Genomic DNA, 1,153,433 nt, shown 5'->3' with positions numbered 1-1,153,433 from the left:
TTGCATTAGAGCTCAGAAATTTAATTGTGGGAAAATGATGAGTCACTCCAGTTAAGGTAAACCGATGTCTTTGTCAGAGGACGTTCTTTTGATGTGCAAAGCAATGAAATGACATTACAACCATGGGCCAAATTCACTGATGTTGACACAGAGAGGTGCAATTTACATTTCCCTGGGCCAGTGAGGCTTTTTGTTTCAAGAAGAAAATTGACACAGGGGTCAAATTAGAAAAAAAACAGACAAAATAATAGACGTAGTCTCCCAGGCTTTGTTTGTATACCAGGTCCCACTTATATGAGGTACTAAGTGAGAAGGTATAAGAGGAAGTCATTCACACTCTGATTTTTACCACAAGATCAGCCCATCCTTTTTTCTACATGTTTCGACCAACGTTGAAGTGGTCTAAATGAAAAATAATGTTGACATTCATATGGCAATCGTTAGGCTTCCGAATTGGTAAGAAGCGTAGGACAGTAGAGACAGTTCATAGCTCCAAGAGAGTTTGCGGCCCCTGTATTCAGCTCATCTTTGGAAGGTTACCTTTTCATTCCCCCATTGATACAAAACGTATCTGTGCAAGATTATTATACGGTAGTGACTTCTCTGGGGCGAGGTCATCCTCTATTCCCAGGAATGTAAATGCTCAATTCACGTTTGTCAAATGCAGCTTTATCCCGAAGGTGGCATACATTAAGAGCAGCAAAGTTAGATTCCAAGGCATCAGGGGTTCCAGAAAAAGATTTTCTGACCTAACTTCTCCAAGCAGCTTCTCTGTTGCAATGACTTCACAAGGGTTATATCAGTGCAACTAGGAAGTGAATGATACCTCAGGGACCATTTCCATCTCCTTCACACAGATCTGGCAGTACAAAGCACAATCTGGTGGTTCTACCTAACTGAGGATTCACCTGGCAATGTAGAGCTGGGTGTACCTGGCTTTGTTCAGTTCCCTCCTTCCCAGCTTCAATTACAGGGAGCTTTCTAGAGATCTAGCCTGAGTACCGTTCTCCTCCTGCAGTGAAAACTCAACTGAGGCTCCAGAAAGCTTGGAAGCTTGTCTAATTGAAGCTGAATGTCAAGTCTAGAATGAGGGTGCTGGAAAAGACCTATCCACACTTGCTCTGTTGCCCTGAATTGAATCATGTGCCACTCAGGATCTATTCAGTTATCTCCATCCTACTGTTAGTGGAACGTTGGCAGTCAACCTAATGATAAGAACTGAGGTTTCAAATCAGTCACATAGCAAAGGGGCAAGCTAGGAGTGAAAAGTAGTATGAACCAGAGGAAGGCGGCTAGCATACTCAAGCTGAGCAGGCTGCAGATCACTGTCTCAGGTGGACTTAAGCAGGGCATTCTGCTGCCTCTCCTAACTGATCAGGAAGTGTACTTGTGCGGCTGGTCAATCAGTCTTGGCAAAGCTACTTGTTACATCTCTTGAGTCAGTTTTTATTATGATCTATTTTATTATGATTTATTATGATCAAAATATAGTCTCTTGTGCAGAACTGTGCTCCTCACTCATTGTCTGCAACAAGTATTTTTATAATTGCCAACCCAATTGTGGTATTTCTGGTGTTGACACCACTAGAGCCCTGTGCTTGTGTGCACTGTCTGCTATTGGTGAGTACCAATACTGTCTTGCAAAAGTGGTAGAAATGGGTCCGGGGGTCAGTAGAATTGAGGTCTTGAAACGTATCCCTATTTGTTACATTGTAAAGTAGGTTCCCTTTATGCGAATTTGAGTTCCACTCTAAGCTCTGTCATGCGCTGGCTGTGTTACTTCCATAGAAAAGTCAGTACTTCAGTTCCACCCCTGTAAAACAGATTTGCAAGTATTTAAATTCCTGGTATCTCAGAAGGTTTAGGCAAGGTCAGTCCTGTGCAGGCCAAGTAAACCTCACACAGAATATCAGAGATGGTTTCCAACAGAAGTTGATCACCTGCACGGTGTTTGTTGATCTATCTGCTACATACAGTGCTGTTCAACACCTCATCACAATCCACAAATTGTACCCTGATGACTTAGATATAAGCCATACCATTCATAGCCTTTTGGAGCCTTTTCTACGTGGAACTAAATGAGCAGAAGTAGATGGAACTCCCAGAAGAACAGCTAACCACAAGGCAGTGTGCTCGCCCCACTTTTATTTAACAACTACATTAATGATCAGCCACTGTCTGCTGAATGTCAGAGTTTCATCTATACTGACGATCTCTGCATTACCACACAGCAGAAAAATGTTGAAGACACGGAGGAAATCCTGGAAAGGGCATTGAACGTGATGTCAGATTATTACCTAAATAATTATCTCAAACTCAGCCCTAGTAAAACCCAAATCTGTGCTTTCCATCTAAGAAATCAGGATTCAGAATAACATGTGAATGTTACCTGGGGTGACCACAGTCTTGAACATCAGAAACGCCTAGTCTACTTAAGGGTGACACTAGACCATACACCGAATTACAAAAAATACATATTAAATACCAAAGCCAAGGTCAACACATGAAACAACATTCTGTATAAGCTCCAAGTGGGGAGAACATTCATCCACCCTACACACTACTACCTTAACACTTTGTTTCTCTGTGGCTGAATATGCCTGCACCACTTGGGGACACTCAAGCCACAATAAACATATTGACACCACCCTAAATAATACATGTGGAATTATAACAGGTAGCCTAAAACACACCCTTATTCCTTGCCTATACGCGCTATCTGGCATAGTGCTCCTTTATGTCAGGAGGAAAGCATCAGGCAAAATGGACCAACAGGTACAAGAGGCCGAAAACCGCCACCTGCTATATGGACATCAACCAGCGCACCATTGTCTCTCATCGAGAAATAGCTTTTTGTTCTCTTCCAAACTGTTGACCACATCACCAGAATCAGCCAGAGCTACCCTCTGGCAAAAAGAATGGGATAAACTAGGCAACAAAGCTGTTGAATGGAGTCGGCGAGGAATTACGCCCAGTGAGGAATTAGCATTCAGCTCCAGCTACAAATAGTACGTGTAGTGGAGCCTGAACAGATTGAGAGTGGGTCTTGGCAGATACAACTTCCTCATGAAATCATGGGGCCCCTACACAACTGGCCAATGTGTCTGTCAAGAGAAACAAACCATGAATCATCTCCTGTAGCACCACAATACACCCCACAAGATCTGGCAACACCAACACCAGAAGCAGTGGCCTGTGCAGAATATTGGGAGCAGACCATACAGAAAAGTTGGATTAGAGACACAACAAAGAAGAAGATCTTGGAATTGTGCACACTTTTAAGACCTTTAAGGTAGTTTGGATCTCCTGAGGTTTTTTATTCTTCTGTTTGGAAGAGTTTCTTGAGCCTTTGTCTCTGTGATGTAGGGGTACATGAAAGTATAGGTAAAACATACTAATTCTCAATAGGAAATGAACTTGTGAGGTTTCTACATATATGATAGTTCTAAAGAAGCATTTTCAGCAGTGTCTAATTGACTTGGGAGCCTATTATTTGTTTAAAGAGATTTGACTACTCTGGGACTTAAGTCTCCTTGCAAGTCAGTGGAACTCCGATGGGTTAAATAGACAATGGTACTTAGGTGCCTAAAACATGCAAAAAAAGGGTCCACAAGGTTTTACAAAGGTGTGTAAGATAGGATATAACTCCCACTGAATGTCAGTAAGAATTAGACACTTTAACCTGCTCAGGCACTTTTCTAAATCCCACAAGGCTCCTATCTCCACCTGAAGAAACATGTTTCTCTTTGGTAATGTTGAAATGATGTCATTGTGATGGTCCAGGAGAGATGCGAGAGACAAGAAGTCACAACAGAGGCCTGAGGAAGGGTACTGTGATAAAAGATATCAGCCTCAAGAACTCTTGCCTCTTGCGTATTTCCCTTGGAAGTCTGGCAATAAGAACCTGAGGATATGTTTACACTACATCTGGGTGCCGCCCACTTTTGAGCATGTGTATATACCAAACCCCAAAATGCAAAGGAGAATTTATTCGAGGGATACCACCCATGCTCTGAAACACAACAAAGGCTAATCTCATGAGTAGCCATGGAAGATGCTCCCTGACTGACTTTTCCACCATATCTGTGGGTCTGACTTGCATGAAAGGAAGTGGATGGATGAGCACACTAAGGGTGCCATGTTGATATGCCCTAAGTCACTTCTGACAATGGGGCTCAGTCTTATAAACTACCTAAGCATTTTTTAAAATGTTGCCCACAATCCTGGCCTTGTTAAGGATATCTCTAGACTGACTACCGTCACATGACTGCTGTAAAAGTAGCAAGAATCCTTTCTAGCCCTTTGGAAATGTTGGCCTTCACATCCATTCATGGAGTTTTCGTCTTATCTGTATCCACTGAAACAAGTAAAACAGTAGATATTTATGACTAGTCTGTCTGAACTCTTTCACTAAAGACATCTGAGCTTTGTGCACGTGTAACAGGGTGCTCTGTTACTATCAGGGGCCTGAGCGGTGGCCAGGCAGCCCACAACTGCCTGTTATTATTATCAAGCAGAGTTGCCTGATTGAGGAACAGGGCTCAACTGTTGTATATAAGAGCTGGGCCCTGAATAACAGGGGCAGCAGCTTGCTGCTAGCAGCTGAGGAGGCAACATCTGGCTGAGCTGCTGCCTGAAACACCGTGGCAGTAAGGGCTGAGGCTATGGGAAAGGAGGAGGCCCCATGGTCCTCGGCATGACCTGAAACTTCACCAGGGAAGGTGGCCTGGTGGAGCTACCTGTGGTGGGATAGCTCCCTAGAAATGCCAGGCCAGTTACCTCCCCGGTGAAAGGTGAATGGGGGTGCCTGAAAACCCCATCCCCCACACCCTGGTGGGTTATGACCTGAGACAGGGAAAGCCCAGGCTCACTGCGAGCAGTGAGGCAGGGCCCAGGTTGGTGGAGGGACTTGTGGTAGCACCCAGTCTCACAGGAGAGCCTGGGCACATTAGGTATCTGGAAATTAGGCTTCAGGAGGGTGGGGCCCTGAGACTAGGGGAGCAACTGGGGAAGCCCCCAGGTGAAGGGATAGGGGGTAACTTAGAGCAATGGGATGGGGCTTGAAGCCCTGGTTCTGATGTGAGGGGCTTGGAGTCTGATGTGAGGGGCCAGAGGGTGGTTTGATGCCCAGGGACAGGGCTTGGAGTCCAAGGATGGGGCTTAGAGCTTGTGACCTAGAGATGGGGCTTGGAGCCCCAGCACAGGGCCTAGGAAAGGGACAAGTAGACCCAGAGATGGGGATAGGAGCCCAGTTGATGTAGAGATTATGATAAGCCTGGATGTTAGGCCAGGAGTCATCTGCGAGGCATGGGACACGTTAAGGGAAGGTTGCAGCATGTACAGAGGCTCTTATCATCAGGGCAGGTAAAGGGCAGCCTCCTGCCTTGTGAACATCTTACAATCAGGATATCACGGTGTGACAGATGAGACGGGCAGGTGGTTTGCCCGGAAACAAGTAGACCTATATTGAGTTCAGGCCCAGGACGCCCACTTGTTACAGCATGTAACTATATTCCAATAAGCTGGATAGTTCTCTGTTTGACAAGATCCCAGTTCTGTATTTAAAAAATATTATACTGGTAAGACAACGTTAAGTGCCTTTATGATTTTCAACGCAAAAGAATAAGAGCTGGCCTTAGGAGTGGGCAATGTGGGTGACTGCCCAGGGCATCATGGTAAGGGGGATGCCAGGGGTGCCACACATACTACTGAACAATGCTCTATCCCCACCCCACCCCACCTCAGCCAGTCCCTGCCTTCACCCCTGCTTAGGAGGAGTAATGCCAGGCAGTGCAGGCAGCTCCAGGAGTACATTCCTCAGCCACCATGAGGAAGGAGGCCCAGGAGACACCCATAGTGCTGGGGACTAAGCCAGGGATGGAGCCTTTTGCCCAGGCAGCCACACTGCCCCTGTCCCTGCCCCTTCCCCCCTATGTCACCTGTCCAGGGCTGGCAGTGCAGCTGCTCTGGAGGTGTCATGATCACTCCCGGCCTCTGTGGCAGCTCCACATGGGCGGTGGCAGGTCCGGCTAACAGCTGCTGGGTGGCTGCAGTGTAGTAGCCAGGGACAGGGACAAGCTGGAGTTAAGGCGACCCGGACAGCTGTACTCCCCTCACCCTTTCCTGCCCCCTTCCCCCCTCCCCCCAGCTCCACATCCCCATCTGCCTAGCAGCACTGCTAACTTAGGGGGGGAGTTCCGGGGGGGAGGAGGGGAGCACCAAAATACAAGTTCACAAGCATGACACTTTCCCTAAGGCCAGCTCTGAGAATAGTATTGCCTCAAGTTTTCTCGGGACTGTAGAAAATGCAAGAAATTGAGCAGAAATGCATGGGGGGGAATCTGAATGAGGGACTGAAATGAAAAGGTAAAAGCTTTGGTTTTGGCATACCTTAGATAAATGTTAGAAGCAATAATGGTATTGCATAAATAGTAAAACAGCACCTTGATGAATTCGTATTTCCTGCTGCGTCTGTAGGGGGAAATTCATTCTTGAACAAATAGTACCCAGAAGGACCTCTGCAACACTTACGCTCCACTTGTACTTCTTCTTAAAAGTGGAATTCACGCCAGTGCAGGGAAGAAACTCAAGATCTATGAATCAGCTTAATCCCACTGATTCCTATTCTGAATTTACAAGGGCATAAGTGGTGTAGCAGTATGCCCTAGCCTTCCTTGCAGAAGTGAATTTGATCCCTTGTAAGGTAGATTGGTCTGATGTATGCTCTTAAGGAAGCAGAGCTTTGTTTGAAAATAATGTCTTTCATATGGAACCCATGAGAGGCTTGTCCTGGGGAGAGGAGAGAAAAAAAAAAACCCTGATGCTGCTTGACCTATTACTTAAAACAGAATTTTTCAATTCTTTTAAAACTGCTTTGAGCCTCACGCCTGGTATATTTCAATGATTTACCATTTGATCAAACAACAGAGTTGAATTAATGGAGCTCATTAATCATAGAATGTAATAAAGTTTGCAGCTTTTTGCATGCTTTTTGTGGATGGAATTTTTTTAAACTTTTGGGAAAAATCAACAAAAGAGGCTTATGTAATTCAGTGATACTACCTAAGCAGGTGATATGCATATCACTTTCTAAAGACTATAAAGTAAGAGGAGTATAGTAGCTATCTGGGCATGTGTAATATTTGGACCAAGATGCAAATTGATAAAGTATTTTGCATTTTGTTCCGAAGTCAAAGGCAGGGCCAATTTTATGGAACATTTCTCTGAGATACCTTGAATTTGTTAACAAAAGTGGATTCATTTACAAGTTAAATTGATTCCATTTTCTAAGCAAAAGTGGCACTGGAGTTTTGCATATTTGTGGTACAAAGGTAGTTATTCTACTGGAAATGCAAATAGAGTGAAAATTGAGGACCAAAACAAAATGGACAGAATGTATAATTCCACTAAATAGCTATTGCAAGCTGCACATAGTTCCAGGTGACTTAAGATGTGTAGGACATCTGGTCAGGTAGTAGGATACCCAGCCAAAAAACTTGCAAGCAATCATCATATTGTGAAACAGTTCATACACTTATGGACCACTGAAAAATCTGTTTGTACAGCTCAGGCTATGTCTGGCAAATTTTAGGCCTATGTGCGCAAAGTGGCATACCATCCCATTTCTTTTTTGTCACTGACAACCTAGACTGTTGCAACATGGGGCCAGACATGCGGTAGGTAATGCAGCTGAAAATGAATCCTGGTGTGTAATTTCCAAATGGATTTCAATAGGCAGGGTAAGCACGCTGGATGGCTGATGTTAGCATGCTTTGGGGTGGACCCCATTAACAATGAATTATGAGCTTTATACAGCTTCTCAGTTCCCAGTGAGACTGCAAATGAGGGTGGGATGACAGAATGCAAAAGGTGACTCTAAAAGAAATAGATTTTATGGTTCATAATGAAGGGTGGTAAAGAGAGAACATTGATAGCAATTGTATGTAGCATCATTTCTCTTGTAAAAGCTGCTAAAGCTAAATGTGATACGTTCAGCCAAAGTCCAAATAATGAGGATCCTTTTGGGAACAAACATTCAGTGAGAGGGGTTGGCATTGGTTTTGGGAGCTGTAGAGTCCCATCTCCATGAAAGAGAACCTGTATCCCAGAAGTATGCACTAGACTGCAAGAAAAAGTCAGTGCTGCAGTTTATTCAGTCCAAAGGAAACTTAAAAGCATGCAGGTCCATTGTAGTGCAGCACTGTGTGTGTCCAGCTCAGGAGTGTGTGAAAGGTTTAGCTCTAAAATTCTGCACTGCAATGTGCAAGCGCATTTGTTTGCACATATAGCCACAAGCACATGTTCATGAAATTAGCTAATTTTGTATGCCATTAAGGAGCTCATTAAGAAGCTTAATTAAAAAGTAGAAGATGGTAGTGGTCTCTTGTACATGGAGATTTTGTGCCTATTCTTCTGTGGAAAAGTTCACTTGTGTACATACACTTGTGTACACAGTTGCATGTGCACATGCAGAAGTCATGTGCATGTACAAGTACATGTGCGCACATACATGTGCATTCACACACACACACACACACACATGCATGGATAGGGTTCTCTAGCTCCTGATTTTATAGTTGGGTATATGCTGACTTGGGTGTATAAAATACTTAGCCACATTCTCAAACATCAGGTTCTTACTCACAGAAATGTGCGTACCACTAAATATTTTAGTCATAGATAATGAAGCCATTAAGTAATTTATGAGGACCGTTTCTTATTGCATATTTGTACCAGATTTAAACCAATGAAACTCAATTAACTTGTTGAGGTGCTTCCAATGTTACATGACTGTAAAAAGATGGTGATCAGGCCTATCAAGTGCTTTGACGTAGGTGACTTCATACTATCAAGCTCTAAAACACCTTTCATGTTTCCTATTGGTGTCAAGAGACCTCTTCCTTCACCCACCTTTGATCCTTTGAAAATTGGACATATGTACTGGGTTTTGAGCTCATTACTTCAGCTCCCTACAGTCAGCCTGACCATGAGATTTCTGATCTCCTGGTTTTGTAATTCCTGAAATCTATTTTGTAAAAACCTATGTCTCTTTCTAGCAAACCCATTCTGGAATGATCAAAAATATGCATTTGTCTTCTCCTGTTCCTATTCTGCATCGACAGTCCTTACTACTTTTTCTCTGGCAGCTCAGCTTTACTCAGGTGTAAATATGGAGTTATTCTATTGAGGTCAGTGGACTCACGCTATTACAGGACATGTAAGAGAGGAGAATCAGTTATTATGGCAGTCATCCTGTAGCACTCATTCATGTTTGATCTAGTCTTGTTGTTCTCTGTTGATCATCTTGCACTTTGTCTGGCCTGCAATAAGCTCACTTTGTAAATTCTGAATCTAGAGTCCAGTGAGTTTTATGCCAAGGAGACCTTGCCCTCATAGCATGGAGTAAGTGAAAAGCCTTGCCACTATTTTGTTAAACCTGTAATGTGTTTTGATATTGTCATATTATAGTGAAGTATTTTCAGTCATCCTATGAACACTGTAAATTTACAGCATTTATGTCTGTAACTGAGGGCAAGTACCAACCAGACTGGATATGCTTATAGGGAAATTCAAGGTATCTCTTCTTGTGAGAAACCTACTTAACAGGTATTTTTGTCAGTCCTAAATGCATGCAAAACTGTGGAGGAAGTGCCAGAAAGTGTCACAGGGATCCTAATGAGACATGTGATGCTGCCTGAAAGCATGAATCTAAGCTGACATACTCCAGTTAACACTGGAATAATGCCACTGACTTTGATGGGAGTCATTCATGATTTACCACTGTGTAAATGAGATCAAGATATAGCCCAGAGTGCATAGAATGACATAGCTATTTTCTGATTGAAAAGGGAAAATGAGAATTAAGAACGGAAAAATAAAATATTAAGAAAATAAATTGGGACCATATAAAGGGTCTGAAAAAAAATGAAAAGGGGATTGAAAACAACTACAAGGGAAAAACTCTCTAAACAGCCCAGAACCAATTATCCAATTCTGTGAGGCTTCGCCAAAAGTCAGATGGTTCTCTCAGAAACTTGAGCTGAACACTGAATTGCTCAGCTATGTAACAGGAGGCATACCCTGTTTTGTTTTCCCAAGGACTACACAAGATTGATCCAAGATCTGCCCCTTGGGGAGCAAGACTTCCAGGATTTCTCAACAACCCAAAGCCAAGAGGCTGCCAGGAAAATTCTCTCGGTGATCTCCAAGGGTGAGAGTAAATCAGAATGGGCAGAACAGGACTAGAGCAATGGCCATCGTATAAACTATATCAAATATGAATTGCTGTGTTCAGATAGCTCCATCCATGCCCTCAGCTGAATAAGTGAGCTGAGGCTCAACTGGTGAAATGCTGAATAGCATAAAATGCCACCCCTGTAGCAGCCTGGATATAGAATCATAGAAAATAGGGTTGGAAGGGACCTCAGGAGGTCATCTAGTCCAACCTCCTGCTCGGAGCAGGATCATTCCCAGCTAGATGATCCCAGCCAAGCCTTTGTCTAGCCGGGTTTTAAAAACCTCCAAGGATGGAGATCCCACCACCTCTCTGGGTAGTAACCTGTTCCAGTGTTACTACCCTCCTCATAAGGAAGTTTTTCCTAATAACTAACCTAAACTTCCCTCGCTCCAACTTGAGCTTGTTGCTCCTTGTTCTGTCATCTGCCACCACTGTGATCTCTAACCTGTTGTTTCTCCACCTTTGGATGCTCACCTCCTCCCCAAACTGTGCAGTAGTCTGGGAGCTGAGCTTGCCTGTGAAGACTGAGATGAAAAAGGCATTGAGTACTTCAGCCTTTTCCGCATCATCTGTCACTAAGCTGCCTCCCCCATTCAGTAAGGGACCCACACTTTCCCTGATCTTCCTCTTGTTGCCAACATACTTGTAGAAACCCTTCTTGTTACCCTTTATGTCCCTTGCTAGCAGCAAGTCCAGCTGCACTTTAGCCTTTCTGATTTCATCCCTACATGCCCAAGCAATTCTGTTATACTCCTCCCTAGTCATTTGTCCAAGTTTTCCACTTCTTGTAAGCTTCCTTTTTGTGTTTCAGCTCACTGCAGGGCTCACTGCTAAGCCAAGGTGGTCTTCTGCCATACCTGCTAGTCTTCCTGCACACTGAGATGGTTTGTTCCTGTGTTGTCAGTAAGGTGGGGTTTTTAATACAACCAACTATTCTCTTTTTTCCCCTCAGACTGACTTCCCAGGAGATTGTGCCCATCAGTTTCCTTTGCTTCTAATAGGCCCCATTCAACAAATTATTATTCTTTGACATTTCTTACATCAGTGCTCAGAGGCCTAATGGATCATGGCCCTATTTGCTAGCGTCTATATAAAAACTTGCCTTGAAAAGCAAAAAGAACCCAGATGCCATGATTCATACAACAGCATCTTCTGGGTATTGAGTGTAGGTCCAGTCCTGAGTGATGCTTGAACACTTTCAATTCTCAGCAGCTTTAAAAGACCTTCAGGCCACAAGAGCATACATGTTTAAATGAGTACTGACATGACATGCTTCAGTTTTGTGTGTCACACTTGAGAGACTACCTCCTACTTTTCAGAGTTGCTCCACTCCCACAATTGCATCTAGCACTCAGGGGAGGTACCATTCCTCAGTCCCTCTGCAAATCAGGCCATGGATATTTCAGGTTGGGCTACCTTAAAAAGGCACCCAAGAGTTAATAGATACCTTTAAAAAGTTAAACTGCATAACAGGGCTTTAGAAATACCTTGTTTGTGGTACTTATTAGAGGTGTGTGAAATGGGCCATACTCGATTTGGATTTGGATTCGGCCCGAATCAGGGACAGTGATTTGATTCATTGATTCGGATCACTGTCTCTGATTCAATTTGGCCAAATCCAAATCTGAATATTTGATGCTGATTTGGAGAATCAGCAATTCGGCCATAGACACAGCTTTAAATATTTTTTTCTACAGACCTCTAGGTACCAGGCACAGCTCAGGAATGCTGCAATGCTGGGGTGTATGGAGCATCCCACAGGAGTGTGCAGGGGGATGGGGGGCGCCCTGCTTGCTCGGAGGCAAACCTGGAAGTGTTCCAGGTTCCAACAGGGAGCACTTGCAGATCTGCCGGGGAGTGCACTGGCATGCCTCCCCAGCTCAGCAGTTGGTCACAGGGGATCCCAGGTGCCACCCCCAGACCCAGGAGGCACCAGTCACCAAGCCGGGGTGCAGGTGCTCCCCAGTGGAGCCAGAAGTGGATCGGAAGTGCTTCTGGTCCACTTCTGGGTCTGCTGCCGAGTATGCTGGGGACCCCCCCCCCCCCACGCTCCCCTGAGATGCTCCATGCACCCCAGCATCACAGCACTCATGAGCCACCTGGTACCCTGAGGTACGTAAAAAAACCATCTAAAGCTGTGTATATGTCCAAATCTCCAAATTGTTCACAATCTCTCCTAATTGATTTGGAGAGATTAAAGGGTCCTCTTATTCAATTCAGATTCAGAGATTCAGCCACCAAATCAGGCCAAATCTCCGCCAAATCAAATCGGGGACCAAAAGCTTCGGACAGCCTTAAAACCTGTAGAATAACAAGAACTGCATAAGTGCTAATATTGCTGTTGGCATTTTCCTGCAAGTTCTGTGGAGTGGAAATCTGGTTCACTAACTGATGTTGCTACCTCCAGGATTAATCCCAAATTGCTGAACTGAAATAAGAGTTGAACCCAGGTGTCTGGGGTGAACCCACTTGACTGGCCTCCAACCGGAGGTGTTACAGGTTCAGAGGCAACATTTATCTTCCTAAATCTCTCTCCATTTTTTATGCTTATTAAAATTAAACACATGACCTGCCACATTACATCAAAACATGATGTAACTTCTTAATTTCAAGCAAAAAGATGTTTTAATTTATGAAGTTGCATTATGTCACAAAAAGCTTTTGTCTTCCCCTGAGTGTCCATAAATTTTTAGAGAGACTGTTTATGCCGAATCTTTGGCAGGCTGAAATAGAGTAAGCACTGGCAAAAAGCAGATATTTAATAGCTACTGATGAACGGCTTATGAATCACCAGCTTGAGTTCTGGCACACATCTCCCTGCAGGTACCTTACTGAAATCACCCATCGTTCCTTCATCTCATGCTAATGGCACTAAATTTCAGCAGCTGACTGATACTGAATTACTAAAAACTTGGTCCACTTTCCCCTTTTAAGCCATTTGCTGTTCTTGGACAGGACTCTGTATGCGTGTGATTACTTAACATTTTAAGAGTAAAACATCCAGTAGAGGCCTGCTTCTGAGATTCAGCACCATCCAGAACAAAGCTTTGTGTGGCAATAATAGTCAGCATTTGTATGGCTCTTTCATCTCAAAATGCTTTACAAAGAAAGTGAATGATCACTAGCTTTACTTGAACAGATGGGGAAACTGAAGGAAAGAGAGTTGAAGTGATTAGCCCATGGCTATGGAACCAGTCAGTAGCAGAGCTAGAAATAGACCCCCCCCACACACACCCTACATCCTGATCCCACACGTAAGGTTTATTCATGTGAGTACTCCTTCTAAAGTCAAAAGAACTACTTATGAGCACAGGCTGTTTGTCCAAATAAAGATTGTGCAGGCCTTTGTTTTTTTAAATAATTGCTTTATAGGGAGTCCTATGTACCATAAATTCATAGCTTAGGAGTGTGGTCCTATTGGGTTAGCTGTCTTACTAAGATTGGACTTATTTCTCACACAACTGATAAAAGTCATAACACTTTCACTCCTTGGTATGCCAGCTGTGCTCAGCTTTTACTGCTTTTTAGTTCTGTGATCCATAGTGCACACATGGGGTATAAAGCCTTCCTAAAATCACAGCCCCTTAGCTAAAAGCTTTCTGTGAGAGAGAAGCTGTTTTGAATTATATTGTGGACCACAAATAGCAATTGTTTTTGGGCCACTGCCTCCAAACTAGGTCTATTTTAGTTGGATATTCTTCTTTTGAAAGGGTACTTCCAAGTCACTCGTATTTATGGTCCTTACCAATTATCCAAATAGCCTAAAAAAAGGGGAACTGAAAGCTATGTAAACTCCCCACAACATTTTTCATCACCTATGAGGAACTGTCACAGCTGGATGGCTCTCTCTCTCTGTCTTTTTTTCTTTCTTTTTTACCTTTATTACCTTTATGAGCTGAATGGAGCTCATCCAGAATTTCTTGACAAAACCATCTTCTTGTTGCTGAAATACGTTGTTGCAAGAACCTCCCAAAGCAAGTGTCTCAACACACAAGAACATCCCACTTATAATCAAACATTTATTGTAAAAACATTTCTCAGGTTCAGGATGGTGTTCTGGTCAGAACCAGAGAAAAGAATTGCAGCTAAATCTACAGCCTGATGATGAGTTAGATCACGCACCAAAGATGTTGAAGACTCAGGTTAAAGTTTCAGCTCTGCTTTTTCCTGCGTCCCAGGTGAGCATGTTGTTAATTAATAAACTATTGAAGCAGTCTCTATCTCTCTCAGTCTCTCCCAATGGTACTTGTTCCACTTTGTGTAAATAAGTAAACGTTCACTGGGTTTGGGACTTTACCTGAACTCTCCAAGATACCAGATGAGTGCTGTAACCACCTGGCTATTGATTATCTGGGGCAAAGGAAGAGGCCTCTCTCTTTCTTTCTCTCTTGGGTTTTTTCATGAAACATTTAAAAAGGGCTCAGTTTTATCCTGCTGTTGCATAGCAATGTTTTTAAAATATCGGAGTGTTATGGGACAGAAAAAAATGTTACGTTGTGAAAGGACAGTACACAGGAGTGGAAGTAGCAGAGGTTGCAGCTGAAAATGCCATTGGAGTAGGTGAAAATGTGTTGGGAAAATATGAGAATACTTCAAATTCTATCTTGTAAATGTAATTCTTTATCTGATCTGATTGCTTACATGTATTTTACGGTCAAGCAATGTGACACTTTTTTAAGGCCCAGGACATATTTGTGTTAGGTGCCAAGACTCCCAAAGAGCAAGTACACAGATTTGAGGTTAAATATTATTATTCAATAATGGAACTATTATTTAAATAGATTCTGAACAGCATTAGATCCCTAAATTTAGTATTCCTTAAAAAAATCTTACATTAACATCTAACTCACTCCTCTGTTACCAATAACATTTTACATTTGAGCAGTTAAAAAAAAAAATGTGTACTGGCAATTATTAAAAATATCACACTGCCCCAGACAGACATGTTTGAGCACATTACTCCCAGACTCATTGCCAGGGAGGTCTTGCAATGACAGAGGAGAGGGTTCCAGTAGCCAGAATGACTTAGTAGGTCATGGATCCTATTTTATCTCCATTCTCCAGACTTTCACACCCATTTCTGTCAGCCATTTTGCACAGGCAGTGGTGGCAGTTGGGTATTAAGCCCTTTGGCTAGGGACAGAAGTTACACATAAATTGGTTTAAGTGATAGGAAACTGTTTCAAACCTATAATAGAACAGAAGCCCAGTGCACATAGACTGTTTTCAAAATGGCCAAAACCTGTTTAAGATAAACCTGGCTGGATGTAGTATCAGACTTAACTGATTTAGGTCAAACTGGTTTATGGAACTTCTGTCCCAGATCCCTTCCTGGTACAAGTTAACTCACAGTCTCCCAGTATCCCAGAATGCTTTGCAGCCCTGGGCTATGCTGTCTGCTCCAGTGGAGCAGAAGCTACCTTGCCCCTCTGTTCATTAGCCTGCTTCCTGCTGCATCCATCAGCCCATAAAGATGGGGGGGGCAGGGGAACAGACCCCCTAAACCCCTGTAGCCAGGGTCTACACAGCACGTGGGGGGAGGGGAAGCCCTTGTGGTGGGAGTTTTTTGACCCTTGGCAGCCCTTCCCCCTCCCCATTCCCAGCTGCTAATTGCTTCAGCAGGTGTCACAGGAGGAGTATATTATCATAAAAAAAAAAAAAAAAAGGTGTCACAGGAGGAAAGAAGAAGTCCTCCCAGCCAGGTGCCTGCCTGTGCGGCCCAGCATAGGGAAACCAGGGAGGCCTCACCTTGGGGGGCTTCCCCCCACCCCAGCCCAGGGTCCCCCAGCCCCAGGGAGCTAAGGGGAATTCTTCCCATCCCAAACCTCAGAGCTGCTTGCCTCAGCCCCTGCAAGTCTCAGGCAGCCTCAGGGAGCAGAGGGAAATTCTCCTGCTCCTCCACAGCTGGTTTTGCCTTAGCTGCTGCAAGTCTGAGGCAAAGCTGGTTGCAGAGGAGCAGGAAAAATCTCACTCCACTCCCTGAGGTTGCCCTGGGCTATCCCTGAGACTCACAGCAGCTAAGGCAAGCAGCTGTGGGGTTCAGGCCGGGAAGAATTCCCCGCACTTCCCTGGGGCTGCCCTGGGCTAGGGGACGATGGGCTGGGTTGGGGTAACACCCCCAGGGCAGTGGCTCCCCAGCTGTCAGGCACGCCGGTGGAAGCACTCCTTCTCCCTCCTCCTGCGGCAGCTGCTGAAGCAATAGGCAGCTGGGAAGGAGGACGGGGGGGATTCCCACTGGCTCCCCAGGCCTGCCTGGGCTGGGGGACCTAGGCTGGGAGAAACCCCCTGAGAGGGAGGCTCCCTCAGGGTTGACCAGCATGTGGACAGGAGGTTCCTCAACCCCCTAAAGGGAGACAGCAGGGAGAGAAGGACACTTGGATGGACTAGCAATGGCCAGCAGGTTGGGCAACATGCTCTAGCATGCCACCCCCCCCGCCCCCAGTCTGCCTGGGTCAGTGCAGACCTCCCCCTATCTTTCCCAATTGAAAACTGAACATCAGTTCAGTTGGTTATTGGTTCAACCTACACAGCTTAGGTGCAGGTACCTAGACTGGATCAATTCTGCCTCTGGCTTTTTAACTGTCTGTACTTAGCCTTTGAGGTTCAAGTACAGAAGTTGCTTGTATAAATTGGATGCATTCAAGATATGCATACAGAAGTGGTTGCAGCAATAGAAAACTAGCTTGAAAGACTGAAAATATGGCTCCAATCAAAGATACCCAGTCCTTTTCTATTTGAAGTCAGTGCCAAATTCCCATTTCAGCAGCATAGTAACAGGCCCTAATTTATATTTATATTTATCTACCTGTTGTGGGGATGGCACAAAGATTTGTACTGTAACTGTACTGTAACTTCTCAAAGAGTCAAAAGTTGTCCGGGTTAAAATAGCCCTTGAGGCATCATGTGGCACATCCTACCTGCTGACATTTCCAGCTTCATAGGGCATTCTTTCCAAAGAAGATATTCCAGTGCCAGCATATCAGTATTTCTGGAACTGAACTGCAATTTTAGAAACACTGCCTTTTGCCATCCCTTCTAAGAATAAATATCATTTCACTGAAGGAAGGGACATTGCATCAATGTCCTTTTAGGAACAGCATTCTTGCATTCATGCAGGGGGGTGGGCCAAATGATCCTTGAGGTCCCATCCAGTGCTATGATCCTCAGATCAAGGCATGCACTAGCAGTGTCCTTGTCTCACCTGCTCTTTTACCAGTGTCCTATGGTAAGGCATTTTTATAACATATTTTTTCTGGCTGTGATGTATGAAAAGGGTCAGAGAAGAAGTTCTTGAGGACACTTTTGAAATGTTGGTCATCCACGAACACAAGTGGTCCCAGTTGTATTTCAACTGATGTATGTTTGACATCTGGCGGCTGCTCCAGTGGTTCAGACAGTCCAGTGAGTTGTATATTTTAGATGATGAGGGGCATATACACTCACGACAGCCTCCACTGAAAGCCCTGCCACCCACAGCAGAACACAGATGCTCCTTTCTGAAAGCCCTTAATCAACCAGCATGCATGCAGCTTCGGTAAACTATAGAATTTCACCAAATACATTCACCAAAGCTGCCCTATGTCCAAATCTCAGTGGAGCCATTCTGCCACGCCTTGAAAATATACACATAGGGACCACTTCCACTCCATCCAAAGTGAGTATTACCGCACTCTTCAGATAGTAATAGAGAGTGGGATAATGACCTTATTTGTAAAGCACTTGGAAATTTGCTGATGAAAAATGCCATGCAAGAGCAAGGTATTGTTTGATTATTGCAAAGGAGGTTGCTACTTATTGTGAATAAGGCTGGCAGAATTTGATCCACAGGATACACTATCATCTGCTACGTTACTGGAACCTTGAAAACTAAGATTTATGTGGCAAGTTGAAGAGAACAATACTACGATCTCTTAGAAACAGCAGTTTTGTGGAACTTGTTAGACATTGTTTTCCTGTGTGATATATTAGATTAATAAGGGGGGGGAAAGGTTTAAAAGGGGCCTTATCTCATTCTCACATTTTGTACTTACACATTTTGGAGATTCAGTCAATCACCCACTGTATATACCAATCAGGAAGCTAAATCTTGCAGTTTGGGCTCATAAAATTGGAGGCCTTTTTAACAAAATATGTCCCACTACCTTTTCTGAAGCTGATTTTGTCTCAGGGGGTTTCTGAAGCAGAAGCACTAAGCAAGTCCTCCCTAATGGTACAGCAATCAACTGATATCCAATTTGGGGTGTCTAATACTATATGATCGAAAACATTAGTCTTTCATTGGCCCAATCAAAAGATATAGTCAGAGTTAGATCCCTGATTCGGTCAGATCTCTTGGGTAAAGAGAAGAAAGAGCCTTTCTCCACCATCCCAACATCATCACAAGTGTCTCCAAGATGGCAGCCAGATTTTCTTATCTTGTCTATTCAGCCCTCATTAGACTTTTCCCGCTGCTGGTCATTCTAGCCATAGGAGGACCAATCTTCACTGATTCTGCCAGCAGCTCTTTCTAATGACCTCTCTGGGAACCCTTGGGCTAAGTGCAGACAGTCAAAAAGCCCAAGGCTGAATAGATTCAGTCATTGCAGGTTAGTCTAAGATGCACAGATTCAGTTGAAACAGAAGTGAACAGACATTTACCTTTGATTCACGAAATGCAGCCAGATGCCTGCAGTGGGTCAGACCAGAAGTGGGGGGTGGAACTAAAGCATTGTTCTCTGGCACTTCCTCTTCCTGCTGACCCCAGAGTCTCTGGGATTTGCAGTCCAGCATCAGAACAGCAGGACTCTGCAGGGTTGCTCATCACTTCTTCTTGCTTTCAGGTGCCTCACTTGCAGCCAGCAATAACTTTCAGTAAGTTTAGCAGGGCAAGGCAGCTCTGTACTTGGGGAAAGAGGAGCTTAACCCCCCTCCCTGGCCCCAGACTCCAGACAGGGTTTGTCGGGGGGGGGGGGGCTCAGTCCCTGCCTCTGTCCGTCTCTGTCTACCTCCCCCTCCCCCAACACTTCTCTGCTGGAGCAGATAGCCCAGCCCAGGGCTGGAAAGCTTGCTGGGGAACTCTGATTTAACTTGAACCAGGAAGGGGGCTGGGACAGAAGTTTCATAAACCAGTTTGACCCAAATCAGTTAAATCTGATACTACATTCAACCAGGTTTCTCAAAATGGCAGAAGCTGGCTTAAGAAACTGGTTTATGTGCACTGAACTTCTGTTCTGATGACATAAACCGGTTTATGTGTAACTTCTATCCCTAGCCTTGATGATCTCTACTCCAAGACGTCTTTAGGTGGCATAGTGTGGCCTTTCCCAAGGGACTTCTCACCGGTCTTGTTGTGACTCTCTACCTGACTAGATAAATCCTACGAACTCCTATCCTACTGCCTATGTTTTGCTTTTTTTTCCTGAAAAGTATGCCCACATTTTTGGATTCATTTTGTATCCAGCAATGGAAAAAGCTACTAAATTTGGGTCCAGATATAGATTTTGAATTCCTATTGTTCAGAAGCTTTGGTTCACATAGCAGAGATATATGGCTCTTTGCTGAAGTTCAGACCTCAGTCTCTGCTCTGTTTTTAAATATTTCCAAGGTTCAAGTGGGATCAGGGATTTGGTTTGGGATCCTAATCTCTAATTTTAATTCTTGATGTAACATAATTTTCCCAAGCAATTTGTTCAACTAAATTACTGGATCTCCAGTAAGAGAAAGGCTCTTTCTTGCCACTGCCTACATTCACGTGGTTAACCACTGTACCTTCAGATCAAGATTAAAAGCAAAGTGCTTGAAGTAATTTAGAATACAAATGTGCAATGAAATATCAGACTGGGCAATGTTAGGAGGAGGAAGAGTGTACAGGATGCTTTATGTGCTTTTAGCTGTTCCACCCTACACTGCAACATGTGCGCCCACTCTTGTAACCTTTACTGCTGCGCAAAGATGATCTGTCATTTCTAAAAAAAAATAATATTGAAGCAGCTTTGAATCCTTACTGCCCTCTAGAGAAATTCTGGTAGAAAAGCTCAAACTAACAGAGTCAGCAAAAAAGAACTGCAGCACCAAACTGAATTACACTGCTGTATACCACATACCTGCAATGTCTGTAGCAAAATCTCTAAAAACATGAAACACATCTAGAGCCTTTCTTTTGAGCCTCTTTCAGCATCACTTAGAACAGTAGTCACACTTGTGTAGACTCCAAATATCTTGAAGCACACCGGCATCAGATAGGAAGTTGTGCAAAGCCACCAGTTTCCACGCTGCAAGTGTTTAAGGCTGAGAAACGAAAATAAATCTAGTTATTTTGTAGCAAAAAATCAAATGCAAGAGCTGCCTTTTGTTTCAGCCACAAACATGAAGGCCCAGAATTTTCAGGAATACTTACATGGAGCTGCATTTGCTTTTGCATGCTTAATTTTGCACTTGCAATGACCATGTTGTGCATGAGGTCATGATAACTATGCCCAAAATTCTGTGCAGAAGCTTAAAGCTTTATTTACACTTATGTGCTGCATAGGCCTGAGCAGGCCTCTGTCCAAGGCTGAATTTCATCCATTGTATATAAGCAATCTTCAAGACATCTCACCCACAATTTACATGCACAATTACTACAACTACAAATGTAATTAGGTGGTTAAATTTATCAGCTCCAGTGTCCGTACAGTTGTATTTGTGTTAATTCTAAAAAAGCTGAGCCCAAGAATCTGAGACAAAAGTGAGTAATGAATATTGTACATTATGGTTAAATGGAAATATTATTTCGTGTAATATCCTGATTGGACCACACAGACAATATTTTGATTACCACTAAATGACGGTTCGGCAGACATGGGTATTTCTAGTAAAATATATTTTGCACAACTCTATTTTTACCCTCATACTATCAAAAAGAGCAGAAATACTTTGAAGCTATGTAGTATAAAATAATGTACAACCCTATTCCCATCTTGTAGAATCTCTTATATTTAACAAGCCAAGAGAGGCTGTTCTATAGCCCCATCATCTTTACAATGTCAACACAAGTTCCTTTACATAGCTCTGCCTTTTCATGCCTAATAGGGTTTGCCCTGTACCAGACAAATCCTATTAAACATGGCAGAGGAAGAGATGATATTGCAGGATCCTGGGAGCAGTGTTGACTGCCCTCTAATGGCATGTGTCAGAAGCAAACACCTGAATTCCCCAGGGAGTCCAGAGCAGGTGACAGGAGTGGGTTATAACTGTTTAGTGTAAGACTCCATCACACTGCGCAATGTATTCATTTTAAGAGAAATGTCCTTATGCAGAGGAGAATTGAATGTAGTGTTTTCAGTGTTTCTGGACCAGTCAGGGCAGAGGAACAAAATGCAGCCAACAAGTAGCATCGGCACAAAACTGGAGGTGTATAGTCCATCAATCTAACCCAGCAAAGGGATTGCTTACTTGGAAACAAAAAGTAATTCAAGGTGCTATGCCTTGCAGCTGATCTGTCAGAAGATAAATATAAATATTGAATGGGAGAAGGGAGAATTCTATGATTTCTTTTGATTCTTGGGGAAAAACTCAAAAGGATTTGAATCTGAATTTGATTAAAACCTCAAAATCCTGAAGGCGTCTCTTACTAGAAAAAGCCAGGCTATTGTAGGCATGAATGTATCTCTGACTCTCGTTTGTGCACGTTTGAAGTTTTCATAATAGCACAGGTAAATAACCAGTTAATCATCTAACTTCATTGTGTATCAACCCCATTTGCACGGGCAATTGAATACTTGTAAAGGCAACTGCATGCACAGAATTAAGAAAATCTGAGGCTGCAGAACCAGGCTGGAGCTATGAAAAATGTAGCTTCTATTTTTTTTTTCTTGTTTTAATTTATCTGTGTGGTACTAGTGGGGGGCCCCAGTTTGGGAGATTCTGTATGAACACACGAAGATAGTTTCTGCCCCAAATGCCTTACAATCTAGACGGACGAAAGAGGCAAAGGTGGGATAGGAAATGGCCATACAGGAATGAAGTATCTTGCCCAAGGCTTCACAGCAAGTCAGTAGCAAACTGCCAGTTGAACCTAGATCTCCTGAATCCCAGGCTATTGCCTCATGCCCTGGAGTACCCTGGCTCTCACTTTCTTCTCCATTTGCAGCATGTTGTTGATTACTTCTGTTTTCGGTTTGAGCCATGAAGTGTGGTTTTGCTCTGTTTTGGTGTGAGATGAAGGAAAAGCTATTCAAACTTTTCTGCACCTTAAAACAGCTCTAGCTCAGCTTTGGGCAAAGTTTCACATAGAATATTATTTTACCCACATCAGCTCTCCCATAACTAATACTAGCTATTATCACTTCTTTTAATTTTCCATCTCTCTCTGCCTATCTATCCCTCCCTCCTGGAGGCCAACCTGTCACTGATATAATAGTGAGTTCTACTTCAGTGTGGACTGTACGATCAGAATTTGAATGCAATTTTTACTATCACTTGTATTTATTTATCTAGCAAATCTGCTCTTTGTAAATGGAGGTCTGTCAGTTCTCTGAATAGTCAATGTCATTCCCACTTACAGCATTTATGGTGCTTAAAAATTGTTTCTGAAAATCCTGTAAATGAGAAAATATTTGTCCATGGCATAGTAATGATCCACAGGGAAGTATGGCATGCTAATTAATTCCTAGAATTAAAAAATGAAATTTCTGTGTCACAATTATTATTTCATCTATTGTATTCATTCTGATTGGAATGAAAAACCAATTCTTTTTTTTATTTTGAAACGGCAAAAAACGTTTATTTAAAAGATCCTCCTTTTTATCAAGTCTAAATATTTCAAAACATTGTTAGAAGAAAACAGTTCAAATTTAATATGTCAAAGCACTAATTGCATAGGCAATTTTGGACTTAGGGAAGCCAATAGACCAGTGACCACTTTAATTTCCCTGCATCCTTGCAGAAAAGAGAGGGTAGAAAAAGGCAGAAGTATGGCTTTGTCTTTCTTCTAGAGAAAAATAAACTCCCTGTGGGGAGGGAAATAAGAAGGTCTAGGTAGGAGTCAGGGAGCTGTGCAGCTGTTGGGCAGGGGACCCACCACTTCCAAGCAGTCCCCCCCACACCCCTCCCAAGCCCCCGCACAAGCCCCATACCCCCTACAGACCTCACCCCCACAAACCCTACAACTACACCAGACAGGTCACCTAGTCCAACCCCCTGTTCAAAGCAGGACCATCCCCAACTAAATCATCCCAGCCAGGGCTCTGATAAGCCCAGCCTTAAAAATCTCCAAGGATGGAGATTCCACACACTCTCCGGGTAATCCATTCCAGTGCTTCACCACCCTCCTAGTGGAAGAGTTTTTCCTAATATCCAGCCTAAGCCTCCCTTTCTTCAGCTTGAGACCATCGCTCCTTGTTCTGTCATCTGCCCCCACTGAGAACAGTTCAGCTCCATCCTCTTTGCGACCCCTCTTCAGGTAGTTGAAGGCTGCTATCAAATCCCCTCTCGGTCTTCTCTTCTCTAGACTAAATAAGTCCAGTTCCCTCAGCCTGTACTCATAAGTCAGGTGCCCCAGCCCCTGAACCATTTTCATTTCTCTCTGCTGGACTCCCTCCAACTTGTTCACATCCTTTCTATAGTGGGGGGGTCCAAAACTGAAAACAGTACTCCAGATGTGGCCTCAGCAGTGCAGAATAGAGGAGTATAATGACTTCCCTCAATCTGTTGGCATTGCTCCTACCAGTGCAGCCCAGTATGCCGTTAGCTTTCTTGGCAACAGAGGCACACTGCTGACTTATATACAGCATATTGTCCACTGTAACCCCCAGGTCCTTTTCTGCAGACTAAATGCTTAACCAGTTGGTCCCAAGCCTCTACCAGTGCATGGGATTCTTCCATTCTCAGGGCAGGATTTTGCACTTGTCCTTGCTGAACCTCATGAGATTTATTTTCGCCCAATCCTCCAATTTGTCTAGGTCTCTCTGAATCCTAACCATACCCTCCAGGGTATCTACTACACTCCCCCGCTTGGTATCATAACGGCTCACCTTAACTGAGAGAAGGACTGAATCAGCAGTCAGGCAACTGATCCCTAGCTACTAGGGCTGTGCGAAGCTTTGGTTGCTGATTCAATGTGGAGTTTTGGCCCAATTCGGTGGCCGAATCTCCAAATCCAAATTTAATCGGGAGACCAATAAAAAGGTCTGAATTGATTCAAAGCCTCTGAATCAATTCAGAAAAGCTTCAGAGAAAATTCAGAGGCTTGGCAATTAGGGAAATCCCCACTCACCACCTCAGGGAGTTGGGCCCGGACGCCATGCCAATAAGTAGGGGGTGCGGGAGGGGGCTGGAGGAGTGGGGAGGGGACCATGGGAGGACCCCCACCAGGCCCCATCTCCTGCCTGCTCCTCCAGCCCCCCTGAGTGCCCCCCAACCACTCTCCCAGCCCCATCAATGACTGCCCCACCTGGCCCCAGCATTCCAGCACTTTAAAAAAAAAGCCCTGCACTCACTGGTTGCTGCAGCAGCCATCGAGGCCTCTGGTGGCTCTTGGCAGAGCCTCCGCCCCCACGCAGCACAGGGCAGTGGGGGACAGCAGGGATCATGTCCCCCCACCCTTGCACCCCCAGGCTGGCAGGAGCCAGTGAGCGCAGGACTTTTTTGTTTGTTTGTTTGTTTTAAAGTGACAAGATGCTGGGGTCAGGCGGGGCAGCCATTGACGGGGCTGGGAGAGCGAGCAGGGGATGGGACCAATTCATTGATGGCCAAATCTCCAAATCAGATTTAGCCAAATCGATCCAGGACAGTGATTCAAATCACCGAATCAAATCACTGTCCCCCAAATCAGCCGAATCCAAATCCAAAGCTAATACTAACCACTTCGCACAGGCCTACTAGCTACTCCTATTTTAAATTCTGCCTCACACAGCACTAAACTATTAGTCAGCAAAAATATGGGGTTCAGAAAAAAAGGACCTGATTCCTGCTATGCTGAGAGAATCGTCTCCTGAAGCTGCTGCCATCTGTTTCTTTCAGCAAAGGTACTGCCTGTTCTGTGGCAGGCACCGCTTCAAATTAACAAACCCTCAATCACAAGAAATAGCTCACTAGACACAGGAGATTTGACCCTGGGTGTCTCGCATCTCACATAAGTGCACTAACCAACAGGATATTGGATCCTCTGAACTCTCTGACTCTTTAGTTTTGAGCAAAAGTTCCATGCTGGACCTGAGACTCCTTCTTGACAAAAGTTTTATCAAAACTGATACATTTTCCCAAAAAGTTTCAGTTTCAACAAATCAGCATCTTCTGTCAAAAAGTCATTTCTGTTGGAAATTCCCAACCTACTCTATAATTGACCTAATTCTGCTCTCCTGGAGGGATAATCTTCATTGTATATTAGATAAGCCCAAACTGCTATGTTCAGGGCACTTGTTTAGCCCATTAGAAAAGTAAGCCAGCCACAGAGGAGTGTTGGTTCATGACAGTCAGCAACCTACTCTATCCACTTTTCACTATGTCAATCAATATTCCCTTGTGTGTAAATGGTTCAATGTTTGGTTTCTTTAATGCAAACTTCTTTATCACAAGTTTCTCGTATTTTCCTAGCAACTTTATAGCGTGAGCAATTTTCCTCTGTAACCTAGTTAATAGCAGAAGCAGCAGTTCTCATTTCTATGACGGCAGATTCCAACTTGCTGGCAAATCAAATAACCTTTCTGTGGTGATTTTCACTGTTCTAACAGCAGCCACCTATTCTTCTGCTTGTTTCTCAGCATAACAGATATTACTGGTGAAACCCATCCTCAGCACATTTTATATGAATGCCTGCATTTCTCTCAGAGATGTGTTGGACTAAACTGGAGATCATTTTGGGGTAGATCCAACAAGAACAGCTTTTCTTCACAAGTGTCAATCACATTACTTAAAACAACTTAATACGAGCTGACTTCATGTTCCTGCGCAAAAATTTAACATGCTGTTAATATCCAACCCTTTCATTTCATACCTTTGTCTCTAGCCATTATTCTAATTCTGTCCTCTAGCTCTTTTTTTTCCTGTGCTAAGCTACCAACAACCCCTTCCTAATCGACATTATACCCTTTAGGATAAGGGATGACACAAAAGCGAATATGAAGGTACACTGTAATTCACACCAGGGGCCCTTCCTAAACCTTAGGATGCTCTTGTGAACAAAGGCACAACCTAGATAGCAAGTGCCACTTACTCACTCTGGGAAAAACTTGTTTAAATTTTAAATATAAATTTATTTATATGTATGTGCATATGTTTGTATGTATAAAATATTAATTTATTTTATTCTAATTTTCTTTCATTTGCATCTGTCCTGCTGCCTGATCATTCTAAGATTAATTATGGCTTTGCACAAGCCTTGCTTATGGGATGGCACAGAGCTATACTGCAGCCAAAGGAAGGAATTCTGCACAGCACCGTTCAGTTCCTGTTTCCCCCGTTGCTGTAAGGCAACCACTGTGCACTGGTATAGACCTCTCGTCCCTCTCCTGTCAGCTACTTACACACCAGGGAATTACACAATTATGCGCCCGCGTAATTTTGCGCATAAAATGTATGACTGCGCATAATCACATAATATTGCATAACTCCCTGGGGTGCCTCTGGTCAGTGGGAGGGGGAGCTCCTGCCTACAGGAGAGGGGGGTGGGTGTGAGGTTTGTGCATGAGTGTGGGACACCCTACCACACACACCCCACCCGATGCTGCACAGCTGCTGCCACTGGTAACAACAGCCAGTGGCAAACCTTCAGAGCACCCTGGTGGTATGCAGCTGCAGCTCAGTGTCTGGGGCTGCATGTGGCTCACGCCTGCAGTCCCATGAGCCCCATGTGTTGGCACAGAGCCAGCCCCGTCTGGCCTGAAGGTACCCACCAGCAGGCCAAACTGGGCCAGCTCCATGCCACCATGTGCAGCCCCCAGGATTCACCAGAGCTGCACACCATTAAGGATTCTGGCTTCTATGCCAGGAGCACCCGGAGGGCCTGCTGGCGGCAGGGAGGGGCTATGCCCAGGGGGAGGGTGCTGGTGGGGCCTGTACTGGGGAGGGTTGTGAATGGGGGAGCATGTGGCAGTAGAGGCTGTACTGTGGAGGATGTGCATGGGGGGAGGCGTGTGGTAGGGGAGCTCACACCCACCCACAAACCCCACACACTTCCATACCCACACCAACCCACAAGTCCCACACACACCCCTTCACAACCCCTCCACAAATCCCACATGTACCCACACCCCCCTACCCATCACAAGCACCCCCATACACATCTGACACCCACCCCCCAACCACACCACACCTACCTCCTACCCCACACAAGTACCTGTATATATTTTTAAGGAAGGTTCAAATAGTGTTATATTTGGTTTAATTTGCATACGTTTGCATACATTTGATTTTCTGTGCATAATTTTGAATTTTTCTGTGCATAATTCTCTGGGGTGTTGGTAGTTCACTGTGGAGGAAGCGCAGGCCCTGATATTGTTACCTATCTTCTTTGGGACAGAAGTAATAAGCACTCAGTGTTTCTGTATACCAGGACCCAACCTCTGGGTAGGTTGTATAAGAGCATTAAGGGAAGGAGGAGTTCACTACCAGAAATGCTATGAAAGAACATTTACAGTTCAGAGCATTAAGAAATGTCCAGGTACACTGAACAGATCTACCCTTATACTCCTGCATAGGCATGTAGTTAAAAGCACCTTTTAGCACATGCAGTGATTCTGTTGCCTTCAGTGACAGTTACATGTCTGATAATATGATCAGATTCCTGAGCTTTAGACAGACTGGAAAAGAATTAAAACTTGAAACTCACAAATGAAATGCATTAAGCATTAAAAATAAAATTAGATCCCCCGGTGAATCTCTCACGCTAGAAAGATATATTATGCAATCTACCTTCTCTCTCCAGGCCCTGAAGTCACCTCTGTTCCCCTGACAAAGCTTGGGACAACACTTATATCTAAACAACAAACTATGTTTCTAATTAACTGCACCTGCAACATTGCTAAAAAGGAGAAGTCTGGGCTGAAAATCAGATCTTAGACATTAAAGTGTAGGTGTATTGGAGGCGGTAGAGTTTAGCTAAGGTTGTCAAACATTTTCCATTATAAAATCCTGCTTTCTGCTGCTTATGATTTTGCCAAAAATAATGTTCAAGCTAAAACTGTCCATGCTGACGATTTCCCAGAGGCTGAAATATTTGGAAAGTTTCAGCTAAAATGATACAGCTGTTTCAACGTGGATTTCAATGAGTTTACTTGCAGGGTGAGGTACTACTTAGTGCACCAGAACCTGGCTCAGCATGTATACAAAAGGTACATAAAAAGAGATCCCTCTACAGATAGGTAGGCATTGTGTATGTGGCTTTTCCTTTTCTGGATTTCTAAGTATCTGGTTGCTCCTGAAATTCAGGTACGTAGAAGGTTAAATGACAGAATTTCTAGAGGGAGAAAACATTTTTCTGTGATTAAGTATCCCCATTCATTTCCCATAGGGTGATACATCCTTAAAAATGTATGACAGACAAAAATGATAACTTGAAATTAAGGGCCTGATTCTGCCACAGCCTCACACGCTGGCAAGCCTTTAATAGTGCAAATGAAATCAGTGGGTCTGTATGCAGAAGGCTATTGACAACCATTACTTGGTCATTCATGCAAATATGGGAAATTAAGGACTCAATAGAGGACTTATGTCATGGGACCCGAGCCAAAGGGACCCGGGTGGGGCGCGGGTGCTGCACTCTCAACAGGTGTTTCACCCGCTTATACGCCTGCCATGACTTGATGTTAATGAAAAGGATATCAGGAGGTGGGACCTGACTGTAGTGGGGCACACTGAGATAGGCACAGCTCTCAGCATTCAGGCATCTTCTGTGGGGCTGTGCCTTCCCTATACCCCATGCCTCATCACTTGGGTGTTCCTGTGATGACTGGGGTAGGTGCCTGGTCCCCTCCAGGTACCTGTCTTCATGTGACAGGAAAAGAACCAACATGAGAAGGGAAACAAAGCAGGCTGGGAGTGATGTGAGTTGGCTGAGCCCCGTGACTCAGCGACATCTGTACCACATAGAAGTGAAATAGTAATTTCCATCATTTACTCATGGGCCTTGTAGTGTGTGGCTGCCTTCCCCTTAGACAGCTGAGGGTCTTTGGGTTCACCCCAGTTGCAAGCCTAATTTACAGGGTGGGCTTGTATCAAGCCAACCCCGTGGGTAGTTTGGACCCATGGGTACTATGAACCCCGTGAGGCCCTTGCAGGTACCTGGCATCCAGAATCCAGGATTCTGGCAGGTCATCAGGTTCCTGCCATGGGATCTGTGGTTCGGCTGATCTCTGATCTGACATCCTCAGCTCTGGCGGAGGGAAGCAGTATGGCCCAGCCCCTGTACCAGTGCGTCCCCCTCTCCGGGACCAGTGCTGCCCTATAAGCCCTGCAGCTGCTGCCGTGTGCTGAGAGCCTGTGTGGGGCTCCTCATTGCCTGCAGCTGTGGCTTGCAGGCTGTCGGCTGTGCCAGACATGCCACCTGCTTTCATTCTTGTCCAGGCTTCGGACCCAGATGAAACCCAGCTTCTGGCTCTTGGCCTTGCCTGGAGAGCAGGCACATGGGGAGTGCATCACCCTGCCACTTTCCTGCCCTACCCAGTGGCAAGCATGGGGGGAGGGGCATGCTGTCTGCCCATGGGCCTGCCCTCCACCATTGGGATGGCCTGGGATCCCACAGACTGAGGGGCACCCCGCGGTCATCACCCCAGTAAGCCTACTAAAACTTAATTTTTCAGAAGCATTCATCATTGACCTAACTCTTCCCCTGGAACTCTGAGAGATTGCTCAGTTCTTTGTCCAAGTCTCAATAGGAAATCGATCTTTAGCAATAAGAGCAGGCAAAATGGGGAATACTTTTCAAAAAATGACCCTTGCATGCTTGTTGGACTTGCTGGATTCCATAAAATAGGGTTTTTACACTGAAACCTTGAGAAAACATGCAATTTTTAATTTTTTTACTGGAAACATTGCCCATTTTGGTAAAGCTTTGCCTGATTCATCTGCGAGGTAGGTACATTTTTATGGGCATAGGCTGGAAATAAAAAAACGTGCTTTGAAAAAAGGAGATTTTTATTTTTCAATGAAATGTAACAACCCTCTCATATTTTTAAGTGTGGTTTGCATTGTACAAAGTGTGTACAGATCTGCTTATCAAACAGCTGTGGGTTTTACTACTGCAACATCCAGTGGGAAGTTTGCCTACCAAAAGCACAATATGTAAAGCTACTTTAACCTGCACTGTGGAGGCTCCTAGATGTCCCCAGCAACAGGTAACAGAATAAAATTGCTGTAAATCCCACACACACACATACTCTCTCTCTCTCCCTCTCCCCTATCTCATTGAGTTATCTACTGAGTAGGATTTGACCAGACTCAAGGACCAAACCCTTTGTATGAAACATTTTCAGAAGCATGACGTCTAAAAATAATCTGAGAGCCAGACTGTGGCTGCATGGAGGTAAAAGTGCCATTTTAGGAGTAGTCCCTCTACAAGAGACACAGTATAGCCACCTTAGGCTGAAAGGTCACTTGCGCTGACAGTATATTGACAGCTTTTGAACAGTTTGTGTGCATCAAAGGCAACTAGGAATTGTAATTTCAAATCTAGTTTAGCTCTGCTGTAGGATGCAGTCCTGCAAGTTGGTGATCATGGCCAGTGATATGCTGTGGACTTTCCTCTCCTGCTGAGTTATTTGAAATTGGACACTTAATTCTCAAGTGTGCCTATGAAATCTTGTGTAATGTACAATGAAGCTATATTGTGCTAGATCCTAAAAATGTGTAAGCATTCATAACACATCTATGTATTTCAGGGGAGAAACACACATAAATTAGGTAATAACAAATTAAGAGTTGACTAATAATATGATATATATTACCTGTTTTATGTAGTGTACCCAGGCTAGGATTTATCTATAAAGAGCAGGTAAAAGGCGGCCATTTAAACACAGATCCGCTTCTGACATGTGATGGAATATATTTTTAAGGGAATTAACCGGGACAGTATCTGTAATGGGGATCATAAATGATGACAATAGAAAATTCTTCAGGGAAGATAGTCTGAATCTGCAAAAATTTACTGACATATGTAGGGCAGCTGCAGCAGCCCAAGAGCAAACACAAATCCTGTCTGAAGATCATGTGGCGAAATGTTTCAGAAAGAAATTACAGGAGATTAAAATGCATAGGTGAAGTGTGACACAGAAAAAAATGGATGCATCCTGCTGCAGAGAAAAATAACACCACAGTCTTCTCTGAAAGAAGCCATCATTATTTCTAGGAGTGATATCAGAATTATAGAAGGGCCAAAATACTTCAAAATCAAACCCCTTTGAATTTAGGAGGAAATTTAAACTTGAAGAAAGACTGAATCAGAACCTATCCCTAAGGATATGACTTTATGATGGCTTCAGATATGGGAAGAGCTTAATTTCTGCTTCAGGTAGGGATGGGGCTGAAATCTGAAAAGAGTTGATCTCTCGAGGTTTCTACCATTTGAGGCTGAAATATGTGAGAATGCTCATGAGACTTTTGTGCCTCTGAATACTGTCTGTCATGTCTAAATGCGTACCCAAAAGTGGACTGTTGGCATCCTAATAAATACTCCAGGGTTGAAAATTAATTAGAATTGAAAAGAATCTGGTAACTACTGTACTTTTCTGAATTTCCAGGTCTCTTATTCAGGACACCCTATGTAGACTCTCTTTCTTGTCCAGTAAAGGACAGTTCCTAAGTCCTTAGACTGTTCCTAAGTCCTTAGGGAAGGGTAGGAGTTCAGTCCGAAAGCTAAGTTTTCTTTAGTTACTTCATATCTGGCTGTCGTTATGAGAAGTTGCTAAAGGTTAATTCTTGAGTGGTTTTATGTGTTCTTGAACCTTAAGAGAAATTGGCTGCAGACAGACTGTCCTGGGCTCTAAGACCAGAAACATTAGTTATAAGGAAAATGAAGTGCATCTTTGATGTGCAGCCTAAATCATGGTCATTTGACCAGCCGCACTTACAGCCTAGGGAAGGAATCAAACTTTCCAGTACCACAAACTGAAGCATGCTGTCTGTAATTTCTGGGCTTATTTATTCTACTTTACCCAAGGCACTAACCAATTACACCTGTAGTTCTACTTTTTTATGAAGTTTGGAAGGGGGGGGTCTAGCATGAAGGGAAGGTAAGGTGGGGTGAGGTGAGGTGAGGTGAGGTGAGGTGGGGTGGAGTGTCCACGACATGATGCCCCAGGGCATTAGAAAGTGGCAAAAGGTTTTGTGTTTTCCTGAGCTCCCTGGGGGTGCTACAGTTCTGCACTTCCAAAATGCAGGGCCATTTACAAAATACACAATTTGAGTCTATGGGCAAAGGATAAATTTCCCATTATGCTTTGAGATGCAGCCTCAGTAAAGAGTGCCCAATTGGTATATATAGTCACAGGGTCTTATTCAGATACCAGTCTCCTGGCCTTTTGCTTCTCAGATAGTTCCACTGACTTGAGCAGAACAGGGTGCATCTACATGAGACACTGTAATGCTTAGTAGCCTACTCTACTGCGCATTAGCATGTCATGGGCAAAAACTGTGCTAATGCACAGTAGAATTAGTCTACTCTGCATTAGGCATCACAAAAAAACTGACTTTGCTATGTGAGTTAATGTGCCTTTCTGTAGTACCTTATATTAGACGTAACGCCTAGTATCAAAGGTGTGTTGATGAACGCATAGATGTTTCCACTGTTCCTGACTTCAGGTACTTGTCACCATGCCAAGGCTATCAGAATCAGACTTATTGCCTCTGTGCATGCAAATTGGGTAGATACACATGCAGTGATTGTCACAACCATAGTATGTGTAACTGCAGTTGCTACAAACTCTAGTTAGGTTTATGATATTTATATGTACAAAGCCATTTAGCTAAAAATCAGGCTTTTTTCCTCTTGGGAGTGGTTTCTCCATACAGGGAATGATTACAAAATACATTATATGTTAACCCTGGGAAAGGATACTGCTGAGGTCAAGAGTAAGTAAATATTCATCAGAATGCTAAAAATAAACTGTTGAAGGGTTCTGAGATAAAACTGGAAATTAAACTATTGGCCAGTATTCCAAAATTAAGACCTGGAGCAGTTATAGAAAATAACTCATCGGTATCTTGTACATCAACAAGTCTCCTGATGCACAGATAAAGGAAAGGAAAATGACAATCCATATAAATGGAAGCTAAAGATTTCAATAGTCATTCTATGGTGTGACAAGAAAGGCAGAGAATAACAATAGTGACTAGAGGCAATGTTAAAAATAGCATGCTTGAAGTCCTTTTTCTTACAAGAGTTTGCACACTATGGACTTTACCCTGCTTTACTAGCTGGATTTCATAAATAACCCAGGCTGATGTGCTTTCTGTGCTGTATTTAAATAAACATCCTCAATGGCACAAGTTGAGAACGAAAATTCAGTCTACTTCTAGGCCAACAGAAATCATGAAAAAGTCATGATCAGGAAAAGAAAAGAATAAAAAGTAATGAGGGATCAGATAATGGTTACATTTGTCTTTTCTATTTGAAAATGAAGATCCCCAAAGAAATGTTATGGGTTTTAGGGTGGGTAAACTGATAACACTAAACCAATAGACACTTCTTGCGATTGAAGGTAATTTCATCAGTTACCTTAGAAATATGTATTTAAGGGATATCAGACTTCATAAATACTAATAGGTGCAAAGTACATGTGCAAACTTTTAAAACAGCTCAGAGCAAGGTTTCAAGTATTCTACATTCACAACTTGCTCCACATTTTCAACGGCAATTATTTCCCATTTGGTTACTAAAATAAGTGCTAAACTTTTCAAGGGACTTACATCTGCATCTGTCCTTGTGACACTGCTGTTAGGATCTGATATTGAAAGCTGAATGCTTGGAAAATCTGGCTCATTTTGACCTGGAAAACTAATTTTTCAGGAACCTTTGGAGATGCACGTGAAACATGTGTAATGACCACTATTTTTGACTGATTGTACAGATGCAGCAACAAATTTTGCACATGCCTTTTGAAAAGCTCTTTGAAAATCTGGTCCAGAAGACAAATCTATAATTTGTTATTGGATTTTTGCAATTTGTTATTTTAAAGAATTCCTCTTCGCTGCCTGCTTTGATGAACTTGGCCTTTTATCCTTCAACAGAGGACTAGCAGTGGCAGGATATAATTTTGTAAGCTACCAGTACTCCCACTGGCCTGGTCACATGTGTCCTTGAAGCTTGCTCAAAAGCCTACACACATGCAGACTCAAGCCCATCAATCTAACTCCACTTATTCACATTCATTTTCAGACAAGCACATTTCACCCCAGCATTACACTTACGCATTTACTTTACATTTTTCCTGTTACATTTCTGTTCTGTGACATTGTTATTGTTTAATCCGGTGAATATTGTGCAGCCAAAATAAATGTAAAGGTGCCTTGCATTTGCTGAGCAAAATTATTGCAAGAAGGCACCCTTAGAAGGACCTTTTCTCTCTCGCTCATTCTATTTCTCAGAATACAGGCTTTACAAATATGACATTTTAAAATTAAAATGTTTGTTCTGAAAGTAATAGCCAGGATCATGGAATATTTATGTGATCATTAATATTTGAATATTGAATAATGTATACTTATAGCTTTCCAAAAAGAATATGATGCTTGTTTTAAACCAAAGTCATATTTTTTCCCAGTAACAAGTACAGAAACAGCTTTATTTGCATTACCCACTTGCAGGTATGTAATATTAGATTACACCACTAATTCTCTTTGTTTCCTGCAAATATGTGTCAGACATTTTTGCTCTATATGGGGAGGAGAACTGTATTAATAAAAGGCGATTATATATGCAGCAAAGTTATGCGCAATTACCTGTTAACCAAAATGGGGTGCTTTCCACTTGTTTATTTGAAATTCATACAATTGTCTGTATTGTTAATTGTACCTGGTCCTTACCAAAAGTTTTGTCACTAGAAAATCTAAGGCACAGCCTACCACTTTATCAGTAATGGCATATCTGTGTGCAAGGACACACAGCTGCATATCAAATAGCACTTGCATGCTCTGCCATTCACCATCACTCTTCAGGATGCTGATGAATGTGCTGACAGACAAAGGCTAATTGGCAGACTGTACGAAGTCAGTTTTTGATGACACAGTAGAAATAAAAGGAGACAGAGGAGGTAACAAAGAAAGTTTAGAGGGAATAATAAAGGAAATACAGACAGAGAACATTTCACATGAGGAAAGAGGGTGATCTGAAATGCAGGGGAATGCATTTCTGAAATGCAGAATACAAGGAATATACAAAGGAATGAAAGGGGAAGTGAAAAGAGAAGCTAGCTCTGCACTAAATGCTGGTGTGTCAGGCAGGCAGGCAGACAGACTGGGGTGAAGGTAAAACCGTGTGAAACCAGGTGCTGGATCTGCTTACAAATTCAAAACTTAGATTTGGTTTATCAAAAGGGTCCCCTAAGTTTCACAAACACAGCAAGCAAACTTAAAGCCATTTTCAGGAGAATCTGGATCGGGTTGGTAGTTCTGCATTAAAGTGGGTGGGTTTGATGCAAAAACCAATAGAAACGTAGCAATTTCACCTGACTTTCACCTCGAGATTGGGTGTAGTTGAAGTAATGATGTATGCAGATGTTCACTAAGACAACCAACTGGCCATTGGCAAGCAGAATTACTGTACATGATTTATGAGTGCAAATATTTTCAGGGGTTTTGAGGGCATCATTGTGAATGAACAATTGTGGAAATGTGGGACTGTAGATGCCACTTGAATGTAATCCAGATTTTGAGCTCTTCCAGATGGGTCTGTACAGCACCTGGCATCGTGGCCACAGAGATAAAACAGGACCTATGGGCACCATCACTAGACAAATAATACAACTCAGAGCAAGCTCGAGAGAAGGGCTCTCACATGGCTGCCATCTGAGGAAAAGGTTTACATGGATCTCTGTAAAACAAAACCTCTGAATTGTGCACAGCCATGTCTCCCTTAATCATAGCCAGTTTGTAAAGGATTCTCTATCATTAATGCTCTAATTAGAAGGAGATTGATGACATATGATTTGTGAATGCACTTCTATTGGGACTTTTACGGGACCAAGGCCAGGCTTAAAAATAAGGGGCCAGAGCCTCAGCTGGTGTAAGTCTGTAATCCTCCCCTGATCTCAACCGCTGAGGATCTGGCCCAGTATAAAGTGTCTCATTTTAAAACAAACATTGTGCTGATATATATGAGAGGATGTTTCCCACTGCAGACCACCTCCAGCCATGGACAGGCATTACATTTGTTCCACTGAATCCACCTTGTGGTGTTACAAAAAATGAGCATATGGCTATTCAGATTTTTTGTAGCCCTACAAAGACACTGGAAGTGCTGGGAGCACTCCCCTCCCTCCCTCGCTAATCTGCAAAGCAGGCAGGGGGTGAGGAGGAAATTAGTCTTAGGGTGAAGGACTGCCCATCCAAGGGCCCTGGTCAGAGCTGGGGCTCCAGCGGTGGCACTATTGGGTTGGCAGAGGCAAAGAGAGCAGTTCTCCTGCAGGGTGGGGAGACACTGTTGGCAGCTATGGCTTTTCAGAAGCTGCCAGCTGATCATAGACAGCCTGCCCAGTTTCCTGGCATGACAGATGGCAAGCTGTCAGTGATCAGGCTCCCTTGGGGTGGGGGGCACACCTCCCTTTTACTTCCATAGAAGGCCGGGGCTGACGGGGCGTAGCCCCCTCCAAACTGGGCCAGCAACAGTGGCTCCAGTGCCACTACTGCCACAGCACCATGCCAGCACCCCTGCCCCGCACTCCTCCGCCGCTGTGCACACAGAACCAGTGCACCCGGCCCCCAGACGGCCCTGCAGGAGGGAGAGGTGGGGCCAGGCAGGCGTGCTCTGCATTGCCCAGCTCCCCCAAATCATATTTTCTAGTGCCACTTACACTTCCAGGCTGGACAGCTTGCCTTCGAAGCAACTTTGTACCTCTCCTGTGAATGCCTGAGAGCTCCCATAGCACTACATTTTTGCTACAAAGGGCTGCGACACTTGTCCATACCTGGTGCGCACCTTTACAAACCATGTCCCATTGTCAGCTTTGGGATGTGCCTTTCAGTTCCCGGGCTCAATTCCTGTGCATGCCAATAACTGCGGGACAACTGGTGCACTTGAAATTATTTGGAGCAACAAATAAGGCCACTCTGATATTTCAAACATGTAAAAGGGTCCAGCACGTTTGAAATCTTCTTCTCTGACATAGTGCCCTGGGTCTCTTCAGGATCAGGGCCTGTTTTGCTGATTGCTAGCTGTAATCAAGGATTTTGACATCTCAGTGATCTAAAATGGAGATGTAAATAGCTGCAGGTGAAATTCTGCATCCATAATTATGCACTCCTCAAAACACTGAGGCTTCTTCAAGGCGTTGTTGACATTCAAGCTTTTTTCCTTTTACTTTTCTATCAAAAATACAGACATGAAAATGCCATGATCACACATTGCGTTGCATACCAAGGTGTTTTACCCTTTAAGTCTCAAAGCAACTCATAGCCCAAGTAAATGACCTAATTACTGTACCTGCATTTGATGGGTCCCAGGTCAATGTGCAGATGTATGCAAAAAGCCAATAGGAGCATTGGGAAATAACATTTTTGATTATAGGAGAGCCATATACATGTTCTGTCATGTGTAAATGTGTGCCACTCACCAAAATGTAATCATGTAATATTGCTGAATAGCTAACACAATGGACCAGGAACATATTTCTAAGGGCCAGATGTTTAAAAGTATGTAGGCATCAAACACGTTGTAAAAGGGAATGTGAATAATATCAATCAATGGATGTTAGGCACCTAAATGCCTTTAAGAGTCTGGTCATAATATCATATGTAACAGCTGACTGGTAACTTAACACCATATTATCATTTAGATCATTTAAATTTCACACAAAAATTTACATATAGAATATCCTATGCATCTTTTTTCCTCTATTTATGTAGCTTGGAGTGGTTATAGCTACCAAGATGATTATTAAAAAGTGAACATTTACCACTGCTACATAGTGGTAACTGAGATATCATGGTTCTTTCCCTTTCTCTTGGCAGATGAATCAGTTTTCTAAAATTCACTATAGTAATCACAAAATCCTGCTGCAAAGAATTACTTGGTAAAACCTATTGAGATTTCAGCCTACCTCGTCCCTTTGTTTCATAACTAGGAGGTGTATAATGAATGCAAAACTCAGTGAATAGAGCTCAGCAGGGCCTACTTTTTTCTCCTGACTCCTGTGATTATAATAATTTGATTTTATAGGTGTCTATCCTAAGACCCCAGCTAGGGAGTAATCTTTACTGAGTCATGAACTTTCACATCATTAAATCTCTCTACATTTATTTTAAACATATCAGAAGTGTCAAATAACTTTAGATGTACTAAATTTTATTTGCATTGGGTAAAGTGAAGTTTAGCCACTTGGGAAAATAAATGAAATAGTTTCCTTAACATTCAGGCAAGCAGTTAGGCTCTGGAGTCGGTGATTCCCCCCAGATTGCTATATAGCACATCTCCTGTACACTGCAGGACACGTGTTTACAAGGACAGGAATCTGAGTAATTTCCTACTAGTCTGAAGGGAATATTAAACTCTTCTGTCATTTGGGTAGTATATTATTTATGTTCCTTTTTTATTGTTGTTGTTGTTGATTTTTAAAAATATTTCTTTGTTGGTTCAACGCTGACTCCTGATAGAAAGTGATAAAATGCCCAATATGTTAAAAAACCTTATCACTAAATCAGGAGCAAAACTATAAATTTGGGCTTTTGAAACCAAACTGACTGTTGTGGATCATTTTGCTCCTGAAATATTACAGCAGTGATCAATTTGCTGTAAAATTAAGCAGTTTAGCTTGGCAATCTATAGATGGAAAACATGTTGTTCTTGAGCAAAGTTTATGCCCTGCCCAAGGGATAAATTAAATTTTATGGGGAAGACATGCATTATTATATGCTTATCTGTTTAACATATCATTCTTTTCCACATCTGTATTATAAATATTTTTAATCGTACATTTGATCTTGTGTGTATATAGTGATATGGTAATGTTTTCCCCTATATAGGGCCAAACACAGTTTATTCATCATAAAACAGGGAGAATATTCTACTCTTCACAAGAAATACAATGAAGGCTTCAGAAGCAGGTAAAAGTGGGGCTAGTATGCAGCTCCCTAGTGAAATGAATTAAAGTAAAATAGGGTAGAGAGGAGTCAAATTGCCTGTAATAGTTATTGTTATTATTGAATTATATTTATATTACAGGTGCAGTGAAGGTCCCCAGTCAAGATTAGGGTGCTCTTGTGTTCAACACTTCACCTCCTCACTGTGTTTACCCCCTAAGGCATGTGACTCATGGAGGCCAGAGGAGACAATGCAATGTATGCTTTTTATATAGCTGGTGTTGATTTTATTATTTTGCCATTGATTTTTTTATTGACATAAAGATATAAAGCAGAATCAACATTGTCTGGTTTCCCTTCAGCCTAACCTTCGTATGCTGAATGATTTATTTCTAGAGGATGCCACAGAAATGGGTCTTGAGAAAGGGCTTGGAGGAGGAGAGAGGGCTTACGGTCTATTTAAGTAGGGCCTTCATTGCATAAAGGGTGGTATGGAAGATGGTTATAGGAAGGGTGGGAAAGGCTGGCCTTATGGGTGGGGAGAGGGCTGATATAATAAGAGACAAGAGTGAATAAGTAGGTGCAGGCAGAAACCATTAGGCCTCCCACCTCTTAATGTCCTGTTAAACAAAAAAATTGAGTTCTCTGTGGGTAGTATACCTGGTCAGCCTCAAAAGAAAAAGCAGAAAACAGACACCTACATTTAGAAGCACCTCTTATCCGTAGTCTTTAGTCTCTGTCGTCTCAGACCTATGTTGTCCACTTTGTATACTGAGCATGGTCTAGTATTGGTCAAATATGGAGATCTGAGTTGAAACTGTCAAAGATCAGTGACTTAAAACATGCAAATTTTGTTAATTTACATAAGGGTTATTTGCTTGTAGTCATTTAGAAAGTCTAAAATAAGTGTTACCTTCGTGTTTGAAGCCATTTTCTATCCTAAATGTCTACTAGTTTTCTTTTTGTCATAAAGGTCATACATCTGGGGGGGCAGGGGTTTAGTGACATGGGTACTCTTAACACACAGCTTGTAGTCATTGTAATCTGTGCTTGCTTCTCCCTGTCAGTTTTTTGCCTTATCTGATGAAAGTGCCTAAAATAGCTAAGTTCCTGGGCTAATGATGGGATATATTTCTGTGTGAGTCATTCTTCCTATTCTTAGGGAAAGAAAACTTTAAGATGAATATCAGGGGGAAAAAATCCCTCAAGGTAAGAGCTATTTGACTAAGAAGAAAGCACTAGATGATATACTGTTGGGGCAATCCTGTATTGTCAAGAGCATGAACATGATAGAGGTAACTTAACTTACTCACTGGGGTACAAAGAGGATTAATCAGTTAATATTTTAGGGCCCTTAGAAACTGTAAAATGATATGTGAGTGCTAAATATTATTATTTTATTATATCCTTTGCACTCTACGTGCAAGAGTGAGCCATTTGAGGAGACAGTAAAAATGTGTCTCGTATTATCCATCTTCTCAGTCACTGTAAGTTCTGCAACTAATATATACATCTCAAGAGTATGCCACTGAAATGTAATTACTGGAGGTGTATAAATGGGCTGCCTTCTCAAACCTTTTTGTAATCTCTAACCTATCCATATAAACTTCCCTGTAAAATAGAGCTCTTTGGGCGCGTCCAGACGAGCGCACGTGTGCCTCCTGCCCCATCTCAAACCCCTCTGAGACCGGGCAAGAGGCACGTGTGAGAACAAAAAAATGTTCCTGCGCTGCAAACTTGCAGTGTGGGGAGAAAGTTAGACCTCTGGATACCCAGGGATCTAAAAAAAACGGAGTTTAAAAAAGCAGGGCAGGGCACAGACCTGAGGTAACTGGAGGCTGGGTCCTCCACAGAGATGCTCTGGCTGCCAGAGCATCTCGATGGTTGGCCCTCGCCCTGGTGCTGAAGCACACGGCCTGCCCATGCAGAGCAGGCAGCTGCTTCAGCACCAGGGCTCCAGTGCCGGTGAGTCAGGGGTCAAGGTGGCTGGAGGATGGGGGAGGGGACTATGGGGAGGAACCTCACTGGTCCCGCCTATTCCCCGACCTCCCTGATCACTTTTTTACCTGGTCCCACCCCCGGCCTGCCCCTCCAACCCCCGATCACTTTCCTGCCCAGCCCCATCCCCCCAGACCTCCCCAGTTCCTGCCCTGCCCAGCCCCAGCCCCCTAACCCTCTGAGGTCCCCAATCCCAGCCCTCCCACCCCAGCATCCCAACAGTTTAAAACAAAACAAAAAAAGCCCCGGCACTTGCCAGCAGTCTAGTTGCCGTCTGGCCCCGTCCGCACAACACGGGACAGAGGGACAGCCCAGCAACCCTAGCCCAGGCCCTCCTGCCCCCTGCTGCCCTGTGCTGCCTGGAGGGGCTCTTCCAGGAAGCCCCGGAGCCCCTCCCAGCCCCTGCTCCTGGGGTAAGTATAGGGTTTTTTTCATGTTCTTTCTTCCTTTTTTTTTTTCTTTTTAAAGTGACAGTGCCTGGGGTTGGGGGGGCAGCCATGGGGTCCTAGGGGTGCAAGTGGGGGATGGAATCAGGTGGGGTAGCCATTGGGGGGGTCTGGAGGAGCGGGGGGGGGGTTGACCCAGCTGACTCTGGCTGACCTCCTGGCCAAATGGGGCCAGGAGGACATGCTTTGACAGTTCAAAGCAGGCCACCACACCTGGAACTTCTGCTGGGCGATAGATAGCTGCCCAGATGGCCAGGCAGGGGTACACATGGCAGTAATGCCACACAGAGGCCAACCCTGCAACCACAGCTCGCTGGCAGCTGGCCCAGAGGGGCAGATGCCTCTACTGGCTGTGCAGTCCCTATCCGGGTCTGGCAGGTGCACAGCAGGTCACAGCCAGCCAGCAGCCCCCACTGCCAGACCGCTGCAGTGGGTACAGGGTGCAGGGAATTCTCAGGGCTGCTTCAGCAGTCCAGCTGGCATAAGGGGTGGTGTCCCCAGGTACCAGTTGGCTGGGCCCCAGAAGCTCCTGAGAGTGAGTAGCCCTGAGCTACTTGCCTGGGCAACTTTTTGTACTGCTGGTGCCAGGACAGGGCAGCTTTTTATACTGCTAGGGACAGCACAGGTGCTGGCCCTGGGCTCTAGCTCCCCCGGCTTCAGGTCCAGGAGGAGCCAGGCAGGATTATTTTGCCCCAAGTGGCGTAATTTGCTCCACAACAAAGTGAAGTCCGAGCACGTGCACTGAGGCAAAAAGCCCCAGCTCAAATTTGCACCGCTTCTATTTAAGCTGCTGCAAGCACATGTGCTTGCATGTTTGGATGTGCCCTTTGGGCAGGGGCTTTCTGTTTCTTTTTTTTGTACAGTCCACTGGGTTCCTAATCTATAAATAAAACTCCAGTACATTATAAATAAATAATATCTAAGCAGGGGGAATGATGTCATAGAAAAGACACAAAATATACTTTATCAGGAAAACTGGAAAGATAATGCAAACAATTACATTTTCCCAAGAAATCTCAATGGTTTTGTGACAGAAGCTGATATGTAATAATGCTATGAATCTAAATATGTAAGCATTTTATGAGCCTGGCACAGAACCCTATGAGTGGTAGAAGTTATTGTATATTATATATTGTATAAGACTTTCATGCATGAATCCCATGATCAAGCTTAATCAGGGGGTTTGGAAAGAATAAATAAAAAAGCAATACAATGGTCCCCAGATGGCAACACAATGGTCCCCAGATAACCAACTTCCCAGCAAACCTTCTGCAACTAATATATTTGTTGGTGGGTATAAGCAATAATGCTTAACAGTTCTAAGATAAAGTAACATAACTGTTTTTTCCACACTGGATGGCTAGAGAACAAAAGAACACTAAACAGGTAAAAAGCTTTCTGAGGAAAACAAATGAGCTCTCTTAGGGTACATACAGGCATTACATTTAAAATGATCTAACCAGGGTTAAGTTGGTCTAAATACCCAATTATGCAAGCGGCCAGAGGGTTTAATTCAGCCAAAAATGGCACACCTGATCTAAGTTAGTTCATCTCTGAGGTAATGTGATCTAGGAAGGAGTTTGTCTCATCTTGTGAATGCTTGCACACATTCTCACCACAGCCCTGAGGCTGGGAAAACCCAGAAGCTTGCTATTGGGGCTGTGCTGTTCCCCACTTTAGGTGCCTAGACCTAGATTAGGTACAGAAAATGCTTATTTGCACCCATGGGAAGACAGGGTGAGACATACAGGGTTTCCATTTGGAAGATGGCTGAACACACGGTATGCTAGATATTAGTATGGTTTATTGTTTTCCTGATACATTTTCTCTGAAATACAAAATAGATATTTGCCTATTTGGTAGATATACCTCACCCCTTGCACAGATCCCGGGGGCACATGCCTCACCATCACCACCACTACCATTCTTGCCTGGGACTGCACACAGAGGCAGGAGCCCACTTCCCCCCATCCCTGCACCCCCTCAAATGAGCCACTCACAGTGCCATCCCACCCCATCCTGGCTGGGCAGTGCCTGTTGGCGCCCCTTAGCTTCGGCACCCGGGGCAGTCACCCCCTCCCCCCCTGGCTTGCTATAGCACTGTCTGAAAAAAGTAGATATGAAGACAGTAAGGGTCAGGGGTTCAGTTAGACCAGTAATTGTTGCAGTGATTTTATGTCCTCCCACATAAAAGTTCCATTACAGGATTACAACGATAAATATGTATCATTTCTCATTTATAAAACCCTTCCTACTTGAACTACTTCACCTTGGGTTACATTAGGCCCATGCCTTATCCACTGTAGGCAAGCATGCATTATTGTAATGAGATACTACCATAATAACTAAGGCCTCAGTGGTTTCACCATTGTCTTCAGTGGAAACCAGACTGGAGACACAGGAGGGACAAGATTATATGTATTATTGTTTCTTGTCTTTTGGAGTGGAATGATACAATATAGGCAATTCCATGAACCATAGTATCTCACACATCTCAACTATACTTGATTATTATTTGCTTCTTGAATCCTGAGCAGAAACCTACTACCAAATTCATCTGTCTCAGTCCTGCTGAAGCTGAATACTTTCATACATATGTATGTATATCTTAAGTTTTTATGAGCATAATTTGGGCTTTTCAAAATAGTGACACAATAACAAAGCAAAATTGAGACATGCATGTAATTTGAATACTGATTTGGTTTTATCTCTTCCTACTACTGGCACTTCTGACGGTGTTCTTTTGCCTTCCATTTTCCCTCCACCGCTCCTTCGAAATGAATGGATATCACAGTGAGCATAAGGTGTGTTGCTGTTTCCAAAAACCAAATATCAAAGTGAATATCGTTCTGTCCCACTTAAAGAACGTGGACAGATGTGCATCTGGTGCTGCAACTGAGCATGCTGGAAGCTACTAAAGAAGTGCTCCTAAGGTTTAATCAAGGAAAATAAGCTAACTCTCAGATGGCAGCTGCCATATACCTCTGGACACCATTTTTACTGGCATAAACCAAGGTCTTTAGTTGCAGCTGAGCTGCACATAGTGTGTTTCACAGAAAAAAGCTGCAAAGGTGGCCTTCAGATTTCATTTCAGATCAAATACACTCAGTGACCTGTTGACATCAATTTGCCGATGTAGAGGAGCATGATTCTTTCCTGCACCAGTGCTCCTCTTGAGGCAAAAGAAAGAAGCATCACAACAGGACCACAGTCCTCAAGGCCACATCTGGACCTGAAAAAGCTTAGAGCTGCTGCTGGGTTGCACTATTAGTAAAAAGTCTTTCATGAACCCAAAGGCCATGGAGAATAGTAGAATGGAGCACTGCCATTTCATCCTCCCATTCCCAAGATGTCCACCATGGCAGGGTGTAGAGAGATGGAGACTACCTCTGATGGGCATGTGCAGTCAGATGTGAGCAGTAGTCAGATGTGAGCAGTGCTAAGAGGCCTATGCTCTGTGGTAACTCTGACCCTAAGAATTACTCACAGAAAATACTCGGTGAATAATTTCAAAGAAAAAATTAAAAATTGCTCGGGGCAATCTGCGAACAAAAAAGATGGTTAGCTTCACCTAATAAATTATTTGCAAAGTGAATAATTCATTGAAAATATTGGCTACATTTAGAAAAGCATGATTCAGAGTCAATGAGAAACTATTGTAGGAAATTAAGTTGAATCAGAAACTTAATATTCTCTAAGGTAGAAATTAACATGTTCCAGTACAGGAATCTCCCCTGGATCAGAAGAGTGACCAATACATGGTCTTTCAGAGAAAGCTATAAGAAATCCAAAAGTGAATACTTATAGAATAAACTGTCCATATGGAGCTGTTTCTTCTCAACTATAGCTCATGTACTACCAAGAATTCCATATTTTAACTTCCAGCATGTGCATAGTGTCACAGGAGCACCAAGGTGTCCTGTGCCTTGGAAGCAAAAGGAACTGAGCTGCCAATCAACCGGGCAGCTTAGGTGCCGGTTGCCAGGGCAACCAGGCAGGTCAGGTGGCCAGAAGGGGGCAGGGCCGGGCCTTTATAAACAGCCCAGGCTGGAGCCTTATGAGCAGTTTCCTTCTGGCAGGAGCAGGAGCAGGAGCAGGAGCAGGAGCAGGAGCAGGAGCAGGAGCAGGAGCAGGAGCAGGAGCAGGAGCAGGAGCAGGAGCAGGAGCAGGAGCAGGAGCAGGAGCAGGAGCAGGAGCAGGAGCAGGAGCAGGAGCTCTATGGCAGAGCTGAGCAGCCTGGGTGGGTGGTTGCAGCCTCACCACGCTGACCGGCTGTGATGATGCTGGGAACAAGAACACCCTGAAGGGAGGTAGGATTGAGAGCCCTGGTGGGGGCTTGGTGTTTATGTGTTATGAGCAGGAGGCTCTGTTGTTTATGTTGTGGTCAGGTGGCTTAAGTTTGGTTACAGTTTACACCGGAGGACTGGATGAGGCTGTAGGGGAGTGAGGAGGCCTCACGGGAGCTCCCCAGCAGCTTGGGGGTTCCCAGTGCCCATTAGGGGCACAGTGCCACAGCGGGCACAGGATAAGGCGTGCCAGGAGGGCGCTCGCTGAGTGGGGGTTGTAGCCCGAGGCGTGGCACAGGCCCTAGAGTGGGGCGGCGGGCGCGAGAGGCGTGGCACAGGCCCCAGAGTGGGGCAGGCTCTGATTGATAAAGACCCAGTAGGGTCGGGGAGGCCAGGTAAGGCTCCGGCCGCCTGAGCCCAACCCGGTAGTCTTGGCAAAGACCCAGTAGGGTCGGGGAGGCCAGGTAAGGCTCCGGCCGCCTGAGCCCAACCCGGTAGTCTTGGCAAAGACCCAAGAAAGGGTCAATGGGGCCAGGCACGGCTACAGCCACCTGAGCCCCAAGAGCGGGAAACGCGTAGTGCGAGAGCCGCAGTATAGGCCCCAGAGTGGGCGAAGTGCGAGAGGCGCAGTATAGGCCCCCAGAGGGGGCGGCAGGCGCAGCGGTGACGAGCCAGGCCCAAGGGGCACCGGTAACGGGGCGGCGGTGACGAGCCAGGCCCAGGGGTGCCAGTAGGAGCCAGACAGCAGAGAGATGGGCCTGGGGCGCCAGTGACAGGCCGGTGGGTAGAAGCCCGGCCCAGGGGGCGCCAGGTGGGAGACGAGCCCAGGGTGCCAGAGGGAGAGCACCTGAGGGGCAGAGGATTGTACAACGTCCCACGGAACAGCTGCGAGGCTTGGGGCATGCTAAAGGGGAGGTTTGGAGGCACGCACACTCCTTAAGGGAGGGGCGCACAGAGGCGCCCCATTTGGAGTAAGGGCAAGAACACACTTACCATTCACTAGGGGAACAAAGGCAGCCTCCCATTTAACCTATTAAACAGCAAAGTTGTGGCGGGCGAGATTCCAAGGGTGCTTGGACCACCTGAAGTGACGGTAGAGGGGCGCTAGGGAGTTCACGGTCGCTCCTAGGCCCCACTCCCTCACACATAGTCCCATTGATTTTTCTCAATAAAAATGTCATAGGTGTACAAGTATTGCAAAATTGGTGCCCATGCCATGTAGGGTGTCTATACACATGCTCTGGGAAAGAGAGGGAGAGCATTTTAATTAATGCAGCTCTTGGGAGCTGCTTTAATTAAAACACTCACAGAGTCTTGTGTATTTGGTGTCCCGTGCTTCAAAATGGCAGTGAGGGTGCCTTTTAACTAAAGCTCATTTGATGAGTTTTAGTTAAAGTGCCCCTGCCGTCATTTTGAAATGTGGGAATGCTGAATACACGATACCAAGGCTGCTGAAACATTCTAGCTAGAATGCCCCAGCAGACTCAGTAAATCCAGACTCAGTCTGCTGCAATGTGTTCTAATTAAAACAAGTCAGAGCAGGTATCCCACACATGTACCAGTGAGACTGGCTTGCTGTCTGAAGACTGCAGTTGTCCTTCAGTGAAACAAATGTTCTCTAATTATCAGCATTACACATGCAAATGAATAACTAATTCTTTTTTTAAATGTACTAAACACTTGGCCTCAGTTTTATATTGAACTAAATTCAGTGAAAACACTTAATTAAGACATTGAGAGCCTCCAAGTGACAGCCCACCAAGCTGAAGGTATAAGCCCAGCATTTCAGTATGAAAAATGGGTAGCTGTTGAGTAGGCCTGTGCGAAGCGGCTAGTATTTGCTTCGGATTCAGCCAATTCAGGGGACAGTGATTCGGTTCGGTGATTCAACTCGCTGTCCTGATTCAACTCGGCCAAATCACCGAATCTCCAAATTATCCAAGCCAGGCCCATCCCCTGCCCCTCTCCTAGCCTGGCAATGGCTGCCCTGCCTGCCCCAGCTCCCCGCACTTGGGGAGGAAAAAAGCCCTGGCTCAGCAGGTGCTGCTGGGCAGGGGGCAATCCCCGCTGCCCCCACTGCATCGGGGGGCTCTGCACAAGCCCCTGAACACCCTCCTTGCTCTCCCAGCTTCCTCATAGGTGCCCCACACAGGCCAGCTCCAGCCCTTTAAGAAAAAAATACCTGAAGAAACCCCAGGACTCACCACTTCTGCCAGCATGGGGCAATCCCCACTACCCACCACTGCCCGCTCCAAGTGGGGGCTCTGCATGAGCCCCCAAAGACCCAAGGCTGCACCAGGAGTGGTGACTCCCTGGACTTCCCTCAGCTTTTTTTTTTTTAAAGGGCCAGAGTCCTGGCAGGTGGAGCAGCTGGTGGGAGGACCGGGGGAGCAGGGAGGGGTTGAGGGGGATCATACAGAGCCCCCCATGCAGTGTGGGGCAGTGAGGATCGCCCCCTGCCCAGCAACACTGGGTGAGGACTGGGGCTTTTTTTAAAAGTACCAGGAGTTGGGGCACGTGGGGGCAGCCATGAGGGGGCTGGGGGAGCAGGCAGGGGTTGGGGGGGCTGGGGGAGCAGAGGGGGTTGGGGGGGCTGGCAGGGGTCCCCCCATGGTCCTCTCCCCCTTCCCCCAGCCCCCTCTCCCCCACCCTTAGTACTTACCAGCTCAGAGTGGCTGCAGCCACCAGGGATTGCCCAAATCATCAAAGCTCTCCAAATCTTTGCTGAAGATTTGGACCTTTAAATTGGTCCCTTGATTCGATTTGGATTCAGAGACTCAGCGACCGAATTGAGCCCAATCTCCTCTGAATCAAATCACGACCCGAAGCTTCACACCGCCTTACTGTTGAGTCAGAGGGGACAGGACAGACTACAACTACCAGTGCTGTAATTTCACCAGGGCACATAGTGTTGTCCAAGACACATGATCCCTATTCGTGAAGTTATATGGAATCTTTTAAAGACAGTCGTGGTAGGGACTTAGTTTTTTTGCTTCGTCCCAAAAATACAATGTTTTTAGGGAGAAAAAGGAAAAGTATCATTCTAAGGCACTGGTTCAGTACCAACTCAGTAGGAAGACTTGCCAGCACACAGCATTTGTGTTTTCCATTGACAAGTCTGTCCTGCTATAAGAAGAGAAGAAAGATAGCTAAGATACCTGCTGGGATTCAGGAGACCAAAGTTCAGTCTCCTGCTGTGTGGCAGACTTTGTGTGAGCTTAAGTTAGTTACTTAACTTTTAGTACATCATTTCCCCATCTTTAAAACAGGGATAATCATCCTTCCCAAGAGGTACACTGAGAATAAACCCATTAAAGCTTGTGAAGTGCTCTGATAAGGTGGAGATGGGGGAGGGGAGGATTGAAATAAGTAGTTATGATAGATAAAGATTTGTGCTTAGTTTATGAGCTCTGCTGAGACCATAACCCAAAGTGCTACAGATGGTGTTATAATCTGATGGGCATTGTCACTATGATTCTAAATAGCTATTTAAAAGAAAATTCATGACTCCAATCTGTGGCCGAGGAATTAAACAAGCCCGAGAGCCCTTTGTTATGTAAGATGCAGTATAAGTCAAACTCTACTGCTGTAGCACCACCAGGACTTACAAGCAAGAAAGGTGACATCAGGGCATGAGAAGAAGAAAATGCAAGCGATCTATGTTTGGTTTGATTTGGCTCCATAAGCAATGTTTCAGAATTGAAGAAATGAAGCTCCAAGACATTCTCCCTAGAGAGGAGGAAATGTTTTGCATGCGAGAGAGTTCTGGCAATGTTTCATTAATATGTGTTGATTTTGCCAATTTTTTATTTATTTTAATTTTCATGAAAAAACCCTGAAATGGCCAATTTCTACATTTTCAGAACAATAACGATTTTGTTAATTGAATGGCTACCCACTTCAACTTTTTATTTCTAAAATTCTGAATCATTCTGAAATCAGAATGAAGCATTTCAATCTACCTAAACAACTTTTAAAAAAAAAAAACCACCTTGATTTGAGGGATTTTTAAACAGTTGCATCTGCTCTGAATCAGAACATTTTTCTCTGAAAATTCCATTTTTTTCACCCAGATCTTGTTGTCTCCCCTGTGCTGACCATTTTGTTCTAACCCTCTCCTGCACTGTCACTTCACATCAATATCTTACACATTAGCTTCCATCCTTCTCTTATTTCTTCCCAAACTCGTTTTCATTCCATTTTTTTCCTCCCCTTTTCACTTTACCTTCCACCTCAATGTATCTCCTGTCCTTCCTTTTTTGCTTTTGCCTTTTTTAAAGTTATGCCCTTTGTTACAAAATCCAATCCAGATGAAAGAAAACAACCATCATGGAGCCTCCGTGACATTAGCAAACCATTACATTGATCATTCTGCTTATATCTATTTAGACTTTAAGCCCTTTGGAAAGGGACCATTTCTTCCTAAATCTTTGTACAGTCCACAGCACGATGGGGCTGCAGTCTGGCTGAAGCCTGCAGGCATGATTACAGTGCAAATAATAATTATTACTAATTTGGAAAGAAAGCTTCAAAAATTGTATGTGAGCAGCATTACAACGAGGCCCCCTATCCATGCTAATAAATAATGCAAATATGCCTGCAAATGGAGTAATTCAATTAAAAAATGTGCACCAAAAGCAGCCCACTGTAATGCAAAAACACTATGGATACACTATGGACACAAATAATGGACTTGTGTCCATTATTGTGAATGCAAATTGGGCATTCAGGAGTACATGTATATTGCACATACATCTGAGTCTTCTGTTTCAGAAGAAGTGGTACAAACCATATAGTGAGTAAAATAAATAAATAAAGGCTCTTGTATGCTATTTGCAGATACCACTACATCCAACAAAAAGGGAAAAAACCTTGCTGCCCTATCCTATCTCTGTTTTATGTTTTGCTTAGCTTTTCCTTCTTCAGCACATTTGTCACTTTATATAATTTATGCACATATTTATATTTATGATCTGTATATATGCTCACCCCAAACTGTGAGAATTCTTCCTTAACCACTTTTTTCCTTTATTTTTGTTGGTTTAAGATACAAACTTTATGTTATCTTAACATGGGGCTTTTTAAAGTAATGATATTTAATTTGCATTAGCACAAGTGACATACAATAGATCATGCCATTATCATGATTTATATCAGATGAACTGGCATAAATTCAACATTATAAATTGAGCCTATAAATGAAACTATTATTTTACAGGAATTACTGTAGTAGAAAAGCTAAGGACCCTCAAGTCAACCTGAGTCAAACCCACTCTTCAGAGTTTTATATTTTATGCCTGCAATAAATGCTTTTGTGAAAGCCCATAACCCACAAAAAAAGTCATTCGAAGTCTATTAATTATAATAATACTATCCAAAAAGCTGTGAGGGCTTATTTTTGTGACATCACTCTTTGATTTCTTACTGCCTTAAATTATCTCTTTGTTGGCTTGGTGAGATTAACAGTCATACTTTTGTCATTAAATATAAGGAGTTTTAAAGCCTGATCCACCTTAGCTCTAATTGATATTGCTTTCATTTGGCAGATAGTGACCTGATTTATAATTTAAATATGCATCATTATATGCATCTCTTCTGTATAATGAAAAAGCAAAGTTACTCTCATCTTTTTCTGCAATGTTAACATCAAGGAAAAGTATCTTTCTTTCTTGCCTTTTATACTCTGAGCCTAATTGAAAACTGTTCATTGAATTTCAACATGATAGAAAAGTCTTTTTATCTCTCAATTTGTCCATTAGCTATTATAATTGAAGTATCTGCTACACAGCTGAATTGATATTGTTCTTGTTTAAATTCTGGATTTCTCTAAATCTTCCATGAGGCATCAACTAAAAAAAATATGGGTTAGGAGACATTAGCTAACAGTATTGCCTAAATGGGACATTAGACTAGCACTCCACATGTGTAAAGCTACAGAAAGTAGGAAGTCATCTAATTTTACTGGAGAACGTGTTGCATAATAATCTTAACAGCATGACCATAAGGTTTGCTAATTGCCACATCTGTTTAACAGCTGTCAGATGTTTGCCATATGCTGCCATCAATATTACAACAGAGTACATTACAGGGAGTTTTATTGTGTTCGACTGTTATTTATTTGCCACAGACATTACTACAGCCAGTGACGTCTATTTATATTAGATCACTAATTATATTTTAAAAGCTGCTTGTGGTGTCCAGTTTTTCAACTTCCCTCGACCCCACTTTTGACAATGTAACTATTAGCTTTGCTTCTTCGCAGCTCTCTGAGCTGACATTAAAACTTTTGTCTCTACTACAGCAAATAAAAAAAAAACAAAAAACAACTTGTTATTTGAGAAACAATTCTAAACCCATTTTATGCTTTAACGGTGAAGTTTGTAAGATCTGCTAAATAAATCACTCATTTACAGAACCCTCTTAATCCCTTGCTGTTTTATTAGCTATGATGTACACAGTTCAAGGATGGGAGATAGTTTAGTTGTTACAGCAAAGGCTTTTACATAGCTGGGAGGATGCCCTACCACATTCTGTTCCCAGCCCTACAAGACACTCTCTGTATGACCTTGAATTCATCACGTAACTTTGATATTCTCATCCATGAAATAGACAAAATACCTATTTCATAAATGTGATGTCAGAACTAATTCATTAATATTTCTAAAGGTCCTTAAATAAAAAGGAATAGAGTGCAAAGTAAAATAATTACATATTACTACGTCTTACACACAAATACAGCACCATATATCTAGTCTTTATTGGTGTTTTAAATGTCCTTTCACAGACATTTCAAAATGGCTTGCTTTTTCATTGGCCAGTGCATTACTTTTTCATTAAATATAGCTACTACAACGATTAACTAGAAAGCAGAGATTGACAAAGTGCAGACAAGGCAAAATATGCATGATCTGATTTAATATGAGTTGATAGGTGTCACTGATCTCTATTATAAATAGAGTGTGTGAATTCCATATGATGTATTATTTATCCATAGTAGATGCCTTTTTGTTTCATTAATAAACCTGGAAATCAGAGATACACATTTCTGGTGATGAGTTTTTGGCAATACAATGCATTGTGGTATTTGTCTGCAATCGCTCAATTATTTTGCTGCTTTTTTTTCCTTCTTTCTACATAAATAATTAAAACCAGGAATGTTTGTTCAAGACTATTCTGATTTTAGCTCATTTGTCCAGCTGAATTTTTTTTCTTCTCTAATGAAGGAAGATTAGTGCCATGTAAGGATTTCCACTTTGACCTGAACCACAGCTTGTCTGTAATATAATACACACGGTAGGCCATGTTACATTGGTTTGCATGAGGCTGTGAAAGGTTATTTTGAAATATGATGATCCTGATAACTTTAATGGAAGCTCACGGTAATGATGAATTGTCAGTTTAAAGTAAATCCACTCTGGGTCAGAAGTTCTTGGGTGCTGTTATGCTACACATAGATAAAACAAGTGTATCTCACTAAGCCAACATTGAACCACATACATATTTTATCCTACATATGGATAATAAAGGTTAAGTACAAACAATCCAAAAGCCCAAGGCAGAAGGGACACCCATACATGTGCACAACACCTGCTCCGAAGCATGCCAAGTAGCATACTAATTAGCGCTCTCCAGAAGCCTCAGAGTCATGTTTTCAGTGTCCCTGTGTTTCAAAATGGTGATGGGGTGCTTTAACTAAAGCTCAACAAAGCACAGGAGACTGAGTACACAAGACACTGGGAGTTTTAATTACAGCAGCTCCCAAGAGCTGCTCTAACTAAGTGTGCCCCCCCCCCACCACTCCAGAGCATGTGTAAAGATGCCCAAGAGCTCTAAGTATCACACTTTACTTAAAACACCCTAGATTAGTGCAGAAGCAAACAGAAGTGACGTTTGCCCTTGGTGGTGGGGGAGATGCGGAAGTGGTCTGCATAGGCCAAGGCCAGCAGACTGGGGCACTCCCACACACCTCTCAGGAGGCTGCTGGAGTGACTCCTGTCACCAGCCCCAGCCTTCCACCGGCTGGTGGCTGGGGGAAGAGGGGGCAGGAATGGAGCCCCCTGCTGCATGTGCTCCACCCAGCTTGCTAGCTCGGGTCTTGAGGGGTCAGCCAGGCAGTGTCCATGTGGTGGGGGGGGTCTTCTTTTCTTCCCCACCCCATTCCCAGTATGGCAAAAAGCTGGGCTGGGACGCCCCATGCTGCAGCTCCTGGCTGCAGACGTCAGGAGGCTCAGGAAGGAGCAGGGAGCGGAGACCCTCTGCTGCATGAGCCTGGCCCAGCCTCCCCCCAAGACCTGAGCCAACAAGCTGCAGGGGACCCTGCAGGGCAGAGGAACTCAATTCCCATCCCCCGGCCCCAGTTCTCAGTGTGGCAAAAACTGGGCTTGGCAGCCCTGATCTGTAGCTTTTGAGTGCAGTAATCAGAGGCTCAGGCAGTGGGGGCAGGGGAACAGATTCCCTTGCCGCATAGGCCCCCACCCAGCTTGATGGCTCAGATCTCAGGGAGGGGGCTGGGCCATGTCTGTGTGGCAGGGAGATTCTGTTTTCCCATCCCCTCACCTGACTGTGAAGGGAGGACATGGAGTTTTTTCTGCCTCCCCTCTGTGACAGCCCAGGGATAGGGCTGGACCAGTGCTTGCTTGGGGCCCTGGGATGCCAGGGGATTGCAGCGTACCTTGACTTATGATGGGGTCTGGTACTGATGTTCTGGTACAGATGTTCAATAAAGCACTCGCACCTAAAACGCTTTATGTGCTATGAACATCTGTTCAGTTACAACCCTTAGAGCACTTTCGACATACTTATTGCATGCTAAGTATAACATCTGTACCTCGCCAAAGATACAAATTCCAAACTATGGAAAGTATCAGTAGCAACAGTAGGAAATATCTGCCCACCACACCAGAAGTTAAGGAAGTTAATAGGTTTCCTTGGTGTATTACAAAAAGGATACAAGAAATAAAAACTGTATGTAATGTCATTCTATTAAAAAAGAGTAGGTCTTCTTCAGTCGTATTCATTGTATGGTTGTGTCAGCCTATGAAGCAGACAGTACACAGTGAAAAGATCCAAGGAAAAGTAATGAAGGTTCTTCAGGCTACACTAAGTTTTCTTATAGTAAGATATTTAAAATGCTAGGGCCAGCATTTTCAAACAATTCCCATGGAAGTTAAGGAGAGCTGTGGGTGTTCACAGCCTCTGGAAAATCTGCTCATTCAAGTTATGTCTATACTGGAAACTTGCTGTGGCAGGTAGCAGTGGCCTCAAACCCACAGATTACTTTCAAAATGGGATGCAGCATTCATATGGTACACTGGTGAGCTAATTAGCACTGCCCCTAACAGCGTTAATTAGTTACTAGTTAGGCTTCAGCATCATGTGAATACAGATACCTTGCTTCTTGTCCAGTGGATAGTCCACATTGTGCCCTGTGGCCTGTTTGAGAGTGTCAGACCATAAGTTTGTAGCTTAGATATGCCCTTTAATTTGCTTCCAAAGGGTGTCTGTACACATGTAGGGGGGAGGATTTTAATTAGACTGTGGGGGGCGGGGGTGGATTTTAATTAGAGCAGCTCTCAGAAGCTGCTGTAATTAAATTGCCTGTAGCGTCTCATGTATTCAGCATCCCACCTTTCAAAATGGCAGCAGGGGTGCTTTAACTAAAGCTTATTGTCTAGTCAAGTTTTAGTTAAAGCGCCCCCACTGCCAATCTGAAACGTGGGAATGCTCAATACATGAGACGCTGCAGTGTGCTGAGGCATTCTGATTAAATTAATTGAATCTGCTCCAATACGTTGAAGCACAAGTAAAAGTGCCCAAAGACCCTAGTTTTCACTGGTAGTAAGGGGGAGTGGCTGCCGTTCAAATAAACAGTAGTTGTGCGCTCTGAGTGCATTTGGAGCACCTCACGTCCTGACTGTTCTGAACTCTAAGCATCCAGGTGTGCAAATTTTGACCTACATTTATTTACGCAGGAAAGAGGACTGGACTGAAGGTTTTAAAATTAAGAAGAGTCCATAAGAACTGATCGGTGCATCCCATTTACTCTCTTCTATGGTGGGCAAACAAACATAAGCTTAAAGAAATGAAAGGACAAAGCATGTCAAATAAGCAAGTGTTGGGGTGGTTTTAGGAGCCATGTCATTGAGCTAGCGTGGGTGAGGTAGAAGAGGTCACTGTGACAGGGTGATGAAAACCTTTCTTGCACCAGTAAGTTGAGGCAGACCTTCAGAGGGAGATTTTCAAAGACAGAGGTGTAAGAGGTACCCAGTTCCCATGGGAAATCAAACTCTACTCACTGCCTTTCAAACTCCCCCTCCCCATTAGTAATCTGAAATTTCTCTGCATTCTCCAGTTGATCTCCTTTTTTCTTTTTATGTGCTGTTTTAATGCTGTTTCTAGCCATTTCAATTATGTGATTTTCTTATCTGTATACCATGGAGAATACTATACAAGACTTTATAAACAGCCACTAAGTTTATCTGCCTGTCATTTGGTTTTCATTATGCCAGATAACAATCTTTCTCATATCTTATGAGAAGATATAATGTGATTGTTTTTAAACAGGAGGAAAAAATGTCTAGTTGGCATTATCCTTAGCTTTATAGTATTTGTAACCTCAGTAATGGCACCATCACCATCTCCATCATTTTCCTCACTGTGGTCCAAAAAAAATCTCTTTAGTTTTTGTGCTTGCTGCTGTCTATTCTTTTTCTTTACTGAAGACAGTGGTGAACTTCTTATCTGGAGCATGGGGATATGGCCATGCTTTGCCCTATATTCAATTTGATCATTCCTAACCATTCCATGGCGCGTGTACGCTGAAGAAAAAGTTGAGAGGCAACTGTCAACTGCTCACTGTTTTAAATTTAAATTATACTCCTCATGTAATTTGACAGTTCTTGACTCTCAGCTGTTTAATGACTGAAATGGCAGGAATTTCAGCAGCCTAACTTCTGTCTTACTTCAAGATAAGCTTATCAACTGTAGCCTGAATCCATGCAACTCATAAACAGATCAAAACTCATGGCATGCTGAACTGCTCTACTGACTCTTACTTTTTACTGTTGCTTTCTGTGTCCATATGGTCCTAGATGTATCACTCTTTATCATCTCACAGTTACGCTGCAACCTTCTTGAGGAAGGGCCTGTCCCTTTTTTTGTGCTGTACAACCCCTTATATAGGGAAGCCAGGATCCTAATTAAAGCTTATGAGTGTTACTGAAATACAAATGGTTTGTAATGAAAATGATGATAGGTCATGCTTATGTGCATAACAGGTATGCAGTTGTGTTTAAACTATATACAAATTGTTGCTTTATATGGTTTAAGCACCTACACTGAATGCCTTCATGAGAAATTTGGATGCTTATCTTCCTGGGATCCTATCACCCCAGCTGACTTCCTGCCCCTGGGGCAAGGGACTGGACTCGATGATCCTCTGGGGTCCCTTCCAGCTTTAATGTCTATGAAATCTATGAAATATGTCAAATTCAGTATAAATATGAATAATTACAGGTTTTATCAATTTAAAACACATACCTAACCTTGTGTCATAGTGTGTATAATTTTAATTTGATAACTGTATTTGCAGATTTAAATAAATACAACTAGGGGCAGATTCTCTTGATCAGCTGATCTATAATTAGCTCAAGACCAAATAAGGTAAGGTACAAATTTGCTGTAAGTCACATTTAACCCCACAATTATGGAGTTAATGTAGGACTGTGTGGATCCCAACATAAGTTTAGATTCTCAACCAGGGTGCCATGAGATCCTTTTAAGGGTGCCACACAATACTAGCACTTGAAAACACCTACACATAATACACTAGATAAAGACAGAGATTTGAAATAAAAGCCTATAGTGTCAAAAATATTCTATCCAAGATTTTTACCAAACAAAGAGACCTAGTAATTGCTTTATGCTCCAATGCAGGTATTTCTGAGTTCTGCTTTCTGTCATACACTGTTGCTAGGTACAATTAATAGAATAATCCAAAAGGTTACAGAAACAAATTCAGTAATAGCTAATTAGAAACACAAGTCTGGAGACCAGGCTGTCTGAGTAAAATAATATTCCTTGTAGGGTGGACAATGGGAGTTGACTATATGGCCTTGGACAGACATTTAGTTTCTCCTGGAAGAGTTACTCCTCTCCCAGGAGAAACCACAAGTGTATATATTTTCAGGCTGTTTCTCCCACAGTAAGAATGGCCACTTCAGGAAGAATATAACCAGGGAGCAATCAGGGTTAAATCACTCTCAGGGGAGTTTCTCCTGGTACAGCAAATGTCTGTACATACCATGGCTTCTCTCAGAAGTGAACATAGTCCTCCAGCTTCTCCCCCTAAGAGAGGCAGTGCATCACTTGCTGGACTCTGCTGCTCCAGAACACTCCCTCTTTGCAATCCCAACAATGTGCTGCAGGGAAACACAGGCTGACCATGCACAGTCTGGGTCAGCCAACTGGAGCTGCCTTATGCACTGCTGCAATTTGTCACAAAAAGTCTAAGGAAGCCTGAAGAGCACACTGAGATGTGTGCAGATGTTTCCCTCTTCCTCAAGCCCCTTCCCTTCCCCAAGCTGCACAGTGTCAATATGGCAGGTTCTCTACTCTTCAGGGCCTTGTCATGCAAATATCATGGCTCTGGGTAAATTTCTCTGACTAGAGAGCAAACCTGGAAAAATTCTCCCCGGCTGTAGGTGTCTAATGCTTACTGAATTTCAGCAGCACTTGATACTCTTAGGTTCCTTACTCTTAATTGTTTGAAGAGATTTTTTGTTCGTGTTAATTATAAAGTTTTGACTAACTGTATTATTACTATTAAAAAATACCTTATTCTTGATATCGCTTCAGGTACCATAGAAATACCTTGCATTTCACTATCACTTTTCATCTCATGAACCAGAATTTCTTTGTAAATATTTCATTAAGCCCCAGTCCATCCTGGTGTTGTAGAATGCAGTATAACCTCCTTTCTACAAGTAGGAAAACTGAGACCTGGAAAAGGTGGTAGTAAAATCTTTATCTCCCACTCCCATTTATAAGTCAAAAAAACAATTCCACCTGCTCGTTTTGCAAATGCTCATCAATGCTTACCTAAGGAAGAATTTCTTTACTGTCCAAGCCCCCAAGGTCTGGAACAGTCTGCCATCAGAGGTGGTTCAAGCACCTACATTGAACACCTTCAAGAGTAAATTGGATGCTTATCTTGCTGGGATCCTATGACCCCAGCTGACTTCCTGCCCTTTGGGCAGGGGGCTGGACTCGATGATCTCCCGAGGTCCCTTCCAGCCCTGATGTCTATGAAATCTATGAAATCAATCTGTTGGACACTGAACCATATATTTCCAATGTGGTGCATGTAGTCTTTGATCTCTTATTTTTATCAATGAGAGGCAAGATGCAAACTCAAGGTACAAATCATCTGTGGATAAAAAGGCCAGCGCAAAAAGTGATGCTTAGGCCTTATGCTGGCCCACTGCATAGAGTGAATTTTACCCTCAGTTCATGCCCTTTTGAAAATGTAAGGGATTGTCTAAATCATTTTGGGTGTGTTTGATGTGTCAGCAGGAACAAATGATAGATTAAGACGCTCTACAGAAATGAAATGCATGTGTCAGGGAAAAAGTGTGTACAATGGTAAATCTGTGCGGGACCCTAATCTGTTCAATCTTTTGAGGCTCAGAACACTTTTTAAAATTATTTTTAAGTAATTAATACAGGAAACACATGGTTTTAGTGTCAGGAGCAAAGGAATGGAAAATCCTTCCTTGCTACTCTTTCCCTTCTAGCCTGTGACAGATACTTTCACTGTGCTCATGAGTAAAGCCCCCACCCCATTTGCCCTCATTGGTGAAATAGGGATAAAAATACTCATTTCCCAGCGATGTTGTAAGTATTAATTAGTTAATGTTTGTTCACTTATTTTAAGAACAAACCCGTCTGTAACATATTTTTATTTCTTTGTTTGAATGCTTGCAGGTGTGCATGCATTCACAGAAATGGCCTTCTGAGATATATATCTCATTTTCATGAGAATTTCATGAAAGCCCAGGGGGACAGCAGTTGTATTACCCAAAGTTACCTTTATATTATACAATATAGGTGGCAACTAATCAAAAGACACAAAGAATCTTTGGAATTTAAACTTGTTAGGTGTTTTGCTTAATACAGCTGAGCAGGAATTTGTGCTGGCATTGAAGATTTTTGGAGTCAGGCTATGCTATTTAAAATTGAATTTCACACTAATGAGCCTAAAATAAAATCAAGTGTGAAAGGAGATTTCAAAGTACTCTCAGCTGTATCAGCCATTCCATATAAACGGAGAAAAGCTCATCTACAACCAAACAGCATCCTCTACTGGACAATAACATTACTTCAAAATGTTTTTACAGAAATCTTGAAGTCCTTTTTAGAGAGTGTTTAGGGCCCTTTATTCCTAAAGAGGAAGAAGAGAAGAAAGGATGCTGCTGATGATGGGTATGTTTGATTAGTCTAATAAAAAGGATAAAATACTGCTGTCTTCATTGCGGAGCCTTTTCCTTTTTTCTTTTCCTTTTTTTTCTTTTTTTTTTTTTTGTGCATGAGCTTTGTTACATTTGGACAGGAAGTGAAATCCCATTTCCTTCAAGACTAAATCTGCACTATGAATCAGGTATTTCTAACACATGCTGCATCTTTACTGTTTTATTTTATGATTTCTATCATTGCTTTCAGGTTACATATTCAACAGACCTGAGTTAATCATTTGCAATGCATCATATATTCATTAAATATTATGTCCCTCTGCTTGCAAATCGAATGTAAACAAAACCCAATTTTGCCACAGCATTTGCTATCGTGTGCTGTTCAGAAAGTATTCAGTGCTCGGTGGTTGCACCTACACGAGACGCTGACCATGCAGTCCTTACTGTGCACTCATTTAGCACTTGTATAAACAAGAGTAACTTGTATAAACAAGAGTCACTGAGCAGTTGCATCACCAAATGGCTGTTTCGTGATGCGGACTGTGCAGTAGCCCAACGTTATTGCTCAGTAGCGTCATCTCATGTTTTCTGCCACGTGACAGTACTGCACAGTAGTTACAGGCGACTGCGCAGTCAGAGCCTCGTGTAGACATGGCCAGTATGTGTTGAGCCATTACTCTTGGTACTGCTCTGTTCCTTCATTGGCTAAACTTAACTCTCAAAATCAAATTACCAGTGCAAATTTGAAAGTTGCTCTTATGGACAATACTGCAATATTCCCATAAAATCTGCAGTCCTTGCCAATGAACTGATTTGCCACAGTATTTGTCCAGTTGCAATCTTTAACCACAGAAAGGATTGCAAAGGAATATGAGGCAGTATCCTACCATATCTGCAATCCTTTAGGAATTTCATGCTCCTTTCAGCACCCAGACAAATAGATGACCAACAGCTTATTCTGACATGATGTAAACAGTGATAAACACTAAAGTAAAACCTCCTTCAGGACGGATTATTACTCTGGAGTGCCATGAGTGATGGAGAGTTCAAGAACTTCACTGGTAACTGGTGGTACAAAAGCAAAAGAGGCCTTAGGTCAGGACTGAGTAAACCAGACACTGCAGTAATTTAGAGGTTTGCAGACAGATTTGCTCAGCTGGAATGTCATCTGGTGCTTTGTAAAATAATAATATTTATAAACAATTAAAACGTATTATCAACAGCTCTCTTTACAAACCATACCCAGCAAAGAAGATTAATAAGATCTGAGGCCAGAAGTGTTCTTCAAACCATCTTTTCAGACCTCCTCCATCAATGCTGGCCACAAGCCAGATCCTTATGGCTGGCCAAAGACAACTAGGAAGTGACCAGACTGAGGAACAAATAAATGAGCGTTTTGTTAGTAGCATCACATCTAACCAGCTCTCCTATCAGCCTATAATACTGTGCTTTGCTTCAACTGGAGAATGAAGCAGAGACTTAGTGATTATTTCTACTATTCTCTTACCTAAAGTATTTTTTGTCAAGTAGGGCTGATTTTATACAGAGATTATCCCTCAAGAATATATAGGGCTCTAAAATATTGTCCTGAGGATGGGGCAGGGTATAGGCATGCTGTTTCTGGAAGTGACGGCATCAGACACAATTCTTTCCCTGATCCAAGGGTAATATGTTTTACCCCATCGTTGGAAAGAGGTTGCAATTTATGTCATCCCTTACCTCACCTTTGCATTGGGAGAATGGGAAAAACAGAGACTGGGTCCATTTTCTCCTGGGAGCTAGGGAGAACTGTAGTGCTGGAGCTGTGAATCAAAGGTAACTGAGAACTGTGACCTAAATAACCCTAATTCAGGGAGAAGGAGGGCCTTATTTTCCACAAGTCCCCTGCATGGCTGGGTTAGGGTTGCCTAAAACTTACACTAGAAATGACTCATTATTCCACATTATTCCATCTTGTCATAGTTTAATAAATAAATATCAAAGGTGCTAAGAACCTACATAAGAACCCAGTTGTAAAAGCCCTTGCACACTTGAGATCAATGGGGCTATTCTTTTGAACAACAACAAATTGTATGTGCTAAAATTTGCAGATCTGAAAACTCCCCATCCATTTCATAAATGCTTTAACACAATACAATGCAAAATGCATTTTTCCCAGTCTTATCCATCAGCAGCATGTCAAGCTGAAGAAATCTTTTAATTAAAAAGGTGGGAAGGCTTGATCTCCTATAGCTAATATATAAGCAGTGGTCGTTTTTACAGTCATCTGACACAGTAAAGCACTCTAAGTTCCTTTTATAGCTATCTGTACAAATTGTGGTTTAGGGGGGAGAAAACCGGTAGAGTTTATCTGTGGCTAGATCAATAGGCGTTGCCAGCACTGAGATTATGCCATCTTATCTGTATGCTTGCACTTCATGAAAGATGGTAAGGTTTGTAAAGGAAAACCTGAAAGAAGAATATTATTCTTGATAAGGTTTGGTGCATGTGAGTTAATAAATTATTGTTGTCCTGGCCCTTAGGATTTTTGTTCTGTCTAAATTTCAGTTTTGTTTTCCACTTTCCCTCCCTGGTGGGTTGAACCTGGGAATAGCATCACTCACTGGCTCGTTAGTTTGATAAACTGGCATAAGTGACTATAGCTACAATGGGTACCTCTAGCACAGAAGCATTTATAGGGCTCGGGGGAATTCTGAAAAACACCAGAAAGTCTTTAGGTACTGAATCACAGCCAAGTATTTGGAATCTTTATTTTTTTTTTTCTGTGAGAATGTCATCACTAAAATATGGAATATGCTTTTCCCACTTGGTTTCTATTACTTGTAAAGCATTCAAAAGCTTCTAGAATAGAATTACCTGCTAGAGAGCAAACAAAACTCTACTGAGTATTAAAGGAGCCCCTTCGCTGGTGTTTCTTTCCATTTTCAAACCAACTATATAATAAAAATGACTAAACATTAGACTTGAGCTGTGGGATTTTTGAATCCATCATATATTTGTTTGTTATCAGATTTATCCCACTAGTGTTTTACCATGCTGCTTTATCTTTTGCAAATAAATTTCATAAGACAACTAGGGTTTTTTTTCAGAGGTGACATACCCATCATCAAAATAACCTGTTAATTATATGACTTACCCTGCTTTCACAGTAAGTTGCTTGTTTTAAGAGTTATTCGGGTTATGATAGCAGCCAACTGGTGCTTAGACTAAAAAAAGAATTAAAGAGAAACACAAAGAGGTAAGAAGACGGGAAGGGATGACAAGTGCAGCACAGAGATGGCTCACAGAGAAGCAACCTGAAAAAAAATCCCAAAACTTGAGAATCCTTTGGTGAGACATCCGTGCAGCAAGATACTGAAGCACGTGCTTAACTTGAAGCATGACTGAGATTCAGATTTGTGGATTTCTCTGACCAGGGATGGGTTTAAGCACAGGCCTACACTCAAGATGCACCTCACTTTGTTGAACCAGGGCCTACCTGGTATTCATTCCACTCCCAGGACGGGCCTGTGGTGTCACCTTGTTCATGCCCACTGAGATTTCACCCAGAGTAATATGTGGAAAATCTTGGCTAAAAAAATCTACTGAAGAAAATACGATGACAATCTATTAATGTGCAATTTTAGGGCCCAAAGTAACACTTATTGAGGTCACTGCCCACCAGATGCTGTCTTAGCAGTGCTTTTGAAAAAAGGCCACTCCGGCTCACTCTGCACGTGCAGGTAAAGGCAAGATGAGATCTAATGCACAATCCACAAAATTGCAATGCCACATGTCTCAGCTGACAGGGCTCCCAGCTGCAGCGGAGACCTTGCTATATGTGCAAACTAAGGCTTGATAGCAACCACCTATAAAGTTAGGACACATTTTCAATGTCTAAATTCATAGCTGGTTGGAGCTTTTTATGATATGATAGCTACTGTGGTAGCTGGTCATTGTGTGGTTAACCAGCTAGTTGCACAATAACTATAGCGTGTTGAGGGGGCCTTAGACACTTAGAAATGAAGATTAGGATTTTGTTGACAACTATCCATGTATAAGCTACATCTAGAGAATATTTTCCATGCAGAGACTAAGAGAAGGGATAGAAATAATTTGCTATTAGGCCTAAAATCAAGCTGGTGTATTTGCACACTTAAAACCTGTGCAGTTACTACAGCTGTGCAGGGCGCTGAGGCAGGTGCTAAGGCAAGCAAACAGCATATGTACGCAGAACTGATGCAAGCAGTCATCTGTGTGCACTTATGCGTCACGTACAATTCTTATAAATGAATACAGAGAGTCCAAAAATCAAGTCTGATGTGAATTAGCAGCAAACCACTGATGTGGGGAAGTAAATACCCATAATCAGAAGTTCCCTGGGCAACGGAGTTTGATTCAAAAGCACATTGCTAAATTTTCTAAGGACGGCTTTGTATTTTCTGTTCTGTGATTGACATCAAAGCATAGTTATATAGTGAAATCCCACAAAACCCTGCAACTTTACCCCTAGGTGGTTCTTAAGTATACTTTATGACAAGGAACAATTAGACATATCAACATAGGAATAAACTGTTATTTTGTTATATGATTCATTTGAGGTTTATTCACTGTTGTCAACGTGTTATGTGTTATTTTGGTGAATAATATGTTCACACTGAGTTATTTTAATGTTCATATGGCAATAAGAAACATCTTAAGGTGGACTGATTATTTAGGCTTTATTTAGCGTGGAGAAGAGCAATTACATTGAAAATATTTTATAAATAGGAAATGTATTAAATGTCAAAATACCTTCCCTGCATTATGAATTGAAATGGCATTATTTTAAAACATTTGAAAAAAAAATCATCATAATTATGCGTTATCAACATGGAGACAGATTACCTATTATTTTAACATAATTAATTTGATGTACAATGCATTTATGTTGCTGAGGATGCCATTATCCATCAATATAATTATAAATGACTAAAAAAATTTTAGAATCTTTAAGTTATTTTAATTGCCTTGTTTGTTTTACTCTAAATCCATCATTCATTTCTTTCTCCTGTGAAATTTTTAATTACCATTTCCATTTCTTTCCCTCTTCTTCCATCCATTAAACCTGATTCTCATCTCACTTACGCCCGTTTCACACCAGTGTAAACATGCTGATTTCAGTGTAGTTAACCTTGATTTATAGCCTGCTGGCCCAGAATTGGGCCTTTTGTTTTTATTTCATAAGTTTTACATTTGTCTCTCTCATTGGTATTTTCTTGCTCCTACAGTCATATTCCTTTTTTAACCTGGTTTCTGGGGGGTTTTCCTCTCTTTCCTTCCCACTCCATTTATTTTACAAGGTAAACACAACAAGAAAGGGTAGGATATTTAATGGGTCTGTTTCTTCTTTAAGGCTTGATCCGATACTAGTCAAAACTAATCAATATCTCCTATTTTCTTCAGTTGATTTCTGTTCTCTTGGTTTCTCTGAGCTTGCAACCTAGGATAACACTGCTCCTGCATGATCTCAGGTGACATGGAGAAGATTGGAGTCTTTGTACAAAGATAATAATCTATGATATTTTTGTTCTCTAACTTTAGGCTATGGCTGTCCAATGCAGTGGCCAGAATTGCCTATCTAAGAGTCAGTGATGAGGCTTGACTTTTTATGCCTCTGTCTGATTTTTTTTCTTTTTCTGCCATGATTGACATTTGTCTTTTCTGAGTCTTGTTTGCTCACACTGTATTTGTAGAGAGCCTGAAGCAGTGCAATACTTTCATTACAGACAGGTTAAGGGTGAAAAGGATTACACATACATACTGATTTATGCCTTAAAGGCTAGAAATGGTGTCAAGTGCAATCTTGGCCAACCTCTGCTCAGTAGTTCAGGTTATCAGTGCAATATTATACTGTCAAACATCCAGTGGCATGCAGCAAGAGGTTGTAATTGTATTTATTATAATTACTATTGCTGTGTTGGAAAGCTAGGCCTCAAAAGACACATATAAAAACCATACCTCCGCCCAAAATAGCTTACAATTTAAATAAATCACTAAGTTTGTATCAGTTATTAATTCCTAAAAATAAATATATATAATAATGGTAGTACCTAAGCATCATCTAAATATGGGGCCCCATTGTTCTAGGCATTTTATAAAGAGCATTGAAGAGTACCTGATAAATGTTACTACTTTAAGTTATGCATGTTCGTAAATGTTTGCAGGAATAACTAGGAGATCCCATTGAAAATGAAATATTAATTAGTGTTTAACTATATGAGTTTCACAGAATCATAGGGTGGAAGGGACCCTGAAGGATCATCGGGTCCAGCCCCCTGCATGAGCAGGAAAGACATCTGGGGTCACACAACCCCAGCCAGGTGACTGTCCAGTCTTCTCTTGAAGACCTCTAGGGTAGATGATTGCACCACCTCTGCAGGGAGCTTGTTCCATAGTCTGGACACCCTAGTTGTAAAGAAGTTTTTCCTAATGTTCAGCCTGAAACTATCTTCCAGCAGTTTGTGGTCGTTGTTTCTAGTTTTCCCCAGGGCACCCAGGCGAACAGTTGCTCACCAAGCCCCTGATGTATGCCTCTGATACAGCAGTAAGCTATAGCAGGAGGAATCATGCTCAACTGAACAAGCATATAGTTTACTGAAATGATCTTTAGAAGCATTGTGACTAGAGGAGTCTTGTAACTGTAGATCAGTACAGGAAACTGTTTTCCTGTCCTAAAAACCCTAGAGCTGAAAAATTCTTCTAGTTCTATATCAGGACAAAAACCCAATCACTTTTTAAGTTCTTCACATTAAAAAAAAAAAGGTTTTGTTCTGTGTTTGTCAATAGCCTGACAGTCAGAGTACTGAATATGGATATAGCCACCCTAGGTTCAAGCCCCTTCCAAACCAGAGATTTAAACCCGGGATGCTCTGCTTTCCAGCTTATTACTGTCCTAGCCACTAGGCCATTGCTTACTCAGAATACCTCTCTGATTTTGAACAGAAATTCTTGTCTGGGCCTGAGAAGCCTTTCTCAACACAGACTTCAAAAAACCTGGTTTATCTTTATAAAAAGTGTTGGCTTAGATGAAGCACCATTTTGTCTGACTGTCTGGCCAGCACTACTTGTACCAGTCTAAGATGTTCCTCCTCCATTTGAGAAGTGGTGCTGGTGTGGCTAGGGCCTTTCCTGCAAGTGCCTGCAGTCCTTGCCAGCATAGGGAGCTCTGAGCAGTTAAGGCTGCTACTGACATTTTGGACTGGCTCAAATGCTTTTTTAGTAGAGAGCTGGGGAGGAATCAGGGAAAAAGAGTTCCTTTATGGGATGCCAGCTGAGACAGTGTTAGGCAGCATCTGAAAATCATCCTATGAGTTCATATATGTTTTCTCTTTCAGTTATGCTCAACTGAACAAGCATCAAGTATCTTGGAACAGGCTGTTCCTGAAGATTTGTTATGCACCAGCCACCGAGTCTTGCACCTCTCTCTTATTGGTTCAACTCCAGCTCTCCCTGTTATCAATTAAAAATTGCTACCCATGTTATTCCTGACACTCAGTCCAAAAGAGCAAGTACGCTAGTGAGTAAAGGCACTATGTTATCATGCTTTACCTGTTTTGTGAATACAAGGATGCCTTCCTTCTGGAAGGCTGTACTTCTAGTCCTTGGAACAAATAATAAATTCACTCTAAACAAACAGAAAATAATAATCTAAAATATCATATTTGAATTGGCCCAAGCAGATAAAAGTTTTGATGGAAGGGTAATTATAAAGTAAAACTGCTTAAAACAACTCATTATACACTCCAAAGCCCAACTGCAGTTAAAATCGTGCAGAAATATTGTAAAAAAACAATATAATTGGGTTATATCTGCCTGGAGTAAAAATAAATAAGTAACAGAATGTGCTGGGGGGAAAAACCCTGTAAAGAGGGTAAGAGATTGTGTTTTAATGAGGTAGCCTTCTTTATGCTGTGGAAAAAATAGATTGAAATAGTTAAAGCAATCAGCTTTAATAGATGTGATTTAAGTTAAAGCAATCACCTTTAATAGATATGATCTATTGAGGATACACCCAAAGAAGATCTCATCAGTGCTAACCATATCTTTTGTTGCCAGAACATGATTTTACAAACCCATTTTAGAGGCAATGACTACATCTTCATCCTGATACACTATCAACAGTATTTTCTGCTGTCTTCATGTTAAATTCTGTAAGTACACTATGATTTGGTAATCCCAAATACATTTCTATAACCATATTATTGTTCAGGATTCAACAAACAGTGTTTTCATTCAAATTTTGTGGATTGCTACAAAGTTCATTATATCCTAATATTAAGATATGGATGTTGATATGTTGAATTGGGATGAAAATTTACCTAAAGTCTTAAAGGACAATAATGTTGGTGATTACAACCCTCTTATATGATTACCCTGTGTTATTTAACATATCTAGCAGAGTGTACTCTTAAAGCTAGAACTGTCCTCTGTTCGTTTCTCATCCCCTGAAAGCACTAGGTCTGTGGCATATTGTTTTGGCAAAACAGAAATGCCCTACAGATGTTACTTTCATAGGAGAGTAGTAAGAACTGTCATTTAGGATTGTTTAGCAAATACCCAAACCACCAGCATGTCATGCCTTAAAGGTTAAACAAATGTTCCAGCTGCAAAGTCAATCACTCGAGTTAGAAAATGCCAAAATTAAAGTTGCCCATTCAGACTTTCTCCCCCACCCCTTGTGCATCTGCATTCTGATAAAGTCTTTAATTACACAGTCATATGCTCCTGGGTTTTTTTTCCAATCTGCTACTTCTGTAGCTGCCCCATCTTGATCCCATCAAATACAGCTGTTGTCTCTCTGACAAAGTCCACTCCCTCTCCCCATCTCCTCCTCCACCCCATCTTACCAACTGTGGAAAAGCTGAAAGCACAAGACAGAATTTTCCCTGCAATCTTAGCATTGGACGCCCAGTATAATTGCAGCCTGGGCGCAGGAAAGAGCATTTGCCTGCTTAGTCTCTGCAGGCATGGATTGAGGCATACCCGGTACAAACAGAACCTTTGGAGAGTTTACCTGCCAAATTTTGAGTCTCTACAGATAATGTGGTTTTTCTGTTCCTTGTGTCTTGGCCAAATGGTGATTTTTTTTTTTTTTCACGGGAACAAGTTCCTGCCAAATTTCCATCTATGATCCAAAGCACGGAGTTGCTTGATCTTGTTTAATTATTTTTATATGGGCAAAACAGTGTGTGTTTGTTTGTTTTCTTCATCGTGTTTTCTGACCCATTTACTGAGCCTTTCAAAAAAAAAAATCAGTCTAAAGCAGACTGGTGAAAACTTCAGCCTGAATGGTTAAAGTTTGGCAACGCTTCAAAAAACCCCTAAAAACAGGATCTCACAGTAGGGAATGTCAGGCATCCTAAATTATAAGCAGTGAGTTCATCTGACTAGGGGCACAGACAGATAAGCAGCTTCCCATTGCAATTCATAGCAGTTTGCAGGAAACGGTATGAGTTGCAACAACCCCCAGACTGAACAGAAGTTTGCCCCTTGGGTCTGCCAGCCTGCAGCCCAGTCTGTGTAGCAATGTCACTCCCCCCTTCCATCCCAGGTGCTGTTTTCAGAATAGGAGGGAGGAAAGGGAGCAGGGGGAGCTCATTTTGGGGTTCGCCAGCCAACACTGGAGGCTGGGGTGGATGGATTGGGGTCCTCCTGCCATCTCGGGGGGGTCCAAGCCACCCATCCAACTCTTCAGCGCTGGCTGAAAAAACCTCAGATCAAACTCCCGTCCTTTCCCCTTTCCCATTCTGAAAACAGTGGGAGGCTGGGAGCTCCACAGACACACGTTACAGAACTCTTTCCATTTTGGAGTGTGTTTGTCTGAATCTTCAGGGTTCAGGTTTTCATGGGATCAGGTCATTTTAAAGAGGTCTGCAACCATGTACGTGTGTTTGGTTACGGCTGTAGACTGCTTTCTGGGACCAGGTCAGGAGAAACTTGTCATTTCTGTTTACACCCTTAAGGGCCACATTTAATCCACTAGAAGGGAAAGCCCCTTCCACTGAGGAGTTCTTCTGGAACCATAAAGACAATGGTGTATTACTATTGCAAAACAAAATCCCCAAAACAAAAACGAATAGCAAAAGTGTCACGTGCAAATCATGGGAAGTGATTCTACCACCCAGTTCAGTACTGGGGAGGCCTTCCCTGGAATAGTCTCTCCAGTTTGGGGCATTGCACTTCAAGAACAGCAGGGAGAAATAGGAAAGAGTCCAGAGGAAAGCAATAAAAATTATTAGAGGTCTAGAAAGCACAACATGCCAGGAAAGAGTGGAAGTACTGGGATTATTCAGTTTGGGGTAGAGAAAACTGAGGAGAATTTGAAAGCAGTCTTCAAATATGAGAGTTGTGATAAAAGAGATGATGTTGTGGCCACTGAGGGCAGGACAACATATACTGGGTGAACCATTTCCCATATTCAACAGGAAATTTAGGTTGGACATAAGAAAACCTTTCTAAATATAAGGGCATTAAGCATCTGAACAGGTTAACTAGAGCCGAGGTGTCAAACTCATCCGAGCCCCAGAGGCCAATCTATCAGCTGGACCAGACTAATAGACCAGCCCTGGATGACAGATCCAGCATGTGTCCTAGAGCAGCCAGGGTGGGTGCCAGAGGCAGCGCAGTCCTGCTTCAGCCACTCCAGGGCTGTGCTGCACATGGCAGCTGCTCCACCACTCTGGGGATGACCCAGGCCATCATGTCCTGTATGTTGCCTGTGGGTCAGCTCTGAGACCTACAAGCAACACTGGGACTAGATGGTAGGCCTCTGCCTCTGTCTTTGACGCTCATTATCTAGGGAGGTTGTAGACTCTCCATTGGTGGCAGCTTGTGACTACAGCTTATACCAGTGGTTCTCAGCTGGGGTGCTGTGGGGAGAGGAGTCCAGGAGAGCCGGCTATACTTTAAAGAAGCCTGACTGAGAGTGCAGGAACAAACCATCCCAATGCACAGGAAGACTAGCAAATATGGCAGAAGACCAGCATGGCTTAGCAGGGAACTCTTCAGTAAACTAAATCACATAAAGGAAGCTTATAAGAAATGGAAACTTAGACAAATAACTAAGGATGACTATAAAAGCATTGCTCAGGCGTGCAGGGATGAAGTCAGGAAGGCCAAAGTGCAACTGGAGTTGCAGCTAGCAAGGGATGTGAAAGGTAACCCGAAGAGTTTCTACAAGTATGCCAAAATGGCAAACATAGTGCCCATATTTAAGAAAGGGGAAAAGGAGGATCTAGGGAACTACAGACCCATCAGTCTCACCTCAATCCCTGGAAAAATCATGGAGCAGATCCTCAAGGAATCCTTTTCTAAGCACTTGAACTTAGGAACGGTCAGCATGGATTCACCAGGGGCAAGTCATGCCAGACCAGCCTGATTGCCTTCTATGATGAGATGACTGGCTCTGTGGGTGCAGGAAGACTGGTAGATGTCGTATACCTTGATTTTAACATGGATTTTACCTTCTAATACAGTCTCCCACAACATTCTTGTAAGCAAGCTAAGGAAGTATGGGCTGAATGAGTGGACTATAAGGTGGATTGAAAGCTGGCTGGAGCATCAGGCTTAGAGAGTAGTAATCAATGGCTCGATGTCTAGTTGGCAGCCAGTATCAAGTGGAGTGCTCCAGGGGTAGGTCCTGGAGCCAATTTTGTTCAGTGTCTTCATCAACGACCTGGAAGATGGCATAAAGTGCACCCTCAGCAAGTCTGCAGATGACACAAGGCTGGGGGGAGTAGTAGATACGCTGGAGGGTAGGGCTAGGATTCAGAGACCTAGACAAATTGGAGGATTGGGCCAAAAGAAATCTCATGAGGTTCAACAAGGACAAGTGCAAAGTCCTGCACATAGGATGGAACAATCCCATGCACTGGTACAGGCTGGGGGCTGACTGGCTGGGGCTCATAGTGGACAGTAAGCTGAACATGAGCCTGCAGAGTGCCGTGTTGCCAAGAAGGTTAAGAGCATCCGGCTGCATTGGTAGGTGTGTTGCCAGCAGGTCAAGGGAGGTGATTATTCCCCCTCTATTTAGCACTGGTGAGGCCAGTACTGTTCAGTTCTGGACTCCCCACTACAGAAAGGATGCAGACAAGTTGGAGAGAGTCCAGCAGAGAGCAGTGAAAATGGTTCAGGGGCTAGGGCACATGGCTTATGAGTACAGGCTGAGGGAACTGGACATATTTAGTCTAGAGAAGAGAAGACTGAGGGGGGATTTAATAGCAGCCTTCATCTACCTGAAGGGTTCAAAAGAGGGTGGAGCTGGACTGTTCTCAGTGGTGGCGGATGGTAGAACAAGGAGCAATGGTCTCAAGTTGCAGCATGGGAAGTTTAGGTTAAATACTAGGAAGAATTTGCTCACTACAAGGGTAGTAAAACACTGGAACAGGTTACCCAGAGAAGTGGTGCAATCTTCATCCTTGGAAGTTTTCAAGACATGGCTAGACACAGCTTTGGCTGGGATGATCTAATTGGGGCTGGTCCTGCTTGAGCAGGGGGTTGGACTAGACAACCTCCTAAGCTCCCTTCCAGGCCTAATTTTCTATGATTCTGTGATCCCGGGGTGACACGAAACCCCCTCAGGAGTGCTAATGTTCGGCTTCCTGCCCTGTCTGCTGCTGTGCTGCCTGTCCTTTCACTGGTGTGCTCCATGCCACATACACAAGCTGCCCATGCCACTTCCAGCATGAGTGCCACAGGTTGGCTCCCTCATTGGAACAGAACAGTAAAAGAAACGCAAGGAACTGAAAGCAGATGGCCAGGATAGCGCGAATCATTGTGCAGGTAGCCCACCTCTGATTGCAATACGCTGAAATGTTTCTTAGGGAAGGGGAGTCATAGAGACAGGCTCTCCACTGCAGACTTCTTTCTTGCCTACGTTGTAATTATTTTGCACTTGCTAAGTGCTATAGGTGGCCATGTTCGCATGTGTTTAGTGTTTATGTAACAAGGGCTGGGTGGATGGGAGGCTCTGGGGCTGCAGCGTGGAAGCACCATGCAGCTGGAATTTTCCGCACAGGCTCTCTCAAGGGGAAGTCCAGGGCCTGTCAATAATGTGACAGTCGCCGCTTCGGGCCAGTGAGAAAGCGCCACATATAATTAGACCGCCCTGCATCACAGAGAGTATAAAAAACATCGCGCTGTGAACTTTGGGGTCTTTGCGCGCCCGACACAACGTACGGACTGAATCGACTCGGAGCGACCTTCAGCCTGGCCAGCTGGAGGGGAGGACGCCAGACCCGCCTAATCCCGGCGACCGTTCCCGGAGATACAACACCAGTGTGAGTGGGTGCTCACTGGTGCACCCAGCATAGTTGATTTTGTTTTGTTTAACCCTTATTAATAAAATTAAGCCTGACCTTTAAAGCGAGCGTGATCTGCGTAAGCCCGACTATCAAAAGATGCTGTCCACAGCCTATAGTGACTGATCTCTCATTGCAGGGTTGCACTTGAATATCGGGGAAATGACCCTAAAGAAAAGGGTCACCTTTTTGGCTCATCTCCACTGCAGCACTAGCTCACACGTTCCCTAATCAAACTCCTATTTACATGCAGAGTTTCTCCGTGGACCAGTACTTTACACTTGAGATATCTAGCTGGCCCATCAGAGTGGCAGGGGGCATGAGTGGCAAGACACTTGAGCTGGCGAGGCAGAACTCAGCTCCTCCGAGCTGCTAATCCAGCATCCTGTGAAGCTCAGTTCTTACGTTGCACCGGGTCTGCTCTCCCGAACTAAACTAATGGAAGAGGAATTCACCAGTGTGGCTAACTCAACTTGCAATTAAACATTTTTTCTTTTCCTTTGCAAAAATCTTGTTGGTCTAATAAAAATGTCACCTCTGTCCACGAGCCCTGATTGCTCCACTAAGATGACACTTCAGGTCAGCCAGGCTGGGACAGGTCTGCAAGGCTGTGTCATTCAGTCCATGCACAGTCTGGAAATTTGGCACCAGCAAGCAGCAAGAGTGTGACTTTCGGTGCTTCACAGAGCTGAAGAAACTGTGTGGTTTGGGGTGACCCAAAAAACATTTTTCCCCATAATCCCAGCCTCATCTCAGCTCCTTATTTCGGGCTATGTCCTTGATCCATGATACCATTTTACATACAGGTTCCCCTCGCTTTATGCGGGTTCTGTATGTGTGGATTTCCTCTTACACGATGACCCTTTTTATACCAAAAATTAGTTGTGTGCAAGGTAAATACACTCTTAGGCGATCACTGTGACGGAAGCCCAAAGTTGGTGGCTTTGTGCAGCGCGTCATGGGAGTCATGCACACCAAAATATAGTCTACTGTGGTCCTGGCTCACTGTTTGCGACACGCGTTTCTGTAGTGGTCATCCCCATTACGATCGTGCCCTGTGCGCTGTCTGCTGTTGGCGAGTACCAAAATTGTCTTGTAAAAGTGGTAGAAGTGGTTAGTACAGTCAAGATCTTCACAGATTTCTAGGGTGGGAAGGGACCTGGTAGCTCATCAGGTCTGACCCCCTGCTCCAGGCAGGAAATGGGGATGGTGGCACGTATCCCTATTTGTTGCATGGTAAAGTGGGTTCCCTTTCTGCAAATACAAGTTATGCGCCGTTTCCCAGGAACGCACGTACGGGAAACCCGTGTTTATTGGTGAATATACATTCTGGATGCCGCTCTAACTCTTTCAGGGATGCACGTGGCAGCCGTGTCGGCCTGAGACAAAAAAGAAACGCAAAAGTGGTTGCAAAACGACCCCTTCTATCGTGACCGGCCGTGCCCCCAGAGGCTGGGGGGCACGGCGCCTGCCCGAGCAGCGGTGGCGGTGATGGCAGGGGTGCCGCGGCGGTGTCGGCGCGCCGACTCGGGGCCGGTCGGCGACCACCCGCACGCGCTGCCGGCGGCCAGCAGCGACTGGGGACCGCCCGCAAGCCTGACAGTTTAAGCTCCTGATAGCGTACCTCTAAGTGCGCACGTGTAATCGGTTAATGAAAATGAATCAAAAGGAAAGTCTTAATCAGCGCCTCTCCCGCTTCATGAAAAGGAATCAGATGGGAATTCAGTTTATTTGTAACAAAGTGCCCGTCCCCCCGTCGGCGGCCGGGCTCGAGGGGCGCACACGCGCCCCTGCGCATCGCCAATGCCTCTTATTCAACCGCCCGAGCCGCTGCAACAACAAAAATCGACACAGCGCTCGCTGTAACGTCTCAGTGGACTAACCGGTATCCCTCCTGAACCGAAAGCCGCAGGGGTCCGCAGCTCCGCCCCTGCTTCCCCTCTCGCCGCCTCGCCCGGCGTCCCGATGAGCTTCCAGCGAGGGCTGGCGAGCGGCTCAGGCGCCGCGGCCGCAGCGCGGAGCAACCCCGCCTCCCCGCCCCGCACTGAGCATGCTCGGCGCTCCCACATCCGTCCCTCCCTCCCGGCCCGGGGGCGGGGGCCGGGGTCCCGCTGCCAATGAGCCCCGCGCGGCCCGGCGCAGCCATGAACGCGGGCGGCTGCGCGGCCTTCCCCGGCGCCGTCCAGTGTAAGTGCCGCGCTGCGGCCATGCGCGCTCCGGGGCCCGGCCGGGGCAGGCGGCGCCCAGCCCCGGCCCGCGCGGGCCCCGGAACCTGAGTGCGGCAAGCGGCCGAGCGCCCGCCGGGCCCGGGAGCCAGCCCGCGGCGCGGGGCGGGGCGGGGCGGGGCGGGGCGGGCCGGCCCTGCGTTGTGGGGGCCGCGCTTGGGTTGCCACCCCCGGGGGAAATAGCCCCGTGCGTGATTAAAATACATGAATTCTTTATTAAACGCTGCATCCTTTTTCAAACGTGCTTGACTGCGCCCCCGTGTGCGAGACGGGGTGTCCCCCCGGGGTGCAGATCTTCCCTGCGTCCGGCCTGTCGGGGTGCTTGTGGCGTGGGGGCGGTTTGCGAGGCAGTGGTGTCGCCAACGTTCCCGTTTTTCCAGTTCCAGGAGGTACCACCGTCTTGGTGGAGCTCACCCCGGATATTCACATCTGCGGGATCTGCAAGCAGCAGTTCAACAACCTCGATGCCTTTGTCGCTCACAAGCAAAGCGGCTGCCAGCTGACCGGCGCGGGGGCTGGCGCCACGAGCACCGTCCAGTTTGTGTCCGAAGAAACGGTGCCGGCGACGCAGACGCAAACCACGACCCGGACGATCACCTCGGAGACCCAGACCATCACAGGTATTGCTGGGCGTTTTGGAAACGCCCCTCCCCGGGAGGGGCAGGAGAGTACTCAGACCCCTCCGTGCTAAAACACCGCTTCGTACCCGAGCGTTCGTGTGGGTTTTGATGAAGAAACAAACTTAGCTTTGGTAGGACGCCAGCCACGTAATTTCAGGGTAAAAATGTGAGCCTGCTTCTGATGGCTTAAGTCTGAGGGCGTGCGTCATCAGTTCATGAAAATGAATGAAAAGGAAAGTCGTTATTGGTGTCTTTATTGGTAATTGGACTGGAATTCAGTTTATTTTTAACAAAGGCCATGATGAGAAATGCAGGGTGTGTCTACATGTGCAGCAGTAAACTGGTGCACATTGTGTTTATTACTCCTGAGTGTCACGTTTAAACATGTGCCGGGGACTGCAGTAGGTTGAGCTGGGTCGGAGCAGCCCCAGCTGGCAGGGGGCCCAGGAGGTCAGCTTGCCAGCCCGGGGCTGCTCCAGCCCAGCCCAGTGTGCTGCAGAGGGGCTGGCTGCGGTACGAGGACGCTTCAGCGTGGGGCTAGCCGGCAGGAGCCCCTGTACTGAAACGCCCTTGTGGCCCAGCCAGCCCCGTTGGCATCTACACGTGCGTTGCTGTGGAGTAAAAAACTCCGCTATAGGAAAGTACTTGTATTTACAAGAACTAACCTACGGCAGAGTGAATTAATTTACTTCATTCTAATAACTGCATGTGTAGACACAGAGACGTTAACTGTGACGCTGGCTGGGCAACTCTGCAGTAAATGTCTCGTGTAGACAGGCCCAGATTTGCTGTAGTTCTCAGTCCAGGATATCCTTACATGAGGAGACCAGTCTGCAAAAACTGCTCTCATAATTGCCTGGAAATGCTACCTGGTACTTAAGTCTTTGCAGGCAGTCAAGGCAGGTGTCTATCTGGCAAGCTTTTTAAGAAGGTGTGGAGTTTTATTTGCTAGTCACATAACATGTAATAGTAATGTGTATTCATGTTTTCAGGTGTGGGGCCTTATTTGGTTTGAACTAATTAGTCCACCTGTAATTTGGGCAGAGAGTTGGGAGGAGGAGAAAAGAATAGGATTTGTGAAAGACTGGGTAATCACATGAACCACAGTCAGGTATTACCTAATTTTAATAGTTTTCTGTGACTTAACGAGTTTCAAATGAGTGCTTAACTTTTCTGCTTCTTACTAACTTTTTCCACCTGTCAGGTGAGGGGGCTTGTGTCTACCCATTTTAGGAGAGCGGTCAAGTTTTAATCCATTCAAAAGTCAGTGTTTTGCCTACAGATGTTTTATCTGTCATTTTTACGAATAACTTCTAAAATCTTAAAGAGATTGGATTTGAAAAAAGGTAACATTTTTTCAGTTTGTTTTTGACAGTAGATTGTATGCAGCCAGCTTAACTATTCTTTCCCAGACTAGTCCCTTACAGCCCTTATCCTGCTAACATATAGGAACAAATATAACTTTTTTTTTCACAAAAATAAAGCCTGCGCAGACAACAAAGAAAACAGACTAAACCACGAATCAGAGCCGTACAGGCCTTGAGCCTTTGCAAAGTCCTGCTGACTTCAGTATGACTGTGCACAGATGCAAGGAACTACCCAGGCGGAATATGCACCTTAGTCAAATTCTTTTTCCCTTTGTAGAGGACTTTTATGGGATAAGAGAGGAGAGAAAACAATTTTTAAAATAATAGGAATATATGGTTGTAAAACCAGGACTAAATGTGGAAGTGCTTAGTGTAATTAATTAAGGATTAGAGACGCACTGTATTACTGAGCAAATTCACACTGTATGAAAGTGAATGTTGTATGCATGTAGTTTCAGCTCCGGAGTTTGTTTTTGAGCATGGCTACCAGACGTATCTGCCCAGTGAGAGCAGTGAGCCTCAGACTGCTGCTATTGTCTCCCCACCACCAAAATCTCGTTCTAGAAAACCCGCTGCTTCACTTGCCCAAAAGAAACTGAACTGTTGCTACTCAGGTAAAGTCTTTTTTTTTTTTTGTTCATTTCAATGTAGTCATAAATGTGTTAGGTCTGCTTGTTTCCATAAATCTAAGATAAAGAGAGTATAGATGATGACATGATAACAAGTTTACTTAGGCCTAGAATTTGCACCATCAGTCAGTAGGATTTTTGCCATTGATTTCAGAGTCAAGTCCTTAGGCTCTGTATGTCTCTGTATGTCAAGGCTCTGTATGTCTCAACAGGCCTGTCATATGGGCAGAGGGATACCTGCACTCATCAAAATGTAAGGCCTTATTTGTCTTCTGCCTTATTTGTTTTAATTATATTGATCATCAAAGTAACCATACAGGATTGAGAAAATTCATGCAAATGCTGAATTTACTTGCATACGACTTACCATGGGAGTTAGACCTGTTTGCTTGGGTAGTCCTCCCACTAATTTAAGTAGAGTTTACTATTTTGTTGTTCCAAATTCTTTCCGTCTCATTGAATGAATCTCATTTCAAAGCTTGTTGTACATTTGCATGCTGTTTAATCTGTATTTTCCTACCCAGCCCTCTGGACTCAGACAAAACTCTGAAGGAGTCATTTGTTAGCCTGGGCCTCAGTAGCATGAACCTGAGACCACACTTGAAATTAATGAGTCTCACCTTTATCCCCTCTGTACTGTAGCGTGGGGGTTGGGGTGCATCCCAAACCCCAGGCACATATTCCAAACTCTTTGTTTTAGAGCTTAGCACAAAAAAGACAAGGTGAGTTAATGCAAAGAATGATTAGTCTAGGAAGGTGTTAGAAAACTAAGAGTACTGTTGAAGGTAAATGTAAGGAAGCAAGATATAGACCTCATTTTCCAGGAATATTGAAGTCATCCCTTTTCAAAGTAAAAAAAGAAAAACTTGATGTTTTTTGATGCAAAAAACGTTAGAGTCCATTCAGAATCGTGAAGGCTCCTGAATTTGCCAAAGCATATGCTCTTGTTTTGTGAGTTGTCTTTGCCTTTAAATATCTAACTTTGTGTTGTCTGATATGACTTTTTGTTTTCAGGTTGCCAGTTTAAGACATCATATGGCATGAAAGATATGGAACGCCATTTAAGAACGCACACAGGTTAACCTCTAAAATGATTGGTTTCTGCTTCTCTTTTTTGTATGTTATCAACAGGTGTTTTCCCACAAAGGGTATTTACATAGTATAGCACTCATGGTCCACAAGCACAATTCCATTCCCTACCTTCCACTGCTCTTTGAATGAGCCAGGCCCCATTGGATGGTGCACACCACTCCTTTGTCAGCCCGATTGCAGTTTATACTGTCTCTAGCCATAAAGTTGAAAAACATCAGAACACTTTTCGTGCTTGTTTAAGGCTGTGATCACATCACTTGATACTAATATGTGGGCATATCTGAAGTGCGAATGGGCAGCTGTTTGTTAGTACCCTCAGCACTTATTCGTTGTTTCAGAAGTTGTTTCTTTTTTTAAAGAAACGTACAGAAGATGTTATAGGGCAGTGGTGCTCAACCTTTTTCCCCAGCAGGCCACATGGGCAGTGCCTGGTCTGACTGCAGGCCAGGTGGTGGTTCTGGTCCAGCTCCCAGGGCCAGCATGGCATCTGGTCATGTAGAGTGGGGCAGGGGGCAGCACAGCCTGAGCTCAGCCCAGCAGGGGAAGAAGGGGGCTTCACCTAGCCCAGCGGGTGGGAAAGGGATGTGATAAGAGGCATGAGGTAGCCTGGCCCTACCGGGAGGGGGAGAAAAAGGTATGGAATGGGGGCCATCCCCAAACCAGCGCTGCAGGGGGAAGGGGATGTGGCCTGGCTCCAACCTGGCACTTGGGCCTTGGGTTATGGGAATTTAGCAGAGGGGAGTATGGCCATATTAATGGCCACTGCTTCCCTGCCACCAAATTTCCTAACCCGTGGGAGCCCTGTTGTCAGATGCAAGGGCTCCATGGGCCGGAGGTTGAGCACCGCTGCTATAGAGCAGTGGGTTTTCAAAGTGTCTGCTGAATTGTGCTCGATCTGTTTGCCTCTGCACATTGGGAAGAAAGTGGCTAGTGTACAGGTAGTGGAAAGCATAAATACTGCTGGTATAGGAGGCTTTTCAAAAATTAAGACTATACCTCTTTAAAAATTAGTCATTACAAAAATTCTTGTACCCTTAATACTGTTTTGTTTGCATTCAGGAGACAAGCCTCATAAATGTGAAGTTTGCAGCAAGTGCTTCAGTCGCAAAGATAAGCTGAAGATGCACATGCGTTCCCATACTGGGGTGAAACCTTACAAGTGTAAGCACTGTGACTATGCAGCTGCTGACAGCAGCAGTCTCAACAAGCACCAGCGCATCCACTCAAATGAGCGTCCATTTAAATGCCAGATCTGCCCTTATGCAAGCCGCAACTCTAGCCAGCTTACTGTACATCTCCGGTCCCATACTGGTAAGTAGATCTATAAGGATGGCCTTGGACATTATATTTGAAGGTGTTCAGGGCACATCTACATGTGCATTCATGTGCTTTAGTTATTGCACATTAAATCTAATACCTTCATTGTAAGGAAAATGCACATTAGCCTGTTTTAATGCGCATAAACTAAAGAGCACAGGTTTTTTAGTGATACTTTAAGGCCTATTAAAATAAGCTAATGCACATTAAAACACACATGTAGATGCACCCTTAGGCTCTAAGTATATTCCCAGGATATGCCTAAGTGCTTCTGAGTATCCCATAAGGCTTTTATCTGCATCTTTAAAAACCCATTGTCTATAATAGAGAAGCTGAAATATTTTATGTCATTAGAACATAAAATCAAGCTAGTTAAACCAGTTTAACTCTGTAATGTAGATGCTCTTAACTTGTTTGGATTTCATAATTCAATTTATCCTTGCATTAGTAGATTACCAATTACATTAACAAGATATGGGCAGCAGCAATACAAGTTTCCTCATGCTGAATATATTTTCTATATATAGATCCTTCAGTCTCTGTTACGGTAAATCCCGCATGTTTTCCTGGTACTAAATTCATAATTCTTAAAGTCAAATTATTTTTGTAGATTCCTTTGTATTGGATTCTCTCATGCAGTTTGTTCCTATAAACAACTTGTCAAACTTCTCTGATACTGTTTGTCTCTGGGGTGTGTTGCTCATCACTTTCCCTAAGGTATTAGGTTGGTTTACAGATTGTTCTTTCTGTATTTGATTAGTTCTGTGAATTTTAGTTGCATGTTGTTATGATTCAGAGTTCATTAAATTAGCATTGACTAGCAGATTTTGATCCTGACATGAAGTTGTATACAGCAAGGGATTTATTTCCAGTGGATGAATAAATTCCTTGTGAAATGTAGAGGAGGGAAAAATAAAACCAATCTCTTACTCATGTAAGAGAGTGTTTCAGATTTGGGCCCAAGATTTTTAAATTTTCTCTGTCAACATCAAATGGTCTGAGGCCAGTTGTGTAATATAAAGCAGATCAATCTGCAAATTAGCAAATAAATGTATTACTCTCATTTGTCTTTCCTGGATTCTGCAATACGGTCAGCACAGTCACTATATGAAAATTGAGCCATTGAAATATGTACTATGTCTTCATCAGTAAAGTGGGTTAAAATTCAATTGCTGAGTCTTGCAATTCAGCTGAAAGAGTATATAGCTGGGGCTGTAAAATAAACTAGCCCAGCAAGCAGTGTATCTTCATTAATAAAATCTGTATAATAACCACAATACACCATGTATCTCAATTATTAAACAGATACATAGATTAGCACAGTAGGTCCCAACTTATTAAAAATATGTGCAACTAATTAATTGGCCTATGTAGTTGGATAAAAAAAGTATGCAAAATTATACAGCTATCACAAAGATCTATAAAATATTAACTTATAAATTAGCCATATGCTCTCATGATTATTAAAGAACAAAAACATTTATTGAACTTTCTGCATTTTATTTCTGTCTTTAATGGCACCCTTTATTGCTTTTTCCGTCATGGAGTGATATATCCAAATGATACCTCACTTTTCAAGTGGTTCAGAGGAAAAATTGCCTGATAGATAACGGAAAAAAGTGAACCCTGTGGTTTTATGCATATTATTTAAGCAGCTGTTCGGGGGGTTGTTAATGACCATTCTTAAACATTTATTAGCCTGTACACTAGATTTGATTCAATGATTATGGAACAAACAGATGTAAAGCTTAATTTGGTTGTATATAGTTGTGGCATGAGCCTACTAAGCCAAGGTTTAGTCCTTATGGTACAAATGTAAAATGAATGTTAAGTCTCTTCACTGAAGTAACAGACCACTCGTGAGCTACAAGTTGAACATGCACATTTGCAAGATCTGGCAGCCAAACACTTTGAGCCAAGTTTTCATCTGTGTCTGTTTTCTTGCCTTCATGCATATTCCCACAAAAATTGTGCACATGCACGTACTTTGCCAACACGTGTCTGCACGGATGGAAATTTCAAAAGAAAGGCCTCATACAGCCATTCAGTTTCTCCTGGGAGTGTCACTGCTCTCCCAAAAGAAAGCACAAGTATATAAATGTTAAGGCTTTTTATCCTAGAATAAAAATAGCCACTCCAGGAGAAAAGTAATCTGGGAACAACCAGGGTTAAATCACCCCCAGGAGAGCAAATGCTGGTAAGTTTTTCTACAAGGAATATAAACCTGGGAGAATTCTCCCAGGTTATTTAAATGTGTGTAGACAGCCAGAGAGTCTCAAACTGATCCGTAGGAAGATGGTCTGTCACATAACGCAAAATCCTCTCACACTGCCAAGTTGCATTAAAAGACCAAAGGATACATGAAATCCTTCCCTAACATTACTGTGCAGGCATATGAAACATGCATCCACCTAGTATTTTTTTATCATTTGTATTCATGATTTGTTTCATATTTCTCTCTTCCAGTTGTTATGATGCTGCCATAATACAATTAAAATTCCTCCTAATATAAAATGTAGTAAGTAACACTCTCTAAACTTGGAGTGCTCTTTGTGTATCTGTTTAGAAAATCGTATCTTGAAATGTACCAACAGAGTTAGGATTCCATGTTTGATTTAAATTGGTTAAAACCATTAGTTTGAAATGATAGCCTTACTAATGAGAGATGAATGAGAAAATGCAGTAGCATGTCTTGGAGCAAGTGTTCTCATAAAATTAACTAGAATAGAGAACATTTGGGATGCAGATACCAAGAACTGCTGGTGCCTGCCAGCATGTTCTACTTTTTCTACATACAGAGTTCTCCATGTCGGGGTGTCCACTGTGTTGAATAAGGTGCATATGCCAGTTTAAACTTTTGCAGTTTTTTTAGCTTTAAGCCTCCCCAAGATGAACTGTGAATCTTGGCTTGACTCTTCTAATTTAAATGCATAATTTGTTGACAGGAGATGCCCCCTTTCAGTGTCAGATGTGTCCTGCTAAATTTAAAATCAACTCAGACTTGAAGAGGCACATGCGTGTACACTCTGGGGAGAAGCCTTACAAGTGTGAGTTCTGTGACGTCCGCTGTGCCATGAAAGGGAACTTGAAATCGCATATCCGCATCAAGCATAGCATGGAGAATACCCTCAAGTGTCCAGAGTGTGAATTCCAGTGCGGAAACAAAACAAGCCTTCGGCACCACATCCGAACCCATCAACCTGAGCAACCAGTGAAGTGTTCAGAGTGCAACTACTCTTGTTCCAGCAAAGCAGCTCTCAAGGTACATCAGAGAATTCATTGCAAGGACCGCCCTTTCAAATGTGACTTCTGCAGCTTTGATACAAAACAGCGGAGCAATCTGACAACACATGTGAAGAAAGCTCATGGGGACAAAGTCAAGGCCAAGAAGCAAATCTCAGAGAAGAAGGAGGGAGATAAGACAAAGCAGAGCACCTCCAGGCAAGTAGCCAGGTTAGATGCCAAGAAGGCATTTAAATGTGACCTGTGTGAAGCTTCCTTTGTCCGAGAAGATTCTCTCAGGAGCCATAAGAAACAGCACAGCATGTATAATGGGACTAAAAATAATGAACTGGCTGTTTTGCAGCTCCAGATGGATCCCAGTAGGCAAACCAGTGCCCCTATTACTGTCAGTCACCTACAGGTTCCACTTCAGGCTGCCCAGGTCTCTCCATACAGTGAGGGAAGGGTCAAGATTATTGTGGGCCATCAGATGCCTCAGGCGAATAGTATTATTCAGTCTGCATCGGTAAATGTGGTGCCTCCCGCACTGGTTAGCCAGAATCAGGAAGACCTCTCTGCCAATAGCCGGTTGCAGCTGCTGGGCCAAGTCAGTTTGCTGGCACCTCCTCCCCCACCAGTGTCTCAGGGTGAAACTGGGTCAGTGGCACAGCCAGCAGTTCTTCTCACAGCCCATGACCAAAGTGATGGCAGTGCTCTACACCAGACACTGATTCCTGCTGCTCCAGTCAGTGGTCATGAGGCTTCAGCAAACCAGGCTTTCATCACCAGTTCTGGCATCAGCTGTTCTGACCTGGAAGGTCTCAATGCTCTGATTCAGGAAGGAGCAACAGAAGTGACTGTGGTTAGTGATGGGGGTCAAAGTATCACTGTATCTACTTCAGCTCCTCCACCTCCCATCTTTTCCTCATCCTCTCACACAGACACACCAAAGCAAACCTACTCCATCATTCAAAACGGAGCCCATACAGCTTTACTGTGTCCTGCAGACTCCATACCAGATTAGATTAAAAAAAAAATTCCTTCCAGATATTCTTGCCAGATCAAATTCAGCCCTAAGAACTGTGACCCATGAAGTCTCATTGAAGCCGTTGGACCAGTTTGCACATGAAGTCATACAAGTACAGTAGCCTTGCACATGCCAAAAAAGTTTGTGCATAATTATGTGCAGAGGAAATTAGAGGCTGTAATCTCTGAAAAATTGTCCCTGATTATTGATAGACCTATTTAAAGTTTAATTAATTTTCCAGAGCAGATTTTTTCTTGTGCAACGTTTAGCTTTATTTAAATAGAACAATAAATGTTTTCCATCAAATGCAAAGAGCACCTTACCTTATGATATAATTTACCTTCATGATTAAGTTACTCATTCTTTTCATGTGAAAAGAAAGGCAGAAGGAACCAACACCATTTGGGACATAGTTTTCAAATGGAACCAGTTTGAAGTCACTACACTCATTGTGGGTGTTTTGTTGCATAGCTCACTGACCTCACATAGAACGAGCTAGCTTCAGTCTGTGCATCACTAGGTATAGAATACAATCAAGCAAAGCATTTAAGTACACGCTAGTCCCGTTGATTTCAGTGGAAGTAATCATACATGTAACTTGAATGTATGTTGACTTTTGCTGGATTAGGGGAGTAAAGAATACTACCATTGTGGTTTACCTCGCTGGTATTTTCCATCTCTCACACAGCAAAAAACAGTGGTTATTCTGCTTTTTGTTAGGTACCACAATAAACAGCCATTCACAATTTTTTATTAATTCTCACACAATACAAATTGCTAGGCATAAGTCATATTGGATCTGATCTACTGTTGACATGCTGCTGGTTGCATAAAACATAATCATTCAACATCAAAAATAATTTTGGCTCCAGTCCCATTGAACCTTATGCATGTGTTTAACTTGACTCTTGAATTGCTTGCAAGACTTGGGCCTCAATTTGTAACTGTGAATTTATTTATTTCAAATGTGACTTCAGAACAGAGATAAAAAAAAACAGGATGAATTGTTAAAAAAGCTGGAGCTTAATTATCAGTCATCCAGTACCCTGTGGCTTTCATTGTCCTATATCCAGATTTTTCTAAACTGCTCATGCATACTGAGCTTGTTTAAAAAATTCTGGCCATTTATTTGGAAACCTGCGTACCTTTAAATGCCTGGCATGTGGGTGCAAAATGGAATATTAAAAAAAAAATTGGGATTGATCTAGAACCCATTGAACTTGAAAGGATCACCATTGACTTCTGTGAGCTCTGGATTGGGCTCTGGGCCCACTTCTGAGCCCAACTTTCTGAACAATAAATCTCTGAAGTGTCAGACGTGGTCATATCATAATGGCATCTCTTTGTATGTGTACAAAAAGGTGACACACCTAAAAAACTTAAATGTATTTTCCAAGTTCCTGCTGTTATGATAATTTGGCACAGGGCCACTAGCCGGTTCTGACTGATATAGCATTTTCTGGGAATTAATAAAGTGGCTTTAAGATTTTGTTTAGTGGTGCATTCAGAGTAATCACTACTGGACCAATTGATTGAAGTCAGAGTTGTCGGTGCTTAGCACCTTACCGGAGTAAGTTGCACAGGAATGTATTATGAGGTACTTCTTTAAAAGAATAATAATACAGTAAAATCGTTGTTATCCAGCATCCCCGGGGCAAGGGGATTGCCAGTTATGTAAAAATTCCAGTTATCTGAAATAACCCAGCAGGGTGGCAGCCGCACGTGGAGTAGCGGCAGTGGTGGGGGGCAACAGCGGGCACCGTGTGAGCTTTCCCCCACCCCCTCTCCGCAGCTGGCTAGCCGGCCGGAAATCCCAGTTAATAGAATTTCCGGTTACTTAAATGCCGGATAACAAAGATTTTACTGTAATATTAAGTCTACATCAGCAATGACTTACCGTTGTGTCATAACAGAACTTTTATTCAAATCATGTATGCAACACAGTGATCTGTATCAGAATGCTCCTTGTTTAAAAAAATACAAATATATTTTTCCAAATATAGCCCTGCAGTTTGCTGTTGCTGTTTCTGTTTATTTTGGTGCACAAGTAACCTTTGCTTTTTAGATGTGTGCTGGAAAAAATACACGTGCTTTGTAAGCACGAGCGCAGGTAAGTGTTGTATGTATTTATTTGTGGTTACTGGTCTCCAGTTTGCAAACTATCATTCTAGTGACATAGATCAAATGTTGTAATCTTTAGATCAAAATGCACTAGATTTGTATGCAGTCCACTCCTGTGTTCCCTCTGATAAAGCTGTATACAACTGTTCCCATATAAATGGTAAGTCTGAACTTTCTAAATTGTCAGATAACTGAGATGGGGGGAAATGGTGTCGTTCAAATACAGTTGTACTGGGCCAGATGATCTTACTGCAAAGAGCAAGCACTTGAAATCATTTAATAGCAAACATAATTTTCTCCTTTTTCAAGACAACTCATTGACCTTCTAAAGCACTAATGCAATAGAGGAGGCTGTAAGCTTGATTCTACATCAATGGAAATGCATGGAACCGCTCCTATTGTCTTCAGGGGGAAGAGCAGGCCCCATTGTCATATTTGAGGACATGCAGCCAGAGAGGAACAATGAAAGCAAACTTGACAAGTCGAGCCCTAGTAACTAATGCCCGGTTTAAGCAAATATCATCTGCCTTGATTGAGTGTCTGATCATCAGCATGATGCAGTCAGCCTGTTTGGATTTTTGTGTAACAACATTTAACATCCTTATAACGTCATAACTTTTAATGTGAGGTCAAAATGTTTGTCTTAATGCACAGGTATAGTGATTTTTCTTACTGTAGCTCAAAGAAATGCCTTGCTACATTTTTTTTGCCTAATACAAATGCACTGAAATTGGAATTTGAAAATTCAGGTCAGTTTTCATGTCCCTGTTTATATGCAGAAAGTTAATGTACGTAGCATTCCACAATTTGAACTCCAAAGTGATAATGAAGTAGTTTTATATCATCTATAGGTGGCACTAGAGATCAGGATAAAATTTAAGGTTGGCCAGTTCTACTTTAAGTCCATACACTTTTATGAAAGAAACTTCATAGTTCTCTGCTTTCAGTTGTTCTGCAGGTAGAACTGTAAAAGCACTTGTAAAACAAATGGCAAGAAGTTGCAGGAAGCTTGGAAATGCAAACACTGTTACAATTATCAATATTTTAAGAACAACAAAAACAGCAAAGACAAAAATGAGCAAAAATGTGTTGTCACTTAATACAGAGCAAATTTGTAGCCAGAAATTAGACAATTTAATGCAAAAGTACAGAAAAGTAACTTTAAAAACTCTCTTCGGTATTGGGAGGGTGATTGTGTAATTAGAAATTCAGCAATAGGCAGTTTAGGTCAAAATTGTCTGCATTTACATTTATGCATTCTTGCACCAATGACCCCAAGACCCTAATGCTAAATGTAATGTCCAAGTTGTGTTGCACAGTTCTGTTACACGCCTTTGCAGTTTCTCAGAACAGGTTTGTTTACCTTTTCAAGTAGGAAACCAGTAGATTTATGTCATATTATGAATGCTAACCCTTCATGTTGGTCTTACCTATCATTGTAAGATAAACAGGAAAGATAACAAAACGGTGAGAATGAATAGACAAAGGCATACTACTCCTTTCTTCAACACTGTTTAGCATTACACTTACAGAAACGATCTGTAAAACTGAGTTGGGGGGGTCCCTTCTACATTAGAAAAAATATCCCATAGCCAAGCCTTAAATAGGGTCAGTATGTTTTGTTTTTTTTTAATCCCTTTGGCTTCTCAGACAAGAGATGCAAAAATGCCATCGTGACCATTATGCAAGAAGGCTGGCAGAAGCATATTGCTTTAATGGCTTGCATTTGTTTAATATGTTCGTGCTGCTATCAACTGAACTCTCTTTCCCTTGAGAGAACATGTTAATTCATAACAAGTGTATATTCTGGAGCTTGCGTGTTTTTCTTGAGTACCATGGATTCATACATCCTCCTGGAGCTCCGCCGCAATCATCGGGATCTCAAACAATTTGTCTTTCTTTCCATGTGAAAATAATATTTGTTTGCACACAGCAGCTTTCACATGAGACTCTCTGTTTATGTATGCCTCATAACTATGCATGGTTGTTTTACTGTTGGCTAAACTAAAGAACAGAGTTTCTGATTTACTGAGCAACACATGGTGTGCTAGTGTCAGTCTAGTATAAAACCATTCTGGCTACTGAGCGAGACCTTCCGCTGTCTGTTAAATGGATTGTACTTGCATTGCACGGCAATAAAATCTGTTTATCTTTCAGAGGAACGTAATAAGATGTTCAAAAGAAGTGAATTGAGAGCCTAATGTCCACTGACCTTCAGCAGGACTTATGCTACAAAATCACTTGGCTATGCCTTACCCGTAGTGCCCTAAAGATGCATGTTACAAGTTACAAGCCTCACTTTTTCTTTTATGTTGGTCTTTTCATTGGGCAGTTTTGAAAGCAGCACGCTAACTATATTAGGAATAATATGAATAAATTAGTAATGCATTGTGTATGTATTTCAAGCAACACACTTCCACCTCACCCCAAATTTAGATGCTTAGGACCCTATGTACTTTTAAAAATAAGCCTGAGAGCCGGGGTTAAAATTCTGTTCCATACAATATCTCTTACAAAGTTAAGCCATTGCTTGTACATAATTGTCCATTTTGTTTGGTTTTACATGAGACACAAAATTAAGGGAATCCACAAGTCAGGGGAACCTTGGTTTTAGCTTGTCAGCATTGCAGTTATCTGTGGGATCTCTGGTGTTACATATGCTCCCACGTTCAATGATTATGGACTGAGTTTAAACAAGAAAGCTTTTTTATTATTATTAAAGAAAACTAAGGCTCCTATTTTACCCTGCTTCAGTCACTGATAACTGTCGTCTTAGTAAAAGTTTGATGATATCAAAAACTTCAGCTGGGATTTCCACTAACAAAGCTTTCCTCTGCTGAATCCAGGGTCAACTCCAAAGCATATTGCAGTTTGCCGCATGTACTTACCTAGTTTGGTGGTGGTGCAGTTCTGCTAATGGTTGCTCATAGGTGACTGAAACGGGAGCAAATCCCCAGCGTACATGACACCTAAAGCTGAGCACGGTTTGGGTTTGTGTGAAGCTACGATTAGTCTTAGGGTCATTAATTAGGAAGAGAAATGTTGAGAGTAAAACAGTTGCATAAAGTGTTCCAACGTTGCCTGCAGTGATTACTTGTCTACACTTGAAAATTAAATAAAATCCTGGCCCTTTTATGAGTCAATGGAGTTTTGACCTCTGGGCTTCTTAGGGACAAAATGTGTACTTTAACTTAATTTGGGCGTGTCTACATGTGACACTATAGCGATGTAGCAATGCACTATGGCAACATAGCATCTACAGGCATCTACATGTAACCAGCGGCTACTTTGCTGTAGTGATATGCTCCCCTGGTATATATAGCACACTGCTACACCAAAGTAGCTGCTAAAAATTAATCATGGGCTGCAAGTACAGTGCAGTACAGGCTGTTAACTGTGCCATGATTTAGTGCTTCCAAAAGGAAGCACTAAATCATAGAGCAGTAACAACATCACCATATAGACATGACATGTAGATGTGCCCATTGAGTAATAACAATCTCCATATATAGTCCCATTAACTTTACCAGGACTGTTTGCAGCGTAACAACTAGCCCATAATATCCTTGCATGGCTTGGTACCCTCATATTTTTTCTCATAAAGGTTAATAAAAAATTAACATTTTAGAATCGCAATACATGTAATACATTTCTTCCTGTCGCATGGAAAGAGAAGACTTTTGGGGGGTTTGTTTTGTTTTTTTAAAGAAAGGGTAACTATTGTGGGTTTCTATCTTAATTCCTTCATGTTTCATGTTCTTTGCCAACCTAAATATTATGTGTATCCTGTTTCCAGTGTGATGTCCTGCCATCGATACAATATTTGATATGTCCCTGATGGGGAGGACTACATCCTATAATTTCAAGGGTATTGACTTGGTGATTTAATAGCCTTTTATATTTCTAGTTAGAAAATCTTTAACATTCTTTTATTTAAATTTTAAGAAGAGAAACCAATATTGTTAAGAGAGACTAATGTTCTGTTGTCAGTTATCCAGCTGACCTTTCATAAGATGATAATGGTTTCTATAGTGACCTCTAGGAAATAATGTCTCAGATATCATTGTGAATTCCAAGTCTGTTATAGGGAAAGCTTTCTTTTCTCTTGCAGGTATCTAGTTCTGCTTCTGCTATTATTCTAGTCACTAGACATTGAGGAGGACTCAAAAAAACGCACAGTATTTGGTTACATAGTTACCTTTCATCTCTTAGAAATTTCATACATGTAAAATGTTGTAAGGAGGTGAAAAAGTACATAGAAAGCTAAGATTTTTCTACTGATCTATTTTAGAATAATAAATGGCATTATATATATTTAAATACTTACGGTAAAATTCTCTGCTGATATAATTCCATTGCCTACCATGAGATATTACATCAGAGACATCTGCTGGACTACATTTTATGCTTGAAAGATCACTTTCTATTTGTGATAAACAGGGATTATGGTCTAGCTTTTTTTTTTTTAACTCTTGATGTAAACAGTTTTCAACAAGTAAAAGTGAAGAAATAGGTTGGGGGGGGTATTTGCAAGTGCAATTCTACTGCAGTAAGTGTAAGTTGCTGTATTTCTAATGAGGTATTAATATACGCCAAGAGGTCAGGAGGAACATTTTGCTGCCCAAGTAAAGCTAGGCAACTGGATCACACGTAGAATCACTTATAACTGATTATGAGAGAGTTTTTCAGCATTTTGAAAATTGAGCCATATTTTTAGGTGTTTAATTATAAATTTAGACGCCTAATATTATGTTCTGCTTTTTAAAATATCAGTCATAACACTGATATTTCCTGTGCACTTAAGTGCCGCTGGGTGCCCATTAAGAGAATAATATATTTACTGTGAGGTGGGAATAACTCAGATACCATGGTGATGAGTAAGATGGAAATACCTAGATGGACACCATAGATAGTAACATTTCAGAATGGCCTGAAGGAGAATTTTAAATAACAGGAATGCATAAGTTTAAACTGTTTAATAAACAAGATGAAGGATCTTTAGAAAGTGCCCTTTAAAAAAAATAAGGGTGTGAACACTATTGGTATAGATTTAGCAAAATAATAGAATGAGATGCAGAATTGTGACACGAATTAAAAGCACATTGGCTTTAAAAATTTTTTGTTTTGTTTTGTTTTTTTTGACTGGCTCAAAGCCCAATATTGCCAGTAAAGAAAACTTTCCACTGGATCCATCTATACCTGTAGCCCTCCATTGGAAAATGAAAAAAATGCAGATTTTTGCCACCTCTTAAAATGTTCAGAAGTTAAGCTACAGATCAATTTGTTTAAACAATATTAAATGTTGCCTGCATTGTAAATCCATAGAGATCGGCAAACGATATTACTTTTAATTGGATAGTGATATTCATGATCTCGAGGAGGAAAAAAAAACCCTACCAGCAAAATTGCGTTTTGGTGATGACTCTGCTGGAGAAGTGCTCTGCAGGGGCTCATTCCCCATTGATTATCTTTCACTGCTAATAGCTTCAAAGGCTATTTGGTGGACGGTCCACTTTCACATTTAAATGTAAATCTCGATGGCCTTGACAGACTGATGATCAGAAAAAGGGAGAAAAAAACAGTTAAATAAATGTGCAGCTGGTATAACTTTCACCAGCTCCTCCAGGGGCAATTGTAGTAAAATTAAAATGGTTACAGTGTGATAAAACTCTTTGTAATGGATAGTGAGTGAAACCTTTTTTTCCCAAAAGATCTAGAATTAAGTCTCTAAATGGTGCGTCAGCATTAAAAGTTCAGTGCAGCGTCAGTGATTCCCATTCACGCTTCACTGGAATTTCTGTGATCCAGCTGTGAATAAAGTATATGAGCAGATCTCCAGGAATCAGATTAGCATTATTTGTAGGGGTTTTACTCTGTAGTAAATTGGGTTGCATAAATCCAAAAGTATCTGTGACCGCACAACACAATTCCTTAGGTCATGGGCACATGAATGGTTTAAATCATTCAAGGATGGTTATGACAGTTCCTAAAAGCCATTTAACCCTTTCCTGATGGTCATATTTGGCCCTGGGTGTTTTTTGCCACTCTGAACTTCTTCAGGGACCACTGGTTATCCTAGGTCTGCAGCAGCCTCCTGTCCACCACTTGACAAGACCAGACAAGTCACTGCAGAGTGACACAATTGCAAAAAAAGGCCTTTCCAGAAGCAGCAGCTCCAGTCCAACCTCTTAATCTTCATTCTCATTCTCGTTCTCCCATTAGACCAGCTGCAGGCAGGAAAGGGAAAGCTGTTATCATAGCTGTGGCTGGTACCAAAACTGCAGCCAAAGTTGCTCAGTAGGGCAGCAGAGGGTTTGCAAAGCTTCTCTTCTCATCTGGTAGTGAGATGCAAGCACACCTACTCAAGCCTGTGAGTATCCCTGACTCAGCCAGCAGCACTGTTTTGTCTACATTGGCTTGTTCATGGTTTGAAAATGGTACCAGGTACCCAAAAAGACAGAGGTCGTTGGCTGATAGGAAGGGAGTTGTATTTAGTGGAGGCATCCAACTACTACTATTACATGACCCATTATATGCCAATCCCAAAATGTGTAAGATCCTGAGCCAATGAAAAGCAGTATAGAATACCACCTGAGACAGTGCCTCTGCCACCTCCACTTTTTTGGAGAAGGTCCCACCTCTATATGGAATTGGTGATCATAGTTGCATAAAAGCCATAGTTAGCTCCCACTAATTAGTCCAAAAGGGTCATAATGAAGTTTCTTTCATCAAAGTAACCCTCTCCTTGTCTAGGCAAGTCTTTTAATAATTCACCCTGCCAATGTCTTCTATATCAGGAGACAACATCTATAAAAACCCCTATTTAGAAAGATACAGCTGTATTCATTAGTAGGGACCTACTGAAATCACGATTTCATGGATTTTTCAGAAAATATAAAATCCAGCATTGCCCACAAAAGTGGGCAATGTCTGCGAATCTTCAGGAAAAAAAACAAAACTGAAAATTAAATATTAGCTTGCCAGAGGGAGCCAGCAGTCCTCACGGTGCTGTGGCCCAGCTGCACAGCCTGCCAGAGGGAGGGGGAACTGCCTGCACATGGGAGCCCAAGATAGCTACTGCCCCACCTCTCACCACTGATTGGCTGAGAGGGCAGCCTGTCATGCAGCCCACGCCTCCCCATCAATCGCTGTCAAGGGGCAGAGCCATATGACAGACATGATGGATAGCCCTTAACCACTCAGCAGCAAGGGGCGGAGCCATATGACAGACAAGCAATCAGTGGTGCGGGGTGGGGCTACCAGAGCCCCTCAGCCAATCAAAGGCCACTCACCTTCATCCGGCGTAGAAGAAAGCAAAATACGAATATAAAATATTAATTTTCATTTCCACCTAGGAGAACTTTCACAATCTCTGCTCCCTCCTACGCGGGATGAAGGGTGAGCTTGCCCAAAAGCTTGCAGATAAACAGTTGGTCTAATAAAAGACATCACCTCTTCCAGGAGTCTCGACGCCTTCGTGCAAAGAGTCATTTGTAATCCCATTCTGTAGCTTGAATTTAACAAAGTGGAGTCAATGAGGTTCTGTTACTTGCCCTTTATCTTCCTGATATGTCATTTTATTTATATTCTGGGCTGGATTTTCAATTACTTAAGTTGCATAGTTCATGGACAATTGCAAAGCTAAATTGCTTGCAAAATTGCTACATTTACACATGTAAATCCAATAATGGTATACTCAATTTTCCATAATTAGCCATTTATCTGCACAATTGCTTGAGTTCTGAGTAAAATCAAAGTAGCTGCACGTGCAAAGTACACGTGTTTATTTCGTAGTTATTTGTTTGCTCATTTGTTCATGTGTTTGTTCATTTTGTAGTTTGATTTCTGTCGCCCTTCCACCAAAAGCTTCAGGGTATGCATTTGCTATGCACCATATTCTAAAATCTGACATATTATTTATAGGAAACCATAAGTACAAGACCTTCTAGTGATTTTTAGGGAAAATGAACTAGGAAACACTAAAAATCTAAAGAAAAAAGAAAACACCAAGCAGAAATAATAAACCAGGAGGGTAGTATCACTTAATGTTTCCTGTAAAAATCAAGTTTTCCAGATGTGCTGTCGTTCTGTACTTATTAAGTTTATGCTTAAAGAAAGAGGAAAAATAAGTTTGTCTACATAACTCAGTATTTTGTCATCATTTATTTGAGAAAAAAAATTTTAATTGCTTCTTTTTTTTTTTAGAGTCGTTTGTAGCCCAACCCTCTCCTAATTTAGAGTTGCGGTATTTAAAAACTGTTATTAGTAACCGAAGAAATATTCTGAGGAACAGGTATTCCTCATGAAAAATAGGACATTCACAATGGAAAATTTTCAGTGAAACCTGTCCTGCGTACTCTTTTTAAGCTGACTTGTCTGAAGTTGGCAGGCTTCACTATAGTAATTCAAAACAGTTTGGGAACAAGGGGGTAGTTAGCATGGCGGATGAGCAGTGCTATCAATAGCAAACTGATTTCAAAGATAAATGCAACCCTGAGGCATAACAAAGCACAAGTTGTAGCTGGATGTCTGTGTATGTGATCATCTTATAGTAACAGTACCCCTAGAGGTTTATTTTTTGGGGGGGGGTTGTTTTTTTGGGGGGGGGGGGTATTTTGTTTGTTTTTTCTGCCAGCCTCATAAAGCATTTATTGTAGCTTAAGAAAGGAGATGAAGTTAGAAATGCAAAACAGTGCTATCAGCTAAACTCTGTAGTTCAGTTACTGTAGTAATCTATTTTTTAAAATAGCTGGTTAATCAGAATGTATTAAGTCCACGAAATTGGTGCAGTTAAAGAAGCCGAATTCAAAGTTATATTCAGTGTGAACTTACTAGCTGTTGATAGCATTATCAATGGAAAGTTGCCTCAATGTTGCATTTAAAAAGAAGTGTCCTTGATGCTGGCTTGTACTCTATTGCAAATTACTATAAATACCCACTTTGTAACATTGGCCCAATATATGAATAACTTGGTTCAAACAAAAGTGCCCCCCTGCTTTTTATTTGGGAGAGTGTGGGTGGATGGAACAGAGTAACCATAGAGCAGTGGTTCTCGACTGGTGCTGTGAGAACCAACCCCAGCATTGTGACATCGGCACAGAGAAACTGTCCCGCGTGCCTCTCTTTCAGGAGGCATGCTGGAGCTGAGCCATGAAGAGCTGCAAGAGAAATATTGCAGCTGCCTGCATAATGTAATGCAAATCTTCTGTGCCTTGTGTGTCCTTTCATCCACCCACACGCATCCCCCTCAGCGCTCCCCACATCGTGTGAGTGAAGCCTCACACATCATACCTGCTGGCTGGGCATCCCTAGACTGTCCACTGGGGGCCCAGGGCTAGATTTCAGGGGATCACCCTGGGAGACTAAGGGAAAACCTTGCTCCAGTGGTTCCTGATCCCCACCAGTGTCCTGAAGCCATGTGTGGACAGTCCACTGCTGAGCTGGAAGCAAACCTGAGCTCAGTGAGGTGGAGCTAGGGGACTACTACTCACCAGGAGTTTGAAAGGATTCATATAAAATAATTCTAGAAAGAATAACATAGTAATGATAGACTCATACTATGTATATTATAATACGTTTATATAGGGTTTTTTTAAAGTTTTTTTAATCTAAAAGCTTTGAGTCTAAAACCTTGAGTTTAAAAGGCTGAGAACAACGTGTTGTAAAAGATAGTGATTTGATTGACACTTTTAAGTACCCTTTTATGCTGAACTCTACCAGCTCTGCATATATACAACAATAGTTATGTATTAAAAAGGTGTGCCAATAATTCCACTAACACTGTGAGTTGCTATTTGGTTGTCAGAAAGCTCAGTAAGCTTGGCTGGATTTTGATGGGTAATTCAGAAAAATGCTGGGAAATCATACACATTGCTTACAGAGAAAGGGAAAGACTTAATAGATCAACTGCAAAAAGCACTTGGCCATACCTCGTACAGCCTTTTGGCATCAGCATTCCCCCTAAGCTGCGTGGCGTGCGTGGCGACGCAGCATGGGCGTGCCTGGTGGCGCGGTATGAGCGCATCTGCACAGCTTAGAGGGAATGCTGTTTGGCATGCTCATGTGAATATCGGTGCAGAAACCTGGGCTACACCAGATCCAAGCCTTGATCAGTCTAGATGGGAATCCTGTCTTTGACAGCAGTAGGTTCAGTACAAAGTCCAGAAAACTCTCACTGTAATGGGCAATTATGGACCGTGCTACCTATTGAATAGGTTTCTTCCTAGCCTTTGTCAAATAGTGGATGGCACAGGGTATACATTGATTAATCGGCCAAAGACCAAAAGGAAGAAAAAACCGTGTATGATCAGGCAGCTCTTTTCAGACTACAGCTTGAGAAGACCTGTAGCTTAGTGGTCAACAGATATTTTAGGTGTCTTTGAAAAATAGCTTCCTGGAGTCGCATCTTCAAGGCCCAGCAGGGTTAACTCATCTAGTTTAGAAAGATAAAGACAAATACCATGTAGGTTACTATGTGCAAGGTAACGCATAATTAGAAACTAATGTCCGGTTGTCTGTTTGGGAGTGTTAAAGGTGACTGCCACGGATGAAGCTGCCTTACATGAGTCAGGAATTACTCGATTGACTACAGGATTATGCCTGTGCAAGCTGATTGGCTCTTTTATTTGTTTGTGAAGCACCTAGCAGGCTTCTGGTGTCATATCAGCAAGCAATAAGAGAGAAGATGATTTCAAAATCTTTTGTTTTAAAACCGCATTTATTTGTAACATTTAAGCTTCCTCTGTCTAATCTGGTAATGGTTTAAGAGCATCGCCAGAGTGTCCCCTCTTTTGTCCATTTTAATTATTTTAAAAGCTTTTGTGTTCATTTTACAAGGAAAACCATTTTAGAAGGAAAAGCATAAATTTAAATTTACTTTAAACAAACCGAATCCTCCTTTTCCAAGACGCGTACAAGAAAAAAATCCTCTCTGTGCAGCCCACGCATTATTGTCGTGATGCACAGATGCTTTGGATTAGAAATACTTTCTTGGAGACTGTTAATAGATTTGGTAGTACTGGTGTGTACAAAATGTGTCAAACAAGTTACACAGCCAGTTCTGTTACTAGCCTTAAGATGTCACTAACGGACTTGGCCTTGGCTTTCTGAGGAGCTGTGTAGCTTGCATAGCTTGAAGGTTGGGATGTGAAAAAGCAGAAAAAGGACTGTTATTTTTAACACATCTCCTACTTCCTACAGTGGCTGACAGACAAGGCGCTGATGTTAGTGGTCTGGTGTTGGAGACATGCATTCCACCTACGTATTTCTCTGTGTTTTTTAGTTTGCTTCCTAGGGGGGCTAAAACTAAACTACACAAATGAGAGATTTGGAAAAGAAAATTGGGTTCTAAAATGATCAGCATTTCAGCATAGCAGAAGGGCTGAAGTTGGGCTTTTTGCTGCCAGCAGAAACATCAGTTAATTTGTTCTTACCAAATGAGCTACAATGTAAAGTATTCATACAAGCCCTCCTATAAAAAGTGAGGCAGAAGGCAGAGTAGATTTACACCTTATGAACTAAATCAGAGATGTACAGCATAAACTTTTGTGAACCCAAGCTTGCAAGTCATGGTGTCTGATGGCTTGAGCTTAGGCTCACAAAAACTGATGTTATACCTCTCTGACTTAGTCTATAAGGTGTTTCTTTCTGCCTAACTTCATACTAACATGGCTAATTACTAATCTCTGTAATAAGGGAGTCTCCTTTTAACACTTCTTTTAATTTTAACTCATTTTATTTTTACATTGTTTTAAACACACCATATGTATCCCTTAAACTGAGTGGCTTTGCTGTTTCCTGACTACCGGGATCCTGATCTTGGCTTATTTGAATTCACCTTATGTACTGTTTAAGCTGAGTCTTGACCTACAGATAATTTTTGGTTTTGGGGACTGATTTCATTACTGAAATAGTTATACTGGTACAACCCCTAATGTAGGTGTAATCATATCAATATAAGTGTACCGTATACATATAGCATTACAACAATTCTATATTCTTATAATTTAATACTGTAGATACTTACCTAGCCAGGCTGTCTTAGAGCCTTTACACCGGGTTGTGTGGCAGAACAGTCAAATCAGTCACAACTGCTGCCTTTGTGTCAGTTTAGCTAGAAGGATAAATTTTATATTAATATAACTGTGTCCATAAAAGCTAAGTTTGTTCTAGTATAATTAAAGTGTTACAACTTTTGTAGCTAGGCAAGACTGTTGTCTTAAACCTTAAATTTAGCTTGCCATTGAAACTGAGCTTGTCAGTCATTGAAGATGGCATAGGTTCATACACGGACGCATGGGTCTACAAGGGAAAAGTTATATATTGTATATTGATGGTGTTTAGAAAAAATCAGTGTCATGCAAATAGTGGATTACTTTATAATATACTCAATAAGAGAATTATTATGTACAACAGGATTCATTCAGTGATAACATGAAGTTATAGTTTAAAACATGAATGTTAAATGTTTAGTAACTTAAAGGGAGAATGTACTTGCAATTTATATGCTTCATTTAGAGGGGGAAAAAAATGAATAAATTGTAAATATTACACAACCTTGGGGTCCACAGTAACCAGATCTGGCTAGAGCATAAGTGTGTGATTCAAGGCTCAAAGCTTTACCGTACTTCTGTTCTTCCTTTATGACTGAAAACAAATTGCTCCATCTCCCTGTTCTTCCATTTCCTCTTTCTTCAAAATGAAAATAATAAGACCTAACCAGCTGTGCAGGAGTATTGTGTTAGTTTAATGTTTGCAAATCTCTTATTAAAAGTCACAGCTGGAAGATACAAGATATTTAAAAAAATAATTAAATAGCAAAATTCTTCCACCTGTTACCCTACTGCTGAAGCGGGAAGGATAGTTTCTTAATCACTGATTTCTTTAACTGGAGATCCCAAAGAGAATCCATACAAAACCATTACTGTGGCCAACATAAAGAGCTTCACAATGGGATCCAAAGTTTGCTAAGCAGTGCAGCTATCTGGAGTTAGCCCTTAGAAAAATTGCAATGGCAGGGGCAAGTCTTACACTATAACAGACTGAAGTAATGTGAGCAGTAGTTTAATTAGGGGTGGGTGACCCAGGGACCATCCCCAGGCACCAGCTTGGAGGGAGTGTAGGAATGGCATCTACTGCTGGCCCAGCTGCCGCTGCCGCTGCCCAAGCCATACTACCTACTTGTCCCACTTTTGCATCTTAAATTCAGAGCCCTGAATCCTCTCCCGAAGAGCCACACTTGCTCCCTTTCTTACACAGAACTGAGCAGTGTTTAGTCTTTTCTTTTGAAGAGTGGCTGCCAGAACTGGTGGTGCATCCCAGAAGAGGAAGATAAAGTTCAATTCCTTCCTCTGCCCCACAAACCTGCATCTCTCAGGAAAGGGTCCTAACCACCAGGGTTTAGCCTAGGCTGGGGGTGGCGTATTCTCCATGTGTTATACTGAAATGAAGCAACTATGTAGAAAGTACAATGTCCATGCAGATGGAGAGTGCAAGGGACAGGATATCTCCATAGTCTAATGATGAGGGCTCTCAGCTGGGAGGGAGTACAACTTGGCATTCAGCTGTCTGTGTTCAGGAGCCTGGAGCTGTGCCCAGACCTGTCCCCTGATAAGCGAATGCCTTAACCTGGGGTGTAGGCAGGCAAGTTTTTTTGGGTAGATGACCTTTGATCCATACAGCTACAACGGAAAACCCAGTTAAGCTGGGGTGTCAAATCTATGGCAGGCATTGTTTCGCATGACCAACAGAGCTGACAGAGGTTCTGAGGATTTGGGAGCCGGGCAAGTGGAGGTTTGGCCCATAACCAAAATCTGAGGGATGGTGACAGGTGGGCAGCCGAGGGCAAGGGACAGCTGCCTGAATCGCCACAACCGCTGCCTCCATGTCCAACCCAGGAGAAGCATCAGGCAGAAGAGAAATTAAACCTGGGTACCCAACTTGAATGACTTTGCTTCCCTCCAGGCTACTGTATGATAAGACAAGTTGCTTCTTATACAGGAAAGTGGTGAATATTTTGTGAATAACCTGAACGTGCTAAAATGTGTTAGCCATGCTTTTGGAAAGCCTGCTGAATTGGGTCCCTTGAGGGATTAAAGCAGAACCAGGCCTAGTTTCTGGATCCCAGTTAGGCCCAGGCTGTGAGCTGACCATGAACATGCTTGCTCACCTCAATCAAGACAGGGGAACGTTTGCGCATGTACAGAGGCACAATTCCCGGCACCTAGAGAGTTTATAAGTTAAGGCATGTAAGGGTTTAAGCACTTCCCAGGGTAAGCAGCAACTGAGCGGAGATTTTAAGGTCAAAGTTTTAGACTTGAGCAGAATTTAGGTTTCCAGGTCCCACTTTCCACACTGAGAGTTCACTATTGGATATGTTCCTTTGGTCTGAACAGTTGGCACGGCATCCCAAAACCCCTCAGGGAGAAATCCCTGATACCGTCTTTCCTGCTGATTGGTACATTTCAAAATCTGAGAACTGTCAACCTTGCCAAATCTCTAAGATGAAATTTTGCTCTGTTTTTCAACCTTTAGCTGTCAGTTTCCACAGGATGACTGCTGCCAGCAAAAACATTAGGAGAATGATCAGCCTTTATACTGCACCATTATTCTGGACAAAAGGAAATGAATGTGTCAAATAAAAAATAATTAAAAAAAGAGAGGTCTTTTTTCTAATGCTGCATTTAGATTAAACTAACAGGGACTCCCTTTCGAAAAATTAAGCATGGAAGTATGTGTAGACTGTGAACCTAATTCGCAAGAAGAATTGATAGGTCTGTGTAGCAAACTGCAATTTTGTGTGCAAACTGAGCAACTGCACTAGCAGATGTCAGTGACTGGTAAGTAGCATTAATTTATGCACCATGGCCTCAATCCAGCAAAATGCACAAAGTCAATGCAGACAAGTTTCTTTGGGTAGATATGATATCTTTGATTATACCAACTAAAATAGTTGGAAAAATTGTCCTTTGCAAACTTTTGGGTACAAGCACCCGAAAGCTTGCAAAGAACAATTTTTCCAACTATTTAAATTGGTCTAAAGGTATCACGTTTACCCAAAGAATCTCATCTGCCTATGTCCTTAGACCAACCCGGCTACAACCTACACCCCTGAAACAAAGTCAATGCATGTACTTAAATGATGTGCTGAATTGGAATGGCAGTTACCAGCACTGGGTGCTTAGCCACATTACGGGTCCCCAAAGTTGACTATTAATTCCTGTTTTAAAATTGCTGTTATACTTCCTTAGGCAAAAAGTAGTTATTTTTGTTCATTACAGTAAATACTGCGGTTAATGGCATACGTCCCTTTGAACTAAAGCTTAGGAGAAATAGCAAAAAATTCCATGGTATATTACAGCCTGCCCCAAACCTAAGCACCTTACACGTTTTCATTCTTTGCTCCTATTCACCCTGACTGCCAGGTATTAAAACACCACAAATCTGCAAACGTAAATATTGGCCATTTTCAGACTTGCATATAATGCTTTTCCTAATATAAGACTGGCATGTGAATTGTTGCAAGGAAATCTTTATGACCAGATCTTGTTGCCCTGCAATTTGCATCACAGTTGACTAATAGCTGACTCCATCTCTGAGTATAATACGTACGTAGGCAATGAGTCAGATTTAATAGTCTTTATTAGATTCTGATATTTATTGCAAAGTTGAACTAAGTGCGTTGACTAAGCAGTTTTTACAAGCACTGGTATGGACTGAAACTAGCAGTTATATGGATTTAATCTCCATTCTTTGGATATAATGAAAAGCTTGGCAAGAATTTAGACAGTAGCCAAGGCAAGTGTTACAGAATACTATTGTGGTTAAGAGATTATATAGCTACTGCTGGTGACTCTAGACAAAGGACATGATGTTTTAACAGTTAGCTGATGAGAAACCACAATGTTTCCATTATTATACAAAGGGGGCTTAAAGTCCTTGCCTTTCTTCCTGATGTGTTAAAAGCAATTACATTGTTTAATAAAATTCAGTGACAAATTCTATTACTCACAAAGTGTAATAGCCGGCGTGTTTTTAGAAGGCTGAATATTATCTTGCCATTATCAACTTTCCATATGTTAAAGTTAAATAAGTTACATTCATCCCTCTGCGTCAAAAAAGACAAATCAACGTACAGATAATAAAAATGGACTGTAAAATTAAGGAAAGGATTTAAAAGGGGGCGGGGGCACTGAGAGGATTTTGCTATGGGAACAATAGCTTTTATTTAGAACGTACGAAAAGCCAAGAGGCAAATCTTTCACTTTTTCCCACTTACTTTGATCCTGTCACTTCACATTTACTCCCAAACCCATTCTGCTTCTCATGTTCATGATATCTACTGCAGAAGAAATAGATCATCGGTGGGAGACAGTGTGATGACACAGGAGTGATGTTGAAAGTGGTGGGATTTATGGGTGGTCAGCCCAAGCAGATATATTGCGCACATTGAGGAGGTCTGCAGTTTTTGTACCAATAAAAGGCTGGGCACATGCTCGACTACAGTTCTACAACAAATGGAGAGACTCCCACAATTGTTTTCTCTTACTTCTCTGATATTTTAAATTCTAGACACTGGTGAAATTGTCCTCCTTGCCAAGTGAGTGTGGGTGTGTGTATAAGAGAAAGAGAGAGAACAGACCTGGCATGCTTCATAAAGACTTTATTTTAGAGATGTGTAGAATATTTACAAGGAAAAACTGATTTGTGCCAAAATTTCTCTATTCTGGATTCTGAACTAGATGCTAAAACAGTTCATTGGGAAGTTTGCTGAAGCTCACAAGCTTCTGGTTGAACCTCAATCTAGTTTCAAATGAACTTAGTCTCCCCTGTTTCTGCATTAATCCTATAAGTAACCAGTTTCTTTGTTTAGCGCTGCAGCTTCTGGGTACTTTCTGAATTCTTCTTTCAGAGTTTGGATTTATTCTTTTGTGAAACTCAAGTTGCTCTTAACCCACACATGTCAAATAATGAAAATAGTCACATGCAGCCTATGAACAAAAATTGAGAAGCTTCATATAGTTCTCATTTTGTCATAACTGTAACTGTTTCATCTTGTTTAAAATCTCAGACTAGCCTGAGTTCTGGATGCATGCAAAAAATTCAAATGGATCTGATCCGTTCCTTACATCGTTAAAAAAATCAGTAGAATTCGCCAGTAATTTCTGACAAGACTGTTGGTTTTAACTTTTGCGTGCTCATGTATGGATAGCAGAATTTGTATTCCCCCTTTTACTCCCTGCTTTCTTGAGTGCTGAAATCTTTCAGCAACATTAGATTGTGCCTGTGCAAATGGATGTCAATGGAGTGAAAAATCAGGTTCCTGAGATTTCCTTTCACTCCCACTTGCAAAGACACAAGTTAATGACAGTTAATTTTAGTATAATCATAAGAAGAGTTGTTCAAAACTATTAAAAATGAAGTTATATTCTATTAGCAGTATGTCAAAGGTACTTCGAATGGTCATGCCTTTAAAAATCTGAGGCTACACTTGTTAAACATGGAGCTCTGTGCAGAAAGGTCTTTTGGGGCACATTCATGTATGTACTTCCAGTATATTTTTTTAGGGTCAGTTGAAAAGGAGGATTATTTCTGATTTTCATCTCATGACAGTTCAATGTGTAACAGATAAATAGTATTGGAGAAAAAGGATGGGAACCCAGGTGGTTCTTCCCAAATGACTGCCTTAACCATTAGGCTACACTCCTTGCTCTCTCTTCCTGGCCCCATCTATTTTAATTCCTTCATGCACAGTGGCCCAGCTTTAGCAGGAAATGTTATGAGCAGGGATCCTGTTTTTCTCTGATCAAAAAAAAAATCCCCAATTTTCAGATTAAAAAAGTAACCCCAAATCCACATTTTTCTGTGATTTAAATGAAACACCACTAATAGATAGATAGTGATGTTTTCATTTTAATCACAGAAAAATGTGGATCTGGCGTTACTTTTTTAACCAAAAATGGGAGATTTTTTTTAAATCAGAGAGAACCACAATCCCTGGTTATGACCTCCCAGCCCAATCTAGCCTGGTGGATAGGAAGCTATTCTATGGTGAGGAGTAAAAGACAAGAGTTTGAACCATCTCTGGCTGAAGAAGCTATTGAACGCAGGTGTTTCATTACCTGAGGAAATGCTCTGAGCCCCAGACTATTATATCAAAGGTGGGCAGTGGCTGCAGAAACGCCCTCCAGCTGCACTTTAACAGGACAGCAGCAAAATGTTTTGTTCTTCCCAAAATGTAAGAGAGGATTCTGCGTACTAGAGCCTCCCTGACGTGTTGACTTGGACACCTCAGCCCTAAAAAAGGGTGGGATTTCAAAGACACACCTGTACACAGGGTGCTCTGCTGGCTATGGCTCCGCAGGTCTGCTCAGTGCTTTTGGCTAAGTCTTTGCATATCCATGTGTGCTGCTCCTGGAACTTGTATACCAACTTCGGCTTTTAGCTTCAGTTTTAGGGGCCAAAAAATGAGGCAGCCTCTTATTGGATCTAGCCCTTGGTTCTTCGTGTGTGCCTTTCTTGTATGCAGCCCTCAAGGTTACTTCTTGGTTAATTGGAGCATTGGGCTCTTAGCTTGGGTGATGAAAAGAACAGCTGCGTGGAATTCAGACTCTGCTCGCACACCTGATGCACCCAGGTCTTGACATGACAGCTTTGCTGTTTGGTTTACATCCAGTAATTTAACAAATGAAACTCCTACAAATGCACTAGAGGAACTTTGAGTAGACTGGGACTCAGCTAGCTGAATTTGACACAGTTTTTAAAATCCTGTTTATAGTAAAAAGAAACACACCCCCATATGGATGCTTGCAAAGTAGTAGTGATGGAGTACGTAGATTGTATGAAATGAGGAGGCAGCTCTCATTTTAGGGGCTGACTTCACATTTGGATATGGGGAAGAACTGTTCCCGCTTGCACTCTTCAGTCAAGGTAAGCGTGTTTGTCTAAAGTATTACTGGAGCTGCAAACACTTCAGGGTTGCTTACCATTTTTCCATATATAGACTGGCTTGTGGAAAGCCTTTATCAAAGCTTTGGAGAATCTTTAACAGAATTTAAGAATCTTGCCTAATTTATGCAATTGTCTATTTTCGTTCCATTGGCTCCCTCTGTGCTACATGTTTACCTGATGTGTCTGTGAAGGCCTAGATTATAGCTGAAGGATTTGTGTTTTATGCAAATAATCGCTGGGAAAAAAATAGAGGCAGTTTGTCTAATGTAAAAGCAATCTGTTTAGCAAGCTTAAAAAAAAAAGTCTCAATTTGTCAAATAGAGATTCTTGAAGGGTAGATGATTAATTAACACTTGTTTTGCTGCATATTTTTTATAAGCTCCTTGCACTCCCACTTACTGGACTGAAACAATTCCATCAGAACCAGCCCCCATCTGGGTTATGGGAGGAGATGCCACATTGGGTACACTGTCTTCACTTCAAAACCAGACTGAAGAGATCAACCACTGATAATTTAAATCTTCACTACTTTATCTCTTTGTTTGCTGCTTGGAATGCTATTGATACCTTCTTTGTCTTTGTAATTGTTTTAATTAGCCACCCAGCATGGGCCCCTGACAGTGCTTGTGATAGAGTATTATGGTCAACACAGCAGGATAGTGAGCCTGTTAACATGAAACACAGACATTATGGCAGGCTTAATTTCTTTTATTTGTGTTGTTTTTTTTCTGCTTTCTTCTTTGTGCATGTGTGTGCATGCATTTATTCCTTGAGGAATGAAAATATCTTCCCAAGTAGCTTTGTTTTTAAAGAGAAGAAGAAGTGGGAGAACTTTGTATCACAGATATTTATCAGGGAACCTCCAATTAAAAGCTGTGATTATCATGCCAGCTCTCAAGAAGCAAATAACAATGATGTATGTTGGCTACGTGAACTAATGTTATTCGCATATGAAAAGTGACCGTGCCTTCAACAATTAGGCTGATATTTATGTCAGTTGCTATATTCTCTTTGGTCATGCTGAATACTGCCTTTTTGGCTCTGCTGTGTTATTTGTTCTTATTGAGCACATCCTTGTTTTGTGAATGGAAATCTGGATGTTCAATTATGATGGAGATCTGCAACTCATTAGTAGTAAGTGTTGGTGCTGTTGCCATTTGCAGACAATCCTGTCACTTAACAATGTGGGAGCTTTTGACAATGTCTCTAGTTTGTGCTTTTTTTGCTTTAAGAAAGTGTTCTTGCCACTGCCAAAAATAATCCTTCTGATAGTGAATACTGTATTTCAAAATCGCCCTATATCTGGCAGCAAGGGGGGGTGGGGAATGCGGAGAGGTGCTTCATAAAAAGCAAGGCTTTGCTTTGAATCTGGATTGTTCAAATTAGCCCAAGGTCAGTCCCTGCCAATTATTGCCTCACTTCAGCTGTTCTCTGGACATTAATAAAAGCATCTGCTTTATTAACCTGGGGTCCAGTGAACTGTTTTACACTTTCAAAGCAAAGTATGCCGTTTCTCTCTGTGTCTTAGTTTCAACTCATTTGCTTCATTCTGTTCACTCTGGAGAAAGATGGCTTCTGATGCAGTTAGTCTACATTTTGATACAGTAAACTGAACTCATTTTTTGTTTCTTACTGAGTTGAGTGCGAATTAGAAAATCTGGTGTCTTACATTTCAAGTCCAGCAGTCAAGTATTTAAGAATTAATTATTTTCAGGGTTGCCAACTTTTGTGACTTTTTTTTTTTTTTTTTGGTACCTATGTCAATACTGGCTGTGTTTTTACCAACATATAACTGTTTGCAGAGTCCTGTGATCACAGAAGAATTGCATTTTGCTTTCATTTTTAATGTAACATTTTCAGCTGTGTGCCTCTCTGGGAAAACCTCAGATTTTAACTATTGTGTACTCTAAATGCTCACCAGTAAATAAATAAAAAAACTTAATTTGTACGTTTTAAAAAATCTGGTTTTAAGAGAGTAAACTAAAAATACTGTTTTTGTTTGTTTTTTTTTAGCATAGAATTTGTGGAAGCATTGCCGGAAAAAACACTATTAAAATGGGTGGGAAGAGAAGGAGAGATGAATTTCACTAATCATTAGAAAGGAAAATGCAACACACTTTTATAATTTACTAAGTCTAAAAAATGATTTAATCTTTCTGTTCAAAGAATGGCCTACGCCCAACTAAGCAAGAACAGAAAATATCAGTTGTGGGGAACTGAATGTCTAGTGTTTCTAGACAAACTTTTACCATTTAAGGTGTCGTTGGCAAATTGAACGGGGACCACGTCTAATTCATTTTACACATGTAAGACCAGGGATTCCCAACCTCTGGGCCACAGCCCAGAAGGGTTCACTGCCAGTCCACAGGATAGTGGCTGCTGGACTGGAAATCCAGAAGTGAGCAGCATACTGTGGACATACTGAGTATAAAAAAGGGTTGACTGCCTACTCATAGTATGCTGGCCACTTCCAGTCCACAGTTTGCCAATCTGCAGTAACTTCTGGTCTGTAGCATGCCAGTCCACAGCATAAAAAGGTTGGGAACCCCTGTGTAAGACCATGGCTTCATCTTTGCGCATAGACAGCCCTATTTCCAATGTGAGCCTAATTGTATAACTGGATTTCTTCTGTTATGTTCACAACTCTACTTCTAAGGGCCGGTAACCCACTTGGGATTGTGACCCCTAGTTTGGGAGCCACTGTTGTGTGATGTAATTGCATCTAAAATGTAATTATTTGATTTTATATATATTTGTGTAGTGCCCATATTTCATTTGTATACAGAGATGAAAAAAGACATGCATCAAGATTTTTGTCTTGAAAACTGAATGATGCAGACTGTAAGAGTGGAAATTGGCCTCATCTGTCTGCAGCATCTGATGAAGTGAACTCCAGCCTGTGAAAGCTTGTGCTAATATATATATGAAGCCAACAAGCTAAACCATTCCATTTTCTCTGGCGAATATAGTGTGTAAGATCAATCTACTTCAATTAGTCTGTAACAGGGGCTCAACCCCCACAACCCATGGGCCACAGAGCCATGCCATCTGGCCTGCAGGGATCCCTAGGAGTCTGTAAACTTGGTGGTGGGGAAGCAATAGCAGTAATTGCTGTTCCCCAGCTGCCAAACTTCTGAACCCACCATAGGGAGTGCTGCTGGCCAGATAGCATATTGGATCCACATGCTGGGGCCACATTTGGGAACACAGGGCCTGGCCCCGGGAGGCGATATACAGAGCTCTAGGGCTAGGTACAGACAGTCAAAAAGCTGAAGGTTAAATCAATTCAGTCTTTGCAGGTTAGTCTAAGATGCTCAGATTAAATTGAAACAGAAGTGAACAGACATTTATCTTTAATTCAAGAAATGCAGCCACATGCCTGCAGTAGCTCAGGCCAACAGCTGGGGGGCACTAGAGCATGGCTCTCTGGCTGCCTGTTCTCTTCCTCTTCCTGCTGCCCCCAAGGTCTCTGGGATTTGCAGTCCAGAGTCACAACAGGAGGACTCCGCAGGGTTGTGCATCACTTCCTTTTCCTGCTTCCAAGGGCCTCTGGGATTTGTAGTGCACAGTTGCAGCTAGTAGTAAGTTTGAGCAGGGGGAAGTGTGTTTAACCCCCTCACTGGCCCCAGCCCCCAGCAAATCTACCCTGCCTTCCACTAGACTTCAGACTAATGCAGCTAACTACATGCATCTCATCTTTCCTCTGATTCCAGACTCCCCAAGCAAGCCAAGAGCTCTAGTGCCACTTACCTCCCATGCTCTGGGTAAGGAGCATACTTATGGCAGAAAGAAACATGGCAGAAAAGCAATTCCTAGCTGGGGGAGAGCCCAGGGGCCCCAGAAGGTAATGTTCACAACAACCAACAAGTGGATTGCTTTAAATTCTACCAGGACCTGTGCAAAGCCAGCTGCAGAATTAGATCATTATAGCAAGAAAACCAAAGGACTCCTGCTGCTGCTCAAAGTGAGTCATGGCTCTTACAGAGAATCTAACCCCATAATTCCTATTCCAGAGGTCTGAATGTAAGTGCATTGAATTCAGTGGTGCAAGTTGTGTTTTGTTCAATGCAAAGTGTCCTTTGCCTCTAGGTGATGGGAAAAGGCAGCAAGGAATCAAAGTGTAATTGGAGAAGAGTGATACACCCCTTAGAGTTTCACTATGCTTTATTTCAAATTTTATAACCAAATTTAAATATTTTTCTGGTTATATGAACCCCATCTAAGTATAAAGTACCACTATATGTTATATACTTATGGTAGCAGCCAGTATTTATTGCAAAATCCTACTTATTAGATAACTACAGATTTGGACATGGCGCATATTTGGTCTCATGGGGTGCCTATAGACATGCAGGGAGGCAGCTTCTATGCTCTGTAATTATAGTGCATTGGAGCAGACCTGATTAATCGAGTCTGCTGGAGCGTGCTAATCAGTGTGCCTCCAGCAGCTTCTGCATCTCTTGTATCAGCATCCCTGTGCTTCAAAGTGGATGTAGGGGCTCTTTAACTAAAGCTTGTCAAACAAGCTTTCTCGTGAGTATTTTGAAGATATGTTTTAGCAATTTCTTGATCTCTAAAGCAGTTTGGGAACCTTTTATTTAAAAAAAAAATTAGTTCAGCAAATGAGTTTCAGTTAAAGTGCTCTCGCCACCATTTTAAATTGCAGCGACACTGATGTACAAGACTGTACAGGTGCTTTAGGCAGTAGCTCTCTGAACATGTATAAATGCACCCATGGAGATTTTTGCAGCTTCTGAATACGGATGCTTGAGACTCAGGTTACTGGCTCTTATTGGCAGGTTGTATAAGTTTGGGCAGTCAGTTAATCTATCCAGTGCCTTACCACCCCAATTGTAAAATGAGAGACAGTACCATATTCGGAGGCTGTGAGGATAATAATCCATTAATGATTGTGACGGACACAGATATTATATTGAGAGGTCCATACAGTATACAACTGAGTAAGTAATCTTTTTTCTAGAAATGTATTTAATTGTTACTTAATATCTACTCATTTGGAAGATCAAGCTCTGCATAAAAACACACTTTTTATTTTTTTTATTTATTATTTTCTGGACCACCAGTGTGATCATAGTAACTATCTAGAGCTTGAGATACCCTTTGAAAGATAAGGCCATATCCATCAAATTGATATTTACTGCACACATTTTATATTGTGTCTTGGTTTAACCCTCAAAAATTAAGTATGCAAGTTTTCATGTTCTGCTTCATTGTGGAGGCTATGCACCTGAAAATATAGTTTAAATTCTGGGAACCTTTAACTCAATGGAAATCTTCACTTCAGTTGTTATTTTTAGACTTGGATGTATGCTTTCCCATTGACAGCTGCAGCTACAGTACCAACTGGGCAATTATATACAAGGAATCACATGTATGCACGTACATGTGTAACCACGGAAAATGTGTGTGCAAACTAAGCTATAATTTTGCACCTGTTATGCGCAAACAATTATTTTTATAACTCTTTTTGAAAAATGGGGTGTCAATTCAACCACATGGGACACTTTACTTCTGGGCAATGCATTTATATATCTTGTGGTACAAACTTTAATTTTGCTTCTAAGCAAGATAAACAGTATCACGGACATGAATGTAGCCATACATATAGTATTCTATATGAATTCTTTGGGAAATAAATCTGAGGGTGTGAAGAGTTCAGATTACTTTCCTATTACATTCAGGTTATCTGAGAAGTGGTGTCATCTCTACTCAGACCCATTATACAGAATATAAGGTCTAAATAAATGTTAGCATTTGCAGTCCTCAGCAAAATATAGTTGGAAGAGGCCTATAATCTAGGGTTATGATTGCAGCTGGGGTCTTCTAAATGGCCACTGTTTATCTCTTTTGCACCTCGTGCAATTCACACTTGGAGTTTCATCTCTGAGTATGAACAAGATTTTTTTAATATAGTTCAAGTGCTAAACAGTTAAACTCTTATTGGCAGGCAAGATTTTTTGAGTAGATGTAATATCTCTTATTAGACCAACTGAGTAGATGGGGAGTGGGAGGGAGTCTAGCAAGCAATAGGGAGTCTCTGCTTTTCTGAGACTCCAAGAAATGGGAGCTCATTCCTTGGAGTCTCAGACCAGCACAGACTCCCTATGCCTGAAGAAGGGTGATTACACCCAAAAGCTTGCTAAAAACGTTTTTTCCAGCTACTCAAGTTGTTCTAATAAAAGATATCACATCTACTCAAAGAACCTTGCCTGCCTATGTCCTTAGACCAACACGGCTGCAACCAACAGCCCAGCAAACTCTCATTGGGAAACTTTTTCATTATTTGTTTCAGACTCTCCTGCTCTCTGGCTCATGCTGTTATTTAAGATTTATTTGTATGATGCTTATGCCCAGAAGTCAGCCAAGAATTAAATATAGTATTAGATTCTGTGCCTAGTATAGTTTAATCAGCTTTTACTCAGTATTTGAAAATGATGCACACGTATCAAAGACCCAGTTCAGTGCATTTGGATTCTCTAGGAATTGTCATCAGATGTTCCATAAGGTCTCAGACCCTGTTTTCTTTTGGACTAAGATAACTTTGCATGTCAGAAAACATGACCAGGAAATCTTTTGAATCCTGAAACACTAGACTTCAGTACAGGAACAGCATGAGCTGAATCACTTTTACCTTTTCTCTCTCCTAGAAAAAAGCAATTCTTATACCACTTGAAAAGTGAAATGCTGTATTTGTCACTTATTAGTCTCTGTGAGTCTGTTAAGATTCCTACTGGAATGTCTGTTGTGACCATGCATTTGCATTTTCACAGACCTGCACCTTGCATATTGGCTTCTACTCAGGACAGAACACAATTTACCAGCCGACTCTATGCCTGAAGAAGGGTGTTTGTGCCAGAAAGCTTGCAAAGAACAATTTTTCCAACTATTTAGTGGGTCTAATAAAAGATATCACATCTACTCAAAGAACATAGTCTGCCTATGTCCTTAGACCAACATGGCTACAGCCACCAACCCTGAACCATGGGAAAAAGTACTAGCCTTTTAACTATCTTCACTGATCAGCTCTGTACTTTTTAATGCTTAAAGTCTATTAATCATAATATCCGACAGGCTACTCCAAGTTCTGGTAAGGGAAATGGCCCAGTATAAATCTGGGCAATCTGGCCTCAGATTGCATATGCATGTGTGTACACACCAACCTGGACTGTGTACTCCTGCACCAGAGCTGGTGCTGTGGGCTAGTATAAATGTACCTCATTCACCCTATCTATTAAAAGGATTTATCAACTTCCATTATCACAGTGCGTATATAGGCATATCACAAGCTACAAACAAGAATGTAGCCCATTGGACAAAAAAGTCTTGTAATTTCAGCTAGCAACTTAAGTATTGTGATTTTGATGGTAAAAACAGGTTAGTTCCTAAAATGAAAGGATACCTAACATGGCTTAAAAATATTAATTTGTTGCACAAGAACTCTTGTAGTAATGCATTTACCAAAGCCGGGTTGAATGTAAACAACTAATTGTAAAGGTTGGGTGATTATTTTCTAGTTTTCATTTTGAACTAGATGGTGAAATGTTTACATTTCCTATAGATATGATTGATGTGGAGAGCAAACAAGAAAAAATCTTTTACTGGGTCAATAGGTTATTCACAAATGTGTAGAAAGGTTAATCCCAAAGCTTCTGTCCTTCTTAAGTGACCATTGTTATTTATGTATTCATAACCCTGGAAAAATCATAAAGACCTTTCCCCCCACTCCAGGAAGTTAAACACATGCATTTACCTGTTACAAATGACTAACTAAAGTAATCCTCAATTTTTATGACCTCTCACTGCACTTCCGAATGAGTTTTTTTTCCTCTGACAGGACAGTGGAAAGTATTACTTTCTGTTCAGGTGTAACTGAAATCCTGGGTCATCTATTCAAGAATGTTGTTGCCTACAAGATATTAATTGCTTCTCAAGCCTTAGAACTATTCCAACTTCCAGAGTTTAATGGAGCAGACAGATTTAGGACATGTTCCTAATCACACTAGTTTTCCTCCCCTCCAGAAATATGACACTCTTTGAGATGGATCATTCATTCTTACTGTTTTAAGATGCAATGTAGCATGGCATTTATAATCTGCTGTTTGGGAGCTTCTTGCTTCGGAAAAATGGAGGAAATGATGTGTATATAGATTGCACATCCAGGCCCCATCTTTATTTTTTTCCCCCGGATATTGACTGCAAGACGCATACATTTTAGTGAGACAAGACTACCTGCCTACCATTACATTACAACCCAAATGTACCCATATCTGGCTCAGAGTCACCTGTATATGCCAACCAACCACTTCTAAAGGGAGCACATAGACCTAATCAAGCCAGCTAGGTTGCAAAGCTTGCATTATGCAGAGAACCCAAAAAGTAATGAAGCAACTGAGCACACAAGCTGGAAGTTCTCTCTTGAAAGGTGATTGCACTGGCCTGACAGCTATGGAAGAGGAAGGGCTACCTCCTCTAATGATAAGGTTTCAGTGATTCCCTACTTCTTTGCAATTACTCTGGTTGAATTTTACACTAGTTTTGGCTGCGCTTTGGTTAGAAGGAAAAAACGCTCGCTTTCTTTTGTTGTAAGTACTCCTGTCCATAGCATGGCGTGAAACCTTGGTTTCTTTAAATATTAGTAGGCCAAGACCCTTGAACTCTGGGCCAGAGTAGACTCTCCACAGTAACAACTCTAATTCCTCATGTGAACTTCATTAGCAGCCCCTAATTTCAAGAAGTTATCTAAATTCTATCTACAGTAAGCCCTAGGCAAAACAAATGCTTGGTTTTGATATATTCTTGTTAAGCCTCAGGATTTACTAAGAAGATTCATGAGGGTATGTGTTCGTTCCCCCATTCCAAGCTCTGGAATTCTTAAAATATTCTTATTGGCTATGACTTAATGGAGGATCTGGGCATGAAGCTGTAGTGTCTAATGCAGACATGCATGACCTTGTTCTTAGTTCTACCTTGTTCTTAGCTCCTAGAAACTTAAAATACTTCAGTTTGCTAATTTAGCTATTTAGAACTGGATTGGAAGGGTCTAAAACGGTGTTATGACTTTTAGAGGCATGCATTTTTGTGGGTGATATCTTTTATTGGACCAGTAGTTGCATTTATTACAACTGAGTTGATGGCTAATCAATATGAACCTTTTTCTTGCCTTAAATCTCATGCGTGTCAATAATACACTTTACTTTATTTTGATGGACTTTGGTGTATCAATATAATGAAGCTTTCTGAAAATACTATTTCAAGGCCAGAAAGAAAGAAAATCATGTCAGAGAAGCCTCACAGATACTTAGAACCACAGATCTACCCAGATAATATTCTTTGCAGCATCAGTGATTACATTAAATCCAGATAACTTCTGATTTTTCTACAATAGCTACTCTAGTCTTTTTCTCCACATATGCACACTCTTAGTAGGGCTAAGTACAGAGAGTCAAAAAAAACTGAAGGGTGAATTAATTCAAACTTTTCAAGTTAATCTAAGATGCATAGATTGAACTGATAAGCAAGTGAACAGACATTCATTTTGATTCTGGAAATGCAGCCACATGCCTGCAGTGGCCCAGGCCAGAAGCTGGGGTGGGGGGCACATTAGACCACACCTCTGTAGTTGGCTGGAGCAGCCACCTTGGGCCAAGGCTAGCCTGCCCACCCTGTGAGGTGGACTTCTGGGGGAGCAAAGCATGCTGGGGGACTGTGAGTTAACTTGAATCTGGAGGGGATCTAGGACAGAAATTAAATATACCAGTTTAACCTAAATCAGTTAAACCTGCTACTACATCCATGCAGATTTATCTTAAACTAGTTTCAGCCATTCTGAAAGCAATTTATGTGCACTGAGCTTCTGTCATGTTACAAATCTGAACCAGTTTCCAATCACTTATGCCAGTTTATGCGTAACTTCTGTCCTTAGCCCTGGTGTGCATTTTGGCAGCTATGGCAATGGGACTCAAGTCTGAGGCACTACATCTTTTTAAATAAATGACATTCAATCTATGAACTCTTGTGATGAAGTAGGGAACACATTTAAAAACCTAAGAGGAAATGGTAAAATGTCAAAATATCTTGCAGAGTTGGGAGAGACTGAGGATGGGAGCAAGAACAGCGATTCCCCTGGCTCACCATTCGTTCATGAGACACCAGACAGATGAAGTCTTCTTTCTGTTGGGACACAAACCATGCACAGCAGTGTGCCTGCCTCGTGCCACCCCTTGGGCATTTTCCCAACAGCAGGATAGCTCCTTCCTCAGAGGCCGTGTGGGGGCCCTGTACAGTGGGGGAGCCCAAGATGTGCCTCACCTATACTATAAGCAACTACTGTGGGAGGATTTTGGCTTTAAATGAGGCCTCTGGATATATTCTGTCCATCATGTCTATACAGAGACTTTTACTGCCCATCTCAACATTAAGCTTCAGCAATAATGGGTTATAGCTGATTAGTTTCTAACTGGTAAAGGTCATTTTTTTGAAATGCTGCTCAGCATATTAAAATGTCACCACCATATTAAGGCAAAGTCTCTGTCTGCCTAAAACAGGCTAACTTTTGTCCATAGTCTCATCATTTTAGCCGCAAGTGTGATGTACCATGGTAACCTAAAGGTCAGTAGACATGTATTCTGTTAGATATGTAGGGAAAGGGCCTTCTGTTGAAAATATCCAGCCACTATTAGTAATCAGCAGGGATCCTGGTTTTCTCTGATTAAAAAATCACAAATTCTCTGACAACCCAAAATCCATTATTAAAACTAAAAAACCCCTGCAGCACCCCACAGCCCTGCTGGTGCTCCTCACTGCCCCAACAACAGGCCCCCACCGTACTTATGCCTCTTGCCCCCCACCTACAGCCCTTGACCCCCAGCTGCCAGGGCTATGGGGCCTGGGACCCAAGTCTGCCGATCCCTGCCCCCAACAGCAGGCAGCTGCAGCAGAAGCAAAAGGGAGCCAGTTCCCCCACTGCTCTGCCTGCTTGGGCATGGCTGAGACTCCTGGATCCCCCCAGTCACCTGCAAGCCCCACTTATCACACAGGCTCCAGGAGAAGAGTGAGGCTGAGCTGAGCCCAGTGGAGCTGTGGCTGGCTGAGAGTCTTAGGCCCCGCCTCCCCCTCCCTCTCTCCTGCCGAGCAGGGCTGGGGTTTCACGCCCTGTTTGCATACAGCTTTTGCAGGCTTGAGCTCATCCAGCACCCTGTTTGCAAAAGCAAGGAATCCACAGGTTTCTCTGCTAAAAGGAGAAATCCGCATGTTCTCCAATAAAGGGGAATTCCATGGAAAACAGAAAACCCGGATCCCTGGCAATCAGCACCACCGCTGATCTCGGGTGTCTAGAGAATGAGGCAGTCCCTAGAAAACTTTACAAAGCACTGACAACACTAAACCATGCACTGCTCTTCATGTTCTTCTGTTTTAGAGAGTAACTTCATATGAGGAATGCAAAATAAATGTTGTGATATGAAAAATTGAACTTACAAGAGACCTTTTAAACAAAAAGCCTTCTCTGCACAATGATATTTAGGATTGAGCATTTTCAAAATCTGGGACAAGTGTTGTCTAGAAGGTCAATAGGTGAAAAGATCAAGAATGGCCAAAAGGCCAGCACATTGTATTGTAAAGCCAGGAATGTAGGGGCTGGAAGAAGAATAAGAGGTTCTCTAAGCCCTGGTACAGTAGGGACTGCATTTACAGCTGCTTAAAATATGTTCACATCATCCTAATGTAGACCTGACAAGAAGCCAATGTGTGGGCTGGGTCAATGTGTTGAGAACAGTTGGTCTGAGAGAGAATACTCACCGTTGCATGTTGGATTAATTGACTCCTATGCAATGCCTTATCAGGAAGAGCTGTCAGCAAAGAATTCAAATAATCCAATCGGGAGGTCATAAGTGCAAGATTAAGCACCTACAAATCGGATTGAAAGAGCAAAAGCTGAAGCATAGCAATATTCCGGAGATGACAGAATGGACTACTTCACTACACTGATGAAACTAATGGAGACTGATACATTCACCATGACATCCACCTTTTGTGTTTCTACACTAGAAAGGTGGCCATCTAAAAATCTGGAAGTGCAGCCAAATAAGAAGAGAAATGCAAATTCATAACAATAAGATGGGTAGTTAATCAGTAATATTTTTGTCATGCTAGAGTTTAATTCTGGAGTACTGTGACTCTTGTAACTTTAGGCATGAAGAATGGGAGATTTAAATCCAGTTGCTCTCTGGAGAATGTTGACATCCAAGATATAGCAACACTACATCCCAGTACTAGAACAGAGATTGTAAAAAAACCAAATACTTGAAAACTAAAAATGTCGTACAACTTAAGGGGACTGACTAAACTGGTAAATATTGACTAAATCAAATGTATCCTCTAGAAATAAAATACTAGACAGAAGAAGAATCAGAAGCTTCTAAACTACAGTACAGTTCTCTGTACGTTAGCTCAAGGTATGTGGTTTTTCAGGTCTGTTTATGTTCCTTGTTGTGTCATTGTACCTAATAAACAGGTGACTATACCCAGGCTATTTTGAAAAAGTGCAGTTTGTAGAGGCTTATGAAAAATAGAAGGATAGACTGCCAAGCCAGGATTAATCCGTTAGTGGGCTTCAGGCAAAAAAAACTCATGGGCCCCTACTTTTTTCACTCAATATTTATCATATGTAAAAAAAAAAAGCACAACTGAACCCCTTCTGCACATAGGCCCCCTAGGCATGTGTGCCTAGTTTGACTATGCATTAATCCAGCTCTGTACACTGCTTTGCTTTGCTTGGCTTATCCCCTTTCAAAGTGCTGTTGTGGTTTTGTAGTTGGTAGGAGATTTGATCCTGAAACAAATTGAAGCTTTCTGTACTCGGGACTACAACTCAAGAAGGCATCCCTGTTTAGGACAGTATATTGGACTGAACATATATGTTTAAGTGGTTTCTTGAGACTAAAATGTCCAGAATTAAGGATAACCTTTTAAGATATAAGAGTCTCATTCGGAGCAACTAATATTCTAGGTAATGGGGGTGGGGAGGGGAATGCTATGATAATGCATCTATTTACATCTTCACTGACTGTCTTTCTTGCATGCATACCTGCCTCTGGCCTCTTTACTATTTCATAGACATTTGGGCTGGAAGGGACCCTGGAGGACTTATTCCATCCAGGAAGAGCACACACCAACTGCAGATGCTTCCTCAGCCTGACGAAGAGTATTTGTACCTGAAAGCTTTGCAAAGAAGAATTTTCCAACTATTTGAGGTGGTCTAATAAAAGATATCAGATTTACCCCCACAAAACAGTCTGCCTATGATACATGCATACAATAAATGTCTCTCAGCACTCTTAAAGGAACTTGTTGAGAGATTTTTCACCTTTTAAAAACCAAACAGTAAAAAACTACCACTGTGCACAGGCTGTTGACTACTTTCTTTATTGCAGCTACTTTAGTGCAAGAGAGAGGTAGAAAAGACTGTGAACAGGAATGACTATAAAATCAGAGCAGGTACAGTCGGCCAGATTTGCCCTCGGGGCACCTCTCAGCTTTCAGGTAAAGGCATGATAGGATCTGATATATGATTCACACAATCTCACCACACATGCTTGGCAGGAGGTGTGATTGTGGGATCCAGCATCAGATCCAATCACACCTTATTGCCAGTGCAGGGGAAGCCCAGGATCACCATACTCACCAGGCACAGGGATAACTACTGTTCTGGCATGGATTAGTACCTGGGTGGAGATAATGTATAGTCACCCTGCCACTTTCATTTCCAGCGGGAAGATCAGATCTTGGCTTTACGCCCACTTTATGGAACTGGAAGACTCCTCCCTAGCTTGCTCCTGTGGCCATATGGATTTGGGCAAGGAAAATCTGGGGGTATGGGGTTGGGCTTGGGCCTGCACTTAGGATGCCTGCCAAATGATTTGGAAACAGTGGGGTGGAGGATGTTTGCCAATAGTAGGACCATATACGGTTCTTGAATGACTTGTGGATTTGAAATTGATTGGGCTGATTTGGCTTGGAACACAAAAAACATTCCTTTTAAAAAAAAAATTAAATAAAAGTCTCCCTCTGTACCAAAAAGTAGCCAGCTCCTGCAGCTGAGAGTCCTGCTGGACACTGCCAGCTGACAGTGCCCTCCACAATGGGACTTCCAGCTGTGGCAGCATGTGGTACACTCGGGTGGCTGGGAGGTCTATCAGCTGACAGGGCCCCCAGCCCCGGGGTTGTGGTTATCTTGCTACACACGCAAATGTAAAGCTGGATAGAAACCAGCTACGACGTGATTACATGTTTTCCAACTTTAACTTTATAGCTGGAGGGACCTTGTATGGTGTGATAGTTACTTTACACATGAACCAGTTAATTGCGTAATACAAGTAGCATGTAGAGGAGGTTGAGTTACTCTAACAAATGTGCGTTCATATCTTGACATACCTCTATATAACTGAAAGCAGATTTGGTCCCACAGTATCGTTGCCTCCATAGATGTTTTTTTTTGTGGTCTGAGATGCCTCTGTACTGTCAAACCTTGTACTTCCCGCCATTTACATCTTATCATCAGGGATACTGTTCATTGTTTTCAATTTGTTGCCCGGTTTAGAGCCCTCTTAGATAAGTTTGTTCTTCCTTAATCTTTAAACTGTTCTTCGTGCTACCTTCATACTTAATCATTCTCCTTCATTGCATCTCTTGGGGATCATTCCAATGATAAATTTCAGCTTCATCAGCTACTGACCCACATACACTCAATGCAGTCAGAAAGCAACTACCAGTCTCCATAAGTTCTGGGAGAGCCGTGTTGTTAAAGGGCAGCTGCTGGTGTATTTAAACTCCATGAACACTGTCATCAAAGGCCAAATAATGGCCCACATTAGTTAAATGGATCTCCAGGGAACCTCGGTGATACACACTAGCTTTCTTCCTTCGGAGGCAATTCAAGCATCTCCACCTTGTTACAACCATGGGACTGCATACTTGACATGCCAAGTGTACCTCATACAATACTGTAATTATATCAGTAACTTTGGCAGTCAGGTTTGGACAAATATATCAGGAGGTTTTCACCTTGCCTGCTTCTAAATGCCCTTGGATTTTATAGAGATGCTTAGGTGTATACCAGTGTTGTAAGATCAGTTGCACTTGTTTATCCATTTGATGGTTACAGATCAAGGGCCACTTAAATAGATTAAGAGGCAGCAAAATTAAATGGATAATACAAAAATAATCTCCTGCTCAGTATATGATTAACCTGTGGAATTTACTGCAGCAGGATATTACTGGGACAAATAGTTTGGTAGGATTTAAGGATTAGACACGTGAAGAATAATAATAGTATTTGTGTTATACTTACTAGGTTTAATAGGGGTTGCACAAGAATTGATATGCCTTCCCCCAACTCATCCATAATTTCACAAAGTGATGGAGTAGGAAGACAGTCCCTCTGCATTGCCTGAATCCATGGTATAGTGGTGATCCAGACACATTAGCATATGGTTTCTCTTCCTCTGAGGTATTGGCCACTTTGGTAGGCAAGACACAATGTTAGATGAATGACTGCTCTTTTCTGCTGTGGCAGTATCAGTGCTCCTGTGCATCAAGCCTGCATTATTTGTCTCTTCCAGTCACAGCAATAATTTTGGGGTTTTTTTATAATTTTAAGAAACAAATCTGGCAACGTGGCCAGATCCCTCCAGACTGTGATTTTTTTTTTAAATAGTGGAGGAAGTCTCTTAACTCAAATTGAGTACAGATTTTTTTTTAACTTTTGTTGTCACCTCCTTGGAGGCAGAATTGCACCCTCTTGCATATTTTTTTTTTTTTTTAAGTAGCAACAAATGATTATTAAAGGACAGAGAACTCACAAGTCCGATCCTCAGCTGGTGTCAATCAGCATAGCTCTATTTGCTTAAACTGAGCTGTCAGTTTATACCAGTTGATGATCTGGCACTGTCTCTGTAAAATAAGTTCAAAAGAGCATTGCTGGGTTAGAGATTGATGTACTGTATGTGTATGGAAACCAGATAAATCAGTATGCTTCTAGGACACAAACAATGTTGAAGGGTCAAAAGTATGCAGAGAAATCTTGGTTTCTTTAAAAAAAAAAAAAAAAAAAAAGAAAAAAAAAAGCCTTATTAAACCAGATTTATGATTCTTTGAAAACAAACACCCAGGTGACAACTGACAGATGCATATCACTATTTGTCTTGGTGTAATCCAGCATTTTTGTTTTGGACTAGGAGATATAAGGCTTCACTGTTCTAAGGTCAGAGTCTACTTTCAGGTGTCACGTGCATTGCTATGTACTAAAAAGCACATTGCTGTACTGGTATTTAAGTCTGCACAGGAGCAGATATTTTGCAATAGGCTTCTTTCCTCCGAGATCAGAGAGGCTATAAACCATCATGTCCACTTGAAGAGAAATGAAAATCATGATGTTGCAAGATGCTTTATAAACCACAAAGTTGCCCAGACAAACTTTGACCCCCGCTTCCAATATTTGCTACTAATTTTTGCTCTTGTTACTGACTCTGTTTGTAAAAAACCTAGTTTTTGTGCAGGTGAAATGGATTTACATCCTATTTTTGGATGGCTCAATCTTTGGCATATGTGCAGTTGGAATTCACTTTAGACCTAAATTGCTAGATTTGTATTAAGGAATATAAATGCAAAAACATTCCTTAATTGACTGATCGTCCTCTAAAAAGAAGGGTAAAAAAAAATGACAAATTCTGGCATGTCTTTTTTTTTACCCCTCGTGCCGTGCTCTTTCTATAAAAAAAAAAAATAGTGCTTCTGCCTCCAGACACTACTACTGTATTATGATTGACAATAACGCTGTGCCATCAAACACCTCATAAAAATAAAGCCATTTCCTTTGCTTTCTTCTGCACCTTCAAGGAAAATTGCTTTTAATCTCCTTAAAGGCTCTTACGCTCACAACGGTCACTCACAAATAGAACAGAAAAATACAGTTTGTTAGGTTGACATAAACACAACAGGATAGAAGTTATAAGTGAATTTCTTTATTTTTTCCCGATCAATAATCAACCAGAGGGGGGAAATGGGTTGTTGTATAATTCAGGACCTTTTAAAGAATAAATGACCTGAATCAAAGGTCAAATCCTTTGTGTTTTCTGCACGAGGGCAATTTTTCTTTTTTTCCCCCTGAATCATTTGAAATTGAAAAAATAGAGTTGAAAGTAGAACAAAGTAAAATGCCTATTCTGTGCACAGTAAGGCAAGGGACAATACTAAAATGATTTAATTTTTTTTTTTCATTTAAATGTCTATCCTTTTTTTTTTGTCTCTCCTTCATCTTCCATTGCAAGTATCAACAACATTCCTGCACACTGTAATCAAATACTTTCCCCAAAAGCCATGGAATGTACCATAATTTGTCAAAGATCCTTACTGACAAGTTTTTAGTAAAGTCCACTACAGCAAACCTTCTTAGGCCTCCTTGACCCACGTAGCAAATGACCTTTGACCTTATTTGGGCCTCTTTTATGAGCTTCTTTCACTCTGACCAGATGGCTAAACTATCAAAAGTTTTTATGAGTAAAAACTGCTTTTCAAACTTGCAAGTTGTATATTTCTCTCCATGTTAATGTGAACTATCAACCCAAAGGCTTTAAATTGAGAGCACAAAAGGTGCTGTGCAGCTGCTGTAGTTTCAGATGGAGCACTTTGCATTGTGTTGGAGGGGTGGGGATGTTTGCAAAGTAAATAGCTGATGTCCAGATGAAGACAATTTAAGGCCAAATATTTAAAAAGCCTATCAACAAATGAATGAATGATTCCCCACCCCCCACACATACAATCTTTCATGAAACCATATAAAACACCGTTGTATATTCATTCAAAATTACATCCCTCTCCATCTCCTCTTTTTTCGTCTAGTTAGAGCCCATGCTGTGGAGTGGCAAATTAGAACTAATTAGATCAAATTGTGACTTAAATAGAAAGAATATAGACTTTTTGCTCAGGTTAAATTTCAAGCCAAACTTCTCAACACCCAGGCATCGCTGAGTTGTCTTGCTCCTCCAAATAAAGCCTGCCTTCAGATTGCCAGAGAGTATGTTAGGTTATAATTTGTAATGGTTGATGTTAATGTATGATTACAGCTCTGTTATAAATGCCTATGAAGTTTTACATTGAGTGAAAAATTAAATAGACACATCAGTTTCTAATGTTACTCTCCCTGCATACATTTTATACCATTTGACTTTCCTGTATATGTAACAGTAACACACAATAAAAGAAAATCCAAATACAAGCAATAAAGACTAAAAGATTCCAAATTATTATTTGGATGATGATAATAAAATTAATTATTCCTTCCAAATTCAGTGAAAAAATTCCTGTGGGCATTCCTGAGAGATCTTGGGAAGATATAACCTGCTTTTCCTCCTTTTCTCTCAGGCTTCCTACAGGTTTGCCGCCAAACTGTTGTTTTTAACCCTTTAGCTTCTAGCACAAAACCTCTTCTGTGTCTTTCTGTTTTGGTTTCCGGGGAAGATCAAACGTTGTCAGTAAGCAGTAATATATGGTGCAGAATTGTATATGAAACATGTCCTGGAATCTATTTTCTGTCTCATATATTTAGTCATCGGATTATATAAAATCAGAGAAATGACACAATTAATTTCTGAAATGCAGCCTCTGTATGGCCATGTATTTCAATGCCAAATGTCTACAGTCCTTTTCCAAATTTAATTCGCATAAGAGTTGGTCCCTCAGGATACCCTCCCATTCCCCCAAATAAGGTAAGAAACAACATTTTTGGCAAGACTAAGAGAGAGCCTCTCTTAGTCCAGTCAGCAGGTTTACTAGCATTGCAAAATATCAATCAATGAGTCACGTTTGCATTCCAGAAGCGCACAGGATACATAGGATTAGTCTTTCTCTTCCAGTAAATCAGAATTACTGTATTTCATAGCTGTTGACTGGGCAAACCAAAATCCAATTGAGATGATGATATACAGAGAAATGCACAAAAAATAGATCAAATCTCCCCCCCACCCCAAGTTTTTTTCAGCTTATCCTTTCCTCCTGTCTAAAGCTTTTCACTTTCTCAAATTTCTTTACATGTGACTTGTTAATCCATCAGTCTTGTTTATCCAACCAGGTTTATTAATGACAAATGTTGCTGCCCTTGTTGAGTTATGACTGTAAACTGAAAGAATATGAGGGCCAAGGTGAAAAGGTGATTTCTTTATAACAGCTGTAATTTATCCTGGGCTTTGGCCAGGCCTTTGATTTTGGACTGGCTCTGGATATAGTATTCCTACTGATTGCATTAGAATAGCCCTTAGGGGTCATGCTGAATTCCAAGGCCCTGGAACCAGTTAGAAGAATGGAAGATGACCATATGTGCAAGGTTAGAGAATGATAATAAGGTGCAGCACAATAAAGCTCAATACCAGCCTGGGTGTTTTGGAAACCCTCTGCCGTGCCTTGTGTATGCTGTCATTCATATAAGCATTACACAAGAAATGCAGCTCAGGTTATTCAGGGAGGGGGAGAAAAGAAATTAAGTCTCTTGGTTAGAAACTGGGTTCAGTAAACTTCTGCTGTAATGAGAAGTATAAGTGTATTGTCTTACTACTGTTTAGATTTCAATAGGACATAAGAGACCCAATGAGATTTAAGACTTGGTATTCCCAGTGTAATAACCGTGTAAAAGATAACCATTCTTTTAAACCTCACTGGGCACATCCACACGTGCATTTTAATGTGCAGTAGCCTATTTTACTGCACATTAAAGCGTCACATAAAAAACATGCAATTACACTAATGTGCAGTAAAATAAGCTACTGCGAATTAAGCGTTGCTTAAAAACCATGCACATTTGTTACTGCAAATTAAGGCAGACTAAGACACATTTGTTTATTACCTCGCATTGGAGGTACTAAATTTAACACGCATTAGGCAAAGCACCTTAATGAATGTGTGGAAACACCCACTAGGTAGTAGGAGATGGAGAACATCTCAGACTGATTCGCATATATTTTTATGGTCCTAAAATCAGATGTTTAAGAAAAGCAGATAGCTGACCATATATTGTTTCCTAGTATGAAATGTCTTGGGTAACTTAAATAGTTTTGTGGCGACTTTCTTTCTTTAAACCAAAGTGATAAAGACAACTAAAATAGCACCAGATTTAATGATGCATGCAATGCACATTGTATAGGGGACTGAGGCGTCTACCAGGAGCAACTTGGATTTATCTTCACCCCAAAATGTAGTTAATATTGACCATATTTAAGTACATGTATGTTTGCCCCTATGTCACATTGACTTGACACTGATTCATTCGTACTTGATTCACCAGAGTATCACTAAACAGTAGTGAGTACAAGATATGGAGCACTACTTAGTGGGGGGAAGGGGTTCCCCCAAGAGCAGTGAAAAATAGCAGTGAGATTTTTTTTAGCCTGTAGAAAGTATATCTTAATCACCAGAACTGTCAGGAATAATGTCAGCTTCTTCTTATATTCTTAAAATTTGATCTGAATAGACAACTAAAGACAAGTACTAAGTTCAGCCTCAATCTCCCTGTCCTCTGCTGACACAGATAAGGGAGGAGCTGCTGGCACATGTAGTCACCTAGGCCTAATCTACTAAAGGACTTAGGTGCCTAAGCCACACCTAACTCCAACTTTAAATGCCCAAGGCCAAAATTGTGATGCTCGCCATCAGCACCCCATCACCTAACCTAGAGGCAGTTAAAATCCGTAGGTACCTAAGTTTTCTCCAGTGAAGTTCCGTAGAGACCTAAAGGTCTACTGCTTCTGAGCATGCCAAAAGCACCTTGGTCTTGAGCAATTCAGCACCTAAACCCGGTCAGGGTTTGCAAACAGGCCTTCTTCCACCTATCTGTTTTGCAGGGTCTGCTCAAGCAGAACATGTAGTCCATTCTCAGGAAACATGTAACAGATCCCCATCTTCTGCATTATTTGAGACCACACCTCTTGTCTCCTAGAAGAGAGTTATAGCCACCAAGCTACAGTGCAAGGTAAAGAGGTTGGGACTTCAAATCTCTCTTTTTGAGCCCAATTTGTGTAGCATAATTAAGAGAGAAGATTCACTGGGCCACTGAGAGAGAAAGCAAAAGCATGACTAGTACAGCGCTCACCTAAAACAGTTAGGACGTCCATGGTCTAATCTCTGTCCAATGAGCATTAATACATTTAAAATAAAACAATAATTATTGGATTAAATACTTAATTTTGTTTCATGGGAAGTGTATACTGTCTTATTTTGGTAGGGTCTGAGTGATTTTTTTGGAGGGGAGGGGGTTTATTTTGTTTTTAATGTACATCTATTTCATCTAGAAGAAAACAGTGTTTCTGGTATCTAGCCTCTGTGTCTCTCTTTCTTTTCTTTTTTATCAGTCTGAGTACAACTGTGAACACATGAGAAAACAATAGGTTTGATGCCCCACTACACTAGCACAAGAGAGAATCGCCTCACTTAGGAATTGTGCTTTCAAAATCAGGAGAGCAGTAATAATAATATTTTGAACCCACCCAGAACTAAGATGTGTGGAGTCTACAGAGGCTGCCGCTTGTCTTGCTAATGATCACCCTATCCTTTGCATTCAAGAGCAATGAATTTAAACGCACATGTTTTTACAAAAGAATGCCAAAAATATTTCCTCCCTTTCAGTTCCTAAGGGCTAGGGCACATCTGAATGAATGATACTGGCATCTTCTTGCAGGTAACTGCACCGTAGGTTTTTATAATGGAAAGATATTGTTTTATCTTCACATCTGACACAAGGTCAACTTCTTGCAAATAAGGCAGGTGGCATGTCAAACAAGATGATCTGATTGGCTTTTTCTATTTCTGGAAATGATTAATCTGTTTATAAGAAGTTCAGCTAAGAGAAGACTTGAAGTTTCCTTCTGTATTTTCATTCATATCTTAAAGGCTGAATTACATTTTCCATTTTAGAATATTCAGAAAATTTATTCTGCCTCCCTTCATTTTCAGAATACTTATTCCGTAATAAAACACAAAGTAAATCTGACTAGAATGATGTAAGCAAACCAGTAGCAATGCATAGGAGACGAGCACTGGTGCACCCCCTAACAGGCCACGCTCCCCACTTAGGCGATGGGCAGGTGGGAGCACTGGTGCCCCCCGTGAGCACCAGCCAGGGGATGGGAGCACCAGATGAAACATTGTGGCTACTTCTGGGAGTGCTGCGGCCTCTTCCTAAGTCAGCATGATCAGCCGCAGGGAGCCCTCCCACCCTCGCCTCAGTCAGTAAGATTGGCCGTGGTGGGGGGCACCCCGATTGTTGACTGGTTGCTGACTGCTCACTGGTGGGGGGGAGCATGTGCCCCCCCCCCCCGACTAAGGTGGCATCAGTTGCCCATGACTGGTAAACTAAAGCAACTGGGCTACCGATTTCCCAAAGCACTCAGTACCTAATGTTAGCAGAGGATTTTAATAAAATCAGCCCTTATTTAATCATTTACATTAACTAGCCCATATAGCAGCATGTAGCCTTCTTGGCAATCAACAGTGGCTAGTGAGGACTGAGCACTTTTGAAAATTATGACTAATAGGCTAGTTCTGTAACCTTTACTCTTGGGAGTAATCCATACCCACTTGTACAGGCCTATTTTCCTATTATGGGACTACTTGCATATCTAAGACTTGCAGGCTTGAGCACTCGTTTTGGACGTGGATTTCTGTCTCTGACAGACTTATTCTTGAATGTGAAGTCCCGAGATTGAGCTATGTAGTTCTGGGCAATTGTATCTGAATTTTTAACATCTGTGAACTAGACAATGGAAGTGTCTTCTTGAAAAGCCCCTGCCATACCTCGTTCACATGCCAGTAGAATAGAAACCAGAGTTCTTTCCTGATGTTGATGATGATGGTGATTATTATTTGTGATTAGTCTTTTCTGTGCATTTATTATTCATTAGGCTTCTTGCAAACACATTCATGTTTCCCATTTTTGGCATTCAGGTTAGTGACTGATCTTCTTATCAGATCAGTTTGAAACATGTCGGTAAAGAAGGGCAATGTTGTACCTTAATATTTGTCATCGTTACCCAACACACCCGTGCAAAACAAACTGCAAGGAATGCAGTTTTTCATGCTTTATCAGCTGTAACTAAACATCTGGTTACAAAAAATGAATCACTCAAAGTTAATGAAGCTTTAGTTATGATTTCTTATAATCCTTTTTAAACAAAACAAATTCCATTGAAAGAATATAACAGATTAACTGTGGGGCTGAATCAATTGAGGTTTTAACTTCAATGTTATTTACAACCCATCCATTTTCTCAGTCTCAAACTCTGTTTTTTCATTGCCAGGAGGGCTTTTAAATTTCTTTTTTAAAGTAATTTAAACTACCTTCATTTGTAGTTTTTGAGAAACAGAATGTCACCTTAGCAATGAGTCCAAATGGATTAAATTAGTTTGTATTATAGAAGTCCTGATTTAACAGCAGGAAAAAAAGTTCTCCCCCCTTGCACCACTTATATCCATACTTAAGCTCCCATAATATGATAATGCTCTGATCTTTCATAGTGGTCTTTTAATGTTGTATAAACGTTAAGAAAATATTAACATCACAGAATCATCAGACAAAAAAACTGTTATCTACATAATATGGAATGGGGAAACTGAGGCAGAAGCTACAAAGTGGTGTGTTTCACAATATAAATCAGTGCTAGTACCAGAAATATTTTGTCTGCCAGTCCCAAGGTCTAGCTCATGTGAAGATTCAGAAAAATCCTCAGTTGTTTTAAAGATGGTATTCTTCTGGGATAAGTAATGTAATCATTTATTATGTCAACATTTTCGGTTCACATTTTTTTCATTTCAGAATGATGTTTTGAAACCAAAGTTTGCTAAGTTTAACCTGAACATGTTTAAATTTTAAAAAGAACATAAATACACCAAACTATTTCAGTTGCCACCAGCTGGCTTTATTTTTTTCCCTAGTTGGTCCTGTGACCTTAAAAATTAATTCTTCTTGTAGCTCTGCTGGGGGAAGAAGGGTTGCAGTGCTTCTGGGTCTCCAACGTGTCTGCCTCTCAGGGTTAAGGAGTTGTTGAGCTCCTAGAATTTGCAATCAGTCTCCACTGGATTACAATCCTGTTCAGCCACTATATGGCTGTTCTCATTTTTGCCCACAGCCAGACAGTGTCCTTGTCTGTATTGGCATCTCGGCCAAAAATACGGTTCACCTCATCATAGTAACGCCAGACTATGTGATCTCCTCAAGGTTTACAGTGTCAAGTACAAAACTTAGGACCCTGCTGAACCTCCTTGCTTCTGTTATAGCATTGGATCATGGCTTGGGAGCTCGCTTACGCCCTCTCTCACTTCTTTTGATCGTTGTTTGTAGAATAAATAGAGGTGACTACAGCTCAGATGGGCCCGAGTACACCCTTCCCCCAGAACGCAATGAAGTCTAGAACCTCATCGCAGAATCATGCCTTAAGAATGAAGCACAGCTGATATATGTAATCTATATTTGACTCGTGTTACATGAACCCATCACAGACTGAAATCTCACACCTGACTGTGTGCCAACATTTAATCAGGGAGAGAATATCCTATTGAGGTGACCCCCGTAGCAGCAGGTAAGCAGACCGCTGACTACTTGGGTTGACCTGTGCCAATTGCTTGGGAAGGACAAAGTCTCTGTCGCTACGTTGGAAGGAGACTTAAGATTCAAGATGAGGTTTTCAGTAGCAAAATAAGTTTGTCGTTACAAGTTGAGATGTCAGATGATTCAAAAGAAACTTTTGCATGTGTACCAAAGTCACTTTTAAAATTAATTTTGAGGGTTTGGGAGGGTTAGGCTTTTTGGTTTTGTTCAGATGAACAACTTATAAATGTGGGTAAGCTCTTGCAGCTCACTTTGGCCCTCTGATAGATCAGTTTAAATCTAGAATAACTTCCTTGTGTGGTGGAGTCGGGTCCTAGGTAGTTACGAATAAGGATCATTGGGTACCACATTTGAATTACTAGCAAATGGTTGGGAGAAATACAAAAATTAAACTTTCTGGAACCTTTTGGAGGAAGTCATTCAAAATCAATGGCTGTCAAGAGCATAAACATTTTCATATGCCTCCAAATTAAATTAAAACTGGAAATGACACAGTTTGTTCTGACTGTGTAGCAAAGGTGCTTTACTGTGGTTAAAAAAATCCACAGCGTAGCTGTTTTGTCTTCACAGATGTCCTTGTAAAATCTGTTATCTTTAATGTATTACTCTGAAAAACAACACACCTTTGACAAGGCCAGTGGACTGTGACATAATTAGATGCAAAATGCACATCTAAAAGCTGTTTACTTCCTGTAACACTAGGATAACTACTAATGAATCACTGACTCTTGGGATTCTCAGTTTGTAACTGGATACTCTGCAAACTTCTTATCAGATCAACAATGATTTCTGTCAAAAAGGGGGGATGTGTTTCTTTTTTTAAAAAAGGAAGAAAAAACAGAGTTTAGTTCCATATGCACCAATTCTAAAGCATTTTTTAGCATGTCAGGGAGAGTAGTCATGGTGAGTCTGAAGGGATAAGGGAAGATAAAGTGTATCAAAGCAGGATCTGACATTTGTGATGCTATGCAGACCTTTCTTTCTGAGAGCATCTTGCAGACTGGACTGACAGCAGGGATTAATCCATGCAATGGCAATAAACAATAGTTGAAGTGGGGTTGAGGCCTAACACCTGGATGTTATGTTACCATCAGTAAAGAGCCCTGTTTCATGCTGTTATTGAATATATATGATTCTAACACTGTTTCTGTCTTCCTCAGTAACAGGTACGAATTCTCAGTCCTCTTTTGTAAAGGGATTTTTTTTTTTCCAAATAAAAAAGCAGCTGGACCTTTGATTCGTATAAAAAGGTTTAGCATCTATGATGCCTGACTTAAACCACCCATACCTGTTGTTTTAAATCTAAAGACTGGTGTTTTGTCATTTTGTACGCATTTTAAGGCAGACTCTCTCTCATCTGCTTGATGCTAACTCCTAATGGCTAAAGTCATTCCAGGACCTGGACCTGTTACCCACTGAGTTTTGCTATGTGGAACAGACCTTATTCTTCCCCCCGAAAATGCTGTTCTAGAAGAAAGGACATGCAACCTCAGTGCGGTGACAGGAGCTGTGATGGTCATCAGGTTCCATTATACTCAACGGAACTGAGTTTGTCACATGCACTCAAACGTAGCAATACTTCAGAGGAGGCAAATGAAGGAGAAGATGAAGGGTATAGAAGGCTATTTCCTCATCTGGATTTATCAGTCATAGGGGGGAAAAAGCCTGAAAGCGTAGCTTGTGGCAGACTCCAAAAAATCCTCAAAGGACATAGTTTTAATTGTATCCATGCCTTGCTCTGCCTACAGACTAACCATCTCAGGCAAGCGCTTCTATGAAATTTCTTATATAAGGGTTCTTTCCTCCGTTGTTGACTTGTTAAAATCTCATGTATTATCTATGAATCCTTCAGGGTCAGTTTATGTAGGTGGGGGATTCATCAACATAGATGATCTTTTTTTTTTTTTTTGTCCTCTAGTCAAACAAGGAAAAAGACAGTAGATTGAGGAGAATGACAGCAGGCTCCAACAACCATGTCCAGAAAAAAAAGATCCTTTGAAGTGGCCGAGGGCATGGAATATGAAGGGGAAGGCCGGGCAATGAAAGGAAGAATGATCCTTGAAGATGAGTAGTGGAAAAATGCATACATAGAGGATGAGTTTTGGAGCCAAGGGTTCTAGTTTTTTGTATGTCTACATAGAGGATGTTGCACTTGATTTTGAAAGTGTTCTCTACATGGCTTTTGCAGGTTAAGACATAGCCTTATGGTTTATGGCGTTATGATTTCTTTTGCCTTCAAAGCTGGAAACACAAAACAGGAGACTTTGGTGGAGGATGACCTCCTCATATATGTATTCTCAATAACAGTAAAAATATTAACCTTACATTGTATATACAATACAAATAATCACAATCAAATAGATACAAATAGTTACTTAATCAAATAGATGGAATTGCTATCCCCACATCCAATAAAGCAGGTTAGCCTTGTTCTTTCCTTTTCTTCCTTTTAAAAAAAAATTATACTTAAAATGAGTCGACTTATTTTGTTGCTGGAAACTTCCATATAAACAAAGGAGTGAGGGATATATGGGGGGGGGGCGTTATCACTGAACAACACTTCTTCTTGAACCCTGATCTGTAAGCAAAATTGGAGAAACAAAATTTTCACCAATTTTGATGGGGGGTTTTGTTGGTTTTTTTTTTTTTTTTCCCTTTTTTTCTTCTTTTGGCCAGCTCCAGTTTAATGACATTACAAAACTTCTCCCATTGCCAGGTACTTGTCATCTTTACAACAGGCATAGAAAAACTACATTAGAAGGATTTGTAATTTAATGGTGTGTTTTCCAAATTGTGATAGTACTGGTCCATGTAGCACTTGCACCAGAATATTTTCCTTTAACCCTGAAGTGGGTGGAGCAGGAGAGCCTTGTTGTTTCCCATCTCCTTTTGTTTCAGACCCATCTTGTAGGTACCACAGCAGCCAGAAGCCCGCAGGTCCTTCTAATGCCAAATCACTTGTCTGAGAACCAGTAGGAATTATTTAACAGGATGGGAACTGAATCCAGGTTTCCCAAATTCCAGGCTAGCACCATCCTTCCTGTTCTGGAGCCATCCACCCAGGATGTAAATTAATCACTAAACAGGAGACAAGAAAAGCAATTTCAACCACGCTGTCATCAACAGAGATGAATGGCTATCCCCTTCATGCCCCTCAACAGTCTCATGACCCATCCCTCCAAAATAGGCCTGGGATACATCACATGGAAATCTTTAACAAGCTGACTGTTCTCCCAATAAGAGTCCTAGTTACTGCAGTACCACCGACATGGATAGACACTGAAGTCTTTTTCACCTACCTTTCTCTCTGACTGGATAGATATATTTACTGGTAGCTTAAGAAAGGTCCTGACTTTGCTAGTTGGTTTACTCACTTTGCTAACTATCTGATACCTTTAGGTCTCCTAGAAGGAGAAAAAGGTTCATATGCTTTTTAATGTTTTATTAGACCCAGTTGGGCTAATAAAAGGTATTATTCTGGAACCAAGAGCTCTAGTTTTTTGTGTGTCTTCTTGTCTCAGACCAACATGACTACCAAGTATACCCCTGACATATGTTTTTATGCTCTTGAGCTATAAAAGCTGGGGCCAGTGACCTATGAAGTAGCTCAGTGTGTTAATTACTGTGTTTGGGCCCTGATCCAAAGCCTAGTCAAGTCTTTGGGAGTCTTTCTGACAAACGCAGTTGTGTGCTTTGTTGCCTATATAAGGGTTTTCAGTAGCCATTTGTATGGGGAAATGTGCAATTCCGTGGGGGATGATGGTTTTCACACATGGTAGTAGACTACTGATGCAAAGAAAGTTTGGAAAACTAGAGATGTACTGATGTGACACAGCATGCAGACTATCTGATGGTCAGATATTTTTTGCAGCAAACTGCTACTGTCATTGGCTGTCGGAGCGGCAGTCAGCTGTTGAATATGAGTCCACGCCTCTTATACTCTCATTGACTAGTACAGCTGTATTGCCATAGTTGGTATCTCTTAAATGGTAAATCTTTTTGCAGCGTTCTAGCAGTGGTTCCTGTTTAAAAGGTGATTTGTAGAAACCAGATATTGGCTTTGATAGGAAATCTACATTTAAATAGTTATAAATAGTGAATTCCTGCTGAACAGAAGTAAAATGTATATTAAGAAAGCATACGTTTTAACCATATTAAGTTTTGTGAAGGCTAAGGAAAGGGTGGTCCTTGCAGGCCAGATGCAGAGTTAGGACTTTGGAGACCTGGGTTTTCTTTCTGTTTTGATCCTTCACCTACTCCATAACTTTCAACTTTGTCTTTCTGCTGTCTTCCCTCCCATCCGTTGTCCATCTAGTCCATTTAGATGTCAGTCCTTTGAGGCAAGAAATGTTGTGGGGGGTTTTTTGTTTATGTGTTGGTACAGTGCCTCAGGCAGTGGAGTTATGATCTTGGTTGAAGACTTTAAAAGCTATTGTAATATAAAAATGTATTATCAAAATAATATTGGCTCAGTCTCCACGTTAGATAATGCAAGCCTTTGGGCCAAAAAGGCTTGAGCATCTGAAGTATGGAATGTTTGATTCCAAAACCTTGCATATGATTTATTTGGTGATCCAATATTATTATTACTTCACATTGCTATAATACCTTTTATGTAAGTATTTCAAAGTGCTTTCAAAACCTTAATTAATTAAAGCCTCACAGCAATGCTCTGAGGTAGATCTTGCATTATCTACCTTGTCCACTTATGTTAATTGAACCTCTATATATTTTTTTTTTAAAAACTGCATTTGGTTTTAATCAATTATACAACATGGTTGTCATTGCAACTGTAATTAACCTTTTGTCAATAGCTGTTAATAGTAGGATTGCAAAGACCCTGACACTCTAAACTGTGGAAGTAGCTAGGAAGCAGCAATACTTTGACATCTGAATTTTAATACATGGGCTCCCTAGGCAGTTTATCAGAGGGGGGGAAAGTATTTGTGCAAAAAGTTCATGTTTTTCTTTTGAAAGTTTTCTCCCCCATTCAGTATGAGTAGTTGCCCTAACAATAGCATGAATCTAGTGTATCAGTGAGCTGTATCCCTTGAACTCCAACTTAGAGAACAAAAGGCTTCTAAGAAGCATCCATGCAGCAGATGTTTAGTTATCTGAAGTGTCAGAATGCCAATTAGATATTGAACATGGCAGGAGGAGGGTGGAGTTTCCAAAACAAATGAATGATGAATAGGAACAGTTCCCGAGTTTAGTCTAAAGTCCTGCTGTTCTTTTGTAAAATGATTTGTGGCAAATTTGTTTTGCTGCTGAGGCATAGTTCTCCCTCAGCTTTAAGCGATTTTTAAAATGCCCAAAGGAAACTTTTTAAATTAATGTAGAAATAAAATATCTTTTTGTTGTTCAGAGTGTGCTATCAAAATGGACTTCAAACTAGGACCAAAAATCCCTTGTCTTCATTTGGGGGCCCATAGTGGTGTCACTCCCCCAAAATGAAATCTATGTTGTATGTTGAAAACGGAGGAGAGAGGTTTTTTGGGAGGACAGACATAGAAACATGATGGTATTGAATATGAGTTGTCTGTTCCAGAGAGAAACAGTCATGTCGAAAGCAAACAAAGCCACAGCATTAAATTACATCTGCATTCAGTGTTTGTGTGTGTGTGTCATTTTGCAAGCTTGTTTGCTGCAGCATGAACAGGGTTAAAAAAAATTATCCAACCTCCAAAATGCTTCCCTGGCAGACTTACATTTTATTGTCACTGACCTCAGTAAATCACTGTTAAAAATTAATATAATGTGAATGGTCTAGTTCAGCGTTTTAGGTGGTGGTGCACTCAAAAGAGTTTCTTTGACTTGTTCAACGCTTTAAATTGGCCTTGCCTAATAATTGCACATATCTTGTCAATGTACTTAGGACAACCAGCTCTGTGTGTCTTTCTGTCAAATAAGAGTAATACAGGACAGTATAAAATACCAGGCAAAACAGCAGAGAGGAAATTGGGCTTGCATTGACTTAAATAAGCGAGGGCTGTGACAAAATTGTTTAGTTCTCTTTTGACCTTTTGAGGTCACGTTTGACTATTTATGCTATCTCCTAATGCTCTGCTTCTCCCTGCCTGGTAACAATTATGTGTTTATGCTGCTCTTTGCCTTCCTAGTTAGTATATTAAACAATCACTAATTACTCCATAAAAGTATACATTCCTATTTTGGATTTCCTGGCAAATGCCAATCTAGTTCCAAATACTATATTAATATAGTTGTATGAATAAGTAATAATGAAAAAACATATTTTTGTAATGTTTTGTTGGACGTGTTTCTTTTTAAAAGAAAAAAGACATAAATTGGCTTCAAAGGGCAGGAAGCATTTATTAAAGTATTGACTATACAGGGAATATAGAATACTATCTAGGTAGCTAGAAAAACATGAATTTAAATACTCCTGGATTTTAAATAGGGATGTTTCCACTGAACACAATTTTAATAACAGTTTAGCTATCATCTTCAATAGGAATACAATCCAGTCCTTTGTAACAGTATAGTGGTTGTTGTCTATATCTGTATTCCAGTATGCAAATAAAACCAGCTTGATAATTATGGTAAGCTCTCACTTTCTCAATTTCTAAGAGGCAAGTGCCTAACTTTACCTTGGATTCTTATCATGAGTTATAAAATCTATGTTTGTATTTTATCTGTATTTCCTGTAGATCCATGTTTTCAGCATTAGCACTTAAAAGGATTTAAGCGAGTTGTTGTTGGTGTTCTGAGAGCTAGAAATGATTCAATGCAACACGGATTTTATAATGCACTGCTGAAAAGAAAAACTACCTTTTATTGGTAAACTACAAAATCAAATGGGCCATGCAGTTTGCTCACCTGGTTCTTTGTTGTAGTGTTGAAAAGCCCAGAATGTAGGTGGAAAATTGTTTGCAAAATGCAAATTATTTTTTCCTGCAGCCTGATAGAATTACCTTCCTAGCCAAGCTGAATATTTCCTCGCAGAGAATTTCGCTTGTAAAAGTGCTGAGTGAGGTCTGCCTTTTCAATAGACTTGATTTCTCTCCACATTTACTTTTCATGACAAATGAACCAGATTCACCATTGGCTTAATTGTATGGAACTAGCCCAAACATGTCTGGTTTTGCACAGTCAGGTGGCTAAATAATTCGATCTGAGAGCAGAGCATAAGAATTTTTACTATTGTCGATTAAAATCAAATTCCAATATATCCTTTAAGCGAGATCGCCTTAGTTTCTTTCTCTTAGGGGCTGTTAAGAAATAGCAGGGCATGCACGTCACAAAATAGGTATGTCACCACAGATTGACAGAACCACTGCGCTGGATGACGTTACAGTACGTAAAGCAGTGAAACAGGACAGGAAAGCCATTTCCCATGCTATTTCCTGATTTCCTGCTCTCTGCATTCCTGCACATAAACCTTTTAATTCATTTCAGAATGCAAAGGTCGTGACAAAAAGTCAGAGGATAAATATACCCTTTTGTCAAACAGAGGGATAACAGCAATCTTTACCAAAATGTTTCAGAAGCTAGGTGTTTCCCATATACTGTATTCAAATACACATCTTTGAATGCTTTGGTAACATAAGGCACACTGAGAAATTAAAACTCTTAATTCTTATGGACAGAAATAATGTCTTGGTGTAACGAGGTAGTGAAATATGCACATCTGTATTCGTGTGAAGCCACAAATCTGTTTTAGCAAAGAAATTTAAAATGCAACTGACCCATGTAATGCATGATCCGGGGCAAAGTTTATTCAGGGATCATGTTTGTCCTATTGAGAGAATCAGATGTTGCATCTAATTTGAAAATGATTTGTTTATTAATCTTTAATGATTGATCATTGCAAGTATTTCCCTTTGAAACAGGCCACCTAAATCTCAGTTCAAAAGTCAAGAGGGGAGAAAATAGTGATGTAAAGGAAAAGCCATCTCAGATAATCCTGCTGCTTGTTAAACATAGGAGTGAGCTCCCCCAAAGCTTCAGAGAGGTCAGTACAACTGTCTTTGGGCCCTCTCAAGGAGACAAATGCAAGCTGTAGGAGAATATTCTTCACAGCTTGATGTCTACATAGTTCCTGCAGAGAATCGGCCATGGTCAGCCTTTAAACCAAGTTTCTGTCTTTCTCTGGCTGGAGGAACATGGTAGGGGGGAAAGAGTAGTTTTATATTCATTGTTTAAGGGTTTGAAAGTTGGGAAGGGATTCATGAAAGTATGAACCCCTCAGGTATATTGCTCCTGGAGATTAGTTAGCAACAACCGTTCAGATGGTTTATATGTTACTGTTTACCTAAATGCTTTTTTGGAAGCATTTCATCGAAGATGGGAAGAATCAGCCAACACATGCATACCAAAATTGAGATGTATTTGGTCAACTTGAAATGCATCGTTCTCCAGTTTGACTTTTCTAAACTGTGTTGTGATATTTCTGTGGGTTGCTAGGCTGTTACTGCATTTCACCATAGATTTGTTTGGCTTTTATTGAGTGACCTCAGGACAGTTTGAAATAGTATCACTGTAAGCACATGCAGAAGGCAGGACAGGCTGAGTGACTTCTAAAAGACGGGGAGGGGGAGGAACTGGCTGTTGTGCTGTAACTGTTAATGCGCATGAACACAAGTGCAACAAAATCACTTCAGCTTTAACCCTGCTTTATCCAGGGTCTAGGTCGGGGTGATTTTTTTGCTCTAGATCTTGAAAAAGAGAATGCACATACCAGGTATTTGTTACTTTGGGTTTGGGCAAGGTTAAGGAAGTGGGGATTTACCATGCATCGCCTGCATTGCGGTACCTAATTTTGTGCACTCTTAACTGCGGTAGATGAAAGCTAAGCCCTGAAAGACCTAAGTTACCATGGTTTAGCTTTCATATACACACTTGGGCAGTTGCTACAAAGCAGCTGAGTAACAATAAATTCTCACTCCCTTTTATCTCACAGGAACTAGCCTGGCTGTACACACACTCTCTCTTTCTTGGAGTCTGGCTTCGTCTGCTCTGTGGGTCTCTCCACATCTGTTTGTGTGTGTGGCTCTTCCCAATGGGAGTGAAGGCACACTTGCTATCATGACAAATAACATTACATTTCCTGAAGGCAATAGTAGATTCCCCATCACTGGACATTTTAGAATCGAGAATGGAAATGTCTGGTTTCTCCTAGAATATGTGCTGCACTTCAGACATTCGGGGAAGATGTGCAGCCTATGTTAAGTAGAAGGTCAAGCTAAATGGTCACAAACTTCCTTTCTGGTTTTAAAACCTGTGAATATAATTTATGATGCTGATGATGATTTATACCCATGCTATCCAAAAGGCTCAGAGAGACTTACAATAACAGACAAACAAGCCATGGATAGGAAACAACAATAGACTCCCAGAACGACACCCCAAAACTTAAACGCCAAACACCACTCCCCCTCTCTGGCCAACTTCCTTCCCTGCCGAACACCCCTCAAAGCAAACCCTGCAGCAGATCACAGCCATGCTTCCCAACTGCCATTTAGAAACCACGTCCCTCTCCCCTTCTCCCAATATCCCATAGTGTCTTGCACTACACTTCTATAGAGGACTTTCCAGAGTATGAAGAATGACATTTGTAAGAACAGGCAACTTGGTTGGTCTAGGTATGTTGATTTAATCTACCCATATAAACAAGCCTTCAGAAACAAGTCAAAATGTTGGGATTAAATTGTGTCTGACCAAAATAAATCCACAGGTCAGCACATCTCAATCCTGGCCCCATTGAGACTAATGGCAAAACTGCCAGTGGCTTCAATGAAGCTTTCTACTCTTCTCTATGCTCACTCACCTCTGTGTAAGTGCCAGATGTAATAACATTCCCTGAAACAGAGGGGCAATAAGGTCATATCTCTGATAACCCTCCCTAGCCTACGGAGCCGGCCTAGTGCACTGGGTTGAGCTCACTGTGCAGAGTGCACACACCCCACTGTAAAGCCAGAAGTTTGTGGTGGGGTTATCTCCTCCAAGTTATTAAAGTTATGACCCCTCCTTGTGTCCATCCAGTGCAGAGTAGGGTCAGCACCACCACCCCCAAACCAGTGCTTACATGCCACAATTTGGCACTAAACAAGTCAATAAAGTGCACTCATTTTGTTTATCAAGAAACCTTCTGATTAAATGGGTGACTGAATGATCCACAGATAAGTGGAAATGAAATGCAGACCACCTATTTACTATTATTATGTCAAGAGGAGTCTAAAAAGCCAAAGCACTTAGAACAAATGACAGGGTGCAGCTGCGGATCTGGTAGTATTAGAAACCAGCCATATAACTAATAGTTAGTCCAAAGTGCATACCTGCTGTGCCACAGCAGATAAAATGATATCTCCACTACAATGCATAGCTAACTGCAGATGGACAATTTTTGTCCTTGAGGCCAAAGCAAAGTGAAAAGAGAATTTTAAATTAGCCGGGAAATGCGGGGATGCTTTTTCCCAGAAGAGCAGCAATCCTTTTTCAGGTGTGAGTTGCACCTAGGTAGTTTCGCCTGCATTTTTTTGCCTCAGCAATTGACTTGCAATCAGAAATATGCATGCTTATGGCTCAGGGCTCAATAAAGACAGTCAAAAAGCCCAAGGCTGAATTGATTCAATCTTCACAGGTTAGTCTAAGCTGCATAGATTGAACCAATAAGCAAGTAAACAGACATTCACTTTTGATTCCAGAAATGCAGCCACACGCCTGCAGTGACCCAGACCAAAAGTTGATGGGTGCTAGAGCATGCCTCCCTACTCATCTGGAGCAGACAGCTGGGGCAAGGCTAGCCTGCCCACCCTGCAAAGGTGGAGTTCTGTTGGGGAGGTGCAAAGCATCCTGGGATGCTGAGAGACTGAGCTGACTTGAAACCACAGGGGATCTGGGACAGAAGTTCAATAAATCTACTTAACCTAGATCAATAAAATCTGATACTACATCCATCCAGGCTTACCTTAAACTGGTTTTGGCCACTTCCAAAGCAGTTTGTGTGCTGAACTTCCGTTGTATTATAAATTTGAACTGATTTCTAATTACTTACACTGCTTTGTGTGTAATTGTTGTCCCTAGCCTAGGTAGGAAATGTCAAATGAGAAGCTGGAGACAGGAGTACATATTTCTATTTGGATATGTCACTACAGTTCACTCTTGTATCCTGCCAGAATTGACACTGGGCACTGTACAGGTGAATACATATGCACTTAGAGTACTTTAAAGCCCTCTTTAGGCTCAGAAAGTATCATTTCAGACTACTAGTTTCTAATGAAGCTGCCTATGTGTTCTGAAACATTTTTACTATGGTATAAAGTTGTTAGTTTCCCCTGATTTGGTTTTTTGTACCATCTTAAATGTAGAACTTACGTGAATGAATCGCAACCTGTATGATTCAGTTGTTCATGCTACTTTCAGGTAAATTATTCACTGAGGTATGCTAACGAGCCTTCATTGGTGTTCCTTCTGCTGTGGCTGTGCACCAGAGAGAGACAAAGAGGGAAGCAAATGATAGCACTGAATGTCGTGTTGCTATGAGGTGCTTTCACCATAATCCAAATCTCAGCAAGTTTTCAGAATGAAATTGGAAACTGCTGTTTTCTTGCTTCCAGATGTGTTATGCCGTGTTGCTTGAAAAATTAGCATGTAAATTCCTGTCTGGCCTTTATGCACCTCTCTGTCATAGGAATCTGATTCTTGCAGCCCAAAGACTATATAGCCAGCCAGATCGCTCGACATCAGGCCTGTGTTTGACACCTTTGGAAAAAACAGCACTGTGCAAAAATATCCAACACTGGTACTAGCTCCAAAGCCAGAATCTGTATAGCTTAGTGGTTATCAACCTCCTGAGACTTGAGGGCTTCATTAAAGTCAAAGCACCCCTCAGAAAATGCCAGCTCTTAGGGCATTCATACCCATACCTCTGTCTGCTCTGATGCGCCCAAAATGCAGCATGTTGGAGCAGACTCGATTAATCGAGTCTGCAGAGCATGCAAGCTGATGTGCCCGGTGCTGTGTTGGATGCATTTGTATAAACAGCAAAATGTGCATCAGCACGCAGAAAATGGCAGCTGTGTTTTACTTCAAAACTTCAATGTGTTTAGTTCAGAAACGTGCTGCTGCCATTTTCTCAGCACTGACTCGCATTCTTCTGTTTATGCTAATGCATGCACCGCAGGACCACACCAGACGCACTTAAAAGCGCCCAGCACTGCAGTGCATGCATGTGTACAAATGCCCTTGGTTCTCACTGTTGGTTTGTTTGTTCTGACTACAGAATAAGCATAGCTCCAAACAGTCACAAACATCCTTTCGGGTTTTGTAATCCATGAACAGAAGTCTTTGGTTGCAAAGAACTCGAAGACCACATTAGGTCAGAATGTTTTTAACCCCATGAATTCCTATTTGAAATCTCTGGGTTTATCCTGTGAATCATGTCTGCACGCCTAACAGTGCTAACATTGTATGGCATCCCGTGGCACTCTTGATAGGATCTCATGGCACCTTGGTGCTGTGTAACCCTGGTTGAGAATCACTGGTATAGCTGGACCTGCCATATAACAGCAGGTATCTCCACACAGCACAGTCTTGAGTCACATAGTCTCCAATTCGGTGCATCTCTGTACATTATGTACTCTGCTAGACATACCATAGGGTTCTGAATAATGCACAAAATATTTATTGGATGTAGTTATTAGGTGACTTTCAGAGATAGGGGCAATGTTATTTTTAAAACACTGGGGAAATCGAAGATGAAAAAGTAAAAAGCAAATTAACATGCAGAAAATTAAAAAAAAACAAAAAAAAAACCCTCCAGTGGGAGTGGCAGGGACCAGGGAAAATCACTAAATCAACAGAAGTTTTGCCATTGACTTCAGCGGGGCTATCATCTCACCCTCAAAGAGGAAGGAAAAGAAATAAGAGAGAAGAATGAGCTCCCCAGGGAGACAAGGGGTGGAAGGACATGCCCAGGAAACTTTTTGTGTGTGGTTTCTCTGTGCCAAATATACAGGTAGACACGGTCTCTACCTTACGGCTTTATAATCTAACTGGAGACGAGATATAACAATAGAGAGAGTCAAAAAAAAAAAAAAGAAGAGGAGTAAAGTGTATGTGTCATTACTATTGTCTAAATTGATGCCCAGCCACCCCATCTCTCTCAGGGTTGTTACACTTGCCGTGTCTGTATTTTCATAAGCAAGCTCTCCGATCAAAACACATTGAGAAATTAAAGGGACTTGTATCTATTCAGCCTCGTATGTCAAGGGTATTATGGGACATTTGTAGAATTATTATGCCTTGAAGTGACAAAAGTGGTTACAGCATCCTACAAAAATGGATGCTGAAGGGTGGTAAAATCAGATGCATAACTGAGACATGCTTATCAAAGAAGCATGCCTCAAGAAAACTACTTGATAAAACCTGGGAAATGCCACTGAAAAATAAAACCAATCTCCATTGCACATAACAAATGTTATTTGCTTTAGAAATCAACTTGGTACTATTAGCACTGAAGTTTGAAAGCAAGCTTCAAAGAAAAAAATTTTGCAAATAAAATGTGGAGGAGATAAATAGATTAGGATGCTGTTTGCATATTGATAAGAAAAAGTACATTTACATCAATGTAACCAAATATCTTATCACAGTTGTTAGGGACTTCAAGGTCTCTATTAATAAAGAGGGTTGGGAAAACCTTCAGCAGGGAAGTTTCTTAATTCCACAATTTTCTTTTTTTTTAATTACATTGCATGATGTGAATAACAAGGAGTCATGGATGAAATGAAGGAAGGGAAAATTTTAAGCCAAGTGCTGGGAAATAATCCCAGTAGTTGAATCAAAGAGGATTATGGAACAACATAAAAAAGGTTGAAACTTTGTTCCTAGTATCTTTTTTTTTTTTTTTTTTAAAGCAAGTAGTTAAAGCACTAAAAATCACCCAGAAAAAATATAAGGAAACTAATAGGTCTTCTCAGTCTATTTTTTATGATCCATATATGTTCCTGTTGACAAAACACTCTCAACTGTATTTCAGGGCAGTTATTGCTGGGACTTAGAGCAGGGAATGATGGACTGATGGCCTCTGGGGTCCTATCAGATCTAGCTGCTTCTGGCATGAGGGCAGTTCTGAAACTATGAAGATGGGAGAGGAAGATGGCAATACCAATTGGCCGTGATGGATCAAATCCCACACTTTCCTCTGAAGCCACAAAGCCCGTCCTTCTACCTATAAGGTGACATAGCTTCTTGCAGGATCCGCCCCAGGGGTCGTCTTGCCCTCCTCCAGCAAAGCATGTGAGCAAATCCAGTGACTTCAATTCCCTTGCAAATTTTCTCAAAACAGATTGTTCAACTGACTACAAGTCACAAGAATTCTTCAAATGATTTAAGTGCTGTTTCTGCACTGGAGTCATAATACATCGTTTGTAAAAAATTGGTAGGATGAGAAGTAATGTTCCATCTGCATCCAATTCTGAAATGTTAATAAGACTTTAGGTAACTAGATAGTGACCACAAATATACAGAGGAAATGGATTTAATAGACCCTATAATAAAATAATAAATTACCCTGAGAAAATAGTTTTCCAACTTTTTTTTTTTTATATTCGGTATCTGTAACAAGCTTTAAAAGTCTGCCCAAGCCTGGATGGCCCATGAGCTAGCTTAGTTTAGGTATGCCAGATCTGGTAGGCTATAGAATGAGATAGTAATGTAGGTAGTATCATATTTGGCCTCCACAATCAACTAGCTGACCAATTTCCAGATGGGCTATAGGGTTACCATATTTCCAGGACTAAAAAAGAGGACACCTGTCCAGGGGAGGGGAACAGGAGGAATATGATTTGGGGGGAGAAGGCGTAGTGACATGCCGGTGCCCTGCCCCTGCCCATTCTGTTGCCCCTCACTTGCAAGCAAAACCCCCGCTAGCCCTGCTGCTGCCCCTCACTCCAGACCCACTGACCCCAGCCCTGCCAGTGCTCCTCACTCCCAAACAGCAGTACCCTGCTCCCTATCCCATGCTGGTGCCCCTCACTCCCAACCTGCAGCCCTCTGGCACTGCCAGTGCCCTGCACAACCAATCCGCGGTCACTCGTCCCGTCCCATGCCCCTCATTCCTGATCCACAGCCCCCTCCCAGCCATGCCAGTGCCCCTTACTCCCAACCTGCAGCCCCCTGTCCCCCAGCCCCGCTGGTGCCCCTCACTCCCAACCTACAGACCCCTCCTCCCCCAGACCCACTGCCCAAGCAGCTTCCACATTGCGCATGGACCCACGCACTCTCTCCCTCTTTACCTGGCTTGCTGGAGCCCACATAGGGAGCACGTGACCCCCGACAGCCAATCACCTTGCCCACTGCTCCCAGCCCCAAGCTGCCAGCCCAGGAGAGTAAAAAACCCAGACATTTGCTCTTATCTTAAAAACCCATCCATACGCAACACAGGGGTCCAAAAAAAGAGGGCAGGTCTGGGAAAACCCATATGTATGGTAACCCTGGCTGACTACCTTTGGTGTGAATTCAGCATGAGACTTGACTCCATAGATGCCTTGCATACTCTGCAGCAGTCACTCAAAGAGTCATGCTTGGAATCATGTTATATTAACTCTAGTGTGTTTTATCAGTAGAAACATGTATAAATCATAAAACTCAGGGATTGGAGAGGGCCTATTAAGTTCTCTGACTTGCTTCTCTCCAACATAATTGCCAGCACTTAGGCTGAGTACAGTTTTAACTGATACAAGCTTATACCCTCTATTTTGTGGTGCTCCACAGTTCCCTTAATTCAATCAGGGCCTCATTAGAAATTACACTTAGCACGTGCTAATTTTAATTTGTGTTAGAAGTAGCACATGCTTTAAAAGCAGTCACACATTAAGGGTTAATACCCCCTGTAACCTGCACTGCTCTGACCTGCTGTTAGAGGGCTGGTGAGCAAGGGTGTAACAAGGATCCAAGCTGGCTTTGTGCCTGCCCAGGTCATCTGCTCTCAGGGCAGGGTAGGGTCCAGGGTCTCATCAAGCCTGCTAGTCCCCACTGTCCCCTGTTCCTGGGGTAACTGCCCTGCTTCCCTTGTGGCTCACCCCTATCCCCCACATTCCCCATGCCACCTGCAGCTCCCAGTACTGTCCTGGCAGATCAAGCAAGGAAAAGGAATCCTGCCTACCACCACTGCCACAGCAGGGCTGCTACTGCTCTCTGGGCTGAGCCCAAGCACAGACAGCAGCGGTGGCAGTGACAGCAGCAAGTTCTTTCTCTCTGCTTGCTCTGCTGGGACAGCACCAGGAGCTGCAGGTAAGGTAGAAACTGCCAGGGAGACATTGAGCTGGAATCTGGGGTACAAGAGAGGGTGGGCCTGATTTGGGGATGCAGGGGAGGAGGGGCAAGTGGCAAAGCAGGTGGGGGGCATGGTGGGCCCAATGAGAGTACCCATCCCCCCACCCTGCACTCCTGGTTTTGGGCCTGTGGAGCAGTCACACACGACTTGCAGCATGAGCTATCCAAAACCAGTTAGAGATAATCCTCGATGGAAGAGGGCTATCTCTGAGCCACTCCAAAGGCCCATAGCACATGTTTCCGGGCACGAATGTGCAGACACTCTTGTTTTAAGAGTTCTTAACATGTATTTAAGTTAACGTGTAAAAATACTCTTACATTGTTATGAAATATTTCCTAGAACTCAGCATAAAATTTTCCTTTACTTCATTTCATCCATATATTCTAGATCTTTAGGCCTAAATCCACAAAGCGGATTGCCTCATGCTGCAACAGTCAGTATTACATTTTGTAACTTTTTAAATACCTGTTCCTGGGGGTAGAGCCTGCAGCCTTAACTTACCCATCTATACAATGGTTAGAAAGTGCTAGGTACCCCAGGGATCTACAGAAGCCAGCTTATAGAGAGAGCTACTTTAGCCAACCAATAGGGCATTTTCTTGATAGGAATGTGTCTTGAATCCTGCCCCTCAACGCACCTTAAGTGCCTTATTGAGTGAGGACTCAGAGTTGTGCTTAGTACTGCTTTCAGGATTCATAGTCTTGAGTCCTCTCCTAAAGGAAAATATTTAAAATCTTTCTCTTAAGAGAAAAAAATTAAGCAAAGGTCCCTCCTTTTTTAAAAAGAAATACACAACCATGATGGTACCCTACCTTTTATCCACTCGCTCAGGAATCACAGCATTCACCTATGATGAGGGGATGATGGTTCAAATCCTTGAGAGGAAATCCATCTGCCATCTCCTGATTTCTAGAAGCATGCCTTTACACCAAGCAGTAGGCTATTCTGGAACCAAAAGTACTTTGCTTCTTGTTTGAAGCTCTTTCACTTAAGCATATATTTTAAAGTTAAGCATATATTTAATGGTTTCCTAAATAGGAGCCTTCTATATATTTTTGTAAATCAGATGAGGAGATAAAAAGAAGAACTTGCATATCAGCAAATGAACAATAATCTTTGCTGGGCTGAAATACTCAGTGCAGTTTCTTTATTACGACCTGAGCAATAGGCCAGTTTAGCAAGAGGCCTCTATTAAGAGAGGAAATGTAAAGTTTGCTTTCATGTTGGCAGTCTTAATGAAGATATCAGAAGAATGCAACAGCCTTTCAATGTTAGCCAATGTCTTTCCAGGGAAGGACTGATATGCAATGGCAAGTATTAAGGGACTGCCAGTGCTACTAGCTGTACTGGTAGTCCCTGCTGCATCTTCAAAGCTGCCAGTTGACCACCTTTTGCCATAAGATCTTCGCTTGCTGTTTAAAAAAAAGTCCATAATACACAATGTGGTTGTCATCTGGCCCCACCCTCCTTTAAGTAATATATAATTAAAAGATGAGTTACAGTTGGAGGTTGGGGAACAGGTCTGCTAGTACTCACTGGAATAAGAATAAATGACATTGGAAAAGCAAGTCCCATGCCTGTTTATGTCCTACCTGAAAAACTGGCATGACAAGTTGGCTTTTTTGTCATGACTGGAATCTTAAACTTACCAGTACCTTAAACTTACCACCACTGACCTGAAACATATGTTGGAGGTCTGTTGGGTCTGTTTATGGTAGGTTTGGGGGGCTGTTTGGTTGTTTTTAACCAGGAAGTGCATCACCTACACAACCAGGTGTTTTCTGCAAGCAATCACAGGTGCTTGCAGCAAACCGAACACAGAAATGGATGACCCTGTTATATAGTCCATCAAGCCCAAAGTACTACAAATTTATTGACGCATGCTTTTGAATCAATAGCCTCAAACATCATAAAACTCCTCTTAAGTGCAGCTTTACCCAAGAAGCAACGCTTTAAAACGGCACTGAGAGTTTCCAGACTTATTTACTTCCTATTATCTTATTGCTCCGTAACTTCTATATCAACTTTTAGGTACAATGTGTTTTACAATCAGCTAATGCTTCATGTATGACATGGGGTGCGAAAGTCAAGCTGTAGTCTTCTTTCTTCCCCTGTCATCACTAGCAGTAATAAAGATTTTGTGGGCCGAAGTTTACTTGTGCAGTCTTATTGCCATCAAAGGGCTTGCACTGCTCAGGTGACTGGAACTTGGCAAACAAATGTGCTGCTCATATAAATTGGCTTTGTAAGTGCTACAGAAGTAAAGAAATATTTTAGCCACTAAATTACCCAGGTATGACTCTAAATACATACTAGAGGGTAGATTCTTATCTTGCACCAAAATACATCAGAAGTAGGCCTATTGAAGTCAGTGGAAAAAATATAACAGTGCGTTTAAAAAAAATGCAGGGAAGATGAGAAGCAGGCCCATAAAGCACATAGATTTGCGAAGTGAAGAAATGCTGCTGTATGTAGTTTTTCAAGGAGGAACGCTTTGAAACAGGCTCTTCTGTTAACTTGGTTATCACTTTCTGCAACATCAAATTATCAATTTACTCATCTTCAGCCACGCTTGTGTTTTGTGCAGTAAAAATAATAATAATCTTGCTTCTTGGCACGCTGCCAAGCTGTGTTTGCAGTGCTGGAGAAGTTTCCAATGCCATAATTTAATTTCAATGTGAACTTAATTTATTTCTCTGAAGAAAAACAAATAAATATGCCCAAATGCTGCTCTCTTACTGTCAACAGGACTCACTGCAACAAATTATATCCCCAAGAAATGAAGTCAAGCATCCTCTAAATTCTAAAATAATTGTTTCAAAATCTTGATTTATTCCTGCAAATTCATTTAATCGCGCACCTTGTGTTGCATCTGATGGCTCGGAGTAGACTATTTAGATACCATACCCTTAACCAACTCCATAAAGGAAACATTGTGTAATTTTAAAGAAAATGACTATCACCTGGTAATAGGTAGGTGTCTACAGGTTTGGAGTTTGTGTTCACTTCAGATAAGTTTGTTTAGCCTAAATATCCAAATCTTCTGAGTCTGCAAATCTGAGATGGAAACCCTCCTTAGAACCTAGGGCTGTTTTGTGTTTCAGCTTCGTTGTTTTCTCATAAAGTTTAATAAGCATTGGTAGCATTTCAGAGTCCCGACCTGGTTCTTAATGCCATGTAAGCAGCTTCTCATAATATTTCAGGATATGCATTTAAGATCCAATCTAGCAGCAGATATTGCAAATCTGAACTATATGCAAACCCCTATTGAAATTATGGGAAAGGCTGCCATTAACTTCAAGAGGCTTTGGAAAACTGCTCCTCTGCAGGGGCAGAATTACCAGGCTCTGTCGCCTCTGTGGTCGCAGTGGGGGTAGGGGCTAGGCTGGCTACAGCAGCAGCTGCCATTCTTGCATCCCCTGTAAGTGGCTGCCCACAGCTGATGCCCAGCTCCGGCCCTTTAAGAAAGGATAAAACCCTCCAAAACCCCAGACTCACCACTCCTGCCAGCAGGAGGTGATCCCCACGGCCCCATGCCACGTGGGGGGCTCTGCAGGACCCCTGAAGCCCCAAGGCCTCCACAGGAGCAGTGAGTCCGGGGGCTTTTCTCGGGTTTTTTTCTTAAAGGGTCACAGCTTGCCCAGGCAGAGCACCCGTGGGGGGCCGGGGAGAAGCGGGGTCAGAGCCCCCCATGCATCATGGGGCTGTGGGGGGCAACAGGGATTGCTCCCCCACCTGGCAGCACCTAGAGAGCACCGGGGCTTTTTTAAAAGTATCGAGCTAGGGCAGGCAGGGGCAGCCATGGGGGGGCTGGGGGAGCAGCTGGTGGTCAGGGGGGTTGGAGGGGCTGATAGGGGTCCCCTCCGCCCTCCCCTAGCACGTACCAGCTCCAAGTCGGCTGCAGCTCCCTACTGCAGCCACCAGGGACTGCCCGAATCATCAAAGTTCTCCGAATCTTCTGAAGATTCAGAGAGATTTGAATCAATTCGGACCTTTAAATTGGTCCCCTGATTCGATCTGAATTCCTAGATTTGGCCACTGAATCGGGCCAAATCTCCTCTGAGTCAAATCAACACCCGAAGCTTCACACAGCCTTACTTTCCATTATGTAAGGTGGTTTCCATTTTTGTTTTCCATTATGTAAAGTGATCTAGCTGACACTGCAGAAAGATCCCCTAAAACCTAGTCTCTGTTTGGATGATACCTACAATGGACTGCTAAGTCCATCATGGTATGACCTTTTGTTTAAATATCACCCTGATCAAGCAGTTCCTAACTAATTATCTTGCAGGATTTAGAAATGATTTTATTTTGCAATAAGCTTGACATATGTTTGCCCCAAAACAAATTAAGCATAATATGCATATACTCTGGAATTTTTACAATTATTCCATATTGTTACAATTGATATGTTGCCATAGGGGAAGGCTGTTAATGAAAGAAAATGAAATTAGATCATCTCCGTGTGCATTTCTTTCCACACGGCACAACTGCAATATTAAGAAGAAAGTTTTTGTGGCAGAGTAATTTATATCCACAGGTTCACGGAAAAGCAAAATGCATCTTGTGTAGATCTTTGGAAGACACAGGTGACAGACATATCTTGCTGCTCTGCATCCTAATTATTTCAAACACTTCCAAAGTGATAAAGCACAATATTTTTTTAAATGTCAAAAATAGTGTTGAAGTGATGTAGCTGTGATGGTCCAGGAAATATGTGAAAGGCAAAGATTTTTGTGGGTGGTATCTTTTATTGGAACAACTGCTTGAGACCTGAAGCAGGAATCATTGCACTTGAAAGCTCATCTAAATCTTTCTCAACCATGCACCTGGGTTTAATAAAAGATATCACCCACAAAAATCCTTACCTCTTGTAAAAAAAATAGGGCTTGCATCATGTTTCTAGAGTTATCCTGAAAATATAGAAGGATCAAATGTAGTTTTATTGTTTGCTTGTTTTGTTTGTTCTCTTATTTAGGGATTCATTACAGTGCTTCTAATGCATCAATTTTTTATGTCCATGTCCAGAGGTCATGCTTCGGTGGCATGAAAAAGGGGCATTTCCAGTGCTGCAAACTCCTTAGTGGTGTTGTAGTGAAAAGTAGACAGAATTAGTTGAATAACTGTATTCTGTTCAGGAGGGACAAAAGTTTTTCTTATAACATGCTAAAATGGAGACAAGAATCTGGAGCATGAAGAGCCTGAATGAATCTGCCAGTACAATTTACCCCAAACTGAGAAATTTGGCAGTGTCTAATAAATTAAGTCAATGATTCATTCATAAAGGCCCTTTCCTGACACCTCCTCAGTATCATCATAATCCCATGATTAGTGAATGTACAGCACAGAGTAAGGCAGCAATCCTAAAAACATATGGACAAGCATAGTAGCGGCCCCTTGTTGCAGAGAAGAGCATGTCTTCCAAGTGGAGGCATAATGACTTTGGAGACCAGGAGCAGTAGGTTTAATTCCTGTGGGGCATACTGAAGGAACAACTTTACCAGCTGTCATTTCTACAGGGTCCCAATCTTTTGGGGGCATGTAGGCACTACTACAACAATAATGACCATACACCTATAAAGCAGATGCGGCAATAGTGGCCTAACCTAGAGGAACATTTCAGACTGCATGTTGTTAATGAGAAGTCACTCTTAGTAAATTGCCCCTATGAACTAGCCACGTCTTTACTGAGCAGTATTTTTAATATAAGTTGGTGCTATTTATTAGAGACAGAATGATGAGACATCAAGGTTAATAGAAACGCAGTCCCTAAACAACGATGTATGTTAGAACAGAAGTTTTGTTTCAAGTTTGCATGGAAATGCCTTGGCAAATAGTGCCTTGTTCCAGCTACTTAGGAGCTTTAAGGGAAGGCTGAAAATACCATACATTAAGATTTTTCTTAATGTCGGTTTTTTTTTTTCCCCATGGAAGCAATTGCAGTAGTTGCCACAAGGCCACAGTGAAATCGTTGAACAAGAAGGGGTTTGGCCTATGTATACATGAGAATAGAGTTGCTCTATTAGGCAACCTTGTAAATGTAAGTATGATTCCATACTAAGAAAAAGAGCATTAAGCCTGGCGCAGAGAAGAATAACATACCCTGAAGATGTGGAGAATTTTTAAATGGGATATTAACTGAATATGCCTCATTGGGTGTGTCTACACATGCACATGTACTGCACATTAGTCCAATTTAAGGTGAATTAAGGACATGTGTCTACATGTACATGCCCTTAAGGTGCCTTACAAATGGTGATTTAAGGCTATTTGAGCATAAAGCAGGTATTAGATGTGTGCACAAATACTTAAATCACATTAATGAACATGTAGACTTGCTAATGCGCATTAACACATTGTGTGTCCATTGATTTGGAATTAACTTTAGTCTCAAATCAGTCCACGTACCTATATTAATGTGTATTAGCATATGCACATGTGAACACACACCTAAGTTGCCTTGATGAGCATTAGGCCAATGCGCATTAAGTATAGGTACATGTAAAGCATGTGTAGACATGCCTACTGAGTCTCAATTTAAATTTTCTCACCAGTAGACCATATGCGCTAATTAACAAGGCAAAAATTCTTCCCTCTGAATATTGTTTGGTTATTTTGTATATTCATTATTTAAGTACCCCGTAAAGTGTGTTGCAGATGCACATAAGGAGAGAAAGTCCTTCTGTGTAGAAGCTAACATCCAAATTTCCAGTGAGCAGGTGAAGTGATAAAAATGAACAGCAGTAAAGTCTTCTGTGTCTCAGTTCTTCGGTTTGTTTTAGAATTGTCACTTGAATGGATTTTCTTGCCTCTGATTTTTGCAAACACTTCAAGTAGGAAAGACTGAGTTTTACTAGCCCTTTGACCAATTATTTTTTACTGTATTGTAATACTTTGTGTTTCATATTCCCTGTCCTCTGATTAAAATGAAAACATTTCACAAATGTAGGTAATTATCCTCATTCAGACACAAGGAAAGTGATGGTTACACAGAATCAACTGGGGAGTCAGAAGCAGCACTTAGTCCACTTTTCCCATCATTATTTTATGCTGCTTTCTACAATAGTGGTCTGTGACATGGATTGTTACTATATATATATATATATATATATATATATATATATATATATATAAAAATATTGAGTACATTATGAAAGTAGGTGATACCAACCATTGAGCTGGCAATGCTGCCTTAAAAGAAGCAGTGAATAGATAAATACATAGAGAATTAGGGATACAGTTTTTAAAAGCATCTGATGGAGACAGAAACTTAACTCTTCTTGAAAGTGAATGGGAATTAGGCTCCCAACTTTTAAAACTGGGATTTAGGAAACTGCAACTTTTAAAAATTCCATCCATGTGCTCCAATTAACTTGTAAAATATACAGTGTATTTTTTCCAAGGCTTTGGTACAAAAGAGAGCTGATTTAAAGAAACTTTCTCTTTCTTCTTTAGCTATAAGCCAAACAAAATCTTTGCAATAAATTTTGCTCCTGGGCTGAAATCTTGTATGACAAGTTGCAGCCTAGAGTGAAATTTCAGGGATGAGCCACGTTGGCCCTGAAAACAGGAGTTTATAATGATAACAATCAGAGACAAACCTTCAACTATAGCTGTGCCAGTGTGCGTCACTATAATACAATTTTGTATGTTAAACAACAGATGTCAAACAGAAGAAAGGAAAGAGGCCTTTGCTTTTCTTCTGCTGTAGACCTTGTTCTTCCAAAGCAGCCATTTTTTCAGTTGCCATGACAGTGTTAATAGGAGTTTATCATTTTCCCATGCCTGCTGCATACTAATGAGGGATCAATTCATGAATGTTATCTGTAAGGCTAAGAAAGGTCCAGCACTACAATCTCTGATTGTATTCAGAACATGGAATGCTGCCATTCTCTCCCTTCCTATCCTCCAGGGCAGAGGTTCTCAAACTTTTTCTCATTGCGTACCCCCTTCCAGATTTACCAAGTGCTGATGTACCCCTGCCAGCATACGTTTTATATTTTAACTCCTTGCCAACTATCATTGTAAGGACAATTAAATCCGCCATTACACAATTTCTCCTGTGTCCCCCCCAGAGATGTCTTGCGTACCCGCAGGGGTACACATACCACCATTCAGGAACCCCTGCTCTTGGACAATAGTCCATAATTTTATATGAAACAGAAGTTTTTGGTATTCACCTTTAATTCATTAGCGATATCTAGATGTTTGACAATCAGTGGTGACCAGATGCTTAAGTGTGATGCTATTGAATGTATTGGCTCCCAAAAAAGTTTGACTTGCTATTTCCTGATTTGTCATGGGAAAATCAGCCATGAAATATGCACAAAGATAAGGGAACCTCTTCATTACATGTTAAGGGGAAATTTCCATGGATTGGACTAATATCAGCAGCTTGATGTCATTTTCATGTATGAACCACAAATTGGCTTGCATGTTCATCAAACCTAAGGTTGTACCTTATGCTTAGATAAGGCCTGCTGGCACTGCATTGCGCAGCATGGGCCCAATCCTGCTCCATCAGAGCATTCTGCTAGACTCCTGTTGCTTCAGGTTGCTGCAGATTGATGTCAGGAATGTCAATAGCTGAGCATGGGGATGGAAAGTAGTGATTCTCCTCTAAAAGTTTTGCTTCGATTGCCTGGCTCAGAAAATAATGAAATGTAGCATCAGGTGCGAGAAAAAAGATCTCGGACAAAACATGGCCCGGTCTGGTCTTGTTTCGTTTTGTTTTACTCAGTTTCTCAGCTGCACTGAAAAAGCTGTTTACTTACTCGTTCAATATTCAGATATTACTTTCCGATTGTTACAGATTTGCCCAGAGGTCCAGTTGGGTCGCATTGTTTTAGGTGCTACACAAATCTTCCAGGTTTCCTATAATCTCATTTCAAAAGATATCCTGTAGTAATATAGATGGTAAAATGGTTGCTTTCTCTCTCTAGATCATATGCTTGCTATTTGTTAGTCTGTTATTCTACAAGGCCAGAACAATGAAGCAAGAATAATAATCTTATTTTTTCCAGTATTTTTTTTAAAGAAATCTGAGGGGCATTTTGTGCTTTTTTGTTATTTGCAGTTGTTCTTTTATCATTATCTTCAGGAAACAGCATTAACATGCTGTAGATAAGAGGCACATCCAGATGTGCATATCAAAGGATGAACAACTACTTATTAAGAAAAACTTCTTTTATGCTGAGCAGGGTTCAAAGGAATAGTAAAATCTGTGGCATAAATGACAAAACTGTCTGGCAATCCTGTGCATTGTCAACATAATGCACTCAAACTGAGGATGGGAGGGGAGGGGGTACACTTTTCATGAAGAAATAGTGGTAAATGCATATAAAAAGACTAGATCTTAAAGTTACATATGTCCTATGCATTAGCAATGTCAGGCATAATCTGAACTCTTTCAGGGTAAAAATAAATCATTAATAAAATCTAAATAATACAACAGTGGTAGCTTTGAAATATATATTTTTAACATTTTGTTATGTTTTTTCCCCAAAAGTTTTGCTCCCACAATGCCTCAGATTTGGTTAGGTGACTTGAAAAAGTCATATCATCCACCCAAATAAATTAGACACCAGTAATATCCATCTGGTATGGAATGAAAACAAAGCAGAATATAAGTGGCATACTGCTGAGATATGTACAGATTAGGAAAGAACTGCATTTTATCGCAAGAAGACATGGAAGACCATCAGAAAGACATGTTCTACTCTCACTTCCACCTTCCATCAACTTTATATACACACATTAAATGCAGTGGCAATTCAGGGTACTCATACCCCAGAAAAATCAGGATACTTAATATACCTTAGACCCGGTTTATCTTATCATATAAGCATATAGTTAACTTTAAGGGTTAGGACAGAAGTTAGACATAAACCGGTTTAAATGATCAGAAACTGGTTTAAACCTCTAACAGAACAGAAGCTCAGTGCACATAAACCAGTTTCAAAATGGCTGAAACTGGTTGAATGTAATAGCGGACTTAACTGATTTGGGTCAAACTTTCCTGCCATGGCAGGGGGTTGAACTCGATGATCTACTCAGGTCCCTTTTGACCCTGCAAACTATGAAACTATAAACCAGTTTATGAAACTTCTGCCCCAGATCTCTTCCTGGTTCAAGTTAAATCCCAGTCCCCCAGCATCCCAGCATGCTTTCCAGCCCTGTGCCAGGCTGTGCTATCTGCTCCAGAGAGCAGGGCTGGCCCCACCCCTCTGTTCCCTAACTGGAGCAGTGAGGGGTTACCAAGAGGCTAAGGGGGGGCAAGCCTGGCTGGAGATGCAGCTTAGTCTGCAGGGGGGAGAACTGCTGCCCTCCCAGGCAAACCCCAGCTAAGGTCTGGGGCCAGGGCAGGGAGTTAAACACCCCCTCCCCTGCTTAAACTTACTGCTGGCTGTGACTGTAGACTACAACTCCCAGAGGCACCTGAAAGCAGGAAAAGGAAGTGATAAGCAAGCCTGCAGAGTCCTGCTACTGTAAGTCTGGACTGCAAATCCCAGAGGCCTCAGGGGCAGCAGGAAGAAGAAATGAACACACAGCCCATGCTGGCTAGGTGTCAGAGAGCCATGCTCTACTGCCTCCCAGCTTCTGGCCTGAGCCACTGCAGGCATGTGGCTGCATTTCCCAAATCAAAAGTAAATGCCTGTTCATTTATTTTTTCAATTGAATCTCTGCAGTTTAGACTAACTTGCAAAGACTGAATCAATTCAGCCTCTGGCTTTTTGATTGTCTGTACTTTGCCCAAAGGTCTAACTACATACATATTAGAGAAGAATATGGGTCTGAATGCATGACAGGAGTCCTCTTCTTAGGCTGGGCTAACTTCTGTACCTACTATGGACTTATGAGGTGAACTGAGATGACTGACTCTGGCTGTTTTTGATTACTAGGATAGACATAGAGACTAGCGGGTCTTAAATGAGCTTCCTTTATCAGAAGGGCACTTTCTTCAGCAGAGACCTGATGAAGGGCACTCAAGACTCAAAAGCTTGCCTTCTCTTTCTTCCAGTTATGTAGGTTAGTAGAATCTCATCTCACAAAGCTTGCTTCTCCCAAACCCCTGGAACATCATGGTTACAACAACACTACTTTCTTCATGGATCAGACTTCGTATTGTGAAATACTCAGCTCCTGGTAGAGCGAAGATGTTATAGACTAGCTGACACTTCAGTATTTCAGGATTTCATCACTAGTGATAGTCTTTTTTAGGATGCTTAATATTATTCTGAAGTCAGGGGACCACATTTACAACTTTTGTAAACATGAACAGATTTCCACTAGAATTAATGGTCATAATTTGGACTTTATAAAGATCAAGTTTTTCTGTTACTGTAGTGAAACAACCCCAGAAGTCATGAATATCACCAACAGTGGGGTGCTTAACAAAGAGATAATTTCCTCTTCATGTATTCTAATTTTATGTAGAATCATGAATTTTTTTTATTAAATACCAGATTAATAGCACAGCTGTGAACATTTCAAATGATATGACGCATTCATAATGTGAAAGTGAAGAATCCAAGTGCTGCTTCAGTCCAGTGACATAATGTTTGCTTTTTGGTAGAAAAAAAGAGGTGTCTCTATTTATATTGGTGTTAGCAGGATTTTACTTAGGGGTCACAGAGCAATGCAAATTTAACCAGTATCTTTTCTAAAATTCTTTTGGTGATTTGTCCATAAACAATCTTTCATTGCACATAAAATGACACATCAGTGTCCTAATCTGGCAACAAAGTAAAATATTACATTAATTCTTCAGGTACTAACATAATGTTTCAGAGGTTAAGTTTTCTTTAAACTACATTGAAAATATGGGATTGCATAATGCATTATGGTTTATAGAACAACCTCACATACTTTTATGCTGTAATTTCAAATCAGTTCTACCTCAGAGTTTCTAACAGGTCAAGTAACCTTATGATTTCATTTAAAGTTTCCATTATTCTCTTCTGAAAAGGAAAATCTAGCTCTTGTTTGGACAGCTTTGGTAACTCCAAAGGAAAAATTGGGCATTATAGTGAATACAAAAGATTCACTTTCCATGCATTAGGCTTTTCAATTGCTTTCTTAATGCAAAGTTGGACAGGAGAGTATAGGCAAGAAAAAAGATCATTTTGTGTCCATGGTTAGATGTCAATATTGACAAAAATAAATGGAATTTAACAATAGAACCTTGTAAAGATGAAGGTCATATGACTAAAACATCTAAGTAGACCTTGCACTATAGCTGTGCTTTACAATAACTATCCCTGTTTGTGATAAATTGTTGTTGTGTCCCCCCCGCCCCCAGTTTAAGACATACAGAAAGTGAATGAGACTAGAATTTTTTAAAAACTGGACTGGTTTAGGCAATAATGTTGTAGGAGACAGATCAGAATTAAGGCACGTAGGTGTTTTTGAAAACCTTTCTTTAAGGGAGCCAGATTAAGTTATCTTGACTTTTAGTCAGATTTGTGCTCCTAACTCCCTTAGGCACTTATTGAAATTTTCCCTTGAAGGACATTTAGCTATATCTACCTAGAAAAGTAGTGAGAATTCAGAGTAGTTACAACCTCTGTTATTGTGAGGGTATAGCAACAATACAGGTAAGGTGTCTTGCTCTGACTCCAGGTATATGAACTGGAGTCCAATACTACATTTGTGTTGAAGGCTCTTTCCGGATGAACCAGCTGTAAATGGTCATTTGGGTTGGGGGGTTAAAGGTGGATGGACACGATAGTTACAACTTCACTTGCTTGTGTGCTCTTGGTTATAGAAACTACTGTGCTTTAGCCACACTAGTCCAATGGGCCATCTAGGTTTAGGTAGACTATTAATTTTTGCCCAATTTTTGTTAATCAATGATAGCCAAAAAAGTATGAAGTTGTCAAAAGACAGCTTTCTTCACTTCCTTAGGCAAAACAACCTTTGTCTTTGAAATCTGAGCCTTTGAGTTTCTTCCTGTCTAATGTTAACATTACAATATGCAAAGAAGTAACTTGGAGCATCCTATGGATTTTATGGAAGAGACGGCTATGGGACGCCCCAACTCTGTTGCCAAGGAATGCTTTTTCAACAGATGACCACTTTAGCACTTATCAACTGGTCCTTGAGGGTAATATGGCTCCTGGTATATTTTACCTCTGGTCATTTCAGTAGTAGTATTTTGAGGTACAAGGAGGAAAGCCTAAACCTAAATCGAAAGCAGCCTCCTTTGACCAAAGACGTATTGCAAGATTCAGCTTGTTGAGAATTTTGCATCAGTGGCTTGAAAGAAGTCTAAAGTGATGCTGTTAAGCTTGTTTCAATGTAGACTCTCAATCTTGCATTGCTTTACATTTCAGGTAGGTCAGATGATCCAGAATCCAACCAACTATTTGTTTATTATCTCAAAGGCTTTTATAAGGCTAGGTACTTAACCATGTCATCCGAATGACCAGACATGACAAATGATTATGATACTGAAAGATATCCTTTGTTCCCTCTTCAGAAGTGTACACATTGGATACTTGTATACATTTTCTTTGAAATCCAAATTGAACCCAAACTTTTCAGCAAAATGCTGGGGGAGGGGGGGTTGTGTTGTTTTTTTTAATTTTGTGCATGATGTATCTATAAGTTTAATGAAAGCTATTTCCTGGATATGAAATAACTTCTATTAAGCAAGTGGCAATAAAAAGAGGCATCGTTATAGTCTGAAAAGTTCTTTGTGTCTTGTCTCATACGTGGAAAATCACCTATTAACTGAACTCCAGAAAGCAAAGCAGTGGACAGTAGTTTCATAATCATGGTATCATTTTTTCCAAAGTTCGAAGACGGGCTCTCCAAGTTCATCTCGGTTAGGTTGCCTTTTCTCAGCTGAATCAGAACATTCCTTTCAAGGCCGGCTATTACAGAATCATGGTTTCAGGTGAAAGGTCAGGGAGTAATTTGCTGAGTCATTCAATTCTTACGCAAATAAACTTTCATAAATCTTAAGGCAACGGGAGCAATTAGAACAATGGAGGGGTCAAAACTGCTCATGCAATAAAAAAGCACTTAATGAAGAAATGAAATAAAATTCTCAGACTGTTTAGCTATAGCTGTCCTTTGTACCTAGTTTTCCTAAATGTTAACTTACTTTTCTGAGGATGAAGGAGTTACGTGTCATCAAAGTGTCATCAAAGGGAGCTCTATTTGAGTGAGGAATTCAGAACTGCCTGCTGTACATGGAACACGGGTCACAAAATTGTGTTTGCTTGTAAGAGGTAGTGTGTATTAGTAGTTAGCCCAATAAATAGTGCATTGGGATTTGTGAGTCATGTTACCAGAATTGCCACTAAATCCCTGATTAGTGTCTATGCTAGAAATTTTTGAGTTATTTTTTCAACACCTATGCTACTAAGAATTCCTGGTATAGATGGACATATCTGTATGTCTCACGTGTAGACGTGCCTGTTTACTGCATAATAACCAAAATTCCTGCATGGTACAGGCGCACGTCTACACGTGCATGCCCATACTGCGTAGTAAATATGGTAACTTACACTGACCCAATTAAGTACTGCGCAGTAACACACGTTTAGATGCCTTACTGTGCAGTAACACTGTGTATGGACTGACTTGGGACTAACTTTAGTGCTTTAACGCCTGCGCAAGTAGACACCGGCCTATTCCCACTTATTGCATAGTAACTTACCCATGCCTACTGGATACAAGTCTAGCAACACTATGTGGAAATGCTTTCTGCTTATGTTTATAGGTTGGGTGTGTGGATTGACCCCTATGTGATACCATGATGTCAGCAATATTGTTTCCCTTTCTTAATAAAAGAGAACTGAGGTTTTAAAAAATTATAATAATTTATGCTGTTGATTCCTTCAGTGACTCCAGAATCCTTAGTTCTTCAACACACAAAGAGTGTGGACATGTTGGAGAGAGTCCAGCACAGGGCAATGAAAATGGATAAAGGGCTAGGGCACATGACATGTTGAGGGAACTGGTTTTATTTAGTCCTCAGAAGAGAAGAGTTGGGGAGAGGTGGGGATTTAATAGCAGCCTTCAACTATCTGAAGAGTGGTTCCAAAGAAGATGGAGCTAGACCAGCAGTTCCCAATCTGTGGTACAGTTAGCACCAGTGGTATGCAGACAACCTGCCAGTGGTACACATTAACAGATTTATTATAATTAATTTGTATGACAAAATTTTACTGGTGGTACTTAAGGTTGAGCTGAAAAATTTGCTGGTGCCACTTAAGGTTGTATCATTTTAAATTGGTGGTGGTCAGAGTTTGGGAACTGCTGAGTAGGGCTGTGCGGAGCTTCAGTAGCTGATTCGATTCAGAGGAGATTTGGCCCAATTCGGCGGTCAAATCTCCAAATCTGAATTGAATCGGGAGACCCATTAAAAGCTCTGAATATAATCGGAAGCCTCTGAATCAATTCGCAAAAGATTTGGCCATAGGCTAAACAGGCAGCAGTCCTTGAGGATGCTGGACACAGCTGCCTCCAGCTGGTAAGTCTGTTGTGGAAGAGGGGGGAACATCAACCCCCCCCACAGGGAGGGAGGGATTGGGGCTGGGGCTGGGACAAGCTGCCCGGCTGGGGGGTGGGGCATGGGACTCGGGGAGGGAGGTTATGGGAGTGGATGTGTGCCCCCGGGCCTCGGTGGGGTGGGCTGGGCCAGGCTGCACTCCAGGAGGCTACCCAGCCTTCCGCCACTGGGCTGCACTCCGCAGGGTGGGTGGCACCAGGGCTGTGCTCTGGGCAGCTAGTCCCAGCTGCAGCCCGGACCACAGCCCTGGCTGCACCCTCCCCACACAGTGCAGTGGAGTGGGGGCTATAGGGGTTGCAGCCACCCTAAAATTCCCCACAGCCCTTGCCACCAGCCCCGCTCCGATGCAGATGCACGTGCCCGCCCTGTGCAGATCCGGGGGCACACGCCCACTCCCATCCCCTCCTGGACCAGTGGCGCGCAGTGGCAGGAACTGGTGTGCCAGGTTTATAATGCACAGAAAAAGTTTTGCATGGTGTTCCCATACTTACTCTCAAGTTACCAAGTACACCTTAGTTTATTATTTTCTGTTCGCTGTATTGTTATCCTTTGTGGAGAAATAAGAAAAGCAACAGCATTATTATACATTTCAGCAAAGCAGCAGCAGAAAGCTGACAAACCCATACATTTTTGTGTGATACAATATCGCCTGTTTTCATTCACTGTGCTATGTTGAAAAATGACCATAGGTCAGTGTTTCTACTCAGCCATGGCTTATATGTTGATAACTTATGCAGATGATCTCACTCCTATTTACTTACTGTGCTTAGATAAAGGTGGGAGTTGGCTGGTCTACCTTCCATAGTAGCTATCTGCCTCATATGACAGCAAGAATTGCTTTCCTGTTGAATATCTCATGCACTTTTTTCCTCAACCACACTGTACATCACACACTGTACTGAACTTAATCTTAGCAGGGATGGGGGAGAAGCGTGGGTTAGTGGAGTGCCATACCAAAGTAAATCATGTGCATGAAGATTTATTAAAAGTCGGTTTGTTATTTGGATATATATTTCTATTCAGCAAGAAGAAAACTTAAGTTTGATGTGATTGGTATCTTGTTCAGCATATTGATCTCATTAACCTTGACCATCTCCAACTATTATATTATCAAAGTCAAACAACAGGAACAAGGGGAACATTTGAGTCACATTACAATGCTTCCAGAAATATAATCTGTAGTTATGGGGGGTAAAAACTCACACCATATACAGTTTTTTTTAAAGAAGGCTGATACAAGGAAAGGGTATCAGAGACAAAACCAGAAGAGAAAGTGATTCTAGACCCACATAGTAATGAAGTCCATTCAATTGTTGTTTTTGATAAAAGAGTGAATTCTTCAGGTAAAAGCTTTTGCTCTAGTTCTAAAACCAAGTTGCAAGATGTGTGAGGGTATGCTCTTCTCACAGGATAACAAGCATGCATTATTTGTTCCACTGGAAAAATATAGTGGGAACAAGACACTCGAGTTTTACCGTGCAGTAAACTAGGTGAGATCAGCCAGTGGCAGTGGGGAGGGGAGGTGTAATGCTGACCTCACCTCCCCACAGTAAACACTAGAAGTGCCTTGTCTCCACTGAGTTATCTTGCTGTAAAATCCTATCGCATGTTAGTCATCTTGCTGTAAAAAAACACTTGTGTGTCAGTGAAGACAAAGCCTTGGAGGCCATGATTCAGAAAAGCACATGCATATGCATAGGGTCCATAGTATCTAGGACCCAGTACAAATACTCAGATTTATAAGTTCCAAAGTTGCTTTCCAAGTTGTTAGTCTATTAAAGTTCACTGCTGCTGCTATTATTGCCAGCAAACGGATTCATTAATATATGGGGAAAACAAGCACAAAAGAGGGTTGGCACTTGTAAATCAATCTTTATATTTTTATATTTTTTTTAGTTTGCAGCAAAGATTTGGATGTACTGATCCAGCTCTTCATCTAATAAGAACAGAACAGTCCTTTTCATCTCGGGCCATCTTCACAATTAAAACAAAATGAGAAGAGGTCTAGACTACTCTACAGCCAATATATCATTAACTTATCACGTCCCAATGAAAATGTTGCTACAGTTTCCTCTTCTCTGACTTTGTGAAAACAAACCACGTTCTGATGGTTCATAATGCTCGGATACATTAAGCTGAGGACAATTATAGCAATAATTTGCAAAATTCCTGCTTTGATGTCATGGGAACCCTGCAAATCTTTTGTACTTTGCAAAGGGAAAATAATTTTTCTGACTTGTTTAGTATTAGCTGGTTTGTTCTTTTTGTTTTACTAGTGTGTTTGTGCATTCATATGGGTATGCTCACCTATGTGTGTTGCAGGGAGAGATGTTACCTACTAGATCAAGGAAAAGAGAACATACATCTCGGCCTGCTAGTTTGAGCTGCCTGCTTGTACATTTACAACATTTGTACTGCAGTAAAGGAGCTGTTGCTTTTAGCCTATAGGTGTAGGAGTGTGCATGAAAAATGTCTCTCTGATCTCTTGCATCCACAGGGGCTTTTCATTTTATAGTGGCGGTGGCACTCAGTGAAAGAAAACATAGCATGTGAATATAGCTTTTCATGAAACCGTTTAGGATAAATAAAAAATCTGGGAAGGCCAAATCCCCAGCTGGGATAAACTGACCAGTGAAGTCAATGAGCTATGCTGCTTCACGTCAGCTGAGAAGCTGACCTCAATAGGGTGTTAGGAGAAGCTTTGTGAGAATGTCCAAGTCTCAAAACCCTTACCCCAGGAATTAATTTGGCGTCTTTTGTCTTCAAAATGGGTTTGAAAAATGTCACTTGTACAAGTATGTTTAATGAGTTTTCTGATACTTCCTGATAATGATTGGATTGGATGGCTTATGAAAACTCATTTTCATGGCACATCAGCGCTACTAGTCCCAGGAAGTGCAGTGGTGAAAAATAAGGATGAAGAAATGATCAACAAGAATGAAAATAATGAAAGGCAGGTTGTTTTAGGACTTGTGCTTCCTTTACTGTTTGCACTATTTCTACCTAGGTGGGATGTACCTGCTTCGTTATTGCCTTCTACGGTGGTTAATAAATTAAGCTGTGCACCAGCTCCAGTGAGCACACTGGCAAATTGTGTACCCACAGTAAACTCGATGCCTTGAAATCCTAGGAAAGTGTGTCCAGTTGATGTGCCTTTCTTTGTGGAGCCTTTTTCACTGTCCATGATGGAGGGCAATGGCATTGCACTTCCAATACACTGGTGAAAGTTAAGTGAACCCTTCTAGCAGCCTCTACCCAGTCTAATACAACCCCGTAGTGCAGCGCACAATCAGAACTTGAATGTAGGGTCATTCTGAGCTGTAAGGGATGGATCTGGCTCAGAACTTTTCCAAAACTGCCAATCCCTAGTTTTAGGGTCTTATAGTTAGTAATTCCCTGTTTCTCTTCTGATCCTTGTTCCTATGCATCAAAATACAAACCCAATTTATTTCAAGTGGATTATTAAGGAAAAAAATCGCTTTTTTGTCTAAGGCACTGAAAAATGAATGTCTTTTGAAACTGCTCTGAAAAGCATTTCCTAAAAGAAATTCGGAATGGTTACTGATAATAAACTAGTTCCCATAATAAGAAGTAAAACTGTGGTCAACTGCATGTGTAATTCCATAATGTACCTGTTTCAGTCAAAATAAACAATGGCCTGTGCTTGCCTGCTTGCTAACATGATTTACATCTAGGTCAATAAGCCCTTTACAAAATACTGTACATCTCATTTGATTATTTTTCAGTGCAGGAACACCAGCATTTTCCCCCTGTAAAATACAGAAATGCCCTTGCCATGAGCCCACAGCTTGTCCCAGCACCCCAGCAGGGTGCAAAAAGAGGGAACGTCCAGAGTGACTTCCTTCATGACACAGGGGAGGGGGTGCATGGGCTTCTCCTGACTCACCTTGGGGGGAACAGCCTCTTTGGCATTTGCCTGCTTGCAGGCACACCTGCTCAAGGCCACTAAACAGTTTTATGAGAAATTCACATTAACAACTTCCAGTAAAATCATTGCAGCAGTTTCCCCCCACCCACGCCTCCTCCCTCCCGGTTCCGTGCTCCAAAACTAATTCCTGCCCTAATGCAAACAATCCCATCGCTGGTTTTATGCATTTGGTGTAGACATTTCCTGAAGCTCATAAACACCTTTACCATTTATCAGTGCACTCAGAGATGTTTATTGCCTAAATATGAAAACTATGATGGGATTATTACTTAAATAAGCAGGCTACTTAGTCCCTTGCAGTGATATTTTCTGCAGGAAGCCAAAATGAGAAACCATTTTAATTTCAAATGTAACTGAAGGACTCTGGCATTTTTGACTCTGCGTGGTGATAATATTAATATTGCAGCATCAGATGGGTCAGCTGTCCAAACGAAGTCTATTTTACTGCCTCTCCTGTGTTACCAGATTGAAGGAGGTAAAAGAAAATAGAAAGGGGGAAGAACAGATCTGTAACTAGCATGTTAATAAAACTCCAGTTTGTCACTTCAGCAGCACACCCTGAGTGTAATAACTATGCTTCCTTTCTATACCCCCTAAGAGTTCCTTTGTATTGACAGATGCCATTTGTTCATTTACGATGTGATAATAAAAACCTTCAGTTTTACTGAATGTTGTTCTTTTCCTTCCCTGACACTGGGGCACCAAATGGTTTGTTCTGCACTCAGCAGGCACTTTTCATTAAAGATCGTGGCATGAAAATGAGTCAGATTTGAAAATTATTTGGTAGGGGAAGTGCTGATATTAAATAATTAACCCAGCTATAACATTGCTCTACATGGGATTGCTTTCATGGTACCTGTTTAACAGACATTTCCATGCAGTAAAGACACATTTACAAATGCACGTTAAAATAATTTATTGTTTAGATCTTATGTGCTGAGCCTTGTTCACAGAGGTCTTTTAATGTTTAAGAGTAAAATAAGATACAACGATTCAAAGTGATGACAATCTTTCTTAGGTGTCACTTCTCCTTTTAGTTTAGTTATTTCTCTCTCAATTCTGGACTCTCAAATATTTCCCTAAACATCAAAATTCACAAAAATTGGAGTGCCTGAAGTAAGCACTTAAATTCATAATTAAGTTCTACTTCAGGAAAACATGCAAGCTATTAATTACACACTTAGGCTAAGTCCAGACAGTCAAAAAGCCTGAAGCGAATCAATTCAGTCTTTGCAGGTTAGTCTAACTGCAGAGATTAAGGTAAGAAACAACTGGACAGATGTTCACTTTTGATTCAGGAAATGCAGCCACATGCCTGCAGTGGCTCAGGCCAGAAGCTGGAGGGTGGTAGAGCACGGCTCTCTGGCACATAGCCAGCATGGCCTGTGTGTTCACTTCCTCTTCCTGCAGTTCCCAAGGTCTCTGGGATTTGCAGTCCAGAATCACATAAACAGGACTCTGCAATGTTGCTCATCACTTCCTCTTCCTTCTTCAGCTGCTTCTGGGATTGGTAGTCCACAGTCACAGCCAGCAGTACATTTTTTTGGCAGGACAGGGCCGGGCAGCTCTGTACTGAGGGGAAGGGAAGTTTAACCCCCTTCCCTGGCCCCAGTTCCCAGCTGGGGTTTGCCTGGGCAGTCCCTGCCCTGCCCCCTCCCCCAACCCTTCTCTGCTGGAACAGATAGCACAGCCCAACCCAGGGCTGGAAAGCATACTGGGGGCTGTGATTTAACTTGAGCTAGGAAAGGGTCTGGGGCAGAAGTTTCATAAATGCTTTGGCCCAAATCAGTGAAGTCTGATACTACATTCAGCCAGGTTTATCTTAAACCAGTTTCAGTCATTTTGAAACTAGTTTATGTGCACTGAACGTCTGTTCTGTTACAGATTTAAACGAGTTTTTGATGACTTAAGCCAATTTATGTATAACTCCTGTCCCTAGCCTTAAAGTTAACTGTATGCTTATGTGATAAGATGAATTAGGTCTAAGGTATATTATGTAGCCTGATTGTCAGGGGTATGAGTACTCTGAATTGCCATTGAATTTAATGTGCGTATAACTTTGGGAATGGGAACCCACATTTGAAACTAATGGCCATGAAAGCAGGAGTTTACACTGTTCTGACCAACTACTGACTTGCGAGAGATATATGACAGACTCATTTTAAGGTGAGCATCTGTTAGATCTCAGAAACTCAATTTATATTAGCAAAATAGTGCTTCCCCCTTCTCCACATAGGATGATATGAATATACAGGATCTGACACTACATTAAAGTTCATAGGAGTTATTCAGAATTTAGCAAAAACCGATAATAAATATTTATAATTAAACCAAAACATGAATAAACCACCAGTGGGTAACCAGTTACCAACCTAAAAGTACTTTAACCAAACCAGAACAGAGCCATGGACCATACACCTAAATGCTAATACATCACTCACTGCGTTCTTTCCAAAGTACGCTCTACAAACGTATCACAAGCTTCTGCAGTCCTTCAAGTATGAATGTTACTGTTGTTTTTAATCCACCATATTTCACTGCATGTGACAGAATATTTTCTCTGAGAGGAATGTTTACTGACCACAAAAAGGTCATAATAATTGCTATCATCCTACCAAGAACATCCAAGGGAATGGTTTATGGCTAGTATTATCACTTGTTTCCAAACAAGTACTGAGATGTTAGCCCAGAGAATGAAATAGTTGAATCATGGGGAAACAATTTGCAGTGCACAGATCTCAACTGGTTCCCCTTTCATCTGCTCTCAGTTACCAAGCGACTTCTGAAAATCTGTTTTGTAGCTGTAATAAAATTCATTCTATAGTTGCTCTCACACACACACACCAAATGGTTTGCCGAATTCAGAAGTGTTACGATCACCTGGAACAAAGAGAGAATTCATAAGCTTTACAAAAAAGAAATCGCATAAAACTAGTACTTGCCTCCCAAAAAGAAAAACAACAAATGAACAGTGATTCCCCATTTCTGTTTCACCTCTGAGGAATACAGCAAGGGCAAATAACTTTTGTTTTAAAAAAAATAAATCGGCCTCCAATTAAAAGCATCCTGAGGATCTCGAGGTTTGGTAACTATGAAATCTGACAGCACAGAATCGTGGTCAGTGCCTCTATCTGTACATGTTCAGGCCTTAGGGTCAATAGACATGACTGTACTGATGGATTTTTAATGGCTTTAAACTATGAACACATGTGGATATTAACTGTTTCTGTAGATTCCCGTGGAGACGTAGCAGGTTGCAGCATGTATCTGATGCAGGAAAAACTATGCCCATTTAGCACATGAGTACGGTAGGCTTCGAGACCTTCAGTGACTTACCCATGTCAGATAACAGCTCAGTCAAGTCGCTGCAATGACAGCACTGACAGAATTAGCTGTGCGAGTTTCTAGATTTCTTGCCTATCCAGTATTCTCTTTCACTTGCATTTATAAAGGCAGTTATAAGGTATCTTATTTAATACAGTGAATACCTGTTCGGTGTTGTGCAGAGCTTATCCACAAATAAAGACCTTAAGAGGAAACTGCTAAAAAAAAAAATTTTTAAGTAGATAAATGCATTCACTGCCCTGGTCACGTTCACTTTCCATGGCTGAACAGTTTTACCAGGCTGTTAACAAAGGAACAAAATTAAAAGCTGAATTTATGAGTACTTTCAAAACCTGAATGTTAAATTTCTCACACATGCTTGTGCTGTTATCCAGTGAGAGGGGCAAAAACACTACCATGGAATCCAAATAAGCAATCAAAATTAAGCAAGGGGGATTGAATTATGAATCTGAAGTCTTTGTCAGAGCAAATCATTGTCAAACAATCAATCAAGGTTTAAAACAAGGAAAAATAATTCAGTCCATTGGAATTTGTTTTGTTTTGTTTTTTGCTTTGTTTTCTAACACTTATGTATTCTGGTGGCCTTCAATATAATAGTAATCTGTTTTTAGGAGTGTTATGGTAGAAACAGAAGTCTGTCTCGCATCAAATAGCACCTTAGGGCCTTGTTGCATATTAATTTTAGGTGGCTCCTGGAGCTCTTAACCCTTGGATTGTCCATTCATTAACACCCGAAACTAGTTTTAAGCACTTGTTAGGTGACTTAAACTTAAATGCCACTCCAGGGCAGATTTATCCCTGAGCCATATTGCCCAGCTCCTGTTCCATGAATGTTTGGCCACTCCCTATAGTTGAGCTGCCCAAGTCACAGTCATCCAGCATCCCAGGATGCAGTGTCCCCCTCCACCACCCTCCTATTCTAAGTGGACAAACTTTCCACCCCCTGAACTCTATTGCCCAGGGGACAGTTCTGGTACCAAGGCAACTTCCCACTCTTAGGGCTGTGCCCTTCCTACCCTCAGGGGTGCAACCCCATGCAAACAGGCTGAAGAGCACCCTAGCCAGGTCACAATGCATGAATGGATCCAGGAGTGGGGTCTCGGGGGAGCTGGGGGGGGGCGGGTGGAGAGCACAACAGGGAGCTGGATTGGGTCCATATATGTTGGGGCTTCCTTCCCAGAGCAGGGGCAGTAGCTCCCCTAGAAGCACCTTCCCTCACTTCTCCCAACTCCCAGGAAGGCAACCAGCACCCCCACACCCAAATTCCAAATCCCTCTTTATTAAAACATGAGACCTTTAATTTACCAGTCCTTTATTTCTTTTTAATTTTGTTTTACTTTTTTATTTTATCCTTCAGTGGCTGACTTCCTTCATTTCACCACCCTTCCCCCACCCCCATGTCATTTGTATCTGCCATCCCATTCACTCGCCACCTCCCAACTTCATGTCCCCTTCCTCCCCAACCTATTTCTCATCCATCCCCACCTAAAACAAGGGTAGAAGCCTGTCCTGGTTCATCCATCCTCTAGTGGCAACCTGCAGCTGTAGCTCCTAGTCAGGCCATTGCTCACCAGCCCTCTCACGGCAAGTCACAGCTGTGCAGGTGGGGGACAGTCAGAGAAGGTTTTTAGCCTTAAGGTGTGACTGCTCCAAACTCGAGCTAGCACTAACACTGATCGACACTTGAGCGGCTCAGACTGCAATGTGTAACAAGGCCCTTGCTTTCAGAAGTGCTCCCTCTGACTTTGAAGAAGCTAGCTCTTTGTGAACTGCTAACCTTACGTAAATCCATAGCAGCCCTAGGAGTTTATCTCTCATTATTCCTCCAAAAGCTCAGCAATATGGTATTATCAGAGATGGGTCTCAGCTCTCTAGTTCCAGTCCAAACTTCCCCAGAGTTCAGGTAGCTTCAGAAGTGAGATTCAAGTCCATGTCTATGTTTAGCAAAAGGTGCTAGGTTAGTTGTGACATCTATAATTTGAGTTCCTAAGTAGATAGTTATGGATTTCTTGTTAACTGTTAGAAGGTAATGGTTGTATTTTATGTTCTACAATCCCTACTATTCCTAAAATACATTAAAGTGGCTATAAATCTATAAACATGTCAGAAGGTATTAATGATCTTACTGTGGGTAACTTCCACTGAAACAAACATATACTTTTTGTGTATATTTGGTAGCCTATAACTTATTTTAACTCAATTAGAAAAGGTCATTAACATGTTTGCCTTCAATATGCCTATTCTTTCAATAATACACAACTATTTTTGTGTCTATAATGCATCTCTAAAAGCTTTTTAGACAACAATATGCCTATATACCAGCAATGGATGGGTTACTGAAATAAATGTTTAATGCTTTTCATATTGCCTTATCACTTCCTTTTGCACAGAAATGATTATGGCTGAAAAGCAGATAACATCTTCCTTTAAGTGCAAAACGTTGGGGTGAGGTTGGTTCTCTCCCTCACTCTTCTCAGGCTCAATTGCTTGCCAGAGTACTTTGGGCCGTTATTGTGGTCATGCAATAACCAAAAAGAGCTGCTGGTAGGTTAACCCAGAAAAAGGAACTGGTGGCAACCTTATATCTGCATCAAATCACAGATATGTCAGTGCAGGTAGGCCTATTGTATTAAGAAAGGCAAAGAGAAACATCTGAATCGTAGCAGCAAAAGCAAGAAAATTCAGTTAGGTCAGGATGTCTCCCCAACATAAGCATGTGTGGTTGTGCCAATAGGTTACATCAGTTTTTGAAGAGTGAATTATTCTTACAATGTGTTACTGTGTGGTATTTAGAGACACCAGACTGCCATCACTCAGAGTGCATTTGTATGCAACATGCATATGCTTAACTTTGAGCATACAAAGAGTGCAATGGAAGTTGAGCCCAGCTCCTGCTCCCCATGACCGGGATAGTTTTGAAGTTAGAAGAGATGCAAGAGACTGCTGTCAATAGTATTTCATGGGTTTCAAAGAAAGCAGAATTTAGGTACTGGCAATTGTTAAACTGTTGGGATTCCTGAGTCCACTTTACCTACTGACTCACACAGATGCGGCTATGCCAGTACTCTCAAGCCCCGGCTGCCTCTCTAGTTGCCTAGTCAGCCTTCGTGTATTTTCAAATTACTTAATCTCTATTTGTCTCAGTTTCCTGTATATAATGTGGGGATGGCAACCTTTCCCTACTTCACAGGGGGATCATGAGTAATTTTAGATACTAAGGAAAAGGGGAATCATATAAGTTCCGTAATTCAATTACCTGGTTCCTTATAATAACAGTAGTCGGGGGAAAGTTGCTACTGTTTCTATAGTTTTAACTTACTCCGTGTGAAATGAGTAGGGAGTATGTCAGGCTGTTTCTTGATGTGCAAGTGCCTCCATTTCTGCTGACATGAAAATCAAGGCAATTCTTCATTCCCCAGTCTTCCCAAGCTCTGGCCCAGGGGCAGAGTGATGCTGCTTGAGGGGGGTTCTCGGCAAGTTTACATTGTCCCTGGTCCCTGAATAAATAGATAACTTCAGACTTTGCCAGGCTGCAGATTAGTGTCTTTCTCCAGTGCTCAGTTGGCAAAATAAATTCTAACTATTTTATCGTTTGGTTTTAGTTCATTAAAAACTTCCATTCACATACTGGTTTTGTGGTCATTTGAGAGAGTGCATTAGCAGAAAGTATCCATCTGGATTACATTTTTAAAATTTAAACTTTTTACATGGAGGGGGAAAATGAAAGGCCCTGATTTTGGCACCTCAAACATGAAAACGTAATCAATCAAGTTTATCTGTTTTGTAGAAAACAGTTTCCATGCCAAGCTTCAGCTTGAAGCAATGGATCTATAATCCCCTGAAAAGCTTTGTTCATAATGAAATGACAGCTGATCCTTAACTGCAATGCTATGTTAGATCTTGTAGTACCAGTATGTCCAGAAGAACTTTGGAACGCACATGCCACTTCATTGATATGCCAAGAGTATCGTTCCAAGATATAAATGAGCAGGAGTAGTGAATTAAGCAACCACACCAAATACCAACATGAAGGGACATTCAGTTTCCCACATATAATGCAGCACCTTTAATATTGTCTGTGGGCCTGAGCTTATAACCAGATCATAGCAGAGTTTCGTGAACAAGTTGATTTCTGTCTTTACCAGTCCCCTGGTTACCGAATACCCTTGATGGAGCCTCTCCTGTTTCTGGCACAGTCGCACTGGGGCATTCAAAATCCTGCAGCCAGCACCGAGAACCATATGCCCAGGTTTTCCGAATGCTGCATATACGCACCAAATCTGCACGTGCCGTTAATGCAAGAGAAAGCTGTGGCAATCTCATTGCATTCAGTAGATGTTTTACCTTGAGCAAGAGCCCAGTAGAATAAGAGCAGATTTCCAGTTTTTTTCAGCTTTAGAGGCTTAAAAATTTCTGTTAACCAACCTGAAGATGTTCTTGAAAATGGGACTTCATAGGCATTCTTGAAAAATTTTCCCAATAATTATTTCTTGCGTTTTTTGATTTTGTGATATAACTAAGGCCCCATTCAGAGCCTGGTGTCTTGCCGTGCTAAAAGTTGCATATATTTGCTCATAGTTCGGTTGAAAAATGTTAAATATATATAATGTTGACATTTTCAAAGCACTGAGCAGCCGTAGATTTTAGCAGATTGGTGCAAGATATGTGAAACCATTCGTATTTTAGGAGTAAAAGGCAAAACTATTATCACCCCAGGTTTCATCATCATATGCCCACTCCTAAAACATGAATGTCCATAATATATTTAATATATATTTATCCCAACAACTCATGACAAACATGGCTGGTCTATTTCTGTTTATAGAGCATGTAATCATTTGAATAAAATAACCACAGAAATCAGAACAACTAACTCACCAGCTATATTTAAATCTGACCTCAAATCTTTCCTGTAACAGAAATACCAGTGTGATTACTTCTAAAGCATTAGGGACCTAAACCTACAGTATTTTCCATTTTTAACACTCTGCGCTGTTATTTTATGTCATGATATTTTTTCCTTATGTACATTTATTTATATCTTGTTGCTAAGATAGACTCTTCTGTTTTTGAAAGACGGGTATATCATCAGCTGGCTGAAATTGGATCAACTGAGCTGTATCTGATATAAAAATGTGAAATAAATCAATACAATCTTCACCTCCTAAAATGCACATTTTTCCCTATGTGTTTTCTACCCCTAAGATGCAGCAGGTATTGAAATCTGCAGCTGAACTTCACCCCCTCCCCCCCATGTATGTACTTCCAACTTTCGCCTCAGGGCATCTATGGGAGGTCTGCAGAAATCTTGAGACCTTTTAAAGAATTTTAGTGTGTTTTCTATTGTATTTTTATTTTTAAATAAAACTTTGAAAGCTTTTTCTTTTTTTGCAAAATAAGTAAAACACCTAGTTAAGACTAAGGTGTCTGAACATCCCCCTTTTAAATAATAAAAAGCTTAACACTGCTTAGGGATATTTCATACCATTCAACACCTTGTAAAATGTTTTGGGAAACACTGAACTTCGATTCTTTTGAGATTCTTTGTTAGCAAGGAGTTGCTAATTGATGACTCAATCCCCCCTCACTACTCAGTCTTTGGGACTTTTGCTTGACTAAGAGCAGGATCAGGCTTTAGGCAGGCCAGGTTCATCGAGTAGATTGATATCTTTTATTAGACCAACTGAGTAGTTGGAAAAAAAGTTCTTGGCAAAGTATGATAACCCTTCTTCAGGCATAGGGAGTCTCTGCTGATCAGGGATATGTTGCTTGATCTTGCCAGCTCTTCCTATTGGGCCTATATTTTCTATGGGAAGCAAAGCCATTGTAGTCTACACAAACACTTACTGCTAGGCACAGGGCTTTCTACCATGTGTAATCCTACTGATTGCAAGTATAAGCATTTGTAAAATCAAGCCATCGGTCTCAAAGTCACAAACTAGTGTTTTTCAATGTATGACATTCTGTTCATGGGAGATCTTCATGCATGAAGTTATTGGTTATGGTTTCGCTTCCTCCTTTCACCTGCACTTGAAAAGTTAGCTCTTCTGATAAATACAGTGAAATATGATCACTAGAACTAACATATAGTTTAGTTGGCTAATCTGCCTTGCCATCAGCTCACCATTCCCTCCACCCAGCTTTCCTCAGATTTGGGAAACAACAGCAGACTTGCAGAAACATTTGTGCTGAGTTACAGTAAATGATTCTCTGAGACTATGTGGCCAAGTGACCAGAGGGTGATCTGATTACAGGAACCATAGGAGGAAAATTGATATTTGGGCGGTGTCAGCCTTAGTTTCTATCAAGTGAATTTGAGTGTCTCGCTGTTATTGATTATATCAAAGTGATACTGTTTCAATATCTCAAAATACATTCTTAATTTTAGTACTTTTTAATGCCAACCAACCCAAGTTCTTACATGTAATTGTGTCACTTGCGTTAACATCTTTAATGCTCCAGCTGGCAGAACTGAAAGCTCTGTTTATCTAATTGATGTAAAATCCATTATTATAGTATTTAGTTGGAGTAAAAAGTGTTTAAACAGGCCTTTCACTTGTCTCCTGCAATGATCTCTGTACACCCTGCTAGTCACTCAGGCTATACTTTCAAACCCACTCAACTCAAAGGCGAACTAGGACAATTGGGAGACCCACCTGTTACTTCTCTGCAGCTGACTCTGATCAAACATGTTGCTTCCACGTTCAAGAGCCAGATCCTCCACCTGTCAGTAGCAGTGGGGTTGGATGAGTACTTGGGGCTGCAATTCCATGGGAATTCATAGGTATTGCCATCATCACAGATATTGCCAGTTCTTAACACTTCTTCTTGAGTCTACCAGCCTTGAAGCAAGAACAGCAAGATTATAATTTATTCTGTGGTACTTCCTTCTCTGCAGCACTGCTCATTTGCCTGGACATAGCAGACAGCCCACGCATCTGTGAAATCTTTACACTTAAAAGCCTTGACTTTCAAAAGGGCCTTGCTTTTCACAGAGACCATCAGGTTGCAGGTGCAATTAGTGCTGCCAGATCTCTGGACATACAGTAGCAAGCTGAGACATAAATAATGTGAATAGCTTTTTGTGTACTACCTTCTGTATAGGTCTGCAAAGGGGTGAGATCGGTTCTCAGCTCCATGGTCCTGCATAGATCCAGGAACACCCATTCATCTTCCCACTGAAGGCAACACTGTTGACCCTGGGTCTGGGGAGATTTTTACACAAGTATAAGTCAAATTGGTATCTGATCCACGCTAGTATGTTTTTGTACTGTAGCAGCCTGGAAGGTCTCACTGCTGCTGGAGGCAGGATCCCAAACTTGAGGGACCAGTAGTCTGATTCAGAATGGCAAATCTATGTTCCTGTACAATAAATACCACAGATAATTAGAAAGCTGCTGTACACACACAACAACCAAGACACCTCTGGTTCAAAACTGTTTGCAGACTAAGACGAGAGGCAACGAAGAATACAAGAAAAAGATAAGGAGAGTGGAAAAGTACCAATGAGATGCATCGATTTCAACGTACAATTACCCTGAACCTGCAGCCCTTATATGTAGGCTTCTCATATAAGGTCAGTCATGGGCAGTTGATCATTTGATTTTAATTAGGTGCCAATTAAAATCATACTTTTCTCAATATGTATTGGACAAGATGATAAGGGGTCCTATCCTGCATCCCTGATAACCTGAGTATTTCCATTGAAGACAATAAGTATAGGCTACAATACTGGGTTGTGTGGTGTAAACTAATTTCTAATTATCTGTGGTATTGTACAGGAACATAATTTGCCGTTCTGAATCAGACTACTAATCTCCATAAGGATTTTAGCCAAGGTAAATATATGTTGCTGTAGTCATCCTGTGTATGATACTTCCATTATTTAATCTATTTTCAAAGTGCATCTTCCTTGTCCAGAGAGAAAGAAGTATTCCCCCCCACACCCTGGCCTCCAGACCAGTACATATTTAAAACTTAAGGGCAAATGTTCCATAAAACTCTGCCCAACCCTTTGTGAATTCCCTGCATAACTCACACATGCATCCTCTAACTTTAGCTCATCCTCCGAAGTTGTAATTTGCCCTCCAGTCCTGTTTTTCTTTTTACAATCTTTGAGATGGCAATTAGCTGAAGCCATGCACTTAGAACTTTGCCTTCAATTACAGATCCCTCCGTCTGGAGTTATGTGCTCCGCTCTCTTATGCTAATGTGCATCTCCTTTTGCATGAAACATCCCTCTGAATTCTTCAATTGTTCCCTCATTATCTGAGTTTGTCTTGTGCTTTCCACCCTTGGGTGTGGTTATCGAAATCCCACAGAAACCTGGAGGCTCACTCTTGCCAATATTTGAATGGAAGAGCCTCTAGGCAAAAGCACTGGGGACAAAATAATAGGACTATTATTGACTCTTTGCATAGCAATCTGCTAGCTTAAATAGCTTTACAAAGATGAGTAGCCATTGTTACTCTGTATCCCTGTTTTACAGGTATCCCTGTTTTACAGGTGGATAAACCGAGTCACATTATGGAGTTCAACAGGAAGGAAAGAGCTAGTGTGGAGGTGCAAAGGTCTTGGGATTGAACAAGGGTGGGGGAAGGCCCTGTCCACGTTTCCGCAAGGGGGCAAGTCTCACTCTTTATCTAAAGGATGATGTATGTGAGACCACTCTGAGGAGTTTAGTATGAAGCTTTTGTTCCTCCTTATGTGGTAATTATGCTGTTTTTCCTCCCTAAATAGATACTTGTGGGTTTCTCAAAATAAGTTTTCTTTAGACGATGTGCACCACTGCTTTCAGAATGAAATGTAAAGCTGATTTCTTCAACGTAGCTCGAACAGTTCTTCCCACACCCACGAGCCCTGCAGTACACCCACTCCCTCGCACATGCGAACAAGCTCAAACACACTTTAAATATTGGGAAGGCACTCAGATGTGATCACAGTGTGCAGAATATAAGTAGTTAGCAAGTGAGACTGGCAGATACGGGGAAATTGTTGCCATGAGGCACAATTTAGACTATTATGTTTCTGAAGTACTCAATAGAAGGAACAACAGAAGATATTTTTGAGTATTTGAAGAGCTTAAAAATATGTCTGTCCTAGCCATTTTGATCAAAATATGTCACTCAGCAGATTGACTAGAGGCACAAAACTGTATATATTACATTTTCATTTTTGCCTTCACCCCTCACCTCCAAAGTCAATTTTGTTGAATAGTAAATATCCCACTTGTAAAGTTAAAGTAGACCATAAAAATGGTAAGTGAAAAGTCAAAACTTACATGAGAACTGTTACATTTTCTTTGTGTGGCCATAATGAAGTTATTTATGGTAGATGGAGGCAACGTTGTAGGAAAGATTAAAGGTTTTCATAATAAAGGAAAGCAAGAGCTCAGGAATTGGGTGCCTCCTAACAGCAATGACTCTCAAGACAGGATAAATCACCCAAGCAACCATTAAAACTTCAAGAAGATTGCTTGTAAACTTTCAAGCAATGCCAATAAAGCATATTCTTTGCCATATAGCAGTCCATATGGTGGAGCTCAGCAGTTTTTCAAAACTAAGGGCTTTTCACAATTTAACCCTACTGTCTTTTCTTTACAGGGCATGGTGCCAAGGAACCACTATCAAATCAATGCAATCTTTAAATCCGGGAGTGGGGTAACATGGGAAGCAGATTGCAGCCTTATGTAAAAAGTTAACTTCTTGGGAGATGATGCTCTGAAGAGAGAGGAAATGTTTTAGGTTTCCCGTATTGGAGGTATCCACATGATTTCCCATTAGGGCTGCTGTTGCAGATCTCCCACCACGAAGGATGCTGGAAGACACATTTTTATTGACCCTCTGGAAGTTAGGAAAATATGCAGGGACACCTCTAGGCTCTAGTTCATTTGCATTTTAAAAAGTCAAGTCTGATTGGGTATGACTTCCTGTCTCTTTCACTCTGAAAGGCCAAGGCAGTGAAACCTCCAGTAAATCACAATTTAAACTTAAATGTGGCATAACCTGCTATAAAACAATTGGATGGGACAAAGCCGGAAATCCTGCTTCAGATTTTACTCCGGGAAAAATCCTAGAGCCAAAGTCTGTGCTTTTTATTCCATTTTTTATGCCGTCCTTACTCAAGCAAACTTTAAATACGGTTTTAACTATAGGGGGTTGGCTTGACTAAGAATTTAGAGAAATGGAGGAAAAAATAGAACAGATACATGTCAATTTATTCCAGTGGTCTGCAGTTCTCTTTAGCAGATGATGGGCCTGAAGTGGGGGGGGGGGGGGGCGTTGTTTGTTTTCAGTCCCTATTTGTGTGAAACTACCAAGCTCAAAACCTTATCCATTAATTTTATAAAATAATTTAACAAGCTAGATAAAGACTGTAAAGAATCCTAATGCTAAAGGCATTGAAAACTTTGAGATAAGGACTGCCTTTTTCTTCCTTTTTTTTTTTTTTTGGTCATGTTTGTACAATGCCCAGATCCAGGCGGGCTTGATCCCTGTTTGAAGTGCTGCAATTCTGAACAATGAGGAGGATAATAAATATATATAAATAAATATGAGTAAAAAGGTACAGAGGTCCCAAGAACTCAAGGGCAAAGTAAATGTTCAGCTTGTGGACATGCACACACGGAGGTTGGACTAAATCACCTCTGAGGTCCCTTCTAGCTCTACTTTCCTATGGTTCTGTGAAGACACTTCCTTAATTGGCCTGATTCTCCTGTTGTACTAGTTTTACTCACTCCTATTAGTACCTAGGGCTAGAACGGGAGCTGGTGTAAACTTTCTAGTTCTATTAACTTGGACTGTCATTCCTGAGCTGAGTTGAAGTCAGGGGCATCTGTTTCAATTGACTTTGGTGCTTATAGGACTGGCCCTGAGTGCGAGGAAAATCAGAAACAAGATGCTGGTGCCTATGATAAGTTTTAATACACTATGCTCTCCAATATCTCTTTTAGATACAACAGGGAGGGGAGGGTGCTACTTACCCTAAAGGCTTCATTTTATGCACCCGCAATTCCTCAGTCGTCTAGCACTTCTGAAAATCAGGACCTCAGATGGGAGGTGATAGGCGGATCTAGATAGGAGCCTGCCTCTCTCCAGGTGAACCTTGCTGAGCAAAGGGAGGAAGTATCAGTGCCTGGAGGCATTTTGCCTCAGCAAGACTTCCCCCACCTGCAGAGATCCCAGTTCAGAAATGTCCTCTTGGTACCAGTCCCCCTGGCAGTTAGATTAGCCGGGTCCTATCCACTGAACACTGGCAGGCTAGACAAAAATCGTACTATCACCATGGAGCTGTGTCTGCAGTGGTTTCCTCTCCACTAGTGTTATCGTCAATGAGAGTACTGATGTAGATTGATGACCAGGATCCCTCTGTGTTGCCTAACTTGCAGCTGATTGATAATGGTGCATTTGCTGTTGCTTCTACTGGGACAGTAAGAGATTTTAACCCGAGGCCTAGGACAGACCAGGACTCTGTGTGAGTACTGGGCTTAAATGTCCTTTCTCTACATGCATTCTGCTCAATGGGAAGTAATGTGTTCCTATGCACAATGATATCACACAAGTCATCAAATGATATATAAGCAGAGAAAATTAATGGGCAAGTTTTCTGTTATGAAATTAAGAGAGACCCTGTCATTATTTAAATGCACTAGTATCTCTCTTCTGCTTTCCAGCCCCCCCCTCCCCCCCAATCTCTTGGCACAATATTTGATTTTTAAATAAAGTTCACTTCTGAGGTACCCAGCTTGTTAGCAGAGCAGTATCATCCAACAAACCATGCAGGAATGCTCTCGAGATTTCAAGTTAGCATGAAAATCTTAACAAGGGCACTGAAGATAACTGCAGTGGGCCTTCTATTGTATTTCCATTTTATGACATCTTTTTATATTCTGTAGTAGGCTTTTCTGAATAAAAATGAGACAGCCTTTTAAGAGGCCTTTTTATTATTTGCATTTGGCAAAAACAACCTTAATGAGCTGTTAAGAGTCATCCCCTCAGTCCTATTGTTGGAGATGCATGGGAGCCTGTAAAGTGTTGAAAAGCCAAAAGACAATTTATGATCCTTGATGCTATCCCTTCCTGAGACAATTCTTCAGAAAGGAAGATATTTGGGGGCTAGGAAGTCCCACTATTTAAATGCCTGAGTAACTTTTACTGGAGTTATAACTGTGGAGTCTGTTATTTTCACTTCAGAACTGTTTGCACCGCCTGTATTTAAGTAAACCCATTACACAGCCATTCATTCAAAGGTGTGGACAAGAAAGATGATTCAAATTAAATTCAGCATTCATTTCCAGAAACAAGTAACATGCTGCAAGAAGGAATGAATCTGCCAATAAAAGATTGAATTTAGGTACAAAAAAAATTTACTTGGCCATGGTAGCCTGAAGTTGGGCAGGAGGCAGGGCAGGGTGGCGCCTTAAAGAGAAAGATAACATTTGATATCCAAGGGATGTGGTCCCTTTGTTACAGCAGTCATATTTGCTTGGTGCAGATATTGCACCGTGAAGCATAATAAATTAAAAATTCCCTGGCTTCTGGGCCAGCAGGGAATTTCCACACAGGAGGGAAAATTTTAAACAGAAGGGAGGCTAATGCAGCAGACAGATGTGTGGCTCTTTGCATTCTTTTCTCTTTGAAAATGGATTGCAGTCGTTAAGATGTCAGAGGTGTTTGCTATTGACCAGAGGTGCTGAAAAGACAATCAAATATTTGTGACAAAGGCAAAGACTTTGGATGTTATCATTGACACTCAGGCATCTCAAGGAAAAAAAACAAATACTGTATTAATTTTGTTGTCTCTTACTGGAAATGACAAAATGACATATCTCGCCAGTCTCTTGTGTATTGATCTCCAGCAGCCCTCAGTAGATTAATACTGTAAATGAATAAGGGATACGCTTGTCTATTTGAAAGTAATTAAGTGATACTATCACTGTCTCAAGAAAGATTTGACCCAATGAGGCCCTGAGCTGCTTCGTTTTGTTCCGTTTAGATTCAGTTGTATTAACATTCATAATCGAGCAATTAGAGCATGTGGGAGAAAGATGAAGCTTCAACACAAACTACTGAATCACATGGAGTCAGCTGTTGTCTTCTAGTGTTCTCTATGGATATTTTGTTTAAAATTTATAGTATGCTATCTATAACTATTTCTATCATGTGGATGACCGTGTTACCGGAACATGACTTGGGTATGCTGTTCCCTTTTTATATTTGGTCACAATAGATAGAGAAAAAGATAAAGCTGGAAAAAGACAGGCTGCTTACAGATATTAAAAAAAACCAAAACGGTGCTTTGCTTTACAGTGCATTTCCAGAAGAGGCAGTGCATTAGGCGGACCCAGCTCACCCAACATCTATATGGATCAGGCGCTTTAGTGGGGCTTTTTTTGCTGCTTTTATCTAATAGCTGATTGAATCAGCTATTAGATAAAAACACCAAAAAGCTCTGCTGAAGCGCCTGATCTAGACAGACGCTGTGGAGCCAAGTCAAACTAACACGCTGCCTCTTTGGGTAAAGCGTGATTTGGTTTGGTTTTTTAATGTCTGTAAGCAGCCTTTAACGTTATTTAAGTAGTTCTGCACAGGAAAGCTTGGTATACTAACTGGCAAGAAAACACAAAATGATTCTAGATGTGTGAGGCACAATAATAATTAAAAAATCCCTGCTCTGAATATACACCGATTTCTATACATTTGCCTGTTATTCTGCAAACATTGATTGGTTCCTGTACTTTTAAAGAGAATTCAGCTTGAAGCTGGTAGTAGAGAGTTCAGGGCCTGCTCCAAAACCCACTGAGCTCCATGGAAAGACTCTCATTGACTTCAGTGGGCTTTGGATTAGATCCACGGCTGTGCTCTTATAGGCATAGTCTCGCGGTGAAGGTGATGAGGAGCTGTTTTGCCTGAGAAGGAGCACTGGGGTACAGTCCACCATCCCTCTGAGCGGCTGTCCAACTGTACTAGTGAACACATGTGGTAGGTAGAGCCATGGCCTCAGCTCCACCCTGCTCTTGAAAGCATTGTAAGTCCATGAGGGAGGAAGGAAGGAGGAATTCCTGAACGCTTGAGAGCCTAGGGCACTTTTACATGTGCTGGGTGGGGGGGAGCTTTAATTAAAGAAGCTCTGAGAGTTGCTCTAATTAAAGTGCTGCCACATCTCCTGTATCGGTATCCCACTTATCGGTATCGCACTTAAAAATGGTGGCAGGGCACTTGAACTAAAGCTCATTCAGTGATCTTTAGTTCAAGCGCCCCGTCCCCATTTTTAAGTGCAGGGAAACACACACACGAGACATAGGAAGCAAGTGCCATGCTCCAGCAGACTCGATGAATCAAGTCTGCTCTGACATGCAGGAATTCCAGTGCATTGGAGCAGTCTCGGCACTCGTGTGCAGGTGCCCCTAGAGCAGTGGTCACCAACCGGTGGATCTCGATCCACCTGTAGCTCTCACAGCCTCTTGGAGTTGATCCCAGGCTGGGTGGGAAGCCGAGTGCCCCCGTTCATGCATTCACACTCCCTGGCCCAGGAGGTCAATCTGTGGGGGAGGGAGGGGCAGAGACTAGGTCGAGGCCCCCACAGCGAGGGATAGTGCCACAGAGGCAGGAGCAGGGGTAAGTTGAGTGGGGCCCCGGCCAGGTGGGACGTGCCTGCTGGGGAGGTGCGCCCCCAAATAATTTTTTCTCCCTCTGCCTCAATCTGCCTCTCTCTTCCTTCCCCAAAGACTTACCTGCTGGGTGAGGGAAGAGGGGGTGGCGGTGGTACACGGTAGATCTGGAGTTATTTTTAAATGCCAGAGGTGATCTCCTGTTTAAAAAAGCTGGAGACCACTGCCCTAGAGACTGGAAGAGTACCTGGCCTACATACTTACCTGGAAAAGGGCTCACAGTTCATTACATTTGTATTTTAAAAAATGAACAATAGTCATTTTTAGTGTGATTTGATTGCATCTCTCTTGTTGATACACATATGTAAGAACTTAGAGAACTAGTCATGAAAGCATTATGAAGGATGCTGCATTATTAAATGGGAACTACATATTGATTGTGTCTAAGAGAAGTGGGGCAAAGGCCCTGATTCTGCAGTGATATGTCAGACCAAATTCATACTGATGCAAGCTTGCCAGATCTTGAACTTTCATATACAATTTTACTTTTCAAGGTGCTGGCTGTGAGGCCTTGGGCATGTTTTATTGTTGTTTTATCTTGTTTGTGATATTTGGAAATACCATAAAACTTCTGGGCCTGGTCTCATTTGACATAAATCACTGAAGTGGAAATGGATTTTTTTTTTGTTTGGTTGGGGTTTTTTAGGAATTTTTTTGCATCTCAAATTACATCAGCCAAATAATTTCCAAATCTGTGAGTCATTCAAGAACTATATGTGGCCCTGCTACCAGCAAACATCCTCCACTCATGCCTGGGGCTTCAGATGCTTCCAGATCCTTTGGTGGGCATCCTACATGCAGACCTAAACCCCAAAGCTTGGGGTTCAGATGCCCCCAAGTTTCACTTGCCCTCAGCTGTATGGCTGCAGGAGCAAACTAGGATGGAGTCTCCCATTTCCATAAAGTGGAAATGGATTGATACTCCTGCCACTCCACTGAATAAGAATGCCAAAATGCAAGCCCATATTCTGATATGTTTATAGTTTTAGGCCAAAAAAACCCACATGTTAAGAGCAATTGTATGGCAATGGGAAAAATCCCATGACTTAAGCTGGGTAACATCAGGCAAACTTTTGTCCTTTTGTTTTGCAAATGCCTGAATTCATTGATTGAATTGTATGTGCAGACTACTGTTTATCAGATACAACATTTTGTCACAATTACTCACTGCTCAGAAGAGAGCTATACATAATAGATAGAAATCATTGGGCCAGAACTAGTGTAAACCAGTTACGCTAAAAGAACAATGCTGTTTCTACCAACAGAAGACCTGACACCTTGCTCTGATAACTTTTGACTACTAAAGCACATTTTATTGTGGCATCTCTGCTTTAGTGATGTTTGTATGAATGTGGACAAGTCTTTGAATACGCAGTTCCGGGTGCATATAAAAATGAGATGGCTCCTTGGTGAATTTTGCAGTCAATGAGATATTTTTTTTAACTTCACACATTTCTGCATTTCATTAGGATTCTGAACTATGCTAACGGTGATAAATCAAAGCAACCTCCCATGCCTCTGGGATGTGAAGTAAAATGTGCAGTTTGGAAAAGTTAAAAGGAGAGAATCATTCTTCTGTTAACTTGTGGAACAAAACCTTCCAATAAATGCTGTATTATGCCATGCACTGAGTGGTTTTTCTCCACTTTACAGCACAAATCATACTGTTCCTGAGCGCTCATCCACAGCAGTATCCTTTAATGCTTAACTTGGTGACCTCACAAAAATAATTGGTGTGAAGCAAATTTACTTAGCCTTCTGCCTTTATTTGCTGATGGAATGGCTCAGAGAGTTGTGCATATTGTTTATGGAAATGAAGAAGGAGAAAAGAAAACAGAATGCTAGTCTCCAGATAAAAATGGTCCTGTGGATAGAAGAAACAAAGTACCATTGTGGTTTGGTTTCACATCTTTCTTTACATTTATGGAAAAATGAATGGAACAAAATTCTTTAGTTCTAGACTCACTAATACAGTTTATTGATTGCCAATTAGAGATCTTAAAAATGTGTTTTCACTACATCAATTCAAAACAATTAATCCTCATTTTACAAGGGCATTTTTAAGTAAAAACTTTGCTTAAACAAAGAGCTTTTCAAAACCAGACCATTCCCCCCAAAAGTACCTCCAGTATAAATATATTTGTTTATCAGAAAATATATACATATATTAGGCCAGATTCTGCTTACATTTACAGCTGTGTAAATTCTATACTACCTTCAACATGATCGTGTTTGAATCTATTGAGGTTTCTGCTAGTGACACAGGGATCCGAATCTTGTTTCTTATTTTCAGTGTTTTTTCTCTGCTGCTGGAAAGGATAGATTTGCCAATATTGTGCACCCGGTCTGGATTCATCCATTTATTATAAGATGCTTTAGAAGGGAAACTAAAGGGTAAAACAAACCAAAACAAAATGGGAGTAAGCCCGATTTTAAACAAATTGTTCTCTAGAAAACAACAGGGGAAAAATAGTATTTCATACTGTAATGGATGCACCAATATGCATGGGATACAGTGTATAATAGAACAGAAGTTTACAAAACAGCTTCCAGAGATTAGTTAATAGGACTAAGCTATGCTTTTCAGAAGGTGTTATTAGCATATTTTTCATCAATGCTATACTTAACAGCTACTACATAGCAGGAAGTGGAATTTAACCTCTTGTTTCAATGTAACGAGATTACTTTGTGTGCTTATGTTACATTCCATTCATAAAAGGCCCACCTGTGTCCAATTAATTAGATTCAGTGTTTGGCTGTTTCAGCTTAAAGTTTAACAAAATGAATTTGCAGCGTTTGCATTTGTTAAGATTTTTTTTTCTTAATTAACAGTCATATTTAGAACTGTGTAAAAATTAGTGATTTGGGGGTCGGAGGGGTTCATGAGAACACTTTGCCTGGATTTGACCCATGTGCGTTTTTAATACAGAGATAAATATGAATTTAAAATTTCAAAGAGAAGGTCAGCTGAAACAAAAGAACCCTACCTGGTTTTGAATTAAAAACATGTAACACTGTATTTTCCCTTGATTTTGCTGCAGGGCTCTGAGTCTGCTTGGTTTCTCTTGCAAAGATGGCCTCTGTTTTCTCAAATCTCAGCTCAGATTTAATCAAAAGGGCCATGAACTTTGACAGATTACTTTCTGAAGAGCCTGGTCTGAATTTGGAATTTGGAATAAAGCTAGAAATCAGGTGAGTAATGTGTGATGCAGTGGTTTTGTTTTCATGTCTCTAGTAATATTGTATTGTAAATATGCTGGTATTATTTTCCCCCTCCTGCTCAACTTGAAGTGAGGTTTTTTTCCCAAAAATGTGACTGCAAGTTCTAGATCATATTTATATTTCTCTATGATACATTCAACAGGCTAGAGATAGCATACATTAAAAATAGCTGGAATGAAAACTGGTACGTAAAAACATGAACTTCAGAAGAGTTGCATGCTGTAGGGAAAGCAAAGAGCAGTGGAATCAGCAGTCTGATGTGCTTCTGCAAAAAAAAAAAGTTACACATGTATTTATTTTTCACTTTGTGTGTTTTTAAAAATGGCTTTCTTTTGTGTTCTAAACCAAGAGTGTTGGGTTTATATTATTGGTTCTCCTATGTGGCTTTTATTCCAAAGCGAAACAACAAATAAAGTTGTTCGCCACTCTGCTAATAAATGTTCAATATAGTAATCAATTTTTAACAATGATGCAATTTTACTGCTCCACAATGGGTGCTGCATACCCACTGCAATATCACACAGCAGCACAAAAGACAAGCCAAATCCCAATTGCTCTCTTTGCTACTCCCCCACCTTCATTTAGCCTCCCTCAGATAAACTTTAACCTCTGTTTCTATTTTACCAAGAAAAAAAATCCATCTTGTTACAAGAAGAAGAAGGTGTGAAGAAGTGGTTTTACAAACCAATGTTACGGTTAAAAAATAAATGAAGGCAAATATAAAACTGAGAAATCCTTTCTTTTATCACAGCTAAATTACTGGATATAAACTGCATTAGACTTTTTTTTTTTTTTTAAGTATTCTTCCTATTCCATAGGTAATCATAGAACTCAGATAACATAGTTAATTCCCTGTTAGTTGTCCCTAAGTATGAATAAAGTGGCCAAAAATACTATTAGATGGTTATAACACAAATATATAACATACTTGGGTGTGTCGTATCTACCAAGAGTTACAGTTTATAGTTATTGTTAACTACAGGTACATCTTGGGGGTCCAGGTGACAATGTGAGGTCTATTGACTGTTCTCACATGTGTGAAAAGAATCGAAGGGGAGGACTAAATGTATTTTGGGAAGATACCCTCCAAGTCTATGGACAAGGATTCTTGGGGAAATGGAAAGGGGGGGTTGACAGTTTGTTTATGCAGCTTATTCCATTTGGGGAGCTGTTTTAAAGAGCACAATCCAAATATCCTTTTTGTCAGTATGAAATACATTCCAATCAGGAAAGGTTGTCAGTGTAGCTCTACCAGCAAACATTTAAGGGTAGCTAACTCCATAGAAGAACTAAATCCTAAAACCATAATTAGTACATTTCCTAAACTGACCCCAAACTTCATGATCTAAGTTGGGAGCACTTGGTTTATTGTAGTGGTTCTCTTCTGTGACATAATCAGCACAGCACAACTGACAGTTTCAATTAGACTGAGCTACAGAGGAGCAAAGTAATTAAATGTTTAATCTGTGTTGGCACTGACTTTAAAGTCTGTGTGAATGAACACATATCTGATTATTTAATAAACTTTTTAATTATAGGCATAGCAAACGTTACAGCTACCCTCTGCAGTTGAATACTAGCAAGTTAGAACTCCACAGACTTCGGAAGCAGCTATTAGAAAATACACACGAGCCATCAAATCAAATTCTGGGCCTCATAACCGTAATCTTCAAATCCACAGGTATAAAAGATCTCTGAGCTAACTGCACTGATCCTTGTACTTAATCCCTTCTCATGCGGCCCAACAGAATGATTTTAAAAAGACTAATCACAAGTGTACTAATCATGGATGTACTAAAAAGACTAATCACAGATGTTCTCCAGGTCAGGTTCTTCACAGAAGTACAAGATAGGCACTGTGCATGAGAAGCAGTCACCATGATGCTTTATACTTATCAAATAAAAGGAGACTGATACAAGTAGAGCTACGATTTTGCATTTCCACCCAGACCTTCCCAGCCATTAAGGGTAGGGACAGGAGTTGCACATAAACCAGAAACTGGTTTAAACCTGTAACAGAACAGAAGCGCAGTGCACATAAACCAGTTTAAAAATGGCTGAAACTGATTAAGATGAACCTGGTTGAATGTAGTGTCAGACTTAACTGATTTGGGTCAAACCAGTTTATTAGACTTCTGTCCCAAACCTAATGGTCTAACACAATCATCCAGCAGCCCAGCAAATTAAAAGTTTGCCCCTTATTCTTTTAGGATAAATAAAACTAAAATTATTTTTTAATGTGTGTAGATATACCCAAACTGCCAAGTTAACTTAAAGGGAAACCACCAAGGTTAGGAGGCCCAGAATTTGATTTGATGGCTCATGTGTATTTTCTAATAGCTGCTTCCAAAGTCTGTGTAGCCCTCTCTGTGTAATTCTTGTTTGTTCTGAGTATTTTTCTTTCAAAACAATCATTCTTGCCTTGGAAAATAAATCAATGCAATTCACAGGTGAGGTTTTGTCAGTCCTGCAAAAAGTTCATGATATTCACACACAGGGAAAGAAAATTAAAAAGAAAACAGACCTTTTTTTTTTCTCTCAAGCTTCCAAAAGGGAGATATTTAATTAAAGACATTAAACAGGATGATTTTTAACTATATTAAAGCACTGTGGCCTGTGAAATGACCAAACATTAATAGAACATTTTTGTCTGAAGATCATGAAGTTCTGAGAGATGCCTACTAGGGCTGTGCAAAGCTTTGGTCCCTGTATTGATTTGACAGAGCTTTGGCCCGATTTGTGGCCAAATCTTCAAATTTGAATCAAATTAGGGGACCCTATAAACTCTCCGAATCGATTTGGACAGATTCGGAGATTCGGACACATCCATGGCTTTAAATGTTTTTACTGCATACCTCTAGATAGCAGGGGGCTTGTGAGTGCTGCGGTGCTGGGGTGCATGGAGTGTCCCACAGGAGCACAGGGGGTCCCCAGCGCGCCCAGCAGTAGGCCCAGAAGTGGGCCAAAAGCACTTCCAGTCCACTTCCAGGTCTGCCAGGGAGCATGCAGGGGGGCCCCCCTGCACTCTCCCGGCTCAGCAACTGGTGCCTCCTGAGTCCTGGGAGGCACCCAGAGCCCCCCTGTGGCCGATTGCTGACCCAGGAGGGCACGGGGGGGAGGCAGCGCACGCCCCACTGGACCCGGAGGTGGACCAGATGTATTCCAGTCCACTTTGGGTTTGCTGCCAAGCATGTGGAGGGCCCCCACATGCTCCTTTTCCATTCACCCCAGCATCGCAGCCTTCATGAGCCACACCTGGTACCTCAAGGTACGTAGAAAAAACATTTAAAGCTGTGTCTATGGCCGAATTGCCAATTCTCTGAATCAGCATTGAATCTTCAGTTTCAGATTCAGCCAGATTGAACTGGGGACAGTGATCCGAATCAACAAATCGAATCACTGTCCCCAGTTCAACGGATGGAATACGGCCCATTTCGCACACCCCTAATGCCTACAAAGGTTCCCATACTCTCCCATACTCTAATCCTCTTCCCATACTTTTATTTGTATCTGCTGTATCTGTTTCACCATATCTCTATGTAACAGGGAAATGCCAGCATCTAAATGTACCCATTGTAATTAACAGAGTGAAAGTTACTCCATCGGTGACATGCATAACATCTGGATAGATTTCTTTCCCCTTCCTAGATAGCTCTAGCCTTGGCTATGGGCCGTGCAGAAATTAACTGATATGATACAATAAAAATTAAACATGATGCCTCATTCAGCCAGGCATATCAGTAAGTTGAAATACCTCACCTTACATGTATCATTTCTGGTTTAGAATATGACTAAAATTGGTGTTGCGAGAAAGCGCGAGAAATCTATATGATCTAAATATTTTATAAAGGGCTAGATTCCATCATAGTTAAGCTGAGTATCAGCTTACCATAGAGGTGTCTCTGCTGAAATCATTATGCTTAAGTAAGTCACTGTTGTTCATTGTGAGCAATAGAGGCTGTACGGAAAAAAAAGTATCTGTGCTTAGAGTGGGAAATATTATGAAATGAACTAAAAATGTAACTACTCTAATAGCAAATTCTCATTTCTTGTGTAGACTAGATCTTAACGATAAAAATAAGGGAAGTAATTAAAATAACTGCAGATAGAAAGAAAACAGATTTTACAAGACATATGGTGCCTTCAGTGAGATGCAACTTTCTGTTAATGCATTTCAAATGTACCCATTAGTACTATGGATTGATAAGCTGGTTGTCAAAACTGTTTTCCTAGGGACCTCTGTCAAATATTATTGAAAAATGTAAAATGTTTTCAAATATTTTTATTCTTTTATTCTTGAGGGGTTTTGTTAACCAAATAGTCAATTGTAATGTATCTATTTAAGGCAGGGGAACTGCTCAGCAATAGTTTGAAATTTTGAGAAAACAGCAAAATGTTAACTTTTTTCATAATGTTTTTTAAAGTATATTTTTTAGTTAGCTCTGGTATTTAGGTGTCAATAGCAACATTGGAAATCATATAGGATTTGTGTTTTAGTGCTGGTTTTTTCACATGCAACTGTTCATGCATATTGCTTTTATTTCCAAATGTAGGTCAATCAGCTATTTACATGTAATAGCATCTGACAAAGTAGGCTCTTGCTTATGAAAGTTTATGCCTTCCTGAATGAGTCTGAATTGGTCTCTACAGTGTCACCCTGCCCAGCCTCTGTCTTAAAAAACGATTAAATGGAACGATGAGCTGAAATTCTACTCTGTGAGAAGCGCTGTTGAATTCAGTGAACTATTCCCAGCATAACAGATACCTCCATAAGTCTTTATCAGATTGGGGCCATTATGAACTCAAACATATAACTGCATGCTCGGTTAGCTACATACGCTGACATCAGGCCCTTCCAGTCTAAGTGCAGGTAAATTAATTATTCTGTGGATGATGTTTTTGTATCGTTTTTAAAAGAAAGATGCTATTGCCTTTGAATTTAACCATTAATAAGTCAAATGTCACAGTTAGGTACATAATCAAGCCAGATATCCTAAAGATACATGTTCAGAGTATCATTATAACTTCACAGCTATAGGTATAAGATGATTTCTCCCAAAATACATACCAAAAACCTCCAAAGGAGGTCAGATGCTAAAAGGTGCTAAGCATCTTGCACTCCTCATCAAGAAATCTGTCTTTATCTTATACAGAGATGAACATTTTTATAGCTTTGGCTTAAAGTTCATGTCTAGACATTGTGGGCTAAAAGAGGTCAACCTCTTTTTTCATTTAAGGTTTTTTAATTTTTAAAAAATCTTTTTTAAAATAAAATTGCCAAAAAATCCTCCCCTGCCAGGAGGCAGGCTGATCAGTTGTTTTCTTACTTCATAAAATATACAAAACTAGTTATTTTCAGAAACTTCAGAATGAAAAACTTCTCTTTTTTTTTTTTAATGACTTTTGTTTTATTCTGTTTTACAACCAGGCCTTGTGAGAAGATTTCCTGTGAATTGAAGAAGAGTGTCACCCCAATAGAGCAGTTCCTTTATCTACATATCTCAGCTTTTATACAGCAACAGTTATTGCAAAGCTCCCACTGACTTCAATGGAAGCAGAATTGACCCTTCAGTAAGGCTTTTATTTCATTGCACCCAAACTTCCTCCTCCCTTTTTTATTTATGAATTTCAATGCGTGTCATGCTTACCAGCCCAAAGCAATAAACTGATCAGCTGCAATTTTCAGTCTGTTTCATACAAGAAGCAAAAAAAAAAGAGAAACTGGGGAGCTGTCCAGCAAGAAGACAAAACAAAATATAGGAGCAGGTTTTCAAGCCTTCTAGATTTGTATACTTGGGATAAAAGCCAGCTGCGCTGAGAGCAAAATGGATCTGTGCTGCTGTATATCAGGTGAGTATATGGACCTGTTTGTTTTCAGGCCCAGTAAATATTATAGAAAGATGCCAAGTGCCTGGAACAAGAAACTATGCAATAAAAACACTTCCTTTTTCAGGATAAGACACTTTATTCCTTCCACTATAGACACTCCTCTCCCCCCCCACACCCTTTTTCTCATGCACGACTTTAGTATTTACTGTATATAAATACATTATATAAATTCACCCAAAAAACCTTGTCTGCTTATATAAATGCACTATGTTATATGAGACAGGCCTAAGATGGTACCAGTGACATCAGAAATGATCCTAGCACTTTGTGCACCAGGCTTTGGATAGCTTGACTGAGCACCAAAACAGAGGCACTCAATTTTGAGCCACATTTGGAAATTTGGGCTTTTACTGCTCTGTGTCTCAGCTTCCCTGTCTGTAAAATAAGGATAAAATCAGTCGTAAAGTTTTTGTGAGGATTCATTGTGTCATATGTTCAAATTGAAGTTATTTGGAATACCTGTTTTAATCCTTTGTATTGTGTTTCCACATGCACCGGTTTCTTTCCCTAGAATAACAGACTCTAGGAACTGTTTTGTTTCCCTTCTGTTGAGATGTAGCAATCTGTAAGAGTAAGAGGATAATATGGTGGTGCCAAAAACTGTAAACTCTTTAGGATAAGGACTGTCTTTTACAGAGTTGCCATGGAAAAGATGAACTAAGAGTTAGACAGAATTGACTTTCCAGTACTCTTTGGTATATACAGCTAGTTAGATATAGTCCCACCTCAGTAAGGTAGTTTATCACATGCTGGACATTAAATATGCAAATTATCCTAAAGTTCCTCACATACTTTAAGGGTAGGCATATGATCATGCACTTTTTGGGGGGGGTCCAAGCCCAAATCTTTGAATCAGAGGCTCCCAAAGGGCAGCCCACAGGCCACAGATTATCCACAAAGCCATGGCAAGTGTGTCCTAAATTATACCGGCCTCCCCTACCTTTCAACTTTTCAGTGAAAAGTTAGGTCATAAGAATGTATAATTGTCTGTGATAAATTCGGAGGATTGACAAGATTGGTCCCCAAAAGTTGGAGAACTACTGCTTTATGTGAATTACTAGCATGTACTATAAAGTGCTTTCTAAAATATAGCTGTAAAATATATTATAATTGTTTGTACTAACTACTGGGTTATCAGTATTTTTCCTATAGCAATCTTATAGAGACAGAATGGACAATTATAGAGAATGGCTAGCTGGGCGCCCCACTCAACCTGATAATTAATAGGAATAGAAGAGAAAGCCCTGTATTTCTGAGTGCCGATCAGGCAGCAATGGCACTCCAAACATCTGAAGGAAAAACAGTTTGTTAATTGCTGTCTAGACAGTTTATTGCTGCAATAAGATCAAAACACAGAATACTGAGGTTTGTGGTATGAATCATGCAGACTAAACAATTGTTTTATTGCATTTACAGAGTACTTGATTTATAACACAGTCAGCTTAGTAATAAAATTCCTCCATCGTTTATCCTGCATAATTTCACCCCTTTTTGCATCTCTCTGTTATAATTCCATTTCAACATCCTTTAAAATGTGTTCTTTTTGTCATATATAAACAGTTTGTTATCTGGTATCTCTTTTATACTGCCACTTAACATACAATGCTCAAACTGGCCTTAATCAGCTGATGGAAACATATACTATATGCCAGAGAACAGGCTTATTGGAATCTACTCTGGAAGGAGTATGAGGAATGAAAAGGTGGGATAGTGCCCCATGGGAATATAGTCTTATCCATTTCAAGCCAAAATTGATGGGGATTTTCACAACTGAGTGATTTTTTTTTTTTTTGCTTGACTCTATTACTGTGCAGATCTTTTACTTAAAAAGTGTGACCAGTCCTTTCATCTTCTTTGAGTGTCTCCAGAAAGCAGAGGGAGAAGGAAAATTTCTCTGTCCAGTCTGATTTCTAGGACGTGGATAGCTCTGAATTGTGAGCTCACTTGGCAGGAATGGCACTAACCCAAACCTCTGCCCAAACTATCAGTTTTCTCTGAGGCTTTTCTAAACCTCCTTAGTTCCTGATTTCAGCCAATACTGGAAACTCCTAAATACATGGAGGGAAAGCAAATGGGTCAGAACAAAATGCTGAATCATAATCCCTTCATCTAGAGAATTTTAACTTTTTTAGCCAACTGTCCTTTCTACTACCAGCCAAACCAAAACCCTACAACTAAAGAATTTCATATTTGGATCTGAGCATCTAAACTTGAAATGTGAAGTCCTGGTCTAGTTGAAATCAATGGGAATTTTGCCATTAACTTGAGTGGAGTCAGAATTCACCCAGGAAATTTGGTAAAATGTTTCTGTAGTAAATTTGACCAAGATCGAATAAAAATTGCTTGTGTTAAAGAAGCCTCTTCTCATAAGACTTCCAAATAGAATTGCAGCCAAAATAAAACTGGGTAAGCTCAGCTGAGAGTCCAAGCTGAATTGCTGCACATATTTCAGGTCACTTATCACAACCCTTAGTGTCAGGGAACTTAATCTTTACATGTGCTAATATCCTGATGCAAAGAAGCATTTAATCATTTAAACTTTGCATGTAGATCCCATTGTAATGGGGAGGCCATTCATGTTATATGTTACAGGTATTCATAAGAGCTAATCCACACTACAAAAATTGTACTGATAAAAATTGCTTTAGATCATCATAGCCTCACAAGTATCCACATTCAATATTTAACCCTATAAATACAATCCTGAGTGTATGTTGGTAAAGTTAACCAACGTCTCCAAATGCCATGAAACCAAAACCAACACTGTCCGACTTGTACGATGCCCGTGCGGATGGCCCTTCCGTTACAACATACTGAGCCAGTGACCACTATGGTAATAACTTGAACTCTGCTGCCCCAGAGTCAGTGACTGGAAGCCAGTCCTCCTTTTAAAAGCCAGTATGTTTTAAAAATGCCTGTCTTCCATCTAGCCCATGTTTACAAGCACAGAGATCCATTTCCACATAAAGCTACAACTGAACTTCATGCTGCTGCCTACCTGGGAGCGGATGATAAAAGCACAGCTAGAGAATTCCCACAGGAATAAAGGCACTTGTTTGGACGCTGCAAAGAAGATGCAAAAAGCTGAATATGAGAGACAACCAGCGACAATGCTAAGTGAAGGAGAAGAAACTGCAGCACTACCAGAAGGCAGGGGCGGCCAAGAGAAAATGTGGGACTGCTCCCCAGACTTGCCACTGCTCTGTGGATCTGGATGCCAAAAACCTCCTGACTATCCTGCAAATGACAGTGGACATCTAGGAAGGGAAAAACCCAGCATACATATCATGAGCTGGAGGTGGAGGACTGAAATGATACAGATCCCATAGAGTGACAGAAGGTATCTGAGACTCAGCTAAGCAGGCTGAGAAAGATGGGGCTATTAATGCACAGGGTTTTCTTTATTTTTCACTGGGCCCCTAAACTTCCTCTTCTTTGCACTCCCCCTTCTCTCCTTTCTTAAAATGGTGGCCAAATTCAGGTGGTGGGCAACACAGGAGGTACCTTTTGGAAGACCTGGTTTATTTTACCATGCACAGTGGCATTCAGGGGCAGAAGTGAGAACGATTCCACAAGCAACCTGAAAACCATTGTTCAATAGCACATTATTACAGGGCAGGCTGATAAAATTTCTAGCAACGGACATCAGTGCATCGCAAATGGAAAAGGAAATACACTAAAACAAGTATTTAAGCTTTGAAATAATTCACACACATACATACATATATCAAGTCAAATAACACTTGCAATCAACCCAGTAAGTCATCAGACTTTCAGATTTGTATGAACAAAATGGTAAAATATATATGTAATGTAGATTTAAAAAATGAAGTTCTTTGGTCTTCTCATTTGAATGTTTAAGCTAATTACTTGCAGGCTTTGCTTGAAGTCAAGATTAGAAAGAGGTTGAGATGGCTGGTTTTCATCCAAGTGGCTTGGCTTTGAATTGCCTTTCAGAACTAGGCAGCAGAAGAGATCCAAGTTGACCTTGGCCTAGGTATCCTTTGTGTCCTTTGGCATAACCTCAATAAAATGTTCAAGAAGGTATTCATTAAAACTGACAGTGTTTATTTCTATAGCTAGCTGCCTTGTTCTTCCCCTGCATTAAGACACCTCTCTGGGCTGGTGCTGTCAGGCTCTTTGCAATGAAGAGGCCTGTAGCCTACAGGCCTCAAGCTGTCTCATGATTTGGCCACAAGACATCTATCAGAATCGACTCCTCCCGTAACAAGTGAAACAACATTCACAGCACTGTCCAGACACTTATTGCCTGCGACACCCATCCCAGGACTTCAGCCTTGGAAAAATGCCACCCAAAGGCTACTCAACCCCAGTGGAAAATAAGGAAAACTGCTAGAAGTCCATGCACCCTGACCTGCAATTCATGCAGGAGCCATCAGCATCTTGTGCTTTGCTTTTTATGTGGCTTTAAATGGTTTTAGAAGTATTTCTGCTGTTTATTACCGCTCAATAAAGTTTTATCTTGTGGAAGTCGTGATTTATTTACTTTGCCTTACAAAACAGATGCAACCCCCCTCCTAAATTGGCACCCCTTTACCAGATTCATAAAATGTGTTAACAATTCCTTTAAAATTAATATACAGGCAAATACAGTCTGTTCATGAAGTTGCACTGAGTAACGTCAAGCAGCATGCTGCCTGACAAGGCACGCTGTCAGTGTGCTCTCTGACGGCCACTCTCAGCGGTACCTCTCCTCGGTGTGCTCTGGTCGATGCCCTTGTGTCTGGCTTTTCAAAATCAGCAGAGTCTTTCAACTCCTCTCTGCCCCTTTAACTGTTGATATAACATTTCCTCTTTTCCTTCCTAGATACTATGGGAAACACAATGTGAAGCAATCGGAGTAGGAGTATCTGGCTCACTGAGATCCAGCCTGATTATGAAGCATCCCTAGTCTCCTTTCAGTCTAGAGTCACCCTGCATTGGCTCAGAGGAGAGCAACCTTTCCTCACTGCTGTTCAGTTGTCCAGTGTGCAGCTTCGTGAGTTTGGAAAGCAAAAAGGTAAGCTGGCTCCCTGAGTCCCAACTAGTATTTCCAGCCCACTGTGAATAGGCCAGTCTAGAACAAATGTCCCTTCTTGCAGCTTTTTAAAAATGAACTTCCTAAAGGTGTGAGCATTATGCATCTTCCCTGGTCCCTGAGGTAATGCCAGTGAACCATCCACAGTGATCTACCAATGCTTGCATAAGTATGCCAAAAATCCCTATTTCTATTTACCAGTTTGGACTCAGAAAGAAACTGGAGGGCAGAGGACAGAATGTGCATCTGTGTCTTTGTCTCCACCCCAGTCCAGGAAGCCCACATCTTTGAATCTTGCTGGATATTGCCTAGAGTCATAATTGTTTGCAGCAAAGCGTGCTTAATGGATTTGCACATGGGATGATAATGGCTCAACCACTAAACTAGTTGCCTGTTGGCTAACAGCTGTGGGGGGATTGTGAGCTTCCACAACTGGTTGGCTACCTATTTCTTCATTTCTGATGTTCTCCTGTACTGAATACCAGTAGCTCTGTCCCACAGCGTGCAGCTTGTCACCAAAAGCCTGTAGCACTCGGCACTCTTCGTTCGCTGCTCTCATCATCCACTTGGCCACCTATTTTTCACATTCACTGCTACACTACTAGTGCTTGCAGTTCCATGAGTGCAGAAGGATCATACACATTGTCTCTAAAAGAGACTCTGTTTCAGCACTGATGTTTCTGCCAATGGGGCATCGCAGAGAATGAAAACAGGTGTAAAAGCAGAGGGAACATTGCAGCATGCCTTGGTACAGCTATTCACTATGAGGCTGCCTTGCATTGGTAAAGTATGCACGCTCTCTAGTGAAACTGCAGCTCTACGCTGGCACGAGTGCTACTGTAAAATGAAGTAGACATGACCTACATGTGTGCATCGGAGTCTGACTCCTCACAATGTTGCTACCGGCATTGGTGCACTATTTGATTTATTTGTGTGAAATCATAGATAAAAAATGTCCCACTGGCACCAGTGTCTATACTGACCCTAAAACAGATGGGAATTTGATTGGATATGTAACCTTTGAAGCCTTGAAAAGCTTTTAAGATAAGAAAATATTTACAGGGATTTATTAAACCAAGATCTGCTACATAATAAATTAGTTGTGTTTATAAACGTGCCTGTTTTGTTGGGATCCAGCTTTCAACATTCATGCTTTAGAAATAAAAATTATGAGGCATATTTCCATAGCACCTTTACATTCCCAAAACGCTTCATTACCTCCAGACATTGCTACAAAAATGCAGCCACCTCTGGCAGAGATAGCAGAAGAGAGCCATGCTTCAGGTTGACCTGTATCCTTGTGTAGTCCTCAAATTCGTAATACTAAAAGATAGACAAACACTACACGGGGCATCAAATCCTAATAATATGTAAGAGTTCATTTGTTTTACCAGGCTCTTGTCACCTAAATCTATAATGGCAGAGAAAGCTGGTATAGATGCCAAGATCTAGGTGAGCAGCTCTTCAGGAAGGTACCCCTTGGGAGGACGAGGCCCAAGGGGCACAAGCTACTAGAGGGAAAATTTAGGCTGGACATAAGGAAAAAAAATCTTTTCCCGTAAGGATAACTAGAATGTGGAACACACTCCCAACAGAGGTGGTGCAGTCGCCATCCTTGGAGGTGTGCAAGGAGAGGCCAAATAAGCACCTCGTTGAGCTCGTTTGAGCCCAATAACCTCCTACCTATGGCAGGGGACTGGACTCCATAATCTTGCAGGTCCTTTCCAGTCCCTTGGTTCTATAATTCACTGGCAGATAGTTTTCTGCTGCCTGAGTTGGAGATGAAGGCAGGGTAGATTTGCACCTTATAGACTAACCAAAGTGCATGTGTGTGTGTGTGCGCGTTCACATGCACACATGCATCACAAGAAGATGAGCCAACAGAAGCTTTCTAGTACTGTCACAGCTATACGCACCCTGAGGATTTCACCAGCATAGCTATGCAAGCCAGGAGGAGTGATCTTTCCACACCACATAGCAACGTGACTATGCTGACAGAGCTCTGTAATATGTCCTAAGCCTGAAAAACAGGGATTATACATGATTTCTGTGGCTCTATGTTGTTAGCATGCTTCAGGCAGTCAGTGGTCTGTGATACTGCAACCATTTTCAAGGAGTCAAGTCAGGTGCTTGGAAGTTCAGGTCAGCAGAGCTACGCTAATAAGCATCAGTAGAGCGTTGTCCCCAGGGGCGCTGACAGAGGTGCCCCTGTGCTAATGGAGACACTGACAGAGACACTTCACAGAAAGTGTCGTGAGTTAGACTGACCCTCCCAATCCAGCAGACGTTTGCTGTTGGATCAGGAGGGTGTGTGATCCAGCTCCCCTTCGGAGCTGATGTGGGGAGAGAGGCTGCCTGTCTTCAGTCTCTGTCCCCTAGCCCTGCCCCCTCCAAGCTCCTGTGCTCTCAGGATGGGAGGGGAGGAAGGCAGGGGAGCGGGTTCAGTTTGGGGTTTCCCCAGCTGCCCCGGTATGGGGGCGGGGGATTGGAGCCTCCCACCTCAGGGATCCGGCTGAGAAATCAGAAATGACTCCTACAGCTTTAAACCACCAATTTCAGCGAAGCCAGCTGTCAGAAAGCCATAGTGGTCGGAGTGATATCTGAATAGTCGCTGGATGTACTCGCTGTTAATTATTATTTCCGTTGATCAATGTAAATGAAAACGCTCTTGTTCACTTCAATGGGAGCTGGATCAGGCCATGAAAAATCCATCCTGCAAGATGCTGAACTCGTCGGCATCCTGTATGCATGTGCTTAAGTTGGTAAGCAGTCCCATACGAGTAACCCCCTGACTTCAGTGCAGCTACTCAAGCGCTTAAAATTAACCTACAGATAAGTGTTTTGAAGGCTCAAGGCAAGTGCACACGGTATGCTCGTTGCTGCATAAGGCAAAGACACTGAACCTGTTCTTTAGAGCCTAAATTTAGAGCCGTGTGTCATCCGGAGGAGGACAGCTTCCAGCAACACGGTGCGTAGGGCTGGTGCAGCTTTTCCCTGAGTGCGTAAGTTAAATTATGACAACAAAAAATATGTTCTTCGATTTAGCCGTACAAAGCTGTTCTTCTCTAATAAACCTCACGGGGTGTAAGACTGTGCAAGTATTTCATTTATTCTTGATTTAAGGGAAATTGAGCCATATCTGATTTTTAGTGATTATTGACAGATTATTCCATTTAGACAGCACTGCTAAATGCTCAAGGACAAGTGCCAGGCCTGATTGGGATCTCATCTGAATGAATGCAAGTTAGAAGGAACTTAAGTGAAATGTAGGGTGTAACACCAGTGCCTGTGAGACTGGAATCAGACCCCCTGTCCTAGTTTCTGTCACACAAACACCAGCCTGTTATAAATCATTAATTTCCAGACTGTTTATTATCCAGGGGAAGTAACAAAACAGTATCACATAACACATCCCAAGAACTGCTTGTTCGTTTTAAGAGCAAATAAAACTAAGTGGCACTGACTTGTTAGTGATGGTGTGGCTTAGGAGGAAAGAAGAACCAAGAAAAAACCAAAAAAAGGGGAAAACTTGATTGGGCTGCAGATACAAAATAAACAGGGGGAAGGGTGGAAAAAAAAGACTAGATGGGACTAAATCTACCATATCTCTCACAGATATCCTTGCTTGCGATTAACATGGAAATGGTCTCTGCTCTGGCTTCTTAGGTGGCTTTGCTTTCATTGGAGATGCTACCACCCTGTTGTGAGATTGAGAATGGTTTCCACAGCTGTTGCTGGACCCACCATTGGTCAACATTCTCACAGTAATAATTTAACACCTCTCGACAGGCAGAAAACACAGCCTAGCTGCAATGAAAAAGAAAAGAAAAATAGCAGCAACAAAAAATGAAGTTAGCTACTGCATTGAGGAAGTAAGTTCTTTAAAAAAAAAAAGTCATATTTTATATGTTTATATGAAACATTGCCCGAAAGACTTTACTACTGTGGTGAAGACATATCTGAAGATGATACTGAGCAGCGTCAGTGTGCTGGAAGCATAAGGGCTATATACGTTCATTGAAATGAATAGCTCATACTTCAACCGTCATTCATTTTTGGATGTACATCCTAAGCTTAAGATGACTTAGCGGCATGCTTTTCAGAAAGTTCTTGGCATTTCTGAACATGTTTTAAACTGATCACGTAAAAAATGAAGGCATGCAGAAATCCATAGTCATTTTTGAAAATTTGGAACAGAGAAGTTACAAGTAGGAATAGGAGCCTTAGGCTTTAAACATATTTTACATAATTTCTACATGATAGTACTTCAGTGGGAGGTCCTGATTGTTTAACTATTAGCCATGGTTTCCATTTAAAGGCTTGTTAGTAGAGCCATCCTAGAAACCCCCTGGTGCAGACAGTTTATACTGAAAAAAAATTCCTTTTGCCAGCACATCTTGTATGAATTCCCATAGGCCTTATCCACATGTGAAACAGTACACTGGTATAGAAATATTAGTAGATTGACAATGGTTAAAAAAAAAAAACCCTATTGGAGACAGCTCTTATGCTGGCAAAAGAACTATGTTACCAGCCTACTTTAAACCATTTCTCAGAATGAAATGAACTGTACTGACAAAAAACTTGCTTGGCCGCTATATCCACATTGACCCTAAGGTGTTTGCTGTTGATAAAACACCACGCTCTTGACCAACGTGACTGTTCTGGCAAACGTGTAAACATAGAGCCAACCTTGCTAGTCTTTTTTTGTTCAGATATTATTCCTTTTTGGGTTCCAACATGCTAGATACCTGCTCACATTTTTTAAAGTTATTGTTTGCCCCCTGCATTGTTAGAAATGAATGTTAGCTTCATCATACTTGTTTTAGATGACTGACTCTGGAAACGTATTAGCCTGATGGATACTATGGATCTCTCTTTAGCACGTTATACAATAAACCAAACAACTTCCATCGTCGCAATATCCATATAGATCTCAAATCAATTACTACGCTTAATCTGGGCAAAAGCATTTGAAACCAATTGTTCAGCATAGTTCTATGCCTTATATATGAAAAGATTTATGAAAAACGGTAATAGATTTAAGTTACGATTTTTCAAAACAAGGTGTCCAAAGCTGGGCCTTTTAATCCACATTGAGGTATCTAAATAGCTCAGATTGAATTCATCAGGAGATTTGTCTGGGTAAAGGCACAGGAAACACTGTCAGCCGCCACCTGCAAGAACGCACTCTGGGCCAGATTTTCAAAAGGCCTAGGTACGGACATCCAAAAAGCCTGAGACAGAATTGATCTAAGTTACACACTTTTCTGTAAGCGGTGTAGTTTAGACTGGTAGTGAACAGAACACACATTTGGTCTTTGCACAGGGAAGGGCGCAAATCTTAGACTGGTTTTCTGCCATTTTTAAACCGGTCTGTGTGCTGAACTTTTGTTCTGTTATGGGTATAGACCAGTTTCTGATCACTTGGACTCATACAAGCATAATGTCTGTACCTGGCCAAGGTGTTAAGCTGCTTAAATGGGCAGATGAGTGCTTATGAGGATGTTTGAAAGTGCATACACAGGTTAGATTCCTGTTTTCTGATTTCAGAGAGAGTTTGGTTCCTAACTAACGTAAGTGCTTTTGGATATCCCGATAGGCTCCTTTCTGCATCTTTAGGTGTCTGAATCCTTCTGAAAAGCTCATCCCTTGTTCCTGATTCAGCAAAACATTTAACTATATGCTCCGTTTAATTGCACAAATATTCCCATTGCAACAGCTGTACTCATTGCTCTTTTCAATTTGTTCATCTCAGCGACTGTTTAATATTTCAGTATTTCAGGTGCTGAAGACAGTATTTTAGGAGGGAAGTGTGATGATAGAAAAATACCCACTTTATTTTTAGCAGAAACTAGTCCAGTCAAAGGAAGGATCCCTTGTGGCTTGGTGGTGTGTTTCGTTAAAGACCAGCAAGCCAGCATTGCTGTGCTTCCACAAAATGCACAATCCGAACAGTGGCTTCTGGAGAGCTGAGCCATTTATTCTCCTATTACAGGCCATCCCTATGTTTATACCATCTTGTTTAGTTTACTCCTAATGCACATCCTAAGATGTACCCCTAATACACATCCTAAGACATGTTTATGAAAATTCTTTATAAGCAAAATATTTTACTTCCATCGAGTAAGTTCAGATCCAGAGCAGTCTCCCTCCATAGCCTAGTGTAAATGTACACTTCCTAGGCTCCACCATGCATCTTTTATTTACAAATTCAGCCCACCCACATTACCACAGTATGACCAATAATTATAACATTTGGATTCTCAGCCAATCTTGTTTTGTTATTGCTGACATGTTTGCAAGCAATAATCACCCAACAAAAAAATTAAATGCTTATTAGGACTGTAGAAAGCAAGTTGTTATCCCCAGATTTTTGTTTTTGTTCTTAATTTCCTGAATGCTTCTCAGACCCAAATTACTATATCCCTTCCTCAGACACACAGAGTCCCCAGGGGTCTAAACCTCCCTGGCCAACCAGTTGTGTCCTCACCTGTATAAAGTGGGTACAAAGTGCTGTAGGATGGTAGCTTTTAACTCTCACTCAACATCCATTTTGCACTGATGCAATTACTGCAGAAGACCCTGAGCAGTGGGGAAAGAGCCTTTAATGGAAGTGCTCAAGTGTGTAACAGATAGAAAACTAGTGATTTGTTCTTAAGAGGTGCTGAGCTTTTGAAACTCCTGTTGAATTCAGTAGAACTTGTGGATGTTTGAAACATCTAAAAATCAGTCCATTTTGCACAGGGATGGGTTTCTTTATTCTTTAATCTGACTTTGGTGAGAATTGGCATTGTTTACATTTGTAAGGACATGTATAAGAGGGGACTTCATAACGGTATAGAAAATGATGAACAGTTCAACAAAAGGAGATTGGGTGCTTCTGTTCTCACTGGGTGCACCTACAAGCTTGCTGCAGTTGCCTAATTAGCTCCGCAGTAAAGCATCACCATCTACACAAGTGGTGCTATTACCCTAGAATAAACTAACTCTGCAGTAGGATAGTACTGCCCAACACAAGTACTATTCTACGGTGGCAGGGCCGTCCCTGGTGGGGGCGAATCGGGGCAACCACTCCCGGCCCCGTGTTTTGGGGGACCTTGCAGAGCCGGACAAAGCAGCTGCGGTGACTCTGCCCTGCCGCCCGCTTCATGTCCAGCTGCTTCCTCTCCCCAGCCCCACCAATCCACTGCATCCAGCTGCTCAGCACACCTCCCCCACCACTTGCTACCGAATCCACATCTGGCTCTTTTACATCGGTTCACACACAGGCTGATTTGCCCCAGGCCCCACACCCTGCTTGGGTTGTCTCTGTATGACCGAGTTACTTACTCCGCTGCGGCAGGTGTGTCAGCGGTGACCGGGGCTGGCTGGGGCACAAAGGTGTTACAGTGCAAGGCTGCCTGCCAGCAAGGCCCATGCTGTAGCACACTCATGCCCCAGCCAGCCCCTCTGCAGCACACTGAGTCAAGCAGGAGCAGCCCCGGGCTGGCAAGCTGACCTCCTGGACCCCCTGCCAGCCGGGCCTGCGCCACCCCAGTTCAACATGTTGTGGTTCCAGGCACACATGTAAATGCTGCACCCAGGAGCAATAAACTATGGCACAAACTGTGCTGGAGTTTATTGTGTCAAATTAATTTCACACGTAGACAATCCCACTGTGTCATAATGAGGGCCCACTTGGTGAAATGCATATATAGCAAGCTCAAAATTCATAAAGGGAAATATTTTTTCCTACACAAAAAATAAGGATGTGGAAGTCATAGTCTCATAAAGTCGTTTAGGCTGCTTAAAGACATGGGGGGAAAAAAACAAAACAGCACTTTGCTTTCGGCTCAGCATGCCCCTATGCTGAGCACAGCGCATGCCCGGAAGAGGAATCACATCAGTTTGAAATGACTTCCTCAGCATGTGTACAGCTCACATGCTTCAGCGGGGCTTTTTGGCGCTTTTATCCAATGGCTGATTGAATCAGCCATTAGATAAAAGTGCCAAAAAAACCCGGTGACGCTCATAAGCCATACAGACACCATGAAGCCGGATCAAAATGACACAGTTCCTCTTCCGGTAAAGTGCTGTTTGTTTTTTGTTTTGTGTTTTTTCACATCTGTCAGTGCCCTTAGTGCCAGAACTTGGCAAGTTTCAGAAAGAGATTTGCCATTTATTTATAAGCACATATTATAGGAATATCTAGTTAGACTTGGCATTCCTGAGAAAAGTGTTGGAAAGGATAGTAAACCTCATGCTTCAAGGTTTAAGCCAATCTCTATTAGAGATCAGGATGAAACTTCATGTAGCAGGCCAATGATCACACATCACTTATTTTCTCCTTAAGGATCTGGTGTTGGTCACCATGCAAAGCAAGATACTGGACCAGGTGGATCATATTTAATCCTTTAAAACAATTTCAGTGGTTCTAGGATTAAAGAGGTGATACAGTTGGGTGGTGACATACCACATATTACCATGCCTTTCTGTTTTGTGTTTGCGCAGAATGCAGCACAGTGGGGTTCTGGCCAACGCCTAGGACTTCTGTACACCTGGGCAGGATCCAGACGTGCAGGCACATGTGGTTTGTGGCACTGCAAACGTCTTTGCAGCACCACAAACCACACAAGTTGCACATTAATCAGTGGTTGGAGCTGCTAACTTGCAAAAAACAAACAAACATAGAAACAAGTGGTGCAAACCACACCGCACTGGGACAAATGCAGAGACGGGGCAGCAGGCAGCCCAGGGATGCCTGCTCCTCCATCTCCACACACTGAGGAGCCCCCACGCTGAGACACACTGTGCCCCAGCCAGCCACAGAGCAGGCTGCCAGCTCCCACATCTCGCGGCACGCTGCGTCCCGGCTAGCTGCTCCGTGGCAGTGGGGCACATGGGCAGGGGCTGCTACTATTTGTGCTGCTGTAAAGGCATGCCTCGACTCATGTGGACCCCACTGAGGAGTGCAAATAAACAGTAATCTCTTTCTTTGGTATGGCTGCCTTGGTAGTTTCACTTTACAGCTACTCACAGGAGGCACCATGAGAAGGGAGTAATAAATACCCAAAGAAGAGAAAAGACCAATTAGATCACCCTGTCTAATTGTTCTGTGTACCTAAGCGTCCCTACTATATAGGGTATGGATAAAGTCCTTAGTGTCCTATTAATCAGAATTCCAGTGGATTTAACTAGGGCCACGGTGCAGGTGTTGTGAAGCTGAATGAACCTGCCTCTTGCATTATTTATGTTTACTCTGATCTGCAAAAACTGCGTAAAAATATTTTACACGGTTTTTAAACTCATAAATATAATGAATCTGAGGCAATTTGGCAAATCAGTTTTATGGCTGGAGGCCCAACTTGGATATCTGCACACTTAGTTAAACTCAATCTTGCTGAGGCATCTTTCTGCTAGCAACGAGTCTGTCACTTTGAGCCAATAGATCATGGTGACACACCACTCTCTTGGGGTGTTAGAATGCATGTTTCTTTTTAGTCGGCCATTACTTCACTTCCTGCCATCCATCTCCCTCGAGATTTTCTTTGTCCATTTTTTAATTCCTCCTGCAAAGCTGTACCTGTGCAAAATGACACGTGTCAGTATGCTGTGTACTTTATTTACCAGCTGTGAGTGTCACACTTAAATCAGGACTTGCAGCGGCTTTGAGGCAGACTGAAATTGAACTCTGATTCCCTGGGTCTTTGTTCATCATGCAGCACTGACTGTGCCTACAAAACTGGATGTGCATTTTGGGGGTGCACAGCCCTCCTTAGGGTGAGCCAACAGCAGTATCGTCAGCCCTGAACATTTAAAGAGCCAGCCAGGTTCCTAAAAAAAAAAAAATCACAACAGGGCCTCAAGAATCATGAGGATTTATAGAAATGAATCATTTGTATTTTACTTATTGATGGGAAAATATTTTTTCCCTGGGCTTGAGGTCTTTTGGATTCACTCAAAAGCCCCTTTTTCTGTTTTTCCTTTGCAACCAGAAAGGATTAAAACTTACCGAAAAACAAAAGTTCAGATTCTCCTATAATCACAAAAGGTAGGACTTTACCTAAAGTATCATGAGCCTTGCAAGGCTGCACAGTGCAAGCTGGCCGGCGTACACATGCAAGTAGTGGCTGTGCGCGCCAAATAGGAACATAGCCACTTCTACAGACTAGTTCAGCTGTCCATACCACAGTAGGCTCCCCAAATCCAGAGCCAGAAGTGCATCTCTGGTCCAAGTATTGCTAATGAATTAGGATGAATAATTTCTTGTGTTCTCCTAAATATGCCTCTATAGAATTTCCATAAAATTTAGTAAATGCCTCATGTAATTAAAAGCATTGTTCATTTTAGAAAATTAAATTAGTGGTTCTTGAAGGAGGGTTCCAAGCATGTGGAGTGGAAAAAGCTAATGAAGCATTCATCCTGAAGCCAGTTACTGAGCCAGATCCACAACAAGGATATGTTGCGTCTGCTTAAAAACAAAGGCTAGGGACAGATATTCGAAAGCCTGAGCCAGCATCAACCCAAGTTATGTGGTTTTCTATAAGCAACATAGCTTAGATCAGCAGCAAACAAAACACAAATTAACCATTTGCGTGGGGGGTGCAAATCTTAGACCAGGTCCTGCCATTTTTAAACCAGTCTATGTGTGCCGAACTTCTGTTCTGTTACAGATATAGCCCAGCTTTCAATCACTTATGCCAGTAAAAGTGTAATGACTATACCTGGCCATAGGCTCCAACTCAGGGTGCCTCAGGGAAAAAATGAAGGATGGAAATATTTAGCCTGGAACAAATTCCACTATTCTAAAACTATGGACTAAATTCACAGGGTGAGAGATGGAAGCCCCATTGCTCAAGACATGTATAAATGGACAGATGGGCAAAATTGGCATTCTCCAGAAATAACAGGCATTCACAAACTTTGGTGTTATTCTCACATAATCAGCAGCATAATAGGTAATAATAATGAACCAGTTTAAGTTATGCTGGTAAACATCTAGTCTGGAACCACGTTAAAATAGGAAATCAGTGGTCACATACATCTCTAACAGTACCAGTACCCCTACCAATCTGCACTGAGGAATTTTCCAGTGCTTCAAGTACCATCTGTACCTCTTTAGCTATTTCTGATTTATGCCCTGTGATGCTTTTATTCCAGATTTGCTCATTAAGCTAATTTGGAATAAAGTATCCTTTCCCCAGAATTAGAGCATTTCACAAGGAATTAAAACAATAGCAATGTTAATATAGGTTCATACCTAGCTTAATCTGAATGAACTCCCCTGTTACATAATAATGGAGAAAAAGTTTTCCTCACTGCAGCTCCAAGGAACAATTCCCTAAATATATTTTTACTTCACATTTAACAGTTCTTCCTCTCTTCTACAAGGGCCACTTCATACATTATTTTGATTTCTGAATCTGAAGTGGCAAGTAATTAAATAAACTATGTATTAGAAACCAATTTCCTCTTCCTCTCAGATAAGAAATGCTGTTGATGGTAACAGGAACTGCACAGGAAAGACCCCTAAATACTGAGGGCCTGATCCTCCCCTTGCTTATACAGTACAGGTCTGAGCCCTATGTACCTAAGGGGTTACCTTCTCCCTTATGCCCAAGGAGATCCCTAAGGTCAACCGAAAGCAGCTTCCTGCAAGTACTATCAGTGACCCAAGTTTGCTTTGTGAAAACACATTTCCTCAGCTCTGAAACCTCTTTACCCATAACCTGAGCCTGGACATCTTCTGGAAGGGCCCTGAGACCTTCTTATTGGGCAGGTATTACAGAAGTTAGGTAAGTGGGATATTGGGGGCAGGGGGTATTTTCTATTTTATTTTAATACTCTACTTGCATTTATGAATTATATTTTCTCTTACTGAAAGCCACTCTGACCCTTTGTGGGGAAAGGCAGAACAATATGCAGCGCAGAATCCTCCTTGCTGGTTGTAGCTTTATTATACTGCACTTTAGGGGCAGTTCTGAGTGGCCTAGAGAGGAAGGAGATATTATCCACTTGCTGTGGGTTGATGGGTCTCAATGTGCTCTGGCCAAAGCCCTTCTTTCATTGTGAAGGGGCTGAATTGAAGAAACCCAGGAAAGGTTCCACATTCAGAGCAAGTGCGAGGGGGAATACTGATCTGATTGTAAGCAACTAGAGGCAGGGACTGTGTCTCTGTCTGTGTTCATATAGTACTGACTATATTGACTACCTGAAAAAATAGCAACATGTAATAAGGCGGACAGCCAGCAAGCATCTTATGCACGGCTGACACTATGAGTACTGAAAGCTGCATTAGCATTCAAAGTCCAAGATACTCAACCCTCATTTCATTATTACTCACATTTAGTTCACACAAATGCTCTCTTGTACAGCCAGTCTCAGAGAATCAGAGTTCAGGATTCTGTATACAGTGAGTAGGTGGATGTGCCACTTCTGCATCAGGTTTTTCTTTCATTATGTCACTTTGGGATAATGTCCTGTAAAATGGTGACACATGACTAAGTCTTACAACCCTCAGGCAATGACTTTACTTCCTCTGTAACATGGCTGTAGGGCTTGGTTCTTTTTTTAAACAAAAATTTAACTTTAGGAAGTATCCAAAGGCCAGGTTCTTTTTAATCTCATACCTTGCTCAAAATCAGAAATGATTTCTCAGCCATTTAAAATCTGCAAGAAGACCTATGGCTCAGACTCAAATTGTAACTTGGAAAGGTTTGCTTGGAACAAAGTCTTCAAATGTATTTAGTATATGAAAAATGATTTTCTAAAAACACATACAAGTTGTTGTATTTCACCTAATTCTCAGTATTGATCTCTGTAGCATCATCCTCTTCTCCTCTTTTTCTTCTTTTAATGAATTTCTATTTTTTCCACATGCCCACAAAAAGCTGTTTCTTTTACAAAATAGACACAAAGAAGTTTTCTTTCCCAATCAGTAATTTAGTTTTCTTTTGTAATTGTAAAAAGAAACCCCTCAAAAATCAATATATCATTGCCAAGTCATACACAAACAGGGAATGGAGCAACCTTAGTAAATAAAGGAAATTGCAATTTTTTTTTCCCTTCTTTGGTCAGTCTTTAGTATACTCAAGGTGACTACCAATCTCGTCTGCACTTCTGGTTTTTCAAGCAAAATAAAAGTTTTGAACTGAGGCATGAAAAGAAAAGTTAGAAAAGTTAGTTTTTGAAGTCAAAATTCCTCCTGTCCTAAATTACAACCTAAACAACCCCCACCCCCAAAGTGATTGGCTCTTCAAGGTAATTTGACCTCTCTTAATTAACTGCTGGAGAGATAACGATTGCTCCTGCTAAAGTTGTCACAGCACACCAGGGTTAGGAGCTAAAAAACTCTTGAGAAAAAGAAAGTTAACTTTTCAGCTAGGGACTAAGCCTTAGCTATGTTTTGCTCTCAGAATGTGGAAGTTGGAATGAAGTTATGCTTCTAAATATAACACGATGGAGCCTTTTTGTAGCATCTGGGGTCCAGTGAATAATCACTTTAATTAAAATGAATAAGAGGTCATGGAAGGGGTGAGCTTTCAAAAGGCCTGGGGCACAAGTGTCATTTGCAAACTTTACATGGAGATTTTTGATCCTGCAAAAATGAACTGGGCGTACAAATCTAAACAGAGGGAGGTTGTCTCTACCTGGTTTTTAGCCACACATAGGAAGAGGTTCGGCCACTGCGATTTGAACCAGAAATTTTATTGCAGGCATAAATCTTGTGTATACAAATGGCACTTAAAAAAAAAAAGCCAACATGTAGTCATAAATAGCTGGTCTTTTATTACATTCTGTACCCAAGAGGGTTAAAGCACATGTCCCTTTCATGGGTAAGGTCTCTGCCTGATGATTTTGGTCATTGAGAAATGAGCATAGACAATGACTTAATGGGGTTCCATGAGCCTATCTCGGTGCTCTGAAGTGGTTCTAACTCTCTGGATATAAATGGGATGGGCAGGACAAATGTTTGGGAGAAGATAAATTCAACCAAACCCCAAACCCTCGGATCCAGAGCTGTGACTCTGAAACAAGGTGCCATGGCACCCTGAGGTGCCTTTAGAGCCTTTCAGACTGCTGTGGGGTGCCGTACAATGTTAGCACTGTCAGGTGTGCAAATATGATTCACAGGATAAACCCAGAGATTTCCAATAAGAATCCGTAGTTGCGGTCTGTCTGAGCTCTTTGCAAAAGAAGAATAGCCCTATTTTTTTTTTTCTGTAATCAAAAAGAATGAAAACTAAGAGCTGACATTTTCCAAGCGGTACCTTGAGTCTATCCAAGAGTGCGCAGAATCGAAAAAGTTTGAGAACCACTGGCATAAAGTAACTCTTGAGAAGTCTTTTGATATCATTTGGGAGATTTCCTGGTAATTGACTCTGGTAGAGCTCTCCTGTCTCAGGTTTAATGGAGCAGAGCACTAATGCAGAGACAAAAGGTCAGCGTGTGAGGAGCTCCTGCCTCCAGAATATTTCCTGACAACCACAGGTTCACTGGTGCCACCTTTGACTTCTTCCTTCCCTGGGCAATCAGCCCCCCCACCCCTACCTTACCAGCAGAAATCACCATTTTTCTTGTAATGTTTTACAGTTGGGCAGTACCCAGACAATCCCGTGCATAGACTGTATGTTCTCGGATTCCCCCTCCCAATGACTGGGCCAGTGGGTCGCTGATATACAAGGGGAAGGGTGGGAATGAAGTCCCCCCCCTACTCTGGTTTTGCCCCCCAAGCTGGCAGTCTTCCCAGCTTTGGAGCCCGGGCCCTGGGCAGGTGGGGGTGGGGGGGTCCTCTGTCCCCACTCAGCCAGGCTGGCAACATAGAAAGAAGGATTGCGCCCCATTGCCTGGCACAAGGCCCTGAGGCTACCCTGTGCATCCTGCTGCTGCTGCCACTGGGCTCTGGACAGATGCCATGGGCAGCCCAGGAGGCTCGGGATGGGCAGCAAGGACAGGAGTGCTCCATGCAAGGAAGGATCAGGCTCCATTGCCCAATGCAATGCAACTTTTGCCAGCTGTCGCTGGTGCTGGCCTCTGAAGGGATATGCTGGGCAGCCCAGGAGGCTTGCATCAGGCAGCAGAGCCCAGTCCTTCCCAGTATGGAATGTGCCTGTCCCCGCCACTGCCCAGCACAAGCCCCCCAAGGCCACACAACCCTCTGGAGCCGGGCACCAGGAGTAGCCCGCAAGACACACCATGTAATCCAGAGGTGTGTACTGGGCAGCCGGGATAGGAGTGCTCTGTAAAAGGACAGGGAGGAAGCCCCCTGCCGTGCAAACCAGTACTGGCTTGGAGCTGGGGCCATGTGACAGGGGGCTTCATTCCCCCCTCCCCTCTGCAGGTCCAAAGCAGAGACTTGCAGGGGGCAGGATTATGCAGCCAGACCAGCCTGCAGGGTCAGGGGGAAGACCCTCGTGGCCTGACCCCCTATCCTCCGCAGCTGGGCAGACCCCAGCTTGTGGGAGGGGGGAGCCCAGGGCAGACAGGGAGCTCCTTTCCCCTGCCTCCCCCACCCTGCTGTGCTCTGTGACAGCCCGAGGCAGGGCCAGCCCTGCTGGCTGGAACAGAGGAGCACTGGCAGTGGCTAGCCAGGCAGCTCACAGAGGCTCCTGGGATACCGGGGGATTGTAACCTAAATTGAGTTGAGAGGGGACCTGGGACAGAAGTCCCATAGACTGGTTTATCATGAATCAGTTCATCTGATACCACATCCATCCAGGTTTATCTTAAACCAGATTTGGCCATTTTGAAAACGGTTTATGTGTGCTGAACTTCTGTTCCATTACAGGTTTAAACCAGCTATACCAGTTTATGTGCAACTTCTGTCCCAAGCCCCCCAGGCAATATAATAATGGTTGGCCTAATCCTAATTTTCTCACAAAATGTTTACCCCCACAAATATAGTGACCATTCGTCTGGATAAGAAAAGTAAGATTTGGCCCATTATTAATAATAAATTAATTGCTACTACCAGTTATTAGTTGTAGGTGGTATTTTTTAGCTATTGATTGCAAGATTAGAACATAGGAAAATCCAGTAGCTAGCAACAAAATGAATTTCTAATGCTATTTAACTGATTGTCACACACTGTTATGGTAAACACATGCTTGATTGTTTAATTTCTTTTGCACTTGTTCTCTGGCATCATGGGTTGATTTATCCATGGATTTTTCATTCCTGAAAATTATATAAACATTATGACTCAGAAAAAAATAAATAAATCAGGAGCTAGTTATTTCTGGAGGGTCAGGTTACCTTTAAATGCAGGTGACATTAAGTGCTAAATGATCAGTGAAGGGGTGTGGGGAATTATAAGCATGAAGTTCCTGGTGTTATCTTCTAATAATTGGAATTCCAGCTAGGTGGGACCTCCTGCTTTCGCTAAGTTAGTGTTTCTTTGGGGTCTCTCCCTCTCTGTTGCTGCAGGTAATCAAGCGTTTACAAGTCCAGACAGACTGGCTTAAGAGGCAGTAGACTCGCTGTGTCCACTTTATTTGGCTTCTTATGATTTTTTTTCCTTTAAAAACCACATCTCTTTCTTGTTACAGCTGCCCCTGAGCTGGAATATTCAGCTTTGAATCTATGGGTCCTTCATTTTGGTTTGGCCCATTACAAGTCAGTCTCCAGATGCAGATTCACACTTCTGCAGTGCACCAGTATCTGTGTCACCTCTGCTTTATAGGAAATTGAGAAGAGAGATTAGTTTTGAAATTCCAGACCTACGTGTAAATGTTAGTCACGGATCACTAAAAGTAACTTGGAGAAAAGCTAGCTTTAGTGGGGGAAGGGGCAGGAAGCAAGATATAAGGTCAGCCTCAACCTTATCCTAAAGGCTAGGGACAAAAATTACACATAAACCTGTATAAGTGACTGGAAACTGGTTCAAATCTGTAACACAACAGAAGTTCAGTGCGCATAAACCACTTTCAAAATGGCTGAAACTGATTTAAGATAAACCTGGATGGAAGAAATATCAGTAGACTTTACTGATTTAAGTTAAATCAGTGCATTGAATTTCTGTCCCAGATCCCCTCCAGATTCAGGTTAAACTCTCAGTCCCCTGGCACCCCAGGATGCTTTGCACCTTTCCCGCAAACCCCCATCCCCCCTGTTCCCCCGTTCTCCCCTTGCGGGGTGGGTAGGCTAGCCTTGGCCCAAGCTGTTTGCTCCAGCTGAGTAGGGAGGCATCCTCTAGCACCCCAGCTCCTGGCCTGGGCCACTGCAGGCATGTGGCTGCTGCATTTCCAAAATCAAAAGTGAATGTCTGTTCACTTGCTCGTCGGTTCAGCCTATACAGAACAACCCAGCTCCAGTTTAGCATGGACTGGGTGGCTTCATCAGCATGTCAGCAGGAAGCGGGTTTTGCCTGAAGACATGCTGCTGTTGTGGCTGCTGCTGCTTCTCCCCAGCCCCCCATTCCCTAGCCGCAGCACAGGAGCAGCTGCAAGCTGCCCAGCCCCAGCTTAGTTTCCCATTGGTTGGAAGCTGCACCTGTACTGTAGCCGGGGTCCAGGGCATGGGAAAAAGAGGCAGTGATGTAGATACAGCTTCCAGCTGCCTGGCCTCAGCAGAGCTCCTTGCTGCTCAGCCCAGCACAGGCAAGGGCACAGGCAAAGCCTTCTGACTCCACAGCCAGCTCCACTGGGTCTGCACGCTGGATCCAACCCACAAACCATATGTTGGCACTAAGTGGTTAAAGTTTTGTCACTGGCTGTGCTCAGGCTTCCTATGTGACCTTAAGAAAATTACTTCTTAAGCCCCCAGTTTATCTGTCCCTTCCACATGCCTATATTGAAACTTAAACCATCCTTTAGTGTTCATGCAGCACATAGAAATCCTTGAGTCAGAGGGGTGGCAGAACTGGAGCTGCATTCCTCTCACAGGCCATTTCACAAGAGTTGCTTGCCTGCAAAAGGACATTGCTGAGCCCAGTTCAGTCCATTTTCTTCTTCCCTGGGAGCCTTTAATCCAGGCAGAACAGCTCCCTTCTCTTAATGAGGGGACTTTGAGGTTTCACATGCACTGGAATGGGTTAGGACCAAGGTACAGAAGGCATAGAAGTGGCTTGACATCACTTTTGAACCCCATGCTTGCCCACACCAGGCAGAAGGGCAAAGCATTTGAGTTAAAATGTTGATGTTATCATTTGAAATAGCATTATTGGGGATAAACATTACTGAACGCTATGTACTCTCTGTCAGATGCTTGGTCCGAGATTTGTTTTTCAAACCACTCTATATTTTTTTCCTCCTTTTTACACATGCGATTATTCTGATAAGCCTATTTATGGTGTGACCTACTTAGGCAGATCTCTGGTGCTCTGGCCTCACAGCATTGCAAAGACTAAATGCCACAAACAGGAAAAAGATATAATATGAAAAAAATGTTTTTCAATCTTTTGTCCTTTACATGTTGAAAGGTGTCAAGCACTGAACTTTATGCCACCCAGTACTGGGTGTATTGTTCCACCAACTGCCCTTTTCAGATGCAAATGGCTACCAAAGCTATGTCAGGGAAAGGAATTCTTGGCTTAAACTGTGGCTCTTTGCTTATGTCCTACAATAAAACATGAGACCTATTAGTCCGTAGTAGGACTTGTAATTGCATTGAAAACTCTTTTCAAACACACTTACAGCCTAATATGGCTGTATCATGGTTTCAGTTCACACCCAGCCTGGTTAAAATCATATTACAATGGTGTTAAGAAGCCATGCTATTCATTTGCAAAGGGATAGTGCAGTTTCTGGTGGTGCAATTGTCTAAAAAAAATCCCTCTCTGCAAGAGGCATTGAAACTATGCTAAAACACTGCTGGCTACAGCCATGTTAGGAAGCTTGATCAACAAAGGACTAGTGATTTGTGCCATTCACTCTCTGAAATACAGCTTCTCCAGAGGGTTCAAAGTTGGGTTCCCACATATAACTATACCCTTTCTACACTGTAAATGTGACCCAGTCAGGGAACAGGTCACAAATGGATTGCCCCTTAATCTTTTTAAGTGTGTAGTTACAATGTGTGGTGTTAACTGGAACTTTACCTACCTGGGCTAATGTTCAAAGTGTTTGCAATCAGAGGGTAATCGTTACAACTAAAGCCAGCTGAAATGTGCGTTTTGTATGTGTGTAAAAACGTGATCCTGTTTTCACCGAATCCTAAAAAAAAATAAAATGGTTAGCTCTTGTTGCTCATAACTTCTCTGACAGGGGTCTATGAGTTTGGAAGATATATTTGTTTTCAGAATCATACTAGGCAATGGATTTGGAAAATAGCTGTAACTAACACGCCTCTCAATCCACTTGCCTTAACTAACTAGTTTTCCCCAAGCCCTCCCCTGCCCCCTATTTTTTCCCTAAAATGTTGTATTCGTCCCGCAATCCTGAAAGCGTTCCTATGAACAAAAAACCATTTGCCACCAAGCTTTTTACAGGTATGTCATCTATATCTGCTTTGACTAGGCGGGTTCCTGCCCCAAAGAGCTTACAGTCTAAGTTTATAATAAGACAACAGATGGATACAACAGAAAGCCAAGGGACTGCATGGTAACAGGGATACCATTATGATTAGTGCAATAAATGGCAGTCACATAACATACCAGCTGCCGCACCATTGTTAAGTGTTTTGCGGGCATAATGGCAGAGGCAGATTCTGAGAGAGGCTCAAAGGAAGATAATATGGCAGCTTTGTGAAAAAGGGCTCCCACTGTTCCTACTACGAATGGAGCTTCGCCACTGGGAGTTTAGGAAAGAGACTGCTGAAGACATCATTAATGTGGCCCAAACGGAAAGACCTTAACCCCTTTCTGTCCCTAGCTGACCAGCCTGCTTGAAAACTGAATTCTGGCCCCGGCAAAGCATAGTTTGATCATCCAACATGAAGGGCATGAGATCTGGGTAACCAGGCTTTCAAGGCGGTTAGGGAGGGCCATTGACTGGGCTAACGGCATGGAGTCAGAAGGAGGTTTATTGGCCAAAATTGTGTATAAACTATGGCTGACACAATTTTTAAATCAACTTGTTAGGTCTTTGAGATTAGGCTGATATCCAAATCTCCTTTAAATCTGGTAATGCTCACTTCCAATGAATTAGTCCATCAATTCCTGCTTCAGTTTTGTAGTGTTTGCACCACCAACCCCTTAAGAGTTATGCTGACTAGATATCAATTAGCACTGACTTGTGTTTCAGCCCTGCGAGATACAACTGTGTTTTCACAGGGCCAAAAAACACAGTGATCTTTAGGTAGCCTGGTGCCAAGTAGTTTGAAAAGTCTATTATTTCCCGCTGAAGGCACATTAATGTCAGCAGAAATGCCTTTCAGAGCATCTGTTTTGCTAGCAGTCTGAAAAAAGATAAATCTTCTAAGGATAAAATCTATGAAATCTATGATAAAAACTTTGGTGCTAACCAGCAACAATTCTTATATTGCATGTTAGATTCCTCTCTTACAGCATAACTTTTTAGTCAAATTACACATAATAAATCAGCAGAAATGCTGGTCGGTCCCAAAGAGCATTCATTCTTCCTGGCTAATAACGGTTATCCGGACCTAAATGACATAGCCTTTTAGAGTTCTGTCAGGACACGTTATACCTTACTCAATGAGCCTTATCTACATTGGCAAAAATAGGCTTATATTTTACCACTGTTTCAACACCATTCTGGTAGGTTCAAGGCTTCCCAACCACAGTGGTAAAATATCTGATCTAGGACTTTTCTGGAGGAGAGATTTACAGCAATTATGATACCAGTACAATTAAACTGCTATACTGCTATACTGCGTCCAAATCTCCCTGCTCCACTTGGGTGGCATAGTAATGAAACAGTTAATGTGTCTTACTGTAGCTCCAGAGGTATGAATTTGAGCTTTGCTCTGAATTCATGCCAAAAACTGTCCCAGTCAGAGCCAACTGCGCTTGGTCATTACTGCTGGGGAGTCCAAGCCAGAGAAAAGTAGTTAACCATGTTAGTCTGACGTCCAGTAGAAGGCACCTTATCCATCTACTTTGGTTAGTCTATAAATAGAGAGACAGACAGACAGGCCACATCTGGACGAGATGTTGACTGTGTAATAGCTCATTACTACTGCACAGTAGTGTCACATGCATGAAGTGTGATGCAATGCTACTGTGCAGTAGTAGCGACCTACAGCAGCCAGCGTCACCAAAAAGCCATGCGGGGACGCTACTGTGCAGTGACTGATAGAGACAGCTGCCCCCAGTGTGGGTCTATATTGTGCATCTCATGTAGATGCAGCCACAGAGCACAAGCTTTCATGAGCTAAATCTCACTTCATCACATACTGTGGAAGAAGTCCAAGGCAGCCAGGTGTGGTGCTAGCCGCTAGCCCTGTGCAAAGCGACTACTATTCCCTTCGGATATGGATTCAGCCAATTCAGGGGACAGTGATTCGATTCAGTGATTTGAATCACTGTCCCAAATCGATTCGGTCAAATCTGATCTGGAGATTTGGCTGCTGCCCGAATCACCCAGGCCCATCTCGGGCCTGCTCTCCCAGCCTGGCAGTGGCTGCCCTGCCCGCCCCAGCTCCTGGCAGTTGGAAAAAAAAAAATGCCCAACTCACTGGATGCTGCCAGGCAGGGGAGTGATCCCTGCTGCCCCCCACTGCCCCACGCTATATGGGGGGCTCTGCATCAGCCCTCTGACCCCCCTTGCTCCCTCAGCCCCTCGACGGGTGCCCCCTGCTGCCCCATGCCATGTGGGGGGCTCTTGCACAAGCCCCCCAAAGCCCTGAGTCTGCTGCAGGAGTGGTGGGTTTTTCTAGGTTTTTTTTTTTTTTCTTAAAGGGCCAGAGCTGGGGCAGACAGGGCAGCCGTGGGGGGACTGGGGAGCAAGGAGGGTGTTGGGGGGCTTGTGGAAGAGCCCCCCATGCAGCATGGGGCAGTGGGAGGCAGCAGGCATCACCCCCCTGCCCGGCAGGACCCAGTGAGTAGAGGGTTTTTTTTTAAAGGACTGGGACCTGGGGCGGGCAGGGAGCCATGGGGGGACTGTGGGAGCGGCTGGGGGTCAGGGGAAGCTGGGGAAGCAGGCAGGGGCTGGGGGCAGGTAGGGGTCCCCCCCATGGTCCCTTCCTCCTCTCCAGCCCCCGCTCCCCCTACTTACCAGCGCCAAATCTGCCTACTTACCAGCTTCCTGCTGCAGCCACCGCACACTGTCCATATCAGCGAAGCTCTTTTCTGAAGATTCAGAGAGCTTCAAATCGATTCAGACCTTTTAAATGGTCCCCTGATTTGATTCGGATTCAGAGATTCAGCCACTGAATCAGGGCAAATCTCCTCTGAATCGAACTGCCACCCAAACCTTCGCCCAGCCCTACTAGCCACACTTCTTTTGCATAATGCAGAAACTGATATGCTTTAACCACAATAGCTCAACAGGCTGCTATGCTCAGGCTGACCTCAGACTCAGGGTGGGGTGCATCTACACAAGATATTTACTGTGTAGTTGACTAATTAGCTGCACAGTAGACATCCTGGCATCTACACATGTGCCCCTATTAGGCCAGAGTAAACTAATTTACTCCACAGCAGGATAATACTTGTAAACACAAGTACTAACTTGCTGCAAAGTAAAAAACTCCACAGCAGCACATGTGTTGCCCCAGCTGGGTGGGGCGGGAGGGTGCTTCAGTATGGGGGCTGCCTGCACTGAAGCACCCCTGTGTCCCACCCAGCCCCTCCACAGCACGTTGAACCAAGGGGAGCAGCCCCAGGCTGGCAGGCTAACCTCTCGATCCCCCTGCCAGTCAGGGCTGCTTCAGCTTGGCTCAGTGTGTTGCACATGAATAAACTCCAGAGCGTATTGCTGCCAGGCATGCATTCAAATGGTGCACCCAAGAGCAATAAACTCCAGAGCAATAAGCTCCAGAGTTTATTCATGTACATTAATTGCATATGTAGACGTGCCCAGGGAGTTATACTGGTAACTTCTGCTGGTAAATTTCCCTGTGTAAACAAGCTCCAATGATCACTTAATTTTGGCTGAGAGATTGTATATTATCAGATAGGGAGTCTGGCTAATGCTATTCACCCATACTGGGCTCAGCTGTCTCCACCTTCAGTCACTGATAGCTCACAGTCCACATGACAAGCCAGTCTTTCCAGACCTGCCAAATCACTATGGGCCAAATCCTGTTCTACCTAATATATGCCTACATGAATGTAGCTATCTAAATGCAATCCCATACCCCATTCTCAGGTCCTTGAAACAAAAATTATCTGATCTGTGTTTGTAAGGTGTTGTCATCTTAAGTCAAGTCCACACAAATGCACCAGGGAGGAGGAGGACATAACAGGTAGAGTAAGCTCTGGCCCTGGCCTTTTTAAATTTTGCATTTAAAAGAGAACATTGAAAATTAGAGCAAAATAACAGGGGAAGGGGAAAGTATTTTAGGTTTTTATTAAATCATTTAAAATCCAGTGTCAGGGCAGATGGGGCATATTCATTTCTCATTTTGGAAGTGTGCCTATCAGAAATGGCTCTTCCTGGTAAAGAATGAAAAAAAATGAATGTTGAACCAAAGAAGAAAGCCTGTTCATTTTCAAATACAGGTATCATAACCATGCTAAATGAGTGCATATCTGTGCATGATAGACTTGTATGCAAAGCCAAGACTAATTTGGTAATATGGGTACCAGCACCTCTGAATCTGCTATCATATTCTCCACGTGTTCAACTTTTATTAAAAGGTAAAACAACTCCCCAAAAACCCCCTCCCAAAAAGTCCAAACAAGTATGACCTCATAAAAGTGAACTGAGTGTAAGTAGTACAGAGATGTCTAATGAGGCAGCAGAAAGCCTGGACAGTAGACTAGATAGGTGAAGTGTGAACTGCACCATTCATTTCAATGGAACAGTAACTTGTCTCCAGAGCAGTAATTTAAATAATTAAATGTAATAATCTCCTTGGTGTTGTATGTGGTAGTGAGCCATTCATAAGCTGACATGCAGGCAAAGGCTGAATTGTGGGAGAAAAGAGATGGTTATATTCTTCGAAGCTTTGCCCACAAAACAAGCTCTAATTGGGTAAAATAAGACACTACTTACAGTAAATTGGGCAGATATTCAAAAAAGGATCATACAGCTCTGAGCTCCACTGAGGTCCTGAAGTTTGGCTTGCCCTCTCTGCAGTTTGAATTTGCTTTACTCGGCTGGATTTACCTTTTTGATGCGAGAAAAATAATACGAAAGTATACACCCTAACTGTCACCACTTCAAACACCCAAGGACATTATTAAATTTAATTATTTACATTATCGATCTGTAGCCAAGTTAGTGTTCCACTGAAATGAATGGTGCAGTTCACACCTCACCTATCCATTGTCCAGGCTTTCCACTGACTCATTAAACATCTCTGTACTACTTACACTCAATTTACTTTTTTAAGGTTGTAGTTGTGTGTAATTTTTGGCAGCAGGTGTTGGGGGAATTGTTTGGAACATGTGGAGAATATGGTAGCAAATTCAGAGGTGCTGGTACCTTGTACCTCTGTTACTGAATTAGTCTTGGCCTTGTCTACAGGTCTATAAATGCACTCACTTAGGAACTAGAGTAAACACAGAATTAAGACACAAGCAGTGAGATCCAGTGGACAAACTACTGAGGCTACAGCAGTAATAATTAGAATCACAAAGCAGAAAATGTTCTGTGCACCAGGCAGATTGGACTCAGAAAATCAGCAAATAAAGAACTAATCTCACGAGCTGAAACAAAAGACTACAGCCAAATTACCAGGGGTCAGATCTGGCATTAGATTGGCAGTTGTCTTCTACTTCAAACTCAAGGTCCCCCACATTTCCAAGTCACGTGGATGCTTCTGCTAACGTGATCAGCCAATATCTAATTAACAAGTTTAACACTTGAATTTTCTCCATTAATTTCAGGGTTAGCAAGTGGGAAAAGTTCATAGTTCAGCCTGAGCGCAGTTGCTTGAATTTTCTAGAAGTAGATTTGAACAGGCTCTAGTGCCTATTCAGCTGATTTTCTTTGCATCATAAGGGACAAGGGACAGGAAGGGACCTCCTGGGTTCTCAAGTCAAGCCCCCTCTTCACAGGCAACTGTGTCACATAATCCCTTTCATAATGGATTTGGGAGTTTCAGAAGCCCCAGGCTGAAGAGTCTGGGAGGTATGACACTTGCCTGTGGTAGCACTACATAGACTTGAACGACTGAGCTCTGATCAGTCGATAGAATTCAGTCCTGATTTGTCTGATCTGGCCCAAGACACAAAATCTAAAACAAAAGGCTGGAAACCATTTTAAGAAGAGTTATTGGCACAATTCATTAATAAATTAAGGCTGAACACATGGTAGCCATTGTGATGGGCAAGCCAGTTTGTCTGCATTGACCATTAATTAGATTTCAGGTTCATGTCATCTAATTAAATATTTCACAGACATATTGAAACATGGCATAGTCATGTAATGGTGAAGAGGCCTTACAATGAAAGCCCTTCTGTTTTATTACCAGTTTGGTAGAAAATTTGCCCTGGGAATCAGTGAGTCGTGTAGCTTCTACTCCTTACCTTTCCCAGCCTTTCTGATGAAGTAAGTCTGTGAGGTTATAATTAAGAAAGACCCAGTCCTGCAAAGTGTCATGTTCATTATCAATGTCATGAAATAATGAAAGCAACCTTGTTTATGGCACGTTATCATTTTGCCTCCAATCTCACCATCAACTCAGATGTGAAGAGGTTCTTGAGAATGAAATATAAAGAAAGATATTTAAAAAAAAAAAAAAAAGATGTTGGTGATTGTTAAAAAAAAAATGGGAAAAAAAGTAGGTGGTTTGAATTTTGGGTAAAACTAAGCCTTACTTTCTCCAAATCACATTCTCTGCCTAATGCAAGATATGGCAAGCGGTGACTCTTCACGTTGTGGTCACATATCTTCTTGCCTACATGAAATGCTTGGGCATTTTAACAAACATCCCCAGATTTGTTTGTTTACCTGCCCAGCCCACATGCCTCTCATTCCTCCGGACTGTGGAACCAGTTGGAGTGACTTTCAAAATATTACAATTCCTATGCTACTCTTAAGCTTACTTAAATGGAAACCTTAGACCTCCGAAGTTACTCTTTCCTGCTTTCAGCATCACGAGTAAAATTCATCCCTGGTGAAATTGCATAGACATTACCAGGAATGAGCATAGCTTGATAGAACTGAGTATTTCCACATTAGAAGAAAAATAATGCTTTTTATGAAATGATGAGCTGCATATTTGAATACAGGGGACAATGGAAAGAAAAGAACCAAAGGATAATTAAGACTTTTTAGGCAACAATGGAACATGCATGTTTATCATCCTCTGTCTCCCCTGTTTCCCTCCCAGCTCCAAAGGGAGATCTGATTTCCAATCCCCTCCTTGCCCGTCAAGTGGCTGAGTGACATGATCACCACCATTCTGGCCAAGAAAGGTGGGATAACACCATTCCTAAATCACAGCCCCAGAGTGCCTCTGCATGTAGACATACATATTCTGCAGCTTTCATATAATAGAGCAGAGTCCTAACTACAAAGCAGCTAAGACATCTCCTATCAAAAAGCATTAACTAATCTGAACAGCTGCTCACGTTTAACAACTAGTTATTAATTGATAGCATTTGGGTGATTGTGTTACATTTATTAGGTGATGTGGAAAGAATATGGAGATTTGTTACCAGTAAATACTTGTCAGGTCTTTGATCATTATTGCCTTACTTGTTAAATATTTTACCTCCTAAATATTTGAGGTTTTCAGAAGTGCCTTGCAGAATCAGCTACCCAAATTTGATTGATATCGCCTCTTTGGAAAATTCCAGCCTGAATATTTTAAAGCCAGAGCACAGAAACTTGATCAGCCAAATTCACAGGGATACCTATGCTGAAATTTAGGCCTTACACACCAAAGTTGTCCCTCTTTAATTACATTAACCTAGTGAAAGTGGAAACATCCCCGCAGCCCAGAAGGGTAATTAGTTATATGGTTATAAAAGTACTTTAAACTGGCATGGCCAGTCCCATAAGGAAGGGTAGAATTTACACTGGTGTAACCAGACCTGTCTACCTGAGACATTTACTATGGAGCTGACTAATTAGTAAAATGTCACTGTCTACACATCTGGTGCTATTAGGCTGGAGTAAACTAATTAACCCTGCCATAACTAATTAACTCTGCTGTAGGAGAGTACTTGTAAGTACTCTTCTACAAGTACACTCCTATTCCAGAGTTATTTACTCTGCAGCAATACACGTGTAGATGCTGACAGAGCCAACTGGGGCACAAGGTTGCTTCAATGTGGGGGCTGCCTGCGAGCTAGCCCTGCAGTAGGCTGACCCCCTGAGTTCCCTGCCAGCCAGGGCTGCTCTGACCCAGCTCAACATGCTGGGCACATGTGCAAATGGTGTGCCCAGGAGTAATAAATTTGGGCATAAAATTGCACCCATTATTCATGTACATTAATTTCACATGCCCACTGTTTCTACCCAAAGGCAGTAAAACTTTAAATATATTGGATTTTAAAAAAGCCACCTCACCTACGTGTAGTGAAGATGTTATGCTGTCTTCTAGTGCCTCCCTTACATAAGAGCTATCTAGTTCGATTTCCATGTACTTCCTAATACTTACATAGGAAAATTATATAGACACAAGCTAAAGGGTGAATTTAAACCACTATGGTTGTGCCAGGATAACTAGAAACCCTTTGGTAATCACTTGTGTTCTGGTATGCATGTCTTTTCCACTATAGCTAGTGTCACTAGGCAAGTGGGTTAATAAAACATGGAAAAAACCCCCACTTTTATACTGAATAGGAGTGACCACACAAGGGTTTATCTCATAGCTACACTAACAGAGTAGCAATGGGACAGGGAACCTTCAGACAAAGTTTGTGCCTCAGAGCAGCTGTGCACAAATGAACAACTGTCCTGGAATGAAGCTGCCCTTGTCCTGGAAAGCACCAAGCCTGGACTGCAACCAGGGCAGGGTTTCTAAGTTACAGTAGATTTACTTTGAATCGGAGGTTGCATCCTGTGGTTACAACATTATTTTCACTAGGATGTCCTATTCATGCACCTATGGCCTATATCAGCTTCAATATAATCATATAATTATACTGGCATAACTGGTAAAGCTTTCATGCACTGAGCGGTTCTTCTGGTCCTGTATGCATGAACAGGATATCCTGAGAAAACCCCAGCTGCTCTAAGAAACGCTGCTCCATGATCCGACCCCCTGAGTCCTAACTCAGGAAAGTTTGACCTAATTCCAGCCCAGAATAACTTCTTCCCAAGGCAGTTTCTTTCTGTGAAAGCTGCTTGTTTGCATGTAGTTGCCCAGAAGCAGATACATCCAAGCTTCTGTCTTCAGGGTTCCCTGTCTAGAGGCAACTGTTAGCGCAGCAGTGACCTAAAGCTCAGGTCTTGAGTCTTCTCTTGATCAACTGGTACAATATTCAATACCATTTACACTGAATGCAAAGTTGTGCTCAGCATCATGTCAGCTAACTTCAGTGTCCCCAGGCAGGTTCAAACAAGACAAAGTTTTGTAGCAAAGAGCGTCTAACCAGTAACACCACCTCTCCTGAGTTCTGCTTCCTAATATTTGTAACACTCCTTCTCCCATTTGCCCTCTCCCACTGAATGCCAATTGCCAATAAACAATGAGCCCTGCCTCTCCTTTTCCTTTTGATATTTCAGAATAAACTAATATTTCCCCATAACTCCAGAGGGATTTGGGTAAAGTCCTGGACTCATAAAATCAGTATCAAAACTCACATAGATTTCAACATGCTAAACGTTTCGTGCAGCCTCTTTAAAATGCAATAAAAGCCCCAAACACGTCCTTCTGCATAAGCTGACATGTGGCTATAAAACTGCTTTCCTGGCATGTACACTGTTTTTCATAAAGAAATTCCATGACTTAGTAGTGTTGTGCAATGTCAGTTCTGTGCCATAAGCCCAAATATAAGGTTATACGGAATATATTAGATGTGGAAGCATAAGAAAATTCACTATTCTAAATATCTTTATATACACCAATTGATATGAATCATATTTAGCAGTCTGTTTCCTCAGGACACTTTGCAAAGAGAAAACATTCCTTTAAATTGATTTAACAGCTTGTTAAACAAATAAATATACAGAACTGTTGGGGGGGCAAAGTTTCAGGATTGCAATAAATGGTCCAGAAGATGTTCTTCAAAGTAAATTTAAATCCAAGGTAGCCTCTTTTGATTTGATACATGATCATTTATCTGGTTACTACAGTGACTACACCGATAATGTGAAAGCAATTGTTTGCATCAGGCTCAGGACCAAATGCACCACTTCCTTTTTTTTAAGGGATACACTCCTCACCTTAAGAATCAAAATCTGTTCCCTGGGAGATGTTCTACATTCTATAACCCTTAAGCAATTGAATATATAGTTCTGCATAGTTTTTTCCCCTGGTTTATAATTATCTTTTACAAAATGCTAAATAACTTGCCTGTAAAAGGCACTGTAAGGAAAAACCAAGAGGGCAGATCAATAATTAAATCGTGCTGCATTGTTTCCCTTGGTGTATAGAACTGAGATTTTTGCATAGCCCTTTCACACTCATATGCAAATGTTGCAGAGTATTGTTGTAAAAATACTTAATACTTTTTGGGGATGCTTTGAATGATTAAACTTTGAATCTGAAAAATGATGCACCACATAACAAAAAGGTCATTTGAAATTTTTTTGTAATGGCTGGAATTATTGTAAAATGCCAGGTAAAGTAAAGCAAATGTTCTTGCAATACTCTATAATAACCGGGTGAAATAGTGCAGTTCCTCTGGTATCTTTCATTTCCTATCTATGATGTGGGCATATCTTATCCTAGTATCTGATTCTCTCACTATCATTTATAGCGTTGACACCCTTGCAAAAGTAACACCACCATTTTACAAACATAAAACTGAGGTACAAAAGGGTGAGCTATTTGGCCAAGCTCACACTTGAGAGTCTGTAGCCAAATTGGGAACTGCACCTAGACCGTCTAAGTCCACAGCCACTGTCCTACCCACCAAGCTACTCTTCCCACTTCCGAATGCTTCTTCCCATTTTGAACTCTCCTGCCCACCGAACACTTTGGGAATCCAAGGTTCATTCGGGCACTCTCCTGTGATTCGACCCAGGCACCAGCGGGAATCCAAACAGTCCTGGCACCTCCCCATGTGCCTCTCCTTAAACATGATGTGGTAAGTGGTGGGGGGAAAGAGCAGAAGACAGTGAGGGCAAAGTAATGATGACATCAGTTTAAGTTGATGCAATGACTTAAAATGGGCAAGCAACTGACTTTCCGAGGGGAAGGGGGGTTACGGTTGTTTGTAGCTTCCTGTTGCCTGTGGAAAGCAAGTATCCAGATTTCCAGTGTTGGGATAGGTTTTACTTTTTGTCCTGTTCATTTATTCCGTGACCCTTATTGCTGACCCCCATGTGCAGCCTCACAGAGGTGCTTCTGGGAGGTGGCGCTGGAAAGCAACAGAAACTTAACCAGTCTGTGGGGAGGGCTGGTGCGTGTTTGTTTGCTTGGTCGGCTGGTTTTCACTCCATGTTCCTGTCCTTCAGCCTTGCTTTTCATCGCAAGTCCCCCCCGACTTAGCATGACACCAGCATCCAATCAAGTGCAATTTGTCCATGCGGTAATGCCCTACTTTGCATCTTATCTAGTGACAAATGGAAGAATGAGCCCCCTGGTCTATTGTTGCAAGCTGCTGCTGTCTTAAAAAAAAAAAGGGGGAAAAAGCCACGGCGCAGACAATGAGGGAGTGCAGGTGAGATCACAAGGGTATTGATAGCACGGGGCAGCGTGTCGCTTTACTCCCAGAGACGGATCCGTGCCTCTCTCGCCCCCCTCCCCGCGGGGCAGGGCAGGGCGGGGCAGGGCAGCGCTGGTGCGGGGCGCACGCTTTTGTCACATGCGTGGGAGCCGCCGGGGGAAGACTACAAGGCCCAGCGTGCCCCTCTGCTCCCTGATCAATGGACCTTATTTGAATAATCTGTGAGCCCTTGGACTCAGGCCAATCAGCTGTCAGGGCCCCATGATAAATCGCAATGCATTATTGATAATCATAATTACTCTGACATGCGCATTCCGCCCAAGGGGGGTAATTTCCCAACTCCAGGAATTTGTTGTGAAGAAGAAAATAATTGCTACTATTTTGCTCCCGATGCTTGCGCACCATGTCGCGGCGCAAGCAGGCGAAGCCCCAGCACATCCACTCCGAGGAGCAGCCCCCAGATGCTGCAAGTGGTGAGGCGCGAAGGGAGGGACGGCTGGGGCTGGTGGGCGCCCGGATCCGGCGGGGACCGCCGCGGGGTTTGTGCCCCCCGGCCCGGGCGCGCTGCAGGGCCCCGGCAGGGATGGACCCGCTCCGCGGGGCTGCGTCCCGGCGCCCGAGGGCGGGCGGGAGCGAGCCCCGAGCCCGGGTGGGTGAGTGGAGGGGGCTCAGGCGGGACTCGTGGGCACTTGGGGGGGTTTAAACACTTCGGCGGAGATGGCAATCGCCCGGGACCCTTTGTAGCCTGACCTCCAGCCATCTTTGATTTCCGACTTCCTAAAATAACTGCGGTGAGCTAATGGGGGGGGGGATTTGGGGGGGGGGGGAGGGAGTGGGTGCTCTCGGTTGCGCTGCTTCTAGCAGCTCCGGGCTGGCGGGGCAGGGGACCCTGTGTTTGCCGGGCAGGTCGCTTTGATCTGGGGGGGGCTCATGGGGGGCGGCTGAGGAGGTGGCGGCGGGGGCCGCGGCAGCGGGACGAGGGGCCCGGGCGGGAGCTGCTTCCGTCCGGCCCGGAGCATCTTCCCGCGGCCGGGCGCGGGCAGGGCAGGGGCTCCTCGGGTCCCGCCTGCCGGCCCGGTGCAGCTCCCGCTCGGATGGTGCCGACCCCCCGGGACCCGACCGGCACCAGATCCCTTCCCCCGCGCGGGATCGAGGGATCCCCTTCGCCACCCGGTGGCTGGCACTCGCGAGGTGCGATCCCGGCTTTTCCCTTACCCCCCCCCCAACTCCGCCACCATCAAACTCTCTCAACTTTCTCCCCCACCTTCCGCGGTCGGTAGGAGCGATCAGTAACCATGTCGGGTACAGGAGCCGCCTATTCCCAAGCCGCAGGGGGGCTGGGGGAGTCGCCCCCCTTCTCCAGCCCTCCCCCCCCCTTTCTTTCTTTTGAGCCGAAATGTGCAATTGTTGGGTCCGGTTAATGGTGACTTAAGAAGCAGCAAGCTGGCCAGAAGGCAATAAATCCCATGTTTAATGCATGACTGTTTTCCTTTGTGCATATGGTTGGGACGGGGGGGGGGGAGGTGATGTTTCCACATGTAAATCTACCCGCTGCTGGAGAGCCACCTCCGGGGGCTGCGCTGAAACAAAGGGTTAATAACGCCCCTGAAGCTGCGCGCTCCCGCGGGGGGGCGCGGGGTTGCAGGAGGAGGCAGCGCTTCTTTAAACAGGGGGGGAGCTAATCCTTTTGCAAGTGCTCGCAGTGCGGCGGCTCCGCCGGGGGTGCGGGTGCGGGTCCGCCTCCAGCATCCGACCTGGCGCCCGCTGCCGGCGTGCGCCCCCCATCGGTCACTCCCGGCCCGCGCTTCAACCGGGGCACCCCGCGGGGCTGTGCTGGCTCCCCGCTTGCCCCGGTGGAGATCACACGGAGCCAGCAGCCCCCTCCACCAACACGCGGCACGACCACGCTTGCTCCCCCCCCCCCCGTGTGAATGGCCGTCGCAGCCCAGAGCTTTGTCCCTTATCGCTCTCCGAAAGAATCCGCCTAATCCCGGGGTAGGTGTGTCCGCGAGCGCCGGGCCCGGAGCCTGCATGCCGCCGCGGGATTGCAGCACGAGTGCCCGAGAAACTGCCGACTAGATGCATCGGCGCAATAATAAAATCAAGCCCTTATCTCTTGCTCTTGGTGTTTTTCCTCCCCCCACCCGTGCCTTCTGCTTCTCGTTTCTGGGAGCCGCACCTCGGAGACCAGCGCGGCGAGTTGGGGAGCGGGTTGGCTACCTCCGTGCTCAATTAACAGGTCAGAAAACCAGCAGGTGGTCGCTGGGGACGGCTGCGGCGCCGCGCGGGGGAGTCGGCACGTCCACCGCGCGGGCTGGAGATGCCCGTTTGGCGGGATTACCGCTGGAGGCTGGGCTCAAAATGCCGCGGGCATCCGTGCTGGGCACGGGACGGCCGGGCTTGGCCGATCACCGGGGCTGCACCGTGCCAGCAAGCCCCCCCCCCCCCCCCCCCATCTCGCTCACGCGGCCCCAGGCGCTGCCGAGGGAAGGGCTCGGGGTGCTCGACGGCCCCGACGGCTCGCGCAGACGGAGGGGCTTGCATCCAGCCCTCGCCCGCCTGCTGCCTGCATCGCTGCAAATGCAAGCCATGAAAGCCGAGCAATGCAGGCAAGGCGGGCCCGAGGGCGGGGGGCAAAGATGGGCTGCTTGTTTTTCCTTTGACGTAGGTGAAACATTATATTGGTTGTAGTGATCAAGTCCCTTTGCTAAACTCCGCAGCATGTGACGTTTTGACAGAGCTGCTGCTCTAACCTTTGCCTCCTCCTGCCTGCTGTGGGTGGTAAGTTGATGTCAAGCTTACAATTAGGACTCTCATGCAATTGACCTTGGCAGCGGGGTTTGTGCCGTTTAGCTGGGTCTTAAACACTGTACTAGTGTTAAGTGTGGTCTAGGGCCGCCTTGTTTTGCTGGTGGAAGTAATTGAGTGTGGAGGAAGAACCGGTCATGGACTCAGGTAGAGCCTTCGAGGGCTGAGATGCTGGAGGGAGGCAGGCTTCGCTGGCGCTTGGGCTTGGCTGGGGGGATGACTGGCTCCATGATGACTTCTCTGCCTTCAGCAGGGCGCTCTCCTTCTTTTCGCTTTTGCAACTTTTCTGGTATTGTCAGAATCGCTGTCCCGCCAAAGCGGAGGAAGCTCTCTGCAGTAGCCACACTGCTAAGCTTGAATTTCTCAAAGATTGTTTTATATGGGAGTACTTTGGGCAGATAAAGATTAGTTTGTCAGTGATAGGGGAGGAATGGTGAAACCCAAGGTGTCCAAAGCAGCATGTTTGTCACTGTGGCCTCTCTCTTTTTTTAAAAAAAAAAAAAAATATGGCAGCCTCTTGTATTGCTTCAGGGGAGGAAGAAGTAAGATTAGTAAGAGCCAAAACAGGGCTCTAAAATTTGGATGGAGCTAAACTGCCTCGGCTTCCCCAGAAATGGATCTTGTTTTCAGTGTAATACATGAGTGCCCTCCACTGTTCGGCCTTTTAAGCTCAGTTGTTAATAGCAGCATCAGAACATGTGTTTGCTAAAGCTTTTGGTTTTTGAGCCTCAGCAGGTAACAGCAGACATCTTAAAGGGGTTTGTCATGGCATTCAGTAACTTTGTTTTTTAAAGCCCTTTGAAACTACATCAAAAGGTTAATCATGTAAGGAGGTGGAATTTAGAGGCCTACTCTTAAGTTTCTAAATGGGGTTTCTGTGCCTACAATGTTACCAAAAAACCCCCCTCCCTGCATTTCTGTGAGGATAACAAGTTGTACGAGTGTGTCGCTTCCCCTCAAAGTAATGTAAATCAAATTGAATTAATTCTGGGTTAACTTAATTACTTTAATTCTTGGAATACAGTTCGCCCAACTAATATAATTATTTTGAAGTGCAAGAAACCTTTTTAACTTGCTTTCTTCTGTGGGAAGGACATCCAGGGTTTTGCTAACGAAAAATGTCTTAATCATTTGCTATTGAAACATTTTGAACACTTTCAATTCAGAATTAAGTACGTGCATTTTTATTTTTTTATTTTTTTTTACAGTTGTGTAAAAACAAACTTCATGCAAGAAAATGTTTCTAGACAGTTGGCCAATCTTAACATATTTTGTTCAATCTTCTCCTCAGTTTGGATCCCTTTTTTTTTTTCCCTCCTCCTCCCTTCCCGCTCCAGAGTGTTTAAAATGGCACTATTGTTCTGAAATCTGACAATAGCTATAACGAAGAAAGTAGCATAAGGATTTATCTTGGGGGAGGTTTCAGATTTTAAAACTCAGAAATGGATTAATTAAAATAAATCTTTATGGATTTGCTTATTTTGATAGTGGGATTAAAAGGGCATGTGATTTCTTTTCTTTTGTTTGTTTAATTTTTTTTTTTTTTTTTTTTTTTTTTTTTAATAGTGAAATGCTTCAATGCTAACATGATCAAACTTCAGTGCTAAAAAACAACTTTAACTAGTAAAGCTAGTCACCTGTAGAGTAGACTTCTTTTTGGGGGGGGTTGGGGGAGTTGTTTTTTAAACATAAGTAGTTGTGCTTTGAGTGGTACTCCCATTATTTCAAACCTATTTAACTTTTTTGAATGAATTAATCTGTTCCCTTGTAAAACAAAGCACCTTACTAAATCAAATACCCCAGGTAATGGGGAAAGGGTGTTGTGGCTTTAATGACTCGCATCAACAAAACTCTTTTCAAATATTTAGAGGGTGGGGATTGCACCAGATCTTATTGTATATGACTACCTCATCCTACACAATAGTAGATCCTTTTTTTTTTTTTTTTTTGTTTCTTTTTTTGTCCTCTTTCCATCCATTTGGCAGTGATTGAATCTAAGACCCCTGCTGGGTTTACTGCATTCTTCTAACTTATTGGATAACTAGATGCTGAGAGATAACATTCCTGACATTTGGGGGTGGGGAGATGGAAAACAGTAGAAGTTCAATCCTTGTGAAGCATTTTGAGAGGGCCGACTTAAGTGCACGAGCTATTGTCCTCACAGGACTCTCTAGCTACTGGGTAAATACTGTAACAGCATTTCGACAGAGCTGCCCAAAGATGTAGACGTGCATAGGGGGCTTCCTTTGCACAAAAGTAAACTCTTTTTGAAGGTGTTAAGTCCTTGTCGCTGACAACTGCCCCAAGGTAGGGGAAGTCGGTATGGCAAGCCATATTGTATGGTAATATTGAGGTAGCCTGATTGTAATCGCCTGGGTGTTCCTTCAAGATTTCTCCGGAGGAAAGAGGATGTAGTTAGAAAACAAGATGTAGATCTTCAGTGAGATTTTTTCTCTTTAAACAAACTGAACTATTTTCTCATTGGCTAGCAATATTGATGCACTTACTTGCAGCGCCCTTCACAGGGCAGCAAAATATTATCCTCATTTCGCGGGGGTTGAAGCAAGGCACACCCTCTCTGAACTGGCTCAAAGCCACCCAGGGAGTCTTCACTGAGCTGGGAATTGAATCCATCTGTTCAGAGTCCTTGTCCAATACTTCAGTTGCAAGATTGGCACGAAAAAAATCACAATTTTCAATTCCCCTTTTTTTGATAATGGCATCATAAGTGGCACCTGGCTGCAGGAAGGCTGCTAACCTGCCATGGGGTCCCTAAAACGGTGTTCTTTTTCTCTGGCTCTGAGGCAGTGCTGCTGCATCTAGGCAGAAAAGACCCTTCAACCCAGTTGAAATCCGGTAAGATGTAGGTTGTCTGTATGAGTCCTGTAGTGCAGGGTGTCTTTTTTTTGGATAATTACTATTCCACTTTTAACCCCTGATGTAGATGGTTTTGCTCAACGTACCACACACCTCTGTTGTCCTTGGGGGTTTTGTTTGTTTTTGTTTTGTTTTGTTTTTTAATCCAGTTAGCAAGTGGAAGAAGATAAATATGGTGAGGCACGCTTGGTAGACAGTAAATATGTCCAGCCTTGGAGTTAATATGGAATAACATAGTATACTCTGAATTCAGAGCCTGGCTTACCTTGTGATGCCTTTCCCCAAGGTGAGCCGCAGGAAGCCCCTCCCCCCCCCCCCAAAAAAAAACCCCACAAAAACCCCAAAAACTGGAACAAAGGCAGTGATATCTCAGCCTCCATCTTTGTGGATTATATATTAGATTGTAGCAAGGTCATCCGTGTGAACTTCTCATGAAACTGCTTGCTTCTCTATTTTAAAAAGGTAGGAAAGGTAGAAAAAAAAAAAATTTTCCACTTGTCAGATATTTCCAGTGGTGGTATAACTAAACTCCCACTGCACAGAGACCTAAAATTTCCAACCTTGACCCTATCAGACCTTCCTCTTGGCCAAGTCCTGAATCGTGTTGGGTATCTCCTGTAGCATACACTAATAGCTACCACTGCATCTAATTTTAGCGAACTTTTTACTTCCTGCTCCACTTAATTGTGTGAAAGATGAACTTTTAGCTGCAGTTACTTCATTCTGATGTAGGGGTGGTGATTGCACGGGGTGGAGGGGGATGAAGGGACTTGTCTCTTCTCTTAACTCCTTTATTAATGTAGGCGCACTAAAGAACAACCCAAATTGAGATGCTCATAATAGCTATTCATGGTCCGTTGATTTGCTTCTGACTCTTCCTGTGTACGCGTATAGCTTTAAAGTTTCTAGTGTTGAGTGCTGATTGTTCATGGGCCAAAAGACATGGAGCAGGGGTCAGCAACATAGGGAGCCACAGGACCCAGGCCATGGAGCTGGCGAGCTTTGCGTGCTCTCCAGCTGGGGTCAGGCAGCTAGCTGCACCCCTTCCCCTGCTGTTCCCACTAGCCTCCAGCCTGTGAGGAGCTGCACCTGAGGCCAGGCAGTACTTGTGCTGCAACTTGGAGGGAAGGGAAGGGTAGAGCGGGAGCAGCGCAGGGACACAGCTGGCAGCTGCCTAGAGATGCACCTGCTGGCAGCTGCGCTTGCTCTCTGGCTGCGGGCGAAGGGAAGTAGTGGGGATGCTGGCACAGCTCCCAGCTGCCTGACCCCAGTGTGGGTACAGGGAAACCCCCCTGCGTCTAGCCGGATGGCTTTAGAGGTACGTCAGTTTTGGACCAGAGCCAGGTTGTTCTGGTCCACGACTTGTTAAAAAGATTGCTGGCTGCTGACCTAGAGTATGACAGATCTTGCTTTTGGGACAGTGTTGCTGTTTGTGCGAACTGTGTATAGCTTCCCCCCCAGCTCTTTGTAAAGGGAGCTTTCTTGTATGCTTCAGTGCAGCTCCGTTAAGCTGGTATGGCTTCAGACCTGCTTTTAGCCCTCAACGTGGTTGCGTGTGTGTTTTGTTGTAAGCCTGATCTAGCCTAACAAACCTTTTAAATGCACTTTCTATGACTCTGGCAGCTTTATTGTCCATGCTAAACCCTTCATAATTTTGACTGAGGAAATAGTGTGCATGTAAATGCATCAAGGTTACACTAGCAAATGTCAAGGGTTGGCCTGCCTTCCCACACACAGTCATTGTGGCCCAAACTAAACTAACACACCTGAGCTGTGAAAGTGTGCACTCGATGGGGGAAGTGTCTGCCCATGCAAATATGAACTTATGCATGCATTTCCTGTATCGGTTAAATGACTGAGCTGTATTGCATATTTATAAAAGGGGGGTGGGGCATAATTTCTGTAGATGTCAAGTGTTTCAGTCTGTCTTCAAAATTTGTGTGAACTATCGAACTGAAAATTTAGTGAGAAATTCTAATAAAACAGCTGCTGCTGGATTATTTAAAATGTGGCACCTAATCTGATGAGGTACTGGGCAGCCTCCAGTCACTGTAGCCATAGAGCCTCTGGCTTCTTTGTCCCTTCATCATATATACACAGGCTTGAAAACTTTGCTTGTATAACATCAGGGCCATGCACTGCCTTTGTGTGTAGTTGGTAACTGCTGAGTAGAGCAGCAGCAGAAGGGGAACTATTTTGATTTTTGGGAGTGAGGGGTGGAAAAAGGGCAACTTTTTGAAGTGGGAACGTAACTGGTAGAAATGAATTGTGGTGGATTAAGTAACATTTCTGATTCTGCACTCGCTAGGATTGTTCCCAAGTCCTGTAAATCCGAGTCCCAACTAGAGGGGCTGTACAGCAACCCTTTTCTTTCCTGATTGACTTTAATCACTGTCAAATTTTGCTTTGTTGGAAGATGCCTTTCTCTTTTTTTCTTTTTTCCCCCTTCCTAGTAGGGAAGGGGGGATTTTGAAATGAATAGGGAAATTTGAACAAAAATTTAAATTGTAGCTACTTACCCTTCTTATTTCTACCCCTACTGTGTCCTATTGCACAAACTCTGCTGCTGCTTGAGAGGGGCTGTTTCTATACATTCCAAGGGAGGTATCGTTCACAGTACAATACTCGTCTTCCAGCCCATGTTTGAGTGACTTTTTTTTGTTTTTGACCAGGACACTCAAGTGTTCATTTATTGTTCATATTCAGATACTGCATGGGTTAATCTGTTTGGATTGGTGAGAGGAAACAGAACTAGCTTATGGATTTCCTCTCTCTGAAGTACAGAATGACTGACTGCAAAGACTGCTGAAACGTACATTTTTAAAGAACAGAATGGTTCTGCGGATAAGAGGGTTTAAATTTAAAACCCTTTATTTCTCTTCGTAGTAGTCTACATGTAAATGTTGGCATCAAACAAAATACATATCGGGGGGTGCTCATTTGACTAGACTCTTCTTTAAACATCTCTGTATAGGTGAAAAGTATAACTTAAGCCTGAGACTAAGTGCTAGTCTGCCAATGTTTTCTATAATCAATCTAGTGTGGGGAATGGTAGCTCCACTGCTCCTCTTGGTTGTGGCCATTTGTTATAATGTGGAAAATGACTATAATGCAGGTTAACTTCTGTGATTTTATTTTTTTTTTTTTTCATATCTTTGTGGCTTGGTTAGAATTGGAAGTACTGACTACAATAACCTTGGAATAAATTTCTGTTCTAATTCTTTACATAAGAAGCTTTGCCTTTTGAGTATGTCAAGCCTGACTTGGTTAGAATATCCCATCCCCTTCCTACATTTCTAAAGAGATTTCTCTAGGAAATGTAGTCCTTTGATTTATAGGTAATTCATAAGGCCTTGGGTTTTATCAATTTTTACATCAAATGATGCTGTTAAATGCACATGTGATGCACAAGGTCATCAGCACAGCTAAGAGCAGGACTTGAACTGTCTCATGGTTGTGTTTAGTTCACTTGTCTGGGCTTTTACCACTGTTTCAGGATGGAAAAATGGTTATGGTGGGGAGAGATTTGATTCTCTCCTTTTTTTCCTCTCTCTCTTTCTCAAGGGAGTCCACAAGACGTCCCAGGTGATGGAGAGGGTGAAATGAGTTCCAAGAGGTGTCGAACAGAAGAAACCAACATTTGTGAGAAATGCTGTGCAGAATTCTTCAATCTCGCTGAATTCCTTGAGCATAAGAAAAATTGCACTAAAAATCCACCTGTCCTAATCATGAATGACAGTGAGGGAGCCATACCCCCCGAAGGCTTCCCTGAAGCTTCTGAGAACTTTCCAAACGATCGCTCAGATGGTCGAACAGCCAAGGACAGTCAGGCAAAGAGTTGCACTGGTTCTGTGGAAAAGAGAGAAGGAAAAGTTGATGCTGAACCTGTTGCAGGAATGTACCTAAAAACGGAACCCCCTGTGACTTCAGCAACTCCTGGCCTCGGCTATTTATCAAAACCCAAGGTACCAAACACTAATGTGACTTTGCAGACAATACGTGGCACCAAAGTGGCTGTGAACCAGCGTACCTCTGATGCCATCTCTCCTTCCGCAGCTAGTTTTAATGCTATCCCAATGATCCTGGAGCAGCTCGTCTGCTTGCAGCAGCAGCAGCTTCAGCAAATTCAGCTTACAGAACAAATCCGCATTCAGATTGCCATGATGGCTCCTCATGCCCTACATCCTTCAATAGCAGCTGCTGCCGATCCCCTAAAAGCGTTGGGTGCTCACATGTCTCAGCAGCTGTCAGCTACTGTTGCATTAATTGGACAAAAAGCTGGAAGCCAAAGCCTATCACTGGAATCCTTGAAGCAAGGAAAACTACCTCATCCTACCCTTGGCATTCCAGCTGCTGGCTCTGTAGCCGGCGGGCTTTCTTCCTCTCTTTCCTTGAAGCCTGAAGCAACCAGGGGCCTCCCAAGTTCTATTGCTCGGTTTCCAAACCCTTTGCTACCTCAGTCATCCAATTCTGTCATCTTCCAAAACCCACTTTCTGCAGTCTCGTCGGTGCTCGATCCCTCCAAGAAAGGGAAAGGGAAGCCCCCTAATATCAGCGTGTCTGATAGCAAACCAACTGCAGAAGAACCTTTCTTTAAACATAAGTGCAAGTTCTGTGGCAAGGTCTTTGGCAATGACAGTGCTTTACAGATCCACCTCCGCTCCCACACTGGTGAAAGGCCCTACAAGTGTAACATTTGCGGCAACCGGTTTACAACCAAAGGGAACCTGAAAGTGCATTTTCAGCGCCACAAAGATAAATACCCTCACATTAAAATGAATCCTTATCCAGTCCCTGAACACCTGGACAACATCCCCACCAGCAGTGGAATCCCGTACGGCATGTCTGTGCCGCTGGATGAGTCCAACCTAATTGTGGATAGCAAACCAGTTCTGACAACACTGCCGACCTCTGTGGGTGCCGGCTTGCCGCAGAGTATCTCCAGCCTAGCAGGCATCAAAGATTCTCTCCCCAGCACCCTGTCGAGTGACATGCAGCCGAGACCCTCTCCGGAAAGCGAAGGTGGCTCTTCCTCCTCGGGTGCTGTCAGTCACGAGTCGGGAACCGAGCAGAGCTTGAGCTCGCCGCAAGCTAGCTGCAGCGCGAGTGTCTTCCGTGGAAGTGGGGCAAGTGAGCAAGGTTCAGAAACGTCCAAGCTCCAGCAGCTGGTTGAGAACATTGACAAGTCTGCTGCTGACCCCAACGAGTGCCTGATTTGTCACAGGGTGCTGAGCTGTCAGAGCTCGCTCAAAATGCATTACCGTACCCACACTGGCGAGCGCCCGTTTAAGTGCAAGATCTGTGGCCGTGCCTTTTCAACAAAAGGTAACCTTAAGACTCACTATGGTGTCCACCGAGCAAACACCCCATTGAAGATGCAGCATTCTTGTCCTATCTGCCAGAAGAAGTTTACAAATGCTGTTGTACTGCAGCAGCACATTCGCATGCATATGGGGGGACAAATCCCCAATACGCCCATGCCAGAAAATGCTTGTGATAATACTGATGTGGATCCTACGCAGGTTGAAAAGAATGGAGATGTCAGTCGTCCAGATGAGAGTATGGAAAGCATAGAAATAGAAGAAGACCTAGACTCCCAGGATGGCCCCAGCAGCTCTTCAAAGCCCCCTACTCCTTACGATACGCAGTCAGAATCTCCAGCCGCAGTGTTTTCTGGTATTGCTGCATTGGAGAATCAGATGAAAATCGTAAACTCTGCTTTGACCCTACAACGGCAAAGCAGCCAGAAGTCCAGCGACAATGGCTCGGCAGAAAGTGATGGCATGACGAATGATTCTTCTTCTGTGACGGGAGATCCGGATTATCCAAATGGCAGGAGTCCTGCTGCCTCAGAATCGGCTTCGTTCCAGGCGCTGTCTCCAGCCAATAGCCAAGCTGAAAGCGTTCGGTCAAAGTCACCAGGCTTCAGCGCTCAAGAAGATGCTGCCGTGGGAAATAAAGCTGAAGGTCCCGAAAGCAACGTTCCTGAAGTAGAAGGGGCTGGTGCTTTGGACCTAACTTATGGCAATATTGGTCGAAAAGTCATCAAAGAAGAACCTGGATTACACTTTGCAAATGGAGAGTATGGTGAGTTGTTCCTGGTAGCTGCACTGCCCCATACCCAGTAGACCAGTGGGAACATGGAGCTTTATTTCTGATTCCTGGAAGAAGTAGGGTGTTTTTTATTGCTCCGGGTATCATAACAAATACCCCTCTTGCTTTCTGGGCCCGATCTTGAAATTGCCGCATGCATGGGGCTGCCTTCTGCTGTGCATGGAGTGTGCTAGCCTTCCACTTACTTCAGTGGGAGCTGCATGCTTAGTACATGCCCGACTCCAGTGAATGAACTCTTTGCATATTGCTCTCCTAAAATGATCATTACAGCGCTGATAAGACACGGAACAAAGTTGGGTCAGTTTAGCCCTAGTATACTATATTAAAACTAAGAGAGAGAGTGCTCCATGGGGTGGGAACTTCAGTTCTGTACTGTGTATTGCAAGTCTAGATTTGTCCAAATCATTAAATGTCAAGCTCTTAGTTCCTAAATTCTTGCTGGCCAATGAGACGAGGCTTCTCTTCAATACGCCAGTAAACACTGATGGGAGTTTGAGTCCTAATTTCTGTGTGTTGGGTGTTGCACGAGCAAGATAAAAAATCCAGGCTGGCATCTTTTCTTCCAAAACCCCAACTGCCATGATGATAACCTAGGATGTATTGTCTCTTTCAGGTCGTAGCAGCATTCCCGCTGCCTTTGTCCGAGCACCACCAGCACTCATAAAAGTGGAAATGCTAGGTGAACGTCCCATTAGCACAGGCCATTTCATTGGCCCACCAGCTTTATCACCTGGTGTTGCCCCTCTGCTGGTGCCACGGCCTAAATTTTGCCGTCCAGCTAAACAGCACATCTGCACTACATGTGGTAAGAACTTCTCCTCCGCCAGCGCTCTTCAGATTCATGAACGGACCCATACTGGTGAAAAACCATTCGCGTGCACAATCTGTGGAAGAGCATTTACAACAAAAGGAAACTTGAAGGTAAGCTCTGACTGCTAAGGGAACAAAGTCTGATACCTACACCTGGAGTCGCCTTCATGTAGAAACTCTTAACCATTCACTAAAACGTACCCATTTTTGATACAGTTGTCTAGGTCTTGGAGATCATAGCCAACTACTTCTGTCCTTTGGATTGTCCATGTAAATTGCTCATTTAGTTGGGGCCCTGAGAACAAAAATCTACTTGGAAAGTTTTTGGTTTTGTTTTTTTTTTTTTTTACTTCATGTCCCAGTGAACAGGGGCAAGAGGAGGAAGGGGAGAGAAGCCAGGCACCAGATCCTGCCCAGGGAAGGTAAATGATCCAGCTGCCTGCGCCTTTGGTTTGCTGAGTGTTTGGTGTACGTGCTTGGAGAAGCTGGAAGTGATTGCTGCCTGGGCCTGATGGAAGCCCTAACGAGGGGGCAGGGCCCGTGCAGGCCCAGGGACGTCGGTCTGAGGTGTAGAGTCCAGGAGAGCTGGCTGTACTTTAAAGACGCCTTACCAAGAGTGCAAGAACAAACCATCCCTTTGCACAGGAAGAAGACCAGCTTGGCTTAGCAGGGAACTCTTCAGGAAACTAAATCACAAAAAGGAAGCTTATAAGAAGTGGAAACTTGGCCAAACAACTAGGGAACAACATAAGTGCATTGCTCAGTAGGGGTGTACAAAGTGGGCCATATTCAGATTCAGATTTGGCCCGATTTCAGGGGATAGTGATTAGATTTGTTGATTTTTTTTTTTTTTTGATTCGGCCGAATCTGATGCAGATTCAAAGAATCAGTAATTTTTGCCATAACACAGCTTTTTAAATGGTTTTTTTTCCTACATACTTTGAGGTACTAGGTGGCTCACGAGCACTGTGATGGTGGGACAGATGGCGCATCCCACAGGAGCTTGGGAGGGCCTGCCAACTGCCCTAGGGACGCCCCCCCCTCGGGCGCTCCAGTGAGACGCTCCATCCACCCCAGCATCACAGTGATCACAAGTCGCCTGATACCTCAAGGAATGTAGAAAAAACACTTGTCTGTATCCAGATCGTCCAATCTTTCTGAATCAAATCGGAGGCTTCTGATTCGATTTGGAGAGACTAATGGGTCTCTGGATTTTGAGTCAAAGATCTGGCTGCTGAATTGGGCCCTATCTCCTTCAAATCAAATCGGCGACCAAGGCTTTGCACAGCCCTATTGCTGGGGCATGCAAGGATGAAGTCGGGAAGGTCAGAGTACAAGTGGATTTGCAGCTAGCAAGGGATGTGAAGGGTTTCTACAAGTATGTCAGTAGCAAGAGGATGATCAATCAGGGAAGTGTGGATCTCTTACTGAATAGGGGAGGCAACCTTGTGACAAAGGATGCAGAAAAGGCTGAAGTGCACAATGCCTTCTTTGCCTCAGTCTTCACAGGAGAGGTCAGCCCCCAGACTACAGCACCAGGCAGCACAGTTTGGGGAGGAGGTGAACAGTCCTCAGTGGTGGAAGAACAGGTTGGGGACTGCTTAGAAAAGTTGGATGTGTACAAGTCCATGGGGCTAGATCGGATGCACCCGAGGGTGCTGAGGAAGTTGGTTGATGGGATTGCAAAGCCATTGGCCATTGTCTTTGAAAACTCATAGTGATCAGGAGAGGTCCTGGATGATTGGAAAAGGGCAAATGTAGTGCCCGTATTTGAGAGAGGTGGGGGGAAAAGGAGGATCCAGAGAACTACAGACCAGTCAGCCTCACCTCCAGTCCCTGGAAAAATCATGGAGCAGATCCTCAAGGAATCCATTTCTGAGAACTAGGAGAAGACGAGCAGGTGATTAGGAACACTAAGCATGGATTCACCAGGAGTAAGTCATGCCTGATGCTTTCTGTGATGAGATGACTGGCTTGGTGGATGCTGGGAGACTGGATGTGGTGTACCCTGATTTTTAGCAAGGCTTTTGATATGGTCTCCCACAACATTCTTGCAAGCAAGCTAAGAAAGAATGGGCTGGGTGAATGGACTGTAAGGTGGATAGAAAACTGTCTGAAGCATTGGGCTCAGAGACTAGTGATCAAGGCTCAATGTCTAGTTGGCAGCTAGTATCAAATGGAGTGCCCCAGGGGTCAGTCCTGGGGCCAGTTTTGTTCAGTGTCTTCATCAGCGACCTGGAAGATGGCATAGTGCACCCTCAGCAAGTTTGCAGATAATACCAGGCTGGAGGGTAGGATATGCTGGAGGGTAGGGCTGGAATTTGGAGTGACCTAGACAAATTGGAGGATTGGGCCAAAAGAAATCTGATGTTAAACAAGAACAAGTGCAAAGTCCTGAATTTAGGACAGAACCAAGCCATGTGCAGCTCGGCAGAAAAAGACCTGGGGGTTAGAGTGGACAATAAGCTGAGTATGAGCCTGTAGTGTGCCTCTGTTGCCAAGAAGGTTAACAGCACCCTGGGCTGCAATGGTAGGTGTGGTTGCCAGTAGGTATGGGGAAGTAATTATTCCCCTCTATTTGGCACTGGTGAGGCCACATCTGGAGTACTGTGTTCAGTTTTGGGCCCCCCACTACAGAAAGGATGTGGACAAATTGGAGAGAGTCCAACAGAGAGCAACAAAAATGGTGAGGGGGCTGGGGGACGTGACTTATGGGGGAACTGGGCCTACTTAGTCTGCAGAAGAGGAGACCAAGAGGGGACTTAATAGCAACTTTCAACTACTCGAAGGGGAGTTCAAAAGAGGATAGAGCTAGACACATTTCAGTGGTGACAGATGATGGAACAAGGAGCAATTGTCTCAAGTTGCAGCAAAGGAAGTTTAGTTTAGACGTTAGGAAGAATTTTCTCACTAAGAGGATAATAAAATACTAGAACGGGTTACCCGGAGAGGTGGTACAATCTCCATCTTTGGAGCTTTTTAAGACCTGGTTAAACAAAGCTTTGACCGGGATGGTCCTGCATTGAGCAGGGGGTTGAACTAGATGACCTCCTGAAGTCCCTTCCAACCCTCGTTTTCTACGAGTCTATAAGAGCTAGAATTCTGTAACTGCCTGTTTTAAGCAGTCTTGCTTCTGACACTTTTGGGGCGGGGGGCAAGGGAGGGGGATACATTTGAGACTTGGATTCACTAGCCAAAGTTTATTATGAGTTTGTAATTTGGGTGGATCATTTGGAGAAATAGCTTAATAGAAAACTCTGGCTCAAATAAGGTTACATTCAATGGTTTTGAAGTGATCATTTGCAAACAGTATGGAACAGACACCACTGCTTCTGGGAGCACCTTCAGAAACTCCCATGTTAAAATGGGAATTTTTTTGAAACATAGTACTAAACCAAAAAATTGCTGTAGTATATTAGCCAGAATAGAAGTGTTGTATAAAATAAAGGCATCCAAAACTTTCTTTTCGTGAGGAAGAGGCAATTATCTTTATTAGACCTAGTTGGCCTAATAAGTAGGGGTTCACTGATAGATTTTTGGGGCCAATACCGACAGCCCTTTTTTTTGTTTAAGGAGGCATGTCGGCCGATACCGAGCCAATTTCCGATACCAGCCCGGCAGCTTGGAGAGCTGTGTGCAGCTGGTAAGTCTGGTGTGGTGGAAGGGGGCAGGGGGGAGGGAGGGGGCATGGGGGGTCAGATCAAGGCACCGTGGTGAGGGAGGAGTAGGGCTGGGGCAAGTGCTGCACAGGTGGGGCCGGTATGGGATGGAGCCACAGCTTGTCTGGGGGCACAGTTACGGAGGGCAGCTCCCACTGCACGTCTGGGAGCTGCTAGTCTGGTGCTGGTCCAGCGGCCCCTGCCACTTATCCAGGAGGATATGGGTGGGGGCATGTGCCCCCAGATCAGGGCAGGCTGGGGCCAGGGCTGTGTGGGTCTCTTCTTGGCCCACTGTGCCATCCAGGGGGATGCACCCCCCCTCAACCCCCATGCCCTCCCGGATGAGTGGCGGGAGCCTCACTTGCCTCGCTGTGCCCCCCCGGACAAGCCACAGCTCCTTCCTGCACCTGCCCCACACCACCCCAGTTAGGCAGCGCTTGCCCCATCCCCACTCTTCCCTTACCATAGGGTGCCTTGATTTTTTTTTTTTTTTTTTCACCCCCGCCATGCCCCCTCCCTCCCCTTCCACCACACCAGACTTACCAGCTGAACACATCTCTCCAACCTGCTGTGCTGTGCTTCTTGCTGCCCATGTGCTATGCTGCAGCTGCATGCACATATGGGCATTTATCAGCCACATCGGGACAGTTTTTCCTAGCCGATCAATTTTCTTTGTATCGGTGCCAATCTGATATGGGACCCATGTATCAGTGCATTTCTAAATAGAAGATATCACCTCTTCCTCGAGGTGTTTTTTGGATGCTTTTGCCTCTAGACCAATATGGCTGCAGCCTAGATCCCTTTATCAGATGAATTCACTTTCCTTTTAATGGACATACACAACACAGACAACTTAAGCACAAAGAATCTTTGAAGCATTATGTAATTTAATTTTTTCAAAAATACTCTGAGAAACCTGGAGAAAGATAACGGACTTCCCAAGTTTGGAAGACGCATGAACTGCTTGTGATGCACTTGTTCGGGGAGCAGCTTGTGGTGGTTCTGTGTCTGACAACACAGTAGACTTTTATTCTGGGGGGGGGGTTTTCTTTTCCCTCTGTTTAAAATATGGGACCATTCTTTGCTTTCAAATACCATTCATGGAGAGGGTTTGCAGAATGTACCAAAGTCCCTGTGTTTCTTGAATTCAGCAATATTTGCCAATAAGTCACATTACCAGCTTGCTGCTTTAGAAGAACTGCCACATTCAAGCCACAGTGGTTCTTGAAAATACACCATGTCGCATACTGGCAATTGCCACTACTGCTTGTTCACCTAGATTAGAACAATAATGGGAAAATAAAACAAGAAATGTGCAGGACACAAGCCATTCTCCAGCACTGTGTAGCCTTTTCTTTTTCCTGCAGTGGGATGGCTTCTATGACTAAGTATTATAAAAGTATACAGGTCTGTCTGAAAGTGTTGGTTTTTTACTACTTTGGGGACTAAAGGATTGTTGTGCTGGGTAAGATATAGGACCAGAACTAAATGACATTTAATCTGAAAGCCCCCCCCATCCTTCCTTCTGCAGGTCCATGTTGGAACTCACATGTGGAATAACTCTGCCAGGCGTGGAAGAAGACTCTCCATTGATAATCCCATGGCCCTGTTGGGAAATGATCCAAAGAAGGTATCTGACATGTTTCCAAAGGATATAGTGCCTCCTTCAGTGAACATTGATCCTACAGTATGGAATCAGTATGCAGCGGTACTCAGCAATGGCATAACAATGAAGACTAATGAAATTTCGGTAATTCAGAGTGGTGGTTTACCTACCCTTCCAGTCACTGTTGCGGGTGGTTCGGCAATAAATACTGCTACAGTCTCCAAGATAGATGGGACCCCGTCTGGGATTAGCTCCGATATTGAGAAGGCTGATGGTGGTGCTGCTGCAGACAATGTGCCAAAACACCAATTTCCTCACTTCCTGGAGGAGAACAAAATAGCTGTTAGCTAAAAAAAAAAAAAGAAAGAAAGAAAAAAAACCCCACAAAAACAAACAAAAAAAAACCAAACTCTTAAGTGAAGGTGAAATGCAAATATATATTTTTAAGAGATTCCACCTCAACCTCCTATTTTCCTATTGACGTGCAAATGATTTTATGGTTGTCTTTGTAAGAGTTGCCCAGAGTACAATCATGACGTTGCTTTGCAAAATAATAATGAATAGGAATTCCTTCTATTTGGAAAGATGCGGGTCTTGCAAAGTAGTTCTTGTTTTTTGTTACTTTAATTTGTACAGCCTTACATAAGTTCGTACAACTTGAAATTCCAAAGGTTATAACATTTACCTCTTTGTTTAAACTGATCTTTGGGGGTTTTGAACAGAGTGGCAACAGCCAACCTACTGACTGGAAAGGAAACTTCGTATTTACTGATGAGACGTGAAAAGTGATTATGCGGGTAAATGTTCTAGAATGTCTGCCACCCTTTTAGAAGTAGAGACTTTGTTTGGGGGTTTTTGTGTGGGTGTTCTTGTTTTGGTTTTGGTTTTTTTTTCCAAATGTACTTTTTACTCTAATGGCTATAAAATGACAATTTTTTTTTTTTCGTTTTTAAAAAAAAAAAAAAAAATCTCTTGCTTTGGGAGCTCTGTACAAACTCTTCTTTAATCAATGCTCCTAAGAATTTAATACTCTGTATTGTTAACTGCTGCTTATTTAATGCTCCTACTTTGGACAGCCCTTCAAGTACAGTGCCAAAATGCCTATTCCCAAAGATGTGCAGTTTTCTCCTAAAATATTTTATTTTGATACCAAGAGTCCCAAACAAGCATGGGTGGGTATGTATATACTTTTTTTTCCCTTGGAAAAAGGAATACTTGCTGGAAAGTTGGTTGGGGGTTTTTTTTGGTTTTTGTTTTTTTTGGTTTTTTAAGTCTGTGAGCTCTGCAAGAAATTTCAGGTAACTGTTGCATCTGGGCATTGGAACTGGTTTCCTTAGCAAGAGAAACTTTTCTTCCCCTTGGTAATTTAGAGGATTGGTCTATGTAAACCTGTATATTTAAATACAAAGTATTCACTCTTAGGTCTAATGTTTTGTGGGTTTTTGGATGGAATTCCCACTTTTGGTCATTGTGTTTCTTGGTTGTCCATGCACTTGCATTTACACCAAAACATTAATGATCCATGTGTTTGGTATGAAGGTTATTGGGATAGCCCTCTGGATTCTAAGTTATCTACCTCATTTTTTTTTCTTTGTAGATGTAGTGTCTATTTTTCTATAATGACCACTGTAATGAACTGAGATTCAAGCAGATGCTTCCATGCACTATCTCAAACCAAAACCTGATGTATTAGTGGGAGCATCTGAAGACTTAGTGGACTAACTTTTCACTATTCCTCTGACATCTGCTGGATCTGTATATGTAATAATCCAAAGCTAGATTGAAAACTGAGCATTTGGTATTAAAGGACTGCATGATGGAAAGGAGTCTAATTTCTGACTGCAGGAAATCTTCAAGTCCAGTTGCAGTTGTGAAAGGCCCAAAAATGCAAATTACCAAAAAGTTTGTGTAATGTTGCACCTGACTTTTTTGTTCCTTTGTTTTATTTTTTGTTTATGATCTCCCTTTGCCAAGTCGTGCCTTTCCTGCTGGACTTGTAAGTAAGAACACACCAGTACCTGTTTACACTGTAAAATGGATATTGTTACATAGAACATGCCAAAGGCATCCCAATTGTCAAGTTTCTTCATTGAATGTATGACTTTTAAGAACTCTGTAGTTTTGAGTACCTACTGATGCATTTCTGTTGACATTTTTGAGAATAAATTTGGGATGACTTTTTTTCACATTTTGTGCCTAATTTTGTTTTGGTAAAGCACTTGTGTCCCCTTCGTAACTTCAGTAGTTAAAGCAGTAAATAACTTCCATAAAAATATCTTCAGAGAGAATTTTTAGTGTACTAACTAGGTATTTAGTAGAAAAACTAGTTTATGCCAAGAATACTGACTCCAAACTTATCCAGCTGTATTGCTCTCCCTCTCCCAGCATTTTTTTGCCGTGATCTAATTGCGAGGGACAAGAGTACTAAATCATCAACTTAACATACCAGTTGATAGTTCAGCGGATGCCAGTTACATAGATGGAGCTTCCAGGATCTTTTAAATATTCTTCTTATTTAGAAAAATACATGGCTGGATTCTCTTATTCTGGAGTTCTACATAGTATAGAGTAGGTGGCTGAGTTGTTCTGACTCATGGGTTTTGAGGATCATCCCAGATGCAGCAACAATTGCCCAGCAGCAGTTTGAAATTGCCACTAACCATAGAAGTCTTATTACCACCTGTAGTAGTGGAGAATGGGTGATGCTCTGCAAATTGGGTACCCTGTATATGCCTGAGAGAAACTCCATGGTAGGCACTAGAAGCCGGACCCTGATCCTTGGACCAGCTGTGTGCTGCCAAAAGGACAAATGTAGTTGGAGCAACTTCCTTGGTAAAGGCTGCACCACAAAATCCAGTCATCCCATGTGTCCTGTTCTGTGTGAGGTTGTAGTTCAACTTCAGGACTTGTAGTCCTAGCTCTGCCGCATATTTTACTAAAATCCAAACTTACTCTTGAAGTGCTGAACCAGTACAGTGGACTCGGTGGTAAGCACACGTAAAGTCTCTCTCTCTCTCTCTCTCTCTCTCTCTGGGTGGTAGTTCTGATGACCACTTAGAGTAAGTGGTGCTAGCTGTGCTTTAAATTCTGGGATTTAAAAGGTGTCCCCATCATTACTACAAACCACAAGGATAGTTGGGTGAGAGAAGAGTGTGTAGTATGTAGCTGTATCGCCATATTTCAGAGGGAACATAAATTTGTTACAGGTTCTTGAACTGACTGTACTACCTACTACAGTATATCTTAGGAGCAGACATGAAATCCAGCTTCACGTCTGAGGCTGGTCATAGAATCAAAGTTAAGGTTGGAAGGGACCTCAGGAGGTCATCTGGTCCAACCCCCTGCTCAAAGCAGGGACATCCTCAACATGGGCAACTGCTTCCTGATCCTGGCGGGGGGGGTCCCCCCGACTGCTGATTGACTGGTGGGCGGAGGAAGTTGCTGGCTTCTCTCCGTGCCCCCACATCCTCAGAGGCGAGGACCAATCTCTGGGGGAGGGGTACAAGTGCCTCCCCTATTAATCGCCTATGATCCTTAACTAGATCACCCCAGCCAAAGCTTCATCTAACTGGGTCTTGAAAACCTCCAAGGATGGGAGATTGCACCACCTTTCTAGGTAATCTGTCCAGTGTTTTACTACCCTCCTAGTGAAAAAATTCTTCCTAATACCTAACTTCAGCTTCTCTTGCTGTAACTTAAGACCATTGCTCCTTGTTCTGTCATCAGTCACCACTGAAATGAGTCTAGTTCCATCCTTTTTTGAACCCCTCTTCAGGTAGTTGAAGGCTACTATTGAGTCCCCTCTTGGTCTCCTCTTCTTCAGACTAAATATGCCCAGTTCCCCCATAAGTCATGTCCCCCAGACCCCTCACTATTTCTGTTGCTCTCTGCTGGATTCTCTCCAATATGTCTACATCCTTTCTGTAGTGGGGGGCTCAAAACTGCACACAGTACTCCAGATGTGGCCTCACCAGTGCTGAATAGAGGGGAATAATCACTTTCCTTGATCTACTGGCAACCGTACCTCCCAATGCAGCCCACTATGGCATTAGCCTTCGTGGCAACATGGGTACACTGTTGACTTGTACTCAGCTTATTGTCCACTGTAACCCCCAGGTCCTTTTCTGCAGAGCAGCTGCCCAGCCAGGCAGGCCCCATTCTGTTCCAGTGCATGGGCTGGTTCTGTCCTAAATGCAGTTTGCACTTGTCCTTTTTGAACCTCATGAGACTTCTTTTGGCCCAATCCTCCAATTTGTCTAGGTCACACTGAGTCCTAGCCCTACCCTCCAGTGTATCTACTACTCCCTCCAGCTTGGTGTCATCTGCAAACTTTCCAAGGTTGTGCTCTATGCCATCTTCCAGGTCGTTGATGAAGACACTGAACAAAACTGACCCCAGGTTCCTATTGCAACAGTGAGTTTCTTATCCTTCTGGTGAAGTATCTGTGATAGCGGGGTCATATCAAGTTGCTTTCTCTGTTTTAAAACCTGCTAGAATTGGTAGCTGCTGGAAAAGAGGAAGCTCTAGTTAGATGGCAGGGGCTGAGGTAGTCCAAACTTTATACCATTTTTTCTAACCTGAAGTTTTACTTCCTACAATATAGTCATGTCCACTTTCATGAATGGTGTGACATAGAAGCGTGAATGCAAAGGAACAGCTTTCCCACGTAATGGGTGTGCCCTCCGGGTTCAGCAGTGAGAGGACTGGACGTCTTTTCCTCGAGAAGTTAGTCTAATGGCAATAGGGGAGATGACAAAACAAGAGGAAGAGAACATTGCCTGTGCAGAGAGCAAGGGTTACAACTGGATTTCTAAAGATATTGATGCCCCTAATTCCCATTGATTCCATGTAGGAGAAATCAATAGGCATTAAGTGCCTCTCAAAACCGAGATCCAAGTCTCCAACTTTTTATGCTTTTGCAATAAATTGTCTTCCTGGAGATGTTCAGAAGTAAGATAGGATAAAAGATGCTTGAGGAATAAGGGAAAAGGTATAAATGAAGTACAACTATTTTGGATTTGCCTTTACAAAATCTTATGCGTCAGTGATCCACTCCTAACATAGCAGTCTGTGATTTAGTTAAAACACTATTCTAGCATGTAGCCTTCTGCAATGGTACTAAAAGTGACAGAACAATAGGTCTTCACTGGGCACATCTACATGTCCATATTAATACGATGGAAGAAACTCTGGTGATTATTGCACCAGAGCATGCGCAGAGTGCCATTTACACATGTGCCTGGGTCCACAGCACATTGAGCCAGGTTGGATCAGCCCCAGCTGGCAGGGGCCCAAGGGGTTTGCCTGATAGCCTAGGGCTGCTCCAACCCAGCTCAAAGTGCTGCAAAGGGGCTGGCTGGAGCACGGGGCTGCTTCTGCACAGGGCTAGCTCACAGACAGCCCCCACACCAAAGCACCTTCATGCCCCAGCCAGCTGGAGCAGTGTCTACATGTGTGCTGCTGTGAAGCAAGAACTGCTGAAGCAGTAAATACAAGTACTACCTTGCTGCAGAGTTAATTAGCTTACTCCAGCCTAATAGGAGCACACATGTTGATAGATGACATTCACTGTGGACCTAATTAGTTTACTTTGCAGTAAATGTCTTGTGTAGACTCATTCACTGAGACATAACACTGGATTCTGTATCTACTGAGAGTTGAGCTATAAGATTGTACTTACCTGGCACCTTACAAATCCAAAGATTATACTAGGGAGATACTGGGCGACAAGATGGTAGCCTTTGCAGTCAGTGCAGGTGGGACCAGAAATTTAAGCAAATTTCTGTAGTGACAGAAAACAGTAGGCACCCTGAGCAAATGATTCTCACTTATTGTAGCAGAGCTTTTTGAACAGGGTTTTTGGTTTAGTTTTAAAATAACATTTCCTCTTTTTAAGAGAAAGAAAGAAAGAACGAAAACTAAGTCTGCCCCTAACCGTTATTTATTTCTGTAATTGACCCGATGCAAAGCAGGAGTAGTACTTTCACTGGAGCAAATGGAGTCAATTGGTGTAAGAGAGAAAAGAATAGATGCTGAGACTGGCACCACCTCTACTATTTAGGCTTTCTTGCCTAAAGCACCATGCAATGCTTATCTGTTATTGGTTACCTCCTTTCCACTGCGTCTGCTTGGTGGATTTGCCTAGGTTGTCACTACCAAGATATAGCATGCTCGCTAGTAGGAATCGGTGCAAGGATTGATGGAGTTCCTTAGAAGCTGGTCAGGTTGGGCCTAGCACAAAAGTTCTTAGAGGTTAGTTTTTTCACGAGTATTTAGATGTCTAGGGATGCATGCCCTAGCAGCATTTTTCAAACCTACAGTTTTTCATGTCTAAATACTTCTGAAATTAGGCCTTATGTACAAAGTGACATAGTTTGTTGCATAAAAAGACATAAAAAATGGACTTAAACCATTGATTCTTAAATGTACCCAACTGTCATGGTGACTAACAAAACAGCCAAAATACTGTGAAAAATTTTATTTTTCCCCCTCTGATTTCATAGTGGAGATCTAATTTCCTAGGTTTAAAATTGACATCAACATGTTACATTCTGATAACCAGTTTGATAGGTTTACAAGCCTTACAGCTTTCCAAAAAAAAACCTGTTTTCAAAAATTTAATTTCTAACTTTGGGGCAGAGGGAGGATATTTTTTTTAAATAGATATACTTCTGTAAAAATACACCGATCAGCTCCCCCCAGAAGAGCTGGAGAGTCCCATTAGACCTAATTTTTAGGAGCCCTGGGGTTCAACTTAATTCCAGCATGACCTGTGGATTTGCAAGTACAGTATTTTAAAAAATCATCCCAATAGTACTGAGTCCACCTTGTGCTTATCAAGCCTGATGGGCCTTTTAAAAGCAAGGAGCAACAAAGCAGGTGGAGCCAGCCTGGGCCTGCTGATATGCGAGACATAAGAAACCTGGGACTTCCTTTGTGTACCAGAACTACTTCTGAAGTTGGAGCCACAGCTGGGAGAAGAGCTAAGAGTTTCTTCACAGGTACATCAGGAAGGGCAGAAGAGAAAGGAAGCAAATTCAAGGTGGGGAGCAGATGAAATGAATAAATAAAAGCAAGCACTGAGCTTTATCCTTTCAGTAATGGCAAGCTTTTTTTGTATTGAAGATGCATCAATTCTGAGCTAATGCTTTCCCTTGTCATACTTCTGTGCTTGGAATGGAAGGCGGTGTCCAGGATGATCTGTGTACAACTTTAACCCAGATCATAAAGTATGAGAGCTAATAGCTTAAAGCAGCCTTTCAGCTACAGTGGGTCACAGATATCGTCATTGGGCTGGCGCTCTCAGAGTCTGTAGTCCTGCACCTTCAAATCAGAAAGCTTCTGTCTGCTGCGTTACACATACCTTTCCCACTCATGCTCACTCTCATGGTGATGAATGATTTACATATAGCAGCATGTGGGTGGGCATTGGACTCCAGCATGTGTGCTTCCATCCTACATTCATTACTGACCTAGAAAAGTCTCTCGCTGCACAGCAGGAAGGGAAATGCAGACTGGTAGACAGAAGAGCACTAAGGATCACAGACCCCTGCTTATTCAACTTTCTATTCTTACAACTTAGGATAACTTTTGCTATGTTTCAGAGTTTAAGGAGGACTTTGTGCTACAAATCCTGTTCAGGGTATTACTTTTCCCCCGGGAGAATCATGTTTAATATAGCTACCGTGACTGTCAATTATGTGTGTGGTGGGTGCTGTGGCATATCGAATGTAGCTACCTGTCATGTTTTGCACTGTCATGATCATCTCCTCTGATGTATTCCCCCAAAAACCTTTATGGGAAACCCATCATGTGAGAAATCCTCATTTTGACTTCTGTGTAGCAGCTTATGGTTCAAGCAAACCCTAAATGTGCCCAAACATTTGTGCACTAATAGGTCCAAAATGCAAGCTAAATAAAAAGTGTGATTTTACAGCCAAATGGGTCACTGAGCTGGTCTTAGAGTGAAGCAGGTGGTAGATGCTGAAGCTGTTCCCTTACGTAATAAGAAACAAAAATCCAGCTATATTTCTTTAAGAAAATACATCTTGAAGCTTATTGTGGGTGTTCGTGATTAACTTAGAACCTGCTTTTTCATTGCTGTAGCCTTACTAGTCGCTACCACCGCACGCATAGTAAGGGGGACTCAAGTCACAGCCGTTTCCAAAATTTCCCAAGCTGGTCAGGTAAGTTTGCAAGAAAGTGGCACTGAAAGTATCCCCGTTCTGCTTTGATAACTTGATGAGACTAGAGTGGGATATGAATGGTTTTATTTTTCCAGGCTTTCAAGAGCTGATTTATAGTGAGAGAAAATTATGTATACTCCGTAGTAAATAATGCCAATTTTACTTCATGCCTTTTTTTTAAATCAGTTGCTTATAACTTCATCCTTTTCTTTCCTTTGAGACTGTAACTATTTGTTTGGTCTTGAGCCAAAGTTGAAGTTACAAAAAACCCACAACCGTTCCTTATTCAGCTACGTAGTATATTGTTTTATGTCTCCATTTAGTGTATGAAATATACATTATAACTCAGTCAACATTTGTTTTGTTTTATCACTTGTATCGTAGTCCTAGGAATGAGCTAAGTTTGAGCAAGATTGGTTCAATAGGTTGAAAATTATGACTGTTGAAAATGTATGGGAGATTTATGCCAATGCACAGTACATTTGTTACTAGGTTTTTATTATTAATTACAGTTTTAATTCTCTAAAGTGACTTAGAATGTTGGATACATTGCTTTTTGGCTTCTTAAAACATCTGAACTTCCAACAATTAATTCAATTTAAATCTTCCAATGTATACTTTTGCCTTCATCACATTTGCTTATTCTAAAGTGACTTCGTTTAATTTTTTTAAATCCAAATGTAAAGAAAGCTATCAATATGGTTTCTTCATGTATTGACACAGCCTGGCTTCCAAAGCCACTTTTGAGACAAGAAGGTCCTGCACTAAAGACTCTGAAGGGATCCCAAGCAGGCAGGTGGACTCTGCCGTTGGCAGATTTCAGTCCAGGAAGGCACAGACTTCAGATGCGTTACAGTTCAGAAAGCTGAGGTGAGAAAGGGAAGAAAAGTTTGCAGATGTAGTTTCTATTTTCTTAAGCCATTCTAATAAATCAGCAACAGAACCAACAGAAAGTCAAAGGTGAGACTTGACAATACAATTGATTCCACAGTCGTTTGCATTAGTTGTGTGGGAGAAACCGCACACCGGTTTTCAGTGCCACCAGCCCTCCCCTACAGTGAACTAGATTATAGTTGGGTGGGGCTGAGGGCTGAGCAAGCTTACAGCTCATAAAATAACTTTCATGCTTTGGACCAGGCTATTAATTATGCTAAATCTAAAATGTGAGAATTACGTTATTTTCCATCCTTAATTAAAGCCTTCATCCTTGCTATTCCCTCCCTTCCCTTGTGTGCCAAGCACTGTTTTCTTCCTTTAAATTCAGTTCATTATATCCCTCTACGTAGAGAACATTGCTGCATAGCTATGACTATGGTTAAACACGGACTAGTAGTATATGCACCTACATACCAATACTGCAACACTACCAGATGTAATCCTGAAGCCACAGATTCACCAAGAGGGTCCAGAATCAGAACTTAGTTAAGGTAGGAAGCATGTCTTATATGCCTATATATGCCTATATGGTGCTGAGCACACAGCACTTATTAAATAATAATTAATTATATATGTTAATACCTGGAATCTAAATGAAAGGTGAGTCAGAGAGGCTCCTTTAACATCATTGAAATATACACTGAACTTGAGCGATATGAAACAAGTAAAAAAAAAAAAAAGTAAAAGATGCTGAAAAACACCATCCCTTCTAAATGGACAAAGTTGGAGTCAATGAAGTATATAAATCCATGGTGACACTCTGCTAGGATGTCTAACAGCAGAGCACAGCCCCTATCATTTCCTCTCTGGATGTCACTTCTTCCATGCACTTGGCAGCATGAAGCACATCTTTGTCAGGCAGGTGCTGTCATACTGCTCAGATGTTGCTGGAGTAGAAAGGAGATCCAGAGGGATCTGGTCCTGGCTGTCTTGGAGGAGGCACTCCTGTTCTATTTGCCAAAACTTGGTTTCAGAGGGAGTGGCACACAAATATGCAAACAAAATAAACCATCCTGTTTTGGGCCCTTATTCACTTGCCATGGAGTAGTTTCTCCTTGAGCTACTTAAATACTATACATGGGGAATCCAGTAAATACCTGTAAGTCTTGACTGCTCAGTTTGCATATTTAATTGTATTAACTACAGCCATCATGTGCAGCAGCAGGGAAACTGCACAGCCTTATTTTAGCTCAAGAGACTGAAATGCTAGTACCAGAAACTAAGAGCATCTTCAGATATAATGTTCTGTTTAAGCTGTTCTGTTTCTGTTAATTCCAGGACAGGTAAAGTGAAGGAAAGAGAAGGGAAGGCCACAGGATTTGTGACACCTATGAAACAAATAGAAGTTCCACTTTGGGAAATAAAAGAGGAAGTGATACATGCCTAGATGCCAAAAAAAAGGGCTATAACCTAACCAGCTCAGAACTATAAATCTGTCAGACTGCATGGTTGTAATTGTAGGGGCTTAAGTTAATTCAGCTAGCTTTGTTCTCCCTTTGCAGATAGTTACAGTTACAGAGACCAACGGAAATATGGGAAGGCAGTATACCAGGAGATAGTTTTAAGACTATTACAGTCTCCCTGTACTAACACATCTTCCCTAGATAGTGTTCCTCTAACCATACATTCCTTCCATTCAGTGCAGCACTTGTATTTTTATAGCTGTGACCCCTGAGTTTTCAAGGTTCCAGAAATCAGATCCTTAAACTTTTAATAGGCTTTGCATAACTTTTCCAAAATTGGAACAAATGACACAAAGCAAAGGAGAATGGCTGGGCTGTGCATATTACTAGATGGGATTTTAACGCTGCTGTTGCCCATGCTTACCCCTTAATTAACCCATGTGAGAAATCAAAGGAGCTTCCCTAAGATAGAGTTCTCAGAATGGTTTTAAAATGGATTTGCCTACAAACACCAATGCCACTTGTACAGTCGCGTTATCTGCAAGCACAACTCAGACCTTCTTGGTTGTGTTAAGGTTTGAAAACTGAAGATTTTAAGGTGTGAAAATCTCAGGGTTTGGGGTTTCAATCTTGCAAAAGTCTTCAACGTGTGCTTAACTGTAAGCCTTTTGGTTGCCTTACTGAAGCTAATATAACTACCTGTGCTTAAAATTAAGCACATACCCAGTAGTTGAGTGAGTTACTGAATCGAGACATACTTTTTCTATGCGTGGCCAGCTGGGGTTCCTCCTTCCTTTTGACATGCCAGCAGTGGTCCACTTCCTACATTTCAGCCTCCCTGTACTGTTTTTCCATTTATTTTGCCATCTTTTTAATTTTATTTGCACTTTCACCATTTTATGTTTAGAAAAAATACAAGACATGCAAAATTACAAATCGTGTCATACCTATTGATTTATTCCTATTTTTAAAAAATCTCCTTTTGTCCTTCCCTATTTGTGCCTGTGATATATGTTGCACATGCAGAAAACCCGTGTGTTAAAGCTTGTTGAAATAGCTAATAGGAAAAATCACTGTAAGTCATGTTCTAAAAATACTACTGCACTTTTCTCTTTACCAGTCTTTTGAATTTGCTTGCCATTCTGGATGAATGACAGAGTGACAGTCCTGATATTTTGTAAATTAAGCATATAAAGGACTTCCCTTGAACTCAATATATCTTTGTATAAGAAATGCTGTTTTCCCAAATCAACATAAAGTGTACGCGCTTTGAAACTGCATTAAAAGAGCACCAAATGTTCTTTCAGTAACACAGTCAACAGCAGTGTGAGCTTTATTGTAGTTACCCTTAGTAAGTGTTGATGGATTTATGAAGGGCTTCATTAAATATAGGCTTAAAGGATATCCGCTATCACCCACTTGTCAAAAGAAAAAATAATATCAAAGCCATCCCTGCAGATCAGAGATGCAGGTGTTAACAGTGCATTATAGTCTGGTAGTGTTTAACTTGCCAATTAATTGCACTAGTCTTGTCTGAGCTCAGACATTTGAAAGATAAATTTAAAAGACAAATGCATCCAGTGTAGACGTAAGGCACATGTATGTTGTTGCCATAATGCTACTGATTCTTGTCTTGGCATCACAAAACAAGTTTGCATTTCTGTTATAAAAATGCTTCCTCTTTCTATGCATTATGCACAGAATGTAGTGGCTGCGTGTGCCCATTAAACCATGGGAACAGATTGCTCTTGCAAGTGTTCATTCTTTCAGTTCTTTGTTTTGTTTTCTGGAAGACAGCATAATAGGTGGAGTATGTTTCCGTACTGCTCTGCCTCACCAAATCTGCCTTTTCCCTTGTCATTCCACTCAGTGAATCGGTAGCAAGAGGAAATGCAACACAAACGTGAAACTATCCACCGTAGAGTTTAACCCATGACTGCAACTCTTCTGTGCTATAGCCAGAAAATTGATATGCTTGCAATCTCAGATGAGGCTGGATTGGACGGATGGAACTGCAAGTACAGTCCCCCTATGCTGAAAATATAATATGCATTGCATTGGGTATACCTTACTGGTATGAACAAACAATAAATGTGGATCAATTTTGTATGCCTACTCAAAAAAAAAACAAACCACAAATTAAAAAACCAAAAACAAACCTTCCAAATTAAAATTGCCCACTCTATTTTTATTGTTATTGTTTAGCATTTCTGTACTACTCAAAAGGCATATAAAAGACACATCCCTACTACTCAGAGATGCTATCATTAGCTCAAATACATAACAGAAAATGGCATGTAAGAACCCCACATTGGATCAGAACTACAATCCATTTAATCTAATATCCATCTGCAGTCCACCTTGATCCCACAAACCACAGAGGATCCCAGCTGGTGGCTCCTGCAGAGAGCCGTCCCCATGGGTGTGTATCTGGCATGCTTCACAGATGCCCCCAACACCCATCCCTTCTGTAAGCAGAGGAAGACCCTGGCATGCCTATCTAGAGTGTGCCAGGCTGCAGCCCCCTTTCCTGCCTCCTCCCCTCACCTGTTTATTCCTTGCATGATTCCCCTCACCTGTTTATTCATGCACTCCCTATCTGCAGCCCCACCAAGTCCTAGGACCTCCTGGTCAACCTCCTCTTGGCCCTAGCCAAGCCAGCCATCTATCTCACCAGGTAGGAAGCACTGGCCAGGAGGACTCCTGGGGATGGTGGGGCTGCTTTCCTGTCCCTGGTCTGATCTTGTAGTCGGGTAGTTTCACTGGGCAGTGTCCACTGGCTCCTTGGACTTGTTCAAGAGCCAGTGGGCACTCTTCCCCCCCACCCCTTGGTGCATTCATTTTAAACCTATGACCTCACTCCTGTCCCTGTTATATTTTGATAGGTCCCAAGGAATCAGTTGTTGCTTACTCAGCTGCCTTCCTTCTAAGTGAGAGCATTGTCTAGCATTTCTTAGTGGGCATTGGCCCACGATCCTTTAAGCAACAAGTAGTTTCATAGTTTCATAGTTTGTAGGGTCGGAAGGGACCTGAGCAGATCATCTAGTCCGACCCCCTGCCATGGCAGGAAAGAATACTGGGGTCAACTGACCCCAGCAAGATGTTCATCTAACCTCCTCTTAAACACCCCCAGGGTAGAAGCCTGCACCACTTCTCTTGGAAGCTGGTTCCAGACCCTAGCCGCCCTGACAGTGAAGTCGCGCCTCCTGATATCTAACCTAAATCTACCCTCTGCCAGCTTGTGACCGTTATTCCTGGTCACTCCTGGCGGTGCTCAGGGAAACAGTGACTTCCCCAATGCCTGCTGATCCCCCCTGACTAGTTTATAACAGGCCACAAGATCCCCCCTCAGCCTTCTCTTTTGGAGGCTGAACAGGTTCAGGTCCCGCAGCCTGTCCTCATAGGGCCTGCCCTGCTGCCCCCCGATCATACGAGTGGCCTCCTCTGGACCCTCTCCATGTTGTCGACATCCCTCTTGAAGCGCGGCGCCCAGAATTGGATGTAGTACTCCAGCTGCGGCCTGACCAGTGCCGCATAGAGGGGGAGGATCACCTCCTTGGACCTGCTCGAGATGCATCTGTGGATGCATGCCAAGGTGCGGTTGGCCTTCCTGACTGCCTCTCCACACTGCCGGCCCATGTTCATCTTGGAGTCAATGATGACCCCCAGATCCCTTTCCGCCTCCGTGCTGACAAGAGGGGAGTTCCCTAACCTGTAGGTATGGTGCCGGTTGTTCCTCCTGAGGTGCATCACCTTGCACTTGTCTGTGTTGAAACCCATCCTATTCTCGTCCGCCCACCCTTGTAACCTGTCAAGGTCTGATTGTAGCCTGTTGCATCTTTCCAATGTACCCACGTCCCCCCACATCTTAGTGTCATCAACAAATTTGAACAGGGTGCTTTTTACCCCCTCATCCAAATCGCTGATGAAGATGTTGAAAAGCGTGGGCCCGAGGACCGAGCCCTGGGGGACCCCACTGCCCACATCCCTCCAGGTTGAGAAGGACCCATCCACTACCACCCTCTGGGTGCGGCCCTCCAGCCAGTTGGCAACCCATTTGACTGTGTGGGTGTCTACACCACAGCCCCCCAGTTTCTTAATGAGAACGGGGTGAGAGACAGTGTCAAAAGCCTTCCGGAAGTCCAGGAAGATTATATCCACTGCTACCCCTGCGTCTAACAATCTGGTGATCTGATCGTAAAAGGCCACCAGGTTGGTCTGACAGGACCTGCCACTGATGAACCCGCATTGGTTGCCCCTAAGCATCCAGTCTCCTGCTGGCCCCTCCTGGATGTGTGTCAGCATAATTGTCTCGAACAGCTTGCCTAGGATCGAGGTGAGACTAATTGGCCTATAGTTTCCCGGGTCCTCCTTCCTGCCTTTTTTGAAGATGGGGACCACGTTGGCCCTCTTCCAGTCCTCCGGCACCTCACCAGAGCACCACGAGTGCTCATAAAGCCGTGCCAGGGGACTTGCAATGACCTCGGCCAGTTCCTTTAGAACTCTAGGGTGGAGATCATCCGGGCCGGCTGACTTGAATACGTCCAACCCCTCCAGAAGCTGCCTAACTAAATCCTCGCTAACCCATGGCCCATGTGTGCCTCCCCTGGGGCCCGAGGGGGGCCCAGCAGGGAGGTGGCTGTTCTGGTCCCTACTTAGGAAGACGGAGGCAAAGAAATCGTTAAACATGTTAGCTTTGCCGTCTGGTGTGACGACCAAGTTACCCATGTTGTCCTGCAAGGGCCCCACATTACCCGGGACCTTCTTTTTACCTCCTATGTATTTAAAAAAGGACTTCTTATTGTCCTTAATCTGGGAAGCTAGTCCCAGTTCCATCTCTGCCTTGGCCTTCCTAACTGCCCCTCTACATCCCCGAGCAACTACAGAATAGTCCTCCCTGGTGATGACCTCTTCTTTCCACTGGGTATAAGCCTCCTTTTTAGCAAGGAGACATTCCCGGATGCTTTTGGTGAGCCACAGAGGCTTGTGTGCTCTCCTGCTCCCTTTGATCCTCGTTGGGATTACCTTCCTTTGGGCTTGGAGGGTCATCTCTTTAAGGAGCGACCACTCTCCTTGGACACCTCGCTCCCCTCCCCCCCGGTAGGGCTGACAGCAGCCAGCACCAGATGCTTCAGAGGAAGATGTAAGAAACCCATAGTAGGCAGGTGTGAACTAATCTGCTCTCCACACAAGTCTTACAGCAACAGATCCAAAAGTGGGGTGGGAGGAAGTCAGCAGGACAGAAATGTAGAACGTAACTTTCTCATAGCAGAGAACAGTTTATAGCTATTATTTTTCATATTATATATTAGTTCCATCTGAACAGAAAAAGCATATTTTCTGTGGATAGGCTTTACTACATATTAAATTCAGATCTCAACAATATTATTATTGTGCTCCCTCCTGGAAGTGCAGCCACAAAAGTGTGAGCATATTCTGGAATTAATACCTAACACAATTTTAAGGAGTATAGCTACAGGTACTCGGTGTTGCCTGATAAATCACACAATACTTTATTTACTTACATATTCATTCATTTATTTAGAGTAAATTTCCAGCCCCTAAATTCAAGGGGTTGTTATGCTATTATTCTTTTTTTAACAAGCTTTTAGTTCTGATGACTGGAAAAAAGTTGGCAAATGGAAGAACCCTAGTGTGATCTAACTGCATCTATAACCAGAAAAAACCTAACATTTACGTTTTAAAAAAATAAAATCTAATTATTTTAAATCCATCTTATACTTTTGGGGGGTGTTGTAGGCCCTGATTTCTGAATCTTGAGTGGTATTCCTGGTTTGTTTGTTTTTTTATAGTATCAGAGAAATGTGTGGCACTAAGCAAATAAAAGCTAGTAAAATAAAAATTGTGACAATTTCAGAATTTTTCATGTGAAGTTTTGACCATGTAGGGCTGCAAAGAATACCATATGTATTCTGAAAAGAATTCTCTCTCTATCTACAGATATAGATAGATAGAGAGATTTACAGATATAGCTACAGATATATCTATTGTGTGTATGCATAATGTATGTACGTGTGTGGGTGTATTCACTTTTTTTATTAAAAAAAAAGTTTTATTTCACTTGACTTTACAAAGCCAGCTCCACAGCCTGAAGCCAGAGGCTTTTCTATGGGAAGAAAAGAATATACATATATGTGTGTGTGCACGTATGTATGCATGTATGTATTCTTTTCTTCCTATAGAAAAGCCTCTGGGTTCATATATCTGTGTGTATGTGTTTGTATTCTTTTCAGAATATATATAGTATTCTTTTATAAGTTGACCAGCTTCAGGATTGGTCCTAAATTAAAGAAAACACAGAATAAAGTGCAAGTAAAGAGATGAAACTTAAAAATGATGCTTCTTGCTTTTCTCCCAATCATTGTGATGTAATACTAATAGTATCACAAACAAAAAAATGGCTTCTGAGCATGAGTGAGTGAATGAAAGATTTTAATGAGTAGGTGGCTAGTGTACCAGAGGTCTTAATAACTACATTATCCAAAAATATGAAGGGTATAATATAATATCTTGCTCATGTACTTTGACTGGCATTTGGGGCAGCTTGGAAAGAGATATGAAGTTGAGTGGGAGAAGGAAATAATAAAAGGGGTACTGAGCAATGTGGAAGGAAGCAGAGAAGGTGTAGGAAAAAACGAGCTGAGAAACAGGCAATGGTAAATGCCAAACAAGGGACTTTAAAAGTCCCTTTAGTCCTCAATGCCTGGTTTCAGATACTATTGGTGATCTGTAAAATAAGTATCTAATACAAGAATGGATAGGAAGCCATTTGCTGCACCTCTGGCAACAAAATTACATTGTATCTGTCCTTATCTGTGTGTACCTTGTTTTGCAGCTCACAAGAGAAGGATGAGACTGTTCAGTGTATACTGTCTACCCTTAACTACAGAAAAATTATTAAACTACTAGTATAAGCACAAGTATTTTAAATCACCTGGTTCAACATCTGGTATTTTTGTACAGATGATTCGATAAAATTGTGACCCTGCCTTTTAACCTTTAAAAACAATTCTGTTCTTTGACAAGTTTTACATTTGTATAGTGACAAGTACACCGCTGGCACTCAATAAATAACACACTTTTTCAGTAGTTATGATAGTAACTAGAGAAGTGGATCAGAATTGTTACTAGGCTAAATCACCGAGAGGAGAAAAGTCAAGGTCTACTTACTGTTAAATGTAGTAAGATTTTTTTGATTGTGTCCATTTTTTTTCTCCCTTCTCAGTCCCCATGTAAATAAAAGCAATGGATTAAAATAATGACAAATAATTAGCTCCTGATTAGACATTGTGCAGTGGGAACTTTGTGGCACAAAGATCTTTTTAGGGCTTGCTTGTGAGTCTTCACCTCTGTGCTGGCAAAAACTGAACATCAGTGGTGCCTGTACACGTGATGAAAATTGCCTGGTTTTGAGGTTTAATTGCATCACACGTTACACATTTCGGGGGTTTTTTGTGATTTAAGTGAAATGGTTACATTGCAAATTAACCACATCCCCATGTAGTTTAGTTTGCACTGTAGCTACTTGTAATGTTGCAGGCTTTAATCTGACAACTCACCCCCTGGTCACGGAAGAGGTGGGCTGAAGGCAGAAGCGGCGAGAGGGGTCCAATCCTTTTTTTGATTTCTCCCCCACAGAGTCTTCCCACCTCTTTCATGGCCAGGAAGCAAGCTGCCAGTGGGCTGAGTGCCCCCTGAGCTACTGGGGCCCCCGGTCCTTACCTCTGTGGTGGTGGCACCCCCCAGGGCTGCCCAGGCAGGCTGCCAGCAGGTCAGGGGCTGCCCCAGCTCAGCGGCAGCACCCACTGGATCCTACTCTTCCGCAAGCCCGCTGGGGCTTCCAGTGCACTGTGCACCATCCCCACCACCTTCCTGCCACCTGGGACCACCCAGGAATGGGCTGGCTTGCCAACAGGTCACGTGAGCAGGCTCTGCTGGGAGGGGGGAAAAAAGTGGTGAGGGGCCCAATCCATTTTTTTCACAGAGCCTGCCTGCAGCCAGAGGGCGTAGGATGAAGCTACCAGGGGTCCTGAGCTGTGGGGGGCCCCAGTCCTTCCCTCCATGGCGGTGGCACCTCCCAGGGCTGCAGGTGGACTGCTACCAGACCAGGGGCTGCCGCAGCTCAGAGGCAGCACCCAGCCTCATCCCTGAGCCTGCTGGCAGCCTGCCCAGGCAGCCCCAGGGGTGCCACTGCCATGAAGGAAAGGACCCAGCCCCCCCCACAGTGCAGGAGCCACTTGGCCCACCAGCAGCTTGCTCCCCAGCTGCAAGAGAGGCAGGCAGGCTTTGCAGAAAAAGAAAAAAAGGATCAGGCCCCTCACCATAACAATCACAGAAACTCTTAAATTGAAACAGTGGTGGCTTTTCCAATTTAGAGGACTAAACCCCTGTCACTTGTACAAGTAGCCCAGAAGTATAAGCTTGTGGCAGAGAAACCAAAGTGGGTTTTATTTCACTTGACTTAACAAAGCCAGCTCTACAGCCTGAAGCCAGAGGCTTTTCTATAGGAACTCTCTCTCATATTCTTTTGGGGAAGAAAAATAAAATATGCTCCATCTTCCTGCCCCACTACTTCCCCCACTTCTAAATCATGGGTTTGTGGACAAAGAAGTTGCGTGGTTGCTTTTCCCAGGGAAGTTAAACCCACATCTTTGACAAAACAAAGGCTATTCTCTTAGTATTAGAGTGGCTGCACCCTTCTGGCTACACTCCAGGCTATACCACTTTGGAAGATGACTCAGATTCTCCAAATAAAATCTGAAAAAGAGTTTGTAAAAAAAATAAAAATCTGAATTCACTTAAGTCAGTGGATTGTGTATAATAGTATCACTGCTCCCATAAATAATGAGCATGTAACAATTTTGCTATTTCAGTCATTGCAGAACTGTCTGTGCAAAGATTGAAATAACTCAGATCCAAATTGTAAACCATACATATCGCATTACGTGAGTGGCAGGGTAAGAGCTTCGTGTCTCACAGCATGAGAATGAGTTATTTCTCCTTCTGTGCATATGTGGGAATCAATCTGGCAGGGGTGTGAGGAGTTAGTAGAGATGGAAGTTCTCCACATTAGGAAGAGTCATGGTGCAACTTTCTTTTACCCTGGAGCAAAAAGGAACTCAGGACCAAATCTTGATGCACAGTTGACTTCTGGCTCTTGTAAATTTTTCTATTATTTTTGTCAATGCAGACTCCAAGCAAACAAAACTGAAACTTCAGCTTTTATTTCAATTACAAGTTCCCTCTTCTGAGACTAAGACTATAGTTTAAGCTACCTAAAATGCATTAAGCTAGCGGTTCTGTTGCAACGATGTTACCTCTCAAGATATTTCTTTGGCTTTAATATACTGTTAATCTACATAGGTTGTTCATCTCAGTAAATGATCACTGAGCAAATGCCATCATCCATCTTCTATGTCTCATAATGAAATATCTCATTCATTAAATTCCTGTGGATAAAGGAGATGAGGAAAAATGAACTTTAGATGTCTCCTGTGCGTTGTCCGTGTCTCAGCTCTGTAAAGCAAGGCAGAGATCATGACTGCTATATAAACCATGATCTTGGTTTTGATTCTGATGTCATGATCTTCAAGCACCCATTTCTTCAGGCATCCAAAGGCTGCACTTGCACATTTAAAGCTATGTTGGATTTCTTTGTTGATGTCAGCTTTCTGTGAGAGCCGGCTTCTAACGTATGGGAAGTGCTCGGTGTTCTCCAGAGACTCACTGTGGAGATGGATTACCAGAGCTCATTAGGAGCTTGTTGGTGGAGGATGTTAGTCTTCTGAATGTTAAGCATCAGTACCATTTTCTTGTACGCCTCAGTAAAGATGATGATTGCTTGAAGGTCTGCTTCCAAGTAAGCACATGCTACAGCATTGTCAGCATACTGGAGCTCAATAATTGTGGTTGGAGTGGTCTTGGTTTTGGCTTGGAGTCAGCTGAGGTTACACAGCTTACTATCGATTCAGTAGTTGAGCTCCACTCCAGCTGGAAGCTTGTTGGTGGTCAGATGTAGCATCATGGCAAGGAATATTGAGAAGAGTGTTGGAGCAATGATGCAGCCTCACTTAACTCCCATTTTAACCTCAAAGGGATCTGTAATGGATCCATTACTGAGAACCACTGCTCACATACCATCATGCAGGCAGAGAATGGTGGCAAATTTTGGTGGGCACCCATACTTCAGAAGAATCTTCCACAACACTTCTTGGCTGATAGTCAAAAGCTTTTGTGAGGTCAAAGAAGGCCATGTGGAAAGGCTTACGTTGTTCCTGACACATCTCCTGCAGCTGGCAAGCTATGCTTCTTGATGGCTAAACCCACACTGAGATTCCAGGAGGAGGTCTTCAGCAAGTGTAAGGAGGTGGTTCAGAAAGGTTTGCAAAATGATAATGATATAACTGCAGCTATACCAGACATTGTATCAATTAAACTACCTATTTTATCAAAGCAGTATGAAAGGAAAAGAAAAATGAGGATGGGGGAAAGAATAATAGAAGTTTATTCCTTTTTGCCTTTTTCCTCCTGTCTCTATTGCCTCTCCTATACACCAAATTCATTCTCTCAGTTTTCTTCTCTTTGTTTTGTCTGTGCTTTAATTATTTTCAAAAGTGCTGAGTGAACAGAATTCCAGTCAAAGTCAATAGCATTCATAGGTGTTCAGCATGGTGAAAATCAATCAGTCCCTTTAATTCGCCAATTAGCGGTGTAACATACTTGCCCTTTAAAATCAATATATTGCACTGAGTTGATGGGAGACAGGATTCCAGCCCTAGAAATTAGCTGTTTGGTCACCCAGTAAACCTCTGCTGAATCTTTTGAGGATTGTTTTCTCCATTATCTTTGCTGTCACTGACAATCAGTTAAATTCATCATTGGAGAGAACGTAATCAGTTATTTTGCACAGGATCTTCTCTCTGCTATAGATATGATATATATATCAACCAATTTGGTTAATAAAATATCTTAATTGCAAAATGTGAGGATGACTTCTGCTTCAACTGTGGTGAATTGTTTTTAAATTGTTGTTGCTGTTGTGGCCCTGCATCATGTGCTGATAAACCAGACAACCCAGATGAGCCATCCGGAAAAGGCTAGCAGGACTAGCAGAGCTGTTCCTTATTTTCCATTCGTGAGATAGCAAATGCTATTTAAATTAATTGGAGTTCATTTGAAAATATGTGCAAACATCCTTCATCATCCTTTTAAAAATCTTCAATCAATTTTGGTGTAGAAAGTGATGGGAAACTACTGTTTAAAATGAATCCCATTGTGCCAGTGGAACACTCAGTGAAGATTTGAAGGGCTTATTTCAGTGCTTTTTAGTCTTTTTAGATTCAAGGCACTACATGTTAGACTCTGGACACCTCTTGTCAGACTCAAAGCACCACTCAGAAAATGCCAGCTCTTATTTTTCAGTCTCTTTTTTTTTTTTTGACTACGGGAAAATAACAGAGCAGTTTTTTGTTACAAAGAACACCGGAAGACTGCAACAGGTCAGACTGTATTAATACTAGGGATTCTTATTTGATGTCTCTGGTCACATCCAGACAATGCGCAGTATGTGGTGCTGCAGACCCGTCTGTGGTGCCACACACTGCATATGCAGGCATTCCCCACTCTGTTACCATGAGATCCCAGGGTCAAAAAAACACATGCCAAAAAAAAGTGAGGTGGTGCATATGGTGGCAGCATGTGCCACCCAAAGCCAGAGCTTGGCCAGCTGGAATCATGCTTCAGTCGCTAGCCAGGCTCCCAGCTGCAGGAGCACCGTGGCTGCAGCTCCCCGAGGACCCCAGGTAAGGCTGCTGGGGCCAGGGCCAGCATGGATGCTGGGACCAGCAGTTGCTGGTCCCAGCCTCCCTTACTCCACCTGGGGTAACCTGCCGCATGCCAGAGAGCATGTGGCACAGGCATCCCTGGGGAAACAAACATCTGCACTCCATCTGGACGTGGGCTCTGGGTTTATCTTGTGACTCCTTCTTGGACCCCAACCATTGTATGGCACCCTTAAAAGGAACTCAAGGCACCCTAGGGCCTAGTAATTAGTAGTTGTGATGTCACTCCCCTTCTTTTCAGTGCAATATATTACAGTTCATCTACAATAGCTGTGAAACAGACCCATGCTTGTGTTTCTCCAATCTGTATGTACAGGCAGTCCTCAACTTCCAACATTTCGAGTTACAATGTTTCGCACTTACAGCTTTTATAAATTGACACCCTGTTTCAACTTTCTGACATCAGTTTCAACTTTACAACGCTTGATTCGATGCCGTGCTACACTGGTGAACAAGTTTACTGCGTTATCCATCTCCCTGGACAATATCTGTCCAAACTTCTTTGGGCACCTTCTTTAAGTAACCAGACAAGACTCCTGAGAAGACTCCAGCCATGAACCCTTCAAAAAGTCCAACCAGGAGCCCTTCAAAAAGTCCAGCAAAGTCACTTCAAAGAAGACCTTCCAAATCAATATGATTGCTATTTACAATATAAATACATTAATGTAGCTACATTATCCATCTATAATTGATTATAAAATTCTGCGGGGGTTTTGGTGAAAATAGGGTATCAGGCCTTGGTTCAGGAACCAATCCCCCATTTATAACATTGTTTCCTATGAGAAAATTGGCTCTGAGTTACAATGTTTTGACTTGAGATACAGTTTTCAGGACTCAATTGTCTTGTAAATCTGAGGACTGCCTGTAGTGGCAAAACAATTGTATCCCTTCAGCAGAACAATAATCTGCTCCTTCTGGAATGCAGTAAATATACAGCCAGGGCTAGCAATTACTGTTTAAGTTTCTTTTGAACAAAAGTTGCTTGTGATCAAGGTGTCCTGAAAATCATTAGACTCCTTCAGTGCTGCGGAGATCTTTTTTCTTAGACTCCTAACTTTGAAATCAACAAGATAATTCACAAGCTGATACGTTAAAGGGATCCGTGAGTCTCTGCAGGATCAGGGCCTTAAGTGGTAACTTCCTGGGAAAGGAAATGTTTTCTGGAGAACTAAATATATACTTATCTGCCTCCACTGGGGTTTTAAAACATGTTAGTTAAAATGTAACACCTTTTATAGGGGTGTAGGTTGTAACACCAGTTATACAAGTGTGAACAGCACAACACATGCTCAAACTGTTGTTCTTTACCTAATAATGAGCTTAATCATGCAACTTTCTCGCCCCAAACCCCTAGGCAAACGAAGCACCCACCAAGACAGTAAACTTTACATTGCTAAAACAGGAATACTTTTCACTTGAGAATATTTTTAAATTTACATCTAAAATAAAAGTGGAGGATACAAAATTAATTCAGAGTAGTATGATCCTTTTAGCAATGTAAATGATTATGTACTAGAAGGCACAGTGAGGCTTGCCTAAAACTGAGTCCTTTTAGGGTGAGTACTCTTATTGGAAGTTTTGCCAATGAGAATTTTCAGGTTTGGAGTATACTGGTGGTGTCTGTATGGCAGGATGGATCATTATAGGATGCTTCCATACCATGGTGATTACTGACTGTAATATAAGATGACAAAATAGATGGATGTGACCATTTATATAGGACTTGTTTGCATTGGGGATTTCAGCCATTAATTTAGCTATTATAAACCACAACTTCCCTGGGTGCAGAATAAGCAAGAGCAAGCTGCACTGATGCAAATTATAGTGTATAGCAAATTTGGCTGCCCCACCAGCATCAGGCTGCCAATACCTGTAACTGGGACAAATCCCCAGTGCTGAGTTTCCCATGGTTAGTGAAAATGAGTTCTTACCCATTTTGCAGAGAGAGCCAAGTATGCAGCTAGTACTTGCATAACTACCAACATACGCAGGTGGCAAAGGCCAGTGCACTTTGCTATCCCTTGGTACGGCCATGTTTTAATTGCTTTGTACTTCTCCACTGACTTTAATTAAACTTTCACTAGGTTATTTTTACTATTTCTGGTCACTGAACAGATACTAGTAGCCATCTGAGACTCCCTTAATATTGCTTGATGCTTTTGCAGGTGCTTTAGCATCATCCATGTAACCTCAAGTTCCCTATTTGAAAAGACACTTAGTGTGCATTTTTGTGAAAGTGCAGTGCTGGATTTTTCATTTTCATATCAATGGGAAAGTATACTGAGTAACTTCTTGTAACCAAATAACACAGAGTTATTAAGAACCCTTCCGTATTCTTGTCTGCAGAATATAAATCTGGACTGTAAATCTTTTGTGAGAAAAATATATTGGATTGGGAGAGGAAAGGAGACTTCAGTGCCAGTGACACCAAGACCACATGGACATGATATTTAGTGAGTCTGAACCAGGGTCCTTGTGATACTTTCAAGGGTGCCACACAATGTTAAGTTTGCAAACATGATTTACAGGATAAATCCAGAGATTTCAAAAAGAAATCCAACACTATGGTCTTTCTGGTTGTGTCCCCACAAACACGCATGTGCGGTTTGCAGCACGGCAGACCCATCTGCAATGCAGGAAACCGCATGCACCATACATGCAGGCATTCACTGCACTGCTCATTTGCAGTGCAGTGGGATTTTTTGACGCCAGGAGGGGTGGCGCATGTGACGTCAGTGCGTGCCATCTGAAAATGGAGCCTGGCCAGCCAGAGCCATGGTTTGGCTGCCAGCCAGGCTCTGCACGCCTGGATTGCCACCACTGGAGCCCCAGGGGGGCCCCCAGGACCCCAGGTGAAGTTGCTGGGGCCAGTCTAAGTGCCGGCCCCAGCCTCCCACTTGGGGCAACTTGCCACGCGCTACAGTGCATGTGCGGGGACCTTCCCTGGGACAACTAGCAGTGGCACAAATACGTACCACTGCTGTTTGTCCCCAGGGAACGCACGTTCCTGCTCGTGGGGACGTGCCTCCTGAGTTCTTTGCAACAGGAAAACTGCCCTATTCTTTTAGTCCAGAAAAGAGTGAAAACTAAGAGCTGGCATTTTCTGAGGGGTGCCTCAAGTCTTTCCAGTAGTGTTTAAGAGTCTGAAAAGGTTGAGCACCATGGGTCAAGTGAGGTGTTTGTTTTCACTGGGGGGCAGGTTGGAGTGGAACGTGCCAAGTACAGAAGCGTGAGGGGACCAGAGGAGAATGCAGGGTGGGCGGAAAAGAGGTAGCTAGTCACGTTGGTCTGAAGTCAGGCAAAAGACAGGGTAGATATGCACCTTTATAGAGTAATCAAATAAGATAGCTAGACAGATAGCATAAGCTTTTGTGAACTTGAGTGCACTTCATCAGATTCAGACTCAGCATCTGATGAAGTAAGTTTGAGTTCCTGAAAGCTTATGTTCTCTATAGAGCTTATTTTAGAAGTTTTCAAACTTTTTCTTATTGTGTACCCCTTCCAGACTTACCAGCTGCATGTGTACCCCTAGCAGCATGTTTAATATTTTAATCCCTTCAATATTTTAACCCCCTAATTATTATTATAACGAAAATTAAATCCACCATTGCACAATGTCTCCTGTATACTCCCCAGAGATGTCTTGTATACCCCCAGGGCTACACATGCCACCATTTGGGAGCCCCTGGCTTATTTAGCTACTCTATAAGGTGCATCTCTACCTTGCCTTGTGCCTGACTTCAGACTAACACAACTAACTACCTCTCTACTTTTCTCTCACCCTGCCTTCTGGAAGGAAAAGAGAAAGTGGGCTTGACTGGGGGACCAAATTATGGGGCACTGGGCAGGGATGAACATTGCAGTGGGACCCGGCTCCATTTGAAACATAGGAAATACTGTCAGGTGCAGAAGGAAGCAAAGCCAAATTAAGGCACAGGCACTTACGCCCCAATAAAAAAGCCTCAAGTCCTGGAGTCAAGCATGTACATCAGTACCTGAGCTTACCCCTTCTTACAATGCAGTTTTCGGCCTTTGTGTTTGCAAAGAAGCTGAGGAGCATGAGCAGCCCCTCAGTGGTTTCTGCTCACTTTCTGCAGAAAACGTGATGCACTTTTTCTGTCGAAGGGCCGTGCCCACGATGCTCTACGGAGGCGCATTCTCCCCAACATGAAGTTAAAAAGTATATACACGAATAAAAGCAGCCAACACATTGTTAGTGTCTGCATAAGGATTTCATAGACGCCAGGGCAGGAAGGGGAGCCTCGTGAGATCATCGGGAGACGGCGGGTTGCATGAGCCCGCTTCCTGGGCCAATATGCGGTTGTCCCCGACTTCTGGGGGGCAGGAAACCACATGGCCGTGGCGTGCCCCGCGAGGCTGGGGTGGCGCGCGAGCTGCCGCAGGCGCCGGGAGCATGGCGGCGGTAAGCAGCGGGCTCCCGCAGGCCGCCGTGGCACTGTGGGCAGTGGCGGGGGGGCTAGCGCAGCCACACGCAGATGCCACCAGCGGCGACCACAGCCTGCCGGTGGCGTGGGTGGCGAGCGGCGCCCGCTGGCAGACCGCCGCCGCCACGCTTACTGCCAGTATTAAAACAGCACAGCTAACCTCCAGAAAGCCGCCTGCGGGGCTGGGGTGAAGCCTGAGGTTTCAGCGCCAGGAACATCTGCCAGGCGGCAGGGCGGGAGCCGGCGCGGGGCGGCGCGGGGCGGGCGCTGCGGAGGCGCGGCGCGGGCGGCGCGGGGCGGGCGCTACCTGCGCGCGGCGAGCCCGGCCCGGCCCAGCCCGGCCGGCAGGGGCGGGCGAGGCGCTGCCGGGAAGCCGCTCCCGCTCCGCCGCGGCCATGACCGACAACATCCCGCTCCAGCCCGTGCGGCAGAAGAAGCGCATGGACAGCAAGCACCGCAGCGGGTGGGTGAGCCCCGGCCCCGCGCCACGCGGCCGCCTTTGTCCCCGGGGGGCTGACAGGTCGCCCTGCCGCCATGGCGAGCGGCACGCCCAGCCCGGCTGCCCGGCAGCCCCGCTTCTCGCCCGGCCGGCGCGGGGCAGGTCTCGCGGAGAGTCAGGCCGCGCAGGCGGGTCCCCGGATGGGCTGGGAGTTACCGGAGCCCTCATCCTTTGTATCTCCTGATGGGCTGGGGGGGGCTGGGCGCTGTCGCTCGGAGCAGGCTTTGGTGCCTGATGCACCATCTTCTTGCTCCGACGCATGTCGTTGTGTCGCCAAGGGCTTTCTCCAAATGCCAGCCGCGGGGCCTGGGGGCTGTGCTGCTTGCTAAGGCCCAGGATGGCTCCTACGCTGCTGCCCCAAGGAGTGGGGACTTTGCCGGCTTCAGAAGGTGGGCAGGGGCCTGGCTGGGTTAGCTCGGGGATGCCCGTGGAGAAAGGGAAAGAAGCCATGGTGATGCAAGCACCTTTATCCCCGTATCATTGGGAATTGTAATATTCAAGTAAAAAAAATATATATATATTGCTAACCAGACTAGCCGGACGTACCAGCCCTGTGTGTGGATGTACAGTCCTGGGTTGCTGCCTAGGAAGTCATGTTGTTACTGGAGCCTGTTCTGTTTTTATACCAGGTGAATGACTCTTAAGCCACCATGTCCAAAGAAATAATGATTTCTTTAACAAGGAAGGCTGTCTTGTTGAATGTGGCGTGTCATCTTTTTGTTTTGATCTGGATTCCTTGAGCTGAAGCTGTTGAGCAACATGATGCTGTCTTTTAATTAGTACCTTTTCTGTTGTATAGTGAATTAGCATATGGATATAATAATGTCCATGACAGCTCACCACTGAGGACGAGGCTTGAGATGAGACCTACTGCAGCCAGGCTTATCGTCTGCTAGGACGGTTAGGCTGGTGTTTCACAGGGTAAAATCGCTGCTGCTTAACATTCAGTTATCTCTCTCTGATCTTTTTTATGCCATGAAGCCATGAGGTCATCCTTGATGCTGCTTAGCTGATGTACTGTCTTATAGGGCTTTACAGTCTCTATAGGTCCCTCTCTGTTTTTCTGCTGTAGTTTGCTTTGTTAGCAGTGGCTGACAGCAATCACCCTGGTGTAACCTAAGCTCTCGTTCACTGGCTCTGGAGCTCTAACTGGTTATCCGTCACAGAGGTGGTGCTTGTGCTAGCAGGAACTGTTGACAGGGAGCTGTACTGCAGCATTGATTGTAATGATTTGAGACTTATTTTTCTTTGTACTGGAGCAGATCAATTTTTAAGGCAGTGGTATTCCCAGAAAAATGACTTATTTCCCAGGATTATCAGATCTCTCTTTAATGTGTTAACGGGTGTGTAGGTAAAGCATGCAAGGAAAGCAAAACTAAACCCGAGTGTTATAAATCTAGAGAGAAAACAACCTGCCAGACAGTCCTTGCTCGAGCATCTATCTCACGCACCCTGGCACTAAAGGATCTGTTCCAAACTAGTGGGATGAAAAGGGAGGAAATGTTAGCAGATGCAGACTGGAGTCCACATCCATTATTTGGCTTCCTAGACAGATCTGCAAGAATAATAATAGGGAGTGCCTCTGCCCACCCCTACTCACCCAACCCCTCCAATTCCAATGATAGCTAGAATAATTTCTGGATGACCCTGTTTTAGTATGGTCATAACCCCTACTTAGTTTACAAGACTTTTTAAAGAAGGGATTGCCTGTTCACAGTGTCTAACCCAGTGGGGCCCAGGTCCTTCATGATATTGCAGTATAAATCAATGATAATGATTAAACATAGCTAAACACTAGTAGGCATTCAAGCAGAGTGTTACTCTTGGGCAAGGACATGGGGTGAAAGGTGATTGTTCGTGCATTCAGAGACCTGAACGAAAAGTTTGATGTGCAAATATTCAGATCTAGAATTGTTTGAAATACATGCAGCTAAAGTAGGCGGCGGGAGGCAGGTCTGTTACCGACCTTTTCCATTGGAGTCAGGCAGTAGCCACATCCCATAGCAGTGAAGATAGCCACTGCTTCATCCATGTCAAGTGAGAAAGGGACGTGGTGTTGATTGACATCAAAATGCTGATGGTGTCTAGCTTGTATCTGAATTCCCAAGGGTGTCATCCTGAGTCAAAACAAGCTGTGACATGCAGTCATATTAATGACCATATGGAAAAACATGCCAAAGACGTCACAGAACACATGCAAAGGCATGATCTTTGCCTTGAATAGTTCATACTCCCAAAGCTATGTGTATAATACAGGAAGCTTTCTGTGCCCATTAGCTTCCATTGGCCTTGCAGAAGTGATGTAGCAAGTGACAAGAGAAAAAAGCTTTAGTGGGAAATGAGATCAGGAGAGTTGCAGTATTAAGTCACATGGTCACTTCATTTTGGTGTTCAGACACATCTTAATGGTTCCCTTGAAATGCAAAACTGGCATCTTGTCTCCACTCCTTCCTTGTTGACAATAGATAAATGAATCACTGTATCACCAATTCTGCATCTGGACTATGTGGTTGGACCTCTGCATCTGGATACTGCAGGCATGGGAGTTCTCTTGCACCAACCTTGATAAAGGTCTTATTTGTAAAGTGCTTTCCTTCTCATTGCTGGGGCACTTTCATTTAGAAACAATATGGCTTGAAACAAAACATCCTGCCCAGTGTAGCTCTGTTTACAGAGGGAAGGACGACCATATACAATTTGACAATAACACTGGGAAAATACTCTCTTCAAATGCTTTTTCAAAAACTGAATGAAATGAGGAAGATCTCTGTGCATCAGCGACACCAAGGACTGTTGCTTGTCAGCAAAGTCCCTGAGAAGCATACTAAAAATGGAATTCGTAATTTGTGAAATACCTCTTAAAGGTTTCTAAGCCTAGGTAGGACATTTGATGAAAAAATATATTCTACTAATTGACAAATAAAGCAAATCTATACAAGCTTAACACCGCACTCTGAAAAGTGCCTGTCAAAAATCAACTCAGTCTGATACCTGAAAATCAAGATATTGTTCTGTTTCCTTGTATCACCACAGTTAATCAAGATTGAGTTTAGGTCCCAATCAGATACCGCTAAGGAGGCCTTTGTGATAGAGGGATGCCTTATAAGCACATGTTTTGTGTATGTAAAAGAGTCTGGCACTCTGTAACTGCAGCATCAGGGCTGGAATTTTCTTCGGGACACTTTTGCACAGTTGTCATTTTAATCAGAGCTGGTCTGTAAAATATGAATGTTGTGAAAGCATATGACTTGAATTAATGTTGTTGAAACTTTCCCATCCCAAATGGTAATTGTTCTAATAAAGAATTATTTTTTTCGTAATCTGTGAAAGGTGTTTTTGTTTTGTTTTTTAAAGAAGGTACAGAAATATAGAAAAGTAGTAGTCTAATATGGTATAATATGGTATAAAGAAATTGTATGTAAGGGAATGTGGCTTAGATAAAGTAATATATTTCAGTGACTGACATTGCAGATGTCTGTCACTATTAGGAGTGCAAGAACATATTTAGACTCTCCAGATATTGTTGCCTTTATTATGCCTGTGTCTTCTTCATTGTGCCTCCAAGCCAGCCTTTCTATATATGATCTGTTCCTAATATTCTGCACAGGCTACTGCTTCTCGTGTTGGTGTTGCCAGGTCTTGTGAGGTGCACTGTGGTGCATCTCAGGAGATGCTCCATGGTTTGCTTCTCTTGACAAACTCATTGGTCAGTTGTATAGAGGCCCCAGTGATTTCTACAGGTGCACTGATACATCGGTCCGATATCGGATCAGCACCAATATCAAGAAAATTGACTGTATCGGAAATTGGCCTGATGTGGCTGATAACATAGCCGACAAATGCATTCTGCATGTACACAGCTGCAGCGCAGCACTTAGGCAGCAAGGAGCACAGCCGGGCAGCATGGAGAGCCGTGTGCATCTGGTAAGTCCGCTGTGGTGGGAGCGAAGGGGTGTGTGGGACAGGGGGTAGATTAAGGCGCCTGGTGAGGGAGGGAGTGGGGCTGAGTTTGGGGCAGGTGCTGTCCAGCCAGGGCGGGGCCCTGGCTGGAGCTGTGGCTTGTCCAAGAGGTGGGGGGGCAGCTCCTGTTGCTGCATATGCCCCAAGAGGGCTGGGGGGCATATTCCCTCCAGATCTGTGCACAGAGCAGGGCGGGCTGCTGCTGCAGGCTGTGCAGGGCTCTTCCCAGCAGGACTGGGCCGGGCTGCACTCGGGGCAGAGATGCTGGGAGGGAGGGTTGGGGGGCTACGGTGAATTTTGGGTTGGCTGTAGCCCCCACCCCAAAGTGCCCTCCCAGCACCACCGCCATCTGCCCTAAGTGCAGCCCGGCACAGCCCCAGCCTGCAGAGGCACCCTGCCCTGCCCTGCCCTGCCTCGCGCAGATCTGGGGCACACCCCCCATGCCCTTCTGGGGTACATGTAGTGACAGTCGTGTCCCCCCCTTCCACCTCCCCCCCCACACTCCCTGGATGAACCGTGGCTCCATCCCACACCCTGCCCTGCCCCAGCCCCACTCCCTTCCTCACTGAAGGGGCCTCAATCTGCTCCCTCCCCTCCATGCGCCTTCCCTTTTGGAAATCGGATTGGTATTGGCCAATATGCCTCCATAAAAATTGGTATTGGTCCCAAAAATCTCTATCGGTACATCCCAATGATTTCACGAGAGAGTTGCATTTTCCAAGCCCCACTTCAGTCTGTTCAGGCTCCTCCATGTATGCCATTTGTAATTGGAGTTGAATGCTAACTCCTCACTGGGAGTAATTCCTCGCCAGCTGTATTCAACAGCTTAGTCACCTAGTTTCTTCCGTTCTTTTTGCCAGAGGGTAGTTCTGGCTCATTCTGGTGATATGGTCAGTGGTGTGGCAGAGGACAAAAAGCTATTTCTCGATGTGAGGCTATAGTTCACTGGTTGATGTCCATATAGTGGGTGGCAGTTGTCTGACTCTTGTACCTGCTGGTTAATGTTGCCTGCTACTGTCCTTGTGATGTAAAGGGGCGCTTTGCCAGATAGTGTGTATAGGCAGAGAACAGGGATGGCTTTTAGGCAGCCTGTTATAATTCTGTGTGTATCATTTAGGGCGGTGTCAATATGTTTACTGTGACCTGAGCATCCCCACGTGGTGCAGGCATATTCAGCCACAGAGAAATAAAGTGGTATGGCAGTAGTGAGTCGGGTGGATGGATGTGCTCCCCAACTGGAATTTGCAAGCTTAAGCAGAATGTTGTTTTGTGTGTTGACCTGGGCTTTGGTATTTAATATGTGCTTTCTGTAACGAAGTGTATGATCCAGTGTTACCCCTAAGTGGACTGGATGTTTCTGATGTTCGAGGCTCTGGTCACCCCAGGGCTAGGGACAAATGTTACACACAAACTGGTTTAAGTGACCAGAAACCAGTTTAAACCAGTAACTGAACTTCTGTTTTGTGTACATAAACTGCTTTCAAAATGGCCAAAAGTGACTTAAGATGAACCTGGTTGAATGAACCTGGTTGAATTGCTTCTCGGCCTCTTGAAGGCTCAGATCAAGTTTAGACTTAACTGATTTAGGTCAAACCGGTTTATGGAACTCCTTTCCTAGATCCCTTCATGGTCCAAGTTAACTCACAGTCCCCCAGTATCCCAGAATGCTTTGCAGCCCTGTGCTGGGCTGTGCTGTCTGCTCCACAGAAGTGGGGCTGGCCTCGCCCTAGCCAGAGCACTATTACTGCTCTGACTGGCTGAGAAGGGGGGGGTGGGAAACCTGGCTCCAGACCCTAGCTGAGGTCTGCCTGGCGGGGGCGGAGTAGCCCCTCACAGGCTTTTCCCCTACTTGCTGTTGGGGTGTGGGGTGGCCAGACCCTGGGCCAGGCTGACAGAGTGAGGCAAAGTGGGCCTTAAACCCCCTGTCCCGTCCTCACGGGACCTCAGCTGGGGTCTGTCTGGCAAGGGCAGAGCAGCCCCTGACAACCTTTTCCACGCTTGCCACCAGAGTGGAGGACCGTGGCCAGACACCAGCTGGGGCTGGCATGCTAAGGTGGAGGGGAGGGAGGTTTTAAAGCCAGGCAGGGGCTGCTGTACCCCTGCCAAGCAGGCCACATTAGGGGTCCCATGCAGGTGGGAAAAGGGGTTTAAATCCATTTGCATCTCCTCTGATTCAGGGCCTGGGGCTGATGTCTGGCCATGGCCCCTGCTCCCTCTGCCTGAGCAGCAAGTGGGGAGAAGCCGGGCAAGGGCGGCTGCTGGCTGGAGTCCCATGTGGGTGGGAGAAGAGGTCTTAACCCCTCTGCCTCAACATGCTGGTCGAGGCCTGGGTCTGGCCATGCCCCACCTCCCTCCTCTCCAGCAGGGAGCAGGGGAAAAGCTTGGCTGGGGCTGCTTTACCCCTCCCAATGCCCCCCACCCGGCACACTGCAGCTGTGGTCCAGGCAGGCCAGGGTGGAAGTTTAACCCCTCTCCCCCTCCCAAATCATACTCAGTGGGCCTGCTGGGGCCTGGCCATGCCTCCCCCCCTCACCTTGGAGTGCTTCTCTCCCAGCTTCCCTCCAGCCTTCCAGCCACCGCTGAAGGGAAGGGAAGGGAAGGCTTGCTGTAGCACCCCCCAGCTTCGAGTCTAGGGGTGACCAGAGTTACTCACTCTGGGAGCCACATCTGATCCTCCACTGAAGTTCAAGAGCCAGAGAGTGGGGGTGCGGTAGTGCTGAGCAACCTGGTGTGGAGGTGATGACATCCCCCCTTCCTCCCCCCCCCCCCCGACCCTGCTCCACCAAGCCACTCCCTGCAGGGAAACCCGAGCAGCGGGAGGTGCCAGGCTGCACTGTCTGCCTCAGCTGCCTCAGGGAGAAATAGGCAGGGCTTTGGCCAATTTCCAGAGAGCCATGCGGCTCGCAAGCTGCAGTTTGGCCCCCGTGGTTCTAGCCTGGGCCACTGCAGGCACGTGGCTGCGTTTCCAGAATCAAAAGCGCATGTCTGTTCACTTGCTTATCAAGTTCAAGCTACACAGTTTAGACTAACCTGCAAAGATTGAATCGATTCAGCCTCAGGCTTTTTGACTGTCTGTACTTAGCCCAGGTGACATTCAGGTGTTGTTCCACATCCTGGTTTCTCAGACGTAAAGCGCAGATCTGGGATTGCTGGGGTTGGGTTGGAGAAAATTAGGTAATAATCTGCCATTTTGTTCAGTGCCCATGTAGAATAATAATACTTAGCATTACTGGGCTTTACAAAGTGATAGTTGATCAACAAGGAGAAATGCAAAGTGCTGCATCTAGGGAGGAAAAATGTCCAGCACACCTACAGCCTAGGAAATGACCTGCTGGGTGGCACGGAAGTGGAAAGGGATCTTGGAGTCCTAGTGGACTCCAAGATGAACATGAGTCGGCACTGTGACGAAACCATCAGAAAAGCCAATGGCACTTTATCGTGCATCAGCAGATGCATGACAAATAGGTCCAAGGAGGTGATACTTCCCCTCTATCGGGCGCTGGTCAGACCGCAGCTGGAGTACTGCGTGCAATTCTGGGCGCCGCACTTCAAGAAGGATGCGGATAACCTGGAGAGGGTCCAGAGAAGGGCCACTCGTATGGTTAAGGGCCTGCAGGCCAAGCCCTACGAGGAGAGACTAGAGAAACTGGACCTTTTCAGCCTCCGCAAGAGAAGGTTGAGAGGCGACCTGGTGGCTGCCTATAAGTTCGTCAGGGGGGCACAGAAGAGAATTGGTGAGTATTTATTCACCAAGGCGCCCCTGGGGGTTACAAGAAATAATGGCCACAAGCTAGAAGAGAGCAGATTTAGATTGGATATTAGGAGGAACTTCTTCACAGTTCGAGTGGCCAAGGTCTGGAACGGGCTCCCAAGGGAGGTGGTGCTCTCCCCTACCCTGGGGGTATTCAAGAGAAGGTTGGATGTGTATCTAGCTGGGGTAATGTAGGCCCAGCACTCTTTCCTGCTTATGCAGGGGGTCGGACTCGATGATCTATTGAGGTCCCTTCCGACCCTAGCATCTATGAATCTATGAATCCATCTCCAAATGGTAGTAAAGCAATTTGCTTTTTTAGAAACGTGGTAAAAATAATAGAAACTTTTTTTTTAATGCATAGCAGTGATGGTATCAGTGATTTTCATGAGGAATAGAATATTTGCCAAGTCCCCTCTTGCAGTACTATCTCCTTCAAGATACAAAACACAAACCAAACAAAATGCAGCCCCAAGGAAAAAGAAAAAAGTGCCTTCTAGTTCAACATGGTAGCAGCTGAGCATCATCTTTCTTCAAAAAACATTTATTAAATCTTTTTTTTTTTTTTAAATCAGCGCTCGCATCGTAGGAAATAAGAAGTCCTGGTTGATTGAGTTATGTGAGATTTGCCATTTAGAATGTTTAAAATTCTTTGAGAAGTGACATACCCCAGAAGTTGATGCTGTCAGACTTCAGGGACTTAAGTGGCTTCTTGATAAAGACATTCTTGGCCCCTTCCCCCTGCCGGCTGTCTTGTCCCGCCACAGCCGCCGTCGCCAAGCCCCTCCACAATTATGTAGCTTCTTGATAACATACAGGCTAAATCAGCGGTAACTTTTTTTTCCTGAATCTGACTGCCCAGAATAATCAAATAAATGTTTAAGGGAGGTTTAGGATAATTCAGTATGCAAAGAGAAAACCATAGAAATCTTTCCTGTGTTGAACTCCTTGTCAGCAGTCTTGCTGCACCTCCTCCTACTTTAGGGTGGCCAACCTGTGGCATGTGTGCCACAAGTGCTTGGGCACTGCAGCCTCTGTGCATGGCATGTAGCAGACCAGGGAGGCGAGAGGGAGCGCGGAGCAGGGAGCAGAAAGTGAAGCAGCAGTTTGGATAGGGGGAAGGGGACAGGAGTGGCACTTGAGAAGGGTGTGGGGCTAATTTGTGGTACACGGGTCAAGTGTTGGGCCCCACTGTTCTGGTTGCTGTAGTCCTGTGAGGTGTATTAGTCCAACGCCTTGTATACACCACAGTTTTGTTGGCAGAAGTTGCATCTTGTTACCATATCTTTCTGTATGTAGTCACGCCCACATTTGACATAAGCTGGCAGAAACCAGCCTTTCTGTATCCTGCATGAAGCCACCTCCCCAATGACAAAAGACTGCAGTTGACATACAGCTTCCAGCAAAATGCTGGTGTGGGTGCTCTCTGCTGACAGCAATATTAGTTGCAGTAAACCTTCATGTCCTACGCAGAGTGCACAAATTCTTGAGTTAACAAAACCTCTTGTAGTTGTAAAAGCTGCCAAGTGGAGTACATGTATTCCAGTGACGTAGCAATGTTGGCAGCTGTAAGCCAATAAAAAGTTGTTGGTTAAAACTTAATAGTGTGAATAATATATATTATACTATTATATTCTTAACTCCTGAGGATGAAAACTGAGCTTTGATCTGGTAGAAACAACAGAAGCTGTTAGTACAATTTATCATTGTGCCCACCACTTCATGAGAACCATATATACCTGGGAGTGCAGGACTTCAAGCTATAATACCAATCAGGCAAGGTTCTTCGAGTAGATGTGAAAGCTTGCCAAGAACTTTTTTCCAACTACCTGGTCTAATAAAAGATATCACATCAACTCAAAGAGCCTTGCCTGCTGCATCCTTAGACCAGCACAGCTACAACCAAAAACCCAGTAATACCAGTCATGAGTTTTAGATTTCTATTTTCAATGAACAAAAGGATGAAATGTCAGCGAGCATTTTATAAAAAATGAAACGGTGAATATCTTCCTGAGAAAATAAATATGTACTTGCCTCTAGGACTGGCAACATGGCTCTGTGCCACAAAAATATCTGCTTTTCAGCTGTTATCTCCATTACTAATGCATTGAAATGGGTGGCTGTATTGCACTTACACAAATGATACGTGGAGCTTAACTGTTGCCACTCAGCATTCCTGCATATGTTTATTTGGTCTGTAGGTTTCTCCTTGCCTTCCCCATCAGCAAAATATAGACAGACCACTTAGTGTTTTGTGGAGCAACAGGAAAAAACAAGGTCGGGCAAATGGGCAGGAGTTAAGTTTCAGCTCTGATGGCTTGACTATAAGCTTTCATAACAAAAAACCTCTTTGGGGATCTTTTTAACTATACAAGCGATAAAAGGTCAGAGTTTGTATACCAAATATGTTTAGCCAAATTTTTAAACCTATCTGTGGAAATCCACTGACGCATGCTGCCTTTTCTTAGCTTTACATTTTCTGGAAAAGGAGGGAAGATGGTGATGTAATGTGATTCCTGAGCTTCCTGACCGACTGTTCTGGTTAGTCAATCGGTCGCTACCCATGGATTAGTATTATTCCTGGGAGTAGTCTTTTATGTCTTTCTTTTTGCTTGCTTAAAATTAAAAGGAAGCTCGGGGTTACAGAACTGTATAAAGAAGATTCTGCCATATTAACATTAGACATTGAATGTGTGCTGATGATTCTTTACTTAGACCTTTGAGAAGCCAGTTAAGCAGGAAGCTTTTTTTTCTCTCTGTTATAATTAAGTGTTCCTTTGCTGTAGCTAATGAGGTTGTGTAATCTGTGGTTGACTGGGAGTTGCAGACTGCGGTGAAGAGGAGACTTTGAAAAAACTACCTCAATTTTGCAAAGTTATGATGTTATAGGACAGATTCTCCCTCCTCCTACTGCATACCCTATGAACTGGGTGTTAACTGTTTCTTTTTTGTTCACCACATTAGAACGATCACAGTTGTCTGTTGGACATTTATGCATGGTCGGTAAATCAGTATTTTAAAATCAGCGATCATATTTGTGGTCCAGATATCATGTGAAACAATAGCTCTTGATTGCATGTTATGAATCATGGTCTACCGCCCTCTTCTCCTCTGTCCGTATTGTCAGCGGTAGGGGCTACTGCTTAACTTTTAGTCAGAATTTAAACCTGTAAAGCATGTCAGCATGTTCCTAACTGGTCGCTCTGTTGAAATCAATGAGATGACTAGTACAGTGCATGCTTAAGTGATTAGCAAGCTCAGGGCCTTTGCCTTTAACTCTGGTTGAATCTGCCCTGTTTACCTAACATCTTGTGTTTGTTTATAACTATGGAACAATATGTAAGTGCATAGTAATTTAAGGAGAGAGAGGAGGAGGAGAGACTGTTTAAAATATATGTGTGTATATATAATATATATTTCAAAGCAGGGCATTCCCTTTAATAAGAGCATCTGAACCACTCTGTTTATATTGGTGTCAGTCATGTTTCATTTGCTGAGAAAACATGTCAGTGAGCCATTTATACTCTTAAAGTTTCCAGAAGTTTGTTTTGGACATTTTCAAATTCTCATTGGAACTTGGTTTTCCAGGTTATAATTTATTACCAAGAACACTTTAAAAGGTCTGTATTAAATGACTCTTGTCCTTTTTTTAGTCCTGACTCTTTATTTTGTAACTATAAAGAGAAAGGTATGTAGCTTCCCCCCCCTCCCAATCCCTTAAAGAGGCCCATCCTGAAAGGTAAACAAAGGTAACTTTGGTTTCAAATATCTGAACAGACAGTGAGTAACTCTTGCAGTGTAATTGGGAAGCAGATTGTGATGAAACTAAGCATTATAAATATAAGACTTGCTCCCTTGAGTAAAGCCTTGGTTTTAGAGCGTCACACTGGAGGTCATCCTAAATGCTCAGTAGTTGAAATAAGTCTGGCTAATTTGTGTCTTCTAGCCCTCTTCATTGTGATTGAGAAAACAATCCTCCCAAATACGTTCATACACACACTTCCTGTTAAACTCCTGTCTGAGCACCAGCCTTTCCATTAACCTTTTTCTTAAATAGAGCTGGTAAAATTAAAAGGAAAATCATTGGCTTTAAATGCCCTTTTTTACTTTTTCTGTCTATAAGTAACACCTAAACTAACAATGACTGAAAGGTAGTGGATTAAAAAGAGATCTGTCTTTTTAGAGCATGGTTTGCAAATTTGACTGCTTGGTAGGGTCAATTCAACTGCTTTGTCTTGTGTAATCAATTTCCCATAAGTGTGTGTGTGTGTGTGTGTGTTGCACACAACAGCGTGGGTAAAGAAACATTCAGGAGCTGTGTTACTGGAACCTGCATTTTACACTAGATTTTCTGTTGTGGTTTTAATTTGTATTTATCATGGTCCCACCCAGGGAGAAGAGAGAAATGGTACCTCATTGTGCCAGGCACTACACAAACTAAACAGTGCCCCTTTAGAAATGTAATAAGAGACCTTAGTTACAGTAGTAGAAACCTTCATTAAAAAAATCAAGTACTTGCATTGCAGGATAAAGGTTTCCACTAAAGGATAAAGATATTCTGATTGTTTTACTCCAACAGCTTGACCTAGCTGTTCATTGCTATTAATTACTGGGGTTACTTATGTTACCAGCTGTGTTTATTTTTGTTGGGTTCTCCTTCATTCTCCTAATTTTCCTCCTTTTGGTAAATGAACAGTTCACAGGTGAACAGCAGATTCCAACTGCAGAGGTTGTGCAACAGCTGACCTCTGCTGTTATCAGCTAAATGTGATGATGAGCCAACACATGTTGAGGCAAACTTGCTCTTACAGAAATGTGACCAGTCTAGAGGGAACCACTACTGGGATGCAGGATAGTCGTTGACAACATTGGACCCTTCTGCTCTAATCAAACTGCTACTCTAATCACCAGGGATCCTGGTTTTCCCTGATAAATAGCAAATTCTCTGATTTAAAAAAATTGCAAAACCCATGATTAAAATGAAAGGCCCTTCCCAGAGCCCTGCTGGTGTCCCTCAATTCTCTCCCCACCCCACCCCCCGACAACCCCCTGCATTGGTGACACGGAGGGGGTGCACATAGGTGCATGTGCATCCCCTGAGATCTGTCATGCACCCCCTGGAAGCACCAGCTGTGAAACTAGAAGTGCCAGCAGAAGTGCACTCCGGTTTCGCCAGTGGCTCAGTGATCGGCTGCTGGGGGATACCCTCCCCCTTCCCAGTCAGCGATCTGGTGCGCCCCCCAGACTCAGGAGGCACCAGTCGCCCATTGCCCCCTGGCCCTGCTGGTGCCCCTCACTCCTTCCCACAGCCCTCCCTCGTGGCCCTATTGGTGCCCCTTCCCCCCGACCCATAGCCCCTGCTTCCCCAGCCCTGCTGGAGGGGGCCCCCAGCTGCCAGGGCTACGGGGCCAGGGACCCAGGTCTGCAGCCCCCTGCCCCCAGCAGAAGGCAGTGGCTGCTACAACTCAGCTTCCCCCCCACGGCCCCCCCCCAATGCCTGCCTGCTAGGCGCACTGCCTGCCTGAGGGCAGCTCACTGCTGCTGCGTGCACCTCCAGGGGGCAGGGGGGACTCATGCCCCCCCCAGGTCTGTGCACAGGGTGGGTGCACACTAAATGCACCCGGGGCCTCTATAGCTTGGCAGGTGTGACCTGGTGCTGCAGGGCAGAGTGGGACCATGCAGGAAAGCTGCTCGCTGTTACAAGTACTGCCCTGCCCTGGCGTGGTGTCCCCTGCACACGTGGCATCAGTGAGGGGCACAACCCCATGCTGCCTCTCCCACTGGTGCTGCATGCGCAGGAGACGTGTTGCCAGGGCAGAGTAGAGTTTGCAGCAGGAAGCAGCGTTCCTGCGTGGGCCTGCTGTGCCCTGCAGCGTGGAGTTGCACCCACTGGGCCGCAGAGGCCCCAGGAGAGGACAGCAGGGCAGGAGCCCACAGCAGGCAGCCTGCACCCGCCCTTGTCCTATGCACAGATATGGGGGGGCACAGGTCCCCCTGCCCCTTGGGAGTGCACGCAGCAGCAGGGAACTGGGCCCACCTCCCGCTTCTTGGACAAGCTGCCCATCACCCTGTCCTGCTCCCCACCAGGGCCCTGCAGCCACACATTACGGCCCTGGGCCCCAAGTCCCCCACCCCACTGGGCATTAGTCCCAGCCCTGCCCAACTCCTTCCCTCCCTATGGGGGGCCTCATTCCCCCCGCATTTACCTGTGGGAGCTGCTCTCCAGGCTGTCTGGGACCCCCTGCCTGAGCACCCTCCTCCTGCTCCCCCCTGCCCCCTTCCGGCTGGAACGCTGCCAGTCTCCAGGGAGCTCTTTGGAAAAATGGAAAATCTGCAGGGATTTCTGCTAAAATGATAAACCCACAATTCCCCCCTTTACTGGAGAAAAAGTCATGTTTTATGCCATTTTTCTGTAGGAAACAGAAAACCCAGATCCCTTGTAATCACCCTCTTGAGGGAGAAACCATAGCACCTACAGCTTCAAGAGCAACTTCTGGAGTAGTGCGTACAATTTCTGTTTTAAGTCCATCCCAGACATCTGTGCATACACTAATATTTAAATCTGTTTAGACTGTAAACACTTTGGCTCAGGAAGTTTCCCATTCTTTATGTTGGCACAGCAACTAGCACGCAACAGGTCCTGACCTCGCCATTACCATAATAAAAATAATAATTTATCTATCTTAGGATTCATTTGTGGGTTGTTTAGTGAAATGCAGCATTGTCAGAATAGGGATCTAATTATGTGGAAAATCATCTTAAATGCATGCAAGAAAATGCCTGATTTAGGGTTGGCCTGTCATAAAATTAAATTTGGTGAAATGGTCAAGAAATATTTTCACTTAAACAAGACTGTGTTGTTCTTTATTCATTTCCTGAAACCAACTGGATTTCCAAGCCTTTTGCATTCTGTAGGAATTTCCTTGGTAGATAAGATTTCTTTTTGTTTGTTTGCAGACAGCGGGTGGAAAGCATGAAAGATGATACTTCACTTTTTGATAAAACCACCTTTTGTAACTGTGAATGGTGAATGCCATTCACCCTAATATTTCCTGTTTTGCAGCTTGTAGATAAAGTGGCTTTACCTGCTGAAAGCATTGAGTAATTCCTTAAATGGTAACTCATTTGATTTATTTCTGATCATTTACATATATGCTTACCAAAGCTGGAGTTCTGTGATTCAAGGCACACATTTTGGCATTATCTCATGTGGTGAGTCTGCTGTACATTTCTGTCAGATCTCTGAAACTTTGCATTGTAAACTTGCATCTAACACAGAGCTGCAAAAGTGCCTGAAATCCAATGTAACTCCTTTTTCTATATCAAAAGGGGAAAAGAAAAGAAAGGATTAGTTTTAAAGGAGAAGCAGCAACAAAAGGAAAAACAGGGGAAAATAACCTTTTCTGCTTTGGAAAGTTAAAATGTTGCGTATCTATTTTTCAGGTTTTCCTTTTAAGAGCAAAGTAGGGTGGTTAGTGGGGAATCTTTCAGTAGAACAATGTATGCATGTTTATTCACCTGCTGATTCATTACTTGGGTGTTTGTTCTTCTCCAGTGTATTAGGGAACCTGGTTCATCCCTGTGACCAATCCAGAGATAGATTTTTACTTCTTAAAATACCTGGAACCAAAGCAGTACAATGCATGTCAAGTTAATAGGAAAAGAAATGCCAAGTGCTCCTAAATATCCTGGGGGTAATAGCATAGTGTTTCCAATACTGTACTGGATGTTTTAACAATCCTGATGTCTCAAAGTAAAGCTGAAATAAAGTACTGCCTGCCTGGAATGAATGGGACATGTCATGTATCATTTTAAAAGATGTATAATAGCTGTTGAGTGTAAAAGATAGCATATTCTTAAGGTTCACTGCGAAATTCTGGCCAACCACAATAGAATTTCTGCATTAGCGCTGGAACTAGAGATGATGAACTGTATAAGTTATCAAAATAATAGAAAAGGGATCTCCAGAGGTCATCTAGTCCAGCTCCCTGTCTGAGGCAGGATCATTCCAAGTTGAGAGCCTCGTCGAGATTTAGGGCTGTCAGTTAATTTGTGATTATGTGATTAACACAAAGAAAACAAATTGATGTGTTAATTTTTTTTTTTTTAATGGCACACATCATTTTGACCACTGGAGCAGACCAGCTCTGGACCAGCTGAAACCGTTGTACCAGTTCCGGCCCCAGCCTGCCCCGTGCCTGCTCCGGACTCGCCTGCCCACCCTGAGCAGCGGCAGTGGCTGGACAGAAGCTGCTACTTGGCACAGGGGGGAAAAGTGTCCCCTCCTGCTCACCTTTCTTGCTGCTATCACCCAGAGCCCATGCCTGGGGTGCCCCATAGCTCCTCTTTGCTGCCATCACCACCATCTCCAGGCTGCCCAGTCAGGCGGCAGTGGCAATGCAGATGAGCCGCAGGGCAGTCCAGGCACAGGCTCCAGGCTGCTGCGGCAAGTAGGGCCCTGCAGCGGTAAGGGGAGGGAGGCTGCTTTTCCTCTGTGCTGAGCAGCAGTTTCTGCTGCTCAGCATGAGCAGATGAGTCTGGAGCAAGTGTGCGGTGGGCCAGGGGCAGGGCTGTTCTCACAGCTTCTGGCTGGTCTGCTCTGGCCAGGGCAAGTCTGGAGCGTGCACGGCACGTGCCGGGGTCTGGGCTGGGGCTGTGCGTTGTTGGTGGCAGCAGGCAGAAGCCACAGGGCATTTGGCTGTTGGGAGGGTGGGGTGCTGCCAATTGTTTAACTGTGCTTAAAATTGTGATTAATTGTGACTGTTTTTTAAATCTCACAATTTTTTTAAAATAATTTGTCAGCCCTATCAAGAATCATGCAAAAGGCGCATAGATGTGTTTAAACATGAATGCAGATTGCTCAAGTATTTAATTCATTGCTCTTTCTGCATGGCCTATGTGTTACCTGGCATTATGAATGAATTGCATATTTGCTGAATTACCAGAGTAAAATTCTAGCACATGCCAGCATGATTTTCAGTCACGTTCCCCTCACTGATTACAACAAAAGGGCAGAGTGGTGCTCAGATTGCTTTGAAGGAAGGTTGGTTCATGTGGACTTCTGCTGCCTACAACCATTTCAAGACAATAGCAAGTGAAATCTTTTTACAGACATTGGAGTGATTACGGTAGACATTGACCTATGCTGCTTTAAGAGCACCTGCACAGGTGCTTATGTGAGGATTGTAAATGGGACAGAAACTGAATTCCGCCCCTTAAGTAAGCTCTAGGGGTGTGGTAGTTCAGAATAATGTAAATGCTCTACAGATAGCTTTAGCTTTCTCTATTTTGCAGCTATCCATCTGGGAGGAAAATAATTCAATATTGCTATTTTCCAAGTGTGGAGAAATCATGAGAAGTAGGGCTGGATTAAAATTATGAGAGTTGTGACAAAGATTTTAATGTTCTTTTTTATTTGCCGTCTGATTCTTGAGTCTTCGGGGGACACAGTTCACATTTTCAAGTTTTATTCTGCATTCAATTGGGCTAAAAACTTACTGCTCCTTAAAGGAAGATTAAGGCTTTCATGTAGTTTTGTCTTTTAGCCTTCTATCACTGAGAAAAATGCCAAATATTGGCAGTGTTGGCAACACTAATAACTTCCAAATGCCTGGAATCTGTAATTTTCTGAGACACAATGTCCTAAGAGCACTGGAAGAAATTTAACAAGCAATAGTGAGAACAACACACACATTAAAGTGAATATCCAGGGCTATAGGCTGTACAGGAGGGACAGGAGAGGGAGGAAAGGCAGGGGTGTGGCTCTCTACGTTAAGGAAGAATACACATCCTCATCAAGTAGCACAGAGTCAGAGGAAGGGCACACGTAAGTGCTCTGGGTTAGAATACAAGGCAGTCGAGGGGAAAGGGACTTAACAGTGGGGGTCTACTACAGACCTCCCAACCAAGGGGAAGAGCTAGACCAGGAATTCTTAAGTCAGCTCACGGAGGCAGTTAAGTCAAAGGACGTGGTCATCATGGGTGACCTGAACTTTCCAGACATCTGCTGGGAAGAACAGTCAGCCAGGCCTGACCACTCACGTAGGTTCCTAGCCCAAATGGAGGACCTCCATCTAACCCAGGAGGTGCATAGCCCTACCAGGGGAGGCGCCTTATTGGACCTGGTGCTGGCCACGGGTGATGACCTGGTGAGGGGGCTGCGGGTGCTCGACCACCTGGGCGACAGTGATCATCGCCTGCTGGAATTCACATCCAGCACAAGGTGGCAAAGGCATGCAGCAAGGCAGCAGCCCTAGATTTCAGGAGGGCAGACTTCAATGAGCTAAGGAGAATAGTCGGGGAAGCGCTGAGGTCCTGGAGGGGAGGGGAGCCAGGTGTCCAAGAAGAATGGTTGCTCCTTAAGGAGACGATCCTCCAAGCCCAAAGGGTGGTAATCCCACATGGATCAAAGGGAGCAGGAGGGCACAAAAGCCCCCTTGGTTCACCAAAAGCATCCGGGAATGTCTTCTAGCTAAAAGGGAGGTGTACACCCAATGGCAGGGAGGGGCCAGCACCAGGGAGGACTATACTGCGGTTGCTCTTGGCAGTCAGGAAGGCCAAGGCGGAGATGGAACTGGGACTAGCTTCCCGGATCAAGGACAACAAGTCCTTTTTTAAATACACAGGGGGCAAAAAGAAGGTACCAGGTAACATGGGGCCCCTGCAAGGCACGCTAGGAAATTTGGTCATCACACCAGACGGCAAAGCTAACCTATTTAATAACTTCTTTGCCTCCATTTTCCTGAGCAGGGACCAGATCAGCCCCCCCACCAGGTCCCCTTAGGCCCCAGGGGAGGCATACCTAAGCCAAGGGTCAGTGAGGATCTAGTCAGGGAACTTCTGGAGAGACTGGATGTATTTAAATCAGCTGGTCCGGATGATCTCCACCCCTGAGTGCTGAGGGAATTAGCTGAGGTCATTGCGGGACCCCTGGCATGGCTTTACAAGCACTCGTGGTGCTCTGGTGTGGTGCCAGAGGACTGGAAGATGGCCAACGTGGCTCCCATCTTCAAAAAGGAAGGAAGGAGGACCCAGGGAACTATAGGCCAGTTAGTCTTACCTCGATCCTGGGTAAGCTTTTTGAGAGAATTATTCTGGCACATGTCCACAAGGGGCCAGCAGGGGAGATTATGCTTAGGGGCAACCAACACAGGTTCATTAGAGGCAGGTCCTGTCAGACCAACCTGGTGGCCTTCTACGACCAGGTCATCAGATCCTTAGACGCAGAGGTAGCAGTGGACATAGTCTTCCTGGACTTTCAGAAGGCCTTCGACACTGTCTCTCACCCCGTTCTCATTAAGAAACTGGGGGACTGGTGTTGACACCTACACAGTCAAATGGGCTGCCAGCTGGCTGGAGGGCTGCCCAGAGAGTGGTGGTGGATGGGTCATTTTCAGCCTGGAGGGACGTGGGCAGTGGGGTTCCCCAGGGCTCGGTCCTCAGGCCCGCACTGTTCAACATCTTCATCAGTGACTTGGACAAGGATAAAAAGCGCCCTGTTCAAATTTGCTGATGACATTAAGATGTGGGGGGATGTGGGCACACTAGAAGGGAGGAATAGGCTACAATCGGACCTAGACAGGTTACAGGGGTGGGCAGATGAGAATAGGATGGGATTCAACACTGACAAGTGCAAAGTGATGCACCGGGGGAGGAAGAACCAGCACCATACCTACAGGCTGGGGAACTCCCTTCTCGTCAGTGCAGAGGCAGAAAAGGATCTTGGAGTCGTCACTGATGCCAAGATGAACATGGGCCGGCAGCGTGGGGATGCAGTCAGGAAGGCCAACCGCACCTTGTCATGCATCCACAGATGCATCTCGAGCAGGGCCAGGGAGGTGATCCTCCCCCTCTATGCGGCACTGGTCAGGCCGCAGCTGGAGTACTGCGTCCAGTTCTGGGCGCCGCACTTCAGGAGGGATGTGGACAACATGGAGAGGGTCCAGAGGAGGCCACTCGCATGATCAGGGGGCAGCAGGGCAGGCCCTATGAGGAGAGGCTACGGGACCTGAACCTGTTCAGTCTCCATAAGAGAAGGCTGAGAGGGGATCTAGTGGCCAGTTATAAATGAGTCGGGGGGATCAGCAGGCATTGGGGGAGTCCCTGTTCCCCTGAGCACTACCAGGAGTGACCAGGAATAACAGTCACAAGCTGGCAGAGGGTAGGTTTAGGTTAGATATCAGGAGGCGCGACTTCTCAGTCAGGACGGCTAGGGTCTGGAACCAACTTCCAAGGGAAGTGGTGCAGGCTCCTACCCTGGGGGTCTTTAAGACCAGGCTAGATGAACACCTTGCTGGGGGTCATTTGATCCCAGTACTCTTTCCTGCCATGGCAGGGGGTCGGACTAGATGATCTACCCAGGTCCCTTCCGGCCCTACTAACTAGGAAACTATTACAGTACAGCTGCTTGACTATAGCAAGTGCACGTCTTCAAGTCTTCATTTAGAGCAGAGGTTGTCAACCGGGTGTACACATACCCCTGGGGGTACTTGGGAAGGTCCTAGGTACACACAGGTGGGCACGGACCGAGTACCACTGTCTCCCAGGAGCAGGGCAAGGGGTGGGTGAGGGCAGCAGTGCCCCTCTGCGGGCCACTCAGGCACCGCCTGGCTGGCCAGACGTGGGGGTGAGGGGAAGCTTCTTCTGTGCCGCCGCTTTGCAACAGCCTGTGCTGCTAAAAAATCCACTAATTTTTTAGTAAGTGTACCCCCTCCCCCCAGCTCCACGTCTGGCTGTGCACCCCCCTCCCGCTCCCCAGCTCTGGGTCTGGGTGCATGCCACATCCCCCTGCCCCAGGCACCAAGGGTACACTTACTAAACCACTAATCTAGAGCTAGACCAGAAAGCAGTCTTTATTATTTGTGGCACTGCTGAAAAGGCAGATGCTGATGTTTCATAAACGGGTGATGTAGAAACATCCCCTTATACACTGCAATATAGTATATTATAATGCAATCGTATATTCCGTATGTTAAATGCTTTCTCGATACAGAAATAGGTGTCCTGTGGTCACAGTGTCAGTTTTACCATGCTGAAATTTGTGGGTTTGGGGATTTCCCATTCAGCTTTTAGCAAAGGTCAGGGAAGTTGTTAAATAGCCTCAGTACAAGCCCTAGAAATGTGGAAAGAATAGAAAATTAACAGACTACAGCTGGAAATCTTTATTTTCTGTTTACCTTAGATAATTTTAAAGACTGGTAGGAGGAGAGTGGTTAACAGGAAGTAAAGAGTGCTTTCTAAGTAAAAAAAAAAAAAAAAAAGTCAAAGCTTGATGGGCTGCCAACTTCAATGGTTTTCTGGGAGGAAAATCTTGTGTCTGAGATGGACACGTTCTCTCCACAAAGTAATTTTAAATTGCTAAACGTTTCCTTTCATAAACCTCTCCCAGACTTCTATAATTCAAACGCACCTAAACTTAAAAACTTAAAATATTATGCATATTTGAAAACTACCTCCTTTGTCAAGGGGTAGTCAAGCTGGGCATTTGACAACTGGGAAGAAAATCTCCAGAGCTAACAGATGAGCTGCTACAGCCTGAACAAAAGAGCCCAACTTGTGCAGCTGGGGCTATCCCATTCATCCTCAGTGGGGTGGCACAGAAGGCTCCCATAACTTTGACTCAGCAGCAAGTAATTCACAATTTTACTGTAAGTGCAAATAAAGCTAATAGTTGGTAATAGTGTGCACTGAAAGTCCTAAAGGCTGTGAACTTAATATATATTTTCATCTTAAAACTTTCAGAGAACTGCAACATAAAAATTTTGTCATGAAAGGGGATTTTTCACAGAATAACCGCAAAATATTAATGCTCCAGGCAAACACTGTACTGAGCATCCATTGTAGAAGGACACTATCAAGTGACATTCACATTTGTTTGATTATTTTTTATGTTCTTAAATTTTCAGCTACAATTCTTATAAGGGAGAGCGGTATTTTTGGAAGGAAGTCTGTATCCTTCTTTCAGTTTGTTTACTTTGGACATTTGTTCAGAGACTTCCATTTATAGTAAATTCACTTCCTCCTTTGTTGACATGTCTTGGCATAGCAGCCAGAAAGTGAGACAATCAATAAAATGCAGCAGCCCTTCTAGCCAGATGCAAATGCTTTATATTGCTGAGGCCCAGATCCTGGATCAGTGCAGAGGTGGGGAGAATTTTTTAATTCTAGAAATTTGTTTATGGCAAGAGATTCCTGGTTGTAGCCACTTGTGATCACCTCAGGGTAATACGTGAGACTAGCCAGGAATGGAAAGAATCCATGCTTCCCTCGCTGGACCAGAAAAATGTAGGAGAAGTTCTACCTCTTGGGTGTGGTTGGGCTAACTCACTGTGTGGTTTCGTGCTTGTTTTCCCCACATGTAAAATGAAAATGATATACACTCGGTAACCATGCCAGAGTATTAATGGAGATTAACCAATATCCATATAACACTTTGGACAAAGATGTAATATTTATATTAGAGGTGCACTGATACATTGGTCCAATATCAGATCAGCACTGATATAAAGAAAATTGATTGTTTCAGAAGTTGGCCCAATGTGACTGATAATTTGGCCGAGAAATGCCTGTGCATGCGTACAGCCGTAACACAGCATGTAGGTGGTGAGGAGCAGTTTGGAGAGCTGTGTGCACCTGGTAAATCTGTTGTGGTGGATGGGGAGAGGAGAGGAAGGGTCATGGGGATGCAGATCAAGGCTCCTACAGGGAGGGAGGGAGTGGGGCCTGAATGGGGTGGGCACAGGATGGAACCGCAGCTTTTCCGGGGTGGGGTGGGGATGGTGGGGGTGCTTCTGCCACTGTGTGCACCCTGGGAGACCACAGGGGGACATGTGCCTCCAGATCTGTGTGGGGTGTAGGCAGGGTGGGTTGCCACTGGGGCCAGGGCTGCGCCGGGCTCTTCCCAGCATGTGGGAAAGGCGACTGGGCTGGGGCTGTGCTCAGAGCAGGTGGTGGTGGCACTAGGAGGGGCCTACAGTGAATTTTGGGGTTGCTGCAGTTCCCTGCTATAGCCCCCTCCAAGCGCTGCTGTAGCCCAGCCCAGGCCAGCCCACCCCTGCGGGGAAGATCCCAGCACAGCTGCAGCCCACCCTACCCTACCCCTCACAGATCCAGGGGAACATGCTCCCCCCCAGTGTCCTCCTACGGTGCGCACAGTGGCAGGAGCCATCCCCCCCCTCCCCGCGCCCCACAAACAGGCCACTGCTCCATCCTGCACATTGCCCCGCCACAGCTAGGCAGTGCTTGCCTCAGCCCCACTCCTTTCTCACCTCAGGGGCCTTGATATGCCCCCTGCATTTCCCTTCCCTCCCTCCTCCCCTTCCACCACAACAGGCTTACCAGCTGGGTGCAGCTCTTCAAGCTGCCAGGCTGCGTGTTTGAAATCAGATCGGTATCGGCTGATATGCCTCCTTAAAACTGGCTATTGGTATTGGCCCCAAAAATCTCTTTTGGTGCACCCCTAATTTATATTAATACTTTGGTAGCAGTAATGGCTATGTAAGTTCTGACCCCAAACTTCTCCGTGTATACTCTTTCCTGGACTTTGGCAGACTTTGGGTCAGGCCAGTAATACTTCAAGTATGCTAGGTGTTTTACTAGAGTAATAAAAAAAATCAGGGTCTCAACTCCAAAAGGCTTGCAGTCTAAATAGGCTATCACTGGGTAGCTGTCAAAGAATTAAACAGTCTTACCTTTTGTTTGCTCTGTAGCTTTTACGTGGGTTTATTTAGCACTTTTCTACAGGCAGTGTTCTGCATTTGCAGTTTTTACTGAGTTTCACTGATAAATTCCTTGATTTTTTTTTTTTTTTAAAGTCATTCAGATTTTACTGATTTACACACGTTTTTTCAGTTCAAATCCCTATTAACCGGCACAAGTGAGGAATGTCCCATTCCCCACTCATGCTAGTTAACAGGGATTTAAAGTGAGAAGGGTGGTGCTGGTAAGCTAAAAGTGCTGCTGTACTGGTTACCTGTGATCCAGGTTTCTGACTGGACATTGGTGAGGTGTGGCGGGGGCCACATGTGGAGTGGGTGGTTGTGGGGTGGCGGTGGCCATGCGGGAGCCTGGGGGGGGGTGACTGGAGCCACTGCCTGGGGACACAGGCTCTAGGCTCTGACCCTGGGTGGGGCAAGGTGGGCTGTGGGAATCACTCCCAGGGCAGGCGTGTCTGAGCTGCACCCCAGTGGCTCTGGCTTTGGCCCTGCCTCGGGTGCTGGGAGCTGCAAGCCTTGCTGGGAGGGGAGGCAGGTGGAAGAGCCTGGCCCTGCTCCCTGCAGTGGGCATGCACCCAGCTGCTCCTCACAGGCCTGCAGGGCTGGAGCTGATGCCTGGGGCACGGGGCTCCTGGCTGTGACCGGGGGTAGGGCGGAAGGTGCCGGTGCCAGAGTCGGGCTTGGATCCCCCCCACATCACATCCGGCTGCACGCCACCCTCCCCCCGCTCTCCCCCACAAACGCCAAGGCAGCCTGGCAGCAGACTGCTACAGCAAGAGGGAGGGGTGGAAACACAGCCAGGGAAATAAGGCAGGGCATGGTGCCATGTGCTTTCTGCCACTGCTCCAGGGGCACGTGCCCCCCCAGGAAGAGCTTGGCACAGGCCCCACAGCCCTCCCAGGGGGCGCATAGCAGCAAGAGCTGCCCCCCCCCACCCCGTGCCCCCCTGCATCCACTGACAGGTCCCCCTGCTTTGCTCCCTTCTGCAGCCCCACGAGCAGTGGACAGGCTCCACCCACCCCTCCCCCCGCCCATTCCCTAGTCCCAACCTTATTCCCTTCCTCTCTCATTGCCGATTTTTTTTCCCCCCAATTTAAACTGATTTTTATCCTAATTTCATCCTGGTTTTTATGTTTCGATGATAAACTGCAAAAAATTCCCAGATTATTTTTTATTTAAAAAACCCCCTCAGAATGCAGAACACTATCTACAGGGATACTTAGAGGTTTGGGACTTCAGAGACTTTGAGAAAAACAAGACAATCTACATGCCTAAGGAAGGCAAGGGGTGTGTAGCAGGTGGAGTCATGGACAGGGATAAAATGAAAAGGCTTCTGGAAAAGTAAATCTGTTTTTCCAATAGGTGTTGTGAGTGCCTAAGATGTTGTGGAAGAAGAGACCCAAGGCCTCGTACAGTTTGGCTCGGCCATCCAGAAAAAAGAGACCAGCGGTACCCCCGCAATGTGATCAACAATCAAAAATACAACTTCTTTACATTTCTCCCTGGGGTAGGTATTCCCAAGGGGACTCCTGGTCTCCACATCCTGCCTCATTTTTGGTAGGTTTATAAAGTATTGATGCAGAACCTGAATTCACAGTAAAGAATTTTGCTTCTGCTCCTGTTTTTTTAGTTAAAATGTGCTTTTTGGTCACCATTTAAACATCTATTTTAAGTATAAAACTAATTTGCAATCTGTATGGTGGTATAATAAGTAGCCATGCAAATGGCATCCTGCTGTCTTTGTGGGTAGAATTTACTCCAAGTCCCAGAGTTGATTATTTCATTCATCCTCTCCCTTAACTTCTACCCGTGGTCTGTAGATCAGCTGCACTGCAGCATGTCTGCTGATGCTTTTAAATATACAGGCTGGTTTTTGTGACCTTAGGTTCTCCCAAACGAGGCACGTGGTTGTCTGGATCATAGAGACCCATATAAATAGGCAGTGCAGTGATAGCTGTTCTCTTGCATGGGTATTTTGTCTATGATGACCTCATAAACTACTGCCCAGTATTTAATATCTCTCTAACTAGTCTAATAATCAGTGATACTGGATCACCATTGATCATGTAGATGCTGCCCTATGGGTTATTTGGCAGTTTGGTTTCCTCTGAACTATGAATAAGGTATATCAAGGGAGTTCCTGACTTGCTAAACTCAGGAATCATAATTTGACCACCCCCATATTATCTGTGAGCCAAACATAATTTTACCCAAGTATTTATACACAGACTTCTAATGAATGCCTTTGAATGTGAAGCCAATATCATCCCTTCTTCCAACATAAACTTATAGGAAATAAACTTTCAAATCACACTTGGAATACAGTCTGTGCAACTAAGCACCCCAGTCACGTGGTACAGTTTTTGTTCCCTGACTTAGATGATCTAATCTTTATAAATGAGAACAGTACCTGAAGAAATCATTCAGACTGAATATTATAGGGAGAAAGCACTTAATGAAGTGATAAGCGATAAGCAATTTTTGGACCTCACCTGCCAGCCATCAGTTTGCTGTGCTCCTCTCTTCCTTTCTTGCTAGTGGACTGTATAGGCTCCCATTTCTCCCTTGCAAGGGCAGAAGGACTGGTGGCCCTGCTCCATAACAGCAACTTCTGTGTTACATTTCTGAGCTTCTCTCTGCACACCATGCATGGCCTGCTCTTAGAGGCCAGTTTGTAATTCATATAGTCTTTTCATTAGGGACAGTTTGCTTTTAAACAGAGGAAGTAGATGGGTTGCTGTTGGAGTGAAAGTGCCAGGGAAGCAAATGCATGTTTCTGCACATTTTTGCAAGAGAAATGATAGGCAGTAAACTGCTATTTAGAGAACCATCACTTCTCAAAGTAGAGTTTGTCATAAGTTTAAAATGGTGAAATCATGGACCCACCTTAAAGATGAATTATGGAAGAGTCTAGTATGGCATACGCACAGTTGTGTATACTCTAGGCACATAAAATAACCTTTTAAAAATAATTTCCAAAGCAATTTAGGATTTAGACACTCCAATAGCTAGCACAAATATGTCTCATCTCGTTAGTTAAATATGCCTAACTTTGGAGCTCTCCATTAATATCTCCCTCCTCTCTTTTTGTAGGTGCTGTTTAACCAGTTCAAGTATTTCTTCAATCTTTACTTTTTGCTTCTGGACTGCTCTCAATTTGTTCCTGAAATGAGGCTTGCTGCACTTTACACGTATTGGGTTCCCCTGGTAGGTCATCTAAGGTTTATTTATTCAAGGAAGTTTCAGTGTTTGGCTACAAAATGTCCTTTGTTGCCTTATCTCTAGGATTCTAATAATTCCACATTTTAAATGGATTATGTTAGCTTGTTTTTATGAAGTCTGTTCTCTAACCATTCTGGGATGTAGATCCTTGTTCGGTCTTTTTGAATTCAGTTTGTAAAGGTTTAACATTACAATATCAGAGGACGCCGTAACCAACACTGTTCATTTGAATCGTTAACATTATACAGAAGTCTTTACTTATGCAACTTCTTCTGGAGTTACTGACATTGCAGCCAGCCGGCCCTGCCCTCAGTTAAACGAGGGGAAAAACAAAGACCAAAATAAATATATCTTTTTGGCAATATCTAGTCTTCAAAGCTGCAGTTACCAAAATGTGGAACATGCAGACAGAGGATCTGTGTGGGGACATGAGAGAATTTCATGAGAAAAATTGGTAGGGGTCTCGCAGAAGTCTGGCAACCAATGTGAAGGCCTAACAGTATTTTTTTTCAGAATGACCTCGGTGAATGACTGTACACATGCAATAAGTGCAAATTCAGCTGTTCAGCTAGTTGCAGCTGTATCAGCCACCTAAATCTACGTGCCACCATTTCTCTCTACTTTTAAGTCAAGGTGGATATAATGATTTAGGCTGATGTCCCTCTGCTGCAACCAGCTTCCTCCAGCTGGTGATTCCACTTTGATTTTAAAAAATGGTAGACAATATTTGTATCAAGCCCATATAGCCATCTCTTTTCCTTCAAAAGGAGCTGCAAATAAATTGTTGTTTTCTGTCCCTTACAACAAGTTTTAGAAATCCTTGGATAAATGCAGTGCCCATCTAAAGAAAATCCTTATAGTAACTTTGTGCATAGGAAGCAAAAGCCACATTTTTAAGCTATAAGCAGACCTACGAGGTGTGTAAAGACTGCCCTTGGCTTTTGTTTGAGAATCACTGGTGTTAAAAGCTCTGGGAGAATTGATTTGGGGGGTGGGGGCGGGGAATGGGGACTAGGGAGAATCATTCTTTCTATCTCCAGCTGAATGGGGGAAAGTTGCTTTCCATTAAACTCTAAGTTAACAGATATCCCTATTAGTAAAAGCAAACTGATATCACAGAATTGAAGAGTGACATATGGCAGTCTACTGCTAAAACTCTGCTAGCATTCAAACCTGTATAAAGTTGAATTCAGTCTCAGGCATTTACCCATGACAGTTATTGTGTTTGTCCCGTTTAAGAAAACATGTGTGTCACAAGCTAGTTTAATAAGACCCTGTCAACAATTTCTCTCCTTTTTTCCAATTATATAGGCAATTGTGATTTGTCTAAGCCAGATGAGCAATTAGGATTTAGCATATGAGCTGCCAGTGACTAGTATAAGAAAGGTCTTTGTTCATTACTGACTGCTGATACAAGTGTTTGGTATAGAATGACATACGTGATGGCATAGTGAGGCAGCACATGTGGGAATATTTTGAGATGATTATTTGAAATTCAGATACCCAAACTCTTTAAAGTACTGATCCACAAAATAAGCTCAAAATAATTGGCACAGACTCTATTCCTTTCTTTTCTTTTAATTTTTTTCTTTCTTTTTTTTCTTTTTTAAAGCAGCTAGAAGTTTGAAGCTGAACACAAGAAATACAAATTTTAATTCTTGGAGAAGTTGTTAGGGGTTTTTTGTTTCTCAGTTACACAATTGATGTCTTTCTCAGTGGCCCAAATTACGAAGTAGTGAACATACCCTTTAGGAATGAAATGGCTCTCTAAAAGATTATGTATATTAATGACTCTTTAGCTTCTCCATTATGAATTTTATTCTGACATATTTGTATATCTAAAGGAGCTTGAAGTCTTTAGGGTATAGTCTTCCTAGATGGAAGTCCTGTTTAGTGGTACTTTTTGGATGTATGGAAGGCAAAATGAGAAAATACCCTAGGTCATTTGTATTTTTGACCATCCCCCTTCTCCCCAGGGCAAATTTTGGTAGGATTTTTTTGTTAAAACACTTTTTTCTTCTTGCAAAAAATTACTTTCTGTTGTTGTTTTCCAAAAATTTTTTGGACTCATTCTACCTCATGGTCAAAAAAAAAGGGGGAGAAAAAAGGAAAAAATCCTAGAAGTTAAGAACAGTTTATCTTAGGCCAGTAATCTTCTCAGTATTTTACTGTCAGAAAAATTAGCTTGTGTGCAGGAAAAAAAAAATGACCATTTTTACAGGGTGTAGGATTTCATTAACATTAACAAATTCTGTGTTAGCTTACTAACTTTGATGTCTCTTCTGCTTTTAATCTCTGCCAAATACACACATTCTTGAAAAGGAAAAAGTGCAAGGGTGAAAATGCCAGCTCTTAGCTTTCACTCGTTTCTTGACTATAAAATAATAGAGAGATAGTTTGCAATTCTGTTGCAAACAGCTCAGAAGGACTGCAACAGGTCAGAATGGGTTTGATGCTATTTCTTACCTGGAATCTCTTCATTTATCTTGTGAATTCTGTCAGTGTTTACACACCTGACAGTGCTGATATTGCGTGGCATCCTGAGTTGAAATTCATTGCTCTAAACACTGCATAATTTGTTAGTGTTGTATGTTTTCAGGTGGGGCTGTGCACAAGAAGCAAATCTGGAGTCTGTTGATCAGTAGTTTCAGAAAATGTTCTCCTTAAGTTCTAATAACCCCAGAGTTATCCTAGGTTTACACAGAATCATTTGACAGTTAACCTGACAGTATTAAGTAATATTATTGGACTCTACAGTCAACAATTTTCAAAATGATTACCCACTATTATGAGCCTCGGGTTTTGCATACCCAGCTCAAGATGACATAAAGCAATGGTGTTGAACTCAACTAGCTCCACAGGTCAGATGAATAATACATGGTTGACTCTGCAGGCCAGATCGGGCCCTGGACTACTTCCACTTTTCCCATGCCCAGGCACGTGCACAGGCGCGCGCACACATGCACACATGCCCACGCTGGGTCCAGTGCACAGGGCATTCACTCTGGTCATTCTGGGAATGCACTGCATGGAGCACCCATATGGGTACCAGTCTGGGATGCATGTTGCACACGGGCCCTGGATTGGCTGGGGCAGGCCCCCTGCTGCCCAGAGCACCTGCTTCTAGGGGGGGGCATACTTCCCAGCAAGGATTGCTTGCAGCATGCCTCCTGGGCTGGCTGGAGCAGGACTGTGTGACATGCATCCTGGACTGTCTCTGCATGGACACCACATGTGGCGCAGGTGCCATGTGCAGCATGGCTGTGGCTCGACTCCAGGCCCTGAGGCAGCACTGGGTGCTGGGTAACAAGGCTCTGCAAGCCTGATCCAGCTCATGGGCCCATCTTTGACATGCCTGCCTTAAATCGTTATGATTTCCAGGGAGCAGGTGATCAACATTTTCTAAAAATCGGATCCCAATGAGGTTGAGAACCACGGGCCTAGAGTGAGTTGGGCATTCCAGTTACGTTAGTGAGTTTGAAAAAAAACCCACTTTACTTCATTTCCTGCATTCTTTTTCATACATCTATCTTTGGTTTCATTTGTTTATATTCACTGGGGGTTTCTTTTGTTTGTTTGCACTCTAAATTTGCCTGAAAAACTAATAAATGCATTGGTGGACAAGAGTCACCTTAACTGGTTACAGATTTTTCTCATAAAAATTTCTGTACATGAAGTAAAATGTACATAGCTCGGTTTAGTTGGTGTTTAAGGTTCAGCCATCCAGTCGATAGGAGGTGAATATCTTGTGTAAAATGACTTTGGAATATTGGCTCCACAGAGAACTGCCTTGTTTGAGCTCTACCTATTTTTAGAGACATAATGCTAAGAGTATGATGGAAACTGAAAATTTTAATGAAGTATATAGAAGAGCAGGGTTGAAGTCCCAATCCTAGAAATACCTATGAACTTACTGAAGCTTGCTGCTGAAACAGTCCTACTGGCTTCAAAAGATAACTCATGGGAGCAAAGTTAGTCATATATGTGGATTTGTAGGATTAAGGCCCAAACTAGGTAGTCACCTTTGGTTTTGTGCCCTAGTTTGGGAGGCACTCCTGTGTATTTGTCTTCCTGTGTGATTGAATCACTTCTTCAACTCTTTACCTCAGTTACTCATCCATCAAATGGAAATACTACTATGCCACCTCACAGGAGCACTGCAAGGATAAATCATGGTATTTGTGAGGGGTTTGGCAAGCATCAGAGACAAGTGTTGTAACTAAAAGATGCATTTTCAAAATGCCAGGATGTTAGGTTGCTATTTGGATTCTAGATGCCACCCGGCATCCTAGTAATTAACCAATAAAGGGTCAGGTAAGCAAGATTAAAATGCAGAACATAGGCATGGCTATTGCTAGTTATCATGTGTTGTTTTGATCCGAGACAGATGATATTTTCTGGCTTTTTTTCTCCATTCGGCATTTTTAGGGGTTTGTTCTTGCGGTTACCATCATCCGAGAAGCAGTGGAGGAGATCAGATGTTACATGCGCGACAAGGAAGTAAACTCCCAGATCTACAGCAAGCTCACAGCAAGAGGTCAGCTCTTTGGCTCCAGCTCTCTACCTCGCCCGCTGCATCCTGTAGCTGACGGCTGGAGCAGCAGGGGTTGCAATTCAATCAAATGTTACTGATAATCGGAGAAGCAGAGTTCAAAGAGTGGTGGGGTTTACAGGCACAGAGGCTCGTGGCTTAACAGCCACTTTGTTGCTTCTGGCACCGGCAAGGCATCTGCGGGTCTTGGTGAACTTGCAGATAGCTTCTTGCATAACTGCAATTGAAGCTGCTTCTACTCGAGTGAAGTAAATTGAGAGCAAAGGTGCATGGGCTAATTATCTTGAAATACTCGAGAGCACAGTACATGCAGCCGGGGTGGTCAGAATCTCCCTACTGTTGAGATTAGCCTGTGTGACAGTGTTCTTGGTGCTGTACAAGCCGAATGATAATTAAAGTTCCTTCTCATGGTTTAAAATTTATATTTATGCACCAACAGGTGTCTCAAGATAAATACTTGGCGAAGAGCAAACAGCGGTATAACATTTTAGGCTTAAGTCAGGGGTTGGCAACCTAAAGCCAATGGGCTGGATCCACCTGTGATGAAGCTACATCTAGCCCCTGGTCGCTCAGGGAATTGGCATCATATTCCAGCCCAAGCAGCAGAGGAGGCATTTCCATAGTCCTGGGGTATTTATACACATACACTTGTCTGCTCTAACGTGCTGGAGCAGAGTCTGCTCCACATGTGAGCTGATGTGCCCAGTGCTGCATTGCATGCATTTGTGTAAAGGCAAAATGCTCATCAGTGCTGAGAAAATGGCACACCTTTGATGTGTTTTAGTTCAAAAGCGCACTGCTGCCATTTTCTCAGCACGGGTGCACATTTCACCATTTATACAAATGCTTGCGCCCATGCTGGAAGTGCCTGGTGCTGCGGCGCAAGCATGTATACAGAATAAATGCCCCTATTGCCTGCCAGGTTCAGTTCACTCTCACTGCTGCAACAAAGGAAGCACCCCTGGGTCCTAGTGCCTGCATCTACGAATTCTCTTCATAGCACCTGCCGATCACCAGTGGGGGCTGCCTGGGTGCAACCTGTGGCAGGGGCTGGTTGCAGGCGGTGGCCTGCACTGGCAGAAGGTTGCCAACCCCCAGCCTAAATCATAGCTCATACCAGGGCCGTCTGCTCCATGTTCTCGTCTCTTTCCAGTGCACTGATGTGTTGGCAGAAATGGAATTAGGGTCTGAATCTGAATTAGCCTGGAGTTGGGTTTTGTTTAAAAAAACAAAAAGCCCAGAATCCTTTGCCTTTGCTCACGTACATCCATTACTTGGAGAATTAGCAGTGAATGGCCTTGTGGGGGAAGAGTTATCGAAGGGGAAATGGATTTCCGTCTTCCCCTCTATCCCCAGTCTCTCTGAAGTGCAAGAAGTCATGTAGTAGGAACACAGGTGAGACTAGAGATGTGGCAGATATGATTTTGTGGTTTAAAACTGTGTGTGTGGTTTCTCCTAAGTAGCCATGCACCAGTATTTCAATAATACTTTTTTTTTCCAGGTATGTGACATTACTTTCCCATCTATGTAAAAAAAACACATGTTACATTGTCACGTTTCCTATATGCAATATTTAATTTTGACTTAAGGTTGCTGAAGTAAACAATCCTCATGCAAAATACACTGCCATTAATATGTACAACTGTAGCATACAAAATACCGTGCTATTAATAAGCTCTTCTGAAAAACAAAAACCCTACTGCAGAGTGGCAATGAACATGATTTACATAAATAATCATTAACCCTTTATAGCTTGGTTTAAAAATTTACTGGGCACCACATGGCCGAAAATAGCTAAAACATTAAAAGATATAGATTTCCATTGCTACAACTGAGAATACATAAATAGTTGATGACTGTACTGATATAAAAAATGTAAATTCTGGGTTACCACAGCCGTCTGAACCAAACCACTCTAAATACCAAGGATGTAGGCCTGGATGACTTCTGGTGAAAAGTTTATTTGCAGAGATGTATAGGATTGGGTAGATTAAAATTAATGAGAGAATGTTCCAAAAAATCAAACATCTCATTTTTGACACACCAAAAAAAAATGTTAACCTTCCACTTTGAACCAGTGTTTAATTTAGGATTTTATTTCATATTTATTTTTCAGAATCATTGTTTAGGTAAAAAAAAAAAAATCTTTTGGCCACCAAGCCAAAAAACATCCATTTTTGTGTGTTCTTTCATACAACACAGCCCTGAATATAACAAACACCTGGTGTTTGAAAAGCAGAATGAAACAGCCGCTGAGTTCTGTTAGGCCAGCTTCTCTTCCAAGGTATTTATCAGCATCACTGCTGCCCAACCTTGTTTGCCAAAATTGCTCACGTATGAAAATATTACACAACAGTACTTTGTCACAAAAAGTACACATTAGCATTCAGTTGCTATTTCCTCAGCTGGTTTTCCTGACAACAGTAGAAACATTTACTGGGTTTGTTGCTTATAACTTTCAATATTTTAATGCAGTATACCTGGTTTAGCTAGCCTTCCCTCCAACTTTGAAGTAATGAGGTTTATGTCATAAGGACATACATCTTTTATAAGGAAAGGTGTTTTTTTTTAAGTAGACATTTTCAGATTCTTAAGAAACAAGAGTTTCATGTAAAACTTTCAGAAAAAATTGACCCATACTTTAGGCATCAGTGGTGGTGGTGTTTTTTTAATATGATCATTGTTTAATATTATGCTTAACAAACGCACTTTAAATGCTACTTTAAGTAAAGAGCTCCATCCTTAAACATGGTGTTTCTGTTAATGCCTTGATAATATCAGTGAGGCCAGGGGATTTTTTTTTCATAGAAATTGAAATTTAACTGGCTTCTCTTCTTACTGAGCATCAGTCTTCAATGTAAAGACCTATAGCACTTCAATTTGAAAACGTAGTGAGAAGGATAATATTAAAAAGAAAGCAAAAAAGGTCCGCCAGTTGGTTCAGGCTTTAAACACTTCGCTAGTTTGAGTGCAAGTTTTCTTTTCATTGGAATTGCTTAAGGTTGTGTATATATTACATGCCAGGAATTATGAGGCTTCTCTGGACTAGGGAATTGGAGTTGCTGAATATTAAATCCCCTTTTAATAACATGTTCTTACTACAACATTTAAAGTGCTTGGCAACCAACAAAAGCCCCATCAGAGAGGGGTGTGCTACATCTATTTAAAGGTATAAAGGAGTTGCCTTCTGGATTCTATTCATTGATCTATAAGGGGTCCGACCTTTCCTTAGTTCTTTTCATATTGCAATTACATTTCCCATGAATGATTCTTCCCCCCACCCCCTTTAACTTCACTAGCTTCTTGAAGAAACTGAGTAGGGTTGGCAGCTGCGCACTAGCATAAAACCTAAGCCTTTTCATTCTTCTTTTTTAATGCATTTGCTGAGGTAACAATAATGAGATGCTACAGTGGTCTAGCAAGAGCAGACTGTAGGGAAAAGAACCAGGAAATGATTTATTAGAAGTTTTAACAGTAAGACAAGTGCATTAGGGGTGATTATCTAAACTTTTTAAAAAGCATTTGCATAGCAATTTTGACATAGAGTTAATTTAACCATCTTGCTCTGCATGCGAAAGCTGGCAACTTTTTGAGGGCTTGGCTGTCAGAGGTGCTGGAGTGTCCTCACTCCTGTTGACTAAAGGCTTAGCACTTCAAAAAAATAGTTCATAGGTATATAGATGTCACCAGTGAAAGTCTCTTTTTTGCCATTCGCTAAATGCAATTTTAACCACCAGAATCACAGCTCTGCAGGTTGTAAGCTATATTTAGAGAAGGAATGGGTATAGGTGGTACTTTGCACCCAGGGTCCTGGACCATGACTGGCATTAGGTATTATCACAATCCAAATAAAGGTAGAAACTTATTTAAAAGGACAGTGCAGGAGAGTGTGCCCGTTTTCTAAAAAGTCATTATAAAAATTTGTAGTTCAGGGAAATTTTCCCTGATAGATGGCAGTCAGGAAGGGTAAAGTAGAAGAAGAGGTAAAATTGCTCTGTTGTTCTTGAAGAACAGCTGTGGCAGATCTAATAGCTGACTGCAACCCTTTGCTGACTCATCTTACTTCTGCTGTAGAATATTTTTTTTAAATCATCACAAAAATCTCTAGATAACTTTATTATTTTTCTTTTTCCAAACAGCAGCCCCTCTGTACAGTTCCAGGGAATTAAGTGCATACTCATTTCCAATTCAAGTGGAGATTTCAGCACATACTTATGTGCTTTTCTGAGAAGGGATGGATTTAAACAAGCTTAAATGACTTCATGGGAGTCAGGATCTCCCTGTCTTTGCTGTGCATCTTTCTCCTGCTTTGCTTCCTTGCCAGTTGCATCACTACAGAGATGCAGATTTACTGATCAGTTAAATAATCTCTTGTTAATGCGCTTCCATAACATACGTTCTTTCACCAAGCTAAGCACGCGGCACTCCAGTTTGTTCAAATACAAACTCTCTGGTGTTTCGTAATTTGGGCTTTCAAGCTTTCCTCTTGTTTTACCAGTTGTCTAGTGCTGTTTTGGTGAAGGTCTTTAGACTGTTCCCTTTAAAGTGAATAAAAGGGAATCCTTTTTAGATCGCTTTATTTATCTATTTAACGTAAATAGCCAAAGTCATGTTAGAGATTCCTGAAGAAAGGCGAGATAAAATAGTGACTGTTTTACCAAATGAACCTATTATTTGGCATAATCAACAAGTTTGGAGCCTGATTTGCCCTTTTTTTAATGGATTGCTAATGTTAACTTTTTGATATACTCTGCAAATTGGAGTTTGAAGTTAACAAATTGCTAGGAAGTGTTTTTACAGGGTGCTCTTTATTTGGAGGCAGTTGTTTGGATTGTAATTAAAAATAATCAAATTTCAGTCCTCTATTCATAAATGTACAAGACCCCTTGTGTTACGAAGTCTGCAGGCTGGGTTTCTGCTTGATAGAGAGCTAGGACTTCGCTTGCAAATTCCAGGGTTGTTTTTTCTTCTCTTTTTCTTTCCCCCTGGGTAACAGAGCATAATAGAGGGAAACTACACAAAAAGTAAGAAATGTGAAGAGATCTCCTACTGAGGGGGTGCTCCTTCAGATACAGATCATCAGCATTTACCAGCCATACAAAAACAATATTTTCCCAAACCCTCTGTGCCCTGCTCCACTGCTTACACAGTATAAACTAGGAGCACAGCAAAATGGATCAAAACAACCTATTTCTGATTTTCGGATGGGTTTGACTTGTTTTTGTAAACATTCAGCTTCACCTTTTAATTCTGACTGAATTGTGTTTTGATCCCTGCCATGATAAAGACTGTGCAAATCCCACATGAAATCTCCGTTTAGGCCCTTATATGGTAGGAGGCATTTCCCCTTGCTCATGTATTTGACACTTTAAATTGTCTGCATAATGGCATGTTCATCATGCTGGGGATCTGGTGGAAATTCAAAAGCCCATGATTGCATGTCAGTGTGAACCATTTCCATGCTAGCGTGCACATTTTTTTTTTGTCTCTATATGACCCAAACAGGCACATTCAGAGCACATGAATAGCTGAAACTAAGAACTCTAGGCAGAGATTTTTGTTTGCACGTCCAAAAAAAGGCATAGAAATTTCTTTCTTTCCTTTAGAAAACTTGAAGAAATCCCATTGTACAAATTAAGAATGAAACCTATATTGTGTAAAAAATAAATCCTCAACATTTTAAACTTGGAGAATCTGACTAAATGGAACAGGATTTTTGAGGTCTGAACTCTGCATTCAGTGTTAATTATTGAAGTATATTCTAATAAACTTCTGAAAAAGTAGATTTAACAACTGACATTTTAAAACATTGTTATCCTTGTTAAAACTGGACCAGTTGGAAAAAGTCCCTGGCACATGTACTATATATACAAAATATCTTACTAATTTTTATAATCATATTGATAATTGTTATTGAGTATTTGCTTAAATGTACATGAAAATTCCAGTATTTTGTTAGCCAATTCCTTTAAAAAGCCTTGAGAATTCCCAAGATTAAACTAAAACTAATTTTAATAAATGGCTTTATGCAAGTCTTGAGTCAAAGGAAACATCTGGTCTTGCCTTCTTCATGAGACATATGGTGCATACTACAAAGATGTCATCCATGAAGGGCCATGAATTTGGTTGGCACTGCAAAATTAGATTTACTTGTTAAAAGGGGTGTGGCTGTCCCTTGGACAACAGGCATCCTTGGAAAGAGCATATTGGTTAGAAAAATAATGTGACCTGTCCTTTTGTTACATTGCAAGTGCCAATACTAAGATGCTTATTGGGCCTCTTGTGTGCATGTCTCATTATTTCTGATTTGAAATGGCTTGTAGTGGAGAATGGTCTTTCCCAGATGCTGGCACAGAAAGATCCATACAGATTTTTTCTGCACATGGTAAAGATGAATGGGACAAGATGATGGTCTGCTGTGGAGTTCAATCTTTTTCCTAAGGTCTATTTATTTTTAAATAGCCTGTCTCACTGACACTTTCTCATTAGTAATCCTGTAGGTCATAAATCCTCCTACCAGTGGTCACCTAATATCCCTGGGGCTCACATCAAAAGCATACTAGAGAAATAATGTAAACCAATTTTGAATGGCCTTAAGTGAAATTCATATCTCCAACCAAGTGCTTTTTGTACCAGGGTTTAGGAACTTTTGTGACCATAGGGGAGGAAGGTCTCGGTGCTTCCTTCCTTCTATGGTAGAGTATTCACGGGTGTTTGCTGTTATACCATGAATGACAATATAAGGAAGGAAGCAAGAGATCTTTTTAATGTCCTAATATTATAGACTCTACAGATGGTACACAGTGAGTGATGTTGTTCAGGAGTGCAGTTTTCTCTGCAAATCTCTCAGTGGCATGTCAGAGAGTCTAATCCCCAGTACGCTGCTTGTGCCCCTGGCTGTGAATTCAAAGGCTTCTTTTGCCCAGCATATGCTTTATTTCCTCTACTTAACTAACATTTCACAAGCCCAAAACCCAGGCCTGAGAAGACCTATGAGATATTTTTGAAATGGGCCATGACTGCTTATAATTTGTAACAATAATTACAGCATGTGAGGAAGTCTGCATTTATTAGCAGCAGTGATGAGGCATGTTGTTAAGCACACTGTGTGTCACCAGAGCAGCAGGCTGCCTGGGAGCTTAGAATGGCTTTCATTGTTAATTTGGAGCAGAAACACTGAAGCATATCCTGAGAGGGATGCTAATGAAGGGACTGCCAGTAGTAAAATCCCTGTGACCTTTGGGCTTTTTGCTAATTTCCTTTCCCTCCTCTCCAACGCCCCCCCCCCCCAACACACCCCTTTCTCCTTTCCCCCTAAGCTTGCAACAAGCCCATTAGCCAATGAATTTCAAGGTACAGTAGGAGCGTTGTCAGTCCCGGGGTCCTGCCTGGCATGAACTCCCACAAGACTTTGCCACTTCCATCCAAACCGCGACTAACCAAAGACGCTTTTGTTGAGGTATAGCAGGCAGGCATGTAAAGGCAGAGTTTAAATTAACAGATAATAAATCACTAGTCACCATAAGAAACCAAATCTAGAGCTGGCTAATGCTTTTAAGTTACTAGCCAATTGTTCAATTAATGCTCTATTTAAAAAGAAACTGGTAAAGTGCTTGGCCACTGCGAGAGAATAAATGTTAGCATGCTCCTATTAGAGGCTACCTATGAAATTATTTTTATTGTCAGCACAATATAGCAGTTTAGTGACCTGAAACCCCAGGAGAGAGAACCTAGCACCTCGATTTGTAAAACACAGGCATCTCCTCCTAGGTAGCAGTAGTATGGATCTGCTACTGTGTAGGGACATGACCCATTGTCCTTTTGCATTAGAGTTGTTCTTGACTGCCTCCAAAATGATCTGTTTAAAGTAACTTGTATATAGCTCCCAGCATAGCTTTGTGGACTTCCAGTGTGGGCCAAAGACCCTACTTTTCTGTATGTTTAATTGTAATTTTGCTGGAATATTTACAACTGACATGGTATGTATTGTATCTCTGCAGGAACCGTGAAGGTGAAGAGTTCTAATATCCAAGTAGGGGACCTTGTCATTGTTGAAAAGGTTCGTAGGGATGTGTGTGGGTGTGTCTATGCACATATAGATAATATAAAAGGTTTTGTTTGTGAAGTACTCCTTCACACTCAGTGAAATATGATTCTGAAATACCATGCCACTTGTGTTTTACAGTAGGCTAAATAGTACTGAGCGCTGGATATTAATGATCTTGAATCACCTTTCCTAGTAATATGCTCTTTTCTATAATTTTCTATTGCATTAAATAGTCATGGTAAAGTCTTAACAATGAATCGCTGTATTAGAAGCCTGTGACCTGAATTTCCCACATACCTCTGCATGCCAAGATAAAAGGGCCAAATGGCCCTGCCTCTGTGCATCCAAACAAGTAGGTCAAATTCTTTGCATTTACAAATGCATTTTTTATACTCATAATTGTATTTTTGGACACATGAGGACACAGCTGCCGATACACAGGCTTGCATGTGCCAATATAATATGTTCCTTACTATGTAAGGCACCTCTGAATTTACGAATCATCCAAAATTCTGGCTTTCAATCAGAAAAAAATACAACATCAAATAATGACACAGTCTACAGGGATACAGCTTCTGTATGTTGCATATAATAGCTTTCAATTAATTTTAATTGAATTTGAGTAAATTAATGGATGGGGACCACATTTAGAATAAATGCTTATTTTAAAAAAGTTCTTTTTTCTGAAGGGATACAGTATTATTCCTATATGAAATCTCTCTCCTATAATATTATAGGTATCTGGATTTGAAAGGATGCAGTATGTATTTTGGTCTGTTTTCAAATGACCCTCTTCTGCATTCAGCAACTGCTTCTTTGTTCTGAAGACGGTTTTCACAGACTTGCTTTCTGTCTCTGTGCAATGTCTGTCACTATTTTAATATAGAGAAATCTGCTACAGAGAAACAGCTATCAGAATTTGTGCAACAGAAAGCACATGCATCTGCCTTTCTGCAGTAAAGTTAGTTTTTTAGGCTTTGAAACAAAATCAATCCTGATCACCAGATTGTCGAAGAGCAAAACCTTTTTTTTCTTTCTTTCTTTTTTTTTGAAAGCTGTTATTTTTCTGCCACATCACTACTGAGGATTGTGGGGGTTGCCTGTGTATGCATCGGTGTACACACAATAATGGCCTTTCTTTTCGTAACAGAATCAGCGAGTCCCTGCTGACATGATCTTCCTGAGGACGTCAGAAAAGAATGGTAAACATCTGGAACCAATTGTGAAAATAGCCATTAACCTTTCGCTGGTTATTTAGAAAAAATAATCAGCTGAAAATGCAACCGAAATAGATAAAACTTTTGTGTTAGGAAGACGGACAAATCCAAACACTTTGAGTTGTCTTTTTTTGTGGTGTTCTGATAACTTTTGATGATTAAAGGATATAGGTAGTTGAACCCAAGTTGAGGTGCAGTTAAGGAAACTCACACAATTGCCTGTTTTACATGCAGAGAGGAGAGAAATGGTCAGAACAGCATTCAGTTTTGTCCTAGTGGATCTTAGGATGCTTTGCAAGAGTATAGGTAAATGTTTAACAGAGTTTTTAGAAATCTATATTATGAAGATTCAGAAAATAGTCTGAGTATGTCTTAAGGACATAATGTAGAAGTTTACTGTGTTCTGTAGTACCAAAGAGGTAGACATGCATAGCTTCCATGTTTCAGGAACCATTGCGCCTGTAGTGGGTTATCAAGTGAGCAGCTGCCTACAGCACTATTGTCTTAATTCCTTTTAATTTGTATCCATTGAAATTGTGAAGAAACTTTATGTTGTTAGGGTTGTTATTTCTCACCTGTTATCCAGCACTATCCAAATGTCTGACCTACAGTCATGTATTCTAGTATCTGAAAATGATCTATTTAACTTTTTTCATATTCATGGATTCCTCAACCACTGAAGTATAATATAAAGTCATTTTCCTTCTATTTGATATGAAATAAAATGGAGTCAACAGGAGAGGTTGAAAGATGCCAGCCCCAAAATATACATTGCCAGAGCATTTCTAGGGGAACTAGTAGATGTGGTTCAAACCTCCTCAGAAAGAGAAGAGAATCTAGTTCTTAGTGGGTGCATCTACACAAGACATTTGCTGCACAGTAGACTAATTAACTGTGTAGTAAATATCTTGGTGTCTACACATGTACCCCTGTTAGGCTGGAGTAAACTAATTTACTCATCAGCAGGATAGTAATGGAACAGTAAAAAAAACTCTGCAATACTGCATGTGCAGATGCTGCCCCAGCTGGCTGAGGCATAGGGTGCTTCAGTGTGGAGGCCGCCTGCTGGCTAGCCCTGCACTGGAACCACCCTCATGCCCCTGCCAGCCTCTGCACAGCACATTGAACTGGGGGGAGCAGCCCCGGGCTGGCAGGCCGACCCCCACAACCTCCTGCCAGCTGAAGCTACTCCGCCTTGGCTCAGTGTGCTGCAGTCCCAGGAGCACATCCAAATGGTAGTAAACTCCAGAGTGCACATGTTCAAACAGCACACCCAGGAGCTATAAACTATGGAGCAATAAACTCTGGAGTTTATTGCTTCGCATTAATTGTACATGTAAATGTGCCCAGTGAGTGCCATAGCCAGTGGTGATTGGGCAAAAGGGTTATTCTGAACCAAAAAATCAATTATTTACAGAGTCTAGGAGTGATAAAAACTAGGGGATATCAGTTGCCAAAAACAAACATAGGAGGAATCTCAAGAACCTTTTCTTCCTATGGGAATAGCTATTTAATTACATTTACAGAGAAATTTGGATGAAATGTGCTATACCTAAAAGAACTACCATGGGCACATTTACATAAGACACAAACTATGCAGTAGCCTAATAACACTGTGCAGAAGCACATCACAGGCCGGCCAGTGCTAATACGCTATTGCACAGTATTATTAGGCTACTGCACAACAGCGTCACTAAAAAGGCATTCACTGGTGTTAATACTCGCATTCACATATATTTAGTACTTACTTATACAGTTACTGTGCATATATTTAGTACTTGTATAGCTAAGTACTAAATATATGCGTGGTAACCACTGCACATTAATGAACGTGTAGATGGCACACCCTATGTACCTGAAGTGGAAGTGGGAAGATGATTAACTCATATTGAAAATCCACAGGATCCTGCTTCCTTCGCACTGATCAGCTGGACGGTGAGACAGACTGGAAATTACGTTTGCCAGTTACCTGCACACAGAGATTACCGACAGCTTCTGTAAGCAGCTTTCTAGCAAAATATTTTTTTTATTGACTTGCAAGTTTGAAAGAATAGCTAATCTGCCAAAAGAGGGGGAAATGGTTTTTACAGAAGATGGAATAATAACTAGTTTGGCAGGTTAGGTTGCCAATAATAACGTGCTGCTCCAGACCTGAAAGGTTGCCTGTGAAGCTTCTCTGGGCTTGTCCCTGATACCCACTCTCAAGCCCTTGTTCCTTAGAAGGCCCAAGAAGAGGTGGTGGGGATGAGGCTGGAGCTACCTTATAGACTAACTTCCATTTCTGAATCAGGTCAGTGGCTGAATGGGTTGTTCAGTGCCACCAACATATAGACAGACTCAAAGATGAAGACTTTGAAAAATTATATGTACACTTCATCATCCAAATGGGACTAAAATAATCCACTATCCTCAAAAACACATTGAGATGTTTTGGGTGTATGTTATTTTTATTACCTGGTTCTCGTTTGAAACTAGTTATTGCTTGAGATTTTTGAAAAACCTGAGAAACTAGGTTATAAGGAACAAAAAACAAGCAGTGTTTTTGTTGTGAAGACTACGAAATGGTACTGTATAAAGATGGAGTTGATATGAACTGTATGCCAATTCCTTATCTGAAATATATTTCGTTTGGCTCTCCCATCTATACTTTAAATGCATCCCATGAGACATAATTAAATCTTATAGGTGCACTAACCTCTTGTGCTGTATAAGGTGTTCTCAACATGCTTTGGGAAGTGTTAAAGCTAGTTAGGTTGCTAAAGGGGAATGGCATTTGATTTAAAAAAAATTCTTCAATCACAATTACAGCTTCCCTTCCTCAAGGAGGGGAGACAAGCAGACAGCTTCCTGAAGTTCATTAGGGACTATACCAAACAGATGCAGTTTACTTGACAAATGTTTAGGTGTTGCAATGACAGAAAGCTCTGACAGACTTTGGGAGATGTCGACACTAAGCTTACAGCCTAGCTGTGGCAGCATGGCGCTCAGGGTGGGCTAACTGAACCTCGTTGGCCCACATTGTTGTAATTAGATCTAAGCTATCTTACCTATCTCTCTAATACAACACAGTCACTGCTATGCAGACATGCCTTTGCTGCTGCTTAGCTAATGTCCAAAGTAACACCTTGAAATGGGAGGTGACTAATGGACTTTTCATGGTATAAATGGGGGATATCTACCAATATTTTACCACACAAAGGTCCATTCCCTTGATGATTTTACTTTCTGCTTTTTCATATGCCTTTCTCTACATTAATTGAACTCCATTATATTCCAAGAACACAACTTGGGTATTTCCTTGAAATAGAATATTAGCTTCCACAGCAATCATTGCTTGCCTTCAAGAAAGGAAAGCTTTAATCAGTTGTGCCTCTTCATCATCTGAAGTAAACATATTGCCTCGGTCAACCGCTGTGGCTCTCCCAGTTTCCTAAACTGTAGCTATCGTACGGTTTGTGTTTAAAAAAGAAAGACTCTGAGAACATCTGTTTTACAGCATTCTGCATACAATAAATATGTTTAAATTTAACGTTTAAATATACAAAAACCCTGCATAGAAGTATGAAAGTTCTTTAGCAGTGATGTGAAGATTTTATATCATTCTAGACATTAGCAGGGAAAATGGCTTGCAACATTAGCATGTCTGCCTTCTTGCTTCTGCAGAATTGTTCCCTATTGCACACACTGATGTCTTGACCTGAACATCCAAAGTGATGGGCCTTTCATTGTTTCCAATGGCAGATCATTCCACAGTCTATTAGAAGTATTATACGTTGTCCTAATTATTCAGCCTGATACTTCCCTCCTGATGCACCAACCATCAAGTAACTTCCAACAGTTTCTTTGCTGACACTGCTGTTCTTGAAAAGCTTTTCTAATGATTTTGTTCTTTCTACATCAGAGATTTTTATCATATCATTACTTCAGCTCTTCCATATTAATTTGTTTAAAGAAATGGCTGTCAATTGTAAAGGCTTTAAAAGTATGTATTGAGTTGAACTATCCATCTTTTAACCCTCTGCTACAACATTTCCATTTTGTATAGGACCTTCTTCAAATTCGATCCTACATTTATGCAGAAGAACCTAATATTGACATACACAATTTTGCGGGGACCTTTACCAGAGTAAGTATTGACCAGTCCTTCTTAAGCAGTGTATAGAAGTGTATGCCATACACAGACCTTTTAAATAATTTCTGCCAACTTTCATATTTCTTCTGGAGAAGCACTGACGTGTTGCTATCTCCCATACAAATATGCTAAAGTTAAAAAGTATAATTCATCTATAAAATTTAACAATCCTCCCTTCCTTCTCCTCCCCCCAGCTCTAGAAAAAGAAAATTAAAACTTTATAGCTTGTAGTAGGTTTGGCATAAAAAGACGCAAGCTGTGCAGAGCAGAGGCCCTTATTCAGATGATATTAGCTGTGCTCATTGGTGTCAAGCATGGTGGCTGAATACCAAATTCTCCTAGTAAGAAGAACTTGCTCACTGCACAAGCTGTAAAAGATGAAACAGCTATCCGTTCAAAGCTGCATGAAGGCAGAAAATGTGCTCTCAAATGTCCAAGCTCTGCGTTGGTGGCTCTTCTCCTTCCAGAGTCATGCAACTGGAAATTGTATACATATGCAGCTTGCTGGAGAGTGGTATCTGAGGGATATATATTATACAGAGGGAAAAGTCAGAGCTGCAAAGTTGAGGAAATTTGTAGAACTCTTTGTAGGTGTTCATTTACCCAGCAGTCTAAAGGCAAAGTACTTTAGACTTCATCTCTCAATGCATGAAAAAAACTACACCAAATCTTGCTTACTCATTGATTGACATATCATATTATTTATGACGCTTTCCAAGCATTTTTGAGGGATTTAAATCGGAGGTGAAATTATCCTGATACTTTACTATGAGACACACAGCAAATCATCAAGAATTTTCATGAGTAGATGCTATTGATGGAAAGCATATTCACCGATGGTGTGGTCCTGGGAGCTGTTAATCAACATGGTGCAATAGAAGATGTCATATCATTGTCAAACATTTATAAAAGAAGCCCCTCATTCCATGCCTAACTTGCAGGGGGCTTGAGGTCAGAGGAGGTAAAAGTATAGACTTTTCCATCCTTCCAGCTTGTAGAAATGAGATCCCTGTGTTTATTGTCTAACAAGGCTGATCACACTGCAGGATTTCTCTCTGATTCACATACAGATCTAATAAATTGGTTGAATTATTTTTATTCGTGTGTGTCTGTTGTAGGAGGACAGCGATCCTCCAGTGAATGAAAGCTTAAGCATAGAAAACACCCTCTGGGCCAGCACAGTGATTGCTTCAGGTAAGATGGAAGCTCTTGTAATTTTTTTAGGGAGTATGTTAGCAATTTTTTAAAATCCTTTTGTAATTGGAATAATCATCTCTGTCAGTTGGAGAAATTTGCAGTTGGAATGAAGTTTTCCACTTGTCCGAACACCTCCAGGGAGTTGAGTTGACATCTAATTACCTGTTGGACATTTATAGATGAGAAGGAATCGGAATTCGAGTGGCCTTTGGGCACTTCTCGAGCATCCACTACCAGAATAGCACTTAATTGCTTTCAACATTGACGTTGTAATCTGTAACAGAAATTGTGTCAGATTCTAGTAATAGAAGCTAACATAAAAATGGCCAGGTAAATGCTTCTGCTGACATGTGGTTTTGTAGGGGTTAAAATGGATATATTCTGTGATTAAATGTTGGGATGTCGAGAGCCATGAATGCTTATCAGGAGAAAAGACTTGTCCATTGGATGCTTCAAGAATTTACTAAAAGGTTTCCACAGGAAAGTGGCAGAAGAGATGTGAAATTCAGAGTTTGAAGTGTCTGAGTTTGCAGCTCTTTCATGGTGGTTAGCTATCTGCTAAGAGACATCAAAGACTGCAAAGAAATACAAACTTCAAAAAGTTCTACTTTATAATGGAACTGAGATTGTTTAATTAGCAGAAAAAGATAACTGCTTTTCACTTCTTTAGTGTTTCCATCTAATGCTTCTGCTGATCCTTTTTAAAAATACACTAAAATGTTGTCATAGTGATGCATCCTTTGACATGAAATGTAGATGTCCACACACAATTTGGCAGAGTGCTTTTTTTTTTTTTTTAATAGATCAGTAATTATTAGCTGGTGACTGGCTTCCCACTTTGCAAAGAGCAAATACACATGAGTTTGTGCAGGATAACTGCTATGCCATGCGGCTATACAGTTAGTAATGTGAGTTCCAGTTCAGCCCCTCTTCAAAACATAGATGAGGAAAAATAGGCAGGAAAGCCATTGTTCTAGATCGGTGGTTCTCAACTAAGCTCAAGGCTCCCTGTCATAATTTTTCAGAATTTAGGGACACCCCAGCCGAGAGCCACTGAGGTAGAATCTGGGTTGTGTCGGGTAAATGGGGGGGCAGGGGGCAGATCTGCACCCTACGGGACCCTGCTTTTTCTACCACCTCCCCCTCCCAGCCCCATGGTCTTTACCTGCGGGGCAGTGCTGCTTCACCAGGGACTTGAAAGCTGGTGGCTGACTGAAGCCACATGCACCTGTAGCCCCAGGAGCATGGAAGAAGGGAGGGAAGCATGGAGGATGAGCTGAGCTAAAACATGCAGCACTGTGACCCCATGACTGCCTGTCCACTTGCACGCGTGCATCTGCACACGGCATTCTGCTGGGAGCATGGGGCTGGTACGGGAGCTGCTGTTGGGACAGGGAGCAGCCAGGGGCACTGCTTATCTGGATGCTGGGGTGCCTGGTGCTCGGGGAGAGGAGGAGCAAGCCACAGAGGCTGGGCATCACAGCAGTTTAGAAGGATCTCACGGCACCCGGTTGAGAATTCCTGCTCCAGACACTGTGCCCTCCAGCTTTTTGTTCTGTGAATTCTTTCCTTGTGTACTAGTTGATCCAGCGGGTGGATTCATGCAAACAATACGATACTGTATGTGAAACAGTGCCATATAACTGGGTGCAGCTCCCCCTCATGCATTAAAGCAGTCGTCCAGCATGCCCCATCTTCTGCTGTAGTAGGAGTGAGTGTGCCTCCTCTTGCTGTTTGCTGTCTGATTTGGAGTAGCCTGCCATCTGCTGATCTGAAATGGGTTGATCTTGCCACCTTCTGCCATCTGGCTCAGAGCCTTATTTTGAAAGGAACGCTTCCCAGGCTGTATTTGGAAGCCACCTCTTTTCAACTTGCACTTTAAGTTATTTAGGAATTAATTTGCAGCCTGCTGAAAGCCTAATTAATAACAGGAGTGGGGAAATAAAGCAAATTATTTTAAATTAGTCTAGGTTGGAATAAGACTAAGATTCTCTTTCCAAGAGATGCCCATGCTCGCTCTCAGCCTTTTATCAAGTGATTCACTAGAGTACTGTTGTAGCATAAAAATGTACTAGTAGCCTCCCAGCAGCTCCATCTGTTGCTAAATAAGAGTTAGCCTGATTCGGAACTGGGAATACCTGTTCAGAATCAGTTTTTCTTTTGCTCCGTTTATGATCCAAATACCTGAATGTTATTGCTCTTTGGTTATTATCTACAATTAATAAACTTAATTTGTTAAATGTGTATCTGAACATTAAGCCCATGAATCAGATCCTTTAGGAATGTTCATCTTTCTGGCCGCTTTAAATGAGAGGGGCATTTTCCTTGTCTGTTTGTTTGGGGGCTTGGTTTGTTCTTGTATTGGTTTTTTTTTTGTTTTTTTTTTTTTTACTGTTTTCTCAATGTTGTATATTTTGCCTTTTTCCACTTAGGTACTGTTGTGGGAGTTGTTCTTTACACAGGGAGGGAGCTGCGCAGTGTTATGAATACTTCAAATCCACGAAGTAAGGTACAGTTTAGAAAAAAAAGCAAGAAAAACAACACCCAGTTACCTTGAAAAATAAATATTGAGCTTCTGCCTATTACACAGCAAATGTCTGAGCACTGGCTATGCTGCAGTGGCAGCATCAGCTACATTTTAATTGAAGTTCAGCTTTCAATGTAGGATCATCCTCAAAGCCAGCTCTTTTTCCTTTATTTTCTCAAGACTGCTATACACACCCTTTTTATATCATTATGATTCTGTCTCTCTCTTTTTTTTTTAAATGATAGAATTATCCTCGTATAATCCTTTGCATCCTCAGAGCTATTAAAGGAAAGTTAATTGTACAGGCATTGTATTGGATGTGCTGAATGAAAAACAAGATGCAAGGGAAGTGTGTAATTAGGTCATAAGTGTATTAATTCCACTGCCTGTGGATCACTGGCAAGAACTCGTATAGTGCAGACTGTGACTTTGTTTCTACCTGCTCAAGGGCTTCAGCCAGTCCCCCTAGCTGGTGCCCAGCCAATTGCTTGTCTGAGGGTGTAGGGGCTGAGGGAATGGAGTTGCCCATTAACGGTATATGACATTATGAGCTCTAGCCTTGCTCCTCAGCTTTTTAGAAGAGTTGCTTTCCTCCAAATCCATTTCCAGTTTTGTTTTATCAAGGCGGTGGGCTCCCTAAGGCGTGCAGAGACTTTGCACTGGGCACCAGCTCATGTTGAGTTGCAACAATTAGAACCTGCCTTTTTTTGTCTACCTACCTGGGCCCCTCATATTTTTTAGGGCAGGCAAAAAAAACCCACCCCACCCTGGCCAATCCAAAAGGGAGTAAAAAATTCCTTTCCAATCACAAAAATGTCAGCTAATACAGTGGCACATAGTTAGCCATGTTAGTCTGAGGTCAGGCAGAAGGCAGTGTAGATAATCACCTTATAGACTAACTACAAGTGATAAGGAGCATAAGGTTTTGTGAACTTGAGCTCACTTCATCAAAGCTTATGTTCCCTATATATCTTATTTAGTTAGCTAATACAGGGCATCTATACACATACGGTGAGGCTGCTCTGTCGCACTGTAATTACGGTATGTCAGAGCAGACTCAATTCATTATATCATTATGATTCTGTCTCTCTCTTTTTTTTTTTAATGATAGAATTATCCTAGTATAATCCTTTCCATCCTCAGAGCTATTAAAGGAAAGTTAATTGTACATTGAGTCTGCTGGAACATGGTAATTCCCACACTCCAGCAGACTCCAGTATCATGTGTATCAGCGCCCCATGGTGAAAAGTGATGGCAGGGTGCTTTAACTAATGAGCTTTAGTGAGGTTTAGTTAAAGTGTCCCCACTGCCATTTATCAGTGCAGATACTCCGATACATGTGATGCTCCAGGTGCTTTAAAGCACCACCCACCCACGCCCAGAGCATGTGTATAAATGCCCACAGCAGACCTAAGAAACTAGGTTCAGATTAGAGTGGAGTGGGATCCACTAATTCAGTCTCTTCTCCATGTACACAAGGAGCCAGTGACTTAGCTGAGCCTGACCAGCCTCCCTGCCTGGGAGGGGAGAGACCCTTAAATGACCCCTACATTACCTGCCAGTCCAATGAAAGCACTCCTACTTTAAATTTGCAATAGTTACATAAATATACTTATACAAGCATAGTTCATACCAGTGGAACTACGTTTCCACTGGTGAGTTATGATTTTTCAACTGTATCAGTAGAGTTAAAATAATATAACTGTTTGTGTCTGGACAAGGCTTCATTGTCCCCTAAGTTCTTTGGACGTTAGCAAACCATTCCTGACTACTCAGGTCATTTCACTTCTTGTCAACTGATTGGGTCTGTCGGTACTCTTTTTTTGTTTTGTTTTTTGAAAAATGAGTTTACAGTAGAAAGTGGCAGCAGCAAATGGGTAGTCCTCCTGCAGCTGTAAAATTTTTGCTGCTAAGGATGCAGGATCCTGAATGTTGAGTTAGGGGGAGAATTGCTTTGAAATGCAGAACAGACATTTTTAATTAACAGAAGAAAGTGTCTGGTGATTAACATTTTGAACTACCCGTGGCTTTGAAATGAGCATGCCATCTCACTGTTTTTGGTTTAGGTCTGTGCAGCTTGCTCTGCTGATACCCAAGAACTTTAGAGCTTTCATTTATGGGTTTGGTTGGTTGGGGGTTGTTTTGGTGGGGGGGTTGGCGGGGCGGGGAGTAGTTGTAATAGAGATGCTATCAATATGGGTGTACATGCACTTCAGGCATAGTGACAGCTCCATCCATGAGATCATGGCACTGATAACACCTCTGCCTGTGTTCTAGGAAATGCTGTGTTTTGTCTCGTTTTATTTGCTTAGATTGGGCTATTTGACTTGGAAGTGAACTGCCTGACCAAGATCCTGTTTGGAGCTTTAGTGGTGGTCTCGCTTGTAATGGTGGCTCTCCAGCATTTTGCAGGCCGCTGGTATCTTCAGATCATCCGATTCCTCCTCTTGTTTTCAAACATCATTCCTATTAGGTAAGGAGGTCACTTAACCCTCCCCAGCAAAAGGTTACCTTCGATGCACTTTGCACACTCCTTTAACAAGCACAGGCAGGTAAAATCCTATCCTATGAGGTAACTAAATGGCCTAGCAAGAGTAGAAGCCAAAGGACTGCTCAGACATCAGATACAGACCGGGTTCTGCCATTTTTAGATCTGTCTATGCGCACTAAACTTTTCCACAATTACAGGTTTAAATTTATTTCTGATCACTTGGACTGGTTTATGCGCATACCTGGCCTGGATGTTTATGCTCTGTCGTACTGACTGAATTTTGGCAGCTCACTTGCAACCAAGCAAGAACCTGTTTAGTTTCCCTCGCTTCAGCAGTGTTTAAATGGAACTAGTCACAGACAAGCCTTTCTTACGGCAGGCATTTTTAATATAGGAGGACTGCCCTTTTACTACAGCCACTTCATATGGCAGCTCATGGTGGTGATGTCATTCAAAAGTTTAGAGAAAAGTCTGCATTTCTCTCAGAGCCATTTATCAAAATAAGCTGGGTTTTTTTCCCTTCTCTGCACAGTTTACGTGTAAACCTGGACATGGGGAAAATAGTCTATAGCTGGGTGATCCGTAGAGATTCCAAAATTCCTGGGACCGTGGTTCGATCCAGCACTATTCCAGAGCAACTCGGAAGGATCTCCTATTTACTTACAGACAAAACAGGTATGCAGGTAGATGAATTAGCAGGAATGAATGTTTTTTCTCTCTTACTGATCTGTTGTGGTTTTCCTTACCCTCTATTAATCTTTAGCCTCTGTTCTCTGTCTGATGAGTAGATGATGGAATAATTTTGGTTCTTTAAAAAGTGCTTGTTTAAATGGTCATCAGCAGCATAATAGTGAATATGCTTAAAAGTAAGACCTTGTGAACAGAAACCAGCCATCATTCCAACAGCTACTATCTCAAACTGTGCAGCTCTGGCTGAGGAACACAAAATTTCAGTGTGAAATCCTGGCCTCACTGGAGTCAAAAGCAAAGCTCCTATTGGCTTTGACAGGGCCAAGATTTCACTTTGCTTGTGTGGAGCTGAATGGCACTTGGTGAGTAATCTCATTCATTTTAATCGAGTGCTTGCCAGGTACCCTTCTTCTCCTTGTGGGAATCTAGTTGCAAGTATTGTCTTTTTCTCTAGCTCCAGACTGCACTAAGAGTCTATTATAGCACCCAGGTCAGCTTTTGTGCTCAATAGAAATTGGTCACTCTATTGCGTCCTTTCTCCTTTTAGTTGGGAAGGCTTTCAGAGAGAAAAGATCAGCCAATGCTCAGACATGGCCTATAGTGTTGTTTCTGTTACAGGAACTCTCACGCAGAATGAGATGGTTTTCAAACGACTTCACCTTGGAACAGTAGCTTATGGTCTGGACTCTATGGATGAAGTACAGAGCCATATATTTAGCATATATACACAGGTAAATTCAAGTCAGATTACTGAATTATTTGTTCACAAAACAGTGAATAGAGTTGTTTATCAACTAGTGTGAAGGGGATTCTGGGAATGTGACCCTAATTTTCTGAAAAACTTGCAAGTAATTAATGGCCTAATACATTTTTAAAAAAAATTGGGAATTTGGATGTCCATACTATCTTATGTACATTTGATCCATACCAAGTATCTTTTCTAAACACTGTTTACAGGTCTGAAATGCCTTCCACAGCATTTTTGTATTATTATTTAGAACTGTTTAATCATAGCTAAAGATACTGTGACATGATCAGTATGTAAAACTACATTGTCTTACAATATGCCACACAGCTTTTCTTTTCTTCCTCCTCATAAATTTGCTAAATGAATTCAAGGACTATAGGATTTATTCCTTAGCTTCCTGTCATGTGAAGGTGATCATGTCTTATGCCCATGTGTATTCTGAAGAGAGCGTCCAAAAATTATAAACACCAATCTGTGAAATACAACTATATATATTCCACTTCCCTAGATCTGAGATGCTGTACAAAGCTTTGAAAGTGAAAAAAGCCAAAAAAAACCCCCCCAACTGCACCCCAAAAAAAACAACCCCCCCAATAATTTCGAAAATCAAAAAAACAAATAGTCAGGGGGTGGGGGGAGAGAGAGAAATCCCCTTTGCAGTATAATATTATGATCTTTAAATTGCTACATGAAATTGGTTTGCATTTTGAGCTCTTTTACCTATCAGAAGATGTTCTTTCTACTAAAATGGAAACTTTCCAGTAAAATTGGGCTTAAGTAAGGTAGTTCTCATGACAAGAAACTTGAAAATGAAAGTGTTTTTTTCAGATGAGAAAATGGTAGTGAGGGGCAGGGAAAGAAGGGCTCTTTTCTAAACTTGGTGAAAATGCAAAAAGACCATTTGTTCCACTAGGGAGTGTTTTCAAATTCAGTAAAAATGTATTTTACCAAAGTTTAAATAACTGAAGTCACTTTTAATGGTGATGAGAGTTTGATATTTCTCTTGGCTTCCAATGGATTTTTCAGATGTTCATACCAAATATTTAAGTTCTCCTTTCTAATAAAATGCAGAATGGGTTTCTCTTCCTCTAGCCCAATACACTGCTAAGTTTGGTGGGGAAATAGTTTGGTCATTAGGAAGCTGTCAGTAGCTAATGAACTAGGTTGCTTTTATATTAATGCTGTTTTAAAGATTTAAAGAAGAATAGTAAAGTGATCATCAATAAAGCATTACTCTTTTTTTTAATTGCTATTAATAAGATTTCTTTCCAGCCATCAGAATGTCCTGCAATTAGAAATACCTTTGCAGTGAGTTATTAATTAAGAACAGAAGTCTCTGTCTTTACTGACTGCTGGCTATTCCCATTTGTAAAATGCAACCCTGCAGACATATTCTGTGGAGTCTGGCAACAGATTAGTGGGCCTGTGTACATCAAGGTCTTAATGTCAACCACCTCTATTTCTTATTGGTTATGGAATTACTTTGCATGTGGCAGAAGTATTTTCCATATGGCTTGTATTTCTCCTGCCTCCTTCCCCCCCGCAGCCAAATACCCACTGCAGCCAACTGATACCTTCCTTGCACATTGTATTTGCTTTCATTTTGCCTTGAAACAGGGGTCAGCACCCTACAGCCTGTAGGATGGATCTGGCTCAGGGAACCACTGGATCCAGCCCACAGACATGGGGCTTCGGCTGCAGACACTCTCCCCATGCTGTTGCAGGGAAGAGATCTGACCAGAGGCTCTCCTAGCGTTACCCTGGAGGCAAGCAGCAGCAGTGACTGCGTCCTAATGCCCACATGCCCCCATCTGCCTCTGACCTGGGGTGGGGAAAAAGGTTGCCTAGCTGGAAAAGCAGGAAAAGTTGTCTTCCACTGCCTTCAAATGTAGAATCAAGGGGCTCTTTAACCTCTCCCTCCTGAAAAGTTAAAACATTAAATATAGTCCTTTTGTCCCTCCTCCCCAAACACTTTGGGGACCCCCCCCCAAAAACCGAACCAAAAATGCTCTAAACTGAACAATTTGGAGCGTGCGCACAGCGTGTTCAGTCATTTCCTTTGAACCTGAGAATCTCTTTTCAGTAGTCGCTTTCCCCTGTGCAGTTGTCAGGCCATTTCCCTGTCCTCTCACCAGGCAAGTGAGAGCCAATGGCCATTTGGTGTTTCAGGCTGCTGTCTTCATGTTACATCCATGGGCGTGCATCTCACATCTGCTTTCCTGCCTCTTGGTTACTCTTGCCCGTTGAATGCTTCACAATCAGTGTGTGGACGTTTGTAGATGCAACTTTCAGTTGCCACAGCTATCTCAGTTTTTTGCTCTTTGGTTTTCAGAACCTTTATAAGATGTGACCTTTTCTGTGTTTTGGCTATACGGTTGGGGTAGCATCTCTGTCTGAATAGGGAGGAAATGGTGGTTACTTATTTCCTAAAATAGCATTATTCAAGACAGAACACCACATTTAATGGACAACTGGTTGGGTCCAGTATGTGAATCGTGCTGTATCTGAGTCTAAATGTACTTTAAGGACTTCTCCATTGCTACTGAATTTTGATGAAAGGCACTCTGATCTTACAGTGATAAGTGGTATACATTTTTAGATTAGGCACTAGAATTTTGAAGATAGTATTTAATTGTACAAAACTGTGCAATAAAAATAACTTCCCATAAATCTTGTGTGCTTATAATTAAGAGGCTAGATTCTTCATAATCAGAAGCATTTGCTAGTAATGATTCCCTTTAAACTGTAGTTCTTAGTCATTACTCTTATTTTTACCATGCCATGCCCTTTGACCTGGAAGTGAAACTTTTGTCCTCTTGACATTAAAGGTTAACAGAGCAGGAAACTGGATCACCGTGTGTCCCTTCTTTGACCAGCATAATTTAGTAATTGTGTAATTATCTGAGGACTCTGATACTAAAAATAGTATTAAAAATTAAATTAATGAAATTTAAATTTCTGGTCCCATGTAAGCCCATCTGCTTTCAGCAAATGTGTTCATTCATATGAAATCCAATTCGTGTTAAAGCATCAGAGCCACTGATATTTTCCTGAGTAAAATATGGTTTCAGTGGAACCCATGATCTCGTGGCTATTAGTGTCTGGTGGATCTGCAACAGATGGTCCTTGTCATTGATGCTGGGCTGAAAGCTCCTGGCTAAATATTTGAGTGCTATTTTTTTTCCCCACCAAAGCTATGGTTAAGTAAATTGATATTCATTTAGTTTCCTGTGAATAGAAGATTGTCCCCTGGTCAGTATGCATAAAAAAGGATCCCCCTGTCAAGAAAATATCCCAAGATACTGGAGGACTACATCTGTACTAATACCATGTGTGTGGTTTTAATTGAAGTAAGATCCTTAATTGGAATCTGCTTTCCTTCCCGTTAAGAGCTTTTTTGTGACGTTCTTTTTCTTTAGCAGCCACAAGACCCCCCTGCTCTGAAGGGGCCCGCTCTAGCCACCAAAGTACGGAAAACCATGAGCAGCCGGGTTCACGAGGCCGTGAAAGCGATTGCCCTCTGCCACAACGTGACACCAGTGTACGAGTCTAATGACGTGACGGATCAGGCTGAAGCTGAGAGACACTATGAAGACTCATGCAGGGTGTACCAGGCTTCCAGTCCAGATGAGGTAAAACCTGCTAGAAAAGCTGTTGTTTTTTGTTCTCCTCTGGGTAAAAACAGACATAGGGTTTATCTGGGTATATAAAAGAATTAAAGGCCAGCGTTTTGACTGCATCAGAATAGGTATGAGCAAATCATTTACACACGTGGCTTGAGTTGGCAATTAACTCACATTAGTCATGATTGTTTTGGAAAAAAGTGGTCTCTCGAATATCTCACAGGTACTTAAAGTGGGACAATGGACTTGTCTATCTGTACGATTCTGGGATAAAAAGGCTTTGTCCTGAGAGAAATCCAAAGTCTGTTTTTATACGCTTTTAGCTCAAGGCGGGCTTACTGCACTCAATTCAAGCAGCCCCCGAAACCCTCCGTCAGAGTGGAGCTCTCTGCTGGTGTATCGGTGCCAAATCTTGTTCCTTGCCTTCATCCTCCCACCTCTGTGAATTAAGTCCTCTTCATTGCAGAACTACTGCAGGGCACTGACACCTCAGTAAGCCTAATTTCTCCACTGCAAAGCCCTACTTGTGTTTTAGGTAGATCTGGGGACATATACCATCTTTTTTTGTTTTGTTTTGTTTTTTGTACTGAAATGCTCTGATTGTTTCCTTACCAGTTTTGGGAGAACTTGTTCATGGGGAGGTGAAGTTAGTGGTTATGGGAAGGCAGTTGAGTACTGTCAGACTTCAGCGACTTAGCCTGCATTCACGCTGCTGAGCGGGCAGTAACCCATACCCCTGACCACAGGACATAGCCCAGGCTTAAAGGGATCTGGCTTAAATCTGCAGTGAAGAAATAACCTGTGGGTGCATATGGGCCTGCGCTGCACCTGGTCTACATTCACATGGCTTGAATGTAGATCAGAAGTAGCAAATACAGCCGTTGGCTGCTCTTGGGAGCTGCGTGGCAAAATTAGCGCAAGTAACTCAGTGGGGAACAGGGAAGGAGTGGGACTTGTGGTCTATGGGAGGGTGGGGGGGTGGTCTGCAGGACAGGATGGGGGGTAGAGGAAGAAGGGCTAAAAAAAGCCCAACTGGGGTTAGGGGGGCAGGGAAGGGGTGGGGAATAGCACAGCTTCTGCATGGGGCAAGTAGCCGAGCTTTTCCAGCCATGGACCTTCACTGGGAATGGTGTTTAGAGGTGTTCACGAGATCAGGTTAACCCCTACATAGATTGATCTAACCTGATCTTGATCTAAGTTATCGGTGCACCTGCTCAGGTGAACTAATTTAGAGTGGGCATGCCATTTTTGGATGATTTAAGCCCTCCGTGTGCCTGTAAAAGTGGACCTTTAGACTGACCGAACTCTGGTTAAATAGTCTAAATGTAACGCCTATATGTACCATCATCAAAAGACTGGTAACAAAAGCAGGGTACCTCATTAAAACATTTTAAATGTTTCCTATTCATTCAAAAAAGCAGTGAAGTTATTACAGGGAAGTAAGGATTACAGGGTCCATGCTGTATTATCTACAAGCTACTTCTTACCACACAAAACAGATTCTTTTTTTCTCCAATAAAATTCTTTGTCCCCTCTGACAAAGGGTACTTGTGCTACCAAAGCAGCAGGGGTGAATGTGCATTATAAAAATGGCTGCTTCTGAACTGTGACCTTGGTCTGTGCTCTACTTGCTCCCCTTTCTCTCATTTAAAGCGTTACTTTTTGTGATTCTGCTCTACAGGAGCGGGGAAGTGCTTTCGGGCTGAAACGGATCTGAATAGTTTCTTACATTTTGTGATCAGAACCTGAAGGTTTTCCTAGTGTGTGCATACGTTTTCCTTGTTTTTTTTACCTACATTGTCAGTGAAATCTGAACTTTTTTTCTTTTTACAAAGACTCCTGCTTTAGAATTTTACCAGTGTGGCTGCAGCCCATGCTGTTTTTATTGTAACTTTTATAAATCATCTCGCTGTAATCATGTTTTAGCCTACACTTGCTTGTTTTTTTTTTTATCTTGTGATGATTTGAATGGTGACTCACACACAGTCTCAGAAATCAGATATGTTTTACCACACTGAAGAAATCTTGTCTGTGGGTTTCAAAGGTACAAATATCAGTCAAACATCTATTCTGTGTCTCACAATAGGAGGTACTGAATATGAGAACAGCACTAGTTAAGTCCTTCAGAAAAGTGTGATGCTGTTAAATAACCTTCCCTCTAGGAATCCAAGAAAGTCTTTAACAGGCGTCTAAATCCTACCTTTGAAATCCTATACCAATAAAATATTACCGTGGCAGGAAAGGTCAGTTTATTATATGAGCACAAAAACTTGTATTCTTTTTACTTTCGAATGGTGAGGGTAATTTCTACCAGTTGGCATAGGATTCATTTCCTGTAACAGAAAGCAGGATTTCCTAAATTTGTTTCCTGTGCACATTCCCAGTTAGAACTCTTGAAGTATCTGTATTCAGATATCGGTTACAGCCTTGGGGCTCTGTGATTGTGTCAGTTATAGCCATACAGTAACTAACAGGGGAAATGAAATAGATATAATCTGATCAGAGATAAGTGTGCCTGAGATTCTTGGGCAAACAGTCTTTAACCCTGACAGCGCTCCGGAGCTGCCAGGACATGAAAGGGTGTACTGGCCAATTGACTCCTGTTGTTTCCTATGTGCCTGGGCAATCTGGATGGGGCATTTGAAGAGCAACTTATAATAAGCGAGGATCAATTTGTCTCTCTTTAAAATGAAACTTGTTAATCAATATTTGTTTCGGTCATGGCTTGGGCCATGTAATTATTGGAGAAAGTAAAGTTAAAGGAGATGAAATATAGAGTTGCACTAGCAGTGATGGCTTTTATGCATAGCAATATCTCTAACTTTACATAGATGCAGAGAGCCAATATCCAGGGAGATTGCTTGAGTGCAGTAATGAAGGCTTCTTAGATGTATTGGTTGCTGTTCAGTACTAAGCATGTATTTGCCTTTCTTGGGAGAGCTCTGAAATAGCTGTGTCTTGTTCTTCTTTTATATCTAGAAATAATTTTCCATGGAATTTTCCACCTCGGATACTTCTCTCAGATAGCATGGCTGTTACTTAAAGCACTTCTAGAGAACATTGATTACCCATCTCTTATACCCAGAAAATATACTACTGTTCTCTGAGGGAGATTCCCGTACAACAGGGTATTCAAAATCCGCCTGGCTGAAGGGCTATATATCATTATTGTCACTATTATTTATCAGCATTAATACACAGCCTAGAGGCTAGGTCCCTCCCTGCCATGTTAGGTGTTATACAAACATGGTTATTTTAGTATAGTTAGTAAAGCTAATAGAAAAACTTCAACGTTGAAGAGCTGTGTCCATCCGCACCCCCATCCCCATCCCAACAATTTTTTTGCTATAAATTTTTGTAAGCTGGAAACTATCAGTCACTTCCCTGTCCTGGAGCTGAATGCTTTCCATCTGGGATGAGATTAAAGGTTGGAAAAAGGAGTTGATCTAGGATTAGAAAGTTGGCATACCACAGCAGGGGAGAAGATTTGATGTGTTCTTCCCTTGCCCAGGTTTCTGTTAGGTATTCACCCCCATGAGTTTGTGTTATGCTTTCTACTGGTTTATGATCAATATAAAAATGACGTGCACCGAGGTAACTCTCGTCGGAACTATTCTATCCAGAAGGAAGGGGGCTTTTAAAAATATATTCTTGCCTGCCTTCATGGGCTGAGACTGGAAAAAAGGTGATTCATGTGTCTTCAGAAAACTGAAGCTTTTAAGCAGCATGAAGATGCAAGAGAGTTACAGTAGTGGAATATCACTCGGTGATGAAGCGCTGGGACAGAGTGAGATCAGGTCAGAGAACAGAGGCAGAAAAAACTTTAAAATGCTCCAACCCATGTTACTTATTAACCAAATCTACAGAAGCCAGAGCTCAGACCCTGATCTGGAGGTTTGTTAAGACAGGGGACAAGGCAAACGGCAACGTCTAACTGACCTCCTTTATGCTCTGGGGATGTTTTGGAGAAAGTTTGGAAAGAGATAAGCTTGAAACAGCTTTGGCTTTGTTCTCATCTTTGAAAACAGGCCTACAAAAGTTGCTGTGAATAACAGGCAGATTAAGAGGTTTTAACAGTGAAGCCAATTTACCTGAAATTTCTTTTCACGTTTGATGGCTTTTTTTTAATTAGAAAAATGTTGTTTTTCACTTTTTGCATAGCTGCGTGTGAGTGAAAAAATATACATAGTTCATTGCCATTAGACTAGATTCCATTCATAACTTACTAATGTTTTCATGTCTGATGCACTTTTTAAGAAATTATATTTAATGTATTATGATAATTATGAACATAGAGCTCACAAAGCAGATTTTGAAAGGCACAAAATAAGGCTAGGTGCCTAGTTTGCCTTTGAGCCAATGGCAGTTGGATGCATAGCCCTTAATTGTGCCTTTGAAAATCTCCCTGTAAATACTTTCCCTGGTGTTGTGCAGATGTTCTGAGGCAAACTAGTTTTCAGTCATTTCTGGAGACACGTTTTTTATAGGGCTGTGTCATACTGTGGTATTCTTACCTCTCACCTCCAAGACCTTCATTAGAAAGAAAAGCAAAATAGCTCAGCAAAAGCAATTTCAGCTGCCTATGAGAGGGAGATTGTATGGGGAGCTGACAGAAAAGAAAATCAAGTATTGGTTTCTTCTGTGTCTCAAGTTCCATTGCAGTCTGAAAAGGGCTCTTCTCATATATTCAAGGCATCCTAAATTACACTCAGAATAATACCTATATAAATTCAATTAAATTATCCTCTTACATGCTTTAAAGAACCCTGAAGACATAGGTTTTATACTCTTTTTTTTTTTTTTTTATTTCCTCTCCCAACACAAAGTGCTTTTGAGCTACTGGTCCACTCATTGTTTGGAAGTTGATTAGTATAGAGATTCTGCAGATCATATCATTTTGGTAGGTTTTGATGAACCATGTTAACACCAAACTGGGCATATCTACACAAGACACTTAATGCGCAGTAACCTAATAACACTGTGCAGTAGCGTGCTGCGCAAAAGCCGTGCTAATACACTACTGTGCAATAGTATTAGGCTACGTGCAGTAAGTGTCACTAAAACAAAGTGTGCCAGTGCTATTGTGTAGTAACTTAGTTACTGCACATTTAGTTAGTACTTCATTGAGCAAGTACTAAACTAAATGCATAGTAACTACTGCGCATTAATGAACACGTAGACATGCCCACTGATGAGGAATAATCCAGGTTACGTAGGTTGCCTGCTTTATTGTGAATGTCCTTGCGGTCTGCTAAGTAGTGCTTTAGAGAAGACTGATAAGAGCAAGGGAAGTGACTGGACTTGGTCACATCTTAAGGGTTGAGTCTTCCTATTATAAGATTTGACGCGTTTCCAAGAGGAAAAAAAATGAATCTCTAGTTGTTCCCATAAAGCTGTTCTGATTTAGCCTAATCCAACTAATTTTATGAATGGAGATCTGTAGGGAAAGTTCTGTTCTTAACATTTTGTAGTTCTTAGAGAGATGGTATGGAGGCTTACAAGTGCTGGCAGTAATAGTGCTCAAGATCTTTTTAGCCTTTAGCAAGGAGTTTTCAAAGAAGTGTTATAGTAGAATAGTTTGACCATAAAACATTGGAAGTCCTATTAGGTTCAATATTTTCAAAGGTGAATTAAATGTTGACAATTCATTTTTAAAAGAATAAAATTAATTTGCTTTTCCAAATATTACATTGCACTCCTAATTCCATTGAAGGAAGTCTGGCCAGTAGGAAACTTTCTAATGGTCTATGGCTTCACCCTGCCACATTTTTCCAGGCTATGTTTCATAGTCCAGGCTAAGTTTCATAGTCCATGAACAGTCCCCTGTGAAATACTTGTGCCAGGTATTTTGTATGACATGTAAATGTGGCCTTTTACAAAGTTACTTCAGTTGCAGAGATGATGAGTTTTAATCTCAAGTTTTCTCAACCAGTGTTTGCACTTACTTTAAACGTGGTAGAAAATACTGTTTCTCAGTGTTGCTGGTGGAGGTGACCACACGTGGGGCCTTGAGGATATGGGGCAGCATGTACCCAAATGACCCCTGCTGTGGGGCAACGCGAAGGGCTGCTGACAAAGGGGACTTACCTCTAGGTCCTGGAGCGGTGAAGCCCCAGTGTCTTTATGAATGACATTGTAAAGACGTGCCTGGAGACGGAACGAGTTGAGGTATTTAAACCAGCAGGAGACTGCCAAGCAGGGGAGCAGCACGGAAGCTGCTTTGAAAACCCCTGCATGTTGGCTCTGACCCAAGCCCGGGCTGCTGAGCCAGGCAGGGGCTGCAGGAAGGGTCCTGAGCCTCACAGAGCCAGAAGATCAAGACTCCAGGGTTTTATCCCAGGCAGCCTTGTCAGAGGAGGACTCGGAGGAGTCCTCAGCTACACAGCAGGCATCCAGTGAAAGGAATGCCGACAACTGGGGATTCACAGACAGCTGGACAATCATCAAGATGGGATACGTGAGTTTGAATCTCACAAAGTGCCAGATATCTGGCAACATGAGACAACAAATTTAATTGCCGTAGTTTAATTTTCTTTTTTTTTTCTTCTTGAGTGTGCTGAAAGGCCTGATGTTGGGGTCAGGCATGGATATAATTTGATTTCATTGATTTTGAGCCAGTACTGACCCTGGAATAAGAAGGTGAACGCCTAGTCATTATTATTTAATTAGTTGGACTGACATGCCTGCCTTTGCCCTAATACAGAAGATGGCAAGCCACATTGCTAAATACTGTTTGGGTGAATACCACTTGGATTACAACCAAGTGTGGAAGAGGTATAGGGGAGGTAGAGTCTCAGAAACACACCAAAAGGGAGATCCCCATATTTAAGGGGACTTACCCATTTTTGGAGCCTCCCTTTTTGTATAATTTCTTTTTGTATATCATCAAGTCGTGGCAGGAAAACAGAGGGGGACTTCATTTCCTCCATTTGGTAAGACCCAGTGAGGGTCACAGTCAGAAAAAATATACATTGGTGGCACAGAGTAAAGGAATGAGGTAGAGCAAAAGGTACAACTGGGAGGTCACTGGATACTAATTTTCTGCATAGATAAAATCTGAACTGGCCTGTCAAGAATTCAGCCTTTAGGGGTAGGGAGACCAGAAAATCTGTACACAGAAATATGTGAAATATTGGACGAAGAAGCAACTTTTTAAATGTCTTCCACCTCCTGTCCGCCTAGATTCCCAGGTGTGGGATTACAATCATTTTGGAAAAAATAAATGCTGAGATTCCCCCCTCTAAATCATTAAGTGCATTCAGTGTTTTCTACAGCACATTGTAATTACCTGATGAAGGCGAGTAAGCCACAAATCTGGTACAGGCATGGACAGATGCATGTATGTCCTGGTGTAATTTGCCCTGGCTGTGTATACCATTGTAAATTCCACTGGGATTAGGAATGGATAGATGCTATCCTGGAGTAGCTCTCACAATAGGCCTAGGGACAGAAGTTGCACATAAACTTGTATAAGTGATCAGAAACTAGTTCAAATGTGTAACACAACAGAAGTTCAGTGCACATAAACTGCTTTCAAAGTGGCCACAACTGGTTTAAGATACACCCGGATGGATGTAGTATCAAACTTAACTGATTTAGGTTAAATCAGTTTATTGAACTTCTGTCCTAACCTCCAGATTCAAGTTAACTTGCAGTCTTCCAGCATCCCAGGATGATTTACACCTCCCCAGCAAACACCCCTCACAGGGTGGGCAGGCTAGCCTTAACCCAACCTGTCTGCTCCAGCAGAGCAGGGAGGCACGCTCCTGCATTCCCTGGTTTCTGGCCTGGGCTACTGCAAGCATGTGGCTGCATTTCCGGAATCAGAAGTGAATGTCTGTCTGTTCACTTATTGGTTCAGTCTACACAGCTTAGACTAACCTGCAAAGATTGAATCAATTCAGCCTCGGGCTTTTTTCTGTTTTTAGCCCAGGCAACTACAACTGTGTCTCACCACTGGGCACTAGGGGAGCAGGTTTGTCTTCAGCAAGTAGCTACCAAGGATGGATAAAAACAAAAACTTCTTATTCAGTGTAATTTACACTTGGAGAGACTTACTCCTTACTCTTTCAAAGATAATTCAGCACTGGATTGGGCCAGGTTACCTCAGTTTACAGGGTTTTGTCTTTTGTTTGCTACTTTTTTGCACTAGTGTACTGGTCTATATCCCTAGGAAACTTTTCAGCAACACAGAACTGGCACCAGAGGCTGCAGCCAAGTGTCTAACTCCTGAAAACCGATTTATTTAAAAAAAGAAACAAAAAACCCCCTTCCCCTTTCAACTTTATGAGAACCTGCACCTGCTATGGAGAGCCACGCCAATAGATCAGGGGTGGACAAAATACAGCCCACGAGCCAGATCTGGCCTGTGGAGAGGCTTTGTGTAGCCTGCAGCAGGTCTCTTGGTCCCATCCAGCCCAGACACTGCCCTCCCATGGTGCATCCTCCCATCTCTGGGCATGCAGCGGGGCTGGGGCAGCTCCGTGATGGGACTGCCTTTCTAAGAAGCCCTGGTGGTGACAGCTCTTTCTAGCTGCTGCCACCGCTGGCCCCAGCCCCGCGATCCTGGTGCACCACAACCCTGACCTGGTGCACCCTGCACCTGCTCTGGATTTGCCTGTCCAGGCTGAGCAGCAGCAGGCAGACAGGCAGAAACTGTTGCTCAGCATGGGGAAAAAGTGACCCCTCCCCCTCGCCACTCCCAGCACTTCCTGGTGCCGCTGGCGCAGCCCAAGCCCTGCTGGGCCGCCCTGCATCTCCAGCATCATCACCACCTCCTCTGGGCTGCCTAGTGGCTGCTCTGTACTCACCACTGCTCTGCTGGGTGGTCTGGAGGGGGAGGTGACAGCACCAGAGCTGCAGGGCAGCTCAGCAGGACATGGGCTCTGCCAGCTGAACTAGAAATTACCAGCAATGGTGAGGGGGAAGGGCTGCTTTTCCCCTGCGCCAAGCAAGTTTCTGGCTGGCCACCACTGCCGCTGCACAAATTGGGCGAGCAAGTCTGGAGCAGGCGCAGGGTGCACCGGATTGGGGCTGTGGTGTGGGTCCCTGCTGGTTCCGTGGGGCTGGGGCCAGCGGTGGCAGCAGCGGGAAGGAGTTGCCACTGCCTGGGCTGCCTAGAAAGGCAGTGCTGGCACAGCCCCACCCCAGCCCCACCGCGTAGCCTGGGGGTGGCAGGACGTGCCACAGCCAGGCAGTGTGGAGCAGGTGTGTTGCATGCTGGGACTGCGTGCTGCTGGCAGTGGTGGGAAGGTGCCGCAGGGTGTGCTGGCTCTGGGCTGTTGCAGGGCTGGGGTGGGTGCTGACCAGCAAACCCACACAAATCAAGACAATTTTTTTTTTTTTTAATACAATCAAAATACTTTATTATTTGATTTTTTTAGTATATAATTTGGGGGTTTTTTTCTGGTTCCAAGATGGCAAATCCCCTTCCCCAAAGGAGGACTTCTGGGGGCAAGGAGGGGGACTTCTGGTGGCAAAGGTCAGAGGTTAGGGAGGAGGGATTCTGGTCCCAAGATGGTGACCAGGGGGTGGGGTACCTGTCAAGAGGCGGGGCTACCCTTGTGGCCCTGGGCAGCTCACCAAAATTTGTTAAGCGGCTCTCCAGCTTTAATAATTACCCACCCCTGCAATAGATCTAGATATGAAATATCTTATTAGATGGAAATCCAGTGATCTAATCCTGGGCCCGTTCATTTTGATTTTGATGGAGACCGTGGATCAGACCTTGTGCTGTAGCTGTAACTATGTTAGCAGTATCAGGTTTAAATGAGGGTTTCTCTTGTCTTTTCAGTATGCATACACAGTTCTCGCTGATGTTAAAGCACATATTTCACAATGAGACTATCGACTCATGGCTTAATTATTTCAAGTGGTGTTTCATTCTTTCGTGGACTTCCTTGGAAGACAGGAATAAAAGAGTTCAACCCTTTTTGGAGTAAATTAAATACTTTGTCCTGGGCACTTGGATTCAGCAAATACACTTGCTGTGCAAGAGATGAAATGTCAGGAATAATCATGGTTATAGAAGTGGTTACTCTAGAAGGAAGAAAAACATCGTTAGTAACCCAGTCTCTGCCAAACTCTTAACTCTAATCAGCCTGTCAATAGGAGGTTTATGGCTGCAGAATCAAGATAGGTAAAAGCTTTTCATGTACAGTTCTAGACACCTTTGGTTTTAATGGATGTGTATAAAAATTAGGTGAGAAATTCACTGACACCAAGGCTTTGTTTTTATGTATTTATTGAGTAGAGTGGCTAGATATTGCAGTTTTTCTTCTCAGATATTTTACATGTGCTTTGGATTCTAAATCTTTCCATGCCGGGTGAATAAAGAGTTTCAGATTGCATCCACTAAAATAACCTGGTTATATATTCCCTGATATTATAACTACACTGTAGTAAATGAGGTTACACTAGTAGAAGACTTGGCCTGAAATGTCTATCAGAGATTGAACTGAATTAAATAATCTGACGCAGGTTTAGGCCCAAGGTGGTGGTTGTTGTTTTGGGGTTTTTGTTGCCAGGTTTGGATTTTTTTTAATTTTTTTTTTTTTCTTTTTATGGAGGGGAGGGTTGCTTGGGTCATGAAGGTATTAAATAGAGATGGGGACAGGAAGGGATCAATTACTAAATGTGCACTATAGACTTCATACACATCTGAAACCGTCCTGGTCACATGGAAGTAGCCTGTTGTTACTGTGCTGACTCAGTACAGTCATTTCAAGGGGAGGTCCTGCTGCAAAAGGCTGCAGCTGACTTGGGAGCTTTCTTCTGCTCAGCTCTGTTTACAACAGTTGTTGCATCCCTTCACATTTTAGCCTAATGCCTAGTGCACAATAATTAGGCCTGACTTCACTAATGAACTTTCACTGAATCCCCTTTCATTTCACATTTTAAATACCAGTCGTTGTAGACCTAATGCTGCCCCCACTGGCTTCAGCGTTGCAGATCCTGCTTCATCATGTTCTCTTTGATTCTGTGCACTAATATCCACTGTGTGTGTGTGGGTTGCAATTCAGTCAGGGGGCAAATGAATGCCGTATATTTCTACTACAGAGAGAGGTATTTCAACATTGTTGACTGGTTGGGAACACTGTTATACCTGCTGTGCATTGCTAGATTTTTAGCAGGGTCTACCAAAGCTAGACAATATTGTCACTTGATGGAACTGGCCTCAGAAAATAATATTCAAGGGCCATTTATTTATATTACACGGGCAAAGTAGATAAACTGATCCATTTTACAGTGACATTAATGACTGAGCAACTTTTTTCTTCAGTTAACCCACTCTCCCTTCCCTTCTGGTGTTCATTTACATGACCTTTGAACTGCAAAGCTCAGCAGGCTATCTGACCTACGACCCTTCTTGTGTTTAGGTGGCCCTGGTACAGTGGACGGAAAGCGTAGGCTTAACGTTGGTTGGCAGAGATCAGTCCTCCATGCAACTGAGGACCCCTGGTGGGCAGATACTAAACTTCACCATCCTCCAAATCTTTCCATTCACTTACGAGAGTAAACGTATGGGAATCATTGTTAGGGTAAGTTGCACGTGTGCCTTTTCATCCTTCATGGAACTGAATTGAATAAGCAAATTCATGTTAAGTCTCGACAGTGATGTACGGCATAAGGAATTTTGTATTATCTCTTATCCAGTCATATCATGGTCTAAAACATGGTGTACATTGAAGTACTGTGATCACTGCTTTTTGAACCTGATTAATATATTTTCTTCAGCCAGATGTTGCCAACTGCATAAACCCTGAAGGACTAGGGCAGTCTTCAGTTTGCGATCAACATGATCTGTTCCGATAAAATATCCAGCAAAGATGGGTCGCTTCAGTTTTACCATGAAATAAATTGGGTAAAATCAACTCCAGATGGGTGGCTAGTGCTGACCTTGCTTCATTTACTTCACAATAAAGGTCTTTGCTTTGTGATCAGTGTTTTCTCTTTGCTGGGTATTTTACCTTGTGGTGGCTTGAGTGGGGGAGGAGTTAACTAGTGGGTAGAGTGTGTGAAGCAGTCAAAGACGATCAATAGTTTTCTCAATGTATGCGTTTAATATGCTTGCACAAACAGATTGTACCTTTGTTCCAGTAAGCATCTGATATTGCATCTAATTGAGATGACAAATTCAATGCATGTTCATAAACATGGCTGGTATTGTATTCCTTTTCATCAGCTGACTTATTTTGATAGTGGGAAATTATACAGACGGTGAAAAGATGAGTTGAATTCTCTTGATACCATTTAAGTGGTCTTTTTGAGACGCCTATCAAAAAATGTGGCAAATTTTATTTTTTTTAAAGTAGAAAATATTTTCAACAGCATCTTCTGCTCATTTTTTACTAGGTCTTGTCTATTGTAGTGGTGGGCAGCAGTCATCAACCTGAATTTCATCAAGGTTTGGTGACCTACTCCAAATAAAATGGGTCTGGCTTATCTCAATGACACCTTTCTTTTTCCTTTTCCTCTGAAAAAATTACCGTAAGTTACATTGTTCTAAGATAGACCAGGATTTTGAAATTTCACTTTTTTTCTTTTCCTTTTTTTAAATCATCTATCAGCTAAACTCCTCCCTTTCATTTAGGGGACGGGGAAGCATTTCAAATGTAGAGTATAGATTAGGTGTAATTTAACTGAAAATAATAACAAAACTCCCGTTGATCTTACTGGGAACATCTTTCCCCTGATATTGAGTAGCTAAGTAATTTAAGCCTTACCTCCTCTCTCGTTGTCTTGTTAACATATCATACTTTTATTTTGCAGCACAGAGCACTGTAGATGAGCAACCAAACAAACTCTATTTTCTGTTTTGTATTGAAGCAGACTTTTAATGAATAGATGCTTGCTGGGTCAGTGTCACTGTACCAGATTTCTATATCCTCAAGCATCTGTTTAAAAAAAGATACCTAGGAGTTGTTGCTTGTATTTCACTGTAGCTTTACAGCATGGAGAAATGTCAGCCAGGCCCTAGCACTGGCCCACCTTGGACCCCAGCTGGGTCCTTCTGGGCTGCATCCAGAAAATGTTGCTGACCACTTAGCTAGACAGTCTTCTGCATAACACAGAGCCTAGGATTTCAACCAAAGAGTCCTACATCACCAGTAATATTATTTTCAAACTTCTTTGCAGAGATGTCCATCTCTTATACTCGTCCTATCTGATTTGTCTATTGTAAACTGTTTAGCGAATAAGATCTAAGCAATCAGTTCATATCCAGAACAAGTAGCAGATGTTTCTTGAGTTGAGACAATTTGACAATATTGACTCATTGCGCACGATCAGCTGTCGTTGTTTAGTCGCTTACTATTCCAGTTGTTAGCAGTCTAGTTTTAACAAAACAGCCATGCTTTTTTCCACCCCCGATACTATTTTACTGGCTTATCCTTCTCTGAAGGGGGTGGGGGTTGAGTTAGTTATTTGTTTATTGACTACAAATTTTTCCACTCTTCCCCCGCCCGCTTCCCCCACACATGTGGAATGGTGTTTGCTTTTGCAACAAAGATAGTGCTATTGTCATATCTATTTGAAAGAGGCTTTTGAACTATAGCCAGAATCAGACGATGATGGAAAAAGATGCAGCTTCAAAACAATACAACTGGCAAATCTCCGTGTAGATTTATAGTGTGATCTTACCATGATATGAGAACGCGCTAACCTCTTATTGAACTCGGTGGGAGGAAATGACTAATACAAGGAGATAGTTGATACAGTATTTATATTGGACAAAAATTCCAAACTATCTTAAGCCAGTTCTATAGTACAGGAAGTGCAGTCTTTATTCTGTTTCCTATGGAGATGCTTTTGGACACTGTTTTTAACCTAAATAATATATAAGCCTCTACCTTTGGCCAGTGCCAGAAAACTTTTTAATTAAGAATACTATGGGTTTTCTTTGGTAAAGCTGTAATTCGGACTCTGAAATGCATTGCCTGTGAATATTAACATGGAGACGCTAAGCAGTGCTCAATGGAAATAGATTGCCAAGCACCTGTAAGAACAGTCATGTCTCCCGTCTTCCCAGTAAAATTCTCTCTAAAAGGTCTAAGCAAAAATCTTCAAGCACAAGAACCTGAAGAAGTTGAATCAGAGGGGCTAGATGCTGTCTTCATGCTGACTTGCCTCAGGAAAAAAAAGAGACTATTTGTTCTCATTCTGGCCCCACTGTAACTGTTACTTCTGTGCTGCCTCAGTGGTTTAGAAATAAATACCTTCTCCACCGTCCAAGCCCTCACTTGCTTATTCAGGTCCCTCTCCTGAGACCTGCCATCGCTGGCTTCTGTAGTGCTAGAATTCAAGGCAATTTGCTTCATTTACTGTACATTGGAGAGAGTGAATTACATTTTTCCTCATTTCTTATTGGGAGTAGTTAGTCGTCTTAGCTTGAAGTCGGGCAGGAGGCAGGGCATGGTGGTGACATAGCGACTAACTCATTCACAAAGGCATAAGCTTTTGTAGGCAACAGCTTATTTCATCAAAGCTGTAAGGTATCATCTATGGAAGGCAGCAGCCCATCTTCTCTGGCAGGCATGAGTTTTAATTTTGCTTATTCTTGATAATATTATGCTAGGAAAGGTAGTATGCATTTGAATTTACTCTATGAAATTGTGTAGTTATTTACTTAATTTTCCCAGTTAAATGTAAATGACCGTGTTGATTTCCGTGCTGAAAGCAAACGTACTGATTTAACAGCTATGTTAAAGCCACAACCGGTTAGGAAGAGGGAGACAGTCTTCCATGTAGTATGGTGTAAAGTCAACCCCACCCTCCTTTTGAGTCAAGATCACTTGCTAACCAGAAAGCAGATAATTCTTCTATGAAGTATTTGCTCTCTGCTTATTGACAATGGGACTATAATCGACTGGTTTGAAGAACAACTTGTAAGCAAGAGTCCTGGAGCCATGGAAACATTACAAATGCAAGGTCTCTGCCTGTTTTGTTTTGTTTTGTTTTGTTTTTTTCAGGATGAGTCAACAGGAGAAATCACTTTCTATATGAAGGGAGCAGATGTAGTTATGGCAGGCATCGTGCAATACAACGACTGGCTGGAGGAAGAGGTACGAAGTACTGTCTTACTTGGATATAAAGGACTTTGCATGCGAAATGACACGTGGTGATGCCTCTTACATTATTCTAATGTAGCATACTCTGGCAGCTCTTAAAGTAATGTTCTTTTTCCTGTGTCCATTTTGTCACATTGTTTGAATTACCCTTCAGCCAGAGATGGCAGACACAACAATAATTACATCTAAATAGAAGCCAAGTAGTGAATTCTGCCTCTTTTAACCCAGGATAAGTCTCATAAACAGAATGGATGTTTGTTTAAATTGGTCCAGGTTTCTTTCTTTAGTAATTCCTGATTCTTGTAGGCTTTATTCTTGGTCTGATTCCGTACTTGGCTTTATTTTAAGCTATTGAGTCTGTAATATTTTTTAGAAAAATCACATTTTGATCTTCAGTCTGTCTCTACCTGGCTTAGATGCGTCTTTCTCATTTTGATGGTGACACAAACTCAGCTATAGAATTCAAACTATTCTTGGGGGTGGGGTGTTCTTTGTTTGCTGCATATAAGAATAAAGCAGTATCTCTTGTGGAATCACTGGGCTTGCTTTTCATTTAACTGGCTAGGGACAGAAATTACACATAAACCAAAATGTGTGATTGGAAACAGGTTGAAATCTGTAGTACAACTGAAGTTCAGTGCACATAAACAACTTTCAAAATAGCCCAAACTAGTTTAAGATAAACCTGAATGGATGTAGTATCAGGCTTAACTGATTTAGGTTAAATCAATTTATTGAACTTCTGTCACAGATCCCCTCCAGCTTCAAGTTAACTCAGTCTCCCAGCATCCCAGGATGCTTTGTACCTCTCCCACAAACCTCCCCCCGCCCCATAGGGTAGGCGGGCTAGCCTTTTGGCCCAGCTGTCTGCTCCAGTGGAGCAGGGAGGCATGCTCTAGCACCCCCTGGCTCCTGATCTGGGCCCCTGCAGGCATGTGGCTGCATTTCTAGAATCAAAAGTGAATGTCTGTTCACTTGCTTATCGGTTCAATCTATACAGCTTAGACAAACCTGGAAAGATTGAACCAGTTCAGCTGCAGGCTTTTTAACTGTCTGTACTTAGCCTTTGGGAAATGTGAGATCAATGGAGTTGCTTATGTTACCTGGATACCTCTGTAAGAGGATCATCATACCAGATTGCTTGTACAGATTACAGACAAAATTTATGATGCACTCGATCCAATGTTATTGATTCAGCTGGATCATACAACTGAGAAGATTATGCTCTAATAATAAAATATCTTATTTCAGTTTCTGCAACCTAATGCAATTATGGTACAGTTGATTGTTTACAATGTGAAACTTCTTTCCAGTGTGGTAACATGGCAAGGGAAGGCCTGAGGGTTCTTGTTGTAGCCAAGAAGTCCCTGACTGAGGAGCAGTACCAAGATTTTGAAGTAAGTTTTTCTTAAAACATCACTCAGTCATGTCCAGAGTTCTCATTTTAATGTGTTCTCATCTCCACCTTCCTTATGTCACAGTCACCATCCTATCTATCTTGCAGTCTTAATCAGCTGATCCTATTTATTGAGTATCAACAATCCACATAAAATTTCCCTTCTAGGCATTGATCTCACAGGAGCTAAAGCCCAGAATTTCTTCCCTATAGATTGTTGTCATTGACATTTAACACAACAAATGATTGATGCTGCTGAGTGAAGCTCATATTTGTTGAAAAAACTTGTATTGACATTTCTACATTTTTAATTTTGTATTCTGACATTGATAAACCTATGGGTATTTGAAGTGTCCAGCATGGGACCTTGAGGTTCTTCTTTGTGGATTTGTTAGCTAGGACCCTAGATGAATTAGCTGACTGACCAATCTGCCCCAACCAAGCAAAATCCTAAAGCAGGTTGAATTGTTTGGGACCCTTTTACATCTGTTCATAACTCGGTAAAGTGACAGTTTAGACCTGTAGTCTGTATGAAGTTTCCACCTGAATTGACACTTGCAAATTTTGTGAAGGTAGGGAAAGCTGTTTGTGTGCATATATATGTCTGGTAACTGCATCATAGTGCCAAATGCATGCAATAAATTTACAACCGTGCAAAGTTTTATGGGAGCTCCTAGGAAAGACCTATTTTAGCATTACATGTCTACAAAGGGTACCTTTGAGAGGCCTCCCAAGATGATAGATAATTATGAGTTTATAGCCCATTAAATTCTGTGTTCCTCAAACATGTAAACGCTCTTGCTTTGAGTTACAGTGGCCATTTTTATCTTGTGTTGTCCTCAGGCACGCTATGTCCAGGCAAAACTAAGTGTGCATGATCGCTCACTGAAGGTGGCCACAGTGATTGAGAGCCTGGAAATGGAGATGGAGCTTCTGTGTCTGACTGGAGTGGAGGATCAGCTTCAGACAGATGTCAGACCCACCCTGGAAACCCTAAGAAATGCTGGCATTAAGGTTTGGCTAACCTAGAGGTGGAGTACAGAACTTTTGCTTGACTGGCAGTGCAAGTGGTGATAAAGGCAGGCACCTTTGGAGTAAATGAGACTATCCTGTAAATAATAACCCATACATGATTTCTGAGCTTCAGTGAAGCTTGACGTCAGCACCTTTTGTGAGTGGTGGCAGTGCTTGAAATCCAAGCTGGTGTTTGATTTCTCTCCCTGCCACAATGTCTACAGACAAAAGCAAGCAACTCTTTGTATAACATTCAGTCCAGAAAAATCCTTATAATCTAATATTGCTGTGTAGTGACTATTCAACAGGACTTCAGAATGTGAGTCATCTGTGTTGCATAATGTAAGTTTGTGCAGCAAACATGTAAAGCCCCGTAGGTGTCAAGCAATGACTGATTACAAGAAATTGAAAAACAACTTATTTAATATACAAAAAAGCCAAGTACAGAGGTCAAATATAATTTATGTGAGAAACATTTAGGGAGTTGCTAGACTTTAAGATCACTACATGAAGCAAGAAACCTGTTAAAGTTAATTCTGCAATATTCTCTTTGTTTTCTGGCATCCAGATTCTCATTAACGGGAATCTGGGTTTTCCATTTCCCATGGAAAAATGGAGTAAAATGTGCATTTCCCCCTTTACCGGAGGAAAACACGGATTTCTTATTTTAGTAGACAAACCCGTGGATTTTGCAGTTTTGCAAAGAGCTCCCGGCAGGCTGGCAGAGTTTCAACCTGCAGGGGGCTGGGAGGGAGCCGGAGGAGGGTGTTCAGGCGGAGAGCACCATGTGCATGTGCATGTATGTGCACATGGCTGCCAGGCAGCCTGGAGAGCAGCTCCGGCAGGTAAGTGAGCAGGGAGGGATTGAGGCCCCCATAAGAAGGGAGGGAGGGAATTGGGTGGGGGTGGGGCTGGGGCTGCTGCCCAGCCAGGCGGTGCATGGGGCTCGGTGCCCAGAGCTACAGTGCACGGCTGCAGGGCCCTGGCAAGGGGTGGGATGGGGCTGTAGGCAGCTTGTCTGGGGGGTGGATCGGGTAGGGCTGCCTCCCCATTGGTGCGCACACTCCTGGGGGGGCAGGGGGGACCCATGCCCCCCAGATCTGTGCATGGGATGGGGGTGGGGTGGGCTCCCCACTGCAGGATCAGGCTCCCTCTCTGTTGCCCTCCCCCAGCCCAGCGAGCATGACCCAGCACTGCAGGGGACAGCAGAGCCACACAGGGATCTCGTTGCCGCTGCCAGTTCTGTGCTGCCCTTATAATGCATCCCCTGCTCACGCAGAAGCAGCAGGGTTCACAGTGCGGGGTTGTGCCCCTCATTGCTGCCACATGCACACGGGACGTGTCGCCAGGGCAGTGTGGGGCTTACAGTGGGAAGCAGCTTTCCTGCGCAACCCTGCTGTACCCTGCAGCACCAGGTCACACCTGTTGGGCTGCAGAGGCCCTGCAGGAAGGCGGCAGGACAGGAGCCCAAGTCATCAGCCCACAGCATGTACCTACCCCATGCACAGACCTGCAGGGCATGGGTCGCCCCTGCCCCCATGTGAATGCGCACAGTGGCAGGAAGCTGACTCCCCCTAGCCAAGCCTGCAGCACGGGGGTTGCCAGGCTCCGCTCCACTGCAGCAGCCACCACCTCCTAGCCCTGGCAGCTGAGGGGGGCAGGGGCTGTAGCTAGCGCGGCGGGGGGCACCAGCAGGGCTGGGGGGTGCTATAGGAGGAAGAGTGAGGGGAACTAGCAGGGCCAAGCAGTCTGTGGGGAGCCTTTCATTTTAACCATAGATTTTGGGGGTTTTATCAGAGAATTTGCAATTTTTTATCAAGGAAAACTAAGATCCCTGCTCATTAGTAAGTTTTTATGCAGCGAGATTTAAGCATGCAAGCATAAATCCTTAAAGTCTATAAATAACCACCAGAGGGAGTCTGAACCAAAAGAATAATGGCACAAAATACCTATTTTCTGCTTTCTGGTTCTGTCCCTTGCCTTAATCTGGTATCTTGTACTAGATAGACAAAAAAAGGAGACATTTTGGGTTTGCTCCAGAACCTTGTCCTTAGGTTTGGGAGTACAACATGGAAATTGAGGATAATTAGGACCTTATCACCTAGACTTCTACAAGGAGGGACTTGAATAAAAGTTTCCAGTTCTAGCTGCTTTGTTTTAAAAAGAAAACGGGATTAAATCTTAATCTGCACAGAAGCAGGGCTATTTCAAGTTCCTTTCACTTGGACCCCCAAAACTTGGAGAGGTCTCAGTAAATTCAGTAAATGCTTTTAATTTGGCACTGTCTCTATTAATAACATGATTTTGTGCATGTTAGTGAATAGGTCACACAAACAGAATTCAGTTCCAGTAGTTTCCATGGCAATACTTTGATTTTTTTTTTTTAACTAAATTTAGTCTTGGCTATTTACTCCAAAAGTTTGTTTTTTACTTTTAACTAGGTTAGATAGATGCTGAATAGATAGCCCTGTTAGTGAATGCATACACAGTGCTGCAATTCACAGTAGTCATTTTACTGGAAATGTTTATTGAGATACGACATGTCGGCAGAGAACCAGTATTAAAGGCAGTTTTGTAATTCATCCTGGAGCCACTTCATTATCTTACTAATTATAGTAGGGTCACTTTAAACTCATTTTAGGATCAACACAAACAAGTGAATTTTTTTTTTTTTATTTTAAGAAGTTTGATCCCATATTTGAAGTCCAAAATATAAAGTCTAATTGAGGAAAGCCTCACGTAAATAAAATAAATGGTTAATACTCTAGACAGATACATTAGCAAAGAAATTCCCTGTCAATGTACAGCAAATATAGGTCACTACTGTTGGTGACACTGCCTTCTAATGTCCTCTGTAAGTGGCTGAATTGTTTTCCTACATGCCGTTCATTTCGTTTTGTGTTTCGTTTGTTCCAGACACATACATCAGCAATGAGCTCACCCTGTTGCATCATCCACATTTCAGGCAGGGCCTTGCAGCCTCTATTTGCAGCAAGGGCTGGAGCTTTCTGCACAAAAATGTGTCAGGGTGAGGGCATTTTTGCAGAGTCCACCTCATCAATTTGTTTTCCAGGTTGTAGCAACAGAGTTTTGGAAAACTATTGTGCAGATCCTGTAACCTGCTGCATATTGAAGCTCTCCCCCCCCTCCAAAAAAAAAAAAATCAAACAAAAAAATGCCTTCATTCCCTTGTGAGATGAGGATTTTCCTGTCCTTTGTAAACAGGCCTTCCTTATGAAAAGATATCTACCATATATGGGTTACACTGGTGTCTGGTCTTTTTGTACATGCATGCAGCAAGCACCACTTTTCCTAAAAGATCCCTACAAAGATGAGTTTTCTTTTCTTAAAGTATAATAAAAATATTTGCATTTCAGGTGTGGATGCTGACAGGGGATAAGCTAGAAACAGCTACATGTACAGCAAAGAATGCACATTTGGTAACCAGGACCCAGGATATTCACATATTCAGACTGGTAGGTAACACATACCTGTTTACTATGATTGATATTAACCCCTCTCACTAGTCTTGTTCAGGGGGTTCAGAAGGAATAGAATGATGAAATCCAACCTGCAGGCAGATAATAATGGGGCATCTTCATAGGCCTATTTTAACTTCCAGCTGGGAATCACATCCATTGCTTCTGTGTCCTATTCAAGGAATTCCTGGCCAATGATTTAGTATAATCAGGCTACAGAACTGCCCCAGTGCTTCCAGTGAGTCTAATCCTGCACCCACTGAAGTTGGTGGGAGAGCTTCCTCTGTTGATTTATATGGAGCTGGCAGGGATCCTGCATCTGCCGTATGAAATAGTGAAGTCTCTTCCTCCCCGTCACATTACCTTCTGGGTTTGGCATCACAAAGAGCCTTGAATAGGCAACATGCTAGGAAGTAAATACGCTCATTGAAGAGAAGAGTGATAGTGGGCAGGTCACTGGTGATGCCTGAGATAATGCTTTGCTGCTTTCCTAAGGTTTTAGGCCTTAAGTTTACTCTGCTAATTTTTTTTGGTTTGGTTGATAACTTAATTGATATGCCAATAATTCTGTATAAGTGTTGAAGGTTTTTTAAATTTAATTATGTTCTTGCCAGCCACGTGTTCACTCAGCTGCTGTGCTCATTTGCAGGTGACCAACCGTGGAGAAGCCCACTTAGAGCTGAACGCGTTCCGTCGGAAACACGACTGCGCGCTTGTGATTTCTGGTGACTCCTTAGAGGTAAACTCCGGACTGCTGTATAAAGGTCCAAGGATACTATGCGTTTGACACAATGTGGAGAACTACATGAAGCATAATCTTCTCTGAAACTTTTTTTTCTCCTGTTCAGGTGTGTCTGAAATACTACGAGTACGAGTTTATGGAGTTGGCTTGTCAGTGTCCAGCTGTGGTCTGCTGCCGATGCGCCCCAACGCAGAAGGCCCAGATTGTGCGCTTGCTCCAAGAAAGAACGGGCAAACTGACCTGTGCAGTAGGTAGGGAACCTGAGAAACTCTGAAACCAATGGCAGCTTCACCACAGCCTCAGAGACACGGTCTTGTTCTTAGCTTCGTTTTCCCCAGAAATAATTTTGATAAATTGAGTACTTAAAACCATAGTTCTCCATAGGAGATTTCTTTCTAGTACTGCCCATGAGGCCAGTGCTGTACACATAACAAGGAAAAGATCAGCTATATTTTTTTTGTGAACTGTTCAGCAGAATAAATGCCCAATGTCAGATATCCATTTACAAGCCCACTATCCCTTCAGTTTTTGAGGATTTGTGCAAATGAACATATATGCGTAGAAAGATTCAGAAGCACAATACAAACCTGAAATATTTTTGCACAGTGCGTAATTAATTTGTGGAGTTCATTTCAGTATGTGTTGAAACCAAGAGCCTAATAGGATTCAGAAAAGGATACAAGATGAATATGGGTAAGAACGTTCATGGCTACATAGATACAGGTTGTTTGTTTAGCATGATCTTAGGTTTTAGGTTACAATTTAAGTGCTTAAGTGCTAAGGTTAGGGAAGAAGTTCACTTTTTATCACGCAGTTGTTCACTGCATTCTTGCACTTTCTGTGAAATCAAATATTGGCCTGGAGCTGAGACCAGATGCTGAATTACATCTAGTGTAACATGGCAAGGCAGTTCCTCTACTTTATGACTTAACAACCATTTCATTTATAACAAGTGGGAATGTTGCACAGCATCCAGTGACACTTTCTAAGTTACTGTAGTAATAAGAAGTAGCAGATGAAAACCAAGTATGTGCAGAATAATGAGCAAGCTGAAACTTTTCATACTAAAATTTCAGGACAGAAAAAGGTACAGAAATTAAACTTCACAAACATTGGAGTATGACCTTCCAAAATGAAACATTCAGATTGTAACTGGGGGAAAACCAGCATCATGAAGCTCTACTTCTGTGCCAGGCTACTAATGTTGGTTCAGTACTTTGGAGGAAACACTGTGTCCTGCATTGTACAGGAGGTGAATTTGATCTGATGGTCACTTCTAGCCTTAAACTCCTGGAAATCTATGACATCTATCTATGGTATTTGGGTACTCAGTTTCCCATAACACTGGGCAGTAGCATAACTAGGGTGAGGCAGCCAGGGCAGTCACCCTCAACCCCGACTTGGGGAGTGGGAGGGAAAGAGGATGAAGGATGACAACAGCCAGAAATTGTCACCTGCCACCATGTCAGAGCTGCCCTGGAGCACCCAACTGTGTTGTTACACCTTTGACGCTGAGGGAGCCCTGCTGACTTTTCTTTTCCACGTGGTTGATGTCCATTCTGGCCCTTACATCTATGAATTCAGCTGTGCTCAATACCAGTTGCAGGTGACTCTTTCTAAACTTTGCCCTTGTTTCCATGATTTAACCTACAGGTGATGGAGGAAATGATGTCAGTATGATTCAGGAGGCTGACTGTGGTGTTGGGGTTGAAGGAAAGGTGAGTATGAAACATCCCTCAGAGCTAATACAGCTTGTGTTGAAGCCTTTCACTGAAGCAGTCTTTTGATCCAGAACATTTAAAATTCAGTATTTGGGCTAACAATGACGGAGACACATCACAGTATCTCTCATGGCTAGTTTGGTACCCTTTTCATCTACATCCTCTCATTTGAATGGTTGTTGTCCTGGCAGCAGATATGTTAGCGATATAGAATTTTATAATGCACGTGATATGATAAACTCAGAGAAAGTTTAATTTGCAGTCTGGGAACCCTAATTCACAATTTGGTTTCTGGGTTTAATAACAGAGATGAATACCTTCTTAAAATACCTTCATATTTTAATTCTTTGCTTAATGATCATGAGAGAAAGTTGGGGACTGAAAGAAGAATTGTAGATACTAAGATAATGCCTTTTTCTTACCTAACGCTTAAATGACCTCTGAGTTTTACAGCTGTGCCTGGGTTTTTGCTTTTAATCATCCATATGAGATGTATTAACACACATGGCATGTCTTAATCTTCTGTAATTTTGTGATCTCATGTTCTTTGACTTATCTTGTACAAAGGAAGGAAAACAAGCATCCCTGGCAGCAGATTTCTCTATCACTCAGTTTAAACACTTGGGCCGGTTACTCATGGTGCATGGAAGAAACAGTTACAAAAGATCTGCAGCTCTCAGTCAATTTGTGATCCACAGGAGCTTGTGTATCAGTACAATGCAGGTACATGGACTTTTCATCTTGGCTTGTACTTTGTATATTCTTAACACTCCCTACCCCCTATCACACACAAAGTTAAAAAAATGAAGGTTTTCACGTTTTGGCCCCAGCTCCCTTGAGAATGTTAGTGAAAACAGGATTGCTCTTCTACATGAAAGCAAGATACTTCTTGTAAATGTGTTTCTGATTTTGGACAAAAGGCAGCAGGATTTTCAAGATACTACCATTTTTTCTTGAATCCAAGACAAAAATTTTTTCCCTCATTGAACATGGTGAAGAAAGTCCCCTGTCTTGGATTTAAGTATAGCGAGGGTGGGAAGTGGGGTGGAGGGGATAGATGGCTGCCGGGCCTCTGGCTTTATATCTGGCCCCTACCTGGGCTCAGAGTCAGAGCTACAGCCACTGCCCTGCATCTACCCTCTGCCAATCTGCCCCCTACTCCCTCCCCATCCCCTCCTACAGCTACTGCTTACCCCAAGTTGTGGCTTCAGGTCTGGCTCCAGCCTGAAGCATGGAGCACATACTGGTTCTGACCCCTGGCTGGCCCAGAAGCAGTGGTGATGACTCTCCTGTTGCATTCCCCCCCACCACCCTCGCTACTGCTTTCCCCATTGTAGCAATGGTGGGGACAAATTTAAGATGACCTTCAAAAATATATATTCTATATGTGGAAAATCATTTTTAAAAATTGTAAATTTTCCATGTATAGAATATAATTATTGGGGAGGCATTTGTCTTAAATTTAACATAATCTAGGATTGCAGTTAGTTTAATTACCTTTGGGCATGAAAGTTTGCATCAAAAATAGCCAAGCCGTTCACAGAAATACTGCAGAATATTGAATTTATGAAACTGACCCTGTTCGGTAACTGACTTGGAGTGTGTATGTAACAAAAAGCACAAGTAGCAGAGCTGAACTAAATACGATTGCTCACAAGTCTCAAACGAGACAAGTTGCTGAATGAGGTGCTCAGTCTGTCCTGAAGTGGGACAAGAATAAGCTCAGCCCCTGGAGCTGACTCAGAAGCTGAAGCATCCATAAACCTCACTGGTCAGCCACTTCCTAGAGTCCCGAGATTTGATTTGCATGGATTTCATTGGAACCAGAATTGGGTTGTTGGTGATCAAATTGTTTTCACCAGTTTTCAGGCACTAAATATGTCTGCAGAGCTGTAATATTCAGCTAGCCAGATTACCATTGCCAGTTGATTAAAAACAATAGGTTAGCTCTGAGTGAGAGAATTTAAAGAAACTTAAGAGTGCATGAGCCAAATTCTGTCCTCAACTATGTATTTGCAGCTGTTGTGGACTTGAGGTAAAAGATACTTGGATACATTTGAGAGATGAGGTTGCTCTTTGGAAGTTTTTTCCAAGCCATAATATGGTTGATAAATGCATCTCTTTTAAACGTACAAGATTTTTCAGAAACATGCAAGCATCCTCCCTTGTCTAGAGAGTTTAAAGCAGAGGTGGGCAATTATTTTGGGCGGAGGGCCGCTTACTGAGTTTTGGCAAGCCATCAAGGGCTGCATGACAGGCAGCCGGGGCAGATAAATACTAATTTTCTAAATTTTTTAGGGTTCCCACAGGCCAGATAGAATGGCCTGGTGGGCCACATCTGGCCCATGGGCCGCATTTTACCCACCCCTGGTTTACAGCCGAGACCCATGTATGGGTTAGCTCAGTGCTGAAGACTTAATCCGTTTCATGAAAATGGAAACAAATCCCATGTGGTAGTTTTGTCATTGACCAGAAATTAATCTGAATGGCATTGCAAATTGGAGTGTCCATCAGTAAGTTCTGTGAAACTTTCTTCAGTGTTGTACATACCTGCCTAAGCACCTCTCCCCCAAGACAGTTGGATGATTTTAGCAAAACCAACAGCTTTGTATGAAATTCCAACCTCATATTTGTGGCATCGTATTACAAAAGATTCACCACATTCAGTTCTCTGCTTTTGCCATTCAACCTGTTTCACGTGAGATTTGTGGAGGAGCAAAGATGACTAAAGAAAAGTTTCAGGGCTATGCAACTTCTCAGTGGCTGGGGGCTGCACCGCACACAATTGGGGCCACAATAATGCAAACCTAGGAATCGTGGACCAGTGCCAGGTGTACAACTCACCATAGCCTAGAAATCATCCACCTACTATGCCATGTAAAGCCAAGCCTGTAGATTGTACCAAACAAGAAATCAGGGTGCATTATGTCAACATCCACTGTGGGCAGGGCTGAGGGATCCTCCATCTAATAATTGCCAAAGGCTGGAGAAGATGTTTACTAGGAGGAGAATGGTTTGAACCATTGAGATTAAAATAAAAGGAGTTCACAGCTTCATGATGTCTTAAGGGATTTCAGCAAAGTCTTTGAATAGCTCGGTGCGTATAAGGGTCAGCCTGTGTCATTTACGTTGGCTCCAGTTTGTATAAAGCCTCAGCATGTTGCCTTCACCCTTTGTCCAAAAATTGATGCAGAGATTGATCGATTTATGGAACAAAGTGTCCTAGAAGCAACTTTTAAATCCAGTGTGGACCGCTTCCATTGCACTTATCATGAAGCCAAACAATTATTAGATTATGTGCTGACTACAAGTTTACCATTAATAAAGTACTACAGAACCACCCATACCAGATTCCAGCAGTAAAGCAGATGCAGATCTTAAAAGAGTAGTGCCATATTTTGATGATGTCTTCATGGGAGTAGTGTCTGTGCCAGAATTAGTTGTCTGACTGAGAAGTAATTATGTCATATCTCCAGTGCTGGATGGGGCCTTGTTGCGACCACCTTGTGTTGGATCAGGACCATCAGCTGGATCCAGCCCATGAACGGCCTGGGCCCCGCCCATCTGGCCTGCCAGACAAAAAGGTTGAGCACCACTGGTCTATTGGATAAAGATGCCACCTGCAAATTGGACTAAACTGCACAACAAGGCTTTCATTGACATGAAGCAGTTGCTGTCTGACAGCACACTAGTCCATTATGACATGGAGAAGCCACTTTTGCTTACTTGCAAGTGCTTCATCATATGGAGTGGGGGCTGTCCTTAGTCACCTTCAGAGTGATGGATGCGAAACTCCTATTGCCTACCATTCATGTACTGTATATAACAGAACTATAACTAAAACTGAGATGAATTATGTTCACATTGATAGGGAAGCTGTTGCAGCCACTGCTGAGGTTTGGAAATTCCAGGATTGCATATACGGCTGCAAATTCACAGTTGTAACAGATCATAAACAATTGCTAGGGTTATTCAACAAGACTGGACCAGCACCACAGATCGTTGGTCCTTATTTTTAAATGCATATGACCGCAAATTTCACTACCACTCTGGGAAGTTGACAGCAAATGCTGATGCACTGAGTCGTTTGCCGTTGGCCTGTCCTGAATTCATTGTTCCTCTCACTGAAGTTCTGATGCTAGAATCCTCATCCGAAACACCTCTCCAGGCAGGTGACATTGTTCATGTGACTGCTAAAGATCCACTCTTACCCCAGGTACTAAACCTGGTGTAGAGGGGGTGGTCTTCAGCAAAGGTTGCAGACGAATTCAAGCCATTCATTACATGTCAACATGAACTTTCTGCCCTTATGGGATGCCTCCTATGGGGAAACTGAGTAGTCATTCTCTGTGCAGGTCGAACATAAGGTCTCTGCTCTTCACACGAGATGTCCAGGGATTGTTACAGGAAAGCAGTTGCCAGAAGTTATGTTTGTTGGCCAAAGTTAGATGCTGGCATTGAGCAAGCAGAAAAGAGGTGTGAACCATGCTAAGCTACATGCCATGCACCAACCTTAGCTAATGCAGATGAGAACCCTATGGTCTCATCTGCACATAGGTTTTGCTGGCCCTTTTCAAGGCCACATATTCATTATTGTTGTTGATTCTTTCTCAAAGTGGTTGGAAGTTATTTCTGTTGCATTAGTGATGTCACACACTGTAATACTAGTTTTACAGCAGCTGTTTGCAGCTCATGAGCTGCTAGATACCACTGCCTGACAATACTGCATAGTTCACTTCTGAAGAACTCTAAGAAGTATATGGAGGGGAATCTTCTCCGTCACTATATCTGGACCATTCGTGCATCATCAAATAGTCAAGCTGAGTGGATGGTCCAAAGTACTAAAGATGCATTGAAGCAAATTGTTGATGGTGCACAGAACCAACTATTAGCTAATTTCTTACTACCACAGCATGTAGCTCTGTGTACTGCTACAGGTCATAGTCCTGCAGAACTACTAATGGGCCACCAGCCAAAACTTATCTGGAGTGGCTCCATCCAGAAATGGTAGCCAAATACCAGACAAGGCGAGAAATCTAGTGCTTCAAGAAACAGAATATTTCACCTTTAAGAACATTTGAACCAGATGAACCTGTGAGCATCCAGAACTACATGACTGGGCCTTGGTGTGTGTCTGCATCTGTCCTTGGAGCTACAGAGTCAGAATCATACAAGATCCAGGCTCCAGATGGAAAGACACTTCACGGGCACGTTGACCAGAGAGCGCGACCTCTGCAACACCGGGTGTTGCACCGTTAGTTAGTAGGAACAGTTCTGACGAGTCCATCAGCTGCTGGTTTGGACCCATCACCGCTTCCAGTTGCTGAAGCTACTCTAGAACAACTAAAGGAGCCTACTGCTGTGGCCAGTGAAGTGTCTGCTACCCCTGGAGTGGGCCACACAAGAACAGGTTGTTGTCTGGCCCAAATACTTACAGGACTACATTCTTGGGGAAGGGGTGTTGTGTATTGAGTGCATCTGTATACACTGCCCAAACTGCATTGTTTGCTGCTTGTTTAATGTTAAGGGTAGTTAGTTATTGTTAATTAAGATGGTTTCCCTGTCTTCCTGTGTGATCTCTTCAGAACAGGAACCTCACAGATGCACAGTACAGCCTCTACCTCCCTCCCAGTCAGGAGCTGCAGGCTCCCCAACCGCACCATGTCATGTGTGCCACTCTGCTCCCTGGGGCAGACGGAGGGAGGAACACCCTTGTGGGGAGGATGGTAGCTCGGTGGACGCCTGGAGCCACAAATGAACCCCTTGTGAGCCACATGCAGGCCACCAGTTGGACAGCCCTGTTATAAGCCATGCATGTCTGGACTGCAACCTTAATCTGCCTGGCAGCAACCAACCAGCCATGCTGCTCTGCGTGCACTACATCCCTTACCCAAAACAGTTTAGGTCTTTCCATGTGGAGGCAGGAATGGCTGATTGGTACAGTTACTCAGCCGTGCCGTATGTTTGAGAGCACACGTGCAGGGCACAGTAAGAATATGTGGCCACAGTTGTGCCTTCATTTTGTGAATGGTGAATATCTATTGCAAGTGTTTTCCCATTTGGATAGAGTCTAACTTGTAATGCAGTTTCTAGAGGCTGAGCATCTTTTCTTGTCTTCCCTAGGCTGTTTTCTCCTCAGTGTTTTACTTCGCTTCAGTCCCTCTCTACCAGGGCTTTCTCATTATCGGGTAAGAACAAATCTGTTCAGGAAGTGATGTGAGAAAGTTAAACAAGGTGTAGACGCATGTGAGAGTTCTTCCTGACGTATATGTGTGTCTGTTTGAAGTGTAGCTTCCTAGTGCAGATGCCACTTCTCATATGTAAGGTCACATTTTCAGAAAATCATGTAAAATTCTCATCCTGTTTTAGCCCATTTTACACAGAGTGAAAGGGCCTGACAATGTAAAGGGCGGGGGGGGGAACAGATCTCAAATCCCTGGACCTGGGAGGAAAATTCACCACTTGGCTCAGGATTTAAGGAAATCATCTGCAGTCTCTCTTCCAGCAACCTCCTAGAGATCCCCAACGCACAAGGCATGACTGGGAAGGGTCTATAGCACCCAGTGCTTTAGAGATTCGGAGTGGTACTAACGCCCAGAGGGGAGGTTAGCCCAAGGGTTGCTTCATCCTCCTTAACAGACCGAAGTGAAGAGGACATAAAGTTGGCTTGAAGTCACCTTAATCCACCCCTAGCTATGAATTCTGTGCTGTTCTCCTTAGAGGTGCAGTCTAGAATCACTGTAATGCCTAAATTGCTTGTATAAAATATGCCACTGTTGTACTTACAAAGTACATTTGTACAGGCTCTTGGATAAATGTAAAAATATATGACACAGCTTTCCAAGCTGAATTGCATGATTGAATCTAATATTGAAATAGTTCCATCTCTAAAGGGAGTTGGGCCTCTACTGGTAAACGTATAACATCAGTTACAGTTCCTGCAGCTTCCATCCATCTCGCTAGGAATAGTACTTGAGCTGGTAAAGAAGTAAATGTTACAGTTCTTTTGCTGTACAGAGGAGACTAGAATGTACCGTGTGCAAGTTTATACCGTGCATATTTATTTGAGTTATAGAGCACCAGGTATTTCCATTTTGTAGCTCAAATCTCCTGTCTCTTCCTCAGGTACTCCACAATCTATACGATGTTTCCAGTGTTCTCCCTAGTTCTGGACAAGGATGTTAAATCTGAAGTTGCCATGTTGTACCCAGAACTCTATAAAGATCTTCTTAAGGTTTGACAGATGCCTGTTTCTCTTCAGTCTGTCTTACGCATGATCCTTGCCTTGATTTGGAACAGGCTTTCCAAGAGACAAACCAAAAGTATTATCTATAGATGCAGTATTTTACCAGATGCCTTTTTAAAGCACAATTGTTAAGAAGCAAAATTCAGTTTACAACCCTAATTTTATTTCCTCACAGCTTGTTGTGTTTTATTTAACATTCAGCAGCTTATTAGAACTGGCTGGAAAACAGAATTTCCATCCTGTGGGAGATTTTGAATGTTTGATATTTTCTTTTGTTCCAAAATAGAGGAGGAGGAGAAGCTGGCAGGGACTTGGCACGTGGAAGCCAGGAGGCGGTGGTGGGGAAGGGCAGGGAGAAATGGACAGGGACACAAAATTGGCAGGAAATTACTATTGCCTCCTTTCCGCTGAGAATTTTTGCTGAATTCCACATTTTTGTGAACTGTTTCAATTTTGTAGTTCCTTCCTTTTTACAACTGAAAACGGTTCTGTCAGACTTTTGGGTCAGTTGTATTGCTTATGATCTGTATACTGGGAGATGGGGGAAAAGTGGTCAGGGAGTTTTGCTTTAAAGATGGCATAGCCTAAGAGGGGGCAAAGATACTTTTCTGGTGGTCAATATGTACAGAAGGCCCAGGAGAGTTTGGGTTTTTTTCTTGACTTAATCCTTGGTCATCTTTTCTGCCCTCCCTCTGCTCCACCTCACCCCCCAAAATTCTTGGAATAATTTAGGTATGTGAACTGGGAACATGTTTCTCAGTAGAAAGGCAGGGCCAACTCTTTAAAGAGACAACCTTTTCCCTAAGTATTTCTGTTTCAGAGGCAAACACATTTTCCATCGGTCCAAATACGTTGCCATCTGGTTTCACTTGCATGTTTTCTCTGATGTTATAAAACCACTAATTCTCTAACCATCCTTAGGCCTGGGTTACACAGTCTTTGTAATGAGACTGTTGTGCAGATTTAGCTATATCTATTACTCATAGTGGGATGAAGCTATACTGGTATAACCAAACTTACCTTATCCTGATACAGGTTATTCCCATTCCCCCAAGGAAACGGGTAGGACAGCTTTGTAGACACTGTTATTTCAGCACACTGAAGGGTGGATTGTGCTGTTTTCACTGCACTTATGTCTTTCTGATATACTTATGACTTTAAGTCTTCTTTATGCACCTTTAAAAAAAAGTCTCTTTTTCAGGTTATTCTTCCCTATTCAGTCATTCAGTAGACTACCTATTTTAGACTGTAGTCTGATGCTTGCTTTATAAATTTGTTTTTCATAGCGTTTATTTGCCTTTTTTTTTTTCTTTATAGGGACGACCTTTATCCTATAAAACATTTTTAATATGGGTCTTGATAAGTATCTATCAAGGTAAGAAACCAGAACTTCCCTTCTGGCTTCTCTATGTCTATTAGAAATTGCAAAGCGGTCCTGTGGAAAATCAGGAACATCATTTACTTGAATAACTGATACCTAGAATATGAAGTAGACAGCTACTCCTTGCACTGAAACAGTGACAGTGAATAGGATATTAAAGGAAGGAATTGCCTAAAATTTAAGTTTGCAACAAGCAGGCAATATTTTGAGTGTGTTTTGTTATGAGAGGAAAGAGCATGGGCATCGAGAAAGACAGCCTTTCCTTTTTAGCTATTTATTGCTTTGTAGCTATGGGCAAGTCTGTTCTATGCTTCAGTTCTCATCCGTAAAATGGAGGTAAATTTCCTTTGAAAAAAGCTTTTAAAACTACAGAAGAAACTCCCTAATATGCAAATAATAATAGTTTCATAGTTTCTAGGGTCGGAAGGGACCCTATATGTTTACTATAAACATATAGTATACAAGAGGATGAAATGCTGTCGATTGGCCTTAATGATCATAGTTCTAGTTACAGCATGCATAATATGATGGGCTTACCCACAATCTTGGCTATGTCAGGGTTTTGGCTAATTCGACACTGTCTTCACATTATGAGAAACTATTAATTAAACCACCTCTTGTCCCCTGGGTTAGTTCCAAATATGGGATTATACTGGATTATACGCCTAAAAATTCAGCACTTTTAAAAGAAAACAAATAAACAGAAATGAAATCAGTGCAGATGCAAGTCATTTATCCTGTTTTTAATCACAGACTCATGGAACGTGCATGTAGTGCTGATTGAGAATGAGAATGAGATCCTGTGACAAAATTTGATATTTTCCATAACTCCTTTATCACAAGAATGGGAAGAAATGGTTCAAAATTCCTTTTGATTTAAATGATGTTACCATCCTTAAATAAGGAGTGGAGCCAGGAATATAAAACCTCCTATTAGCATTATCCTCTGGAATCTAATGCAGTAGAATGCTATGGCAGGAATAATGGTCTTCTGTTGCTATATAAATATAATGGCAAAGCCAAGGCATTCACAGAAAATTCACAAGTGGTGGAAAGTCAAAGCCAGAGGGTGATGCATTGAGGGAAAGTTTTTTCTAAGCTGAGCCCGCTATCCGGTTACAATATTTGGTTAAAGTGACTTCACTTTTGATGTGTTAAATGACTAAAAAACAGCAGGCCAAACACTTGGACTAGTTGCTAGCAGTGATGGGCCTGACCCAAACCTTCAACGGCCCCACACTTTGGAAAGTTCACAGCTGGATCTGAACTTTGTGGCTCAGGCTCTATTCACTTGCAGGTTTTCCCCTCGAACAAGAATAATATGATGGATGTTGGTGCAAATTACTCATGCTGCTAACATGAGTTATTTGTGCAGGTGGCTGTTCAGGGAATTATGTAAACCAGCCAGATTAGGGGCACAAAACAATGCATCGTTAACAATGCTTTAATTTGTACTAGTTTAGGAGGGAATTTACAAAAGAAAAACTCAATCCAAGGAGTGCAGAAAGTCTAACGGCATCTTTTGTTTTCATCTGGACATTGGGGCAGTGCAGTAGGAGTTCGAAGTGTTTAATGTGTATTATTTTTCCTTTTGAGAAGCGATTGTGCTGTTTTTCTGGAAGGAAGGGAAGACAGAGCTCCACAATCATAGTCCAGTCGACAGTAGCAAAGTAGCCAGAATAATAACTGTAATACATGCCATTCCCTACCTCCCATGTCTGTAACTATGACAGACTTCTGTAAAAATTGAGCACTATATCTTTTCCTTGTTGTAGAGCCGTTCTTTCAGTGCTGTGTCATAAATGATTGATTTGTTGTCTGAGTATTCAACAGTATTTGTGAAAAGCAATTTCAAGCATTCTTAAGTGACCTGAAGGGTTTCTGTTCTTTCAGGACTTAAATTGGTGTTTGGTCTTATAATTTAGAAAAAACAATCTGTCTAGCCTCTCTTCTCTCTCTCACAGGTAGTATCATTATGTATGGAGCACTTCTGCTGTTTGAATCTGAATTTGTTCACATCGTTGCTATTTCCTTTACGTCTTTGATCCTCACCGAGTTGCTGATGGTAGCACTAACAATCCAGACATGGCATTGGCTTATGATAGTGGCAGAGTTGCTCAGCCTCTCCTGCTATATAGCCTCGCTGGTCTTCTTACATGAGTTTATTGGTAAGCTTAAATACAATGTCTATTTTTTAAACCTATGCAGACACATGTTTAACAAGTTAACAGTAACAGGAGCAATAAGGACATGGATTGGACTCAAGAGTTTTTGACCTAAACCTAGTTCAATGATGATACTGGATGAGAATCTGCTAATGGAACATGTTCCCAAATTTTTATATGTGGATTAAACTCTGAGGGGAGACAGAGACATACGGGGCTATTAGGTTACATACAGCCCAGGAAATCTCATCCTGAATCTGAGCCCTACAGTAATTCAAATCCCTATACGAGTCACCATGTATAGCAGTAGCTACGGTTGGGTTACCTATGAGGGTTGAACATGGCATGGCTGAACCTGAAATCATGAGCTTCTGCTGCTGGAGTGAAAGGTCACATTTGGCAGTGAATGTAGTAACAGGCTCATTAAAACATAACTCATTTGGTCTGTGTCATCTGAGCTTATATTTTCATTCACCTTATTAAGTCAGTCCCTTAAGTCTACCACACTAAAGGAAAATGAGTGAGGAATTCTTATTCGATCTGCTGCAAATATGAGATCCCTACAACTTGTTTCATTATACTGTCAGGAACCAGAAGATGTCACTACTTGCCTGGTAACCTTTCAGAATGATATATTGCTACAGAATAAAACAGCCCTCTCGTTTCCTTGGTTCGAAGCCCCCATGCAATATAGGGCTCTCTCTCAAGCAAGAGTATGCTAGCTGAACTTTGAACTGTTACGGATATATGTGCAGTTATGTCATATAGCATACATGGGGAAATGAGACATACTTCTGAAAGAACTGACACAATTTAAACTATCGAGTTAGGGGAAGAGAACTCCCAAAACTAAAAAACATGTAAAGGAAGTGAGCGTACTTGGTTTGGTTATAGAAGAAGGATTGCACTGTTTCATACAGAGTGCACACCCATACTTGCACACACCAGAAAAATCCCTAGTGCAATTCAGTAAGCAGAGTTTTGTGGAGAAAGCTATCTATCCTTCATGAAAGAGAGAGAAGAGCCAGTGCAGCGTAGTGAGTAAAAACGCTGGTTTGTGTGCAGGGAAAATGAAGCTGTACAGGACCGTATTTATTTTCACTTGGGCTTCTCTTTGCAATTCCCACCACAAAGCCCTTCTGACTCAGTTTGCTACCCATCTCCATTGCCTCTGTGCTTTGTCCTTGCAGATGTTTACTTCATTGCTACCTTGTCGTTCTTGTGGAAGGTCACAGCCATCACGCTGGTGAGCTGCCTTCCCCTCTACGTCCTGAAGTACCTGAGACGGAGATTCTCGCCCCCAAGCTACTCAAAGCTCACTTCATAGGGCTCCTCTGCTTAGGGAGCAGGCGTTTTGCACATTCCTGAGAGACAAAAAAAAAAAAAAATCACGTATTTGTTATAACAACAACTACAACTGATAATTGCATTAGGATCATGCAGCAACTGGCATTATGTGCTGCTTTGATGAAAAAGACTTAACTGCAGTAAGTAAAACCTAACAGAAAATGGAGTATTTGGGTGAAGGTGAAGGCACTTGATAGTTTCTTCAGTTTTTGTAACTTTTTGTTTCGTTTAGTTGGGGTCAGATGCATGTAACTGCAATGATTAGTTGTTCATGCGTAAGATCAAAGTATCTGAAAGCTGCTAAATAACTGTTTATATGTGGTGAACTCCTTTTTTAGTTTGGTTTTTTTTAAGTGTCTGTGAGGTTTCTTGCATTGTACTATGTTTTATATTGTTATTTATCCGCTCGGTTCAGGTAAGAAATTCATGGGGTTTCCCTTCGTATAGATGATTATGCTGTTTTCTGACAGCTGACTACTGGTTGGGGTCAGACTGTTCTGGGTGTAGGGCTCCAAAGTTGAGGGTATTTATCCATAAGTGAAAAATTGAACCTAGCCAAGCATGTGTGGGGTTTTTTGTTTCGTTTTTTAATTCAGTGAAAATGAGAGCTGAATGCAGTGAATGCAGTGTGTTTTGATGGTGTCTAACCAGTCATATGCGCAGAGAAGGATTATTAAAAAAAAAGGAAAATTCCATTTTGTTTTGCCTTTGTGCTTCCTGTTAAAAGGAACTGGTGACATACAAATAGCTATACTGTATACTTATACTATAAAGGCAAATTACTAAAATTAAAGCAAAGCCTTTTGGAAGGAAATTTGCAGCTGATCAGCTTTTAAATGTGCCGACAGTATGATAAGAGACGCATAATATTCTGCAGGCAATGTGGCAGACATGTCTTGAATCCTTGGAGACCAAAAGGAAAGGTCACAGAGCTGCTACTCCTCACAGTTGCATAAAAATCTGTTTCCTGTTAGGATTAATTAATAAAGATGAGCTGCAAATAAGCCTAGGCATGTGTGTATTTGCACGTGCGTGAGCATACACACACACTCACAGTGTGCATGACACACACAGAGAAAGGCAATTGCAAGTTCCACTGCTACTGGAATGGTTTAAAACTGGAACTTATCTAAGAGGAGGCAAGTCTTGAGAGCTTGCAGAAGTTGAGCCAATGCAACCTATATTTGCTCTACACGTCAGTCTAGCATGATTTTTTTTTTAACTTGGGGTGGTTTTTAACCCATGTTTTATTTACAAAAAAGCCTTCATTGCAGCTGGAGACAAGAGCGTGTGCTTGGAAGTCTCAGGAAGATGGCAGGGAGCTAATGGAGCCTTCAGCCACTGGGTCCTTGGGTCATTCATGGCTCAGCTTTAGTAACAGTCATTCTCATCTAATACTGTTTAGTCTGTAATAAGTGAGTTGTTTGATCTCTGTCTGTCCCATTCCTAGTGGAACAGTCTCTCCACTTCATAAAAACCACCATAGTAAGCTGGCACTAAATGGCACCCTTGTTGGTAAGCGAAGCAGACAGGCCAGGAATGAATGAGCCAAGTAGTCTGAACATCCCACCTCCCCCACCCCCCTTGTCTCTAGAGGCAGCCTCCCTAGGTCTGGGTGACTATTAACTTTGGGACCAGCAGGCACGCACTCTCTGCTATACTGTACCTTTTTGAAGGATTGCCAAGCTCTGTTTTCATTGCTGCAAATCTGGCACTTGGACAGGCACTAAAATGATAAATAAAATTCTCTGGTGTACAAACCTGAATGCAGAATTGGAGCAGTGTTTAAAATGAGAGCTACAGTCTGCAGTGACCCACACCTCCGTCTTTGATTTTCAGCTATAGAAAGCTGTAGTATTACTATATGTAAATGGCTCACTTTGCTATGAAGTCCACAATCTCTCTGCAGAAAGTGCTGCACAACCTGGCAAACCGCCCCAGAGGTAGGGTGGGTAAATGCAGGTCCAGCGAAGGACCACATGAAGCAAGCCTGGAAACCACAAGGAGAGGGGATAGCATGTATACCACTCACTTCACAGCATAAATGACTGAAAAGTGTGCATAGGCAGACAAGGTTCTTTGGGTGAAAAGTGTGCACACACTTTGCAAAAACTCATAAAGCCCTGCCTGTGGAAAATCACTCTGGAGGGAGCCAGCTTCCCTGGGGAGATGTGTGTAAGTCGAAGCAGTGTCTGGGACATTCCCAAGGGGGTGCGAGTCAGGAGCTGCCACCTTTCCGTTCCGTGGAGCCAAAGGCTCTGTAGACCCTTGTTGCCTTTCTACCTTGCAGAATCTGGCGTGCTTTCAGGATCCCCCAACTTTCTAATAGCCTGCTTCTCTTATTAGCAAGGTACTAGCATGGCTCCTCTGTAAAGGCCCTGCCATCTTCTCTGAGGCTCAAAGAATATGAAGCAAACGCTGGTTCTTCGATGAGAAACATACTGGGTTTGTAAGACAGCAGTTCAGCATTACCCTCTCCGGATCAGTAGTGCTGCCACCCCACTGAGCTAAGCTGTAGGAACTACAATGGGCTTTAGAGAAAAAAGTGTGGAGCGTGCACTGTTGGCTCTGTTTCCCTTCGCATGTGTTTTACGGCCCTTCTGCACCTTCATCTCTACTCTGTTGCTCCACTTCATGCTGTGGAGGGAAATATAAGGTTGTATGTGTTTGGTAGGTTCTGTGTATGCCCATTTTGCTAGGGTATAAATGAAGGATTTAGGTGGCAGTATGAGATGGGAAATGCAGTCTCCAGCACTGCTGGTTACAATAGACTACTTTCTGCATGCTTGGTTTGGAGTGTTATGTTTCAAGGTCCACAAGGAATAAGAATGGCAAATGCTTTTTAATGGAAAACAGTGGCTTTTTTGTGTTACGTTGTTTTGATTTGTCTTTGCTCTGGTACTGCATAAAGCAGAATACTGAGAAGCCTATCAGCTAGCTGCCAGAATGATTTCATGCTCTGTTTTAAAAATTCACCTTAGAGCCTCCTTACAAACTTTTTCCAAAAAAAAGAAAAAAAGAAATTCTACTCTAAATTTAGATATTGATCGTGGGTTTTGGAGGGCAGTTTTAATATCATAAACCTCAGAGAGAAAATGCAATGTCTAAAAAGTCCTCTTGTGGAAGAATTGGGTTATTGGCTTTTTGTAAATTATACCTGTTCACCCAAAAAATTCTTAATGTTGTCCTAATTGTGACTTGTTGCGGTAACTGGATAATGTCAGTCTTGCAAATGCTGTAGTATTCCCAGACCAACAGTACTTATTTAGTAGATTTAAATGTAATAATCAAGAAATTATTTTTAGGAGTTCATTGTGACTGACAATTCAAGTCTCTTGTCTGTTGAAAACACATGACAGTATATATCTCTGTAATAATCTTATCCCCAGTAGGTGTATATCAGTAGTTAAATGTCCTGCAAGACTAACAGTGCCATGCTACTGTATGTGAATTATTTGAAGCATATATATGGTAGAATTCACTGTCTCCTGGAGTCAAAGCAGTTTACACTAAATGGACCATATTAGCAAAATTGGAGCTTATGCCAGCAAATAGTGATTTGCTATTTTTATAATGTTTATTGGCACTATAACCTTAAAAACAAAATTCACATTTAGCAATACTGACAAATAATTAAGAGCAAAACCTATTCTCACAGAAAGCTAATATTGTTTAATAGCTTGTTTCTTGTGCAGACTTATCAAGCTGGGAAGTATTCCTCATCCAGCATAAGTTGTATTTTTAAAGCAATCGGGAAAAGTAAAACTGCCACTTTCAAACAGCAGAGGCTGGGAGGAGTGATGATGATTATTTTTTTTTCAAGCTTAGCATTTTGTCTGTAAACAATTTCCCTTAAGTTATTTTAAACTGTTTTTTAAAAACAAAGTTTAATACAGATGTTAATATTTACTGCATATTTGAATAAACTAATTCTTTACTGGAAATTTAAAGTGCATCTTTTCCTCTCTTATGCTTTGTATTTTGAATGTGGTGGGAGTAAAATACCCTTTTCTTATGTCTACAGTTTTTACGTTTGTAAAGTACAGTAGCAATTTATGTAACTTTTGTGATACAGGGCTATTCTACAAAGAGTATTACAGTATGTGTTGCATCACAAGCTCTTGCTTTGCATGGTTACGTTGGAAAGGTCTCTGATCAGTGCTCGGTTCCCTTTATAGCTGGTAACCACAGTAGCCTATGTTATATAAACAGTCTATGCCTCTTCTTGATGAGGTAATTAAAGTTGTGCAGCAATCGTCTAGTTTTTTTCTCTCTTTTTTAATTGATGTACATTTTGTATGCGTCTTCCACTCCATTGCTTATACCCTTTTAGACATATATACGATGGAGCTGCCCTATTTCTCCCGGCAAACATCTGTGCTCCTTTTGTTTAGAAACAGGGCTGGACTTAGCATGCTGCGTGCTCAACAGTAACAGTGTAAACCTATCTCTTCCTCATCTTATCTCATCAAAATTATATTGGCGAATAAGCAGTGATATCATCAATGTCCTTCCAGTTCTGGAAACAGTATGTTAAGTGCTACAGCTGTTGCAGAGGTAAACTGAGCGGTACCAAACACTGCTTTTCTATGTTCTGCCAAACTGCTATAATCATAGAATCTCACTGCGAGCTGTCTAAACCTCCTTGTGACTCCTGTGGGAGATTCTTGCTGCATTAGTAGTTTCGGCTGGGATTTTCAAAGGAGCCTTATAAAATTGGGTGCATGAATCCCTGTGGTTCCTATGAGATCTGAGCCGTAAGACCTGAGAGAGGTTTTTCTTTTTTCAAAAGGGCTGCCACACAGCTGGATGCAGCAAACGTCCTGAGCCCACACAGGGCTAAGACAAACTGGGTCATTGCACACAAATTACCATCACGATCTATTTGCACATATAGTTAGTCTAACTGCCAGTACACAGCATATCTAGTGGCCCAGTTTTCTCTGTTGACTTCAGCGTGTGTTGGACCAGACCTTTTAACTGTTGCGATGAAATCAGGCCTTGAATTTGCATGAAATCCTGGGTTCTACAACTTTGCCAATATGGTCCATTATTATTGCCTAATAAAACTTATGTACTTTTATGCCTTCAAAAACATTTTTACTTGTACGGAGAAATGAATTCTGATGTCAAAATATTTATTGTGATGCTGATGTTTGTACCTGTCATCCAGCTAAATACAATGCAAATACCTTTGATTCAAGAGAAATATGAATGCAAAATGTATTTATTGTTCTGTGAGTTCTATGTTGCAGAAATGTAAGAACCTAAAAGGGAATGATGTAAAACAGGTGAAAAAAATAAATTTTATGCAACATCATGCTTTTATTTATATACATCTTTGTATGGTGCACTTGAGTTGATCCTGTCTTGATCAGTCCAAGATGTTGTTATTGGTAGTACATAGACTAGATGGTGTATGTTAGGCTTTGAAATGTAATTCCATCGGGAATATAAACCTGAGAAATTATAGAATATTGTTACTGACTGTAGAAACAGTTACTTAATTATAATATCTTTCTGTTATATACATTTGGTTTTCTAGCTGACTTGCTCATCTCCTAAAGTAGAAAAATATTCTGACTTGAGAGATGTTACTTTTCCACCCACTTCAGCATTTGCAAGAAACAGTCTAGTAAAGAATTTAGCCGTTGGTAATCTTATCTCCTAATTTAATTCCTCCAGAATGGTGCTGAATAGCGCTATAAAGGGCATGAACTGAGATTCAGAAATATTTTTTAATGTACCACTGTTTACTAGGTGCCATTTCCCCCACTATTTGTGCTGGTGTATCTCCAAACTGCTGTAAAATTTGTCACAAATTGAGAGCCTCACAGTTTTGGCCACGAGGTGGAGCCTTGGTATTGAAGTAGCCTGCTACAGTTGTGTTTTCTAGAACCAGTTAGTCCCAGAGTACCCAACTGTCCCAAAGACTTTATACGTTCAGTCTTATTTGGAAATTCAGTTTCATAAGTCCTAGCTTTAGGCAGGTCCTTGGTCCAGTCCTGCTCTCGCTCAGAACCAGCGTAATTCCCTGAAAGATGGCCCCGCTTAACCCGGACACATGCTGGAGAAACTGCTGCATAAAGGGCTGCTTTTGGATGAATGATGTGTTGATCGTTAAGGACAAACCTTTTCTTCAGAAGTTTTCATATGTTGAATTGTTGACTGTAAATAGCTGCTGTATCACAGCCCCTGCAATGGTTTTCAGATTGACAGCCCATTACAGCTCTTCTATGCAAGAAGAAGAGAAAGTGGAGTTTATATTTGGATTCTCCCCAGGGGAAATGCCTATAAAATTGAATATGAATGAAATCAATAGGGTTGTCTCAATTTTATAGAACAATTAACGTTCTCAAGAAAATAATAACGCTGGAAATAGAGAATATAATCTATAACTTTGAAAACTTGAGTTTTACAGGGATAAAATTCTCTATAGGACAGTTAAAAAACCTTTACAGAAAAGTTTATAGTTTTCTATTAGACTCCATTCCAAAGTTGTAACCTCTTTCAAGATTAAAAATATTTTGGTGACACAAAGTTAAGGCAAATGTTGAATAAACAGGTTGAGTGATGTTTGCACACATCAGATGAAAGCTGCAGGCTCCAGAAATTACAGTAACAAGACTTCACACTGAAGTGTTACCAATTTCCCGTTATAAATGGGTTACATAAGCCCCATTTAGTGGTTCTTTAATTTATGGACAGCTTTTTTTTTCTCTTCAATAGTGAAATGGATAATTTAAAAAAAGCTAGAAATAGTTTTGCTAAACTCATTTTGGAAAGGGAATGAGAATTTCTGCAATATTTTTTTTCACCCAAGCATTGCATAATACTAGAAATGTCAAAGATTTCCATGGGGTTTAATTTCATTCTTCATGTGGCTGTGGTCATACAAGAAGTTTGAACACTGCAGGGGCTGGCAGATTTTTGGAAGATCACACATCCTGGGATAAGTTTTCAGACTAAATTTTACCAAAGAATGCCAATGCCCTTTTTATTTTTTAAAGTTGTGGTTATATTATACACTGTAGCTTCTTTTGCAGAAAAAAATGGGAGAACTGTTGGCTAGTGATTTGGGATTTTACTAGGCCTGAGCCATTTTATGCGATGCATAAAAATATGCAATAGTCTCTGTTGTAAAGTACCAGGGAAGGAGATGACCTTGTTGGGAGGTGCTTCAGTTTTTGCTTCTTATTTAAAATTAGGCACTTACTTATATAGTCCCATCACCCTAATATCCAAGCTTCTCAGTCTTTTAATGAAGCACCATCCAGCTGTGGCCCACATGTGCAAGGGGTTAAATTGCTGCACTTTACTCTCATTGCTCTGACTGCAGCCCGGACTCCGCCCTGACTCCAGCTTCCCTTCCTGCCCCTGCTGCAGGGTGCAGAGAGGTGCAGCGCCCGGAAGCCCACAACTCTGTGTCCACGTGGTTGTGGGGCAGCTCATAGCTGGACAGCTAAGAGTGAGTCAGGGCACTTAGGCACATGGTGTGGCAGGGGGTGCAGGGTATAGTGGGGGGGCATTGGGATGCATAGTGCAATGGGGGTTGCAGGGTCCAGAGGGGCATGCAGTCGCTGCTAGTGTGGTTCAAGAAGCATGTGGTCCCCTGCCACTTAGAGCTCGGACAGCCCTGTTCTAATGTATTCTTCCTCCCGATGTCCATGGACGCTAAGGAAATGGCATTTTCAGAAGGAAAACTGGGGGACAGAAAAATTGATTAGGAGGGGATGAAACCATTCCAGGCTAACACTTAGCTACTGGGCCAGTCTGCCAGCAGCTAAATACCAGAGCAACAGTATTTATTTGACAAACTAGTTGCATGCTCCCCACCCCCAGTCTTTGCATGGGGTCTCAGGCCTCCAGAATCTGCCCATTTCTGGATGCAGTGTTTCTGTAAACCCCAAATGAAAAATCTTGCTTCCCTGTCCCAGAGGACATCCAAGAGCTATGGCCGGGCAAAAATAAGTTGGTAATGAAAGTTTTGTGATTCAGTGCTGAAGACAGGAGTGTCAGAACAAGGTGGGCAGCGACAACAGCAGTAGCTGCATCGCAAACATACTCACCTATGCCAATCTAAAGCAAACGCAAAATCTGCTGAGCATGCTAATGCTGCTTGGTAACGCCACGTCCCAGGGTTCCCCTGCGGAAGTCACCAGCAAAACATGGATCATGCTTTTAGAGGCTGTTGTATGTGAGGACCCTGAGCCAGGGTACGAATTAAGGGGGAACTCGAGAGGGGGGTGGTTGAGCCACCCCCGACCCATAAGAGATGAGAGGCCCCCTGTAAAATTTGAAAATCATAACCTGCAGGCATCTCTGGTTGGATTGCTGCTTCACTTAGGTGGACTTGTTAATCAATGAACCAGTTTAAACTTTTTGCAGACCTCCCCCCGCCACCAAGAGTCAAAGTGTATTTCAAACCCTGCTCTGAGTAATAACCTTGTATGGAAACTCCTCTTTCATTTCAACTCTTCAAGTACCTGGTGACTCCTCTCAAGTCTCTGCACTCCCTTTGCTACTACTGCTGAATGTAAGTGACTCTAATCAAGGTCCTTTTGCAAGATCTCCATATGATTGTCCGTCTTTTCTTTCCTTCAACCTTTTCCCCCCACCTACCCACCTACTAGCAAGTGTATTTTTGAAAAAGTGAACCTAACAATATATTTTTAAGTATCCTTAACTTGGCTCGTTGCAATCGTGCACGTAAAAGGGAATATTGTGTGCTGTTCAGATTCTCTCAAATAAAGGAGGAGTAACAAGAACAATCTGTGCAAAAGAATTTAGCGCATTAAAGATGGGGGTAATAGTCAGTCTCATTTGTCCCTTTATGTGAAACAGATTTTATTTTAAATGCACACTCTGAGTAGCTTAACTACATCCAGAAACTTGTTTACCAGGGGAAAAGTAGAATTACCCACAATATAAATTAGAGCATGAACAGAGGTGAGCTGATTACACCACAACATTCTGCTCAATCATTTCAGAAATGCTCATATAATTAGACTCTGCTTCTATGAACACACCCTGAAAGAAATTTACTATGCTCATGATTTCATCATGCAAGATATCTACTCGAGCATTGCGTGCCTGCTCCAGAAGACCATATTGGAAGAACACGATTGACTCTAATCATCTCTGTTTTATCAACATTACTACCTCATGCTAGAATTCAAACTCTCGCATGCTTATAGCTTGTTGCCCTGATAACATTTTGTAAAGGGACAAACTTTGGCCACACTCTACATGTTGTGAATCATTATTTCCTCAGGTTGCCTAGTGAATGTGGCCAACCCATTCTTCATTATTAAGGTCTTTACTACAGCTAGTGCCACGTGAAAGAGTGCGTGAAGCAGATCACCTATCTCAGAGTGAATGATGTCATCGCTCTGAAAACAAATGCTATCCAGTGCTGAGTCGATCGTGAAAGCAAAGCACATTTTCCACAGCAGTAGAATGCCTTTGAACCCTTTTGTAAATTTGAAGTTAAGTTTTTGAATAAAAGGCACATTTATAAGGGTGGCTGTTCTTTCTGTCAAACAACGCCTCCTTTCTGATGCAGTGGTTTCTAATGAATCACTGTATTCTGCGTCTGCTGTTGCTATGGTTGCATTCTTTAACTCATTTCTAAGAGGGCCATCTTCATCTCTGGAGATCTTGACGGCATGGCTGGCTTCGAATGCTAGTGAGCTTCACGTTGGGTAGATCAAGGGGGCTGAAAACTCTTGTGGCCCCACAACCAGGCTGCAACACCTTTGGCTGGATCTTGACTCGTCTCAGAATAGGACCAGGGCTGGACTCCTACATGCGAGACCTCCAGGATGCTGCAGAAAGGGAGCCATGTGCAGAGACCATGTCCCCTTCAGTGAAGGACCACCCCACCTTGGTGTGAGGAACACGAGATGGCTAGGGAGGGATATTTTGTTCATTACTACATAGGGTCATGAAAGATGAAAGAAGTCACCCTCATTTCCCCATCAAATTTTGAAGCTTGAATTTCTCCTTTCCTGAATTCTAACTGGGCAAGATTCTCTTTTTCTTCAACTGGACTAGACTATTTTTTCCTTAATATTTCCCAAGATGATTACTATGGCTCTAGCTCCATGGGTGGTACAAAGCTGGGAGCCCCAAAACAAAACTGGCCACCACCTCTAACTGTTTTTTTGCCCAAGCTCATTAAGAGTTGATCTAGATAAGCATACCAATTACAAAGCCAATGAATATGCCCGCTACTGGAGCTGCCCTGGCATTTAGCCACCCAGGTAAATCTTGAGGAAAAGTCTAGTGTAGACCATAAGACTTGCCTACTGTGCAGTGTTCAGGATGTCAGCTTTCTCAGTGGTTGTGTTTGATTTCCATGGGTACTTGCACAGATATTGTCTACATGTGCCCAGGCCTTTGCAAATTAGTTGATTCATACACAAGTTCTGCTCCTTAACTGCATTTTAAAAGTGGCTGGAGTGGATACATCTTGATTTTATTAATTTAGTTTTAAATACTAAATATACCATCTTGTTTTCATTCTGGCAAGAAGCAAATTATTTGGAGACTTGCAATAAAGGGAGGGGGAGGCTGAACAGTCCTTTTCCAAGAATTTGGAAGTGAAGAAATTCTGCCGCTGCCCCCTCCAATAATGCCCACTAGAAACTGCCCTTCCCCCCTACCTGTATCTGGTGCCTCCAAGACCAGGGAAGGTATTTATATGAGAAGGTAACCATCTAAAAAAGGGGAGTCACATAATAAATATTGGGTCTGAGCCTATGCTATTCACATGTCTGACTTCAGTGGTGGAGCAATTTTTACTGTTCCAATGTGTAGGAACTTGGACCTTCTCCACACTGCCAGTTGGCCTATACAATGAAGGGGAGGGCACGGAGACTGAGATTATATGTTACCAACCCCTCATCTACTTGCCTACCCCAAATACAAACCTCCTGCAAGCTTCAGCATCCTGCTATTTATTTATCAGGATGTGTTGCTGCCTTTTAGCTAAGGCCAGATAAATTCCCTACAGTAACAGTTTACATTTCAGATCAAGACGAGTGCCAAAATGTTCCAGCCAACTTACTTAGGCTATAGAGTGTACTTTCAATTGGTGCTGCTGAGTTTTTTCATCCAGGACATCTCAGACATCAAGTTTGGTGCTTTAATTGTGCTGGAAGGTCTGATGTTTCCCTTATGTGGTAGGGGAGGTATATTTGCCCAGGTCCCAAGAAACAAAGTAGTCTTTTACACCAGCAGTCCCCTCTGATCAGGACCAGGGAGAAAAGTCCCCTGCATAGATTTTGAGGCCTGTGTCTCCAGCTGGTGGAAACTGGCACCCATTTACATCCATTGACTACCTGGCCGTTATTTGCTCATGTCAAACTTTGAGTCCCACAAGATGCTGCGATTGAAGCGAGAAGCTAATTTGTACAGGTGTAGCATTCACCATAAATATCCTCCCACAGAGAGAAACCTCTCGTATTTCACATCTGAGTGACAGCTCTTGCCCTTAGCAGCCCATGTTTCTTTTTATCGTTGCGTTATTAGGATACCATGCAGTGATGTGATTTATAGCTGCCTTCGCTCGTCTCTCTTACAGGCCAGCTCGTTTTGCCATTCCAGCTTTGGAGAAACATAATGCAGCAAAGCCTTCAGTAAAACCAGAGCCTGAAGGAAATATCAGGTGTTAACATCCAATAAAAATCTAACATGCCTGAATAAAATTGGATTGCAATGTACGCCTTATATGGTCCAGACAAGAACTGACCTAATTCAGAGTTTTTATTATGGTGGCAGGTAAGTACTAATTATAGAATCTGGACTTCATCATGAACTGACTTGTCAAGTTAACTTACTGTCTGAAGTGCCTACAATTACATTGTGAAGGATTTCTATATCCTTATATAACCGAGCACGTTTGCTCTCGAAAGAAACCTAGCAACTAAATTTTCAGGTGATGAAAGAAATACTGCAGTAGAAATAATACTTTGGGGACTGCTTTATATGTTTGGGGGTAAATTAATGACTGGTTGTTTTTTTTAAACGGTGCACAAATACATACTTTTAAACATTTTTCCTTTCAAACACCAACTATTTTAACAGCAGTGTAAATCAGATTTTACAGACCGCATATTTCAAGTATGAAGTTCATTAAATGTGTGAAATTTTAGGTTAGCTGCAGGGTGTGGCCAGTGTCTACAGTAATGAATTGTAAATTGTGCTTAGAATTTAAGGTCAAATGCCCTAGTCAGGGCTGTGATTTTTAAAGTGATAGCATCATTTTTTTAAATCCCTTTTATCATCATCATTATGGTTTCATCTACATATCAGCTGCTAATTCTTATACCTTTAGTCTCCTATTCACCCTCAGCCTGTTATGCAGCTGTTTAATCAGCCTGCTGCATTGCAGTTTATGATTAACAAGGAAAATTCAATTGGTGTTCGTGCAACTGATGCCATCTGCTGTGCTAGGACTTACATCGTTTTATGAGCCAAATTCTGCCGTTCAGTGAGAGAACTCTGCTCCCCATCACAGGATTAAATCTATTGGACATGAGAAAATCATTTCACAGCTACAGTGGAACATAACCTTCATTTAACATTACCCACTGATGCTACACAACAGTTCTCGGTCCAAGGAAGTACAATTTTTAATTGATATTACAGAAGAAATGCAATGATTGGAGTTATCAGAGAACTAGTACCCTCGGAGTACTATAGTCTTTTCACTGTTCCAACTTTAAGCCACCCATTTCTAAATAAAGGGATATTATGTACTGCCACACATCTACTTTGCCTGGGTTGATTTGATTTCACGAGGTATTTGCCCTTTTCAAACAACATTCATCTGCTGGAGTTGCTATGTCTTTGTTGCATTCTCGGTAGTTTTCGGCCCTTCTTGAGGAAACGCCAGCAAAGAGCCAGGGGAAAGGTGCATGCAGCCAGTGATGAAACCTTCAGTTTCAGCTTCATTTGCACTCTAAGTCAAACGTTGAACCCAGAGGTTGTTCACTTTCCATAATATAAGACTACAGGGAACATCTAAGACAGCGCTCTTAACCTTTTTAGACTCAAGGGACCTCTTGTAAAATGGTCAGCTCTTAGTTTTCACTCTATTTTGTTACTATAGAAAAATAATAGAGCAATTTTTCTGTTACAAAGAATCCGGAAAGACCACAATAGGACAGAAAGTTTTTAACGCTATGGATTCCTGCTTCCTATCCCTGGGTTTGTCATGTGAACAATGTTTGCACAGATCTCCCTCACCCAGACCTCCCTGTCCTGTAGCGGGCATGGGCGTCCCATGGGACTGATGAAAGACTGCCGCAAAGTACCCAATTAATAAGTTGGCTTTTTCCTGGGCATCAGTTGCCCCAACTGGTTCAGCAGGGGTCCAATGTTGCCCTTGCTTTTCCTCCAGCTCCCCACATATCTGAAAAAGGACTTTTTATTGTCCTTGATGCTCGAAGTTGTTGGAGTTCAATTGCAGCCTTGGCTTTCCTGGTTTGCTCCCTGCAGGACCAGACCAGTGCAGAATAATCCTCCTTGGAGGTGAATCCCATCCTCCATCCTATGCAGGCCTCAGGAGGTCTGCTAGGTCCCTGGAGAGCCAGGAGGGCTGCTGTATCCTTTTGCCTTTCCTCTGAGATGGAATAGACTTAGCTTGTGCATTGAGGATCATTCCCTCGAGGAGCAACCACTCGTCTTGAACTCCCCTCCCCCTGGGGTCATGGTCCCTTAGGGCCTCACTGACAAGCCTCCTGAGCTTGTTAAAGTTGGCTTTCCTGAAGTCAAGGACTTCTGTGTTGCTGACTGATTTGCCAGCTTTATGGCGGATGGTGAAGGTGATCAGCTCGTGGTCACTGTCACCCAGCTTCCCATCGATCACTAGGTCACTGATTAGGTCATCCCCTGTAGCCAGTACCAGGTCGAGCAGCGCTTTGCCTCTCATTGGCCCATAGACTTCTTGAGTCAGATAGATAGAGGTCATCCATGCACAAGAGGAAGCTTTGCGACCATTCAGATTTTGCTGAGTGATCCTCCCACAAGATGTTTGGGTCATTGAAGTCACCCGTGACAACCATGGTCCTGGAGCATGCGGCCTCAGCTAGTTCCTGGGCAAACTCCTGGTCAAGCTCAGGACTTTGGCCAATTGCATGTGTAAACATAACCAGCAATCTCCATGTATGATCCCAGTAAGTGCAGTCACAAAAATGGTCAGATCCTCTGCTACATCCAGTTTCCACTGAATACAGCAGGAGAATAGGGATTGTTAAGGTACTGATTATGGTTCCCTGGTCCTCTGTTTGGCCATGGCCATTGACTTAAGCTGACTGCTCTAAATTAAACCAGATGACCATGTTTACTTTGGGACTAATCACTAGCTGGGGATAGCCAGAGTACCTAGTTTCTTCTTTCCTGTTTCTTTCTGTCCCTTGTGCTTGGGCTTCAGGGAAAGAGGTATATGAATCAGCTCTGTTTCTGCCACTCCTCCAAACCCAAGGAATCCCCAGCTGGGACTTGAGGAGGCAGACAGGGGCCAAAAATCTGGCCTTATGAATGCAATTGTTCATGCATTTTTCATACACTGTTGTACACCTACTCATGCTCTGGCCAGTGGCTACCATTAAAATGATTTAAACACTAAAAAAAAACAGTAGTTTACCAAGCAGTAAAGCATGGTTTATTTGGGTTTTGCCTCTCCAAATGTGATTAATGTCCATCCTAATTATTCCAACAGGGCAATTCCTCTAGTTGGCTGCCTCAGTTCTGAGCCATGGCTTACAGCAACATTTAAAACCACAGTTTTATAGTCTTTGAGACAAAATACCTTTGGCCAGAACCCAGCATCTTAATTCATAGTCTCATTCATGGCTCTTATTTTATTTAATTAGTTTTGCTTTTAAAAGAGATATTAGTTCAATTTTATACTACATACATGTCTGCAAAGTGAGCTGGAGCTGCTACAACAATCATCGATAGCAGTTTGCAACACACTGTCCATCTGAAGAGCTTAAGTGTCCCCTGAAAACAAGGTTTGATGTTTAGATTAAAAAAAACAGAAATCATTCAATGTAAACATCCTCTTTTAAGCAAGTTGACTGAATCGTACTGTACAAAACAAAGTTCAGATTTCAGCTCAATTTCATACAGATCCTATGCTGCAATCTTCAAGTACTTCCTTAGGCAAAACTCTTATGGACTTCAAATATATATACAAGGATGTAATGAAGCATTAATTTCTAACTAATTGTACTTTACAAAATTAACTTATCCCAGTGGAAATTTCATATACTCTCTGATCGCAATTTTTACTCCATATTCCCCTGCCTTTTGTCCACATGGTCAGTTATATTCAGTCGAATGCTTAACACTAGTCCTAGTCTACTGTGTTTTAAATCTGTAAACTAATCTTCTACTTGGATCTTTCAGAAATGTTGCCTTCTTTATCATGATTTTCATCAGTAGCACTGCTTCAGTCTAGTCTGAGCCGACAGCCTCAGCAGTATGCCTATGTTCTTCCTGCTGCTGTGCCTGACACACTTTGGCAAGTCTTGTGAAGGTGACAGTTCCTCTTTATGTATATTGTTCTTCTCCCTTGCAGCATCTGCTTTGGTCTGGTCCATCTCTAATTTCTCAATCTGGTTGAGTAATCTAATTCCGCTAGTGAAACATTGTTCCCTATGCCATCATTTCTAGAGGTTGGCACATCCTAGTTTTAAATGTCTCATATGAGTGAGGCTTAAGGAAGAATTTCATTCTTTCAAGAGATCCTATCCCAGCATCCTAGCAGGACTCCCATCAGATGTGCAAGGTGGTGATGTTGCTTGAGATTTGTCATTGTAAGATACAAATTCTGGTGTAATCAATGGCAGCAAGCAGCAAGAATGCTTGTCCAAATACCTGCTATGTGTGTGTGCATACTTCATTATAACAGGGGTGTAGGTTGTAACAGCGTTGGTCTAAGGACATAGGCAGACAAGGTGCTTTGGGTGAATCTGATATCTTTAAGCTTAAATATTTAAGGTGGTCTAATAAAAGATATCAGATTCACCCAAAGAACCGTGTCAGCCTACTTCATTATAACTATCAGGAATCTTGTGGGCGTTTTCAAAACATCTCCTTTCACAGATGAAGATTCTTAACCAGTGTATTAGCATAGTCTGATGTTTGGTATCATTCAAGACCCCGAGTTTCAGGTTGCACAATTTATTTTGGCCTTTGCTTGAAAACATGGTGCCAGATTTCCCAAAATCTGAAGTACAATTGTGCGATTAGTTTTCATCCATTGCTGACCCCTTGCTTTCAAATCTGGCAATAGTATGCACCAGTTAGCAGAGATTAAGTAGTCAAGATAACTATTGTATGTGCAGGCATGAGTCTGTTGTTAAAAATCCACTCTGCCGTGGTATTTTTCCCCATATTAAGAACCTTAAAGACTTCTAGGATAATGATGCTGCAATAAATAACTTGACACACTGTAGATGGCATGTGTCATAGCTACTGAAACCGCTGTCGTCTCCAATGCTTCGGCAAGGTTGGTCTGAGTAAAGGCTGCAAGAATAGGCTCTATGGTTCTGATAAGAGTTCGTGCAAAAGTGTCATGTTTGTTCCAAAGGCCGTTTAAAAAAAATCTCCTAACTTTCCTTACTAATCTTATTTTATTTGTGGTTTTGTTTTTTTGAAAACTGTGCATGGTAAAAAAGAAAAAAACCCAGTTTTAATTAATTTTTTTTTAAAGTTTTCTGAACCCTTTAACTGAAAGCCATATTTTTATCAGCACCTACTATTCAAACTGAAAGCAAATAGCTCCCAGTAACAGAAAATTTCAAACAAATGAGAATTTTCAAATTAGAGGAAAACCATTTTTTCATTTGGAAAAAATGTTCTAAGGGAAAACTTCAACCAGCACTAGCTCGAATCCTTCCATAAGCTCCATGTGGGTGGACTCCCTGAGCCAGGTGGAGCTTATTATAAGATCAGACACTTGGTTACAACTTAACTAAACTACTGAGTATATTTTTCAGGCAAGAGCCATGTCAGAAATAGAAAAAGTTGGTGCTATACTTTCTTGGAGTCCAAATGCTGTAGGAATGTTACAAAATGGAGAGAGATGAAAATTTGTATTACCTAAGCAGGCCAAATTGCAGAGGTTGGAGTGTTTGATCCTAACTGAATTTATTTGGGCCTGAAAGAGCTCAAAAGGGTAACTTAGCAAGGTTAATGCCTTAGCAACTTTCACTATCTGGCCTACATTGCATGTGAGGGCTGATTCAGTGAAAACTTTATTTATTTTGGAAGGATGGTGATCTTTTGTCAAAAAGACTCATTGTTGCTATGAGCCTGAAATACTTTTACAAATGGAAAATAGAAATGTCTCCATGAAGACTATTATGATAAACCCAGGGCAGCTGCCACAGTGGCCTGAGAACATATCCTCAGGAAGCCTTGATGCCTTGATCTTCTAGGGAGCATGAGAAAAAATTGGCATTTCATTTTTACTGTGAATGTAACGCTACAGATCTTTCTGGTTGCTACTGTGGACAGTTTCCTAATCAGCAGTTATGTAAATTTAACCCTGTTTACTCAACACTTTCCTTGTGGGGAGGTGGGAAGAACAGGATGGTATAAAATTCCTTCCCCAGCAAATAACTGCAGGCCACACAACGATGACGCACCTGACTTCTCAGGGAACACCAGTGTGTCACACAACAGAATATACAGTAGACCCCTCTGTTTACTCCAGACCCTGGAGATATTCCAGTGAAAACCCACATCGATGGCCTCTGGATCTACTTGAATACAGACCTAGTGGTCAAATCTAGCCTTCTGCCATGCCTTCTCATGTCCATTCCTACAGTCTTCCTTTGTGATGGGTTCTGCAGTCCCTGTGTGAAGTCCAGCTCTACAGGATGCACAGTCCCCTTGCCCGTCTCCAGGACCAGCAACCTCCTGTCCTGAGAGAGCTCATTAGCCCCTCGGCTAGATATTCAGCTCAGAGAGGTGAGCATCACTCAGAGCCAGAATTGCATCACTGAAACTAAGTGTCTCTTCTATTGTACTCAAGTCTTTACTCAAGGTTTATCACTGTATCACCATAACCATGCTGTTCTGTAACTGTGCATGAAAAGAGCTGCAAAAAGTATAAAATGATACTCTTGATGCAAGAGCCCAATCCTCTGCAGCTCATCAGCTCTGAAGTACCTTCGTTACATCCCTCTGCCTCTTTCCCATCTCATTTCGAACCTTACCTGAAAACTTCTGCTGTCATGCGGTGAACTTTTCCTGGCCTCTGCCTTTACATTTCTCTCTCCCTCTACTTGTGCAAGCACTCCAACAGGGTTTGAAGGTGCCATCTATTGTGCAAATGCATGCAACAGTGTTATGTGATCATGATTTGAGCCTATTCATTGAATTGCAGGGTGCCTTTCGACTGGCCTTTATCCCCTGAGACTGGTTAAAGGTTGTTATTAGGCGCAAGAGAAATCACCGAGGTCTTTCAGATATACGGTCTATTTGGTAAATGTCATTCTTTCAAACTCTCAACCCCAATGTTAATTAAGGAGCAAATTTTGCTGGAGATAATGAATCAGAATAATTAATGTGGCCTAGGCATAGACAGATCAGAGATTTTCAACACTATGTCCCATGAGTCAGTGCTTCAGGTCCCTGCAAGGACCCCCTGGGTATCAGCTGTCACCTGAAATCACTTTCTGACACCTTGGCTTGGGTTTGCCACTCACAGGAAAGGAGAGGTGCCATGTTCTGCTGGGGAAACTGGCATGGCAGTGAAGGGAAAGTATTTCGACTTGGAGGTGGCCCTCACCGGAAGAGGGAATGTCCTCATGAAGGAGGAATAAATAGCTCTCTCCCTTCTAAAAATAAAACCCCTTAGTGATACCAAAGTAAGAAAGGAAAGGAAAGAGGGAGGTATTTGGCCTTCCTTTTGAAAAGGAAGCTAAAAATAACTCCCTCTCTATAAAAATATCTCGTTTCTAAGGAAAGTCTCTACCCCCACCTTGAGCTCCGTACAGTTATATAATATGTGAACTATCCCCCTTCCCTCCATGGTCACTCACAAATCTCTGGTAGCAGAAGCCAGATGGAGAAAGGTTCCATCAGGAAAGTTTAACTCAGCTGCGGAGCTGGAGCCAATGGAGGACACAATTCTCTCGCTGAACTCTCCAAAAGCCTTGGAAATCTTACAGTTGTGTCATATGTTGGTTTGGGGAATGCTAGCATTACAGAGGCAGCCGCCAGGCCTGGTTTTTTTTTTTTTTTTCTTCTTCTTCTTCTTTTTTTTACTTTTTGCACTGAGTTTAATTTGGGTAGCAGGATTCAGCATTTTTAAGTTGGAAAAACCTGGTGCAAGGAGATATTTTAGGAAAACTCTGTCATGTGAACTAGCCAGAGCGGATCAAACTGAGCTATTAAAAGAAACAAAGTGTATTTTTAACCGGTCCAGACTGGGGAAGCCAACCTGTGTGCCATAACCACTGAGCTGTGACTGCTCCCCCGATTATAGCGCAGCGTGGGATGAGGCGAAGCTTTCCACCGGGGTAGCCCATTCTCCACTCACTCTGGGATACCCTTTGGCAGATCATTCCCTTCTGCCCTCATACACCCCAGCTGTTCCTTCCTCTCATCACATGCACTTGACTGCTCTCCTCTGATCACTGTCACCTCACTACCACCCAGCCCCTTCCATCACCCCCAACCTTGAGCCCCACTTCGATGAGCCTTCACACACTTTCCCCAACTCCTCAAGGTTCGATGAACATCTCAGAGAAACCCTACTACAAGCAAGGCTGTAATCAATCCTGCAGCACCAGGACCAGGGCTGAGGGATCAGCTGAAGGCTGCTGGGTCTTTGGAGACAGAACATGGTTAATTGCTGTGTCACAGCAGTTAATGACCACAGAGCAAAAATCAAGGAGCCAGCACACCAATGTTCAATTCAGAGAGGCAACTGCTTTCTAGCCCTGAAATCACTTGCTGGAGAAGGAAGATAAATGGTCCTACAGATTTTCATAAGAGTTGTAAGAAAAGTAGACTATAACCTAAGCTGAACAGATAAATAAACTGTTATATGGGGGCAAATACTGGTTGCTAGAGGTATTTCCATGACCCCACGTCCAACTGTGGAAGAAAGAGCAGATGCTAATGTTGCTGGAAGGCCCTGTGTCTGTATAATACAGTATTTTGACATTGTCTTGCATTGTGGGGGTCAGAGAGGAGAGGGGCCCACAAGGAGTGCGGGCACTGAGTCCCTTCCCCTTCAATCAGCTCTCAAAAGCAAGATGGATTCAGTGGCTCCTGCTACAGCCACATTCAAGCTAACATGACCACTTGCCCTGCACTGATGGTGAAACAAAATGAAAGAATTGGCCAGAACAAGAAGTTGAAGGTCTGCATTGGGGGATCAGGAGACTCAACAGGAAATGGTTTTTAGGTCAAGATAAAGGTTGTAATCACCACCAACACCCACAGCCGCAATATCCGCCCATCTGGACCCCACCTGTAGACCAGGGTGCTCCCGAGCCCCTCATTTGGCAAGAATGCCATGCACCTTCATTTAAGGGAGGCAACGTGGATCCCTAGCTGCTGGACAGCCCTGCTGACACTCATGCTCCCTGCTATGTGCTTCCAGGGTTCAATGGAAGTACGTTACATAACAGACTCTTGGAGCTGAGGAAGGGACAGGGTATTTCCGCCTCCTCGCGTCCAAAAATGACAGAGCCTAGGAAAGTGAGTTTCCCTGGCCGGCCTGCAGTTGCTAGCCTGCAAGACAACAAACTAGAGAAGCAGAAAGTTTGATTGGGATACCTCCTTCGAGCTGATTTGGGGACTCAGAGAGTGAAAAATGGAAATGTCCTGCCGGTGCCAGCCAGCTAGCTCTCCGTGCAGGAGAAGTCCAAGTCCATCTGCAAAGTGACTCACTCGCTGTTGCTACCCAAGATCCTGTCTGAGCTCGACAACAATTTCAGCTGAAAATGTAAATTTCAAGGCTTGACTGGCTTGTAGGAGAGCGGTGGGGGGAGCCAGCAGGGTCCGCTTCATACCGCTGACCTCTTGATCTCTCCTGCAAACATGCCCCTGAGCCCTGGAAGACCCTAGAGAGGCTTCTTAACCCAGCAGTGAAAACTGTACATTGTAAAACACTGTGGGGGTCACGACATCCTTGCCTTTATTTTCCTGTTGTCTTTGCCTTTATTTTCCTGTTTATCCCTCGCACGTGTAAACACAGGCGTTGTCTTGGTTTCAGAAGCTTCCTTGGCTATTTCACCCTTGCCGAGCTCCACGTGGATCAATGGAAATCCAGGGGGCTGCTTTTTTTTATTTCGCTCGCTCGCTCTCTTCTTCTAAATGGGTCTAAAAATAGAGACAGAGGCAGGCTTGTGAAATGACACTCGACAAATTTATGGACTGCTTTTTTTCTTCTTGCTGCCTAAAGAATCAAGCGAGTGGTAAGAAGGAGCTGTCTCCTCTTGCCAGCAATGAGAAGGGTACGACTAGGGCACTGGCCAAGTTCAGGGCTATAAATAAAAAAGATGGGGGGACTTGAGTTTTGCGAATGATTTATCCAAAGGGAAAAAAAGCAGGAGCAGCTCGCAGCGGTCCCCGCCAAGCGGAGGGGAAACGTGCACACAGGAGCCCTGCTGCCTCGCAGGGTTTTGCAGCGCCTGCAAGTTTTGTTTTAAAAACACACACTGGGATTTTTAACATCATCCATATTTCTTTCTCTCCCGCTCTCTAACTTTCTGCTCAACAATTAAGTGCTTGTGCTGCAGACTGAGAAAAGCCACAGAGCTGCCTTGGCCCGGAGCTGGGAGACGTCATGGATTCCTGAGTGTGAAGTTTGCAGGAAAGCCCTCAGTTTGGGAGATGGAGGCGATCCAGGGGTTTCCATGGCACTGGGATAAACAGGAGGAAACAGTGAGGGAATCCCGTTATTTTACAGCATTCAAAGACTATAAACACTCGGAGCAGGGAAGGAAGTGGCCTTTCCCTCTCTAGTAACCCACATCTCAGCGCCGAGAACTGCCTTCACTTCAGGAACACGCTCAGCCCCGGCCGGAGCCCTCTCTGCCCCTCCAGCCCCACGCGAGGCGGCAGCGGAAGGGGCTCCCTCTCCTCCAGCCCCAGCGCCTGAATATGGTTTAAAGGAGATTTTTTCCTTTTTTTTTTTTCCCCCTTTTTTTTTTTCCCTTCCCCCCCGGCCACCGCTTTATTTATTTATTTTTATTTTTTTGTAATTATTTTTAAATCCTCATGCAGAGAGAAACTGCCTGCAGGCTGGTTCATTACCACCACATCATGAGGTCTGTGGATCCAGGTAAGAGGCTTCTGCATCCTGCGCGTGCGCGTGCCCGTCGGTGCGTGGCTGTAGGTGGGCAGACGCCGCGCTCGGCGCCCGGCCGGGCCGGGCCGGGGGTCCCGGAGGGGCCTGGCCGCCCCGCGGGCGCCGGGAAGGGTTAAGGAGGAGGAGCCGGCGCTGCCCGCTGTCACACGCCGCCGAGCCGGTGCCGGGGCTCCGGCCCCTGCAGCCGCGCCGCGAGCGGAGGCAGGTGAGCGGCTCGCGGCAGGGGCCGCCCGGTCCCTCTCGCGGCTCCCGCCCGCGCCCAGCCCCGCCGCGATGCCGGGGAGGCGGCCCCAGCCCGGGCTCTGTCAAAGGCCTTTATGTGCAGGGAGATTGGTGGTGACGATGTGTTTTCTTTTGCCTCAGCAGCTCTGATGGCCCAGAGGACACCTGCCAAAACACACTCATTAACACTCCCGCCCTCAGGGGCTGATCCAGAGCTCATGAAAGTCCTGTTGACTTGACTGGCCTTTTGGATCAGGTCCCTGCTGCTCTTTTCCCCCCTCCCAGGCTCAGACGCACAGGCCTGGCTTTCTCTGGCCATCAGTAGCTCCCCTGTCCTGCCGGTGCTGTTCCTTCACCCCCAGAAGTATTTGCATCCCCCTCCCTCTTTCCTCTGGCTCATCCCAAAGCATTAACAGGCTGCAGCGCAAACAGGGGGAGCTCATTTCACCCCTCTCTACGGCCACCTGCTCTGTGAAATCAGCTCCTGGGCCAACGTACCGAAAAACAGACGGTACACAGACCTTGGATAAGAGCTAGCGAGGTTTCTTGCACCTCTGTCCTGGTTCTCCAGGGCAATTCTCCTCCCTCTGCCCATCGGCTTTGATGCGAGTGGTGGCCATGGACAACCATTGGCCTGGCTGGGGAATTTGGATTGAAAACTGTGGCGATAGCTCTTGCTCCTAAAGCTGCCTGAAAGATTTCTCAGGGTTGGGAAGTTGGCCCAGGGCAGCCACAGAGGTGAAATCTTTCAGATGGCTTTAGGAGCAAGAGATTCCAAATTCCCCAATCAGACCAATGCCCTGGTGGAAGGCGAGAGGTGAAATGAAGAGCTGGGACTTTTCAGGTGCAGCTTTTGGAACCTGACTACACAAATTGCCAGTGCAGTAAATTACACAACACTTGAGCTTCTCATTTAGACACCTTACCCCTAGGCCCAGGTCCTGCCCTCTGCCCACAGACAAAGCTCCCACTGAAGCCACTCCCACCCCGGGGAGGTGGGAGGAGAGGCTACTGCTTGGGTTGATTCACTCTAATCCCTCTAATCCTGCTACCTACAATTTTCCAGAGTAGCCTAAAAAACGAAGAGCTATGCTATGCTGAGTCATCCCTAGGCCTGTTATTCTGTAATACTGCAAAAAGCTCACGGTACTTCTGGTGTCTGTGTTTTCCTTTGGGAGGGTTTCTGTATATTAGACATCAAGAGCACAGGATGCAGTAATGCCATGAATGGAGAGCTTATAAAAGGTACGGCATTCATAGCCCTGGGCAAGGTCTTCTATGTATAGGGTAGGCTCAGCAGGAACAATGATACTTTGCTTTTTGCCTAGTGGCCGTGTCTCGGTCTAGAGCCCTCTCTCCAGGTGAGAGAGTGCTTTTGTGTATCCTTGCCTCCTTGACCCAACACGGGTGCAAATGCCAACAAGAGCAGTGCTGTCCTCAAGGTGGCTATCAGGCCACTAGGATGGGTCTTTTTTCCTGTTAGTTGCCAAAGAGCCATCAGATGTGAATGACTTCAACCAAGTGACCCATTTCAGGTTCTTGGAGCCACCCAGTGTTGCCTGGTGGCACTATGGGTTTGAAAAGGGCTTCACCTTTCTATCTGTGATAATGCCCTAAGGCAGTGGTTTTCAACCTTTTTGCATTTGCAGACCCCTAAACAATTTCAAATGGAGGTGCAGACCCCTCTGAATTGTAAGTGTGGGTATTTATTCACATACTTCTAATTGATCACAGCCATCTTTCGTGGATGCCTTAGACACCCCAAGGGGTCTGCAGACCACAGGTTGAAAACCACTGCCCTAAAGAGAAAGACTGCTGGATGGCTGAGTGTGAGCTGTGTGCCCTCTAGCAACTACCAATTCATTTTCCAAGTCTTTCCTACAGCAAAGAAATTGCATGCACAGATGTGGATGTGGCACTGTCATAACTAGGGCACTCTTTTATAACATTCAAATAGATATTTTGACTAACTGAAGAAATGTTTCATCATTCCCCTTTGGATGGGTCAGGGATAATAATATCTTAGAAGTTCTTTTCCACTATTGGCTTAATTTTCTTTCTCTCTCTTTTTTTTTTTAACTCTGATATGTACATTCCATGGGTTTGCAGAACAGACTTGAGAACTTAATGGGAACATGGAGATTATGAGCAATTTTTCCACTGGCTTTTCTTGCCAAACCACTTTGAGACTGAAATTGGGGGTGATCTCTCTGACTCAAGCTGACCCCAAAATTGGATGCTTGTGTTTGTTTTCTTAAAGAATGCAACAGATATAAGATTCCCCTTCCCCCTTTTCTTTTATAAGCCCCTTTCTCCCTCCCCCCAAAGAGTCATTTGTAGTCTGAACCCAACGGGCTCACTTTTAAGAGCTTAGAAAAACTCTGCTTAAACTCTGAAGTTTAAGGCTCCTATTGAATTTTTAGTGTCTGACACATATCCCATTAGAAATATCTGTTTTGTTTTGTTTTGTTTTGTTTTTTAATCATTAAAAAGTCTTTCTCTGTTTCTAAGCATTATATGTAGGTGCAGTACTTTTTATGTGATCCTTTTCAGTTTTGTTTAGGCATATTGCAGGCCTTGTATTGTTTTCCATATAACTGAGTATAAACTAAGGTTAACTTAGCCCGCCTACCATAACCTTGCCATATTCAACACAAGAAAATTGTCTAAAATTTGCTCCTATTGCATTTTTCAGGCTAATGATATATAGGCAGAAATTGAACATGATGCTGTAGTGAGTGATTGGTTTAGAGTAGACCACTACCAGAATTTAAATTTGATAAGTTCTTTGAACATCACTGTAACAGCAATTGATACGACATTAGAAAACACTTTTTTCCCCTTTCTTTTTGGAATCCTACCCACCCAGTGCATAGGTATTATAATACTTGCACACTTTTAAAATTTGTAAAGCAAAGCAAATCCTGCCAAAGTCAAATGCTGATCCAAGTACATGGAAAATGCCTCCTTCCATTCTCCAGTTCCCTGAAATGGTAATATGCACACGGTGTATTCCTAGTCATGCATTATGTTGAATTAGCTGCAAGGGGAGGTAGCTGCGATTTCTATTAAGGTTGACAAGGAGAGATTTTTGCTTCAGCTCTTTAAACACATTTTTAGCTTATGAAAATGGCATTATTAAGAAAATATGAGGTCACTGTAAGTCATGGGACCTCAACCTGAATATTGTGAACCTGTGTAGAGTGGTGACAACCATGGCCTTCCCATGCTGGTCAGTGAGAATGAGTCCCAACTAAATTAGTGAAGGGCCCCTGTAGTTGAAAAGGTAACTATTATGATGTTCTACAATGTGTAGAACCTAATAGTTGGGCTGGAGCTAGTTCTGTATTGTGTGGATTGGGCCATTTCTAAGGAAAAAAGAAAAACACACTGGTGATGTTGGAATTGTTTCAGTGGCGCTTAGAGCTCTGTGAAGGTGAAACACCTGGTTCTAAGAGGCATCGTTATTCTGTAGGATCTATATTCACCATATTTCTGCATTATAGGTAATATTTATGTATTATAGGTGTGAGCAGTAAGAATAAGCCCCATTTTATTCCTGTTGAGTGTAGCTGGTAAGTTAACAACATGGCTTAAAACAGGGTAAAAGTTTTGGTGTCCCTGATCTGAGCTAATCCCTATATTTCTCTGTCGATGTTAGTACACACCCCTCCCTGCTCTCTCCCCTCAATGTATGGTAATGATTTACGAGTCTGAAATATTGGTGGAACAAGTTTAAAATGATATGGCTTTCTTGGAGCACAAATAGTTCTCATAGAAGTTAAGCCTAAGCTGGCACTTATCTCTTAACGTGTTCCCAAACGTGTTAGAAAATGAAGGGTTAAGATAAAGCAGCAAGGTTAGAACATCTTCTTTACTGCTTTCCTGCCAACCCCTCCAGATCTTCATTGCAATGCTCACCATTTCAGTGGAGAGGAGATTATGCAATCTTTATGCTGGTGCAGACTATTCCCTTTCTCTTTTGACTCATCCTGATGATGCTGTAATATTCTATGCCTCGTTAGCCCACGTAGTGCTAATTCAAGAGTATCGCACACATTTCAGTTTGATTGTTTTGTTAACGACATTTCAATAAGGGGCACAAGGCTAGAAGGGCATCACAACATCAAACAAACCTCCAGACTGCATTTTTCCATTTTAATTTTTTTTCCGTCATTCAAATTTTTCAGGATGACACAGGTCTGGTTTGACTTTCAGAGGAGGGCAAAGGAAGAAGGCAGGGAGGCAAAAAGAAAATGCCTTTATGTGAAATGTTTATTCTTTACCAAAAATATTTGATCTTTGTTAAAATTGCAATGTTGAGAACTTGTTGGACAACAGCAGGCAGTGCTCTCTGTTTGGGTGAGCCAGTTTGTATATGGTTATTTAGATGGTCCTGCGTTAGCTTGTAATTGTGTACACATGTAGTTGGCAAGCCCTCTTCAATGATAGTATAAACTGTAATGCCCAAAGTTAAAAGGGATTATGACAAAATATTTAACAAAACCAGAAGCGATTTTCTGGAGCGTCTCATGAAGGGAATGCTGAAAAAGAAGCCAACAATGCAAAACAAAGGCAAGCACTTTTAAGATTTTTTAAAATCAAGGCCTTTTTCAAATAATGCATCAGAATCTACTAGTCGCAGAAGTTCATCCAAACAAAATATTAGGGAAAGGATTCAAACCCACACCCCAGAAGAGTGGCCTAACTACCACACCATGGGTTTAACTGATCATGATTTTTAAATGTATAATAAATTGGCTATAAAAAGAAACATCCTACACCCTGGGGTTCAGAAAGTAGGATCTCCACACCTCCTCAAGGTGAAGGCCCAACCTGATGAGTCTATGTCTCTGTTGTACCCCCTTTTCCTAGCCCCAGGTATATTGCATTCGGTCTGTATACGAGTGTCTCTTCAAAAGGACTGGTGGCCAAGGCATTCTTTCAGACGGAGGACATCCCTGAACCCAGACCCACTCCTATCCCTGTGCTATTATCCCCATTACCATAAAGAAATTCAGAGCCCTGATCCTCAGTGGTGTTTAACTACCTTTGAAAAAACATCTTGCTGTGATTTGCTCAAGGTCACACCGAAACTCTGCTGAATAACAGGGCATTGGATCTAGATCTCTCGTGTCCCAAAGAAGCCTCACCGCCAGGGAAAAGCAGGACCGATTCCATTTTATATTTAACAAAATGGAAATAGCCCCAGTGTGCAGGGACTGGAATTTCCTAGGGAAATGCTCAAACTGTGGGGGCTACTAAGTCAAGCTCTAGTATTGCAACCTGGGAGGAGGCTGAGGCACCAGCCCCCAGGGCACCAATGCAGCAAGATGTCAGACTGGCAGCCCCCAAGGAGTCTGTGCTGCTGCTGCCACTGCAAGAAGCAGCCTGTGTTCGAGAGGTGGTGCTGGGGTGGCAGCAGCTTGAGCTGTCGCCACCACTGTCATTGCAGCTGTGGAAGTAAGCCCTCACTCTCTCCTTAAACCTCATTTTAAGTCAGGCTTCTTCTTGTCCTCTCTTTATTTTTTTTACATTTCTAAATGCATGGTGGCACAATAACAAGATTTCTCCCGCATGCACCCCTCTCCAACCAAACCGAGCCTGATGGTTAGACCACTCTCCTGTGAGTGGGCACACCTGTGTCCTGGGAGAACAGAGCTGAAGGCTTGAATCTGCTCTGAACACCTCTCTAGAAAGCAGGAGGCTGAGGTTTAATGACCTCCTCACACACGCTGAGGGCTACAAAGTTAAACTTCTGTAGTGGAGCTTTGTGGGGACAAGGAGGGCACCTCGCAGGAGAGGGCCCTAAACACCGGGCTAGAGTTGGACTGATAATGCATTTTACATTAATCAGTCTTGGGCTTCAATAAACCAGAAATAACCCTGGGATGCAGAAATCAGAAACTAGGAATCCTTTACCCACAGCCCTAATGTGGATGCTCAAACAATTAAGACTTCCTGTTGTGTTCATGCTTCCTGATCCTTTGGATCTTGCAATCCTCCGTAGGCGGGTGTGCAGATCCAAGAGGGGTGGACAGTGCCCTTCACCTGGCATAGCCGACAGCCCACTATTTAGGCATTTCCTCACAAGGTGAAAGTTGTTGTTTTGAATCTCCCCAGAGCCTTGATACGGGAACCCATGGACCTGGGCTTCCAATTCCCTCAGGCTGAGGAAACCTTTTTGCCTAGGTCGCTGCCTCCTGGGTGAGTGATCTAAGCCCCTTCAGAGCGCAGATGGGAAAACACCTAGGTTCAACTCGGAGGAGAGTGACTGTGTGGCTCTTCAGGGGAGACCTCACTCTCTCCCTCTTAGAGTTGCGTGCTTTGCATGGAAAATACTTAGGTTAGAGAGAAAGGGGTTTTCCGCTTGCCATTACGTTACTGGTGAGACAACTCAACCAGGATGTGGGGGGACCAGATTGAATTCCTTTTTCTGCTTAAAAGGACTCCAACCCACAGCCCCTACTTTCCAGGAGCCTGCAACGGTGTCTCAGGAAGGAACCTTCATTATACTCCTCTTAAAGCTGTTGCATTTTGATTTAAGGAAAGCAGGGTAGATATGCACCTTTACAGACAGTCTATATCAGATATATCTATAGAGAGCGAGAGCACAAGCTTTCATGAACCCAAGTTCACTTCATCAGATGCTGTGAAATTAGTTAACCCTCGCTAGTTTACAAGGGTGCATTGCTGTCCTGCCTTCTAACCAATTTCAAACATGGTCTTTGATTTAAAGGGTCATAAGATCCAAGAGAGAAGGAGCCCCACCTTTTCCCAATAGCTTAGCAGTGAGTTAATTCACCCAGAACATAGACTACCCCCCTTGAATTCTCTTTTTCTATCTGAGGGGATTTAAATCTTATCTCCTCCCATCTTCTAAGAGATTGCCCTAACTACCAGGCTAAGCTGGGGTGTGGGTACACTTTGGACCTGAGTGATCTAGGATGCAACTGGTGAGGCACTTTGCTTACTAAAGCAGCACATTTCCATGCTGCCTCCTGTACCAAGATGTGGCCCAAGCTGCAACAAAGACCCGGTGACCCGGAGGCAAAAAGCTTCACAAGCATTCTCCTAGATCCTGTTTTAAACTCTATCTAATTCCTTAGATATTATGATGATATATTTTTAGGTCCTCAAATACAGCAGCGGCAATTATTTGGGACCACATCAGGTGATAGTGACAGACACAAGATCTTCAGTGTGCCTTCAGATGTTTTCCAAGGCGGTCTCATTTTCTAACCCCACTAACCAAGACCACTAACCACAGAAATGATATCGATCCACAAGGCTTCAGACCCCTTTTTTCAAGGGGCGGGGGCTGACTTGAGCACCAGCATATATTCTAAGAAATCAGACCCCAAAACAAAGGAGACAGAGACTGTCTTGTGTAGTGTTAGAGGCTACATCCCCTGCCATGGAGATTTTTAAATGTAGTTCCAAGCTTGACTAGAAAAAAAAGCATTGGATCCTCCTCAAGGTAGCCCAGCACCAACAACAAAGACACGTCTAGAAAGAAAGAAGCATCACACTTGACTGAAAGATGAAAACACAGGACCAAATAGCCTTGCTCTGTTTTTCACGCACGCATAAAGCTGTGCGCTGACAAAGTGGAAACCCAGTAAATTGCCTTTCCTGGTTGTTTTGGCAGTATGTGCAAAAGAAAGTTCAAGTAGCTTTGTCCAAGGAAGCTATTGTATTACTATGTATACTTTGCGCTAATGAAATATAATATTGCCCTTTTAGTCTCTGTTGGATAAAATTCAGTACCAACTGCAGTGAAGTTGGTCATGAAATTGAGGACAATAACTCTAGACTAGTTTTCCCTTCTCTTTTTAATTGCATCAGGTAGTGGATCTCTGTGTTGCATGATGCTCCTAACTACTCATCTGTTTATGTAAATATTGGATTTGTGTGTGTATTCACAGTAATAGGGCATGCAAACTCAATGCATAAAATCACCTGCCTTTTTGAAACCTTGCATTGAAATATCCCGTGGCATTTTCTGGAGAGTAGGGATGTTAACGGATTCCTAGGCCACGTTCCTAGTGGAGAAGTCTGCTACTGCATTCCTTATCTTTTTCATATATTCAAAGCTTTAGGGTTTTGTACTAAAGATTTAGAGGGGTGGGGGGAAGGGGAAATTGTGGCCCGAGGAGCAGATATTTTTGTAGACCTTACTGGACAATTGTCACATGGTTCCCTGTGATTATAGGGGACTGGACTTGCCCCATGTTGTTTCTTCCAGTCTTATTCTTGTTTCATGTCAGGCAGTATGGTAGAGACAGCTGGTTTCCTGAGAAACACCTCCCATGTTCAAACCTAGTAACTGCTGTACCTCGGCAGCAGAGAAAGGTGCTAGATAAAAGTAATACATTCAGCTTTCAAGCTGTTATTATTTGTGGTTGATGGAGGCTACCAGGTGTGAGCTGATTTCCGAACACAGAAGGTGACATGGCCTCTGCTCCAGGGGTCTAAAGTCTAAAAGTAATAACAAATCAAAGTGGAAGGACAGAGCACAAATGAATGACATGCCACAGGGTGGCAGGCTACATGTCATTATCATAACAGGAAGGAGGACAATCCAGTGGTTAGAGCAGGGGTGGGCAAAATGTGGCCCGTGGGCCAGACGTGGCCTGCCAGGCCATTGCATTCGGCCCATGAGGCCCCTAAAAAAATTTAGAAAATTAATATTTATCGGCCCCCGCCTGCCTGTCACGCAGCCCTCGATGGCTCGCCAAAACTCAGTAAGTGGCCATCTGCCTGAAATAATTGCCTGCCCCTGGGTTAGAGCATCAGGTTAACATTTGGGAGATCTGGATCCAATGCCCCGCTATCCTGCAGAGTTTCCATGTAATCCTGAGCAAATCACAGCAAGATTGTTTTTCAAAGGTAGTTAAGCACCTTTGAGGATCAGGGCTCTGAATTTCTTTGTGTTGATGGGGATTAATAGCACATCCCAACATATCGCAGGGGCAGTGAGAGGATAAGTGCTCTAACAATGGTGAGCCCGCAGCTCTTCTGATAATGAGGACCCTGTAAGCAGCGCAGCTAGGTAATGTGAAGTTACAATATAAATAGTAGAGGCGTAGCCCTGTTATCACAGCTATAAGAAGGCACTGCGGTAGAGGTGGGTCTTCAGGAAAGATCTGAAGCAGCAGTGGGCACGGCGGTAACCTCGTGGACTTGCTCTAAAAGACGGCTGCATGAAGGGAGGCAATGTGGAGCTGGTTCCTGGGGAAGCAGGCCAGTGGCATCTGGACACTGACATCACCGCCAGTGTGGCTGGCTAGCAGGAAGTGCAGAAAGACTTGGGTGATCTGTTTTGGAGCTATCTTTCATGGGCAGAGGATGGGGAGAATAGCGGCCTTGTACAGGAAGGGCTTCAAATTCCTCTGTTCTAAAAGGCTCCCAGGGAAGATAGGCCTGTCCTTGTTTTCGGCCTGATCCAGAAGCCTTGCACGGGTGGCGCATCCGGGTGGGAGGAAAACGTCCCGCTGATGGAAGTTAAAAGGAGAGCGCAGATGGTGAGAACTGCAGAAACAGGGCCAGGACAGGGGGGCAAAGCGCAGGGGAGCCTCCAGGCCGCCCCAGAAACCGTGCCATCGCAGGCGCGGCCTGGGGCTCCCGGGGGCGAGTTTTGCTGGACGCAGGAAAAGCTTCTAGCAGAAGGAAAGAGGCAGCTCCTGGCACCAGCCTGCGGCTCCCCGGAGATTTCGGGCCACCCCTCGGCACCTGCCGCCGCCTCCGAGCACCAGCTGGTCGCATCCCTTGCAGGTCTTCCCCTTTCCCGCCCCTCAACTTGCCCCCTCTTCAGGTCTCCCACCGCAGGCGCCCCTCCCCCTCCCCGCGCTTGGCCGGTGCTTCCCTGGCACGGCCCGCGCACGCGCCCCGGCCCCGGCGGCCTGCGGGGCATCGCCCCCCGGCTGCGGGCGAGCACGCCCGCTCCTCCTCCGCGCGGCAGGGCAGGGCAGGGCAGGGCTGGGCCCGCCTCCCGGCTGCAGGTGGCTGCTGCGAGCAGGAAGTCGCCCTGTTCCTCTCGCTCCTCTCGCGCCCCGGCCGTCGAGCTCGCGTGCGCGCGGGGCGCGGAGCGGCCGCCGCCGCCGCCGCCTCCGCCGCCGCCTCCATCCCGCGGCCCGCAGCGGACTCGCCCTTCCCAGCGCGGCAGCGGGCCCCGGGGCAGCTTTCTTGCCACCTGCTTTTCTCGCGGTTCCGCTGCTTGCCCCGCCGCCCTCTGGCAGCGAGCGGGAGCGGAGCGCCGGGCTCGCCGCCTGCCCCGGGCCCGCTCGCCACCCGGGCGCAAATGAGTTGCAGGCAGCCGGAGCCGGCGGCCCCGCCGGGGGGCGAGGAGCCCGAGCCCCAGCCCGGGGCCAGCTCCGAGGAAGAGTTCGACTTCTCCACCTTGTTCGAATACGATTATTTGAAGTCCATAGAAGGTTTGTGGCCCGTGTCCCTTCACCAAGCACCCAGCAGCTCGGCTCGGGGCCCGGCCGGCGCCTCAGGACGCGGCGCTGCGGTGGGCAGCAGGGCCCCGGGGGGCTGCGATTGCTCCCTCCGCTTGTTGGCTGCCCTGCGCCCTAGGAGGGCGGCAGGGAAATGCTCCTGCCAGGACCAGGTTCCCACAGCTGGAGTTTGCTTTCTTTGTCCGGCACCTGCTGCTTGGCACCCGCCCCTTGGCTCCCTTCCTGGCGTGGGTACCTGGGACTCCCCGCTCTGAGTCGCCTGACGGTTTTCTGGTGCATTGTTTTCGCTTCTGGCCCGTGCAGGAGGAGGGAGATCAGCCTGGGGTTGAAACGCTGGTGTGGTGTTGAATGGCTTCAGCGGTCGAGTTTCCCTCTCGGTGGCCCCGATCCTGCAGGCCTGGCCATGTGCTTGGCTTGGGTAGCCACGCGGCAAAGTTAGCACGTGCTAACTGAATGGGACCTATCGGTCATGCTGCACTGGCTTGAGCAACCGCGCGTGCACATCTGCTGAAGGGTCGTAGGTCTGGTGTGTTTTGGTTGGAAAAGTTTGAACCCTGGTTCTTTTCCCTTTTTTTTTTTTTTTTTTGAACCTGTATTGCTAATTAGCCCTGTGATTGACTGTATCTGGTGTCTTGAGGGACTGAGGGCAAGGTGGGATTCTCCTCCAGTTGACAAGACGCTTGGCCTGTGAGCATCCCACTCTTGTGCAAGAGCCTGTGCAGAGCTGGCGCGTCCTGCTCTGCTCCTTGCCGCTGCCACCCTCGTGGCCTAGGCTGTTTTGCAAGGTGGACAAAAGCAACCCCCCCAAACAGCGGTCAGCAGGACTGCCTGACCGAACAAATTACTGCATCAAATGAATATGTAGGGTTAAACTTGGATGGAGCTCCCCCCAAACCTGTGATCAGCCCTGAGTACTGAGCAGTTGCGTCTTTTTCAGTTCTAAGCTTTACAATTTGGGTCCATTCAGTTGAGACTCCTCTCTTTCTTCCAGCCAGGGTGTATAGACCTGAGCTGCTGGAAAGATTTAGTGACAAGCCTGACTAAAGTGCCCTTTATTTAAGCTGCCTGTTGACCAGCCTTGGCCTCGGGAGGAATATGCTGGTTCTGTAGTCCATCAGTGAAATGCTATCAATGTTTCTGCCTCCTGACATACTAAATAATCCTAAAACACAGATGAGGCATGGAAGATGGAGGGAGGAATTACTTAGATCTTGTTTCCAAGATGCTTGGTTTTTGTGGGGGCTGTCAAGAAATTTACTTTTATTCAAGGGATTTGAAGAGAAAGGAGGTACTGGCATGGCTGGCTGGACGGGAACAGCATCCCAAGCAGTGCCTTTAGAGAAGAAGGTGGCACAATAGGTATGAGGTCTGGCATTAGCACAGGCAGAAGGAAAGCCAGACGGGATGGTTAATATAGCCTGGTGTTGCATAAAAGCATTCACTTCTTAATCTCCACACAAATGAAAACTTGCTAGAGAAGATTGGAGAATGCAAAAAGCAGTCGGTTTAATGAAAAACACTATATTTCAGTGAAGCCTTCAGTTCTGTTTTCATTCATTTCTTTACAAGAGAGGCTACTGCTGCAGAGTCTTTAGTGGGAAGTTCCACAGGATATTGTAGTATGTAGGTGGGGACAGCAAGCTCCATCTTCTCAACCGCATTAATGCTGAGCAGTGTATGCTTGTAAAGAGATGCAACTTCCTTTTAGAGCCTGCTTTCCCCACATTTGAATGACTGGAAACCATAATTACTATTAATTTTGCTTGTTCCAAAGATGGAAATAATTAGCGCAAGAAAGATCACAACAAAATACTAGCATTGTAATCTGGAGAACATTCCCAGTCTTTGAAAAGACACCATTAAGACTCTGTAAGCAATCCAGTATACATCAGTGACCTTTAATGTACAAAAGATTAAAGCGTGTTTACAAGAGAACAGAAAACTGTAAATTTAAAGGGAGAGAAAATGCTTTAATCCATATGCTGGTGGTAAATGAACATGGTGGTTCTTGTGAGACTTTGGCCACATCTGAACTGGAACCAGGAGAGCAAGTTCCTTTCAGTGTGGGATTCGCAACAGAACCCAAACCGGAGAGGTGTCTTTGGGCCCTAGGGTTTGAATCTAGTTCCTTTATTTAAAGAAATCTTGGATATGAAGCACTGGTTTCCTCCCAGACTAGAGAGTTCCTCCCACCATTGAGGACCAATCCTATAATGAGAAAGCTCTGGAAACGCACTAAACGGGCTATATCTCCCTCCTCTTCCCCATAAGGAAATAAATGACAATTTCAGATTTCAGGACTGGAGTGTGTAGGAAGTTTGTTTTAGATAAATGAAAAAAAAATACTTTGACTAGATGGTGTCCTTGTTAAGCCCGTGTTTTAAATGTAATATCTATATCACAATTTGTTGCCATGGAAAAGGAAGGAATAGCCTTATTGAAAGCAGTTGGCAGTCGCCAGTACTTACGTGTGCCTGAGACAACAGGAACATGGACTGCTATAAAAGCAAAAGGGGGAAAAAAAGGGTAAATAAAAATCCCACAGTCAATATTATTAATATTCAATTTTCAACTCTCAGCCAACCATTGACATAGGCAGGAGGGTTGTAAAATGGTGCCACTCTCCACTTGCCTTTTACATTTAGCTTTGTCCAGGTTTTCACTAGCAATCTTCTGAGGATTTTAAATCTATAAAAATGTCAGCTCTTAATGGGCAGAACGTAAAGGTCTGCTCAAATAGGCTGGGACTTTTGAAAAGTAGAAGTATTGTGCTTTCATTTACCATGAAAGATCTTAAGACATCATCTTGTTTTTATTCCCTTATGAGATGCACCCCAGCAATGCTGTGAGGGCTGCTTAGTGCTGTTCTGATTTTTACCTAATTGCAAACCTGAACGAGAGACCTCCTCTTCTGTCGCTCAAAGGAAATGATGCTGTCTTGTAAATGTATGTACCAAATCTCATCCTATCCAAGACCACCACTGTCTTCTGAGGGATTGCAAGCCCTCATTCCGCAGAGCATAAACTGGCTCCTAAGCAGTTGGAATCGGAAAAGACCTCCCCCTACAAACACGTTGTACTATGCTGGAAGGGCCCTTGCAGCTTATTGTACAAAATCTTTTTTTTCTGGCCCGTACAAACTGCTAAACCAGATGAACTAACTTTTATGATGGAGAATGTCTTCTAAATATAGTTGGGGGGTCTGATGTCCCTTATCTGCCTCCTTGATGTCAGGAGAGTGCTGAAAAAGGGAGTTGAGTGCTTTAAATGTTAAATTTACTTTGCCAGTTTTTATGTGTAGCTTTTCTCAAAGTCTTCTTTGAATTAAATACTGGTGGTGCTATTTTAAGCGAGCCAGGATCTAGGGAGTTTGTCCAGCTGCCAGAGGCTTCTTTGCAGTTTTGGATATATGAAACATATTCCCATCTTCTTGACTATGGTAGCTCAGAAAGAGGATCAGGACCCTATTGTGGTGTGGGTGATGTTCAAACTAGCTACAGAGAAAGCAGTCCTTGTTCAGGAGCTTGCAGCTTTCCTTTTAGGATGCAAAGCAGGAGTGTAAAGCAGATAAAAGCCCTGGAGGTATGGGGTTTGGATATGCAGGAAAAACTAAGTTTGGATTCTTAGTTGGACCTTTGAGGCTTATACATACAACTTTGCAATCAACCTCATCGCTCAAAAACAGCCTTCAACAGGTTCATTAGCTGCATAGTTATGTCCCTGCAAGATAAGAGAGATTTGAGAGATTTAGGTTGTTTTTAGTTTAAAGAAGGGAGATAAAGGAAGATAAAGTAGGCTTCAAAAGTGTAAAAGTTTACTGCAAAGGGTAAAGTTAGTTGAACTCTTCTTCAAGTCCACCAGGAACAGGATTTGGCTAATGTGCTTAAATTGCTAGACTTGATCTAACCTAAATCTGTGGTGTGCTAAACATTGCACCAGATCACACTGAAGGCTGTGGAATTTGTATTGCCGAAGGTTTCCTAGAGCAGGCTAACTACCCCGGACACATATTTGTCTACGGAGAGTTAATCCTGCCTTGGGTCAAGAGGATGGACTAGGTGATCTCAAGGTGCCTTCCAGCTCTGCAATCTGTGATTTTTAAAAGGAGGCACAGTGAGCTTTCATACCCTCTTGCTGTTTTCAGGAAGAGAGTGGTAGGGCTGTCGCAGTATAGGGCTACTGCTCTAACTCTTTCTTTCTCTCTCAAAATCCTGCCACTTGTCATCCCTGTACCATTTTGGCTTCTTTTTTCTCTTTCATCCAATAACAGCGATATACCTTTGTCACAGCACAATGTACAGTACCCCATTTGCTGTAGCTCAAACCCATATCACGCAGTACAGATGTAAGCAGGGGAGGGATCAGTCATAGGGAGAAATGATGACTAGCTTGTGCTGAGCTGCGCTAGCATTTGATGCGAGCCCTTCATCCCCTTGGGCGGTGGGGCAGAGTAATGTTGCCACTTCTTACACCATCTGTTGGAGATGCTCTGCAGTCTTGCTAGCCTCTGTGAATGAAAGGGAAAAGCAGATGACCTGCCCAGCCCATTGAGGAACAACCTCTCCTCTGTCCTGTTCCCACTTCCCCTCTCGTCAGGAGGCAGACAGGATTTGCAAAAACAAGCTTCTGTGATACTCAAGCAGGGGACTGGGGTATTGTCTGGGCTTCTCTCTTCCTGGAGCAGATTACAAAAAACCAGACGCAGTCCTAGGGAAATTGGCAACACTACTTAAAAAAAAAAAAAAAAAAAAAAGGGAGGGGGCATTTCCAGTCCAGTTCTAGCTGAAATTTCAAGGCAAAACTCCCCTTCATTTCACTGACAGCTAAACTGAGTCTGAACCAAGAGTGCTTTAAATTCTTAGAGGGAGAGCTGCTGCTTTGCACCAACCTTCACCTCTTTCATCAGACAGTAAAGACACAATGCTGCGTTTGTAACATCACAATCATTTCTATAGCAACAGACTGTGATGTCACAAACATGAAGCCTGGGACAGTGATTTCATTACATCTTTGAAGCTAAGCAGGGCTGGGATCTGGACGGGAGACCTCCAAGAATAACCAAAGTACTGAAGGAAGTCATGCTGATGATTCAGTGAATGGCAGCCTTCCCTCTGAGTCACAAGTCAGCCAATGCACCAGCTTGGTGCTAGGGAGTTCACTGTACTGCTGGAGATGCCACTTCTTACGTGAGCCATAATACTGAGACTGTGGCCATTTTTGGTCATTGAGCATCTCCTGGCACTCTTTACAAGAGCTGAGGTTTTCTGACTAGTCCCTCAGCCACATTCCAATGACACTGCCTCCTCTACTGATAATTTGCTATGTAGGTTAAACTAAAGATATTTTCCATATTTTGCTCCAAAAAGTGGTATGCATAGAGTTGTTGGCCTGCTCTGTTCCACCCATGTTAGTGGTGGGTGAGCAATCCTCATAGATGCATGCTGCCAAGGGATTTGGAACATGTGCTAAGGAGTGTTCTTCATCTAAGTTCATTTTGGTGTCTGTTCTTCAGTATGAATATTTCTGCTTGATCTTTTAGTGAATGTGAATGGCAGGGATGAAAGTGCTGGTTAATATACAAAAACTTCAGGGCACAAAGAGAATATGTAAACTAGTGTCCATGTATTAATATTGCTTTCTTTAATATTCAATTAGACATGAATGCTCATGTTTAAAAAGCAATCTAAGCTAATCTGAAAAACCTGAGAAAGGAGGAGAGATCTGCTTCTTGTTAGCTGCACTTTAAAAATTACTCATCTATTAAGGTTTATTTCCTTTCCCCCAGACACTCAAAATATACCTGGATTCTTTCAAAGCTACCATTTGACAAACAGAGCTGAAAATTTGGGACTGGCAGTTGTCACCACTCGCATCATGCTATCATCTGTCCATCAATGGCATTATTAATGCCTTGGTATTTATGGTATAGGCCATATATGTCTTCAGTGAGGAACTGAATGAAACATGTAGTTACTACAGTGTGCACTGATGTGAGAGAGTTCATCTCAGAGAGCCCTTCCAGGATTACTGAGACATTGTAGAAGTCTTTGTTTCTGGAGTCACAGTGTTGGGGCTGATTGTCTATTTCCCCTCTTTGCATCAGTGTAGATTGGGAGTAATTCTTTTGAAATCAATGGAAGGCATGTTCTGCAAAAATGTAAAGGGAGGGGTATGAGTTCTTGTATGATGTGATGCTGGGATCAGTCTCTAGGACTGATGCCACACAGCTTGGGTTATCAGCCCGACTGTTTCTGTGGATGCCAAAGCTCTAATGTCTGAGATCAAGAATGTGCATGTTTATCCAGCTCAAGGTTCAGTTAGTTCCCATTTGTTATCCCTATGAAAAGCCATGTGCTGTGTGGAAATACATTAATTGCTAACAGGAGCCTAAAGAAATCTGCAAGCTGGACTTCATGATTTGTCTATGGTCCTGTCCCATAGTAATTCTGGGTAGGGGCAGAAAGTTTCCCTTAATTTCTGGGATTCAAAAGTGCCTGCCAAACTATTGTTTAAATGCAGCATCCTATAAGTTGTGCAAAATGTTCAGAACAAAAAAGCAGAACTAGTAAAAACTAGTTCCCCTCCTCCCCACCCCCCATGCACAAGGTTTCACAATCTTAAAAATGAGCCCATTTTGCCAAACACTCAATTCATTTTACGATTTTTTTTTTCTTTTTCTTTTTTACTGGGAGAATGCTGCTACTTCCAAATGGGAAAATAATCAACATTGCTGGTTTAGAGATGGCTTGTGCAGAACTGCCCCGGCATTAACTCTCTCGAACATCAGGGCAGTTTTAAAAGTAAAACAGGTGTGAAATGAAATGAAATGACCACGTTCCTCCCTCCACACAGCTTTTGCAGAAGAGAAACTTTCACTTTTTTTAGCAACTGCCAAGTTTCATATGAAATACTAGTCTATTGTGGGGAGTGCTGTCCATGACTGAGTAGGCAAATGAGGAGGAACAACCATTAAATATTTTAATGAAGAGATATCTGCTGACAGTACCAGCTGCTTTCTGCCCTTGGGGTGAATTAAGAGGGCAAATTAACCTGTAATTACAAAATAATATCAACTACTGGCTGCCAAGCACATCATCACCACCGCAAATGTTCCATGCCACTCTCACTGGAAGACAAATTTGAAAATATTTGTATTTTTTTCAGTTGTGTTTAATGAGCAAGTATTGCTCAGCTTTTAAGGGTCATTTGTAGTGAATCTGTAACAGCACTGGGGCTTATATGTGTGAGTGCATGTGTACAAGATATGGGGGCTTGCTTTCACTAGCAGGGGTGCTTATCAGGAACTGTTTCACAGATGCTGGCAGGGGGAGACTGGTTGATGAGGTGCCTGTGGGATTGGAATTGTGTCTCTTGACATTAGAGCTCAGTATTGGCCCAGAACTGAATAGAAGTAGGGCTGTGCTTTGCAATCCAATGCTTACCCTCCTTCAGTTGAATCAAATGGCAATTATTTAAGCATCTAGATTTTTCAAGGGAGTAAAAATTGGGTGATTGAACCTTTATCTCTCTTGTCAGCGCGTTATAATCCCTATTTGGCCAAAATACTCTTTGACTTGAAGCAAAACACCTGACCAAGTATTGGTTTGGATCTCTTTACTGCTTTAATTTTTAAATATTAACTGTGCAGTTATTTTCTCATTGCTGATGCTGCCTTCTTTGCATTTTGCATGCAAAGTTGGTTGAGGTGGTGTGAAACCAAGCAAACTGCTACACCTAAGAATCAATGTGGTGTGTAAGTTGTATTACACTTTGGTTTCATGAAGCACATTTGATCTGGATTTTTGTCATGTAAGAAAATTACATCTCCACAGGCCTCCATCTGTGGGATTTTATTTGGGCCCATTTGAATCTGTTTTTTGTGAAGTGGGGTTCTGTGAATTTTGTGAAAAGGTCTTGGTCCACCACCATCACTGGAACGAATTGAGGTTCTTCTGTTAGCATCAGTAGAGTGGCCAAACATTTACATGGGCATGGAGACTGAACTACTTTCTCAGCCTCGTAGGTTGTCATTACAGGTCAGGCTCAGGTAGCAGGTGATTGTCAGGGAAGTGTGGAGAAAGTTATGCTGTTGCTACCTGTGCTGTTTTGAGATTTTAAGCTTCCCTTGGTATTAATCCAGTGCCTGTTTACAAGCGCTAATTTCCATAAAGAAATTTTAAAAATCTAGTATTTGCCTAATACCAGATGACGTCCGTTTGATAAATATGCATTTTTCTAATCCATGATTGCTCAGCTTCTGTAGTAACATAGTCTTAAAGAGACCCTTCTTTTTCCAGAAGAACCGACTCCACATAAAACCAACAGCCCACCCACTGGAGTTTCATACGCTTATGATGTCTCGGACTATGGCCTCAAGCCATGCCCCCTGGCTTATCCTAATCTTTCTGCAGATCCCATGGGCAGATATGGACAGCCAGATAGCATAGGGACAGCACCTACATACCCTGCAAACACTGCAGGGGCCTCTGCTCTGAGCCCTAGGATTGAGATCACTCCATCTCATGAACTGATTCATGCAGGGGGTCCCTTCCGCAGCAAAGACACAGATCTTTTGGTAGAGCATCAGTCCAACTCAGCTACCACTAGCCCAAGGTTTACCTTGCCTGTCCCTGGCTTTGAGGGCTACAGAGAACCGCTGTGTTTGAGCCCCGCTAGTAGTGGCTCATCTGCAAGTTTCATTTCAGAGACAAATTTCTCTCCTTACACATCACCATGTGTTTCACCAAATAATGGTCCTAGTGATGACCTTTGTCCACAGTTTCAAAACATCCATACTCATTATTCTCCTAGAACCTCTCCAATAATGTCACCACGAACAAGCATCACGGAGGAAACCTGCTTGGGACCACATTCACCATCACCCCGTCCCAACTCAAGGTCTTCGTCACCAGGTGCAAAACGGAGACACTCTTTCACTGAGCCCTACAGCACTCAGCCGCTTTCCACATCTCCACGACAGTCAAGGACCCCCTCTCCCCAACCCTCTCCTCGCATCACCTTGAGAGAAGACAGCTCTACGCTCACTTACACCCAGCTGCCCAGCTCGTCGAGTCTCATGGATGCTATGAACAGCCTCAGCACAGACCCTTCTTGTGGTATTCCTACAAAAATTTGGAAAACCAGCTCTGATCCCTCATCAGTGCCTTCTCACAAAAACAGCCTTCCATGTCACATCTTTCAGACGGTTGACTATCCTGGGCCTTGCGATCAGGAGGAGAGGAGAAACTCAGCCCCTGAATCCATTTTGTTAGTACCTCCATCTTGGCCAAAGCAACTGGTGCCTGCCATACCCATCTGCAGGTATGTTGGACGTTTCCTGCTTGTCCGTTTTTGCCCATTACCTTCATTGGCTGTTTTCAAATCTTAACAGATTTGCAGTGTGGCTCTAAGGTGTGCTACAGGGAGCTTAGCTTTACTAGTGAAAGTGCTGCGTGGAATTTGCACCATGCATGATCTCTCACACATGTAAGTTCGCTGGCTCAGCCTGACAGTTTAAAGCCCCACAATGAAATGTGCAGTGTGGTTCATTGGTGCTGATCCCCGTGTGAAAGATCATGCTGCAGGACGGAGCTTAGTTATTGGTAATTATGGGTTTATGGTGCTGAATAACTATAATCCTAGGGCTGGCTTAAGGGAGGGGGGGTGTTTTGTTTTGTTTTTTTTACCTTAAACTTTTTTCTCTGGCAAAAATCATGGTGTGGCTGAACCTGCATCTTGTGGCAAACTCATCTCCTCATCTCGGTTTGCTAAACTAATTATGCTGCAGGACCAATTTGTTTTTTAAATCATTTTAAAAGCTGACTCAAAGGTTCTTCGGGTTTGTTTGTTTTTTAATTGAAAATTACTTTCCATTTTAAAAAAGTCTTCAATTTTATTTTAAAAAAAAAATCCCCCGAGTACTTTAATTCAAAAAGAATCATGTTATTTTAGGTCAAATTTAGATATTCCATTTGACCCCAAACTACTAAAACTTCTCTTTCATCACCATTAATAAAACACAGCTTTGGGGGGCGGGGGGGACATTGTTTGTTTAATAACCTTTTAAGGAGATATATGTGATTTGTTATATAAGTAATCCTAACTTACTTCTTCAGTGGTGATGAAGGTCTAAGATAAATGTGGAGGATATATGGCTGTAAACGCCTGAAATAATACACACTCTTCCACATATTATTTATTAGGGAGCTACTTTGTTTTTTGCTCGGAGCGTGACTCAGAAGGATTTGCCTACCCTGAATTTTGCAAAGCAAAGTTCTAATCCGGCAATTTCCGGTGACTTCAGCAGGGCCAAGAGTTCAACCGTGTGCTCTATGCATACTGAAAGCCTGTAGCCCTTTTCTGAGTACCCTCCATTTCAGAGATTTAAACTGCTTAATTTCTTCCTGTCTAGTGTACCTGTTGCATCCCTCCCACCTCTGGAGTGGCCGCTTTCCAGTCAGTCTGGCTCTTATGACCTGCGGATTGAAGTTCAGCCAAAGCCCCATCATCGTGCGCACTATGAGACCGAGGGGAGTCGAGGAGCAGTCAAAGCACCAACAGGGGGCCATCCCGTGGTCCAGGTAAGAGATCTGAGCATCAGTGAAACGTTGAAGCAGGGGTTAATTCATTTTTTTTTTTTTAAATCTTATTTGGAAAGAAGCCTGCATGAGGGGAATGTGTGTGAATACTGAGACCCTTGTAATCATGTGTGAAGTCTCTGAAGGTGAGTGGAGGTGAATGTCAAAAGGTTTGAAGATTCAGTCTGGAGAAATGTGTGAAAGATAAGAGGTACAGCCAAAGTTTATGCCAAATTTTCTTGATTACAAATCACATTAAGGTTCCCTGGAGATCAGATTCTGTCTTGAAATGGCCAACCATTCTGTGTTCCTGTTGGATCCCTGTGAGCTTATAATAGTCTCTTTTGTGTCATTTTATTTCTTTTGTGTCTTTTTTTTAAATATGTAGTTTTGAACCTCAGAAGCCAATTAAGTGTCTGGTGTAGCGTGAATGATCTTTCTGGATCTGGATTATTTTGCCTTTTTACTGGCAACCAGCAAAGCTTTCAAATCCGCAGTTCCTCTGGCATATGTGGACTTTGTAGAACAAACTTGTGCTAAACATACTTCTGAATGTACCTGACCCTTAGAGCCCTTTTATTTCTGACAATGAAATATGAGGCTCGTTCAGTTCCCTCTAAAGTCAAATAAAAGGCTGAAACAATAACCAGTTCTGGGCGCCGCACTTCAGGAGGGATGCGGACAACATGAGAGGGTCCAGAGGAGGCCACTCGCATGATCAGGGGGCAGCAGGGCAGGCCCTATGAGGAGAGGCTACGGGACCTGAACCTGTTCAGCCTCCACAAGAGAAGGCTGAGGGGGGACCTAGTGGCCTGTTACAAACTAGTCAGAGGGGACCAGCAGGCATTGGGGGAGTCCCTGTTCCCTCGAGCACTACCAGGAGTGACCAGGAATAATGAGCTGGCAGAGGGGAGATTTAGGCTAGATATCAGGAGGCGCTCCTTCACTGTCAGGGCTGCTAGGATCTGGAACCAATGTCCAAGGGAAGTGGTGCTGGCTCCTACCCTGGGGGGCTTTAAGAGGAGGCTGGATGTACACCTTGCTGGGGTCGTTTGACCCCAGTACTCTTTCCTGCCATGGCAGGGGGTCGGACTTGATGATCTGCTCAGGTCCCTTCCAACCCTACTAACTATGAAATTATGAAACTTCCCTTAGCTTTAACAGGAGTTGGATTTAGGGTCGTGCATATGTTCAACTGCAGTTCTCAAGGATTAACAGTGAACTGTTCAAAACTCACTTGAATTCATTTCAGGTAGAATTGGGAAATTGTGGGTGCAGTTAAGGTTTTGAAAACTTGAAAATGATTTCTTCTGTTATTTCCCAAAGCAGTTGGGTTTCACCTTCTAATGTCAACTCTTTCCTTTCCCCTGCTTAAATCTTACTCTCTTCTCACCTTGTCATTACACCTTACCTTCGTTGTGGTTACTCTTGGTTCTCATCTGAGTAGGGCAGAGGAGAATCTGTCCCCATACCTTTTCTTATGTAGTTGGAAGGCTATGACCTAATTTACAAAAAGCTCAATGATTACAAATGGATACCCTGTAGAAGGCAGTCCACTAACTAGGCTATTTTTTTCCTCTTTGAATTTCTCTTTCTCATGAGTAGTTCATTGTCCTGAATCATTTTTTCCCCTTGACTTTCTTTCTATCTGTCCCTCTTCTTTCAGTCCCTAAGTGGGTAGCCAACCCTAATACTACCTAAGCAGGCAGGTATTGATTCTAGGGACAGAGGAATCTCAGTACACGCATCAGTACATCTCTTGCCTTGTGTGTATATGTACAACTGGCTGAGCATAAACCAAATCATGTCATTTATGTAATTCCATTTGTCTTTAGTTGTAACAATTTCTTTTTTTTTATCTTGGATGTATGATGCCAAAAGGAAATCTGTATTCATTGGCAATAACTGGAATGAGATAAGGGGCGAGGACGATAACTTAAATATATAGTGATGAGGTTGGTTTCGAGGAGAAGTTCGGTCTGTATGGCTGCTTGTATGCCATGGGGGTTTACTTCGGTTTAATGCTCCCTCATTTGAAGCGGTGGGCTTTTAAAAACACCGCTTCGATGCAGGGAGAATTAAACCGAAGTAAACCTCCGTGGTGTGTACACAAGGGTTAAGCCTGATCCTTACCTACCTCTCCAGTGTCAGGGGAGGCAGGGCAAGTTGCCAGCGAGCTGAGCAGTCCCTGGGCTGCAGGGGGACTGGTGCTTCCCAAATGGTGGCGGTACCCCCCAGGCATCAGCCACCCCCGGGCACCTGGCACGGGAAGTCCCCGGGGGCACCGCAGACACGGAGGGTAGCACCAGCCCCCCAACAGCCGTGGAGGGAAGCACTGGGCCCCCACATAGCTCAGGCAGGCTCCGGGGAGGGAAGAAAAAAAAAAAAAGATCAGGCTCACAGTTTTTTGGGTTTTTTTAAATTTTTCCTTCAGTGGAGCTTGCCTGCACGGGCTGCCTGCACAGCCCCTGAGCTCCACAGGGCCCAGTGCTTCCCTCCGCAGCTGTTGCACTTTGTTAGGGAGCAAACTAAAACGCCTTGGAGTTGTTTTATTTTGCTACGTCCCGAAGTCATTTAACGTGCAATATGCTGCCGACAGTGTAAACAGCTTCACCATTAAAGTGCAATACACTGCCGACCAGTGTAAACTGCAGTGCCATTAAAGTGGTGCAAAAAGGGCATGTAAGCCACTTTAAAGGCTAATTTTGTGGCATGCACAAAGGCCCTATAAAGTTGTAAATGGACTGAAAACTGGTTACTGGTGTGTTGTTTCATGGAGAAAAGGTGAATGGTTTTAAGGCAGGAACTGACTTGAAATTTGGGATGATGTCATCATAGAAAATCTATTGGTTTTACCTAGTATATAAAGACCCAATTCCAATCTCCTTTACACTGGTGGAAAGGGACATTAGTCTACTGAAATCCATGGATAAATGCAAAATTTGCCCCATCAATTCACTAGAATTTGGTCTAGCACAAAGGTAGCAGATGAGCTATAACATCCTACTGTAAATAATATCCTTGTACAGTGGACCATCATCATCTGCACAATTCAAAACTTTGCATAAAATGATGGCTGAGCATGTTATCAGTGATGACTTGCATTTTTTTTAGTTATCTAATTTATTTTCTCGTGGTTTCAATTAATCTTTTTCATAAGGCAAGGACACACATTTGTCTGGGGTTTGAAGGCGCTACTGTACATAATAGTACTATGTGGAAATGATACAAATATAGCAAAGTTAGAGCTAGATTTTACAGACCTGTCCTTAATACTTAGCATCCTGTAGACTCCAGCTGTAAATTGTTTTTATTTTGTTTTGTTTTTTTCCCCCTTGGGTTGATCCAGCAAAACGTTTATGCTTTTGTTCAACTCAAAGCCTGGAAACAAGCCCACTTTCTTCACTGATCTACCGAGGTGCCCATGCTTAATTATTTTACTGGATTGGAACTTGAAGGCTCAAGCCCTTTGCTACGTGAATAAATTTACTTATTTCAACTGGCTGTAATGACATGCATAAGAGGTACAGGGCGAAGAATAGCAATCTTGTGTTTGGTGTAGTTTCCATATTTACAGTTTCCAAATGGACATATGACAGGGGCGGGCAATTATTTTGGGTGGAGAGCCACTTACTGAGTTTTGGCAAGCCATCGAGGGCCGCGTGACAGGCAGCCCTGGGCAGATAAATATTAATTTTCAAAATTTTTTAGGGACCCTGTGGGCTGGATAGAATGGCCTGGTGGGCCGCATTTTGCCCACGGGCTGCATTTTGCCTTCCCCTGACATATGAGATACATGACCAATCACTGGGGCTGTGCAAAACTTTTGTCCCTGATTCAGTTTGATGGAGATTCAGCCCAATTCAGTGGCCAAGAGTCAGAATCCAAATCAAATCAGGATTTTTAGCGGGCGTGACTACATGTGCAGTACAATGCATTAATGCAATGCAATAAACTCTCATGTTTATCTCACCACAGCTTATTGCTCCCGGGCATGCATTTACACATGTGCCCAGGACTGCAGCCAGGTCAGAACAGCCCTGACTGGCAGGGGATGCTGGGGGTCAGCCTGCTAGCCTGGGGCTGCTCCCCCCCGGCTCAGTGTGCTGCAGAGGGGCAGGCTGGGGCATGAAGGTGCTTCAGCATGGGGCTAGCTAGCAGGCAGCCCCTGCACTGAAAAATCCTCATGCCCCAGCCAGCCAGGACAGTATCTACACATTTGCTGCTTTGGAGTGTTTTACTCTGTTGGAGAATAGTAGGTGTGCGCGAAGCAGGTCCTATTCGATTTGGGTTCAGATTCGGCCCGAATCAGGGACAGTGATTTGATTCGGCTCACTGTCCCTGATTCGATTCAGCCGAATCCGAATCTGAAGATTTGATGCTGATTCAGAGAATCAGCTATTTGGACATAGACACAGTTTTAAATGTTTTGCTGCATACCTCAAGGTACCTGGTGTGGCTTGTGAAGGCTGCAGTGCTGGGGCACGTGGCATGCAGGAGGCCCTCCACATACTTGGTGGTAAACCCAGAAGTACTTCCGGTCCACTTCCAGGTCTGCTGGGGAGCACGCTGGGGGGCCTGTCCTGCGCTCCTCCAGCTCGGCGATCGGCCGCAGAGGGCACCAGGAGGCACTAGTTACTAAGCCGGGTTGTGTGAGAGGGGCCCTACAGCGTGTTCCCCAGCAGACCCCAAAGTGGACCGGGAGTGCCTCTGGTCCACTTTTAGGTCTGCTGCCGAGCGCACTGGGGAGCCCCCCGTGCGTCTGTGGGATGCTCCATCCACTCCACCATCACAGCATTCATGAGCCACCTGCTACCTAGAGGTACGTAGAAAACACATGTTTATGCGCGTCTATGTCCGAATCGCCAAATCTCTCTGAATCGATTCAGAGGCTTCCAGTTCGATTCGGAGAAGTTAAAGGGTCTTGTGATTCAATTCGGATTCAGAGATTCAGCCACTGAATTGGGCCGAATTTCCGCCGAATCGAATTGGGGACTGAAACTTTGCGCAGCCCTAGAAGATAGTACTTGTATTTACAAGTAGTATCCTGCTGTGGAGTAAATTCATTTACTCAAGTTTAATAGAGGCACATGGATGGACATGCCACATTTCTGTGCAGCTACTTAGTCTACTGTGCAGTAAATGTCTTGTGTAGACACTTCAGTAATGGTTAATAAAACCCAGCATTTGACAAGGACCCTCTCAAGACACATCACAGAGTTGGTGCTGTTTGCCTGGTTGTCAGTGGGGCTGCTGTTGTCCGTCAGACTTGCAAACTCCCTTGTCCTGATAGATAAAAGAAAAGCCTATATTGGGTTTCCTTAGAGGGCTTAGCACCTCTGAGTCTGGTCCTACACAATAATCTTTCCAGCTGTCTGGATTAAGCTGAAATGCAACATGCCAAGCTTCTTCCTCCTATGAGAAGCTGAAGTCAGCAAAGTTACAGCAGGGATGGATTTGTCTCCTTTATATGAAGGTATTAAATTTTTAACCCTGTGTGGATCTGCCTTATCCTCCAAATGTTCCTGTAAGGAGAGACACTTACGTAAAATGGTGTCTGTTGGGCTTTTGCAGCGCTCAAAAGATGTTGACTTGCCCTTTTATTCATTTATTTTGGAAATCTCTTTTTGCATACAAGTTGCTTTTTTGGGTACTCTGAAGCTACAAAGCAGCAGATCTCATATCCTCTGGCCTTATCTTGTGGTTTATCACTCTGATGCTGCTTCCTCTTCTTCACGTGTTTAGCCCTGATGTTTGGTGCACTTTGCAGAGGAGCCTCTGGCCAGAGGAGACTGCACCAGTTTTGCACTCCCAGCGTGGCAGAACAATAGTCTGTTTGATAAAGCCAGAGCCCTGAGAGCACTGAACTGGGACGTTTATACGTATGGCATTAGGTCTCTGAAAGAGGAAGAAAAAGCCTGTGTGAAGCCAAAGGTTAAAGCTTGCATAAAGTGATATCCTTACCCATTGGCACACTTGCACGTGCATGAAAGGAGGTGGCAGACAACTTGGTCTGCTTCTTCCAAGCTCCTCTCAGGACCGATTAAGACTGAACAGCTGAGAAACAGGGACAAAATATTGCTGTATATAATATCCCCAGCACAGAGACCACCCTCTTTCGCCATGTGCTACTGTCCACATTCAAAATAAGAGACTGTCCCTGCCATAATTTAATTAGACAAAGCGGATGAAAAAGAGGGAGTTAAAGAAACAGAATTATTCCTGCCTTACAGATGGGGAGCTGAAGCTAAGGGAAGTTTCAGTGCTTGTCTGGGGTCATTCAGGGATCAAAAATAGTCTGTTTAAGAACTGCTACACCCATGAGAGCAGTATTGCTACTTCAACATTAAAGTTATCTGAGGAAGCTGACTGTGCAGCGTAGAGAGGTCATGAATAGGGCAAGCTGGGTTTTTCCTTTTCTTTCTCCTTTTCTCTTGGTGCCCACAGGAAACTTTTCTAATAGACCCCGTGTTGCTCATTTTTGAGACAGGAGGGGAAAATAGGGGAGAAACTGGGAAAGCGATCTTCATTCATTATAGCAAAAACAACAACGTTTGTGAATGTTTTGGTTCAGAGTTTTCCAGGAGGAAAGACCTGTTCGTTTCCAAAACTGGAACCTTGATTTAGAATTAAATTCACCATGGGAAAAACAACAAAAGCTTATGGACGTTACAGATCATTTAAGCTCTATTAAAAGGACTTGAGGATTTAAATGAGCCTATAGCTTTGTGTTAATTCTCTTGAATCAGAATACAGTATTTTTGCAACAAAATGACAAGTCTCAGGAAAAATTATTTTGTTCAACACAATTCTGAGAAGTAACTGCAAACCGCTTCTGCTACTTTAAATTTCTCTACTTGTGAACTTGCTCTGCCCCTTGTCCATATGCAAAATCCCCTGAAAGGAGTTAACATTTTCTCATACCTTTAATCTTTATTCGTTCTCATGACTCCTTACATCCTTTATGCTGTCATCTCAGTAAATCTGTCCCCCAGCATATTTGATTACTTTTAAGAACTGGGATGTTTTTTGGATGACAAGCATAATGCAAGTGGTTGATATCATTTTTTTTCTCCCTCTCTTGCTTGTCCCCTCACTTACACTGTAAAATGAGCTTAGTTTTTCTTCCATTCCTAATCAACAGTGTTGTTTCGGAGTGGGATTTTCAAGAGTGTTTAAGTTACTGAACCACCTGTTGAAGCTTCTAAATCATGTAAACCTTGCAGCATAACTTTAAAATAAGCTGTTTTAAAGGGCCTCAGGTGTTTATAGCAAATTATTGGGAGGAGATGGACAGATGGCCTGCATTTTCCTTTCTGGATCTGCACATGTCCAGGGCAAACCATTGCACATGATCCCCACCTGTAAAGTGGCTTTAATAATACAAGCCTTGGTCGGGTGCTGTGAGGTTGAGGCCTCATCTGTCCTACCTTACCACCCTAACTAAAACAGAGAAGCAGATCGTTACAGAACCATATAGAGGTGCTTTGTTGAGATAAAGCTTTTTCTATAAGGGAAAGCAAGCAGGTAAACTATTAAAACATATTTTCAGACCAGTATAATCTTAGCTGCATGAGAGACTATACTGCTTTAACTGTATTGGTTTAAAAATAACTATTATAACTCCCAGACAAAGCCCCAAATCCTAAAAAGATAGGTATTAGTGAAGTACAGTCTGTTATTTTTCCTGCCAGAGCCTGTAGTATAATGTATGCTTATGTACAGCAACGATTCTATATTAAAAAAGCTGAAGGAAGAAAGTGAAAATGTTTGAGAAGGACTCATTCGAGTCAATATAGCTCACCCAACCACCACTTTCTCTCTCCTCATTTTTAACTTTTTAAATTATAGATGTGATTACTGCTGCTGTTGCTTTTTAATTTTTTTTTTTAATTAAAAGAAGCTACAACCCCCCACTTAGAAGTTAGCTTTATATTAACAAACTTACTTTTCACTTTCTTTTTATAAGCAAGAATCCTTCCATGGGTGTTCTTTTGTGGTTTCAGAGTCAAAGACTACATTGTTTTCTAGCTTTGACTTCCCCGTAGGGCCCTGACTTTTGCATGTAAGTAACTTCTAACGTTTAGCTAATTCTTTTAGGGCTATTAGTAAGACCAGAAACTCAGTTACAAGGCCAAAAATGGACTGTGAGCTTGATACAATTCAAACTCACTCTGCATAGGACTTGCTTATAGACCTAATTCCGCTGAATTCAAAAGTAGGCAGCCACAAGTAGGTGTCTTGCATATGACAAGCACAGTTGCATTAGGTTTTTCCCATTAGGATTCTCTGCTTTTACCCCCACTCCCTGTCTTCTACTTTTATATCACTTTTTAATGGCAGGTACCATTCGGTAAGAGCAAGGCTTCTGGCATCAAGTTGTCTACTTAATATTTCCTTAGCATTTGAGAGTACATACTCTCCTGAAGCCAGTGAAGCACACTCATGCTGTTGGCTCTCCTCGCAAAGTTCTGATTTTTGCCTGCTTTGCCTTTCTAACAAGCAGTAGCCCTAGTTATGCCCTCTAAGCCTTTTTTGAAATTTTCTTGGAAAAAAATACAGCCAGATGCTCAGAACTACATGTCCAGTGGGCCCCTGGCCTAATTTACATGGAGAATTACTGAGAGAGTTTTTGCAATTAAAACTGCATACAGCTGATGCCTAAGGCCCTGAACTGATCGTTTGTAGGCAGGGTCCAGCCAGTGCTGGGGGTGACAGCAGTCATAGTTATGCAGTTCTGAAAATATGGATTCTATTTTTGGTTCATTTGAAAGACTCTGTTAAAAAAAATTCTTGAAAGGGTATATTAGTCCATTTGTTATTACAGTTAGTTTCACGGAGTATTATTTATTGCTAGTGAGTGTCCCATACAGTTTCCCCATCCAGCAGAATGAATGAAATGAGGGGATGTTGGAGTCAAAGGAGAAATAGAATTAAAGACAAATCAGGGTCAGTGCAGGAAAACCTACTTGAAGCCTGAAAATGGCTTTTATCAAGGGCATGTTAGTATAAGAATCACAATCAAACAACACTGAAGAAGAGAAGTGCAGGCTCATCCAGTAGTACATATGCTTTCTTCAGTAGTAGTCGGGGGAAGGAATCTATTGGATGACAGTGAGGGAAGAACCACTGGGAGAAATTATATATGGATGTGATGGATCCATCATCTCTTAAATTCTTCGAGTTGAGTCCAGGTAAATATTTGTAAAACACACTCTGGCTCAAACAGAAGTTATGGGCTTGATGCAGAAATTGCTGGATGAATTTATTTGTCCTTAGTTATCCTGGAGGTCAGGCTAGGTGATCAATGTGACCCCTTCTGCCCTGCAAATCTAGGAATCGATGGGCAAGTCTACACATGCAGGTAATTTCCCTGAACAAATTCCAGCACAGTTTGTGCTGGAGCTTATTGCTCCTGGGTGCTGTGCTTGAATGTGCACCCAGGACCGCAGCATGTTGAGCCAGGTCAGAGCAGCCCCAGCTGGCGGGAGGCCTGGGGGGTCAGCCTGCCAGCCCAGGGCTGCTCTGCCCCAGCTGAACGTGCTGTGGAGGGACTGGCTGGGGCACAAGGATGCTACAGTGCAGAGCTAGCCAGAAGGTAGCTCCTGCACTGAAGCACCCTCATGCCCCTGCCAGCTCCATCAGCATCTACATGTGCATTGCAGCGTAGTAAATAATGCCGCCATAGGATTGTACTTGTATTGACTATCCTACGGCGGTGTTTATTAGCTTATTGTGGCCTAATAAGGATGCACATGTAGATGCTGAGACTTTACCGTGTAGCTGATTGGTCAAGTCTGTAGTAAATGTCTCATGTAGACGTGCCCTATCTGCCTTGGAGTCTTTCTGCAGATTCTGAGAGCTTTACCGACAATACAGGAAGTATTACCACACCCCTGCGAGGAAGGCGAATACCATTATCCCATCTTACAGGTGAGGAACCAGAGACTAAAGGTCAGAGGACTGTATTTAGTCTTTGAAGACCTAAAGCTGAAGAAGGGTACATAGTAGGATTTTCACAAGTTCCCAGGTATCTAACCCTAGAGATGAGAAGGTGAGTCAAAAGTTTGTCAAGTCATTTAAGCCAAAAATAAGTATCACCACTAACTGGGACCTTAATTTTAGTGGGAAGCTGAGAGGAAGGCAGTGGGAAGAGACCCACCTTGAATAACCTCCTTGATAGGGCATTTGCCTGGTGCATGTAAGAGCCAGGTTCAAGTTTCTGCTCTGAATTAGGAGTTGTCCAGTGGGTATAATAGGGCTAGTCTACATGGGGAAACTAGTGTTTAGTAAGTTAGAACATGAATTTATACGGCTGTAGCACACCACACAAACTCTCCGTGTGCATGCTAACAGACCCCTTCGGTAACAAAGCTCAGTCCACTTTGAAAGCGGAGTAAACCACCTCCCATTTACCAAGCACTGAATGCCCTGTGGAGTCTGGGAAGCATGCTGTACATTTACACCCTTCGCACAAACTTCCCTGCATAGCCAAGCTCCCAGTCTTTTAATACAATTAGTGATCACGATAATTGAGTTAAGTATAATACAATTAAGTCAGATCTGCCGGATTCAGAGAAAGAGCTTGAACCTGGGTCTCCCATGTCCCACCTTGGTAGCCAGACTGCCTTTGGTTCTTCTGAAGTGGACCTTAAGGGAGAAGATCTCACATGCCTTTTGGTTGTCAGTTCTGAAAGGACCTTGGCTTTTCTTTGAAAACAATATTGAAATACAGATCTCCCCCCCCATAAACCCCAAATGTGTTGGTTTCCCACCTGCATGACTCAGATTCGATATGAAAATGAAACTGTTGGGAGTTGGATATTCAGTGGGAATTGAAAGCTTGACATCCTTAGATACAACCAGATTTTTAAAGGTATTTCAGCAAGTGACTCGCCCAAGTACACACAAATACTGCTGGAATAAAGGGTTGAATCACTGGAGTCCTAGGCAAGAGCACTAACCAGTGCTGGGCTCCTGAAAAGGAGCATAGATATACAGTGAGAAGTCCTGTAGAACAGGATTTATAAAAATGACTCAAAGTTGCTAAATGGAATCAAATCAGCCTTCACCTTTTGTTTTCATATCTTGATGTGATCAAAAACACCAGTAGACGGTAATGGAGGTAAAGATCCTGTTCAGCTCCCCCTATTATTAATCAGCTTAGCAAAACATTTCACTGCACTTTTTTCCCCAAGAAGCCTTTTTTTTTTAAATAACTGCTCCTAAAATCCTTTGTCACCCCCAGTACATGAATTAATCTGAATTCTTTCAAAGAATTAAACTGAACTGATGTGCATACAACAAAACTGAGTGGCTCCGAGAGAACATTTGCAACCTACATCCTTCCTCACCTCATTTCAGCCCTTGTTTTCGCTCGTTCTTTGTTCCACATCTGAATTGCTGGGCAGAGGATCTAGGTACTGCGAAAACAATTAGTAAACCAAATCATGCCCATTGGATGTGGGATATTTGAAGCCTCATTGCAGCTCTGCCTGTGAGGATGACTGAAATGAAGAATGCAAAGGAAGTTGGTAGTGAGGTGTTAATGAGAAACTGAAAATTTGCTCATTCTTTCTGTACTCAAGAGAGACAGTTCCCATGCTCTGCTCTTATTGCTGGGAAGCTAATAACTGATGCATAGTGATATCATGACAAGCCAGGTATGTCCCTGAAATCAATGATATTGCAACAGATCTTTTAGGCTCGATCCTATTCCAAGGATTGAGCACCTAAGTGAGATCCTGTATCATGTTGTTCAAGTACAAGACAAGCTATTAACCTCTTTTACTTGTACAGTACAGTGTTCAGTCTAGCTTTGAGTCTAAATCACGGAAATACAGTGAGGAGACGAGGACCCACTGAGTCTTTTGTTTTCATTAACAGGTTTTCTAAGATTTGAGCAGAGTAGAATAAGATTGCATTGGGGCATCTAAGTCTACGTAGGAGCCTAATAAGTGGAGTAGGATTTAGCCCATTGTGTTTTACTGGAGACTAATAGGGCTGTGCGAAGCTTTTTCGGAGCTCAGATACTGGAAAGAAGTACTGATCCTGAGCAGTACATAGCACTCCATGGCATCTCCTATACCTTCATATAACAAATAGTAATACCACATATACTGTATTTTAATAGGACCTTTTCACAGATGTGTTTAATGTATCCTGAAAATGTTAATTATAGGACTCAATATTTTCTCAGTTTTATAGAAACAGGGAAACTGAGGCACAGAGAGATGAAAGGACTTGGCCTCAGGATTACAAGTAAATTTATTATTGCCAAGGAGCCAGCCAAAGAACCCTAGATCTGGCTCTCAATTGCTTTTTTACGTTGCCTCCTCTTCAGATCTCCTGCCGAATCAGATACTGTTTTTAGAAAACAGAAATCCCATTTAAACACTGGGACCTGATTTCCATTTACACTATGAAGCATGAGAGTAAATGAGATTCAGGCCCTTGGAATTTTTACAGAAATGTCCCCAAAATAAGAAACTTTCAAAACTGAACATCATAAAAAATTACCATTTAGCAGAATCAGATGTTCAGAAGATCATCTTTTGAGGCCTACTGGGGCGGCTTCAGTAAGTAGTAAAAAGAACAGGGGAAATATTTCTGGCTTGTGTTCTCTTGCAGCGTCTCAGCTACATTGCATTGAACAAAAACATGTGACAAGTTTCCTTTTTATTGCTTGATGTCAAGTTTAACTAAAACAGGCAGGCCGGCTGCTATATGATACGGTGTCTGGAAGAGGCCTCTTGTGTTTATTGACAGCTATTGATATCCCAGTCCCGCTGGGACAATAGAACGAGGTTTTCAGTTTTCTTTGGAGCATTTTTGGAGAACGCCTTGCGGAAATCCTGGTAATCACCGCAGCGTAAGAGAACCAGTGGTGAGCAGGTGATTTAACAGCAAGTGTGAAGTTCCTCCACCCAGGTGAAAAATTAAATGTTAGTGGCAAGCAGGATGTACTGAAGTAAGCACATCTTCATGTGGTCTCCTCTGTCCTGCCTTAGAGTGTGAAGCTATGTGAAAAGTAGTTTTCTGGACAATAAAGACTCTAAATGGGAAACGAGCTCAGTGTCAAAAACTTTGAGAGCCTGTCGGTGGTTCTCAACCTTTTAGACTCAAGGCATCTCTCATCAGACTCAAGGCATCCCCTCCATAGCTTTTCTTTTTTTGTTTTAATTAAGGGGCACCCCTGCTAATTTATTTTGGTGCTTCCCTTCTTGAAGAGGTGTTGGGCACTAGGGACAGGAGAGTGGCGGGGCAGGAAGAACCAGAGCCAGGGCTTACCTCCTCCCACCTGCTTATCTCCTCACACTTCATCACCCTTCAGAGGATCTCCTTGCAGCCTGGTTGAGAATCAGGGGCTTAACTCAACAATCCCTCGAGGTTTCTGAAGCGATGAGAGGATTTTAGCAGGCATGCAGGCCCTGCTTGAATGGGTGGGAGCTGCAAGCTGCAATCCTTTGCCACTCCTTGCAAGCCTAGGAGAGAACTTTTAAGTGTTTTCTTATCTTCTTGAATACAGCAGGAAAAGGGAAGCAGTAGGAGGAAATGATTTCTCACACAGCTTTGTATTTGCTTCTAATTAAATGTTGCCAACAGAGTCCTGTTTTCCCATTTTTTGCTAAAGGCTGATAAACGTCTATCTGAATCACCACTGTATTATTCTCAAAGCTGACCACACACACACACATGCATAAACATCCCATTCAGAGGAAAGCTAAAATGACTTCCACAGGGAGATGGCAAGTAATATGCAGCAGTTAATAGACTAAATCTTGCGTTGTGAACCGACTGAAACGAGCAAGACGGCTCATGAGTTTCATGCAAATAACATCTCTAGGACCAGTGAATTCATTCCCTTGTTTTATATTTTCCTCCTGGCAGTGGCTTGTGTTGTCTAGACAGGAAAATGTGTGTGATCAACTTTAAAGATGCAGTTTTACACCCCCCCTTCTCTCACAGGGGACAAAGACCTGCAAGTCCTGAGCAGCAAAAGCTTTAATAGGATGAATGGGAAACAAATTATTCCCTTCCATTCTCTAATGCGACCTGCATTTGTCTTGTAGGGCTCTAAATCCAGTCATAAGATTGGCAGGTGTATTCATTTTCTTCAAGTAATGACCATCACATTACATGCACATGCATATGGCACCTACATGTGAACCTTTCTGCTGTGCAAGTGCCCAAAACAGAAGCCTACTGAAAATTTGGCCCTGAAAACCTACAAATTAAAAAGAAAAAAAAAGCCATAATATCTTCATTCATAAGTTGTACTGGCCAAGATGTGATATCACTCAAATTTATCCTTGGAATACTAGATCCATTTAGAACTCTTCCAGTATTGGACTGTCTATAGGACTGGGAGCCAGGAAGTCTGGATTTTCTCTTTCCACCTCTGTTACTAAATCACCATGTGATCATAGGCAAATCTCTTAACCCGTCTGGCATGTTTACCTTAAAAAAAGAGGGAGATTACTTATCATCCTACTTCGGATTGTCTGAAGAAGCTAGGCTGTCATACAGATATGTGGTAGTATTTAATCCTGTTACACAGTGGGCATGTCTATAAATGCACTTAAATTTGCAGTAGCCGATTTAACTGCACTTTAAAGCATCATGTGCTATAATGCTAACATGCAGTAAAATAGGCTACTGTACATTAAGTATCACTTAAAAACTGTGTGCATTTGTTTCTGCATATTAAGGGAGGCTAGTGTGCATTTGTTTAGTATCTCAGTGGAAGGCACTTTTACATGTGCTCTGGGGCAGGGGAGGGGGCGCTTTAATTAGAGCAGGTCTCCAAATCTCATGTATCAGCATTCCCATGCTTAAAAATGGTAGTGGGGCACTTGAACTAAAGTTTATTCAACGAGCGTTAGTTCAAGTGCCCTGCTGCCATTTTTAAGCACGGGGATGCTGATGCACAAGATGCAGGAGGCTCTAACAGAGTCAGTTAGTTGAGTGTGCTCCAGCAGACTAAAATTCCAGCCCATCAGAGCAGCCTCCGTGCTCATATATAGGTGCCTGGAGGTACTAAATTTAATGTGCATTAGGAAAAGCACTTTAATGCAACATGTAGGTATACCCGCTGAATGTTATAAGTGCACCTTACATTTTAAAAATCAAGCTACACTTCCTATCTACATAGAATCATAGAAAATTAGGGTTGGAAGGAAGCTCAGGAGGTCATGTAGTCCAGCTCCCTGCTCAAAGCAGGACCAGCCCCAGTTAGATCATCCCAGTCAAGGATTTCTCTAGCTTGATCTTAAAAATGTCCAAGGATGGAGATTCCACCACCCCTCTGGGTAACCTGTTCCAGGACTTCACTATCCTCATAGTGAGAAAGTTCTTCCTAATATCTAACCTAACCTTCCCCTGCTGAAACTTGAGACTGTTGTTCTTTGTTCTGTGATCTGCCACCACTGAGAACAGTCCAGCTCCATCCTCTTTGGAACCGTGGTTCAGGTTGAAGGCTGCTTTTAAATCCCCTCTCTGTCTTGTCTTCTCTAGACTAAATAAACCCAATTCCCTCAGCCTGTCCTCATAAGTCATGTACCCCAGGCCCCTAACCATATCTGTTGCCCTCTGCTGGACTTTCTCCAATTTGTCCAGATCCTTTTGGTAGTGGGAGGCTCAAAAGTGGACACAGTACTCCAAATGTGGCCTCACCAGTGTTGAATAGAGGGGAATAATGACTTCCCTCTATCTGCTGGCAACACACTTACCAAGACAGCCCCGTATGCTGTTAGCCTTCTTGGCAACAAGGGCACACTGCTGACTTCTATAGAGCTTATTGTCCGCTGTAACCCCCAGGTCCTTTTCTGCAGAGCTGCTTCCCAGCAAGTCAGCCTCAAGCCTGTATCCAGTGCATGGGGGTTGTACCATCCTAAGTGCAAGACTTTGCACTTGTCCTCACCAAACCTCATGAGATTTCTTTTGGGCGAATCCTCTGATTTGTCTAGGTCTCTCTGAATCCTGACCCTACTCTCCAGCATATCTGTTATTCCCCACAACTTGATGTGATCTGTAGACTTGCTGAGGGTGCACTCTATGCCATCTTCCAAGTCATTGATGAAGATATTTAATAAAACCGACCACAGGACTGACCCTTGGGGCACTCCATTTAATACCAGCTGCCAACTAGACATTGAGCCTGATGATCCAACCAGTTTTCTATCCACCTTATAGTCCATTTATCCAACCTATATTTCCTTAGCTTCACTGCAAGAAAGCTGTGAGAGACGATCAAAAGCCTTGCTAAAGTCAAGGTATGCCACATCCACAGAGCCAGTCATCTCATCACAGAAGGCAATCATGTTGGTCAGGCATAACTTGCCCTTGGGGAATTCATGCTGACTGTTCCTAATCACCTTCGTCTCCAAGTGCTTAGAAATGGATTCCTTGAGGATCTCCTCCATGGTTGTTCCAGCAACTGAGATGAGGCTGACTGATCTGTAGTTCCCTCCTTTTTTTCTTTCGTAAATATGGGCACTATATTTGCCCTTTTCTAATTGTCTGGGACCTTTCCCAATCACTATGAGTTTTCAAAGATGATGGCCAATAGCTCTGCAATCACATCAACCAACAATCTCAGCACCCTCGGGTGCATCCTGTCTGGCCCCATGGACTTGTATATGTCCAACTTTTCTAAGTAGTCCCTAACCTGTTCTTTTGCCATGGTTACATGTCTGTGTGTATAAGCACACATGAAGGTCTTTCTTGATTTTTTTTGATGATTAGTTAAGCATGCAATTTTCAGATACCGTAACTAAGTGATGTTAAACTGTTCGCTCTTTGCAATCTGAATGATACCTAGCACTTGGGCTCACACTGTAATAAATTAAAGGTGACCAAGGCATTTCAACCCCTATGCAGCTGGAGCATATTGGGGTGTAGGATTTTGGTTCAGCCAATTATTGGGATGGAAGGCGGGGGGGGCAGTTCAGATCTGGAAGTATATTTGAATTTCAAATTCCCTCCAAAAAGTTTTGGGTATTTGGGTCTGAGGCCTTGGCTTGCAACCATTTTAAAGATATACTGGTGCACATTTTTGGAACCCCGTAGACAACATTTATGCATACTTGCATGCCTAAGTTGTAGTCACCGTTACTTCAGTTGTCCTTGAAGTCATGCTGACTGCGCAGCCAAATAACAAATTGGACTTTTATCATACTTCTGCACAACAGTAGTGTTTGCACATGCAGATGCATCTAGGTTTCTTGTATGTAAAATTGTACAAGAGCCATTCTGAACATCTAACACTTGTGTGTGCACATACCATTTAAAGCCAGTATCGATAAACAGATGTGATGCTGAATGAATGAATGATCCTCGTTTATGGAGAGGTAAGTCAATGATGTTAATCGCACCACAAATTTCCATCTTGTTTATAAAACCCAATTGCTTCAGTAAACCAAACAAGAAAAGTCTCCTTGTTTGCTGAATGATGTTATTTGTTTATCTGCCAAAGTGCCTTGCATTTCTCCAGGTCACAGACCAGCCCATGTCTGGCTGTGTTAATATTATAAGAATCATGCAAAAGTAAAGCTCTTTTTTTCTTTCTTTTTTTCACCTTTCAACTGAAAGAAGTAGGATCTTAAGCTCCCAAAATAGAGTATGGAAAGGTACACATCATGTCTGGCTTCTCTTTCCCCTTGTGGCAAATGTGACTCAAAGGAGTTGGTTTTTCTCCAGCCCAATCTGTATATAGTTTGGTAGAGTTTTATTGTGAATAGCTCACCTTTATAATACACAAAAATAGTCCCTGCCAGACCTTTCTATTCATAAATCATTCCCTGTTTTGAAAGTCATTCTACAAAAATCCAGATAATTTTTACATTTTGTGTTTCTTTGAAAGAAGAGTGGAAAAGAAGCTGGGGCAATTGCTTGGCCTTGGGAAATGAACTGGTGGCCTCTTTCAGATGAAACTCCAATTTAGCCTGAATGATGAGTGCAGCATTTTGCCCTGTTTTTGGACAGCTGAAGCATAGTGTACAGTTAACCATAAAGGAGACTCTGTGGTCTTCCTCCGAGCTAAATGAGCAACATGGACTTGCTAGTAAGGTTGATGATTTGTGCCTTAGGCAATTTGATTGCTCCTAGGGAGGGGAAAACTGTTCCCACTAAACTTTTTGGTGAAATGGTCTGAGGTCATCATGTTTTACATGTTTCTTTCAGTGATTCCCTTTCCCATTCTTTGTGTTACCATGAGAGCAGAAGAGATCCTATTCCTTCATTGTACACAAACACCAACTAGCTGGCTGCACAGTGCAGCTTGATATGCATTTTATAACACTGCTTTGATTTTACAGTGGGATAATCAAATGCCCATAAAGTACCAAGTAGTCTTCTGACTTTCTTGATCTAACCAGTTAGATTACTAATGTAAACTACGTTCTGTGTAGTAGCTGTCCTTTACACGTGTGTGTAATATGTTACTACCCAACATTATTGGTGCATTACCTAATATACATCTACACTGCAAATGTTAAGTCGTCATTAAATAAATATTCACTGGATACCTTTTCTGATTATTTTCACTAGGAAACTCCAGCCACAGCTCAGGTTGCATCTTATCTTGGAAATGTATTCTGTATGTGATTATAACTTGTATTTTAAATTATTTTAAGAACATCCTACATTAAATACACCGTGCACATAGCTGATTCAACCATTTATGCTATGTCTGTCTTTTATTTCTCTTTCTGTTTAATTGCATTTGCTAGTTAGGGCCCCTTCTTATGCAGTAGTCATGGATTTGCTCAGTAGAACTTCATTTGCTGCAAATCTTATAATATGATTTACTGGCTGTTTTGCTGCTTCCTGGTCTTCTCTCTATATTCTAGGATTTATTCTGACCAGATAGAAAGGAGAAACTTGAATGCTGCTTTGTTGTCACTACAGTAACTGTTTCATTCCCTAGTATCTCCTAGAGATCTTATTTGGCCTTCTGTCCTGTTTGGCCCTAATGAACCATGGAGTCTACATGGAAATTTCAGTGTATCATTCTTAATAATAAATATACTGAGAGTGCGTAAGAAGTTCTTCATCTTCTTCTGTCCTTCTTTACAATATGGTGCTTTTTCCTATAATAGATTTGCTTAACAGGACAAAAACCCCTCAGACTTTGAATGTAAAACATTTAAGATGAGGTTCAGTATGACCCTCTAAGGAATTAGTTGGCTGAATATGTGCAGACAGATGGGGAGTGATCCATAAACTCGCGTCTGTTCCATGTAGATCTGTAGCACAGTCAGTTTAATCTGTCCTTTCCATCCTCTCTCTCCCTCCATACATTCCTAAAGCTCTTAAGTACAGCCATCATATTTTTCAGTTTCCTGGCAAAGCACCTTCTTTAATGCCATCCTCCTGACTTGAAGCATTATTGTGTTCCTTCACATCACTCTCCAGACCTACTATTTATAAAAACATCCCTTTGCTGATATCCCTGTTAACCATGTTTCCAAGCCACCCTCCATCTGAACTGGTGTCGTATGTATTGCACTGACATTGTCAGGGCTTGATTCAATAATGTCCTTAAGTCCTTACTCCCTGGGACTTTAGTCCCATTGGAGGTAATGAAACCTTTCAGAGAGCAAAGGCTTCTTTATTGGACCCTTGGGTTATAAAGTTTTTGGGGCACAGACACTGTATTTATATGCTCTGCAAATGTATGCTATGTGAAGAATAATGGATCAGAGGACCGTGAGTGTTGCTTTACATTTACCATCTTGAAGGAAAATTGCCAACAATGCATAGATGCTGCATGTGGTCTCTTTCCAGGGTGGGGGGAATTAATCCTTCTATGCAAAGATACCTCCTGCTGACTGGTGAAAAGAAGAAAAAAGATTTTGGCCATGAATACTACTAGCTTAATATTTCTTTTCTCTGATCTTCCAGTACTGTTTGCTTTGTATGGCTTCATCAAGGTTTTGTACGCGGACAGAGTAATTGAAAACAAATTTAGCATGTCTCAGACCATAAAGTTCCCTTTCAGCTAGATCACTGGCTATGCGGTAGATAGATGTCTGTTTTTAATTTTCAGTTATGTGAGAAATTTAGAATGGTTTGCTCCGTAATTTTGAATGTTAATAGAGAAAGAGATATTTCCTGGTCCCTGGCCTAAAGAGAAATTCTATCTCTATTTTGCTTCTCCCTTAGTAAATACTCTTCAGAAACCTGTCGTCATTTATTATTATATTATTTAATTTGTCTTACCATAGTGCCTAGGAGTCCCACTCCTGAAAAGGGTTCCCTTTGTGCTTGGAGCTGTACAAACACCAAACAAAAAGCGTCATCTAGCTCTCAGAGCTTGCAGTCTAAGTCTAAGAAAAGGTGCAGTAGATTGATGCAGTTGGGAGAATAAGAGGATGCCATGAGACCATATAATTTAGTCAGCATGATAGATGATGGTCTGAGCATACCTGCAGCCTATCAGTTGTCAGGATAATCATTTGTGAGCCAGAAAAGAAGCTTTTTAAGGGGCGTAACATGTTTTGCAAATGGTAATGGGGAGGTCCTCCCAGCTGTGAGAATCAGCATGGAAGAAGGCAGGAAGATGTACAGCTGACAATATAACAAGTGGATGAGTACAAGTCAGTACCTCTGTAGTGAATGAGAGATGACATCTGGCTAGAGAAAGGCTGCATGGGGCCTTGAACATGAAGATAAATAGCTTCTATCTGATGTGGTAGAGAAAGGGAAGCCAGTGGAGAAATCATAATGTGAGTGAAGAAGTCAAAGTGACAGTGACGGATAATAATGGTAGGTTTGCAGTAGTATTCTGGATAGATGAGAGCAGGGCAAGACTGTATTTGTCGAGGTTGGAAAAAGGATGTTGTAGTAATCGCTAATTCCTGATGTGTTTACTATTAGTGTGACTTAGAAAACTAAGGGCATGCTTCTTCTCTCAAAAACACATGTGCATTTACGAGGTGCTTCCTGTTTGGAAAATAAATCTTCATTTTTTTACTATAGTTGCACTAGGAGTCGTAAGCCGAGTCACAGCAGAAGCATTGTAATGGATGTTAGATATGAGTTTACAAGCTGATATGGCAGCTTAGAGGGCCAATGTATAAGCCTATGTAAATCAATGGGCGTTTTCTATTCATTTCAATAAACTGTAGAATGGACCAACACACAGGCATGGGGCCAAAGGTTATAAAAGCATCTCCTCTTTCTGGCTGGGGTGCAACCAGAAGAAAGTATATACACATATATATTTTTTTCTATTCTTTTGGTATTTCCGGCCTAATTTAAAGCAGGAAGTAGCGTCAGAGACTACAGGTGCAGAAGTCAGAGTTTGACAAGGTTTTGGAACTGTTTTTTGATTAATGACATTAAACCTTTGAACCTTATTTTGAAGTTCCTGACTGCAAATGAAGTGAATAAGCTTCTGCTTATCCTGGCTTGGTGGATTTATTAATCCATTTGGGGAACAAAAATCATTTAAGACAACAGAAGTCTATATTTGGCACTTTGCCTTTCTGGATGAACTAAAGCATTTAGCCTTTTTTTCAGGAATAGGTTAGCATAAGGAGGCTTTAGGAATTTAGGGTGGTGTACAAATATTATTAGTACATTTTTGTTAGTTATGTTCCATGTATTGTAAGGACTCCAGATGGCACTGCTAGGGAGTGTATAGCCTTTCGAAGATTTGGAATATGACTGCTTTTAGTATTATGCATTTATGTTATCTTTTTATTGCTTGTATTCTGATGATATTGCAAACACAGTTTGTAATAATAGATTTGATTTCTTGCTAGCTTCATGGTTACATGGAGAACAAGCCCCTGGGTCTCCAGATCTTCATTGGGACAGCAGATGAACGGATACTTAAACCTCATGCTTTCTATCAAGTCCATCGCATTACCGGGAAAACGGTCACCACTACCAGCTATGAGAAAATCATTGGCAACACCAAAGTTCTTGAGATCCCTTTGGAGCCCAAAAACAACATGAAAGCAACGTAAGTATTCTTAGCAGTGTTAAGGCAGGTTGCATGGAAAATTCCCCCTTTTGGAAAAAATGTATCTATTTCCTGTTCTGGGAAGAGTTTTTAGATTTTCAGGTATCAAATGTAATTGATGCCATTTTAAGTCTTCTTTTACAACGTCAGGGAGGCATAAATGCATTTGTGTATATGCAACTTGAGTCCTGAGTCATTGCTGTAGAGCAGTGATTCTGAACCAGGATGTCACAGCACCCTGAGGTGTGGAAGGATCCTTTAAGGGTGTTGTGGTGTGCCACACAGTATTAGCACCAGCAAGTGTTCAGATACCTACACATGATTCACAATATAAACTTAGAGATAGCAAATAGAAATCTATATTTTCAAAAAAATATTCCGACCTATTGTGGTCTTTCTGAGTTTCAGAAGGGTTGCTCTATTATTTTTCTGTAGTCAAACTCCACCCCACCCCACCCCACCCCACCCTAATCCCCCCGAATATAAGCTTAGAGCTGGCATTTTCATAGGTGCACCTTGAGTCTAATAAGGGTTGTATTGAGTCTAAAAAGGTTGAGAACCACTGCACTAGAGAGAAGGGACCATGGAAACCCTATAGGAATTAACCGTGGTATGAAATGGAAAAGATATACATCATCTTGGCCAGTTGGGGAGGGTCATGCACTATGTTGAACAGGTTAGAAGCCACAAACTTTAACATTTCATCTTGACATGTGGTGATAACTTGGCTCAAGCAAGCCAAAATCTCTTTCTTTCAAGGGTAGCTTTTAGAATCCAGAGTCTTGTTAACATTTCTTAAGGAGGTAGTGCTAATACTAACCACCTCTAGCTTCCATAAAGCACCGTTCAAGAGTAGATAGTAAACCTCTTTGCAAATGGGTTTGATATCGCCATACCCAGATCCAGAAGATGATGTAGGTAAATAAAAGTGACTTACCAAGCTCCCTCTGCAGGCCAGTGGCAGAGGACCCAAACATCCCAAATCTCCCAAATCCCAGTCCACTGCTCTACCTGCTGGGTCATTAGATGTCTCATATGTGCGACATGCAAATGAAGGAAGAGAAGAATATGCCTGGTTACATCTTCTCAATAGTTTTCAGTTGTTTCCTCCAGTTTGATCAAGTCAGATGGATTAAAAGTGCACAGATCTTAAATTTCATTTTGAATATTATCCAAACAGCAGTGGGATGGTTTTTATTTACAGGAAAGAAGTGCCCACTTTTTAAGCAGATACTGGTAAAGTTTGCAGTGGCTCTTTTTTAAAAAACAAGAAAACTCTGAACCTCATCAAAGTCCACACAATTCTTTGCATGTTGTTTTCCAAAGCAGATGCTTCATGGCTCCTATCTTTTTCCAAGTAAATAAATACTGGTCTACATCCCCAGCTTGAAGCAACCTGGAATGAAAAAACACATGAATGATACATGACTCAAGAATAATAAACCACTCTGCAAGTACAGCAGCAAAACAGAGGTTTTGTAGGAAACATTTCAGGGGAATGTTAACTCCAATAGTACCTGTATTTACAACTGGGATTAAAATACCATGTAAGGGCTTTTTAATAATGGTGCTTACTGCAGTATTTCTTGAGGGTCACAAGTACTTTGTAAATGTTAACTGGCCAGTCATCACAGCAGCTGTAAAGTAAGTGTAATCACTTGGTTACCTGGGGCTGCATTTGTCTTGTTCACACAGTGAGCCATTGTCAAAGCTGGAATTAGAGTCCTGATGCTCAGCCCTAGATTTGGAAAATGAAAGCAGGAGTATATTTGCTCCCCTAGTTTGGAGTTTGTTTTATGCTTGTACACATTTTTAGGAAACGTTCATACCTTTGTGGGCCTAATTGATAGGCTCCATGTACATTAAACCTATGTAATGACAGTGACCATGCTTTATACACGAGTGTTACAGTTGCAGGCACAACTGACTAATTAGGCGTGTAATGAGTTTTATGGAAATACAGTAACTGACATTCTCCTTGCAGTTCCGGTCACAGATCAAGTGCAGGACTGACTACCCATGTCGCCATTTCAACTGACACCCCAATCCAAAATGAAAATTAAATATTCAGGGTTCCTCTTAATTGGACCTAATTGCTGATGCAGAATGACTTACCCCTCTCGCCCTTCATCCATTTCCAACCCCTATGAAAGCAAGAAACATTAAAACAAGCATGCACAACAAGGCTTCCCTTTCTTTGCCAGCATTGACTGTGCGGGGATTTTGAAGTTGAGGAACGCCGACATCGAGTTGCGGAAGGGAGAGACGGACATCGGCAGGAAGAACACCCGGGTGCGTCTCGTCTTCCGTGTGCACATCCCCGAAGCCAGCGGAAGAATTGTGTCCTTGCAAGCGGCGTCTAATCCCATTGAATGCTGTAAGTCTCTCGCTTGATTCTCTTGTGCTTCTGCCCCACATTTATGTTCCCATCCTCGCGATCTAAATGAAAGCAGAGCAGTGGTTCTCAACCAAGGTGCCATGGCAGTGACTACCAGAGTACTTCACAAAAATGAATTAAGCCCCACTGTGCCATTTTGAGGTAGGTGCTGGTAGGGGTGTTATGGTTCGGGTGAAACCATTATCCTTCATCTAAGACAGTTGTAGGAAGCTGTTCAGCTTCTTCAGGAGACCAGCCAGAATAACGGCCTCTGCCCCAAACATAGGGACATGTCACTGCTTAAAGCAGAGGCACAATTGGGTTAGAGGAGTTTTGCTGGCCATTGTTTTGTGGAAGTTTGTGTGTCTGTGAAAAGGAGGCAAAAGGAGCAAACAAGGTGCCAGAGGGAACCCAGGGCACATCTTGAAAAGCACTGGACTCATGCCCCAGAGATAAGCTTGGAGAAAGCTTTTGGGACTGAGAACTGACTGAGAGGGGCTTGAAGTTATGAGCAAAAATAGTCTCCTGCTTGATACCTACTTTGTTCGGGGAAACAGGATTTTTTGTACGTTCTGTAGAAACAAGATTGCATTTGGGAAGGACCCGACTCCCTCAATTTCTCCTTCTAAAAAAACAACCCATAACAGCTAGAATTTGGCTAATTCCTGGGGTCAGAAAGCGGTTACAGTATTATATTCACTTTATCCGGGGGTAAAAGGAGCACTGAGGAGTTCAGTGACTTGCCCCAGGGTCACACAGTGAGTCAGTGGCCGAGCGTGGAACTGAACATAATTACTTGGTCTCCATGTGTTCTTCTTGAAGAGCAAATGCTTACTTTGGAAAAGAGACCGGCCTGAATTTTCTAAAAGTCATTGCACACTATCAACATGACTGCAGGACTAAATCGTGTGACTGGCTATTTGTGTGCACTATTGTTTAGCTTGCTCGTCTAATTTGTCCGTGCAATTAGAGTTGTCACAATTGATGCACATATGGTGCTTTGAAAACGTTGGCCTGTTTAACTTGGCTAACTGTTTATTCTGGTGATGTGATAATGTTTTGCAAGTATTGGATACATGCAAGCATGAGGCAGAAAGAGGTTGATTTTAGGTGACTTATGGTTAGGCATACTGGAATTAAATCCAACAAATGAAACATTTAAAATTGAAGAGCAGAAAATTAGGTTCTATTGGAGAAGTGTGTTGTGTAAAAAGGGGAGAGGAAGTTGGGATACTGGATGAGGTACTGGAGCATTTGATGGAGCTATCCTGTCTTCACTGGCTTTGTGCCACTTTCGAGGCTCCTGCCAGAAACATAAGCTTCACCCTTCTACACCCATTTTTAGGCTTCGTGTATACAGTGAGAGCAGGTGGACTGGGCTGCTTTTTCTGCGACAGCCATGAGAATGGCATGGAGCCAATGTAGCACATCCTACAGGGGTGGACCTGCCAATCTGGAGTAACAAGTCTTTTCTGTTTCTAATGCATTTTATTTTTAATGAGCAGCATTTACAAATTTTAGTGCCAACTGCTAATCACAGCCTAGTTCTGGGAAACCCAGCAGCAGCAACATAGGTTAAATTACGCCTCCTATGATAAGCCTACCTTGTTGTCTCATGGACGCCAGAAATGTCATTTTTTTTTTCCCCTCTAACCGTGACTGATAAATTCACGTTGCACAGCCAGCCTCGCCAGATCATCATTCCTGCTGTTGCAGGAAAGGGCAGTTGGGGGTCACAGCCGCATCCCATCCCTCTTCCATCTCCTGCATGCATATGTTTTCACAGGTCTGCTGTTTATTTTTCCTTTACCCCTTGGGCATCCTTGTCCATGACACAGCCTCCTGTAAGATCTGTCCTATCCAGCAGCAGTTTATATTGTCCCTTAGGGGAAGCATCACTAAGTAGCTGCTGTAAGTCAACTGGTCAGCGGTCACTGGTGCTGCCAAATGTGGCTCCCCAGAGATTGTTGTTGCTACAAACACAACACTACACTTTGCCTTAGCAGAAGCTTCCCCTGGTTAGGAACTCCCCTTGGTGTCAGCAGATCATTAGCTGCAGTGAAGAGAGAACTGCAAAGTATCCACTTTTCATGGGACAGTCTGATTCTGCCTCATTGTTGTCAGAGTTGGCCTTCTGTGCTTTTAGGGGTGGTTTCTGGAGCTCAGAAAAATCATCTGGAACAAGTTCATCCCAAGACAGGTATGCAGGATGAAGGAAAGGGGGGCTGCTGTGCTCTGTATGAAATGGTCAAGTCTGTCTCCCAAAGGAGCTTTTATCCTGCTATGTCTGCACGTTCAGCAGCTAGAGGTTCTTTTGGCTGCTAATTTGGTTCCCAAGTTGATGATGAAGTAAAGGCAAGGTTCATTGGGTTAACGTGATATCTTTTGTTAGACCAACTAAATAGACTGACTGTTTGGTTGGTCTAATAAAAGTATCACATTTACCCAATGAACTGTGTCTGCCTGATGAAGGTAAGGCACTTTAAACCACTCCTGTAACTGTAGCAACAGGTTAATATTTGCTCAGGGTGCAAGCCCATTCCCTTGTGGGCTTGGCATTGGTGGGCATTTTAGACAGGCTAGAAAAAGTCCTCCCCTTGCATTGGGGGAAACATCCAACAAAGGCCAGCAGACCCCACAGTACTGCCTTCAGCTGGTCTTGTCCCTAAATGGCCTACCTCATGCTGTTACCTGCAGTCATGTGCGCACGATCCTGAGAGTCAAAGACGCCGCAGGTTAGCTTGACGTCCTACTGGTTATCTCTGTATTGCATGTGTAGTTATGAAAGGACCGTGCACAAATTAGTCTCATGTTTAAAATTACCCACATCCGTATGTGCCTTGTTGAATCAGGCCTTCGCTGTACAGTATGTCCCAAATGTTGCATGCGCACAGGGGTCTCTTACTCCAGACAGGCACAGCTCTGCGCTGGGACGACACAAAGCCAGTTACTCCAGTGGTAATGTGCCAGCTATCTCAGAGGGTTTCTAGAGATGTCTCGGACAAGTAAATGCAATTGTTGTCTTTCTTGACACAGTCACTCTGGACCTTGTTGCTATTAAGGGTTACAGCTTGGGACAGTGGTTTTACCCTTCCTGCTCCACTCATTCGTAAAAAGTGATCTGGCCTTCGGTTCTGAAAATCTGAACCCTAATTTCTTTGAAGCCAAAATGCAGTGGGCTATCAGGACATCTCTGGATGCAGAGCTACTGTCAGACGTGGCTAAACTGCTGCATTGACAATGGCTTATTCCTCTAATCTTACTTGTCTCCACTTTTTGGCTCCTTCTAAATGACCCGTGAGTAGATTTTGATCTTTCTGGATTTGTCTAGTATTGAAGAATTGATCAAATGATTCTACGAAGCTACTTCGGCCTGTTCACTCCCACTGCCCCTTTCACTGTCTGCTGAGGCTTTATTTTTGGCCTTATGCTTGGCATGTGTTTGGATATCAGAGTCACGTTGTAGTGTTTCTGCTCCTTGCTTGAAACTTGTGCAAAGGAGGACAGGGAAGGCTATTGGAGAGCTTTCAAAGCAGCCACTTTGTGCACTTATGGTGCTGACACATTTGCATTTTGCTTTCCTCCAAGATTCTTGCAAACAAAAAGAAAAACCTTCTCAGATGAGCATTCATGGGAAATGAATGCGAGCGTTGTGAATGCTGTTCGGGCTGTCACAGTTTTTATTCTAATGCCTTCTTGTTAATCCTTGTTTGAAGCATCTCACAGATCTTGCTGTTATTATAAACTCTTTACATTGTAAAAGGTTGCAGTTGGCCAAAGAGAAGAAAGAGAGATTCTGAAACCTGGTTTTATGAAAGATATTCCAAGGTGGTTTAAAAAAAAAAAATCTTTCAGTAAAGTACAAACTGTCCATCTGAGGAATTTAGATGGTTTCTATTATTGACGGAGTATTTTGTTCCACTAAATTGGGTCAAATATCTTGTTTCCTTTTAATCAATTTCCCTGGAAGTTTCCTTTATATTTCTCTTCTTCTAGTAGATTTTTCCCATAAAATTAGACGTTTTGAGTTGATGATATGTGACATATTAATCTCTGTGAAGGAAAGAGCTAGTCATTTTAAAGAATGTTGTCGTCTTGGCATATCACTTATTGCTTTTCCTCAGCTGTGAATCTGAACTGATCAGACTACAATGGAAGGCTAAAGAGGAGTTAGCTTGTCGCGATTTAAAAGCAGTTACGAATGATCTGGTGACAGCTGGAAGATTACCCAGCTTGCCCTTTAAGCAGTATGAGTACAAAGAAGACTGCCAATTTTGTCACTAAAATTTGAGGAAAAAGCTTAACATTTTGTGCATTTTGCTTTGATTCTAAGAATGTTTTTTCTAACCCAAATTTTAAAGGTGATGGGGGTTTGTAGGGTTTTTGCTCAGAAAATACTAGGATATTTTTTAAAAGGGAAATTTTGAAATTTCATTCCAATGAAGATCAATGTTTGCCTCTCACTGGGCATGTCGACAGTGCTGTAATTACTGCTCATGAAGTTTAGTACCTGTAATAACAGGAACAGGTACTAACTTAATGCGTGATAATCAGCAGCACTGGCACATATCTTTTAAGTGACGCTAATGCGCAGTAAACTAATTCTACTGCGCATTAGGGCATTTGCATGGCTTTCACTCTAGCACTCAGTAGAATTACTCTGTTGTGCTTTTAGCATCTCATGTAGGCGCACCCACTGTGAAACCACCATTTTCTGTAAATGTAGGCAATGATTGTTCTAGAGTGACACCAGAATGGCTGATGTCAGTTGAATTTGGGTTTGAAAAACACAGGATAATGTAGATTGGCCGTTTGCAGGCTAGAAGTGGTGTTGTGAAAGTAAAATTCAATTTGCTCTTTGCCATCACAATGCTGCATTACACATGCCATGAGCTTCTGCCCAAAGTTTACTCCCAGGAGATCTCTTCCATGAAGGATTAAAGGGAAATGCTGTGCCTACCCACAGAGGCGGTCTGCAGAGAAGTGAACTGAGGCCATGGTTTTCCTGTCATTAATCACGTGCTAGGTTGGTGAGCTGGCTGCTCTTGGTAGAAAGTATCACACTCCTCTGACTTCATGGCCATTAATGCTTGTTACCCTGCCTTCCCAAGGGTATCCTTTAAGAAAATAATGTATGAAGGAGAGGGCTTGAGCAAACCCTCTATTTTTTTTGTGCATTATTTCTGTTCAAAAGGGTGTGCTGTACAAAGTATTGCCTGAATTTCACTGGCAACAGTTGTCTTCAAAACCCACTGCACTCTCAAATGTGTAGCTGACTAGCCCTTCCCAGGTGGTTCTAACACGTGATTTAACCTGGCTGTTGTCTAGCAGTGTGGGACTCCATGCATACTCAGTTTTGCCAACCACAAGACTTGATGGGAGGATGCGAAGCCTCCAAGAATGTGGGCTTTTTGTTTTTCTTTGTTTGTTTGGTTGGTTGGGGTTTTTTGGCTCGTGTTTCAGTCAGTACAGTGCATGTAAATCACATTTGCAAGCCTTTCTGTGTAACCCCGAGAGGTGGAAGCTTACGTCTTTAATTTTTTTCGATGAAGTGTGATCTTGCACAATTCCTCCGCTTCTCAGGTATCCCATCCTTCCTACTGAAATTGTCTCCCAACCCTCGTTTCTTCCTGCATCTGGGTCTTACAATACAGAGCTGTTTGCAGACGTTAAAAAAAAAAAAAATTAAAAAATAGAGCTTTACATTAAACTTAGTGTACTCCCATACCAAGCCCAGTGAATGCCCAGAAGACACATCGCGTAGTTGGACCCAGCTCACTCAGCATCTGTATAGATTAGGAGCTTTCGTGGAGGGTTTTTTTGGTACTTTTATCTAACAGCTGATTGAATCAGATTGAGATTAAAAGTGCCAAAAAGCCCCACTGAAGCACCAGATCTATATAGATGCTGAGGACCTGGGTCTAAGTAACAAACTGCTGTTTCTGCTAAAGCACGATTTTTGGTTTGGTCTCATTTTCTTTTAACGTCTGCAAGCAGCCCCAATCTTTGTATGCCTTTTCCTGCAGCCTTTTTAGTGCTGCTGTGATTGGGATTGGTCTCCTAAGAGATGTCTGTGTGTTGAATAAGTATTGGCTTCAGGAGCTCTGCTACTATCAGCCTTGCCTGAGGCAAGCAGCTTGTGATAAATAAATCTCTCTCTTTTTTCCTGTGGTTTATTTTGGCTCATCCACACTTCACTCTGTTCTGCCACCCCCAGCCTGCATCTCCGTTGAGACTCCTATTGCTCCTAGTTTTTACTTTGGCTCTGATTTTTATGGGATGAAATCCTCAGTTAGCTAGTCCCGCTTGCTTTCTTCACATCTGACACCGTTAGATGGAATGAACCAAGGAAACTTGGGAACACGGCCACTTGAATGGAGCATCGAATCAGGGCCTACTTGGAAGGGGGAGACAGAGCTGGTGGTAGGTGCTGGAGAAGGATGATGTAGTTTAGGGGACCCCTGAAGTGTAGCTGAGTGCAGGGCTGTAATGTGAATGCAAGCTCTGAGTCACCTAACTTTTTTTTTTTTTTTTTAAGTGTCTAGGTTTCTTCTCTGAGCTTGACAGGAATGAGTAACATTAAAGAAGCTGCTCCCAGTGCTCCCTAGTTGCTTTAGCCTGCCAGGGGACTCTCCTCTGCCTTCTTCCCAGAAGACTGACCACAGAGAGGCCAGATTTTGTCTCCTGTGCTGAGCTTCTGTTCAAACCAGGTAGCTTCCTTTCATTATCCTCCCTCCAGCTCTGCCATTGGTTGCAGATGTAGAGCTTTTCATTTGAGCAAGCACTCTTAACTCCTTTACTACGAACCACCCTGCCCTACCATGGTATCTCTCAGTGGATTGAATTCAAGCTTAACGAGCAGGTCTGAAGCCCCCCAGTGTTGTTTTTGGTACTTGCACACAGTTTGGAATTTAGGTCTAGAGATGCAAGCCCACGATTGTCGTGTGGTTGAACTCCATCCAGGCAGCTGTGCAATGTTTTATACGACTGCCCAGGTGAATGCAGCAGGGTGGGTAAGACCTGAAAATGTAGTTATAGAAAAACCATGACAAGTAGAAGCCATCTCACCTTTCAGGTCAGTGATTTCTTAGATTTCATAGACATCAGGGCTGGAAGGGACCTCAGAAGATCATCGAGTCCAGCCCCCCTCCCAAAGGGCAGGAAGTCAGCTGGGGTCATGGGATCCCAGCAAGGTAAGCATCCAATTTACTCCTGAAGGTGGTTAATGTAGGTGCTTGAAGCCTCTGATGGCAGGCTGTTCCAGACCTTGGGGGCTCGGACAGTAAAGAAATTCTTCCTTATGTCCAGCCTGAAACAGTCTTGCAGTAGTTTATGACCGTTCGACTTCATCATCCCTTGGGGCGCTCTGGTGAAGAAACGTTCCCCCGGATACTGGTGGTCACCCCTGATAAACTTACAGGAGGCCATCAGATCACCCCGAGCCTGTGCTTTTCCAGGCTAAAGAGCCCTGTGGCTCTCAGCCTGTCATCGTAAGGTCTGCTTTCCTGACCTCTGATCATGTGCATGGCTCTTCTCTGGACTCTCTCAAGCTTCTCCACATCCTTTTTGAATTGTGAAGCCCAAAACTGGACGCAGTACTCCAGCTGCGGCCTCACCAAGGCTGAGTACAGGGGGAGAATGACATCCTGGGATTTGCTTGAGAAGCATCTATGGATGCAAGCCAGCATTTTGGTCGCTTTACTAGCCGCAGCATCACATTGATTAAGGTACATGTCTAAAGAGTGGCTGACTGGGGCTTTAGCCCCAAATCTACTCAGAAGGGGTTTGAACCTGCTTATCACCTGCTGCATCCCACCAGGACGTGAGCTAGGTATTGCACAGAGTTCTCTCGTGCCCTTCTCTTGAAGCTGATCCAGTGCACCTTGCACACAAAAATTTCAGCCCCATTAGGAGGAGGGGTCCAGGCTAGAACCCAGGCCCTTCTCGCTTCCAGTTCGGTATTAGGAGTGTGTCAGAAGTTTTTTTCCGCCATTTAAAGCACATTATTGCCATGACTTAACAGAAGTGCATGGGTTTACAGCACTTTAAATTTGAGTAAAGTGCTTTAAAATAACCGTTGTTAAATGAGGTATTAAATTTGAAGTGCTGTATTTTATAGCACTTTAGCAACCTACCGGCCGTATCTACATAAGATGCGGTGACTGCACAGTCATCTAGTACTTGTATAAACAAGGACTAAAAGGCTGCACAGTAACCTGCACTACTGCGCAGTAGCACTGACAAATGGCTTTTTTGTGAAGCTGACTGAGCAGTAGCCCAAGACTACTGTACAGTAGCATTGTGTCTCACTTTCTGCCATGTGACTACTGCACAGTAGTCTTGGGCTACCGTGCAGTAGCATCTTGTGTAGATGTAGCCACAGTGCTTTAAATAACTTCTGTACTCTGAAAAGTGCAGGGAGGCTCAGAGGACCCCCCCCCCCCCCCAAACACTGCACTTCTGTCATATTTAAGAGCGCTGTAACTTTTATTGTGCTATAAAAAGTGCTCTAAATTACAGCACTGTAAAACGTGCATGAAGCACTTCTGTATGCACCCCAACTCACTGAACCACATGCCCTCTAGAGTGTACAATTTACTCCTATCTATGCATCTTCTGCTCTTGGTTGCTCAGTAAGCAAGCTTTAAGAGAAATGCTGTAGAGGGGTATATATCATGCCCAGCCTGTAGCCTGGGCCAAATCATTTTGCTGGGAAGCAGAAAGTGCACAGGTTTGAATCTGGGTAAAAAAGACATAGACCTCCAGATTTCCTGCTTCTCTGACCACAGGGCTAAAAGGAGGGAAGTGGCTTCAGCTTTGCCATCTTACTTCCAGTAGGTTCATGGGCAAAGCAAAAGAGAATCCCCAGACTCTGCAAAAGTGCCAAAAACTGTAGTTATTTTGCATAAAACAAAATTGGACTTATCCCACTAACTCTGTCCCTGGCCACTGTGCAGGTGTGCAAACTTTATGCACCTTGCTCCCTCCTTATGCTTTCAGGTAAAGAGGGGAAAAAACAACACTTCTGATCTGAAAGAATCTCACCTTTGTTGGGCAATCAAAATGCAATCTAGAATCAGGTTGGAACATACTACTTGCTTCATGTGATTCATGATAGCAGGCCAACCAAAGCCATCATGGTCTTTGCAGGAGTTACATTACAGCCATATAAATGAGCCCAACTCAGCGCTCTGGGAGCTGTTCTTTGGACTCTTTATCCAGACATGTTTTATGGGTGAACCACTTGGGAATCATCAGCTGGACTAAAACAAGCCCCACAGATTCAGGCACTGAGATACTATGGTGAGAAGGGAGCTACAAAAAACAATATAGATCAGAATTAAGGTTCCCTAAATCTATAGCCTTGGGGTCAATTTGCAGGGAACTTGGGCCCAAATGCTAGCATGCTTATCATTGTGAGCAGTTCCAAAGGATGCAAGAACATCTGACTGAAGCAATGAAGCTATATTTATTTATCTGTAGTATTTATATAAGTAGAATAGGAAGGGCGCATGTTTATGCACACTGCATAGCATTGCTGTTCCTCAGGTGTTGGTTGGATCGGTGCTATTCCATGGCAAGTCCACAAGCCTGTTTCTCCCCAGCAGGCAGATCAGGTTTAGTGCCTTTCTTTAGCTTACCTCTCTCCTGTCCACCTCACATCTTCTTGCTCGCCCCCTTTGCATGCACAGCGAGAGAATACCCAGGCCGTTACTCTCAACGAAATTTACTCACAGGCCAGACAGAGCAATGGTTGGAAGTCTTCCAAGCCGATGGAAAGAAACATGACAGCTCAGCAAGACTAGAGCTGCTTATCCAAAGGAGAAAAGTTGAAGGAAAGAGGTGAAAGACTTTGGGGTGGGTGACAACAGAGGAATCAGTGATGATCTAAATGAATGGCTTACAGGGAGTAATTTGAGGTTCATCTACTTAGAATCTCACCCTGCTTTCCAGGCAGCCAACAACACTGTTCCCTTGGGGCATGATCAATGCAAGGTCAGTTCTCTTAAATACTGACCCACTCCTTAGTTCATGCTTCTTCATACAGAGAACCACCAGCTTTTCTACTGGTAGTTCACAAGGACTAAACAAGGTGTGACTGGCTCTGATTTGCAAGTGGGGGTGGCAAGAGAGGAGGCAAGGTGCCTGGAGTTTGTACACGTGCACAGTGGCCAGCCCCACCCCTAATACCTACATACTACAAGTGCAGCCTTAATCCTCTTAGCACTGCTAGACACCCCCGCAAAACCTTCACCAGGTACCCTCCCACAGAACACATGCCAGCTGCTGAAGCTGGCATGTGTGTGAGATGCTATAAAGCTGTTATTTAGTTAGTCTATGAAGCTAAGTCCAAACAGTCAAGAAGCCTAAGGCTGAATCAATTCAGTCTTCTCAGGTTAGTCTAAGCTGAGTAGATTGAACTGAAAAGCAAGTGAACAGACATTAACTTTTGTTACTGGAAATGCAGCCACATACCTGCAGTGGCCAAGGCCAGAAGCTGGGGTGGGGGGTGGGCTAGAGCATGCCTTTCTGCTGGGCTGGAGCAAACAGGTTGGGCCAAGGCTAGCCCGCTTACCCTGTAAGGGGGGGTTGTAGGATAGGTGCAAAGCATCCTGGGATGCTGGGGGACTAATTAACTTGAATCTGGAGGGGATCTGAGACAGTAGTTCAATAAACTGATTTAACCTAAATAAGTTAGGTCTGTTACTATATCCATCCAGGTTTATCTTAAACTGGTTTCAGCCATCTTGAAACTAGTTTGTGTGTACTGAACTTCTGTTCTGTTACAAATTTGAACTGGTTTCCGATCACTAGTATCGGTTTATGTGTAATTTCTGTCCCTATCCTAAAAGGGGGAAAATCTGCCCTGCCTTCTGTGTGTGCAAGGAGAACAGAAAGGTGCGGGACAGACCACTGAAGGCAATCCTTCCGCAGTGGTACCTGTTTAGTAGACCTGTGCGAAGCGGCTAGTATTCACTTTGGAGTCAAGTGAATACTATTCGGAGGACAGTGATTCGGTTTGGTGATTCGAATCAATTCGGCTGAATCAATTTTGGAGATTTGGTCACCACCAAATCGGCCGGATCTCCAAATTAAACAGGCCTCATCCCCTGTCCACTCTTCCAGCCACCAACGGCTGCCCCACATTGCATGGGAGGGCTCTGCCACGAGCCCCCAGAAGCCCTGATGGCTGCTGCAGCATCCAGTGAGTGCGGGGCTTTTTGTTTGTTTGTTTTTTAAAGAAACGGGAGCTGGGGCTGGGCGGGGCAGCTATTGACAGGACTGGGAGAGTAGATGGGGGATGGGAACTCATGGAAGCAGCGTGGGGCAGTAGGGGGCAGCAGGGATTGCCCTCCCACCCTGGCCTGGCATGAGCCAGTGAGTGAAAGGCTTTTTTTTAAAGAGCCAGGACACTGGGGCCAGACCAGGCAGTCATTGATGGGGCTGGGAGAGCGGGCAGGGGTCAGGAGGGTGCTCAGGGGGGCTGGGGGAGCATGCAGGGGATGGGGCCTGGTGGGATCCCCCCCATAGTCCCTGCTTCCCTCCTCCAGCACCCCCCTCCCCCTACTTACCAGCACGGAGTCTGGGTCCAGCTCCCTGCTGTGGTGAGTGGGACTGCCCAAATCTCCAAAGCTCTCCAAATCAATTCATAGGGCTTCAGTCAATTCAGACCTTTTTATTAGTCACCCGATTCGATTTGGATTTGGAGATTCAGGCCACCGAATTGGGCCAAATCTCCTCCGAACTGAATCAGCACCCGAAGCTTCACACAGCCCTACTATTTAGTCTGTCCGTGTGCTGTGCGAGTTGAGGGCCTCTGAAGCCCTTGCTGGGAGCACTTTGCTTCTTTTCCTGTCCCTCTACCCCTCTTGCAAAGCAGAGCTTGGCTTGGAGACGGCAGCTCCCTTCTTTCATGTCCCTGTGTGTATTGTGTTTTTTGGCACTGAGGCTCCATGACATCTTGATTTGCAGACAGTCAAATAAAAGAGAAAAATGATGCCCCCTGTTAATAGGTTGTCACACCGCTTCAGGCCAAGTGCAAGTATTTCTTTAACATTTGCCTTGCTGCCTTATGTCCGTAACTGTTGCTATTGAAAGTAAACACCCCAACTGGTTAAACCAACAGAGTCTTGTTTATTCAAAGCTCATAAACTACAGTAGCTGTAGGTCACTTTATGAAGTGCCAACCCCTGGGGGAAGAGAAGGAAAAGCGTGAAATTATTGCATACGTCCACCCATCGTGAGTTGGAGAGGAAGGGGGTGTACTGGAAATTAATATTTCTTGCAAAAGAAACAAATTAATCCTGCTGAGGCAGCTCACCACTGCATTGTGCATCTTCTTAACAGCGAGATTACACGTGTTACAGCTTCTGGCAGCATCTGGGGAAGAAAATGGTACTGTTATCCAGTCAGATTTGCCAATGGCTGAATGACACACGAGCCAGATGTCATCTAATAAATCTTGTGACAGCAAGCGGTTCAGCATGGACTAAGCAATGGAGAATTTACCCAGCTTTTTGGGCAGGTTTTGCATCCTGTGCTGTGCTCTTTGGTACTATGGCTACTCTGCTAGAGGCCTCTTAAGTAGATGTTGATACAAGCCGTAGTGACTGTACATTAGACACAGCCTATTACTTGGGATGCATGCCTCTGTTACCCTCAGGTCCCTTTCAAAGGAGGAGCTATAGTTTTAGAACACAGTGGATATGTCTACATGTTCATTAGTGCACCTTAGATACTGCTCATTTAGTTTAGTACTTGCTTAATAAAGTACTAACTAAATTTGCAGTAACTAGAGTTACTGTACAGTAGCATCAGCTCGTGGTTCTTTTGTGTTACCTACTGCGCATTAGCCTAGTAACACCGCACAGTAGGCTATTAGCACGGTTTTTAACCACCCTGCTACAGCGCAGTGTTGTTAAGCTCACACGCAGTAAGCATCTCATATAGACGCACTCAGTAAATAGGAATAAACACTGGCGAGGTAGAAGGCTCCCTGCTGACAAACTCATGACAGTCAATGGAAGTGCACCCTGGAAAATGACACCCACAGTGACTATCCAGGAAACATCAGTCTGAAATCTCTTTGGATTTATTAGGAGGAAATATTGTCCAGGACAAAGTTTAAATGTACTCTCCTTTGAATGCTCTATATTAATATTGTTTATAACTCTGTCTTTGTGGTAAATCCAATTATGAACTCATCAAAAACTTGAGTATTTAGAAAGAAGGATAAATTATACAGCCATGTGGAAGAAATTAGCAGCTTCTGTGAAAGCGGTCTTTATATATAGTCTTAATCGGCTGCCTCTCAGCTGAGCCGGTATAATAGACTTGAGAGGAACAATAAACTGCAGGATTGCTTTAAAAATAAATCACACTTACAATGACACAAATGTGACTGATAAATATTGAGCTGAATTTTTGGAGACAAGTATGATGTCTGTACCAGGACTGGAGGGGAAGATTTTATGCTGAGTTCATACCTAGGCTCCTTGTTTTCCCTTGCAGAACTGCACACATACACATGTGTTTGCCAGCAAACACCTGTTAAAAGTTCAGTTTTTCACTTCTCCCATTGACTAGCTTAGCCCTTCGGTTTGTGCATGCAGGGGGTAGTATTTGTGCTTCTACAGGTTTTAGGCCAGATGAGGGGTGCACCATAATTATCCATGTATATACAGGAAATTCTCAATGCAGTTTTTTTTATGTTGCAAGTAGAAGCCAAGACCTGAATGTATAAAATAGCATTTCCTTGCTTTTTGCCCAGCCCTGAATGGTGTTCAGGGAAAGAAAGTCACGAGTACTCAGTGCCTCTTGGGATCAAGGTCTTTGTCAGAGAAAAGTTCAAATCTAGCTAAGCCAGCTGTTAAGTAGATGAACAGCATCCTCTTGAGACCCTTCTAGTAGGGCTGGATGGATTTGGAGACATCTGAGTATAGGTCATGAATTTGCGGGTCACCAAACCCAAGTTGCTGCTCACCTGGGTTGGTCACAGAAATGTTTCATCCTTTCCAGCTGTCTCTTTCTGGGGAAGAACTTCTGCATCATTGCTTCTTCAGATCCTGCTGCTTGTAAGCAAACTTCCAGAAATGGGCTCATGACTTGTTCTACATTCCTTTAATACATGTTGGTGATATGGATGTGTTACATAGCACTTTTCCATAAAAGATCCCTTTTATAGGTGTTCTTTATTCTGTCTTTATTTGCACTGGCCTGCAGGGGCAAAAAACCTGCGACATCATGAATGCAGTCGAGGCATTTGGTGGCCACTACTGCAGCTTCGTCACTGCAGGGAGAGCTGAGGTTCATGCGCGTGAATAGCACTTTGTGCACACAGGGCTCTCTCATGGATTTCTAAATAGCCACTCAAGGGTGCAGGTGCAAGTGGAAGGGCCTGGGCGGACACGGCATTTTTGTCATTTCTAATGCCATAACACTTTGTCTGTTCTGCAGCAAGGGAGTAAGACTTTCTGGGTTTTTTTAAAGGCATTCGATGTTATTCAGTGGAATCCTCTCTGCAGGTGGAATTTTTAAGGCTCCAGGGCTGTAGTGTGCCTGCACTTGAACATTTGGCCATCTATTTGGAAACAGACATGGGCAAGCTCCAGCTCATTCATCCAAGCTGTCCTTTGTCAAGGACAAGGAGTAAGGCCAGCACAGCTGAAACACTGGAGCCAGCTCCTGAATGTTTCCAAATAAAATGCCTTGAGTAAGTTTATTTTTCCTGCTTCAGCCTAAATTTAGCATCTTGGAGAAGCTCCTTTGGCAGCAAGTGGATGGTAACGATGACAAGATTGATCTGTGGATAGTTCTGGGAAGATTTGGAAAGTCCTGGTAAAACAGAGTTGATTTCATTCATGTCTGTATTTTGTCCACAGCCCAAAGGTCTGCTCACGAACTTCCAATGGTTGAAAGACAAGATATCGATAGCTGCCTGGTTTATGGTGGGCAGCAGATGATCCTGACTGGTCAGAACTTCACAACAGAGTCGAAGGTTATATTCACAGAGAAGACCCCAGGTAAAGTTCCTTTTAACGCATAGCCGAATGTATGGAATTGAGCCCAGTCCTGAAAGTACTTACACACACGAGTAATTCTACTCAAGTGAGTAGTGCTATAGAGTCCATATACTTAAGGCTACCTAATTGAATGGGCTAATTATATAAGTAAAGTTACTTAATGAAGTATATGTCTCCCTTACCTTTTCATGCTTCAGTGAAACATGTATTAAGGAATTGCTGCTATAGGTGGATCACAGAAGTACAAAGAAACCATGATGCAGCAAAAATAAGATACTTTTTTCAAGAACTGGTGGATGATATTTCAGAATAGTATTTCAAGTCTGCAACGTTGTTTTAATTGTCTTTTTTAGCAAAATACTGCATAGAAATCATGCATGAAACAAACCTTTTCTATTGCAAATGATTTGCAAAATCAGTTGTTTGTTTCAGACATGTCCAGTTTTTTCCATAGAGTGGGCATGTTTTGTACAAATTATTGACAATTACACAACTGATTTTATTTAATACAAATGATTTTTACACAAATCCAAAGACCGATTTAGTTCTTTCACACTGTTACAGATATTACACGTATCTATCATTTCCTCCTTGAAAGAACAGTTTTAAAAGAGAAAAAAATCCTATTTTCTGCATTCTTAATGAGAAAATGGTTCTTCTGAAGACGACGACATTTCAAGATGGTGAAACACCCTGAAATGAAATGGAAAATAGTTTAAAGTAAAAATTACTCCCTGATTTTTGTGTCACTCTAATTAGCACCCTGCCAAGCCGATCCTACACTTCTATCAAATCATTCTGTATGATATGTACTAAGAGACTGATTCTATAGGATATTGTCTCTAGGGAGATCCTGAGCACCCTTAACTCTCAGCAGCTGCTCAGCACATGAAGGATTTGCCCTAATTTTACCACACCTCCCTAAAAATGTCAGTGAAATTTCCAGGTATATTTTGTACTCCTAAAATGCACATCTGCATGCATAGGATATGCACTGCACATACACCCATATGCGCACATGCGCATGTTTGCATATGCATGCTCAGAATGGATTATTTCACAAATGTTGCCATCACAAGTAAAGTGCACCTCGTTTTACTGTGCAGTTCTGAGTTGGGGATTGTGTGTATAAATGCATTCTTCTACAGTTACCAGATTCCTGTGTATGAGCATGATGCATGCAGATGAAAAACAGACTTGCAAGGGAACGTCTAAAATATTCCAGAATCTGTACCCAAGTGAGGAATTAGCAGAGGAACGGATGGACTCTTAAATGGCTGTAGCAAGAAGAAAATAAAGTACCATCCCCCCCCGTCCCTCCAGTGGCAACACATGTAAATAGTATTTGTTCAAATAGAGACAGCTCTTGGACAAACTCCTAGAAGAACGCACAATTGGCTGTTTGTCCTCCTGTTCATCTGACCTTCAGTCTGTCCACATAGGTACTTCCTGCTTCAAAGCCCTTTGACTTTCTTTACATGCATAGACAGTCACTAGCACAAGACAGCCCTGTCCCCAGATTTGGAAATTTTTAAGGGTAGAATGAACAGGACCTTCCACACACAGGCCAAGTACAAACTTTTCACTTTTAATGTTATAAGTGATCAGAAACGGGTTTACACCTGTAACAGAACAGAAGTTCAGCACACATAGACTGGTTTAAAAATGGCAGAACCTGGTCCAAGATTTGCCCTCCTCACCAAAGGACAAATGCATGTATTGTTCGCTACCAATCTAAACTGTCACATACAGAAAACCATGTAATTTAGGTCAATTTTTGCCTCAGGGGTTTTTTGAATGTCTATACCTAGTCAAACTCTAAAATGTAAGCGAAGGACTCTTCTTCATTTTTAGAAGAGGTGGGCTTTTCTCCTGAGAGTAAATGTCATTCATGAGCTAAAAAACACAGGCTAAATGGGAGCAGGACAGGAACCTTGATCTTCCATGTCCCTGATATGTACCCAAACCACCAGACTGTCAGCCACTGAGGGGGTAATCCTTCTCAACCTTGAACGATGTAGCTGTTGCACTTCATTAAATAACCAACAGGCTAGACACAAGGGAAAAAGTGTGACTACATCTTGCTAGTTGAGGCACTCAGCTGGAATATTGTTGGAGACTAAGGTTCAATCCTCTAGGCTAAAACCTAAGTTTTAAATTCAAATTTAAATTGTAAATCATCATTTTTTTTTTTTATCTTTTTTCATGAAGAATGGCTGAGTTCCCCTACAGAACAACTAACGTGCCTTACCCTCCCTGTGCTTCTAGTTACCATACACTAAAACAAACACTGCTTTCTTAGCAATGCAGGGAAGCTCCTGCAATCGGACCAAAACCTGGAATGCCGTCCAACACTATTTGAATAGTAGTGCATGGACTTGTATTAGAGGGGAAATATGCTAATATGAGACTTCTAGAGCATTGCCTACATTGCTCTAGTGTTCCACATGGACACAGGGGCTAAGTATGGACAGTAAAAAAGCCCAGGGCTGAATTGATTCAATATTTGCAGATTTAGTGTAACCTTGACTCGATAAGCAAGTGAACAGGCATCACTTTTGATTCCAGAAATGCAGCCACATGCCTGCGGTGCCCCAGGCCAGGTGCTGGGGGGTACTAGAGCATGCCTCCCTGCTGGGTTGGAGCAGACAGCTTGGGCCAATGCTAGCCTACCCACCCTGTGAGGGGGGAGTTTGTGGGGGACATGCAAAGCATCCTGGGATGCTGGGGGACTGCAAGTTTAACTTGAATCTGGAGGGGATCTGGGACAGAAGTTCAATAAACTGATTTAACCTAAATCAGTTAAGTCTGGTACGTAGGGTTACCAACTCTGTTTGAATCTATTCTGGGAGGTTTCTGGAATGCCAACGTGCCCGTGACGCACGTGAACGTGCCCGTGTGCTTGAGTATATCAGTTACAGCGCGTAGATTTTACATCAGGAAGGCAAAGGGGCTGGACTCGATTATTTTTCGAGCTCCCTTCCATCCCTAATGTCTATGAAATCTATGAAATACACGTTACTATTACACTTTAAAAACCCAGTGGGCTACCGTATAAATCAGATCCAAAATGTAATATTTATTTTAATGAATACCCCATCACTTATCTCCCAGGTGACTCTCAGTAGTCTCCTGGAGATTCATATCTAATTCCTGGAGGCTCCTGGGCAATGAGGGTTGGCAACCCTACTGATACTACATTCATCCAGGTTTATCTTAAACAGGTTTCAGCCATTTTGAAGGTGATTTACGTGCACTGAACTTCTGCTGTGTTACAGGTTTGAACCAGTTTCTGATCACTTATACTGGTTTATGTGTAATTTCTGTTCCTAGCCCAAGAAGTAGTGCAAACTAGCCAGCATGTTGTGAACTCACATCTTAGATTACTGGTGTAATTTTATTAGTGTTTCTGAAGGTCTTGGAGCCCATTGGCCGCAAGCATGTTTGGAATACTTTTTAAAGAGAGCGTGGCTTGCTCGCTGCAGTCCTAATCTACATGCTGCTTTATAAGAACACAGAGAAGCTGTGCAGAAGCCAGCTGAGCCACTGTCGGGACAGATGGATTATGCATCTTTCTAGTGGCTATCTCATTGTTGCTTCCTCCTGAAGATAAACTAAGCTGTTTCAGCAAGTCTCGAAAAGGATTACACTTTCATGAAGGATGTAGTAGTCAGGGAAAGCCTGCTTTTCATTTGGGTTGCACTTGAGTGAAGAAAATCCCAGTTTTGCTTCAGCAGGTTAAGTGCCATTGGTAGCAGCCATATAGTTGTAAGCATGGTGTAAATAGGACTGTAGTAGCAATGGGACTTTTAAGCTCTGTTCTGTGTACATGTTTAGGTGACATACTGCTTCTGTCTGCCGGAGGTGTCTATCCGTTGCTCTCACTACAGTAACGGATGGTGCAGATGGTAAAAAAGAACGTTCTGCAGAGCCTAATGCAGATGCTTTTATTGGAGTGTAAGATTTCATTGTTGTGCCACTTTTGCTTTGAATCTAAGCTTTGTTTCGACTGGAATGGTATATCAAGTATTCCCAGATTCTGGGTGGGTTTAGATCCGGAGTCAAGGTCAATCTTGCCATTGAACTGGAAACTGAGGATAACTCAGGAACTGGAGCCAATGGGCTACTCTAGTCTTTAAAGGCAAACTTGCCATTTCTCAAGGTGAACTTTTCTGTTTGCTCTTTAGATTCTGTAGCTGCTTCAACATTCAGGAAGTGAGAAGTGGAACCATTTATATTTGTTACTAACATATAGCATGTCACTAGGAACAATGGTGAATGCTATTTATATCTATGTTATGCATATGAACTATTTCTTTTTTACTATGTAAGAGACAGCACTGTAGGTTTTTGTTTCCCTGAGCAACTCATTAGATGCTAATCTAAAGCAAGCCGAGCTGACTTTGTGAAAGTGTCTGATGTTTGCTATATTGCTCTGACCTCGATGCAAATTAATGAACTCAATAACCAGCAAGCTATAAAAAGACTGTCATTTAAAGACGGGCACAGGAAGTGGTAGCAGGAAGTGAACTTAAGGAGCCAGGAGCTTAAGTATGTATGTTAGTTTGTACGTTAGCAAATGGCTAAAGCACTTGTGTTTGAGAAGCATGCATAAACAAAGAACAATTTATTAACACTGTCTGTTGATAAGGTATACTACTGGGTAAGCATTTTAGTCTTGAGCTCCAGCTGAGTGCTGTGCTACATTCTTGCGTTAAGATAAGCAAAGGGTCATATCCTTTACTGATGCAGATCAGTTGAGCTCTATGTACTTAATGGAGCCATACCAATTTACATCTGCTGAAGATCTGGCCCATTATGTGTTAAATTTTGCCCTTCGTTTCACTCAAATAGATATGATAATTGGATTGGGGAGGAAATAACTGATTCTTATTCTACAAATGACAATATTTTTAGACAAATATATCGATTTTATTATGATCTTAGTAGAGATCAAATCATAAAGAAATATTTCAAACATCCTGAGATCCAGGGCTGTTCAGGTTTTGAATGATGCCTAGATCCTGTAGTGATTCATTGGGTTCAATAAACACAGGCATATGTAGATGAGAAGAGCGAAACAAAATGAACATTATTGTGGAGCAGTAAGCAACCTCTGCAGATCCTGGACTCTGTAACTAATCAGCTGCTACTACCTGACTGAGGGAACATCTTCTGATTCCCAACTCCCTCAGTCTCCTGTTAGGGAACATCTGTAAATTATAACTTCTATAAATACAGATTTGACTAGTACAATTTATGGGGGGGAAAAAAAACTAGTTTCCATCTTTGATTAATTTCAGTTAACATGTGGTAATTAGCAAGTTACAACCTTCCATTGCATTTTGTTGATTCCTGTTTGTGTACTAGTTACTGCTGCTTTGCTGCAGTTGTTAGAAAAGCTTCACGCTCTTTGGAAGAGAGAGTGCAATAGAACAGTGTTTTCTTCTGCCAAACTCTTCTGGTGGCCACATGGACATCATGAATCATCTGTAGGACAATGTGGGAGGTGGAAGAACAACCCAAATAGAAAGCGTACATCTTTGGAGTAGATCCATCATAAATCATCAAACTGTGTTATACAGTATAAGGAGAGGAGGTGGCTCTTCTCTGTGGCCTTTGAACCAGTGCAGCTGTTATGGTCTCTGAAGCATGGATATTAAAAGTCCATTTAAAAAATAATCCTTCCAGACCTGCTGATTCATCTATCAGAAATATAATATTCTTTCTCCTGGACTTCTCCTTCCCTGTATCTATCTGTTGTCGTGTTGAGGTGTCCATGACAGTGGTATCTAAGGGGTAGTTGTAGGTGGTTCTGTGTACCAAAATGGATGCCCACTGATTTCAGAGGAGCTCTCTGCAGGTGTAGAGCCCTGACTAGGAAAAAAACTTTTTCAGCAAGCTCAGGGCTGCAGAATTAGATGCATATTAAATTTGTATGGCCAAAGCCTTGCACAGATATTTGTACCCTGGCTGTGAGGCCTATAACATTCTTATTTCTGTTTTATTGCTGGAGGAGAAATTAGAGCTCTGAACTCTCAAATCTCTCCTTGTTCCACCGTCACACTCTGCTCACTTCTGTTTTTGTACACCTGAGACCTATGATTATACTTGGTGTTATACAGAGTTGACTGCTTTATTCACAAAGGCATTTCAGTAACATTCACCTCATGTATGATACGGCATAGCTGTGGTATAACACATGACATCATGTATGACAACTCACCATAATGGTGTAGCATTATGCCTTCTCCAGAATTTGGCCCAGTGCATTAGCTTTTAGGGAAGCAGTCTTCTCTCTGCATCAGTCTAGCACCTTCATCACAATCCGTTCTGGGCAAAATGTGAACTCAGTGGCTAGGGACAGACATTCAGAAAGCCGAGCCTGAATTGATTCAATCTTTGCAGGTTGGTCTAATCTGGCTAGGCTAAATCACTTTGTAACTGCAAAGACATCCCAGACATGCAGGCACATACCTACAGTGGCTCAGACTAGAAGCTGGGGAGTGCTAGAGTAGCCCTCCCTTCCCTTGTACAGTACTAAGTTGCGGAGCGGGCATGGCCAGGCCTGGCAGGATGTTCTAATTAGCCCAGCAGGGAATTGATAACGGTATTTATCACCCCTGAGTGTTTATCACCCCATTAAGAAAACAGCAGAGGGACATTATTAGCTGCCTGTTGATTCTGCCTGTTGATTTTACCCATTGACTCAGCACCGACTAACGAGAGGCCTGCTAGTTAATACACAGACACCTCTCATCAAGACACAGGGGAGCAGGAAATTCCTGCTTAGCAGGGAGTAGTGAAGGAAGGGGTGGAGGGAAGCAGCCTGCAGTCTCTGCTGGAGCTCCAGCCAGGGAGCACAGGGGAGGGGCCAGCCCTGCTGTGTAGCAGAGAGTCCTGCACAGCCCAGAGTGCATGCTGGGGGAGTCTGGTTTATCTTAAACCAGCAAGGGATCTGGGACAGACATTGCATAAAATGGTTTGACCTAAATCAGTTAAGTCTGATGATGCTACATTCAACAGAGTTTATCTTTAAACCAGTTTCAGCCTTTTTCAAACTCATTTATGTGCACTGAACAGCTGTTCTGTTACAGGTTTAAACCAGTTTCTGATCACTTAAACCAATTTATATGTAATGTCTGTCTCTAGTCAAAGTTAAGGTTTGAGATGAATTTCGTACGTTTCAAATTAGACCAAAGAGTTTGTAATTCCCCAACATCAACGTAAGCAAATGCATTTCCTATCCTGTTTTAAAACTAGCCCCATACTCAGTGACCTAGCACTATCCCTGCAGTGAATGGTAGCAACAGCATATCTGTTCCCGGCCTTAGATTTTGTGTACAGCTGTTAAAGAAGCTACCCTGGGTGCTTATGTGCATGCACAGCTATTCTTTTTTTGTATGAGCAGGTTCTGTGTTTGCATGTTCAAACCTACCTAATGGCTCAGGTAGGTCACGTTCACCTGATTTGCACAAAATAATTATGTCTGCACACATACTTTGGCCCGTCTAGCCTTCTTGAATATCTGTTCATTACTGATCTTCTGTTTATAACCAGTTGAGCTCCTTCTCACTTGTTCTCTGCCTGATTTCTGTCTTGCCTGTTCATCTCTCATTACACACATGAATTATACATTGACTGGGCAAATAATTCCAGTTCTTAGAAACCCCTCACTTCAGCTCTGAAAATAACAGGCTTTCCAGAAACTTTTCCATCAAAGGCCTTGCTTCTAAATATTCCTGCTGAGCATCATTCACAGCAGATGAGCATGCCGGCACTTTGTGTTGCTTGGCCACTTTCTATTGCTTGGCGTTTCTCTTCTACAGAACAATTATTGTTTCTAAAGCAAGATAAATTGAACTTGATGATGGCGTCAGTTCAAGTGAAATGCACCATGTGTGACGGCCTGAAGGAGTCCCTGGCAAGAACCTGATATTCAGAAGCACTGAGCAGCCTCAGTAAGGAACATCAGAACTGCCACGGTGGGGCAGACTGATGGCATGTCTAGCCCACTGGCAGTGGGAAGTAGTGGATATTTTAGAGGAAGAATAGAAGCAGTGCATGTATAGCATGACCCATCCTCCTGCTAGACTGACTCTGGCACCCAGTCCTGAGACTGTGTGCTGGGAGAAGAGGGGAAGATCTTCATGTTTTGAAGGGAATTCAAGAACTCTTGCAGGCCCAGAGTCTGTGATCTTTTAGCTTTATCACAAAGGTGAAGAGGATGCGGGAGGAAAGGTGGGGTGAAAACAGGGTGGTAAAAACTTTGGGAAGACAGGAGCTAAGCCAAGTGTCAGCCCTAGGGCTCTGCCTTAAGTTGAGCCTGACATGGATGGTGGTGGCTAAATCCTGTGGAGCGCCTCCTCTCCCATGCAGTCCAAACGGGAACTGCAAGCGTCGCTCTCAGAGTTTCGCCTTAAGACATTTTGAAAAGTGCCCTTCAGGACTCTGCTGGGGCTGCTGGCTTTTCGTTCAGTAAAATGCAGTTCAGTGGCAGCAGCAGCCCTTACTTGCCAACATCCCCAATATGGAGGTTTCATTGTAACAAGCCCCAGTGTAGTGAATAATGGTACTGTGGGCATCATAACAGATATTGGCACTTCCATGCCAGCATTCAAGTGTACCTTCATTATTACTTATATGGTGGCAGCACCTGGGAATCCCAGTTGGGCATAAAAGGGCCAGACAAGTAAAGTGACAGACAGTTGCTGCCCCAGAGAAGTGTTCTTCTTTCCAAGTTTCACGGTGCCAAATCCAAAGCAGGTGAGTGGACACTTGTCAGTAATCCCTCCAATGTATTAATGCTGCCTTGGTTAACCTCAGAAACAGCCAGTCAAAATGCCAAAAGAGCAAGCCATTCCCAGTACCCATTCCCTTGGATTTAATGACACCAGAAGAACACATGTGGAATATCTAGGGCCCAGCAAATCCCATTCGCTTTCTACTCCCTACCACGCATACATTTGCTCTTGGATCACAGTGAACAAACTGAAAGATTTTCCAGGAAGCTCCGAGAAATTCTCACAGTAAATTTTCCAATGCTAATGAGTCAAAATGGGAAATTTAGACTGTAAGAGAATTCAGAGCAAAAGAAGATGATTTAGTGCCAGCATTAGAGTTTAACCACGCAGACATTCCACCTTCTGATACGCTAAGACTCGTTTTGGTGCACGCGTGTGTACATGCACACACGTCACTCTCGTTTCAGAGGGTTCCTCAAGCTGCAGCCCAACTTGGCATCAGGAAAAAAAGGCAAAGAATTTCAATCTGTCAATAGAAAATGCCAAAAAAAGGAGTGACAGATTCTGAGGAAATCACCAGACTGCACAGATCTGATTAATTACTTCTGTAGACGAGATTATTCAGCTTGGTTTTAACCTGCAAGATTTTATCAGGGGCATATGAAAAAAATGTGCTGGGCTGCTGGAATCAACATGTCCTTGGTAGTTGAGAACCAGAACCCATGATGGTTTGTGCTTTTGTTTTTCTGCTCTCATTTTATGGCTGGGATCCAGCTTTTAATGTGGGATGCTTCTGAGGGGATGTGCATCCTCTCCTACCATCATCCTGCAGACCACCAGGATGGTTCGGGAGAATAAATTATGCAGCTCTGTGTGGGGAGCTCCACCGGGTTTTTACATTAGCTAAAGGTGACTGCCTGGCAAGTTAATCACCTTGCCTTGTGGCTCTCAATCACTGAAGAGCAAAAGTCTGCAAATGAGAAGAGGAACACGGGGAGCAGCCGGCAATGTTCACTCCAGAAAGATGTCAGATTTCAGCCTTGTGAAACAGACCTGGAGAGTGCAACATCTTTGCTAAAGAAAAATGAAGGTACCTCAATACATCCCACTACTTTGTTCATTTTGGTGAACAGTATCATCAGCCACCAGTGTCCTGAATGCTCGTTGCAACATGCTTTGTGCCCACTTAAAGCTTGTCCTTTAAGTGATAGATGGGAGACGTTCTGCTTTCATCTCGCTAAGAGTTGCTAAAAGGCTCGCAACTTTACAGTGTGCAAGCTTACCACTAAGGGGAGATGGCTAACTCTATAGGTTTGCTCAGACCCTCGCGGGCAATTATCAGCTCTCCAAAAAAACAAAAAAAACACACTGCAAAACAGGAAAAAATCTAAGGATACACACATACAAAAATGTAAAAAAAAATGTGGCTGCAGTAACAGAGTTGCTATAGCTGTGAGAGACTCGCTGAGACGGGGTGGAATCCAGTGTTTTGGAAGGTTTCCCCGTATGACACAAGGTTTTGGAATTTTACAGCTGGTAAATCCTTATTAACATAGGCAGCCACTACTGGCCTGAATTCACTGGCTCACTGTTTACTATGGGGGCGCCTAGTGGAACCTCGCCTGTTCCTGATTATTCATTTTTGAATCTTAATTGTTTAAAGGGAGTATATTTTTTTTGAAGAAATAACTGTCTTGGAATAAACAAAAGGCAGCAAGTGAAGCTCCCATCACCTGTTGACAGCAAATTGATCATGTACAAAACTGGCGTGGGTAGTGGAATTCCCTTATTCTCCCACTTAGTCATCGCATCCTGGTGTGAGTCATTTTATTACATGGAGCTTCCCAGTGGTTTTGTTTTGAGTGGAGCTTTTGTTTAATTATATGTATATAATATTTGTGACTTTAAAAAGAAATTACATTTCTGTAAAGCAGCATAAGGAATTATTTGAGCCAGCTTTGGGAGGATGATCCACCCCTGCCGTTTCATAACTCCACTACTGTATTGATATTTCATTTCAACTTGAGTTGAATTCTTTAAACAATAGACTGAGGGACAGCTCCTCTCAACTCGGCTCACTGTGCAAAATGTCAGATTAGGGGCTGGGCTGAATGGCGGATGACTAATGCACTGGCCCTTTACCTCCCAGACCTTGACATGTATCTTTGGCCTTGGTGACTCAAACTCAGTCCTCAGTGAAATGAAAGCACTGGCCTCAGCTCACCATAAACAGAGTGTAATTAACTGCAGTGGGCAGTCTTATTCCAGAGAGAGAGAGAAAGAAAGAAACCACAGAATTCAAGCCTAATGAAAAATTAAATAGCCCTTATTTTGCGAGTTTTAAATTCATTCAAGCTGCAGTCATTCTAACCTTTCCGAATTAGCCTTAAATGAAAGCTGAAGGGAAGAATATGGATTATAGCAGGAGTCTGACTACTTTTCCACCGTTGTGAGTCAGGGTCATTCTGTCAGCTTGGAGCAGAATTTGTCCCAGGAAAATGCAAGAGACTCTGTCTCACTTGGTCTGCTTCCCAGAGGTCCTGAGCAATCCATAAAGGAAGTTTGTACCTTTGAAACAGTCGGCTTCGGTTCATTTTGTTACCAGCGCAGCTTGAAAACTTTTCCGTGTCCTTTTCGGTGGGTGCCTGTCACCTACTGAGAAATGTTCCCAGAAGATAGATACGTGCCTTCTGGAAGATCTTCCGAGAAGTAGAATGATTTGGGATAGTCCACGGTCGAGCCCAGAGGGAACTCTGCAAGAAGTTTAATGATGAAGCAACGTACGTCATCCAACAGACAGCAATGTATATTTTTGATTAGACTCCTGGGCTGGATAATATAGACTCCACAGGGTAATACAGTTAGTCTTCAGTTTATGAGAAATGTGAAGAGAATTTCCTGAACTTTTCAGTCCATCAGTCATGCCAGCTCCACTAAGGCTAAAAGCTTACTTTCCTGCTAGCTAGCAATCCCAAAGTAATGAACAAGGGACCATGAATAATGTGCAAAAGCTGTAACTGGTTCAAGAAAACCTTTAATTGGCTAATTAGGAAAAACAACCACAAGGGGACTGCAGAAGATCAACCAACGTTTTCCTAATGCAGGCTGACACTTTGATTTTCCCCAAAATTTGAAGCAAGACTTGGTATGATCTTAGTTTGGGCTAGAAAGGGTAGAATTATGTTCTTGTAACAACTCATTCATTCCTACAAAGACTGCTGACACAATCAGATCTCTCATCGGGGCTTAGTGCTAAATCTTATAGCCCATAAGCAGCACAAAAATCAGCTATTTCCTGAACCTTTCACTGGGCTGTAGTGTTAAAAATTTGCCAGCTATGAGAGACAGTTAAATGAACCAAGGAACCACAATGGTTAAAAAGAGAGCAATAGGCCATCGTGGCTGGTATGACCTAGGGGGTCCATATCCAAATACATTTAGCACCTTTAATTGATCTGCTGGCCTTTGTGGCTATGTAGTTTGAATTGCATACTGCAGAACCCACACATATAATTTGTGACTCATCATTTGTGGGCCTGGTGAAGAGCTGACTTGCAGTTACAATCACCTACCACATACTTGGGCAACCATCTTGGTAGTATATTTTCAAGTGGGTATTCTAGTAGCCACGTTTGCCAGCTAAAAGAGTGCATGGCGTCCTCATTTCCACTGTTGTGCTCTTAAGGTTGAGACAGCAAAAGGTAATGATGAAAGGATGAAAAATCCTTAGCACTCTTCAAATTACACTGCCTTATCTCCCTCTTCATTCAAAATAGGGTTCGTGGTTCAGCAATGAATTCCTACAGAAACAGCCACAGTGTAGAACTGAGTGGCTGCCAAAGGCTCTGAAATGATCAAAGATATTATATTGTTTATCCCTCTGCATCTTGTTTCCTTTGATAGCTGTGCACTGAAATGTTATGGCAGGCTACCTGCTTTACTCCAGGCACCTATCTTTAAATAATGATAAGATACTGTGCTATGGGAAGTGTGCTAGCCCTCTGTGGCTGTGGGGACATTCAGTGAAGGGCAGGAATAACTCTGAAACCAGGCTGATGTTCTTCTGTAGCCTTCCTATTTCAGTATGCTGTTGGGACAGCTTTGAGGGCACCATTATACAATTAGGCTTTGAGAGATGCTATCACCAGGATAAAGCTTAGACTTCGCTGTTTGCGGACAGACACCAAACATTTATTTCCACATAGGCAGAACATCTCTAAACCATCTAGACATGGCCCATCCATCACAATATAGACATATATGGGGTGCATCTATGAATGCACCTTAGATACTGTGCATTTAGTTTGGTACTTCCTTAATAAAATACTAACTAAATGCACAGTACTTAAAGTTACTGCACAGTAGTGCTGGCGCATGGTTATTTAGTGATGCTTATTCTGATTTATGCACAGTTCAGGCTCAATATATGTGTTGAACTGGCATCTCTGAGGAAGAGGTGTCCCTCTATAGAGCTTCCTCACAAATGGGCCTTCATACAGAATTACCTTTGTCTACTATTGTTTTCCCTAGTTTCAGTTAACTCTCTGAGTACATTCATTTTTCTGCATGGCCTCATCTCTGGCAGAAGCTCACTCAAAGGTTAATATATCCAGAAGGGCTATGAGAAAAGCAAATATTGACTCTCTAAAATTAAGGCTTATATTTTATAGTTCACGACTATAAAAGTAAAGCAGCAAGACAGATGGAACACACATCATGATATGTAAGCATAAAGGTCAGTGCTTGATCTGCAAAATGCTAATAGTCAATGGGATTTTGGTGCTTAAAAAAACAGGATTTGTCACTGGTGACAGATTTGTTAGGAAAATGTTCAACTGGTATGGGCACAAATACACGCAAGTAGAAGCATCTGTCATCTTTAGAATAACTCTTATATACATACATCCCTTGTTTACTTGGGGTTATTCTCATTCCCACTTTTAATCCCCAGGGATTTTGGACTGAGTTTAAACATCATCTGACTTGTATGCTTGGCGTCGTTAGGCTTTAGTGCAATTTCAGTGGTGCAGTCACTAAATCAAATCAAATGTTACTATGGTTGCATATACTTCTCAGGCCTCTTGAGGACTGATTATTATGTCTGTGAAGCCTCTGTCGCCTTTATTTTATGCATTTTGGACTGATAAAACTCTTCACATTCATTCTATGCCCAGGCAGCACAACCTGGAACCACAGGGCGTATCCCGTTTGACAATGAGGAAAAATAGTGTCATATACTGAAATTAATTCAGATATATGCACATGCTCAATGGATTTTAGGTTTACAAAGAAACTGTAGACCTTGAAGTTTTGAGGGTGAGAACCCCCAGGCCATGGCTACATATATAACAATCAGGCAATACTGTTACAATGGGAATTTTCTTGGCTAGTTTGACATTCAGTTGTATCCCAATTTTGTGATCCCCATATATGAAGGCACAAAAGGAATAAAAAAAAAAGAGATATTGAATTTAATCAGTAGTTAATTTCCCGTTTTCCCAGTAAAGTGTTAGCCTGGAGATTCCTAAAGCTGGACTAACAGGTGCTAGTGCTCTTGAAGAATGCGATGGATAATGTAGTATGGAGGACCAGGAGTTGAATAAAGGAGGTTTTGCTGGTCCAAGCTCAGATATGTTAGCAGAACTCGGGACTCCATCAGTAGGATATTGAGGTGCATTTGCAGACCTGTGTCTGGCTGTTCAAAAGTGAAACGTGCCACCAGGGTGGTTTGAACAACATCACAGAGCCCCAGGTTGAGACTATGCCTCATTTCATTGTGCAGGCAATTCTTTCCCCAGACAATTTGCAATGAATTTATTTACAAAGCCTTTTGTTTTATTAGGTTTAGGTGTTGATGTCCTGCTCTGCTTTAGATTCATAGCAATCTCTTTAGTATTTTAAGGTCTCCTTAATAGCAAGGATAATGGCTTCTGCCATCATTATTAGCTACAAAGGGAACCCCTCGGTAAGTGCTGCCTTTCCATCGTAAGATGTCCTTGCTTTTGCTGGATTAAAACCAGGGCTGCCAGAAAGCAGCGCTTTCCATTTTAACCAGCTATTTAGAAGTTCCAGCAGTCAGTGTGTTAATTAGAGTACAGCTTTAATCTGCAACTGCCTACAGCAGCAGCCAAAATAAATGCTTATTATTAAACATGTGAATCCTGTCCATTAATTTACACCATGGTCCTCTCTGATTTTAGAGCTAAACAGCAAATCTGGTGAGAGACTTACAGACTCTAATTACAGCTGCTTAGACCGTCTCCACCCCAGCAATCCTCTTCTGCATGTTATGGTAACAAAAAAAAAAAAGGCAATTGACTCACTTTGGAGGGATATGAACACTCTAAACCAAGAGGGAATTGTTCAGCGATTTCTTCCTGCACCATAATAGCAGAAAAATTACCTTCAGGGGTGCTGAAGATGACCAGCAGGAAGAAAATGTAAACACCTGGGCATGGATTTTTAGACCCTAGGCACATGTGCATGGTTAATTTGGATGCAGCCATGAGTTAACATACATTACGGCATGGCTTGCCCGCTCCGTTCGTGCTGCCCTTCAAAAGGATGTCATGTCACCACCCCCTGTGTTTCCTGGAAACGGCTCCATGACATCCATTTTGGGGTTTAGGGAGGGCATGCTGTGCTGCTTGATTGGCACACCCTCCCTGGTCCAGTAAAGGTGCTGAAGTGCCCCACGGCACTGTCCGGGTAACCAACAGGGCTTGTGCATGCCATTGTTGTGATTGTTCAGAGCACCCTGGTGTCGGGCATGCATATTTTTCCCTAGATTTTAGACAAAGGGCTAGATTGTGTCTTTAGGCACTGCTCCAAGCAGGGGGTAGTGTCTAAACTGTACAACCCTGAGAGCAGCCCCAGGAGGCACCGTGAGTCAGAGACACGCTGAGTCACAGCTTCACCCCTGCCACCTCCTTGCTGCCTGTGGGGGAGGAGAGGATATTGGCTTACGGCTGGGTTGTAACCGAATCAGGCTGCACGCACTCTGCTCTGGCTCAGCTACTTGGAGCCGACCCTCCGGCCGTTGTCTGCTCCCCTCTGCCTTCTCGCTGCAGCGAGGGAGAAAGGACTGAGTTATGCTTACACATCCTAGACCAAGACCCAGGTAGTTTAAGACTGGGTGTAAATAGGAGCTCCTTCTGCATCTTACTACCCCGTCTGAGCATGCAGTTTGAGTCACAGCCTTGCCCTGTTAAGAATTCAGTGCTAGCCATAGTAATAGCACTTGAGTAATTCCAGTTGTGGTAATTCCCTTCTGCCGGTATCAATCTCCTTGCACGTCCAAATGGCCAAGTATTCTGCAGTCTCCGCCTTCTTGTGTGTATTGATGCCGTGCACTGTTAGACGGCAAACTCATTTCATCCTAGGGATCTCCTCCTCCTCTCTCTATCTGTCCCTTGCCTTCACAACATATTGTTTAATAAAGGCTTGGAAGCCACTGGATAAAAAGTATAGACGATAAACACAGCAAGCTAAATTCATCCCTGATGCAACTCCATAGAAGCCCATGGATTTGCACTGCGACAGATGCAGCTTATTGTTATTAGTCAAAAGGCAAATATACCTTATACCTGATAAATATACCTTATACTCTTATACCTGAGCAGGACCCTATTACATGCAGGACCCCGTTATCTGGCATAGTATAGGGAACCGGCATCACTTGTTACTGCTCCTTGCTGAAAGGGAACGTGCACAGGCCAGGTAGTATTTGCAGTGCAGCAACCCGAAGTTTCCCATCTTCATCAGCAGTAAGAATGGTAAGCAGGGGTGAATTGACCTGTCCTGTGGGTTTCAGGGAAGGTGACAAGTGAAGTAAAGTGCTGAGGGAAAAAAAAATCCTTTTATTTTCCTTCATTCTTTGCTTCTGTTTTGGCCAGAAGCAGAAGTACCTAAATAACACAAGACAGAGGCTGCACTTGCAAAATTTCCAGACAGCAGGAAAAATAAGAAGTCTTGTGAGAAGTTCTGGTTTAATGAGCTTGCCACCCTCATTTTGCAGACCTTAGGCATACAAACTCTAAAAAAAATCCTATAACCAAACTGTACCCAGAGATCTCCCCCATCTCCAGCACTCTGAGCTGATGGAAGACTTTGGCAGCAATTTTCCAAGTCACCTGTGATCTGGATACCCAGTTCATTTTGAAACCAAATTTTCAGAAATGAATTAGAAGAGTTTAATATCCTTTGATGTTTTTAAAGTAAATCGTGAGACTAAAGTCTATTGAGTGCAATATATTGAACGTTTAAGAGCTAGAATTCAAAAACTGGAAAACACAGGAATCTTCTGAATTGAGTACACCCAATTTGTATTCTGCTATTATGACTGCACATGCAAAACTCCTGAATGGACTGCATTTACACGGGCAATAATTTGAATTGCTTGCGCATACATTAAATCTGGATGCACAGTTGGATGTAAACGCTGTGCAGCCTGTACAGTATAGAATATTACACAATAAAATCACCTCTAAATAGAATTACTACACTGCTGTTGTAGGAAGATTATTTTGTCTGTGTGGTCATTTGAGAGGTGATCCAGAAGCAAGAATGCACTGCATCTAGTAAAGATATAATGGCAGGCAGATTGCTTTAAGCATTTTACACTTCTTGTGGTCTAGTCTTGAAGGTTACAATATTTGTTTCAATTTCTGACCTCAAGCAAAGATAAATTTTAGTTTATTATCTTATATTTCACATACAGGGTGTTTATCAGCATGCTCTGGAAGGGTAGAAGGCTCTGAGAGCCATGCTAATTAAAAATGCCAGGAGCAACATGTGCATCAGTGTCCATGCACTGAAAAATGGAGCTAGGGCACGTTGAACTAAAGCTTATTAAATGAGCTTTAAAGTACCCCCCTGCCATTTTTCAGTGGAGGGACACTAATGCACACAATGCTGGGCTACTCAGATGATGATTCTAGGGAGGGAAATTTCTCAAAGTTGAGTTGCACAAGTATAATTAACAGCAGAAAGAGTGCCTGTGGCTCAGTGGCACAGACTGTTGCATTTGTGATGGATTTATTGGCAACTAGAGCATAGACAGTATGTTCCCAGTCCTTTACAACTGCATAATGCAGACAGCAAATGCCTATGGGCAGTTGCTGGAAGTCTGGAGTGCTAGCATAGAAAAGGTGTGTTTCCATCTGTAGGTCTGTTTTTATTTCTGTGTAGAGTTGACAGGTGGATAGCAAGGTTTTATTCTCCACCTACCAGAAACTACCATAAATCAGTGAGAGGATAAAAACAGCACAATGAAATAAAATATCTAATAACCACTTGTCCGGTTATATTAAGAGTTTGCCTCTATGACCCACAATGACTACTGCTAAAAAAAAAACCTGTTCAGAGCTGAGATGTACTCGTACTCATAATGCCCCTCAAAATGGGTTTCAAATGAGACCTGTGGGTGCTCAGTACTTGTCAATGTAAAACCCCAATTTTCTCAGTTTGCCCCCCTAAAAACTAGGGTATCCAAATCAAGTGATATATATATATATATATAAGCAGACTTTTATTATAAACAGAAGGATTGCATGGTAAAACAATCCTGTCTGGCATCTTCTGTGTGGTAAAACTATCCTATCTATAATATAAGTGTGCTAATATGTGTGTGTGTGCATTTTATATAGGAGGAGGAGTGTGTGTGTGTAGGAGGATATATACAGGATTGTTTTATTTATATATTATTGACAGGAAGATTGTTTCTCTCTCTCTCTCGCACACACACACACACATGCGCACACACACACCCCAATGCTCCTGTCAATAATATAAGGATGTTAATACAAAATATGAAGATCATGTGGTCTTGTGGTTAGAACTAAGAATGAAGATTTAGCAGGGTTGCGGTGCTGAGCCACTGACTCACAGTTGACCCTGGACAAGTCATTTGACCTCCTTATATCCTCAACCAATCCAGCTGGCTGAAATCAGGGTCTTGCTGAAAAGCAGATGTTTTATTGGTGCTGAACATTCCAGTTACTCGCATATGAAATATCAGCCTAGGCCTCAGTTTAGCAAAGTGCTTAACTTTAAGCATGTGTAGGTGTGCATTCCTATGCAGCAAAGTGTACAAGCATGAACTTATTGTCAGTTAGAAGTCGGCTTTGCTCCATAGGGGCCTTCATGCATCAGTTGTCTTCTTTAAAGTCAGGTTTCTGGTCATGTTTTCCTGTAGATTAATCCTGTAACTTTACTTTCAGATGGGCAGCAGATCTGGGAGATGGAGGCCACCGTGGATAAAGACAAGAGCCAGCCTGTAAGTATGCTGAACAACACATGTCTTCCACTCCCAGCTTTTCAGATGTAAGATTGCATTCAATGGCTAGTGGGAAAAGCTTCCAGAAAGGGGAATATCCTCCCCATTGTTGTGATGGAACGCTTCAAGTGCTGCCATGAGAACTGTATTGCAAATGGAACCTATTCCCATTTCCATTTTACAGTAACCCTTAGTATATAGAAACACCAGTAGCCATTGTGAGATTGCTCCAGGCTGTACTTTACCTGTTCAGTCCTGAGAGACGCTGAGCATTTTCTGTATGGTACTGAGTACTTCCAACTTCCTTTCCCTTCAGTGGCAATCAAGAGTGCTGACTGTTTTGCAGGATGGCATTCTTTGAGGTGCTTTATTCATATTTTAGGCCTGATCTCACAACGTGATAGGACCCTTGACTCCCATGCGGTGTTCAATGAGTGCCTCTAAGAATTAGCCCTTAATGTGCAGTGTTCCTTACCTGCTCCAATGGATGTGAATGCAATCGTTGCCATTGACTTCTGTGCATGTGGGATCAGGATGTAAAACTCATGTTTATCCAGTGCATAGCAGTGTAGCATTAATCACTATTGTGTGTGTTCTATATTTAGTTGAGCCTTCTGTCTTCATGTGCAGGACAACATCAACAGGTACCAAAGAGGATGTGACATTTAACAACCAGCTTCCTAACATCAAAAATGTTTCTCTCCTAGCCTATCCGTCCCTCCTTCCTCCCATATCCCTCTTTATTGGTGAACAGGGAAAATCCTTTTCCTTCCTCTATGGCTATGTATCCCCTGGAGTAGTTGCCTGTGGACCTCACTTTCTAATATCATCTCCTCACCCTTCATTATTCCAGAGCATGCTTTTTGTAGAGATACCAGAGTATCGTAACAAGCACATCCGTACGCCTGTGAAGGTGAATTTCTATGTCATCAATGGGAAAAGAAAAAGAAGCCAGCCACAACATTTTACGTTTCACCCAGGTAATTCTCAGGAGAGGACCAACTGGAATGAATTTCTTCCAAGAAGATTTTTGCATTTTGTTACTTCATGTTTCATTAACTAAAGATCTTACCTTTACTAATATAATGAATAGTTCATCCTCAATAAGCAGCTACTATTTGGTTTAAAGAGTGCATGTGATTTGGAATAGGAATTTCCTATATGTGTAAGGAGACTTGCCATCAGATCTCTAGACAGTGGATTCAGTAGGAGTTGCCAGCAGAATCTTTCTGTGACAGCAGCAGCAGAATCTTAGTGCCCTGCGGAAACCATGACAGTAGTTTTCCTCATCTACACTGTATATTAACTGTATATATCAGAGCTGGGAAAGTAACATGTAACTGCAGTATCGAGGGAAAGAGAAGACAGTTATATTCTTCAGTGTATGGCCAGTTCAGCTATTGCAGAAAAGTCTGAAAGGTTCTCTGAAGCTCTTTCTTCTGGGAATTTGATGAGCAATTCTTATAATAAATACAACAGAGTCATGTATGTGCTTCCCAGCATTCCTTAGATTTGGCTGGGACTGAATGCTGTGAGAAAATCAGTATTTCATTTTGGAAAACAGGAAGCACAAAATGTTACCATCCAAACTGTTTCAAGCATCTCTTCTACTAGCTACTAGTTTCTAAGTGTGGGTGAAGTTCCAGACAGTTCTTGATGCAACTCATTTCATTCTTTTTTAACTTAAGTTGTATCAATACCCTATGTTATAGGAAGGATATTGTCAACCTGCAGCAGAGTCCTTGCTACCGTGTGTCTGAATTTATATTTTAAATATGCCATTATCTCAAAAAGAGTCTCCAAAATCTAACTTTTTAAAAGTAAGATTTCATTTCTTATTTTTGTATATAGTGCTGTTCTTAGCAGAAAGTCCCTCTGCACTAAGATTCAGCGTCCTGAGAGCTGAGCACTTTCTAGCAGATGGGTCTCAAAGAAAGCTCTTTGGTTCAAAAGTAGGATCTTCCTTCAGGGCAGAAATTAGCCACTTGACTAAAGAAACGGGGCTAGAACATCTGGCAAAATTGGTATGTTTTCTTAAATTTCCATTAATCCTTCCTTTCACTAGGGCTGGAAATACTGTGAGGAAGATGTCATATAGGTTCATTTTTCTTTTGCTTGTGGTGCTACCTGGAATTGAAAGTTGCAGAACTGAACCAAAAAGTAAATCTAAGTGACAAAATTAAAAATAAGCCAAGCTGAATTTCTTAGCCTTGAGAAACTTAGCCTTAAGTTTTCAGCAAATAGGCTTTTTTTTTTCCATCTTAATACTATGTGCTTTGCAGAGAGACTCCCCACTGACTGTAGTTTAGTTTGCTCTGTGTGAATATGACCATTCACCCCCGCACACTCTATTAATGCTAAAAGTCTCCTGTTAGTTCAAGGAAAACTTTGTTCTCAGCAGTTTGTTAAGAATAATGTCCTTTGCATGCTTTATTTTAGTGCCATCAATCAAAACAGAGCCCATTGATGACTATGATCCAGCCTTAATCTGCAATACAGTACACAGTGGTCTGGGAACTGTAACACAGCCTTACTATTCACAGCACACAATGGTCACCGAATCCCCTTCCTGTCTTGTGGCCACTATGGCTTCCTGCCAGCAGTTGCGTTCAGGCCTGTCTTCTCCTGATTCTCGATACCACCAGCAAAACCCAGCAGCTGTAATATACCAAAGAAGCAAGAGCCTCAGTCCAAGCCAGTTGGGCTACCAACAATCCAGTGTGATGGCCACACAGGTTTCTATTTCAGATGCACACAGATCGGTGCTGGTGCATGCTGGTTCCCCAGGCCAAACCTCGGCAGTGCTCCATCACTCTCCAGCCAATCAACAGTCTTCTCCTGTGATTCACTATTCTCCAACCAATCAGCAGTTGAGGTGTGGAAGCCATCAAGAGTTCCAGCATATCACATGCTGTGAAAATTTTACGTCCAACGTAGCAAGACCCAGCCAGCCTCAGGTCAGTCAAGCACAAAGGATAAGTCCAAGTTCATATCCAACCGTGATTCAGCAACAGACAGCCCCAAGCCAGAGAGCAGCAAAAAATGGACAACCAGTTAGCGATCAGAAAGAAGTATTACCAGCTGGAGTCACCATTAAACAGGAACAGAATCTGGACCAGGCATATCTGGATGATGGTAAGCAGCACTCTTTATTTTGCTTTTACTGCACATACATTTCATATGCAGTTCTCTGTACAAAAATAATGTGGCCTCATTTTGACAGGGTGTGGACCCATTGCTCATAAAGTTTTATATGTTCTTAATGTAAGAGCCTTTGATCAGCTGCATTTTTGGTAGATGGCAACACAGTTTGGCAACTTGAAAAACCCGAGTGCTTCCGTGTTCTGTAGCAAACCTCTGTGTTTCTTCGTGACAAGGGGTGAGCGTCAAGACTTTTGCCATTTTGCCTCCATTTGCCAAACGTTTGTTGAAAATGGAGAAACTGAAACACAATGTACTTTTTAAATCTTTTTTATTATTCATATCAGTGCAAATTCCTCTGTGTAAAACTCTTTTGTACAGTCTGTACCAAAAAAAGCCTATTGAACAGTCTATCAAGAAGTATAATGAATGGGGTAGTGCTGCAGGCAAAACTATTGCAGATGTTCTAGATGAACAGTAGTACATTGATTAGTGAAACAATGTCGTTTCTTTGTTGTGAGCCCAGTAGATTTAGCTATTAGGACTGAATAAAAGTTTGAGAAAAGCTTTGTTTGAACACGTCCTGAGTATTCGTAGGTGGACAGAGTTTGTTGGCAAACTGGCTGATTGGTTATTTGGTTAAAGCAGCAGTGCCATTTCTTGGCAGGGGAAAATAACACAAAGCTAAAGCTTGGACCTCACTCCCTGCTCTCCATTAATGTCAGTGGTAAAATCACACCGACTTTGCTGGGAGCAGAATGAGACCCTTGATTAGAAAGTTGAATACAAATAGAGTAGGTTGGATCCTGCCATTGTGTGTGTAAAATTTGCATCTAATTTTCATATATCGTTACTGCTACTGCACCCAGTCTAAGTAACTGTACATGTGAATTGCTAGTTTTGATTATGTGAGCTGCATGCACAATTTTAATAATTGGCATATAAATTAGGCAAGATGTTGTTTGTGACTTTGCCTACCTCATTACCTGCTTACAGTGTTTGAAATTGTGCCCCACCAGTTTTCCTTTAAATCTTAGCTTCTGAGTGTCTTAGCTCTATCAGGTACAAATTTCATTGCTGCTTTGTGTGAGCAGACTAGGATTTGGGTTATTATTTTAATTTAGTCTGTGTTTGAGATGTTTGAACTGCTCCATTCAGCCACGGTGGTTGCTGTAACCTTGTTAGCATCACATTCTGGAAGACGTCTTACAGCCAAGCACTATCTTGTCTGAAGAGGGATGTTCTTATTGTTGGATCAGAGCTTGACTGCAGTTTCACGTTAGAGATTTTCCTGTAGATGAAACAAAATAAATAAAAACCAGGACCCAGGATGCTCCTGAGGGACTAGAGCAAGATCACAATTCTTAGGTAATCTTTCTCAGTAATAAAATGGAATGCTGCATCTTAAAGTTATCTTCATATGAACGTATCAGGGGCTCTTCCACATTTCTAAAAAGACAGTACAAAAAAAATGCCTAACATTGCAACACAAATGCATTAAAGACAGAATGCAAAGTTAACATGGACTAGTTTTCATCCAAGAAAGTCAAGAGAAACACTGAATTCAGCGGGCTTTGGATCAGTGTAGGAATTCCTGAGTATAGCGTGACAATGGTATACATCATAATGGCATATGCTGTCCCTCAAAACATGTGTTAGGAAATAGGGAGCATCGGTGACAGGCTTGTAGTGAGTTAGAAACAAAATTCCAGGCTTCTGTCTGAAAGCCTAAATCATCATGGTATTGAGGATTATAGGACAAATGAGAGATCAGCTGAACTCTCTGCGAATGCTAGTATTAATTATAAAGTATTACACACAATTTGGGCTACGAGAGTCTGTTCACATAAGTATTCCCACTGTATCTCCACTGTATGTTTTCTTTACTAAGAAGTAGCACTTGGAGTAGCTGCAATCTCCTTTAGGACCTTAGCGAAACACATGATTCCAAAATGTTCAGGATTCAAGCTGAAAAACCACTTTGTTTGTGCTTGGGGAAAAGTGACTCAGAATATAACAAAAGCCATATTTTGCTAACTAGAAAGTTTATTTTTGTACTTTATAGTATTAAAAGAAACCAAACCCACAGGCTTATGGAGGCTTTACCCACAAATCCATTTATCTGATTGGCTCTCCTGAGACTATGAAAGATTATGGATCTTGCTGTGATTTTTAGCAGGTAGTTAGGCGATCACTCCCAGAGTTGCAGGCTGGATGGCTGTATTGTGCTAAAGCCAACTGGTTTTTACATACTAGCTGCTACAACAGCTGATGTTCTGGTGTCTCTTGCTTTCTTTTCCTTTTTCCTCCCCCCTCACTAGTTTCCTCCTTCTAGTACTTTATGCTCTTCATCATGCTCCAGATTTCTGCTGACAAGCCAATTTCCTCCTCCCCCACTGTCCCCTGTTCTGTAACTGGGTCCTTTCCTTCCTTTTCTGGGTTTAGGTCCTTTGCTCATGTGATTAATTCAGAGGCTTGCGATTTAGGGGACTGAGAGTCTATTTTCAGCTCTCCCATGAACTTCCTGAGTGATCTTGGGTAAGATCAGCCCTTCTCTCTTCCATGGGAGGTGACAACCACTGCTTCACAGGGGCTGTGATGTCCCCTAGTGTCTGAATACCCTTGGAAGAGATCAGAGAACAGTTATTTTTATGATGATTTTCTTTTATTTTCCCAAGCCCGTTTGCCGTCTTCCTGCTAAAAGGTTCTCTACATTGTCTCACCATAGCTGTTCTAATCCCCAGTTTGCTGTTTAAAACCAGGCCTTTCTGAGATAAATATATTTGTATCTGCAAAATCCTACCACTGACACACAACATTAGAGACCTATTCTATCTCATCCCTCTTTTCCTCCTTTTAAAGGACAATTGCTTCCCCCATCACTACCCCCTTAACACCTTGAAACAGTGGGTAATGCCTACACTGCAGTGAAAAGTGAGAAGGCAGGTTATGCTGACATGCTCAAATTAGCTTTGAATTATCTGTCTTGGGCATAACCAGCTGTAGAGTTGGGGTAGCCTGGAGCTGAGTGCAGCCAAGCTGTGTGAGCACTTGCCAGCTTCTCAGACTTCTTTTGAAGTCTGCACTGAGCCTTAGACAGACTCAGCGAGAGCAAAGGTGGGAGAAACTTGGGAGAGCACCTACATGTTAGATAATCTGTTTAGGCCAAGTGGTACTGATATCCCAGTCTGAGAACAGGGAGGTTTTCCTCAAGGATTAGCCACGTCACATATTTTTAAGTCATGAGACAACTATGTCATCGTATTTCAAAAAACTCTCTCTCACATGGTACATCTGAATGGGTTTTAGTGCATCTAGTGCATGGGGTTGAGGAAAGAGGTAGGTAGTTCATTCATCCATAGATAAGTGGAAATGTTTGAGAGCAAAGTAATTTATTTTACAAAAGGCTTTCATTTGCATCTGACGTTTCACTAGAAGTGGAGTCATAATCCATGCATTACAGTGAAATTTCCATTAAAAAAATCTAGGATTTTAATTTCAGCAGGTCTTCCTGCACACTGCAGTAAGTATTGCCTGGTAAGGCAGTGCTGGGGTATGTCTTCCACAACACTGATTTTTTTGTAAGAAAACTGAAGTGCTCTGTATTATCTCACTGCAGAATGAAACTAGAGACTGAAACCGCCATAGGTTTTTTCAAAAATGGAATTCATTTTTCTGGCTTTTTGTCTCTTACTGATGAGCCAGATTGTACCTATCCGGCATAGGCCTGCCCTGGGAACTAGGGTGAGCAACGTATCTCAGAAGGACCCAGAGCCAGCAGACAGGACAGAGCAGTGTCTGCGATGCCCATGAGCTGGGACTGTAACTGTTGCGGTGAATGACCCGTACCATTGTTCCACTTTTATTGGAGTGAGCTACATACAGCAAGTGCAGGGACTCACTTGCAGCCTACGCTGCTGTAGTGCAGGCCAGGATCTGCTCTGCCACTCTGAAAGCCCCTGTGGGTGTAGGGGGGTTACACTGGTTTTTTGGGGGGGGAGTGGGAGTAGAGCTAAATTAAACGTATGTGAAGCAAAGAAACCAGGGGGTATCCACAGGTATTGGCAGGACACGCGGTTCCTCTAACTCAGTGGTTCTCAACCTCTTTAGACTCGAGGCATCCCTCAAAAAATGCCAGCTCTTTGTTTTCACTCATTTTATGACCTCAGAAAATATTAGAGTGGTTCTTCTGTTGCCAAGAACTGAGAGAGACCACAACAGGGCAGAATGGTGTTAAGAGTTTCTTATTTGAAAACTTGTGAATCACACGTGCACACACTGCTAACATTGTACAGTAATCTGTGGCACCCTTGAAAGGAAATAAAGGCTCCTGGTTTGAGAATCACTGCTCTAACTTATTCCAGTTGGTGCAGCCTTTGTGGAACTGGATGTGTGTACATGAAATGGGGGCCCTAAATTGAAGCGGTGGGTTTTAAAAAACACTGCTTCAGTTTAGAGCTGATTAAACCCCCGTGTCGTGCACACACCTTACCTGCCTCTCTGGCGGGGATGGGAGGGCGAGCTGCTGGCAAACGGAGAAGACCCTTGGCTGCGTGGGGGCTGGTGCTTTCTTCCACTGCAGAGGCGCCCCCGCACAGGTGGCACCTGCCTGCAGGCACCAGGCTCGGCGGGCCCTGGGGGGGCGCCGCAGCCGTGGAGGGAAGCACTAGCTCCCCGTGCAGCTCAGGCAGGCAGGCAGGTTCGGGGGTGGGGGGAAGGAAGATCAGGCTCGCTGCTTTTCTTGGGCAGAACCTGCTTTCCCAGGCTGCTGCCAGGCTGCCTGCAGGGCTTTCTGCAGAGCCATGGAGCTGCATGGAGCCCGGTGCTCTGCTCCATGGGGGTAGGGGCCCAGCAATCTAAAACTCCTTTTGCTCCTCGAAGGAGTTTTAGTTTGCTGGGACCCAAATCATTTAAGCTGCATTACGCTGCCGAATTTCCTACAGCGGCTGGAATTAACGTGCAGTATACCACCAAGGTGTGCAAACACTGACGCCATTGAAGTGGTGCAACAGCATTTAGCCCGTTTTAAAGTGTCATGCACGCATGTCTCCCGTTTCGTTTACACACAGCCTTTTTCATTAAGCCTTGATTGTCAGAGTAAGTTGAGTCTTAGCTCTGCTTTCTCCAGCCCCTTGTGCTGAGAGTGAAGTAGTAGGTGGTATAAAACAACCACCTATATCAGCTTTACATCAGTGGGGGATTCCCCTGTGCTGGGGAGAAAGCTGAGCTCTATTGTGAGGGTGGCTTTATGTCCTCTTTATGTTGCTGGACAAACACAAAGGACTCATCTGAGCCAAAAATCTTGCCCTCCAACAGGCTATAGAGCAGGCATCAGTCTTTGTTTGTGCTGCATTTCTGTTGTCTTTAGGTTGCACTGAAAAAGGTTGCTTTTTCTCAAGTTTCAGTTTGGGTTATGCTCTCTCTTCTACATGTGAAAGTTCAGTAAAACTGTGAAGGAACATTGTTGTCTAGGGAAGAAAAAAAATGGAATTTTCTCTTTCCATTTCCTTGCACTTTAGAAAGGAGTGAATTTGTATGTTGCAGGGCTGTGGCTTGATTAGAGGAACAATTTGCATCAAAAAAGCCATTTTCTGTTTTTAATTAGAGCTCCTTTTCATAGAAGGTGTGGTCACTTCTGTGCAAGCAGCAGTAAACTTAAGTGTAGAGAATATGCATTTTCCAAACAGTTTTGCTCAAAACCTAAACCAAACTATGCATTCATCACCCTGGTTCCTCAGTCTATAACTCTCATTACTCAGCATTTCTTTACTTGATCATTCTTGTGATCTCTGCTCCACATTTTCAGTAGGGGCCACATATTTAATTATATTATTGCTTATTTACATTGCAGTAGTTCCCAAGCACTCCAAGTATGGACCAGAGAATAATCACAGTGAGCATTGTAAAGGTGGTCCCTTCTTCCAAAACACTCGGAAGTCTATTGTAAGGAAGTGGAAACAATATAATATGGGAGAGAAGTGTCCTGTATTCTGCTTTCAGCTCTGCCAGGTTTCAGGCTCTGTACCTCAGTTTATTCTGATGCAAAAAAAAGTTCATTCTAATAGTTATCCTGGCTCACTAGGGGTGCTGGAAGGTTTAGTTAATTGATGTTAACAAAACACACATGTTAAAAAAAGTGCTGCATGCCTGTTAAGTGCCAGGTGGTGGTGTTATCATGGATGACGTACACTAGAGTTTTGAGCTCACTTCTAGAAATCGATCTCTAGTCAAAAATAAAATCAAAACAAGCCCCAAAGCAGCCTCTTTTGAAAGCTGTTTCCCCAACAGCATTTCTGAGTGCTGTCCTATCACAAAAAAAAGTGCCACCAAAAGAAAACTGTAATAAATAAAAAAAAAAAAAATAAAGTAAAAGCCAGCCATCCAAAATCATCAGTGGAGGAAGGAAGAAAATGAATCAAGTGATTAAAAACATAGTTCCACTGGCACCTCTTTGTTCTCCAGTTCAGGAATCTTTAATTGGTGCAGTACAATGCCCACAGGCAAGTTTGTTACAAAGCATTTCCTGTTCAAAAGAACATGCAGACTCCATTAAGAGAGCAAGAGCACACTGAGAACTGACAGTGCAGTAGGGGTATAGATGCGTTCTCTGTGTTTGTGGCCTCCGTGGGCAGGGTCTGAGAACTGGTGTACCAAGAAAAAAAGAAAAATCAGTTATGCGCTACTGGAAGATGACATTGTCATTTGGAGACTAAACCAGTGGGCTGTTATCAACACTGAAGAGTTAGTTTCCAGATGGCATCAAACAATTTTCAGTGATAATTTTGAAATGCTGTCAAAGAGTTGAAAAAAAGAATGTGTTCATGCAGTTGGGAATTGAAAGCTTCAAAACCACAATAAAGCCCATTTCCAGACTTGCTGTCCACTTACTCCACACTCATCACATTCCATAGACAGTCTGAATCACAGAGAGCAGACGGCTCCTATAAAGAAGACCGTAGACATCCATGTGTTGGAAGACTTCTGCCAAACTAGACCTTACATTTACTTTTACTCATTCAATCCACATATAACTCCCACTTTCCAATTAAAGGGATACCATCAAGAACCTCTCGTATTTGCATTCTGGTGTCACTTTTCATCCAAGTCAGAGAAGCACTAAGGAAGCAAGCCTACCCCTCCTCCTGCCATGTAAAGATACAGGCAAGGATAATTTCTCCCATGATGCAGATTGATCAGCTGAGGCACAGAGCTGTCAAGTGTTACATCCATGGCCATACAAGAAGTCACTGGCAAAGGTGAAAGTAGAAAGAGTCTTAATCCCAACCCACAGTGCTACCCACTACCCTAGAGGTCAGCCACCTAGAGCCCACAGGACAGATCGGATTTGGAGCCACTAGATCCCGTCTGTGGAGCTAGGGGGCTTCCATGGTGCTCTGGCAGTGAACACCATGGAGGGGCTTCACTCGGGGCAGTGGAGAAAAGTGGGAGCAGCACCAAAGTCAAGCGCCAGGTCCAAAGTGCCAACCCACCTCGGACTTGAGCTGGGTTGTTCCAGCCCACTGCTCAAAAATGTTGCCAACCACTACACTAGCCACATTACATCCTAGCAGTTAGAGATGTGTATGTGTAATATTGTAAAAAAAAAAAAAAAAAAGGAAAGATTTCCTCCCGCCTAGAGAGGTTGCTGGGCTGTTTGTTCAAGAAAAGTTTTTAATTAAACCAAAGCTGTCACCATTTTGGAATTGAAATGTTTCACTAAGGGCCAAATTTGTATATAGAAGGAACCAGAGATTCATACCCAAGAAATGCATGCCGGACAGCCTTGCAGCTACTCTAATTGCTTGGGCATCAAATGCATCACTTTGGATGTGCCCACATCATGTTCTCTGCACCATTTATATACCACATAAACCCTTATTAAGGAACCTGAAGGCATGGATTACACTTAGTACTACTTGTTCCAAGTATGACTTTTTTTTTTTTTTATCATAGCTCTTACAGGAAAAGCCCTTCTGGAGATGCTTGAATTGATATAATCAGTTTGAGTAACAGCATAAGCTAGCTCAGTATAAGCACTTCTATACAAATATAGTTGTGTCTACACTATCAAGGTGTTACCAGTTTAAACTGATTAAACTGACAAAGCTGTTCAGTATTGGCAAGACCTGAACGATGCACAGGATTTTAACATTGGCAAAGATTACCTGAACTTTCCCCACAATTCTGCCCTATAGATTTAAGCCTCTGTCTCTTAAAAAAAAATGATCCTAATGGCCACTAACTTACTACAAGGTTTGCAGTCCCCTATATACCATTTTATGGAAAAAAATTTCATCTTCCTTATGAACTCCTGTACATGCTGCTTGTATGTATGTAATTGTTCCTCCAATTTATCCAGTTCTTTCTACATTGAAATCCATGCTTTGTATTTTTAATGTGGGTATCACTCATTCAACAGTTGCTAGCCTGTGTTTTACTGATAGCTCAGCACTGTTGCTAATGTGTGATGTTATTGGCAGTGCTGTGATATTTGAGATGTTTTTAAAGCCCCAACACCTGCAGTCAGGTGAATACAGGAGAATACCAGTTTCCATTTACAAAAAATTAAATTTCAGGTGTGATCTGCTTTTTAAGGGGCAACATTTTAACATGCAAATCCCAGCATTTCAAAAACCAGGAGGGAAGTAAAAAAAATAACCCAGTTTTTATTTTTCTTAAAATTGAGTAAATTTTAATTGCCAGTCTGGGATCTGACTCATGAATTTTGTATGCTTGGATTGGCAATGCTGCTCCTCACTGTTTCATTCTTTATGAATTGTTAATGCTGAAACTGTGCAAAAAGGGGAAAGGGTAAGTTTTTTATTTCTCCCCTTAAATTGCTATTGGAGAATACGTCTGAGGATTCCACTCCTATCACAAAACCCAGTGAAAAGGCAGCATGAGTTATTTCCTAAACACAGCACTGAAAGCTTGAGAGCAGCTGTAGAGAGTTCTGCTGCTTTCAGAAATTTAGACAGCATCTGCAGATTTCTTTAACTATTGTGAAATAAAATGTCTGGCAAGAACAACCAACTTCAAGATATACAACCTGTTTATGGCCAAACCAATGGCTAGTTATAAAATTTTCTACTATACAAAACTTTCTTGAGCAAAAATTCTGAACATTATTCACACAGATTAAAATTATTCCGTTAACATCAAGTAGTGCCAGTGACCCACAGATGGTCAGTAAGACTTTCTCATTGTTAATTTTATAATTTTGGGGTACATGGGTTTTTTCTTATATTAATAAAGCCCTGAACATACCAAATTTAACAAATAGTTTGCTTTTTTACCTTACATTCTTACTGTTTCATATAAAAATTTATGTTAAGTTTGTCCCTGACCATTCTGTAAAGGAAGGGGAGGGGGGGCAGAAACCGATGATTTATCATTTGAATTTTCCATCCATTCGTAAGTTAACCTTCTTGGCTAGGGACAGGCATTACAAATAAACTGGTATAAGTGATCAGAAACTGGTTTACACCTGTAGCAGAACAGCTGTTCAGTGTACATAAACTAGTTTGAAAACAGCTGAAACCTGTTTGTGATAAACCTAGTTGAATGTAGTATCAGACTTAACTGATTTGGCTCAAACTGTTTTATGTAATGTCTGTCCTGGACCCCTTGCTGGTTTAAGTTAAATCAGACTCCCCCAGCATCCCGGCATGCTCTCTGGGCTGGGCGGGGCTCTCTGCTTCACAGCACGGCTATCCCCTCCCCTTCACTCCCTGGCTGGAGCTCAGCACAGACTTGCAGGCACAGCAGGCTGGCTGTAGTGCTGGCTCCCCCCACTCACTACATAAGCAAAGATCCCTTCCTCCTCTCTGCCACAGCGGGGACCGTAGCCAGCATGTAGTATGCCAGCTAATGCCGAAAGGTGTTTATGTGTGTGTCTCTCTCCAATTTCACTGGAAAAGGCAGACAGAACAATGACCACTTAGGACTTTTGGAGCTAATCAACAGGCCAGCCAGTATCCTGTTTAAGAAGTTTGAAGAAATGTGGACAGAAGCTATTGTTTTGCTGATCAGGTGATAAAGACTGTTATCAGCACCCTGGCTGGCTTGCTTGCCTGTCAGTTTGCTGCCGACAGTATGACGAAGCAGGGAGGGAGATTGAAAAGTTCAGTGTCATCAACAGATGCATGCACTGCACACCCCATCCCTCAGAGTGCTAGCCTGCAGCTGGGGGCTGGCAACACTCCTGCCCCTTGAGTAGCCAGAAGGTAAAAGCCTGGGACTGTGCAGGCAGACATCCCTAGTGAGACAGTCCTGCAGGCCTGGCCATGCTCCCCTCAGCTCAGCTGCCTTTAGAAGGGAAGGGAGGGTTGCTCTAGCGCCCCCCGGCTTCTAGCCTGAGCTACTGCAAGCACATGCCTGAATGTCCTCAGTCTACAGAGAATGTCTGTCCAGTTTTTAACGAGTTCAGCCTAGGCAGATTAGACTAACCTGCAGAGATTGAATCAATTCAGGCTCAGTCTTTTTTAATGTCTGTCTCTAGCCCTTAAGAGAATAGTGAGAACCATTTTTCTGCCCATAGAAGCTGGTATGGACTAACACTCCCATTTTATAGAGAAGCTTACTCACCAGTTCCAAGACACTTTTATGCTCTAATTTGGATACTGCTTGTTCCTAGAGGGGCTTTAAAACAAGACTGAACAAGCATACAAAAAGAAATGCCATAGGGAACAAGTCTGCATTGGCTGGGGGAAGGCACTGGATGACTTAATAGACCTTTTCCAGCCCTGACTTCTGTGATTTAAATTATAAGCAGCACATCTCAAGCCATTGCTGATGGGGGACAGAAGAGAATTACTGAGCATAACTGAAGTGCCTTCCCTGCACATTTGCTTCTCAGGAATCAGTAGCAGGCACTTGACTTTCATGCTCTCTCTTTCTCTCATTTTAATGTGTTAATTATGGGCTAACAAAAAACAGACAGGAGGATGTAAAAGATAACCTAAAATTCATGAATAGTGGGGGCAAGTGTGAATGAAACACTCCAAATCCCCTATGTCAGTTTTACAAGTGCTGAAATCTAGGCAGGCATCCCACTGAGAATGGCACTAATATATCCTATCTCTAGAAGGGGTCTGAACAAGAGCCCTAGACCCAAACACTTCTAGCTTTGAGGATATTCTAAACCAAACCAAATTCTTCAGCATGGGCTCACCTCTAATGCATCTTCTTGTCTCTGTGTCTCATTAAATCACTGCCCCTCTGGAATGAAACGTCCAGTGATCAGATAACAATGACTTTGAAGCCCCAGGCGCTGGGCTAGGTTTTAACCAATGGGTGGGTTACATTAGCTGGAAAAGGACCAGATTTCCAGCTGGTGCAGATCACCATAGATCTGTTCAAGTCTATGTCATAAAGACGTCATTATCTACACAGATTCATAGTCTCCTTCTCCCAGTAAAAGCCCCTTGCTCCATCCAGCTACATCTTCTTAAGCCGGCCTTGAAAGCATAGGCCAAATTCTGCCTTCAGCTACTTGCAAAAAAACTCCATAGGGTGAAGCCCAGCCCTAAAAAAGCGCAAGACTTGTGTAACTGACTTCCATCAGGATTTCAGGTGTGGACTGTAAAGTGAGTTATACGTTGTCGATCAGCGCAGGATTTTCCCCTAGAAATAACGTATTGGGATAGCATGTTCTTTCTGAAGCTGGCATGTATTATTTGCAAGAGTGCAGGCCTGTCTGTGTATGTTGGTGCAAAAAAACCAGTGGTTTGCATAGGCAATAGCATTTTTCATGTTGAAACTATAGGAGCAAATGAGGAAGTGTTGTGCATTTAAAGTTGTGTATTTAATGGACCTGGGAAGCTGGGTGAAATCCCAGTGGAAGACTCAAGTGGCATAAACGTTAATGCTATACCTATGACAACCTAAATCCACTTACAACACTTCACTTTTGATTACTTATGCATTAGCATAATCTTTACCAGAGGGTGAGAAAAATTAGGAGGAGTGTGAGATTGTATTTATTCTTTCTGATAATTTCTGCCAGGGGAATCTAGTCAAAGATTCCCCAAATGTGGCATGATTTGGTTTGGCTTCTTTTTTTATTTTTTAATGATAAAATGACTTCATCATCTATGAATGAATCAAGTCAAATGTAGGACAAACAGTGAGGCACATGAATGACTCTTACAACATTTGCAATGTCTCGCTTGGTGCTGGTTTATTTAGGTGGTTTCTAAGCTGCTTTGGGAAGAGAGAGAATGACTAACTGAAGGGGGAGACACTGTAGAAATATGGGAGCCAGTGGCAGAAAAGCTGCCGTATTCAAACCTCCCTGGGTTAAAAATCTGGCCATTATGAGCAATATAAGGTTAGGTATTTTGCAAAAAAACCCACTTTAGCAGACTCACTAGCCACAGTGTTACAGGCAGTTGGATACCACTCCATATGTCTCAGACTAATGATAGATTTGTGCCTCTGATGACATTTGGATACCTCTCCTTTGGTGAAGTCCTGTAGGAAGACAGGAAGAAGAGAGTCTATGTTAATTAAATCTCACACCAAGCTAAACCTTTCAAATCTAGATGGCCTAAATTACACGCAAAATGTTTACATACATACTCGCTCAGCCCGCTGCTGCATTTTTACTAGGGGTGCTCAATACCCTAGCGCATGGGCCAGATCCAGCCCTCAGTGCTGTGTCGTTTGGCCCACAGGGCTCTGTAAGGGTCCTGATTTGTCAGGCTATGGGGGAGCAGTGGCAGCATTAATTGCCGATCCTCTGCTGCCAAATTCCTGGGCCAGTGGGAGCCCTGCAGACCAAAAACGGCCCTGTGCATCAGATCAGGCCAGCACGTGGCCGGAACCAGGCATACAGGCCTGGGCTTGATTCAGGGAACAGAACTGCATCCACAGAACAACCACCCACGTTTGGAAAATTTGGCCCCAGCATTTATGTAAGTAGATCATCCTTAGACTTGAACTCACATCCTTGTGACACTAGGAACATTCTCCAGGCAGTTCTTGGGTAAAGAAAGAGTTTTATAAAAATATTGTTATGTAAGCTACAGTGTGCAAAAGTTTAGGTCTTGTCTTGAAATAATATCCAGACATTGGCACTATATCCCTTTAAGCATAAGTGAGACCAGTAAGTGAGGAATGAGCGAACTGATGTGTATGTGGCCTGAACTTTCACATACATACAAGCTAAATGGGAAAGAAAGTCTTAGGTGCTATTTGTCTCCTGTATTTATTTTTTCCATTCATTTTCTCTGCACTTTCCGTGTCATGTATCTGCAGTTTCTGAGGGTGGTGATGCCATGTTCTCATTAGAAAGACTTTCCCATGACCAGCTAAGCATATCAGAGGATCCTTTAACAACTGCCTGTTAGGGGATGTCCATCTTAGCATTTGATGTATTAATGCAGTCAAATATGATATTTGCAAAGCAGGAATAGGACAGATCCTGCCCTAAGCAGGCGTGGGGGGTTACATGATAACCTCCAGCCCTACTTTTCTATGAGCCTATGAATGCAGCCCCATTATGAAGAATGGTCCTTTACCAGGTTTCAAAGAAAGACTGCTTACAGCATTTGGGCAGGGGATTTTTAGGGGGTTAGGGAGTGGAAGATGTTGGGGCTTGCCTGGATCCAGTTCTCTAAGCCCTGTTTGTCATTAAAGAAAACATCATCGCTATTTAAAAACCACTGGTGAGCATGACTCTGAGCTGAAAGGCCCAAGGAGGGTTCCCCTGTGTGTTGCATTCCATTACGGTTCCTATTCTTGCTGCATTCAGAGAAAGTGCCCTGGCCGTGCGAATAATCAGGCCTTTAATCACAGCTAGACCATAATATTTACTAGTATTTCAACAATATTGTGGTGAATAAAATGAGACACTCATTTCCTCTTATGCATGCAACGAGAGATACATGCAGTAGATGCCTGGTTTATTACAGGAAGCTCATGTTGCCGCGCACAGACACTTTGCACACAGACTTGCTCAGTTTAATGGGGAGGATCTGAAGCCAGGGAGCAGGAATGGTTGCCCAAAACAAACCTCTCCTCTCAGTCCCTGCCCTGTGCACCGTATGCAGACCGAAACATTTCAAGAGGTTTTTCTTAAAGATGAAGGCTGCTTTCTGCTGAAAGGCCAATGCAGCAGTTATCCGGGGAGTCCCTGTCTGTGGCACCCAGACAAAAATGTTTTGGCAGGCCAGCGAGTGAGGAACTTAATTTGCTTGTCTTCAGAAAACAGTATGCGCCGTAGTGCCTGGATAGATCGAATTTGTTATGATAGCAAAACCAGTTCTATGGAAACCATTGTGAAGCCCTGGAGTGCGACTGCCCAGGAGAGTTGGGGAAAGCCGGTTTTGTTTGTTGTGTTTGGCATCGCTTTGCTCTGGATGAAGATGGTCTAATTTTGTGGGGGGGGGACCCAAGAGAGCATTCCTTTTTTTCCATAAAAGAGAGCCTGCCAAGCTGGCATGACTGTCCTCTTCTTTCCAGCTGCTCCTTTCCAAACACACTGTGCCTCCTAAAGATAGTCTTTACAGTGGCCGGGGCTGGTGGAAAACATGAAGCTTGCACGGATTAGCACAGGAATTCATTTGGGCTGACAAACTGGGTTTCCCTCTATAAACAGCAGTAGTGTTTTCATCCTCTGGACTGCAACAGCAAACTTCACATCCCCTTTCTCCTCCTCCTCCCCTGATAGGCTTGCCTTGAGATTAGCTATGCTACAAGGTCCTCCTTCTGAGAGATGGAAAACAACATGAAATCAATGAGGCATTTTTTAACTGTCCCTGTTCTCAGAGGGGTTTACCAACCCCTTCCCCCCTCCCCCCCCCCCCCCCCCAGTCCATTAAATAAAGCTTGGAGGCGGGTTAGTTTATTTTTATTTCCAGGTAAAAGAGAAATTAAAATAATCCTTTCATCACTGAGTTAGGGCTCTTCTAAGCAGCCTGCACCCTAGATTTCTGTAATGACTTGATTTGTCTTCAGTCAGGATGTGCTATGTAGCAGGAAGCAATCATTACAAGTCCTGTGAAAATATTTTGGGGGGAAGCATTTTACCTTGTTTCTTCCTATGGGTGGCCGAGGTGAGGTACAGGATGCTTGGCCATTCTTTCCTCTGCCACTCATGGCCAAAACATATTCATGATAGCAGGGACTGAAAGCAAGTCCTTAAAAATGCAAGCAGCCCTGTGTATTGCTTTTATAGAATAGGGGTTGGTTTCTGTAACCCTTTGCAGACCTGGCCCTGAACAGACAGTAGGATGTTAGCTAATTAGATGGGGTTTTGGTTGTAGCCATGTTGGTCTAAGGACATAGGCAGGAAAGGTTCTTTGCGTAGATGTATCTTTTATTAAACCAAGTGAGAGTTTCCCTATGCCTGAAGAAGGGTACTTGTTCAGGCAAAAGCTTGCAAAGAACTGTGTCCCAACTACTCAGCTGGTCTAATAAAAGATAGCACATCTAACCGAAGACCTTGCCTGGCTAAGTAGATGTACATCTGAACAATTTTATCCAACCTTCCTTATATGTTTCCTTTTCCCCTGCACCACAAAGCCTAGATGAGTCCACTATAAAACCCCCTTTTCCCTGTGAACATCTCCCTTACCTTCCACAACTCTGCCTCCCATCTGCCACAGTTGATATTTTGATTAAATTTTCCTGGCTTTTGAGGAATATAATCCTTAAGGCTTGCTTCACTGCTGTATACATGGCACGCATACATGTGCCAATAATACAATCAAACCACCTGCCATCACTGTTTGCATTAATATTTCAATTCAGGAAAAGGTTACTTGTGAATGCAATCACATTCATTAACTGTGCAAGAAAGAGACAAAATGCACTGCCAAAATTTGGCCTTGTGAGTTCAGCCATTAGATGGGGGAATCATATAAGGAATGAAATCTTTTATTTCTTGTCCCTTAATTTGCTTAACTACCCGGAGGCAAGGATTTCTTAGGGTGATGATATATTTCATTGGACCAATAAGGTAGCTGGGATAAGGTTAGGAAAAATGTCATGCGTTCAAAAGCTTGTCTAGCCTTACCACAGCTATATAGTTGGTCCAGTAAAAGATATCACCCTGAGAAATCCTTTCCTTTCACATAATTTCTGGACCATCATGGCTACAACCTCACTCTTATGCTATCCTGATTACCCAAAATATATTTTCCGTGGCCTGGGCCCTGGATGTCATTTGTCTCTGCAAGCACTTGTCTCTGCTGCGCCACAGTGCCTTTCCCTTTCGCAAGCGTTCTGGTAGTGCTTGCAATGTCCATGCATGCAATGAAGCACGGGCCTTGCCAATAAAAGAAGCTAATGTTTGGGGTTGCACTGTACCCTTCACCAAATCATTCAGTTTGTGTATCCCATCTAAGTTTTATGATCAGGGGAGTGAGTGAACACATTCTAGCTTGAGTTTCCTTTACCTAATTTTTTATCTTTTCTGAAAATTATACTTGAAAGTAGAGTGTCATCTCCCCAGCTGTTGATGGTCACCTATATCACTTAGAAATGGATGTCTGTCCATCCTGTAGGCTCCAGTGTTTGGTTTTGTTCCTATCAGAGAGTACATTTTATTATCTGGTGCTGTTTATAAAGTCCAAAGCAAAGAGATTTATATCACTTGTCTTGGGAGATAATCCTTTGGCATAATGGATGTCATGGAGTTCTTTCCTGGTACCCTCTACTTCTGACTTTGCACAGTTAACAAAGCTGGCCATAGTATTTGATTAAGAAATTATATTTAAAAATGAAACGCAGAGTAGCTTTCCCTTTACTGCCTACTCAGGAAAGGCAAGGATGCTTTTAGTCACTATAATTTCTGCTTCTCTGTTCACATATACATTGTCTGAGTTTATTTGCTATGAAAATCAAGCCCCATCTCTATTTAAATTCTGTGGAGGGAGTCTGTGAGACAATGGAGCTAGCCAGGATACAGGTTTTCACATGCTATTGCTTTAAGTGGGCCATTCCCTTGCCTAGGAATTTGCAGCTGGAGCATCAGTCATGCTGAACCCTTGAAGGAAAACAAAGCCCAGCAGATTTCCAAAATATCAACAGCTGGATGCAGATGACATTTTAAAACATTAAAAAAAAAATCACGATTTTCTCAAATTACTCCCTGGCCCCTTTCTGGTGCACCCCCACACAGCGACAAACCAGATTGCAGCGCTAAGGACAGTGGGTGGCACTACAAAAACAGCCTGGAGTGCGCCACAATCTACCACTTACAGGTGGAGCAACACATCCAGCAAGAAAAGCTTATACTGGCACTCTGGATAGGAAAATAGTCGTCTTATTTAAAAGGAAACGGACAGAGACCGATAGCTTCAAAAACTGGTGTTGATGCCACGTGGAGCCTTCCATGCGCAGGTGATCAGTTCAGAACTGACTGCCCCTTCAGATGAGCATACAGTTAGGGGGAAAAAATGTGATTCACATCATAGATTCCCAGGAAACTGTTACCATATTTACGCATATCTAAGACAACTCTGAATTTAAGATGATCCCCCAATAATTCGATTCTGTACATGGGAGATGTATATATTTGTTATAATTTTCCATGTATAGCATTTAATTATTGAAGGGTCATCTTAAATTTGTCCCCGTCTCTCTGCTTCCTCCCCCCTGCCCTCACGGCAGTGCAGTGGGGAAAGCAGTGGCAGGGGGGGCAGACAGCACCCTAGTACACTTGTGAATACATGGTAGTTAGGAGGCCCTACCTCTACCAGTGGAAATAAAGCATCTGGTAAGCTCTGGCTTTCTTACTGACATTGTGGAGACAGCCCGAACGTGGCCACAGACTGAACTGTTGTCTCACTCTCGCAGCGCAGTAAATTGAAATTCCTGCCAGGTTACTGATGAGGCGGAAGAGCTGCACAATGTGAGAAAAGCTTCCATTGCTTCTATCTCCTTTTTACACACTTAACCTCCATTTCAGCAATGCATTTAAGCACCTGCTTAAATTATTCTTTATTCAAGCATGAGCTTAAGGGCCTGCTTATCCTGCAGTCAGTGGGAGTTAAATGCGAGATGCATATAAGTGCTGAATGAGGAGAAAGTTTCAGGGCCTGGCAGTTTGGCATCTTTCCCAGCAGCAAATACCCTTTGTTTTTATGTTTTTTAAATTTACCTTGCTGTCCTTCTTGAACACTCTGTCAAATACTGGGCATCTTCCTTCTCTCTTGCTGCCGGACTTAACTAGTGCATGACAAGGCAGGTGATTCCAGCCCAGAGCCTAGTTATTCCTGGGTACAAGTAGATCCGAGGAATGCATGCAGTACTCTACCGTTTCAGCCTGGTGACAGATACCTTGAGTGTGTGGTACAGTCCACAGCCACGCCACTGTAATCTCATGAATATTCAGGGTGGGGTAGTGAGAATGTGCAGCTGTCCCATTTTTAACGTGGGTTTCCTCCCCATCGTAGCTGGCTCGGGGTGCTTTCCTTCTGCAGTTACCCCTGGGCAAAGCACACTGACCATTGTAGCTCAGTCCTAAACATCACAGTTGGTTCAGATCTTCTATTGTGAACAACAGCTTGCCACAGTGACAACTGTGCCGTCACGTTCCAGTGCTGAGATCCTTCATTGCAACGATGTCACACTGAGAACAGAAGGCAACGTTGCCTCACAACCGGTTAGTCAGGTCTGTGCACCTGTACTTGGAAGTATCACTCAACCCTTCACACTTCTACTTGTTGTCTCATGGCTCAAGAATTTTTGGAGTAGCATTTCCACTGTTTTTTATTGAAATGTGTTTCTTTGAAACACAACAATGGATATAGTATTGGTCAAGTTATAAAAATTCATGAAGAACTTGAACCAGACAAGTGGTGAACCCTCTCATCTCTCCCTAACCCACATTGTGAAAGGTATTTAGGTGCCTAGTGCCACTGATTTCACAGGTCCCTTAAGTAACCTTAAAAAAAAAGGTCCTCAATGCTTTGCAGAAGGCACTCAACTGTTTGCAGCATCACGCAAGTTACTACAGGTGCCTGTGCAAACAGAAATATTGCAAATCATTATATTTGTTGATGTAGTCTCTTGATTATGTGATACTGTTGCATACTATATGGGCCAATTAGCTAATGGCCAATTTTTTTTTTTTGCAAAAAGGTGTCCTTCTCTGTGCATTGGAAGTATGTTTATAGAAGTCAAGAGTACACGTAATCCCAAAGGGTCAGTCTTGTGGATTATACAAAAAGGCATGAATTTCTGTTACTTCAGAGTATCAGTTTGTAAGACCAGAAAGATTTCTTTACCAATGCAAAACCATTATTTATGGTGACTTATTCATTATATCAGTGGAAAAGAGTAAAGAGATTCAACGTTATTAATATTTTGATGAAGTGAGTGTGTTTGTCCCTCTGGAATTGATCAAAAAGAAATTCAGGCTTGTGGGTCTGGAAAGAAGTCTGGCTGTCCTTTGAGGGCATGGTGCAAAGGTCTGTCCTGTCCAGACTTGGGTGGTGGGGCTGGACCCAATGATCTCACGAAGTCCCTTCCAGCCCTAAACATCTGTGAATCTGTGTAAAGGTGACCTTGGCGTGATCCCAGGTTTTGCTATGAACATGTTCTGACAGCTCTGTCTTCAGCTAGTTCCCCAAATTTAAGAGTCAAACAGTATTCCCTAGCTGAACCACACTCTGGCTAAGCAGTCTGCCAGTTGGCTTTGCACACATTCTCTTGTCCAGTGAGATCATACTAGACATAAGCAAGTTTTAGCTTTACTTCAGAGAAGAGGGTGTTTTATCACTGCGTGGTTCCAGCCCTGCAGTTGTTTAGCTGGCACTCACTCAGAAGGCATAGCAATGGACAAGCAACAACAGAAAACACCAAGGATACATCCACATGGCACAAGGCAGTGTCGACAAGCCATACTCTTAATAGATTTAATATGAGTTACAAAATGAAAGCTCATGAGCTGCCATGTATGTAAGTGGCCAGAGCTGTACGCTGTCATACAGCAGACCAGGACTTGGGAACAATTAAAGATGTCCTGCCAGTTACTTGCAGCTTTGTAACTTGTGCTCTTGAGGTTCTATAATGAGAACAGCTTTACTAGACCTGTCTCGCTATACACATAGCACAGAGACTTTTTAGCTGAAAATCTGGACTGCCTCATTAAAATCTGGGATGGATTCTCTGGAATAGTCTTCTTTTTAGTGGTTCCAAAAATCTTGGCATGCAATGTTGAGGAGATGTCTCCAGAGCATCAGAGCCCAGTTTTTACATAGTTGGGGGCCAATTTGTTTTAAGTTACTGCTACTATTATTAGGTTGGGAATTGCCCAACCTCATTAACTTTGGGCCGGCTTGCCCACTTGTTAGCAGAAAATGAAATGATCTAACATTGACTGCACACTAAAAAGCCTGGTGCGGTTTCTGGTAATTGGCATCCTTCCCCTCCCGCTTAGAACAAAAGTGTTATCACTGTCATAGATTCATACTGAAAGTTTTGGCTCTTTGGGCAACAGATTTGAGTTTTTCTTATAATCTCAGACTAATTGCTGGTAAGAGGTTTCTGCCCTTATTTAGACAAGATGCAAATACAGTTATGGAGTTGGTTTCCTGTAGTCTTTGTTTTTTCCTTCACAGTAACAGTGTCACTTTATGGGTTTACACTTAGCACATCCTTTGGACATCCTCCTTTCATCCCTGCATTTGGCATACATTATCATTTGTATCCCTGAGGCTTCTAGATACAATGATCATGGACCAGGACCCCATTATGTTTGGCTCTGCATAGACATTGCAGGAAAAAAAAAAAAGGCAGACAGTCCCTGACCCGAAGACCTTATAACCCAAAGCAAAAGGCAAGCCAAACGACGGAGACATTGTACATGGTAACATCATGACAATGTTCCATTATGTCACTGCTTCCTAATGGAACTGCTTCCTAATGTTAATGGCACTCAAACCCTGCAGCTTCTGGAGGTGTTGAGGTTCAAACAGGAGCATTACATATATGTAAGGGTTGAGATTCCCAAAGGGTCCCAAGGTTTCCAATGCTCACAAATTGTCAGTAGGAACTGGACACTCAGTCCCACAGACTCCTTTGAAAACTCCAGCCTTGCTGTGCACCTGCACAGGCAGAACATATATATATGCCTTATTTGCACATGCTGCTACTGAGACTGCGTGTGAAAACCGAGAGCTTGCTAGCAGAAGGCTCATTGCATATCTTCTGGATACAAACTGACAGAAACGTTTATATGTGACTGCACATCTTCTCTCACCATGGGACAGCTCCTTGTACCGTACTACCCTAAAGCCAGCATGACACTATTTCAAAGGTGCTGGAGAATTTTAATTTGCCAGAGGACCAATGAGAAACTCCACAGGCCTCCATGGGCTTATTTATGACATACAGGATGAATAGGTTGCAAGCAGTCCTCTGATGCCTACATCAAAAAAGGGACTCTCTCCAGTCATTTCTGCCTTTCAAATTAAAACACCTTATATGCGTGACTCACATTGTTTCCTAGCAAATAGGTGAAGTCCAGGACTGCAGTAAAACTGCAGAATGACAGGAGAAAAATAGTGGTTGTATTTGTCGTCTTTTCCTGCCTATTGGTGCTATTTTAGAGGCATTGTGGTAACTACTGTGACTTGTCTTAGCATTTAATACAGGAGGTGTGAATTATCATAGGAACAAGTCATAGCTAAACTTCTTGTTTTTAATATATTGCATCTAAAACAGCTTTGTTCATACTGAACCAGACAGCTTATCTCAGCAAGTATTTAGCAAGTTTGAAGGGCTCTAAACATCCACTCGAAGACAAGCATGAACATGAGACAGTACACCATTACTCCAGTGATAGGTTGCATAAGTTTAAAAATAGGAGTAACATCTGTTATAGAAGTGACAAAGTGGAGACTCCTGCCTTGTACTTGCATCCCTTCTTCAGCCTCAGTCTGGTTGATGAAACATTTCCATATTGGTTGAGCCAACCAATCTGGCTTAAGGAATATTCAGTATACAAGCTTTGACTTCACTCGGTCTCATCACATGTTAACTAAAACTAAACACCAACTTAATCTCTTCTTAATAACTTACTAACTCTCATCCGGAGAGAGCCAGCTGCATGACTCAAGCACATGTCCTCCCCTTACAATTTCAGCCAAAACTATCTGGCATCAAACTACTGCAGAAAGAAAGACATATCTAAATATACGCAAGCAGAAATAAAATAAGTTAAAAAAAGACTTTGTTACGGAAAACTAGTGCAGATCAAATCCACAATGTGCTGGAAGTCTACACCATGCCTTACTCCAACTAGTTGTCCATTTTCAAGGTATGCTTCTGGAGGTAACAGTTTAAACTTTCAATTCATTTTTCAGTGCCCTCATTCGTACTTGTATTGAGACTAATCACACAAGCACCTAACCAGTAGATAAACAGGATATCTAAGCTCTTCATTCTTTGCATGATGTCTAATTTATGAGGTCAATATAATCAATAACCTTTGCCCCTATTTTGTGAGGTCTGACAGTTTTGCCATTACTCACTGAGTTAGTTCCTTTACGCCACTGGCACACGAAATGGAAAACCGGTGATAATCCTAGGTACCATAATAAGATTCTTTGATCTATTCAAGCTTAAGTACATGAAAAGTTGCGGACCACTCAGAAGAAGGGTGCTAGGAAAGACATTCAGAGTAACGTTCCTGGCGGGGTCAGCTTCCCCATCACGCACTGGCCGGAAGCCAGTTTCACTCCCCAAACCAGTCTTCTGGATATCAGCGCGGTAGAGCCTCCAGATGAGTTCCAGAGGCCTCCAGCATTGCTCTGTTAATGCCTAACAGTGTGCAGGAAAGAAGGGAAAGTACATGAAGCCTTTGCCTGGCACACTTTCCTGATTACCAAGTGACGTAAATTCTTCCTCCAGTTCAACATGTAGGCAGAACCTGTGCCTATCTTAGAATCTCCTGACAAAAAACCAGTGATAAAATACTGCAATCCATCAAGCAAACAGGAAATCACACTTCTGAAACAAAAATGGCCGTGCTGTTACAAATCAACCTTCTCTTGCCATTCCATACAAAATGACCTAAGATGAGAAAGACAAGTGTGTGTGTTTTCTATAAATACTGCAGCACCTGCAGTATGGTTTGTGGAGAAGTATCCTAGCATCCTCAAAGCATTGATCTCAGTGGACTCAACTTACAACAGGAAAAACTTTTAAATAACTAAAACCATCATAAATAACCCTTTACGATCTTTAGAAATGTTATATCTGCCTCATCTTCACGTGACACTGATACATTTCCCCCATCGAAGCCTTCACGGTTATATATAAGACTCCCTCCCCCCACCTTTGCTGTTTGTACTCTGGAGATCAGTTCTCTTATTGTGGGACCTCGGTAAACTGACTTCGGGAACTAAGCAATCAGTTAACACCCAGTACTCTTCTTAACTGATTAACTGTGTGAACCTCCTCCGGCCACAGAGATGTAATGACTTTTTAACTAATCCCTTACAGATTTAGGTGCGACTCATTACTGATTTACAAGGCTGTAACTATTAGTGGAATAGTGGAACAGGCTGAAGCGAAGCATGGCGATGGGGAAAGGGAATCCAGGAACTCTACCAACAGTGGTAGGAATGGAGTTGGGGGCAGACAGGGCTGGGGAGAAGGAGCGACACGGGTTTCAAATTGGCTACACTCTGCAAAAGTTCTCTGTTTTCCTTTCTTTGTAAGCGTTCCATTTTCTTTGGGCCTTTAAGAAGAAAATACCTTCAGGAAATGTGTTTCTGCCCAGATGGCTTGTTGCTTATGGCACTATTCTGTGCTTCTGAGTAACACATTTTGTCTGAGGGATTGAGTAAACAGAGGCACACAGGTTTTCAGGGTAAGTTTTCAAAAGCATTCTCTGACCTGCATCCTCAATTTTTGGGTGCTCGGGTATACATATGTAGCACTGAAGTACCAAGAGCTCACAATTTAGCTGAAGGCTATGGGAGTTGCTTGACATGTTTTAGGTGGACATATGCAGTGTTGTAATAACCTATATCTAACCTACTTAGATACCAAAGGCCCAGACAGAAGTGACAATTTTCACCTGATCTGGCTCCTGAATGTGCTCTACAGCTGTGACCAAACACAAGTGCACAGCTGCAGAGCTCATTAAAAGGGCCTCATCCTGTGACAATCTGAACCATCACTGCACAAGGGTTCAGATGAAAACAGACCATATTCATTAATGTCTGTCTGTGTGTGCTGAGGACAGGGCTGGGTGACGCAGCTCAGGTTGCACCTCAAGGTGGGGGGCTGCAATCCACACACCCCACCCTCCAGAACTCGCTGAAAAACCCAGGCCAGACTGCCTCCGTTCCCTTCCCCTACTCCCATCCTGAAGACAGAGCCGGGGCTGGGCAGGGGTAGCAAATGTCTGTTGGGTCCAGAGGATCACTGTAATTCATAGCACTTCCTGCAAAGCGCTGTGAGTTACAATGGGGAGCTCACCTCCATTCGCACCTCAAGTGCCTATTTGCATCATCACTGTGCCTCAGCGACCACTTTGGAAAATGAAGTCTTGGTGACATGGGCCAACTCATAAAACTTAGGAGGAAAGATAAGCTCCTTTTTAATTCTTGTATTTTAAAAGTAGCCTTAGATAATTAAGGCTACTTTTAAAATAAAAGAATAAGGCCTAGTCTCTTTTTTGGATGCAGACTAATAGTTCTAGGGTCATGCTTGGATTAGCAGGGTAATAACAGTCTGCGGCATAAGTAGATTCCTGATCCATCTTGAATTTTCTCTTGATGCTGGTGTCACGTTGTGCATATAAGATATTTTGGTTTAGAAGAGAGCAGAGATATGCTTGACTTCCCCCCTTCCCCATTTTGTTACACTCACACCCAGCTTCCTGTTAAAGATTCTAAGTAAAGTAGTATAATCCTCAATTATTTCTGTCTCTCTCTCTCTCTCTCTCTCTTTTCTTGGTCTGTGAGTTGCATCATTGAATGACAATAACTAGAAGGTATTCAGAGGCTAAATGGAGTTCTGATATTGATTTTGGGCTTCAGTCAGAAGTGTAAATCTGACTGAATTTAAATTCTCTTTTCCACTAGATCTAGATGACGGCATTAGATTCTTGGAATGATGTTGATGAATGGATGGGGATTTGAGTGCATATAAGCTGTCAGACAGTGTATGAAATACCATTTATTTGGCTTAATTAAATGTGATTACTATTTGTTTGCCTTAATTAAATGTAATTAATAGGCTGGCTTGCCATGGGAGATATCATATGACAGTAAGGAAATACACAAGTGTTAGCAAGGTCCTAAGATGCATCCAAGCCCATTCGTTCTAGTAAAGTGTTGAATTTTGTGACAGATTCATACATTAGGAGCACGTCTACACATGATGCTATGTCACCGTAGTGGTGTGCTACAGCAATGTAGCGTCCACAGCTATCTAGATGTGACCAGAAGCTACTTCGCCATAGTGACGCTGCTCTGTAGTGTGCCACTATGGCATGATAGCTGCTAAAAATAACCGTGTGACGTGTGTATGGCACGGTATGGGTGTTTACTGTGCTGTGCTTTAGTACTCCAAAAGGAAGTACTGAAGCACAGCACAACAACAAGGTTTCCATAGGGCAACGTGTAGACGTGCCCTAGGGTTATTAAATGAAGCATAAGCAGGAGTCTGGGGATTTCTTAGCATCTGGAGTATATCTTTCAGGCTTTTAATTACAATACTAAAAGAAAAAAAACAAGTTACAGTTTGCTGGGACTTGTCTTCCTGTGTGTGATACTTTTAAGCCTGCACCTTAGGGATGGAGTTGTTCTGCTTGCTTATGGAAAGGCTCGTTTTCCAGGAGATAGGGCATAAAGTATGTCATGGATAGCAGGTCCAAGTGCATAATACGTGGCTATGCTATGTTAGGGAGCCAAATAAAATATTTCCTTTCTATATATAGTCAGCAGAAGTCCAACAGCAAAGACATTTCTGAATTTTGGTTTCAAAATTATATTAGCCTGCAAGGGACATTTTTTATTCTTTAAATATTGTCAAGATTTTTCAAAGCTCCATACTGTGTTTAGACAGGAGCCAAGTGCTTTTGTGATGAATCTAAAGGAAATGTGGAGAGTGGTGATAGAAAAAAGTAAAGAAACGGAATTTAAAGTACTGCCATTTTACAAGAAAAAAATGTTACCCCTTTTGCAGTTCAAGCTGAGACTAACTTCTAGAATTTATTTTCCGATTTCTTTCCTGTTCTTCAGAAGTAATGCAAAAGCTAATTTACATAGCCACTGTGGCTAGTTCTGTGGGGAAAAGAGACTGACTTCTGATCTGGCATAAATGTATCATGTCTTACTGGGCCATTAGGATGATAATTACATGGAATTCTGTAAAAGGCAGTGACTAGTCTTTGACCTGATTTGCAAGACACATGAAACTCCTGTGCCTCTGAAACCTCAGATCAAATTATCAGCACTTCTGCACAGTTTGTGATAAAAGATTATGCTGGTTAAGAAGTTTGAATATTACTTTTTAGATCATATCAGTTAGGAAAAGCGGAAAAAAGTAAAATAAAGTGCTGGATCTGAGCAAATAAAAAGGTCAGCGGTTAAGTTCTGCCTTATGTACTGTATATGCTGAAATGTCCATTGAATAAACTAAGACACAAAATACAAGAGTAGCCAATGACTGTAACATTTGCCTTTGTAGTAGAGGTCGAATGTTACTTTTTTTTTCTCAAAAATGGTTTTGCAAATCTTTTTCAGAGCTGATAGATACACACCTTAGCTGGATACAAAACATTATATGAAACAGAATGACTGTGATCTTTGATCCAAGCAATCAAAATAAAAGGTAATTAGTATTTTTCTGCCTTTTCTCCAGCTGTGTGTTTTCTTAACCTTTATTTTTTTAATTAAAACGATTTTTTTGAAAGATCATACCACTTTTTATTTGGCTTAAAGGCTTTTAAATCTTTTTTTATTATCATTATTCCTTTTACTTCCATTTTATATATCTATATCTTGTAGATATGTCTGAAATATCTGGGGCTCGGTGGGCAGGGAAGCAGCTTTGGTTGTGCATGCTGTGTTAAAGAATATTGACATGTGCATTTGGTAGTTGTCTTACGTCGTTAGAGCCTGGAGTTTGCCTGTTTATTCAAGCATGTTTTCTCAGCAGATGCATTGCTTCATGGATGCAGAGTAAAATTTACTTTCCCACTCCTTGCTGCAGGGCCCTTGTATGCACTCATTTCCCTGATGCATATGTCACATCTTCAGATGCGAAACTCCTTTTCGCATCCATGGAACAACATTGGCTATGCAGGATTTCTAATTGGCAGAACAGTACAGATGGGAGAATTTACTCGTACTACAGATTTAGCGTCTCTAACAAGACTTATAAGTGAGATCCTGCAGCCTTTAAGTCTGGCAGCACTCCCGTTGGACCAGAAATTAGTAGTGTGTGCACACTGACTTCACTAGACTTACTCCTTATTTACAAGCACCTGACTCAATGCCAGCTAAAGCTAAAAGGAATCTTTCCCTTGATTTCACTAGACAAAGCCCTAAATGAGGAGAGTCGCATCACGTCCAAATTTGGCCTCTTTATGAGCATGGTTTGAGCAAAAGCTGCAAAATTAGACCCATTTGTGTAATTCTCAGAGTTTTCATTTAAATTTGTTTATCAAGGAGGACACAGTGTAGAGACTTAATTTATATTCACTTAGAAATTATGACTTTGTCATGTGCATAGACTCAAGATTTTGCATCCTCGGCCTCAAAGTGAGCCAAAGTAATATTTTTACTTTTGTCAGTTACCATATTCCTAGTAAAAATGCTATCAAATATCCTTTAAAAACAGCAATTGGCATCCGCTATTTTTAACTGGCTAGGCTAAACTATATACACAAGAACTGCAGTTCCCGCTGACTTCCCTATTGCTATGGGTTAGGCAATGTGTCTTCCATCATTAAACCCTTATTTTTCCCTGGGATTTATGTACTTATCTATAGAGAGCTGTTTTTAGTATAGAAGCTGGGCTGATGAGAGTTTTGCAAGTCAGAGGTGTTGCAAATGTCCAGGAGCATTGTTCTGACTGGTCTTGCAGATAGTTGCTTTGCCAGAAACTCTCACACAAGCTTTTAGTACCGATTTAAAAAGAGAACATTCAAACAGGAGAACATTCAGTTCTGGAGACTTTCTCTCACGTGGCAGCAGATCTTCTTGCTGGCGTAATTTGTCTTAGCTCCAATGATTTCTGTAGAGCTACAACAATTTGAACCAGCTGAGTCTCTGATCCCTCCTGTATAAAATAGACTTGGGTGTTCTTAAAGCACCATACACACCTCAAAGAAGATTTTCAAAAAAATCATTGCTAATGACCCTGAATTGTGTCCCATACAGATTTGGGCTCTGTTAAGGTCAAACAAATAGTGAATTCATCTTCCTCAGCACCCCTGCAAGAAAGGTCAAAATGGTCAACCCCACTGGGCAGATGAGTAACTGAATAAGAAGAGGTTATGCAGCCTGCCCAAGGTCACACAGAAAGTCCCCGTGATAGACTCCAGATACCAGAGATTTGGGCAAATACGCTAAATACCAGCCCTTCCAATGAGTTATGGATCCATGATTTCCAGATCTGCACAATGACATTGTGATGGATAGAAATAAATGAGCTTTTATAGGGATGCAGGAAACATTCCATCCCTCGAAAAAGCCCAGCCCCCACTATGGCTAGTATTCAGTCCTCTAATATTAGGTGCTTGGGACCACTGGACCAATCCAGTAAATATGAAAGTTCCCATCCCCTTTCCAGATGGGGGCTGTGCAAGTGATGTGACATTGCAATAAGTGCCACCTTGCTTCCCACCCAGCCATGCCGAAGTGGCTCCACTGGGTTAGTGATTGTGGTGGGGAGGGAGAAGAGATCCTCATTAAACAAGGAACATTTCATGCACTATCCATTAATACTTCCCATTGCTCACACTGATCACACGCACAGCTCTACATTTGGCTTAGTATATTTATGAAGTTCAAGTATATAAGATCTAAAGTAAACCAATAGCACTTTAATGACCTTTATAGTTTCTTTATACATTACCATAAAAACAAGAAGTAAACAATATGCAACAATATCCAAAACACAATCAAGACAAAATTTTAAAAAGACCATGAAAAAGTATAGAAAACCGCCTTTTTTTAAAAATTTCTGTTACCTGTGATGCATCTTATGCATGTGCAAGTCAAAGAATTTGGACTATTAACAATCTATGTTGTAAGTCAAGTCACAGGTATACCACTCTCAATTGTGCTTGCTGCCCCAGTCAGGCACACCATTCTTGGTGCAAACTGCACTTGCAAAATGGAAGCCATCCTGGAAAATGTTGTTCACTGTTCATACACGAAACAGCCTCATTTGCATGTGCTGACTAGATATCTAATTGCAAAGCGCCAGTCTCCCTTTGTGGGCTCAGATGTTTCTCCACACATGCAAATGTGGATTTTTTTCTGTTGCGGGCCTGATTTTGAAGGCATTTAGATGCCTGTCTAAATCTCCATTTATGATTCAGAGTAACGAGATAGGCTGATATTTTGTCTCCACTGCAAATATTATGACTCTAGCTGGACGATACAGGAGAGATTGGACAATCTGGTAAAGGTACTGCTGATACCTAAGCTTTACGACAGTGTCCATTCTCTTCTGCACCTTTCAGCCATGCAGTCATACATATTTGCACTGGAGACAAGGTACCAGCATGTCTCTTTTCATGATGGGATTAACACGTGTAACTAAACACACTGTCTAAATGTAGTGCAAATGAATAAAGTCAATTTTTCAACCCCAAAAGTAGGTGCTTAAATATTGTGGAAGAGTTGGGCCTGATTCTAAGTTGCAAAACTTAAAAAATACAGGCATCCCCTACCTCCCACCCTCCCATGGTGTTGTAGCCATTCTGGTATAGTTAACTAATCCAGGGATCTCCAAATCCTAGGGCTCCTATATTCCATACACGGAGGCATCACAGAAACTGTGGTAGGAACTCTAGTCTAAGTAGGCACTTCCTTGGTTGGCTGATGTCAGACATTATTTAAATGCACATTTACATTATTTAATTTTCATACTGTTTGCATGTGCCCTTGTGAGTTGCTTGGTCCTGTTTTCACAATCATTTTTTATTAAAATGCACAGTGCAAACATACTCCAAAGCAGGCACATGTCCAGTGCCTGAACATGATTATTATATTTTATTAGTCACAGAATTTGTTTCTTTTCCACTGAGAATAGCAAGACTGGGATTCACTGCTGGAGAGACATTGTTATTGTGCTCCCAAGAAAAGAGGGATAGATGAGCTTAGAATGTATATTTAAGATCAGGATGCATGAACCCTTCCTCCAGAATCTGGAAGAGTCCCAATATGTTGTTCCCCATGTAGCTTGCTGCAGTGATGTAAGGCACTGCTATCAGATCCAGGCTTTCCCAAAGCATGGAGGAAGGTGCACTAAAGGGAGTAACTTCATTTGGCTTAAAATGGAGATACCAACAAGCATGGAAGACTGGAGCCACGCTTGTCACTGTTCTTTGCTTATTTATGTTGAGGTGCCTAGGAGCCCCATTCACAGACCAGACTCTCATTGCGCTAGGTGCTGTATGAAAAATGGCCTCCCAAATCCTTCTCACATCTCCGCTGTATAGCAAGAAGGAAGCAGCCTCATCAACCAAGTCAGACAGTTATAAGATTTAGATCATTACAGCAAAGAGAGTCTGGTCTATGCATCTCCGGAAACTCCTACCCCACCTGCCACAGCAGAAACAGTAAGCCAAGCTCTGCAGTAGTTAGTCAGAGCGTGAAAGAAGCTGGAGTCAGTGGGGTCATAAGGGTGTCTGCTTCATTCTCTCTCTCTGCCATTTCCATTGTTCTTTAATGTCAACTGACCATCTATTTTTATTATCTTAGCCCACAAAACCCACTATCAAACTGCAGCAATACTGACTGCATCAGGCAGGAGAAAAAGTAAAGCTGACTAACCCAGTATTTCAACTACTTTACCACAGTCTTCAGACCAGTTTTGCATCCATCAGCTACAACCATTCATATTTCCAACAGGCAAGATCCCAGCCCGTCTCCTGTCTCTGTAACATTAGCTTGCAAGCTCCACATTACAGATGTTTTACTTTCAGGTTTCAAAAGTAAATAAAAAAATTCCCCTGAAGAATTTGCTCCGGTACGTTTAATGAGCTGGCTTTAATTACATTTTCTAAACGGGGTAGGATTTTACCTTCTCATTTTCATCTAGAATGGTAGACTAGAGATCAAAATGAGCTCTGGCAATCATGTTTCCATACAAGGCGATCACATTAAATAAAAGGAAATGCATATGCAATATGTTTTTGATACACTGGCTGAATGAACAAATGTGTTGATAAATAAATCAGCCTGCCTTCTCAGCCCACTTCTTTTTATAAAGGAAATGACCCTGCTAGAGTTGATGCCCACTTCTTTTACCTCACTGCTATTTTTAGCAGAGGCTGTGAAAAATTTCCATTGAAGATCTGCTCCTCTCATTTCCTGGGTAGAGAAAACAGGAAGCCCTTTAAGCCGAGTCTAAGTAGGTTTTGCATGAAAGTAGACCGACCTCACCTCCCACTGGCTGCCTGCTGACACTGCAGAACATCAGAACAGCAGATGTGCAGTGATAAACTCACAGAAGCTAACATCAGAGGGGCAGAGAGGAGGTTAGGGATGAGGAGATGGCGACAATCCCTTTTCACGGTATAATAGCCAGCACCAACTTCTTGCTGGCACACGCCCTTTTTAAGCAGGCACCTCCACTAGTCAAATTGAGGTCATGAAGCCATATCCTACTGGGAATTAGAAAGAAAGGCTCAATTCTGAGCCAGGTCACCAGCAGGATTTCTCTACCCCAGTGGTTTTCAACCTGTGGCCCATGGACCCCCAGACTTCTCCAGACTATGTCTAAGGGGATTGCAAAAGATGACCATGATTAAGCAAAAGTGTGTCAAAACCCACACCTATAATTCAAAGGGGGCTGCAACTCCATTTGAAATTTCCAAAGGGGTCTGCACCTCTATTCAACATTTTTTAGGAGTCCACAAATGAGAAAAGGTTGAAAAGCAGTGCTCTACACATACAAGCTGAGCCCATCTCCTTACGCAGGGAACATGTAGGAGCCCAGAATGCACTGAAAACGGCATGGTTCTGCCATCTTACAGTGCAGGTAAATGTTCGGGGCCCACACAAAGGAGTCCACTTCTGTGCAGTATTAAGTTGGAGCTCTATGGGTATGTCTACATGTGCAATTAAGGCGCAGCAATAAACTCTGGCATTTATCTCACAAGCATTTATTGCTCCCAAGCACACCATTTGAACATGCTCCCAGGACTGCAGCATGTTGAACTGTGTCAGAGCAGCCCCAGCTGGCAGGGGTCCCCAGGGCTCAGCCTGCCAGCCCAGGGCTGCTCCTGCCTAGCTCATTGTGCTGCAGAGGGGCTGGCTGGGGCATGAGGGTGCTTCAGGATGGGGCTAGCAGGCAGCATGCATTGGAGCACCCTTGTGCCCCAGTCAGCCAGGTCAGTGTCTACACGTCCAGTACTGCACCGTAAAAAACTCTGCAGAAGTGTTGAATTTGTATTTATAAGTACTACCTTGCTATGGAGTTTATTAGTTTACTGCAAACACATAGGGCCATGTGTAAATGCCAGGACTTTTACTGTGAAGCTAATTAGGCAGCTTTGCAGTAGATGTCTTATGTAGATGCATCCAGTAGATCCTAATGGACTGGAGCATTTGGGAAGCAAGATCCAGTAGAGCTACTAGCTATTTTTTCCCCTTGGTAGGGTTTGGTGCAACATTTGTGGGACATATTTGCAGCCTTAACTATGCTAAGGAGATACCTTTTTCTTCTGGTTCCTACAGAGAACATCTTTGCCCCCTTCCCCCTCCTCTGAGACTTAGTACGAGCTATAGATTTTGGCTCTGAGCAAGTAGAATATATATCATAGACAGGGTGCCTTGCAAATGGAGTATGGCACAGTCTGTATTTGCTCTTGACTGAGTTGTATTGCATATAAGGGAGAGGAATTTCAGCCACATACTGGTAACCATTAAAATCTACATTTACTTGCTTTCCCCAAGTAAACTGGGGATAAGACAGCCATTTTTTAAGCTATAGAGAAATGCTGTCAGACAAAGGAAAAGCCTATACGTATTAGTTTACATGTATTATATGTTTGAAATCGAACTAAGTGATGTGGATTCTTCCTGCTTAAAGAACCATGTTAATTATCTTTGAGTAGATTATTTTCTGATTTGAATCTGACCTTTTCAGTCTTCTTTCAGACATCAGAGGAGAAAGTGTTTTTGGTTCTGTTAGCACAGTGGTCCCCAACTACTAGTTTGTACATAGCATATTTCCCACAAGACACCTCCCACGTTGCTAATACCACAGGACATTTAAAAGCTCACCATATTAACAACCTCCATTTTGGCATGATGTTGCCTGCAGGTTTCTCAGTATTGTTGCCCACAGGCCAGCCAAATTTACTGCTTCCCTTTCATGTGAGCCTGCTCTTGGCCTGACAGTCATCAACACAATCATTGCCCACAAAAGTCAATGAGAGTAGTCTTGTCCTCCCTTATCAGAGGGCAGAAACATACTTTTTCTAAGAAGTATAGGACCATTAGTAAGTGAGACATTACTTCACGTAGAGCATACACTGGGGACATCAGAAACCACCACCCTTCTGGAACTGCAGAAGCACATTCCTCTAATTGTTAAATTTCCCTAACCATCAAAAATTTAGATCCTTTCAACAGGACACTACAGTTCTGTGAAACACAGGCGAGCTTGTTCCGTTGAAGGCAAAGGTGCTTTGTTCTTTGAAATAGCCTTTGCTCTTAACAAGTTCATTTCTTGTTGAATCTTATCTGGGGTGCACAGAATTTTTATGCTATAAGGTTCTTTCTTTGCTTAATCAAAAAGTCTTCACTTTATTTCCCTCTCTCTTTTTTGCCCTGATTCAGGAAAGTGCCTCCTTTTTAAGACAGGACATGTTAGCGAGTGCATGTGAGCATGCTTTCTCCCTCTCTCTGGTTTTGAGTCAGAGGAGGCATGGTGTTAACACTGTTAATAATTTAAGTGGAAGTCCAAAGTTAGCATGACAGAAAAGATGGTCATGATTGCAACTGTGAGTAGAGATTGGTTTGTTTGGATTTGGAAGCAGAGCCAAATTAAATGTTCTCCACCGCTTTCGGGATGAGGAGAAAACTTAGATATTGTGTCCTCAACTGGTCCAACTATCACGTTCTTTTGCTAGCTGCACACACCAATTAGTCAAGTATTTATTATTATATTTATTTAATTTGTAGAAGCACGTGAAGCAATTTTACTCAAAACTTGGGCTTTCACACTGAAGAAAAAAGTCTTTCATGTGTTTGAACAGGCCCAGTTATCTTTGTTATTCTTCACACTGTTTCCAAGAGCAATCACCATAATTGTGTGTGCAGACAGAGGCCCCGGATAGCTAATCTTGGCAATAACACACACAAACAATTATTGTAATTGTAGATACAAATTAGATATAGCCAAAGGAGAGAACTGCCCACTTGGAAGTGCAAGCCCAAAATACTGACCAGACAGTGTTTTACATATTAAAGATCTGAAATGGCTTTTGGACTTGCCTGTCTTGTACAAGAGTTAAGTGAAGTTAGAGAACGCCTGTTGTGTAGAGTAGCACGTGCTGTGTGGGATTTTACATTGAAAGAAAGGAAGGGAGTACTCAACAGCATTTTGTTCATCTTCAGTATTAATCGTTAGAACATAGGTTCAGGAAGTGAGAGCAAAAAAACATACACAATGGAACAAACATACAAGAATTAAAACGCTTGCACACAACTGCCCCTCCTGGCACATTTAAGGCAAGCATGTGTCAGGTTCAGCACGTGGAAAGATACAGTTCTCATTACGTAGCGTTTCTCTTCTCTGCCTCTCCTGTCTTCACCCTAATTTGAATGTCAACATGCTCATATAGGATGGGACTTTTCCTCTTAATGTAAAAGAACATCTATGACATGAAGAGGAAATATGTATTTATGAGGCATCAGGTGTGTTTTCAGGACACAAAAATATCATGACTTTTCCAAAATACCTGAAGCATGCCGGACACAAAAAAAGGGGAAAGCAGAGAGGCATAGCCCATAACCCTTATCCCAAAAAGCATTACCCCTCCAGTCAGTCAAGGCTCAATTTGGTGACTTTTTTTATGGGACATAGTCCTAGGGTCACAAGCATAACATCCGCTGCCTAGAATTTAGTAAGTGTTTGTTGGGCTTTAATTGTAAATGTGACACTGAAAGGCTTGGAGGGGAATTACTAGTGCGGGGCAGGAGTGAAGAACAGAAATGAGAGGAAACAAGATCAGTCGCTCCCTTTAAGCGGGAACACCTGAAAGATCCATTCAAAGTTTTATTTTTAATTATATTAATGTTATGACAAAAGCCGGGGGGGGGTGTTTTGGACTCTATATAACAAAATGTGCATGGACTGCTTTGGATGCTTAACACTTGCAGAATGCTCTAACATCTTTTTCCTCTCTCTCTCTCTTATTTCACAGTTAACGAAATTATCAGGAAGGAGTTTTCTGGACTCCCTGCCAGAAATCAAACGTAGAAGAAGAAATTTGTGAGACAACTTTTACTGAATCCTTCCATAACTGACCTCTTAGATCCTTCCACTGCCCCTACAACCTCCTGCTTCCTTAACGGTTCATCTCAAGGCACCGATTCAATGCAAGGAACAATGTACTGGCATCAAGCTGACAGCCTTGACTAAGCAACTCACCACCTCTCTCTGTAAACATCAAAAAGGACACCCTTCCTTTAATCCAAAGATCATTGTTCTCATATACCAAAGCATGTGTCTAAGGAAACTCTTCGTGCCTGCTGCAGAAAAACACACACACACACACACACACACACACGCGCACGCACGTGCTTGCGTGTGTGTGTGTGTGTGTTTCCTAATAATAAGGGAGTAGAAAGTTGTCACTCCAGAGCTCTGTAAAGCCATTGGGTTTGTATATTTGTGCTTATTTAGATAATATGGAAAATGTGGGAAGAGAGCTCCCATGCATTTTATATAAGAATAACACCACTTGCCTTAAAGTAACAGTACATTTTCTCCCAGATCATAAGCCTGTTAAAAAGGTGGATTAGCCATTCTTAGTCCAAATTTTATTGCTGGGGGGGAAACCAAGTCATAGGGAGGCTAAGTTACTTGCCAAAGATTGCACAGGTCACTGACTAACGTGAGAACAGAACCAGTTTTTTCTGACTGAGCCCTGTGCTCAGAACACCAAACAGTAGGTGCCCAGTGAATCCAGGGCCTTTCATTTTTCTCATCCGAGCTGTTATGCCTTTGTAGAAGAGGGATGCTTGAAAAGAACTAACAAAGAGGTCAACTTAATATTTCCAAGCAACAACCCAAGTTAAATGAAGCCTAGAAAATGAAGATGCATCTGGTTGAGTTAAGAGAAATCTATTCTAAACAGAATGATGCCCATCCCAAGAATTTGTGGTTGGCCCAATGTTCAGCTAATGCATATACAGCTCCTTAGATTTTTTGATAATGAAATCTGCTGTTTATTTTAAGATAGAGCTTACCTTCAATTCCTAACTGTTCTCATTTAGCAGCCAGAATATTTAACCACACAAGCTTCAGGGGAAAGTAGTTACATCCAAAAGAAACCACAGTTTTTCAAAGCTGGTGGCAATTTCTAGAGGCGTTATTTCATTGTCAGCTTACTAAGGCAGCTATACATTGCTTGTGATGCCAACACATAGCTTTAAATGTGCTGTACTGATGAATACTTATCACTATAAAGAGACTATCTAACATCACTGACATCAACAATTAGTCACCTAGTAAGCTTTCTGAGTTTTATGCTGTCTTTTTTTAACATTTCATTGTTATGTTGGCCTGACAACATACATGGCATACGCTGATCATAAATATATAGTGAAGGCTAAGCATGATAGATAGTCCATCAACTAATAATCTTTTGTACAGAAATCAATAGTCTTTAGAAGCTCCTAGGAAATATGCAGAGACCCCCCCAACCTGGAGTGAAAGACACCATGGTCTCAAAATAAAGACAGCCTGAGCACCTATGTGTCTACATCGCCACAGCATGAATTAATTTATTATGAACAAATTAGATCAACTAAACCTAATGTGGAATGTTCTCCCGATGGCGCAAGAAAGAAAACAGCATAAGCTCCCTGGAGGAAAAGCTGAGTTTGGCTCAAGCATTCTTCATAATTACAGTAAAAATGTATCTGTATCTTTTACAACTCAAGTTTGCCACCTAAGCTATGCAAGGGCTTATGTTTGGAGAGAGAGGGGGAGGCTGTACTGTTCAGGATGTCTTGTCCAAAAAATGGCCTCACTTAGTGCCTTGGCTCTTAAACAACCCTGGATGTTAGGAGTATTTGAAATCTGAATTCTGCAAGTGGGCCAACTAAAAACCCAGGCTTTAACCATTCTCAGGGCATTCAAAACCCAGGTCTGTATTTGGAGCAGAATTTTGTGGCTTGAGTGTCTCTCTATTCTTAACCCAAAACTGGCACTTAGACAGCTGGACTGATTGTGAAGTTTGCTTTTCTTTGCTTCCTTCACAAAGGGGTCTAACATATGCTGCTTGTATATTTTAGACAATGCTAGCATAACAGAGACATTGCTTCCATTAGACAGTAATATTCTGCTTTGTATGATTCAGATCTTTTCAGAAAATCATTCCCTATGTAATTTTAGCAACACTAAAAACTAAATATTACACCGTACTCTTTCTTCCTGCTGTTCACTTTGCCAGATATACATGATCCCTAAGTAAATAATACCAAAGAAGTATATTTTACCCAGTGAGGTTAATAGGCTGCTTTTTTTGCCATTGGCTTCCATAGGAACAAGCCTGGGGCTTTGAGTCCGATTCATTAAAATGACCTATATATAAAATAAAAGCACTGCATATTAAACACCACCTCTAGTGGTCTAGTATTGGAACACATTCATTTCCCCCAGAAAATCTATTTGAATTTATAGCTTAAAGAATATTCCCTGCCATAAAATATTCAGGAACTCTGGTTCTTTTTAATGCAGCCTGAAATTCCAGACAAAACATCCTTCTCTTGTCAACTGTTTGGATTCTCAAGGAGACAAAAAGTCCACCTTTCAGGAGCAGTTTTATCTAATTTGACATTAAATGAACAAATGTGCAGTCTAAAGGTGTTTCCCCTGTTTTATGCAAAGAACTACCAAAAATCCCCATCAAAAAAGACGTTATTTGGCAGATCATCTCCCCAGGTACATATTTTCCTTTTTCTTGTGGGATATTTAATAAGCAGCACAAAGAACTAGGGAGACTTATTTTCACAATTAAGTGGCGAGATGGCATGTTTGACCACACTGTAATTTATTAGGTGGCAATCTAAAATTAAAAAAAGAAAGAAAGAAAGGAACAAAAAGGGATAGCGTTCTGTTTAGAAATGCCTGCCTGATTTGCACATGCAAATCCGCTAGAAACCTTGCTGGGTTGGGCATACAATTACCATACTGGAATGTGCAGTAATAGTAGTACCTTTCCATTGTGTGCGCTTAACAATCCTGGTACAGCCCTCCGATTACTGCTTTGAGCATCCTGCTTTGTTGCCCCCTTAATGGTTATGCTCTTCTTGCTGTGAGGCATGGCTGCAGAAACCAGAAAGAAAAGTATAAACAGAGAAACTAAGGGCTTTGATCCTGCATTGTGACTCATACAGCTGGTGTAGTGCTCCACACTGAAGTCAGACTGTGGGATCCACCCTGAACCATGCTCTCTCTTCTGTTTCTGTGGAAGACTTAAAAGTCCACTGTTCTTATACTGCCCTTCAAGAACAGGGCGGTGTAGGGTGGGACAGTAATTTCCATGTGCTGCAAATTATATTAAGTTGGTTGCATTTCTTCCTTATGTTTAAAACATAAAATATGGTAATTCACCTGTATGTGTGTTGGTGTGTGTGCAGATACATGCACCAACCAGTTACAGACTTGGGTCGTGATCCTGTCTCTGGCTCCATTCAGGTAATGCTGTGTACCCGCATGAGGCCAACCTCAGGATTGAGCCCCCATAGATGTATATAATATAGACTACATTTTAGTGGTTTTATTTACAACTACATGAAGCAGGCTATGCTACTGTATCTGCTTGTCATCATTTTACATGCAGCCATTAGATAACATAGTCTTAGCCAACTTCATATTTATTTCTGGAGGAAGGGAGGATCCTAAGACAGAGTTATGCATTTTCATCTCTTTCTTTTAATAAAAAAGCCCAAAACAACAGATATGTTAAAATAATATAGTTATGCTGAAGAGCTTCAAAATATACAGTACTAAATTATTTCCTGTTTTTGCTGAGCAGTGTTTTTCCAGTATTAATATTGTTACATAAATAAGAATTGCTCGCGCTCTCTCTCTCTCTCTCTCTCTCTTTCTCTTTCTGTAGAAACATTAGGTTCACCTTGGAAGAGTTAATAGCTTTTAGTGAGTAATTTGTTCTCACTTTATCTGGAAGATAGCCATATTTGCACATGAGGAAATTCTGTCTTTCCTCAGTTATCTGAATGTTTCACCGCAGTGCCTTCCTGCCATTGTACCAAAGGCCTTCCAAATATATTGTCTGAAGGGTGAACAGCTCTAATGCATTTTCCATCAATGTTATACCATGCTAAGTACATGGGGTTCATTGTAACTCAAAGTTCATCTCTATCTTTTTTATTATTATTTCCATTTTTTCCGTTAGAGCTTTGGCTGCAAATTACAGGATGAGCTTCTATAAATTGTTGCCTTAAATATATGAATGCATAAAATAAAATCATAATTTTTGATATGTAAACAGGCTGAGAGTGTAATAAGAGTGCACAGATACCGGGAAGATTTTTTTTTTGTCAGATACGAATGTTGGAAGTAAAGTTTGCCAGGGGAGTAATTGCTCATGAAGGTATTTGCAATGAAATATAAAGTCCTTTTTTGTTTTTCTCCATGAGAATGAGCAAAATGTAAGACCTGAACAATAGAAAAGGAATGAAAGTGTCTATTGTATGTGTTTTTATTGGTAGAAAGAATGTAGAAAAGCCATGGTTTTTTGCACTTGCTTTATTTGTATCCATGTAAATATGTATCACTTCCATTCTTCTTGTAGGAATACACCGTTTTCTAAATGTAGAATATTTCCAAAGACAGCACTATGTTATTCTCCATTGTATAAAAACGCTGCTGCTTGGTAATATATCTAAAAGAGTTCTCAAAATTAGCTAGCATGTTTTTTAAAATATATTTTGTAATCCATATCTTTAAAAAAGGAAAGTGTCTATGCTTTTTATCTTCCCCAGTATACAACATCTTTTGAATTAGGGATGGTATTTATAAATGGTCAGTTTGCATTTTTCCAAGTATCTTAACTTTTCTATGCATTTGTCATTGAACTATTTTTCCCCAAAAAACAATATTTTGATAAATATTCCAAAGACTCCACACACAGTTTTGAACAATCTACTTTTCTAATCTGACTTCAAGCTCCCTCAAATCATTACTAAACAGAGAATAAATATTTCCCCCTTGGGAGTCAAGAAAACATCTCCATACAATTTTTTAAATGGGTAAAAGAGATGCACAAATTTTGCACCACTGTGCTCAACTTTCATTCTCTGGATTGAATGTTTTATTTTTTTTAGGCCTGTGCAATTGGAAGGGATGCCTATTAACCGCAAGTTCCCAAAACACTCAATTACATATTGTTTTCTAGTCTTTTGCCTTATGTGTTTTGTACTGCCTATGATTTCACATTTGTATTTTAAGGTATCTAGTTTGCTATCAAATGCAAAAGTGTATAGTTCTTAATACACTGGGGACTGTCCATCACTTTGAATGTTTTGTGTGAAATTAAGAGTTCCCTCCTATCTATGTTACTTTATAACTCCAGTGGATGACAGCTGATAACAATTTTCTTAACCATCAGTCATTAATCTCCTCCATTATAGTCTATGTAAGATTTGTTTATCCATGGTTTAATTGTTTCCAGTGTAGAGTCCAAAGAAACAAACTAGTACCTGACCACTGATGCAATAAAGTTTCAAATGAAGGTGCTGGTAGCTGTAAAGAGACATATATCAAACTGACTGGCAACTGGAGAAAAGGTTATATTCTGAGTTCTCTCTCTATAAAAACAGAAATATCAGCTAATTCCAGCATTTACAGTTGTTTAGAATGGCTGAGACAAGAAAACTAATAGGATCTACACAAATGCTAAAAGGCTATGCTTTCCGTTCCCAATCAATCCATATATTTGTATTAGCATCATACTAAGACCTAGATTCCAACATACTTATTTATGCTGGGCATGTCTACCCGTGCATATAAATGTAGTACACAGTAAGTGGGAATAGGCCAGCGTCTACACGTACAGGCATTAAAGCATATTAACACTGTGTGTGGCCTGACTTAGGACTAAAGTTAGTCCACATACAGAGTGTTGCTGCACAGTAAGGTATCTACATGTGCATTACTAATCGGGGGTAAATTTGATACCTCCATGAAGTAGGTATCAAATTTACACTCAAGTCAATGTAAGTTACCATATTTACGATGTAGTACGGGTGTACATGTATAGATACACGCCCATACTGCAGAGTAATTTTGGTTACTGCGCAGTAAATATGCACATGTAGATGCACTTGTTGAACACAGATTTACTACGCAGGTAGTTCAATGTGACTCTGAATATAGTCAGGTGCTATTCAGTGAGTAAGGGTAGCAGTAACTGGGACATAAGTAACTTAAAATGTTTTGGTATTTTTTCATTCCCAGCCTCACTGCTAAAGTCTTGGCCTATGTTTCGTTAACACCTGAAATGAGCAAATAACTTTCCAATTATTCTAACAGATTTTTTTCTAATCAAATTGCTTGTTCAAAAGTCTAACTTTAAAAAGGGAAATGGAGTTTATATCATTTACATTCCTATGCAAAACATTGTTAACCTCCAATTTAATGATTTTTACTATCTGTAAAATATTTTTATATAGCCTGTACTATGGTAGTTTAGCAATAAATCAAAGGACATTGGCTGCATGTGTGTTTGTGTATTATTAAAATACCTGGATCACTTTGTCTACTGTAATTGGGCCCAATCTTAAACCTTTACACTTCTGAATCATGACATTTGAGCTACTCCAGCAGACATTTGCAGACCTCTGTATAAGACAGGATTTACCCCTATTGGCAAATGGACTCCCCGCTGTCTCTTGAATAAAGATCTCACATAGTTTCTATAGATCATATTAATTTTACAGTGAGAACAAATGATAAGGTCCATCCTTCACTCTCAGCCATTTTTTTGCTTTCCCAGTAAAAGAACCAAATAATTAACAGGTGTTCTGTAGCATCCAGTACTATACACATTTAATTGCTGTCTGGATACACGTGTCTTATGTACAGCTTATAAACAGTGGGGATACGGTCCATTTAATTTTTCTTCATCTAAATCTTAACTCTGCAGTTTCCTGCAGAAGACACTAAAAGATACATTTTCAGACTGCTGTGCTGGAAATGTGCCCAGAAAGTCCATTATTCTTGAGAAGAGCTGAGTTTATATAGCATACAATTAAAGACATTTACCTTAACCAAATCAATATTATCCTTTGCATTTAAGAACAGAGAATGTGAACCATATTTGATGCATTTGTTGAACACAGAAGCAAATGCTTTGCTTTGCTTATTCACAAAAGCCATGTGGAAGTCCTTAACTGCACTACACTTTACAAAGACTGGAAAGCCCATAAACCAGGCAAGCTTAGCCAACAAAGAAGCTGTGACTGGGCTGGGAGGGAGGGCATTTTATGATGAGCAAATATATGGCATACAGAATTTTTGTTTTATTCAGCAACAGGAAAATTTAAGTAACTGAACTGGGAAATTCCACGGTAAAGGCTGAAAACTTGAATACCTGAGCTGACACACCAGCTTTAATTTACACCTTGAGCCTGAAATAAAGTCATACAACAGCACCCCAGATTCTTAGTTTTAACTATGAACTTCTTGGATATTGTTGATTTAACTGGGATCCTTTAAGCCCCTTGAACATATGAAAAAAAAAGTCTGCTAAGAATCTATTTTACTTTTCATGGAAGGCTTTGTGTTTCTAAAGAACATCTGGGTTTGGTCCAGTGAATTGTGAGCGCTCATGCTCCATCATGTAACTGCGCGATTTACAAGATTTTGAAAACAAATGTAATTTACTGGCTTTTAAGAAGCTGCCTTTCAGTCTCAGACCAGATTCTTTTAAAAGTTTGTCTTAAATGTTTAATTCAGGTGGGCACACTTGATAAAGACCCTTTTGGATCCACTGCAGTCACCACTCCAAGTCCCAATTTCTCAGTCAGGCCCTCAAGGCCCTTGAAAAACCTGCCCCCAGCTTCCCTCTTCCTATTCCTTATCCAAGTCCTTTCACCATGCCAGCTTTGACACACCTATTCGTTCCTGTCTTCATACAGTTGTGAGGATCTCAAGGTATGGATGAGAAGATGTACAACGTGTGGGGAGTTATATTTATTTAGGCACAGGAGAACTTTTTAAGGAATGCAAAACCATAGTTTGGAGGGACTCCTTAATCTAAGGTTAACAGCAAATTCTAGAGGTGTAGACTGGGGAGACAAATTAATTAAATGAGAAGCCGGGGGATGGGGAGGAGACAGGAAAGGTGGCTGGAGCTGAGCTGCACTTAGAGCCACAGGGGGTAGTAGTAATGACAACACAAAGACAACTGTTCAGTAAAGGTTAAGAAACAAAGGCTCATCAAGATCACAGAGTGACGGCACACGGTAAAAAAAAATAAATATTATAAACACTAGCTTCTCAGCCAGGAAAAATCCCTTTTTGGGAGCAAGGCTGTTTTGCACCTGCTACAAATGCCCACTTTCATAACAAACATAGTTAAAAGTGAAAAGTAGAAATGTCTGGCACTGGAAAAGAGTCTTGACACAAAAGTCTCTACTGAAATGTGGCGCAAAAACAAATATCAGTATTTTAGCTATGGAGGAACAGCAGCTGGTTGTGAAGAGGGACTAACCTTGCATCTGAAAGATTTCACAGAACCTAAAGGAATACAAATGATGGGTGGGTCCCCTAGGGACGTGTCGTTTGTGGCACCACAAACTGCACACGGGGAATGTGAAAACAGATGCCAAACTGCAAATTTGCCGCACTCACCAGCTGCTGCCAGGTGGGGGGAGGATGATCCCTGCTGCCCCCTGCTGCCTAGGGGTCTCTGCCACGAGCCCCCAGAAGCCCCGACAGCTGCTGCAGCATCTGGTGAGTGCAGGGCTACTTTTTTTCTCTCTCTTTTTTTTTTTTTTTAAAAGCCGGGAGCCTGGGACTGGGAGAGTGGAAAAGGGATGGTGGCTAATGGCAGAGCCCCGGCATGCAGCGAGGGGCAGTGAGGGGGGCAGCGGGGATTGCCCCTTCCCCCCCCCGGCCTGGCAGCAGCTGGTGAGTGCAAGGCTTCTTCTTCTTTTTTTTTTTAAAGAGCCAGGATTCAGGGGCCAGCCATTGATGGGGAAAGGAGAGCAGGCAGGGGTTGGGAGTGCTAAGGAGGCCTGGGGGACCAGGCAGGGGATGGGGCCTGCCAAGGGTCCCCCCACAGTCCCCTTCCCCTGTCCTCCAGCTCCTCCCCCGCCCCACCCCCTTCTTACTGGCATGGAGTTTGGGTCCAACTCCCTGTGGTGGTGAGTAAGAAACTGCCCAAATCTCCAAAGTTCTTCAAATCTTTTCCAAATCAATTTGGAGAGCTCCAAATCAATTCAAACCTTTTTATTGGTTCCCCCACTCAATTTGGATTCAGAGATTCGGCTGCCGAATTGGGCCAAATCTCCTCTGAATCAAATCATGCGTGTGTGAATGGTTTCAAAGAGCAACAGGGAACAATAATACAGTTACAATCCTTGTAATATAAACAAAACCTTTAAGAACAACACTAGCATCAGCAAAAAATGGCTATAAGGTCTAGAGCTAGGATATAAATATAGCTATATGAGTGATATATAAATATCCATATCGATTGACTGACTGATAGATAGTGTCATATACACACACACACACACACTCAAAGTATCTAATATGCTCAGAAAAAAAAGTTAGTTAAAGCCCAGTACACCAGTGGAACTGGATCACGTGTATATAAAGGAATATTCAGAAGGAATGTAAGAATAAGTCCGCATGAGAAAGTCAAACAAATTTAGTTTAACTGGGATAGACTACTAATTTCAGGTTGCAGTAGGCTTACTGCAGTTTAGCAGAAGTCAATTTGGAAGGCAAAAATGAAATAACCCACTCAAGCTGAAATAAGAAAGTCCACACAGAGTTTGCACTGGTTACAGAATCTGAGCATTAGAACAGACCTCAAGGGTCGGCCAATACAACCCCTTGTACGGATGCAGGATGTGCTGTTCCCTGGACAGATAATAATTCAGTCTCTTGTTGAAAGCATCCAGACTTCCCATAATTTTCACAATAAGTTTTAACTAAATGATTTAACTGTTGTAACTTTCTTGTAGAGGCAAGACTTAGCAGCCCCCTCATTACCCCAGAGAATGCAAGAAAGTCCTTTATTTGTTGTTGAGAAAGAGGTGATCCTGGGTATTACAGATCAATAAGCTTCACTTCAGTAGCAAGAAGAATAGGCTGAGATTGTGCTCACTTGCAGTAGCTTATAAAACAACCAAAATGGTGTGGGGGTGGGAGGGGTGGAAGAAGGAAGACAGCTTCTTCAAGTCACCTTGCTAGTAATAACTGCATCTGAGGTTAGGGGCAAAAGCCCAGCCCCTCAAAGGTGTATAGGTGTCTATCTCCCATTTATTTCAGCAGCAATTAAACATCCAAATTGGGTTGAGGATCTGGGCCAAAATTCCTCAGCAACCCCCAGCTGTCTTCTATTATATTAATATAACACTGCTAAGAGAGATTGCATTTTGGCTGAGTGCAGAGATGAGGGCTTGGTTCCATCTGGTCTCTTCTCTAAGCACCCACCTTCAGTTGTGTCTATTTCAATTAATCCTAAGTCAAGTTTCGTTGCCATCTGATGAAAACAAGTCAATCTACCTTCTCCTTATGTGCCCGTCAGAAATGGGAACACTCATTCTGACATCTGACAAACACAAATAGATATTTTTATAAAGTAAAAACCTGAGCAGTTTTGGTTTTACTTTCTACATTTGTACTGTCAAAGTCGGCCAAGCCTGCAAAGGTTGGCATCATTTAGCACTGCAGCTTAGGAGAAATGGAATGGGCACATGGATTTAGTCTAATGTGCATTAATGTCACTAAAAAAGCATTCATCCGCACTAATGCACAGCATTGCCAATTCCGGCGCATTTAGTACCTGTCATTACAGGTACTAAATTTAACGAGCCATAATTATGGTGCATTAATGAACATGTAGATGTACCCACTGAGATCATAACGCCTCTAAGGTAGTTTACTCAAATTCACTGATGAGCAGGGATCCTGGTTTTATCTGCTAAAAAAAAAAAAATCCCCAATTTTTGGTTTAAAAAAGTAACCCCAAATCCACATTTTTCTGTGATTAAAATGAAACATCACTAATACACACACGCGAGCACATATACACACACTATACACACACACACTATACATATATCTATACACACACTACACACACACGCACACACATATATATATATAGTGATGTTTCATTTTAATCATGGGAAAATGTGGATTCTGGGTTACCTTTTTTAACCCCAAAATTGGGGATTTTTTGAAAAATCAGAGAAAACCAGGATCTCTGCTGATGAATAGAACATCAGCTACTCCAGCAATCTGGATTATCTGAGAGCACTATGCCTACTAAACTGGAGACAGAGAAAGACTAAGCTGGCTCTTTTTTCACGTGGGGCTCTATAGGTATTAACTAACAGCTGAAGCTACTTTTTAAATTTAACACCAAATTCTCCTTTCATAAGCACAACCCACACCAAAAGCATCCACTGTATAATATTTAAGGATGATCCCATCCCTGTTGCCACTAAAGACCTTTTGTTGTTCTCGTCTTAAGACACCACTGTCACACAACTCCCTTCCTGCCTGATTCTTGTTGAAGCCTCTTGTAGACTGGTCATATGGGTGTGCTCTTCAGTTAAAGTTGCTCCAAAATTATAGAAAAAGACAAAAGTGAGAAAAAATCTCTACAAATTACCGGTAATTGAGATCAGGGCATTAGAGACAAATTCAAGCTTCACTTCATTCATGAAGGTTCCACTTCATTCTGCAGATGAAATTGTAACTTGGACTATACATGTCTGCTAGAAGGTAAAAAGGAATTAAAAATTCCCTATAAACGCTGCCTTGTCTAGTCAGCTCTTCAGCCTGGGATAGGGCCTGCACACCTGCCTATTTGCTTCTGGGGCAAGTGAGCCAAGCTTGGTCTCCACAACCCCCATCTAGGCCAGTGAGACTTTCTGAAGGAACACTTTAATTTACTTTTCCCACACTCAAGCAGCAGGTTACTATCAATCCCATTCCCTTGAGGAAAGGGAGGAGAAAATATAACTCAGATGTGCCACGGCAAGTAGCCTAGACCCCACCCCTTGCTCAGGGCGAAACCGTCTGGAGAAACCGCCTACTCCTCAATAATGCTGAAGGCCGTAAGAACTTCTTGGGAGTTTCCATCTGACCCCTAGCGACTCTCTACAATGTCTGCCTCTCTAAATGGCTTAGGGTGTACACGTGACGGGGGTTTAGCCTTCTATGCCCCCTAAACTGAAATGGTGGGTTTTAACTGAAACCCACCATTTCAATTTAGGGCATTTATTTTTCCATCATGTTACAGCGAGGGACCTAATCCTTTTTTTTCCCCTGGAGGAGCCTGCCCACAGCTGGGGGGGCGAGCTGCCGGTGGGCCAAGCAGCCCCTGAGCTGTGGGAGGCCCTGGTCCTTCCTTTCATGGCAGTGGTACCACCAAGGGAAGAGTTGGATGGGGTTGGGTGCTGCCTCCGAGCTGACCAGCCTGCCCAGGTGGCCCTGAAGGGCACCACGACTATGGAAGGACCAGGGCTCCCTGCAGCTCAGGGGCCACTTGGCTCACCAGTAGCTCACCCCCTGGCCATGGGCAGACTAGGAAGAAAAAAAGGGATCAGCAGGCACCTGCTGAAGGCAGAAGTGGCAAGGAGCCCAATCGTTTTTCTCTGTGGAACCTGCCCACCTCCCCTGTAGACAGAGGATCAGCTGACTAATACCTGCAATGCATCATTGCACATTACACTATATCAGGATGTAGTTTAGTTTGCAACAATGCAAACTCATCTAAAACCCCCCCAAACTGGTGCACATGTAATGTGTGATGCCATTAAGCCACACAAAGTGCCATTTTAATCATGTGCACAAGTGCCCTTAATTCTCAAAGTGCTAGGCACCCACAACACCCCTTTGGAATCGTGCAGGTGACAGGCACATAGTACTACTGGCGTGGGGGGGTTGAGAGGGGGAAATACTGCAGCATGTTATTGCAGAGCAGAGTGTGGACGAAAGCTGTGATTTTGTAGCAAACCTTAGTGACCTCTTATGAATAATCTTGGAAGGAGTCAAGTTTAAGTTTGTATTAATGCTGACAGATTAGGTCAATGATTACAGACTGGTTTACATAGACATTTTCCATTACTATTTACCTATATAAACAAAACTTCACACACCTCGTGCTCAAAAGGGGAGGACCACAGTAATCAAAATTAATAATAAATATAAATAGTTCATTAAAACCATATTTTGTGTTAGCCTATCATTTGCAGGACAGAAAAGAGTTTACTGACGTAACCCATATCAAAGCGCAACAGACGCTTGAACTGAAGTACTAGCTTGAAATCCTTTCAGACTCTCAAGAAATGTTGCTCTTGCATCCAATCTCATGACTTAAAATTCCAGCACAGGAGGAACAGTATTAAGCATATAAAAGTGATTTAGCTAGAGGAAGCTGGATACAGAAAACCTTGTGGTTCTCACAGATTCTCCAGCACCCAGAGTGATTTAATATGCAGTATCCTGGCTTGTCACTGAAGCTCCAGGCTGGGTTAAACAGTCTGTGAAGAAACTGCTGATTACATTACAAGAGTTTAAGCCCATCTCTAATCAGTGGGTTCTCACTTTCTCTCTCTGTAACTTTGGTTTTGTGTGTGCAAATCACTTTTGGAAGGAGAACTTGATTATGCTATTAAAAGCAAATCCTTCCAAACCTACTTACCTGGCTTATTTGCAACTATATTACATGCCATCCTCACTTCCCAGTGCAAGAGTCTACTCAGTGTCCATCTGGGTACATTAATAATAGAACCTGCTGACTGAATTACAGGGGAGCTGAAAAAGATACTGCCCATTTATTTTCAATAACCTGCATGTATTGCTTTATTAGATAAGGTTATAAGTATCACATTTGTGTGAAGTTTTTCTGGAGGCTTCAATATGCCCACCAAAAAATATAGTCACAATGCTTCTTAATATCAATTCCCCTTAGATTTCCAGTGTGGCCTCAAATCTGACTTACAGCCTGTCAAGTCAAGTCAGTCCCAAAGCCACTGAGACTGCTGGGGCACCTTGGATGCTGTTACAACCCTCTTCTACTCTGCCCTGTGTTTGGCTAGCTTTGTGCACTCTGTCAGTTGAAGCCCTGTCCAGTCCTTGATGTTCGTTCCCCAGCTCTTCTTGGGTCTACCCCCTTTTCTCTTTCCCGCCGCAGTGCCCTGCATTATGGTGTTGGCAAGAGTATCCGGCCTTCTTGTAATGCGTCCCAACCACTGCAGCTTCCTTCATCGCACAACCTCCAACAATGGTTCATAGGTTCCAATTTCTTGACTGATTTGCTGTTTGACAGACTCATTTGTCTGGTGCTCAGTGTAAAAGATATGCAGCAGTCTCCTAAAATGCCTCAATCCTGTTCTCTAACTTCTTATTAAGCGTCCATGCCTCACACCCATAAAGCATCACAGAGATGACCACAGAATGCAGCAGATGTAACTTTACCATCAGTGTAATAGTGCTGCTTGTCCAGATTTTCTTTAGCTTTGTTAGCTGGCTGGTGGCAATGACTCTCCTGGTCTTAACTTCCTTTTCAGGTGTTAAGTCTTTTGTGGTGGTGGCTCCCAGATACTTAAAACTTGTTACTTTTTCTAGGTTTTCATTGCTGATCTTCACATCAACATTGCTGTCAATGACCTTGGAAGCTCTTACAACCTATGGATACAATTAATACCCTCAGTTTTGTGGCTGTATGCTTCTATTCAAGGTAAGGTTAATTCTAGAGCGAGCCAAACCATTTTAATACAGAGCGTCAGCTGAGATACATTTTTATGACTGTGGTATGTAAACTTTAGAAAGTAGGGCAGCATCTTGGAAACTTTCAGCCTCCTGGCCTGTATCAGCACTAGCAAGCATAAACACCTCATACTCTAGGAGATACTGGACTCTCAACCTAGACTGAACACATGACCAATTTACACACTTTTCCAACATCAGCATTGAGAGAGAAGGTTGGGAAGGGGAGGGAGAAAGGAAAAGGAGAGGGGGGCTCTTGTTCTTTGAGTTGAGGTCCCTCATGACTAGTACACTTCACTGCCAGGACTGAAATGTCTTTCTTTCTTTTAATTCAAAGACTTCTATAAATCAGGGTTTCTTCTGGCTATGAACAAAGATTTTGCAAGATACTGTTTTGGCTTCGTTTCCCTTGAAAAGAGCCATATAACATAAGCACTAAATGGAAGGAATAAATGTAATTGAACCAAGCCCACATTTCTTACATTTTCAAGACTTTTATGTGTGAGTGGGATATGTAATACACTCCCTCACAAAGACACTGCTCCCTCTAGTCTGTGCTGCTGCCAAAGCAAAGTTTATAAAAAAAATTGTTCTTTAGGCTGCGCACACAAGTTTTTTTGTGTTTTTTTTGAGTAAAGAGAATGTTTTCCCCCTGTAAAAAAAAAAATACACACACACACACACACACACACACACACACACACAGAGTCACTGTAGAATTAGTGCTAAAGAACCCGCTCTATACAGAATATCACTGCCATCTGGAGGAAAGCAGTGATCACAGCTGCCTTAGCAATCCCCTGAATGGAGTCACGTTGGACAGCTTACCTTGATGTTCTCACCGCCCTCCTGAAAGAAGGCCCAAGGACAGGATGAAAATGCAGCTGAATACTAGCATTTTCATCCATTCATTACTTAAAAAGTGACCGCATTTCCTCCAGTTCCTTTGAGATAACCTAACTGTGGTGTTAATAGAGACAGCACAAACCAACGGCTCTCCATGCAAGCACCGGGTAGTTGGGAGCTTTGAGAATGGTTTGCTGGCTCTCAAAAACATGGAGCTGGAAAGCAGCCTCTGTACTCTGGAGTCATGTGTACAGCATTTCTAAGCAAAGATGCTAATGACTAAATCCAATGCAGACATGAAATGGTTCCAAAGCAAGCCTTTATGACCTTGGGGAAGGGGAGGAGAAAAACAGGCAAGATGCTTGGCTTTCACCTGACTTTGCAGAATTTGCTTGTGTGGATCTTCCGAGGGTACAGGTTTTGGGAACTGCACCCCTTGCTTTCTCAATTTAGCCACAAACTTCTTCCTTTTAAAAGGAGAATGCAGCAAAAATCCTTTCAGTCAAAGCTCAAGAGGACCCTCTTGCCTCTCATCAACTTTTAAAAGAGAGAAAAAAAATCATAGGATCATAGGAAAAGTAGGGCTGGAAGGGACCTCACAAAGTCATCTAATGCACCCCCTGCTCATGGCAGGATCATTTCAGATAAACCATCCCAACCAAGTGTCAACTTAACCTCCTGCAGAATACTTCCAAAGATCAAGATGCCACAATTTATCTAGGTAGCTCCTTACAATGTTTGACTATGCTCATATGCTTTATCCCTTAAGGGAAACACCCATCCCATTGGGTGCACAGGTGAGATAGCCTACACCATCTAGGGCAAGACTTGGCAAAGGTCAAAGCAACTTTCATGCTCATCCAAGATGTGTTTGGAAATCCTGATTTCCCAGGGACCCTTTTCCCTGTTTGTTCTGGCTGTTTGTAAGCGCTGCTCCATTTCCTTTGCAGTCACACTCTCATCCTTGCCATAAATTTTGCCAGACCAGTGGTTCTCAGTCTTGTTAGACACTCCTCCTTACACTCAAGGCAGCCCTCAGAAAATGCCAGCTCTTAGCTTTTACTTATTTTTTTGACCTCAGAAAAAAAATTGAGCTGTTGTGCTGCAAAGGACTCAAAAACCACAACAAGTCAGAATGTTTTTAATACTATGGATCCTATTTGAAATCCTTGGGTTTATCTTCTGAACCATGTGTGGGCCCAAAGGGTGGGCCTCATACTGTGAGGCACCCCCCAACACCTTTAAAGTGTCTCATGATACTTCAGCATGCTGGAGCATCCTGACTGAGAAGCACTGTGCTGGACTGACTCCTGCCCCTGTTTCAGATTCTGCAGGGAGGGTAACAGTACTAATAGACTCCACTGCAATTAAGCTAAACTGGCTCTTTAGTAAATCAACTGTTTATAGGGACACGCATCTGCAAATGAGTATTCTAGCCATGTGCACACAGACTCACTTCTTAGGCACATCTCCAAACTCTCTCTCCTGCAGCCGATGTTCTGACTCCAAGTAGCAGTGCTCTTATTTTACAGATGAAGAAGCTGAAACACACGGTCCAAGCAAACTTAACACAACACCAGTAATATAAGCAGGAGCAGAACCCAAGTGAATAGTCCTCCAGGACTGATGCTGTCCAAGGCAGCTCAAGGCAGAACACTGCACTTAAGTAGCAATTCTCTTTCCTTATACAAAACAAGCAGAAAAGAACATTCAATTATTTCAGGCTAATTTTTTTTTGCTTTGAAAGAGGGAACTGTATTATTTCAGACCATATTTTTTTGCTCTGAAAGAGGGTTAAGGGGGAACTGTATTGCACTAGAGAACGGATTTGGCAACAATTAGTATACCACTGAATGAATTATTCTTGCATTCCTTAGCAGTAGATTAAGATAAACATATATATGTTTTCTATAAGAGACCACATCTAAATGAAATCCATTTTGTCTTCATTACTGTCCAGCATTAGTCACCTTCCCTAAAGTTGTATCAGATAAAGCCAGATTTTGGAGTCCAACATGGGACCCTCTGAAATAAGGAGATTAATTTTGAAACGTTCTCTAATTTATACTTTACTTGGCTGAGAACAGACACCATCCGAAAGCAGTTAGGAGAGGTAACAGAGAATTGGGCTTGAGAAGAAAAATTAAATACTGGCTTAATTTCTGAAAAGCAGAATATCCAAGAAATGACAGAGTTCCCAAGGTAAAACTATATGATAAAAGAGATGCATAACTAGCAAAACCCAGTTCCAAATGCCACCAGAATTGCAGTGGTTCAAAATGCTGACTGGGATTTCAGTTTGAACGGGAAGTTTTTAAGATGACCTCTCCCCTTATAATGTGCTAAACCAAGGCAGATGTAAGAATTGGTCAAAGTTGGAGCAATTTAGCTAACTCATTGCTATGATGTCATAGTTACAGCATAACAGCTGATATACACTAGGCACATCTACATGAGACACTTTACTGTACATTAGATTAATCTAATGCACAGCAAAGCACCACCACCTACACATGCACAGCACCTACACATGCACAGAATTACTGTTCAGTAGATTAATTTAAAGTGCCATTTGCTAGTACCCACAGATACAGGTACTAGAAAATGGTGCTTTAAACTCCTGCCTAGAAGCACATGTTTAGACACTGATGGGGGGCCAAATTGCTGCCAGTCAGTCCATGCAGCAAGGGGCTACAACAGCTGCCTGGGTAAGGCCCAAGCTCCAGGGGGCAGCGAGGAGCTGTCCCAGTCTCTGGGGGCAGCTCCCAGCCTCATGGAGTTTGGGGTCACAGCCCAAATTGGCAGCACTGGTTTGGCGTGATGTTGCCACATGGTGGCAGCACTCTGATCTTTCCCCTAGCTTTGCTTTCAGGTGGTGGAGGAGCCCAGGATGGACTTGGTGGATCTGTCTGCTGTCATCAAGAAAGGTAAAGAGATGTCTGCCCACTTGCCAGCCTCAGACCCTGCTCCAGTCTCTTGGGCCGGCTCTTAGTGAGTACCATCCTCTGTGCATAGGTGGCAGAAGGTGGGGGCTAATCAGGTACAGCCCCCACCAAATAAAGGGCAGCAGGTAGGGCTGTAGGGCAGCCCAGCCACAGGCTGCTGCAGCAGGGGGGGAGGGACGCACACATTCGAATATCTTGTGTGATCTCCCCACAGTGCAGGAGAGAGTGGGGTAGGGGTAGAGTGAATCATTCATGCCTGCCCCACTCACTCCTGGACTGTGGGGATTATCACATGACCCAGCCTGGCCGGGGCCCCATTCACAGTAAATGGGGCCCCAGCCAATGGAGCCTTGGCCAGGCCAGTTTGTGTGACAATTGGAGCCTGGCAGCTTGTCCAGAGCTGGCGCAGTGCCAGGGAACCAAGAGTGGTGGCACATGCCCCCTTTGATCTTTGCATGGGGCAAGGGCAGCCCGCAGCTATGATCTGGGCCATACCTGCTCCCTGCCTCTGTGTGTCACTGCTGCTGCTGCTTTGAAAACAGTGTGGTGTGGTGCCATGTGCTAGATGCACATGGCACCACACCACACCACTTTCAAAGCAATGGCAGCAGCAAGACACAGAGGCAGGGAGCAGAGGTTGAGCCCACCTCACAGCTGCAGCCTGTCCTTGCCCTGTGCAAAGATCAGGGGGGCATGTGCCCTCCCTTTGGCTCCCAGGTGCCACACCAGCTCTGAATGAACTGCTGGGCTCTGACTGTCCCACCACGAACGGGGCCCCAGCAGGGCTGGGTTGTGGACAATCAGAGCCCAGCAGCTTGCCCAGGGGCATGGGTGAATGGCTCCCCCAAGCCGCACCTCAGGAGCTGCTGGGTGTGGAAGTTCTGGGGGCTCTTGTCTGGCAGTGCAGCCAAGGCTAGCCATGTTCCAGCCCCCAACTCTGGGCCTCCCCGGGGAGGTGCGGGGCTGGGGCTGGTGTGGGGCTGGAAGGCAGTGGTTCATGGGGCCTGCTGGCACTGGACAATGAACCTGGGCATGGGTGAAGTGATGGACGCATGGGCACAACAGGCTCTGGCCCTGATATGGGCTCTGCTCCTATCCCTGCCTGATCCCAGCCCCACTTCCCCCCTGCCAGGCTCTTTCCACACTCCCACAGACTTTCCCATAGGGGGGACCATGCAAGCATATGTGCATGTGCTCAGCCCCCCCAATTTTTTTTTTCCTCCCAACTCCTATGCCTCTATGCCTTGGAGTTGCTCTGCCTCCCAAGGCACTTAGCCAGAGTGATGGATACATCTCCTCTGAGCCTGGAACCAGCAGTGATGCATAGGGATTGCACAGGGGGGGAGGGGACATGCATTCCTTGAGAGCACTGGTGCATCCCATGACAGCCAGCATTACCCACTTACGTGATGGGTGACAGGGCAGGCGAGAGCACTGGTGCCCCCCCAAAAGCGCTGGCAAGGGAGCGGGGGCACCAGGAGAAGTGATCCCTGCTGTCCTACTGAGGCCCCCAGAGCTGATCACAGCAACCTGGAAGTGCCACCATTGTGTCTGGAAGCCGGTGCAATCAGCTGCAAGGGAACCCCCTCCTCCCAGTCAGCTGCAGGGGACCCCCCCCCTGCAGTTGGTATGATCAGCTGTAGGGGACCCCCTCCCCCCAGTTTGCACAATTGGCTGGGAGGGACTCCCCCAGTTGGCACTATCAGCCATGGGGGAACCCCCCCCCAGTCGCTGACTGGCCACTGGGAGGCAAATGCCCCCCCAACAACTCAGGAGGCATCAGTTGCCCATGTCCGGAAGTGCTCAGCTCTGCCCCACCTCCAGCACTGGGCAGGAGCCAGGGTGTGGGCTGTGAGATCCCAAACTCTATGCAGCTGGGAGCTGCCCCCGGAGCCAGGGGCAGCTCCTTCCCCCCCGCTCCCCGAGCTTGGTGCTGGCACCTGGCGTAGCATGAAACTCCCCCCTAGCTGCTGCAGAGGGGCAGAGTAGGGTAGGAGCAGCCCTTAACTAGGCTACTCATGTGGGGCTCAGTTCGCTCCTGACCCAGGTGCACATGTAGACATGCACCTGAGAGCAGTTTAATGCACCAGAATTTACTGCACAGTAAATTCAGGTGTATTAATTGCATGTGTAGATGTGGCCACTGAGGATAGGGACAGAAGTTACACATAAACTGGTTTAAATTATCAGAAACTGGTTTAAACCCATAACAGAACAGGAGCTCAGTGTACATAAACCAGTTTCAAAATGGCTGAAACTGGTTTAAGATAAGCCTGGTTGAATGTAGTATCAGACTTCACTGATCTGGGTCAAACTGGAAGTTATGAACTTCTGTCCCAGACCCCTTTCTGGTTCAAGTTAAATCACAGTCCCCCAGCATCCCACCATGCTTTCCAGCCCTGGGCTGTGCTGTGCTGTCTGCTCCAGAGAGCAGGACTGCCCCTGCCCCTCTGCTCCCCAGCTGAAGCAGAGGGGGCTGGATGACAAGTGGGGAGGAGGGGAGGAAAGCCCTGCTGGGGATGCAGCCCAGTCTACAGTGGGGACTGCCCCCCCAGACAAACCCCAGCTGGGGTCTGGGGCCAGGGAGAGGGGTTACACACCCCTTCCCCTGCTCAAACTTACTGCTGGCTGTGACTGTGAACTACAAATCCTGGAGGTTCCTGGAAGCAAGAAGAGGAAGTGATGAGCAACCCTGCGGAGTCCTGATGCTGTAAATCTGGACTGGAAATTCCAGAGACCTCAGGGGCAGCAGGAAAAGGAAGTGAATTTATAGCCAGAGATCCATACTCTAGTGCCCCCAGGCTTCTGGCCTAAGCCAGTGTAGGCATGTGGCTGCATTTCCTGCATCAAAGGCAAATGCCTGTTCACTTCTGTTTCAGTTGAATCTGTGCAGCTTAGACTAACCTGCAAAGACTGAACTGATTCAGCCTCAGGCTTCTTGACTGTCTGTACTTAGCCTGAGTGACAACTCCCCCTCCTCCTTTAAAGAGGTTTCAGGTATGTTTGTCCATACATTAAAACACCAAATCTAAATACGCCTCAACTCAGCAGTGTTTAAAACCCAGATGTTGAAGCAGGGCCTCATGTTTCATTGTAATGCAAGTTCATTCAAAGGAGATGGGCCAGGTCTGGAAATTTTTCATACAAGAGCTGAACCAGATGACCTGTGAGGTCCCTTCCAACCCTATGGTCCTCTGATTAGTACTATGCTGTGTCTCTTCTCCAGCCTTTTAAAACAAGAAGTCAAGAGAATTTTGAGGTGGTATTAAAACAGAGCACAACTTTAGGCTGAGAGCTGATCATTTGGAAATGGTGATTCTCAACAAGTATTCATTAACTATGTCTCCTATGAATGATCCTTCTGTGGGAGGCATTTGGCAGGTGATTCCATTATAGATGAATTTCCCTTCACCTAAACATCATGAGTAATCAGTCTTGGAAGCCAAAGAGTTTGGTGGTCTGGGAATTAAGCTCAGCCCCTTCAACTTGGCCACCATTCCAGCCTGCACCATTTTCAGGGACACAGGTTCCAAGAGCAATAGAAGTAAAAATATCACACACTGTGATGTGATTTACAGGCACAGACCAAGACCAGGACTCCAGATGCTAACCACTAGGTTAAGTTGCCTTCCTGTAGAAGTCATTAAGGACCAGATTTCCAGGTGGGCATATGCATGTTTTCAAGTGTATTTAACAAAGCAGTCCATCCAACTCTGGATTTGAATGGCAATGTGAACTTTTGTCTGATAATTTTTTAATCATGGTTCACACAAAATGTATGAGTCAGGTCCATTTTTGCACACACTGATCCACAGCAGAAGGCACAAAGTACTCAACACTCAAATATAAAAGGTCCAAACATTTCAAAGGGTTATTTATTTTTTTAATGATGAAATAATAACTCCTAGCTCTTACTTGGTGCTTATCAGCCATAGATTTCAAAGTATGTATCATCATCTCTACGTTAGAGTGCATTGAACTAAGACACAGAGAGTGTGTGTATGAAACACTTAATGTGCCATAGCGTAATAACACTGCGCTAGGCAAAAACTATGCTGATATGCAACTGCACAGTAGTATTAGGCTACTGCACATTAAGCATCACAAAAAAACATGTACTGGTGCTACTGCACAGTAATTGTAGTTACTGTGCATTTAGTTACTACTTCATTATGAGCAAGTACTAAACTAAATATATGGTAACTACTGTGCCTTAATGAATGTATAGACACTCCCAGAGAAAAGGGATACTTACCCAACATCCAGTCCCTGATCACTAGCTGAGCAAATAAAAGAGCCAGGTTTCCTGACTCCCAATCCACTGCAGTATCAGTGAATCATAGACGAGTAGGGCTGGAAGGGACCTCTGGACATTATCTAGTCCAGTGGTTCTCAACCTTTTTATACCAGGATCCATTTGTAAACATTAATGGCCAGTCCTGACCCAGTGAATAGTTTAAATAGAAAACAGCCCCTGGGCCTGCTGATAACCCTCACTCCTGCCCCCTGGGCATGTGTCTGGGGCATGGGGGGCCCCCAAAGAGCCCCTTGCAGGCTGGAACTCTGCCAGCCTGCAAGGGAAAACCCACAGTTTCCCATGATTTTCTCATTTAAAGGAAAATTCATTTTTAAAGTTTATTCATGACCCTTTTATATATTCTTGTGACCCACTTTTGGTCACAGCCCATGGGTTGAGAAACATTGGTCTAGTCCAGCCCCTGCCTTCCCCCCCCACAGTCTGAGGCAAGATCATTTCTAACAACACCATCCCATAACAACCCTAAACTGCCACAGGTTTACAGGGAGACATAAAGGCTTAACACCCTAAACTGCCATAAGCTGGCACAGGGACAACAGCAGTCAGTACCCTGCTGCTGCAAAGGCTGTTAAACTGAACTCAAGAGATCCAGTAGCCTCTCTAAAAATCTGCCTAGTCTGCATCCCTCTCTTCCTGAGCTATGGCATCTGTGTGCCATCATTTGAAGGCTGGATGTTATTTTTATAACTGAAAGGTAAGCAAGCACTAAAGCACAGTCACATATAATAGTCTGGCATACAAACTAAAGTTTAAGTTGTCATTGTTGCTGTTGGCACTGGATAGATGTCAAGTATGTTACTGCTAGTAACACCCTGTTATTCTGCTGTCCCCCATTTCTGATTTATGGATCCCTCTAGAGCACAAGTGAAAAGTATTCACTTCACTCACCCTATCTGTGGTGAAAGCAGGATTTCAGGAGTGGCTGAATTTCATTCTGAATGCACAGCCAGTAAATTCCATCTCTCATCTTCTGCTCAGAAGACATACAGTTTTTATATACAAGGGACAAAAGGGTTTTGTTATGAACAAGGATCCAAGGCTTTATTTCGTCTCCCCTGTAACAGCACTTGTTTCTAATCAGTATCCATTACAATAAAGGTTGTAATTAGACTCCACTGTGCAACATTCACAACTAGCAAAACTGAACTACTTCTACTGCCCTCCAGTGGTTTCTTGATGACTTTAGTTTTTCCCATCACATTTCTCTTGCTGAAACTTGGAGCCCATCATTGACAGACTCAGGAATCAAAGTTGTGAATATCTACCTTGGGTTCAATGTCATTTTAATTCCAACTCCAGTGCAGATTTCCAGTGAAAAATGGAACTGCACCCTGCTGAAACATCTAAAAAAAATCAGGACAGAACAAAGCAGGAGGAAACCCATGTTGGGGAAGAGTGGCAAACCGGGTTGGACTAGATGCGTCTTAAAAGGGCTAATCTTTTTCCAGAGTTTTGTGATCCACTGCATTTTTTCTAGCTGAGGTTGTTAAATATTTGATTTTATGCCTCCTAACAATATTGGGCAATTCTCATATATGCTTTTTCTTTTGCAGTACTACACGCCAAAAAAAAATGTGTGATCCACAATCTGCCAGATGATTTGATGCAAATACCTAATTTTAGCACTTTTTCTTAACATGAACCCAGGATTCTAACTGCCTGGAGTTTTATGCCTTCAGACACACTTGCCGTACACCAAATTTACTCAAATCTAAGATGACCCTGAATTTAAGAACTCCCCCCCACCCCAATAATTAGATTCTATATATGGAAAAATTATGATTTTCCAGGTATAGACTCTCATTATTGGAGGGTTGTTTTAAAGTCATTCCCTTGCCCCACACTGCTACAACATGGCAAGCAGTGGCTGGGGTGGGAGGGGAGGGATCAAGTGCCCCTCCCCACTCCTTCCCACCTCTTTCCTCTCCAGCACATTACCTGCATTTTGGTAGTTTTGCATCAGCTACAGTGTTTCTCCTCATCCAAATATGCCCCACATAAAATGGTGACTGAAAGCTTCTTTTCTCTGGTGGTTCAACCTGCAGCCAATCAATTGGTGACATTAATCCAGGGCTTAATGGAGAATATCTGCACAACAAACACCATCATGAATGGCATCATGAATTACCACCACTAAGAAGTCTTAACACTGGAGGACTACCAAGCATACGAGAGCAGAGACTAGCCATGAAGCTCTGCATTCAACAGGACAGCAGTGTGTCTGTACCCAATTCTGCCATCGATGCATGAAAAATATTGGCAAGGAGAAGTAGGGAAAGCTGGCACTCTCTGTGACCACATTCTGCCTGTTTTGCAAAATTAAAGAGCATCTGTCCTGGCAGTTAGTCCATGACCTTTCACCAGCACTCAGAATTTTGTTTAAAGCCCAGTTCATTAACACTTCTTCTTTCTTCCAGCTGTTTTGTGCAGTGCTAAATGCCTTGCTCCAACATGTCAACTTTGACCCTCCATAAGGCCTACAAATCCTTACTGAATATTCAACAAGCCATCTATCTTTAGTCTTTGCACTGTGTCTAACTGCACAAGTCAGGAGAATGAGACCACTGAAAGTTTTTAAAAAAAAGAAATGTCTTCAGCTGTTTTTTTTCCTCTTGCTTCAGAGAAAGAAGAAAGCAAGACAGAGGAACAAGCCATAGCTCTTAACACATATTTCTTGGTTGCTCAGAGACATCTGCCTTTAAATCTTACTAATGAGCAAATTCAGTGCATTTCATTTTGTTTATGAAAACAGATTCATTGTGATGGCAAAAAGCATGAGTCAGTACCCTTGCTGAAGGGGTGTGCAGCAGCTGCAGAGGCTCCCGAACAGAAATGCCTAGGAAACCAAAAGAACTCGCACATTTACCAAAGCCAAGAGATGCAGTTGCTCATCTGACTAAAAACACTGGGACATGCAGGGTGTGGCAATGCTTCCTCACTGCCTAACAATTGACTGTTGAGCAACCATCACCATGGTAAAGCAGAGAATTTGTGAATGAGCTCTGCAATGAATTTATTGAGCTGACATCACAGTAGTCCACATGCTAATGGCGTTCCTAACGAAGCCTGCCGGATCGTGGGACTGCAGATCAGGGTCTCGGAGCAACCTCAAACTGGAAATCGTGATGGCCTCTCTGTAAACCATGGCAAATAGGACAAGAAATGAGTATATTTGTTTCAATTTTTTTAAATGGGTAATGTTTTTAACTCCCTAGAGCTCCTTTACAATTCTGCCTATGACTGATTTGTTTGGGCAAAATGGGCAATCGCAAGCCCAAAAGAAACAGGAGGGACAGCGTGACCTTAAGGTATCACCGCAGCTTCCCAATCACATTGCCTGAGTAACCCCTGCTAAGCAGAAGCATGAAATGAGAAGAAGCCACAGGGATCCTTTAGTTCTTTTAATAAAGTTGCCATGTCTAGTAGCTCACAAGCCTCTGATCCTTGTGGCCTCATCTTTTGAGGGGTAACCCTAAATGGCCACATGCCTTTTAAGACACTGTCTCCTCCCTGACTGACACGGTGCTCTCCCAGCATGCTGAAGACTGAGAAAAACTTTGACATGGAATCAGGATGTTTAGGTTTTCATTTAGTCTCTAGCACATTATTGATGCTTCATAAGTAACAACAGCCCAGCTTCAGACCAGGGGCCCTTTGTATTTATTCCTCAGCTTTACCAGTGCAAGTTTTCTGCACATGTGTGAGTTTGTGCCATGGTGAGGAGTGACTCCAAGTAAGGCTCTGCCTAGACTGGTTTCACTGTGTGCAATTCTATTGTGGAAAGATGGGTTATCACATAGGACTCTTCTCAAGCACATCTGAGGTACACAAAAGGTCAGCATTCTTCCTTAAAAAATGTTGAAATGGAAAAAGGCCAAGCGCAAAAAGAGCAGTCACAAGTTACACATTTGCAAAGCGGTGCCTGAATCAGATGGAGGGGAAAACACACATAAAAACCCAATAAACGGAGGCACATTTAACCACTGGAGAGAAGGCATCAAAATATATTTCAATATATGAACTGCAGAACATATATAATATTATGTAAACTCATTTTAAAAAGTCCGGGATTGAATTGGATGTGTTATTACCCTCTTAGAAACACTGTCTGCTTTACCTCTAGCTCCAAGTGGAAGAAACCAAGCTGTCAATCTGTGTGATGGTTTAACAGGCATGTGTTAGCACTGATAACTGTTGGCAGCATCAGACAATTTATCCAGTCTTCCATCAGTTAGTTATTTAATATCCTAAATAAAGAGGGCTGCCAACTTTTATCATTTAGCTTGCTAGATAGAAACATTGTCCGATTGCCTACTCAGCATCCAACTATTGTGCTATTTCATATTTTCAAACGTTTAGTCAGGAAGGACAGACTAAAGATTACCGGTGACTGATAAATGAGTGGCTCTCCACACACAGGAAATAGAGCTCAGCTCTTCACCTGCTAACAGGTGAGCAGTCCAACACAGGGGGGTGGATTTCAGTACCTGGCATGCCTATTATTCAAACATTCCCCTTTTGTCACATAATTAATGGAAGTGTTTGTCCTGGTGATGGACTTATCATCAATTGATAATCACTCCAACATGTAAATGAGTAGCTTCATTCCTATGAGCAGACGCTAACACAGCAAAGAGTACAACACATCTATTTGCACAATAACAAAGTTAAGCATGCACAGAAAGGCTGTAGAACTGGAGTCATCCCTGGAAAACAAGGTTGTAGGAAACTTGTCCAAAAGCATTAAATACATCCAAATACTGTGTAAAAACCTCATTACAGTAAAGGTAACATTCATCATAATATTTTAAAAGTACCACTAGAGGGGGTGTAGGTTGTAGCCATGGTGGTCTAAGGACATAGGCAGACAAAGTTCTTTGGATAAATCTGATATATTTTATTAGACCAACTAAATAGTTGGAAAAATTTTTCTTAGCAAGTTTTCAGGTTTAAAAGCACACACCAATGGCAGATGCTTCCTCAGCTTAATGAAGGGTTTTTAAACACAAAAGCTTGCTAAGAAAATTTTTTCCAACTATTTAGTTGGTCTAATAAAAGATGTCAGGTTTACCCAAAGAACCTTGTCTACCTCTAGAGGGAGAATAAGTACAATAAGAATCACTGGTGCAGACAGAAGTGCAGCTCCCAGCTATAACTCAGAATGATTTTTGCAAAGCGTTCCGAGTTATAACACTACCCCGACCAAACAGAAGATCACTGTTGGTTCCAGGGGGACGGGAATCTATCTGCGGGCTGGGAGCCTGCAGCCAGATTCCCATAGCAAGAGCCAGGGCTCTCTGCCACTGCTTGCCGTTTTGAGAATGGGAGGGGGGAAACGCAATGGAGGGGGCTCATTCTTGGGCCTTCCTAGCTGCTGCTGAAGCACAGGGTGGGTGAACTGGAGTCATTCCCCCACTACCACAGGGGGTCTCCAATATACCTGCCTCACCCTCCAGGGGGCTAAAAAAACCCCAAACTGAACTCCCTCCACTTCCTTTCCCCCCTCCCATTCTGAAAACAGTGACAGCCTGGGAGCTCCCAGACACAAGTTACAAAAGATGCTACATCTTTATCTGATACCGCATGTAATGAGGGGTCAGATTTTTACCCAGTCGTCCATTTTTTAAGCTGTTTGCAGCCAAGCCCTTGTGTTTGGTCACAGCTATATACTACTGTCTGTGACCAGATTGGGCAAAAACAGGGTTTTAATCACAGGGATGTTGGGGGGGGGGGGGCTGAACCCCTCCCCCCATAAGAGACAAGAGCCCCCCTGTAAGATTTGAAAATCATAACCTGGCAGTCTCTGTTTTTATTAGGACATCATGATGGGCAGCTCAATTTTTTTTGCAGACTTCCCCCACAAGAGTCAAAATGTAATTCAAACCCTGGCCAAAAATTGTCATTTCTGGCTGCACCTGTACAGGCTGGTGAGCCTATGCTAAAGAGGGTGTGTGCACCAGTTCCAACATGGGCTTGGTTACTGAATCAGATGAAGTTGGCAAGTATGAAGCATGCAAGGTGTTTTGTTGTCAGATGAGAATGCATAGTCCATGTTTTGAACAGCACGACACGACATCACACACTCACTGTGAGAAGCAAACTCATACATGTAACTTAAATCTATTTAATACCACCATACTGCTAGACTGACATTAAAATTTATTCATGGAGTCTAAAGTCCTTGTGGGAATACTTATTCTGATCCTCTTCTAAACAAGCCCCTTTTGATATGACTTGTATAAAGCCAGAGCAACTGTGAGTATAAAGCACAAATATATTATGCAGAGATTGCAAAATGAGTCTAAGATGCTATGATAATGCAAAGTGCAGGGCACTGGAGATTCATCTCTTAAGTTTGCTCTCTAAGGAAAGCCACATGGACAGGGAGTTAGGAGGTAGGAAATTCCAGGGTCTCATTTCTTTGGCTACCAATGCAAAGCCTTGCTCAAATTAATTATTTGCAACTGAAAGGCTGTCCAGGGGCTGGTATGAAATTAATAGGAAGAGCTCTCAGCTTAGTTCCTGGCAGGCAGGTATTCATTTCACAGAAGTCACTACTACCACACTTGGCATGTTCAGCAGACAGACTAATGATTAATCCATCAAGGATCTAAAACACCCTCTGTCATCTATCTAGCCTTTCTAGATCAGTGCTCAGGGTTTTTAGCGGGTTGGTAGGCAGAATTATTTGCAATATAAGTACACTACTAATGGTCCACCACACAATAACAGCATTGTTACTACATTATTGTGGTTACTTTATTCTTCTTTTTAAATGTAAGCTAGGCTGTCTTTTATCCCTCCTATCCCTTTATTTGCCAGTGATGGAAGCCCAGCATCTTTCAATTGCACCAGGGCCCCTTTCTGATTTAAAGCTGTTTTCATTTTAAAGTGCTGGATATAAGTGGAAGCTGTCCCTTGGACAAATAAATAACAGGTCAGGCAGCGTTACAAAAATCCTTTCATATGTTGTGTTAGATCCCATTAAATGCTTTACATTACTGTATTCCATGGGATAACTGCTACCAAAGAGGAAACGTGTGACAGTAGAATGGTTCTTCATTTTGCTACCAGCTGAAAAAAGGGTCCTTCCCAAATTTACTATAATTTGTGGTGAAAGAAGGCAAAGGTGGATTGAAAATTGGACAGCTTTGAGTAACAATGAAAATTATAATCTCAAGTGTGCCTCTTCAGTGCACAATCCTGCCATTTTATGAAAATTTTACAGAAAAACTAAATCTGAAGGAATATGATGCTGTCCCAAGCAAAATACTGAAAAGGACATGCAAAAATAGTGTATGGAAACTTGTTCACAGTTTTCACGCAGCTCAAGTTATATCAGCTCCTTGGCATCAGAGAATACAGCTAACAAAGTCAGCTGAGAAGGCTGTATCTACCCGAAGATTTCTGACTGGAAGATTTTTAGGTAGAGACTATTTTTAGTGTGTTTTTACAGCACCCAGCACCTTGACTTGGACTTGCAACCAGTACTACAGTACAAACCAATAGTAACAATAATTTTTTCCCAGATGATCCATTCTAAATATTCTGTGTCCAACAGTACTCAGAATTTAAGAAAAAGCATACGAAAAACTCGTCCTGTGGTCCTAAACTTGGATCAAACTATCCCTTTGAAAAAAAAAAAGCTAAGCACTGTAGATTAGTTGGCTGTTCACCAACCAAGTCTTGATTGAAAATGAAAAACAGATGTGAGCAAAAAAAAAAAAAAAACCAAAAAAAAAAAAAAAAACCTGAAGCAATTTCTGCTCTCACAGCAGCCGCTCGCTGTTGGCATGCTCCAGAAAAATATCAGCACAAACTGGTACCATCTGGAACACTTAGCAGTCTTCGTGGCAATGATGTGACCAGACCATTCTTGCTGTCCCTGTTAAGATAAACTGTGTGTTTCACTAACTGATTCCCAACAGAGAAAGAAAGGAGGGACTTAGACAAGAAAAAATGAAGAAAAGGAAAAAAAAAAGACTTGGATGTGAAAGCTGAATTGCTACCACTAAAGGGTATGTAGGCAGCTCAGTGCCAGGAGTGAAAGCGCCAGCCAAGGGGATCATCCTCCAATTGTTTCTAGTCAATGAAGCCTGCATGGAATGCACATCCTTCACAATGCAATTCTCTGATGCTGGGAGGGTGGGAGCTTCTGTTCTCTGGTGAGCTAATAATCAGTACGAGAAACAGGCTGGAAAATGGGAAATATTAGGGAGACTCAGCCACTGTTTTTTAGTTCAAATTCCAGCACTGTTGATGGCAACACTGCACATAGGGCCATGGCCTTGTGAAAGAAAGGGGAATAGGAAGGAAAAGTGATTAGAGTCTAGATGTCCCGAGTAGTACTGTAACCTGTAGAAGAGGCCATGCAAAGGAATGGATTTGATGATAGGTCAGGTCAGTCTAGTGTGTATCTACAGCACTAGAAATACATCTTCCAAAAATCAGAGATACTGCTTTTAAAACAAGAAAGTAACTTTGGCTTTATCTGTTCTCTCTGGAGCTGGGTTCCAATGTTAGGAGAGGGCACCTAGCGCGATCAGGTTATTCTTTGGGGCATAGTCGATATTAAGATAAGTAAATGCAAAGAAAGAACTTAAAATCATGAACAACAGGTGGCATGGATTCTAATTTCCCAGTTTTTCTTTTCTGTTACGTCACCCGTTAGTTCATTTGCCCACAAAATATTCAGCGGCTGTTGTGCAGGTTACTCATTGCCTGCTCACAGAAAGATGCAAAAATGGAGCATACAGAGTCATCCATCATCAACAGCACAAAATCTTGTTTGAAGGGTCTCACAGCAAAGGACAGCCAGAGTACCTCTCTGTTTTAATGAATACTCTCCAGGGGGTAGAAACTTGGAACTTATCTATGCTACTGAAGAGCAATGTATTCCCCTTAGATTTAATGGGTGGACCCAGAAGCTACACATTTCATGCTACACTTGGCTTTACTCACTTACAAAAATAATCTGCTCATTATAATCACATTAACCTTTTTAGTACAGAAATGCCTGTGGCAAAGGAGTTGTCTTGCACTAAAAAAACCTTGCACCAGCAAAATATCAGAGCTGGTTTTTCATCCATCCCTGGCTCTATAACACAACTTCAGTAGAAAAGGTCTTTGGCTCTTATGTAACAGACATTGAACACCTCCCAAACTTGAGGGCTGCCCCTCACCTCCTGGTCCTGGGGACTTGAGGCCAGTTTAGCTCCTGGTGCAGGTTGAGCCTTAAGGTGCATCAGGTTTCCTCTGATTCCTACAGGCTTTGCTACAGTTGGACAAAGGACTACCTTAAGCCTTCTCTTTCCCTCAAAGAATCTCCCCACCTTCTATCTGGAACAAACTTGGGGCATGTCTACACATGCACTTTAATGTGCATTAGCCTATTTCAACGCGCATTAAAGTATCACTAAAAATACCATGCTGTTTAGTTAATGTGCATTAAAATAGGCTAATGTGCATCAAGCACCACTTTACAAACATGGGCGCTTTTACATGAGAGCAACTCTAATTAACGCACCGCAGCATCTCATGTATCAGCATCTCCACACTTCAAAATGGGGACAGGCTTTAGTTCAACCACTCCTGCCACCATTTTGAAGTGCAGGGATGGTGATGCATGAGATGTGGAGGCTGGCCAGAGCACAGTAATTACCATGCTCTAGAAGACTCAATTAATTAAATCTGCTCCCATGCACTGCAATAACAGTGCATCGGAGCTGCCTCATGTCTACAAGTACCCCAGGCTCTTTAGTTAACGTGCATTAAGGCAGACTAACATGCATTTTCCTAGTACCTCACAATGGAAGTACTAGATTTAACGCACATTAACTAAAGCGCTTTAATGCACATGGAGACGCGCCCTTAGAGAATTGCTTGTGGGTGGACAGACAGGTAGCAGAGTTCTCTCTGTGCATGGGAAAGGACTTTTTCAGGCAGAGATTTCAGAGGTGAGGTGGGAGGGGGCTGCAAGTTGCTTCGTTGTGCTGGTAAAGCATTAGGAAACTCTAACCAGCTCTCCTGAGTCTCCAGACTCTCACACAGGGATGGAGAGACTAAAATCTAAACCAGGGGATGAGAAAAGAAATGTGCACTTTAATAAAAAGTGACTATATTAGTGTTGTGCACTAAGAGCAAAATACTGCAGAGAACAGTTGCTGAACTAACTTCACAACTTCAAAGCCTGCAACTTTCAAAAGAGAAAAATCCCCTTTGGTACTGGGAGAGCAATGAATACCAAGTTTTATTTCTTTTGCTGAGACCTGCAGTACAAAGTGCTCATGAGAGAACTGCTCAGAGTGCAGCAAGGCGGTATTGTTGCAGCCAAGGAGGTGGCAGTTCATTGTGGCAAGCAATCAAAGTGCAGGGAGAGTGTGTCATAATAAAAACAGAAAAAAACTTGCCAAATTCCTTTTCTCTTGTTAACTGTTCAAATGCTGAGTCATTTTCCAGGCTCACTGCTTTCAAGGGCACACTATACAAACATACACATTCACACACACTTCTAATACGAATCAACAAGGACTCTTTGGATCCATAAGGGATCATATAATTTAGTGGCCCTCACACCTTTCATCTGAGAATTTGCGAGTCTTTTGCACCTATTAATGCTTTAACTCGCTCTAAGCTGCATTAATTATTTCACTTTGATGAGGTATGGAGGTATCATCTTCAGTTTCCAGCCGGGCAAGCTCAGGAATAAGAATACAAAGCAACTATTTCAGATCATATGGGAAGATAGAAATTGAAACTAGGAATCCCGGTTCCCACAATCCTCTTTCTAACTCCAAGAAATACAGTCCTGCTCAGACACGAGTTCCCTCCCCAGATTTTGGAGTACCAGAGACTCCATCCAACCCTTAAAATTAGTCATTAGCACTTAATGCTGCATTTCTGAGCCGATCCCTTCCTTTCTAATATTTGCTTTGTTTGGCTGAAAATTGCAGATGACCATTACAGCCAACACTCTGGAGAGAAATTATGATTAACTGATTTAACAGGAACCCTTTCCAGCCTTGCTCTATTCATTGCAGCCTTCTCTCCGAAATGTTCACTGCCTCTTCTTTCTTGATGCCAGATGCTGGATTAAGTGCCAGCCCGCCTCTGATGGCCCCTTCAATTTTTGCAAAATTTAAGCATTCATTACAAAGAAACTTAACTTTCTAGGCCTCCCAGTTATTAGAAGAAATTACCATAAAACGTGACCAGAGAAATGCTGATCTCAAAGTCTGCACATGAAGAAAACAAACAAGCACTCTCTGGGTGGTAAGAACTAGGCCTGTGCGAAGCGGCTAGTATTTGCTTTGGATTCGGCCAATTTGGGGGGCTGTGATTTAATTCAGTCATTCAAATCACTGTCCTGAATCGATTCGGCCAAATCTGATTCAGAAATTTGGCTGCTGCCAAATCAGTCGAATCTCTGAATCACACAGGCCCTGTTCCCTGCCCACTCTCAGTAGCTGTCCTGCCCCAGCTCCTGGCACAATTTTTTTTTTCCAAAGCTCTGACTACTGCCGGGTGATCTCTGCTGCACCCCATTGCCCCACTCCACATGGGGGACACTGCCATGAGTCCCTGACTGCCACCTGCTCTCCCAGCTCCCCCCCCCCAGCTCCTTTAAGAAAAACAAAAACAAAAAAAATGTCCAAACTCACTGGCTCTTGCCTGGCAGGGGTCAATACCTGCTGCCTTCCAGTGCTCCACGCCACGTAGGGGGCTCTGCACAAGCCCCCATTAGCCCCGATACCACTGCAGGAGCTGGTACTCTCACCCTTCACCAGATAAATCCTCTTTCTGCAATTATTTGCCAGTTCCCATCTGCTCTTTTTGTGGGAGCAGAAGACATATTAACCTTTACAGCACCACCATTTATCTCCCATGTGCTAGACTGTCCCTCAAGTTAGGAAACAAACTGGATACTTTTAAAGTTCCAGTTTTAATGGACTTGCAGAGTTCTGTGCCATCACTGAGTCCTATAAATTCTGATGTACTCATGATGTTTATGTGGTTCCTAGAGATGGAGTCAAAGTGTACACTACTAACTCTGTCAATCTACTGGCTCTTCTGCCATTTGCAGTGAACTACAGACTGTGACAAGAAATTCTGTCTCCATCAGTGGTCTCCAACCTTTTTAAATAGGAGATCACCTTTGGCATTTAAAAGTAACCCAAGATCTACCATCTGTTGCCACCCCCATCTAGCAGGTAAGTCTGTGGGGAAGAAAGGAAGGGCAGATCAAGGCAGAGGGAGAAAAATTTATTTGGGGGCGCACCACCCCAGCAGGCAAGTCCCACTCGGCCAGGGCCCCACTCAACTTACCCCTGCTCCTGCCTCTGCAGCACTGCCCCTCGCCATGGGGGCTTCAATCTAGCCCCTGCCACTTCCCTCTCCCATGGACTGACCTACTGGGCTGGGGCGCATGCATGCATGCACGTGGGCACTCCACCCCCCGCCCCCAGCCTTGGATCAACTCCAAGAAGCTCTGGGATCTACCGGTGGATTGAGATTCTTTGGCATTTCCTTCAAAATGCTTGGGATCTTCGGATCCAGAAACTATATAATCCACTTATGCATTGGCTGGTTCGACTTCTCTAGGCCAGTAAGTAGAAAGGGTAGACTCATAGCTCCTTCACTTGTTCACAACAATACTGCTGGTCTCCAGTGAATAACCCAGTGCCTGCTCAGTGCTACTCACCCAGAATCAAAGTCCAGGCAGTCCACGCAAGGAGGCAAAGAGAATTCTTGCCCCCTTTATGTAGGCACAGAGCCCAAATCACAAACCAGCCCTAATGAATTTAAAGCCCAAAAATCTCTAGTATCACGTAATGGAATCTACATTTCCAGTAATTGTATCTGCTCCTTGAAGAAGCTGGGAGATTCAAATGTTCATGCTGGCCACAGGCAGTGCTCCTGGGAAGAAGAACTAAGGCCTCAAATGTGAGCTTCTTGCCAAAATTAACAGCAAGCAGAGAGACATCTTAAAAACAGGCAACAGCAAAGCCATTATGTTAGAACCATCAGAATGGCCAGTTCAGCTGTTTATCTCCCAGCTCCCATTCTGGCATCCAAAGGTTTAACCAACCACAGGCCAGCCTGCAAATTCCCAGCCTGTGACTATACCCAAGAACTGGACACTTAATACCTCTCTGGTAGGTACAAACCCCCACATATGTGCACTCAAGCTGCTGAACAGGCCTCCAACTCTCCCTTTCCTGCACTTTAGCAGATGGAACCAACTGCATGTACAAAAGCGGGTATATACATCTAGAGTCCAAGGCTGTAAGTTTGGTAGCTAATAATATTCTTACATGTGGTGAATGCACTGTAACACTATCAGACCAAATCCCTTGCAGTCTTATGGCAAAAGGAGAAAACTGAAGCCGTGTATACTCCCCCTTGGCTGTGTATGTCTACATCCCATTAAAGGTAATGGGAGTTTTGTGGTGAATATACCCATATAATTTTTAATCATGGCTTCTATATTTTATGTACAATGCTTCAGTGATTTTCTTCAGTACTGTACTGTCAGTTTTTAAAAATATTCATTGCTGCTAGTGACACAGCTAATCTGATATATTATTCCCATTTAATTCTGTTAGCAAATTTCCTGGGAGTATCAGACCCTATTAACATAACCATATAATCCAATTACCACTTGAGGCACTATGTGATGCAATTCATGGACAAACAGGCACATTGTTATTCTTCTGATTGGAGATTCATGAACAAAATTCAAATGATAATATTAGTAGGGGAGAAACACACACAACTCTGACACATCACGTTTCTAGAAATCCAAAATAAATTTCCTTGAATGCTAAGACTGCCACCAACTCCCCCATAAATGGAATGGAATCCATCGCAAAAAAACCCCCTGCCTTTTGAAGTTCAGATCTCATCCATAAGCACACAGTGAATAGGCTGTCCATTTTGCCCTCTCAAAAATCTGCATTTGCAAAGTGCATCTTTCCATATGATGCTTTCATTCCATGTACACCAGTACCGACCTGCATGTGCATACGTAGACTTTCCTGTGGAAACTGTTAACATCTAACACTTGTGAGCATAATTTTGGAGGTCTTTTGAAAATGTATCCCCTTACTGTTTAGTGAGGTAGTGCTCCTAATTTTGTAGGAGCACTGTGTTGCACTCAGTGCTTTACAGTGGTAGCAGACATAAGCTGAAGCCTAACAATGAAGTGGCAGAATTAGGGGACAATTCTTGTGTCTCACGTGCATGTGTAATTTGGTGACACTCTGATCCTGTGAATTGCAAAGTCCACTCCAGCCGCTATTTAGAAAAAGTGTTGTAGGTAACGACATTAAAAATTGTGCGTGCTAATGATGATAACTTTCTGATGAGTAAGTAAATTCAATGTTTAAGCCTACATTTGCACGAGGCTGAGTGCAATATGCCTTTATATGTAAAATTTCCATGAGTATGAGTGCACTCACAACACAAGGACTTGTAAATGGCAAGTGAGACATTTTACTGACCATCTGCTGTCAGCTGAATCTGCAAGCAGAATAAATGAAAGTGCAAGTTATCCATACAAGTTCACATGCAATTTGCACATACAATATTGAAAGTACTGAACCATAAAGTCTAGGCTGCTTTTGAAGACGTCAATAGCAAATCTATGGACTTAAAAAGATGCAGGATTAAAAGTTTCAACATCTGTGGCTGGTTGTTTTCAACAGTAACCTAGCACCAGTGGCCACAAGGGATCTGGGTGTTGGGGAGAAGTGCTGCACAGGGAAGTTGCGTCTGGAGGGAACAAGCAGGAAGAAAAGAAATATAAGGGAACTCATGGGGATCCACGGTATAGGAATATATGGAGTTGGAGCGTGACAAGGCATGAAGAGAGACATCTTAAGTCATGATTCAATTGGCTTTCCCTCTCCTGGAAGACAGCTTGGTGGCACCCATTACTTCATGTGTATCTTGTTTATTGTTGGCCTGGATTGCTTCCTTTGGAGTCAGCCCAACTCCTTTATGAACATAGGAGAAATCTGGATTCATTCTGAAATTCTCCGTTCAAATGGTAACATGTTAAATCCAGAATGCTCCAGTTAATTTAATGGAACTTACCTTTGGTTTAATCAGAAAGGCTCTATAAATTTCAATCCTTGTCTACGCTGAAAGCAGGCAACACTTGGACAGACAGATTTTTTTCACCTCAGAGCTTTTGGGCTCTTCTTTAATAATATATTTCTCTGTAAACTAGTGGCCCCTTGACAAAACTACCCCATAAAAGACATGTATCAACCAGGCACTTCCCATCTCTCCTACTGCAGCATTCTTTTAAAATATGAAATCTCTACACCCTTAATAATTTGTCAAAGTAGTGGAAAAATGGAAAATTACCTAGGAAAGGATAACAACAAAGAATAAGCAGTATCAATAGTATACAGCAAAAAACTGCATGCTTTTTGGAAGGTGGGACACAAATTAAGCCCTGTCTTCTCCCTGAAGGCTATCCCAATGCCCCTCTGTGCCAGGACTGGGGTCCCAGAGCCCTGCATTGGCCCCACATAAGGGAATCTGACCCCACACTGCCCTGTGCACCCAATCTAGCTTGCAGAGCCCAAGGGCCCCGGCATCAAGTTATCCAACTGGTTCTAGCATTCTGTGCAGGGAGGATATTTAACTGTGCTACATTTCATAAATTAATTCAAGTTATTTTTGATTCCTCACTTGACTTTTGAGAAGGAAGACAATCATGTGTTTAAGGCAGTAGCTTAGGACATCTGGGTTTAAATTCTAGCTCTGCCACAAATCCCCTGCATGACCTTCAGTGGTCCTTTTCACCCATCTCTGCTTTATTTTCAAGCCTGTACGTAGAATAAGGATGGTTCTTCCTTCACCATATGAAGGCCCGTTTTCTACTATATGCTTATTTAGCACCTCCTACTTGGTTTCAGCTGAGGCCGTCATCATTTTGATGGAGGATTGAGGGGCTTCACTGTTGTATGGCTGTGGTAATTCACTGCCAACACAATACACTTTCCAGTGATTGTTCAACATTTTTCAAAGGTTATATTCTCCCACCTCACCCACCTAGTTTTGAGACCCCCATAAACCAAGCTTTGTCTTGGGGAAGAATCGCTGCGGTAGTTACAATACTCTGAAAAGGTGAAATTTTGAATGGAAACTCTGATGCATCTTTACCAGTCACAAATACACTGCCGTAATGCTAGGAAATTACTGTTATGAAAGGCAGTGGTTCACATGACAGACAACGCCAGTAAAATACTATAAAATATTCTTAAATTTTTCCAGAACTTCAGCCATGGGTATAATAAGCAAAGAAAACATCAGGGTGAAGGCAAGAGTTTTTTTTCTTTTTATAATAAGAGTGCCACTCATAGGATTGACTGCTCCACACATCTCTTCCCTCAAATAACCTTCACTCTCACCAAGGGCTGATGGATATCAGTTGCCTTACACCAACTTTCCTGAGGAACACTTTCATACAAAAAAATGAATAGGAAGATTAAGGTGCAATGAACTTTCTGGGTTTAGATCCTCAAGGGTAGTTCAAATGTAGAATGTACAGGATAAAAGTGGCTTGTAGTTCCCTGTTGCACTCTCCTTATTCCGCTCTTTGTGTGGCTTCTTTCTTCCTATGAGCTGCTCTGAGGCCAAAAGGGGCAAAAATATAACCCCATATCGTTTTAGCATAAATACAGAAAGACATGTTATATTTTTCAAACTCTCAGTATATCTACTATACAGCTGAAAGTGAATGCAGCATGCACAGTAGCTTTAAAACTAACCGACACAGCTAACAGTAGTAATGAGAGGGCAGAGGCATGGGCTTCAATGGGACCTAGCAAAACCCAAGATCCTCAGTGGCCTGTACTGACAGCATGCGGTCACGCCTTCCAAGGTCTCGGTACCCAGCATAGCTAGTTTAGACCTAACACAGGTATGCTTGCAAACCAAATGACTTATTTGCAGTACGGACACGTGTATCCTGTAAGAGCCTAGAGTGGGTAAAACGGATGAGCTGATTTGGGACTAGTCCCCAAGGATCTCTGCTTTCTTGAGCCATGCTGGCCACACCTCTATTTACTCTAACTTTCAGCCTTTCCCACTTCTCAGGAGGCAGCAGACCTGTAGCCCAAGAAAGACATGGAAAGGATGGAGGGAGGGAAACAGTCATTCATGTTTTTCCGCTCATTTTAACACATGAAAGAGAAATGCACAGCCCTGGATAAAACTGATTGAAACTACTGAACTTAGCTGCCAAGTTTCTGTCCCTAAAAAAAAATCCCTCTGGTCCATCCCTCCTTCCCACTCCGACAGAACAAATAAATAGTAACAAGCAAAATTGTTACCATACTCTCTGTTCCCAGTGCTGTTCTCAGTTAAAAATCCTCAGGCCCTTCTTCTTTCAAGCAAGGCATTTGTAAGTTATAAATACTAAGCTCTAAATTGCCTAGGTTCATTTACATTCAGATGCTGAACTCTAGGTTCCCAGGGTGCTGATTCTCCACTGGAGGTTCCAGTGGATGCATGGCAAGGCATAAATGTTTGTTTTTCATTTGTACAAGCATAAGCAATTATTGGAAACCAAACCCTTAGCCAGAGAAACTCAACTGCATACTGACATAGACACTTTTAGACCTTGGCTGACCACAGATCCAGTGGTCGGTAATTTAGAGTGATAGGATACGGTGACATCAGCATGACTTTGGTCCCCAATATTGTACCAACAGCAGAAAAGATTAATCCTTGTGGAATCATGAAAGGTTTTTCTATCTCTGCTCAGTTTTGCAGGCCTGGCACTTATATTAATATCAACAAGAAAGAAAAACAGATACATTTCAAAACAGCTTCAGTTATAATGGCGGAACAATAAACAGCAGTCTGATGTCCAGATTATGGGACTGGTTAATCCCCGACTGGCAATGTGGATGATCATTGTACATTTGTATTAAATTTATATTGTTCCTATAGATCATGGGTCCAGTTATGAATTTACTCCACTATAATTACAGTGTTACTGCACAGACCTAGTTACTCCAAATTTAAACCAGAAATAGCAATATCAGAATCAGGCTCAAATGGGCCCTGACCCAGTTCCCCTCTCAAATGAATGGCAAAAAACATTAATTCTAATTGCAGACTTCAGTGCTATGATAAATGAATGTTGGTAGTACAAATAAGTAAATATGCCCAGCTTTAACCAAGGGGTCAGCCTTCCAGGTGTAAATAGGCAAAGGATCACTAAAGTCAACAGAACTGTGTCCATTTCTGTAGGCTGAAGATCAGGCCACTGGGGCTTTGCATTTTAAAAGTAACGGCGTCAGTTCAGCAGGCAAATCTACACGTGCATTAAGGCACTTTTTCTGATGCACATTACATTTAGTACCTCCAATGTGAGGTACTAAAAATGCATATTAGGCTGCCTTAATACACAGTAATGAATGGGCACAGTTTTTAAGTGATGCTTAATGCACAGCATATTTTTGTAGCCTATTTTACTGTGCATTACCATAATTGCATGGGTTTTTTATGTATCGCTTTAATGCACAGTATAATAGGAAACTGCATATTAAAATGCACATATAGACGTGCCCAACATAGCCCCAAAAAGATTTTATAAAGCCTAATGCCAGTAACATTTCTACAAGCCTTCTCATTTCCTGTAAAATTAGGCTTTGATTTGCATGCAAAGAGCTCCTTGTGGTATTGGCATGTCAGAGGCTGCAACTGCAAGGGAAAAGTGAACAGAAGCTGAAGTGAACAGCAAAGAAGGAGAACACTTTCTTTTCTCTCTTGCTCTTTGGTGAGATAGTTAGCCTCCCTTTGAGGGGACACTTCAGCCATATGCAGAAATTACACTTTTCCCAGTATAAGTGGCAAAAACCTACAACCATAACAGAACAGAACAAAAGATCGCCACACACAGACTGGTTTAAAAATGGCAGAACCCAGTCTAAGATTTGCACCCCCAAACTGGGTGAATAGGTGTTCTGCTCACTACCCAACTAAACTAAGCTGCTTACAGAAAACCACACAACTTAGATCAATTCTGCCTCGGGTTTTTTGAATGTCTGTATCACGTCGTAATCATTAGCAGCAGTATAAAATAACAAGAGCAATATCACTATATTATCCAAGCTGAAACTAGTGCAAATAGTATACAATAAATGCTTGAATTTGTTAGAGAATGAGAACTTGCCCTTTTGAAGGGATATTAGATACATCTGCATCTGTATCACCACTGTGGGCTCCATGATCTTTTCAAAGCTCATATGCTAAACAGCTTTGCATCAGCACAAAATGTGGATAGACCTCCAAGAATGCCTCGCTCCTCAGAGGCTCTGAGAAGTGACTTGGTGGTTTGTTTGATAGCTGACATGGTCCCGAATTAATCAAAGCAACAAATCAAAAAGTAATGCAGGCCAAATGATCCTACATGTGGATTTAATTATAATTATTTATGATTTTATTCAGAAAACACTGGAAACAAATTTTTAAAAAGCCATACAAAACATGTTTTTACTCGATTATTCCTTTTAAAGAAGCAAATACTTTTTAAAATGTACACTTTAAAATGCTTGGTGACAGCTTATTACTGTGATACTAATGTCAGCCATAAAGACAAGGAGACACCGACAGTGATTCTAAACCACTCAATATACCAACGTATCAGAGCTCCTGATTTTTGGTTGGGGAAGACCATTACATATACGATGATTTTTTTGCAGGTCATCTTTACAAGTTTTCATCAACAAATTTGGCAGTGCATGCAAAGTTACATATGGCCATATTTTCATCTCCCAGCAGCAGTGAATTCAACAGGGACAGGATTTCACCTGTAATCTTTAGTGCTGGTAAAAATAAGCCATAACACATTGGGCATATTTACTTGTGCTGCTGACTGTGCAGTTGGTACTGTGCAGTCATTTAATACTTGCACAGTCCCAGCAGTGCATGGGTCGTTTTTACCCATGAATAATACTTACCATGAATAGTCCCATTGAAGTCACAGGAGTTACTTGCTTACATGAGATGTATGAACACATATAAATAAGGTTTAAAGAATCAGGCTGCATATACTTATGGGGATTTCTTTTTCTAGGTTATGCATGCCAACCAAGGCCAGCATAGCACAAAGCACACTTATATGAAGGTCAGCACAGAGATAGGCCAATGCCTATATGAAGGTTGAATCTCTCACATGTGGGATTGTTTGTCCTGCATTATTATATGATTTGTTCTTTTGATTCACTGGGAACCATGTCAGCTATCAAACATACCACCGAGTCACTTCTCTGAGAAGCAAGGGGTTCTTGGAGATCTATCCACATTTTGTTCTCATGCGAGGCTGCTCAGCATGTGAGCTTTTAGAAGATCATGGAGCTCAACTGGTAATACAGGTGCTTGAAAAGGGCCAGTTCTTATTCTGTGACAAAGTCAATTAAAAGGAATTGATCCTTAAGGAAACACTTTCAAGAGTATACACCCAGTCACTACATCTTAAACCCACAGTTTCATGTGCAAAATAATTTGCAGGCACTAATGAGAAATTTTTCAATAGCTTTCTTATCCTAATTTGCAGTCAAAATGTGGTTTATTCAAGCAGTTAGATATCAAAATCTGTACCCACAAATGATGTGGGTGTAAGTACTTGTCGGCACATATTTAGAGGCAGTTTTTAAAATGTTCTCCCTCTTGAGTGTAAAATATCAGCAGGGGGGTTTGGTATCAAATGCTTGGAAACCAACTTTTTGCCAAAGCAGATTTGCTTACTGCATCTGTGCCATTCAAAAGCCAATGATTCTAAAGCAAAATGTTACCACCTCTCAAGTACATAAAGCAGAACTCAGGTCCAGTTTAACAAAATAATATTAACTGATTAATTAAATAAAGGAAAACTTGCATAAGCAACAGTCAAATAATTTGACCTGAGCCACTCTGAACCCCAAACCTGTGACTTTTCAGCAAACTGAAAATCTGGTCCCAAATCCAAATGCAATCTGCTTCTTCTGATAATGGGCCACATTCAAATTCAAGGTCTAGATAGCCAAAAATCAAGATCTGCATACAAACTTAAAGTAGAACTATCAGTTTCTAGTCATGTGCCCACTCCATGCACAGAAAGTCCATATTGCTTTCTTCAACTTTCCTAGTTATTTCAGAACCAGTTCTCTCCAAAAACAAGGTTATGTCATCTGTTTCCATCAGAGTACTTTGTCCACTATAGGAGCCATTGAAATGATTCCATCAAAAGTGTTTTACCACCCACAACGAAGGGTGTTTTATAGGTGACTATTGAGTCACATGGTACTAGAGCATGAGTTTTTTGATGAAAAATGGAAGAACAAGAGGCCAGGGAGCCATTCTTTAAAGGAAGCCTTAAATGTATGAACTCCTTCCTCATAGATAATAAGGAGAACAGTCTTCATTTTTCAGTACCCTGTTAGCTTTCAAATTTGCCTTAATGCCACAATGAGCTATTTTTAATTGTGACTAGATGTTGTGCAATGATACCATTAATAACTATGTATGTCCCACAGGTCTATCCACAATGGCTCTAACAAACTATAGTATCTGGATGACACAGCATTGACAAGGGGACTCTGGACCTTCTTTTATGTGCACAGTATAACAGTTTTTAACTGGCCAGACAGAGCCCTCGAGCATCCTTTATTCAAGGTGGACTATTTGTAGAAATGGTGAAATGAGTCTGAAATTGCCTCCTCTTATACAGATATATGTGTTTACCAGGTGAAAAAATGGTTACATTGTGGCTGTATCAGACTCTCACGAGAAGCCCATAATGTTGGTATGCATAATGCATGCAAACAAGATAAACATAACATAACTTTGGAGATATTTCCAAATAACAACCTTGAGATCTTTTCTGTGTTGTAAAAGAAAAGCAACAATCTGGCCATGGCTACCCAAGACCCTGACTGTGCAGTTGTTACTGCGTAGTCATTTTGTACTTGCAGTAATGCCTGTGCAGTAACCAGTTACTGTGCAGTAGCATCCCCAAATGGCTTTTGGTGATGCTGATTGTGCAGTAGCATCACATCACACTTCATGCCATGCAAAGCTACTGCGCAGTAGTAACAAGCTACTGTGCAGTCAGCATCTTGTGTAGACGTGGCAGCTGTCACCTTTGCTACTTCTGTTCTGTACATGCTAGATTACCAGTGCCAAGGAGAGTCATCCATAATAAACAAAATGGGAGATACCTTGGATTATAGAAGAGTTGATCTGATGTGATCATTAATCACAACTGTATCTATGCAAGCAAAATACTAAAATAGAGCTTTAAAATCCTCATGCTTTAAGAGCCATGTAATTATGCTTGTGTGTGTATTTCACCATTCCTATTCAGCATTGCACAAACTGTAAGTTTTCTTTCCATTTTTCTTTCTGTTGTTTTTCTTATTAGCATCTGAAAAGGCACACTGGCAAAGGCAAGATGCTAAAAAAGATGGACCTATATTCTGATCTGACAACCTGCAAGCTCACAATGAGTTTTAAGAATGGCATAAAATCAGCTATAAGAACATACATATGGCATAAGATTACAGTTTGAAGAATGGCATAAAAACATACTTCTCCATTCTTCCCGTATTCTAGTGAGGCATTCAATTTCTGTGCTGTTCTCAGAGCTTTAGATCAGAAGTACCTGCCAGGTACACAAGAAAATTGTCCAGACTTAATACCCTAGTATATTAAAGTTGCAATGAAAGACTATTTTATTAACCATGCCAAACTACTAACCTAGATATTTCTGCTTCAAAAATAATGAATGGTGACAACAAATTGCAATAGTCATAAAGTAAAAGCTTCTTACCTAGAAAAAAAACCCTTTTGGAAATATGGAGCAAAACCAGATTTTAGTGCTCAGACCTTCAGCTTTCCTGCTTTGGCTTTATTGGACATAATAAAACCAGATTTTTTTTTTAGTTAAAATCATTAGCTATTTCTTATTGTTATATTAAGGACAACTATCAATCACCCCAAGTCCACTTGCTTCTATTATTTCCAGAGGATGGCCAAAGACAGAACCTTGAATCCAAATCTTTTAATTGGTTTGGCTGTTCAGCTGTGAAACTTTTGAAACGCTTCAAAAGTTTTGCCTGAGCAGACAGGAAGACACTTTTGTAATGTAATGGTGCCTTATGATCTAACCTGCTGTTTGGCATTTTTCTTTTTAAAAACAAACCAATCGCAAGCTAAACACCCAAGAACTAGAGTTTGCCAATGCTCTAAACCAGCTTTGTGAACAACAACCAGCCTCTTCTTTAAAAGCTGACCTTTTCCCAGTTCAGTTTATTCAACTAATTCTGCTCAATGAGTAATTTGTTCAGTATTGAAAAAACAATTGGGAATTAAGAAATCAAGAACACGTACTGTTTTTTTGAATTTTTAATAAAATTTACAATTTCTAGCCAAATACATCTTGACACAAATTACAAATAAGAAAAATGATTAATCCTCTAGAGAAAAAGAAAAGTATTAGTTACCATTTTAAGCACAATATTATAAACCTGAATAAATATGTTAAACAAGCTTAAAAATATGCAAAGATATCCAGTTTACAACAGAATGAGTAAAATTAAAACCAACCAATATAAATTGGCCCTTTTTTATAAGGAAACTAACTGAAAGGCACAGATGCAAATGTCAACTATATAAATCAATGTTTTCTGGCCCTTCTTGTCTCCCCGTGGACTTGACAGTCAATGTGGTGACTGCTATGCAACAAAAGTGTGCAGTAGGGTATAAAAAATATTTTAGGGCAACTGAAAGAGGGATGGGAATTGTACATCTTTCTTGACTGCTCTCCTTATGCTAATCATTACCTACAAGGAATTGGTCATTATGTCATTCTGTAACTAGAGCTGTGTGGAGTGCAATACAGATAGATGCCAGTTATTTTACTTTGCAGCCACAAGAGGGGAGCCTTCTCCTTCCGTAACCACAGGGAAATTATGCAAATAAATTAAGTCATGTGGAAGTGATAGACCTTTAGCTGACAAGTCACATTCAAGTCTGGAGTTATCATTAAAGAGGATCTAGAAAGGTAAGATTTTAGAAACAAGCTACCCTCAGTTAAACAAATGCTCATTATTCTTTACTAGCATCACTGATGTCTCTTTTTGCACGGATTTTTTCATGAAAATGTGTATATTTGTATAATTTTCCTCTACTGTCCGAGGATCACAGTGTAATATCCAAACTAACTGGTTTTTGGAGCATTACAGTCACTGAAGGAAATTTACAAATGTTGGCTGAAAAGCTAAAATCATTTGTTTTGAAGTTGAAGGTTTGAAAACAGAAGAGTGTGTTGTGGTAGACTGCTGCTCATTAAGGTCAACTCAAATGTCATGTTTGCTATTAAAACCGTTTAAGTGGTTTATTTCGCATGTTACTCTTGTATTCTATGAACAAGTTAATAATTTGGAAAGTGAGGCTCTCTCTGATTGTTGAAATCATGACAGTAGTAACAAATAAATAGTTTTCACTAAGAGAATTTTAACTAATAAGGACCAGAGCCAAGACCTGCTGAAGTCAATGAGGGTCTCTGAGGCTAGGAACAGAAATTCCTCATATACTGGTTTAAGTGACCAGAAACTGGTTTAAACATGTAACAGAACAGAAGCTCACTGCACATAAACCAGATTCAAAATGGCTGACGCTGGTTTAAGATAAGCCTGGTTGAATGTAGTATCAGACATAACTGATTTGAGTCAAACTGGTTTATGAAACTTCTGTCCCAAACCCCATCCTGATTCAAGTTAAATCGCAGTCCCCCAGCATCCCAGCATGCTTTGCAGCTCTGGGCTGGGCTGGGCTTTCTGCTCCAGCAGAGCAGGGCTGGCCCCACCACTCTGCTCCCTAGCTGAAGTAGTGAGGACTGGCTGACAAGGGGGTAGGGAGGTCAAGCTCAGCTGGAGATGCACCCCAGTCTGGGGAGGGGAGGACTGCCCCTTCCCAAGCCAATGCTGGCTGGGGTCTGGGGCCATGAAGAGGGATTAAACACCCCTTCCCCTGCTCAAACTTACTACTGGCTTCAACTGTGGACTACAAATCCCAGAGGCACCTGGAAGCAGAAAGAGGAAATGATGAGCAACCCTGCAAAGTCCTGCTACTGTGATTCTGGACTGCAACTCCAAGAGATCTTGGGGGCAGCAGGAAGAGGAAGTGAACACAGAGCCCATGCTGGCTATGTGCCAGACAGCCATGCTCTATGCTGCCTGGCTTATGGCCTGAGCCACTGCAGGCATATGGCTGCATTTCCTGAATCAAAGGTAAATGTCTGCCCAGTTGTTTCTCAGTTTAATCTCTTCAGCTTAGACTAACCTGCAAAGACTGAATCAATTCAACCTCAGGCTTTTTCACTGTCTGTACCTAGCCTCAATGAGTTCCTGATCAAGTCCTGCAGGATATTTAGAAGAAGAAAAGTCCATTCTAGCTGCTGAATAGATATGGCGGGATGCTCTCAGAACAATTCCTTGTTGGTAATTGTTAACATGAGGAAAACAATCATGATTACTGGCAACATTACAGACAGTCTAGACAAAGATGACAAAGAGAAAGGGGAGATGAGATTACATAGTGAATAATGGCTGCACAGAACAACAGTCCTTAAGACAACTGCACAGACTTGAAACAAAGAAATTTCCATTGACATACAGGTTTGTAAAGGAAAAGGTGGGTAGAGCTTCCTCCTTACCACTTCCTGTGACTTGGCCTTGAGACTGAGATAGACAACAGCAGACATGTTAAAGGGGTTTCAGGACTTTAGTAAGGTGGAATACAATTGCACTTAGACACCTAGATGCCCAAGTGCTGCTTAGACATCTAATAGACAAAACAGGAATAGGCTCCTTTCTTAGAGTGGTTTTCATTTCTGCTGTTTTAATTGAGAAAGGTATGGTCTTTTTCATGCATTTTCCCTAAACTTAAAATAATTTAATTCAAAGATTTCTGAAGGATCTATAGGCTCAAGTCTAACTGTCCTCAAATTCTATACCAGCTTTTTCACACTGCCCTACCCACTCTCTTCAATGAACTAGAAGGACTATGTTTTATGAGACGGTAGATCATTGTTAGGTATCTCCTTGTCCCATGGTTCGCAACACTTAGCTCCTTTGCAGAGACAAAGCAAGGTCCAATTCTCATTCAGTTTGGTAGGACCATCCGCAAGTGCAAACTCCTCACCTATTTGACCTAGGACAAAAATATTTGTTCTTACTCCAAACTAATTGCTAGAGCAAAGAACACATTTTCAGTCTTCAACAGACTATAGGCTTCACCTATACCAGGCATATGTAACTACCTAAAGTTCACTGACAATTTAGTAATGGTGGTAATTACAGTAAGTCCAGTCAATATAAACCCCCACATCTACAACCTCAAAGTCTTCTTGGTATGGAGATAGCTTTGAGGACCCGAGCCCAATGTTTAAAGGAACAAAGCAAGACTGTGACTGGACAATCATACACATTTGTTCAGAGTGTTACAAAGTACTGTCATGCTTTAAAGTTCTGCAAAAGATGGCAAATTAGGAAACATCAATTTTTATTTGCAAGTCAACAGAACCCTCTTGAAATACAATTCAGCAAGCACTGAGGTGAGAAACAAATTTACAACCTGCTTGAGACTTTCAGAGATCAGCAAAGGTGACAATGGGGGTAAATTTCTTATCTGAAAGAACGGAATGTACGTTTATGACTGAGAGGGAAAATACACTGGCGCCTGCCTATTCATGTACTTTCCCTTATAAACATTTTATACTTTCATTGTAAATTCATTTTTACTGCTGTGCAAAGAAAGTAGCACATGGCTTGCTTATTTACAGAACTGGTAGTGCCTAGGCAATGACTCTCTGAATCTTTCACAGCACCATACATATTATTAACACTTATTAGGTCATTTTAATTACAACTCCACAGCTAGGGAGGCCCAGCCATGAGCTATGTGCTTGAGTATGGCTCACAGTTTAGCTATACTCCTTACAATTTGAGACTGAAGCTCCCCTCCAAGGCTAGGGACAGAAATTACTCATAAACTGGTAAAAGTGATTGGACACCAGTTCAAATTTTGTAACACAACAGAAGTCCAGTGCACATAAACCACTTTCAAAATGGCCAAAACCAGTTTAAGGTAAACCTGAATGGATGTGGTATCAGACTTAACTGATTTAGGCTAAATCAGTTTATTGAACTTCTGTCCCAGATCCCCTCCAGATTCAAGTTAATTCACAGTCCCCCAGCATCCCAGGATGCTTGGCAGCTCCCCCACAACCCTCCCAGCCCTCGCAGTGTGGGTGGGCTAGCTTTGGCCCAAGCTGTCTGCTCTAGCCCAGCAGGAAGGCATGCTCTAGTGACCCCAGTTTCTGCCCTGTGCCAGTGCAGGCATGTGGTTGAATTTCCAGAATCAATAGTGAATGTCTGTTCACTTGCTTATCGGTTCAATCTACGCAGCTTAGACTAGGCCGAGTAGATTGAATCAATTCAGCCTTGGGCTTTTTGGCTGTCTGTACTTAGCTGAAAGGTCTTTGCCATTTACAGTGAGACTATCTCCCTCTCAGCTAGTTGGAATTTAGCCTTGCATTGAAAAACAGATGGAGGGCAGGGTGGTTGTGACCTGTTGAAAATCTGAATTCTGAATTAAGAACTCATGCCGTAATGACACCTGTGACATTGCTATGGTTATATCAAGGCTGAAGTTGGCTCCACTACTGCTTTGCCCTTCATAAGGAAGAAGATACATAGTGTTCTGTATCAGTTGGTCACAAGCACATATCTGGTTATTTTCCCCCTTCATTATACTTACCATTCCACTTCTTTGGGTAGTTTTGCTCTGTTTCCCCATGCTGGCTGCTGTAGATTCAGAAACTAGCTACATTATAATACTTATGAAATTAAAGAATGGTTAGGACCAGAAGGGACTCAAAAGGTCTCTCATCTATCTCTCTGCTTTTGTGGAAGGCTATTAGTTATAAACCACAGGGCAATGATCTAGCACTAATAGACTTCTTCACAATAGCTTGAGTCAAGCTGTGACTTAAAGGTTTCAAGTCATTTTGATGCCACAGCAACCGTCTTGTATAAAGCCATTAACTTCTAATATGAATGTCTAGTGGAGGAAAAGCCTAAGAATTTTCTTAAAGGCCCTCAAGGCTGTCTGTCATTAATGAAAACTTTCCTTCTTCCCTGAAATAACTGAGACCTAAATATTTCACTTACTGATATTTCATGAGAATAAATTAACCAAATTAGTTTTAAGCATTCTCTATACAGAGAGCCCTTAGGAAAAGAAACCCCAGAGTCTATTTTGATGGATTTCCAGCTTCTTATTGGGAAATGTAAACATAAACTATCAGAATGCAATTTTATGGCGAGTTCTCCCTAGCAAATTACAGTGAAGCATAGTAATCATTGTTCACTGAACATGTACCGCCTTGCATACAGTATAAATCAAATGTCTATCATGGAAGTTCCTCTATTATTAGCTGGCTCAGACTGACCGGAGCTCTTTTTTTTTTTTTATTGGCATATTTAGTTTTTGGAGTAGAAATAACATAAAAAGAAACCTTATTTAAAATGGACTCACTAAAAGAAAGAATTGATCATTTTCTTGCAAAAAAAAGCCTTAGAATTTTAAGCTGTTTTATTCTACTTGCTTCTCTGTCTCTCTTATGAAGAATGTTAATTCTGGTCCTCGCCTAATCTCTTTAGGGTTTCTATATAGAAACTGTAATTTCTTACTATGTACCTGAAGGTAATTAATTTTGTCAGGTATCTTTATTCTTAACTGTTTCTTAGATATCCAGGTTGAGGAGTAATAAGAAAAAACACAAGCAAAACAACAAAAAGCTTTACATAGTCTAAATAAAAGTCACCTCCTCTCTCAGTGAATAATGTTTCACTTGCAAAACATCCCTAATATCATCATCCTATCAGCTGTCCAGTCATCCAAGAAAATCTGGAAAGGAAGAACCTGAACATCTCATACAAAAAGAAAAAGATATTAAAAATTCAAAAAAAGCCCCTAGGCCTAGTTTAAACAAACACCAGAAAGCGGCAAAGAAATAAAAACCGAAGATATTCACACCAGGTTTTTTGACCCTTTGGAGGTCATCACAATAAAGGGAAAGTCTCGACTATGAACAGTGGTGTCTGTTTTGCCCACTATTTCTGTGCACAATTTTCTCTTTTCACTGTAGTGCCTGCCACTTATTAGGGCTGAGATTTTCAAAACTAGGTGCCTCATGTTAGATTCCCCCACTTAGGCCATCAAGGTCTGATGCAGCTTCCAGGAAATTCAATAGACAAAGTCCCTGCAATTCCAAAGAGAGGCCCTGTTTTTCAAAAGTGCTGACCACACACTGATTCTACCTCTGAAAAAAAACCAATCACATCATTTAGGTGCCAGCCAATGCTTTATCACATTGCTAAGCACTGGGGTGGGGAGGTGTTCTTTGCCTTCAAAATCTCTTTTCCCGTGGCAATGCTACAACACACATTCCCTTAATGAGGAACTTGGGGGAAAATCAGTTCAAGTGGTTGCCTAGTGAGATGAGGTTAATCTGCTGTGGCTGTTGGATAGCAGTCCTTGTGTGTAATTAGTGATTCTCTTTCGGTGGTATAAATAGTATTACTAATGACACTGATATATTAATATCATCACTAATGTTACGAGGCTTCATTATGGATACAAATTAGGTTTCTTCAGAATCAGAAAATCATCAACAAAGGAGATCTGTAAGGGACTTTTGCTGGTGCCCCAACCACATACAGACCAAAAAATTAAAGCGGCTTTTTAAAATTCAGTCCACATGCTTGCTTTTTTAAGTCTCTCCTTATTAACTCTTTCTTTTCTGGGCTCATGTCATCCTCAAATCTATTGTAAAAACTCCCACTCACCTCAGTAAGAGCTGAACTAAACTTCAGGGTAGGAAAAGATTTGTATCTTGGTATCAAGAAAAAACAAAAGTACTTCAGATTTGCCTTTGTTACAACTAGTAGACAGAGCCTGAGTTTATCCAATAGGATCTACAGCAAGGACCACTGGGAAGAAGGGAAGAGTGATCTATCCATCTCTAAGTGTACTTGGTCACTTGAGATTTAAATTTCATTTACTCTGGAGGGCATTTCTACAGGAGACACCTGTTGTTACTGCACAGCCATTTTGTACTTGCATAACCACATACTAAATAACTATGCAGTAACCAGCATTACTGCATCATAGCATCGCGGCACAGTTGCCTGATGATGCTTACTGTGCAGTAGGTCAGTAGTTCGTTACTACTGCACAGTACTGTTGTGTCATGGTCCAAGCGCAGTAAGCAACGAGCTACTGTGCAGTAAGCATCTTGTTTAGATGCACCCTCTGTGCACTAAATTATTGATCAGATATATTTGATTAAGGGAAAAACAAGATTATTGGCATAGGAAGCTATCACCATTTCTCTTCCCAGCACCTATCCAGACACATACTCATGCTCCTCGTATGTGAAAATATGGGTGCTTCTCTCTGCTCCTAAGCTTTCTCCTAAGACTTCTGGGAATTTGCTTTTCAAGTTATGCCAGAAATAATTTGCTTTTGCAATATTTCATTATATTTATCACTGCCTGTTTTTGTCCCCAGACAGAATCATGGAATGCAGAAGCAACCACAGAAAGGATCATCAATAAAAAGGGCACCTGTAAAATCTGTGCTCAGATTTTGGATGAGGGAGTATGCTGCTGCTTGCTTTGTCACAACAATTTGCTTGCCAAGTCATACCGTATTCTCCTCCCAAAAGTTTGTCCAAAACAGAGTCTGATATTGCAAGGGAACAGTATTTCCTGCAAGACTGGAGACAACCTAAATTTCTACAACCTGGCTTCAATAAGAACAAGAGCTTTCTCAGCAGCTTGAAAGATTAACTGAGAAACAAAGAACTTCCCAAGCCATATGAACACCATTCCATCAAATCACAGCACAATAAAGAAATTATTAAGAATTGGCAGATGCTGGAGGGGTGAGGTTGCAGGGGTGGGAAACTACACACATTCAAAATGTTATGAACAAATCCAGTTGTGATGCATAGGCGGTGCACGTGCACCCTGAGAGCTCTGGTGCAACCCGACAGCCGTGCTCACCGCTTAAGCGATCGGCAAGGGAAGCAGGAGGGAGTGCTAGTGCTGCCCCTGTAAGCTCCGGCCAGGAGCAGGGCCACCAGGTGAAGCGGCTATGCTCCCAGGTGGTGCACAAGTGCCATCCAGGGAGTGGGGGCCACCAGCAGAAATGGCCGCAGCCACTTGCAGAAGTCAAATCAGTCACAGGACCCCCCTCCCCACCCCGCTTAGTGAGATTGGCTGTGGGGGACTTCCCCCCCCCCAGTAGCTGACTGGTCACTGGGGGGGGCACGTGCCCCACCTAACTCAAGAGGCACCAGTTGCCCATGAACAAATCTCATTAATCTACTCATCTGTAGGAATGCTAGGCCTATTCATAGTTTCATAGTTAGTAGGGTCGGAAAGGGCCTGAGCAGATCATCAAGTCCAACCCCCTGCCATGGCAGGAAAGAGTACTGGGGTCAAACGACCCCAGCAAGGTGTTCATCCAGCCTCCTTTTAAAGACCCCCAGGGTAGGAGCCAGCACCATTTTTCTTGGAAGTTCGTTCCAGATCGTAGCCGCCCTGACCATGAAGTAGCGCCTCCTGATATCTAGCCTGAATCTACCCTCTGCCAGCTTGTGACCGTTATTTCTTGTCACTCCTGGTAGTGCTCAGAGGAACAGGGACTCTCACAATGCCTGCTGGTCCCCCCTGACTTGTGGAGGCTGAACAGGTTCAGGTCCCTTAGCCTCTCCTTGTAGGGCCTGCCCTGCCAACCCCTGATCATGCGGGTGGCCCTCCTCTGGATCCTCTCCACATTGTCCATATCCCTCCTGAAGTGTGGCACCCAGAAATGGACACAGTACTCCAACTGCAGCCTGACCAGTGTAACATAGAGGAGGAGTATCACCTCCTTGGACCTGCTTGAGATGCATCTGTGGATGCATGACAAGGTACAGTTGGCCTTCCTGACCGCGTCCCCACATTGCCGGCCCATGTTCTTTTTGGCTCAATAATGACTCCAAGATCCTTTTCTGCCTCTGCACTGTCGAGAAGGGAGTTCCCCAGCCTGTAGGTATGCTGCTGGTTCTTCCCCCCGAGGCGCAGTACCTTGCACTTGTCAGTTTTGAAACCCATCCTGTTCTTATCTGCCCACCCCTGTAACCTGTCTAGGTCTGATTGCAGCTTATTCCTCCCTTCTAGCGTGTCTACTTCTCCCCACATCTTAGTGTCATCTGCGAATTTGAACAGGGCACTTTTTACATCCCCGTCAAAGTCGCTGATGAAGATGTTGAACAGTGTGGGCCCAAGGACCGAGCTGTGCGGGACCCCACTGCCCACATCCCTCCAGGTCAAATAAGACCCATCCACCACCACTCTCTGGGTGCGGCCCTCCAGCCAACTAGTGACCCATTTGACTGTGTAGGTGTTGACGCCACAGTCGCCTAGTTTTTTAATGAGAATGGGGTGAGAGACAGCGTCGAAGGCCTTCCTAAAGTCCAGAATGACTACATCCACTGCTACCCCTGCATCTAAGGGTTTCGTGACCTGGTCATAGAAGTCCACCAGGTTGGTCTGACAGGACCTGCCTCTAATGAACCTGTGTTGGCCCCTCGCGGACATGCGCCAGGATAATTCTCTCAAAAATCTTACCCAGGATTGAGGTAAGACTAACTGGCCTATAGTTCCCCGGGTCCTCCTTCATCCCTTTTTTGAAAATGGGAACGACATTGGCCCTTTTCCAGTCCTCTGACACCACACCAGAGCACCCTGAATGCTCATAAAGCCATGTCAGGGGTCCCGCAATGACCTCTGCTAATTCCTTCTGCACTCTGGGGTGGAGATTGTCAGGACCCGCTGATTTAAATACATCCAGTCCCTCCAGAAGTTCCCTGACTAGGTCCTCACTGACCCTAGGCCTGGTGCACCTCCTTTGGGGTCTATGGGGGTCCCAGTGGGGGGATGGGGTGACCCAGTCCGTGCTCAGAAAAATGGAGGCAAAGAAGTTGTTAAATAGGTTAGCTTTGCTGTCTGGTGTGACAAGCAGGTTTCCTACCGTGTCCTGCAGAGGCCCCATGTTACCCGGTACCTTCTTTTTACCCCCTATGTATTTAAAAAAGGACTTCTTGTTGTCCTTGATCCAGGTAGCTAGTCCCAGTTCCATCTCTGCCTTGGCCATCCTGACTGCCCCCCTGCATCCCTGAGCAACTGAGGTATAGTTCTCCCTGGTGATGTCTCCTCCCTTCTAATGGGTGTACGCCTCCTTTAATATTCCTTTAATATTAATCACTAATCTGACGTTATTAGTTTCATTAATGTTATCAGCTCTCTTTGCTACTTTATACTTTACTTAATTCATGCTAAACATTAAAACAAATGGGGAATATGGGTTATGACTTGGATTCTAGGGAAAGCATACCACATTTAGTCAAATACAAGCTGAGGTTTTTTCCACCTCCATCAGTATGGGCGAGGGAAGCACCTTGTTTTATATTTGTATGAAAAGAAACAGGCTGAGAAGAAGGGGATCTCCCTTACCAGGTAAATAAATCCACCTGAGCTTAAAGCATCATCATGGTGTCTCCCTTGCCATGCATGCTGGTAGGAACCTACCACAAGGATAGGTTAATGCAACTAATCTGAATCAAATATATAGTAGTGCACATTGCATGCAGTCCCCCTTAGTGCCAACTCATGGCTTACAAGTCATGGTGAGCTACTACATTGCATACATTCAACTTCCTCTCCACTCCCACAGCTGAGCTGTGCCTTTCTTTCCCACTTCCAATGATTCCTGTTTCTTCATCTAGCCTTAAATGTCTGGCAAATGGCACCAAATTGGGCCCCATACAGTTCAACAAGAATTCTTCTGTCACCCCCTCTCAGCCTGTCACATATAATTAGTGTGGCCCTGCCTCCCTGAGATGAAGCCAGACCAGTTGTCCTGCACCTCATCTACACATACATGTTGTAAGATCCCAGGACTCATGCATGACAAGAACACCCAGTTCCAGTCATGATCGGGGGGGACTAATTAGCATACAGATCTTTCATGGGGGTGGTATGTGGAGCACACACACATGCACGCGCACATGCACATACTGAGCAATGCTGGGCTATGGGGTCATCGTTGACTCAGCTAGGGCCCAGTCCAATGAACTATATGGTAAAGCTAAGTCTTTTGGCTTTGGACTAATATCGTGCATAGTTTGTACACTATATAACTAGGTGCAAAATGCTGGTTAAAAGTATGTTTATGGACAACCTGTGGTAAAATTTCCAGCAGTTTCAGAAATCAAGTCTGAATTAACTAAGTCTGTGAGTACCTGTAATAATTTGCCTATATGCAAGTTAGTAAAAGGATGGTTTATTTTAAGGTCATCATTTTCAAATTTGCCTCTCACTTCCATTTTCTCAGAGGAAGCAGGGTCTGACAGTAAGGAGGACCAGAAGGGGCTAGATGGGGAAGAAGTTTGGGGTGGCAGAGGTTAAGGGGGCACCTGACCCCTCCAGACTTCTTTTCCCACTGTAGCAGTAGGAAGGGAATGAATTCAAGGCAAACCTCCAATAATTAGATTCTACACCTGGAAAATTATAACAAATTTATAAATGTTCCATATATAGAATCAAATTATTGGGGGTTGTCTTATATTCAGGGTCAGCTTGTATTTCAGTAAATACAGTAATATAGGAAGCAAACTTTTTATGAAACCAGCAGCTCTGTATTCTCTGATCTAGAGTTAGATATTAGAAATGATCCAGACTTCAGAAGGAGCTTGTCTCTTCTGAAGGCAGATCAGAGAATGGAAAAAATAAGTGCAATAGTGGCTCAGCTCTCCCAATTAAAAGTGTGCATGGCTATTATTTAATTTAGGAGGAACTAAGAAAAAAGGCACATCAGAATAGTGCATCATCAAATAGACTATTTTGCATACTGCAAAAAATATTAATCCTAAAACACCAAATCAGAAGGGAACTAAACAGTTCAGGAAGCTGGAAAGTCTTCCACCTTTAGGCTGCTAGCTCAAATTTAGCCCTAACCACGCATCCAAAAACTTGCCATCTCTTAGCTTTTCAGTGACTCAGGAGTTCCTGCAGACACATACATCTGAATCATTCTATTCAACATTTACAATCATGTACTTTATTTCCATTTGCAAAGACATATTTTGCAGAACAGCAGAGGCTACCTGAAAATTGTCAAGTTCAGAATATTAACAACCCACTCTGCAGTTGGAAATTTGGGGAAAAATGGCTGATGATAATGCCTTGCACCACAAGCACCTCACAGAGACTAAGAATGGCCAGATGGATTCATAAAAAAGAAGACAACTATTATCTTGCATCTCACAACTGAGTTGCCCTTCAAGAAAAATGCCACTGCCAATCATAGCTATTTGTTAACTAACACCTGTGAGTTAGGACTGTGAGAAGTGTCGTTCCCTGATTCGATTCGGCCTGATTTGGTGGCCGAATCTCCGAACCCAAATCAAATCGGGAGACCCATTATTCTCTCCAAATCAAATTGGAACCCTCCAAATCGATTCAGAGAGATTGAATGATTTGAACGTAGACACAGCTTTAAATGTTTTTTCTACATACCTCAAGGTACCAGGCAGCTCATGAGTGCTGCAATGGTGGGGCTGATGGAAATCCCACAGATGCACAGGGTGCTCCCTAGCATGCTCGACAGCAGACCCAGAAGTATTTCCAGTCCATATCCGGGTTTGCCAGCAAGCATGCAGGCCCTAACCGTGCTCCTATGGGATGCTTCATCCACCCCACCATCACAGCATTCACGAGCCGCACCTGCTACCTTGAGGTATGTAAAAAAAAGCATTTAAAGCTGTGTCTATGACCAAATCACTGATTCTCTGAATCAGTATCAAACCTTCAGATTCAGCCAAATTGAATCAGGACAGTGATCCAAATCAACTAATTGAATCACTGTCCCTGATTCGGGCCAAATCTGAATCAGAATCAAATGCAGCCCGTTTTGCACACCCCTACTGTCAGTACCACAAGAAAAGTGAAAGAGGCCTGTTTTTCAAATGTGTAAACCAGCTTTTCTTATACCTGTTACTTTCCTTTTTACATGGCTGGGTAAACTTAGCATTCATAAAAGAAAATGCCCAGCTCTGACATAACTATATCCATGTAAAAGACTTCAAGCTGTGGCAAATTGCAGGAACTCATGGTATGAATGGTGGGGGTGGGGTTGTCCCACAGACAGCCTTGTTAGAACACCTTCTTCCCAACTCCCACCATTTCAATCTCAGAGCTCTCCCTGGAGAAGAAAAGTGTTACATAGATGTACATTATCATCATCTTTTCCATATGTAGGCTACTGCTACACAGCCCGCCAGTCTGCCACACTGAGTCATTTGGAAAACATGATCCACAGAAATTAACTGCTGCCTCATTTCTTGCTGCCTTTTCAGAGTTCACACAGCAGCAACCAATCTGATGATAAAGGAGAAAGGGCTTTTGTCTTGGACCTGACCTGGAGCAAACTAAGAAGCTGTGATATAGCAAAGGCTCTTGCAGCACACTGCAGGTGCTCCAGTCCTACATACAGCAAGATCAATGGTAGATACAGGGCAGTGACTGGATTAAAGGATACCTTCATACAAATAAGGCATTGGTGGCTGACAGCAATGTGGTGACAGGGAGAGAAACAAGAAATGAAAACAATAGGCATACCCATTACTGTCACCTACTTGGACGTGGCCAATTACAGCATCTCATGTTAGTTTGCTAAAAATTACTCTGGTGTTCCAAAACATGTGAACCAAATCCAGGTGCAGCTTCTACTACAGCTGATGTGCATTTGAATACAGTCCCATAATTTTAATTCATTTTCTATAAATACTTGCACCATCTCATACAATGTATTGAAATGGGTCATAATCATTCATTGATAACATATGTTTAAAGAACAAACTCAAACATCATTAATATTGCAAATTCAAGCATTCCAGAGCTAGCAAATGCCTGACTGCCCCATGTAACTTTAACGCAGCCTCTTTGCATACATGATTTCTGACATTTGTGTCCAAAATCAAATGGGAGGCCTCTGAGAGACCCAGGAATAAAATCCCGCTAGATATCCTTCCAGTGTCTTCAACATGAGAGAACGTAATTCCCATTTTAAAAAACATTGCACAGAATAGACAGTGAATGAGACAGTGAACAACAACGGGTCCTGCAGAACAAATACCATATAACCTTGTAATTAAAGGCACAAGCGTGCATAATTAGGATTCCACGGTCTCCACTTCTGGCATTCTGACTTTTGCAAGGTTACCTCTTTAAAAACTGAGTTATCTGATTTAAAAAAATTAAATAGATTTTTTTTAAAGGCAACCAACAAAAATGCCATCTGGTGGAATCTGGCTGAACAGCCAGTACACATGTATACTTGTACATACACCCCCGCCCCTAGCAGTACTGGAGACCCAAAGACCTGATCACTCGCTTCTACCTTTATTCCATGATAGAGTTACTGGTGAGCTGTTGCTGTTTATGGCTGCATCTTCCCTAGTTAAGCTACTCCAAAAGATAATTTTGATGAAAATAAGGTAGGTTGTACATTCATGCAAAGAAGCAAGAGGTTTTTTTTTAAGACAAAGCTTTAACTCAACCCATACCTTGTGTAAACACTCCAAACACCCTAGGCTTCACTATTAAACCTGAGTGAATAAGTTGACTTCAGTAAGGTAGCTCATGAACACCATTTTCCCCATAATGAGGGCAAGGATTCCATGAACAGTACACTTTGCTAATAACTGACAATCATGTATCTACAAAGGACTGTTTAAAATCCAGAACCCTGATCTTTATTCCCTGTCTTTGGGTATGATGTAGTGGTTAGGCAACGCAGGCAAGCCCGCAGATTTGACCTAGAGTTCCTGTGAAAGTCACAGTGGCTAAGAAGACAATACTCACCCAATCCAAGGTGAGTCAAGAATGATGCCCGTTAAATGCAGGAAATCAATCAGGTTTTGTAAATACCAGAATAGATGATTGATACATTAACAGACTAAACATAAGGTAAAATAAATCTTTTAGAGGAAAAAGGGACGGTAGGACATTGTTATGAAAACCAACATTGGACTGAAATTAAAAAAAAGGAATTGTACATACTCATTGGCTAAGATAAGCATAAAAGAAGGAAGTTCCTTTCCTTTCCATTCTCTGCCCCCTCCTCACTCAAAATTTGTCTTCATTTTTGTGGATTCATTTTTATAGGATTTGTTGTTTTGTTCTTTGTCTCAGTATCCAAAAGCCCCAGCTGTAATATTTCTACAAGGTTGCTGTCAAGTGAAATTAAACCTGCAAGGATTGGTGTGAGAACTCTCCAAAAATATAGTGTTTTCTCTCCAGATGGGGTTCACGATCTTGAGTTGTGCTCAGGATTTCAAGTTCAAGCAAAACCAGAGCACTAAAAATCAAAGCTTATTCCAAGCACTTTAATATTAGGATACCGACCAAGTTGCTTTTAACCTTATAATTGAAGACAAATGTTAGCCCTAGCGTGTTCTTTTTCTTAAGACCACCACCACTACTATCACTACCACCTCCTTATAATAATGTAACCACCACCATCACACAGTTCTTAATAGTAAATTCTTCACTATGGAGGCCAGAGTCATCATCATTTTATTAGAAGGGGAAGCTGAAGCACAGACTGGTGAAGTGATTTGCCTTCACTTACCGAGCAAACCAGATGCAAAACCAGGAATAGGGTCCATGTATTCTGTGTGCTCTACCCTCAAAACCGCACCTTTTGGGTATATGTCTATGCTGAAGTTAGTGATGTAAGAGCTAGAGCTAAACTACCTAATTTGGCTACTAGTAGTATTCCAGTCAAGGCAGCACAAAGGTCATCTTAAACTAACCACAGGGGTATTTACCCAGCGTCTCAAGTGTGTTTTGAAGCTTATACTGCTACCAGTATACAAGCCAGCTGTTGTAAGGCTAGCTCCGGGATGCTCAACAGAACAGTTTATTGACTGCAGTGTGAAGATATCCATCTTTGCACGCAGGCACATACTAGATTAGTGGCTTAGATTTTAAAATTTCTGTTCCCAACATTTTACAAATTTTTGAGCAATGAGAAAGTTAACACATGATGCATTTTAAAAGGGCATTGCAAACTGAAGCCCAAACTGGTAAGGCCTCTGCTTTGCTTGCTTTGAGTCAGAGATGAGAGCAGTCTATAGCTAGTAGGAGATATTCAGGTCCTTTAACTGGGTTCTTAAAGTTCCCATCTTTGTTGCCAAATCAGCATTCATAAGTCCTACTTATAGAAGTATTGTTCAGTGACCTTTAATTTTGCCTCCTAATTTGTTTTTCAGTAAAATTTTAGTATCTTTATTTCACTGATTAACCTCAGAAAGTATTCAGTTTTTCTGCACTTTTCTTTCAACAGCTCTACTGATTCATCTAGATACAATAAATCCTTCTGAAAAGAATATGGCTCATGTTGGAGATCAAATCAGAATATCCAGCCAATTCAATTACCTTTAAAACCCACAGAAGAATTATCGGGCAGGACTCTGTTTGAGAGGTCAAATTGAGCTTAAAAATTTAATGAGGGTTGCATGGGTTGTAACATACCTGAATTTGGCCTTTTAATTTTAAAATGTATCTACAAACCTTGGCCATCTGGCAATATAATAGCAGCAAAATAACATACATTCCAGCACAAGCACATATGGCATTTCATCTTTCAACACCAGGAATTATCTCCTCAAAGAATAATACTTTGTCTTATTATAAAAGGTCTTAAAGAAGTCAAACAACAACAACAACAACAATAATAATAATAATAATAACAACAACAACAACATGTTCTTTTGAAGATGAAAACCAACAAAAAATTCATTTATAAATTATTTTTTATTCATAACAGCTCTACTTTCCAGGTCCTCATTAGTATGGGTCAAAGCCAAATGGATTGGCCAGTGAGTTCTTCACCCCCACATCCAAATTATTGATAAAGGTGTTGAAAAGCATGGACCCCTGAGGGACACCACTGACCACTTCTTGCCAGGATGACACAGAATTCATTAGAACTCTCTGGGTCCTACCCCCCAGCCAACTTCCTATCCACCTGACTGTTGACCAGTTAGGCCTGCAATCCTCCAATTTTCCCGTGAGAACATCATGGGATACCAAATCAAAGGACCTTTGGAAGCCTACGTATATAACTGTTGACCTCCTGTCTCTTATCCAGGTGGTAAGTTTCCTGGTCATAGAAGGAGAAGAAATTGGAGAGACAAGACCTACCTGCAATGAAGCCATGCTCGCTGCGATTCAGAATCCTACTTTCTGCAAGGGTATCACACATAGACACCTTGAATAATTTTTCCAGGATTTTCCCTGGGATAGAAGTTAAGCTAACTGACCTATAGTTGTCCAGGTCCTCTCTCCTCCCCTTCTTGAAAATGGGCACAATACTGGCCCTTTTCCAGTCTTCAGAGACCTCCCCCAAGTGCCACCAATTTTGGAAGAGTTTCGCCAGAGATCCCGCAATGACTTCAGCCGGCTCCTTCAGCACTCTCGGATGAAGTTCATCTGGTCCTGCTGACTTATATCTAACTTTCCTAACTTACCATGCACCAGCTCAACATTAACAGTAGGAAAGTGAGTATTCCCACCATGCCCATTCTGAACCTTATCTAGTATGACTTTCCCCTTAGTCGGAAATACCGAAGCAAAATAGTCATTCAGGAGTTCAGTCTTCTCCTGCGTGTCAGCAGTGGTGACCCCCCGACTCAGAAGACACCAGTGACCACGTATAAGTGCCCCCCAACTCAGGAGGCACCAGTCGCCCATGCATGTTGGTAACCAGTTGTTAAGCAATGGCCCTACACTTCCATTTGTTTTCCTCCTGTTGCCTACATATCTAAAGAGCTTCTTATTGTCCCTGATTTCTGTTGCTAGTTTAAATTCAGTCTTCACCTTAGCCTTTCTAATCTTCTCCCTACAAGTGCGGGCCATTGTTGTATAGTCCTCCTTGGAGACTGTCCCAAGCTTCCATTGTTTGTATGCCTGTTTCTTCTTTTTCAAAAGGACCAGGATATCCCTATTAATCCAAGAGCACTTACCAGCCCTTCCACTACCTTTCCTCCACATGGCAATGGACTTCTTTTGGACTTCAAGGATCGTGTCCTTGAGGAACAACCATTCTTCATGCACTCCTTTCACCTTTGGTCCCTGGTCCTGCAGCGCTTCCACTATTACACTAAGACTCTTGAAATTTGCTTTTTTGAAGTCCAAAAGTTCAACCCTGCTACCTGATTTGCCTGCCTTCCAATGGATAGTAAGCATGATGGTTTCATGGATAGTAAGCATGATGGTTTCATGGTCACTGTCACCCAGGCTACCCTCTATATTCAAGTCATTCACCAGATCATCTCCTTTGGCCAAGGTCAAGTCTAGGACAGCATTACCTCTGGTTGGCCCATGCACTCCCGAGTCAGGTAGAGCTCTTCATTACAGGTCATGAAGCAACACGACCAATCCAACTTAGCCAAGTGTTCATCCCAAGAGATGTCTGGGTAATTGAAGTCACCCATGACAACCATGTCCTGTGCATGCACAGCCTCTGCCAGTTCTCAAGAGAACTTCAGATTGAGCTCCTCTCACTGGTTTGGTGGTCTACAGTATACATCTACAGTTAGGTCTCTCCCCTCCTCCCACCTTCCACCCCGTAGTTTGACCCAGAAGGTCAAACTACCAAAGCTGAGTACATTGCAGCAAATAATCTGACTGAATTTATTATTTTTACAGTTTGTTGAAAACTATATCAGTATCTATCACACTGGAAGGAGAGAGTGTTACCTGGAATATATGGTAAATGGAAGGAGACTAATATGGGAAAGTTTGATAATTCACTAAACATACTACTGAATAAGGAAAAAATTCCTGGATTCTCTTCAGAGACTGAATACTGATTTTCTGGGTGACTCTGGGAAAGCCTCTTTGTCACTAACAATAACATCTGTCATACAGCAATAAACACTAGCAACCTCACTCATAGAGAAATATTGGTGCATTTCAATAATTCATGTGTGCACAGCTTCCTTTGCTGTAAAAAGGAAAGCTCAGATGGAAAGCATTACAGAAAAGCAATGCTAGATTTAAAAAGGTCAGATGCCAATAGGCAATGCCCAGCTGAGGCAGGGCGTGGAACAGAGCCATGAGTGGTTCATTTGGTGGGGGCACAGGGATGGGGGAAGGGTGACTCCCACCACTGCATGCACTCCCAGGCAAGCATGGGGGGGGGAAGTATGCCCCCTGAATCTGTGTGGGGTGAGGGCAGGCTGCCACTGAGGGCTTTGCCCTGGGTGCCAAACTTCGTTGCTATAGCACTGCTTCTCTAAATACTGCTTGGATCATGAAATAACTCAGAAACACTCTCCTCTGATTTCACATTGCTTTCACACAACTGTAACAGCATACTTCATTGGGACAATGCCTGATCTACATCAGTATGAGTTTAGATTTGTTCTGTTGTTCAAAGATTAATCTACATACAATACTTTATCCAGGCTATACCAAAAACATAAGCATGTGAGTTATATGATAATAAAGGTAACAGTAGATTGTCTGCCTGATATTCCAGGAAAATGGCAATGCATTTCTTTATTCCTTCATGTATGCACAGCTTTAAGTAAGAAAACAAGTTTTAAGTTACAAAAACAAAGGTGCTCACATGACACGTTCATCTACTTACTAGTTTAAAATTTATTTCCCCACTTTTATGTATACAGTAGGTAAACATGACTTATCTTGCTGTACAGAGTGACTCAATGCAGATTTGGGGTTTAAGGCCCATCTCTAATTAAAAAAACAGAATGTGATCTTTAAAGAGACTAAATTAAGCCTCTATTTTTTTTAAACAGTAGGGATAAATTAATGAAGACACCATTAGAAATGTTCTTCTTTTTTAAATAACCCATCTGTATTTCCCCTCAATTAAATCTGATCATACTTTCTTGCATAATATGGTCACACAGCTCATTTTGCGTTTTCTGTCAGTTAGACCATTTTAAGAACATTTCCTGATGCATCAGTTACTGGAAGCACCCAAGTCATATCAGTTCACGCTAAACTCTGTAACAGATCATTTAGAATCTGTATACAGGAAGGATGTGCTCCTTTTCACTGGGTTGAGTATATTTGACTACACTGGGTGCATCTACACATTCAATTAATTCAAAACAATAAACACTAGAGCAATATGAGCCAAAGTAAACTGCACCCAGGTGCAACATCTACATGTGCCCAGGACAGCAGCAATTTGAGCTGGGGCAGAGAAGTTTGTGCCAAGGCCACTCCTGCCCTGCTGGAAGGTGCGTCAGGCCCAGGCTCCAGATGATGGCGGTGGGGCTGGCTGGGGCATGAGGGTGCTGAAAGTGTGGAGCTGTATGGGTAGGAAGCAGGCAGGAGTCTGGCTGGGTTGACTGGGTGCAATTTACACCCATGGTTGGGTGTATTAAACCCACATGCATTTAATCGCAGTTAATTACCCTGGTGTTAGTTTACTGCAGCCTAATACTGTTGCATGCATAGATGGTGACATTTTACTGAAGAGAATGAAACCTTAAGTCCATTACCAATATATTAAGTGCAAAGTGCTAGCATTAAAAAAGGCCACGTCTACGAGATTTCTGAATGTAAGAACATGGGCGCTATGAGGTCATAATTTCATAGCTGCTCCACTGTGACCGTCCATGTGCACATTCTTACCCCACATTAAACAAATTTAATGCATGCTAGCTTGGGCATTGAAGTAACCCATTGTGGCTTCCGTCTTTCATCACTCTCCCTGCAGGATAAGGAAGTGTGTTAGGCAGTTACTGCAGTTCAGCAGAGGCCCAGTCTATCCATCTCTATTATTCCACACCCCATTAATTTTTAGCATAAACATACATGCTATGAGCAAAGGGAATCTCTGTACATAGCACTTGTCAATCTCACCAAAGCTTTTGCTCTTGTCAGCAGAGATGGTTTGTTCTGAATCCTGAAGAAGACTGGCTGCTGTCCTAAGCTCCTGAATATCATCAAGTCTTTCCATGTCAGTATATGTGGAATGGTACAGTTCAATGGGTCACTTCCATATGAATTTGAAATCAAGAGTGATGTCAAACAGGGCTCTGTCCTAGCTCCAACAGTTTTGCGGATTTTCTTGACTGTCCTATTCACATATGTATTCATTGGCTATTCAGAAAGAGTATACCTTTGGACCAGATCCAATGGGAAACTCTTTAACCTTGCTTATCTCAAACCAAAAACGAAAACCTGAAAAGTTTTTGTCCATGAAATGCTGTTTACCAATGATGCAACAATTGTTAGTCAATCAGAAGCAGAACTGCAAAGCATCATGAATAGCCTTTCTCATGCTTGTCGTGATTTTGATCTTACCATTAACCTAAAGAAGATAGTAGTAACGGGTCAACAAGTTGGAATAAATCATGACAGCCTAGAAGTGGTTGAGAAATTCACTTACTTGGGATCAACCATCTCACAAAATGTTGGCTTGGACGCCAAAATTAATGCTTGCATTGGAAACACAAGCAACGCCATGGCTAAACTTCAAAAGGGTTTGGAAAAACAGTGATCGCTCCTGTCAACCAAGATGTCTGCCTACAGCACTTGTGTACTTAGCTCTCTATTGTACAGCAGTGAAACATGGACTTCTTATTCTAAGGAAGAAAGAAAAATGGACAGTTTCCATCTTTGATGTCTCCACCGTATTCCAGGCATAACATGGTGTGACAAAATCTCCAACTTTGCTGTTCTGGAATGGGCCAAGATACCCAGTATGTTCATGCTCCTGAGACAGAGATGACGCCATCGGTTAGAACATGTCAATCATATGAGTAATGGCTGAATCCCCAAGGACATACTGTATGGTGAGATGGCCACTGGCAAACATTAACTTGAACAGCCCAAGATCCATTGTGTTGATGTCTGCAAGAAAAACCTTTGCACGTCAATGACCAACGCTGGGAATCAATCACTGAATTGCTGCAAAAAGAAAGCCACCATGAAGCTGGGCCTATATTGTTTCGAGGTGGAGAGGGTCAACGATGACCTAGAGAAGAGGTGTCAGAGGCAGGCAAGACAAAATGGTACTCGGCATGCTAGGTGCAGGCTAAACAGAGTCTGTATGTGCAACTTGCCAGAGGGTCTGCTTGTCATGCACTGGATTCCTCAGACACTCAAGAAGCTGTGGTGGTACCCAGTAACCCAAAGATGCAATCTCCATGGTCTCCCAAGACCAATAGTGCCAATGAATGAAACATCCAAAGGGGCCACTGTGCTGGATGTTGCAGACCCACATAGCAGGAGATTCCTATTTTCCCAAAGAACTTAAAATCCAAATAGACAAGAAAGAGTAGGTGAAAGGAAAAGCAAATAGCCATCCTCATTTTACAGACTGATAACAAAGGCATTGTAATCAAAGGCCTCTCTTCAGTGAGTACTTACACACTTGTCTAATTTTAAGGAAATGCCGACAGTGATACCTGTGGGGCTACTGGCATGTTTAAAGGTAGGTACATGATAAGCACCTTACTCTTTCAGGGCTTTAGTGATTTGGCTCAAGATCAGATATTCAGTTTGTGGCAGGGGAGTGATCCCGTGTACCATGTTCGTGCCTTAACCTCATGGCTCCCCTTCTCTTCTATTTTGACTTATGTTATAAGACCTTGCCTTCCTATGTGAAAGGTTCTGAAAGAACAACCAGTAGTGACTTAGTCTCACAGCACTCTTGGAAAACACACAAGGGTTATTCATGGATTTTAAATAGTAATGCAGTCTGTTCACTTGCTGTCCATAATACACAACAGTTTTTGTTACCATCTACTTCAGAGATCAGGATGAGGAGACAGACAGAGGCATTAAATGACTTGCTAACACTTCACACACACAGTGTAATAACAGCCCTTTTAAAAAGTAGCTGTGACTTTTTTTTTTTAAAGAGTGAAAAAGGCTGTTACAATTTGCTGTCCTTCCTCCATGTCCTACAAATGAAGTGTTGTTTGGCTCCAAGTTGATCACAATACCCACTGATCTCCTCAGATGTTCTTGTTCCATAATGTTGGCATTTACAAGCAGTTGGACACATAAGCAATGGGCAACAGAATATAGCTAAGAAAAAGTCTCTCTTTTACAGATACTTGGTACTAAAGCTAGACCCCAAGAGAGAGTGTGGTTCAGTGATGACATTCATTCCTTTCCATCGGCATTCTCTTCATTGAGTGCATCTTTTTCACTCTCTTTCTCCCACCAAAAAAATTGCTATTTGCACATAAAGTTTAATGCTTCAAAGCCATAAATGCAGAGTTAAATAACTGAAAAGAAGAAAAGACTTACTTGGGAAGAGAAATGTGAAAGTCAATACTTATAGCTGCAAAAATGAATCCAAAAAAATGTACCCTGAAGTTTGGTATCCCACCCTGCTGAGTGTAATTATGCCTAATTTCTATTTTATGCTCTCATATTGCATTCATCTGAAAATTATGCAAATCATATCCCCCTCAAGCAATCAGACCAGAGAATTTTATGGGTCACAAAATGTACAGCATCTGTGTGCTCTCACTGGCCACAGCAATTCCATGATTTACTGTAATATCCATTAACAATTTCTTTTGCGGCTGAGCAGGAGAAAGGAGTCAGGGATCATGGCTTCTACGTGCTGTTCTGATCCTGGTTAACAGCATTCAAACATTTTTGTTGAGTTTGATCAGCTGTCTATTTTAAGGGGGTAAAGGGCAAAATCAAGTATCTTATTTCTGCAAACCATGGATTTCTGCATAAAAGAAAGGTGCATTTTGATAAGGTTAGAACAATTGTCATGACTTGTATGGGTCAAAAACCCCCGTATAACCTGAAGAGCATAAAGATCTTGTCACTCTCCCTACTTATGCCTTTGAGGCAAAAATCAATTTAGTTTACTGACAAAATGAAGTTTTTTACTCCACTTAGAATGGAGAAATCTATAATAGAAGAAGAAAAATGACCTAATTCTTTTCTGCATAATACTGTAGCAACACCATAGCCTGCGACATTCGGCATCCAGGTTCATTGCTGGCAGGGAGGTTACATGAAACAGAATGAATGCATGTTGAATTCCAGGCAACAAGCTAAGCCAAAAGGCAAAGGAAATACGGGGCAAAAATTTTGTTTTGACTTGTTAATTGAGCAAATGTGATATCAAAGTGATGCCTAGAGAATATGAAGCACAACCCCAGGGTGTCTCATTGTAGACTGTGTTCTAACTATGGTTAGTTTTTTAAAGGGTGTGTATATATAATTGCAGTTTTTTAAAACAGTTACAGCAATTTTATGTACAATTAGAACTTTGAGAGAGAAAAAACAGGTCTTGAAAGAAAATCATCTGGAATAAAGGAAATCCTCATAGCCTTAGATTTCTGTTCTGTGATTAGAAACCAGAGATGGGAAACAGGTCTCATTTCTAAAACATCAGGGACAGTTTTCAAAACTGTCTGATATTGTGGGGTTGCACTTGAAAACACTTACAAAGGGCCTAATTTTCAAAAATGGATACTAAAAAAACAAGGCTTCTTCAGGACGGATATCCCAAATCATTAATGGTTTTGAAAATCGTGCCTACATGTGCAACACCATAAGCTACTTGTATTAATAACCCTAATTTTATATTCTAGCTATGCTGATTTACATTCACAACTACCTGAACTGTACACATAAATTAAACTGTGTGCACAAACTGGGCTCAGAGTTGCTCATCCAACAAATTTAAAAATCTGGTGCAGACAGTCAAGGTTACTAGTAGTGATGACATGGGAGGAAAACCCTGAAACTTTCTTCAAAATGATGCTCAGCAAACCGCCTCTCTGGGTTTTGCTCAACAGAATGTAATGAGAAAAAAATGGATTGATATCTTGGGTTTATTCACCCTAAAGAACCTCCAACACTGAACACTAGTAGGAGGGGTTAAGCCAAAATACATGGGTCCACAGAAGATTTTCCCAAACCTCCAAGTTGTTTATAGATATTAAGGCTATTTTATCATCTTTTATGACTTCCATTAAAGCAGAGACCAAAGAACCTATTCAGTAATATCTACCTCAGGTCTGTAACTCCTTTCAGCACTGTACATCTTTTATAAAGAAATCTATCCTTAAGCTTAAAATAAAGACTTGAAGTGCTAAAAAAAATCTATCATCTCAGTGGTTAATCACCTTCACTGTTAAAAGTCACATCCTGATTCTCCCTTTGCCAACCTCTCACACACCTAATCTCTATAAGCTTATTAGCCTGTTGCTAACATTCAAATGAAACTAGGTACTTTTGTTCAATCTGTGGTAGCAAACACCAAATGTGGTTGATCTTGTCATGAAGACCCCACAATGGAACTCAAGGATTTAAGGAGCAATATTTTTATTCCTTGAAAGAAACCTGTTTAAACTGATACTTTTACCTGGTGTCAATCTAAGGTAGCAGGCAGGTAGCACATCAGTTTAGGAGATCCCAGGGTATTTTCCCCTCCATTAGCATTTCAGGTCCTTGACAGTCAGAAGGCATTTAAGAGGAAGGATCTTTTTGTAGGATCTGATTCTTTCCCCTACCTCCTCAGTGTCTCCCCAGGTATTAAAACTTCTGCTTGTTGTAAATTCCACAAGCATGCTTTCTGCTATGTCTGTGTCAGTCTCTGTAGCAGGTAGGAACATTTTAATGCTTTAAATGTCAGTGTAATGGAAAACAGATGAGTCTTTTATAACAGTAATTTTTCACTCACTCTTCCTCCTTAAGCTTTTAACAGGAATAAGCACATAGAGTACACAGTTTAAATCAGACACTGCACCACTATTCATCGCATTTGCCATGTGAGGCATGTAAACTCTACTAAGGTATCAACTTCCTTTCAGATTGCTCCAATATAAGCAGAAGTTGTGGAACTGCCTAGCAGCTGCTCATTAGCACTGCATAACCTTTTCTGCTAGTCATGGCTTATTTGTATGCTTAATTGTTTGGGGCCATTACATGCTAGAATGCTCTTTGTTCATTGCTCAGGCATGTGACATAAGCAACACTATATAAGCATGTTCTAACACAGCACAGGTGCAAAGCAGTTTGATAGGTAAGCACATTTTACCCTCTTCTTCCCACCCAGATCCCTAGAATCTAGCCTATGATTTTGTACACGACTTGCAGAAAAATTCAACATCTCTGCAATGTAAGCATCTGCAAATGAAACAAAGAAATTGCAGACATAGACAGTCATAGATTCCGAATCACATATTTGCACTGAATAGACCAGGAGGCTTTCCTATATTCAGACAAACCCTCAACACTAACCTCTGATCCAAAAATTTCCTCCCAAAATCTTTATGTATCTATACGTCTCCAAAGACGGGAAGTCCAAGGTCTCCAAGAACCCACCCTCCAAGGATCCAGTATTATTACATGTACAACTGAATGGAGTATCGGCAAATTTTGAGACGTTTATGCAACCTCCTCCAAAATAGTTACCGGCAGCATGAGACAAAAGGAACTAAAATAAAAAAACAAAATAAAATAAAATAAAAATCAGATTGTTCCATACATATTAGGCAGGAACATAAATTCCGCAAAATGAAACCTGATGATCTCAGTGAATAAACAAAGCAAAACAACTATTAAAAATACTGTAACACAAACCTTTATCTGTATATCATCAAGTTTCCCTGTTGATCCCTCCAGGTAGAAATCAAGGCCTTCGTTCTCCACTGTTGGCGTGTCTACATGTTCATTAACATGCCTTTCCTAATGCGCATTAAATATAGGACCTCTAATGTGAGGTACTAAATAAATGCACACTAGGCTGCCCCAATGTGCAGTAGCAAAAGTGCATGTTTTTAGTGATGATTAATGTACAATAGCCTATTTTTACTGTGCATTACTGTATTAGCACAATTTTTTTACACAATGCTTTAATGCGCAGTAAAATAGGCTACTGCATATAAAAGCATATGTGTAGACAGGCCCAGTAAAATTATGCATGCCCTTTGCTTGACACATGAGCAAAAAAACCCCCAAGAAACCCCCCAAAATAAAGGTTTATTCATGAAGATCTTTGTATGTACATTAGGTGTTCAGGTGTATATCAGTCATACATAAATTTGCACTCACTAAGGCATAGTCCTTGCACTCAGATTTCTAGTTACTACTGACATTCAAAATGTGAGGTTTTCCAATACAGCTACACATATGCTTTACTGTGGTTGCATGAGCAAATAAGAAAAAGAAATGATTTTTTTAAACCACCTTCTGAAAGTACTTTTCAAAAGGTATTCACCAAAGTGTGACACTGCGATAAAAATCACAGGCGGGTGAAGAGTTCCAGTGCCTCTTCTAGGGACAGGGTGGAAGATTTTTAACAACATAGTACCCCCCCTCCCAGCTCCCCAAACAGCTTAGCAGCTGAATTCAAAGTATAAAGCTCTACAACATGGTGTCAGTGACCTTCTTCTGGTCAGAAGTTCATGAAACAAACAGCTGCCTCCTTGATGAAACAGAAGCAGCTGCAATGCTTTGTTCTCTCTTCTGGATGGACTAAAGTTCACTCTCTTGACAGCCTGGAGAACTATTGACTGCTGGCAAGTGCCCCAAGGGAAAGCAACAGACCCTCTTTCCCTTTCATGTCAGAAGGCAGTTCACATTTTTCATTAGAAGTGAGACACAGAATTAGAGCTGTCAGTATTTTTTGCACCACAAACCTATAAGCCTATTTCATTACCTTACAAATGAAGCCCTGGATATTTCAATTCATTTTCAGTAAAAGTGGGAACTGGCTTCTTTTTTACTTCATCCTTTAAAGGAAATGCCTATAATCATAATTTCTAGATGCCCAACACATCTACACTGGTACTAAGCCAGTGCATGCACTTTGGTTGATTTTGGCAAAGGCGGGTCAGAAGGCCCAGTTTAAAAAAAAATGTGTTGAATTTAAAACAAATCTGAGTCAATGAAAATTGTCTGCTTCTTACTACAGATGCCTGGCATGAGCTGTGATTCTCTAAGTTGCTGAGCATCTTCTGCTTCTACTGGATGAATCTGAAGGGGCTCAGTACCTCCAGAAGCTGTTGAACTACAGTGGCCATCACAGAGGATATTCCAGTTTTCTGGTACTCTGCCCTCTGTCCTCTATTGATATGAAACCTGATGCCTTTATGTCCTCTATTTTTCTCATGAAGAGAAAAATAGAGGACATAAAGGTGTTGGGTTTTGTATCAATAGAGGACAGAGGACAACTGGACTGTCCTCTATGATGGCCACCCTATTATATCAGCACCTTTCAGAATTGGAACCAAACTGGTCTTAGGCAGTTTTGTGCTAGCCATGTGGGTTTGATCTGAAGAGACCAATGTGTTTAAACTGTTTTAGACAATATCTAGATTACAATGCGCAATGCAGAGTCTTATTATATGGGAAGAGGACCGCTTGTGTCAATCCAGCTCTCACTTTGAAGATACCCCCAGGGGAGTTCCATTATGAATCCCATCAGCTCTTCGGGGCAGGGATTATATATGTATAACACGTAACTCTGCACTTCGGTCAGGCCTCCTAGTTTTTAACACAAAGTTACAAAAAGGGTCCAGTAGGTTCACACCAGCACTCCAGCTCCAATCCACCCAGAATTTCTGGATCTATAAAGCTGGAGGAGTAATCATGTGAGCTTATATACTCCCATGAGGCGAGTACCTCATACCTAAGAATACTGTAAGGAGTTATAAGGACTTAGATGGCTATTTTAAATAGATGGACACAGATACATCATGTGGTTCTCTCCAGACTCCCTAACTAACCTAATTAAAATAGTAACACTTGAAACTACTAGGGCCTTCCTCAGCCCTGCCTAAGTGGGACTAAAACAATCATGCCATTGTGGATGGAGGTGACTGCTAACACTGCGCTCCTGTCCTCTGTGACCTGCCCTCTATAAAATGTTTAATCAGTTACCAAACAATGCATATTTTTCTTTGCTCTGCTTATTACAAGCTAACAAGAACATTTTGTGATGCAATTTAATCCCTTAGCTAATCACCCAGTTTAAATGTAATGCAGATCCTCATGTTAACTGAATGAAACAGCAACAGGATTTCTTGTTTGTTTCTGGGGAAACAGAAATCCCTCGATAGTGCTATGGTTTATGTTGGCCAACAAACGAACGCCAGAAAGTCGAACAGATGAGCTATCAGGCTAGCAAAGTTTTAATTTACCCTGCCTTGTTTATGTATAAATTCTTTACAGTGACAGGCCTCCAAAGGAGATTCATTATTTCATTGCACAATTGGAACAAAAACGGCAAATGGAGCTCAAATTAATTCGGTATAAAACCAGAACAAATTGTGTTGTTTGCAATGCAAATGTGATTTCAAGCTTCATTAGCATTTTCTTTGAAGTCTAGTTCCTCAGTAGTAGGATAAAATGATGCTTCCCCAAATACCTAGAAATGTTTGCCAAGCACCTGGGTCCATTTCTTAGTAACAAAGGGCCAGTGAATAGATTATAAATTGACTCAGAAAGCATTCAGCATGCTGTGCAGTAATGTAAGTTCTTCTTTATTTCAATTTATTCCACTCTCACTCTGGCAAATTCTACTTGAGCCAAACCCTGGTCTTTATTTGGTCCTTCCTCAAACAGACCTTCCTTTGAAGTGAATGGGATTTTGTCTAAATCTACTCAAAAGCCAAAGACTGGATTCTCCTATCAGTGGTGAGACTCAAAACAGGTCCTAAGTAAAAGCAAGTAAACCATGAAACAAATAGAGTAAAGGCTTCAGGTTTTGGGTCCTTTTTTGGAACACACGGTCAAATGCATTCGCTCCTATCTATACTACGACCATGCCACAAAGACCGAAGCCTGCTCTCTATTATAATACTCCATTGTTTCTTTGTTTCTCAACCAGCAGGGTCAAAGAAAGCAGCCAGGAGAGTGACAAGGCATTCAAAATGTTATTACAATGTAAAGCAAAAGAAATGTGTTGCCCCGCATCCTGCAAAATGCATCCTTCAAGGCCAAATAATCCTTTGCTAACCTCTCATACACCTCGTCTTTATAAGCTTATTACTATAATTGGCATTTGTTTAGTAAATATAAATATAAATGGGGTATCAACATTTTTAGTTGCAATATCAGTGCTCAACCTGAAACACTTGACAGTCAGAGGTAAAATTATCAGTGCAAGTCCACACTAAACACAGCTAACTCAATGTATATCTATTTATATGTCCTCTAAATGAGCCAAAAGCAGTCTAGCTTCAGTAGAACAGAGTTCCTCAGCAAGGTAAATCAGCCCATGCAGAGCTTCAGATTATTTCTGGTGCCTGCTTTAGCTTGTTGAAAGTTAGCTTTGGTTTCTCTATACTGCACATGGAGTGTGCTGCGTAGGCATACACCAACAGTGTGACTTCAGAGTTATGCCAGTAACGTATTTCTCAGCTTTTTTACAGACTATTGAAAAAAAAAGTGTGTATACATCTGTATGGATGTATCCTTAGAATCATGTACGACTCCTAATTTATCCTGATGCAACTGATATGCTGGTAATTAGATCAAATAAAGGTGCAAGCTCAGCTCAGGTTTAAACAGGGAACTTAGTTTTAATTTGTGTTGGCATTTCCATTTTTTTCTCAACCAGTGGGGAAACATGGGATTGAATTCAGGCTCCTCACCAAAGTTAAAACCTAACAGTGAAGACAAAGCAGCTTTTATTTTAAGGCAAGTTAACTACCATATTGTTCTGATTATAAGGAAACCATGCATATAAACTGACCCCAAATTTTCAGGTTCAATTTTAGGAAAAACAGCTCCCTCCCACCCCGCCAGTATATGCTGAAAATTCCAGATCAAGACCGTAAACTCATCTTGTCTTTACAAAAACTGACACGAGGATCAAATAACCAAAGGGTTTATGCACTAAAAATACTAAAATAAAAACTGCACAGAAAAAGATACCTGAGTTGTTTTTACCCCATGCGCAACAATACTTAGCAAATACTGCAGAAATCAAGAATGCAGGATTCTGATTCACCCTGCATATAAGCTGAGTGCAACTTTTATGGTTCTTTGAGAGGGCAGAAAAGAAAGCAACCTTACAATCAGTATACTACAATAAGCAGCTAACTTAAGCAGCCTGCATTAAGAAACCACTTCTCATCCCTTTTTGCAGCATAAACACACACACAAAGAACATAATTTAACTCAAATAATGTTAAAAATATTCTCTTTCCACAGAGCCTAGATTGGTTGTTTTATGCTCTAAACCTTCAGCATTTCTAGGCTTACAGAAGAATGATATATTTTCAACATTGTGATGACACATCATCTAGCTACAGCTTACTGTATATCCAGGCCTTCTAGTTGTTCTGAAACTCTGATGCCTGCTAATTTTCTCATCAGTCTAGTGTCTTTTTGATGGTTTGAAAACACGATGCTATATTTTGCTATCTGGCATTAAAAACACAAAACCCTGAGTACAAGCTGCAAAAGTAGGTAGAGCAAGCAGTTTAATAGACAAGAATGGCTGCTGTACCAATCAGCAAAGCAACACTGCATACTAATGATCTTTTTTGTTAGAAATAATGCTGTATCTGAATACTGTAAGAACAAGTGAAAATATACGTGCTTTTTAATTCACAAATAAAAATGATGAGCTGAAGAGGGCTCTCATGGGGATTTGGAAAGCAATGAACTGAGTACATTTACCTACAAAGGATCGATCTAGCTGAGATAAAAAGATTGCATGGAGACATGATAACTATCAAAGAGTCTTTTCAAAGAGAATGGACACCAAAATAAGTTCATGCTAATTAAGACAGAAAATAAAATGGATGCAAGATTAAACAGAGAAAGAAAAGTTTCATTATTACTAAATAAAGGTTTCAATGTTACTTGTTTTTAAAAAAGCTAGGGTACTGAGACAATGGAGTTTCTGGAATTACCACAGTTAAAAGGCTTTTCTGCGCAGAAGAGCTCCACCAGTATTGGCTAAGGTGTGAATTTAACAGATAGTTATTTGGGCTGTGTGAAATGGCACCATTTCATGTCGACATCTATTCTGACAGGATAGCGTTTCATTTTGAGTTTTGTTTAGCTTCAAAGTGCTGTTCTGTTTTGTTTCGTCAAAACTGTTTCACTGTTGCGATGCTGTTTCGACATTTCACTCAAAGGCTATAATGGGGACACATGAAACTGCCTATAACTTTGTCATTTCTTGGCATAGTTTCATAGTTTCATAGTTTCATAGTAGCTAGAGTCGGAAGGGACCTAGGTAGATCATCTAGTCCGACCCCCTGCCTTAGCAGGAAAGAGCACCGGGGTCAGATGACCCCGGCAAGGTGCTCATCTAACTTCCTTTTAAAAATCCCCAGGCTAGGAGCCTGCACCACTTCCCCTGGAAGCTGGTTCCAGGCCCTAGCCACCCTGACTGTGAAGTAGCGCCTCCTAATATCTAATCTAAACTTACCCTCCGCCAGTTTGTGACCGTTATTCCTGGTCACTCCTGGCAGCGCACGGGGGAACAGGGACTCCCCCAATACCTGCTGATCCCCCCTGACCAGTTTGTAGCAGGCCACAAGGTCCCCCCTTAGCCTTCTCTTGTGGAGGCTAAACAGGTTCAGGTCCCGTAGCCTCTCCTCATAAGGCCTGCCCTGCTGACCCCTGATCATACGAGTGGCCCTCCTCTGAACTCTTTCCATATTGTCCACGTCCCTCTTGAAGTGTGGCGCCCAGAACTGGACGCAGTACTCCAGCTGCGGCCTGACCAGTGCCGCATAGAGGGGGAGGATCACCTCCCTGGACCTGCTCGAGATGCATCTGTGGATGCATGATAGGGTACGATTGGCCTTCTTGACTGCCTCCCCACACTGCCGGCCCATGTTCATCGTGGAGTCAATGACGACTCCAAGATCCTTTTCCGTCTCCGTGCTGGCAAGAGGAGAGTTCCCCAACCTGTAAGTGTGGTGCCGGTTCTTCCTCCCCATGTGCAACACCTTGCACTTATCAGTGTTAAACCCCATCCTATTCTCATCCGCCCACCGTTGCAACCTGTCAAGGTCAGCTTGTAGCCTATTGCACCCTTCTAGTGCACCCACATCCCCCCACATCTTAGTGTCATCAGCAAACTTGAACAGGGTGCTTTCTACCCCCTCATCCAAGTCACTGATGACACATGGCAGATTTAGATGAAAACAGCAAAGATGGTAGCCCCTGCTGAGGGCATGAAGCTTGACACGTTTCAAGGAGATAGGTGCAAGGATTTCTGGAAAAATGCACCTCAAACTGTTCAGAGCAAAACATGTGGCATGTGTGACACTGTGTGTGCTAAGGCACAGCGGGGTGAAAACTGCAGGCATGCTAGCTCCTGCTGAGGCCATGAAGCCTGCCAAGTTTCACTGCAGGGGTTTTTGGGAAAATTCACCTCAAGCTGCCGACAAGCAAAACTTGTGACGTGTGACTGTGTGTGTAAAGGTGCAACTATTTTTCCATCTCTCCCCCAGAGCACTGAGATTGGAAGGGACCTCAGGGAAGGATCGCAGTCACTGGCCAGCTGCATAGTCAATATGAGAGCAGTCCTTCCCCCACCTTTCCTTAGTTTCGGTTTCCCAGCAAGGGAGCCCAGCTTTGAAACTCAAAATATTTTGAAACTTTCAAAACCTTTCGACTGCCCTCATTTCATTTTGAGGCTGTTTCAAAGCCTTTCGTTTAATTTCGATTTCGCTGTTTCGAGCTGGAAATGAGTTGAAATGGTGTCAAAATGAAACACAGCCCTAAAAATTATATCACCATAGCACACCACATGGATTCTTTTATTAGTTCACCTCTAAGATGTCACTCTCTCCTGTCTTCTGTTCTGATAAGAACAGGGTTTTTTTGGTTTACCTTATGTTTCTTTGGAAGGCATTTAAACTAAAACATATAGGCCATTTCTATTCTGAAACAAGAATATCCTCATAGGAAATACACCAGTATAACTACGGTGGTTTAAATATACAGATATAATTTTACCCATATAACGTTTCCATGAAGACAAGCCCTCAGGACGTGCCATTCCTCTCTCAGGATGGATTAAGGATAATAAAAGTAATCATGTCCAAGCATGGACAAAGAGGCCCACTAGAGGTCCCTCTCAACTCAAAATAATGGGAGTTTGATTTTCTGAACGTGCCTTCAGCTGTATATGCTAAAGTACAGGGGAAGATATGCAATGAATCTACCCGTACAATTGCTGTGATTGCCCAAAGTCAGGTACCTGTACAGTCCAATGGCCAGAATGTCAAACATACAGACTAATGTCCAGCTAGTGGGTATAATCAACTTAGCTGCATGGACAGCATTTAGAAAATCAGGTCCCAGCATTCAGAAATCTGAATCCATGGTGATATGCTATGTTGTCAATTCAGATCTTAATTCACGTTCACCGAGTGGTTCACTAAAGTTCAGAATGGAACTGATAGGAACTATCTGGCATTCATTCACAATGCATGAAAGGAGATGTAAATAGAAGTCTAACAGGAGCCATATATTAGGGGAGAAAGGAGTGAGAATGAAGCTATGCTCATAATCCAAAAATATCTGGATGTAAAGGTATAAAAAGGTTAATACCAACTGTTATTTAGCCAAAAGCCAAAGGTATCTGCAGTGATAAAAGCCCTCAAGTAAAAAAGCAGCAGCATACAATGCTGGAAAAATTCTTTGAACAGAGGAAAAAAACCCCACTTCTAATGACGAAAACTACTGCATTATGTGAAAAGACAAATATTTTTCCCTAGGATGGTCCATAAATCTTGACCCACAGGACTGGTGCTCAATCCGTGTATAAGCCAACACATCCATTTGAAATCATCTGTTAATTATCTGAGGCAAGAATTCTTGTGGGTAATATCTTTTATTGGATTGACTGCATGGTCAAATTAACATTTATTATCCTCATTCCTACAGTATCCATCACTGGAGCATCTTACATCATGGGAGAAAACAAAAGTCTTCTGTAGGGATTTAACTGGTCTTAAAGCCAAAAGCTATCAACAAGCCATTTTTTGGAGGTTTGATCCTTTCTTTACGTTGATTTTCATGGGAAACAGTGGAAAGCCAAGAGAACAACTGCAGATTGATGGAGAGGACCTAAGCCCACAGCAAATGCATTGTGGTCAGTCACTTAGTGCTCTATCAAGGTTAACTAAGTTGTGCTCTGTTCAGCACAGGGGAGCCAATACATCTGCTGGAACAGGAAAATGGATTTGATTCTTCTTTGTGCATCTGCACCAAGATTGCCAGTTAAATTCCAGATACTGGAGTCTTGTATTGTAGGACAAGGGGTGCTGGTTATTTTTAAAAATAAAATAAAATCCCCTGCTGCATGTTTTGGGCTTGATTTCACAAACCTTCCTTATGCAAATGAAATCAGTGGATCTACCCTGCCCAGATAAGGTGAGCAAGACTTTTAATACCAACAGGAAGATCAGAACCCGGATATTATAGAGGGTGTAAATGTGCAACTTCATAAGGTGCCAGGCCCTGAAGTCCTCAACCCTTTGGTTGATTTAATGCATCCTAGTGAATTCGTATATTGCCAGTATACGAATGGAGTAAAAAACTGATAGAGGCTCCCCAGATTCAATCCAATGTCATTTCCAAAGCTTGACATCTTTCCAAAGCCAATCCCAGGAAAGCTCCAAAGGAAAGGCTAAGAACGACAATCAAAATTCTGGTATCACATCAGTAGGGACCTACCGAATTCACAGTGAAGTAGAGTGCACACAGCAGCTCCTTTAATTTTGCAGGTTCCCCCGCGTGCACCTCGCACCTTGCCTCTTGCTCCCCCCCCCCCCCCCCCCCCCCCCCCCCCCCCACCCGGTTCCCTCCTGATCAGCAGGGAAGCTAAAACTGTGATTTTAAGCAAGGCGCCATTTTGCCTCCCTGCCAGTCAGCAGCAAACAACAGGGCAGTCCAGGGCCCCTCGGCCAATCAGCGGCAGGAGGCAAAAACAGCACCATATTTAAAACTGCAGTTTTCGCCTCCCTGCTGCTCAGGAGTGAGCCGCAGGTGGGGCCCCTCCACCAATTAGGGGGGGAAAACCTGCAAGATTAAAGAAACCACAGTGTACCCCATCTCCAGCATGAATTCTGTAGGTCCCTACACATTGCTACCCTCTGACACTAGAAATCTGCAAAAGAGCCAAGCTAACCCATTCGCCCAGAAGGAACAGTTCTTTGTTACAGATGTACCATGTTCACTACGAGAACAGCTCTCTGCCCCCATTTCTGTGTACAGGCTGCAAAGGAATTGAAAGAGACATTTAAGCCATATAATCCAGCCATTAAACTCTACCTACATGTACCACCCTAAGAGGCTGGCTCCAGCTCTCTTCCCCACTTACTCATTCCAAACGGCAGCTCCCTTTCTCACGCTTTAATCATATCCGTGGCAATTTAGCAAATAATGAGTTCTGAAAAAGACAGCAAAGTTCAGAAAAAAATCTTAATTGAAAAGTAGCTAATGAGCTAGTCTTTTCATCAGAGCAGAGCAGAGAAGGCATGAACCAATAAATCAATGGCTCAGGAGATGCCAGTTTTATTAAGTTAACCTTTTTGTTCTCTTTACCTGCATTGGTTCTCCATTTCACTCACTGAAAAGCATTGTGCAGATTCAGGCCATGGGCCCCTTCCTAAACCCCGTCTAATCCAGTTAATCAGAGCCAAACAGTGTAGTCAATTAAACCAAGTTTCCCAACAATAGAGTCCTCTGAGGTTAAACACAATTTACTCTTCTTAAAAACTTTTAATCATTGTATTATGTCTGAAAGATGGATACAAGACATGAGCAATGAGGTAAGAGCTAAACAGGGCTTTTCTAATTAACTAGACATTGCATCACTATGGTTTGTTATTTATAAAGTACTCAAAGGGCAGCAGGCATTTTACAAAATTAAAGTCCCATTTCCAGCCAAGCTAGGCTTGGCCTAGGTAGGAAGAAGTCTGAAGATAGACAGGAAAAGTGATATTTAGGGATAGTTGAAAAATTTCCAACAGAAAATTGGGATTGAATTCAAACTAGAACTTTTGGCAGAAAATGTCTGCCTTCCTTGAAAATTACACTACCAAACCCAAAGGAAAATATTGTCCAAAAAACTGGGTGGTGGGACAGGGTGGGGCAGGGTGTGGCAAGAGTGCTTCTTCTTCCCAGACTTGTCAAGGCTGTTCTAACACACACCAAGTGGTCCATGATCTCTCAGGACATTTGTATCAGCTATGGTGCTCTGGCGATCACCCTTTTTCTCAGATATGATCCTTTCTCCAATGGGTATACTGTCTCCAAGGAAATCTCTGACATGTTTTACATGTAGCCATCTCCATCACATCTTCCCCTGGAGAAGCTACTCTTCAAAAACTGCAAAAACAGGTTCATTGCCATTATGTTCCTTGAGGCTAGTATGAGTCTGTATTACTCTCTACCATCTACTGGAGCTCCTACCCAGGTACTGTAGCACTGTGCCTTAGAAGCAAAGCCAAAGAAATAAGGGGAACTGAGAAAAGCAAGAACCAGAAATGTATCAGCTTGCAGCTTTGTCTGAAAAATTGCAATAACTCACGGAGGAGGAATGTCATGGGGGGAGAGAATTCTATTAAACTGAGATGACCTGATCACACTCAGCATCTATATATGGAGGATGATAAAATAACAGATTGGAAGGAATAAGTTGTTCAATACCAGAACCATATGCTTGGATCTACTGAGATCAAATGAAACTGCTGGATGGATTTTGTACTCAAGAAATACTGAAGATGTGACACAAGCAATCAATTCAAAGATGTTCTCAGGATCAAGCCTTTAGGAAGGAATTTGGCTAGTGTACCAGTAGTAACTCATGTTATCCTTCCATACAGTACCTTGGGATCAGGGCAGGATACTACTGTCAAATCTCATCTGAAAGGCATGATGTGCACATTTATTTATATCTATTTATATAGTTCCCATCACCATAGTGACTTATCTGTCTATTAATATTATCTGATATCTTCCTTGAGAGCTAAAATACAATTTTCTATTATAAACACTTGAGGTTAATGCATCATTTTCATGACCGATTTAAAGCGTACATCACAGCTTGTTGATTTCACTACTACTAACAATAGTTTGTGCTGATTTTTTTGGCATTGCATTGTGGCTATGAAAGGAAGCTCCTCTCAGATGGGATGTCAGAAATAGGACAGTACTGGAGCTCAAAAAAGAGCAATATTAGTTCTTACATTATGTTCCATTTCATGCCAAGTTCAATTGCTCTAAATATTTAATTCTTTTCTCTTAGTGCTCCAAAAAAAAAATAAGAAGGGGGGGGGGGGGGAAGGAATTGAGTCCAAGAAGAGACAGTGGGCATCATTTACTGCATGTAATCATTGCAATCTGGAACAGAGAAGTCTGTAAAATATATTTCTGATTATGTTTGACTACTTCTTTATTAAGAATGTGCTTCAGCTGATTCATAGTTCTGCTAAAATCAACTGACACGCAATTACCATCCCAGCACAAGCAGTTTGTGATGCGAGTTCTCAGTTTGCCAGAAAGAAATACTGCTGTATTTCTAGAGTGCTAACTTTCCCCAATGGGAAGTATAACTCACTTGCTTATTCAGTTCGGGAGTTTCATACAAAACCTCCTGTAACCAAAAATGTTACTAATATTCATATAGGGTTTAAGTTAGACACTAGAGTTTGATTTTTCTTCCAGAGAACATTGGATATTGACCATGGCATCTACATTACAGAATCACTGATGTGTATATTTTAAGGGTTCAGTTTACCTATCCTGAGAAAAATCCAGAGGAGAAAGTTAAAAATGGGGAGGTCACCACATGCCTTTCCTCACAGAGATCTCTGCAACCTTTCAGTCAGGGGGCTGCGTTTCCTCCTCTGGCTTCTTGCAGTAGAAAAGGCTGCAGGGTCCACCCACAGACTACCTATGCCAATTCCATGTGCTCATGGCCTTCCCTTAACACTAAAGCAGCCCAGTTTTGATAGCAACACTAGTGCACAGGCAGCCGTGGTTCTGTAACACAACCCAGGGGAACTGCGTGACATTTCTGGCAAGAGCTCAACATGACCAGTGTAGGCATTGATGCCTGTCACACTGGCCTCCACCCAGCCCCATTATTTCTATCTTGGAACTCTACTCTAATGAACTGGGAAATATTATTTTTATGAACACTGTACACAACTTGGCATGTTTCGTTAGACCTAATTCCATAGATACCCACCAAAGAGTGCCATTAAAGGGAACCAAGTAGGAAAAGCAATATGCCACTCTCTCACAAGGCTAATAGCTGTGAAAAGGCAACTCCTCAGCCCCAGTGTTACCCTTTATTACAGAATTTTATTGACATAGATATATTAGCTAGGAACATGGGGTGTGAAAAGATTGCCGCTCCTAGCCAAAGTAGTTCTATTGGCAGCCCAACTGCACCCGCACCTCCACACCAGTCTGGATGCAGCCAAACGAACAGAGGAAGGCTGTTGCCAGCTTCATTTCTATTCTTTTTTGAGGTGGCAAAGCCAACAGGAAAACCCACCTGCTGCCGTACGGCCACTGAAAGGTTCAGCCACCATAGCTATGCCCGCAAAGCTGGGATGGCAGGAGCCTCAAAATATAAATAAGGCTTTAATGGCATAGCTGTTGTCCTACTCTTAAATTCTGGTGATCGAAAGATACTAATCAGTTAATACAGACACCCCACAGAAAGAGAAGGGGGAATCCATCAACTACGGCATACTGTCAAATCAAGATCTGACACCCCAAGAGAATAGTAAGCACCTAGATATATCCTATCAACCTCATGGCTTGAAGGGAATGCCATACCATTATGCCACAGTTTGTGTGAAGGTCTCTTATTGTTTTGAACCCATTTCAATCAGTGCTGCCCATATTTTGGCAAAATCATACTTCATTTTGAAGAAATTGCTGTCAGTTTATTGCATGCTATTACTTTGCAGAGGCTCACAAAGCCCACCGGGCATGCTAGATATCAAGGTCGGTTATCAAAGGAGTCCAGCCTTGTCACTGGTTGGATTATGGGATCCCATCTCAAAGATTAGTGGAGGCACAGGTCTGTCACTTAAAAGGAATGCACTTACATGACTGAAAGATGATCTACCCTAGGGACCATGACAGCCTTTCTGTGTGTCTTCTGTGTCTAATGATGATAAATAATTCAGCATACAGTGGTTCTACTCTGGGCTTTGGACACGTAATAATGACCAGTATTTTAAAAAGGGATTCAAGACAGTTGAAGCATGTGTGTTGACATTTCTTTTTGTTAAGGAGTGAGGAGGCTGGATACAGCTTATTTTAGAGTAAGACCCTTAACTATCATTTTCCAGCTGTGTTCATCAAATGCTAAATCCCTTCAGGTCACACTGCAAGACTCATTTGTGCTACCAAGCTTATTCTTCAGGTATATGAGAAGACATACAGTTGAAGAATAGCTGTGAGGTGGGCAACAAAATGCATTAGGATCTGATAGGATTTGGGGAATAAAAGTGCATTGCCCTGTAGCAGCAGTTTAGATTGATAGGAAAAGTCTCTACACACTGAGCCTGAAAATAAGAAATATTTAGGTGAAAATGTGACCTTTGCAAACCCTCTATAAGAAGGCTTCTCACACTGCATGAGATTGTTTTGGACCATAGAAGTTGCATGTGGAAATCAGAAGCCAAGAGCAGTACTCTGCCTCTTTCTGTAGACAGGGCTTACCTGAAAATTTAAATATGCTAAAAGATTATGGGAAAAGATGGGCAACTGGTGATCATTTCCATTGAAAGCATGGGGAAAGCGGCAGAATGTGCAAATCGTGTTAGAAAGAACTGGAGACCAGAGTAAGAACCACAGCCACTCTCCCTGTGTTTTGGCCCTCTTTGGAGTCTGTCAGTGAAGTCACAGTCGCCATTGGCAACATCACAATCATCTCCACAGCAACCAATCGTGATGCTGAAGAGGACTGAAGATGTCTATTTTTAAAAAGGTAGGAGGAAAAAAAACACATATTGTGGAGCATGCAGGGGTATAATAGCCACACAAATATAATGGCTTTAATGGGATGAGCAAAATGAGCATGAAAAATAATCCATGAAAAAGGAACTATATAAAAAAGGCTTTTGAAATTTCTTCTTAAATACAAATCAACTTCACTCAGCACAGAACAAGAAAGCATGCTCTATCCCTAATGAAACATAAGGACGATGTAGATCAGATAGCAACCCTCACTTATTTTTTTAGAATCAAGCTTGACTGTTGGTTGTTGATCATCAAGCAGGACAAAGAGACACAGGTATCTGGAGAGATATTGTGTAAGTGTGCAAATGAAAAGCAATGTTTAGATCGCATGGTATGTGAATGGCAAATGATTCAGAATATGGAAAAATGTTCTACACTGTTTGCTGAGATCCAAATATTTTTCTGATGAGAAGTGTGCACTCCCTCCAAACAATTCAACATAAGTATGTACAGCCAAAAAAATTCCCCTACGAGATGAAAAGCAAAGGCAATCTATTTTTGAGGTTTAATTCAGATGTGACCAGAATTTTGTGAAAATTACCTCTATTGGGGGACTTTGGCTCTTAATAAAAATCCACAGTAAACTGCCAAATTTTGTTAGATTTCTGCCATTCCAAGTAGTGAAAAGTCTCATGAAGTCAGCTGAACCTACAGGTTTTTTTTGATATCCTGGGCTGAAACCCTTTGAGGTACTTGCAAGATTTTATTTCATGAGTTTACAGTCTCACTGACTCTGCCTTTCACCTGAATTCTCTTCTCCAAGCCTAGACTGGATCAAGCAACTTCTTCTCAGTATTAGGAAAAGGTACACAAAAAGCAAGGTATAATTTCTTTTTATCACTGACAAAATAATCTTGGCTTCAAATGTAAGACATAGGTAAAAGGAATGTGATGATCACCATGCTGCTGTGTGATCTGACAATATGATGCTTTCTTTGCAAAATGCTGCTGCACTTTTACACTTCTAAATGTCCTATATACTTATTAAGCATTTTATTGTCAGAGCCAGTATGGCCTGTTACACAACAAAGAGAGACATACAGGAATTGGGCATTTTTGTTCTTGCTTGTTTTGTAGCTGTAAGCTAAATACAGAATGCATAAAGAAAAAAGTGATCATCATAAAGATCATTGTGCATAAAGTGACTATTAACCTAGAACTGCTTACATGCCGCAAATCACCTATGCGATATGACAGCCTTTTCTCAGGAGAACAGGTCAGTCGCTCCAATAGCAACAACAGACTGGAAAAGGAACGGACTGAGAAAGCGAAAGAAGATGTGTAGCGCCTCTGAATCCTTTATATCCAATTCTAAGCCATGTTTCTACTTCGCACATTTATAAGCTGAAAATTACATCCCAAATTTATGCAAAAAAGAATTTTAAAAGATGAAAAAGCTCTGTTTAAAATTTAGAAGGGAAATGTAGTGCTGTAACTATTTTTAATTAGTACAATAAATTACGTTTGTTTTATCCTGCTTGGGCTATGCACTTTATATGGTTTAAGATAGATAGTTTTGCTTTGAAACTGGACCATGATTCACATCAAATGCAGGCTAATGAGAGTTGTAAAATGAAGGTATAATAAATCCTGTAGAATAAATGGAAATATTTCTCACCTTGGTAGACATAAATTTCCCAAAATCATGGGTTTCTTGCATTCAGTGGCTTGAATAATGTAATTATTTGGTTGTGTCTTCAGATTATCCAAACCTCTTGAGCCTGAAAAATCAATTTAGAAGTTTGTAAGAATGGGCTTCCTAGCCAAATTTTACATATTTTTAATAAAGCACATCACAGTTTTTTGACAAACTATCTATGCCAGGCAATATTAAGTTATTAAACCTGAGCTATTTCATGGAAACTTATGAATTTCAACACGACTTTCACCTGGAAGATGTCTCATATGGAGGGTAAAGTTTCTGATCAAAACCACAAAAGTGGGGAAGAGGAAGAGATCCCTGCCTGGTGGCTAGGGCACTTGCCTGGTAATTCTGAAACCTGGGTGCATATCCTCACTGTCACTGATTTAGAGCAAGACTTGAATTTGGATCTCTCACATTTATCCTGGGGGAGTGCCCTGAACACTGCATTATTGGCTATTCTGAGATGAATAATTCTCGCCGAAGATTCAGAAAGATCTCTACAAAAATCTTCTGAAATCTTGTAAATGTTCACAGGTTGGGAATATCATTTTGTGCCCAGTTAAATTTTTAACTTCAAGTCAAAACAAAGTTTTCTAACAACAAATTCCTTCATGATCTTTGAAGATCCTTTCTTTCCACATGCTGCTATTCAGATATATAAATGAGAAACCACAAAGAAAAGGAAAAGCTTCTGCCTGGATGTGCATGTCAAGTGCTAACGCATGTCATTCCTTTTGCTCTGGATCAGTGGATGCTCAGTGAGTTGTTAAATACATTAAATTCTCTTGTTCTGGGTGACATGATTCCTGACAGGAAAAATCTTTGGTAACTTTTAACAAATGCCAAAGAGCCCAAGCTTCTCAGATACAATCCAACCCACTCTGCATGTTTATCAAGCACTGGTGTTTGGTCCCGTATTTAATGGGGAAGGGCCTATATGGACAAGGAAATCACATGCTACAGCTTATGATGCATTTATCGAGCAAATAAAAGTCAAAATCAGTGAATAGCAACAAATTAAAACAACAGGTTGTAAGCCTAAGTACAGCAAGCACATCTACAGAGATGCCCCTACCGGGGTTGTCAGACAGGGAGTTGTACCTGCCTGCCCGTTCTATCCCAAGAAAATAATAAAAGCTTTTGTTCTGGTCAAAACCATGACAGCAGATTAATAGTGCGTGTTGCCAAGACGACACTTGTCTGTACAGTTTGACAGACATTTCTACCACTCTTGTTAGAAAACAAGCTCTACCTGATTGTCCCTGTCAATTTAACAAATAATAGACCAAATTCATTCTTTTCCTTTTGAAGGCAATGGAATTACATCGGGATGAAGACGAAAAACTGCTGCTGCAGTTGGGCTTCATCCTAACACATGCACTCTTATTTTAGTCTTAGCCAACCCCTCTGAGGCTAGCCCTCTTCCAGGTGAAGTTTGTGTCTTCCAATTTCATGCTTGTAAATTAATTTGCAGCTCTGCAAAACTGAGGCACCTGCACATTTTGGTGCATGATTAGTGCCTATACACAGGTATAGCAGCAAATATCCACACATCAGCTCTACAGGTGAACACATGAGCGCATACAAGGAAGCTCCCATTCTGAACTCCGGAATATTTATATCTTGATGACATCAGTGCTACATGTTGGTGTTATTTGTATTCAAATATACATCAGGCACAATTCATGCCTGTTATTTTCCTATCTTATTAAGTACAGCTGTAGTGATGGAGATTATTTTTATTCCTCTAATTTTGCGGCAATTTTAAAGTGTTAAGGTTAAGCAGCTACAAAATTTGCTTTACATCATGTAACAAGATTTGTTTAGTGTGGCTCTACACAAGCAGCTTTATATCATTTACATTTGCCTCTGGCTTAATAAACTGTGTCATTTTGTTTCCCTTGTTATGGTTGGATATAAAAACTCAGGCAGCAGCCCCAGGAACCATACCTGGAGCACAGCAATGGGTAATCACCATTTTCAGATGCTGCTTAGTCCCGTCCTACCTCTCAGCCTTGAGCTATACTATTTCACTTCGGGAGGCAGAATGTGTTTTTCACTCAGATGTAGGCAGCTGAATCTGAGCAGCTCTCCACTCAAGGATCCTGTGTAGTGGCTCAACCCTGGCACCCCTACTCCTGGTGAATAACACCTTGCTGTAAGAATAGGCCATTGATTACAATTCACAGCCAGTGTGATTAAGGCTAGGGACAGAAATAACACATGAACCAGTATAAGTGATGAGAAACCAGTTCAAATCCGTAACGCAACAGAAGTTCAGTATACATAAAGTGGTTTCAAAATGGCTGAAACCAGCTTAAAACATAGGTGCCAACTCTGTGGGTGCTCCAGGTTTCAAGCACCCACTGAAAAAATTAGCACGTGCTCAGTAGCTACGGAGCCGCTTGCAGACATTAAAAAACAAAAAGTGCTTTACCACAAGCAGCAGTGTATTACTTCACCCAGCTCTGCGGTGTCTGTGTAGATTGGGCACTTCAGCTGGGCTTTTTGGCCCTTTTATCTGAAGCTGATTCAATCAGCCTCAGTAAAGCCCCAGTAAAGTGCCCAATTGTTACAGATGCTGCAGAGCGGGTTGAAGTAATGTGCTGCCTCTTCTGGGCATGCAGAGGGCTTGGTCCCACTTTGCACTTGTTTTTTATGTCTCCAAGCACCCAACAGCAAAAAACAAGTCAACATCTATGATTTAACATAAACCTGGATGGATGTAGCATCAGACTTAACTGATTTGGGTTAAATCAGTTTATTGAATTTCTGTCACAGATCCCCTCGAGATTCAAGTTAACTCACAGACCCTTGGCATTCCAGGATGCTTTGCTCCTCCCCTGCAAACTCCTCCCTCACAGGGTAGGTGGGCTAGCCTTGGCCCAAGCTATCTGCTCCAGCCCAGCAGGGAAGCATGCTTTAGCACCCTGCAACTTCTGGCCTGGGCCACTGCAGGCATGTGGCTGCATTTCCAGAATCAATAGTGAATGTCTGTTCACTTGCTTATTGGTTCAAACTAGGCAGCTTAGACTAATGTGCAAAGATTGAATCAATTCAGCCTTGGGTTTTTTTGACTCTGTCTATTTAGCCCAAGAGAGGGGAGAAGAAAGTTTCTATATACTTTTATTTTAGGGTGGGTGTAGTACCATAACATTTAATGGAACAGATGAGTGTCCTTTGACTTAAGGTCTAGAACACTAACTTATCCTTGAACAGCTGCAACAAGTAAAAGAAACAACTAGGGAGCCAGAAACATTTTGACTAGGAAGTGTGAGACAAACAATTTTAAGCTTCACTCTACCCCGATGTTCAAGAGATGAACTCCTGTTGATTGACATGAACAGTAACAGTCCCCTTGGCTTGACTTCACTGGAGCAGGGATTTCAGCTCTGAACTCCAGGGACATTTGGATCTGCAAACAGTGAGGCTGCAAAGCTGAGGCCCAATACATCAGGACAATGAGCCTGACTGCTTATCTCCTGAAGGCACTGTACATTCCCAGAAGCTCTCAGAAGCTGACTTTACCAAATGAACCCTTTCACAAGAAAAACACTTTCCTTCAACAGAACTTAGTTAGAAATTCAAGCCTTCTGCAGTCTGAACACCTGCACAAAGCAAGGACTTTGGGAGTACGTACTGTATTAGGCATCTGTTGTATAGCTGCATATGCATACAAGTAACTTAAGTATTTACAAGCAAAATCAGGATTTTAAAAAAGAAGACACACATGTACACACACACCTTCCCCTCCCCACAGTAAAACTGCTCTAACCATCAGTGGAACAGCAACTAACAGCCTACATTGTGCTTTGACTGCTTGCCTTTATTACAACCGCATAACAGAGTAGAACAGAACATGAGGAAATCAGGATTATTACCCACCTATAAAACAAAATTGCTATGCGAGTCACTTGGAGAGTTGTAAGTGTCCTCATCTTTGTAACTCACTTTGAAAGCCTTGGCTGAAATACCAAGAGAAGTTTTTCAGAAGGGAATAGTTCATAATGCCTGCCAATTCATGCAAGTTCAGCTCATGTATGCACATTAGGTTTGGCATGTGCAAATCCCAAATGCATGCACAAAGGTGGACATCTGAAAAATCAGCCCCTGTAAGTTGAAAATAATTTAACCTCAACCTCAGGTTCCTTTATTCTGTTTCTTGCTGGCAGTCATCAGCCAGCAAAATGATACTTAACACTGGGATTAGTATGTTCATCATGCCCCATTAAGGAGAGACTTCCCTGAATATTTACCTGAAGATGAAATAAAACAGGGTTCTGCCATTCCTCTAGTCACTATTGTGTACCAACTTCTACCCAGGCAACAAACATTTAAGGGAGAAAAAAACCCACTAGGAATATTTTTACTATAATTCCTCTTTGCACCCCTGGCTTTCAAAGGGCTTCACAAACTTCAGTGAATTTAGCTTCACAAGTCCTCTGTAGGGGAGATATCACCTTGCTATTACAGAGAAGTACACTGAGGCACTGAAGGAGGAGATTTTCCCACAGCTACGGGGCACATCAGTGGCAGAGTCAGTGGGTAAATCAGTGGAAGTAGAACTCAAGAAGCCTGATATACAGCACTTATTTAACCACTAGACAATATTCTGTTGTACAGTGTGAATGCAAATCCACAGATACCAAGGGAAGATCAGATTTTACAATGTCATGACTGATAAAACTGAAGAAAATATAACAGGGAGACAAGGAAAAACAGAAGCATTTCATACATATTTTCATGCAGGACTGATTTCTGATGTGTAAAAGTCTATTTGCTTTATGAAGTGGATTACAAGTACAGTAGATATCTAATCTCTTCCATCCATTTTCATTAAAAATCAGGAGGTGTGCAGGGTTTAAAGTTCTCCAAGCTTTTATTAAACTGGGCAATGCTGGAGGAGGAACAACAAATATGTTCGTGGGGGATAAAGTTTTGCTGCCATTATAAACATCCACAATCTTCCCCTCAATGTACTTTATGCATTTCCTCAGGCATTATCCAGCTGCTGCTCATTTTGATGTTCCCACGCTTAATTTAAATCTAGACACTGAGTACATGATACAGTGCAACAAAGAATACAAATCTTGTTTGGAAGTTAAATTTTACTGATAGATTTGATGCTATCTTTCATGCACACTCCACCTTGAATGTCTTTCATAGTAAATAACAGTTCCAGAGTTTAAATAACAATAATAAAAGCATACAAAGAAAGTAATGAGTAGCTATTAAAGATTTTCATGAGATTTGGTACTAGGAGGAGTGTCCAGAAGGCATTTAGGTACTGTTCTTGATGGCAAGAAATGCAAAGGAGAAAGTCTGGGCACAATTCATTTTTAAGAAATAGCAAAAACTTCACAAAGCAAATTTCCCAAATTGAACAAAAGGGAAGCCATGGTCAAGCCAGCTCTGAAATGAATGGGGAGTCTGCAGAGAGTTGTGGCTGTCAGTGTGAGAATGCAAGAGAGCATTAGGCCCAGGCTAAGAAGGAACAGTACATTATATTTGTAGGAAGTGCTGAGGACATGGAACAGCTCTTCAGGAAAGGTTGATGTAAGGGTGCTGTCAAAGGCAATAAATACAAAATAATTTACAAGTGGGACATGAGAGTACATGAGGAGAAGGAAGGTCTCAGAGTTTAGAATGGTGTTAAGGCAGTAAGTGATGCTGGTGGAAAGGAGAGCCTGAATTGGAAACAGAAAAGCTGAAAGGCCAAGTTATTGGCCCTCATGGATAGAGACAGAAATAACACAGAAACTGGTTTAAGAAATCAGAAACTGGTTTACACCTATAACAGAAGAGAAGCTCAGTGCACATAAACCAGCTTCAAAATGCCTAGCGCTGGTTTAAGATAAACCTGGTTGAATGTAGTATCAGACTGAACTGATTTGGGTCAAATCAGTTTATGAAACTTCTGTCCCAGCCCCCTTCTTGGTGCAAGTTCAATCACAGTCCCCCAGCATCCCAGCAAGCTTTCCAGCTCTGAGCTAGGCTGTCTGCTCCAGCAAAAAAAGGTTGGGGGGAGGAGGGGAAGAAGAGGGGAGGCAGGGACTGCTCCCCCGCCCCCAGCAAACCTCAGCTGGGGGCTGAGGCCAGGGAGGAGGATGAAGCTTCCCTTGCCGCAAGAGAGCAGAGCTGCGCTGTCCTGCCCAGCTAAAAACTTACTGCTGGCTGCAACTGTGGACTATAAATCCCAGAGGCATCTAAAAGCAGGAAGAGGAAGTGATGAGAGACCCTGCGGAGTCCTGCTGCTGTGACTGTGGACTACAAATTCCAGAGGCTTTGGGGGCAGCAATAAGAGGAAGCAAGCACACAGCGCATGCTGGCGATGTGCCAGGGAGCTGTGCTCTAGCACCCCCTGGCTTCTGGCCTGAGCCACTGCAGACTTGTGGCTGCATTTTCTGAATCAAAAAGTGAATGTCTGTCCAGTTTTTCTCAATTTAATCTCTGCATCTTAGACTAACCTGCAAGATTGAATCAATTCAGCCTCGAGCTTTCTGTCTGTCTGGACTTAGCCCTTATGGCTAATTTGCACCACACTGCTGCAAACAACTTTTAAGCATCCTCTTCATAATTGCAGCAGTACAGAGGGCTTCTTTCACCTCCCCACATAGAGAATAGCCCTGCACATATATGCAGGGCCAGAAAAACCTTTATATAGATAAAAATGATACTATTGAACCTATAAATATTGAGCCCTGGGGTTAATTTAAAACACCTTTTACATTGTGTCTTTAAAAGGTGTTGTGTATGTGCTAATGAGTGCAGCCACCTTTGGCTTGAGGCCTCGAACAGTCAAACTTCTACCTACCAGACAGATGCATCAAGGTATTCCCTTGAATTGCCAACAAGCAGCCAGATGCATCTGATAATTCACAATGATCTTTTCCACAACGATGCCAGCTTTACTTTCATTATTTAATGTATATGTCCCTCTTTAAAATCTGTCCCTGCTGTGAAGCTTAGGAAATCCCTCCCAGCTAGCACTGGGTAATGAAAATGATGAGCAGCCACTTCTCCTTTCCTGGTGCACTCCACTTGTTTTATCTTCTCACCTTCCTGACCTCAACTCATTTGTCAGCACTCTCTGCCTGTTGCCTCCCATCTATGTACACTAAGAGCTCTGAGGGGGTAAGGACTATCATCTGTTACACATCTATACAGTGCCTAGGCCTAATGGAGCCTTGAACCGGAACAGACAAGTGCAGCCTTTCATATCACAGCAACACTTAATTATTCAGATGCCAGAGAAGCAACTGTATAAACAAATATCTAAGTGTTGGTCAATATAGGCATGTTTTTGTGCAAAGTATCTTTCAAAGGTTTCAACAAAGATTGGAAGCCCATTGCGGTGGGCACATGCTAACTGAGCAGATGCAAGTCTACCACAGAGAACTTACATTGTAAGGGATATGAGATAGAGGAAGGAGGTAAAACACAAAGTGGTAATGTGCTCCCATGGCCAGGAATCAGGAGCTTGGGTTCTATATCAGGGGTGGGCAATTATTTTGGGCAGAGGGCCACTTACTGAGTTTTGGCAAGCCATCAAGGGCCACATGCCAGGCAGCCAGGGGCATATATATTAATTTTCTTAATAGTTTATGGGCCCTGAGGTCTGGATAGAATGGCCTGGCCCGCGGGCCGCATTTTGCCCACCCCTCTTCTTTCTTTGTGTGACCTTGGGAATCTTTTGACAGCTCTACTAGCAAGTGCAACCTTAATTTTTTCTCTATTTAAGCTAAACTGAGGCAGGAATCCTCTCTCTGTGTAACTGCATAGCATCCAAGACTCCAGTCTCAGCTGAGGCCTTCGGTTGTGTCCACAACACAAAGACATAATTACAGCCACTTTCTGAGAACAGGTGATCAGTGATCACCTGTTATACATAATACAAACTTTTGAGAGAGAGACTCATGGTAGAAAGGTCACAACTCAACTCAGGAAACAAGGTTGTAATCCCTCAGCTGCACACACTGAAGCTGGTTTACAAAACCGTGAGATTATCTTTCCTTTGCAGGCTTCTTTCATTGAGACAGCTTTTCTTCCCTGTGAAAATTATGACTTCTTTATGTCAAAGGCTCAACCCTTTCTTACTGATAAAGCTTAAAATAAAAACCAAAAAAACTTTGAGCTTGAGAAAAAAAATGTGACAAAAATAAAAGTAATTCCCAGACCATGCAGGAAAGATGAGACTCCTTGATACAGAACTACTAATCAGTCAGGGATAAAAGCTGACCTTGTATTTTATGATAACTAATCAGCTAAATTAATTAACACCATGCAAATTAATGCATTTGCTCACTGGCACTGGATGATTTTTGCAAAGGAAGTCCAACGTGTCTTCATTTCAGTCCTTCTTGAATATAAAAGGCAGAAGTATATAGGAAATCCAAGCACTATTCTGGTATTAAACCAAGAGTTAGAGCATGGGACAATTCTCTGCCATCTTTGTTCGTGACAAAACAGATGGGCTCCTCCCACCTTGCACTTATGTCTATAAACAAGCCAAATACCAACCAACCACACTGGATGCTGTTGGCAACTTCAGTCCTGTTCTACCACCATCTGTGGAATACTCCAACCTATGTAAAGCTTTGTTTTAATTATTATTGCCCTCCAAATGAGACTATACTGTAGTTATTAGTGGAAGGGTAACATTTTCCATTCCACAAAAGCTTTCATTTTTTTCCAAATGTCTTGTGGAAGATATATTGTAGCTCTAATACACCTTAGGGATTTAGACATACAAACACACACACACACTCAAACACAGACTCAGTGTACTACAGGATGGACACTAAGGGCACATCCAAAAGAGCATTCACATGCACTTCCCTGGGGACAAATAGCAGCGGCACAGTTGTACCACAACTACCTGTCCCTGGGGAATACGGGTGCGCATGCCTTGTGGTGCATAACAAGCTGTCCCAGGTGGGGTAGAAGAGGCTGAGGCCAGCACCTGGGCTGGCCCCAGAAGCCTTACCTGTGGTGCTGGGGCTCTTTAGCGGCTGCAGCCACAGCAGTCCAGCAGCAGGAGGCCTGGCTGGCAGCTGGGGTATGGCTCCGGCCAGCCAGGCTCTGGCTGCAGGTGGCACACGCTGCCACTACATGCACCACTCCAGTTTTTTTAGGCACAGGTTCTTTTGACACCAGGATCTCCTGGTATCAACACCCCTCCCACCCCCCACACTTCAAATTAGCAGTGTGGGGAAAGCCTGCATGTGTGATGTATGTGGTGTGCAGCATTGCAGACAGGTGTGTGGTGCTGTATACTGCACACGTGTGTTCGTCTGGATGGGCCCTAACAGTCTAATAAAATGAATAATAAAATGCTGTATTACAACAAGTCTATTTCCACATTTGCAATCCAGAGTCATCTTCCAAGTTCCTTACGCAGAACCTAACTAAGCAAGAGTCTCACTGAAGTCAGCAGAATTTTGCCTCAAGAAAGGAATGTGAAGGCTTTTTGCAGTGTTACATTACTTTTTACAAATATATGCAAGTCACAAGCAGTTTCTAACAATATCAAGTATAGTAAATCATATATTTTTGGTTAATGACTTTATCCTGTTTAACTGCAAAACCACTGATATCATACTAAAGTATGCTTCTGAAACACCAGTGAAGCTAAGCCAGGGACCAGCCCTACTCAGCCTTGTTCAAAGTGCAATGAATGCAAAGAAGGGCATGCAAATCTGAATGCTAGAGATAACACTTGACCCTGCTTGGTACCATACGTACATAATGACACCTTTGCAGGATTCTAAGTGAACATATGTTACTTTACAGCAAGCGTAGTTAAACTTTGAAAAGAACTATTCCTTCCAAAAGATGTTAAATAATATACAAATCTACCAGAGCCTCCTATCTGAATCTTCCTGTGGGTTGTCTAGAATCAAATCACATACCTTTCCTACAACATACAGCATGAAATATTATGACACATCCATTCTGTGTTGGCACTGATACATTGTAGTCATGATTTGAAGTGATAAAATGTCCCTGATGCCTACATTTTATTGGTTCCATAAATCAAATTCCCAATGGTATTATATTTGTGTAACCTACCATGAAAGATCTCTCTCATTAGATGTAACTATTTCTATGTATAATGCATTGTGCTCCTACCATAGTATGCAAAAAATGCAGTAAAAAAAAATGCCCTGTTGCTTTGAGTTTTCATCCCATCTCTGAAAAGAACAACCAGATAAGCTGGCATTTTCCAAAGCACCAATCATTTGTAGGGATCCAAGGTCACATTCCTTCCCCTTTTAGCTCCTGATCAGGTTAACCTAGGGATGGTTTCTTTGAAAGTGTCGATATAGATTTCACATCACGAAATCCAGGAATACTTTAAAGTCTTAGATTTCAAATATGCTTGTCTCAAAAATGATGGATTCTTTCAGATCTCAGAGTTTGGCTCAGGCACATCATTACTTACACCTACCAAATCAGATACTTGACATTAGCTCTGTACCACAAAACACACATAAATAACAATGCGGTTTCACTGAGATAACCCTTGGATCATATCTGTCTTTCTACTTACCGTCTGGTACCATACATTTTGTTCACATGTAGGGGGTAAGTCATATAAAATGAGGCATATGTGCTACTTTTAAAGCATCCTGCTCCTCTCTGGAGCTTAATAAAATGTTTAGCAGCAGCAGCACAAAATGGCCCAGTCTTTAAAGTTTCCCCGATATAACTATTTGTCAAGAGGGTCCACGGGAAGCAACTTGGGCCACCTGTGTCTGCAAACATGGATGGAAATCACATGAGACCAGGTTTCCTGCTCAAATTATTTGGATTTGCTGCTTACAGCCAGACCAGGAACATGCTCCAGCCCACTACGCCCCTTTTATGACCATTCATAAGCACTACCTAGCTTTAAATAGGCAAGTACTAGAAGGAAGGTCTCTAAAGACCTTGGTACGCTTTGAGCTCGATTACTACTACACTGTCTTGCATTGCTGTTAAGGTCCCACCATGCAAGAGTTTTATACTTCCCAAATTTCGTTCAGTATGTCTCCCATCAAAACAGCCAAACAGATGGGAACTGTGACAAGTTTATATCTCTGTTTGGCTGCAGGAGAGACAGCATGCGGTAGAAACTTATAACTCTACTCTATTGAGGCCTAAGATGGTCTAGTCACCATCCCAACTGCAGCTCTTGTAAAATATGTTGAAACCCTTGTTTCCCTGGCCAGAAACTCCAACTGCCTCCCCCATGCTCTGTGCCATGTCAGCCTGGGCAGTGCCCCAGTGAAGCCAGCAGTGATGGAGACAGGCTCCAGCCCTCTGGTAAGGGAAGGGTGCGACTGGGCTTGCCGTCTCCCCTCTCCCTTTCACCCTGTTACAAGACCATGAGACAGAAATGCCAGAGCTACACATGCTTTATATAGTATCTTAATGGGTATTAATACATGTCCCAGCAACCAATTAATCATAAGATTTAGTAACAAACATGTGGCTCCCAAAAGCAGGAAACATTATATTATTCCTATTCATCACCTGAAGCAGTTGAATTGATTTATCTTTAGCTACTTCTTTAGGGCTTTGCAATGTTGTATATCCCCCTCAGATGTCATTTAAATGCCAGATATAGATCACACCGCTCTTTCTTTTTGAGAGAAAAAGTCTCAGCTGATCTTTGCATGCATTGTTCTTCCTCCTTTTCATTGTCTTCCTCTATGAGGGCTGAGGAATTGAGCACCTGAAAACAGCTGAGGGCCCAATTTGCAAAAGGTCCACTGAATAAATGTTCATGTAAAATATGTGCACACAAATATACACATGCAGCTTCAGTGACTGCATGCAAATGAGGTATCTACAAGGGCAATGAACCAGTTGTCTCCACTAAAGGGTTAGAGCATCCATAAAAAATCCATTTGCATGTAATCATAGTAGCTACTTGTGTGAAGTGGCCATCTAAATGAACTGACACTTGAAGAAATAGCCATAGCTATAATTTTAATGCATATTTTTGTTGCCTATGCTTCTAAAAATTCAGTTCCCTGTTTTTATGCTGCAAGTGAATGGAAATTTCCCAAGAAGAATAAAAACTTTTTCCTGAATTATGGTAGATTTCACCATCTTGAACAGTAATTCTGAACTAAAAGTAATTTTCAGGAATAGGTAGACTAAATGAGCCTTTGGGGGCCTGCAGAGAAACAAAATGGTCTTATTCAGTATTGCAATTCAGCCATTAATTCATCACCACCGTCCAGTAATCTTGGGAATTTCATTAACTACAACAGTAACACCTACTTCTGGCACAGTGCTGTTCATCTGTAGATCTCAAAGAACTTTACAAAGGCAAAAGCAATCATACCATTATGCCCATGGGGGAAGTAAGGGACAAGGGGGCGAATGTGTTGGAAGTGGTACTTCAGAAAAATTAAAGAGAAGGAAAGAAGGTTTATTTTATTTGTTTGCTTTGTTTTGTGAGAGTAGCAGTGAGCAATTATGGCAAAGCATTGCGCACCTGTGTGTAATTAGACTCACTCTGGCATGAGAGTGGTAAAAACAATCTGCCACAAAGTTAAAATAGATATATTCACAAGTAACTGGGAATAGTATTGATTCAAAACTAGACAAAGCACTAAATGCTGCACAGACTGTGGTGGAATAGGCAACATGACCTAATATTTTCTTGCATTGTTAATGGTTAGGATTGTGTTATCTTAGGGAATGAGTCTCATCAGTTGCAGCCTATTTGCTCATATTCAACAGAGAAGTGCTACTTTATTTGCAACAGAAAACCCATGACTTTACAACAGCAGTGCAGAGGATAAGATATAATGCAATGTTTTTATGTCTTGTTTAAAAAAATAAAAACAAACCAGTTTACAAAAGTCTTTCTGAATGCAACCTAAAATGAAAAAGGGAAGAAGGGAGGGGGAAATCACGCATCTACCTTTTCTCTTCCCCCACGGCCCTCCCAACACACAAGGCTAATCAGCCAAACCCAGCTACTGGAATATCACGTTACTATTCAGATTCCATGTAGCCTTGCAGCATTTAACAAAGCCTTTTTCCGATAAAATTACAACACAACAATGCTCAGAGCCACATATGTGAATATATGCATTACTCACATGTTCATCTGATATGCAAGGCTGTCAAAATGGCATAATGATGGCACAAGCCATTGATGCACCATGTTAGACACTTGGTGCATGCTCATATACTGCCAGGTTGTGTAATTCTGCATCCAATGGTTTAAAAAAAAGGAATAAAATATGAGAGTCAGATATGAGAGGGAGAGAGAAAAAGTGAGTGCAGACATTGAGAAAGACCAGGAAACTCTCAAGTAGGCCAAAAGATATTGATCTCTTAAGCATATTTTTTTAAAAGCAGCAACTCCTTGGGGTGCTTTTAAGAGTTCTAACACACCATGGCTACACAGACATTGATGGTTAAAGTCAAAGTTAATCTCAAAGTTAACCCTAAATCCATACATGCCAACCATCCGAACTGCAAACCCTATGGCAGTCCAGTCCAAGCCTGAACGTTCAGATGAACTTTTGAGTAAAAAGTCAAACCTGCCACTTCTCCTTCCTGGCTCACCCTCTTCTGCATTGCCTTTGGAAGGCTCTGCATATCTCAAGTATAGGAAGTCCACCAGCAGCAATCCCAGAATTCCCTTTTCCAGTCTTCAAGGCTTTCTGCACCCCCCTTCACTCTTCCATGATTTAGGCTGATTAAGGATGAACTCAAATACCAATACAGGTATATCCTTTGTGATTTAAGACTATCAACAATCTACAACACCGAGGCCCACCACAGTAAGGCCAGAGGACCTTCTATACACAGAGCATCCATCAGAAAACTCCAAAATAACTTCCCAGGTCTGTTTCACCAGTGGGTAGACCAAATTAGTTAATTCAATCACTTCTCCTGAGTAAGAAACACAAATGCTAGCAACCATATACTTGCAGGAGTGGAAATGGATTTCCAGTAAAGGATTTAAAAACAGCATCACACACCAATGCAGAGAAGTACCATTACACAATACCACCTACAAACTGAGCCCATTTGTATGTGACCCTAAAAGATGTGCTGCTGAATAGTGAGGGGGCCAAACAGAACACAGTTTGGTAACTTGGGAACTGGGATTACATATTACAGCACAGTTCAACTTTGTTCTGATTCATCCTTCACCACAACTATTCAAGTTATACATCATAATGTCCACCTTGACCACAGCAGAGACTGAAACAACAATCTGCAGGACTGGAAGCATGATCCTCATACCACTTGAGCTAAACACCTATGGCCTGTAGCATACTTTAAATGTTACAAAACAGGTTCAATTAAAATAGACATGAAATATGGTGAAGAGCAGGTTATACAGCTCTTACTGAGATGGAATAAACACTAATCAGGAGCTCCAGCACCATACAGGGTATCAGGAACAAAAAGTAGTATGTTGAGAGAATAAGTGCATAAAAGATCTGTAGGCTTCAAATGATGAAAAATTCGTTTTTGTAACTTTAAAATTTCTTACAGTGATTGTCCTTAAAAGCAGATTTTGGGTTTCATCTTCAAAGTGAATGAAGGAAAAAAATAAATCCGTCAATGAGAGAGAGACACACACACATGCCTAATTAGCATTTCAATAAAACCCCAGAAATGTCCCAGATAGGCTCCAAAACCAAAGAAGAAATATTGCAAAAAAAGAAAAACAACACCCTGAAAATGGTGTGTTAATAGAATCATCACAACAGGGAGGTGATATCTGGAATAAGAAAATTATTTTAGAAAACTGTAGTTTTCAAAGCAGGAGTCAACAGTCTCTCTCACCTCAGCACCACCAGCCTTGCAATAGAGATGTTTCAGTGGGTAAGCCATTGCAATAAACAAACTTTAATTGAAATATTTCCCACTGCTTAAGGCATCAAAAAACTAACTTGTTTTGTCTAAAACACCAAGTGTCAATGTTTCCTAGTGCACTTAATCCTGATTACTATGGCTGACACTGACTACTTGATACCAACAGACAAACACCAGGTATGGTTGCAAGGAAGGCTTGTGTCAGGAGTGATGAGATGTAGACAGTGAATGGGGGGTGGGGGGAAGTAGCAGCATTTGTCTAATGTCACTGTAGCAGTAGCGCACACATTGCAGCTGCAAATACTTCTTTGACTGATTGGGTTGAGGCCCAAGCCATGGAATTTGGATCCCTTTCTCTCAATGCCTCTGCATAGCACAGTAACCTCTTCAGACTTCAGAAGCATCTTAGATATAGAATTCTGGTTCACCCCATTAGAGACCTGGGATATCTGTCAAGTTTGGCTCTTTCTGAAAAAAATATCTGATCTTGGCCCAGCTTTTTAAATCAGTTTTATTTCCAATGTAAATAGGTCTATTTTCCCCAAAATTTCAAATTTGTATTCCAAAGAAAAAAACATATTCATTTTAAAACACCTAGGGAAAACATCTGGAAGCTGCTACTCACCTCCCTTTCTAAACCATCACAAAATAGATTATTTTGAGGATAAAATATTTTATGTTAAAAATAACGGGCAAGTTCGCTTGACTTACTGAGCCAGTTTTGAGGAAGCAGGGGAGCACCTACGTGGTTCCAAAAGGATCACAACCCACAGTTTGACTTCACCCTTTCAGACATCAGAAAGCAGCTTCTTTCCCCATATACCTAATCCTCGGCCATTTGAAAGCAATATCTTCTATGATGCCTCACTATATATAATGGCTGTACTGCAAGATCCAGTGCTTGCCGCATAACTCATCCCTGGTCCCGGTGGACTTAGGCAACCCAGTACATTCATCTACAGCGACGACTGGTCTCCAATTATGTATCAGTTAATTAAAAACCACAGGACTGGTCTTATAGCATTGTTATAGATGGAGCACATTTGTAGAATTCCTAACCTTTAATAAAACAAAGATGTGAAGACAGCTCTAATAATTACAAGACTAGACTAGCCACTTTGATGGATAATTTGCAGTGGCTTTTACCACAGCCTGCTGTCACAATTTGTATTGATGGGCCTTTTGAAGTTTCCTGTTGAACAAGTATTTAAAATGCCACGTAGTAGGGGTACAGCCACTTCCCCCGTACATGAAAGCTGGCAATTACGCAGCTGCAAGCAACATAAAAAGGCTTTTAAAAAATTACATATATACTTTAATAACACCTCTGCCTTCTTGCTGTTTTGTGTGCCACATGTTATTTGAAAGGTTCTGCTTCTGGAGGGCCAGATCTCAATAACGGTGAGGGGCTGGCGAGTGCTGACGGAAGGGATGGCTCTAAATCCTCTCTCTGCCTACTTATTACACTCAGGATATTACAGAGCAAGACAAGCACATCAGGGCTGTTCCCTGTGCAAAGTAACTGCTGCCTCCTGAAATTCTTACTCCTCTCTAAGAAATCTAATTATCAAAAGACAGAGCTGCAGGGGACCTACGAACATGTACATGTTCTTGCAGCACTTAACAACTGCTGTGCAGTTCCTGTTAATTAACATTCATGATTTGCATTTACATTGGGTCTAACTTGATTACACACTTTGTTCCATCATCAGGGGAATGTTTAATTCCTCTGGTCAGACTGCAGGGATGGATGCATTAAACTCTACTAATCACAGCGATATAATTCCAGTATTGTACAGCCAATGATAAATGATTGTCAGGCCAATGACAAATGACTTCAGTAATCCTGTGCCATGCTTCTTTTCTGTAGTACATTAACCACAGGAGACCAGAAGACTTCCATGCATTTTCCCCGCTTCTTCCTTCCCTCACCCCTCTCTACTCACTGAGTCCCTGTTGGTGGTTGAGAAAAGTATTACTGAGAAACTGGAATGAAAATCTCTAAGTTAATAAAAGGGTCTTGGTTTTTACAGAAAATACAACATTTCAAACACATTTTTCATAAAAATACTAAAACAGTAGTTAGCACCTCTATAGATGTTTTGTGTCCATATTCCCCAAAGAATTTACAAAAGTGGTAAGCACGCTTATGCAGATACTGAAAACACCCACAAAAGACAGATCATGGTCTAAACTTGCATCTACTAATATCAAAGACAGCATTGTCATTAACTCTAATAAGCACAAATTATAAATGAAGTCGTTAAGGTTCAGAGAGGCAATATCATCTGGGTTCGAAACATGCCAATACTTTGGGGGTGATAGCATCATGGTTTTGAGTCAGCATAAATACAGGGTTCAAGTACAGTATAAATAAAGAGATCAGTTACAAAATGTACTCCTATGGGACCCTAAGACCATGCTATTAAAAAGTTGCCATAATATGCAGCTCTTCAGTTTCACAATAGAGGTGGGGGCAATTCTTTTTCTCCAGGTAAGTACAATTGTTCTCATTTCACTTCTACGCTATACAATATATTATACATGCTGTTCGTATTAGGAGCTGGCGAGCATCATAGCCCAGCCCCTGGCACAGATCTTTGAAAACTCCTGGTGCTCTGATGGAGTGCCTGAAGACTGGAAGAAGGCCAATGTGGTGCCTATCTTCAAGAAAGGGAGGAAAGTGGATCTGACTAACTATAGGCCCATCAGCCTGACTTCTATCCTGGGGAAGATCTTAGAAAAGTTTATTAAAAAGGCCATCCTTAATGAACTGGCCAACGCCAACATCCTAAGGGATAGCCAGCATGGGTTTGTTGTGGGTAGGTCTTGCTTGACCAATCTCATTTCTTTCTATGACCAGGTGACCTGTCACCTGGACAAGGGAGAAGAGATTGATGTCATATATCTTGACTTTAAAAAAGCCTTCGATCTGGTATCCCATGATCGCCTCTTGGCGCAAGTGGCCAATTGTGGCCTTGGGTCCACCATGATCCGCTCGCTGGGAAACTGGCTCCGTGGTCAGATCAAGAGGATTGTAATTGATGGCAGTTACTCATCATGGTGACCTGTGACCAGTGGGGTCCCCCAAGGCTCTATCCTTGGATCTGTATTGTTCAACATCTTCATTAATGATGTGGACATTGGAGTCAGGAGCGGACTGGCCAAGTTCGCCGATGACACCAAACTTTGGGGCAAAGCATCCATGCCAGAAGACAGGTGATCCAAGCTGACCTGGACAGGCTCAGCAGATGGGTGGACGAGAACCTGATGGTGTTTAACACCAAAAAATGCAAGGTTCTCCACCTTGGGGAAAAAAAACCTGCAGCATCCTTACAGGCTCGGCAGTGCTACGCTGGCTAGCACTATGGAAGAAAGAGACTTGGGGGTCATCATTGACCACAAGATGAACATGAGCCTGCGATGCAATGCTGTGGCTACTAAAGTGACTAAAACGCTGGCTTGCATCCATAGATGCTTCTCAAGCAAATCCCGGGACGTCATTCACTCAGCCTTGGTGAGGCCACAGCTGGAGTACTGCATCCAGTTTTGGGCTCCACAATTAAAAAAGGATGTGGAGAAGCGTGAGAGAGTCCAGAGAAGAGCCACACACATGATCAGGGGTCAGGAAAACAGACCTTACGACGACAGGTTGAGAGCCATGGGGCTCTTTAGCCTGGAAAAGCGCAGGCTCAGGGGTGATCTGATGGCCACCTATAAGTTTATCAGGGGTGACCACCAGTGTCTGGGGGAATGTTTGTTCACCAGAGCGCCCCAAGGGATGACTAGGTCGAACGGTCATAAACTCCTGCGAGACCGTTTCAGGCTGGGCATAAGGAAGAATTTCTTTACTGTCCGAGCCCCCAAGGTCTGGAACAGCCTGCTATCGGAGGTGGCTCAAGCACCTACATTGAAGACCTTCAAGAGCAAATTGGATGCCTATTTTTCTGGGATCCTATGACCCCAGCTGACTTCCTGCCCTTTGGGAGGGGGGCTGGACTTGATAATCTTCCAGGGTCCCTTCCAGCCCTAATGTCTATGAAATCTATGAAATATTACAAGGAAGGCATACAGCTCAAGTTCAACGCGTATTTCTTTGTAATAGTTTGTCTACTTAAATTAAGATTTCCACGTTTCCTAGAGAAAACAATCACTTTTTAACTGTTCTTCCATTACTAGTTAATGGTTAAAATAATCTTAGAGCACCATCTCAGATTTCACTAGAGATGTATCCAACCCACCTGTGGATTTGAATTTGGTTGTGCAATCAGGAAATTTCAATTAGAAATTCTGCCATGGTGCCATGTACCCTTTTGAACCAGGCTCTTCTGCTGGACTTTTTACTTCTTAATTCACTGCAGCAATTTAGCAAGCAAAGAGAACAGGATGTGTCACAGGAGATGGGAGTCCAGACCAAAGAGGAGAATGGGAACGTGGGGCACCTGAACAATGGCAGCATACTGAACTGTTGTTTTCTGAGTTTCCAGCTGACATCTCAGTATTTGACTGTTTGGTTCCTCAATGAAATATTTTAAAAATCTGCTAAAAAGAACCTCTAATGTCTGATAAGAGTTAAGGGCTTCTCTACACTGTAGCATGGGGCAATATAGACATATGCAAGTTTCCTCAAATTTTATAGTCCAGTGATGGTAACATGGACTTCCAATTTACTATCAGGGTAAAACAGGGCATGCAAAGTTCATATTACCATGTCTAGGCTTCTCTGGTACCTGAGCTAGATTATTTAGAGCCACTTTGAACACCTACCTCCATTGTTTCTCAATGGGCATGTCTATACATTAGGGCTGTGCAAAACGGCACCATTCTGTTTTGCCTTGAATTTTGAGGTTTCAACAGAACAGCATTTCATTTCGAATTTCATTTTGATTCGAAACACATGTTCCGCTTTGCTTTGTTGAAACAGTGAGGCTGTTTCAACTCTGTTTCAATGTTTCGCTATATCAGGTCGGGGCTGGTGAGTCAGCCCAGCTGAGCTGATTTCCACCCCAGCGCAAGATCGGCTGGGGCTGGGGATTCTGACCAGCTAAGCTGACTTCCAATCCCTGGCACTAGATCCCATCTGCAGCACTGGTCGAAATGTTTTGACTAGCCTCATTTTGTTTCGAGGCTGTTTCAAAGCTCTTTGTTTCATTTCAATTTTGCTGTTTCAACCTCAAAATGATTCAAAACAGTGTCAAAGTGAAACAGATGGTTAAATTTCTCACAGCCCTACTATACACGTATTTATGCCGACTTACATTTACTACCTAATAAATACTTTACGGTAAGCAGGAATAGACTAGCGCCTACAGGTGCCAGTGCTAATGCACATTAACTCTAAAGTTAGTCCCAACTCAGTCCACAAACACAGTGCTACTCTGCAGTAAGGCATCTATATATGTGTTACTGCACATAACTAATCTGCACGATGCAGGTATCAAATTTACGCTCAAGTTGGCATAAGTTGCCATATTTACTGCGCAGTACAGGCATGCATGTATAGACGTGCGCCCGTACTGCACAGTAATTTTGGTTACTACGCAGTAAATGCACATGTGTATACAAGCCCAGCGAGAACCGACTAACTCTTAGCTGTTTCTGAAAAACCTTATCCTAATTTGTTACGAGTTGGTGCAGTTTGTAAAAGAGGCAAACAGTTTTTCTGAAGCCTTGGAATTTTTTCAGGGCTTGCTCTGCTTACTTGTCAAGTTTTTTCACAAAGACCCCCTTCAGACTGACTTCATTAAAACATAATTAAGCCCTGCCATGTAACCTATTTCCCCATTGTTGAGCTCTGAAGAGTCATTGTGCATCCCACAAACCAAGCCTGTCACTGCATTATTGGGCATATTTCAGAACTAGCCAGGCCTATGACTGTTTAGTTGGAAACTGGAAACACAGTAAGACAGATTCATTGTCATGTTTATTAATGTCCATGCAGCCAGCCACCCAAGCAACCAACTCTTTCTGGTGATAAATGACTCACTTCCCCACCTACCAAATCAGCTGGAACTCTAGCTGGTTAGTTCTGCAGCACTTGTCCCAGCAAGAGCAGTGCACTTTCTTCTACTCAGCTGGAATGTGTTGTTTCAGTTGATTAACTCAGACTAGCTCTATAAAGAGTTTTTAAAATTACATTTTGAAACAAAGGGTATTGTGTTCACATTGGAGCAGCAAGAGAGATCAGTTTACCAGTTATTACTGAAAAGACTGGAATTTCAAACATTATACTCAAGGTCATTCATGTAAGTGTGTAGGGCCCAAGTACTGCAGCTCTTACTCTCTTGAGAAGCTCCACCAGAACCAGTGTAATTTCATGTGATTAAGAAATGCAGTGTATAAATTCATTCCAAGATGCTAACTCATAACTCCTTCCACTTCTGTCAGCCCAGATTTCATGCAATGTTTATACACAAATAATGTGCTTCTTTCATCTAACATGTATGAAAAATAAAGATTACTCTTGCATAATAGATATAGGGCAGGGATGGCCAACCTGAGTGGTGCCACAAGTGGCATGGGCAGCCTGTATGTGGCATGCAGCAGAGTGGGGAAGGGACAGGCAGCACAGCTGTGGAAAGTGCAGGGAATGAAAAGCAACATATCAGATCAGGCAGGGAGCACAAGGGAAAGAGATCAAAGTGGCACTCAGGGAGGGTGCTGGGGTAATTTGTGGCACACCTGCCCAAAAGGTTGGCCTCTAATGGTATAGAGAATCTATCACAAATATCTTGTTCTACATCCTTTTAACATATATGAAAGGCTTGCTTCTCTGCTATCAGCTCAGCTAGATTGTAATATGCAGAATGAAAATTGTGCCAGATAATCTTAAAATGGAACTTTCAAATAGTCAAAATTCAATTTGCTTTCATTTTGATGGGCTGAGAGATGGTGAGGTGTATTTGTTGTCAATACAGCTGTTGTCGTGGAGAGAACAAGGGTATTTGTGTCCAATGTGCCTTCCTTCCAAAATGAAATATATAAATATTTCCTTTTCATCTGTGCCTCATTGTGAAGAGACCAGAGAATCACTGTAGCAAGTTATAAATGTCAGTTTTAAAACTCCTGCCCAGTAAACAGAGGGAGAATCCTCACAGCACTGCGCAATCATAGCTGTGCAGTGGTATTTGCTCTCAACTTCTACCCAGATAGCCAAAACAGACCAAACACAGGGCCATTTTATAAGCATTCTCAGTCTAGCTCTTTATCCACCTGTTTCTCCCCTCAGATGGGTGCATTGCATCTCACATGCACCCGTCTATATCGACATACAGCTAATTTTGCACAGATGCCAACAGCTAATGCAATGTTCAAGGTAGCAGACATCTCCCTCTCCCCCACCAATTCTGATAACGTAGTTCCTGAACTCAAGACACAAATAGAGAAAGTCAGGGGCTATGAGCCACTGTTGCCAATCCCCATGTTCTGGATCCCGCAGAAGGTCTGTGTGGTGTAAATCTTAGCTTAAGACCCATAAAGGGATCTCAGAAAGAGACTGAGAAGCAGACAGAACCTGGAGCACAGCCAGCGCTAATCACACTCCTTCCCTTCCCAACATCTCTTCAGTGGCTACTGGGAAGGGATCGTCCCTACCTCCTTCATTCTACCAGAGCACCACAAAGGAGCCTGAATAACCTCTTTAATTGAGGGTAATATCAGCTCCCGCATCAAGTACTTCACTGAGAGCTTCCATTTCTAGCCCTTTCCAGCCACAGGACTGGCCTCATTAACAATTAAAAATAAATTGGTCAACGTGGGCCAATTCCTTTTGTGTTTAATAAGGGCAAGGCTAGATCCCATACAGTACAGCTAGCATAGAGTTACCTTACCGGTGCTCCTACCCCCACCGCAGACCCGCTAGAACAGAAGAATCAACAACACTGAACTTGTAGTTACAAGCGTATCTGGGAGCACAGTTTGTAACTGCAGCCCACAGCATACCCACGCAGGCCGCCCATTTGTTCAGAGTTTAACTGATAAGCAAATGTCAAATTTGTTTGTTTTTTAATCATTGCTCTGCTCAAGCAGCTCAAAAATCCTGAGAGCATAAGAAACAGGAGCTACTGGTGAAGGTGGTTGTAATAATTTTGGATAGGCCATTCTGCACTAAGCATACTAGAGATAAAAGATGTCTGTGCAGGGCATGAATATGTCTCTCTCCTGGAAGCAAGCAGAAAAAACAGTTTACGAGTTGATACATTTCCATCAATTTAGAGTAGGGTCGGAGTTGAGAAAAATCAACAAAAGAATTGTCCTGCAGGAATCATGGGACGCAGATGAAGGTTTACTTGTTTGCTAGGGCTTTTCTTGGTGTGATGACTGATTTAATGTCTAGAGGGAAGGTGAGGCTGGTCAAACCTTGAAGAAAAGTATCTAATCAAGGGACCTTTCCTAAAAAGCATAATCAACCAGTGCAGAACAAAACAATATCATGGTGGGTCTTCTTCTGTCTCTGCTAATCACAAGCTTAATCATAGCAACCTTACGTTTACAGAGTGCTCTTTGTCCAAGAGGATGTTAGAACACAAGGCAAACTTCATGGAGATATTTGCAAATTATACAAGAATCACTTTAAGTGAAATGCAGTCACTGATAGCATGAAGCAGAGAAGCTATTAACAGCATGCAGCTGCTACGTCTTTGCTCTCTATGTAGCATTAATAATATGATGAAACCTACAGACACAGTTGGGTTCCAAATAATCATGTTAACCATCATCAGTTAAGCTAAGCCTTGCTGACACTGGTAGGTTTAACCACCACCTTTTGCTTAAGATAGTTGCAGGAGATAGTTAAGTACATATTCTGCCCAAAACAACAGCAAATGCTAGGCTGTCCAGGAATTTGAATTAACTGGGTGGAAGAACTTTGCTGAGTATTGTTTTAGGAAGCCAGGACAGTGTGTGGGTGGACCAGAGACAGCTCTGGCAGAAATGTGGACAGGCAGACAAGGAAGCTTCAATACAGCTTGAGTGGCCCTGATGCACAGCCCTGAGAGAAGCCAAGAGAGCAATCTTCTGGATTTGGATTTGGATGTGGAGCTATGAATGAGGAAACTGAATTCTTCCTGTGCTCAGGAAAACAGGACTTTGGATTTTCTTGTAAACAAACAGAGCGGCATCAGAGACACCCAATTCCATTTCCAATTTCTTCTCCTACGTGAAATTCTATATAAACGTCCCATCTTTTGGGTAGGTGCTCAGGCTAAATGGTTAACATTACTACATCCTTCTAAATGGACAAGACCTAGTACAGGGGTAGGCAACATTTTTGGCCAGAATGCTGAAAAAGTTGCAATGTCTACCTTGTACAGTGCCGAAGTGCTGGCATGCCAGAAAAATAAAACTAGGGCAAGGAGCACATGGCAGGACACACAGCATATTAATATGGTTAATAATCATAAATGTTGCTTTTTTACAGTAAATACCAAAATGTTTATTAAACATTCTAAACGGGGTGACCGTAAATAAAACTTCATATACTACCTTTCTTCTTGTGTATACTTTTTTGTTAAGCATGTTGTGATGAGACAGAAAAAAAGAGAGAGAAAAAAAGAAAAAGAGAAAGAGGAAAAAGAGAGAAAAAAGAAAGAGAAGAACAGAGAAAGAAAAAAGACTAAAGATAAAAGAAAGAAGACAAAGAAAAAGGAGAGAAAAAAGGGAGGAAGAGAGCGAGAAAGAAAGAGAAAAAAGAAAAACAGGGAAAGAGAAAAGAAAAGGGAAAAGAAAAAAGAGAAGGTGACAAAAGAGGAGGGAGAGATAAAATGAGAAAAAGAGAGGAGAGGTAAGAGAGAAAGAGAAAGGAAAGAAAGAAAAAAGGAGAGAAAAAAGAAAAAAAGAGGTGAGGGGAGAAGAAAAAGAAGAAAAGAAAAAAGAGAGAAAGAGGAGAGAAGAAATAAAAAGAAGAGAGAAAAAAACGAGCAGGGAAAGCCCAGGCTCAGAGCTGGAATGGAGGGCCTGGCTGGAGCTCAGGGAAATGAATGTCCTGTCCCACTCGGGGCCAGGCATTTGGGGCAGGGTCCGGGTGGCGCAGGGAGAAGCAGGCATCAGGAGAGGGATGGGAGATGCCATGGGTAGGCTGGCCCAACAGGCCCCTTGGGAAGCCTGCAGCAAGAGGAGAAAGGAGGCTGCCCAGGGGCTCTGCACACTCAAGCTGCAGCAGGTAGGCAGGGGCATCTAGCAGCACCCAAGGCGGGACTCGGCTGACCAGCCTGTGCAGCTCCACGGGGATGGGCCACAGCCACACTGCTCATGAGGCAACGCTACCTGGCCGAGACAAGACGATGGGCTCACAGGATCTCCAGGGTCTCAGCTTGGCCTCCCTGCACACCGGGCACAGCACAAGTGGAGTGCCCCCAGTCCAGGGGCCCAGCTGTGGGAGCCAGCTGGGAGCCTTGGCCTCTGGAGGGGAGCTGCAGATGGGCAAGGCCAGGGCCTGGACAGGCCAGAGCAGCCATGGTGGCTGTTTCTGGGGTCCAGGGGACTCGCACAGCCATGCCCTCATACTAGGGGTGGCTCTCCCCCACTTGCTTTTTTTTTTTTTTTTTTTTTTAATAGTTTATTGCACCGCTCCTGGAAGTACTGAAATACCAGGCCGATGCATGGAGAGGATGGAGCAAGCTCCAGCTCCACCTCCCAACACCAAAAATCTGCTCAATACAGACCTCCTATGGAGGACATGTCAGAGACAACCACCTGGGGAGCCCGCCTAGGTGGTCACTGTGCTTCCCCTCTTGCTAAGATGGGTTCCACTAACCTATCCTTGTTGTATACTTACCTGGCGGGGGAGGCACCATGATCTAGATACTTACCTAGCTCTCCCCCACTCACACTATACCCAGCACACAGGGGGACTGAACCCAGAGCCAGGAACCCCCTGAGCCCAGCATCCTGCCCCACCCAGGCAGTGTCCTCTCATGGGCAGGGCAGCTGTGGCCATCCCTGCTGAGCTGCACGGGCTTGGCCTCAACTTGGGTGCCACTGGGTGCCCCTGCCCACCACGACCCAAACCTGCAAAACCCCAGGGCAGCTCACACGTCCTGCCCGGTCCCCATCTTCCCAAGATGCCAGCTGGGCTGGGCTGGGCTGGGCTGGGCTGGGCTGCCTGCAGCACCTCCCCCCACACCTGCTTCTTTCCATGCTGTCTGGACCCTGCCTCAAGTACACAGCCTGTCCCCAACTGGGGGGACCCTGCCTCAAGCACCCAGTGCTGTCCCCATCCCGGTGGGAGGGGGTGTCCATCTGCCTGAACCGCGGCCACGCCCAGGCTCACCCACCCACTGGGAGCCTCCAGCACAGTGCAACACATGCCCAGGCTTGGCCCTGCCCACCCAGAGCTCCCCTCCAGGGGCCCAGACAGACTGGAGGGTACAGCCTGGGGAGAGGGGCTGGGTGAGCAGAACACAGACAGCATCCCTGCCTGTGCTCTCTTGAATCCACCCCCAGTGCCTGCCTCATTTCTGGGACCCGTGGCTGCTCTGGAGAGCCCAGAGCAGCAACTTAAAAAAAAAATTTTTTAAGCCATTTCCTCTCTCGCCTCCTGGCATGCTGAGGAAAATGTCTCTGCATGTCACTAACTGGCACACATGCCAGGGGTTGCCTATCCCTGGCCTGATACATATGTTATACACTGTTGCTCTCTTAAGCTAAGTACAGTCAAAAAGCCCAAGGCTAAATCGATTCAGGCCAGTCTAAGCTTCATAGATTAAAATAAGCAAGTGAACAGACATTCGCTTTTAATTCTGGAAACACAGCCACATGCCTGCAGTGGCCCAGGCCAGAAACTGGCGGGTGCTAGAGCACACCTCCCTGCTCATTTGGAATAGGCAGCTTGGGCCAAGACTAGCCCACCCACTCTGCAAGGGGGTTGTGTGGGAGTTGCACAAAGCATCCTGGGATGCTGGAGGACTGAGAGTTAACTTGAATCTGGAGGGGATGTGGGACAGAAGTTCAACAAACAAATTTTACCTAAATCAGTTAAGTCTGATACTACTTTCATCCAGGTTTATCTCTAAACCAGTTTTGGCCACTTTGGAAGTGGTTTATGTGCACTGAACTTCTGTTCTGTTACAAATTTGAACCAGGTTCCAATTACTTATGCCAGTTTATATGCAACTTCTGTTCCTACCCTTAGAATTTAAGATCACTAATGGGTTCCCCAACTATTTATAGGCATCTTATCTAATTCCTGTAAATTACAAACAATAACACTACCAAAGGTTTAAGGAGAATGGCATGCCTTATTTCACATCAGATTACATAAGGAGTAATAGGTAGGCCAGATATATTTATGTTCACTGGAATTTTAATGAGATTAACTACAAGCCTCTGTGAAAACAGTAAGAAGTTTCCACTTAATTTTATATAATTTTGAGCTAGTTCACAGTTTTTCCACTGGCAAAATAACTATTTTGGAAAGAAAAGAGATTTTGAATATTCACGTCTACAGTATGCTATGCTCACCATCCCAAAGTTTTTTTCAAATCTGAGCTAAATTGTCCTTAAAGGCAGATTTTGGACTTCATCTTCGAAGTGAATGAAGGAAAAATATGTCAATGAGAGAGACATAGGTATGCGAGACAGACACAAGCAATGAGAGAGACATGTAGGTTCTTTTTTATGATGAAACACAAAAATAACTTCACCCTTTGAAAGAGCGGTAGTTATATGTTACTTGCTGTAGCTAGTCCCAAAAATGACATTTGAAAAAGAAAAACCTGCCAACAACCAGTGATCAGAACTTCAGCATTACCTCTCACCCAAAAGGATGTCAGCAGCAGCACAGTATGCCAGAACGCCCTGCTGTGGCAATGATCCAACACTGAGTCAAAGAGAAAATTATTGACCACATGAAAAGAATGCAGTTTTTCATGTGAAAAAGGAGGCAGATAATTCATAGAGTAGGAAAGAGAGGAAACATAAATATCAAATGATTCAGAATGAGCTTGTGTAGCCAGCCAAATGGATTTCTACAGACTTTAAAACATCCACACACAAAAAAAATCAATACCTTTTTTCTTTATTATGATGCCAATAGAACATAAACAAATTGAATAAGGATTCTGAATGTCGCTTGAATCCTAACTTTGATTCCTAATGTTGCTTGAATCCTAACACAGATGATTAGAAAATACTACTTGCTTTTAGAACATGTCTTCAATACATACACACATTTTAGGTTAAATACTTGGTTTAATTTATGTCTGAAAATAAAGTCTTCTCTCCCTAGTAGTATTAAACAAGTTCTCTGCTTTCCATTCATATATGTCATTTTGGGCCTGGACTCAGAAAAATTCACAGTTAACAGCCAGGCTTCTAAAGTCTGAAATCAACAATAGAAAGAAAGGGAAAGACAAAGAAAAGGGTGCAATGTAATGGAAGATAGAGGGCTCAGCACTTTTATCAGAGTTTGATTAATGAAGCTCTGAAATAGCAAAACAGGAAATGTGGGTCAAAGCCAAAAGCACCAACAGCAAACAGTAAAAGGCATTTGAGCAGAAGACTATTACAGAGTAGTAGTTCAGACAATACCATTAGTTAGTTCACAGCCCCTTTAAAATGCCTATATCAGTGTGAACTTTGTTTTTACACAGTAATGCTTCACCAAATCATCTATTTCAATCTTTTGTATTGTGCTCTGAGTTGCACAAAGCACATCCTGGTTTTAATCTCATCTCTGGGAACAGACAGAAAATATGGAAATCAAATGATTTCTCAGGGTCTTTTTATCCCACATATCACTGCTGACAATCATAGAAGCAATAATATCCTAGCATTTAAGAGTCTTCAGTATTCTGGGTCTCTCTGGCAGAGAGATAAGAAAGTAAAGCAGAAAGGAAAAATGAAAATGCAAATGAAAAGCAAGATTTTAAAAACTTTAAGGCTGGTGTAAGGCTTATGACCTGGTTTAACTCAGCAAATCCAAAACAGTCAATTGGTTTTTACAATCTTCCAGGGGACTTAGGTTTATCCTCTGTCTCCCTGTTACTTGGCCCTCCTTCCACTGACCTTCCTCTACCACATTACCCAGGCACTGCTATAGCAAGTCTTCTACACTGTACCTCCACCATCTCAAGCCACTTCCTTTTAGCCATCTCATTCCCAGCTGCCACCGAACACACAGATGCTGTCTTTTCTCTTTGGCTAGGGAGAGAACTTACACATAAACCAGTAAAAGTGATTGAAAACCAGTTCGAATCTGTAACACACCAGAAGTGTACATAAACCACTTTCAAAATGGCCAAAACTGGTTTAAGATAAACCTGGATAGATGTGTTATCAGACTTAACTGATCTAGTTTAAATCAGTTCATTGAACTTCTGTCCCAGATCCCCTCCAGATTCAAGTTAACTTACAATTCCAGAATGCTTTGCAACTCCCTCACAAACACCCCCCCCCATGGGTCCAAATTGTCTGCTCCAGCAGAGCAGGGAGGCATGCTTGAACACCCCCTGGCTTCTGGCTTGGGCCACTGCAGGCATGTGGCTACCTTTCTGGAAACAAACATGAATGTCTGTTCAGTTGCTTATTGGTTCAATCTACGCAGTTTAGACTAACCTGTGAAAATTGAATAGATTAGGTCTTGGGCTTTTTGACTGTCTGTACTTGGCTTAAGTGTTTTGAGAGAAAATTTATATATAAAAATATACATATATTCCAAATACACACATATTATGGGGGGAGGGGGGCAGTTCTAACCACCTAATTAACCCCCCTGATTTTTGAAAACATGCAGGCATCTTAAATCAATAAAACTGACATGGACATTTAGCACATTTGCCCATTCTGCTATATGCAATGAAGTGATAAGCTGAACTGGGACTGGGATAAACATCAAGAAATAAGGACAGCTAGTCGTTGTCACCTTTTACAGGGCTTGCTCCAGAGACGTTCTGAGCACCCAAGAGGATGTTCTGGGGAAGTCATAGCCACTTAGACTTACTGGGATCTGACACCCACAAAATGAACTAGTGATTCCAGAGGGGCTCAGTTACAGGTGTTGCCAAAGTGCTCCTCAAAGAGCACTGAATTTTCAAGCAAGTTAACTCTTCCAAGGTCCCTTCCAGCCCTAATCTCTATGAAATCTATGAAACTAGTCTGGTGTATCAGTCCTGAGAACAAGCTATTAAGTGTTTCTGTTTCCTCTCCCAGATGGTTCATCCCCATAGCTGGTATGGCTTGGGGTAGCAGTTGCTGCCAGTAAAATGAAAGGCTCAACTCCCACTTCCCCACACCATATAGTTCTTTGCACTTGCAGGACTGGGATAATGAGGGGAGTGGTTTTTTTTTGTTTAGAGTTGAGTCAGTAAACGGCATGCCTATTCATTATTTATCTACCTTCACATCTTCCTGAATACCTCCAGTGATAATTACCTAATTTCTATCAATTTCTAGATAACCTTCACACAGAAATACACTGTAAGTAGCAGCACAATTCAATATTTATGAAGTGGAAATTTTCTATGAATATATAGAGACTCAGTAATTACAAATGGAGCTATTCTTTCCAATTTCAAAGTGGAGACATATTGAATAGATATAATGTTGCCTTGTGATTTTGAGAAGTTATACAACCAAGTGAAAACACTGTAATTACAAAGGAAAAAACACAACAGATGTTGTTTTATTGTCCCCTGCAGACTGCCCAGCTGGGATTCACGTCACTACATGGAATGAGTTTTAAAGAAAAGGTCTCTCCACCAAGAAAGTTTCAGCACTACCCAGTCTGTAATATTCACTTCCACAAACCAACAGCAACAGTGCCCAGTTAAGCTACCTTCTGGGATCAGATGAGACAGAGCTCCCTCCCACATCCTACTCTCAAGCTAGCTAAGACTTTAAAACATGACAGTCAAGACCTTCAGCTGCATTCAAATTTGAATGGATCACAGGGTCAGAGTGTGAAGAACTGTGTATATCAGCCCATCTAAGTGGAGAGGCATTTTGGATTAGCTGATGACCTTCATGGGTATGCCTACACAGAGCTCACTCCAGTGTCCATGCCTGAGGTGACAAATGCTTGATAACTGTTGGATCTCTAATTAGGCCACACTTGAACGCAACATGTTCAGTGTTTTGAATCATATCACCCCGCATCTCCAGCTACTGCTTTGAAAATATAGCCATTTGGGTTGAATGCTCAGGGCAGGGTCTAGAAAAAGCTGAAGAAACATGCACTTCAATTGTGGAAAATGTCTATAAAATGTAAAACCATGGTCTTCTATCTTCATAGTGTTTATTTTTTTATAAATAATTGCCTATGCTTTAAATCAGAAACTTCTTTCCCTATTAATTTCTATAGTATGGTGTAAACATTGTCCATCATATTCTATAGGTTTCAGGTTAGCTTCTAGGGACCTCTATTGATTTCACATCCCCATTACATTCTAGGTAGCTTTTCCCTATAAGACTATTTAACAAGTCAATATGATTTTGACTGCCTTTGTAAAATGAAGGGCAATAGTTGAAGCAACAGTTCTGACTGCATTAACTGATAACAAGGTCAAAGCATGATGATAAAAAAACTGATGGAACAACAGGAATTGGTAGACAAACGCCAACGAGCCAAAAATGGTACAGAAGACTCAAGGAAGAGTAGCATTTTATAACTGCAGTAATTAAAAAAGCCACAAGTTTTGAATAAAAACATCACAAAATACTATGGCTTCATATTTGTTTATGATCCCACTTCAGTTTTGTCACTCACTCACCTACTAGCATTGCTACTTATCATACTCGTTTAGGATCTCACCAGCATTATTTCACATGCCAGTGTTTTTTAACAGACCTAGACCCCTGCAATTTCAATGTAAGCTTGGAGTTTATACTGCTCTTGACTAAGGTGTTAGATAAAAAGACCACGATAAAAGAATCAAGTAACTAGTCCACCCAAAAAATGGAAAGAATCCAGCCTTCTTTTTTTAGAGCTGGATGAGAGGAAGGTATCCAAGATCACTCCTGTGCAGAAACATGGGGGAGCATAGAGTCAGCACTTCATCCAAACAGTTAGGGGCATTTTAATTTCCTTAGAGCAGTCACAACTCAACAAATACTCTACCTGCAGAACTCCTTTGCAAAGCCAATGGCAGTTCCAAGCACATGGAGAAGTTTTAGACAGAAATTTAAATGTATAATTTCTGGATAAGGAGCAAAGCGAGACTATCTGAAACCCACTGAATGCCCCAGGGTTTTCTGCTTGAAACCTCAGATCCAAAACCACTGCCCACTGAATCCAAAGATACAAGGGAATCATAATATTTTCTAATTCTGAAGAGACACTGGGAAACAGCTGGACTTAAACGATTGTGGTATAGCTTATTGCTGAAATTTCATAAGAATGGCATTTTGATTAGGTTAAATTTGAACTCATGGTTCAGCCTCTACCCCAAGTACAAGTTACCAGACAGTGGGTGCCTCTACACATCACCCTATGGCAAGGTAGCAATGCTCAACACCACCGCATGGTGTGCTACAGTGATGTAGCAATCACGTGTGTTTACACAGGATCACCAGCTACATCACCATTTTGGTGCACTCCCCAGGTATAGCACGCCGTTTCCGTGATGTAGCTGTAAAATGTAACCATGCACTGTGCTTTAGTACTTCCAAAAGGTAGTACAGTGCTAAATTATAGCACTGTAGCAACGTTGCCATATGGTGATTTGCAGATGCACCCAGTTTAGCCCAAAGATCCCTTCTCCTCAGAGCTTCTACTCACTGTATCATTCCAGCTGCTGCCTAACCCAACTTAATCTGTGCTAGAGACCAGCATGAATAGCACTCCAACCTCAAACAGTAGAGTGGTTCTTTACTCTCATGTAGCCTGGTAGTTTGTCCTGGTACAGGAGACGGGGAGGAAGAGGAAAATGGCCAATTCAAGAAGTCAAAAGTGAGTGCAAGAGTACAGGTAATTTTTTCTCTTTTCAATGAACCAGAATACATCTTAGAGCAAAGGGAAACTCAGATGCCACCGAGTACCAAAACAGAGCTTAAGAAACTTGGATCCTGGCGTTTCCTCTGACCTGCTCCACTACAGCAACATCCATGATACCTTTCAAAATGTGGCTGCCCTAATCACATGAATGAGTGGCAATATTAGCAGAAGGGGTGAAAAGAAGAGGTGATGACGCTACTGCTGTTAAGGCACCAGCACATTATTTCATGAACAGATTATTTCTCCCTACACAGTACTTTGCACTCCCATATAGACACTCCGTAGTCTTTCTGAATAAGGGCCACAATCATAATCTCAGACATGCACATACCAAAATGCAGCTGATTAGAAATCAGGGTGATGGGTGTAGCAGAAGAACGCGAATAGAACTCACTAGACTCACAGGTAGAACTACTGCTGTTAGCTTCTCTCTATATATATTAGAAGGAAACCAACTATAGTCCCGATGAGGCTTCACTCCCTTCTCCTTCCTTGAGCTTGTTATTGCAGGAATGAGGCCTTCCTTTCTCAAAGACAGTTATGTAAGAAAAACAGCAGTGTCCAACTGCAGTCCCTCAGTATCAAAACCTTAGGTGGCTGAGAGCCAGCTCTCTGACTGGATATAAACGGTAGCTATTAGCAAGAGAAATGAACTGGGAAATAGCTATAATAAGCACATGACCAAAAATAAAATATAAAAAGATATTCCCTCCCAAAGAAAGTGCAGACAGAGAGCATAGTGTCTCAATTCCTTGAAGAGATCTGGAGGAAGCACAGTCAATTTGTACGTGGCTTCCTTGTATCAAAAGCAACAATAGGAAACATCTAAAAGGTTCAGTCTGAGGACTCATCTGTCCCTTTCCCTTTTCCTGGTGCCCATAACAATACCAGCCACAATCTTCACAGCACCCAATAAGTACTGGAACTGCAATTCTCTTGCCCTTGATGAAGTAGCAAAGCTATCGTGTTTCTCAATCGTCTGCTTCCTTTACAGTCCAGTGCTGAGAGGTGCCAAGTGTTTTTGATTTTCACAGACTTGTTCATACCACAACCTGATCTGCCCTCTTGGGCAGGTTAGTCTTTGCCTTCTTCACCAAAGGATTTCTAAGTCTATGAAGGTTTTCCATGCTAAGGTGTATGGTCTTCTGCCTCAAGCTGGCACCAAAGTGAGTGGTGGTTTGGAGCTGCAGAAAAGCAGACTACACCATTTTAGCAACTGGAGAATGAAGATGCACAGAGCCAGAGTTAAAGCAGTTCTCCTTGTTCCAAGGGAAACGCATGATACAAGCACAGCTCCAGGTGAAAGAAGGAACAGGAACTAGTAGAACTGAGGGGCCTTGGGGGCAGATGTCATACAAAAAAAGGCAAAGAAAGGTCTTGAGCGAATGTGTCTATAATTAACTCCCCACTTCTCTTAAATCCCTTTTCAGTATAACAGGCATCAAGTGCTCAGAAGGACCCATGCCCAAAGGCTTGATGTTGTATTGACAAGTTATGTTCAAGTACTTGGCTCTATCATTCTTACGGGTGTTTGAACTGAAGTGATCAGAGAAGCTCAGAGTCAGCAGGTGCAGCACCTACACTCTCTGTTCAATGAACACACACGCAAAAGGTACTGGTCATTGTTCCCATAACAACCATAAGAAAGGCCCATAAATAGAACATCTTCAGCCAAGAGGAAATCAAACTGGCAGAGGTTTAGGGTCCAGTTTGTCACAATGTGTCTGTTCCTTTAAAAACAAATTCAGCTCCAACTAGCATAGCAGCAATATACCTACAGCCCCCTAAGACTCCATGATTGACCATGGTCACTCTTTGTGGTAACGCTGCAGCAACTTTGTGGCAACACTGGGAACTTGTCGGAGGAATTCAGATGACTGCTTCAAAAGCAGAGGCCCCAAATATTTGAACTACAGAAGAAATGCTTCAGACTACAGGCTATAACCTACAGATGAGCTAGCTAATCTAACTCCATCCAGTAGAAAGCAAGTGTGCACCCAATGTTTCCTGTATCCCAACATCTAGCGGGATGGAGGGATAGGGGCATCCTATTTATTTATAAACAAGAGCAAATCATTCAGCTGAAGTATAGTACCTCCAATAAGAAAATGGGAAGAGATTCCTAGGAGTCAAAGGTTCCTATATGATATACCCAGTTCCCAAGGCAAGGGATGGGTAATGTTCTGTTTATAAGAGTGGAGGGAAGTAAAGAAATGTATTTACTTCCCTTCTAGATACCTTAGTGAATATTGCAATGGTAAATTTTTTCTGACTTGCGCCATGACAACCAAAGTGGCTAGGGTCCATGTTCTTTTCAGATAGTTCAGTAGCCTGCCACTGGTTGTCGTCTTCTTCCCCACTTTGCTTGTCCCATGTAAATGCAGTTGCTGTTGCAGATCCTGGCTCTTCATCAACGTTGGTCATGCGTACCTTCTTCTTCCAACTCCTTCTCTTTCGTGTCCCTTTTCACTGTACCTCTCCATCTCATCTTCAGTCTTCTTCTTCTTTCCCTTCTCCCTGGTAGTGCCATTCTGGTAACTTCTTTTCCCATGTATTCTTCCAGCCTCCTTTGAACATGCCCATACCATGCCAGTTTTCTCTCTTGTACTGTCTTAGATGCCTCCACTACCTTCACTGATCTTCTGATGCAAGTATTCCTCACTTTATCCATCTTTGTCACTCCACACATCCATCACAGCATTCTCATCTCTGTCATGTTCAGTTTCCTTTCATAAGTTTTCTTCAGGGGCCATGTCCCAGCTCCGTACAATAGCACTGGATGCACGTCTTGTAGACTTTCCCCTTCAGTTTCACTGATCCTCTCCTGTCACACAATATTCCTGTCACTAATTTCCGGTTAATAACCCTGCCGTTATTCAATGGTTCAACTCTTCATCTAACTCTGCATTCTGCTGAACAGTTGACCCCCAGATACTTGAGCTTCTCAACTTTTCAAACATGTTTCTCATCAATTATCACATTTCCAACATCAGGTACCTCAGAGAAATCACAGTGCATATATTCCATGTTGGGGCCCCAGTTCAGAAAAGTACATGAGAACTGACTAAGCATCTATGCAGTCCCACTGACTTTATACCTCAGCAAATTAGGCATGGGAAAAGGATTTAGCCCTTAGTGGCCACATTCCCTCACTGAAGTGTGGCATGAATCCAAAAAAATTATTACACTGCACTGTGCACACCACAGTCCACCCGTCCCAAACCCCAATCCCCCATCATAACTGTGGGAAATTCAACACAAATCTTCCACCACTCAAGACCAGTCCAGGATATACATTGGTGACTAGGGTATTTTCCTAGAAGTTGGGAGATGTGGGTTTGACCCTCCCCTCCACCCCCAAATCAGGCTTAAAAGAGAAATGAGTGATTGTTTCCTGGGTGGCCAATGGCCAAGTCACAAATAGAACATAGATATCTTGAGTCTTAGTTCAGTGCTCTATCTACTAGACCAGGGGCGGGCAATTATTTTGGGCGGAGGGCCTCTTACCCAGTTTTGGCAGGCTGCTGAGGGCTGCATGGGTAGCCCCACCCCTTCACAGATGCCCCACCCCTTGACAGGTGCCCCACCCCCTGGTCACCATCTTGGGACCAACATCCCAATGTCTTGGGACCAATGTCCCAGGGCCAGCACTGGTGGGGCCCAGAGCGGGGCACAGGTTGCCAGGGGTCTATGGAGCCAGGCTAGGCTGCACCAGCAGGGAGGGGGGGGAGTGGTCTACAGGTGGCTGCAGTATGGGGTGCTGGCAATGGGGTGGGTAAGGGGCCACTTTTCCTCATGCTCAGCACCAGCTTGTAACCTGCCCCACTGCTAGCCTGTCAGTGGGGCTGGGTTACAAGTTGGTGCTGAGCACGGCTGGGGGGGAAAGCAGCCCCTCCCTGAGCCATGCTCAGTGCTCCGCGCTGCAGCTGCTCGCAGCCTGCCTGGGGCTGCCTGTGCCCACACCTGACAGCCTCGCGCAGGCTGCAAGCGCCTGCAGTGCGGGGCGCCAGCCATGGGGTGGGTGAGGGGCCGCTTTTGTACACGCAGGGAAGGAGCCCAGGGAAAAGCTGAGCATGTAGGGGGAAGTGGCCCCTCCCCCACGCCATGTCTGGTGCCCTGCACTGCAGAGGCTCACAGCCCACGTGGGACAGACAGCCCCACGCGGGCTGCAAGCAGCTTCAGCATGGGGCACCGACGTGGGCAGGGAGGGGCTGCTTCCCCCCCCATGCTACTTCCTTGCCCGGGGTCTACCCCCCCCCCACTTACCTGAGCTTCCCGCACCAGGGCAGCCATGTGCTCCCAGCCCAGAAACCCTGGCTAGGGCTTCCGGCTGGACCACACTGGTGTTGGACCCCACCAGGCTTTCCCTGGGTCCTACTATCCTTGATTCCTGTCATTTTTTACAGGAACCAGGGGCAGAGAAATATTAATTTTCTACATCTTTTTGGGGGCCCCACGGGCTGCATAGAATGGCCTCATGGGCTGGATCTGGCCTGCAGGCCATATTTTGCCCACCCCTGTACTAGACCATATTGCCTCCCACTAGGGCTGTGTGAAATTTCAGCAGCCACTTCATTTTAGAGGTGTTTCAGGCCGTTTCAGATTTGGTGTTTCAGGTGCTGAATCAAAACAGAAGGCTCAGAAACATCTTCAAAACAAAACAAGGTATCCGAAACATTTCAAAAAAATGTTTCAGAGAGGTTTCATAAAATTTTGGAGTTTCAGAGCTGGACTTGCAGGGAACAGCTGTATGCTGCTGCCCAGCCATGCAACTGGGCTCCACAGGGAGCAAAGATCAACGCTGGGGGTCTCCTTGCTGCTGCTACCCACCCCCCGCTGCCCTGGTGATGCAGAGCTGCATGGGGCAGGCAGCGGTGCTGAGGAGACCCTGGTGCAGATCTCTGCTCTCTGCGGAGCCAGGCCATGGGGCAGGACAGTGATGGTCCCTGCTGCATGACCTGGCTCGGCAGGAAGCAGAGATCTGGGGCTGCATGGGGCAAGCAGCAGTGGGGAGGAGACCACAGCATGGATCTCTGCTTCCTGCGGGGCCAGGTCACGGGGTAGGGCAGTGCTGATCCCTGCTGCATGACCTGGCTCCACAGGGAGTAGAGATCCAGGATTGCATGGGGTGGGCAGCAGTGGGGAGTAGACTCTGGTATGGATCTCTGTTCTCTGCAGAGCTGTGCAGGCAGGGCAATGCTGGTCCCTGTCACGTGCCAAATCCCCGAAACAGATTCAGCCAAAATTTAACAGGACAGTGATCTGAAACACCAAAACAAATCGCTGTCCTCCGAAATAGCTGAATCCAAAACCGAATCAAAACAGAGCCATTTCACACAGCCCTACCTCCCACCCCCTAATTGGGGCTTCTGTTACTATAATCATCTTCCCCAGAATCTGTTCCTCAGCAACAGTCACATCTTCAAATAAGGGTATTCAGGAAAAGAACATAAAAATGGACACTTTACTATTATTCTTGGACTCCCACGACTACGCTTTGATTCCAAGTTAACTTGACATACAATATGGTGCATTTTCCACTGTCATTAACCGAACTGTCTAATTACATTTTCGTAATCAATGATAAAACCCTGCAGCAGAAGTTCTGTGACCAGGTGAATTCTTGCTTTCTCTCTCTAAAACACTCTACTTACTTGGCATCTCTGACTATGTTTTTCATTCTCAATAATCCTTTTATCCTCTGAAATCTATACTGATTTCATTTCAAACTGTGCTCTTAATCTCAGCTAATAATGTGCATGCTTGTTAAACCATTTCTGAGTTCAGTTGTTTGGAAAGTTGACAAACAAAGATTTTTTATCTCAATTTATTTCTTAAATTGTATTATCAACTTTTGTTCCTTTGTCATAAATCTAAATAAATGTGTTCCATTAGAACAGCCTGTGCTGAACTCCAAGCTACAATGAACTATTTAAAGAAAAATGCTGGGCCTAATTTTGGCCCCAAGATATGCAAATACATGAGCAAAACAGACGTATGATTATGGGCCTGATTTATGTGTGCAATTCCTGTGGGTGTTTGTTAGAATCTAATTTTAAATTTCCATGCACAATTACCCTATTTGCACATACAGTCCTGTTAACTGTGCTTGCCAATTAGCCATATGATTGTGAATACATTTTACTCACCTAATTGCACTAATAGCGTGTTAAAAAAAATCACATTCTCTCTATCTAATGAGCAAGCACTAGAACACTCCTGGACAACGTGAACCAAGGCAATGCTTACCATGCAAGGTAGCAAAAGTTGTACATAGGCCTAACCTTCCAATTACACAAATCCAGCTGAAGTCAACAGGGTTGAAAAGATGCAAGTAACAACAGAACTTACTTTCTAAATCCTCAAATGAACATGATAATGATGTTCATCTGAAAGGATCCTGAAGTGCTTTTACAAACATGCAGTGTGGGATCACACAAACTATCTCCAGGGTGAAATTTGGTAAGTGTACTCAAATCATCAAGAGAAAAGACTTTTTGGGAATTTGAAAGAATATTTTACCCCTTTAAGGTAAATGAGGTATTTGATTAGGATTTCACATTAATGTAACAGTTTATGTGAAAAGTGCAATAAGTCAAAGACAGACAGACATAATAGTTAAAGTAGTTAAAGTTTCAGTCCTTAATGCCACCCAAAAAAGCGCATCACCAGAACCACATGGGAGTGTTTGTTCAGTGCTGGCAAGAAGAGTTAACTGCAGTGTCATTCAGGAGTCCCTACAGATCTCAAACAGAAGCACTGACCTGACCCTTCTTACTTTTAATAATTAATACAACTTCATCATCTATTGAGAAAGAGGTCAAAACTTAGCTGGGTGGCAAGACACTGAGAAAATAATGGGCCTGAGATAAGTAATAACCTTGCTCAATTTCCTATCACAGTAAATTTGACTTATTTAATATAACTCTTGTAGAGTGAGATTTAAATGTAAGGACTGACACAGATTAAACTGTACTTGAGCAGCATGAGTGGTAGAATTAAAAGCTACTGCTCTCCAATAGCTGTGTTGGCTGAATCAACTAGAGGACCATCAAACCAGAATAAGCAGTTTAGCTAAGTGGCCCCCTCATGACTATAGAGCAGAAACCCACTCCAGGGCTAAGTACAGACAATGAAAAAGCCCAAGGCTGAATTGATTCAGTCTTTGCAGGTTAGTCTAAACTGCAGAGATGAAACTGAGAAACAACTGGACACACATTTACTTTTGATGCAGGAAATGCAACCACATGCCTGCAGTGGCTCAGGCCAAAGGCTGGGGAGCACTAAAGCACACCTCTCTAGCATGTAGCCAGCATGGGCTGTGTGTTTGCTTCCTCTTCCCGCTGACCCTGAGATCTCTGAGATTTGCAGTCCAGAATCACAGCAGCAGGACTCTGCAGGGTTGCTCATCACTTCCTCTTCCTGCTTCCAGGTACCTCTGGGATTTGTAGTCCATAGTCGCAGCCAGCAGTAAATTTCAGTAAGTTTAGCAGCAGGGCAGCTCTGTACTTGAGAGAAGGTGGGTTTAACCCCCTCCCTGGCCCCAGATGCCTGCCCAGCTTTGCCTGGGGATTCAGTCCCTGCCTCCCCCACAACCTGTCTCCTGAACCAGACAGCACAGCCCAGGGGCTGGAAAGCATGCTGAGATGCTGCTGGGGGGAGGGGGGGGGTGCGGCTATGATTTAACTTGAATCAAGAAGGGGTCTGGACAGAAGTTTCATAAACTGGTTTGACCCAAATCAGTTAAATCTGATACTACATTCAGCCAGCTTTATCTCAAACCAGTTTCAGCCATTTTGAAACAGGTTTATGTAAACTGAGCTTCTGTTCTGTTGCAGGTTTAAACCAGTTTCTGATGACTTAAACCAGTTTATGCCTAACTTCTGTCCCTAGCCCTGCAGATCCAGTCCTGAAACAAAACTTGTTTCATAAACCTACTTCTGCAATATATCTCCCACATTAGAAATGAACCCTTGTTTCCACTGTGGCAATCTGTTTACTGCTTTTGAATGCCTCTGAGCTCACTTGTAGAGCTTAGATCACACTTAAGTTGACTAGACAGATGAAAGGCAAAGCTGAAAGTAGCTAATATTGGCGCATATGTTATACACATCAAACCCTAGAGGGAAATCAACATATTTAATAACTAATGTCTAAAACATGGAAAATGTTTGGGGATGGAGAAAACAAAATTAATTGTCCAGGCCTCTTCTCCTAACTAGACAAATGACCCCGAGCAACTATGAACACACAAATCAGAAAAAGGTATCAAAGAACAATTTGGATAAATACTAGCAAGCAAACAAATGATAAACTGCAGCCCACAGATAGTCAGCCACAAGAATAAAGTCTGAGACCTACTGCTTTATAGCTTTAGGACCCAATGCATCTCCTCCAAAACTCAAAAGGACTTTGTAATCAGTACAATAATAATTTACCTCAACTGCAATACCATACTTTAAACCAACCACCCCACTTATGGTGGCTTTCACATTACAATTTGAGAAATGATGCCACAGGGAAAATATGCTGACACAAACCACAGTAAGCTTCACCCTTGATACCACGTAGTCCCATATGTACCAAGCATCTGGGTATACCTAGGAGTTAGCAATCTCCCAGTCTGACACTTGGTGGGAGTCAGGGGAACCAACAGAAACGTTACCTTTTTTAGCAATATTAGAGCACAAAGGATTCATAACCTGGAAGACAGTCATTTCAAGATACAGTATCTTCAGATCAGAGCTAAAACAGAACAATGTCACAGTGTCATGAAGCCTATAGTGGGATTGCCTATACTATATCAGTATATAACTGAAGGCTCCAATCTCCAAGGCTATAAACCCAGCATGTTTAACAAGCTCTGAACTCAAAAGATTGTTATATTCCTTTTAAAAGTTTATCCTGTGAAATGAGAATATCCTCGTAGCACATGGCCTGTTGCAGGTGTTTCACAGTTTTAATAGCTCTTTACAGATGTTCTTTGAAGATTTTCCTAAGGTATCTTTCCCCGCAAAGGGATTTAGTTCTGTAAATTGCTTAAGAGAATTTTGCAGTTCTGCAAGAATTGATCTGCTACTTAGAGGAACTAACTACAATTAAGAAGAGATGCTTATTTCCATCACATGTAGCTACACCAGCACAGTCCACTGTAATTTAATTAGCAGTTACAGCAGACTGGAAGATTTGTGGTTTATTCGGTAGACTGGAATTTTAGGAGCCGTTAGCAGACGTCTAGATATGATGTCTTGAAATTGAGAGGGGATGAGGGCAGGAACTGGGGATGGAGAGAGACAGAATTGGACAAAAGATTTCTAGTAAAGCCACAGGAAGCTCTACTCCAGTGGTTCTCAAACTTTGTGCACTCAAGCCACCCTTCACTGGACTCACGGCACCCCTCCATAACTTTTGTAAATGGGGTGGCACCCAATTTCAGAATATAATGACTATAACAGTAGTGACCAGAGTTACTCACTCTGGGAGCCACATCCCATCCTCCACCAAAGTTCAAGAGCTGGAGAGCGGGGTGGGGGGGCGGTGCTGAGCGACCCAGACTGGAGATGACCATGCCCTCCCGGCCCCTGGCACTGCCAAGCTGCTCCAGCTTTCCCATGGGGAGCACGCCCTGGGGTAAGCAGCAGCCCGGCACCTAAGCCAGTAGTCCTGGAGGGAGGACGGCGGGCTCAGGGCATCCCCCATGGGGAAAGCCGGAGTGGTAGGAGGTGCGCTGTCCCCCAGCGCTGCCTCTGGGAGAAGTGGTCAGCTCTTCCAAATTGGCCAAACACTGCCCACTTCCCGGAGAGCCACAAGTACCGTGCCAGTGAGCCACATGAGGCGTGAGAGCCAGTTTGGCCACCGTGGGTATATAATTACAGTGCTTACCTCCTTGGAGAGGAGCTGGGCAGTGGGGGTGGTAGGATTGTTCAGAGAGGGACAAGCCTGAGCCTGTGATTACCTGCTTATCTCGTCACACCTCACAGCATCCCCCAAAGGTTCTGGAGACACTCCAGGGTGCTGGAGCACGCTGATGGAAAAAAACTTTGCTCTATCTCTACACCCAAACACTGAGTGGTGGCAATTTCTTCTTCATTAAGAGTCACCAACATGACTTGGAAAATCCAAATGCCCTCAACACACCACTGCTATTATCAGTTCTCCAGACTACTACATGACATTTCAGAGAGTATATTTCTAATGAAAGTGTGTGGGAGGTACTTTTTGAGAAATACAAACTGCAGGAAGTGTACTTAATCAAGTTTAATTCCAAAAAATCAGGAAAGACTGTGAATTCTTTGGAAAACGTAAATGAAAGCTTGAATGGCCAAATATGCCTGTGGTGGCTGGTAAAATTATTTAGAGGAGGAACAAAATAACAAGTCAAATAAACATTAACTGAATATTAAACCACCCCTAAAAGAAAAATGTTCCATACAGCTATTAGTATAGTATAGCTCAGGGTAAATCTTAAGAATATTTTTGAGAAACAAAAAGCCTCATAAGCTACAAAAAAAATGTACTTATCAATGCCATCTCAAATACAACTGCCTAAATCAAGACAGAAGCTGAAGCAATGTTTTAAGCAACAAATTCAAAAGGACCGTATATGCGGGTATTTGCACATGCAAACAGACAGTTTCTCTGGTCTCGCTTTTATTTTGTATAGTCATGTTACTAGGTGATGGTATACCAAATTCTAAAATCCAAATCGTGGCACTCCTCGTACACAATGCTCTAGGACAGGGATACTCAACCCCTGGCCCATGGGCCAGATCCACCCTGCACAGCCATGCCACCTGGCCTGCAGACTGGCTCCGTGCCACTCATCCAGTCCTTGGCATCTCCCTGTAACAAGGACATTTCAGTGGCCATGGGAAGGCGGGAACTTGATTTACTAGCATTCTGGAGTCTGAATGCATCATTCGCTGCAATAAATAACTCCATTTGTCTTTAATAAAAAAATAGCTCCTCACTCCGCAGAAACCAGAACCTGATTGAGCTCATCTTTACAATCCATAACTGCATGCAAGAGTCTATAAATTACTTTTTCTCAAGGAACTAGCAGATTATAACCTGTGGTGACTTCTCCTCAGACTCAATTACCTTTTACTTTACTGTATTTTCCTTTCAACAGTTATCAGGAAATGCAGAACTAGAACCTCAATCTGTCAGCTGGCTGAACAAAAAAATCACACACTTATCTTGCTGGGATCCTTTGAACCTAGCTGACTTCCTGCCCCTGGGGCAGGGAGCTGGACTTGATGATCTTTTGAGGTCCCTTCTAGTCCTAATGTCTATGAAATAACCCCTTTCTTCTGCCGTAAGTGATTAAACCAGTAATTAAGCCAATCTTATATAACCCATGTAAGACAAATGTTCTGCCCGTCCTGATTGCACTGGAGAACACTGCTTCCCAGGCCCGTGTGAAGCAGCTAATATTCACTTTGGATTTGGATTCAGCCAATTCTGGGGATAGTGATTCGATTTGGTGATTTGAATCACTGTCCCAAATCGATTTGGCTGAATCTGATTCTGCCGAATCTCCGAATCACCAGGCCCATCCCGCCCAGCCCAGCAATGGCAGCCCCGCCTGCCCCAGCTCCTGGCTGTTTGGGGGAAAAAAAGCCCCAACTCAGCAGGTGCTGCCGGGCAGGGGGGGCGAACCCCACTGCCCCACACTGCATGGGGGGCTTTACCACGAGCCCCCTCAACCCTGCCCACGCTGTCCAAGCCCCGCTCCACCCCCATGGCTGTCCCACCCGCCACGGCTCTAGCCCTTTAAGAAAAAAAAAAAAAATGAGAAAAACCCTAGACTCACAACTCCTGCCAGAGTAGGGCGATCCCCACTGCCCCACACCACATGGGAAGCTCTGCATGAGCCCCGCGAAGCCCTGAGGTTGCTGCAGAAGCGGAGAGTCCCAGGGCTTTTCTCCATTTTTTTTTCTTCTTAAAGGGCTGGAGTCGCAGTGAGAGGGGCAGCCATGGAGGGGCAGCATTGGGGGGCTCATGCAGAGCCCCCCATGCAGCGTGGAGCAGTGGGGGGCAGCAGGGATCACCCCCCACCCAGCAGAGGTCCCCTCATGGACCCCTCCCCCCTTCCCTAGGTACCAGCTCCGAGCCCAGCTTGGCAGTGAAGTGAAGTACTAAACAAACAGCATCTCTGACATATCCCCTTTTACCAGCAGTATTGAACATGACTAGGCCAGGCTGGGGCAAGTCCTATCAGTTTGAGACTTTACAGTAGTGAATGGTGGAAGGCCTGGAAACACACAAAAGTTGGTCTGAGCAAGTAGCCTGGCAGAAAGCAAGATCCCAGTTCAGCAAAAGCTCAAGCCTCTTTAAGAGAGTGTTATAGGAACAGGGTCACCATTTGGGACAATCTGAAATCTGAGACATTGCCACTCCTTCCCCCCACCCCTGCTGCTTCAGGCAAAGGCAGGAGCAGGGCACCACTAGTATTACGATTCAGGCAGCTAAGGACCTTGACTTGTTGAAGTACATACTCTCTCACCTATCTTAAGCATAAGAGTCTAGTATTCAAAATGCAAGCCAACCATATAAGACTATTTGTTTTCTTCTGCATGAAAATACAATGATAAAAACATGGTGTCGCTAATTCAGATCAGCCAGTGACACACTGAAGGAAAATACAGAGATGCAGTTTCCAGTCAGATGGCCCTACTGGCTTCAAAATAACAATCTACTCTGTCCTCTCCAGCAGAATAATACCTAATGGAGCTAAAACTGTACCAAGAAAAACAGCCTGTTAAGTTTCCTATTCCTCTAGGCACTTTGGTCTATTTTTAAATATTCTGAACCACAAACCTTAGCCAACTGCGGGTGGCAGCCTACAAACTGGTAATAATTCATCTGAATTAATTTACGTGTCCCAGAGTCCGGGGTGGCCGTGGTGCCCTGGCAGCTCCGTGACCATGCAAGCTCCGTCCCGAAGGCGGCCTCTGTTCTCACCTGCCACATCTTGTTGGTACAATAAATTGGGAGGCTGCTCCAGTCCTTTGTTTGGTCCCAGTCCACTGAACCTCACTCAGGCTCACAGGTCTTTGAGCCCTTTGCTGAGCCTCTCTTCACTACTGTGCTGTACAGGGCACTTCAGGCCCTACGGGCCAACTGCATGACTCCAACCTCCGCTTTACCACACCCCATTCCTCACAGGTGTTACACAGACATTATACTGTCCATTGGGGCCTCAGTCTATTCAGTGTCCTCCCTTTTACTATAGTTAGGCCTACTATCCTGGACCCACTGTGTTGGGCCTGGCTTTGAGACACGAACTCTCAATCTCCACTTGTCACCAGGCCCCTGGCCCCTGTCTGCTGCACCCTTCTGGCGCTAGGCTCCCTGGCCCCTGCAGCTGCATCCCTCTGGTTCTGGGGCTCTATGCAATTATGTGCCTCCCCTCTGGGCACTAATGTGGCCTCCACCTCCCCTTACAGCCTCATTCTGAACCACTGGTACCAACAATAAAACAAACATAAGCCCCTGGGCTATAACGTAATAACAACCATGTAGGCAGCACTCAGACGAAAAGAACTGTTTGCCCTTTAAAAGGCAAACTTCCACCCTTAGGATAGCCTACACCCCTCCCCACTCCCAGCCCTGGGTACCGTTTGAGCTCCTGGAGTCTTACTGCACTTGGAGGTAGTAAGATAGGCAGCAAAATGTCACAGGGCAGCTCTCTTGTGCAGGAGCTCCTTCCCCTGGAAGTTGCCAGAGAAAAGTGAACCCTGCCAGCCCAGCCCAGACATTGTATTTTAAAGGTCTACAGCTTTACATGTTCCCTTGGCTCTGCCTCCTTCTGGTAAGCTGACCACCTGCAGCTGCCAGCTGGTTACCTTATTATCCTGTTACTCAACCTGCAGCTGTGGAGCTCTGCCTAGCCTGCAGAGCTCCTTTGCTAGACTACTCCTGTCCTTGAAGAAGTAGGCACACCTTAGTAGCCTGCAACAGTACCCAGTGAAATCCAGCAGCCAGACTGCACTATTATCAGCGCTGGGACACCAGTAGATGGCTTATCTCAGGAGAAAGGCTCCCTCTTCCCTCCTCCAGCATTCGGCAAGATGTTTTTTGTCTGTTGTACACAAGAGAGGCAAAGCACATGCTAGAATAGGACAAGATTCCCATGCTCCCCAGGCCCCTGCTGAGATACTTTATTCCTGATGACTTGGTAAAACTAGATGAAATGGTGAGAAGATGGCTCTGTTTTTGGGTCCACCATCAGGATTTACTGGCAGCAGTGGTGGTTGGCAATGGTTGCTTTGATATATTAACTCTGGCTTACTGGGAAGGGGACAGAAACCATCTCCCTTCAAACATACAACAGTTTAGCAATGTGTCAGGAAATGGTGGGGGCCAGAATCTCAATCTGGAAGCAGCTTTGCTTTACACCCAGCAGCCTTTAACCTGGCACTAGTCAGCAGAGGATACCTTCAGCTTAAGACCACCGCACCAACTCTAATATGACATCCCTTTCACCTCCTGGCATAGGGTGCTCAGCCAGTGCCTCTGACAGACAGATGAAGCCCTCCTTTTCACTTGTCTATCTTTGAATCCAATATTATACCAGTGCTCAGATGCAACTTAAGATTTGTGCTGCTGCCTCTTGAATGGACCTTGAGTCACATGTGAACCAGTGGTTTTGAAACGAGAGGCTCTTTGACATGCTCCCAGGGCAGGTTCCTCACTAAGTCTTAAGCAAATGTACCCTCTACCGTTCTGTCCCTCTGTTCTACTCTAAGTATTTTTAAGAAAATAGAAGTGAATTAAATGTAGGCTGCTGCCTCTAGCTTTATTCATCACATTGATCACTCAGGAGATGAGTGGGTGTAATTATTCTGAAATTGTTCATTCTAAAATATGTGTGTGGAAGGGGGTTAAGTGTAATGCAAAGTGAAAAATATCAGATAGAAGTGGGAAAAGACTGAATCATGAACATGAAAAGAAAGGGAACAAGATTTATGTCACCATTAAGACCATTTCAGCTATCAACTCTAACAGAGAGACTGCTGGAAAGACCAACAGCCTCCTGAAGGACCATTCCTACTACTGACCCAGGCTCACTGCCTCTTACATTGCAGACGACCTTGTGGAACAACAGGAATCCCGATGAGGATTCTCAGAGACTTTTACACTGTTTCTTTTAATATCCAGGAGCAAGGTGCTGGATGGAGGCCTTGTACTTCTGCACTGTTTCTGTTCCTGGGAGTGGGGCTCCAGTACAGACATGCTGCCACAACCTGATCCCCCTCAGGTCCAGGACTCTACTGACAAAAAAAAATTTTGCCACTATTTTCTATTCAAGAGGGTGTAACCTGTATTTCCTCCAAGAGGGGTCATCTCCAATGCCTGGAGCAAAGAGGGTGAGCAAGGCCAGGACTAACCATGCCTATTTATTCTGGTCAATTCGGCTGCATCGAGTACATTTCAGTGTAGTTGATGACCTTCAAGGACTGAGTCGAGGGAAACAAAATATGACATACATCCTCATAAGCCTTCCAAACAGGACTTAACCCAATTTGTTAGCAATCTTGACTTTATGTACATTAGTGGCCTCTATAAGTTGAGTGAGACACCCCAAAATTCTTTTTTTCCCTATTTTCTTTAATATGCAAAATGTATGCAATACAGTCAGAATCTAAAAAGGTGGAAATGGGACTCCATAAATATTATCCATCCAACCACCTGGAGATCAGGAAAGCAATAACTAAAAATCTATCTGCAAGATAAAATCAAGGTATGTGGTAGGGTTAGGTTTTATCAAGACCTGTAGACCTCTGAATATAATGTCTCTCTCATACATATAAAAACCAAGATAATTTATGCCATTCATGTTATTTTGTTGTTTTAAAATCCAAAGGATGTTTAAACAGCTAGGGAAGATTCATAAATCAGGATATTCTGGTGTGACATTTTGGTGATTTTTCACTGGCAGGGAATGCAAAGGCAAAAAAAGGCCACAGCCCAAAGGGGAGGGGAGTTCAGGATGAGTGATTGCTCCTCAAAGGAGTGATCTTGGATGCACAAGCTAATGCTATTCCAACTTGGAGGAAAGGCAGCAAAAGGGCACAGCAGCCCCCTTGGCTCAGCAGGGAACTAGCGGACCTCCTGCGTCTAAAAAGAAAGACCTACAAAGGACGGAGGATGGGATCCACCTCCAAGGAGGAATATTCTGCACTGGTCCTGACCTGCAGGGAGCAAACCAGGAAAGCCAGGGCTGCGATGGAATTCCAACTAGCTACAAGTATCGAGGACAATAAAAAGTCCTTTTTTAGATATGTGGAGAGCCAGAGGAAAAGCAAGGGCAACACTGCATCCCTGCTAAACCAGATGGGACAACTGACAACTGATGCCCAGGAAAAAGCCAACATGCTAAGTGGGTACTTTGCATCAGTCTTTCACCAGTCCCACAGGATGCTCCAGCCCATTACAGGACAGGGAGGGAGAGGGAGTTTTCTTACCCTTTATCAATGCTGACCTTGTGAGGAAACACCTGGAGAGGCTAGACACTTTCAAGTCAGCCAGCCCTGACAATTTACACCCAAGGGTACTCAAGGAGCTGGCGAGCATCATAGCCCAGCCCCTGGCACGGATCTTTGAGAACTCCTGGTGCTCTGGTGTAGTGCCCAAATACTGGAAGAAAGCCAATGTGGTGCCTATCTTCAAGGAAGGGAGGAAAGTGGATCTGGCAAACTCCAGGCCCATCAGCCTGACCTCTATCCCAGGGAAAGTCTTAGAAAAGATTATCAAAGAGGCCATTCTTAACAGACAGGCTGATGGCAACATCCTGAGGGATAGCCAGCATGGGTTTGTTGCGGGTATGTCTTGCTTGACCAATCTTATTTCCTTTTATGACCAGGTGACCTATCACCTGGACAAGGGAGAGAAGATTGATGTCATATATCTTGACTTTAAAAAAGCCTTCAACCTGATATTCCATGATCACCTCTTAACAAAACTGGCTAACTGTGGCCTCAGCCTCCCCACGATCCACTGGCTGGGGAATTGGCTAGAACCCACAGGGTGGTAATTAACGGAAGTCAATCATCATGGTGAGCAATGGCCAGTGGGGTCCCCCAAGGCTCTGTCCTATTAAACATCTTCATCAATGATGTGGACATTGGTATCAGAAGCGGACTGGCCAAGTCCCTGATGACACCAAACTCTGGGGTAAAGCGTCCACACCTGAGGACAGGGGGGTGATCCAGGCAGATCCTGACAGGCTCAGAAAATGGGCGGATGAGAACCTGATGGTGTTTAACACCGAAAAATGCAAGGTTCTCCACCTTGGGAGGAAAAACCTTCAGCATCCTTATAGGCTTAGCAGTGCTACGCTGGCTAGCACTACAGGCAAAAGGGACTTGGGGGTCATGACTGACCACAAGATGAACATGAGCCTTCAATGTGATGCTGCAACTAGTAAAGCAAGCAAAACACTGGCTTGCATCCATAGATGCTTCTCAAGCAAATCCCAGGGTGTCCTTCTCCCATTGTACTCGGCCTTGGTGAAGGCCAAAGCTGGAGTACTGCGTCCAGTTTTGGGCTCCACGATTCAAAAAGGATGTGGAGAAGCTTGAGAGAGTGCAGAGAAGAGCCACACGCATGATCAAAGGTCAGGAAAACAAACCTTATGATGAAAGGCTGAGGGCCATGGGGCTCTTCAGCCTGGAAAAGCACAGGCTCAAGGGTGATCTGGTAGCCACCTATAAGTTTAAAAGGGGTGTTCACCAGGATCTGGGGGAACATCTGTTCACCAGAGCCCCACAAGGGATGACAAGGTCAAACAGTCACAAACTCCTCCATGACCACTTCAGGCTGGACATAAGGAAGAACTTCTTTACTGTCCGAGCCCCCAAGGTTTGGAATAGACTGCCACCAGAGGTGGTTTAAGCACCTACTTTGAACATCTTCAAGAGACATTTGGATGCTTATCTTGCTGGGATTCTATGATCCCTGATGACTTCCTGCCCCTGGGGCGGGGGGCTGGACTCGATGATCCTCTGGGGTCCCTTCCAGCCCAAATGTCTATGAAATCTATGAAATACTTTGTGGACTTAAAAATATGCCTTCCAATCACGTTCAACCTTATTTTTTGGTGTAGCAGTTCATACAGTTTCTGTTACATCACCTCATATTAATGAAAGATGTTTTGCTTGCTATCATTTAAAAGAATAAGGAAATAAATTTTGAATAAAACTTACAAAAGCAGAGTATTAAGAAGTGCATTTCAAAAAAAAGCCGTGTGGTATGCAAAATGCAGTCCCTTTTGTCCATCCCAGTTGCTTATTCTGGCTCAAAGGAAAATAGAGTCATTGGATAATATTGAATCAAATACAGAATGGGGAGATACTGGAGATATCTACTCACTCACACAGCAGGGGAGGTGGCATCTTTTCAGGAAAATTAACATTTCAATGAGTACTCATTTTTTGTGTTGTTACTCAACTATTTTTTGCTTTACTAGAAGACAGCAAATAGCAGTTTCTCCTGTGAAGTTCCTTTCAATGTGACATATCTTTTGCCAACTAGGTAAATCTTTCCATAAAAAGATGACTAACATCAGAAGCATGAGACTTATCAAGCCATTTCTACTGCATTTATAGCAGTGGTTATCTAAAGATAACTAGGTGTGGGATCTGGTAAGCAGAGGATTTATTTATTTATTACATCATTTTATAAGGGGGAAATTATGAGATATGTAATTACCTTGGATAAAGATTCAGATGCAGACAGTTACATATACAAAAAGAAAGACTGCAGACAGACAGTCTTGTATGCCATCAGGCAAGAGAACTCCAAGTGGAGGCTATGTGCAGGATCAGACCCCCAGCACATGACAACCATCATCTTAACCAACATACCTGGGCAAGAACCAGGGACCTCACAAGGTAAAAGTATGAGATGCTGCAGCATGAAGTACAGCCTGGGCTCTCAAATTTTGGCTGTAAAGTTCTCATCTTCCATGGAACTGGCACACAGGAAAAGCTTTAGTGCACACTCAGCTCTTATGAAAAATTGACAGATTATGAAAAATTACCTTGCATTCTTGCCGTTAAAAACCAACAGCTAGGTGGTTCCCATCCTATCTACCAAAAAAACCTTTTTCTTAGCAGCAGGACAAAGTTAATGAATATGAGCCACTAAAGAAAAAGAAAAGGAAAAAGAGAAGATCTTATTATAGCTCCTGTACTACCACTGTTATCCTACAGTCCAACAGGTCTGAGAGGTGGGAAATCCTGTTTTTTTTTTTCTTGGGATGGAAACAGAAGGAAGGTCATGATTGCTGATATTCAGCCTAAAAATCTCTTTTGCTTAATGTCATCCAATAACTAAAACACCCTTCACAACTCCTGTCCTTCTTTTCAGTTCAAACACTTCGGTTACTCATAGAAAGAACTTGAAGAAAGTTTCTGAAATATGATCAGCCTGCATATTAAGTGCCTAATTTTACAAAAATATTAATCACATTAAGTTTGAGTAAAGTCAACAACAACCATTCAGCCTTGAGACACCTTCAGCTAGTAGTATAGAAATCATCTTTCCTCAACTTCCAACCTTGTACCCTACCCACTGGACAACACTCCCCCTCTCTCTCAGCAGTTGATGAAATCCTGTGACTAAAGGCTTTGCTGATATTTTCTGAGCCCTGGCCAGCATCCCTAATACCACCTGGTTATTCTACAATGTTATTCTCTGTCATACTGAGAAGCTTGCAGCACTTTTTATAACCATAGTTAAGTAGAAACCATTTTCTAGACCTCTGAATGCATCACAAACAAGCATTCAGATCCCAAGATGATGACAGCATTAACTGGGAGCACTTGCAAGCAAAACTGTACATTCTCTCTCTCGCACGTTTAGGTTCCCTGCTGTATCCATCTTTTTTTTTTCCTAATGGAAAATGTCTCTTAGTCCCTTTTGCCCTCTAGATTCAGAACACAAAAACAGTCCCCACGGGACACTTGGCTATTGTGAAAAGGACTGAACACATTTTCTCATGGGGAAGACACATTTTAGAGTTCTGCTTGGCTGCTTAAATTACTAAATTAATGTCAGAATAATGACTGCAAACCCAGGACTTCCAGCTGCTGATTACCAGTAAAGAGCCCTTCACCTTACTGTAAAACAAAAAAGGAAAGGGGGATGAAGTAAAGGATAAATCTCTAAACCATATTACAGTGTAAGAAAACCAGGTGACTTTCCCATGTACAGCTGCAAATGGCATTAGCTTCCCATCTGGATCACTTAAAATGCATTTGACTAACCAGAAAAGATGTGGTGCCTCAATCACAAGTTTGCTCATACAGCATACATTGCACAGCTACTTCAGAGATTCTTCATTGCTCAGTGATAGAGTTTAAATCAAAGCTCATCTGAAAGTGCCCCAGCACTGCAGGGCCACTTTCTCTCCTGCCTGAGGTCCAGCTACTTCATTCAGTGGAAAAGACAGCAGCTTCAAACTAACTGTTTGGCAAGATCTAAAAACAAATCACTGCCTAAAACCATTTTCTGTGACCTCTCAGACCCAGATTAAGAGGAGAACCAAGAAGTGTATTTCACAGGTCTTCCTATCGGAACAGGAAGCTGACTGGGAGAAGGTTTGCCTTCTGCAGCTTTGCTCTCCTGAGAAAAAACCTTGATTCAGGTGAAAGGCAAATAGAGCACAAATGCCTCTCAGTTCTCTAAATGTGCACTTCAGAGTTAGCTCTTCTCACTTCTATCATAATGTATTTTCTACAGAGCAGCAAAGTCCTTGCAATGGCCAAAGGACTTAAATCAGTAGAAGGTCATTTCATTTGATGACTCTGACACAATGGACCTCAATTCCCCAATGCCTTCAGAAGCTGAGTGTAAAGTGATTGTAAAAATCTGCCGGGTCAAAACACCATTTCATAACAGACGGGAACAACTCCCCAGGGCACAAGACAGTAGGGGTTTAAGCCCATTAGAGACTAGAGACCTATTCTAAAATTGGAGTTTTCCCAATGGAAAATGTCATTTTTTTCCAGCAGAAACGCTGCCTGCATGCCTCATGCTCCCATTCTCCCCTGTCGACTGAGCTCCTCTGCTTCAACGACATACCCAGGAGCCAGGACAACCTTCCTTCTAGGAGACAAGAGGTATTGTATGATGGGAATCTTTGATCAGGATGCATCCTGGGATATATGGTCCACCCAGGAGAGAACAGAGACTCAAGGTAAGTGAACTACAGCTCCCATGAGGCATTACTGCAATGTATCCAAATTAAAATAGTTGGGGTGGGGGTTGGTTTTGGGTTTGGGGGTGGAAAAGGGTTGGGTTTTTTGATTTGGGGGGGGGGGGTTTGCAAAACCAAAGTATTCCAGCTGGAATGACTGACAAAATGCTCTTCAGAAAGCACAAAATATTGTTTAACTGGAAAAAAAAACAATTTTCCAACAAAAAAAACAACAGATTATTTTGACCAGTTCTAATTCTGTATTACTATACAATGTGACTTAATGTACCAAAGTAACAGAAACATTAATAGCTTCTGCAGCAGTGTCTCTCACCTTTATATCATCCTTTCCTTCCCCTTTGACCTGTCTCTAAAGGATAAATTTATGACTGTTCAACACTGTATCATAAAGCCTATGCTACTAAGAACGAATTCAGAACCTTGTGTAATTCAGGTTATAGGAGCCTGTACTTAGGAAAATAAGATGTAAGCTCTACTTCCTTCATCCCTTTGGCAGCCCTGTTGTATAGCATAGTCTTTGTACCTTTACATGAGAATAACTTTAGTGATTGCAGTGTACAAGTGTGCTTAGTTTATTAAAAAAAAAAAAGAGAGAGATTTGCAAGGATGAAGCCCTGTACAGTTCCAGAAACAGTCTCTTCTCCCTCCACTTCTGCCGTTAGGTTTGATTCATAGCAACTGGTCAAGTAAAAAAAATGAGCTTTTTTCGAATCATTTTAGTGATGGTTTTCATACCTGTCAACCATTCAGCCATTTATAAAGCCACAAGCACTGACTTCACAAATGATGTGAAAGTCCAGAATCATGACAGCACAAGAATAAGTCTGAAGTGACTGGAAGCCCACGGACCAAACTGTCTTTTTCACTAAATGAAGGAGCTGGACCGCAGACAGAAGAGAAAGTGGCTCTGTGATGCTGGGGCACTTTCAGATGACAAGAGATAATGAACCCTTTGTATCTACTTTTATGGATTTTAGTGAATCTTTTAAAACAACATTTTTGATGAGGTTTTTCTTTGACTTTGGACTATCTTACAGACCTGATGCTGCTTTTAGAAGGTTTTAAACTGGGAATTGCAGTTTAACTGCTAAATACAGACAGATTCCAGCCCTCGTTAGATTTAGCTAGATTGAGCATGAAGGATTCCAGTTAATCTATATTCCTAGCCCACCCAAATGAAAACTCTTGGGTATGTTCCTCACCTCAATGTCTGTGCCCATGCACACATGAACAAGGGGCCACATAACTGGAAGTGGAAATAACAGAGATGCCAAAACATGGCTTCATTTCACGTCCAGTAGACAACTGCCTTTAAAAAAAAAACTATTGATAGACTCATGTGCCTTTTACGCACATTTCCCAGGCTTTTTGATTTTGATCATTCCTGCAGCTTCAGATGTACTGGATTGAAACTTGCCTGGCACAGACTGCATCATTTGCCTTCTCTTCGATGCCAAATGCTCTTGCTTTTCACATCTCCTTCCAGGATCTCAGAGCATGCAGACTAGAAGCCATCTGCAGAGGTATTTTTTTCAATTATCATCAGTTAATTTTGCCATATAAGCAGGAGCCAGACTAAAACTGAGCCCAGATCCCAGTGAGTCTTCACAGCTATCTTCCATCTACCAGTAACTGTATTTGTAGCTCAGTTTCTTCCCTACTTTGCTACTGAAGTTAGCCAAGAATTCAGCAGTTGATTCCTGACACAGAACAAAAAAAATGTGGTTTCCAAATTAAACTTCAGGAGGAATTTTAAAATCCAACAGAATCTAATTATGCCAAATTGTGATCTGGCCAAGACTCCCACCTACGCACTGTGGGATCTCTAATGACCGCAAAAGGTTTGAATTTCACTTTAAAGTCTCACGTAGGAGGCAGCACTTACAACAACAGAGCCCCATATCTTGGCAGTGGACCCCTTTCCCTTCCTTTCTTATGTCGTGGATTTAGCGGACTTCACAGGTTTGTTGCAATCTGACAGGGTTGCACCAGGAGCATTTCTGCTGTGGCCTTAAACTTGCAGCCTCTACCACCCCAAACACTAGACCCCTTTGACTAAAGGCATCAAACACTTCCTACTCACCTGAGTTACCACGCTTACCTTATGAGACAGTCCAAGACTGCTCAAAGAAAACTTCAGCTTTTTTAAAGTACGGCACATCACGTTCCTATTGGAAGTCTTTCTGTTGGAAAGAATCTGATTCTGTAACCCCTTTAGGAGATAAACTGACTAATAACTCCACTACCACCACTGCCCATTCTTCCCTCATTTCTGTCACCAGATGAAAACCAGGGTGTAAGCCAGCACAACAGACAAACTGTGAAATTACCATAATGGGGTGAAGATACCACACACAATTTCCCCTTTGAAAATACTGTCTGATTGTCTGGCTGAATTGCCCTGGGGTTGTCAATAAAGACAATGCCTTTGATGTATTCCCTTGTATTGTAAAATCATTCTAATTGTAATTCAGACCATTCAGATATCCTTCCCTTCAATTTATGTGAGCAGCTGTTGTATTTTTCTAGTTGCCTTTGTTATGGGTTTGTTGTGGCTTTATTTTTAATCAGATTGGCCTATTTTGACTCCTGTCAAGAGCTCTTGTGACATCATCATAAAAGCAGCTGGAAAAGACTACAGCTGCGCTCATGAAAATGATCAATCCACTAATGAGCCCTAATGACAGTCTTATCCTTGAAGGATGGAAATAAAACACCACTGCCTCTGCGAGTCAGGCCTCAACAGCACCTTCCCCAGAGTGCTGAGCCCATTGCCAAGATAAGAGCCAGATGCAAAGACTGATGCTAGATCCAGACCTGGACTTGCCTTAACTTGAGGGCATTTGGATTGAGTCCACATTTCTCTTGTATGCGACTGTTAAGGAGCTAAAGCACTGTTTTAGATTCATGCTTTTATGGGGAAGCTGGCCCAATTCCACCGGCATGTAACTGTGCCAAAGTGAGCTGTGTACATGGGAGGACTTAGGTGTCTCTGAAAATCTAAGAACTGACACACAACCTTCTCACTACCATTTTGTACCATGCCCACTTCTGCAGCAGCTAAGACTGCTTGAAAAACAGCCTTAATTACTTCTCTGTTGTTATTAAATTCAGTGCGCTAGGTTTTCAAATTGAAATCTTGTCATACTCATTTTTCCTCCTTTTTCCATGAGCTCCCCCAGCCGTGGTAAGAAAACTGCTTGCCAAAAGCTGCAGTAAACACTAAGCACCAGCAATAAGTATTAACCATTAGCACAGCCTCTCCACACAAGGTAGTGCAAGCTACTGATATTAACATGTCGTGAAGGCTGCAGGCCTCAAGCACTCACGCACCTGTAAGTCCTTTGCCTTTTTAAACCATCGTATTATAATACTAGTATAGCCCACATGTATGCAGTGTAGTTCCCTATCCAGCTACTAACGCAAGGTCTTCCTTTCCAAGGATACAGAGCAAAATGCTAAAAACTTGTCATCCACTACTGCAACATTTTCCAGTTTCTGATGGGTAGCTCTTCACCTTGAATAGCAGTCAGTTAGTGTAGGAAATATTAACTTGCATATTATTAAAAAACATATATATGCCTTCATTGGGTTGACTGCGCAAAAATCCTGTTCACTCCCCTATTTAACACACCACATGCCTTCCCCCTCAAAAAAAGTACAGTACATTTGTCCCATTTCTACAGAACTTTGCCCTCCCAAAGAACCTGAACTCGCATATAATGTGGGAAATCCTCACAAACCAAAGAGTTGCAACCACCTCTGGCATGAAGTGCAGAATCCAACTAAGCCAATAGCACTTTACAATATATGCAACTGAAACTACCAGATCTCCTCCACAAAAAGCTTATCTGACTTCATGCAGGTAAAGGTGCAATGGGATCTAATGTGGGATCCACACAATTGCACCCCCTGCCATGCCATACATGCATGGCAGTACGCACAATTGTGGGATCCCACATTAGATCTCACTGTGCCTTACCGCCAGTACAGTGGGAGCCTAGGATCATGATCCTGCACAGCTGATAGGGCTCACAGCAGGGGCACCCGTTCTCTCTGCTCCCACAGAAGTCAATAACAAAATTCACATGGCTATGCCTGCTCAGTAGGTTTGCCACATCACGCAGCAGCACCCTCAAGCACACCATGCTGCTCCCCTACACTGCTTCCTATTTAGGAGGCAGCCCATGCTAAGCAGCGCAGCATGTCTGAGGATGCTATTGCCAGAGAGAGTATTGTGCAGTAAAAGCCAATGGCAACAGCATCAAATTAATGCTATTCCTTTTAGAAACTCTCACCAGAAAACATTAAGCAATATTATTCATCGTGCTTCCTGTGAAAGGTTATTCTATGTTATTCAGTCTACTTTTTCCTTTTCTTAATTTTGCCTAATACAGTTAATATTCCTACCCTAAACATTTCAACTTTTCTCTTGGTATTTATGTATCCAGTCTAACTGACTGCAACTAAATCTGGTTTTTCTAGATACAGGCTCTGTTCCTAGTTCTTCCAAAGACTTTGAGCAAGTCACTTTATCTTCCTGGTGGCACTGCTTCTCCCATCGCTATAATGGAAACTGATTGTTTGTCCTTCTTTGTAAAATGTTTGGAAATCTACAGTTGAAAAATACTATAAAATGGCAACATCCATTCTTCTTCAGATATTTGTAGGTTTATGTCCTCTCTAAAATATTGGTAGCTATCTATCATGTCTCCAAACACTATCAGAAGAGAGCTGAAGAGAAACACATATTTGGATCAGAAATGCAGTAAAAATATTATGGCAGGCGAGGTTCTTTGAGTAGATGTGAAATCTTTTATTAGACCAACTGAGTAGCTGGAAAAAAATTTTTGGCAAGCTTTCAGGCGCAGACACCCTTCTTCAGGCATAGTCACCCTTCTTCAGGCATGGGGAGTCTCTGCTGTTCTGAGACTCCAAGAAATGAAAGAAGCTAAAAGTGTGGCAGGATGTCAGTGAAAATGTAAATAGGAAGAAAGACAAAAGGTGAGGCAGAGAGGTGAAGCAGAGGGGGGAGGTGAATGGGGAAGAGAGTAAGGACAAAAAGGCTAAGGGAGACAGTACAGTGATAAGAGTACAAGGTAGAAAAGAGGCTGTCAGGCAAGTACCTGGTGAATCAGATGTCAGGCAGGTTGTAAAGTGTCATAAAACCAATGTCTATATTGAGTCCATGATTTTTTGTATCCAGTAATTTTTTTCCAACTACTCATTGGTCTAATAAAAGATATCACACCTACTCAAAGAACCTTGCCTGCCTATGTCCTTAGACCAACACAGCTACAACCAAAACCCAATAAGAGTATTATAATTTTGTATTACCATTTTTATCACTTTAATCTGAGATGCAAGGCTGAACTGTGGTTCTGTATTTAAAAAATCTTAATCAGAAAGTCTCACTGATGTTTTCAATGGCCTGACAAATTCTACTGCCAACACAGAATGAATAACTGTGTCTCATAAAATTCATACGTCTTAGCCTAAACCATTATCCAAATTGCAGAGATTCTTATTTCTTTTGGGGACTTATTCTACTAAAGTATCCAAATTCTCTGAACTTTGAATGAGTCATGATCAGGGATATGTGGCAGGAAAATACTCCAGGTTTTTTGTGTGTGTCCAAAACCAGAACCTCAAATATGAATGCTTTCAAACATCTGGGAAGCTGGGTGTTAAATCCCTAATTGTGAAACCAAATGTTTTGTTTCTGGATCTCATCTAAATCCAACAGGAGGGGCCTATTTTCCAGTTCTGGATCCAATAGTAGAAACAACAAAACACCCCAAAAAAATCTAGCTCAAAAACATTATCCTCAAGCTACCAAAATGCTTCAAGTTGTCCACCAATGAATGTGGCAGATATTACAAAACTTTCCCCAGTCTGGAATAAAGGATCTCAATAATGACTTGTGAGATCACTGAGCCTTTGATTCCAGTTTTAATCCTGAATTTAGATAATAGAAGCATAGGGCTGGATGGTACTTCAAAGGGTTATGCAGTCCATCCACCTGTTAAGAGACAATATCCCTGTTAGTGAGTTGCCTAACCTGTTCTTCAGAGTTTCCACTGACATGGATTTCACAACGTAGAGTTATCCTTATTATTAGAAAATGTTTAATATTTAATCTAGATCATCTTTGTATCAAATTTTTAAAAATTACTTCTCAATTACTGCCAGGTCAGACCAGGCCAGGTCTGCTACCGTTATGACAGTAATTGTACCACCTGCAGCTGTCAACACGAAGAGCTGGGCAGCAGGAAATAACTCTATGGTGCCAATGGCTTTAAGCGGAGGAGCAACCTAGAGGAGGGTACCAGTCCTTACCCCTAGGTGATGAAGGAAATGCCACCAAAAGGCAGATGCCATGGCAGAGTGGACTGGCTCTCCAGCCTTGCTTGGCAACCAGTCTAGGACTGGAACCCCAAATGTGGATGGACTGAAGATCTTTGTACTAGCAGCTCCTGCAGCCAAGCTGGTTCCAAATGTATTGCCTTATGCCTTTCCTTTAGGATCAACCAGCTAGGCCAAGAGGGGGACATTGATTATGAGCAACTCAAGTGTCTCCATATCAACTGCCCAGGCCATTGCAGCCAAAACTGAATGGAGAGGATACTCCATCTTTGCTACTTGCATGGGCACAACACGTCCATCACAGGTTACAAGCTCAATTCAACTGGCAAAGAGCAGAGCCTGATGGGTCACCTTCATCAGTGGGAGGAATCAGTTGTGTTCCACTGGTCAGCTACCACCAGCCTTAAGCTGGGAAACCTCAGCCAGTAAGATGCTAACCCACCATGGTCTGTCTGCCTTGTTTGATTCATGTGGCTAAACCAAAAGTCAAAAAACAGATAGTAAATCAAGTACCAGGCAACAAGAAAAGAAACTTTAAAACCTTCCAGCTAGGAAGCTGAAAGGCTGGGAAGCTGGAATGTCAGGACTATGTGTCCTGGCATAAATGACAATTTACAGATGTTGGACAATGTCCAGAAGACCACACTGATTGATCAAGAACTGCAAAAACTTAACATCAGCATTGTAGGAGACAAGACTGGCCAACTCAGGCTCCATTCATGAGGCCAACTACACCTTTTTCTGGGAAGGCAGGCGTGCAGAGCATACTCACCTATATGGGCTCAGAGTCAGTCTGCAACAGGTTGGTCAAAACCATCGAGATCCCCACTGGAACATTAGATCACATCGTCTCACTCTGACTACAGTCAACTGACAGTTTTGTTATCATCATTAGCACCTATGCACCAACTTTACCAGCAAGTTCAGATTATAAAGATAACTTCTACAATGTTTTGCACCAAGTTATTGAACACTTATCATAAAAAGAGAGGCTCCTCATCTAGGGGATCTGAATGTTTGAGTAGGTGCAGATCACGACTCTTGGCCAACCTGCCTGGGACATCATGGCATGGGGAAAATGAATGATAATGGCCAATGTCTTCTCGAACTCTACACCTTGAACCACCTGTGTATCACTAACACCCACTTCGTAGGCAAAAAGCATCAAAAAGTATCATAGAGACACCCACAATCTGGCCACTGGCATTAATTAGACCTTGTGATCACCAGGAGGAAAGACCTGCCCAGTGTGCTACACACCCATGCTTATCACAGTGCAGATTGTGATACTACTCCCTTACTGTCAGCAAAGTGAAAGTGCCAAAGAAGCTGCATAAAGCCAAGCACAAGAGTCAGACAAGAATGAACAGACACAGCACAAAAGTCAGAAGCAAGTGCCTCGACTTTCAAAGAACCTTTGAGCTAGCTATATGTATGAAAACAACAACTACAAATGATGAAGGAAGTTGGAACTTGGAGTGGACTAAGAGTAGTTATCCAGGAAACAGCCACAGAAGTACTTGGGAAAAAGAAATCGTCAAATAAAGACTGGTTTGAGGCACACTCGAAAGAGATGCTACCACTTGTTGAGGCCAAGAACACAGACGACCTGAAACACAATCAGAATCCAACAGAAAGTTCCAAGGCTAAGCTGAAGTATGCCAGGGCAATGGTACAGAAAATGGCCAGATGCTGCACCTGTGTCAAAAGATACAGTTTGCCTCAGACACAGGAAACCTGAGAGTTATGTACGATGGCCTGAAGAAAGCCTTTGGCCCAGGTGTCACTAAAGTTGACTCCCCCCCACAAGTCTCACAATGGGAAAGTAAAAATCACTGATAACAACAAGCAGATGTCACACTGGGTCAAACATTACTTAGAATTTTACTCCCATGAAACAGAGTTGAAAGTCGAGTCAGTGCCTCTTCTGAAAGGTCTAAATGTACTGGTACAGCTAGACAAGGAACCTACAGCCGAAAAACTTAGCAAGGCCATAGATTCTCTAGCAAGTAGAAAAGCACCAGGGGTGGATGGCATCCTAGCTGAGGTTCTCAAGTGTAGGAAGGCCAGCCTGCTACTATATCATCATCAACTCCTAGCATGCTGCTGGAAGGAAGGTCAAGTACCCCGGGACATCAGTGATGCTAACCATCATCACTCTACAAAAAACAAGGGAGACAAGGCTGACTGCACTCACTATAGGAGCATCTCTCTCCTCAGCGTCACAGGCAAGGCTTTTGCCAGAGTCATTCCGAAACATTTGCAACAACTTGCTGACCACGTCTACCCAGAATCACACTTAGAGCAGAGAGCAGAGAGATACAGAATGGACATGATAGTCTCCTTATGCCAACTGCAAGAAAAATGCAGAGAACAAAATAACCCACTGTATTTGTCAACCTGACAGAAGTCTTCGATACTGTCAGAAGAGCAGGTTTGTTCAAAGTCCTGGTAAAGACTAGATGCCCCTTAACATTATTCAGCATGACATGCTCTTTCCATGAGAACATGCAGACCACAGTCCAGTTCGATGGATCAAACCCTGACAGGTTTGAGATGAAGAGTGGGGTGAAGCAGGATTGGGTTCTGGTGCCCACACTCTCTGGGATCTTCTTCTCTATGCTGCTGCAGTATGCTTTTGATGGCTTGAAGGAAGCCATATACCTTCACACAAGATCAGATGGCAAACTCTACAATCTATCACAACTAAAGGCCAAGGCAAAAGTGAGGCACATACTCATTAGGGAGCTCCTTTTTGCTGATGATGCTGCACTCAGTCACTGTCCATGAAGAAAGCCAGCTACAAATACTCATGAATTGCCTCTCCCATGCTTGCAGGATGTTTGCCCTGACCTTCAGCATTAAGACTGTGATCCCAGGATAGGGTGCTCATCAGTCACCAGCCTTGACAACACACCTCTCAAGGCAGTGAACAAGTTCTGCTACCTTGGATCCATAGTGAGCGACAACCTATCACTGGATGAAAAGCTAAATATGTGCATTGGAAAGGCTGCTATCACATTCGGTAAGCTCTCCAAATGAGTCTGAAACAATATAAAACTCACAATCAAAATTAAGCTGCTTGTGTACAAAGCCTGTATCCTCACTGTCCTTACGTAGTGCAGTGAGACATGGTCACCATATGCATATCAAGAAAAGAAGCTGAACAGCTTCCACCTACGCTGCTTAAGGCACATCCTTGACATAGAGTGGCAAGATAGAATTACCAACACAGAGGTCATTGCCAAAGCCAATCTACCAACCATTATTGCACCACTCAAACAGCAGAGCCTATGCTGGCTTGATCATGTCTGCAGAGTGGAAGATGGGCATATCCATGAGGACGTTCTGCATGGGCAAACTGCAGGTGGGGAGAGAAGAATAAGGCACCCAAAACTGCACTTCTACAAGCCGGACATGAAAAAGGCTTTTTGGAATCAAGCCAAATTTTTGAGAGGCCTTAGCAGGAGACAAGACAAAGTGGCGCTCCCTTCTCAATCATGAAGTCCAACATCACAATAAGAAATGGTCACTCACATTACAACAGAAACATGACCAAAGGAAACAGCCTGTGAGTACAGTAGCCTCTAATGCTATGTATATCTGTGACAAGGACCTGAAAGTCTAACATCAGTCTCTACGTCCACAAGAGAAAATGCACCACCCATCAGTAGAATAGCTGCAATATCCACCGCCAGTCGCTTGAGGGGCATAAGTTAAATGTGAAAGGAGCACAGCCCTACACCCAAAAAAAGCCTTTTGTCACAAAACTGGAAGCACAGAGCATGAGCCAGTCTGCTGTTCGTCTCTACTAACAATCTGTCTCTACTAACAATCAGGGAAAAGAATTATCCTCGGACATTAAAAAGGCACTAATAGAGAGGGACTCACCACTTGAGCAACAATAAAACCCAACAAGGATCTTCACTTGAAATCTGGAGCAAACCTAGGATTTCCTTCAAATTCATGAGAGACCCAATTAACATTCTGAAATAATTCCCTGCCTCTCTATAATTACTGGTTTCAGCCCAGAACAAGCATGGCGCCAACGCTGCCCAGCAGCATTCATTTTTATAACAAGCCTCCACATCCTAAATTTGGTTTTTGTCATGTCAATCCCAAAAAGCACCATGTAGACATTAGATTTTAAAAACAAAACACCTTTTGCCTTTGGACATAAAATACTGAGAGGCTTTTTATGTGAACCAGGGATCAATACATAAATGGCATTTGTTTTAGCAGTTGGCATACAGATGAACAGCAGAAAAGCCTGCCCTGCATTACAATAAGTAGCTTGTGCCTAACACACAAAATATTTAATCAAATCAAATAGATAAAACAAGCCAAGTTTATATATGAAACTTGGAACTTGAATAAAAAGCAAGGAGTTTTTTGGAGAGCAATTTAAAAGTTTTATTGAATTTTCTATTAAAAAAGATGGCAATAATACTTGGTAAATAAACTTCTGGAGCTCACAGTATTAGAAAGAGACAGAGAAAAAGTTATTTCTGAATGACAAACAGTACAAAATACCAGACCACATTACTCTGAGACTGAGAAAAGCAGGCACAGCCAGCTGTTTGGTGGCAATATACATTTTCCATTCTTAATTAAGAGAACAACAAGTCCTAAGCCATAGTCGATGCAAAGATTTGGAAAAAAAAGAAGAAACTTAAGTATCTTCTGATTCTCTAGTTTAGTTAAGTGTAAAGTAAAATGGGCAGTTCACTATATGAGCATAGATCTCTTCTGCCTTAATTATATGACACTAGAATCAACTTTCCTAGAAACTTCAGGGTAATTACAGTTATGTGGGAAGGGTGGGGCAGTAGGGAAGAAAGGAGGGGGAAAAAGAGGCTAATATTTTCATCCTGTGCTGTGATTTATCACTGTGTAAAACTGCACTTTGGAGATGACACATGTAGATAGACTCTCTATGCAGAGAAGTGACAGGGTATACAAATCTCATAAAGAGCAGAAAGTCTTTGGGGAAGATGGAAATGCTCCTACCACTTCAGCTTGGGTTGTGTAAGGCACCATCTGGAATACGTGTCAGTGCTCTTACACTGGTCTTTAGCAGGTTGCTGAATGGGCAAGGACCATATTTCTGCCATACCCTCTACTGACCTAGGCACAGCCAGCAGGACTACCCAGCCCCCGCGCTCCAACACTTTCTGTTATATTATAGCTACTATCATGGGTGTTCCTGACTGTTCCACTGGAAATTTTTAAAAGGCTTCTCTCTGATTCATTACAAACCTGGATATTTTATTTAATTTTCCATGGAAGTGAAATTAAAAAAAAAAAAAATGGAAACATTCCAGTTCCGTTCAGATTTCTAGCACTAAACAGAGTCACCAGTGACTGTGACTTCTGGGACTGCATAGCCCTGACCTTGTGGGACTCACCAGGCTGCTCTTGAGGAGCTGGTGACAACCCAGGGATGTAACTGTATGCAGATATGAATTCCAAACCATAACCAAAGGTCTGTGCCCAGGTGCCATTAAGTGGAAGTTGGCGATCCAGTATGCATCACGTGCAAAAAAACTTAGCTTATCTATCCCTTTAACCAATTCCAAACCCAAATACTGTTTGAAGTTTTAAAAAAATGTTAATTAAGTGTTGATGTGCAATTTGCAATTCCAGGCCAGACACTGGAAAAGAAAGACCCAGAGGAAATATTTCACCAACCTCAGCATAGGAAGCACTGAAAGATCTTACTGAAAAACCTAACCTGAAGAGACATCTAGCCTCATTCTCAGCAAAAAAAAAAAAGTTTCCAAACTCCTGTGACTTCTTCACACAAACTTCTGAACCCTAATTAAGAAGATCCCTACAGCTCCCACTTTACTGGTAAAATTAGTTTTGTTTGCCTGCAAGGCAGAAATGTCTTTTATCACCTATGGTGAAAACAACCAAAATTATCTAGTGAAAACCTTTGAGGTGAAGATTTTTCATGTTAGGTGAAAATAAACCAAACCGTCTAGTGAACGAGCCCTTTATGTGAAGATTTCACACAGCTCTCTGCCTACAGGATTTCTAATCGTAGTTTTATTGTATCATTTTAATCCTGTTACATAAAAGAGACAATATGAAAAGAAAGAGCGGAGTAATATCAACAAGCTGAAAAAGATGAGACCTGAACTTAAACATATCACTGCTCATTTCCACTTCACTGCATCTATTCCGCTCACAAATGAAATTTCAACATCCTGCCAGATATAAATAGAGCTAACACTGTCGCATCCCTAAGGATAGCGCACTTCCACAGAGATGGACAGTGTCTAATTATTCAAGTATTGGGATGGGGGAGACGGGTCTAATTCCTGGCTCTGTCTTGCCTCATGATGTTGGCAAGTCTCTTATCCCATGTGACTGAACTTCTTGGGACATAAAGCATTACTTATTATCCTTCCTTGCACCTTCCCTGCTTGCAGAGTGCTACAGGATATTGAGTAAAGAGCACTGTAAAAGTGCAAAATATTATTATGCAACAGAATACCATCTGTCTGGACAGGTCTACATTAAAAACATGTATTATTAAAAGAGATTGCCTTCACTGCCAATGTAACCTGAGCCAATATAGTTTGATATTATTATATCCAATTAATATATGATATTATTATAGCCAATATTAAGTCAAGGTAACAGTTTTGACTTTGAACCTGCAGGGGAACCCGGGGTTTAACTCAAGCTGCTGACCAAAGTTTAAAGCGGACGCTACTTGCCTTCTTTGAAATTTTATCTCAAGTCAGTTAATTCAGGTAAGCCAATTTGCATGACAAACACTGCATTTTTCAGTGGAGACACCCCCTCAGTCAAAGCAGGAGCGTGTGTGAGAACTCAGAAATCTTAAGTATAATAAATAAAATGGGTTTTAAACCACAAGAGTATGTTTCAGAGTTGCCAAGCTGTCTTAAATGGAAGGCTGAAGACAAGTGATCTTTCCTCCATGTAATTCCTCTCTCCTGCCACAATTGCAAGCATTAACAGAGGCCAGCAGGCACGTGCCAGTATTACACAATTGTGCTCCCTACATTTAGTTTGGGGGTCATTTTACTTATTACTAACCGATGCAGGTTGTTTCTTCCTGAAGGGTAAATCTACACAAAATGATCACTGAATAGTTCTGCAGATTTCAAAAGATGCATTTGGCTGTAGTAACATTAAACTACACTTGAACTTTTGTAAACCTAATTTTCTCTTCTAGATCAATATACCCAATATAGGGCATAAGAAAAGAAAATTAGATTTTCTGTACTCCTGTGTTTTGAAATAGCCTATAAGCAGACCCTTTCTGTTGGCTAGCAAAAACTCATCTCTTGTCAACTGGAAAGAAATGTTGGTAATTTACTGTTTGCAGAGGGGGAAAAAAGCATTGACACAGACCTGAACTTCTGGCAAATTATGACTCGTAACATCTTATTCAGTGATTCAAATCTTCTCACCCTGGAGTTTTATAAGGATATAGATGAGTTTTATTTCATTGTTTACATTGGACAATGTCTCTATTATTTGTGCTGCAGCCATCTCCTCCCATAGATCACATAGGCTATTTGGACTTTTCTTTAATGCATGTTTTTCTATATACCTAGTGACACAGGATGTATAAAAGAACAAAAACTGGAAACATTAAAGGAAGAGTAATGTTTGTAGTGTGTGCAGTAGAATGTGCTCCCAGTCCTAGTCCCGATATGAAATGCCTAATAATTTAAAGAATGGGGTGGCTTCTGAAATAGTAATATAGCATTCCTGCCAGGCTATGCATATGAAAGCAGAATATCAATATTTACTTGGGCTTTCAAGAGTTTTTCTTTTACATGGCAATTGTTTATTAGCTTTTTAAACAAAGCATAGCATATCTAAATATTAAACTAGCAGGTATGCAGAGGTCAGAAGACAAACACAACCTTGGAACAGTGTTCTGTATTTGGCCTGGGCTTTGATTCAGCTCCTCCTGAAGTCCACAGTAAAAAATTAGTTTCTATAGCAGAAGTCTTACACTCGATACTGTATATCCAAAATGAACGGAGAGGAGAGAGTGGTGTTTAACTCTCAACCGCTATCTTAATTAGCCATGGTCATTATTCAAGGAAAATGCCCCTGAATTTCAGACCCAGTTCCACGTCCTTTGAAGGCTATGGAAGTTTTGCCTGAATCAAAACTACAACACAAGGACCTAAAAGAATATGTTGAGAATATGAATAGAGAAAATAAAAAAGAGAAAACCTTCCAGATGCCAGCTTTTCATTACAAATCCAGAATACTTTTTCTCAAAACCATCCTCCCAAACTATCCTCCTCCTCAAAAGTCTTACATTTTAGCAAACCCTACAATTAGAAATCTCCTCTGCACAAAGATCAGACAGAAATGTGTTTCTGTGCTTTATATTTTAATGTAACCTGTAACAGCAGGTACAATAGATATACTGATAAACGCATTTGTTTGGAGTAATTCATAGTTGTCCAAATATTCGCTAGTATTTATTTGTGTTATTATTTACAATGTTTTCTGTGTGCATGAAATGTTTTACTAAGAACTACACAGTAAAATTCACCTAACACCTACTCATCAGGGTGTTACAAACAATAGCCTTGACATCTAATTCTCACTAAAGTACACGTGTAGACGCACCCAATGTGCAGTAGCCTATTCTAGTGTGCATTAAAACAGCATTTAAATACCAAGCTAGCATGCTAATACACAGTAGAATAGACTACTGCACATTAAGCACCACCTAAAAAACATATGCTTGTGCTACTGCGAATTAGTGCAACCTAATCCATATTTATTTAGTACCTCATATTGGAGGTACTAAATTTAATGTGCATTAGAAAAAGTGTATTAATGCGCCCTGTAACACTTTGAGAAGTCCTCATAAGACCTAACTCCTCACTTAAGCATGGATCAAAGTGAATTTGAGACAGAGAAAAAAGTAAAATGTTGTTGAAACTGATACATGACATCAGCAGTCCCCTACTCATTACAGTAACCTCCATTACAATACGCTTCATTATAGTAGTAATTGCATGCCTGCAAATTCCAAAAACTGGCTTCTAGCTGAAGATTCCTGAAAAAAAAATTGCCTCATGGTTCACACCACAAAAATTAAACCATCTGTACTCAGTAGCAGCAATAACTGAAAGAATAACTGACTGAAAGAAGAGTACAGGAGGGCTGCTAATGTCAAGTCATATCTTTTTTTTTTTTTTTTTTTGTAATGGAAACACAGCTAGCTAATATACTTGTTTGCGAGGGAAGAAAACCAAATAGGTACTTTGGCAAGAAACTTGTTGACTGAGTTCTGTCATCTAACGTATTGATGTCTTCAATAACAGATCCTTTCTGCTAAGGTTTAAATGGAGGAGGAATTCAATCAAAGTTGGATAAGGCTTGTTCATTTTCAGAAAAGATTTTTGTTTTCACTTGAGGAAACCAAACACTTTGGGCGCTGACAGACGTGCAGCTCCCTGCTGTAACTTATGGTGCCTGGCAGGAAGTGCCATGAGTTACAGTATTTCCTCCGACCCAACGGACATTGGCTGTTGGGTCCAGGGGACTGAGGGATAGAGCTCCAGTTTGGAGCGACTGTGTCTGCCCCTCCCCCTTTCCAGCTCTAGTGTTATCTTCAGAATGGGAGAAGGGGAAGGCGTTGGAAGGAGCTTGGTTTGCTGTTTGCCTAGCCTGTGCTGGAGAGTGGAGTGGATGGATTGGAGCCCCCCCAATCTCCAATCCACCTGCCTCAGCCTCCAGCACAGGCTGGGCAAACCTCAGCTGCTCCACTGCCTTCCCCACGCCCATTCTGAAAAAAAAAAAAACAGAGCTGGAAAGGGGGATGGACAGACACACAGACACTCCAAACTGAAGCTTGATCCCCTAACCACCAGAACCCAACAGTCCAAAGGTACGGGGGCTCCAATCCACCCGCCCCATTCTCCAGCACAAGCAGGCAAACCACAGATGGATCTCCCTCCCCTCCGTTCTGCTCCTCCCATTCTGAAGATAGCACTGGTTGCGGGGCTGGGTTGCTCCTGGTGCTCCACTTTGGAGTGCCTTCATCTGAACCCTCATTTAATGAGAGTTCAGATTATCATGTGATCGTATATTTTTAAAGCATTCTGCAGCCATGCACTTCTGTTAGTGCACAGCTGTAAAGCACTTCAGGGGCTCAATCACACAACAAAACATCACTTCTGTCAGCACCCTCTGTTGTCAAAACTTCTGGTGTTTTTTCACTGGCACCTGGCCCTGTATGACACAGAGAAAATTTGATAATTCTAATAAAAAACAAAAACTGGATGCTACAAAGAACAATGTATGCTTTCAATGTTCTAAATATTTAAAGTGGCACTATGAGTGTTGACAGAGGGAAAACTAAACATGCCCCCAACAAGACCCCTTCAGAGAAAAATTCTTCCTGATGTTGGGGAAAGAAGAAAATCTAAGCTTTCTGCCAAGACAGGGGTTTCGGCAATATTGTTCTGGACTGCTTTCCATCTCTACCCTGGAGATCAGGCAAGCTGCTTTTAAGTACTATTCCAGCAGACCGACCAGTATTTTCCATCTCCCTGCTTCCCATCAGTCATTGTACAATGTTGCCTGAAATGCATTACTTTCCATTAGTCCCTCTAGTATAAAACTAGTCCTTAAAAAGCTCACCAGGCCACATTCTTCCTTCTCACCCTGAGAAGCAAATACACGCATAACAATAACCCAGCATCATCAGAAACTGTCAAGGTTGTAATTGGTGTCACTCTCCTATTCCATCAATATGGTTATTTGTATTTCTATAGCTCCTAGCAGCGCAGGTCACAGATCAGGAATTTACTGTGCTAAGCACTGTCCGAACAGAAAAAGGCAATCCCTACCCCAGAGAGCTTACCAGTGAAGTATAAGAAAACAGATGGATAGAGACATACAAGGAAGTGCTGGGAAGTACTGAGATACTTTAGGCAGTGGTTATAGCACACAACCAGGCAGGTGCATAACTAAGGCAAGGCAAATGGGGCAACTGCCCCAGGTGCTGACTGGGCATTGAGGATAGAGAGGGTGAGGAAGAGGCTGCTACTGGAAGTCATGGGATCATGATCCCATGGCAGCTGGAAGTCACTCTTGCCCATGTCCTGAGCACTCAGCTGTGTCCCTATACTACTGCCACCAGGCAACACACAGGAGCAGAATTAGGAGCAAATATTGAAGCCTGTTGGATGTTAATGGAGAGCATCTCCCAAGCATGTGAAAAAGGTGCTAGTCTGAAATCTGGCAGCAATCCTGGACCAGTGGGACCTCCCTTTGAAAATGACCTTTCAGAAGCAAATCAGAAAGGATGAGGTGGATGGGGACAGGCTTCCAAGAGCTTAGAATAACAAGACACAGATCATTTTTTAATAGTATGGAAGAGGGAGCCGGGAGAGGGAAGGAAGAACAGGGGTGATCTGGTCAGCAGGATGAGCTAAGCCAATTAGTCAGGAGCAGCTCTCTGTCATGGATACCAGCAGGGCAAAATTGCATATGCCAAGACCAGAGAAAAGGATGTTGTAATAATTAGCCCAGCCAAGAGTTATCAGTGAGAATGGACAGCAAAGGTCAAAACAGAGATGTCTTGTAGATTTTTTCTGCATAACCTAGCTATAGTTTGAATGCATGTTCTAGGAAGAGGTCTGAATCGAAGATGACACCCAGGTTACAAACCCGAGTGACAAGCAGGACTGGAACAGAATTCTTAATCTCCTCTCTCCCAGCTCAGTTTATTTCAGCCATGTTAAGCTTCAGGTGATGGCTCTATAAGTAGGTCTCAGAGAGCTTAAGTCAAGTTCTTAATGTGGCAGAAGCAGCTATGTCTGAAACAGGAAAGAGTACTTGCAGCTCATAACTAGTGTTTAAATCTGTGTTTGCCAAAGAGATTCCTCAGTGAGAAAGCATAGAAAGAGAAAAGAATGGAAACAAGGACAGAGAACTGTGAAACCCCAAAGGCGGGAGGGAAGAAAGGAAAGATCCAGTAAGAGTCAAACTGAGGAGGCGATTATAGAGGCAAAGAGAGAACCAGGAAGGAGATTTCAAGAAGAGCCTGACTGATGGGTGAAAGGGACTGATCTGTCAAGGAGAACAGTTCTGTACCTGGAGACTGCACGGACACCAAGTTCATTGGAGCGCAAAGGGTAAACACCAGATTGGGAAAGATCTAAGACAGAACTGGAGAACAGCAACTCCAAACTGCGGATTCAGTGAGCCTGCAGATGAAAGAGGGAAGGAAGGTGCAGCAGTACTTAGATAGATACCCAACACCGCAGCCACTAAGAACATGGCAAAGTCAGGGTCCCACTCCCCAGTGAAATTCCATCCAGGAACTATATTAACGTGCTCAGAACCAACGAACTTGCTGGAAATTGAAGTTGCCAAACCATTTCTTTCCTCTATGAAGCAGGCTTTGCAATTATATTTTGATTTTATCCTATAGACATAAATAGTTTGTTACATTTTTCAAATCTCCAGCTATTATAAACTCTCTGGAAAAAAAGATTGTATAATACCATGTACTTTGTATAAAATGTCACTGACTAAGGACTTTTTTATTAGATGCTAATTATTTTGCAATAATTTTCTCAGTAAACATTGCTTTCAATTGAATCATCCAGCTGCAGCTGTGTCATACTATCTTCAGCTAACTGATCCTCTGCTTTCTTGCTGTCCTTTTAACAAGCCAATGGACACACTATAAATATAATTTGTTTAAGAACACACAGTACAGGAAAGAATAATATCAAATTAACAGTTAACATAGAAGGAATTTCATAACAGGGTCTTTAATGCGCACTGCATTGCCAACTAACATCTTGTGGCACGATCATTGGCTAATGAATCACTTCAAAGCACAGACCCTACATGAGAAACAAGCTGTTATGCAAACACAGTAATTCAATTACCATGGTGGTGGAAGATAGATATACAGTAGTCATGACTATAAACATTATTAAGCAATAGAAATCAAAGATCACATCAAACTCCATATGAGCAGAGGGAAGGTATACAGGCCCAATGGAAATGGAGAATGTTGCTTTCCCTCAATGGAAGTATTTCAGGTATCAGTTTAGCCCAGAATCTGCAGTGGCAAGTCCTGCTTTTTTCATGAACTGTGCTACTTGCATTACATAAGGCCCAACATTCATCATGCACACGGTGCATGCCTACATTGGCCAAGGCCAGCAGATGGGGGACCCTCCTGCACACCTCCCAGGAGCACGCTAGAGCACTCTCCCCACCCCCACCAGTGGGCAATTGTCAGCAGTGGCTGGGGCTGGAGAGGGAGGGGGAAATGGAGCTCCCACCACGATGGCCCCACCAACAGTTTGCTAGCTGGGGAATTTGGAGGAGTCAGGCCAGGTCCCCATGGTGCAGGGGCTCCTTCAACCCCCCCACCGCCCCAGTTCCCAGTGCAGGGAAACTGTGGCCCAGGATGCCCCTCCTGCAGCTACTGGCTGCCAGTGTCAAGAGCCTGGGGACGGGGAAAGGGAAAGTGGAACCAGCCCAGCACCCCCAAATAACCCAGCTAGCAAGCTGTGGGGGAAGCCTTCATGGCAGGGGGGTTCCCTTTCCCCCCACCCCAGCCTCTTGATGGCAACAGCCAGCAGCTGCAGCAAAGCATGGCCCCATGTTTCTTTCCTCTGGGAACTGGTGGCCAGGTGGGGAAGGGAGTCGTCATGCTGCACAGACCTGGGCAGACCCCCCTGACTCCAAACCCAGCAACCTGTAGAGAGGGGCGAACAGCAGGGGGGCTCCCTTCCTCCCCACCCCCAGCCATAGTTCCCAGTGCAGCAAAAAAATGGAGTAGCCCTGTTCTGCAGCTTCTGGCTGCAGCTGGCAGGTTGCTGGTGTGGGAGGGGATGTGAATGGAGCCCCTCTGCCACATGGGCCAGGCCCAGTCCCCACCCCTGATCCCCAGAGAGACAGGCCCAGCCCTGCTCCCCTGCCAGCTGGTGCCTGTCAGCTGGGGGACCCTGACAATGGCGGGGGTCTCTTCCCCCCACCTGCTGTTGAGGGTCACCAGCTGGCAGGGGGGCAGAGCTTGGGAGAGGGGCCACTCCAGCAGCAGCTGCCACAAGAGACCCTGGCTCCTTTCCTGCAGCACCCCTCACGGCTGGACTGCACCACACCGGGGACCTAGGGCCATTGTGGGGACAGAAACACCCCTTCCCCCATCTTCCCTAGCCAGGCTGTCCATGGGGCTGGCATCAGAGACTGTCACTGACTCTCAAGGGAGCAGGATCATCCCCGCGCTTTGGCAGAGCAAACAAGCTCTGCCTAAGGCTAAGGCAGCTCTGTGCAATGCCACCTGGGATGGCAGCAATCACGCTCTATGCTATCCCTCGATGGGCTCTGGCACAGATGTTCAATAAGATAAGCTTGGATGCTTATCTTGCTGGGGTGATCTGACCCCAGCTGACTTCCTGCCCCTTGGACAGGGGGCTGGACCCAATGATCTTGTGAGATCCCCTTCCAGCCTTAATGTCTATGAAATCTATATAGCACTCTAACAGAAAGCACTTTAGGTTAGTACACATCCATCCAAGGTTAACTTACAGCAGGATCTGCCATTTTTAAAGCGCTTTATGTGCCGTGAACGTTTGTTCTGTTACAGTTTGTAGAGCACTTTCTAAGTGCTTAAAGTGCATTAACTGTAACATCTGTACCTAGCCTTAAGTCACTTACCTTGCTTCTAACCAAATCACCCATTATATTTATTATTCTCTATGAATTACCATGAATTACACTAAAGGTTGCCTACTGGACCATTCAAATACTTGATGCACAGAAATAGAGTTGCCTACCATTTCATCACAGAAGCATCACAGTCACAACCTTTAGAATAGTACTGAGTGGCTAAAAAGCAAGGAAAGTTCTCTGTACAACAAAAGATGGACTTCTAATATACCAAATGCTAGTGTGTTAGACAGTCAAAGACACATTGCTGCTAAGATTAAGTTCATGCAAATTACAGCAAAGCCTTGGTTATTCTAAATATATAGGAGAGTTTGAATAATTTCAGATAGCAGAAACTCAATATAACTGATTTGTGTCAGAAGCACAGGCTTGTGGCTAATTAGAGGAGTTTGCACTAATCAAGCCTGAAACAGGGCATCAGCTTATTCCTGCAAATATACTTAATTTTAAAAAGAAAACAAACTTTTATTTAGGTTATGCCATATGTTCTGTGGTTTGTAACTGCATTAACTCATGGGTTACTGAAAAATAGCTCACGTTTAATTTCTTCAGATGATACTCCCTAACTAACAGATTGCCAGTGCAGCTTGCAATAGATATTTGTTTCTAAAACATCTATGAATTATTTTTCTTATTCCTACTGCAGAAGCAGCCAAAAGCCACTAATAAGATCAGAACACCAACATACTGAGCATTGACGTACTCTATTTTTGTGATAAAGTGCATGAAATATTCTTCCTTGAAGGGCAAAGGATTGTAATTCCATGCTCAGTCAAACCACATGACATAAATCCGTCTCCAGTGTCCCATGAACATGCAGTCACATCAGCTTTTTTCAGTTAGACTAAAGAAAAAGAGTCAGGTTTCAGGCAGGATCACCAAATCCAGAGTTAACTTTCTCTAATCTGCAAGTGGTATCAGAATCACTTTAGAAGTTAATACACTGTTTATAGTAACTGCCAACAAGACCTGTATATAATCAAGGGAAGCATTTAACACATTTAAAGTAGGGAACATTCCACGCTGAAAAACTGCCTTTCATCTGGGCCCAAAGAAATGCATGAATCCTTCTAATAGCTACGTTAAAGAGGCTTTTCTTCTGAGCACGCTGTAATGAGCCTTTGTTCTTTTCCTTCTCTTGCAGAGCCCACTAGCCTTGTACCAATGACAGACAAATGCTATAATTTCCTCTACTCTCAAGTGCTCCACGGGTTCAGCTGACCTTTAGAAAAACACATTCTTTTCTCTTGACCATTTTTCTTAAGGGCAACAGCTTTTGCAGAACGTACTCTGTGGTCCAGGACCTCCTGTTCACAGCAAGGCACCATTTGTACTGAGAGTAAAGAATGACGGGGAGGCGGGCACGTTCTGCAGCACAGAGGACCACACCAGCTCTTACAAGGCACTCCCACCCCAAGTGGGCTGGTGGCAAGTGTACAAGAAAAACATTACCAGACCTGACAAGCAACATGCACACAGAGATGCTGTATACAAGGCTCTGCATCTGATGGCACAACTCTTTTCATGGCTAGAGAAGCAGCTCAGACTAGTGCTTTGAGTCAGGACTCCTGGATTCTTATCCCTGCCGTTAAATTCAGAGTGTGGGCTTTGGCAAGTTGCGAAGCCATCTTTAAGACCCGCACCTGCTCATATATTTAACTTGCATTCACTTGCAACAACACAGTCTGGATAAAGGTTCTTCTTAGAGATCCATACCACTTAACAGGATCACCATCTATATACCACACACCATCTACCTCCCCCAAAATATTAGACTAAGTATCTTAGTGTTCAGTGCACTGCCTTTCTTGGATTGTCCCTGAGAGGAGAGGGTCACACAAGATCCAGCAGGGGTTTTATTAAGAAGGCATTGCAAACACGCTGTACAATGCAGAGGGACCAAGCAGTGGTATTTTAACTATGTGTATTTTACCTCCTTGGTGAGCTCAGGGCTGCCGTAGAGCAGTCCCACACCCTTACTCCAACTCCACATGCACCCAAGCCCTGCAGTTAGGCAGCAGACAAAGAGGTTTGAGCAGTCCTGAGCAAATGCCTTCATTTTCGGAGAGGCCAGGCATGGCCCTGGGATGTGCTCTAAGACCCCTCCAAACTGTCTATGGCTGCTGAACTGATGTTTTTTGTGGACTGTGTGTGGACTAGGATTGGTTTCCAGCAGGTGAATCACACTGCATGGTGAGACAGAAGAAAGGAACAAGCCCCAGACAGAGGAGTCAGGATAGACAGGTGTGTCCATGAAGTCTGAGAGGTAGGGCATGAAGTATTCCTAATCCACACACCTAGCAAAAGGAAAAAGCCAAAAAACTAATTAGAGGCCAGCTGCTCAAACTATGAGGTATCAAAGCCCTTTCTACAAGTAACTCGTTAGTCATATAAGTAGCATTCTACAAAGTATGCCGGGATCAGAGGTCTACATCCCTCCATGGAAGGCAGCTGTCTTTTCCTGAAACTCTTTGCTTTCTGACACTGAAGCTATTCTGTCAGCTACTGACTACTACTCTCTGTGGCTATGATAAATATTTCATAACAGTAAGGGTCCTAGCATCCCTGTCCCCAGCAGCCTGCTGTAAGCATACCTATTTCCATTATCTGAATTTAAATTTGCTCATTGAAAGCTTGGCAATAGACTACAAAATGCAGTTGTTTTGAGCCCATCTATTTGCATGTTAAGTCTATTGATTTTATCTTATCCTTCTCTCTAAAGCTTCTGCTCAAACCTTTCATCACAATTCCACTCTAATTAGAGACAGAAAAAGCAACATCACGGAGGACCTGGACATTCCTGCAGACTCCAGGGCTGTCATCATCATTGTTAATCACTGCTCTTGCTTCAGTGCAGGAAAACAAGCCCTTGTATTACCTACATTCAAAATCAACACATAATCAGATTCTTGAGTTTTAAAAATGGTTTAACTAGTTGTTAAGCTCTATAACACAACAGCTTCAGCTCAGCATGTGGAAAGAACAAAATTAAGCAGACTGCTTTCTTAAACATTTGTTTTGAGAAATGTCACTGACCGTGAGCTCAGAGAAATCAGAAGAGGAGGAGTTTTTCTTATTGCAATATCACAATTCATTTACCCACAGGGTTTGAGATTATGCACTTTGGGATCTGAAGAGGCAATGGAAATGTTGTACTAGAGCAACAGGGATCTGACGAGTTTTCAAGAGGAAAACATTTTTCTAAATGACTATAAGATGATGACCTCTTCATTGCTATGACAAGTTCATGTATGTGTGATAATGAGCAGGCTGAGACTATCCAGACCATTTAAGACACCCTGAGAAGCATCATGAACATGATGGAAAAACAGGACTGTGTTTATGTCATTCTGTTTCTGAAGAGGGAAGCCATTTAAAATATCCCAGCAGTAGCCCTAATTTTTGAATATTATACAGCTATCAAGTGTACTCTTCTTCATTACTTTGTTTAACATCTACACTGCAATCACTTATCTCATTTTTTCAAAACAGAGCTCCCAGCTCCAGCTCATTTGGAGTCTAGCATGCCTCTGCACTGAAATCAAAGAAAGGGAAAATAACTAAATGCTTTACATATTTCGATGTTTCAGAGAATGTCAAAAGTTTTCAGCTACAGCTCCCCACATTAGGAACTGCCCCATCTATGCCCAACTGCCCTGCTTCCTGTTAAAGAACTTCAGACAGATATATGCATATAACTTTAAGCAGAAGACAGCCAGATTTTATATTGGAGTGTACTTCTTATAGGCATTAGATAGGCAAAGTTTCATATTCGGAAATGTGTCCACTTATTGGCTTGAACATAGGCTCTGATACCAAGCAGTACTCACTCCAGTTTGTTTCAAATGAACTATGCACCTGAGTAAGTACAACTCCTCATAGGGAACACTAGATGATTTGATGATCTGTATTAGAAACATACTGCAATACCTGATGCTGGCAACATCACAGAAATCCCTTAAGAGCATATATTGTGTATGTTATATGGCACACCAGGTAGAGAATTGCACTGTGTTCAACAAGAACAGTGAACTCTTTCCCCTAATGTGATTGCAGACATATTATTACAGCACTTCTATTAGTTTAAACAGACTTTTATCCCAGGCCTGTATAGAGTACTTTGAGGGCTGGTCATGGAATGTAAATATTTGCCCTTTATATATATATATATATATTTTTTTTTTAACCAGAAGTGGTCCCAAAACATAGACCTCACATTTGAATCCAAGCCTTTGTAAGGGCATCTGTAAAGATGCTTGGATCGAGCAAGTTTGCCCTGGGCTCAACTCTAATTATATTGAAGGCAGAGATATTTTCCCCCAGCAAAGCAATAAGACAGGTTAAACAAACGGCAAAGTGTAATAAAATCAGACCAAAGAAAATTGCCCCAACATCTGCCTTTATTAAAAGCCTGTTTGCTTTTAAAAATAAGAAGAGGCTAATAGAAGCCTAAATCTTTTTTGCTTGCAGCCAAGAGTCAGAGATTCATTCCCCAGAAGTCACTGGAGTTACACTGCTGTAAAACTGGTGCAGTTAAGAGAGGAATCAGGCTCATAAGTGGGTTCTCCTCAGATTTCATTGGAGTTTCTGTGTAGACTAGAGTCCACAGTTGTAACTTGAATTACAATGCAGCGAAAAGCTCTTGTCTAGACAAAGCCAACCAGATAGTATTTAATAATAGCAGTACTGCACATGAAGCTTCAGCTTCTGCCAGACTGAGTTTTGTTTATTTGGCCAAAGCCCAGCAGACAACATCCTGATATAAGTATCTGCATGCACCACCAACAGAAGCATGCTGCCCTCCTGCTCGATCCTACAGTGGGGACAGGAAGCCAACTAATCACCACTGGTCCACATGCTTATCCTGGAGCATGGGCTCTCACTGTAGCATAATGCAGCTTCATTATAAACATTGCTACTTCTGTCAGCTGTGACACTCCTTATGCAATTAACTGCTTTATAAAGAAATCCTGAAGTACAATTAATTCATGGCCTCTCCCATAATATTCCATTAATTAGCAGTAAAAATAGGTACATCTGCCAGACTGGCTAGGCAATTACGTAATACAGAGAACTCTGGTGCTCAAAGTATGCTAATATGATGGTAATTAATATCTTCAGAATTGTATTTAATGACTCTGTTCGGTGGCTGAAGAATTAACTCTCCTTTTACCAGCTCTATTTTCTTCTGCACTTAACATGTAATAGCCCAAGACTATGCAAAAGGGGAGACGCAGGAGGGAGCAGGAAGGGAGAAAAAAAATTCAGTTCATGTTTGTGATGGTAAATTCAGTGGTTTAGCTGTTAGCTCACCCTATTCACATGTTGCCGCATGCATGCAGCCTAATCACATTTCTTCCCTTTTCTCTGAAGGCCATTCAGCAAAACCAACCATGTCCTTTTGTACAATTCCATGTTCAAGTTCCCCTTTTTAAGAAAGATTAAAAAAAACCAGAGATTGAATTTCTCTATATATTAAGGAGCTGCTGAACTGGGTAATAAACTGATGCCACCAGACCAATTTGAAAACATCGTAGTAGTATTGTTAGTAAATAGATGTATTTTGATAGTGTTCAAAGGCCCCATTCAAGATCACAGGAGCCCTTTGTGCTGGGCACTTTCACTCACCCTGAAAGACTTGCAGACTAAAGGGTATTTTTAATATATTAATGACTGTGGATACTGGACATGTAATATTTCAAGAAACCCTGATGAAGCATCCCTAAACAAAAGCCACTGGGCTGCACTCACTACAGTTTGATCAGTGCTCTGCAAAACCCCTTGATGAGCTAGAGCTGTGGTTTTCAACCTGTGGTCTCCCAACCCAGGAGGTCCACAGACTACGTCTAAAGAGTCTGCAAAAGACAACTATGATCAATCAAAAGTATGCGAATACCCAGAGTTGCAATTCAATCGGGTCTGCACCTCCATTCCAAATTTCCAAAGAGGTCTGCACCTCCATTCAAATTTTTTTTAGGGGTCTACAAATGAAGAAAGGTTGAAAACCACTGAGCTAAATAATGAAATGACTTGAGATACAACCCAGGGAGGACTGAGACATATCTCTCCTGTGATGCTAAATGGCAACAAAATAAGTAACTAAGGGCATTGACAGAAGTGGCATTTGTTGCGTGGTTGGCCCCTTGAAAGTGCTCTACAGCTATGTCCTGACAAAAAGGAATGGTTGCAGAGCACTTTAAAAGTGCCCAGTTGCATGACAAATTAACCCTCATTACATGAGGTTCAGATGAAGACACGCCAAAGCAGAGCAACTTCATTAACTTCTATAAGTCCCTGCACATGAGCAAGGCTGGGCTGATGCAGTGCAGCCCCACCTCCGATACCGTCTGCAGGATGGAAGGGGAAGAAAGGAGAGAGAAGGAACTGCAGGTTGGGGTTTGCTGCAGGGTGGGGATGGGTGGATTGGAGCTCAATCCCCTTCCCCCAGACCAACAGGGAGCATCGATTGGGTCATGGGGAGGGGTAGAGGTATCAGTCTAACTCATGGTGCTTTCTATGAAGCACCATGAGTTAGACTGGGGAACTGTCAATCTGTCAGCGCCCCACATCACTAGTGTAGGCACGTATCACTACAAATAAAACTCAGACTTCCTCCACCTTCTACAGCACTGTACTTTTAGAATAAAAATGCTCAGTGGATCCCAGTGTCAAACTACAGCATATCACAACCCCTCCCAACTGCTTTCTTCCTCATTATGGCCCCAGCCAGATTGGCTCATATCTAAAATAGTTTCTGATCAGGCTCTGTCTCTAACAGCACATAGCCTGAAGAACAGTTTAAGTACAGAAGGAAACAGCCAGGAGCTGGCAAATATAATCTCATGTGAATTTACCTAAGAGGCAGAAGAGACAAAAGAGAAAGCAAGCAAACCAGTTCCATCCTTCATTGTTAAAAATACTTCAAAACTTTACAAAGAAAGCCGTAAAACATTCTGAATATATTAGAAATGAAGAGAAGAAAAAATGCACTTATATAATAAAAAAGACCTGACTTTAAAATCTGCGCGAGCATGAAGTGGCTTTCTAATCCTTAATACGCTCTATTTAAATAGAGTATGTACTAGAAAGCCATTAAGGCAGGGTGATTATATTAACAATTCATCAGTATTCCCTCTTCAGATAAATGCATTCAAGACCTTTAAAACTAACCTTTCAGAAACAGGGTGTCTCCTGCCCTTGAATTAAAATGGCATTAGAACGTGCCATATTTCTTTAAAAAAATGAATGAAAGTAGAATTGTACAAGCAGCTTTTAACTGCTCAGAGGAAAGCAATGCAAGATCCACATTTGTGGCTACACTCTTTTGATACAAAGCGAGAGCCTACTGAGCAAAAGATCTTACTATGCCTTGAAATGAAGCTCTATTTGTTCCCATTGCAACACTTCATAATACTCTATCATTGTAAATTAAATATTATCAGAAGCAAGAGCTTCCAAGTGGACATGGGGCAGTAGGGTCCGAATATTTCTACTGATACAATGAGGAACTTCTCCCTATTTATCAGGGACCTAGTTAATTCTTGCAATTATCAAGAGACTATGACCTCCTATCATGGCCAAGGGCACAAACAACTCTATAAGACCATTAACTGTGGCCATATTCTGCTGAACATCCTCCATGAAAGACTCAGATGACTTGCCTAGAATGGCTTTGTTTTCAGGAACAGCAAGAAGTGACTGCACATCTGCCAATTAGTACAGTTTGCCTGGAAACAAGTGAGAAACTTTCAGCTTATCTGTAACTATTCAAAGGTCCCATTCCCAGCAGCATAGCGAAGGGACAGGATTACACATCTGAACTAAAATACATCTAGCTGTCCATTTGCATGCTTGATTTTTTTGCAAGTACCATAATTGTTCACATAAATTTCCTCTTCCCAAACTGATCCTAGGGATTATTCAAAACAAGACTCTCTAAGGGATATAAACATTCTCTCCAGAAAGTTCAGAGGTTCTTCTGATTCTGACCTCCTGTAGGACACGCAGCAGGAAACATTCCTCAGAAACAGTAAGTTTTCCTAAGAAGTGTTTCAGTGATGTGGAACCTCCGATGAAGCCAACACTTGATAGTATGGGATTCCTTAAAAGGCTTAAATTCAAGCCCCTGGGGGAAGGACATCTATTACAGAAGATAAATGGCCACTGAAGCTTTTCTATGGGCAAGATTGTATCAAGCATTATGACAAAGGGCATCCCAGTAATTTAACACTGCTTTAAAGAAAAGCTCTCTACATTATGAAAACTAAAACAGCTTTGCATTACTTGGAAAGTAATCCATTTTCATCTGGGTATCAGCCTGGAAAATCTAATAGAAACCCTATGTACATCCGTTGGATTTCTTCAATTCTGGAGACAGAGACACTTCACTTCTGTGGTTTCTCCTTCCTTCCTTTTTATCTTTGCTTATTCCATTTTTTATTAATTGGGCTTTCTCTTTTCTTGAAACTGCTTTCTCACAAAAGCAATAATTCTTGTATGCTGAGCCAGACACCTAACACTTCCTGTGTTAGGCAAAAGCTTCATAGGATGACAAAAAAGTTTATTTTACACTTGCAAAAGTGTGGGAAGGTGTGAATATGCCCTGAAGGAAAACATCTGCTGTGACAGGGACAGAGCATGGGGACTGGATACTTGCATTCATTTCTGCTCTGCCTAAAGAAATATGAAAGACAAAGATACACTGAGGTGGGTTAAAGATAGCAAAACTCTCATACACACCCACACGTGCACCCACACAAGCACTCAGCACCAGTCCCTCCCTCAATGGCTTCTCCCTCTTGCCCTCTGGGGACAATGTGCGAGCAGAAGCAGTAAAGTTCTTGAACTCCATTAACCACTGGAGCAGGAGCTGTGACTAGCAGAAGGCCCCTTAAATGCCCAGCCTTTCTGATATGGCTGCGGTGAGGGTCCGTCAAAGTTTGGGGCTAACAGCAGCTTCTTGCTCAGGCAATGCATTTTTACACTTATCTGGACACTAAGTGCCTATGGTCCGCAAGACTTCTGGGACTATATTTTCCTTTCAGCTCTGTAAACCCATGCTAAATTTGCACATACAAGTATTGCAACCGCACACTGTTGTCCACACAATAGGTTAATAAGATGCATTTGTGTTTGTAATTAACCAGTGCATATGACCATACTTCGGGGTGGGCAGTTATTTCAACTGGTGGACCACTTAATGAGTGTTGGTGTGTTGTTGAGTGCTGCACACAAAATATTTCAGAAGATGTCATTTTAACAAATGGTAGATAAAAAACAAATCATATATTAACAATCAAACATCTACTATAACATACTTTAATTTTATTTCAAAAAATATTTTTTGTCCCCATTTATGTGTTGTTGAGTAGCGCATATAGAGGTGATTGCACAATAGCTCAAAATAAAATCTTACCCTTGTATATTGTGGGAGGTGTTGGGGGGTGTGCACACGTGTGGGGGGCTGCCCGTGCATTAGGTCCTGGGAGGTGGGGAGCGAGAGGGTGTGCCAGGGGGCACGTGCAGCATAGCTTGCCAAGGTAGGCAATGCAGATGCAGTCTGCCCCACCATCCAGCCTGTGGCTGCCCCTATAGCACCCCACATGGGGCTGAGCCCTGTCTGCAGGGGTGGCTTTGATTTAAATCAAATTGATTTAAATCACTGGTCAGGAAGCCTCAGTTTAATCATTGTTTTCTACAAAAAGTGCATTCTTGTTGTTTGATATCCTTTATTCATTTAACTTCTTGAAACTTTGCACTTTTAGAGAAAAGTAAGGGCTTGACTCTATGTACACAAACTTTCAGAGACAAGAGGGCTGATGGGTAGGTAATCAGGTCTGTTATCTCCAGGGATTCGGGTTTTCTGTTTCTCACAGAAAAATGCAGTAAAATGCAGATTTCCCCCCTTACCAGAGGAAAATGCTGATTTCTCATTTTAGAGGAGAAACCCATGGATTTAGCAGTTTTGCAAATAGTTCATTGTAGGCTGGCAGAGTTCCAGCCTGCAACAAGCTGGGAGGCAGCAGGAGGAGAGCAGTCAGGCAGGGGGTATATACAAGTGCATGTATATACACGTGGCCACCAGGCAGCCTGGAAAGCAGCTCCCACAGGTAAGTGAAAGAGGGACTGAGGCCCCCACAGGCAGGAAGGGAGGGAGTTGAGCAGGGCTGGGGCTGCGGCTGGGGCTGGGACTGTTGCCCAGCCAGGCGGTGCATGGAGCTTGGGGCCTGGGGCCACAATGTGCAGCTGCAGGGCCCTGGTGCAGAGCAGGATGGGGCCACAGGTGGCTTATCTAAGGGGCAGAGGAGTAGGGCCAGCTCTCTGCTGCTGCGCACACTCCTGTGGGGCACAAGGGACCTGTGCCCCCCCAGAACTGTGCACAGGGTGGGGGTGCGGCAGGCTGTCTATTGTGGGCTCAGGTTCCAGACCTACTGCCCTTCCCAGGGCCTCTGCAGCCCGGTGGGTGCAGCCCAGAGCTGCAGGACACAACAGGGCCACACAGGAAAGCTGCTTGCCACTGCAAACTCCATGCTTCTCTGGCAATGAGTCCCTCACGCACACTGCAGCAGCAAGGGGTACCACGCCATGCCACCACCCCTGCTGCTGCCAGGTGGGCAGGGGATGCACTGTCAGGGCAGCAGGAAGGCACTTCCCCAATGTGGCCCCGCTGTTCCCTGTAGTTCTGAGTTGCACCCACTCAGCTGTGGGGGTACCAGGAGCGGGCGGCAGGGTGGGAGCATGAGCGTGCAGCGGGTATCCCATGCCCACCCCCACCTTGCTCACAGATCTGGGGGGCATGGGCCCCACCCCGGATGTATGCACCACAGCAGGGAACCACCACACCCCACCCAAGCCTACAGCAGGCAAACAGTAGTGGGGAGAGCTGGGCTCCACTCTCCTGCATCAGCCACTGCTTCCTGCTGGGGGCAGCGGGCTGTGGACCTGGGTCCCTGGCCCTGTAGCCCTAGCAGCTGGGGAGCCCCTCCAGCTGCTGGGAGCATCAGCAGGGGTGGATAGGAGCACTGTCCCATTCAGGCTGCCCCAGCGCAGGTGTGGGCAGAGCTCAGGCCCATGCAGAGCGCTATGGGAGTAGCCACAGTCCAAACACAATCAATTGGCTGGTGCCAGCCCATGGGCCAGATCCAATCAGTTGGCAGGCTGGATCCGGCCTGCGGGCCATATTTTGCCCACCCCTGCCATACACAGAGTTTAACGAGCACCTACACAATTCTACGTAGGTTTCACACAAGTAGCGGGTCTGAAACTAGATCATAGTTTACATCTTGGCAGTGGGTATGTGCATAATAGGTTCTGCTAATACATTAAACCTGCTCCAGTGAATTATACACTAATGGGCAGATGCATCCAGTCCCCCATATATATATCATATTTTTCTTGGCCAAATAGTCCGTAACTCATGGACACTAAGATGACACTTGGTAGTAAAATTTTATGAAATAGAAAATATACACTGCTCCCAGGTTTCCACATGCTGACAAACTATTTAACCAGGCTGCTATTTTTAGCACTGTCAAGCAATCAGATGCTGTTCATAAAACACTTCACCTTAAAACATAATTACCTTCCTCAGACTACTGTGCTGGGATTTGTTCTTTTCACCTTTAATGGGAAACTTTAAATAAGGAAAAAAATAGATGCTGATGCTGATGCAACTTATCAAGAAACCTTCAAACATGGTAAAGATCATTCTTAATGGAAGGTAAAAAATGGAACTCTAATAGTCTACATTTTAGTTTAATGAAATTGAATGATTATTGCTCTTTGTAGAAAGATCCTGAGGCCTGATGACTAGCTGTTAGATAAAAGGATAGTGGGGAAAAAACTGTAGCTAAAAACAGGCTGAAAATATAGAACAGGCACTGTCTGATCTTTTATATTTATGAAAAGGCTGGTTCTGACAAGAAGTCCTTGTCCTGAATCCACATCCTTCTTTCTTAGGTCCCTTTTTTCACCATCATCCTCCCAAGCTGGTCATTATCGAATAGCTCTAGCATTTTAGGAGAATGGGTAATCAGTGGGGCAGCAGTGCCAACCTAATCACTGGTGTTGTTTATCCTAAGCTCTTCATTTGTATGTAGCCTCTAAAAATGACTGAAGTTCTTCAGGTAACTGCAGATAAATTTACATTATGATTCTTAGGATCTCTTAGCAGCAAGCTCAGCTTATGGAAAGTGTCATAGCATTTCCCTGCCTCGTTTAAATTTCCCATTGTGTCTGATGTGGCACTCTCACTAGGTACAGTCCACCCAACAGAAAGCAGAGAAAGCAGTTTTCTTCACCTGGCTTCTTCACATCTTCCTACCCTATGTAGCATTCAGTGACCACCCAGGTATAGATCCTCAAAAGTTATTTAATTACCTAATTACCACAGAGAAATGAATGAGATCTTTGGGTGCCAGTGGTTAAGGTGATTGCAAAAAACTTGCTCTATTTTGTGTCTGGTTCCTACTGGCCGCATGTAACAACAGGAGCTTCCTTGAACCTTGTCCACTATCTTTGTCAGGGAAGTACAGTCACCAGTTCCACACCGTGCACTTTACTCTTTCCCAGCTCACTCTACAGTACTTTTCTTCCCCTTCCCTTTCATCCTGTAAACTTTCCAATGTCTCACCTTCCCTTTCTCCTCCCTGCCTCCTCCCAGTTTGCCCAAGCTCTTCCTCACTACACTCAGCCCTCTGCCCTCTCCTGCTGGCAGCACACACAAAAATCCACCAATCATACTCTCTTTGAAACCAAAACATCTTACCTTTAAATAACAGTGGGTGTGTCTACAGAGGATGTTCACTGTGCAAGTGACTAATTGACTGTGCGGTAAATGTCTCAGCATCTACATGTGCGCCCCTATTTGGGCACACTAAATCAATAAACTGCAAGTCCTAACTTGCTGCAGAGTTTTTTCATGAGCAGCATTGCACATGTAAATGCTGTCCCAGCTGGCTGGGGCACAGGGTGCTTCAGTGTGGGCCAGCAGGCAGGCAGCCCCTGCAATGAAGCACCCTCATGCCCCAGCCAGCCACTCAGGGCTGCTCCGATGGGGCTCCACACGCTGCATACGGGCTGGATGAGGCCCAAGAGTGCTTCAGCACGGGGCCAGCTCACAGGGCTGCTCTGACTAGGCTCCACATGCTGCGCACAAATAAACTCTGCAGCAGTAAGCTCTGGAGTTTATTTGTGTGCATTAATCGTACGTGTAGATACTTTGGACATTACTCAAGAGTCACTGAAATTAGACCTCATGGTATTTTACCTGAAATGCCATAGAAAATTAGGGTTGGAAGAGACCTCAGTGCGTCATCAAAGCTGGACCATCCCCAACTAAATCATTCCAGCCAGCACTTTGTCAAGCTGGGCTTTAAAAACCTCCAAGGATGGAAACTGCACCACCTCTCTAGGTAACCTGTTCTAGTGCTTCACCACGCTCCTAGTGGAAAAGTTTTTCCCACTATCTAACTTAAAACTCCCCTTCTGCAACTTGAGACCATTGTTCTTTGTTCTGTCATCTGCCACCACTGAGAACAGTCCAGCTCCATCCTCTTTGAAACTATCCTTTAGGTATTTAAAGACTGCTGTCAAATCCCCCCTCAGTCTTCTCTTCTGCAGACTAAATAAACCCAGTTCCCTCAGCCTCTTCTCATAAGTCATGTGCCACAAACCCCGAACCATTTTCACTGCCCTCCACTAGACTCTCTCCAACTTGTTCACTTCCTTTCTGTAGTAGGGAGCCCAAAACTGGACACAGGACTCCAAATGTGGCCTCACCAGTGCAGAAGAATGAAATAATTACTTCCCTCTAACCTCTGGCAATGTTTCTACTAATGCAGCCAAGTATGCTGCTAGCCTTCTTGGTAACAAGGGCACACTGATGACTCATATCCATCTTACTGTCCGCTGTAACCCCCAGGTCCTTTTCTGCAGAGCTGCTGTTTAGGAAATCAGTCCCCACGCTGTAGCGATGCGGGGATTCTTCTGTCCTGTGTGCAGGACTTTGCATTTGTCCTTTTTGAACCTCATGAGATTTCTTTTGGCTTAATCTTCCAATTTGTCTAGGCCATCTGAATCCTAGTCGTACCCCACTGTGTATCTACTACATGTCCCAGCTTGGTGTTATTCGCAAACTTGCTGAGGGTGCAATCCATCCCAAGTTCCAGATTGTTAATTAAAATATTGAACAAAACTGGCCCCGGGACTAATCCCTGGGGTACTCCACTTGATACTGGCTACCAAGATATTGAGCCGTTGATTCCTACCCACTGAGCCCAACATTCCAGCCAGGTTTCTATCCACCTTACAGTCCATTCATCCAACCTATACTTCTGCAGCTTGCTTGCAAGAATGCTGTGTGACATGATATCAAACGTGAGACTTGCTAAAGTCAAGATATACCATATCCACTGGTCTCCCCACATCCAGAGAGCCAGTCATCTCATCATAGAAGGCAGTCAGGTTTGTCAGGAATGACTTGCCCTTGGTGAATCCATGCTGACTGTTCCTAATCACTTCTTCTCCTCCAAGTGCTTAGAAATGGATTCTTTGAGGATGTGTACCCATGCTTATTTATGGATCCCCAAAATGAAAGAAAACAAATACAAACTAATTTGTGCAGAAAAGCATACATGATCCATATATCAAGGCATTTATCATTCACAATGAATAGCACAATAATTGAGGAAGAGTGTTAAACATCTACTTCCATGTGTTCATCTAATAATGCAAATAAATCAGCAAAGTCACAAGAGGAATCCTCACTTTTTCACAAATACACTTTAACCTCAGGATCGTTTTCCCATCAAAATACACTCACATTTGCAGAGAAGATTTCTCTTTATTGGAAATAGTAATTGACTGCTAGAAGATACCTTGATGACATTTTAAAAACCCATTGCCATGCTTCGCTGTCAGCATTTCAGAACACAATAAAGTGCCTAGCAGAATAAGTCAGCATATTGCTTAGGAAATAGTTCCTATGACAACTGTGTGAATAAAGGAGATGCCAATGCCTCCAAGATGTCAAACAGACAGGAACAAGGGACAAAATCGAGGATAAACTAATGCCTTTGCTTATTCCTAACCTGGTAGTTCCTAAATTTGTAAGGAACAGTAGTTCTTAGCCCAACTCTGACATATCTACCTATGGTGAATAAAGCCTCCAGGCCTGATTTAACTCCAACTGAAACCAATGACAGCTGGATCAAACCTTTAGTGCGCACAAAATCTTACTGGCCTCAATAGATCTGTTTTTGGCAGTGATACTTCTCAGTAAAAGCCAGGGTAGAAGGAGAATGTTCATTATTAATATTTATTAATATTAACTGTGTATTTCACTTTAGACATCAACCAGAAGCCAAGCTAGGACATGCTCTACCCAGCTTTGTACTCTGAACTGCAGGAAATTGAGCTGGATGGACTGGTACTGGTGGTTTTGACTTGGTTTCACATCCTGGGGATGTGACAAGTCGCTCGCTCTTCCAGTGTTGGGTCAGTGTCACAACAACCCAAACACTTGAGGTCAAATTCAGCCCTTGCATATGCAAACTCATGCCCGACCGGTGAAAATGAGCTACAAATTCAATGCTAGTTGCACCCATTCCTGCCAGAGAGAGATTTGGACCATTCTTTCCAAAAAGACTATCCCCTTACTCTTACTCTTAAAAACAAACCCCCGAACCCAAATTATGTTTGTTTTAAACCTAAAGCACAGCACAGATTTGTCAGACTTTCCTTCAGAGCCATAATGCTTCCAAGTTTTCCTCCAGGCATCTCATTATCTGAGAACTGCACAAATCTCCATTCCACTGGCTCTGTCTCATATCTCTATCCTGAGTCTCTTATGTATTTCCAAAAAACAAAAGTTAATTTGTCATGCTCTCCACAGGACTGACCTTTCAGTTGTTTTTCCTTTATCAATACAATACTAGCTCAGAAAGCTGGTTTGTGCATCTTACAAAAGATCATCTGAACTTCTAGTATGGAAAAATGGGACTGAGACTCAGCTGACCACGCTCAAACAGAGTCATGAATATGCAGGTACCTGAAGTGTCTTTATAGCTGGTCTTATCAGCAGGTGGTCGATTGGCCAGTTGCAGTAGGACCTCTAGGCAGGCAGACAGGAGGGGAGGGCATCTTCTGGCTGACCTGAGGAACAGTTCCTCACAACTTTTACATGCAGTCAAGTTTCCATGGTGATGGGAATAAACAGGTTTTACAATCAGAGAACAGAGCTAAAAATTGTGGCCTTCTGCCATTCACATGGAAAGGCACCTGCGGTGCTAGGCGTAAGGGTAAAATGTAAGAAGTGTTACCAAAGGGCTGAGAATGAGAAACACAGCTTAAATATACAAGTTACATTGTTTTCATCCAGGAGTGTTCAATAAAAGTTACTCTGAACATCAGCCTCTGAATAAAGAAAAACCACCACTGGGGTACAAGAGGAAAGTGATTTACATGCATAATAATTCCATAGAAAGTGGCACCTCTTTGCAAAGCTAGAGCCTATTATGCAGGAAGTGTGATAAGATGAATATACAAAAAAAATCCTGCTTGGATTCTGAACAACACAAACTAAAAATATCCCTCCAGCATGTCATTTACAGATTCAAAGGGCTGTTTAGACTGAGCTTAGATTGTGATCAAACAACACTCAATGCATTTTGTGCAGTAATGATTAAAGACACTGCTTGATTTTAGGTGTTCTGATTGCTTTCCTCACTTCATTTTATTTCTATTTTTAAATTTGCACTTCATGTTCTCTGCATTGCTGCTGGAAGCACACGGCATGGAGTTTAGCTGGGGATTAATGGGGTGTGTGATTGACGATACAGATCACAGTGGACATATTTCCAAATGGAAATAATGCTTGGCAAGGAGATGAAGAGAAACATATTTCATGGAAAGCAGACTAGTTCAGCAGCGTCACTGAATTACTCCATAAAGGGGATGAGAGGCTGAAGACATCAAGGAACCTGTTCCAAGCTCTGTTTTTGCATATGCACATACACACATCTGCGTTTTGCAGTTACAAACACCTGCTAAAATATTAGTCACCTGCCCCATGCACTTTAAATTATCCAATGTGAGCCAATGCACAACTGCATACACAAAACCGTTCAGCTCCAAAGGCTTGTTAGTGTCTGATCTTGCAAGGTAGCAAGAACCCAGAACATCACAAATGTTGTGGGCAGCACAAGAATCACATGGCACAACATAAGGTGAAGCCCTGAATGGCTGCATTTCTCAGGATTATCTAGACACCATGGAAAATGAGTAGCAGGTGTTCAGACATTTGCATCTATAAAGTACATATGGAAGTCTGGGCACAGGAAATTTTGTACATGCACGAGCAAAGGTTGAGATCTGAAAGACCACACTTGACTAGACCTACCAGTCTAACAGGAAATTGCTCCTTCTGTTTCAACTTTGAAAGGAGGCAAAATCTAAACTCTCCTAAATAAAGGTTATTTCAGTCCTGTGTTAAAAGGTACTTGAACATAAGTTAATTTACATAATGCAATTCAGCCAAAGAATTCACAGGTTCACACCAGTTTCCATTTAAGTAAACAGGAGTTGCAGGTTTTCAGTGCCAGTGAAAAAAATCAAAGTATGCCTATTCCTAACTATAGCACTCAAATTTGGAACATTTTGTCTTTATTTTACCAATACTGATAAAATTTCTCTTGATTCCTAGTTTATGAATATTAATGTGATTGCACTAAGCTTTTTATTTAGATCTACAGGACCAAACCAAGACTAAAGCTGATCAAAAACCTTCCAGTTTTGAAAACTTTTTTATGGAAAAAAGGGGAAAGATCTCTCCATCCTGATCCCACAGAAACACACGCATACACTGTTTTCCAACCAGGTGTGATCAAAATTTCTCCTGGGCCCTCTTCACTTCCAAGATATTTTACAAAGGAGCAGCTTCTAAACAGTGGTAAGAGATGTTCTAGTTTAATGGCAGCTTCAATTATTTAAGAAGTAGAAAAGCTCTGATTTGCTCTGTTGCATGCAAAGTCCAGACCAGCCAACAGAGGGAGAAAATTGCATGTACAAAGCCCTGGCAACATCCTTAACTAAGTGATATTTATTGTTTGCTTCTCCCCATCTTTCATCTTTATGTGCTCAATGGACATTAGCCTTTGCTCTTTATAGGTGTGGTCATTTCTTGAGCTTGTTCAAAGCAGACAATAAAAAGGAAAGGCTGGTAATAGGTTTCCCCTCCCTCTGCACATGGAACATGTGAAAAATCTGAGGACTGTGCTCAACATTCAGGCCTAAAGACTCTCAGAGTTTCTCTGATATTTAAGTGAAATAAGACAGGTGGCAAAGGAGAATTTCATTACCCAGGTTTTCCTTGATTAGTCCATTACCCAGGTCTTCCTTGATGTATCATTTTGATGACATATCAAGGAAGACTCAATTAACCTTGTGGTCTTTTTCCTATGAAATTCTTTTAGTCTTTTGCTAAGGCCCCTTGGGAGGAGCTGAGCACACTCATCCATCTGCTGACCCTAATGAGAACTGTGGACATTTCCTTCACAACAATCTAGCCCCAGTCCAGATGGGCACAATGACTGCTAGCACTCCTCAGGAGTGGATCCACAATACACACCTGTACCATGAAGGGATGACATGAGGAAGGGCAGTTAGCATTTCTGGAACATTAGCAAGGAGACCCTTATGTCACTCAGGTGGGCAGTTATGCTAAGCCTTTATACAAGTTGCATATGAAAAGCTTCTTCTCCAACCCTGCCCCTTTTTTGCACACCCATTCCATACAGCCCCGGATATTTTCACTCACAAAACTACCTCAGGAAACAGAATTTCCCATCAGGCTAACAAACAAGATACATTTTGAAAAACAAAAATCCTTCACCGTACTGCTACAGGGAAGTAGGCCTGTGCAAAGCAGCGAGTATTTGCTTCAGATTTGGCTGATTCAGGGAACAGTGATTCAATTTGGTGATTTGAATCACTGTCCTGATTTGACTCGGCCGAATCTGATTCAGAGATTCAGCTGCTGCCGAATCTCCGAATCAGCCAAGCCAAGCCAAGCCAAGCCCATTCTCCACCCGCTCTCCCAGCCCATCAATGGCTGCTCCGCCTGCCCCAGCACCCAACACTTTGAAAAAAAAGCCCCAACCAGGCAGGTGCTGCCAGGCAGGGGGCAATCCCCACTGCCCCCCACTGCCACATGCTGCATGGGGGGCTCTGCATGAGCCTTCTGACCCCCCCACCCCCACTTCTTCCAGCCCCCCCACAGGTGCCCCACCCAGGCCAGCTCTAGCCCTTTAAGAAAAAAAACAAACGAGGAAACCCCCACACTCACCGGTCCTGCCGGTGGGGGTGATCCCCACTGCCCCACGCCATGTGGGGGTTCTGCATGAGCCCCCAAAGCCCCAAGGCCGCTGTAGGAGCAGTGAGTCCCAGGGCTTTCCTCGGCTTTTTTTTCATAAGGAGCCGGAGCTGGCCCGGGCAGGGCACCTGTGGGGGGTGCTGAGGGAGCGAGGCCAATGTGGGGCATGGGCCAGTGCGGGGCAGCAGGGATCACCCTCCTCCCCTCCCCCGCCCAGCAGCACCCAGTGAGCACTGGGGGTTTTTTTTAAAATACCGAGCTGGAGCTGGGGGAGTGGTGGGGGAGGCGGGGGTTTAGGGGAATGGGGAGGTCGGGCGGGCTGGCAGCGGTCCCCCCCATGGTCCCCTCCCCCCTTCTTGCCCCTAGCACTTACCAGCTTCGAGTCTGTTGCAGCTCCCTGCTGCAGCCACCAGGGGTTGCCCGAATTGTCAAAGCTCTCTGAATCTTTTCCGAAGATTTAGAAAGCTTTGAATTGATTTGGACCTCTAAATTGGTCTCCTGATTGGATTCGGATTTGGAGATTCAGCCGCCAAATCAGACAGAATCTCCTCCAAACTGAGTCACCACCCAAAGCTTTGCACAGCCCTATAGGAAAGGTCATGCCTAGGTTTAGCATTAGCAGAGTCAGATCCCCATCTAAAGGAGGACATCTCAGATCAGTTAATCTGCATGTGTATACTCCAACGAGCACTAGGAAACCACATTGCTACAGAAGAATCAGAAAAGTATCACATGTACCTCTACTCGTCCTGTTTGGAGTATAAGAAACCTCCCCCTTTTGTGATAGCCCAATACATTATGGGCCTGACCCTTTCCTCTGAACCAACCTTGATTTCTTGGGGAGAAGAGGAAGGAGTGAGCAGGCAATGTGGTCCCAAGAGCACTCCTCAGTTGTCTCTGGACAGCCCACAAACAGAGGAGTTTCTTCTCACCTCCTTTTCCCCAATGAGGAAAAAAACTAAATGGAAAGCAAAAATATTAGACAGGAATAGACTCCTAGTTCCTTCAGGGGTAATCTGCCTAGTTTTCTCTGATGAAAAGAAGAGCCTGTCCTCCTTTTCATAGTACTGCTGCCCACTGAAAAGGGAGGAAAGGCTAAACCTGCCTTCTGAAGTTCTGAAAGTCAAAAAGACACCGCTAGAGGTTTGTTTGCAGGTGCTTATACAACTCAAAAGGCTGCAATTAGAGGGAGTTGAGATCTGAAAGCCAATGTGCTGTGAGCTTTTGCAACTGTGAACTTCAAGTGAAAAAACTGGGACTTGTGAAATTCTGTAAACCTACCAGCCTCTGAAGGGAAGTCAGGAAAAGCTTAGCACCAAACATCACCTGTATATCAGCTGATAGGAAGGATTTGCAAAAAATCATCTGAGGCACCATACATCAGAGATAGCCTCTTTCCTTCATTTATACATTTCTGATAACCCAAGGTTGTGTGAACAGACACACATTTGGATAAACAGCTTGGGGGGGGGGGCGGGAAATGACACAGGCATTCAGCAGCTCCAGCCACGGCATTTATGTTATTCTGAATATCTTTCAATGTATTTTAAGCCTAGAAGATTATTAGTTTCCTGATGGAGGTTGATTAAAGTTAAGGCAGGAGATTTAATACCTAGGGTTGGACTCAATGATATACTAAGGTCCCTTCTGACCCAAACATCTATGAATCTATGAATATGGAGCACAGCATTCAGGATCATCACTGGTTCCAGAAGCATATGCCTCAGACCTATGGGACCTTATTTTTCTCTGTTCCTTTCTTGAGTCCCTCTAGCACTGGCCTCCTCTTCTCTCTCCTGATTTCCATGACACAGTCTGGCTTTTTTTCGTTCAAGAGCCTTCTCCTTTGCAGCTCCTGCCAATATACCAACCCTGTATCTCATCTGAAGACACATCAAGGAAGATGTGATTAACCTTTCATTTTTTTTCTATTAAATTCTTTTAGTCTTTTTCTAAGGCTTCTTGAGAACAGCTTAGCACACTTGTCAATCTGCTGACCCTAACAGGTACTGTGGACATTTCAATCACGACAGAATCTAGCCCCAGTCCAGATGGGCACAATGACTACTAGTACTCCTCAGGAGTGGATCCACTTCACTACCACATTGTGTGGTGCAATACACACTCGTACCATGAAGGGATGACATGAGGAAGGGCAGTTAGCATTTTTGAAACATTAGCAAGGAGACCCTTATGTTACTCAGGTGGGCAGTTATGCTAAGCCTTTATACAAGTTGCATGTGAAAAGCTTCTTCTCCAACCCTGCCCCCTGTTTTGCACACCCATTCCATAGAGCCCCAGATATTTTCACTCATAGGACTACCCCAGGAAACAGAATCCCAGATGCAATGACTTCACATGCAGTTTCACTCAGATCTGGCCAGCTCTCATCTTTCATATGTGCAGACACAAAACAGATCTCTTTTTACAGGTATACAACTCACTAGCACACAGGAATGGACACCCCCCAGAGAGAAAGCAGAGATTCAGTTTCAGAAAGTCATGTCAGGTTGATGCAATATTAAAGGCTTCAAATTATCTCACTTTTCCTCTCAACCAAGTTTAAAATCATAGAGCACTGTGCAAGTCAGAGAAAACTAAAAGAAAATTATAAATAAAAAAGAATTGCATTGACTAGGCACTTAATATTGTAAGTAATATAAAGTGAGATCAAACAACACTGTTTTCATGCAAAGAAGAAGATCAAGTTCAGTGAGCATCACTACAGAACTTGATGATCCTGGAAAGCTCTTTGTAAACCAATTAAAATAAAGTAAATAGTTATGTCTGCCAGAAGACATCAAAACCCCAGTGGCAATTCTCACCTCCAGCCAGCAACACTATGTCTAGGGACAGAAATTACACTGTTATAACTGTAACTAGGATGCAGCCCATCCTATGAGGGAGCTGTCCCCCCTGGGAAATCCTCAGTTGGGGTCTGCAGCCGGGGGGGAGGGGGTTAAACATCCCTTCCCCCACTCAAACTTACTGCTGGCTGTGACTGTGGACTACAAATCCCAGAGGCACCTGGAAGCAGGAAGAGGAAGTGATGAGCAACGCTGCAGAGTCCTGCTGCTGTGATTTTGGACTGTCAATCCCAGAGACCTTGAAGGCAGCAGGAAGAGGAAGTGAATATACAGCCCATGCTGACTACATGTCAGAAAGCTGTGCTCTAGGTCTCCCCAGCTTCTGGCTGAGCTACTGAGCATGTGGCTGCATTTTCTGAATCAAAGGTAAACATCTGTTCACTTCTGTTTCTCTGCAGCTTAAATTAAGCTGCAAAGACTGAATCAATTTAGCCTCAAGCTTTTTGACTATCTGTACTTAGCCTATGTGCACTACAGTTTTTTTTTAGTCTCTAATTTGATATACTTGAAACAATGGGTCTGAGAGAATATAGAGTCAAAAATCTTCTCCAGAATACTTCATCTAGGAACTGAAATATGGTGGGATTTGAAGGCGGTTTTATCTTTTAACCAACATCTGAAGATATAAGTGGCCTGACTCTCCTAAGTACCTACAACTCCAGTTGAAATCACTGGGACTTCTAGGCTTCTAAATCCTTCAAGAGATCTAAACTCTAAATCTAGTCTAGAAGCACAATGATTAGAGCAGGAGACTGGGGCTAAGTATAGACATTCAAAAAGCCAGAGGCTGAATCAGTTCAGTCTTTCCAGGTTAGTCTAAAATGTGCATCTTGAACTGAGAAGCAAGTGAACAGACATGCATTTTTGATTCCAGAATTTCAGCCTCATGCCTGCAGTGGCTCAAGCCAGAAGCTGGGCGGCACTAGAGCATTCCTCCCAGCCTGCCACCAAAGGGAAGGGAGAAAGCTCCAAGGTTTTTCCCCTCCCTCTGCTTGAGTAGAGCGGGCCAGGCCCCAGCCTGGGGCCAGCATGCTGAGGCCAGGGAAAGGAGAGCTTTAAACCCCGCTCTATGGCCCACATGGGACCCCAGCCCAAGAGCAGCAGCAGCTGGGAGGGGGTGCCCCTGCCAGGCTTATCATCCACCACCTACTCCCCCTCTCCTGACCTGGGCCACCATGCTGAGGGGGGGAGAGAGAGGTTTAAACCCCATTCCTGGCATGCAGGGGACCCCAGCTGGGGTCTGCCTCATGGGGAGTGGGCAGCCCCTGCCAGGCTTCTACCCAACTGCTCCCTGCTGTGGGGGGCAGTCCCTGCCAGGCTTTTGCCCCCAACCTCCTCCCCAAGCAGCCTGGGAGGGAGGAGGATTTAAACCCCCTCCATGGCTGCACGGGACCCCTACTCGGGTCTGCATTGTGGGGGGCTGCCATGCTTCTAGTGTCTCACAACCTGCCCCAGGGCCACATTCACCCCCATCCCCATGGGGACCTCAATTTGCCTCCCCCGTGCCCCTTCTCTCCCTTGCGCCCTTTCCCATCCAGACATTTACCTGCTCAGCTGGGTGCTGCTCCACACACAGCCAGGCTGGGCTGAGCTTCCAGCCCCTGCTGGCTCTGGCTGCTCATCTGTGTCCGTGCACATCCCTACCCCCCATCCCTCCCTGCAGCCACCCAGAGCCTGTGCCCAGGCTGCCTGTATTTGGTGGGGCTAAGCCCCTTTAGCCCTGGCCTTCTGCTGCCTATTCTTTGGCCCCTTCCCTGATAGAGTTGGGGTGTGGCCATACCCCAGCCCTGGGCAAGCACACTGAGGGAGTGGGGGAAGCGGGGTTTAAAGCCCCTACCTTGCCTACATGACACCCCAGCCAGGTCTGCCTGGGTGGGGGACAGGAAAAGGGGGACATCCCCTGCAGGCGTCTGCCCCCTGTTCCCCACTCAAAAAGTTGGGGAGGTCTGCCCCTGCTAAAGTTTTTTCCCACCCTCTCCCACTCAGGCAGACCTGCCAGCCCTGGGCTCAAACCCCTCTCCCTCCCTTCTGCCTCAGCCTGCCAGCCCCAGTCAGCGCCTGACTGCCCCCCACACTTGAGTGGTGAGTGGGGAAAAGTCAGGCAGAGGCTCTTCCCTGTCCCCCGGCACACCCCAGCAAGAGTCCCATGCTGGCAAAGAAGGGGACTTAAAGCCCCTCCCCCCCGCCTCATTCTGCCAGCCTGGCCCAGGGTCTGGCCACACCCCACCTCCACTCCACTCCAGCAGTGAGTGAGGAAAAGCCTGTGAGCAGCTGCTCTGCCCCCACCAGACAGACCCCGGCAGTGGTCTGGGGCTGGGTTTTCTCAGTCAGCCAGAGCAGTGATAGTGCTCTGGGAACAGACATCCTAGCCCAACCCAGGGCTGCAAAGCATCCTGGGATGCTGGGGAACTGTGATTTAACTTGAACCAGGAAAGGGTCTGGGACAGAAGTTCTATAAATTGGTTTGACCTAAATCAGTTAAGTCTGATACTACATTCAGCAAGATTTATCTTAAACCAGTTTCAGCCATTTTGAAAGTGGTGTGTGTGCACTGAACTTCTGTTCCATTACAGGTTTAAACCAGTTTCTGATCACTTAGAATGGTTTATGTGTAACTTCTGTCCCTAGCCTGGGAGTCAAGAATCCTGGATCCTACCCCTGACTATGTAACTTTCAGTAATCTGCTTTACCTGTCCTCAACTCCATTTACTTAACCTAATAATGAAGATAATACAACACCTACTTCACAGGAGGGGTTGTGTGAATTAATTCTGTGAAGCGCACAGTGATTCAGAAACACATGGTGCTGTAAAAAAATGCATGTGATAGGAAACTGGCCCTTTATTAATGATAAAGAGAGTACGTGAATGAACTATCTGCTAAGGCAATGTAGTACCAAACAACTATAAATGAATACGTTTTTTAAAACAGCAGAAAATCCTTAACATATTCCCCATGAGCTCCAGTTTAACTCAGATCAGCTTAACTCAGAACAGGATCAGGCACAATGTATACAATGACACCTGCAGAGTAATAAAAGGAATCTTTGTGATATCATAAATCCTCATAAATTCTGAATCACTTTTCAGTTCCTTTTTGCAGAGAGCAGATATCTATATCTGAAACTGTAATTAGGTGAATGACACCCGTTACCATGGTGACACTTTAAAAAATCCATTACCCAGCTTTGCTGTTAGCACTTTATAAAACAATAAGCTTCCTGGCAGAATAAGTCAAATGTATTGCTCGGGAAACTGCTTCCATGACAACTGTGGCCTTGTGTATATGAGAAACGGTTTGCTGGTACAGCTATGCCAGTAACACTATACCTACAAACCACTGTCAGAGAAGCACAGCATATCCTAAGGGATTGGGGGCCGAGGAGAAGAAGTATTCTTGTTGGCACAGTCAAGAGGCTGGTTTGCCAGTATAATTGCATCTATACCAAAGCTGCTGTCATCACAGCAGTGTTGCTTAAGGGTGAACTAACTACTTGGGTGGGAAAACCTTAAGGACAGACCTGATCTTGGAATATCAAGGAGATCCTGACGTGTTGGGTAGAGATGCAAGGAAAAGAAAAGCCCTGTTGAAATGGCTGATTTGGTACAGAAAATTGTGTTGAGTTGTACTTTACTAATATTCACTTCTTTGGCCATCCCTCACAGTCAAAGATGATGGTCTTCCACGATTGTATTATCCGTGGGTCCAAAGACGGCTGACGAGGCCAATCTGGGGTTGACAGACTGCTGCAACTCAGGTGTGTGTTTCCATGTGGGGTGGGTGGTTCCAGATTCTTGGTTTGGTCTGCAATCCGCTGTTTCTGCTGCTCCCACTTTTCCATCTCCTGTTGTTGTCATAGGATTTCATAGTATTTACAAGTATTCACTACTTGTGTCACATATGTGTAAGATGTCAAAATCGGCTTTAGAGAGTGCATTATAAGATGCCAGAACATAATGGACCAAGTTAAACCAGTGACCCACAGTAGTATCTGTTTACATTTCTGAGACAGGGAATTTTCTCCAAGGTTTCCTCCTATGTGGAGGCTGTGGTTGAGGTCCCTTACCGATGTAAGGCATATACTTCATACTCAATTCTGGAGTGCACTTGGGCTCCATGCCACGCCAGGGAGCACCATCATGAAACATGACCCACCTCCTTACTCCTTCTCAATGCATGTCAGCATTGCAGGATTGAGGCTATGTAACCACCTTACAGCAGTCATAAGCACATCAGGTAGCTCACCTGAGAGACATGCTCAGGGCTGACCTAGGGCCTTTGTACTTTTTCCTTTTACTGTATAGAACAGTGGGGAATGGCTGGGGTGTGATTCATAATATGGATCCTGGAAGCAAAACAGAGGCTACACAGTCATAATGATAAGGGCAGCATAAGAACCTAGGGAGAGAACAGTGAAACATAATCTACAACTGGGAATAAGTTCAAACCCAGACCCAAGCTTCTTACAGATAGTGGGGAGCTAGGGCACATCTCTCAATGGCTTCTTGGGTAAATAGAAACAGACAACTTGTTTTCTCTCCTGCATTCAAAAGTCCCATTAAAAAATGTGTGAAAGTGGACAAATATTCTAGGAACTGACCTGCAGATTTAATGGCTGGGTCCAGGCAAATAAATATTTCTCAAATGGCTTGAGGGGACTAAGAAGTCAGTGGAAGTGCTTTCTTTCTCAATCCTATTTCTAGCTGTAGTTTTGCTCTCAATTTGGAAGTTTGCATACTGAAACAGAAAGACTAAGAGAATTTTTTGTAAGACAAAGCCAAAACTTCAGCTCACACTTCTATTGCCAGATAGTACCGTTCCAAAAGACGTTCTTCCAGCATACAATGCAAGTCTTCTACAAGCTTAATGTTCACAAAGCAACCACTTTGACTTCACTCAAAGTCAGCAAATGGTTTTATTGAAAAACACAGAAGTTCTGAGCGGTATGGTATTCTGTTTATTGATTCAACGTATTTGTGTGGGTGGTTTCACTTTAAAAAAAAGCCAAAAAACTAATATTAGGTATTGTGTCTTACAAAGTAAACTTTTCACTTATAGGACAAGTTGTTTCTATAGAAACTAATGCTTTTCTAGCAACACATTTCACATTAGGGTTGCTATAGGAACAGATTGAGAGAATTATAGAAATGTGTTCAGTAAATAAGTTCTCAATAGCTCTTCCCTAACCCCTCCCCACCCACAGTCCCTACATAGGGTGTCTTAATTTATTTGAACACTTAAGTGTGTGGAATGTTTCTTGGAACATTTTAGAATGTCATTCTTGTTGTGTAGTACTTCAATTCACTTCCACATCTTTCATTAGCAATCAAAATCCTTGATTCTGCACACAGGAATATACACAATGTTGATTCAGGCACTGAGTTCACACCATAGGAGACATACAAAAAACTAGAACTCTTGGGTGCAAAATGACACCTTTTATTAGACCAACTAATAGTTCCAAATAATTCTGGAACTAAGAATTCTAGTTTTTTGTATATCATTTTGTCTCAGACCAATACAGCTACCAACTACACCCCTACATCCAGAACCAAATTGAACAAGTAGTTCAGAAGGATGCACGTGACAAACAAGGTATGGGTAATCCATTAGTCTAGTTTTATTACACATGAGCCTATACTCATATATAATCTAACCAAGTATAACCACGCCTTCCATTCCAAGCAACCCCTACCTGTAGGACCAAGAAAAGAGAAGACTGGATTTCACATGGAGATCCACTTTTCACCATTGACCCCTTTCTCCATAGTGTTCTGAACCAAACCTCTCAGCTCCATCACCCTTCCACTTTGGGATGAAATATCTGCATGTTGCAGTTCTTTCCCCTAAAGCTACAGCAACACTATTCACATTAATTGTGTTATTATAACTCTTAATGCCACTGGTTTTATATTTCATTAAGTATGGCAATATCTGACATTAAGTATGGAAATATCTGACATATTGCCCACTGCTACTCCAGCACCAACACAACTGGGGCAACGTGTACTGCACGCCCAGTCTATGCATTCTTTCAAGAATAGGCTTTGAAGATAGGACTTGTGTCCACTTATTTGTTCAGTCATAGGTGGGTCTGGAAGATGCCATGCATATAATGCATGATACAACAAATAATATTTTCCAACTTTCCAGGCAAGTTCCCCATGGAACAATTAATACTTTCTAAAGTCATAAGCTTCTTTTTCCTCTTTTCTCTCTCAAAAATCACTGAAAATCCTTATCTTCCTGGCCTACCAGAATGTCTCATTTACTTACCCCAAGGCAAGCTCAGCTTTCTGCAAGTTCACAGAGGCTTGGGTTCAAACAGAATGCCTAATAAACTCCACATGAAAATCAAGGAGGAAAAAGAAAAAAGTCCAATCCAAAACCATCTAAACCTGTGGTACTTACAAGCTATGATTAGTATCCTCGCTAATAAAGACACAAAGAAATCTCACTAGAGTCAATTAGACAGACTGTGCTCATTTTGCTGAAGTTTTATATACATTCCTGTGTTAAAAACTGAGCCCTATTTTAATATACCTCACATTTTCTTTATAGAGAAGACTTATTTCTGTGTGTGGCCTATTCACAAAATTGTTATTTACTACTTGCCACTCCAAAATGTTTTATTTCACAAGTTGAGAAACAGTACATGATTTGAGCATTAAGATCATTTCACTACTAATGACCTTTCTATAGATCACATAAGCGTTTGGTCATAAAAGCCCAAAAAAGAAAAGCAATACCAGATCAGAAAGTGTAACTCTAAGGAGTTGTCCTCAGTATATCTCTTTCCCAATGCCACAAGCTCTCATTTAGACTTCCCTACTGGGCTAAGAATTATTTCATTCAGACATCAGTAGAACCTAATCAATACAAAGATAAAAAAGCTACTTGAATCAAAGCCAAGGTCTTTTCCCATCTTAAAGGTATAGCATCCCAGATTTTTGGCATATTATAGCAAACCTCTCCCCTAAAGATGTCCAGGGGGAAAATATCACACAAGAAGTAGAATTTAATACCATAATAATATGCAGATTTTAATTAAAATGATGAAAATGCAGTAGCTCCTCCCAAGGATACTTATTTTGCCATCCACACTTAGCCTGCCAAGTAAGAATGGCTACCATTACAATGGGAAATGAGCCACAGAGGTTAGATCAGGGTGGGCAAAATACAGCCTGCAGGCTGGATGTGAACCACCAGCTGATTGGATCTGGCCCACAGGCAAGCGCCCACCAATTACTTGTATCCAGCCCAGCCAGCGACTGCCCCGCTGTGCTCTGCATGGGGCTGAGACCTGCCCACTCCCGCCTGGGGCAATGTGTACTGCACTCCCAGCCTCCTCCGCCCAAAGGCACCAGTCCCAGCCAACAGATACAGCTTCCAGGCAGGCCTGCTACTGCTACTACTACTGCTGCAGCCATCCAGGGAACTGCTGGTCTCCCTCAGCCGTCAGCAACTTCTCCTGTCCCTGCTGCAGTGCTCCAGGCAGCAGGTAGGGAGAGAAAGCTGCAGTGTTGAAGGGAGCAAAGTGGGCTCTGCCTGCAGATCACTTTGGTCCTGCTTGTGCATGGCTGGACGAGGAAGCATGTGTATGGAAGGGGGCATGAAGGAGTTCAGCTGCTCACAAAGCCCCACCAGGAAGGCACGGGACAGGTAGATGGGATGGGAGCAGTAGCAGGAGCCAGCGTGGACTTGGTGCAGCCCTGCCAGGCAGGTGTGGGACAGAGACCAAGAGCCAGCAGTGCGAGGCGAGGCTCCCTGTCCGATGCTTCCCTTTTCTAGTGGCTTCTCTTAGTACCTGCCAGCAGCTGCTTTCCCACCCTTTGCAGCACGCTGCCAGTCAGGCAGGCAGCACTGATCCCCCCTCCACCTCCCCGCACCCGCGGAGTGGCTGGTCTCAGCCACCACAAAGAGGAGGCAGGGGGAAGCCGGGTAGGGGGAGAAAGCCCCCTACATGCATACACTCAGCCCACCCACACCCCAATGACACTCCACACGCACCCACACCCGCTCAAGCATCCCACCCCCACACCCAACACTGTTCTACACACCCCACCATACACCATATACCCCAACACATCCCACACACATACACCCACACGCCCTACACCTCATCCACATATACACCCCACCCCAGCATACACACATATCCCACACCCACACATACACCCCTCCCACACTCCCATACACCCCACCTGCATCATACCCACACACCCTCCAACCACATCCTCTCCCAACCACACTCACCCCCAACATACACCCCCCCCCACTCCTCCACACACAATATACAGGCAGTCCTCAGACTTGCAACATAATTGGTTCCTGAAAACGGTATCTTAAGTCAAAACGTTGCAACTCAGAACTGATTTTCCCATAGGAAACAATCTTATAAATGGGGGATTGGCTTCTGAACCAAGGCCCGATACCTTCTTTTCACCAAAAATAACCCAGAATTTTGTACTCAGATCAATTATAGATGAGTAATATAGCTACATTAATGTATTTATATTGTAAATAGCAATCATATTGATTTAGAAGAACTTCTTTGAGGTGACTTTGCTGGACTTTTTGAAGGGCTCTTGGTTGGACTTTTTGAAGGGTTCTTGGCTGGATTCTTCTCAGAAGCCTTGTCTGCAGGTTTTTCTGGAGTCTTGTCTACTTTCTTAAAGAAAGCGTTCAAGGAAGTTTGGACATATGTTCTCCAGGGAGATGGGTGACACAGCGACTTGTTCGCTATCATGGCGTCACATCAGATCAAGCATCGTAAAGCCGAAACTGACATCAGAAAGTTGAAACAGGGTGTCAGTTTAGAAACGCTGTAAGTATGAAACGTTGTAACTCAAAATGTTGCAAGTCGAGGACTACCTGTACATGCAAACCACCTCTGCCCCCCCAAAAAAGGAGTACTTCCTGAGCAAGGGGAGAGACATCTGGTGGCAAAGGTCAGGGGTTAGGGGGTAGGTCCTTGGGTCCCAAGATGGCAACCAGAGGGTGGGGCTACACTTGCAACCCTCAACACTTCCCCAAAATTTGTTAAGCGGCCCTACAGCCAAAATACTTGCCCACCCCTAGGTTAGATACATGCATCTCTCCAGTATTCAGGTATGCTTAGATCTGAGACATGGGCTGGAGAGCCTAGTTCTATCTACATCTGGGTTGCCACCTAGCAGGGTGGGTTGCCGGGACTATCAGTTTGCTGGCCTAGTTTTCCCATTTATATGCCCAGCTACACAATCAGCAAGATTCAGAGGCAAGACAAAGACAATGTCCAACTGGCGGCCTGTGGACCACATGCAGTGGGTGGCCCCCCAGGCTCCCATCCAGCTACTATTCCCCCATCCCTCCGGCTGCTGCAGTGAGGTTATCTGGGCTCCCTCTTCAGCCTCTGGCTTTTGCAGTGAGGGGCATCCATGCATGCAGTGCAGGAGCCACTGATGCACATGATGTGGAGGAGGGGGAGAAGGGGGCCACCAGCACAAGGTGCACCAAAGACAGGGGCAGCCTGGGGGCCCATGGCTCACACTAGTGCAGCCCATGTAATGTGCAGCTTCTGGCCACTTAGCAGTTGGGCACCCTGATGTAAATGAAGCATTGAGGGTAAGCTAGTGTAACAAACTTATATTTATTAGAGCAAATGCTACTCTCAATTACACTCTAGATTCAGTTAATTGAGATCAAAGAGCAAGATTAATTATATTTGGGGTATTGTAACCTTTGGCAACACCTTCACCTGATAGTCATGTTACTCTGGAGATGGATCTTTCTGCCTAAAGATATCTAATGCTTTTTTAGGTCATGCATCACTTCACTTGTGAAAGTCACAGGTAGGACTCTGGGGCTGCCTATACATGTGCTCATTCATATTTTAATTCCAATTAAAAGCGTTCTAGCATCACCTGATCACTTCTATTAAGCCTCCATGCATTTTATAATGGCCACTGGGGCACGTCAGAGAAAACCTGTCAAATGAGATTTAGCTAAAATGTCCTACGGCCATTTTTAATTGCATGGGGGCTTAATAGACATTATGATGAATGAGGCATTTTAATTAGATAGCTCTCTGGGATTAAAGTGTGCAACCCACCCCCAGGACATAGATAGGCAGCCAGGGTATCTTTATTTCCTTCCAGCCAATCTGTAAGGAGTCTATCCATGCCTTGTTTCTCAAAGAGGTTTTGTCATTTACTACCGTTAACTGTTCTTCTACCTCAGGCCATGTCAAAGGCCATCTATTTTTGCAGCATGAGGAAACACACTCTGTACAGATGTTTTCCATTGCAACAGAAAACGGCATTCAAAATGCTGTGTCAATAGATAAGGGTTGTATATACAAAACTGTGCTTGCATTTATCTACCAGCCAAGGCATGGCATCCCACTCCAAAGAGAAGTCAGCAAGCTCTCATACCTGGAAAACCAGAAACTTTGAACCCTTTGGCCAAGTGCTCACCAAGGGCTCTCATGTGTTTTAGCTAGCCCACAGAATCAGGTCCTCCTGTACTGCAGTTGTACGAATAAGTCTGGAAGTGGGGTGGAAGGAGGGTGTTTGGTTTTTCTTTTTGAGGTAGGGCAGTTTAGTGCTTTTTTTTTTGCTGCTGAAATGCAACAAAAGTCTGCAAAGTCTAAAACACTCAGTGACTTACTGATTAAATTAGGGAAATAAGTTTGAGCGATTATAGCTCTTCTTGTCCTCAAGTAGGCAGTAATCAATGGCTCTTAGAAACTCATTTAAAAAGCAGCAGAAGACACCCTCAAGGAAAGAGAACAATTTAGAGCTGGTCGGGAACAGATTACCCAAGGCAGAGAGAAGAAACTTCCCCAGAAGTGTGTCTGGGTCCTTGTGAAGGCAGCTTCAGCTGTACATCATGGCAGCATCTTGTCGCAAGCTGCTAAGAAGCAAACCCTGTGGCAAAATTAGCTTTCCCAAATGGCAAAAACAGACGGTGGCAAACTGACATATTCCCAGGCTCAGACACCAACAAAACAGCCTGCAACAAATTAAAAATAAGGGGAAATCTTAAAAATACACAAGCTAGAAAGAAAGTTACACTCTCAATGAGGAAACAAAACGTCTCTCATGGGGCCAAATCATGCTGACTACTAAGAATGAGGATTATGCTTCCTATTGACAAGTTCAAAGGGAGCTCTGGGAGGCCAAATAATAGGAAAGCATCTGGATAAAATGGTAGATAAGTAGGCTGTTCATGAGGCCCCCAACTTCTTACTACTGTTGCTTGTTGTCTGGAACTTGTCCTCTTAAAAAGAGGAGAAAGGCCCTTCTTAAAGGGAGTGCACTAGCCAAACTATTCTCCTGAGAATTTGGCCCAAAGGATCAGAAAGCTTGCAAGATCCACTGACCTTATAACTTAAAAGAGTCCCAACACTTCCATTTCTGAAAGCTGCCCAAAAGCAGCTCCACTACTTAGAGTAAGCCAAAGCCTCTCAAGAACAGGCCATTTCCAATTCAGAAGCAGACTCATAATCAGAACATGAGAGGCTATCTGAGATGAGAGCATCTTCCTTATCTTAAGAATACTTTGTCTCCGCACCTGGACAGCATATAAGCATTTGAAACAGGCCTACTGCTCAGGTGGACAGAACATAATGGGTGACTTACACAACAACACATCTGTGGGGCACTATTTCATACTGGCATCCCTTTTGGACCTGCACAAACCATTTCATATGCCAGTATTTTGACCATACTAGTAACACAGAAGAGCTAAGGCTGTGCAACAAACTGTTCTATCCTGCAAGATTCTTCTAACAGGCTTTCAAAGCACAAAGAGTTCAGTCTTGCAAAGACCCATGCCAATTTTCTGGACAATTTTCACTTCAGTGTCTTCCAGTTCATTTTACCTTGAAATGTTTTTTTACTTCAAACTGCTGTAAACAGAATACCTTATACTTCTTTTAAGGGTACCCAAGCAGGAAGGCCAAAAGGGTTGCACTCACAAATTCCTCCAAAAACACATAGGTATTTGCACAGGCAGAAGGGGTAATTTTTCTCATAGGGTGCATACAGCTGTTCCCTGCTTACTTTAAGCCCTGTGAACGTAGAGCAGGAGCAGCATGTGCAGTTGTTTGCTGCTCCTGGAAGCCACAGAATAAGACAAGTGTAAGTAACTCAGGGTAGAGGGAGGGACAGGTGAGATTGGTGGAAAGCAGAGTTAGGGGGGTTGGCAGGTATGGGGGAGGAGCCCTTGGTGGTAGTGAGGGGGCCTAGTGGGTCCATGGGGGCACGGTGGGTTAGGGGGCTAAAAATAGCGCAGTCAGGATTAGAGGGGTGGGAATAGCACATAGAGCTGGGGGCAAGTGGCTGGACTTTCCTAACCCTGGGGCTGCACTGCAATGATGTACAGACATTTGCAAGATTGGGTTAACCCAATCACCTACTCAAGTAACCTTAGACTGGATGTGCCATTTTCTGGGCAGTTTAACATATCTGCATACCTGTATGATTAGGCATTTAAAATCAGGCCAACTCTGGTTAGGCTGATCTAAATGTCATGCCTGTATGTACCCTTAAGGATCAGTGAATTAGCTAAATATAGGCTTCACAGACACAGCTGCTACCATTCTTTTGGTAATGTTGTCCCTGTGCACATACCAACCATGCGCTCCAGTCCTTTCCTGAAGTACCTTCTGCAGACCATGGGCATTTTTCACCGTTCCTCTGTTATCTAAATACCAAAGTAAGATTCTGCTTCTGTGTCCCGGTGTTGAGTTTAGAGCTGGGCTTTTAAGGACTGGACATAAAGCTCTCTTGTTAGAGCTACTCATTGGAATGACTGACATTTTTAAATACCCAGCTGCAAACACTAATACAATGTCTGAAAACAAAATTATGTTAAGAGTGCAGGGAAAAAAGCCCTATGCAGAAAGACCTTGCCAAGCTGTCTGCAATGAGGCAGTTTTCTTTTGAGCTACTGTTTTATGCAATTATTTTTAGTACAAAGAGCCTCTAAGCACCAGCTGTTCCACACACTGACCAGCCTTTATCCCTTACTGGACAATGCCGATTTTGCATACCTGTGTTTCCACGTCTGCAAATGCAAGCAGTGAGCTTACCTAAGCAAACAAGCACAGTGAGGCACAACTTCAGTTCCACAGCAACTAAAGTATATGTTAAAGATCTCTAAACCAGCGTTTCTCAACCTGTGGGTTGCAACCCAAAAGCGGGCCTAAAGGCTGCATGAAAGGTTGTGAACAAACTTTAAAAATGGATTCTCTTTTAAAGGAGAAAAACATGGGAAACTTTGGCTTTTCCACTGCAGGCTGAAACAGCCTGCATGGGGCTGCTTGGGACTACTTTGGCCCTCTCCCATCCCCTACCCCCACAACCCAACCCAACCCACACACCGGGAGGCTGGAGCCTGGGGGTAGTGGGGGAAAGCAGGTCAAGAATGAGGGGCACTGGGTAGGAACTGGTCATCACTGTTTACAAATAGGTCTTTGTACCAAAAAGGTTGAGAACCACTGCTCTAAACAAAGCAGCTCCCATGTTTCTGCAGACAACTGAAAGGGGAAATGAAGACTCATAAAGGAAAAAAATGGCAAATTTACTTTAAAGTAACTGAAAATGGAAAAGAATGGATGTGTTTTCACAGTATGGCAGGGTCTACTGCAACCTGTGGGCCATCCCATGCAAAAACAGCCTGTTTCCTCACCAACAAAGGTAACAGGAGTCTGGCAGCTCACTAAGGCTTGGTTCAGGCCTGTAGATAGATTTTTTCAGTGACATTGAGGATCTGCATCTCCCATGCAACAATGGCTGCTCAATGTTTCTGAAAGCCAAGATGGATTGTAGATGGACAAACCCCACCATGTCCTGTAAGATTTCAAAATCCTAAACCCTATGCAAAGGCATCCCATGAATAAGTGGTGCTGCATCACAAAACCTGTATTAGTGTTCTCACATGCCCTAATCTCATATAAGAGCAACTCAAAGGGAAAGCATCAGTTGCTCTTAATTTGTACACTTTCCCCTAATAGCAATAAATACTGGGGTAAGAACATGGAGAAATGTTATAAAAGCTGGATACAGGAAACTAATACATGCTCCTATTGACAAAATGCAACAGTAAAAGTGATGCCTGCCTGCCTAGGTAGTGAATAAACTGCAGTCTTAGCTTTAGTCTGGGGCATGAAACATCTTCATCCCACCACTGACCTAAGCATACCAGCTCTCTGAATAGAGTGATTCAGAGTAAATGCTTGCCTCCACTGATTTCGTGGGAGGCAGGATTTTAACCTCAGTCTCTGTGGTTAGTGCTATTTTACCAGTACTACGTTCACTAAGAAATATACATGAACAAAACAAAAAGAATGTAGGACGGGGTCATAAAAATCAAATTGACTTAATACTGATGAGAAACAGTCCTCCTCTTTTTCCTAAAGGAGGCATGTAATCACCCTGAATTTAATTAATCTGTCCTATGATCAGAAACTGTCCACATTAAGTCTGCCAGCTGGAGAACAGGTTGGTCCAGTTTGGATCAATCTAGCAATTTGGCCAGCTGCCAAGACACAAAGCCCATAAACATCCCATTACCTTATGCAACAGGAGGTTTCTACCAGCACAAGGAGGAATCGCAGATCTCAATCTGAATTTGCAAGCCCCTCCTCTGTACTGCTTAACTTCTAGTACAGTCTCACCAATTCGTCTCTGCAGCAATGAGCAGACCCCCAAGTTTAATTTTAATGCTAATTTCTCCAAATTTCCCCAATCTCTTTCCCCTTCTTGTAGAAGTTCTGTACTCTACATCCGTTACAAGATAGATAAGTGTGGTTTGTTCAGTTCCTGATATTCCTGGACATTCATTACCAGCTTGAATATCTGACCTGAATGCAAGTGTTGTTGAGTTTACATCTGGTCAGTGAGAATGATTAAGAGATGCAGACAGTGGAAAATAAAAACAAATGAAGTAGTATTGGTCATCACGGCCATTTGTAAACGTGCTCACCATTTTCTAAATAGTGTTGACAGGTCTGCATTACACAGTTCAAATCAAATTTCAATTTGAATTATGGATCAATAGATGATCACTGACCATCCGGGAGGTTTTTGTGCATTTCTGCATATCCGCAGTAGAGATGGCAGGGGGTGCTGGACACTACCCACCACTCACAATCAGGGTCACAACACTGCTCTCTCTTCCTACACCTGGTAGTGGGCACAAGCAACAGCAAGCCCTAGATACCTGCTGTATATACACGTTAATTAATACCATTTAAATTGCCTAGTTCAGACTGTGCTAGTCTGTATTAACTTTAACCTCCATACAATGAGGATTAGCCAATTCAAACTGGAGTCAATTTTAATTAAGACTACAGATGTCTACCAGTATATAGTGACAGCTGCAGTCTGGATTTAACCTAGAGAAATGTAACATCTATAAATGGCCCGTGTGGCAAGGAGCAACTTCCTACTGCAGACCAGAAAAGTGAGGAGAGAGAGGGGAGGGGGAAAGCCTCACAGGGAAATGCAAATAGTGTCCATGCTAAATAGAACATGCTACTCGTAGCAATCTTCTTACAGAAAACTCACTTAACCATGTGAATAAGTTTTTCAAGCCTCAAATTTGTCTGAAGAAGTTTCAGATCCCAGGTCTCAAGATTCACACATCCCTGCTGCTTAGATTTAAGGACAAGAAAAACCGGTCACTCTCTTCCTGGATTTGACCTTTGCAATACTGGAAAGGAATGCTCTTCTAGTAACTTTTCTGCTTCTTTTGTAATGATAACTAACAACACTGTTAATGTGACTCCATCATGTTGCTGGATCTTTATATCAAGGCACTGAAGGCCTGATCCTTGCTTGACCTGCATCTTGTGAAGTGTTGTACATAACAAAGCTAAGACATTACTCATTTTATTTGCTTGTTTTGCACTCCCTTTGCACAGGTATATATCACCAACAGCACAAGGCAGCTGACAGCTGGCTTTGGAGACTCACTAGCTAGCCATATCATTACTCATGTTATTGATTACATCTGCACTAATTAAATTCCACAGATCTTGTACCAGGCCCTATGTAAAGTCAGGAATGGTTTCCCTGGGATCATTCTAGCTAGACTATAGCTGTTCCAGAGCCTCAGTCAAGAATTTGGAATGATCCCATACTACTTTAGCATAAGAAACTCAGTGACCTGATTGTATTACTGTTACTATAATTATGGTATAAGTAGTGTCAGGTTGTAATCAGTCCTTGCTTAAGAGAATATTGTGCTCCCCTCTTGCATACCCCACAGAAAGACTGGGGAACCATAGTGCAAAAACTGCTTCTGCTGGGCCTGAATCAAAACCCACTGAAGTCAGGATCAGGCCATCCTGAATCAGTAGGTATGCACATAGCTCAGAGAGACCAGGAAGAGTTAAGACAGCATCCCTCTGTCCTCTTCACCAGCCTGTTGCAAGGGGCCAGATGCATTGGCGGGGAACTGACCATTCTGCACATTTCTCAGCTGTGTTGAGGGGTTCAGACGGATTTACACACAATCCTTTCAGGACCCTCCCCTTACTGGGAGAGCTGTACAGCACTTCCAGTTCACTGGACGTGCACCCAACACACTCCCCTCCCTCCCGGCAGCTATACTGCACCCATTTCAGGGTGCAGAGCTCATGCAGTGGGAGTGCTGCACCTCCAGCAAGGTCCTTTTGACAACATAGACATGCCACAAAATACCAAAACTATAGACCCTCCCTATCTCAGCAGGTACAGAAGGAAGTTCTCATTAATCTTTAATATTAACACAGGCTTCTGTCAGTCCTTTCATTACCTAACTTCCTCTATGCTCTCTGGTATCTTGTTTAGTTAGCATGAAAGGTCAAAGCTTCATTTACAAGACAAATACAGTAAACAAGAAATTAATCCTCACAGACTGGATTGGTAGCAAACAATAATAATGATGTTAACTGAATGGCAAGCAAGCCCTCAACCCAGTAATTAAATCTCATTCCACCAAATAAATACAAGCATATGGTCTGCCTACACAGAAGATGATTAGTTGACCCTGAAGTGGCATCCCGCCCCAAGCAGTGGATACCAAACTCTTCTACCTAGACAAGAATTAGCTTCAACTGCAAAAAATACCTCCATCTACAGATAAGGAGAGATTGTGCCTCCCTACCGATACACGTGACCATCAGGTCTCACAAAACAACACATAAACTTTCTTCCCTGTTCATCAACAATGCAGTCCTGGTCTCCCCCTAAGATTTCTTACTTATAGGGTGTAGCTAAAAGAACATCACTGAATCCAAGTCTAAATGTTGGTGTTTAGTGCAATGTCTGTATTCTTATGTTCACTCCTCTTTCCCCTCCTCAGGAGGAGTGTATGAGATTTTTGCTGGGAGAATGTCAGGCCTCTTGGCATCAGACCCCAGATTCACCTTTTGCAAATCTCTTCATCTACAATGATGAACACAAGCTTCAAAAGAGTTCTCTCAACAAGTGTATGAGTTATAAGGAACATTCGTCACTGATGTCTTGGTGCCCAGAAAGAGCCAGGCATTTTAAAGCAGTCACTGGAACCCACAGAAGAGAAACAGTTAGAAACATGGAGCCTGATCCCATATTGCTTCTGAATACACAATTCCCATTCAAGTCAGTGGGGGTTTTGACTTGGTAAGGAATGTAGTGCTGAGCCCACTCTAAGACCACAGTCATTACTGGTCTTATAATAATGATTACGATAAGACAATAGTAATCTCATCATTACTTTCATAGTCAAGGCCCAGATCATTCAAGACATTCCACAATGGCATGCATCATTAATGTCCATGTAGGGTCCCACTGAAATCCAGGGCCTTTGCATGGTTCCAGGGATCCTCCCGTTCAGGTCTTTTCAGAGTCAGGGATTAAGTTTGCAAGAGTCATTTAATGAACAGTCATGTTCTTGACCCTCTTTTAATTTTCAAAAATGAATATACTTCATAAACAAATAGGTGAAAAGAAGCAAGCCAGTGTAGAATTCCAGATATGCATCCAGTAATTTTATATAATGAGCTAATAGTTTGACCAAGTTCTTAAATTAAAAACAACTACTAAAAGAAGCACTAGAATAAAGAGAAAATATATGGAATGTATCTAATAGCGATGCCAGGGGAAACAAAGCTAAACAGGCTGGATGTGATGGCAGGATTTTGTTCAAGTGTGTGCATGCAGTAGAGTAGCTTGGGAAAGAAAAACTGATCTTCCAGACAGCACTGTAAACCATGTCAAAAAAACAGCAGTTAACCAAAGTAAGGTACAAACTGGGACTAAATAGCACAATATCCAGTATGTTCTTCATAGCTCCATTTATGGAAGGAGGTAAGAAATAATGTTGTAGCTGATTCTGCTTTCCATCCTACCCTCTGCCACAGGGCAAAAGACAAGAAAATATTTATAGAAGCAGCATTGGATACTTGCTACATGTGCACTGGAAGAGCTGCAAGCTGTGCTTCAACTGAGTTAAGAGATATGGGAGCAGGATGCAAAATAACTTCAGTGGTAGCAGTGATACTAGTAGTCATATTCTAGTAAAACTTGTGAGCCAGGAGCCTTCAGGTAGGTGCTGTACAAACATAGAACAATAAGATGTTCCCTGCCCCAAAAGTGTACAGCCAAATTACTACTGCCCTCTAAATGCCAGTCAAGTGGCTTGTAAGCAATGAAGACAATTTGAAGCTCATGGACATGCTAACACATTCCTGTTCCTTTTTTTGTTCGTTTGGGACCAGATCTCTAGCTGGTGGAGGTCAAAGCACCTGGACAGTGGAACTACATCAGCGTTCACCAGCTTGGGATCTCCCTTTACTACAATTCCTAATGTTTAAAACTGTGCTAAAAGTTTCATGGGCACATCAAAGAGAGACCTCAGAAAAGCAAGCAGTTGCTACTGCATAATGCATGCTGTATGGATACTGGGATGCAATGACGTGGGGGTATGCAACGCTCTGTATAATCAAGCTATAAATAGAATTAATAAAACAAAGTTTGTTTTCATTGGCTGTGTGCTGGTTGGTTGATTCTTTCAGGATATTTAACCAGGCTTCCCAAGTGCTGCACTCCATCAATTATACAGCTTAAGGCCATCTTGAGACGTTTGCTTTCATCAACCTGCTTATTCATTTCACATTTCATGCATTGATTTCACCCCACCCTTTAATGAATGCTTTTTCATTAATGGTTTTTTACTTCTTTATGATCATGTCACAAGCCAAAGTGTCACTGTTAGGTACCGAACTCCTGGGTTTTTCCACCAAGCAGCTTGCAAACAGCGCTGAAATGTCAGCATGAAGTAACTCTGCTCACATTTGGCTCAGCTGAGACCCTCCCTCCTCCACTTTGGGATAAGGATTCCAAAGTGTTCAGGAAACAAAATTAGAAAGAGGGTATTGGAAGGTAGAATCAGAAAAACACAAGAGGCAATGGGGGAGACAAAGAGTTAATAAGACCACCCTAAAAAAAAGACTGAAAAAAGGCCACTTCCCTGGTGTCTCCCCAGCCTTTAATTTGTAGCTGAATAAAGAGTCAGACCCCAAGGACAGTGGCCACAAGACATGTTCTGAGAAACAAGGTCACACTAATAACCTGCAGACTGAAGTGGATTGAGGGCTGTTTCACAGAACATGAGTAGCCATCATGTCCCAGCCGAGTCTCTGCTTTTTCATTGTCTCACAGTGTTACACGTTCTTGCCTAATCTGAGTTTTCATCTGTCTACCTTCACAGGAGAGAAGGTTAGAAAGAGACAAGAGAGCAAGCTAGACGGTATTATACATGATCACGTGAGCTACTGTGATTTGTGATAGACATACCCTGTGGTGTACAACCACTCTATTTTGAGGTACTAGTTAGAGCACGGACTAAACGGGAATCAAAACATCCAACTATCGGAGATACTGAGGATCCTGGACTACATGGACCTCCAGTCTGATCCAGCAGAAAAATCCCTACATTTCTGAATCAGCCATAGGATTTCTGGTCAGTGGCCAGGCCTCTGAGATTCAGAGACTGCAAACATTTTATTAGAAAAGTTACCTGTGTCCCAAATAGCATCGCCCTGGTTATTGTTTATATCAGAAATTATTCCTGAGGCTGTAGGAGACCAAAGAACCCCATATCATATCTAGTTCCTGAATGAATAATTTTGTGCCACCTGCCCCTCACAACATCATTGTGTATCTCTGTTGCACATTTGGGCCTTGGCTGGCTAAGGCATGACAGTAGGACATATCCCAGGCAGCCTAAGTAGATCCCAAGCTCCAGGACATGAAATAGGGGGAGTTAAACTGCTGTCCAGACAGGTGACATACTCCCAAACAACATTTTCCCTGCCTTGTGTTCTTCTTTATCACCTTCCTTTGGTCAGTCAACATCAAGGCCTTAACCTTGGTGACTCCTGACCTAAGAAGTTGATGATGTACACAGAATTCAATTAGAGAGATGATGCAAATTCCTTCTAAGAAACAGGAATGTGTTTTAGGTGCACATATAAAGCACTGGTATGCTATTGTATTTATAACTAAGAAACCTGTTTTGTCAGGGCAATTTATTACTGACTCTTACTGCAATAACTAACCTCAAACTTCCTCTGCAAGGTACAGTCGGTAGGGAACTGTCTCTAGCATCATGTGATTTTATACTTCTTGAGCTAGCCAAATCCCAGGGACATCAAAAGGATTTGTTATAGTCCTTGGAGTACTATGGGGCCATAAACTAGTGAATTATTACACTGAAACATAAATATAATATTTTCATCCAAGACAGATGCAATCTTACTCTCTAAATGCCAAGGGACATTGGGTTCACCCCACTGAGGCCAATGCTCAGAAAATCCCAGTGTTACAAAGTGTTCCTCAGTATCTAAAAACCAAGAAGTGTGTTCAAAATAAGGTGCAATTCTTTTGCCAAGTCTCTAGGTTTGATTAAATGCTGCAAACATAATTACATTGAAAAAAAACAGAGAAGGACCTGGAGGTTACAGTGGATCACAAGCGAAATATAAGCCAACAGTGTGCTCTTGTTGCAAAAAAAGCCAGCAGCATACTGGGCACATCTACACATATTATTAATGCAATATAGGCTTACTACTCAGTAAAATACTGTGCAATAAGCCTTCCCTGGGAGCATGTCTACACATGCATCCTGTTGGGAGCAGTCTGGTACAGGGCTGCTCCTACCCTGCTCTGCCCCCTTGCAGCTGCCAGGGGGAGCTACAGGCTCTCCTGGGGTGCTAGCCCAGGGGCTGGCAGAGGGCACGGGGGCCAGTCCCAATCCACACAGGGCCAGGAGATCTCTCCTGTCTTCTGGGCCCATGCACGTCGGGAGGGGTCCTGATGTGCACAGGGCTAGGAGACAGCTGCTGCAGCAGGTAGCAGAGCTCTCCCAGCCCCGTGCACATTAGAGGACAGCTGCCAGTGAGCCCAGTGCCCAGCAAGGCTCCCCCACTCAACAGGGGGCTCACAGGGAGCTGTCCTACTTCTGGGGAACTCTGCACCCAGCCTGGGGCTGTCCAGGAGCTGCCCCACAAGAGGGACTGTTCCCAGTCAGCCCCAGCAGGGTAAGGAATCCCAGGTCAACCCCCCGCTGGGCAGAGAATCCCCACCCAGCCGGTGACAGTTGCCCCATAAGCAGGACAGCTACCAGTGAGCCCCCCAGCTGTGCAGGCAAGCAGAGAGTCTCAGCACTGCTTGGTTCCTGGCACCTGTGGGGAGCCAGGAGCCACACAGTATTGGGACAGGAGGCAAAGAGCAGGGCCGGATTAATGCCTAGGCAAACTAGGCACATGCCTAGGGTCCTACGTGAAGAAGGGGCCCAGTCGTGCTTATTTTGCTGTGGAATGGCCACTGCCATGCCACTACTGTGCCTCCCAGCTCCTTTTCCCTTCTAAAGGCTGCTGCTACTGCTGCCCCATGCAAAGTAACTAGATGCATAATTCGTTTGCCTGGGACCCACTAAAGGGTTAATCTGGCCCTGGCAAAGAGAGACCCCTCCCAGCACTGATCAGCTCCCAGCAGTGCCTGGACTGGGGACAGAGAACTCCCCCATCCCCTGGGGACCCCTGCTGCTGTGGCTGACCGGGAGCAAATCTGTTCCTGGTCAGCATCTACATGAGCAGTACTGCACATGCACAGTAGCAAATGTGCGGTTAATGTATTTACAGGAAGTAGAAAACTATACATTAGGCTAATTTACTGTACAGTAACTCCTGCACGTGGTTACATGGTGATGCATTACTGCACTCTACTGCACCCACTGGGTTGTATAAAATGGCGTGTCACTTGCAAATCAGGGGAAGTGATTCTTCTGATCTATTTAGCACTGGTGAAGCCTCACCTGGAAAAATGCGTTCAGTTTTGAGCCCCATACTTCAACAAGGATATGGACATGTTGAAGGGTCCAGTGCAGAACAACAAAAATAAGTAGGCGCCTGGGAACCAAGACTTATGAGGAAAGGTTGAAAGAACTAGTATTATCTCATTTGGAGAAGGGAAGACTGAGGGGGGATTTGATAACAGTCGTCAAATCCCTAACAGGCGATTATAGAAGACAGAGATGAGCTTTTTTCTGTGGCTACAGGGGACAGGACTATGAGCAACAACCCCAATCTGCAACAGGGGAAATTTATGTCGGAAGTTAGGAGGAACTTTCTGATTATAAGAATGGTCAGGCATTGGAACAGGCTACCTAGGGAAGCTGTGAAATCCCCATGCTTGGAAACTTCCAAAAGCAGGTTAGACAGACACTTGGCTTGGATAGTTTAGTCAGGAATGATCCTGCCATGCGCAGGGGGCTGGATTAGATGACCTTGTGACATCCCTTGCAGCCCTACATAATGATCCATGCAAACTACTGCTTATTGTTTCTCATATGGAACCAAAATGCCATTGTATCCATGAATCAACCTGATATCTCTATGCAGATCCTAAGTCATTAATATGCTTTTGTGAACCCACTACAAGTGATATATGCCCAAATTAAAAGAACTCTTGAAAACTGAGATATCTATTCATTCCATCCAGGAACAGCACACATCAACTGCAGATGCTTTCTCAGCCTGACAAAGGGTAGTTATACCCAAAAGCTTGCTAAAAAGAATTTTTTCAACTATTTGAGTTGGTCTAATAAAAGGTATCAGATTTACCCAAAGAACCTTGTCTACCCATGTTCTTAGACCAACACAGCTACAACCTACACCCCTGAGATATCTCTTCTGCATATTAATTAATACATTGTACCTCAAAGGCACCGTTATTACATGCACATTCAAGAATCAAGCAGTAAACTTTTCAGAAGTGCCTTAGGTAATGGACTTATGATTTGTAAATGGAAGCTAAGCACAATAAGTTAACAACCAGTGAAAAAAGGGGTTACCTTGTACTTACCATAGGATAGAATTGTGCATACAGGTAATTATTGCACCTTTTCCCAGATGGGAGGTTGATTGTCTGTTCAGACCCCTGATGTAGAAGCCTAGCTCCCATTTTCAAAACTGACTTAGACACATTTTCAAGGAATGGAGGTACCTAGAGACGCAGATAGGCAACTAACTCCAGCCTTATATGCAAATGATGATGTTAAGTTATAAGCTATCACGGTCTTGATCTAAAGTTCATTGAAGCCAAATTGAAAGACTCACATTAATTTCTCTGGACTAAGCTCTAAACCCCTTTCCCAAAGGTTTCAAAAACTGGTTCACATGTTCATGTGGACCTAACTCTCAGCCTCCAAGAACCCTCACATTAGATACAAATTTAGTTTTACAGATTTCAGACTGAGCCATAACCATTTTTCAGTGAATGACATGCAACATATAAAAATCTACTACAGTTTTGGCCCATTTGGGAAAGATTAAATGAAAAAACTCAGCTCTGACTTTGAAAGGGAATATGGAAAATAAATATGAGCTTTATCAGAATGCATAAACTAAGCCAAGTGAAAGCCAGCCACTAGTTGGACAGAGTGATGCTTGGGAATACTGAGCTAACAAAGGTGCTACTATTCAGAAGAGAACTATAGTCCTTATAATCAGACACCACAGCAAGTTGGTCCCAGTGCCCTGGCCCAGTTCCAAGGAGGAGAATTTAATCTACCTACATTCTCCTTGTTCTTTCAGCTGGATGGTATTCCCTACTTCTCACGGTAACTACGTTCCACCCTTGAAGGGTTGTATTTCACTGAAGGGTGAAATACTGGTAATAGACTAAACAATGCAATATATAGTTGCAGATTTACATTGGTGATGTAGAGTCTAGAGTCTTACATACAGGCTTTTCTTCAGACTTCCAGCAGGGGTCCCACGTAGATAGTGGTAACAATACAGAGCCTTTCCTCTCTGACAGTAGATCAGCGATTCAGAAACCTGCTTGAAATCATAGTTCATGTCCAGTTTCTAATACATACGTGTCTATAAAAAAATCACCATTATATGCCTTATCAGTACATAATCAGGCCTTTAAGGTAAGCGCACCACTGAAGTTGCTCTGACATTTCTCCTCAAGAGTATAATAACGTTCCAAATAAAAATGTTAAGCATGTCTATTTCCCTTGGGACCATTTGATATCCTACATTATTTCAGTAATATGCTTATTACATATCCTTTCCAGACCATTTCTCAGGCTAATAGCTCCCAAACTGCGTTTAACCTTAGACTCTACTAAGGTTTAACACACTGAATGGTTTTGGACTTTTTCATTCCCTGAACACAAAGGACACCAAGTAGCCTAGTTACACTTGGGTTCTCATTTTGTACAAGTGATTTCAGGCAAAGGGCAAGGAGGAGGGAAAATTTACATCAGGCATAGTAAACCAGTTCAGCACAAATATTGTTTAAACTGTGGGTAATGCCGTCCACTGAAACAGTGCAAATTTAGAGTTCACCAGAAATCAATAAAGAAACACACTCTGTATTGCATTACTTAACAAGCTTTACAGATGATCAACTAATATTTTTTTAAATGAATTAGAGTTATTAACAGCACTATTTGATAAACAAATAATTTGTTTTTGCCTAATCAACTAATGGAATAAATAGTAGATGCATTACATATAGAAGCCAAATTGCCAGTGGGTTATCCCAGACTGCATTCATTAAATATACAAAGATATACATACAGGTAGATGCATTTAGACACTGGTGAGTAAAGAACCATTTTTTCAGACTTCTGCATGTTCAAATTCACATGCATAAATATATGCCCATTTGTGAATTACATTTACTGAACTTGTACATGCAATCCAAAAAAGTGTGCATGCACAAAGACAAATTACTCATCCAAAAATGATTTATACACATATCTACACATGCACAATTACATTACATTCACTTGCAATTAGAAGTACTGGTACATGAGCATGTGTTTAACTCTAAACACCTAAGTACCCCGTCACAATTCAATGGGAATGTTTGCATGCTTCAACTAAGTACATCCACAAGCATTTGCAAGAGCAGGACTTAGGTATGAAGAGCAAACACATTTCTGCTCTTGCATCTTCACATGCATGGACGTGAAATTCTGGTTCAAAACTGCCTACTTGTGGTAGGATGGAGGAGGAATGGCTGTACACAAATAGGCTCATTCACTGAGTTTGCTGGAGCATTTGTCAAAGCCTTCTGAAAATCTGAACTGAGTTGGTTTTATTTCTGTTTACTTTATATACCATTAAAGCCACAAAAATAACAGAGAATATGCATAATAGGCAGCAGCACTTGAATCAGTCTCTTTCATTTCCATGTTTTATTTTAAACATCTGAGGTGTATTTTTATACCATGAAAAGAAAATGTTACAATGCTAAGCCATTTTCATACTTCCCTGTGATAAATTATTCTTTTAATTTATGGTCTAGAAAAGACACTGAAAAGCTATTTTTCTACAGACTGAAACATCATTGTCAAAGTAAAATGAAATCTCCCAGCTCCACAAACCTAGGGTTATTTGAGTGTAAATGTCTGAAAAAATTCTAGTGTTGTTCCATACCAATGCATCAGGTAGCGATGGTAACGAGACTCACAATGATAGAGCCAAGCAGAGATAATTTAGCACATGTATCTTTTTATTATCACTATTTGAAAATGTCCCTGCTCACTAAAGCAGCGCTCTTGTCAATAAACACTTCACTTCCTGCCTTTTCCTTTGTCAGTAAATTTAACTGTTCTCCTTAGACAGCAATGAACATACTTGACATTTCCTATCAAATATGAGCCAAATTCATTGCTGAATGAACTTCACTTATTTCAAACGGCTGACCTGATGGTGGAGTAGGACCAACTGCTTTTAAAGTTTTATTTACTCCACAACCATTCTTTACTGACCATAAATAGCACATTATTTCTATTTGACAGAGGCATTAGTGCTAAAAATACTAAACTAGTCTGGGCCAGATTCTACTCTCAGTTACCCTGGACTTCAGTTAATGCTGAAAAAATTTTCTCTCTTCTGAGGCAGCTTGGCAATTTACTGGACTGACCTAGACTTATGTTAAAGCACACAGTTGCCTAAATTGAACTGTATGCTATTGTACAGTGCAGTCACTGCACTCCCTCTCCCTTCTGACTAGGCTGTGATCTCTGCATCGCGGTGGCAACATCCCATTAACTATGAACTCTAGGGGCTCTGCTTTCCCTGCAACTTGGTCCTGCTCTGCCCATGGGAGATTGAGCCTCACAGAGCCTCATTCTCCACCAACAACCCAGTATGTTTTGTGCTCTATCTGCCTGGCATACAGGGCCTAGGGGACTTTGGGCTAAAGAAAGATCACAGCTTTAGAACAGAGCTCTACTGTGGCATCACCTTGCCTGCTCCTTGCTTTTCCAAATTCCACCTCCACCAGGGTGGGAAGAAGAGCTAATACAGAAAGCATCTTTCCCTGTTCGATGCCAGCTGGGATGTAGCTCCCCATTTCTGGCCTCCTATGGCCAGAATCCAGCCTCACTGTACCCCTCACATGGTACAAAGTGGCTGCAGCACCTGGAGGGAGCAGACCAGAAAAGCCAAGGCTGAAACCGAGCTCAAACTGGCTACAGGAATCAAAGACAATAAAAAGTCCTTCTTCAGATATGTGGGAAGTCAAAAGATAAACAAGGGCAGCTTTGGACCCCTGCTAAACCAAATGGGGCAGCTGACATTCAACACCCAGGAAAAAGCTAATCTCCTTAATGATTACTTTGCATTGATTTTTCACCAGCCCAAGGGGATCACCCTGCCTGATAGGACACAGGGTTACGAGGGTACAGCTGACCACATGCCTACATTTGGCAAAGACCTTATGAAGAAACACTTTGAGAGTCTGGACATCCATAAGTCAGCAGGCCTTGATGAAATGCACCCAAGAGTGCTAAAAGAGTTGGCAGACATCATAGCATGACCAATGGTGAAGATATCTGAAAACTCGTGGAGCTCAGGAGAAGTTCCTAAAGACTGGAAGAAGGCCAATGTGGTACCAATCTTCAAGAAATGAAAGAAGGAAGATCCAGGGAACTACAAGCCAATCTGTTTGACGTCAATCCCTGGAAAGATCACTGAAAAAAGTATTAGAGAATCCATCAGCCAGAGGCTAACAAGAGGCATCATCCTGACAGACAACCAACACGGCTTCATTGTGGGTAAGTCGGTGCCTGATCAACTTCATCTTCTTCTACGACCAGGTGACACGTCACCTGGACAGGGGAGGAGAGGCTGATGTCATTTACCTGGATTTCAAAAAAGTCTTTGATTTGGTCTCCCATGACGTCCTCATGACAAAATTGGGGAACTGCAGCCTCAACAATCTTGGGGTCCAATGGCTGAGAAACTGTGTCCGACCACAGAACCAGAGAGTGACAGTCGATAGAACCGAGTAACGTGGCCCATGGTGACCAGTGGCATCTCAGGGTTCAGTACTCAGACCAGTACTCTTTAACATATTTGTAAACGTCCTGGATTCGGGTGTCAGAAGCACACTGGCTAAGTTTGCAGATGACACCAAATTATGGGGAAGTGCGGTCACACTAGAGGATAGGCTGGGGACACAGGCCTACTTAGATAGGCTCGCAAAGTGGGCAGATCAAAACCTGATGACTTCCAACAGAGAGAAATGCAAGGAGCTCCACCTTGGGAGAAAGAACCCACATCATACCTACACTCACTAGCACTATGACCAAAAGAAACTTGGGGGTCATGACTGACCACAAGATGAATGGGCCACCAATGCAATGTTGCAGCTGGCAAAGCAAGTAAAACCCTGGCTTGCATAGATTCATAGATTCATAGATGCTAGGGTCGGAAGGGACCTCAATAGATCATCGAGTCCGACCCCCTGCATAAGCAGGAAAGAGTGCTGGGCCTACATTACCCCAGCTAGATACACATCTAGCCTTCGCTTGAAGACCCCCAGGGTAGGGGAGAGCACCACCTCCCTTGGGAGCCCGTTCCAGACCTTGGCCACTCGAACTGTGAAGAAGTTCCTCCTAATATCCAATCTAAATCTGCTCTCTCCTAGCTTGTGGCCATTATTTCTTGTAACCCCCGGGGGCGCCTTGGTGAATAAATACTCACCAATTCCCTTCTGTGCCCCCCCGATGAACTTATAGGCAGCCACCAGGTCGCCTCTCAACCTTCTCTTGCGGAGGCTGAAAAGGTCCAGTTTCTCTAGTCTCTCCTCGTAGGGCTTGGCCTGCAGGCTCTTAACCATACGAGTGGCCCTTCTCTGGACCCTCTCCAGATTATCCGCATCCTTCGTGAAGTGCGGCGCCCAGAATTGCACGCAGTACTCCAGCTGCGGTCTGACCAGCGCCCGATAGAGGGGAAGTATCACCTCCTTGGACCTATTTGTCATGCATCTGCTGATGCACGATAAAGTGCCATTGGCTTTTCTGATGGTTTCGTCACAGTGCCGACTCATGTTCATCTTGGAGTCCGCTAGGACTCCAAGATCCCTTTCCACTTCCGTGCCACCCAGCAGGTCATTTCCTAGGCTGTAGGTGTGCTGGACATTTTTCCTCCCTAGATGCAGCACTTTGCATTTCTCCTTGTTGAACTGCATTCTGTTGTTTTCTGCCCACTTGTCTAACCTGTCCAGGTCTGCTTGCAGCTGCTCCCTGCCCTCCGGCGTGTCCACTTCGCCCCATAGCTTAGTGTCATCTGCAAACTTGAACAGAGTACATTTCACTCCCTCATCCAAGTCGCTGATGAAGACATTAAAGAGTATCGGTCCAAGGACCGAGCCCTGCGGGACCCCACTGCCCACATCTACCAATGCATCTCAATGCATCTACCAGTGCATCTCAAGCAAGACCCAAGACATCATTCACCTACTTTATTCAGCCTTGGTGAGGCCACAGCTGGAGTACTGCATCCAATTCTGGACTCCACACTTTAGAAAGGACATGGAGAAGCTTGAGAGAGTCCAGAGGAGAGCCACGCACATGATCAGAGGTGAACAGAGCAGGCCTTATGAGAAGAGGCTGGGAGGCATGGGACTCTTCAGCCTGGAGAAGCAAAGGCTCAGGGGGAGCTTCGTGGCAGCCTGTAAGTATATCAGGTGTATGCATCAGGGATCTGGGAGAATGTCTGTTCACCAGGGCACCCCAAGGGGAGAGAAGGTCCAGTGGTCACAAACTGCTGGAAGACCATTTTAGACTGGACACAAGGAAAAACTTCTTTATTGTCCGAGTCTCCAGAGTCTGGAATAGACTCCCCCCAGAAGTAGCAAGCACCTACTCTGGACACGTTAAAAAAGTGTTTGGGTCATCTGATCCCTTTGGGCATGGGGGCTGGACCTGATGATCTCAAGAGATCCGTTCCAGCCGTAATGTCTATGAAATCTATGAAGCAGAACCAAGAATCTGACTCTGGAAAGGCACATATGCTCAGAACACGCACACAGTGCACACCCTGAAACTTATGTTCTTGTGTGGTCACTCAAAGTGCACATCATCCACAGGTGGGAAACAAGTCTGCTGAAAGAGAGCAGTGTCTGTGTTCATTTTTAACTATTTTGCTGGAGAAACAAAGTTTCAACACTCCTTCATAGGCTACATGGAATTTCATTTCCCCTTTTTGCCCAATATATTATCCGCTTCACCTCCTGTCACCAGTATCAAAACAGATGAGAATTCCAAACTGATGACAAACTTGGAGAGATTGTTCTGAGCAAACAGTAACTCTCTTCATCCAGAGGATTTAATTCATACTTGCCAGAGCTCAAATGTAGAGTACAGTATGAGATAAAGATCCAAGATGAGGCGCACAAATTATTCACGTAGGAAATTTAAAATGCCTAGTGGCCTATTCCTTCAGTGCCAATAATTCTATATGCCTTATGCTTTTTTTAAAGGTAAATCATTTTCCAAAGTCAAAGTGAGAGGATCCCATAGTTGTGCTGGATGTAGATCATTCTGGGATTAAGGTGAGCATGTCCTTCAGAAAGAGAGATGCCAAAGAGGTATGGGTTAATTCAGCAGGTGTCAATACTGTGTTAATATTTGAACTGTTGTTTTCTTTTTTTCTTCATTACTCAGCTCTGAATAGATTCTGACTAAGTATAGACCTTTAAAAAGCCCAAGCCTGCACTGATTCAATCTTTGCAGATTAACCTAATCTGCATAGACTGAACCAATTTGTAAGCAAATAGACATTAACTTTTGATTCTGGAAATACAGGCACATACCTGCAGTGGCTCAGGACAGAAGCTGGTGTGCACCAGAGCAAGCCCTCCCTTCCTTTCTGCAATGGCCAGGCCCCAGCAGGTCTGAGTGTGTTTGGGGAGGGATTTAAACCCTCATCTGGGTCTGCAGGGACCCCAGCCAGGGTGTGCCTGGAAGGGGAGGGAGGAAGCAGTCCTTGCCAGGCCATTGGGTATTGGGAGTGTGAACAGACCCTGGCCCTCAGCCAGATGCTGGCCCGGCATGGCCCCCTAAGGTGAGAGGGACAGGGAAGGGGGTTATTCCTCCCTCCCTCCCCCCTAGGACCTCAGCTGTAGTCTGCCTGGCTGGTGTGCAGCAGCCCCCGTCAGGGTCCCCACCCTCAACGCTCCAGGGGTGGGGGCTTGGCCCCCTGAAGCAAAGGGAGCAGACCCCTCCCAGTGGGAGAGGGGATGAAGAAGGAAATAAAGCCCCTCCCTGCCCCCTTCACCTCAGGGGGCCATGCCAGGCCAACATCTGGCCACACCCCAGGTGGCAGCACTGGCAGAAAAGCCACAGGCACAGCATTCCCCCATGTACCAGGTGCCAGGTTCTACCCCTACGGCTTCCCTGCCACCGCTGTCAGAGGTCCCCCCTGGCTGTACAGGTAGGCACTGATCGTACTGCTAAACTGTGATTAGCCGCCGGGCAGGCAGACAGCGGCAGCACTGGGGAAGCCATAGGGGTAGCACTTTGTGCCTGGTACACAGGGTCATGCTGTGTCTATGGCTGCAGCTACCACCACTGCTACCACCATCTGTCGACCCAGCAGCTGACCACAGTTCGATGGCATGGGTAGTGCCCACCAGTACAGCCAGGGCAGGCCCCCGTGACAGTGGTGGCAGGAAAGCTGCGGGGTAGAAACCTGCACCTGGTACACAGGGCCATGCTGTACCAATGCCAGGTAGGGGAAGAGCCAGCAGTGGCCACTGGCCACAGGTAACAGAGTTGGGGCTGAGGGGGTACACTTGCACTGTGCACGGGGCTGCAGGGGCTGGGGCTGGGCTTGGTGCCACTCTCCGCTTCTAAAAAGAGCCACCAGGCAGGAATTGCTCCCCCACTGCATGCTCAGCTCTGGGAGTCCTGGGCTGTGCTGAGTCATGAGCAGGGGAGGAAAGCCAAGCAGACCCTGGCTGGGGTCTGTGCCAGCGGGACAGGGGAGGGAGGAGGGAATTAAACCCCTCTCCATCTTCCTGTTCACTTCATGCTGCTGCTGGAGCTGGCTATGTCCCCAGCTGCTCCAGCAGAGAGAGCAGGGAATGCCTGACAGGGGCTGCTAGGGCCATGCCCCCTGGCTGCAGTCCCCCGAGGGGAGAGGGAGAGAGGAGGGAATAAACCTCCTCCCTGCCCCCCCTTCACCTCAAGGGGCCATGCAGGGCCAGCCTCTGGCCATGCCCCCATCCCTGCTCTGACTAGAGAGCAGAGAGGCCAGGCCAGCCCTGCTTTCTGGAGCAGACAGCACAGCACAGCACAGCACAGGGCTGAGAAGCATGCTGGGATGCTGAGAGACTCTGATTTAACTTAAACCAGGAAGGGGTCTGGGACAGAAGTTCCATAACCCAGTTTGACTTCACTCAGTTAAGTTGAAACTACATTCAACCAGGTTTATCTTAAACCAGTTTCTGATCACTCAAACCAGTTTATGTGTAACTTCTGTCCCTAGCTCCTGTCTCCAATTTTCTAGGAATCCTGAAACTCTACAGGAATGGGATGCAAGACTTTCACATGTTGAAGGCATCTCCAGCATTCCAGTTATTCTGTATCCTACAGATATAATAAAGCAGAGCCTGGATCTGAACAGCTACTCAGCAGGAGTAAGAGCAGGTGGTTTATACAGAGATCCTGTAGCTTCTGCGTTTCTTTTGAATTCAACAGCACACCAAGGCAAGTGATCAGAACAGAAACATACAGTTTCACTGCTACCCCAAAAGGCAAATGTCTAAGAAGGAAGGTGACAATAATCTTGATGGGTTGGAAACTCAGGAAAAGATATTCCTAAACTCCACACATTTCAGTAGAAATGAAGAAAGAAGCTCAACAAAATATAACAGCATGAAAGGATTAATTTGCAGTAAGGATCCCAGTATCAGTTGCCATCTGGCCAGTTACAAAAGTACCATATTGACTGCTAAAATAGAGAGTCTATAACAGCTCTTCACCCAGGGTGAAGTACATGTCGCACCTCACTCCTGCCCCTTGTACACCAAGTCCCAGAAATGAAGTGACATAGCTGCTGTAGATTGACACTGAATGTGGGTCAATAATTACACCCAAGACTGAGACCCTGTAAATGGTACTGAGCTCATACTGTTCTGAAATGGCTATATTGCTTCATTTTCTCTTTACCTTGGCATATGCAGGATGGAAGCACATGGACAGAGCATGTTTCACTACGGCACTCCCAAGTAAAGCATGGAGACAGTATGGACATGTCCTGAGAAAGAGATTTTACCTAAATGAGTGAAGGGTTGAATGATAAAACCGTCCACTGGCCCAGCAGATGACCTGCACCATCCAGCAGAATACTAAGCTGGCTAGATTCAGGCACACAAGAGGTAAGGAAGCAGTCCAGCTGGCTACTGAGTGCTTACCCAGACTATTGTGGGACAGTCAGGTTCCTCCCTTACCTTCTGCTATGCACATGGAAGTTTTTCCTTTTCACCTCTTTGTGAGGCACGTGCCTAGAGAAACAAATTTCCAGCCCACAGGATTGGAAGTAAACTGCTTTGTTGAACCAAGAGGTCCCTTCACAAATCTGGTCACAACAAAATCACAACCAAATGGCAACTTCGGGGAAAATTAAGGAATTGAATACAGCAAATAAGGATGAGCAGCCATATACTGAAAATGTTGGCATTTTCTTGCAAATGAAATTATAAATAAAGGCAAAAAGAAATACATTTGATTCAATGGCTGTAGCAGTTAAAATCTGTTCCCTTTTAATGAGTTTATTACAGTCTTAGAAACCAGAAGATAGAAGTAAAGATCTGCAAAAGATCTTAATGGAACACTACACAGTAAAGCCAAAATGCAGTGGTAAAATGATTCAAGTTTCATGAAAGGATAAGGAGGCAAGATGAAATTGTAGCTGCGTTTATAGCAAAACCTAAAAGACTAACTCAATATTAATCAGTCAAAAATGTCCTAGAGGATATGTTGTGGACAAATTGGTTTGCAGTAGGAAAAATGAAAGCAGCATACAGAAATAATTGCTGGCTGAAGGAAACTTAACCTGTTCCAGAGCAGCAGAATTAGCCACAGCACTGGAAGCAAAATGACTTGTAAACAAATTACAAAGCCAGCTGCAAGGTGTTCAAACTTTGTAGGGGTGTCTCCACTATGAAGGAACTGATCTTGCACCAGTTTGTAAAATTAAAACATACCAGTGGCATAAATGCTGCATGACTGGACAGTTACACAGAAAATGCAAAAATAACTATCAGATAGGCTCTCAAGCTCAGAAGGACCAGAGGAAAGCAGACAGGAGGATATGGGATGAGGCTGTACATAGTGTGCAGTGTTTATAAGGGAAGAAAGGAGGCACTTTACAAAGCACAGTAAAACAGTCAATCAGAATCAGATACAGGTGCTTCAGTACACTATGCATTTCAGGAGGTCACAGCAGGTTTGAGACCATTAATGAATGCAGGAGTGCCTCTGTGTGCCTACATCAGAGAACCAGTCTAGATGAGAGGTTCTACACTTGCTCCTTTACAGTGCAAAAACCAGAGCTAAAAAATGATCATTACATAGAATCATAGAAAGTTAGAGTTGGGAATGTCAGGAGGTCATCTAGCCCACCCCATCCCCCAACCCCGCTCAAAGCAGGACCATCCCCAACTAGATTATCCCAGCCAAAGCTTTGTCTAGCCGGGTTTTGAAAACCTCCCAGGATGGAGCTTCCACCACCTCTCTGGGTAACCTGTTCCAGTGTTTTACTAACCTCCTAGTTAGAAAATTCTTCCTCATATCTAACCTAAACTTTCCTTGCTGTAACTTGAGGCCATTGCTCCTTATTCTGTCTTCTGCCACCATTGAGAACAGTCCAGCTCCATCCTCTTCGGAATCACCCTTCAGGTAGCTGAAGGCTGCTATTAAATCCCCTCTCCGTCTCCTCATTTCTAGACTAAATAAACCCAGTTCCCTCAGTCTTGTCTCATAAGCCATGTGCCCCAGCCCCTGAACCATTTTTGTCACACTCTGCTGGACTCTCTCCAACTTGTCCACATCCTTTCTGTAGTGCAGCACCCAAAACTGAACACAGTACTCCAGCTGTGGCCTCACCAGTGCTGAATAGAGGGGAATAATCACTTCCCTTGACCTACTAGCAACACACCTACCAATGCAGCCCAGTATGCTATTAGCCTTCTTTGCAAAACGGGAAGAGTGCTGACTCATATTCAGCTTATTGTTCACTGTCACCCCCAGGTCCTTTTCTGCAGAGCTGCTGCCCAGCCAGTCAGCCCCCAGCATGGGATTGTTCTGTCCTAAGTGCAGGACTCTGCACCTGTCCTTGTTGAGCCTTTTAGCCCAATCCTCCAATTTGTCTACATCACTCTGAATCCTACCCCTACCCTACAGCATATCTACTACTCCCCAAATTTGTACTGACTCAGGGCCTTTGTACACGCAACAAAATTGGCCTTTAAAGTGGCTGAATTGCCCTTATGCTCTTCTTTAATTGTGTTTCTATTTACACACTTGGTGGCGTATTCTGCTTTAATGGCATTGCTACTTACATGCTTAGAGGCATATTCTGCTTTAAATGACTTTGTTACATAGCAAGGTAAAACCCATCTAAAGTATTTTAGTTTGCTACATAACAAAGTACAATGGTGCACGTGGCACTGGAAGCCAATGGCCTTGGGGAAGCTCAGGCTTGGCGGGCTTCCAGAGCCCCGTGCACCATCCCCACTGCCTTCTTCCACTGCCAGCACACCCAGCTGCCCTCCTGCCGCCTTGCTGCTCTGCCCCAGGGACAAGCCAGCTGTTCCCAGGCGGTCCCAGGCAGCAGGAAGGTGGTGGGAATGGTGCACAGGATGCTGGAGCTTACCTGCCTCTCCCGTGGCTAGGGGGTGGGGGTGCAAGCTGCCAGCAGGCCAAGTGGTCCCTGACCTGCAGGAAACCCTGGTGCTTCCCTCCATGGTGGTGGCACCTCCCAGGAGGCACCTGCTCACTGGCACCCAGCCTGGGTGGTCCCAGGGGGCACTGCCACCATGGAGGGAAGCACTGGGAAAAAAAATAGCAGCAGAGACTGATTTTTTTTTCTCCTGGAGCCTGCCTGCCTGCTTGAGCTGCTCAGGGCCCAGTGCTTCCCTCCACAACTGCTCCCACCTGCTAGCAGCCCACCTGCTAGCACCCCACTGTTTCAATTTAGAGAGAACTAAACCAAACTAAATCCCCATTGCATGTACGAAAACCCTCAGAGACAAAGACAAAATCTGGTCTTAAATAAGACTCTACCCAAACATTAGCTATCCAAGAAATCCTGTCCCAACACCTAGCCATTTTTTAAAGAAGGATTAGGACCTTATGTAGTGGATCTATATCCAGGATGGTCAGACATTACTGTTAGATTGAAGTAAAAAAACTTTGTGTGCTAGGCATGCAAGAGGGATGAGTCGATTACATAGAAGGAGGAACATAAGAAGTGTAGCACTGTAGACATTCACAGGGGCTGACATTGGCACAACACAGCAGCTAACTGGATATGTCCCCAAGTCACAGAATCATAGGATTTAAAGACACCTCAAAGGTCATCTAGTACAACCCCCTACCCGAATGGAAGACTCATTCTCTCAAATGCTTGCCTTTGGCAAAAGAAGAAAAGTGTTACTCCCACATGTGGGAAGAAAGCCTGGATCCTAGCCTATCACATAAACAGAACTTATGTTCTGTTTATACCTGCTGAGCTTAGAGGAGAATTAAACCCAACTGGTCTATCAGCTTTCCATACTCAGAAACCGGGAGCAGCAGAAATGTCTGTATCTTCTGGCATATGAACTACCAACAGAACAGTAAAGACTGTCAGTGGAGGAAAATCTAACTTTATTTGGTCTCCCCTTTACTGCATTCAAAATATATAGTTCTAGGAATTCAGGGATCCAGGTCTGGCTTGCACAAAGATTTTGTATGCTTTAACTATATTGCTAAGGAGCATGATTCTTTTATAACAAGTATAACAGTATTACTAGTGTGGCCACAGTTACACTCATACAAGTGTGCTTATACCACTATAGCTCATACTAGGAGGGTAATGAAGCTCTGGAACGGGTTACCTAGAGAGGTGGTGGAATCTCCATCCTTGGAGGTTTTTAAGGCCTGGCTTGACAAAGCCCTGGCTGGGATGATCTAGTTGTGGATGGTCCTGCTTTAAGCAGGAGGTTGGACTAGATGTAACCTTCTGAGGTTCCTTCCAGCTCTAATTTTCTATGATACTATGGCATTTCCCAAACAGCTATAGCTATATGGATAAAAAGTAGAATTATACCAATAGACTCGTATCCACTCTCAGGACAACACAACTTTAACTAAGCCAGTACAGTTAATGGACCACAGCTTTCTAATGCAGATATCAGATTATGAAACACAAAATCAAGCACTATAGGAGTATAAAGGAACTATAAATAAATTATGTTACTTAAAACCAGACATAAATCTATCCATAAAGTATAACTGGCTGTGCTATATATTAAAGATTGAAAGAGGACCTGAGTAACTCAGAAGCAGTCCCAGGGAAAGCCAGAGCACTTCTGAAAATCTCCAACAGCTCCATCCTGCTCCATAGGACAAATATATTAACAGCTTTTCACAAGAGCACCAATATTAAATAAATGAAGTCTCTATAATGCTCACTGCTCTAATACCTGACTACCCATTTCCATATTAATTTGTATTTTACTTTCATTTGGTTAAGTAGGTGAGACACGAAAAAAGATAATTGCCAAGAACCCATTAATCTGTGCTACTGATGTCCTAAACGTTGCATTTAGAGATGGTTAGCATCAGAATAATACATTACACACTGCTAGGTGGAGCTAATTAGAATAGCTGCATTCACGCTGCCCTGAGGGGGATAGCTAATTAGTTGGCCTGGGAGAAGCACTGCATGAATGCAATTATGCTGCTTTTGGTTCATAGGGCATCCTGTGGCTATCTCCTACCCTAGATGCAGAACAGCCATGTTCCCATGCTGCCAGGCAGCATCCTCTTAACAGGGCCTTTCCTTTACTGGCTCCATGCATAAGTTCAATAGCAGCCTCCTGCTCTTCACTCTTAACCCAAACAGCAGCAGCCACGAAAGCCATGACTGCTATTCAGTTTCACAGCTGCTAATGCAATGGGGGCCTCCTGATAAGCTTGGTCCATTCAACTGCTGCCCCTAGCATGGTGCTCTGGTTCCAATCCAGAACTTTTTACCAATTCCCCAAATCATGTGAAATGTTTGAATTATGTCTGTGAAGTCACTGGGACTCCATAATTAGCATGAGGCCCGGTATGATCCAAGCCAGTTTCCATGAAAGTCAAAGGGAATTTTGCATTCATTACAATGAGAACAGAAGGCCTTCCAGAAGCATGGCATGACTGAAAAGCTAAAGTATGCAACTGAAGTCTGTCACTTAGAGGAGTTTCTAGAAGGAAGAGAAAGCTGTGTACTTTTATAACCCAAGAGAACACGTCAAGCTGTAATATTTATTTTTAGATAAATGCTTGATTTTCCAAAATTCAGTAAACATGAATGATTAATGCACAGTAAATCACTAATAAGGAACCTTGCTTTACTCTTACAATTTCTAAGAGAAACTGTTTCATAAACTTAATAAGAAGGGAAAAATCACATTAACTAGAAAGCTAGTCTACATTTTGTGGCAATTTTGATTGAAGCAAGACATAGGTCTGAGCAATAATTAGGTACAATAATCATATTACTTACGTCTTGATTCTTGTATATGAGATTTCATTTCTGAATTATCAGGATTATGTATTGTTTGAACTTCAAATTATCTCCCAAATACCACTGCCATCTTCATTCAAAGGAAACACCAAATCTGTCTGGGTGGTCTCCTGGACCGAATTTCCTGTATTTCCATTTTTGTAATTGCTAATAACTTCCACAGTCAATTAAGTCATCCAATTCTGAGAGATGCTGAGCCCCCACACTGCCATTAAAGATTAGGGTAATGTACATCCTTCAGGATCTGACCCAATATAATCTGCTCATAGTGGGCTCATTATAGTGTACATGACAGTGCAATGGTGCTGCAATGACACAGAAGTAAGCTTCTGTCATTACAGTAAATTGATTTATTGTTAGCACTGCTAACTGAACATTTTACCAGTGGTTAACACCAATTGCAAAAAATTGGCACAATAGATGGAATATTTATTATGCATAGTTGAGAGCTAGATGCAGGGCAAAGACTCTCCCTATGCCTGAAGAAGCGTGTTTGTCACCAAAAGCTTGCAAAGAACAACTTTTCCAACTATTTAGCTGATCTAATAAAAGATATCACATTTACCCAAGAACCTTGTCTGCAAGTTGTAAGGTAAGACATTTTGGGGGAAGTTATTGCACTGTAACAATGAGATTATCAGTTGTACCCAGATATTCTATAACAATTTGGCGAGAACATCGATTATAGCTGAGTCTGCCTGCAAGGATTCTGCAGGGATGTTCCTTAGATGTGAGAATTATAGCAATAAAAGATACTGGTACAAGCTGCTCTGATATAACTGCTACACCTGCATGATTCTGTAGCAATACACAAGCAGCAAAGCCACTCCAATATTCACCGAGCTTTATTCAGGGTCAAAATAGGGGCCGTTTAGCCAGCTTGTATCACTACCAGAGCAATACAGTTACAGCAGAACATCAGATGTACCTTCTCCAGCAGCAGTTTCACCCTGTTTCTTTTTCAAAGCAGCATACTCTTACTATGGTTCTCAATTAGATATTCCACTGATGGTACAAGCGTCTGATTATGTTCAGTTGACTAATGACCATCCCTTATCATGGCTCACCCCTGCTATCTGAAGATCTGTCACAGAACCATAAATCTTATTTATCTTATAGTACAATACCTAACTCCTCCTTCTGCAGGCTGAGATAATGGCTATACAGGTAAAGATCTCAAAGGCTGTGTCAGCATGACTGGATATTAGCCTTCTGCCAAAAGAACTTCTGCTGTCATTGTATCCATGAAAAACAGCAAGAACACAGGTGGCCATAGGACTGCTTGCATGCAGGAGCCTAAATCAGCTTCAAGGTGAACAGTAATACAATTACATACATTGAGCCAATTCTCAGCAGACATAAACTGGCATGGGTCCACTGAACCTGGCATGGGTCCACTGAAATCAGCAGTACTAGCCGGATTCACATGACCTAGAATCCAGCTAATTCAAGTGTAACCCAGGATAAGGATCAGGCCCTGCTTTCTTGAACCAGGAAAGTAATGTGATTTGCAGGACTGTGTGTATGCATGTGTGTAAAATGAGCACAGATGGTCTCTCTAGATCAGTGATTCTCATCCAGGGTGCTGCCCTGGCGTGTCTTGAGATCCTTTCCAGGGTGGTGCAGGGTGCTACAAAAGGTTAGTATTGTTAGGTTTGCAAACATGATTCACAAGATAAACCCAAAGATTTCAAACAGAGAACCATAGTTGTCTTTCTAAGTGCTTTGTAACGGAAAAACTGCAATATTAGTATTCTGTGGTCAAAAAAAAAAAGCAGTGAAAACTAAGAGGTGGTGTTTTCTGAGGGGTACCTTGAATCTGTTGAGGGGCACCTCAAGTTTATCCAGGGGTGCCTCAAGTCTAAAAAGGTTGAGAACTGCTGCTTTATATTGATTGATACCTTACTTCCTGTCAAGCAGGATCCTACCTACAGTTTGGGCATGCCTCTGCCACCGTGCCACTTTTAAGACCACTGCTGAGAAATAAGTCACACCAACCTGCATCCAAGCTGTACCCTCCAGACACAGTACTAGGGCAGAGAGGATGCTCCAGAGGGGCCTCCCATTACCACTCCCAGAACCCCTAACTTGAGAGTGCTTGAGCAGAGAAACTCTACACTTCAGACCCACCTTAGTTCTGGGTTTGGAGTGTGCATCATGGAAGCAGGTGGGTAAGACCTATAGTTCAGTGCTAAAGTTGAGAGCAGCATGAAGGCTGTGTGAACGTAGATTCATAGATGCTAGACTCCAGCATCTATCATAGCATCAACTGAAGTGAATGAGGCTACTTGTGAAGCAAGGTTGTCCTCTTTGTGAGGAAGGATGCTATAGTCTGGCCTTCTGTATTTAAAATTCTGGCATACATTTTCACTGGAAATGAGGAATTGGACTGAGCTGCAATAGGCAGAACATTTGTGGCGGTTCAAAACTGCATCTATAGAATTAGCCTATTATTATCCACCCAGATTCTTTGTTCTGCTTCTGTCAAAATTTTGGCAATTTATTTTTTCTAAAGAGTCTTCACCCAATCAAACAAGTGTTTCAATGAAAAAATGCAGGGCACAACTTGAAAGGTAGAATGAAACACTCATTCACATCATGATGCTTTTAACAAGCAGAGTTCAGACACAAAGCAACAGCATGAGACTGTTCATGAACAACAAAGAAAAATGGATAGCAAGGCCCTCATTCACATGCAGCAGGCATGCATAAAATGTTCGCACACTATTGAGCCTCTTCTGAGCAGAAAATTACCAACTGTGTATGGAAATGTGGTAAAATCCTGTGCAAATGACAAACCAGCTGCCTTTATTGTTAATAACAATAATAATAATTTTTATTATGCCTAAAATTACAATCCTCAAATCCCAACTGAGATTGGAGCCCCATTGAGCTAGTTATTGTATAGACAATCCCCCAAATAGCTTACAAAGCTAAAGGGAAGGTTTGTGCTTTTGAAAGTCTTCCACCTAAACAGACAAGAGTGACCCAGTTTGGGAGAGAAAATAGGTGCAGAAGGTAAAGTAACTTGCCAAATATGGCAGAGTAAGACTAAAAGGAACTGTACTCAGAACTCTTGCCTCCCTTCCTTACAATGTATCAACTATAGACAGGGTGACAGGGATAGTCCCAGATTCTGAAGGCTCATTAGGGAAAATTAAAGCAAGAGTCTTGGGCAAGGGGCACAGTCCGGCAGAGAGGCAGAGCAGCATTGGTGTGCCAGGTAGTTTTTCCTCCCCACTGAACTGCACCTGCAGCCCTGCCTGCCAGGCTCTGTTGCTGCCTGTAGCAGCACTGCTGACTTGTGGAAGTAGGGGAAGAGTGTCTTGGATGTCCTTCTGGTCACCTTAACTATAGATCATCCTGCCTACATGTACAATTGCATGTGAAATCATGGCTGGTGAGTTAAGGGCATGTATACCCATGCATTTGTTCATGAACAAGGCTGAATATTAGGGCACCTACAAAAATATTCACTTGTATTATTTTCCTGGGAAATCAAATATAATTCCTTAGGGCTCAAGGCAACCGTTATTTGGCAAGTCTTCCCTGGATTTTAAGAGAGCTTTTGCTCAAGTAATGTCAGGATCAGCCCTTTAATTGGCCCAGATGCTTTCAAAACGCTTCTGCTGCAGAAGTATATGAATGTGAATCCTTTGAAGAATGTTACACAATATGCCCATGTCTTATATAAATAGCAATTATAATAACCCTGTGGAATATTTTTGCCTAAAAATGTAGTATCAGACTTAACTGATTTGGGTCAACCAGTTTATGGAACTTCTGTCCCAGATCCTTTCCTGGGCTAAGTTAAATCAGAGTCCCCCAGCATCCCAGCATGCTTTTGAGCACCGGACTGGGCTGTCTGCTCCAGAGAGCAGGGCTGCCCCCCTCTGCTCCCTAGCCAGAGTTCCAGCTGTCTGAGAAGGAGGTGCAGACTGCAGCCACAGGAACATCTGCTTGGCTTTCCCCTGCCTCACCCTCCCCTCACTCCCTGCTCAAGCAGGGATTGCTCCTCTCCCACAGCATGGAGCCCAGAAGCACAGAGCCCAACCAGCATCTGGACACGTCAGCCCCAATGCTATCTAATGCTGAGTGTTGTGTGTCTCCAATTTCACTTGAACAAAGGCAGACAGAACAGTGTCTCCTTAGGGCTCTTTGGAATTAAATCAACAGGTCAGCTGGTAATGTCCCTCCCTTCTTCCTTACAAATGTCTTGGAAAAAGCTGTTTAGGAAGAGCTTGAACTAATGAGAGAGGCTTTTGTTTTCTTGATGGACCGGTAAGCTTTGTGTTCTGATAAGCTCCCTGCTGGGTTGCTTGCTTCAAAGGCCACAATCTGTCAGTGTTCAATAGTGGACAGAGAGAGGTGTGAGAAATGACCTGGTTTGCAATGCATGGGATCTGTGAGTGCCCACCAGTTTGCTGCAGACAGTATGAAGAAGCAGGGAGAGGAAGATTGAAAAGCTTAGTATCATTAACACATGCATGCACTCCACAAAAGCAGTCCTTCCTCCCTCCCACTTCCCTTTTGCCTCAGAGTGCTAGCTGGGGGCCAGGGTCTGGCAACACTCCTGCCCCTTAAACAGAGAGTGGGGAAAAGCCTGGTGAGGGCTGCTTCCCCCTCCCTCTTCAGGTACAACCTGGCTGGGGACTGTGCAGGCCAGGGTGGGGGTTTAAACCCCTCCCTAATCATAGCACCCTACCAGGGCCTGACCATGCCCCCCACCTCAGCTCAGGACTGTGAAAGGGAAGGAGAGCTGCTCTAGTGCCCCCCAGCTTCTAGCCTGAGCTACTGCAGGCATGTGCATTTTCTGAATCAAAAGTGAATGTCTATCCACTTGCAAATCGGTTCAATCTCTGCAAGTTAAAAGAACCTGCAAAGATTTAATCAATTCAGGCTCAGGCTTTTTGAATATCTGTCCCTAGCCTTAGGCTATAGAGGAAACTGGGAAGCAGCACTGGCCCCAGGGTACAGGGCAGCTGGGCTGCCCAGTCCCATTTCTATACAGAGAAAAGTGACTTTATGCTCTGCAGTGAGCCAGAGGAACCAAGGGAAGAGTTGTTCTACAGGTCCACCCAGACAAAAAGAAGCTTAAGAACACTTAGATCTAATGCAATGGGACTCAAATGCAGCTATCTAGTCAAGGTCCAGAGAAAGGGAAGTCCACCAGGATAGTATTTATTGAGAATTGTTTACTCTAGTTCATTAATTCTCCTATTTGCATCAGGTAGGTTCAAAGATATTGCTAGACTCACAAAGAAAATTACATCAATAAACCAGTCTTTCTGTACTGCCTAGGGGTATCTACATGTGCGCTTTACTGTAGTTGACTAATTAGCTCCACTGTAAAGTATCACCATTTATATGTGTGGTGGTATTAGGCCAGAGTAAACTAAATTAAATTAAATTAAATTAAAACTGTCATAAGATAATACTTACGTTGGGAGGTACTATCTTACAGCTGAGTTATTTACTCTGCTGCAATACATGTGTAGACTGTGACTGGGCCTGGCTAGGGCAGGAGAATGCTACAGTGTGGGGGCTGCCCGCCGGCAAGCCCCACACCAAAGCACCCTCCTGCCCCAGCCAGCCCCTCTGCAGCATGTTGAGCCAGGGAGGAGCAGCTCTGGGCTGTCAGGCTGACCCCTCAGGTCCTGTGCCAGCCAGAGCTGTGTCGCCTTGGCTCAATGTGCTGTGGCATGTGTAAACACTGCACCCAGGAGCAATAAACTCCAGTGTGAACTGCACCAGAGTCTGTTCAAGAACATTAACTGCATGTGTAGATATGGCCCCCTGTGGAAAAAACACTGTTTCTACTTGCTTACTTTAAAACAGACCCTTAGCAGCTAGATATATCTGGGTATTTGGGAGCATGATCCATTTTAACTCACAGAGCCGAACAATCCTGAGGCTAAAGCACATCTGTGGAAAGACAATTCTTAGTTCCTTGCAAGGCTCCAGTACAACAATGTGAAGGAAAGAATAAGTGATTTAGGCAATTGCCAGCGCCCTAATAAATAATAACTGTCCCTGATAGTTCTCTATAAAACACTTGCCAGAAACTCATTATAGATAAATAGCCTTTCTCTTCTGTAAATACTCTTGCTGGTTACTGGCTGTACACAATGTACATTAATATTTTTTTTTTAATAAATAGATACAATATTGCGGTGCATTGATCTTTTTGGACCCAATTATTTAAACAGGTGGTTGTCCAATTAAATGTAGAATTTGGTCTTGCAGTTACAAGTGTATGCTCAACCCGGCTAATTATTATTTGTACACACAGATATCCGGTTTACACAGACAGATGCAGTTGCTGCACATTTCAATGAGGCAGGGATTTTGTACACAGCCCTATTCTGAAATAAAGGGCACCATCCATCTCCCATGCTCTGCACAAATGAAGATCTTATTCTGACTGTATTTTTATACTTACATATACATCTTATTTCTAACCTTCAGTATACTAGGACATATCAGCGCATCTGTATTTGAGACATGGGGATGGTGATAGCATAAAACATTGGAGTAAGACTGCAAATTGCTGCTTGTAAATTAATTTCAGTCACAGTAGCCACCTTACAAACATAGACAGGGCATCTACATAACTGCAGATGGAGGAGGAGTCTAATACCCCTGTCTACCATCAAAGCCACAGATAACACAAGATGGATTTGGGGAAACTCAAGCCTAAGTTATACCTAATCACTTCTGGTGATTTTGTACAAGAGCAAATATACCAGTAGGTGAAACAAGAAGGAAAACTTGATCCTGGAAGAGGAAAACAAATCTAAAGGCATGCTTAAGCAAAAAAAGCTACTGAAAGATTATTTCCCAAACACTAGGGTTCCTATGCCATATGTTCCCTATGCTTTGTGCACGGAGCCGGCTCCAACATGCTGGAAATCTCGATTAATCAAGTCTGCTGGAGCACAGAAATAAATGCGCTCCAGCAGACTCTGGCATCATGTGTATCAGCATCCCTGTGCTGAAAAATGGCATCAGGGCACTCTGAACTAAAGCTATTTCGATGAGCTTTAGTTCAAAGTGCCCCACCACCATTTTTCAGCACCGGGGACACTGATATATAAGACACTCGGGTGCTTTCAATTAGCGTGTCTCACTAATTAAAGCGCACCCCCCTCTGCCTTCCCACACCTCCCAGAGCACATGTAAAAATGTCCCTAATGTCCTTCTGTATTCTCAGAGATGCCATTTTGTTAAATAGTTAACAGAGGAGGAAGAGGGCTAACTGAGGTATCCCTGGTTCTGCTGCTGATTTCTTTATGAGCTTGAGCAAATTATTACATTTTTCTGTACTTCCAAGCCTTATCTGTTAAATGGGGCTATGGAACCCCTTTCTTTTGCTGCCTGGTTGGATTAAGGTTTATATATTCTCAGACAGAAGATGTTACCAAACAGCAAAGTACTATTAGAATAATTTTGGAGACTCTGGCCTGCTATATTTGTTTAAGGTACATTATGTCAGAAGCTTAGACAGGTAAGCTTCAGGATCAGAGTTTGGAATAATGATTCTCAGGTAGTCTAGTTCAGTGATTCTCAGTCAGGTGTGCCTGGGGTGCCATGAGATCCTTTTAAAGATGCTGTGAGGTGTCACTCAGTATTAGCACTGTTAGGTATACAAACGCCTACGCATGATTCACAAGATAAGCTCAGAGATTTAAAATAGGAATCCAAAGTGTCAAAGTGAAGCTGATTTGTTGTGGTCTTTCTAAGTTCTTGACAACAGAAGAATTGCTCTGCTATTTTTCCATAGTAAAAAAAAAACAAGTGAAAATAAGAACTGGCATTTTTGGAGAGGTAGGCGTGGCCTTTGAGTCTAATGAGAGGTGCCTTAGATCTAAAGAGGTTGAAAACCGTTAATCTAGCTGATTGCCTCTGGATAGAAAACTAAGCTGCCTCAGTGAGGAGAAATATCAAGAAAGGAAGGAAAGGCTGAAGGACAAGCACCCACCTTGGCAGCTGTGAGGAAGGGTCCATCTCAAAGACCCTGGGCTTGGGGGAAGTGTGTGCCTGGTGTTTGATCAGAGTCTTATGTAGATATGGGCAGCAGTAGGCATCTGTCTGTCTCGAGAGACAACAGAATTATGCCGAGCAAGACATCAGTTCACTGAACATAATCCTCACTTGACAATGAAGTGAAGCTGGAGTGACCTCTCCAGGCTGCAAAGGTCTGGGTAGTGTATATGGAGACACTGAGCTGCCCACACACCAGTGCGCCCCTCTCAGCCTTGCTGATTTAATCCAAAGGAAAGGCAGGTGCCCATACATTTGAATATGGGACCCATGTCCTACCATCCCATTAGAGTCGACTCTCCTTGGATTCCACTTACCTCCGAACAGAGGAATTACTATGCCAAAATGAACTAGGAGATTTGTAGGAAAACATATAGGGCCAGATTCTGAAACCTACCCAAATAGCTCTTACACAAGCAGGGTCATTAAGAGCAATGGAGTTATTCACACAAGTAGAGTTTACATGACCAGATGCTGAAAACAATGAAATGGCTAAGGCCATAAATCAGCAAATACTCAATGTGCCGTTGCTGGAGCAACAAAAGAATGGGTTATGTCTCCAGCCAGTATGAAATCTGTGTTTACCCTGCTGATCCTTTGCTGTGAAAATAAGTCCACTTACAGCCATCACTCTGAAGGGGAAACTTTCCATGTGAGCACCAAATCAAAGAGCAATTAGCACAGAACCATCTGCTACTGACCACTGCAGGGCTCCATAAGTGTGTTTTTCACCCAGGAGTGGCCTGTTCCAGAAGCCAAATATTCAAAAAGCCTTTACTTTCTTGGATCCACGTCCCATGAGTTTTAAAGCAGGTCATCACTGGGCTCTTTGTTCTTTTGATTCTCCCATTTAAAGCTCTTCTCTTCCCAGTAAGGCTCACACACTAAAGGGCTGAGAAGGTTTCAGGCTAGAGCACTAATATCAGCAGCAAGCCATGATGGATGCTTATGACTGAGGCACAGTGATGTAAGGAGACAGATTTTCTCATTCTAAAAAAAACCCCGAACACTTGTTCAGTGCTAGAAGAATGAGATTCTTTCCATGACCCTTTAGCAGTGACACATGACAGAAATCATCATAGCTGGAAGGATCTGAAGCTCTCCCCAGCCTCCAAGATGACAGTGGGCTGTTCTACACACTGAATCAGCCTAACATCTGTTTTATGCATTGTACAACATCATTACTCCATAAGGCAGAAGTATTGGGGTTTCGGAGACCAGCTGAGTAGTTTGTAATGAATAATTTATTCAAAGAATTGTACTTCTTTCTTTGTTGATAGAGTTGTTTGTTTACAAAGCTGCCCTCAACCAGATGGCATTTTTTGGTCACATATTCCTTAGTTAAAATTGTTTACTGAATTATTTCTGTGAATAATCCTGGATCTGTAGCTCAATGTTGAAATTCCTCATCATTGGGCTCAGCAGATTTCAGCTCTGCCTCAGAAGAAATGGATTTGTTCTCCTGGTTAATTTGGGGAAAGGTAAGGAGAACTAGGAGGAACCATGTATCTGAACACCTAGGAACTGCATCACCCCTGATGGCAGGATGATGCTGGAATTACCTGCAATTGGCTGTTGTTTCTGGCTGAAAGAAGGAAGAAGAGGATTTCAGCATTAGCGTTCAAAGGAACAGAAGGAAAAGCAGGAAACAAGCAAAACAACGTAATGAAAAAGCAATTAAAATTTTCCTTTACAACAATGTTAATTCTCCAAGGAGAACAGAGTGGTTCAGAGAATTCCCAGCCAATTTAACAGTACAGAAAAAAAGCCCATTAGTCCTCTATTCATCACCTTCAAGGTCATGTATCTGGATTTGTTTTTCACATGCATTTCAAGTATGCATGCAAGATGCTGGCATGACACCCTTGCAAACCAAAATTCTCTCTTTACCAATAAAGCAGTCAAGATTTGCCCATGCTTGTGGAGTAGGTCTGACACCTGATCTGCCATTAAACATGAATAAATTGCAGTCATTATTGCCCAGTGATGGATTCGAACTCCTGTTTACTTAAGATGAGCAGTTAATACCATTTTCCATCGCTACAAGTTATCCAGTTTTCTCCTGCACAAGGACAAATGTTAATGAGCTACCACCCAGGCTGCAGGATCAGCATCAAACCTGCCTTCTTTTCCTTTACAGATCTTGATGCACATGTTTTCTGCTTTCAAAACAGAAGTATCCATGTTAGTGTCTACCACTCAATACCACGCTTATTGTAATAAACCAGTGTGCATTTTCAGTGGCAGAAAATTACTGGCAAGATCATTTCAGTCCCATGGTTCCATATAAGGTTATAAAAAAATTGTTATATTATTAAAAAAGAGTGATTAGGCATATTGTCTGTTCTTCCTTTGCTCTGTAACTGTCTTTCCCCACCCTGAATGGAGGTGGAAACAGGCAAACATATAATCCAGAAATGAAGATCAGGTTAGAGGACACGAAGTAAATCACGGTCATTCTCCGATTCCTACCCCCATCACAGCCCCATTTCAGACTCAGAGTCCTAATCAAACACAGCGCAGACTGGAGCTCATGGCTCTCCTGGAGACTGAAATAGGAATGTGAATCTTGCAGCTGCGGAGAAGGCCTTGGGACAGCTCGAGAGAATCATCATAAATTGCCAGGAAAGGAGCAGCAGACCTGGAGAGCAGACTGTTGTGATTTATACTATTGTAGCAACATAGCATTCATTATATTGGAGAGGGAATCATGCTGGGTTCTCCCCCTGCTACTGTGCCTCTTCCTGCACAGATGGCTGCAATTTGATTCCCATTGTGGTTCTGGGTTGTTAGGGTTCTTCAAAGATCATCCAGCCCAGGGGTGGGCAAAATGCGGTCTGTGGGTTGGATCCAGCTTGCCAGACAATTTCTATCCGGTCCACAGGGCCCCTCCAAAAGACAATTATCACTGGCCTGTGGCTGCCTCTCTGAAAACCAGTGAAGATACAGGAGATGCCAGCTGTACCAGCAGCACAGGCTCTGGTTGCTAGGCAAGCAACCCCCACCCCAGCCTGGCCTGACCCATCAAGCCCCCAGCCCCAAGGCAGGGAGCACCGGAGACAGAAAGCTTCTACCTGGTAGAGGCTTCTGCCTGGTGACCCTGTAGCTGTTCCCCAGCACATGAGAGTGGAAGTTCAGCTGAGAAGGACCCCAGGGAATCCTGTTGAGACAAAGTTTGGGGAAGGGTAGGGGGAGTCGCAGGTGACTGCCTCTCTCCATGCAACACATGCAGATCCTGAGACTCTAGCTGGCCCGGCCCCACTCAGTGCTGTCCCCTGCAGTTCCTGAGACTTGGGTCAGAAGTCACACACCATTGGGCCCTGGCACTCCATGTATACATGCCCTAAATGTTAATTTGCAAAGAAAGTGTGGCAGTGTTTAAAGGATATAATTTGAATCAGCATTTTGAGACCAAACATGTATGCAAATATGAGAAACTGTCTACCAAAGAAAAAGCAAAGAAAACTGAGGAGATGGTTGTTGGAATGCAGAAAGAGGAAAGTTTTTTCACAAAAGTATTGGCCCACAGGAGGGAATTACGAGAACAAGCTATGTGATTGCACACAAAATCACCAAGAAGAGCAAACCATTCTCTTAAGGAGAATTTGTAAAGAAATGTATGACTGAGTCTGCCACAATTTTGTGCCCAGACACGAAAAAGCAGTTTGAGAACATTTGCTTCTCAAGGCAAACCTATTGTGAGATGTGTCGAGGACATCTTTGAGAACCTGGGCCAGCATTTAAAAAGTAAGGTAAATGATTTCTCATATTTGGCATTGGCACTCAGTGAGAATTATGATGTCAAAGACACAGCCTAGTTGTTCATTTTCATTCAGGGTATCACTGAAAATTTTGAGCTCAAAAAGAATTGGCATCAATACAGTCAACAAAAGGTATGACAACTGGAAAAGATTTATTGGAGGCAGTAAATCAATACCTGTCAAAATTAGGAGTGGAGTGGAAAAAATTGGTAAGTATGACCATCAATGGAAGCCCAAATCTGACAGGCAAACTTGCTGGATTGCTGAAAACAATTCAAGACCAAGTCAAAGAAACAAATCCAGAACAAAACATTATTTTTCTACATTGTGGGTGCATCTACATGTGCATTTTAATATGTATTAGCCTATTTTAATGTGCATTAAAGCATCACTGAAAAAAATGTACTCTTTAGTTAATTCACATTAAGACAGGCTAATGCACATTTTCCTAGTACCTCACAACAGAGGGCACTATTACACATGCTCCGTGGGGTGTGGGAGACAGGGTTTTAATTAGAGCTGCTCTAATTAAAGCACTGCCATCTTGTGTATTAGCATTGCTGCACTTAAAAATAGTGGCAGGTGTGCTTGAACTAAAGCTCGTTTGACAAGCTTTAGTTCAAACACCCCGAAGCCATTTTTAAGTGCGGGGACGCTGATACACAAGATGCAGGAGGCTGCTGGAACGCAGTCATTACCATGCTCTGATGTACTGGAATTCCACCGCACTTATGTATAGCTGCTCCAAGGCACTAGATTTAATGCATATTAACTAAAGTGCATTAATGCACGTGTAGACGCGCCCACTATTATTCATCAAGAGGTCCTCTGTAAAAGTCTTCTACAACTAAGCACTGTCACAAAAGTGGGCAACTACATTCGAGCAAAAGGATTAAACCACAGGCAATCTGTAACTCTGCTTGAGAAATCTGAATCTGAGCACTCTGATGTTCTGTATCATACCAATGTAAGAGGTTTAGTTTTGAAAAGAGTGTGGGAACTGAGAGCTGAGACTGGTTTGTTTTTGAACATGAGAGGGAAAGATTTGGATTTCCCACAGCTGGGTGCTGTGAATTGGCTCCCTGATTTTCCATTCCCTGTTGATATCATGGGCTACATGAATAATCTAAATTCATGACTGCAAGAGAATGGGCTTTTTGTTCATGAATTGCATTCCAATGTCAGGTCATTTATGATGAAGTTACTCCTTTTTTCCTGTCAGATAAGGAACAAGGATTTCAGCCATTTTCCCACATTGCAGCAGATTATTGTTTGGGAACAAAACCTAAAAAAATATGTGACCTCCAGTTTGAGCTTACTGACCTGCAACGTAACGCAATGCTTAGGAAGCAGCTGACATTAGTGCTGCTGCCTAAGTTTTATGCCTCTCTCAATGAACAGAAGTTACCAAAGATCAATGCTATTTGGAACAACATATGTATGTGAGCAAGCATTTTCTGTAATGAAAGTCAATAAATGAAATCTTAGATCTTCAATGAGCGATGACCACCTTGCAGCAGTTCTCTGCACTGCAACAATAGAGATGATGCTTGACTTTGATTCTCTGGTTAATGCACATTAGAGGTTTCATTCTTCCCATTGAATGAGTTCCTTCATTTTTCTTTAAGTTAATTTTCCATATCGTAATGGGGCCCCTACCCTGTTACTAGACAGCTTGAAATGTTGAGGGTTTTCTTGCACTAGTACCTTTTCAATTATGTGCCAGTGTGACCCGGCTTGGCAGTTACAATCCAGCACCACGCTATGCTGCATCTGAAACCAGTAGTCCTGAATAGTGGGCTCAGAGCCTATAGGTACAGCTAGAGCAAAAGTGGATACAAGTGGAGGGGACCCCATCCGAACAAGGGGTGAGTATCTGAGAGTCAGTTCCTCCGATGAGACAGACCCTATTCAGCTTATTCCATCAAGTCACAGAAGGTGAGACCACTGGTGGGGACAAGTCAGGGGAGGAATGGGGTGACGAACTGGAAGAGGTTGGAGAGGTATTGTACACTTCACCTACACTTTGGGTGGCACACAGTGTACAAGAGTATGACTTTATTTTGAGCTGTCATGCAATCACCTCTACATACGCTACTCAAAAACAAAATTGGGACAAAATTATTTTTTGAAATACAATTAAAATCTTTTATAGTAGATGTTTGATTTTTAGTATAGGATTTGCTTTCTAGCTATACTTTGTTAAAATTGCTTTTTATCTATACTTTTATATGTATACTAATCTATAGATAAAAAATTGCTTTTTATCTATACTTTATTAAAATTATTTCTTCTGAAAATTTTCTACGTGGCACCATTCTGGGGGAGGTCTGACACCTGTGAAGCCACCTCGGATTGGTTGAGGGCAATGGAACAGGTTGTTAGAGGAGTCACAATCCTTTGTTACCTGATAAAACATGCCTGTGCCTCATGGACCAGGGGACAGAACTTCTGAAGCCCCAGGGACATCCCATGCACCATGAGGATGTGCCCTGTGGAGGGGCAGTGTTTCCTAGTCAAGGGATGGACTGTATGATATCAGGGACCATGTGATGGGGGCAGGAGATTCTGGGATCAACATGGCAGTGAGTGGAGCAAGCTTTAAGTGTTAAGTGGGTGGACCTTCTTATGCCATGGACCATGTGACAGGGTGAGACTTCTGAGTCCAAGATGACAACCAAGGAGTACTTCTGGGGTATGGGAAGGGACTTCTTGCCCCAAAGTGGCATCCCAGGGGTGGGGCACCTGTCAAAGGGCAGGGCTTAGCAATTGGACAAGAGATGTACTCTTGTGGCACTCTCGACAGTTCTCCAAAACTCATTAAGCAGCCCTCCATCTGAAATAACCGTCCACCCCGATCCAGTCTATTTGAGGCAAGATTGAAGCAACATAACTCAACCATCCCTGACAAATGCTTGTTTAACCTGTTCTTCAAATCCTTCACTAACTCCCTTTAGTAACTTCTTTTAGTACTTGACTACAGATAGAAAGTTTTATCTCATATTTACCTCAAATCTCCCTTATTAGAAACTGAGTTTCTCATCCTGCTCTCAGTGAATGTGAAGAAACAGTAATCACTGACTTCTTTATAACAACTGCTTTCACACTGAAGAACTGTTACCATAGTCTCACTTAGTCTTCTCCTTTCTAAACGAAGCAATCCTATTTCTTACAATCCTTCCTCGTAAGTCATGATCACTGTATCTATTATTTTTGCTGCTGTCCTCTGGACTACCTCCAATTTATCTACATTTTTGCTAAAATGCAGTGCCTAAGATAGTACTCCAGCTGAGGTCTCATCATTGCTAAGTAGAGTTCTTACTTTCTATGAATAAATCCCTGTGTGACACTTGCCTTTTTTGCAACACCATCACTTTGTTGCCTCATGTTCAGTTTGTGATCCAGTGTACCACCTAGATCTTTTTTTGCTTTTCCGCTATCTACCTAGAGAGTCATTGTTTTGTATTTGATGCCCCTTCATAAGTGTAGTATTTTGGACTTGGTTTTACTCAATTTCATCTCATTGGTTTCAGATCATATCTCCAATTTATCAGAATTACTTTGAATTCCTAATTCTGTCCTCTAAAGTGTATGAAACCCCTTCCCACATGGTTTCATCTGCAAATGTTGCAAGTGTCCACTCTGTATCAGCACAGACGTCACGGGCGACTGGTGCCTCTTGAGTCAGCAACCGTGGGGGCACCCCTGCAGCCAATCACACTGACTGAGGAGTGGGAGGGATCCCCCACCAGCCAATTTCACTCACCAAAAAGCAGCCATGCCACTTCCGCAAGTCCTGCAGCCACTTCCAGAAGTGGCACGGCCGCTTTTGCTGGTGGCCCCACTCCAAGGCCAGCATTCACAGGCAGGGCACCGGTATTCCTGCCTGCCCCCCTGTCCATCACCTAAACAGGGAGCGCCACCTTGCAGGGGGTGTACCAGCGCTCTCAGGGGGTGTACATGCACCCCCATGCACCCCCTACATGTCACCACTGATGGAAGTCACTACTTGAACATACTGAGCAGCACCTACATGTCCTTCTAATTTGAAAACGAACCATTGATAACTTCTCTCTGGGCACATCTACCTGTGCATCTTTACTGCATAGTAACCAAAGTTACTGAGCAGTACAGGTGCACACATCTACATGTGCATGCCCATACTGTGCAGTAAATATTGTGATGTACACTGACTTGAGTGTACATCAAATTTACGTCCAATTCAGTACTGTGCACTACTGCACGTGTAAATGCCTTACTGCACAGTAACAGTGTATGACTAACACGGTAGTTCCACATCAGTCCACACACAATGTGAATAAGCCTTAACACCTGCACATGTAAATGCCAGACTATTCCTGCCTGCTGCACAGTAACTTACTGCACAGTAAATTTAAGCTGGCTAAATACATGTGTAACACGCCCCCTCACTACTGTTTTTAACCAGTTACTAATGAACAAAACTGCACAACACGTTTTATTTAATGAGCTCAAAACAATTTACAAGCATCTATGTGGTCAGGAATCATTTCTTTTTTCAGCAGATAACATGCAGCTCAAGCAAGCTAAAAGATTTTCTCAAGGTGACTTGGAAAGTCACTTGCAAAATCAGCATAAAATGTAGGGCTCCTGCTTCCCAATTCATTGTATAACAGCTGTTTGAAAAGTATTGCTGAAGAGGATAGGCAGGGTCTGTTCTCTGCACTTGCACAATTCTGAATTTCAATACCACTATATATTTTTAAAAGAAAATATCAGTCTAAAACAACCATAAATTAGGTTGTCCCCATGGGTACTGCAACAGCAATGAGCTTGGCCAAATATTACAGCAGCAACTGGTTGGCCAAGTACAGGGCTCATAACAACAGATAGCCCCTGCCCAAACATACTCACATTTTCAGTCCTGCCAGGGACAGGAGTTTGCATGCACATATCTCTTTGCAGAACAGGACAGGAGTTTGCATCGTGCATCCTTCTGGCAGAAGCAGGGCCTAACAGACAAGCAAAACAACGGCTTACAGAATGGAAGCATTATTAAACCTGTTCCAGAGAATGAACTGAGGTGGCGGCAAATTAAGTGATTTGCTCAAGGTCACACAGCAAGTCTGAGGCAGAGTAAATCCAGTATCTCCTGCATCCCAGTTCAGTGTTTCACCACATAATCAACACTTAACATCAAAACATACAGGTCACATCCATACATAGGAAACTATGATGTACAGGCCTAATAGGAATGCCCTTGCCTGCCCACCAGCCCATCCCTACTTCACGCAGATATAGCCATAGGGGTCTGTCCTACCTACATGTTAGCGCCTTGTTACACCTTACACTGTGAGCTGCACAAATGTTGATCCATGTTAGTGCTAGCCTGGAGTCTGGAGAAGTCACACCCTTAATCTAGAAACCTCTGAATGTCCCCTACCTGCACAGCTGTGACTTGTCACTAGAGTCCTAGTGAGCAGGGGCAGGACCAAGAGCTGCAGCTGTGAGTTGCCACTAGAGGGCTGGTGAGCCAGGACAGGCTTCTCTAGGGCAGGGGTGTGAGGCACCCTGGGATGCTGGAGGACCTCACCTTGGGCGCACATCTGTGTGGAGTGGTCACAGCTTAATAGAACAGGAGCTGGGTAGCAGTAGAAATAAGCCTGCCCCTGAGTGGGGTCTTGTGTGGCACAGCAAGTGTTTAAAACCCTATTAAAATCTCCTGCCCCCCACCCCCGGCCTGTCTCACCCACTGACTCCTCAATTTACGGCCCTTTGCTTGCAGCCCAGCCTCTGCCTTCTTTACTATTCATTCAACCCAGGAAGAGCACACACCAACAGATGCTTCCTCAGCCTGATGAGGGGTATTTACACCCAAATGCTTGCAAAAAAGAATTTTTGCCAACTATTTGAGTTGGTCTAATAAAAAATAAAAAATATCAGATTTACCCAAAGAACCTTATCTGCCTATGTCTGGAGACCAGCACAGCAACAACCTGCTCCCCTAAAGCCATGAACATTGCGTGCCCCCCCCAAGAGGACACGCCAACTGGCTTCAGGTGGCGGTGGTGGCAGCGGGGACACGCCAGTGTCAAGCAGCAGCGTCGGCGGCGTGGTGGGGGTGACAAGCACTGACCAGCGGTCAGCAACCACCTGCAGACACCACCAGCAGCAGTGTCGATGGAGGCAGCGATCGGGGGGGTGGCAAGTGGTGACTCCTCACACGTGCCACTGGCAGCGTCAGCAGCGCTTCTGTCAGAGGGTGCACTGCCAACCTCAGGAGGCCCCCCTGCACATCGCCAATGCCTAAAACCATATGAAGGGTGAATCTGGTATCTTTTCTTAGACCAACTTAAATAGTTGGAAAAAATTTTCTTAGCAAGCTTTCGGGTTTAAAACCCCTTGGTCAGGCTGAGGAAGCCTCTGCAGCCGGGGTGCGCTGTCCCTGCGCGGGACGAACGGTACGGAAGCCGGGCTGCGCGCCGGGCAGGCAGGCCGCGAAGATGTAAACCGAGGACTAACACGGCGACAACCTCCTGAAGCCACCTGAAGGCGTTCGTGTGAGGACAACGCAGGGGAGAAGAGCTGCAGCAGCGCCCAAAGCTGCTGTGTAACGCGGGCCTCGGTTAATACTGACCAGCTTACCGTTACATTTTCGAGGCACGCGAGGACAAACCGGGGGACTGCACGGCGCTGCGCGCTTGCCCCGGCCCGCCGCCCAACAGCGACACCCGGCGGCCGCGCCGCGGAGCTGCAGGGCGGGCTCGCCCGGCGCCCGCACACGGCGCTGCGCGCACACGTGCGGGGGGACCCGGGCGGCGGGGCGGCGCCGTTTGCGGGGGGTCCTCGCGTGCCGGGGCTTTGTACACGCGCGCGGCCAGTGACCTAGCGGGGGCGCCCGTGCTTGCACCCTCGCGTGCCCGGTGCCCCCGTGGCAGCTCCGCCACCTGCTGCCGCCGCCCACGGGCGCCTGTCGCGCGGTGCACGCCTGTGGGGACACGCGCACAGGCGCGCGCCCCAGCCCGCGGCCGCCCCGGGACCATGGCTCTGCCCCTCCGCCGTCCTCCCCGCTCAGTGCAGCGCCGGCGGCCGCCCAGCCCGGACCTGCCGCGGGGCGCTTCCCCGGCCGAGCCCCGCCTGCCCGCCCCGCTAGCGCAACAGGTGACGGGCTGCCCTGCCCGGAGCCGCGGGTGGGCACGCACGTGCGCGCACACGCGCACGCACACGCCCGCTTGCTCGTTGCCTGCGCGCTGCTCGTCCTCCCCGCCTGGAAAGTTTCGCTCGGCTCGGGCGCGGCGCGGGCCGGTGCCCCGGGGCCGGCGGGTGCTGGATGCCGCCGCCCGCGCTCGGGGCCCGGCGCGGAGGAGCGGCCCCTGCCACCGTAAGTCCCTCGGCTCGCGCCTGGGTGCTGCCGGCGGGTGGAGGGAAGTGGCCCCTTCCCTCCGCCCCGCTGAGTCCTGGGCCCCCACTACAGAAGCAGTGGGGCCAAACTGGGGAGAGTCCAGCGGAGGGCAGGGGAGATGGTCGGGGGGCTGGGGAACCGGGCTTGCTTAGTCTGCAGAAGAGAAGACTGAGAGGGGACTTGATAGCAGCTTTCACCTACCTGGAGGGGGGCTGCAAAGAGGATGGAGCTGAGCTGTTCTCGGTGGTGGCAGAGGACAGAACAAGGAGCAGCCGTCCCCGGCTGCAGCAAGGGAAGTTTGGGTTAAATATTGGGAAGAACTTGCTCAGAGGCAGGGTAGTGAAGCACTGGAACAGGTTACGCAGGGAGCTTGTGGAGGCTCCATCCTGGGAGGTTTTTAAGGGGGGGTAGACAAAGCCTTGGCGGGGAGGATAGCCGGGGACAGTCTCGCTTTGAGGACTAGGTGCCTCCTGAGGTCCCTTCCCACCCGCATGTTCTTGGATTTGAAACACAGCAGCTTGCAGAGCAAACCATGCAGTGAGTTATAACCAATATCAGTCATTTGCTGGGAAGATGCGAAGTTTTCTGTGACAAAGTTGCTTCTCTGTTGATTGCTGTCGGCAGGAGCATTAGGCTCTATAGCAGGCTCAAATTAAATGCAGGTTGGACAATATTGTTGCCCGCCTTTAGTATGCCGACAGGATTTGGCATTAGATGCAGCGGGTCAGACTGAATAACAGACAGGCACCTATCTTCCTCCCCACAACAGGATACTTTTACCAAGCTGTCTGGGGGGAGGCAGAAACAAGTTGGAGGGGAGGAAAAAAACACCTTGAAGCACAAACTTATGGGTCTTCATTTTGATATGGCTAAAAGTTCACTTTGTGAACAGAAGTTTGAGACCCGCTATGGCTACATAAAAAACCTGCAGCAATGCAGTCTGAAGTACTTGAGCATGGTACTCTGTTAGAGGCGATACAGAGCAAGAGCCAGATGGCAGGTAATAAAGGAGCTTTAGATGAAAGTAACCAGTTGAATTTTAATAGAGCCTGAGAAGGGCACAAAATATTATTAGCTAAGGGAAACCCAAAGCAGGAATGATCATTAAACTGCAGGGCAGTTTTATTGTGGCAAAGATTTTTGGAGGGAACATTCATGCTGCACATTATGGAGGGTATTCATGCTGCATTGGCACAAGTTTGCTTTCCACTGTAAAGGATGTGGAGACGTTCAGACATGCAGGGTTTGAAGGACCTGTGTCTTTCTTGGGCTGTTTGCTACAACTTGGAGTTGTCTGCACCACAGAAGAGTCGCAAGGCTTTTTGCAGGATCTCTGATTACGTCAGAGATGCACTGCAGAATTCAAAGTACTGCAGAGGACACACACAAAAAATTGGGAGTAGAATTTTAACATGCCCTTTCTGTTTCCTTGTCTCAAAAGTGCATCCTTAATAATCCCTCCTGTGACTTGATTAATTTAACAGCTTTCCCAAATTCCGGCTGAAAACTCAGGGCAATCATACAGCTTTCTAAATCTCATTTAATCCATGGGACACAGTAGATAATAATCACCCCATGAAATGATTCTGAAGAAACTTAAATTCTTACTCGTAGGCATGCAGTACCATTCAGAGGCATTCATATGCTGTAGATGCTGTGAGCTAAGGAAGTTTTCAGGGAGGTTTTTGGGGGGTTTTTGCCATTAAAGTAACTTATCACCATTACACCTAAAATTCAATATTGCCCCCGCTGCCAAGGTCAGACCTTCTTCAAAAAAGCAGTACACAGACACAGCAAGAAACAGAGAAAATGGTGCAAGTGGGGGTGGAAAAAGGAGACTGAGGGAGAAGGCAAGCAAAGAAGTGATTTGCCCAGACCACTCAATGAGCAGAAGGAATTGGGCTCAAAAACGAATGGATTTCTAATCACTGGCCCTTACCAGACCGATTTAATTCAAGAAACCCAGTTCAACAGCTCCTTAAAATTTGTCCTATTTAATCGCCCAGAAAAATCTTCTCCTAAACTGGCTAACTTGTCTAAAGGGTTTACATTCCAATGCAAGGTCTTCCTTAAAAAGTAAAGCATCTCTTTCAGCTGAAATTTCAGATTAGACAGCTAGAAGAACTGGTTTGAGGCTGCTTTGCTCCTGCAGTAGCGTTGCTTGGTTTTTGCACCTTGTGGCATGGTACAGCATTCAGATTGGACTGAAAGGGTACAAGTTCATTCCTGGTGCAAATCCATTGTGGCCAGTTAAGTTACACTGGGCACATCTACATGTGCATTAAGCTGCTTTTTCTAATGTGCATTACACTTAGGACCTCCAGTGAGGTACTAAAGAAATGCATGTGAGGCTGTCTTAATGCACAGCAACGAATGTGTATGGTTTTTAAGTGGTGCTTAATGCGCAGTAGCTTATTTTCCTGCACATTAGTGTAATCACAGTTTTTTACGTGATGCTTTAACGTGCAGTAAAACTTGGTCTTTGTGGCTTCTTTGGAAGACTCTTTATAACCCCAGAATATTTTTACTTTTCAAACCAGCAGCATTGTCTTTATAAATGGTACAGAAGTCAAGTCCCCAAATGGAAACTTTACACAGCCCTATTAATACTGGCTTACACGGTACGTTCCTGAAGAGATTAACACTGTTTGCTTGTTGTTCAGCCTCATCAGCAATAGGATCAGCTGTGCCCAAGCTATATAGTCTTGGTACCCTCTTTGAGTGGGAACTCGAGCAGTGCCTGAAGAGGATAATGCAACCCAACCCGTACAACAAATCAAACATAGCTAAATGTACTGCTTTATTTTCATTCCTGCCAGGTCAAGGGACAGCTTTTTGTCCTCCCTTTCCCCCCTTGTCCTTCCCCTAATTGTCTGATTTTCTTCTGATTCTTTCTTTTGCATCTGTTTTTTCTCCTCTTACTTCTCGTTTGGGTTTTTTTGTGGTTGTTGTTTTGTTTTTTGGCCATGTTCCTTTGCATTCCTAGAAATGACAGGCTCAAACAGTGCGTTTTAAACATTACTCTGAAGGCTGTGAAGTGTGGGGTCATTCTGATCTTCTCCAGTAATGAGCTCCAAGAAAGTTTGGTCTCCTGCTTTCACACACTTCACCCAGTGGGTTGACAGCCTCATTTGTTCCAAGAGAAATGCAACTTTGGAGGGAGGTTGTTGCCACGGAGATGCCCAGAGAGGTATTTTGGGAAAATCTATTCAAAGGCCTTGAACCTGAGCCAAGATCCTGAACTTGACCCAGCGTTCGACAGGACACCGGGCCACGAGTGGAGAGCTTCGAGTTGAGGAACGACATGCTCCTGGTGGCTGGTGTGACAGAGAAGGAGGCTGCTGTCTTTTCAAGCTTTTCTGAGGTTGGAGGAGTTCATACTTGTAGCCAGGGAGTAGCAATCACCTGAGTCTGGAGAGCAGGGGAGGTCTGTCTTCTGGTTCATTGCAAGTGAAAAGGCACTTTTGTGGCCATCGCTCTAGAGTCAAGAACCAGTTTGACCATTTTGGGGTAGACTCTTTCCATGGAGGACAAAGTAGGGTAGTGCCTGGTGTTCGGAGTGCTTCCCCCATTGTGCCTATCACACCTGTCTTGCTTGTGTTCAGTTTCAGCAAGGTGGAGGGGTGTCTGCATTAGAAGCATCAGCTATGTCCCCTCCTATGCCTCTAGCACAAACATCATAACGCTGGAGTGCAGCATGTAGGCTTCTCGACTTCCAGTTACCAGGACAGAGTAGCCAAGGGCCACAGTTTACAACTCCAACCATTTATGGATTTATTTGGTCTGCTTAATACTTACAGACCCCAAGGTAGGAAGGCAAAGAAAGAAACCCTTTTTATAGTCCACTTATCCCAGGTGGTACCTATGGGTTACAGTGTAAACCTTACCCACATACACTCACAGCATTTACATGCCCCCCAACCACTCCTCCTCCCCATCTCCTCAGTGTATCAACAGTGGATATGAAGGCAGCTCAGACCCATTACAGAGATGAGCTGTCTCCTTGGGTTTTTTCCTGGTTGAGATTTGGTGCGTAAGTTGTTGTTAACCCACATCATCTGGTATAGCAGAAGGGAAAATGGTTACTTTAACTCAGTACACAGTTATTTGTAATTTTCTATTAACTATACATGTATTTTTACTCTCCTCAGCTGCTCCCCAGGCATGGTCAAGGTGTTAAAACTGTTCAAAAGGAGTCTCACTTAAATGTCTGTGCAGCAGCTTGGTGTTTTACAGCTTTTCCCACATCCTAGCTGGGGCAGTAGCTGGAATTTCCCTTTGCATCCTTCCCATTGATAATATCTCAGGAACACCTGAATAGAATACTAGCTGTGAAGCCAACTGAAACAGCACATGCGGTAATTGCAAGTCTGACTATCATTTTCTGCTTCTCTTGGAAATGCTTTTATTAGCTCTAATCTAACCACGGCAGCCTTTGAAAAATGGCCTCTGAATCTGCTTCCCCAACTTGTGTTCTTTTGCAGGTACAAACTTAGAGGCCTTGCTGCCATTTTATGCAAGATTTATTAGTTTATCTGGACTGTACTAACCTACATAGTCAATAGCAGAGAGCCAGTATTTGTTATGAAGTTACTGATGGTCCCAGTATTAGAAAGAATAATCCAAACACTTTTTTTTCCCCTACAAAACTACCTTTTATCTCAGTTTCCTACAGAAACATGACTCTTGAATCAGTGGCCCATTATTCAGGTAAAACATGTATGGCCTCAGCTAGAACTTTGCTTGAGTACAGACCAACTCATTCAACCCGTCATTCACCCTGTATCTCTGTTTCAAAAGGGTTTGCAACATTACAGTTCTTTTGCTTTGGGGATTGCTATATTTATGCCTTCCAAGCTGAGACAAAAGAACTTGAAGCTCAGTCTTGTAAGTGATAAGTCAGTGGAAGTTTAACATATTGAGGTTTTTGGCACCTTTTCTGTGATGCAGTGGATCACCCCCTCCATATCCATTTTCACAGCATGGAGAGCTGTTCTGTTCCACAATGGAAACCAGAAGAAATTCTGCTACATGATATAAACAAGAAGAAAAGCCATCTTTACTTACCTCAAGTCAAAATTGCTGCTGTTTTAGTAAAAAATTAAAGAAACTTTGTTCAACTTACATGTCTCTTTCACAGTCCTTCATCCTGCCTGTAGAGGTGGGTGATGACTGAATGCTTACACTGAGAAGTGTTGCAGGTGAAGCACGTAAAGCTCTCTCTCCACCTAGAACACACCTAAGTCTGCCTGCACCTGTGGAAGGGGTACAGAAGGTTACTTCAGAAGCAAGGATTCCTCCTGTTAAGTTTCAGAGGAAAGCTGAGATAAAGGTTGTACTGAGGGTAACATTAAGCTCTTCCCTGTAGTAAGAGTGGGCATTCTTGAAAGATCTCTTCCACTGAGGTTAAAAATGCAGCTGTGCATTAATAGTTCTGCTATTTGATAATCTTGATGTTTGTCTGCAGGGGGTGTGTGCGTGATTAAAGTAAGTAGCCTGGTTTATAAAACTTAGTCCCTGGAAAGAACAGCTGTCTGTTTAGTGGAGCAATGCCCACAAGGGTAAGGGGTTCCTGCAAGCTACCTAAGGACAGATGATAAGTACACAAAACACAGACCACAAAAATACATATTGCTGTGGAAGGCTGGAGAATATATTATGTATTGCCCTTCCCTGAGCCTGTGGCTGGAAAGTGAGATTATCATCTTATTTATTGCACTCAATTGTCACTCTGTGAAAACACAATTTGTCCAATAAAATTAAATAGCTTCTCATATAAAAATAGGTGAATACACAGGAAAAAAATCTAGAACTATTGTTGAATGTTCCTATACCTAAGATGCCATGGGATTAATTCTGAATTGACTATTAAGCACTGCGAGGTAGTTTAGCAGGTTTAAGACCTAATTTTTACATCAATATGAACCCAAGGCCACTCCATTCCTTTTGTGAAGTGACTCCATTTACACTAGCATGTAATTTGATCCTTAGCATTTTTAAAACTACCTTATGGCTCCTTATAGTAATAGAAAAAAGTAATTTCAGCTTTGTTCCCAGCTAAGATTAAATATAGCACAGTGGTTACAATGTTAATTATAAACAATTATTGAATCCAAAGGAAAGCATTCTAACATGTGTGGAATTCATTAACATTACTAAACACTCGTTCCTAAATCATGTCTGAAATTCCAGAGAGGAATTTGCCAGGGCATTTATATTTACTATCATCTATACTTGCCATACAACCATTAAAATTGCATGTCTGTGTGAAAGTATTTTTTCAAAACTGTTTTGACTTTTTAAAATCAGTTAAATATTGCCTAAATAGATTATGTATAGCTAGTGAAGAACAGTGTAATAAACTTTTGACTTTTGTGTGTGTATACTTAAGAGGTACTAAAATAAGCAAATAAGAATATTTTTCTATAAAATAAATAAACAGGATGACTTCTTTCCAGTTCCCTTTCTATAGCAGACATCTGAGCTGTGTCAGTTCATTTTTACATTTCCCATTCTGAAATACTAAGCCACTGCAAGCATATTATTTCCTTTCCAGTTTCTTTAGCAGCCCTACATCCATCGTCACAGTTCAATTACCATCTTTGTTTCAGAGACCCAAAACGCAAACATTCATGCTATAACCAAGAGTATGTATTTTCTTTATTCCAGAAAACTCTTGCAGGAGCATCAAAGTGATGTAAAGCTACCTTCCAAGATGACTCTTTTAGCAGGAGAAAATTCTGATTATGATTATAGTGCCCTGAGCTGTGCTTCAGACACCTCCTTCAACCACACCTTCTTTCCAGAAACAGAAGCCCTCAAGGGTGTCTTCTACCAAAGAGCCAAGCTAATTCATCCTGAAAATGATCTCCTTAAAAGCATTCACCCTGAAGACCGAAAGCACCATATAATTATAAATGTAGGGGGCATTAAATACTTGCTCCCATGGACCACACTTGATGAGTTCCCACTGACACGCTTGGGCCAACTGAAATTTTGCAACAATTTTGATGACATTCTAAACATCTGTGATGATTACGATGTGACATGCAATGAATTCTTTTTTGATCGCAACCCAGGAGCCTTCAGGACAATCCTGACATTTCTGCGGGTTGGGAAGCTTCGGCTTTTGCGAGAGATGTGCGCTCTTTCTTTCCAAGAGGAGCTGCTCTACTGGGGTATTGAGGAGGACAACCTGGACTGGTGCTGCAAGAGGAGGTATCTGCAAAAAATGGAGGAGTTTGCAGAACTGAACGAAAGGGAGGATGACCTCATAGAAAATGAAAACCCGGGTGAGACAGTGGAGGAGACAAAAGTTAGCCTGTGCATGAAAAATTTGCAAGACATGGTAGAGAGGCCTCAGTCTGGACTTCCTGGAAAAGTGTTTGCCTGTTTATCTGTATTGTTTGTGACCATTACTGCAGTGAACCTGTCCATCAGCACCATGCCTGACTTGAGGGAGGAGGAGGAGAAAGTAAGTTGATTTTAGGATGGAAAACCACATTTGCTGGAAAAAAGCAAAAGAGTTCATCCCCTGCCCCTGCCAAAGACTTGCATTTTTCTTCCATGGATGCAGGATGAAGGACCACAGGGCAGAATACTGAATGTCTTACGTGACAGTCAGTGTGCACTGTTCTGTGCCAGTAGCATTCAACCTTGTGACCCCTGGGGCCAGGTGAGTGGCGCAGGGCCAGCCTGCAGGCTGGAACCCACGTGTGGGTTTGAGCCTCAGGTCTGATCCAGTGTAGGACCTGTGCCCAGGGTTGGTCCACAGGTGCGTGGAGGCCACATGCCAGCCTGACCCCACACACCAGATATAGTTGCAGAATGAACCACATGCACTGGCACGAACTAGCACTCAGGGCCACATCATCAGGCCTGCAGGGCTCCCCATGGGTCTGGCAATGTGGCAGCAGGGGAGCTGCTGTTAACATGGCCACTGCTCCTGCCACCAAACTTCCAGACCCGTGGGGAGACTTGCAGGCCTGTGAGCTAGAGACTGAGGACAAACATTTCAGGAAATGTTTGTAAGTTTTGTTTTTGCTACATGGAGGAACTTCAGTAAATTAAACTTCTTATTTTAATTAGGAAAGGAGGGCCAGGTCCTGTTTCGGCTGTAGTCAGTGGAAGTTTTTCCACTGATTTCAACAGACAAAGTACTGAGCCCCTGCGTTGAGCTGAGCTTGCAGTTCAATAGATTTGCCAGTCTGGTTTTCCATTAATACAGCTTCAATTCCTTTTAATAGTATAACTTCAGCACCAGAAATGTTCCTCTTGTTTCACCCAACAAGCACTTACTGTACTGCATGTACTGATTGCAAACTCCTTCTCTTTCTTCCAGGGTGAATGCTCCCAGATGTGCTACAATATTTTCATTGTGGAATCTGTCTGCGTGGCGTGGTTTTCATTGGAGTTCCTGTTAAGATTCATCCAGGCAAAGAGCAAGTTTGCATTTCTGAGGAGGCCACTGACCCTGATTGATATTATTGCCATTCTGCCCTATTACATCACTTTGCTAGTAGATACCACCTCTGTGGGTTATAAAAAGCCAAGTTCTGGAAGCATCTACCTGGATAAAGTTGGGCTGGTGCTCCGTATACTCCGTGCCTTGAGGATTCTGTACGTGATGCGGCTGGCCAGACACTCCCTCGGCCTGCAGACTTTAGGGCTCACCGCTCGTAGGTGCACTCGTGAATTTGGACTCTTGCTGCTCTTCCTTTGCGTGGCCATTGCACTTTTTGCACCACTCTTGTATGTCATTGAAAATGAGATGGCAGATTCACAAGAGTTCACCAGCATCCCTGCATGCTACTGGTGGGCCGTAATCACCATGACAACAGTAGGCTACGGCGACATGGTTCCCAGAAGCATTCCAGGCCAGGTGGTGGCATTAAGCAGCATCCTAAGTGGCATCCTCCTCATGGCATTTCCTGTCACCTCCATTTTTCACACGTTTTCCCGCTCTTACATTGAGCTAAAGCAAGAACAGGAAAGAATCATGTACAGGAGAGCACAGTTCTTATTAAAAGCAAAGTCTCAACTGAACAATGCATCACAAGGGAGTGACATTATATTTCCCAGTATCTCTTCTGAGACTAGGGACAATGAATAATATTTACATCTGTCTGATGTTGGGCAATGTTTTGCAGTGATAGATCTCATCTTATCATTTGCTTTAGAAGCTTTTAAAAAAACCTTTATGCAAACAGCAAGGAAAGAGTTGTTAGCCTGTGAACTGATGTGGTTTGAGGAACCAGTTATTAATTTTATTTTTGCCCTTCAATAAAGTGTACAGCTAATTCAGTGTTCCCTTTAAATTATTAGTTCTTTAAGTTATCTATAACTAAAAATGAGAACAACAAAAAGTTATGTATCTGGCACAAGCTGTTGTCATTTGTAATATTAATTTTCCAAACAAGCCATAATGTACGTATAAATTTTGATCATAAGGAAGGTTGGCCTTCTTTATTTTCTTGTAGATAAATATTGTAAATAAAATAAATTCAGAACTAAATTCATTCCTAGTATAACTCCATTGACTAAAGTGGAATTAACCAGATATGTGTGTGACCTGTTGTACTCTTGAAAAGGGTTAAGTGAGACGTGTGTCATTTGGCAGGCAAATGCATTTTTTTCCCTTTTGAGGCAGGCCTCCCTAACAGTAACAGTGAAGAAGAGTGATGGGTATGTGGATGTGTTAGGGTTGTCATGGGTTAAAGATATAAATACTAATAGCTTACCAGCTTCAAACTAAAATGGGTTTATGCTATAGACCCAATACAGTTGAACAGAGAATTCCCTCAAGGAGTTTGGGGAACACTTAAAGCTGAGGAAAGGAGGGCACTGCAAATCAAGTCATGTGTAGGGTAACCTCCCAACAGCACTCTAACATCTGGCCCTGGTTACTCCCCTGTGCTCATACAGCACTTACAGAGAGGTCCCATTTCTAGGGGAAGCACCAGAGTTTGTCAGGGTGATTCTGGTGCTGTGTCACTTTGGGGGATAGTGGCTCCTTAAGTGTTGTCAGTGATGTAGAAAGGAAATAATATGACTTGAGTCATGACAGACTTATTTAATTTCCTATGAATCAAGATTGTGAGGTGCAAAGCTTTCTGCTAATTAGTTCTGCCTTCAACAGTTCCAGCAGGTGTCATGGCAATTAAGAAAAACTGCCATAGGAGACTGAAAGACAGCTGAGGACCTGAAGCGCAATCATGCATTCATCATTCATGTGATTATTTCTTCTCCTGGTTGTTCCTGTGAAGATAGTGGGATCACAGGGATGAGGAAGTTTTTCAGCATTGGGTCCTGCCTCAAGGGATACACATCACCAAAATCCCATTGATATCAAGGGGAGTGGGATGGGGCTGTACGACTGCTCAAGAGACAAAGTAAAAGGACTGAAGTTGGCCGATTTGACTGTCTATCTAATAAAAATCAAAACTTCAGGAGATGGGTCTATGTTTTAAAAAGGTAAGGTCACTGTTGACCGTCATGATCCAGGAACTGTGAAAGTTCGATATACCTGCTGTACTAGCCCCTGAATTCTCTTGACCAGGGATGCTCAGAGGTGTCAAACCATATGAATGCTTTGCAGCATTCATCAGAGGGTGAGAATGAGAGAGAAAGAGCTTGTCTTTACTAGAACTTCTGTCTGAATCACATTGCACCAACCAGCACAGAATGGCCAAGCCTTGTTTTACTGGTTGCACATGAAAATATTTACAAAATAACATGTTAGAGGAATCCCACTGACACGCTTGCCCATCAAGAAAGAACAGTCGTTTGAATGTCTCTAGCATATTAATGAATTAGTTCTCACTCAACTGCTCTGCCGTCAGTAAATACCCTCATGAAACTGAGCCACAGAGAGTTAAAAGCCCAAAGACAAGACAATTATGTGACAGAGTTAGGAATATAATTTACTTCTCCTGACATGCCTACTTGTACTTTAATTAGAGCTGGAAGAAAGACAGGGAAATTTTCACAAAAAGGAACACGCTTTAAGCCAAAAGAATTTTTTTTTTAAATGTAACCAGCTGTAGCTGTAATTATAACATAAACATGACAGATCCCTTACCCTTTATGCTATAACATCTGTTATAAAAGGAGCTGAGACTTAAAAATGGGTTTAATTGTTATTTGAAATCACTTATCCAAAGATGTGCTTTAAAGGTTGGGCCGTAAATGAGAAGTTAGCTGTAAAAATAAATCTAAATCAAATCAAGTGATTATCATCCAGATTTTCAGCTTGGTTCTATACTATGCCACTTTTTACTAACTGAGGATCTGGCCCAGTCTTTAATTTATATTTAAATCAATGTTAGCTCATTGTATTTTCATTGTCCTTTCTATTTCAAAATCTGTGGCCAAATTCTGGAGTCTTTGCTTGGGCAACACTCACTCTGAAATCAAGGCTTGGTCCATATATATATACTGATCTTTTGGGGAGTTTTGCTTGAGTCAGGAACAACTAAGGATTACAGAACATGGCCCATTGTAATTTTGTACTTGGCAACAAATCACTTGCAAGAGTATCAACATGTTGTACTATGAATCATTGTAACAAATTGCTTATGTTTTACAGTGAAGTGATACATACTGTAGTTTATATGCTAAATTAATACAGCTATATGCCTTAAGAGTACATTAGCATTAAACCCACATGCTGTGTTCCAGCTTTCACCAGGCAAGCTGAAGATTTAAAATGATCATGACTTGCTACAGTATATTATCTCAATTTTTAGTCAAATTTATGAAAATTATGGATTGATTCAAAAGCTGATTCCAAAATGTTTCCAGTTACACAGCTGACAGCTACCGACTCTGATATCTTTCCTTTCTTGCTTTAACAGCATGTGTAGTTAAAAAGAAGTTCCTACAAAAACAATGTGTGCTTTCATGTAGTACAACAGAATTATTTACATTGTCACCAATAGAAAGTGGTGTATGTCGAATATTCCACTAGAGCTGGGTTTGCATTGCTGTATTATCCTCTATATATTTCAACTCGGACTAGTAGCTATATTAATTTTTATTAATAAAAAAATAGAGCTTCCTTTTCATGTGCTTGCTTATTATATAGGCAGGTTCCTGGAAGCAGCTGAAATATCTTCAAAGGACCAGGAAAACTCTGCACTAGTGCCATTAATCTCAAAGTCTTTCATCCACCTTTATCTTCTCATGGTGACATACCTCTTGGACTTGAAAATAAAAAAGGGAGGGACTGAAGAAGAAAAGAATGGAAGAACTTATGTGGGTGGTTCATAACTGGAAGTCAACATAGGAAATGACTAGCAGCTGAGAGAGAGGACAGGAGCAAGGACTATCACTAGCTGAAGAAGGCCTCCTATAGAAGAGAGCATTAGTCAAGAAACAAAACAGTTTACCTGCCCAGATATTTCTAGCGCACCCTCAGGATCTTGGTACCAAGTCAACAGCTTGAGTAAGGGAACCTCCCGTGTACATCTTCCTAAGGGGCAGAAACAGCTTCTTCACTTTCCCACTTAGGAGACATTCTTAAATCTAAGAGGAGAAGACAATGGGGACAGAAACGAGAGGAATAAATAGGAAGTGTAAGGGACCTGAAAGGCAGAGTAGCAGCCCTGGTCCAATCAGCGTTCCCAGTTTGGGTGAGAGCATATTATGTTAAGCACCGCCAAATCTCTTCCTGCCATTTTTGCTCAAAAATGGCAAAAAAAATATTAAATTTACCAGATTAGTGTCATATTTAGGAAAAGCCCTTATGAACCATACTTGTAAGGCAAAGAAAGTGCCACATTGGATTTCTCCTGAGATTTGCCCTCATAGAACATTAGTTAGAATGGATTAATGATGGGCATGGTAGTCCGCATGCTGCCATGCATAGGAATGGTTTGATGCTCCTATTATTCTTCCCTGACTGGATCTTTATGTGATGCCAGCTCACTACGGCTCCAGTCCTGCAAGATCTTTTTCAGGAAAATGTGTCTCTGGGGCTGATGTAGGTTTGTGGGCCTGCTAACTTCATTCTGTTCAGTCTTTCCCATATGAATATTCAGTTCCTCAGGCTTTGTCCAGTTTAAAAAAAAAAAGTTTGTGCAGGCCTGAGTCATGGATTTGTGCTTCATCAAATACACGTGTTTCAGAAGGAAAACTGGCACGTTCTGCACATTTGCAACGTGTGTGGGCTGGATTTAGCTGAGAGTTCAGATCGAAGCAAAAGCAAAGAGCGTTGTGCTGGAAAATAATTCTTCCCCACCAAAAGTTAGATTTTATAAAAATCTTTCAGCAGAAATTGGCTTCTCCACTCTGACAGTCCATAATTTTTATGCAAAAGACTAACAGCTAGATCCTAGTCAATACCAAAATGGACTTAAGTACAATCAACCATGAAAAAAACATTAACATAAAGGTGGGTGTTTGCCCACTTCCTCCTCCTTGCTACTTTTTGGGATTTAAGCCTAAAGCTAAGAAGACAGACACATCAACATTTTTTCAGTGACATGAGCAGGATGAAACAAGATCACTTAGGTGCCTAAAAACTAGAATAGGATCTGGCCTATGGTACAACCCACCAACCTGCATGAGTTGTGCATCCCCTTCATTGCAGCAGCATGCATATGGGCCTAAAAGTGCCTGGAGGAACGTGGATTCCAGGTATGGTATTCAAAGGAGCTGCCCTCCATCTGCTCACAATAACAATCAAAGCAGTAGCCAAAGTAACAGATACTAAGGTGGCTACACCTGACCCCAAACAGCTCTGTCCTATATGGTAGCTGAGACTATTAACTTTATCTTAACAAAGAATAAGGGAAACACCAGAACTTCTGATAATAGAGTGATGATGCATCAAAGCTCCTCTCAGATTTGCCACAGAATGGACTGAAATTGGACTGTATAATCCCAATTCCATGCAGATCTAAATGCATATAATTAAAAAGCAACAAATAAGAGCTAAAAAATAGGGATAGCGACCTTGGTTCACAGATCAGCCAGTGTCACCAGCCAGCAAGACTGAATTGTTTGCTCTAGGCTTGCATTAGGAGAGTCAACATTGCCACTGTCACTTATACATGGAATTAATTAAACTAACTGGCATTGTTTTGACTTGCTTCTCCCACGACAGATTTTACAAGACCTCCTCCATCCTTTTATTCCAAAGATGTGTCAGGCTGCCCTTCACAGAACTACAGAAAATCAGTGTTTAAAATGCAGTGCATTGTGCAATAGTACATTCTGGAGCCATGAAGCTGGAGCCTTCTCTAAGCATCACAAGCTACAACAAGAGCAGCCCATAGAAAACAGTGTTGCAGGGCATGCAAATAGGGTCCAGCCATGATGACTAAGTCCTGACTCCCCAGTGGAAAAGTAAAATCTGTGAGGGCACATTTCTGATGCTTAAAATGCCTAAAGCTAAGCTCATCAGCTCATTTTCCACTTTGCCCGTCTCATGCTAACAATCCCACATTGTTCCTTCATTGCCTTCTAAAAGTCCAGGGTAACGGTCACAGCATAAAACCTAGAAATACAGACCCGCTAAATCAAAACCAAGAACATTCATGCAAGCATCCAGGCTCTATGAATTTTCTGTTTTGTCTTCTGTTAGCCCCTTGGCACAATACTTGCTATGTGTTTAGCAATGGTGCATCACTGCATACAATCACGTACATTGATACACCATAAATAAAAGGCAGTGGGAATAAAGGAGTTCAGAGTTTGAAACACTAAAAATATAATTTCCTCCTATTGTGTCTACTTTAATTAGCAAACCTGTCCCCCCAGCCTCTGAATCCTCCAGTCAAATATGGTACTGTCACTCTTTACCATGCTAAAAGCACAGCTGGTAAGGTGCAGATCTCACCAAGGAGGCAAAGTAGACAGATGTTTCTGATCTATCCAACAGGAATTTTGATTTCTGTCTGCCCTGAGGACTTAAGTCAGAAATGAGTGTCACCTGAACAGAAATAAATCTCTTCTCTGACTAGAACGCTCAAATGGGCCAATTAGAGAATATTTGTTGCATTTATATAAGCTACCACAACTACAGTATTTCCCCTGTGGTCCTGTTGATATACATTGCACACTCTCCTGAATCACAGAAGTCAGCTATGGCATATAAATACTTGTAGCACCATCAGGAAAAATTGTCAGCTTCTTAACAAAGCACCATTTTCTTATGAATGCAATTTTGGGGCTGCTTCCAATTACGGTTATATTTTTTATTCCAACATTTATTTATGAGTTCAAAACAAAGAGTTGAAAAATCAGATTATTAGCATGCATAAAGCCTGATGCAGAATGCAAGTATTATTCCATCCTACGATATGGTTAAACGCCACAGCCATTTGTTTCCCAGGCTACAGAGTTAAATTTTAAAAACCCTGCCTTTCACATAAAGCAATCAGCAAGCATTTCTGTGTATAGAAATGCATATTTTTCTTGTCAACATACCAGCTTCTGTCACAGGCCCTATATTATCATAAATGGCATGGATATGCATATGTTTTCTAAACAGTTATGGTAATTATTTTGAGGTTATAGCCAGAGACTATATTTTGATTTTAAATCACCCTAGATTATGAGTCTAAAGCAATAATGCATTTTAACTAGTGATGCACTTTATAAAAGAGGTTGATGTACTTCATCCTACAGCTTTATACTGATAGCTAGCAGGTCATCCAAGGGAATGATGAGTCACCGTAAGACAAACTGCAATATTTTATGAACTATAAAAGTGACGTTCTCCTACAGAAAAACTGGCCAAGTGCTGTGCTTCTCCAAAAGCTATCTTAAGAAATTGAGCAGGGTACATCTTACATGAGAAATGGCAATAGAAGGGTTGGAGCATGGTTGTAGGTTTTTTATTAACATCTTTTTTTGGACCAACTGTGTAGTTGGAAGAAATGATAGAGAAGCTTTTAAGCATGTTGGCTATACATGTGCTTTAATGCACACTAGCCTATTTCAATGTGCATTAAAGCTTCACTAAAAAAACCCATGCTATTTAGGGACTGCACCTTAAAGTAGGCTAATGGGCATTAAGCATCACTTAAAAATGGTGCTCAGAGTGCCATTCCTCAGGCCCGGGAAAGAAGCAGTTATAACATTGTCTAAGTACCAGATAAAGCAATGACTTTTGTTTAAAATGATGTATGTAAATGAATATAACCACTAAAAGAAGTAGAAGAGGGCTATAGACGTGGAGCAAAGAGAAGTTATCAGAATTGGCTACAGGTAGAGGGCAGCTGAAATATAATTACCTAACTGAGTAAAAGAATAAGACTATTCAAAAGGGAAGATGTGAAGAAATTAAGACAGCCGGCATGACCCAGCAAAGTCAATGGTCACAGATGATTCAACTTAAAGGACACACAGCCATGCAATGGTATAAGCAGGAGTTAAGACTCTAAGACAGTAACATAAATTAAGTAGAGCATGCTCACTCCTCTCAGGGCCTTGTCTATATACTAATGATGCATTAATATAGCATTCCTATTGGTGGGGATTGCCAGGAGTTTGTTCATTGGACCATGCATTTGGCCTAATAAGAGATACCACCTACATCAATCCTTGCCTCTTGCATAATTCCCGGACCATCGCAGCTACAACGTCACCCCAACACAACCAAAACATGGAAGGTATCAAAATCTGCTGCTTACCATGGAAAATCCACACCCTAAAGAAAAAAAGCCTAACTACACCGTGACATTTTCTTCCTAAGCTTGTGCAAAAAACATAGGAAACCTCTAGCTGACATGAACAACTTCTTATATGCAACATAACTGTGAAGGAGACCTTTAAAAAAGACCTGATGAAGAATGTCTTTCATTGGGAAGCTTGTCTAACTTTACCCCAATTACGTAGTTAGTCCAATGAAAGTCATTATCACCCACAAAACCCATGCCTTTCCCATGAGGATTTTTTTGCACATTTTTCCTGCTTCTCTGGACTTTCACAGATAGAAAACACTGGCTCATAAATAAAGAAACTCAGGTACCTCAGCAATGTCCTGCTTACACTCAAGCTAAGGGCATCCAAATAATATCCCAGGTCAATGGACTGTCTTCCACTGTAAGCTGAAACTGGTTGGCATTTGCTGACTTGTGAATGTTTGTACATCAAAAGTTAAAAGCTTCAGTCCCGGGGGCAAAACACGCACACCGGTACGTACAGGTGAGGCTTTGTTCAGTCCTGCTGAAAGCCAAAGGATCTGGGGCATCTAAGATTTAAACAGAAACACAAAGAGTGAATTGCCAGTACTTTGTTACTTGATACACACTACAGGTAGCAATTTTCATCAATGGAGAGGAGAGTTTAGGATTCAGATTTGTGCATCCTATACTGCCATCTATGGGCCATTCGTGATAGTTTACTTCAGAGTCTTGAACCTAAGGCATCAGTAGGACCCAACTTCAAACAGCTTCATAAAATGTTTTGAAAAATTTTTTTTTAAAAAGATACAGGAAAGTCTTCAAGGCTCTGCACAAGCTTGGCTTCTTCATACGGCCATTCAGTTGTCTGACAATGCTGTTAGATTTGTAATCAAATTGGGGTGGATAGATTTCCTCCAGCCTTTCTGAGAAATATTCAGCAAGATATAGTTGTACAACATAAGTACCATTACAGCAAACAATGTTATCTGCAGCATTTATTTGGCCAGCAGATTGGAAAGTGACAGCTTTCCAAAAGCCCATGCAATGCTATACCAGCTAAAATACCAGGTTTCCAGATCTCACAGAAAAAGATAAATAATTCTAATGACTGAACAGTGCAGATCTGATATGTGGGCTGTTATTATTAGATTTACAAAAAGAAAGGCTGTCGCTGCTTTAAAAATAATTCTGCTCTCACGCCAACTGCTGTGTTCAGGCATTCATAGAATCATAGAAAATTAGGTTCGGAAGGGACCTCAGGAGGTCACATCTAGTCCAACCCCTGCTCAAAGCAGGACCAGCCGCAACTAGATCATCCCAAGACAGAGCTTCTTGGGCACACAGCTTGCGGAGTGGCTGGCTTGCAGATTTCTCAACAAGACAATTGTCTGCAGTTTGTCTTCAATCTAACTTTCAGCTTTCCAGACAAAGTATTCCCAATTACACGTCTTTCTTCTTCTTTTGCACTTCACTAGGCTGTATGCCTAGCCATTGTTTCCTGACCAGATAATTATTGAGAAGATAGTTGAAGGTTATAGATCAGGAGTAGGCAACATTTTTTGGCTGAAGCGCTGCAAAAACAACAACATCTATCTTGGAAGGTGCCAGAGTGCTGACATGCCGGAGCCCGGAGGAGCTGTTTGCAGCCTCTCAGCTGTAACCGGTCCACAGAGCCCAGTCGGCTTGCAGCAGCGCTTGCAGCCTTCCAGCCGCCTGCTGGGAGCAGCCTGGGCTCCGTGGCTGGCTGCAGGTGCTTAGAGCCCAGGCTGGTGGTGGTGTGCCTTGCGTGCCATGCTTGGCACGTGTGCCAGGGGTTGCTGAGCCCTGTTATAGATTAACATAATGCTTGCAAAAATTTGCTAAATCCTGTAATGGTTTTATGCCTACTACTTTCCTCCAGAAGGAACTGTTTTCTTTTCAAAATTTGCACTTGCAGAAGTCACTCATTTTCCCATTTACATAAAATGTTGGTGTTTTGGACCAGTTATTTCAGACTATTTCTCATCCTTTTGAGCATACAGGCACAGATTGGTACAGATACATGGTAGAGCTAAACGACTGAGTCTGCAAATGGCTTTGACTACCCCTGAGGAAGGAGTTCACATGACACTGTAACAGGAAAGCTTTGGCTACCACAGTTTCCTGAGTCTGGCCTTCTGGGAACTGATGAGCTCACACTGACAAAGATGGAGACATGCATCCCAAGAAAACAAATCAACAATCTGGAATGGCAGGCTTTAAACTAGGAATAAAGGGAGCTCGTAACAAAAGCCTCCAAGTTAACAAAGAAAACCAACACACGCACACAGTTCACTAGTGACTTTGTAATGCAGATGATCATACATACACTATTTGAAGGAGGTGAGGGACGAGGCCTTGTTTTGAGCATTTATAAAATTTGCAGATGACACTGATATTAGTGGAGTTGCAGATTTGAAGGACAGGACCAGAATTTAAAGTAAGTTTTATAAAGTAGAGAACTGGTTCAAAAAAAATCAACAAGTTGAAATCCAATAAGGTCACGTGCAAATTACTGCATTTAAAGAAGTACAATCACATGCAAAATGGAGACTAATTGGCTAGGCAGAAGTACTTCAGAGAAAAAGGTGGTTATAGTGGATAACAAACAGAATAAAATGAGGCTGCTGAAAAAAGGCAAACCTCACTCTGGGATATATGCACATAAAGTTGTTATTCCACTGTACCTTGTGCTGGCAAGGTCTCAGCTGTGGTATTCTGCCCAGTGTGGGCATTATACTTTAAGGAAGTGGAGAGAGTCCAGAGGAAATCAAAAAAGAATTATAAGAGATTTAGCAAACATGGCTGCTGAGAAAAAGCTGAAAGAACTAGTTTTGCTTAGTCTAAAAAAAAGAGAAGACCAGGGCAGAGAAGGGGGACACATGGTAACGTGTTACCAGCATGTAAAAAGGAAGTAGTTAGCCTTGTTAGTCTAGGCAGAAGGCAGGGCAGAGTAGCACCTTATAGACTTATTCATTCAGCGAGACATGAGCTTTTGTAATCAGATTACAACTGATTTTTTTTTTTCAGAACAGGTTAAACAAATATCTATTAGGTACGAGTGATATATCTGAACATGTCTCAGAGCAAAGAGGTGATCTCTGGAAACCTACCCTACATTTATACGCATAAATGTTTATACAGCATTGGGACCTGACATGTAGAGGAAATAAGAAACCGAAAAGTTGCACCACGGAAACAAATCTGGATTCTGTGCACTGAAAAGCTGACTCTTTTGGAAAGTGGGTTTGAAAAAGAAATCAAAATAAAATGAAAAGAATTGTTATTAGCTATAAAAGTGAACTACAGATGCAGACACCAAACAATTAACACAGATAAAAGGACCTTACATGCACCCTACAGTTAAACAGGATAAAAACCATTGATAGCCAATTACCAGAATAGGTGTGCAAGTAACAGAACGGTTGGTGCAGAGACCAGACTGTGTGATCATGCAACAGATCCAGTTCAAATTATCCCAAAATGAAAAATTTGAAATGAAAAAAAAAATACATTGTGTAGATCAGGAGTCTTCAACCTTTTTTAACAAGGGTACCTATTCTGGGCACATGGGGGTCCCTATTTCTGCGCGCAGGGCATGGGAAAGCTAGGGCCAGGGCTGCACTGGGCTATTCCTAGTGTGGGGAGGTGAGGGGGAGCTGGGCCAGTGGCAGCACTGGGAGGGCTGCTATGGGGGGGTTACAGCCACCCCAAAATTCACCACAGTCCCTGTGTGACCCCTGCTCCCAGCACAGCCCAACACCCCTGGTGGGAACAGCCTGGCCGCAGTTCACAGTGGCAGCCCGCTGCACCTGGGTCTACAGTGGCAGCACATGGCCGGGCTGTGCACTTGGCCGCCCACATGCTGCCCATGCATGCGCAGCCACAGTGGAGTCCTATGTACCCCCTAACACCCTTTTAAGTACCCCTAGGGGTATGCATACCCCTGGTTGACAACCACTGAGGTAGATGATCCTGAGATAAGGAAAGAAGAGCAGCAGAATATGCACCCTGGGCTTCAGAAAAGCAGACTTTGACTCGGTCGAGGAAATGATGCGCAGAATCCCCTGGAAGGCCAGTCTGACCAGGGAAAGGAGTCCAGGAGAGCTGGTTGTACTTTAAAGAAACCCTACTGAGGGCACAGGAATGAACCATCTCAGTGTGCAGAAAGACTAGCAAGTATGGCAGAAGACCAGCTTGGCTTAGCAGGAAACTCTTCAGGGAGCTAAACCACAGAAATAAGCTTATAAGAAGTGGAAACTTGGACGAATGACTAGGGAGGAATATACGAGCATTTCTCAGGAATGCAGGGATGAAATCTGAGAGTCCAAAGCATAATTGGAGATGCAGCTAGCCAGGGATGTGAACAGGAACAAGAAGGGTTTCTACAAGTATGTTACCCGCAAGAAGATGATCAGGGAAAGTGTGGGTCCTTTACTGAATGGGGGAGACAACCTAGAGACAAATGAGGTGAAAAAGGCTGAAGTACTCAATGCTATTTCACTTCAGTCTTCACGGGCAAGGTCAGCTTCCAAGACTACTGCACCTGGCAGCACAGCGTGGGGAGGGGATGAACAGCCAACAGAGGCAAAAGAACAGGTTAAGACGTATTTAGAAAAGCCAGATCTGTACAAATCCATGGGGCCAGACAGGATGCACTGAGGGCGTTGAGGGAGTTGGCTGATGTGAAAACACATGGTGATTGGCAGAGGTCTTGGACGGTGTTCCCTTTAAACTGTGTGGCGTGCACGGCTGCACAGGCATGCTCATGCTATGCTGCCAGGTGCACCTGCATGGCTGCACACGCTGCACAGATTAGAGGGAACGCTGGTCCTGGATGATTGTAAATGGGCAAACATAGTGTCCATCTTTAAGACAGGGAATAAGGAAGATGATTCAGGGAACTACAGACCAGTCAGCCTCATCCCAGTCCCTGGAAAAATCATGGGACAAGTCCTCAAGGCATCGATTTCCAAGAGCTTGGAAGAGATGATTAGGAACAGTCAGCATGGATTCACTAAGTACAAGCCATGCCTGATCAACCCAATTGCCTTCTATGATGAGATGACTAGCTCTGTGGATGTGGGGACAGCAGTGGCCATGATATACCTTGACTTTAGCAAGGCTTTTGATATCATCTCCCACAATATTCTCGCAAGCAAGCTAAGAAGTATGGGCTGGATGAATGGACTGTAAGACAGATAGAAAAATGGCTGGATTATTGGGTTCAGAAGGTAGTAGTCAATGGCTCAATGTCTAGTTGGCAGCCAGTATCAAGGGATTGGTCCTGGGGCAGTTTTTGTTCAATATCTTCACCAATGACCTGGAAGATGGGATGGATTGCACCCTTAGCAAGTTCAGAGATGACACCAAGATGCAGGAAGTAGTGGATATGCTGGAGGGTAGGGTTAGGATTCAGAGAGACCTTGACAAATTAGAGGATTGGATCCACAAAAAAAAAAAAATGTATGAGATTCAATGAAGACAAGTACAAAGTCCTGCACTTAGGATGAAACAATCCCATGCAACGGTACAGGCTGGGGACCAATTGGTTAGGCAGCAGCTCTGCAGAAAAGGACCTGGGGGTTACAATGGACAATAAGCTGAATATGAGTCAGCAGTGCGCCCTTGCTGCAAAAAAGGCTAACGGCATCCTGGCCTGCATTGGTAGGTGTGTTGCCAGCAGACCAAGGGAAGTGATTCTTTCCCTCTATTTGGCATTGGTGAGGCCACATCTGGAGTACTGTGTTGTTTTGAGCCCCCCACTACAGAAAGGATGTGAACAGATTGGAGGGAGTCCAGCAGAAGGCAATGAAAACGGTTTGGGGGCTGGGGCATACGGCAGGAGAGGCAGAGAGGAGAATTGGGTTTATTTAGTCTTCAGAAGAGAAGACTGAGACAGGATTTAATGGCAAACTTCAACTACCTGAAGGAGGGTTCGAAAGAGGGTGAAGTTAGATTGTTCTCAGTAGTGGAGGTGACAGAACAAGGAGCGATGATCTGAAGCTGCAGCAAGAGAAATTTAGAATAGATATTAGGAAGAATTTTCTCATGAGGAGGGTAGTAAAACATTGGAATAGGTTACTACCCAGAGAGGTGGTGGAATCCACCTTGAAGGTTTTTAAGACCTGGCTAGACAAAGCTTTGGCTGGGATGATCCAGTTGGGAATGATCCTGTTCTGAGCAGGGGGTTGGACTAGATGCGACCTCCTGAGGTCCCTTCCAACCCTCATTTTCTACGAGTCTATGAAACTGAACCTTTCACTTTGACTCAAAATGAAATGTATTGCATGCATGTCTCTAAGCCTCTTGCGGAAGTATTTTGGCTGCCTGTTAAATCCTGTGAGTCTATAGAAAAACTTTAGACAGAAATTTTGGGTGAGATCTTCACGAGTGCTTCCTGTTGCCCTAACAGCGATCTCTCTGATGTCAATGATCAAACTCTCTCTCCCTCACCAGCTGGAGCAGATTGAAGCTAGTCTTGAATTGTCTGAAAATCTCACCCCTTCTTTTTGGTTTGCTTGTGCATCTGAGATCTACATGTCTCTGGAAGTTGTTAATATTATTTATGATGCAATCAACTTGGTTTTGTACAAGCATGCAGTAAAAACTGCTCCTCTGCCCCCAAAAAATCACAGTAGTTAAATGGGACAGGCAAAAGGATACCAGTTCAAAAGTCTTTTCCTTTCAGAGTAGGCACTTCACAAGCACTGTGCCCAAACAGGTGGAAATGACGGACGGGATGGAAGCAGGCATCTCCAAAGATGCAGGAGGAGGGGTGGATGTCGTATACTTGGACTTCAGGAAGGCCTTTGATACGGTATCCCACCCCATACTGGTGAACAAGTTAAGGGGCTGTGACTTGGATTACTGCACAGTCCGGTGGGTGGAGAATTGGCTGGAGGGTCGAACCCAGAGAGTTGTGGTGGATGGGTCGGTTTCAACCTGGAAGAGTGTGGGCAGTGGGGTCCCGCAGGGCTCGGTGCTTGGACCGATACTCTTTAATGTCTTCATCAGCGACTTGGACGAGGGGGTGAAATGTACTCTGTCCAAGTTTGCAGATGACACTAAGCTATGGGGCGAAGTGGACACGCCGGAGGGCAGGGAACAGCTGCAAGCAGACCTGGACAGGTTAGACAAGTGGGCAGAAAACAACAGAATGCAGTTCAACAAGGAGAAATGCAAAGTGCTGCATCTAGGGAGGAAAAATGTCCAGCACACCTACAGCCTAGGAAATGACCTGCTGGGTGGCACGGAAGTGGAAAGGGATCTTGGAGTCCTAGTGGACTCCAAGATGAACATGAGTCGGCAGTGTGACGAAACCATCAGAAAAGCCAATGGCACTTTATCGTGCATCAGCAGATGCATGACAAATAGGTCCAAGGAGGTGATACTTCCCCTCTATCGGGCGCTGGTCAGACCGCAGCTGGAGTACTGCGTGCAATTCTGGGCGCCGCACTTCAAGAAGGATGCGGATAACCTGGAGAGGGTCCAGAGAAGGGCCACTCGTATGGTTAAGGGCCTGCAGGCCAAGCCCTACGAGGAGAGATTAGAGAAACTGGACCTTTTCAGCCTCCGCAAGAGAAGGTTGAGAGGCGACCTGGTGGCTGCCTATAAGTTCGTCAGGGGGGCACAGAAGGGAATTGGTGAGTATTTATTCACCAAGGCGCCCCCGGGGGTTACAAGAAATAATGGCCACAAGCTAGAGGAGAGCAGATTTAGATTGGATATTAGGAGGAACTTCTTCACAGTTCGAGTGGCCAAGGTCTGGAACAGGCTCCCAAGGGAGGTGGTGCTCTCCCCTACCCTGGGGGTATTCAAGAGAAGGTTGGATGTGTATCTAGCTGGGGTAATGTAGGCCCAGCACTCTTTCCTGCTTATGCAGGGGGTCGGACTCGATGATCTATTGAGGTCCCTTCCGACCCTAGCATCTATGAATCTATGAATCTATGAAAGTGGCAGATTTCAAATGGAGTGAGGGGTTCTGAGAACATCTTTTAAGCTGAAACTCCCTTCAGCAGTAGCACTGCATATATCTCCAAGCTAAATGGAGGAAAAAAATGTATGGGCTCTGAGGAGGAAAGCAACCACTTTGGAGACAAGCTTTTGGCACATCAGGTCTCTTGTGCACCACTTGTGGAGTTGGTCCAGTGAACAGCTTCTTTAGTCTCTTTACCCAATCATGGTAAAAGGTCCAGTCTCTGTTGATTTTTCCAATGTTGTTACTTAATTTGGGTTTGAGCAGCCTCAGATTTTCCGTTTGTTACTTGATATTTTTCTGCCAATATATTTGTATCACTAGAATGATTCAAATTGACTCCAGGGATCCTGTAATTCTTATTTCCTCTGGCTTTTGGGGGTAATCCAACACGAATACAGCTTGGGGGAGACTGAGCCAATGTGTAAATAGGGGTTAAATGTGGGAAATAATTTTGCCCCAAAAATGGGGAGAGAGTCCAGAAAAGTGTAAGCCTTTTTATGTTTTTCAAGGTATCAACATAGCAGGCCACTACAAGCATCACAGCCAAGGGAGTCCAAGGGAGGGACTGGAAGAAGATTAAGGGAGCAATTGCAATGGAAGTTTGTGGGTGATGTGACCAGTGCTTGCACGACACCATTGTCAGCATGAGAGATGTTGCTGGCCTCTTCCTCTTACCGACAGTGTGGTAGTGGGTGAAAGTGAAGAAGACTAGCCACATAAGCAGGGATTCTGGTTTTCTCTGTTTAAAAATTGCAAATTCTCTAATTAAAACCACCAAATCCACATTTTTCCACAATTAAAATGAAACACCACTATATATATAGGTATCAATGGAATACAATGTTTTACTGACGTATTTACAATTGTAAAACAGATTGGAAGCCTACCAATGTCTCACTCATTATAATAAAATCAATTTTAAATGTAATAAATTCTAAATACCTATACATTTTAGCATTTAATATTGGATTTTTTATCATGGAAAGTCAGAGCTCCCCCTGCCCCTTCACTTACCACAACATGGGTCCAACTGCAGCCGTTCCCCGTCCCCCTTGCTTTGTGGGACTGAGTATACCAGTGCCCTGCCCGTGCCATTGCCCCTCACTCCCAAGCCACAGCCCCCCAGGCAATCTGGTGCCCCTCACTCCCCAGCCACAGTCCCCAGCCCTGTCAGTGCCCCGGTCTAAGGACCCACAGCTCCCCAGTACCCCTCATTCCCCACCCACAACCCCCTGGTGCTACCGGTGCCATTCACTCCCCACCCGCAGCCCACCAACCCTCCCAGAGGGGAGTCCCCAGCTGCCAGGGTTACAGAGCCAGGGACCCAGGTCTGCAGGCCCCTCTACCCCCCTGCCCCCTCTCCCCCCCAGCAGGGCCTGAGCCCTGGCTACCACCAGCAGCTACTGAGGCCGGAGCAGGGTGTGGAGCCCAGCTCCCCTTCCCCTATGGGCGGCATGACTGGCATGGAGCCTGTGGGGGAGGGGAGCAGAAGCAGGCTGCCCACTTCAGGCTCGGGGCTCCCTACCCAGCTGCCCTGCCCTTGGGGCCTCTGGGGCCCAGCATGCAGGTCCCAGTGCAGCATTGCAAAGTGCAGTGGGGAGGCTCGGTGCCATCACTAGAAGCCCCATGCCAGTGTGTCAAGGCACCCCCTGCCCATCCAGCAACAGTTGGAGGCACACCTCCATGCCACTACCCCTGTTGCTGCTGGGCAGGCAGGGGGAAACTTGCCATGGCAGTATGGGGCTCCTGGCAGTGGCCTCCCCACCCAGCTCTGCTTTGCCAGGTCCGACCCGCTGGGTTGCAGAGACCCCCGAAGAGGTGGGCAGCAGGGCAGAGAGCCCTGAGCCCACAGCCAGTCCACATCTGCCCCTGCCTCATGCACAAATCAGGCAGGCATGTGCCCCCCCATGTCCCTCCCCAGGAGTGCATCCAGGCCCTGCAGTCACATGTTCCCACCCCAGTCCCAGGCCCTGCCCCAGCTGGGCAGTGCCCCCAGCCCCAGTCCTGCCCAACTCCCTCCCTCCCTCCCTCAATTCCCTCCCTCTCCCATCAGACTTACCTGCAGGCAGCAGCAGGAGTTGCTTTCATGCTGCCTGGCTGCCACGTGCATGTGTGTGCACACATGCATGTGGTGCCCCCTGCCTGATCACCCTCCTGCTTCTGCCAGCCTGCAAAGGTAAACCACAGTTTCCCATATTTTTCTCCTTTAAAGGAGAAAATCTGCATGTTTCTTCTTAAAATGAGAAAATCCATGTTTTACCACATTTTCCCATGGGAAACGGAAAACCTAGATCCCTGCATATAAGCATTAATTCCTGGCACTTGTGCAGCATTTCCAGTGATGCAGCAATAGATCCTCCTCAGAACAGTTATATGTAGATGTACATGTGAACAGAAAGCATCTTCTATTGATACAGCTCCTTCAACCTGCCCTGTCACAATGAAGCCATTATTAGGGTCAAAGTGAATCTGCAGAACTAGAAGAGGACTCTGGGATGCACTTCCCAGACTTCCTGTGTTGTGTGACCGTGGACAAGTCATAGACCTTTCCCCTTTGCTCCAGTTTAGCCATCTGTAAAAGGGGCATGGTGAAGTTTTAGTTTACAAGACATTGATTCAGGTCACATGGACCTGCTGAGATCCTTAGATGTAAGGTGCGACGTCCTATCATGCCCATCAATGCTCCCATGTTGCACAAGATTCCCATTAGCAAGATTAGCAGCACTTTCTCATGCAGTACAATCCCACTGCAAAGATGCGGGATGGTGACACTGCTACTCCACTCGCACAGTAAGGGAAGGGAAAGGGGAGTGGGAAAAGGAAACCAAGTGATGAGGAACAGAAGTAAAATAAGTTGGGAGAGGCAGAATTGGCAGGGACCTGAAACATGAGGGCAGGAAAACCTGATGCTATAAACAGAAGGATGAGGGGATCAGAACAGCACCCAGCAAGGTCCAGCTTTCCAACTGCACTTTGTGGGGACTGAAGAGGGAGAGTGTGGATGAGCCTGGAGAGCCAGGGCTTGCTCAATAGGGTAGAAGAAGGGCCTTGGTGAACTGTGATTGTCTGGCAGAAAACAATGGACAGAACTTGTGTGTGACAGACAGCCGAAGGCTCCTATTACTTTAAAAGTGAAGTACCAGCAGAGAGAGCCTCAGACAGGGGAAATGCTCATTATGAGCTGCCAAGGGACAGCTCAGGGATTTACCTGATGCAACCACATACCACAGAACTAGATATGCTGCAGTTGCACCACAAGCTAGAGCAGGGATGGACAAAGTCCGGCCCGCAGGCCAGATTCGGTAGGCAGTAGGCTCCATTTCCCAGCCGTCCCATGCATGGCTGGGACTGGTCTTCATGGAGAGCCCAGACACAGCTGTGCGTGGAAGCTCAAGGCTGGGGTTGCCATGGAGACCATCCCCAGCCATGCTGGCAGGGCACATGGCAGAGCAGGGCAGGGGGCTGCTCCAGAGCTGCTGGGACCTTGTGATGGGGGCAGCTTGCTCTGGAGCCAGGGCACAGCCATGGTCTGTAGCCTGCATGCTCTGGGCAGGGGTGCACATGCAAGGGATCATGGCTCTGCTGTGGCACCTTGCAGCAGTGACAGCCTGGTTTGAAGCCAGGGTACAGCTGTGATCCCCTGTCTGTGTGCCACTGCCTGAAGCATACAGGCGACAGACAACAGCTTTGCCCTGGTTCCGGAGCAAGCTGCCCCAATCGTAAAATCCCAGTGGCTCCGGAGCAGCCCCTACCTTGCTCTGCAGCATGCCCTGCCAGTGTGGCTGGGGCTGGTCTCCATGGCAACCCCAGCCTTGAGCTTTCACAGCACAGCTGTGGCTGGGGTCTCCATGGAGACTGGCCCCAGCCATGTAGGCAGGGTCTGCTGGGAAATGGAGTCTGGCTGCTAGCTGGATCAGCCATTTTTCCAACCCCTGGGCTAGAGCCTTGCATGGGAGGCAGGACAGGAGCACAGCAGAGACAAGCAGCAGTAAGCCAACCTGAGGTTGAGCCTGCAAGCTGAATTAGAAAACGCCTGCGGCAGCTCAGGGACACACCTGACTGGTGTGGGCCAGGCGAGGGAGATATAGAAACACAGGTCCTGAGCAAGGAGGGGCAGTCTGGCTCTGGGGGCTGCAGAGACAAAAGCTCCAGATTAGGGGGAATGCAGGAAAGCTCCTAGCTGCACTGGTGCTATTTTAAGGAAGGCAGACACAGACTATTACTTGAAACAAGGGAAAGCCTTGTTACACAGGCGGGTAGCCATTGGTTATGTCAGGACTCAGAGGGCGTTTGGCCTGTGTTATCCAGAAGGCTTAATCCTGGGTTACAGTTTCAACTGGTGTTTTGGGTGTAGCTGAAAAGGGAGTGAACGGAGGCCAAGGCAGGGCACCTGAGCGGCACCTGGGGGTTTTAACCGCTAATGGAGGGCCAGAGGTACAGTAGTCTTTAAAGGGAGAAGTTGAAGCCTGCAGAGGACAGGAGCTGGACAAGGGCCAGGGGACCCAGTGCCCAGAGAGGGCAGAGCCACCCAGGGTCAGGGGATCCTGTGTCTGAGAAGGACAGAGACAGAGGCCAGGGGCCCAGACAGAGCCAGAGTGGGCCCATTGCCTGAGGCTGAGATCAGGGCCACTGGCACAGAGCCCAAGCAGGGTGCAACCTGAAAGGGCAAGACTCAGGCTGGGACTCAGAAATCAGGCCCAGCACACTGGGCCTTGGATAAGGGAACCAGCAAGAGAAAAGGGGCTGAGGCCAGGAAGGCCAAGGCCCTGACAAGGGTGTAAGGGCCTGAGGTGGCTTGGTATTGGACTGGGACCAAGTGCCCACTAAAGTCATTACTTGGTAACACCTGCAAAGCATGGGCACAGCTGTAGAGGTCAGAGGTTGTGATTAGCCCTTAAGACCAAGAGGTGTCCTGGGAGAACTAGCTAGCATGTAGAGGAACGGGGGCTTGCTCAGGACCCATTAGCCAACCTCCTATCCAAAGGGTAAAGGTTGTATGGCCACCAGTGTCTGTTCTAGCCACCCCTGGAAACTGAACCTGGTTACAATTGGGTTATTATGAAGGACGAAGTGACCAGCTGGAGCTGTGGGACAGAAGAAGGGAAGTAAAAAATGAACCCAAGGTTACAGGTCTGAGGATGGTGGGTGGGCAGCAGGGACAAAGGAAGAAGGAGAAAGAGAAAGGATCAGTTCAGTTTTAATAAACAAGATTGGGGAGAGGACCCCATCAAACTTGTCTTGATTATTAGTAACATTAGCAGCATCGTTCACTGTTCCTAGCTGTATTAAGAGAATAGCAGCTGCCTCGAGTGGAGGGGTTTCCAAAGACATTTTTTAACACATAACAGACAATGTACAGCTTTTGGAGGTGATTTCCATATATTTATCTAAGACCTGAAAAACTATTCATGATACCATCTTAGATCACCTTGATTAAGGTTTCTGTGCATATGCAGTAATCCCTTAGTGCCTTATACAAAGTTAAAAACCCTGATCTGCTTTACAGAGCTAACTGCTCTACAGTCTGTGGGGCAAAGACTTGTCTCCCAAAATTGGAGCCATTGTTCACTATTCATGGGCAGGTATGAGAGAATTAATTTTCCAGTTAAAGATGTGAGATGAGCCATTTTAAATTTGGAAATAACCTTTCTTCCTAAGCAAAGAAGTGGTCTCCTAGCAACGGCATGAACACCTTGTGAATAAAACAACAGCTATTTGCACAGAAGGGCCTCTTGCCAGGGGTGGGGAGAGCCCACAAAAACAGGCAGCTGTCAGCTCCTGCCTTCACCCATTCATGTTGAAGGTTTTGTCAGCAGAAATACACAATGGATGCACACCTCAGGGCTCTTGTTGGGTGAAGGAATCTCTCTCTAAATAGCCACATGGCTCCCTTCACCATAGTAGATGATCAACTCTCATGCAGGCAGAAAGAGAAATGTAATACCATTCTCTCTACCTGCTCAACCTGCAGGACAGTTTGCAGATTTGCCAGGGTTGTATTTTTACCGGTGTGTGAAAAACTCGAGGGAAAAAGAAGCTGAAGAAGTTATTTTTGCATGTCCTGAAAGGGGATATGGCCAGGGCTGTTCTTGTCTCTTGCAGAAGCGAGGACCAGCAGCTAAGTTCAGGTGCTGACAAAGTTGTCCCCTCTCCTCGGGAGTCGCCTACACTGCTCATGAGCATCTTTACAGGCTATTAATTGAACACACGTATGAACAAAATACAAGTGCAAGTGGGTGTTAAAGTGACAGGTATTATTACAACTGCACGGGTCATTTCAAGACTCTCTCAATCATCTTTTAACATACAAAGAATAGGTATTTTGAAAAAGGGAATGCGTCTTGCGAAATGCAGAACCGTCTCCCAAGAGATACAATGAGGATGCACAGAGGGCCGGAGGGTATAATCTTGCATTGGACCCCAGAGCCTGGGTCAGATGATGTAATCATTCCTTTGCATCTCTTGCTTTTCTGATTCTATTTGTACGTCTATAGATTGATTTGAGGCTTAATTGTGTAATGCCATTTGAAGTAAAGCGTAAGAGTAGCCTTCCAGGCAGCTTGAAACATTATATGGAAACAGCAAGCTTCCAGACAGCAGCCGTCTCATAATTCAAGACACTGTAATGGGAATAGGCTAAATTTATGCCATTTTCCCTCTCTTATTACATTCATAGGGAAGATATAGATACTAAGCTATTTTTCTGTTCTTTGCTGCAGTCTGTCATGATCATGAAATATTAGAATTGCAAATGCTTTATAATAAAGAGAAAGAGAAACAAGAGGTCAGAACAGCACCATCGCATGGCTACATTTCAATGGGCTTTAACAATCAGCTGAATCAATCACATAAAGGAAAGATAAATTAATCCACCCAATGATAAAAAGAGCCCTGGCATGATGCAAACACAATCCATTTTTCTTACTGCTCTCTGGACTGCAATGTAATGCTATTTTTTCTGTTGCTCTACAGATGAGAAGAAGTGCACACAAGCATGACTAGAGTTATTGACTAGGTAACAAGCTATAGTGTATTTGCACCGTAAGTCACCAGGTCTGTATCTGTGTTCCCAGTGGAGCTACTGTAACATCCTATCAGCAAATCTCAACACGGATGAACTCTGAATCGTATTACCTGTGAATAGGTTACAGTTCTGAAAGTTGTTCCACAGTAACAACGGGGTTTCTCTGGGATCTAATCGCTGCACCACACCAACACTGCTAAATTCATTCTCTCTGCAGCAGACAGGAGAATACCAAGTGACTTGCCGCAAGTCACACAGGAAGTCTGTGGAAGAGCCACAACATAACCCAGATCTCTCTTGTCCCAATCCATTGCCTTACCCACAAATCATCCTCTCTTTGTACAGCTGTGTTTTACTTGAAGTGGGAAACTATAGAAAATCCTATTGCAACCCTGCTCTTAAAGAAACTTTAAAAAATGCGCTGGTTTGCCCTGGTCTATATTTGTTAGCCCCAAAAGGTCTTGAAACTGCAATTTGAGGAAAATAGTGGGACCTGGAACATTTAACAAATGGTAATGTAAACCACAGATTAATACCCAGAAACCATAAACATTTTCTGTGATCTACATTAGCATTTGCTTGTTATGTGCCACCCTGACTCACACCGGACATGCTGCTTTGGTCGCTGTCCCAGATTTCAATGGGTAAATAGGTGAAGTTCAGGAGGAAGAACCTGATGCTCGTGTCACACCACTGTAAGGTCAGTGTTTGTACCCTCCAAGAAAAAGGACTATGGAGGCTATTCTCAAAACTGGTCTTTGCCCTTTATCCCTAGCCCCTTACAACTGTCTCTTGACAGTTCAATTTCCTTCTCCTGGAGCAGGAACAATTCAGGAACGATTTCCAGGAACAAAGCTGCTTTGGGCTGTTCCTAACAGGACCTTTTCTGACAAAAGGTCCTGTTAGCAACAGGAGAAGTACAGTCTGCCACTCTCCAGAAGTACAGTCTGCCTTCCTGCAGCTTGTCAGACTGCCCAAGCATCCCAGGCTACTGGTCTCCATTTTCACATTCAGCATGAGCCTGGATTTGCAGAGCCAATACTGTACCTAGACTCCTGGAGGTCCAGGTGAACATCTAGTATCAGGCCCCACTTGGAATGATAAAACTAATCGGACAATAGAAAAAAATTACCATTTGTGGGCCCCCTTTGTCTGGGTCCTGGGTGGCCACCCAGTTCACCCATGCCTGTGTCCGGCCCTGTGCGGAGGTGACCAATTCCTCCTTCCACAAAACAAGGGGACAATCCATGCAAGGAAGAAATAATCTTGGCCAGTTTGAGAAAGTCTTGTATTAGGCCCAGCCATTTATTTCAGATCACAGTTTCCACGGTCTTTTTGAGGCTTCCCCTCACAAACCACTGCAGGTTCGTGAGTTCTGTCATTATTGTTGCCTTCAACACATAGCCAACATGTCCAGTCCTAGTCAGGCAAAATCCCATTGTGTCATTAGTGGATTAGGACTGTGGGATTGTGTCCTGTATTGTTTTGCTTGCAAGCCCTCACAGCAGTGAAAGCGCGAGGATGAATCTGCACTCTTAGTTTTTTGGATGTGTAATGAGTTGTGACAGGAGTATCGCTACTGGAGCCTTTCTATTGGCGACTCCGCCCTCCTGTTACGGGCCAACCGCCTGCTTACTCGCCTGCCTTGCCTTGATCTTAATCGATTAATGTAATTAGCAGGAGGCTGCCCACTTTATGTGCCCTGATGCCAGGGGACACTATCTGCAGCTCCTTTTCCTCCCCTACACCACAGCCCAAGCCTCACAGATGGTACTGATGTGGTTTTGACCTGGGCCCTGTTGCAGTTTGGCCCTTTACTTTACTTCCTTGGGGCTTCTCGCAGCCCCCTCTTGCCCTGGGGCTTCTTGCTCCTTGCGGCCCTCTCTCCGGGCTCCTCACTGCCCCCCTTGTTCTGGGGCTGGGATCAATACAACCCAAATGCTGCACCCTCTCTGGCGCCAGGATCCCCACGCTACCGTGGAGCCCCTCTGAGGCCTCCTCCAACCCCTAATAGCCTCACCCAGTCCTATGGTTCAAAACAGCGAACACAAAAAAACAAAGACCCTGGGCTATAACTTAAAAAGCTAGACCGTCTGGCCAAACAACATTCAATCCCTACCAGGAAAACACTCCAACCCCTAGCTGCAACCAGGGGCTGCTCACACAGTCAGGGTTCTCCCCTCTGTCTGCACTGGCCGAGCTCCTCCCTTGGCCACCAGAGGGGAACTGCCCTCCTGGCCTCCTGCCTGGGCTTATATGGGCCAGGCCCTGCCCCTTCCTGTCAGCTGGCTCCCCAGCAGTTGTCCTGGCAACCAGCACCTGTTACTCTGGCTGCCCTGGTAAATGGCAGCTGGGCCTCCCCCTTCTTGCCACTAGGGGTCTCTCCCAAACTGTTTTCTGCTCTCAGGTGTAGGGCACCTGAGTGCTCTGCGACATGAGTCCATGTTTCTGATGCTGCAGAACAACTGAGTCCCCAGAAATACCCCACAAAAACAGCCTGCTCGCATTTAGACTTGCAGCCAAAGTCACCTGTAAATTATAGAGGATGTTACAATATGAATCCTGGCCACTCTACAGAAACAAGCCAACACTTTAGTTACTGGTTTTAAAAGGCAGAGAATTAAAAAGAACCTCATTAACAGCCCTACCACATTTCAATTCTGTGCTTTAATCTGTTCCAAGCAAAACAATCCACTGCTTATACTAGGAATAAGCAATTGAAATTCAGAGGATTTGCCATTTTGGGGGTGATGTTCTGGCCTTGTTTTTTTAAGTTTTGTCTCGTTTGCTTTTACTAATCAGTAGTGTCGTTTAGGAACCTTGCACTGTTTAAGCGACAGTGACAGCACCAGCTGTGAGACAAAATCACTAACCCAAGCTTATTTACCCAAGGTAAATTTTCTTTCCCACAATTTACTAACCAGGGAGGAAGGGTTGTAAATGAACAAAGATGACATCACATTATCCCTGTTATTCATCTCTCAGTTCAGATGGAGTGCCTCTCAGATGATCTTAGATAAATGTGACCTGCTGTAAGGTCAATCCATTTGCCATCTCCCACAACAAACAGCTGCCACATTTGATTAGCATTTAGTGATCGCAGGGGAGCAAAAGACAGATGCTTTCAGTTTCATATGGGAAGGAATGTCTGGATTGCATGCATTCTTATTTCAGCATCAGAAAATGGGACCTCTTGCTAGAGACCAGATCCAATGCAACCTCAAATCAATGAGAGCCTATCCACTGACTTCAGTGGATACTGGACTGGGTCTTAAGGAATAGGACCCAATTCCAGCATATAAAAATCCTGTTGACTTCAATTGTCCATAAAGACCGCACAATGAAATTAGTTAACACACCAATAAATGCATGAAGTCAGTTTAGAATAGTGCTATAGCTCTGTAATAACTGCCATTTATAAATGAATATTTGTGTGTGATGAATCCACATTTCTAACAGAATCTTTTCAAGGTGCATTGACTCTTCACAGAAAACTCTGGAAGACTTTCCATTTAGAAGCAGTTCCTTCACCAGATCATATAACATCTGCATTGCTCCTTTTTCCATTCTATCTTCCCTGCTTTTGGAGTTCTGGGCACCCGCCGCTTGTTCCTCTCTCTCACAGTCACAGACCAATTCTATCCCAGCATGAAATGTGCCGGAATAAATGCCTCGAGAGATCAGTTTCTTTTGAGGGAAAGAAAGCTAAAAATCAGACTTGGCACAGGAAGCTAGCTTCATCCATAACTATGAAACAACTATTACTCCTCCATTAATACTTTGCGCAGGCACAGTGGTACAATATCATCTTTCATCAAGACATTCAAAGTCCTTAGCAATACTATTTAGCCTTTGAGCTAAATAATTACATCCATTTTTCAAATGGAGAAACTGAATCATGAATGGGTTAGGGGTCTTTGTCCAATATCACATAGCAAATCAAGGAAAGTCAGACCCCAAAACTCTGCCTTCAGGTCCCCCTGTTGAGTCTCTAGACCACATAACTGTTTGGACTCAGCTGGTAATTTCATCAAAGCACTGTTACACCCACTACTCTCCAGGCTCCTGGGTCACTCCAATCTGCTTAAAAGCTATTGAGAGAGTCAGGCAGACAGACATTTATAAACCAGGTGATGTGAATTAAATTCTATCTGAGTCGGTAATGACTCAACTTTTTGTAGAATATACCATGATAACTGAGACTATCTTCTGTAGTGACAGAATGATTCAATTGCAGGAATAAACGGCCAAGGCAACTAGGACAAGATTTAAGCAGTTTCATATATAATCTCATGATTGTCTACTGTTGGAATTAGTGTATAATAGATGGCCTCTTTTTTTTCCATTTCTATATTCAAACTAACATCCTGATTTCTGGTGCACCTACAACTGCTTTGCATCAACTTGACTCCAATGACTTTATGAGTTGCTTCTGATTTATACCCAGATCAGCCTGAGGTGCATCTGGTTCCCTGCTTTCAATGTAAGGTGGAGATTTAATTATAGTATTTATGGGATATTCAAAACTTTTAATGGTATCCATCCATTAATCTGAGTTAAAGAACAGATGTAAAAGGTTTAAAAGGAGGATGTCCAACATTTTTCATAATTTGTTTAAAATAATGACAAATTCTTCCTTATGGTGTATTGGAAACATGATACTGAAACTAGTATTTCTAAAAAACTAGTACTTTTCCCCTTTGTTTCATTACATATACAGAATATTATGCTGGTATTTATCCTGTGTACCAAAGCATACTAGTTTATTGTGGTTTCTGTGCGGCACACAGCAATTTTCTGTTAAACCAGAGGTGTAAAGGATATGACCTGCAGGGTGGATTTGGCCTGTGGAGCCTTAGGTCTGAGACCAACAGGCCTGATCCAACTCTGTGTGCTACACAACTATTTAACAAATATGCTGTGAAGCCAACAATAAATATATTAATTACAGCTTTACAAAACAAGAAAAGCAAACCAGCATTCTTTTGGCTTTTTTACATAGACAGTAAACTGGCCCAACAAGGACTGGAAGTCTTGAAATACCACTAACCCCAAATAAGCATCTTTGTGCTTCTCAGTTCTGAGATTAACTGTCATGAAGGTATTGTGATTTTTTTTTTTTTTCAGAAACTGTTCCCTCAATGCTTTGAAAAGTTGCACTTTTAAAAGAATGTAGACTCTGGATTACTGCAATACCAGAATTAGAGCTAATCATTCACAGTTAATCACCTGCTTCTCTCCCCCCAGATTCAACCATATAAAATTAAATTCGTGCCAGTCTTTCCAAGAAAACTCTACATAGAGGTGTTTAATATTTTTACTGAAAAAACTCCCTGTGATGTGACACTTGAAACACAATCTTTATTTAAGTTCTCCAAAAAAAATATAGATTAAAAAATTACCCTTGTAGATAAAATGAATCTTTTTTTTTTTTTAATGTTGTACTCACTGACAAATTTCAGCACAAATTTTTTTAACCCTGATAAGACTTTTTTTAAAGGAATTCATGTAATCTCACTCCTTGTTGACACTGATGAAAAGCAGCCCCTATAGCAGTGATTGTAAACCAAGGTGCGTGGTATGTTGGGGTACCTTGAGATCCTTTCAAGGCTGGCCTGGCAGGCCACATGTTAGCACGGGTAAGTATGCGATCACAATTCACAAGATAAACCTAACCTAGAGATTTCAAATAGCAACTGATACTTTTAATACTATTTTGACCTGTTATAGTCTGAATTATTTACAACGGAAGAACTGCTATTATTTTTCTGAAGCCAAAACGCAAGTGAAAACTAAGAGCTTGCATTTTCTGAGTACCTTGAGTCTGATGCAGCAGGCCTTGCATCCAAGGAGGTTGAAAATCATTGCTCTATAGCCAAGGGAAGAGAATGGTTTATTAACTTACAGTGCCACCTAGCAAGCATCTATTTTTTGCTGCTGTTCTTTTAAAACAGCAGCCTAGGTTTAGTATGCAATTAAAAGTGAAAATATTGCAGGTATGGGTTTTTCCATGCCTGGCAGTGGAGTCCCCTAGGGCTTGGTCCTGGGGCCTGCGCTGTTCAATTTCTTCATCAGCGATTTGGACGGTGGGGTGAAATGCAACCTGTTTAAATTTGCTGATGATACCAAAATTTGGGGTGAGGTGAGCACGCTAGTAGGGACGGAAAGACTGCAGCAAGACCTGGATAGGTTACAGGGGTGGGCTGACATAAACAGGATGCGTTTCAATACTGACAAGTGCAGGGTGCTGCACTTAGGCAGCAGAAACCAACAGTACACTCATAGAATGGGAAACTCCCTTCTTGAGAGCGTGGAGGCAGAAAGGGAACTTGGAGTCATTATTGACTCCAAGATGAACATGGGCCGACGATGCGAGGTCACGGTTGGCAGGGCTAACCGGACCTTGTCGTGCATGCACAGGTGCATCTCAAGTAGAGCCAGGGAGGTGATCCTCCCCCTCTATGCGACACTGGTCAGGCCACAGCTGGAGTACTGCATCCAGTTCTGTGCACCCCATTTCAGGAGGGATGTGGACAACATTGAAAGGGTCCAGAGGAGGGCCACTCGCATGATCTGGGGACTACAGGGCAGACTCTACATTGAAAGACTGCGGGACCTAAACCTGTTCAGCCTTCACAAGAGAAGGCTGAGGGGGGACCTGGTGACTGTCTATAAACTCACTAGGGGGGACCAGAAGGGTTTAGGGGAGACACTGTTTTCCTAGCGCCCCCTGGCATGACAAGGAACAATGGACACAAATTATTAGAGAGTAGATTTAGATTAGACATCCGCAACAGCTACTTCACAGTTAGGGCGGCTAGGAGCTGGAACCAACTTCCAAGGGAAGTGGTGCTGGCTCCTACCCTAGGGATCTTTAAGAAGAGGCTTGATGACTACCTGGCTGGATTCATTTGAGTCCAATCTTTTCTCCCAACCCAGGCGGGGGGGGGGGGTGTCGGACTTGAAGATCTACAAGGTCCCTTCCGACCCGACTTCTATGATTCTATGATTCATGCATTAGCATCTTACTTGTAGACGGTCAGAAGATAGATTTGACTGACTTGCCTTGGTATTAAAATACCTATTAAGCTTGCTTAGTCTTTGCAAGATAGGTATTATGCTTCTAGGGCCTTGGTGATTTTAGTAACTCATCATTCCCTGGATCAACATGTGGTTGACATTTAGTCGTAAAAAAACAAAACAAAAACAAAACAAAACAAAAAAACCCCCAAGAGATGACAATCAAACTTTATAACAGTATCCACTATAATTACCCATTTCTACATGTAATGGTTCACATAAAACCTATTTCTGCGTACAGTGCAAAATATGCTGGAGCACCTAATTATTTGCAGCTGAAATTTTGGCTTTTGCAGTGTAGTTTCTTCTAATTATTGTTAATTACAGTTCCAAGAGCCTTTCCAGGTTTGTGTGTCTATATTGCTAAGGTTCCTGACTCCTTATCTATAAGAGAGATCTGGTTTGTACCCATGTCAGCTCTGTTCTCAGATGACTAGAAAACATGATAAAGTTCAAATAAGCACATGAAACTAGAGAGGCTGCTCTTCACCTTTTGAAGAGTGAAAATGTATTTGCATTGTCCCAAACATTCACTTACACCTTCTTTCAAAAACAAGCTATGTGCAGGTATAACCTGAAGCCTGTGAGTAGTCCTATTAAAGCCAACTGGGATGGCTTATTAGTCTAATGTTACAGGAATGTGCGAGTGCCTTGTGACAGCACTTCTTGGTTGGCAGGACCATATCAACCTTCTAAATCTTAAGGAAGTGTTTAGAAAAGTTCTTACCATTGTTCAGGTAAAAAAGTGAGTTTATACACTCATCAGGGAAGGAAACTTCCCGTTGTTATATCTGAAGAGGATGTCGCACACTTTCAGTAACTGTATATGTGATAATTCCATAGCTTTTTGGATCAGAGCCATTATTTCCAGCCAGCAGGGAAGCTTTTATTAGTAATAAAAGATTTGGGTGGGCTTTTTTGGCATACAACTGAATAGTTAAGGTAATTACCACTGGGAAATAAAGTATCCTGGAACTGCCAGAATAGCAAAACCTCTCTTAGGCAGAGCTTCTGTATATTTGCAGAAGCTCTCATTAAAAAAGTAATTTTACCAGCTATTGATTTTTTTTAAAGCTTTTAGTTTAGTGTGGCAGCATTTTAAGTTTTCATACATATTTTGTGAACTAAGTATAAACAGGTGCAAAACTCTGTAAAATTCTAGTAACTGTGCTTGAATTACATATGCACTACAAAAGTTAAAAGGCACCCCCATGTATGCACATTCTTGGAATATATTTCATTTATTAGAACCAGATATGAAGTGGAGACATATATTTCTCTCCAATTAGCAGGCAGCAATAAACCCTTTGCGAATCATTATAGCCCAACTCTAACACTTTCAAAACTTTTCTGTGTAATTCCAGACCTACCGTTATATTCAAGCATGAGTCTCATTCCATATGCTGAGCAAAGCAAAGCAAAACAAAGCACCACAATCATTTGTTACATTTATTTCCCCTCTTCATACGGTCCCTTTAAGACCTGATACACAATCCAATGAGCAAAAATGAAATTTCTGCATAGCAAAGCCTGAGTCACGAATCAAATTCCTACACTGAATTTGGCATGTGTTGCTGGTTTGCCAAAGAAGGATGGCAAAAAGTATAACTGTAGACTTTTCAAGGAAGAGGGTTAAATGTGGCACTGAGAGTCTTTGTGTAAAGAGCGATCAAGGAGCAAGTTTACTGAACTCCCAAACAAACCGATGTTATGCACGATAAAAAAGGGTAAATCACCTCAATTAGGTAGAATACCTCTAGCCTCCTGAACAGGGATGGAGAGCAAAAAATTGGTGAGTGTGAGAAGATGTAAGCAAAAGTGTCACCTTCAAACTTCTTAATAAAGTGCTTAGCTACACAGCTCTTTGATTGTTTCCCTGTCCTAATTGCAATTTACAGACCTAACATTTCTTGCATCCAGGTAGCACAAAATCAAGCTCTATAGGGATGGTAAATAATTTACATTTTAGACCATTTTTAAAATTTACATCCAGGATTCATGAAAAATGCAAGCTGGATACCCCTTAACACTCGAAACCTTGCTTAATCCACAGATCAAGTACAATATAGATAAAGCAGTGAAATCTTGTCACACTGCCCTGCCAGCATACCTCAAATCTGTCCTCAGTTTCTTTACCAGGAGTGCTTACATGATTGGCTTCGTATTTCACCACATTTTCTAATCTGCTGGAAGAAAGTTGTTAACAATTGCAGAACAACCACAATCAATGGGAGGACTACTGGGAATGGAAAGATGAGCAGAATGTACCAGATAATAATTAAATAAGGCAACACATATTATGGTTTTGCTGTTTCAACCCAAACTACCTGAAGATTGCCTATGACCATTAATAAGCAACACCATTTCCATTAAAGGAAAATGGCAATGTAATATATAAGATTTTATGATTTCATGATGTTATATTATATATTTGATATTGCATTATATATGATCACTATACTGGGTGCACCTACACAAAATGCTAAACATGCAGTAGACCAATTCTACAGTGCATTAGCACGTCACAGCAGAGCCATGCTATTGTGCTAATGTGCAGTAGAATTGCACTAATGTGCACTAGAATTAGTCTACTGCTCATTAGTGTCACTAAAAAGGTGTGCACTGGTGCTACTGGGCAGTAGCACTGATTACTGTGCATCTGTTATTACAGGTACTAAACTTAATGTGCAATAACTAGGCAAATTAATGCACATGTAGATGTGCCCACTCTGTATTCATTTGTCCTTTCTCCATGCCCTTGCTGAAAGTTCATTTTCCCTGCATTATCTCATAGGCAATCCAGATTGTTAAGATTCTTGGGACACAAGAGTGCATCTTCAGCCTCTACAGAAGATGCATTCTGGTATATAAAGATGTTAAGCAATAATGAGAGATGTAGAAGTCCTTTCATTTAATTGTTGCTCTTGTCTTTTCACTTAATCTTCAGAAAGAATTTCTACTCTTCCTTCACTGTTGTGGAAGAGCCCGGAAGTAACGGCATGTGTGATCAGCTGAAATAGTGGACAAGGGGCAACCAAGCAGAAAACATTTTCATCAGCAGCAATTGTTTTAACTTTGAGATGTTGCTAGGGTACTTCACTTTTGGGACCAATTCCAGAGAGACTTCAGCACTACTTGAAGGCTTTATTTATAAGAAGCTAAATAAAGACCTGCATATATTGCTGCTAAAAGTCCACGACATAAATAAAAGTGATTAAACCTTTCTATCAGCATCTATAAAGATTACTTGGTCACTCCAAGAAAGATTCCAGAATACACGTGCAAAGATATAACAAAGCCCTAAAGCTGTGGAAATTAAAACTCGCTGGAAGCAACTTTTCACCACATACTCTGAGGCTCCATCCTTATCAAAGATGTGTGCACACATTCTCATATTTACAGGGAAATGTGTTACTATTCTTAGACAGGCAAGACAGACAATTTTTCCAAACCACTTGCATGACAAAATCCCATTTCTAAGATTACAACCAAGTTTACAACCCTTTCAGGGACAGCCACTTGATGATCCAGCATCAAATTCAAATACAATTATGCCACTTCAAAACTATACACTGCAATATAGGAAAGCAAATGAATAGCAAGAGAAACTATACATCAATTCAACATACAACTGGAGAGTTAAAAATAAATTCATTCCATATTCCATGATTTATCTCTTGGACAAATTCAGGGACTCAATTCCTGAGAGCTAAGAAATGTCCAGCTTCCTTGATCCCAAAAGCCAGTTTAATTAAAAAGATTTTAGAAGCTGTTTCTTTCAGATCTGAATTGGTGTCTATGTTTAAAAGGTTTAGGAACAACTTTTCCCCTGCCTTCCTAAGCATAGTTTATTGAAGCTAATGAAGATTAGATACTACAACAATCACAATTCTGATAGCATCCATTCCTGGTTGTCCTTTATTCATCTATAGCTTGACTTTTGCAGACAATCTTCTGGCTCTTAACTTGTGTAAGATACTGCTTAGTATAAAGCACAATAAGTATTTTCATTTTGGTCTCCTATTCACCAGAATGCAGAAATATCCAAACATCTCAAACTGAGTAGATATTAGCATGGCTCATTTTCTCTTGCAATTCTTTACATTTACATATACTTTCTGCTAACATACATGTTGAGAAATAAATGGGATAAGATGTTTTACAATGAACCAGAATTATTGACCTATTGATGTGAAGCAGAATTAATGTATCGATGTGTATTGGAAGTAACAAACAGATTTAGACTTGGAAAGGACTTTTCCGATGAAGATTACCATTTAAAACTTTAGGAATAGTGGGTTTCATTTGACACTGGATTACTGAAAAGGATTCCTTTGCCCTTATCAGCTAAACAGAGAACATCAAAGTAATTGTTTATTTAGCAGAAAAACATTGGGTTTCAAGGAAAAACTACTGTCACCACTTTGGGGTTATTTTCCCCTTTCTACCAACACGCTTTTGAGTGATTTTGGATTTTTTTTTATATTCCCAAGACCTGACACATCCTATAGGGGTTGGATTTTCTGATATTACAAAACACCTAACTCTCTGGAAAAGAAAGAAAGGAAAAAAAAAATCAAACTCTAACTGCATCTTCAGTTAGACAAACAAGATCACTTGGTCCCTGTAGAAAATCTGTTTTGGATGTTTTCATGGTACTTTAAAAGCAAGTTTGACCCTGTATTTAAACATTCATTGAGCCATTTTCCTTGCAACAGATTATACAGATTTGTATTGTTAGGACCTACGGCATGTTATAATAAAGTAGGCGGTATGGATGTTCTCCAGTTTGCTCTACTAAAATATGCCTTTTCAACCATTAATTATATTGGTACTATTTCCCCCCGACCCCCCGTGCAGCTCAAAGATTAGTCATGACAAGTGTTTTTTTCCTCTTCAGAATGTAAAGGAAATCCATACCTTAATTAAAATAATAAAAAGATAATTACTATACGAGAGTGACGAGGACTCAGAATGCCTCCCCATCAGCATTGTTTATCTCCCTCCCCACTTTTCCACCCAGTCCAGCAGGAATAGTTATTTAGCCACACTATAATCCGTCCATGCCAATTAAACTCACTCAGCACCATGGGAGACATACAATCTAACATTACAGAAAAGTTACTAATAATCTTTTCAATGTTATAAAGTGTTAGGACCTTTATGTATTTAATAAAGAACAGCATAAATTACTTTAATCTGTCTTACCTCCTCTTTATCCTGCACTAATAATTTGTGAAAGTGCTTCCCAGCTTTCAACAGGGCACCTTCCATACACTTTCTGCTAGGCTTTTTCCTGCATGCCATACATAGCTCTATATGCAAAACTGGGCAACGGTTTTTCTTAAGCTTCACAGAGCTCCATTTCCTTTTCCTGGCCTAAGAGATAAGAATGATGCCCAAGTAAGTTTCAGAACATAGCGTCACCTGTAAATGTAGAGAGACAACAGGGACTATAAAAGCTATCGAGGAAATATGCATGCAGAAAAGAATCCCAAATATAAACTGAATGAATCAAAACACCCCGTATTAGCATTTCATACTTTGAGAACAATTTTCAAGTTTTTATTCCCAACCAGATCATTATGTATACATATGACTGATTCTGGTCAATTGAGCATAATTTTTTAGAATTCAGGTGCCACTTATTTAACTGCAGATCAATTTTTAAAAGCTGTCTGTAGAGCAGCCAAAAAAGGTTTAAGCATAAGCTGGGTGCTACAGAAGTGTCATGAGACCTGCAGTTTTACCCTTGGCTGCACTCCAAGAACAGACTGTACAAAGAAATGATCCTCTGTGGCTTTGTTATTGTGAAGGTTTCTCTGAGCTTCCCATCCTGTTGTAGGGGAGATTTGTCTTTAATAAAATACATAACACTTACATTGACTTTCCAACTGAGACAACAATAAAAATAATTGCACTTATGAAGTCATATGATTATAGATGGAAAAAGTGGGAAAAAATATTAAGTGAATTGCCTGACACGTCCCTGTCTGCAAACACACTTTTTGATAATTCTCTTACTATTGGTTTAACAATACAACATGCCCCATGGGTACAATAAGCAGTGGATGTATTAATATAGTTTTGAACACTGTAAGACATTCACAACTGCTAGCACTATTTTAGCTCCCTTTATACAAGACCGGTAAGTGGAGAGTCAGTTAAGATTTTCAGTTTGGGAGCCACAAGGCAGCAGTGATGATCTGATCTAGAGCTGCTACTCAAGAGTCTTTAAACTCCTGTCTCCACATTCATTAGATCACATTGCTGCTATTAAAAAAAAAAGACCAACACAGATGCACAGAGTAGCATATTGTCCTTTATGTAAAAATATTCGTTTTATCAAAAAGAAAGGAATTCCCAAACTTCTCTAGAAGCTCTGATTAAAAGACACAAGATAAAATCCTTCACTTAAATTGGGGTGGGGGTGTTAATTTGCTATTTTCTCCTTGTTTTGTCCATGCTGTGTAAGAACTGCACTAAAAAGATGCAACTCTAAACAACATAGCAGTAAACTGTTAAGACCTTTCTCCATTCTTGCATTTGGATTGTTAATATTGAGGAAAAGTTGGATCAATTTTGGTAGCCCAAGCCATGAGCCCTCCTCGGATATCTTTAACCACTAAAGAACCAAATTCCTTGACAGAAAATGCCTGCAAAATTTGCACAGCTTTCTGGGAGTCATTTCCTAACTTGCAGATGACATAGACAGGGAAAGCTGCTGTGCCATTAGCGCTCTGTTTTCCTTCACAGATTATTTTCCCTAAAGTTTCCAGGCACTCTTCATTCTTTTCTTCCAATTTACTCAAAGGGACGTGGAGGGCATGTGCCAGGCAACAAATCTCCACTTCTACTTGGGGACGAACATCGATTAGGACATGAGGGGCTTGCTCATTCAGCAGCTTTTTGTACTCCTCCACAGAGATCCTGTCGTCACTGGGCAACAGGCTTAGAGTTCGACAGTTGTCTGTGGCAGATGAGCCGCAAAAGGCTTCGTAATCCTGCAGGGCAGTAATGGTGGGATGGTCCCCGCACACAGCGCAGTCCCTTTTCTTTGGTCTCAACTTGATGTTGCGGAATTGGCCTTCCAGGGCATCGAAGACCAGCATGCACTGGCTGAAGCAGGAGCCTATTCCTGCCGCGATCTTCAGCACCTCCAGGGCCTGGAGACAGCCCAGGATACCCGGCACCACGCCCAGCACCCCGCCATCGGCGCAGTTGGTCACCGTCTCCGGCGGGGGCGGCGTGGGGAAGAGACAGCGGTAGCAGGGCCCCCCATTGTGGTTGTACACGACCAGCTGCCCCTCCAGGCGCAGGGCGCTGGCCGACACCAGAGGCTTCCCCGCCAGCACACAGGCATCGCTGACCAGGTAGCGCGTGGGGACGTTGTCGGAGCAGTCGGCCACCACGTCATACTGCCGCACCAGCTGCAGGGCAGTGGCAGGACCCAGCGCTGCGGGGTAGGGCACGCACTGCACCGCCGAGTTGAGGCGCCGCACCGCAGCTGCGGCCGAGAAGGCCTTGGGGGTGCCCCATGCCGCCTCGTCGTGCAGCACCTGGCGCTGCAGGTTGCTCGTCTCAACCACGTCATGGTCCAGCAGCCCCAGGCGCCCCACGCCCGCTGCCGCCAAGTACTGGGCCAGGGGGCAGCCCAGCCCGCCGCAGCCCACCACCAGCACGGAGCAGGAGGCCAGGCGCAGCTGCCCTCGCACCCCCAGCTGCGGCAGCACCAGCTGCCGGCTGTAGCGTGCGATCTCGGCCGCGCTCAGGGCGGCCCGGGCCGGCAGCGGGGGCAGCTCGGCCTCCAGCCCCGGGCCGCTCTCCTCAGCCTCGACCCGGGCCAGCCGCTCGCGCAGCACCCGCAGCTCCTGCTCCTGACGGCCCACCTCGGCCCGCAGCCGCGCCGCCTCGCTCAGCGCCATGCCCAGCCCGGCCCTCACTCGCCAAACTTCCGCTTCCGGTCCGGCGCCCTCTGCGGCTCGCCCGCCCCTTCCGGCCACGCTAAGGGGAAGGGAGGGGCGGTCCGCTGTCCCCTCCCGCCGCCGCCGCCGCGCGAGTTCCGGGCGCTTTTGGGCCCCGCCATGGCCGGCCGGGGCTATGCCGCTGACAAGGTCTCGGTGCTCTTGCCCACCTACAACGAGCGCGAGAACCTGCCGCTCGTCGTCTGGCTGCTAGTGCGGAGCTTCCGGAGCAGGTGCAGGCCCGACCCCCGCTCTCAGCCTCTGCCCCTCCTCGCTTCCGGCTCCGCTTTACGCGTCCCCCGAGCTCGGGAAACCGCTCACGAGGCTCGTAGGTTGTCGCCGTGCTGCTCTGAGAACGGGGGCAGACTAGCTTAATCCGGTATCTTGTATTAGACCCAATAACAAATGGTATGATTATGTATTATTCGTTATTTATTAAGTATCAGACTAGTACAAGATACCGGATTTACCCGAAGACCCTCGCCTCGTGTAGGCCCGCGTGCTCAGCCACTCGGTGCCCACGGCCCCTCGGAGAGGGGACCAGAGATCAGTCCTGGGGTGGGGAGCCTGGGCGTCTGCTCAGGCCCACGGGGGTTTTCGCCGCGCGTCCACAAGTTCTGTGATCCTCCAAAAGGTTCCCAAACTCTGGTAGATTGTGCATTCCTGGTTTAAAATGATACATCCTTAAGTCTTACCAGCAAATTTTTCAGTTCGACCTTAAATTTGCTGGTGGGACTTAAGGTGGAACTGAAAAATTTGTTGGTGGGACTTTTCAGTATGACCTTAAGTCCCGCCGGCAATTTTTTCAGTTCCACCTTAATTCCCAGCGGCAGACTTGTGTGGTGTAAAGTAATTATCGTAAATCTGTTAACGCGCACCCCAGACCGGCGGGAGTCTGTGTAGCACTGGTGGTACATGTACTACAGGCTGGGAACCGGTGCTAAATGCTCCAGGACATCTCAGCTGGGCAGCTGTTGTGGGCCGGGATCCGGGCAGCGAAGGGAGTGAGCGCCTGGCTGCTTGTCAAGAAGTTTACAGCCTTGTGTTGAACTGTACAGGGCTGGATTTTAAACATCTTTTTTTTTTCTCTTTTTGTACTATTTCTCTGACAGACTTGAAAATTTGCCCCGAAATATAGTAGTTAGTTTTGATGGATAACAGTTAATGAAATAATAATGTTAACTTTGTTATCCCCCCTTTTTTGCTGCAACCCCTGCCCCTGCCACTGACTCATTCATGCCCGGCAGTGCTGGCAGACCTCAGGCCGGGATCGCAGGGCCCAGTGGTGGTGAGAGCCATGCAGACTGTGCACCAAGAGAGCCCCGCAGGCCGGAGGGGTGGAGCAAGGGGTGGACCCTGCCCCCCCACGCACGACCCTGTGCCTGGATGTTGGGAGCCACAGCTCTAGGTTATCTGTGCTAGGAAAACCTTTCTTTTACAAATGGAGAATATCACAGGCAACTATATTCTGCCTCTAATAGTGAACAGTGTTATGTTTCACTCTGATTAGTTAGCGGAACAAAATGACTCTAATTGGAAGACTTGCACTTGCCATAACCAATACCAGGGAAAGTACTCCTAGACCAAGGAACTAAAACATTTTTAGCATCCAGTCTCTTACGCTATTGGGAATGCTGAAATGAAATGTTGTAGGTGAGATAATGATCAGGCTGCTACTGCCGCAATTTGCTGTGAAGGAATTGTAGCTTGAGATGTGAGTGAAACAGGGTGCTATTAAATCATGCCTTGAATAGCTGTAGCACGTATCTCTAACTGCTAGTGAATCACTCAGTACTTTATCCTCAAGTTTCAAACCTTTTGAAATGACAGCTAGTGAAATTGCTTTCTCATGTGTTCTTTTAAAATTATTCTCATTTCAGTGGAATCAACTTCGAAATTATAGTTATAGATGATGGAAGCCCAGATGGGACACAGGAAGTTGCTGAACAATTGAAAGAGATATATGGATCAGATAAAATTGTGAGTTTCTTTTTTATTTGTTTGTTTACTTATTTTTGACATTTTATTTTGTTGTCACTTGGACATCATTTAAAGTACTTAGACTGGAAATCAGGAATCTTGGGTTCTACCTTTTGAGCAAACTATTTAACTTTTTTACCTTGGCTTACCCAGCAATACAATGGTGATTTAATAATAACTGCCTCACGAAGTGGTATTGAGAGCTTGTGAATAAATACTTACAAAATATTTTCAGTGCTTCATTTCTTCTTGTTCCACTGAAAGAATGATAATGATTGTAGCTGATCTGTTAATAGTTGGAAAGAAGGGTTAAGCGTAGTTAACATTCACTCTCACTTCCTTTGGCTGCAGAAGTGATGAAATCAGACAGATGAATGCTACTTTAATCTTGGTAAGATTACTGTTTTCAGTTGGAAGGGCGCTCGTTTCTACCAGGACTGTTAAAGGTATATTCACATCAATAAAGTAAAACAGTAGTAATAAATTATCAAAAGTATATATAGTAGGGCAAGTAATGCTTAATTTGCCCCTGCTCTATGCATATTTAAAAGTGTTTCTGTTCAATGATAAAAGTATATAAGTTTAATATGGTCTTAGAACGAGCAGTTGTAAGTTTTTAAGGTTAGGTTTATGAATTTAAACAGTTTTTTATAAAGATGATTTTAGGAGCAGTAATGTAGGAAATTTAGAATCTTTCATTAAACTTTTCTGTTGCTACTTTATGTATCACCAATGGTGCTCAAACTCTGGCCTATGGGGTCATGTCATCTGGCCTATAGGTCAGCCCACAGGTCTGGAAATTTGGGGGTGGGAGAGCAATGGCAGAATTAACTGCTATGGTTTCCAGATTCACAGCAGTTGCCACTGCCACCACTCCCCCATCCCCAGATTTACAGATCCATGAGGAGCCCTGTAAGCTAGATGACAGCCCTGTGGGTGGGGTTGCTTTGTGACTGGATTCAGCACATGGAGCCAGGCCACTGTAGCCAATTGTACCTGCATCCCAGATCTGCCTATGAAGTGGCCGCATGCTGAATCCGGCCCATGGGGTTGATCCTGCCCACAGAACCGAGTCCATGGACTGGTCTCATGCCACTCACCTGTCCTGTGGGGTCAGGAGGCATTTATATCAAACGTATCAACTCTAAGACTCCAACTCTGCAGGCCAACCCAGGCAACAATATGGAGTCCCAGAAATTTCTGTGGGAACTCCACGCTGGTCTAGGCATCCATCTACCCAGATATAACTGGAGAAGCCTAGGAGGACCAATACAAATCCATTCTGGGTGTTTGTTAGACCAATTTTCTTGGGTCCAGTTTCTTTCAACTGATTACAGGTAGTGAGCAAAGCCAGTGTTCTCACTAGTGTGCAAAGTTCCACACTTAAATAACTTGATTCTATTTTCATTTAGTAAGTAATAACTATATTCTGGGCTGAATGAGTTCCATTGCTGAAGGCCAAGACATTCTGAGAAAATAGATGATGAATCAATGAATAGTTGCTATTGAATTGGTCAAAGTTTTTGATTTTCTTAAATTGATGTTAAATTACTACATAGTCTCATAAAAAGATTCTGGAAAAGAGAAGAGAAACCAAAATAACCAATCAATAAGAACTCAGATGATTACTGTCTTTTTTTCAGAGGTTTGTCTTTGTCCTTCTTTGGCTTTCACTCCAGTATTTGTGACCTTTCAGGCACTTGTAACAAAAGATCTTTTTTCAGACTGTTGTCTGAAGTTTGGCTCCAAAGTTTGTGTTTAAATATTTGCTTTTTTGTCAAACTGTTGAGCATCCACAAGCCCATACTGATGTTAGTGCAAGTTTTAGGTTATTCAGTGCTCTTAAAAATTGGATGGGAATTTATATAGGGACTAATGTACCTAAAGTACTGTTGTTGTTGTTGTTGTTGTTGTTGTTGTTGTTATTTGGGGAGATCTTGGCTTGGAACTGAGAGATGCTGAGCAACCAGAATTTCTTGTGACTTTCCCTGGAACTGACACTGGTCGGTATAGGATCCAAGGCCTAGGTCAGTCAAACTAAAAAACTTCAAAAATCTGAATATTCAGTTGGTTTGCTTGACTGCCTGCACAAAAGCATAAAGTGTATGTTCACTATAAACTGTATATTCAGTTACTTCAGGTAACTCAGTGTTTGTCAAAATTGGAGTGGAGGAATGAGTGCTCTTTGTAAAAGAGTATTTCAAAGCAGGCAAAGGAAAACCTTAAAAAAAGAAAGAAAAAAAAAAACCTACTAGAGTGCCTCTTTTACTCCAGAAACACCATGTAAGCCTATAGTAAGTTGATTTATAGTCTGGTTTAGTTAGGGTTACCGTACATCTGGGTTTTCCCAGACATGTCCTCTTTTTGGGTTCTCCCATCTCCATCCAGGCAATTTTTTAACATATTAACAAATGTCCAGGATTTTGCTTTGCTTAGCATCAAAGTTTTTCCAAGCACTTCCTAGCTTGCTGAAAGCAAGGAGCTGCTTGGGCCTGGGGGTGAGTGATTAGAGGCAGGGGGCATCACATGCATCTGTGCACACATGTGCATGGCCAGCATGCAGCCAGGTGGGGGTGGGAGCAGGCCCAGGAGCTAGATGCAGGTAGGTTGTGGGGATGGGGGTTAGAACGCCGGGGGTTGGGGGCTGTTCTGTTCGGGATGCGTGTGTGGAGGGGATGGGTGTGTGTGGCGGGGCAGGTGCCTGCTGGTGCTGGGGGAAGCTGTCTGGGCTCTGGGGCAGCAGGATGGGGGAGGCACCTGCCCCTCCAGCAAGGGAAAGGGCGGGGGGCTCTTTGGGGGCAGCAGGGAGCTGTGTGGCTGGGCCGGTGGCACCAGGGTTGGTGCCTGTGCTCGTAGGGGCAGGGCTGGGGGGAGCAGGGGGCTGTGGGTTGGCAGTGAGGGGCACCAGTAGGGCTGGGGGGCAGGGGGCTACAGGGGCAGGAATGAGGGGCACTGGCAGAGCTGGAGCATGGTCAGGGCAGGGCAGGGCTGTGGCTTGGGAGTGAATGGCACTGGGGGGTGGGCAGGGGGCTGTGGGCTGGGAGTGAGGGGTACTAGCATGGTCTGGCGGGGTCAGGGTACTGTGGGTAAGGCGTTAGGGGCAGTAGCAGGGCTCGGGTAGAGGCTGTGGCTTGGGAGTGAGGGGCAGGGCACATCATTGCCCTTCCCCCTGCCCCCCCCAATTGTATTACTCACCCCTGGATAGGTGTCCTCTTTTTTGAACCTGGAAATACAGTAATCCTAGTTTAGTTACATAGTATAACCTCATAAATTCAGCATGTTTGGGACCAAACACCTGCTGGAAATTTGAAAGCCGGAATGGTGGCCAGTTGAGGTGTGGTGGGGAGAGGGAGTGGCAGTGGCTGGTTCTAGCAGTGGCCTCACGTGGAGCATCAACACAGGATGGTGGATGGCGGTGGCAGCTGCTGTGTGCAAGCTTCCCTCTCCGCTGCTCTAGGATCAGCTGCTGCTACTCCCTGATTTGCATATTTTCAAGAAGTGCCAGATTTCTGAGAATTCTTGGGGGGGTTTTATTTATGAGGTTATACTGTATATGCCTAGTTAATGTAAATGTTTCTGTTGAGCTGTATTTACTTAGATTACTTTGATTTTTCTGGATTATATAGGATTTTAGAAGAAAAGAAGGGTCTTTGATTACTTATGCGCTCTGAGCTATGGAGTATTGAGACTCTACTAAAAGCGTAAGAAACTGTAGTCATTACAGTAGATAACTTTTTATTAACATATTAACAAAATATTTCTTATCTTAATATATCTTACAGCTTCTAAGACCCAGAGCTAAAAAGTTGGGATTGGGTAAGTACTCATTAAGCTACTACTGGTTTAGGATAAAACTCTTTTTTTGTAAATTATGTAAGAATCATAGTGAAACCCTTAACCGATGATGCTTTTTTCATCGTGTTATAATAAGTAAACAAATTTCAAGGGACTTAACCACATATGTTAAATCACAGTGAACTTACAGACAGTTCCCCACAACCTCAAACCGGCAAGCTGTGGTCATGGCTAGTCTACTTAACTATGCTTTCCTGTTACAATTATGTTTGTTCTTGTGACAAAAGCAGGGACCTGAGTTACAAGACATAAATGCATGCCCCAGTGACTCAGTAGGGTTCCTGCAAATTTAACAGTCTGCCCGCACACAGGAAGTTACAGAATCAGGGCCTGCAGAGCAAGACTGTTTCCTCTTATGTGTTTGCAGAGACTGGGAACAATTAGGCTGTAATTGAGTAGGATTCTAGTGGAACTCAAATAGCATATCTCTTAGGGTCCAGTCCTGGAAGGTGCTGTGTACTGCCCTTTCCTGTTAACTTGCTTGAGGTGAAGACACTGAAACTTGTTGTAAAAGTTGTTTATCACATGCCAGGAGGTACCCAAAATGATGTGCTGAAATCAAATGTTCCATTTGATATAGACGATGCAGGCTTAGACTTTCTGTAGCTTTACTACTTCTCCAGACTAGGCAGACCTTGTCTACCTTTCATTATGTTGCTTAAAATAAGCCTAATGTGTTTGATAATTATTTATACCCCGAGTAAAACAAAATTCACAAAACACAGTCTATGCACTTTAGTCTGTTAAGGTCTATGTCTCCTGTGACAAATGTCTTCCCCTTCCCTATGCATGAAATGGAAAAAGTGGTAGAATGTAACGTTCTGCTTGTGACTTATTGGAAATCAATGTTTTTCCTTCTTGCTGAATGCTTTGGCTTTTCCTACTCCCATGTGCTGATGAAGCATTTCATATCTCTTCACTGAATTGTATGCAGTTATCCACTAGACTCATGGGAAAAGGTTAACTAGAGCATGTTTCAGTACACACGGGAGGGTAAAAGTTCTAAGTCCGATACTGAATACTCTTGATCTACATTTGCATTTTATATATGACTCTATTTAGATGTGAGGCTCCACAGAAATTTAAGCATTTTTATTTTCTGCCTAATTTTTATCTTGATTTTGGATTTGATCCTCTCTTCCAAACTGCAAAGAGCAAAGTCCTACATTTGTTAAATTTGGCTTGGTTCAAGGTTTTTAATGCACCATGTCTATCCTGCAATATGTTTATTTGCTAATTATACACATAGCATTCCTGGCTTGTAATTTTTCAAACATTGTGGGAAAGAGATGAGGCAAGCTATTCATTAACTAGGATTTAAATTCCCTATGTAAATGCTTGATGTGGGCAAGATGTTTGTTTCTTTGTTTGAATGACATCTACATTTTAGAAAAGTTCACAGGAGATCAGCAAAATGAATTTTGGCATAGAGAAGAATGTGTGGTAAATTTTGATCTTCATTGTAGCTTCATTGGACACCCTGTGGATTCAAAATAGCATAACTGAAATCAGAAATCAGTCTTCTTGAGGAAAACATTTTGATACCTTTTTTTTTTGTTCACTTTCTAATGCAGAATTAATCAATATTAACCAATACATGTGAGAAGGTTAAAACACAACAAAACTGAAAATAAGGAAGAAACAATTTTTTGGTTGGGCATTGGAAGACAGATTTTTATTCACAACGACTATTAGAACAAAGCAAAATGGTAGATATTACTACCAGAAATTGTCAATTATCCAGGGGTTGATTATCCAGAAAATCAATTAACTGGAAGGCTTTGCAATAACAAACCCACAGTTGGGTTTTGCTTGTTGGTGAGGCAACTGAATTTTTTATTTATTAGTGCTTTGAGATTTTTTTTTTTGTTTAAGCAAGTACAGTCATTATAGTTCTAAACACTTCTTGCTACCATTTTTATATATCTGATTATCCAGAACAATGAAAATACTAATTCTTCTGGCTACCTGACATTCTTCTGTAATAATATATCTTAAGGTTGGAAGGTAAAATTTTCAAAGTACTTGCCAGGTCCTGTGCAGAAGCATAGTCTATGTCACAAGAAGTCTGGCCAGCAGAGTTTTGAATGCAGCCATGCTGAAAGATCATCTGTGGGGACAAAGCCACTTCTCTGTCAGCAGAGTTATACCACCTCTGTTGAGTAGAGAAAGGCTTCTGCTGCCGTCTGATTTGCAGGTGGCATATATAAATGCTTCCATCCCTTCTTCCAGTTTTAGCTGTCCCTTGAGAAGCTGCTGCCTTCCCAAGGTACATTTTATGCTTTGGAAACACAACTACTGTAGTGGATGTGCTCATGGTAACATGGGCTAGTAGTGGTGGCTACTGGATGCCACTAGAACTTCTGCTAGCAAAGGTAGGTAAATATATATGAGTTCTTAGGCTCCTACATGCCTTAGGCACTTTGGAAAATGTTACTTGGAATGGCTACCCACTTACTGAGTTGCATTGTGCAGGTTATTCCTGCTGCAGTAGAGTTGGTCTTACCAGGTCTTATATGTATAAAATATAGTGTTGAAAATTATAAAGAGAAGAAAAACATCTTTATTTTGAATGGTGATTAATGAATTAAAGAAAAACTTTGTAAGTCTTTACATAATCCCATCTCTGGTACAATTTAGGAAGTTTAGAGACAGCAAGTAGATCTGGTTTGAGACTGAATGTTACAGTTGTGACAAAAATGATCCCTCCTGTTTTCGTCAGGCACTGCTTATATTCATGGAATGCAGCATGCCACGGGGAATTTTATTATTATTATGGATGCTGACCTCTCGCATCATGTAAGTTTATCATCTGTGTTTTATAATTAGAATTTTTTTAAGTTAACTTGTACTGACTTCAGCTTTTCTTCCCCACCCCACTTCCCTTTTCTTTCCTCATCTGCCTGACTCGTATCTCAGCCAAAATTTATTCCGGAGTTCATCAGGTAAGTGTCAGTTCTAATATTTGGGGTATAACATTTTAAGTATTTGAGTTGCAATATTAACATCTGAATGCCTGGCATTACTATATGACTAACTCAGTGCAGTAGAAAAGCTCTTCCAGGACTTTGCACCAAGTGCTATGAGAAACAGGACAAAGGTTCAAATAGATCTAATAAGGACCAACTGTTCATAAGGTACCAGTCACGAAGATGTATTAATGCAGGGGTAGGCAATGTTTTTTGGCTGGAGTGTTGAAAAACACCACAATGCCTACCTCGGAAGGTGCCCGAATGCCGGCATGGCAGGAAAAAGAAAATGTGCCCCCTGCTCCCCATCCAAAGCCCCTGCCCCACAGCTCGGGCTCTGTGGCTGCCAGCAGCTACCCGGGCTCTGGGTAGCTGCTGGAGCCTGATCTGCTCCCAGCAGGGCTTGCAGCGTCCCAGCTACCTTCTGTGAGCAGCCTGGGATCCCAGCTGGCAGCAGCTCCCCAGAGTTGGGGGAGGCTCCAAACAGCTGTGCCGGGCTCCAGCATCAGCTCCGCACCGGCATGTACAGGCGCGCCTCGGAGAGGGTGGTGGGGGAGAGGCAGCGCAGCCCCAGTCTCTCCCCCCCTCCTGGCACGGAGGTGATGAGCCCGGCAGAGCTATTTGTAGCCCGCCCGGGTTCTGGGCAGCTGCAGCAAGCAGCAAGCAGGCTGCAAACAGCTGTGCTGGGCTCCACAGCTCTGGCATCAGCTCCGTGCTGGCGGCGACTGTGTGTGCACCTCGGGGAGGACAGCCTGCCCTGAGGTGCCCGTGACTCTTAATCTTCTTGTTGCTGCCCACTTATGTAATGAAAGGATTTTAATATGTATCTTTTCAAAATCTTCATTTTTCATTGGACACAAATCTTTTTTTGCCATCAAAAATATCTAAGTAGGTCTATATAAATTATTCATGAAGCAGTCTTTGAAATTCTGTTGCACAGATGGCAAAAAAAATCCTTCGATGCTGTGCAATACTTCTGCTTTTTAGAAGAATGTTAAGAGAATGGTGAAAGTATTTAAAAATACAGTGCTAATCAGCTGCCTAATTGTTACCTTCACGTCAAATTCTCTATTTGTTTGAGGGTTTGAAAACAATTTGTTGGCTTCATATAATAAGTCTTCCTGTTCTGAAATCCTTTCTCTTTCATATAGAAAGCAAAAAGAAGGTAATTTTGACATTGTATCTGGCACACGGTATAGAGGAAATGGAGGAGTGTATGGCTGGGATTTGAAAAGAAAAATAATCAGGTTGGTATTCTTACTCATGCATTTGCAGATGAAATCACTGCTAAAAACTTCTTGGGAATTTCAAAGAAAAGTTTTCTCAAACCAACAAACTGTTGAGCCTTTTGTCTCTGAAACGTCTCAGGGGTCGCAGTTACCTTCTGTACAAACTGAAGTGAGCTCCCTAGGCTGAGTCTAGTGAATGAAGTTCCCATCATAAAATTATATTTAGTAGAGTAGAAACTTTGCATAGTTTGATTTTTTTTGGCGAAGGCAACATCAATAACAATGAGACTGCATTGAGGAACTGGACCATTTAGGGTAGAGTTGAACCAGCATTTTGTATAAATCATAGCAGTTTGGCCTTGCAATATCAGCTTCTGCCACTGCATTTCTTCCCAATTAAATAGGGACATTCAATCAAACAAAAGTTGTGCTAGCTTTTTTCACCAACTGCAAACTAGTTGTAGTAAACCTCGTTTTGGTTGTGTTATCTGTCGGAATTAGGACTTATGTAGCATAAATCTTCATATTAACCAACCTAAATAAACTTTAAATCTTGCTAGAAAATATTACAATGGACAGTTGGAAATGATTTTATCCTACAGAAAAGAAAACAGTGCTGTCAAAATCACTTAAGAACATGGAGATTGGCCTCTCAAGTCTGTAGCAGGCTTGCAGCAATTAGGGGCCTATCAGCAAGGGCAGATCTTTTTTTCTCTCCCATACAAAATCTTGGTCTTGTAATGCATGGTTTTTAAAGAACAGACATAGGTTGAGTGAACTGGTTGGTCCTTAGAACTGGTGTCATTCTAAAAAGAAGGCAGATCCCACAGCTATTATGTTTAACTTTTTTATGGAATAATTACTTATTGCTTTGTCAGTCTAGATCAGGGGTGAGCAAAATGGTAGATCTGGCTGGCAGTTGAACTCCATTTCCCAGCAGCCCTGGCTCCCAGCCAGTCTCTGTGATCGCCCAGGAGAATGCAAGCATGACAGCGTGGGGGCAAAGCCCCAGTTCTGCGGTCCTGCGCTGTCGTGACTCTGCGCTCATGCCCTCATGCTCCCAGGGTCTCCATGAAGACCGGTGCTGGGAGCTGAGCGCTGGGAAATGGAATCTGCCATGGGTGTGATCCAGCCTGTGCGTCTAGATGGAATGGACATTGAAAAAGAGGTGGAGAGATCAAAGTGGACGTTCCTGGGGGGAATCTTCTTAAGTACTCAGTCTCTCTGTGTTGAGCACTCTGTATGTTTTGTACTTGGGCACAAGTCTGGAGTGCCATTGCTAGCACTCTCTTACCACAGTGCCTAGGCAGGTTTCAGCTCTCATGGCTTCAGCTGATGTGATGTATTTTCCAAGACTGGAGCAGTTGTTCTCAGACCTGAAACTGACAGGTATAATTTGTAGTTATACATGATAATTCTCCTATAAAGGATGAAAAAGGATGTAAACTTGGCTTTTTTAAACCCCTGTTCTTTTTCCACAATGTAGTAAATTTTTTTTGACTTCCTATTCAGCACTTATTCATCCAATCTAGTTTAGCAAAAATATTAGCTAGATAATTGTTTCCATATAAAATGATACCATTCTTCCCTTTTTTTGATAGTGCTATATTCTTTCGGTGAAACTTTGCTTGTTCTGTCTAACCAGTATATTTTGATTGTTTTCTAACATTTGATTGTCTTTGGCAGTCGTGGTGCCAACTTTATAACTCAGATTTTGCTGAGACCAGGTGCATCAGACTTAACAGGAAGCTTCAGGTATGTTTGTGTTGGCTTTTTATAGCTGTAATTGTATTGCAAATGTCTCAGTCGGTAGCCCAGAGGATGCAATAATAACATACCTATTTAATGAGTACTATTAAATTCACCTAGGTAAGTGAACAAGAAAGACTGAAATTACTAAAGGTACTGTTCCTAAAACTTTTTAGTAATGATACTTAATATTAATATAGATAGGTTGCTTTGATTACAATAATTGTGCAAAGAATCTTGATATCTAAAAATCAAAGTTGGGCTACAGGTTTACATTTAATTTTAATTATTTACAGGTTATACAGAAAAGATGTCTTGGAGAAACTAATGGAAAAATGTGTTTCTAAAGGCTACGTCTTCCAGATGGAAATGATTGTTCGGGCTAGACAATTAGGATACACCATTGGAGAGGTAGAGTAAAAGCATAGAAAGCAACATTTCAGTTTTATGTTACAATGCAGATGCCGACTTAGAACCACAGAAGTGTCCTTGCAGATTTACAGGGTATTCTCAAACAAGGAAGAGGGAGTTAGGCATGCAGTTCCACTTTTCCAGTTTATTTGAACCTCATGCCTGCAATCAAGCTGTCCTTTCACCACTACTGAGTTGTTTCTCAGGCCTTTTCCTCCTCCTACCTACATTTCTCTCTGAACACAATCTTACTGATTTCTTCCAAGAGAAAATTGATAAAAGATGACATGAACTTCCCTTCCCCCACCTGGTAACTCTTCCCAGAAGCTTCTAGTTTGCTCCTGTTAAGCCCCTTCCCTTGCATCCTCTATCATCCTTTTCCATACTCCTCTTTCTAATCTCTCACAAACAATTTATGTATGTCAAAAAAAAAATCCTCCACCCCTTGTCTCTCTAACCCACTTTCCTCTCTTTCTCCAATCTCACTGAATGTGCCATCAACAATGGCTGCCTGGAGATCCTTTCTTCCAGTTTCATCCAAGCCCCTCTCCAATCTGACTTCTGCTGCTTGCACTTCACTGAATTGCTCAGGTCTGTTGTGACCTTTCCATAGCTAATTGCAAAATGACTACTCCATCCTCATCCTGTTTGATCTGTTAGCTGCCTTTAGCAGTCAACTCAAGCTCGTCTTCTAAACTGTAACCATCCTTGGTTTGCATGACTTTTTCCCTCTCCAGATTATCTCCTACCTTTTTGCTTTGTCTTTTGGCATATCTGCTGGAGGACCTTCCTCCTTCCCACCATCAACTTTCTGCCAGTGGTCCACAGCGCTTAGTCCTCGTCTCCTGTCTCTCAGCTCTGAGCAGTATTCCACAAACGCACATTTCAGCTGCTGGCTCTGGTACTGACAGCTGACACCTCTATCCCTTTACTCCAGATCTGTCTCTGGCATCTCCTCATGCATGTCTGCCTTTCAGCTCAACCTAATCATGGCCAAACCAAGACTCATATACCTCCACCTTTCTTGATCAGTGAGTGTGCTACACGTGCAAATGCTGCTGGATGGGTTTACTCTCCAGTAATTTACTGTGGAGTAAATCCACCCTGGACAGGCATCTACATGTGCAGGCATTTGGGAGCAGATTTGCTCCCAATGGGATCAGCCTGGAGAGGGCTGTTCCCACTCTGCTCTGCCCTCCTACAGCAGCCTGGGTGCTAATCCAGGGCCTGGCAGGGATCATGGGCTAGGAGATGGCTGTCTCCTGGCAGGGGCTAGGAGATTGTCTCGCCCTGGGCTTCACCATCAGAGCCCATCCCAGCAGCAGGCAGCTCCTGGGGGCAGGGAGCAATGTCCCCTTTTCCCAGCAGCAGGGGGCTCCCAGCCCTGGCTCCACAATCGAGGGCAGGGGGCTAGGAAAGAGCTGTGGCGGTGGGGCAGGTCCAAGACCTCTGCCAATCTGCCAGTGGGGTAGCTAGCAGTGCACCTCCAGTGGACAGGAATTTCCCATTCAGTAGGGTGTAGCTGGGAGCTGTCCCACTGGTGGGGCACCTAGCAGTGAGTCCCACGGCTGAGCCTGGAGTCCCCACCCAGTCATGGGCTCACTACTAGCTGCACCTCCCCCACAGCTCTTTCCAGGCCCTGTGCCTTGATTGCCCAGGAGCTATCCCAACCTGGGGCAGGTCCCAGCCAGCTCCAGACTGGGCAGGGAACTCTCCCTGTGTAGGGAGCTTCTGGGCCCAGCTCTGTGATAAGAGAGATGTCAGTGTCCCTCTGCCCCAGCAGCAAGGAGCTCCCAGCTCTGCAATTGTGAATAGTGGCTGGGAGCTCCATGCAGCCGGAGCAAGTGGACATTGTCTTGGCCACCTACACGTGTTCTACCGCACAGTAACTACTCCACAGTCAATTTGCTACCTGCATTTGAGGTAGCATATTTACTTACGCAGTAAAGCATCTCATGTAGACATGCCCACGTGGGCCTGTAAAATCACAGAATCATAATTAGGGTTGGAAGGGATCTCAGATGGTCTAGTCCAACCCCCTGGTCAAAACAGGACCACCCCTAACTAGATCATTCCAACCAGGGCTTTGTTGAGTTGGGCCTTAGAATCTCCATCCTTGGAGGTTTTTACCACATTTCTGGGTAACCCATTCCAGTGCTTCACCACCCCCCTAGTGAGAGCATTTTTACTAATATCCAATCTAAAACTCCCATGCTGCAGCTTGAGACCATTGCTCCTTGTTCTGTCATCTGCCACCACTGAAAACAGTCCAGCTCCATTCTCTTTGGAACAACCCTTCAGGTAGTTGAAGGCTGATATCAAATCCCTCCCTTAGTCTTCTCTTCTGCAGACTAAATAAACCCAGGTCCCTCAGCCCCTCTTCAGAAGTCATGTGCCCCCCATCCCTTGAATCATTTCACTGACTTTCACTGGACTTGTCCACATCCTTTCTATAGTGGGGGACACAAAACTGGACACACTACTCCAGATGTGGCCTCACCAGTGCAGAATAGAGCAGAATAATTCCTTTCCCTCGATCTGCTGGCAGTGCTCCTACTAAGGCATCCCAGGATGCTGTTAGCCTTCTTGGCAACAGGCACACCACTGACTCATATCCAGCTTATTGTCCACTGTAACCCCCAGGTCCTTTTCCACAGAGCTGCTGCTTAGCCAGTTGGTCCTGAGCCTGTACTGGTGCATGGGACTCTTCTGTCCTCAGTGCAGGTTTTTGGACTTGTCCTTGTTGAACTGTGTAAGATTTCTTTTGGCCTGATCCTCCAATTTGTCTAGGTCACTCTGAATCCTAGCTCTACCCTCCAGCATATCTACTACACCCCGCAGCTTGGTGTCATCTGCAGACTTGCTGAGAGGGTATGCTTCATCCCATCTTCCATATCATTAATGAAGATATTGAACAAAACTAGCCCTGGGACTGACTCCTGGGGCACTCCACTTGAAACTGGCTGCCAGGTAGAAATTGAGCCACTGGTCACTACGCATCGAGCCCAACAATCCAGCCAGCTTTCTATCCACTTTACAGTCTGTTCATGCAACCCACCCTTCCTCAGGTTGCTTGCAAGAATGCTGTGGGAGACTGTATCAAAAGCCTTGCTAAAGTCAAGGTATATCACATCCACTGCTTTCCCTGCATCAACAAAGCCAGTTATCTCATCATAGAAGGCAATCAGCCTGGTCAGGCATGACTTGCCCTTGGTGAATCCATGCTGACTCTTCCTAATCACCCTCTTCTCCTCCAAGTGCTTAAAATGAATTGCTTGAGGATCTGCTTCATGATTTTGCCAGGGACTGAGGCAGGGCTGACTGGTCTGTAGTTCCCTGGATCCCTGTTTTTCCCTTTCTTAAAGGCACTACATTTCTCTTTCCCAATCATCTGGGACCTCCCCCAGTCACCATGAGTTTTCAGAGATAATGGCCAGTGATTCTGCATCACATCAGGCAACTCCCTCGGCACCCTCAGATGCATTGCATCCAGCTCATTGCATCAACAGTTACACGTCCAGCTTTCTAAATAGTCCCTAACCTGTTCTTTCATCACTGAAAGCTGTTCACCTCCTCCCCAAACTTTGCTGCCCAGTGCAGTAGTCTGGGAGCTGACCTTGCCTGTGAAGGCCAAGGCAAAAGAGGCACTGAGCACTTCAGCCTTTTCCTCAATGTCTGTCACTAGTTTGCCTCCCCATTCACTCTGTCATTAATTTGCCTCCACCCACACTTCCCTTGATCTTCCTCTTGTTGCTAACATACTTGTAGAAACCCTTCTTGTTACCCTTTGCATCCCTTGTTGCTGCAACTTCAGTTGTGCTTTGCCCTTCCTGACTACATCCCTGCATGCCTGAGCAGTATTCTTATACTCCTCCCTGGTCATCTTGTAAGCTCTTTGTGTGTTTAAGCTCACCAAAGAGTTCTCTGCTAAGCCAAGCTGGTCACTTGCCACACATGCTGTTTTTCCTGTACATGGGGAGGTTTTTTTCCTGTGCCCTCAGTAAGGTTTATGCAACCTGAGTCTTATCTTTAACTCCAGTTTATCTAGGTCCTAGAGTATGTCTAAATTTGCTTTTTGCTTTCTATGTATTGTTTTTTTTTATTCATTCACACAGCTAAAATTATCCTCAAAGGTCTTACTACCTCATTTCCCAAGTACTGCAACCTCCTTTTTCTGGCCTTCCTAAATTAAACCTTGCTCCACTCATATGTTTGGAATGCTGCTACAGAGATCACTTTGGCCATGTCACCTCTCTTCACATCTCTCCACTGGTTTTCCCTTCTCTACCAATACAAATATAAGCTACTTGCCATCACTTTCTAAGCTCTTTACAGGATCTCTCTGCCATATGTCTCATTTTATCCTTGGGGCATAGGACTATCTTTTGTTCAATTTGTACAGTGCCTAGCACAATGAGGTCTTGGTGCATGAATGAGATTCAGAAATGATACAGTAATACAAATAATACATAATGAATCCTATTGAAATTCAATGTAGTTGAGTGCCCTGCTCACTCAAGCTCATTTTGAAAATCTGAGCCCTAATGCTTCTGTTTGCTTAGGACTTAATTCATTGCCCACAATGTAGAGTACCATTAGATCGAGCCTGTTGTTATTCTGATTTGTATACAAACCATAAAAATTACTGCCTGTCCCAGACTCAAAACATCCCTGACACATTTCAGATGTGCAGTAATAAATCATAGCTATTAGAACCTAAAAACATTGAACTTTCGATGTGCTCTGTGGAAGTGTTCAAATCATTACAGATATTTGAGGCCCTGATTTTTCATAAAAATTTAGCATGTAAATATATGTACAGACCAGGTGATTGCAGATGTCAGTATCTACTTAGGGACATTTTATGTGCAGTGACTTGACTTTGCAGGCTGTTACAAAACCTGCCCATGCAGTTGAAGTTCAGTTGTGAATACAGTTTAAAATTCAGTTATCAAAGTTTTAATATGACACAACTCTCTGGCAAAAGCAAATATTATCTAAGCAGAGATGACAGCTGAGAAAATTGAGACCTACCATCTTAAAAATTGTACAGTGTGAAGTACTTTCACATTCTGTACCTAGACAGTGTCATGATCATCTCGGCTTCATATTGCTTTCTTTTTTATTCCACATCTAAAATTCATTCTGAAGTACTAGGTATGTCTTTTTTGGGATACATTTTAAGTTGTGGATAGAGCGTCCACACTGACATAAGTTTCCCCTGTTAAAATATGCAGTGCACGCTTATAGAAGAATTCTATAGGGGGACTTGTGTATTTAGTTATCATCACATTGTGGTATGCCTTCCAAATGCCTGTGTATGGAATGTCAGTCTTCCTTGCCCACGGAATGCCACTTCAGGCATCTACACTGTTTGCATGACAGCCTGGAGCCACCAATTTTATTTTTTTTTCCTTTAGGCTAGCTATGGATAACAACTAGGATGCATGCAAGTGCCAAAGGGACCCTATTAAGAAAGCTAGGGGAGTCTGCTAGATGTCTTCGTTTGTGGTTTTTGCTGTTTTTATCAGAACGGCAGAATTGTACCTGCTGACAATTGCTTTGGCCTTTTTTCTGGCCTAGACTGCTCTGCCTGGAGATGTGAGAAATCCTCAGTTCTGGCATGACAACAAGGGCGTGGTGTGTTTTTGTGTTCTACTTGCCAGCTGATTTCTGGTTGAAACTGCCAGCTCAGTGTAGAGCCAATTTTTTATGGCTTCTACAGAAATAATGTTGACTCGGGGCCCTGCTGTATCCTTATTTAGCACATAAATATATTACAGGCATTCTTAAAATCCTAATATCATTCTGGCAAAATAATTGACAGGCAAATGTAGTTAGTTGGGTGAGATACTGCTTGCAGTGTTCTAACCTTTCACAGAGAACAAGCAAATTTGCACAACATCAAAGATTAACTAAGGGAATGAAAATTTCAGTGCTTTTAAATGACCATTTTTCTCCCCTATTAAAAGGCTTAAGAATCACAGACAAAAAACGGATATTGCTTGCCAAACGTGCACTGAGTGGAATTGCTGTATATAGCTGTGCTCTTAAGTCTTGGTAATGCTCAGTGGAATGCTGCTTTATGACTTCCTCTTGCACTAACATCCACATCGAGTAACCACCTGCTTGTGCCTTCTGGTTTTGTTTGCAATACCCCTGCCTGGATCACCCAGACAATCCCAATGGGCCATCCCTGCCTGCAGAACTGACTTGAAAGAAATTTAGTTTTACTTTGTGAAGGAGGTTGGTAGGGATTAGTAGGCTTATTGGAGCCTGCAAGGTTCCAGCTTCCTTATCTTATTTTGGAGAATGACTTATCCAAATTGCTGTAGCACCAGCTACTGTGTTATGCCATATACTCTAGTGTTTTTCAACCTTGGGGTACTATTAAGGCTGCCAGACAGAAGAGTGAGGATAAAGAAAGCAGCATGATCCCATGTTTGCTCCTTCTTCTCACAAGTGTTCTCTCTGGCTACAAGGAAACTGCTGGGCAACACCTTGAAGCCTTTCCGTTCCTAAGGCAACCTGTAACATCCATCCATCCAAACCGTGGATTCTAATATTAGCTTATACACCAATGCTTCCCTTATGCTTTCTTGCTCCAGAGGAACTAAACACTGTGAGCACAGGTAGCCTCCCTCCTCCTTTATTAGGCCAATTAAGGAAGTCTGTATTAGACAGCAGGCAACCTTCTGGTGAACTGGAGGAAGCAGGATTGAGAGGATAGGTGTCATTCAAAAAAGGAATAAAAATATAAAACTGTTCCACACAAAAGGAAGAAACAGAGACAAAGGCAGGACAAGGTAAGACTGAGCACGCCTGTCATGGCATTAGGGGGCGCAACGGGAAGACAGCGTACGTCTACAAAGCAGTTAAGTAAGCTTCAACAACAACTGTTCAGAACCACCAAGCATAGCTTCTGCCCACCTCTGGAGACTAGGTGGTTTTGCTACATCTCTTCAACAGTTAATTACACAATTAAATCTGTAATGGTTTAGTATTCTTTACTCCTGCCTTGTTCTAAATTTAACATAAAATGCAAAATCCAGTTTTCTGAACTTGTGCTTCTGCTTTCGTTATGTAATTTCCAATTTCTTTTTATTAATGTCCTGAATAATTTTACAACTTGTTTGTTTCAACAGGTTCCAATATCATTTGTGGACCGTGTCTATGGAGAATCTAAACTGGGAGGCAATGAAATAATCTCTTTCTTAAAAGGACTGTTGACTTTGTTTGCTACTACTTAAGTTTACTTTAGACTAATCTTTATTTAAAAGTAACATTTTCTTGCGTTATGTGTAACTTTAATATATTCTATAGCAGAAGCTCACTAATTTGCCTAGTGACCAAAACACTTATTTGCAAATTAGTGATAAAATGAACCAAAAATAAGAAGAAAATATACAGATGTCTTCAGATGTAATATACAGTATTACAGAATATTCTTTTTCTAATGAAATGATCTAGTATATTTCTGAACTGTTCAGAATTAATACATTGTAGTAGTTTGTTTGTTTGTTGTTTAACCCCAAAATCTTAATAATGAGACTGTGCTTAAATTCTGAGCAATTAAATCTTGTTTGAAAAATGGAATGATGCTTTTCTCTGTGTGGGCCAATTATGAAGTATGCAGGTTACCTAGAGTCTACTGTGAGCAGGAAGATGCAGTATATATAAAGTTTTGTTCTGGTAAACTGTTTTTGCTCTTACCTTATACTCTAGATTAATAATAAAATTCTCAGAAATAGACTTATAAACAATTCATGAATAAATATAAATGACCTTTTTAACAAAACTTGGTTGCATGCATACATTAGAGATGAATATTTTTTTTCAATTGAGTTAATAATGGTTTTAGAACCAGACAACGAAGGATAAAGTAAGTATAATTTATAAGTTATCCTTGCTTAGCGGGTTTTCGATAGTTGGAGTTTATTTAAAGTTTGTGCCAATCAGCATTCCTTATTTTTTCCCTTAGTTAATCATTATAAAGCATAGAAAGTTCATTTCTACAAAACTGCCTTCCATGGGAGCTAGAGAAAAAGGGACATCATGTAATATGATAACAAGACTGGGAAATTTAGGGGATTTCTTAATACATATAAATAAAGGGATTTTTTTTTCTTTGTAAACTTGCTACTAGATAGATATAGCTGAAACATTAGGGGTTTCTTTAAAACAGAAATACCATATCTATAAATGTGTACTATTCTAGTTTTGTGTGATAGCTAATGTAGATCACTGTCTCTTCTAGATTTTATGTGGTGTAGTCAAGCATCTGTTTGGTGGTGAGAAAGTAGAGGATGCAGTCATTAGAAGACTATTAAATGCATATAAAAAATTATATCTGAACCACTTAAGAATGTGACTGTAAAGCATGAACACCAATTTATGTCACATACGGTACTACTTAGTTCTGTGACCAGTATGCATGATACTAAAAATATATTCATTATAAAGCCTAAATTTTGGTTGGAGGGGAAGCGACCCAGAATTCTAATAATGCATCAGCAAGTCTACTTAAATGCTATTTGTACCTGTTCATTTAGTTTGGGATGTGAGACCATAGGAGTGAGTTTTAAAAAACAAAACAGCAGATACAGTTGTAGATGTACAGAAGTAGATCAATTAACATTTGGAATATTCACTCTGAACAATCCATGTGATTCATATAAGCAGTTTCTAACTAGAGTTTTAAGGCTGAGAGGCCTACCATCTGTTGGTGCCATTTTGGTTTTTGGTATCCTGCTGCTTCCTTAAAGTTACACAGATTGCAATGTTTTATTGAGTTTAAAAGTTTTGTAAGCATTCAAAGCAAATGCTTCACATTTACTTTGCTTATTTGTAGCTGCAGCTTTTTGAATTGGACCACAGCTGGATTTGATTTTGCCATCCATGTTGTGAAATTTTTGTACAGCAAAAGCTGCCTTAACCGGTACTTTACAAGTCGGCATGTGCTATTAACCGGCATGCCAGCTTGTAAGGTAAAAGCAAAACCGCAAGTGCCCACTGTGGCACTTCGGGTTTCGCCAAGTCTCCACACCCTGGGGCAAAGCAGGCTGTATGGGGCCTGCTTCCCTGTCCCTCAAGGCCTGCAGGAGGGTCAGCGATGTGGCAGGAGAAGTGGTAGCCCGAATCAACTGGCATATTTTGTTATCCGGCACCCCCCACTCCCCATGGGTACCAGATAACAAAGCTTTTGCTGTATATGACATTTCAAACAAATTTTAGTCATAATTCATATACTCTTAATTTAGTGCAGTCTAAACTCTCTAGCACTGCATGGCACACACAATGGACCCTTTCATCTGCAGAATGAAGTCTTCAATGAGCACGTCCCACCTGTGTACCTCACTTGCAGTATTAGGCCATAAACAAAATCTAATTATTTCTGTATTTACTTACAGGTTTTAATATGTGCTCAAACATTATAGTTGTTTCCATTTCAACTTAAACCTGTAAAAATCAGCTAAACTTAGGATCACAAATACTTGCATATTTTCTGAGCATCACTGTCTAAAAACCTGGCACAACACTAGAACATAAACAACTTTTATCAAAACAAGACATTTCTCACTTTGCAGAGTGCCACTGAAATTGTCAGAGAAATCTAGAAACCTAATCAAAGGAAAAGCCATAATACATCCCCACAGCACTGGAGAGTGGGTGGACAGCCAGAGGGTCCTTATGAAACACCAGATCTTCACCAGATAGAAATTCAACTCCTGGCAAAAGGAGGTGTCCAAAGCTCCTTATGTTCCAGAACAGATTCTTATTCCTGATCAGGGGTTAGATCCCACTGCAGCAACACTACTTTAGAGGCACAGGTTTTTTGCTGAAGGGAAATAGGTGAATGGAGAAGGGAGTGTTGAAAGAGACTCTTTAGTCCATGTGTATGGACTGAGTAGCCAAGGAGAAATGGGCTCCTTTTTAGCTCAAGGTTTAATGAGAGGTTGCAGAGCAGCTGTATTGCAGTGAGCCACTGTCCTTTATATAATAAGCAAATTCTAGCCTTGCTCCCATAATGGAAAACCCCACACAAAGTCTGTTTGCTCAAACTTTATGTATAGAATAAATGCCACCAACTGTTGATCAGGAGACCTACTGCAGGTTACCAAGAGAAGTAGCTAGCCTTGTTTTGGTCTTAAAGCCAGTCGATTGTATCATGTCTACTATATGCAATTTCATGTATTAGCACAAATAACGGTATGCTAGTAAACTCCGCCCCCCCCCCGCCCCATATAGGACTGAACTTACTGAGATCTGAGGAAAAGATGTCTTTTCAGTGCCTGGGTTGGCTGATAATGAGAAAAGTCCACCAATTTTGATGAGACCTAGCTGCTGCCACCAACTAGAGTGCTGAGGGCTCAAAATCTAACTTTGATGATGAAACTAGATAAATTTGTAAAAGGGCTTAGCCAGCATCCAAATTAATGAAGGTTCAGCTGTGTGTGCTAACAAGCTTCTATATAATTTCTGTGAATAAGAAAATTTCTGGAATGAGAAAGCTTTTGCCAAGTATTCCACCCATAGAATCAATGAGTCGGAAGGGACCTAGACAAATCATCTAGTCCGACCCCCTGCCATGGGTGGGAGGGGTCACAAGACCCCAGCCAGGTACCTATCCAGTCTCCTCTTGAATATTTCCAGGGAAGGTGAGAGCACCACCTCTCTAGGGAACCTATTCCAGGCTCGGGCCACCCTTACAGTGAAGTAGTTCTTCCTAATATCTAACCTAAACCTATCCTCCCTCAGCTTGTGGCCATTGTTCCTGGTGACGCCAAGGGGGACCTTGGTGAACAAACTTTCCCCAAGTCCCTGCTGGTGGTCCCTGATAAAGTTGTACGCAGCCACAAGATCCCCCCTCAGTCCCCTCTTGTGGAGACTGAAGAGATTCAGGTCCCTCAGCCTCTCCTCATAGGGCTGGCCACGGAGGTCCTAAACCATACGAGTGGCTCTCCTCTAGACCCTCTCCAGGTTCTCCACGTCCCTCTTGAAGTACGGCACCCAGAACTGGACACGGTACTCCAGCTGACCAGCACCATATAGAGGGGGAGCAAGACCTCTCTGGACCTGTTAGTGATGCCCCTGTTGATGCATGACAGGGTGCGGTTGGCTCTGCCTATTGCTTCATCGCATTGGTGACTCATATTCATCCTGGAGTCAATCCTGACTCCAAGATCCCTCTCTGCCTCTGTGCTGTTGAGAGGGTCAGCCCCTAACCTATACCCATAATGCTGGTTCCCTCTCCCCAGGTGCAGCACCCTGCACTTGTCCTTGTTGAACCACATCCTATTCAGATCCACCCACTTTCCAACCTATCCAGGTCTGCCTGGATACGGTCCCTGCCTGCCGGTGTATTCACTTTACCCCAAAGCTTGGTGTCATCAGTGAACTTGAACACGGTACTCTCCACACCCTTGTCCAGGTCACTAATGAAGATGTTGAACAGCACCTCTGGGGGGAGTCTGTTCCAGGCCTTAGGGGTTTGGACAGTAAAGAAGTTTTTCCTCATGTCCAGCCTATTACTGTCTTGCAGGAGTTTGTGATTGTTGGACCTTAACATCCCCTGGGGTGCTCTGGTGAACAGGTGTTCCCCCAGATCCTGATGTATACCCCATATGTACTAATAGGCTGCCACCATGCTACCCGAGCCTGCGCTTCTCCAGGCTGAAGAGTCCCATAGCTCGCAGCCTCTCCATAAGGCCTGTTCTCTTGCCCTCTGATCATGAGCATGGCTCTCCTCTGGACTTTTAGCTTCTCCATGTCCTTCCTAAAGTGTGGAGTCCAGAATTGGATGCAGTACTCCAGCTGTGTATGACACCCTGGGTCTTGCTCAAGATGCATCAGTAGATGCAAGCCAGAGTTTTGCTCCCTTTACCACATTCATCTTGTGTTCAATCATGACCCCCAAGTCTCTTTCGGTCACAGTGCTAGCGAGTGTAGCACTGCCAAGCCTATAAGTGTGACGTGGGTTTTTATTCCCGAGGTAGAGCACCTTGCGTATTGAATGCCATATGCTTTCTCCATATTGAAAGCCATCAGGTTTTCATCCACCCACCTTGCAAGCCTTAGCCAGTCCGCTTTTGACACCAGTGTCCAGATCGTTTATGAAGACATTAAGGAGCACAGGTCCGAGAACAGCTTTGGGGGACGCCACTAGTCACTGAGTACCATGTTGATTCGGTTCCGTCAACTACCTCTCTCCGGGTCCAACCTCAGAGCCAGTTCCCCAGCCATCAGACTGTAGAGTAGTTGAGCGGCAATTGCCCAATTTTTCCACAAGGACATCATGGGATGCCAGGTCAAAGGCTTTTTTAAAGTCCAAATATATGACATCAACCTCTTCCCTTTTGTCCAGGTGATACGTCACCTGCTCCTAGAAGGAAATGAGAGTGGTGAAGCAAGACCTACCTGCATGAAACCCGTGCTGGCTAACCCTCAGAACACTGCCTTCTGTTAGCCTGTCAGGAATGGTTTGATAATTTTTCCAAAATCTTCCCAGGGATTGACGTCAAACTGAATGGCCTGTAGTTTCCCGGGTCTTCTTTCCTCCCTTTCTTGAAGATGGGCACCACATTGGTCCTCTTCCAATCTTCAGGTACTTTGCCTAAGCACCACAAGTTCTTGAATATCCTTGCCAGTGGCTGTGCTATGATGTGTGCCAGTTTCTTTACCACTCTTGGGTGCAACCTATCTGGACCACCTGATTTATGGGGGTCCAGCCTCTTAAGATGCTCCCTCACAAGACCCATGCCAATGGTAGGCATATTCATCTTCACCCTGGTCATCCTGCATCATGTTTGCCAGGGTGGTCCCTTTGGGCTGGTGAAAAAATGATGCAGAGTAATCATTAAGCAGATTGGCTTTTTCCTGAGTGTCGGTAGTCAGCTGCCCCAGCTGGTTTAGCCGGGGTCCAATATTGCCCTTTTTCTTTTGACTCCCCACATATCTGAAAAGGGCCTCTTTATTGTCCTTGATTCATGTAGCCAGATGGGAGTTCAGTTGCAGCCTAGGCTTTTCTAGTTTGCTCCCTGCAGGTGCAGACCAGTGCAGTATACTTCTCCTTAGTGGTGTTTGCTGTCAATCCATCCATTATATGCCTCTCTTTTCAGACGCAGGAAGTCCATGAGTTCCCTGTTGAGGCAAGGGGGTTGTTGAGCCCTTTTACTACCTTTCCTATAGGTGGTGATGGACTCCCCTTGTGCTTCTAGGATTGCTTCCTTAAGGAGCAACCACTCATCATGAACTCCCCTCACTGTGAAATCATGGCCTCTCAGGGCCTCAAGAACAAGCCTCCTGAACTTATGAAAGCCAGCTTTCCTAAAATTGAGGACTACTGCATTGCTGGCTGACTTCCCAGGTTTGTGAAAGTGATCAGCTCGTGGTCACCATCACCCAGTTTCCCTTCAATTCTTAGGTTGCCAATTAGATTATTCCCTTTGGCCAGTACCAGGTCCAGCAGTGCCTTGCTTCATGTTGGACCATAAACTTCTTGGGACGGGTAAGCTTATCCATGCATGTAAAGAAGCTTTGTGACTGATCAGATTTGGCTGAGTGCTCATCCCATGAGGTATCCAAGTAGTTGAAGTCTCCCATGACAACCATGTACTGAGAACGTGTAGCCTTGGCCAGTTCCATGGTGAATTCTTGGTTAAGCACTTGTTCCTGGTTTGGAGGTTTGTAGTAAACTTCTACCATTGCATCCCCTTCACTACATTCCCCTCATATTCTAACCCAAAGGCTCTCCAGTCATCCTCCCCGGGTGCCAATCTCAGCTTGTAGGGATGTGTAGCTCTCCTTCACATAAAGAGCTAAACCCCCACCCCTTTTTTCAGCACAATCTCTCCTGTACAGTATATAGCCTTTTATACTGATAGTCCAGTCATAGGTGGAGTCCCATCAGGTCTTCATGATACCTATGAGATTGTAGTCATTTTTGTTTAGCAGTAGGACAAGTTACTCCTGTTTATTCCCCAAACTCCTAGCATTAGTGTACAGGCAAGTAAGTGTGCTGTTGGAGGCCCTAGGCCTCCTAGTAATCATGGAGATCTGTTCCTGGGCTGGGGTAGGAGTGGGTTCCCTTAAGCATCCTAACCAGCTGGTTTTGCGGTTGATGCTTGGTGAGCTTGCTCTGGTAGTTGTCTGCTCATCCCCTGGCATGCTTAGTTTAAAACTCGGTCAAGCAGTCAGCCATTCTAGCTGAGAACAACTTCCCCAGTGGAGTGAGGTGGAGCCATCTCTTCCCAACAGACCACCGCCAAAAAGGGGACTGTGGTCATAGAAGCCGAAGCCTTCACCAGCACTGCAGTCTTCTGTTTACTGTCTCGATTCATTTCTCCCTCCTGTGCCTGTGACCCATAACCAGAAGGACTGAGGAAAAAAAACACCTGTACCTTCAACCCCCCAAGACCCACTCCCAGAGCCCTGTAGCCACTCATGACCCAGCTGGGATTGCTCTGAGCCATGTCATTTGTGCCCACACAGATAAGGAGCATAGGGTAATGGTCAGAGGGGCAGATAAGTTTTGGGATCCTCTCAGCCATATCCCAGATACAGGCTCCCGGGAGGCAGTAGACCTCCTGGGCTAAGTGGTCAAAGTGAGAGATCACTCCCTCCATCACCCTCAGGAGGAAGTCACCCACAACAATATTATCCAGATATTTCTGCATGGAGGTTCTCTGGAAGTACAAGCTAGTTAGCTCAGTAAAACTGTCAGTGTTCAGTGGAACAAAAGCTTATCCCAGAAATAGCTAAAGGAGTTGCTACAGGAATAACTTTGCCCTTTTTCCCCCCTAAACAATTCTCCCCCAACTCCCCTCCTTCTCTGTTGACTACTTGCTTTCCAACAAGGCTTTTCCAGATGTGTGTGTGGCTAGAGTAGCCCTTGATCCTAGCATATCCACTGTACTGGAGGTCTATAAGGTGTGTGATGACAAATCCTCTACTGACCTGCTAGTCCCAAATACTCTGTGGCCTGCTGCACTGGATATGAACATAAACTCTGAAATCCTCTATTCTGTCTGTCTTCCTCTTCCTTTATGCAATGAATCACTGACTGCACTGCTAAGAACTAAGAACAGACTTGGTTTTAGTACACATTGGAAGCACAGTGGACATCAATACTGCAATATATTAGTTAGAACTTTAACGGACGTACCTTTTTAAATGAAAGCTCTTATTTTCCAAAGACAGTGCCATGAATACTCATTGTTACAGTGTTTACCGCAGGTTCTGAGTTCTTCCAGCTAGGGGAAAACATTTTTCATAATGGAAAAAGGATATGAAACTTACCTTGATGAAAATTGTGCACCTGAAGGAGCTGTCTTCAACACTTTTAATAACTCCTTTTTTGTGCAGACCAAACAGGGTGCGTTTCAAGCTTTTCTTTTTCCTATAATGTTAGTGTGAAGGTACTGCTCTGTGTGTACAGGAATCTCTGTTAATGCCTGGCCAGGCTGTAAGGACTGCAAGTCAAACTCACTCCTGGATGAGTCACTTTAAGGCAGGTAATGTTATGCTAGGGATAGATGTAGCTGGACATATTTAACTGAGAAATAAAGGCAGTGCCCCCTGCTTTGCAGCAGTACAGCTCCCCTTCCCCCAAACAGATGATTGGTTCCTTCCAGAAGCAGGCAGGCAGGCAGCCTCCTGGAATGAGAACTGATGACTATAAAATATAGGTCCTAGAGGTCTGTGCAACTGCAGCATAGAGGGTAGGTGGAAGAAATACCTGAATTTTCCTTATGACTTGCACAGTGGTCTCAGTCATGCCAATCGATGGAAACCTTTAAGCATGTGCTTAACTTTAAGCTTGTGAGTAGGTCCAGTGAACGAGCAAGGACTAGTGATGCTTGAAGTTAACGCATGTAATTGTATCACCAAATTGGGGCAGAGTGCCCAGCACAATATATGTTCAGGAAGACCCTGGAGCTGGGTTATCTGCTCAAATAATCAGTTGCATGTATGTGCATTTTTTGAGATTCAGCTCCTTAAGTGGTCAAATTGATTTTGACCAGCTCTGTCTTCAAGCCTCCTTCATCCCCCCATGTCCCTAGAACATTAAACAGCTCTGTGATTGTTTTTGTTAATGTAACCTCAACTATACAGCAAGTATGAAAAATGCAATGTGTAAGTAATTAGAAGGGTACTGTAAAGAAATTCCAGAAATTACTAGCTTTATAATTATTTAAACATATAAGCAAAGCATAAATTATTACAGTTATTCTCAGCCAAGGTGCAACAGCATCCTGGGGTGCTGTACAGTCTTTTCAAGGGTGCCACAGGGTGCCACACAGTTAGATATGCAAATGTGATTCACTAGGTAAGTGATTCACCAGGGATTTCAAGTACTGTTAAAAATGTTCTGCCCTGTTGTGGTCTTTCTGAGTTCTTTGCAAAAGAATAATAGCAGAAATGAAGGAAAGCTAAGAGCTGGTATTTTCCAACGGGTGCCTTGATTCCGTTTAAACAGGTTGAGAACTGCTGTCATCTCAAAGATGTGGAAAGCCCTGTGAATTTCAAGACCCTGAGATTTTTTTAAATGTGTCAGGCAAACAAACTTAAACTGGGCATGAGAATGCAAATGCCTAGATCATATCTACATGCTAGTGCATGCTTAACATGCTCAGCTTCAGTGACTGCATGTGAAACTAATATAGTTTAAATATCAGACAGCTCTTTTTATTTTTTTACAAAAAGTACTATCCAAGCAGTGCATTTAGATGTTGCAGAACTTGCATGATTTTTTTTCTGCCTGCTGCCTTGATAAATCCTTCAGTTTGGCTAACAATTGCCATTGCCATTTTAAGTTTAGAATCATTCAAAATAATAAATCATGTTAACTTCAATTCAGAATTCATGAGTAACAATCCCTTTTTGACATACAAAATTGCTTAATTTATGCAAATTCCTATCAAAATTATATCCTGACATTATTTGATGCTTTACCATGAAATCCACAATAAAATGCTTCTATAGGAACTTTAATCATTGTGAACAGTGTATACAGAAATTGTCTATTTCCTCTCTACTCTGACTTCCTCTGCATTAGTCTCAGATGCTAAATGTTGATCTTTAAGCATTATACACTTGGACTTTAAAATGCAGTACCACGTACAAATATAGGTGTATCATCATAGTTTCAATGTGTCTAATCTTTTTCAAACTGTGTCTAAAATATTCAAGCTTCAAGTGCATCTAATTTGTCAGTATATCCACAGTGACTCATCTGATGGACTATCTAGAAGTTCCAATCCTAAACTGCATAACTACAATGAAGTTAGTAGTGCCTCATCAAAAATGTAGCTGTTGAGTCTATCAAGGCTCCTGATAGAAACGGAATGAAATCCTGGTACTATTGAAATCAGTGGATCACCACTGACTTCAATAGAGCCAGGATTTCATCTGCTATGAAATGTTTTGGATTCCAGAGCTGTAGAGGAATCTCTAAATTGGACAGTGGATATACAGAAAGGAAAGTAGCTTACCTCCCTTAATTCTTGTTCTCTGAAAGTACAGGCTGCCAAGTGCCAAGCTGTAGATGACATGACTGGGGCGAGAAATCAGGGATTCTTTTCACACTCAGAGCTGGCAATTCCTGTGTTCAGTGAACCGTCTGTGTTCCCTATGTCTCTTTGGTACATCAGAATAGCTAAGAACCACTACTCAAGTGTGGCGGATTCGCTTAACTTCTTCATCCATACTTACTGTTAGTTTGAAAATCAGTATTGGAGGAAGTGGGGAGGAACATAATTCCAACCTTGTGTTCAGTGCAACTTAATGAAGCAGCAGGACCATGGTGGCAAAGACCATCACAGCATAAAGTCTGTCCCACAAAGTAGCAGTTGATCCCAGGCTCAGTGCCACAAGTTAGCATTGGTCACAGGTCACCTGTATCATCAGCACCCAAATGTTTACTTTATCATAGATATTTGGCTCATGAAAGTCTTTTCTCGGAAACAAGGTGAACCTTGCCTTTGGAAATTTTATGTAGACAAAACCATACTTGGGAACTTGAGGTTCTTTGGGAAGTGATGTAAAGTTCATATGACAAACATCTAATTTTAAAATGCTTTGCTCTAACAGAGGAAGAGGAAATAAGGACTAAGAGTGGGAGCATGATTATTTACATCACTGGTCCCAGTGATGTAAATAATTGTACTACTACTGTGCGACTCTGATGGCATATTATGAAGAAGAGACCACAGTATACCTTACCAACCAATGAAGTCCATGTTATGATTGAAAAAGAGAGCACTCCTCCAGAATCCAGCTTCTCATTCTGTTTGATCTTGCAAGGAAGCATAATTGTGTGCTAGTGGAATGGCTGATCCTGTCAAAATAATTACATTATCAATTTGGCACTATGACTCCAATGCAGGATCTGAGGGCAGAGGTGAAAGAGAAAATCTGTTTATTAGAGAAATGATAAATAATTAAGCCAGTGACATTAGGCTTTAAATTATACTGTTTTAAAATGATTAATTAAAAAGATTTGCAATGAACAAATTCACAATGTGAATGGACTGTATCTGAAAGGTGCTAGATAGACAAGGGAAACCATGATTCAGTTAACGACAATACAAACTTTCTTTTCTGTTCAGGATCAGCCATCTCCAAGATGAGAGATCAGTTAAATTCCTACGCATTTAACTCATAGCTTCTATCTTGAGACTAATAGTTGTGATGTCCAGTAGGAAATGGATGGAGAGTGAGGCTATAAAACCGCCTTTAGAGGATGATATGGATGGAATAGTATCTTAAGAAGAAGTGACCAATCTCATCTGGTGTCCCATGAACCAAGGGTAAAATTTTCAAAAGTGCATGTATGGACACATGCATGTGATGCCCCTTACAGGCTGGAATTCTGGATCCCTGCATGATACTGGGAGTCTGGGACAAATGCCATTCTGGAGTCATGCAGCCTGGGACCAGGACTTGATGTTCCCATTTTGGGACTCTCCAAGTCCTGCTCAGTTAGGGATGGGTGGTGACGCTACCCTTTTCCCAAGGGGGTCCAGAGCCCTCAGGCCCCAACATAACCTAGCGCCTATGCTTGACATATTAAGCCTTATTAAGATTAATGATTCTCTATGGATTTAAAAGGCACAGAAGCCCTAAAGTCTGCCATTTTGGACTTTTAGGGATACCTGTTTGTGAGAGACCTGGCCTCTTTTTTGTTGGCTTGCATGGGATGCACCTTAAACTGGCTGGAGATTGAAGCTGGTGCAAAAAACAACAGGTGTTACAAATACAACACTTCCTTGTGAGCAAGTGGCATGTTTATTATTGTGGGATTTACACTGACTGTTCATTGATCTAAGAATTGAAGGTGTCCCTATCTGATGGACCGCCTTTCCTGTCGGGCCATAATGCCATTGCTGTGGTCATAAGGGGCACCTGGGCTGGTATTCTTCATTATAAAAGAAAGGGGAAAATGGTGAGAAGTTCTTCAAGTCCCCGGTCCTTGATCTGAAAAAGTGAATTTGGTGACTTTCTGACTACACTGCCAAAGACATCTGCATGAGAGATGTTTTAAACATGGCTGAAGGGATGGTCCCACTATAATGAAGGAACCAGGTAGGCTGATTGACTGGATAAGGTCCTGTGAAACCAATTATTTTAATTCTTATTGTAACTGCATTTATCATATAATTAATGTTAGGGTGCTGAAAGCCTTCAGGTAGGCATTTTATTATGTTTAATCTAGGGGGAGAATAAATACTGCACTGTTATTAAAACCAGCACACTTTTTATAATTTTGACTAGGTTGGTAGAACATCACACCTTTAGTTAAGCTCGTGTGACTTCTGTGTTTTGACAAGTCCTGACTAAACTGCTTTTCTGGTCTGTTACTCAACTTTCAGTTTCTTTTGTGATGCTATAATTTCATTGTTCTCTGGTCCTCACCTCAGTTTCCAATAGGGGACAACATCTGTTTTCTTCATGTAAAACGCAGGCAGAGGAAAAATGTTTGCCAAATGTTTGTGGCTAGTAAAGTGAGAAAAACGCTGGCTTGCATCCATAGATGCTTCTCAGGCAGATCCTGGGATGTCATTTGCCTGCTGTACTTGGCCTTGGTGAGGCCACAGCTGGAGTACTGCGTCCAGTTTTGGGCTCCGCAATTCAAAAAGGATGTGGAGAAGCTTGAGAGGGTGCAGAGGAGAGCCATGCGCATGACCAGAGGGCAGGAAAACAGACCTTATGATGAGAGGCTGAGAGCAATGGAGCTATTCAGCCTGGAAAACTGCAGGCTCGGGGTGATCTGGTGGCCACCTATAAGCTTATCGGGGTGCTCATCAGGATCTGGCTGTTCACGAGAGCCCACCAAGGAATGACATGATTGAACGGTCACAAATTCCACCGTGACCGGTTCAGGCTGGACATAAGAAAGAACTTCTTCACTGTCCGAGCCCCCAAGGTTTGGAATAGACTGCCACCTGAGGCGGTTCAAGCGCCCACTTCAAACGCCTTCAAAACACATTTGGATGCTTATCTTGCTGGGATCCTATGATCCCTGCTGACTTCCTGCCCCTGGGGCGGGGGGCTGGACTCGATGATCCTCCGGGGTCCCTTCCAGCCCGAAAGTCTATGAAATCTATAAAACTTTGCTGTTTTGCCTTACAAAGTATCAAAAATGGGGAGACAGCCTTTCTACCTTTCCTTCTACCATCTTTGCAGGTCATCTTAAACACCATTACTCATGCTCCCAATCATGTTGGAACTTTAGTGTCAACCTTGACTCCTCCTTCCTTCTGTTCCACCTTGCTAAGCATTTGACCCACTGTTTCTACCACTGAAGTTAGGAGGAAAACTCCAACTGAATTCAATGGGAGCAAGACAGCTCTCTCACGTGTTATTTCTTATACAATATTACAAAAATTCATCCTTCGCTCTTTGCTGCAACTATCAAAGCTTTAGCTCAAGACCTGGCAATCTCTTCCATTTACATTAATGCCAACTGTCACGAAACCATTCTGAGACTCGAGATTTCAAAGTCAAAATAATTCCGACTCACAATCTCCCGATCCAACCCTCAGATCTCTGGATTTTCCCAGCTGGTAAATGTAGGGAAAGGTGTGGGGGAGAGGGAAGGGGCTGGGGGGAGAGAGAGGCCCCATGGTAAGGGAGGGAGTATGGCAGGAGTGAATGGGACCCTGGGGCAGGGTGGGTCGCCCAGAGGCGCGGGGGAGGGGAGCAGCTTGCAGCAGCAATGTACTTCCCTGGGGAATGCGCTGGTGCATGTGTTCCCTGCAGGGCAGAGATGGGCTGGGGCTCTGCACCCTGCTGCATTGGCCCAGGAGCTCAGCCACACAACCCCAGTGCAGGCAGGGGACATAGGGAGCGTTCGCCATGTCACACTCCCTGCCTACCCGGCAGCAGGAGGCACACTAGGGTTGCACAGCTGAGCTCCTGGGGCAAGGCAGCAGGGCACAGAACCCTAGCCCGCTTCTGCCCCATAGGGGACACATGCCCCCATGGCTCCCCCAGGGGCATGAACTGCTGCAGGGAGCTGTGCCCTGCCCCATGCCTATGGGCGACCATTCACCCCTGTCCCACTCCCTCCCTCACCGCAGGGGCCTCCTTCTCCCCCCTGCTGCTTCCCTCTTCCCCCACCACCTTTCCCTCAACTTAGCAGGTGGGTGCTGTCTGTGCATCTGTTCCTCAATCCCAAGCCAGAGCCCACTCAACCCTGCCACTACTTCTCACTCCTGACCCACAGTATCCCACATCCTGCCAGGGTATGTGGAGGACCCTCCCTCCCCGGATTCCAAACCCCACACACAGCCCCCACACCTTCACAAATAACACCCCCCCAACACACACACACACTTCAAAAATAGCATCTCATGATTTACGTGCCACTCTCGAGTTTATCTCATTATTTCTGGCACGGTGGGGTTGGCAATACTGCATTTAACCCCTTCCCTGAACTCTTCCCAAACTTTTCTCTGTACTGCTTCCATTGATCCTAATTCTGGGTTGTGTGTCAGTGGGATGAAGGAAGTAGAAAAAAGTGTCTCCAGCTGGAATGTCCTTAGTATAGATGCATATGGAAGACAGGGAAGGGATAGCTGAATGTTTGTCCTCCAGTTGTTCTGAGCTGCCAGACTGGCCTGCAGGCGACTGGGAGAAACTCAACAGTAGTTAGAGAAGGCTCAGGGCTGGTAGCCATACCCAAAAATAGAAGTGATGCAAATATGACTTCAAGCCTCGAAAGCTCATGTCTCCTGGGTCACAACTCTTGAGAAGCACAGTTCAGAACCACAGACACTCTTTTCTTCATACACACTTGCATTTTCATATTACCATCAATATGAGGAACAGCTTCCTTTAAGCATCTGTAAAATCTTACCTCTGCTTTCCATTGCTTCTCCTTTGTTTCATTAATCTTGCTCTTCTTTAGCTCACACAGCTCTCCATATGCTTTTCTAAAACAAACGTGCCTTCAGACTGCAAGCTCTGTGGTCCAGGAACTTTCTGTTTTTTTCATGTTTTTATTGTACATTTTACTTGCTATAAAAGCTGTATCCATCGGCAGTGCCACATAAATAATTACTAATGTCGATTCTAAGAAAGTTTCTGAATACCAGAATTTACAAAGCTTTCCTCCTTTGGTGCTGTCATACTTTCTTTGATACTCTCACAGGTTTTTTTCTTCATTTTTTTTTCATGTGGTAGGAATACCATTCAAAATTCCTGGAAAGAGAAGTGTTATTATTATACTTAAAGGAATGACTTCAAATGACAAATAAAAGAATAGACATTTATATGTTATATGTAATAATCCCCCCACATAGTTCCTAAGCATAATGGCACATAACGTAATTAATTTACTGATACATCCCTCTCAGCCTTCCACAGTTTCTAAATGCACCAAAATACCCCGAGGATTGTCTCAAATCTAAATTAATGCTTGGTGACTTCAATTGCATTTATCTATAACTACTATTCATTTTCTTTAGTTAGGTATTTTTCTGTTCAATGTAAATCATCACCATTACTTAGGAGCATCCGCTCAGAACAGGAAGCTGCCATAGAGGTTATTCTTCTATCACAGTCCTCTCTGAGAGCCAATCTAATGTAAAGTTGTTTTTTTTTTCTTTTGGGGGTAAGGGGAAAAACTGTGTGAATAGTAATACCGTATTAAACGTGTTGCAGACAGCAAACCACTACTAAGATTGTAATTGGCTATAGAAGGAAAACCAAAATTTTAACCAGCTAGAGCCAAGTTAGGAAAATAATAGCATCTGTTATATTGCAATATCAACAAGTAATAGTCAAAAAAGGATCAAGTATTAAAGTAAGAGAAAAAAGAGAAGGGGAAGGGAAAAGATAAAGGTCATAAAGCTTCTGTAGGTCTGTTTTTCTTTTTACATACAGCTATCAAATTAACCTAAGTGGACATGGAATTTCATAGATTTCATAGACATTACAGCTGGAAGGGACCTTGGAAGATCAAGTCCAGCCCCCTGCCCCAGTTAGCTGTTTAGCATCCCACTATGATCTTGACTGTTCTACATTTATTATAAATATTGTTCAGCATATCTCCTTATATTGCAGTATAAAAACCACGTACTCTTGCAAAGCAAACTAAAGTTTTGTAAAAGTCAAAACACTATTTTACTTTGTTTAAAAGTTGCAAAAGCATTGCTAGGTTGCATGTGATTGAGAACTCAACCTCACCTTCCTAGAAGCCTGACTGTGGTAAACAGTGTGAACAAATTTGTTGGTACAAATAAGTTCTGTGTGTTTTTGTTCAGTTATAAAGGAAACACTTTTAATGACTGTTTCTTATGTCCACTAAAGTAAATTTACTGTGAAAACACATGTTTAAATTCTGAATGATTTGCAGTCATTGACAGAGTAACTGCTAAAATCTGAATTAAAAAAAAAAAGTCTTAACCAAGAGAAAGTTTGTAGTATTTACTACCTATCTCAACATGAACATAAAAACTCTTTGTACAATGCTTCCTCTCTTGCTCCCCTTCCCTGTCCTTTATATTGAAATGGCTTTATTCCTTTTTATTTAGTACCCCACGTCTTTTGCAAATCCATCTGTAGCATCTGACAAAGTTGGCTGCATCCTACAAAAGCTCGCACCTCCTTGAAGTCTATCAAGAACCACCTTGCCCCGCGTCAGCATTTGCAAGATCGGAGCCATTTAAAAAAAAAACAAAAAAACAGAACCTAACATTTGTGCAGCACAAGTCATGTCCAACAAGTGTTTCTACGTTTTCAACTCCAGATGACGATTCAAAGAACTTGTCTGGCTGTTCCCTTTCAGGGTCCTAGGGCTTCGTGGGAACAGGTGCCCTCCTCCCCTGCCATGTTGCACGCAGGAGAGACCGAGCGGTGCTGCCTCGTGAAAGCATACCAGCGTTTTGAAGCGAGCAGAGGCCTTTCCTCCCTCGCGACCCAGCCTGCATCTTTGGGCCCCGGTGCTGAGGGAGGGTGGGCAGGCCTGGCACTACTTAAATACTGGTGCTGCAGCTCTGAAATAACACCCTATCCGTCTGGCCCTGCAAGAACTCTTGACTGTCCCTCTTTCCTCGCGCCTCGTGAGGGACGAGCCAGAGCTGCTCTCCCCACGTGCTACCCGCAGGGCCCCCAAACCGGGCCGTCGAGCGGGGAGCGGGTGTGAGGGCGGCCCCGCCCCCCCGCCTGCGCGCGCACATCAGCGCTCCCCCTCCTCAAGCACCAGCTCCCCGGCACGAGAGAGCGCGCTCCGCCGGGGTCACGTGGGGCGTCACGTGGCCCATGTGCGCTGGGATTGTGCTCCCGCCCCGGAGCGAGGGGCCCCTCTGGGCAGGATATAGTCCCGGCCGCGGCGGAGGGATAAGCGCGAGGCGCCAACTCCCTCTCCGTCCCGAGCCGCAGGGCGCGGCGCCTCCTAGCGGAGCCGGGGCAGATCCCGCCGCCCCTCTCTCGCGAGAATCCCCCTGCCCTACCCCCACTACCTCCGGCGGGGTTATGTAACCCGCTCCCTCACCCCCCCCCCACCCCGGCCTTAAAGGGCCCGCGCCGCGGGGAGGGGATGGGGCCCGTGCGGGTCGGGCTCCATCGGGGCTCGGCCCCCCTCCCCCCCCGCCGGACAATGAGTCCCGTATGCTAATGAGAGTCTCGCGTCACTTCCGCTCTTTCTCGGCCGCCATCTTGGCCAGGGCAGGTTCTGGGCAGGAGGGACCCGGCTGTATTGTCTGCAGGGCGCCCGGGACCCCCGCCCCCGCCCGACACCCCCGCCCGGGGTCGCCGCCCCCCCGCCTGCCCGTCCGCCGCCCCCCCAGACACGCGCCCACTGCCCGCCGCCCCCTTTGTCTCCCCGCGCCGCCGGCTCCGCTCCGCTCCGCCCGCCCAGGGACCCGGGCGGCGCCAGGGAGGCAGCGCCGCGCACCCCCGCCCCCCGCCGCGGTGCTGCTACCGCGCCCGCCCCGCGCCGCCGAGGAGCGCCCCAGCCAGGTAGGTGCGCGCGGGTCCGAGCCCACCCCCCGCACACATGTTGCAAAGACTTCCCCGCCCGGGCCCGCGTGGAGGTGCCCCGAGTGCGGCGTGAATGGCCGGGGCTGCGGCGGCGGCGGCGGCGGGGGGGGTGGGCTCGGCGGCCGGGCCGGGCGCGGGAGGGAGGGAGGCCGGAGAGCGCTGCAATGAATGGAACCGGGGGTGCCTGCTGGAAAAGGCGCGATTCATGGCCGGTGCCTGGAGATGGAGTAACGTTCAGCCGGCCACCCCCTCCATCCCGGGCTGCACCTCCTGCAGCCCATTGCTCAGACAAAGACAGGGGAAATAAAGCCCCGCGATGCTGCTTTCTGTCTCTGCCGCCGCAGGGTTCACCCCCCCCATGTCCCCTTTCAGATTGCCTCAGGTGATGCTTGCAGGCATGGTGGTTTTGCAAGAATAAATGCACCCAAGTGTGTGGTCCCTTTTTTCTTTTTCTTTCTTTTCTCCCCCCCCCCTTTTTCTTTGCATTCAATCTGCATTGTTGCTTCTGGTATCTGGCCATGGAAGAAAAATACCAGCCCCCACCCAAAATGCACCGCAGCCAAGTCGGTGGTGAGGAGAGATGAGGGTTGGAGTCAGTAGGGGGCGCATTCTCTACACCGGGTAAGGCTGCTGCAGAGAGGGGGAAGGGCCCCAGATGCACAGAGAGGAGCTGCCACACAGCGCCTTCTACAGACCTGGGAAAACGGGCCTGGCCCTGAAGCTCAGTTGCTCTTATGAGCTGACAACAGCCTAGCGCAGGGTTTAGCAAGTGGAGCAGTGATTTAAAAAATCTGATCGCTTCATTTTTTGTTTTCTTTTTTTGAAATTGCAGCAGTCAAAGTGTGTTCTTGGCATTGCACCTGAGTTTCCCTTGCCATCCTTGGTACTGCTTCCTACTTAATACTTCCATTCAGTTCATAGGGGTGCGTTGACTCTGCCCACTTGACTCAACTGTTAGCACTTCTGAAGTTGACAAAATACTTGTATTCAGAACTTATACAGATGAACTGGGGAATTTGAGAGAACAAGAGCATGTGCAGGATTTCTGCCTCTTTACGAGGCTTGCATACTGAACTCCATGGAGAATGTAGTAATTGTATAAAAACTTGATCATGGCTTGTGGTGCCATCTGCTTTATAAACTTTGCATGGCTTTTTCACACATTCTGAATGCATGGCAGTAGCGACGTAGAAACTTTAACAATATGGTGTGTTACTCGAGTGCTGAATGCTTTATCTGTAGACCGACTAGGCAACATGCTGGTTGGACTCTTGGAATTCACTAAAGTTTTGATTTTTTTTTCTCCCCCTCCCTCCCCCCCAAACTTGGTAATTAAACTTTTTGACAAAGGTTTAAGAAAGAGGTTCTGAATATTTTAGGGGAAACTACAACGCATGATGCTTCTGCCAGCCTCACACTTTCAACTGAATATTGGGTATTTTGGTTTTTGTAGAGGAAAATATGCACTTGAGGAAAAAAGGATGAGATGTCGCCACATGTGCAACAGAGCATGGCCCATGTTATTCAGTAAGAATGAATTTACCTAGCTGCTTGGTAGCAGTAAACCTGTATTATGTGTGGGCAACCTGCATTGTTTCCTGTTCTTGGGTCTCAGCTGAACCATCTGGAAAAACTGAACTTTCACTCTGGGAGGATTGTAATAGTAACAGCCAAAAGGATTCACTGGCAGTTACCTTCCTTCCAGATGAGGAAGATAGGCCATCTCCTCAAAATTGGTTATCACTTTTAATACAAAACAAAAAGAGATCAATTAATGATCTGCATTGTTCTTGATATATATTTACAGATGTTAGACAGTGATTTGGTATTAACATCCGTGTAGTGGAGTCTCAGTATTAAAAGAAATGACAGATGAGAAATATACTCTGTTGCTACTAAAAATTGCCACTTGAGGCTGATTCATTGTAACACGGTTGTTAAATCTTTGTTGAAGATGCTTTTAGTGCACACTAAGATAAACTTCAGTCAGAACAGAGGAGGTGTTATTTTTTATGCCCAGTCAACATATATCTATACTTGAATATTAAGTGGAACGTTAAAATGTGCAAGGAAAACTAACAGTTGGCTTTTATTAGACATACAGGTTATGAATATAATATAGTGCTCGGTGTTTTGGTGAGTTTTACTTCAGATTTACTTTGGAAAGTGTGTGCAGTACAGAAGTAAAATATAGCAGATCATGAGTTCAAAACCAAAATTGCTAGGAAGATTCTGTAATCTTTAGTGAGACTAAGAAGCTTCTCAGTATGTGTAATACACAGTACCATTTGTCAGAAGATGTCCCTTGGCATTTCTGAATTTGGTATTAACCACTTCCAAGGATGCTTTAAAACACTTTAAGCAAACAAATAATTGAAGGACCTTCAGCTAAACAACTTAACTATGTACTTTCTGAAATGGGTTCTCTGGGTTATGAACTGGCTCTTAAATTAGAAATTCAGTCAGCTTTAACCCTTCTAAATCAGTGCTGGTATAAACCCACTTGATAAGGTAAGTTGTGCTTCCCATCATGCTAGCCTGGATAATGGATAGTCGTTCCCTCCAGTTTTAGCTCTCCATAGTCATTGAAAATATTGAAACTGACTATTAAAATGTCTATAAAGCAGTGTTTCTGAAATGTGTAACCATGTCTCAGCAACATGGGATTGTCAGATTAAAAGGAGTACATAACAAATCTAAAATGTGCATTTTATGACTTCAGTGGTGAAGGTGGCAGCTGGCTTGCTTGGTACAAAGGAAAAAATGGAGTAAATATTTGGTTAGAAGAAGACACAAGAGACTTCGCTCTTTGTTTTCACTCATTTTTTGTCTTTGGAAAAATAACAGCAACTTACCTTGCAAAGAACTCAGAAAGACCATAGTTAAGTTGAAGTGTTTCTAACACTATGGATTCCTATTTTGGATTCTTATTTTAAATCCCTGGTCTTATCTTGTGAATCATGTTTGCACACCTAACAGTGCTAACATTATGTGGCATCCCTGAAAGCATCTCAAAGCACCCTGATAAAGAATCACTGCTGTAAATTAACAAGTCTCTGTCCTCTTGGAGGCTCAGATCAAGTGTAGAGTAGGAAGATTGGCAGTATGCAAGCATCAAGTAAGTAGATCTGGTCTGCATTTTATAGAGGTGAAGCTAATTTCCCCACTTAAATATTTGTGAAATCAGATTTAGAGAAGGAACAACACTGAGGCTAGGCATACTGAGATTAAACCATTATTATCTTCACCAGGATCTGAAATCTCTAGAACTTTAAATCAGATGCCAAAAGCGAAATTTAGTAAATAACTATGCTGCTTACAGTTGTTAAAACAAAGCCGTGCTTTACTAGAAGAAGCAGTGTGTTTGTTTGACTCAGCTTCACAGCATCTGTATAGACCAGGTGCTTAGACCAATTATTAGACCAATCTAATACCTGATTGAATTGGCTTTAGCTAAAAGCACCAAAAAGCCCCACTAAAGCACCTGATCTATACAGACGTCAGGTGAGTTGGGTCCAGCTAACATGCAGCCTCTTCCGGGCATGCGCTGGGCTTGGTGTGGGAGGGCACTGAGTTTATAGTAAAGCGCCATTTGGTTTTGTGTTTGTTTTTTTTAACATCTGCAAGGAGCCTATCTGACTTTAAAAAATGTGCTCAGTTGGTAGTCGCTGGCCTTAGGATACTTAAGCCCCATCCTGATGGGTGGATAGCAGATAGTTGGTTCTCCCCACCCCTTCCAATTTTTAGCGTGGTTGGGATGGTTTTTCAGTGATGCTGTACTCTGAATGCTCATTAAGATTCAGCTAACATGCTGATTTGAAAGACTTAGCAGGCCTTGTTGGACTGCATCTAAACAAGCATTCGGAATCCTTTTCAGTCATGCTAACTTGAGCCTGATCTACACTCTTCACTAGGGTGCATGGTTTTTTGTTTTGTTTTGTTTTTTACAGGTATAATTACATTTATTATATAATCATGCAATCCTAGTGTGGATGTAATACCTATATACCTGTATACTTGCCTTGGAATAGCTTTCCAACATATGGGAGAAAAGAACAAGCTGAAGCAGTACAAGCACACTTACACAAATATATAGTTGTCAGTGCTAGGTGGGATTTACCTAGCTACCAGTGTAGTTAAAATTTCTACAACTTGTGTGTAGACCAAGTTAACTTGACTGAACCAGTGTAACTGAAAAAGAATATCCCTTCTGCCAGGGAGGATATCTAAATCAATGTCTTCATTTTGAACTTTCAAGAGAGTCCTCATTTTGGTATAAGATACCTGAAAATGAGCTCTAGATTAAAATAAGGAAAGCAGTTTCAAAGAAGGTATGGTTTTTATTTACCAGCCATGGGGACATATGTTGAAAGGAAGAACTTTACATTGTTAACGTTATTATAGTTGGGAGTTAAAGCCCAAATTTGACACTCACTATGTTTTATCATAGCTTCACATAAATTGCTATTTTGACTGTCTAGCTTATAGTTTAAAATAAGAGTGAAACAAATGCCATATTCCTTTGTACTGAGTCACCTTCAGTTATAATTCTTATAGCCTTAGTTTTAAAAACACTCAGCATTAAAAATAGTTTGGATGAAAACTTGTATTGGCTGAGTTCTAAACCTGTGCAGGTGAGTGTCCCTGTGAACACATTAGACTTGGGATTCTTGACTGACCAGGCCAGTCTGCAAAATGTGTATTTATTTTTATATAATTTTAGCTATTACCTTAATAATAGTTTGTTTTTCAATAGGTTCAGTAAACCCCTTGACCACAGAGATTAAAGTTGTGTGGGTGCCTCACAGCAATCCAGCCAATTGTTTAAATATTGGGGGACACTTGTCCATCTGTGGCCTCTTTATTCTCTCTCAGCTGTCCTTCAGCCTGTGACCTCCATCTCTTCTTTCCTTTACTGCATCTTATCTGTTCTGTTTGTTGATTCCACAGCTGTGATGTGACTTCACAGCTAATAGTTCTTTACTACTATCACTGGGCCAAGTAATACTGTTTGGTACATCCAGTGAGGTGGGGCGAATCTGACTCCTTAAAACAGTCTTTTGGTTACTTAGAATTTAAAATACTTTTTCATTAAATAGCCAGAACTGGGTTTATGCCTCTTCATTTGTTCTGCTGTTGTTACTGCCTTGAAGCATTTGAATATCAAAGGTTCTCAAGTCAGTCCAAAGACAGGACTTGCTGAAGTGGGGTTGGTACTAGAATCTAGTCAGGGACATGGTGAACTTGGGAACTGTCCTGAGGCAGAAAGGTGGAAGAAAGTAGAAATATATGATGAGATAAGGTCATGTATAAGTTTTTGTTCGAAGGTTCCCTCAGTCCCATAATGATGGCATTTATGCTTGAAGTGCATGGAGTGTTAGGGGAAGAGAAGCTGAATCAGATATTCCTTAAGTATTTAAAATGAAAAAATAGCTTATTAGTTATGATGCTAACCAATGGCTAGATCTTACCAATTTAATATTTGATGTATGCAGGGATAGGGACTAGATTATAATGTTCTTCAGGGTCTTAGAGAAAGTATGTAACCTTATGGTGAGGTGGTCTGCCAACTCACTGTTTACCAGTACACCAAGTAATGTGTCTTACTGGCTTGGACATGCATAATCACAAAAAGATTGATTGCATATTTTTAAATCTGTATATATAAAATGTATAAAAGCTTTTGTGCCAGTTTGTGACATTATAAATGTCTCTAGGTTCTTCTGGATCATACTAACTGAGACTAGTTTTTTTGCATTGGTTCAAACAACCTGCATAGATTCTGTAGTATCCTCGTGCTTAAATTTCTAAAATGTATTTTTGCCTTGGAATTTTTCATGATTATTTTCAACCAATCCAGATAAGAAGATGTTTTGGAAAGTTTGAGGGGTTTTCATTCGGTGTCCTTTTTCTTTTCTTAGTCATCCAAATATATCACGGCATAAGAAAATGACATGCATTGTGCTTGTGATAATTTGAGACCTGGATTTCAGAGACGTCTTTTAAAAAAAAAAAAAGGTACAGCCAGCTGAGAATAGCTTACTGAGCATGTGTAGTATGTGCTGATTTCACAGCAGATGATGATGTATAGACATACATCTCTTGATACCTTAAATGATCAGATAAATAAGGTATTTAAGTTGCGGCAGGTGTGGAAGGCTATTCTGGGCCACTGATGCTTATAATTTCAAGGTTGTGTGCATAAGTATACTGTGACCCAGAGGATGGCCATGATTGGAAATTAGTTTCCAGGATTCAGCAGAAAGGTTGCTAGGCTGGCTAGGAAATCCCTGCTTCTCTGAAATTCCCAATTTGCAAATAAACGTAATTCCTGCTTTATATCGTGAAGCATGTGTACTGGCATACATAAGCACTCTAATTTAAAAAAAAGATGAACCTAAGTTAATGTGGCATTTTGCATTTTTAAACACAGGGCAGGAAATTCAAAGTTACGGTTCCCAGAGCAATCCAAACGTGGCCATGCTGCACTGTTTTTTCAGACACAAAAATTAACTTTGTATAATGCTATTTCATTACCTAGCAGCATTTGATAAGGAAAGAGTTAATTCCCTTTCAGCTATGCAGTTAGTATTCACACCCACCAGATGGAGCTTCTGGCACCCGTGGAAAATTCCAGAAATCAAGCAAGAATGAAAAGTGTGTGAGTGACTTAGAAGATCCCTGTCTGCTGGGCTGCAGAAAAGATTTTTAACCTAAAAAAAGGAATAGAGAGCAAGAAATGTCAGTCCCACTGGTAGACTTCCCACTTGCTGGAGCTCTGGTTGTCTTCCATGGGAGTTCTTCCTGGATGGTGGGAGGCAACCAAACATGAAGCTAGACTGTGAGCCTAAAGAGATTAGAGATAAACTGGGAACTTCTTCAGCATTCACTGCATACTACTGTTTCTGTGGTCCTAGGCATGCTGCATTACTCTGCCTAAGCACTTCTTCCTGCCCAGGGATTTTTTTTTTTTATAAGTGTTCTATAAAACCACTCTGTAGATGAACTCCCCACCCCTCTCCCTCAAATGGAGTATATGCTTGGTTATATAACCGCAATAAGGAGAGAAAGGAAAACTCAGTGTTGGGTTGGGAAACAGTGCAAACAATTACCTTGTTTTGGGAGCAGAACTTGATTTTTTTTAAAAATTGGGTTTCTGATAGGTTACTATTGCAAATAATACGGGTTTAATTTTTTTTAATTGCCATTTTTGGAAGGGTTTCTATAATAATGATGAAGCTGATGGGGCTGGGCAGCAGGGCTTCCACATAGATTACTGAAATCTCTCTAGATGCTCCACTGGCTTCATACATTTTACATTGTTATCTTTCTCAGAAATGTTAGGTATTGATAAAGCACAGAAAATTGTTAGCAGGAATGTAACATCTCTTCCCCTGAAGCTTACATTCCTCTAAAGTCACTAGCATGGTTTCAGTCCTGTTGTGAATGTAGCATACCAGCTGTAAGTTAAGGCCATCAGACTATTGGGATTTGTCCTCACTTCGGGTAGCTTGAGAGACCTCAAGTATTGCTTCTAACATGGCTCCTGGATGCTTAAGTCTAGGTTAAGGGATATTTAAACATAAGATAGCTGGCGCATCAGGACATACTGGTGAAAGTTCAAGTGCTGTGGATACTTGGGCTAATAATGCTGCTGTCTTAAAAAAAAAAATGGTTGTATGAGCATTGCATGCAAAATGTTAAGAAACAGCCTTCTTCCCAGATTTCTAGCTAAATTGACAAAGTGGAGTATTAGTGGTTTCACTTCCCAGATATGTTAGTCCTGGTGGGTGCTCAACATCTCTGAAAGTTAAGCTAAAGAAGTGTTAATGGGGAGGGTGGAAGGATGGAGCCTAATAGAAGAAAAAGAAGTGTTCGGTATAAAAAAAGGAAGGCTGTGGCAGGAGTCAAACACTTCTGTTTCTCAGCATGGGGAGAGCAGCAACTCAGGATCTGCACTTACCTTCTTGGGGAAGGTTCTTGTTTCTTCCTTTGCTGTTTCTTCCCAGTTCTTGTGGCTTGAATTCTCTCCCTCTGATGTTTCTGATCCTGTTGTTTTCCTTCCTTTTTTCTTCTTGGCTTCCTAGAGTCCGTTTTTCACCATCTGCTTTTCAGACCTTCTTGGCTCAACTGACGAGGAACCTTCAGGTCCCGCAGTTCTGGCCCTTGTCTGGTGGTAGGACTCACCACCCATTCTCCTTGTGTTGTGAATAGGATATAAGGCTGAGTAGTCTTCAGGTCCAACAAGGAATTTTTACTGCTGTGAGAACCAAAGAGTAATACTTTTGGATGTGTTTGTTTAAGAATCTCAACCATTATGTTGCATTATCATAGTCTTTTATGCAATCTTCTTTCATGGCTGGCTTCTTAGAGCATGTTACTGTGCATAAAACTTAGGGTCTACTTCCGAAGACCCAGTATTTCAAATGCACATGGAATAGTGGTGCTAAAAAAGCGGAGTAGCATAGAAAACTAACATTCTTGCTGCACTGAGCTAAAAAGCATGCAGCTGCTGCTGGTTGTTCTGATACATGCTATATATGTGCTTCACGTTTGAAACCAGTAATACTTTAAATTGGAATAAAATGTTCATAAAATGAGATTCTACTTTTGGAGAAAATGTATTCTTTCTTTCTAAATGGTTCAAAAATGTTGATGTTTATTCAGAATCTGGTCTTTGGGGTTTGACTTGCTAGAAGCTGATAAAGACTGGAAGTGCCTCATTATGCCCTGTGGTCATGTCTTCTGCAGGCTACTGGAGTAACGGTCACCGATCAGCTCCCTTATGATGTTAGTCATCAGCAGTAGGGAAGTCTGGATATGGACAAACAAACAAATTAGTGATCTAAAAGAACCCAGGGAGTCGGAAGCTCCATGGTGATTGTTTTGTCTGTGTTCTTGCCCCGCTCTAAGTTAAAACTAAACCACAATAACTTTATATTTTCTCACTGCAGTTTGTTTGTTTGCTTGTTTGTTTATAGCCTAGAGTGAGGTTTCAGATGGGAGATTGGGACAGGTGATAATTTGGATTTGACAGAAATGGCGAGGACTCTTTCTGTCCTTTCTGTTGGAGAAAAAATACTCCAATATAGAAGAGAAATTAAACTTCCTCTAGTAAACAGGTTCCCTCCCTGCCGACCCCCCCCCCCCCAAAAAAAAAACAAAAAACAACCCAAAACCAAATAACTTGCCAACCATCCTAATCTTCTTTAGTGGCAGAGAGATGACCAGTCAGTATGTGAAAATACTTGAAACATATATTTTTACTTCAGTACAAATGTTCTTAAAACAATACAGATGTCATTGTCATTTTTACCTTGGGAAACAGTAAATTGATCTATATCAGCTCATTAAAGTCTTTTTTTCCATTAATAAGGGAAGGTAAACGTAGTCCAATATGGTGTGGTGGGTTAGTATGCCTGTTAAGCTGCTGCTGTTAAAAAGTTTGAAGTCCATAAGGCTACCAGCTGGATCAACAGTTTAAAAGCCAATTAATTTTTCTCTCTGGATTTGTATGAGAAATCTTGTATCTTTTTCTTTTGTCTTTTTTTTTGGATGCTTTTGGAAATGTTGGATTTGCTTACCCGTTTCCTTATATTGAAGTTACATGCCTAAAATAGAAATTCCTTGAAGCTTAGGCAAATTAAAGATGTAATAAACTGATTATAGACTCATGGTTTCATTGCCCGAAACAATTCAAATCCAAGTAGTAGCTGCCATGAACCTGAATGACTCTATCTGAATCCTGTCCCACAGAATGCGTTTCAGCAGAGATATGGCTGCTGGTTGTTTCTCCTTGGGCTATGTGATTGCCCAAGATCTTGTAATCTAATATGGGGCTGTAATTTTGTGGGAACTGTCCTAGGGGGAAAAAACTTCATCAGGAAGTCTCATGGGTGGAACTTCACCAGGAATGGATTATGGCCAAAGAGGGCACTCTCATGGGGAAGGTGTTTTATTTTGTATGAGGCTTAAAACAGAGTTATAACCACTTAGATGGCCAAAGATTCCCATGGATGTGAATAGGAGCATTAAACCTAGTATCCTGGTGGAATTCCAACTTGGGTAATTCAGGTGCATCATATCATATATGATTCCCCAGTAGGGTCAAGTTTTTTGCTTAAAATATAAACCTGCTAAAATGTCTTAATGTTGCCAGTTCAGCAAGCATGTTTGGTTTTATGCCAGCAGTAGCTCCATTTCTGTAGTGCTACCTGTATGTATGGTTTGCAATGGGCTTTGGGAGTCCTTTGCTTTGAAACGTACTTTATAAATGTAAGACTGATCCTTATTACATTTCTTATCTCTTGTCTTTAATACTTTGTTTTGTACAGCAGGATATGAGCCTTCTCCTATGTCCGGGCTTTGGCCTCACACAGTAGGTGTAATATAATCGCTGAGGTGGGCGTTCTGCAAGGAGAATTATTTTTGGAGGCTTTTGCATGAAACTTGCCCAATGAGTCTGAGACACCCAAGCACCATTAATTTTGGAGGTAAATGCCTCATAATATGTACTGAATAGAATGGAAAGAGTTGAGACTTGCATTTGGTGACGTATGAGCAAAAAAAAAACTGAAGGGATGGATCTGAATGTTGCTTCAGGAATTTGGCATTTTTAAGCTTAAAGGAACACCAACTTAAAGTCTTGACAAGTGAAAAAATAGTTTAAATAGTTTCAGACAGCACGTGTGAATTGCATCAGGTTTCCTTCATTTTACATTTTGTTTGCCTCTTATGCAAATATATATCCCCTTTTCTGTTGGTTTATAAAGACTTATCCAAACAAAAGGGGAAGATGATTGACAACTCAGGGAATATAGTTCCACTGATTATGTTCAAAATATTGTCATGTGAACAAATAAACTAAGAAAAAAGGATTTATTTCACTTGCATGATAAATGTGGCAAAAATATATATAGAGATGAAAATGTGGTAAAGTTGGGTGTCCCTTTAAGTGAAAATATTCCTTAAAGTGTTTGACCAGGTATTTGTTATTTTTTAAGTCATAATGTAATTGTTTATAGCACTTTGGAAGATTGTAACTAAAATGTTTATAAGAAATATTTTTATCCTGTGTACATGAATCAAGTCTGTTGAAAAGTGGGCTGACTGCTGGGTAATATATAATGGGAGGAAAGGAGGGGGAAAAGGAGGAACCTTGTGGTTAAAAAGGGGAAAGGAAAGATCCTCAGGAATTCCTCTCCAAAAGGATGAGGAAAAAATATTTTTCTAAGTTGGCTAATCTATCCATCTTTTCACTTAAATATCAGTTTCATGTAATACTTGATGTAAGGTTGGGTTTTTTAATAATATTATTGCTGGAAAATACAATTATTGGTGAAATTACAAACTTAATATGCACTATAAAGTTACAGTGAATAAATGAAGTTTGAGTTAGTAAACAACAAAAAATGTAGTGCTGGCTTACTGCCAACAAAGAAATAAAATCCCTTAAAAATTTGCAGTTGTTAGATTGCATTTATTATGCTGATCCTATAGCCTGATTGCATCCTGGTTGTGTGTAGAGCTATTTCTTAAGATGTATTTTTACACTTGGGACAAACAGCTACCTAGTAGAGAGAGAACTAAAAGGAGAGAGTGTATGTAGGTAGGCGAAATAGCACAGTTGCTTAATAGAAATATGTGTATAATAGGGTAACATCTTAGTGTGCAAAATTCAGAATATAGAAGACAATGGTTTCCCTGTTATTTTTTAATTACATTACTGTGGATGTTTATAATGAACCAGCTTTCAGATTGTGTACTGAACAAGGAAAAGATTTTTTATCATCAAGATAATGTCCCACAAATGAAACAGAATTTAGTTGGAGGTATCAGCTACTGGCTTTATATTATGCTTGGTTTGTTATGCTAGACCACCTTTGTGGCACCAGCATTTTTTATTAATTGTGGACTAAGGCTTAACGGGTATTGTAACTATGTTAGGGGAATGTATTATGTGAAATGTGTACGTAATGTTTGCGTGGCAGGCTTTTTTAAACTTGGTGTACAACACTGGGAGGACTTGTGTCAAGATGCCTTAAAATAAATAAGTGGTGTATAACTGTAGAATGTGTTGTACCTTTTAGTTTGACCTCACAGTGCTTTAAAAAAATATAGTAAAGACATCAGATGACTTCCTCTGAAGAGTCTGCAACTGATCTAGCTGGATCAAATATCCACATTAAGCAGGTGAGGTTGCACAGGCAGATGAATGATGGAAGAATAGCTGAAAAGTGGGTTGTAAGTAGAGGGGTGATGCTTGTTGCATAGGAAAAGGGAGGCTGAGCAGGGGCTGTTTGAAATATTGGGCTGTTGTCTGTCTTTCTCTGTAGGAGCTGTTGTGGAACAAAATGGAGCATTGCATGCTGGTTTCCATGAGCTGCACCTCCATGGATAAGGTGAAGGTTAGCAGCAGCTGTATTTTAAAATTCCCTGAGTTGCGTTTAGTTTTAAGTCTGTCTTTGGCATTCACATCTTAAGATAGTAATTTATCTGTCCTTTATGCTATTCTAAATGTGACTAGACATCTACTAGAAGGTCTTTGTTGAACACTCTATGGAAAAAAAAACTTGGGCTACAGCTGCTTTTTTGTAAGAACTTAAAAAAAAAAAAGTGAGAATTTATCTGGAATATGTAAGGACATAGGATAAGGTCTTTCAATACAGTGGCATGACATCTCTCTGTTACAACATTTAAAAGTGCAGGTGTTTAAAATATTCACAATTTAAAAGATTGGATAAGTTGGAAGACGAGTCTTCAAATAAAAAAAAACCCTCTTCAAAAAGTTTGGTTTTATTGGGGGCATTTATTGCAAGCTTGCTATCTGCTTTGCTTCCCAGTGAAATGTCATTTCTTTAGTTTTTATACCTGGTGAATGCTTATGGAAATATTTTCTAGTAAATTAGTCGGGGCTTTTTTTACATTAGTAAGATAAGGTGTTCCTGACATGGCATCAGGGATGACCATACCATGAGTAGGGGGTAGGACTAGCTGATCTCATAAGATCCCTTCCAGCCCTAGTTTCCTGTGTTTGAGCACAGGTGCTTTGTGGGAATCCCAGATATCACAGTTGGGTCGAGAAGTCTGGGCATAGATTTACCCATCTTGCACAGAGGAGCATCAGTCAGATTTTTTAAGAACAGCACAGTTCATAGTCAATGAACTATAAGCATAGTGATAAAATGCTCAAGGTTTCTTTAAGTTTCCACAGCAAAACAAATAGCTGCAGCAGGGAAAGGAAGGATCAAACAGTTGTATTCATGGAAGGAGTTGGACCAGTATATTTGTATCTCTGCAGTGTCACCTAGAAGCATAATTATTGGCTTTCATCTTGTGGCTTCAGTTGTTTTTTTAAGGAAGAATACTCTTTGGAGAAGATGCCCACACAAAAGTATAAATTTAATAAAGAACTTTTAAAATGAATACATGGCATCCAAGAGCCATCTTTTTTTTTTTTTTTTAATTGGGTCTAAAGAGCAGATGTCTCAAGAAATCCATTCATGGGTGGAAGTAGCAGTGAGCGAGTCCACTAAATTAGGTAGAGATTGCGTCTGTATCCTACAAAGTGCATTTTTTGTTAAATCTCTGACAGGGTGTTTCTTTCTGTCCAGCCTTAAGAGGAATGGTTTGTAACAGTCATAAAAATCCCAGCTGTGCTCTTGTGAGCTGGCAAAGGAATTAAGAGTGACTGAGCACTCCAGAGGTCCAGATTGTCCTCCACCTCATCAATTTAAATTCCCAACTGCCTTAAAGCATAGATCCTTTGGAGTAAAGGGATGATGCCATGTGCAAGCTTGTGATGCTTATTTATTCCCACCTTTACACTGGAGGATATTGCAGTCTTTGTTTTTTGCAGGATTGAGCTGCTTTGCTTGGGAGACACTCAAATCAAAGCACTTTCGGGGGGGGGTGTTATATTACTTTTCCGAACTGATGGCAAGTACTAACGTTGTGCGAGTCTGGAATATACAGGAGATCTGAAGTTGATTAAATTCCATCTTGGCATCTTCCAGTTTTTTGTCTTGACCATAAGTGTTTGGGACTAAAAAAAAGTACAGATAAATAAATCTAGGAGGTTTTGGTGCTCGGTTCTGGTTAATTGTAGTTGGGAAACTGAAATTTTCAGCTATAGCAGCCAGCTCAGAAGGTGGTACTTTAATAGTTAAGATCACTGTTCCCCAGGTGGGGTAGGTGTCCCTAGTATCACTGGTACCAAGTAGTCTTGTTGCATTGCATTTTTCTGTAAAATCAAAATACCCAAATTATTTATTGTATACAAGGAATTTTATTACAGTGTTAGCTAATTTAAATAAACAAGCCAAAGAAATGCAAGGCCTGAGTTGTTTTGGGGGGGGCGGGGGGGAGGAGTAAGGGAAGTTGCCTGTTATGACAAGCAACTTGAAATATTGGTTTAACCTGTTGACTACATTCTGCCCTAACACTTTTCTTGACAAAGATTTTGACCACCCTGCTCCCACCATAAAGGCTGTCTGAGTACAGATCATGGGACCATTTGCCTGGATGATACACTACCTCTATGAATTAAAACAATTCTTAGTGTTAGTGTAGGGGTGCACTGATAAAGATTTTTTGGGCTTATACCAATGGCTGACTATTAATGAGCCATATCAGCCAGTGCTGATCCGATTGCCCATATGCAGCCCAGCAGCTTGAAGAGCAGTGTCCAGCTGGTAAGTCTGTTGGGGTATGGGGGGAAAGGGGCATGGGAGGGGCAGATCAAGGCACCTGTGGTGAGGGAGGGAGTGGGGCTGGAACAGGGGCAGATAGGTGCTGCTCAGCTGAGACACATGGACGGCTCCCACTGCTGTATGTACCCCCAGAGGAGAGCTATTGGGAGCATGTGCTCCACAGTCTGTGTGCAGGGCAAGGGTGGGCTGCTGCTGTGGGCTGGGGGCAGGGCTGTGCTATTCCTGGTGTGGGGGGCCTGGGCTGGACTGGGCCACACTTCCAGTGCTGCCACTGCCTGAGTGCAGCCCTAGCCCAGCCCCCACCTCTGGGAAAAGCTTGGCACTGCCCCAACCTGTAGCAGCAGCCTGCCCTTGCCTTGTGCACAGATTGAGGGGGCACATGCCCCCAGTGACTTCCCAGCCCTACTCCCTCTCTCACGCAGGGGCCTTAATTTGCCCCCTTTCCTCCCCTGCCAGCAGGCTTACCAAGCTACTGGACTGGGTATGTGCATGGTGCAGCTGTGCACATGCACGCCGCATTTATCAGCGACATTATTGGCCACATCAGCCGAAATAAGTCTCTTGGCAATAATGTCTATTTTCCTTTTACCAGTGCCAATTATGATATGGACTGATATATCAGTGCATCTCTATGTTCAAGAACTTGTGTTTGCTTCCATGCATTTGGTTTCATTCTGTCACTTTGTCCTTTCATTTTTTTTAATTCCCTAATTTTGCCTGCTTAGATATCAAAATGGCATCTCCTTGTTCTCTTCCTCCTCTTGATTGACTCTTCCTTCCAGCTAGTATATTCTTCACTTCTATTTAGAAGTGAAATGTTAGATGTATGATATGCAGAGATCCCAGAGAGTGAGTGAGTGAAACTGGCGGGGAGAGCTATACAAGTGGAGGAATGGAGAATCATTTCAGTGTTGACATAGAACAGTTGTTCTAAAAAAAATACAATCTCAGCAAGTTTGGTTCCCTGCTAGGCAATTTTTCTTCCAAAAAAAAAAAAATTAGTAAGATTCCTAAATAGAAATAAAATGTTTAAAGATCCAGCCTTAGTCTAGTGCACAAAACAGTGGTTTTCAACCTTTTTGCATTCACAGACCCTTACATTTTGAATGGAGGCACAGACACCTCTGGAAATCTATTGGGTGTGTAGTGACTATAAGTAGATAATTATTGGCAAGCACTGTTAAAATAACAATTATACAATTTTGTAAACATACCATTTTGTCATTCTAATGAGATGATTGAGCTTGCATCATCTTGGCAAAAAGCACATGAAAGTTTGTTAGGATGGGTGACCATTTCAGTATTAGATCTTCCTCAGCATCCAGTTTGTTTCAGTATTTCATTTTTATTGATACTGAGGCTGAAAACCCACCTCACGTAAGTACATAGCTTTCACCTAAGTATGTGGTGGTGAATGTCATCAAGACTTTAACGGCCTTATCTGACAGATTGGGGTACTCCTTTTTTATTTTCAGCCAGAATTGGGCAAGAGGTTCCTGCTTGAATTCGAGTTTCAGTCCCCCTTCACAGGATAACTCGCATAATTGTTCTTCTTTAGCTGGCAGCCAGGACCTAGAGTTGCAAAGGTGTTACATATGCACTCAGTCTCATTGCCCATCTCAGGAAAGTGCTGGCAAAACTGAGATTTGAGCTCCAGCAAGTGTTCCTTGATTTTGCTTTTCACGTCACTGTTCAGTATAGTATCAGCTTGTTTTCAACCAGAAAGCTGTCAAAGATTTCCACTGTGTCAAAGTTCTTTTCTCTTGCTCGAGAAACCCAGAGATGAAGCTTCTTGATGAAAGCCATCAGGTACAGTCCCCTGCATGCATAGGCAACCATTCATCCAGGGATTCGCCATGTCAAACCCTCACACATATTAGATGTGCTGCGAAGATGAAGAGTTGGGGCAGAGACTAAGCTAGTATACGTCCCTGTACCCCACCAGACTTTTTCTTGTGGACTCCTATCAATTTTGTAGAACCTAACTTTTCATTAAAAATGTGCAATTCTTATTGTTCCAAATAAAGCTTTCTTTAAATGTCTCAAGACGCTTCCAATTTTCCCCATGGGAATTCCATCCAAACTGTTATGCAGTTGCTCACTTGCTTTGTCTGTCTGTCTTTGTGCCTCTCCCACACACACACGTGCTTGTTCCAGTCTGTAGATTGATATTGCTGAGTGAGCGGAGGGGCTGCAGCGCTGCAGTGTCACCAGGTTCCGCATGAAGCAGCAGGATGCGGTGGGGCTGCCCAGCTGCATCTGCCTGCTGGCGCTCAGGTGGCCTCTGCCTGCAGGGTGAACTGGAGCAGCAGCCACAGCGTGGGCTCTGCCTGCTGGCACTGGGCTGCCTGCTGCTGGCACCTGAGTGGTCTCTGGCCATAGGGGGAGTTGGAGCAGTAGCAGCAGCACTGGTGGTGCTTTCCTTTTGAGCAAAGCCACCATCTTTACAGCCTTTCGCAGATCCCCTAGATGTGCTCTGCAGACCCCCAAGGGTCCCTGGTCTGAAAACCATTGGCATAAAATGTATTTTTTAAAAATGCATTTTTGCAAATGAGCTCCTTACATGCATAATTAGAGGTATGAAGATAAAAACACTGAAATGTTTAGGTGCACAGGTTTTGGAAGATCATACAGTAATTCTCCATTCTCTGATAGAGCTGGGAGATGTGGTAAGCCATGTTAGTCTGAAGTAAAATTGAAGGCAGGATAGATCTGCATCTTTGACTAACCAGAGTAGATGGTACAAGCTTTCATAAGCTGAAGCTCACTTGATTAGATGCATCAAAGTGGCATAAATTGACACCTTACCAATTATGAGGAGATGGTGTAATTTTGCATTTGTAATTCTTAAATGGCATTATGTTGAAGATTTGCCACAAGATGATTACTTGAGATTAGTCCATTTGCCCAATTTGTGTTCCCTTAGGCAGCAAGGTTAGTTCTCAGATCATAATGTTCTGATAGTTTATAAATTTTGAGTATTTCTGGATGAAAGCCACTACCTTACTCATAAGTTTTAGTCACTAATGCATTGTTGCCCGTAAAGGCACAAACCATAAAGGTAGGCTTTTCGAGTAACTTTTCAGAGACATTGAAGGTTTTTTTTGCGTTTATTTTTCAGAAGCAGAGTTTAATAGTAAGCAAGCTGAAGGTTTTAGCTCAGGGAAAAATATTCTCCCGTTTTGTTTTGTTTTTAAGTGACAGAACTTGACCAGAATGGTATAAACACTGTTCCCTGATGGACACTTCACTTCTCAAATGGCAGATTTCCCTATAAGCTAAGGGAAAACTATGTTCAAAGCTTATAAAATTATTTTACATAATGTCTGTCTGGAAGTAACAGATGATGGGCTGCCAAGGGCCTTCTCTATACAAGTCCCCCTTATTAAAATTAACTGGAAAGTGTGTTTCTACTCATTATGGATTGGAAAGCAGTTTCTTTGGGTTTAGAGAACAGGAGTTTTAAGCAAGAAGGTAAATAGAGGAGGGAAGAAACTTTGCTCTCCTTTCCTGCAAAACAAATAAGGTGGTTAATGCCACCTTTGTAGTGGTGAACACATGTATTCCTATAATGTTCTTATTTTGTGTCTGTGTCTCTGCATGAGCCCCTGAACCACATGGGATTGTCTGCATGAGAAAATGTGTAGTGCTCTCACACAGAAAAAGAAAAATACTATCACCACGTAGAACTCAGTTTGATGAGGAGTGGGAAGTTGTATGTTGCTTCAAGTTAGTCATCTTGTTTTCTAACATTCTGTATTTTCTCTAGAAATCTTACAAACCCTTTCCTATCTTTTTCCATTGCTTGGAAGTAATTCTCTGGTTTCCTGGCTGTCACCTGGTAGCTGGATTGGTAGGGGGATTAGATTACATGGCTGCCTTAATTTGGGGATATAAAATTCACAGCTTTATACTACATAATGAAGGCATTTATTCTTATTAAAGGCTAAAACAGTTTAAAAAAAAATCACCCTCCAGATAAAAGGGAAATAATTAACATAATGGAGGAGGATGTGCAACCTGCAACAGTTTAGGGGGTGTTTTTTTGTTTGTTGAGTGGCCTCTGTTGGTCTGCAGCTGTCTCCATCTGGAATTTAAAGAGCCAGTAAGAGTAGCATGTTGGAGCTGAAGGTCACTTGAGGTCTATCTGCTAGAGAGCAATTTAAAAAATGGAGTTTTAAAAAGATGAATTTGAGTTGCTGGTATCATGAAGAGGAATCAACTGTTTACCATTCTCTTATGGGTCTGCCCTAAACTTCAGCTGCATACTGGGCTTGTTTTTTTTTCTTGCTTTTGTTGTGTGTCCATAAAAACAAAACCCAGTAGATTTTGTGGTCTCTTGTTCACTTTAGTAGTTGCACTGTTAATCCATCTGACAAGTAGGCAGAGATCTTTCACAATAACTAATTTTTCCCTCTTGATCATTTTTATAACACTATTTTTGCTCAGACATTATTATTCACACCTCCCTGTGTTCTTGGGAATGTTTAAAGATATTATGCAATTTTTGTCTTTAAATATTTTTTTTTTTTTTAACTAATGCAGCTAACCAGCTTAAAATAGTGAGAGTACAGATAGCAGGAAACAAACTCTAAATGTTGCACTGTGTGAAGTGCAGTTTAAATTATGATATTTAGAGTGACTTTTCATTAAAGCAGCAGTTACCCTGCATTGAGACCTTCAGGGTTTTAACAGGCCTGATCCACGCCCTTTGAAGGGAATAGACTGTAATTGATTTTTGGAAGGCTTTCATTTATGTCCAGTACTGACTGATTCTACTGACACTGGCTAAGTACTCAGTGGCTATAGGCAAATGGACCAAATGTTTGAATCCCATAGGTATCTTGGCCCTGATGGCCAGATCACTGATCCTAGTTCTGGGTGTCTGGTTAGCATTTCAGAAAAAGCAGGAGGATCTGTCTATCCCAGCAGTTCCCAATCTGTAGTACGGGTACCACCAGTAGTATGCAGACAACCTGTCAGTAGTACATGTTAACAGATTTATTATAATTACTTTATATGACAGAAATTTGCTGGTGGTACTTAAAGTTTTATCGTTTTAAAATTTGTCATGCGCAATCTGTCAGAGTTTGGGAACTGCTGGTCTATCCTATATACAGTCTAATCTTTCAATTCAAGGCAGAAAAGATAGCTTCTTTCCTCTGTGGAAACTCCTTCAGGTTCTGTTAACCAGTTATGGTCTCTTCTTCCAGTAAGACCTTTACTTAGAACCCATTGTCCCATAGCAGTGGACCTGTAGTTGTTAGTTAATGGTGCTGGATTGCTCCCTCGTAGCCTCTCCCCATAGTCCCTAATCTAAAGTTAAATAAAAGGTTAATTGGAGCATACACTATGAAATGAAGTTGCAATACAAAATGGAGTTCACATTCTGATAAGGACACACCCCACTTCGTTATGGCCTGTCTTTCCCAGTGGTACGTAGCTTGACCGTTGAAGAGTGTAACTTGCAGTGGTTTTGTTTGTACTAGTGTAGCACCTAGAAGCCCAAGCTGTGGATCAGGGCCCCATTATGCTAGACACTGTACAAATACAGAACAAAAATAAGGGCTTGTCCCAAAGAGCTTCTATCAGTACTTTAGGAGATTTACCAGTATTGGTATATATTGGGGACCTCTTTTGGAATAAATTGCAGATCCATGAGTGCTTATTACTAGGAGATGTATTCTCATTGATTTTAAGGATTTCTTGGTCACGGGCCTGTTATTAGTCCATTTTTACTACCAGAAGAGTAATATTATACTTGCTATTTTGAGTAAGCATTTGTTTGAACTGTCCAGTGCTTCAGTGTGGATTTCGTTGCGACTTGCATCTTTCCAGGCAAAGTTGGTAGAATGAGAATTCATCAACCTGGGTTTTTCAATTTGCTTGTGGGTAGAACACAAATCTAGAAATGGTGGAGAAAAAGGAAATGGAGGAGCAGGCACCTACTGCAACTTTAGTCTCAAACATAAATTTAAATAGTTTAGCCAATGGGCAGATCTTTCTGCATAGACATTGTGATGGTTGATGGCAAGGGATGATAACATTCAGGGAATGCAGAATTATTTAAGTGCAGATTTCCTTGAGCTCCTTGACCTGTTACATGAATGTGTGTTGGTGCTATGTGATTTTATTACGAAGAGGCTGACTGAAGTAGATGTTTACTTAACTGTGAATCAGTTGTGTAGGCATAACTAGGATAAACGCAAAAATATATGGGGCACTGTGAAAATCCATTCTATACCTTAGTTGCCACTGAAATAATAAATGGAGAGAATAAGCGGTTCATCAGTTTAGGGCGTTGGACTAGAAGTCGGGAGATCTGAGTTGTTTCCAGATGTCACTTGTGTCCCTGCATTTCAATTTCACCATCTTAAAAAAGTGATGTTAATCATTTTGTAATCTGTAGATGAGGTTCTAGATCAAGCTTGTTGTTATGTATGTTTTTCCTTCCCTATAAATCGAGATTAGCAATAGGTGAGCATATGAAGTTTGTCTCTGCTAGAATGCAAAATAGAAAAGGCAGTCTTCCCATTTGGGGCTTTACAGTGTAGTTAATCATGCTGTTTTTCTCCGATTTTCCAAACTTTTAATTTATAAAATGGCCAGCTGTTGGTTTTCACTGCTGCTGTGCAATATGACCTTTCATTTTGGGCAGCTGTCTCCTCAGTGAGAACACACCCCAGAATGTTAGAGACAGAGGTGGGTTTGGGTGATCAGGCCCGAACCCTTCAGGGTTTCTGCTCTAGGGCTGTAGAGAATGACCTCATCAGATGATGGCGGAGCTCTAGGATGCTTACCTTTCCTAATGCTACTCTTTGGGAAAGGGGTGTTCTGCTCATCAGGGCTTCAGGGGGTGTAGGTTGTAGCTGTGTTGGTCTAAGGACATAGGCAAACATGATAATTGGGTAAATCCAGTATCTTTTATTAGAGATTTTTCTTGGTCTTCAGGGGTCATTTTGTGTCTAAACAGTCTCTCAGCTCCCACTATTTATGCTTCTCTGTTTATTTCCCAGATGTGCAAAAAAGATTTGTGTGTTGGGGTTGACTTGAGTTAAAATCTAATAAATTCAATCCCAAATCTGCAAGGTGGCACTGAAGCAATAACATATCAGCATTGATGGGCCTTAACAGTTTTTGTTGTTGTTGTTTTTTAATCTGTGGCTCTCCACTACTGTTGGTTGTTCAGTGGTAGAAAGTGAGGTTGGTCTCATTTAGACTGTAGTCAGATTTTTTTTTTTTTCCAAATTAGAATAAAGTTTCGTGGGCCTTCCTCTTTGAAGGCAGATTTCTTAAGGATCATTTGCATTCAGCTTTCTAAAGAAGTTTACAGTGCAGGATGGCCTCCACACTGTTCAGAAAAGATTTAAAAATTACTAAGATTGATTTGTAAGGGACTGGAGATTTGGATTTTACTGTGTATTTGTGTTGGGGCAAGTCATGGAGGAGAGGAGCATTGTAAGAGTACAAAAGCTCTGTGTTTTTGAAGATAAGTGAATCTTGAACAGTTTCTTGTCCTTTTGATGGCAGTGAATGACCAGGGCAAGGGGATATAAAGATCTTCTTACTTGCTCCCCCTAGCTATAACTTGCCTGTTTTCTTATATTGCATGCAGTTACATCAGGGTATATTTTTGTATGTACAGTGGCACTGGACAAACTAATTAAATCCAAATATCCAGTCCCTTTAGAGAGTAAGGTTAATATTACTTGGAATTTAAATAGTGGTAATTATTTGTTAAAGATATTTAATTTGATTCTTAAAGTTCACCCCTCTTTTTGCTATCACACTGTCTCTGACTGACGGGTAACTCCATGTCAGTTAATGGTATACATGGGGGCAGGTATTTACAACCAAAAGGACTAGACTTTGTTTAAATGAAATCTTGGATTCTAGAGATTTCTAGTAAAACACTGGAAACTCATAAATGTAAGGGGTTTCTTTGCTTTCAAGTTTCTACCATCACTCCTGAGAACCCACTCTTAACTGACTTGTGTCAAAATTGTGAGGTGACATTAAAATTTATTCTTCCTCCTAGATTGAAATTCTAGTAATACTCTGTTTTTCAAATCCTACTTGAATTCTGTAGTACTGCATCATAAATTTTTTTTATTGGTGATGCAGATTTTGCATACGTCTGGCTGTAAAGAATCAGCTGAATATGTGGGTTTCTCTACTGTGTTTAGTGACTTGATGTTGAGAGCAGGGCTTGATTCTTCATGGCATAAAAGAGGTAATGGCGGCAGAAGTAATTTCTTGACCAGATTCACAGATATTTTGTTGACCGGTTCTGCTGCATGAACTGCACTTGCTGAGATTTCTAGGTACAGTGACTACTTTCCTCAAGTGAAGGATGGGGATGAGGCATAGCTAAAGCACCTGGGACACTGGGTAGCTGGGCAGGGAGCAGGTACATGGCAAGGGTGGGGAGGACCCACTCAAGGGTGCTGTCACTGTCCCGAAATGATCTGGGGCAGGGCAAGCCCCAGAGCCACTCTACTTTTGCTCCCTCCCTGGGTCCCCTGCTGGGAGCAGGTGGGGGAAAGAGGAACTTGGGCATTGCTGCTGGTGTCCCTGGTGGAACCCAGCTCCCTATGCAGCCTCTCCCTCTAGTCCATGGCTGGAGCAAGCCAGGAGGGGTCCCACTGCCTTTGTCAGCGAGGGACAGTGGTGGGGCAAAATGACTTTACCACAGATGAAACAGGACTAACTAAATGTAATGTTACTTTTCAGATTTAATGTATTGTGTGTCAGTTTTTATTCTAACACCATGTTTCACTGGCATAGAGATCTGTCCCCAGGACTAATACCCATTTCCATTATCAAACACTTCCTCACCATGCTTTTTGGGCATCTAGTTTGGCACACATGGCATTTTTTTTAATTGACAGAACCCCAAAGTGTTCTAAACTCTTCACAGTCCAAGTAAAAGGATGCTGTCTGTCCAAAAGAGTTTACAGACTGGGGCATGATCCTGCAGAAGGGGGCAGTAAATTGGGGAAAAGTCAAAAGATGGGAGGACTTCAACAGATTGTGCAGTTACTCAACAAAGCATGGGGATGCAAAATGTTTTATATGTTTAATTTTGCAAATAACAATGTTGTGGTTAACTTTTCTCTTATATATGTCTCTGTAGAAGTGGGTCTTAGAGGGACTTGAAAGAGAAAAGGGCCTTGTGGACCAACTTGGAATTTGCTTGAAAATCCTGATAAATGAATCAATGGCTTGGATGCAGACTTAATAACTAGTTTGTTTGAATCAGCCTTGCAAAATAGTCATGAAACCTTACCAACCCAGGCACAAAACTTTTCCTGGCCTTTACCATGATGATTTAAAAAAAAGTACACTTGGCAAGTGGGTGAGTAAAATTCTCAAAGGCTGACAAATTATTTGAGCTATTTAATTTCTCTAATGGTAAGAATCACTCCAAGGGAGTAAAGATACATTTTACAAGCTTGGATTTTTTTTAATACATAAAATCATTGCTTGTGAAAGACACTGGATCAGAAGAAGTACAGCATGAGTTTGAGCTTCCCCATATATAGCATCACTAGAGTGGCTTAGCCCTATTGTGGAAGGACTAACTGGTAGAAAAATAGTTCATTGCCATGGTCTAAAACTGCAAAGGTGCCTCTAGCCACACCACGTAGTTCTTTGGTCTGCATCTCATTCTATGAGGAATGGCACTAGGATTACCTGTTTGATAATGGAAAATGTTTTGATTTGAATAGGATGAGGAGATGCTACAAATGCTATGCCAAGCTCATTAGGGCTACTGTCTTCAGCTTGGCATTGAGATCTGAGACTGTAAGGGCAAAGGGTGTAGGTACTCTTTAGGCACACAGATTCTAAATGTTTTTCTACTGTTTTGTTAATCTAAGTATCCTGAAGATAGAGTGTATCAATAACTAATCTGTATAACATTCATTTGTGAATATATTTGGATGCATGTAATATCTATGTAAGTGTGAGGTATCTCTGAAATTCCTTGTTTATATGGTTTAAAAATAGACTCTGAAGAGCAAATTTGCACTATAAATTATTCCGTTGCTACAAATGCTGTTTAAAACTGAGTAACACTAATATTCTTGAAATATCTAACCACAGAAGAAACAAATAGAATCTCTTCTCTCAATTTCCTTCACCTTAGTGTTTTCCTTTACCTGTAATGTAGTAAGATTTTAAGATAGTAGTTTTGGATAAAAAATTCTACTTCCAGGGGCTCATGACATGGGTAAAAATTTCAACAACAAAAAAGTGCCCAAGTCATTTAAGCACCAAAATCATTTTGATCTTTTGAAAAAAAAAATCATAGAGATGTATATGAATTGAATTTGGTCATCAGCTAGCCCATGGGTGGGCGAAATATAGCCTGCAGGTCAGCTTCGGCCCACTTAAGGGCTTTGTCCAGCCTGTGGCAGTCCCTCGGTCCCATCCGGGCCAGGTGCTGTCCGGCCCATGGCATGTCCTGCCACCACCTAGGCACGCAGCGAGGCTGGGGTGGCTCCGTAGCTGGACCGCCTTCCTAGGCAGCCCAGGCAGTGGCAGCTCCTTCCAACTGCTGCCCCGTGGTACTAGTGGGGACTTGCACACGCCGACCTGACCGTGGCCTGCCCTATACCTGCTCTGGACTTGCCCGCCCACACTGGGCAGCATCCAGGCAGCAGCTGTTGCTGGACACAAGGGAAAAGTGGCCACTTCCCCATACCACTGCTGGGCGTCTCGCTGCAGCTGCCTGGAGCCTGCACCCGGGCTGCCTTGCGGCTCCCTCTGCACTGCCACTGCTGCCCTGTGGGGGGGGCCTGGAAGCAGTGGTCATGGCAGCAGAGAGGAGCCACAGGGTAACCTGGGCACCGAGCTCTAGGTGACTGCAGCAAGACGGGCCTGGCAGCAGTGAGGGGGAGAGGGTGCTTTTCCCCTACACCAAGCAGCAGTGTGTGCCTGGCTGCTGCTGCTTAACGTGTGGGTGATCCGGAGCAGGCGTGGGGTGGCTCAGGGTCGTATCTGCGCACACAGGTTCTGGCTGGTCTGCTCTGGCCAGGGCAAGTCCAGAGTGGGCTGGTGCTGGGGTCAGGGCTGGGGCTTTTGCAGCAGGGGAAAGCTGACCAGCGCACAGCAGCTCTCCACACTGCCTATGTGGCCCACGGGCCCAAATAATTTCCCACCCCGACCTAGTCTATAATAGCAATAGCAGCCTTAACCATAGTGACGCAACTCAGTCTTACTTGGGAGTTGTTACTTTGAAGGCATTAAGATGAGGGGATTGCTGCCTTGCTGCCAGTAATGTTCATAATTTATAAAATTGGTTTCTGAGGTTTTTATTACTACTGTTATACTCAAAAACCCTTTCTGTGCTAAGTATATTTTCTGAAAAACTTTCCACCATTGTTAATGCCGAGTTCAGCTCTAACGCTGTTAATGGTGGGAAGCATAAAGAAGATAGCAGTGGTTGTCTGCAGCCCTGTATAGCAACAGTAAATACCAGGAACCTCTTCTGAAAAGTCAAGTATGTGGATAGTCAAAAGAAGCCAGATAGTAGAAAGAACACTTGCAGGGGGGTATGTGAGAGGGGCAGCTAAAATTAAATAGTTAAGTACTCAGTTTTATATAATCAAAATTTGTATTCCTCGGGTTTTAAGAATATTTCACAGTAAATTGCAGAATACTTCACAGTAAATTTTTGTAACTTGCAGAAATGGTTATTGATCTTTAAAAAGTCTCTCCTTTAATACTCTTTTCAAATAAATGACAAAATACTGCTTGCAGATTTACCAGCTGTTTACCATTCTGAATGCAAGAAATTAACACTTGCATAGATTTTAGCAAGTATTAAAATTCATATAAATGGATATGTCGAAGCTAAGGCTCACTTCTGACAAGTCCTTGCTATTTATGTGAAATCCCTTTCCTTTTACAAAAGAAAAATAGCCCTCATGTCTCTACAATCTGGGGGGAAAATTCACATTCTTACACCTTCACCTGTATCCTTTAGTGTAAATGCCCATTGTTCCTGTTTAGTGTCACAAGCAGTTGCTATATTACCAGTGTATCAGCAGCATGTATCAACTGAGGATCAACAAATCTCCAAGTTGAGAGGACCAATTTTTACTCTTAGGCCAGGGGAAACTGATATAGACTGACTTCTTAAGTCTATATCATCCATTACAATGGAAGTGTTAATTTTATTAGAATTCATATCCTTTGTCGGTAATAGACTATGGAGTTGGAATTATTTTACAAGTAGCTTCTTCTTTGCTTTACCTATGAAGATTTGAATGTAGGGTCCTTATCAGATATAAAGTGTAATGATTGTAGATGTTTATTGCAGTTTTTAACAGTTGAAAGAAAAACTAAGACCTTGGAAGGGTTCTTGGTAAAGTTTCCAGCTCACAATTTAATGAGGAATAAAATATTTAGTCACATATTTAGTTGCTTGTCAGCCACTCAGTCAAATCATACTAAAAAAAAGCTTAGAAAAGAAGTACTATTGATCACCTGGGCATTCTTAACTGGAGTCCTCTCTAGAATCCCATTTCAACACCAGAGACTCCCTATGATGGAGTATGCCCAAGAAAGTTTCCATTAGCACAGTGGTACTGTGATGGACTTCTTTAAAGCTTAAAAAAGTAATGCTGCCTAAAAGTACAAGGTGGGCAACCCCTGATGAACTAAAAATACTATAGTTTGATTTAATAAAGACATTTCCTACAAAATGCAAACACTTTCAGATGAGCTAAAGCCCATATGCGGAAAGGAGTAAACTGACTCTTGTGAGCATTTTAATTTAATGGATAAATTCTGATCCTTAGTAGAAATGAATTTTACAAAATAGTCCCCAGGTGATTTTTGGATTACTTCTCCAGTAGCCATTACATCCAGTCTCATCTTGATATGCTCATTTGACAACATCTTGCTTTACAGGTCACTTCAATTTAAGGACAGATGACAGAAAAATAAGCTATTTTTTTTCTTAATAAATGTTGACATCTCTTATGTTTGGTAATGCAGGTGACACATAAGAAAATTAAAAGTATAACTCTTCATGAAACAAAACATATTTTGACTTTAAAATTTTTCCCTGCTTGCTTTTTTCACTAGAAACTATGTTCCAACTTCCTGTCAACAACCTTGGCAGTTTAAGAAAGGCCCGGAAAACTGTGAAAAAAATACTTAGTGACATTGGTTTGGAGTACTGTAAAGAACATATAGAAGTAAGTATGACACCTAACCTAGCGTTCCAATCAGAACTGAAGTGCTTTGAATTGGAGGGACTGCTGGTATATGTGGTATTCTTCATTTTGAGAGTGCTCAGTATTTTTCTTCCAATCACAAAAGTTCTTGCTACTTTTTCTGGACCTCTTGATTTTGCTTGCTAGAGTTCATGAGTACATTCTGTTTGACCCGCTCATTTTATCCCTGTCTTCTGCTTTCCAGCTGAGAGCAACTTGGATGAGCGTGTTAAGGGCTCGCTGCCATTTACAAAAGACTTTCTTCTTACTAGGAGTTAAGCAATCCTGTTTTAGCAGCATTGTAAACCTTGCCTAAAGTAGGATTTTAAAGTGTAATATGAGCTAATATGTTCACAAACACATTTTTAAAATGTGTAGACAAGTCTCACTACCTAGATTTTAACTTGACTAGTTTGGCATGTGTTAAAGTCAGGCTGTCTACATTGGATTCTTAAAAACTTACTGGTTGGTGCTATCCATTGTGCTAGCATCAGACTTGAAATCCAAACAGAGACAAATTATTAGTCTGTTGGACCTAAGGGACAGGAAATGACATTTTAACTAGGTATTTTGTCAGTGCAGAACATTAGGTCACTAAGTTAAGGGATTGATTTAGTAGCTGTACAAGTTGGACTCCCAGTGACTGGTCCTGTGTTACTCTGTTATTGAGAACGTTACGCTTTCAGGGGTGTTTACCCCTATACTGTCACATTTCCACTGCTGTCTCTTCAGCGCTTCACAGACCTTTATGCATCAAAGCCTGCTGTAGTTTGTTTTAGCCACTAGCTTTTGACTTTAAGTGTGTTCAAGATCACTCCAGACTATGCTAGTATCGTCCCCTTTTTACCTGGAGCTGGGTATACTCAGTAAGTGATAAAATCTCTAAGGCTACTTGCAGACGTAACACCCCCCCCCCCCCCGCGTGTCCCCCCCCCCATTATGGCAGTTTACTTTACACTTGGCACACTCCTGCACCAAGCCCAGCACATGCCCAGAAGAGGCAGTGCATTAGTTGGATCCAGCTCACCCAATGTCTGTATAGATCAAATGCATTAATGGTGTTTTTTTAGCATTTTTATCTAATAGCTGATTGAATCAGCTTTAGATCTAAGCACCAACTAGCCCTGCTGAAGCGTCCCATCTATACAGATGCTGCAGAGCCATGTCAAACTAATGCACTGCTTCTTTCCGTAAAGCATGGTTTTTTGTTTTGTTCCGTTTTCCCATGTCTGTCAGCAGCCTAAGAGCGTAAGTGACTAACCCAATCTATTTTGAATTTGGGATTTCAGCTCCTAAGTGCTATTGCTTTATTTTTTTTCTTCTTCCCTCTCCCCACCCTTCCCTGAGGTGCTTTTGGTATTTGTACCTCTTGAAAATTTTACACACCCTTTGGTGATGAAGTTGTTTTGGAACTTTTAAAAGTGTCTTGTAGTTTTTGTACCAAGGCTGTATAAAATTGGAAGCCTGGGTCCTTATTTGAATTATAAATGTGGCCTTAATAATTTTGAGCATTCAAGAGTTGTCACTGACTGACCTCCACGCTAGCTTCTGTGTGCTTAGTAGGGCTGTGCAAAGCTATGGTAGCCAATTCGTTTCAGAGATTTGCCCGATTCGGCAGCCAAATCTCCAGATTGAATTGGGAGACCCATTAATCTCTCTGAATTGAATCGGAAGCCTCTGGAGAAATTAGGAGATTCAGTCATAGACTGTATGGGCAGGCACCTAGGCAGTGTCAGCGGGAGCAGCAGGACAAGCCCCTGCTTGAGCCGACAGCCCTGAGAGAAGCCACGACCCATCCGGCTGCCCCTCCTCTTTCCCCCCAACCCTACCCCTAGCCACCCTATTCCCCCCAGCCCCTACAGCTTCTTCCAGGGCTGCCAGCACTGCCTGCCTTGCCCTGGTGTGGGGGCAGCTGGGAGAGCCACAACTTCTCCCAGCACTGCTAGCTAAAGCTGGGGCTTGTCCGGCTGCTCCCCCAGCTACTCCCGCCAGCACTGCATGCCTCTATAGTCCGTGGCCAAATAAGATTCGGTCCCGAATATCTTCGGGTTCAGCCAAATCGAATTGGGACAGTGATTTGAATCACTGAATCAAATCGCTGTCCCTCCAAATTGTCAAATCTGAAGTAAATGCTTTCTGCTTCACACAGGCCTAGTGCTTAGCACTTTTGACAATTCTGACTTCAGCTTATTTCTTGTCACTGAGCCTGTCCACATCTGATTTTTTTTTTTTTTGAGTTATGCCTGAAACATGGGAACAGCTTTGTTTTGTGAAGGAAAATTATACTTGAAATGAAACATGTCAGCTGGTTTCTTGAGAGGGGAGCGGTTTCTTTGGGTTAATTTTTAGTTAGTTTTTGATTAACAGAGGACTGCATGGTGTGTTCATGAACAAATACTGGGGAACATTTTGGGTCTTTTGTTTTTGATTCTCTCTGCTTTTTTTCCATCTTCCCCTCTTCTAGGATTTTAAGCAGTTTGAACCTAATGACTTTTATTTGAAAAACACTACATGGGAAGATGTAGGATTGTGGGACCCATCGCTTACAAAAAATCAGGTTAGTAATGGCCTCAAGTAACTGCATGAGGTCCTGAAGGTAGTTAATTTCAAATGGAGGTTTTATAAATACCCACTGCTTTTCTTGTGTTCTTACTACATTCATCAGCAGCTTTTGTAATCTTCTATTTAATGGATAATGCAAAAGGTGCTTTAGTTCTCCAAGTAGCAGTTTGTGATCTTGATTGAAATAACCAGGCACTGATGCCCATGTAGTTATTCCAGTAAAAAACTGCATTGAGAAACTTTAAACCAGATCAATCATTGCAGCCTTAAGTGTCATCTTTCCTAAAATGTTCTTCATCCTTGTCTTCCAAGTCAGCACACCCTCGCTACCTCTAAGTTAAAAGATAACGCATGGAAATTGCATAGTTTCTTTACCTTTTCCTAGTTCACTTCCACCACCTGCTTCACATTTTTCTAAAATCATGAAGCAGAACAAATCTATGTGCTGCTTTCTCCACTGTTAATCTTCAGCTGTCTGCCACATCTTGGGGCTGTGTCTGAGCCTATTTAGTTTAAGTGTGCACAAGTACATGCAGCAGAATGGAGCGATGCTGTTGCTGGAAGTTTCACTCTTTGGATGCTTGATTGTAAAGCTAAAGGTTTGAACTGATCTCTGAGAAATTTAGGAAGGGATTCAAGCTGAGATGGTGAATATTGTCTTACTCTACTGATCAAGTAGCTGTGAAGGAGCACTGCATTTTTGTATGATAGCCTTTGCTGAAAGGATAGTATATAATAGTGAAACAGTGACAAAGTGAGAAATCTATTGATTTTTTAAAAAGCCATCACTTGGTGTCAATGTCTGGTGTTACTAACCATTCAAAATGGGATGCAATATTATGTTGGGTCACTGGTCTAGTATTTTTAAAACTGACGTTCCTTTGTTACTGTACCCTTGAAAACATTACTCTGTGCTTCTCTAATTTTAGTGCATTTGAAAATGGGGTTTGTTATATCAAAATCTAGAACTTTTGCTTAGATAGCTGTGTGTTTTGGATCCTATTTCTGGAAATGGTCTTCAGAAGGTGGCCAAAATTATCTGTTCAATTATGCAGAGGGAGAATGTAGCTTCAGGCGATCCACTTGCACCTTGAAACATGAGACTTGTTTGCATAGCTACATGTCTTTAAGCTATCTACATTTGTCATGTTTTAAGTTTAGTAAAATTTTGAAGTTAGGCTGACTTTAGACATCAACATTAACCTATAACTTAACTTCAGTTTGAATTACAACCATCACATCAGCAGCCCTTTCAAAGGAGCCAGAATTCAGGGAGAGCAAAAGAGCTATGTAAGAAAACAGCATTTTTCAAATGCCTTATTTTTTTCCTGATCCAAGGTGTATTGAAAAAACCTTAATTCTGCTTTGATCAGAGTAAAGTTCTGCTTGAAGTTCTACTTTTCTTAAATATGACAACGGGTAGGATTATATTTAATTGAAAACATTGCAATTAAATCATGCCCTGAAGGGTTTTATTTATATTGCATGGAGAATATTTCTTCTGTCTTTTGCCAAATTTGCTAAGTATAACTACTTCACTCTAGTTTGCATGCACATCCCCAACTCCTGTGTTACTTGGTTTGATTGAATGGTGTCCGTATGAATGATGCTTTAGTCTGGCTGGGAGCAGACTGATTCAGGAACAGAGCTGCTTGTGTTTTCATATCAAAGCAGACAACTGTTACCTACTTCTGTGTCTTGTTTGTTGGTTCCAGCAATGTTTTAGTTTTGCTCCATTTTCAGAAATGAGCAAATATAGAGCAAAGCTGTAAGGCTTGAGTGGCAATAAAACTGGAAGGCACAAATTGACACAACTGAAAGAAAGACTTATTTAAAAACCTTGCACAATGTAGTTTTAAGGAGCAACATCTTTAAAAAAAAAATTCTAATGGATTAAAGCACATTGAAATATCTTATATTTTGATCTGAAGTGTTTTGGCTTTACAGCCATTTCAAATAGTCAAACCCACCTTTTTTCAAAGATGATGCCAGGAAACTCTTTTCCATGAAATCTGACTGGAAGTGTAGTTTCCATCATCTGACAGAAAAATGGACAGTTACGCATTATCTATCAGTATCCCTTGACTGAACTTTCAAGGGGCATCCTTCATTTGTGTGTTCAATCCGGTAATTAAACTTCCGCTTACCTGATTTGGAGGGCAAGGAAAATGAATGTTATAAATGACTGGCAGAGTAGAGGTTGGTCTGAAAACTCAGCATCTAGGCTGAACTAATTCAAAGTTGTCAATTTGTTTAGGGAAAAAAATTTCATAAAAAGTCCTCCTTTTTGATGCTCGTTTTTTTTTAATTCTTTGTTTTAAGGACTATCGGACAAAACCCTTTTGCTGCAGTGCATGTCCATTTTCCTCGAAGTTCTTTTCAGCCTACAAAAGCCACTTCCGGAATGTTCATAGTGAAGACTTTGAAAATAGGATTCTTCTCAATTGTCCTTACTGTACTTTCAATGCAGACAAAAAGACTTTGGAAACGCACATCAAAATATTTCATGCTCCAAATGCCAATACACCAAGTGGAGGCATAAGCACTTTTAAAGATAAAAACAAACATGATAGCCTTAAACCTAAGCAGGCTGACAGTGTAGAACAAGCTGTTTATTACTGTAAGAAGTGCACTTACCGAGATCCTCTGTATGAAATAGTTAGAAAGCACATTTACAGGGAACATTTTCAGCATGTTGCTGCTCCTTACATAGCAAAGGCAGGTGAAAAGTCACTCAATGGTGCGGTTCCGTTAAGTTCCAGTACCCGAGAGGAGGGTAGTATTCACTGCAAACGATGCCTTTTTATGCCCAAGTCATATGAAGCTTTAGTACAGCATGTTATTGAAGACCACGAACGTATAGGATATCAGGTAACAGCAATGATAGGGCATACTAATGTAGTGGTTCCCAGATCCAAACCTTTGATGCTAATAGCTCCAAAACCACAGGATAAAAAGTCTATGGGACTTTCTCAAAGGATGGGTCCTCTTTCTCCTGGAAATGTCCGATCGCTTTCATCGCAGCAGATGATGAACCGACTCACTATACCAAAGCCTACATTAAATTCTGCAGGAGTAAATATGATGTCAAATGTTCATCTACAGCAGAATAATTATGGAGTCAAATCAGTACCACCAAGTTATGTTGGGCAGCCAGGGGGAAGGCTAAACTTAAGTGGCAACGCACCAGTTTCTATTCCACAACAGTCCCAAACAATGAAACAGTTTTCACCAAGTGGGAATGGAAGGCCTTATACCCTTGGAGGGGAACAGAGATCACAAGCCCCAGCAAGGTACTCTCTTCAGTCTGCCAACTCGTCCTCTCTTTCATCAGCTCAGCTGAAGCAGACATCATTATCTCAGTCCCAGGCAGCGTCAAGAGTATTAGGTCAATCTGGCTCAAAGTCTCCTGTAGCTGCCACAGGCCCTTCGGCTGTCAATACTTCCTCAACACAAAAGTGGAAAATTTGTACAATCTGTAACGAGCTGTTTCCTGAAAACGTGTACAGTGTTCACTTTGAAAAGGAGCACAAGGCTGAAAAGGTGCCTGCAGTAGCTAACTATATAATGAAAATTCACAATTTCACTAGCAAATGTCTATACTGTAATCGCTATTTACCTACTGATACATTGCTTAATCACATGCTTATCCATGGTCTGTCTTGTCCGTACTGCCGCTCAACCTTCAATGACGTTGAAAAGATGGCTGCTCATATGCGAATGGTCCATGTTGATGAAGAAATGGGACCTAAAACAGATTCCACTTTAACCTTTGATTTGACGTTGCAGCAAGGTAGTCACACTAATATACATCTTCTTGTAACCACCTACAATCTAAGAGATGCCCCTGCTGAATCTGTAGCTTATCACGCGCAAAATACGCCTATTGTTCCTCCAAAACCCCAGCCAAAAATCCAGGAGAAATCGGATGTACCTGTAAAAAGCTCTCCTCAAGCGGCAGTCCCCTATAAAAAAGATGTTGGTAAAACACTCTGTCCACTATGCTTTTCAATCCTAAAAGGACCCATTTCTGATGCACTAGCACATCACTTGAGGGAGAGGCATCAGGTTATTCAAACAGTTCATCCAGTTGAAAAAAAGCTAACGTACAAATGTATTCATTGCCTTGGCGTATACACCAGTAACATGACTGCCTCAACTATAACACTGCACCTTGTACACTGCAGAGGTGTTGGGAAGACACAAAATGGCCAAGACAAATCGAATGCACCCTCTCGGTTAAATCAGTCTCCAGCTGTAGCACCCGTGAAACGTACTTATGAACATACGGAATTCTCTCTCATGAAGAAAAGAAAAATAGATGATGATGACTCACCATCTGCCTTTGAGGAAAAGCCTGAAGAACCTGTAGTTTTAGCTTTAGACCCCAAGGGTCATGAAGATGATTCTTATGAAGCCAGAAAAACATTTCTTACAAAATATTTCAATAAGCAACCATATCCCAGTAGGAGAGAAATTGAAAAGTTGGCTGCCAGTTTGTGGCTATGGAAATCTGATATTGCTTCACACTTCAGCAACAAAAGAAAGAAATGTGTTAGAGATTGTGAAAAGTACAAACCTGGTGTGCTGCTTGGTTTCAACATGAAAGAATTAAACAAAGTTAAGCATGAAATGGATTTTGATGCTGAATGGCTGTTTGAAAACCACGATGAAAAGAATTCCAGAGTCAATGCTAGTAAAACGATCGATAAAAAGATAAACTTAGAAAAAGATGAAAGTTCTTCAGACAGTTACGAGAATATAGAGGAGGAATACAATGAAAGCAATAGTCCGTTTGGTCAACGCATTTCTGATGTTGTTAAAAAAACGTCTGTTGATAGTATAGTAGAGAATGTGGAAGACAGCATATCAAAGGAGACTGCTGAGGAAAATTCGTTGCTATCTCCAGAAAAATCAGATCAGAAACGGGAGGAAGGTTTAAAATATGAAGAGATTCATTCTGCTGAGGAACCAACAAAGCTAGTAGGTGATGCTTCGGATAGTGATCAAGATGATGCTGTTGAATGGAAAGATGGAGCTTCACAGTCTGAAAGTGGACCTGGTTCTCAGCAGGTTTCTGACTTTGAAGATAATACGTCAGAGGTGAAACCGGAAGCCTGGACAGATGAATCATCCCAGAGTGAAGATGCTGGTAGTAGTAAGCCTACTGCAGAAACAAAGGGGATTGCATCTGAAAGTGATGAAGAACAGTCAAAGTGGAAGAATAGTTCCTATGGAAAAGTAGAAGAGTTTTGGTCTAAGGACCAGTCGCAGTGGAAAAATGCATCAGAAATTGAGGAGAGCTTATCAAATCAGCAGATGGAATGGCAGAATAGCACAATTGACAGTGAAGATGGAGATCAGTTTGACAATGTGACTGGTGGTGTAGCAGAACCAATGCATAGCAGCTTAACTGGTGTAGAGCTGAGTAGCCAGCAAGCATGAACTGATTGATTCGGAAGCATCAGTAGTATGATCCAATCTACAACTGTCTAAACACTTTCACTTCAGTATGACTGAATGCTTAATTTCAGTAAGCTTAATTCTAACTGGTACTGCCTTTTGAGTGCTAGGTCATCTGATGAGTGGTTGATGTGGCCACTATTATTCCAGTGGTTATTTAAGTGCGCTGTTGGTTAATTTGCTTGAGAATACCTGCTGTGATGAGCACAGTAACTTAATGTGAAAACAGATAAGCTGGTGGCTCCAGAATGCACACACAGAAAAGCAGAGGTTTATTTTATCTGCATTTTCAATGTTTATTTCACTCTTGTACATGTTCAGTTGTATGTCTTTTTAAACATTACCCTTTTTCACATGGTAGTATAGGGCCAACATATGAGCTACCAGTTCAATGTGTATAGTAGACTATGGGGAAATTGATTTTTTTTTCATGTATCATTCTGAATAGTTGAAATGTATATTTGTACAGTCTTTTAGACCTATTCCAGTGAAGCTTATGAAATTGTTCTTGTGTACCCATCATAGATTTGTTTCTCTTTTTTAGTGTTGCCCTGCTGTGTAATAAATGCTGTATCTAGTTTACCTAGCAAGAGCTTGAAACTGCTATAGTATGGATTTTGACAAACTTAGTTTTTGCACATAACCTTGTACAATCTCAAAACAGAGGCCAGCAACATAAAAATTATATCTGGACTCTATTGTATTATAGAATTTTCTTCTTCTGAATATCCTTGACATTACAACTGATGACAAATGTATTTCAGAGCCATTTTCTGAAATCTTTTAAGCTAAAAAGAAAAATCACATGCAAGAAACAAGTTTGCAGCTACTAATTTTGACACCTTTTAGATCTGTATAAAAGTGTATTGTGTTGAAGCAGCATACAGGAAAAAAGTGCTGCATTTTGAATATTTAGTTTTATCTTTAGTTAACACCAACAAGGCGTTGTATTCATTTATACCATCTAATATATGACACACTGTTGTAGTATGTATAATTTTGTGATCTTTATTTCCCTTTGTATTCTTCATTTAAGCATCTAAATAAATTGCTGTATTGTGCTTAATGTAAATACTTGCTTTATTACAAATGCCATGTAATAGCATCTTTTAAAATGTGCTTTATTTCATCCACCCCTTTTGAAAGAAGTTCTGAAGTTGTGCTCTGACAAGTTTATGGGGCTCTTCCAGATTTACTGAATTCGTTAGAGAGTATTTTTAAAAGTTCCCCCTCCTCCCCCTCCAATTTCACCTTAAACAAAGAAGTTGCTAGTTTTCATCTTTATGCACTGTTTGTTACTAGTTTAGTGGCATGTGCTCAGATTTATGGTACTTCTGTAGTTCCAAAATCAGGAAGAGCAGAATCATCTAATAGAACTGGGATTAGATTTTTTTTCATTATTTTGTAATCGGTGAAGATAACTGTATTTTAAGAATTATCTTCCTGCATTGGGGGAGGGGGCATTTTTTAGATGTTTTATTGGAACTAACTACTATATCTAATTGATCTACATTTGGTCCAATAAAAGATACTGCCAAAAAACCCTTGCCTCTCCTATGCTTCCTGGACCATCATAGCTACAACAGTATACCAGCCCTTCCCTTTATAAATTCTTTTGTGTGTCAGTTGTAGGAAAGATGGTGATTACTTTAAAACTATTTTAAGAGCTAGGTAGTGTTCCACCCTTCCCCCTGTGCCACCTACCCCCCCCCCAAAATTATATACAAGTGACAGAGTTAGCTTTAAATCTGATTTGACAGGATTACACAGGTCTTGAGTACTGTGGCAGAAACATACTATGAAATGTTTGTCCCCTGTTCTGTGATTTTAGTTGTGTGATCTTCCATTGTAGAGAAATCTAAAATACAAGTGAGAGTTACATAAGCGCAAATAAAATGACATCCCATATGGTACTGGGGCTTTTAATGTCCTTTAGCTTTTCAGGATTTTAATGTATTCATTCAATTTTCTATCAAGCCAGAAGCATGTGTGAAAAGAGTAGTACACACTATATTAGTGATGGTTAAACAGGTGAAAGTTGTTTAGGATTTGGTAAATTGTGTCTAGAAGGAAGTTGCCCCTGCTTCATTAACTTGTTTAATCTATAGTGAAGCAGTTCATGATAGTGCAACTGAGGCAGGGATCTGCTTTTGGTCAGTTAACCAATTTCTTAACATTGTCACATGGTTTTAAGGCTTGAAAGTATCTGGAGCAAAAATGTTCACTATTACTAACGGTGAACTAGGAAAATGCTCTTAAGTGCTATGGAAGTGAGCATGCCAAGTAAGCCCAAAGACAAAGTATTAATATGCCCTATATTAAAATATATTATGCCCCTTGTCCAGTTTTCAGTGCCACTGGTCTCTTACCTTTTCAGAATGAGATTTCCTGCTGAAGCAATGGACAGGTGTCTGCTTAGGGTCTTACTGGGTCTCTGAATTTCTTTTCACATTGGAAAAAATACTGGTATGTGTATTTGTTGTTGCCAGCTCCATTTTCCCTAAAATGTTTTTCATTTAGGAGAAAAATAGACATCTGAATGGATAAATTTCAAACCATGCTTTTAAAGTGTGAAATAAATGTTACATTAAAGAGAAATATAAGAAAAACAACCCTTGATTCCAATGGGTATTTTTGCCCAGTGATTGTAATTATTTCACCAGAAATAAATGAACCCATATTTGGCTGACTGAAAAGTTGTTGGCTACTACCTACAACAGCACATTATGTACTTGTCCCAGAAACAGGTAAAATGTAGTCCATAAAACTTTGGAAGGAGGTGGTTCTTAAAAACATGGGTTGAGTTTTGCTTCTTCTATCCTTATTTGTTCATAGCTTTTTTTTCCATTGTGGACTATTGATTGTATTTGTCAGAAAACTTTATTAGGGAAAAAGTAAGAATCTTATTTCTTTGATTTATCGTTTCTTATATAGTGAAATGACTTGTCAACCTCTATTAGGGCTTAAAAGGCTTAAAATAACTTTAAAATATAAACAAATAAAGCTGACAGTGCCTTTTGTGTTTCAGGTTCAGCTCTTTTAGAACACTTTAATGTTAGTACAGACAGACTTTTGTGTTGGTGGTGGAAGCCTGTAACACACATGGCTGAAAATAAAATATTTTGATATTTCTGAAATTGTCCTTTACACACTTTTAAAATGTTTCCTAGTGTTTAGTTGAGATGCCATAAATGATTAGCCTGTAAAAAAGTTTGTTGTAAGCTGATGCCTAATATAATAATTGACATAATTATAGTTAACAAGATTTAAAGAAAATTTGAAGCTGCCTCTGAGTTGGTATTTCTAATGAGCTAATGGTATGCGTGTAAATAAGAAATATTTAGAATTGTTTTACTTGCAGGAATGTCCATGGTAATGGTAGTTAATTTTACATAGTGATTAGATTAAAGCTCCTTCTCTAAAAATGTTTCTACTTTTAAAAAGGAAAACATTTTTTTTTTGTTTCAACTTGGAGAGAGACTTTAAGATACTCCTTTGGTACTTAGATGTTATTTTAGACTAAGACAGTTCTCTAATCCAATTGAGAGAATAGCCTCCATTCTGTTTAGTGCAGTCTCAAGCATTGATCTTTACAAATTCTTACTCTACTTTCAGAAGTAGAAGAAAGAGTGGACTAGCAAAACTAGAGAAACCGCTCAAAACCTGTGTTAAAAGTTGGAAATCCTACTGGGGTTACACTGTGATAGCACATGTATTTGTATATGCACTCTAAACCAGAATGTTAGTACTATGACAGCTGTGTGCACACAGCAACCATCTGGGTGCCTGATACTAGAAAGTGAATTCTGCGTACTCGACCTTCTAGTGAGGAAAGAAGACAGCTGTAGGAATTCCTCGGTCCGCCTATGAAGCTACCTTAAATTTATTTCTACTAGAGGAGACGAGAGACTCGTTTTTAAAACTTCTCCAAAGGGTCAATTTAACAACAGCCTGCTTGAAAATCAGAAGTTACTTTTGTCCAAATATAGACAATCAGAGATGCTAGTAATTTAAGAACTAGTTAAGGAAAGTGTGTTGTTATGTAGTATGCTAACTTCTACAAATACACAATGTGATGAGATGAGCCTTGTATAATTTGCAAGCGTCAGTACAACTGAACACTACTTGTAATTTTGATGGAATTTTTAGACTCGGTAATGAAATAAACCAGCACTTTTGCACATGAATATTAGAGAGAGTCCTGTGCTCATGTAAGTATGTAACTTTCTTTTAGGATTTTAAAGGTCTTTTAGGAGACATTAAATTGTAATGATGCAAGATTAAAAAAAAAAAAAAAGGTATTGGAGACTTTACGAAGTTAGTTTTTAAACCCCTCTCCCGCTAAGTGTTTGGATGAAAATGTGTTGCCCCTAACTGGAATGTCCTTTGTCCTTCCCCCAAAAGGAAGGAATAGCAGGTTTCATCTAAACTTCTATTTCCTGGGCTAATTAATGTTTCTTCTCTTCAATACCGCATTTGCCAGCCTGAGTACATTCTTTTTATTTTGGGTACTTTGTATTAATCTTTAAAGTGTTTTAATCTGCAAGTGAAGCTGCACTAGAGGCAAACCTAACATGTTTTATGACCTTTGTAAAATACTTGTATTGTGGTATAACTTATAACAGGCTATCAATCCCATTTATATTTAAGATAAAATTTAATATTACTATTCATTGCAATTCTTAGCTTTCCACTTAAGCATAAAGATGCTTTCAGCCCAGAATTTAGACTTTGGTAATCAGAAGCTGACATTACTTTTGTGGGGGATTCTTACGCTACGCATTCCAGCCTCCTGGCTATCTGCTGGTAGGATAAATGACAACTCAGGTTTTTCTACTTTACATACATTTTGTGGGAGCCGAGAAATGTTGTTTTTGAAATACTAGAAAAGTAAGATTTTTAAAAATAGTGGTAGAAAACTTGAAGGCTACACTGTTTGGTACAGAGTTAGATGAAGCTGATGTCTCTTTTCAACATAAGGGTCTAAATCTTGGGAAACCTTCCATTCAGTGGAGGCCGGAGACCAGGATTTGCTTAGTGAACATAAGACTGTACTCATGTTAAGTCATTTGACTGACTGCATAAAGATTTACCTCAAAAGAGTGGTCAGCTGAAAACATGGTATCTTTCCAGAAAGAATTCTTCTCAGTACTGAGGGTGACAGGACTGAAAGCTTGTAAGACCTGCCAGTAATTATCCTGCTATTAAGGAACTTTGTCCTAAAACAAAAATGGGAAAACAGAACTTTAATAGAAAGTGTGCATTCAGTGCATCTACTTCATATAAGACTATAAAATAAGCAAAATTCTGCAGCTGGGTATCTTACTTCTGACTGATACTTAAAACATTAACCATCATCACTGCAATAGTGGGATTTTTCCATGACTAATAGGAGAGATTAATAGATTCATGACTAAATATAACAGTCTTTCCTAGTGTACACCATTCATGTACATAAATTCCCCAACCAATTACTCTTTGTTTTTCTTCATTACATTACAGGATTATATAGGAAGATAGTTTGGCATTTTTGGCCTTGGTTAAGTCTGCTATTCAAAAAATACAGTCAAAAGGTCTTTTTTAGCTTTGCAGAAAGTTTATTTACATGATTCAAAGTACATTATACAAAGAACTTTTTGGAAGGCTTTTGAAGCCCTATCCTATTTTGATGAATGGTCCTGAATGTCTTGGCCATGTAGAATTATTAGCAAATATCCAAAATTGCCATGTTGGGTTTTGTTTGTTATCTATAACACAACAGCTATTTCAGGTATGGAAAGAGCATGCAGTAAGTGTTGATACAATTTTAGAACTTAATGTGAACAGATAATCTGAAATTGTTTTAATCTACCAAGCTACAGCACTACAGCTTTGTTTGTATAAATAGGTTTCCAAATGTCAGTGTGAACAGAATGACAAGTTTTCATATTTTTTTTTCAGTGATAAATCAAACTGTTGTTCTTAAGTAACGTGATCAAAACTCAGAAAAGTATGTATTTAAATGGTATTTACATTTCCACACATGATGTTTTAAAAGGTTTAATTTCCTCTTTAAAATGAGCTGTTTCCAGAAAGGTGTACCAGCTAAGTGTATAATGGAGCTATGGTCCACTTTTGTCTGTCATTGCAGTATATTAATATACATCTTGTTCATAACAGAATTCAGGTTTTTATTAAAGACAGGACAAAGTACACAAATCATAAGAACAAAACCAGAGAATCGTATCAGACATGGAAAAATTTTCAAGCAACCTTTTCCTAAAAGCTGTTCCTAAGTGCAGACATTAATGACTTTTATGTTTTGTACCTGCATAGTTCATAGGAAAATAGTCTTCAGTTCTGTAGAGTTCTGGGAGGTCATACGTGTGCTGTGCTGATGGAGTGTGCTTCTGAAAAAAAATGGAGAAAGTCCAACTGTTGAGGTGTGGGGAGGATAGTAGTTGGTAGTGTGTTTAGAATAAGGGAAAAGGATATTTTAAATCTCAGCAAGGCCACGCAATCTGTCAGAATTAATTCACATGCTGACATGCACATAAGATGTGCACCAAACCATGGCAGAAAACAAGCCACCACTAAAAATTATAAGAAAAGTTAGCACTTTTCTCTCCTGTGCTTTGGGCATATAATTATCATTGCAATCTTGAGTCAAGGTTCCTAGCCTTCATATGCCAAAGAATTGTAAGGAATGTACCCTTATTTACATAAAATACACCCTTTATTTCACATATTACCTTGGAAAGCAAGTTATGAGTTTCAGTCATTTTTGTTAATTTAATCCAAGTAATTTTCTTGCATAGACTTTCATTCCTATTATATTTTCATTGGTATGTAAAAGTTCATTACAAATAATCAAAAGCATCTGGAACTAATAGGTAGCAGTAGGTAATTTCCACAGTTAGAGAGAATTTCAATATTTAAGCTATTTCCTGAAACCCAGCTTAGGTTTCTAGGATGCAAAAAGGTGTTGAATTAGGTTACTCATTCCAAATGAGTTAAAAGATCATCATAGGTGGTATGTTCTGTGTAGATTAGAGCAGGAGTGGCCAACCTGCAGCACAAGTGCCACAAATGGTGCAGGCAGCCTGTGTGGTGCATAATTACCAGGAGATCAGAAAGCAGAAGAGCAGTCTGGTGGAGGAAGAGGATTCTGAGTGGTACTTGAGGAGGGAGCATGCCTACCAAAAAGTTTGGCTCCCACAGGATTCAAGGAAAGCACTGACAGAGGCCACAGAGAAGACTGCAGCACTAAACAGGATCTATAAGAATATATGGGGAATGCACAGAAAGGAGAGCTGGGGGTCTGTAATAACACTGCGAAGAGAGTAGCCACAGGACTTAGATTCAACCTGGGCCTATCATGAAGTGGGAAGGTTACAAAGTGGTCTGTCATCAATAAAAAATAAGATTGTTACTTAACATATGTACTGTAGCAGCACCCCAACATCACAGTCAAGTTGGCTCCTACAGTGTAGGCCCTATACAATCCCTTAGTCAGCAGTACCAACCCCTAACAGCTGACTGTCTCAGGATGTCATAGCCACCTAACTTCAGGTGTTGCTCTATTGTGGCAGTGGTATCTTAATGGATTTTCAAAAAATGTGACTGATACTATAAACAAGTATAGCTTCATCACACTGACTAGCTATAATGGACAAAGCAGTTCTGGGGTAATGTTTTCAGAAGCACAGGGAACCTAATTCAAATAGGGAAACAGCTCAGGTGCTGAATGCTGCTCTTCTACTATACAGGCTTTCACCCACATACCTAAAACCAGGGGCTCAATATGGAATTAAGAAATTCTCCTTTGTACAGCTTGTTTATATCCTCTACATATCCCAAGGATGGACCCTAATGCACAGAACTTGAAGCAGATAGACTGTTGGTTATTTGGAGGCTTCGCAACTCTTATGTATATGTAGTTGCTATAGTTATCTATTATGTATAGCTGTACGCTTATTTAACAATGGGCCGAGGGAGTAAATATTACACGGGTCTTCCGAGAACATAGTAGCTTCCTAATGCTACTTGGTGTCATTTGAAAATGAGCTACAAAGTCCTGGGGCCTGGATACTGGTTACCCTCCAATGCTGCACTCCTGCTTGACATATACTTTATTTGCAAGTCTGAGATAAGTAGCAGTATGTTCTCAGAGAACTACCTTTGGGATCTTCAGCGCTTTTTACATGAAGTTCTCACGTGAGCTAGAGGGATATGCATATAAACTTTGATAATGGAAGTGTATTCATTAATCCAAGGCAATGATCAGCAAAGGCATGCTGTTTGCAGTGATAGAGGGATGGACAAAGTTGATAATATATTTCAAAGTAACAAAATTATTAGAAAAATAGTGAAAGCAGAGGGTCCTTACAGTCCCCAGCACTGAGCAAGGCCATACAGTCACAATGTCAATGTCAGCAAAGCAGGTAAAACTGCCTCTGGAACCAAGTTCACTGTGTCAACTTTATCAGCTAGCAGAGAGAAACAAAAGCAGGAGCAGCAGACTTTTTGGAGTGCAAAAGTGAGGGTTTTGTTGGTTTTAGAGCAACCAGTTGTAAAGACAAAAGGGGAGGGAATTGTGCTGTCTTTCATTCAAGAAACCTCAGTGGCTGATAACACTGAAAAAAGCAGCAAAATCACAGTGAACAACACCCATGAAACTTAACAAGCATGAGTGACAAGCCAATTTAGGGCCAGCAACAGCCACAGCAATGAAACTGCCAAAGGATTTGAGCTTCTCTAAGACCAGACTACAGGATTTATCATTCAAAACACTGCTCCACTGAATTGAATAGTTGGCACATTTGGGCACTTGGTACTGACAATAGATTCATCATCATCTATGATGCATCGAACTAGCTAAATAATGTTGCATACTGGGAGGGTAGAACTCCTTCCTTACCTCTGCAGTGATCTGTTGATGGCAGAAGATCTGTAGACCCTGTCTTATTACTAAGCTAGCCAGCAATACTGTTGGTCAAACGTATTCTGTCAAGTTTCTAATTCTAGTTACTGTATGCTTCCTATACGATCTGATAACAATGAATTCCCCTGAATGACTACTTGTTGTGTAATCATGCTGTGAATAACTGTGAAAGTAATTCCTTCTGTTTTAAAAGTACATGTAATTAACTTTCATCCCTCTAGTTCTCAATTACATTAAAAAAGAACTACTCCAGCCTCTTCATTATCTTGAGGTGTAGCTGTTGAATCTGTGGCAAATAATGGAGCACAGAGATTAAATCAGAGGGCTGGACAGTGTTTCAGGATGAGTTGATAGGGAAGTATTCCTGCACAACTGTACAAATAAGATATGGGGTTCATAGGCATGCAGGGATGGGTGAAGAATATTTATGCTATGCATGTAACACAAACTCTGGCTCTTTTGCAGTCTGACTACTGCGAAACCCACAGGAAAGCAAGAGCTGTCTGCCAAGGGATGAAAACCTGGGGAATTTACAATTCCAAGGCTTACCAGAGAAACCAAAAGGGAAAGGCTAAAGGGCAAGGAGACTGGGCCTTCTGCCCCAGAGATCACTTGGTGTGGCTCTTTAAGGACTAGAAGATGTTACTGTATTCTGGTTCTCACTAAGTAGGTGCTCTTAGTCTAATTCCCAATGGAGTAGCAACCACAAAAATATGTTGCAAGTGGCTTGGACCTTGTCACTGAGTTCACCAGCTTGCAAAAGGCTGAGTGGCCAAAGGAATGAATGTTATTTGTGTCTCATCTAGACTGTAAACGCCTCAGGGCAAGAACCCATCATCTGTTTTGCTTTGGTCTCTGACGTTTTAATCTATGCACACCTATGACAATGTATAAATACTAAAGGACTTCTCACTCCTGCAAGCTCTCTCCCAGGTCCTGTCTGAGATATTTGAACAGGGCATGGTGTTGCATGATGGTAGCTTACACCATGTCTGCCTGTGTTGTACCAGGATTTTTGCCTCTGTGGCCAGCCATCTGACACTAGTCTGCAGCATTAAGTTAGCATAAAATAATATATACACCATTTCACAAAACTGAAAATTTAAGGCCACATAAAATTCTTCAAGGTAAGGCCAGTACTGGGTTTATCAAGTAAGCAATGGATGTCTAGGAATGCTAGCAAGCATTATTCAGATGCCTTAGAAAGCCCTTCAGACAATACTCTGAGACCGTAACAAACGCACAAAATGTGCTCACACTTGGAAGGCATTTGCTCTGAGTCTAGGCATTATATTGATGCTGTAAAAAAAAAAAAAAAAGACCAGATTGCTGTGAACTTCCTAAAAGAAGATGCAACAATTAGAGAAGACAGTAAAAGCCACTGGGAGGCTTTTACAAATGGGGGAATTTTTGTCCTCCACAGCCTTGTCCTCCCAGTTTTGGGAACTATTTACTAACTTTCTTCCCCTTTGAAGCATGTAAGTTAGGGAGGAGACTGATTCCTAACCCTGATTAAGCCAGCTGGGTTAGAAACAAAAACAAGAGAATTTTAGGCAATGTTTTTGAAAGTGAAACACAAGCAGCATTCTCTGTTAGCAGGCCAACACAAAGAAATGGCATGTAGAATCATGCCTGAAGGATTAAAAGTTCTGGTGGCAGCTAGAGAGACTTCAGTCAGCTAAAACTTATCAGGAGGCCTAGCTATCTAGGATGGGAGCTGTATGCACTATTTCCAGAGCACTCAGACCTCTGCTTGAGAAGTGTACCCTAAAGCCTCTCTTGGATAGCTACAGGTCAGGATGCCAGCTGAAAAAGCAAAACTTGTGAGAGCAATAAGTGTGGCCTGCATATGTGTGATTTACTACTACTACTCTCAGCTTTAGAAAAGCAGAATTGGGTCACAAAGTAAGCACTTGTAGATTGTGCCCCATCCAGGAAACAGTTTAATCCACAGATTCTACTTTCCATTAAAAACAATTGGTGGTGGTTTATATAATGTGTGTTTATGTTTAGTTTCCAAAACCAGACTGTGCATAGTAAACTTAAGCTAGCTTGTCTTGGTTACTGCATAGCAACATTACATTGAAGCTGAGTGCTGTTGAAAATACCCTGCAATCTTGATGTGGAGAAGAAAGAGGAAGAATGTTTTCATCTATGCACCAATCGCAGGCAAGGCCAGGATTTGGCATTTAGTGATTCTGCTGCTATTGTAACTCCAAGCTATTTATTTTTTTACAAGAAATTTGCAGTGTAGCCGATTATCAGTGTCACGTTTGATGAGCTACTTCCAAAGGCTGGGAGAGCAGGCAAGTTAACAGAAAAAAGGAAAAGCATATTTCATGCGGGAGATGGAAATTAACTGTTTAGGCTCCCACCTGAAAAAACTCAGCTTTGTGTCTGTGTGCATGTAAAACTCAAATCAAAGTCCCTCAGCTGAGACAGTTCTCTCAGAACCACAGCTGACAATCCCTACAGACTGGAGCATAGGCAAAGCAAATTTCCTGCAACTTAAGACAGTTTCATGAGCCTGCTGACTTCAGCCTTGAGCCTCCACTTCACCCTGTGATTTTTTTAAGCTTTCAAAAGGAACAATAATAGATGGGTCTGTACTGCTGGACTGTAGAACAACCTGCTGCTTACTAAGCTTTCAGGACTACTCATGTTTCCAGAGGTCCTGAACCTATTTAATTTCCATTTGTGGCCAGTCCACCTGAACCAGCAGCTAATGCACATTCCCTTAACCAGCACTTGGCAACCTTTTAAGGCTGTGGTTAGGACTGACCAAGTTCAGGTCAGAGGCAGGCAAGTGGATGCTAGAACCCAGCCACCACTTCTCATTGTGGCAACAGGGAAAGTCCTCCACTACTGAAGACCCAAGTCTGCAGGCCAGATCCAGCCAGTGAGTTGTAGGTTCCCAAACCCTGCCCTTAAATCTACTGAACATTTGCCCCTGGTAATAACAACAGAAGAAGTGCTCAAAGCCACTGGGGATCATCAGCATGCAAGAAAACAGAGAGGCTCAGGAGCTGTACTCCAGAAAAGATGCAAGCAATGGAGATCTGAATTCCAGTAAGATGGAAGGACAGGAGGTGATTCTCTTAGAAAGCAGGAAGATCTAATATTCAAGGAACAGGGCAGTGTCAGCACTGAGGGAACAGGTTAGTAATATTTTCCTGGGGTAGACTATCTTCTTGGCTGTTCATTTTTATTGCTATTTAATAGTGCTGGAATAAAGGACTGACTGTAGCTGTTCAGAAATGACTGTCTTCACTAAAAGTTTGGTTCTATGTTGATATTTTATTTTGATTTTAATATATTTGTAATATTATAGAAATCCAAATAAACCATGTTGGCATAAAGCGTTGAAACAGAATCTTGCAAAATGTTTCAATTTTGTTAAAATCACATTTTTCTAATGGAAAATTCCCATTGACATTTTCTATCACTTCTAGCTTTGAGTCTCCTTCAGTTTCTTTTCTAAACTTCTCCAGAGAATAATTTCAAAATATGCCCTCTCTATGTGGGTATAAGATACCTATGTTCTCCCCATACTTTGGGGGTTGGAAAAAGAATGCTCCAAAGTAACTTTTACATCCTCAGCATATGCTTTATATTTCTGTAATCTTCCGTGAGTTAGACTTCTGCACACCACTTTTTCCCCTCAGTCTTGCTCATGGGAGTACCATGGCTAAGATGCAGCGTGGAAACTCTATAAGGCATTTTGTTCCAATGTTCGGGATCAAAACATTTGCTTTTTAACCAAAACATTCAACAAAAAATCTACGTTACCTACAGGGAAGGAAAAAAAACAAACTAAGCCAACCTTTTTTTCCCACCAGGTACAGTTCTGAATACAGTGAATAATTATGCAAACATACAACTCTGCCCCTGTCCTGTGAGAACTGCTGTTTAGAGAGTTACCTCAGATACTGGAGTTTTTTATGGTGGGCTGATCCCAACCAAAAGCTGCTTTGAAAGTCCCAGACATTTACATGGTTAATGAGAACATGCACACTTACAATAGAAAAACAAAAATTATAGGAGTTAGACACTCTGGAGCATCTTTTCAGGATCATGTGATGCAAGTGCTTTCTGAGCTAGCCTGTTATTAACTTCAGGGGGGGATTTAAGGCACTGGGGGCTGACCTATAAAAACCCTCAATGGCTTAAGAACCTGCTCACTTGAAAGGTGCCTTTGTCCCCTTGTCATACTGCCAGGGTTGTGATCAGCAAGCAGGGAGTCAAGAGGGACTGCTCTCATTTTGAGAGAAAGAAGCGTCCTCTGTGAACGGCCGTCTGCATTAGAACCTGCTCCCCACCTTCCTGCAAAACACCCTCTGAAGACTGACCAGCGGGGAGTGCTGCATGGCTCATCTTTTAGAGGGAAACTTTTGATGTTCCCCCAGATGGCAGCTAGGGTGAAGCTCAGGGGATGGGGCTTTTATTTAATATCTGTGCTTTTTAGCTGTCACATTTTGTGAAATTTCTGATAGCTTTCTTCTGGTTATACAGATGGTGGAGGGTTTTCTTGATAACTATCAAGAGTACCTAAAAAGTATGGGATAAGTAGAAATGTAAAGAAATCAGATAATTAGACCAACCAATTACTGGCAGGAATCAAAACTGACACGTACTCGTATTTGGGTCTTAGGCCACACATTAGAACAACCACAGGGCTTCTGTAATTTGTGGTTGGGTGAATGCTGTAGCTTCCCCTTCTCCCTAAAGGTATGTGCCAGAACATCCCCTAAGCAGAAACGGGCAAATCTAGTGGTGCAATCACCTTCAGACCATGCCATGCCATGGGAGCAGCAGCCAGGGACCACGTCCCTGGACCAGGTAAGACTTCTCCTTCCCTCTGTGCTCAGTGGAACATCCCTTCCCCACACTCCAGAACAGCTCTGGAGCTCCCCCCGTCCCTGGGGTAGCCAGAGATACTGGAGACAGTGATGGCAGTGGGCCGAGAAAGCGGGTATGGGAGGGGAGGGCTAAGCATGACAGGGAAGGGAGATCTTACCTGAAACAGCCTCTGACTGCTGCTCCCATGAAATGGGCTGCCCGCCCCAGTGGGGGAAGGGAAGTTGGGAGCAAGGGAGTGCAACCACACCTGCGGTTACCAGTTGCTCCTCTCCCCACATCCACCCTCCCCACACACACATACTTTACAAAATCCTGAATCTGCCCATGCGAAGTCTGTGCTGAGGGGAATCCACGTATGACCTAGGCAACTTTCATCCCTCTTTTGTGCCTTAAGAGCTGCGTAAAAGGAATTTAACCAGGAACAGGATTTGTCTTGATTAATAAAGCAACATTCAAGCATACATTCACGATTTATCCCTACAAAATAGGCAGGTACTACTGTCCCCATTTTGCAGCTGCAGAAACTGAGGCAGAAGAGTGCAGTTGTATGTCTCAGACACAACCAGTCCATGATCAAGCCAGGATGAGAATCAGGATTCTTGACTGTTTCAGGTTGTTCATCTGGTTCCATAGGTGCACGGTACCTGTACTAGTACAACTGAGGGAGTCCCTATTTTCAGGGGCTTACAATGTAAAATTTGGCATAAAAGAGAACAGAGGGGAAAACAGGAGGAAAAAAAGAAAGGAAGTACTACATTTTCCATGGAGAGCAAGAAGCAAGAGCTGCTACATAACTCTTCTTAAATGCCTTTCCCATAATGAAGTGAAACTTCAGAGGAGAAAGAATTTAAATTGATAGGCAAAGGTGGGAAAGTGATCCTACAACACCGAATGAGCACAGAATAGAGACAATTGTACCTGTGGAGCAAACCTTGAAGATGAATGAGGAACAAAACTGCTTCAGCAAGGGGTGCAAGAGAAGGGCAAAGTGCTGAGGTATAGGCAGGAGTACAGAGCGAGGACAAGTTTGAAGACAAGAATCAGAAAAATGGCAGATAGCCAGCCAACAAATCAAACATAGGGAATGACAATAGATGTTGTCTGGCATTTCCATTTGGGAAAATGGGGATGTGTTTATATTTTTAATTTTTCCCCATAATGAATGTGTCATACTTGGAGTTTGTAGATCTGTTGATACCCCCTTACCTCTTCAGGAAATCTTCAAATTATGCCAGGCTCATTTTGTCTATATGAACACACAAAGTGTATGTTTGTTGGGGGAAGGGGACTGAAAAAGTAAGACAACCTATTCTGTGTCAGGGATTTTGCTAATGAGTCATGTGCCAGCAATGCCAACAGAAGAAGCAAGAAGGCAAAGCTACATCAAGAGTTTGTATCTTTCCACTACAGGCTGCATGCCCACCCAGGTACCTTGAGAAAATAAATGGTCGCTCACATTTCTCCTTTATTAAGTGCAAGAAAGCAAAAAGCTGAGCATCTGACCTTTGTTCCAAAGTAATAAATTCCAGTACATCCTTACTTTCAAGTCTGCATAAAACTCTGCCCCCAACATATCCCTAAAACACTGCTTTGCTTCTCTTGCTCTGCACTGTCTAAACTGTCTCCCATACTCAGGCACTGAACTCAGAATAACGGGATCTGAATCATATTCCTCTGTTCTGCCAGGCAAGTTGCTTCTATGTGCCTCAGTTTCCCAAACCTTAAAATGGGGAAGCAGAGAGAATCATACTGCCTGTCCTAGCAAAGTACTGAGAACTACAGATAAAGAAGTATATAAAAGTTATTGTTATATTATTTTGCTTAAAAATACTTTCCAATAGATATGTGACAAATATCCTTCTTATCCTACAACACAATAACCAAGACAATCCCCGCACCTACCCAACATCAGAGCAACAAGGAACATGCCCTACTTGGTCAAGATAGGAACTGTCAGTGTGGACAAGACCAAAGGCCTCTATAGTGCAGTATTCCTGTGACGGTGCCCAGGACAAGATACTTTGAGGAAGATGCAAGTGGCCCCATGGCAGGCAGAGATGGGGCAACTGCTCCCACATGGAGGTCTCCTCTTGTCCTTATAGTCAGAGATTGCCATAAGCCCTGAAGCTGGTCTGCTATATGTACAAATATACTGATTGTTATGCTTCGCCATGCTTTTTATTTCCCAAACATGCAGTAAAGCATACACTCAAGGCAGGTCCCTGCCATAAACAGCTTGCAAGTTACATACATGGGAAGAAAAAAACCACACCCCTTAAAAAAAACCTCCTTATCATCTATTCTATTGGCTTTGCAAATCTCAGGACACAGGCATAACTCTCCTTGCTGACTGCACGATAACTATGACTTTACACTCCTCCACAACCATCCCTCTGGTTCATAGGAACCTTTTAAAACTAAGCTTTGGGATCTAGACATGGTTATATAGGTATTTTGTTGTGTGTGTGTGTGTGTGTTTCCTCAAAGTGAATCACCTGTCTCTTCTTGTTCTGAATATTCACTATTGGCTCTTTAAGGACAGGGACAACAATCAAGTGGGTTTTTTTACCCACTGTGCCATAACAAGTAAAATACCGCACAATATATAATGACTTGCCTATTTCACTCCACCAGTAATAAGGAGTGATTTACTGTGAGATGTTTAAAGAGCATTAAAAATAAATTGTCTTTCTCCCTTTGCTGTAATGCTCCCCCCACAACACCAACAAGGCCAGTAGCCATTAGTTCATTAAAGAGCCTTCTCATTATGGTCATTGTACAAGGCAGTGATTATCTTGCTGTGTCTTCAACACAGGCAAAATGGGACTTAACAGACTATTTAGAGGAGACAGTGTGTTAGGACGATCTGAATGACAGTGGAGAGCAGCAGTAAAGGCATAGCCTCTTAGCTCCTCCCAACAAAGGCACTAGCTCTAAGTGCAAAGTATTCAAAAGTCAGTGCTCAAGCACTTGTCATCCATTGGTTTTTTTTCTTTTGAGATATGAGACCTGGTTTCTCACCAATATCATTTTCTGGTGCACTGTTGCCAGAAGGAGCATGTCCTTAAAAATGAAGGTCTGGATGCATTTGGAGGTTTCTGTTTGTGATTGGTCTGGCAATTTGCGTCTCCAAGCCCTCATGGAGTGCTCTGGCTCCTGCACACTCAGTCGCTGAATTTAGCTCTGAACAGAAAAAAGTAACATACTTGGGGCTGCTTCTGTGTCCTAAACCTCATAAAAGCCCAAATGAAGACCTGATAGAGTGAGTCAAGCACATAAATAATAATAATGCCTAGCACTTTCCATCTGCAGAGTGCTTTACAAGCCACAGGCTAGTAGCCCCTTGCCCTCACCTGTGCCCTTCCCACACCTGGGGCTGTATCTGTATAACTGAAGGCAGAATTCAGGCAGTTAACTAACTAATCCCTCAGGGCAGGTCACTATTCTCATTTTATGATGGATAACTGTAAAAGAGTGAGGTTAAGTGACTTGCCCAAGACCACAGGTCAGTGCTAGACTTGGAACACGGCAGTTCTGGTCACCTGCGGATCCTGCCCCATGCAGTGTTACAGCTCCTTAAATTACACAGAGGGGTAGAAAACTATTGTACAAGCTAGAATAAATGCAGGAGCAGCTGCACTTACTTCATCAAGAACACTGCTGGCCAATCTAAAGAGTACAAAGGCTAAGACAACTGCCAGACAATTTTCTATGTCCAACACTGAAAAACAGCTGTTTTGCTTGCCTAAAATGTACTTGCATCTTGAACTGATGGGGCTCTGCTTAGTTGCTAGCGGACAAGCATCCCCATTGCAAAACCTTCTTTGGAGCTTCTATTCAGCAGCATCTCCAGCAGTAATGCCAAAGGCAGAACAGCTATAGAGAAAGAACAATCTTTTGCCCAGGAGGTTGTTTCCTCCAGCAGTGGGTTAAGGAATAATGGCTGGGCTTGTGCTGCCTTTGCCTAGGAAGCCCCCGCTCTGGGGGACAAAATGGCAGGCCCTGGAGCTATCAGTCCTTGCAGTAAATTCCCTATTTTTTAATGCAGCATCAGAATCAAGCCCATACAATACTAGAACAGAAAGAGACCCAACATTTGAGGGCCCTCTGCAAACTAATTCATCCTAATACATTTCCTTATTTAAGACACTTACTGGAGGCTTTTGCATATTTAGTGTTTGCTAAAGTCCCCGAGAACCAAGCTCAGCCTTCCCTTCTTCCTGAAGTCACAAATAAGAACTAAATACAAGTAATAATATGTCTATGAAACAGAATTACAGACAGGAAAGATTCTTATCACTTGTAGAAGGAATTATAGAAAAGGCTCCCAAAATGAACCAGTGTAGCCCAATGGCTATGGCCCAACATTGGGAGTCAGGACTTTTTGGATCTAATCCCAATGTGCCATTGATTTGCCATGTGACCTTGAGCAAGAGACTTTGCCTTTCTATGCCTTAGTTTTGCTATCTGTAGAATGGGGATAGTGAAGCTCACCTGTCTTTTTAAAACCTTAAATAAGTATGCAAATGTTGTTTTATGTTTAAAATTGTTCCTGCAACACAACATAATATGTAGAGAAGTTAGGTTTTGTCCTACCTGGTAATTTATCCACCTACACTTCCCAGCGGCCAGCTGTGCAGCAAGTGAGTATGTAATAGGCTAGGAATCAACACAGCACGCACACTGCAAACATGCCCAGCATTACTATTTTAGTATATTTTAAAAGATATGTATAGTACACAGACAGACAAGTAAATCATATGTTTACATATAGCTTAATTCTTCTCTTGATAAACTCTAAGAAACGGGGAAAGGAGGGGAGTATATGGAGTTTATTTTTGTCATGGTATGTTGAGACATACTATAGCACAAAGCTATGTGCACATAGTAAAGAACTGATTGAAAAAAAATCACTCTAAAAGTCTTATAGGGGTTGATCTTTGATTTTCTTCAGATCCTAAGGACATGCAAGAACTCTGTAAAAATCATGGCTTCAAAAGAACATTTCCCCCCCATATAAATTTATGATGATGTTCAAGATTCTGTCAAAAACCAGCATTAGCCAAGAAATAATATATTGGTACAGTTCTTGCCCCAGCCCTGGTACAATCTGTGGGCAAGGCAAGAGCCCCCAAGGGGACACTTGCCTGCCTGTACACAAATGCCAGGAGCTTGGGGATAAGTAGGAGGAGCTCCTCCTCTTGATCAATGCAAATAATTATGCCGTCATAGGGATAACGGAGAACTGGTGGGACTCCACCCATGACTGGACTTTAGGTATAGATGCCTATACCCTGTACAGGAGGGATCGTGTAGATAGAAGGGGCGGGGATGTAGCTCTCTATGTTAAGGAAAGCTACGTGCCCCTGCAAGCTGATACTGGCGACCAGGGTGGATGACTGGAGACCCTCTGGGTTAAAATCCGTGGGGAACATGGCACAGGGGACACAACAACAGGAATCTACTACAGACCTCCCACCCAAAGCCAGGAGTGGGAGTTCACCCAGGAACTGGCTGAGGCTGCATGCTCCAGGACCATGGCTGTCATGGATGACTTCAATTACCCGAACATCTCGTGGGAGGATCACTTAGTAAAATCCGAGCGGTCGCAAAGCTTCTGCTCGTGTGTGGATGACCTCTACCTGACTCAAGAAGTCTATGGGCCAACAAGAGGAAAAGCGCTGCTCAACCTGGTATGGGCTACTGGGGATGACCTAATTGGCGACCTAGTGATCGATGGGAAGCTGGGTGACAGCGACCACGAACTGATCACCTTCACCATTCGCTGTAAAGCTGGCAAGTCAGTCAGCAACACGGAAGTCCTTGACTTCAGGAAAGCCAACTTTGACAAGCTCAGGAGGCTTGTCAGTCAGGCCCTAAGGGACCATGACCCCAGGGAGAGCAGAGTTCAAGAAGAGTGGTTGCTCCTCAAGGGAGTGATCCTCAGTGCACAAGCTAAGTCTATTCCATCTTGGAGGAAAGGCAGCAAGAGGGTACAGCAGCCCTCCTGGCTCTCCAGAGACCTAGCAGACCTCCTGAGGTGAAAAATAAAGGCCTACAAAGGATGGAGGACAGGAATCACCTCCAAGGAGGATTATTCTGCACTGGTCCAGTCCTGCAGGGACCAAACCAGGAAAGCCAAGGCTGCAACTGAACTCCAACTAGCTTCGAGCATCAAGGACAATAAAAAGTCCTTTTTCAGATATGTGGGGAGCTGGAGGAAAAGCAAGGGCAACATTGGACCCCTGCTGAACCAGATGGGGCGACTGACAACTGATGCCCAGGAAAAATCCAACCTATTAAATGGGTACTTTGCATCAGTCTTTTATCAGTCCCATGGGACGCCCATGCCCACTACAGGACAGGGAAGTCTGGGTGAGGGAGATCCCCTGCCCTCCATTAATGCTGACCTCCTGAAGGAACACCTTGAGCGACTGGATACCTTCAAGTCAGTCGGCCCTGACAATCTACACCCCAGGGTACTCAAGGAGGCGGCGAGCATCATAGCCCAGCTCCTGGCACGGATCTTTGAAAACTTCTGGCGCTCTGGTGTAGTGCCCAAAGACTGGAAGAAGGCCAATGTGGCGACTATCTTCAAGAAAGGGAGGAATGTGGATCCGGCTAACTATAGGCCCATCAGCCTGACTTCTATCCCGGGGAAGATCTTAGAAAAGTTTAATAAAGAGGCCATCCTTAATGGACTGGGTGGATGGGTGGGCGGATGAGAATAGGATGGGATTCAACACCGACAAGTGCAAAGTGATGCACCTGGGGAGGAACAACCAGCACCATCCCTACAGGCTGGGGAACTCCCTTCTTGTCAGTACAGAGGCAGAAAAGGATCTTGGAATCATCATTGACTCCAAGATGAACATGGGCTGGCAGTGTGGGGATTCAGTCAGGAAGGTCAACTGCACCTTGTCATGCATCCACAGATGCATCTCAAGTAGGGCCAAGGAGGTGATACTCCCCACTCCCCCTCTATGCGGCACTGGTCAGGCCGCAGCTGGAGTATTGCGTCCAGTTCTGGGCGCTGCACTTCAAGAGGGATGTGGACAACACGGAGAGGGTCCAGAGGAGGCCACTCACATGATCAGGAGGCAGCAGGGCAGGCCCTGAGAGGAGAGGCTACGGGACCTGAACCTGTTCAGCCTCCACAAGAGAAGGCTGAGGGGGGATCTAGTGGCCTGTTACAAACTAGTCAAAGGGGACCAGCAGGCCCCGTTCTCCCGAGCATTGCCAGGAATGACCAGGAATAATGGTCACAAGCTGGCAGAGGGTAGATTTAGGCTAGATATCAGGAGGTGCTACTTCATGGTCAGGGTGGCTAGGATCTGCAACCTACTTCCAAGAGAAGTGGTGCTGGCTCCTACCCTGGGGCTCTTTAAGAGGAGGCTGGATGTATACCTTGCTGGAGTCGTTTGACCCCAGTACTCTTTCCTGCCATGGCAGGGGGTTGGACTTGATGATCTGCTCAGGTCCCCTCCGACCGTAGAAACTATGAAACTATGACTGGCCGACACCAACATCCTAAGAGATAGCCAGCGCGGGTTTGTTGTGGGTAGGTCTTGTTTGACCAATCTCATTTCCTTCTATGACCAGGTGACCTATCATCTGGACAAGGGAGAAGAGATTGATGTCATATATCTTGACTTCAAAAAAGCCTTCTATCTGGTATCCCATGATTGCCTCTTGGTGAAAGTGGCCAATTGTGGCCTTGGGTCCACCATGATCCGCTGGCTGGGAAATTGGCTCTGCGGTCGGACCCAGAGGGTAGTAATAGATGGAAGTCACTCATCGGTATCCTGTGACCAGTGGGGTTCCCCAAGGCTCTGTTCTTGGACCCATATTGTTCAACATCTTTATTAATGATGTGGACATTGGAGTCAGGAGCAGACTGGCCAAGTTCGCCAATGACACCAAATTTTGGGGCAAAGCATCTATGCCAAAAGACAGGCGGGTGATCCAGGTTGACCTGGACAGGTTCAGCAAATGGGCAGATGAGAACCCGATGGTGTTTAACACCAAAAAATGCAAGGTTCTCCACCTTGGGAAGAAAAACCTGCAGCATCCTTATAGGCTCGGCAGTGCTACGCTGGCTAGCACTACGGAAGAAAGAGACTTGTGGGTCATCATTGACCACAAGATGACCACGAGCCTGCAAAGTGATGCTGCGGCTAGTAAAGCGACCAAAACACTGGCTTTCATCCATAGATGCTTCTCAAGCAAATCCCAGGATGTTCTTCTCCCCCTGTACTCGGCCTTGGTGAGGCCGCAGTTGGAGTACTGCATCCAGTTTTGGGCTCCACAGTTCAAGAAGTATGTGGAGAAGCGTGAGAGAGTCCAGAGGAGAGCCACGTGCATGATCAGAGGTCAGGAAAGCTGACCTTACGATGACAGGCTGAGAGCCATGGGGCTCTTTAGCCTGGAAAAGCGCAGGCTTAGGGGTGATCTGATGGCCACCTATAAGTTTATCGGGGTGACCACCAGTATCTGGGGGAATGTTTGTTCACCACAGTGCCCCATGGGATGACGAAGTCGAACGGTTATAAATGCCTGCAAGACCATTTCAGGCTGGACATAAGGAAGAATTTCTTTACTGTCCGAGCCCCCAAGGTCTGGAACAGCCTGCCATCGGAGGTGGTTCAAGCACCTATACTGAACACCTTCAAGAGCAAATTCGATTCTTATCTTGCTGAAATCCTATGACCCCAGCTGACTTCCTGACCTCTGGGCGGGGGGCTGGACTCGATGATCTTCCGAGGCCCCTTCCAGCCCTAATGTCTATGAAATCTATGAGAGGGTCCAATGATAAAGGGTGCAGGGCTCTGCCCGCTGAAGGCAATTGAAGCTGAGCACACTAATCACACTTCGTAGGATGAAGCCCCAAAAGTGGTTAGAAATATGGGCAAAAATAATAAAATGAAGTTCAATCTGGGAAAATGTTCAACACTGCCCTGATGTCTAATGAACAGAGATACTCAAAGAACGCTAACTCAGAGGCACAGGGGGAAGGGAGCATTGTCCCTGGAGTCAATCGAAAGATTGTGCCTGAAAGCCTAAGCTCCCGCACCTTCAACCCTTTATCACCTTCAACCCTTTATCTCAGCCTCCAGCAGCAGTCCAGCCTGATCCCACAAGCTCTGCTGGTTGGCCCGACCCTGTTTGACCCTTTCTGTAGCATTTGGTAGTCACCCAGATATACAGGCCTTTCACATACAAAGCCTGTCACAGCCATCCTACAGTTATTATTGCTGCCTTATGCACTACCAACCCTCTCTACTGTCATCTGATGAGACAAGTATATATGTATCCCAGAGTCCACCTTAGTGCTGCTGCACTTGAGGAATTAACACTACAAGGTGCTAAGCTTTGATGCAGCCTACAGACATGATATAGATGGGGAAGCGTGGTTCATGTGGCTGGGGTTGGTTCACAACCACTTCAAGATCAAACCTAAATAGGAGTATAGATCTACCCAGAAAGGCTGGGTGAAACCAGACAACACACTGTATTCAAGCTTCTGGAGTAACATGGCTTCAGGCAAGTACTGGAGTTGAGACGTAGCATGGTAATGGTTATGGTAGTATCAACAAGAACCTGAATCTCTGGCCATGCTAAAATTAAAGTCTCCTCAGCATCCCTTGGCAGGCAGCTGTTTAGCAGTAACTCTTGGCGACAAAACCAGGCTAATGGAGATGGTTCAAAACACATCTTCCAGACAGGCCTTTTGTTCTCCATGCATCTGAGAATGTGACCTGCTAACACTATAGCACAGAGATTGTTTCCAGCACTAGCCTCTCATCACCAGGGGCAGGATGCAAGGTACCCACGACTCCAATGCAATGCACAACCACATCAGAGAGAGTTTGCTACAAAAAGAAGCCTAGATCTTGCTTGATAAACTTGATACAAAAGGGCAATTGCTGTGTTTAGACAAACAAGCCAGCCTACATGTTTCCAATATGGAGCATACTTTGGCAATGAAAGAGTTGAACAAAATCTGATGAAGGGAGGGGGAGGAGGAGGCTAACATTACTTTCAAGAACATACAATATTAGTGAATGGAGCCTGAAATCTCCTATTCAATATGGCAAGCTTCCACCAGCTAATGAAGAATAAAAATAGTCTGTCTACGACTATGTGAAAGAAATGCGTGCACACACACACACACACACACACACTCCCTCTCTCGCACACTCACTCACACACACACACACCATGGAACTGGCACTGCAGTATGGCTGGGGGATGGGCAGCTCGAAGGAAAGCTGCAGTAATCCTGGCGACTCCTGCAGGCTGAGCTCTAGTGGGTAAACTATACTGAAACGCTGCGTAATAGCAACTGCCAGACACAGCAACTGCAATCAGCTAAACCAGAGAGAAAGGACTAGAAATTTCCAGGCAGGCCAGGAGGAATCCTTTGCTGCTATTGGCTAGAGAAGTGTGCACACACACACTTTTTCTGGAGACTATTCGAGTTTTTCTGTTCTTGGCAATCCAGAGGGTTTCAGAAGCAGTTTTAGGAAGATTTGCAGGTTTGGGTGTGTTTGAGCAGGAGCAACGTAGCGTAGAGAGAGTAAGAACCACTGAGATGAGCTTGCAGCATTACTGCTATTACGGAAGTAAATTCATTTTACAATCACAGTTTTTATAGCATACCAAGCTTCTTCTCTTAGAGCATTTTGCAGCAAAACTGAATTAAAAAACAGGGGCAAGGAAATTGTTTTCATGCGTTTTCAAATCATGTTGACACTGACTCTGCGACAAAATGAATGTTACAAAAAATGTATCTGCACTGAATATAAATATATTTGTGAAAAGGCTTTTAAATTCTGCCCTAGAGAGTGCATTCTGATTGGCTCCTAATGATGTCAGATATTAGGATAAATGCCCAGTAAAATGTATAAGCTAACTAGTCAAGTTTCCGTGTATAAATTCCATGTGATAAGAGCATCTAGGACACTTCAGGAAATGCACTGCAGGTTAATTATACTGCTCCTTAGGTAGATAAAGTCATTTCACCTCAGGCCTTACTGCCAAGCAAGCTGTCCTACTGTCACCCACAAACATGCTCTCAGTGGCCATCTCACCGCCTCATTATACACTGTTTCTTTCTGTAGAGGGAAGCCTCGTTTAAAGATAGGGTAAATCACTGCCTATTTTCAGTTAAGAATGATAAACACACAAAAATCTTAAGCAGTTTCACTTTCTCTTTTCTGACAGCCTGAGCGCCTCTTTAAAGTAAAAAATGAGCTCGCTCTGGTTTCTCTTCAAATGGGAAGTTGAAATTTTGTGGATCACCTTCACTTCCTATTGAACAAAGCTGCTGTGAAACTAAGCAATATATTTTTGAAATGCCCTAATAAGAGGCCAAACTACAGTTTCAGAATCCTACAATTTGAAAGACTTGTGCCAAAACCATTGATCAAATCCTTGTTGTTTGGCAGCAAATGGTCAAATAATACTGAAAAGCATTAACCCTTTTGGTGCACTCATGCTTATATACTCTTTGTAGTGGAAGACTTAGGACAGTGATTCTCAACCTTTATAGACTTCAGGCACACTCCAGAAAATGTAGCTTTTAATTTTTACTCTTTTTGACTATTGAAAAATAACAAAGCAATTCTTCTGTTTCAAAGAACTCAGAAAGACCACAAATATGGATTTCTCTTTGAAATCTCTGGGTTTATCGTGTGAATCATGCCTGCATACCTAACAGCTCTAAGTGGCACCCCACAACACCGCTACAAGGATCTCAAGGCACCCTGGTAGAGAATCACTGGCCTGGGAAGATATGCACAGTGATAGCAACTTCAAGAAATTAATCAGGTTGCTTTGACAGACTGCATATTCCAATTAGAGGCACACTGGCATGGTTACTGCAGGATTGGAGAACTATATAAAATATTAATCACTAATGTTATGCCATAGCTTGCAACAATACATAGCCAATACTCTTTCTGCCTGAACCACGACCATCAGAAATAGTTTAATTTTGTTTCCTAATATGAATATGACAGTTCAGGTTGGATTAGGTTTTGGCTTTAAGCACACAGTGTATTAGCAGGAAACCTTCTACAGGATCTGAATTTTATCATGCCCTTGTATGCATCTTTGCTGCCAAGCATGAGCCAATTTGTACGTGGCAGCCTGTTTAAAATTTTGCATTCATATTTCCAATACAAGCAAACAAGCAGGCTACATGATAACACAGAATGCCGCCTGATTTGCTCCATAAAATTGTCTTTGTTTTTCAAATCCTCGCCTAAGGCTTACGGACATTTAATACAAATAAAACAGCAAACTCTAGTAGAGGATGGGAGTTACTATGATGCATGCTATCATTGCAAGGTTCACAGTGGAATCACTGATGGAAGAGAAATGCTGGGTTTTATTATCTAACAGTTCACTCTACTCCTTCGCAGCCCCATGTAATGGTGAAAATGCTAAAATTTGTCAAAAGGGGGAAACCATAACCAGAGTGTCTAGAAACCTAATGCATTCCTCGATTACTCCTGAAGGATCCCTTTACTGCTGAACCTCAGCACATACCATCAAATATTTCAAGTGGAACAAATTCATTAACTTGTAAACACTACTTAACTAACTGAAAGCCGGTGACAGAAACCTAGAGCATTGTTAAATCAACTTCTAGCAGGCACTGTATTTTGTGTTAATACTTGCCATCTGCTCATGTTGCATTTTTACCACAGGAAAAAAAATGTGAATGCCGAGTAAAGGCACTTCAAAAAGGTGGGGGGAGGGGGGGGGGCGGGAAAAACCAAAAATCCCTGGCCTCTCTTAACCATAAGCTATGGGTTTATTTATTTATTCTACACACGTGACTGCTTTCCACTGGAGAACAGAGCCACGGTGAAATTGTCTTTTCAGCTATTGCTGCTCTGTAATAACTATGCAGGAAAATCCCCCCAAAAGAGAGAGGGAGGGAGAAAAAAAGGAAAGCGCCCGTGCATGTTTGATACTCCAGACAGCAAGAAATTTGCCTCAGGGAGCAGCACTGTGAAAAGGGGTGGGGGAAGGGCAACATACTGCGAGTGTGCGTGTGCGTCTGTGTTGCAGAACGGCTCGTTACCACGACTCCTACAGGCAGAAAGGGAGGACGGCACCTCTACAGCCATTACATCACAGGCAAAACTGCTCACCAACCACAGAAAATGGCCATAATCCCCAGCCAAAAACAGAAACCAGCAGACACAACATTTCCCCCTGTGCGCACGCATGGAGACTTATATAATTTTACAGCTCGTATTGTTGGAAACTTTTCTTTTTTTTTTTTAAAGAAAGGGAGACAAACTTCTAACCGGTATGAAGTGTCAAGGCGCTTGGGCTTTGTTTTCCCTGAAGCCTGGGTTGCAATCAAGAAGGCTGTAAGGACAGCAGTGAATCTTCTCAACTAGTAAAAGATATCCTTGGACACTTAGGGCACTAAGTGGACTTCAAAACCTGAATGTGGCATAGTAACTGTCCATAGAAAGCATTTGAATACTTCATTACTACAGCAAGAGGTCCTACAGGAAAATGCTAGATTGGATACATCCTCAAAGAATGTGTATCCAGGAAGTTACCAACCACAAATTGGGAGTCTGATAACTCCCTACCAGCAACAAAATCTCATATATGCTTTTTACTCTTTTCAAAGTCTGGGTGTGTTAAGTGAAGTACTCAGAAAAGTTCAGGACTGGCAGCTCTGGTGTCTGACATGCTGTCAGTAGCCCAGGAGCACTGTGACCAGCAGAAGGGTGATCTGCCACTTGTCTGTGGACCTTGACCCTAACCTGGAGGGACCACCTGCACAGCAAGTTTCTCTCCAGTAGAGTTAGAGTGTCGTTGAGAGGGATTTCTTGGATATATTTTCTTGGACCGACTTGATAGTTGGGAGGGAAGTTTGACAAGCTTTTGGGCACGCACTGTCTTTCAAGATCTGAGGAAGGTCAGCGTATGCCCAAAAGTTTGACAAACTTCTCTCCCAACTATAAAGTTACTCCTAAAAAGATCCTTGCAGAGACAGCCAACAGAAGAGGGCATGGAGCACCACGTGGCAACGTGTTTTATGTGATGTGGACACCTGTCAATCTCCTTTCACACATGTTGCCAAAACTTGGTTCAAACAGTCTCACCTAATTGAGACTAAGTCACTGCAAGGGATCTGAACTTGTAACCTGTGGCTAAGACAATCTGTGCCTCATTATCAGTCCCCAGAACCATCCAGACTTTGAAAGACTAGAACGTAATTTAATTTCTTTGGTATTCCATAAACACATTCCCAATGTCAACCACCACAACGAGATTTTGATAAAGTATCTTTAAGATCTAATTTTTCCAGTGGTTAAGAGTAAAGCAAAATATCATGCGAACAAAACATCATGACAACAACCAAAACAATGGCACAAAACAAGCCTGCGCTGCTGACTGAAAAGAAAAGAGAGCGGTTTCATAATGCTGTTGTCGTCTGACTGGAAGAATACAAGACGTTCAGGAGAGGGGACCAACAACTCTGTCTCAAAAACAATTCCCTGCTTTTATACCAGGCCACTCAACAACCTTTCTTCTTCATCAATGAATCTAGGTGTCTCTTGAACTCATTTAGTTTCCATCACTTCAATTACCCCCAACTATTCACCAATTCCAGATGTTTACTATATTGTGCAAGAAGTTGTCCTGTTTTGGCTCCTTCTTTATTGCCCTCTTCCTATCTTTTAGATTTATTTTCTGAACATATTTTGAAAAAAAAAAATTGAATACATTTTGAAAAAAGATCCCAAATGTCCCACTAATGTTTTAGGCCCTTTACAAAATGTAATAGGAAACAGATTCCTTAGCATGTGATAATTTTGATTCTGGGAAAAAAATGAAAAAGCCAACCAGTATACATTTCCTATTACACCATTTAAACAAGCAAGACCTTTGAGTGGCATTGTGCTATTTTTCAGAACTACAATGGGCTAAAGTCATCCCTGGTGCAACTATTTTCATGGGAACTGGCTGTAGGTTAAACTAAGACAGTCAGTTGATAATAATCTTTTTTTTTTCTTTACACTGAGTTTGTCATTTCACTTTCTATTCTGGAACAGATCCTGCCCTTTACCAAGCAAGCCGACACAGAGAACAACTTCAGAAGATGTAAATCCATAATTAGGATTTAAAATGCAACATATGAATACCAATTTCTGAAAAGAATGCCATTAAAAATGTGTTATTTTAAAACTTCTACAGAGAAGTTCCACCGCCAGAGATTCCCCACTCCTGAAGACAGATGCCACAATACTCTACAATCACCTTTTCATACCCCCGTCTGTTTATTTTCTACTGAAGCTCATATTATTTGTTCTTTATTATGGATAACTACTCTCTGTACATCTTATAACCACACACATGTGAACACAACTGTTTTATTAATCAAGGTGTCCGTCCTCCTTGTCCTCTGGCTCCCCAAAAAAGGTAAAGTGACAAGGTACAAACAAATACTGAGAGTCAGAAACAAGTATTAAAAATGCCTTTAAAAAGGTGCTGTCTGCCCAAAACAAGTAAAAAATGTTTAAGTGGCAGCACTACGCCACTGGAGATGGAGGAAATAGTGTGAGGGGAGGTAACTGGACATCTGTGTGAAGCTGGGGGAGGGGGAGACAGGAAGGTTGTAATAAACTCCATAAACCAGACCCTGCCGCAGGGCTAAAGTTAGATTTCAGCTTTCCTAGGAGCAAAACTATGAAGTCAACATTCTCCAGAAAGTACCTGGGTAGACATTATTTTACCCTTCTATTGACTTAGTTGCTTTTCTTATCCTAGAATACAAGAAACTTTGGACGTGACAGAACAACTTCCTATCATTGTTTGCTTTTTTGATCTTGTTCTTGTTGTCCCTTACATAGGCATATTTTTTTACAGATTTGATGGTAATTTTTGTGTATGGAGAAGTTATTTTGTAAGGGTTATCATTTATTACAACATATAATGGACCCTTTCTGAACATAAAGCATGCAAATTACCTTCTTTAAAGAGGCCAAGCTGTAAATGATAGATATAGTAGATGCAACATCTGCACTTATGTACTGTTTTATGGTTAAAATATTTTATTAAAAAAACAATACAAATCAATTCCTGCTGTAAGAGCTCTTATTTAGGTTCTGTTTCTGCAGAAAATAATTCACTAAGTAATGTCACACACATACATATATACACCCAAAATTACTTTCATTTGAGAGTGTTTGCACAGGATTAGGATCTTATTTTACTGGAGATGCCTTGCATGTAATTCTTCCTAACCTAAAATACACTTCCAGAAACCACTTGTAGAAAGTAATCTGATTTATAAGAAAGGTCATTTCTGTTTGTGCATCACTTCAAAATAAAGTTATGCTCCAACAACATGAAAATGAGTTATAAGTTAGTATCAAATAAAACTAGAAGCTCCATTTCAACTTTCCTTCCTGTCACGTTCATGTCCAATTTTAATAGAGAAATTACAGGAAGTAGAATACCTGGTGTTGAGATTTCTCAATATTAATTCTTGGCTCTGCCACTAATTTACAATTCATCTGTTTATAAAATGGGAAGAATTTTACCTGCTTCACAGATCTCCTTTGTTCAGGTTATTCACCACTTGTTAACTATGAGAGCCTCAAATGAAAAGTGCAACATATTTAGTACATTATGAAGGCAAAACAGACAAGAAGTTTGGTGGTTGGATTGTCTTGTAACTGCAGCACTAGGACTTGGGTGATAAGTTTAACTGAAGGTTATGCCATAGATATTCTGGTTTGGGCAAGTTGCTTTTTTCTCCCTGTGCCTCAGTTCCTGAGTAAATTCCCTTTATGCTTCAATTTCCCTTCATTCTTCCACCGTTTTGTCTAGCCTGTTTACACTGTAAGATCCTGGAGGCAGGGACTGTTGCTATATGTTTCTATCTAGATCAGTTACTAGTATGGTGGCTAGCGGTATAGAGCCCAGATCTCAATGGGGCCTGTTATGCACTATACTATAGCATGAACAACATTGTTTTAAAAGCTAGAAATGTACACCAAAGCAGTTCAAAGGTCACATTTTTGTGCACCTCCATGGTTATGCACAGTCACACATACTGGTCATGCTGAAAACAGTGCCTTTGTCAGGAAGAGACTACAGTTTCTTTGCATGATTTTCTGAGAACACTCCACTATAAAATGCAATAGTTACAGAAGTAATTGGAAGAGGGCACCATAGTGGGAAGAAAAACAAAGGAAATATGGTACAACTAAGTTTCCGTACAAGTTCACCACAACTCAGGCTGGTAAGGAAGCGGTTCTCTCAGTGGACTATAACCCAATACATTAGGGTCACAAATCTCAAATGGAATTTGCAGCAAGGTTCTGTTTCTCAGTAAAATCTGACCCATGATGGAGCTGGCTCCATGGCAGAGCACAAATTAATCAAGGAAATCTACAACCTAGAAAATAAGGGCAAAATAATTAAATTTGTAGAAGAGAAAAGTGATAGTCGTTCCAACTCAGGATGAGAGTCTGTTGATTAGCACTAGAAATATAAACGATTACATTGTCATAGGAAGGAAATGGGATGAACAGGGCAAAGTCAGCTGTGCCATGCTGTTAAGAGACTAACTTAACAGCACCTTTTCTCGACTTGCTGTTCTGCTGGCCTGAGGGCATCTAGGTCTGAAGATACTGCAGTCTGGTTTTGTTTTTTCAAGTAACTAGGGCAGCACAGGTTTCATGAGTCAGGGCCTGATCCATCTTTACAGAGGCAAGTGCTAGGTAAGTACTTTTTATGCATGGTTTTAGAAAGTACAGTGCATATAACCTACCTAACAAAGACTTAGATGGAGGGTAGAAACACACATAACTGCGTGGAGAAAGGGAATCTGATACAGATCAAGGAATTACTCCCCCCCGCCCCAGAAGGCACGCATGTGCAGAGCAGAATGTATAATATGCAAATGTTTAATCAATAGTGCAAGCAGCTTGCTGCATTCCCCAAAGCTGCAGCCTTGGAAAGAGGTTGGGCATTCACTTCTTGCTTTCCCTGGAGTCAGTTAATGTCTCTTTTCTGCCACTGCAGCTAACTCTAATTTAATTCTGCACAGAACAACATTTTTTACTGAGATTTAAAAAGCAAGATTTTTTTTCTGTCCCTCAAAAATTAGCATCAAAGCCTAGTAAACCATTCCCTGGAAAGCCTGTTTAAACCTCAACAATATACATGAACAGATTCAATGACCTCAAGCTGTACAGGAGGAGCTCTCTACAAGCAGAGGTTGGGTTTCCACTTTCTGGCACAGATCATTTCTGCTTATAGAAAGGTGCTTTTTTTATCAGTCACTACATATGGAGTCAGGAGCTCAAGCCTTTCTTGGGGGAGATGCGATTATAGTTTAAGAGCAAGTTAAGCAATGCAGAAGAAAGCAAGGTGCTAACCTAGGCAGCATCTGTCTGTAGACTAAGCTCTTTTTTATCAGTTTTTATTCATTTGTTATATGACAGGGTCTGGATTTTGCAACAGTAGTTGACAAAGCCTTTAAAGTTAGGATTTTCAAGACAAGAAACCTAAAAGCTAAACTCTTCCATATTTAGGCATGTAGATGATTTGCAAACTGCCAAGCAACCAACAGCTTCCAGAGGGGTCAGTAACAGCTGGCACTTTAAAAATTAAGCAGGTACCTAAACATGGACACTGAAGCTTAGCCTCGGGCTTTTAGTTATGAAAATCCAGGCCTCATTTTCTCTCTTATCGTGCTTTACAAATATTAAGCAACATCCTATGAGGGCAGTATCATCACCCTCATCTGTGTGAGCGTAACGTAGGGCACAAAGGGGTAAAGCGATTTGTTCCGCGTGTCTGCAGCAAAAGCAGAAATCTAACCAATGCCTCCCAACTCCCCAGTTTAAGCAAGAGGCTATGCTTCTTGTTATGAAGTCTTAAGTATGCAATAGAAAAGACGATGCAAATGTGATTCTGACATACACAGAACATGCACTCTGAGATTACATTTTAAAAATGATCTGCAATGATTATGACATGACCAGTTGCCAACAGGCAATTCTTATTCCTCTGCCTAACAGCAAAAAACAAATGAAAAAAACCATAAATACTTATTCAACTAAAAAACTTGGCAAAGATGTTCTCTGTTAAGGAAAACCCTGCTTCTAATACAGAGAACAGCATTCAGTCTCTTGGTCCACTTGAGCCTTGGCCTCTGTTCTAAAGGGCAAATCTAGAGATTCAGCCTGGCCTCTTGGGAGAGTGCCAGACAGAGTCTGGACTGGACTCATCAATCCATTGTACATAGACAACCACAATAAGAATTGCACCTCTTGGACCTCTATCTCAGGTACTCAAATCAAATCAAAACAATGACTTGTAGTTACTACCACAATAACTGAACTCATGACACAGCACAAAGGCACAACTTGGCATCCCATTATCAATTTCCTGGGCCAGCCAATTTCCCAGTCAGCACCACTGAGAAAAACAGCATTGCTCCTCAGTGTTAGGAAAGGGTAGCAAGCACCTCAGCCTAGGCAAGGCAATGAAAACCAAGATAATCAGCTGCTACAGTAGAGATAACATTACAATATTAGTGGAAAGGAAACAGTCTTTTTCTATCTTACTGAATCTAATGAAAAATTCTGAAAATTCATAAAAGGAAGAGCATCATCAATAATTACCAAGCTCCTGGCACTTGAAATTAATACACCTTAATATTAACTTGAAAGTTATTTCAAAGAAAATGAGACAGCATTAATTCATGATTATTCCAGGAACATGTACCTACTACTTGATAGTGCAACACAAAGCTAAATATACTAATGATGTTTTGGTCATGCTGGGAGTGAGGGGAAAAAATGGAAATCTTTTTCTATTTAGGTTAAAAAAATCATGAGTAAATACACATGTTTATTTACATTATTATGAGAAGTGATCTAAAAAGATATTTTTTCAAAAACAGGCTTATGACTATTTTCCTTCTTTTTTTTTTTTGATGGACAAAAAATCCTGAAGGAGGCACTGTTTTTAATTTTCCCTTTTGGCATGTCTCAGATTTGACCAGGAAAACTAAAAAAGCTGTTTTCAATTATTTAATAAACAGCTGGATTCACTTTCAGATAGCCGGCTGCCATATTTAAATTGAAACTACAGAAGGGGAAGTTTTATTGTTTGCTTAAAAAAAGCATATCTCTCCATAGAATGTAATAGAGATTATGGATATTTTGACTGGGGTTTTTTTGTATCTTTTCAACAATTGTTTTAAAAATTTGGGGCCAAATTTGAAACTTTCAATTTAAAAGATTTTGTTTTCTAACATGCGAATGGCAAGAAATTGCATAAGATATAAATTATGGCTAATAGCTTTTACTTCCCTTCTATATCTTTCCAGAACTACTTCTATCCTAGCTTCCACATGCTGAACAGGAAGACGGGGCATGAATCTTTTTTTGTACCAAAACTGTAACCGTGACGCTGATACAAAAGTTGGCCAGTCAAGATATTAAGAGTATCATACAGTTGAAAAGGTTTCCAGTTTTGCTAATCCAGACCAGTAAAATAAATACATAAACAGGAGTCAGACCCCCAGAAACCATGAATTAAGTGTCCAATATCATGATGTTGGCTTGAAGATCATGAGACTTTAAAATAAATTAAGTGTTGGATCCTTTTAATTTACCTGCTGGTGTTGGCACCTTTAGAGGTCACCAGGGCTAGAAACTTTCCTTCTGGGAGAAAAGTTTATGGGAAAACATATTTCCTTTGTTCTATAACTTCAAAGGGAATTCCCTCAGGGGCTACTATATTCTGAAACCTCTCAATTTTGCACAGCTACGTATCTTTATAAATTGTTTGGTATAAAACCATTTACAGAGTTGTCTGCAAATATGCATTCGATAAATTCCTGAATGAAGACCTACTGAGAATTATAAATGTAATAGGTAATTTAAAGGAACAGGAGAAGGGAGGAATGTAAAACACAAAGAAAACTCACGGCACTGCTCAAATAAGACAGCGCCATAAACTCTGGGAGAATTTCAACCATTTCTGAAACCATAGCAAAAATATATCCTATACTCTGAGCAAGATGGAGCACAAGAGAGCATACATACATTCACTCACATAATATGGGACAAAAGGAAGAACAAATGGATTCAACTGAACTGCATTTTGAATAAAATTGTAAGAAGACTATTCTCGTAGATGCCCACACATCGAGGACTGAAATCTATATTAACAAAATACTCCACTATAAAATTTTTAACTCTTGGCTCAGTATAGCTGATTCCTGCATTAGTAATTCTGAAAAGTCAATGGAATTACAATACTGAAAACAACTACTTCGGTACACAGATGAACAGCTTCAGTTATTTTGAAGGTTAATATAGCAAATATAAAGAAGCTGTTTCTACATTCAACCTGCCCAGTGAGAAGGATTATAATAAAGCCTGAAAAACAGTAACAATGGTAGTTTGCAAACACACACCTTCTGTTGCTAACTGCATGACTACAGCTCTGTCTGTCCTTGCAGTGCTTTTCAGCAGATAGGGATGGAGATGCTTAACCGTTAAGCAAGGCCAGTGACACACCCGCAGGGTTCTTAAGCTCTGTAACAGCAAAAATTTAAACCGCCATTCCTTCAGAGAACTCAAGTACAAGTTCTCATTGTCTAGTTGTTACACCTGTCCTTCAGCTTCAATCTGGCCATTGGTCCGTATTTCTGAAGGAGGGTGATCCTATGATTAAAGCATTAGATTGGGTCCCAGAAAGTCTACATTCAGTATCTAAAGTAGATTTTCTGGTGTTCTATTACTTCAGATTTTCCTTGTTTGTGCTACAGCACTATTCCTGCCTAGAAAAAATGAACAAGCCTCATTTTTCTTAGGAGAAATGCAGCCACTGCATCCCCTGTCTCTAATGCTTCCTGGGCTGGCACGAATTTGGGCAGCCAGCGATTTCAGAACCAGTGAAATATGTCAGACCTGCCTCCAACACCTGCCCAACTTACAGGATGCCAAAACAGATCGTGGCTTCCACCTTTCTCATTCCTGAAGGTGCTCAGCCATTTAGGATGCTGCTAAGTTCAAGTATCATTTGAGGATTTTACGGAAGTGATAATCCCAGGAGGTGCAAATTTGTCATTCAGTGGAACATGACTATCAGCAGAGAGGATTAGCAGAGCTGCTGGGTCTCTACATCATGATGCTCAAAAGGATGATGGTGATCAGGAGAGTTATGCAAGTACTGGAGGAAGAAGAACAACAGGTCTAAGGAAGGAGATAAAGAGCCTTTTGAGGGACAATGCTGGGTATCAGATGGGGCTTAAATTGGAAAGCAGAGTACTCTATGAAAGTTTACATTCTGGAGATGCAAAAACCAGAACCACTAACAGCACGTCATTATAGTACGATAGTCCTTGTTCTTGCCTGCATGTTTCAGGCAGAAGTACATCATTTTACAGACACTTAGGTTGTTGTCATTAGGGTCCAGAATTAGATCCTATTTTCTATTCCTTAAAATTATAACAAAATTTTAACAATTTGCACCAAAACTTTTCAGGCTGATTTTTTGGGACGTTTCAGTAAAAACAGTTCAGCTACTTCAAAGAAACATATAATCTGTTCAGTGTTAAAATTCTTCCAACTAGCTAGAGGAGTTCTAGTCTGTCCATACTTCAGAGCTGGTGGTTGAAAGTTGCAAAGGCTTGTCCTATGGCCAGAGATGTGGCCTTAAATGTTCTTGTGAAAGTGTGACCAAATTTGGCCAATTCATGAATCTTAACACAAAAAAAAAATCATAGTTCACACAAACAGTATGGAGATACCCAAAGTTTGACAGCTAAATTCTCCAAAGACTGCACCATTACATTCCATTCCCATACCAGTCTTACATACTGACCAGAATGTGTACTCACTATTCCCACAATGGATAAGGCTGGCATAGAGACAGACTTGGTGAGGACTTGGACAGAAGGGATAAGATGTGGTGAGGGGAAAGACTCTTTGCCTTGTAAAGCGCTTTTCCTCCCGAGCCTGGAATGGAGCTCAGGATTCCCAAGTCTTAACATTCCTCTGCTGTCAGCAAACACCATCAAAACTCACTGGCAAAGTGATTGCGTCTCATCCCCTTCCAGTGCTGGTCCCCAGAGAGAATGTAATTGCAACACAAGCTGTCATAAAACTGCAATATGAAGATTGACTAAATAGTCAAAAACAACTTATGCTTACAGAGCACCTTTCATTCCAGGATGGCAGATAGATTACACTGCCACCTAAATGCTTGTACACCTCCCCCCACACCCAACACACATACACACAGCAATGGTTTTTTAATCCATCTCTCAAATAGACATCTCTGCAATTTAACACTACCACAGCACCACTGCACAAGGACTTTGAAAAGGTAGTAAACAGCAGTTAGACCATTTCACTACAAAGATAAATATTTTCCTTATTTCTATTGCAAAAGTTAGTTATATTCCCTTTTTATATTTGCAGCATTCCCTACTAACATCAAAGGCTTTCAGGTCCAGTGGGAAAGATGGAGGAAAGGGCATTTCTGACAGCTACAAAAACCTTTCAAATACTTACATTTTTAAAAATGGGGATAGTGGCAGACTGAAGTAGTTTGCGAACAGAGTGAGGAAAGTTGCCATGGGTCTTCTCTGCTTCAAGCACTTGTTCTTCCAGGAAAGAAACGTGGTGTCCAACCATTTTAACAAATGCCTGTGGGGCAGTGGGAAACATCTAATGAGAACTAACACATCTGCTTTGTGTTTCAACACCTCCTTCATTACAGACAGTCAGTTCAAGAAACAGCATTAGCAAGAAATCAGAATAAGCTATTACTAGCATCAGTATTCACAGGAATGTGTTTTCAAGTGTGGTCTCCACCTATAGCCATTCAGAGGAACTGACTAGAGAGAAAAAAAATTAGGGACAGATTTTCCACACACTTCAAGAGCACAATGTTGCTCATATGCTGTCTAAAAATGACACAACCAGCTTTTACCTGCGAGTCAGGTTATTAAAATCCTGTTTTAATTTATATGATGAGAAGACCTCTTTCTTACCTGTAGTCAAGTGACACTCACATATACAACATTTTTTTCCTACCACTGAAAACAAAGAAAACAAAGTATCACTCTCCACCTATCAACTGACCATCCCACTGAGTCAGGGTACAATACAACCATTAGAATAGGATTTTGGAAATAATTTGATCCCAAAGAGCAATCACTAAAACTAAATTCAGCTACAACACTCTTCCCTACACTCACTACTGCTGTGAGGCAAAATTAATGGAACAGTTTAAAGTTAAAAGCTCTTTAGGTTTGTCTAAAACCCAGTGCAGATGGGGTCCCCAACAGTGACTGTGGTCATGAATGTTACTCTTCTAGGAAAAGAACAGCAACAGCTTTATCTAGTAACACAACTGGAGACACATTTAAGAAGGGAGCTACACTCAATCATCTACAGAGAGTCCAAGGGTACAACTCTGATCAAGAGGGTTGTTTAGCATGCACTATAAGAGGGCTAAAATACACAGCCCTCCTACTTTTGGTAGAAGTTAGTACAGGAAGAGATACAAAAATTGCGCAAGTTTCCTAGTCTTGAAATATAGTTGGTACTTTTATAAAATGTGGTGTTAAACAATTAAGTTTCATACACTCCCTTTGGGGCAAGTATTAACCCATTTTAGAGGCAGAGAAGCGCAGGCAGGATAATCACCTGGGGTCAGAAGGTGCATCAGTGGTAAAACCACGATTAAAATCCAGACGTCTCTCTTTTTCTCCTTTAACTACTAGACAACTGTCTTGCCTTTCACTTCTCTGCTCTTGATAGTCCAAGTTAATTTTCTTTTTTGGAAGTTTCCATGGATGATAAGTTTTAAACTTAAATTGTAATTAAAACATTAACTACTGCTCAAATTGCCAATTCAATCTTGTGCTCTCAGATTAGTGCCATTATAGTGGGTAATGTTAGGGAGCAGACTGGTATTTAATCAATTTTAATCAATGTGAAGCATTAACCTGCTTTGATATGCCAAAAAAAAGCCTCCGAGCAAAACTGCAGCATTATTAAAGGGAAACTTGTTTCCCTGATGCCAGAGAAAGGAGTCTCTCTCACATTCCAAATTACCTTGTCTTTGGAACAAATTTATAAAAAAAGTTTAAACCAACTCAAATGATTCATTTCTTATTTTCTAACTGGAAGCTACTTTTATGCTTAAAATGCTTAGCTTCACTTGGACTACCAAGGACACTTAAAGTGAGTGGGATTTGTCCTGTACTTAGAGTTAAGCACATGCTTCAGTGCTCTGTTGAATCAGGGCTCTGAGAAATAGTTCTATTCTATAAAGAAAGTTTGTATAAATGGCATTTTCTTATTCCACAGGCCAATACCCTGAGTGTATTTAGAGTTGGTTCTGCTCACTTTAGTGACATAAATTGAGTTCTGGCTATTTTTTGCTCTGGTAGCCCTGCTGAGCCTGCACAGCCATAGGAGAAAGATAGATTCTGTTTTCTGCTTTTGTATCACCAACAGAATTGTTATTTTAATTCCAGCAACAGGACCACATTCTGCCCACCACAATAGCCATACAAACACCTGAGAGCAAAGTTATTAGCCAGCTCTGTCACTGAGGGTAAATTCAGTCTGAAGAATCTTAAATATTGGTGATAATGTGTAACCCTCATATGCCAAAATGAAAACATAATCCATTTTCTATTTCCTGTAGAACCAAGTAAAATCAGGACAGCACAAGTGTCTTTTAGGTGTAAATTTGCTAGTCATCTTTAGAGTACCAGTGTTAAATAATCTACTAAGCCTGAAAAATATTTTAGAGAATTTCTTAATTCTTATTAATTAAGAAATAAATATTGTGGGCCTCAAGCTGGCTACAAGCTAGCAAAAAACAGTTAACACTAAGCCATAATGGTCCAAGAAACATGCAAGAAGCGAGGATTTTTGTGGGTGATATCTTTTATTGGACCATTTCCAAGGTTGGGAGAGTTTCAGACAAACTTTTTGGGTATAAGGCACCCTGTTCAGGTCTAATATCAGTCACAAAAATCCCTGCCTCTCCAAACACTATGCTATTTAAAAAACAAAATCAACATAAAAATTCAGTTAAAACCGAAAATGAGACAGGAAAATATAAAGAAATGTGTGGATATTTATCTTGCTGGGTTCCTTTGACCCTAGCTGACTTCCTGCCCCTGGGGCAGGGGGCTGGACTTGATGATCTTCAAGGTCCCTTCCAGCCCTAACGTCTATGTATCTATAAGAATACCCTCATTTAGTAGAAGATAGGGGCACTTCCAATAACTTCCTTATCATTTTAAGTAATTTATCTTCCCCAAGATTTTCAAAGACAGAAACTGAAATAGATGTAAGGTGGAATTTTCAGAAGTGCAAAAGAGTCAGATACCAGCCTCCCAGAAAAATCAGTGAGATATTGACACATCACTCTCCATTCACCTTTTTTAAAATACCATTTTAAGTCAATGGTAGACCTTTCTCTGGTTTTCAAAAGTGCAGGGAACCCAACACACTGCAGAAAATTAGTCAAGCTAGGTGCCCAAGCCATAATTTTAGACTTTATTTTGAGACTTTTAGCCTTAAACTCTGTGTCCCAGTCACTCCATCTGAGAAATTAAAATACCAACCTACTTCACAGATCTCCATCTAAAGTGTAAAATACAGAGTTGCCTGGACGAAAGACTTTTTAAAAGGGCAAAGCACAGAACTGTACACTACAGGAAGGTTACTTTGGAATACATCCCTTTCGATGCAGATAAATCAGTTGCCATGGTCCTCCCCTGTAGCTAAACCTCAGCTGGAGGAAGTTATTTGCTACTTTGCACACAGCTGGACTTGAAGCTTGAGAACTGCCCATCTGGAATTGATGCCATAAACACTTAGCTTCTTCCACTTCTCTGAATCAGTTAAAAGTGATATTAAACATTATATGATTTATCTTGTCATGTTTTAATTACATTCATCCCGGAGGCAACCTTGCCCTTAGCTGACACGCAAATTTTAATACACTGCTTACTAAATATGGTGAGGGCACCATCTAAGTGAGTCATACTGGCTTCCCTCATTCAGGATCAAGCAGGCACTAGAAGAGATATATAAGAGGGGACTGCAGAGATATCTTTTACATTCTTACATAAGACTGTTATCACCAGGCTGAAATGGATATGCCTAACAGTGGACAGAAGACATAACCCTCTTAAATAGATAAATAAAAGGAAGTCAAACAATAAACACTGTGGGATAACGCCCCTATGACAGACCCCTGATCATTATGAATGCTGTTAACTTCTTATTATTAGAAAGGAGGAGTCCACTAGAAATATACTTGCTTAGGCTGCAATCCTGTGAACATTTAGATGTGTGCTGAACATTAGGCAGCTGTCCCATGGGCTTAAAAACAAGCTAAGGGAACAAACTCTTGTAAACAGGCAAGTGCTCCACAATTCCAGGAGTGAAACCTCAAAAGCATCCTTTTAAAAAACAAACAAACAAACAAAAAACACCCCAGGAATTCAAATTCATAATGTAACCAACAAACCTCCAGCTTATCAATTTTGGTGTAGATGTTGTTCATTTCCCTCACTTTGGCTTTAACGAGTGGAATGGACTCATCCAGGATCTGGGATGTATCACTTCTAATCTGCACAGAAGAAAAAGTATTTCTCATCACTCATCAGAAAGCTTCATTGGGATAAATATATCTCCTACCTGAGCACTTCAAAACACAAGCAGCAATGAAGCAAATCACAATGCAGTTTTGTAAAATAGCTTTTGTGATACAAATAGGAAAAATCAAGACAGGTACAATGAGCAACTTTCTTAAGTTATTCAGCAGGGGTGTGCGAAACAGGCTGTATTTGATTCCAATACAGATTTGGCCCGAATCAGGGACAGTGATTCAATTCATTGATTGGGATCACTGCCCCGATTAGATTTGGCTGAATCTGAAGATTCGATGCTGATCCAGAGAATCAGTGATTTGGCCATAGACACAGCTTTAAATGTTTTTTCTACATACCTTAAGGTAGCAGGCATGACTCGTGAATGCTGTGATGGTGGGGTGGATGGAGTGTCCCACAGGAGCGTGGGGGGATGGAGCGGGGGCCACACATGCTTGACGGCAAACCGAGAAGTGGACCGGAAGTACTTCTGGGTCTGCTGTCGAGCATGCTGGGGAGCCCTCTGCACTCCTGTGGGATTCTCTATCCGCCCCACCATTGCAGCACTCATGAGCTGCCTGGTACCTTGAGGTATGTAGAAAAAACATTTAAAGCTGTGTCTACGTTCAAGTAGTTGAATCTCTCCGAATCAATTCGGAGGGTTCCAATTCAATTCAGAGAGATTAAAGGGTCTCCTGATTCAATTCGGATTCAGAGATTCAGCCACTGAATCAAGTCGAATCTCTGCTGAATTGAATCAGGGACCAAAGCTTCGCATAGCCTATTATTCAGGGAATCCCAGAGATCCTGACTCTAAGCTCTCACTCCCCTCCCTGGACTTAGGCACTATATTGCAATTGACTCAATTCACAAATTCTTCCAGATCTCAAGATTATTCCTTCTATTTCTTGTGCAACACTTTAAGAAAAAACAGGTCATGATAACTAAAAAATAAAAACTTTTTCCTTTCCATCCTCCTCACTTTTGGTTCATATCGGATACAATAATTTCTATCAGCTTTTGATAAGGGTTTAAGTTTACCCAGCTAGCCTATAGCGATCAGCTGCCCTGGATTGTGAAAAGAATATATCATTCTTAGCAGTTACCAAGTCTGAAAGCAAGGGCAAAAATGTTTCACTTACTTCGCTAATGCAATTTGATTTGTAGTGCAGACAAGAAACTCTAGCACAGTCAGAGAGACTGTCATCCTGGATTAGACCCACGGTGTATCTCGTTTAGTATCTTGTCCATAGCTATGGCCAGCATCAGGTCCTTTGAAAGGCCAATAATCTCCATCATGCACAATTATCCCATACCTGCTCAGGGGATGAGTTCCTTCCTAACTCCTGTCAATTTTAGCTTCGACTTCTGCAAATTCTTGAAGCAGGATGGTGTTTTTTCCCAGTTACATTTTTGTTATTTGGAGCTACTCTTCATCTCCCTGTCTAATCTTCATTTGGAATTCCACTAAGCACCATTTTTAGCAGCAGCTGGTTATTACTCTGTTTCTGTATAAACAGCCAGTGATTAGTTTGATGGGACTGAGACAGGTACTGTTCCTGTCCTCCCACTTTGGGACCATGAGTGCAATGGAAGCATAAAATAAAAATATGGATCAAGCGGGAGTTGGGAAACACTCTTCAAGGGGAGAAACTATTCCTCCTGCTCTTTACTTTCGAAGGGTAGTGTGTGGTGGCTTCCAAACAACATACAGTATATTAGAAAATAAATAGCCAGTATTTTGCACTGCAGCAAATTACTTGTACTATTATGCTAATTAAAGACCTGATGCTCTGACCTTACTCAAGAGCAGCCCTCCATTGTCATTAGGGGCAGGTTTGCCTGAGCAAACATTGTAGAACTGGGCCATTACACCATGGAGAACTATACAGGTGGCAGCATATTATTAAATGCATGATGGAAGTTTCATTTAAAGGTATCACTGCAGACCAACCCCATTCTCGGTGCTAACATGGGTTTTGTCATGAGAAAGATTGGGAGTCCTTCCAGAAAGAATGTAACCGGGAAGAAGCTGTAATTAGTGCTGCTCTGCTTCTGCTGTCTTCTCCCCTCCTAAATTGTTAATGTTGGGAAAAGCAGCAGAACAGAAACAGCAAAGGAACCAAGGAGTGGAGGTCCTCTCCAAACTGGCTTAATTTGAGTGCAGTGGGAGAGGCCTGTTTTAAGAAAATACAGCAGATCAAGAGATTCTTGAGCCTTGATTTCAAGATAAAATTAAATTAAAAAACCCCACTCAGCTGGACAATTTGATTTGATAAATCAAGTGCAGTAGCTACCCATGAACCAAAGAACAGAACAAGCAGATGTGCCTGTTTAATGTAAACAATGTTACTGGGCCTAATGGGGGTGGAGTACACAAGACGGCTTAGTCCAGCTGTGGGCTGTGGTAGTACCATCCACTGTTAAAATAACCTTGTTACCTTAGAGCTCAGATATTCATGCCTCTGAGACCTTTTCCAGCACAGGATTTGCCCTGGAAGAGGTTGAATCCAGAGAACGTTTTCTTTTGGAGCTCAGTGGAGTTGCCTTGGGACATTTCAACTGCAATGATGTGGAAATGGAGCACTTTTGTAATGATTTAACTCCATCTATCCTAGGAGTTGTAAAACTATATTGGGATAAAGTGGTACAACTTTTGTGTGTAAGCAAGTCCTCCATTTTACAGGCAACTTCCATTTCTCTACTAGTAGCAAGACTTCCATTTGCATAGATAAGATCATTTCTGCAGAAAGTGATCTTAGTGCTGGGTCTGCACAAGGTGTGTGCACAGTTACGTAACTGTATGTGTACACACATTTAGGATAGAAACGTGTTGTGCACATTTTATCTGACTAAAAACCAGTCCCGACAGTAGGATTCCCTCACAAAAAATTGGCTCATTTCCTAGATTTAGAGAAAAGAATCTTTGTTAAATACAAAATATACAATGAAAAAATAAAATGGATGAGTCTGGGGGTTATTTTATTAGTGTTTTTTCTGGTCAGCAGCTGGCAGAACACTCCAGTACATAGTATGTACAAAGAAAGAACTAATGACGAATTTGGGGCAGGGGAAATAAATATTTAGCTTAAGTAGGATTGAAAATTGACCCAGAATATGCCTAAGATAAGGGGACATACTATGTTTTTGCTGGTGATGATCTAAAAAGAGGCTGGGGAAAGACTAATCTCGACTTCTAGATAACTACAGTAAATACAAACACAGTTTGCAAATATAGCCAAAACAAGGAAGAAGTTATTCAGACTAAGTATACCACAACAAGGTCAAACTAGCCATGGAACAAATCTAAATGGTCTTGCTTTGAAAGCAAAAGCAAAGCACCATTACAAGATGCAGGAGAGAAGATTTTCCAGCAAGCAGTCTGTGATAAAAGGAAATTATATGCAAATATGAATTGAGAAGAGTCATTCTGCTACAGTCTGCAGAACCAAGGCAACAGAAGAGTTCAAAAGGAGTCAGCACATGACAAAGGAGGGAAGTATCTCTCTTGGTGTAGTAACTTCTCACCAGCCAGAGAAAAAGCATGACTGGTCTGGAAACTCCACATAAGCAAACCAAATGAATGACCTCTTTCCACAATTTATTTTACTTTACCTTCTTGAAGATGTAACTTAATGCTAGATGATAGTACCAGTGCAGCTGCTCCATAGGAAAAAAACCCCTGTATTCCCAGGCTGTCCTATGTTGACTGGAAAGATAGAAAAGTTTGAACTTGCAAGTTGCATGTGAAAACAGAGTACAAAAGGAGACTTAAAGCACAAGGCTAGACACGGCATAAAGGTTGCAAGAAAGGCAGATGTGTATACAGCAGAATCGTATGCTGGCGTGTACCAAGGTATCTTGGCATGGAAGAATCTTCTGCTTTAAGGTCAAAGCTTTAGAACCAAAGGCCTGCAGTGGCGTTTGAGCAGCATTAGTTAAGTAACAGCCATGATAAGAATAGACTCTTAAACCCAGAACCCATGCTACAGTTAAAGTGAGACACAAACAGATTTTGCTACATTAATATTTATTTAAAATTAATAAGTTAAATTGTTGTGTTAACAACAGAATCAACATACGATTGCAATAACAAATCGAAGTGAGAGATTGTATCCAAAGACTGGTTGTTTCAGAGACTAATTTATTTGTCTGGCATTAAAAGACATAAGCTCCTATCTCTTATGGGGCTATAACAAGGGCCCTAATTATCTAGGCTTTTAAAGTTAAGAACACACATATGACCAACCTGCCCAACAGTACTCCAGACAGAACTTAACCCTACCTCCAACTATAGGCTCAAAATCTCAGTTACACACCTAAAATTGCACACTTGATCTGCATTCATAGTGATCATGTAATTGCAGACAATGAGGCAAAACCAGCCAACTGCAGGTCACCTTACCAATTTATAAGCAACATCATGTTCACCACACATGCATACTGTGCACATATTCTGAATTCATAGCTGTGTGTCCAATATGCTTATTAAAATATGCTTTGTTCAAAATCAGACTTGTGATGATTAAAAAAATGAAGGCAAGTAAAATGAGCAAATAAAATGTATCCAACTTTAGCAGCGTCTTTCAATGAGAAACACAGAGGCCGAAAACTTTGAAAAGTACCCAATATGCACTATTTGTTAGTATGTCAGCTGGACACACACAACTAGAACTGCCAGGCATTTCTTGATATTTAAAGGGTGTGTCCTATATCCAATTTGATCAGCATATAAGGTAAGTGTGCATTGCTGATCATAACGTAATACTGAACTAGTAACTGATAAGATAACATAACTGCGTATGACACTGCATCTATAGGATTGTGGTTAACACAGAAATTTATATGAAGTTTGAACAGAACGTGCCTCTTCCTCCATGAAAAGCTCCTGAGAGGGATTCTTTCCAGTTACTGACTAAAAGTGAAGAGGCAACATCCTCACATGGAAGACAGTGAGTAATACTGATGGCATGTCAGGGAAATAGCCTTGTCAAAGAACCCAAAAGGAAACTTAGGATCTACAGCAAGTATAATGAAGTCAACAGCTACGCCCACTGAGAGACAAAACTGCTCTCAGTTGTGCATAAGCTAAGGCAGTACTAATATCTCCTCCAAACCTAAGCCTGATCTCCAAATCTTGGAGTATGCGCATATTGTTAAGAATAGAGTATGTAAAATGGACGTGGCTGTGTACAAAGAGTTAAACAGAGCATATAAAAATAGGCTTCCCAGAAAAAAGGTATGTACTAACAGCACTATGCAGAGTTCTGCAGAGATACCCACACTAGTTCTGAACAAGCCAGGTCAAGTACTGGAAACCAGATAGCAGCAAGCCATATGAGGATCTGAATGTTCAATTTGACTAAGCTGTGGAGCTTTGTTTCAAGAGGAGGAGCCTCCAAGACCCCCAGCATGCCCAACAATGAAAATGGGGACAGCAAAATGAGAAGACTGCATGCAGGATACTGACATTTCACTGACATCATTGATTTGTATCTCAGCTTTGTAATGAGTACAGTTTATTAACCACATCTGAATGGCTGAGCAGCAACTTACACAAAATGTACTTACTGGGTCTGAGTACCTGTCCTCAGGAATGCTCAAAGGTATCACAAAAAAACCAACTCCCCAGCTGGCATAAATACTGGCAGAGACAGACACCAAATATCCCTATCACTTGGAAATACTTCCTCTAAATACCGGTTAAAAGTGCAAGTAGGTTGCTTAAGCCTCCACCAATGTCACATACTCTCCAGATAGAAGAGTTCAGTTTCTGCAAAGAACTCTACCTGCCGAAACACAGATGCTATGATCATAAATTGGAAGCACTGATTCATCACCGGACATCCAGACCTCTTCCTAGTTTGATATCAAAGACTGTGTGTATCAAGAGCATTTATTAATGAAGAAAAGCTGCATGCTCAAAGGAGAAAAGTCAGATCCCCCTCATGTAAATGCTTGAATAGAACACCTGAGAGTAACAAACAAGGTCCCTCTCATCTCTTGTTAGCATAAACAAAAGAGCAAATTATGAAGTACAGATGCTGGAATTAATTCAAGCATTGCATGATATTCATCGGATTCAGAGACTGTGTGCTGCTACAAGGAACCTGCCAATGCAGGTATTGCATAGCAAGGCACAAAATAGCACACTGAACACAGCACTTTGATGTTCCCAAATAAGGTCAATAATCTGTATACAAGCTAATTATTCACAGCCCACAAGTCATGGAAAAATGTTTTCATGGGTACAGCAGAAATGAAGCACAAAAACTAGGTTAGTATTTGTTGTAGAAGGGGTGGTGGAATGAAAGTCTCAAAGATGGCTTGAAAGCTTGCTGGATCCAGCTGAGCAAACTCTGATCCTCTACTGGTCACAGCCAAGAGGGTAAGGTATACTCCTGGACTGGCTGGTAAAAGGAGTCAATGAACATAAGTCTCTTAATGAAACACCCCCCTCCACCCCGAAAACAAATCCATAAGAAAGATGGATTGTTTCTCTGGTAAGCTTAATGGAAAATGGAGAAAAAAATCACCATCATGCACGATAGATCCACCAAGTTTAGCCACTTGTGTTGACCAGTGAATGGCTAAGTCCTTAATTAATCCTCGTTATACATAAAAGATCTTAATGTGCTTTTGGGCACTGAAGTCTAAATACCTTCTCACCAAGATCATAACAGGCTACATTTTGCAAAAACCAAACATGCCAGGTTAAAGCATGTAAAGCTGACAAATATGTGCAGGATGCATAAAGAATAGACTCAGAGCTTGGAGTTTCATATACTACTTTACAGCCATTTTTATCAAAAGCAGTATGGAAATAGAAGTACTTGATGACCATTAATCCTGAACCATACTTGCAAGGCAATCATTTGTCCTTTGTAAGTCATTAAAAGCCTTGTCAAACTTCTAAGAGCCAAGCTTTTGGTTCTTACCACCCTAAGTCACTTCCTCTGGAAGCAGCAATGCTTCCTCCCTACAAGTAACAACTGCCCCTAACAAAGCTGTGCTTGGAATGGGAGAGAAAGGACTAACAATTGGCTACGGTTCTCTCCTGGCTCTGTACCCAGTTTGCAAGGAGCTTCTGATAAATCTCAGTGAAGAAGCTTTGACAGTCACTCTCCCTTCAAGAAATCTACCACTAAAGCAGGTCACCACAATGTGGAGACAAAGGACTGAATGGCCTGGAGACTGAAATACCCTTTTGTACTCAGCAATATCATTCTCTCCAGGACAGTGGTGAGATGTGGGCAGAGTAATGCAAGCTTGCTCACAGAGCTGCTGTTGGCATGTGTTCTGCAGAGAGCTTAAGACTGCATTCTGTGAGCCTGTTAGTCAGAAACCTTTCACATCGAGAAAAGTCACTGTATAAATAAAGTAGGGAACCTCAACATAGCAACTGCCTAAGTAGTTCTGACTCTCCAAATCCCTCGTTACCTGTAGCTATTTTTTTTAAATCACAGAACATCTTTGAATGAAAATGCCATTTTCATGCCCCTCTCCATTTATGCTGCATAATTCCCAAAACAGCCTACAAATGGAGCTCCTTTTAAGAAGTGGTCCACAGAGGATTTGTTGGCTGGTAAACTGGTAATGGTAGTTCTCTTGGTTTCCAAATACTAAATTTTATTACAAGACTCTTAAAGGCACATTCAATACTTTTTGAACTTTGCAACCTCATGTAAGAAATTGCTATGGCTGTCACAGTGTGGTATGTAGCAGTGAAGGTTGGTAGAGAGCAGGAATGTGAGTGAGGGGGAAGAGAAGACAAGGTTCTTTGGGTAAATCTGGTATCTTTTATTAGGGCAACTTAAATCATTGGAAAAATTCTTCTTAGCGAGCTTTTGAGCACAAACACTTTTCATCAGGCTGAGGAAGCATCTGCAGATGGTCTGTGCCCTTCCTGGATGGAGAGGTTAAGCAGCCAGAGGTCAGTACATATGAAGGAGAAAAAGAGAAGAGGCATTCTGCACATTAACAAATAGGAAGGGAGACAATCTCTCATTCTGCATATGGTCTATACTACTAAATATTCAATGAATGAATGTCCTGTCCACTAGTTGGGTAAGGAAGATGAACAATGCAGATGGGCTTCCCTGTCTGATTTGACCATTTCTATCTTTGAAAGAATTTTCTGAAAAAAATTAAAATGTGTATGTGTGTGTACACTCCATCCAAATACAATGCACCAAACAAAAGTCAAAAAGCAGCAAAGCAACATTACGGTTTTGTTTTGGTCCAACATTCTTCTGCTTGTTCATCACAAAAGATTAGGCAATGACAGTGGTTGGGATTGCTGGTACTGAGACCACTGCCTATCTTATCATTTCATTGTCTTATGCTCCCCATCTGTTGTTATACCTACCTTTGTTATCTTTCATCATATACATGGACCGCAAGCTCTTAGGAGATGCATCAGGTTTGTTGTGTGCTTGTACAGCACCTAGCACCATATGGCTTTAATCCCTGAGAATGCCTTTAGGTGCTATCAAATGCAAACAACAGAACCATAGTAATGAATGGTATCACTCTCCTCATGTCAGCCAGTCTGGCACTGCTACCTAGAACTGATTCGGTTGTTGTGACACAGGAGCATGAAGTTATCAAGGAACATCCTGCAAAGCTCCTCCTACGTAAAGGAGAACTTATTAAGAAAAACAATTCACCTGAAGTACCTAGTGCTCAAATCTATGGCCACCGTTTTGTTAGAGATTATTTCATTGTTTCTAGAAAATTGGGACGGGAAATAATGATAAGCACTAAGACAAGGAACCAATGTTATCAAGAAATTTGAGCGTGCCACTTTCACAGCACGAACAGTAGCAGCCAGCTGCACAGTAGGAAATCTTGTAGATGCTTCTACGGCAAACTGCATGGAGCAGTATATTTTACTTTCACAAACTCCATCCCTGGGCCTTAAATATTAGTGCACGGTAGTGCCACCTTGTGGCTCAGCCATCACTGCTCTGTGGAATAAAACTATCTCAGGGGAGGGAAGAGTTATCAAGATGGCTGCCTCAGGAAATACTTGTGTATGTGTGTGTGTGTGTGTGTGTTTCTCGGTGTGTGCGTGCACGCATGTGCATGTGTTTTTCCACTCCCCACTGCTGACTGCTGCCCTGCTTGAGCTGTATGGTTTCTAAATCACTAACAATATGGCCTCCAGAGAAACCTACTGGAGAGCGCAGATAACAGTGGCAACATGGGTGAATAAGAGTTATAAACCAGGCACATACCATATCAGTCATGCCACAGAATTCATCCAGCCTTATTAGCATCTCTTCTATAGTTTCTTCTACTTCTTTCACCTGGAAAAATGCATATATTAGTTTAGTTGCTTCTGTAAATTTAAGACAGAAGACTTCTCAGAACAAAACACTGGCGAGTTAAATTCGGTTTTGATGAAAACTGCATTGATCAAAAGCTGAGTTTGAGGATCCGTGGAAATATTTCAATTTCAAATTATCCATATCACTTCATGCATTGTTCTTTGCAACTCCCATATAGAATCTAGGCCAATCTGAGGAATTTCTAAGCAACTGTAATGTTGTGACTGCAAGAGTTCAAAAACCGCCGTGACTGCAAGAGTTCAAAATACACGAGTCAGATGCCCAAAACAGAGAAGGTTAAAAAAAAAACCCCAAAGGGTAAGTGTTTAGGTTCAGTTTATTTGCCCTCTAGTTTTTGAAGACATTTATGTTTTCAAGTTTTTCTCTGCAACTATGAAGACTAGAAATCTAACTACCCTTTTAAATTAGTGGTAAGATTTTTTTCCATATCAAAACAAAATTCTGTATGTGGGACTTCTTAAAAAGACCAAAAATGACAAGACTTGAAATACAAATCCTGAGAATTAGCGTGTTGTAGCACTGTCCAATTCTTCTGCAAGCCTAGCCTTTTCTCATCATGCTACTGCCTGACATCTCTCACTATAATGCACTTTGTTTGCACAAAAGGTGTTCTAGGTCCAGATTTTCAGCAAATTCTCCACAGTCTGACTGCAGTACCAGTGAGATATCTGATTGACTAATGGGGGTTTGCCCACAAAAGGCTCATCACCAGACAGGAACTTTACTGACTAGAAGCTCCATCTATCTTTCAAAGACAGAGCAAATTGCTCCATTTTAAAACCATAATTGGAGCTTGGATATGAATGCTGAAGTGCTATTAAAACTCAAAACACAAGTCACAACCCACTTTATTTACTGATGGAAAAGGATTTTTTTAAAAATACATTAAAAGAACTGAGCAGCATATGCCTAGAAGGAAACTCCTTGTGCAAATTAAAGCAGAAGGAAAAAAAATGAAGAAAAAACCCAGAATGGCTGTTTTGGGATGGTTACTTTTTTTGTTTTCTGATACATTTATTAAGAATGGAACAAAAAAAAAATCAAATACCCTGCAGAGCTCTCAAGAGAACAGCTGAATGTATGGTTGCCTGACACCAAAGCATCCACTGTTTCCATAGAGAGAAAACATGCTGGATTGCTGCTATTTATATTAAATCTGGCGGCCAAGAGCTACAATCCTAGAAGATCTAATATGTTGCACCTCCCTGTTGAGAGCAGAAGTGGTCTGGGCACATTAAAAAAAACAAACTGAATAACTGGTATATTATAAATGTGAGATTATAATCAGGAAAAATATATATGCACTGTAATTAGTCTTTCAGATTTAATAATTTTTTTTTAACCCTAAATCTAACCTTCTGCCTATTTGCTGGTTTGCCATAAGAAGTTTTTAACTTGGACTTGGGTCCCCCACACATATTACAACATGAAAATAATGCAAACTAAGAAAAGTTGAAAATGATTTTAAAGGCCATAGGGAAATTCAAATGTTTTTCATGGATATCTTGCTTACATTTTCATTGAGAGACCTCTTAGGAAGTGGAATGAGAGTGTATCTAAGCAGCGACCTTTGTCCCCATCTCATCCTGACAACTGGTTCCGTTTTTACACTAAAATGACTATAATTTTGCCTATGTAATGAAAGATTAATCTAAGTAACCATCAATATGAGCTTCACACTGTGTAGATGACAATACAGCAGTCTATTCATTGTAGTACTCCTTGCTGCACTCCAAAAATCGTAAGTGTCCTCATAATATAGATAAAACAATCCCTGCCCGAAGGAAATGACATGCTAATATTAGCAATAAGATAGTAAAAGACAGGTAGGAGACAGAAGAGAGGGAGTTGGAGAGAAAAAGTGAGATAAACAGCCTTCTCAGTGAAGGATTTAGTGCACAGCACGGTAAAGTACAGCTTTCTGATTTTGTTACCAATATACAATACAGCAGCTTGAAGTCAGTGCAGTGGGGAAGGTGCCAAGGGAAAGAAGTGATGAGGACTGGGCAATATACAAGGAAGATAAACTTAGTCCAGACCACCCAAGGAAACACAGGACCAGTCAGTTTTCACCAAATAGCAGACAACTACACATGCACTGTAGGTGACTTGTTTTTCTTTTGAATTGGAGTGTGTTTGCCACAACTATCATACGGTGCTGGTTGTGTTGCCTTATTCAAGGCAAAGCCAGTGCAAGCAGGAAAAAATAAGTATTTTCTGTGAGGGGTCACCTGTGACTTGGGAGCTGTGGTTTGAATAGTCTTAGAGTCTACTGTGTTCTGCGTGGACTGAAGGTGGACATAGTGCTATTCAATTCATTATCCAGATTTATTTTATAAAAACACATTTCATGTAAACAGTACAACCAAAGTGCTCCATAGAGAGAGACTCAACATTTGAGAAGGAGAAAGGGCTTTGGAGGCACTGGAACAACTCACAGCTGAGATCTGTAGTGAAACAGAGTAAAGTCGCAGAGGTAGGATGGGAGGTTGCACAGGAGATCTCCTGCACCAACAGTAACAGGACTATGTTGAGGGAAGAGGGATAACTTCACACCACAAACGTGGGGAGGAGAAGCTGAGAAAAGGCAGAAGCCGCACAAAAGAAAGTTCTACACACAGCACTTCAGATTGGGGCTTGGCACCAGCAGATGGGGATACTGGAAGAAGGTGGGCGAGGGACCACATACATTTAGTGGGACAATACCTCCATGCAAATGGTGGCAAGGAGTTCCGTGGCCTTCTTGTAGATTGAGATGGGTCTGAATTCTATCCCCTCCTAAACCACCATGGCTTGAAGGGAAGGAGGGAGTCTGCATTTCATCCTTAGAAAGCAAAGCAGATTGCTGTTGTTCAATGTACTTGTAAATGAAGAGTTTTCCTGAAATTCAGCTTAACAGGGATAGAAAGCCTGATTCCTATAGACTGAAGTCAGTATTTAGGCAGCAGCACCTCATCACTTTAAAGACAGGATGATACACTTTTGTTCATTTCACAGCAGCCAATGGTGGCATGCTCTGAATTACATACCTTAATCCCATTCATACTAAATACTAACACATGTAAAGTACATTGATTTACTATGGCTGCAGCTTCTAGATGCTACAATATAATAGCAGTACTACTGTAGTAGTTCTCAAGCTTTTCCATAACTGGCCCTCTCCAATTTAGCAACAGAGGAAGAACAAGGCCTTAAATACATGGAATGGTTTTGCAGCAGGCTGCAAGAAAAGATTTGTTAGTTCACTTTCTATGATTAAGGAAGGAAGAGACAGTTTGAATGGAATGCAAGGACAAGGGACAGCTGAGAAAGAAGGAAAAGTTCAAGGTAGTAATTCAAAGGCCATGATGGGTAAAACTAGGAAATCACAAAATGGCAGCAGAGACAGTAGGACAAGAGGGAAAGGAGGCAGCAAGCATATGAAAGCAGGAAATAAAAGATGGAGCTTTCACAGCACCACCAGAATAACTATTATAGAAGCACCGCCATAATAACAAACATCATAATATGCAGGAGCAGGATTAAATCAACCTGTAAAACATATATAAGTATGGCAACTAATTTGCACCTCAGTGGCATCTCACTTGTTAGGAATGTTAAGGAATTAAGCTTCAAACCCACTCTCCATTTTACAGATGGAGGAACTGAACCACTGAGAATTGGGGTACCTTGCCTTAAGATCACCCATTCACCTGGTAGAAGACAACTCACAACTTCGAAAGGCATTAATCCCTACACCTATTCAGTTGCATCCCAGACTATGTAATATGATACATACAAAGTAGTACAGATTCCAGGTCAGATGCTTTATGCCGAAGTGAGTTAAAAACTCGGTAGCTTTATCTCAGTGAGGTAAGTTTACTGCTCATAAACATTAAAAGATGAATGCCTTTTGAAAAGAGATAGAATCTTTGCTGAACTTACGTTTTTAGATTCCCAAGTCTCTTCTTATTAACATCAGTAACTGCAATGGGATCAAGCCCAAATGCAAAGGCATTCAGTGAGAAGAGAAGATAAGTCCCTTGGTGGCATAAAGAGGGAGGGTGAATAGCAATCAAGGAGGGCAAGCACCATGGAGGTTCCCAACCAGCTTGATTTTTAAGGTACTATTTAAGGAAAGGCTGAAGCTCAAAATTCTCACTAAGTTTGATATACTCTGGGCACATCTACATGTGCCATTAATGCACAGCGATAAACTCCGGAGTTTATTGCTCCTGGGAAGCTCCTGGGTTTTCTGGTTACATGTACACTCAGACCACAGCAGCACATTGAGCTGGGCTGGAACAACCCTGGCTGGCAGGGGAGGTCAGCCTGGGCCTGCATCAAGAGAGCTAATTAGCATGTGACAGAGCAGACTCAATTAATTGAGTCTGGTGGAGCATGCCAATTAGCATGCTCTAGCCCAGCGTTTCTCAGCCTGTGGTACGCATACCCCTGGGGGTACGTGAGACATGGGGAGCAGGTACGCGGGTGCTGCGTTTTGGTCTTTGCCTGCTTGGGCCAGAAGTTCTGGCTGCCGCCCCTCCTGTCGCATCCGGTGCGCCAGGGCTTTCACTCCCCAGCATCAGTGTGCTGGGGGATAAGGAGGGAGGCCCTGCACAGGCTGCTTTTCCCCAGGCTGTGGTCAAAAAAGTGGGACTTGGCTCACGGCAGCAAAATCAGAAGTGCCACAGTGGGACTTCCAGTTTCACTTTTGCCATGTTGATTGGCAGGAGGCATGTAAGGTACCAAAGGTTGAGAACCACTACTCTAGCCACCTCACCATTACATGTATTCAGCATCACTGTGCTTCAAAATGGCAGCAAGGGCCATCTACCAGGGAGCATTTTGAAATGCAGGATGCTAAATACGTGACACGCTGCAGGCACTTCAATTAAAGTGGCTCTCAAGAGCCACTCTAATTAAATTGCCTCCGACCCTCACCCCAGAATACGTGTACCCAATGTACTGTGGAGGGACTGGCTGGGGTGAGAGGATGCTTCAGCCAGGGGCTTAGTGTTTACACATGCACTGCTGCACATGAAGAAAAACTTGGCAGCAGTGCACAAGTACTACTACCCTGCTGCAGAGTTTATTAGTTTCGTGTGCCCTAATAGGCCTATATAGATACAGAGATGTTTAATACAAAGGTAATTAGTCAGCTCTGCAGTAAACATCTCATGTAGAGGTACCCTCTGGTCACAAATGAATCTATATTTTGTAGGTCTGATATTCTTAATCTGTTCATGACCTTAGCACTCCCATTGAACTCCCTTAGTTCTCCTATTGCTCAGGCACTGTAACAGGAAGGAAGAAGGCGAGGAAATTTGTTTTGTTGTTGTTTAAAAGCCCAAGTAACAATAAGAAAAACGACTGTGTCACCTTTGTAAGTAGCCAGCTGCTAAATAACACTTTGGTACTTGGAGATACCCAGTATTTACTGTACTTTATATATAAGTAAACATAGATATAACCCTATGCATTTGATTTCATCTGCATGTCATTTGCCACCTTAGATGGCTATTTCTTTGCAACATGAAACTATGCCTCCTTTTGTGTTTGCTATACACCTGGAACAATGGGGTACTGATACTAATTGAGACTTCTGGGTATTTACTACAATATGAACATATAATTAAATAATAAAATTACCAGCAACAGCATTTTGACTGACTTAAGAAGGTTTTCTTTTGCCAATTTATATCCTGATTGGATTTCCACAGTTTACAAGTCAGGACAGAAATTTTCTAAATCTCAGCATTTGCAGGTGCAACCTGATGTCTGAAAATCAGGTTGTTTTCTTTCCATTTGGGAAAGTGCCACCACCAATAACAATTATGGAATCCAAATTTAGCAAGAAATTTTAAGAAGGATACACAAGACAGGCGGATGGAGCTTAATCTTTCCAGAGCCCTGCAGTACTGCCAGCAGCAAAAACTTGTTCTCCTCAAACTAACAACTTGAAGAGGAGAGGCATTCCTACATTTTCTAAACAAGGCAGGAAAAATTTAAACCTGTGATTCCCATTAGTATCACATAGCTAATTATGTGGACCCAAAGTTTCAAAACCACATTTGCAGGTTTATGATATTAATTTTATATGATTTCTGTGGTTGCAAGTGACAGGAACTGCACAGGCAAAGAACACAAGTTACCATCTGTTTGAGCAACTACCCAATTTGCACATGCATTCATGGTAACTATAAATCTGGGATACAGCCATGTAGCATCAAACACAGTGGTACAGGCAGCCACTATTTGCCCATACAATGCTTAAATTGTGGCCGTCTGCCAGCAACAAAGTCACAGACCTTATGTATAGGACAGTCCCTCTTATCTAAAGAAGAAGAGAAAGAGGAGGCTCCAAGATGCAGCCCAGACCTGGGAATTTTTAGGTAAGAAATGGATAAAGACCCTATTGACAAGGCTTACCAAAGCAGATCCCAGCATGCTGAAAAAAAATAGTGCTATGCCAATTTACACCTGCTAACCATTTTGTTCCAGTCTGTTCAGCAGAGTGCAATGGTTTTTGCAGTGTAGCAATGGTTTCCCTCTGGCTGCTCCAATACAAACTTAGGTCTTCTACTATAATGATGTGGAATTAGCATATCTGATTTCTATTCAAGAAAAAAAGAGAAATATCCTTCCTTTTTGTGTGAACCCCTTGTCATTCTGCGTATGTGTTATGCCATCTCTATAGAAAGCCACTGCTAGATGAAGAGAAACATGAATTACTTGAATAGAGATCACAAGAATCCCCAGTGAGTGCGCTCTACCAGAGGGCATACTTAACATTTGGCTATGTGTACATATTTAATTTCTGAGAATTTTCTTTCTTGAATTGATACCCTGTAGGGCAGAAGTGTCAAACTCATCTGGCTGGATGAGGAGTGCGGGGCCAGTGTGTGGACCAGATCAGATTCACAGACCAGGCTGACACACCATAGCCAGTGCACAGGGCTGGGCCAGCATGGACAATTCATGCCCTGGATCAGACCTACATGAAGGGTTTATGTGCAGAACCGGCACAGGTGCCACATGCAGCATGCACTCTGTCCTGGCCTGACGCACCCTGTGCTGTACGCACCCCAGACCACCCTCTTGTGCCACACGCAGCACCTGAGGCAATAGGTCCAGTCCCACATGACAGGCACCAGACTAGGGCATGGGGCCTGTTTTGGTGTGTGCCATGTGCAGTGCACAGGGTCAGTTTGAGGCCCATAGGCTGGACTGTAGGGCTCCACAAGCCAGGTCCAGCCTGCAGCCATATCTTGGACACCCCTACTGTATGGGATTCAAAGGAGTCAGTCACTTCTGACTCATTCCATTTTTCCCATCAGATGCCCAATTAGTCTCAAGGGTGGGGCCGATAGATTTACACCTTGATGTGAAGTGTTTTACAGGATAAGCCATACATATCAATGCACTAGTAATTGTGAGATGGAGGGATAGTAGCAAAAACGTACATGTCATTGACTGAGTTGAAGTCACATCTACATATGGGAACTGCATTTGGCCTGCCAGCCTTTGTGTTACTTTAACTAAGTCTACCAGACACACCATGAACAGACAAGCTTCAGCCTCACCAACTCATCCATGGTCTGTCATAACTGGCAGTCTTTGCTCACAAAGATATATGGATTAAACAGCAGGTGTGGCCGGAGAGGAGTGATATCTAACATATTTAAAGAGTAACTTACTGTTAGAAGTTGACAGTAACTGTCATTACTGTCAAAAGCATTACTTACTACCTTTGACTCAATCTGAGCTGCAATTGCTGAGTAGCACTTAACACTTTCTTTAAAACACCTCAGTAGGATGGCAAAATAGGTTTAGACAAAGCAACCAACATCCTGTTTTTAAACTGGACAGAGCTGCACACGTTCAGCTGTTTCACAGCAATTGTGAAAACAGGAAAATGTAGACTGAGCTCCTAATCATGCATTTACAGCACTTTCTGTAACACCTTAAAGGGGCCTCTTGAAAACTGTAATGTAAATAGTGCACATTTACAAACACCTGTAATTAGGCACTTAGCAAACTGTAACAAGCTCTTTCCAGGTGATTATGGAAACAATTGCACTTTATATGATAGACACCTGAAGCATCTTATTAAGGTCTGAGTTAAGGCCCACTAAGCACATTTCAGAGTTACAGTGGAAACATGAAGTGAAGGTTGATCCTTAAGTAAGACACAAGAGCATCACCATTTGGGGCTGCGGGCAGCTTACACTTGGAGTTATGTTTAATAAATAAAGATCTTGGACTGTCATCTGCAACACCTTTCTCTGTAAAAATAAGAGAAAATTAAAATAATCAATATGCCATTTTCTAATCTAAGGGACAAAAAAAAAAAGATGGTATTTGGCATTGAGAGGAGATGTCCTTTCTGTAAGGCCACCAAGTACACATGCTGTATCAAAAAAATCACCTTCCTCTCTAAGCACTCCTCTTTGAATCTCTTCACCAACTATGGGTTCCTCTACACATTAAGTTCACCCTCTTCTTTCTGTCCTGCAAATCTATATAAAACCTCAGCCCTGCCCACCTCCAAGCCCCTCCTCACCACTTCTTTTCTCTTGATTCTTGCGCTGTCCTTGTTCAGCCTCAGAACCATTTCTCAACTGTTATGCATCAAGTTGCCTCTCTGGCTTCCCCAGAAAACCTTCCTCCTTCTCCACATATAACCACTCCCTTCTTTATACAATCTGCTGCCCTGAATCTGATATTCTAGACTAGGAAATGCTTTAGGAGTGCTTATAAAGTACTATGGTAATTTAAGGCACTGTATTAAGGAACATCAAAAAGAAAAGCAATATTAAGTTTCTTCTACAAACCTTTCCAAAAGGTCTCCAACCTTAACCTTAAAAGTTAAGGCTTTTGTTAGCATGTGAAATGCTCTCTTACAATATAACTAGGACCAAATGAGCAAAATTAACCTTTAAAATAATTAAACTGAACTATGTATCTCTAAAAAATACTATAAATCCAAACAAACACTGATGGTGCTGGAAATCAAGTGGTTTTTTTCTGTAAGATGTCCTCCATTGTTGATTTCGGAATGTTACAAGAAAACGTTAAAGGAAGAAAATATTCAATGTAGAGCAGGAATCAAAGAGCACAAAAAGGCCTAAACAAGATACGTAGATTGTACTGCATCACAGTAAGGGCCTAGGTCATATAAGGTTTTCTGAAGTGTTCTTCTCAATTTTGCAATGCATTTTTCATGCTTCTGAATCTTTCTACAATCCAGCGTTACCTTGTTTTGGGATGCAATGACTAGTTCATCAACATAGTTAAAAAGTTCTTTCCCATGGAGAGCATGGCATAAGTTGTGTGTTAAATGAGTTGTAGGTGGTATCCAATTTTTTCTGGTCATTTTGATTTTGAAAATCTCTTACTCTAATACTTGCAACTGGTGGTGACAGAAAGCAAGCAGAGGGGGAAATATTTAAGAATTTCTCAAAAGCCATGGTTATTTTGTAAATATAAATCTGACGTTCATCTGTTATAGCCCCGTATTTGACAAGAGATGATGATGTGATGTGATGTGATGTGATGATGACAACAATGTGCTACATACAAGGTACATCTAAAATAGATAGGTAATTTCAGCTCAAGAATCCTGAAAGAAACTGAATGACTTACAAGAAGCAAAAGTTGTTTCTGTTTTTCCTGGAGGAGTCAGGTTTGATAGTAATTTACAAATTCTTTGTTGTGATAAAACTAGAAAAGTTACTACAGTTATCACTTCATATATTGCACTATCAGGGTAAATGGGACTTTACAAAACAGATAAAAACTAAATGTGGCTGCAAAGGTTTACAGGTCAACACACTGATAAATCTTCTTTGCATTGAGACCGATAGCATAAAACATCAGAAATTGCTCAGACATGACAGACTGCCAATTCTGTTTTGTACAAGGGAAATCTCCTTCAACATAGTTTCAATATTTGAAGATCCCATTCTTAAAATAAGCTTCTTTCAGCCACCTGAAACAGCTCTGAAGAATAAAATTAATCAACATATGGCTCCAAAAAAACGACGGCACTTGTCCGTGATGCGAGGAGCATGCAAATTCTCTGGGTACGAGGCGCATTGTGGGGAACTACACAGAGATACACCTCAAAGGGGACACACACTGGGGAAGCCACGCAGAAATAAGTAGCCTTTAATGCCAACGATAAAGTAGTGTACGCAGACAGGGCATGGACATGGTCACACAAAAAAAAGAAGGGGTCAAAAGTGGAATGAATCTATGGAGGCAAAAGGGGGCAGGACATATTCTGTGGCTTAAATTTCTGACTATTTAGATCTGGGATCAAGTATCCCAGGCTCTGCTTCCCCCTGGATCGGGGACTTCAGCCTTCAAAGGTGGCCTGCAGGTCCACAGAGCCCCTCACAAGGGAGGACATTTGGGCATGGGGAAGCAACGGCAGTTAATACAGCCACCCTCTCCCGTTCCCAAGCACTAGGCAGCACGTCGGAGCCAAGACACAGCTCCTCTGACCCGCAGGGCCAGGCCTTGCCCCACTGCCCCTAGGACTGGGTTACATGCTCCCCTGCCACACAGGTGCGTGGGAGCACTGCTGCGCCCGTGCTGGGGGCCGGATTGGGTCCCCACCTCAGCCAGATGTGGCCGTGACCCCCCCGGGCAGAAAGGGTGAGCACCCCACCACACGAGACGAGACGAGACCCGAGCTTCTGACGCGGGAGCAGGGCTGCAGCGCCCGCCTGAGGAGAGCCCGGGCCGCGCTCCCCGCTCCGCCGGGCAAGTCGCCTCCGTGCAGGGCCCCCCGGCGCCTGGGGCGTCAGGGGCAGGGCCGCAGGAGCGCACACCTACCTCCGGGCCGAGGCTGAGGACAAAGCCGCGCGCCCCCCACTCCTTCCCGGCCCCGGGCTGCAGCATCGCGGCCCGCGCCCTCCCAGGCCCCGCGGACGCCCCGCCCCCGCCTCGTCCGGCGCCGCCCGAGCTCGCGGCGCCACCTAGCGGCCAGCCGGCTTACTGAAAGGCGCTTTTGGTACCCGGGGAGAAACGGCCCCAAGCAGCCACCTGTGCCACCTTGTGATGCCCAAGTGCCCCCCAGGCACCCCTGAGGAAGGGAGGCGGGGGCCTGGCAGAGGAAAGCCACCTTGTGATGAGACCTCAGGGGGGTTTCTTTTCCTCAGTCATTTATTTTTTAAACCAAACTTGCCCCACAACTTTCCCCCTCTTCTTTCAGGCCGTCAGTGCATGGGCTCACTAGGCCCTGCCAGCTTTTGTATTTTTTATTTTTAAACCAAATTCTTTTAAAGCATTTCTTATTTTGGGGGCGAGTTGATCGATGGAGGAGACAAGGTGTCCTCCCCTCCCCGCTGCTCCTGTCCACGCTGCTCCAACTCGCCGCGCGCAGGCTGGCAGAAGTTATTAAAGACGTGTTATGAGAGACCAACTGGAACCCAAATTTCCTGAAATCTCAGACCTGTGATATAAGCCATGGTTTTTTTCCCTTCTGACAGCACAGCAAGGGTAGCTGTAAAGTCAAGTCTCCCTTGTAAAATCTGCAATCAACTCATTCTCCTAGCCTTTGTGGATGCTTATGGTATAAGGAAGGGAATAAATATTTGTTCCACTGTATCGATGCTGCCGTTAGACTTTTTTGAGATGCAGAGGAACTCGCATTTCAGGACAAGATAGGATACAAGGCAGATACAGATACAATTGTGACAAAAAGCAGGACCTAAAAAGGTGAACCTGTCCTCTAGTTTCTCCAGGTTGTAACCCTGCTGTGGGGATGAATCAGGCAAGACCACGCGGGTAGAAAGGAGTGCTCAGTATTGACTACTATTGTCATCCATCACAGGTGGTGAAGGCAATGTTCTCAAAGAAGTCTGCATACAGTGCACCATGGGAGGGCATTGCTGAGCCACAGACCTGATGCCAGGAAGGCAATAGGGAACAAGAGAGAATTAAGCAACATTTCAGAAACTGGGGGGTTAAAGATGCAATTGGAAGAACTCTCTTTTCAGATGAGCCAAGGCAAAAGGAAGAGAGTCAGAAACAAAAGCTTCCTTTTCATAATTCAATTCATAATTGAATTCCCTAAGGAAACTAAAGCAACAATCAGATGAAGAAACTGTGCTGTAGGAAAGCACCTCTGAGCTCCTGCAGAAGTTGAGAGTGTAACCACAAGGCAGGTTGCTCTCTCACCCACACCTGATGAAACCTGTTCATAGGTACCTGCAAGACTTCAGCTTCTCAAACATACTGGTTGCAAAATACGCTGGCTTTTGACAAGACCACAAGGACTTCACACTATAAAGGGATGAATCATTTGATTTCATGTAACCCCACTAAGGGAATGCCAGATTTGTGATTCCCTGAGTCCTGCTCCTTTAACAATTGTGCAGGTCTACTGCAAAAGTCAGAGAGACCTAGAGCTGCAGCAGCAGAATTGATGCCATCTGTAAGAACACAGCACTAACGTAGTTTGGTCAAGGTGCATTTCTTTTCCTGGATATCTACTTCAAAACAGCCGGTTTACAACCGTCTTTCCTCTACAAGAGAAACTATATTGCTAGAAGGATCCTATTGGCTGCACCCAGAAGTAAAATCTTAGGAAGAAAATCTTGTTGGGCACTGTAGCAGGAGCGCTGAGTGGGTTCCTCGATATGACACTAACCTACTGTGCAGAATTGGGCATATCACTGCTTCTGTGTGCCTCAGTTTCCTCACCCAACCTTGGTTTACACTAATGAGATAACACTCTCTCACAACATCTTTATACAGCATCTAGCCCTGTAGCATCGTAACCTGTTCTGGAACTGGTAGGTACAACTCTCACATACACAACAATTCTTTGTGCCATTTTACTGCTGCTTGAGTTCTGAGGCACTACACTTACTAACACATTTTTGCTTCCAGGTGACTGCATGTTGCAGAGACCAGCAAGTTCCTGCCTTTTGTAGTATAGTGTGCTGCTGAGCCAAATGCAAATGAAACAAGCTTGAAATTAATTTGCATCTCTTGTTTGCCATCTTTTCAAGAAAAGATTCTTTTATGTAAATGCAGCAGCACTGTGGAATGTGGAAACCATGGGCAGCACTACCAATTCTATCACAATAAACTTTGGCTGAGATTTAGCACAGTTATTTGGAAAACTTTAAGACATGGGGAAATACAGCAGAGAAATAAAAGGTATCCCATGGAGGAGTCAGTACTTAGATGCTACTGTTATCACACAAAACTACTTAAGGTAGGGCACAACCAGGGGAAAAAAGATGCTGAGCATCAGGAAAAGCTTAGCAGGGGGATCTACTCATCTACAGAATAGACCCAAAGAGCTGTGGGGAAAAAAATCAGTGACTTGGATTACTGAACAAGTGATAACTGTGAACTATAGGAAAAATCATACCATGAAAGGCAGACGAGCTTGATAGTTGTAATTGAACCTTCATGTATCTAACCAGGCAATTTACATTTGAAACAAAGCCAGGCACATTTTTTGAGTTCAGCTTTAAACATACCATGGGTTGCTTTAGCACATTAACCAAATGCAGATTTAGGCTAATAATCATACAATAAAATAACCAGACTACTCTAGAGATTTTTAGAGCATTTGAATTTCCAATATTTAACTTAAAACAATATCAGAGAGGAAACCCCCTCTCACATAATTCATTTCTGCACTGTACTTCAGTCCTGGAAAATAGCCTTCTGGGGAGCTTGTGTCTGCAGCGTCTAGTAAACATGGACTTCATGCAGGAGCCCATATTGACCGATTGCCCATCCCAGGTGTTATTTAGCATAAGTCAGTGCTATTTTAACTGGTCAAAAGGTCATTCACATTTCTTGAGACTGACTATTTGTTGCAGGCCATGGTACCTGTTTGTCAGTATATATGACAATATGACATAGATCAGTGATTCTCAACCAGGAACCCTGGGATGCCTTGAGATCCTTTCAACGGTGATGCACTGTCAGGTGTGCAAATGTGGTTCACATTATAAACTCAGAGGGTATGTCCAGACGAATGAAGATGTGCAAACCCATCTGTGGTGCCACACACCACATATACTGCTCATGCAGGTGTTCCCCATGCTGTGACTTGCTGTCCCGGGGTCAAAAAACCCCCACAACTATAAAACAAAGGCAGGGCAGCACACGTGGTGGCAGTGCACACTGCCCAAAACCAGAGGCTGGCTGACTGGAGCCACACTCCAGCTGCCAGTCAGGTTCCCTGCTGCAGAAATCACCACAGCTGCAGCTCCTGGAAGCCACCAGGACCCCAGGTAAGGCTGCTAGCCCCAGCCTCTCCTACTCCAATGGGGTTAACATGCTGTGCGCCAGAGCACGCATGCCATGGGTGTTCCTTGGCACATCTTGTGCTGCTGCTGTTTGCCCCCAGGGAAACGCACATTCCCACTTGTAGGGGAACACACAGATTTCAAACATGAATCACTAGCATTAAAACCATTTGGACCTGTTGTGGTCTGACTTCTTCACAATAGAAAAGTTTCTCTCATTTTTCTGTAATCAAAGCAAGTGGAAACTAAGAGATGTCATTTTCCAAAGGGTGCCTTGAGTCTAACAAGGTTAGACGTAGATGAATTATAGCTACTTGTAGAAATGACTGACATGCACCCTTTTATTCTTTTCTCAGAAGACAGCATGTTAAAATATGAGTCAGAAGATCTCAGTTTTATTCCCATTTGTAACAGATTGGTACTGTGACTTCGGGCAAGCCACAGCCGCAGGCCACTTCAGTACTCAGTTTCCCCATCAATAAACCTGGAAAAGATATTTCTGTTCTCACCAGGATGCACTCTCCAAATCAGTCAGTCCCAGAGTGTAGGATGCTATGCAGCAAAACCACTATTTTCATGCAGTGATGAACTTGGCACAACTTAATTTTACGGAGGTCCTGAACCATCTACATTTTCTGTTCTATGTTACTTGTGTTGCAACTGTATGAAAAATTATTAGCATCTTAAAAACATGACAAAAGCAAAAAAGATGCAATTCTTTCCTGTTATTAAATTTAATAGAATAAATCCACTTTGCCCTATTAAAAAAATCTGGTGCTAAAAATATTCATAACTTCATTGCTTTCAAGCATGCAAAGGGTGTCTGTACCAATTCATACCTTTATCATAGAATCAGAGTTATCAAAAATTAGAGTTAGAAGGAACCTCAGGAGGTCACATCTAGTCCAACCCCCTGCTCAAAGCAGGACCATCCCCAATCAGATCATTTCAGCCAGGGCTTTGAGCTAGGCCTTAAAAACCTCCCAGGATGGAGATTCCACCACCTCTTTAGGAAACTCATTCCAGTGCTTCCCCACTCTTACTGAGAACATTTTACCTAATATCCAACCTAAACTTCCCTTGCTGGGGCCCAAAACAGGACACAATATTACAGATGTGGCCTCACTAGTGCAGAATAGAGTGGAGTAATTACTTCCCTCCATCTGCTGGCAACACACCTACTAATGCAGCCCAGGATGTTGTTAGCCTTCTTGGCAACACGGGCATGCTGTTTACTCATATCCATCCTACTGTCCACTGTAATCCCCAGGTCTTTTTCTGCAGGGCTGCTGCTTAGCCAGTTGGTCCCAAGCCTGTACCAGTCGGTGCATGGGATTCTTCTGTTCTAGGTGCAGGACTTCGCACTTGCTCTTGTTGAACCTCATGAGATTTCTTTCGGCCCTATCCTCCAATTTGTCTAGGTCACTCTGAATCCTAGCCCTACCCCTCCAGCATATCTACTACTCCCCCCAGCTTGGTGTCATCCACAAACTTGGTTAGAGTGCACTCCACCCCATCTTCCAGATTGTTCAAGATATTGAACAAAACTGGCTCCAGGACTGACCTCTGGGGAACTCCACTTAATATTGGCTGCTAACTCAGCCTCGAGCTATTGATCACTACCCATGAGCCTGAAGATCCAGCCAGCTTTCTATCCATCTTACAATCCATTCATCCAGCCCATATTTCCCTCAGGTTGCTTGCAAGAATGTTGTGGGAGACCACATCAAAAGCCTTGCTAAAGTCAAGGTATATCACATCCACTGCTTTCCCCCCACCCACAGAGCCAGCCAACTCATCATAGAAGGTAATCAGGTTGGTCAGGCATGACTTGCCCTTGGTGAATCCATGCTGACTTCCTGATCACTTTCTTCTCCTCCCAACTGCTTAAAAATGGGTTCCTTGAGGACCTCCTCCACGATTTTTCCAGGGACTGAGGTGAGGCTGACTGGTCATAGTTCTCTAAATCCTCCTTCCCTTTCTCAAAGATGGGCACTATATTTGTCTTTTTCCAATTGTCCGTGACCTCCTCAATCATCATTTTCAAAGATAATGGCCAACAGCTCTGCAATTACATCAGCCAACTCTCTTAGCACCCTTGGATGTAGCATCCAGCCCCATGGACTTGTACACATTCAGGTTTTCTAAATAGTCCTTTAACCTGTTCTTTCACCACTCCTCAGTGCTTTAACCTGTTCTTTCACCACTGCTCACCTTCTCCTGAAACTGTGCTGCTTGGTACAGTAGTTTGGGAGCTGATCTTGCCTGTGAAGAGCCAGGTTAAAAAAAATGGTATCAAGGACCTCAGCCTTTTCTGCATCATGACATTAGGTTGCCCCTCCCTCTCCATAGGGGAACCACACCTTCTTGTTGCCAACATACTTGTAGAAACCCTTCTTGTTACTGTTCACTATCCCATGCTAGCTGCATCTCCAATTGCACTTTGGCCTTCCTGATTTCATCCCTACAGGCCAGACCAATATTCTTATTCTCATCCCTAGTCATCTGTCCAAGCTTCCACTTCTTGTAAGCTTCCTTTTTGTGTTTAAGTTCACCAAAGAGTTCTCTGTTAAGCCAGGCTGGTCACTTGCCACATTTGCAATTCTTCCTGCACATTGGGATGGTTTGTTCCTGTGCCCTAAAGTTTCTTTAAAATACAACCAGCTCTCCTGGACTCCTTTCCCCCTCAAACTGGCACCCCAGAGGATCCTGCCCATCAGTTCCCTAAGGGAGTCAAAGTCTGCTTTTCTGAAGTCCAGGGTCTATAGTCTGCTGCTCTGTTTCCTTCCTTTTGTCAAGATCCTGAACTCATTCATCTCATGGTCACTGCTGCCCAAGTTACCGTCCATTTCTACATCCCCACCAACAATTTTTGCCTGTTTGAGAGTGGTAGGTCAGGAAGAGCACAGCCTCTAGTTGGTCTCTCCAACACTTGCACCAGGAAGTTGTCTCTAACACTCTTCAAAAGCTTCCTGGATTGCCAGCACAGTGCTGTATTGCTCTCCCAGCAGACATCAATGTGACTGAATTCCTCCATGAGAACCAGGGTCTGTGATCTGGAAACTTCCACAAGTTGTCTGAAGAAAGCCTCATCTGCCTCACCCTCCTGGTCTGGTGGTCTATAGCAGACACCCACCATGACATCACCCTTGTTGCTCTCCCCTCTAACCTTAACCCAGGGACTTTCAACAGGCTTATCTCAATTCATACTGGAGCTCTGAGCAATCGTATAGCTGTTTTTACATATAGCACAACTCCTCTTCTCCCTTGCCTGTCCTAGCTGAACAGTTTGTACCCACCTGTGATCATGCTCCAGTCATGTGAGTTGTCCCATCAAATCCCTCTTATTCCAGGCACATCATAGGTCCTTGACTCTGTGAGGACCTCTAATCCTTTTTGCTTGTTTCCCAGGCTCTGTGCATTACAATACAAACACCCACGGTAACGAGCCATTGTCCTACTTTCTCAGGAAGAATTAGGAAGCCTCCTGTTGCCCCCTCCTCGAGCTTCTTCCAGATCTCCTACTTTCTCACGTACTTCAGGGCTTTGGTCTCCATCCCCCAGTGAATCTAGTTTAAGGCCCTCCTCACTAGGCCTGTCATTGTATTAAATAAATAGGAAGGCAAGAATACTATCTTACCGTCAGAAGATGGAACTCAAAATGAGAACCTCTGAGTTTTATTCCCAACTCAATCATTGTGTGATCCTGGGAAAGTTCATCTACCCATGTGCAGCGTTTAGTACTAGTTTTATAGAAACAGAGTTAAGGTTAGATTTTCAAATGCACTGTGATAACTAACTGAAGGACAGGATGCAAGTGCACAGGTTTGTACTCGGACAAGAGGGGCAGATAGGGGCAATAATAAATTTGATAAACCCTCAGTGCTGATTTTGATGGGACTGTCATCTCCCATCATCACTTATTACACCATTCTGCTTCACTCCCATCTCTCTGACTGTACCTCATTTGCTTTCTGGTAGCTTCAACTGTGCCAGCCTCTGTGGAACTTCAGAAAGCCATCTCAGCAAAACTAGTTTTGTTTGGCTTGCCAGCTGTGTGGGAGTATGAAGTAAGAATAGTTTGATTACCACCACCTTGAATAATTGTTAGGCCCTGCTTACTACTGTACCTTCTCCTCTCACTACCAGCCATCCAAAGCACCTTCATATGCACCCTGTTATTTCCCTACCACTCCAGTAACTTCAGTTTGAGACAAGTGAAACCAAACAAGTTTTCAAAGCAGTCACCAGGTGCCACTGAGCACTCAAAGTATGTGACAAATCAAGGATGCACATGTTCTCATGTGGAACGCAAACATGGGAGCAAGACGTATGCTTTGTGCTATATAAGCTTGGTACGTAAAATCATGTAGAACCTGCTCTAGGGCCTTAGTCACTGAAGAAATGCATACCATTTCCTTCTGCTTTCAGGTACTGATGTAACAGCCCGAATAGAAAGGAATATTACTCTGATAGGATGCAGAGGTTATATTGTATTAGCAATATTTCTAACCTAGTAGAGTAGGATTATATAGGGCTAATGAGATAATGCGGCACTCTGAATCACTTTGCACTTCACATTTCCAAAGCACTCCACAATCATGACTCAGGTCCCTGCATGATATAGCCTATTCACCTTTTCTCTTGTTAGATGACTTTCCCCAAGGGTAAAGCATTAGAATTGTGAAGTCTTGGCTAGAATCTGGGAGTCCAAGAACTAGAGCATACTACTTGCGTCAACCTATGTGGCATTAATGCAACAGCTAAGAACTCTCCATCTTACTACATAATGGACTTTTTCTTCATGTTGATATTGCCATAAGTTGATACACCTATCTTATATCTGCTTTACTATTCAGTTTCATCACTGCCTTGACATGTTTGCCCTTTATGACTTTTGATACACTGATATTTGGATTCTGATGTGATGAGCATGCCCTAGACAAATTGACGTGCAAACTATCATTTCCCAGATAATGCCAAGATCTTACAAATAAATGTTTCAAGATGACAAAAGGAGGATTTAAAAAAAGTGCTTGATGTTGGTTTAATTCTGTTCCAATGGACTTTGAGAAGGGAGAGTCAGGCTAACATTAGACAGTTTTGAAATTTCCAGCGTTTGTCTACCTGCACACTAGACAGAACTTTGACTCTTGTTAAAATATAACTACAGCCCTTCCAGGCCAGTACAATCTTGTCATCTCAAGTTAAGCAGGGTTAATTCCAATGCTATTCTGAGCAAAGACTGAGCAGTAAAGCTGTTAGCAATTAAGTATGTAAGACTTCCCTTGACTGGGTTTTGCATCTTGAATGCAAAGCCTTCAGTGTTGGATTTTCATGGAAACACTTGCAGACTTGCAAAGGGCCATGGGAAGAGGGATGAAATTTCATTTATACCAACCTCACTGTATATGGTTGGTCCCCTTAACTCCAACTGCGGAGACCTTGTCTGTTCTTAGTGACACAGGGGAAAAGTACAGAAATGGAATGCAGGATTAACAGCATTCCAGTGACTGAGCTGGCATCCTCACTGAAACGTGAGCAGGCTACTAGCTTAAGCAAAAGCAGAACCTAGGTTCTAACCAATAACTTCACTGTGCCAGCTAGCCCCAGCTGAAAGCACAACTAAAAAACAAAATTTCAAGTAGTAAAGGCTGGGGAGAAGAAAGGAAACAAAACCAACCAACCAACAAACCTACTCACCCACCCTGATTCACAGCCTGGTTAAACTGCAGTGAAGTCATATCCTAAATAGAATGTGACAAGAGTAACTCTCAGTAACTCTCCCATACCTCTGACAATCTCTCCTTTAATTCTCTCCTTTCTTTCCACAGAAAATATTTATATACATAAGATTTTATTGGATCTCACTGCATTAATCATGAGCAGACACATGAATAAACCCAGGACCTGGCTTTTGGGTTACTTTCCAAAAGTTACTACTTAAATTACATTAAGTTTCTCAATTAAACCTAGCCATATTTGCTCAACTTAACCCCCTCCCTTTCAGCTTTTTTTTTTTTTTTTAATATATAAGAAACTACTCTAGACTGTAGGTGACTTAATATTTAAAATACAACAAGACCAACAGCAGCAGGTTATTTGTCCCATAATAATTAAGCATGTGAAAAGCCAGCAGCTGAGAGGACTCGTTCTATCCTTCCAAAGGTTTCCAAGCTAAAAAAACCCAACATATCCTCATACTTAACCCTTGCAACATATCCTCATACTTAACCCAGGCCCACCACCCCGCAACCCAGAATCTGAATAACTACACATTTTAACTCTCAGGTTTACAGATTTGACTCCAAATACAAGTATTACAGCTTTCAAGTAAGGCTTTCTGGCTTGCACATCAGTGGCACAGACAACAAATTCTGTCTTCTGTAACCCTGTTGTCATGTTACATGGCTACAGAAGTATAAGGGAGGTACTGGACTCTGTAAACAAATCAAGAAAATTTAGGATCCAATTCACTGACAGAGCAAATGACTGTAAAAACTAATTTTTAGCTGTAAAACAAGCAGATGCAACTCAACATTCACAGATCTCAACTAAAAAGACTGTAATTTTTGCCTAATAAAAATAGAATCGTATCTGATCCTGCCTAAGGCACTGAAATAGAACAAGACTCTAGAAACAGGCCAGCATTAGAGTTCAAATTAATTGTAGCATTCTATTACTGAATGTTGTCACTACAGGGCTAGTATTCACATCAACACTAAAAGCCTTGCATATTCAACACCATATATCACATAACAGAGGGCGATTAAAAACTTGCTTCCCTTCCCTGGCTGAACTCCTAGTGTCCGATGGACCCTCTGTGACCATGACCACCACATCCAATGCTATTCCTAGTGATAAGTACCAGTTTGATTAGTCGTGCTTGTAGTAATCACTTGGTTCAATAAGCACAGGCATATATGAATGAGAAGAACAGCACACTTAAAAAATTTGTGGAGCAGTACGCAATGTCTGCAGATCCTTGGTACTCTTCTCACTAACTTGCTAACTCTGCCTGATGGACCATTCTCCCAGTTCCCCCAGCCCCCTATTAAGGAGCAACTTTAAAATTATAATTTCTATTACTACAGTGTTCAGGCCCACAAAAATTATATCATTCATATTTGGGTCAAAACCATGGTTGAGTGGGGAATAGAGCTTTTGACTATTTAGGAGACTGTTTTCCTATGGGATATAAATGTCATATAGGTGAGGGAGCTGGGACCTGCACCGTGACTAATTTTTTCCATCCTAATAGGACAAAAAACAAACAAAGTTAAGCAAGCACACAATTAAACTGGACCCCAAACACATTAATCAATTTTCACTTTCAAAAACAAGCTCTACAAATTTTTATTCACATTGAGTTGCTGTCAAGTTAAAAATAGTCATCACATTTCTACATCCATTTCTTTATATCAATTATTGTCCCAGACTGTAAAAATATAAGACCAATATACAACTAATGCTAGTCTGATTTTTGTAAAAATCAACATTCATTTAGTGAGATATCAATGTACATTATACACTAAGGTTGTAAGAAAAATACTGATATTTGACATTTTAAACATTTTTTCATTCATGTAAAAATCAAGTTGCAAGTAAAGTTAGAAAATACATAATATTCAGAGGAGTACATGTTGCAGATAACTCATAAGAACCTTGTCCTAAATTTACATCAGCTGTGGAAGAACACGATTCACAGTTCGGCTTTACTTATCTGGTACCATAACTGAACTTCATAGGAAATGTGTCTTAATTCCCTCAACTTTTTTTTCTGTTAAAATAAGGTGCACTTAGAAGGCCAATCTGCTTTCAGACTGCCAGTAGAAAAGAAGGATTGACTGCTTTCACTGTGCATGTACATGACCATATAACACTATTTAAAAGAATTTTGGTTTTCCAATGCATTGTGAAATAATTTGAATGTTATAAATTAGTTTATAAAATCTAGATTAAAAATACAATTTATACATTAGATATTTATCACAAACTGTGCATTAATAGCAGCTTACTATTGTCAATCATGCATTAATAAACTTAATATCAATTTTGGATTTTATAGCTAAAAATAAAATTTGTACAAAAGAGTGAAGCTGTGAAGTATTTTCCTCTACAGAGACATTTTAGAGGATGTGAACTGTTAAAAGCTTAGGAGGTAGTGCATGAAAGGCTAACAATATCTGTATAATCTTTAGGAAAAAACACTTCATACTGAACCCCAGTACCATTTTTACATCTAAATTCAGTTAAACAACTTGTTTCAATAGTTGATTATCCTGTAACACAATTTTAAAACATTTAGTAATAAGCAGTTATATATAGTGGTAGGAGATTGGTAGAAGAACTTTTAGAAATGTTCTATTATGGCAACTGCAGTGTTAAGCAATTACATGCCATGCAGTCTGTCATTTTCATTGCCAAATGCATAAAATGCTTACTCTTTAGGCATTTTAAATGATTTTTATGCTTGATTCTACCACCCATCATAAAATTTCTTCAAAGTAGAGCTAGTCTTATATTGAGAACTTTTCACAAAAATAAACGTGTTACCCAAAGGAACACCTCCTCATTGATCAAGTCAATCAGTTTCAAGGAAGCGTCCTAAGAAATGGAAATTTATGTACAGTTTTATTGTATAACCTTATTTAAAATTTCCTTAAGTTCTTAACACTGGTTTACAAACTTAGTGTTCATGAATGATACAAGTAGGAATTAAGCTGAGCAGAGCACTAGTCTTACATGTTCATATTTAAGCAATAGATGATGATCCTGTAACACTAGTGTTCCAAGGTGTCATGCTTACGTGTAAGTTAATAGCTTATCTTACATCCAAACTGCTGCATAACTAATGTACCATATTAGACCCATAAAACAATTCCATCAAAGGCAATACACCTGTATTAAGAAGTATGCTACCAGTTCAGTATCTGTGGATTTCATTCTCTTCTCTTAATCCAAGTTTGTTTTACTCACTTGATTGTTCACCATACATTCAAGTACACAAAAGGTACAATACTAGAATAAATGAAAAAGTCATTCACTGAGTTTCTAGGGAGGAGAAGGAGGTCCTCAAACCAAAAGAAACGGGGAGAGAGGGGGAAGGAGAACCCATAAAAACAAACCAAAAAACCCCCCAGTTTTCCCTAAAAGCCAAGTTTTGAGCAGCATGGATTTTTTAAAAAGGTTTTTAATTTAAAAGAAATAGCAACATGTTTATTTCCATCCCATTTTATGTTCTTAAACAGGGAATATTTTTTTGCTTGTTTTAAATTTAGTAGTTGTTAGTAAAAAAAATTCTAAGCAGCTGCATGCTTAAAATTGCTGATCCATATCCTTACTTTTAAAATGCCACAAAGCTAATAATAAAATAGACCATGCTGTAATTTAAAAACATCCCATACTGCTATACTGAACATCACAAGTCAAGAAGCCTGAAATACTTCAAACTGATAGAATATAACTTGATTGAAGTCCATAGGACTTGTAACTGACTTAGGGAAAAAAACTGCAACTTTCACCCCAGATTCCTATTAAAAATATTAGCTTGCACAAATAGTGTTAACCACCTTGAGAATTTAAATGCCTTCTCCTTACTACCACAAAGGCAATTGTTTTGGAGAAACGTTATGCCACTAGCAGAAGAGTTTAATACAGTTATAGTCCTGGTATTACAGAATACTAAACCAGATGCTTAACATTCAGCATGATAGCCCCATGTAAATAAATGTTAAGCATCTGCTTAAGTGCTTACAGCACAAGGGCTATTATTTCTGATACCGTTTGGTCTACAGGACCTGCATAAATTAAATGTTCATAGTCCATTTTATTTCACGAGTTCTAATTTAAAAGTTTCAAAAGCACAGGTTTGACTTGGCTTTAAAAAAAGAAAATGCAATGTAAACCGCTCGAATCTGGAATAAGAAATAATTTGGATTTAAGAAAAACAAATTGACATACCAAACTTCCAACTTACTACCAATTTCAAGCAACTATTTCTTCATTAACAAAAATCTTTAACATTACTAGAATGTTTTGAACATGTAACAAGCATCAGGTCAGATGTTAGTTTTATAACCTTGCTTGAATTTAAATTTCTTTAGAAGTGTACAGAAAGGTCAAGTACAATAATTAATAACTAGAGCAAAGTATAAGAGACCTCTTTAAATACCATAAAAACTAAGAGAAGAGAACTGGTCCTCAAGGTACAAAACTGGAAGATTATTAAAACTTTCACATTAGAATTTACAATCACAGTTAAGAGCATTTCCAAGTAATTTTACATGGCCACGCCTGGAAGATTAGAAACAATTAGGCTGTATGTCTAATTAATTAATCCACCCCACATGGTAATGGAAATTTACTCTTCAAAAGCCAGTAGTACCCCACTTAATAAATATAAAAGTCATACCTCTCAACCATCCTTCATTTTCAACTGAGATTTACCTCTGTCCAAGGCTTACCAGTTATTTACCCTCACTTGTAAAATATTTACACACACGTATAAAACTATGCAACTGAAACAAGCAACCGTTTTTTTTTAACCTTACTGTACTTATTTTTTTCCTTCTATGTTTGTTTACAGCTTGTAGTGGTTAAATAGGCTGAGAGGTATAAACTACATTTCATACTGTGCCAAATTGAAAGGTATATGGCATCTTCAGTTAATAGTAAAATGTAATAATGCAATTTCATAATGTTATGATTGTTCCATCTTCTTCTAAGGACTTTTGGTCTGCACCACGTATTTCACACTCCATGTTAACGCTGCCTGCTGAATGAAATAAATTTACTTCACTGGAAGGAATGAAACCATTTTGTGTCGACTCATGAAGAAGTTCAATTTGTGTCAATGACTCCAGACTCTCACAGGTCGGGACAGCTTTTGGAATCTGCTGAGGCTCACCACTGTCTTCAATAATAATGTCTTCTTCATCACTTTCTTCTTCTTCTGGATGGTAATTCTGCACAACATGTGGTGTGTAACTTTGAAGACTATTATCAGTTGACTGACCCGAGCTGCCAGAAGTCCGACTGTTCCTAACAATATTGTTTCTCTGGTTTGCTGGTCTCACTGTAATGATCAGGTTACGGCTATTAGCAATCATCATGTCTGTAACTTGATCAAGACTCTTTCCTGAAACTTCTATTCCATTCACCTCCAGTACTTCATCATTGACAGCCAGTAATCCTGTGCTTTGAGCCAGGCCTCCAGGAACAAGCCTGGATATGAAAATGCCTGGTACTTTCTCTAATCCATGTGGTGTTACTCTCACACTAGAGCCATCTCGTATATAGAATCCAAGTGGTTTGTCAGTTCCATATTTATAAAGTCGAACCCGGCGGTGAGTTTCTGGAAGAATGTCCACATCTATAATAGAAGACACAGGTCTGAAGTCTTGTGGCATGCTAATGACAACATGCGGTTTCTTTCTATGGTTATCTGGACGCAACACATTTGATAAAACATTTTTCTTCCTCGTCATAGTGTCTGTACCAAAAGCACTGTAGTCTGCATCTTCTGAAAGACAAGTAGCATATTTCAGTAATTAGGATAGCATGAACTATTCTGACCAACCTAGATTAGACGGCCATCAATAATCAACGCATTTTAGCTTGACAAGGCTTAAAACATTTAATAAAGTTCTCAGCATGTAACACTAGCAACATTTCTCTTCATTGGCAAAACAACAGCTTTTACATTAACAGGAAAGCTAATCTGATTTATGCGTATTTGGTTCATAATTATGAATCAAAAAAAGCCATTAGGGGTTTTAAAAAGTTAAAAGCAAAATTAGTAGCCTAATACTACAGGTATTAAGGTGAGACACTAACTTTTTTTTTTTTTTAAATAAATAAAAAGTTAAGAGTGGAAAGAATACAAAAGCTTAAAAACTTTTCCCCTCCCCCACCTAGTTTTTAACAACATTTGCAAAATAGTACCTGACTCATACCCAGAATATTTTCATTTGTTAATTTTCTCCCCTCAAGTTTCAGTTAATGGGAATACAAAAGAATGAGAAAGGGAGAGCAGCCAGTGGACCTATTATTGCTGAGTACCTGGATGCTAGCCAACTGACCTGGTTTCAAACTCCAGAAAGTTTATTCAATTCTACTCTTCCCTGCCCCCATGCTAAAAATGTCTGATCAACAACAAAAAAAGAACCCCAAGACACAGCACAGCAGAAAATACTTCAGGAAAAATTCTAAACAACTGATATAACTGCCATAATCTGAGTTGACAGAAGTGTCTAAATGGTTTATAGTCACTAAAGTTTCTCTTTAAGCCTGTAAACTATGAGATTAGGTCTTTATAGAAAAAGAGAGTTAGCCAGCTGTGATACAGAAATAAAATTTAATTCTAAGAGTATGACAAATACATATGTCAACCAAACTTCTCTAGTTGAATTTTAGCATAGGAGGTAATAATTCAGGACGTGTCAGCAGGCTAATCACATTAGCACTTCTGCAGTGCTTTGTATAGCTTTCCCTCATTTTAATAAAACAAGTATTTTAATCCCTTGTAGAAGAATAGATACCCCTACATTGTTCTTCCAGTTAGCATGTGAACTCCTGAGATCAGCTACCCCACAATTTCTTTGTGCCTACATTAGTGGTGCTTTAACTCTCAACCGAGACAAATAAAAAAAAAAAAAAGGATTAAAAAACAGAATTATAATCCCAATTGCTAACTAAGGGAATGCTGTTTAAGTGTAAAAACATAAGAGGAAATAAAGACAATTTTGCAACTATTTAGCTGGTCTAATAAAAGATATCACCTCTGCCAAAAGTTCTGCATAAGAGGAAATTAAGGTCTCTTTGCTAATAGCATTTAATGAAACTGAAAGTCATGCATATTAGTATTGGGAAACACTTCCCATCTATGAAAGGAAATAAACACATTCACACAAATTAACATTTCCTATTCACTCAAAACTGAAACATATTTAATGGATGTACCTAGAACATTAACAGCTGCAGAAGAATCACAATGACACAATCAAACATTTAAGACTTATAAATACCATATGCAGAACAGAACAGAAATAACCATTCTAAACCGAATTGTAGTGTAAAGGATATAAATCATTCATCTAAAAGTGTAAACAGGGTATACAAGATGACAAGAAATGTGTTAAAGCTGGTCTGAAGAGGAGGTTCTTGGATATAAGATTTTGAAGCTACAAAACATATTAGGCAATGAAATAATAAAGCCATTGACTTTCAATGCAGTATGTTGACTATAGGGTGGAAGTGGGTAGCTAAGTCAATAGAACCATATAATAATATTTGGCAGTTACCTTTTTGCTTTCACCTTGACTCCTTGAAAAAACCCAAAACCTCACATTGGGAGGGCAGAGATTCCTTTTCAAAATGCTCCAACCACTTCTCATATCATCACAAACTCACTGCCACCCTTGTTTCAATATGGGCACCTCATCAGCACTCAGGTGCTGTGGCTGAAGGAGCACAGGAAGCACCACCACAGGTAAGTCCTGCATATGCCAGTATATCAGTACAAAGGACTCATTCCACAGGTGTTGCTGTTTCACATGCAGAGTTCAAGTTATCAGTATCCTGAGGACACCCCAGCCCATCTGTCTCACCCCCACCACTAGGGGTGGGACCGGAACCTGTTGCAGGGACGTGCAGGCAGCAGCGCCTGAGCTGTCACCATCCTGCAATCTCAATCCCAGGGCCAGCCCCAGCCCCGCTCCAGGATGCTGCTCCCCACCTGCCCACAGCCCCATCCCAGTTGCGTACAGGGGCCACTTAGGGAGTTCTGGTGAGCGGGGGGGGTGGAAACGGGACAAAGGCTCTGACCCAGCTCAAACTCCCTTAGTGGCCCTCCAGCTAAAATAAATTGCCCACCCCTGAGTTAGAATGTTGTTGTAGCTGTCGTGGTCCCAGGAAGTGTAAGAGGCGAGGATTTTTTTTTCTGTGATATCTTTTATTGAACTAACTGTATATAGTTAGGAGAGATGTTAGGCAAGCTTTCTTCAGGTGCAACAGCTTTTTCCTGACACCTGATAAAGGACAGTGTGCGCCCAAAAGCTTGCCTAACATCTCTCCCAACTATACAGTTGATCCAATAGAAGACATCAAAAAACCACCTGCCTTAAGAAGTTAGGTAAAGTGGGAGCACCTAGAAGATTATGACAACTGAACAGGCTATACCAGCAGTTCTCAACCTTTTCTAAAAAACTCAGAGCACTCTATAGAAAATGCCAGTACCTACTTTTCACTTATTTTTGGCTACAGAAAAAAAAATAGAGCAAGTCTCCTGCTGCAAAGAACTCAAAGACCACAACAGGTCAGGATGTTTTTGATGCTACGGATTCCTTTCTCGAAAACTGGATTTATCTTGTGAACCATATTTGCATGCCTAACTGCAAACTCTGCAGCACCCAAAGCACTCTTGAAAAGATCTCTAGGTACCCTAGTGTACTGCAGAGCCCTGGCAGAGAATCGTTTGGCTATACACTTCAGGGACTTCAATTAAGTTTTAATGAATAATGGGATTAACTTTATGGTTTCTTGAAGAAAAAATAAAAACCAGCCCGTGTAAGAGAAGCTTGGAACTCCTCTAGTTTTTTTAGGAACACGGGATGAGGGAAGGGGAACAACCACAACTAAGCTTAATTTTAAAGACACAGTCCAGATATTAAGAAGAGTTCATTATTAACAGTGTTTCCTATGCCAAATCTTTCTAATAAAATTTTAATTTTAATCTTTCTAATAATAATCTTCCTATGCCAAATCTTTGAGCTAAGGAGTTTAGTAAGAGAGACATCAGGGACTCAGAGCTTCAGTGAGACGGGAGTCCAGGACAAGTGGATGTTCCTTAAAGAGATGATCCTCCAAGCTCAGAGGGAGTCGGTCCCAACATGAACCAAAGCGGACAAGAGTGCTAAAAAGCCCCCTTGGCTCTGTAAAGGCATCCAGGAGGGCCTGTAGGCAAAAAATGTGGTATACGTATCAGTGGAAGCAAGAGGCAATCACCAAGGAGACTTACACCTCCATTCCTCATGATTGCAGGGAGGCAGATAGGAAGACCAAGGCAGAGATGGAACTAGGGCTGGCAACCAGAATTAAGGATAACAAAAAGTCCTTTTTCAAATACATAGGGAGTAAGAAGGCACCAGGTAATGTGGGGCCCCTACAGGACAGGCTTGGCAAAGGAAAAAGCTGATCTCTTCAACGAGTTCTTTGCCTCTGTATTTCTAAGCAGGGAACGGGACAACTCCCCCACTAGGATTACAAACAGGCTCAGGGGACATGACACCATGCCTAGGGTCAGGGATGATCTAGTTAGGGAACTCTTGGAAGGGCTGGACATCAGCAGGTCCGGCTGCTCTTCATCCAAGGGAACTGGCGGAGGTCATAGCAGGGCCCCTGGCACAGTTGTATGACCATTCGTGGTGCTCTGGTCAGGTCCTAGAGTATTGGAAAAAGGCCAGTGTGGTCCCCATTTACAAGAAGGGGAGAAATGAGGACCCAGGTAACTATAAGGCAGTTAGTCTCACCTCGGTGCTTGGGAAGACCTTTGAGAAAATTATCAAGAAGCATATCTGAGGGGACCCAGCATAGGAGGTAATGCTCAGGGGCAACCAACACAGGTTCACTGTGGGCATATCCTGCCTGACTAACCTTGTTCCCTTTTATGACCAGGTCACCAAGTCCATAGATGAAGGCATTGAGGTGGATGTTGTCTATCTGGACTACAGGAAGGCCTTTGACACTGTTTTTCACCCCATTCTCATAAAAAAACAAAAACAAAACAAAACTAGGCAACTGCGGCATTGATGCCTACACAGTCAGATGGGTGGCAAATTGGCTTGATGGTCGCACCCAGAGAATGGTGGTGAATGGGTCATTTTCAACCTGGAGCGATGTGGGCAGTGGAGTTCCCCAGGGCTTGGTGCTTGGGCCTGTGCTATTCAACATCTTTATCAGTGACTTGGAGGTGGGTGTGGAAAGTACGCTATCCAAATTCCCTGATGACACAAAGATGTGGGGAGAAGTGGGCACACTGGAGGGGAGGGACAGAATCCAACTAGAGCTAGACAAGTTGCAGAGGTGGGCGGATGAGAACAAAATGAAATTCAATGCAGACAAGTGCAAGGTGCTGCATCTAGGGAGAAGGAACCTGCAACACACCTATAGGCTGGGGAACATCCTTCTCAACAACACAGTGGCTGAAAAGGATCTTGGAGTCTTGCTGACTTCAGGATGGACATGAGCCACCAATATGAGGAAGCAGTCAATAAAGCTAACTGCACCTTGTCGTGCATCTACAGATGAATCACAAGCAGGTCCAGGGAAGTGATCCTTCCCCTCTATGTAGCGATGGTCAGGCCGTAGTTGGAGTACTGCGCCCAGTTCTAGGCGCCGCACTTCAAGAGGGATGTGGTTAGCACTGAGAGGGTCCAGAGGAGAGGCACTCGCATAGTCAAGGGGCAGCGGGGCAGGCCCTACGAAGATAGACTAAAGGGCCTGAATCTATTCACCTCCACAAGAGAAGACTGAGAGGGGATCTGGTGGCCATCTATAAACTCACCATTGGGGACCAGCAGAAAATAGGTGAGGCTCTGTTCCCTGGGGCACCACCTGGGATTACAAGGACTAACAGCCACAAATTGATTGAGAGCAGGTTCAGGCTTGATATCAAGAGGCATTACTTTACCATTAGAGCTGCCAGGCTCTGGAATGGGCTCCCAAGGGAGGTGGTGCTCTCCCCTACCTTGGGGGGGGGGGTCTTCAAGAGGAGGTTGGATAGATAGCTGGCTGGGGTATTATGATCCCAGAACTCATTCCTGCCCAGGGCAGGGGGTCAGACTTGATGATCTGTTCAGGCCCCTTCCGACCCTAGAAACTATGAAACTATAATACACTTTGTTCAAAAAATTATAGAAAATGTGTTTGCTTTCTGAGTAAGTACCATGGAATTTGAAGACTAAATAAAATTACTTAAAGGGTGACAAACTGAATCATTTCTAATGAAAGTTTCATTGATGTTTATACAATATGAAGTTCCTTCCATTTTTAAATTACTTTGTATAAAACATTCAGCTCTGCAACAACAGACCAGAGTTCAGACTGTTATAGATGCTTGACATTAACCCAGGTATTTCAAATAGGAATCCATAATCTTATGAATCATGTTGGCATACCTAACAGTGTTAACACTGTGTGATACCCTGTGGCACCCATAAAAGAATCAAGAACTGTGTACCGGTGTCCAGTTTTGTGCCCCACACTTCAAGGACATGGACAGATTGGAAAAAATCCGGTGCAACATGACAAAAGTGATTTAAGGGATTGGAAAGCAAGACCTAAGAGAAAAGGCTGAAAGAACTAGGCTTTCATTTGAAGAACAGACTGAGAGGAGATCTGATAACAACCTTCAAATACCTGAAGGGCAGTTAGAAAGAAGACAGAAATGGGCTTTTCTCTGTAGCCACAGGGGACAGGACTAGGAGCAGCCTCAAACTACAGCAAAGGAAATTTAAGTTGGAGATTAGGAGCAATTTCCTGATTATAAAGTCAAGCACTAAACAGGTTACATAGAGAAATTGTGCTATCTCCATCCTTGGAAGCTTTCAAGAGCAGATTAGACAGACATTTGGCTGGGACAGTTTAGTCAGAGATGATCTGGCCTTGAGCAGGGGGGCTAAACTAGACAATCTTATGGAGGTCCCTTCTAACCCTACTTTCCTATGATCCTATGGAAACACTTGGTACTTGAATACCAAAACCAGATATTGTTGCATCACTTTCACAATAACTGAGAGAATGAATAGTGCTCTATAAGTGATCAAACATAGTGGCTGTCCATTTGGTTTGGAGGGAGAACTCAGTTTGGTAACTCAAAATTGCATGGGTCACATACATCTTCAAGTCTGTTATACTGCCATCTAGTAGTAACTCTCTACTAGGGATAATTAAAAATGTAAGCTTTTATGAGCACTACAGCAACACTGACTGCAACAACCTGCGACTTTATTAGATTTGTGTGTTCTCCCTAGAAAAGGTTCAGGGCAACATAGGAAAGAGATAACATATAATAACAGATGTAGAACTGTTTATTTTTTCTTCCTTCCCCCCATTTATATTTACCTTTTTTATTCCTTCTTTTCTTGCATACCTGATATAAACAAAGCTGGAAAACTTACACAGCCCCTGCAGCAGCAGCTTGTCAGCACAACTCCAGACCCAGGGGGGCAAACACAGCTGCTTGTCACACCTCCCACCATTTTTCCTACCACCAACTTGAGTTGCCAGAGGTAAGCATAGACCCTGAATTCAGTGGTGAACAAAGGGTGTAGGGTTGGGTGGTTGAACAGCAGTGGTACTTATCCCATGGGTTCCCATGCTGCGCTAACAATCCCGATGAGCTGCAATTTAAGCCCTCACAGGCTGCAAGTTGGACAGCTCTGCTTGAGATCACCACAAAGTAAATGTACACAAGTTTAAAATAGTGATGTAATCCAAACAGAAGTACAGTATAACCACATAACATATAGTACTGTATGCCGCTGCTAATAAGTGTTTATGACACAAACCACTGAAAAACTTATAAAAAAACCTCTCCAAATGTGCATACGTCAATATTTTTTAATCTTCTACTTAAGAATCTCATAATAAAAAACTTTTACCTAATGGACAATTTAACTTTACTCTGAGCTGAAAGTTCACATGCTTTTTTTTGCGTGTGGGCAGCAATTTTTGTAACGTTCAATTGGAGAGTGATAATCAAAGAGAAAAAATAGAAAAAGGCTAAAACTGTTACTTACCTAAACATTTTACACAAAAAATCAGTTTCAAGTTTAAAGAACTTTACGTTATGTCAACAAAGTTCTTGCATTTTCCAAGTTGCAACACAGATATTTCATTTGGAAATGTGACTGCACACTGAACAGTTTTACAGTGCTGTACAGCAGTCTTATTTTATACAACTACTTTCATAGTTTAGGAATACAAAATGATGCCTGCAGATAGCAGCACACCTATGCAGGTACTGTAGGTATAAACAATTTGTCATGTGACCTTGGGCATTAGACCCAGTTTTATTAAGAATATTTAAAAAAAAGAGGGGGGGAGGGTTTTCTTCTTTCAAATCACAAGATCTTACACTTCTGTCTCATCAGTGAGACACAAAAGATCTTGTACATGAAACACAATCTTGTCATATTTACATGACATGCTGTTCCACAGAACTGCTAACAATATCTACTTGGGACACTAGGAACTTCAGTTTTTAAGATTGCATGATGAAGGCCAAAAACAGTGGAAGATGTACTTTTACAGACCCTTGGGAGGTCCAACCATGTTCTAGACTGATGGGAGGTCCAACCAGGAAGCAAGTAATAAGCCCTATGCAAATTTACCACTAAGTAGGAGAACACCAAACAGCCATTTTAATTTGCTTTTGCTCCAAAAAAGTACCACTGGTGGAGATTTCCTGGAAATTCATTGAACTCACTGGATAAATCTGTCAAGATTTAGAACTATTTGAATGACCCCTTCTCTCAAACTTAAGTCAGACTTCAGCTTTCAGACTCCTTATTCCATTTTCTGAAGAGTAGGACCATTTTAAAGAGAAGTGGCACATGTACACTGCTCATATGCTGTTTGAGTTTAAATCCAATATTCTTTAATACCTGAAATTCTTGTTGAACTGTTCTTCAATATCCTTTTAAAGGAAGGTAGAGTTACCCTTCCAACATACTGCTTCCAAAACTTAACAGGACAATCCTATTACAGACATGTTGTAAGAATACCAGAATATAACCCTAATTTTTTAAAAAAGGTGCAACGAACCAAATATATTCAACATTTAACAACATATACTAAGAACAGAGGCCTTGCTAGGATGAAAAGCACACTCATGGAAAGCATGCTTGTCTCAGCATTTCTTGCCAGAATTTCAAGGAAAAAGGGATGTTGAAACAAAATCATGAGGGAAAGAGTCTTGGAATGTCCATCAGAAAACAGGGAGAAGGAAGAAGGTTAAAATTTAACTCTTCTTACTTCACAGCAGCTATTGAGTGGGAACAATATTAGTTCCCTTGTGCTCCAGTGAAATGCTAACACATTGCTGACACTTCCGTAATTTTGGCAATTGACAATTCTCAAAATTAAAGCAGTTCTGGTAAATGTTGTTCTTGTAGACACTCTACAACTCTCATTTGCAACATGGCCACAAGTTACTCCACCTCAAGCTTTTTTGTACAGGCAAGAAGCACCACACTTAAGCTGGTTACATAATGAAAGTGGATTTAAATAATACAGCCTTACTATGCTCTAGAGTGATTTGTTCTTAATATTAAGTAGGCACCAATTTGTCTTGAAGCACAAAAATTTATTGCACCTGTAAACATACATCCAGCATAACTGCAGACTACATCTACTACGCTACAGAACAGTCATTCCAGGGGAAGAGGAAGCCCTGTTTCAACGAATAAAAAGGCTAGAAGTTGTAATGTAGCAAAAAAATCTACGTTAGTAAGAACAGAAGAACTAACCTCAGAAGCCTGTAGAAATAAAAGATAAAGCAAAATCTGTGGCTTAGTCTTACGTTGCAAGAAATGATGTTTCCCCAAATCACAGTTTCATTGAGAAGGGGCAAAAAATCGTGTCCAGGTAGTCTTCACTGTATGCATGAACTTCACATTTGTTTCACAAATAGTTTTATCCTTAGGTCAGATTTCTGTTGCAGACAGAGACTCTCATACATCTAGTTTTAATTAAAACTGCACCACTTTAGTCTTTACATTTCCTTTTACCTCTTCCAGAATGATACTTGTCCATTTGAATTCCATCCTAAAATTCCTTTCATAATAAATAGACAATTGCTTTAGAGTGATATACCCAGAGCCATCTCTAAGGGTGTGTGGGGGAAAGGGGTGGTGGAGGCAAGTGGCTGCAGTGAAGGTTTCTGAGTATTTACAAGTTAGCAAGTTGATATAACCAGAAAAGGAAGCACAGGGTTAACCACAACCCATTAAACTTATGGAAAAAGTCTAGCAAAGGCAAGGCAGTCTAGTTAACAAATAAATTTGACATTTTAGGTATTTGTAAACATGGGGGGGGGGGGGGGGGCCGGAGCAGCGGTTCTAGGAGCCACTCTAGTTAAAAGTACCCAGAGTGCCAAATGCATCAGAGCTGCCACGCTGAAAAATTGCAGTGGGGACACTTTACCCAAATGTCATCAAACAAGCTGTAGTTAAAGCACTCCTGCCACCATTTTTCAGTGTGGGCGTGCTGATGCCTGTGACACTGGAGTCTGTTGCAGCGTGGTAATTACCACGCTCTAGCAGACTCATTGAGTCTGCTCTGATGTACTGCAATTGCAGCACACTGGAGCAACCTCCATGCACACATATAGGCACCCTCTCATACTTGTTAGACCAGCACCTCCTTTTCCTTTTCCATTAATTAAGGGTCCTAATGTTTCCCTGCTGGAATTAGCTTGGGGGGAAAACTCTCCCACTGGAAAAAAAAATTCCATAGAAAAAGTCTCCTGCAATATAAAAGGGCATGTTAAAAGCCACAAAAAAATAAGAAAAAAAGTATTTGTTTATCAGCTTGAAAAATTCCATTCTGAAAGAGTTACAGATTGAACCTGGAAGGTGACATAGCAAAGCCTTATCAGAGGTTGATATTTCTTCAGGCACACCCAATTTTCACTTGCACTCAGGTATATAATATTAAAAAGACTATAAAATCAAACAATAAGACATGAAGAGCTGCAATTGCATCCACCTGAACAATCAGATTATTACATATGTTTATTACTAGTTTTCAACTCAATTACTTGGCTTGAGTTACTACAGAACTCTTCCATAATGGGCTTACTAAAGAAATAAAATAAAATGAGTTTATTTCAATTTACTTTATATAATAAAACTTGAGGTTTCCCATCCACTGATAAATAAATATTGATTATCAGTATGTAGTTCAAAGCGAGTACAACCTGTTTGATATAAATGGTACGTTTTAGCTTTCAGACTTTATATAACCTGGGTTTAATGCTCTTTATTCCTTAGAGCTCTCAGCTCAGAGAGCGTCACAAAAAATGTGTTTGGTATCAAAGTGAGGAGGGGGAAAAAAAGTGACTGATTGCCACACTTTCTTACTGATCACTAAATGGAGTGACTTGTATTAGAATCGATCAGTGTACAAAACAAATTGCTCTGTGGCCCAAGTTAATAACTTTACCTTGAATGCATGTGTAATGAGTTATATGTAAAACTTTAGTAACATAGTAAAACATATGGTGCTAAAACATAACCTCAATAATCCTAGTCTTACAAAGTAGCTTAACTACTCTCGTCATATGGCTACTGGAGGGGATTAAATGGAATCAGACTCCAGAGATGGAAGAAATGCTTTAGATCATCTAGTCCATCTCTGCCAATTCAGGGTTGAAATATAAAGTACATACCTGTTCCCTGTACAACAAAAAAATAGCAAATACATCTGGCTGGAAATTCTGTACCAGACAGAGGTCCAGACATTATTCATAGATTGCTAGGGGCCAGAAGGAACCTTGCAGATCACTGGGTCCAGTCCTCCGCTCTAGGCAGGAAGACAACTGACCCTCAACGAGGTGACTGTCCAGTCTCCTCTTGAAAACCTCCAGGGTAGGTGACTGCACCACCTCTGGAGAGTGTTTATTCCACAGTCTGGACACTCTGACTGTGAAGGAGTTTTTCCTGGTATTAAGCCTGAAGTGGTTTTCCAGGAGTTTGTATCCATTGGTCCTGGTCTTCCCCAGGGGTGCCTTAGTGAACAGTTGTCCACCAAACTCCTGATGCACTGCTCTGATATAGTGGTAAACAGCTATCAAGGCCCTCTCAACCTTCTCTTCTTTAGGCTAGAGAGGCCCAGGTCCCTCAGCCTTTCCTTGTATGGCTTGTCTTGCAAGTCCCTGATCATATGGGTGGCTCTTCTCTAGATCCTCTCAAGTTTTTCCACATCCTTATCGTAATGTGATGCCAAGAACTGGATGCAGTACTCTAACTGCAGTCCCACCAGTGCCGAGTACAGCAGGAGTATCACTTCCTTAGTTTTACACGAGATGCATCAGTTGATGCATGCCAGTGTGTTGTTTGCCTTGCTGGCCACCGCATCGCACTGACAGCTCATGTTCATGCAGTGGTCAATCATTACCCCTAGGTCCCTTCCAGCTGTGGCACAGGTCAGGCTGTCACCTCCACGCCTGTATGTATGTTCAGGGTTATTTGCCCCCGGATGGAGCACCTTACATTTGGAAATGTTAAAACTTCATCTTGTTCCAGTCTACCCAACTCTCTAGCCTGTCCAGGTCCACCTGTATCAGCAACCCATCTTCTGGAGTGGCCACACTGCCTCGTAACTTGGCATCATCCATGAACTTGGCCAGAGAGCTTTTCACTCCCCTATCCAAATCATTGATAAAGATGTTGAAAAGCACTAGTCCAAGCACAGACCCCTGATGGACACCACTGGCCACTGGGCTGGGATGACGCAGATCTGTTCATGAGAACTCTCTGGGTCCTACCTTGTAGCCAGTTTCTAACCACTGAACCATTGAGCACCCTGGCCCACAATCTTCCAGTTTTCCCACAAGGATATCGTGGGATACTAGATCAAAAGCCTTTTGGAAGTCTAGGTATATAATGGCTACCTCGTGTCCCACATCCAGGTGGCAAGAGACCTGGTTGTAGGAGGAGATGAAGAAGATGAATTACAAGAGGTTATTACTGCCCTGGGTCCAATAAAAGTTATCACCTCCCCAAAAATCCTTGCCTCTTGTGTAATTCCTGGGCTATCATAGCTACCAAATGTCATTAAGTGTTTTGTTTGAAAACTTAAGTTTCAAGAAAAAGATGAGTTTTTAAAAGACTCAAAAGAAACAGATGATTTAGATCCTAGATGAAGTTCCCAGCTCAAAAGTAGTCAATACCGTTGATGTTTCACTCAGTAGCAACAAGAAACAGCAAAACTCTATTTTTAATACAGCAAGCTGCAGTTAATCTGTTATTCAGAACTCAACTACACAGTCATCTTGTTGCTGTAATATAGGAGAACTTTGTTTTGCACAAATGTACATATTCCCGTGTTAAGAGAAATCTTTGAGAAATCATGAGTTGTCTGTGAATCCAGAGAAGCCAACTAGAATACTATAATCAGACTATTGGTTCTTGTCATTTTCAAGTTTTTGAAAAGAAATGTAGACTATACTACGCAAGACCAAAAAACCCAGCCATGATCATAATCAGTTTTCCTTAATGAAAAAGGACCTTAGACATGGATTTCAATGAAAGTTGCTTGGAAAGGAAGAGAAGAAAAATTCCCACACTGACTAGTAACTGCATCTCATCTCTAACAGAATTGTGTCATGCTGAAAATTAAAAACAACCAACCAAATGTTTTTGGAAGCATACGATAAATGAAGCAGTTGATATCATTAGTCTAAGCTATACTGATAATTCAAAAAAGCATTCAAACTAAGTTCCTTTGAAGCTCACTAATTTCTTATTATTTAATTAGGATCTGCTGAATGCATAGTACAGTTAAAGCTTTTTGTGTGAAGCAAAGCAGGCCCAAGCATCTCTTAAAGTATTTTAAAAATATTCAAATCTGTCTTAATAAAAGTCTTGGTAAAAAAGGGGTCACATACTAGAGAGCGCTGTTCTCCAGTTTTAAGGTCTCCATCCAGTTTAGCTAATAATTAGCCATAATTATTTATGGAGTGGGGGGAAATCACAGTTGAAAGCAGGCGCATCCCTACTCTTGCCCCTGTTCAAGGAATGGCCAACATTTATTTTGGTAGGAAGCAATGGGCTTAAATCAAAGTTATTAAAGACATTACACCTCTCTGTATTTCTTTAGAAGTTGTTTGGTAGCTGAGTTAGAGGACGAAGGTGCAACAACACAGCCTGTTTTCTGAGGAGTCTGTGATGGGAAAGGACATGTAGGAGTCTGAGCAAAGATCAGTAAGAAAAATCAGATCATTATGGAAATCATAATGAAGAAGCAGAACTGTTCCCAATGTGACTTTTAGAAATTTGAATTGGAACAGGGTATGAATGCATACACAAATGGGGCTTAACTTATTATTTTACACAGTGTTTACAAATAACTGTACTTACCTTTCCTTTGAATAAAAATCCTGAGCAGAGGATTGGCTGTGGAAACTGCTTTATGATAATTATCATCATTATTGATAGGCAGCAGATCTCCATGAATATCTGTATATCCAACTAAAACTTCAACATTGGGTATCTTGTGTACATGCTGCAATAATCCATAAAATTCTTCAAATTTTCCAGGTTTTGATCTTTCCAGAGAAAACCGCCGAAATTCTGCTCCAAACTACCAAAAAAAAATAATCTTATTTTAAAACCAGATCAAAGTACAAGGCTACAACAGAATAATCTGACAACGACTTTAATAAGTTCATCACATTAAAAATGTGCTCGACTTGAAACAAGTTAAACTTAAACAATAGCAAAATTTCTAAAAGCTTTAGCGAGTGTCAAAGGCCATGCAGCAGTGTTCAAATATTTGCATTACTTGTCTTGAAGTAATCAACTCAAATGTGTAGCCTTGATCAAAATGCATATTTCTGATTCCGTACAATTGTCCTTACTATTTAAGTAAGAGCACAAATGATCACGTAGAAGGTTCTTCAGCAGTAAGATGACAAAGGAATCTGAAAGAACCATTATGAGCTACATACCTACAAAAAGCAATTGGGCTATACAGGTTGCAGAATCACAGCCATATAATGAGAGTCTGGGATAAAAGCTGTACCTAATAACATTTATTTTGCCGTCATCTAAAGCAGGGGTTCTCAACCCATGGCGCACAGGCCACATGCAGCCCAATCAGCACACTGCTACAGCCCATGTGACACCCTGTTAATTGGATACACTGGAAGTAAACTGCATGACACAATTGCATGACACAGCCCACATAACACATCAAGAGCTGCAAGTGTGGCCCACTACGGCAAATAAATTGAGAACTACTGGTCTAGAGAATAACCAAGAATTTGGGGGTCTTTTTTATATTTTTATGAACAGACAAAAGCTTACTATGAGACAGTTATTCTGGCAGAGGGCTTTTGCCAATACATGCTTATAAAGTTAAGCTACAAATGCAGTAAGATGGAGCCAGTATAAATACACCTGTACAGGTATATTAGCAAACCTTTTCTAGTTCAGACTAGGCCTAAATCTTAATTACTTATTTTTGCTAGCCTAGTGGCGGTGCCTAAAACAACCAGCTTTGTTGTAGCACTAAAAGACCTGGAGTAAACCCTTGCCAGCTGTGCTTTTCTCAATAAACCTTGTTTCACTTGGCATTGAGACCATTTACAATCTCTGTAAATTGCATCCACACAGTGTAGGAATATTTTGCACAGCAGACTTGGTCTTAAAATGTGAGCTGACAGATTTAAGTGCTTGTAGTGAAAGGCAATCTTTCCATTTCAAAGCCATTATGGTTTTTCACAACATGTAGGGTATTGAAAGTGTGATAGGCTCATCTATGCCTAATCTACTAACAGAAATTTTGCCAGCACTATCAATGTCTTGCCACTGTCAGACACTTATTACAGAATTTCACATGTACACACTGAAGTCTGCAATCCACTACCAGTTTAAGTGTACATTTTTTAAGTTACATTTCTTCTTGTAAGTTGTGGAAAAAACCTTTACTGTAAGAACTAAATTCAAGAGTTAGTCAATTCAGGCATACAGCCCAACAGAGTCCTTGAAACAGAGCTCAAGAAGTGCAAAATATCCCATTTATCTTCAAGGGGAAACAATAAAGTCGAAAGGCACAAACATTTCAGCTCTCACTATTCAATCATTAATGCAGAAACACCAAGATAATAATCTGTAAAGTGGTGCTCAGCTGTGCACTTGTGCAGCAGAATCAAGTTCTGTTGGACTAGGAAAACTAGTAGTATCCCATCTTCTGAAAAGTTTAGTCACTTTTTCCCCCCCCAAGCTTTCAAAGGGAAAAGGAGAGGGTCAATCCTATTCCTTAGCCTATTTAAAACAGCTGTCTTTATTAGATTCAGATCTTTATTTCACTACCAGTCCAGCTCTAATGACAGCAACAGTAGAAGTGGTGATGAAAGCAGGGCTCAGAATTGCACAGTAAGATGGCCACAATTGAATCTTGATGATAAAAAGCACATCAATTAGCGGAGCTGTGATAATTGTAGCTAATATGCATTTTGCTAATCCAGAGACTCTCCTTAGAGTCAAAACCATGCACCCTCCTCAACTCCTCACATTTGAAGCTCTTTCTTTACTTGTATAACAGTACTACCTACAGACCAAATCAGCAAAGCATCCAACTGAGCTAGGCATTGTTCCTACACAGTATAAGGCAGGGCAGAGTTAAAGCAAACTAATATGTGGGGGCAAGACTGTCTAAAAGGATGTGAACCAGAAAAAAAAAAGACTGAAGATTGTTTTAAAAATTCAACAGCTAGCATTTTAAAACTAAAACTTGCCTTGTCTACACAAAAGTTTTTAAAAGGGAGTTTCTCAGTGTAAACAATAGGATCTTGCTTTGTATAGGCTGACCCGAAGAGACAAATGGGAGTGCCATGAAGGAAGGTAGTTGCTTAAACTCATGCCTGTACACAAGAACAGATGCTGCTCCAATGCACTTGGATCAACTGGAATGTGACAAATAACACGCTGCACCAACCTCCTGCATCGGCATCCACGAGCTTAAAAATGGTGGTGGGGGCACTTTATCTAAAAGCTCAAACAAGCTTTAGTTCAAGTGCCCTCACTGCCATTTTTAAGTACAGGGACACTGATACATGAGATGTGGTAGCACTTTAATTAGGATGGAGCTACTCTAATTAAAGCACCAAACATGTGAAGTGCCCCCAGGTGATTTCAACTGGGAAGTTTGGAACCTAAACATATTAGAGGTGCACTGATATATCAGTTGGATAGGCACTGATAAAAGGAAAATTTACATAATTAGCTATTGGCTTTTTTTTTTTTTTTGCCACTGTAGCTGATAATATTGTCCAATAATTAATTATGCTGGGCCTGCCAGATGCCTGACCCCAGATACACCACCAGGTTTTAGGCTGCCCCAAGCCCAGGGTCCATGCCAGCCTCTTCCTACAGGGGTGGGCCAGATGCGGCCCACCAGGACATTCTATCCAGTCCGTTGGGTCCCTAAAAGAAAAATTAATATTAATCTGCCCCTGGCTGCCTGTCATACAGCCCCTGATGGCTTGCCAAAACTCAGTAAGTGGCCCTCTGCCCAAAATAATTGCCTGCCCCAGGGCTATAGCCACCCCAAAAATTCACCTTAGTCCACCTATAGTCCCCCTTCAGCACCGCCACCCACCCTGCACAGTTAAGCCCACCTTGCCCCAGCCCCAGCCCCGAGAAAAGGCTGGCACTGCCCCCGCCAGGAACACCATTCTTTTGCAGGCTCAGCTGCATGGGGCAGACAGTAGCAGTACTAGGAGGGGTGGCTACAGGGGGGCTCAGGCAAATTTTTGGCTGGCTATAGCCTCCCCAAGCCCCCCTCCCCCCTGGGGGTAAGGTATACCCCCTGTGTAGTATACCACATATTTCTTAGGTCCATATTGAATAAATGAGACTGAATTTGCCTTCCTGGAAATTAGGCCTGTTGTCATGCCCCAGTCAATCTTCATCTCCCTTTTATTCACCAAAAGAGTGTAATCAAAACTTTTATTTGCATTCACTTGGAAGCCTGTCATAACTCCATGGAGACAAGGACCTTATTATTTGCTCATTACCACCAAACACAGAGCACAACAAAACAGTTGTATATAGAGGTGCACTGATACTTTAGTCCAATATCAGATCGGCATCGATATAAATAAAATTGATCATATCAGAAAATCAGCCTGATGTGGATAATAATTTGGCCGATAAATGTCCATGCACACGCACAGCTGCAGTGCAGCATGTAGACAGTGAGAAGCACAGCCTGGTAGGGGCTGGGGTAAGCACTGCCCAGCTGGGACAAGTGCAGGATGAAGCCATACCTCATTTGGGAGGTATGGGAAGTGGGTGGGGGCAGCTCCCACCACGGTGTGCCACTGGTCCGGCACTCACCTGCTCCCAGCCTGCCTCACCCTGTGCAGATCCAGGAGCACATACCACCCCCCATGCCCTGCTGGATGACCGGCAGAAGCAGCAGTGGGAACTGTCAGAGGAGTGGCTCCTGCACAAGCAGCATGCAGCAGCCAGAACCACGGCTCCATTCCAGCTGGGCTGTGCTTGCCCCAGCCCCAGCCCCACTCCTCCCTCACTGCAGGAGCCTTGATTTGTCCCCCACACCCCTTTCCTCCCCTTCCACAACACCAGACTTACCAGCTGTACGCAGCTCTCTAAGCTGCCAGGCTGGTATCGGAAATCAGATCAGTATCAGCTGACATGCCTCCTTAAAAGTCAGCTATTGGTTTTGGCCCCCAAAATCTCTATTCGTGCACCCCTTGTTGTATACCTTCTGAACTCCAACACTCCACCCTTCTTGCAAGTTTTAAATAAAAAGATTCACTGCAAATATCCCCATTCTGTAGATATTCTAATTATAGTAATATTAGCCAAGAGTAAGGCAGAATGAATCACCTGCATTCTGACCTCAATCACACCTGCATACAAAGTAAATAAAAACTAGTAGGAGCAATTTACTTTACATCAGCAACGCATGCTTCTTTATGACATCAGCAAGAATTTCTCTTTGGTTTCCTTTAAACACTTTCCCATAAAATTTGAAATAGGAACAACAAAAGAATTTCTCACATTACACTTTTATTCCTTTTTATTTTATAGTTTCCCCAGAGGCTATTGTTTAATGCAATTTAGTGAGACAAAAGAAAGTGCCAGAGTTAAAAGGACTGTATGTCTGACATTATTATAATATAGCAGATAAAGGCCTAAGCTTTCCTAAATCACATGCATATATAAAAATATATATAAATAAGTATATTAAATTATGATTGCATCCAATGGTAGTTACTACAGGTAAGTGAGAAGAGTCTGAAAGCCTGGCCCATAATTTCCCACATACTTAGCAAAGTGCTCACTATTTCTGTTTCAAAGTCAGCAAGGTTTCTGAGCAAGAATTAGAAAATTTCATCAGTTTATATGCTCTCTCAAAACATTATATTATTTTTGCAGCTGAACATAAGAGTAAAGGAAAGTAATTTTTATTAGACAGGCTGCATTACAACAAAACAGAAGAGAAAAGCTCCAAGGAAGGCAAGGTTGCTTAAGATGGGTATCCAAAGAAGAAAGAAAAAATGCTTAAAGAGGTGGAATGCAGAAGAGAAAGGGGTTACCTGCTAACTGAGAACTAACGCACTTCATAAACCATGAACAGCAGAGCACCCCCATTTGACAAGGGGAAAAGCACAGTACATTTCCCACCTATATGCTAGGTGTGTTGCTATTTCCTGTTTAGATCAGACCTACACTAAATTACACTCTTTTGAGAAATGTTAGTCATCTGCTTCACTACAGAAAGACTAATGCTGACTACTCTTGCCCTGCAGCATCCCAATGCTATCTTTATGTGATAACTCGCTGCAGCAGTAATCCAATGCGTTACAAACAGCCACACCACATTTTATGAGAATACTGAAACTAGCTCAGCATCATATTAGATGGGAGGGCAGGAGTGGGGAGAGGAACCTCACAATACAGGTTTCCCTTGCTTTATGCTGTACACGTGTTCCTGGAAAATGGCGCATAACTCAAATTCGCACAAAGGCACCCACTTTACAATGCAACAAATAGGGATATGTTCCAAAACCTCAACTGTACTGACCATTTTTACCAGACAATTTTGGTACTCACCAACAACAGACAGTACACACAAGTACATGGCACTACCATAATGGGGATGACAACTACAGAAATAAGTGTTGCAGACAATGAGCAAAGAGCACAGATCCACACAGTAGACTATATTTTGGTGCATGTCACTCCTACAATGCACTGCACAAAGCAGCATAAGAGTGAATTTCTCTCGCATATAACAAATTTTTGGTATAAAAAGGGTCATCCCATAAGAGAAAATTCGCACATACAGAACCCGTATAAATCAAGGAAGCCTGTACACTGGTTTGTTGCCCACTACCATACACAAGGATAGAAGACTCCACAACTGATACAGTAATCATTTTGCATTTCAAAAGAATGAGATTTGATATGCCCAGTGAAACAGGTACAACTGCAAATATTCTTTGGTTCTAAAAAGTTCTTTATCCTTCTGAAAATATCCATTCTATAGCATCTCACTTGAATGGTATTGCCAGCAAGTGCATGCTGTGGTCTGAAACAGGCTTCTGCCCACATATACATCACTTGCAATTTTGTTTAAGTTCCCCAGTGTAGATTAGGACACAGCAAAACTGCTCATTAGAGGACCTCTCCTTGTTCCCGGCACAGGAATACAACCATTCCTGCAAAGATGTGCTTAAGCAAGATGGTTTGCTTCTTTATACTGCTTACAAGAGAGACAAGCAGACCCAGTGACAGACCCTGACACCCACTGACATATTACGGGTCTGTACAGAGCTTAAGATGTTCTCATCACTCACTAACAAATTACGCCTCTTCCAAAACACCAAAAGAGCATGCATATAAACCTGGCTCATTCTTGATAACACTCAGTTTTGTTCTCGTTCAAACAGGACATTTGTATCTGGGAACTGGTGGCCTGGAACACCAGGCTGATTCATTAAACATTAGGGCTGATGAAAGAGGGGCTTTTTATTTTTACATGAAACAAAAAAAATGGTGCATCTCCAATTATATTAAATGAAAAGATGGAAGTGGAAAAAGGTTATGAGCAACTATAGCTATAGACATCCTTAAAATAGCACTTTTCATTTTAGTCACCCAAGAGCTGTTACACCAATGGACTCTTATCTACACAGGTTTTTTGAAACTGTCAAATTATTAGTACAACCTATGACAGAAGCTGCTGATACCTTGAGTATCTTTACCATGTCATGGAGCCTTTAAATATATCTATGCCCTGATCAGAGTTAACATCAGGAAATATGGAAGTGGTAAAAACAGGCAGGATGCAGACTGTTACAAACTGAACAGCACGCAGGTAAAAATGCCCATACCAAGCCTGCATTGCAGCTTCCACAAATGAAAGAAAACAAGTTCCTGAGTGCAGACACACTCACATTTGCTGAGAGGAAAGGGGGAAAAAAAAGCACCTTTTAGATCAAGTTACCCAATTGTATTTGGCTAATATGGCTTGACACACCCTTTCATACCACAGATAAACACCTTTACAATGGCGAGCTCCAACATCACCAGCGAGCAAGATATCAAACGGGACCACATCTCGGTCGATGATTGAAAAGCACAGTTCAGATACATCTGGTTGCTTAGGGGCGTGGGAAGGCAACAAAATCAACCCATTCCTCAGACCAACATCGCTATGGATTCCAGGAGAAAAAAAAAAGTCAAGCATGCAAATGCAGCTGTGACTTATTCAGCTGCAGCTCTACCTGCTGGGGGAGGTTTACTAGCGCGGCAACCCTTCGTCCATGTAGCCCCGAGCGTAAGGAGCATTTTTATCATCATCTTCCCCCCTCCCCCACGTTTTTCCGTAGGACCTGGCTAGTGGGGTCCTGCCTCAGCCAGGGACTCGGACTAGAGGTCCCTTCCCGCCTCCAGGCTCCCTTATTCCCCTGCAGAGGAGAGGAAGGAAAGGCAGGCAGGGCAGGGCAGGGCAGGGCAGGGCAGGGCAGGGCGCGCTCCCCCCCCTCCGGCCGCCGCCTGCCCCCCGACCTGCGGCCGCTAATCTCCGCTCATCTCCCACGTCAGAGCCGCAGCTCGGGGCGACACGGAGCGGAGCCGCAGGGCCCTCACACAGAGAATCGCCGCCGGCCCGGGCCGGGCCGCGAGTGACCCCGGCCCCGGCAGGTGAGTCAGCAGCGGGACCCACCTTGCTCTTCACCTCCATGGTGCCGAGGCCGCGGCTGCCCCCGACGCCGCGCTGGGCCCGGTTCATGCCGCCGGCGGTCTGAGCCTCCTCCTGTGAGGGGAGGGGGGACGCGGGCAGCTCGTCCTCCAGCCCAGCCCGGCCCGACCGCCGCTCAACGCGGGGAGGAGCCACCCGCGGGCCTGGCACCTGCCGCACCAAGGGGGGAGGGGCGGAGCGCTCCGCGCATGCGCAACGGATCAGCGGTTCGGCGCACCTGCGGCGGGCGCGCATGCGCACCCGCTGCCCGGCGGAGGAGGGGGCGGGGGGGCGCGGCTCGGCGCACCTGCACCTGCTGGGCCACGTTCCAACATGGCCGGCGCATGCGCGGTGGGTGCTGCGGAGGCGGGAACATAGTGTGGGGTTGTGTGGGCCCAATGCACTCCGGTCCCTGGGGTGAAGGGGGATGCGGGGAGGGCAAGGGTATGTGACAAGGGGCTGTGGCCAAGCAATTAGGAGCCAGGACAGGCTTCCCCACCAGCCAAGCTGGGCAGGGTGGGGAGCCTGGCCTTGTCATGTCCCTACGTTATGGTGGCCATCACAGAAGACATTCCAGTTTTCTGCTACTCTGTTGATACGAAACCCGATGCCTTTATCCCCTCTATTTTTCATTATAGAGGACATAAAGACGTCTGGTTTTGTATTGACAGGGCAACCGGACTCTCCTCTATGATGGCCACCCTATCCTACATGCACCAGGCAGGGTTCTTTGAGTAGATGTGATATTTATAGATTGTAACAGGCTGGAAGAGACCTTGCAGATCATTGGGTCCAGCCCCTGCCCCCTACTCTAGGCAGAAAGACAACTGGGGTGAAGTGACCCCAGCATGGTGACTATCTAATATCTTTTATTAGACCAACGGAGTAGTTGGCAAGAACACCTACATGCACCTGCCTCCCACAGGCCAACCCGCTTTTCCCAGGCACCTGCGGGAGCAAAGGGGGAGACAGCCCACCCCACCTGCCAGGCATCTCATGGACCGGCGAGCTGCAAATGCCTGTGCACAGGGCTGCACCTGTTCAGTTCAACTCAAATGCCATTTGAGCATTGATCTGAGCAGTAGCCATGTCAGTCTGAGCACAAAAGGCAGGTGAAGTCTTTGGGTAGAGGTGATATCTTTTATTAGACCAACTAAATAGCTGCAAAAATGTTTTTTGCAAGCTTCTGGGCAACTATTTAGTTGGTCTAATAGAAGATATCACTTCTACCCAAAGACTTTGCCTGCCATCTGAGCATTGAGACCCCAATTGGGACAGTGCTTCTGCTGTCAGGCTTTTAAAATTCATTCTAGTTGTAGAGGTTTTACTGTTTCTAACTAAATGTCTCAGTTTTAGTACATGGACTGTCACTGGGTTTGGCAATATTTATTGCCCTGCGTGAACTTTCAAAGCATACTCATTGTGTATTGGTTGAACACAGATATACATGGCTAGTATACTCTTAAAATTTGTCTTTGCCACTAGAATCATCTAACAAATCCCCCTAGTGGAGATACTGTATAGCATAGAGCTTTTTAAAAAATTTATTAACTAAGCTATACAAAAGGGTTTTTTTCCCTTTAGAAAAGGAGGGAAAAAAGGTTACACCTATATTTAGTATAGTTCTACAAGTGAAATGTAGACCAGATTTTAAATTTAAACATCTATTTTGCATGGCATCATATCAACTTCCAAATCTATGTGCCACAGTCTGATGTTATTGCTTAACGGGCGGACTCCATCTGCCCTGTCTGGGCATTTTTAAAGATTGCAGCTTTCAAATAAGTGCTGTGCCATTTGTTGGACACCACATTCACGCAGGGGGCACCCAGAATGCTTATCTTGTAAAGTGTTGTTTTGAACTCCCTGTATCCAGATCAGGCTGTTCACCTTACCCCACAATTCTCTGTCAAGGTCATGCTCAATGCGGGACGTGCTTAGTGTTGGTATGAACTGCTGTAGGGATAGGTATGATCTTTCTCAGTGGTCGTCCCATTCCGTTACTGCCTATAGGTTAGGTTCAGCATCCCCAGTCTCTTCAGGGAGCTTATGGGCTTCATGTGTAAATGATTTAAGCATAAACTAAGCTAAATCCAATAGAAGAGTATCCACACACAGAATTACGCCATTTTAACAAAATCAGTTTAAAATCACATTTTAAGGTAAACTAGTGCCATGCAGTATGTAGAGCAGGTCAAAGGCCAACTGTGATACAGGCAGAGAAATTGTACTTCTCACCCAAACAAGACAAGACCTGATTAGTGCAGAGGCTATAGTTCAGTGTTACAATGTTTTGTCATAGATCAATAGATGCCTAGTTCAAGTCTATACATCCCTTCTTCTATTTAATAAAGAAAATGCTAAAGTGACGTATTTGATATTATCCATACGTAACACTGGATTCTCCTGTAACATGGACATACTTGGAAATCAGTGGAATTATAGCCATGTAAGCAAAGATGAACTAATTAATTTGTCATTTCACAGTCACCAAAACTGAGAGAAATAAGTGGCTTCTCTCTGTCTCTATCCAGTTCTGCTCTTGTTTATAAGTGACCCGCTTTGCTGTCCTGGGCACTTGGAAGAAGCAGAGGACAGTGGAGGAGACAAATGAGGTGCACAGCTTTTTCAAGGGTTAGCATTGCAATTGACTTACCTTTATTCTGAGGTGAAAACCCCTTCAGGAAGTTCTGTGCACTTAAAGCTGTAAAGAAGCTGATGTTATCATTACAGATTTATTAGGTTTCCTCTAAGAACGTGTCTCACATTCCTAGAGTTGTTGAAGTGCCACACAACTGGGTGTGGCCTCCTGCTTGCGAAAGTCAGAGCAAATTCATCTCGAGTCACTGGAACCAACCTAATAAAAAGTATTAATCACAGCTATCTTGCATTACAGTGAGCTGATATTGCGTAAGAAAGGAATGTGATGAACAATTTGGTTTCAGATAAAGGTAAGTGGAGGGGAAGCTGCCTGTGCCAGGCATAGTGCAGAACTACAGGGCTATTTTAGTTCCAAGTTCGATAAACATGTGATTAAGAGTTAAGCTATTCACTGCCTGTCAAAGAAAATAATGTTCCATGTCCACCAGCCTGTTTCGAACCCAAAGGGGAGCTGGGTATTTTTGTTTAAGGTTTCTTAGTTTTTTTTGTGATAATTGACAGCCTCCCACCCTCATTCACCATTAAGAGCAGAACCCCCACACAGCTTGTATTCCCTATGACAAGTCTTTTTTCCATCTGATGCATTCCTGTTTTTTTAAATGGAGTGGTATTCCATCTATCTTGCCCAGTACCCGAAAGGTTTCCCGAGGGGATACAATTTAGACTGAAGGAGAAAGCAGATGGTTTGCATTAATATTTAATTCATTCTTATTTTTAAATTTGGCTCAAACTACCAGGACTACTGTTTGGAAAGTATGCAAAAGGATCCGTAACTCCACAGTTGTTTGGACACTTCCTGGATTCTGCTCCCTGCTCTTAACAATGTCTTCTATCTAGTAGTGCTTTCATGCAAAATACATGAGTAGGCCCTGAAACAAGGATGAGAACCCAGGTGTCCCACCCTGCCTTTTGCCCCTCATTCAAGACAGTGCCTTTGTCACTGAGCTAGGGAGTCATGCTAGCTTTTACTCATTCTCTCTGGCTGGGAATCTTGCAATTCTTATAGCTTTGTCAGGAGTCATGCAGATTTCCCTTTCTCAGATCATTTTATAAACCAGTAGTATAGAGAACTCTTCTGGGAGGAAGAGATATAGGGTTCTGACCCCCCCTCAAGCTGAGGAGGGCCTAGAACCAAGGTCTTCCATTTCCAGAGTAAGCACTCTAGCTACTTGGCTGTTATATAAGTGGTGGGTGCTAGCACCACCACTGTTGATTTTGAATGGAAATGGCTGTGGATGGTAAATCTATGCATGGATTAGGTAGATCTTGGATTGACCATATCCATTAATGGAAGTTCTGTCCACTTTTGGTAGTAAGTGAAGAAAAATATCAGAGACGGTTTAATGGAAAAGAGAAATATGGTTGTAAGAATGTGGTAACAGATTGTCATGCTTTCTTTCCATGAGAAAGGATCTGAAGTTTGCAAAACTTTACAACATTTAACACTCATAACAAGAATCAGTACTTTAGCCTCCTTCATACTGGTGCTTCCTTTTCATAAACATGCAGTCATTTTCCGATCTAAAAAGGAAAAAGTAAAGAAAACAATTGATGAAACAGGTTTCAATTGAAATGTCCAGTTAGTTGAAAACATAATTCTTTACGGAAATGCATCGGTTTCAATGAACTGCCAATGAAACCTGGCTTGGTGGGCCACAGATAAGTTCACGCTGCCAGGATCCATGCCTCAAGCATATCCCTCTTGTATAGACTTAACTTGGGGAGCCAGGACCCTGGAACTGCAGGCATCTATGGCTCAGAGGCAGCTCTGCCATGCAGACTGACTTGACAATGAGAATGTGTGGCTTCCAAGAAGATAGCCATGTGGACTACCTTGAAGGTGGGGACTGCAGACCTTCCAAGCTCCCTATTGTGGAAATGGGAGCTTTAGCAGCCATGAAAATCTTGGAGGATCCAACTCTAGCTTGCGATCTCATGATCCAGGCTCCTTCCTGTCTCTTGGAACTTGGAAGCTCTGAGATGAACCTTTGCCCAGGATTTCATAGCTCAGTCTAGGGCCTGGGAGTTTAGGTTATTGGGCTCGTTTTTGTTTTTAAAAAATTAAAATGAAACGTTTCAGTTATTTCAAAGGATGTTTTCCCCTTTTGCAGACAGTTTCAGGATTTCTGCTTGTCACGTTTAAATGGAATTCTAACTGTCTTCTAGCTCTAACAACAGGGCTGAAGGAACAGATGTGTTGCAGGTGTGTATGTGAGTATTTGTCTTGGTTTAGCAGGGGCTTCTGTTGGCTTGAAAATAGGAGTTTGCATTATAAACTTGTGCTTGTTTTGAAGATGCTTTAATTATGAAGCAGAAATGGGGCAACGGTGCACACTTACTGATTGGTATGATGGTGCGTTGCAACTAAAGTAATCCAGTGTAGCTATTTAAAATGCACCTCACATTAACTTGGGATTTCCCCATTGCCACGTAACAACCTGGATTTTTTTTTAAGCCAAATAATTAAATGCCGCAGTCATGCTAATTGCAGCTCACTTCTCACACCTCTCTTTACAGCTGAATGATTTACAGCTTTTTTGTTCTCAGTTGGCTTGAGGCAAACAGCACTGGGGTTGGGTCTGTAGAAGAACTCTTAACCCTTTTGAAATTCAGAGTACCTTACAAATGTACATTAATGCTCCCAGGTGGGTGAATACTATTTACCTGATTTTACACCCTGAGAAATGGGAACCAAGAAGAAGAATTTTCTCTGAAAATTTCCCACTGATGCAGATCCAGTAGTAGGCATGCTAGCAGAGACTGGTCAGTTCTCCGAACTTCGGCCTGGCCTCCTTTTCAAACATAATTTACTGTAAAACCTCCATTTAGATATTTAATTATTTGGGGAACGTTGTTTTTATGCCTGTCTGGAAAGCACCTTGCAAACTATTACCACAATATGTAAAATAATAATAACCACGAGAAGTGGATATGTTGCCTATTCTAAAGTAAAGATCAGTATTAATCCAAAGGAAAGTATGCTATCTACTAAATAACCAACATTTTTTTAACAATAAGGCCTTGTCTACACAGGGTATTATATCAGAGTTACTGTAGTTAGCTCATTTTAAGGTGCCTTGTGCTCCAGGCACAACCAAATTATTTGATTTCGTAAGTTGCTATAAATAATTCTCCTAAGAACAAACATCACAGTGAGTTTGTTTGCTTTAAAGTTTGTGGTGAATCCATTTCTAACTACTCTACTTTTAAGAGTCCTCCAGCAGCTATCCCACACTGCATTGCTGCACATCTGGATCTGTCTGTGTGCTGTTCACTGCCTTGTTTTCTTGATCAAATACCACTTTTTTCATGTTGGGAGGTACCTGGCGTGCACCGTTTTGACACCCATTACTTCTGAGATATAATTAGTAGTTATAATGGGTAGTTATAATTATAATTAGTATACCCAGTATAGCAGCCACATGCTCTGCTGCAGGCTTTCACGTGTATCTTTACTAGAAGTCCTTGTTTTGACTGCCTGCTTTGGGAAGCTGCATGTTGAGTTCTTTCTGAACACCATCACAGCCAATGGTGGTGAAAGGTCACTCCTAGGCCTGTTTCTGGTATCGAGTCTAAGTAAAGGACATATAGTGGAAAGACAAGGAATTCAAACAGGACTTCTTATAATGTTCACACTATCTGCCTACCTGAGAGAAACTGGATCCATTTTTGCAGGTGATGCTACCACCAAAGTCTGACTGGGTTTAATAGTTTTCCACAGAGCAACCTAGAAACACAGCAACTTCCCAAGATTGCAGTTGCAAATCACTGCAGGGTTATCACTCAAAAAGTCAAATTACGTCACCTTGACACCTTGACATGTGATGGGGTTTTGGGAGATACAGAAATTATATATAGATTCAAGGTTCCAGTATTCAGTTCAGAAGGAAGTACGGTATTATGACTTATCATGTCAATGATCAGCAAATAATAGAGGTTTCATACATTTCCACTGACATTTTATGGCTCCTAGGAAACATTAATATATTTATTGAGAAAAATAATAGCGTCATTACATTTCCATGAAATTGAAGAACCAAGGAATTTCAAATGCCTTTGGTGAAGGATTATATTTTGGGGGCTTCTCAAGTTAACCTTAAAAGGATGCTGCCAGGGGTTTTTTTCACATTAGCATGAAAAAGACATTTTCATAGTTGATAGACCCACAGTTTAACCTTCCTTAAAACCACAGCTGATGGCAGATAAATCCGCCTGCCCCCAGAACAAAAGTTACAGCACCGTTAATGTCTGACACACCAACAAACTCAGGGTGTATACTGGCAACTACAGGTGTATGCAAGCCAAAACAAGGCTAGAAGAATCTGTTTTTCAGACAGCTAGTAAGGAAATACTACAAAAAGAAAATCACAATAAAAAGTTAATAAACATTCAGAATTAGAATAGATTTGTAGGCAAAGCTCCCAGCCCTTTATTAAATCACCTAATAACCAAATAAAAATGTCCTGAGTGGGCAAAGGAGCCCAAGTCTCATGTTAAACATCAGCTAGACCCAAATGGTGGGGATGCTGTGCTCAGCATTGCTACCAGTATATATAAGTGACTTACCCAGCAAAGTACTGGGTACGGTTAACCAAATCATGGTACTTTGGCTCCGAAGTCACACAGGAATTTTTGAGAAAAGAACTATAGCACCATTGTTGCTGCAGAACAAAATTATTATGAAAAAAGAGTATATATTAATGAGAAATACGTGTATTTTCAGGCCAAAAAGGTTCAGTTTGACAGGTCAAATTTTGCTCTGTTCCACTGAGAGCAAATTCTGCTGAGGTGAAGAATGAAATAGTAAAAAATAAGGGCAGGATATGCACAGAAGGCTTAAAGAGGGAATGTGATACGTCATATCAACCATAGATCTGAGATTTTAACATCTTATTGTAAACACAAAGCAAAATCCCGTTGCATATAGGCCATCTGCTTTTAAAACTACCTTTAAATTAATGCAAAAAGAAGTCTGCCTCTAGATCAAGTTTGGCAGGCTTCTTCAACATTACCTAAACATTGTCCCTCCCAGCCTTCAATACTATATTACATTGAATTGTACTGGGAATTCAAAACGAGTATCCAGCAGAGGGCACTATGAATGTTATTTGTGCCTCTGGGATTTTAAAATAGATTTACTAGGATGAAATCATACAAGTAATACATTCAGGATGAATGTTAAACATATTTGGATTATGTGGGTAATTATTATGACTGCTATTAAATATCATTTTTACTTAGTAATGATAACATTTGCCTGTATAAACATTATTTCATAATACAATAGTTTCATAATTGAGCTTGTTTAATCCTTAATCACCTTGATATTTAAATCACAAGAGAGAAAAGGTAATAATTTATAAAAATACATCAAATTATTTATTGTATTTTTATGGCTCAGATCTGTGAAAGTTTTATTTTTCAATTTATTTTATAAGTACATGCTAGCAGGTCATATCCACTTTGAAACAACCAGGTTAAATGAGAAATATACTGATGTAATACAACTCTTGCTCTTTAATAATTTCTTTAAAGTCACCCTAGAACCTTTTTTTAAAAAAATTATATCGTAAAAGAAAAAAAAAGGCAATCCAGTTTTTCCCTGCGGGTCACTTTTTAGATGCTCTGAATCTATGAGAGTTCAGTCAGGGTCCCAACTTGTTTGGGCTTTTAAAAGATATCTTCTATTTCTCTCTGTTTTAATTAATCCTTTCTATGCAGTCTCACTCCAAGTGATGTCACTAGCATCCAAAGGCTCCAATTCAGGAAGGTACTTACATAAGCAGGACTACTCCTATGCTTTAAGTTCTGGATGTGCTTAGCTTCCTTCCTGGATCTGAGTCAGACTTGAAGTTTGTGAGGCAGTTTAATGAGTATAACAATATAGGACTCTTAGCTTGAAATAAGTGGGTTCACACAAGAAGTCTACACTTACGTAGCTACATTTGTTTAGAAAACACTCTAGTTCACTTAAATCTGTGCACAAACTTTATGCAGACCAGCAGCTAGAAAAGTCTGCTTAAAATAATTGCCTGCATCCAGGTGAATTTTCATGTCACTGGTAGGGCTGGAAAGGTACCAGGGATGTGTTATTCTTGCCATCCCACATATTTTTTCCTGAAAGAGAGCTCTGTATATCCCTTCATATTCCTTGACTGAGATTGAGTGACTTAGTTTATTAATATTTGTGAAGTCCTTTGAGATCCTTGGAAGAAAGATACCAACATTTAGTCTGCGTCCCATTAGCAAGCACTTCATGAGATATGTCAGGACATAAATACTTTCCTTTTTTCAACATAAATATCATAATAATCCCAAATATGGAGTGTTTGCTGCTTTTTATATACATAGAAAAACTAAACATATGTAGCTTTTTAAAATGGATTCCAAAAGAATGTAAAATCAGCCAGCAACAATAAATTGTAGGCTTATGTCCATTGTTATAAAGAGTATGTAAATTGTTATATTATAGAATTTACTTTGAACCCAACTACCTAATTAGCTGCTCTAAACATCAGTGTTCAATTTGGAAAATCTGAAGCCAAGCAGTTTATTAGAAGCTCATGGAAAAAGTAAAATGTGAACAAAACCTTAGAACAAATAATCCAGAATGCAGTTAAAATAATGAATACCAACAACCAGTCACACAAACATATGAGAGGAAGACACAGCAAATAAAGAGGATGAAATACATTAAATTTAAAAAGAACATGTAGGTCCAGATCTTTTGCTGGATACATTTGCTTTGAAATCAGTGGAGCTGGGACCATTTTATTAGCTGAGGGTTTCATCCATGAAGTTGAATGCGTGTAAGTCTCACGTTTAGAGGAAATGATAATCACCCAACAGAGATTGTTAGGTCAGCAAACAATGACTGCATAGGGCTTGTGAAGAGATTTAGTTATGTACAGGATTTCTGTAAAGGGCAGGTTCTGCTCTTGTTTGCAGTTCCCAGTGCATGCACATCTCAGGGCAGCATATGTGCCAGTTTCAGGCATGCATTTGAAGGGAGGGTTTGGCATGAAGGATAGCTATTTGTGTTGCATTATTTTGAGATGGGTGTGATTGATCATACAACCTAACACACTGCAGTAATCAAAAGGGCAATTATTAACAGCATATACTTTTTACTAACCTGAGCACTGGTGTCTGTAATTCTCTTGCTGGAAATGCTAAGGTCTTTGATAACCTTTCTCATAATGTCTGTGCATTGTCTTTTGCATTGTATTCAAGATCCCTATCCCTGTTCTTAGATGATATTCAAGATCCTTGCCCCCAGCTTCTAGATTTGGTACCATCTCCACTCCCTGTTTCAGTGCTTCTAGCTCCCTACTTGTCATACACTCATAGTTATTGAGCACTTTTTGTCACATGGGACTTCCTACTTACCTGCTTCAGCCTACCCCCACTCTCATTTCCACAGCTTCCATGGCTGCTTGTGGTGGAAATGACTCATACTATGTAAGAAGCACCAACCCTCTTATTCAGTTTCTTAATTTAAGTACCCACTCCTCTGCTCAGAGCACTGTTTGCGTGAATCTGCTCTGCAGTAGAGCTTGTAAGAAAATAAATAGCCCTGTCCACAAGGATGTTGTTATGAAGGTCACCATGTAGTTTGAAATTTTTTATGTCTTAGATTGTAAGCTCCTATGGGCAAGAAGGAACAGTCTTCTTTTATTTTCAAAGAGGGTGAATATTTTGGAAGGGCCAAACAAGCACTAATAATATAGCATAGTACAAGTAATGATAAAGAGAAGTCAAAACCTAAGGAAGTGCTAAGCACCCACAGTTCCCATAGAAGTCACTTTACCTGTGACCCAGAATCCTGTGGCGTCAGTGGAAGCCGCGTTACCCGGCTTCATTGTCAAAAGGATGCTGGTGGTCAAGGTGAATGTGGAACAGGGACTTCAAAGCCTGGGCCTAAGTTTTGAGTTGACCTTCAAAAAGGAAGAAATGGGTTTGGATTTTCATATTTGGGAGGCCTGAAAAGGATTTCTTAAAACAAGAGGGTGTGTGTGTGTGTGTGTGTGTGTGTGTGTGTGTGAGAGAGAGAAGAGGAGGCTCCCTGCGTGTGCGTGTGTGTGTGTGTGTGAGAGAGAGAGAGAGAGAGAGAGAGAGAAAAGAGGAGGCTCCCTGCTCGTGTGTGTGTGTGAGAGAGAGAGAGAGAGAGAGAGAGAAAAGAGGAGGCTCCCTGCTCGTGTGTGTGTGAGAGAGAGAGAGAGAGAGAGAGAGAAAAGAGGAGGCTCCCTGCTCGTGTGTGTGTGTGTGTGTGTGTGAGAGAGAGAGAGAAGAGGAGGCTCCCTGCTCGTGTGTGTGTGTGTGTGTGTGTGTGTGTGTGTGTGTGTGTGAGAGAGAGAGAGAGAGAGAGAGAGAGAAAAGAGGAGGCTCCCTGCTCGTGTGTGTGTGTGTGTGTGTGTGTGTGTGTGAGAGAGAGAGAGAGAAGAGGAGGCTCCCTGCTCGTGTGTGTGTGTGTGTGTGTGTGTGTGTGTGTGTGTGTGAGAGAGAGAGAGAAGAGGAGGCTCCCTGCTCGTGTGTGTGTGTGTGTGTGTGTGTGTGTGTGTGAGAGAGAGAAGAGGAGGCTCCCTGCTCGTGTGTGTGTGTGTGTGTGTGAGTGTGAGAGAGAGAGAGAGAGAGAGAGAAGAGGGGCTCCCTGCTCTCGTGTGTGTGTGTGTGTGTGTGTGTGTGTGTGTGTGTGAGAGAGAGAGAGAGAGAAGAGGAGGCTCCCTACGTGTGTGTGTGTGTGTGTGTGTGTGTGAGAGAGAGAGAGAGAGAGAGAGAGAGAGAGAGAGAGAAGAGGAGGCTCCCTGCTCGTGTGTGTGTGTGTGTGAGAGAGAGAGAGAGAGAGAGAGAGAGAGAAGAGGAGGCTCCCTGCTCGTGTGTGTGTGTGTGTGAGAGAGAGAGAGAGAGAGAGAGAGAGAAGAGGAGGCTCCCTGCTCGTGTGTGTGTGTGTGTGTGTGAGAGAGAGAGAGAGAGAAGAGGAGGCTCCCTGCTCGTGTGTGTGTGTGTGTGTGTGTGTGTGTGAGAGAGAGAGAGAGAGAAGAGGAGGCTCCCTGCTCGTGTGTGTGTGTGTGTGTGTGTGTGTGTGAGAGAGAGAGAGAGAGAAGAGGAGGCTCCCTGCTCGTGTGTGTGTGTGTGTGTGTGAGAGAGAGAGAGAAGAGGAGGCTCCCTGCTCGTGTGTGTGTGTGTGTGTGTGTGTGTGTGTGAGAGAGAGAGAAGAGGAGGCTCCCTGCTCGTGTGTGTGTGTGTGAGTGTGAGAGAGAGAGAGAGAGAGAGAGAGAGAGAGAGAGAAGAGGGGCTCCCTGCTCTCGTGTGTGTGTGTGTGTGTGTGTGTGTGTGTGTGTGAGAGAGAGAGAGAGAAGAGGAGGCTCCCTACTCGTGTGTGTGTGTGTGTGTGAGAGAGAGAGAGAGAGAGAGAAGAGGAGGCTCCCTGCTCGTGTGTGTGTGTGTGTGTGTGTGTGAGAGAGAGAGAGAGAGAGAGAGAGAGAGAAGAGGAGGCTCCCTGCTCGTGTGTGTGTGTGTGTGTGTGTGTGTGTGTGAGAGAGAGAGAGAGAGAGAGAGAAGAGGAGGCTCCCTGCTCGTGTGTGTGTGTGTGTGTGTGTGTGTGTGTGTGAGAGAGAGAGAGAGAGAGAGAAGAGGGGCTCCCTGCTCTCGTGTGTGTGTGTGTCTTTGTTTGTACATGGGAAGAAGGCAGAGGAGGCTCCCTGGTCATCTTCTGACATGATACATTTGAAGCTTTGTACCCTGAAAGACTCGGTAGTGACTGGAGCACCCCTGATATTAAGACATGGGTGTGAAAGCTGGCCTGCTCAGGGAAGTAAGGCTTCTTGTTAGTGACAGGGCTGAACAAATGCAGTTGCAAGCACAGCCAAGGGCAAACTAGGTTCAGCACCATTTCAGGAAGGGAAGACAAGACCTAGGGAAGGGGCTAAGGAGAGGCTGGGAAGAAACTGAGATTAGGCAAAGGGGAGAAGGAGACGGCTAGCGGAGAAGGAGGGAGAGAGGGGAAGAGGAGACGGGAGAAGGATCGAAGAGGGGAAGGGAGGGGACCTGAGAGGATGGGGCCAAGGGAAGGCGCTGAGAGCGGGCAGGGCAGGGCAGGGCGAGGTGGCGGCTGCAGCACACGAGCGCCTGGGATGCTCGGCGATGCCTAGCAGGGGTCCGGGCCGTGCGTGTGCTGGAGCCCCGAGCCCCCCCGGCGGACGGGCGAGCCGCATCCAGCCTCGCCGCGGCTTCCTGGAAGCGCAGCGCAGCTGGGGGCCGCCGGGCCGGCGCGATAGGGCCCCGCTATCGGGCCCCGCAGCCCGCCCCGGGGCCGGGCCGCCTCCTCCCTCCCTTCCTCCCTCCCCGCCGGCCCGCCCCGCAGCGCGGGCAGGTAGGAGGCACCTCGCCGCGGAGAGCAGGGCAGAGCCGCGCGGGACGAGCCCGGGGTGAGTGCGGTGCCCGGCGGCGCGGGGCCGGGGCTGGAGGGTGGCAGCAGCCGGCCCGGAGCGGGTCCCAGGCGCAGGCGATCCTACGGGGGTGCAAGCTGCCCCGGATGCACAGGCACCGCCGAGCGATGCTGCTGCTTCTGGGGTCGAGCTAGACCCAAGTTGCCGGAGCGTTCAAATAGGACTGGGGGGGGGGGGGTCTCTGGAGCAGGTGGAAAAGCGGGCACTGCGGGGTTTGCTGAGGCTGGTTACCCTTTTAAAATCCTCTCTTTGACTGCAAGGGGATGATGTTGTATTGGCTCATCAGTGGGGGTCCATTCTGCTTCTGACACTGTTGAGTGCGCCTTTAAACCGCGTGTCCAGTCAATGGGGCCAGATGGAAATTGAATTGTTCGTCCAGGAAGGACGCTCCACAGAATTGGGAAAGCAGAAAGATGGATGTGGTGTGGGGGAAGAGCGTGGGACTGCCGCTCTTGCATCTGCCACGGCGTGGCTAGAAATAAGCCGGCTTCTTTTCGAGCCTGTTTTCTCACCAGCCAGCTAGGAAATATTGTAATAGTTGTCAGTCTTGGGTGATGTGGATAAAGCAGTAATGATAAGCGGGCAAAGGAGGGTTATGTAGAAGGGAGGTGAACTGAGTAAAATTCACCCTGAGAGATATTTCACACCAAACATAGGCTGTTTTATAAAGGGTCTATTTATAAAGGGTCTACTAGTGCTGTCTAGTAGAGTGCGACGCCGAGAACAACTTGTACACTCATCTAGGTTTAGCGATGTAGTTGATCCTATTTATGGCCTGCCACCACTTGCCCCATTACCACTGCTGTTGCCAGATCTGGCCCGCAAGGCTCCTCGTGGTTCCTGTCCAACCTGTGAGGAGCCCCCGTGGTCCAGATCTGGCTTGGGGGCCCATGTGACTTTGACACCCCTACTCCTATAGAGTACTCCCTCCACAAGGGGCAGTGGTCAATGGCCAATGAATCCACCAACCTCTTCCCATTTTTCACCTGAACTCATCACTTTGTAAATATAAGAGCTAGCCCCTTGAAACAGAACATGGTAGGTATTTTAAAGACAAAAAGGAAGGCCAGGTCCAGCCCATGGGGAGGACAGCTTACTGGAAATGTGAGCCCTGTGGGAAAGGGACTCAAGGAGAGTAATTAATGATACTGTTTAGATGGAGCTAATGGAGAGAGGGAGAGACTGGAAGGAGAGGAGATATTTTATGTATAAAATATGAATAAATAAAGCGTACAATATAAATTTATTATACATCTGTGATTTAGTCAAAAAGCCAAAATGAAGGGAGCAAGCAGAATGCAATTATCCAAATTGTAATTTGGCCAATACTGGAGTTGGGATGATGATGGGCTGATGACAACACAAAGTTACACAGACAGCAAGTCCTGCAAAGAACATGAGCAGATCTTTAATGACTTTAGGTGCTCTGGGTCCTGGGTTTAATTCTGATTTGAAAACAGCACCGCCAACAGCTCAGGAGGGACATCTGGGCCTATTGCTAAAATACCAGCTTTTATCCTCTCTTTCTAACTTTTCCATTTCTGTTGCCAATTATTTTCCCTGAGTACAGGTTTGTTAAAACTTATACTTCTTCAAGAGAAAAGGTCTGTGGCCATGATTTCTGTGGAAGATGCCTTTAAGGGAAATAACTGATTTTCAACCAGTTACTGAGTTTGACTATTAGTGATTGTGGAAGACCCCAAGACCATTCTATTTTCTTTATCACTATTACTGGAAATGATATAACCATAGATCACAGGTCCAGTCTGTATGTTAACTGAATAAGAAGTAGGTTCATCTGTTTCAAATTAGGTAAATCTGTTTTACAGAGAACTTAAAGTGCATAAAAATAACTATAAAATGGCACCTTCCCATTCATCAGATATGCTCTTTCCATGTGTTCAACACTGATATGCTCAGTGGAATGGGAAAAATATATTCACACTGTTTTTTAACTCCTGCAACTCAGTTTTAAGCAAATGAGTTAAGGTAAAGCACCATGGTTTCTGTTCCAGCCGTTGCACTACAATACGTTTCCAACTGATGTCATTTTACTTTGAGGTGTCTATCTCAATTTCACCGTGACAATATCTCTCATAGGCCTCATTGGGTTATAGCTATATAGAAGTATACAGATCAATAGATATAAGTATACTTATATATACCTATATTTATAGCTCAATAGATAGTTACCTATTTTTGGGGCTAGGAGAAGGGGAAGGCTGGAGAGAGCGATTCCTTGCGTGGATTTCTTACATGTCTTTTGGGCTTTGGAGGCTACCAATAACTGTTAAGTGCACAGGAGAGCACTCTTTGGTTGTCCACCCTGGGGAGTGTGAGTGGAGCACTGGGAGATTCTGGAGGACTGAGCAACCCCTTGTCTAGAGAGGACTACCATTGCATGCTGTCATGGCTATTTTGAATCACTGCAGTGGCAGGTAGTCATATATCAGTGCAGCACTGCAGCACTCCAAAATGAAGCAGAATTCAGAGCACTTCAAATATACATCTGGTCATGGCCTGCCTTGACTTTCAGATTCTAGGTCAGCTGTTAAAACAAAGCAACTTTTCACTTGTCATTTAAATGAACTGGGAGTCAGGACTACTGGATTCTGCTCCTGTTTTTGTCCTTTTCTCTCCATATAACTTTAAATATATTGTTCCAGCTACAATATTCCAAAGCGGTCAGTAAATTGGTGTGCCTCAATTTCTGACTGACCCATCTGAGATATTCAAGGAACAAGCTTATGTTGCTAGGTAACCACAACTGCAGTTAAAGTCAAGGAGACCTTTAGGTCCTTGGTAACTCAGAAAATCATGTGCTATGCATTTCAAGATGGGTAACCAAAAATGGAAGCACCTAAATTAGTGGGCATTTTTGATGGTTTTGGCCTTAGAGAAGTGTCTCTGGTTTCACCTCAGCAGAATGGTGATAATTTTGCAATGTGGTAAAGGTTAGACAGTGTTTATATAGCACTTAGACGATAATAAGTACTAACTATTATTAGTTTCTCCATTATACAGGGAGAGTTGGATCTGTGATCTGGAAATGATCCTTATTTCTCTCAGCTGAGGATTTCTTCCATTTTTCCACACACCACATACAGTGATGGTGAAATGTTCTTCATTTGATTTAAAAATACAGATGCATAACGAGTGCAATTTCAAGAGTTATTTTTTTCCCTAATGATCATAGAAATACCTTCAGCTGATAGTTTATCACTGAGTGAGTATAAGAGTCAATAGCACATATTCTGCCAGGCTGTGCAGGGGTTGCATGATCATGGGTATGCAGATCTATCTGTGCTTCACATTCTTGCAGACAATAACAACAACATAACTCACTTGTTCCAAGATAGTTAAGGTTCTGGCCCAGAGTTACTGCACCAGATGTGTTACCACAGAAACAATTTAGAGAGAGAAAGACTTTCAAGTGAATTGTCTTTATAGTGGTAAATATAAAAGCAATATTCATATTTTAGAGTCTGTTGTTGTTTTCTTTGTGTGTGTGCATGTATGTGTGTATATGTGTAGACAGAATAGAGGGAATTGTACTTCTCCTTTCCTACATCTGTTAGCATTTTAAGATTCTCCATGCAGGATTGGAAATTGAAAAATACTCTATTAGGGACATGATTTATGTACCTCAGAGACATTTTTATTAAATCCTGACTGGGTTTTAGAATTTTTTTTTAAGTTATGCATTTTGCTAGCTGATTTATTCAATCCCACTCACAACATGCTTTGGAAGCAATTTTAAGTAAGAGCTGTTTCTTTGAAAGTGAAGAAACGTATCTGACTAGATAGAATTATTCCAGATTTTGATGCTGACAATTACTAACACATTCTAACCTACAACAGTTGACATGTCGATGAAAAGAGAGAATGTATATGGTAAAATCTCTTTGTATAATCTTGCATGGGAAAACGTGAATATATATGTAGCTGGAGGTCCTGTGCCGCTGATGCGTGTTAGCATGGTTCTGCTGTGTAGTTACAACAGACTGCTTTATACACCTGTACAGTACTTCTCTTTGCTACTGCAAGTGCATCTGTTTGAGCAAAGTGCAACATATCCCTAGTTTTAACCATATCCCATGGTTTTAACATGCCATGAAGACAGCAAGAACATTGACTAGGTTATGACAGCACAGAAAACAGCCAGGAACACTAGGTCTGCCCTAGAATAAACTTGCTAGTATAGCTATATTGGACACTTTCAAATGTAGATGTGTCTTATATTTGGAAAAAGTGCTATTGCTTGTATGGCTTACAGTCAGTGATCATCTGAGCAAAATAAGTTATCCTGGCAAAAACACTTCTATGCTGAAAAACTGGATCTGCATTAGGGCTTTTGCCCTTATAGACATGCCATAAAATCAACTCCTATTTGACAGCAAAAGATTCTAGCACAGATCGAGGTGAAGAGTCAGAGACATTTGTTAACAGACCAAGGACCAATAGAAACAGCTCGTTAGTCCCCATAATTCTTTGCCATTCAAGTGTTTGGAAGGCCTTGCTCTCTGACAACTTTGCAAGCCTCCTAGTTATGCAGCTGGGAAGCTTCCCTGTACCTTGCCATTCCTGAAGCTAGATGCTAATCACTGTTAAAACTCTCAATGACTTCAGGAAGGCTAGGATGTCAACCAAAGTATCTTTGTGAATAAATGCTTTCTGGTGAGGACTTGGTTTTACATTCAGAAAGTCTTATATTCCATTCAGAATAGTTTATTCCATTTATTAATTCATTTTGTTTACCTTTCCCTATGGAATTTAACATTAATTTTATTTTACTCTTATAACAAAACAGGGATTTTGGGGATGTCAGGCATTTTATTACCCAGATTTGTTCCATTTGACGCATAGTTGGTGTCCACTTATTTTGTAATTAAAAATTATTTGTATCAGGAATAAGAATGTCAGAATCAGAATTTCCATCTCTCACACACACATGCGCAGTACAAAAAGTCCTGCATCATTTAAGTTTCCTCCATGACTCATTTTCTGGTCTCTGTCATTTTTGATATTGGGTCATATACTGCGTTACCCACTTTAACTTTGGCAAGTCGCATAGATCAGGACATAGTCTGTCATAAAGATAAGAAATGACTTTGTCTTCCTAATTCAGGCTAAAATTCCATTGTCTTCAGTGGGAGCTTTAGACATGCAAGGAATATAAAGATTGGCCTAAAACTGGTGTCCGAAGAGATTAGACATGAATTTAGGGTGTACAATTTGAATTTGCATTCAGCTGTGTTATTCCTCAGCATACTAGAGGTACTGGTATCAACACTGTTGGTTCAGGTGTTGTTTGCAGTCCTGAAGTTTAAAAGCAGATTCAGACTTCCCACTCATTTTTTTCATATTCCTTTTGTTTGAGTCCATTCGTGGATAGACTAGACTATGTGCACATGTTAGAGCATTCCCGTGCAGACACTATAATTAAATCCTCTTTTGAATTTTTTTTACAGATGCTCACAATTTTCTCAGAAATTTGGGCCTGAAATTTCTTGTGATTGCTTTCAACTCAAAGTTGAATATATTTAGAAAGTTTGGACAACATCAGTTTAACCACTTTTCAGTTATTCATGTACTTTTTAAAAAACAAATGCCTTTCACTTACATTTTTTCTATAATTTTCTTTGCACTTTATTAATTGAATTGCCGGGGCTTGAGGGAGAAAATCCATTCCCCAACACAGGGGCTGGACAGATAAAACAAACAGGAGAGCAATTGAAAGAGCTCAGTGTGTTGAAAGACTAAAATTTACCACTTTAGTTTTAGCATGAAAAAGTTTACATTTCCATTAGTGCAAGTGAAATACAATATAAGTAACCTTTTTCTTATCTGTGCACAAACTTTCTGCAATGTTTATGTTCCATAATTGAAATTGTACCAAAAAGTTTAAAAGGTCAGTCCAGATTATAAAAAAGGATTTGTTTTATGAGATCTGCAGACTTGAAATAAGCCACAATTTCAAAAAGATTTGACACACAATGACATACAAAATGCATATGGAGTTGTATGAGCAGTTTTTGGGAGGGTGGATACAAATTGGGTAATTGTGTGTGACAGTAAGCCTAAGCCCTAGTCTACACATGGAGTTCTGATATCACTAAAGGAATAATGTTAAATTGCTTAAATTAAAGTAATGCAACTTTGTGTTTGGGTTTTTTAAACTCAGCATACATCAGTTTAGTACTGTATGTACATTTTGCTTACAAGGTTGCACATATAAAGGATGCTGAATGAGGATGCAGAGGCTTGTTAGAAGCAGAACTGATTTCCCCTCTGGCCCAAATAGCATGCTGCAAATAGAGAGGGAGCTCAGATCCCCAAGACTAGTTTTTCCATGTACTTCAGCCACTAGGATTTGTAAGTAAAGTACATATTGCTGTAGTGCTGTGGTATACTGGAAAAGAAGCTACAAAGAGAGTGTTATCTGCACTCATCTTCGCATTTTTTCAAAGAATAAGAACATATTTATTGTATAATTAGTATATATTTACTATGTATGAGTTGTTGGTTGCTTGTTAATTTTTTTCCTTACTTGGAAGCCGTGTTGGTCATGGACTGTGAAGAGACATTATCAGCCAATGGCTATGCCAACAAAAGCTCTAGACATCAAAAGTCCGCTTTTACCAGTATAGCTTGCTCTGCTCAGGGAGAGACAATTTTACTCTACAAGTGTGCAACACAGCTGTATTGGTATAACTGTGTCCAAATTTCACCCACATCGTATACCAATACTTGCATTCTCATACCACCACTGAGATGATATTTTTGGTCAAGCAACTGCAAGAGAAGTATAGAGAAAAATTAATACCACTGTACATAGCCCTCATTGATCTGATGAAGGCTTTCAGTGTAGTCAACAGACAGGGCCTTTTTACTGTTCTGAAGAAACTGGGTTGAACCCCAAACTGTTGAACATCATTTGCTCATTACATCAAGGTATGAAGGCACCTGTAGGATATGAAAACAAAGAATCAAACATCTTTGACATCAACAACGGGGTGAAATAGGGATGGGTCTTAGCCCCTGTGCTTTTTAACGTCTACTTTTTATTCCTACTTCTTGTGTTCAAGAACAGCAATGATGGCATTTATCTTCAAGTCTGACTGGATGGAGGCTTGTTCAACATTGCATAGTTTAAAACAAAAACCAAGATGAAAGAACTAGTTCTGAGAGATTTCCTGCTTATGGCTGACACAGCCTTGGTTGCCTACATTAAATCTTCCCTACATGATCTCTGGGACAGATTTTTTGAGTCACGTAAGACCTTCAGGATGGCAATTAGTCTCAAGAAAACTGTGATTATGTACCAAGGGGTGGAAGAACTAATACCTGACATCACTCTGGAGGATAAATCTGTTGGTGTCATTGACAGCCTTTGCTACTTGGGTTCTACAGTCAGCAGGACTCTTGACATTTAGGCTGAACTGACTAACAGAATTGGAAAAGTAGATCAGAATTTTGGACCACTACAGAAGTGTGCATGGAATAACAGCAAACCATCAGCTAAGGTGAAAATGTGAATCTAAGAAACGTGTGCTTTATGGTTCAGAAACATGGACTACATTTTCTAGGCACGTCAAGAGACTGAACAGCTTTCACATGAGAAGTCTGTGCAAGATCCTGAAAATAAAGCAGGAAGACAAAATACTAGATACAGAGGTACTGGAGTGTGCAGGACTAACACACTTAGAAACCATTACCAAGAAGAGAAGGTTGTGATTGGATTGGCCATGTCAAGAGAATGGGAGGAGAACATATCCCCAAGAATATCTTATATAGTGAGATTCAAGATGCTTCTAGAAAGCAGGGTCACCCCCTATGGCAGTACCACAGTGTGTGCAAAAATGACACAAAGTCATTCAATATTAACGTAGAAAGCTAGGAAGAATGTGCAGAATCTCGTCCGAACTGGAGGGAACATCTGGCACTGGGCGCAGCTCAACATGAAGCAGCTTTGATCCAGAGCAAAGAGGGAGAGAGAGAAAAAGCAGTGTGCTCTAAACTTGGACTCTAACACAGACAATGTATGTATTTGTGAAACTTGGAACAAGCTGCATTACTCTTGAATTGGGCTTGTCAGCCACAAGCAGATTCATCAGGCATCTGACTAGATCTCTTATGTGTACACCATGATCCAGAGGATCAATGGTTGCTTCCTAATATCTTTATCATTTGTTGTAGGGATGGTTATCACTTTAACTATCCTAGTATTGTAATCAGCAGATTACTGGTGCCTTTCAAAACCATGGTAGTATTATTAAAGCAATAAGACTTCCTATAGTAGACGTACAACAGAACCATATTATGATATTCTCAAACATAGCTCTATGTCTGTTATAAATATGAAAGATTATACCTCTAATTAACATAGCGCTACTAGCAAAATGTCCTGTGTAGACACAGCTTATAGCTGGAAAAGTCCTTTTGCCAGGATGACTTATATTTTTAGGGAGGTGATTTAAATATGTTGGCAAAAGAGATCAGTCTTATCTTCCCTCTAGGGCTTTGTTGTTACTGTTTTACTAATATAACTATACCAGGAAAGCCTCTTTAGTGTAGACTCCCTGTAACTCTAAGAAAAGAGCCTTGGAAAGCTAAATAAACAGCAAATGAACAACAATCATACTATGACTTGGTTGCAACAAGTGTTTTGATTTTTCAGGGAGTGAATAACTGAGTTCATAATCTTTGAAGAACTTTGGACTAAGGCACGGTTAACTTTGTGCATGGAATCGAAGGCTGATTTTAAATAAGTTCCTTTTGCAGTAGAAGTTGATTATATCCATAAGAGTTTAAGGTATCTTAAAATTAATTTAGCTTTTCATACAAGTACCATAAGTGGTTTGATCCCCATTGGTTCCACTGCTGAGAAGCACACCATTTACCTCTGCTCAGCACTTCTAGTTATGTTCCTTTCTTCTTTTTCTGTAAGTAACTCTCCTGTGCTCAGAGTGACTCATCACTTGAAAGGTGTCTGGGGTGATTTATGCTGATAAAGAAGTTAGAAGAGCCTGACATTTCTGTGAACATATTATCTCCAAAAGATGCCTTGCCAGTGTTGGTCACTGATAACTAGAGAAGTATGGGCTGGCTGACTTGGGACTGTAATGTCAGTTCCTTCCTTCTAGTCCAGTCTCATGTCACAGTGGTTAGTGACCCCAAGAAAGTCCATACTTCACCAGTTTAGTAGGTCTAAAATGATAGTTTATGAACTAATTACCAGTTCTCTGTTTTTTAAAGAGAATCTGTACAGAAGAAAAAAAACGAAAAAAAAAAACCAGCTTGCAGCCAGTTTTGCTTCTCCATGAGGCATGAACAAGTTCTAAAAGGTTTTTTTAAATAACATGTGTGTGTTGCCTTTTTCTTTGCTTGTTTTTTTCCTTCATATTTTCTCCTTTATGGTTTACTAAGGAATTCCTTGGAGGACTAGATAATTAGTTTTTGGAACTTTCTCAGTCTTTAATTGAATAGGCAAAGGGTATTATCGAATTGTTCGCACAGGTCTTTTCTTCCAACTGATTCTGAGATATTTAAGTAGGAGCAAACAGAAAGAAACATCCAACCCCAACATTTTTAAGAAGACTGAGCCTCTCATCACAGCTCTTTTGATTGTATTCTTTTGGAACTTCAGTTGTCTTATTCTTACAGTGTCTTAAATCATCCAAAATATCTTCCAGGAAGAACAAGTAGACAAGAACTGAATTCCTAGTTTAAAATAAAGAGCAGAATAACACTGTATTTAAGCAAATCTTTCAGGTCATTTTACTTCATAAAGAAAAAAAGAGGAAGCTGTTGCTCTTTAGATTACTTGTTATTTGACTACTGGCAAAAAAACCAGTTCCACCACATGTATCCTGCTGCATAGGATTCTTCCATCTGCTTCCTGAGCTGTTGTGCTTTGAGTTCTTTTTGAGTGTTTGTAACACATCAGGGTCCCACAGGTGGCCGTGATGCCCCCTGGTGGCTCTGCAGCTGTGCCCTGGTCTGCCCCTAGGGCACTGTCCTGTCTTTTCTGCCATGCCTTGATGGAAATATAAGTTAATAGAGAGGCTGTCCACAGGGCTTCGCTAGGCCTCAGTCCCACTGGTCCCAAGCCCTTGGCTGGGCTTCTGTAGTTAACTGTGCCCAGCAGAGCACCAAAGCCTTAAGGGCTAATTGCTTGGCTCCAAATCCTCCCTTTTACCACGCCCCATGCCTTGCTGCTGTTACCAGTATGTCGTTTCCTCTTTTGGGGCTTTGGCCTCCTTGGCCTTTGCCCTTTTAATCTTGCGGGCCTTCTAGTTTAGGCCCACTGAATTGGACCTGGCTTTGAGGCACTAGCTTTTTTTGTCCCTTTTAGTCAGCGGGCCCTTGGCCCTTGTCTGCTAGGCCCCTGGCCCCTCTGTGGCTGTGCCCTCTCTGGTGCCACTCTCAGCTTAATAAGGGCTCAAGCCCTGAGCTTGCCCTTGGCAGGGCTCAAAGCAGTCAAGTGCCCTCTGGGCACTAATGAGGCTTCTTTAGCTCCCCTTCCAGCCTCATCCCAAGCCATGGGTAAAACAGTAATATAAATCATAACCCCCTGGGCTGTAACATAAGCAACAACAGAGAAAGCAGCCCTCTGTCCCTTGAAGAGGGCAAACCTTTTTTTTCCCCTTGTGCTAGTGTGCCTCCTGGCATAGGCTCCTTTTGAGCTCCCCAAGCCTCAGTGTTTCTACAGGCAGCAAATGGGCAACCCGGTATCCCTGGGCAGTTCCTTCCCCTGTAGCAGCCAGGGACAGACTCCTCTGCTAGCCCCAGCCTTGGGCTTATATGCTCCCAGGGCCCTGCTTACATCCAGTCAGGTAACTGCCTGGCCTGGCTGCTAATTGCTCCACTGTCCCTGTTGCTCCAGCAACCAGCAGCTGCTGTCTCCTGCCTAGCTTGCAGAGCTCTCTGGCTGGGCTGCTTCTCCTCTTAAAGGAACAGAGAGCCCTGGGCTCACTGTTACAGCGTATTTAACATTTAAGATATAATTATTTGCATTTTGTTTTGCTTGGATTGCTTGTATATAAGTATTCTGTGAAGAGGGTCTGATTTCGCTACATTCATCACAACAGTAAGCTTTAAAAGAAGAGAGGTTTGAATCAGCCAATGTTTATTTTTATTATTAAAAATTTATATTATGGTAGTTCTAAAGGGACCAGGGCCTCATTGTGCTAGACACTGTTTCCTCCCCATGTCATGACTTGCTTTCACAAAGCCTTACATTTTAATACAGCATAAGATTTTTTTATTTTTTTTTTTGCTGCTTGAATGTTCTAGTGAAGCAGGCACCATTTCTTGCCAGTGTCCTAGGCTGTAGTATTACAAAACAGGTCAATAAAAACTTTATAAAGACAAATCCTGAATAGATTTTATGGAGGATTTAAGCTATGAACCAGAGGAAAAACCTTGATGCATCTAGTCTATAGAAAGCTGTAACTAATGCATTTTTCCAGAGTTCTGGCCAAATCATGATTATAAAGAACTTGTTCCTCCTCCCACTGAAGTTATGGCAAAACTCCCAGTGACTTTGATGGAGCAGGACTGAGCAGGAAAATAGTGATCCTGGAAACCTTATCTGTTTCTATATTAGCATCAGAAAATGTTTTATATTTTATGACCAAATTGATGCACAGAAGTAGTTTAAAGAATTTTACATTTGGCCACATTTCCACAGGGGGTTAGAATTTTCATTGCTTCTGACCCTAGATGATCTGTCTGGTTTCTGTAATGCAGAAGCCTTGAAAAATCGGATTTAGAAGGAGGGGGGGTTGCCTGCTAAATGCAAACCAGACAGAAACAGATCCTTGGCTGGTGTAAATCAGTGCATCTCCATTCATTTCAATAGAATGATGCCAGTTTACATCCACTGAAGATCTGACTAGATCTAAACTGATCAGCTATTCAGCTGAACTGATATTCCCCATCCAAGATCAAATCTTGCTTCCCTTATTCACATATGATATTCCAGTGGGATCCTCATCTAAGTTAGGCAACTAGACTTTAAAGTTCACAGCGGCTAGTCCCTGTTATTTATAGATTCTGTTCCTGCAGCTGAGATGTGGACTAGGACTCATAGGAGCAGATTCGCAAAGAGTGCATCCAGACGAGCATGCACATGCATTTCCCTGGGGACAAGGAGCAGTGGGACATATTTGTGTCACTGCTACTTGTCCCTGGGGAACTCGTGTGCAGGCATGCTCTGCTATGCAGCAAGTTGTCCCAGGTGAGGTAGGGGAGGCTGGGGCCAGCAGAGGTGCTAGCCCTAGGAGCCTTACCTGGGGCCCTGGGCCTCCTGGGGCTCCAACCTCGGTGATCCAGACACATGGAGCCTGGTTGGCAGCTGGAGTATGGCTCTGGCTGGCCAGGCTCGAGTTTTGGGCAGCGCACATTGCCGCCATGGGCCCTGCTCAGCTTTTTTGTGTTATAAGTTTTTTTGGCACCAGGATCTCCCAGTGTCAAAAACCCACCATACTGTAAATTAGCAGTACAGTGAATGCCTGCATGTGTGGTGCGTGCAGTTTGCAGAACTGCAGACGGGTCTGCAGCACCACAAACTGAACATGAGTGTTCATCTGGATGTGGCTAAAGTCAGATGGAGCTATGACAGTTTGCATCAGCTGAGAATGTCTCTCAAATCTGGACGCACCATCATGCTTATATGGCTTTCAACATTTCAAACCCTGGACACAGCTTTTGCATATCGTAATTTGGCCTAGTCTTCTCATACTCCTGCTCTCATTAGTTTAGTTTAAAGGGGGTAAAACATCTGTTTCTAAGTACCGCTGTGTGGTTAGTAACTCCCTTCCCCCCTCCCCTGCAAAATCTTTAAATCTGTCCGTTTAAAACCAAGAGTTTATAGGAACTGAAGTGGGCCTGTGTAAAGTTCACCTCATTAAAATGCTAATGCAAATCAAATAAAATCAGAGAGTAACAGACCAAGAGATTGTGAACTAGAAATGTAAAAAGTATGTTGTTAGGAATGGTCAGAACCAACATTGTGGTGTGGTAGAAATGAGCAGGGGGAGAGACATAAGGTCACTTATATATTGGCAGAGATCTTTGATTTTCCCTACAAGAAGTGTAGTCATGGAGTGCACTTGGGTTAAAATAGAGGGTCAAAGTTCTAGAAAGTATAGTGGCAGAGACTAAGACTGTTCCACAAGCTCCTGTGCCTATCCACCCTTCATTTATTAGAAAATACAGCACTTCAAACTTGTCTCACCAGATACTAAACTAAATTCACCCTAGCCAAACTGTTCCAAGTTTGGAAATGTCAACTTTTGGTTGCCCAACTTGACCAGCCTTAAATGGACCTGATTTTACTGGAATGCGTTTTCAGCACTTTCTGAAATACAGGCCAGGCACTCAGTATCATTCTTGAAAATGCTGGCTCCCTGCACTCAGCATCTTGCTGAATTATGCCCAAAATAAACAGTGTTACCTTTAGAATATAACAATTGTCTCTCTAAAGAGAAGTTATAGAGTAACTCCATTCACCATTACATGATGTTTTGCATTAATTTCCTCTCTGCAGAGCGCTTCTTGATCACAAGCCCATTATTTTTGAGTGAACAGCAGTGTCCAGGGATACTGGGGGATTATGACTGCAGTTTCATATAGAGCTGACTTTGTGGCTTAGTCTTCAGCCAGGAGGGCCAGTTAATGATTGGAGGACTAATGAGAAGCATGACGACTCCTGCTGCTGCTGCCAGAAATGTGCCCTAGCAAACATTCCAGTACATTGCAATTCCAGGCCTGGCCCCTTGGAGATACTGCGAGGTATCTCGCATGCTATTGAACATCAAACTCCATTACCACTGTGGGATTACTGTCAACTTTGGCTGAAGCATAAAGCCATGTGTAATATACCATGGGCACATAAGTATATTACAATGGCTTTTGGCAAGGATTGAAATGTCAGCAGCCAAAATGCAGAGCTTTCCTAGCTGAGCTATAAGAGAGCTCCTAGAGTGCTGAGCTAGCAGCATACTGTGATGGTCCCAAGAGCTAGCCAACAGAGGGAGACAAGATCTCACGTGCGAAGCTGGCGCTTTGCAGGCATGCACTGGGATGAGTGGGGAGAAGAGAAGTGTCTTACAAAAGAAGGTGGAGAGATGATCAGGGTTTCCTAAATTACAAGAGGGAGTCTATCAAGGGTAAGGCTGGTAGGAATTGCTCCTTGGTGCTAGGCAAATTTTCCTTTGCCAGAAGTGGAAGGGCCTACTTGTCACTTGTAAATACTTCACTTTCTCAACACCATCTGCTTCTTCTCTTGTTAGGATTTTTTTAAAGTATTCATTAGGATCCAGCTAACTGCAGTTTCAGATTCTGCCAAAGCTGAACAAACTGAGTTAGGCTAGCGTGTGGAGCCTGCCGCATTCCAGAATCTCTGATTCAGGCTTTAAAGTTTGTCATCAAGTTTGAAATTGAAACCAGAGGAGGGAGCAGCAGGCTCTGAGCTCATAAATCAGCTGATAATGGGCAGATTGTTCTGTGCCTTTCCGTGAAGAGGAAAACAAAATTTAAGGCAGGGCATTGGCTTGCTCCCAGGCACTGGCAGACCTATGATGTAGGCTGGCATGAAGAAGCCCACATGTTGGATGAAGCAACTTACCATGTGGCTTCATAAATCTGTTATGTACTGTGAAGGGAATTAAGGCTTTTGCTTAAATGCAAACCCTGCTCCTCTATTATGGCTACAGTATTCCCTGAGTACCTTCAAAATTACAGTAGGATTTACTGTCTACCTTGATTCCAGCTAGCAGTCTGGCTGGACTAAGTGGGAACATTACAGCAGCCTGCTGTATGTAACAAAGTCTCCTTTGTGTTTCACTTGTCTAATACTTTGAGCCACTAGGGGGAGTTTAAAAGAAGACCCCAAAACTATCCCCACCTCCAAATAGTTTCCAGGTCACTATCCACATGTCAGCCAAACTGCAGTCGGGGATGAATCTGGAGTAAGCTGACTCTGATTAACCTATTCTGGATTCGTGCTGGTATCATTGAGTAAAATTTGGCCCCCTATACCTAAACTGAGGCCAGTAAAGTAACAATTTGAAGTACAGTACAGTACCGGAGACATAGGTCTTAACTGTTCTTGTAGATCCAGTCCCAAGTTTATGGCTTGTAATTTTCCTGCAAGAGTGGGTTGTATCTCATGTCCCAAACACAAGGAGGAAAACTGTTTGAGAGGGTTGTTTGCAGGGTAAATGCAGATTCCTGCGCTTTACTCATGGAAGCTATGTAAGGGTTTTTTTGAAGCGGCTTCAAATCAAGCCAGGCAGTGTGGGTGGAGCAAAGCTGTACAGGAAATGAATATAGTGTGTTTTTAAACCTGGCTCAAAGGCATGTGAAGAGGACAGAGGTTTTCAGACATTTAATTTTGAATATATATATATATATATATATATATTTAAGATTTTAGTATATCTTATGGTTAGTTTTTTCAAGAGTGCCTGCTAGGTGACTTAGAGGAGTAAATATTATTTTTCAAAATATATAGGCCCTTTTGAGCCAGTCTCACTGAAAATCTGTGAGAATTTGTATCTCAGTGTCCAGAATCCACTGAAATCAATGGGAGTGAGGTGTATACATAGGATGTAGACACCTAAACATAGTTGTGAATCTGAACTCTCCAAGTAATTTTTGAAAATGGGATTTTGGCTCCTAAAGTACTTACGTGCTTTGGAAATGTTACCCTATACCTGGAAGTCCATTAGAGAGGCCACCCAATCTGCACCTACACAGAAAAGTGCAAAGGGGCGTGTGTGTACATGTATAGAGAAACGAAATCTTTCCTTCAGGCTGTAGCAGACTTGCCCTGTAACCGCTACTGTACAGTCTCAGAAGTACAGTAGCCTCTGTCACATAGGTGGGAAGTGGCAATTGGCTTGTGAATTTGTTCATTCGTGGATCCAATGGACACTTTTTTCCCCTTCAAATGGCTTCTTAGCCCTGTTGCTGAGCACAGGAGATGAAGACCCTTACAGGCCCCCCAACATTGTGCATAGCACACTGTGCCAGTTCAGCTGGCTACATTTCTTATGCTCCTGGAGGACACCCGTGGGGTGAGGCAGGAAAGATGCAAAGGGGAAGAGGTAAAATTTGGCCCTTAGGATTTTACAAGTGAGTTGTAAAATGGTAGGCAGTGGACTGGGGGGAGGGAAGGGGATGGGCAATTTTCAGAGGCTCTCAGAATTGGACTAACTCTGCTCCCCTAGGCTTTCTTTTGAAAATCCCTCCTTAGGAGCTTTTAATTAAAAGCAAAACAACAACAAAGGAAATGTCAAATACATTGCTTAATGAACCTTTCTAATTAGAATGGCTCATCCCTAGCTTTCTTGGGAGGCTTGGTTACATGCTGTGCCTGCCAGCAAGAGACAGGCCTCAGTTCCCAGAGAAGGGTATCTAGATATCAGACTTCCTGGATTAAGGCTGAATTGTGTGTAGCCTTCCTAGATTGTTCTGCATCTCTTTTTCTTTTGTAAATGTCCAAGGGAAAAGGTACATTTGAGAAATGCAAATCTATTTGTATGTGGTATATGCAACGGTATGAAAAAGGCCAGAGAAAAAGTATCAAAAAGGAGACTTTCTGACTCCAGGGTTTAAAGTGGCCTTTTTAGTTCTAAATAACTAGAGGAATGGCTCATAGTTCTGACATTAGCAATATAATTGCAATGACTGGGTTAGAATGTTAAAAAAATGTTAAAAAGGAAAAAATGTTAAAAAGCTATTTTTTTTTAAATTTAGAATGTTTATCTGGTGAAGTATCAAGTTAAGACGACATTGCTACTGAGGTCAGTGGTCTCTCAAAAGAATGCCTGAGAGCAAAGATTAAATACTGTGTGTACTTTCCCAGTGGATTTAACACTATAATGTACATGAGATGGACAGTTAATTCATTGTAATATTGACCTCTTTTATTGTGCCTTCAATATAATAGGGGCTAAGTTCTACAGCTGTCATATGTCAGTAGTCACATAGGCTTCAGTGGTGTTTCTTATATCTCATAGGGTTGCAACAGTGGCCTTAATACAGGAATTCATATGTATAGCCTGATTCTGTATTCAGTAGGCCAGTGGAGACTGCAGTAGTTCAGACCTGTGATCTCTGTAGAAATGTTGTTTAATTCCATTGAAAGGGTGTGTGGGGGAAACTTTGATCATATACATGTGATGGCAGTAAAACTTAGCACCTGTTTGCAACTTTTGGTTTACAACAGAAACTTTTGTTGGTAATATAATGTCAATTAAGGATGAGAGATTTTTTTACAACATTTTTCTATCAGCAGTAGTATAGAGGCAGTTTAACTGGCGAAAATCCTTTTGTGATATAGCTTATTTTACTCATATACCAACAATTGCACATTTGTACTAGTAGAAGCTGTGTCTACACTAGGAAGATGCACTAGTATGCTTTCATTGGTATGGTTACACTGGCAATCTTTTTTTAGCGTAGATATGATTTTACCAAAAGGTACAAGCATGCTATGATATTCACTTAGTCATGCTTTTTACTTCATTTTGGTTGTTTCTAACAACTGAGTTTGAGTTTGGCCTGAGATGATGTAGAAACGATCCCTGTTAACAATCCATTTATGTGATTTATGTGGAGTAAGCATAAACATTCTAAAACCATCTTTTAAAATGACACATGTTCCAAATTAGGGCCCTGTAATCAAATCCACATGGACTTCTACTGATTTTAGCAAAGGCCCAGATGGACACGGGGATTGGCAGATCTGGTTTCTGAATCAGGGCCACCATCCCAGATTTAAAGTGTTAAGCATACCTAAAGTGGGCAACTAAAAAGGTTTTTATTTTGTCTTCCACAATTTAATCAACTCCCTTTGGCTTTCACGAATCAAAATAAATGATTATGGCAGATCAGTCAATGGCAAGACAATGCAGCTAAAGCCAAATTAATTTATTGGTAGTAGTAGTCGTAGTAGTAGTAAAACAATAATGACGATAATGAAGAATGATAAAGTGGACAGATATCAAACACCATAGAGCAAGTTTACATGATCTATGCAGAACTAAAAAAACAGTGCTAAGGTGTAATTAGTTTATCAAAGTTGGCATCCAAAGTAAGAGGCAGAACAAGCCGGGAATGCAATATCACAGCTCTGTCCAGTGCCCAAGTCTCCTATTGTAACATTATGTAAGGGTGACAGACTATGTTCTTTGTCTATAACGGAACTTGGATGACTAAGACAGGCATTAGATATTAAGCTTGACCTCAGCTTGGCTTCCATTTTTGTTATGGGTGCACTGATATATGGGTCAGCTATTGAATCAGCACTGATAAAAGGAGAAATGACACTACCAGCTGTTTTTGGTCATTGTAGTCAATAATTATGCTTGCATGGCCAAAATATCTTGGGGAGTGTAGTCCAATCCCCGTGCCCTGCTGCTGGCCTGAGCCTGCAGCAGACTACAGGTGAGCAGTGGGAGGGGATGCTGGGGAATGGTCTCAGGGTGCTGTGCTTAGAGGCAAAGGGACCATTACCAGCTCCTCCTGCTGCTGCTGCTGCTGCCGCTGCCGCTGCCTTGGCAAAGCACCAGAGCTGCTATGGAGACATTGGGCTGTGTGCAGGCAGGGTAAGATGCCATGGGAGGGACATTGTGCTCCGCCGGGCACCAGATGCCTTTGCAAAAGTAGCTTCTCCCCAGCTGCTGCAGGAGCTCAGCTGCGCAGGTTCCACTGGTGCTAAGGCAGCAGTGTGCTCTGGGGCTCCGAATGCACCAAGCACCGCTGTCTGCATGAGGGTCCACCCTGCCTGCCTGGATGGCAGCATGGGCTGTGCAGGGAGCAGGGCTGCAGGTAGGAGAGTGCAACATGCATGGGAATAAGGCAGTCACCACCTTCCTTATAGAGGGCCAGAGCAGGCAGGAGGCATATGTGTGTTAAAAATGCAAAACAAAAACAGGTTTATTTATGCCAGTAGTTCAAAATGCCTTGCACTATTATTAAATATGAGGTATTGGATCAGCATCAGCCAATATGGTGGGCTAATCATTAGCTATTGTATCGGCCAAAAAAATCAGTGCACCCCTAATTTTTGTGCATAATACTTCACAGCTGTAGACAGATGAGTCCACATTTTGCTACAACTGGATGTGTAGCCACCTGATATGGGTAGGTCAATACAGAAGTATTGGTAAAAGTTTCTACAATTCATTGCAAGAAGCAAATTTCATTTAAAGTTATTTACAGTAAGTGGAAGCAGGTGTGGGTCTCTCAATTAATGGATCATTCACAAATGGGATGCTTTACTACTTTATACAGGCACTAAATATTTCTCATGGGATAGTTTAGTATGTGTAAGTAAACTTTTTGGAGACATTTAAAAAAACAGAAGTATTAGTGTAATGGACAAAACATCAGCCGAAATATTTTGTAAGAAGTCAGTGAGTCATATTTTCCTCATAAAATTGTTGAAACTATTATGTTCAGAAACAGTTACATATGTGGCTGGCCTTGGAAAAGTTTGAGCATAAACAAAAACAGACACCAGGTTTTTGTTTGTGGGGGATGAGGTTGGTTTAGCCTGTAGAATAACCTAATACTAACATATTAAGTAGCACAAGCAATTTGAGTTTTTTAGTATACACTGCTGCATAGTGGCTGGATATTTGAGTATGCAGCAGGTAAAATGTTAACATGTCTTCAGGGCATTTTTAAATCGTTGACGTTGGGACAAATGAATTTTAGTCCCCTAAGTCAAAAACAATTTTTAGTGGGGGTGGGAATTGGAATGTCAGTCCAGCAAAGGCACATGCACGATAACATTAGACTGAGTTTGGAGGTTTGCATAAGAGCCCCCAAAACTGGATACTTTTGACAAACCTCTTCTCTTTTCTGTCAGCCCAATGGTTCCCTGATCCTTTATGTATTTCCCAGCATCAGGCACCTTAAATTTGGTCTGATATTTAGTATTCTATTTCTGTCAGGCTCCAGACAGCTGTTGTCTTCACAGCGCTTGTTTTCTGGGAATGGTAGGTTTGGGGGAGATGCCTCTGAATCCCAGTGGTAAACCCCAATATTTGAGACCCACCCACTGACCCACAGAACAGAGATTACCAGATTGGAAGATAGAATTCAGCTATATTTTGCTGGAGATCTTTATCTGATTTTCCCCTACTTAAAGAAAGAGTCAAATGGAAGATGTGGCCAGATGCTTTTCTTCAGGAGCAGTTGTGATGTTTTTCAGCACTTTCATACAGAGACGCTGGCAAGTAAAGCTCCATGAACCTCTTTTTAAAAAACTGTTTACAAATCCTTCCTTCTAAGAAGATGCTATTGTGGTATCCTACTTAAGGCCTTGTAGTCAAAAGTGTGAACTTAGTGTTATGAGGTCTCTGGGTGGGCACCCCAAACTAGTAAATTGTTTCCATTGTACTATGAAATGATATTTCACTTTTATCTGGCCTGGTTGAATTTATCAACAGCTATTTCAAAGTTAGTAAAAGAAAAAAGATAATCCTTTTGACAATGCCTTTTCCAAGGTTATTTTTTTTTAGTTTCCCTCCATTCTGATGAGAAAAGCTTCTGTTTTTCAAATCTGCCTATGAATGGCTTTGTAACTTAACCTGAAATGTTATGACTAATAGGACACTCAGTGAAGCTGAGGATTGATCCTATATGAATTTAAACAAACCTGACAGCATTCCTTTAAGGGCCGAACTAAACCTCAAAGACATGAGGCCCAGTTCTCCTCTTTGCTACACTCATGTTACTGCAGCATAACAACAGAGTTGGAGCCAATTAACATCATGTTAATCAGATCCATTAAATCATGCCCTGTGATTTTCTGGAGAGCAGTTTAGTTTTGTCACCAAATGAGATAATGGGAGTCTGCAAGGTTGAAACATCTTAACCCTTTTTAATATTGGCCTTAGTCTTGCAAATAAAGACTTGTATAACCTGCTGTCTTCCCTTAGCCTTGCACAGGGACTTGTAGAACCTGTTGTCCTCTCTTCAACTCAAGGTCCTCCCTAGTTTTGTCCATGATTTCTTATATCCATCCTCCAAAGACTGAGAGTCTCATTTTGAGAGCTCCTTACTGCCACTTCTATATCAGATATAGGAGTCGTGGTAAAATAGTTTAAGAGTCTCATCTTTACTCCCTCTGCCCTCTTATAAGGACTTGCAGCCTGGACAGCAAGGGAATAGACCCAGGAATCCAGCCCAACTTTCATGGGGTCTGCGGTCAATAACCACAAGGCCATTCTCTGTGTTTCTTCCTTTAATGACTTGTTATGCAATGACATTTCTCAGTAAATTGCTTGTTTACTTCAAGCTAATTATCATGTGGATGGGGGATTGTTCACAAAGTTACAAGCATCTGAAAAATGCAGGCAAGAATAGAAAAGGTTCTGCAGCTTTAAATGTGTTGAGGAGTATGACCAGTCTGCCTAGGCATACCCAATCTCATTAGTGACAACCCTTCTCAGCAAGAGAAGCTGAAAACTGGTTGAGACACCCTTAAGGAAACATGTTTCCATTGATTCAGCAGAAAGTGGTCCAGAACCTTGGAGATCTTGTGTATTCCATGTACTGTAGCCATCTCTACGCATGAAACACGTTATGCCAGGCAGCTGCATTCTCATGTATGTAGTGCTATTTTGTGTGGGCTGCTTTCCAAACCAGAAGCACCATAGCTACATTTGTATGGTGCTTTGGGCAGACTAATTAGCACCGCAGTGACTGTGACAGCCTGATCTTATGCTAATTAGCCCATGCAGGCATGCTGATCTGCTTCAGTTTAGGTGGGAGGCTGTGCAAAGCAGCGTGGCATGCTTAAGGGTGCCACTGCTGGCTATGGGAAGTGTATGGGACACCCTGGCCTTTTTGCTTTAAATGACTGTGGTTGTTCATACCGCAGTGGCAGCATGCCCCAGTGAGGCTGGGGAAGCACACATCTTGCCCATGTGAATCTACAGACCTGAACAGGTTGCTCTGGGCTTATATCTAGCACGTATGTTCAAGCCCTCCGTCTCTGGTGGGTTTGAGAGCTGCTGGCAGCAAGCCCAGAGCAGCTTCTCTTAGTTGAGCGCATACTTGCAGCAAGCCCAGAGCAGCTTCTCTTAGTTGAGCGCATACTTGGGTGAACCAGACATACTCAGCTCCACCATTCTGGGGACCTGCCACCGTGGAGGCATAGACAAACCCTTGCAGAGCAGGGAACTCTTTGGTTTCACATCCTGCCTTGTAAATCTTGCTCTGAAACATTTAATCTGCTTTCCATTGATGTACTTGTGACCTCCTCAAAGTCCAGACCAGCCGGTGCTCCCTGCAGAGAACTGGAAGTCTCCAAACTAATCTGTATAGGGAAATAACTGAAAAGCTGCAGGTCAGTGCTTGGTGTTCAGTTCTCATTAAAATTCAAGTGTGCAGAAAATACCTCTGCTCATGGTTACGTGAACTAATGCAACTTGATACCGCTACTTCTGCTAAACTGGCACTGGAAATCAATGGTAGAGCCAGAAATAGAAGCCAGATCAAGTCTCTATCAACTGGACCAGGGTGTTAAACCAGTTTAGGGATAGCAAGACAGTACAGAGGAACAAGGTCTGCATGCCCCTTGATTCTTTTCAGTTCCAGGATCTCCACTAGTCATGGGGGATCTTCTGGATTCTGGAGTTTGTCCCATAATGCAAGACACATGCTACTTCCCTCCCCTTGCAGAGTTCTCCACTTACACAGGTATCTGTACAGGAGGGGATACTTCAGACCTCATGCTTCATTCAGACAAACTCACTGAGATCAGTGAGAGTTTTCCTGAACAAGGAGTGAGTAAAAATGGAGAGGGTTTGACCCTCTTTTTGGCATCCTTAAAAAAAATGAAAGCAGAACTGCTGGATGTGGTGTTTACATTACACTAGTTTGTAGGGGGCGGGAGGGGAATTCTTCTGTATATCAAATGCCTCAAATGATTTTCTACAGCTGCTTTGTGGGATGTGTCTGTTACTTTTATTATAGCATGAATTCCACACACACACACAGAGCAGAGAACACAATTCTTCAAGAAACAAAAGAGAGTCTGACTGATAGGAAACAGAAGTGAAATTGGAGAGAAATTCTTCTAGTTAGCAGGGAGACAGCCCAAGTTTTACTACTGGAACAAGAAGTTCTGCTTTGTGCTTTCACACCAAGAACAGAACTAGGATTTTGGTTGCTTTTGGTGTCCCCCTGCTCATTTACAAATCCCTGTTCACTTTAGTGATACTTTGCCCACATGCAGGAAGTTGATATAAAGGACATATTTGTATAATTGGGGACCAGTTACTTTCAGGCATCCCAGATGGACTTGAAATATAATGGGTTGACTTGAATGCCTCCTTCAGCACCAAGGCCAATCCACACTGTAAGACAAGGTCCTATTTTGCAAGGCACTGGGAACCCTCAAGTCCCATTTACTTCTGCAGGAGTTAAGAGTACTCAGCTTTTTGCAGGGGGAGACTGTGCGTTTGCAAAACAGATCAGCAAATACATGAGGACATGAGAGATTTTATTTCCGATGACTTGGTTGCTGATTAATTATGTTGTGGCTGGAAACAGAGAAAACGTGTTTAGCAGACAGCTCTTTTTCTCTAGCCAGTCTAGTGCCTGTTGTATTGTTTAGAGCTTTCTTTTCCCTGCAGTTTGGCATTGTTCAAGCCTGAATTGCCAAGCAGGTTTTAATTCATTTGCTTTTTCTCTATTTCAGAAGGGGACAGACTTACTGACTTGCAACCATGTCGGTAAAACTCACATTTGTTTCACCTGGTGATGGAGGCGGAATCAGCAGGAGCTGTTCCTTTGCTGGATTCAGCACAGTGCAGAGCAGAAAGTTAGCGTAAGTATCATGAAAAGTGAAAAGAGTTAGATATTAGGTACAGATCAAGACTTTTTTTGCCAGCTGCTAGCCCCCCGATAAAGCATCTCTTCTCGTCTTAAATGGTTGAGTGGTGTTTTGCATCTTGCAGTAGCCAATTACACAATTTGTTTATGGTTTCTACATCAATTTTAATCCACCAAGTGCTTTGGGATGTAAGATGCAATCTAAAATACCATTTATCAAAAATCATTGTCACCCAGTATTGTAACTGTATTTGTACAAAGTTAAGAGCAGGTCAGGCTACAGATGGATCACCCTACCTACTGGAAGAAAAAGCACAGCTAAGTCCATCTAAAATGGGTCTGATGTGTTGAAGCCAACATAGTTTTTACAGCTAATACTTGGTAAATACAATTTTATAATTTTGCCACTAAATACCAACTTAAGTTGAGGGAATGGACATTAAAAGACAATACAAAATATCAGTTGTAATCTGCTAGATCAGACACTTGATGTCTGGGTCACAAGAATGCCCCAATTCATAGATTCTCTCCTTCAATTAATACTGAAGTAACCCTTCCTTCTTTAGCAGAATGGCAGTGAGTGATGAACTTCTGCCAACATCATCTTCCTGATGAGAAGCAAAACTTCCTTAGTGCTTGGGGTCATTACAAGTCTCATACCACTGTTCAATAAAATAAGGATAGAAGTGCTAGGTTTTGGCTAAAAATCTAATTGAGGTTAGATTTAGATTAGATTTCTAATTGAAGTTTAGTTGTCTAATTGAAGTTAGCAATTGCATTCAGTCCAGCTACATTCGTCTTCAAGTTATTATATATTATTAGCATTACAGTAACTTCTGTAGGGCCCAAATGAGATCAGGGAAACATTACTCTGGGAGCAGGCAAGGAAAACAAAGGCAGAGAGAGATTCAGCAAGTCTGCTCATGTCATATAGGTCCATGGCACAGCTGGGCTAAAGATCCAAGCTTCCCAGTTTCCAGTGCAGACTACACTGCACAGGTTTCATCCTTCCTGCTTGTCCTGAATTGCTATGTAACATTGCTGGATGCTGTTAGTACTTACCTTTCCTCCAGATGCATGGATTCCTGTCCTGAATCAAGTGATTTCTTTATAGTTAGTAAAGTCTTTTTAGAATAAATAGCGCTTTATAAACTGAAGATTAAACAAAATGTGTCAGAATAATACCAAAGTGAATGGATTCAAAGCATACAGACGCATTGAAAAATGCGCCACTAATGTATTCTACTCCTAAATTCATACCATGGAAAGTAACCCCTTGTCTCAATAAAACACCTGGCACTTCTTGTACAATACTGCATGTTTTCAAGCACTGAATGAGTTCCTTAACCTTGTTATCAAACACAACATTTATAATAGTGCAAGTTGAGATGGGAATCCAACACATCTTGGTGATCTGATCTGGAAGTCTTTACATATGATTACATGAGATTTGTTATGAAACCTGAAGAATAATAATAATCCTAGCACAAGTCAGACATCTAAAAAAAAAAAAAAAAAACAAAAAAAACAAAAAAATCACACTGATAACTAGTCTCTGGGGGGAAAAAAACACAGACAGCAAATTGTGTAAACAGATTTGAGCCTAAAACATAATGGAGTTCTTACAAGAAAAACTGCATCAGGAAAGGGGTTGAACAGCTGTTTTCATAACCTAAACACTTACAGCAGGGGAAGAATACTTTAAAAAAAGGGAATTCACATAAGAGGAGTCCATTATTTTCAGGTGTGAAACATTTCAAAACAATTGTTCTTCATGCATTTTCCCAGTTGTTTGTTCATTTGTCTAGATGGAGAAAAGCTTTGCTCAGGGATGAGAATTCAGCCATTTAGGAATTGCTGGGTGAAACACCAGAGGACTTAACTGTTGTTTCCTAGCTAACTTCTCTCATAGGCTGTTCAGAATGGCAAAGCTGGGGATCATTTGGTATTCTGCAGCATTTATGCAAAGACCAACAAACAAGCCAGGTTGTCAGGGAAGCCCCTGAACCTACTTCGCATCTCTGCCACAGCTTCCCTCAGAGCTGGCAGAGTGGTATAAGCACATTGTATCATTTAGCTTGGCAACACTTCACAAAGACAGTAAGTGTAGTACAACCACATTATACCAAACACCTACGGGCCTGGAAGAAGAGTTCATTAAGAAAGGGTATTTGTTTCAACAAGATTAGTCAATTTGCCACCTCAAAATAATGACAAAAAGTATGGTTCTTGTGCTGGGATTATTAAATGCCAGGGTTTGTTAAAATAAGATTGTACTGCATTATTGTTGCTATCCACAAAGTGAAAAACTTGCACACAGCAGGCAGAAACTACAAGGGATTTATTACTGTGGTACCTAGCTTGTAGGTGTCTGGGTTTAGTAGTGGAATCCACAGCCCTGAATTAGGCACCCAGCTTTGTCCTTGTGCATGACAAAAAAATGGGATTTTCAGGAGCCCACATGTTGAGTGGGTATCTGCCTAATTTAATCAATAGGAAACAAACATGGAGGAAAGAGGGGTAAGTTTTAAATTCCCTTCTTACCTGACACATGGCCACCTTGCTCTAGGCTGCAGGAAGAAGCCTCCCTGTGTTTGGGATTCATGGTCCTGATCCTTTTTGTGAAGGTAGGTAGGTAGGTAAGCCATCTTTCTTAAAGGGAGTAAGTGCTCTTAGCCATCTCAGAGAGTAGAAGCAGATGACCCCTTTTGTACAATTGCTCAACAATTTAAGTGTTCACCCAAGACAAAGGAGGCACTTGCATTTTGTTTTCCCCCTGTTGTATGGAGTTGAAATTCACAACTCTTCCTTCCCTTTCATCACAGAGCCACAGGAGACTAGCCTACCTACCAGGCTGTTTGTATTCTTCACTCCCTTCTGTTGAAGTTGTCCCCACTTTGCTTGGAATAATCAAAGATTCACTGGGTCAGTAAGAAAGAAGTACAAGTGATTAATTTAGGTCTACAAAATCTGAATGCAGCTGCTACCTAACCTTACTGGATACCTTATTTAATGGTCCTAAACTTAACATCTAGCAGAACTAAATAGCAACTGCATTCAGATTTGATAGATGGTTATTTTGGACTCAAATACTTACAACACAGGAATAGGTTGGACTCTAATGCTCAAGCCCCTTCCTTCTACATCTAGCCCAAAGAGTAGAGCACTTGCCTGAGGGTTGTCTGTAACAAAGCTAGAAACAGCCTTTAAGTATCTTGAGACTTAGCTTGAATTTCCAGGCTATCTATCCTTCTGCTTTGAGGTGTAGGAATACTACTTAAACTGGCACGTATGTAATTAATTGCCCACCTCTCACTTCCCTCAGGTGAGTCTAATAGAGACCTTGTTTACATCTCAGGAAGAGTGGGAAGGCTCAGCTAAGCCCAGTGATGAACTTGATTAGTTTTTAGGAGTGGGGAGTTATCTTTCTAAAATGAAGGTTTGTTTTAAAGAAGGAAGTTAAAAGCAACAGAAGGGAGGCTTAATGAAACCAGATACAAAGAATCTGGGTGTAGAGGAAGGTACACCAGTCAAAAATCAGTCAATAGCAGACTAGCATCAGCAGTGCCTACCCTGAACAATCTCTATCCATTACAGGTATGGGATTAATTGCTACAGGTGTTATTTTTCAAGCAAAACAGCTCCACTTCATAATAGCTCTTTGTAGTATTTTTGATACAAATGGAATTCATTTTTGTTTTCACAATTGTTTTAAAAGTATGTTTGTCATTGTAAGGGACTTTGATAAGTATTTTGTAATCTGGATGGAGTAGAAATGAACTATAAATGAATACTTAAACACATGGTGTGTACTAACAAATAGTAGCTTTTTCTAAAGCTTTATTATAAGATATCTTTCCCAGACTACCTGATAGCTTGAAACTGATCTATTCTCTCAAATTTCCTTTAAGAGTAATTGTGTATGATATAGTCAAGTGAATGCATAAAGTAGCTATGTTTTTAATACATCTCTGGGGCTACTTAAGCTTAGAGAGCAGGGGTTCCTGAGGCTCAATTTCCATTGATCTTAATCAAGTTACATAATTTATATACATTACAAATGAGGATAACAATGAAAATGGGATCCCATGCTTGGTAATGACCATTTACATGAGAAATCTGAGTTCAAAGGGCAACTCACATTAATATGCTTACAAAATTAGGACTTCAGTTAGCTACTGGAAGAGCATATCAGAAGGATTAATTGCTCTGGGAAGTAGCAATGACTTGACTTATTTTTGGTCCTCAAAAGTAATGGGAACTCTGTATGATTTCCCTTTTAAAGATCACAGAAAGGGCACTCAGCTCTTAGTAGACTTCCTTCAGGCTAGAAAGTTAACCCCCTGCTCTAATGTGTCTTCCCTTGGCTTCTCTGTGCTCCTACCTGTTATGCAATCTGATAACCATTTTGTGGATTTGATGGGTTGAGAGCAAAAGTCTTACCACAGTCTGCTACTGCTCTAACAGAAGATCTTCTTCTTCTTGTCTTACTTCAAGGGTAATGCTCACCTGAACAAAGGCTTACAGGACTGGATTTAGGATTAATATTCTGGTAGCTCTGCATGTGAAACTTCTAGGACTGAGATGGTGTGTTGTTGGATTCTTTCTCTTACAGAAAGTCTTTCAGTAGAAGCTCAGTGAGATCTAAAATGTCAGTGAAATCCTCCAAGATTTATCCCTCCCTGCAGAAAGGGGCTGTCATCTGGGATCCAAAACCACAGCAGGTGAAGAAAATTTTTGAAGCTTTGAAGAAAGGACTTAAGTAAGGATTTTTCAAGTATTGTTGGAATTTCCCTTATCTAGTGTATTCTTTATTGCTAAAGTTTGTGCGTCATATGCTAGTTCAGTAATTCAGTTCTGCATCCTTTGAAATTGGTATCAAAGCTTTCATTGACTACTTTGGATATTGAATTGGGTCCTCTTAAAACTGTAGCCAGTCTTGTACTCTATCTGCCCCTTTGCAAACAAACTGATTTGAGCCCAGTCTCTCACCTCTCTTTCTCAGTGGCAGAGAGTGCTCTGCTTAACTACAAGGAGCTGAATTGGATTGATAAATAGGGCGTTAAAACAACATGTTAATTGTATTTAATCGAGGAAAAAAAAATTGCATAATTCTGGAGCCTTGATAATGAGCAACTAAATGTTTGATGCTATACAGAAATGAAGAAGGGCAGACAGGGTCAAAGTCCAACTTTTTTCCTCTGTATCTATTCCAGATGGCTCAGCTAGGTATGTATATTATAATTCCTAGACAGAATATGGATCAGAGAATGGACTGGCAGTCTGAATGCTCTTTGTTTAAAATAAAACCTTCAATTACTCCACTGAAACAATTATTTTATTTGAGCAAATATAAGCAGAGCTCCTAGAATCTGATTATGTAAGGGTCTTAATCCTTCCTGTGTTAAAGTTGATAACAGAGAGTAAAACTCTCTATGGTGATGATGCATCCAGCCTGGGACCTTGGGAAGTTCATTACCTTCCTGGCAATTGTGGTTACCTAAAGTGTAAATGGAACCATCTCAGCCTTCCTGTGGCTTTCACATTCCTGTAAGTATTTCTCTGGATGTTGTCTTGACTCAGGGTTGCTTCACATACAAAGCTAATGACTCCAGGATTTTATTACCATGTTAGCTCTAATCATGGGATTTTAAGCTCAGAACATAATGAGAAATAGCACTGTAATTAAGCTCAAACACTTCAGCTTCTTAATTATGCTTAACTGCAAAACAAACTAGTTTCCCCATGAAGACTATAAAATCCCGGCCTTTAAGTGACTTGTTAGTGTATTAAACTAAGCACAAATAGGGATATCAAATCTCTCTTGCAGGGTTTAGAATTTTTGTTGGTTATAGGGAAACCAAAACTGTCTGATGGATTAGAGCTTGTCCTAATTCCACAAGCAGTGCTGTGTGATCAGGCTCTGGCAACTGTGCAGGGCTCCTAACAGAACTTACTAATTGACTAAGGCAATCTTAGGAAAAATCTGTATCAAATGGCAATTTAAAGTCCAAATTTTAAGCAGAAGCAAGCAAAATCCATTTGTTGCTGGAAGGACTTGGATTTTTGGTGTGGAGTGCATGTATGCTTGTGTACCTATGTGCATGCATGTGTGGATTTTTCTATAGTGAGCAGTGGTGAATAACCCATAATTCTTCTGATGCTTGTGGGTGATGCTATATCAGACAAGAGTACTAATGCTTCTAGAACCTACAATGATGTGGCTCTTTATATTTAAAAAAAAAAAAAAAAAGGAAGGAAGGAGAAGCTTTGGCTATCTGCACTAAGCTGTTACTGGCAAGCCTGGAGAGTAGACGATTGAAAGTTGGAACCACCGTGCATCTCAGGGGAGCTGTGTTTGTAACAGAACAAGAACAAAAGACTCCAAAAAAGTAATTTTGAAAAAGTGCAGGCTGCCTAACATAAACACATTGAGCTGTTTAGACTGTTCAGGTTCTGCATCCTGCAAAGCAGCATTTTCCAGGAGTTTTTCTTTATCTCTTAAAATACAAAATGGGAAAATAGTTGCTTGTGTCTGTTCTAAATTAAAAATGAAGCTGGATGAGGGTTTGCTCAGGAAGAGATCTGTCCTGTAGTAGCTGCATTGGGCCTGAGTTTACAGCCCTTGCACACAAGGGCTAGGGACAGACATTAAAAAAGCTGGAGCCTGAACTGATTCAACCTTTTCAGGTTAATCAAACCTGCCTAGGCTGAACTGGTTTGTAGCCAGACAAAAATGCTCTCTGGACTGAGGCAATGTGGGCACATGCCTGCAGTTGCTCAGGCCAGGCACAGAGGGTACCAGTGCTAGAGCTGGCCGTTGCGGAAGCTGTGTTGGACGTGTGGCCAACCCAGGCTGAACTGGCCAGAGGGTCACTGGCAGGGCCCTCCCTGTGCCACTGGCAGGGCCCCAAGCTGGGTCTGCCTGCACTCTCCCCTTGCTGGTGCAGCAGGGGGGCACCATGGCCCCTGGGGAGGGAAGGGAGGCAGGGAGCAGAGTTAGTTTCCCCTCTACCCCATTTGTGGGTGAGTGGCTCCCTGCTCAGAATAGGCCCCTGGCTGTCCCCTGCGCCAGAGTGAGGAGGAATAACTCCTCCCTGCCCTCCCCCCTCCTCCCACTGCGGCGGGATAGGGCAGGGCCCTTCCTGGGGGTGGCAACCTCAGTCACACTGTGGAGGAGAGGGAGCCCCCTTCCTGGTGAGGGGCTGAGCTGTGGGCTTGGGCTTGGGCTTGGGCTTGGGCTGTGTGCGGCAGTGCCAGGGTGTGGAGCAGGCTGGAGCCCTGCAGGCCCCCACAGCTCTGCCGGCCCCACAGCAGAGCCGTGCTGGGAAGCCATGACAGACTCCTGCCCGTCGGGCACTTGCCGCTTGCCACTCCAGCCAGCCCTGCCGCTCGGGCAAGCCACTGAAGGAGCCTATTCAGCCGCTGGCCCCAAGAGTTGCATTCCTGGAGGGGTTACCTTGCAGCCCCAGAGCTCCTAGGTGGTGGATGCCCTGCTTCCATTATTTCCCCCCTCCCCCCCACTGAGTTTCAGCTGTAGCCGGGCTGGGCAGACCCCTGCTGCAATGCCTTAATTTCTTCATGTATGTGCACGCACCCTGCCAATGGTGTCAAACACCTCCTTGGGCCTGCTTTTTCAGGGCACAAGTGTTCACCATTGCAGCTCTTGGATTTTGTAAACTAGAGCTGATGAGCAACTTATTCCTCAGCAGATTTAGGAAAATGGGCCCAGTGGACAAACGAACTAAAGCCTTGCACTGGGGGGATCCTAGCAAGGAGGTTGGGGAGGGATGGACAGGGTCAGCTGCTGAGACCACTGGCTTTGGGACCAGGACCCATGGCAGCTGTTGCACATGAGTTGGAGCCTCCTGGCCTCCTAACAACCCATCCTCCCTCTCATCCTGGGAGACTCCCCTACCACACTCCCAACTCCAGTACCTCATGTTGTATTTCTCGCATATAAAGAGTGAAGCCAGACTCCTTCCAAATGACTTTCTGTTAGATTAGATTAAAGGAAACAAGAAATGGCAAATATGTGAGTGAGCACAATTATGTGTCTCACTTTTTCAGTTACAGCTGCCCCTTGAATTACCTTGGAGCACCCTGCTCAGAGGAGAAACAAGCCCAGGGGTTTCCTAACACTGAAAAATGTAAAGAATTAGAAAAAAGGAATAGTTGAACATGTCCTTACACTTCTACCATGTACCTGGGCTCTTCTCCCATCATGGCCCTCCTTGCATCTACTTTCTTTTCCTTCAGGACAGCCATTTTCCTGTGCAAACCACTCCATCTTCCCCATCTCATTAGGGGTGGCTTTGAGAATCAAATGTCTAGAGAGTGGTGGAGGGAAAGGAAGTCTCTTGGCCTCCTTGCATCCTGCTGCTGACTGCTAGGATAGAGGTGGTGCCATTTGTGCAGTAGGTTACATGCACATCTTTTTTCTTCCTCCCCTCCAGCGAATACCTGGAAGCACAACAGGTTGAGTTGGATTATCTCTCTGGTCGACACAAAGATACAAAAAGGAACTCCAGACTGGTAAGATGCTTATTAATCATCAGGGTGACTAAAAGAGAGCTGATATTAAAAAGACAAAAAAGCTGTGGCTCTTGCCTCTACAACTCCTGGGGGCTTTCCAGTTGTTAAGTCCTGACCTCTTGAGTGAGAAGCTAGTGTTCCAGGCAGTTTCTCAGATTTGCCAAGCAAATTCAGACTTGATTTGGGAATTAAACCCATGAGTCCCAACTTTCAGTATCCTGCTAAGGTTCCTAGGTCACATTCCTTCCTTGTGGAGAATGTTTCTATTCTTGACTATTAGGCAAGCAACATGCATGTCTGGCAGGACCTAGAAACTAAAAGGAATAAATGTAAGACTAGAATGGCAAAATATGAATGAATAGATGCCTACCATCTCTGCTACTGCCACACCCCATCTTCCTTACAGAACCTTTGCTTATTATTAGTAATACCCTAACTATGCAGAGCACTTAATAGATTTGAAATTGGGTCTTTCATTTGGGACACAAAGAAATCTTTCAGGGTTGGATAAAAGGCTTAAAAACGTGCATCTGCCCCAACTGGTTTGCAGGTCTTCCTTCTTTTTGAAAATCAGTTTGTAAGTATCTCAATTTGGGCATCCAAAAGAACCAGGCACTAATATGAGAAAATGCTCCTAAAATTGTTGGCCTTGCTGTCTGCTTGTCTGCTGTCATAAAAATATCTTTAAAACAGTGGAATTCTCAACAAGCGCTTGAGCAGCTGGTCCTGCATTAGACTTGGAAATGTCTTATTAATATGTATAAACAAATTCATATTCAGCTTGCTGTATTTATCTTTCAGGCTTTCTATTATGATCTGGATAAGGTAAGAACCCCTTTTCTGAGGGGTGGGATGGGGGTGAGATGTCACAGAAGGAATAATTAGCAGAGAGCACAGTTGAAAATTCACTTAATGCCATATTTTTATGAATATTGAAATTTGCTTTTTAATCTCTCTTTCTCTCTCCAAAAGCAAATTCGTTCTGTTGAAAGGTACATCAGAAAACTGGAATTTCATATAAGTAAGGTAAGGGGATTTATATTCTGTGCATGTAAGGTTTACACTGCTATATAAACAAATCCTGACTAGAAAATACTTTCACGATAGCTCTCTGAGGGGAAATAGCACTGGGTACTTTAATGAAAGCAGTTACAGCTTTCAGACAGAAAGCAGAGAGTTTTCTGAATGGCTCTATTCAGACTGAGAGCTGGGCATGGCTCAGCCTCAGGCTGTAGAACCAGTTTGAACACCCTTTCAGCTTAGTCCGAAAAAAAGCTACTGTTGGGAGGAGTTTCAGGTTGGGTTTTTTCCCTTAAAAAGCATGGGCGGTGGTGGTTCAATAGACCCTTCCCAGCTCCTGCCTAATTGGAAAGGGATAAAAATAATCTAAGTAGCTGAAACTGCAGGGTACTGAAAGTTCATCCAAGCCAGATTTATGGGACAGTACCCCACTCCCTTAGTCCAACCCAGAATTAAACAATATATCCTTTCATTCTTCATCTCCTGGTTTGGTGACATGGAGTAAACTGGCTTTTTAGTAGCTCTGCTTTAGTTATTTCCTTCATCTAAATGCATTTTACAGGCAAGATGCGTTCTGTATAGTCTGTAGACTAGATCTCACGAGATGGAACTGCATGTAGGCATTGTATCATAGATTGGGCTGTAAGCTGTAGACAGGGTAGTCCAAGTAGAAAGAAGCCTTGTTTGAGCCGGCACTGAAGCAGCTGTGCCACAGAATACTTTAGTGGAGGATGACCTTATGAGAGGAAGCCAGCCCTGTCTTTGTATGTTTGTCTACTTTTAACATAGTCCTGATGATAGCATGAGAGTCGTCCCTTCCATTTTGGGGCTTGGAGAGAAAGATGGTTCAGTGGCACTATCTTAGTCTTTGGAAGGCTCCAGTGCATGCTGTAAAGGACTTGGACACCCAGTCCTACCTCAGTTCCCCATCAGTAATATGGAGAAAAAAATAATTCCTTACCTCTTGCATGTTGTAAGGAAAAAAATGTATTGAGGTACTCAGATCCAGGTCCTCTAGGTGCTTCACTTGCAGTTAAATAAATAGGAAGTAGGCACCTAATGCCTATTTTTGAGTCTGGGCCTCAGGAACTTGGGTAATGGGAGCTCTGTACTTATGCTTGAGATGAGAGAGAATACTACGATGCTTGGTCTGTGACAGCAGTTTCCAAGTCCTGTGCCCAGACTTTGTGGGAGTAGTGAAGTAAGAAATTTGGCTTTCTGCTCAAGTTTAAAATCCATGGCAGATCTATATGAGGTAGGGAAATCTGTGCAGCCAAAACAACAGACTTTGTAAAAACAGTGCCCCCAAGTAACAACTTAGATGAGCCGAAGATTGTAGGCAGAACAACTAAATTGAGGCTCCAGGGTAGGCTGGTAGCTTTTTTTGGCCGTAGTTGGAAAAGAACTTTCATTTACGAGTTTGCGAATGTTAGTTTTGGACTTGTGGCCTCCAAACCAGTGCAGACTTTTAACAGTGAACATGGAATAGTGGTATGCACTATTCTCTTAGTGTGTTTTTTCATGAATGTGCATTGAATTTCACAGTGTATGAAACTGAATAAAATGCCTTAGTTTGTGGGGTTAATCTGCTTCTGTCAGAAATCTTGAATTGACTTCAGTAAAAGGCTTCTTTTAGGAGGCTGGGGGCACGGTTAAATGCTAGAATAAGATTTGTTCTCTTACCAGGAAAAGAAAAAAGCTTTAAGAAATGGAAAGTTCTCTTGCTAAATGAGGCTTCCCAGAATTCACTAAAATTGGAAACATACATTTTATCCCAATTTAGTATATGTGTGACCTTTTTCTTTTTTTCTTTTTAAAGGTAGAAGAGTTGTATGAAGCTTACTGCATCCAGTGTAGACTGCGAGATGGGGCCTCTAATATGAAACATGCTTTTTCCTTGTCTCCCTCCACTAAAGCCTCTAGAGAAAGCCTGGTGGAACTCTACAAGAACCTTCAAGAGTGCACTGAGGTAGGAGAGAATAGCACATGCCTGAAAAACAGCTGAGTACCCAGTGCAATGGCTCAATATTTGCTGTGCCATGACCTGCTGTTCTGATCTCTTGGCTTGGAAGTGACCTGATCTTGGAACCTTGCGTGTAAAATTAGGTAAAGGTGCATATTACAAAATGCCTGGTCAGGAGAAGGGGGCTCTAATTCTCATCCCTCTTCTGGGCAGTGAGAGATTGGCTTATAGCCAAATGCACACATGAAGAGAAACGGATAAAAAGTAAGGGACTTTTTATAGTACTGGTGCCCCAAAACCTCTTCCAGTGGAAGTTAATGATAGCTTTATTTTGAATGCGAATAGACTTGACTTTATGGTGACTGAGTGCAAATATATGGTGTGGAAGACAACTGGGAGCGGATAATTTAAACAATGTTGCTTCTCTTAATTTGCAGTCCTGAAAATAGTATGAAAAAAACCTGCTTTCATCTTCCATAAATTAAAAGTGTTAATTGTGAAGTGTGCACTCTTCTCCAAACAGATAAAACCTTGTGTTGTAGAGAAGTGTTCTTTATCAAAGCCCTTTCAAGATGGGTGACAAATAGTGCCTAAGAGTTATAGCTATTTTACACTGCTATTAGTCACAGTAACTGCTGTGTCTCTCTTTCAGGATATGTGTCTCATAGAAAGGGCACTAGAGGTTCATCTGGGAGAATTTCACTTGAAAATGAAAGGTAATCCCTGTGCTACTCTAACTACCGTTTGGGCACGGAGCTCTAGTTTAGCTGTGTAAAGGCCCTAGCTAACTCCACTGAGGTCAATTAAAGTTGGCTTAGGTGAGTTTTGGATCACACTCTGGACTCTTAATGAGCCTCTTGACTCACCAATGAATGAATGTCCCTTCACTGAATTTGTCCTTGTTCTGTATCATTATTTTTCGCTTGAGCCCAAAGCTGGGCTTCTCTTCTTTCCCCTAGCTCCAAGCTACTGTTTCATTTTTAAACCTAAGATCTTAGCTCGCCAACAACTCATTGTTACCTTAGTGTTTAATGCAAGTGAAAGTTTTTTTGGTAAACATTTTACAACTCTCTGAAAGGCTATAACTGTTAGAAGGAGTTTTCTTTCTCTTTTCAGGGTTGGTGGGTTACGCACGTCTCTGCCCAGGAGACCAATATGAGGTGCGGTACACAGCAGTCCATTTTCTCTCTTGTATTCTACAGTCTTGAACTTGCACCTGTTAAGTGCAGGAGGGTGGGGGGGAGCGAATGTGCATGGGTGCAAGGTTAAAATGATTGGGGGAACAGTTTGCTTGGGTGACAGCAGTGCTGCTGCATCACTTCTGAGCTACCCTAGCCTTGAAGAAGGGAAAACTTGGCTAAGTGCCTTGATAGAAGTCGGGGTGCAGGCACTGAGGTGATGAGGCAGGAGTGGGGGTAGTACCTGTGCTCTGCTGAGGACCCGTCCTAGAAGAGAAGAGGCAGCCATACTGCTGCCTATCTAGAGGGGAGATCCCACTTGACAACAATTCAGCTTGTGCCTGCAGGGCTGAATTTTCCTCATTTTCTTACTCCTGAGTGCCTATTTGCTTGCCACTAAGTAGTTGCAGATCAGCTTCTCATACATCTTGGTGTGATGCTAGATAGTGCAAATCCATAACTTTTTGCATTACAAAATATCCCCAAAACCTATACCTGAGTATCTGACTTGAAAGAGACAGGTTCTTCCAGGATGGGTGTGGCACTGGGTACTTGGCATTTGTTTAAGTATCAAATCCTGACCCCATCCTGTTTCACTCCCACCTAGATGCACAGTTATCAAGAGAAGTGACACCTGTCTTGCGGCATGGGAGCCAGGGGTAGAAAGAGAGAGGGAAGGAAGTGAAACTAAACTGATGTCCTTGAAGAGAATGTTTTGTGGTGTATTGACTCCAGCATTCTCTCGTCTTTTTGTGGCTTGTAGGTGTTTGTGCGACTGGGGCGCCAGAAATGGAAGCTGAAAGGCAAGATTGAGACGGATGACAGCCAGACATGGGATGAAGAAGAGAAGATTTTTATACCTAACCTCCATGAGAAGTTTGAGATCAAGGTGGGGTGTGTGTGATGGCTGGATTTAAGCTGATGGGGCAGCAGATCATCTACCTTCCCATGCAGCAGTCGACCTACCAACCCATTTTAAAAGCCCAACAAAAAAAAAAACTCCTCACATTTTTTACAGTGCTCTGCCAACAGCAGTTTGGTGATGTTCAGCTTGATGAGGGGATCTCTGCTTCTATTTTGCTTTTGGAGCAGTCTTTGTAATGGCAACTACACTTCTGCTCTTTTGCTCTTTTATATATTTGAAAACATTTTCAAAATCTGCATTTAAAACTTGCAGTGTTTAGGGATTCCTGGCTTAGATGGCTACATGTAATTTTTGTGTGTGCAAAGACTTCAGTTGAAAGATACTTGGAGTTCTACCATTTGTTGAAAATGGATATGTACACATGTCTTTATACTCCCGTATGCACCTAGGCACATGCTAAAGTCCAGGAATATCTTTCCTTTGGTTTTCCAACAGAACCTGTCTTTTTTTTTTCTGAGCCCCTAATGCCTTTAATCTCAGACACTTCAAACAAGCTGATAGTGTATTGGAGTTAATGAGTCGCCTGTATTTATTTGGTGTTTTTCAAGCTGGATTCTGCCACTTGCCGTTTTACAGGATCCCATTGGATTCTTAATGTCCCTACCACCTTCCTGCTATAATAGAGGTGTGTAAACTTCCTGCAGGAAGTTTTGTCACCTAAATAACAAATTGCAGAGAGAGAATGCCACTGCTGCTAATTCCACCTGCTAAATGCTGCATCCTGACCTAACAAATGGAATTAGTTCCTAAAGGTCTCTCTACCTGGCATCCCCTGAGGGATAGATCCTACAGCCATGACTTTTCCCAGCTTAAGGGTTAGGCTGAGAAAGCATGGTTGGGCTGGATCCTTCTCCATTTTGACTGAAACAGTGCTAGTGTGGGGCTTTCAAACTCTGGAAGCCATACACATTGGCTATTGCAACACATTCCCAGACCCCACCCACAGCACGGGCTGGTTTACATAGGAAAGAATTCCTGACCTCTCGCCAGTAGACCTTTTAGAAATGTGCTTAAAATGTTTTCCCTCCATTTGCACAGTGAAAACTAGGAGAGGCTAATTCAGATGCATGTTTTCCTTTAATAGTTACAAAAACATGAATTGCTTTGTATGCCAGTGAAGATGATTCATTTCATAGTTCAGGAGAATTGATATAATTTAGGCCTCCTGCCATCTTATGAAATTATACTGACTGTAGACTCCCTACATTTCTCCTCTCCTTCATAAACCACCCACAGAAGTATGTATGGAGTAAAACTCAGGAATAGGTTAGTATCAGAAATACATTTATAGCAAAATGGGGTCTGGAATTCCAGATAGCTATGTGCAATTAAGTTTATAATATAAACAAGGTCCAGCATTTTCAAATGAGAGCAGTCTAAGCTTGGTCTCCTAAATGAAAGTTGGCCCTCTTCTCATTTCCAAGGATGCTGACTGCTCATATCTCCCTTTTGACTTGAATAGAAGCTTTGTCTGTCACAGAAACTGTGGAAAACCAGTCTGCTGTTACTTGGGAGTCTAAGCTTGGGTCTTGAGGTTTGAAAAGTTTGGGCTAAGGCCTCAGAGAGCTGTTCCCAGCCTTTTGAGCATCTCCACCCAGTAAGCACAAATTGAGGTGTGTTGAATTGGCTTTTTCATTTGGACCATTTTCAAATACACGCTGGCCATTTTCCAGATGGTTGACATAAGAGCTAGATGTACCATGGGAGTATACTGGATTTAGCCATATCTTTTGGCTACTGCATCTCTAAACCACCCAACTCATTTTTCATGTCTCAATTATCTGGCAAGATAGAGACTCAAGTGATGTCTTGGCAGGTGACGGAGCTGCGAGGACTGACCACTATTCTAGTTGGCATGGTAACGTGCGACAGCATTGACTTCTTTACAACCAGGCCTCATGCCATCATTGTGGATATTACTGAGCTAGGCACCATCAAGCTACAGCTGGAGGTCATCTGGAAGTGAGTACAACTCCATCTGCAAAATGCTGGAGCAAAGCTTTGTTGAAATTGTATTTCAAGCCTTTGAGGGGTGTCACCTAGCAGTGCTCAACACCATAGTTCTCTCTATTTACAGAGCAGATGCAGCATAGATAGCAGCTGTGCCAACTTCCTCACAACACCCGCAGCCAGTGTGCCTCAAATTTGACCTGGAAGGACCAGTCCTAGGGAAGAGAGGACAGGCCCCACTTCTGTGGCCCTTCTGGTCCTTTGCATTGGGGACAAAAGCATTGGGCTTTTATTTAGGTTACTGCTTTTGTCCAGAGTCCATTTCAGTCTTGGTGTCACATGGTGCACACATCTATAAAACATAAAGGTGGAACTTAAAGAAGATGAAATGTAGCTGAAAACAGCATCTCTTAGGTACAACAATAAGAAAAAGGTTGAGGTTTAGAGTAATCACTACGGTTACCAGGGCCAAGACGTCCTTTCCAACGACATTGTCCTAGAAGGCTTGGCAGCTGTCACACTTGACTTTTTAACACTATGATCACAATTGCAGGGTATAGCTTTGCTTGTGCACTGTTGTGAAACATTTTTAATGGTTCCAGTGTGATCACTTCTATGCCACATAAAAAATACACCGATTGAGACTGAAGTGGTGTTTCTCATTTGATGCATGGTTTTTAAACTCCGGATTTGTAATATTTTTGTAGTCGACTATTATTAATACTAATATTTATTAAAGGCAAATTTTTCATTTTAAAAGGTGTCACCTTGAATCTCCTCCTCTTCCTCCCCTCCTCCAGCCATGCAACTTTTTTTTTAACAACAAACTTCTCACCACAAAAACATTGGCTTAGATTTTGAAGGACTCCATCTGAATAGAAGCGTTTCATTTTCCCTTTGAAACATTACGAAGACTGCCGCTGCATTTGCTCTGCTAATATATTGTTAAAACTGACCTACGAGATGGTGGCAATATGTTGACCATGGTTGAGTGCAGGATGTTTTTTAAATGTATTTATTTCTCGGTGAGTTTCATTTTATATCTGAGTTGTGGCATCTTTTTCACAGAAAGAAGCTACAGGTTGTTTTGTGACTGCAGTGAAAGAATTAATTAAATATCTGTTCACACTTTCTAAATATACTTAGACGTTAGGAAAGTGGGTCCTTCCTATTTTAATGTCTGTAGATGCTAGTAAAAGGATTTTCACAAACTGTAGTGAATCCCATAACTAATCAAAGTCTGAAATGGAAAACAATTTAAACCTTTTTTTCTCCATCTGCTAGTATGGGAAGCAAATATTTTGCAAGTTAAGCAACAGAACTAGCTGTTAAAATTTAACTGAAAGGGAAAATAATTTATCTTCGGAAATCAGGACAAAACTAATATTCTAGGAAGTAACAGGTCTGTGTTTTGTAATGAATCAAAACTGAGAAACAACTGGGAGTAGGTATATGTGACTTATAATACACTTCATATTTCAGGCGTTTCTATATATTGCACATGCTCTTATTTTTATACCTGCAAATTGCTCTATGTCCCTCTGGTGCAGTAAAGTGGTAATGTACATGCAGGAAAGCCCAGTTTCCATTTAGTACTCTCCAATAGCCTAACAACACCAGCCAGATTTGCAATGAGTCTGAAAAGGCAACATGAGTAGTACCCTTCATTCACCTTCCCTTTCTCCTCCTCCCACTTGCATCCGGTTCAACTCGGCTCTGTCTCCATCCAGCAGAGCTGGAAAAGGAATTTTGGAACTCTTCTTTTTTTAAGGACCAACTTGTAGAGATCATGTTGCAAAGACCTGTGGCTTCAGGACCCAGTCGAGGAGAAGGGAACAAACAAGGTTCCCAGACGTATCTTGCAACCTGACTTCTTAAAAGTAGAACTGTAGTTTTAGGATCTACAAAATGCACTTGGAAATGTGACGTGGCTTCAACCTTGGCATAAGTACCTTAGCTACCAGGCAGAGAAATACCGGAAAGAGTTTTTCACTTGAGATTGCCTACCTAAATGCTGTTCAGCAGCTTTCTGGTTGCTTTTGTGGACAATATGAAGTTCCCTGGTTGCTGTTTCCTAATCCTTCCTCCTCGACAAACAGTTTCTTTGCACAGTGTGCAGTTTCCTTTCAAACTTGTTTCAGTTTTAATGGTGTTTGTTGTTCAACAAAGCGTAGGTCTGACCCACAATATCTGAAGATTGTTTTCAAACATTAGATGTTACTGTAAATCAATGAAAAATACATTTCCATAGCAGAGCTGGGCCTGCACCTGTTGTTTATGATAGTCGCTTATTCCTCTTGAGATCTGACATTGGGCATCACTGCATGGTTTGTTTGTTTTTTGTTTTTTTTTTGGTGGGGGCGTTGCAGCTGCTCTGAGCTTTGTGAGTCTTTCAGACTTTTTTGGAAAGCCTGAGCCAGTAGTGAGATAGCAGACCATCCGTCCAGAAGCTCTGACTTTGCTTCTGTGCAGTGTTCTTTATATTATGTACTCTATAAAACATCTGTCAACTCCATGCATCATTTCATGTGTGCCAATTGGCACAGGCCTTCATGATGGAATTGACTGAAAAATTAAATTTTCAGTGTGTGGGGCTTTTAATACTAAAATGGCTCCTTTTTCCTCAAAACAACTTTCATGATAGTAATACATTCTTTTTTCTTTCTTCCTGTTTTGACAAAGCACAAATGTGTTTGCTTCTCTGTTAATGCTACTCCAGAACTTATATATATTTTATTATTATTTTTCTACATTTTGAAAATGTAATAAAGCCCTAAAGACTCTACCAATAGTGAAAGTGAAAGATCTTAGTTACCCTCTAATTTCTTTAAGCCAAGTACAAACAGTGAACTAGCCTGAGGCTGAATTGATTCAGTCTTTGCAGGTTAGTCTAAGATGCGGTGATTAAACTGAGAAACAACTGGACACACATTTTACCTTTGCAGGAAGTGCAGCCACGTGCCTGCAGTGGCTCAGGCCAGATGCCAGGGGGCACTGGAGCATGGCTCTGGCATGTAGCCAGCATGGACTCTGTGTTTGCTGCTTCTTCCTGCTGCCCCTGAGGTCCCTGGGGTTTGCAGTCCAGAATCACAGAAGCAGGACTCTACAGGGTTTCTCATCAGTTCCTCTTCCTGCTTCCAGGTGCCTCTGGGATTTGTAGTCTATAGTGGCAGCCAGCAGTAACTTTCAGTAAGTTTAGCAGGGCAGGACAGGATAGCTCTGTACTCAAGGGAAGCGGGGTTTAACCAACTCCATCCATCTAATGGTCAGAAATTTCTTTAAGTTGTAACAGATACCTACCCTAGCTCCAGACCCCTCCCCACTCTACTTCTCTGCTGGAACAGACAGCACAGCCCAGGCCAGGGCTGGAAATCATGCTGGGATGCCGAAGGACTCCGTTTTAACTTTAAACCAGGAAGGGGTCTGGGACAGAAGTTTCATAAACCAGTTTGACCCAAATCAGTTAAGTCTGATATTACATTCAACCAGGTTTATCTTAAACCAGTTTCAGCCAGTTTGAAAGTGGTTTATATGCCCTGAACTTCTGTTCTGTTGCAGGTTTAAACCAGTTTCTGATCACTTAAACCAGTTTAGGTGTAACGTGTGTCCCTAGCCTAGAGTTCATACGTAAATTTAGGGACAGACATTACATGTACACCAGTTTGAGTGATCAGAAACTGATTTAAACCTGTAACAGAACAGAAGGTTAGTGCACATAAACCAGTTTGAAAATGGCCAAAACCAGTTTGAGATGTCTGTCCAGTTATTAATCAGTTTAAACTGCACGGCTTAGACTAACCTGAAAAGTGATTTGATTCGGGCTCAGGCTTTTTGAATGTCTGTCCCTAGCTGAGGTAGAAACTCCCTAAGATCATGGAGCCATGACTGAACTGGGTTTTAAAACTACCCTGGCTACTAAGAGCCTGAAGCCTTGCACTGAGAGAGGAAATGTACAGAGTTGAGTCTGGGAGATTTGTTTCTAATCCAGTTCTCCATCTCACCAGCAAAGGTAAATGACTCCTTTTAAAAGCGCCTTCATTTTTGAAGCCTGCTGGTGTTGCTGCTTCCCCCCCCAACCTCCTGCCCTTTTCTACCATGAGAATTTTTGGTAACTGTCTAGAGACAAGCTCATACTGTGTGGAAAGCAAAGGAAAATGGGGGCTCTGGGATTTTGGGTCATTTTTCAAGTTCTTGCCGTGTATTTAAAACCTCCCCTAGACAAATAGTGTGTTGTGCTTATTTCCCTAGTAAGATGGTTTTGTTTCTTAACTTTTGTTGGCACCTTGCTCTTGCCATTGTTCAGTATTTATGTTTTGTAGCATTGGCCTAGGTCTAAGGTGCTTCTATAATGATGTAAAACAGGCAAGTTTTCAGATGGGAATGGCATTTATTACCTGGGGGGCTAAGCTGGGGTAGAAATCCTGATGCCTGTTGCAAGAGAATTTCTCCCATGTTTTGTGAAATACACTGGTATCCTACCAAGGGGATTCTCCAGAGCTCTTCCACATGGAGCTGCCAGGCTCCTCCTCTTGAGAGCTTTCCTGCTAACTTTGTTTACACAGAAACATAGTTGCATGGTGATAAGACAAGGGTGTTCCTATTTTCAGAGGTTAAAAAAAAAATAAAATAAAACCACTCAAAATAACAGCTGCTTTTTTCCTTTTGAATTATATGTAACTAAACTTATCCAGCAGAGGCACCCAAACTTCCCTTTGAAGCCAGCTTTTACTCCAGACTCACTGTGTCAAAGCTGTGCTCTCCTGGTATTGAAATTTATATTTTCAGTTCTCTTTATAGAAATTCTACCAACTTCTTTGCAGATGTCAGCCACAAATAGCTTTGCTTGTGTCTTCCTGGAAGTGCTTAGATAACCAGCTTGGGAAAGGGACTTGCATTTCAGGGCTTTGAAATGCTTTCCCTTCCTGTAGTCTCAGAGTGCAACGCATGCTGCTGTTGAGTTTTCAGCAAGATCACTGGGAGTGTATTTGGCTGGAATTGGAGTGATTTGCATTGGCAAGGATGGAGGAATAAAGACCTGACAAAAAACATGATTTTTATACAGAATGCCTTTTGTTGTTCAGAACGTACCAAATTTTTGCTTGTGAAAGTAACTCCCCCCTCTCCAAAGGTCGATAGCTTTATAAATGTGTTGCAAATTAGCTGAATGGCTTAGTCATGTGGCAAATGTGTAGCCAGCTGAGAATTTCACACTTTCCACTTTCTGATGGATGTCAGGTTCGCTCTTCCATGCCCATTCTTCCTTTCTGGGTGCATACAAAATGAGAAATCTTCACCAGCACAGATTGGCATACCCCACTCCCATCCCAGGATCTGCTGTAGCATGTAGGTTAGGGCCTACTTGAGGAAAAGTGGGGTCAAATCTTCCAAGGTAGAAGAGGGACTTGAACTCAGATCTGTCAGAACCCAGGCAAAGCATTCTTGCCACTGAGCTATTGGAAGAGCAGAAATAATGTTGTTGTTTCTATCTCTTCTGTGTTGAGCTGAATATGCAGTGCCATAGCAACAAAGTTTGGTGCCTGGGGCAAGCCTGCAGCGGCAGCCTTCCCTTGCCACACACACAGATCCAGGGGGGCACATGCCCCCCCCCCATTCTTGCCCAGGAGTGCACCCAGTGGCAGGAGCCACCTTTCCTCTGTCCCCATGCTGCCCCCCCCAACAAACTTCTCATGGCTCTATCCCGCATCCTGCCCTGGCTGGGCAGCACCTGTTGGTGCCCCTTCACTTCACCATGGGGCAGTTGCCCCACTCACCCCCCCTCCCCCACCCCGCCACTTGCTACAGTACTGTGCATATGGCTTGAGAACACCACCTGCTGGAATGAGTCCTGGAGATGACGTAGGCAGACCAATGCCTGGCTGTGAATCCGAATAGGGTTTTAGGTGCTGAACTGCTGCTCAGCGTTGTGTAGATGGATGAATTGCTTTAAGCACTGCTTGTGTGCCTTTAGGTGCAAAGGAAGGTAATGTTGGAAATGTAGGCCCCTAGAAATTTGAGGCATGTCTAGGATTAGGTAGCAGCTGAGAGAGGGGGTGGTAATGTAAATTTTGGACTTGGTTCATAAGTGCCACTTTAGGTGCCTAAGTCCTTTCTTTTGTGGACCTAGCCTATAGTGTCTAGGATGTCTAGTACTAGGCTCAGTGCCAGGTGCTTTACAGTCGCAGAAGAAAAGAATGGTAAGTTCTCCAAGAAATATCCAAAAGACAATAGAAGGATACAGACAGTTCAGGTGTGATTATCTCTGGTCTGGGGCAGTCTTCCCCACTCTCACAGATCCAGCCCATTTATTAGTCCAGGGGTGGGTAGCCTGCAGCATGTGTGTCACAAGTTGGCATGGGCAGCCTGTGTGTGGCCTGTAGCAGATCTGGGAGAAGATAGGCAGTGCAGGGAGTGAAAGGGGAGGTAGCAGAAGGGAGAGTAGAAGATCAGGCAAGGGAAGGGGTTTGGAGTGATACTTGAGAAGGGTGCAGGCCTAATTTGTCACATGCATGCTAAAAAGATTGCCCCTTACTGCAATAGCCTGCTTTACAGTATCCATTCCTCTTTGCAGTTTAGCCTATTTTTTTTCCTTTGTTATATTAATTGGGGAGGGAGAATGCCCCTAGCTTGCTGCTTTTACATCTTTCCTTGCTTCATTTTTATTGCTTTGCTGTATTTAAGAGATTCCCCTTCTACTTCCTCCCCAAAGAAATGCCATGGATGGAAGTGATTTGCCTCTCAGTAAACTCATGATGTGCTCTGGATAAAGGGCCCTTGCTGTCAAAGACCTGATGTAGCTAATTTGCTGTAAAGTGAGAAAGCGCAGATGGCTGTGGCTGTTGATCTGATTCTGTGGAACCTGCCTGTTTGACAAACCCCAGCTGTGTGACATTGGTTCATTTAACCAATTAACCTGCATTAGGCCAGCACTCTAAGAGCATTACCTCCATGGTGGGATGACAAGGGACACTGCTGAGAATTGTCCTCCTCCAGAATGCTTGTTTATATTCAGCCTTCAGCTTCTCATATAAAGGGAAGTGCGGTGTGGCTGTTGTATGAAGGGAAAAGTTTGTCGTCTTGTACTTGGTTTGTTCCCCATTAGTGTCTGAATTTCCCAAGAGTCCTCCTCCAGCAGTTGTGTCCTCAATTCATTTGCTTTTTGTTTGGCCTTTTTATTTAATGTCTTGGCTGCATGAGAAGTGGTTTGCTAAACATTGTGTTTGAACCATTGGCACCTTAATATGTCAGTGGTTATCAAAGAGCTGCATGCTTCCCTTTCTGCACAAAGGTGTACACCAGAAGGGGATAAATGTAAAAAAAAAAAAAATCACACGAGCTGTATCCAGGAGCCTGAATTTTCCAGTCTTCTGTAGAGTTGGGATGTTCTTCAGGTGAAGATTCACTGAGCCCTGCCTTAGGCTGCATCACAAAGAAAAGTGTTTTCAGACTGGAGTCGTTGGGAATAGGAAAAGCAATAACTTTTCTTTGTGATGCAGCCTGGAGAACATTGGGAAAGCCTTTAGAAGGGTTGTTGAGCTTTCTCACAGCATGGCCAGATGAACCTTGGTACTTGCTATGACTACCGAATAAAATCCCTAGGGTGACTTGTATGAGTTGCTTCTGATGGATTAGGAATGTATTTGATCCATTTTATTGTCTTTCTGGGTGATGGTTATTTTAACTTGTGTGAAAAAAGTCATGGAGTCTCCTTTTAGTCTACATTTCAAATTCCCCTCCCACTTCTGGGACACCAAGGGCCAACTAACGTTCTGCTGACTGCCAGGAAGCAATCTAAGGCCATTTCCCAAAGCTAGGAGCCACAGGAAATGTATAAGACCCTATAGAGGACCTTTTCTGAGAGACTGCTCTGATTCCAGCTGAGAAGGCAGATCAAGGTGCTCTGTTTCTTCTGGGAGGATAAGGTTTTCTCTGTCAAAGAATAATGTCCTACTGCCCTATCATGTGCCAAATGTCAGGAGGGTTTGCGTCGTATGCTAAGAGCTGCGCATTTTTTTAAACAAACTCCAGGAACCAAAGTCGTATTTTGTGCCTCAAATCCCAAAAGTTGTTCCTGTTGCTAGACTTCCACATGCTTTCTGGGCTCTGATAATGCTTAGACCTTTGTATTTCATGCCTGCAGCCCGTTTGACACGGAGAACCTGTTTTTGTCATTTGGAACTACTGCCAAATTTTCTCTGGGCAGCAGGAAAAGCTCCTTGTACAACTGGACCCCACCAAACACTCCCAGCTTCAGAGAGAAATATTACCTGGTAAGAATGATGGGGAAAATACACTGCCTATACACAGAGCAGGGGAGGCATGCGGGCTTTGCTAGGCTGTTGCAGAATGGACTTGAAAACGTGAGCAAGGCCAGTCCCAGCACCCTGGTGGGCTTTTATTTTAGCTCTTTTTTTTCATTCTGACTTTAGAAGCTTGATATGTACCATTTCTTCCCCTGCCAAATATCTCCATTGGCAGTTAGAGTGGCTCCTTGCAGCCATGGGCATCCAGGCATAGATTAGAGCATTCTGCATTGCAGACCAAACTGGGAATCAGCCAACCTTAGGAGCAGCAGAGCATAACAAAGGCTTAAGGTTAGAGCGTGAATCACCCTTTCCCTCCTCTGGCCCCTGCAGGTTTTCATTTAAGGTTGCTGTTTGGTTCCATATGTTCATTCTTGCTAACAAAGCAGGAAATACGTGGTGGCAGAGGTACGGGAACATAAGTTCCCCTGCCCTCGAAACAGGTGCCAGTACCAGCCTGGAAGCAAGATTTGTGAGCGGGTACCAGGCCAGCAGAGGGAGTACAAACACTGCTGTTAACAGGTCCTCTGCAAATAGGCATCATGAGGTTATTTGTGTCCCCTGCTTTATTAAACGAATCCGTGATATGAACATGTTTCCTGGCCACTGCGGGAGGTTAGAACCTATTAGCTGGGCTCCCTTTCAGGAGAGGGCTGTCTGACGGGCAGTGGCTTCTTAGACTTGTTGGTTAACATTTAGGGTAAAACTCTGAATGTAGAGCGGCTGCTGCCTCTCTTCTTCTGCACTAAGAGCTCTAGGGCTACTGGGTGGGTACAAATGTGGATTCCTGTCATGGCTTGTTCCAGCAGTTCCTTCTGGTCTGATCTATGCAGGCTGCACAAGGGGGTTCAGTGTTTCTGGGTTTGGGGCAATGTAGTAGTTTTACCTGTCTCAGAGGAGGGGCAATGTGGAGTGTAGACAGGGCTGGGAGTTCCCCTGGGCTTTCCCCCTCTGGATTGATCTCATGTCCAACAAGTACCTGTACATTCACTTGAATCTGTTTGCTGCAGTCCGTGTTGCAGCAACGACAAAATCAAGGCGATGGAAACGATGAGGGCCAAACCCGCAGCATACTGAGCTATTTGACTGACTGTGACTTTGAGACACATCAGAGGAGTAAATCCCACAGTCTCACGCTGACAAATGAGGCTGACTCCTTCAATTCTGAGGATACCAAAGGGACAGAAACTGGGACCTCAACTCCAGCTTCAGACCATAAGACCCTATCCATGGCTGTTGTACAAGACACTTGTGCAGAGGGAGGGCAACACCAGCTTCCAAACCACACAACGCTCGATATCCTGAAAAAGACACCCTGTGTAACTGATGTTGCTGATCTCCCAGCCAGCCCTCCGGACTATGGTGAAGAGGGCCAAGACTCCATCAGCCAAGGCTGGAGTCACCAGCTGGGGAAACCAGAAAACCTCTTGGCTGTTCAGAGAAGCCTGAATGCTGAAAATGACACAAAACCAGATGGAAGCAAATTGATTGAGAAGCCCATTCAAGAAGTGCTAAACCTGCTAAAGCTGCAGAATCCAGGGCAAATTCAGCTGAAGGAACTGGAGAACCAAGTTTTATGTATCAAGGACAAATTAAAGGTATGGCTTTATTTTTGTCCTTTGAGCTATAAGCTTTTGTATTGTCTAGGCTTTATTTATGTTGCAAACAGCTCATGAGAACATTGTGGGGAACTGATGCATTTTCAGTGGCACATTCCCAAAGTGTCAGTTTGACCCCTGGGACTCTGGCATTGCTCAGAAAAAGCAACAACACATCATAGTGCAATGCATCTCTCGTACACATTGCATCTCCAAGTGCTTTTTAGGAGTAAAAAGTAGAGGAAGAGAGACATTAGAAAGCAGTGTATAGTCCAAGCCCTGGGCACTCTTAGCCAAGCTGGATGTAAATTATATGGTAAGGTTCCTGCATGGTGGCTCACCAGTGTGGTTGGCAAGAAATGCTCTATTGCCTCCATTTAAATGATAGTTTTAATGACCATAGCCTGAAAATGAATAACACATTGCATACAGTAGTGACTGTGGGTTTCTATAGGTGAGGAGGCAGTTTGGGGTTAGATTCAGTAGGTATTGCTGCTAAAATGGCTAGCAGTGAAATAGTTGATGATGATGTGGATATTATCATTGGTAGGTTTTGGAGTTAAGGCCCCTTAAAATGAATAGATATTACAGTGATGGGTCATGGTATAAAACCCTAGGGTAGATTGATACAAACCTGAAATGAGGAAAAGAACCAGAAAGATTGTGACAGCAGTCAAGAGTCACAGAGAAGATTTTTTTAGACCAAAACTAACAAGGTGGTCTCAGGAAATTTAAGGAGAATTATAGACAAATTAAAGGATCTTGAAATGGATCAGTGGAGTGATGTGACTGTGGGGCTTTGTACTTGGGCAAAGTTTTAACCATTTGGACATACCAGGCCTCTTGAGAACAAACTGATTTGTTCTTGAATAGTTGGTGATATTTTTAAATGAGGGTGGGTGAATTGCTGGGCAAGAACTCCTGGGTCTTTGCAAAGAACATTTATGCCCATTCTGTCAACAGCTGAAGACCTCTCATAAGAAACACTCATCTATGGAGAGCTTGATGGTGGAAACTGTGCTGGAAAGTTTTGACTTCTTAAATGCTGACTGCAGTGCTGATGAGCTCTCACTGTACGGAAGCATAAGAACTGCAAGTATCAGGTGATCAACCTTCTGCATTTCATACTGGGGGGGATGGAGGGTTTGAAATAAGGAATGATTAGGAGTTAAGTACAGCTAACTCAACTAGGTATAGAGCTGCCAAGGACATAAACAACCAGGAGGGACAGGAGTTGTTTAGGATGCTTTTAGGTTTATGACTTGAGATAATGAATAGGTTGAAAGCTTAGCTTGAGCATAGTGAAAATCTGCCTTCCTAGGAGGCTGAAAAACATGATTCCCAAGGCGTGGTGGAAACCCCATCATTTGGGATATTTAAAATTAGACTGCAGGAAACAAACTGTTGTCCACTGGCATGGCACTGAGTTAGAAGTCATTTGTGTGACTCCTCCACCTATTTCTCCTCTTAGGCTTCATTTTGATGCTTTTAGTCCTTCATTTTAGCACTGAAACTTGTTCATCACAATTGTAGGTCTGAACCCAGGAGGAGGATCCCTTAATTTTTCCCCCATGTCCTCCCAATATGCTTGAGTGGTCATGGAGGAGAACAGGGTGGCTTTTGCTTGCTTTTATTTCATAGTTTTCATAGACATTAGGGCTAGAAGGGGCCTCGGAAGGTCATCAAGTCCAGCCCCCCACCCAAAGGGCAGGAAGTCAGCTGGGGTCATAGGATCCCAGCAAGATAAGCATCCAATTTACTCTTGAAGGTGTTCAATGTAGGTTGCACTCGGTCCAAAGGAGCCAGCAAGTCAATACACGGTACAAAGAGAATCCCCCATCTGGCAGATATTCCTCCTAGAGAGCCTGTCAGAGGAATACTTGAGCTAGCATTGTCTTCCTGGCATGAACAGGGTTTAAATCCTTGTCCTCATTGTTGTAGGAGATTGTTCATACAATCAAGAGAGTGTGGATTGCTAACAAGCAGTAATGCTCTTACACAAAGCCTCACTTGACTTCTTGAAAGGTGGTGACTAGTTTGGACAATTGTAACTAGTTTGTGGATTAGAGTAAAGGCTGGTAAACCTTTATGTTCGTTGTTGAAGATACAGGAACTAGAGGCTTAAGATGCTTTTTAGGGCATGTTGACCAGTTAATAACTTGTTTCCCTTTCTCAGTGTCATTACCAGCACTTACAATGACAACACACTGCAGTCTCTGGGCTATGACATGCAAACAGAATTGAAGGAGTTAACTACAGGGAATGACAACCTTGACACGCTTTTGATAGTTCATCTGCAGTTGTGCAAAGCTCTTCTGCAGGTAAGGAATGGCATGTGCTTGAATCCTTTTCCAGAAGATGGAACATTTTTACTTGTATTCTGGAGTGTAGGAGCCCTAATCGTGACCAGACCTCCTTACTATACAAACAGAGCAAGAAGATGATTCCTCCCATGAAGAGCTTTCAATTTAAGAGTTGGACAAGAGGGTGATGGGTTATACAGACAGGGAAGTATAAGAACAAAGACAATACTGGACAGCCTAATAAGTAATGGTCTTAGCATACCAACAGCAAAGCCCAGATCCTAGAGTGCTATATAGCCATTTTGTATTGTGCTATGAAGCTAGCATAGCCAGCCACACTAGAATCATCCTTCATTGTCTGCCATTCTCTGTTGGCATGGCATGGCAAGAGAAATGCTTTCTATGCCTTGCATGCTAATCCCTTTGCCAGTGAATGGGACAGTTGGAATGGCTGAGGTGAGACTGGAAACACAGATCTCCCAAGCTGGATGTTAACAACTCAGTGTGCACCCACAGAGCCATACCTGCTTGTAGGGAAATCGGGTAGATGGGCATTCCACAAAACTGGCCCCTTAAGTTGGTGTCACCAGGGTGACCTAGCCAGTGTCCAGGGTAAGTATCAGCATCTTCTGTAAACCAACTTTTGGGACTTCATCTTTGTAGGGTCTGGACAGTAAATGTCCCCCCACCCCTTCCGAATGGCTCTGCCTACAGCACAGAAGTATTCTTCATTAGTGTCTCCATCTTTGGTGCAGAATGAGCCAGCCATTTGCCAAAGCACAGCACTGTGGCAGTTTCAGATGAGAAGAGAAAATTTCGTATGCAGAAAAATCTAGGGCAGCAGTTGTGACTAACCCACAGCTGCTGTGAGTGGATTTGCTTTTAACAGACCCATCCAAGACATTGCATGAAAAATGGCTTTTTGAGACGAGCAGCTGTTTTCTCCCTGGCTCTGCAGGGGGAAAACCAAGGGTGTCTGCACTTCTTGAGCTTATGAAATGACTAAGGCTAAGGAGTCTCAGCCACTGAGAAGTATGTTGTCTTTCAGAAATTGGTTTCACCAAACATAGCTCCGGTCGTCCAGCAGAGCATTTTGGAAGAAGTGTCCTGGCAGAGACAAGTGTTGGAGACTGTCTCGGAGCTGTCTGTTCTGGAGGCTGACAGGTTCCCCTCTGCTGAACAGAGTGAGTAGCACAGGGCACAGTGTCAAAGTGCACGCAGACCAGTGAGAGCCCAGGTATGGTTGCTTACATCTTCATGACAAAACCAGATTTGACACTGGGGACTTTAAAAACATATTACCTACAGAGGGAAGCAACAGGCTGTAAAACCAGTGGCTCATGGCTCCTTGATGATGAAGAAAAAGGTTTGTAGAATTTCTTCCCTGTTTTGTAGAATAATAGCTTGTGTGTCAGACAGAACAGACCCATGTAGTACCCATTTGGTGCAGTGGATGGGCACCCACTTTTTTTTTTATGTGATCTGAGGTATGTTCTGTCAGTGGTGTAATTCATGGTTGAGGAAGAGTAAAGTTACCTTAGAATAAATCCCTCCCTACCCTGTGATACAAATGCAGTTGCTACCTATTACTCTTTATGGACATTTCATCTGCACAGATAAACTCTGGTTTGCATCAGTGGTGCTAGCAGTGCTCTACCATCAAATTTCTTCCTCTTCCCCATAACTTCTGATCCTAGAGAGGTGTGTGTGAGCAAAGTCAGGTAGGCTTTGACTTTAAAGTAACAGTTCCCATCTTGGGTGCATGCAGTGATAGAAATACAAACCAGCCTGAGGTGCCTTCTGTTCCTAAGACCAGCAGCCTGGACTGAGGCTTTGGAGGACCATGGGGACAAGGGGCTGGAGCTTGTACACTGTAGAGAGGAGGGTGTGAGAGGGTCTTATGACAGAACATGCTTGAGTTGAACATGCAGGAAAGCCCCTGGAAAATGTGCAGCTCCTCTCCCATAGCTTGTGTATGTGATGTAATGGGGCTTTCCTACCAAGATGCTGGCTGGTTAGAATTCTGCATTTCTGAAAGTCCTGGGGGTGGGGTTTACAAAACAGTATGGACTAACTCAACACCCACTAAAACTGGTAGTAGCAGACACCAAAAAAGGGAGACTTGAGAGTGCTTAACGAGATGCTCTCACCTTGCAAAACACTGTAAATGCTACAGCTCTGAGGGGGTGATTTGGTCTTAAAAGTAGTGTAGGACCTGGTTCAAAACCTGTTGCAGTTGCTGGATAGACTTCTATGGACTTTTGGGGGCTCTGGAACAGGCCCTTGATAAGCCTTAAAATATTGGCAGTAAAATTCAGCTTTTAAATAGTGCTGTCTATAGAAAGTAAATACAAATTGTGCTCACACATTTGTAGACATCCCATCTGGTGTCTCACTTCTCATTTAGATTCTGCTCCTTCTCACCCACTGTTTTATTTTGCAGTTATTCAGAAGGGTAAAAAGCAGAAGCACTACCTGAAAATCTGGAGTGAGTTCACTGAGCCAGGCAGCAGTTTGTGCTGTTCAGCAGAAAAACTCCGGAACCCGCTGAAATGCATACTAATGTTCAAGCTAAAGGAGAAATATCCAGGTCAACTAGAAACAGGTACCCATCTATTTCTAGTATACAAGGTACCTGATTTTGTTGTTACTCTTGATTGAAAAGTTGTTCCCGTGTAGTATTTTTTAAAATAACTTGGAGTTTGTTCTAGCTACGGTAGCTTTTCATTCTACAGAACACTTGACAATTGCCTTAAGAAACTGTTTAGATGTCGTGCTCTGTATCCTTTAAGTTACCATTCTGAAATAACCATAGAGGCCTGCATGCTATGAAAGTTTAGGAGGCATTGCTTATTTCCCATAAAAGACACATAGCTAGACGACCTATAAAATTTTATGTATAATTTCCAAAAGAGCCGAAAGAAGTTCTGCACCATTTCCTACTGAAGCCAGTGAGAGCTAGGAACTTGACTCACTTACGCAGTTTTGAAGATCCCATTCTTTTATTGTACATACAAGAGTTGCAGTAAGAATTTCCAAGTCATTAATGACTAAGGGATTTTGACCTTATATTTCACACATGGTGTAGGAATTCACTTGGAGTTGCTAGTGTTTTTGATAGTGGGATCACTACCCTGTTCTGTGAATCCCTGAAGAGTCTTGAAGTATACATAGTCCTTACTCCAAGCAGGTTTTATTATTTAAATTTTTATTTGTGCATTCACTCAGCAGCATTTTGGTGATATTTGTAAAGCTTAGCACAGACCCGGCTACAAATAGATGCAAAAAGTGACTAAAAGACTCACAAGGTCTAGATTTAAATATTTATGTAATCTGACATCAGTAATTACCTTTAGGATGATCCCTTTCGGTTAGATTTTAATTCCACCAGGAACACACAATATGCTGTTGCCTGCAGTTCCTAATAGGATGAGCCTTCCTCAAAAGGAACTGAGCTGTGCAGCCAGGCATTTTCCAAAGTGCATCTGAAGATGTGCGTATCACAGATCTTTGATCATTTTACAGGATGAAATCTTCATTCCCTGCTTTACATATGGGGAGATAAAGTGAGAGAGAAAGAGGGCTGGTGTAGCAACTCTTCTAGAGGTAGTTATAGGAGGAATTAGAATTAAGGCTCTGGTTCAGGCCTGTTGTGTGCATCAGCCAGGATTTTCAAAGGAGTAGGCCATCAGTCTTAACTGAAATGCAGTGGATTTGGGCATCTACCTCCCAGGATTCCTTTGAAAATCAGCTTCCAATGTAAGCTCTGTATAAAATGCACGGTGTAAAAGCGCACAGCCCCTAACTGGCCTTTCTTTGTGTATTCTTTGTGCATGCCCATCAAGTGCTGCAAAGGCTGCTGGAGCAGATGGTCACCTGTGATGGGTTGCTTGCATCCATGAGACTCCCAACAGAACTGGTCACTTTATTCCAGTTTCACAACTACCTGGAGAAACGCCATGTGACCAGCCTGGAGAAGCACTTGGCAAGACTTGCTAAAGAAGGTAAGGGCAGACTGTTGGGCACTGCACTTGAAAAAACCAACCCCAGCCTGAGCAAGGTAGCTGCTGCACTGGGCTGTGCATTTGCTCCTTTCTCCAAAGGCTACCTTTTTGGCTAAGTACAGATAGTAAAAAAGCTTGAGTCTGAATGGAGTTAATCTTCATGGGTTCGTCTGAGCTGTGTAGATTGAAACCGATAAGCAAGTGAACAGACATTCACTTTTGATTTCAGAAATGCAGCCACATGCTAGAAGATTGGGTAGGAGGGGGCACTAGAGCACACTTCTGTCCTCAGCTGGAACAAGGCTAGCTGCCCACCCTGCAAGGGGGAGTTTACAGGAGAGCTGCAAAGCATCCTGGGGGACTGAGTTAACTTAAATCTGGAGGGGATCTGAGACAGAAGTTTAGTAAACTGATTTAACCTAAATCGGTTAAGTCTGATACTACATTCATCCAGGTTGATGTTAAACTGGTTTCAGCCATTTTGGAAGTGATTTTATGTGCACTGAACTTCTGGTGTATTACAGATACGAACCAGTTTCTGATCACTTATACCAGTTTGTGTAATTTCTGTCCCTAGCCTTAGAGCACCAGACACAACCAAACCATAGAACTCCCTTTTTTAACCTTCACTGTGGCAATGCGGTTTTAATTAGAACTGGAAGGCAAAGCCAGGTTTCCAAATCCAACTGACTAGGAGAGGAGCAAATACTGAGCTCGGGTGCCTGATGTAGGTCTTAAATGTGGAGATTTGCACTATACAGAATCTGCAGCCTCAGAAAAGGCCAAACTGGCAGCAATATAATTTGCTTCTTCATGGCTGAGTGAATGGTTTGCAGTTTACACCCTTATAGTGGCAGTGATGAGAGGCAGATCCATCACATTAAAATTCCAGGAGTAACCAATACGGATTTGCTAAGCAGCAGCCAGCATCCCACTGAAGCCCAGACTAGCAACTTAGTGCACTTTACACATCAGAAAATAGCAGGAAAAATGATTTATAAAGTAGCCCCATATCAGGCACGGTTTTAGTCCTGCTCTGATCTTGATGGTCTGTCTTGGGGGCTGATCACACCTGCTCTTTGCTGATGAGAAGGAACCAGATTCATCTGGTATTTTATGCATAAGAATTCAAATGGACCATGCAATGCAGGACTCTTCATTTTTAAAGCAAGGTGCGTTATTTTCTCTCTGCAATGCAGTTGGATACCATCTGACCAGTGCTTTTAGTGTTCTCATTATTCTTTCCAAAGGTGACACTTGTTTATCTTACTGTTGCACCAGTGGGCTGTAAGTGAGGGTCAGGAGTCCAGTATATTAGGTGTAAAAATAGTCCTGGTCCCTGAGAGGTCTTTCCAAATGGGGCAGAGAGAAGAGAGGATGTGCAAAATGGTAAAATGTGTGAGTTTCTCCAGACTGGCAGTAGCTTCAGTTTGACTCATGCTAAATCAGAGAACACTTAGCCAGGCTGCCTCTTTCTTAAGTACCTGCAAAGTTCATACCTGCATGCACCTGAGGAAGGAGGATATTGGAAAGGCCCTTTCAAAGCCAGCTCTAGACACTGCATGTTTGTCAATGAGCTTTAATTCTTTTACCTGCAGTGATGCTAATTGAGGAGCTCCAGTGTCCTGGGCGACTGAAGAAAATCAAGAAATTGAAAGGGAAGCAGCTGAGTCGGCTCCAGCCACTTCCCCAGACCTTACAGCTACTCGGGATGCTGCAGTTAGATGACAATCACCGGGTCAGCAAGGCAGCCACATCCTGTCTTTCCCGGGCAGCAATGAACAAGAACTTCAGGGAAAAGGTACTAATTACACAGAGCCACTTCTTAGTTTCTCACCAGTAAGTAGCTGCAGTTCAATCAGCTGATCTCCCTGAGAGCAGCAGTGGCTTTGGGTGGAAAGGGAAGTGCACCTTTCTTGAATGCTCCTATCATTAGCTAGCCCAGGAAGTTCAGGCTGAGTTTCAGATCTCCACAGTTCTCTATTCTACCCTGCTTTGGGAATCAGCAGACATCTTTACCCCCACAAATACCACATTTCAGCAGTAGCAGAAGTGGCTGTGTCATTCAGTCTAATTCTGAAAGGAAGCAGTGCTGGATCACTGCCCATTTGGCATTCAGAACCTGAAGAGGCCTCTTTCATAGTGTAACCAAGTGCTCAATCTTATTTTCTAGGCTCTGCTTTTTTACACGGATGTTTTAGCCGAGTGTGATGTGAAACTACAGCAAGCTGCATGTCTGGCTCTCAAAAACCTCAGAGTAAGTGTGTGTGTTAACTGGTTTTTTATTGTATGGGGCTGTGTCCAGCAGCCTCAACCAAGTTTATCTTCCCCAGTGTTTTAGCCCAGAGGGATTATTCTTTAAATTCATCAAAACAAAACACAAAACCCCGCATCGCCTCAATTCCAAACTATTCTTGCTCTTCTCAAAAATAGCCAGCAGAGAGAGCAATGGTCATTCCACCCCATTAGAGCCATCTGCAGTGACACTTGGAGTACAATGGTAGACAAAATAAGTTGTCTTAATTTTGCTTCATTTGTTAGCAGGAGAATGTGGGCATGGGGAAAAAAATGATTGGTGGGTGAGTAAGAGATTTGTTTTGGCCTGTAGGAAGATACTAACAATGGAATCAAAGAATATCGTTAAGAGAGAAGCATAACACAGCTGCTGCTTTTAGGATGAATGCTTATCAATCATCCCAACTTGTTGGAGACTCTTTTGTTTAACAACAATTGGATGATCTTTTTTCACATTATTAGTAGAACCTTTCCTGAGCTGAGTGGAGTCAAGCTGTTCCAGGCGCCACAACTTGCATAACCGGTTACATTCAAACTCTCAGCATTACTCTTAAGGCAGACCCAGTGAGCTGTGAACTCCTCCTCTTGAGGAACAGCTGTTCCAGAGACACCTTGGACTCTCTATATCCACAAAAAGATAATTTCAGTGATTCAATACTGGAATAACATGGCAGTGAACCATGGCCTGTCTCTTCAACCCTTCAATTGCCCAGACTAGGCAATGTCGAAGAATTCTGGCAATAGCAAACCTGTGGTGGGAGGGAAGGGGAGCATGTTCATATTAGGATTCAGATGGCAGTCGAACAGCTGGCACATGTCTGCATATTTGTTAGTCAATGGCCTGGTGTCTTAGTGGGAAGACTGTCTGTGAGAAATCGAGGCTGCTTATAAACAGCTATCACAGCCTTTTTTCTGCTGTCAAACAGGGCATCGAAAGCATTGAGCAGATTGCCAGCCTGTGTCAAACTGAAACAGAGGAAGTGCGGAACGCTGCCAGGGAGACAACACTGTCATTTGGTAAAGGCTTCCTGCTGCTTTAAATATTGATGCCAAGGAGAGCGACAGACCAAAGCAGGGCTACAGTTTTATCAGTGTGTTGTGCTGTGCTCTACAAGAATGGTCAGGGCTAGGCAAGCAGGCTGAGAGGTTTCATGACATCCTGTATCAGTCCATTACAATATGCTTCATTCAGAGGAAGGCTCAAAGACATGTAAATAAGCAGGCCAGAAGCCAGTTGTAGGGGAAGATGCTGCAAGAAGCACCAGTGACTAAAAGATAGGAGGCAACAGAAACACAAATGAAGTGTGAAGCAAACAGCATCCCAGCATTGTTGCTAACACTCATGATAGTGAGAGTAATGCCAGCTCAAAAGGGGTTACCATGATATAGAATTGGGGTGACATCGGGGAAATAGCTGCCAATAAAGGCAAGGGTGTGCTCATTAATCTGTATTTCCCAAAGAGGGGCATAAAGCACCAATCCCAACCTATCACATCACTGAAGTTAGGCTGGGAAGGACTGGAGCGGGTTTGTGCAGTCTGTCATTAAGGGGAGGCAGAGCTGAAGTGTACTTGCAGTATGTAGCAACAAGAAAATTCCTAAGTGTCTGGGACAAAAGTGAATACATCTTAAATTTTCTTTCACATGTGGTGCACTTCTCACCACACCACACTTTATAGCTGCAGCTAGACAACTGCTCCAGCTAAGAACCATTTCATTAAGACCCTCAGCTACAAAGATTCCTCCTCCCCAAACAAGATTTGGGGTCTGCAAATACAAAACTCTCAAAGTGCTACCTTTGTAATTGGGACCTCAGTTTCAGAGGGCTTGCCCAGTCATTTGAAAGGTGCGTGTTGGGTGTCTACCTTGGTACTAGGTGTTGGATGAAATCCAGGCTATGAACCATCACACTGTAAACAGGTCCTAACAGGAAGCAAGCCTTGTGCAGATTTATCCTCCCCCTGATCGGTGTTTACCTTCACTTGTAGGTGAAAAAGGCCGACAAGCCTTTGAGAAAATGGACAAGATTTGCTGTGAGTTGAGGGACGCAGTATGCCAAGAAGCTGAAATTGAAATCACGGTATTTTAACGCTAGTGAACTAGGAATAAATGCCGACTTGGAGATACAAGCCAGATGTAGCTACCTGAAGACTTGCTTTTTCTGGTATATTTTCTTTTTACCAATGACTGGTTTACTTATGAAGTGATAGGTATGTGGCAGATCTCTCCCATTTGGGTGGCTAGGACCAGAAGCCAATGTAAAAAGCAGAATGTCATGCTTTGTTCCTGCACCCATGTCAATAGACAGAGCCAGGCTTTTAAAACTTACCCGGAGAAGTACATGAGGGACGATTAGGTGTTGAACGCAGATCTCAGTCTGCAAGTCACCTGTATAAACAAAAATTGAAGAAACTTCCCTACACAAAGCTAGAGGAACCAGCCCAGGGGAGAGTTAGTGACAGACTTGTATGGGTGAATCAGTTGTGGCATGAGTCAGTGTTCTTAATGTACACAATTGCCCACACTAAAAATAAATGCCCTCCCTGCTAGAGTATGACAGGTTAGAGACTGGTGAGGGGGAGGGCAAGCTAAGTGAAGCATAATGAGCAGCACACATGGTGCTTGCTGCCAGAGCAGTACTTATAAGTGGAGCTAAAGCTCAGTTTACAAGGTGTGTGACTTTTCAGTTGATGGCCAGGAGCTCCCAGTTGATGTCCAAGCCCAGCTCACTCTCAGGAAGGGAGAACTCTTTTGCAGGAGCACAGGCTGCTCTGACAACATTACAGAGCAAGGGTTAGATGCTTATTTCACAGCAAGCAAGTACAGCGCCATTCAGTTCAGTACAGCTATACAGGCTTCTACTAAATTGGCTTTAATCTAGTTTCCTTTTGGTCCGTGGACTCTTTCCTGCCTTAGGGGATGACTGCTATAGACAACATTGGGATATGGTCACTGATAATGAAATGGTATTAGAAGCTAGTTATAGCACTCAGTACTAGCAGAGGGAGCATGCATTGACATCAGCTGCCATGCACATTAGGAGAAGAATCCAGCAACATCATTTCAGGGCTGTTATGCAATTTCTGGTAAAAGTATGGAGTCCCAAAGCAAAGGGTTCATTGCTTTCAAAGCCATCATGAAAAAAAAGAAGGAAAAAAAAAAAATGGTTGCACTCAAATTAGGCCTCACCTGTTCCAAGCAGGAACTGTTTGAAATTTTTAAAAGTAAATTTGAGAACAGCACAAGCACTGAACAGATGAAAGTACTAGGGTTTTATGGCTTCAGTTTGTCAAAAATTTACAAATGCGCATATCCTTGTTTCAAAACCACATCTCTTAATGGTGCAGAACCGTGCTGTTGTATAAGGATAGCTCCTTGCACCAGCATCTAGAGTTAAATTTGTACATTTTATTCCTTTAATCTTAGGCCAAGAATTAAATAGGTACCCAATGGCCTTAATTCACATTTAGGCCCCTTAGGGAGAATGACTTCTGGTCTAATACTTGAAGTGTTTTGGCTTTTATGTATATATTATACAGTACTTTGTACTTTTCTATTCAGTATTTATTTCTCTGGTGGTTTACATACTGTTTTATAAAATGTTAATAAAAACATTTGAGGTAACAGTGCTTGTGTTTCTGCTAAGTCTGTGGACTTGAGTAACAGACCCTAACTGAAAGAAGCCTGGGTCAAATTCCTACCCCACCTCTTACAAGCTAAAAGATTGATGCTCTGGGAAATGACATCTCCAGGCAGCTTTGTTTAAATTCTAAAAGGTAAATCAATCCTACCTAATTATGAAGTCCATGGAAGAGCTGAAGCCATCTGAAGTTGCAATTTTTGTACTTGCCGTGATGGGATGAGAGTTATCTGAAGTTTGCCTGCAAATGTTGGCATTTAACCAACCTGCAGTTGGGACGATTTTTACAAAGTCTGTCTCGGTGTTTTACAGCTTTTTAATTTTGCCTATCTTATCACCTGTTGAGCTAGCCCAAGTACTTAAAAATCAGCTGAACTTTAAATCAATACAACTGTGAACAAACCCAGGAGGGGTGGGGGGCAGGGAAGAGAGATGCAGTATATTTTTAAACAGCTAGCTTGATCTGAAGGTAAGTTTTCTGTGATAATGGGAAAGGTGTAAAAGTTTTTCTGTTACTGTAGGAGGGGGGAGGGGAGGAAGAAAGAAAGAAAGAAAGAAACAAACAAACAAACAAACAAACATCAGCCTGAGATGAAGTCCTGAGTGATAAGCCAAAGGAACTGGGTTTGTTACCAGCAACTGAGTTGAGAATCTGTATCTTCACAGTTACGGTAAAAGAGGAAGAGGCAAGACACACATGTACATTCTTTAAAAAAAGAATTTTATTGTTAACTAAAATGAGAACTGAAAACTTGTATGGGAAATTGAAAAACTGTACAATATTACTGTATCCTGTTAAGGTCTTTGCAGAGACTTACACAAAAAGACAAGATACCTGAAAGTGTATTATACCAAAACATGTAGCTTTTCTTCTTTTTTTTTGTTCTGTTTTTTATTTTTCTTAAAAAAAGTTTATTCTATGGCAATCTGTAAAAAAGAAAGACCTGATGAGTAAATATTTGCTTAAGGCATATAGCAGAGCAGCTCACTAACTTTCTAACAAGTTTAACATGGATATTTGTCCATTTTTCCAAGAACAGGTTAACCAATACACCCACTTTGAAATGCTACTGTATATACACACCCAAACTACTACATACATATACAGGACATCAAAAACAAAATGCTTACAGTTTAGCATTATAAGCCTTATACACACCTCACAGGGCTTACAGGGCACTCCACTGTATGTTCCCACTCCAGTACAAGTCCTCTCGACTTGAAACAGGTGAAAGGCAAGCAGCAAAGTTAGCCGGCAGGAAGGGACGTATTAGCTAGAGCTGCTTTTTCTCTCTGTAGAGAGAAGTCTGTTTTCCTTTATGGAAAAGGTTGCAAGTACAGTACAATCAAGTTACCGTGGATCCTAAGGAGGGACGCTATGCTTGCTCATTAGCTCCCAGTTTAAAAGGTTTCCCCAAATGGGGGAGGAAATAGCTACTCAGTCACGTTCTGCTTATGGGTCACCAATTATGTACTTCAGGAGTTTTGCTTTGTTTCCAGAGATCATGGAAAAGTGGCCTGGCAGAAAGCACTCAAATCTCACCATCACCGATGACCCTTCCAGACTCAGGGTTTCCCTCAAGAGCAAATCTGAAGGCAGCACAGTAAGTCATATTCCCAAAGTGTTGAAATATCTGTTGCCAAAAAGTGACTAGAGGTGAGGTGTGAATATGGCTTGCTACACACTTTGGAATGTTTGTACTATACTTACTCAGCTGAAATGAACTATGCTAAACAACTGGGTTACACTGAGTACGTAGAAATCCCATAGAAAGTCATGCCAAATATTAGGCGAGTACAAAGTTATCTGATAAATACCTAATCAATCTATCGCTGAATGAAGACACCTTCAGCAACACCCTTTGAACCACAGTCACTTAATGATCAGATCATGCAAATATACTTTGGGCACATCAGTAAGCAGAAATATAAGTTCTTTCACCTTTCAAGCACATAGTATTTAAATGGGGACGCTAGAAGACTTTACATGCATTCTAATACAAAGGGGGTACAAATGGTGCCTTAATATTCTACCAGGTGATGGAAAGAATAATGGGGACAAAGCAATCACATACTGTATCTTAAATACACAGATGATCCATTATTATATATTATACCATTTTCTATACTCATATTTTTCATGTTTCCAATATTACTAAATAAATCGACTGCTTACAATAGTCCTCCTTTCAAGTACTGGTCTGACCAACAGTCTCACAGGTAAATGTTAATTTCCCAGTACTACCTGAGGATTTATTATTGAACTTTTGAGAAGCCCTTGATGCAAGCTTGACATTAAAAAAACCCCAAAACCCAAACCAAATAAAAATACCACCCCCCCCCATGTCCACACCTTGTTCATTTAAGGAAAGAACTGGTGCGACAGACAGCCTTGCAAAAATAAATATGGAGTGAAGACTGTTACACATGTTACTCCATAAAGGGATTTTCACTGAGAACTGTGAATAAGTGCTATACCTCTAGAAGGCATGTAAAAAAAAAGTTGTAATTGATAACACTGTTGCAGAGCAGTCCTCATTGATTAGTTATAACCACTACACCTTAGGTAGTGAATTTGCTCCTAATCCCTGCCCCATGAGCAAAGTTTTAAATTTTTGTTGTTGCTGTTCTCATGTAGTAATTTGGTACTCATGAAAGGAAGAGACTGACAGCACTGACTGAGCAGGTTTAGTGCAATGCGAGCTTCCAGTCACAGCTCTGCTTCTGCACCCCCCTCTTCCCCTAAATCTTGACTGGCAAACCCTCTACACTATTCAAACCCTGGGCTTCTCTGGAGTAGGAGCTACCAGTCGAGCCAAACTGTCAATCACTTTTGGTGGGGTACAGTACGAATGGGGACAAAGCCACCAGTCTCTCCACTCACTGGACTCTAGCTAAACTAACTCCCCCATCCTGCCACCTCCGCAGAGCTGCAAGACTTATGCTGTATGTAGGGGTGCAGAGGTGAAAGTACACAACTTCAAGCCAACGCTAAAGCCAATATTGAAATCTTTGCTTTTAAAAAAAAGCCACACACAAATGCTTGCATCATAAGCCAACTGGTACATTCAGACCAACACATTTGCTGTTGATCCTAAGAAAGCTGCCGTGGCATTGACTGCTCTGGATTTATTGAAATACTCTCTCAGCCATTGCTCATGTCACCCTTGAGGCACCATGTCCTCCCTCTCTCGCTGGTGCACAAGGCGCACTACTTGCCAAGCAGATTTAGAGTGAAACTCCATTTTACATTCTAAATGGTGAGGTTTAAAAACTAGTCCTTTGAAATGCCAACTGAACAGCTGCTGGATGCTGGTGGACATGGCTTGATTGAATTTCCTTTCCTGGTCCTCTCCCTCCCTGCCTCTTCCCCAAACCCAGAACATAAAAAGGTAGAAACAACTTTACAGAAGATGGTACAATGTGAACAGGCAAATGTGCAAGTCAAGTGCAACAAAAGAATTGAGGGGAGTTAAAGTTATTATTATTATTTTTCTTTAAAAATAAGTCTGACATGTTGGGATACCCTGAGCAAATGCAGAAGCCTGTGTTTATCAACACATGTAAAACGAGAAGCTATTTAAAGAACAGTTATGCCAAGATGAAAGAGATCAATACCACAGGCACTGCCCACGACTCAGTCTTTAATAGATGAAGCAAGTCAAAAGAGAGCCCTCCCCCTTCCAAAAAAGTTTACATTCTTCAGACATGTGGGTTTTGTTTTTCCTTTTTTGGGAACTCGGTAATAATATAAATCACATATTTGGTTACAACACTTGGAGAGTACAAGCAAGTTTCACTTGTGCCTAGTTTTTTTTTCTAAAATAACACAAAGAAAAAAAAAAGAACTGGCTTTTAAAAAAAGGCTAAAAACAACAATGTGTTGTAATTCTATTATTCCATTTTAAAAAAAAAAAGAAAGAAAAAACACGACTATTTGGCATTTTCTCTGCTTACTCCTGAAGATTAAGGCCCTGAGATTAGAGTATTCTGTTCTTGGGACCACAGGGCTAAATGAAACCCTAGTGCATCAATTCTCTTTAAGCCCTAGCCAAAGTTCCAGCCTTTCAAACTAAGTTCTATTTCCATCGAGACAAGGCTCAGATGCCTCAATTAGCGCTTTCAGATAGAAGCGGATTACAAGCCAGTCAAAATGGTGGTGTTCACACACTCAATCCTGCTGGCACATCCATCAGTGAAACCATACCCGGTAGCAGAGGTAAGCTCCTGCTGTGAGGACAGTGAACATGCAGATATTCATTAGAAAGGGCTTCCAAGTTGTCATCATGTTCTCATCCTCCTCTTCTATGTTTTCCAAATTCATCGGCTCTTCGTTGCGACTTGAGAGAGAGAGGTGGTCACCAACAGTTCTCCTCCGAAGTTCAGTGTCTTGACTAGTGCTGAGGGATGAAATAAAGACACTGAGTATGGGATTCAAGGGAGAAGGTGGGTTGACGCTGCCCCATTCATTTAGACCGCTCCCCCCCCCCATAGAAACTTAGACCTCCTGGTGAAAAGTGCTGTGTAAGAATTGATGTTCAAAATGTGTCGTTAAAAAAGGACAAATACAGGCTTTCAATTATACATTGCATTTGACATCAACTGGCAACAACCAGAGTAGTAAATAAATTGGACCTGATCCCTGATGGATCTAACCCATCCTGTTCAGGGTTTCTGCTCCAAGCCCAGGAGCAGGATTACCTGAGGCGTGGAAGTGAGCATGCTCAAAACTCTTCTGTGCAAGGGGAAGGGGAGGAACAATCGTGGGCTAAAGGCATAAAATGGCACCAAGAGGCTCCACCTGCTACCAGTGCAATTATCAGAGCAGCAATCGCAGTCCTGTGGACATCAAACTGAAGTTGAGGGAACCTTGTAAAGTCAAAATTGCTTGGTACAGCTTTAAATTTGGTCTCCTTTTCCACATGCATTAAAATCAATTACATCATCATTACTTACTATTTTTTCCTACAACTTTAATTTTTTTGCATATAGGAAGGTGCACAACCTCAAGTTTTTAAAAAAAATTAATATCATTATGAACATGAATATCATTGTGTGGCATTTGGAGACCTGAGTGTTACAATCCAAGTAGTCTGAGCACATTCAATTTTTCAAAGGCTAATCTTAGCCATATTTGGCCAGATTTTTGCAAGGAGGACAAAAAGGGATGCAGTCCTGGCCAAATATCAACCTGTAGTCCAAAGCAGAGGTGTCCAATCTGTGTGCACTGTTGGCAAGACATTCTCCCCCCACTCCAGTTTCAGTCTCAGATATGGCTGAATCAGTGTGGTTGAAGCTTTCTAAAAAGGGTTCCAGGTCACATGTCTGTCTGTTGGAGGCCAAATTTCCAGAGCAACAGTTAAAGTTTGGCAAAGTTGCAACTGAAAAGAAGACCGACCCACAATAGCAGCTTTTAACTGCCTTGATAAGCAGTGCAAGCAGCCTCATCTATAATAGTGCAGGAGACCAGTGATAACCAGAACAAAAGACTGATCTTGAGGTGAAAGTCCTGGATGGGGGTCTCCGGCTGCAAGTCTTAGCCTTTTCTAGATTTTGTATAATCCAAACAAGTCACTCTCTGCATCTCAGTTCCCCATCTGCAAAATGCTGTCAACATATCCTTTGTCCTGTACACCAAGGTTCAAATGTAAGAGCCATCTCTGGGTGTGATGAGCTTATCTACACAGAACTGGGCAAAGAGTTTAAGTGATTTATTTACCGAAAAACAGTTCCAGAGAACTGATGAGAAGGCAAAAGCAACTGGGTGGATTTATTCTCCTGTTTCAGCTGTGGGCTCAGTAAAGGGCACTGAAATCTGGATCTTCCATATCCCAGGGGAGTGTCTTAATCCTGGACCTACGAGACTGCTGGGCAGAGAGGGACAGCAGCACCCCCTCCTCATGAATGTGCCTGGGCATTCCTGACTCTAGCTTCCATCCCAAAACTTTTTTCTCCATAGAAAAAGTGCCTGGAGACAGAACATTATTTAACCCACATTGAGTGATTTTTTGATTTGCCAAAGAAGCCATAAAAATACTCTTCTTTCAGCCTGACTCAATTAAATACCCCATCCCCCAACTTCTCAGTTCAATCAAACTGAAGTCAATTATTTGCCTGGCTCCGGACTGCTGAAACCAAGGGGGCCTGACCAAAGTTGAGGCTTCTAGTCGTGACTGCAATATTTAAGAGTATGCATGTGTAGGGGGGAAGATAAGGGACAGGTGTAGTTAGAGCCAACTGACAGAAAAACTACTAAAATCTCTTCCAACTTTGTGGCTGGAAACTAGAGGCTGGTATTTCCAGCACTGCCTTGGGAGCTTTGAACTGTCTAGGAACTGATCCTTTATCTCCACTGCTTAAAACAGGAACCTTGGACTTACCCCTTGACTATGGCCACTTGCAGCAACCCCCGATCCCTTAGTCCCCGACTGGGTTTTCTGACTACCCTGGACAAGACCGACAGGGGCATGTTACTATTCAGTCCACTAAAGACCAAGGACCATTCATTCCAGCAGATTCTAGTCTTATCATGCAAGATGTTTCTACGTTGTAGTATGAAACAGCAGTGACATCTAGTGGCTAAGCACACGAGCACCTCTGGGTTCTCCACCCTCATGATTTCTTTGTTACACTCTCCATTTTTGCAAGTTTATAGAGTCTGAACATTTTAGTCTGGGATGAAAGGCAGAATCATAGGGTTGGACAGGCTCTGGGGGAAATCACTCATTTCATCCCTCTGTACAAATGCAAACATGCCGTTCCTGAGCCAGCCTAGGAAGAGGCTTACCAGCCTCCTCTTGAAAACCTCCAATGAAGGAGGTTCTGCAGCTTCCCTATAGATAGCCTGTTCCTGACAGGAAGATGATAGAAGTATTTTTGAAGGAAGTCCAATCTAAATCTGCTCTGCTGAAGAAGTTTAAGCCCATTGCTTTGTGCCCTGCCCTCTGCAGCAGAGAACAATTGTTCTCCCTCTTCTTTACAGCAGCCTCCTTTTCTTCACACTAAACTTGCCTAGTTTCCTCCATCCTTCTTTTCTATTCACCTCTGAAGCCTCCTCAGTTTCTCCAACATCCTTCTTCAAATGTAGGGCCCAGAATGGCACACAACACCCCAGCTGACCTAGCCAGAGCTGAGCCAGTGGTACTATCACTTCCTGTGTTTCATGCTCTACTCTTTTAAAGGCAGCCCCAAACTACATTTGCTTTTTCCACAATAGCATCAGAATAAATTCTCTTCCAGAGATTCCCAGTCATTGGATCAAATAAAACTGATCTGACATATAGCAAAAAACAAAAGTTCCCCAGCATGAAAAACTCAGGAAGGCAAGACAAAGACTGAGTTCATCCATCTGTTAAAGGTGAAGTGGTGATTACATATTTTGGAAAACTTTTGAGAAGTAGCTCCCATGCTGTGGGCATTATGATTATGACCAAACTGTAGAAAGTAGCAAAATGTTTCAAATTTCACTCTCTCAAAAAGAAGTTTACCTAACAAACAGGTAGTCTAGCTACAGAAGTCTAACATTACATTTCACGTGGCTTAAACAAACATCTTAAAATTGCAAGACATTTGCAAGATGTGTTTAGACTACTAGATTCTTCCACTCCTTTGCGTTTGAGATTAGCTGGTTTGGCTTTTATAGCTGCAGAGCTGACAACACCCCTAGCTTGCGGGAAAGCTCCTCTAACCATCCCAGCACTTACTTCCACAAGAGGCTGAACTATTTTGTCATTGTGCCCCTCATCTTTCATCTCATTCTAGCAAGAGAAATCAGGTGGGTCCTGCTGTCTTTTTTCTTTCTACCAAAGGTCCACATGCTGTTTTGGGTGAGAGAGAGAAAGCACATTGTAGACTTATTTTATAAAGCGTCTTGTTATATTGCAGTATCAAGTTTCTCTCAAAAGACGTTTACCTAGAACACATGGGTGGTACAAGTGGCGACTTTCTGCATATTCTACATCTGGAAATCTATCATTCAGGTTTTTCAAAACAGATGAAAAAAAGTGCAAGCCAAACCACTAAACTGACTTACCTGTCTGTGTCTGGCTTTACAGATGAGCAAGCTCTGCCATCAGGAACCAGCTCTTCTACAGTGCTGGTCATACATCTGACCTCTTCCTCTACCACCTGATGCTTAGGGAAGAACTCGGTGTGTTCATGCATCCTTCCATTGTGCATCTCTGAGGTTCGCTTCGGGGGCCTGGGCGGTGGAGGAGTATGTTCTGGTGGTGGATCCAGGTCTTCATTGGAGAGTTCTTTCCACTGTTCCTTCATAGGAAAAGTGGCTTATTAATCTTTGCTGTATTAGGTCCTTCTATGGAAGTTATTGTCATTGACACGAATGTGTCAGAGGTCTTCTACACTGGTCATTATTTTACTTTCAGTATCACTGTACAGATGTACTCAAAAAGCCACACAAAAAAACAGCCCAAGCCCAAACCACATGCAGTGCGCCCGAGAGCCTGGCCACACATATGGGAGACATTAGCTGTAAAAGCTAGCCATTTTAATTTGGCACTTTACCCATGTGAAACTCTTAAAACAGCACAGAGTGGGATTCATGTTACTGGAGTTTTGCTTACAAATAACAAAAAACTTGTATGCTTTAAAGCACTCAAATACTGGAACTATAGCAGGTTAGAAAACTGCTATCCAGCCACAATGGATGATGTTACAAGACAACAGCACGAGGCTAACATGGCGAGGCCAATGTTCTAGCTCCTTCTCAGACACAGCTAATTTTCCATTGAACAGCACCTATTCTGAATTGTCTGCACCAACCTGAACACACCAGTGCAGGTAAAGACTGTATCCAAGCCAGAAGAACAATGCTACATTGAAGACTTTAATTGTATGATGGTCACAAGGACAGTACTGACCAGTTCAGCTTTGAGTTGTACAAAATGCTTAGGTTTTAGATCTAATTCAACTATGTAAGAATTGATTAGGAAAACATAGGACTCACCTGCACTGAAGCATCTCCCATAATGAATTTTGCTCCTTCAATAACAGCTAAGTAAGAGAAACGGAGTTGATCTGCTGTCTGTATGAGCCCCATTCTATACTTTCTCATTTCTAACAAAACCTGCTTAATGTCCACAGAAGAAGGATCTTTCCTCTTGTCCATCTAAAAGGAAAAGATTTGAAACTTGCTTTACTAATACTCACCCTAGCCAGTTTCAAACACAGCAACTCTTTTGTAAACTGGATTTCAAAAAAGTGTCCCCTGATTAAAGAAATAGTAACAAAAGACTAGCATGTCTTATGTGCCTTCAGCCTTGTTCCAAAAGGCTTGGGGATGCAAGGAATGTGTGGGATGTCCAAGGCTTTGTCCTTGCTGCTAAATAAAGAGTTTTAAAATCTACAAGGAAACCAATACACAGAAGGCCAGGTACAGAGATTACGCTTTTACTGGAATAAAAGTGATTGAAAACCAGCCTATACCTGAAACGGACTAGTTTTGTGTGCCAAACTTGTGTTCTATACTCACAGACTGGTTTAAAAGTGGCAGAACCTGGTCTAAGATTTGTGCCCCCGCACCAAAAGGCGTATGTGTGATCTGTTCACTATCAAATTTAAACTACACCACTTCCAGAAAACCATGTGCCTTGGATTGATTCTACCTCAGATTTTTTGAATGTGTGTGTACCTAGCCAAAAGGTAAAGACTCTGGAAAACAGGACTGCTCTGGTTTTATGGAGGTCAGCGTGCTACTTCTAGTCCCATAGTTAACTGTCAAGTTTACCCCCAGGTAAAACTAATATTTCATCTTTACTGTACCCTTGTCGCAGGATAGCTCAGTGTTGTTCCCTCAGCAATAAACATACTCTCTCTTAGCAGAGAAGACAAGGCCCAATTTTTTCAGGTCACTAATCTGAACCTGTGACTTTTTTCCTTCACTCTCACAGTGGAAATAAAATAGTATGTAAGTTATAAAAATGAGAATGAGACATGTCTAGGAACAATGCACAAAGCAAACAGCATTGCAAAAAGAGAAATGTTATGGCTCATTCTCACAAACAGCAAATACACCACTCTCAGAAAACTGAGACAGAAAATGCCTCTTTATCTTCGTTTGAAGGAAGTGATTCTTACCAAAAGAAGACATGTATCAACCAAACAAAAAGTTCCTGATCTCCCAATTCCTGCACTACAGTGCACCACAACAGGTCCATGCTCCAGGCTGAGTGATCCAGACTCTCTCACTTTGAACAGGAAATTAAGGAATGAGGCAGGAGACTCTGGAACGCCAAAGTCAGGCCATGTTGTATAATGAAAGTGCAGAATTTCTCTCGTTTCTTGTGTCTGTAAAAGACGACAATGCCAGGCTATGAGACTCTCTAAAGAAAAAATTCAAAAAGTTGATTTAAAGCACAGCTGCTACCTGCAACACACTAATCAGGAGAAGATTATCACTCATCACCTACTCATGTTCCTAGCAAGGAACACATGTTTAACAAGGCAGTCTACATTTGCTTGCTTTTAAATAAAACTTCCACATTGGTAAAGTGTTTCCACGCAGTTCAACATTAGCTGGGGGGGGCGGGGGCGGGCCAGGAATGGCATCATAAACATATTCTATGATTCCTGGGGAAGCTTATGGCAATGACTTCCTCTTTAAATCTTACCTTAAAAACCGTTCACTTCAAATTTTATGATGGATTAAATCCTATAGCTCTCTCTTGCTCCATTACAGCAAGCTTCCAGTCTCCATTCATAAGGTAGTTAGCAGGAATTCTTGCTGGCTGCTTTTCAATTGCAATCCTTTCCTTTAATTCAATCTATTTTCCTATGAAATCTTCCCAGTCTGCATTTAAGAGTGGCTGTACCCAATTTTAAAGCACTAGATACCTATAAAGCATCATGAATGACTCTATATTCTTGTGATGGTCTTCTAAAAATATCCAGATTTTTTTAATGTTTTGTACAGAGTCTAGTACCAAATTCTAGATGTGGTACTAGACTCTAGTGTAGCATGAATTAAGATAGTGTTGAGTTTTTTTAGTCTCATGAATAATTAAATACATCAATTTGTTGAAATTTCATTTCCCCAACACTGAAATTATATGCTGGACCAAAAAAAAAAGTGTTCCCTGCTTGCACAGGTGTGAGCAGGGAACACTCAAATCTAGAGCAGAGTTCACCAGCATTCAGGAACCAGAGGACAGAACACATGGAGAACCACCCTAGAGCCTCGCAGGTGCATACCCCTTGCAACCTCTTAGTGCACAAGACCTTTACAAGTTGGAGCAGCAAATGAAGCTCAGTGAAGAGGAACAAGGAGGCTGCTGTTTGGCTGGTAAAGCGTCCTGTACTTACTGTAAGGTTTTCTAATTCTAGCTGTCGTACTGTGTAATATGATTTTATATCTTCAGAGATCAAAGTTAACTTCAAGTTTGTGTCTTCAAAAAGCATTTCTTTCTCTTCTTTTTGTGGCCAGTATTGTGCGCATTTTACCTAAAACAGCAAGTAAAAGACTGTTGAGCAGAAGTCCCCACGATCAATGTTCAAGGTTAGAAACAGGAATGTGAAACAGAACAGAAATGTTTCCAAAAAACATGCAGTACTGAGAAGGGCTAGTTCTCACAGGAAAGAACCTCATTTCCAACACATTCTGGACCTGCTCCCTCAGCTCAGCTTTCAATTTTTGGCCCCCTGTTGTGTCCTGGGAGTTTCCCAGGTACAATGACTGATGAGTTCTTCCTCTTCTCAGGTAGGGCTAATGGGAAGGGAGTACCTCAGTATTTATTTGGCCCTGGATCAAGCTATTACCCAGAATTATCTCAAAAAAATAAATAAAATCAGGATTTTAAGCCAGCAGCACTTGCAAGTAATGGGGATGGAAAGTGTAATTGGACTAAACATCAAGGGATGAGATTTGCACAGGGAAATGTGTTAAAAAAAAATCTAAAAAAAATATATCTATCTAAAAACTGCATGAAAGCTTATTCATGGAATCCATAATGCTCTACATAAAGGGTTTTCAAGCTTTTTTAATAAGTGTAACCCTTCTCTCTTGAAGTTCCAGCTCAGGTACCCCTTTGTATTTTTTTTTTTATTTTTTTTTTAAGGGGAGGGGGCAAATAGAAGCCCCTGCAGTGAGGGAGGGAGTGGGGCTTCACAGCTGGGGCACAGTGTGGGATGGAGCTGCAAGTGGCTCATCTGGGGGACACGGGGAAGGGGTGGTAGCTCCTGCTGGTGCATGTACCCTGGGAGGGCATGGGGGTGTGCTCCTGGATCTGTGCACAAGGGGAGGGAGTGGGGCTGGGACTGGGGCAGGGGCTGCCCAGCTGGGGTTTGGCACAGGACTGAGCCATGCAGCGGGCAGCTACATGCATCCCCTGGAGGGCATGGGGGTGTGTGCCCCCGGATCTACGTTGGGGAGGTGGGTTGCCACTGCAGGCTGGGGCCAGTGCTGAACTGTTTCTGGCGGTGGCTGGGCCACGCTGCAGTTGGGGCAAGCAGCAGCAGCGCTGGAAAGAGGTCATTGGGGGTGGAGGGTTGGTGGGGGGTGGCTACAGCAAGTCCTGGAGTGGCTGCAGCCCCCCTGTAGCTCCCTCCATCGCTCACCCCGAGCACAGCTCAGCCTGGCTCAGCCCAGCACCTGCCAGGAAGAACCCAGCTCAGCTCCTGCCAGCAGTGGCATCCTGCCCTGCCCCGCACAGATCGGGGGCACATGCCCCGTCCTCCTGGATGAGCCGTGGTTCTGCCCCGGCTCCTGCCGCTGTGTAACCCCGGATCTGTGTGAGGCGGAGTGGGGTGGGCTGGGCTGGGCTGCACTGCAGCTGTGGCCAGCACGGGGCTGTTCCTACTGGAACAGGCTGGGCCAGGCTGTGCTGGTGACAGGTGGCAGCAGCACTGAAAAGAGGGCTATGAGGGGAGGGAACTATAGCAAATTGAGGGTGGCCCCCCCTGTAGGCCCCTCCCAATGCTGCCACCACCCACCCAGAGTCCAGCCCCCACTGAGAAGCGCTTGGCACAGGCCTGGCCCCAGACTGCAGCGGCATCCCACCCTGCCCCATGCAGACCCTGGGGCACCCCCCCCCCCCATGCTGTCCCGGGGTGCATGCAGCAGTGGGAGCCGCCCTCTGTGCAGCTCAGTCTGGTGCTCCGCCCCAGCTGGGCAGCCCCTGCCCTGGCCTCACTCCCTCCCCCCATGGCTGGGGCCTCAATTGGCCCCCTCCCCTGGCTCCTTCCCTCACAACTTACTTACCAACCAGACCCAGATGCTGTCCTGGCCACCTGTGTGCTGTGCTGCAGCTATGTGCATGCACACAGCATTTATTGGCCACATTAGGTCTGAGTACCACCCCCAGGATCTTTTTTAAGTACTCCTAGGGGTACATGTAGCCCTGGTTGACAGCTCTACATCTACTATGTTAAATTTACACCCCCCCCCCCAAAAAAAGACTACTGTATTCAGTTTACTATCACAAAAATAAAGATAACTATGAGATCATTGTGATTACATATGGCATAGCTTAAAAGTTAACATTTTAATCCATCTAAAAACAGTTTCTGCACACATTCCTATTACCTAATTTCTGACTGTACATAGTAATTTTCTCAGTAATAATTTTCTAGGAAACCAAAGTTCTGTAGAAATCGTATTTACATGTTAGAAGCTTAAATGAGTCAGTCAAGTACACAACTAGCGTGTTTTTAGCTCAGCAGAAAAGGGGAATGAAACTACAGGATCTTGTTTAGCAATAAATACAAGAAAGCCCGCAACCATGTTTATTAGGACCAATGCGTGTCTATGGATGTTATGAAAGTTGACAACTGCACTGCTGCTTCTCAGGATCAGACACAGCTCCTCTGAAGCAGGATTATGAGCTGTGCTCATTCCAAACCCATGCTTGCAGAGGAATGGGTTGCTGCGTGCAGCTAATATGCCTTGTATACATAAATAAAACCACCTTCCCTTGAAAACAGAACACTGAGAAGAAAGGGAAGCTAACTGAAGTTTGTGTTGATCAAGAATAAGTTATATCATGAAAAGGTAAAGTGTTGGAGAACCGTGCCATCCATAACAGGACGTGTGATAGAAAAGGGATTTTAACCTAAGAAAAGTTGCTGACTTTTTTTTTTAATTACTAAAACAGACACCATTTTTATTCACAGACCCTGAAAGAATCTCACATTTTTTGTCAGGTTTATAGATATACTTTCATTGCTTCCAACTCTTGATCAATCCTGAGCAAGAGGATACAGTTTGAGGTAACAAGAAACATTATATAACAACATTTATAAGTGTAATCCTCTACAATTTCTGCATTAAAGCCTTCAAGGGGACAGTTAGTTTTATACTTAATGTCTGCACCAAACAGCTCTGCAAAGATTTAGCCCAGTCCTACTGCAACCTCCAGCCCCTTTTCCTCCCCACTGCTCTTTGTTGAGAGCATTCACAATCAGTCAAGGGATCTTGATAATTCTTCACTTTTTGATCAAAATTACTGGCAATGGAGAGAAGGAGAAGGCGCAAGAGTGGTTGGAAAGAGCAGCATGATTAAAAACAGTGACTATATATTACTTTTCAAGGTATGTTTTACTAGTTTTACATTACTGAAGCAAAAGAAAGATGAAAATCAATTAAAAAAGAGCTAATCAGAACCCAGCTCATTGCACATGGGTGTTCAAGGCACTTGGGAATTCCTGCTTGGACATGCATCATAACCTACTTTCCACCTCTGAAGTACAAAGGAAGGTGACAACATGCAGCTTTATCAGATTTTGGTTGTTTCTGTATCCAACCTATTCAAAATGTAGTCCAAAAAAAAAAAAATCACCAGGCACAAGTATGATCACAGGATGGAGCTTCTGGCAAGAGGCACAGCTACGGCAGGGAGACATGGTCATCAAGGGGAATTTAAGAATATAGGGAAAGAGAAAAAAAATGGCAGTATGCTATCCATTAAAAAAAAGTTGTGGACAGTGATACTGGTCTGCTTTGTAAACGGATCAGAAGTGCTCTACAAGGCAGTATTAAGCACCTCCCTTGCATCATTCTGGCAGCAAAAAAGGAACCTTTGAAGGGTACAGAGTGCATCTACAGCTATTTTAATAGCTGTAGAAGTCCCTTGATTATGCCAGTAGAAAGGGCCTAATTGCGAGTGAGAATCAGGGACAAAGCCCCATCCACTGGCAATGAGGAACTGCAGCCATGTGTCTAGATTACCAGGGTTCATTCAGGAGTGAAACCACATTTGTTTAGGGTATAGGTGATCATACCAGTTTCAGTCCTTAGCTCAGCTCAGGTCATAAGAAATCAGGACCTCCTATTCCAAACCTGGCAACTCTCTCACTTCCAAGTTAATCAACATCTGTTGGCAGGTATCTAACTTCTGAAACCTAGTCACATGTTGTTGGATAAAGTTCTATACATGCCACAGGCACCAACTTATTTTTGCCAACAGAGGCCTAAGCTGATGGACGTGCCCCCCGCCACCCCCACATTATGTGGGGAACAGGGTGGGTATGTGGGGAAAAGTGGGTATGGGCACAGGCTACATGTGGGGGGCGGGGCAAAAAGAGGCACAGGCGATGTGGTAGGAGTTGGGGAACACATCCTCCCCGAGTTTTTGCACCCACAGCAAACCATGGGGTGCAGACCAGCTACAGGCAAGATCCACCTCTGCAGCTGGGGGTGGGGGACGGGGGGGACAGGACCTGGCACAGGAGGGAGCACCAAGGCAAGGTAAGCCTACCCAGGAGCAGCAGGGGCACAACTCCATGGCCACCGTGCCTCACCTTGGTGGCCATGGAAGTGTAGTATTCCCACCTGTGCCAGGTCCCGCCTGCTGGGCTGTGAAGGCAGTTTCTGCCTGGAGGTGGATGCAGATCTTGTGGGAAGGCACATGCCCTCCTACTACGTTGCCCTGGCCCTGCCTCTGCCCCACTGCCTGTGGGCTCCCCTCCCCCACTTCCATAGACTTACCTGGAAGGAACTGCTCTCCACCACTGCTTGGCTGCCATGTGCATGGGCACATGCAGATTCACATGGCTCCCCCTGCCTCTGATGGCCCTCCCCATTCCCCCCACCCCCAAGAAGCTCCTTGCAGGCTGGAAGTCTCCGTTAAAGGAGAAAATCCACACTTTTCTGCAGTGAATGGAAAACCCGGATCTCTGGCCTCAATCATTGTTCCCAAGAAACATGACATGTTTTTCCTCAAGTTTGGGTTTTGACAAGTCTTCCCAAGGTGGGGGGCAGGGCCCTCGGGCCCCCCACATACTCTGTCCCTATGATACATACATTAACCCCTCCCATGACATCATACTTGTTTTTAAGTACGTATATACATGATAAGCCCACACCTCTGCCTATACCCAAAAGAACTCTAAGTACTTACTGATCCCTTTTCCATCACTCTGTTCAGCATGACAACACCACGGCTTTTCTGTTCCCAAACCATCTCCCAAAAGTGACCACAAGTATTTGGCAGAGGACCCTGCAAGAAAGAAATCTTCAGATGTAAGCACCATTTTCTGCAGAAAGTTCTAAGCACTGCCCCAGTAAAGATTACCTCATTGTATTGCCTAACACAATGACAACAAGCGACTTCTCATTTTAAGAATGTGAAATGCAACTGAATAGGCTTTAAGTTTCATCTTCTCACAAGCTTCAACTGTGGTAAATCTGGTTCCCACATAAAACAGGAAGAGAGAAAAGTGGTTGCATTTGCAAGAAGAGAATTGGGAGAGAAAGAGTGCCGAGAGAACTTCTTCAGGAAAGATGGACTAAGACTAGTGGGGAAATAATCCTGCTCAAAACACTTGCTTAAGCCCCATTGACCAGGCAAGTGTTTACAGAATTGGGCTGGGTAGGTGTGCATGTGAAGAACTTGCTAGTAACAGCTCTTGAAAGTTACTGCCTGAAGTCTAGTGTAAGAGTCATTCAAAAGAATAGATTGATAATTCTGGATTGCTGGAAGGCTACACAAAAGTTACTTCCTGAATACTACTCTATGGACAGTCAAAAGGGAAGTCCCTCTTCTGTAGAGCTCAAAGCTTTCTATACAAACAGCATCTTCTCTTGTGGTTAATATGGCCCTCCATCCCAAAACTAATGGATCTATGCAGTATGGATCACATGAAAACACTGCCATGCACAGACCCCAGATTTCCTTGATAACCTAGACTAGCAATCATGCAGCTCTGATTTCCAGCACACCTCACACAGCTCAAAGAAATGAATGCAACTTGAGTCTTGGAAAGAATGGCAAGGGTTGACAATGATATTTTGTCCATTTGACTGCATTATGGTTTAGACAACTATTCTACTAATAATTCTGTCTTATGATCTTCATAACCTTGAGTAATAAAATGGAATTGAGCAATGTATTTTCTTTCCCTAGGGGCACACAGGGTACAGAAGATCCCAGTTAACTAGAAGTTCTCTAAAATTTCTTGGCCCGCTTCTTCCTTCCTGTTTCCAGAAAATAAACATTAATCTGTGGGGCAGAACTCTTGACTTGCTAAGAAAGTAACACCCATTTCAGTTCATCTTTATTTAGTTAAAACAGGAGAAAGAAAAAAAAAAATGTATATACACACTTGTTATCCCAAAGAAAATGAAACATAAGTTTAATTATATAAACAACATTAAAAGCAAACAATATCTGGCACAATTACTAACTTAGATTAGGATGTTATGGTAAACAGACATATTTAAATTTGTTACATAATTAGCTATGGAAGTTAGAGAAAGAAAATCTAAATATTTGTGTTATAGTTATTTATTTTTTAAACTTCCTCCCCTCCCGTTTTGAAGGTCTTAAATGAAATGTGTAAGAGAAGCAGCCCAGTCTGACCTCAAGAAAGTAAAAAGCAGGGAGGAATCTAAACTCCACATTGGAGAAGCAGTGTGGGGAGCAAACTATAAAAACTTAAAATCTCAGTCAGCTGCTTCAGTATGGTAGAGCTCCTCACTCTCTGAAAGCTTTAGGAAGCTTATTTCACCAGAGGCGTGTGCACTGCTTTTTGAGGACTGAACATTTTGGAGTCCTTAAAACATGACTATATTTTATAACTATGGGTATACATCTGACAAAAAGAAAATCCTTTGTATATTTTTTATTTATACAATGTCAGTCCTATTTAACTTAATACAATCATACCCTGCTTAAGATCAGTTATGTTTACCCTCCCAAATAGATTTCCAAATCCTTGGTATTCAGACTTGCATTTCTTTTGGTGCGTGTAAAGCTGTCTTTGTGGGTGGAATTCATCCCTGTACGGGCAGCCAGCATTTCCACTAGGATTCGAGGAGGCTGCGAGGTGCACAGGCCTAAGGGCTAGTTCTCTGCACAGGGTGAATTTCATCCATCTGCATAATTCCATACGGTCCCAACGTGCACAGCAGTATTTAGCAGACCAGCTGCTTCAACTAAATTGGGAACTCAGATGGTATAACATGGATGCAGTCTTGAACAAACTACTACGTACTCCCTCAACTATAAGTTCTGGAGGGAGGACTGAAGATGGATTGCACTACTGGCAGGAAGTCCCTCAATATACTGTTCATTAACCTGTAAACTATCATGTCATTAGTGAAGTGTGCATTTAAAGAGAGAATAAGAATCTAGTTGTTTATGTGCAATGTGGTTTCACACATTACAAAAACAAGATTATAATTAAAAACAGAATGGGTACATGCAGTGGCTTAATATTTCTTGTAAAAACTTAACTTGCATGCTCCTTTGCAGAGTACCTGAATATGCTAACTACATAACCTTAATGCCAGGCACTTTAGTTTAATAGAATAAAAGCGAGATTTGACTTGTTTTTAAAAATGTTTGCTTTAAAACCTTTTAAAGCAAAAGTGATTTTCCCACAATAGGCAGGGCCATCCTGGCGTGGGGATGAATCGGGGCGACTGCCCCAGGCCCCAGAGAGCTGGGCTAGCTTCACATCTGGCTGCTCGCTTGCCCCTACTCCTGCCGCATCCAGGCCCTGCACAGGCTGATTTGCCCCAGGTCTTGCACCCTGCCACAGTAGCCTCTGACTACAGGTGTACCTAATAAGATCCATGTACAATATAAACTGGGCCTCCCTAGAGCCAAAAAGTAACCTCTGGGGATGCTCGTTTGAGAAAGAACAAAGATTTTATTGGTTTTAAAGCCCCTTCCCCACTTCAATTACCTGGGTAAGGATGTAGCTCCTTTGGGCCTCTTCCATTTTTATCAAACTGGCGTTGATATAATCATTGTCACCTTGGTGTAGTTTAATTCGACTGTGATCAACTGTAGTACAAGGAGAAAACACTAGTTAATGCCAGCCTAAATAAACACAAATTAGGATCTATTTCATCAAATAATAGGAACAAAATGTTAAGACTTTCTAAAGAGAAATGAAATAGTAATGGAGTATTGCTCTGAAAAGTTCTTTCATGTACTCAATTTTTTCTCACCTCAACTGTACTCAACACCTACTGCAGAGATCAAAAGAAAAGTACTACAACAGGGCTCGTGCTGCTCTTCAGTACAAAAGGCTGCAATACTTAAGGAACCTTCATGGATAAGAATTTCCATATTTTTAGGGGAAAAAACCCCAATTCCCTCTGAAGGGGAAACCAATTAATGTTACTAAGAAAAATAAAAGCTTAAAACTGATCAGTAAGCAAAGCTGTGTGCAACAGTAGTTTCCAGTGAATGTTCAGGAAGGCTCAACTGCTTTAGTTGCTGATATAATGATATGCATTTTCCAGTATGTGAGAATATGGACCCATCACGAACACCATCACTTCAGAAACTGAAGCCTCCTTCAACTGAAAGGCCAACTTCTCTGGTTGCATTTTCCCTTTGCACACAGAGAAACATTCCATGCTAACTGGTAGCACATTATAGAAAAATACATATACACACAGCAATGGAGAGGACACTCAAGCAGCAGCAAATCTGTACTATCCTCAGTCTTCGTTATTCCAAGGATTTGACAGTAAGACCACTAGCTTCCTGCGAAGCCTTCTACTCATGAATACTGTAATTATTCAGTATTGCTGCAGTGTAATCGCATGACAGACTGCACGAAAATACAGTATTAACATAGCTAATGTTATTAGAGATGTTATAATGACAAGATTTCAGTCTCGGATATGCATCCTCTATTAAAAAAAGAAAAGAAAATGGGAACATCCATCTAAATGCCTTTTATGTAGAAAAGCAATTCTATAAGGTTAGCAGTCTGTTTTGAATAACTGAGAAGAAAGGATTACTTACAGGGGCTGACATCTCTGTACCTGTTTCGGGTTTTGTTTTTGGGATGTTTGGCCACTTTACATGGAAAGTCACTGGCTTCATGCCTGATATCCTGCAACAAAGGAAATCAAGTATTTGAACATGACAGCAGTTTGCAAAAAAAAAGCTTGCTCTTCAGATGGGGAAGAGTTGCATGTGAAGTTTTTTCTCTTCCTACTTGACACCTTAATAGGCTCAAGGGTTTTGGACAGCAAGTGTTTTGAAGAAAGTAAATGAAGAATGTTTCTTAGAGATGACAGACACCAACCGATTACCGGATGTGTCAGTATGCCAGCAGATTTACTTAAATAGTAATGCACAATCTCTGTTAAGTGTAAGGGCATTTGACATATACCAGAGTCTCTACTCCAGACACTTCACCTGATGTTCAGATGTACAACATTATATAAACATTTCCACGATTTCCCTCTCAACTCCACATTAAAAACAGAATTTATTAAGAAAGTCAGAAGTGGCTCTGTCCTTTAGTATGCTGTCCATAACCAATTCATATGCATGAGACAAAACCCCCCAAACCAAGCCACTGTCCTCTTTGAACATAAATACAAACTTACAGAAATCAGAACTTGCACGTGGTATATATGCAAGTGTACAACCCTCATGATGGTTGGTACCAGGAACTTTAGGAGGTGAAAACATGGTTATAGATTTACTGAAGCAATGAATGAAAACTGCAGGATACCCAGTCAAAGCAGATAGAGGGGAATTTGAATACAGTTAGGATTAATTTAAAGGCAATCCAAAGAAATTAAGCAAGACATGAGGTTAAATTCACTCCTCCCCAACAGGGTTGAGTCAGCTATAATGATTTATGTCATTAAGTGAGGCTGAATTTGATGCTGAGCAACATATAAGCTCACATTAAATTCTTCTGTCTTTCTATATAGTCATAGTAGAGATTTAGGGCTAGCCTCTTAGCTGGTTTGAATTGGTGGAGCTCTCAGACTGCAGTAAAACTACACTAGTTGAGGATTTGGACCTGAGCACATACTTGTATCTGCAGAAGAAAGGGATGCAGGGAATACGGAGAAGTACTAACCCACAAGAACATTTCTGTTTGAAGTGGTTTACCAAGCATAGGCATTTGATTCTTCTACTTATTTCTGCTTCATACATAGATGTTGCATATGTTGAGTGATGATTTCTATTTTACATGTACTTACTCTAAGTTAGTACTATATTCTGAAATAGCTCCTTGCTGAACTAGGCCCTGACATCAGCTGCTAGTCTTTTTATAACACAACACATGGTCTCCGCTGATGGCGGAGAATGTGGTCTCATCTTCAGCAGCCTAACATCTTTGGAACATGAAGTCCCTGGAAAGGCAGCCTCAAACATATCATTGCTCATGAATTGGTCACCTTTGTATTTTAGCACACCCACAAGACTGGGATAGTACAAACAGACAAAATAGGACATGACAAAAGGGTTTTAGACCTTTTTGTAAGCTTTTACTCATGTTCTTAACAGAGCCTGCCTAATTCTTTTTATGCACAAAGAAACCCATTCAGTGTCCACACACCCTTCAAGATTTTTGCTTTTGACATCGGATTGGACCGTGTTATTGGAAAGCCATAAAGAATCCCATGACAGTCTCAGCTTCTTTCTAAGATGTCCTTAGAAAATTCTAGCGAGGCAACAGAGAAGTAAAGGAATTTTGATGCCCAATGTAAGGAGTGCAGGCACTCCTCAGGACCCCATGGCTGAAAGCATCAAGAAGGCAAGGTATTTAGTACAAGTCAAAAACCAACTGCCTGTCTGCTTGGGGTAGACCAATACTTTGGTATCCAAAGACTCGAATTTTAGAAATATTCAGATGGCTAAAGCTACCAATAGGCGCATAGTGGTCCTCCCTCCCAAGAAAACCTATGCACTGCATTGTCTTCACTTTCTTTGAATTCCAAACCTGTGTCAAAACCCAGAGGGGTTGGGGGTGGTGCAGGTGCTAAGGCGCATCGTTGACAATCTACAGGTTGCAAGTGTGATGCCACAGCAGGAGCACTTATGGCATGGCCTGTCAGATTCAATGAATCTGCCGATTCTGCTACATACCTTGTCACAAAGACACAAAAAAGGAGAGGAAGTCAAAACCCAAGGCACTTCTGCAACTGGTTTCAATGAATCAACATTTGTCAAAATGTATTTTTCAACAAAACACATTTTGTTGTAGGCAGGGTGCTGGAGGTTGCCTTGACAAAAGCTCCAAGAGGCACACAAGGTTTGATTTCTAAATACTGTGACCTGCAGTCAAATAGTACATTTTAAAAGGTTATGAAATGCATGGATGTGGTGGCCAGATTTGTGTCTGACAGAATGAGGCACGCTTGTCTGGCCACCGTTAGAAGATGGCAGTGCTTTTCTTACCAGAGTGGTCATCTGATCATCCAACAGTAACAAGGAATCCAAGAGTATTTCCATCTATACATAGACTTTGCTGGGAACCTCTATTCTATAACCAAAAGGTAACATAAATAACAACAAGGAAAAATACAAGGTAAAATAACAAGGAAGCTTTTGCTACTGACAAGTCACTGCACTACATGGAGTTAAAAAAAAAAAAAAAAGCTCACACCTTCAGAAACTTCTGATATTTGCTGCTGCCAAGATACAGGGTGTCAGACTACAATAACCACTGGTCTGGCATGTTATGGGAGTTGCAAGAGACATGGTGATCTTTCAATAATACAATCTGTCTAGGAAGTGAGAGCAAAAAGCAAGTCATGCAAGTATTATGTTACCGAGTGACCTGAAGTTAGTGACATTATGACAAATGAAAGTCTGGAAGACAGACAAGGCGACTGATGAGGGTACTTAGCACCCTCTTGAATCATACTCACATAGCTAAGGCCCCATCATTTAAAAGGAAGCATGACATTTCATTTAAAATGTCATGCAATACAAAACCTAAAAGAGGAAGGGCTAGAATTGAGGTCAGTTTTCCAAAGTTAAATGCTTCTGTTTTTCAGCATGACTCATTCAATAGCACTCATCTTGCGGGTTTAAGTCCTGTATCCAAGTTAGATATTGCAAAGCAATAACTCAGGGGTTAGGAAGAAGTAGTCTGCTGATATGCTGGCTTTCAAATGAGACCAATCAATTTTTCCCTGCTGTTTTCTGGTAACAGAATGAAGTTAAAGTTCTTTCCCTGTTTTTCAAGAGGGAGGTGATCCTGAATTATATGAAAGGTTGATTTGGGCTTAGGACTGGGGGGAAAGCGGGAAGACAAGAGCCAGATTTCCCCCCCCCCCCCGCCACCCTTTCTTGGGTCCCATATTGAGTGCCCACTGTCCAGAAAAAAAAGTAAAATAACCAAATATCATAATTTATCTGTTCGGAGAAACTTCATGAAGAAGTGACTTTGCTAACCAAACTGTGCTCCTTTTAAATTTTAGGTTGCCAACTGTATCTCTGTACTACCTTTCATCCTGTAAACCAGGACTCTTGATATTATTTCCCTATTTTTAATGTAGGGCAGCTGAGATGCAGAGACTAAGCAATACATTCAAGGTCACTGCTAGGTGCAGAGCAGGGAAGAGAATTTAAGTTTTCTAGTCTCTTCTTCCAAATATCAGATGTTGTTAGTCTCATGAAGCATGTCTTCCAAGAGCAGTCATTCATGCACATATTCCTACTTTATGGCAATGCAAGTTCTTTGCAATGGCCCACACAACATATATACCAGACTGTGAACTTGACACAAAGCCCAAAGTCACCAGAAATACCCACACTGACTTCAGCAGAGTTCTCAGGCCATAAGCTTGAGGCAACCTTGATTTCGTTTTATTTTACAAAATTAGTGCATTGTAATCCATTGAGAGAGAAATACTTTTGGTCCAGCTGAGGACAATCTCCCTTTCAATATACAGATGCTTTCTTGAAAGGGCAGGACATTAACTGACATATGGAAGTTAAATGGAGAGCTTTGCTTTCTGGGATGTTTCTGTGCTGGATGACTATATTCACATATAGTCAGTTCCTCCTGTGATGGCAGATTGGTTGTAATTTCCCCGCCCCCCCAAAATACCCAAAAAACAAAAACAACAAAACCCCAACCTCTACACAAGACACCTACTTTGCTTGACCCTGTGACTGGAAAAAGAACACCACCCCCCTCTGCCCGTGCATCAGTTACCAGCTAAAATAAACTTACACTTAAAAAGGAAAAGAAAAATAGTGTAAGCTTGGACAAACAAGTGACTATTAAAAGGAGTTTAATAAACTGCAATCATACACTTCAGCATGGTTTTCCTAGAAAGCCCCTCACTAATTCAGCACTATGTGGGCAATTTGAACAGGCTGCAATCGTGCTGCATAAGCCACACTTCCATGGCTACAGTCAGCTGGCAGCAGGTGCTGAAATGCAGACAGGAGAATGTAAACTAGACAGGTTCATGCCATTAAATTATGTCAGCACTTCAGAAAGGGCTTAAAGGAAACCTGCACCCATTTGGGTCACATCAGAAAGCAAACAACTGAAACCTGGGGGAGTCATATGCAGTTACTATTGAACTATACTAATTATATGTAGCATGTGCATTCATAGAAATGTAACCACACAAAACCTGCAGTGCCCAGAGTCTGTAACAACGTACCACAGAACTGTTCTGGCCATTTTTCTGTGCCGTTTGAGATGTGGCAGACCAGATGTTTCATGGACAACCTTAAATCTGGCATTTCTGAATTCTAAAGTTCTTGGGCATTTATACATGTACCTCAGTCTGCTACAGCACAATGGAAATCCAGCACATCAGAGCAGACTTGATTAATCAAGTCTGCGAAGCATGAAAGCTGATGTGCCCAGTGCTGCGCTGCATGAATTTATGCAAGTGGCAAAACGTGCATCAGTGGACAGAAAATGCGTAGCACTGTGCTTTTGAACTAACCCACCTTCAATGTGTTTTAGTTAAAAAGTGCACCGCTGCCATATTCTCAGCACTTACACTAGTTTGCCGTTTATACAAATGCACATGCTGCAGCACCAGCACCGCGTTTAAAAGTGCCCAATGCTGTGGCACATGCACGTGTACAAATGCCTCTAGACTTTACAGCTTAAATTGCATTTTCCCCCATAATGTTATAATATTAAACGCACACATAAAACCGCTGTAGAACTGAAGTCAATGGAATGACAATAATTTATGTTAGTGTGAAGATCTGACCATTTGTGTTAAACCACTAGATAGACAGACAGAAGTGGCTCCGAAAGCTGCTCTAATTAAAGTGCCCAGAGCATCACATGGATCAGTGTCCCCATGCTGAAGAATGACAGTGGGGGCGCATTAACTAAAGCTTGTTCAAGCTTTAAGTTAGTTTAGTTTTAATTAGTGTGCTGGAGCAGACTCTTTAAAGTGCATGAGAGCAGACTCACTGCATGTGTATAGGGGCCCTATACTTTCAGAATGCAAACATTTCATTTGTCAAATTTTTCTATTCACTACCTTGGTGTTTTTTGGAAGTAGTGATGAATGAGTACCAGAATTCAGAAGGCTGCTTTTCTAAAACTCACCAACATCATAGGAGCTTTACTATCAAGTTATAGGGCACTTTAATTTAAATAAGGGTCAAAATATAGCCCAGCATTGAAAATTATGACCCAGAACACAGGTTCACAAGAGGTAGCAGCAACACACTGATAAGATATTCCAAATAGTAAGTACATTCTATCCAAAAACAAAACAAGTTTTAAAGAGAGAGCAATGCAAGAAAAATACCATATTTACTTGAATACAGGCTGACCCTGAATGTAGCCAGGGACAGACATTTTACACAAAAACTGGTTTAAGTAATCAGAAACTGGTTTAAACCTGTAACAGAATAGACATTCAGTGCACATGAATTAGTCTGAAAGTGGTCAAAACCAGTTTGAGATAAACCTGGTTGAATGTAGTATCAGACCTAACTGATTTGGGTCAAACTGGTTTATGCAATGTCTGTCCCAGACCCTTCCCTAGTTTAAGTCAAATCAGATTCCCCCAGCATGCACTTTGTTTGTGCAGGCCCCTCCCCTTTGCTCCCTGGCTAGAGCTCTGGCAGAGACTTGCAGGCACAGCAGGGTCTACCTGGCTTTGCCCTGCCTCCTTCCCCCCCACTTGTTGCTTAAGCAGGGATCCCTCCCTCCTCTCTCTCTCACAGCACAGATCATAGCCAGCATGTGGTATGCTAGCTAATGAGAGGTGTCTGTATAAGGCAGACAGGACAGGGGCTGCTAATGGCTTTTTGGAGCTAAATCAACAGATCAGGTGATGGTGTCCCTGCCTTGGTTCTTTTGGAAAAAGCTGTTTAAGAGGAGCTTGAACTAATGAGCGAGGCTGTTCTCTGGCAGGGTGCTAAAATGCTGATAACAGAGCATTTATCAGCTTTCTTATCAAGGCGGGTGGGGGGGGGGAAATCCCTCCCTAATGAGAGCGTCCTGCCAGGTCAGCACTGTGGAAGCAAAGAGACACAGACAGAGATTAGTAGATTTAGATTGGACATCAGGAAGACATTCTTTACAGTGAGGGTTGCCAAAATATGGAAAGGGCTTCCAAGGGAGGTGGTGCTTTCCCCTACCTTGGAGGTGTTCAAGAAAAAAAGATTAGCTAAGCACCTAGCTGGGGTTACTTAACCCCAGTGCTCTTCCCTGCCTAGAGCAGGGGGTCGGACTCTATGATCTACAAGGTTTCTTCCAACCCTAGAAATCTATGAATCTAGGAGGGCTGCTCTAGCAGTCCCTAGCTTCTGACCTGAGCCACTGCAGGCATGTGCCTGCATTTTTTCAGTCCAGAGGGGATGTTTGTGTGGTTACAAACTGATTCAGCCTAGGCAGGTTAGACTAACCTATAAAGATTGAATCAATTCAGGCTCAGGTTTTTTGAATGTCTGTCCCTAGCCTGTAAGAGTACCCCCAGTAAATAGATTCTACACACAGGAAGTGTATACATCAGTATGGAATCTAACTGTTGGAGGATCATTTACTGCAGGTTGTGGCAGGGGGATGAAATGATGAAGGGGGCAATAATGGAGCAGGTGGGAAATAAATGAGGCAGGCAGGGCGGAGGCAGTGGATCAGGCAATGAAAGAGGCAGCTTGCCCCTTGCTTTCCCTCCCCTTCCCCCCCTCACATCAGGCTGCCCAATTCCCTTCCCCTCTTTCCCCATTTCTCCTCCCACCATGCCATTTCTGCTACCCAAAAACTTCAGGTCCCCACCTTCCTTCCTCCCTCCCATCTCCCCCCTGCCTGCCCTTCAATCCCACCCCCACCCTTACATTTGCCTCACACTGGCAGACTCTGTCCCTACTGCAGCTTGGGACATGGACTATAGCTCCATCTCACCTTGTAGCAGCACAGAGCCAACACTGCTGTTCCAGTCCCCACCCAGCCCCACCGCTGTCTCATGCTTGATTGTCAAGTGTGGGGCTTCCCACCCTCCAAGTCAAATGGGGTAGGGAACCTTGTAATCAAGTCAATACGGTAATTCAGCTTCATCCCTTTGCACGCCTCTGCTTCCTGTTTCACAACTAACTGCTCCTGAAGTGAGTTTGAGAGAAAAATCACTGGAGGATGCAGAGACTGAAGAGACAAAATGGTTCTTTGTTGACAAGTACTTTTGTAAAAGGAAAAGCCTTTGCTATTTGCAATATCAAGCAAGAATCAGAGCCAGGAAATAAACCACAGTCTTATTATAGTGTCAAGATATTCTGAGTCACTTATTCACCTCCTATGCAGTTTAGAAACGGGAACAAATCATGAAGATTAAATCCACATTTTAAAATCCCTAATGGTGAGTTCTTCAGATCTGGGATATTGGTTCAAATCTATCCTCTACTCTATTTAGTAGATCTGAAAATCCAGATGTGAATTTGCTGTATAGGCAGACATATATCAGTGCATTCAGGAGCTAAATACACATCTTCCCATTTTATAACATGATGTTTGGAATAGGAAAAAAATATGGACTGGAAATATTCCCTTTTGTAGCCCTCAGAACATTCCAGCTTTTTATAACCTTATAATTTAAAAGTTCCCCAACTACCCAGTATTTTCATAGTTTCATAGTTGTTAGGGGCTGGAAGAGACCTTATAGATCATTGGGTCCAGCCCCCCAGCACTTGGGCAGGAAAGACTGCTGGGGGGTCAGACGACCCCAGCTCATAAGAAAGAGCATCTCAAGCAACAGTCCTAATCAAACGTCAGCCTTCACTGTAACTTTTAGAAGAGCATTAAAACAAAATATTCTTCACAAACAATTTGCAATGACGTGCTTGAGGGGAAAAACACAAAAGAAAAAACCCACTGTACACAACCAACTACTAAAAATTAAAATGAGGAGTACTGGGGGGGGAAGCATCAATTTACACCTTTTAAAACAAAACAAGATCTTTCTACTGCACAATCATGTCTGTAATTTTTCTAGAGCTTGGACTGCAATTCTGCCTGGGATAACAGGATTGGAGATGGTCCTGGAACAAACAGAACTGCAATTCACTTGAAAGGATTCTGCTGACATAACTGATGAAGAGAGCGAGCAAGCTGTGAACTGACTTCATCCCTGTATTCATTCAGGGTCATCTATTATTTTAGTGCGTACACACAGTTCACACACCTGTTGAAGTTAAATGCACATAAAATGCACTTCACTGAAAAGGTAAAAGAAACGGCAAAAAAATGAAGTTTAGGACTTCACCTTGAAAAATCTTTAAGGCATAGTCTCTACACTAGTATAGAACTGAGTCCCAATTTCACTTTACACAGCAATCAAATGAAGTGGGTTTAGACAGTTAGGACCAAAAAAAAAAAAACAACAACAAAAACAAAACAAAAAAAAAATTTTTGATTAAAAGTTTCTACCAGGTAGACTATCACCTTTTGACAATAAGTGCATGAAAAAACAACAATCAGTCCACGAAATAGAGAACACCTTTCATCAGAAACAATTATCTTGATCCCATACTTTAAATATTTTCTGACCTGACAAGTCAGCTGAACTGTGTGGTATATGACAAAGGAAGTTTCAATTATTTTTATAAATGTATGCATATTTTCAAAGCCACCACATTTTTAGAAAAGGTTTAAATTCATTTACACAGAGCACAGAAGTTGGGTCACTATTCACTTTTTTACTGTATCAATTGTCAAAGACATCCTGAACATCTAAAGTCCACTGCAGTACAAGTTTGGCTCATAAAAGAAAAACGTCAACTTCACTTTATAAAACTCTACAGTGGTTCCAAGTACAGAAATGTTTAGTCTTTTAAAAGTTTAAAGATAGCATAATCTTTTAACTGTCCTACAGCAAGGACAAGAGCCGGCAGAGTCAATGTCATGAATCCTATACAGTTTCAATAGAACAATGTTCATAGATGTTTTCATATTTAAAAAATGCCAAAATTTGAAAATTCCTGACCATATATATAGCCCATTTCTCCTGTGCAAACCCCGTTACAGGAAAGAAACATATATCCAGGTGCACCAGGGTTTAAAGAAGCCCATGGCACCCAAACGTTCAATGTTTCAAGTATTTACAGTAGCTAAGGACTCGTTTTAAAACTAAAAGCAGAGAATGAAATACTGTGAAGGCCCGAACCAAACCTTGGAGAAGATTAATGGAAAGACGCTCTGACTTAGTGGTGCTTGGATCAGGTTGCATGAACTCAATTCAACTCCTACTGGGATCAGTGATTTGAGCACTGGATCTGACCCACAATCTAGCAAGGATTTGCATGGCTTGTTAATTTTTTCACACTAGAAGCAAGAGTGAAGTGAGCCTATGTTCGAGTCATTTACAAGGTAACTGAGAGCTCTACACATTCATTGGAGAAGGGGACAAAGGGAAGGGCAGAGGTAAGTAGAGTAGAGATCAGTAAGTCAGTTATAGTCAAGTTATTCTGCATAACCAAGCCCCAGAAGCCGTACTGCCCAATCAATAAAACAGTGTAATGAACTGTAATTCTATCAACAAGAGACAAGGCCTCTACTTCACAGTATGGCAGAGGAACAGTAATTTGAACATCAAGTATTGCAAAAACCAGTCAGCCCAATCTGACAAGAGCTATGTCTGAATTGTAGTAAGTAGACTAATATGCCTGACAGAATAATGCCATATGAGTTGCATTTGTTCAATAAAGGCGCACACACAAGTTTTGCTTTCACTGGAACAGTCTCTCTCATCTCACTTGCACAAACTATTCTGCCAGTGGAAATAAGTTTTTATAATACTCTACAAAAGGAATATTCCCCGCTGAAAACTGGCACGTACAGGTTACAACACTGGTTTAGGTATAGACCCAAGTAAGGTTTTTGTAGTCCATGAAGATGGTTAGCATCCATTTGTTTACTATATAGTTCTGGAATGGATTCTGACACCTTTGGGTAACCTACTTCATTAAGGAAGGTAAAGACTTAAGCAAGGCATGGACATAACTATTTTCCCATTGGAAAGCACTGATTTTTCTTTCCTGGTTCCCAAATTTCTAGAAGGGATCTTAAAGAAAAAGAAAAGAACAAACCAAAACTAAAAAACCCAAAACCCAAAATAAGCCCCCCCAACACAACCACCACCAAAACACGCAGAACAGCAGGTATACCTTTGCTACTTAACTACAAACTAGAACATAGACTTTACTTACCCATCTTCCATTTTCACTCTAATATTAGCAAAGCAGAAGCATAAAACCCTCAAAAAGGAATATAAGAACTGATAAACTGGAGCAACACTCATACTTTACATCTATTATGTTGCAGTGTCCACTACTAGAGGTTTCAGAAGAAAGTACAACAACAAAAATTAGTGGAAATGTACATGTAAGGTCCAAATAAGGTTTCAGTGCTAAACTTTTATCTTAATAGATTGCCTAGCCCTTTTATTGACTAGATATATACAATGTAGTGATCCAGGTTTGTCAGCCAATGTTTAATAGCGTTTAATCTAAAGATACTATGTTGAGCAACATTGTTTAAGAAGACATGCACGAGCATTTGTAAACAGTGCAGAAAGTACTCTGCCTGATTCTTTTAAATGGAAAAGGGGTTCTCGTTTTCATTGTTTTACTTCTAAAACAGTCCACAAAAGAACTTCCACTATTAACAGTGGAGGCTACAGAATACCCTTCTGCCTGCTAAGTACTTTTTTACCTGGAACACAGTAAAGAAACACTCATTTAATCCACTTTAACAGATGGAAATGATGACTGGGTTACCATTTGCAACCTGCTAGTTCTCTGTGGACTGTTAACAAGTCCAGGAACAGAACTTCATAAGGTGAAATAACTCTACCGAGGATGCTAGCTATTGACGAAGGAAGAATACAATATGGATTGCATGTTCAGTGTCATAAGGAACCCAAATTGTAGCTGCTAATTAAACAGCATAACAGCTGCCATTTCAAAAGCAAATGAATTACAGGAAAGAGAACTCGCATGATTTCTGGCAACTTTCATAGATTACAGAAAGGCTTTGTTTCAAGTAGAAATTGTAGCAATCTGTCCCCTCAATCTGAATTAATGAAGGGATATCGCACCTCCCTCAATCGGAATTAATGAAAGGATACATCACACCTCTCTCCAATATGTTGGGACTTCTGTTTTACTCCAAGAGACACTTAATGTAGAAAAACTTTTTAAAATAGTAACTAGAAGACATTTCACTTCTGTTGGGATGGCTACTTATGAACTTAACAAACACACCTCTTGCATATAATTCTACCAACCCTCCTGTTTTAAAGGACCAGGGTCAAACAAAGTAAAATTCAGAAGAAAACCCCCCCAAAAAAAACTCCTTTGTATATTCACGGGTCTATACATCCATTGTTTGTTCTTAGGTTCGTTATAGCCTAAAAACTGAAAGTGTAGTTGATCTGCTTTTATCAGACATGCAAATCTGGAATTGAAGCAGTAAAGCTAGTGTGCTTTTAAATTCTTGGTGCAAGAAAGTACTTCAGAGATCTGAAATATTTGGACTCAGTTTGTTATACTGAACAAGGACCATTACATTAAAGGCATAATGGCTCTTTGAAGGCTATTCTGCTTCATATAGGTTTTCACAGCCCTATGGTGTTGGCATACCTTCCAACAGTACTTTAAGCAACATGACTAACTGCTTTGCTCACCCTTCCCCTTACAGGGAGAACCAAGGGGAACAGTGTTTGGTTTTGGAATTTTTTACTATAGTTTTTTTTTTTTTTTTTTTTATATATATGCACAGAGGCTACTAAATATTTGTTATACAAAAGAAGGCCAAAGAAGCAAGTCTTGCAGTTAGGAACAGGAGGTGGGGAGGTTTGATGCTTCCCAAAAATCTGATGGCTCATTCAAGTATAGAAGATGAAGCAGTGCTGTTAAAAACAAAAAAACAAAACTGTTCCCAGTTGCGGGTACAAAGCCCTTCTGGAAATGTGGATTTAGATAGACCTCCAAAACCACTGAATGTTCTAACTTTGCATAACTGTGAACTAGCTGTAATCTCTGTAATGTTAGAGGAACTACTCTGTGCCGTTTTTATTCAGAATCTAGACCCACACTTCTACCAGCTTATTACTTCTACAAGGCCAGATCCTTCTCCAGCATTTAGGTGCCTATGCAGGATCTTATTTCCTGACCCCCCGCCCCGCTAATGGAAAAAGGTGGCTAGGTACTCCTCCTCACTGATTTTTGTGACTTACCCTCAAGGCCACAATGATGACACATTAATATATGTCTCTGTTCTTTTGTAATGTCTTTTCCAGAAACTTGAGCAGGGTGGAACAGGATCACCCTGTGCAAGTAGACATGGGATGTAGACATGGCCCTTAGTGATCACAGAAAACTGAGAGGCCCCTGCAAGTGACTCCGTAAATGGTGAAAAATCTAGGAATCACTTATGCTTTGTTAATATCACAAATTGCACCTTGTGCAGAAAGCAATATGCAGAAAATGAATCAGTCCAATCTGACTTCCTGTTATTGATCTCAATACCCTGAAGCCAGTAAATTTAAGGCTTTGAATCACAAAAGGGTTCCTGTAAATGAAGGCAGGCACACAGTAGTTAAAACTTCGTTTCATGAGGAGTCATCCCCCGTTACATGCAACTTGCATAAGTTTCAGGTGTAAGTGCTACTTTACTGACTCGAGATTCAACACCAAGCATTAGATTACATGCCACATGCAACTGAACACTTATGCACTTTGGAAGCTACCCCGCAAGCATGTATAGTTATGACAGCTATACACAAGCTTAGTGTGGGGGCAGAGTAAGCTGAACCTTCAGTTTCATGAAAGGTGTTAGCATGTCCCTCAATTCACGTAAAAGGTCCCATCAAGGCAACAGCATGCCAGTTCATGACACCTAGATATCTAGTTTCCTCAGGTTAAACATTGCATCTCAAAACCACGACCCAGCTTTCCAACTGTCTCTGCACTCAGCACCTCCAACTTTACTTTCTGGGAGGTGGAACTGCAACCCTTGGCACCTGCAGGCAAAGCAGAAATACTAAACCAACTCCACCTCATTTCTTTCCAATGGGAAGGTAGCAATCAATACTCTGACTTCCAATTGGGAACACCCCTAGGAACTCCTGCACTGAACCACATGCCTGCTCTGCCCTTTAATGTGGGCTTGTAGTCACACTCCCAATTTTAAGCTTACCATGTATGAATACTTAGTTTTATTGCCAGGGTTTCTAGGGTCTCTGACACCACTTGGGCTAAATGCCATACAGATAGAGCCATGAGAAAAATCCTTGCAGCCTCCAAATAGCTAACTGAATCTGTAACATGACCATAGCTTAAACTCATAGCTGAATCAGAATGGTAGTACTTTCCCTAATTAATGAAGGGAAAGTAATGTTTTTTACCATCAGAAAAGGCCCAAGGCAAGCAGCAAGGCCAGGGCAACCAGAACCAAAGTCTGAGCTTCTGTGATCTAATATTCTGCCCATATGTTTAAGAGTGCACAGAACTGGATTTAGAAAAACTGAAGACTGAACCTTCGTGTCATTTCCTTACTTCAAGGTTTATCAAGAGATTGCCTTTTGTACTAGCATATGTCTGATGTTCAGCAAATGGCAAATGAAACTGATCTGTGGTATTTATGTCCTTTCACCTTTTCCTGAAAAGTATGTCGATTAAGAGCCAAACAAGCAGCACAACGGTTTAAGTGCATAATAGCCAAACTAGTTCTCTCATGGCAAATGCTATAAGGAATGAAGTCTACTTCCTACATATTGGAAGCAGCTTTGCTTTTAAATGGGCAATTTCATCACAGCCAAACATCAAGACATTTACCACTAAGAAAAAAAAAAAAGTTCTCTGCATTAAGTATTTCCATAATACAATGAATGCTCCCTTCACAGGACTTGCCAGCGCCTTGGACATGCCACTGATAGGAGTCCCATCAGTGGAACACAGATAACATCCAATATTCCCATTCTGTACAACAATATTGCTATGAATATTTATGTGTAGCAACTTCACTTTCTGTGAATCTGGGAGGAAGGGAATGGGCAGGCAGTTTGGGCACAACTCTGGCAACCTAGAATAAGAAAAGTGATATTTTAATTAAAAAAAAAAGAGAGAGGCAGCAGAATTCCAAATGAATGGTTTAGAGCCAGGAGGTAAAATTCATCTTGTCCTGTGGACCAGATGAGTAGTGTAGGACTAGGCCATAGGGCAGATGAACAAGATGAACTGAATGGTGTGGCAGCTCTGCAGGCCAGATAGAGCCTACAGACCACCTGCACACTCCTCACCCTCACTGCATGCTAGATCCAGCAGGTGCCACTCTCCAGCCAGTCCAGGGCTGTGGCCAAGGCAGGTGCTGCATGTGGATTAATTCCAGACCCAGGAGCAGCATTGGGACACTCCCTAGACTAACCTCCACAGTGAAGGACAACTTTTGACCTAGAAAAGGATTTTAGGGAGCCATTTAAATTTACTCAGACATTCACACAAGGTCATATTTCAGAAGCAAACTGGAGGGGTTAAATACCAACACTAGAGTTCCTCATATTCTTAATGCTTGTCAATTAGCTTGTAAACCCGATTATATTCATACTGCACTTGACACTTCCTAGAGTTAGCAGTGTGTAGCTAATGCAAACGCAGCAAGTAATAGTGAAAGTAACAGTACATCACTTCAGAACAGTATTTTTCAAGCCGTGCATGCTAAAACTTGTCTCTCACTAATTGACTTTGGTAGACTGTTTTTCACATCTCTGAAATCCACATGCCAGAGGAGAAAAAAAAAACAGCATGTGTGTGTTCACACACAAGAACTTGTAGATTTTTAATCATAAATTGAAGTGTGTTAATTCTAATCACAAAACAGAAGCTTGCCTACCTTTAAGAGGCAACAGCAGCTCAAGCATCATTATTTCAGATTAATAAAGCTATACACTGCATTAAAAAGAAGAGCGTTCTCTTCCCCAAATACTGTTCTTTAGATGTCCTTATATCAGATTCTGGGCACTGCATTATGTTCTAGAGAGGAGGCTGAATTGTTCAGCAACTCAAGTACCTCAGTACAGTCTGAATAGGGAACGGGCAGGGGAAGGGATGCCTTTATGCTCTCTCAAAATGACAGCTTCTGAAACAAGAGTGGTTTTGTCCACCTTGCCTGATAGAAAAGTAGTTACCATAGTGGCAAGTACCAGGAGAATCTTGAATGTACCACTTAGAGAAGTGACCTGTAAAAACAGCCAACTGATGCTCTCCAGCCATTCCTGACAGAGCCACCTGTGCTCTCCACCAGCAGGGCAGGCTTTCAAATTAATTATTCCAACTGACTAGGTTTCCAACATGGGATAGGAATTTTGCTCACTGTGTTTTAGGGACTGAACTATTCCGGTAAGGCTCCTCTTTGCTGGCAACTTTGCAAGAGCCATTCTACTCTTCCCTCAGGAGAACAGCAGGCATTTCTCTGGGCAATTTTTAGCTCCTGTAGGATTTCTGTTGTCATCTTGGGTCTCCTGAGAGAAGTGAGAAAGACCTTTAGCTTGTTTTTCCCTTCTAACATTAATGGCACAGAAGAGGAATGGGTCATGGGGAGTGGCTGTCATTCAGACTGGAAAATGAAAAGGATGTCTGGGAGCCAGAACTGGAAATAATGCACTTCCGTTGAAGATTTTTTTTGGTGAGCAAGCAAATAGACATGTTCAACTTAAAAAAAGAAAAGAAAAGAATATTAGAAGTGACCCCATCTCACAGCCTGACCACCAAAGAAAAAACAATGTCCTATTGTTTCTTATGGGATATCAGCGGTTTTTTTTAATTTTTCAGCTTCTTGGAGCTGGCCTGAAAGTCTCTTCCCACCATAGACAACAAGGTATGCTGCAGTGCTGGGTGAACATTAATAATCACTAATTATTGTATTCAATACCAATTCATTCTTTGGATCCTTCCTGCCATATTTTACTTTTCTATGATATCCAGTTTCTGCTCATTAATACTAACTAAATAATTACAGCAGATAATTGAAATTGAGTTTCTAGTTTTAAAGGTATGGTTATTCATGATTCTTGGAAAATATGGGCAAATAAAATATGGATAAGCATGTATTATCAAGTGCTCCATTAAAAATTAAAGAAAGGGAGACAACTTTTTCTGTGCATTAGGGGAGAGTGTACTAAAATCTTATGTTTTAAACAAACTCCTGACAACATAAAATGTGAAGTCACCCAGGACTCCAGCCTCCCCTACCCCACTTGGGGCAACTTGCTGTTTGCCAGACAGCGTGGGTGGGGGTATCCCTGGGGACAACTAACAGCACCATAAGTATGTATGTATTGCTGTTAGTTGTCCATAGGGAAACACCCATGCATGCTCATCTGGATGCATCTATATATGCATTTTGCTCTGGAGTCAACTAATTAGCGCTACAGTAAAAAGTGTCACCATTTATGCATGCACCCGTATTGGGATGCAATAAATTAATTAATTCCACTCTAGGATAGTACTATTCGGGACCAGTACTATAGTACGGTGGAGTAATTTATGCCACCACAACTTGCATGTAGATAGTTGCTGGGGCTGGCTGGAGCACAAAAGGCATTTGCTACCCTCATACCATAGCACCCTTGTGCCCCAGCCAGCCCCTCAGCTGCCCAATGCCACCACCTGGAGCTTGTGCTCCTGCCAGCCTGGGGCTGCTCCACCCCAGCTCGAATTGCAGCGATCCCGGGTGCATGTATAAACACTGAACCCGGGAGCAGCCAACTCCAATGTAAACTGCACTGGAGTTTTTTGCATCAGAATAATTGCACATGTAGATAAACCCAGTTTCTATTTGGACAATTCCTTAGCCACCTTTTCTGGGGAGGGGAATGGTGAGAAGCTGGGGATTAAAAAGAGCCATCTTCTATATTTTGGATTGTACAATGGTTACCTGACCTAGATGTTAAGTATTCTGCAGTCTTGCAGTATTGATGACTTAACAGTTACATTAATATCAAAAGGCTTTTTTTTCCCCTTGAAGTCCTAGCTCCTACAGTTTAAGAAAACCAGCGGTAGTTGTGGCCGGTTTCTTTAGAAATTACACATCTGCACTAGCAAAGAAACCTGGTTCTGTATGGAGCTATAATTAAAAGTTTTCTATTACCACAACCACGCCATGTTTTGTAAATTACCTTCCTGCAAGTACTTTCCCCAGTAAACTTTCATTTTTGTCTTATGCAAAGTAGACATTTTCCCCCACATATACCATGTCTTAAAGCCCACTTAAATATTTTGATTTGTGAACGTTGGCACTGTTTTGGGCTGATAAGCAAACAGGCTTCTTGATCTCAAAACTTTGAGAATTTCTTCTACAGCAATAAACCTTGAAAACCAAGTTAAACAGATAACTTCAAAGGCAACTGTGTAGATCCTGTTGAGCATTAAGGACATTAAGCTGGCTAAGAACAGTTAATTTTAAATTTCCTAGTTTAGTCAGCTTGGCAGAAACAGCTGGGTCCATTGTAACCTGTCATTAGTCTGCATATTGTTAGAGTTCCAAAAGGTTATTTCCCTCGCAGACCTTAAAAAGGCTACGCAAGTCTTCGTAGCATGATACTGTTAGCATATGTAATGCAACAGATTACTCAGGCTTCAGACTAGTGGTTGTCAACCTTTTTTATTTGCAGACCCCTAAAACGTTTAGAATGGAGGTGCAGACCACTTTGAATTGTAAGCATGGGTATTCACAAACTTTTGATAACTCACCAGTGATCTGGGTTTTCCGCTTCCCAGAGGAAAACGCAGGTTTCTCGTTTTCATGGAGAAAGCCATGGATTTTGCAGTTTTGCAAAGCGCTCCCTGCAGGCTGGCAGATTTCCAGCCTGCAAGGGGCTGGGAAGCAGCAGGAGGAAGGCAGTCAGACAGGGGTTGCCATGAACATATATATGCATATGGCCTCAGGCAAGATGAGCAGGGTTGGGGCTGGAGCTGCTGCCCAGGTGGGTGATGTGTGGGGCTTAGGGCCCAGGGCCGCAATGCAGCAGGGCCCAGGTGGGGAGAAGGATGGAGCTATCGGTGGCTCATTTGGGAGGACAGGGAGGTAGGGCCAGCTCCCTGCCCTTGCATGCACTCCTGGGGCTCCCACCCTGCTGCCCTTCCCTTGGGTCTCCAGCAGGTACAACCTGGCACTACAGGGAACAGTGGGGCTGCGCAGGAATCTCCTTGCTGCTGCGTGCTCCACACTACGGGAAGGGAACGCATCGCCAGGGTGGTGCGGAGCACGCAGCAGCAAGGAGATTCCTGCGCAGCCCTACTGTTCCCTACAATGCCAGGTTGCACTCACTGGGCTGCAGAGAGAGGGCAGGAGCCCCACCCTGCGTACAGATCTGGGGGGGCATGAGACCCCTACCCCCCCCCCACGCAGCGCTGGGGAGCTGACCCCTCTGCCTGAACCCACAGCAGGCAGTGTAGGGGGGCAGGAGATGGGCTCTGCTCTGCTGCAGCAGCCACTGTCTCCTGCCCTGGCAGCCAGGGGAAGTGAGGGGCCTTCCATTTTAATCATGGATTTTGGCATTTTAATTTGTGACCTAAAAAACATTTTTTAAAATCAGGGAAAACTAGGATCCCCATGGATCAGAGTCATCTTTTGCAGACTCCTTAGACATAGTCTGTGGAGCCCCAGGGGTCTCCAGACCACAGGTTGAAAACCAGTGCTTTAGAGTCTTACCACTATGTATACGAAACACTACAGAAAAAATAGGCACCCTCCGATTTCATAAAGGCAAAAGGCAGTGTCCCCTCTATCTGGCACATTCAGAAGATTGTCTAGAAAAGAAAAAGTTCTGGTTCCTAGCCATTTGTTCGTTACCATCGATGGATTCTGTGTGTAGAGTCAGGTGCCATTTGAACATACAGTTGCAGTTCCAGTGATGTGCTCAGAAGCTGCTATTTAGCAGCTAAATTGTACTACTCTGATGGACACAATACACATTTTGCTACATGGAAAAACAGGAACATATTTTGAAGGTTGTCTTTAATTTCTGAGTAACAAAAGTTGCAAACTTTTTTGAAGCCATTTTCCTTTGCAGGCTGGTAGATGTCCAACAGAAAATGTTATTTTTAGCCAAACGCTAAATAGAACTTTGGCATTTTGCCCATCAGTCCCATGTTTCTGTCCGATAACCTTTTGGAAGCTTGAAAGCAAGACCCTTACACCTTTGCATCTTTCAACTTGCCAACTTGGCTAAACTCTGAAGCCGGTAGCAGAGGGCAGGAGGGGGAATGCAAAAAAACCCCCAAACCCCGACAGCAAGCTGCCATTTATGCCAATGGAAATACTGTAGCAGTGTCAGGCTGACGCCATTTTCAAAAAAAAAAAAAAAAAAAAAAAAAAAATCACCACAAACTCACACTCATTCTTAAGAGCTTTGTGAGGGAAGCATCAATGGCTTCACAGATATCAGGTTCACCCTTATCTCAAACCCTCCTATTTTGCCAACTAAGAAAAGTACTCTGAAGTGCCAGAACTATAGCTAGAGCACGGAGTCTATTGCAAATGCTAAAGCTAGCAAGATAAAAATCTCGTCAATACTAGGAGCAGCACAAACACATTATAAAAGATATCAATGCCAGCATTATCAGTAGGATTTCCACACTTAACACCAATGTGCAGTGGTGCATGCCAATGGTCAGGGTTTCAATATTCCACCTTTCTGAATGGAGAGAAAGAGATATCAAGTATCTGAAATTATAAGACCTCATACAGAGGAAATAAAGTATACAGGAAAGGAAGTACAGGAATTCTTAGATAGGAAGTTGTGAACTCTACATTACCTTTAAAGATATATCTGCATCTTATTTAATGATAAGCATCACCTCCTTAAAGATGTTTGTGCCATATACTGTTTTTTAAATCATCTTACCTAAAGAGGAGGTTCTTGAATTACTAGGAAATTCAGATTCACACACAATACATAAACCAACTCAGTTTCACTAAAACAGAAATCACCAAATCAAACTTAATGTAAGTTTCCCAGGTTTATACTTGCAGAACTCAGGTAGCTCCTCACATCTTTCCCCCCAGCCTCTTTCCCCCTCTCTCCCCTCACCTTAAGTGAACAGCTAAACTAAAAATGCCATGTGATGACATTCTTGTTGCTCCTGAGATTTCTCCTCTTAAGTAATCTTTGCAGTTTTGAAAGATGAAATGTCAGTAGACATTATAGGCAGATTCGTGTTAGTCAGACGATGCACTCCTCTTTCTGTCCACTCAGCTTTTCAGTACACATTAAATCCTGACGGAAAGAGGGAGACTGGCTGGATTAGGGTTGTTCCTGCTTTCCCACAGGACTGCTCATACATTTAATGTTAAGATTAGAATAGAATTATATTATTCTACAAAAAGGCTTTGCCAGATGAATCTGAAGTGGCTGCACTCGCAATTATTTACACAGTGAACTGTGATGGGGGGGGGGGGGGGAGCGAAGAGAGAGAAAAAAACAAAACAAACAAACAAAACAATAGATTTTTCTTCCAGAAGAAACCCCCCCCCAACTTAACCCTATAAGCCTGAGTAAAGCTGCACAGAAAACATGTTTTAAGTAGTTACTCACAATTCCAGTTAAGATGTCCAATTCAAAATTATTTTACTTCTGCAAACATTCTTTGCATTTTCTGAACAGCGCACTCTCTTAATTGGGCAAGAGGAAAAACATATTCTCTTTTTATATATATATATATATATATATATATATATATATATATATATATATATATATATATATATATATATATATATATATATATATATATATGAAACCAGGTATTTGCTACTGTATAACTCAAAAGTATGCTAATGAAAAATAATCAAATTACTAATTTTAATTTATAGACAAATAACTTGGCTGAAGATTAAGTATTTCATTTCTGAGACGGATATTATGCTTCTGAATACTCTGGCTCCATCTATAACCAAAGAAGCTCAAAAAAACTTCTGTAGAAAGGTACAAGCCTCCCATTGAACTTCCATGAGCAATGAAATCCAGACAATAATATGGTATGCTTTCAGTTAACGCCATATGTAGAATATTATTATTTCTGCAACTTACAAATTATAATGGACTATTAAGTACCTGTATAAGATATAAGCAAAACCAAAAACACACTTAGGACAAACAGCATGTAATGTATGCACCCATGGGTAACAGTATTATAGGTCAGGGCTTTCCAATAGGCCTGTGCAAAGTGGCTAGTATTCACTTTGGATTCAGCAATTCGAAATCACTGTCCCGAATCGATTCGGACGAATCAGATTTAGAGATTTGGCTGCCGCCCCCCACTGCTATAGATCATGAAGAGTCCTTAGTTTAACACACCTGAAACAGCTCTGTTGCAACTTCTTTACTCCTAAGGCAGCCCTCACCCAGGAAACTATGATGAATGTATTCCTCTAGGGAACTGTCACTGATGTGTGCTGCAAACAGTTTTATGCTTTCCATTTTTAGTAAGTTAAAATATTGGGAAGGTAGCTACCACCTGGAAAACACTACATGAAAACTGACAGCTCCTGCTAACAATCACTACCTGTTCCACTTGCGATTGTGTAAGTGGATGGTGCACCCCAAAATTGCTTTCTACAGAAAAGCAGAGATCCAAAATGGTTATAGTACTGGTAACTATTTATACCACTCGACAGACATGATTATAAAACAAAGCCACTGTTGTTTGGAACGGAACGGAACCATTCTTGTTACAAAGGATCTGCACAGGATACTAATTAAAGCAATAAGTTATAGCCATACTATTTAGCTACATTTTTTCCAGCTTCACATTATTCACTTGATTCATGTTTACATGGTTCTAGAATTGCAAAGGGGCTTCAAACCACATAACTTTATGGCCCCTTAACAGTGCCAGAGCAAAGCTGGTTTTAAAAGTGATTCTAATGACCAAAACAATTGAAAGGAACTTTCACATCTGCAGAAGTTAGGTCCTGTGTTTCTTGTCCCTGAAAAAAGCTTGGATTTAAAAAACCAACCCAAACACGCAAAGAAAAAACCCAATCCAAACCAAAACCACATACCAGTTTGGTGCTAGACAGGCATGCTATATAGTCTGAAATATTAAAAAAATACCCTAAAATACAAAAAGGTAACACTACAAGAAATTAGAAATACAATAGTACTAGTTTAGCTAGGTCTTTTTCTGTCTTCCCATGTTAATAAACTCAAGATTTGTGGGTGAAAATAAAGAGTTTATCTGATCCGAGTAATTTAATCGGAAAAATCATGCCTGTTAACATTTCATGTGCAATGCAATTTACCCAAGGAGCACCAATTAATTTTACAAAGCCAAGCAGCTACAATAACTTGCATCTCTAAAAGAGAAAGAATTCTCTGTGGAAATATACGACTCCTATTACTTCCCCCTCTGCTCTTCTTGTACAGTCCAAACCACACTGAAAACGCCTACACTGCCCCACCCTGCAACTTGACTAGACTCTGGCTCACAAAACTCCACTTCCTGTCAGCCAGAACCAGAGTCAGCTACCAAATTATAAAGCATGTTTGAGAGAGATTACCTCCAACCCCCATCAGTAGTGTTACTTAAAAAAAAAAATTCTGAATACAAAGCTTACTAACCCATTCCTCAAGAAAATCATATTTAAGAATTCAGTCACGTGTATAGTCATGACAAATGGTACAGTCACCATATACCCTTCATTCTTACTAAAGATCCTTTATTATATTATACTCACAATAAATATAATGCATGCATGCATAACACAAATGCAGTGTGCATGTGCGTGTACACACACACACACACACACACATCCCTGCCTGCAGAAAAAAGCCATAAGACGTGTTGGTATGAAGGCGCTTGCACCTGGAGCAGTGTCTCTGTGGAAGACCAGCTCCTGGGTTTGCAAGCAAGCATAGCATTCTATTTTTCTACAAGTGGTGATGAGAACACAGCACGTTTGCTGGCACACTGAAAGTCTATAATCTAAAGCTAGGAATCTGTATATACACCAAATTCCAAAACAGACATTACACAAAGTAAGGAAGATTTTAAGTAAGTGTGGAAGTATTAGTTGTAAGGAGCTGAATTGTAACTGTAATTCCTGAATACACACCAGGAGTTATCATGGTAATGGGTCCAACAGAGATATCCAAGGAACATTTTGTTTTTTTAATGACTCCTGCTGAAGAAATCAGCAGCCTATTTAGGGCTCTTTGAAACCAAAACAACCACTACCACAGCACAATGTTTTCATGGCCCAGAACTTAACGGTTACAGCAAAAGGACCATTTACTAGTACTAAACCAGAATCCACAGGCGTAACAAAGACTCTTTTCCTTTCAGTTGTGTAGTGCTTTACGGAGTGGGTCCAAAGTTCCATAATTACTTCCTGTTCCCAAGCCCTACCCCTTTTAACACATACTAATTTACTGCATCATTAATCCCTTCTGATGTATACACCCATTCCAGAAGAAGTCTTATTTGTACTCTACATGTCCCCTGACACAGTCGAATATTAAATATATATTTTTTATTTTAGAGCAACTCTGGTAATACATCTTTGTGCATTAAATCCATACAAGTTAACTGCTGAAAATGAAGTTTAAAATCCTTAGAGCTTCCCATCAGAGTACTTCTGGATTCTCAGCATTCCTTACAGCCAGCAAATTAGGTCAGTTCAGGTCAGAGCCGAGGGAGAACGCCAAGCCTGAAGGAGTCTCCATGAACAATGTTCTGCTACATTTATGAGCAGAAAACCAGGCCACGTAGTTCAAGGATCTCAAAAGTGGCAGAGCATGGCATCATTTCTATCATGGGAATAAGCACTCTCTTTCCCCAATCTGTATTCTGTTGCTGCCTTGGTTTCCTGGCGGGAAGGGAGATGAGGCTAGCACTCATAGCTGTACATTCTCACTCTTATACAGCACACATACCACAAATTATTTCTACAACTTAAATTTTTCAAACTTGAAAGTAAGAACGCAGTTCATGCTGGCAAGAGCCGCGGTAACAATTCTAGAGCACAGCAAAAGGAAGACAACCGCTGTTAGAAAGCGAAATTTCTGACCAACACTTTTCTTTGTTCCGACAAGTTCTTTTCTGATGCCACTCAGTGACAACGAGAGGTTAATTAGTTGAAATGAAACTGAGGAAATATTTCAATCATAGCTAGTACCAGGCAAGGCCACAGCTGGTGGGGCACAGAAAACTTTCATTTTTTCCCCCCTTTTTACTTTGTTAATTATGAAACAGCGCAAATAAGGGCAACATTGTTCTCTACTTATGTGATACTCCAGAAAGGAATTGATACCAACTAGTTGATTAGTACACGATTTTCACTAATAGCTCAGTGTGGATTAACAGCTTGCATTTGATAAAAGTAGACAGACAGCAGCTTTTTACGGAAAAAATGTATTTTGTCAGAAGTCATTTCCTTTGTCACCAAGTTGGGGGGGGGAGGAAAGAGTCATAGATATGCTGGAAGGTAGGGCCAGGATTCAGAAAAACCAAGACACATTGGAGGATTGTAGGGGTGTGTGAAATGGGCTGTATTCAATTTGGATTCAGCCCACATCAAGGACAGTGATTCTATTCATTGATTCAGATCACTGTCCCCAATTCAATTCAGCCAAATCCAAATCTGAAGATTCAATGCTGATTTAGAGAATCAGCAATTCAGCCACAGACAGCTTTAAGTGTTTTTTCTCAAGGTACCAGGCGCAGGTCATGAACACTGTGATGCTAGGGTGGATGTTGAAGTATCCCACAGGAACTGCCCCCTCCCACCCCGTGCTTGACAGTGAACCCAGCAGACTAGAAGCACTTCCTTCGTGCCTCCCCAAACCCCAGCTCATCAAATTGGCTGCTGGAGGACCCTCAGTGCCCCCTCCCCAAACCCAGGAGGCACCAGTTGCCGACCGGGCCTCCCCCACCCCCCCACATGCTCCCCAGTGGACCCAGAAGTGCTTCTGCTCAACTGCTGAGCATGCTGGGCAGCCCTCCATGCTCTTACAGGACACTCCATCCACCCCACCATCACAGCACTCATAAGCCACCTGGTACCTTGAGGTATGTAGAAAAAAAGATTTAAAGCCCTGTCTATATCAGAATCATCAAATCTTTCTGAATTGATTTGGAGGGTTCCAATTTGGAGAGATTAAAGGGTCTCCCGATTCAATGTGCGTTTGGAGATTCGGCTAACAAATCGGGCTGGAACTCTGCTGAATTGAATCAGGGACTGAGGCTTCACACAACCCTAGAGGGCTGGGCCAAAAGAAATTTCATGAACTTTAATAAGGACAAGTGCAAAGTCCTGCACATAGGATGGAACAATCCCATGCACCGGTACAGGCTGGGGGCTGACTGGCTGGGCAACAGCTCTGCAGAAAAGGACCTGGGGCTCACAGCTAAATATAAGCCAGCAGTGTGCCCTTGTTGCCAAGAAGGCTAACAGCATCCTGGACTGCATTGGTAGGTGTGTTGCCAGTAGGTTAAGGGAAGTGATGATTCCCCTTTATTCAGCACTGGTGAGGCCATGTTCAGTTTTGGGCCCTCCACTACAAAAACAATACAGACAAATTGGAGACAGTCCAGTAGAGGGAAACAAAAATGGTGAAGGGGCTGGGGGACATGACTTATGAGGGAAGACTGGGGTCAAAAGAGGATGGAGCTAGACTGTTCTCAGTGGTGGCAGATGACAGAACAAGGAGCAATGGTCTCAGCTTGCAGAAAAGAAAGTTTTAGGTTAGATATGAGGAAGAATTTTCTCCCAAGGTAGGTAGTAAAACACTGGAACAGGTTACCCAGAGTGGTAGTGGAAGCTCCATCCATGGGGGTTTTCAAAACGTGGCTAGACAAAGCTTTGGCTGGTAAGATCTAGTTGGGCTGGCCCTGCTCTGAGCAGGAGGCTGGATTAGGTCTCCTTAGGTCCACTCCAACCTTAACTTTCTACGTTAAAATTAATTGTTTATAATACTAGCTTATGTAAATGACACCAAGGTTAGCTTATAACAAAAGCCTTTCTAGACAAGTGTAGCAGTCATCAAACTACTTTTGTACTTCTCAGCTATAGTTTCTCTGTTTTAATTTAAAATCACAATTTCTGAATAAAGTGCCAGCTTAGGGGGGTGTTTGTTTTTCTTTCGTTGTTTGAGGTGCCCCTCCCCATCCTACCCCCAATTCTTACTTCAACCAACAGCCCTTTCCCTCCTACCCAAAACTGACTTCTCCTCCACAATGTACTGATTTTGTGTCAAAGACTATAGAGCTGTTTTTTCCACCGCCCGTCTGTAGTCATTTACACCTGTGCGGAGTACAAAGCCAGTATAAAAATGCTACCAAATCAGAATGCCACCTACTTCACACAGCTGTAATGACTGTACAAGGCACAGGGCAGTGGAAAAAAACAGACCCCATATGATACACTGTAATGGAGAAGTTCTGTGCCCAGGTTGCATTATTTCTCCTGCAAAAAAAAAAAAAAAGTAGTATTTCTGAATAGGAGATTCATTTTTAAAATAGATTTATCCTGTTACTTCCTATTGATCACTCTGAAAGGTCACACTGTTGTTTATGATATCATAACCTGTTGCTGAGAAATTAGGAGGAAGCTATAAACAAGTAGTTCATTCAAATGTGCACAAGGTTATGAGAACATTCCTCTTTTCCCCCTCCAAAATGTAGAGACCTCTTGTTTCTCTTCCACATATATCTGATAAACAGAGAACCCTTTTGTATAACAGCTGATAGCATTAAATAGTTTGTGTACTGAGCAATCCCTGAAAATTTAAAGTTCTGTAAACTAGAAGGGCAAGAAAGTATGGGGGGGAGAAGGGGGCAGCAGCAGGAAATCAAGACTAGAAGAATTGCTACATTTTTAGTGCACTGCCCAATCAACAGTTCAAATACATCACTAATTAGACAGTAAAAAAAAAAAAAAAAAATCAAGTCTGTCAGTACATTTTCTCTTTACCAGACAGCTGGCAGTTCCCCCTTCACCCATAGCTGTCCCAGTGCAGCTCTGCTGATTTTACTGGGCAACATGGGTGAAACCCAGGCATAGTGTGCCTCCTGATATAGGTGAATTACTACTATGATGATTTAACAAAACAAAAATAGAAAATACAACAGCAAAGAACCTATGCTTGATTAATGACGCCTAGGATTAAAATGCTGTCTCTTCCTGTCTACTCTCTTAAGAGTAAGGTTCTCCACCTTCACCAACCATTTCACCCTCCAAGGACTTGCTTGGTCCAAGTCTGCATTCACAGTGCATCACCAGAACCAACAGCTGAGTCAGCTATGGTTTTAGATGATGGGAGTAGCAAGTCACAAGCACAGAAGGAACAGAAAGATACTGCTATGGAAGGAGGAGACAGCTGCCCCACACAGCCTGCTTCTTACTATTCTTTCCACAGCAATGGTTCAGTAAAATAAAAATGGCCTTCCTCCCTGAATTGAGAGAAGAGCCATTCAGCAGCTGCAAAGAGACAAAATGCTGCCCAACTGCTCCCGAAAGAAGGGATTATGGCCTCAGTCCACAAGCACGGCAGCCATATTTCTGGCCTTCATAGTGTAAATGCCAGCATATTATTAATAGTACTTCTCCAGATAAATCCAAGAGGCGTTTGAGCACCAAATGAAGTAAAGTTTCATTAAATCCAGCACTAACCTAATTTCTCTTCTCTAGTTCCCACAAAATAATTGCCTAGCTATCTAAGAAAACGAAATTTGTCAAATTAATATTTTCATTCCATAGATTGAGGCATATAAATATCCAGTCACTGAAGAGTTAAGGCACTGCTTTCAGAAAAACCTTATTTTTTAAAGTTTCAGATACTATTTGGATAACCATGCCAAAAAAGGACAGCCCAAAACGTGGCTGGAGAAGAACACGCAAGTGACAGGTTTCAATGGACACATACAAACATGAGACAGCAGAAAATCCACAGCATGGCTGATGCAACAACTATTTGACACTGGTGAGAAGCAGTATTTGCGATAAAAATCCACTCAGGATTTTAGCTATTAAAACTGCTACACATACAAAACTTGACTAAGGACTTGTTAGAGAAACTATACATTTCCACAAGCTGATGCCCTTTGCCAACTCATTACTCCACAGGTCATGAGTGTAAGGGCAATAACTACTCATGGAAATAATGTGGTCAACCCTTGATAGATTGTCACACAGATTGTTGGAGGTGGAAAAATATGGACAACTTCCCCAAAGTTAGAAACAAAAAGGCAGCCTCATTTAAAAACCTCTTTTGGAAAATCTTACAGTAGTATGCTGTCCAAAAAAGCTTCTCTCCCTCTAGTTGTCCTCTTCAACCGATCCACTACAATTCTTGTGACAGTACAAAGGCTCTTTTCTTTCAAGTTGGTAGCTAATCAGCTTTCAAACTGCTGGTGTGTTTCCCATCACAGAATCACATAGATTTTTTTCTTCCCCCCAAATGAAAACATGCACCTTTATATACAAAAAGAAAGGTGAGGGACAAACGGCTGAATTTTAGCTGTTTTATGTGAATGAGGGAAAGAATCTCTTGATTGACAGGATTTAGTAAAGAATAAATGACATGTGCCATACTGTCCACCAAACCAACAAATGCATTTCAATGCTCGAACGTATGGCCTCTCCCAGTTAAGCTAGCCAGGCCATGTCCATGGGCACTGGAAAGAGAAGTGAAATGTTCCACAGTCAGTGGTAAGCTTGTTTCCAATACAAAAACACTAAGGAAAATTGATTTTAAAGTGTCATAAGCAATCCTAGTGTTAAAAGTCTTAAGCACCAAAACCTACTAATCAGACTTGTTAAACTGGTCTGAACATGCGTGATGAACATAAGAATATGTCCCAAGACCTATATTCTAGTATCTAATCCCTTTATAAAATTAAAACTTTCCTAAACTGGAGTAACTGTTCTATAGGAGTCTCTCCTAAAAAGACTTTTCTGTTTTGCAGAGATAACTTCGCCCTTTGCCAGGAATGGGGGATGCGAGGCTGGAACACTGAGCTTCATGAGTCACTCCAAAATTGGTGATATCTCTAATCGTCCTCTAAAAGAGAGGCCTATAGTGTTAGGCCAGGTATCACGAAGGCCCTGCTCCGTTCTGGCACAAAATTTAACCCTTGATGTTAAAAAAAAAAAATCTCAGTTAATGTAAAATGTGGTGGTTGAAAGAGGTAATGGCTTTAACTAGCTGAAGTCTGTCATGGTGCATGAAAAATTGATACACTTGCCTTGAAATCTGAACTGGATAGGCACACTGGACCACCTGCATTTTTCAAATTATTTAGTTTCAGTAAAACAAATATTTAAAGAACCTGCCCTTGTAGAAAGCCTATTTTTTCAGTCTTCTTACTGCAAGGCTTCTTAGTAAACCATCACATCCTCTACACTTACAGGAAGACTGCAGAAGGGGTACTATTTTGCCTTCTTTCCCAGCAGTGGAAGATTTGGGTACTCCCCCCCCACCATCCTTTTTTCAAAACCACAAGCATAAAATCAACAGTCCGTGCAACTTCAAGTGAAGCATAAAACTCATCCTCTACATGCTTCTGCACAACAAGCCATTCAAGGAGACAGAAAATAGGAGTACAAGTAGTTTTTTAAATAAAAAATAAAGAGAATCTACTTAATTTGTTCTCATCTTGGTAATTTTTTTTTTTTTTTTTAAAAAGAGAACTGCTACCATTGAGGGTAATTACTCAGAGTGCTTTCCTGTACGTGATGAATGACACTACAGTGTACGTCAAGAGAACTATTACAGCCCAAGCAGTTCATAGCTAAGGATTTTATTTGGAAATAAAAGTTTTCTATTTACATAAATATAAAACAGTAAAAATTGATTAGCAAACTAGTATTAGAGATGCCAGAAGGCCCTCAAACAATCATAAATATTTGCTTTCTAGGCCTCAGTTTACTATAAGCTTTTCCTCGGAATTAGTTTTCCAAATTTTTTAAAAAAAATTAACAGTGTTAAGAAAGTGTTTGCGATTAAACTAAGAAACATTATAATCACTGCTTGATAATCATGAATGTTTTTGTGCCTTCTTTAAAAATTGCTTTTGAAAGTAACTTGATTTTTATGAATCAAATCTCAGCATTAATGAGCCTCCTACTCAGCTCATATTCTCATACACTCTCAGTACAGAAAGAGTGTTCCTCTTATTGCGAGACAACAGACTTCTGTTCTCAGAAGAAAACTGAATTTTAAAGAAAGACACCACCGTCACAGGAGAAAATCCTTGAATGATGTAAAACATTCCCCACTGCCCCCAACATTATAGCAGCTCAGTTTTACTTAAGTAACAAACAGCAATGTTTAGGCCTAATGCCATAGGTTCCTGGCATGTCACTCACATACATATTACTAGGAGGAAAACAATACTGTGTGCATGTTCTTTGGCTCTCATAAATAGCAAGTATTTAGTTTCTTGGCAAATTTAAGATACAATCCTATTCCCACTGAAACCAAGACAAACTTCTCATAGGTCTTTACTAAAGTCTTGATCCTGCCCTCATTGAGCAGCTGCTTCTTTCCCTCCCACGCTAACATTAGTGCTTGACAAAACCGTACGACCATAAATATTTAGTTTCCAAGTATAACAACTTCTACTTTATACAGTGGGAAACTGAGGAAGCACAGGAACACAGTTCTCCGAATTCTTAGCCCTGCACCCTTTTCAGAAGCAGCCAGCTGTCACACCACTGTTGGCTTTTGTTTCTTACTTGTATTTGTACAAAAAACTTGTATTTTACTTCTAATAACAAACGTTCGATTCATGTTTGATTCATACTTGAATCCATCCTATCAATAAGAAATTGAGTCACCTGGATAGTAGTCTTGCATATTCAGATATCAGATTTCAACTGCTATTTAAAGTCTCTATTAGTATTCCACCAAGTATGACCTACCAACACACAGACCAGAACTGACATATTCCCGATCCAGAAAGCAGCTACAGTTTCTAAGCATAAGAGCCCCCAAATGAAACAGCTTTTATGGATCAAGGTTATCTTGCCCTAAATCAAACTCATTCCCTATCCAGATGAGTTTTAAGATTCATAAAAGTCTCCATTCTCAAAGCCATAAAAACATTTCAGTTTAGTGTTTAGTCACCTACAAGCCAAACAGATAGGTAGCCTAAAATCTGTGGACCTTAATCAGCCTATTATAAAAAAAAAAGTTACCAATGTTACAATCTAGGATTTCTATTAGAAAGAATTAAGACAGCATCCCTTTCTGCATTTGATGACACTTAGCCTGTAGCCAGTTTTCTGGGCATCATGTATAAGTAGTCAGTTCTCTTAAATTTGCAAATCTCTTTCAACAAAGAGGGAGAGAAGGAAGCATAAATAAAATATGGAAGTCTGACTGTGCAGCTATCAAAACTGGTGAAGGTGCTAAAGAGAAGTTATAGTTCCTGCAATTGCTTAAGATACACTTAGACGCGCACTGGCTGGATGTCAAGCTAACAGTACCCCGACAGCAAAGAAAGGCTTTCTCCTTTTTTGAGATTTAGTTCACCGATCTGTATCCTGGGATGGAAGATTAAGGCTCCAGCCATCTCTGACATTTGTAACAGAGGAGCACAATTTAGGCTTAGTGGTTTGACAGAATGGAACAAACTCTCCCACAATCCCGGTTCCAGTCTACCCCTATCCAATGACAACAAAAAGTGTATTACCCTCTGATGGGTGGCCCATGTACGCAAAGCAAAGTTTTGTCTTGGTACTGAGAATACTAAATTACTGAGAACTCAATTCACCCACTCGGTATCGCCTTCTTAAGTTTAAATTAAGGTGAAAGTTCATCAGCTGGGCAACACAGGAAAAACTAGGAATACTTCCAATTCTACTGTACCTACTCCAAGGAGAGAGACTGACACTGGTTGTCAATCCAGAACTGGAGTTCACTTGGAAACAAATGCTGACACTCACTAAGCTAGGGCTAATTACTCTAAGTCCAGAATGAATCAACACAGCATAAGCTGAAGTGTCGAGGCATGCAGAGACCTGCATATTTAAGTAGCAAGAACTGACAGAATCAGGCATAAAGAGGCATTTGTAGTAAGCTGTGCTCAAGCCATGATCCCCTGTTGCAAAGCAGCAAGAGGCTGCCAAAGCTCAACTGCTTTAATTTTAGTTATGACTGAGTAATCCAAGTGCTTATATACCATAGTAGTACAAAGTTCAAGCTCTTTCAGCTTCTAATAAACCCTAACACTAGTAAGAACTTCCTGTTCATTACCTTAAATATGCAATGACACAACCACATTAGTATATGTCTATCGGACCAAGCATTTTACAGGTTTTAATGGTGAAGTTACAATAACCAACCTCAAAGCAATAGAGACCTCCTTGTGTGGGTTTAGTTCAGAGAATGCAGTCCATTAAGTTTGTCCCTTTTTAACTGATTCCAGGTAAAATGTGGCAGGACACCTGACAACACAGCCCATGTGTAGCCTCTTGTTACAAGCAACAGACAGCACTAAGCTCCAAATAATGCAGAATGGCAAAGATTTGGGCAAGCTACAAATATTGTCTTGTCACAACATGTGGCAGTTCAGTTTGGAGAGTAGAAGTCAGTTGGGGTTTTGGGGGAAAAAGAGGTAAGTTGTCATACTCAGTCAAACATACGAGTTAAAATTCACCTAAAGTTCATAAAATAAGAGCAGGACAGAGTTAGAGCAGGGGTGGGCACAATGCAGCCCGAGGGCCAGATGCAGCCCGCCAGGCCATTATATCCGTCTCGCAGGGTCCCTAAAAAATTTAGAAAATTCATATTAACCTGCCCTGGGCTGCCTGTCATGCAGCCTTCGATGGCTTGCCAAAACTCAGTAAGCAGCCTTCTGCCCAAAATAACTGCCCGCCGCTGAGTCAGAGGGATCTTATGGTTAACAAGACCCAAACCCAACTATGATTATGTCGGTTTCTAGAAGAGGAACACAGACAGACTAATTTTACTGGTTAAGCTATCCTACTTAGTAAATAAAACTCAGTCAGAAGACTTGAGTCATCTTGTATTTAATGATTTTCTTTAAGCTTATTTGCAATGTGATCTATATGGTGCATATAAAATTTTCCTACTAACGCCTCACACAAATTTACGACCCATGTCATTTTCAAAAGAAACATTTGGTTTTTAAAAAAAGGGCATCTGACATTCAAAGGAACACAATATGTTAGCTTCCAGTGGGTCAGGATGTACCAGTGTCACTGTTTCCTGACTTCATATACAGGTATGAGGTTCCAGGAGCTTAGCACCACTTAGTTGTTGCAGTGTCCAATGAGCAGCATAGCACTTAATCAAAGACTGCAACCTTTGCAAATGCCAAGACGGGGTAGACGGAATCCACACATTGAGCAATAATACTAGACAGTGGCTCAGATTTGGAAGTTGATATCTGATACCATATGAAAGACAGCTCCACTTCAAAATTCAGGTTTGAAGTTACTGTTATTCACTAACCCACTAATATTGGTACAGGACCAGGCAGATGAAACAGTTAATAGTTCAGCTGACATACACTCCCCAGCAGCCACTCTCTCCTTTTAGAACAGTATATTGTTTGTTAGGTCTTTCCACAACCAGAGAGTAGCAATGTAATTCTGTTTCCAGTACAAGGATTTCCAGACCCATATTTGAAAGGCCATGCTAGTATCAATTTCTTTTTAGCTAGCAGTCGCTAGAAAACCATGACTGAGAAACAGAATCACATAGGTACAAGTGCTATGCTTACATTAACTATTTTTTCCAACAAGAAATTCTCATTTTTAAAAGGATTAAATCTGTAGTGCTTTCCATTATGAACGTTTCCTCATTTTGTATAAATCCATGTTTCAAGCTTTCCCTAAAGAAATTTCTATCAAAAACAACACTAACCCAAGAGAGCAGTATATCACTTCGTCAAGTATAATACAAAACTTGCTTTGCTCTAGTTTTAAACAACAAAGTTAGAGGACGATTAGCCACATTACTTTTCTTTCAAACTGCAATTATAAAACTTTCGTAATATACTAAATCTACCTACATCCAGGCATTCTTTTAGACACATCTGCTAAATTTAGCAAGTAAAGCCTTTCAAAACATATGTATACTCACATGCATTTTGAAGAACAACTCCTTACAGCACTCCTATTAAAAGTTTTGTCTTTCCTATTCTTGGACAACTTTGATAATTCACTATCCATTTGCCATTGGGGCCAAGATCCCCCTTTCTACCCCTTCTTCCCTCCCCAACAGCAAGCCTAAAACTTTGTTTTTCTTGGCTTCAGGCAACTGCTCTTTGTCGCAACATCTTCACAGAGTGAATTCCTTCCATTCCTATTGATATTTTTAAAGATATTTACGTACTGAACATGTCACTCACCCACCCTTAAGCCACTTATTTTCCAAATTGCATAGTTTTGAAACAGGATCATATTGCAAAGCTCATGTTTAAATATGCTGCCTAACCTTGCCCCTAGTTTCAATTTGCTAGGGAAATGGAACATTTTAAAAGGGGACTCTAGCATGAATGTGTTGTGCAAGGCGCACTCAAAAACAAATAAGTCAAAATAGAAATAAATACATCTGGTTTAAAATTCATTGTATTCTACACTGTTTTCTACACTACCATAGGCTGGAACCAGATGGGGGTTCTTATTGGCATTCTTCTCACTATTTCATGCCACAGTTTTTATGGAAAATAAACTTGGTTTTAGGGGGTTTATTGGGAAGCCAGGCTTTGTCAAGTGCTTCACTAATATTTATCTCATTTTTGACCAGCTCTAATGGCAAATACTTGGTTCAGTGCCTTTCCTTACGGGCTTCAAGACAGACAAAATATCTAGGGACGCATAATGTACTTCATTTCAGAAGTAATGAGTCTCCCTTTTGTGGCTGGTCTTTATGCTATACTTCTTTCCTCAAAGTCTCCTCCACTGCAGTTTTGTATTCCTAGCAAAATATAATTCCCTAACTTCCCCTTCTCAAACCACCCCCTCTCCCCCCCCACCAAAAAGCCCCACATACCCCGCTATCCTACACACACATTGTTGCCAAATCACACCACAGTCAAACAGTCCCAAAAGGCCACAAATCTCCTTGTAGTCACTTCCTAGCTACCAGTAACATTCAGAATCCCTACCCTATGGTTAATGCAGTCCAGTATCATATATCTGGCTAAGAAAATAAGCAATTCATTTAGTTAAATTGTTGTGGCGCTTTATTCAGGACATGAAGTAATAAGATCTACATCCTATTCTTGGACATTGAGTATTACCTCTCCAGCATTTATGTCACAATTTCCTAGATTCTAGGGCTAAAGATCTGCTAGGTCAAGTGAAAACCATGAGTGGAAATGCAAAGTTGTCCCTCCAGATCAGCACAACTACACATCTAATCACATACTGCTATAATGCATCAGTCCTGGCAGGAAGAATACTACGTGCAAAAAAGATGCATTCCTAACACATTCAAGTCAAGAAAGTCAGGTCCCCATCTGAAAGGAGGGCAGGGGGAGTATACGGTGGTAGTCAACTGAAATTGGAAAACATGTCCAGGTACTGACAGCCACTACCTAGAAGCAAGTAGGAATCCTGCATTAGACTTATCAAGGAATCTTTGAGGGTTTTTTTGTTAAATACATTCCTTAATCAAAAGGGCTTGAAACAAATCTTGCATTCTTCCCGTTGAATCCTCAACTCACAAGCCTTACCTCAGCTCTTTGTAGCCTAGCTCTCACCCAAGCTGCAATGTATGCTACATTTTGAGCAATTCATCAAGCCATGTTGTCCCAGGTAGATGGGATGAAAACATAAATCTGGATATTGCCCACATACTACAGCCCATCATTCTACACCAACTGTCCACAAAACACCTTCTTACATGAAGTGGAGGTGACAAGACACACTCCTACAGGAAAGAACTCAGCAATTGCCAAATACAGGTTTCCCTTGCTTTATGCTGTATGTGTTCCCGGAAAACAGTGCATAACTCAAATTTGCATAAAGGGAACCAATTTTACAATGTAACAAATAGGGATACCTTCCAAGACCTCAACCATACTGACCCCCAGACCCATTTCTACCGCTCTTACAAGACCATCTTAGTACTCACCAACAGCAGACAGTACATACAGGCACAGGGATGGCAGGTATAGGAAAACATGTTGCAGACAATGAGCAAGAAGCACTTATCCACACATATTTTGGTGCACGTCACTCCCACAATGCACCGCACAAAGCAGCTGACTGCAGGCTTCTACCACACGGAGATAAGAGTGAGTTTACTTTGCATATAACAATTTTTTGGTATTAAAAGGGTCATCACTTAAGAGCAAATTCGCACATACAGAACCTGCACAAGGTGAGAGAAACCTGTACTGCACTCTAAATTCTTCCAGAAGGGAACAAAAGTGGCCTCCCCAAAAATCACCTTCAAGCGCATTAAGGTTTGCAATCACAACATCTCTACTTCACAGCCAACAGTATTGAGAGCAATGATTGAGCCAGAGCATGGACATCCAGCCTTCACCCAGCCAGGAAGACCAAAGAAAGACCAAACAACTACAGGATCTCTGTAGCATGTAGTTGAGGGATGCTGCACAAGAAACAGATGCTGAAGGAATCAATGCACTGCTGGATCCTGGGTGAGAAGTGACAGCAGTCACCTGTAATCTTTCCACAGATACTCAGACAACAGTGGTATTATGAGCATTCCCATCCCAGACAACATGCCCCTAATCTGACCTGAAGGAATCACTTGGTAAAGCCTGACTAATTTTATTCCACAAGAAACAAGCTTTCAGCTCCTCAAGACTGCCAGCAAAGGTACCAATTAGCATTTTAAAAGAACACCTGTACTGGAAAATAATTTACCACCAATTCATTTCACAGAGGCCAACTGGCAATCAGGGATGAACTACCAACACACACCGAGTTTGTGCTACCAGCTAGAAGAGAGCAATAAAAATGCAAAGAAACCCCCCAAACAAAATCTATGGACAAGATTTTTTTTTTTTTAAAACAGGATTGCTCATATTACTCAACCCAAGTAACTGCCCCAAAATGCAGCAGAGGTCTTCCAACAGGCAAAGATCTTATGCAATTTATGTGCTGCAAGAACTTCAGTTTGATGATGCAAGTCAAGACTGCAACATTAGGCATGACTGAATTTCTGTGCCTCTGCTGGCAAGATTTACAACCTTTACATCACACCAGCTTCTTTACAGCAATACATTATTCAAAATCATTTCCCGAGAACTGGGCCTGCAACATAGAACTGATTAGCAAAATTGTAACATCAGATGCATGTGACTTTCAACTGATAGCAAGTTTGCAACTAATGAACACTCAGACCAGGAGCGCACCTTCTGAAAAGGAAATCCAGAAACATGCAGTCATTATTAAGTTTCCACATTTGTGAAGCAAACTGCTTTCCTCAAGCAACTCAAGACAGTTGTTACAGATTTCCCCACTCATTGCGTACTGCGGCTCCGAAGCTGAAGTCCGACCGTGCCGCTTGCGTGGAACTCGGCTTCCCAAAACCCCCAGGGCCAAAGCACGCACCAGCTGCAGATACTGCCTCAGCCTCAGTATTTGTACCCAAAAGCTTGCACAGAGAATTTCTCCAACTATTTGAGTTGGTCTAATAAAAAAGATCAGATTTACCCAAAGAACCTTCTCAGCCCATCCCCTTAGACCAGCGTTCCCCAGCCTTTCCCAGTCCAAGGTGCACTTATACGAATAAAAATTTTCTGCAGCACACCTGTTAAGGCATTCCCCATCCGCACACTTACTGTAGACCTCACTGCCACCACGGCACACCCATTCATTTCTGAATGTGTGCTTTTGTGCCGTGGTGCCCTGGACACTGCCTTGGACCAACATGGCTACCAGAGTAAGGCTCATTCAGTGTGAAAGGGCAACGAAGCCCAGCTACACATCAGTCTCCCTGCATCTCACGGGGTTGTCGATACCCATTAGAAAAGGACTCACAAGACATCACTTCGGAAGGGAGAACAAGGAGTCTGAGGAAGAGATCAGCCAACAACACCCCTCCCCCCTCAGCATCACCAAGCAGCAAACCCCACCGCTCATGAGCAAGAAGGGGCCGAGGGATGCCCAGCCTGCTGGGGGGGCCAGCCCGGGGAGGCCGCCAGAGGCTGGCACAGCCATAATCGCGAATACACCCAGCCGCCCCGGGCAGGCATCAGGCCTCGGTCTCCCCCTGCGGCCCCCGGGGCGGGGAGGGGCCCGCCAGGGATGGGCTGCCCGAGAGCCGAGGCCGGCGGCGCACCTGGTAGATGGCGAGCCAGCTGGCAGCCTGGTCCAGGCGGCGGAACTCCTTCTCCACCTCCATGCTCGGCGCGCCCCGCGCCCGGCCCCTGCCGGCCGCCGCGCGCTGCTCCCGTGGCTGCGGCTCCAGCTGCTCACGGCTCTGCATGTCGCCCTCCCCCCCCCCCACCGGAACTACGCCACCAGCCCGACCTCCGCACTTCCGGCCCGGCCCCCGAGCAGCGCAGGGAAACCCCGCCCCGTCGCCGAGGCCCCGCCCCGCGTTCTGTTAGGTGTCGTGGGGGATGGGGAGGCAGCGAGTTGTATGCTGAGGGCTGGTCTCGCGACTCCAGGAGCCGGAGCGTAGCGCGAGACCTCGGAGCTCCAGCCGCTAAAAGCCGAGGGGGTTGATGGTTTCAGGCTGGAGGGGAAGGGAAAGCTGCTTGGACCCTTTCAGCCCTGCCTGGTCTTGCTCCTTCTCTGAGGCAGCAGTCCAGGCCGACAGGAGCGAGGGTTCTTGGGGTAGAGGTTCTCCATCTTCTTGAGCAGTGCTTCTCCGTCGTCTTTTGCTGAATTGAGGCAGCTGGGGGAAGAGGCGAGGTGCCCCCGGGAAACGGCACCGCTTCCTTTTCACTTGGTTTGTGACGATGGGGAAAATCGCAGGGTGACTCTTGTGTTGCAAAGCGCCCCAACCTCTGCTGAGCCTATGGTGAGGGAGCAGCTGAACAAGGTGTCCCAGAGATTTCTTTGCCTGCAGCATCAAATGGGCCCCTGTTAACCTGCTCTTTGTGGGAATGGGTCTTTTCCAGTTTTTTGATTTCCCCTGAAATCTACAGGCTCGTGCCTATTGATGCTTCCAACACTCCCAGGTATTTTTGGATTGATGACATGCAGTTTTCAGAAGCTACCCTATTACATCCAAAAAGAAGGAAGAATTGAATGTGGGTGCTAAATGATTTGTATAACTTGTCACACTTGGAGTTGCCTAGAACTTGGCAGTTCTGGCCCGAAGTAGCCAGATTAGGGTCATATATCCCTCTTCATGGACTGTCTTTTTCTAGGACAAGAGAGACAGATAGGGTGGCTGAGTGCTGCCCCTCTGACTGCAGAGAAGTACCCTTATCATAGGCCTAGGTAACTAGTATTCAAAATGGTTGAGTCCCAGAATCCCAGCCTCCAGAAACTGCCCCATCTTCAGATCAATTCTAGACTTAAAACCTCATTGTGGCATCTCCGGGGGGCATTTTGATGAGGTGCTCCTAGGAGATCGTCAGCATTGCTTTTGTAACGCATAAATCTTTCTCTAGTGAGACAGTCTCCCCAGGGTCACAGCCCTTATTCCATATGGCCCTTTCCAAGGTCAGTCCATTCAGGCATAGGCAGTTTAGTCAATTATAATAGTTTATAGCTCTCTAGCACTTTTCATCCTGAAGAATCCCATATGCTCCACAAATGATATACATCTGGTTCCACTGAGATGCAGTGAACCCTAGGCAGTAGCTTTTAACAGTATACAGCATTGCTAACACAGCAGTTTAAAACAGAAAAAGAAAAAATGTTGCACCATTTAAAATCTTGGGAGTAAATGTTAAGTACATAGGATCTAATCAGGCCTTCTCTTATGAAATGTGTTATGGGATCTAAAAACACAGGAGGTCAGGGTATTTGTTTCATGTTTGAAAGTCATCACCTCTAGTACCAGAATGCCACCTAGCAAGGGGTCAGTAGTCAATTTTGGTAATTCCTAGATCTAAGCCAAGCTTTTAATACCCTTAAGACCTGCAAAACCTAATTTTAAAAGGGCCAGTTTTTAGTTGAAATGAATAAAGGCAATTTGAATACAGAAGAAAAGAAAAACAAGGACCTTTTAAATGTGTTTAAACTCACTGGATTAATAAGTGTCTACCATTCTAGATATATATATTTGCAACTGTGCTCACAATATTCCAGATTTCAAGATGTCCTAGTTTTAAACAGCCAGTGTAATAAATCCCCATGAAAATGTCTGTAAATAAGATACATGGTGTTCCTGCACTTTGACATTGTGAACGCAAGTCTATAATTAAATTTAACTAACAAGTAACAGTTCCACCAGACAGGATCACCATTTACAATTGAAAAGTTTGTCACTCATGTTCAACACGCTTCATACTATCATATTGCACATAATTGTTCCATTATTCCATATTAACATCTCTATTATATTTAACAGAAGGATAGTCTTATGTTAAACAAGGCTGATATTTTACTGGCAGTTTCTGATATGCCCTTTGGGTGTTGAGCCTGAGGCAATTCGTGTCCTTATTTTCCTGCTTACTGTTAGTGGTATGGTAAGTTAGGCATTCAGAGTGTTCACTGTGAAGAGATAACACAGTTCAAGCTAAATGCCCTTCCCCCCTCTCCTTCTCCTTCTCCCCCCGCCCCCACCTTCAGCAATATGAGTTTGTCAAAATATGGGAACTATATGATGATGAGAAAGGCCACCAGACCCTGAGAGTAGAGAGTGTCCAGAATTTCTCAGCACCTTTTTAGGATCAAGAATAGAATTCAATACAAATAGGCATTAATGCCTCAGTGTTTACATAATAGTATGTAAGTACATGCCCCTATGATTTTGGTGTTAATTAACAGGTAGCTTTTCTCCTCTCTGAAAAAATAAACCCGTAAAGAATTTCCAGCCCCAGCATTCCTGGCTACTGGTTTTCAGCTCTGGTTTTAAAGAAACAGCACTTATATACTTATACTCTTTCTGCTCTTTTTCTATGTAGATAAGCCTGTTTAACAAACTATAGATGTAGACACGCCATATAGACGTAGACATGCCACATGGTGCGGGCATGTTCTGGAGTTGAGGAGGGTTTCAGTTTCATTTATCTGTATTATCAAGTCCCAGAATCCTTTTCAATAATATTAAGATGCTTCTCAAGAAGATTATCTTCCTTCACTAAGAATTCACAGATAGTATCTGTACACACACAGAAGATCTAGGTAAGTCTCAACCAAGAAGGATTTTAGGATGCAACCATGCCCACTGGCTACATCTGTACTGCTTTGATCCAGGTTTATTATCACCAGGTACCTGGCTTGAACATGGGGCAGTTCCAAGCTATATTCAGACAGGTGACCCCCCTGAGCCTTGTATTCTTTAAGCAGGCAAAAAGTTACCTTGTAGATAGTGTTGTTCTGCTCTATGAATCTGGTGACTGACAACAGGGGGTTACCCTACAAGTCTGAGGATCCAGCATAGGGTTTTTATTGTAGAACTCCCTATACTGCAGAGGCCTGGAAGTAAAATGTCTGAAGTCACATCATATCTTACCAGCTTGACATTCAGAGCTAACCACCAGCTGTATTCCCCAGACAGAACCCATGATGGAGTAGAATCAGCTGACCAAGTGTCATATGACTGCTTCCTAAAAAATTGCTAGGGGAAAGTTCCTAGGGGAATGTGGGGAAAGGAGTAAGAAAAGATTTTTTGTAGGAGCTGGTGTAAGTGTACTCCAGAGTGGAAGGTGTGGTCTCTCTTCTCAGTTTATGGAAGGAAGACTGAGTCTTTGTTCACTTTTTGTTGCTGTTTTGAAATGTTTCTATTCTCTGTTTACTAATCATTTGTTTTGAGAAAAGGAGATCGAGCTGAACTTGAGAGTTTAGGCTTTGACTAGGTTGGCTAGTGAATCTGTCCTCTGGTTAACAATGCTCATTAACATTTCTGTGACTTGTTGGCAGTGAAACAAATAAGGAACAGGTTTTCTACAAAGTCAGAGATATAGTCTGTGAGTAAAGAGTAGCATGTTCCTCTCCTCCTGCTGTGTGCTCCACACTCCATTTGGTCACTCCATATTGTAGGCTAAGCCCCTGTGGTAGTGGTTTAAGCTGCCGTTTTGGCACTTTAAGGGCCTGTCTACATGTACATTAAGGTGCTTTTTCTAATGCATATTAAATTTTGTACCTCCAGTGTGAGGTACTAAAGAAATGTGCGTTAGGCTGCCTAAATGCTTAGTAATGAATGCATTAGTATAATCACATGTTCTTTATGTGATGCTTTAATGCACAGTAAAATTGGCTACTGCACATTAAAGTGCACGTGTAGATGTGCCCTGAGAGACCCAGCTTTATCCTTTTGGATATACTCTTCTTCTATGACTAAAATTTTAAGCTGACTTCTACAGGTAAACAGATCAGTATCTGTAACTAGATAGAAATCACAGGTTGGATGTAGGATGCTGACAAGCCATTGGGCCAACCTTAGTTTTTTTCACAAAGCTTAGCTATAATTTGCAGCCATTACCTGCATCAGGGGCTAGTTAATCAGTCCAATTTTTGTGGCAAGGCTGGCAGGCAACTTGCAACAACACCATATAGGATTAGATAACATCTCAGATATTATAAATAGCTATTAAAAAGGGATCAAACAAAGGGTCTAAATGTGAATAAGCAAATCAGATGTAAGTTTATTTTACTGGGCTGGCAGCAGCAATGAACTGTATGTTAATGTTAACTTTGCTGATGAAATCATTCTAACAAGAACCTTGGGGGATGTCACTGGTCATGGAGCACCATACTAACTCACTGCCATCGACCGCTACTCTCTGGGCCATTTTCCGACCTCGGAGCCAGTTTCCCAGCCATTGGACTGTGGTGTAGCCGAGGCCACAGTTGGCCAATTTTTCCATGTGGAGGTCATGGGACACCAGATCAAAAGCTTTTTTAAAATCCAGGTATATGACATCAATCACTTCTCCCTTGTCCAGGTGATATGTCACCTAGTCATAGAAGATGAGATTGGTCAGACAAGGCCTACCCATGACAAACCCATGCTGGCTATCCCTCCCATCTTGATATGGGTTCTATTCTGCATGTAAGCACAGTTCTGAGCATTGGCTGCGTAGCACCTGGAATAGTTCTGGGAAGTTCTGTACTTTAAAGGCACCACTCTGAATCACAATGGCTCCCCTGGTTTCTCCTTGCTCTGGGGAGAAGCCTGTACCTGCAGCATAAGTTACCGTGTGTTTTTTCTCACCTGCATCAGTTCAGCAGTAGAAACCCCATTACTTTGGATGGGGTTAGGCACAGGCAGGGGGCCAGTTCTTCCTCCTTTGCTTGGATTGGTGGAATGAAGAGTCATGCAACATCCCCCAAGCCTGCATATTGGAATTCTCTGCCTGGTAATCCATACAGTGATTTAATGGGGAGCTCTTATTCCTATATGAATAACAGTGATAACATAATAGTATGTGAAGAACTGGTGATTATCTGCCCCTCGTTGGTGACAGTGATTTCACTGTTAAGAATGACTGCCTCTCTCAATGCCATTTGGTCAACATTTTAAGATTTAATCTAGGTGTCATAGTAGTTTTCTGGGATTAACATGGGGATCATGTACAGCTTGGCAGATATTTAACAACATAGATTTATGTAGGTTATTGGCCTCTTTCTGATCTCACATCAGTTCTATGCAAGTGCAGTTGTCATTACACTGATGTAATTGCTTCTAATTCCCATTGGTGCAAATCTTAGGACCAGGTATAATATGTTTTAAAATCAGTTTATGGCTGTCTAGTGCCAAGTTACATTTTGTAGCACCTAAGACTAGATGCACAAGGGGTGCTTAGACTAGACATTGTAATGCATAGGTGCCTTGCCAGGTGAGTGCTCCAACACTGCGCTATTGGAACCACCACTCTTTGCTCCATTTTGTGTGTGTTGGGGAGTGGGGGAGATGAAGCTTCCTTGTGTTTTAGCTCACTGGAGGTCCTCTGCTAAGCCAAGCTCATCTTTTGCCATACTTGCTAGTCTTCCTGAACATCAAGATTGTTTGTTTCTGGCCCTTTAATAAGATTTCTTTAAAGTACAAGTAGCTCTGCTGGACTTCTTTCTTCCTCATATTGGCCTTCCAGGGGATCCTACTCATCAGTTTCCTGAGTGAGTTGAAGTCTGCTTTTCTGTAGTCCAGGGTCCTTACTCTGCTGACTTGGACAGGGTCATGCAAGATGTCAATGGAAGAGACAGGATTGGCACTTAGGTTGCTGGGCTGTTATTAGACTTGTACAAAGCCAGTTTGCTTCTTAAAAATGTAAGGAATATCCTCTTTTTCATGCCAGATTGGCGTGTGCACACTTTCCATTTTCCAGGAATCAGTAAAAAAAAAAAAAGGAAAAAAAAAGAAACGCAAAACATGTCAGTCAGAGAGCAGGATACTGAAATATGCGGTTATCAAAATCTCTTTACAAAGAATGCAAAAACAAAGGTGAATTGATCAGTGAATCATAAGAAAAAAGTCTCTTTCTGATGTGCAAACACTATTGATACAGCAGTAAATTCCTATAAATCAGCAAGAGTAACAGGTTTGACTGATAAAGTAAGGGGTGGTTAGGCATAGAACACTTCTGCTGCAAGTCAGACCCCTGCTGGCTATCACAGTTAGATCTACTACACTGAATACATTTTTCTTTTCCTTGTGGAAAAGAGCCTCCTCATGAAGGCAGTAGGGCCCAATTCCCAGGTTTTGCTGGCTCAGTGTCTCAATTTCAGCCAGATCTCTGGAGGATGAATTTTTTGAGATGAAGACCTGGAAAGCAGATGAATTGCCATTTCTGCAGCCATCGCCAAAAACATTCCAGATGTAGAAAGGCTAGGGTGCTTTCAAGGCATGAGTCTCATCAGGCTGGGAGCCTTTAGGATGGATCCATCAGCAATCCCTCACAGGATGATTGTCTTTCATGATTGCTTTACCTGTGGGTCTGAAGATGGCTGATGAGGCTGATCTGGGATTGACAGACTGTGTTGCAACTTGGGCATGTGTTTCCATGTGGGGTGGGTTAGGTGGCTCTGGATTCTTGGTTTAGTCCATGACACGCTGTTTCTGCTGCTCCCACTTTTCCATCTACTGTCGTCCTAATTTTTCGAAGTACTGAGATCCTTTTAGCAGACTCCTCCTCCATTTGGAACTGTCCTGTGTGATAGTCTCCTAGGAGTTGATGTCATTGTTACATTTTTTAAAGTTGGTCTTGAGACAAGCTCTTTCTCTGCCCTCCTCTTGAGCATATGCCTTGACTGAGCTGGGAGAATAAAAATTCCTTTGGGAGTCTGCAGTTGGACATCAAGATGATGTAGACAGCCCAGTGACATTGATGTTGGATGTTCATCGCAACAATGCTCATGGTGTTTGCTTGTAAGAGGATGCTAACATTGGTGTATCTGTCTTCCAACAGTATTTGAAGGAACTTCCACAGGCAGCATTGACGATAGTTCTCCAGTGACTTGAGGTGTCTCTTGTATGTTATCTATGTCTCAGCTTTGTACAGTAAAGTAGGGATCATGACTACTTGATAAACTGTGAGCTTGGTTTCAGATCTAATGTTGCGATCTTTGAACACCCATTGCCTCAGGAATCTGAAGGCTGCACTTGCACTTTTAAGGAGATGTTGGATTTCTCAATGTAAATCTAAATTACCAGAGCTAGAGACTGCTCATTGATGGAGAACCTTAGTCTTCTGAGTGTTAAGCATCAGTATCGTTTTCTTATATGCCTCAGTATAGAAGGCAATTATTGCCTGAAGATCTGCTTCAGAGTGAGCACACATTACAATAATATCAGTGTACTGGAGCATGTTAATTGAGGTCAGGGTGATCTTGGTTTTGGCTCAGAGTTAGGACAGAAGTTACTATGCAAATGTAAGATAAGATTGTCCTAGAAACAGATGAGAGGTCTGTGAATGTTTAGAGACACCACAGGCTTGGTGTATTGGAGGATTTGACCAAAAGAAGTCTCATGAAGTTCAATAAGGACAAGTACAAGTCTGTGAATATTTAGAGATACCAAAATGGAGTTATCAAAATGGTTCCCAAAATGCTTCAGTGAAATGTTTCCTCCTTCATTCCTTCTGCTATAAGAACAACTCAAATTTTAATGTGAATGTAGTGCACTATGGGGTAGTAGGAATAAGACCTCTTTTTTTCTTTGCTTCATAGGCTGCAAACAAACATCACATTTATCCTGGGACAAAGTGCAATCATATAGTGCAGTTTATCCCATTGTCCTGGAATAAATCCTAATAAGCTTCCCAGATAAAAGGTAATAATAGTTTATCTTGGGGTGCTGGAAACTACAGTTATCCCAGGATTATATCATTGAATCAATGGCACTATATTCAGCCACTCACTAAGCACTATTTAGAAGCGTGAAGTGCGTACACACCAATCCCTGAATATTTTTTTCCAATACAAACAGGCACAGTTTATCCAAGGACAAATGCAGTGCCTGCTCTTAGCTATAATTACAATGCAGTGTCAGAGCTTATGGCAAATTATAAAGAAGTCTGCTTGTTTCTAAAAGATTTCTGATGAGAAGGCACAACTTTATCATAGAGTAAGTCCATGTGCATGCGTATGCACATACATATCCATTTAAGGGGCACTATCCACTTGACCTTGTCCAGCAACAAACACAGAAGCTGCCATGGGGGTTGGGATCTGTGCTTAAGAGCAGATAAATGGTGGTTAGTGACAGTACAACCAGAGCATTAAGAAAGCAAATTCCAGTTCCTGTGTATGCAGCAGACTGCCTCCTATCCCATTTGTGAATATCGGAAGTCCTTGTTTTGATTCAAGCAAAGCATTTAAAGGTATAAATTCTGTTGTCCTGGAGCCCATAGTACATTAAAATTGCTGCAGTTTCACTTCAAGAATAACTGATGGAGGGCAAGGAGTGTGTGAAGCGGGCCCTATTCAATTCAGATTCAGCCCAAATCAGGGGCAGTGATTTGATTAATTGATTTCAATCACTGTCCCTGATTCAATTCAGCTGAATCCAGATCTGAAGAATTGATGCTGACTTGGAGAACCAGCGATTCAGACACAGACATCGCTTTAAATGTTTTTTCTACATACCAGCGCAGCTTGTGAATGCTGCGATGTTGGGGCGGATGGAGCATCCCACAGGAAGGGAATCAGATGTCGAAGGTGAGTGGTTGCTCCTTAAGGAGACGATCCTCCATGCCCAAAGGGAGGTAATCCCAACAAGGGTCAAAGGGAGCAGGAGGGCACATAAACCCCCATGGCTCACTAAGAGCATCCGGGAATGTCTCCTTGCTAAAAGGGAGGCATATACCCAATGGAGAGATGGGGTCATCGCCAAGAAGGACTATGTTATAGTCGCCCGAGGATGTAGGGGGGCAGTCAGGAGGGCCAAGGCAGAGTTGGAGATAGGACTAGCTTCCCGGATTAAGGACAATAAGAAGTCCTTCTTCAAATACATAGGGGGTAAAAAGAGGGTCCCGGGTAATGTGGGGCCCCTGCAGGACACGATGGGCAACTTAGTCATCACGCCAGATGACAAAGCTAACATATTTAACGATTTCTTTGCCTCTGTCTTCCTAAGTAGGGACCAGTTCAGCCACCTCCCTGCTGGGCCCCCCTCGGGCCCCGAGAGAGACACGCCTGGGCCAAGGGTTAGCGAGGAGTTAGTTAGGGTACTTCTGGAGAGGCTGGACGTGTTCAAGTCCGCTGGTCCGGACGATCTTCACCCTAGGGTTCTACAGGAACTGGCTGAGGTCATTGCGGGACCCCTGGCACGGCTCTATGAGCACTCGTGGTGCTCTGGCGAGGTGCCGGAGGACTGGAAGAGGGCCAATGTGGTCCCTATCTTCAAAAAGGGAAAAAAAGAGGACCCGGGAAATTACAGGCCAGTTAGTCTGACCTCAATCCCGGGTAAGCTCTTTGAAAAAATTATCCTGGCACACATCCAGGAGGGCCTTGCGGGGGAATGCATGCTCAGGGGCAACCAACATGGGTTTATCAGTGGCAGGTCTTGTCAGACCAACCTGGTGGCCTTTTACGATCAGGTCACCAAATCATTAGACGCAGGGGTTGCTGTGGATGTAGTCTTTTTGGACTTCCGGAAGGCTTTCGACACTGTCTCTCACCCTGTCCTCATCAAAAAGCTGGGAGACTGTGGTGTCGATGCCCACACGGTCAAATGGGTCGCCAACTGGTTGGAGGGCCGCACCCAGAGGGTGGTAGTGGATGGGTTCTTCTCGACCTGGAAGGATGTGGGCAGTGGGGTTCCGCAGGGCTCGGTCCTCGGGCCTGCACTGTTCAACATCTTCATCAGTGACTTGGATGAGGGGGTAGAAAGCACCCTGTTCAAGTTTGCTGATGACACTAAGATGTGGGGGGATGTGGGTGCACTAGAAGGGTGCAATAGGCTACAAGCTGACCTTGACAGGTTGCAACGGTGGGCGGATGAGAATAGGATGGGGTTTAACACTGATAAGTGCAAGGTGTTGCACATGGGGAGGAAGAACCGGCACCACACTTACAGGTTGGGGAACTCCCCTCTTGCCAGCACGGAGACGGAAAAGGATCTTGGAGTCGTCATTGACTCCACGATGAACATGGGCCGGCAGTGTGGGGAGGCAGTCAAGAAGGCCAATCGTACCCTGTCATGCATCCACAGATGCATCTCGAGCAGGTCCAGGGAGGTGATCCTCCCCCTCTATGCGGCACTGGTCAGGCCGCAGCTGGAGTACTGCGTCCAGTTCTGGGCGCCACACTTCAAGAGGGACGTGGACAATATGGAAAGAGTTCAGAGGAGGGCCACTCGTATGATCAGGGGTCAGCAGGGCAGGCCTTATGAGGATAGGCTACGGGACCTGAACCTGTTTAGCCTCCACAAGAGAAGGTTAAGGGGGGACCTTGTGGCCTGCTACAAACTGGTCAGGGGGGATCAGCAGGTATTGGGGGAGTCCCTGTTCCCCCGTGCGCTGCCAGAAGTGACCAGGAATAACGGTCACAAACTGGCGGAGGGTAAGTTTAGATTAGATATTAGGAGGCGCTACTTCACAGTCAGGGTGGCTAGGGCCTGGAACCAGCTTCCAGGGGAAGTGGTGGAGGCTCCTAGCCTGGGGATTTTTAAAAGGAAGTTAGATGAGCACCTTGCCGGGGTCATCTGACCCCGGTGCTCTTTCCTGCTAAGGCAGGGGGTCGGACTAGATGATCTACCTAGGTCCCTTCCGACTCTAGCTACTATGAAACTATGAAACTATAGGAGTGCGGGGGGGTACTCCATGTGCTTGGCGGTGAACCCCTAAGTGGACCTGAAGTACTTCCAGTCCACTTCTGGGTCTGCTGGGGAGTGCACTGGGGGGCCTCCCTGTTACCCCCCAGCTCGGTGATCAGTTGCAGAGGGACCCCAGGTGCCCCCCCCCAGACCAAGGAGGCACCAGTTGCTGTGCCAGAGAGGTGTGGGGGACCCCCCAGGGTATTCCCTGGTGGACCCAGAAGTGGACTGGAAGTGCTGCTTCCAAGCGTGCTGGGGAGCCCCCTGCGCTCCTGGGGGATGTTCCATGTGCTCCAGCATCGCAGCGTTCATGAGCCACTTGGTACCTAGAGGTAAAAAGCATTTAAAGCTGTGTCTATATCCGAATTGCTGAAACTTTCTGAATTTCTCCGAATTGATTTGGAGGATTCTGATTAGATTTGGAGAAATTAAAGGGTCCTCTGATTTGATTCGGATTTGGAGATTCCGCCACCTAATTGGGCCAAATCTCCACTGAATCAAATCAGGGATCGAAGATTCACACAGCCCTACAAGAGATGCAGACTGAGTAGCACAGCAGAAGGGCTTTGGCAAGAAGAGAGCCCATTCCAGAAGAGAGGGAAGAGGATGGAGTTGGGTCAACAAACTGTAGATATTCTTAGGCCCATAGAGATTCTTGTCAATGAGCTTTCTTGCAACAGGCATCTTGCAGCATCTTGCTTTGCAAACATGAAATAACATTTTCCTGCGTTCCCCTCCTTCCATCACTTTTTGCACAAGCTCAAACCCCTTGTGAGGTAGTTGTTCATTGTCCCCATCTTATAAATAGAGAAACCTAAAGTACGGAGAGGCTGGAGAAGTTGCTCAGTCATGCACAGAAGGAAACAAAGTTCAGGTTTACCGATTTCCTTTCCTCCTTTAACTAAGGGCATATGTGCACTGCAATCAGGAGGTGTGATTGAAGCAAGGATATACATTAGATCATGCTGGGAGCGGAAGGCAGCCCAGCTGGGCTGCTTTTTGGTGCCCTGCGCTAGATCACGCCGGGGGCACTAGATCACGTCATTTATCTGCTCTATCTAGCACGGGGTACCAGGAAGAAGCCCAGCTGGGCTGCCTTCCACCTCTGGCCCGATCTAGCGCAGGACACCAGAAAGCAGCCCAGCTGGGCTGACTTCCCATCTCCAGCCTATGTTTGAAACGTTTTGACTTTCGAAATATTTTGACCAGCCTCATTTTGTTTTGAGGCTATTTTGATGGCCTATGTTTCATTCTGATTTTGCTGTTTCAACCTCGACATTGGTCATTTTTTGTTGTTGCAAGAAGTTTTTTTTTCCTTTTCTTTTGCCTGTCCTTGCATTTGGTGATGGTCAGTACCGGGTCGGGGAAGTCATCACCCCTTCCTAATTTAATTAATTCATCAAGTCGTGGCAGGCGAGTACTGAGTGGAGCACTGACCTACTCGACTGACTGATGTCTGTCCAGCATAGGACCGGCAGAGGACTGCATCCGTACATGGTAATCTCCCAACACAAACAACAATAGCAGGGAAGATGTAGTGGCACAGATTTCACCACAGGTTAGCTAACCAGGATTTCCAGCATGCCAGGTTTGCACATGCTGCAATCTTGAGTGCTCTTCTTACCTGGCTAGCTAAGTTGCACTATAGCTGGCATCTATAATGTTGACACAGTTTGTAGTCTCGAATAATTTTAGTGGCTAACAAAATGGTTTTGGAGGTGTATCCACCAGATTTCACAATGAGGATCCTAATATTCTCCTCCCCCACATCAGTAGCAAACAAAATAGTCCATAACTACTTCCTGTCTTTTGTTAAAGTATGGTACTGCTTTTATAACTTCTAAGAGTTTGGCAGTTTAGTCTAGCTCAAGGAAACTATCTCAATCATGAATAGATCACTGAGCAGTAATGAGCATGGTAAAAAGAATAATAAGTAAAATGGGAAATAACCACTTGGTGTCACTCTTCTCAAGCTATTAGTGGTGCATAAAATTAAATGTAGAAAGCTCTTTAAAGCTGTTGTCTTGTTCTGTGACCATTGTTGTAGAGAGGTAGGTAGAAGAAGGGTTGGTCATGTAACAGCTGAATACCTTCCTCTAAAATGAACACACTAAATTAACTTTTAGTACTATTTCTCTACTGGTATTCATTTTATATACCTGTACCACACTGTGAACAGTCTGTCTGATCTGCTAAAGAAATAGAAACTCAGAGACTCAGTAAATACAGGATCCAAGCTCCCTTCCTTCCTTCAGTTTGAATGACTAGCACAACATTTTTTGGTAGTGTCTTGGAGTCCCAGAAATGGCTTAGGACCTTCACTGGAGGTCCTAAGCACACTATAAACACAGGACAAAAGGAAAATCCTTGTTCCAAAGAGTTTACATTAAAACTTTAACTTCTTCCCCGAACCTGACCATCTACTATTTCATATTTTGACCTTCTTTTATCTTAGTGCCTTTCGCGCCAAAATTACAAAGGTATATTTAGGCACATAAAGATGCTAATCTGTGCTTAATGGAATTTGCACAAGCATTGAAACAAGTTTAAATATCTCTAGTGTCAATTAAAATTTTAGCCATATTTTTGTTAAAATTGCCTTTGTTCATGAATTCCAAGATGAAACTTTCTGTGAAAAATTGTCAGAATCATCAGAACAGAACTTTCCATTTTTGTAATGCTTCATAACTTGGAATCAATATCTTAATAAGAATAATTGTCAAAATTCTTGTTAAATTTTTGTATTTGCTGAATACTGTCTTTTTACTGACTTATAGTTTCATAGTTGTTAGGGGCTGGAAGGGACCTTACAGATCATTGGGTCTAGACCCCCTGCACTTGGGCAGGAAAGACCTCTGGGATCAGACAACCCCAACAAGATGGGCGTCAAGAGGCCTCTTGAAGATTGTACCACCTCTGGGGGGAGCCTGTTCCAAACCCTTGGCACTCAACTTGTAAAGAAAGTTTTCCTTTTGTTGAACCTGAAGTGGTCTTCAGTCAGTTTGTGCTTATTATTTTTTGTCCTCTCCCGGGGGGCCTTGGTGAATAGATGTTCTGATGTATGCCCTGATATCCTTGTAGGTTGCCACCAGGTCCCCTCTGAGTCTTCTCTTTTCCAGGCTGAACAGCCCCAAGTCTTTTAGCCTCTCCTCATATGACCTGGTTTCTAGGCCTCTAATGATGCATGTGGCCCTCCTTTAGACTCTCTCGAGCTTCTCCATATCCTTCTTGAAGTGCAGTGCCCAGAACTGGATGGAGTACTGCAGTTGTGGTCTCACTAAGGCCAAGCAGAGCAGGAGGATGACATCCTTTGCCTTGCTCGAGATGCTTCAGTCTATGCATGCTGTCACGGAGTGGCGACCTAGGAGTGGCCGTGATCTCTCCTAGTGCCGCCTACCATGCCAAGTGGGGCATCCATGCACCCTTGTTTTCGCCCGCCACGTCTTTGATGACAAAAGTATTAAGGGAGGCTGCCTTTTCAACCCCTTTGGACACGGTACCCTGATGTATCCCAGTTTGTCTCCCGTCTTAGCGGACTCCGTGAATTAAAGCCTCAAGGGCTACGCGTGGCTCCTACCACCCCTAATACCACGCGCCAAGCCTCTCAGTTGTACCAGACGTTGTCAAGTCAATTACTGTTGCCTGCGCCCTTGCAGACGCCCTCCGGGCTTGTCTTCTACTCGTGGCCCACACTGGGGCCCTTCTCTGCGCCCTCGCCTGCACTGGGGCCTATCTCTATACTCTCGCCCGCACTGGGGCCTTTCTTGTCTATGCGCCCTTTCTGGGCTTCCAGTCTGTGTGCCCTCCCTGGGGCGTCTCTCCACCCTTGGGGCTTCTCATCTATGCGCCCTTCCTGGGGCTTCTCATCTATGCGCCCTTCCTGGGGCTTCTGGTCTGAGCGCTTGGGTCTCAGGTGGCTGTAGCCGTGCCTGGCCCCCTTAATCCCCTCCTTGGGTCTGCGCCTCCTATGGGGCTCAGGCAGCCTCGACCTTACCTGACCCCCAGTGCACTGTGCCCCTTCTCAGGGCTGGGGTCAGTGCACCCCTAAATGCGGTGCCCTCTCTGGCACCGGGGTCCCCACACTGCTGTGGAGCCCTTAATGAGGCCTCTTCCAACCCCTATTAGCCTCACCCGGTCCTCCAGAGTAATTACAAACAACAAACACAACAACATGAGCCAACCGGCTATAACTCAGAACTAAGCCACCTGGCTAAACGTAAACTCTAAGCCCTCTGGCTACTCATCAATCAAATCCCCTACCCAGGCTTTCTCCTCCCAGTACGGTCGAGCCGAAGCTGTTCAGGCCATCAAGCTGCTCTAGGCTGCACCCTCCAGCAGAGCTCCTTCTCCCTTGGATGTTAGCGGGGAACTGCCTCCTTGGCTTCAGCCTAGGCTGTTTATATAGGCCAGGCCCTGCCCCCTTCCAGTCAGCTGACCGAACTGCGGTTGCCCCGGCAACTGGCACCTGTACCTTTTCCTAGGAGCAGGTCACTGAAGTGCCCTGCGACACATGTCAGTGTTTGATTAGCTCTGTCAGCTACGGCATTGTATTGGTGGCTCATGTTCATTTTGTTGTCAGTCATGGTACCCAGGTCTCTTTCAGTTGTAGTGCTAGCAAGCATAGCGTTACTGAGCCTGTAAGTGTGTTGTGGATTATTTCTCCCCAGGTGGAGCACTTTACATGTCTTGTGTTAACTGACATTCAGTTGAGGTCCGCTCACCTCACGAGCCTGTCCAGGTGAGCCTGTCTTCGAGCATGATCATGCTTCCCCATAGTTTGATGTCACCAGCAAGCTTTGCCAGTTTTTTTTTTAATACCTGAATTCAACTTGTCAATGAATTAGTTGAAGAGCACTGGACTGAGTACTAAGCCCTGTGGGATGCCACTGGTCACATTCCGCCATGATGACTCAGTTCTGTCAGTCAATACCCTTTGGGTCCTGCCACAGAGCCAGTTGCCTAGCCACCAAACCATAAAGTAGTTGAGGCCACATTCTCCCAATTTGACCATGAGGACATCTTGGGAGACCAGGTCAGAAGCCTTTTTGAAGTTCCAGTATATGACATCAACCTCATTTCCCCTTTTTGGGTGGTGAGTTACCTGATTGTAGAAGGAAATGAGGTTGGTCTGACATGACCTGCCCATTATGAAGCCATATTGGCTATCTTTTAGAATACTGCCTTTGATTAGCCTGTGTGTAATGGATTCTTAGATAACTTTCTCCAGGATTTTACCAGGGATTGAGGTCAAAATAATTAGCCTGTAATTTTCTGGGTCCTTCCTTCTCTCTTTTTTAAAGATAGGTACCACATTGACCTTTTCCTGTCTTCTGGGACCTCTCCTGAGTGCCATGAGTCTTCAAATAACTCTGCCATCGGTAGCAAGATGATGTTGGCCAATTCTTTTTGCACTCTTGCGTGTAGTTCTTCGAGTCCTACTGACTTGTAGATATTTAGCAAATGATCTTGGTAATTTTTTTTGGTAAAAGAAGACATTAAACTCTAAAAAACTTAGTGGGGAAGACATTTTGTTAATGTTTTCTTATATTTTGAACCAGCTGTACTTATAAGCATGTTTTGATTGTAATTTTGGATAAGAATGGGTAGCTCATAACTTTAGAAGTGACATAAGTAAGACCTTCTCTTACCTAACTGGTTTAGATTCAGACGAGGAGTAAAATTTTCAAGAGGGGTGTGGGCACATAGGAGTCACAAATTCCACTGATCCTCATTGGGATGTGGTAATTAATGGGGAAATTATAGTAGCAGTAGTTTATCTTTTCTATCACACTTAAAAAAGGTTCCAGTTGCAGGTACTCAAATATGATATGGGGTTGTATGAATTCATGTGCGTGCACAGATTTTCTGGGACTTTTGTTGCTTTTCAGGTATCTGGTCTTTTCTGAACTTGTCCCAAGTTAATCCTTACCAATGCAGAGGCTGAGCTTTCAGTCAAAAGTCTTAGGTGTGAGAGAAAAGCTTGCCACTAGGTGGTATGGTAGTCTTTACAGTCAATTTACCCTGTAGAAATTGAATATTTTCCCCTGTTCAGAAAAACTCAAGGCACTCCTGGATAGATCTGAGGTACTCCTCAGAAAATTTCAGCTCTTACATTTCTTTTTTTGACAACAGAAAAATAATAGAGTACTTTTTTGTTGCAACGAATTCAGAAAGACCACAGCTATGAATCTCTTTTCAAAATCTGTGGGTTTATCTTGTGAATCGTGCTTGCAAACCTAACAGTTCTAACATTGTGTAGCACCCTTGAAAGGATTTCAAGGCATCCCAGGGTGCTGTGGCACCCAGGCTGAGAATCACTGCTCTAAACCCTTCTGGCTTTCCTTGAGTCAGGCTATGCTTCTGGGGAAATAACATTTTTTTTTGGCTTCTCCCTTCAAGTCTTCTTTTTATAACACTCTCACTTTTTTCATCTCCAGCAGCAATGGCACATCTGAGTATGGAATCTCTTGCACCATGCACCAGAATGACACAAATGAGAGAACCTATGGAAAAGGTGGGTTTTTAAGCCTGCCCTTAAAACTGGGCCTACAAGTCCACAGGGTGAAATATTTGCACCTAAAGTCATTTAGAGAGTCAGTGGTATGACTATACACTATACCAGGGTTGCTCAAATTCTGGTCTACAGGCCAGGTTCAGCCCCCAGAGCCACAGCACGCAAACCATGGGGATCCCCATGGGTCAGGAACCTTGACAGCAGGGAGCATTACAAGCTCTGTATGGCTGGATCCAGCTTCGCTCGGACCATTGCTGTACAGTAAGATCAGGCTGAGCTGCTCCCTTCCCCCCTGTGAAGAGATCAGGGTTGGACTGTGGACTTAATTCCATGCTACCACAGCAGCACTAGTGTGCAAACTAGTCAGCTTAAAGCTACAAGAGTTGCTGTCATGCTTTGATTGTAGTGTAGATGAGTATTGTATCTGTGACTACATTCACTTGTATGTGACTGGAATATTCATGGTACTTAAAAGGAACGGTGGATGCATGTTAAAATAGGATCATATTTTCAAGAGAAGCTGTTGTCAACAGGCACATGTGTATGGACTTGTTCATGCTGTCTCCTGAACTGCCCATACAGGTATAGTAAAAGCATATACTGACTTCAATGTATAACTACACGTAACTTGAGGCTCCTTTAAAAATTCAGAACTTACTGAAATGAATGGCTGAAAAGTTATACAACAGCCTCCCCTAATGGAGTTCAAATGGTCTTAAAGTGAACTGGAGTGAAATTCCATTTGTGGTATAGTGGAATGAGAGCCTTGTAGGCTTCAGTGTTCTAGCTATCGGTAAGTCCCTGTATATACAGTTGAGCTATTTTATGAGAATAAAGACATCATAAGCATCTTAGCCTATTTGTAACCATCCTTCTGATGTAAGAATGACTGTATTGCTCTCTGACCAATTTCCTTTGTAAAATACCCCAAATCCCTGGGAGAATTTTGGGTAGGGGTGGGCTCTTTAATTTATCCCCTATAGTCACTGCCCTCCCCCTCCCTTCCTTGGCCTAGCTTGGCCTTTCCTTCAGTCCAAGAAGGGCTGGATGTGGCACCTTTTGAGGCAAACACAAGGCCTCAGTCAGCTGGAGATGGAGTTGTTTTAAAACACATGTTCAATATACAGAGTTTATGCATTTGAGTGTGCAATATGCATTTGAGTGCAATATGTGTTTGAGTGTGCCCCCAGAGTGCATACCCATCTGATCCTGGCTCTAAGTGGGCATCCTTTACCTTAAAGATGTTTCAGTCCATGCTGAAATGTTGGTGTACTGGTTTGGTAAACTGGCAAGCAGAGGAATGCTGAGGCTGTGAAAGGAAACCTCAGTGCTTGCTTTTCCTTGCTAACTGCTGCACACTCTCACCTAACACTACAAGATCTTATCAGATCAAACACTTCAGAATTCAGGCAAAGAAGCCAAAGTCAATTTTTGCTTAGAGTATATGAAACCAAAGATAAACACAGAGAAAAGGGAGCAGTTGTGGGTGGGGGAAGGAGGGCTTGGTGTGGAATAGGAGCTAAGTGGTAGGAGTTGCAGAGGTGCGTTGACTCCATTCCTAAACCAACATGGAGGGATCCGCCCCCACTTATGCAGGTGATGATGAAATTAATCAGTACACAATCTGTGGAGGGTGGAGAGCTGTTGACCAATACCCAGGGGCTGCTGTTCTCTGGATATCTGGTGTAAAGTATAAATTGTCTAACAATTTCCTCAGGACTCTTAACATTTCTCTATCTGGCTCTAACTCTGTAGGGCCTGAAAAATGGCCCCTTAAATGCATAAAGCAGAAAATGAATTTCTAGGCACGCTATAGACAGTCAGCCAAAGTGTGCATTGCTGAACATTTGGTCCTCATAAGCCCTTTGAGTCCTCTGGGTCACTGCTTACAAATCTCAGCCTGCTCTGCTATCCTGAGGTTTTCTGGATCATAGCCCAGCCATTCACTCTCTAGTACTTGAAGTGGCTTTCTGTGTCTCAGTGGCTGACAGCAGTCACTCTGACAGTACTCTCACCCTGTTTTTGTCTGATAGCAGAAAGACCAGCTCTCTTTCTAAATGCTGCAGTATACTCACAGCTGAGCTATGCAACCAAATTAGCACTAAGATCAGATCATAACAATAATATTTTGTCTGTAAAAAATCGCATTCAACCAGCTCCTGGTTTTCTGAGGGTAATGGTTTAGAAAAGCTGCAGGGGCTAGTCCCTAAGGGACAGATTTTACCATTTAGACATTGGCTTGTGATAGCAGTCCTTCAGAGCTGATCTGCTCTGGGTTCCCCCAAGGAGAGCTCCAGTAAGGAATGTGCCTCAAGAGATGCACGGCATGTATTATTTTGTCCTTCCTGCTACACCCAATATGGCCTGTGGTCTGGGTGTGGTGGGGACTAATTCCAATTTTCTGATTTCACTTCTTTTTTGTGGGGTTCCCATGTGCTAAGAGGAAGCAAACAGGACTTCAGCTGAGCACAAGGGCTAAGTACAAATAGTCAAAAAGCCTAAGGCTGAATCAGTTCAATCTTTGTAGGTTAGTCTGAGTTGCGTAGATTGAATCAATAAAGCAAGTGAATAGACATTCACTTTTGATTCTGGAAATGCAGTCACATGCCTGCAGTGGCCCAGGCCAAAAGCCAGGGGGTGGTAGAGCATGTCTCCCTGCTGGGATGGAACAGACAGCTTTGGAGAAGGCTAGCCTACCTTCCCAGCAAGGGGGTTGGAGGGTGAGGGGAGAGGGGGTTTGTGGGGATAGTACAAAGCATCCTGGGATGCTGGGGGACTGTGAATTGAACTGAATCTGGAGGGGATCTGGGGCAGAAGTTCAATAAACTGATTTAAACTAACTAAATCAGTTAAGTCTGATACTATAGTGGTTCCCAACCTTTTCATGCTGCGGCCCAGCAAACTGCAGACCAGAAGCAGCCATGGCCTGGCAAACTGCAGACCACCGCGCAGAGTCCCATGGCTGGAATTTCTAGCTGGAACACAGGTAAAGCTAGTTCCAGCCCCTGGGCAGGAGGGTGGGCCAAACTGCTGCCATGGGCCCTGCGGGAGGAGTCGTGACCTCTCCGCCTGGCTCTGCGGGGCTGCAGTTTGCCAGTCCACGGTCATTTCTGGTCTAGCAGCTGACCGTCCTGCGGACTGGCAGCCAACCCTTTGCGGCCCAGCACTGGGAACCCCTGTACTACTACATATATCCAGGTTTATCTTAAACCAGGTTCAGCCATTTTGAAAGCAGTTTACGTGCACTGAACTTCTGTTGTGTTACAGATTTGAACTGGTTTCTGGTCACTTATACCAGTTTATGAGGAATTTCTGTCTGTAGTCATAGACTTTAACCCTTTTTTGGCCTTTGCCTAGGCTGAACAAAGCCCTGGGGGTGGGGGGTGTTGCAGTCATACTGTGGGACTTCATTTGTAGCCCCTCTGAGTTATGTCTGCTAGTAACTCCCCTGAATCTGAAGGGTGCAGGAATCAGCTGTTTGCAGTTTGCATCAGATCTTTAAAATGGGAGCTGCCTTGAATTCTCTCTCCTTCTTTCTTCTCTCTGCATTGGAAAAAGCTCACCAAATCTGCTCTGAATTGGGTGCTATTTTTAATTTTTTAGTCCTTGAGGTATCCATTTTACTCTCTCATTAGCAAAACTTCAGATCTAAGATATGTGTAAAGTTCAAAGCCTTCTGTGAAGTAAGGAAATGGCAGAAAGTAACCAGTAGTCTAATTTCTGCAGGTGGTTCTAAATCGACTTGAGGGTGACCTTCTTATTATTAATAATTTTATACCACCTGATGTACCTTGCAAATGAGGGTATATTGGCAGTGCATAGGTACCACAATTGTAGCAACAGATCATTCTTTCTAGGAGTATAAATTATCCATGTGTAGTTGCTATTGTTGAATTAGGAGCCTGGGTGTAAAAGTGTGCAGAATAACACCTCCCATGTAGATTCTCTTTCTCTGGGGATTGTAAGAAAAGCTAGGATTAGGGCAGAAAACTTCCAGCTTGTCATGTGCCTATGAGTCTCCTGTTTTGTTCCATAGGCAGGAAGGAACCAGTCAGAATTTGATCCAGTATTTTCAGTCCTCTGCTGTGGGAAGGAGAATCATTTACTTAGTTCTTATCAAAATGTGTAATGCAATAATAAATACCAGACTAACTTTCACCTACAGTTTATATCTCCTCTGTTCAGTAAATTTAAATGTCTTGGGCCCAGTACATCAGGTATGAAATGCACATGTAAAATGTGTGTGCATCTGATTTGCAAACAAATTGAGAAGCAGAGTCTGCATGTGGCTAAGTAGAACACATGCCAGCTGACCATGGGCCACAATTACACAGTTTGCCTATATAATCAGATAATGGGGGGAGGGAGGAGGAGGTGAAGATGTTGTACTCACACTTGTATTTGTATAGCTGGTGTTTTTGGAATTTCCCTTCTGTGATGGTGGCATCATCAAAAACAGATGCCATACACAAATCAATTCTGAATGCTTGCTGGAGGCCTAAATTGCAGCTCTCTAGTTTAGAGTAAAGGAAGCTCAAGGTAGCAAGGATGAATTAGTTATTGCTGCTTTGCATGTTGTTATCCCTGTTTCATATTTGATAAAATAGGAAGAAGTTTAATTATACTAATTTATTGTGGTCACAGAGGAAAATGCTAATTATGAAAAAACAATAACTCTTACAAAATATCAAACCACTCTGGTCTTATCTTCATGTAGATCACAGTGTGAACATGTCACTGTAACCTCCCAGAGCAGGTCTGTATGACAACCAATATTACAATACTATGTATTTAGGGCCCAATTCTCCAAAAAGCCCTTATTCACCTAAGCAGTCTGCTTGTATCTGATGTGAAGCATTCCAGTGTGGCTGCATGATTAAGGCCTGTTAGATGGGTATTTCTTTTAACTTTTCGTATCAGAGGGTGATACAAAGAGACCTCAGTCAATGTAGGCAGAATGTGCTAGGCCTAAGGCATGTCTCATCTGAAAGAATTTATTCTTTGTTTGCTTGTCATTATTTCATCTTCACATTAAATGAGACATTTTAATATGATGCATTTTTAAAAAACATTAATGGACAAAATGCAAATTAGGTTTCCTTCTGCACATGTAATTAGCTCTATGCCTAATCATGGCAGATATGCATGCATGTCCATCTGGGAATAACATCTTCAAAAGTGGCTAGGTGACTTAAGAGCCTCCAAGTATGTTGACACCATATTCCTGGTGCTCCTGCAGAGGTAAGCAACTTCCCTCCTTCATTTCCAGGTTTGGCATATGTGAATAGAAACAGGTGGGTACAGTGCTCAAGAGTGCCAGGAATGTAACATAGACCAGTCTTACTGGAAGTTAATGGGACTTAACTTCCAAAGCCACTGAAGAGCTTTTAAAGCTGTTACTGTGGATCACACTTAGAGCAATGATACATGTTTTGTATGCAGAATATTGAAAATCACAGCCCAAGTGGTAAAATATTAAAATAACTTGTTATTGCCCAACTTGGTCAAGCTCAGCAAAGCCACAAATTTGGCCAAATATATTAAAACTGCCAATCGAAATAATTGTGATGAATTCCTGTGGAACATTTTTTTTTAGCCAGCAAACACAATTTTCTTAATGAATATTTATTAAGGAACCTTTGCCTCTGGTCTTGAGGTGCTAGCTAAGAGTTAGACACATTTTTCAATTCAAATGCAACAGAGTCCCAAAGAAGAGAAGTGACTTTTGGTGAAATGATGCACATTATGTCAAAGGCCTAAGTTGGCTTTTGTCTCCTCTTTGATCACTAGATCACACTCCTACTGCTATGGCAGCCACCTTTCTGAGTGATAGTGTCACGCTCTTTCTAGGGGACAGTTTCAGGACAAAATTAGTGCTGCCTACATGTGCATCTTGGATAATTGTAGTGGAACAGAGGAATCAAACAAGTGGAGAAACGGTAATTTAAATTTAGTGAAAAGCTGTATTTTAATACTAGCTAATAGCAGATAAAACAGAAATATCATAGCGATTCTGGTTACTGTGTAGCATTCGGAGTTTAAAGTGTGTATTGGTCTCTCTCTCTCTCTCTCTCTCTCTCTCTCTCTCTCTCTCTCTCTCTCTCTCTATATATATATATATATATATATATAGGTAGCCCCTGCTTAGCGCTCTTAATTGGTTTCTGAAAAACCAAGCGTTAAGTGAAATGAGTGTTAAGTGAAATCAAAAGTATTTGACAACCCAAGATGGCAACTGCAGTTGTTTTTAATGACTCAAGATGGTGATCACAACCGTTATAATGAAACTCTCTGAGCACTAAGTGAAATCCTGTATCAATTTGAAATGAGTGTTATAGTGAAACAGCATTAAGTGAAACAGTATTTGGTGGGGGTTGCCTGTATTCCAAAGCCACAGTTGTGTGACATGCAGGAAGTCATTTTAATTTGAAGTTGTGACCACCATTTTGCCACATGTCCTCTGGAAATCCCCAAATCTGAGCCATGTAAAGGTGGTATGATTTATGTTGTGTGCATACCATGTATTGTAGGGTACATTTTGTAAGATGCTTGCTGGATCATTTCCAACTCATAAATGTTTGTCCAAAAGCTTTGTTATGAGTGAGGGTGGTTACAGGGAAAGCTGAATATTTATCTGCTTGGTAATTGGGGGTAGGAATGCTAACCCCACCTCTGCAATAAAGAACTCTTGGGCTGCCTTCCAGTACTTAATATAGAAATCTCTTACAGTACTGAGGGCATGTTGTATGATGAGGTATAATCAATAAATCATGTGTCACTTGTGGTTATTCTGCATGTCAAGTCTTATTTGTATATCTCAGTGTTCCAGCTGCTACAGAGTATTTGCCTGTTTTTCTAGTTACACCGTTCTGCTTCCTCAGTACCATCTGCTGCATTGTGATTAGCAGCAACATCAGTTCATGCACATCTATGACAGGATAGGAAAAAGGGACCTTGATGTCCTCCTCTCTCACTAGCTTTTACACCATGTAGCAGTGTTGACTTCAGTAGAGCATCATGAGTGAGACGAGAATTAGGCGTTAAATAATAACAATGATGAGAATCAAATTATTTTTTTCCCAAAAAGGAAGGAAATGGACTGGAAAGGTGGAGAGGAAAACAAGGTTACTGTACTCATGTGGTTTTGCATAGAAACTTGGGTGCCTATAGGTGTGTTCGTTCATGTTCTGATTATAACGCTGCAGCCTCACCTCACCTCCAAGTGTATTAAGGACCTGCACGTTTCAAAAAGGCCGTGGGGCGTTTTATCTAAACCTCGTTGAATTAGCTTTAGATAAAGCATCCTGTGGTCATTTTGAAATGCATGGTCATTTTGAAATACACACGACGATGAGCAGCTTTATTTACAGTGGCTGTTCAGGAACTGCTCTAATTATAAAATTCCCTCCTCACCCCCACTCCCACCCCCACCCTCATGCATGTGTATAGGCAGCCTTGGGCTCCTGTGAATTTTATTAAGGAAATTGATGGACTTGGCACAGTGAAAGTCAAATGACATCAGTCTCACTAGCTGTCTTCCAGTTGATCAGTTTCAAAATTCAAAACCTCTTTTGCTACAAGCACGGATGGGCACAGGGCACTTTACCAGTGAAGGTGTGAGAAATTGATTTGATTGATTAGATTAGGAATAGCAAGAAAAAGCAAAGGCAACTAGCTGGGCAAAATTTATTTCAGTGGACCTGTTTATGGCAGTATTCAGTTTTCAAAGATTGACAAAAAACAAACAAAAATTGTCTTGAAATTTCAGGTTATGAAAAGATATTGCATTTGTACCAGAACAAAGTCTCTGGCCTTGGCATCATACAGATGTAGAGGTCCACTGTTCTGCTTCCAGTCCCTGTGAAGTATGCCAGATAAAATATAGTAGCACTTTTTCCTGGTATATTCTATTGTATGTCTGTACAGTTATTGTGGTTCATTCCAGAATACTGTCAGGCTGTGTGCTCTTACTGGCCAGCTACTGGTGAAGCTGGCAGAGGGTAAATTCATATTAGACATCAGGAGGTGCTACTTCACTGTCAGGGAAGCTGATCTGGAATCAACTTCTAAGCGACTTGGTGCTGGCTCTTACCCTGGGGGTCTTTAAGACAAAGCTGGACAATCACCTTGCCGGGGTCATTTGACCGCAGTACTCTTTCCTGCCATGGCAGGGGGTCAGACTTGATGATCTGCTCAGGTCCCTTCCAACCCTACCAACTATGAAACTATGAAGAAGGAGCAATATTGCTTGGATGGGCAACCTGTGTGATACTCCTGCTTTGATCAGGTCAAACCCTGGGACAAGCAGTCTCAGTTCAAATGAAACATTTGTTTACAGCCTCAAGGGAAAAATATCAATTTAATTTCAGGCCTCTGTATCACCAATTCTTTTGTGTTGCTTTTGTTTGTTTGTTTTCACAAAATCTTTTACAAAAGGAGCAGTTATTTCAGCAAAGCATGTCCAATTTTAGAACACCTTGATTTATTAGACAAAAACTCATGTTGGCCAAAAGATAATTTTAAAATACAGAAATGTCAGGATTCTCATTGGAAAAACAGGCCCATTTCTGAGTGATGACCCACACAGTTTTGCAGACCATCTACAAAATGCAGTAAACTTTGCAGTAACACAGTAAATGGGAGAGGTTCCAGTTTTCAAGTTTTCTGGGTTTTTTTCTTGATATAGAGACCTACAGAGAAAGGTTGAAAGAGGGATGAGTTGAATCCTCTGTAGAGTAGAACTGGAGTGGTTGAGAATGGTTTCAGATAAACTTTTTTTAAAAAGGAAAATCCTGATTGTCTAAACCAGTGGTTCCCAACCTCGGGTTGCGACTCAAATAAGGGTTGCGGGGGCAATGCCAGCAGTGCTGCACACAAAGGATGGGGTGTGCCACATGCCAGGAACTCCCCTGCCTTCTGCCCCTAGGCCGCCACCGCACTCTGCTCCTAGCAGTGGGTTGTGGCAAAAAAAGGTTGGGAACCACTGGTCTAAACCATTTTTTGTGTGGAGATGAGCACCTTCTAAAGTAGCTACTAGTCCAGAAAATAAGGCCTTCATTCAGAAAGAGAACTGAATGATAAGTCTTTATATTGCAGGAGAGTCCTTAAATACTGGACTATTGGCTATTGATGCATGTACCAGTCCGTTTCAGGAAAATTTTCAAAGGTTATTTCTGATATAGAATAAAAATCAAATGATCTTGAAACCTCAACTTTTCCCCCCAAAATGGGATTATTTTTCCTCCCGTGTTTTTTTGGGTAATTTAGATGGTTTAACTGTAGAACCCATTTGCATCTCTACATAGTCTGTTCATGTAAAAAACAAGCCAATCTGCCTTCTCCTTTTCTAGGTTGGTTACATAGGTTATATATCATTTCACACCCACAAATGAGCAATGCAATGGGATGCCTAACCCACTTAATGGCTTAGAGTTCTGACATTGTCTTACTGGGTAAAATAGGTGGGGCTGTGCACACCCAGAACCAAAAAATGTGGGATCAGACAATGGGAGGATGAACTGGAGGGTGGTTTGTTTGTGTTTGTCTTCACGCACCCTGTATATATATCTTAAGTGAATAATTAAAAAAAAAATCTATGAAACTATGTATTAGAGAAATATCCTACAATTTACTGAATTAATAGTTTATGAAGTAGTATCCAACTAATGCTACATGTGGCAAAGCAGTTACTTGAGGATTAATGTAAATTCCAAATTAAACCCCTGGATTGACTTGGGGTGGGATTTAGAATCCAAACCAGCATCTACATTTTGCTTCTGGAAGCATTTTTATAAGGGACCAAAGTGAAACCTAAACTTGGAATATTTGAAATCAGGATTAGAAAATTAATTTTGTAGCTTAAGTTCATCTCCACAGGGAGATGGGTTTCATGAATTGCTAACTCAATTTCCCTACAGATAAATCAAAGCCCTTGCACCCATTGATTAAAGGACGGCTGCAAGATTGAAAAGAGACTACCACTCAAACCAGAGCAAGTGCCCAAGGAGATGGACCTAGTTGCAATGGCTTAATCCCTATAGGCCACAGTGGAAAGTAGAATCAGTAGCAGTTATGATCCACAAGTAGAAAAGGTTTGACTTGGACTTTCCAAGCTCTGGCCTCCAAGTGTCAGTCAGAGTCATAATTCTAGCCTTTTCTGATTTATTCCTTTAGGACTGCAGAGTACTGTGAGCTAGTTTGTAACTAGAGGCCTACTCTATTCACGATTTCATGGAAACTGTGACATCTGGGGTTGTCCATGAAAGCAACTTAAACTTAATAAAAATAAAATGCTTCCCCCACCCCCAGTGGGAGCCAGAGGTCTTCATTGGCCTGGCCTCACAGACTGCCTGGTGGGGGGAGGGTGCCATCTGACAGGGTGGCATGAAGGGCATCAGACAAGATGGTGGCTGCCCCCTTTTCCCTTCTCCTCTGCCAGTCAGCACCGAGAGGCAGGGCTGGAGGAGCACATCCAGAAAATGTCTGCGAAATTTGCTCTTTATGCCACAACCAACCTGCGAAAATTGTTTAGTCTCACGCAATTTATGTAGGTCCCTATTTATAACCAATCCCTTTATCAAAGTGATAGTGTTACAGTTGCTAGCATCTGTGGGGAAGAAGGAGCTTCTGGTACCAGTTTCTTCATGTAATGTTTGTGGGGCACAGAAGCCCTTTGCTTGTTTCAGTCTGTCTTACAGGACCCTGCAACATGTTCAAATTAAAGCTGGATAGAATCCAGCTATGGAATTGTTACACATTTTCAAGCACTAACTTTATGTCTGGTTGGCTCTTTTTATAGCTGGATAGTCATTTTTATTGTGTGATACTTTGCACATGTGTCTGGTCACAATTTATTGCACAAGTAACCACTTGTGTGCTAATTACTTTGCACGTATGGCGGGTCTAAATTTATTGCACGATTAGTTAATTGTTTAATATATGCAACATGTAGCAGGGACCTCAGGAATGTATTTTCAAAAGAGGCCTCTGCCCAAGTAGCCTATACTTTTAAGCAAGTGAATGCAATTTTGCATGCATGGTCTCCACTAGGCAGAGGTGACCGGCAGGCACTGGGGAAGTCCCTGTTCCCCCGTGCACTACCAGGAATGACCAGGAATAACAGTCACAAGCTGGCAGAGGGTAGATTTAGGCTAGATATCAGGAGGCGCTACTTCACGGTCAGGGTGGCTAGGATCTGGAACCAACTTCCAAGGGAAGTGGTGCTGGCTCCTACCCTGGGGGTCTTTAAGAGGAAGCTAGATGTACACCTTGCTAGATGCACCTCTTTCCTGCCATGGCAGGGGGTCGGACTCGTTGATCTGCTCAGGTCCCTTCCGACCCTAGAAACTATGAAACTATGCATACAAAAACAGGTAGATCCCATTTGTACATGTAGGAACATGGTTTGGTGTGTGTAGTATGACAATTCACTGGCACCAATGAACAAAATTAGTCTGTGACTGTTCCTACAATGTGGCTCTTACCATTCAGTCTAAGAGCAGTCAGCCCGTTCAGATGAACCCCTAAAAACTGCAGTAGTGGAGTACTGTGTTTGTGATTAAAGACAGAGGAGTCAGGAAGCTGGAGGTCTGTCACTGCAATGACCCTGAATGCTGCCAACAAATGAGCCCACCCTCTGGCTGCTGCACAGCGTACGTTACTTGCCAAAAAAGTATGGTCACTTTCTGGCATTTGTCCAGGAATGTTCTCGGATCTCAGGATTGGGCATGCTCCTGAGAGCGGTGTTGGGTGTGCCCAGCACCACTCTAATAGTGACCACATTACATTTTTTCAGCATGAGCTACATGCAGAGTGGGAATGAGGGGGCAGAGCTTGTTTCTCAGCAGCAGTCTTGGGACTGCCAGAGATGTAGAGACATATCTTTGGATTCACAACTCTCTTGGCAGCCTTAACTCGGTCCTCTCTAGAGGATGCCTTATTTATAGCAAACAGTATTCTTCAGGGTATGATTGTATAACACCAGGCACTGTGACCCACTCTTTGGCAACTATGGGCATCTTTACATGAGGTCCAGGGCAAGGGGTGGAGGGTGCTTTAATTGAAGCATCTCTCAGGAGCCGCTGTAATTAAAGTGCTTGCAACATCTCATGTATTCAGCATCCCTGTGCTTCAAAATGGCAGCAGGGGTGCCTTAACTAAAGCTTGTTCGATGAGCTTTAGTTAAAGTGCCGTTACTGCCATTTTGAAACACGGGGATGCCAAATACATGTGACACGGAGGCTGCTGGAGCATGCTAATTATCACGCTCCAACAGACTTGATTGAGTCTGCTCTGACACATGCTAATTAGCACGTGTTGGAGCAGATGTCAGGCATGTGTGTAGATGTTTTAATAAACTTCAGTGGATTCTTTAGTAATAATGAGACATGTCATGGAGTAATTTTCAGTTATCAGGTCACACCAGTAAAATGACTTATGAGAGATTCCCAGGGCACTGGTGGCCCAGTTTAAAATCTCCGTGGAAAGGGTGTCTATCGTGCTGTTGATCAGAGTATATTTCCCATGCGGAGTGGGTACATTACTGCCCATATTTGTCTAGTTTCAGCTTAACCAGTTCCAGATTCCAATAAAACACAATGTTCAGGACCTTTTCTGCATATGTGTATAATGACTATGCAAGCTCTTTAGAGGGATTTGAACTTTGCTTACTAATGCAAAGTCTTATGGTCATGACCTGGGCCAAAAAAAGGATGGCAAATGAAAAGACCACAGGCTCCTGGAATGTATGCCTCTGCATGATTACATTTTAGCTCCACACTGCTGAGGTATGTGTGTAGCTCCTTCCACAGATCCTCTTCCTCTTTGGAATTGAACAAGAACTAGGAGAAACTGAGGTCTTTGAGAAGTAGTGAATCACTTTGGGACAGATCCTATAGGCTTCTGAACAACTAGGAATCCTATTGGCTTCAACAGGAGTTGAGTATGCTCCAAGAAAAACTCAGTTGCTTCAAGGATTATCAGGAAGGTGGGCAGGCACTTCCAGAAAGTGCTTGTTTGAGGTCTGATGATCCAGTCAGGAAAGCCATTTCAATATGATGCTAGTTGTGAAATAACCACAGTTGGGCAATGGTGTCAGAGTAGGGAAAGTGACGGTCCAACATTCCTGGATAATTGGAGGACTTATTTTAATGTGATCTAAAAGCCAATAGCCAAAGTTATAAAATATGTGTACCAGTGCTAATAGTTGAACATGAAGATCTGAAATCTTTAAAGAAGTCTGAGGGAGTTAGGTATTCAGATACTATAGAACTCTGATGCGCTAACTTCCTTAGGTTCCTTTCAGAATCCCTCTCTAAAACCCAGTACAAGCATGGCTTTTTCTGAGTTTTCTGATAACTCACAAGAAGGTTTATCCTGAAGACCCCAGCTTTACATTGTCACCTTTGGGCTACTGTCTGGACAACACTACATTCCTCATTAGGTTGCAGAAAAACCCAGGAACTGTGTCTTAAAGCCAGCACTTCATTCCCTGTTGATCTTTTACCTCTGGTGGCACTGTCCTGAATTGGCATTTCATATGTTCAAAATATACCACAGTCTGTACCTTTAGGCTAGGGACAGACATTACACATAAACCAGTATAAGTGACTGGAAACTGGTTCAAATCTGTAACACAACAGAAGTTCAGTTATAAACCACTTTCAAAATGTCCAAAACCAGTTTAAGATAAACCTGGATGGATGTAGTATCGGACTTAACTGATTTAGGTTAAATTGGTTTATTGAACTTCCAGATCCCCTCCAGTTTCAGGTTAACTCACAGTCCCCCAGCATCCCAGGATGCTTTGCACCTTCCTTGCAAATCCCCCATTTTCTTGCAGGGTGTGTGGGCTAGCCTTGGCCCAAGCTATCTGCTCCAGCCAACAGGGAGGGTATACTCTAGCACCCTTAAGCTTCTGCCCTGGGAACACTGCATAATCAAAAGTGAATGTCTGTTCATTTGCTTATTCATTCAATCTATGCAGCGTAGACTAACCTGCAAAGATTGAATTGATTCATCATTGGGATTTTTGACTGCCTGTACTTAACCTTAGAGTCTGCATTAGAATCCAAAATTCAGCAGTATTCAGATTCTGGGACTTGGGTCAAGCCTAACAATAGTTTCATGCATTGGGGAAAAAAATTAAATCCAGGCATCTTAACTAACTGACTTGATATATAGAAATGTTGAGCACCTCTTAATGATGCAGGGTCTGAGCAATAGGTCTGAGAACTTCTGGATATCCAGAGGTGGATTTGGCTGGTAGTATTGAAAGACAGTAATAAAGAACAGGCTTGGGCCATAGGAGCTTCAGATCTGCTTTATTTTTTGCAGTGCACATTACTAAAATAATGTATTACTAAAATAATGCAAACCTCAATGAGTCTCTGACATTCCTGATATATTTAGGTCTAGCTTCTGAAGGTTCTTTTTGAGGACTCTAGAATTGGGTATCTACTTTTGAGCTTCACAGGTGTGAGGTTTTAAGTAGTCCTCTCAAGACATCTTTGGGAGTAAATTAAGAGCATATAAGAAAACTCCACGTGGAATCCACATGGGTAAAAATAAACAAAACTGAAAGTTGTGTTTAGATGGATTAATGAGGTTGGATGGTTGTAAAGTGTCATTGCAGTGTATGGAATGAAATAAGGGAATCAAGAACAGCCAACAATAAGTACAAAATATGTTTCTGAATGACTCATGGGACTGGTAAATGTATATGATTGGTTCCTCTGATATCTGGGGCTGCTAGGGGCTGGTTTTGTTACTGGTGCAACTTCCCACCTGGTAACATCCACTTGGGATTATCAGAGGGTAGTTGTTCATTGGCCATACTCTCTTCCTCTCAGCCAACCCTACAGAATCAGTGGAGTAGTAGGACAGCTGCTTGAACTAGGAACGTTTTCTGCTCATTTTTAAGGCTTCTCTGAAGCTTTGGAGCTAGAACTGTCCGAAATGGACTGTATGATGAGTCAGGTGTTGGTTCTTATCTACTATTATACTACTCTTATCTAGAGTCTTATCTCTAGGCTGCTTGGTCAAATATAGCCCAAAGCAGTATGGCTAGAAGACTGATACAAGTTAGCTGTTCTGTGATGTATTTAAGATGGGTTTGATAAATCTCAGTTTGGGTATCTATATATGTGCTCCTGGAGTGGCAAGGGGCTTTAATTAGAGCAGCTCTGAGAGCCACTCTAATAAAAGAGCCTGGAGCATCTCTTGTATTAGCATCCCCATGCTTAAAAATGGCGACAGGGGTGCTTTATCTAAAATTTGTTGAACAAGCTTTAGATAAAGTGCCCCTACGACACTGATATATGATATGTTGGAGTCTGCTGGAATGCGGTAATTACCATGCTCCAGCAGACTCAATTAATCAAGCCTTGCTGCTCATGTATATGTGCCCTTCACTCCCTAGTAGCTGTATAACAAAAAAAATTGGCCCTACAAATGATACTCATGAAAATACCCAGCACAATATCATTATTCCCATTTTACAGATGGAGAAACTGAGTCATAGCTACCTGAAGTGGTGGTGCCCTAGGTTACCCTGCAGGCCAATGTTAAAGTCAAGAATATAATCAGGGTATCATCAGTTCCAAGCTCCTTCCATTATAATACACTCCTCTAATAAAATGCGACTCATTGACACCAGTCTTTTGACAGCCCCAGTAGTGAAGTCAAGGACTGATTTCCATTAGTAGACATTCCAGATCAGGTACTGGCCCCCTTGAGGAAGTCTGCACTGCCAAACAATACCTAGTTTTTGGATAGTCAGTCTGGCATCCTAAATTAACAAAAATGACAATTAAAACAACAGCCACTACCCAAATATTTTTTTCCATGCTTTCCTCCCCTGCTCCTAACCAGAATTTGTTAGAGACAAATCAATGTGCAGTTCTTTGTAGCACTTGATTGTGGCTGGATCCATGGACAGATTATTTTAGCACTCTTCAAACTGGCTTTGGAGCATTAGCTCACTGCAGCCTTTTCCAATCTCCATCAAAAAACCTGTTTAATATTTACCCCAAAGAACAGAACTTACCTTTTTGCACAAAGAATACTACTGAACGGGAAAAAGAAACCCTGTGTAATATTTGGTTTGAAATGATTTAAAGAAAAGGCATGAATGGGACCTTCCTTAACAGTTTAGTAAACACTCCGGAAGGCAAAGGAAGGGGGAAGTCACTGTGCTTTAAATAAGCAACTTTTTATTGTTTTGGTGGTTTGTGCTAGTATTATAAAACTGGTACTTTTGAGTATATAACATAGCACAAGTGTCTAAAATACAGAAAAAGCAAAAATTCAGAGTGGTTTATTTTGTTTTTTGCCAATCTGTCATGCATTTCTTTCATGCATCTAACTCACTCTCCTCAGCTTCTTTGATATGTTTCAACTTGTTGCTGTTTTTTTTCCATAGTAAAGGTTTGTCCCTGTGCCAGTACATTATGTTCCTGGTTAGGACTGTGACGTCAAATGGTATCTGGCTCTGGGCCAAGGAATGCTGCTGGGAAGGAATGAATGAATGAATGAATGGATTTTTTCAATTCATATTGTAGTTGCCCTTTTGGAGCCAGGAATCTTCTTTTAATATGCAGCCCACTGGGGAATATGAGTCCGGTAGAGTTTATTAATCCAACTAAAAGGGAATCTGTAATGGAGTTTACCATAGTGAAATCAGTGCAAGAAAACAATATTGTTAATATTTAAGGGTAGAAATGATGGGAATAACTTTTAGAGTTCTAAGAGAAGCAGCATGTGTGATATGAAATATGGGGGACAATACATGTTAAATATAACAAGAGGAAGCACTGTGAGCATGGGACAGGTGCTAACTAATACTCGGGAATTAATTGCTAGAAACTAATGTCAGATCATTTAATATATGTTTTCTAACTGACAAGGAGAAAGCTAAGTCTAGATCAGAGCCTTGGATTCTGAACTTTATATGTCTGTACTCTGAGCACAAACAAACCTGAGGAATAAAAACTGGGATTTACATCTGAATGGATCCAGGTTTCAGGGGCAAGTTCAAAATGCACTCTCAGCTTTGACTCAGCTCTGTCCCTGGTTTTTCTCTAGTGGAAGTCTCTCACTAAAACATTAGCTTCTAACTCAAGGGCTCATGTTCACTTTACCATTGGTTCATTTTGATGATTTCCTCATGTTAGAATCGTTATCCAAAGAGTACTGGAAAGCAGGACTGCGTAGAGTATTTCCTATTCTGTGTACAATCAGTGCAAGACTAGATGACTTCTTTGTATCATTTCCTATCCCTATTAAAGTCCAGCATCAGCACATGGTGTTGGAGACCCATATCTTAGTAGATCTTTTGTTATTGCAATGCAAAATGTGAAATTCTAGGTCTAGGTCTAGGTCCAAGTTATCCACTAGTACGCCACAGGATGCAGGCTAGGGGAGGGAGACCCTGGAAGGGTTCTCATTTTCATAGTTACATAGTTTCTAGGGTCGGAAGGGACCTGAGCAGATCATCTAGTCCGACCCCCTGCCATGGCAGGAAAGAGTACTGGGGTCTTGTCCACTCTGTTTTCAGCCTTTGTTCAGTTCTTGGCAGACAAAATGCTACATTCCCCCTTTGATATCATTTACACAGAACAGAATGAATGCATACTTTTAATTTTACCTCTAATCATCTAAAGAAAATAAGAAAAAAGTTAATGTGAGGGCTAATTGTACAGAGATAGCATATGTGGAACAAATCCTTAGGGCCTGGGCTCCTAACTGCCTTACGTGCTTTTGAAAAGCTTATCATAAGTGCACACAGGCTAAATACAGACAGTATAAGTACCAGTATAAGTATTCAGAATCTGGTCTATACCTGTAACAGAACAGAAGTGTGTCACACAGACTGGTTTAAAAATGGCGAAACTTGTCTAAGATTTTCCCCTCTTCCCGCCTCCCCACCAAAAGGCGAATGGGTATTCTGTTCACTACCGAGTTAAACTATACCACTCACGGAAAACTATGCAACTTAGATTGATTCTGTCTTGGGCTTTTTGAATGTCTGTACCTTGCCAGTCTCATGGAGAACTAGTGAAATAGGATGGTAAAGTTATCCTAAGAATATATGTAAGAGGATGTGGACAACATGAAAAGGAATAGAAATAGGTAAATGTTGTTTATGGTAGTTTTCAGTTTGATTGCACAAAATCTTTCAACAGCCCACTGGCTGCAAGAAGAAGAGTCCTGAGTTTGTATCAGTAACATGGAAGCATTATGGGTGCAGTCAAAAGTTACATTTGTCATGTGGCTGGCCCCCGAACAACACTTGATAGCCATGTTGTGACACGTGCATGGCTGTAGAGTGCTTCCAAACAGGCTGATCGCCTGACAAATTAACCCTCATTAAATGAGGGATCAGATGAAGGTGCTCCAGGGAACTTGTGTTCTCTAGGATTAATCTATGGTGCAATTGGGACTGAGCTGATGCAGCCCAGCCCCATCCCCAGGGCTGTTTGTAGGACGGAAAGGGAGATCGGGGAGGGAGAGCAAGCTGCGGCTGTGGTTTGCCTGGCCTGAGCTGGAGTAGGGGGTGGGACAGGTGGATTGGAGACCCCTCTGCCTCATAGTCCCCTCACAACCCATGCTCTCCAGCTCAGGCCAGGCAAACCCCCTCCCTTCCTGCAGACAGAGGAAAAAAAATCTAAATTTTAAAGTTTTTTTTAGCAGGGGGGAGGGGAGAGATGGGCAGGGCTAGGGGAGAGAGGCTGCAGGCAAGCTCCTCTAGCTTGATCAGCTCAAAAGTGGAGTTTGAGCTCCTCCTCCTGCCCCCAACTCAACAGGTGAACATCTGTTGGGTTGGTGGAGGGAGAGGAGGTGCTCTAACTCATGGCGCTTTGTGTATAGCATCATGAGTTAGAGCAAGGGCCTGCATGTCTATCACCACCCAATGACAGATCCAGCATACAATAAATGGATTAAGGTCTGTCTAATAGTACTTTGGGCTCTTACACAACCCAGAGCATAGTATAGGATAAAATATGCTAATCTTCAAATACACACACATTAAGAAACAACTTATTTCTCTTCTTTGTCACTTGCACAAGAGGTTTTTTGTAATTTACTGAACATATGCTGGTGTATATTTGATATCAAAGGGTTCAGGAAGAATAGAGACTACAGCTCATACAGTCTGCAAACACTTATGACTCTATTACTGATTAGAATTTTAAAATCAGCGGGACTATGCGTGCAAATAAAGTTAAGCACATGTATAAGTTGAAAATTAGAAGGTTTTTAACTATTAGGAAAGTGAAGTTTTGGAATGTTCTTCCAAGCAAAGTGATGGGGACAAGGAAGCTAAATTACTTTAAGACTGAATAAAATGAGTTTATGTTAAGGATGGCATGATAGGACAGGAAGTTCAGGATTTACAATCAGTAGGAGTGATATAGAGTCAAATTTACAGTCCTCAGGTTGGGGTACTTGTAGCATGGAAAGTGTCTGGCAGTTCCAGGACTCACGGCTTTTGTTGGTCACACTAGAAGGCATTTTTTCCTCTTATGAATACTACTTGGTTTCTCAGTTCTTTTTCACTTTCTTCCTGAGGAAGGCCTTCTTGCTACAGCTGAGAATAGGGGGAGGGTTGACAGGGATGTATTGATGCTCTTACTGGTACTTGGGGACTGGACCCAGTGGGTCAAGAGACTATGGTCTTAGGTGTTTGCAAGACTGAGGCCTAAATGGTGAACAAGAGGGATTTTAGTTTTGCTGTAGGTGCAAATCTCAATATCACTTTAGCTGTCTCTATAACTTGTGCCTAGTGCGGGTTGTAAAGGTGGGAAAATAAGTGTAGGAGGAGGTTCACTCTTATAGTTTGGAGAGTGAAAAATTGGACGATCTACAATAACAATAATAGCACCAGCTTGGACTCCATTTAATACCTGCTGGGTGCATCTACATGAGATGTTTTACTGTACTTTACAGTAATTTAAGGTGCACTAAAGTGTCAGCATCTACACATGTGCAGCAATTACTGAATAGTAGATTAGTCTAATCCACCATTTTCTAGTACCTGTACAAAAAGGTACTAGAAATCAGTGCATTAAACTAATGTGCTGAAATGCATGTGTAGACACTGACCAGGAGCAAATTGCTCCTAGTCAGCTTAGGTGGCAGGGGGCCACAGGAGGCAGGGAGAATTGTCTCAGCTGGGCTGGAGGCTGCTTCCCAGCCACAGAGATCGGGACAAGTCTAATGATCCAAACTACCCAAACCTCTTGGGTCTGTGTAGTGAGGCAAGACAAATGGCAGAACAAGCTTGTGTGTTCTCACTTTTGCATCCAGTTTGTTTCATGCAGAGAGGTAAATAATAAAAAGAAATTAACTGGACTTCACTGGATTTCCTGTAAGGACTCCATTTCATATATGACACAGTTCAGAATAGCTTAGGTTTTAACTGAATCACTTCACTCATCCCTAAATGAAACCAGTTGCATACAGTGGCCAATGTACATAACTGCAGGCACTGCAGTGCAATCAAATGAAAAGACATTTCTTTGTCTTTCTTATTTACTTGTAGCTAAAAGAAAAGCCAAAATTCCACCCTTGAATAAATCACCACTTCCCACATTTTACCCTCGGGCATAAGCTCCTCCTTTTCTCTACCTCAAGAGATGTTGTTGCTTATTCTTTTCTTGCTCTGCTTCTAAAAGTGGACTTTTTCTTTTTGGGAGTCGGGGAGGAGAAGCAAATAAATTAATGTGAAGCCATGACACACTTTCATTTTCATGTAACAGCTCTTTCTCACAAGTTTCACCAGGCGCCAAACAGCAAATATGACTAGACACAGTCAATTATGATAGCCCTTAGATAATAAGGAACCGGGAGAAGAAGAAACGTAAGTGTTTGCACAAATGTTGAATAGTGGTGGGGGAGGAGAACGGGGAAGAGAGAGAGAAAGAGAGAGGCAGCAACAGATTTTTTTCATTGATCCTCTGTTGTCTGTGGACAAGTAGCTCAGAATAGTAATTAAGTGCTAATAATACTTAGCACTTATTTTGCTTTCCATCTGTAGACCACAAAACATTTTACAAGGACAGATGTCTCTCCCCATTTTTTCAGATGTATGCTGTTGTAAAAGTGGCAAAGAACACAAGGAAGTTAAGCCTGAGATTTTAAAAAGGGCCTGTTTTTGGCCCAGTTCTCCTTCCTTTGAAAGTATCAGTTGTCTCATCATTGATTTCAAAGAGAAGAGTTGGACCAGTGCTGAGTGCCTTTCAAAATGCCACCTTGAATAGTTAATTGAGATTTTCAGAGGATCCTAAAAATTGAGCAATCAAAAACACACTGAGCGGTTTAAGCATCACTAGACACCACAGGAAAATAGAGACGTAGTAGATCAGTGTTACACAAGTTGAGAGAGATTCTCCAGATGAGGCATTTACACTGATTGAGCTACATCCAGTCAGAATGGTTCCACTAACTATGAGGCAGAGAGCACACCATTGTTCATAAAAGAGTTACAGAAGTTTCCTCCAGGTGGAGTGACTTTGTGTTGGGAAGAAGCATGGGGAAAGATGCTTCATTTGTAACCTAAAGCAAAAAGCAATGTCAGTTTATTCAAGTATTTGTTCCTGCGTTGCCCTCTAGTGCATGGCAACAATGTGTGACCTAAGTAGGGTCCTTTAGCATAAATTAGAATTGGGCCCTTATTATTCAGTTTAATATATTGATCTAAATGCAACTTGTGGGAAAAGCACCACCACTGCACTTTCAAATCAGAACAAGGTCAGTGCATGGAAGTGATTTAAGGGCTACTGGGATCCTGGTACAGTACAGACAGCTGGACTACTTCATGGCTGGCTATAATCCAGAAGTGGGTGCTCTTTTCTTAGAAAAGAGAAATCGATAGAATTCAAAGCCTGTCTATGATCCAGAGAGAACAAGAAAAGCAGTTCACTTTCTCTGCCCCCTGCTTCTCTTGCTTTGCCTTTGTATCATCTTCCATTTCCAAACTCAGTGTTTTATTAGTGCTTTTTCCCACCTGCTCCATTAGCACTCATAACTCATTGTTAGATGAGCCTTAAGCAGGTGCAAGTTCAAATGAATTGTACAAAACTCTTCTAGGTAAGTCCTATGAAAAGTCTAAGAATTTAGCCATCTTTCCTTTTCCTTAGCCACTCTTCCAAAGAGAAGAGAATTCAGTGGCATTGCCAAATGCAAAAAAGAGCAATTGATTCTTTTATGGGGCCTACTCACCTTGTCTAGTGATCAGTGCCAGTGTGTGGGAGTTCTATGCTGGGCATTTCATAGATTTCATAGACATTAGGGCTGGAAGGGACCCCGGAGGATCACTGAGTCTAGCCCTCTGCCCCAGGGGCAGGAAGTCAGCAGGGATTGTAGAAGCCCAGCAAGATAAGCATCCAAATGTGTCTTGAAGGCATTCAAAGGGGGTGCTTGAACTGCCTTTGGTGGCAGGTTATTCCAAACCTTGGGGGCTTAGACACTGAAGAAGTTCTTTCTTATGTCCAGCCTGAATTGGTTGCGGCAGAGTTTATGACCGTTTGATCTTGTCACCCCTTGGAGCGCTCTGGTGAACAGATATTCCCCCGATCCTGATGAGCACCCCTGATAAACTTACAGGTGGCCATCAGGTTGCCTTGAGCCTGTGCTTTTTCAGTCTGAAAAGTCCCATGGCTCTCAGCCTCTCATCATAAGGTCTGTTTTCTTGACCTCTGATCATGTGCGTGGCTCTTCTCTGCACCTTCTCAAGCTTCTCCACATCCTTTTTGAATTGTGGAGCCCAAAACTGAATGCGCTACTCCAGCTGCGGTTTCACCAAGGCTGAGTACAACGGGAATGACGTCCCAGGATTTGCTTGAGAAGCATCTGTGGATGCAAGCCAGCGTTTTGCTCACTTTACTGGCCGCAGCATCACACTGAAGGCTCATGTTCATCTTGTGGTCAACCATGACCCCCAAGTCCCTTTCATCTGTAGTACTAACGAGCGTAGCACTACCGAGTCTATAAGGATACTGCAAGTTTTTCCTCCCAAGGTGGAGAACCTTGCATTTTTCAGTGTTGAACACCATCAGGTTCTCATCCACCCATTTCCTGAGCCTGTCAAGATCTGTCTGAATCACCCTGCTGTCCTCAGGTGTGGATGTTTTATCCCAGAGTTTGGTGTCGTTGGCAAACTTGGCCAGTCTGCTTCTGACACCAGTGTCTGCATCATTGATGAAGATGCTAAATAGTATAGGCCCTAGGACAGAGCCTTGAGACACCCCGCTGGGCGCAGTGCACCAAGACAATTAGCTCCCATCAATCACCACCCTCTCAGTCCTACTGTGGAGCCAGTTCCCCAGCCAGTGGATCATGGTGAGGTTGAGGCCGCAGTTAGCCAGTTTAGCCAAGAGGTGATCGTGGGATACCAGATCAAAGGCTTTTTTAAAGTCAAGATATACAATGGCAATCTCTTCCCCCTTGTCCAGGTGATAAGTCACCTTGTCATAAAAGGAAATGAGATTGGTCAAGCAAGACCTACCCACAACAAACCCATGCTGGGTATCCCTCAAGATGTTGCCTTCAGCTAGTTCGTTAAGGATGGCCTCTTTGACAATCTTTTCCAAGACCTTCCCCAGGACAGAGGTCAGGCTGATGGGCCTGAAGTTTGCTGGATCTACTTTCCTCCCTTTCTTGAAGGTAGGCACAACATTGACCCTCTTCCAATCTTCAGGCACTTCACCAGAGCACCAGAAGTTCTCAAAGATCCATGCTAGGCGCTGAGCTATGATGCTCGCCAGCTCCCTGAGTACCCTTGGGTGTAACCCATCAGGACCAGCTGACTTGAAAGTATCCAGCCTGTCAAGGTGTTCCTTCACAAGGTCAGCTTCGATGGAGGGCAAGGAATCTTCCTCACCTGGGCTTCCCTGACCGATAGTGGGCAGGGCTGTCACATGGGACTGGTGAAAAACTGACGCAAAGTACCCATTTAGCAAGTTCGCTTTTTCCTGGGCATCGGTTGTCAGCTGCTTCATCTGGTTTAGCAGGGGTCCAACGTTACCCTTGCTTTTCCTCCGGCTCCCCACATATCTAAAAAAGGACTTGTTCTTGTCCTTGATATTTGTAGCTAGCTGGAGTTCCATTGCAGCCTTGGCTTTCCTGATTTGCTCTCTGCAGGTCCGGACCAGAGCAGAGTATTCCTCCTTGGTGGTGGTTCCAGTCCTCCATCCTTTGTAGGTCTTCCTTTTAAGATGCAGGAGGTCTGCCAGTTCCCTGTAGAGCCAAGGGGGCTGCTGTCCCCTTTTGCTGCCTTTCCTCCGAGATGGGATGGACTTTGCTTGCGCATCCAGGATTGCTCCCTTGAGGAGCAACCACTTGTCATGAACTCCCCTCTCCGTTGGGTTGTGGCCTTTTAGGGCCTCTCTGACAAGCCTCTTTAGCTTGTCAAAGTCAGCTTTCCTGAAGTCGAGTACTTCTGTATTACTGACTGACTTGCCAGCTTTACAGCAGATGGTGAAGGTGATCAACTCGTGGTCACTGTCACCCAGCTTCCCTTCAATCGTTAACCATTTACCATATCATGATTTGGTCTCAGGAGACCAAACACTGAAAGTTGCTCATAGAGATCTGCTTGTATTTTAGATGAGTTATTTCTTCAGTCCTTCAGTTAGGGTTGTGCAGATTCTCCTTATAAATCAGGATTTTTTGTGGGGTTTGAAAGATTGGTTATTAACTGAGTCTACAGAAAGAGACCTTGGAAATCCATGTGAAGTCATGAATCATATTCTCCTCTTCTAAGTTTTCTTATTATAAATAAATAGGTACATGTTTATGCCAGACCCACACCTCTATGGACTAAATAAAAAAATATAATTATTATAAAGAACGCTCCACACTACCCATTTACATCTCCTGTGAAACTCCCACTCCTTGAGTAAAGCATTGGATTTGGTCCATAGGGACATTGAAAAACAGCAGAAATCAGTTGGACAAGGACATTGCTCAAAGTTACCTTATTTAGAGAGACACTTTGACTTCATGTGGGTGTTTGAAAAAGCCAGCTTTGGTCAAAGGGGAAGGTAGCTGACCATGAAAACTGATAACCTATGTAAATAAAACATTTTTTGGCTTCAGAACAATGTGCACATGTTCCCACTGCAGGTTCATGTAAGCCTGCAACTGAACTGCATTTTGGTTAAGCATGTGTGGTTTCCCACACCATAGTACAGGCAAGCAAATGTATACTTCTGCTTCAGCTCTATATTGGTAAAGTCTTGGTGTAAAAAGAAAAAGTGTAAATTATAAAAATCCAAATGTAAGTTTCAGATTTTTAGAAATTAATATTGTTTACACATTGGGTAACTGATAGGTCTCAAAATGAACGCTACAACCTTGGTTATTCAAATCATGAATTGTCCAAATAGTAACTTTGTTTACTAACTTGTAACTGTTGTTCTCTTTTAAGATTTATGATATTTAATATGCACACTGTTAAGTTTGGTACGGTTATGTGTTATGCATCCTGTGGTTTCACAATTTCAGCTATCCACACGGCTTTTTGGTGAGCACTTTTGGTGAGCACTTTCCAATATGACTCTGATAACTGCATATATACTATAATTGTAAATGGGGAATCATCATCAAAAAGGTGCATTTCTAGTAGGGTCTTGCATAATGCTTCTTGGCCTTGTGCTATTTAATATTCTCATCAATGATCTGCAAGAAAGAAAGGTAAACAAACTACTGGTAAAGTTTGCAGAAAACACAAAGATTGGGGGAGTGATAAATAATAAAGAGGACAGGTCACAGATGCAGGGTGAGCTGGATCACTTTTTAAACTGAGTAGAAGTAAACAAGAAGTGATTCAGTATGGCCAAACCAAGATCATACAGCAAGAACAAGGGCTGCCTATACATATGCTCCAGCGTGTCCTAATTAGAATGCACTGGAGTAGACTCAATTAATCGAGTCTGCTCCATGTTCTAATTAGAATGCTTTAGCATCACCGCTTCACATGCATTAAGCCCCCACACATTTCAAAACCATCATGGGGGTGCTTTAACTAAAGCTCATTGAATGAGCTTTAATTAAAGTGACCTGAAGCCATTTTTAAATGCACAGGGGCTTAATGTAATGCTGTAGTGTTTTAATCAGAGCAGCTCTCAGGGAACTGCTCTACTTAAAATGCCCCACCCCCACCCCTGAGCATGTGTATAGGCAGCAAAGGACAACAGGGCATACTTACACGCTGGGACTAGGAAGCAGTGACTCTGAAAATAACTTGGGGTAGGGGGCATGGTGGATGATTAGCTGACCTTCAGCTTCTAGTGCAGTGCTTTGGACAAAAATACTACTACAGTCTTTGGATGTATAAACAGGAATATTGAGCAAAACTAGGCAGACTGTTACCTCTATATTTCCTGTAGTTGCTGCTGGAATCTTTTGTCCATTTCTGTATCTCTGCTTCAATTTGTTGAAAATTGGAGAAGGGAGAGCAGAGCTACAGACCTGGTTAAAATAGTGGAAAATGTATCTTCTAGTGAAAGGCTCAAAAGAATTGTAAAGAGAGTGGCAAGAGGTGACTTAACCATAATCTGTAAGACAGCACAGCATCTGATGAAGTAAGTCGCTGCCTACGAAAATGTATGCTATGCATCTCTGATTTAGTTAGTCTTTACAGTGCAAATCTACCCTGCCTTCTGCCATAGTCTGTAAGTACATGTATAGGGACAGAAATGTAATAGCAGAAGCTCTTCAATCTAGCTTAGAAAAGTATAACAAAGTGCAATGGCTGCAAGGTAGACAAATTCAGGCTGGAAATAAGTTGCACATGTTTAGTAATAATAACAATAATAATACAACTTGGAACAATTTACCAAGGATTATGGTAGAGTCTCCATCACTGGAAATTTTTAAATCAAGTCTTCCCAAATGAAATGCTCTATTTATAACAGCATCTATTCAGGAAATTCCTATGGCCTATATTATACATGTGATCAGAACAGAATCTGTGTTAACACAATTGAAATGGACAAATATCTGCATTATGTTTTCAGTAATGGTATTTTTTCACACCCACATGGCCATTTGTGCATCTAACTGGTCACTTGTATGTGCATATAACATGAATTACTAATAAGATCACAATAATTGTGTATGTCAGTACACATCTGTTTTTTTGCATGCAGTTTTGAAAGTCTGACCTGAATTCTGCAAGCCTGGAAATGTATTAGAGGAATTAATCTACAGGATTGTTTTGTAAACCTAAGGCTAGGGACAGACATTCAAAAAGCCTGAGCCTGAATTGATTCAATCTTTGCAGGTTAGTCTAACCTTGAACCAGTTTGCAAGTGGATAGATGTTCAGGACATGCCTCCAGTGGCTCAAGTCAGAAGCCCAGCGGGGGCTAGAGCAGCCCTCCCATCCACAGGAAAGCTAAGCTGAGGTGGGGGGGGGAGGGCCATGGCCAGGCTCCCTGACAGCCAGGAGCAATCCCGGCATACAGGACTGCCCAGCCCCAGAGGGAAACTCTTCCCCCTCCTCCCTCTCCCCCACGCCATGGGGCCAGGAGGGGGGCCCTGTTTGGTGCTGGGGGGACTCTTCCCTCCTCCTCAGTGGCACCCCGTGGGTCTCCAGTGCCCGGGGGCCAATGCCTGCATTTGTGCCCTGCCCCGGGACAATCTGAGAAGGGTGTGGGTCTTGAGGCAAATCAGCCTGTGCAGGGTTCTGCCTTCTACCACATGACACTTCTGCGGGAGACTTAGCAGTGTGGCACATTGGCCATGGGGGGAGGCAGCCAGAATTTCTGGCCAGGATGGCAAAAGAAGTCCACAACCTGCTCTCCCCCCACCCCGCAAAACTCAGGAGGCGCCCTGGCCTCTCCAGTCAGTATGCCGCCCTCCAGGCCGGTGCCCGGGGGCTATGGCCCCTTAGTGCCCACCCCATCAGTGCACCAGTGCTCCTCCTCCCCTGCTGCCATGGGGTTGGGGGCTCTGTGAGGCTGCCTGGCCCCAGAGCGGGACTCTTCCCTTTGCTTCTCTCCCATCACCATGCTGCCCTCTGTGGACCAGAGGTTAGGCTAGCTGTCTAATTGCTTGACTGGTCAGTGTAAGGGGGCCAGGGCTGAAAGGCCAAAGGGTGATTGAGCCCACCATGAAGGGCAGGCCAGGGCTATGGAGAGCCATTTGGCACCCTGTGGCCTGGAGGTGGGACCAGCAATGGAGGAAGCTCCACACTGGAGCCTGCTGTCTGCCCCGCTCCCAGCTGCATTCTGCTGGGAATTGAGGGAGTTCCCACACTCTGCTGGGACTGGAGGGACCCCTGTCCTTGCTTTCCTGTGCAGTCCAGTGCAGGGCTTTCCCTCTGTGAGTGCAGAGGTCCAGGCACGAAGTGTGGAGCCCTAGGGATAGAGGCAGCCAGTGCTGCGCTGGGGGAGAGAAGGGCAGCCCTGTGCAGCCTGCCAAGGCGGAGGAGACAGCAGGCTCCAGTGTGGGGCTTCCACCTCTGCTTGGGCTGGAGCTACAGGCACAGGGAGCAGAGCCTCGGGGATAAGGCAAGCTCCACTCCTTCCTCTGTGCAGTGCTGGCCGGAGCAGCACCTGTGTGAGGCTTGAGCACCCTTACATCCCCACCTGCTGCTGCACACCATGGGGGGAGTATGTGGGAGTCCCTACATTCCCCACCCCAACACCCACACCCTGTCCAGCTGAGTTCTGCGCTCCCACTGCCCCTCTGGGGGGGGAAGGAGGAGGGGGAAGAGTTCCCTCCAGCATGGAACAGAGCCTGCCCTCCCCACCACCGTTCTGGAGCCGGGCAACATCACATGGAGCCCCCCCTCCCAGCCACGGGGTGGCAGGGGGAAAGGGGACAAGGAGGAAGAGTCCCTATTCAGCACCTCACAAAGTCCCCCTCCCTACCCTGGGAGGAGGAGGAGGGGGAAGAGTCCCCCCAGCATGGAACAGAGTCCCACTCCCAACCCTGCGAGACAACCAACCCAGCATGGCCCCATTAAGGTGAAAGGGGCAGGGAGAAGGGTTAATTCTTCTCCATCCCTTCCCTGCAGCCCCCTTCTCTCTGCTCCCTGGCAGACAGGCAGACCCTGGCTGCGGTGGGGGAAGAGGGGAAGGAGGGAAGAATTAATCCCCTCCCTGCCCACGTTGCCTTAACAGGGCCATGCGCGCTGGTGTCTCCATTAGGGCTGGTCCCTGCTCTGCCTAGGGAGTAGAGGGGAGGGGCCAGCCCTGCTGTGGAGCAGAGAGCCCTGCCCAGCTCAGAGCATGCTGGGATGCTGGGGGTGTTTGGTTTATCTTAAACCAGCCAGGGGTCTGGGGCAGACATTGCATAAACCGATTTGTGCCAAATCAGTTAAATTTGATACTACATTCAACCAGGTCTATCTCAAACCAGTTTTGGCCATTTCGAAACTAGTTTATGTGCATAAACATCTGTTCTGTTATAGGTTTAAACCAGTTTCTGATCATTTAAACCAGTTTATGTGCAATGTCTATCCCTAGCCCAAGTCATCTGCAGGGATGAACAGCCGGTTTTCCGACAGAAAAAATCCGCTGGTTTTCTGTTTAAAAATTGTAAATTCCCTGATAAACCCTGCCCCCACAAATTCTCTGATTTAAAAAAACCAAAATCAGCAATTAAAATGAAATGTAACTCTGTGTGTGTGTGTGTGTGTGTGTGTGTGTGTGTGTATGTATGTATCAATTGAACACAATGTTTCGTTGATATATTTACAATTTTAAATCAGTTTGGAAATCTACCAGTGCCTCAATTACTATAATAAAATAAATTCTAAGTACCTATACATTTTGGCATTTGATTTGGGGTTTTTTATCATGGAAAATCAGAGCTCCCCCTGCCCATTTGCTCACCAGGACGCAGGTCCAGGCCCCTCACACCCCACCCACAGCCCTCCAGCCCTGCCAGTGCCACTCATTCCCCACCCACAATCCCTGCACTCCCACCAGCCCTGCTGGAGGGGACCCCTAGCTGCCAGGAATATGGGGCCAGAGACCTGGGCCTGCAGCCCCTTGTTCCCCCAGCAGTGCCCAAACCCTGGCTGCTGCTCACTGGAGGCAGTGGCTGCTGCAGCAGAGCAGGGTGTGGAACCTGGATCCCTCTCCCCCACAGGTGGCGTGGCTGGAGCGGAGCCCAGGGAGGGGGCGGGTGCAGGCTGCCCACTGCAGGCACAGGCTCCCTGCCCTGCTGCCTTCCTACTAGGGCTTCCCCTCAATGAGAGCCAGGCGGGAAAGCTCATTGCTGGTCCTGGGAGCTCTGCATCACCATGGCAAGGTGCCCCCTTCCTGCCCAGCAGCAGTGAGGGGCATAACTCCGTGCTGCCACCGCTGCTGCTCAGGTGGGCAGGGGGGCACTTTGCCAGGGTGGCATGGGGCTTGTAGCTTCCCTGCCTGGCCACACTCTGCACTGCTGTGCCAAGTCCCACCTGCTGAGCCAGAGAGGGGAGGGGAGCAGGGCAGGGAGCCCAAGCCTGCAGAAGGCAGTCTGCCTTCATCCCTTCACACAGATATGGGGGGCACATGACCCCCCTTGTCGTCCCCCACCCCAGATAAGCCACCTGAAGCACCATCTCACTCCCCACTGGGGCCCTGTGGCTGCACATTTGGGCCCTAGGCCCCAAGCCCCACACACCACCCCAGAGCCAGCCCTAGGCCTGCCCAGCTTCCTCGCTATGGGGGCCTCAATCCCCCATCAGACTTACCTGCAGGAGCTGCTCTCCAGGCTGCCTGGCAGCCATGTGCATGTGTGAGCGCTCACGTGCACATGGCATCCCTTGCCTGACTGCTCTCCTCCTGCTCCCCCCAGTCCCTTGCAGGCTGGAACTCTGCCAGGCTGCAGAGCTCTTTGCAAAAATGGAAAATCCATGTGTTTCTCTGTTAAAATGAAAAATCTGTGTTTTTCCTGGTTAAAAGGGAAAATCAGTGGTTTTTTTCCATTTTTCTGTGGGAAACAAAAAACCCAGATCCCTGGTGATCTGTGCTGTCAAACTAAGATAGTGTTTCAGCTGAATGAAAACTAAAACCAGTAGAAATGTTAAAAAGCTGTCCTTGCTGGAAATGTCTGTTAGTAAATATAGTATGCTGTTGACTTAGCTGTGACTAAGATTTGGACCGATTCAGTTACAAAAGTGCTATCAGTTTCGTTGTTATAAAATAGTTGTTCTAATGCTTACGTTCTTTGATATGTGTTTAGGTTAGATGGCATTGTCTGGTCATCAGAATGTTTCATGAGCAGTCAGACTGTATGGCTTTTGTTTCCAGCTTTGTCACTGTCTTGCTCTGTGAACTTTGACAAGTCATTTAGAGCCTGATTCTGCAAAGCATTTAAGTAGATGACTTCAGTAGGATTCTTCATCTGCTTAAATATAAAGTACCTGCTACATTGGAGCCTTAACCTTCCTGTGTTTCAGTTTACCTATGTGTAAAATGAGTATAATACCAACCTATATAAGGCTCTTACTGGCCATGCAAAAATGTGATTTTATACAAGAAAAAAAGATGAAATGTCATACTACAGCTTATACTTTCCTCCCTCTTACTAACTCTTGTAAAATGTATTCTAAACTGAAAAAGGAAACATTTTGCAACCCCAGGTGCGGAATTGCATTGTGGCTGGTAGAAACAGGAAAAGGGCTCAAACAACCCCCCCCAGTTACTTCTGTCTGTAGAGATACATGAAGTTTGAGGGCTCCACTGGAGGAGGCTGTGAGAGCTGTGCCAGCATCATGATGAGCCAAGAATGGAATTTGTGTAATCCCTTCCTTGGGCCCTGCTAGTAGAGAGTGATTTTCTCTTCTCTCTTCCTTGCTTTGTTGTCCCTGATGATGATGAATTATTTCAGTCATGCCACATGACTGAAATGTAAAACTAAACTTTCCAGAAGTAAAGAGGAATGTGTAGTATGTGATTTTCTTTTTTGGAGGGATGGTTAGCCTCTTTGAGGTTAGTCCTTTTCCATAGCATATAAAATTATGTTTGGATGATTGGCTTTTCTCCAGATCCTTGTCTTGGTAGAGAATCGAACACCTCTCGCAGAGTGTGAAATAGCTGACTTATGCCACAACAAAGAGCTTTAAGCTTTAATGAAATGCATTACATTTCCAACTGCCTTCTTCTGGAAAACTGAGTCATAGGCGTCTGCCGTTATTTTTATTTACTGGCAAAGAAAAAATGCTGTTTTGTGTCAGTTACCTACCTTATGGAACATATTAGCTGCAAAAGCATAACAGCTGGAAACTCAATGCAGTGTGGGCCCCATTAAAAGAATAAGGGCAGTAGTGTATCTTCTGCTACCAGCTTCTATTATCTTTGGTGGACTGTGAATGTCCACCATCCCCAGTAACTGCGTATAGTACACTACACATAGCCACTACAGCGGATGTCGTATTCTGAGGAGCCCTTGATGTCAACACCTAGAGGGAGCTCTAGTCAAACTAAAGGTTTGGAGGAGCCCGTTGTTCGAGTATGTGACCCATTCCAGTAACAAAGGTTTCCTTTAGGAAGTTTCCAAAACTCTGTATGTCATAAAGCTGAGCTATCTACTTCAATTTACCAGGCAAAATCCTGGAGACCTTCCCCATTCTCACATAATCACATAGCTTGGTTGAAAATCTCACCTGAGTAAGAACTCAGGTAATTTAAATTTTTAGAGATTTCCAGAATTCTATTCAGGGACAGAAACTTTTAAAACTTGCCGAGCTGGATTCTATTTCAA

The 1,153,433-nt window shown here is 42.7% G+C and overlaps 13 protein-coding genes, 2 long non-coding RNA genes and 1 pseudogene across 49 annotated transcripts; 8 read left to right on the top strand and 8 right to left on the bottom strand.

Annotated features, from left to right (window-relative positions):
• Positions 1-61,317: 61,317 nt before the first annotated feature.
• On the bottom strand, positions 61,318-75,957 carry LOC149856702 (uncharacterized). 2 transcript variants are annotated; one of them, XR_016444471.1, is made up of 3 exons: positions 75,819-75,957; positions 73,993-75,314; positions 61,318-61,681 (listed from the first exon to the last, which is right to left on the bottom strand). It is a non-coding gene; the product is annotated as an uncharacterized LOC149856702 (long non-coding RNA). The 2 variants fall into 2 exon arrangements; XR_016444470.1 differs by lacking the exon at positions 61,318-61,681 and having other exon boundaries at positions 68,426-75,314.
• Positions 75,904-87,621, top strand: ZFP64 (ZFP64 zinc finger protein). Its single transcript, XM_090064997.1, has 6 exons — positions 75,904-76,122; positions 76,541-76,780; positions 78,600-78,761; positions 79,791-79,853; positions 80,928-81,179; positions 84,131-87,621. Exons 1-6 carry the CDS (start codon positions 76,053-76,055, stop codon positions 85,429-85,431), a joined length of 2,088 nt encoding a protein of 695 aa, XP_089921123.1. The 5' UTR covers positions 75,904-76,052; the 3' UTR covers positions 85,432-87,621.
• A 142,409-nt stretch (positions 87,622-230,030) lies between these two features.
• On the top strand, positions 230,031-249,924 carry SALL4 (spalt like transcription factor 4). 7 transcript variants are annotated; one of them, XM_090020382.1, is made up of 5 exons: positions 231,903-232,112; positions 239,123-241,645; positions 242,286-242,593; positions 246,056-246,125; positions 247,673-247,840. In XM_090020382.1, exons 1-5 carry the CDS (start codon positions 231,953-231,955, stop codon positions 247,699-247,701), a joined length of 3,090 nt encoding a protein of 1,029 aa, XP_089876508.1. In that variant the 5' UTR covers positions 231,903-231,952; the 3' UTR covers positions 247,702-247,840. The 7 variants fall into 7 exon arrangements, with proteins under 7 accessions (XP_089876503.1, XP_089876504.1, XP_089876506.1 ...); XM_090020377.1 differs by lacking the exons at positions 231,903-232,112; positions 246,056-246,125 and adding an exon at positions 230,031-230,346 and having other exon boundaries at positions 247,673-249,924; XM_090020378.1 differs by lacking the exons at positions 231,903-232,112; positions 246,056-246,125 and adding an exon at positions 230,377-230,526 and having other exon boundaries at positions 247,673-249,924.
• A 24,920-nt stretch (positions 249,925-274,844) lies between these two features.
• ATP9A (ATPase phospholipid transporting 9A) lies at positions 274,845-371,484 on the top strand. 2 transcript variants are annotated; one of them, XM_090064209.1, is made up of 28 exons: positions 274,845-275,041; positions 299,864-300,008; positions 301,595-301,708; positions 306,152-306,260; positions 314,276-314,334; positions 315,473-315,524; positions 317,442-317,536; positions 319,585-319,665; positions 320,790-320,865; positions 323,301-323,377; positions 325,708-325,868; positions 326,419-326,561; positions 327,195-327,307; positions 330,747-330,956; positions 342,326-342,487; positions 345,917-346,009; positions 347,329-347,412; positions 348,255-348,425; positions 351,803-351,901; positions 352,554-352,643; positions 352,753-352,897; positions 354,300-354,364; positions 354,935-355,090; positions 360,491-360,555; positions 361,493-361,601; positions 362,931-362,988; positions 364,959-365,162; positions 366,350-371,484. In XM_090064209.1, exons 1-28 carry the CDS (start codon positions 274,974-274,976, stop codon positions 366,484-366,486), a joined length of 3,141 nt encoding a protein of 1,046 aa, XP_089920335.1. In that variant the 5' UTR covers positions 274,845-274,973; the 3' UTR covers positions 366,487-371,484. The 2 variants fall into 2 exon arrangements, with proteins under 2 accessions (XP_089920335.1, XP_089920334.1); XM_090064208.1 differs by having other exon boundaries at positions 274,846-275,041; positions 330,744-330,956.
• A 10,078-nt stretch (positions 371,485-381,562) lies between these two features.
• LOC149856698 (uncharacterized) lies at positions 381,563-389,709 on the bottom strand. Its single transcript, XM_090064086.1, has 3 exons — positions 389,578-389,709; positions 388,803-389,159; positions 381,563-387,866 (listed from the first exon to the last, which is right to left on the bottom strand). The coding sequence occupies exons 1-3, from the start codon at positions 389,707-389,709 to the stop codon at positions 387,831-387,833; spliced, it is 525 nt and encodes a 174-aa protein (XP_089920212.1). The 3' UTR covers positions 381,563-387,830.
• Positions 388,600-513,782, top strand: NFATC2 (nuclear factor of activated T cells 2). 5 transcript variants are annotated; one of them, XM_090020852.1, is made up of 11 exons: positions 388,600-388,652; positions 388,773-388,830; positions 408,354-408,863; positions 409,954-410,122; positions 431,890-432,092; positions 434,297-434,469; positions 449,352-449,492; positions 468,457-468,512; positions 469,366-469,492; positions 470,952-471,647; positions 507,241-513,782. In XM_090020852.1, the coding sequence occupies exons 3-11, from the start codon at positions 408,367-408,369 to the stop codon at positions 507,294-507,296; spliced, it is 2,118 nt and encodes a 705-aa protein (XP_089876978.1). In that variant the 5' UTR covers positions 388,600-388,652; positions 388,773-388,830; positions 408,354-408,366; the 3' UTR covers positions 507,297-513,782. The 5 variants fall into 5 exon arrangements, with proteins under 5 accessions (XP_089876978.1, XP_089876977.1, XP_089876976.1 ...); XM_090020850.1 differs by lacking the exons at positions 388,600-388,652; positions 388,773-388,830 and adding exons at positions 399,013-399,515; positions 498,371-498,458 and having other exon boundaries at positions 407,840-408,863; XM_090020851.1 differs by lacking the exons at positions 388,600-388,652; positions 388,773-388,830 and adding an exon at positions 398,515-398,606 and having other exon boundaries at positions 407,840-408,863.
• Positions 471,659-751,409, bottom strand: LOC149856695 (uncharacterized). 7 transcript variants are annotated; one of them, XR_016438378.1, is made up of 7 exons: positions 750,329-750,708; positions 748,598-748,695; positions 595,944-596,046; positions 589,659-589,727; positions 510,262-510,371; positions 484,011-484,127; positions 471,659-472,944 (listed from the first exon to the last, which is right to left on the bottom strand). It is a non-coding gene; the product is annotated as an uncharacterized LOC149856695 (long non-coding RNA). The 7 variants fall into 7 exon arrangements; XR_016438383.1 differs by lacking the exon at positions 589,659-589,727; XR_016438379.1 differs by lacking the exons at positions 471,659-472,944; positions 484,011-484,127; positions 589,659-589,727; positions 750,329-750,708 and adding an exon at positions 751,287-751,409 and having other exon boundaries at positions 510,261-510,371.
• LOC149856696 (U2 spliceosomal RNA) lies at positions 621,365-621,488 on the bottom strand (annotated as a pseudogene).
• KCNG1 (potassium voltage-gated channel modifier subfamily G member 1) lies at positions 750,578-760,599 on the top strand. Of its 2 annotated transcripts, none has more exons than XM_090020856.1 (3): positions 750,578-751,064; positions 757,755-758,559; positions 759,427-760,599. In XM_090020856.1, the coding sequence occupies exons 2-3, from the start codon at positions 757,801-757,803 to the stop codon at positions 760,195-760,197; spliced, it is 1,530 nt and encodes a 509-aa protein (XP_089876982.1). In that variant the 5' UTR covers positions 750,578-751,064; positions 757,755-757,800; the 3' UTR covers positions 760,198-760,599. The 2 variants fall into 2 exon arrangements, with proteins under 2 accessions (XP_089876982.1, XP_089876981.1); XM_090020855.1 differs by lacking the exon at positions 750,578-751,064 and adding an exon at positions 753,415-755,443.
• A 30,010-nt stretch (positions 760,600-790,609) lies between these two features.
• On the bottom strand, positions 790,610-797,747 carry MOCS3 (molybdenum cofactor synthesis 3). The gene has a single exon (XM_090064676.1). It carries the CDS (start codon positions 797,745-797,747, stop codon positions 796,377-796,379), a length of 1,371 nt encoding a protein of 456 aa, XP_089920802.1. The 3' UTR covers positions 790,610-796,376.
• A 54-nt stretch (positions 797,748-797,801) lies between these two features.
• Positions 797,802-817,575, top strand: DPM1 (dolichyl-phosphate mannosyltransferase subunit 1, catalytic). Of its 2 annotated transcripts, none has more exons than XM_090064674.1 (9): positions 797,802-798,019; positions 799,667-799,766; positions 803,549-803,582; positions 806,344-806,420; positions 806,541-806,566; positions 807,742-807,837; positions 809,506-809,574; positions 809,865-809,979; positions 817,125-817,575. In XM_090064674.1, the coding sequence occupies exons 1-9, from the start codon at positions 797,907-797,909 to the stop codon at positions 817,227-817,229; spliced, it is 735 nt and encodes a 244-aa protein (XP_089920800.1). In that variant the 5' UTR covers positions 797,802-797,906; the 3' UTR covers positions 817,230-817,575. The 2 variants fall into 2 exon arrangements, with proteins under 2 accessions (XP_089920800.1, XP_089920801.1); XM_090064675.1 differs by lacking the exon at positions 797,802-798,019 and adding an exon at positions 798,667-798,790.
• Positions 817,576-835,304: 17,729 nt separating this feature from the next.
• Positions 835,305-872,490, top strand: ADNP (activity dependent neuroprotector homeobox). Of its 7 annotated transcripts, none has more exons than XM_090020655.1 (6): positions 836,941-836,991; positions 845,799-845,957; positions 859,312-859,533; positions 863,274-863,386; positions 865,869-865,961; positions 868,289-872,490. In XM_090020655.1, exons 4-6 carry the CDS (start codon positions 863,279-863,281, stop codon positions 871,409-871,411), a joined length of 3,324 nt encoding a protein of 1,107 aa, XP_089876781.1. In that variant the 5' UTR covers positions 836,941-836,991; positions 845,799-845,957; positions 859,312-859,533; positions 863,274-863,278; the 3' UTR covers positions 871,412-872,490. The 7 variants fall into 7 exon arrangements, with proteins under 7 accessions (XP_089876775.1, XP_089876774.1, XP_089876780.1 ...); XM_090020653.1 differs by lacking the exon at positions 859,312-859,533 and adding an exon at positions 847,800-847,865; XM_090020652.1 differs by lacking the exon at positions 859,312-859,533 and adding an exon at positions 847,800-847,871.
• BCAS4 (breast carcinoma amplified sequence 4) lies at positions 867,965-933,186 on the bottom strand. Of its 6 annotated transcripts, none has more exons than XR_016438360.1 (8): positions 933,093-933,186; positions 922,155-922,226; positions 912,795-912,896; positions 908,804-908,938; positions 877,737-877,818; positions 876,523-876,648; positions 873,799-873,929; positions 867,965-868,004 (listed from the first exon to the last, which is right to left on the bottom strand). XR_016438360.1 is itself a non-coding variant. In XM_090020656.1 (5 exons), exons 1-5 carry the CDS (start codon positions 933,156-933,158, stop codon positions 877,714-877,716), a joined length of 480 nt encoding a protein of 159 aa, XP_089876782.1. In that variant the 5' UTR covers positions 933,159-933,186; the 3' UTR covers positions 876,663-877,713. The 6 variants fall into 6 exon arrangements, 1 of the variants encoding a protein (XP_089876782.1); XR_016438361.1 differs by lacking the exon at positions 867,965-868,004 and adding an exon at positions 872,643-873,287; XR_016438359.1 differs by lacking the exon at positions 867,965-868,004 and having other exon boundaries at positions 872,643-873,929.
• A 10,691-nt stretch (positions 933,187-943,877) lies between these two features.
• On the bottom strand, positions 943,878-969,719 carry PARD6B (par-6 family cell polarity regulator beta). The gene is made up of 3 exons (XM_090020613.1): positions 969,527-969,719; positions 961,681-961,903; positions 943,878-948,059 (listed from the first exon to the last, which is right to left on the bottom strand). The coding sequence occupies exons 1-3, from the start codon at positions 969,590-969,592 to the stop codon at positions 947,230-947,232; spliced, it is 1,119 nt and encodes a 372-aa protein (XP_089876739.1). The 5' UTR covers positions 969,593-969,719; the 3' UTR covers positions 943,878-947,229.
• Positions 969,720-982,256: 12,537 nt separating this feature from the next.
• Positions 982,257-1,044,556, top strand: RIPOR3 (RIPOR family member 3). 3 transcript variants are annotated; one of them, XM_090065068.1, is made up of 22 exons: positions 982,257-982,629; positions 1,006,385-1,006,513; positions 1,011,134-1,011,280; positions 1,014,975-1,015,053; positions 1,015,855-1,015,878; positions 1,016,026-1,016,079; positions 1,017,893-1,018,042; positions 1,018,689-1,018,752; positions 1,019,153-1,019,196; positions 1,019,978-1,020,103; positions 1,021,956-1,022,101; positions 1,030,227-1,030,356; positions 1,031,400-1,031,987; positions 1,032,951-1,033,090; positions 1,034,164-1,034,308; positions 1,035,339-1,035,474; positions 1,036,734-1,036,895; positions 1,038,136-1,038,294; positions 1,039,893-1,040,095; positions 1,040,468-1,040,551; positions 1,041,516-1,041,606; positions 1,042,578-1,044,556. In XM_090065068.1, exons 2-22 carry the CDS (start codon positions 1,006,413-1,006,415, stop codon positions 1,042,676-1,042,678), a joined length of 2,874 nt encoding a protein of 957 aa, XP_089921194.1. In that variant the 5' UTR covers positions 982,257-982,629; positions 1,006,385-1,006,412; the 3' UTR covers positions 1,042,679-1,044,556. The 3 variants fall into 3 exon arrangements, with proteins under 3 accessions (XP_089921194.1, XP_089921195.1, XP_089921196.1); XM_090065069.1 differs by lacking the exon at positions 982,257-982,629 and adding an exon at positions 1,005,446-1,005,467; XM_090065070.1 differs by lacking the exons at positions 982,257-982,629; positions 1,006,385-1,006,513 and having other exon boundaries at positions 1,011,221-1,011,280; positions 1,016,026-1,016,045; positions 1,017,990-1,018,042; positions 1,042,578-1,044,555.
• Positions 1,044,557-1,047,701: 3,145 nt separating this feature from the next.
• Positions 1,047,702-1,103,330, bottom strand: PTPN1 (protein tyrosine phosphatase non-receptor type 1). Of its 2 annotated transcripts, XM_090065029.1 has the most exons (10): positions 1,103,178-1,103,330; positions 1,064,446-1,064,536; positions 1,063,370-1,063,470; positions 1,060,579-1,060,677; positions 1,055,549-1,055,686; positions 1,054,325-1,054,534; positions 1,053,195-1,053,356; positions 1,052,262-1,052,497; positions 1,051,933-1,052,046; positions 1,048,496-1,048,629 (listed from the first exon to the last, which is right to left on the bottom strand). In XM_090065029.1, the coding sequence occupies exons 1-9, from the start codon at positions 1,103,322-1,103,324 to the stop codon at positions 1,051,977-1,051,979; spliced, it is 1,254 nt and encodes a 417-aa protein (XP_089921155.1). In that variant the 5' UTR covers positions 1,103,325-1,103,330; the 3' UTR covers positions 1,048,496-1,048,629; positions 1,051,933-1,051,976. The 2 variants fall into 2 exon arrangements, with proteins under 2 accessions (XP_089921154.1, XP_089921155.1); XM_090065028.1 differs by lacking the exon at positions 1,051,933-1,052,046 and having other exon boundaries at positions 1,047,702-1,048,629.
• Positions 1,103,331-1,153,433: the final 50,103 nt, after the last annotated feature.

The sequence above is a fragment of the Crocodylus siamensis genome, chromosome 10 (assembly GCF_052110815.1).
Source record: "Crocodylus siamensis isolate JL-2025a chromosome 10, ASM5211081v1, whole genome shotgun sequence".
Classification (NCBI taxonomy): domain Eukaryota; kingdom Metazoa; phylum Chordata; order Crocodylia; family Crocodylidae; genus Crocodylus; species Crocodylus siamensis.
The sequence above is the reverse complement of the archived record's forward strand: the minus strand, read 5'-3'. Positions and strand labels throughout refer to the sequence as shown.

Bases quoted from the DNA above. Each gene is read 5' to 3' on its own strand.
- ZFP64 (XM_090064997.1), top strand. From the start codon at position 76,053: ATGAGCCCCGCGCGGCCCGGCGCAGCCATGAACGCGGGCGGCTGCGCG. The intron at 76,781-78,599 runs GTATTGCTGGGC...GTATGCATGTAG, and splicing joins GGAGACCCAGACCATCACAG to TTTCAGCTCCGGAGTTTGTT. The intron at 81,180-84,130 runs GTAAGTAGATCT...ATTTGTTGACAG, and splicing joins ACATCTCCGGTCCCATACTG to GAGATGCCCCCTTTCAGTGT.
- SALL4 (XM_090020375.1), top strand. From the start codon at position 231,953: ATGCATCGGCGCAATAATAAAATCAAGCCCTTATCTCTTGCTCTTGGT. The intron at 232,113-239,122 runs GTCAGAAAACCA...CTCTTTCTCAAG, and splicing joins CCTCCGTGCTCAATTAACAG to GGAGTCCACAAGACGTCCCA. The intron at 241,646-242,285 runs GTGAGTTGTTCC...TGTCTCTTTCAG, and splicing joins CTTTGCAAATGGAGAGTATG to GTCGTAGCAGCATTCCCGCT.
- ATP9A (XM_090064208.1), top strand. From the start codon at position 274,974: ATGACCGACAACATCCCGCTCCAGCCCGTGCGGCAGAAGAAGCGCATG. The intron at 348,426-351,802 runs GTTTGGCTAACC...TTTGCATTTCAG, and splicing joins TAAGAAATGCTGGCATTAAG to GTGTGGATGCTGACAGGGGA. The intron at 360,556-361,492 runs GTAAGAACAAAT...TCTCTTCCTCAG, and splicing joins CAGGGCTTTCTCATTATCGG to GTACTCCACAATCTATACGA.
- LOC149856698 (XM_090064086.1), bottom strand. From the start codon at position 389,709: ATGGTTGTCCATGGCCACCACTCGCATCAAAGCCGATGGGCAGAGGGA. The intron at 389,160-389,577 runs GTACGTTGGCCC...GGCCTTTGACAG, and splicing joins TGTGTACCGTCTGTTTTTCG to AGCCCGGGCTGGGGCCGCCT. The intron at 387,867-388,802 runs GTAATGAACCAG...CTCTATTTTTAG, and splicing joins ACAGACCTCATGATGTGGTG to ACCCATTTAGAAGAAGAGAG.
- NFATC2 (XM_090020849.1), top strand. From the start codon at position 399,383: ATGAGTTGCAGGCAGCCGGAGCCGGCGGCCCCGCCGGGGGGCGAGGAG. The intron at 432,093-434,296 runs GTAAGTATTCTT...TTTCTTTGCCAG, and splicing joins AAAAACAACATGAAAGCAAC to CATTGACTGTGCGGGGATTT. The intron at 434,470-449,351 runs GTAAGTCTCTCG...TTTTGTCCACAG, and splicing joins GTCTAATCCCATTGAATGCT to CCCAAAGGTCTGCTCACGAA.
- KCNG1 (XM_090020855.1), top strand. The intron at 758,560-759,426 runs GTAAGTTGATTT...TCTTTCTTCCAG, and splicing joins TGAGGGAGGAGGAGGAGAAA to GGTGAATGCTCCCAGATGTG.
- MOCS3 (XM_090064676.1), bottom strand. From the start codon at position 797,747: ATGGCGCTGAGCGAGGCGGCGCGGCTGCGGGCCGAGGTGGGCCGTCAG.
- DPM1 (XM_090064674.1), top strand. From the start codon at position 797,907: ATGGCCGGCCGGGGCTATGCCGCTGACAAGGTCTCGGTGCTCTTGCCC. The intron at 799,767-803,548 runs GTGAGTTTCTTT...TATATCTTACAG, and splicing joins TATATGGATCAGATAAAATT to CTTCTAAGACCCAGAGCTAA. The intron at 803,583-806,343 runs GTAAGTACTCAT...TGTTTTCGTCAG, and splicing joins AGCTAAAAAGTTGGGATTGG to GCACTGCTTATATTCATGGA.
- ADNP (XM_090020649.1), top strand. From the start codon at position 845,921: ATGAGTCTGAGACACCCAAGCACCATTAATTTTGGAG. The intron at 845,958-863,273 runs GTAAATGCCTCA...TTTTTTCACTAG, and splicing joins AAGCACCATTAATTTTGGAG to AAACTATGTTCCAACTTCCT. The intron at 865,962-868,288 runs GTTAGTAATGGC...CTTTGTTTTAAG, and splicing joins CATCGCTTACAAAAAATCAG to GACTATCGGACAAAACCCTT.
- BCAS4 (XM_090020656.1), bottom strand. From the start codon at position 933,158: ATGCTGCAGCCCGGGGCCGGGAAGGAGTGGGGGGCGCGCGGCTTTGTC. The intron at 912,897-922,154 runs GTATGTGCCTGG...TCTTCTGTGCAG, and splicing joins TCTGTGGCATGACTGATATG to ATTAGAAGTGATACATCCCA. The intron at 908,939-912,794 runs GTTTGTTGGTTA...ACTGCCCCACAG, and splicing joins CCAAAATTGATAAGCTGGAG to GCATTTGTTAAAATGGTTGG.
- PARD6B (XM_090020613.1), bottom strand. From the start codon at position 969,592: ATGAACCGGGCCCAGCGCGGCGTCGGGGGCAGCCGCGGCCTCGGCACC. The intron at 961,904-969,526 runs GTGGGTCCCGCT...TTTTTTTGGTAG, and splicing joins CCATGGAGGTGAAGAGCAAG to TTTGGAGCAGAATTTCGGCG. The intron at 948,060-961,680 runs GTAAGTACAGTT...CTTGTCTTTCAG, and splicing joins GATTTTTATTCAAAGGAAAG to AAGATGCAGACTACAGTGCT.
- RIPOR3 (XM_090065068.1), top strand. From the start codon at position 1,006,413: ATGTCGGTAAAACTCACATTTGTTTCACCTGGTGATGGAGGCGGAATC. The intron at 1,011,281-1,014,974 runs GTAAGGATTTTT...CCTCCCCTCCAG, and splicing joins GCTTTGAAGAAAGGACTTAA to CGAATACCTGGAAGCACAAC. The intron at 1,038,295-1,039,892 runs GTAAGGGCAGAC...TTTTACCTGCAG, and splicing joins GGCAAGACTTGCTAAAGAAG to TGATGCTAATTGAGGAGCTC.
- PTPN1 (XM_090065028.1), bottom strand. From the start codon at position 1,103,324: ATGCAGAGCCGTGAGCAGCTGGAGCCGCAGCCACGGGAGCAGCGCGCG. The intron at 1,060,678-1,063,369 runs GTAATTGAAGTG...TCTTTCTTGCAG, and splicing joins GGAGCTACATCCTTACCCAG to GGTCCTCTGCCAAATACTTG. The intron at 1,052,498-1,053,194 runs GTGAGTCCTATG...TTTCCTATGAAG, and splicing joins TGGGAGATGCTTCAGTGCAG to GAACAGTGGAAAGAACTCTC.